Source organism: Mobula birostris, chromosome 5, assembly GCF_030028105.1.
Source record: "Mobula birostris isolate sMobBir1 chromosome 5, sMobBir1.hap1, whole genome shotgun sequence".
Lineage (NCBI taxonomy): Eukaryota > Metazoa > Chordata > Chondrichthyes > Myliobatiformes > Myliobatidae > Mobula > Mobula birostris.
Window position 1 is genome coordinate 75,805,601 of NC_092374.1, and position 975,175 is coordinate 76,780,775.

General features: G+C 41.7%; 3 protein-coding genes across 4 annotated transcripts in view; all 3 read right to left on the reverse strand.

Moving 5' to 3' along the window:
- LOC140197774 (ADAMTS-like protein 1) overlaps positions 1–92,366 on the reverse strand; it is a 568,572-nt gene extending 476,206 nt beyond the window's left edge. The window contains exon 1 of the mRNA XM_072258217.1: positions 92,266–92,366. Within this exon, the coding sequence (XP_072114318.1) occupies positions 92,266–92,337 (72 nt within the window). The 5' untranslated portion in view covers positions 92,338–92,366. The remainder of the gene's footprint in view (positions 1–92,265) is intronic.
- Positions 92,367–181,400: 89,034 nt separating this feature from the next.
- LOC140197272 (endophilin-A1-like) lies at positions 181,401–359,787 on the reverse strand. Its single transcript, XM_072257194.1, has 9 exons — positions 359,683–359,787; positions 230,061–230,129; positions 219,601–219,673; positions 213,709–213,852; positions 205,890–206,023; positions 197,909–198,067; positions 193,743–193,846; positions 182,829–182,950; positions 181,401–182,145 (listed from the first exon to the last, which is right to left on the reverse strand). Exons 1-9 carry the CDS (start codon positions 359,725–359,727, stop codon positions 181,946–181,948), a joined length of 1,050 nt encoding a protein of 349 aa, XP_072113295.1. The 5' UTR covers positions 359,728–359,787; the 3' UTR covers positions 181,401–181,945.
- An 85,664-nt stretch (positions 359,788–445,451) lies between these two features.
- cntln (centlein, centrosomal protein) lies at positions 445,452–974,962 on the reverse strand. 2 transcript variants are annotated; one of them, XM_072258219.1, is made up of 27 exons: positions 974,882–974,962; positions 972,330–972,422; positions 951,903–951,991; positions 912,978–913,062; positions 891,674–891,808; positions 890,741–890,911; positions 873,902–874,035; positions 858,941–859,103; positions 849,116–849,301; positions 811,539–811,700; positions 773,036–773,161; positions 770,887–771,008; positions 762,590–762,703; positions 749,928–750,028; positions 732,586–732,674; positions 707,830–708,371; positions 707,025–707,112; positions 676,017–676,107; positions 657,343–657,566; positions 609,250–609,453; positions 602,312–602,409; positions 550,650–550,776; positions 549,023–549,160; positions 544,288–544,473; positions 497,621–497,809; positions 491,400–491,477; positions 445,452–445,651 (listed from the first exon to the last, which is right to left on the reverse strand). In XM_072258219.1, exons 2-27 carry the CDS (start codon positions 972,408–972,410, stop codon positions 445,550–445,552), a joined length of 3,825 nt encoding a protein of 1,274 aa, XP_072114320.1. In that variant the 5' UTR covers positions 972,411–972,422; positions 974,882–974,962; the 3' UTR covers positions 445,452–445,549. The 2 variants fall into 2 exon arrangements, with proteins under 2 accessions (XP_072114320.1, XP_072114321.1); XM_072258220.1 differs by lacking the exons at positions 951,903–951,991; positions 972,330–972,422; positions 974,882–974,962 and adding an exon at positions 922,348–922,869.
- Positions 974,963–975,175: the final 213 nt, after the last annotated feature.

Below are 975,175 nucleotides of genomic sequence, written 5' to 3' on the forward strand. Positions count from 1 at the left end.
TCTTTTCTGTAGCTCAGATATATGCTCCTCTACGCACTGTATAATCCTGCACTCAACTGTAACTAGGGTAGAAAGTCTGAAATGCTTACTTTGGATGGTTTTGTTCTAATTTCAAAGTACCACAGTGTAACCAAACATTTAAGGGAATGCCCTTAGTTTTTTTTCATAGAGAGAGACAAGTGAGGTGTCACAGGGCTTGATGCTTGAGCGTCAGTTATTTACAATCTATATCAACCAAATGTCACATTTGCAAGTTTACTGATGGTACAAAACTGTATAGAATTACACGCAGGGAGGAGTATGTTAAGAGACTTTGGGGATATAACTGACAGGATGAATAATTGAGAATAAGGAAGATAGAATATAATGTAGAAAAATGTGCAGCATTCCACTTTCAACGTACAAATATGAATGAGAAATTGCTCCGTTCACACAGTCTCCAGTGTTTTGATTATTTTCCTTTATATTTCCTGGCAGGAACTAAGTTGCTCTGGTGTAATATCATCCCCAGTCCTCCCGAACTCCTATCAATTTCCTTCCTGAAGCTTTGTATCTCCCAAAGAGATTCAAAAGCTTTTAGTAGGGCACAGTGTCCACTGAGACTGCTGCGGTTTGCTATTAAATATGGGGATAATCCATGACATTAGGATATTCATGACAGCAGCTGTTTAACCTCATCATTTTCTTAAGTCAAACCAGATTAGAACGTTCAATGGTTAAAAAGAGCTACTGGTTTTCAAAGTCTGTTATGATCACAGAAATCTACACATAGCCTCTGACCAAGGGACAAGTGCAGCTCAGCTGATGGATGTGATAGCAGCTCAAGCACTTTGCAACACGTCCTGCTGGCATCCATAAAGATGTGCATAAGCCTCGTGACGTTATCAATGCACAAGACTGGAAACAGTATCGTATCGGTTAAATAGGGGCCATGGACAATTCTGATTTGATGGAGACAGCCATGAAAGCACAGGGGAACATCTGGAGAAATTTCTGAAACACTAGTTCGCTGCTGTTGTTACTGTACGGTCAGGAATCTTCCGGAGGGAAGGCCTCAAAATCCCCGGCTTTGTCTGCTGTTGGCAACCGAGATTGAGGTCGAATCGTTTGGACAGAGATGGCGCTCAGTACTCGGTGTCGGAGAGTTGATCAGAGGCTCGAAGTTTTCGGATGACTCAGAGTCGGACTGTGTTCAGGCATGGCAGGAGGAGTTTTCTTCCTTCTCTCGTCTGCGTGAGATGTGGGACATTTGAGAGATTTTGAACTTTTTACTGTGCTCATGTACTTCTTCATCAAGTTGTGGTATTGTTGCACTGTTGTAACTATATGTCATAATTATGTGGTTTTGTTAGTTTTTTCAGTCTTGGTCTGTCCTGTGTTTTGTGATATCACACCGGAGGAAATATTGTATCATTTCTTAATGCATGCATTACCAAATGACAATAAAAGAGGACTGCGTGTCTTCATAATCTAAAACAGCCGTGTCTATCCACATTCAGTACACACAGAAACGATGAGCAAACAGTTCGAAGTATTAATTTCTGGCATTATGAATGTATCAGAAACTGGTCACAGCTTAATTTGGATCATATGTACAATATCCTGCTAATTATTGTCAAAACTTTATCTGCTGGCCAGCCCCCCACCCCGTCACCTTTGGAGATAGGCAAACATCACTCCTGTCTACAAATCATGGTTCGTAGGTTGCAACATTCCTCAAGGATCCCAAATTCAAAGGACGGAGGAGAGAGGACGCAGGTAGTGCAGAAGCCAAGAAGAAAATAAAGTTCACTCTTAGTGGCTCCATAGAAGGCACACTTAACACAATTCCAACTGACCACAGTCCACATCAAAGGATAGTGAGTGATCAAATAATAGTCTAAGAATAGGCTTGTGCCTGCTCTGTCATTCAAGAATATCATGACTATTCTTTTCACCTCAACACTACTTTCCTGCACTAGCTCAAATCTCCTAATTCCATTCATATCCAGAGAAACTACTTCAGATACCCCAGCCAGAGGAAACATCAATTCCACGTTTCCCCTCAAAATGCCCTTTAAGAAAGCTGTACATTTTATTGGTCACCTCTCATTATAGGTGCATTGTTCACATTTCAGGATTGTTGCCTAATCCATGAAAATAACATTTATAGAAATTATATAAAATTCATTTAAATCTATACAACAAAATTCACAGTAGAGTGCCATATCTAATAGACCAAAGGTGTTACTGTCTTTTTTTAAACGTTTCTTTTATGATCACTGGACATTAAGACCTTCAAGACCTATTGTTTGTTTTTTTTTGTGCGGGGGAGGGATTTAGGGTCAATGTGCCTTATCCATTTTGTTGGATTTTTCCTTGCATGGGAGGAGGGATTCGGAGGTCGATGTTCCCAATCCGTTTTGCTCGGTTTTTGTGCAGGAGGAGGAATCTGGGGGTTGATATGCCTCTTCGGTTTTTGTTTCTATTTTTTGCGGGGAGGTGGGATTTGGTGGTTGATGATCTTTCTCTTCTTTCATGGCTACTCGGAGAGTTGAAGAATTTCAGAATTGTATACATTGATAATAAATTTACCCTTTGAGCTTTGAAGTATTGCAGGTCTACCCCATCAGCAAACTGCTCATTGGTGGAAGAGCTGGACTTGACGCAGACGGAGTTGCTGCCTGCAACAGAGAGGTATCAGAATCGGTGTGTGAAGGCAGTGTGCAGTCTAACAGCAAGTGACTGTCTTAATCATTCTTCCTGTGATTGCAAGACCCTGTTCGACGTTGGCAATGAAGAACGCTGTAAGTCCGGTTCACTGGTTTATTGTGGGACCGGTGGCGGGGAAGCTGTCTGGCCTCGGTCAGAGCAAGGGCGAGACCTCATGCTGCAGTGTTGCCTGTTTGGAGCCACGCAGGAGAAAGGTGCTGGTGTCAGTGCACAGAGACAGCGTGGTGCAGTGTCCATGCTGGCCTTGGTGCTGCACTCCAGTGTTTGCTCAGTGGAAGACAAATTAGATTACATTCATCTGCACACTGCTGTGGGCTTGTGGGCTTGATCTTCCCTACATTCACGGACTTAGCAATTTAGGCTATATTATATTTTTTGTGTGACTGCATGTTTATTGCTATCTTATATGTACCATATGTGCCTTGTGCTGTATATGACTGTCGGTACTCTGTCTTGGTCACGGAGGAACACTTGTTTCATTTGGCTCTATCCATGGGTCTTCATGTATGGTTGAATGACAATTAAACTTGAAGTTGTTTTTCCCATGGCCACTGATAACAAGATCAGAGCAGGAAGCATTGGCAATCTAGATGATATAAAACCATTCCCTACAAATTTACAAACTACAGCATATGACCAGGCATCAAAAATCAGCAAATATTTTAAACTAGTTTAAAAAGGAAACTTAAAGAGGAGGTTTGATCATGGTGCTATCAATGCTAAAGTAAAATAAAATCATCCTGTGATGTATATACACTCTACGAGGTAGTCACAGTACATCCAGATGTGCAGAGGATGGACTAGGCCACAGATCAATCGTGACCACACCCAAAGTCAAAACAACCTTGCTGGGGGAAATTCATGATAGGCTTGTCAGATTCTTGCAATACTTAATTATTAGTTGGCTGTCTTAACAATATTCCAACAAGAGTTTACAAGAGGATATTTAAAACAAAGAATGATTCAGTACAGTACAGTCCCTTTGGACAATGATGTGATGGTAGCACTTTAATCTACTGCAAGATCAATCTAACCCTTCCCTCCCACATGGCCCTCCATTATTCTTTTATCCGTGTGCCTATCTAAGAGTTTCTTAAATGTCTCTAATATATCTGCCTCTACCACCTCCTCTGCATCCTTTCTAAAGCTTCCTCTTCCTTCCTGTAATGAGGTGACCAGAAACGAACAAAATACTCCAAGTGTGGTCTGACCAGGGTTTCATAGAGCTACAACATTAACACACATCTCTTGAACTCAATCCCCCGACCAATGAAAGACAACATGCCATACTCCTTTTTAACCACCCTGAAACTTGACAGCAGCTTTGAGGGATTTTTGGAACATGAATCACAAGATCCCTCGGTCCTTCATATTGCTAAAGATCCTGATTAGTTCTGTATTCTGTCTTCAAGTTTGACCTTCTAAAGTGAATCACTTCACACTTTTCCAGGTTGAACTCCATCTGCCACTTCTCAGCCCAGCTCAGCATCTTGCCAATTTCCTGTTGTAATTTGCAACAGCCTTCTACATTATCCACAATGCCACCAACCTTCATGTCATCTGCAAACTTACTAACCATCCTTCCACTTTCTCATCCAAGTCATTTATAAAAATCACAAAGAGCAGGCGTCCTAGAACAGATCCACTGGTCACCGACCTCCAGGAAGAATATGCTCCATCTAAAGCCACCCTCTGTCCTCTATGGGCAAGCCAATTCTGAATCCATGCAGCCAGGTTTCCCTGAATACCATGGCTAACCGACTTTCTGAACGAGCCTACCATGGGGAACTTTGCAAAATTCTTTACTAAAATCCACATATATTCTACATCCACTGGTCTATAATTCACAGGGTTATCCCTATAAATACTTTTGAACAAAGGAACAACATTGGCTACTCTGGCACTACTCCTGTGGCCACTGAGGATGAAAAGGTCATTGCCAAAGGCACAGCAATCTCTTCCCTTGTTTTCTGTAGTAACATGGGGTATACCCCATACAGCCCCGGGGACTTACCTATCCAAATATTCCTGAAAAATTCCAGCACATCCTCTTTCTCAATGTCGACATGCTCCGGCATATCAGCTGACTTCACATTGATCAATCCCCTTCTCACTGGTGTATACGGAAACGAAGTATCCATTAAGGACCTCCTCCGACTCCAGGCACATTTTCTCTTTTATTCCTGATCGGCCATATCTTGACTCTAATCATCCTCTTGTTCTTCACATTTGTGTAAGACACCTTTGGGGTTTCCTTAATCCTGTTCACCAAATCCTTCTCATGTCCCCTTAAAGCTCTCCTCAGTCCATTCCTAAGCTCCTTCCTGGCTAACTTAAGAACCTCGTTCTTAAGAACTCTCAAGAACCCTGTCTAATCCTAATTCTTAAACATGCTCTTTCTTCCTGTTGACTAGATATTCCACATCTCTGAGATCTGGCATTAAAATCTAAACCAAGAGGAGAGTCCTTCATGTGTAAAGCCCTCTTGGCTAGCCAGAATTCAATGTTGTCCTGTGTCAAGGTGTTGGAAAATTAAAATGTAACTGATGTATATTAAAAAACTCTTTTGCTTCAGACGTCCAACATCTTCAGTATTTAGCTTTGATATAACAGACACCCTTACGCTACACTATAGCTAGTCTTGCAAGAGTTCTATTTCCCAATATTGACATTTCTCAATTTTACAAGCTCAAAGTGTTTTTGTCATTTTGCAAATAATGTCAACCTGACTAATGATTTTTGTTAGTAGCTGCCATATTCCTGGTCCCTAACAGGGTGACCAAGATAGCATGGTCTGTATTTCACTGAAATTGTATTTAAAAACACACAGAAGTAAGATCACTGTAAATTTCCGAGAATAATTTGGCCCCTACTGAAAGGTCACATTTCACTGACATTCCTTCCCATTATAATTTATGTTGATAAACAGTGGAAACAGATTTAAACTACATTGTGAGAAGTGTTTGTTTTTAAAACGCCTAGGAGCAGAACACTGTATATATCCAAGTGTCAAACTCCCAAACAATTTAACACTGAAATGCTTGTTAAACACATTTATCTTTTTCCTCCAAGCATCACATTCCAAATTCAAGACAGCAGAGCGCCCTTTTAAAGAATCTTACACAAATATAAATTCTCTGTTACTTTCAGAAGCTGTCTGACCTATTGTAGGTTTCCATCATGCTGTATTTACCAAAGCACACTGTTGGTCAGGCTGTTGGTGCAGGAGTAATATAAGCACGAAGATTACTTGTAAAATGTGCAATTCTGGTAAATTTATTTCTGGACAAGTAGCATGAGTTGCAACTTTTTTGTTTACAGGCATCAGCTTTGAAAAATTATGATTTAATTAATCTAATGTCATTCCATGTGCAACGTGAAACTAATGATCATTGGGATTAAAATTTTAGGGTGTATGTTATGGTAATATTAACAACCGATGTGCTTAAGACCTGCACCTGAATCAATTCTGCAGTAAATCATCAGGCCAGACTGAAGTGTAGGAGACACAACACCCATTCTTGCCCCCTCTCCTAATTACTATTGCCCTTCTGCTGAATGTCCTTCCTGTATACTCTCTAGTGGAGGTAGAGGTAAATACAGTAGAGGCTTTTAAGAGATGTTTGGGATGTACATGGATGTAAGGAAGGAAGGATATTGACTTTGTGTAGGTAGGATAGATTAGTGCTTGGATGTTTTGATTTGCTTTTTAACTGGTCAGCACAAAGTTGTGGGCCAAATGGCCTGTTTCTGTGCTGTACTGTTCTATGATCTATGATCTATCACCACATGGAAAGAGCAGTTACCGGCCAGAAACCTTCACTCTCCCCTTGCCTCCTGCTCATCAACAGTTCTTAGAAAGCACATGCTGTTCCCAAGACTAATGTGCAACCACTTCAATGGAAGCTTTTCCAGTACAGCCCACCTCCACTTTTTAATCCTCATGAAATGTCAGTGACGACATTACAGAGACAGATACATTTACCTGCACACAGGGGCCAGTGTCACAAGTTCCATTCAACAGAAACTTGCAAAGGTTCATCGGAAGAGGATGTGAGCAGGTTAGGGGACGTCTGGTAATTGGGAGGCTTCCAAAAGTAGTGCCGGCTGGTGGCGCAATGACATCAGCGCCAGACTCTGGAACGAAGGTTCCCAGGTTCGAATCCAGTCGGGTCCGCTCCCGAGTACGCTTTCCATCCGTGCTGGGTTGAGTGTCGAGATTGCAACCCGACCTCGTAACATAAAGGGAAAAGTACTGCAAAACGTCTGTGTGAGGAGTGGCATGCCACACAGTCTCTCTCTCTCTCTCTCTCTTGCTCCATGCCTTATAAAGGAAGACATTGTCCCGCCATCATAGAACATGCACGCACACACATGCAGACGTACACGCACAGATGCACACACCAAAAAAAAAGATAGATATATATATTTTTTTAAACTAAGTAAGTATTACTAAAAGAGAGCAAAAGAAGAAAAACTTAGAGGTAGTGTACTATTGTCATTGTCTATTCAGAAATCAGACAGCAATGTGGAAGAGGCTATCCCTGAAATGTACATATAACTCACATACATAGCATATAAAGCAATATTACCACAAGTAAATTCACAAATAGTAAGGTGCATTTATGACACAAGTTAAAAAGTAAACATTTTAATGGTACTGGTGCTTCATGCATGTAGAGATGTAGGTGGTGTCAGGGCATTCAGTAGCCATACAGCCCATGGAGAAGGCTGCTTCCCATCCTAACAGCTCTTGTCCTCATGTTACAGTACCTCCTGCCTGATGGTAGGAGGTCAAAGATATTGTTGGTTGGATGGGAGGGATCATTGACAATGCTGCGGGCCCTGAATATGCAGCACTACTGATAAATATCTCTGGTGGGTGGATGAGAGATCCCAATAATCCTCTCAGCAGTCCTCACAACATTTGTTAGAACTTCCAGTCAGTTGCCTTGCAATTCCTATACCAGATGGCGGTCAAGACAATCGTCAATGGTGCTCCTGATGGTGCTCCAGAAAAAAATTGGTTGAAATGGGGTGGGGGGGGGGTAGAGCCTCATCTCCCTCAATCTCCTCTGGAAGTGGAGATGCTGCGGTGCTTTCTTGACCAATGTGGTGGAGTTGAAAGACCGGGTCAGATCACCTGTTATGTGGACACCCACCACCCATCCAGACGGAGGAGTCGTATATGTGTAATGCGGAGTGGTCAGCATGCACCTTCCTTAAGTCCACAATTGCCTCTTTGGTCTTGTCCACATTGAGACCCAAGTTGCTGTGCTTGCACCATTCTGCCAGCCACTCTACCTCCTCTCTGTACCCCACCCTGTCATTGCTGTTGATGAAGCCTACCACTGGGGTGTCATCAGCAAACCTGATGATTCGTTTTGAACTGCACCTAGCAGCTCAGCATGATAGAACTAAAGATTCTTCAGCCAATACAGAATGACTCTGGCCTTTCTGTCAAGAAGTCCAGGATAGAGTTACAGAGTAGTGTTGAGACCCAGCAAGGACAGTTACCCACCAGCTTCTGAGGGATAATCGTATTAAATGCCCATCTGTAGTTGATAAGCAGCATCCTGGGATATGAAGCACTGTTTTCCAGGTGGGACAGAACGGAGTGGAGTGCGGAGGTTATGGCATCATCAGTGAACTGATTTGAGTGATAAGCAAACAGGAAAGGGTCCAATATAGCAGGCAGATAGGATTTAATGTAATCCATAACTTCGTTATTGCTGAGGTCTGTGCCACTGGATGGTAGTCATTGGGCAGATTACTGATGTTCTCCTGGGCACCAGGATGATGGTGGTCGTCTTGAGGGGACAGTGGACTGTTCCAGAGAGATGTTGAAGATGTCTGTTCGAACCTCAGTTAACTGGGCTGCACAATCCCCCAGCACCTGACCAGGTATACTATCAGGCCATGCAGCTTTAATTTCTTGATTGAATGTCAGCATTCATTTTGAGAGGTCTAGAACATAAGAGCAAGGCGTGATGATGAAGCTTTACGAGCCATTGGTCAGACCACCCTTGGAGTATTGTGAGCAGTTTTGTGCACCTTATCAAGAAAAGATGTGCTGACATTGGAGATGGTCCAGAGGTCTACAAGAATGACTGCAAAGAAAGGGTTAATGCATTAGTAGCATTTGAAGGCTCTGAACTCGCTGGAGTTTAGAAGAATGTGGAAGGAATCTCATTGAAACCTACTGAATATTGAAATGCCTAGTTGGAATGGATGTAGAGAGGATGTTTCCTGTAGTGGGTGAATCTAGGAGCAGAGGGCACAGCCTCAGAATAGAGGGACATCCACTTAGAACAGAGATGAGGAAGAATTTCTTTAGACAGAGGGTAGTGAATCTGTGGAATTTATTGCCACAGACAGTTGTGGAAGCCAAATCGTTGGGTATTTTAAAAATGGAGATTGATAGGTTCTTGATTAGTCAGAGGTTGAATGCAGGGAGAATGCAGGAGAATGGGGTTGAGAGAGATAATAAATCTCTGTCTCGGGAGACGCCAGGACAACCTTCAGGAAGGTGAACCCTAGCAAAGTGTCAGCCGCCAAAGATGCACTTGGCCGGGTACTGAAAACCTGCGCTGAACAATGCCTGAGAGCTCAAGGCCATCTTCAACCTCTCACCTCTGCAGTTTGAGGTTCACACTTACTTCAAAAGGGGAACAATCATAACAGTATCCAAGAAAAGCAGGGTGAGCAGCTTCAATTACTATGGGCAGGTAGCATTAGAGATACAATAATAAAGTGCTTTGAGAGATTGGTTATGGCTAGAATTAACTCCTGTCTGAGCAAGAATCTGGACTCACTGCTGCTACAACAGGTCTACAGTGGATGCAATCTCTATGGTTCTCTGCTCTTCTTGAAGAATCTACACAGCAGCAAAACATGCTGTACTTCATGCTGCTGTGTTTCATTATATCATTATCAGCTTCAGTATTAATCATCAAGCGTCTAAACTTGGGCCTCTGTATCACCTTCTGTAACAGAATTCTTGATTTCCTCATCAGGATAGTACAGTCAGTACAAATCAGTCATAACATCCACTCCTTGCTCACAATCAACACAGGTGCACCTCAAGATGCATGCTTAGCCCACTATTCTACTCTCTTTATACAAATGAACGTGTGGCTAAGTACAGCTCAAACGTTGTCTATAAATTCACAGAAGACACTACTGTTGGTAAATAGCAATGAGGAAGCATACAGGAAGGAGATTGATTGGCTGGTTGAGTTGTGACACAACAACCACACTCAATATCAGCCAGACCGAAAAAACAGTGAATTTCAGGAAGGGAAATTCAGGAAAACACACATCAGTCGTCATTAAGGGATCAGCTGCAGAAACAATGAACAGCTTTAAGTTCCTGGGTGTCAACATCTCAGAGGATCTGTCGTAGGACAACACATAGATGCAATCATGAAGAAGGCGCCCCAGCAGATTCATTAGGAGTTTGAGGAGATTTAGCGTGTTACCCACAGTCTCTTGCAAACTTCTATAGATGTATGGCGGACAGGATTCTGACTGGTTGCATCACACACTGACGTAGAGGCTCCAATGCACAGGATCACAAAATTTGCCACTTTTATCAAGGGCACAACCCTCCTCACCATCAACAGCATCATCAATAGGCAGCGTCTTATGAAGCCGGCATTCATCACTATGCACCCTCACCATCTGGGACATGCCCTCTTCTCATTAGGGAGGAGGCACAGGAACTCCTTCCCTCCACCATCAGGTTTATGAATGACTATCTCGTGATTCCTTTCATTTTGCACAATTCATTTATTTTGCAATTTTTAATAATTTTATGTCTTCGCACGGTACTGCTAATGCAAATGTAAGGTGTTTCTTCTTTTATGTTACTGCGAAGGCTAACAAAATGACTTCTTTGTTATGTTATAATTAAAATGGCTTTTCTGTAATAATAACTGTGATGTAAGGAGTTCTCTCTCTCTCTCTCTCTATCTGCTTGTTTGGGTTATATTATTGATAAGAGAGAGAACAAACCAATTGGGACAGATGTTGTTCTTTCTTGTGTGTCTGTAAACTATTGTTTCGCGGGCTTTGGCGTAGAAGGCGTGATGGGTACAGAGAGAGGAGATGCGATGCTGTGACCCTGGGCAGCGGGACTGACCCTGAGTGGCAGTCCGAGGCCCAGGGTCTTCGGCGAGGAGAGGAAACGAAGACAGACTCATGTGGAGCGTCTGGTCGACCACCGTGGTTGGTCCCAGGTGGCGGGTCAAGAGGGTTGGAGGGAATCGAATGGTGGAAAGAAGACTCTGTTAACTGAGCTCCAACTGTTGTGCACGAAGTGGTTAAACTTTGATAAGTTTGGCACCTTTTATATTTTATCTCTATTAATTACATATTTCCAGTAAGATCTATAAACTGTAATCATTTAATTGCATATGGTGTACTGTCTGTTATTTGGGGGGTGGGGTACATCACACAGCATCCACACAAACTTGATTACCCAGTTTGGCGGGGCCGAAGGCTGCTCCCCCGGACGAAAGTGAGCTGAGCGAGCCTGAGGCTTACCGGGGGGCTACACAAACAACAAATTACATGCCACGTGAGATAACGATAATAGACCTGATTCAGATTCTGATTCACCCATGTTAACATCAATCCACCAGCCACTGAAACATTACGTGGACGGTAACAATTTCAAGCTGCTTATGTTGGCAATACTAATTCATGTCTCATCTGTTTTTGGACTTCATGGTTCCTGCTAGTGGTAACCCAGGAGCAATAGTGAGTTCTCATAAGACAGAACAGGGCACCTCAAGAGTTGTTCAGGTGAACGCAAAAGCTGCATTTCAACAGCAGTCAGCCACAAGGCAACTGGAAAAACAGCAGAGAATATGCAATATACTGGGAGTCATTCCAGCTTCACTCCACACCCTTGAGAGGAGCCTGATTCAAAATTACCCCAGATCACTCTGATAGCTTACATAGAAAGAGTAGCTACCTGCGTGGCACATCAAATGTGGAAACTGCAGAAGAGCTCGCCCTCATGGACCAAGGTCTGCACACTGGGAATGATACTTTAAACAGACGTCAAATTCTGTTGTGTTCTCCAGTTCACCACTGACACGGAAGTGCAGCTGGACCACAGAAAGTGAACCAGGTAATAAGAGACTCAGTTTGTAGCTCGTCCAATTCTCACTGATTACAACCTTCCCCTCAGTCAAAGTTTTGTATCCCCCTGCCCAAGTTTCTCCTGTACAGGTGCTGGTGGAATTGTCCATAACGGTGCCCACGGAGCCTTAGAAACATAGGAAACTAGTCAAGAGCATCTCAGCCACCAGAGCGGAAACCTGACCCCAACCTCCCTCTTGCTGGCTTTCTTCTCATGTAGGCTACAGGAAAAGTAACCAGCTTCCCAACCAGGAGAAGCTGTACACTCTACATCTGACTTAACCACCATTGTATTCCATGCACCTACCACCCCCTGGGTAAAGATCACCCCTGTACTTTCCTCCCAACAACATACAATTATGGCCTCTGGTATTAGATTTTTCCACCTTGGGAAAAAGGTGCTGGCTGTCTAATCTATCTATGCTCCTTATCACCTTATACACTATTACCAAATCGACCTTCATCCTTCTTCATTCCAACGAGAATAGTCCTGGCTCCCTCAACCTATCATTATAAGGCATACTCTCTAATCCTGGCAGCATCCTGGAAAATCTCCTCTGCAACCTTCCTAAAGCTTCCACATCCTTCCTATAATGAGGTGACCAGAACACAATACTCTAAGTGTGGTTTAACCAGGGTTTTATGGAACTGCAACACTGCTCTTGAACTCAAACTCCAAACTAATCAAGGACATCCGTCCATATGCCTTCTTTACCACCTTTCATCTAGTGCAGCAACTTTGAGGAAACTATGGACGTGGACCATAGTTGAACGTGGGCTTGATTTCAATGTCTAAGAGAAGTTTGGATAAGTACATGGATGGTAGGGGTACAGAGAGCTATGGTCCCAGTGCAGGTCGATGGGACTAGGCAGTTTAAATAGTTTTGGCATGGACTAGATGGGCCAAATGGCCTGTTTCTGTACTGTTTTTCTCTATGAATCTATTACTCTATAACCCCAAGATTCCTCTGTATCTCCAAATTCCTAAAAGTCTTACCATTATCCTAGTACTCTGTCTTCAAGTTTGACCTTCCAAAGAGTAGCACTTCACAATTTTCTGGATTGAAGTCCTTCTGCAACTTCCCAGCCCAGCTCTGCATCATATCAATATTCCATGGTAACCTATAACAACCTACTACACTATCTGCAATACCATCAACCTCCATGTCATTTGCAAACTTACTGACCCAGCCTTCTACTTCCTCATCCAAGTCATTTATGAAAATCACAAAGAGCAGGAGTCCCAGAACAGATCCCTGTGGAGCACCACTGGTAGCCATCTACCAAGCAGAATGCATTCCACTTCCTACCATCCTCTGCCTTCTGCAAGTAAGTTAATTCTGAATCCATGCAGCGAAGCTTCCCTGGATCCCATGCCTCCTGACTTTCTGAATGGGGAACCTCGTCAAACGTGTTACAAAAATCTATATGTACCCCAGTCACTGCTCTATCTTCGACAATTTGTTTTGTGACTTCCTCAAAGAATTCAGTCAGGCTTGTGAGCTATACTGATTATGTATGACCAGACAATGCTTCCCCAAATGATCATAAATCCTATTTCTAAGAATACTTTCCAATACTTTGCCCAACACTGATATAAGACTCACTGGTCTACAATTCCTAGAGTTATCCCTATTAACTTTCTCAAACAAAGGAATAACATTTGCCACCTTTCAATCTCTGGTACTGTTCCTATGGCTAGTGAGGATGAAAATATCATTGCCAAACATGGCGCATTCTTTTCCCTTGCTTCCTATAGTTACCTGTAATATTCCCCATGTAACCAGCGTCTTATCTATCCTAATGTTTTTCAAATATTCCAGCACATCGTCCTCCAACAAAATCCTACCTGCTCAGACTCCAGGCACACGTTTCAACTTCTATCCCTGATCAGTTCTATCTCACTCTAGCCATCCTCCTGTTCTTGATGTATGTTCTTCCTGTTCTTCATAGCTAACTTATAATTCTCAAGATGCTTGTCTGATCCTTACTTCATAAAACTTCCTTCTTCCTCTTAACTAGATGTTCCATTTCTGCTGTCAAACATGGTTCCTTCACTCTATTGTCCTTTATCTGGCTCAATGGGACAAACCAATCCAGACCTCTATGCAAATATTCCCTAAACAATCTTCATTTGTCCATTTACATTTCTTGGAGTACAATTGTTCCCAATTTATACTCCCAAGTTCCAGCCTAATAGCATCATAATTTGTCCGCCCCTAAATAAAAATTTTCTCATACTGCTTGCTCCTATCTCTCTCCAAGGCTACAGTAGAAGTCAGGGAGTTGTGGCCACTATCTCCAAAATGCACACCCACTGAGAGATCTGTCATCTGACCAGGTGCATAGCCTAGTACTAGATCCAGCATGGCTTCTCCTCTAGTCAGCCTATCTACATATTGTGTCAGGAATCTTTCCTGGACGGATCTGACAAATTCGGTCCCACCTAAATCATTTGCTCTGAGGAGGTGCCAATCGATATTAAGGAAGTTGGAGTCACACCTGTCAACAATGCTGTTATTTTTCCACCTTTACGAAATCTGCCTCCTGATTTGCAACTCTGTGTCTGCTTCTATCACCTGCAGTGGGGGGGAGGGGGGGAGGGAAAGGTTGGGGTCGAAAGGACACTCCTGTTAGAGTGTTTGCTGTCTTTCTTCTGACTTCCCACACTGACTCAGTAGGCAATCCCTCCATGATATCCTTCCTCCTTTCCCACAGCTGTGATACTATACTATCTCTCTCTCTCTCTCTCACTTTTGCAACATCAAAATCCCAGAAAATCCAGCAGCCATTGCAGCCCTCGTAAATGCAAAGTCTGAAGTGGATACACTCTTCTGCATGATGATTGATGCTCGAAGTTCATCACCCTCGTACAGACATTCTGTACAGGGAGGTCATTTCACCCAAGGTGCAGGACACAGGTAACTGGGACAGATGCTACTTTGGACACTGGGGGTGGGGGGGGGGCGTGGATAGTGACATTGCAGAGGAAAGCCACAGGGGTAGGGTCTCTGGCACTGAGTCTGGCTCTGTGGTTCAGGAGGGAGGTGGTGAGGAGGACTGAGCAGTAGTGATAGGGGATTCAGTGGTAAGGGAACAGACAGGAAGGTCAGTGGATGAGAACGAGATTCCAGGGTGGTATGTTACCCTCAGGGTGCCAGGGTCAGAGATATCTCGGATCAAGTTCACAGCATTCTTAAATGGAAGGGTGAGTAGCCAGAGATTGTGGTCTACGCCGGTGCCAATGACATTGGTAGGAAGGGAGGTTGGATGCTAAGTTAAAGGACAGAACCTTCATGTTGTGATTTCAGGACTGCTACCCGTGTCATGTGCTAGGGAGGCCAGAAATAGGAAGGTAATACAGTTTAACGTGGTTAACGAGATGGTGCAGGAGGGAGGAATTCCGATTTTTGAATCTTTGGGCTCATTTCCAAGGAAGGTGACACGTGTACAGATGGGACGGCTTGCAGCTGAGCTGCAGGGAGACTAATATGAGGGTATGCTAGTGCTGCACCAAGAGGGGTGGGTTAAACTAGAGTAGCAGGGGTATAGGAACCAAAATGACAGAGCAGATAGTGGAGTGGTTGTGGGGAAAGAGGCTGTTAAGCCTACATACAAAGTCAGGAATCGAAAGGTTGAGCATGGGGGGGTTGGGGGTGGAATCTGATGTTCTGAGTTTTGCACATTTCAAAGCAAGGAGTTTTGTAGCAAATTCGGATGTGCTTAGGACATGAACCAGCACATGGAGATATGACATTGGCAGCTCAGTGTTCCAGTGTTCCATTGTTGTAGATATGATAGAGCAGGAGGGATTAAAGGGGGAGGGGTGGCACTAATATTCAGGGAAAATGAAAAAGGCAGTTCTCAAACAGGACACACTGGAGAGTTCATCTACTGAGGCAATATGGGTGGAACTAAGGAATAAGTAAAGTATGACCAAATTAATGGATTATATTATAGACCACCCAACAGCTTGTGGGATTTAGAGGAGCAAATTTGTAAAGAGAACGCTGACTGTTGCAAGAAACATAAGATTGTGATAATAGATCATTTTAATGCATATTGACTGGGACTCCCACACTATAAAAGGACTAGATGGGACAGAGTTTTTCAAATGTGTTCAGCAAAGTTTCCCTAATCTGTACATAGAAGTCCCAGCGAGGGTGTGTAATACTTGATCTCCTGCTAAGGGAATGAGACAGGCCAGATGATAGACACGTGTAGGAGAGCATACTGCATCTAGTGATCATAATTCCATTAATTTCAAGATTATTATGAAGAAGAATAGGTCTGGTCCTCAACTGAGATTCTACATTGAAGAAAGGCCAATTTTGATGGTATCAGAAAGGATCTGGCAAGTGTGGATTGGGACAGGTTGTACTTGGTAAGTAGGAGGCCTTCAAAAGTGAATTCTGAGAGTACAGAATTTTTATGTTCCTGTCAGTAAAAGGCAAAGATAACAGATTTAGGGAACCTTGGTTTTCAAGAGATATTAATTCCCTAATTAAGAAGAAGGAGGAGGTGTATACCAGGTATTGGCAGGAAGAAACAAAAGAGGTACTTCAGGAGTAAATGAAATGCAAGAGAACACTGCAGAAGAAAGTTAGCAGAGCTAGAAGAAGGCATGAGTTTGCTTTAGCAGACAAGATGGAGGAGTATCCCTTGGGTTCCTACGGGTATATTAAAAACAAAAGGATAGCAACGAACAAAACTGGTCCTCTTGAAGATCAGAGTGGCAATCTATGTATGGAGCTGAAAGAGAAGGGGAGATCTTAAGTGGATTTGTATTTACTTGGGAGCCAGACACAGAATCTATAGAAATGAATCAAAAACAGTAGGAGGCAGTGGACGGTATACAGATCACAGAGTAGGAGGTGTTTGCTGTTGTGAGGCAGGTTAGGGTAGATAAGTCCCCAGGGCCTACAAGGTGTTCACTCTGTCCTTGTGGAAAGTTAGTACAGAAATTACAGGGCCTTACCAGAGATATTTAAACCATCCTTGGCAATAGGAAAGGTGCCACAATCGAGGGATAGCTAATGTTGTTCCATTGCTTAACAAAGGCTCTAATAATAAGCTGGGAAATTATCAGCTGGCAAGCCTGACATCAGTAGTGGGTAAATTATTGGAAGGTATTCTAAGGGACTGGATATGTAAGTATTTGGATAGACAGGGACTGATTAGGGAAAGTCAACATGGCTTTGCTCGTGGCAGGTTGTGTCTAACCAATCTTACAGTTACCAGGAAAGTTGATGAAGGCAAGGCAGTGGATGTTGTCTACATGGACTCTAGCAAGGCAAGGTCCCACATGAGAGGTTGGTCAAGAAGGTTCAGTCATTTGGCATTGAGGATGAGGTAGTAAATTGGATTAGACATTGGCTTCATGGCAGAAGCCAGAGAGAGGTAATCGATGGTTGCCTGTCTGACTGAGGCCTGTGGCTTGTGGTGTGCCACAGGGATCGGTGCTGGATTCATTATTGTTTGTCATCTATGTCAATGACCTGGTGCGGCACGGGCACAATATTTTACAGTACCAGCAACCCAGGTTCAATTCCCACTGATGATTGTAAGTAGTTTTTAACGTTCTCCCTGTGACCACATGGGTTTCCTCTGGGTGCTCTGGTTTCCTCCCACATTCTAACGACATGATTAGGCTAGGATTATATTGGGGGATTGCTGGACAGTGTGACTTGAAGGGCCTGAAGGCCTACTCCAAGCTGTATGTCAATAAATAAATAAATAATGTAGTAAACAGGATCAGCAAATTTGTAGATAACACCAAGATTTGGGGTGTCGTGGACAGTGAAGATGGCTACTCTGGCTTGCAGTGGGACGTGAACCAGATGAAAAAATTGTGCTGAAAAATGGCAGATGGAATTTAATGCAGACGAGTGTAAGGTGTTGCATTTGGGAGGACAAACTAGGGTTTGACATACACAGTGAGCGCTAGGACAGGGGCATAAAGAGAGCTTTTGGTGCATTGGCCTTCAAAAATACTGATACAGGAGCTGAAATGCTATGTTGAAGTTGTATAAGACATTGGTGAGACCTAATTTGGTGTACAGTGTGCAATTATGGTCACCGGATATCAGTAAGATTGAAAGAATGCAAAGAAAATTTACAAGGGTATTGCTAGGATTTGAGGGACTGAGTTATAAGAAAAGGTTGAATAAGTTAGGACTTTATTCTCTCTTCAGGACCTCCTCACTTTTCCTACCTATGTCGTTGGAACCAATAGGTACCACAACTTCTGGCTGCTCTCCTTCTCCCTTATCAATCTTATGGACCCAACCCAATCCGAGATATCCCTGACCCTGGCACCTGGGAGGCAACATACATTTTGGGAATCTCTTTCACATCTACAAAATCCCCAGCTTACTTCCTTAACTATTAAATCTCCTACCAGCACCACTCTCTTCTTCTCCCCACTTCCCTTCTGAGCCACAGAGCTAGAGTCAGTGTTAGGGACTATCCCCTTGCAGGTTATCCCTTCCAACAGTATCCAAAGCAGTGTACTTGTTAATAAGGGGAACGGTGACAAGGCTCTGTACTAACTGACTATTCCCTCTCCTTCTCCTCACAATCACCCAGCTACATGCCTCCTGCAACTTGGGTGTGATTACCTCCTGTACCTTCTATCTTCCTCCTAGATGAGTTGAAGTTTAGATTATGAGGACACGCAGTCCTCTTTTATTGTCATTTAGTAATGCATGCATTAAGAAATGATACAATGTTTTCCCAGAATGATATCACAGAAACACATGACAAACTGACTTAAAAACTAACAAAAACCACATAATTATAACATACAGTTACAACAGTGCAAAACAATACCGTAATTTGATAAGAACAGACCATGGGCACGGTAAAAGTCTCAAAGTCTCTCGAAAGTCCCATCATCTCATGCAGACGGTGAACCTCCAGCGCCGCCAACTTGCTGATGCAGTATACTGGAAGCATCCGACCACAGTCCGACTCCGAGTCCACCCGAAAATTCCGAGCCTCCGACCAACTCTCCGACACCGAGCACCGAGCACCATCTCTGCCAAGCGCTTTGACCCCGGCCCCGGCAACAGGCAATAGGCAATGCCGAGGATTTGGGGCCTTCCCTCCGGAGATTCTCAATCACACAGTAGCAGCGGCAGCAAAGCAGGCATTCAATTCCAGCTCCAGTCTCTAAGAGGCAGCCCCCAAATGCACTTCTCACAGATCAGGATCCCAGCTCTCCCTCAACTTGCAAAGAAAACACACCTCTGATTTGGGATCCATTCTCACAACTCCAGCTAGGCACTAATAAATAAGGAAAGAGAAACTTGAAGAAAGTTTCAAGCTAGCCTCTGCCTCTCCTTGTCAAAGCCTCAGTTCTCCACTCTTACTCTGTCCCACTCAAACAATGGCTCCTCCCACAATGGCCGTTCCACATAAACTTAACTTCTTTTTATTGGCCCTAGCTAAATTCCTAATTACTCAGACAAACTCAATCTCAGCAGAAAATCCACGCTTGCATTTTAGATTTAGCACTAAAATAATTTTAGGGACTCTTAGATAGGCAAATGGATGAAAGAAAAATAGAGGGTTATGAGAGAGAGAAGGGTTAAATTGTTCTTAGAGTAGGTTAAATGGCTAGCACAACATTGTGGGCTGAAGAGCCTTTACTATGCTGTACTGTTCTCTGGTCTGTGATCCCTGTCCTTCCAGGTATACAGCTCACTGCAATATAAGTCTTGTGGCTCTTCCGGACATTTTATTATTAGCAGGCCAAGGGAAAAAGGGCAACCTCAGCAGCAACATTTTAAAAAGGCAAGGTCCGGGTAATGTAGCAAGTTTTTCTTAAACCAGCAGCAGCATATATAAAGGAGGCAAGATCTAAAATAACTAGCCATCTTGGAAGCAGTCTAGTGTTGTCTAAGTGCTGCTGTTGAGTTTGAAGTACAAGTTTTGCTGAGCCTGAAATGTCGACTGTTTATACTTTTCCATAGATGCCGCCTGGCCTGCTGAATTCCTCCAACATTTTGTGTGGGTTGCTTTGGACTTCCAGCATCTGCATATTTTCTCTTGTTTGTTGACTGTACTGAAATCAGCTTCCAGAACAGAACAAGTAGTGGAGAAATGGAGAAATAGGCAGAAAAATGGTTCGGCACAGCCAAGAAGGGCCAAAAGGCCTGTTTCTGTGCTGTAATATTCTATGGTTCGATGGAGAACTTCAGTCAAACAAAGAATACCCAACAGGTCAGGCAGCATCTGTGGAAAGAGAAACAGAGCTAATATTTCAGGTCAAAGCCCCTTCACCAGTTTCTCCTGGTGATATTCTGACAATATCCTCTGAAAAGAGTCTATGACAGACACACTCAATTTCAAAGACTCTTTACAACTCATGTTCTCAGTATTATTTTTATTTGCATAGTTTGTCTTCTTTTGCACGTTGATCATTTGTTAGTCCTTGCCTGTTTGTGTAAATTTTTTCACATATTTAAATGTATTTCTTTTTTTGCTCCTGTAAATTATCTCAAGGTAATATATATTAACATATACGTACGTACTTTGACCTGCTGAGCGTTTCTAACACTTTCTGCTTTTATTTCAATTTTCCAGCATCCGCAGTTTCTGATTTTCAGAGACAGCAGTAATTTTCCTCGCGCTGATTAATTGCTTTATCAATTGGTCATCTGATATCCGTTATGTTGCTTTTGGACCTCAGTCTTTGGTGCTGAATATCTTATCAGCCATACACTCAGTTGGTATCCCAATTCCAGGCAGTCAATCAGGAACTGCTTCCACATACAGAGACTGGACTGCAGCTTCCCAAACGTCTCTGCACAGCTCATAAAGATCTCTTTGCACATAATGATAATACACTTGCCTTTTCCTGCTTTTCATTTCTATCCCTTTGGGCACTATGGTCGCGTCATGGTTTGCACAATGCTATTAATGCTCAGGGTGTCCCAGAATTCGGAGTTCAATTCCAGCACCGTTCTGCAAGGATTCTCCATTCGTTCTCCTCCGTGGAATGTGTGGGTTTCCTCTGGGTCCTCCGGTTTTCTCCCACAGTACTGAAGAGGTTAATTGGTCATTGAAAATTGCCCCATGATTAGGTTAGGGTTAATCAGGTTTGTCAGGGGTTGCTGGGGCGGTATCAATCAAAGGGCCAGAAGGGCCTACTCCACACTGTACCACTAGATAAATAAAATAAAAATTAACTGTGGTTATTAACACTCTTGGTGATTTGGGCAGCTCTACCCCATATCTCTCAGTTCCTTCCACTCCCATGAAAGCAAATTCTGAACATTCTTTCACCTAGATATTTGATAACAATGAAAGAGGAGAAATCTTTAATTGAATGTAGGAGGAGTGCAAGATTATAAAATTAGTCCCTCTCTGACAGGCCAAACACCCGGGCTCTTTGATGTAACATTCTGTGAAACAACGAAATAGAAATACAGTGCAAAGATAGAAACAGCTGTTTAAATATTGTTTAAATGAAACTATCAGAAATGTTCAAATGTGTGACAGCAGCCTATAAGTGAACCCCAACTGATTTCTTCCTCCTGTAACTAGCCATTTGATGAAATGTCAGCAGCCAGCACACTGCCTCGCTGATCACATTCAGATGGAAAATGGGAGGTTTGTACACAGTCACCTGTGTACTTCTGAGTTCCTGCATCAGCCCAGGCAGACAGACAGGGCCACAAAATCAAGGAAAACGGTGAAAAGAAAGCTTAATAGATCAACGTTTTACAATTCACCAAGATGCTATTAGTACAATATAATCACAAATTAGATTATCTTCACCCCCGTAGGTTGGACCAATCTATCCACCATGTTACCCACTATAAGTTCTAGCCACATTTAAAAATAAGTTATTTAGAAATACATCTTTACCATCTTGCAATATGCAAGCCAAGATATTTCTTTTTAAAATAACTTTTAGTTGGCAACAGGAGGCGAAACTTAGAGACCTGAAACTAATTAGCAGGTAAGCTCATAGTGAGAACTGGATTATATTAATCATTTTTAAAACTCTTTGTCATAAAGATCTAATTACAGTTTCACCATAATGCCAATAAATACAGCTTCCTCTTGGCTACCAGCCAAAGATATTTTATTTCCTCGATCACATATTGTTACAGTATATACATGTGACATCATTCTGGGGCGTTAATGGCATTGCACTGCTGAAAATGATGCTTGCAATGTTTTAAAGGGTGGAGTCACAGTTCTGTGACCTTTGGGAAATGTCACAATGTCAAAGGTTGAATACTGGGCAAGTGTAAGCACATGTTCATGATTCTGAAAAGTTTTACCTAACGTTGGAGCCTTCAGACTTAGGAACAACAATTTAGTTCAACCATCAATGAGAATTTTTAAATTTGCAATGAACTACACAGAATATGAAGTGTTTGTCGACAATACCCAGCAACAGATTAAGAAAAAAACAGGCACTTTGATGATATTCTTCATAAAATTAGTGCCCTAGAGCACTTCATAACCACTCACAATCTTTTAGAACTGTGATCCTATTTCAATATTGGAAATATGACTTTAAAACCTCAAAAAGTAAAAAAACCAGGAGAAACATTGCTGTTCTATCATTCATCATTATCCTCTTGCTCCTTACCATATTCCTGCTCTCTCCCCATGCTCCTTGATTTGACTTTTGCGCCTAGAAATCTATCTATCTATCTTTTAAGTTTATTCGGTTACTTGACCTCTGCCATTGTAAAGAGTTGCATAGGTCCATCACATGCTTAAGCAAATAAGCTTTGATTGTAATGAAAGGCCGTCAGACTGAAGAAGCCACTTGCCCTTCTCCTGCCCCTATATGTATGTGCCTTTGTAAATGACTTACTCTTTATGTTCTTGAATGACTTTGGGAGCTTACCCCGCCCTAACCCAGCCAGGGAAACGTCCTCCCTTCATCCAACTTGCATAGCCTTGTAAGAATTTTCTTAACTTCAGTGAGATCTCTCATTCTTTGAAGTTCCAGTGAACCTAAACTTACCTAATATGACAGTCCTGCCTTTCCAGTTATCATTCTGGTAAGCCTTCTTTGTATTGCTCTCTGGCTTATATCTATTCTTATGGAAGGAGACCAAACTTGCACACTGTATGCAAGAGAGGCCTCAGCAAGACCCTGCATAATTGTAAAATATCTATTGGCACCCATATATCCATAACAATTAGCACTGTCATAATTATCAGCCAGCCAGGGTTCCTGCACAAGCAACAACCAGCCGAAGGTTCTCAATGGGTTGAGCAGCATTAGTGGGAAAAATAATTGTCAACATTTCAGGTCTAAACCCCTGCACCAGATCTGAGAATGAAGAGGTGAGATGGTCAGCATAGTACCTCTAAATACCTACACCAAAATAAATTAAATTTATTATCAAATTACATACATGTCATCATATACAACCCTGAGATTTGTTTTTTTGTGGCATACACAGAAACAAGATAGAAAGATTGCATCCAACAGAACAGACAAACAACCAATGTGCAAAGGATAGCAAACTGTCAAATGCAAAAGGGGACAAAAAGCAGAAATAATAATACTAAATACATCAGGAATAAGTATTGAGCACATGAGATGAAGAGTCCTTGAAAGTGAGTCCATCGGTTGTGGGAACAGTTCAGTGATGGGGCGAAGTTGAGTGAAGTTACCCCCTCAGGTTCAAGAGCCTGATAGATAAGAATTCAACTGTTTCTGTAACACTCACAACACGCTGGAGGAACTCAGCAGGTCGGGCAGCATCCGTGGAAACGATCAGTCAACGTTTCGGGCCAAAACCCTTCGTCAGGACTGAAGAGGGAAGGGGCAGAGGTCCTATAAAGAAGGTGGGGGGAGGGTGGGAAGGAGAAGGCTGTTGTGGCACCTCCGCTCCGTCCGCCACAACAGACAGGATCTCCCGGTTGCCACCCACTTCAACTCTGCTTCCCACTCCCATTCAGATATGTCCATACATGGCCTCCTCTACTGCCATGATGAGGCTAAACTCAGGTTGGAGGAGCAACACCTCTAGGTAGTCTCCAGCCCCTTGGGATGAACATAGAATTCTCCAACTTCTGGTAGTTCCCTCCCCCTCCCTTCCTCTATCCCTATGTCACTCTGCCCCCTCCCCCAGCTGCCTATCACCTCCCTCATGGTTCCGCCTCCTTCTACTACCCATTGTGTTTTCCCCTATTCCTTCTTCACCTTTTCTGCCTATCACGTCCCTGCCTCGCCTCTCCCACCCCTTTAGCTTTCCCCTTACTGGTTTTTCACCTGGAACCTACCAGCCTTCTCCTTCCCACCCTCCCCGCACCTTCTTTATAGGGCCTCTGCCCCCTCCCTCTACAGTCCTAATGAAGGTCCCAGAGAATTGTTGAAGTATATTTACCTCATGTTAAAAATTATTAAGCACATATGTTAAGGGTTGCAGGGATAAGATTGGTATAAAAAGATAGATTAAAAAGATAGATCATGGATTAGCCATAGCTTCATTGAGTTCCAAAACAGATTTAAAGTTCAAAGTAAATTTATTAACAAAGTACATATATGTCACCATATACAACCCTGAGACTCCTTTTCTTGCAGGCATACTCAACATATACAATAACCATAATAGAATCAATGATAAACCACACTAAGAAGGTGGAAAATTAGAGTGCTAAAGGCAATGAACTGTACAAATAAAAAACAAAGTAAAAGGGAAATAATAATAATAAATAAATATCGAGTAATGGGGCAAGTAAGGTTGAGTGAAGTTATCCCACTGATTCAAGAGCCTGATGGTTGATGAGTAATAGGTGTTCCTGAACCTGGTGGTATTAACATTCAATTCACATTATACATTCAGGACTGGAAACTAATCTTTCGTTGTAGCTGCACTGAATTTCATTTCTAAAATACAGATTGAGCCAAATTTAAGATGTCTACATGCATTAGACAGACAATGGATGAAATTCTCTCTCTACACACACACACATGTATATACATACACACACACACACACACACACATACACACACACACACACACACACACACATGGACATCAAGTGCTGCTGGCAGATAATCAATTCCAAATTCAAAGTAAATTTCTAATCAAATCAGATATGTCACCGTATAAAACCATGAGATTCATTTTCTTACTCAATAATCCATTATAGACTAATAACCATAACCCTGTAGAATCAATACAAGAATGCACCAACTTGAGTGTTCAACCAGTATGCAAAAGACAACAAACTGCAAATACAAAAAGAAAGAAAGAATAGTATTAAATAAATACCAAGAACATGAGATAAAGATTTAAGTGCTGAATGACCTCTTTTCCTATGATCCTGGGACAAAAGGATTTTGCTTCGATCATAAGAAGGAGGCTTTACACAGTAGTTTCAAAACAACAGGCTGTCATTTCACTGTCATTCCACTGACTGTCATTTGTAATACTATAAATTATTTGAATACAGTCCACATATCAATAACAAAATGTAAAAAAGTAAAGAGCACCAGTTAGGAGACAGAAATGTCCTGAGCTAGACAGTAAACGCACTCTATGTGATACTATCAGCCAATTCTACAGGCTTCATCACCCTTCCTTGTGAGGGAAAAAAGAAGAACTTTGCTCTTACTATTTTTTACAGTGATTGCAACTTTTCTGTCATACTTTGCTGATTCCTCTTGTTTCTCTTCAATCACATATTTCATTTCCTAGGTGAATGGTGATGTTACATTATATCAACAAGCTTTTTAACTACCCAAAAGCACAGAGAAGGCCCTGGCTATTCCTACTATTTGTAATTCTTACTATTTAGTATTCTGCATTAGGTGTCCATAAAGTGGTCTCACCTACACTGGAGAAATCAGACATAGATGGAATGGCTACAGAGCACTTGTGTTCTGTCCTAATCTCCATGTTATCTCTAGCATTAATGTTCTATTGCACTCCCACTCTGACCTTTCTGTTACAATGAAGTCCAACTCAAGCTCGAGGAACAACGCCTCATCTTCTGCCTTAGTATATTACAGCCTTTTGGATTCAGTATGGAATCTTCCAGCTTCAGGTTACTTGTTTCTTTTCTCTGTCTATGTCAGAACTGGCCAATTATTCATCTATTAATGTAAATGTGTTTCTCTCTGCTTTGATACAGCCTGCCCTGCAGAGCATGTTTCTCATCATTTACTTCTTATTGCCACATTAACTCATATCTTATCCTATCAGAGAAATCCCCTTCATCATGGAGTCACAGAGCCAGAAACAGGCCCTTCAACCCCCATGTCTACGCCGGCCATCAACTACCTGTCTATAATAATCCCATTAACCAGCACTGTTCTCCATAAACTTTGTTCTAACCATTCTGTGCCCCCCCCCCAAATATCTCTGTTACTGAAACAGTTTCCTCCCTTTTCCAGTTCTGACAAAGTCTTGGACCTGAAATCAGATGCTGACTGAATGTTTCCAGCATTTCTGATTTTATTTCATATTTCCAGCACCTTCAAGTCTTTTCTCCCTTTTTCTGAAATAAAAAAAATATAAATACAGTATAAATTCTAATAGAAAATAAAAGCAAGGATGTAATGCTGAGACTTTATACAGCATTGGTCAGACCACACTTCGAGGATTATGAGCAATTTTTGGCTCCTTATCTAAGAAAGGATATGCTGGCAAATTGGAGGAGGTCCTGAGGAAGTTCACAACAATGATGCCAGGAATGAAAGGGTTAATGTATGAGCTGTTTTTGATGGCGCTGGGCCTGTACTCGCTGGAATTTAGAAGAATGAGGGGAGTATCTCATCGAAACCTATTGAACATTGAAAGGCCTAGATAGAGTGGATGTGGAGAGCCCTCCGGCCTGTCCAGTTTGACTCCTAAAACAGAGCTAGCCTTTCTAATCAGTATAAATGGGTGATTGATATTCAGGGTGGATTCAACAGTCCAAAGATCTTGTCTGGTGCTGTATGTCTCAATGACAGAGTAAGAGTCATTCCCTCCCCAATGCAGTCTCCACAAGGTCTAAGACTCAGGTACCATTTAAGTAGATGCCCTTAGCGTACCCTCTTCTTTAGAGAATTCACCACCCAGCACAGAGCTGGCAATGAGCCTGGCTTCAGTGGGGAATCTACTGAATGTCCACAGTTCACAGTCTGTGATCTTACCCCTCTTTTTTCAGCAAATCTTTCCTATTCAAAAACCAGGCTATTACTTAGATTCAGCATCTGTTGGCCAAGGATGGGAGGCATTTTGGGAGAGTTCTTTTGGCTTTCACCCTTAATAGTTTTGTGTTGATAAAGTTAAGGAGCTAAAGCCAGCAGTGAGTTTGAAACCATGTTTCTGCTGCACATTACTGAACTAGAGAAATTTGGTGTCCCTCTCAGTTCCTGGCTGTGTGCTGTGAAATGTCTAGCTCTGCAGCAGTTGAGACACATGCACACTTCATACTGAAAGTGATGCTTATGGAAAGTGAAGGTTACATCAATAAAACCAGCTGCAGGAATGAATGCAATCATTAAAAATTATGAGGGTGGGATTGTACATCAGGACAAGCTTTCTTAGATATGTCACTGTATCCTACGAGAGATCAATTAGAGGAACTTCTGAGGCACAAATATAGTCTGACCTTTCACTCTGCGTCCTCTACCCTCTGCCAATAATCCACCATGTTTATCTTGCCGTAGAATTCGAGGGCAAAAACAGAAAAATGCACCTACAGATACTTGAAAAATTCATAAGCTATCCACAGCTCTCTCTACATTTATGACTTTGTGACTAAGTAGAGCTGACACCACTGTTGCAGGTGAAATTTCAGATGGCAATGAGGTGAGATCGATGGGCAGATTGAGTGGTGTTGCATTCAACATCAGCAAAACCAGGGGACTAACTGTGGACTTCAGAAAGGTGGAATCAGTGGAACACGCACCAGTTCTCTTTGAGTGGTGGAAAGGGCCAGAAGTCGAACCTTTGAACCTTTATTTGACTTTGAGAAAAGATGGGGCTCATTTGCTCATTATTATCATTTGAGTTAATTGATATAATTTTTCCACGATCTAATTGTAAATTTTTTAGTTTATTTTCTTTTCTTGCTGGCAGTTTGATGTTTATTTTTAGAAGCTTTTTGTATGACGCGTGGCTCCAGGGTTGTACACCTAATGGGTTCTTTCTTTTTCTCTCACTTTTCTGCTTAGTAGGTTTTTTTTTGTTATCACAAAATTTTTTTTTCAATCCTTAAGATAATTTTTTTTTGAGGCATTGTAAGTGTTGTTACTTCTATGTACTCACATTATTTTTCCTGCATAATGTAACAATAAAAAGATTTGAAAAGAAAGAAAGAAAGGAAAGGGCCAACAGTTTCTAGTTCCTGGTTGCCAGCATCACAGAGGATCTATCCAAGGCCCAGACCATTGATGTAATCAAGAAGAATGTGTGTCAGCGGTCCTGCATTGTTAGGAGTTTGAGGAAATTCAACATGTTGCCAAAGACTCCTACTAATTTCTATAGATGAGCTGTTCTGACGGGTTACATCACAGCGTGCTATGGAACCTCCAATCAGAGTCATCAGAGTTCTAAACAGTCCATGACCTTGTTATTTTTCTTTGCACTCTTTACTTTAGTCATCTATAGTGACTGTCTTTGCACAGTATGCTACCACAATACAACTTTCACACTGTCTTAGACAATGATAATAAATCTGATTCTGATTAGGTGCTGCAAAATGTGCAAAGTTGCTTTGGATATCAGTGCCTATCTGTTCAGATATTTCACTCTGTATCAAGTCTGATTGATTGCAATAAGTGATGTGATTTGTTTTAATGTCTGTTGTAAAGAACAACGGCAAAGAAGACACAATTAATTAGGACTTTGGTTACCAAATATAAGGGTATGTTCTGTGACCTGTTTGGAAAACTTCTAGCTTCTCTTTCTGTAGAATGTTATCCTCCAGTAGCCAAACCAGATCTGTAGCCACTCCTACAAACATTAAGTGCTTACTGACAGAAAAGACAAAAACTGACTATGTTATATGAAGAAATCAATCATATTTTTGACTTTATGTTAATTTGTAGTAAAAACCAGCGGGCAGAGAGAATCCAAGAGCCAAAGGAGACAACCTATTACTCCAAGATCTTTGTTCCTCAGATGGAAGATCACCAACTTCTAATTCAGAGTTAGCCAGGGATATGACAACAGGAGAGGGAAGCATCAAGACTATTCTACTGTGATGGCACAAATACACATCCTTTTAACAACAGTAGGAAAAGAAACACTTTTGTCCCTGATTACACTTGGACCATTGTGCCAAAAAAAAGTTTATTTTAACACCTCACTAAGGTGCTTATCTTATTCTGTACATGCAGTGTAACTGATACCATTTGTCCGATTGGAACCGAAGTCAGGACCTCTGCACAGGAAGGATTCCACACTCAGAGGAAGGATGGGAATTCAGGATACCAGATGGATAAAGACACAGCTGGGCGGGTCAGCTACTGAAATCACAGGCGGATTAGTGTGGAAGAAATCAAATAAATTTATCCCTGGTGTTGATGCACTCACCGATTGCCATCCACTTAGCAAGTTTGGTCTGTGATGGTGCTAACAAACCTTCGTTGTTTGCGACGGGATATGGAACTTTTTACTGTTGGGCTTCAGCCACATTCCACCGAGACCCAACACTGGGCAGCACGGGAGGTCGTTCCTGCCTGTGGCCATCGAAATTGCAGCTCCTCCCGCAGAGGGTCAGACACCCTGAGCTAATAGACTGGTCCTGGGCTTTTTTCCATCTGGCATAGTTTGCATTTTGTTGTTTGATTGTTTGTGGTTTTTGTATTGCTATATTTATGCTCTATTATTGGTTGGTGCGGCTGTAACGAAACCCAATTTCCCTCGGGATCAATAAAATATATCTATCTATCTATCTCTCTTGAAATTCACCATTCAGAGTATGTATTGTGCCCTTTCTACTTTCAGTGATTATTGCAAGTGCTGTCAAATATGAATCAAATGGGTTAGGGTAGCATAGGTGCAAGTGAATGTTTAATGGTCAGCATGGGCTTGGCGAGCTGAAGACACTGTTTTGTGCTGTATTTTGCTATGACTGTGAGAAACACTGATTCATCAGCTGTGGGAAGAGAGCAAGCAGAGTGTTCTCTGCCCATTATTGACTCTATGCCATGAGCCTTTGGAGTTATAAGGCCATTAAGACATGGGAGCAGGATTAGGCTACTTGACCCATCAAGTCTGTTCTGCCATTCCATCATGGCTGATTTAATATCCCTCTCATCTCCACTCTTCTTCCTTCTCCGCACAACTTTTGACACCCTTACTAATCAAGAACCTATCAACCTCCGCTTTAAATATACCCAATGACGTGGCCTCCACAGCCGTTTGTAGCAATGGATTCCATAGATTCAACACCATCACCAGTTTTGTGGTGAGTGCGTGGAATGGGCTGCCGGCGATGGTTGTGGAGGTGGATACGATAGGGCCTTTTAAGAGACTCCTGGATAGCCATATGGAGCTTAGAAAAATAGAACCCTAGGTAATTTCTAAAGTAAGTACATGTTCAGCACAGCATTGTGGACCAAGGGGCCTGTATTGTGCTGTAGGTTTTCGATGTTTGATGTTTCGATGTTTTCAATGTTTCGATGTTTCGATCTTAATAAAGAAATTCCTCCTTATCTCTGTTCTAAAGAGATGCCCTTGCATCATTCTGAGGCTTTGTCTTCTGATCCTAGTCTCCCTCATTACAGGAAACATCCTCTCCACATCCACTCTATCGAGGCATTTGCCTTCCTTACCAACAACTCAACCTGCAAGTTAACCTTTAGTGAATCTTGCAAGACTCCCAAGTTCCTTTGCACCTATAATTTCTGACTTTTCTCCCTATTTAGAAAATAATCTATATTTTTATTCCTTCTACCAAAGTACATGACCATACACATCCGTGCATTATACTCCATCTGCCACTTCTTTGCCCATTCTCCTAATCTGTCTAAGTCCTTCTGCAGACTCCCTCCATTCTCAACACCACCTGCCCCTCCACCTACCTTAATATTATCTGCAAACCTGATCACAGAGCCATCAATTCCATCATATAACATGAAAAGGAAACCATGGTGACTTTGGCCTCTTTTATCATGTGCCTCCAAATATCCCAAAACCTCATCGTCACTAATGGGCTCCAACATCATCCCAATCAGGAAGTCAGGAGTCAGGCTAACTGGTCTATAATTTCCTATGTTTTGCCTCCCTCCCTTCTTAAAGAGCGGAGTGCCATTTGCAATTTTCCAGTCCTCCAGAATCACTCCAGAATGTAGACATTCTTGAAAGATCACTTCTAATACCTCTTTATTGTTGAGGACTCCAAAGGGTACTCTCCCCCATCTGTTGTTGCATCACCTTCAGTGGGATTGCCCTTCTGATGGGACAGCATGTATCCATTAAAGATTATGTGTTAAAGTTTAAAGATCCTAAACATTAACTTTATGTACATTTAAACATCAAAACATACCCTGAAATGTGTAAGTTGCATCAACAGCCAACACAGTCCAGGGGTAGCCTCCAAGTGTCACCACGCTTCTGCCACCAACATGGCATATAACTTACTAACATCTGGAGAAACTTCTGAAATGCCTGCTTCGCTGCCGCTGCTACTGTGCGATCGAGAATCTCCGGAAGGGAAGGCCCCAACTCCTCGGCTTTGCCTATTGCCTGTTGCCGGGGCCGGGGTCAAAGCGCTCGACAGAGATGGTGCTCAGTGCTCGGTGTCGGAGGCTCGAAGTTTTCGGACAGATTTGGTTGTGGTCGGGTGCTTCCAGGATGCTGCATCGGCAAGTTTGCAGCACTGGAAGCTCAAGGCAGGGAGAGTTTCTCCCTTCTACTGTCTGCATGAGATGATGGGACTTTTGAGAGACTTTGAGACATTTTTACCATGCCTATGGTCTGTTCTTTATCAAATTATGGTACTGCTTTGCACTGTTGTAAGTGTATGTTATAATTATGTGGTTTTTGTCAGTTTTTTAGTCTTGGTTTGTCTTGTGTTTCTGTGATATCATTCTGGAGGAACATTGTATTATTCCTTAATGCATGCATTACTAAATGACAATAAAAGAGGACTGCGTGTCCTCATAATCTAATCTAACTCTAACCTGTACGTCTTTGGAATGTGGGGGGAGAAAACAGACCATCTGGAGCAAATCCACACAGTCACAGGAGGAACGTCAAAAATGGTAGCGGAAATTGAACCCCGAGCACTGGCACTGTAATAGTGTTGCACTAATTGTCACGTTATGGTCCTTCCCCCCCTGGAAGAGTCTGGCAGGTTGTCTATAAAATATAGCTCTGTAAGTACAGTTATTCTTGGTACAGCACTGCTTGTTTCCAGAGGTTCATGAGTGCACTTTTCAAGACCAGCTGGGCTAAGAATTACCTTTGTCATATCCAAATTCAACATGAAAGTTGGTGCGGGGTAGTCAATCCAATTTTCTTGATGAGATTGAGAAAGGCATGCGAATTTCACTTGAACTTCCAGAGAAATATATTTTTAAATCTAAACTTTTACAGTGTTCCTAAGTTTATAAATTCTAAATTGACTAGCCAGTTCAGTGTGTTGTATTCATTATTTATTTGAGTGGAATTTTGGGATCCAGAGTACAGTGCCAACCCTAGCGAAAGTTGCTGAAATGGACAATTACAGACAGATACCAATATTCATCAGGTCCAACGTGAACATCTGTGTATATCCTCTCTCATTGATTCAAATGCACAATATTGATTTGACAACAATCCTGATGAGCTTACTCGAGTATATAATGGTGTAAGCAGACCATTTTGCTGGGCAGCAAAACACTCTGTGCCTCTCAAATTGTGGTTCCATTTCATTGCTGTGTTTCCCACAGAATAGCTTAATGATATCCTATTCCCACCCAGGAACATGAATCATTTGCACCTCTGCAATTCATCCAAATCCTGACAAGGAAAGCACTCCTCCTAGAAAATAAAATAACCCCTGATGAGTTCAACTGGAAATAATCCCAGTTAGGGGGACAGAGTGCGACTCAATCAGGGAGGAGAGAAGTGGTGTGATGATGGGCGGCTAAAATATACAGCGTTAAAGTGGAAAGGTTAATGGTAGGAGGAGGACTGACATGTAGACTGTGTGTGCACAGTGCTCATTGTAAAATGAACAGGGTCAATTCTGAATCTCTCAGAACAGAATAAGATTTGAATTAATTTGGAAAGCAATTAAATAGCATTAAGATGATTTATGTTGACAATAAAGATGTTCATAAAAAAAACATATTTTCCTTCAATTTCTTTCTCCAGTCCAATACAACTTTTAATCAGTGAACAAAAGGGCAAGGCCATAAGCTTCTCAGCCTTAAACTTTCTTCCTGTGTTGTTTTTGCAGGCCAACTCACTGCTACCGCCTACATTGTCCTTTCTAACGGCAAGCGACATAGAATCTGAACTCAATAAGTACAGAATTCAAGATGGTTTTAAGGCTCTCTGATCCTGTTTTCCTATCATTTCATTTACAGTGTTTTATTTGAGACCAATTAGCATTTAGTCTCAGACAGACTTCTCCTTGTCACAGTCAAATGTTATCTGCTGCTGAATGGTTTCTGTACTAAGCACTCCCTGACCTCCAGTGTTTGTGTTCAAGTACTCAAATCTTTGCTTCCTATTTCTGACCTCTCATATTAGGAAGTGCTCAAACACTCAGGAAAGCCAGCAGAGCTCTTCCTGTGAAACAATGTTAATTAAAAGTCAGAATTCAAAGCAAAGACAAGGTCTCTTGGATCGCTATTGGAGACACATTCCAGTTTTCCTCTGTGCTATGTACTGTATAAATAATTTAAATTAAAATTTAATGAAAGTAATCTTTCCAAAATAGAAATGTGACCTCTATTTCCATTTAAGATTAATTGTAGATACTCACTGCTTCCAAGTCAAACTCCATTCCTCTGGGTAGAGTGACTGAGGAGAAATCGCTAGCTAAATGGTGCAGGGTTAAAGAAATTCCTTCTAATCTCTGTTCTATGTTTTTTCCCCTTTGTTGCCTATAAACAAAGAACGCTGGGAATACGCATACACGAGTCTTTCACGGATGCAAATTGACAAAGTAGTTAGTAAAACATGTGGGATCCTGAACTCCACAAATCACTGCACACAGCAATAAATTTTGCCAATGGAAAGCTCCACATTAACCTCAGCTGGAGTAATTTGGGTATAATGTTTTAGAAAGGATATGGACCTTAGCAGGGTGCAAAGAAAATTTATTAGAGCTATCCAAGGGATAAGAAACTTTAGGCAGGGTGGAGATTCTTAGGTTGTTCCATTCAATTCTACAGATTCAGATCAGAATCTAATGTGATTCTGTATGAGATTCAGATTCATTTATTTATCACATGTGCATTGAACCATACAGTGAAATGCATCATTTGCACAGACATCAGGACAGCATAAGGATGTGCTGGGGGCAGCCCACAAGTGTCACTGTTCATTCTAGTGCCAACAAAGCATGCCACAATGTTCAGCAGAACCACAGCAACAAAACAATAACATGAAACAAACCCTTTTTCCCCTTCCACCCCCCCCACACCCCCCCCCCCACACACACACACCATCCTCCAATACTAGTCACCAGGCACCAGGACTAGCTGCCTCTGGCTTCCAGCTTCCACTGGTTTCACAGACATCATGCCTAGTGGACTTGCAGACTCACAACCCAGATCAGCTACTGGGCCTCAGCATCCGGACTTCTGATCAAGCTTTGGGTATCTTCAGTATTGAGCCCGGAACTCACTAATGATGGATAACCCAAGTTGTAGGCCTTGAACTCCAGACTCACTGACTCCCACATATAAAAAGTCACTAGCCCCCGTGCCTTCTGCCCACAAGAACCTCCGATCCCATTGACCATGCATGGGACTCGCTGGCCTGGGGTGGGGTGGGAGGGTCATCAGCCCTTGTCCCTGCTGGTCTTCGCCAACAGTACCTGCCAGCCTATGCCATTGTCCACGTTGACACCGGCCTTCAAATGCAGAGCAGAAGCCTAGACTCCAGCCTGACCCCTATTTCAGATTCCTGTCCTTGAACCCTAAACTGACCCCCAACTCCTCTCTCTGTCCTCAAAACAATCCCTACGAACCTGAGAAATAACTATTGTAAGTCTGAGCTACCACCTAGATAGAGACAGCAGCTAGATAATAAGGAGAGATTTGGTGATGGTGTCCTCAACTATAAATATTATAAACTGAACAATGCAGATGTCTGGGAATTGATAGAAGAATTGAAGAGGAGACAAGTGACAATTGTTTTTTTACAGCAAATTGCCACTGGCAGAACAATCTTAGTCTGGAAGCACTGGAGTCAATAGAAACTTTCAATAGGGTGACAGTTTTAGGAAATGAAAATTGTACGGGTTTGGAGATAAAAAAAGACTCACTGCTAGGAACATGAATATCCAATCACTGTAACTTGTTCTGCCCCTACTCCATACAGCACATTTGTCCAAAATGCAACAGAGTTGCTCTAACTTATTTAAACATCACCTTCTGCAGTGTTCAGAGGTGAGAAGGTGATGCACTCAAGGGATTCCAGCATCCCCAGTCTCATTCTCCTTGTCACGTAACATGCAGCCTCAAACATGCATGCACTGAGATCAGTTGCAGCTCAAGGTCCAAAATCCAGAACATGAGCACTTCCAATTAATGACACTCCCTGTACATGTACATGAGAGGGATCCTCGATTTCCCACATGACACAAGGTGGGGACTTCTATAACACTGAGAGCCTTGTCACACCTCCATTTAATTATAAAGTGAATTCAGACTCTTTCAGATCTATACAAAACCTCTGTCCTGCCGAAGGGTTTCAGCCCGAAACATCAACCGTACTTTTTTCCATAGATGCTGCCTGGCCTTCTGAGTTCCTCCAGCATTTTGTGTGTGTTGCTCTGATTTCCAGCGTCTTTAGATTTTCTCTTGCCTCTAACTGTTCTTATTACTTCAAACAATTATTTAATTGTTCTTACCGACTAATTTAACCCTATATATTTAAAAACATTTTCAAGTAACACCTCTCCCCTGCTTTGTTGCATTTCCTAGCTCATTCTCTAGTTCTCATATTTCTCATTTCATGAAGCTAAGCTCCATTGCCTCCTTGCATAAGCAAAATCAACATAAGTCCCAAATTCTGACTTAGCTAGCAGTGACTACCAGTGATTACACAAGAGACTGGAATCCAAAGCAAAATGCAACAAGCAGATGACTTCAACAATTCAGGCAGCATCCACAGATGGACACAGACAATAGATTTTTTGGGTTGAGGCCCTTCATTTGGACTGAAGGCAAAGAGGGAAACAGATAAAGAGAAGACGGGGGAAGAATGAGGCAAGAACTGGCAAACAATATGTGGAACAATGTGAGGAGGAGTGATAGGCAGATAAATGCAGTTGTGTGATTGGAAAGTAGAAACAGTGTCAGAGACTGGGAGGTGATTTGGAGACAATGAAGGACTAAAGCTGATGGAATCTGATAGGGAAGGATGGTGGAGAATAGGACTAAATAAAGGAGGTGGGGTGGGAGGACAGGAACATTACAGAGAGGGACTCAGTTAGGGGAGAGCATTGGTGATACATCAGGTACCCAGTTCTAGCTGACTATATAGTTAACTATGACAGTGGTAGGCAGATTGTTCTGCCAAAAATATCTAAAGTAATGTTAAGTTTAAGAATTTCTGACAGCTAAACTGTTAAACTAAATTTAAATGAGAATAACCGTTTGCAAATGACCTCTCCCTTGAAGTTCACCCACACTGCACTCATCAGAAGCTGTACTCGGCCAGCACACCTCTTCAATTCATTGCAGTATTGCCCAGGTGGGTGGAAAATGCCACATACCCATAGCAGGAAACCGAATTTTTTTCTGTTGGAAGGTTTAATCCAGTTTACACCACAACTGCCACTGAGAAAGCTGGCCCAGCACACAGCTGTTTCAATCTGTGTTAAAAGGTGCTGACTTGGTGAAGACAGAAAAGGAAACTGCAACAAGAGGGAATATTAAGGAAAAGTCTTCAATGGCCACTTCATCACAGCTAAATCTGAAAAGTAACGAAGAGGGCAGTAACAGAAGAGGGCTACTGAGATTGTTCAACACCTGAACAGTGTCTGATTGTTGGAACTAAATGTACCAGCGCACTGCTGAAGCTGAAGCAGGGAAGGGCTCCATTGATCCAAGGAGCATTCAAACCTCCTCCTTGCATTTTAGTCTCAACAAATCAATGAGCACATCACCCTGATATAAGTTTCACCCAACCCGTAAGAACTGCTAATGCCCACCCTAGCTGTGCGCCATGCACCATCTAACACAACACATCAAGGATCATATTGAGGTAAGCCTAATCCATTGCTTTCTCAGAGATACTGAACAGCATCAGTCATCAATGGTTGTGGAGAGAGATCCGTGACTTGGTAGAAGACCATCAGCAAGTTGCTATGGAGAACCACTGCCTCTACACCAAACTCAGAGACAAAGGTAGCTGGTGGGCACTCACAATGCAAAGGCTGGTCCCAAATGTTTCTGCAATGTTTACACAAGTGACCAGCCAATCTCTCCAAAGTCAGGTCACTTTATCTCCAGTGATGACCTGGTGACAGAAATGCAAACAGGAGACTTACCCCAGATTGAGCACAATGGAACATCAGTAGTAACCAGGCTGATTGTCTACTGTGCTGCCAACCAACTTAAACCAAAGCCAAATCAACCTACTCCTCTGCACGGGCCCGATATGAGTCAAATGCTAAACAGCATCTGGAACAATTCCATCTTCCTCAGTGCATAAAGCCTGCTTACCTTGGAGTAATCCTGGACTGTATGCTCTTGAACAAGAACTGCATTGAGAAGATGAATCTATTATTAAGGAAGTAGTGCCAGAACATTTAGAAAACATAATACAATCAAGCAGAGTCAACTTGGGTTTATGAAAGGAAAACTGTCTTTAACAAATTTATTAAAATGCTTTGAAAATCTAACCAGCAGGAAGGAAAAAAGGACAACAGGTTACTGTTAATGTAATTTATTTGGATTTCCAAAAGATATTTGATGAGGTACCATATAAAAGGGTACTGTATGAAGTTACAGAGTATGCACAGGGGTAAAATATTAGAAAGAATATGGGATTGCATGACTAATTGAACTGACAATGTGATCTAGGGTGTTGTGGGAAGCAAGGGAAGAAAATGCTGGCATCCATCAGAAACCTTTGAATCTTCGTTAGCCACGGGTGAGGGGTCAGAAAATTGAAGCGTGTCTAGTGTTGTGTCTGTACCTAAGGAAGGCTGCAAGAACTTGTTAGATAGCTACAGGCAAATGAGACTAACATCAGTGGTGAAAAAGGTACTGGAAGAGATTCTAAGAGACAAGATCTAACTTCACTTGGAAAACCAAGGATTGATTAGGGATAGTTAGTGTGACATTGTGTGTGGAAAAATGTGCCTCATGAATTTGATTGAGTTTTATTGAAGAGGTGACCAAGAAGATTATGAGGACAGGGTGGTAGATGTTGCCTAAATGAACTTTACAAAGGTTTTCATGAGGTCATGCATGGTAAGCAAGTTCAGAAGGTGGAATCATATGGGATGTAGTGTAGTAGGCAATTGACTTGATAGTAGAGGGTAAAAGGGGAGGGTTGTTTATAGTGATATTGGAGGGCTGTTATATGATCAGTGGTGTGCCATGGATATCAATGCTGGATCCCCTGTTGTTTATAAAATATATTAATATGTGCATATAAATCTGCAGATAATGCTGTTTCTGGAAGGATTGCCAGGTTCCTGAAAAAATACCAGCTTAATATCATCCACAAACCCATAAGCAAGCTCAAATCCCAGCTTATGCAGGCCAAAGATGACCTGGGAATCAGGCTGGCTGGCACTTACAGGATTCCCTGTGAATGCAGAGCAGCGTATATCAGCCAGAAGAATGGAAACCCACATCAAGTAGCACAGGAGGTGTATCCGTTTGGGTTACCCAGAGAAATCGGCAGTAGCAGAACATTTCATTCACAATGGCCAGAGGATTGACTTGGACAGCACTAAGTTACTGCACCACGCCAATAGAGCTTGGGACCACCTGGTGAATGAAGCCATTGAAATGAGAATAGAGAATAAAAATTTTAACAAAGAAGTAAGAACTGGAATATGATTGTAAACTAGGTGAGACAGCGGGGACGTGATTGGATGAGGACTAACCAATCAAGAGGGTCAGACGACGGGGGATTATATACCACCTGGCTAGAAATGCTTTGGCATCATCCCTGATGAAGTTGGCAGAATTTGTAACCGAAACACCAGTTAAAATCGACATCTGTCCCCAGCTGGAAGCCCGAGAAGAGTTTTTGCACTATATATTGTAAGAATAGCTTATATAAGAATAAGAATATAAATAATTCAAAGAAAGTTGATACTATCTGTTCCAATAACTTATTTTTAAATTATATATTAATTCAAAATCTTTAACTTAAACATTGTTTTACCTGTAAGGGAAAAAAGCGAAAGAGCAGATATAATTCAATCAGAAGAACACTAATAATTAGGGTATTTACAAAAAGATTAGAGGAAATGGAAGGATTCTGTGATAATGGATAGGTCATTGAGATGCATTGCCTGCAATGCCCATAGCCTATGGATCTTCTCAGATGTTTCCCATTTTCCAGAGAATGATGTGAGCAGGAGGTGTCTCTGACAGATTAAACTCAAGCACAGGATTAATGAGCCAGAGAAGTCCCTCAGGCCACAGTGTAGAGTTTAGGATCAGCTGCACAGGGAATGGTTTGGGACACAGCACTAGATTACAATAGTGCAACTGGTTGGAAACAGACTAGGTGATAATACTAGAAGGGCAAAAACAGGTTTAGAATATATTTGTGTAAACTTGCATGAAATATACCAGATTGAGAGGAATAATGAAAAGGTAAATAAAAAGTGTAAAGAGGGAGAATGAGAAAATAATGCTAATAACAGGTATCCAATAATTTTATAAGCACGCAAACATCAAAGAAAGGAGGAGTGGAGGCTATCAAAATAAAGGTGATAACTACAAAGAGGCAGAAAGCATAGCTGGAATACCAAATTAGTGCTTGTTTAATTGCAATCTTTACCCGTGAAATAGATGCTGCCAACATCTCAGTAAAAGGGGAGGAGGAAGTGATAATGGACGGTATGAAAATTGATAAGGCTGGCTATGCTTAAGGTAAACAAGTCACCTGATGCAGGTGGAATGCATCCTTAGTTTCTGAGGGAGGAGGGTGGAGACTGCAGAAGGGCTTCTGTACTTCTCCCATTTTATTCATACACAGGGGAGGTGCCAGGAAATTAGATGTTAAACATTACATTCCTGGTCAAAAAAGAGGGTAAGGACATGCCTGGTTGTGGAGAAGTGCTATGAAGCAATAATCAGGCACTTGAAAAAGTCCAATTTAATCAAGGAGAGCTAACTTAGGTTTGTGAAAGGCAAAAATCATGTCTGACTGACCTATTTAATGTATCCATGAGGTAAGGGGTGTAAGATCATTGAAGGGAATGCAAAAGATCTATGTGGGCACAGATTCTTAGAAAATGCATAATACAGTCCCAAACAACAGAATAGTTAGCAAGATTAAAGCCCATGAAATTTACAGTCACAGCATGGATAGGAAATTGGCTTGAAGACGGAAATCAGAAAGCAGAATGGGCAGTGGTGGGCACCATGCTCCTCAGTGATTAGTGCTAGAACCACTGCTTCCACTGATCAATATTATTGATATATGCATGACTGTATAGGGCAGCATTTCTGAATTTGCAGATAACACACTGCTTGGAAGTGCAGTAAGTGATAAGAAGGGAATAATGGATTCCAACAGCATACAGACTGGCAGGATCAATAAACACAGATGAAATTCAATACAGACGAGTGGGAAATGAGACATTTTGACAGAAAGAATGCAGAGATACAACACAGACGAAATGGCCTCAAACAGAGGGACCTGGGTGCTGACATGGATGCATCTTTGAAAGTGACTCAGCAAGTTAAGAGATCCTGAAATTATAAACAGAGGCATGAAGAACTGAAGTAGGGAAGTTAGGCTGAACCAAGCTAAAAAAAAAGGCTAATCTTCAACTGAAGAACTACATCAAACTTTGGTCTTTAGGAAGGATGTGATAACCGTCAGGGAGTGTAGAAAAGATTGACGATTGACTGGAATAGTTCCAGGGATTTCAGCTGCAAGATCGCTAGAGTTGTTGACCTTGGAGCAGTGAAGCCAGCCACTTAAGAAGGGTGCACAGGATCTTGGCTGGCTTGGATGAGGTGAACAGATAGAAACTAGTCCTATTCGAGATGGTTCATATCAGGGGCACAAATTTAAGATATAGGAAAATTCTCAAGCGAAAGATACAAAAAAGGAGAAAATATGTGTTTTTTTTACACCTGTACAATTCAGTTCTGATAATGAACTTGCTGTCCATAGATATTCTTGGAAGTCAATCAGGGCTTTCAAAAGGCAACTTGAAAAGACTGAGGAAACTAACAGGAGAATTGGGACAGATGGGAAAGTATCACCTGCAGCCTGGTACAGGCTGATGGGCTGAATGGCCGTCTATATGGTAACAATTTACAAATGTTAGCAGCTTAATTTCTATCAGCAGAATTAGTAACAAAACTTCTCTGGAACTTGTTGGATTTTATGTGGTTGTATATTGATAAAACACAAGCACAGGCATCGTTTAGATTAATGATGAACATGATCAGTAGGATTCAAGAGCAGGTTATGGTAAGTCAAATAAACAAAAGTTTATGACAGGGCTTTTTATGGGTACAATAGTTCTTCTTTAATGTTGATCACACAGAAATTCATTTTACACCTGAGATGCAGGGGAGTGGAGTGCAGCCCTGATCTTCAGCCGTTGTTAAATAGTTGTAGGTTAAGATTCTGTTCCTGCACATTTAGTGGCAAGGATAACACCGCGGTCATTCTAAATTCTCCCCCACTACATCCCCATCATGCAGAACATACAAGAACTTGAGAATATGTACCATACTTACCAGAACAGCTTCGATTCCACTGTTGCAGGTATCCTGAACAGACCTCTTATACACTGAAGATGAACTCTGTCTCTCAATCTACCTGGTCAAGGTCCTTGCAGCTTACTTCTAAACCTGCACTGAACTTTCTCTGTAACTGTGACACTATATTCCACAGTACATTCTGCTTTCTCTTTCCTTCAGTATCACAGCAATGTACTTGCATATGTACAGAATGATCTGTCTGGATGCCATGGAAACAAAAGTTTTTCCTTGTATCTCGCTACGTGTGACAATAATAAACCAATTCCTAATTACCATATTGATTTTGCATCTTTTTAATCAAAGACCAGAGCATGAACTCAGTCTAATCGGAGTGTCCATCAATATCAAAGGGACCAGCAATTGTAAGCACTAGGAAAAGCTATGGACTAATGTAATTCACTTAGTACAGCTACAGGAGAAACAGCCAGGTGTTGGCTAGTGCAATGCAGGAGAAAACGGTATTGGATTAATAAACTGCTCTAAGTACTGAAACCACCCAGAGACAGATGTTATAATGCTTGGAAATGTTGGGAAGCCAATTGGCCGTATTATTACAAATGATCTGCTAATCTCAACATTCTCCACTTGTGACAAAGATAGAGGTGAAGGAGTTGTCATAACAAACTAACAGATTCCTATTGAATTGCTCATAGAGCAATGTGGCATTTAGAACACATCTGTTGAGTTTTAAAATGACCACTAATCGGCTATTCCCCACAGTAGGTGTTTATACATTATAGATCAGGAAATTACTTGAAAATTATTGGCATCAAGTCAAGAGCCTAGGGTGAAATGTGTGACTTTTTTTGATATAAACCAGTTTTGCATGTGTAACTAGGTCAAGCATCTGGAGTGATGTCTGGAGGATGACTGGCATATACAATATGCAAGAGATAAAGATGGCCTGAAACAGAATCTCATGATACAACAAATCATGAATTATTTTGCTACAATTTAGTGCTGAGCTACAAGAGAAGAAAGAGTGAATGTGATCATGTAAAAGGATTTGGGACACTTTAAGAGAAATGGAACTCAGAAACAAATAAGTTAATATGCTTTGGTGTAATTTGGACTGATCAGGCAATATAACTTCAATTCACAGCCAGGAGGGAGCAGAGAAGCAGGCAAGAGGGGTGTTTAGACCAAAGTGAACCACAATTGAAAAGAAGCGAATGGAAAAGAGACTGAGAACTGGTGCAACAGCAGGAGGCATATTGACAGCACAAGGATAGTCTACAAATTCTCAGGTAGTTTCTATAAATCAGAATGTAAAAACTGTGGGAGGGTGACATGCACCTGCTGAAGCTTAACAACTGAGCAGAACAACCGGTTTATACTGCTTGATAGTTGGCAATGGAAAAATCACTGCTCACTGCTTTTCACTTTCCACAGGGAACTGCTTTTAGAAGAGAGAACTACAGTAACAATGTAATCTTGAGAAAGGTTTGAACAAGTTTCCTCCTCAGACTTACGCTTGGATATTTACCTTCCAAATTTTCCTTACTTTAGGAAGTTTTTAACAAGAGCAGGCCATTCGGCCCAACAAAGCTTGCCAAATTCATATTCACATAGGAATTCCTTACAGAGGCACCGTTAAAATTTAGGATAGAATTCATTACAACTTCATCAGCTGCAAAGAACAAGGCAGAAGGTTTCATATCCAGTGAGCAAAGTTAAATGCAGCATAATATTGTAAACTTCCACTGAAATTCAGTCTATTGATTTTAATAGAATGGATTTCAGATGCAGAGTATAGTACACTAATGAAACTATACACTGTGGTGCAGTTGGTGTTACTGTCCAGGAATGAGCTTCTAGCCACAAATCACCAGCAATCCAACATGAAGACTTCATCTTAGACACAATGCCCCCCCCCTTTACAAGTGGACCAAACCTTTAATAACAGTGCCTGTTCAAGTTCCAAATAGATGCCCCCCCCCCGAATATCTTGCCTGCTACTGTCTGCACACAATATGTAAAGTTAAAGGACCAAAAATAAAAATTGAGGAAATACTCCAAGCAGATGGAAAAAGGAATTAGGAAATGGCAATGTGCCGTTTGCAGCTGAACTGTGAAGTGGGTATTATATTACCAACGGGACATGGAAGTGAATGATAGTATGGGTCTTTGGGAGAATCCCAAACTGATGATGTGAAGAACACATTTTGGTCAAGATACTTTGGCCATTGTGAGATAGGGAAGGAACCAGTAAGGGGAAGTCCCATCCAGATCATCTGTGATGTCCCAGAAAATTGTATATCCAACTACAGCAAAGGCTACAAACAGTGTCTATAAAAATATTCATCCCCCCACCCTTGGAAGTTTCCATATTTTATTGTTTTACAATGTTGAATCACAGTGGATTTAATTTGGGTTGTTTTTTTGACACTGATCAACAAAGACTCTTTCATATCAAAGTGAAAACAGATCTCTACAATATAAATCTCAAAATAATTGATTGCATAAGTATTCGCCCCCTTTACTATGACACAAGAAATCACCAAATCATCACTGGTGCAGTTAATTCAGTTTAAGAGAGTGGGCAAAGAAATGGCAGATGAGATACAATGTTGAGAAATGTATGGTTGTACACTTTGGAAGAAGAAATAATCGGGCAGATTATTATTTAGATCGGGAGAAAATTCAAAAATCGGAAGTGCAAAGGGACTTGGGGGTCCTCATGCAGAAAACCCTAAAGGTTAACCACCAGTTTGGATCGGCAGTAAGGAAAGCGAATGCTATGTTGGCATTCATTTCAAGAGGAATAGTGTATAAGAGTAAGGAGGTGTTGATGAAGCTCTGTGGGGCACTGGTGAGACCTCATTTGGAATACTGTGTGCAGTTTTGGGCCCCCTATCTTAGAAGGGATGTCCTGATGTTGGAGGGAGTTCAGAGAAGATTTATGAGGATGATCCCTAGAATGCAGGGGCTAACATATGAGGAGCATTTGTCGGCTCTTGGACTGTATTCATTAGAGTACAGAAGAACCAGAGGGGATCTCATAGAAACATTTCAAATGTTGAAAGGGTTGGACAGAGTAGATGTGGAAAGGCTGTTTCCTTTGGTGGGTGAGTCCAGGACAAGAGGCCACAGTCTTAGAATTAGAGGGTACCCATTTAAAACAGAGATGAGGAGAAATTTTTTTAGCCAGAGGATCGTGGATTTATGGAATTAGTTGCCACCTACAGTTGTGGAGGCCCGATCATTGAAGGTGTTTAAGGAGGAGATTGATAGGTATATAATTAGTCAGGGTATCAAGGGATATGGGGAAAAAGCCAGAAATTGGAATTGGATGGGAGAATAGTTTAGCTCATGGTGGAGTGGTGGATGGGCCGAATGGCCTACCTCTGCTCCTTTGTCTTGTGATCTTGTGAATTGGTTTGAGAAGTCAAATAATTAGTTAAATTGGGATCATTGTGTGCAGTCAAGGTGTTTCAATTGATTGTAGTAAAAATACACCTGTATCTGGAAGGTCTAACTGCTGGTGAATCAGTATTCTGACAAAAACTACACCATGAAGAACAAAAGAACACTTTGATAACTCTGCAAAAATGTAATTGAAAATGAGTCAGGAGATGGACACAAGAAAATTTCCAAATCCCTGAATATCCTTTGGAGTACAGTTAAGTCAATCATCAAGAAATGGAAAGAGTTTGCCTAGAGCAGACTGTCCTCAAAAACTGAGAGACTGTTCAAGAAGGGGACTAGTGAGGGAGGCCACCAAGAGACCTACGACAACTCTGGAGGAGTTACAAGCTTCAGTGGCCGAGATGGGAGAGACTGCGCATACCACAGCCGTTGCCCGGGTGCTTCACCAGTCACAGCTTTATGGGAGAGTGGCAAAGAGAAAGCCATGGTTGAAAAAACCCACATGCAATTTCAGCTAGAATTTGCCAGAAAGAATATGGGAAACTCTGAAGTCAGCTGGAGGAAGGTTCTATGGTCTGATGAAACCAAAATTGAGCTTTTTGGCCATCAGAATAAATGCTATGTTTGGTGTAAGCCAAACACTGCACATCATCAAAAACAGACCATCCCTACCCTGGCTGCATCATGCTGTGGGGATGCTTCATTGCAGCGGGCCCTGGAAGGCTTGTGAAGATAGAGAGTAAAATGAATGCAGCAAAATACAGAGAAATCCTGGTGGAAAACCTGATGCAGTCTGCAAAAGAATTGTGACTTGGGAGAAGATTTGTTTTCTAGCAGGACAATGACCCCAAGCATAAAGCCAAAGCTACACAGGAATGGCTTAAAAACAACAAAGTTAATGTCCAGGAGCGGCCAAGTCAGAGTCCAGACCTCAATCCAATTGAGAATTTGTGGCTGGACTTGCAAAGGGCTGTTCACAAATGATCCCCATGCAATCTGACAGATCTTGAGAGTTTTATAAAGAAGAATAGGGGAAAATTGCTGTATCCAGATGTGCAAAGCTGATAGAGACCTATCCACACAGACTCAAGGCTGTAATTGCTGCCAAAGGTGCATCTACTAAATACTGACTTGCAGGCGATGAATACTTATGCAATCAATTCTTTTGTGTTTTATATTTGTAATCAATTTAGATCATTTTGTAGACATCTGTTTTCACTTTGACATTAAAGAGTCTTTTACTGTTGATCAGTGTCAAAAAAAGCTAAATTAAATCCACTGCGATTCAATGTTATAAAACAATAAAACATGAAATCTTCCGGGGGGGGGGGGTGAATAACTTTTATAGGCACCGTATTTGATTAAGAAGTAAAGCAAGAACCTAAGTTTGCAATGCAGTTGGTGCTATTGGCCAGGAATGAGTTTGTAGGCACAAATAATCATCAACCCAACATGAAGAATTCACCTTAGACACAATGACTCCTCCTTTACAAGTGGACCAACCTTTAGTAATAGTGCCTGTGCAAGGAAATGATTGTGGACTTTAGGAAGATGCAAATGAACCAGCCCCCACCCCCCGCGCATACATGACTTCTCTGTAGACAGTGTTTTGTACACCAAGTTCCTGGATTACCTCACCTGGTCTCTCTGTATCAGCTCCCTGAATAGGAAAGCACAGCAGCGCCTCCATTTCCTGAGGAGATTGAAGCAAGCAAGGCACCCCCCTCCCTACCCCTCACCCATGTTAACTAATTTTTACAGGAGAACCATTGAGAGCATCTTTATCTGGTGTGGGAGCAGCAGAACATGGGACCAGAAGTCCCTTACAAAGGACTGTGATAATGGCCAAAAGAATTATAAGGGATCTCCCTACCATCCATCAGAAACATTTATCGAGAGCGCTGTGCATGCAAGGCCCTTAGTTTTATCAAGGGTCCCACCCATCCATGCAGTATCCTCTATGACTTTCTACCATCAGGCAGGAGACTCTGATGCATAAAGACAAGAACGGTCAGGGTGGGAAACAACTTCTTCCCTCAGACCATTAGACTGCATTGCATTTGAAGTGTCACAGGTTAATTTGCTGTGTACCTTACAATATTTGATTCATGCACTTTGTTTTGCTTATTTATGCGTAATTCATTTGTAGATTTCCAATTCTTATGTTCCTAAGATATTGTGTGTTACATGTACTACTGTGCTTAATACCATGGTCCAGTGAAACTTTAAAGTTGACCTGACCTGACTTGACTTTGTGACATGGATAAGAGTTATTTCAGGACAAGCAGGGGAGTGTAAACTTAAGAATGACTCAGACAGAAAAGGGTAAGATTGGGAACGTGAAATTTCAAAACCTGAGGGGAAATGAGAGGTAGAATGATGATAGCATGAATTAAGATGGATTTCTTGAGAAGGAAGATGTAGACCTGACCTTAGAAGGATGATTATTGATGTCCAATGAGAAAAGAAATATTCATACTGCAATGGGATTCCAGAAATGAGTTTGGGTTGTCTTTAGTTAGAGGGTCAGAGGCCAAGGAAGTTGTTGATGTAGAACAGGATATTGAAACCAGAAGTGCACCAAAACATTCTAGTCATAATGTTTTCAGGATTCCAGGGGACAGTGGGAATACCTCCACCATCCATAATGGAGTGGTTCATCACCACCTTCTCAACAGCAGGTAGACGTGGGGTCAAGCAAGCCTTGCATAGATTAATAACACAGGCAAAGTTCACACAATAGTTGCTATCAGTTGTTCCATGACTCTGGGGTAACCTTGATATACGTGATTCTCCAGCACTGCGTGTCTATAAGCAGCTGCTTTCAATATTCCTATAACAGAAGTTTGGAAATGGACAGATTGACTAATTTAACAACAGTTGGCTGTCAGTGGAGACTGGCTTTTTTACAAGTGCTGGAGCAGATGAGTTTGCAGTATTCTCATTTACACAGTCTCTCTGTGATTTCTGTCCAACTTGTTTTCGAAGTATTCAGTCAACAACATATTTATGATCCATACATTGATTTCCAGATCAGAAGGGACAAAAGCAACGGAAGCAATGTTCAAAGTTCAAAGTAAATATATTATCACATTGTCTATGCCACCATATACTACCTTAAGATGCACTTGCATGCAGGCATTCACAGTAGAACAGAGAAATAAAATAAAATCAATGGAAAACTACACACACACACACAGACTTAAAAGCAACCAATGTGCAAAAGAAGACAAACTGTACAAATAAATAAATGAGAACACGAGATGTCGAGTCCTTGAAAGTGAGTTTATAGGTTGTGGAATCAGTTCAGAGTTGGGGTGAGTGAAGTTATCCACACTAGTTCAGAAGTCTGATAGTTGAAGGGTAATAACTGTTCCTGAACCCGATGGTATGGGACCTAAGACTGTTGTACCTCTGTTCCAATGGCAGCGTTGTGAAAACAGCATGGCCTAGATGATGGGAATCCTTGAAGATGGATGCTGCATTTTTACGTCAGTGCTCCTTGCAAATGTGTTCAATAGTGGAGAGGTCTTTGCCAGTGATGGACTAGTCTGTGTCCACCATGTTTCGTAGCATTTTCCAGTCATGGGCATTGGTGTTTTCATACCAGGCATTAATGAAACCAGTCGGGACATGTTCTACTGTGAAGCTATAGCAGTTTGTCAAAGTTTTCAATGACATTCCAAATCTGTACAAATTTCTAAGACAGTAGAGGTGTTTTGTGCCTTTTTTTGTGATGGCATTTACGAACTGGTCCAAAAATAGATCCTCTGATATGGTAACATCAAGAAATTTAGAATTACCCACCCTCTTCACATTCAATCTTCTAATGAGGACTGCCTCATGGACCTCTGGTTTCTTCCTCCTGTAGACAACAGTCAGCTCTTTGGTTTTGCTGATGTTGAGAGAGAGGTTGTGGTGGCACCATTCAACCAGATTTTGAGCAAGACATACAAAATGCTGTAGGAACTTAGCAGACCAAGCACCTGAGGACAAGGGAGTCATGAAGGCAGCGATCCCTGCAGAAAGCAAAAGGTGCGAGGTAGGGAAAGTGGTGCTTGGTGGGGGGGGGGAGGTCCCGTTGGAGATGCTGGAAGTTACAGAGAATTACAGTAATGTGCTAGACGTGGAGGTTAGTGGGGTAGTAGGTGTGGACAAAAGGAACCCTTCCCCTGGTTGGATGGTAGGAGGATGGGGTGAGGGCAGACTTGCATGAAATGGAGGAGATGCAGGTGAGGACAGCGCTGATGGTGGAGGAAGGGAAGCCCCTTTCTTTAAATAAGGAGGACATTTCATTAGTTCTGGAATGAAAAGCCTAATCCTGACAGCAGATGTGGTGGAGACGGAGGAACTGAAAGAAGGGGATGGGATTTTTACAAATGACAATGTGGGAAGAGATGTAGTCCAGGTAGCTGTGAGAATCAGTGGGTTTATAAAAGATATCGGTAGATAGGCCGTCATCAGAGATGAAGACAGAGAAATCAGGAAAGGGAAGACAAGTGTCAGAAATGGACCACATAAATTTGAGGGCAGGGTGGAAGGCAAATTCGATGAAGTCAATGACCTCAGCATGGATACAGAAAGAAGCAACAATGCAGTTGTCAATGGAGCATAAGAAGAGATGGAGAACGTTACTGGTGTAGGCTTGAAACATGAAGCGTTCCACATAGCCAGCAAACAGGCAAGCATAGCAGGGACCTATGCTAGTGCCCATGGCTACACCTTTGGTTTGAAGGAAGTGGGAGGAGCCAAAGGAGAAATTATTGAGAATGAGGGCCAGTTCCACAGACGGAGGAAGAGTGGCGATGGAGAGGAACAGGTTGGGGCTTCTGTCCACAAAGAAGCTGAGAGCTTTAATGCCATCCAGATGGGGAACAGAGGTGTATAGAGACTGGATATCCATAATAGAAATGAGATAATCGGGGGACTAGGGAAGTGTCACAGATGCAGGCAGGAAGGTACTGAACCAGAGGGGATAAAACTGAATCGAGGTATGCAGATATAAGTTCAGTGAGGCAGGAACAAGCAGAAACAATGGGTCTCCCTGGACAGACAGGTTTGTTGATTTTGGGTAGGAAGTAAAATCAAGAGGTGCGGGGTAAGGGAACTATGAGGTTGGTGGCAGTGGATAGGAGGACTCCAGCTTTGATAAGTTCAGTGACGGTGTAGGAGACCATGGCCGGGTGCACCTTAGTGGGGTTCTGTTCGAGGGGTAAGTAAGAGGAGGTGTCTGAGAGTTGTCACCTGGCCTCAGCAAGGTAGAGGTCAGTTCGCCAGACTACGACAGCACCTCCCCTACCTGCGAGTTTGATGTTGAGATTAGAATTAGTGTGGAGAGAATGGAGAGCAGCACACTCAGAGGAAGTGAGGTTAGAACTGGTGAGATGAGTGTGAAAGTTGAGGCGGTTGATGTCTCATCAGCAGTTGGCAATAGAAAGATCCAGATCGAGGTGTCCAGAAAGAGGAGGACGAATAAAAATGGGAAGGGGTCATCAGCACAGGCTGGAGAGTCTTGCCAAAGAAGTAGGCACAGAGACAGAGGGACAGAGGCAGCGGGAGAAAAGCTCAGTGTCATGGCGGGCATGGAACTCACTGAGATGTGGGAGAAGGCGGACGAAGGTGAGGCCCTTACTGAGAACAGAATGTTCTGTCTCAGAGAGGGAAAGGTCGGAGGGAATTGTGAAGAGTTGGCATGGATGAGAGCTGGGATCAGAGGGGGAAAGGGGCTCATAGTGTCTGAGGATAGGGGAGGGTTGCAGTGTTCAGGGAAGGTGGGGTGGGAGGAAGATAGAGTCTCTGAGGACGCAAGAGCTGACGGTGGGACCTGAGCGAGACAAGATTGCGGAGTGGTGGTGGGGGAAGAGGAGACTGGGGTTCCAGCGACAGCACGTAGTTTTGGCCTGAAGGTGCTGTCAGTCAAGCTCCAGACTGGAGTCGGAGTTAGAGGTTGCGCAATAGGCACGCAGGACATTGGAACCCGCATTGATGGGTTATGAATGGGTTTGGGATCATTGGAACCGATGTTAGTGTCACCAGTACAGAGGTGTTCGGAGTTGTCTGGATTGGAGAGGGATTTGGAGAAATTCATAATCTGGGGACATCCGATGGGATCGAGGTCGGCAGCAGCGATCGTGGTCTGGGGACGTCCAAGGCTGCCAATGTTGGAGACAGCGGGCTCCAGAGTCTGCCAACGGGCAATCATCCGATCCTTGCTGGAAGTGAGAAAGGCGAAGAACCAGCGATTGAAAGCGTGGATCCAGTGGAGGACAAAATAGGGGACAGGTCCATTGCAGGCAGCAGAGAGAGAATCCCAGAAGGGACAGCAACTGAGACAGAGAGGTACCTCCACATGGCGGAAATTGTGACATGTAGAATGCAGCAGGAGAAGCAGTCAATTGAATGTGAGTATCTGGGGTCCTCAGAGGGTCTGAACTGAGAAGCTTGAAAATGGATCTGGAAGCCATGTGGCACAAGATTGCAATGAAGACCATTTCCTCGGAAGGATACGTGGCTGTGGCAGCAGGTCTGAGTAAGCACATGGTCAAAGAGTTGGAGGGCTGCAGATATCACAGAGATGGAGCAGTGAGAGAGAGAATTACTGAGCTCCCTCCCATTGAAGAGATGGTTTAAACTTCTTCAGGGTCGGCATTCCTTGAGGAGACTTCACAGTGCAGTAGTATCACAAAATCTGCAGATACTGGAAATCCAAAACAACACACACAAAATGCTGAAGGTACTCCACGGGCCAGGCAGCATCTATGGAAAAGAGTCAACAGTCAAAGTTTCAGGCCAAGACCCTTCAACAGGACTGGATAGGAAGGGGATGAGTCAGAGTAAGAAGGTGGGAGGAGTGGAGGAAAAAGTACATGATGGCAGGTGATAGGTGAAACTGGGGAGACGGGGAGGGGGGTGAAGTAAAGAGCTGGAAAGTTAATTGGTGAAAGAGATAGAGGAGGGAGAATCTGATAGGAGAGGATAGAAGAGCATGGAAGAAATGGAAGGTGGAGAAGCACCAGAGGAAGGTGATGGTCAGCTAAGGAGATAAGTTGAGAGAAAGAAACAGGAATTGGGAATGGTGAAGGGAATAGGCAATTACCAGAAGTTAGAGAAGTTCATGCCATTAGGTTGGAGGCTACCCAGATGGAATATAAGGTGTTGCTTCTTCAAATTGAGTGTGGCCTCATCACAGCAAAAGAGGAGGCCATGGACTGACATATTGGAATGGGAAAGGGAAGTGGAATTGAAATGGGTGGCTGCAGAGGGATCATGTGTTTTCTGGCGGATGGAGCGTAGGTACTTGGCAAAGCGTCTCCCAATCTACGTCGGGTCTCACCGACATACAGGGGGCCACACCAGGAGCATCGGATGCGGTAGATGACACTGGGGGAAGTTTTACCACGCCTGGAAGGACTGTTTAGGGCCCTGAATGGTAGTGAGGGAGGAGATGTAGGTGAAGGTGTGGCACTTGTTCCCCTTGCAAGACTATAAGTACCAGAAGAGAGATTAGTGGGGAGGGACAAGTGGACAAGGGAGTCGCGTAGGGAGCAATCCCTCTGTAAAGCAGAAAGTGGGGGGTGGAGAGGAAAGATGTGCTTCATGGTGGGATCCCGTTGGAGATGGTGGAAGTTTTTGGAAAATTATGTTCTGGACGTGGAGGCTAGTGGACTGGTAGGTGAAGATAAGAGGAACCCTATCCCTGGTGTGGCAGTGGGAGGATGGTGTTACTGCCTTTTATTCAGCTGACAACAGTTGTGCCATCAGTAAACTAACCCACTGTAATTCTCCATCGGTCACATTTCATTTCTCATTGCTGCTGTTTCACATATTCATATGACTGGTTTATTATAATAGTGCCAGCAACATTATACTGTCTCACATAAACACACACCTCTCACTTGTCAGTGTTCAGGCCATGCCACTCAGGGGATTGACGTGCTAGTATTATATTGTGACTATATATGCTGGATCATAACTATATGTACTTGTGTTTTGCATTTTGGCCCCAGGAGAACAGTGTTTCATTTATCTGTATACTCGTGTATGGTTGAATGTCAATAAGCAGGAACTTGAACGTAAGCTGTACTTAGCCACACAGTCATAAGTGTAAAGCCAGTCAAGCAGTGGGCTGAGGACACATGTGCTAATGTTGATTGGGGAGGAGATTTTGCTGCCAATCCACACTGACCAGGGTCTGCAAGTGAAACAATCAAGGCCCAGGTCTTTGAGCTTAGTGATTAGTCTTGAGTGGATGAACATCATGAATCTTGAGCAGTGATCGATGAAGAGCATCCCGATGTATACATCTTCATTACCTAGATGTTGCAGAGTTGTGTGAAGAGCCAATTAGATGGCACCTGCTGTGACTTGTTGTCACAGTAGTCAAAATAAAGTGGATCCAACTTACTCGTCTGGCTGGAATTGATATGCTTCAAGAACAACTTCTCAAGACTCTTTAATGCACCGGGTGGGCACTCGGAGGCCACTTTATTGGGTATGTCCTGTATAAATAAAGTGGCTGCCAAGTGTATTTTCATGGTCTTCTGCTGCTGTAGTCCATCCATTTCAAGGTTTAGTGAGTTGTGCATTCAGAGGTGCTCCTCCACACACCATTGGTTATTTGAGTGACTGTCACCTTGAACCATTCTGGCCATTCTCCTCTGATCTCCCTCATTAACAAGGAGTTTTCATCCAGAGAACTGCTGTTCTCAGTATTTATTTGGGGGGGGGGTGGATTCTCTGTAAATTTTTCTGCATGAAAATCCCAAGAGATCCACATTTTCTGAGATACTCAAACTACCCCCTCTAGCACCAACAGCCATTACACGGTCAAAGTCACTGAGATCATATTTCTTCGCCATTTTGATTTTGGTCTGATCAATCATTGAATCTCTTGAACATGTATGCATGCTTTTATGCATTGAGTTGCTGGCACAGGATTGGCTGATATTTGCATTAATGAGAAGGTGTACAGGTGTACCTAATGAGCGTAAGTAGTACTGGACGATTGTCAATGAGGTATTTATCTCAAGATTAACATTTGCCACTAATCTGCCTGTTGTACATCCTGCATTTTGTGCTGGAGTCTGAAAATATTCACACAGATGCAGCTAGCTCCTTGATGGACAAGAAGGGAGCATATTGTCTATGACTTTTCTCGAGATTTTAGTTGGACTCATTTCCAGACAAAATTACTGCTATGGATTTGACAACACATTATGTACAATTATCTATACCTAAATCAACCTGGGGTCCATGGTCTCTCGGTTAATGGTAAGTGTCTATGGCATGAAAAAGGCAGGGAACTCCTGCCATAAATTATCACAATTTTCTTCCTTGAAGTATATGCTATGATCTTTATTCCCTTTGACTATCATGAGAATAATACAATATTTGCCCATTTGATCATAATCATGACCACTAATTGTTTTCCAAGCACTGTCTTTTGACGGTGTGGAGAGAAGACTTGGCCTATAGGATAACATTGATGAATGAGTGAAATGAGCTAAAGAATGGCTGGCAGAATTTAAATTCATGCACTTTGAGAGTACTAATGAAACCATAACATACACCAAGAATAGTAAGGTCCTGGGTTCTTGAGAAACAGAGTGAATTTTCCAACTAAACCCAAAGATTCTTGAAGTACTGGTAAAGAAAGTGGTTAAGAAGGCCTATGGGATACAGGCCTTCATAACTGAGGCACTGACTGCAAGTGCAGAGAGTTCCAACTTTATCAAACATTGGTAGGACCTCAGATGGAGTACTGAGTGCAGTTCTGGTCACCACACTATAGGAAAGCTATAATATTGCTGGAGACACCATAGTGGAGGTTCACCAGGATGTTTCCTGGGATGGAATGTCTTGGTTATGAGAGAGTTAAGAGGGACTATGTCTATTTCCTGGAGTTGAGAAGGTTAAGAGGGGATATGATTGAGATACGAAGGATAAAAATAAATCAGATAGGCTGCTGGAAACTTCTGCCTTATCAGAACTGAATAAAACTAGAGGACAAATATTTAGGGTAAAGGCGAATTGATTCAATTGGGATCTGAAGAGAATGCCCTTTACTCAGAGAGTGATGAGTACCTGGAAGGCACTGCCAGAGATAGTAATGGAAGCAAAGTCACTGACAGCACTTAAGAAGTGTGCAGAGGGTCACTTGAAAAACTTAGGGATAGAAGGTTACCAGTGAAATGCTGAAATGTGGGATAAATATGGATGGGTGCCCACTTTTTGGTGAGAATATGGTTAGTCAATGGCCTTTTTCCATGCTGTATGCAGAAGTATTGAGGCCATGATCACCCAGTGTCAGCTGCAGTGGCTGGGGCACGTGATAAGGATGCCCCCATGTCGGCTACCCCGCAGAGTGTTACACAACCAGCTACATCATGGTCAACGCTCAGCTGGAGGGCTGAAGAAACGCTATAAGGATCAGATGAAGAATGCTTTAAAGAAGTGCACGATAAGACCCGAGGACCTGGAGGAGGTTGCTGCTGACCGTACCACTTGGTGAAAGCTGTGTAGGGACGGGGTTCGTATTCTGGAGATGGAAAGAACAAACAGAAGACAGCAGCAGAGAGCCAGGAGAAATGCAGCCATGGTTGCCACCACTACTACGTATACATGTCCCACCTGCAGTAGAGCTTGTGGGTCCAGGATAGGACTGTATAGTCATCAAAGATCTTGATGGACAACCAAAGAGACAGAGAGATGACTACAAACCCATTCAAATCCTACCACCTATTCCTGAGCCAGAATAAGATTGATATTAGAAGGCCAGTAGACAAATATATGCACAGTTTTTGCATTAGTCAGTTCCAAAATGGCAAGGTAGTTTCCTAATACATATTTGAACTTACGCTAAAAAAAATATTTTTTCTTTCAATGTTTGATTACAAATGTAATAGTTCAAATATAGCTGAAAAAGTCAAGTTCCCTAGTAACTACCCAAACCATTAGTTGTAGGTCAAGTATTACCCTCATTTTTATGGTCCATTTGTCCTGAAAAAGGCATTGGGTATTATATGAGTGGCTAATTCTCTATCAGCCAGATTCTACATTCCCTTGTGCTAACCCTATGTGTCCTACTAATATAAAAGGTTTTTGTTACAATACAAGAAAAAAATATGTGGTGACTTGTCCTCAGGTGAAAGAATCTTGGCACCCTACCCACAGAAATACCCTAATAGTCAATGACAGAAGCTCAGCTTTAACCAGTTTGACTCAGTTCACATGATATAAATAGAGCATGGTGTTTTGTCAATCGCCATTAGGGCCTCCTATTCTGCCTTCAGATGGATGTTGCCTGACTTTGGGATGAGGGGACACCTAGCTGTAGTACTACCAAAATATCTGAACCTCTAAACAAGTTTTACAGTACAGGTACCACAGTAGCATTCATCCATCTACATGGAGAATTGCCTAGATATTTCACAAAAAGCAGAACAAATCCAATCCAGTTAATTACTGCCCAATCAATCTAATCTCAATCATCAGCCAGTTGAAGGAAGCTTCTTTATCAGTGCTATTGAGCACCTCCTTCTCTCTCAAAGATAACTTGCACTGATGTATGGTTTCAGTTTCACCAAAACTTCTCATCTCCAGCTCTCATCACTGACTTGATCCAAACTGGGACCAAGGGGCTCGATTCCTGAAGTGATCTGATGCCATGGACCTTGGGGCAGGTTTGGACACAATGGCATCAAGAAGCCCTGGTCAGTCTTGGAAGGGAGACAAATTACTGAAGTACACCACAATTGGTTTAACATCTATCATGGGAAAAACGTTGGAAACTATTGTTAAATACTTTAAAAGAAGGTCACTTACAAAAATTCATAGTAATCATGTAAATTCAATGTGATTTGACCAATTTAGGCATTTGATGGACAGGTGCAATGAATAAAGGGGAACAGATCTGCTATAATATGTCCAGAGGCACTTGATAAGGTGGCAAGTCAAAGGGATTTTAGGGTGCAGCCAAGGATCAAATTATGTTGATGAAGTTATCCATTTGCTCTTCAGGTTCTCTGTGAGGAGCTTTCACATTCTCTGTGATGATGTAGCACACCAATTTTCTCACATACCCCACTGGTTTACAGGTAGGTTAATTGGCCAATGCAAATCGTGAGATTGGGGAAAGCCAGAGATGATAAATTATGGGGAAAAATAAGAAGGGGATTGGGAATGTTGTGAGATCTGGCATATTCTCAATGTCAAAAAAAATTACTTTGAACTTTGGGTCAAATGGTTTTCGTGTATAATGTAACATAATGTGAGAAAGGTTGTGAGGTAACATGGAAAAATATAAAAATATTGAATGAGGCAACATATTGGCACAGAAAGATGATAAGTAGGTTAACAAGAAGCAGGAACAAAAGATAAATTACTCTTACTGGTTGACAAAATCTATGAGTGATGTGCCATGGAGATCAGTGGTGTGGTGAAAACTTTTCACAATTTACATGAATCATTTGAATTGAAAGCACCAAGGGTATGGTTGCTAAATTTCCTATAAATTAAAAGACAGCATGAGATTTTTAAACAAAAATATAGCTCACTCTTTAACACATCCATTATATGGGAAAAAATGAAGTTGTTTATTTGATGAGGAAAATAACACCCCTTCCCCAACCCGATCGGGTTCGGGGTCACATGAAGCCATGGGAGCAGGTGGTGGATGGTTGAGTGAGCTGCTAGTGCATTTCATGGTGCTGGTTATGCAACCATTGATGCCGGGGAGGTAATCTCGCAAGAGTACTGGCTGATGGGGTCACTCATCTTGTAAAGACACTCTCTAAAAGAAGGCAATAGCTTCTGTAGAAAAAATTGCCAAGAACAATCATGGTCGAAGACCATGATCACCCACATCATGGGTGGAAATGGACAAGGTAGTTGTGGAGAGGAATTTGAACAAGAGTCACTGTTTAAAAAATGCTGCCCACTTAAAGCAGACATGGAGTAAAATGAATGGATGAAACCAGAATCTTTGAATGTTTTTAAGGCAGATATGAAGCATATTTGTTAAACAAAGGTGTGAAAGGTTACTGCAGATAGTCAGGAACGCAGAGCTGATGCTACAGCCAGATCAGCCATGCATCGGTAGAGCAAACTCTGGGAGTTAAGTTGCCTAGTCCTGCTCCTAATTTGTATGTACACCTGTGGAAGTGAAGTTAGTGGACATCCAGGAGGATAAAACGCCAATGACTGGAGTCATGGCTGCAGTCATCATAGGTCAATTATCTCAGCCCCAGAGCATCACTGCACCAATTCTTCATTCCAGTGTCCTGGGCCCAACCATTTTTAGCTATTTCATCAAAGTCAGGAAATGATGGAATATACTTCACTGGCCTGGATGACTGCAGCTGTACTCTCAAACTCCCACTCTCAAAAGACTCAACATGAAGCAGAATAAAGTAACTTGTTTGATAAGCATCCTATCCACCACTCTAGACATTCATTCCCTTCAGCACTGACATACCAAGACTACATTGCACTGACATTACTTATCCAGGCTAATTCAAGAGATCTCCAAAACCTTGACATTTCTTCCCATTAGGAAGGACAAGGCAGTTTGGGAATACTATCACCTGTAAGTTTCCTTCTACGCCACATGACTTGGAAATATATTATCTCTCTTTCATTGTCACTGGGTCAAAATCCTGGAGCTTTGTGCCCAACATCACTCTGGGAGGACCTTCAGCAGAAGGACTGCAATGGTTCAAGACAACTCACCAGCACATTCTCAAGAGTAATTGTGGATGGCCAGTAAAATCAGCTCTTAGCAGCCATGACTAGATCCTTCCTCCCAAATAAAATTTAAAAAGGCAAACAATTGCAGTTTAACAAAACTATTGCTGAAAAAACTTATCTCCCCTCTAATTCTTCTAGCAATTACTTTACATTCCATTAATTCCTCTAGCCAACCAATAATGATAAAATCTGTGGAAGCTCTCTGTTTTCCACTTTTGTTTGGTTCTAAAGTCACAAATAAATAGGTCATTTTGATTGTGTGAATAAATGTATCAGTTTGCTGTCAGTAGGAACAATAAACACACAAAAGAATCAAAGACTTGTCAAGTGTCTGAGCCAATCATACCAAGGTCAAGTTAGACACAGGCCTGATCAGTATCTACACTGACCCATTTTACACTGTATCAGGCTTAATACTGTTCTCAAAGAACTGCCACTATTGAATGGGATATGAACATATTTTCTACAAGACCAAGTGCTTTGTCTGTTCTAAACACTAGGACATTTATTAAAGGATTTCATAACATTAGATTGAAATGGATCTGAATTCAGTTCTTGGAGATTAAATGTTAAAATTTTCTATTATTTATATACAGCAAGTCTTTGTCTATGTTTCTATAAATGATTTAGCATTTTATTTAAGAATCATGCAGTCATACAGTACAAAACTGGGTCCTTTGGTCCAACTAGTGCATACCAACCAAGATTCCCATCTAACCACGTCCCATCCATTCATACTCAGCTTAATCAAACAATATATTTAAAATATTATACAAATACCATGGAAGTGTTAAATATTAAACACACAACATTCCTCCCGGCTTAGCTATAAACTCCAACTCAATATAGAATATGTACACAGTCTACTAAATAATACAACTACTATACAGACGTCCACAGCAGAGTATATTTTAAATTTTAAACATGTATATCACTCTAGAGGGTTTTTTACTCTTGTGGGATGAAGTCTTTCCTGACAAGGGGAGGTCACACTGATTGTCAGGTGATAGTTGTGGCTGTGAAACAATCTCGGGTTCTGGGGCCTCCTCCATGGTGGTTGTAGGAGTTGAATCTGGGAATGCAGGAAGTGGTTCTTTCAGCTTCGGACACCTTTCCTCTGGATGGGTTGGCATCCCAAACAGTGCATGGCAAGCTTCACTTGACAGTTTGGATCATAATGTGTGAGTGCAGTGTCTGACGTAATCATTTCCTTCGCCTTTTCAGAAGCCTCCTTGTATTGTTTTGTCCATTGCCATTTCCTCCCGATCTGTAATAATGACTTTAAGGGGCGGAGTACAGTAGCCAGATTTGGCAGGAACCTGCATCCAGTGCTCTCAGTCTGACCTCCTGTATCTCGGTGAGACCTACCCTCCATCCACCAGAAAAAGTGGGATCTCCTGGTGGCCACCCACTTCAACTCTACTTCCCATTCACATTCCAACATGTCAGTACATGGCCTCCTCTACTCAGGTTGGAGGAGCAACACCTTATATTCCATCTGGGAAGCCTCCAACCTGATGGCATGCACGTTAATTTTTCAAACTTCTGGTAATTGCCCCCCCCCCACCATTCCCATTCACCTCTCTCACCTCACCTCCTCATCTGCCAATCACCTCCATCTGGTGGTCCTCCCCCTACCCTTTCTTCCATGGTCTTCTACCCTCCCCTATCAGATTCGCTCTTCTCCAGTCTTTTATCTCTTTCACCGATCAGCTTCCCAGCTTTTTACTTCACCCTTCCCCTTTCCCCATTTCCCTTATCACCTACCACCTTGTACTTCTTCCCCTCCCCCCACCTTCTTGCTCTGACTGCTCATCTTTTTTTTTCCAGTCCTGGTGAAGGGTCTCAGCCTGAACCGTCAGCTGTTTACTCTTTTCCATAGACGCTGCCTGGCCTGCAGTATTCCTCCAGCACGTTTTGTCCATTTTAAATAACTTGCCATTCACTTCTGGTGTAAGCCGTATTACTTGTCTATTGTTAGTTTTCAAGGCTACCCAGTCCTGTATCACTCTCATCGTTATCAGATTTTACATTAACAGCACATAGATTAGTGTTCTTTTTGAAACTACAACTTGACTTTTAATCTTTTTCTCTTCCTTGTGACATTTATTTTTTTGTCTGCTTGACATACTGTTTGTATGTGTCCTACTTTGTGGGCACGTGGCCAAGCGGTTAAGGCATTGGACTAGCGACCCGAAGGTCGTGAGTTCGAGCTCCAGCCAAGGCAGCGTGTTGTGTCCTTGAGCAAGGCACTTAACCACACAATGCTCTGTGATGACACTGGTGCCAAACTGTATCGGCCCTTGCCCTTCCCTTGGACAACATCAGTGTCGTGGAGAGGGGAGACTTGGAGCATGGGCAACTGCCTGTCTCCATACAACCCTGCCCAGGCCTGCGCCCTGGAGAGTGAAGACTTTCCAGGCGCAGATACATGGTCTCACAAGACTAACGGATGCCTTATACTTTATTGTATTCTCTACACAATGGTAACACAATTTGCTCGGCCAGACAGGTTTCTGTTTAGAGGTTGCACTTCTGTTCATGCTCACTTTATTCCTGATTGCAACTCAACTGAGTTTCTCTCTGCTGTTTCCATTGATACAGCTATTTCAACTGCTTTTTTAAATGTATGTTGTGCTTCAGTTAGGATCTGGTTTTGAACGCTTTCTTGTAAGATTCCAAAAACTAAACAATCTTCTAGAGCATTGTTAAGCCCAATACTGAAGTGACAATGCTCAGACAATCTCTTCAGTTCAGCCATGTACCTGAATGAACTCCCTTTCCTTTTGATTCCAGTTATGAAACTTAAGGAGTTCTACAATCAACAGTCATTTCAGTTCTACATGTTCTTGCCTTACATTCATGATATCAGCAAAGCTAATTTCAGATGGTTTGGTAGGAGCAGTCAAACTAAGTAAACTCTGGTGCCTTTAAACCCAATGCACTCAGCAAAATTGGTACTCATTTCCCATTGGCTATATTATTTGCTTTAAAATACTGCTTGATTCACCCAGTATACAATATCCAGTTATCTGTTGTGTAATCAAACACAATCTTTCCAATGTAGCTAGTCATTTCAGCTCCTTTATAAATGATTATTATCACTCGATGCTCACTGTTTATGAATCCGTAAATTTGTCTGTTTTCTGACTTTTTTTAAACTCAATTGTTTCCTCGCTGCACTTTTTAAAAACTTGAACATCTTGCTGTGCTTCAACAAGTAGGTAGTCATCTTGGATTCGTTTTAAAAATACCTCATCACCACTATTACATTTTGTAACTCCAAAACATAAACCTAACTGAAATAATCACACAAAGCGGGGAATGATGTCTTAGTTTCGTTTTTACTTTATGTGAGGTTGCATGTATGATGTGGTAGCGTCATGACGTATGCGATTCATTTATTTTTACTTATAACCCGAACTGAATTACTTAAATTAACAAGAATTTTTTTCAAAAAATATATTTACAATATTACTATTGAAATATTAAATAAGCAACATATCCCACTAAGCCAGAGGTTCCCAATCTGGTCCACCTAAGGGTCCATGGCATAAAAAACATAGGTAACTCCTGCTCTAAACATTTCCTATCCACGTACCTTTCCAAGTATCACTTGGATGTTGTTAATGTGCCTTTCTCAACCACTTCCTCTGGAAGTTCATTCCATATCCTGACCATTCTGGTTGAAAAAGTTGCTCCTCAGGTTATCTCTTACCTCTCACCTTAAACCTATGTTCTTGATTCCACAACTCTTGGTAAAATACTGAGCACATTGACCCTATCTATGATCCTTACAATTTTATACACTTCTGTGATTACCCATCATTCTGCTATATACCAGTGAAAATATTCCCAACATGCTCAATATTTCACCATAATTCAGTCCTCTGATTCCCAGAACATCTTCATAAATCTCCTTTGCACTCTTTCCAGTTTAATATCTTTCATATAACAGTCAGATAGGCTGAATTTGTTGAGGGCAAAAATATTGGTTGTTGAAAACTGTGTACAAAACCTCTACTGCCCCATGAGGGTGCTTTTCAAAGATGTCTCTTCAAAATTTTCTGGTGCTGCTGGTGGGTCTTGAAGACGTACATGGAAGCTTTCACTGTACTCTATTAAACAATCTTCCCTCAGCCATTTATGCCAATATCAAATGAAATGATTAATGACTGTGTCATGGTTATACTTGCCTTCACAACAAATTTCTGTACCTCTAAGCAATTTATTGCATGCAAGGTGATTTGAATAAAGCTGCATTTACTGCTTAAGAAATAATAGATTCAGACTGTGGTCACTGGAGTTTAGGAAAATAACGGAAGATCTTATTCTGAGTAAGACTGACTGAATGGATACCTAGAGGGTGTGGGAATATTTGGAATTAGACAACAGAGTTTCAGAATAACTTCATCTATCCAAGTGTTCACAGTTTTTCTGTCAGATATCAGAGACAGCTGTTGAACTGAGGATAATGAACACAAGCATATATTCCATAGTCACTACAAACTCTTTTACTTCTCAGATGTTGCCTAACCTGTGAGTATCCGCACCATCTTCTCTAGATTGAAGATTAAGAATATGTCCAGACCCTGCCACCCAGCGACCGCCATGCCAAGTAGGAGCCAAACTTTATTTAAATAAAAACAAAAATGTGCTGCAGACCCACATGGTGAGTAAACAACTTCAGCAAAGGCTGCACACTGCAGGTTCTGATCATATTTGTTTCAATAACTTCACAGTTCCTCTATCGCTGCAGAAACTTTGCAGAGGAAATGAATCAAAAGTGCTGGTGCTTCAGTGAAAAAAAAAAGAAATATCTATAATATATAGATTCACAAGTTAACTTCTTTTGAACACCCAGCACTGAATATACTGATGTTGCCATAGTGGACTGCACTCTTCAGAGAGTAAATATCTAAAGAGCTCCCAAGTACATGGTTTGGACTAGAACTACTGTACCCTTGGTCAATTTAACGGCACCCTGGCTCTTTCATCTGACTGAGGAAATTCCCCTTTCAGGACTTGGCTCACATTATCTTGAAAGGTTCTTCTGAGTACGGCTGAGATACTGATATTTCAGTGCAGCCCTTTCAAAAGACTTGTGAAGCTCATTTACCTGTCCAGAGTAAGGAAGCTCCATAACTACTTTTTCAAATGAGAACAAGAGTCTCCCTTGTGCCCAAAAGAAGCCCTTCAAAAATAAACCTCTCTTTTCTACACTTTCAGTCACATTGTCTCAAAGTGCCTGAGAGTAACGCAGTTAGGAAGCACTGCAAGCAACAGTGTAATAACTAGATACTCTATTGATGGGTCTGGAATATTCCTTAATGAACATCTGAAAGAGCATCCTGGGCTATGGTTAAATATTCACTCAGAAGACAGCATCTCTAACAGCCCAGTGCTTCCTCAGTACTGTATATCTCTGCAAAAGCATTGTTCCATCGACAATGCAGCACTCTATCTGTACTCCCCCTAAAAGCACAGTGCCCCCTCAGGACTGCCTCTCCAAACATGCAGTGTCCCTCAGTTCTGTCTTCCCTCAGTACCACCCATTTACTACTTCAGTACTGCCGGCCTAACTATGCAGCATTTCCTTTCTAGCAATGTAGCGCTCTCAAAGCTCTACCTCACCAACAGTGGCTACTCTCCCTCATAGATATCCATCCAACAATGTAGTGCTCCCTCATTCTGTCCTCTGATGGTGTGACACTCCTGCTGTACCACCTATCTGATATTCCTACACTTTAACACTTCAGCACTCCTTCATTATTACCTATCAGATATTGTCCTAGTGTCTGAATACTACTGTTCTAATAGTGCAGCAAACCCTCAGCACTCCCATTAGCAAAACTCAATACCAACACTCTTAACAGTGCAACACTACTTCCGTGCCATGCTGAGAGTTCAACCCAGACTTTGTACTTATGTCCCTGGAGTAGATTCTCAAGACTCAAAATTCAAAATTGTTTAACGTCATTTCCTATATACAAGTGTAAAGGAGAATGAAAGAATTGTTATTCCAGATCCAATGCAGCATAAAAAAAACACAATAAGATAAAGAATACAATAACAAAAAAACACAGTAAATATAAATACATGATAAATAAGATGATGCTAGGAAAAGGAGTGCCTGTACATAAACTGGCAGGAAATGATAAAATAGTGGTGGTTGGAGGTGCGGAAGGTCGGGTGAGTGGATAGGAGTGTTGATCAGCATTACTGCTTGGGGAAAGGAGCTGTTTTGGAGTCTGGTGGTCCTAGCATGGAAGCCACATAGCCTTGTCCCTAATGGGAGTGGGACAAACAGTCCATGAGCAGGGTGAGTGATACTGTTGGTCTTTTTCTGGTACCTTTCTACATATATATAGAAACCTAGAAAACCTACAGCACAATGCAGGCCCTTCGGCCCACATATCTGTGCTGAACATGTTCTTACCTTAGAAATTACCTGGGGTTACCCATAGCCTTCTATTTTTCTGAGCTCCATGTGCCTATCCAGGAGTCTCCTAAAAGACCTCACCACTTCCGCCTCCACCACCGCTGCTGGCAGCCCATTCCATGCACTCACCACTCTCTGCGTAAAAAACTTACCCCTGACATCTCCTCTGTACCTACTTCCAAGCATCTTAAAACTGTGCCCTCTCGTGCTAGCGATTTCAGCCCTGGGAAAAAGCCTCTGACTATCCACACGATCAATGCCTCTCATTATCTTGTACACCTCTATCAGGTCACCTCTCACCCTCCGTTGCTCCAAGGAGAAAAGACCGAATTCACTCAACCTATTCTCATAAGGCATGCTCCCCAATCCAGGCAACATCCTTGTAAATCTCCTCTGCACCCTTTCTACTGTTTCCACATCTTTTCTGTAGTGAGGCGACCAGAACTGAGCACAGTACTCCAAGTGGGGTCTGACCAGGCTCCTATATAGCTGCAACATTACCTCTTGGCTCTTATAAGTCAATCCCACAGTTGATGAAGGCCACAGAGTCAACCTGCATAGCAGATTTGAGTGTCCTATGGACTCGGACCCCAAGATCCCTCTGATCCTCCACACTGCCGAGAGTCTTACCATTGATACTATATTCTATCATCATATCTGACCTACCAAAATGAACCACCTCACACTTATCTGGGTTGAACTCCATCTGCCACTTCTCAGCCCAGTTTTGTATCTTATTAATGTCCCACTGTAACCTCTGACAGCCCTCCACACTATCTACAACACCCCCAACCTTTGTGTCATCAGCAAATTTACTAACTCATCCATCCGTTCCTCATCCAAGTCATTTATAAAAAATCATGGAGTAGGGGTCCCAGAACAGATCCCTGAGGCACACCACTAGTCACTGACCTCCATGCAGAATGTGACCCGTCTACAACCATTCTTTGCCTTCTGTGGGCAAGCCAGTTCTGGATCTACAAAGCAATGTCCCCTTGGATCCCAGTTTTGACTGCCCATTGTAGAGCCCTCCTGTACACCACAGTGCAGTTTCCGTACCATGTGGGACTATGAATGGACTAAAACAGTCAGAAAGAAAATGGGCAGGTTTCAGTGGAATGGAAACAATGAAGGCAAAGTCTTCCTCCTTTCCTCCTTCATTGGCAGACCTTCAGCAAAAATGCCTATTAAAGGAATTATAAAATTTAATTCTCCAACCACTTCCTGCTAAAAATCTATTCATATGCTAATTGCTTGCTCTTTCTACAGATTGATGCATTTGGAAACCCACTCAAATAACTGATCTAATCATACCCACCTCCAAACCCCTATAACAAGCTACTGAATCAGAATAAGAATCAAATTTATTACCATTGTCTTATATGACATGAAGTTTGTTGTTTTGTGGCAACAGTACAGTGCAAAGACATAAAATTACTATAAATTGCTGAATAAACTGCGGTTTTAAATGGAGAAGTTTCAGTGAGAAGATGCAAACGTTAGGTTGAGGTTTCTGTCAGGTTTCTCTTTTCTTGTTTATTAGTGTCTAACTGGAGTAGTGAGAATGGATCCCAGGTCAGTGGCGTGCTCCTCATGCAAGATGCAGCGGTCTGGGAGTCCTCCAGTCTTTCTGACTGCTACATCTCGAGAACTGCAACTGGGTGCTGCTCCAGTTAGAGAACAGTATTTGGATGGCCTTTGGTTCATTCATTCAGCAGAACAAGGAGGTGATAGATAGGGGCTACAGGGAAATAGTCACACCTAGGTTGCAGGAGGCAGGCAGAGGAAAAGGGAATCGGTAGATAGAGCAGAGTACCCCTGTGGTCATTCTCCTCGACAGTTTTGGATGTTGTTGGGAGGAATGACCTACCAGCGAAAACTGCAGCAACCAGGTCTCTGGCACTGAGGAAGTGGGGGGAAGGGGAATGGGGTGGAGAAGAGAAGAGCAGTAGTGATTGGGGATTCAATAGTTAGGGAATAGTCAGGGAACTAGGGAATGGTTAGGAAAAAAGACTCACAGATGGTATGTTGCCACATTGGTGCCAAGGTCAAAAATGTCTCAGATCGGGTCTACAGCATTCTAAAGAGGAAGAGTGATCAACTATAATATTGATACCAGTCACGTAGGTAGTAAAAGTGATGAGGTTCTTAAGTGAGAATATGGGAGCTAGGTAGGAAGCTGAAAAGAGTGTTATTCTCTGGATTGCTGCCTATTCCACGTGCCAGTGACTTCAGGAATTGGTTGATTTGGCAGTTGGATGTATAGCTGCAGGGGACAGGGTTTCAGATTTGTGGATGATTGGGATCTTTTCTGGGGAAGGTAGGACGTGTACAAAAAGGATGGGTTGCACCCAACCAATATCCTCACAGGAAGGTTTACTACAGCTGCTGGGGAGGGTCTGAACTAGTTTGGAAGGGAATTGGGGTTTCAGGTGATAGGTCAGAGGATGTACGCAGAGGTAGTGTAGCATGTAGAGAGACTATAAGAAAGGATAGGCAGTGGACAGGACTTAATAGCAGTCAGTTTGATGGGTTGAAGTGTGTCTATTTTAATGCAAGAAGTATCAAGAACAAGGGCGATAAACTGAGAGCATGGGTCAGTACTTGGAACTATGACATTATGGCCATTGCAGAGATTTGGCTATCACAAGGCCAACAATGAATGCTGGATGTTCCAGGGTTTATTTTTTTTTAAAGGGAGAGATTTTTCATCGTGGAGGGATCATCTACTGACTCATGTTGGTGAAAATCAGAAACAGGAAGGAAGCGGTAACTTTATTAGGAATATCCTAAAGACCCCCAATAACATCAGAGACACTGAGGTGCAGATCAAGAGGCAGATTTTAGAAAGATGCAAAAATAACAGGGCTGTTATAACGAATGATTTTAAATTCCCTAATATTAATTGACCCCTCCTTTGTCCAAACGGTTTGCATGGAGCAGAATTTGTTAGGTGTGTCCAGGAAGGAATTCTGACACCATATGAAGAGAGGCTGATGAGAGGAGAGGCCATGAACCTGGTCAGGTTTCAGATCTCTCGGTAGGTGAGAACTTCAGAGACAGTGACCACAACTCCCTAATCTTCACCACAGCCTTAGATAAGGATAGGATCAGATTATAAAGGAAAGAATTTAATTGTTGGAGGGTGAATTATGATGCTATTAGGCAGCAATTTGGGAACAGATGTAGTCAGGGAAATGTGCAACAGAAATGTGGAGGCTATTTGTGGAGTATGCGCATGAAGTTCTAAATAGGTTTGTTCCATTGAGGCAGGGAAAGGATGGTAGGATGACGGAACCATTGTTGATAAGAGATATGAAGTATCTAACCAAGAAGAAGAGAGTCTGCAGAGTTACAAGGTAGTCAAGGAGCAGCTTAAGAATAGGCTTAGGAGAGTAAGAAGGGTACATGAGAAAGAGAACATAGAAGAAGAGTCAGACGAGGTAGGGAAGACGTTTAACGAATATTTTGCTTCCATATTCACCAGTGTGAGGGAGATTGATGAATATGAAGTCAACATGGGACAGCGAATATGCTGGAACATGTTACACTAAGAAAGGATGTGCTGAAATGTTTGAAATACATTGGGATAGATAAGCCCTTGGGGCTGGACAGGACATACCCCAAGTTACTTCAGGATATGAGGGAAAGAAATGCAGTGCCTTTGGCAAAGACCTCTGCTTCCACACTGGCCACAGTAGTAGTACCAGAAGATTGGATGGTGGTAGATGTTATTCCTTTGTTAAGAAAGGGAGTAGGGATAACCCTGGGAATTATAGATCAGTGAATCTTACATCACTGGCGGGCAAATTAATGGAGAGGATTCATTAGAAACAGGATTTATGAGCATTTGGAGAAACAATCTGATTAGGGGTAGTCAGTATGGATTTGTGAGGGATGTGTTGTGCCTCCCAAGTCTGATTGAGAAAGCGACAGAACAAATTAATGAAAGCAGAGCAGTGAATGTGGATCACAAAGATTTTAATAAGGCATTCGACAAGGTACCCCGTAGTAGGCTCATTCAGAAAGTAAAAAGGCATGGAACCCAGGGAAACATGGCTGTGTAGATTCAGAATTGGTTTGTCCACAGAGGCAAATGTTGGTAGCAGAGTGAGTGCATTCTGTCTAGAGTTCAGTGATCGATGGCATTCTGCAGAGATCTGAAACCCTGCTCTTTGTCATTTTTATAAACGATTTAGATGAGGAATTGGACTGGTTGGTTAGTGAGTTTGCAGATGACATGAAGGTTTGTGGTGTTGCGGTTAGTGTAGAAGGTTGTCAAAGGTTACAACAGGACATTGATAGGATATAGAGCTGGGCTGAGAAGTGGCAGATTGAGTTCAATCCAATGTGTGAAGTGATTCACGTTGGAAGGTTGAACTCGAAGGCAGAATACAGAGTAAATGGAAGGATTGTTAACAGTGTGGAGGAACAGAGGAATCTTGGAGTCCTCATCCATAGATCCTCAAAATTGGTGCACTAGTAAATAGTTAAGGAGACATATGGAATGTTGGCCTAGATTAGTTGGAGGATTAAGTTCAAGATTTGATGCTGCAGTTCTATAAAAGTCTGGTCAGACCACACTTGGAGTATTGTGTTCAGTTCTGATTGTCTCATTATGGTTGTTCGTCCATCGTTGACGTCGATGAGGACCTCGACACCATTATGATGGTGTCGAGACTAGCGCGTGATTTGGATTTAAGTGAGGGAGAGTTGCGTAGCGTCAGCCTCACTCTCTCTTCCCAATCCCCACCTGGATCCAGTAGCAAGACAGAGTCTAGATGGCTGAAGATGGGACTAGGTGCAGTGGATGACCAGGACGTCTTCTGTGTCTTGTCCTGCTCTACATGTTCCACGACGCTTGCAGAGACCACCTTCTTGACCGTTGGACCTTCTCATTATAGGAAGGATGTGGAAGCTTTAAAGAAGGTACAGAAGAGATTTTTCAGGATGCTGCCTGGATTATGAGGATAGATTGAGCAAGCTAGGGCTTTCATGCTTTTAGAGGAGGAAGATACTGTAAGAGGTGACTTGATAGGAATACAAGATTACAGAGTGGACAGTCCGACACCTTCCCGGGGAGAAATGGCTATTAGGAGGGGACATAATTTTAAGTGTCTGGAGGAAATTATAGAGAGAATGTCCGAGGTTTTTTTAATACAAAGAATGGTAGGTACATGGAACCTGCTGCCAGGGATGGTGGTGGAGACAGATTCATTAGAGACATTTAAGAGACTTTGAAATAGGCACATGGATGAAAGAAAAATGAAGGCTATGTGGGAGGGAGTGGTTGGATTAATCCTAGAGCAGGTTATAGGGTCAGCACAACATCGTGGGCAAAAGGGTCTGTACTGTGTTGTATTGTTCTATGTTCTACATTCTAGATAAATTCTAGGTGCCAAAAAAACTGGACCATTCAGAAATCTACTGGCAGAGAGAAAGAGGCTGATCCTGAAGTTACTGGTGCTTTTTAATAAGGGAATCTGGCATTAGTTACACTGTCAATAAATGTGATGAGAAGCAGAGCTGGTCAGAATTAGGTAATGCTTCATGTGCCATAGAGCAAGTACCAGAGAAGTCTCAAGATTCAGCTTTGTTAAAATGTTGATTGCAGCGGTGTTAAGACAATCTTGCCTCTGCTATACGAAGGCAAAGGAGAAATGGCATGAGATTAAAATAGGCCTAACCTCTGACCTCCTAAAATATATTGAGAGTATTATCTCAGTACAGGATTAGGTAGTATATCAACAGCCTGTAAACATTCAGAATCATCATGAAGAAAGGACACATGATCATGCGGATTAGAACCAGCAGATGACCAAATGCCCCTGACTCTCAACCCCATATTGCTCTGACGTTTAGTAAGATCATGACTATCCCGGGTACAAATTTAATTCCACACTCCGTCTACCCTTTCACCTCCTTGGTTATCAACAGTCTATCTTCCTCTGCTTTAAAACTGCTCGAGGATTATTTCCACCAACCTTTGAGGAAAGTTTTCCAAAGGCTCACAAGCCTCTGAGTAGTTTAAAAAGTATCATTCATTTTAAATAGGTAATCCCCTACTTTAGATTCTCCCTCAAGAGTGAACAGCCTCTCCACATTCATGCCGTCAAAGCCCATCAAAATCTTACATTTCAATCAAGTCAGCTTCTCAGCTCCAGTAGAATCTGCTGCTCAACCTTTCCTTACATGACAACCCACTCTGTCCGGGTCCAAATCAAACAAACCTTCTCTGAACTGCATCGACATTCTTGTCTAAATAGAGGCCAATACCAATTCCATAAACCAAAACAAAAGTCAAAGCCAAAACAATATCTGTTTCACTGTTGCAACCTTGAAACGCATATTAAGCCAGTCAGGCGTCATCTGCGGACAAAGAGTGAATGGCTAATGTTTCAGGGCAAATACGTTCATCAAGTCTTCCACAATAACTATGCCACTTTAATATAATCAATATAGAGTTATTGATCTGCTGAGAAACATGAGACAGTTTACGTCTGTATTCCTGGGAGTTTAGAAGAATGAGATAATGACCTTATCTAAACATATAAGATCCTAAAAGGGCTTGACAGGGTACATCAAGCTAAGTGAGCGCATGTATCCCGTCAAGGCCAAATGGACAAGATTCAGTCCGCCACCCACAATCCCACTTACCAACACATACCTGTGCCAGACACAAAGGGCTAATCAAACTGCTCCCCTGCATGCTGGTGAGTTGCAGCAAGGAGAGTCTCTGTAAGTAGTGGTAAATAATTTAACTTACTAAAAACTTATTATAAATAAAAATTACTTTATTTATTTCATTTTATTTAGAGAAACAGGGCGCGTGGCCAAGTGGTTAAGGCATTCGTCTAGTGATCTGAAAGTCGCTAGTTCGAGCCTTGGCTGAGGCAGCGTGTGTGTCCTTGAGCAAGGCACTTAACCACACGTTGATCAGCGACGACACCGGTGCCAAGCTGTATGGGTCCTGGTGCCCTTCCCTTGGACAACTTCAGTGGCGTGGAGAGGGGAGACTTGCAGCATGGGCAACTGCTGGTCTTCCATACAACTTTGCCCAGGCCTGCGCCCTGGAAACCTTCCAAGGCGCAAATCCATGGTCTCGTGAGACTAGCGGATGTATATATTTAGAGAAACAGTGTAGAATAGGCCCTTCTGGCCCTTCAAGCCATGCCACCCAGCAACTCCCGGCAATTCCAACTAAAGGTCAACTCAATTACGGGTCAATTTGCAATGACCAATTAACCTACGTGGTACATCTTTAGATTGTAGGAGGAAACCAGAGCACTTGGGGGGAAAACCCGCACATTCCACAGATAGGACATACAGAGACTCCTTACAATGGATGCTGCCATTGAACTCTGAACTCCGACACCCAGAGCTGTAATGCGTTTGCCACTACATTACCGTGGCACCCAAACATTAAGAAATGAAACTAAATAAAAGCTTAAAATCAAAACTTTTATCACTTTAATCTTCAGGTCAGAAACCACCATCAAAGTGAATGGGAACTCTAATCCAGCACCAGTTCTGACTGCTGTCAGTTTGGAGAGGCTGAATCCATAATGTTACACTGGGAAATCCCAGTGAGACAGGTCTGTGATTGGATTGGACTCCAGGAACAAGCCGGTGACAGAGCAGAATGACAGATGTCCCAAGTCAGCATGTCCCTGTAATACATCCCACTCTAAGGTTTAATTGAGAGCTATTGAACACTGGAGTTCCTTCTGTGACTTTCAGCTCCACTCAGTACCTATCCATCAGTCTATTTAAAAATACTCAGACATTTTGCACATTGCAGAAAGAAATTTGGAACTAGCATATGAAATGCTATAGGAATTGGTAAGGTCGCCTGTGCCAACCAAATCAAAGGATAGAGGCCAGACTAAGCATGGTCCACTGGTTCTCCAGGTTTGGGATTCAGCTCAGGGCTAACAACCCTGACTGGTCAAACAAAACAGTTGTGGAAGCAGTAATGAAGAATCCTTCCACATCTATGTGCAACAGTATTCCTGGGTCTCAGCCCTGGACTTACATAGTTGGCAGTAGTGAAAGTCGAAAGGAGGCTACTGGCACAATGAAGAAAGCCCTGAATACTGCCAAGACCAATAGCAAAATTGGTTTCTGGAATGTACAGGGTCGTAGCCAAGGTAAGACAGAGATGGAGAACTTTCATTGCTCCTCTAATTGCCAACTGTGTAACAGGCAGTAAGTAAGCAAGATAAAGCTTTCAAACACAGATGCCCGACAAAGCAGCATGACCGAGACTGCACAGCTACCCAAAGGAAGGAAGCAGAACACTCCCATGTTCAGCCTGATGTTTTCTCTGGGAAGCCCTGCTCTGAGAGTTCAGGACAGGACAGGGCTAAAGGCAGATTAGTTTATGGCTTTCATAAAATTCCTGAACAGGGGCAGTAGGAGTAGCCATTGGGATCAGGATGTGTTTCCTTGTTGCTAAGAACAAGGTTGCAGGGAACGCCAAGCAGGACAATACCAACAGAGAAAGAAAAAAACTAAGCCAAAGTGATGACAGGTTCTCATACAGACATAAAGAAAGAGTGAGCTAACTAGAGAATTTATTACTGCATCCTGAAAGCTGTAACATGCCAGGAACCAATGAGGTGATGTTCCAGCTTACATTGCAACAATGCTGGAGGCCACCGTAGAAATGTTAAAGTGGGATGTGGAATTAACACAGCAGGTGACCAGAAATTCAGCATTACTTCTGCGGACCGAACACAGATTTTTTGGAAAGTGATGACCCAATCTGCATCGGGTTTTTCTGATGTAGAAGAGGCCACACCATAAGCAGTTCACAAAATGCAGGTCAGCAAGTCAGGCAGCATCTATGGGGGGGAAATTAACAGTCGATATTTCAATCCAAGACCCTTCATCGGGACAGGCCACATCATGAATGCAAGTGAAGAGTAGGTTGAGTGTGTTGTGGAGGAAAGGGAATTGACATTTCAGTTTGAGATCCTGCATCAGGACTGAGTGAACAGGGAAGATAGCCACTAACAGAGGGAGGGGTAAGACAGGGGATGGCCCTGTGATATGTGGAGCTAAGTGGATGAAGAACGATGGGTGGGACCATGTGGGAGAGGGCAAGGGTGGAATTGGGAGACTGAGCCAAGTGGCTCAGTGAGAGCAGACAAAAAAGTTAGATGAGCCCAGGTGGGGGCAAGGGATAGTGAAGCTGGAACATCTGAAATTCGCCTGTGTTTAGTGTTCGTGACCCTGCTCTCAGCCACTTCTGTGACTTACAGTTAATTGTTAACTTATTTTCCTCTAGCAAGAACAGAAAATTCTGGAAACATTCAGAAGGCCAGACTACATCAGTGGAAAGTGAGACAGAGCTAATGTTGCAGGTCAACGACCTGTTTTCTAATATAAGGCCTCCAGAACTGGGAAGTTAACTGTTTCTCTTTCCACAGATGTTGCCTGACCCGCTCAATGTTTCAGGCATTTTCTGTTTTTGTTACAGCAAGGCAATTTCATGAATACCAGAAAGCAAAGGAAGTGGCTAAGATAAGGGCCAGAGACCCTGAACACAGGAGAACTTCAGATGTTCAGCTCACAAAAACCGCAATATCACAGTTTAGGCAGAGCCATGCTGAAAGTAACTTATGAAATTTCTCCTGTGGAGGATTTCAACCTGAAAAGTCAACAATTCCTTTCCTTTCATAGATGCTACTGTAGTGTTTTTAATATTCAGTAATACTCATCTAATATTGTAAATATATTGTTTAATTAAAAATTTTTGTTTGTTTACATAGCTCATTATGAGTTATATGTAAGAAGTATATGAATGGCATACATCAATACGCAATAACATCATTGGTGCACACCTCACTAAAGAAGAAACTAAGCACACAAGTATCCCTGGGCTCCTGTGTTTTTCTTTTGATTCGTTTTTAGAGTTACAAAACATAGCAGTGGCAACAAAGTGGTTTTAAAATGAAACTGATACAACCACAGACCTGTTGAAGCACAGCATGTTTTATTTCTTTGAAAGGGGACAGAGACAACTGTGTTAAAAAATGGTAGAAAATAGATAACATTCACAAGTTCATAAACCCTGAATGCTGGGTGATAATAAATCTTTAAAAAAAAAGCAGAAATAGCTGGCTACATTGGAAAGATAGACTTGCACTACAGATATCTGGAAGATGTACAATAGTCTGAATTAATTGAGCAGTATTTTAAAGCAAATGAAATAGCCTATAAAAAGCCAGTGCCAGTGTTGTTGAGTGTAATATGTGGAAAAGCATACAGTTTGATTAGAAATTTGACTGCTCCAACCAAACCAGCTGAAATGAGCTTTATTGATATTGTGAACATAACGCAGGAACATTTAGAATTGAAACCATTGTTAATTACAGAAAGTGTTAGATTTCATAAGTGGAATCAAAAGGAAGCAGAGTCAGTTCAGCGTACATGGCTGAATTAAAGACTTTGGGCATTGTCAGTTCATTGATGGGCTTAATGGTGCAGTGAGAGATCATTTAGTTTGTGGAATCTTACAAGAAAGCATTTAGAACAGAAGCACAGCTCACATTTTAAAAAAAGGAATGGAAATCATTGTATCAAAAGAAACAGTAGCCAGAGACAAATGAGTTGCAGTCAGGAATGAAAGTACCTGCCGAACAAATTGTGTTATCATGCATGTCAGGCGGACAAAAATAAATGGACTGCACAGGGAAAAGAAAAAGATAAAAATTCAAGTTGCAGTTGTAAAAAGAGCATGAATCTGCACGCTGGTAGAAAAATCTGATAACGATGAGTGATACAGTACTAGGCAGCCTTAAGATTTACAATGTTGAAACTAACGATAGACAAGCAATCAAGAGAAAATCTGCAGATGCTGGAAATCCAAGCAACACACACAAAATGCTAGAGGAAATCAGATGGCCCGGCAGCATCAATGGAAAAGAATACAGTCGATTGTACTCTTTTTCTTAGATGTTGTCTGGTCTGCTGGGTTCCTCCAGCATTTTGTATGCATTGGTTGAATAGACATGCAATATGGCTTACACCAGAAATGAATGGGAAATTAATCAAAATGGAATTAGACACAGGCTCAGCTGTTTTAGCCTTTCCACAAAATGAGTTTCAATATCATTTCAAAGATACTGAACAGAAGCCTGCAGATATCCCACTAAGAACTTATACTGGAGACAAAATAACTCCTGTGGGAATGGCATTCACAGTAGTGAAATGCAACAAACAACACACCGCATTTGGCTTGCATATAGTGAAAAAAGACGAGCCAGCTTTGAGGAGCCATGATTGGCTGAGACACCTACAACTTGATTGGAGATCCATCTACCATTTGTATACCACACTCCATACAATAAAGTCAACTGAAAGTGAATTAAGAAAGGTATAGGATGACACCATGGCAATGTTCAAGGATGGTATAGGAAAACTCAAACATATCGAGGGCAAAATAGTGCTAAATGATAACACCACACCAAGTCTGACAAAGCACATCCAGTTTCTTCTACCAAGCATGATACAGTAGCCAGTGAGCTGAAGGAATTCTTTCCAAGGATGAGTGGAGCCCATGGGCAATACCAATTGTCTTACTAGTCAAGGAGGCTGGGTTTCTCATTTTAAGGTTACCATCAACCTAGTACAGAAAATAGATCAATACTCTCTGCCCAGGATAGAGAATATCTTTGCAAACCTTTCTTGAAGGAAGCACTTCAGCAAAGTGGACTTTGTTGAGGCCTATCTACGGATGGAGATGGAAGAAGAGTTCAAAGTGTTTTCTCACCGTAAACACTCACAAGGGGCTTTATTGCTATAATTGGCATATTTTTAAGCAGCATCTGCACTGGCACTCTAGCAGAAAGCTATGGATCAGGTGCTGCAATGCTGCCCAGGCTGTCAGTGTAACCTGGAAGACGTCATTGTTATAAGTAAAGAATGCAAGAAACATCTCCAATATCTCAAGACAGTGTTAAAAAGATTAGAAGATTATGGGTTCAGAGCACAATGCAACAAAGTGTAAGCATCACTTACTGTGGTCACACCATTGTCACACAAGCAGTTACACAAGTGTGCTGAGAAAGTTCAAGCAGTGGTGGATGCTGCAAGGCCAAAGGACATGTCACATTTTCAGGAATTGTCAATTACTATAACAGGTTCCTGCCAAACCTGGCTACTGTGCTCCACCCCTTGAACTCATTGCTACAAATTGGGAAGAAATGGCAATGGACAAAGCAGTGTGCAGTGGTGCTTCCAAAGGCAAAAGAAATGATGATGTCAAACACTGTACTCACATATTGTAATCTACATCACCTATTGAAGCTTGCTCGTGAAGCTCTGCCTTATAGTATAGGTCCAATCTTGCCACATGTTATGTGTGATGAAAGTGAACACCATATTGCCTTTGAATCACCTTCCTTTACCACTGCAGAGAAATATCAGGCACAGATTGACAGAGAGGCCCTGAGTATGATTTGGGCTATAAAATATTTTAATCAGTACCTTAATGAGAGTGAGTTTACCCTCGTTACTAGTGTCCACTTTCAATCCTCAGAGCAATGTTCCATTAACAGCAGCTGTATGAATGCAGAGATGGGCTCTGTTTCTTGGAGACCAGAATTACAAGGTTAAAATCAAGAGGACATCTGATCATAGAAAGGCTGGTGGATTTTCCTGTTTATCCTCGGAAAAGGAGATAAATGAAAAATTTACCAAATCACACACTCCCCTTGACATTTTTTCCCTAATGCAAATCGAGTCTCCTTATTATTTCAGAGATGATCCAAAGGGAAACCAAAAAAGACCCCACACTGTCACAGGTCTACATTACAACCCAACATGGGAAAATTCAGCAAAAATTCCAGTTCCCATTTTTAATTACCCTTGACCGGGGTCATCTTATGTGGGGATTTAGAGTTGTTGTACAGTCAAAGCTGAGAGCTAAAATGCTGGAGGAGCTACATGCCGGTCATCTAAGGTGTGATCAAAATGAAAGTGTTTGCTCGAAGCTTTATCTGGTAGCCTGAGTAGATCACCACTTGCCATGCACTGTTCAGGATGCCTGCATGTCCAGAAGATGCCAAGAGCTGTGCCTGTCTATCACTGAATCTGGCCCACATTGCCCTGACAGAGGATTCATGTGGATTTACTCAACCATTCGTGGGCACAAATTTCTTGATAGTAGTGGATGCAGCTACGAAGTGGCCAGATGTATTCCCAATAGCCTCCACTACATCCTCACACATTGTTGATGAGCTGAGAAGCCTCTTCTCAAGGACTCTTCGACAGTGACAATGGACCACAATTTGCTGCAGAGCAGTTTCAGTCATTCCTGAAAGTAAATTGATTGAGACATATTATATCTGCAATGTACCACCCCACTGCAAATGGCTTGGTGGAAAGGTTTGTCCAGAGTTGGAAGAACACACTGCAACCAATGTCAACAGAACGCACTGCACCAACACAGTATCAGAAGCTCACCAATTCCCTCTTTGTATATGGCAATGCAGCACGTTCCACAGCCAACAGCTATGCTGTTCTTGGGTTTTCCTTTGCTCATGCTTAGATATCCTGAAACCCAGTCTCAGAAGGAGTATGCAGGACGAACAGTAGGACAAATTGAGGATTCCTCAAACAAGGAGGTTCGATGTTTCACTCCTGGACAAGCAGTCCTGACGAGGAGCTACAGAGGTGATCAAAAATTGTTACTTGAAAAGATTGACAGACTTGGACCACTCTTATACACAGCTTTGTTGGCTCTTCTATCTTTTCCAGTTCACTAATTGCTCGAATTGATCCACTGACGATGCCACAGCCCCTGCCGTCCACTCCTGGAAAATAGGGTCTCATGTACAAAGGTTGTTGCTTATAGACTTCAGTTTGGCATTAACATCATCATACCCCAGAACCTGGTAGGGAAACTGTCTTCACTAGGTCTCAACGCCTCACTCTGTAACTGGATCCTGGACAGAAAGGCCACAGTCAGTAGTCCCATTATGCTGAACACTGGCACAGCATCTTTATACTTTATTGTCACCAAACAATTGATACTAGAATGTACAATCATCACAGGGATATTTGATTCTGCACTTCCCGCTCCCTGGAGTACAAATCGATAGTAGATATTAAAAATTTAAATTATAACTCATAAATTGAAGATAGAAAATGGAAAGTAAGGTAGTGCAAAAAAAACGAGAGGCAGGTCCGGATATTTGAACAGTATGGCCCAGATCCGGGTCAGGATTCGTTCAGCAGTCTTATCACAGTTGGAAAGAAGCTGTTCCCAAATCTGGCCGTATGAGTCTTCAAGCTCCTGAACCTTGTCCCGGAGGAAAGAGGGACAAAAAGTCTGTTGGCTGGGTGTGTTATGTCCTTGATTATCCTGGCAGCACTGCTCCAACAGCGTGCGGTGTAAAGTGAGTCCAAGGACAGAAGATTGGTTTGTGTGATGTGCTGCGCGATGTTCACGATCTTCTGCAGCTTCTTCCAGTCTTGGACAGGACAACTTCCATACCAGGTTGTGATGCACCCTAGAAGAATGCTTTCTACGGTACATCTATAAAAATTAGTGAGGGTGTTAGGGGACAGGCCAAATTTCTTTAGCTTTCTCAGGAAGTAAAGGCGCTGGTGGGCCTTCTTGGCAGTGGACTCTGCTTGGTTGGACCAAGTCAGGTCATTTGTGATATTGACCCCAAGGAACTTAAAGCTTTTGACCTGTTCCACTTGCGCACCACCAATATAAATTGGGTCGTGCGGTCCGCTACTCCTTCTGAAGTCAACAACCAATTCCTTCATCTTGCTGACGTTGAGGAATAGGTTATTATCTTCGCACCATGCCACCAGGTTCTTAATTTCCTCTCTGTACTCAAACTCATCATTACCCAAGATATGGCCTACAATTGTGGTGTTATCAGCAAACTTATATATTGAGTGTGATGGAAACCTGGCTACATAATCATGGGTGTACAGTGAGTACAGCAGGGGGCTGAGTACACAGCCTTGTGGGGCACCGGTGCTCAGAGTGATTGTAGAGGAGAGCTTGTCCCTTATTTTTACAGCCTGGGTCCTGTCTGTGAGGAAATTGAAGATCCACCTGCAGATCTGAGTGCTAAGGCCCAGGTTCTGGAGCTTAGGAATCAGTTTATTTGGAATGATGGCATTAAAGGCAGAGCTGTAGTCAATGAGAAGGAGCCTTACATATGGGTCTTTATTCTCCAGGTGTTCTAAGGAAGAATGTAAGGCCAGAGAGATGGCATCTGCCGTTGACCTGTTGCTCCAGTAGGCGAATTGCAAAGCGTCGAGGTTGACCGGTGGGCTGTGGTTGATGTGTGCCATAACCAATCGCTCGAAGCACTTCATAGCAATTGATGTCAGAGCCACAGGTCAATAGAATCTGTAGTCCCATTCTGCAAAACACTGGCGCAACATCTGTAGTCCCATTACACTGAAGACTGGTGCTCCCCTGTGCTGTGTGCTCAGCCCGCTGCAGTTCACACTGCTAATGCATAACTGTGTCGCAGGATCCGGGTCAAACTGTGTCATCAAGTTTGCGGATGATACAACTGTGGTTGGTGTCATCAGCAACAATGATGAGTTGGAGTATAGAGAGGAAGCGGAGTGGCTGGTAGACCGGTGTGAGAATAACAACCTAAGTCTGAATATGAAGAAAACATGATTGTGGACTTTGGGAAGGTGCAGATGAAACATCCCCTCTGTACATACATGACTCCTCCGTAGAGACAGATAAGTGAACCAGGTTCCCAAGAGTTCACATCACCTGGTCCCTCAGTATCACCTCCCTGAGTAAGTAGGAACAGCAGCAACTCCAAGAGCAAAGTTGACTATTAGAGAAGAAAGGTAGCCAGAGCTATCAGACCCAGTTCCTGCAGACCTACAGTCAACTCCTACAATGGCCACAGAGGAGGCCCCAGAACCTGACACAGTTTCACAGCTGCAAGTCTCACCTGCCAAGAGTGACTTCCCCCCTCATCAAGAAAGCTGTTATCCCACAAGAGTAAGAATTCCTCCACAAGAGAACAATACGGGTGTCCCCCGCTTTTCCAACGTTCGCTTTATGAAACCTCACTGTTACAAAAAACCTACATTAGTATCCTGTTTTCGCTTTCAGAAAGTGTTTTCACTGTTACGAAAAAAAATCAGCGCGCGATAGAAGGCAGCACGTGCTCCGAGCAGCCGCTCTCCCCAGATTCTTGCCGGCATTGCTTGAACACGTGCCTGTGAGCAGCCATTTGCAAGATGAGTACTAAGGTATCGGAAAAGCCTAAAAGAGCTCGTAAGGGTGTTACACTTAGCGTAAAACTAGACATAATTAAGCATTTTGATCATGGTGAACGAAGTAAGGACAACGTGAGTTTGGCTTGTGGAAGCTGACGAACATGATGTTGAAGAGGTCTTGGCATCTCATGACCAAGAACTGACAGATGAAGAGCTGATGCAATTGGAAGAAAAAAGGATAACAATCGAAACCGAATGAGTAATGATAAAGTACGACTTCAATTTTGAAAGGGTATGTCGGTTTAGGAGATATTTGCAGGATGGTTTGAGTCCTTACAAAGAACTGTTATGATAGAAAAATGCGCGAGACTCAGCAGTCAAGCAAGCCTTCCACATCAGCCACAGCAGATGACGAACCTCGACCTTCGACATCGAGGCGGGCAGAGATAGAAGACGACGATCTGCCTGCTCTAATGGAAACAGACGACGGCGAGATGACACCTCAGTGTCCCACCACCCCAACCCACGGACAGATACCGATTCGCGGAGAATGCAACGGTAGCCGGGAGGCACACAACACATCTTTAAGAAAAAAGCCGAAATAAACATGCTAATTAACTAGTTGCCGCCCGACATGCAATTGTCGGCCCAGATCAGAGATGACGCAATCGGAAATCGGCACTGATCTGGGCCAACAATTACGTGCCGAGCGGCACCTAATTAATTAGCATATTTGTTTCTGCTTTTTTCTTAAAGATGTGCTGTGTGCCTCCCGGCTACCACTGGACCCCTGCATGCTTCGTGGCAATGTATCACTCAGCAGCCTGCAGGGTGGGGGCCACTGCACCAGCCAAACTCTGACTCAGCCTAACACACCATCATCAGTGTGCTCAGTGCTGTCCCAATTCCAGTAAGTGATACTACACTGTACATATATTAGTTCTACTTTATATCGGCTGTGTATTTTTACGTGTTATTTGGTATGATCTGGCAGCTTCATAGCTTAAAGGTTACTGGAGAGAGAGTTTTTGCCAACAGCGCTTGCGTGAGATTTTCCGCTGACGGCGCTTGCGTGAGATTTTCGCTACAAAGAACAGTTCAGTAATGATTGTGGAAAAGTATTTCTACTTTATATAGGCTGTGTATTTATCATATCATTCCTGCTTTTACTATATGTTACTGTTATTTTAGGTTTTATGTGTTATTTGGCATGATTTGGTAGATTATTTTTGGGTCTGCGAACGCTCACAAAATTTTCCCATATAAATAAATGGTAATTGCTTCTTCGCTTTACGACATTTTGGCTTACGAACCGTTTCATAGGAACGCTCTACCTTCAGATGGCGGAGGAAACCTACACATTTGAGTTTGGATGCATTCTATATTGAGTTGTAGTTTATCGATAAAGTGCGCATGCGCCAGTCGTGCATGCAGCCTGTTACAGCCGTTCCGACTAATTCTTACGTTTTTCTTCTTACTTTTTTAACTTACGTTGTTTTTTGTATTTTTTTTTTTCCCCACAGTAACAAGTTGAAGCTGCACCCTCTCTAACATGCTGGTAGAGAGAGTTTTATTTGGGCTTTTAGCGCTGGAAATAGTTACATTCCGACACATCTCATTAGCGGGGCAGAAGCATGGTCATATTGTTTATTCCAGAGACCAGCTGATTGCGCTTATGCTGGCCGGTTTAGTGAATGGAACGGCGGACACCCCTGCTGAAGTCTGGAGGAAAACACAAGAGGATGCAAAGGGGGATCACAAAGGCGAGGAAAGAGGACCGGGTCGAGACAACAGAGACTTATGGAGAAGAGGAGTCTGGTGGGTAATAAAATGGACGAGTTCACGACGATAGCCAGGAGTCAGAGAACATTTCGGGAGTGCAGTGTTATGTGTTTCACTGGAACGGGGCTGCACAAGGACATACCCGATCAAAACTTTTCCATGAACGGCTTCCAGACCATTCAGGCTGACCGGAGGTGCACTGAGAGCGGTAAGCGTAAAGGAGTTGGTGCATACTGTTCTGGTTAACAACGGATGGTGCAATCCGGGTCATATTACAATCGAGGAACGTGTATGTAGACCGGATATTAAACTTTTTGTTGTTGGACTCCAGCCATATTCCACCGAGTTACAACACTGGTCGTCACGGGAGGTTGTTCCTGCCTGTGGCCATCAAACTTGGCAGCTCCTCCCGTGGAGGGTCAGATACCCTGAGCCAATAGGCTGGTCCTGGACTTATTTCCATCTGGCATAGTTTGGATTGTGTTGTTAGATTGTTTGTGGTTTTTGTATTGCTATATTTATGCTCTATTCTTGGTTGGTGCGGATGTAACAAAACCCAATTTCCCTCAGGCTCAATAAAGTATATCTATCTATCTATTTAAGCAGAGAGAAGTGTAGTGTGGTATATTTCATATTTCAGGAATATTTGAGTGATATTGTAAATGTACTGTATTGTTAGATTAAGCATTCTTTGTTTACAAAATTCATTTTGTTCTATATGTAAGAAGAATGTGAATGGCACATGTCATTATGCCACCATGTCCTATGTGTACGCCTCACTAAAAAAAAGAAACTAAGTAGCCATGTTTTACCAGCTCCAGTGTTTTTCTTTTGATTAGCTTATGGAGTTACAAAACATAACAGCTACTTCCAGAAGATTGTTGCTGGAGATTTCTCTGTTGACTTGTGCTCGTGTATCATCCATTTGTTCCTGTCAAAGTCACAGTGACAACTATAATAGAGGCCTCTAATGGCAACTTCATAATTCAAGAGCAATGAACAGAAGTAGAATTCAATGTTCAAAATCTCCCAATGCTTTATTTCACCAAACAGATAACATTGTACCATCATCGGGGCTATCGTGGCAGGAAGGAAGAAAATTAAATATGTTTTCCACCCTTTGTACAAGTGGTTTGTGAATGTGAGACTGAGGCCAGTTTATGCCTGGCTCTGATCCCATCCACCATAGCCCCACCCCTAAAATTAATTCTTCCTCACTGAAGAAAACATACTCTTATCATCTGCTCAGTTGGAGTGTTCTACTGTTTATGCCCCTGGATAATTAATCATTTCTCCTTAGATCTCTAAAAGTAAATGAATCTCAATTCATCTGAAAAAGAATATGGTAACAAATACATATTTTGATATTAAATGTACTTTAAATGTTGGACTTAAATAGAGTGGAATGGTGAACAAGGTGTTCGAACAGTAATAGGAGAGAGTTGCCTTGGTGTCAAGGTGCAAATTACTTCAGCCTCAATATTTTCATGGGAAGAGAGTAAATTAACACCGAAGATGATACAAATGAGTGGATTTAAAATTATATGGATGTTATTTTATCAAGGGAGGATCAAAAGGTAATAAATTTAGCTGCTGAAGTCACCCGAGTAGGAATAAATGGCATGTCTGTTATTTTGTGTAAGAAAGCTTATAGGGTGTATTTTTATTTGTCTTTGAGCCTTTTTTGTACATTTTTTGGCATCTACCAACACAAATGACATTCTATACCTGTCAAAATACCTCTGTTCTTAGGAAAAAGATTCAAAGTTCAAAGTAAGTTTATTGTCAATGTATATATATGTCACCACATAAAACCCTGAGATTCATTTTCTTGAGGGCATTCACAGTAAATACAAAGAAACAAATGATAATATTAAGATCTTAAGACCACAACTATGCTAATATACACAAAACCAATGAAGGTGCCACCCCCTGGAAGAGCTGATGATGATAGAATTACTTCAACAACTACTCCACAACCTGACGGTAATAGACTTAATGCAGATGTAGAACCTCCACAGAAAGTTGATGACGAAGCTGAGCTTACAGGCAAAATTATCCAAACATTTAACACCATACTAATATGGGCACTAACCCAATAAAAAAAGACCCTACATACCAAAACAAATCACATCATAGACAGGTGCATAAGTTATTAATACTCTCAACAATATGTTATAACAATATTTAGGAAAACTTCAAACATTTGAAGAACTATAAACACCAATGCAGCGCAATGGCTTCAAAATGGAGGCACTCATTAATAGAAACACAAAACTGAGTAATGAAGTGAGAACACCAAAATGGCAGAAGAGAATAAGAAAAAAATTGAAACCTTAAAAGCAGAAATACCCACCTAATGGAGTATAAAATGGATAAACCAAGCAAGAAAGTTAAGAGAAAACCTAAGGAAATAAGGTCCATACAAGATATGATCAATTTAACAAAAGCATCATAGAATTTATAGATACACTAAAACAAAAGCTCAGTGCATACAAAGCCAGACTAAATATACATGAAATGCATCAGGCGAAGAAATCAGAATTATTAGTTCAGGAACAGTGAAAAAAGTTTATACAGGACATTGAAACTAAATTCAGCGTGCCAAAATGCCACCAACAACTCTAGCACAGAATTACCAACAAGCACAAAGATAATGAAGATTGGTCTAATGTCTGGTCAAATGGGGTGACCAACAATCAAGAAGCAATCTGGATTATGGAGGGGAAAGAACACACTCATACAATTGATGAAATGCAAATACCTTAAAGTTACAATGAAAATACTAAAAGTGGCTATAAAAAAAATACCCACAACTGGCAAAGTACTGGCAGTGATAATTTTCATAATAATTGGTATAAAAAATTTACTTCTCTTTATCTGTACCTATTAATACATATCAACAATTTTCTTAAAAATCCTGGAAAAAATGTCCACATTTTTGACAGAAGGTAAAATATATCTCTTACCTAAAAGAGAAACTACAAATGACACATCAAAATATCATCCTATTACTTGTTTACAAACTATACCTAAAATTATAACATCATGCATCTCACAACTAATCTCTATTTACTTAGATAACCACAAGATACTTACAGAAGAGCATAAAGAATGCCATAAGGGTATAAAAGGATGTAAAGAACAATGGGTAATAGGTTCTGAAATTCTAAGTCAAGCCTGGCAGAAAAGTAGAAATCTTTCATGTTGCTATATTGACCACCATATAATATTTGGTTCTGTCCCACACCCAACACTTGTGAAATTCCTGCAACACCAGATGAAACATTGGTGCAATATAATCTATTAACAACCAAAAAAAAAACAAACACCATCATCAAAATAAAGGGAGACATTTTCCAGGGTGGCTTTCCAAGCCCACTATGGTTTTGTCTAGCTTTAAACTCACTCTCTAATCTACTGAATCAGATGAAAATTGGGTATCAAATCAGAGACAACCAAACAACTTATACCTTGACATACCTTCTATACATGGATGATTTAAAATTATACTCCCCTTCTATAGTAAAGCTAAAGCAATTATTTAAAATAGTACAACTACATCCTAACAATATAAAAATAAACTAGAACTACATAAGTGCAAAGCAATAAAAATAAAGAAAGGTGCAATAGAGCTAGTAAAATATAAAACAGAACATCAGGATACAATACAACTGATGGATCAATATGAAACATATACACATCTCTGATATCAACAAGCAAAGAAAATAGATCAGTGCAATAAAGGGAAAACTTGACAGAATTTACTTCATGATTTAAGAAAATCAGCCAAACAGAGCTCAATAGTCAATAAACACTTTCGCTTTTGGCATACTATCTTGGTTTGAAGCTGATCTGGAAAATTTAGAAAGAAGAATAAGAAATGAAATAACAAATTTTAGAAAACACCATGTACACTTGAACATGTTTAAATTAACATTATCTAGGGCAGGAGGAGGAAGTGGAATGACGGACATAAGAAACTGCACAAATGTCAGTTAAGACTTTTAAGGGTATACTCTCATCAACAAAAACAGGATTCAGCTCTCCACACGAGCATATGCTATCTGAGAAGTACATACCACTAAACTTAAATTAAAGCACTACCCAGAAAAATCACGTAATTATCACTACCGAAGGAAAAGTTAACCAATAGAAGAGAATGACCCTCCATGGGAGATGTCCCTGTGATCTGTGCAGACTACATGTTGAATGCTTAGCTCAGAGTTGGAGATCTCTTCTCAGAAACAGGGGTTGCTTGTAGCTCTTCAGAACCAGGTGGTTAACAAAAAAAAATCAAAAATACACAATAAAAGACTAACAAATTCAAATTGATAAATGCACAAAATACCAATAGAAACCAGAAACAATCCAACACATTATAGGATCCTGCAGCAGTTTAACTCAGTCTGATTACTTACACAGACACAAACAAATGGAAAATTTCATTCACCAAAGTCTTGCTTTAATAAACAAACTCATAAAAGACACCATACTTTATTATAAATACAAGTCAGAGGTCAGCAAATTATATTACGATAAATTTATTATTATAGATAGGACAATTGATTTATTATTACAGATAGGACAATCCATAATAACCATCCAGATATAATCTTACAGGATAAACATGCAAGAACAAATAAATATAGCATTCCAAACAAACATAACATATAGAAATCAATAAATAAAAAATGCCAGAAATATGTTGAATTAAAAGAGGAAATTGAAAGACTATGGAACATGAACAGGGTATACATTGTCCCAATAGTAATATCTGCAACTGCATAATCCCATAGTCATTACACAATAGCATTCAGCAATTAAGGCTACACAGCAATATTTATGTAAATCTCCAGAAAGCCACAATACTAAACACCACTAGAATAGTCCAAAAGTTCCTAGCAATTGAGAAATGAGTGTGTTTGGCTATGTCCTTACCTTAGGCTTTACCAACATGAGCTGAGAAAAAAAATACAGTAATAACCATAAATATCAAGAATAGCAGACAAAGAGTCCTAGAAAGTGTCTCCATACATTGTGGGAACACGTCAGTATTCTGGTGAGTGAAGATGGGTGAAGTTCAAGAGCCTGATGTTTGAAGGATAATAATGGTTCCTGAACCTGATGGTGTGGGTCTTGATGCTCCTGCACCTCTTTAATGATGGCTGCAGCGAGAAGAGAGCATAGCATGGATGGTGGGGGTCCTTGATGATGGATGCTGCTCTCATGTGACAGCTCTCCATGTAGATGTGCTGTCACAAGTGGTGGGAGGGCTTTACCCATGATGGAGGATGTAGGATTTTCCATTCAAGGGCATTGTTGTTTCCATACTAGGTCATGAAGCAACCAGTCAATATACTCTCTACCACACATCTATAGAAGCTTATCAAAGTTTTAGATGGCATGCCAAATCTTGCAAACTTCTAAGGTGGTAAAGGCACTGCCATGCTTTCTTTATAATGGCACTTATGTGTGGACCCAGGACAGATCCTCTGAAATGAAACTCAGCCAGATTTTCAATCTCTCTCCTATATAATGACTCACCACAGTTTATTTGGCTAATGATAATGGTGTTTTCAGCAAACATAAATATAACATTGGAACCTTCCCAAAGTGTCTTCCAGAACCAACTATCAGGCATACTTTGACATTGAGCCACAGAGGGAATGTTCAGGCAGGAGACATGAAGGTGAGTCAAAGAGGGAGGTTCCAAACAAATTCTTAAAAGACAGAAGAGGAGGTCAGTGGTGGGGTGGGGGCATAAAGGTTTAAAGAAGGAATTTCAGTGTCTAGGGTTTCTGCAGCTACACACAGTGCAATGTGGGCATGTGGCCAAGTGGTTAAGGCATTGGACTAGCTGAATGTCATGAGTTCGAGCCCCAGCCAAGGCAACGTGTTGTGTCCTTGAGCAAGGCACTTAATCACACATTGCTCTGTGACGACACTGGTACCAAGCTGTATGGGTCCCCTAATGCCCTTCCCTTGGACAGCATTGGTGTCATGGAGAGGGGAGACTTGCAGCATGGGCAACTGCTGGTCTTCCATATAACCTTGCCCAGGCCTGTGCCCTGGAGAGTGAAGATTTTCCAGGTGCAGATCCATGGTCTCGCAAGACTAATGGATGCCTACCAAGACAATGCAATGTTGTCACTGCTAGAATATTTGGAAATGGGACAATCAAATGAAGGAGTAGAATTAGGCCATTAAGCCCATTGAGTTTGCTCCACCATTCCATCATGGCTGAGTTATTATCCTTCTGCCTTCTCCTTGTAACTTTTGACACCCATACTAATCAAGAATCTATCAACCTCTGCCTTAAATATACCCAATGTTTTGGCTTCCACAGCATTTTGTGACAATGAATTCCACAGAATCACCAACCTCTTGGTAAAGAAATTCCTCCTTATCTCTGTTCTAAAGGGACATCCTACTATTCTGAGGCTCGTGCCCTCTGGTCCTAGATTCCCCCATTCTATGAAATATCCTCTGAATGTTCAGTCAATATTGGATAGGTTTCATTGAGACTCTCAATATTCTAACTTCCAGTGAGTACAGGCCCAGAGCCATCAAACACTCCTGATACATTAACTCTTTCACTCACAGGATCATTCTTATGAAACTCCTCCAGATCCCTCCAATGCCAGAACATCCCTTCTCAGAAAAAGGGCCCAAATCTGCTCACAATACTCCAAGTGCAGTCTGACCAATACCTTAGAAATCCTCAGCATTATATCTTTGCATTTATATTCTTCTCCTCTCAAAATGCATGCTAACATTACATTCTTATGGAGATTATTGTGCAGAGATGATGCTGCCATGACTGGGGGGGGGGGGGATTTACAATCAAGATTCATGGTCTCAAATTAGGAATTAGCTAATCAGGACAAAAATGAGAATACACACAAGAAAGGCTGCAGATGCAGATGAACACGAGGAATTCTGCAGATGCTGGAAATTCAAGCAAAACACATCAAATTTGTTGATGTGATGCAGATGAGATTTTTTTTTCATATGTAGGATAGTTAATCTTCAGAATTCTCTAACCAAGAGGCGTGTGGAGACTTCTTCACTAAGTGCATTCATTATAGAAATTATTAGATTTTTAAGTATTTGTGGAATCAAGGGATCTGTGGCTGGGGCAGAGAAGTGGTGCTGAGGTAAAAGCCACAATCTTATTGAATAATGGAGCAAGCTTACTGAATGAGGGGCTGAATGGCCTACCCCTGTTATTATTACTTACTGATCTTTGCAAATTGCCTGTCAAAAAATTGGAATGTTACTATATGATCCAGCATGTTAATAGACAAGCGAACTAAAATCTTCACAATATGATGAATGATGATGGAAATAGTCAGACTGCCCACTAAACTGAATGTTTTATTCCATCAGTGCACTTTAAAAGAAACTTTAGTCATCAGAATAGTCTTGAAAATTCAGAAACAGATGTGACAATTTGCCACTCTAAGACTTTGTACCGGTGACTCTCTAGTTCCACTGGAACATTCCTGAAATACAAAGCTGAAGGCAGCTGACAGCAGCCACATTAGGGATTCGTGCAGCCTTGCCGGACTATTAAACTAGGAACACTGGCTAATCAGCTCATTCTCACCTATTCTGAATAGACTATTAACACACGCAGAGGCTTTTGTTATATGACTATGGACCATTAATGTGTGATTAATGAGCCTGACTATATAACAAAAAAAAGTACAAGGTCATTTTAAACCGTGAAATCTGTACGGCTGTCATGTTTACCAAGAACAAGGTGTCACAATAGAACGGAGACAAACATTTCTACCTGGTTCAAACATTGCCCGTTTGTTGAGTTTACATTCTTTACTAATGTGCTAGATCATGACCAACGACAATGAACTTAAAACTCAGCATTTGCTGCATCATAACTAATAATGTGTCTACTGCAAAGAGAGCTTTAAAAAAGCCCTCAAGTTGTGTTAACTGATGCACCTGCAATGGGTCAGTCGAGATATTAAATACATCTAGCAGCACATATGGTTGATTTATTTAAATATATTCAGTGAGAATAAATTTCAAGTGTTTTTACACGTCGCATATAATTCAACATTTCTACTCTGTCCTGTTTTGACATGAAACGTTGACAAGTTGACAATTTCTTCCCTCCCACCAATGCTGCTGGGACCCACGGAGTTCTTCCAGCATGGAACGGACACGATGCGTTTGTGTGGCCCCCTTCGAAGTTGAAGACGCTTGTAATTTTATTAATACTCACTAAAACTTAAATTAAAAACATATCTTCAACGATGTTGTTATCCAAGTTTCCTTCAAACTAATGAAGGGCTAAGCAATAAACTCGTGCATATTAGGACCATGTCTCGAACCCAGACCAAGTGCAATGTAGGAAATATGCAATGTAGGAAATGTGCAAAAACTCCCTCACACGTTCAATACGCCAAAAGTGGTTATCAATTACCGTAGAGAACAGAAAAACCGGAGACTGAATCTTGACAAATAAAACAAACTACTGGAGGAAAGCGAGTGTTGGAATCTGTGAACGAGGAACCGCACTAGGTAACGTCAGATTACACCGACGATACAGAATCCCTCCAATTCACGGAGATATCGTGGTCACCCTGTGAAACGAGGGCTATCTCAATCACTTTGCTTCAGGACCAACAGAAGCGAGTTTCTGAGAGTCGGAGCCTCTGGCCGGGTTGGGATCGTGCCTTGCGGTGGCCCCCAGGGGTGGTGGGGGGGGGGGGGTGTTGATAACATGCTCTTACCTTGACAGTCGAGCATATCAGCAGGAGCGTAGTAGTCGCCGCTACGACCCTGCGGGCCGGGGAGTCTCGCATCTTGGCTCTACTCCCTGATCGCTGCGGCTCCCGTGGGCGAGCTTGTCCCGGCGCCGGCCGGCGGGTCCTGGCGAAGACAGAAATAGCTGAGCCTACGGCGGAGCTCCTGGCATATCCCGAGGGTGGAGGCATACTCTACCCCACCCAAATCCCCTTCCCGCCCGCTTAAGACTTTCTCCCGCCCAGGGTTACGGAATTGAAACAAGGTAGGAAGGTCTTTCCCCTCTTCAGTCCGGCGAGCTGGCACCAGCGAGCGCGCAGCCCTCCACTCTAGGGGCAAGGTCGTGGAGAGAGGGCAAGGGTTTCCCAGCCCCACTCACCGGAGCGTAACAACCACCCTACAAGGGAGTAGGTGGGGGGGGCCAGGATGGAGCGGACTTGCTCGTAGTTAACACTGGCGGTGGGCGGCCAGGTCAGTCCCACCACACTGGACTCGCCACCGCTATCTGACGGGACATCCCGAAGCGGACCCCAGACTGGGTACTAGAGAGCGCTCGGGGCACAGGGGCGGCGGTGGATGTACTTTCACTTCGGGGTTTCCGGCACCGTCAAGATTCCCGCGCCCGCTGACAGAACCCACAGCCTGTTAACCCGACACCGACTCCCCGAAAAGCTGACGGAGGTCCGCTTTCCCGGCGAAGTGCTATCCCTGAACTGGAGCATATGTGGTCACCGGAGTGCAGACACGGGCAGCAAGGGTCCCGTCTCCGGCCAGTCACCGACAAACACAGCAAACGACAGAACTCCCAGTCGCCGGCCAGAGCATCCTAACTCAGTGTGATTACCTTTGCGCCGAAACGCTCTGTTGCAGCAGCCAGAACACAGCCTCTGGCGTTCCCCAGTCGGCAGGTTTCAATGTGCAACCTGCCGCACAGAAGCCCAGGGGGGTACGGGACGGCGGCCGTCCCCCAAACCCTCCTTCTCACCCTCACCTCTACAGCACCAGCTCAGCATTTACACAAAGCTGTTCTCCCAACTTAATATCTGATCAAAGGTCTCGCATTCGCATGGCGCAAGAAAAGCCATAGCTTACAAAGAATTTCATTTTCAGTCAGTACGTTTATTTCAACTTGGTTTAGAAGCAGAAAACGGGAAACAATGTTCTTAGTGGCAAAGAGATTAACGACAGGAACCAATCCTGTGGGATCCCTATATCCAGATATGGATTGCAGATGTCCCGCTAGGCAAAGTCCCAGTACCCCCTAAAGCCCAGAGACTAAATCCAAAGGAATGCTCGTAGCCAGAGACAATATCCTGGGAACCACCCCCCACACACACATGTACACAACCCGAGATGAAATCCGGCCACCCCTGAGTTTGCGCCTTCCCTCCGTTACTGCGTGGAGTCTTCCACCCTCCCAAAACGTGCGTAATGACCGCTGTAAATTACTCCTGAGCAAACGAGTGACAGGAACTGGGAGTTTGGCGGGAATTCATGGGAATGTTTGGAGAATAAAACGGGTTAGGATGTAATTAGTGTAAAATGGATGCTTGGTACTCTGTACAGGCAGTGGGCCCCACATCTTTCTTGTATATATCCTTTGCTTTCAGAGCCAAAGCCAGTTCAGCAAAGGAGCAAATCCATTCATCATCCCAGCCAGAAACCCAAAGCTGTCACCTCATGGTACTGAGAGATCAGATACAGTGTGACACACCCAAGTGTCCCTAGAGAATCAGGATCACTGCAGTTAATTGGAGGGATGTTTGACACTCAGCTATCAAATCCAGAGACATCTGGATTTGTTACACATCTAACATCCAAATTTCACACTCAGACTTTAAGAGATGTTTCACACCAAGATATCAAATCCAGAGACAACATATAATTAACAAATCCAGATATGTCTCACATCTGTATGAATCACAGGGTCACCTAACACCTTAATATCCAACCCAGAGTTTACAAATCAAATCCAGAGATTCTTCAGACCCAGATGTCAAATTCAAGGACATTTCAAGCCCAAATGTCACATCCCAAGTCATTTTGCACACGTATTTTAAATCCTGAGATGCATCAAACCCGAATATCAAATTGAGACTTATAATGCCCAGATCTCAAATTTAGAGGCACCCTCACTCAGATATTCAATCCCCTCAAGCCCAGTTATCATATCCAGAGGCACATCATGTCCAAATATCAAATCCAGAGACAATTCAGACCTGGTTATCAAATCTAGGGGAGCCTCATGTCCAGATATCAAATCATATTTAATTATTAAATCCAGCAATGTCTCACTTTCAAATATCTATTTCAAGAATACCTCACATCTATATATAAAACCCACAGTTCCTTGAAACGCAGATACTAAATCCAGAGAGACTTCAAAGTTATATCACACAGAGATTTATTTTCCAATGACTCTGAACATCCAGGCTGTAAATACAGTGACACCTCACATCCAGAGGACAAATCAAATTATCTCCTCACACCTACAGACCAAATACAGTGCCCCACAAAACCAGCCACTAAATTCAAACTCAGACACACCAAATGCCCTCTTACACCTAGATATCAAATGTCTAGAGAACAAATCCAATTACTTAAAGCATCTAAAGATTAAAACCAGTGACAGCTCACACTTGGAAATAATTCTACTGACAGCTCAAGCCAGAACTCAAATTCAGTGATCATCCACATGCATATATCAAATTCACAATGCCTCTGGGATCACCTCACACCAAGACACCAAATCTAGGGACCAACATACATCAAGAAATCAAATCAAGGTTTCCATAACAAACAAGTAGCATATCTAATCACATCAAATCCAATCAGATTGATTCAGAGATAAAATCCAACAATGATTCACACCTAGAGATCAATTCCAGTGACAATGCACACCCAGATATGCAGTCCAGGGAACGTTAACACACAGACAACAAATCCTGTCACAACAACGCACATCAAAGTTGCTGGTGAACGCAGCAGGCCAGGCAGCATCTCTAGGAAGAGGTACAGTCGAAGTTTCAGGCCGAGACCCTTCATCAGGACTAACTGAAGTAAGAGTTAGTAAGAGATTTGAAAGTGGGAGGGGGAGGGGGAAGATCCAAAATGGTAGAAGAAGACAGGAGGGGGAGGGATGGAGCCAAGAGTTGGACAGGTGATTGGCAAAGGGGATATGAGAGGATCATGGGACAGGAGGTCCAGGGAGAAAGACAGTGGTGGGGGGGAACCAGAGGATGGGCAAGGGGTATAGTCAGAAGGACAGAGGGAGAAAAAGGAGAGTGAGAGAAAGAATGTGTGTATATAAATAATGGATGGGGTACGAGGGGGAGGTGGGGCATTAGCGGAAGTTAGAAAAGTCGATGTTCATGCCATCAGGTTGGAGGCTACCCAGACGGAATATAAGGTGTTGTTCCTCCAACCTGAGTGTGGCTTCATCTTTATAGTAGAGGAAGCCATGGATAGACATGTCAGAATGGGAATGGGATGTGGAATTAAAATGTGTGGCCACTGGGAGATCCTGCTTTCTCTGGCGGACAGAGCGTAGGTGTTCAGCAAAGCAGTCTCCCAGTCTGCGTCGGGTCTCGCCAATATATAAAAGGCCACATCGGGAGAACCGGACACAGTATATCACCCCAGCCGACTCACAGGTGAAGTGTCGCCTCACCTGGAAGGACTGTCTGGGGCCCTGAATGGTGGTAAGGGAGGAAGTGTAAGGGCACGTGTAGCACTTGTTCTGCTTACAAGGATAAGTGCCAGGAAGGAGATCAGTGGGGAGGGATGGGGGAGACGAATTGACAAAGGAGTCGCGTAGGGAGCAATCCCTGTGGAAAGCAGGGGGAGGGCGGAGGGAAAGAAGTACTTAGTGGTGGGATCCCGTTGGAGGTGGCGGAAGTTATGGAGAATTATATGTTGGACCCGGAGGCTGGTGGGGTGGTAGGTGAGGACCAGGGGAACCCTATTCCTAGTGGGGTGGCGGGAGGATGGAGTGAGAGCAGATGTACGTGAAATGGGGGAGATGCATTTGAGAGCAGAGTTGATAGTGGAGGAAGGGAAGCCCCTTTCTTTAAAAAAGGAGGACATCTCCCTCGCATCCTGTCACATCTCACTCCTGGAGTTAATTCCAATAACAATTTAATCCAAAAAACAAATTCAATGACACGTTGCTTCCAGGGATTAAATGCAGCGATCAAATCCAGGACACCTCACAGATCCAGAAACTATCCAAGGACTCATTACAGACACCAAATCTATTTATATCATAAACAGAGTTAAGAACCAAGCAAAGACAAATTCCAGTGATACCCTAAACTCAGAGATCAGATCAGGGTGACAATACATATCTAAGGACCCTTCATATCCAAACACCAAAGCAAAGGAACACGCACACTTGGGGCAACAAATCGGAAGTCTCCTCACATCCACAAACTAATTTCAGAGGTCCTGACATTTAGAGAACAAATCCAGAAACACTACACACCCAAAGACAAAATCCAGTACTGCTGGACACTTAGATACCAAATCCAGGGGCAAACACAGAGGACAAGTACAGTACTGCCATTTGCAAGTGACAGGGAGGGCACACTCTGTGACACCACATAAAGTAACACCAGTCAAACAGAGACCAACTCCAGGTGCACTGCAGAGCTAGAAGCTAAATTCAGTGACATCGCACACCTGGATATCAAATTGAGGGACATTGACAGCAAGACATCAGATTTAAGTATGTCTCACAACATGACTTTAAATCATTTCAAAAAGGGGAGGGTAAGCAGCCACAGGTCATGATCCATATTGGCACTAATCATATAGCCCAGAAAGGTGATGAGGCCCTACAAAGGGAATTTAGGAGTTAGGCAGAACATTGCAAAGCAGGACCTCTAGGGTTGTAATCTCAGAATTACTCCATGTCATGTGCTAACAAGGCAAGAATAGGAAAATAGTACAGGTTAATGAATCACTAAAGAACTAGTATGGGAGGGAAGGCCTCACATCCCCGGATCATTGGTCTCTCTTTCAGGACAGGTGGGACAAAGACATGAAGGACAGATTACATCTCAAAAAGAGGGGCACCAATATGTTTGCAGAGCAGTTTGCTAATCTATCTGAGAGTGTTTAAAATCATGAGACAGGGATGTGGGAACGAGATGAGAGGGTAAGCAAGTAGAGAGATTGAGAGAAAGGTAGTAATTAGATAGAGTAAGTCTAAAAGGAAGTACAGGCTAATGAACACAGTGAGGTTGATAGCCTGAAGTGTAAGTATTTTAACATTGGGAGTATATTGGGTAAGGCAGATGAGTTTACAGCGTGGATTAGTACATGACATTGAACCCATTACAGAAACTCAGTTGTAAGAGGGGCTTGTCTCACACTTCAACTTTCCAGGGTTTAGATGTTTCAGACGTTTTAGAGAGGGCTGTTTAAGAGATGCGAGAGGTGCATTACTAATTAGGGAGAGTGTCATGGCGGTACTTATAGAGGACATCTTGGAGGGTTCATCTAGTGAGTCCAAATGGGTAGAATTCAAGAATAAGAGAAGTGCAATCACCTTGATGAGATCATACTATAGGTCCCCCAATGAGCAGTGGTAGCAAAAGGAACAGACAAGTCATGGAACGTTACAAAAACAACAGTATAATTGTAGTGAGTGAGTTCAACTTCCCCAATACACCCTGAGATGTAGTGCCAGATGCTTTCATGAGGGAGAATTCATTAAGTACAGTATGTAGATTGTCCAAAGAGGGCAACGGCAATACTGGGCCTTGATCAGGGAAATGAGCCTGGCTCAGTATGGGGGAGTTTTGGAAACTGATCATAATTCTGTAAGTTTTAAGACTGTTATGGATAATGATAAGAGTGATCCTTGGGTGAAAGAGCTAAACTGGGGGAAGGATATTACAAGGTAACTAGGATCTGGTAAGAGTAGATTGGGCACATGTGTATGGGGTAGTCCTTTAGCGTTCAGGACCAGCATATTCTCGTGAAGTTGAAAGATAATAAAGGCAAGGTTTGGGCACTTTGGATGACAAGAAATATTAAGTCAAGAAGTAAAAATGTGGAAAATATATGGTTCAGGAAGCTGAAATCCAACAAGGGTCTCGAGGAATATAAAGGAAGCAGGGAACAACTTAAACAAGGAATGAAGGGTCCTGTAAAGTCCTTGGAAAATAGGGTTAAGAATTCAGAGTATTTTATGTGCATATTGATTGCTAGAGGAGAGCTAGATAAAGTGTAGGTCCATTCAAGGATATTGAGAGAAGCAAGGGGGCAGATTGCTGGAGATTACACAGAAATCTTTGTATTCACTTTAGCTAGACAAAGTGACAAAAGCAATTATGTTCCTTTGGAGGACTACAGGGAAAGAATAGGAATTACAGGACAGTGAGACTTACAGTAGTAGGAAAGATGATCTTCAGGACTGAATTTACTTTAATATGCAAAGGCATGGTTTTGTACGCGGGATGTCCTGTCTCATGAATTTCATTGAGATTTTTTGAGGAAAATACAAAGATGATTGATGAGTGTAGGGCAATGGATGTTGTCTACATGGACTTCAGCAAAGCATTTGACAAGATCCCTCATGGTTGGCTATTGGTGAAAATTAAGTCACATAGGATCAACAGTGAGTTGAAAAAATGGACACAGAATTTTGCAACAAATACATCAATTCCAACATCCAAATCATTGACTTATAATGTAAAAAGATTCGGTCCCAACACAGACCCCTGTGGAACACCACTAGTCGCAAGCAGCCAACCAGAAAAGACTCATTTTATTCCCACTCTTTGCCTCCTGCCAATCAGCCAGTGCTTTATCCATGCTAGGATTTTTTCTGTAATACCATGGGCTCATAGCTTCTTAAGCAGCCTTATCTATGACACCTTTGTTAAAAGCCTTCTGAAAATCCACCACACCATCAACTAATGTTCCTTTGTCTATCCTGTTTGTTATTTCTTCAAAGAATTCTAACAGATTTGTCAGGCAAGATTTTCCCTTGAGGACATCATGCTGACTACAGCAGATTTTATTATGTGCCTCCAAGTACCCAGACATCTCATCCTTAGTAATTGTTTCCAACATCTTCCCAAACACTAAAGTCAGATTAAGTGGCCTATTGTTTCCATTCTTGAAGGGTGGAGTGACATTTGCAATTTTCTAGTCTCTCAGAACCATTCCAGAATCTAGTTATTCTTGAAAGATCATTACTGCTGCCTCTAAGTCATTGTTAGCCACCTTTCAGATCCTTGGGTTGTACACCATCTGGTCCAGGTGACTTATCTACCTTCAGACCTTTCAGTTTCCCCAAGAACCTTCTCGATCTATGGTAACTTCACACACTTCATGATCCCTGACACCTGGTACTTCCACCATACCACTAGTGTCTTCTACCATGAAGACTGATGCAAAATACTTATTCAGTTCATTCACCATTTTCTTGTCCCCCATTACTACATCTCCAGCATCATTATCCAGTGGTCCTATATCCACTCTCTCCTCTCTTTTACACTTTATATATCTGAAGAAATTTTTGGTGTCCTCTTTAATAGTATTGGCTAGCTTAATTTCATATTCCGTCTTTACCTTCTTAATGACTTTATGTGCTTTCTGTGGGATTTTAAAAGATTCCCAATCCTCTAACTTCCCACTAAGTTTTTGCTCTGTTTTATGCCCTTTCTTTGGCTTTAATGGTAACTTGTTAGCCATGGTTGTGTTATCTTTCCTTTAGAAAAGCTTTTCCGCTTTGGGATGTATATATCCTCTGCCTTCTGAATTGCTTTGAGAAACTCCAGTCATAGCTGCTCTGCTATCATCCCTGCCAGTGTTTTTTTCCCAGTCTATTCTGGCTACCTCCCCTCTCATACCTTGGTAATTCCCTTTACTCCACTGTAATATTGTTACATCTGACTTTAGCTTCTCCTTCTCAGGTTTCAGGGTGAATTCGACCACATTATGATCACCTGTACCTGAGGGGTCCTTTACCTCAAGCTCTCTAATCAATTCTCATTCATTGCACAACACCCAATCAAGAATAGTTGATCCTCTCGTGGGCTCAACCATGAGTTGATCTAAAAAGCCATCTCATGGGCATGCTAGAAATTCCCCCTCCTGGAATCCAGTGCCAGTAATATCAAAGTCTCTTTTCTGAGATTTTAATATCAAATGCTGGAAGGTATAGCTTGAAGTTCAGAGGATGAAAGTTTAAATGGGATTTGTACAGAGGGTGATAGGTGTCAGTAATGTACTGTCCAGAGAGGAGGTAGCAGCAGACATTGAGGGGCATTACAACAGAGGCAAGGAGTGGAGGAATACAGAACATGTGGAGGTAGATGGGCTAGATTGACCTCAGCATCAGCACAAACACTCACAGATGAAATGCAAGGACTTCTCACTGGCCTCACATTTCATGAGATCCCTTACACCCAGATATCAAATCCAGTGAATCCATATGGTTATATATCAATTCCACAACCAGATATCACATCCAGGGATAAAATTCAGCAAAAAGTTTCATCCAGAGATCGGTTCCAGTGACAAAGCATATCTATAGACTAAATCCAGTGATCCTGACATCCAGCAGACAAATCCAGGGATGCAGATAATCAGACACAAAATCCAGGGACATTTCGTGCCCAGGGACCATATCCAGTGATATTACATACCCAGGTACCAAATCCTGGGAAGTCTTTGCCCAAACACCAAATCCAAACCAATTACAATATCCAGAGACCCTCATAGCCAGAGAGAACATTCAGTGATTGCTTAGACCCAGAAATTGAATCCAGGAACCCACACCTTCACATATTAAATCCAATAAACACTTTTCAAATCTAATCACTTTGAAGAATAAGATTCAGTGATAAATCACATCCAATGATCAGTTCCAGTGATAATTCACATCCAGAGACTAAATCCAGTGACCTGGACACCCAGCAAACAATTCCAGGGATATTTCAAACACAGTGCACAAATCCAGTGACACCTCTCATCTAAAGATAAAATTCAGTGACTACTCCCTCTCATTCAGAAACTAAATCCAGTCACTCTCACACCAAGTGATCACATCAAGTAGTCACCCCACACCCTGAGGACAAATTCAGGGTCACTGCACACCCAAACAAAATAAAGGCAGTCAGTACCTCTAACAAGTACAAAACTCAGTGATCCCAATACACAGCAAACATATCCAAGGACACCTAAAATCTGGAGATCCTTCTGAACAAGAGTCCAAATTCAATGTCTCAGCCTATCAGAGCCAAGTTCTAGTTGTTGACAACCAGGGACAAGATCTGATGACATCACACACCCAGATACCAAATATCCAGAGACACTTCATACTCCGACATCCCAGAGCCTGGAGAAAAAACAGTGACTATCTATACGCAGATATTAAATGCAGAGACCAAATCCAGGCACCCCAAGCACCCAGACACCAAAAATCCCAAGACATCACACTTCGAGGTCAAAGCTAGGGATGCTGAGAACCAGATAGAAAATTTAGCTACATAGCACATCTAGAGACAAAATCCAGTGATATTGCACACCCAGATCTCAGCACCCGGACGTTGAAAGGATGAGGCTGAGGACGAACACAAGTGCAGGACACAGGTGCAGAGGCAGAGTCGTGAGGTGTTAGCACCACTGCAAATGGGGAACCGGTACCCAGGAGAGTCTTTATACAGAGACAAGGTTTACATAGAGTATCCTGGAAATGTGGAGCTTAAAACTTACAGTCCCCAGGAATCAGGAAACAAGGTTTACTCACACTAGAGTCAACCAACGAACTGACAAAGCATGGCTGTGCCACCCGAGTTTTATCCGATGTTTGCTGATGGGAACCAGGTGTGCTGTAATTAGTGAAACTGGGAATGATTGGAAATCAGACGAGGGAATTAAGGCCCAATTAAGCAGGTAATAGCAAGATGGGGAATTGCCATACAGGACTATGACTGTAACCCCCCTCAACGGGAGCCTCCAGGCGAACCTCCAGGCTTGTCCAGATGGTCCCGATGGAAGTCTTGGATGATGGAGGGGTCCAGGATGAAGGAGCTGGGAACCCAGGAACACTCCTCTGGGTCGTACCCTTCCCAGTCGACCAGGAGGCCCCTGCCCCAACGGCGCATATCTAGTAGCCATCGGACAGTGTATGCCAGATGGTTGTCGATGATCTGGGCGGGTAGAGGGGTTTCGGTGGGAGGACACAAGGGGCTGACAAAAGTGGTTTTAATTGGGAAACATGAAGAGTAGGGTGGATGTGCATAGATTTTGGTAGTTTAAGTCGGACTGCTTTGGGGCTGATGATACTTTCGACCTTGAAAGGTCCCAGGAAGCGGGGGTGAAGGGGGGGCATGAGTTCCTTAGGCTCGTTTTTCAGAAGGATGTCTTTGGATGAAAGTCACACCATCTGCCTAGGTTGATACTCAGGCGCAAGAGTCCGGTGTCGATCGGCAATACTCTTATTGCGATCGGCTGATCTGAGCAGGGCCGTGCTTGTGTCCTCCCAAACCTTGCAGCACTAATCGATATGGGCCTGAACAGACGGCACCGCAGTCTCCTCTTCTTGCACTGGGAACAGCGGGGGTAGGTACTCAAGGGAGCACTCAAAGGGAGACCTTCCGATGGCAGTACTAACCAGAGAGTTGTGGGCGTACTTAACCCAAGCGAGGTGGTCACCCCAGGTAGATGGTTTGTTGGTTGTAATACAATGTAGCATCGCCTCCAAGTCCTGATTGACCCGTTCCGTTTGCCAGTTTGTCTGTGGTTTCCTAGCAGAAGGGAGTTTAGGGAGGGCTACAAAATGTATTGTGTTGGAGGACTGGTCTACCCCGGTGAGTACGGTGGTGCTTCCGTGTGAAGGGGGTAGACTGGTGATGAAATCTAGGGTGATGTGTGACCAAGAACGACCAGGGACAGGTAGGGGATGAAGTAATCCTGCAGGTGGCTGATGGGAGGCTTTTCCACGGGCACAGACGGAACATGCAGAGACATAGGAACGGGTATCCGCCTCCATGGAAGACAACCAAAAGTGTCTTTTCAGGAGATCCAGGGTCCGATCACTCCCGGGGTGGCAGGCGAACCAAGATGTGTGCCCCTACCGGAGAACCTGAGACCTACGGAATCAGGCACAAAAATGCGATCGGTGGGTCCATTGCCAGCGTAAGGTCATCCCATTGGGCTTCATTTACTGTGGACTCAATCTCCCAAGTGAGAATTGCCACCACACAGGATGGTGGGAGGATAGTCTCTGGGCTGGAAGTGTCCTCTTTGGAGTTGTATTGGCGGGAGAGCGCGTCCGGCTTCCCATTCTTGGACCCAGGATGGCAGATGAGGGAAAACTTGAACCATCCAAAAAGTAATGCCCAACGGGCCTCGCAAGAGTTCAAATGTTTGGCAGTCTGAATATATCCCAGGTTCTTATGATCAGTCCAAACAATAAACGGGTGTTCCGCCCCCTCCAGCCAGTGCCTCCACTCCTCCAATGCTAGCTTGACCAACAGTAGTTTCCCGATTCCCCACGTCGTAGTTCCGCTCGGCGGGGGACAGTCAGCAAGAAAAGAAGGCACAGGGATGAAACTTTTCGTCCGGACTTGATCGTTGGGACAGGACTGCTCCTACCCCGGAGTCGGAGGCATCAACCTCAACAATGAATTGACAGGAGGGATCTGGATGGACCAGGATGGGAGCAGTCGTGAACTACCTCTTCAGGTCAGTGAATGCCAAATCAGCCTCAGAGTCCCAACAAAATGTGTGGTAGGCGAGGTAAGTCGGATGAGGGGCGCCGCCACCCGATTGTGATTCCTGATAAATCGGCGATAAAAGTTTGCAAACCCCAAAAACCGCTGAAGTTGCTCGCGGGTCATGGGTCTGGGCCATTCTTCCACCACCCAGATCTTCTCGGGATATGCCCTCACCTGCCCGCTCTCGATGATGTAGCCCAGGACGCTGACCGAAGGGCCGTGGAACTCACACTTCTCCGCCTTCACAAATAACTTGTTCTCCCACAGTCTTTGGAGGACTAGATGGACATGGTGAATGTGTTTCTGGGGGCTGCTAGAAAATATTAAGACATTATCTGGGTAGACAAACATGAAGCGATTAATAAAGTCCCTTAGTACATTATTGATTAGGGCTTGAAAAACGATGGGGTCATTAGTGAGGCCAAATGGCATGACCAAGTATTCGAAGTGGCCCAAAGGTGTATTAAAGACTGTCTTCCACTCGTCTCCCTCCCTCATCCTGACTAGGTGATAGGCACTACGAAGGTCCAACTTCGAGAAGATGGTGGCTCCGTGAAGTGGTTCAAATGCCAAGTTAATGAGGAGTAGTGGGTACTTATTTTTAACTGTTATATTGTTTAGGTCTTGGTAATCAATCCAGGGACGAAGCGACCCATCCTTCTTCTCTACAAAGAAGAAACCGGTGCCCATCAGGGAGGAAGAAGGTCGAATAATGCCCGCCACGAGGGACTCATTAATGTATTTCTCCATGGCCTCTCTCTCCGGTTGGGATAAGTTATAAAGACGACTGGTGGGTAACAAGGCCCCGGGGAGAAGGTCAATAGCACAATCATATGGGTGGTGCGGAAGCAGGGAAAGAGCCCGTTGTTTGCTAAATCTCTGTCCCAGGTCATGGTATTCTGCGGGGACTCCGGACAAGTCGAGAGATTCCAAGACAGGCAGGGTCATGGTAGCCTCCCTAGGGGATGGAGCCGACCACAGACAGGTAGCGTGGCAAAACGGGCTCCAGCTGGCTATCCTCCTGGTAGACCGGTCGATGTAGGGGTTGTGGTGGTTCAGCCAGGGATATCCTAGAACTTCAGGGGCTTGAGGAGAATGGATGAGATTAAACCGTACCTCCTCTCGATGGTTTCCGGACAGAATCAAGGTCAGGGGTGGAGTACAGTGGGTAAACCGAGCCAGCAGATTTCTGTCCAGCACCCAGGCCTCCAGAGGTGTACTTAGCGGCTCCTGAGGTATTCCGGTCTGGGAGGCTATGTCCTCGTCCAGCAGATTTCCCTCGGCACCGGAATCCACCAAGGTGGATAGGGATAGGTCCCCCTTTCTACTGGTGAGCCCTCCCTTTTGGCCGCAGAGGACAGGTGTCCCGGAAATGTCCCAGCTGGCTGCAATAATAACAATCCCCAGCTCTCCGCCTCCGAAGTCGTTCGGCAGGGGAGAGACGGTTCCGTCCCAGCTGCATCGGTTCACCCCCCAGGGTAGTGGGGACGGTCGGGGCAGGAGCTGCACTTGGAGCGGCTGGGGAGGGGAGGTTGGCTGAAGATGGTAAGGTGGGACGTGGGCTGACCCGAGGAGCGGGGCGGCTGGTCTTTTCTCTCAGATGCTCTTGAAGTCGATTATCGAGCCCGGTAACTAGAGAGATCAGAGTGTCCAGGCTGTCCGTGTCATCCCTTGCTGCTAGTTCATCTTCTATTCTATCTGAGAGGCCCTGTCAGAACACTTCCCGTAGTGCCTCATCATTCCACCCAGAGTCGGCTGCTAATGTTCGGAACTCAATGGAGTATTTTGCTACGCTTCGCAAACCCTGACAGAGAGTTAGCAAGCGCTTAGCAGCGTCCTTACCACGAATGGGCTGTTCAAAGACCTTCCTCATTTCGGAGATGAAGGAGGGGAAGGAGGAACAGACCTCTGGTTGGTTGACCCAGATCGCGGTGGCCTATGCCAAGGCATCCCCTCGTAACAGCCCCATGAGGTATGCAATCTTTGATCTGTCTGAGGTGTACGTACGTGGCTGTTGCTCAAAGGCCAAAGAGCATTGTAATAAGAAGGCCCGGCACTTCCCTTGGTCCCCAGCGTAGGGTTCGGGTATGTATGGCTCTGGATGGGATTGTGTTGCTGATCCAAGGGGCGTAGCCATCCCAGGCTGTGCGGTTTGGTCAGTTGGGGTTCTTGGAAGGGACGGAGTAAGGGAAGCAGATACCCGGTCAACCTGCTCACTGACCTTCCTCACATTCTTGGACAGCACACAAAGGTTTTCCATGACCTCTCTGAGCAATTAGTCATGGGCGCCCAGTAGGTAGCCCTGGCTGGCAAGGGCCTGTTGCACAGGGTCCATGTCTGCTGGGTTCATTCTTGGCCAGTTCATTCTGTTGCAAGGACGAGGCTGAGGACAAACCCAAGTGCAGGACACAGGCACAGAGGTAGAGTCATGAGGCGTTAGCACTGCCACGGACAGGGAACCGGTATCCAGGAGAGTCTTTACACGGAGACAAGGTTTATGTAGAGTATCCAGGAAATGATGTGGAGCTTAGAAATGACAGTCCCAAGGAATCAGAGAAACAAGGTTTACTCACACTAGAGTTGACCAACAAACTGGCAAAGCATGGCTGTGCCGCCTGAGTTTTATCCTATGTTCACTAATGGGAACCAGGTGTGCTGTAATTAGTGGAACTGGGAATGATTGGAAATCCGACGAAGAGATTAAGGCCCAATTAAGGAGGTAATAGCAAAGTGGGGAATTGCCAGACAGGACTATGACACAGGGATGCTTCACACCCTAACACCAAATTAAGGGCCCCATCATCCCAGAAGTCCAAATTTGCAAACACATCAGCATGGAGGTGATCACTGGGGAACTCTAGCATCCTGACAGCCATTCTAGAGGCCCCTGATATCCTCACGATGGTGGAGTAGTGAGGCTGGCAGAGCCATTGCCTTTCAGCATCAAAGACATGGGTTCAAACCTGACCTTGGGCACTGAGTGCAGAATTCATGCAGTTGCCCTGTGACCACAACTGGGCACTGTAAATTGACTGTAGTGTGTTGGTGAGTGGTGGAATCTGAGGCAAGTCGATGAGAATATGGAATTAATTAATGTAGCATTTGTGGTCACTGATGGTCAACAATAGCTCAGTGGGCTATAAGGCCAGTACAGTGCTGCTTCTTTCTGTGATCATACCTATCACAATGTCCAGGGGCCCCTAACGCCAAAATATGAAATCCAAGGAATCTAAGTATCAAATCCAATGAAAGTGCACCCTCAGACACTATATCCAGGGACCCAACGGGATCTGGTTCCAGGGTAGGCAAATATTAAATACAGGGTCTATTGCAATTACAAACTAAATCAAGGGATCCTTTCACAGCCAGAGACAAAATCTATGGACACTTTACACACAGATATCAAGTCCTGTGACTTCCACTATCAAACCCAGGGAATCCTGACTCCTAGATATCAAATCCAGGGATCCCTCACAGGTACATTTCAAAGCCAGTCACCATGTAGGTCTTCACAAATAAAAATGGTGGGGGCACTTTATGTTTAAGAAGAACAGTATCAACTTATTTATTGTATTCCAACCACTGAATACAAAGGGTGGTAAAAGTACTTTATATAATTACATCATCACGTCATATCAGTGTCTGAAAGTGAACCCCCAATTCAATTGGTGGGTGTGAATTATGTTCATTTCCACCAATCACACTACCCTACAACCCCATCTGAGGAGATTTAGAGTTTGAGGATTTAGTATGTCACTAAAGACACTCACACATTTCTACAGATGTCCTGTGGAATGCATCCTAACTGGATACATGACCATCTGGTGTGGCCGTGGAGGGGTGCGAAGGCGGGGTGCACACCACAGGATCAAAAGAAGCTGCAGAAAGATGTGAACTCAGTAAGTTCTATCATGGGCACTAGCCTCTGCAGCATCCAGGATATCTTCAAGGAGCGAAGATACAGCATCCATCATTAAGGACCTCCATCAACCAGGACATTCCCTCTTCTCATTGCTGCCATCAGAGAGGATGTACAGGAGCCTGAAGGCACACACTTAATGATTCTGGAACAGCTTCCAGATCTGATGGACCTGACAAGGGTGTACAGCAGAAACATGGGCGTGTCATTTGGACTGTAAATGTGCAGCCATATGGTACTGAAAAGAAGCAAACTCATCAAGACTGAAGGAGTCAAGTTACCTGAAGGCCACATAACAGATATACTGGACAGCTACATATACCTTGGGATCCTGAAGGCACATTCAATCTATGATGAGGACCCAAGGAAGGCTGCAACATCCAAGTACCACCAAAGAGTGAGACAGGTCCTAAAAAAAACAGCTGAATGGGAGGAACAAAATCAGAGCCATCAACACATTTGCCTTACCAGTCAACAGATACCCAGCCACAATACTGTGCTGGCCAAGAAACAAACCGGAAGCCGCTGACGTCAAGACCCGGAAACTACCAACAATATGTGAAGGATTCCACTCAAAGTCCAAAATCGAGTGACTGTACACACCTTGGAATAAAGGAGGATGGGGACTTGAAAGCGTCAAGGCCAGTCCTGGAAGAAATGCAAAACATCCATGAGTATGTCAGGAAGATGGTCCCCAAGGACAACCTGCTAGGAGAATTCCTCAGACAGCAAGCAGGGGACATGGAAATGGAAGTGGGTGAAGCAGAGCCAGAGGACTAGAGGCCATGGCAGGACAAGCCACTGCAGGGGATGTACTGTTGCCAGATGTGGCTGACATAAGAAAGTCCTACCAATGGTTGGAAATGGCAGGGCTAAGGGACAACACAGAGGCGCTGCTCATGGCTGCACAAGAACAAGCTCTGAGCACAACAGCAGAAGAAAGAGGGGTCTAACACACCAGACAAGTCTCAAGATGTAAACTGCGCAAGGAATCTGCTGAAACAATCCAGCATATGATAGCAGGGTGCAAGGTGCAGGCAGGAATAGCATACACTGAATGGCACAACCAAGTTGCAGGAATTGTGTGCAGGAATACCTGCGCTGAGTATGGATTGGACACTCCCAGGTCCAAATGGGAAACACTGGAGAAGATAGTGGAGAATGACAGAGCTAAGATCCTGTGGGACTTCCAAATCCAGACTGATGAGCGGGTACTGGCCAACCAACCAGACATAGTAATACTGGACAAGGAACAGAAGAAAGCTATAGTGATGGATGTGGCAATCCCAAATGACAGTAACATTAAGAAGAAAGAATTTGAAAATCTGGAGAAATACTAGGCTTGAAAAAGACCTGAGACTGAGGAAAAATACATATACACACCACCAATAAGGAGGGAGAAAAAATGTATACACTTCTTACTGTAATTCATGGTTTTTAATATTTTGTATTGCAATGTACTATTGACACATAACAACAAATTTCATGACATATGGTGATGATATTAAACCTGATTCTGATTCTAAGCATAAATATATGTGGTATCTTTGCTAACAATTACTGAAACAGCAGATGTGGTTATATATTTGTAATGCCCTGGCTAAGATTTTTACTGCTAATACTGTACGGTATTTCACTTGGTAGCTTTCTGTGGAAGCAGTGTGATCTGCTAATAGAATGTATGGTTTCGGCTAACAGATAACGAGCTATGATGTTCAACTTAGGAACGTTGTGTCAGCCAATCAGAATGGCGGAAGCAGGAGAAAGTTTGAGAATGGGCCAGACAGACTTGTGAGGGACAGTGTGGTTTGCGGGTATTTTTGTAGCAGGAGCTGAGTGCCACTAAGTCCCGCGGCTGTTAGCAGAGCCGGTTAATGGGACAAGTTTGCATACGGGCCCAAAGAGGGGGTTGCATAATGTATTATGATTTCTCAAATTCAACTGGAGAGGGAACAGTGCTGTGAAGCAACCCTCCAAAACATGCATCTTCCTGATCAGATTCCTTCATTTCCATCAGACTCACCACTGTCTTCTCTAGATAACAACAAAATATCAAATCAAATCAAGTTTAATTATCATTCAATCATACACGGACACAGCCAAATGAAACAGCATTCCTCTGGGTTTAAGGTGCGAAACATTGTCACGCAAAAAAAAACATGCTGTATATAGTCCAAGACACTGAGCGACATGTCCAGCAATTTGATAGTGCAGTTCCCAGCAATCCAGCCTGTCGTTCCTCCAATTGAACACTGGAGGGCAAGCCCAGACAGGAGAGGTCAGATCCGACTGAGCACAGGTGCCATGCTACACCGCCTCCGATGTTTCCTCACCTGGACTGCAGCAGCAGGCACGACCGCGGCTTGAGGGCTAGTCCTCACCACAAAAAAGGCTACGCAGCTCCCATGCCACCTGTCTCACCACCAAAGAAAGGAAACAGGCTTACAGCATCTTACATTATTAATGTCCAACGGGTCTTGCGATTGCAAGAGAAATGTCCAAGACAATCACCCACCATTATACTGCATGGCGCCTTCACACACTGACTCTGATGCCTTCGAGCAGCAGGCAGCAACACGGTCTGCACCCAGACCAGCTTCTCTGAACCCAGTCCGGCTCCTCTGACACCCAGATCAGCTCCTCCAACATCCCGGTCAGCACCTCTGACACACCAGCTGGCTGCATCTGTGGCAAATATTGCCTTTGCCACTGATGGCTAATTGGTCTCAAACTTACTCGGATTATACGGGTCTCTTCAAGTTCATCTTCTTCGCACTCAATGCATTATCTCATGCGCCATGGTAACAAATATTAAAATAATTAAAAGTGGTACAAATCAAATCAGAAGTTGTAGATACTGAAACAGGAATGCAGAAATATTAAGGAGGTCAGGCAGCATCACAGAAAAAGCAACACAACAAGTAGGAGGATCACTAAAAGTTAAAGGAAGTAACATGCTTCAAGGCAGAAGATGAGGCCAAAGTCATAAATGAGCAGTTTGCCTTAGTATACAGCAAGAAGTGAATGTAGGATATTTAAATAAATGTGGGGCATGCTAACTTCCTGCAGCATTTTAAGATAAAGAAAAAGATAGTTTTGGGTCTCTTGAAGAACATTACGGTGAACCTGATGAGATATACCTTGGGTTAATGAGATATGCAACAGGTGAGAGTACTGGGACATTGACTAAGTTCCATGTATCCTCTCTGGCTACAGGTGAGGACCTGGAGGATTGGCAAGTAGCCAATATTGTTTCTTTGTTCAAGAATGGAAATTGTGATAAGACATTAAGACCATAAGATATTGGAGCAGAATTGGGCAATTTGGCTCATTGAGTCTGCTCCTCCGTTTCATCATAGCTGATCCAACTTTCCTCTCAGCCTCAATCTCCTGCCTTCTCCCCGTATCCCTTCGTCCTAACCAATCAAGAATCTATCAATCTCTGCCTTAATTATACATAAAGATGTGGCCTCCACAGCTGCCTGAGGCAACAAATTCCACAGGTCCATCACTCTCTGGCTAAATAACTCCTCATCTCCATTCTAAAAGTACACCCCTCTATTCTGTGGCTGTGTCCTCTGGTCTTAGACTCTCCCACCATGGGAAACATACTCTCCACATCCATTCTTGCGAGGCCTTTCATCATTTGATAGATATCACTTAGATCAACCTTCATTCTTCTGAATTCTGGTGAATACAGGCCCAGAGCTATCAAACACAATTAATATGACAATCCATTCAATCTTGGAATGATTTTCGTGAACCTCCTTTGAACCCTCTCTAGTTTCAGTACATCCTTTCCAATGATCTTTCAAGAATCACTAGGTTTTGGAATGGTGTTGGTAGACTGGCAAATTGCAAATGTCACTCCACTCTTCAAGAATGGAGAGAGACAGATGAAAGGAAATTGTAGCCAGTTAGTCTGACCTCAGTGGTTGGGAAGATGTTGGAGTCAATTATTAAGGATGAGGTTTCAGGGTACTTGGAGGCACATGATGAAATAGGCTGTATTCCGCATGATTTCCACAAGGGAAAATCTTGCCTGACAAATCTGTTGTAATTCTTTGAAGAAATAACAAGCAAGATAGACAGAGGAGAATTAGTTGATGTTGTGTACTTGGAATCTCAGAAGGCCTTTGGCAAGATGCCAAACATGAGGCTGCTTAACAAGCTATGAGCCCATGCTATTACAGGAAAGATTCTGCATGGATAAAGCAGTGCGTGATTGGCAGGAGGCAAAACGTGGGAATAAAGGGAACTTTAACTGGTTAGCTGCTGGTGAGTAGAGGAATTCCACAGGGACTGTTTCGGGACCGATTCTTATTACTTATATGTCAATGATTTGGAAGGCTTGGTTGCAAAGTTTGCAGACGGTATGAAGGTAAGTGGAGGTGCAGGTAGATTTGAGGAAGTAGAGTGGCTACAGGACTTGGACAGATTATGAGAATGGGCAAAGAAATGGCAGATGGACTAATGTCAGGAAGTATATGGTCGTGCACTTTGGTAGAAGAAATTAAAGGGTTGACTGTTTTCTAAATGTAGAGAAAATACAAAAATCTGAGGTGCAAAGGGTCTGGGAGCCTTTGTGCAGGATTCCCTAAAGATTAATTGGCAGGTTGAGTCTGTGGTGAGGAAGGCAAATGCAATGTTAGTATTTATTTCAACAGATCTAGAATACAAAAGGAAGGATGTAATGTCGAAACTTTATAAAACACTGGTGGTGCATCATTTGGAGTATTGTGCGCAGTTTTTGACCCCTTATCTTAGAAAGGATGTGCTGAAACGGGAGAGGGTTCAAATGAGGTTCATGAAATTGACTTCAGGATTGAATGGCTTGTCATATGAAGAGCGTTTGATGGTTCTGGGCTGTATTCACTAGAATTCAGAAAGCTTCACCTCATTGAAACATATCAAATGATGAAAGGCCTTGATAAAGGGGATGTGGAGAGGATATTTCCTATGGTGAGAGTCTAAGACCAGAGGACTCAGCCTCAGAATAGAGGAGCATCCTTTTAGAACTGAGATGAGAAAGAATTATTTAGCCAGAGAGTGATGAATCTGTGGAATTTGTTGCTTCAGGCAGCTGTGGAGGCCAAGTCTTTATGTATATTGAAGGCAGAGTTTGATTGATTCTTGATTGGTCAGGGCATGAAAGGATACAGGGAGAAGACAGGAGATTGAAGCTGAGAGGAAAGCTGGGTCGGCTATGATATAATGGTGGAGCAGACACAATGGGCCAAATGGCCTAATTCTGCTTCTATATCTTATGGTCTTATGGTCCTGTAAAGGGTGTCAGCCTGAAATATAAACTGTTTATTGATTTACATGGATGCTGGCTGATCTGCTGAGTTCTTCCAGCATTTTGTGCCTGTGCTTTGGATTTCCAGCATCTGCAGAATCTTTTGTGTTTAAGAATTTTCATTCGTGTGTTGAGGTTCATCAAAGTTTTACCTCTCCCTATTTTCGAAACCTCCTCCAGTCCAACAACATTCCAGAAATGAATGCAGTACTTCTGATCTTCTTTGTCATGCATAGGGTTCCAGAATTCCCTCTGTATGCCTTTCCACTTACACCCCCACCACACGATCATTAAAGGCATTCCTTGAAAACTTTCTATCTAATCAAATGCTTGGCTATCTATCCAAAAATATCCTTCAGGCTTTAGGTGATTTTTCCTATAAAGCCCGTAGACAATCTGTGCAGACCACATCTTTGAACTCCCATAACATTTCTGATTGCCCCTCCTCATTGTAGCATGCATACATTCATTTTGCATGTGGTAAGGGGCCACAAGCAAAAACCCAAATCCTCCACCTGTGCCCACAATACAAATTTCATTCATGACAGAGAACTTATTGTTACTACTCATTTTCTCATGTTATTGGTGCACAATTCAACAGCAGTGATAGTTGGGTCATTTTTTTTACCATTGTTCCCTGAACAGACTTTAGTCAGGATGGGAGGATGATGGGGTGTAAAAGAATACTTTGTACAAGATCATGCCGGAGGCTTATCCAGCTGAGAAGAGATATTCTTTTTTAGATTGCAACTGAACCTGGGCACACATTTCCCTGAGCACACAGAGATCACTTACACACAGGTGGGAAGGAATAATTCAGTTCAGGAACAAAATCTGCATTCCTTCAGTTCTTTTACCTTCTTGTGTTTTACTGAACAGTTTAACTCATGCTCAAAAAATGTGACCATAAATGTGAGTCCATACTTGAAACTAACAGACGTTATTATCTCCAGACAGGTTAACACAATTTCTATGTCAGAGGATTTGAAGTTCTGTGCATTTATTCTCTATCTAACAAGACACCAGTAATGAATTTGAGGGTAGTGGGTGGGTTTGATGCACCATTGCAGCAAGGTGTCCTGGTGAGATACAATTCTGCAGACTAAGCGTGATTTCAGTGGTGAAGGAGCAGTTCTTTGACTTAACAGCTTTGCTTTTGGAATCTTCATATCATGTTCTCGATATATATTGCTTATTTATTTATCATTATTATTTATTTATTTTGTATTTGCAAATTATCTTTTGCACATTAGTTGTTTGTCCATCCTGTTGGGTGTAACATTTCTTTGATTCTATTGTGTTTCTTACTGTGTATGCCCACAAGAAATGAATCTCAGAGTTGTATATGGTGACACAGTACTTTGATAATCAATTTACTTTGAACTTGGTTTGTCCAATTGTCCAAGCATACAGTATATTAAGAAAACAAACTAAAATTTGCTGATAGGAGTTGGGTAGAATTAAGTTTGTGTGTGTGTGTGTGTGTGTGTGTGTGTGTGTGTATATAGTGTGTATAAGTGTGTTTAAATGAGTGTGTATGTGTGAGAGAGAGAGTGTGTGTGTGTGTGTGTGTGTGTACCATACGTATGGACAGCAATCAATGGCTATTACTCTGTTGATAACTCTGCTCAGGCAGTGTATGCCAATAGCCAATAGCTGTGCCTCACCACCATTCCCCTTGATTCAACTGACTTATTCTTATACTGTACCTGATATTAACCCACTCGACGAACAGAAATGATTAACAAAATGACAGTGCAGCACTATGTAAAATTGGTAATGATATGAAATGGTAGATTGAATTGTGCTTAGGTAGCTGAAGTCAAACAGACTGCTAGGATACTGGGTGTGTCAGGATCAAGCATCATGTGTCCTGAATTACATGGAGTGATCAATGGATATTTTCTTTCTCAGTAAACAATCCTTCTGCTCTGTGTGCTGAAGAGCATTCATCAGAGACAAAAGTCTCTACAAATTCTTGAAGCATTGTAGGTGAGGCAACATCCTTGGCAACGCAGGCAATTATCAGACAGCGAGGAGAGGCATCTACTTCACAAGTAAATTCTATTGTATCCAGGTGACTTCCAATCCAAAGACTAACCAATCCAAGTCTGCTGAATTCCTGAGAATGGACAATAGCTTCAATTTAAAAAGAAATTGATGAGGTCACTCAAGCTGATGTTTTATACAAGAACCACAAAAGCTTTTAAGCTTTTTTGGGTCCCAAATTTCCCAAGATAGAATCATTGAGTCAGAGAGAACTACAGTTCTGAGCAGGGCATTCCTCCCATCCAATACATGCCGAGCTGTTATTGTGCCTATTCCTAATAACCCTTACCTGGACCATAGCCCTCCCATCCATGTACAAGTCAAATGTCTCTTAAATGTTGTAATTGAACCCGTATCCGCCACTTCTGCAGACAGCCCGTTCCACACTTGCACCACTCTCTGTGTGAAGAAGCTTCCCCCTCATGTTCCTCTTAGACTTTTACCCTTAACCTATGACTTATGATTCTAGTCTCACCCAACATCAGTGGAAAAAGCCTGCTTGCATTTATACCCATCATAATTTTTATATACCCCTATTAAATCTTGATTGATTGATCCGAGGTTGATTTTACCAGTGTATTTCACATTATTGAACATATCCAGGTGAAAATGCAGCAACTGCAATACTGGAGTGAGTGTGTAATCATGGTCAATACAGGAAGGGGTGAAGTCACGCTCTTCAGCAGGTAATTGAAATAGAGACTGCAAGTGAATGAACTACAGGCGTCCTGGAGCACAAGTCACAAAATTTTAACAGGGTGAAGGACATATTCACCTTTACAATAAAGGGCTGGAGTGTCATGGAGTGAAAAACCCCAGCGATTCTGTACTGATCATCAAGCACACATTTACACTTTGCTGTCGTTTCATATCGCATTCACACTTCTAATTGAGGTGTGGCCCAGGAAGGGCAGACACAAATCTGTCTGATCAGGAGCAGGGGTTGAATCTTTGTCTGGCAACTCATCCACGGCCATTCCAACATGAGTGTCCCTGAGCTGGCATCGCCTGATGGAGCCCTTGAAGCACGCAAGCCTCCACATGACGTGTTGATCAGGTCATGGAGGACATATGCACTAATTTTACACCAATGCCACTTTACTCTCCATACATTGCCATTAATACCCCTTGCACCTCACCTATACACGAAGAGCAATCTACAGCAGTTAATCAGTTACCCCGGGCTGTGCATCTGGAGCATCTAGAGATGAGGTCAAAGTGAGAATGCACAGTTAGAGCAGTGAAGATGCCAGGAAGGTCAGTGGAATTCTCCTCTTGCGAGATGTGGAAAGTCAGGGAGAACTCCAGTGTCCCTGATGACAACACCTGCAACAAGTGCTTCCAGCTACAGCTTCTTATAGACCTTGTTAATGAGCTAGAGCTGGAACTGGTTGAAATCTGGATCATTCGGGAGACTGAGGGGTTGATTGATAGGACATTCAAGGAGGTAGTTACAGCCAAGGAATAGGCCACAGATAATTAGGTGACCGTCGGGGGGAAGGGGGGAGGTAAAGGCGATAGGCAGCCAGTGAAGAGTACCCCTGTGGCCAATTCCCTCAATAACAAGTCAATCGCAAGTATACCACTTTGAATGCCGTTTGTAGGGATGAGCTAGCAGAGGAAAGCCAGAGCAGTCAGGTCTCTGGCACTGGGAGAAGGGTAGGATAGCAGTGCAGTAGTGATAGGGAGTCCCATAGTTGGAGGAAAAGGCAGAAGATTCTGTGGATGTGAAAGAGACACTCAGATGGCATGTTATCACGCAGGTGCCAGGGTCGGTGATGTCTCAGATTGGGTCCACAGCATTCTAAAGGGGGAGAGTGAGCAGCAGGAAGTCATGGTACATATTGGTATCAATGACATAGAAAAGAAATGGGAGGAGGTCCTGAAGAGATAATCTAGGGAGTTGGGTAGAAAGCTGAAAAGCAGAATATTCAGGCTAGTAAGACCATAAGACTATAAGATATAGGAGCAGAATTAGGCCATTTGGCCCATCGAGTAGGCTCTGCCATTTCTCCATGGCTGATCCATTTTTCCTCTTGCCCATATCCTTTCATGCCCTGACCAATCAAGAATCTATCAACCTCTGCCTTAAATATACATAAAGATTTGGCCTCCACAACTGCCTGTGGCAAAGAATTCCACAGATTCACCACTCTCTGGCTAAAAAAACTTCCTTCTCATCTCCGTTCTAAAAGGACACCCCTCTATTCTGAGGCTGTGTCCTACAGCCTTAGACTCTTCCACTATAGGAAACATCCTCTACACATCCACTCTACCAAGGCCTTTCACTATTCGCTACGTTTCAATTAGGTCACCCCTCATTCTTCTGAATTCTGGTGAATACAGGCCCAGAGCCATCAAGCACTCTTCATATGATAAGCTGTTAAATTCAGGAATAATTTTGGTGAACCTCTTTGAACCCTCTCCAGTTTCAGCATATTTTTTCTAAGATAAAAGGCCCAAATCTGCTCACAGTACTTCGTGTTGTCTCTGCAGTGCTTAACAAATTCTCAACATTATAGTCTTGCTTCTATATTCTAGCCCTCTTGAAATGAATGCTTACACTGCATTTGCCTTCCTCACCACAGACTCAACCTGCAAATTAACCTTTAGGGAATCATGCACAAGACCTCTAAAGTCCCTTTGCGCCTCAGATTTTTGTATTTTCTCTCCACTTAGAAAAAAGTCTACTCTTTCATTTCTTCTACCAAAGTGCACGACCATACACTTCCCGACACTGCGCTCCATCTGCCTCTACTTCGTTCATTCTCTTAATCTAAGTCCTTCCTCAAAACTATCTGTCCCTCCACCTACTTTCATATCACCTACAAACTTTGCAACAAACCCATCAATTCCATCATCCAAATCACTGACATATAAAATTTAAAAAATTGGTCCCAACACAGACCCCTGTGGAACATCATTAGTCTCCTGGTGCCAAAAAGAAAAGGCTCCCTTTATTCCCACATCAATGCCTCCTGCCAATCAGCCCTGCTTTAACCATGCTAGAATCTTTCCCATAATGCCATGGGCTCATAGCTTGTGAAGTAGCCTCATGTGAAGCACCTTGTCAAAGGCCTTCTGAAAATCCAAGTACGCAACAGCAATCAATTCTCCTTTGTCTATCCTACTTATTATTTCTTCAAAGAATTCCTACAGATTAGTCAGGCAAGATTTTCCCTTGAGTAACCCATGCTGACTTTGCCCTATCTTGTCCTGCATCACCAAGTACTCCATAACTGCATCCTTAACAACTGACTCCAGCATCTTCACAACCACTGAGGTCAGGCTAACTGGCTATAATTTCCTTTCTGTTGCCTCCCTCCTTTCTTAATGAGTGGTGTCATTTGCAATTTTCCAGTCCTCTGGAACCATGCCAGAGTCCAAAGATTCTTGAAAGACCATTACTAATGCCTCCACAATCTCTACCACTACTACTTTCAGAACCCTAGGGTGCAATTCATCTGGTCTAGGTGACTTATGCACCTTTAGGTCTTTCAGCTTTTTGAGTATCTTGTCTCCAGTAATAGTAACATCACACACTTCATGAAACCTGACACCTGGAACTTCCACCAGTGTCGTCCACAGTGAAGGCTGATGCAAAATACTTACTCAATTCGTCCACCATTACCTTGTTCCCCATTACTATCTCTCCAGTATCATTTTCTAGAGGTCCAATATCCACTCTTGCCTCTCTTCTACACTTTATGTATCTGAAGAAACTTTTGATATCCTCTTTAATACTATAGGCTAGCTTACTTTCGTATTCCATCTTTACCTTCTTAATGACCTTTTTAGTTGCCTTCTGTTGGCTTTTAAAAGCTTCTCAATCCTCTAACTTCCCACTAATTTTTCTCCATTTTATGCCCACTCTTTGACTTTTTTGTTGGCTTTGACTTCTCTTGTTAACCACGGTTGTGTCATCTTGCCTTGAGAATATTTCTTTCTCTCTGGGAAGTATGTATCCTCTGCCTTCTGAATTGCTTCAAAAAATTCCAGCCATTGCTGTTCTACCATCCTCCCTGCCAGTGTTCTTTTCCAATTAATTCTGACCATCTCCTCTCTCATGTTTCTGTAATTCCTTTTATTCTACTGTAAAGCTGGTAGATCTGACTTTAGCTTCTCCTTCTCAAATTTCAGAGTGAATTCAATCATATTATGATCACTTTCCACAGTGAGTTCTTTTATGTTAAGCTCTCTAATCAATTCTGGTTCATTGCATAACACCCAATTCAGATTAGCTGATCCCCTTGTGGGCTCAAACACGAGTTACTCTAAAAAGCCATCTCATAGGCATTCTGGAAATTCTCCCTCTTGGATACCAGCACCAACCTGATTTTTCTAACCTACCTGCATATTGAAAACCCCCATGACTACTGTAACATTGCCCTTTTGGCATGCATTTTCTATCTCCCATTGTAATTTACAGACCACATCCTTACTACTGTTTGGGGGGGGTGTCTGTATATAATTCCCATCAGGGTCTTTTTACCCTTGCACTTCGTTAGCTCTATCCACAACGATTCAACACTTTCCGACCCTGTTCAACACTTCTTTCTAATAATCTGATTTCATCATATACCAACAGAGCAACACCATTACATTTGCCTCCTGCCTGTCCTTTCAATACAATGTGTATCCTTAGCCATTAAGCTCCCAGCTATAATTTTCTTTCAGCCATTATTCAATGATACCTACAACGCTGTAATCCCAATCTGTAACTGTGCTAAAAGTTCATCTACCTTATTCCATATATTGCGCACGTTCAAATATAACACTTTCAGTCCTGTATTCACCCTTTTTGATTTTCTCCACCTTTTACGTTGCAACTCATCCCGATGACTGCAATTTTGCCCTACTATCAACCTCTCCTTGCTCGGAGTCTCACTACACACTGCCTCTGTTTGTAAACCAACTACCTCATCTTCAGCTCTATCACTCCGGTTCCCACTCCTCTGCTAAATTAGTTTAGACCCTCCCGAACATCTCTAGCCAACCTGACAGTAAGGATATTGGACTCCCCTTGGGTTCATATGTAACTCATGCCTTTTGTGCAAGTCGTACTGTCCCCTGAAGAGATGCCAGTGATCCATAAATCTGAAGCCCTGCCCACTGCACCAGTTCCTCAGCCACAAATTCACCTGCCAGATCATCCTACTCTTACCCTCACTGGCATGTGGCACAGAACCTGTACAAAAAGGAAGGGCTGAACCCAAGGGGGACCAATATCCTTGAGAGTGGGTTTGCTAGAGTTGTTGGGGAGGTTTCAACTAATTTGGCAGAGGGAAGGGAACCAGAGTGATGGGGCTGAGGTTGGGACAGTTGGTATACAAGTAGATGCAGTGTGTAATGGGAGTGTGAGAAAGATAATAGGACAAAATTGCAGTCAGTGGGATGAGCTGAAGTGTAACAAGGGAGCAAAATCAAAAACTGTCAAGAATACAGGACTAAAGGTGTTATATTTTTGGAATAAGGTAGATGATTTCGTAATGCTGTTATGTTAGATATTGGCAGGTATGATATTGTGGGCATCACTGAGTTATGACTGAAAGAAGATCATAACTGGGAGCTTAAAGATGCATCACAGAGGGGTGGGGTGGCTTTGTTGGTAAAAAAAAATGATATCAATTCCTTAGAAAGAGGTGACATGGATCCCTGTTGGTAGAGTTAAGAAACTGCAAGGGTAAAAGAACCCGGATGGGAGCTATATAGAGGCCTCTGAACAAAAACCAAGATGTGGGCTGCAAATTACAATGGGAGCTAGAAAAAAGCATGCCAAAATGGCGATGTTGTGATAGTCATAGGGGGTTTCAACATGCCGGTGGATTTGGAAAATCAGGCTGGTTCTTGAATCCAAGAGATGGAAATTGTAGAAGGCTTTTTCGAGTTTGTGATCAATCCCATGAGGGAAAAAGGCAAATCTGAACTGGGTTTTGAGTAATGAACCAGATTTGATTAGGGAGCTTAAGGTAAAGCAATCCTTAGGAGACGGTGACGATAATATGATAGAAATCAGCCTGCAGTTTGACAGGGAGAAGCTAAAGTCAGATGTATCAGTATTACAAAAGAGTAAAGGGAACTGCCGAGGCATAAGAGAGGAGCAGGCCAAGGCTGAGTATGAGGGGAGTTTTGCAAGGATAATAGAAGAATAGTAATGGCTGGAGCTTCCAGCAGCAACTCTGAAGCCATAGGATAGATACTTCCCAAAGAAGAAGTATTCTCAAGGGAGAATGAGGCATCCGTGGGTGACAAGAAAAATCAAAGACAGCATAAAAACAATAGGAAGTGCATAAAATATCATAAAAATAGTGAGACGTTAAAGGATTGTGTAGCATTTAAAAACCAACAGAAGATAACTAAACAAAAAACCATAAGGACACAAAAAATTGAATTGAATTGAATGATCTTTATTGTCATTATACATAGGTACAATGAAACTCTGTTCGGCTTCCTCTCAGACAATTAAATAAAGCGGTAGATAAAAACAAGACAGTAACAGAAAAACAGTATTGAATAGATAAGTAGCAGAAAATAAGTTGCAGCAGCACCAGAACATCACAGTAATGCACAAAGTGCCGTTAGGGCAAGTATATGAGTCCTTGTGTGTGCATGTGTCTGCTCAGTTTCAGTCATTGTTCTGTGGGAGTGGTGTGATGGAGGCAAGCTAGCCAATAATATCAGAGCAAAAACCAGAAGTTTTTTCAGATATATAAAGAGTAAAAGAGAGGCAAGAGTGGATATCAGATCACTGGTAGGTAATGCTGGAGAGGTGTTAATGTTCGAAGTAAATTTATTATCAAAGTACGTATATGTCACCAGATACAACCCTGAGATCCATTTTCTTGTGGGTATACTCATTAAATCTATAGAATAGTAACTACAATAGAATCAATGAAATACTGCCCAACTAGAGTGTTCAAGCAAAGTGCAGAAAGCAATGAACTGTGTAAATGCAAATATAAATAAACAGCAACAAATATTGAGAACATGAAAGGAAGAGTCCTTGGGAGTAAGTTCATTGGTTGTGGGAACCTTTCAATGATGGGGCAAGTGAAGTTATCCCCTTTTGTTCAAGAGCCTGATGGTTGAAGGATAGTAATTGTTCCTGAACCTGGTGATGTGAGCCTTGAACTCTTGTACCTTCTACTTGATAGCAGCAGCAAGAAGAGAGCATCCCCTGGGTGATGGGGATCCCTGATGATAGATGTTGCTTTCCCACGACAATGTTTCATGTAGATGTGCTCAATAGTGGGAGGGTTTTACCCGTGATAGACTGAGCCAAATTCACTACTTTTTGTAAGATTTTCCATTCAAGGGCACTGGTGTTTCCATACCAGGTTGTGATATAACCAGTCAATATACTCTCCACTGTACATCTATAGAAGCTTATCAAAGTTTTAGATATCATGCCAAATCTCCGCAAATTTCTAAGGAAGTAGAGGCACTGTCGTGCTTTCTTTGCAATTGCACTCATTTGCTAGGCCCAGGACAAGTGGTCTGAAGTAGTAACACCTAGGAATTTAAAGTTGCTAACCCTCTCCGCTTCAGATCCACTGATGAGGACTGGCTCATGGACCTATTTCTCCTCTCCTAAAGTCTATAATCAGTTCCTTGGTCTTGCTGACATTGAGTAAGAGGTTATGTTATGATATCACTCAGTCAAATTAACCTCATCCTTAATAATTGACTCCAACACCTTCCCATCCATGGAGGTCACACTAACTGGTCTATAATTGCTTTTCTGCTGCCTCCCTCCTTTCTTAGAGAGTAGAATGATATTTGCAATTTTCCAGTCCTCCAGAACCTTGCCGGAATCCAAAGATTTTTGAAAGATCATTACTAATGCCTCCACAATCTCTACCACTACCTCTTTCAGAACCCTAGGGTGCAGTTCATCTGGTCCAGATGACCTATGTACCTTTGCGTCTTTTGGGTTTTTGAGCACCTTCTCCCTTGTAATAGTAACTGAACTCGCATCTCTTCCCTCACACCCTTGGAGTGGATCCAAGTCATCTCTCAGGCAAGAGCTGATATGTTTCATCACAAACCTCTCAAAACACCTCATCACTGTGGATGTAAGTGCAACTGCGTGATAGTCTTTGAGGCAGGTCACCACACTCTTCTGGTGTACTGGTAAAATTGAAGTATTTTCCATCAGTCTTCACTGTGGAAGACACTAGCAGTATGACAGAAATTCAAGACTGTCAGAAGGCAGAAGTGACTGGAGCTGCTATTATTAAAGAGAAGGCCTGATTTCAGTAGTTGACAAGATGTTGGAGTCCATTATTAATGACGAGGCTTTGAGGTACTTGGAGGCACATGATAAAACAGGCCAAAGTCCGTATGGTTTCCTTAAGGGGAAATCTTGCCTGACAAGTCTGTTGAAACTCTTTGAGGACATAACAGGCAAAATGAAAAAAGGGCAGTCAGTGGATGTTTTATATTTGGATTTTCAGAAGTCCTTTGACAAGATGCCACACATGAGGCTGCTAAACAAGATAAGAGCCCATGGTATTACAGGAAAGATACTAGCATGGATAGATAATTTGCTGACTGTCAAGAGGCGAAGAGTGGGAATAAAGGGAGCCTTTCCTGTTTGGCTGCCAGTGACTAATGGTGTTCTGCAATGGTCAGTGTTGGGACCCCTTCTTTTCCAGCTTATGTGAATGATTTGGATGATGGAATTGATGGCTTTGGTCAAGTTTGTGGATGATATGAAGATAGGTGGAGGTACATGTGGTATTGAGGAAACAGGGAACATGTAGAAAGACCTAGGCAGATTGGGAGAAAGAGCAAAGAAGTGGCAGAAGAAATATCGTGTTGGGAAGTGTATGGTCATGCACTTTGATAGAAGGAATAAACACACAGACCATTTTCTAAAGAGCCAAGGGGACTTGGGAGTCCTTGTGCAGGATTTCCTGAAAGTTAACTTTCAGGTTGAGTCAGTGGTAAGAAATCCAAATGCAATGTTAGTATTCATTTCAAGAGGACTAGAATATAAAAGCAAGGATGCAATGCTGATGTCTTATGTGGGATTGGTCAGAATGAATTTGGAGAATTGTGAGCTGTTTTGAGCCCCTTACCTAAGAAAAGATGTACTGCCATAGTCACAAGCATGAAGCTAGGAATGAAAGGGTTCACATATCAGGAGCGTTTGATAGCTCTGGGTCTATACTCACTGGAGTTTATAATGAGGTGGAAATCTGTCGGATGATGAAAGGCCTAGATAGGGTGGATGTGGAGAAGTTGATTCCTCTAGTGGGGGAGTCTAGGACCACCAGGACACAGCCTCAGAATAGAAGGAGGTCCCTTTACAACAGAGATAAGGAGGAATTTCTTCACCAAAAGGTTGGTGATTCTGTGGAATTCATTGTCACAGGATGTTATGGAGGCCATGACTTTTGGGATATTTAAAGCAGATACTGATAGGTTCTTGATTAGTCAGGGTGTCAAAGGTTACAGGGTGAAGGCAGGTGAATAGGGTTGAGAGAGATAATAAAGCAGCCATGCTGGAATGGCAGAGCAGACTGAAAGGGCTGAACAGCCTAATGCTGCTCCTGTGTCATATGATCTTATATACATTTGGACTCACCACTTCAACCTCCTGGCCTTGACCTTTGGACTCAGATGGGACTTGACCCTGTGACTCACTGACCTGGGAGGTCACCAGCCCTCATCCATGGACCCTCCAGCTCAGTCAATAACCATGGGAATTGCTTGTCTTCGTCCTCAGTGCCTGATGACCTAACATCAGTCCATGGGGATTGCTGGCCTTTGATCGCAGAGAACTCTGACTATCTGTTCCTGCCCTAAACTCTAACCTGCCCCTAACTCCTTGTGCTTCCCGCAAAACCTGACAAGCATAAAACGTGATTAAGTCTGAGCCATAGCCTCAACGGATATTGTGGTTTATGCCATCTTGACCGAAAGTTGTACATTCATTGGCTCCTTTGCAGACAAAGTTAGCCTCTCTACAATCCTATGGTTACCAGGACACTACACAAATAATCAATTCGGAAGGCACAGATGCCACAGGATATTCCTTCACATGTTGTCTTGCAGATCCACCTGCACCAATTATAACACCACAATGAATGAGTTACTGAACCAATTGATTCAATATCTTTGAACAATATCTTCTTATTTCCTAGTAAATGATGTTGTACTTGAAGAAGTATGATCCTGAAATAGTTGGACAATTTGATTTGTTGGTAATCTTCAATGGCCGCTTATCACTAATGTAAGCACATACATCAAAGGGCAATGTCACACTATATTGATTAGGCAGTGGGAAGAGAAATGCATTGAAGGGCAAACATTTTAATCCAATGAAGACTATGTTTGGTCAGCAATAAGAGCTCCCTCATCTCAGCTGAAGTTCCAATTTTTTTAAGCCATTCCATCAATTAACATTAGGGCAGAACTGATGAAGCCCTCTGTGCTAGAAGCACCACATTTCCTTCTGCTTACAACAAAGGTCTCTCTCTGCCCATCTGTTGAATCCTCTATTGCTGTAGTTTTCCATTCCCTGCTGCCTCTACCTCATACAAAAGAGTCATTCGCTAACTGACGGTCTTGTCCCTTGTTCTATTCTTGAGTTGAACCATGGTCCTCGTCTACATTCGTAATCAAATATGTATTAGAGGGGGAATACACCCAGTAGTCTCCCATATTCCTTGCCCTGTCCTTCAGATGTTCAGCTATTTCCTCTCAACTTTCAAACGCAGTCTACAGGGTGATGACCTCCTGGAACATGCTCTTCTCAAAATCTTCCAAGCTGCACAAAATCTTTATCAATTGCTAAAGTATTGTAGTGAATAATTAAAAACTTGGTCAAAGAACTGAGTTTTAAGATTGCCTGAAAGGGGGATAAATACACAAAAGGGATTTCTGATCAAGTTCAAAGTGCTAAATGGAATGACGAAATTAATGTGATATTTCAAAAGAACAGTATGGGAGATGCATGGATATCAGAGAGTCACAGGGGTGGAGGAATTACAAGGGGCAAGATCCTGGAAGGATTTGAAAAGATGGACAAGGATTTTAAAATTTTTCGAAGAAAGAAAATAATCAGGTTCAGTTGAAAGGATTTTTTCGTTTCTCGCCAGCTTAATGAACAGGTTGAAATATTGATGTGAGCCTGAGTTACTCCTGATGCAACCAACCACAGCATGTACAGGTATCCATTTCATTGTCACAACTCCCTGGCACAGTGCCTATGGAAACTGCATGCTGAGATCTGGAGACAATGGGTGCCTTGCGTGGGAGAGCTTTGTTTTCTGCTAATTCCTCGCCCAGACTGCACTCTTTTCTGCTCTGCATTCTTTGTTCATTGTGCAGGGGATCTTGTAGCTCATGTTGTCTGCAGTGATATTTAATGGAAAACATGCAAGGGCTGTATCACTGCTACATGGGAAAGTAAATCCAACAGCAGTAGTAACACAAAGGATATAAAGGCTTATAATAGGAAAGTATGCCTGGAATTCAGGTACACTGCTCTACAAAGGAATCTTATCGGACAAATAAGAAAGATGCTAAGCACATTAGAATCTTTCCAGTATTTGACGACCACATTTTCTTTGATGTAAATATTTTATGTTGTGAATAAAACCATTAAATGCTTTTAGAAGTGTTTTTGAAATTTGCCGATGTTTGAAGATCCACTGTCATTGCTGGTATTCGTAAACCTCTTAAATACAATACTTCCCAGGCCACTGTGCAGAGCAGGTGACAGGAACAATGAGAATCAATTTTTATTAGTCAGATATTTATATTGCTCTTATTATTCTGAGGCAGGACTATGGGTGAACAATTTTACAGGTGTTCCTCTTGCAAAGAGAGATTCATATGTCCTCTGGTTCAGTACTGCTCTCGTCCCAAACGGCAGTGGCCCAGATTTGGAGGTTTAATAATATCTGAAGTTCTGGAAGCCGCATGAAGGAATCTCCTGCACAGGATGAATCTTTGCACATCCTATCAACAGAAAGTCTATGATTAACAAACAAAAAATCATTAATTCAACTGTACCCAATGCAAAAAAAACAGTGAAAACGTTACCTGGAATGCTTTGTGACATTAATAAAATTCTTGGAATAAATTACGCTGATGATTTCCAGCTGAAATTCAGCCAATTACAAAACTGGATTGGGCACTTCAGGTTGCAGTCCATCTAAATAATACCAGTCCATGTGTTGCACATTCCAGTCCCCAGTGACCTAAATTGGAACAGATGACACCCATAGAAGAAGTGTCAGGAGCATGAAGAGTTATGGTGCACTCCCGTCTTGTATTACTCCCATTTAATGGGTGAATTGGGAGTCCCAGAACTGAGAGCAGAGTCACTCATTCACCTCCCCAGGATTCAGAACGTGAGCTCACATCAGAGTGGAAGTGTGGAGGGACTGATGCAGCGTTCAGCTGTTCAGGTGTTTAATCAGTGGCTGCCTCAGGAGGAACATTACTGACAGCACTCCATGACTGTGGGCTGTGAGATAGCAGTGACTGGCTATTCAAACAAATCTGGGATCCAAGAGCAAGAGGCACAGACATATCCACCTCGAAGTTCCCACACCCAGGGAGACTGCACTCTACCCAGATCTCTCTGATGAGCAACATTTTCAAGGGTTCCTATTTACTAATTTAGTAATAGCAGCAATTTTGAGTACTTTGACTTTACTCTCATGCCAATAGTTATCTGTCTTTGGAAGGAAACTTCTTTGTAATTTTCTGGCCACTGGAGCATTCCAAGCACTGCCATTGATTTTGTCCCCATTTCTCAGCATCAGAGGGTCACTCAGGCTCACTGGACACAGAGGAGACACTTCACTACTTCACTGATGGGAGCCGGAATCGCGGACACCAAGTTTGCTGGCCACCCTTCAGTGCAGCAGCCCTTGAGTACCTTCAAAAAGGATCCTCAAACAAAGCACACATGTTCATTGAAGAAAGGGGCTCCCATGTCCTCAGTAGTTAGGTCAGCTCGGATCATGGTAAGCACGTAGTGATAATTAACACACTGTTTCCTTGCAGCTCCCCACCTCCTTTTACCCTGGCGACACCAAACTGACAGACATGGCCAGAGGCTGGTACATCCCTGGGAAATGAATTTTCAAGGATAAAGGCTGTTCTTCGATCCCCTGTTTACCGCCCAACTACCTCCAGCTGTGTGGCGATCCCATGAGAGCTACACATGTACTGGGATAATAGGGCAGCAGGCACTTGGGCCCCTGAAGATGAGATTTCACTGCCTGCATTAAGTCCAAGGTGCCCAACAGTGTGGAGTATGGAGATTGGAGTCGTACTGCATGCCACAGATTCTGAAAACCAGGAGGCAACATTCAGTGCCAAACGAAGAGCAGCCAGGAGAGACAAGTCAGGAGACCCAGAGACCAGACCCTAAAATCCAGGAGATCAAGATATTTATACTATGCTGTGCTACTATGCCAACCCATCTAGTTGTGACATAATATTCCTCAGATTCAACAATTCTAGGAGACCTCCAGTCTCCTTGATAACTACATCTGCACAAGGCGCGTCAAGCTGCAGCTCCTTAAAAACTGTGTCAGGGAACTGGCCCCACAGTCGGATGATATTCAGCTCATACGAGAGATTGAGGAGGGGACAGATAGGAGCGACAATGGGGTAGTCACCCCTAACATCTGATTATGAGATACCTGGTTTTCAATAACAGATATGATTATTGATGAACAGCTTCCCTTAAAAATAATTTAGCATGACTTTCACTCAAAATATAAATTTAAATTTCCATGGCTTTAAAATAGTAAAAATCTTAATTTATGATGTTCAGTTTCTATTTGAATCCTATCTTCAAACTGTAACTTTTACTTCTGTGTAATGTCAGTATCTTACCTAATATGTCAGAGCTTCTGGAAAGAGACACCGTCACTGACTGGAAATAATCTGAGCCGAGGGAAATGCGAGAAAACAGAGATAGCTGAAAGTTAGTGGGCAGCTTTCATCAGGATGTTAAAAAATGCCGTCGCTTCACTACTAGCATCATTAATTGGTTTGTAAAGTGTTGGTAAGCAATAAATTCACACCACACTCATATTCTTACTGCAATACAGGAGGCCACTCAGCTCATTGGGTTCATGTTAGCCCTCAACAGAACAATCTCACCAGTTCCATTTCTCCTCTTATTTCCACCTTAAACTGCAGATTATGTTCCACTGGACTACAAGCTCCCTTTATTTTCTTTTTACAGTAGTTAATTATGAAAGTCTTTTTGGAATGAAGGAGAAAAAAAATCGACGATTTGGCAGAAACCCACAAAGTGAAATGTACAAATTCCACAGGACAGCAGCAGAGATCAGAATTGAACCGAGTACCTGAGGCTGAAAGGCTTCTTTTAGCTACTGTACCATACCAACCCAATCTCAAGCAGCATGAAATACCAACGTAGCCACAATGTTTATCAAATTTAGAGAAATTCTAGTTTGAATAGAACAATTCAATTAATTCAGGAAAAAAAGCTATGAGGAATATTTGTTTTGGGAGTTCACAGCTGCGATTAGAGTGTGAGCTGGGTGTGAAATCCTCCTTTGTAATGGCAATGCCGCTGGTGCCTTTTCAATATCTGAGAATGTGGTTATAGTCTAAATCTTGATTCTCCAAATTCAGCAATACCTGGAATTCCAGGTCACTGTTTTGCTGAGAAGCTCAGAATTGCACACATCATTGATCAGGGAGAATGCTGTAGTTGGACTTGAGATGAGCATGGAATGAGAAGTGAGAGTGAGGTCTGAATGACCAGAGAATGGCTGCTCTGTATTGGGCTAGGAAATCCCCAAAGTCCTAGTGGCACTCAATGAAACATAACCGAGCCTATTTATTATTCTGTCAACATACAAAGTGATCACTGTGAACTGCAGCTGGCTTTTCTCAAATGCTTCTCACCACCCCCCCCCCATAAAGACATACAGCTGAGGAAGCTATTTGTCCCCTGTAAATTACCATCAGTGTAGAATCTGACTGAGTGATGGGACTATGGGTTGAGTGAAAAATGTGACTAACATAGGATTAGTATTAGTTGGTGATTTCTAGTCAGTGTGGGCTCAATGGCGAAGGGTAAATTTTCTCTCTCTCTCTCTCGCTCTTACCTGGTCTCCCCTGCCTATTATATGGGCAAGACTGCAATGTTTCCAAAGTTGGACAGTGAGTGGCTTCCAGGGATGATTAAATGTCTCAAATGCAGTGGACTTTCCTGACAACAGCTGTTTTGAGCTGTGAAGTAGGTATTTAGGATTACTGTCACAGGCACCTTAGTAAGTTATAACATGGTTGTTCTCCGATCCTGGCAATCCATTTGCAAACATTTTGTTACCAAACGAAGAAACGTCATTAGTGCGCTGTTCATTTTATAATATTTTAGTCTGATATTTCATTGTTTTCAAAATCAGCTAAACTAAGGAATGTAGGGCCTGACAGGGTAATGGAGGTAGGTACTCTCACAATATTTAAATCAGCAGTTGAAATGCCAAGACATAGAAGGCTAGGTGTTAGGAAAAGGGATTAGTACAGATGGGTACTTCATGGCTGCAAATGTCCCGTTGCCATGCTGTATGACTCCAGAACATTCCACAAAATCCCACCTATACCAGGACCAGGTATTTGACCCCCTTTCAAGCGTTATGAATTGGAAACTCTTTAAAGTTCAAAGTAAATTTATTATCAAAGTACGTATATGTCTCCATAGACAACCCTGTGATTCGTTTTCTTCTGGGAATACACAGTAAATCAAAGGACATAATAGAATCACTGAAAGGCCACACCCAACAGGACAGAAGAATGACCAATATGCAAAGGGCAACACACTGTGCAAAAACAAAAGAAATAATTAAACAAGAAATGCCTATGAGAACATCAGATGAAGAGTCCTTCAAAGTGAGCCCATAGGTTGTGGGAACAGTTCAGTGATGGGGCGAGTGAAGTTATGCCCTCGGGTTCAAGAGCCTGATGGTTGAGGGGTAATAAGTGATCCTGAACCTGGTGGTTCAATGAGAAGGGAGTGTGGCCTTGATGATAGATGCTGCGTTTCTGCAGCATCACTCCATGCAGATGTGCTCAGAAGAGTGGAGGGTTTTACCCATGATGGACTGGGCCTTACCAACTACTTTTTGTAGGATTTTCTGCTCAAGGGTATTATGTTTATAAACCAGGCTGTGATGCAACCAGTCAAAATACTCTTCACCACACATCTATAGAGGTTTGTCAAAGTTTTAGATGTCATCCCGAATCTTCGCAAACTTCTAAGGAAGTAGAGGCACTGCTGTGCTTTCTTCATAGTTTCTTATGTGCTGGGCTCAGGACAGACCCTCTGAAATTATAACTTTGAGGAATTTAAAGTTACTGACCTTCTTCAACTCTGTTTCCCGATGAGGACTGGCTTCCTCAGTTTGAAGTCAATAACCAGCCAACTGGTCTGCTTGACATTGAGTAAGAGGTTGTTGTTGTGGCAATATTCAGCCAGATTCCCTCCCGTATGCTGATTTGTCACCACATTTGCTTCAGCCACCGATAGTGTCATCAGCAAATTTACATATGGCATTGGAGCCTCACAGTCAGCCATAAGTATAAAGCAAGTAGATTAGGGAGCTAAGCACACAGCCTTGTGGTGCACCTGTACTGATGGAGATTGTGGAGGAGATGTTGTTGCCAGTCTGAACTGACTGGAGTCTGCAAGTGAGGAAATAAAGGATCCTATTGCACAAAGAGGTATTGAGTTTAGTTTTGATAGGATGATAGTATTGAATGCCGAGCTGTAGTCAATAAAGAGCATCCTGATGTATGTATCTGTACTGTCCAGATGTTCCAGGGTTGAGTGAAGAGCCAGTGAGATGGCATCCGCGGTAGACCTGTTATGCCAGTGGGCAAATTGGAGTGGATCTAAGTCACTTCTCAGGCAGGACTTGATATGTTTCATTACCAACCTCTCAAAGCACTTCATCACAGGGAATATAAGTGCTACTGGACAATAGTTATTGAGGTAGGTTGCCACAATCTTCTTAGGCACTATTATAATTGAAGCCTGCTAAAAGCCGCTGGGTACCTCAGACTGCCAAAGTGAGAGGTTGAAGATCTCAGTGAACATTCCAGCCAGTTAATCATCACTGGTCTTTAGTACTTGGCCAGGTACCCCGTCTGAACCAGATGCTTTCTGTGGGTTCGCCCTTCTGTTAGCCTCAGACTGAACTTACAGGGTCATCAGGGGCTGTGTGATTTTGTGAAGATTCCTCCATGTTTTGATGGTTAAAATGAGTATAGAAGATACTGAGTTCATCTAGGATTGAAGCCTTGTTGTCACCTATTTCGCTTAGTTTCACTTTGAGAAAGAGGTGATAACATTCAGGCCCTGCCACAGCTGTCAAGCATCTTTCAGTGATTCAAATTTGGTCTGGAATTGCCACTTTGACCATGAGATGGCTTTTTGAAGTTCGTACCCGGACCTCTTGTTTCTTACTTCATTGCCAGACCTGAATCCCACTGATCTGGCAGTCAACAGATTGCAGACCTCATGATTCATCCAGGGTGACACTGAATGATTTTGTGTAGATAAACTCATCTACAGCTTGTTCTGTTTGGTTACTCTAAAACATAAAAATTATTTGAAAGGAAAACAAGGGAGCCTGGAGATAAATCGGGTATGTTGTTTTTACCTTTATCGAGGAGTGCACGTGTGACAGTTACAGTTAGAGAGATGTGCAGTGCAGGTAAACAGGAAGGTGTAAGGTCACAACGAGGTAGATTGTGACATCAAGTGTGTCACTTATTGCACCAAGGAACCGTTCAATGGTTTTATAAGTGCAGGATGGAAGAGGGCCTTGAGCCTGGTGGCATTTGCTTTCAGGCTTTAGTATCTTTTGCCCAAAGGAAGGAGAAAGGAGAGAGAATGTCTGAGATGGGTGGGATTGTTGATTATGCTGGGTTACCCGAACAGTGACAAGTGTCGATACAGTCCATGGAGGGAAGTCAAGAGATTCTGAGGATGCTGGAAACCTTGAACAACGCACACAAGTTGCAGGAGTAACTCAAGAGAACAGACAGCATCTATGAAGGGATGTAATCAATGTAATGGGCCAAGATTCTTGATGATGATCCTGATGCAATCTGACCTGACCAGCATTATGTGTGTATTGCCCATGGAGGGAAGGATGGTTTACAGGAGGTGCTGAGCTCTGTCCACAATTCTCTGCAGTTTTCTTGTAGTCATGGACAGAGGAGCTTTCTGTGGTGCATCAATAAAAATTGTTGAGGATCGAGAAAATATCTGGAATTCCCTTCTTTTATTTGGGACACTATGCGACTTAATTGGAACAGAAGACTGTTGCCAAACAGATTCTAATCAATGTCAGTCATGTGCACTTGTGTACCCATTTGACTCCACATCATGCTTAGAGAAAACAGTTTTTAAATTAGCATCAGTTGTGTGAGTTTGTGTTCAAGAAGCAGTGATTCGTATCATTGATAGTTGGCAAGAGATAAGCAATAAGACAGTTCAGAACTGTTTTGGTCATGGTGGTTTCAAGCATTTTGGTGTGGCGATGCCAGAAACGGCTGAGAACAAACAGTTTTAAATAACGTCAGTTGCATGTGCTTGTGCTATGTTATTCATTTGGGCCAATGATGCCAATTCAAAAAAGTGATTTTTGAAAATTTTGTATTTTTATTTTGACTTCATGCAGGAATGTAACACTCAGTGTCTGCATTGATTTTGTTCATTTACGAAATCAAAAGAACACAGCAGCGATGCATTATTCCATCAATAACTATTAGAAATTACACCCGTTCCATATTGTATTTCAATAAATAAGTAATGCAGTTTTATAATACTGTAGTAGTATTGGTAGTATTTTAATTTGTGCTATATTTCACTTAAATGTGCAATTTGTTATTCAATTAAATGATAGTTCGTCTTTTGTATACTTTTCAACAATTTCCATGAAACTTTGGGAAAGGGGGCAGCTGTTTAATTGGGTTAAAGTGTAGTGGTCTCAGTGTGTCCTAATTAACAGGAATCCACTATACTCTATTTCTGCATTCAGGGATGGTGCTGCCTGCTTTAAGTACAAGTGAAACCCAGTTAATTGTTAAATTATAATCTTCTAAAATGGGTGAAAGAGAGCAATTTGCCTTCCTGGGTTTAACTCAATGTTTCTCCATTATTTGGCCTTGTGGTGGAGGAGTCACCTATCAGACACTAGATATCATGCTCTAAGACAGAGGAAGAAGGCATCTGGACTTCTTTTAATGTTAGATTTGTGTCAGTTCAAAGATCAAGGTAAATTTATTCTCAAAGTACATATATGCCACCATTTACAACACTGAGATTTGTTTTCTTATGGGCATGCACAGTGAATCCAAGAAAGACAATAGAATCAATGAAAGAACACACCCAACATATCAGTCAAGCAACCAATGTAAAAAAGACTACAAGCTGAAAACACACAAGAAATAATAATAGTAATATTTTGCCATAAAATCTTGGTCCACAACCAATCTGTAAAATTTACACAGAAAAATAAGAACTGAAATGACAAATCTTAGAAAACACTTTGTACACTTGAATGTGTTTAGATTAACACTACCTAGGACAGAAAGAGGAAGAGGAATAACAGACATAAAAAATTTACACAACAGTCAGATGAAACTTCTAAAGATATATTTTCATTAATGTAAACAGTACCCCATGTGAGCATACGCAATTCTGATAAGAAGTACACACCACTAAATGTAAATGAAAGCACAGCCCAGAAAAATGAAGAAACTATAACTACAGAAGAAAATGTTAACCACTGGAAGATCATGACCCTCCATGGAACATCCCCACGATCTGAGCAGACTAGATGTTGATGAGGAAGCGTTGCACCTCTGGTGCAGAATTGGAGCCCTCTTCTCAAAAACAGAAGGATTCCTTCTGGCAATGCAGGACCAGGTGGTTAACACAAAAAGTTATCAAAAATACATATGAAAAGATCAACAACTTCAAGACAATAAATGCAGAAAATGCCAAGAGAAACCAGAAACAACCCATCAGATTATAGGATCCTGCCATAGTTTAACTCAATCTGTTTACATACATAGGCATAATCGAGTGGCAAACATCATTCAGCAAAATCTTGTTTTAAAATACAAAAACATAGAAGAAACCATATCTTATTATAAATACCAGTTTTAGAGTTCGTCCATTATTAAGTCCCATCCATTATTATGGATAGGACAATCCATAATAACCATCTGGATATAATATTACAGGATAAACAAGCAAGAACAACTTTATAGATATAGTCATTCCAAACACACATAACATACATAAATCAATGTGAAAACACCAGAAATATGTTCAATTAAAAGAGGAAATTGGAAGACTTTGGAACATGTACAAGGTATGCGTTGTCCCAATAGTACTATCTACAGCTGGCATTATCCCACAGCCATTACACAAAAGGCTACACAGCAGTATCTATGTAAACCTCCAGAAAGCACAGTATAAACACCATTAGATTAGTCCAAGACTTTCTAGCAATTGAAAACTGAGTGTGCTTGGCTATATATGCATCTCGGGTTTTACTAGCCTGAGCTGAGAAAAATAAAAATATATAAAAATAATAATAACAACAACAGATGTAGAGCCTCTGCAAAATGCTGATGACAAAGCTGAGCTCACAGCCAAAATTATCCTAACATTTAACACCACACTAACAGAATACATGGGCACTGACCCAACAAAAAAGACCCTACATACCAAAACAAATTACATCAACATTTGCATAAGTTGTTAATGATCTCAACAATATTATATTCAAAAAGTTTCAAAGGTACATTTAATGTCAGAGAAGTGTATACAATATCCTGAAATGTTTTTTCTTCACAACCATCCACGAAAACAGAGGAGTGCCCCCAAAGAATGAATGACAGTTAAATATTAGAACCCCAAAGTCCCCCCCACCTGGCTCCCATCCCTCCCACATGCAAGCAGCAGCAAGCAACGATTTCCTCTCCCACACCAGCAAAAAAAATCATCAGCACCCACTACCGAGCACTCAAGCATGCAGCAAAGCAACAACAAAGATACAGACTTGCATACCCCAAAGACTACTTATTCACCTGGTATTCAACATACCACAGGCTCTCTCTCTCCCTAATATGGGAAAAAGATGTGTCTCAGTTTCCACAATATTTAGGAAAACTTGAAACATTTGAAGAACTGCACACAATAATTTACTGTGTAGCATTAACAACAGTGCAGTGCAATAGCTCCAAAATAGAGGCATTCATTAAGAGAAACTCAAAACTGAGTAACAAAATGAAAACACCAAAACGGCAGAAGAGAATAAACAAAATTGAAACCTTAAGAGCAAAAATAGCCCACTTAATTGTGTGTAAAATGGATAACCTGAGCAAGAAAGTGAAAAGCTAAGTAAGTATAAGGCCCCTACAAGATATGATCAGCCCAACAAGAGCACTGTAGAATGTACGGATACACTAAAACAAAAGTACAGAAAGCCAAACTAAGTATATACGAAATGTGCCAGTTGAAGAAAACAGAATTGTCAGTTCAAGATCACTGAAAAAAGGTTTACACAGGACATAGAAACTGAATTCAATGCACCAAAATGTCACCAAACCTAGCAAAGAATGACCAACAAACACAGAGAACTTTTGGTCCAATATCTGGTCAAATAGGGTGATGAATAATCAAGAAGCAAGCTGGGTTAGGGAGGAGAAAGGACACACACACACACACACACACAGCTGAAGACTAGCAAACAAGTGAAGGTATAATGGATATGCTAAAAGTGCTTACCAAAAATACCCACAACTGGAAAAGTATTGGCAGCGATAATATTCATAATTTTTGGTATAAAAATCAATTTGCCATTATCTGTCCCTATTAATGCATACCAATAATTTTCTGAGAAATCCTGAAAAAGTATCTGACGTTTTGACAGAAGGTAAAACATATCTCTTACCTAAAGGAGAAATCATGTGACCCACCAAAATATCATCCTATTACTTGTTTACAAACGATCTATCATCATGCATCTCACAGCAAATCACCACTCATTTAGACAGCCACAATATCCTTACGGAAGAGCATAAATATTGCTGGCACAGTTTCTGTGAAGGAAAATCTTGCCTGATAAATCTGTTTGAGTTCCTCAAGGAAGTAACAAGCAGGGTGGACAAAGGAAAGGCAGTGGATGTCATTTACTTGGATTTTCAGAAGCATTTGATAAGGTGCCACACATGAAGCTGTTTAACAAGATAATATCCTATGGCGTTATAGGAAAGACACTGGCATGGATAGAGGAATGGGTGACAGGCAAGAAGCAGTAAGTGGGAATAAAGGGAGCCTTCTCTGGTTGGCTGCCGTGACTAGTGGCGTTCCTCAGGGGTCAGTATCGGGACCGCTGCTTTTCACATTGTTTCTCAATGATTTGGATAATGGATTTGATGGCATTGCGGCAAAGTTTGCAGATGATACAAAGATAGGTGGAGGGGTACATAGTGCTGAGGAAGCAGGACTTAGACAAATTGGAAAAATGGGCAAAAACAAGTGGCAGATGGAATACAGGGTTGGGAAATGTTTGATAATGCATTTCGGTACATTGAACAACAGTGTGGACTATTATCTAAATGGGGAGAAGATTCAAACATCAGAGGCACAGAGGGACTTGGGAATCCTTGTGCAAGATTCCCAGAAGGTTAATTTACAGGTTGAGTTTGTGGTAAAGAAGGCAAATGTAATGTTGGCATTTATTTCAAGGGGAATAGAATATAAAAGCAAGGAGATAATGCTGAGCCTTTATAAGACACTAGTCAGGCCACACTTGGTGTATTGTCAACAGTTTTGGGCCCCATATCTCAGAAAGGACGTGTTATCATTGGAGAGAGGAACCAGAGGTGGTTCATGAGGATGATTCCAGGAATTAAGGGGTTAACATAGAAGGAGCGTTTTTCAGCTTTGGGCCTATACTCACTGGAACTTAGAAGAATGTGGGGGGATCTCATTGAAAGGACTAAATAGGGTGGATGTGGAGAGGATGTTTCCTCTGGTGGGGATGTCCAGAACTAGAGGGCACAGCCTCAGAATTGAGGGGCAACCTTTTAGAACAGAGGAATTCTTTTTTAGCCAGTAAGCAGTGAATTTGTGGAAAACTCTACCAAAGACTGTGGTGGAGGCTAAGTCTGGGGGGTATATTTAAGGCAGAAATTGATCGTTTCTTGATTGGTCAGAGCATCAAAGGATATGGCGAGAAGGCAGGTGGAGGGGGTTGAGTGGGAACTGGGATCAGCCTTGGTGGAATGGCAGAGCAGACTCGATGGACTGAATGGCCTAATTCTGCTCTTATGTCTTATGGTCTTATGATAAGGGTATGAAAGGATGTAAAGAACAATTAATAATAGATCATGTAATTCTAAATCAAAACCTGTGGAAAAGTAGAAACCTTTCATGTTTTCATATTGACTACCAAAAAGCTTTTGATTCTGTCCTGCACTCATGGATGTGGAATTTCACTCAGTTCATTGGCATACTATAATCATTCTATCTACTAATGATCAAAAAAGAACAGCCATTGTTCTCAAAATAAACCAAGCCATTTTCCAGGGTGATTTTCTTTCTTTCTTTTTCAATCTTTTTATTAATTTCAAAATATAGAAACAAAACATAGCAATAATACAGATAATATGAGATGTATTGTTACATTTAAAAAAAGAGTAATTGCAAAACCAAATAGTGGAAATTACCAAAACTCCCATACATGTAGAACTGATCACGGATAATATAAAGCAAAAAAAAGGAAAAAGACAAAAAAAAAGAAAAAAAAAAACATCCCAAAAGAAAAAAAAACTAAACTAAACTAAAAGACTTGGGCAAAACTAACAACTTAAAAATGGAAAAGAAGAAAACCCCAGCGTCGACGCCTCCACTCCCCTCCAACAACAGTACAGAGAAATAAAACCAGTTTGGAAATGATCAAATTACATCAAATGAAAATGCTGAATAAATGGCCTCCAAATTTTTTCAAACTTAATAGAAGGGTCATAAATTGCACTTCTAATTTTCTCCAAATTCAGACACACCATAGTTTGTGAAAACCAATGAAATACTGTAGGAGGGTTGATCTCTTTCCAATTCAACAAGATGGACCTTCTAGCTATTGAAGTAAGAAATGCAATCATCCTTCGTGATGAAGAGGTTAAATTATTTGAGTCTATCATTGGGTGATTTTCTAAACCCACTATGGTTTTGTCTAGCTTTAAACCCACTCTCTAATCTACTGAATCAGATGAAAATAGGGCATCAGATCAGAGACAACCAAATGAGTTATACCTTGACCCACCTTTTCGCACATTCTATACATGGATGATTTGAAATTGTACTCCCTTTCATCATTAAAGCTAAAGTAATTAATTCAAATAGTACAACATTTTTCAAAAGATATAAACATGAACTTCGGGCTAAATAAGTGCAGGACAGTAAACATAAAGAAAGGTGCAACAGAGCTAGTAGATTATAAACCAGAACAGCAGGGTAGATAAATATGAAACATAGATGTGTCTGAGATAATAACAAGCAAAATAGATTATAGTGTGAAAAAGGACAAACTTTTGACAGACTTAATTTTAAGTCTTAAGAAAATCTGGCAAACAGAGCTCAATAATAAAAATATAACAAAAGCAATAAACAGTTTCACTATACCCATATTAACATATTCATTGGCATGGTATCTTGGTTCAAAACCAGTCATGAAACTTTACAAAGAAAAATAAGAAATGAAATGACAAATTTTAGAAAACACTACGTACACTTGAATGCACTTAGATTAACAGTATCAGGGACAGAAGGAGGAAGCGGAATAACAGACATAAATACTTTGCTCAGCAATCATATAAAACTTTCATGGATATATTTTCATCAACTAAAACAGAATTTAGCACTCCATGCAAGCATATGAAATCTTGAGAAGAAGTATACACCACCAAACTTAAATAAAAGCACACCCAGAGAAATGAAAAAAATTATCACTGCAGAAGAAAAAGTTACTCAATGGAAGAGCACGACCTTCCACGGAAGGCACCCCCTCAATCTGGGTAGACTAAATGTCGACAAGAGAACGTTGGGCTCAGAGTTGGAGACCGCTTCCCAGAAACACAAACGGTTCCTTGTAGCGATGAAAGACCAGGTAGTTAACACAAAAACTGATCAAAAATATACAATAAAGACCAAGAAATTTAAGGTGACAATTGCAGGAAATACCAAGAGAAACCAGAAATAATCCAACACTTTGCAGGATCCTGTCACAGTTTAACTCAGTCTGTTTCCTTACTCAGGCCCAATCAGTTGTCAACACATCATTCACCAAAATCTTGCTTTAAAATATAAACTCATAAAAGACAACATACCTTACTGTAAATGCAAGCCTGATTCTGATTTAGAGTCAGGGTCCTGGAAATTATATTACAACTGGCCCATTATTACAGCTAGGACCATCCATAATGACTGTCTGGATATAATATTACAGGATAACCAAGCAAGAAGAACCCACTTAAAAGGTAAATCCATTCCAAAAACACAGTAATATCTTTAGTAATATCTTTAATCTCTAGTAATATCTTTAAATGCCATCATCACAAAGTCACTACACAACAGCATTAAATAATTAGGCCTGAACTGTAATATTCAGGTAAATTTACAGAAAACCACAATATTAAATACCACTATAACAGTCTGAAAGTTCTTAGCATTTGAGAACTGAGCATACTTGGCTATGCCCGTGCCTCAGGTATTACTTAATAAAAATAAATAAATAAGCAATAAATATCAACAGCATGAGATGAAAAGTCTTTGCAAGTGAGTCCATAGGTTGTGGAAACAGATTAGTGATGGAATCATTTATCCCCCATTTGGTTCAAGGGTTGTACCATGGAGAGCATTCTGACAGGCTGCATCACTGTCTGGTATGGAGGGGCTACTGCACAGGACCGAAAGAAGCTGCAGAAGGTTGTAAATCTAGTCAGCTCCATCTTGGATACTGGTCTACAAAGTACCCAGGAGATCTTTAGGGAGCGGAGTCTCAGAAAGGTAGCGTCCATTATTAAGGACCCCCAGGGCATGCCCTTTTCTCACTGTTACCATCAGGTAGGAGATACAGAAGCCTGAAGGCACACACTCAGTGATTCAGGAACAGCTTCTTCCCCTCTGTCATCTGATTCCTAAATGGCCATTGAACCTTTGGACATTACCTCACTTTTTTTTAATATACAGTATTTCTGTTTTTGCATGTTTTTTTAAAATCTATTCAATATATGTAATTGATTTACTTGTTTATTATTATTATTTTTATTTTATTTATTTATTCTTTCTCTCTGTTAGATTATGTATTGCATTGAACTATTGCTGCTATGTTAAGAAATTTCACATCACTTGTTGGTGATAATAAGCCTGATTCTGATTCTGATTCTGATGGTTGAAGGGTAATAATTATTCCTTAACCTGGTAGTGTGAGTCCTGAGTCTCTTGTACCTTCTTCCTGATGGCAGCAACGAGAAGAGAGCATGGCTTGGGTGGTAGGAATCACTGATGATGGATGCTGCTTTACTGCAAAAGCGCTCCATGTAGATGTGCTCAATGGTGGGGAGGGCTTTGCCTGTGATGCACTGGGCTGTATCCACTACTTCATGTAGGATTTTCCATTCAAGGGAATTTGAGTTTCTGTACTAGACCATGAAGCAACCAGTCAATATACTCTCCACCATATGCCTATAGAAGTTTATTAAAGTTTCAGATGTCATGCTGAATCTACACAAACACCTAAGGAAGTAGAGGCGCTCCCGTGCTTTCTTCATAATGGCACTTATGTGCAGGTTCTAGGACAGATCCTCTGAAATGATAACAAGGAATTTAAAGTTGCTGACCCTCTCCGCCTCTAGCACACCAGCACATGGGTCTCTGATTTCCTCCTCCTGAGGACAGTACGTCCCGCTGCTGCCCGTAAGGAGTTTGTATGTTCGTCCCATGACTGTTCAGGTTTCCTCCGGGTGTTCTGGTTTCCTCCTACAGTCTAAAGACGTACTGGTTGGTTAGTTAATTTATCATTGTAATTGTCCTGTGAATAGGCGAGGATTAAATCAGTGGATTGCTGTGTAGCATGGCTGGATCGATCAATCAATCAATCAATAAATAAATAATCAGCTCCTGGATTCAAATGTTTGTATATTTAATATTTCAGTAATATTTGAGTAATATTGTGAATATATTGTTTGATTGAGCATTCTTTGTTGTTTTCTTAATTCATTACAGGCTACATGTAAAAGTACATGAATGGCATACATCTATCTGTGCCTTATCATGCCCTTCACTCTCCACAAAGCATAGCAGAAATACCTTCCTGGCCATTCATTATCCACCCAGTCCACTGGAGCTTACTTTGCAAGCTAGGACAGGCATCTCCCTATTTCTCCTGGGTTTAACCTGCTGGCTACCCTTAGTTTATCTTTTTCATACCCTTTTAATTATTACCATGAAATTTCAGCTAATTGGGACAGCTGTTCAATTGAGACGAAATGTACTGGTCCCGATGTGTCCCAATGAATTCTAACCTACTGCATTCTGACACAGTACAACAATTCTTCTTCAGAAGATTAGTCATTTTGGTTCATATTTGGGTAGATATACTTTTAACTCATGGAAGATATTTTGATATTTTTGCAAATATAATACAAATATATTCAAATATTTTACAATTTTAAAACAAAAGATACTAAGATACAAACTTTGAGGCAGTATTTGAAATAGAGTACATGATTGACTAGATTCCAGCATTCTGTTCCTTCTCTGTATTAAGAATTTAACACAGCAAGCTTCTCTCTTTCAAGGTGGATTAGCTGCACATGGAAGGGTAGTTCTATCTACTTAATGGAGGCTTAATTACTTGAAAAGCACCGGTTACCTGGCTTTGTCCAATAGACACTCCTTATTTCTTTGATTTTCTTGCAGCTTTGAATTTGAAAGTACTATATGTTAACATATTATTGCATGTTCAAAAGCTTGAGATATGATCTGTTAACAAACTTTACTATTGTGATTCTGTTCAATTGAACACATATATAAGACCTTAAGATAAACAGTGCCAATAAAAAGTACTCATCCCCACTTGGAAGTTTCCATGCTTTATTGTCTTACAACATTGAATCACAGAGGATTTAATTTGGCTTTTTTGACACTGTTCAACAGTAAAAGACTCTTTCATGTCAAACAGATCTCTACAAAGTGATTTAAATTAATTACAAATATAAAACACAAAATAATTGATTGCATTAGTATTCACCACCACTCTTCAATTTGACACACCAAATCATCACTGGTGCAGCCAATTGGTTTTCTAAGTCACAGAATTAGTTAAATAGGGATCACTGTGTGCTGTCAAGGTGTTTCAACTGATTGTAGTAAAAATACACCTGTATCTGAAAGGTCCAACTGCTGGTGAATCAGTATTCTGGCAAAAGCTACACCATGAAGAACAACAGAACGCTCCGATAACTCTGCAAAAAGGTAATTGAAAACAAGTCAGGAGATGGATACAAGAACATTTCCAAACCATTGAATATCCCTTGGAGTACAGTTAAATCAATCATCAAGAAATGGAAGGAATCTGCCTAGAGCAGGCTGCCCTCAAAAACTGAGAGACTGTTCAAGAAAGGGACTAGTGAGGGAGGCCACCAAGAGACCTATGACAATTCTGGAGGAGTTACAAGCCTCAGTGGTTGAAATGGGAGGGACTGCACATACAACTGCATCTGCAAAGCAAAGAGCATTATGAAGGACCCCACACACCTCATACAAACTCTTCCCCTGCCTGCCTTCTGGCAAAAGGCACCGAAGCATTCGGGCTCTCACGATCAGACTATGTAACAGTCTCTTCCTCCAGGCCATCAGACTCCTCAATACCCAGAGCCTGGACTGACACTAACCTACTGCCCTCTACTGTGCCTATTGTCTTGTTAATTAATTATTGTAATGCCTGCACTGTTTTGTGCACTTTATGCAGTCCTGGGTAGGTCTGTGGTCTAGTGATACTCACAACACGCTGGAGAAACTCAGCAGGTCGGGCATCATCTGTGGAAAAGACTGTGCTCCAAACCTATTCTGGTACTGCTCCCCAACTTTTCTTTCGGTACATTGACGACTACATTGGTGCTGCTTCCTGCACCCACGCTGAGCTCGTCAATTTCATCCACTTTACTTCAAACTTCCACCCAGCCCTCAAATTCACTTGGTCTATCTTGGACGCTTCTCTCCCCTTTCTTGATCTCTCGGTCTCCATCTCTGGAGACAGACTGTCCACTGACATCTTCTATAAGCCCACTGACTCTCATAACTACCTCAACTTTACCTCTTCCCGCCCCGCCACATGCAAAAATGCCATTCCCTATTCCCAGTTCCTCCGTCTCCGCTGCAGCTGCTTCGAGGATGAGGTTTTCCGTTCCAGGTCATCTCAAAAGTCCTCTTTCTTTAAGGATTGTGGTTTCCCTTCTACCGTCATCAGTGATGCCCTCACCTGCATCTCCTCCATTTCCCACACTTCGGCCCTCACCCCATCCTCCCACCACCACAACAGGAGCAGAATTCCCCTTGTCCTCACCTACCACCCCACTAGCCTCCGGATCCAACACGTGTTTCCTCTTCCCGGGAGGGCGGAGAAGATGGCGGCACGACAACAGCGCGCGCGGCCACTTCGGTGGTGATGTCTGTTATTTGTCAAGTAGGGGACCGTGCACAATTCTAATTTGATGGAGACAGGCATGAGAGCACAGCGGAACATCTGGAAAACTTCTGAAATGCCCGTTTCGCTGCCACTGCTACTGTATGGTAACTGGAATCTCCAGAGCTGAAGGCCCCGAAATCCTCGGCTTTGCGTGTTTCAGCGGCCGGGGAGAGGTCGAAGGCACTCGGCAGAGAATGGCACTCGGGAGGCAGTATCGGAGAGGCTGGTCGGAAGCTCGGAGTTTTATTTCGACCTGCTGAGTTCCTCCAGCGTGTTGTGAGTGTTGCTTTGACCCCAGCATCTGCAGATTATTTTGTGTCTGTAGTCTAGTGTAGTTTTTGTGTTGTTTTATGTAGTACAGTGTAGTTTTTGTATTGTTTCATGTAGCACCATTGTCCTGAAAAATGTCTCATTTTTACTGTGTACTGTACCAGCAGTTATGGTCGAAATGACAATAAAAAGTGACTTGACTCGACTTGACTTGAACAGTTACCCAGGTGCTTCACCAGTTGTAGCTTTGTGGGAGAATGGCAAAGAGAAAGTCACTGTTGAAAGATACTCACATGAAATCTTGATTAGAGTTTGGCAGAAGGCATGTGGGAGATTGTGAAGTCAGCTGGAAGAAGGTTCTATGGTCTGATGAAACCAAAATCAAGCTTTTTGGCCATCAGACTAAATGCTAAGTTTAGTGTAAGCTGAATCCCACATATCATCAAAAATACACCATCCTTACCATGAAGCATGGTGGTGGCTGCATCATGCTGTGGGCATGCTTCACTGCAGCAGGCCCTGGAAGACTTGTGAAGGTAAAGAATAAAATGAATGCAGTAAAATACGGGAAAATCCTGGAGAAAAACCTGATGCAGTCTGCAAAAGAACTGCAACTTGGGAGAAGGTTTGTTTTCCAGCAAGAGAATGACCCCAGGCATAAAGAGTGGCCAAGTCAGAGTCAAGGCCTCAATCCAATTGAGAATTTGTGGCTGAACTTGAAAAGGGTTGTTCACTCATGTTTCCCATGTAATCTGACAGAACTTGAGAAGTTTTATAAAGAAGAACAGGGAGAAATTGCAGAGTCCAGATCTGCAAGGACCTATCCACACAGACTAAGACTGTAATTACTGCCAAAGGTGCATCTACTGAATACCGACTTGAAGGGTCTGAATACTTACACAATCAATTATTTTGTGTTTTATATTTGTAATTAATTTAGATCACGTTGTAGAGATATGTTCACACAAAAGAGTCTTTTTCTGTTGATTAGAGTCAAAAAAGCCAAATTAAATCCACTGCCATTCAATGCGGTAAACCAATAAAAGAGGAAAGCTTTCAAGGAGGGTGAATGCTTTGTAAGGGCACTGTAGGAACAGAATTAGGCTAACTTGCCCATCAAGTCTGGTCCACCATTCTATCATGGCTGATTGATTATCCCTCTCAACTCCATTCTCCTACTTTCTCCCCAATATCTTTGATGCACTGACTAATCAAGAACCTATTAAACTCTGCTTTAAATATACCCAATGACCTGGCCTCCAAAGTTGTCTGTGGCAATGAATTCCACAGATTCACCACCCTCTGGCTGAAGAAAATCCTCCTCATCTCCATTCTAAGACAGCATCCCTTGATTCTGAGTCTGTGCCCTTTGGCCCTAGGCTCTCTTAACATAGGAAATCTCTTCTCCACAGCTACTCTAACCAGGCCTTTCAATATTTGATAGGTTTCAATGAGATCCCTCCTCATTTTTCTAAAATCTAGCATGTACAGAATCAAAATTATCAAATGCTCCTCATGTGTTAAACCTTTCATCCCAGAATCATTCTCGTAAACTTCCTCTGGACTGTCTCCATTACTAGCACCCTCTGCTTTTCTCAGATAATGGGTCCAAAATGCACACAATACTCCAAGTAACACACATCAAAGTTGCTGGTGAACGCAGCAGGCCAGGCAGCATCTCTAGGAAGAGGTACAGTCGACGTTTCAGGCCGTGACCCTTCGTCAGGACTAACTGAAGGAAGAGTTAGTAAGAGATTTGAAAGTTGGAGGGGGAGGGGGAGATCCAAAATGATAGGAGAAGACAGGACGGGGAGGGATGGAGCCAAGAGCTGGACAGGTGATTGGCAAAAGGGATACGAGAGGATCATGGGACAGGAGGTCCGGGAAGAAAGACGGGGGGGGGGGGAACCCAGAGGATGGGCAAGGGGTATATTCAGAGGGACAGAGGGAGAAAAAGGAGAGTGAGAGAAAGAATGTGTGTATAAAAATAAGTAACAGATGGGGTACGAGGTGGAGGTGGGGCATTAGCGGAAGTTAGAGAAGTCGATGTTCATGCCATCAGGTTGGAGGCCACCCAGACGGAATGTAAGGTGTTGTTCCTCCAATCTGAGTGTGGCTTCATCTTTACAGTAGAGGAGGCCGTGGATAGACATGTCAGAATGGGAATGGGATGTGGAATTAAAATGTGTGGCCACTGGGAGATCCTGCTTTCTCTGGCGGACAGAGCGTAGGTGTTCAGCAAAGCGGTCTCCCAGTCTGCGTCGGGTCTCGCCAATATATAAAAGGCCACATCGGGAGCACCGGACACAGTATATCACCCCAGTCGACTCACAGGTGAAGTGTTGCCTCACCTGGAAGGACTGTCTGGGGCCCTGAATGGTGGTAAGGGAGGAAGTGTAAGGGCATGTGTAGCACTTGTTCCACTTACAAGGATAAGTGCCAGGAGGGAGATCAGTGGGGAGGGATGGGGGGGACGAATGGACAAGGGAGTCGCGCAGGGAGCAATCCCTGCGGAAAGCTGAGAGAGGGGGTGAGGGAAAGATGTGCTTAGTGGTGGGATCCCATTGGAGGTGGCGGAAGTTACGGAGAATAATATGTTGGACCCAGAGGCTGGTGGGGTGGTAGGTGAGGACCAGGGGAACCCTATTCCTAGTGGGGTGGCGGGAGGATGGAGTGAGAGCAGATGTGCGTGAAATGGGGGAGATGCGTTTAAGAGCAGAGTTGATAGTGGGGGAAGGGAAGCCCGTTTCTTTAAAAAAGGACATCTCCCTCGTCCTAGAATGAAAAGCCTTATCCTGAGAGCAGATGCAGCGGAGACGGAGGAATTGCGAGAAGGGGATGGCGATTTTGCAAGAGACAGGGTGAGAAGAGGAATAGTCCAGTTAGCTGTGAGAGTCAATAGGCTTATAGTAGACATCAGTGGATAAGCTGTCTCCAGAGACAGAGACAGAAAGATCTAGAAAGGGGAGGGAGGTGTCAGAAATGGACCAGGTAAACTTGAGGGCAGGGTGAAAGTTGGAGGCAAAGTTAATAAAGTCAACGAGCTCTGCATGCGTGCAGGAAGCAGCGCCAATGCAGTCGTCGATGTAGCGAAGGAAAAGTGGGGGGCAGATACCAGAACAGGCACTGAACATAGATTGTTCCACAAAAGCCAACAAAAAGGCAGGCATAGCTAGGACCCATACGGGTGCCCATAGCTACACCTTTAGTTTGGATGAAGTGGGAGGAGCCAAAGGAGAAATTATTAAGAGTAAGGACTAATTCCACTAGATGGAGCAGAGTGGTGGCAGAGGGGAACTGATTAGGTCTGGAATCCAAAAAGAAGCGTAGAGCTTTGAGACCTTCCTGATGGGGGATGGAAGTATATCGGGACTGGACACCCACACTTAGGTTGGAGGAACAACACCTTATATTCTGTCTGGGTAGCCTCCAACCTGATGGCATGAACATCGACTTCTCTAACTTCCGCTAATGCCCCACCTCCCCCTCGTACCCCATCTGTTATTTATTTTTATACACACATTCTTTCTCTCTTTCTCCCTCTGTCCCTCTGAATATACCCCTTGCCCATCCTCTGGGTTCCCCCCCCCGCCTTGTCTTTCTTCCCGGACCTCCTGTCCCATGATCCTCTCGTATCTCTTTTGCCAATCACCTGTCCAGCTCTTGGCTCCATCCCTCCCCCTCCTGTCTTCTCCTATCATTTTGGATCTCCCCCTCCCCGTCCAACTTTCAAATCTCTTACTAATTCTTCCTTCAATTAGTCCTGACGAAGGGTCTCGGCCTGAAACGTCGACTGCACCTCTTCCTAGAGATGCTGCCTGGCCTGCTGCGTTCACCAGCAACTTTGATGTGTGTTGCTTGAATTTCCAGCATCTGAAGAATTCCTGTTGTTTACAATACTCCAAGTGTGGTGTGGCCAATGCCTTTTAAAGCCTTAACATCATATTCTTGCTTTTGTACTCTAATCCTCCTGAAATGAAGGCTAACATCGCATTTACCTCCCTTGCCACTGATTCAACCTTTTAGGGAATCCTGCACGAGGACTCCCAAGTCCATTTGCACATCTGATTTTTGAATTTTTTCCACATTTAGAAAATGGTCAATGCCTTTATTCCTTCTACAAAGTGCATGACCATACACTTCCCAACACTATATTCCATCGGCCACTTATTTGCCCATTCTCCTAATCTGTCTAAGTCTTTCTATAGACTCCCTGTATTGTCTGCAAACTTGGCCACAAAGCCATTACTTTCGTCATCCAAATCATTGACATACTAAATGAAAAAAAGTGGTCGCCACACTAACCACTGTGGAAAACCACTCGTCACTGGCAGCCAACCAAAAAATGCCCCCTTGCCAATCAACTAATATTTGATCCATGCACGTATCTTCCCTGTATTAACATGGACTCTTATCTTGTTTAGCAGCCTCATGTGTTGTACCTTGTCAAGGGTCTTCTGAAAATCCATGTAAACAACATCCACTGACTCTCCTTTGTCTGTCCTGTTATTTCCTCAAAGAATTCCAACAGATTTGTCAGGCAAGATGCCCCTTAAGGAAACCATGTTGACTTTGTGGCCTATTTTATCATGTGCTTCCAATTACCCTGAAACCTCATCCTTAATAATGGACTCCAACATCTTCCTAACCACTGAAGTCAGGTTAACTGGCCTATAATTTCTTTTCTTTTACCTCCCTTCCTTCTTAAAGTGTGGTGTGATATTTACACTTCTCCAGTTCTCCAGAACTGTTCCAAATCTAATGATTTTTAAAAGATTACTAAAGCCTCAACAATCTCTTCAGCTACCTCTTTCAGAACACTGGAGTGTAGTCCATCTGGTCGAGGTGATTTTTCTCCAGGTACCTTCTCCTTAGTAATAGCCACTACACTCACTTCTGGCCCCCCCCCCCGACACTCTCAAATTTCTGGCATATTGCTGGTGTCTACCACAGAGAAGACTGGCACAAAATGCAGAGGATTTTGGTTAATTGGGCCACCAGTTAATAGGGGCAACCTGACTTGGAACAACTCTTAAAGAACAAAAACGAATTGAGAAAGTCGCTGGGATTCCCTTCATTATTTGGGGCACTATGGGACAGGAGACTGCTGCTGAGCGTTTCTAACTAGCATCAGTAGCATTTGGTTGTGTGGCCATTAGATACTGCACCGTGCCGGGAACAAATAGTTTTTACACAGTGGCAGATGCATGTGTTTCTTTCCAAAAAGTGGTAATTTTCATTACTGTTTTTCAGAAGAAAGCAGTAAGACAATTCAGAAGTGTGTTGCTCTCCACAGTTTCAAGCATGGAGAGACCAGAAATGGCCAGGAGTGAAAATAAAACAATTTCATGTCTTCAACAAATAAGCAACTACAAAGCATTTGAAGGTATCAACTATCACCTTGAATATTACAATGAAAATAAAGATGTAAGGATGCGATCGTTGAAAGCATTCTATGAAGGCAGTCCATTATCAGCACTGATTTTATAGAACATAGAACATAGAAAAATACAGCACAGGAACAGGGCACTTGACCCACAATTTTGTGCTGAAACAGCTACAAAACAAATCAGAAACACCCAAACACTGAGCCCTCCTACCTAAACTATGTCCATATCCCTCCATCCTCCTTATCTACATGGGACTATCCAAGTACTTCTTAAAAGCCTCTAATGTATTTGCCTCTACCACCATACCAGGCTGCGCATTCCAGGCATCCACCACTCTCTGAGTGGAAAACTTAACCCTCTCATCCCCCTTTGAACCTACCCTCCCCCATCTTCCATTGAATTTTAAAGCTCTCTCATGTGTTTTTAAATCTCTCAATAGTCGGACTGGGGTACATTTCAAAATCGCTTTCATTCTATATTCTTGCTCAAGCTCTCAGGTCGTCTTCTGTGGTCTCTTAAATTTGAACGATCTCCCTCCAAAGAAAATTTGTCAGCTTTTTTTTTGACCTCCATTCCCTAAATTGTGGAATTCAATAACTAAAATTATAAGGGGTGCAGACTCAGTTGATGCATTTTAAATGCCAGCTCAAAGCCTATTTATTTAACCTTGTATTTACTTAACATTATTTTGTCTTTTATTTTTAGGTTGCACTTAATCCCACTATATAACACTTTGTACTACATCATCTGTAAGAAAAGTGTTCTATAAATATGTTATTATTGTTTTTATTAATATATTTCACTTTTTGCTCTTCATGCCCTCCGATTCTTGAGATGCTTCCTGCTTTTGATTGCTCCCAAGTATTTACTTATCCTGAAGTGGGAGGGTGAGGAGCCAGAGGTCATGGTACATATAGGTACCAATGACATAGGTAGGAAAAGGGATGAGGTCCTGAAAGGAGAATATAGGGAGCTAGGAAGGGAGTTGAGAAAAAGGACCGCAAAGGTAGTAATCTCGGGATTACTGCCTGTGCCACGCGACAGTGAGAGTAGAAATGCGATGAGGTGGAGGATAAATGCGTGGCTGAGGGATTGGAGCAGGGGGCAGGGATTCAAGTTTTTGGATCATTGGGACCTCTTTTGGCGCAGGCGTGACCTGTACAAAAAGGACAGGTTACACTTGAATCCTAGGGGGACCAATATCCTGGCAGGGAGATTAGCGAGGGCTACTGAGGTGACTTTAAACTAGAATGGTTGGGGGGTGGGAATCAAATTAAAGAGGCTAGGCGTGAGGAGGTTAGTTCACAACAGGGGGATGGGAACCAGTGCAGAGAGACGGGGGTGTAAAGTGAGGGTAGAAGCAAAAAGTACTAAGGAGAAGAGTAAAAGTGGCAGGCCGACAAATCCAGGGCAAGCATTAAAAAGGGCCACTTTTCAACATAATTGTATAAGGGCTAAGAGAGTTGTAAAAGAGCACCTGAAGGCTTTGTGTGTCAATGCAAGGAGCATTCGTAATAAGGTGGATGAATTGAAAGTGCAGATTGTTATTAATGATTATGATATAGTTGGGATCACAGAGACATGGCTCCAGGGTGACCAAGGATGGGAGCTCAATGTTCAGGGATATTCAATATTCAGGAGGGATAGACATGAAGGGAGGGGAGGTGGGGTGGCGTTGCTGGTTAAAGAAGAGACTAACGCAATAGAAAGGAAGGACATAAGCCGGGAAGATGTGGAATCGATATGGGTAGAGCTGCATAACGTTAAGGGGCAGAAAACGCTGGTGGGAGTTGTGTACAGGCCACCTAACAGTAGTAGTGAGGTCGGAGATGGTATTAAACAGGAAATTAGAAATGTGTGCAATAAAGGAACAGCAGTTATAATGGGTGACTTCAATCTACATGTAGATTGGGTGAACCAAATTGGTAAAGGTGCTGAGGAAGAGGATTTCTTGGAATGTATGGGGGATGGTTTTTTGAACCAACATGTCGAGGAACCAACTAGAAAGCAGGCTATTCTGGACTGGGTTTTGAGCAATGAGGAAGGGTTAATTAGCAATCTTGTCGTGAGAGGCCCTTTGGGTAAGAGTGACCATAATATGGTGGAATTCTTCATTAAGATAGAGAGTGACATAGTTAATTCAGAAACAAAGGTTCTGAACTTAAAGAGGGGTAACTTTGAAGGTATGAGACGTGAATTAGCTAAGATAGACTGGCAAATGACACTTAAAGGATTGACGGTGGATATGCAATGGCAAGCATTTAAAGGTTGCATGGATGAACTACAACAATTGTTCATCCCAGTTTGGCAAAAGAATAAATCAAGGAAGGTAGTGCACCCATGGCTGACAAGAGAAATTAGGGATAGTATCAATTCCAAAGAAGCAGCATACAAATTAGTCAGAGAAAGTGGCTCACCTGAGGACTGGGAGAAATTCAGAGTTCAGCAGAGGAGGACAAAGGGCTTAATTAGGAAGGGGAAAAAAGATTATGAGAGAAAACTGGCAGGGAACATAAAAACTGACTGTAAAAGCTTTTACAGGTATGTAAAAAGGAAAAGACTGGTAAAGACAAATGTAGGTCCCCTGCAGGCAGAAACAGGTGAATTGATTATGGGGAGCAAGGACATGGCAGACCAATTGAATAATTACTTTGGTTCTGTCTTCACTAAGGAGGACATAAATACTCTTCCAGAAATAGTAGGGGACAGAGGGTCCAGTGAGATGGAGGAACTGAGCGAAATACTTGTTAGCAGGGGAGTGGTGTTAGGTAAATTGAAGGGATTGAAGGCAGATAAATCCCCAGGGCCAGATGGTCTGCATCCTAGAGTGCTTAAGGAAGTAGCCCAAGAAATAGTGGATGCATTAGTGATAATTTTTCAAAACTCGTTAGATTCTGGACTAGTTCCTGAGGATTGGAGGGTGGCTAATGTAACCCCACTTTTTAAAAAAGGAGGGAGAGAGAAACCGGGGAATTATAGACCGGTTAGCCTAACGTCGGTGGTGGGGAAACTGCTGGAGTCAGTTATCAAAGATGTGATAACAGCACATTTGGAAAGCGGTGAAATCATCGGACAAAGTCAGCATGGATTTGTGAAGGGAAAATCATGTCTGACGAATCTCATTGAATTTTTTGAGGATGTAACTAGTAGAGTGGATAGGGGAGAACCAGTGGATGTGGTATATTTGGATTTTCAAAAGGCTTTTGACAAGGTCCCACACAGGAGATTAGTGTGCAAACTTAAAGCACATAGTATTGGGGGTAAGGTATTGATGTGGATGGAGAATTGGTTAGCAGACAGGAAGCAAAGAGTGGGAATAAACGGGACCTTTTCAGAATGGCAGGCGGTGACTGGTGGGATACCGCAAGGCTCAGTGCTGGGACCCCAGTTGTTTACAATATATATTAATGACTTGGATGAGGGAATTAAATGCAGCATCTCCAAGTTTGCGGATGACACGAAGCTGGGTGGCAGTGTTAGCTGTGAGGAGGATGCTAAGAGGATGCAGAGTGACTTGGATAGGCTGGGTGAGTGGGCAAATTCATGGCAGATGCAATTTAATGTGGATAAATGTGAAGTTATCCACATTGGTAGCAAAAATAGGAAAACAGATTATTATCTGAATGGTGGCCGATTAGGAAAAGGGGAGGTGCAACGAGACCTGGGTGTCATTATACACCAGTCATTGAAAGTGGGCATGCAGATACAGCAGGCAGTGAAAAAAGCGAATGGTATGCTGGCATTTATAGCGAGAGGATTTGAGTACAGGAGCAGGGAGGTACTACTGCAGTTGTACAAGGCCTTGGTGAGACCACACCTGGAGTATTGTGTGCAGTTTTGGTCCCCTAATCTGAGGAAAGACATCCTTGCCATAGAGGGAGTACAAAGAAGGTTCACCAGATTGATTCCTGGGATGGCAGGACTTTCATGTGAAGAAAGACTGGATGAACTGGGCTTGTACTCGTTGGAATTTAGAAGATTGAGGGGGGATCTGATTGAAACGTATAAAATCCTAAAAGGATTGGACAGGCTAGATGCAGGAAGATTGTTCCCGATGTTGGGGAAGTCCAGAACAAGGGGTCACAGTTTGAGGATAAAGGGGAAGCCTTTTAGGACCGAGATTAGGAAAAACTTCTTCACACAGAGAGTGGTGAATCTGTGGAATTCTCTGCCACAGGAAACAGTTGAGGCCAGTTCATTGGCTATATTTAAGAGGGAGTTAGATATGGCCCTTGTGGCTACGGGGAGCAGGGGGTATGGAGGGAAGGCTGGGGCGGGGTTCTGAGTTGGATGATCAGCCATGATCATAATAAATGGCGGTGCAGGCTCGAAGGGCCGAATGGCCTACTCCTGCACCTATTTTCTATGTTTCTATGTTAACAATTCTTTAGAAAATTATTCAGCCTCACAGAGACAATATATCCTGTGCAGACTAACAACAGATAAGAATAAACTTATTATACATTTAAAATTGATCAAAATGTTCATGATAAAAGACAGCTTCTGCTATTTAATGCTTGACAGAGGTGAAAGTTAGCTGATGACAAAGTAATAAGGTAGGAAATAAATATTCATATTAATCTACAGCCTTCTGAATGGAATTTGAATTGTACAGGAGGTTCAAATTATGATCTCTGAGAAAATTAACGTACAGTGGCATGCAAAAGTTTTGGCACCCCTAGTCAAAATTTCTGTTACTGTGAATAGCTAAGTGAGTATAAGATGACATGATTTCCAAAAGGCATAAAGTTAAAGATGACACATTTCTTTAATATTTTAAGCAAGATTACTTTTCCAGTTTCAAAATAACAAAAAAGGAAAAGGCTCTGAAGCAAAAGTTTGGGCACCCTGCATGGTCAGTACTTAGTAACACCCCCTTTGGCAAGTATCACAGCCTGTAAACGCTCTCTGTCGCCAGCTAAGAGCCTTTCAATTCTTGTTTGGGGGATTTTTGCCCAATCTTCCTTGCAAAAGGCTTCTAGTTCTGTGAGATTCTTGGGCTGTCTTGCATGCACTGCTCTTTTGAGGTCTATCAGCAGATTTTCGATGATATTTAGGTCGGGGAACTGTGAGGGCCATGGCAAAACCTTCAGCTTGCACCTCTTGAGGTAGTCCGTTGTGGATTTTACGGTATGTTTAGGATCATTATCCTGTTGTAGAAGCCATCCTCATTTCTTCTTCAGCTTTTTTACCAACGGTGTGGTGTTTGCTTCCAGAATTTGCTGGTATTTAATTGAATTCATTCTTCCCTCTACCAGTGAAATGTTCCCCGTGCCACTGGCTGCAACACAAGCCCAAAGCATGATCGATCCACCCCCGTGCTTAACAGTTGGAGAGGTGTTCTTTTCATGAAACCCTGCAACCTTTTTTCTCCAAATATACTTTTGCTCATTGTGGCCAAAAAGCTCTATTTTAACTTCATCAGTCCACAGGACTTGTTTCCAAAATGCATCAGGCTTCTTTAGATACTCCTTTGCAAACTTCTGATGCTGAATTTTGTGGTGAGGATGCAGGAAAGGTTTTCTTCTGATGACTCTTTCATGAGGTCATATTTGTGCAGGTGTTGTTGCACAGTAGAACAGTGCACCATCACTCCAGAATGTGCTAAATCTTCCTGAAGGTCTTTTACAGTCAAATGGGGTTTTGATTTGCCTTTCTAGCAATCCTACAAGCAGTTCTCTTGGAAAGTTTTCTTGGTCTTCCAGACCTCAACTTGATCCCCAACGTTCCTGTTAACTGCTATTTTTTAATTACATTACGAACTGAGGAAACGGCTACCTGAAAACACTTTGCTATCTTCTTATAGCCTTCTCCTGCTTTCTGGGTATCATTTATTTTGATTTTCAGAGTGCTAGGCAGCTGCTTAGAGGAGCCCATGGCTGCTGATTGTTGGGACAAGGTTTGAGGAGTCAGGGTATTTATAAAGCTTTGACATTTGCATCACCTGGCCTTTCCTAACGATGACTGTGAAGAAGCCATAGCCCTAACAAGCTAATTAAGGTCTGAGACCTTGGTAAAAGTTATCTGAGAGCTCAAATCTCTTGGGGTTCCCTAACTTTTGCATGGTGCTCCTTTCCTTTTTTTCACTTTAAAATTGTACAAGACAAAAATAATACACTAATCTTGCTTAAAATGTTGAAAAGCATGTTTCATCTTTAACTTTATGGCTTTTGGAGATCAGTTCATCTTCTACTCACTTAACTATTCACAGTAACAGAAATTTTGACCGGGGTGCCCAAACTTTTGCATGCCACTGTAAGAGGAAATATCTAATTGGAACATGACCTGAACCTTGACTGAATAGAAAAAATAATGACTCCAATTATATGGGATTTCTTTAATTTGGATGCCTGAATTGATATGACTGGGAGGTGTTGAAGTATTTACTTGCACAGGAGCTGCCTGGTCTCAATTATACTTTACTATTGTGCAGAGTAATTCAAGCAGTGCACCTGAACACTGAATATTTTAATAAACTATTGTCACTCTGCTATTAACACCTCTCTGAATTTAGTACAGTTGACATCAGATGAACCATTAGCGCACACAGGCAATATAAGAGTTATTTAAAAGTCCTTGTTGCCCACAGCTGTTGAAGGAGTTGTCAAACCTCAACCAGATTCCTTTTGCTTTTCTCATTGATCATGTTACCTATAGAAGTGGTTTGGCTCCCTGGGACATTAACGTCTCATTGTAACAATTGCTGATACCTGTTTCTATGGAGTGAGTACTGCACACAAGACATTCAACAGTCATATCAGGTGAATATCCTCTCCTGCCACACCCATTGCACACAGTTTCCCCATTATTCTCCATTGATCCAACGCTGATACTTTGAGATGACTCAGGCTATGCCTCAATCAATGTCAAGGAATATTTATAGAACTCCTCAGATTCATTTTCTGATCTGATATTTTGTAATTTGCTTTGTTGTTATTAGAAAAATTTCTACTGCTTTGAGGTACATAAATGTTAGAACCATTAACATTTCCCAACACCCCCCCCCCCACTGCCCCCAGTTTGTATTCAGGATTAAATAAGCACTCAAAATCAGATCTTTGGAATAGATTAGGCAGAAACATCGTCCTTCTGATATACCTCAATGAAGCATACAGAATTCTGAAGGGGTTTGATAGATCAATTGCTATTTTCCTCATCTGAGCACCCTAAACCACAGAACATTGTCTCTAGAAAGGAAGACTATCATTTAATGCTGCGGTTAAAAGGAATTTTTTTTGTATGGAGGATCGTGAATCTTCTGTATCTAATAAAGTGGCCACTGAATGCGTGTTCATGGTCTTCTTCTGCTGTAGCCCATCCACTTCATGGTTCAATGAGTTGTGCATTCAAAGATGCTCTTCTGCGCACCACTGTTGTAAAGTGTAGTTATTTGAGCTACTGTCACCTTCCTGTCAGTTTGAACCAGTTTGGCTATTCTCCTCTGATTTCTCTCATTAACAAGACATTTTCATCCACAGAACTGCCGCTCGCTGGATGTCTTTTTGCTTTTAAACTCTAGAGACTGTTGTACATGAAAACTCTACAAGATCAGCAGTTTCTGAGATAATCAAGCCATCCTGCCTGGCATCAATAATCATTTCACGATCAAGTCATATTTCTTCCCCATTCTGATGTTTGGTCGGAACAACAACTGAACCTCTTGACCATGTCTGCGTGCTTTTATGTATTGAGTTGCTGCTTCATGATTGGCTGAGTAGATATTAGCATTAATGAGCAGGTATTCAGGTGTACCTAATAAAGTGACCACTGTGTGTATGCAAAACTATGTTCATTTAAACTTTTAAAACTCAGAAAATCATAGGATAGATGGATGAAGAGAGAAGGTGAACTACAATCGTATTGACAATATAAGCATGCACAGGCCACCATCTACTCAGTCCCAAAGACAAAAAAGAATCTGGAACAAAAGGCAGAATGCCAGTACATTAGCAGGTAAAGCAACACCTTTGGAGGCAAAAACTATATGTTGACTTTCTGGGTTGCAATGCTGCGTCAAGACTGAAAGGAGAAAGGAAAGATTACCAATGAGTCTGCAGCAAGGTGAGAGAGGTGGGATTAGCCCTGCTAGATGTTAGGTGGAACAGAATGGGGAGAGTTTAATGGGCAGATGGAACCAAGTAACAAAAGGGGAAAATTGGTGGTAAGTGAACAAAGGGAGAAGAAAACTGTGTAGACAGGTAAGGATGTGTGTGTCTGCAGTACACCAGAGGTGTATTTCACCTGAAGTTGGAACAGACATTGAGTACATCTTTACCTGCCCCAACTCTCCACATTCCTTTGTTCATTTGTCCCTCCCAACTGATCTCCTCTCTTGGCACTTATCCTTGCAGGTGGCAGAAGTTCTGCACCTACCCACTCACCTCCTTTCAGGGCCTCAAACAGTCCTTCCAGATGAGGCAACACTTCACCTGTGCAACTGTTGGGATCATCTTACAGCTCCCGATATGGCCTCCTCTACATTGGTGAGGCCCGGCTTAGATTGGGGGTCGCTTTGTCGAGCAACTTAGTTCCATCTGCAGAAAGCAGAATTTCCTGGTGGTCAGCCATTTCAATTCCTCTTCCCATTCCCATATGTCGGTCCATGGCCTGATCTTCTGCCACAATGAAGCCACTCCTATTTAAGAGGAGCAGTACCTCATATTCCATCTAGTTAACCTCCAACCTGATGGCATGAACATCAACTACTTCAACTTCCAGTAAATTTTCCCCTTCCTGTTCCGACTTCTTTCTTTTCCCACTCTGGACTTTTACCTCTTCTCCTCACCTGCCTATCGCCTCCTCCAGAGCCCCTCCTCCTTCCCTTCCTCCCATGATCAACTCTCCTCTGCAATCAGATTCCTTCCTCTTTTTCTTTGCCTTTTCCACTTATCACCTCCCAGCTTCTTACTTCATTCCCCCACCCCACCCACCTGGGTTCACCTATCACTTTCTAGCTTGTCCTCTTTCCCAACCCCCCTCCTTCTTATTCTGACTTCTTCCCTCTTCCTTTCTAGTCCTGATGAAGGGTCTCATCCTGAAACTTCAGCAGTTCATTCATTTCCATAGATGCTGCCTGACTGCTGAGTTCCTCCATCATTTTTTGTGTGTTGCTCTGGATTTCCAGCAACTGCAGGAGCTCTTCTGTTTAAAACTCAGTGTTCATAGCTCTGGATTGTAAGATACTCAACCTATGAGAATATGAGAAACTTTTCCAATGTATGTTTATCAGTGGCATTGGAAGAGGCTGAGGATAGTGAGGCTGGTGTGGGAGTGGGACGGAGAGCTAAAATTACATGCATCTGGAAACCTGAATAGCCATAGTGAACAGTCCTGCTCAGTCCATTAAACATACTGTCAGCTTGCTTGTTAGTTTTCATTCAGCTCCTTGCAGAAGTTTTGCCAGAACCTATTGGGAAAAAACAGCTTAATTGTTGTACTGCGCTGGACTATACTAATGGAAAAGTTGCAAGTTATATTGCATACTTCACACTTCAGCCTACACATTTCAAAATGAAACAGAATGATAGCATATTGTATTAATAATGGTACACCTGATTTACTTTGCATTTTCTCAAAAGTATTTCTCCAAAGTTCTAATTGTTTTTTTTAATATTGAAGAGACTGGTGAAGCCTTTGGAGGATGTTGTAGAAAGGTAACAGGCAGATAACTTCATTTACCTCTTCAAAGATGCATACTATTACCATACTCAATTTAATGAATTTCTCTGTTTTTTTAAGCATTCTTGGTTGGCACGTGGTGTCAGGATTAACCGGGTCCTGACTCGATCCTTGTATGTTTTACGAAGCCGAGTGGCTAGCTCAACACTCAACCTGGCATGGATGGAAAGCGTGCTCGAGGGTGGCCCGACCTGGATTCGAACTTGGGAACCTTCGCTCCGGAGTCCGGCGCTGATCTCACTGCGCCACCAGCTGGCCAATTTCTCTGTGAGTAACGGTGTATCCTTTTCTAAAATATTTAACTTGCACCTAATTTAAAAGGAGTGCATATAAGCAATGAAGAGTTACTATTTTAATTTGCCACATAATCTTTCATCTCTGGAAGCTCACCTATAATTAGGCTTAATTCATGTGGACAGAGCACAGGTGGTTGATTTCAGGATAGGGGAGGATGAGGAGATCCAGATTCAAGATTCAAGATTAATTTGTTATCAAAGGATGTATAGATTATATAACCTTGAGATTTGCTTGCTGACAGGCAGCCAAAAAGCAAGAAACCTGAAAGAACCCAAATTAAAGAAAGAAAAGAATAAAAATAAAAATAAAAGACCAACTTTCAATGGGGAAGAGAATGATAAAAAAATACCAATCATGCAAACAATTGAAGCGAGCAACAGCATTCTGAACCAAAAATGAGTCCTCAGATCCGAATTGCGGAGCAGTCGGGAGTAGGCCCAAAGCCTCGCTTCTCAGCTCATCATATTAGTAAGCATGGAGCACAGCAGCCGGGGCAGTCTTCATAGCCTCCGTGCCATAAAGATGACTATTGCAGAGAGCGAGCAAAATCGGATCTCATCCTGAATGACACCCTATTTTTTCAGTCTGTCTGGGCTGGAGTTTAAATTGACCCAGCAACAGAACAGCGAAAGGTTCTGTGCCATGGAGAAAGGAGTGAAGATCATGGAGATCCGGCAAAATTGGCCCTGGCCTCCAATATCAGCTGGCATTTAAATGGTCTAAACGGCATAAGGTACCTTGTTCTAGGACCCAGCTACTGTGAAAGGCCTCGGGCCTCGACCACACCGCCCAGTGACTTACTTCGGCCCAGATTCCATTTCCCAGACCAAAGCTGTTCTCAAGCTCTTCAAATCAGCTTGGCACCCAGAGTGATCCAACCTCGGTTCCGGGGCATCAGAACTCCCCATCTGCAACAATTCTTCAACTCATTATCTCAGCTCATTCCCTGAAATTGCCTTGCCATCACTCACCCCTTCATTGTTTGTGGTGTTAATTCAGCACAATTTACCTCAGAAAAGCTATTTTTTTGTGATGTTTTTAGTCGGATTTCTAAACTTTTTGACTACCAGAGAGCTGCCACACGCATTCGGTAGTGCCATCTTAAGCAGAAGACCTCGTTTGGAGGTATATAAAATCAGGAAGGGTATGAAAGGAATTGTTGCCACTGGTGAGATCAAGAACCAAGGGACACAAAACAAATCTGACTGGTGGCAGAAGACCCAAAATTGATAACAAAAACATTTTTACACAGTGGTTAGGGTCTGTACTACACTGGGGGGAAGTGGATAAGTTCCCAAAATAATTTACAGGGCTATAGGGGAGTATCTGGGTGGTTGCAGGGCAGAGTCAATATGAACTCAATGGGTCAAATAGCCCTTCCCCCAGTAGGATTTCGGTGTTGCCAATTACCCACTAAAATCACACATTTCTCCTTTTCCATTCCATTCAGTAAACAATGGCTGACCCGTGACTCAGTTCCAGACACGCGACATTTCCTCATATCATTTATTGAGTATGTGTTGTGCATTCAGAGATTTTTTTTACACATCACTGTGGTAATGTGCAGTTGCTTGAATTACCATCAACTTCCTGTCGGCTCGAACCAGTCTGGCCATTCTCCTCTGATGTCTCTCATTAGCCCACAGAACTGCCACTAACTAGATTTTTTTTTGTTGTTTTTTGAACCATTTTCTGTAAACTCTAGAGACTGGTGTGCGTGAAAATCCAAGGAGATCAGCAGTTTCTGAGATGCACAAGCCGCCCCGTCTGGCACCAACAGTCATTCCATGGTCAAAGTCACTTAGTTAACTTGTCTTCCCAGTTCTGATTTTTGGTCCGAACAACAACTGAACCTCTTGACCATGTCTGCGTGCTTTTATGCATTGAGTTGCTGCCACATCATTGGCTGATTATATATTTGCATTAATGAGCAGGTGTAAAAAGGTGTACCTAATAAAGTGGCCAATGACTGCAGTTGTAGCTTAGCATCTGCTCCCTTGTACTCCATTCTTCCACAGACCAGCATTCCATTTGCTACTTTGACTACTTTTTTATTAGTACAACTTGGTTTTTGACTAATATTTGCTATGACATCTCCATGATTTACTCATAAGGGCCATACAGCAAGGAAAATGGTCTGTCAGCTAACTGAATCCAGGTCAGACATTGAAAATCCACCTGCACTAATCCTAACTAATCCCATTTTATTCTCTCTACATTCCATCAATTATCATGTTCCTCAACTCCCCAACCCAGTCCTCCCCGGGCCCAGATTCTATCTCTCACCTACAAATAAGTTGCAATTAAATTGAATGATTAACCTGTGTGCATATATGGCTTTGGGGTGTGGGAGGAGACAGGATCATCGAGAGGACACCTATGGATTGGGACAGTGCGCAAAATCCACACAGGCAACACCAGAGCTCAGGATTGAATCTGGGTCACCGAAGCTGTGCCGCTCCAGTTCTACCAGTTACTACTCTGCTATTCCTCTGGGCCTCCTCTGTCACCATTTAGAAATTATTCTGTTCTATTCTTTGTAACGCCCGTACCAGCATGTCGTTCTCCATAATGCCTGCCATCTACAACAGGATCCTACCACTAAGCACATCCTTCCCTCCCACCCACTCTTCATTTTCTGCAAGGATTGCTCTCTCTTATGTGACCCCCTTATCCACTCATCCATCCCCAATGATCTCCCTCCTGGCACTGATGTCTGCAAGTGGGACAAGTGGCTCCCCACTCCTCCTTCACCACCATTCAGTGTCCCAAACAGTCCTTCCAGGTGGGGCAACGCTTCATCTGTGAGTCTGTCGCGGTCATCCACTCTATCTGGTGTAATCCGACGTAGATTAGTGGACCACTTTGTTGGGCAGCTTCACTTTGTCTGCTGCAAAAGTCGGGATTTTGTGGTGGCCATTTCTATTTTCCATTCCTATTCTAGTACATCGGTCCGTAGCTTCCTCTACTGCCATGATGAAGACACACTCAAGTTGGAAGAACAGCACTTCATACTCTTTCTGGGTAGCCTCCAACCTATTGACATGAACGTCGATTTCACTAACTCTGGTCATTTCTTCCCCCCCCCACCCTCTTTTTCCATTCCCCATTCCCTTTTACACTTTCTCTTCTCTTCACCAGTCCATCATCTTCCTCTGGTGCCCCTCCTCCTTCCCTTCCTCCCATGGTCCACTGCCCTCTCCTATCAGACTCCTTCTTCAACCCTTTACCTCTGCAACCTATCATATCCCAGCTTACTTCATGTCCCTCCCCGACCCACCCACCTTCCTCCTCAACTGCTTTTACCGATCACCTGCTACCTTATACTCCTTCCACTCCCACCACCTTCTTATTCTGGCCTTTCCCCCCCTTTCTTCCTAGTTCTGAAGAAGGTTCTCAGCCTGAGATATCGATTGTTTATTCCTCTCCATAAATGCTGCCTGAACTTCTGAGTAACTCCAGCACTTTGTGTGAGTTGTTCTGGATTTCCAGCATCCGCAGAAGCTCTTGTGTTTAGAGGTTTTCTTTTTGCCTGCATTAAGTTTTTTTTGTCTATTTACAGTCTACACCTTGGTAAATTAATGGTAGTGCAACTATTCTTGTTGTGTGGGCAAACTGAAGATAGATGGTTTTCTATTCCAACACTTAAGTGACCTATAAATGCAGTGAGGAGTTGAAGGTCCAACAAATATCTGTATGGGACTCCACTGGTCAAATCCTGCCCCATTTACCAAGTATCAAACTGCTCAAAGCCAGTGGATTGGGAAGGCATCAACATTTAGTGTTGTTCTTCATTCAAAACACAGGACTAGTGACATTTGCATCTGAATTTTAGCTTGCTTGGTTATCATGGAGTGCTCTGCCACCTAGAGGCCTGAACTGCATAGAACAAGGCTCTTAAAAGACAATACTGTAGTCCAATATCGGGAAGGGATACAGAGATGAAGAATGTAAAAAATATTGCTGAAATGGCCTTAGGGCAAGTCATCATGATTACATAACTATAGACAATGTTAAAGGATTAGTTTAGTGCTGGGAGAAGTCTTATCAGTACTGTGTAGGCTCCAAAGCTTTATTCTTAATGCTTATATGGTACAGAATGACAGCATACAAGTTCAGCCCCAGAGGCAGAAAAAAACCCTGCCCCAAGCATCTATTTAGTGAGTGCCAACTGTCTGATTATGCATGAACTAAAACATCGTTAAAGCAGAAAATATAAGCCTTAGAGATAATAAAATATATTGGTCCCAGATAATAAAACATTAGACTTTGCTGCTTGATATTTGTGGTGGTACGTCTGAGAAAAACCCAGTGCACGGAATGAAAGGCCCAAGACTGAATGGGTGCTGTTCACAGTTGTGTCTCCACTGGCACATCCTCCCCAGACGATTGCCTTATCAGTGGCAACTCCAAAGTAGATCGAGGGAACTGGAGGTGGACGTGGGTGGAGGGGAAGGGGTAAGGGCAGGTTACATGGAGCTGAAGAAAGAACATCTGCTCCCCCAGTCCCACAGCATCAATTATTTAACATTTTTTGTTTATAATTGACGATCTCAAGGCAATCCCAAGCATGTCTCTAATCAGCTCCTTTTCCACTTTATGGAATTTCCAGACAGGAAGAGGAATTTGCTTTTGTTCACTTTTCAATCCCGAGAACAGATAGAATGAGGGCATTTGTTTAAATCCTTCCACCAGAATCATTTGATAAATCTTTTATTTGTTTTTGAACTAGTAATGCGAGCCGCCAGCCATATTTCCATATAAGGGAAGGCTGCGGTGTTTCACTCTATGCCCTTTGGTTCAGGTTTTGTAATGATAGTAACTAAACCCTTGTACAGCATAACACAGTAACTGCTATAACTGTATAAAATACATAGCCGATTTCTGTACAGCAAGCTCCCACAAGAAGTAATATAATAAATATCAGATTTTTAAAAGAAGATAAATACTTGCCAGTAAGGCAAGAGCTTCAACATTAAAAAATGATCCCCTGTGAACGGAACCTAGCATACCATTTCAAAAAAAAACAATAACCCTGATATATCGGGTAAATGGCAGGGATTTCCAATCAAGATGGCGCCTGCATAAAACACTCCCATGGTCGCCATCTTTTGGATAGACCATGAAACCATATATTTCACTTCTTTTATGTCTTTTATGTTTGTTTTTCATCTTGATTGTGATTCTGGAACTGTTGGAGCCTGAGATTTGCAGTTTGGAGATGGGTTTGGGTGTTCCAGTGCTCTGTGGTCTCCGAGAGGATTCCGGGAGGCAAAGGTAGCATGCACAAACGTCATGGAGAGAAGGCAGCAGGACGGGGCTCAAGCTGATGTTTGGCTCCATTTCACCGATTAAAGCTTCTAACCATAAAAGACAATTACACACGACGTTGCTACAGAATGGCTACAAGGTGAAGGAAATTAATCAGGCTCTTAAAAGGGCCAGTGGAAAAACCAAGAAACTGAACAACGAGGAGGAACCCATCGCTACTGCCTGTCTCCCCACACTTCCATGGTTTTTGGAAGGATCGCCAGGATCCTGAAGAGATATTGGATTAATACCAACCACAAACCTGTAAACAAGCTCAAGTCACAGCTTACGCAGGTCAGAGATGACCTGGGTCTCAGGGCGACTGGATTTACAAGACATGTGAATGTGAATGTGGAGCAGCATATATTGTCCAGACAGTATGCATGGTGGAAACCCACATCAAGGAGCACAGGAGGAGTATCTGTTTGGGTTACCCAGGGAAATCAATGTAACATTGCATTCACAATGGCGATAGGTTTGACTTCAATGGCACAAAACTACTGTGCCGCACCAATAGCTTTTGGGACCACGTGGTGAAGGAAGCCATTGAAATAACACCAGAAGAAAAGAATTTTAACAAGACAAAGGTCTCTGAGTAAGAACTGGAATTCGACTGTAAACAATGTGGGACAGCGGAAACCTAATTGGATGAGAACTACCCAATCTGGAGGGACAGACTATGGGGGTATAAATACCACAAGACGAGACATGCCCAGGCATCATCCGTGATGAAGGTGGCAAAGTTTGTCTTTGAAATGTCAACTAAAATCAATTCCTGTACTCGGCTGGAAGCACGAGCAGTGTTTATTTGTCATTTACGCCAGGAAAACACTGGTTTCTTTTTCAACGCTTCCATTGTTCATTGATTAAAGCAACAAGGGAGATTGAAACATTGAGGTAAATGTGGAGGGTGGACGCTGACTGCTTGTCTCTTGATCACTGGTGGAATCATTCTATTGCTGGAGAGGGGAGACTGCCTTTTAACACTGGTGGCATTACTCTGCTGCCAGAGAGGGGAGAGCTGCTGTGCTGTGAGAGAATGCTCCCCAGGTATATGAAAGATGGCGCTGCTGACAGCTTTTCATCACCAACAGTGAAGGCAGGTAGAGTGGGTGGGACACTGGTACTCCACTGGCAAACCACTTCTGTCTTGGTGGTATTGACAGTCAGCCCCATCCTGCTGTACGCTCTCACCACCACAGCGAGGACATGAAGATCCTCCAAAGTATGGGCCACAAGCGCACAGTTGTCTGCATACTGCAGCTCCAGGACTCGCTCTCTATAAAGTTTGGGGGTTGCATGGAGCCTCCTGATGTCAAAGAGGTTGCCATCTAATCTGACGTCCACTGCCACACCGCTGCTGTCTTCAGTCTCGTTGTGGAGAAGCTTGGTAACACACAAGAGGAAGATGTTAAAGAGCACTGGCACTAGCACACACCCCTGCCTCACCCCTGTGTGTACAAGGAAGGGCTCGGACTCTTGTCCTCCTATGGTCACCCGAGCAGTCATCCCATCGTGGAACTGGCGGAGGATGTTAACAAATTTATTGGGACAGCCAAACCTGAGGAGGACATGCTCTCTTTGCAGAGTGTGGAATGCTTTGGAGAGGTCGACAAAGGCCATTCTCTCTGAGGATAGCGGCATTGACAACGACATCCAGAGCCCCATTAAACAGGCATCAGCTGCCTTTGGCAGATTTCGGCGTAGAGTCTTTCAGAACAGGAGCCTTCATCCCTCCACAAAGGTCACAGTGTACCAAGCGGTCTGTGTCACCACCCTCCTTTATAGCTGTGAATCTTGGGTAACCTACAGCCATCACATCAAGTCCTTGGAGCTCTTCCACATAAGCTGCCTCCAGCGCATCCTGGGAATTACCTGGCGTGAGCGGGTGCCTCACACTGAAATACTTGTAAAGACCAACTGCAGGAATATTGAGGCCATGATCACCCTGCCCCAGCTGTAGTGGCTGGGCCACGTGATAAGGATGCCCCCATGTCGGCTACCCCGCAGAGTGCTATACGGCCAGCTACATCATGATCAACGCTCAGCTGGAGGGCAGAAGAAGCGCTGTAAGGATCAGATGAAGAATGCTTTAAGGAAGTGCAAGATCAGACCCGAGGACCTGAAGGATGTTGCTGTTGACCGTACCATGTGGCGACAGCTGTGTAGGGACGGGGTTCGTATTCTGGAGATGGAAAGAACAACCAAAAGACAGCAGAAGGGAGCCAGGAGAAATGCAGCCATGGTTGCCACCACTACCACATATACATGTCCCACCTGCAATAGAGCTTGTGGGTCCAGGATAGGACTATATAGTCATCAGAGATCTCACCGTTAAAGAAGTGGACGTCGTCATCGGATTTCGATGGACAACCAAAGAGAAGAAGAAGATAGGAAGGATGTACAGTTGCAATAGAGTGAAGAAGAGATTCACCTAGATATTGCCCGGAATGGAGGACAATAATTATGAAGAGAGACGGGATAACTTGGGTTTATTGTCACAGAATGTAGAAGGCTGAGGGGTGAGCACATAGTTTATAAAGGTATAAGGAGCATAGATGGTGTTACGTATGCACAGACCGAGAGCTACAATGGAGTAGTTCCATTAAACATTTCTACTGAGTCATATTAGTAATAGGCACACTGGGCAACTTACAGTGTGGGAGCTCTGAACCAGACCCAGCAAGACAAAACTGCACCCAAAACAGGCATGTTGGAGGCCCAATCATTTCACTCCATGATCAGTTGGCCGCAGTGCATACTCACCACATTCTCACAATCGATCTCGCGATCTATCTTATACAGTAAAGATGGGATCTTTTTTTCTCCAAGGCAGGAGAGCCTAGAACTAGAATACAGGTTTATGATTAGAGATCTCAGTGGCATCTGATGGGGGAGCTTTAGGCTGAAAAATATCTGGACTGCGGCTCAAGAGGATGTCGTGGAGGCAGATCTATTTGCAATATTTAAGAGGTGTTTGGATAGGTATTTAGATTGAAAAAGTAAGTACTTATATGGAGGGATTTGAGTCCAATATGAGCAAATTAGATTAGCATGGATAGACAACAGGAATTCTGCAGATGCTGGAAATTCAAGCAACACACATCAAAGTTGCTGGTGAACGCAGCAGGCCAGGCAGCATCTCTAGGAAGAGGTGCAGTCGACGTTTCAGGCCGAGACCCTTCGTCAGGACTAAAGGAAGAGTAAGTAAGGGATTTGAAAGTTGGTGGGGGAGGGGGAGATCCAAAATGATAGGAGAAGACAGGAGGGGGAGGGATGGAGCCAAGAGCTGGACAGGTGATAGGCAAAAGGGATACGAGAGGATCATGGGACAGGAGGTCCGGGAAGAAAGACAAGCGGGAGGGAACCAAAACATGGGCAAGGGGTATATTCAGAGGGACAGAGGGAGAAAAAGGAGAGTGAGAGAAAGAATGTGTGTATAAAAATAAGTAACAGATGGGGTACGAGGGGGAGGTGGGGCATTAGCGGAAGTTAGAGAAGTAGACATCACTGTCTGAATGGAAACGGTGGGTCAAAAGGGCCCATTACTCAGAGTCATGGAGCACTACAGTGGAGAAACAGGCCCGTTGCTCCATCTAGTTTATGCAGAACTAGTATTCTTCCTAGTCACATTGACCTGCCCCCAGAATATAGGTCTCCACACTCTCCTATCCATGTACCCATCCAAGCTTAACTTTAATTGTTAAAATTGAATTTGCATCCACCACTTCCAGCGGCAGCTTCTTCCACACTCTCACCACCCTCTGAGTGAAGAAGTTCCCCCTCATGTTCCCCTTAAACATTTCAAATTTCACTCCTAACCTATGACCTCCAGTTCTAGACTCACCCAACCTCAGTGGACAAAGGCTGTTTATATTTACTCTATCTATACTCCTCTTAATTTTGTACACCTCTATCAAATCTCCCCTCATTCTCCTACGCTCCAGGGAATAAAGTCATACCCCATTTAGCCTTGCCCTGTAACTCAGGTTGTTGAGTCCCAGTAACATCCTTGTAAAATTTGTCTGTACTTTTTCAATCTTGTTGATACATTTCCTGTAAGTAGGTGACCAAAACTGTACACAATACTCCAAATTAGGCTTCACCAATGTCGTACACAACTTCAACGTAACATCCCAACTCACACAGTGAACGGTAGGGCACTGAGGACTGCTGTAGAACTAAGGAATCTGGGTATACAGGTCCATAATACATTCAAAGTACACTGATTCTTGAGAACTTGGATAAAACAGATTCTAATTTTGAAAAGAAATAACTTTTAAGTGTTAAGAAATCTAAACGTATATGTTTATAGAACAAGGTCTCAGCAATCAAGAAATATTTCCGTGCAACCTCCTGATTTTGTAATTTTTTTCATAAAATTTGTGTTTTTCCTGTCATTACTTAGTTTTTGTCAACACAGTCAGACACAATAAAAAAGCTAATTATTCCTATTTATTTAGTCTTATATAAATTTAGAGCTTTTAAATCATTGTGTCTACACCATAGATACACATATATGTTGTTAAATGTTGAATATTCACTTTTGTTCATTTTTTATACGATTTCATGTGTACTTCTTTAAAAACTCTTACATCGTGTAACTTTTATCATTAACATTAAATACACAAAATAACAATTTTGGACCTAAAAGCACATTTTTAGTTTTAAAGAGACAATTACCTTAATAAATCAACTGTTTTGGAGGAACAGATTGTAAGCATATTAATTTAAAACAAAGAAAGTTCCATCTGACAGTGGTGACTGAGTCCGGAAGGTGATGGCAGTGGCCTAATTACAACGAACAATTCCAACCTTTTCACCACTCAACTCAATGCTTCCTTGATTAACAACTTTACTTAACAATTTGGTACAACAAATAACAACTTGTCATGTACATTTTATCCTTCTGTAAATATTAACAACAAAGGTAAACAGCAAAATAAAAAACTACAGTACAACTGCAATGTTTAAGCATAAACATCAGAAAACACACCAGGAACTAAAAAAAAAATTCCCTCCATTTCTGGGCTTGAAAATCTTCGAAAACTTTGAAAAGTCAGCTTTATCAGGAAGTAGACGATTAATATGCTCCTCTTCTATAAAGTCCAAGTTTTCAGCAGGCAGGTAGTAGATCTCCCTCATCCTGCTTGCACGACTCAGTGATGATGGCTGCATCAGTTTGACCAGAATATCTTCAACTGGTACGAAGCACATATCCTTTCCACCTGGTTTTGGATGGAAGCACATGTTGGGCCCATGAGGGTGGAAAAACTCCACTTGAACATCTTGATGATGAGCATCCACAGTGACAGCCTTTGCTAACCACCAATCTTGGTCATAAATGACTGCAAGCTAATCTCCACAGTTAATGACTCCAGAAGGTATATCTGTCATAGTCCCGTCAGGACCACTCTGGGGTTCCTGCTCCATTTCCTCCATCAGCATTGCCAAAGGCCCTCTGTTCTTTCCCATTGTGGTAGGGCCATCATTCTCCTCAGCCTGTACCCTGGCATGTGTATTTTCAGTCAACTGAAATGTTGTTGGGCTGAAACACTGGCACACCTGTGGCTCACTGCAGAAACAAGACAATGATCTGCAATGGATGCTGTGTCCGTAAGGTATGACCTGATGGATTTTCCTCGTTGCTGGTACAGGTTTCAGTGGTTGAAAAAGGAGTGCATCATATGTCTGCATGTCACTTTCAGCAATATGATAGAGCTGCGTACTGTAAAGGCTTCTTCCAACCATCTCATGGAAGATTTTGCTTCCCTGTAGCATCTGCTCTGTTTTTTTTTGGTGATTCTTGTGTTTTTTTATTTCTAGTTTGCTTTCCTCACCAAAGCTTTTTCAATTTGTTCCTATCTTTTATTATCTCGTGAAGTTTATTTTTCAAAGCTTCCATCTCTCTCAAGTATGTTGCTCTTGGTTTCCTTCTTTCCCGTTCCCCTGCTATAGACTGCCTACTGCGAGCTGGCTCCTGTATAGTCTGATCCAATGGACTATCTGAGGGAGTTTCTGGGTGTTCTGGGCCCAATCTCTTACGCTCTCTTGACTCTTGCTGTCTACGTTTCCACACCTTTCTCTTACTCCTCTTTTCCCTTTCATTCAAATCGCTGATAGTTTTTATCTTCCCATCCTCTACTCTCTTCTTCCATCTTTGCTTCTCCTTTCTCAGGTATTCCTCCTTTAACTCTGGCTCACTATATATTTTCTCTCTCTGCTTTTTTTGGTATTCCCTGTTTCTTCTCCTTCGCTCCTCCACTGATAGCTGCTGCCTAGCCATAACTTCCTAAAATACATAAAAGGAAGGCCAGAATTTAATGGAATTACTATGAAATTGTGCAAAATTACTATGAATTTAATTATGTTTAATTTGGTGAAATTTTATAACATGATTATGAAATAGTGCAACTAAATTCATTTTTGATTTTAGTCATTGGGGATACATATAGTAAGGAAATATTGTAGGCCTGTGTGTGGAAGAAATAAAGGGGAAATTATGTATATTATAAATAAAGAGGTTAATGAAACATTACAAGCCATATTACTATTTATTGTGATCATAAATTATATTAAAGCCTCCACTGAGGATGATTTGGATGTTTTTGTCAACACCATCAGACAGAAAACCTGACGGTGTTGATGTCTAACGGTGGTGACGAAAACACACTTTTTTACATGACATGCATGAGTTGTATACAGGAGCCATCTTGTTTTCCCTCTGTTGCTAGCTGCCTCTAACCTCTAAAAATGCATAAATTTATGTCATAATTTAAAATAATTCTTTCTATACAAAAGAGACAGTGTTGACACATCATGGTTGTGACAGCAGCAACATCAATAAATATGTAAAAATTATTGAAAAAATAGCAAACTTACAGGAGCTTGTTTGACCTTGTTGCATTTAGCAGATGTGAAGGGTGGAAAGGGGGTCCTCAGGAATATAGTTGAACAAGTGGTTGCCTGATTTTATTGCTTTTTTTATAAATATCTGATGGTGTTGACAAAAACTTGGGACAATTTTTGAGCAACCACAAAATAAGAGTAAATATTGTTGAAAATTCAATGCTTTTAGTTTTGAAGAGGTTTTTCACTCTACCCTTTCAACTGGCATATATATTATACATTTTAAATGATTTTTTCACACCTTTTTATCAAATTGAAATGATAATCTCTTACCTGAGGACAAATGATTTTGTGGGTACTGGGCTATCATAGAACATAGAACATAGAATATACAGCACAGTTCAGGCCCTTCCGCGCACATTGTAGTGCCGACCCTCAAAACCTGCTTCCCATATAACCCCTCCACCTTAAATTCCTCCATATACCTGTATAGTAGTCTCTTAAACTTCACTAGTGTATCTGCCTCCACCACTGACTCAGGCAGTGCATTCCACGCCCCAAACACTCTCTGAGTAAAAAACCTTCCTCTAATATCCCCCTTGAACTTCCCACCCCTTACCTTGAAGCCATGTCCTCTTGTATTGAGCAGTGGTGCCCTGGGGAAGAGGCGCTGGCTATCCGCTCTGTCTATTCCTCTTATTATCTTGTACACCTCTATCATGTCTCCTCTCATCCTCCTTCTCTCCAAAGAGTAAAGCCCTAGCTCCCTTAATCTCTGATCATAATGCATACTTTGTAAACCAGGCAGCATTAATTTATAAAATTAAAAATAAACATATGAAAAAATGTTGCATTTGTGCAAAAGACCCTCAGCTGATCAACTCTGATTATTTTAAATAAGAAAATGTTATTCATTCATTTTCAATGGAATTAGCATTTTTCTTAGTGGGACATGTTTTCGCCGAAGTCTCAAGAATCAGTGAGTAGTGTCACAGGTAGATAGGGCCGTAAAGAACGCTTATGGTACATTGGCCTTCATAGAACAAAGTATTCAGTGCAGGTGTTAGGATGTTTTATTGAAGTGTTTAAGATATTGGTGAGGCCTAAATTGGAGTATTGTGTGCAGTTTTGGTCAACTACTCACAGAAAAGATGTAAATAAGATTGAAAGAATGAAAGGAGGACATTGTCAGGACTAGAGGATCGATAAGGAATGATTGAAAAGGTTAGAACTTTACTCCATGGAACATAAGACTGAGGGGAGATTTGATGGAGGTAAACAAAATTATGATGGGAATAGATAGGATAAGTTCAAGCAGGCTTTTTCCACAGAGGTTGAGTGAGACGACAACTAGAGGTCATGGCTTGAGGGTGAATTATGAAATGGTTAAGGGGAGCATGAGGGGGAACTTCTTCACTCAAAGGTTAGTGAAAATGTGGAACAAGCTGCCAACACAAGTGGTGGATGCGATTCCAATTTGAACGTTTACCAGAAGTTTGGCTCGGTAAATGGATGGGAGGAATATGGAAAGCAATGGTCTGGATGCTGGCTGATGCGACTAGGCAGTTTAAATTGTTCGGCGCTGGGTAGATGGGGTGAAGGGCCTGATTCTGTGTTGTAGTTTTCTACGACTCTATGAAAATTATGGGTAAATGTGATGTTTTTAGAGCATGGAACTATGATGTTGTGACCATTACATACTTTTGGTTGAGAAATTGATAGAAATGGGTGCTTAATGTCTCAAGGTTTTGATGTTTTAGAAAAGATAGAGAGGGAGTTAAAGGAAGGGCTGGGGAGGGGGAAAGATGCACTATTATTCAGGGACAATATCACAGCTGCACTCAGAGGGGACAGTATGAAGGGCTCGTACACAGAGTCTACATGTGGGTAAACTCAAAAATCGGAAGGGTGCAATCACTTTGATGGGATTGTACTACAGACTGCCCAAAAGCCACTGGAGCAATGAGGAGCAGATATGGAATCAGATTAAGAAAATGTGTAAAAATAATAGGATTGCTGTCATGGGGGCTTCAAATTCCTTAATATAAACTGGGACCTTCTGAGTGCAAGAGGCTTAGATGGGGCAGAATTTGTTAGGTGCATCCAGGAGGGTTTCTCAAATAAATATGTTGATGGACCAACAAGAGACGGGGCAGTACTGGGTACTGGACCTGGTGTTAGGTAATGACCCTGGCCGAGTGACCGACCTTTCAGTGGGTGAACGGTCAGAGAACAGTAACCACAACATCTTAAGTTTTATAAGAGCTATAGATAAGGATAAGTATGGGCTTTAGAACATAGAACACAGAAAATTTACAGGCCCTTCGGCCCACAACGTTGTGCCGCCCATGTAACTAGAAACTGCCTAGAATTTCCCTATGGCATAGCCCTCTATTTTCCTAAGCTCCGTGTACCTATCTAAGAGTCTCTTAAAAGACCCTACTGTATCCGGCTCTACCACCATCGCTGGCAGTGCATTCCACACACCCACCACTCTCTGTGTGAAAACCTTACCTCTGACATCCCCCTTGTACCTATCTCCAAGCACATTAAAACTATGTCCCCTCATGTTAGCCATTTCAGTCCTGGGAAAAAGCTATCCACACAGTCAATGCCTCTCATCATCTTATACACCTCTATCAGGTCACCTCTCATCCTCCGTCGCTCCAAGGAGAAAAGGCCAAGTTCACTTTACCTATTCTCATAAGGCACACTCTCCAATCCAGGCAGCATTCTTGTAAATCTCCTCTGCACTCTCTCTATAGTATCCACATCCTTCCTGTAGTGAGGTGACCAGAACTGAACACAGTACTCCAACTAGAGTTTAAATAAGGTCTTATATATCTGTAACATTACCTCACAGCTCTTGATCTCAATCCCACGGCTGATAAAGGCCAACACACCACAGTCAACCTGTGCAGCGGCTTTGAGTGTCTTATAGACCCCAAGATCTCCACACTGCCAAGAGTCTTACCAGTAGTATTATATTCTGTCTTCAAATTTGACCTACTGAAATGAACCACTTCACACTTATCTGGGTTGAACTCCATCTGCCACTTCTCAGCCCAGTTCTGCATCCTATCAATGTCCCACTGTAACCTTTGACAACTCATCCAGATCATTTATGAAAATCACAAAGAGGAGGGACCCCAGAACAGAACCTACGGAACACTGCTGGTCACCATCCTTCATGCAGAATACAAATCATCCACAACCATTCTTTGCCTTCTGTGGTCAAGCCAATTCTGGATCCACAAAGCAAGCTCTCCTTGGATCCCATGCATCCTTACTTTCTGAATGAGACACACATGTGGAAACCTTATCAATCGGAAATCCATATACACTATATCCACTGCTCAACCTTCATCAATGTGTTTTGTTACATCCTCAAAGAATTCATTCAGGTTTGTAAGGCATAACCTGCCCTTACCAAAGCCACACTGACTACCCTGATCAGATGATGTCTCTCCAAGTGCTCATAAATCCTGCCTTTCAGGATCTCCTCCAACAACTTGCCTACCACTGAAGTAAGACTCACTGGTCTATAATTTTCTGGGTTACTTCTAGAACAAGGGAACAATGTTTGCACCTTCCAATCCTCTGGTACTTCTCCCATCTCTATTGATGATGCAAAGAACATTGTCAGAAGCTCAGCAAACTCCTCCCTCACTTTCCACAGTAAACTGAGATATATCTCCTCCAGCGACTTAACTTAATACCTTTCTAAAGCTCCAGCACATCTTCTTTTTTGATGTCTATATACTCAAGCATTTCAGTCTGCTTTAAGTCATCCCCATAATTGCCAAGGTCCTTTTCACTGGTGAATACTGAAGCAAAGTATTCATTAAGTACCTCCACTACCCCCTCCAGCTCCACACACACTCTTGATTGGTCCTATTCTGTTGCGGCTCATCCTCATGCTTGTAGAATGCCTTGGGGTTTTCCTCAATCCTGCTCACCAAGACCTTCTCATGGCCCTTCCTAGCTCTCCCAATTTCATTCTTCAGCTCCTTCCTGTCACCTTTGTCATCTTCTAGAGCTCTAAAAGTACCCATTTCTTCTGAATTCTAGTGAATACAGGCCCAGAGCCATCAAACGCTCTTCATATAACAAGCCATTCAATCCTGGAATCATTTTCGTAAACCTCCTTTGAACCTTCTCCAATTTCAGCATGTCTTTTCTGAGATATGGGGCCCAAACCAGCTCACACTATCTCATGTGAGGCCTCATCAGTGCTTTACATTATAGTCTCAACACTAAATCCTTGGTTTTGTATTCTAGCCCTCTTGAAATGACACCTGCAAATTAACATTTAGGGAATCCTGCACAAGGACTCCCAAGTCCATTTGCACCCCAGTCTTTTATATTTCTCTCCATTTAGAAAATTGATTTCATTTCTTTTACCAATGTGCATGATCATACACTTACTGACACTATACCCGATTCGCCATTTCTTTGTCATTCTCCTAATCTGTCCAAGTCCTTCTGTAGCCTCTTTACTTCCTCAAAACACTCTGGCCCTGCACCTACCTTCATATCGTCTGCAAACTTTGCAACAAAGACATCAATTCCATTATGTTTATACTGACATATAAAGAATCAGTCCCAACACAGACCCCTGTGGAACACCACTAGTCACCAGCTGCCAGCCAGAAAAGGCTCCCTTTATTCCCACTCTTTGCCAATCAGCCACTGATTTATCCACGCTAAAATCTTTCCTGTTATACCATGGGCTCATAGCTTGTTAAGCAGCCTCATCTTTACCTTTTTGATTACTTTTTTATTTGCCTTATGTTGGTTTTTAAAAGCTTCCCATTCTTCTAACCTCCCACTAATTTTTGCTCCATTATATGCCCTGTCTTTGGCATTTATGTTGGTTTGAACTCCTCTTGTTAGCTATGGTTGTGTCATCTTTCTTTAGAATACTTCTTCCTCTTTGGGATGTATATATCCCACGCCTTTCCCCTAGGTGTTCATTTCCTCCTGCATCCCGACAGGTGCCTGCAGGTTGATTGGCTATTGTCAATGATCAGTTAGTATAGACAAGTGGTGGAACGATGAAAGGAGAATGGATGAACTTGTGAGAAGTTCCAGTATACAGGGAAGTAGACAGAGTGGGAATCGGTCTGATGGGAACAGGAACAGACATGATGGGCTGAATAGCCTCTGCAGTATAGGTGCACACTATTTGTAGGAGAGTATTAAACTGGAGCATGGTAAATTATGAGAACATTCGGCAGGAACGAGGGAGAGTTAATTGGAAATAGCTGTTTCTGGGTAAGTCCACATCCAGCATCTGGAGGGTGTTCAAACGCCAAATAAACAGAGTACAGGGCAGGTATGTTCCGGTAAGAAGGAAGGACAAGGATGGCAAGGTGAGAGAACCTTGGATGTCGAGGGAGGTGATGCATTTGATCAAGAAGAAAAAGGAAAAGTATGTAAAGCTTAGAAAGCTAGAATCAAACAGAGCTCCTGAAGATTATAAAGAAGCCAGCAAAGAACTCCAAAGGGAATTACAAAAGCCAGGAGGAGCCATGGAAAGTCTTTGGTAAGTGGGATTAAAGGAAATCTCAAGGCATTCTATACGTATATCAAGAGCAAGAAGATAACCAGGAAGAGGGAAGGACCACTTAAGGATGAAGGGGGTATCATTTACTTGGATGCAGGGAAAGTGGGTGATAGCCTGAATGATTACTATATATCAGCTTTTACCAAGACAGAGAGGATAGGGAAATCAGTACTGAGTGCATTGACACGATTGGGCACTTTGAGGTAAGAGGAGGTAGAGTTAGGTCTCTTAACGAGCTACAGGTGGTAAGTCCCCAGGGCCTGATGGGATATAACCCAGGTTATTAAGAGAGGTAAATGAGGATATTGCTGAGGGCTTGACCAATATTTTTGTGTTCCCTCTCGCCACAGTTGAGGTCCCAGAGGACTGGCCAATAGCTAATGTTGTTCCATGACTCAAGAAGGAACCAGAGATAATCCTGGAAACTATAGACCAGTGAGTCTCACGTCAGTGGTAGGTAAGTTTCTGGAGAGAATTCTTAGGGATAGGAGTTATGAGCATTTGTAAAACCATGGCCTAATTAAGGAGAGTCAGCATGTCTTTCTGTGGGGCAAGTCGTGTCCTACTAACTTGATTGAGTTTACTTATTTATTTATTTGTTTTATTTAGTGACGCAGCGTGGAGTAAGCTCTTGGATCGTGAAGCAGTATGGAGTACGAGCTAGGTACCCCAGCAATGGCCAACAGACCCAATTAACCTTAGCCTAATCATGGAACAATTTATAATGACCAATTAACCTACCCAATACAGTACTTTTTTTGGACTGTGGGAGGAAATCAGAGGACCTGGAGAAAAGACACACACTCAACTGGGAGGATGTACAGACTCCCTACGGAACAGTGCCAGAATTGAACTCCAAACTCTGGAATGCCCTGAGCCGTAAAGCGTCACGCTAACCGCTATGCTACCGTAGCCTCGTTTTTGACAGGGTGTTGCGGGTGATAGATGAAAGTCGAACTGCGGGTGTTGTCTGTATGAATTTTAGACAAGGTCCCTCATGGGAGGCTCATCCAGAAGATCATGATGCATGTGATCTATGGTGAATTAGCCATTTGGAATCAGAATTGGCTTGCCCATAGAAGACAGAAGGTAAAATACTTATTCCAGCTGGAGGCCGTGATCAGTGGTGTTCTGCAGGGATCTGTGCTGGGACCTCTGCTGTTTGTGATGTTTATAAATGACTTGGATGAAAACATAGATGGGTGTGTTAGTAAGTTTGCAGATGATATCAAGATTGGTGCTGTTATGGATAGTGTGGAAGACTGGCAAAGAATACAATGGGATATAGATCAGATGCAGCTATGAGAGTAGAGAAACGGCAGATGGAGTTGAGCACTGTCAAATGTGAAGGGTTGCACTTTGGTAGGTCAAATGTGAAGAGGCAGTACACTTAGACCCTTAATGGCATTGACGAGCAGAGAAATTTTGGGGTCCAAGTTCATACCCCCTTTAAAGTAGCTACACAGATTGATACAGTGGTTAAGATGTCATACAGCAGGCTTGCCTTCATTAATTGGGGCATTGTGTCCAAATGTCAGGAAGTTATGCTGCAGCTTTATAAAACTCTACTTAGGCCGTATCTGGAGTATTGTATATACCTGGTCACCCCTTTATAGGAAGGATGTTGAGGTGTTGGATAGGGTGCAGAAAAGGTTTTCCAGAGGGCATGTGCTATAATAACAGGGTGGACAGACTTGGGGTGTTTTCTCTGGAGCAGATGAGGCTGCTCGGAGATCTAATAGAGGTTTCGAAGATTATGAGAAGCATAGGTAAGAGTACACAGTCTGTATCTTTTCCCACGGGTTAAAGTGTCCAATACCAGACGGCATCCATTTAAGGTGAGAGAGGATAATGATAGGGGAAAGGTTTTTACACAGAGAATGGTGGTTGCTGGAATGCGCTTCCTGGAAGGGTGGTAGAGATAGAAGCATTAGAGACTTTTAAGAGAAATTTAGGGAAGCACATTCGTGTGAGGAAAATGGAAGGATATGGACATTGTAGGCAGAAGAGATTATTTCAGTTTGCCATTTGATTACTCATTTAATTGGTTCGGCACGACATTGTGAACTGAAGGGCCTGTTCCTGTGCTGTACTCAATACATACTTATGAAAGCCAATATACCAAAAGCTCCCTTACAACCCTACTACCTCTGACACCACTTTAAAGGAATTATTCTAAGGTCCTTCCATTGTACCATACTCATCAGTGCCCTACCACTCACCGTGTAACTCCTACCCTTGTGTCTCCTCCCAAAGTGCAACACCTCACATTTGCCAGCATTAAATTCCATCTGCCATTACTGTACAGTATGTTTAAATGATTCTATGAATGCAATTCTCTCTGTCTTTCTCTGCCAGAGGTGCTGCCTCTTTGTGTGGTACTCTTCCAGTCCTCCCTGCTCTCTCATTAATGCCCTCCCTACCATGCAGCCACATACCGGTTCTTTAAAGGAGCAACAGTCCCTCAGTGCTGCCTCTACCATAGTGCCATTCCTGCTACAATGCAACATTTCCTCAGTAACACTCCTCTGACAGTGGTGAGCTCTGTTTTTTTCTGTCTTACTATGCAGCATTGTCTCCCTCTTGCACTGTTCAGTCATCCCTCAATCCTACCCCTCCATGAGTGCAGCAATCCTCAACACGGTCCCTCTGACAGATGCAGTGCTCCTCAACACTGCATCTACAACAGTACAGTCCCTCTGCTGGTCCTGAGATACTTAGCACTTGACAAAGTCAGGAACCTGCTCAACGAAATAAAGCTACTGGGATTTAGATGGTTGCGGGGTTATGGAATGGCAAGGAGTGGCACGCACGGTGAAGAGGAAACAAGTAATCTGCTGAGGCAGAGCATTGTAATGCTTATATCATATACCCATTACATAGAGAACTAGAATGTCAATTATGAAATACGAGACAACGGTCCCTTGAAAAAATAATCCAGAGATAATTCAGAGTTTACTGACCATTTTAATAGCTGGGATTTCACACATTAAGCAACCAAGTTTTAAATCACTGTATTTTCAGATTTAGCACAAATAGAATAAAACAATTCATTTCGCACATATATACTTTCTTGTTTCAGTTTAGATAAATATATTCTCAGGAACCAAACTGTACAGCTTTACTACTGTTACAAAAATAAGATAAGCAAGATGCAGCAGGATTCACACGTGGACACGAAGGACAGGAACGGTGAAGCGCTCTCTGGTTACATCCACAATGTGATTGTGTTTTATTAAGCATGATGGTTGTGCTGTAGTCCTCACTGAGGGCACAATAGACTAAACAGATCCAAAACGGTATGGGGCAACAACGCTTGTGCCTATACTCACTACAGATGCAACTGAGTGCAACAATTAGGATTATGATACATGTAAACCAAAGACTTTACACCAAGGGAGCTCATTGATAACCAGTGTCACTGCATCAGACAATCCCACAAACTGCAGCACCTCTATCAGTTTAATAAGTGGCACAAGCATAATGGCAGATTGGGTTACAATAATCATCCTAATGAGGTAAAGGGACTAATACTTGAACATAGTTGATAGGAAAAAATCCCGACTGTCCGTGGAGCATCCCTTCATACCAGTTGTCATCGATTTGATTGGTGAGAGTGATGACATCGCCTTCTTTGAAGCCCAGTTCCCCTTCATTCTCAGGTTCAAAGTCATACGCAGCCCTGCAACACGGCTGGTCTAATGGCGTACCTGCGGTTTAGAAAGCCGGAACTGTTATAATAATTATTTACTGATCAGTAATACAAAGATCCGCTGGAACTCTGAGAAAAGTTAATTGCAAATTATTTGCTGAGGTCACAAGCATCATGTGAAGCCGCGCAGCGTTTAGGTTAAAGATTGGTGAAGGCCTAATGCACCACATGTATTCCATCTCTCACAGCTCTTTGATAGTGAGTTAAAACATCTTTCTTAAACTCAGGCCTTCAAACCTCTAAATCATGGAAAAATAAACAGCAGTCAACCAGATCTGAGAAATACCAAATACGAAAAGATTACTGACTTGTGTTGTGACTCTCTACTTATCTCAGAATTCTTGTTTCATACGGTCCACCCCTGGCCTGAGAGCAACAGAGATCCCCAGACAGCCCACCACACCGTCTTGTGGCAGGAAATGTCAGCATGCTTCGCTTAGCTGGGAAATACGACGGACTTCACTCAGCAGGGCTCAGATCAGGAGCAAAGTAAACTGATCTTCCCATCACTTGTCTACTCTTCTCATTACGCTTTGGGTGTATTTTGACTGGAATCAGTGTTATATGTTTTGAGTAAAAATGAGAGTGATGGGTCTATTTTCCAAAACTTGTCTGTTTAAGAGTGACTGTTTATAGGGAACAGACATAAAAGTGTTCAGTGCATCCACTGGTTGAAGTTACCTGTCATTTTTTGACCACTGTGAGTCACTCCACCATTTGGCTGGGCGTCATCTGCAAAATCATACGTCAAGCGAGGTTTCGGTTTGTATTCCCTTCGAGGGCGCGACGTTGCCTCCCTCATTCTACAAAAAGATAAGATAATGACAAAAGTAACCCTAACTGATGATTCTTCAGTCCATTGTGCAAAGGCATCAGGTTAAACCAAGCTGACAAGAGCAGTTGGCCATCCCATACAATATGAACGAGTTCTGTACGCCTGCACCTTGCGCTGTGATGTGGATGAACAGAATCCCTAGGCTTTGGATGACCATGCACCAGAGTTTTGCTCCACCACCCCCACCCCCCAGAATCAGCAATGAGTGCAGGTCACTTCAACTACATCCTCAGCTGACCTATCCAATGTTTCAGCTTTATGTCAACCACAGTCAACATTTCCTTTCATTAAAATAGTTCAAAACCTACATTAAAATGCTAAAGTAGGGTGCAGGACTTGTTCTTTTTTGCCTACTTGTTTCCCGGCTTGTCTTTTTAATTAGTAGCCACATTTTTAATTGGTTTATATACATTGATGTGCTTTGAATTAATCATTATTTGAACTTGATACGTACAGCTAATTTTCTCAACCATCTCTCAATGCTCACCATCTCAATGGGAGACACTTAGACACAAGGCAAATGCTTTTGGTGATGTGAACTGTTAGAAGGCCAAGAAAGGGAAAGGAGGAGATACAAATGGATCTGTCACCTGTTCCTCAATAGCTGGAGCTGTGAGCTACCAGCCATGAGGCAGTAGAAGGTAATTGTAACCACCAGCATCCTGCAACAGGGAGCATGAGGTTGTCCATCATGAGAGTTCGCGAGGAGACCCTGTTTCAATGGCTGGTCTGCTGTGCAATAGACCTCTGGATAAAATCAAAACACTTCATGCAAATTGCTCATTAACTACGATTCTCTTACTTCACTAACCCACTATTTCCTGTTCACCTTTGAATTGAATCCCTGTTTGGCTTTTGCTGCTGAAATCAGGAAGACATTCCCTGTGGGAGATAAGATCACCCATAAAAAAACTAAACTGTAGTCTTTTAAAAATAATAGAGTACATTGCTAAGCCCACCCAGGCTCAATTGCAGACCATCCACAGTGGAGAGAAATATAAGGCTACAGAACAAACAAAGTCAAGAAACAGCAACAACAACAGTGCACCCCTTCCTGATGAGCTTAACACATTCTGTGCACATTTGACCAGGCAGGGATCAGAATATCACCATCCACCCCAACAGCCCTCAATGCACCTCAACCCACATTCACAATTGTGGACGTTAAGATCCAGTCTTCCGGAAAGTAATCTTGTGGAAAGCCTTGGACTGGATGGTGTGCCTGGTTGTATCCTTAGATCCTGAGCTGAAGAACTGACAGGAGCACACACAGACATATTTAACTTCTCTGTACTTCAGTCTGTGCTTCCAACCTGCTTTAAGAAGGCTGCTAGTTCCAACTATCAAAGTAAACAAGGTATGTGCCTTAAACTGCCCTGTGGCTCTAAAATCCAACTTCATGCAGTGCTTCAGGAAGCTGGTCATGGCGTATATTAACTCCAGCCTCCCAGACAGCTGCAAGTCACCTACTGCCTGTCATGGGCTGGGCTGTTCAGATCCACACTATTCGAGTGTCCTGGAGACGGGGTAATAAACGTACAAGCACAACAAGGTAACTTAAGCCTAATTTATTATTATAAAATAGAAAGCATAAATAAACTACACAAAATACTACGTAGCAAGTCACAAAGAATTCAGGGCTCATGATTCTTAGTCACCACTTGATTCTTGCTGTTGTTGGGGGAACTCCGAATTCTGACTCATTCATGAAACCATCCCTGGGTCTTAGCAATTTCTGGTCTAGGCATAGACGATGAACCCAGGGAATGGTTCCCCAATAAATACCAGTTCCATAAGCATAGAGAGGCGTACAGAGACAGACAAACTTCTTTGATCTGTTGTTCTCATGCCATTAACTCAGCCTGGTTTCTTTCATTCAAGCAATACAATGTTCATCAACAGAGTGTTCAGCAAACCCTCTTAAATCAATTAGACACTCCTTACCTATCAGCCCACTAATGTTCTGGACTTAACATTCCTTTAGTTACAAAAGAACATTAATATTTCATATTAGTATCCCCAAATTCAAAAAAGAATCCAACAAGCCAATTTGACAAACATGAATAAAAAATTCGTCAACATAATTCTCAAAAGTGATCACCAGACATTTAGTTAATAACAGACATCCTCATGTTAATGGTGCCTGAGGCTATGAAAGAATCCATCTGCTATCACCAAACTTAAGACATTAACAGATCTGCAGTGTTTTCCTTGTATAGACACTCTACATGCTGACAGCTCGGAAAGAGTTAAATTGTCATTTTTGAACTGTTCTGACATTCATCCAGTATTTTATACATAACACAGCCAAAACCTTGGCTCTACACTTACCTCTAGAGCACATGGCCGGTACAGACACTGACATTATTGTTGTTTATTGATTAAAGCTCTACTTTGCATATTATAACTCCAAGAAAAGTTATCTCCAAACCGAGACCTGGGAGTCAACAACACTCACTGCAATTGGATCGTTAACTTTCTGACCAACAGATAGCAATCAGCAGGGACAGGTGCAACATCTGCTCCATGATTATTCTCAACATTGGTGCCCCATCAGGCTGTGTCCCTAGTCCCCTACTCTATTCTATATACAATCATGAACTGTGTGGCCTGCTCAACTCAACCTACAGATTTGCCGGAATTAAGTGGGCTGAATCTCAAGTAATGATTAGTCAGAGTGCAAGAAGGAGACAGCCTAATATTATGACATCATGACGACAACCTTTCCCTCAATGTTAACCTAAGAAAAGAGCTGGTCTGACTTCAGTAAGGGGTTTGGTGCGTACTCTTCTGCTTACATTAATGTTTCTGAGAGTGACAGGGTTGGGAGCTTCAAATTCCTAAGAATGACCATCACCAATAGCCTAGCCTAGTCCAACCATGTACACGTCGTAGCCAAGAAAGTTTACCAATGCCTCCACAAGAGGTAAACGAATTTTGCCAGTCCCCTTTGAAAGCATATTGGCCAGCCCAATAGAAAGCATCTTATCTGGATGTTTTCAAGATGGCGCTGGAGGGTGATGACTGTTTGTGTGCAACTGAAATCTACAATCACTGTCGTGGGTAATTTAGCAAGCAACGTTGTTTCACTGCATTTTAAAAATCTATTGATCTTCAAAATTGCAAGTGTCCGGACTGTAGACCAGCCAGCTAGCGAGTGCAGTTTCCCTTTAAGAAAGCGAGGCCGTTGGGCTAGGTTGCAGGTGAAACTGAAACACAGGGCCCCGAGTCACCCACTGCCTACTATCCACCTGTCTAATATACAACCAGCTTGAAGAAGTCTTTGCCCAACTAGCACCAGCATGTCATCTGTGGAGCCAGAGGTGCCAACACATTTGAGCACCGCACCCCACCCCACCACCAGGAACATTAACTGACCCATCCCAAGCCCACACTTTGGCGAGTCCGATCACCTAGCTGCACTACTTCTGGCATACAGGCCGAGACTGGAGACCTCAGCACCACTGTGAGGAGCATGAACGTATGGTCAAGGGAGTAAAGGAGCGCTTACAGGACTGCTTTGAATTGGTGGGCTGGACTATATTGAGGATTCATCTTCAGGTAGAGCATGGCACACCGCAGCACAGTACAGGCCCTTTGGCCCACAATATTGTGCCGACCTTTTAACCAACCGTTAGATCAATCTAACCCTTCCCTCCTATATTGTGCTCCGATTTCTATCATCCAATGGCCTATCTTAAGAGTTTCTTAAATGCTTTTAATGTACCTGTCTCCACTACCACCCCTGGTAGGGGACTCACCATTCTGTGTAAAGGACCTACCTATGACATCTTCCCTATACTTTCCTCTAATCACCTTAAAGTTATGCCACCTTGGTATTAGTCATTTTTGTCCTTGGGGGGAAAAAAAAGTCTCTCTGCCTATCCACTCGATCTATGCCTCTTATCATCTTATACGTCGCTATCAAGTCACCTCTCACCCTCCGTCGGTCCAAAGAGAAAATCTCTAGCTCACATGCTCTCCAATCCAGGCAGCATCCTGGTAAATCTCCTCTGCAACCTCTCAAAAGTTTCCACATTTTTCCTATAATGAGGCTACCAGAACTGAGAACAATGTTCCAAGTGTGGTCTATCTATAAGGGTTTTATAGAGCTGCAACATCACCTCACAGCTATTGAACTCAATCCCCCGACTAATGAAGGCCAATGCACCAGACACTTTCTTAAGCCCCATCAACACATTGCAACTTCGAGGGATCTACGGACCCTAAGACCCCGCTGTTCCTTCACACTGAAGAATCATGCCATTAACCCTGCATCAGGCTTTCAAGTTCAACCTTCCAAAGTGCATCACTTAGCACCTTTCCCAGATTGGACTCCATCTACCACATCTCAGCCCAGCCCTGCATCTTTTCAATGTCTCATTGTAACCTACTACAGCCTTCTACAATAGGCTATACTCCACCAACCACTGTGTCACTTGCAAGCTTACATTTCCTCATCCTAGTCATTTATAAAAATCACAAAGAACAGGAGTCCTAGAATAGATCCCTGTGGAACACCACTGGGTCACCACCCTCCAGGCAGAATACACTCCATCTACAACCATCCTCTGCCTTCTATGGGCAAGACAATTCTGTATCACAGTCTTGTTACCCTGGATCCCGCATCTCCTGAATTTCTCAATGAACCTACCATGGGAACCTATCAAGTGCCTTACAAAAACTCACATACACCACACCTCCTGTTCTATCGCCCTCAATATACCCGTAACATCTTCAAAGAACTCAATCAGGCTCATGAAGCATGACCTGCCCCTCAAAAAGCCATGTTGAGTATCCCTATTCAGAGTATGGTACCCCAAAAGCTCATGAATCCTCTCTCTAAGAATCTTCTCCAGTAATTTGCCCACCACTGAAGTAAGAGTCAGTGCTCTACAATTGCTAGGATTATCCCTACTTCCTTCTTGAGCAAAGGAATAACTTTTGGCAGCCTCCAATCATCTCCTCCTACTTCTGTGGCTAGTGAGGATGCAAAGATTATCACCAAAGGCAAAACAATCTCTTCCCTAGCTTCCTGTAGTAATATGGGGTATGTTCTGTCCAGCCCTGAGGACTTACCTATCTTAATCTTTTTCAAAAGTTCCACTATCCCCCTGTTTTACACAGTCCTCACCATTGTCAAGGTTCCTATCACTGATGAATACAGCAAAGTAAGGACCTCCTTTACCTCCTCTGACTCCAGGTACATGTTTCCTTTTCTAGCCAAGATCAGTCCTACCCTCACTCTAGTCATCCTCCTGTTCTTTACATGCATATCAAATGCTTGTGGGTTTTTCTTAATCCTACACGCCAAGGCCTTCTCATGCTCCCTTCTAGCTGTCCTAAGTCCATTCTTCAGCTCTTTCTTGGCTACCTTGTAACACTCTAGATTCCTGTCTGATCTTTGCTTCCTAAACCTTAAGTAATCTTCTTTCTTCTGTTTGACAAGATATTCCACACCTCTTGTCAACCACTGTTCCTTCACCGTTCCATCCTTTCCCTGCCTCAAACAGATAAACCTATCCAGAATCCCATGCCAGTGCTCCCTAAACAAAGTCACATTTCCTTCGTGCATCTTCCTGAGTACATCATTCTCAACTTATGCTCCCAATAATTCCCCTCCCCAATTAAATATTTTCTTATACTATCTGCTCCTATCCCTGTCTATGCCTATGATAAAGAACACTGCAAACAGATTTCACCCCATCAAGACCTTTTGCACTCAGGTGTTGCGAAGCTGAAGTCACCCATGACAGCAAGCCTGTTATTTTTCCACCTTTTCAAAATCTACCTCCTGATCTGTTCTCTGGTGCCTCTGCTGCTATTGGGGGCAGGGTCCATTGAGTAGCTGCATTCGAATGATTGCTCCCTTTCTGTTTCTGACTGTCACCCATCCTGACTCAGTAGATAATCCCTCCAAACGTCCTCCCTCTACCTTGCCGAGGCACAGCGACAACTCGCGGATACCTCCTCTTATTTACCCCTCGATCATGACCCCACTAAGGAGCACCAGGCCATTGTCTCCCACACCATCACCGACTTTATCTGCTCAGGGGATCTCCCATCCACTGCTACCAACCTTATAGTTCCCACACCTCACACTTCCCGTTTCTACCTCCTACCCAAGATCCACAAACCTGCCTGTCCTGGCAGACTTATTGTCTCAGCTTGCTCCTGCCCCACCGAACTCGTTTCTGCATACCTCGACACGGTTTTATCCCCCCTTGTTCAATCCCTTCCTACCTATGTTCGTAACACTTCTCACGCTCTCAAACTTTTCGATGATTTTAAGTTCCCTGGCCCCCACCGCTTTATTTTCACCATGGATGTCCAGTCTCTATATACTTCCATCCCCCATCAGGAAGGCCTCAAAGCTCTACGCTTCTTTTTGGATTCCAGACCTAATCAGTTCCCCTCTACCACCACTCTGCTCCGTCTAGCGGAATTATTCCTTACTCTTAATAATTTCTCCTTTGGCTCCTCCCACTTCCTCCAAACTAAAGGTGTAGCTATGGGCACCCGTATGGGTCCTAGCAATGCCTGACTTTTTGTTGGCTTTGTGGAACAATCTATGTTCCGTGCCTGTTCTGGTATCTGTCCCCCACTTTTCCTTCGCTACATCGACGACTGCATTGGCGCTGCTTCCTGCACGCATGCAGAGCTCGTTGACTTTATTAACTTTGCCTCCAACTTTCACCCTGCCCTCAAGTTTACCTGGTCCATTTCTGACACCTCCCTCCCCTTTCTAGATCTTTCTGTCTCTGTCTCTGGAGACAGCTTATCTACTGATGTCTACTATAAGCCTATTGACTCTCACAGCTAACTGGACTATTCCTCTTCTCACCCTGTCTCTTGCAAAAACGCCATCCCCTTCTCGCAATTCCTCCGTCTCCGCCGCATCTGCTCTGAGGACGAGGCTTTTCATTCCTGGACGAGGGAGATGTCCTCCTTTTTTAAAGAAAGGGGCTTCCCTTCCTCCACTATCAACTCTGGTCTCAAACGCATCTCCCCCATTTCACGTACATCTGCTCTCACTCCATCCTCCTGCCACCCCACAAGGAATAGGGTTCCCCTGGTCCTCACCTACCACCCCAAAAGCCTCCGGGTCCAACATATTATTCTCCGTAACTTCCGCCACCTCCAACGGGATCCCACCACTAAGCACATCTTTCCCTCCCCCCCCCCCGCTTTCTGCAGGGATCGCTCCCTACGCGACTCCCTTGTCCATTCATCCCCTCCATCCCTCCCCACTGATCTCTCTCCTGCCACTTATCCTTGTAAGCGGAACAAGTGCTACACATACCCTTACACTTCCTCCCTCACTACCATTCAGGGCCCCAAACAGTTTTTCCAGGTGAGGTGACACTTCACCTGTGAGTCGGCTGGTGTGATATACTGCGTCCGGTGCTCCCGATGTGGCCTTCTATGATGCAAGACCCGACGCAGACTGGGAGACCGCTTTGCTGAACACCGACGCTCTGTCCGCCAGAGAAAGCAGGATCTCCCAGTGGCCACACATTTTAATTCCACATCCCATTCCCATTCTGACATGTCTATCCACAGCCTCCTCTACTGTAAAGATGAAGCCACACTCCAGTTGGAGTATCAACAGCTTATATTCCGTCTGGGTAGCCTCCAACCTGATGGCATGAACATCGACTTCTCTAACTTCCGCTAATGCCCCACCTCCCCTCGTACCCCATCTGTTATTTATTTTTATACACACATTCTTTCTCTCACTCTCCTTTTTCTCCCTCTGTCCCTCTGACTATACCCCTTGCCCATCCTCTGGTTTCCCCCCCACCCTGTCTTTCTCCCCGGACCTCCTGTCCCATGATCCTCTCATATCCCCTTTCCCAATCAGCTGTCCAGCTCTTGGCTCCATCCCTCCCCCTCCTGTCTTCTCCTATCATTTTGGATCTCCCCCTCCCCCTCCCACTTTCAAATCTCTTACTAACTCTTCCTTCAGTTAGTCCTCACGAAGGGTCTCGGCCTGAAACGTCGACTGTACCTCTTCCTAGAGATGCTGCCTGGCCTGCTGCGTTCACCAGCAACTTTGATGTGTGTTGTCCTCCCTTTATGCAACTCTGATTCTCTCCCTAAAGAGCAATGCCACTCCCCCACCTCTTTTAGCTGCCTCTCTGTCCGCTTTGAAACATCTAAACCCCAGAATATTCAGCAGCCATTCCTGCCATTGTGAGAGTAACAGTAACAACATCATAGTTTCAGGTTCTGACCCATGCTCTAAGGTCATCACCCTTGTCCCTGATACTTTTTGCCTTAAAATAGACACACTTCAACCCATCCCACTGACTGCAATTTTGTCCTATCAATCGCCAGTCCTTCCTCATTGTCTCTCTAAGTGCTCCTTCTACCTGTACGCCAACTGCTCCATCCTCTGACCAGACACTCGGGTTCTACTCCCCTGCCAAACTAGTTTAAATCCTCTTCAACAGCGCTATCAAACCTGCCTGCAAGGATATTGTCCCCCTTGAGTTCAGATACAATCCGTCCATTTTGTAAAGGTCATACCTTCCCCAGAAGGTATCCCAATGATACACAAATCTGAAACCCTGTCCCCTGCATCAATTCCTCAGCCATACATTCATCTGCCAAATTATTCTATTCTTACTCTTACTGGGTGCGTGGCACAGGCAGCAGTCCAGAGATTGATAGCCTGGAGGTCCTGCTTTTCAGCTTCCTCCCTAGCTCCCAATATTCTCTCTTCAGGACCTCATCCCCTTCTCTACCTGTGTTTTTATTACCAACGTGTCATAATTTCTTGTTGTTCACTCTCCCGCTTTTGAATACTGTGGATCCAATCTGAGACGCCCATGACCCTGGCAGCTGGAAGGCAACATATCATCCAGGCGCGTCTTTCATGTCTACAGAATCTCCTATCTACTCTTCTACCTATTGATTCCCCTGTCAGTGCACTCCTCTTCTCCTCTCCCTCCCACTTCTCTTCTGAGCCATAGAGCTTAACTCAATGCCAGAGACCTGGTCACTGCAGCTTTCCCCTCTTTCCCTTGGTAGGTTGCCCCCACCAACAGTATCCAAAGCTATATATTTATTATTGAGAGGGACGGCCACAGGGTACTCTGCACAGTTAGCCTATTCCCTTTCCTGCTCCTGACTGGTACCTAGCGATCTGCCTCCCGCAACTCGCCAATTTAACACCATAAATCAGCGAGTTGCTTTGTTATGTCTCCCCACTCGCTGTGAAACACGAACACCTCTTTTTCCCTTATTTGGGGGGGGGGAGAGAGAGAGAGAGAGAGACAGACAGACAGACAGACAGACAGACAGACACTGTGGTATGTCGAATACCGGGTGAACGAGTAGCCTTTGGGGTACTGCAAGTCCATGTCTTTATTGATGCTTTGCCGCATACTTGAGTGCTCGGTGGGGGAGCTGGTGCTTTTTTGCAAGTGGGGGAGGTGGGATTGTTGCTTTGCTGCTGCTTATGTGTGGGAGGGAGAGCGGGGGGGGGGGCTTTGAGGTCCTAACATTTAACTGTCATTCATTCTTTGGGGCACTCCTCTGTTTTCATGAACATTTGCGAAGAAAAATAATCTCAGGATGTATATTGTACACATCTCTCTGACCTTATATGTATCTATTGAAACTTAGGGGTGACTAGGTCCCTGTAGCTCCTATCTATCACCACTTCATTCTCCCGTATGAACCAAAGGATCTGTATAGATGGCAAGCAAGATAAAGCTTTTCACTGTATCTCATACAGTGATAATCATAAACCAGTTCACCAAGCTGAAGAGTGCATTGTAAAGATTTAACTAACGTGAATTATTTAGAGTTAGATACATTTTATAACATGAATAGGAAGCTGTTCATTAGGTTTCACCAACCCACTCTAAAAGTCACTTCTCTTTTTACTGGAATCACTCCCTGGTTTTGTTGCTGAAACCCTCCACGAGCTAGCACTCTGATCAGTTAATGCCAGGTTTGCTGCAGGGAGAGACTGACAGAGGAAATAAGAATTGCTCTTTTGATTCTCCCTCACTCTGATGTAAAATATTCTGCTTCTGCACATCGTTTTTGGCAGCCCAGCTGGCAATGAGTGTGACTTTCTCCACTGAGCTGCATCATGATCTGAGGGATTAGGACAGGACAGAGGAGGCCATTAGCCAAGTGCTGGGAAATGGCATAATTATAGTTGGGTACTTGATAGTCAGCTTGGACATGTGGGTGAAAAGGCCTGTTTCTATTCGGTGTGACTCTATGACCATATGACCATCAGATGACTTGAAAACCCTAATACTACTACTACCTCAGTCTCTCTCTCCCCCTCTCCCTCCCTCCCTCTCACTATTTGCACTGTTGTCATTTTGTTTATTTCGTCATGTAAATTATGTACAACTTATGTTCATTTAATTTTATGTTTATGATGGTTGTACTGTACTACGTTGGTACTGCAAAAATCCAATTTTCATGACACTTATACCCCGTGTTTGCATGCACTTGCAAGTAAGCTTGAAATACATTTGAAATCCTTTGGTATTTAGCAAGATTGTCCTGATTAGAAGTCATTTACTAGAGTGAACAGCAGAATTTACAGAAAAACAATAAATACAATTTAACAGAAATTGCTACACCAGCTTCACTGTGGTGACAATACATTATCAAGAACCTACATGAAACAAATTAATTTCTGAATGTGTCCGTTTGTTAATGGCAGGAGGCAGGAGGACTGATTCATTCTCTGACGCAGACTATGTTTGCAATAACACTATGCTTACCGCTGTTCCAGCTGCACGGAGAGGTCCTGGTAAATCTGTGCCGCCTGTCTGTGATATTCAAGCTGTGCTTGTACCAACGCTGTAAGCTGGTTCACTTGCTCAATCTAAAAATATTCACAATGAAAAAAGATTTTGCTTTATTAAATGTCTGGTAAATGAAAATCAAACAAACCACAGTTGCTGAAGATTAAACTAAAAATCAGAAAAAAGATGCAAATATTCTTTATGGAGTGAAAATAAGCTCTATCGGGTCAAAAACTTTGTTCTTTCCTTGTAACAACAGAAGAAGTGGCTATTCAGCCCATCAGGCCAAGAGAACAATGGTCCATTCCCCATCTCCTTATTGCCCTACACACCTGCAACTTATTCTTTTCTCATCCGTGCCCATCAACTTTGATAGTTCTGTCAATAATCTACTCTAGGATGATTTACAATTGCAAATTAACCTATCTATCCACACACCTTTGGGAAATGGGAACCAACAGAAGCCCCTGGAGAAGACAACAGAATGTAGCACAATGAGCTGGAGGTTTAAATTCTGAGCAGTTAAGGACCCCCCTAATACGACAAAAAAAAGATTAAAGATGTACACCAGGTAAGCCTCTGAGTTTTTTGACACAAGCTCACTAGAATGCAGGCCACCAAACATCCTTTTATAGCCCAGAGTGAGCTGAATTATAAATGGTTTACCTGACGTCATGCACTGTTCTCTTTCACAACCTTTGATATCGGATCTCAAAACCACCTCTTCAAACCTATGCCATTTCCATTTTTGCTTCTCTGAAGTATTTTAATGCGCTGATACTTCTCAACATTCTCTCCATGAATAAACCTCTCCAATCTAACTCATATTCTCTATAATCCCTAAACAATCCTAGCCACAGCAACGAAGGCTATACTTCTGGGAAAGGTGCCACAATCATGACTTGAAAGAAGAGCAAAATTCTCTTTAATGTTCTGAGCAAGACTTTATCTCTCAACCAATCCCAAAATATCCCACAATTACCAGGTCAATAGCAGGATTCCATTTATGGGACACAGGAGATTCTGCAGATGCTGGAAATCTCAAACAAAACACACAAATATGCTGGAGGAACTCAAATGAATCGTCAACATTTCAGGTCATGACACATCATCAGTTTACAGACAATGAGGAAATACACACACTTTCCATTTATGCTTTCTGTTTTGCAAATAATTTAACCCAAGAGCTGTTCACATTACTGGATATTCAATGCACACACAGCCCATACTCAGATGAAGATCTCAAACTGGGGATTGGTGGAGATTGCCAAGGAGAGTGCAGCAAGGCTGGGGAGGACACAGGAGGGGAGCAGCAAGGGCGGTAAGGACACAGGAAGGGAACAGCAAGGGTGGGGAGGACATAGAAGGGGAGGAGTAAGGGTGGGGAGGACACAGGAGGTGAACAGCAAGGGTGGGGTGGACACAGAAGAGGAACAGCAAGGGTGGGGAGGACACAGGAGGGGAACAGCAAGGGTGGGGTGGACACAGGAGAGGAACAGCAAGGGTGGGGAGGACACAGGAGGGGAACAGCAAGGGTGGGGCAGACACAGGAGAGGAACAGCAAGGGTGGGGAGGACACAGAAGGGGAGGAGCAAGGGTGGGGAGGACACAGGAGGGGAACAGCAAGGGTGGGGAGGACACAGAAGGGGAGGAGCAAGGGTGGGGAGGACACAGGAGGGGAACAGCAAGGGTGGGGTGGACACAGGAGAGGAACAGCAAGGGTGGGGAGGACACAGGAAGGGAACAACAAGGGTGGGGCGGACACAGGAGAGGAACAGCAAGGGTGGGGAGGACACAGAAGGGGAGGAGCAAGGGTGGGGAGGACACAGGAGGGGAACAGCAAGGGTGGGGAGGACACAGGAGGGGAGGAGCAAGGGTGGAGAAGACACAGGAGGGGAACAGCAAGGGTGGGGAGGACACAGGAGGGGAATAGCAAGGGTGGAATCAGAGCAGAGTGGAATGCACATGGCCATCAAGGCAATGTGGAGAAAGCAGAAAGAAGGTGAGCGGACAGGGGACAATGGGAGCAGACACGGAATGCATATAGACAGAGGAAAGGAGAGTTGGGCAAATGTCAAAAAAAATGTGTCATCTATTTCAGGGACCAATGCAGGAGGGCAAAGGTGATGGAGATAGCCTTGTCTGATGAGAAAAAGAAGCTCCTGCAGTCATTTCTACGTCCAATTTGGGCACAATAAATGAATTTCACCTCTTTGGGATATTTCTGAGAGCAGTCCCACGGCACTTCCCTGTCAAAATTCGATCAAATCTGCGTATCACTTCTCCATTGTACTTTGTGACCTCACCAAGTGCTTAATAATCTTTATCAACAGAACTGACGTCAAAATGGCTCAACTCAAAATACTCAGTTTTAATAAAACTCGGAGGGCATCACATTGAAAGTGGTGCTTCTTACTTAAAGTGCCCTAACTGAAACATTGTTTTCACAGACCTCACTGTTAATGCTTTAATATGGCCACTGCCTGCCACCCTGTGGCCGATACTTCACTGTTGCCATTTGTGGGGGCTGCGACCCCACTTTGCAGTGAGGCATGTTATGACGTAAGTGTCCCACCTGGAAATCCAGGCACTGCACTTCACACCACATCCCCTGCACCACGTTTCCTGTGCCTGCTATGAAGAGAGCTCTGAATGAAGATGCTCACTTCCCATGACTCAGTAGATAATCCCTCCACAACATCCTCCTTTTAATCAGCTGTGATGCTCCAGCTGCCTGCTTAATTGTGCAGCTCAGGCTTTAATGCTTCCTGCAGGAAGGAAACAATGACAGACATTTGTTAAAGCAAGGACGTCCCAATATTATGCTCTTTTAGATGACCCCTTATCTTGTGTTTAGCAGGAAGCCCAATGAACAGACTGGGGTGTTTTTGGTGGTTCCATATACTTGGTAGATTGTGTTGGAGGCATCTGGATGCTGGTACTGAAGTCAGATCAGTACACCAACATGGACAGGAATCCAGGAAGTCTGTAATGGTGTTGCAGGGGCAGGGGTAAAAAGACACTTGGTGACCAGAGCACTGGATATGTTGTTAAGGGGTTTAATATTTAGCTCAGGATTAAACGGGACAATAAGGTTGCCAAGTTTTTCTGGCAGGATCCAGCAGGAACGGTAGAAATTCCAGTAAAGTGAGGAACTCCTCCAGCGTCCTCCCCAGCCTGAATTTGGGTGTGGGGGGCGGGATTCTCCGCTGGTGGAACGTTATCAGCTGACACCGAGACAAAATTGGAAAAGAAGACAGGGGCATCAGTTGTGTTCGGGGAAAATAGTTTGGAATTAATCAGCCACTAATTTTTTTCCATGCCTCATCCATTCCACTTACATTACAATTGGGCCAGATGTGGGTCCAGTGCTGCCACTCTGTTGGAGCCACTGGCTCAGCAACTGATGTGGTGTGGCGACATGTTAATCAGAGGATAGTGCACAGTTATCACACTCCATAGCTGGGCACAGCTTATTGATTTACTTATTGAGATACAGTGCAGAATAGGTCCCTCTGGCCCTTTGAGCCACGCCGCCCAACAATCCCTCCAGTTTAATCCTAGCTTAAACACGGGACAATTTACAATGATCAATTAACCTGCAAACCCATACGGATTTGGACTGTGGGAGAAAACCAGAGCACCTGGAAGAAATCCAAGTGGTTACAGGGAGAACGTACAAACTCCTTGCACGCACTGCTGGGAACAGGAAGGTATATCACAGAAGGAATAGCTAAAACCCATTCACTGTCTCTGCATTCATCAGAAACCAATACCTCTCTGCAAGAGGGTCAGGAAACCCAACCTGGTGAGATACCGTACAGGGAATAGAAATATTCAATTGCACTTCGTTGCCTTTCACAGCAAGATCAGGTCGGGATTTGTTTTGTTCTATTGGGAGGCAAATATAGTAAAGAGCATTTTCACTGATCCCTTTGCTGGGTGGAGAAGAAATAGTGAATTAAAATAGAAGATGGGGCCAATTATCACCAGCCGGGAATGATAACTCAGCTATGAACAAAACCAGATACACGAAGCTTTTAGATTTAGTACAGGAGTAGGAGTGTACAGAGTCAGTGCACAAACACTCCTTTAATCATTGGAGCACTGGTTCCCAAGGCTGAAGAAAAACAAGTCCTTACATCACTTTCCAGTAGGTTAAACATGCTCGATTCCGCAATTTCTTTTGATTCATCAAATTTCTCCAGTGCTTGTTGAATCTCATCATCTGGGATCTTCCCTTGTCTTTTCTTCTTGTAGTCAAAATCCAGTCGGCGTCCCTCCAATTTTTTCAGATGATGCTGTAAGTGAGTAAATAAATATATTCCTGTGAGACTGACAATGAGGGAAGGTACACTGAAAATCAAATACGTATCTCAACCAGAATTGATCCATCTATCCCTAACAAGTTATGTGTTACTCACTGGTCAATAAGAGATTACCATTGTCTTTCCAGTCTCCATAAGTTAGCATTTGAGGTATGAAATAAACTACGACCAGTGAGTAAAAGAAGCCAATGCAGATGACCTTTCCTGACTTGTCTCCAATTCTTTCATATCTCGTTGTACAGATATATTTTTGCAGATAGAACTGTTGCTAGTTCGGAGTGGTGGAGCTGCTCACAGCACTGGTAGTTTGTACACCAATATCATTTACATAGAACTCACTCTAAACGTCAGCAGAGCAGCAGTAGAGAAATAAACAGTTAACAGATCAAATCAGAGACATTAACTAGAATTCCTAGAACAATTGGTTATTCCAATTCCAGCCACATTGTATCTATTTTAATGACATTTAACTTCCACTCAGTTATTTACATTTTGCAAAAATACAAAATCTGCTGTGAGATAACATAAATGGGTAGTACTTTCAAATAAAAATTTTGCTTTTCTTTCATTTACATACCAGGGGCCTTTTCACTAGCTACAAGGCAGTCCAGCAGCATTATGGACACCGACCACCTACCTGACTGAGCATAACTCCAACATTGCTCAGGAACTCTTGCCACTATTCAGATCAAACAGCCCACTTGACTGGCACCCCACCAACAACCCTTCACACTCACTCCAATTACAGAACTCAATAAAAGTGCAGATGGTAGAAATCTGAAATCAACTCTCAGTGGCTAAGCAGCATCTGCAAAGCAAGTCAAGAGCAAACATTTCAACTGAATGACTTTTCTTCTATTGAAACAATGTCACTTGCCTTTTCCTTTTGCCCTACGGATTAGATCTGTTCCTGTACTGTGTAAAATAATGACTTCACTCACTTCACATGCCAAAGAATAACATGTAAAGATGAGGTACTGACAGAACAAGGCTGACAAAACATTCTCTGTCAAAATGTTCACTGCTTTCCTCTCTACATATGCTACCCGATCTGCTGAAAATTTCAAGGATTTCCTATCTTTCAACAGATTTCAGGATTAAATTAGCTCACGTACAGCTCTAATCGATGGCAAGCAACTCAGCATGGAGTTCATGATAACACTGACCATTTCCAGACTGCTCTGTGTTGCTATGGAAACTTGACAGGGTAGTTTTTGGCACAAGAAGTACCTGGGCATCAAACATAATACTGTATATGCATCACTCATGTATTCCACATGTAACACTCCAGGCGAAATTCATCCGCCTAATCCTGCAAGCTGCCATTTTGCGACATATGCCGGTGATACTAAACCTGATTCTGATTCTCTTGAAACAAACATATAATCTCTAAGAAGCACCGTATTGGAATCCCATACACTCCTATCCTTCCTTCCTGAGGGTACCAACCCCTCTCCATGCCCCAGCTCTCGGACACTGGGAACTGGCATACTGGCATTTCCACACCATCACCATCACACCGTCTTTTCTCCAGCTGCTGGTATGTTAAGTGCAAGTTGTGAAATCAGGAAGGAAAACAAACGTTATTGTAGAACAGTACAGGTTCTTTAATCCTAAAATATTCCTCAACTCACAAAATATCTGCTTTTACGTTAATTTTAAACATCTATTATTAAGTCTTAGACATCTTGAGGCAAGATGGCGCTGGCGAAATACAGTGGCATTTTGCAGGCAGCTTACAAAACTTCTAAATATACCGTACTTCTTCTGAATTTCACTTTAAGTAACATACTTTTGAACTGTCTTAATGAGCTAGGGATTTCACTCTTCTGCAGGACTGTGGGATTAATTTTCAAGCTGCAGATACGGTACCTTCAAGCAGATGAAGGTATGTCACCACAGCTGAAAGAGAAGGAGGAAGGGAGGACTCCCAACCATACTAAACTGCCAGGGAATGACACTTCCTCTACTCAGTATCTTGTTAGCAAATGAGAAATTGCCGTGTTCTGTGTTTTACAGAGACAGGGCTCACTCCAGACATGCTGCCTACATTGGTAAGACCCAAGGGCTTAATGATACACCAAATAGACTGGACTGCTGTTTTGGAGAAGGCAAAAGGTCGAGGTCTGTGTTTCACAATAAACTCTTTGTGGTACTCGGACACAGCAATCTTGTCTCACTCTTGTTCCCCCGACCTGGAACATCTAATGATTATATGCCAACAGTCCTACTTACCAAGAGAGTTCTCCTCAGTGATCCTGACCACAGTTTTCATACCATCAAAGGTAGACGTTAAGCAGGCAATGTACTGAATGCCGCCATCATCGAACAAAAAACAGTCTACCTTGATGCCTTTCAAATCATTGTCAGGGACTTCAATCCAGCTTGTTTGCACAAATCTCTGCCCAATTATCAACATATCAACCGCAGCACTCGGGGTCCCAACATGCTCAACCTCCGCCCTCTATGATTAGGTATACCTACTGTTCTAAGCCTAGACTGCATTTCAGGAAATCTGCTCGTTTGGCTGCCCTCTTTTTACGTGCATGCAGTGCAGGCAGAGCCTCAAGAATAGGGCTCCAGATATAAGGGCAACAAAGAGATGGTCGCAGGATGCAGGGGACCGGCTATGGTATTGTTTCGAGATAGTGGACTGGGCCATGTTCGAGGACTCATTAGAGGATCTGAATGAATACAACGCTGTTGTCAAGGAATTTATAAAAGCAGTTGTAGACCATAAGGCAAAAGTGCAGAATGAGGCCATTCAGCCTATTGAGTTTGCTTTGCCATTTTATCATGATTGATCAATTTTCCCCCTCAACCCTGTTCTCCAGCTTTCTCCCAGTAATCTCTCAAGGCCTGATTTATCTATCAACCTCCACCTTAAATACATGCAACAACCTTGCCTCCTGAGCCATCTTGGCAATGAATTCCATAGATTTACTACCCTCTGGATAAAGAAATTCCTCCTCATCTCGGTTCTACATGGACGTCCCTCTCTCCTGAGGTTGTGCACTATGGTCCAAGACTTCCCCACTATAGGAAACATCCTCTCCACATCCACCCTATCTAAGCCTATCAACACTCAATAGGTTTCAATGAGATTCCCCCACTTTCCTCTAAGTTCCAACGATTACAAAGTCAGAGCCATCAAATGCTCCTCGTACGTTTACCCTTTCATTCCTAGAATCATTTTAGTGAACCTCCTTTAAACCCTCTCCAATGTCAACACATCCTCTCTCAGATAAAATCTGCTCACAATAGTCCAAGTGAGGCCTCACAAGTGCCTTATAAAACCTCAGCATTACATCCTTGTTTTTACATTCTATTTCTCTCAAAATGAATGCTAACATTGCATTTGCCTTCCTCACCACCGACCCAAGGTGCAAGTTAACTTTCAGGAAATCCTGCACAAGGACTCCCAAGTCCCCTTCAGCTTGGACTTTTGAAGTTTCTCCCCTTTTAGAAAATAGTCTGTACTTTTACTCCTTCCACTGAAGTGCATGGTCATGCACTTCACAAAACCGTATTCCATCTGCCACTTCTTTGCCCATTCTCCAAATCAGTCTAAGCTCTTCTGCAGCCTCTCTGCTTCCATAAAACTATTTGCCCCTCCACCTGTCTTTGTATGGTCCACAAACTTGGCCACAAAGCCATCAATTCTACCATCCAAATCATTGGCATACAATATAAAAAGAAGTTGGTCCCAATACCAACCCCTTCGGAATACCACTAGTCACCGGCAGCCAAGCAGAGAAGTCTCCCACTATTCCCACTCTTTGCCTTTTTCCAATCAGCCAATGCTCTATCTATGGTAATAACTTTCCTGTAATAGCATGGGCCCTTATCTTGCTCAGCAGCCTCAAGGGGCACCTTGTCAGAAGCTTTCTGAAAACCCAAGCACACAAAATCCACCGATTCTCCTCAGTCTATCCTGCTTGTTATGTGCTCAAAGAATTCCAACAGATGCGTAAGGCAAGATTTTCCCTTAAGGAAACAATGCTGACTACTGCCTATTTTACTATATGCCTCCAAGTATTCCAAAGCCTCATCCTTAACAACCCATCCATCACCTTCCCAACCACTGAGGTCAGGCTAACTGGCCGATAATATCCTTTCTTCTGCCTCCCTCCCTTCTTGAAGACTGGAGTGACATTTGCAATTTTCCTGTTCTTTGGAACAATGGCAGAATCTAGTGATTCTTGAAAGGTCATTACTAATGCCTTCACAATCTCTTCAGCTACCTTTTTCAGAACTCTTGGGTGTAGCCCATCTTGTCCAGGTGACTTATCTACCTTCAGACCTTTCAGCTCCCAGTACTTCTCTATAGTAATAGAACTGCACTCACTTCTGCCTGCTGGTACTATTGAACATCCCACATACTGCTAATATCTTCCACAATGAAGGTTCATGCAAATTACTCATTCAGTTCATCCGCCTGTTCTATGTCCCTCATTACTGCCATGTCCAGCGTTATTTTCCAGTGGTCCAGTATCTCCTCTCAACTGTCTTTTGCAGAGAGGCGAGAGTAAAGGGACATTCTGAAATGATCAGTAAACCAATTGTTTGGAAATCAAATTACCTTGCCTGGTCTCTCAGTGCTGCACATGCACCATACCCCACCCTAGCACCCCTTCTCTGCCACCTGTCCTACACACCTCCCATGGCACTCTACCCTCATCGTTCCCAGCCTTCTTTGCTCCGCCAGATTTACAATCTCGCTCTCCACTCCACATTAACAAACACAGTACTGTGCAAAAATCTTAGGCACCCTAGTTATATATGTGCGTTATATACTTTTGCACAAGACTGCATCTGAAAAAAAACTTTTTGTCCCCTCTTTGATATTATTGGCTAGCTTACTTTCATGCTTCATCTTTTCCCTCCTATGGCTTTATTAATTGCATTTGTTGGTTTTTAAAAGCTTCCCAGTCCTCTCACTTTCCATTAATTATTGCTATATTATACGCCCTCTCTCTTGCTTTTATGTTGGCTTTGACTTCCCTTGTCAGCCACAGTTGTATCATCCTGCCTTCAGAATACTTCTTCTTTGGGATGTATCTGTCTTGTGCCTTCCTAATTGCTCCCAGAAACTCCAGCCTTCGTTGGTCGGCTGTCATCCCTGCTCGTGTCCTATTCCAATTAACTTTGGGCAGCTCCTCTCTCATGCCTCTATAATTCCCTTTTCTCCATTCTATTACTGATACATCTAACTTTAGCTTCTCCTTTAAAATTGCAGGGTAAATTCTATCATATTATGATCACTGGCTCCTAATGGTGCTTCTAAGCTCCCTAATCAAATCTGGTTCATTACGCAACATCCAATCCAGAATAGTTGATCCCCTAAGTGGACTCAACAACAAGCTGCTCTAAAAAGCCACTTCATAGGCATTCTACAAATTCTCTCTCTCTTGAGATTCAAAATCAGCACCAACCTGATTTTCCCAATCTACCTGCATATTGAAATCCCCCATAACTATCATAACATTGCCCCTTTGACATGCATTTTGTATCTCCCGCTATAATTTGTGGCCCACATCCTAGCTGCTCTTCAGAGGCCTGTATATAACTTTCATCAGGGTTTTTTTACCCTTGCAGCTTGATTTCATTTTTTTTACTAAAAAAAAATCCATGCCACCTCCCTCTCCTATTGATACAACATGTATCCTTGGATGTTTAGCTCCCAACTATAATATTCTGATACCACGACTCAGTGATACCCACAGCATCATAACTGCCAATCTCTAACTCCACTACTAGATCATCTTCTTTAAAACAAATACTATGTACATTCAAATATAACACATTCAGTCCTGGTTTTCATCATCTTTTTCAATTTTATCTTTGTTCCGCCATGACTGGGCATTGGTTGCATTGTTCCTCTGTGACTGGGCATTGGTTACATTGTTCTTCTGTCACTGGGTATTGGTTGCATTGTTCCTCTGTGATAGGGCATTGGTTACATTGTTTCTGTCTGACGGGGCATTGGTTACATTGTTCCTCTCTGACGGGGCGTTGGTTACATTGTTCTTCTGTCACTGGGTATTGGTTGCGTTGTTCCTCTGTGACCGGGCATTGGTTACGTTGTTTCTCTGTGACCGGGCATTGGTTACGTTGTTCCTCTGTGATAGGGCATTGGTTACATTGTTCCTCTGCGACTGGGCATTGGTTTCATTGTTCCTCTGTGACGGGGCATTGGTGACATTGTTCTTCTGTCACTGGGCCTTGGTTACATTGTTCCTCTGTAACTGGGCATTGGTTACATTGTTTCTCTGTGACTGGGCATTGGTTACAATGTTTCTCTGTAACTGGGCATTGGTTACATTGTTTCTGTGACTGGGCATTGGTTACAATGTTTCTCTGTATTACCTGAGGTAAAATGGTTGCACTGAAACATTACTCAAAGGATTTCAGTGGGCATTCATGCATCATCAGAATTTCTACATTAAACATAACTGCAAAATATGCCCTATAGCAATGCTAATTAATAGCTCCTTTTAATTGTAAAATAATTACAATCTCCCCTCATCATCTATAATGAAGTGGTTTGGAAGAATTTCATTATAAATTTTCAAGTTTCATCCAAATGAAATGCAGATATAACAAAGGAGTTCCAATTAAATGACATTAACTGTAAATAAATATATTTTTATAGCACTGCTGAATGCTGTCATGGTTGAGATTAGGTACCATTGTGAGGACGATTTAAAGTACTGTGCTTTTGTTATTTGAAGTGCTGTTAGATGCTCTTGACCTCTGTGATATCAAAGTGAAGCTCAAGCTTTACTTCAGTGAGTCATTCTGACTTTCCCACAAAGCATTACTGTAGCCTAGGCAGCCTGGACTGCAGCAAATTAAAGGTCAGAGTTGAGTTTTATCCAGGTATTCTGCTCATAACTTTCCTCATAATGTTCTTCTATCACTGGGTTCGTTCACTAACGGCTTCGGAAAAGGAGGAATCCCAAAAGTTATCCTCAGATGAGAAAATCTGCAGATTCTGGGAATCCAAGCAACACACACAAAATTCTGGAGGAACAGCAAGCCAGGCAGAAGCTATGGAAAAGAGTAAACAGTCGATGTTTCGGGCTGGGCCGAGACCCTTACCTTCCAGTGCTGATGAAGGGTCCCAGTGCCAAATGTCAGCTGGTTACACGTTTCCATAGATACTGCCTAGTTACTGAGTTCCTCCAGAATTTTGAGCGTGCAAAAAAGTCATCTTTTATTTCTTTATGACTTACAAGCAGGCCATTCGACCGATCAGTGCAGTTCCATCAACCCTGTTCCCCAATTATCTTTCTTATCTGTTCACTGACATGCCCATTAACTCCTCCCTGAATCTCCTACTAGCCACCCATACTAGGGATAATCTAAACAGCCAAGTAACCTGCTAACCAGAGTATCTTTGGGATGTGGAAGAAACCAGAGAACCCAGGGAAAACCTATGGACAAAATCCACACAGTGGGGCCCATGGGTGTGAGGAAGGATTTAGGAGTGGAAAGGGAGGAAGGTTGGAGGTGTGGGGAGCTCTGGGAAGATGAAATAGGGGGAAGAGGGACTTGAGGAGGAGTGGCTGGGAGGAGAGAGGGTGGGGAAGAAACTAATGTGATCGAGAGTGGAGGGGGGATGTGGCATGGGAGTTGCAGAGAGTAGAGGAGTAACAAGGGGAAGTGTGGTGACTGGCAGGTGGGTGCGCCTGCATTGTGGAGCCGATTTATAATTGCTTCTTCTTGATGAATATATATTCTAGAATAACCCTTAAAAAGGCAGCCCTCATAAATGTAATTCCATCAATACCTGTATTTCTTTCAAGTCTTTGTCATGAAGGTTCTGTAGTGGATCAATGAAGTTTTGCTTTACTTCCATATCCAAGGCATCTTTGACCTCAGCCAGCTGTTTCATCGTTTCCCCAGCATCCAGCAGAGCCTGCCCTGGAAAACAGTTCCAAAACATCAAAGGTGAACTTCGGTGAAAATTTTACTTGGCCCCTAGCAGTCTTCATAAATAAATTGCAAACTTCAAAAGATTTATTTCACAATGGAATATCAGCTCACTCTCCAAGGTCCCCAACAGTACCAAAAATAAACTAATTCTTGCTTTTTGGTAGCAACATCATTAATTTATTTAGTGATATAGCACGGAGGAGGCCCTTCCAGCTCTACCCCAGCAAGCCCCAACACACCCGAGTAACCCTAACCCAATCATGGGACAATTTACAATAACCAACTAACCTATCCAGAAAGCGGAGGACCCTGGAGAAAACCCACACATTCCACAGGGAGGGCAGACAGAGACTCCTTACAGAACGGCACCGGAATTGAACTCTGAACTCCAAATGCCCCGAGCTGTAATAGCATCAGGCGAACCTCTACGCTCTCCTGGCACCCATGAATTATCAATGTTGGTACCGTTGCTGCAATTACAGAACACATCACTGTAAAAGAGTAATGAAAATGTATGGAGCATAGCAAATGACATCAGTAAATTTGGCCAAAGCTCTACTAGGCAAACATACAAACACATATGATGACTTGCAAAACAAATATAGAGAGTGGAGTTGGCCAATCTTGGTGGAATGCTGAGTACATTCTTGTTCACTACATGGCCTACAATGGGCTGTGCAAAGTCCACATTCTACCATCACTAGCACTAATCCCAGGTGCTGCATGCCAGGAACAACTTTCTCATACAACATCCACTTAATATCGCTCAAGGTCACGGAAGTAAAAAAATAATAAGAGTTATGAAAGAATGAGATGATGAAGAGAAAAACAATATGCACTGACGTTCTCAAATTCCACCCTTTTTTCATTCTCCTCCCATTAACTGAGTTTGGGAACAGGTAACATGATTGCCCAGATGACATCACAGCTTTCATGTCCTGTGAATGAGAACTGAAAGATCATTCACACTTCTACATTAGCTTGGCAGCAAAGCCAAGCCCTCATCGCGAGAGGTTCAGCAGACTTGGCAACTTCCCCCACGATCCTTCCCCAGTCCCTCAGCAATCTCCCAAAATTAAATACACAGGGTTCAAGAGAAGTTTAGGTTACAAGGGAGTCAAGAGATATGAAGTGAGTCACGGAAAGCAGCATCAAGCTAAAATGTCTGCTTTGAGCTCATGGAAGAGCAGACTAGGTGCAAGGGGCTGAATTGCCTCCATTTGCTACTGCTTTTTATGTCTTAACGGTTCAGGGCTTTCAATCCAATTGGCGCACATCATTGACTGATACAGTATTCTCATACCAAAATTGGTACCAGTTCTCCTGAATAAACCTGGTGTGTGCTACAAGCATCCTCTTCCTCGGCATCAGTTGCAGTCTGGCTCCAATTCATGAAGAATAATGGAGTCCAGCAGGTGACGTCACCGAGCTAGCTGAGCAGACTACTCGGTCAAAGAATCTTCACAGACCATAAAAAAAGTATGTAAAACTTATATTTTTTAAAATAATACTTCAAAGGTTTTATAAGACCACAAAGTCTAAACCACACAAATGACTGAAGGAGGAAATAGAAACATCAAATAAGTGTAAGTAAGTAGATCAAATTAAGTACCTCACACATTCAAATATTTATCAATATGAATTACAATCTCTGTGCTTGAATTTTTTTTTAATAATCTGCGAAGCAGTAATTATGGTTCACTATGCCATTAAAACAGAGTCAAGGTTCATTTAATAATTTAAAGTTTTCAATATTTTACAGCAGAAGTTGGTCATATGGGACATAAGTTCATGCCTGACCTGCTGGTTTCCCTTATTCGTGTATTGCCTCTGCACTGCCTGAATCACTAGGAGCAATGTCGGGACTTGAGGTAAAGTGAAAATACACAAAAATACTGAAGATGCTGTCTGTTTCCTGTAACTTCATTATCATTAAAATCATAAAATACATTCATAATTCCAACATTTGAAAAATCAAATATCTTAGAAGCCATATTACATACAATTAAAGAATAGAAGTATTAGCAATAACAATTTGAATCATAGACATTTACAGAAGGCAAGAGTTATGACCATCAAAAATGGATTAATTTCATTTAATTCCACTCCCCAAAGTGTGGTCAAGGTTTTTGCCTCCACCACTCTTTCAGGCATCAAGTCTAGACCCTCACCACTTCGTTGAATAAAAATTTTTCACAACTGCCATCTAATCCCTAGATGAATTAACTTAATACCCATATTCCACAGTTATCCAGCTACTGGTGAAGGAACAGGTTGTTTCTGATCACTCTGTCTCACCCTCTCAAATTTCACACTCCTTCACTAAATTTTCCAATGCAGAACTCCATAATTCTGCAGAAAACAGTATGGACATTTTACCCTCTTAACCGTGATGTTGAGATACATCGTAGGATGCGCTGGGACACATCATCAGTGAAGTAACCGGGGATGTCAGATGTTTCAGGTCTTTCGACATCAGACACCCTCATTCAGGAGACCCAGCCAGGGATGATTAGGCCTTGGCCTGTGTCCCAGTACCACTGGTCCAAGGCTCACACCTCTTGATCTATAGCCACCCGGAGGCTCACTCAGCAGCCTCTGTGACGGTCCTGATGGCCCTTTTCTTTGCAGCCCCCATAGTGCCAAGGAGAGAGTACGTTCTACACGGTTATCAGCCAGCAAAACCTTTACACCCCACCTTTATAGGCTCGCATTGTACCCTTCACCACTGTCTCTGGCATTGCTCTACCACCTCCTGGTACTTGGCTTTCTCGCGCTCAAACGCCTCCTCAATTCAGCCTTCCCAATGCACTGTCAGTCCTACCTGCTTCGAGGTTTCTAACATTGACCATGTCAGACCTCCATTACTCTCCACCCTGGCAACATTATTGTACATACTAGAATTTCTGCAGGTGCTGGAAATCACACAAGAATGCTGGAGACACTCAGCAAGTCAGGCAGCATCTATGAAGGGAAATAAACAGTTGGTGTTTTGAGCTGAAACCTGATGAAGGATTCACATCCTTGTGAACCTCTACACCCTCTCCAGTCCTTCTAGATCTTTTCTATACTGTGTGGACCAGAACAAAGGTTTCAAAGGTACATTTAGTGTCAGAGAAATGTATACAATATACATCCTGAAATGCTTTTTCTTCACAACCACCCAAGAAAACAGAAGTGCCCCAAAGAATGAACGACATTCAAATGTTAGAACCCCAAAGTCCCTCCCCCCCACCCCCGTGCATAGTGCTCTAGCTGTGGACCCATTAATGATCTGAACAGTTCCATTTGAAGCTCACATTCTGTGGTCTCAGCTACACTGACAACCACTCCATCTACTATCTTTACTCCCTAATCTACCAGTCCTGCTAATGCTTGGGATTTGTGGACTCCCACATAACATTTAATTGTTCCTCTACATACTGTTACTTCCCTACTATGTTTTCCCTTGTCTTGTCTCAGCTCCCTAAAAGTATTAATTTACTTTTCTGCCTTGCATTTATTTTGTCCCTTCAATGAGATGAAAGATTCCTATGCATGTCATAAAGAAAATAAGGCCACGAGGGAGGAAGTGCAAAGCTGAGGGACTCAGATAAGATCAGGATAATGGCAGCAGAATGGTCAAACAGAAGGGATATTGGGCACAAAGTAGTCAGATTTTGAAGAGATTGGTAATGCAGTTAATGTCTGGGGTAAGTGGTTCATCTCTCCCTTGTTGGTCATCATTCCCTGACACTTTCAGGACAAGCATGTTACCTTCCACTTACCAGCCCATAGTAGAAAGTAGCCAGTGTGTTGCTACTTGCAAGCACGGGCTGTTTTATCTTCTGAGGAACAGCCAGTGGAATTGAACGCTGTGCAATTATCAAAGAGCATCTCCACTTTTGACCTTGGGATGGAAAGAAGGTTGCTGATGAACTGGCCTGAGGAGCTCCTGCAATGATGTAGGGCTGGGCTTCCCACAACCACAATTAGAGGTTGAAATAAAAAAAATAAATACATGTTGTAGACACTCAGCAGGTTGGGCAGCATCTGTGGAGAGAAAATCAGTCCCATGTCATCAATGTAAAGGCTAGCTCTGCTCCTCCCTCTACAGATGCTTTCTATCTGCTGAGCACGTCTAGCATTTTCTGCTGTTATTCAAGGTTTCTAGCATCTTAAGTGACGCACATCAAAGTTGCTGGTGAACGCAGCAGGCCAGGCAGCATCTCTAGGAAGAGGTACAGTCGACGTTTCAGGCCGAGACCCTTCGTCAGGACTAACTGAAGGAAGAGTGAGTAAGGGATTTGAAAGTGGGAGGGGGAGGGGGAGATCCAAAATGATAGGAGAAGACAGGAGGGGGAGGGATGGAGCCAAGAGCTGGACAGGTGATAGGCAAAAGGGGATATGAGAGGATCATGGGTCAGGAGGTCCGGGGAGAAAGACAGGGGGAGGGGAACCCAGAGGATGGGCAAGGGGTATAGTCAGAGGGACAGAGGGAGAAAAAGGAGAGAGAGAGAAAGAATGTGTGTATATAAATAAATAACGGATGGGGTATGAGGGGGAGGTGGTTGTGTTTCTGGACAGCCATAAATTGGTGGGTCAACGGATTGATGGAAACAGGGTTGGGAGATCCAGTGATGCAATTATTCTTACTGTTTTACATGTTAGATGAACATAAGAACATAGGAAGTAGGAGCAGGAGTCTGCCATCTGGTCCGTAGAGCCTGCCCCGCTATTCAATAAGATCATGGCTGATCTGGCCATGGACTCATCTCCACCTACCTCCCTTTTCCCCATAACCCTTAATTCCCCTATTATGCAAAAATCTATCCAACCTTGTCTTAAGTATATGTACTGAGGTAGCCTCCACTGCTTCATTGGACAGAGAATTCCACAGATTCACCAGGAGGAGAAGATGGCGGTGTGACGCAGCTCGCAGCAGTCACTCCAGTGAATGATATCTGTAATCTGTCAAGTAGGGTGCCGTGCACAATCCTGATTTGATGGAGACAGACGTGAGAGCACAGAGGAGCATCTGGAGAAACTTCTGAAATGCCTTCTTCACTGCCGCTGCTACTGTGTGATCCAGAATCTCTGGAGAAGGCCCCGAGTCCTCGGCTTTGCTTGTTGCTCGGTGGCCGGGGCAGGGTCGAAGTGCTCGGCAGAGGGTGGTGCTCAGGAGGCTGTATCGGAGGGGCTGGTCGGAGGCTCGCAGTTTTCGGACAGACTCAGAGTCGGCTGTGGTCGGATGCTTCCAATGCATCGGCAGTTGTCGGCGCCTGGAGCTTTATGGCAGGGAGAGTTTCTCCCTTTTGCTGCCTGCTATCGGGGACTCGGGAGCCGATCGGAACTTTGAGACTTTTTTTTTACCGTGCCCATGGTCTGCTCTTTTATGGTATTGGTTTGCACTGCTATAACTATATGTTCTAATTATGTGGTCTTATCAGTGTTAGTCTTTGGTTTGTCCTTTTTTTTGTGATATCATGCTGGAGGAACATTGTATCATTTCTTAATGCATGCATTTCTAAATTACAATAAACGAGGACTGAGTGTCCTCATAATCTAACCTAATCTAATCTAATCTAATCTCTCTGGGAAAAGCAGTTCCTCCTCATCTCCGTCCTAAATCTACTCCCCTGAATCTTGAGGCTTTGTCCCCTAGTTCTAGTCTCACCTACCAGTGGAAACAACTTTCCTGCCTCTATTTTATCTATCTCTTTCATAATTTTGTATGTTTCTATAAGATTTATGAGATTAATATAGATAGGTACCCACTGATCAACATTGATGTGATAGACCAAATAGCATGTTTGCATGCTATATGACTCTATGACTGCAGACAAAGAGAAATCTCATATGTAAAATAAAAAGGTTTATTGTCATCATGCTTTTCTTGTCCCAAAGTCACAGAAATACTCTCTAAAATGGCAGTTTGTATTGTGATGGAGGAACAGTAACAACTAGACCCCACAGTGTAATAGACTGTCATGAGAAAATCTGCAGATGCTGGAAATCCACAGCAACTTCCTAGCTCTTTACTTCACCCCCACCCCCTCTCCCTCTCCCAGTTTCACCTATCACCTGCCACCTTGTACTTCTTTCTCCCCTCACCTCACCTTCTTACGCTGACTTCTCCCCTTCTTTTCCAGTCCTGATGAAGGGTCACGGCTTGAAATGTCAACTGTACTCTTTTCCAGAGATGCTGCCTGGCCTGCTGAGTTCCTCCAGCATTTTGTGTGTGTCCCTTTGTCAATTGCCCACTTCGACACGACTTCCCAAACTTGAGATCTCATCTTCACCAGAAGGACTGCAGTGGTTCAGGAATGCAGCTCAGCACCTCCTCCAGAAGGCAATCGAGGGATGAACAATAAATGTTTGCTTGCCAGTAATGTCCATAGACACCAAAGGACCTCTCATTAAACATCTGCTCTAGAGTTAAATTCTTTATACTCAGTTTTACAGCATAATTTCTAAACTTTAATCACTCAGCTACTCCCACTTTTCCAAGACTCTATATTTTCACTCCATAACATCAAAGAAAACTGGAAAAGGGAATCGGACAGGGAGATGAAATATGTTGCAATGCAAGCTGTGGGTCACAAACACAGTTTGCCCTGATTTTCAGTTGTACTGTCTTCAAAAGCCCAATGCCTTCTGACAAATTTCTTGGCAGACTGAATCATACTCTGAACCCTGCTTTTAGTGCTTTCCATTTCCAGGTAGCCACAGTAGACATTGCTCTACTTCTATCTTTGCTGCATTGTTCACTGATGATATGATCACACTGATACCAATGTTCTTCCTGGGTGAGCAAGGACAGAATATACAGCACAGCCACCTTATTGGGTGAGCTGCTGGAGAAAGTGGTAGATACGGGTACAATTACAACACTTCAAAGTTATCTTGATAGTTAGGTGGATACAGAAGGTCGAGAAGGATACGGGCAAACGGGACTAACTCAGTTAAGCAACTTGGTCGGCATGGGCCAAAGTTCTGCTTCCACGTGTCTATGAACTTACTAGAAATCCAATCCTGATCTCAACCTAAATGCATTAGGCAGTATCAGACGGTGGGTATCAGTCAAGAACTAAGGCTCAGTCCATAAGTTCAGACAGAGAAGCACACTACCAGAACACTAGACTTGCCAGTCCTCATAACTTACTTCAAAACCAGAAAAACATTTATCCATCTGAAGGACCTTTCATGAACTATATATTAAAAATAAAACAGGAAAGCAATCTAACACATTATCACTGTGCATTTTTCAGGGTCTTCTTATCATACTGCAGCACAGTTTCCTGAAGAATATTTGCATTATGTGAATGAGGAAGATTGATAGAACACTCCAACTCAAAACTATGCTCAGTGGGAATGCAGGAGAAATTCAGAGTATAATGCACGGATCACCTTTCCTATTAATAACATATAATATGATTTCCCAGTACGGTCATTTACTGTTTTTCTAAATCCACCCATCACTGCCATTCTCCCATTTTACTTCACATTTGAAAAAAAATGGTTTCATATTTAGTAACCAGAATAATATATGCACATATATTTGAATATGTGAGTCTGTTCAACTATGTGTACAGGAACATGAATATGTGCAAGAGTTAGAGTTGTGTGTGTGTGTGTGTGTTTGCATTTGGGTATCTGTGTTGGATGTGTGAGAATGGATGCTAAAAACTCACCAAAATTAGATTCTTCTCCGAGCTCCTTGCCAAATTTGATCATGCTTTCACCCAGAAGCCCCTCTGCCTGGGGATAGCCCGGTCCCTTCTCTTGTCCTCGGATCTTTGACATTGTGTTGATCATCGTCAGTTTTGCTCTGGAGGCTGAACATAGAAGAGCACATATCATAGGCAGCCCAGTTTGCTATTAGCTGACATTTGGCTCACCATTCAAGTGAAATTATAAATGCTGCTCCACATATACGTGCATTGTTTAATGAGAGAATATCTCTCCAGCTCAGAGTTCTCAAATCATAAGCTGCCATGTGCTTCTGGGAGGGCTGATGCTCAATGCTTGTTCCAGTGGGCGCTGGCATTTGTCTGATTTGTACAAGAAGCACAGTGGACAGTGCTGCAAGCAGACAGTGTTTCAGGACAGCCTTGTGGTGAAGATATTGGCCTGAGACAGCTCTCCTCCGAAACCCTGTCATATTTAACTTGGAGTTTTGACAATTTCTGCCAAAGCTATGGCAAGACTTTGTGTAAAGGGTATGTTGGCCATGTGTATTTAGCACAATAGTATGATGGGTTAGTGTAAAAGAGGAGGTTGCACAACCACGGTTACATTCTTCAAAAATTTTCAAAAAATGAAGTATACTTTGGTGAGAGTGGGAGCAATCTACAAAAAAATGCTCCTCTTTTCTCTTCAAAATGTGGGCTGCAGTGTAGCTGGTATTATGTTAGTCCAGTGTGCCAGTGGTAGCATTTTTAAAAAGACCCATTTGCAGTGGGTAAAATTCCCAGGCTTGTCTCCTAATTCAAAGGTATTCTGCACAATATAGCTACCTCCCTGTGATATTCCCTTAGAATTTCATCAGCTTTTAAACTTAATGATATCTTTCCTGTAGGTAGGTGACACATACTCTAAATTTGGCCTCACCAACATCTTATACAACCTCAACATAACATCTCAACTCAGACTCAATACTGATTTATGAAGGCCAATGTGCCAACAGCCGTCTTTACGACCAAACTATCTGTGATGCTACTTTCAAGGAATTATGGATCTGTATTCCCAGATCCTTTTGTTCTACTGCGCACCTCAGTACTCTACCATTCACTGTGCAAATCCTTCTCAAGTACAACATCTCACACTTCTCTGCATTAAATCCCATTTGCCATTTTCAGCCCATTTTTCCAGTTGATCACAATCCAAATGCAAGCTTTGATAGCCGTCCTCGTGGTCCACTACACCCCCAATTTTGGCGTAAACTGCAAATTTGCTCAGTTTATCAGATTATCATCGAAGTCATTAATATGCATGATAACAATGGACTCGGCACAAATCCCTGCTGCACGTCACTTGTCACAGGCCTCCAGTCAGAGACAACCAACTATTACTACTTTAATTTCTCCCACTAAAACCAATGCTGAATCCACTTCATCCTGTATGCTTAACCTGCTGGACAATCTCCTCATGCAGAACTTTGTCAAAGGCCTTGATGAAGTCCACGGAGACATCGCCCACTGCCTTTCCTTCATCAACCTTCCTTGTAATCTCTTCAAAATCTCTATGAGATTGGTTAGACACGACCTACCATACACAAAGGTGTGTTAACTATACCTGATTAGACCCTTTCTATCCAAATAATTATATATATCCTGTCCCTTAGAATACCTTTCAATAATTTACCCATGACTGACATCAGGCTCACTGGCCTGTAATTTCCTGGCTTATTCTTAGTCATTCTTGACCAATGGACAACATTTGCTGTCCTCCAAGTCTCAGCCAAGAGTAAGATGCCAAAGGAAATTACAAGTAATCTTTTTTCCTGGCCCCTGAAACTTCTGCACTAGACTCCCACAAGGCCCGAGAGGACATCTTGTCAGGTCCAGGAATTTAACTACCTAATTCACCTGAGGACAGTTAGAACCTCCTCTACTGTAATCTGGAAACAGTCCTTGATCTTACTATTCTTTTGCTTCACTTCTATACACCCTGTTAAGTCTCCCTAGTAAAGAGAGATGCACAAACTGCTTTTACAATCTCCTTCATCTCTTTTGATTCCATGTACAGGTGACCACACTGATCTTCAAGATGACCTATTTTGTCCCTCAGCTCCGCACTCTTAATTATTCATTCAGACTATGGCTGCATCCACAATGGCTGCTCTGTTTAAACTTTACTTATTTTTATAGGCCCTTTTCAATCACCTATATGTCCATTAACAATCTGCAAACTTTGCCATCCACTCACGTCAAACTTATAACCCTTAACGTATATCACCGAAAAACCTTACTGCTTCTTGTAGGGAGAGAGAATCCTTGCTAAAATCTCATTACTAGTGGGGCATGCAGTTTTTTGGAAGCAATTTAGTAAGGTATTACAGAAAAATAAGTTGTTAATTGGTGGGACATGATATAAATAAGAAAGTAGCTGTATAGATGATAGTCATATGAAGTCCTTTGCTTGTCACCTCCTCCAGAAAATAAAGTCTTTAAACTGAAATGACAGGAAGGCATGGCAATAGAAACTACAACCAGTCTCTAACTCCTATTCCAATGACCCTAGGTGCCTTCAGACCGCAAATTATGCAGCCTCTAGTTCCAGCTCCAGCCCAGACCTTGGCCCCATTACTTCCAGGTCAAGACCTTCCTCGCTGTGGTTGGGCCCCTGGGCTCCCCTCGGCTCCCCTTCACCCACCACCACATTCAAACCCCGGGTCTCTCAGGCTCTTGGATCCTCAGAGCCTCCAGCTTCCTCCCAACCTACCTACCTGAACACTCCAACCATCACACCCCCCCCCGATACCACTAATTCTCCTCCCTCCCTGTGATCCCACTTTTAATCCCTGCTGTGTCTTCACCATTCTCTCTGACCTTCCCCTCTCTGAGGCAGGACATTCTGTCCTCAGTAAGGGTCTTACCTTTGTCCTTGTTTGTCCGCACCTCAGTGAGTTCAGCACTGCCACAATGCTGAGCTCCTCTTCCATCTCCTCAATCTCCCAGCCTATTTCTTTGGCAAGAATTCCCCAGCCCTTTCTCCTGTTTCCAACACCTTCCTCTTCTTGGACACCCCACTCTGGTTCTCTGCCTGCTCTGGATCTTTTTATCTCTAACTGCCAACAAGACATCAACTAGCTTAACTTCAACACATCTCTCTACTCTCTCCACACCAATCCCAACCTTAAAGTCAACTCATGTTTATTGTCATTTAATTATATACATGTATAGCACTAAACGAGACATTTCTCCGGACCAGGGTATAATGCACAGCAGTACACATAATACACAAGGAAGGGAGTGCTGCTGTATGCCAGACCGACTTCTACCTTGCTGACGCCGGGCAACAACTCTCTTACTTACCTCTTGAAATGGACCCCACTCCGGGCCATCAAAAACTTGACTCTGACACCACCACTAACCTAATCAACTCTGGACAATTCCCATCCACTACCACCAAACTAATAGTTCCTTTACCCGACACTGCTCATTTCGAAATCCTACCTAAGATCCACAAACATGACTGTCTGGGTAGGCCCATTGCCTATGCCTGCTCCTACCTCAGTGAACTCGTGTCTGCATACGTCGACCCCTTAGCTCAGACCCTTCTCAACTACATCCACAACAATTCATGTGCTCTCAATGTCCTCAAGAACTTTCAATTTCCTGGCCCTGACCACCTCATTTTCATCATGGATGTCCAGTTCCTATACATGTCTCTCCCCCATCCAGAAGGCCTTAAAGCTCTCCACCTTTTTCTCAGTAATAGACCTGACCAGTTCCTCGATAGCACCACCCTCCTCCGTCTGGCAGAAGAGGTCCTCGTGCTCAACAATTTTCCTTTGGCTCCTCCCACTTTCTCCAAACTCAAGGTCATAGCCATGGGCACCCGATTGGGCCCCAGCTATGCCTGCCTTTTCAATGACTATGTAGAACAGACTATGTTCCAAGGCTTCCCTGATAATGCTCCCCAACTCTTCCTGCACTACACTGATGTCTGCATTGGTGCTGCTTCATGCACCCGATGCTGAGTTCATCAATTTCATCAACTTTGCCCTTAAATTCACCTGGTTCATTTCTGAGTCCTCTCTCCCCTTTCTTGATCTCTCTGGTTCCATCTCTGGAGACAAAGTGTCTACCAACATCTTGACTATCTTGACTATATCTCTTCCCAGCCTGTCTCCCATAAAAATATTATTCCCTTTACTCAGTTCCTCCATTTCTGCCACAGCTGTTCCCAGGATGAGGCTTTTCTTTCCAGGACATCTGAGGTGTCCTCCTCCTCAAAAGAATGGGGTTTCCCTTCCTCCACCATTGATGCTGCTCTCACCACATGTCCTGTATTTCCCAGACATCCACACTCATTCCATCTTCTTGCCGCCTTAATAATGATAGTTTCTCTAGTCCTCACCTACCACCCCATAAGCTTCCACGATCAAAACACCGTTCCCCGTAATTTCTGCCATCTTCAACAGAATTCTACCATCCAACACATCCTTACCTCCCCCGAACAATCCATTTTCCACAGGGATCGCTCCCTCCATGATTCCCTTGTCCATTCATCTCTCCCCAATAATCTCCCTCTTGGCACTTATCCCTGCAAGTGACAGAAAAGCTATCCCTGCCCATTCACCTCCTCCCTCACCTCCGCTCAGGACCCCAAACAGCCCTCCAGGTGAGGCAACACTTCAGCTGTGAATCTGTTGGGGTCACCCGATATGGCCTCCTCTACATTGGTGAGATCCGACATAAAATGGGGAACTGCTTTGTCGAGCACCTCCGCTCCATCTGGCAAAAGAGGAGATTCCCGATGTCCAACCATTTTAATGCCTATCCCTATTCCTGTTCCGACATCAATCCATGGACACTCAGGGTGGAGTAGCAACACCTCATACTCCCTCTAGGTAGCCTCCAACCTGATGGCATGAACAGTGATTTTTCCTTCCAGTAATTTTTTTCCATCATCCTTTCCTCTTCTTCTGTCCTCCGCTCTGTCCTCCTACCTCTTCTCCTCACCTGCCTGTCACCTTTCCCCAGTGCCCTTCCTTCTTCTCTTTCTCTCATGCTCCACTCTCCTCTCCTATCAGATTCCACCCTTAATCTTTCCCACCTACCTAGGTCTTCCCCCTTCCTTTCCAGTTCTGAAGAAGGGTCTCGGCCCAAAACAGCAACTAGCTGTTCATTTCCATAGATGCTGCCTGATCTGCTGAGATCCTCCAGCATTTTGTGTGTGTTGCGATGAATTATTAAACCAGTTTATTTCTGGAGCAATGACTCGAGCAGCTAAACCTAAACACACATTAGATTAGTCACAACGCCTTTGCTGGGGTAAGCGATGCAAATAACCTACTAAATATTGCATAGCTACAGTCAATGGTTTGTTATCCCAGGAGAACAAAAGCATACTATGGATTCTGCAGGTTTATCCCTGCTGATAGTTTCCAAGAAAGACTGCATACTGTGTGAAAATAGCACACCAGTTACGCTGTGACACTATTACCCTATGGAAGTGCACAAGATAGATTTTACGTGATCTTCTTGCTGACCTTATTGAAACATTAACCATTCTGAGGGAGGCTGACAGAGCAGATACTGTTTTGATGTTTCCCTGGTAGGCAAGTCTGGAACCAGGAGGCACAGTATCAGGATAAAGGAACATCCCCTTAAAGCTAAGGTGAGGAGGGAGTCCACTTCTTTGAGAGTTGTGACTCCTATACGTCTCGATCTCAATGAGCATGAGTGGCTAATATATTAAGAGTATTCAGGGCAGAAAGAGGTGGACAAGTCTTTGGACTTCAGGGAAACCAAGGGTTATGTGCATCAGAGAACAATATCAATGATCAGATCAGCCAAGACCTTAGTGAATAGCAAAGCAGGTACAACCAGCTCCGGCTCCTATTCCTTACGTACCTGGATTGGGCTGCAGGTATTCGGTTGTCTTTGTCATTATTTCCATCACTGCTCGACTGGTGATATCCACCTTCTGAAAATAAGAAATCAAAAGGAGGTTAAAGTAGACACAGTTTTATCATCTGCTGCTTTATCAGGAATGTAGGGCTTACTCCACTAATGGGATAAAATGGAACTTTTTTGTTATCCCATTAGTCTTATCCCAACATTCTACAGTGTTATTAAATAACACTGAAGTGGCAATGCCAAGCAGTCATAACACATGGCTCTGCATGTACTGGTAATCTAACCCAACAAACTTCTGATTAAGATGAGGTTTAGTCTTTCTTGCACTGTTTCCCAGGTCATTGCAATCCGGGTAATGTTGCAGGTCCTTCTATTTTCGTGTCTCTGCTTCTGTGGAAAAGGTTCAGTTGGGATGGAATTAATCCAATACTCTGAGTATTTCTCACTGGTCTCTCTATGCTGACACCTTGGAGTGCACTGCAGCCAAGCCTGACTCAGTCTTAGAGTCCATTAGAGATTCAGAGCTTATTATCAGACTTTGGAACAAACCTGATCTTGTATAGTTTACAAAATGACAAATTTACCAGAACATCATATAAACTGGCACAACTGAAGGTACAGATAGCCTGAACTGTGTCAGATTGGAAACATGAAAACTCAATACAATGATGTGAATCTCTGGGGTTTTGTTTCAATGGTTCAATTTCAATAGATCAATTTAACATCAGAGAATGCATACAGTATACAACCTGAAATTCTTACGCTTGGCACAGATAACTTCTATGCTTCACAATAGCACAGGTGTTTAAGGCCACAAGACCATAAGATATAGGAGCAGAATTTGGCCATTTGGCCCATCGAGTTTGCTCCTCCATTTCATCATGCCTGATCCATTTCCCACTCAGCCCCAATCTCCTGCTTTATCCCCATAACCCTTCATGCCCTGACTAATCAAGAATCTATCAAAGTTCAAAGTATATTTATTATCAAAGTATGTATACATTATACAACCTTGAGATTCATCTCCAGCCACAAAGCAAAGAAACATCAAAAGAACACATGGAGGTCTCCCAGAAGTCCAACTAGAGCCATTCTCAATGTACTAAGGCGAAGAATGAACAACGAAGAAGAAAAACTTACCAGATACTTACCTTGCCCAAGCCTAAAATTTAAAAGGCATCCGTTAGTCTTGCGAGATCATGGATCTGCGCATGGAAAGTCTTCACTCTCCAGGGCGCAGGTCTGGGCAAGGTTGTAGGGAAGACTGGCAGTTGCCCATGCTGCAAGTCTTCCCTCTCCACGACACCAATGTTGTCCAAGGGAAGGGCATTAGGACCCATACAGCTTGGCACCAGTGTCGTTGCAGAGCACTGTGTGATTAAGTGCCTTGCTCAAGAACACAACACGCAGCCTTGGCTGGGACTCGAACTCACGACCTTCAGATCGCTAGTCGAACGCCTTAACCACTTGGCCACGTGCCCAATCCTATATCACCTAAAACTGATGAGCCAGAGCCTCCCCACTCTAACACTGGCCCACTCATACAATGGCCACTCTGCCTGCACCTGCCTTATTTTTATTGGCCCTTGCTAATTAATCCCATTCATTGTGTGAAGTCTCCTCTTTTTGTCATGCTCCCGTTCACTCATTGGCCGCTGCAGTTCAAACTCCAAAAGCTGCCATGAAATGCTGTTTTTTTCATCTCAGGAGGTGCTTTTTGCAGTATGATGCTGACTTTGGAATACTCTTCCTTTATTTTATCTTCATTTTATTTTATATTTACATTTACATAATGTGGTCCAGCTGCTGAAGTGTCCCAAGCAGGTTGATGAGACATGGCCGAAGAAAGGTTGCAAAACTTGGCCTCTATTAAGTGTGGGAAAGAGTAACTTTACTTGGTGGATCAATCTGAATCTGTGTTCTCCAGCATGGCTTTCTTCAGCTGTATAAACTTTCTCTATCTGCCCACAGGACTTTAATATCATAGTTGGGACTGAAATCACTTTGGATTCAGTTTAAAGTAAACTTTACAGTCTGGAGCTCAAACTCTCATGAAGACTACATTGCATTTCGATAAAACACATTTATTCATGTTAGGTATGCTTCCAATCACTCAGTATCCGCTAAGCTGATTTGTGAATAAATGTAAGCAGGAACAGATAAACTGTCCAGAAACCAGACTACAGGTTTACAGTATTCTCCCCACACACAAATTAGTCAGACTCAAATTCGCACCAGCTGTGTTTTAATTATACAAGCTAAATGTCAGAGTTAATTTCGATGCAGTCCTGTTGTGTATTTAATATTTCTGTAATATTTGATTAATATTTTAAACATGTTGTTTGATTAAGCCTTCTTGTTCATTTAAATAATTCATTACGGATTATACATAAAATACGTGAATTGCATATGCCATGACCTAACCACATAATACTTTTGCACCTAGCTTAAAGTAAAGTCAAAGTTAGATATGTTATTCCTGGATCCATGCTTTCCATTCAATTAGTTTTTGTATTTTGGAGTTACAAAACATAACAGTGGTGATGAGGTATTTTTGAAATGAATCTGAGACGACTACCTGCCTGTTGAAACACAGTGAGATGTTTCAGTTAAATAAAAGTGCATCATGCAAGAGGAGAAGATGTTAGAGTTAAAAAAAAGACAGAAAATGGACAAATTCATGGGTTCATAAATAATGAGTACCATGTAACTGATAATTTTCAAAAAGTAGAAATGGCTGGCTACATCTGAAGGATAGATGTGTTTGATTGCACAATAGATAATAGGCACATGTATACTGAGAGAATCAAGCAGTAATTAGAATCAAAGGAAATAGCCAATAAAAAGCAAGTACCAGTTTTGCTAAGTGCATTTGGGTGGAAAAGCATACAGTTTGCTTTGAAGTTTGACTGTTCCAACCAAACTAGCCAAAATGTTCCATAAACAGAATCAAAAGGAAGGGGTGTCTATTTCAGCATACGTGGCTGAATTGAAGAGATTGTCTGAGTATTGTTAGTTCAGTAATAGGCTTAGTAATGCACTGATGGATTCCTTAGTTTGTGGAATTCAAAAAGAAAGCACTCTAAAGTGGCTCCTAACAGAAGCACAGCTAACAATTAAAAGAGCAATTGAAATAGCTGTATCAATTGAAACAGCAGATAGAGACATAATTGAGTTGCAGTCAGGAATTAAAGCAAGTGTGAACAAAATTGCAATGCCTAAACAAACACCGGCCAGGCTGAACAAATTGTGTTACCGTTGTGGCAGGAGCTCAGAAAGGGTTAAATATGAAACTTGCAGGAAAGTGGGACGCATACAAAGAGCATGTCAAGCAGACAAATGTAAATGGATTGCATAGGAAAGCGAAAAAGATAAAAAGTCAAATTGCAGTTTCAAAAAGAGCACTAATCTACATGCTGTTGATAAAAAAAATCCGATAATAACGAGAGTGACACAGGACAGGATAGCCTTGAGATTTACAATGTGAAAACTAACAAAAGACAATCAATATGGCTTACACCAGAAGTGATTTGCCAATTAATTTAAAATGGAATTGGGCACGGGCTTGGCTGTTTCAGTCATTCCACAAAATAAGTTTAAACAATATTTCGAAGACACTGAACTGAAGCATGCAGACATTCAGCTAAAAATGTATACTGGAGAAAAGTTGACTTCCTGTGTGAATGACATCCATAACAGTGAAATACAACAACTAACCAACCATATTGAGCCTGTATGTGGTAAAACAGGAGCACCAGCATTGTGGGGTCGTGATTGGCTGAGACAAGTACAACGTGATTGGAGATCCATATCACCATTTTCATGCCATATGTCCTGCAATAGAGTCAACTGGCAGATGCCACAGCATTGGAAAACTCAAACATATTGTTAAATGAAAATGCCACATCCAAGTTTTACGAAGCTCATCCGGTTCCTTATACCATCTGTGATAAAGTAGTCAGTGAGCTAGGTTGCATGGAGGCTGAAGAAATTCTTTCCAAGGTTGAGTGGAGTCCATGGGCAACACCAGTGGTCACAGTAGCCAAGAAGAATGGGGTCCGCAGTGATCTTAAGATCACCATCAACCCAGTATTGAAAGTAGATCAATACCCTCTGCCCAGGATAGAAGGCAAACCTTTCTACAGCCTGTCAAACCTGGTTACTGTGTTCCTGGTTCCACTCCTTAAACTCATTACTACAAGTCGGGAAAAATGGCAATGGACAAAGCATGTGAGGTGGTATTCCGAAAGTTAAAGGAACGGCAGAGTCAGACATTGTACTTAGGCATTATGACCCACATTGTCCAGTGAAGCTTACCATGCAATGATTGAGATGCCAACACAACAAGATCAAAGAAAACCAGACCTGGAAGAACCAATTCCTGTTGTTTCAGAGTTAACTCCCACAACCACCAGGGAGGAGGCCCAATAACCTGAGATTGTCACACAGCCGTAGAGCACCAGCCAAGCAGAGCAACGTCCTCCCCTTGTCAGGAAAAAATGTTATCCCACAAGAGCAAGAAATCCTCCACAGCAATTAAATCTTTAGGCCAGAATGTGACAATTCAAAACTTACTATGCTGACGATGTCTATATAACAGTTGTATTGCGTAGAATACACTACATATAAAGTGAGAAGCATTTTATATTGAGTTTTAGTTTATAGCCAGCAGGGAGGAGAATTGTGTATTTAGTATTTTAGTAAGATTTGAGTAATATTGTAAATATATAGTTTGATTAAGCATTCTTGTTCATCTAAATAATTCATTATGGGTTATAAGTAAAACGCGTGAATTGCATATGTCATGACGCTACCATGTGATACGTATGTACCTCGCTTAAAGTAAAAACTAAGTTAGATACATTATTCCCAGCTCCGTGTTTTCTTTTCAATTAGTTTATATGTTTTGGATTTACGAAACCTAACAGAGCCCATTCTCAATGATTAGCCAGGATCGCAGCATTGTTCTGGGATCAGTACCTCAATTAATTCCATTGTAAATTCATTCCTCATTGAGAAACCCATATTAATCTTACATGAATTAGCTCAAAGAAAAACACTAACACTGGCTGAAATCTTTGGATGATATATTGAACAATAGAAATTCCCCTGGCAGGATTATTGTTCAGATTTATTATTTTAATTATCACAGATAGATTATGCTTGACTGATTGTGGAGTCACAACATTGTTCTCTGAATATATGCATAGATCTGTGTTTGTGCCAAAGTGCCAGTATGGAGTGCAAATTATGCACACGCATGATGTGCATGTGAGAGAGAGAGAAAAAGAAAGAAATTGAGGGAAAGAGCTAGAGGTTCTTCAACAGCAGGAAAGGGGAATGTAGAATTTTAAATAGGAAATAATTTGTTTTCCAGAAATGCAAGAAAACCAACAGTCTCCTGAAAAGGAAAAGAATAAAATAATGACACTAGAGACTACAGTTGCTGGCAGCTGGAACCACACACAAAAGGCCATTCTCACCATTGCTCTCACAATATTGCCTACCCGCCCCCCACCCCCAGCAGCACACACAATGGCACCATAAATTGGATTGTCATTGTTGTTCTCTCCTGCGAGTCCATCTCCCCTGAACAGTTTCTGACACAGTGTACTTGTCAAACACACTCAGAACTCAACACCCTGTTCGCTGCACAACTGGGGGACTGAAAGGACGGCAAGTAGGTCAGGAGTCATGCTTGTGCGCATGCACCGGTCGTGCATGCAGCCGGTTACAGTTGCTCTGTAATTTCTTACTTTTAAACTTTTTAACTTAGTTATTTGTTGTATTTTTTTTCTCACGGTAACACGACAAGAAATGTCCTTTGTTATTCAAGTAACAAGCCATGGGTGACCAAGGACATTAAGGACATCCTGAACACTAAAAAGAGGGTGTTTAGAGATGGAAATAGGGAGGAGCTGAGGGCAATACAGAGGGAATGAAAGCCAGGATCAGGGAGGCTAAAGACAGGTACAGGAGGAAGCTTGAGTGGAAACTCCAGCAGAACAACATGAGAGAGGTCTGGAGGGGGATGAGGACCATCACTGGGTTCCGGCAAACTAGCAACAGAGGAGCTGAAGGCAGTGTGGACAGGGCCAATGAACTTAACCTGTTCTTTAACAGATTTGACACTGTGGCCCCTGCCCATCCCCCACATGAGCCATCTGTTGTCGGCCCCCAACCAACAAATATTCCACTCTCCCCTCCTACCCCTTCTCACAGCCCCCACCCTGCTCTCATGACTATACCACTTCCCCACACGAAACCACCACAGCGGGCTTCACAGCTGAACAGGCGAGAAGACAGCTGAAATGTCTCAACCCAAGCAAGGCTGCAGGACCAGATGGTGTCAGTACCAGGGTGCTCAAAGCCTGTGCCCCTCGGCTATGTGAAGTACTTCGCCATGTATTCAACCTGAGCCTGAGGCTCCAGAGGGTTCCTGTACTGTGGAAGACGTCCTGCCTCGTCCCTGTGCCAAAGACGTCGCGCCCCAGCGGCCTCAATGACTACAGACTGGTGGCATTGACCTCCCACATCATCAAGACCCTGGAGAGACTTGTTCTGGAGCTGCTCCAGCCTATAGTCAGGCCACACTTAGATCCCCTCCAGTTCACCTACCAGCCCCGACTAGGAGGTGAGGATGCCATCGTCTACCTGCTGAACCATATCTACACCCACCTGGACAAGCCAGCGAGCACTGTGAGGGTCATGTTTTTTGACTTCTCCAGTGTGTTCAACACCATCTGCCCTGCTCTGCTGGGGGAGAAGCTGACAGCGATGCAGGTGGATGCTTCCCTGGTGTCATGGATTCTTGATTACCTGACTGGCAGACCACAGTACGTGTGCTTGCAACACTGTGTGTCCGATAGAGTGATCAGCAGCACTAGGGCTCCACAGGGGACTGTCTTGACTCCCTTTTTCTTCACCATTTACACCTCGGACTTCCAAATACTGTACAGAGTCTTGTCATCTTCAGAAGTTTTCTGATGACTCTGCCATAGTTGGATGCATCAGCAAGGGAGATGAGGCTGAGTACAGGGCTACGGTAGGAAACTCTGTCACATGGTGTGAGCAGAATTATCTGCAGCTTCATGTGAAAAAGACTAAGGAGCTGGTGGTAGACTTGAGGAGAGCTAAGGTACCGGTGACCCCTGTTTCCATCCAGGGAGTCAGTGTGGACATGGTGGAGGATTACAAATACCTGGGGATACGAATTGACAATAAACTGGACTGGTCGAAGAACACTGAGGCTGTCTACAAGAAGGGTCAGAGCCGTCTCTATTTCCTGAGGAGACTGAGGTCCTTTAACATCTGCCGGACGATGCTGAGGATGTTCTACGAGTCTGTGGTGGCCAGTGCTATCATGTTTGCTGTTGTGTGCTGGGGCAGCAGGCTGAGGGTAGCAGACACCAACAGAATCAACAAACTCATTCGTAAGGCCAGTGATGTTGTGGGGATGGAACTGGACTATCTCACGGTGGTGTCTGAAAAGAGGATGCTGTCTAAGTTGCATGCCATCTTGGTCAATGTCTCCCATCCACTACATAATGTACTGGGTGGGCACAGGAGTACATTCAGCCAGAGACTCATTCCACCGAGATGCAGCACAGAGTGTCATAGGAAGTCATTCCTGCCTGTGGCCATCAAACTTTACAACTTCTCCCTTGGAGGGTCAGACACCCTGAGCCAATAGGCTGGTCCTGGACTTATTTGATAACTTACATATTACTATTTAACTATTTATGGTTCTATTACTATTTATTATTTATGGTGCAACTGTAACAAAAACCAATTTCCCCCGGGATCAATAAAGTATGACTATGACTATGACTACTATGTTGGCGCATCCGAGGATGTGGGTCCCGACGTCTGCTGAGATTAGGGTCTTGATGGTGATCAGATGGGTTGGGCAGGGGGTCCTAAGGAGAAGCAACAAAGCAAAAAGTTTTTAACTTATGGGACACCAACTTAACTGGGTCTCTATGGTCCTTGCCCCGCACAGGAAAATCCACTTTGAAACTTGGCAAACAGCTACAACCACTGGCAAAGGAAGGGAGGGTGAAGGTTGCAGACCAGGTGTGAGGATACTGCAGAATTTCACTGCAATTGGCCAGCAACTTCACTTATTTTAGCTTCACAGACACAAGGCGGCACAGACATGCAATGAGTCGACCGGCTGCCTCAGAGATCCAGCAGCCCAGGTGTGAACCAAACCTCTAGTGCTGTCTGTGTGCGGTTTGCACATTCTCCTTCTGACTGCAAGCGTTTCCCCTGGGTGCTCCACTTCCATCTCACATCACAAAGAGGTGCAGTTTGATAGGTTAAATGGACACTGTAAATTGCCCCTAGCATTCAGTGAATGAAAATTTGAGGTGAATAAGTAGTATCAGTGTCAGATTGGTATCCATGGGTGCCTGATGGTCAGCATAGATTTTGTGGGCCAATTGGTCTGCTTCCATGCCCAATTTCCATACTGACCGTGAAGCAAAATAAAGATTACATGGTGGTGTGCATGCTTTCCAATGAAATTCAACTATACAGTAAACGCTGTTATGTGATAGAATTTCAAACTTACAATGTGTGACTGGGAGAATAAAAAATCAGTATGTGTATGTGTGAGAGAGAAAGAGAAAGAGAGAGAGAGAGAGTGAGGGAGAGAGAGGGAGGGAGAGAGAGGGGGAAGGGGAGAAAGTGAGAGAGAGAGTGAGTGAGGGGGAGAAAGTGAGACAGAGAGAGAGAGTGTGTGTGAGAGAGAGGGGGAAGGAGAGAGAGGGGGAGGGAGAGAGAGGGGGAGGGAGAGAGAGGGGGAGGGGGAGGGAGAGAGAGGGGGAGGGGGAGGGAGAGAGAGGGAGAAAGAGAGAGAGTGGTGGGAGAAAGTGAGACAGAGAGAGAGAGGGGGAAGAAAGTGAGACAGAGAGAGAGAATGTGAGAGTGTGACAGAGAGATGGGGGGAGGGAGAGAGAGGGGGAGAAAGAGTGAAAGAGAGAGTTAGAGAGAGAGGGGGAAGAAAGAGAGAGAGAGGAAGGGGAGGGGGAGAAAGAGAGAGCAAGCAAGAGAGAGACAGACAGAGTGAGCGTGACAGAGAGAGAGAGAGGCGGGAGGGAGGGAGGGAGAGAGAATCTATAAAGCAGCAGCCAATGCCAACACCATTGAAGGATTTTGGACAATGTTGGAAGGAACATTTTTTATATTTTTTTTCTAATTCAGGAACATGGAAGAAAGAAACAGGGACATTATTTCCAGAGCACAAACACACAATCCACCAACAAGAAACGAGTACAAGTGACAAGAAGACATAACAAGTTGGCAAATAAAGGAACTTCTCCCAGTATTGGCTCTTCTTTTTAAGCCATACAAAGCAGCAAATGAAGAGGCTAAATAGAAAGTTTAAGAGTAATTATATTCAAAATAATGTGTGTAATCAAACCACCTACATTGGTGACAACCCTTTATTTGAGCTGAAATGGGCACTCCCCTCTGATAAATATTTCCTCATTAACCTCGCTCCCTGAGGCTTACAATTTGGCTCGCTGACTTTATCCCAGGCCATCTGTTCCCACTGCTGACAAATTTATTCTTTCAGATCACACTCTTCTATTTGGAACCATCTCCATTTCTCAAGTACCTCAGTTAAATCACATTTGCTCTTCATTCCCTCCAATGTGCAAATGTAAATCGCATTTTCTCCCCAATTCTTTAGTCTCAGTAACAGCTCAAATTTCTTTCCGTTTATGTTTTCACTTTTAGCTTGGTGTTTTGAGAATCCATAACAAGGAGCCCTGATACTAGGAAGTGATTCATGTAGCGGAGTGACAAGACTTATACTCGGCTGCCATGGGCAGATGGTAGTGAAAATCAGACCGTGACCATGCCAGCTGCAGCTTGTGCAGAAGTGACAAAGGAATGATATGGAAGGAGCAGTGAACATGTTGGCAAGGACATTGACCAGCTTTCCTCCACTCCACAACATTCCATAACTGAGTACACAACTCAGTACTATCAGTAACAATGGTTCACCAAATCTTCCAGCTATGGTAGCCCTTTTTTTCCAAATGCATTGAGGCAAACCAGTACGGACTTCAGCTGCTGTGGGAGCAAGTGTTTGAGTCAACAGGATGCTGCTCTTGCATTTGCCTTATCAAGGCAACTGACCACCATAACCTCACACGCTCTTTGAGATAGTCTAGCTGTTTTTTCATCATTTTTCCCCCAGCTCTGTACTTTGACAAAACACTTTTAGTTTTAACTTCTTTCAATTCTCATAAATATTGCCACAGTCCTTAATACAGCTTATTTCCTTAATCGTTCTGCTCCTTTCTAACTCACCCTAATTATTTTCATGTAAGTAACTACTGTCCACAACCTTCTCCAAATTGCTTTTGAAGTTCTACTTTTCTTCTGATTGGAATTCTGTAATGAGGTAAATTTTTCGGAAGGAAAGGTGCAGCATTTACCTTTTCCATTTCTTTGAAGTCATCATCAAGCTTGGTTCCCTCTGCACCACCAACTTTTTCACTGACACGCTGTGGAAACAAAAACACGTGCAGAAATAAGTTCTAGTAGCAAACACAAGGGGGACACAAACAGCAAGCTACATAACAGCAATATTAATATAGTTCTGCTTCCTCTTCATTAATAAGTAAGTTCCACAGAGATGTTGTTCCATTGCTTAAGCCTGGAAATTATGGGCTGGAGAGTCATGGGTAAATTACTAGAAGGTACTCTAACGGACAGGATATGCACTCAGTGACCACTTTATTAGGTGCCTCCTGTATCTAATAAAGTGGCTACTGAGTGTATACTCATGGTCTTCTTCTCCTGTAGCCCATCCACTTCAAGGTTTGACGTTCTGTGCATTCAGAGATGCTCTTTTGCACACCACCGTTGTAACATGTCATTTGAATTACTGTCACCTTCCCGTCAGCTTGAACCAATTTGGCCATTCTCCTCTGACTTCTCTCATAAACCAGGCTTTTTTCCTGCCCACAGAACTGCTGTTCACTGGATTTTTTTTTTGCTCTTTGCACAATTCTCTGTACACTCTAGACTTTTGTGTGTGAAAATTCCAGGAGGTCAGCAGTTTCTGAGATACCCAAACTGCCCTGTCTGACACCAGCAATTATTCCACAGCGTTCCAAAGTCATTCAAATCACATTTCTTCCTCGTTCTGATGTTTGGTCTGAACAACAACTGAACTATTTTTTGTAACTTCACTGGCAGTTGACGGACCAACATAAGGGACATTACTGCCACCTATTGAAGTAAAGTGTGGAGTAAAGAATCAGGCAGAACACCCACTAAAAATAAAAATATTTTTCTCCCCGGACAAAAATAACAAATAATATCAAAAAGTAAAATGCCTTTCAGAAAGTCAGACATGAACCTATATACATTACAATGGCCGTGATATCCTTATAAACCTTCCATGCTGAACTGTGTATGGCCCAAAGATCTCATTTTAGTAATTAGACGCTGCTTTTGCACCTCATGGGAACTGCATTCAAATAGTATAAGATGCACATTCCTTGATAAGTGAGTTTCCTGCAAATGCCAGTATCATGCATATTAATTCCAAACAAGGAATTATTCAGCCTAATTGTCCAACACGTAAACATGTAAGTATAACCTCTTCCCTCCTTTTATAACCCTCTCCCAGATGAGTTCCCACCATCCCCACAATACACAAGCCTAGACCGCGAGGCCTCAACAGAGGCTGTGCAATCTCAGGACGAATGTCTGGCCTACAATTAGAAATGCCTGTTTTAATAGGTGTCAACATCAACGACGAATCAGAGCAGAGAAGTACATAATCAGGGTGTATTTATTGGACCCATTCCAAAGCTCAAATGATAGCAACCGTCTCAGATGTGAATACTGATACTTTGTCTGATAAGTTTTCCTTAAACTTGAAAACAGAACCTGAAACTTGGAAACAGAAATGGAAACATTCCAAAGCTCAAATGATAGCAACCATCTCAGATGTGAATACTGATACTTTGATAAGTTTTCCTTAAACTTGAAAACCTTCACCTGGAACTTGGAAACAGAAACGGAAACACTTGAAACACTTGTCACTAGATCCTTTGAGCCATCTGTGCACATGTAAGAATCCATGATATCTGCCTTGCATATAATGCTGAACTTCCTGTGCGAACTATATACAATCAATCTTCATCTTGATCTTTTCTTGAAGGCTTAAATCAACCACAGGCATCTGCTCTTATTCCCTCCACCCAGTCCTTCCCTAGGGATAAAAGAAATTGAGTTCCCTTGATCTTCTTTGTCTTGCACTCTAGAAGCCTCTGCATTCAGCACTTTAACCTTCGCCCTTTCCACCAGTTCCAACAACATCCTGCCACTAGTCACATTTCCCCCATTCCCCCCTTTTGGGTTTACCACTGTGACCACTCACTCTATGTCTCCCTGATCCACTCATCCTTTCCCACCCACCCCTCCCTACCTCCAGGCACTTTCTCTGCAACTGTAGGAGGCATATCACTTGTCCCCCCCTACTCCACTTCCTCCAGCATCTAGGGACCTAAAAAGACCTTCTAGGTCAAGCAGAAATTTACATGCACCTCCTTCACATTGCAAGCATCCACTGCTTGTGACTTGGCCTCATCTACATTAACAAAACAAATGTATGCTAGGCACCATTTACAAATCACTTGCACTCTGTCTACAACTGCTGTCTTGAGCATATCATTTCATCTCCACTTTCCACACCAACCTGTCCATCCTTGGCTTTCTCCATTGCCGTGGTGAGGCCAAACACAAACTAGAACAACACCTTCAATTACACTTGGGTAGTCTATAATTCAATGGCCTGAACATTGAATTTTCCAATCCCAGCCAACCCACATCCCCTATATTCTTTTCCCTCCCCCCACCAATCCATCCAGATTTCCTCTCCCTTTGTTCAGCACTTCCGCTCACAGTTCCTTCTTCCCATTATGCCTCTGTCATCCAGGTCCATCTATCATCTATCAGCCACTGTCCTTACACTCCCCCTCTTGGACCTGTCTGCCTGATTTTTGCCTTGTCATCTACCAGCCTCCGTCTTAACCTCCGTCTCATTCTCAACCCTCAACTCAAGATGTCAGCCATCCTCTTGCCTTCTTAATACTGCGTGACTCTTTGCATTCTTCCATAGTTTGCTTTTTGCCAAAGAAATTGAGATGTACAAGGGGACAGAATTGAAGCAAGAAGAGATTTTGATGTGTTCTAAAGCTTGGGGAGGTTCCATTGATTGGGAAAGACAAACCTATGGAGGAATTTGAACCTGCAGTTGAACTTTACACTTATGAAGTTTCTGGACAAAGAGCTAATGTAGTTCAGTGCCCACAGATGGCAACAATATTGTTAGGGGAAAGATTGCCTCGTGCAGCAGATCCAATCCGGGGATTGGGTGAAGCATGGATTATCCTAAGAGAAGAGATTAAGCAGATTTGTCCTGTGATTTCATGAGTACAAAAGAATGAGAAGTAATTTCATTGATATTTTAAAAATCTTACGTGCTTGACAGGGTAAAACAAGGTTCCGTTACCTCTGTCTGGGGTGCATACAACGAGGCATCACAGTCTCAAAATTCTCACTTGGAAGGGAGATGAGAATGAATTTCATCACTCAGAGGACAACTGCTTGGCATTCTCCGCATGAGGGGGAATGTCACAGAACATATTCGAGAGAGAAACTGGTAAGATTTTTTGATGAATTCAGAAATATGAGTTACTGCTGGAAAATCATTTTGAGGTAAAAGACCAGCCATGATCTTATCGAATGGTGGATCAGGAGGGCTAGATGGTCTCACCTTTCCATTCCTTACATTCTCATTCAGCAATCACCCAGCAGCAAAGCAACATTCACTGCAGGAAGCACATAAACAATGAAGTTGCAGGGATCAGCTTGTGGCACACATGACCACACTGTAAAGAGGAACATCACCGGATGCATCCTCAATCTGAAACATGGACTTTGACTTCTGATGCTGTACGGGATGAACAGTGTGTTCTTTTTGTATCCCCCACTAGCTGACAGCACGATTGGAAGTGAGGACTTCTGATTATTCTCTGAGACGTGCTAACTTAGGATAAGTGATTCACAATCATCAAGCAGAACTTGTAACCCTCAGCTGTTTAGCGGAACAACAGCATTCATCAGGTTTTCCCTGAGAATATATTATTCAATCTCAGGCGGGTTCTCTTGCTGTGATCTCAGTGGGATTCTACACAGTATACACAAACCACAAGGGTACCCCAGCACACTGACTCTCACTAAAGAGTCTTGTTAATGCAGAGAGGAGCAGAGTATCAATGGCCTGTATCCCAAGTAACTGATCCCAGAGATTCGTGAAACACAATATCTTCCCTTCTAGCCAAGTGGGAACCAATAATCTAAAATTCTATCAACAGAGGTGCATGAGGAACACTCCTCAATAAAAAGCACTTATTAGGAAAAAATTGAGTTTAATACATTAAATAGCACTTAACCATGCCTATTCCAAAACCATGGAGGTGCACAGAGTATCGCCTTCAGGAGTAATGTGTCCCTTCCCCATCCACTCATCATCAACAAATCTATAGTTAGCACCATTTCAATGTTGAGGTTCCTGGGCATCGTTATTTCACAGGACCCCATGTGGCAGTTAGGAAAATTCCATCTTCCCCAGAATACAGTGGCATGCAAATATTTGGGCACCCCTGGTCAGAATTTCTGTTACTGTGAATAGTTAAGTGAGTAGAAGATGAACTGATCTCCAAAAGTCATGAAGTTAAAGATGAAACATTCTTTTCAACATTTTAAGCAAGATTAGTGTATTATTTTTGTTTTGTACAATTTTAGAGTGGAAAAAAAGGAAAGGAGCATCAGACCTTAATTAGCTTGTTAGGGCTACAGCTTGTTCACAATCATCGTTAGGAAAGGCCAAGTGTTGCAAATTTCAAAGCTTTATAAATACTCTGACTCGCCAAACCTTGTCCCAACAATCAGCAGCCATGGGCTCCTCTAAGCAGCTGCCTAGCACTCTGAAAATTAAAATAAATGATGCCCACAAAGCAGGAGAAGGCTATAAGAAGATAGCAAAGTGTTTTTAGGTAGCCGTTTCCTCAGTTCGTAATGTAATTAAGAATAGCAGTTAACAGGAACGGTGGAGGTCAAGACGAGTTCTGGAAGACCAAGAAAACTTTCTGAGAGAACTGCTCGTAGGATTACTAGAAAGGCAAATCAAAACCCCCGTTTGACTGCAAAAGACCCTCAGGAAGATTTAGCAGACTCTGGAGTGGTGGAGCACTGCTCTACTATGCAGCGACACCTGCACAAATATGACCTTCATGGAAGAGTCATCAGAAGAAAACCTTTACTGCGTCCTCACCACAAAATTCAGCATCAGAAGTTTGCAAAGGAACATCTAAACAAGTCTGATACATTTTGGAAACAAGTCCTGTGTACCAATGAAGTTAAAATAGAACTTCTTGGCCGCAATGCGCAAAGGTATGGTTGGAGAAAAAAGGGTGCAGGATTTCATGAAAAGAACACCTTTCCAACTGTTAAGTACAGGGGTGGCTTGATCATGCTTTGGGCTTGTGTTGCAGCCAGTGGCACGGGGAACATTTCACTGGGAGAGGGAAGAATGAATTCAATTAAATACCAGCAAATTCTGGAAGCAAACATCACACCGTCTGTAAAAAAGCTGAAGATGAAGAGGATGACCTTCAAGATCCACAATGGACTACCTCAGGAGGTGCAAGTTGAAGGTTTTGCCATGGCCCTCACAGTCCCCTGACCCAAACATCATCGAAAATCTGTGGATAGACCTCAGAAGAGCAGTGCATGCAAGACGGCCCAAGAATCTCACAGAACTAGAAGCCTTTTGCAAGGAAGAATGGGTGAAAATCCCCCAAACAAGAATTGAAAGACCCTTAGCTGGCTACAGAAAGTGTTTACAAGCTGTGATACTTGTCAAAGGGGGTGTTACTAAGTACTGACCATGCAGAGAGCCCAAACTTTTGCTTCGGGCCCTTATCCTTTTTTGTTATTTTGAAACTGTAAAAGATGGAAATAAAAAAGTAATCTTGCTTAAAATATTAAATAAATGTGTCATCTTTAACTTCATGCCTTTTGGAAATCAGGTCATCTTTTACTCGCTTAGCTATTCACAGTAACAGAAATTTTGACCGGGGTGCCCAAACTTTTGCATCCCACAGTATACTGTGCAAATCTATGCTGCCATCATAGAGAGCATTGTCACATCAGCCATTACTGCTGGCTTGGTGTAGCATTCTCTCACACTAACGATAACTACAGGGAACTGTCAGATCAGCAGAAAAGGTCATTGGCTACAGGCTACCATCACTGCTGCACATGTATGTGTCCAGGACAAAGAAACAAGCAAGGAAAATCATTGTGGACACTACTCACCTTGCAAACTGCCTTTTCCAAAAGTTCCCCTCTGGACAACACTATAGGGCTATTGAATGAAGAACATCATAATTTCTTCAAAGTTTCTTCCCCAGGCACTTAATCTGCTCAATCATTCTAGTTAGCCGCTCCTCCCCAAAAAAACCCTCTATCTATTACCCCATCACTGCATTGCACTGTAAACACTTTCAAACACTTCTTATCAAACTATTTGCATTGTAAATGCATGCTGGTACTTATGTATTTATACACATTTTATTCATATCCACACTTTATTTTTATATAATTCTTTATCATTGTTGTTTTTTTTTTTGTTGTACATCGTGCCCTGAACAGCACACCACAACAAATTAATAATACATGTAAATGTATATGGTGAATAAAGTAGATCCCTGATTCTAATTCTTGGCCCCTTTCCTGACATAGATGCTTCCTGAACTGCTACGTTCCTCCATTGCTATGTGTGTGTTGTACCTGATTTATTAATGTCCTTCAGGGAATGAAATCTGCTCTCCTTATCCAGATGCCAATACGTACTGTATCTCCAGACCCAACATCATGACTGACTCTAAATTGCTTCCTTTAATCTGGCAAGATTAGAGAAAAGCAATATGTTTGAATGTTGCCACAGATGACAGAGAATAAATTGAAAAAAGTCATACCAATTTGTCTCTCAGCTAAATTGTATCACACCACATTTACTGATTAAATTCCATCTGCCACTTGTCTGCCCATTTTACTAGCCCATCTACCACCTGCTGCAATTAATTTTATCATCCCTGCAGTTTACCACATCCTTGAGTTTTGTAGCATTGCCATACTTTAAAAATGTTTCCCTGTATTCCAATAATGAGTCAGTTATTCAGCACAGAAACAGGTCATTCGTCCCACCACATTCGTGTCAAAAATTTTGTCCATCCCACTATCAGGCTCTTTAATATATATCAGAAAAAGAAACAATTGTCCAGAAGAACACCATCAACTGGTCAGAATAACAACTATTTACCATGAGCAGATGAATTCTGTCCTTTCATATCCAAGTTGACACTGACTCTGTTAAATGGTTTCTTAAATTCTATAGGCAGCATGCACAGAATTTCTGTCATCAGCTTGATCTTTAGCTTCATATGGTTAGTCAAGCACTTTTACAAGTCTGTCACAAAATTCTGAAGATGCTGGAAATCCAAAGCAACACACACAAAATGCTGGAGGAACTCAGCAGACAGGGTCCAGATGAATGAGTGACCACCAGGAGAAGCAAGCAGACAGCGCAAGATGCCTGTGGCCATTCCCGCCAATAAAACAGGCATATCCCTTTGGAAACTGTTGGGGGAAATGACCTTTCAGAGACCAGTGACAGGAGCAGGATCAGTGGCTCCAGGCAAAGAAGGGAATTATGAAGCCAGGCAGAGCAAAAGTGAAAGGGGACGCGAAGATATATGGCACAGACAGGCATTTCTGTGGCCACAATCGAGACTCCAAGATGGGAGTGTTGCCTCCCTAATGCCAGGGTCAAGGATGTCTTGCAGTAGGTACAGGACATTCTCAAATTTCGAAGTTCAATGTAAACCTATTATTATATGTCAACAAATGCAGCCCTGAGATTCATTTTTTTGTGGGTATACTCAGTAAATCCAAGTACCATAATAGAATCAATGAAAGACCGCACCCAACAGGGTAGACAAACAACCAATGTGCAAGAGACAACAAACTGTGCAAGTCCAGAAGAGAAATTAAAAAAATGATAAATACATAAGCAATAAATATCGAGAACATGAGATGAAGAGCCCTTGAAAATGAGGCCATCGGCTGTGGGAACAGTTCAGTGATGGGACAAGTGAAGTTACCTCCTCTGGTTAAAGAGCCTGATGGTTGAGGGGTAATAACTGTTCCTGAACCTGCTAGTGTGAGTCCTGAGGCTCCTGTAGCTTCTTCCTGATCGCAGCAAGAAGAAGAGAGCATGACCTGGGTGGTGGGGATCCCTGATGACGGATGCTGCTTTCCTGCTACAGTGCTCTGGGTAGATGTGTTCGATGGTGGGGAGGGCTTTACCATGATGGACAGTGCCATATCCACGACTTAATGTAGGATTTTCCATTCAAAAGCATTGGTCATTCGGGCCCATGGCATTCTAAAGGGAAAGAGTATTGTTCTGGTCACCGAATTATAGTAAAGATGTCAACAAAATAGAGAGAGTACAGAGAAGATTTACTGAAATGTTGCCTGGATTTCAGCACCTAAGTTACAGAGAAAGTTTGAACAAGTTGGGTCTTTATTCTTTGGAGCATAGAAGGTTGAGGGGGAACTTAATAGAGGTATTTAAAATTATGAGGGGGATAGATAGAGTTGACGTGGATAGGCTTTTTCCATTGAGAGTAGGGGCGATTCAAACAAGAGGACATGAGTTGAGAGTTAGGGGGCAAAAGTTTAGGGGTAACATGAGGGGGAACTCCTTTACTCAGAGAGTGGTAGCTGTGTGGAACGAGCTTCCAGCAGAAGTGGTAGAGGCAGGTTCGATGTTGTCACTTAAAGTAAAATTGGATAGCTATATGGTCAGGAAAGGAATGGAGAATTATGGGCTGAGTGCAGGTCAGTGGGACTAGGTAGGTGAGAGTAAATGTTCAGCACAGACTAGAAGAGCCAAGATGGCCTGCTTCCATGCTGTAATTGCTATATGGTTATATGGTAAGCAAGTTGCGATGCAACTATTCAATATACTCTCCACCATTCATCTACAGAAGTTTGTCAAAGCATTAGATGTCACGCCAAATCTTCACAAACTTCTAAGGAAGTAGAGGCACTGCCATGCTTTCTTGGTAACTGCACTTTCTTGATGGGACTAGGACAGGTCCTCGTAAATGACAACACCGAGAAATTTTAAGGTGTTGACCCTCTCCAACTTTGATCCCCTAATGAGGATTGGCTAATGGACCTCTGGTTTTCTCCTCCTGTAAGTCTATAATCAGTTCCCTGGTCTTGTTGATATTGAGTGAGAGGTTGTTGTGTGGCACCACTCAGCCAGATTTTCAATCTTTCTCCAATATGCTGATTCATCACTATCTTTGATTTGGCCTACAACAGTGGTGTTGTCAGCAAACTTAAGTATAGCACTGGAGCCGTGCTTAGCCTCACAGTCATAGGTTTAGAGCGAGCAGAGCAGGGGGCTATGCACCTTATGGTGCACCTGTGCTGATGGAGATTGTGGAGGAGATGTTGTTGCATTTCTGAACTGACTGGGGTCAGTCCGGAATGGCAACCAGGGATGAGCAAAGAGCCAATGAAATGGCATCAGCTGTGGGTCTGCTTTGTTGGTAATCAAACTGGCGCAGCTCCAAATAGCATCTCATTCAGGATCGATGTACTTCATTACAAACCTGTCAAAACTCTTCATCAGAATGGATGTAAGCATTACTCGATGATGGTCATTCAGGCAGGTTACTATACTCTTCTTAGGCACCGGTATAACTGAAGCCTGCTTGAAGGAGGTGTGTACCCCAGACTGCTGAAGCAAAAGGTTAAAGATCTCAGTGAACACTTGGCTAGTTGATCAGCACAGGTCCTTAGGATTCAGCCAGGTATCCCATCCGGGCCAAATGCTTTCCATGGGTTCACCCTCTGGAAGGACGCTCTCACGTTCGAATCAAAGTCTGAAATCACAGGGTCATCGGGGGCTGTGGGAGTTCATGAAGGCTCCTCCAAGCTTTGATGTTCAAAGTGAGCACAAAAACCATTGAGCTCATCTGGGAGCGAAACCCTGTGTCAACTGTGTTGCTTAATTTCACTTCATAAGAGGTATTAGCATTCAACCCCTGCCACAGCTGTCAAGCATCCTTCATTAATTCACGTTTAATCCGGAATTGCCACTTCGCTTGTGAGATGGCTTTCCTGAGATCGTACCTGGACCTCTTATATTTTATTATTCTGAGAAAGGAGGATGAGCAGCCAGAGGTCGTTGTCCACATAAATACCAAAGACATAGGCAGGAGCAGGGATGAAGTCCTGCAAAGGGATTTTAGGGGCTTACGCAGAAAGTTAAGTTAGCAGAACAATGTCAGGATTACTACTCAGGCCATATGCTAGTTGTGAGAAATAGAAGGTGCAACTCAATACATGGTTGAGGAGCTGGCGCAGGAAGATGAGTTATGGTCGACATGTGTTGATAGAACCTGTACAAACAAAATGTTTTGCAACTGAACTGGAAGGGAACCAATATTCACACTGGAAGATTTACTAGTACTATTCGGGAATAGGGGTGGGGGTTTAAACTAGAGTGGGAAGGGGGACTTTAGCTGCAGGGCAACAGGGAGTAGGGGTGAAGACAAGAAAGGTGGTATGGCAAGTAAAACTTTAAAGGATAGCAAGGGACAAGCTAATAAACATAGTGGGACAGATGTGCTGGAAGTCTCTACACAGAAGTGAGGTTTAGGTGGAAAGGCCTTTGTAGGAACAGCCTTGTTTGGGTAGAGAGAATTACAGTGCAGAGCCGAGGCTTTGGCTCAATAGGCTTTGACAAGGAGAGACAGAGACTAAAGCAAGTTTCTTTCTTTGTCTATTAGTGCCTTGCTGGAGATTTGAGAATGGATGCAGGCTGAGTGGTGTGCTTTTCATGCCAGACGTGAGAGACCTGGTAGACCTCCAGCCTCTCTGATAATGATGTCTGCATGAAGTGCATACAGCTGTAGCTCCTTACAGATCGTGTCTGAGAACTGGAGCTGGAGCCGGATGACTTATGGCTCATATGGGAGAGTGAGGAGGTGCTAGATAAGAGTTACCCTTAGGTTGGAGGAGGCAGGTAGCTGGGTGACTGTCAGAAGAGGGCAAAGGAACAGGCAGACAGTGGAGAATATCACTGTGGCTGTTCCCCTCAATAACAGATATACAGCTTTGGAAGTCATGGTACATATTGGAACCAATGACATACGTAAATAGGAAAAGAATCAGGTCCTAGAAAAAATATCTAGAGAATGAGATAGAAAAGCAGCATGGCATGCCTGTGATTGCTGCCTGTGCCATGCACCAGTGAGGACAACAATAGGTTGATCTGGTAGATCAATGTGTGGCACATGTAGTGGAGCAGGTGGCAGGAATTTAGATTTCCGGAACATTGCGATCTCTTTTGGGGCTGATATGACTTGTACAAAAAGGATGAGTTACAGCTAAACTTGAGGGGATCAGTATCCTTTGCTGGAGCTGTCCAGTTCTCAGACACGATCTGTAAGGATTAGAAAAGACTCTGGAGAGTTACGAGTTGGCCAGGAAGGAGCTGAAGAATTGACTGGAGCTGTTGAGGAGGGTTTAAACTAGTTTGACAGGGGGGCGTGGAACCCCAGTGATAGGTCAGTGGATGGAGCAGTTGGTGCACAGGCAGATGCAGCAGGTAGAGAGACTGTGAAGAAGAACAGGCAGCTTGATAGGACAAAATTGCAGTCAGTTGGATGGGTTGAAATGAGTCTATTTGAATGAAAGAGGTATCAGGGACAAGGGTGATGAACTTAGGTCACAAGTCAGTAAATGGAAAACAGTGTTGTGGCCATTAGGGGGACTTGGCTGACACAAGGCAGGAATGGCTGCTGGATACTCTTGGTATTAGATGTTTCAAAAGGAGCGGGGAGGGAGGCAAAGCAGTGGAGGAGTTGCATTGCTAATCAGGGATATTATCACAGCTGCAGAAATGGAAGACGTTATGGAAGGACTGTGTACTGAGTCAGTGAGGGTGGAAGTCAGAAACAGGAAGGGAGCAATCGAGCAATCTCTCTATTGGAAGTATTCTATAGACCCTCCAACAGCAGTGGACACACTGACAAACAGATCGGAAGGCAGATTTTGGAAAGATGCAAAAATAATGGAGTTGTTGTCATCATGAGTAACTTTATCTTATCTAATACTGAATGGCACCATCTTAATGCAAAAGGTTTAGATGGGGTGAAATTTGTTAGGTGCATCCAGGAAGGATTCCCGACACAATATGTAGTCAGGCTAACCAGGGGAGAGGCCATACTGGATCTGGAGGTAGGCAACGAACCAAGTCAAATGTCAGATGTCTGATGTCTCAGTGGGAGAGAGTTTCAGAGAAGGTGACCACAACTCCCTATCCTTTGCCATATCCAGGAGCAGATGGTATGGGGAAGAATTTAATTGGGGGAAGGAGAATTATGATGCTACTAGTCAGGGACTTGGAGCATAAATTGGGAAAAGATGTATTCAGTGAAATGCACAACAGAAATGTGGAGGTGATTTAAGAAGCACTTGCATGGGATTCTGGATAGGTTTGTCCCACTGAGGCAGGGAAAGGATGGTAGGGTGAAGGAGCCACGGTTACCAAGAGATATGAAAGAAGCTTACTTAAGATTTAGGAAGCAAGGATTAGAAAAGACTCTGGAGAGTTACAAGTTGGCCAGGAAGGAGCTGAAGAATTGACTTAGGAGTGCTAGAAGGGGACATGAAAAGATCTTGGCAAGTAGAAATAAGGAAAAGCCTGAGGCATTCTACACAAATGTGAAGAATAGGAAGATTATTAGAAGGAGTGTAGGATTAATATGCAATCGAACAGGAAATGTTCTTGGAGTTGAAGGAGGTAGAGGAGGTCCTTAATGAATACTTTGCTTTGGTATCCACCACTGAGAAGGAGATTGATGAATGTGAAATCAGCGTAGAAAAGGTTGATATGCTGGAATGTGTTAACATTAAGAAAAAGAACATAATTTTGAACTACATTAGGATAGATAAGCTCCCTGTGGCCAGACGGTATATATCCCAGGTTACTACAGGAAGCAAGGGAAGAGATTTCTGTGCCTTGGCAATAATCGTTGCATCCTCACTGGCCACAGTCGTACCACCAAATAACTAGAGCATGACAAATCCAATCTCCTTGTTCAAAAAAGGGAGCAGGGATAACACTAGGATTTATAGACCAGTGAGTTTTTCTTCACTGGGGGATAAATTATTAGAGAAGTTTCTTAGAGACAGGACTTACAAGCATTTAGAGAAGTATAGTCCGATTAGGAATAGTCAACATGGTTTTGTGATGGACAAGTCATGCCCCACAAGCAGGAATAAATTCTTTGAGGATGTCACAAAACACACTGATGATGTGGTGTATATGGATTTTACAAGGTTATCCATGGTAGGCTCATACGGAAAATCAGGAGGCATAGGATCCAGGGAAGCACAGCTGTGTGGATTCAGAATTGGCTTGCCTATAGAAATCGGAGGGTGGCTGTAGATGGAGCATATTCTGCCTGGAGGTCGGTGATCAGTGGTGTTCCATAGGGATCTATTCTAGGACCATTGCTCCTTGTCATTTATATAAATAATTTGGATGTGTCATGGTCCAGTCCGTGAAATCCGCATTCCGGTTCACGGTCCGGTCCATCGATCCTTGTTCTGGGTTTTCCTGTTTTCTCCTTTGCTCTGTTGGGTGTCTTAATTGAGGCACCTGATTCTTATTGTGTGCTGGGCTGTTCCCTTCCCCTTCCTTCTGAATCTTCGCCTGCTACCTTCGTCTGCCACTTCATCAGAATTCCCCGTCAAGTTAACCCGCCGGAGAGAGACTGGAGCCTTGTCGTGTCAAGATAAGGAACAACCTATCGTTGACTTTGGAACTATCTCTTTGTGTCCTCGTGTTTCATGTTCCATGTAAGAGTCCCGGCCCCAGTCCTGTTCCCAAGGAGGGGTCCTGGCTCTGTGTTCTGTGTTCCTGTGTTCCAAGTTCCAGGCGCCGTGTTCCAGTTCTGTCCAAGTCAAGGCTTCTTGTTCTCGTCCAGTCCAGGAGTCCCTCGGCAGTTTACTTTCGCAGTTCCCTTGGCAACTGTCCTCGGCAGTCATCCTGGCCTTGCGTCTTAGAAAGAGTCCCAGCCCTGCATCCTAGGAAGGGTCCCGGCCCTGCTCTCCAAGGAGGAGTCCCGGCTCCGTACCCAAGAGACTAACCAAGCCGAGCCAAATCTAGTTCAAGAGCCACGTCCTGTGCTGGAGATTCCTCGCCCAGCCCAGTGCTGGAGATTCTCGTCCTGTGCTGGAGATTCCTCGCCCAGCCCGGTGCTGGAGATTCTCGTCCTGTGCTGGAGATTCCTTGCCCAGCCCAGGAGTACCTCGTCCAGCCCGGTGCTGGAGCTCCCTCGTCCTGTGCTGGGGTTCCCTCGTCCTGTCCAGGAGTCTCTCGTCCAGTCCAAGCCACATCCATGAACCTCATCCAGTCCAAGCCACGTCCAAGAACCTCGTCCTGCCCAAGTCAAGGCTTTGCATTTCTGTCCTGTGCAGGAGTTCCACATCCAGTCCTGTAGCCACGTCCTGTCCTTGCCAAGATCCAAGTCCTGAGTCCTAGCCTAGACCCAAGTTCTGGTTCCGAGTCAAGACCCAGGTTCCGGGTCCTTGTCCAGGCTCTCGTTCCTAGTTCCCGTCTGGGTCCCGTGTTTCTAGTCCAAGTCCTAGCTCAGGCCCTGAACCCTAGTCTCATCCAGGGTCTGTGTCAATGTCCAGTGTTGTTTCTTCTTGACTCCCCTTGCTTTCTTGATAAACCTCGTCCTGTTCCTAGCACTTCAGTGTCTGTGTCTTGCATTTGGGTCCGCTCCCAACGCCCCCTTATAACAGAATGATGAAGTAGAAGGGTGGGTTACTAAGTCTGCAGATGACAGAAAGGTTAGTGGTGTTGGGTGCATAGTGTGGATGGTTGTTGAGAGTTACAATGGGACACTGATAGTAGGCAAAACTGGGCTGGGAAATGGAGCCAGAGTTCAACTGAGAAAGGTGTGAAGTGATTCACTTTGGAAGGGCAAATTTGATGGCAGAATACAGGGTTAATGGCAGGATTTTGAGCAGTGTGGAGGAACAGAGGAAACCTGGGGTTGATAGGGTTGTTACAAAGGTGTGTTTTTGTCAAGGGAATGAGTTCAAGAGCTGCAAGATAATTTTTCAGCTTTATAAAATCATGGTTAGACCACACTTGTGTGGTGAAGTTCTGGCCATTCTCTTCATTTCTGGTCACCTCACATAAGAAGGATGTGGAAGATTTAGAGAGGATGAAGAGCGGCTGTTCCCTGGATTGGAGAGCATATTTTATGAGGATAGGTTGAGCAAGCTATGGTTTTTCTCTTTGGAGTGATGGAGAATGAGAGGTGACTTGACAGAGGTGTACAAGATGATAAGAAGCATAGATCAAATGGACAGCCAGAGACTTTTTCCTAAGGTGGAAACGGCTAACAGAAACATAGAAAACCTACAGCACAATACAGACCCTTCGGCTTACAAAGCTGTAGCAAACATGTCCTTAATGGCAAGCCAGTTCTGGATCTACAAAGCAATGTCCCCTTGGATCCCATACCTCCTTACTTTCTCAATAAGCCTTGCATGGGGTACCTTATCAAATGTCTTGCTGAAATCCATATACACGACATCTACTGCTCTACCTTCATCAATGTGTTTAGTCACATCCTCAAAAAATTCAATCAAGCTCGTAAGGCATGACCTGCCTTTCACAAAGCCATGCTGACTATTCCTAATCATATCGTGCCTCTCCAAATGCTCATAAATCCTGCCTCTCAGGATCTTCTCCGTCAACTTACCAACCACTGAAGTAAGACTCACTGGTCCATAACTTCTAGGGCTATCTCTACTCCCTTTCTTGAATAAAGGAACAACATCCGCAATCCTCCAATCCTCCGCAACCTCTCCTGTCCCCATTGATGATGCAAAGACCATCACCAGAGGCTCAGCAATCTCCTCCCTCACCTCCCACAGTAGCCTGGGGTACATCTCGTCCGATCCCGGTGACTTATCCAACTTGATGCTTTCCAAAAGTTCCTGTACATCCTCTTTCTTAATATCTACATGCTCAAGCTTTTTAATCCACTGTAAGTCATCTCTACAATCGCCAAGGTGCTTTTCCATAGTGAATACTGAAGCAAAGTACTCATTAAGTATCTCTGCTATCTCCTCCGATACCATACACACTTTTCCACTGTCACACTTGATGGGTCCTATTCTCTCACGCCTTATCCTCTTGCTCTTAACATACTTGTGGAACGCTTTGGGGTTTTCCTTAATCCTGTCTGCCAAGGCATTATCATGGCCCCTTCTGGCTCTCCTAATTGCATTCTTGAGCTCCTTCCTGCTAGCTCTCTACCATTACCTAGCTTTTTGAACCTTTTGTAAGCTCTTCTTTTCTTCTTGAGTAGATTTACAACAGCCTTTGTACACCACAGTTCATGTACCCTACCATCTTTTCCCTGTCTTATTGGAACGTACCTGTGCAGAACTCCACACAAATATCCCCTGAACATTTGCCAAATTTCTTCCGTACATTTCCCTGAGAACATCTGTTTCCAATTTATGCTTCCAAGTTCCTGCCTGATAGCCTCATATTTCCCCTTATTTCAATTAAACGCTTTCCTAACTTGTCTGTTCCTATCCCTGTCCAATGCTATGGTAAAGGTGACAGACTTGTGATCACAAAATGCTCTCCCACTGAGAGATCTGACACCTGACTAGGTTCATTTCTGAATACCAGATCAAGTACAGCCTCTCCTCTTGTAGGCTTATCTACATTTTGGGTCAGGAAACCTTCTTGAACGCACTTAACAAACTCCATCCCATCAAAACCCCACTCTCTAGGGACATGCCAATCAATATTTGGGAAATTAAAATCTCCCACCACGACCATCCTGTTATTATTACATCTTTCCAGAATCTGTCTCCCTACCTGCTCCTCGATGTCCCTGTTAATATTGGGTGGTCTATAAAAAACACCCAGTAGAGTTATTGACTCCTTCCTGTTCCTAGCTTCCACCCACAGAGACTCCGTAGACAATCCCTCCATGTCTTCCTCCTTTTCTACAGTCATGACACAATCTCTGATCAACAGTGCCACGCTCCCACCTCTTTTGCCTCCATCCCTGTCCTTTCTGAAACATCTGAAGCCTGGCCCTCGAAGTAACTATTCCTGCTCCTCAGCCAACCAAGTCTCTGTAAATGGCCATAACATCATAGCTCCAAGTACTCATCCACGCTCTAAGCTCAACCTCTTTGTTCATGATACTCCTTGCATTAAAATAGATACATCTCAAACCTTCGGTCTGAGCGTGTCCCTTCTCTATCACCTGCCTATCCTCCCTCTCGCACTGTCTCCAAGCTTTCTCTATCTGTGAGCCAACCTCCTCTTCCCCAGTCTCTTCAGTTTGGTTCCCACCCCCCCAGCAATCCTAGTTTAAACTCTCCCCATTAGCCTTAGCAAACCTCCCCACCAGGCTATTGGTCCCCCTGGGATTCAAGTGCAACCTGTCCCTTTTGTACAGGTCATACCTGCCCCAAAAGAGGTCCCTATGATCCAGAAATCTGATCCTGCCCCCTGCTCCAATCCCTCAGCCACTCAATTATCCTCCACCTCACTCTATTCCTATATTCACTGTCGCGTGGCATAAGCAGTAATCCCAAGATTACTAACTTTGTGGTCCTGTGTCTCAACTTCCTTCCTAACTCCCTGTAGTCTGCCTTTATGACCTCCTCCCTTTACCTGCCTACGTCGTTGGTACCAATATGTACCACAACCTCTGGCTGTTCTACTTCCCACTTCAGGATATCTTGGATGCAATCAGAAACATCCTGGACCCCGGCACCTGGGAGGCAAACTACCATCCACATTTCTTTCCTGCATCCACAGAATCGCCTGTCTGACCCCCTAACTATAGAGTCCCCTATCATTGCTGCCATCCTCTTCCTTTCCCTACCCTTCTGAGCCACAGGGCCAGACACTGTGCCAGAGGCACTGCCACTGTCGCTTCCCCCAGGTAGGCCGTACCCCCCAACAGTACTCAAGCAGGAGTACTTATTGTCAAGGGGTACAGCCACAGGGGTGCTGTCTAGCCTCTGACTCCTGCCCTTCCCTCTCCTGACTGTTACCCACTTATCCGTCTCCCCAGGCCCCGGTGTGACTACTTGCCTATAGCTTCTCTCTATCACCTCCTCACTCTCCCTAACCAGACAAAAGTCATCGAGCTGCATCTCCAGTTCCCTAACAAGGTCCCTAAGGAGCTGCAGCTCAACGCATCAGGCGCAGATGTGGCCGTCCGAGAGGTTGGGAGTCTCCCGGACTTCCCACATCTGACACCGAGCACAGAAATCCGGCCTTACACACATACTTCCTGTCTGTATTCTACTCAGCCAACCTATTTGGCCTCGACCCGTTATCACCTAAACCCCTTTTAGCCAAAGCCTTCCTACTCTGACTGCCTCTACTCCAGTGCCCACGTTATAAGGCTGTCTCCTTTAAACTCTTTTCGCTGTTCACTGGCTGATGGCCACACACTTGCGCAGTTGTGCCCCAATCGAGAGGGCATAATATGACAGGGCATAATTTCAAGGTGATTGGAGGAAAGTATAGTATGGATGTCAAAGGTTAATTTTTTTACACAAAGGGAGTTGGATGTATAGAATGCATTGCCAGAGGTAATGGTAGAGTCAGATACATTAGGAACATTCAAGAAACTCTTAGGTAGGAAGATAGATGATGGAAAAATGGAGAAAAGGGTTAGATTGATATTAGAGTAGGTTAAAAGGTAGAAGCTGCATCGTGGGCTGAAACACCTGGACTTTGCTGTAAAATCTATGTTCTATTTGTTTATTTTAATGTTAGGAGTGTTATCAGGTTAGTGCTGGATCCCAAGGCAGGGAATTTACAGAGTGCCTACATGATGGCTTTTCAGAGTAGCTCGTGGGGATCAGCTATTCTGGATTGGGTGTTGCACAATGAACCAGAATTGGTTAGAGAGCTTTTAAACAAACACTTAGGGGACAGTCATCATAATATGAGTGAATTCACCCTGCAATTTCAGAAAGAGAAGCTAAAGTCACATGTATCAGTATTACAGCAGAGTAAATGGAATTACAGTACAGAGGCATGAGAGAGAAGCTGGCCAAAATTAATTGGAAGAAAACATTAGCAGGGATGACTTCAGAGCAGTAGATGCTGGAATTTCTGGGAGCAATTCAGAAGGCACAGGATAGACACATTGTAAAGAAAAAGAAGGATACTAAAGGCAGGATGATGCAACTACATTTGACAAGAGAAGTCAAAGTCAACATAGAAACCAGAGGGGGCGGATTATAGAGCAAAAATTAGTGGGAAGTTAGAGAATTGGGAAGCTTTTAAAAACCAACAGAAGGCAACTAAAAAACTCATAAAGAAGGAAAAGATGGAATACGAAGGTAAGCTAGCCATTAATATTAAAGAGGATACCAAAAGTTTCTTCACATATCTAAAGTGTAAAGCAGAGGTGAGAATAGATATCAGACCATTGGAAAATGATGCTGGAAAGGTAGTAATGGGGGCAAGGAAATAGTGGACAAACTGAGTATGTATTTTACATCAGTCTTCGCTGTTGAAGACACTAGCAATATGCCAGCAGTTCGAGAGTGTCAGGTGGCAGAAGTGCATGGAGTTACCATAACTAGAGAGAATGTACTTGGGAAACAGAAAGATCTGAAAGTAGATAAGTCACCTGGACCAGTTGGCCTACACCCAGGGTTCTGAAAAAGGTGGCTGAAGAGATTGTGGAGGTATCTTTCAAGAATCAGTGGATTCTGGCATGGTTCTGTAGGACTAGAAAAGTGCAAATGTCACTCCACTCTACAAGAAAGGAGAGAGGCAGAAGAAAGGAAATGATAGACTATTTAGTCTGACCTCAGTGGTTGGGAAGATGTTGGAGTCGATTGTTAAGAACGTGGTTTTGGGGTACTTGGATGCACATGACAAAATAGGCTGTAATCAGCATCGTTCCCTTAAGGGAAAATCTTGCCTGACAAATCTGTTGAAATTCTTTGAAGAAATAACACGCAGGATAGACAAATGAGAATCAGTGAATGTTATGTACTTGGATTTTCAGAAGGTCTTTGACAAGGTGCCACACATGAGTCTGCTTAACAAATTAAGATTCCAGGAAAGCTGCTAGCATGAATTGGGCACTGCCTGATTGGCTGGAGGCAAAGAATGGGAATAAAAGGAGCTTTTCTGGTTTTCTGCCCGTGATTAGTGGTGTTTCACAGGGGTCTGCACTGGACCGCCTCTTTGTACATTCTCTCAATGATTTGGACAAAGGGATTGATGGCTTTGTGGCCAGGTTTATAGATGATACGAAGATAGGCGGAGGGGCAGGTAGTGTTGAGGAAGCAGACAGGCTACTGAAGGATTAGGAAAAGGACAGATTAGGAAAATGAGCAAAGTGGCAGATAGAATGCAGTGTCGGGAAGTGTATGGTCACAAGCTTTGGTAGAAGAAATAAAAGCATAGACTAATTTCTAAATGGAGAGAAAATTCAAAAATCTGAGATGCAAAGGTGCTTGGAGATCACTGGACAGAATTCCCTAAAGGTTAATTTGCAAGTTGAATTAGTGGTGAGGAAGGCAAATGTAATGTTCGTATTCATTTCGAGAAGACTAGAATCTAAAAGCAAGAATGTAATGTTGAGGCTTTTATAAGGTACTGGAGAGGCCTTACTTGGAGTATTGTGAGCAGTTTTGGGCCCCTTATCTAAGAAAGAATGTGATGACATTGGAGGGGGTTCAAAGGAGGCTCACGAAAATTATTCCGGGACAGAAAGTCTTATCATGTGAGGTGCGTCTCGTGGCTCTGGATTTGTACTCACAGAAATTCAGAAGAATGAAGGGGGGACCTCAGTGAAACCTATTGAATTTTAAAAGGCCTTGATAGAGTGGATGTGAAGTGGGTATTTCCTCTGGTGAGGGAGTCTAATGCTAGAGGACACAGCTTCAGAATAGAGGGCTATCCATTTAGATTGGAGCTGAGAAGGATTTCTTTAGCCAGAGAGTGGTGATCTGTGATATTTGTTGCCACAGGCGGATGTGGAGGCCAAGTAGTTGGGTATATTTAAGGCAGAGATTGACAGATTCTTGATTGGTCAGGGCACGTAGGGATATGGGGAGAAGGCAGAGATCTGTGGCTAAGGGGGAAGTAGATGAGCCATGATGAAATGGCGGAGCAGACTCTATGGGGCCAAATGGCCTAATTCTCCGATATCTTATGGTCTTCTGGTTACGGGTAAGTGGCATGAACTTAGAGCCTTGACCAGTAGATGGAATTACGATGTTGCCATCCTAGCATGAGGGATAGGTTTGACAGCTCAATGTTCCTGTGTTACATTGCTCTGGATGTGGCAGGAAGTGGGGTAAATGATAAGGGAGAATGTCACAGCCATACTCAGAGGGAAAACTGAAAGACTCATCCACACAGTCAATTTGAGTCAAGCTCAGAAATAGGACAGGTGCAATTATACTGATTGGATTATACAACAGGCCTCCCAATAGACACCAAGAGATGGAGGAACAGATATGTAGACAGATCATGGAAAAAGGTGGCACAGTGGTGTATCAGTTCGCATAATGCTATTACAGGGCCAGTGACCAGGTTTCAATTCCACCACTGTCTGTACGGAGCTTGTATGTTCTTTCCGTAGCCACATGGGTTTCCTCTGGGTACTCTGCTTTCCTCTAAAGACATAGGGTTGGTAGGTTAATCGGTCACACAGGTGTAATTGCATGGCGAGAGCTCATTGTGTCAGAAAGGCCTGTTACCTTACTGTATCTCTAAATAATAAAAAAAACAAGAGGGTTTTCAAATTCAGCTCCCCTAGTATTGACTGGAACGTTCTTAATAGACAAAGCTTACATGGGGCAGGATTTCTTCAGTGTACACAAGAGTGGTTTTTAATAAAGTATGTGGAGAGTTCAACAAGAGGAGAGAACATACTTGACATAATTTTGGGAAATCAGCCAAGCCAGATGACAGACATGATAGTGGGTGAATAATTTTGGAACATTGACAACTCATTATATTTTAAGATAATTACGAGTAGGGATAAAATTAGATCTTGCTAGAAGGTACTTGTGGAGTCAGGGAAGTGGCTGATGTACTGAATGAGTACTTAGCATTGATATTTACTATGGAGAAGGAATTGGAGGGTAGTGAAACCAGAGTGGAACATTTTGAGAAGAAGGAGAAGGTACTTTTGGGTCTTCTGAAGATCTGTAAAGTGGTTAACTCCCCAGGCACTGATGAATACTGATAGAAGCAAATGAGGAGATGGTTGGGGCTTTGACAAGGATCTTTGTGTTCTCACCAGCAACAGGTGAGGTCTTGGAGAACTGGAGATTACCAAATGTTGTGCCTTTGTTCAAGAAGGAAAATGGGGATAAGGCAGTGAGTCTCAAGTCAATGGTAGGGAAGGTATTGAGAAAATACTGAGAAATAAGACATGCATATTTGGAAAAGCAGGGTCAACTTAACTGTCATCAGCATGACTTTATGGGGGCAGGTCACGCCTTAAAAACTTGATAGAGATTTTTTAGAGAAGGTGACATGCCAAAGGTGCTTGATGAGGGTATGTTAGTGGGTGTTACCTACATGGGCTTACGTAAGGCCTCTGATATGGTCTTCATGGTAAATTGATTCAGAAGATAAAGATATTTGGGATCCAGGGTGAATTGCAACTTTAGATTTGGAGCTGGCTTGCCCATTGAAGACAGAGTCAAGGTGGAAGACTGTTATTCTGGCTGGAGGTCTATGATCAGTAGTGTTCCACAATGATCAGTGTTGGGAATTTGTTATTTGTGATATTTATCAATGGCGTGGATGAAAACCTAGATGGATGGATTAGCAAATATGTAGATGACAGCAAGACTGGCATTGTGGACAGCGTAAAGGACTATCACAGAAAATTCAGCAGGATATAGATCAGTTGCAGATATGGGCAGAGAAGTGGCAGATGGAGTTTAGCCCAGGCAAGTGCAGTCACAGAACTTAACAGGGTGCTATTATGAAATAAGCCAATTATGATGATGTAGAAAGTAGTTCTAGTGGTGTCTCAGTTCTTTCATGTGCATACAGTTCTTGCTGATTGTACGGATGAGGGTAGAGACAGGAGAGATGTTGAGCAAACCAGGCCTAGCACTGTGGTATGGGGGATCATATGGGGAATGCAAGTTGTGTGGTACTGTAGGGAAAAAAAAGTTTCTCTGTGATTCCAAGTGTGAGGCACAGAGGCAGTGTTGATTGTCTGGGGCTAAGGTTAAGGACATCCCAAGACAGGAACTTGGAAAAGAGGAGAATGACACAGTTGTTGTGCTCTAGTTTGCTATGAGTAACTTGGCGTGGGGTAGATAAGATCAGACTGTTGAATGTGTAGTTAAAAACTGGCTTGAGAGCACCCTGGGTCTCCTCCGGGTGCTCTAGTTTCCTCCCACGCTCCAAAGATGCACAGACTAGTAGATTCACTGGTATAACTGGGTGGCAAAGGGTCCATTGGGCCAGAACGGCCTGTTACCATGTTGTTACCTCTAAATAAATAAATCGAAAGCCCAAACGGTCACAGGAGAAAAGTGCAGCAAGTCCCCACAGACAGCAGAGTTCAGGAATGAACCCAGCAGACTGGTGCAGTAAGGCAGCTGCACCACAGGGCAAGGATATACCGGAATTAGGTTACCGAATAAATTAGGAAATTAAAGTTGACTGTAACAAGGCCGAAAAGTTATCAGTACTTTCATCTATATAGACTGGGGAATTACTGTAAATTAGCAACACTAATATGGAATTTTTAAGATGTCGCTTTCTAGAACAACAAGGGAGCATCCAGTTTTAGATTTTAGTATTGTTCAGAGAAAATGAGTTAATTAACTTCACCGTTAAGGAGTCGTTGGGGAAAAATAATAAAAATATGATTTTTATTATATATAAACATTGAAAATGACTTAGTTGCATCCAAGGTTTTAAATTTAAACAAAGCGAGCTATTAGGATATGTGGCATGAATTGGCTGCAGAGGACAGGGAAAGTATATTAAAGGTAGTAACTGGCAGTAAAATGCAGTGGTAAATATCTCAACAATTAATAGAAAATATTTATCCCTCAAAAGTACAAATACAATCAGTAATCCAGAAAATACACTGCATCAGCAGAGATGTTTGTTTGTTCCAGAAGCCTTTATTTTTCAGCCATGTTCTGTTTCCACTTCTTGTCAGGCTAAAATTATAGCTTCTGTGGAAATGAATAAACAGTCTACATTTCAGGCCGTGGTGGTCTTGGCCCAAAATGTCAACTGTTCATTCATTTCCATAGATGCTTCCTGACCTGCTGAGTTCCTCCAGCATTTTGTATGCATTGCTTTGGATTTCCAGCACCCGTAGACTCTCTCATGTTTAAAATTACAACTAATAGTTTGCTATCAGGTGGAGTCATGGATTCTCATGCTAAAAAACAATCTTGGCTGAGAAGATCTTCAAAGTCTTCCTTCTAGCAGGCACCAACTGCTTCTCTGTCTTTGATACGTTCACCTCTGTTTTAGGCTCTCAGTAGAGTGGGCATTTGGATGTTCAAAGTCCAAAGTAAATTTATTATCGAAATATGTATAGGTCACCACATACTCCCCTGAGATTCATTTTCTTGTGGGCGTTCATAGTAGATACAAAGAAATGCAATAGAATCAATTAAAAAAACTACACACAAAGATGAACAAGCAACCAAACAAATACATCTCATGTTCTCAATATTTATTGTTACTTTATTTATTATTATCATTCCATTTTTTTCTTTTGTATTTGCAGCTTGTTGTCTTTTGCTCATTGGTTGTTTGCCTGTCCTGTTGGGTATGGCCTTTTGCTGCTTCTGTTGTGTTTCCTGGATTTCCTAAGTATGCCCGCAAGAAAATGAAGCTCCATAAGACCGTAAGATATAGGATGAGAATTAGGCTATTTGGCCCATCGAATCTGCTCCAGCATTTCATCATGGCTGATCCATTTCTTCTCTCAGCCCCAATCTCCTGACTTCCCCTAATATCCTTTCATGCCCTGACCAATCAAGAATCTTCTAACTTAAAAATACATAAAAAATCTTGGCCTCCAAATGAATTCCACAGGTTCACCACTCAGGTGACACACTGTACACTGTACTTAGATAATAAATTTATTTAGAACCTTGAAAAAGAATCCTTTGATGGTGTCTCTGTTACAGATTCTCCCATTTTCTTATATGGAACAAATCAACAGAAGTGCGGCAATACTCATCTAAGGCCGGACGAGCGTAGAACACGCTCCACTTTAATAGCTCAAAATGCAGATTGAACGTTTCACTGAATGTAACAAAGTCTGAACATGCAGTCAGAAGACAGAAGAACTTCTCATACAACAGGAATTCTGCAGATGCTGGAATTTCAAGCAACACACATCAAAGTTGCTGGTGAACGCAGCAGGCCAGGCAGCATCTCTAGGAAGAGGTGCAGTCGATGTTTCAGGCCGAGACCCTTCGTCAGGACTAACTGAAGCAAGAGTGAGTAAGGGATTTGAAAGTTGGAGGGGGAGGGGGAGATCCAAAATGATAGGAGAAGACAGGAGGGGGAGGGATGGAGCCAAGAGCTGGACAGGTGATAGGCAAAGGGGATACGAGAGGATCATGGGACAGGAGGTCCGGGAAGAAAGGCGGGGAGGACCCAGAGGATGGGCAAGGGGTATATTCAGGGGATAGAGGGAGAAAAAGGAGAGTGAGAGAAAGAACGTGTGTATAAAAATAAGTAACAGATGGGGTACGAGGGGGAGGTGGGGCATTAGCAGAAGTTAGCGAAGTCGATGTTCATGCCATCAGGTTGGAGGCTACCCAGATGGAATATAAGGTGTTGTTCCTCCAACCTGAGTGTGGCTTCATCTTTACAGTAGAGGAGGCCGTGGATAGACATGTCAGAATGGGAATGGGATGTGGAATTAAAGCGTGTAGCCACTGGGAGATCCTGCTTTCTCTGGCGGACAGAGCGTAGGTGTTCAGCAAAGCGGTCTCCCGGTCTGCGTCGGGTCTCGCCAATATATAAAAGGTCACATCGGGAGCACCGGACACAGTATATCGCCCCAGCTGACTCACAGGTGAAGTGTTGCCTCACCTGGGAGGACTGTTTGGGGCCCTGAATGATGGTAAGGGAGGAAGTGTAACGGCATGTGTAGCAGTTGTTCAGCTTACACGGATACCTGGTCCATTTCCGACACCTCCCTCCCCTTTCTAGATCTTTCTGTCTCTGTCTCTGGAGACAGCTTATCCACTGATGTCTACTATAAGCCTACTGACTCTCACAGCTATCTGGACTATTCCTCTTCTCACCCTGTCTCTTGCAAAAATGCCATCCCCTTCTCGCAATTCCTCCGTCTCTGCCGCATCTGCTCTCAGGATGAGGCTTTTCATTCTAGGACGAGGGAGATGTCTTCCTTTTTTAAGGAAGGGGCTTCCCTTCCTCCACTATCAACTCTGCTCTTAAACGCATCTCCCCCATTTCACGTACATCTGCTCTCACTCCATCCTCCCACCACCCCACTAGGAATAGGGTTCCCCTGGTCCTCACCTACCACCCCACCAGCCTCCGGGTCCAACATATTATTCTCCGTAACTTCCACCACCTCCAACGGGATCCCACCACTAAGCACATCTTTCCCTCCCCCCCTCTCTGTGCATTCCGCAGGGATCGCTCCCTACACGACTCCCTTGTCGATTCGTCCCCCCCATCCCTCCCCACTGATCTCCCTCCTGGCACTTATCCGTGTAAGCGGAACATGTGCTACACATGCCCTTACACTTCCTCCCTTACCACCATTCAGGGCCCCAAACAGTCCTTCCAGGTGAGGCAACACTTCACCTGTGAGTCGGCTGGGGTGATATACTGCGTCCGGTGCTCCCGATGTAGCCTTTTATATATTGGCGAGACCCGACGCAGACTGGGAGACCGCTTTGCTGAACACCTACGCTCTGTCCGCCGGAGAAAGCAGGATCTCCCAGTGGCCACACATTTTAATTCCACATCCTATTCCCATTCTGACATGTCTATCCATGGCCTCCTCTACTGTAAAGACGAAGCCACGCTCAGGTTGGAGGAACAACACCTTATATTCCATCTGGGTAGCCTCCAACCTGATGGCATGAACATCGACTTCTCTAACTTCCGCTAATGCCCCACCTCCCCCTCGTACCCCATCTGTTACATATTTTTATACACACATTCTTTCTCTCACTCTCCTTTTTGTCCCTCTGAACATACCCCTTGCCCATCCTCTGGGTTCCCCCCCCCCTTGTCTTTCTTCCCGGACCTCCTGTCCCATGATCCTCTCGTATTCCTTTTGCCTATCACCTGTCCAGCTCTTGGCTCCATCCCTCCCCGTCCTGTCTTCTCCTATCATTTTGGATCTCCTCCTCCCCCTCCAACTTTCAAATCCCTTACTCACTCTTCCTTCAGTTAGTCCTGTCGAAGGGTCTCAGCCTGAAACGTCGACTGCACCTCTTCCTAGAGATGCTGCCTGGCCTGCTGCGTTCACCAGCAACTTTGATGTGTGTTGCTAGAACTTCTCATACAGCTGTTTAAGCCATTTCTGATACAACCTACTCCCTAGTGAAAAAGTCATTATGAATAAATCGCCTGAGACTAAGGCTAAAGGGAGGTCATCAACACAACACAGAACCATACGGTGAATGAATATTCAGCACTTGGGTCACACCTCCGGTAGGAAGTAGTCCTTTCATAGTCAGGTGAGCACTTTCTGACCTGAGCCTGCCAAAGATTCACATGTAACCATCAAATCACTTGATAATTTGATGTAAAGGGGAATATCTGAGCAAAGGGGAAGAGATATGATCACAGATTACACTGCCACACATTAACTATGCTTGACACATTAACTGTGCTTAACATTAACTATTAGCAGAAAGTAGCACCTGAAAAGAGATGGGTATTGTACGATTTCCAATTATCATTGCACCCATCTCTAATAAGCCCAGACTATAAACTCTGGAGTTCTCTCCCTACATCTCTCCTCAAGACGTTTCTTTGAAGAAATTCTTTATCCCTTCACCCTAACCTCTATCGCATCCCCACCTTCTCTGTGAAATAAATATATTTATTGATTTAGAGATACAGTGTAGAAAAGGCCCTTTCAGTCCAACAAGCCATATCACCCAGCAGTCCATCTATCTACCCCGAGCCTAATCACAGGAGAATTTACAATGATCAATTAACCGATTAACTGTTACATCTTTGGACTGTGCCTGGTTTCTATCACTTTCCAGTCAGAATTAACAAGGTCACCTGTCGAAAGGTCGATGTGAAATATTAACACTGTTTTTCTCTCATCCACTACATAATGTACTGGGTGAGCACAGGAATACATTCAGCCAGAGACTCATTCCACCGAGATGCAACACAGAGCATCATAGGAAGTCACTCCTGCCTGTGGCCATCAAACTTCACAACTCCTCCCTTGGAGGGTCAGACACCCTGAGCCAATAGGCTGGTCCTGGACTTATTTCCTGGCATAACTTACATATTACTATTTAACTATTTATGGTTCTATTACTATTTATTATTTATGGTGCAACTGTAACAAAAACCAATTTCCCCCGGGATCAATAAAGTATGACTATGACTATGACTTCTCTCTCTAACAATGCTGCAAGTTCTGCTGAGCATCCGCAGCATTCAAGGCTTTGGCCACGTGGCTTAATACCTCTTTATATTAACCAAAGATGTGCTCAGAATCCAAATCAGGTTTAATATCATCAGCATCTATTGTGAAATTTGTTAACTTAGCAGCAGCAGTACAATACAATAGATGATAAAGAATAAAATAGATCAATTACAATAAAAAAAGATATGTATATTAAATAATTAAATTAAAAATAGTGTGGACACAGAAATAATTTCTAAAAAGAGAAGCAGTGTTCATGACTTCAATGTCCATTTAGAACAACCTCGAACCTTGAATGCTTCAAGACAATAAAGGTGTTTTATAGTTACAAGCCAATTTTGCTATTACTCATTCACTTTGCAGTTCTTCCAAAAAGCAGAAGCACAATGACTTTTCTTTTTCTTGTACAATTTACTGGGTTTTTTCCCATTTGCTGAGATCAACAGGCCAATGGAGGCTGCAACAAAGTACCGAGCTTGAAACATTTAAAAACAAGCCTGTTAATCCCAAACTAATGAAGAAAAAGTGTTTGAATCTCCCAGCCTCTGCTTGCCTGCAGAGCAATTACTGAGGTATTCTCAATGTGTCACAGGTAGCACTTGAAAGCAGTTTTATATATCAACATCAGACCTGGTGCAGGTCTTTATAGATCTCAGATCACAAACTGATTGCTGTAATTACAGGAAGGGGCAAATAAAGATTAATTCCAATAAACATTCATTATGAACATGAGAAAATCTGTAGATGCTGCACATCCAAGTAACACACACAAAACACTGGAGGAACTCAGCAGGCCAGATAGCATCTTTGGAAACGAACAAACAGTCAACGTTTCAGGCCAAGACCCTTCATCAGGGCTGGAGAAGAAAGATGAGAAGTCAGTGTAAGAAGGTGGGGGGAGGGGAGGAAGACATACAAGGTAATGGATGATGCCTTGCACTTCTCCCTCCCCTCCCCCCACCTTCTTACACAGACTTCTCATCTTTCTTCTCCAGTCCTGATGAAGGGACTTGGCCCGAAATGTCAACTGTTTATTCATTTCCATAGATGGCTGCCTGGCCTGCTGAGTTCCTCCAGTGTTTTGTGTGTGCTGCCAAATGTTCATTATGGTTCTGATTGACGGGTAAAGAAATTTGTTTTTGGAGGGAAAAACACAGCAGCATTATGAAGAGGGTGCACATGTACGACAGGTGAATGAAATAGTCCTCCCGTCTGTTTCTCCCAAATCAGTGTTAAGACCCAAACGAATAATGGACTGAAAGTACCAAAAGGTAGCATGTCCAGCATTTTATAAATTCTGTGAAACAAACAATGTGTTCAGCAAATCCTGTGTGGTGACTGCACTAGGATAAGTAGCATAACAACAGAAGCTGCCTAGTGGGGAACAGAGAAAGAAACGGCCCTGCACGGCTCTTCCATCTGTTGCCACAGATGTAATTTTCTAGTGCTACATCTACGTCCACCTGTACATTGCGGGTGAAGATTTATGTTTTCCGTGAGCAGAAATTATGTCTGTCATATTAAGTGCTCATACTTCTCCCACATTGATCTTACGTTGAAAATGCCTTCAATTTTGCATGATCATTTCGACATGAACTGTGGCTTCGAGCGCTTCTGGACCCGATTCTGCGGAAGTCCACTTCCGTAGAGCCGTGGAGGTCAAAGCTGAGCCAAGCAGCAGAGTCTGCTCCGAACTGTGCGCGGTGAGCGGACCTGTGATCACCCCGCTGCGAACACGGGGAAAAACAGGTTTATTTTTGCACTGAAGGATGGATGGCCGCGGGGGGATGAAGCAGCACAGGCACAGATTGATGATAAACCGTTGAATATGGGGTCCAGAGCGAGAACTGAGCAGTCACAAAAGTGGGAGACCACCTTGACGTCCAGGAATGGACGGGAGTGTTGGAAAGTGTGCTGTGTACAATCTAAGGGAAGCTGGATCAGAAACCCTTTTATATCGATAAACATCCAGTCCTGTATAGTGCTGGGAAGAATACTGTGCTGCAGGTGTTGAACAAAAGGACTTCCTGCATAGGTTCCTTCCATATCAGAGCTCCGCACTGCTCATAGTTCTCTCTTCTACCGTCACAATACTGGATTGCTTTCTCTAAACAGCTTTAACATCCACAAGAAATATAAGTTGAGTTTATTGGAAGAATTCTTAATACTTCCCTACATAGAATCACAGAATGATATGGTTGGAGGCTATTCAGCCCATTGTGTCTGTGATGACACAGCAGTTAGTCACACACCTCCCTTCTTTTCTCTTAGTCACCAAATGCTTCTGCTTGACATTAGATTCGATTCCTTTTATGTTCCCACTGAATCTGCATCCACTGCACTTCCCCAGAGAGACAGGAGCAGAATTAGACCATTCAGCATATCGAGTCTGCCCTGCCATCCCATCATGGCTGATTTATTATCCACCAAGTGGACCACACCTTTATTAATCTGCCCGTATACCTGTTCATTAATGTCTTGATGGCTTTTGAGGGGTCTGTAATACAATCCCATCAGCGTGATTGCCCTCTTCCTGTTTTTGAGTTCCCCCTGTATAGACTCAGTGAAAGAGCCTTCCATTGTATCCCTGCTCAGTGCATATTAATATTGTTCCTGACTAGTAGTGCAACTCCCCCTACCCTCTTTCACCTCCCTATCTTTTCTAAAGCATCAACACCTTGGGACGTTCGTCACTCATTCCTGTCCCTTGCTCAACCAGGACATCGTAGTTCCATGTACTGACCCATGCTCTAAGTTCATCACCACAATACTCACAGCATTAAAATACACACACTTCAAACTATCCATCCTATCATATCCATTACTTTGCTCCTGCTGTTCTTATTGGCCCTGACATCTAACTTCCTCCACATCCCTCCACTTTCTGACCTGGTATTCTGGTTCCCACACCCTTGCCAAACTGGTTTAAACCATCCCGAATAGCATAAGCGAACTTCCCAGCCAGGATATTGGCTCCACTCCAGCTTAGGTGCAACTCGTCCTTCTTGTACAGAACAGAACAGGCTCCAATTTTCCATGAATCTGAAACTCTGCCCCCTGCACCAGTTCCTCAGCCACTCATTCATTTGCATTACCATCCTATTCCTGTCCTGACTAGCATGTGGCTCTGGGAGTAATCCAGAGATTAATACCTCGGAGGTTCTTCTCTTCAGCCTCTTTCCTAACTCCCTGTACTCACGGTGCAGGACCTCTTCCTGCTTTCTTCCTATGTCATTAGTGCCAATGTGCACCACAACCTCTGGCTGCTCACACTCCCCTTTGAGAGTATTCTGCAACCACCCCAGAGACCCTGGACCCTTGCACCTGGAGGACAACACACCATCTTGACATCTCTTTTGTGGCCACACAATTTCCTATTTATCCCACAAACTATCAAGTCTCCTATCACTATTGCTCTACCTGGCTTCACCTTTCCCTGCCAAAGGCCTGGTGGCTGCTGCTGGACCCTGGTGGGTCATCCCACCCCCAAACAGTATCCAAAGGGGTGTACTTGTTGACTTGCATGATGTTTGTACATTTGAACCCATCCTTAAAGTGTTTCCACATGATCATCTAGTACAATATGATTTAGTCAGAATAAATTTCCTATAAGTTCTAGGCCGCACCAAAGGAGTTAGTGGTTGAATACAGCAGCAAGGGCAAACATTTTGATGGGTCTCCCTTGGTGGTCCATCCCAATGCAGATTAAGAATATCGGATAGGTGGGGCAGCGGTTGAGGGTGAGTATGTCAGGGATGAAGCAAATAGAAATACTCGCACAGATTGATGGCGCATCAGTAGACTGGGTTCCAGGCCTGGGATTTGGGGCAGTAGAGTAGGAGACTGGAAATAGGACATGGAAGAAGCTGGCACATTGTGGCTTTGCAAGGCTGCAAATAATTATCTAACACAGCTGGACTTGCCTGTGAGTGTCCAACAATAGTGTCTTCTGTGGCAGCAAGTTCCAAGCTCACCTCCAATGTTCCAGATGAACATTGAATGAAGAAAAGGCATCTTCCCTTCAGCACCCAAAGCGGACTTTCCATCAGGATGCAACTGTGACTGATGGGTCGTCAAGTTTCAACAGTTACTCAAAAAACGTGAAAGTGATTTTTAGAGCATTTCCTTCTGGAAAACAAAGTGATATTGAACTGCCCAAAGCTAAAGAAGTAGTCTTATCAGTTGAATTTCTTAGTAAGCAAAATCTTCACAGGCATCACTGCTTTGTTCCAAAATAGTAGCAACTAAAGATCTTATCATTATTCGAGCAAAGTGGTCTTGGAGGAGTGACGGAATCATGAACCATCAGGATTTTCCATTTTAAAACTTGACATACAACAACCATGCCATTACGTCAGTACATCCATTCAGTCTCTTTTCACAGCTGCTGCACTGTTTTCAAAGCAATTCATTGAAGGTCAACACTGTTTAAATATAAAACAACATGAAAAAACATCATTAAAGGTGGTGATATGAGGAGGAAGATATTCTAAAGTTGGTGACTCATCTCCACGGTGGTTTCACCTTTACAAGAATGCTATCTTTTAAAGAGTTCCTGCCTAACGGTAAGTGGGAGCCTACCTTTGGCTAGACCTTCTAAGTACAACTGAGTGGATTAATATAAACGCAAACAACAGGAATTCTGCAGATGCTGGAAATTCAAGCAACACACATCAAAGTTGCTGGTGAACGCAGCAGGCCAGGCAGCACCTCTAGGAAGAGGCACAGTCGACGTTTCAGGCCGAGACCCTTCGTCAGGACTAACTGAAGGAAGACTTAGTAAGAGATTTGAAAATGGGAGGGGGAGGGGGAAATCCAAAATGATAGGAGAAGACAGGAGGGGGAGGGATGGAGCCAAGAGCTGGACAGGCGATTGGCAAAGGGGATAGGAGAGGAGTGAGACCCGACGCAGACGGGGAGACCGCTTTGCTGAACACCTACGCTCTGTCTGCCAGAGAAAGCAGGATCTCCCAGTGGCCACACATTTTAATTCCACATCCCATTCCCATTCTGACATGTCTATCCACGGCCTCCTCTACTGTAAAGATGAAGCCACACTCAGGTTGGAGGAACAACACCTTATATTCCATCTGGGTAGCCTCCAACCTGATGACATGAACATCGACTTTTCTAACTTCCGCTAATGCCCCACCTCCCCCTCGTACTCCATCCTTTATTTATATACACATTCTTTCTCTCACTCTCCTTTTTCTCCCTCTGTCCCTCTGACTATACCCCTTGCCCATCCTCTGGTTCCCCCCCCACTTGTCTTTCTCCCCAGACCTCCTGTCCCATGATCCCCTCATATCCCCTTTGCCAATCACCTGTCCAGCTCTTGGCTCCTTCCCTCCCCCTCCTGTCCTCTCCTATCATTTTGGATCTCCCCCTCCCCCTCCAACTTTCAAATCCCTTACTCACTCTTCCTTCAGTTAGTCCTGACGAAGGGTCTCGGCCTGAAACGTCGAATGTACCTCTTCCTAGAGATGCTGCCTGGCCTGCTGCGTTCACCAGCAACTTTGATGTGTGTTGGTTGGATTAATATAAACTTACTTTGTACGTATGTCAGCAAGTCAGTCTGTGATTCTGCAATCTGGTCATCTGTACTTTTAAGCTGCAATATTGCCAAATTGTCTACCAGTGGCAACTACTTTAAAGTAAAATCCAATTTTAAATAAATAAAGGTCAATTACATAGAATTTATAATATTTAAAATACTTTAGCTTAAAATGTTACATATACAACCTCCTTTTGAAATTGCTTTACATAAAATTTGAAAGCATTTTTTCAGGTCTTAGATTATGTGCTAAGAAATAAAAGATGACAGGAACTCTGTTGGTGTTGAAGTTTAACTTACGTATACTGTACTGCAGTTAATCGGGACATATCGGGACCAACACATTTGGGACCAATTCAGGGGCTGCCCCAGATAGCTGAAATTTCATGGAAATAGCTCAAAAAGCACAAAAAAAAACCCCTACAGTTTAATGGAGTAGAAATTTATGCATTTAAAGGAAATACAGATCAAATTAGAACACTACAATAGTACTGCAGTACTATAAAATTATGTATTAGTTCTCAATTGTTATGGATGGAGGAAATCAGGGAAGAGCTAAAATGTCACTCCTTTAAGCTCATCTGTGAAACAGCTTAATTTCTCCTCTTTAGTGTCTATTTTTTCCTTTTCAAGGTGGATGGAGTTCTGCCGGAGTCCGTGATCTACAGTTGCATTCAAACTACGGTTCTTTACGGCGATGGTTCCCACTTTCGGAGCTCACCGACTGGCTGTTTTTGATATCTCCAGGATACAGCCTGGAAGATGTCTTCGGGGTGAGGCCCTACGGCCTTGTGGACGAACCGATTCCACACTGGTGTCGCCGATTGAGGTGATGGGGGAGAATGGAATATCGCATTGCAACAACAGATGAGGTTGTCAGAGGACCCTGTAGTCGGGTGATCGCGCTCTCCCACCCCCCCCCTTCTCTCTCTCAATGGCAGGGGGGAGTTTGCTGCCAATTCTCGAGTCGGGGCAACTTGGAATAAAAAGCTACATGGCAGACTGTCTCCCCTCTCACTAAGAAAGGGTGACACCTCTCTGTCCCTTGTTAGTGAGAGAGAGAGCCTGTGGCATGTCAAATTGTTGGGTGAACAATAGTTTTTGTTGGACTGCAAATCATGGTCTCTCTTTGGGAACTCTGCCTTTGCTTGCTTGGTGGGGGTGAGGGCTGAAATAAGTGGGGGGGGGGCAGATGGGTGCTTTGGGATTCTAATGTTCTACTGGATAATTGGGATCTCTTCTGGGGAAAGTATGACCTGTTCAAAAAGGACAGGTTACACCTGAACCCGAAGGGGACCAACATCCTGGCGGGAAAGTTTAATAGAGCTGTTAGGGAGGGTTTAAACTAATTTGGCAGGGGGATGGGAACCGGAGTGATAGAGCGGAGGAAGGAGAAAACAGAAATAAATCTAAGATAGTGAGCAGTAAGGATTTCAGGAAAGACAGGCAGGTGATGGGGCAAATGTGTAGCCATTGGGATGAGTTGAAGTGCAATAAAGTTGCAGTGAAATCAAAGCAAAAAGTATCAAATACTGGTCTTAAGGTGTTGTACTTAAATGCACGCAGCATAAGGAATAAGGTGGATGATCTTGTTGTACAGCTACAGATTGGCAGGTATGATATTGTGGCCATCACTGAGACCTGGCTAAAGGATGCATGTCTCTGGGAGCTGAACGTCCAAGGATACATGGTGTATCGGAAGGATAGGAAGGTAGGCAGAGAGGGAAGCGTGGCTTTATTGGTAAGAAATGATATTAAATCGTTAGAAAGAGGTGATATAGGATCGGAAGGTGCAGAATCTTTATGGGTTGAGCTAAGAAATAGCAGGGGTAAAAAGACCCTGATGGCAGTTATTTATAGGCCTCCAAGCAGCTGCAGGGATGTGGACTACAAATTACAACTGGAAATAGAAAAGGCTTGTCGGAAGGGCAGTGTTATGATAATTGTGGGGGATTTTAACATGCGAGTAGATTGGAAAAATCAGGTCGGCACTGGATCTCAAGAGAGAGAATTTGTAGAATGTCTGCGAGATGGCCTTTTAAAACAGCTTGTTGTTGAGCCCACTAGGGGATCGGCTGTACTGGATTGGCTATTGTGTAATGAACCGGAGGTGATTGGAGAGATTGAGGTGAAGGAACCCTTAGGAGGCAGTGATCATAACATGATTGAATTCACTGTGAAATTAGAAAAAGAGAAGCCGAAATCTGATGTGTCGGTGTTTCAGTGGCATGAGAGAGGAACTGGCCAAAGTTGACTGGAAAGAGACACTGGCGGGAAAGGCGGCAGAGCAGCAGTGGCTGGAGTTTATGCGAGAAATGAGGAATGTGCAAGACAGGTATATTCCAAAAAAGAAGAAATTTTCGAGTGGAAAAGGGATGTAACCGTGGTTGACAAGAGAAGTCAAAGCCAAAGTTAAAGCTAAGGAGAGGGCATACAAGGAAGCAAAAATTAATGGGAAGACAGAGGATTGGGAAGTCTTTAAAACCTTACAAAAGGAAACCAAGAAGGTCATTAAGAGAGAAAAGATTAGCTATGAAAGGAAACTAGCAAATAATATCGAAGAGGATACTAAAAGCTTTTTCAAGTATATAAAGAGTAAAAGACAGGTGAGAGTAGATATAGGACCGATAGAAAATGATACTGGAGAAATTGTAATGGGAGATGAGGAGATGGCAGAGGAATTGAACAAGTATTTTGCATCAGTCTTCACTGAGGAAGACATCAGCAGTATACCGGACACTCAAGGATGGCAGGGAAGAGAAGTGTGCGCGGTCACAATTACGATAGAGAAAGTACTCAGGAAGCTGAATAGGCTAAAGGTCGATAAATCTCCTGGACCAGATGGAATGCACCCTCGTTTTCTGAAGGAAGTAGCTGTGGAGATTGCGGAGGCATTAGCGATGATCTTTCAAAAGTCGATAGATTCTGGCATGGTTCCGGAAGACTGGAAGATTGCAAATGTCACTCCGCTATTTAAGAAGGGGGCAAGGAAGCAAAAAGGAAATTATAGACCTGTTAGCTTGACGTCGGTGGTTGGGAAGTTGTTGGAGTCGATTGTCAAGGATGAGGTTACAGAGTACCTGGAGGCATATGACAAGATAGGCAGAACTCAGCATGGATTTCTTAAAGGAAAATCCTGCCTGACAAACCTATTACAATTTCTTGAGGAAATTACCAGTAGGCTAGACAAGGGAGATGCAGTGGATGTTGTATATTTGGATTTTCAGAAGGCGTTTGACAAGGTGCCACACATGAGGCTACTTAACAAGATAAGAGCCCATGGAATTACGGGAAAGTTACATACGTAGATAGAGCATTGGCTGATTGGCAGGAAACAGAGAGTGGGAATAAAGGGATCCTATTCTGGTTGGCTGCCGGTTACCAGTGGTGTTCCACAGGGATCAGTGTTGGGGCCGCTTCTTTTTACATTGTACATCAACGATCTGGATTATGGAATAGATGGCTTTGTGGCTAAGTTTGCTGACGATACGAAGATAGATGGAGGGGCCGGTAGTGCTGAGGAAACGGAGAGTCTGCAGAGAGACTTGGATAGATTGGAAGAATGGGTAGAGAAGTGGCAAATGAAGTACAATGTTGGAAAGTGTATGGTTATGCACTTTGGCAGAAAAAATAAACGGGCAGACTATTATTTAAATGGGGAAAGAATTCAAAGTTCTGGGATGCAACGGGACTTGGGAGTCCTCGTACAGGATTCCCTTAAAGTTAACCTCCAGGTTGAGTCAGTAGTGAAGAAGGCGAATGTAATGTTGGCATTCATTTCTAGAGGAATAGAGTATAGGAGCAGGGATGTGATGTTGAGGCTCTATAAGGCGCTGGTGAGACCTCACTTGGAGTACTGTGGGCAGTTTTGGTCTCCCTATTTAAGAAAGGATGTGCTGACGTTGGAGAGGGTACAGAGAAGATTCACGAGAATGACTCCAGGAATGAGAGGGTTAACATATGAGGAACGTTTGTCTGCTCTTGGACTGTATTCCTTGGAGCTTAGAAGAATGAGGGGAGACCTCATAGAAACATTTCGAATGTTAAAAGGCATGGACAGAGTGGATGTGGCAAAGTTGTTTCCTATGATGGGGGAGTCTAGTACAAGAGGGCATGACTTCAGGATTGAAGGGCGCCCTTTCAGAACAGAAATGCGAAGAAATTTTTTTAGTCAGAGGGTGGTGAATCTATGGAATTTGTTGCCATGGGCAGCAGTGGAGGCCAAGTCATTGGACATATTTAAGGCAGAGATTGATAGGTATCTGAGTAGCCAGGGCATCAAAGGTTATGGTGAGAAGGCGGGGCAGTGGGACTAAATAGGATAAAATGGATCAGCCCATGATAAAATGGTGGAGCAGACTCGATGGGCCAAATGGCCTACTTCTGCTCCTTTGTCTTATGGTCTTATGGTCTTATGGTCATTCATTATTTGAGGTTCTCTTCTGTTTTTGTGGATGTCTGTGAAGAGTAAGAGTTTCAGGTTGTATATTGTATACATTCTCTGATATTAAATAGAACATTAAGTAGAACCATTGAACCACTGAGTTTATCCAGTGTATGCTGCCATGTTCTTTTGATTGTAGATAAATAAAATCAGCAGAGACACCTAGCACAGATAATGGACTGCCTTCATACAATGCTTTCAGCAATTGCATCCTCTAAATCTTCATTTTCATTTTAACCATTGAGATAATTGTCAATACTTTTAAATTATTCGTACTTCAGAATTTATTGAAGTAGTGAAATTGTGTTCATTTTCTCTCTCGGCCAGTTCTGACATCTCCAAGACTGAATGTTTGAAATCACAGTGAGCAAAACAGTTCTGAATTATCTTACTGCATGTTTCTCACCAATTGTCAGTGACAAAAATCACTGCTTTTTCCAACACAAACACATGCAACTGACACTATATAAAAACTGTCTGATCTAAGCATGGTGTAGCATCTAACAGCCACACAAGTGCACACGACTGATGCTAGTTAATTTGGCAACAGCCTCCAGTACAGTTAAGTAGCATAGTGTCCCAAATAAATGAAAGGAATCCCAGTTACTTTCTTGATTAGTTTTTATTCTTTAAGACTTGTCTCAAATAAACGTCTGCCTTATTAACAGAAATCCACTGCATTTACTTTGTGGAATCTGGAAAATAAGGGGAAAGGAGGGAATGGTGGCTGAGATGGGAAATGGACTAGACTTTCTAAGTGTAACAGAACATATTACTGTAAACTAGCACAGCTTTGATTCAGGAGTAGAAATGGTCTCGAAGTTTACTAGAACACACTGTGCAAGTGCTTAAGGATTGACTTTGCACTTGTTTAAAGCCAGTGAAAAGTTGTTTCTGGAACCCAGCATATCAACATTGATAGCATTTACTCTGTTCTACATTCCAAATCAGCATCACTTCAAAAGTGCTGAAGGTGCTGACATGCCCTGTTGTGATCAGAGTATCAAAAAATGGTGTAGCACTGAAGGCAGCTACTAACCCATGGAACCTGTGCTAGTTTCCTGAAAAACGAGAGACAATGTCATAGAAATCGCTAAGATTCTAAACAGACTACACTGACAAAATATTGCAAGGATGTTCTTAATGGCTGGAAAATCCAGAAATGGGGTCACACTCAAGATATGGGCTTTGGATTTCAGAAGCAACTCCAGGAAGTATTTCTTCACCTGGAAAGCAAATATAAAAATCACATATAGGATATGGGCCAAACACAGGCACATTGGTAGAAGAAATGAAAGGGTTGACTATTTTCTAAATGGAGAAAACTAAGGTACAAAGGGTCTTGGGATTGCTTGTGCAGAATTCTGTAAAGGTTAATTTGAGGTTGAGTCTGTGGTGAGGAAGGCAACACAATGTTAGCATTCATTTCAAGAGGACAAGAATATAAAAGCAAGGATGTAATGTTGATACTTTATAAAACACTGGTGAGGCCTCATTATTTTGAGCAGTTTAAAGCCCTTTATCTTAGAAAGGATGTGCTGAAACTGGAGAGGGTTCAAAGGAGGTTCATGAAAATGAATGCAAGATTGAATGGTTTGTCATATGAAGAGTGTTGTCATTGCTGGAATTCAGAATAATGACGGGTGACCTCATTGAAGCCTATTGAGTGGTCAAATGCTGAAAGGCCCTGATAGAGTGGATGTGGACAGGATGTTTCTTATGGTGGGTGTGTCTAAAACCAGAGGACACAGCCTCAGAATGGAGGGGCATCCTTCTAGAATGGAGATGAGGAGGAAGTTCTTTAATCTGAGAGTTTTGAATGTGTGCCACAGGCAGCTGTGGAGATGGAGTATTTATGTATATTTAAGGAGATCTTTGATTGGTCAGGGCATGAAGGGATATGGGTAGAAGACAGGAGATTGGGGCTGAGAAGAAAATAGGATCAGCCATGATGAAATGGCAGAGCAGATACAATGGGCCAAATGGCCTAATTCTGCTCCGATATCTTATGGCCTTATCTGCAGGGAGTTTGCAAGTGATCTTGTACCCATCTACCCAATGTTGGGCTTGAATGAACAGCTCCACTAGGTCAGTTATTCTGGACTGGTTCAGCAATCAGAAAACCTGAAACATTCAGAAATGATAGCTTACACCCCAACATCATTCTTAAGCAAGTACTAATCCCACAAATTTGTAAATGGCTATCATTATAAAACAGACTGAATCCTTTCCTTCTTCACACAATATTTAAATTAAAATCTCCAAGGCTTGCTACTCTCATATTTATTGTCTATATTCACTCTCATATCTGATGTCACCCCTGCAATGAAACTCTCTGCTGTCAGATTGGATCAGATGGGATGCACGGTGGAAACCCGCATCAAGGAGCACAGGAGGTGTATCCTTTTAGGTTACCTGGAGAAATCAGCAGGAGCAGAACATTGCACTTGCAATGGCCATAGGATTGACTTTGATGGCACAAAACTTCATGTGCCACGCCAATGGTTTTTGGGACCACGTGGTGAAGGAAGCCATTGAAATAAAACCAGAGGAAAAGAATTTTTACAAAGACGAAGGTCTCACTCTAAGTAAGAACTGGAATTCGATTGTAAACAAGGTGGGAGAGCGGAAACCTGACTGGATGAGGACTAACCAATCAGGAGGGACAGATGACAGGGGCATAAATACCACCGGATTAGACATGCCCAGGAATCATTCCTGATGAAGAGGGCAGAGATCAGAACGTTGATTAATAATCGATACCTGTACCCAGCTGGAAGCCCGAGACGAGTTTATTCATTATATAGGCTGGGAAAGCACTAGATTGTTTTTCACTGATGTCTGTTGAATTTCGCAGAAAATTGAATGTCAACAATCCTTGAGTCCGAACACTGCCAGCATCACACAAACCATGGGATATCTAAGACAATCTCAAGAGAACTGGATGCAGTGAAGCCCCTAGGCTAGACGTACCGCAGTTTTGATACGAAAGACCTGCACTCCAGAAATGGCTGCACCTCTAGCCAAGTAGTTCCATGTAGTCAGAACACTGGTAGTGTAAAATTACCCAGCTATTTCCTGTTCACAAAAAGCAATACAAATCCAATCTGGCGAATTACCTCCCAACCTCTACTCCCAATAAGCAATAAAATGACGGAAGATAAGCTATCAAATGACACTTACTCTCCAATATCCTATTCATTGATGCCAGTTTGGGTTGTGTCAGACTTCACTGCAGCCTTTGTTTAAAGCTGCACCCAGACTAGAATTCCAACAATGATGGTTCAGTGACTGCCCTCAACATCAAGGCAGCATTCCACCAAGTGTGGCCCACTCAACCTCATTATCCTGCCTTCTCCTCATAACCTTTGATGCCCTTACTAATAAAAACCTCTCAGCCACCTCTTTAAATATACTCAATGACTTGACCGTCATAGCTGTCAGTGGCAATGAACTCCACGGACTCACCATCCTCTGGGTAAAGAAATCTACCCTCATTTCTGTTCCACAGGGACATCCCTTTATTCTGAGGATGTGCCCTCAGGTCCTAGACTCCCGTACTATAGAAAACATTCCCTCTATCTTGGTCTATCTATATTCTATCTTGGTCTTTCAATATTCAATCAGTTTTGGTGAGATGCCCCCTCCTTCTTCTAAACTCCAGCAAGTACAGGTCCAGAGCCATTAAACGCTCCTCATCCATTAGCTCTTTCATTTCCAGAATCATTCTCGTGAACCCCCTCTGGACCCTCTCCAATGCCAGCACATTTTTTCTTAGTTAAGGGGCCCAAAACTGTGCACAACACTCTATATCATCTGTCCAGTGCCTTATAAGCCTCAGCATTACATCCTTGCTTTTATATTCTAGTCCTCTCAAAATAAATGCTAACATTGCATTGGCCTTCTTCAACACTAACTCAACATGCAGGTTAACATTTAGGGAATCCTGCATGAGATCTACCAAGTCCCTTTGCACCCCTGATTTCTGAATCTTTCCCCCGTTTAGAAAATAGTCTACACTTTTATTCCTTCTACCAAAGTGCATGACCATACACTACCCTATAGTGTATTCCGTCTGCCACTTATTTGCTGATTCTCTCTAAGTCTTCTTGCAGATTCCCTGCTCCCTCGATGCTATGCAAAATATTGACACCCTGATTTGTAAGCCTACATCCAAAATTCAGGTTCTGCAAAAGCAATTACATCAGTGTGGGACAGGGTGAGCAAAAGCAGATAATGCAAGGGGCCTTGCATACCTAGGACCACATTGCAAGGTCACCCTTCAGCCACGGAATGAGAATGTAAGCAGAATAATCGGCCTCGAATTAGAGTTGCTATTTCCAAATCAATAAAAGCAACTCCGTACGTTTAAACACAAACAGTGAGAAAGGTTCAGTGCAGGAACAGTACTAAAAGTAGAATAGAAAATGAAGATATGCTCTCTTTGCAATTGCATAGCAAGCTGGGATGTTCAGAATGCAGGCAGGGATGCTGAGAGGAAGCACCTATTCTCAAGGAATATCCCGTGTTGCAGCAAAGAGGAGGAGCAAAACGTCAAGTCAGCAGTGTTCAAACAGAGCTGGACAGATTGTCACAAGTGTTGCAAGGAATCAGTCTGGTATATTCCACTTTCCTCCAAGGTCAGTGCACATCGCACAGGACTTCCCAAGATAACAAAGCCCTTTACATATCTGGTGCAGCGCAGGGGTTAGCAGACCACAGGCTAACTGCACCACACTCCCACAAGGCTGATCTGATCGGTTCGCCCAGTTTAAAGGGACAGGACAATTTGACTAGGAACTTGCTTTACTATTTTTGTCTTGTTTCACTCCTAGAAATGAGGGTTGCTGACACTATTGCCAACTGCATGGTTGTTGGGTGAGGCAATGAAGTCGAATTGGAGTCATGTTGGCCAGAGGAGCAAGGATTCCTAACTGAAAAGGACATCAAGGAACCATTTGGGGTTTTACACCATCCATGCCATCATGATCATCTTTCTAATACTGAAACCTGCTTTTATTTTCAGATTTTTAATCTCATTCATACTCTCAACCTGTTGTGGTAGAATCTCAGCACCAGTGCTTGTCCAGGCACCTGGGTTACCAACTTCAATCAACTCATCAAACGTCGCAAGGGTCGCACGATTGAAACTTTTGAAAGGAATGGCGCCTGACAAAATTTTTAGCTCAATCACTAAATGTTATAAAATATAAAATGCAAAAATTTGCTTTGTTGCAGAGCCACTTAGAGCCTCAGCATCCATGGTCAATAGCACAGGAGACATAGTAAACCAGACATAACTTCTCCCGCTTCTCTCCTAATCCTAACACCATCAAAGCAGATTATTGCATTGCTATTTATGGAAGCTTGCTGTGTGCATCAACTGGCTATTACAACAATGACTAAATGTCAAGGAAAATGTTCATTGTCTCCACAGCTCTTGGGATAACTTGAGGCTATGGGGAGTGTCATGGGAATACAAGAGGCCCTTCCAAACACACTGACACTGCATATACAGATTTCAAAGAAGCAAATGCAAAATATGTTGACATGGTTTTATTTAACACAGAGTATGATGGGTGCCTGGGGTGGTGGTTGTGGTGACAAGTATGATAGAGGCATTCACAAGACTCTGAGATTAAAGATTCAAAGTGCATTTATTAACAAAGTACATATGCAGTATACAACCCTGAGATTCACCTTTCACAGACAGCCACAAAACAAAGAAAACCATGGAACCCGTTCAAAGGACAAGATCAAACCTCCACCACCAAAAAAAGAACAAATTGCACAAACAGCATAAAAACGAGCAAAAACACAGAAACACAAAGTCGCCGAAACAGTTCAGTTTCAGCTCAGTTCAGTTCAATCCAGTCCTGTGCCGCTTGTTGACTGCAAGCTGCAGTGGCAGTCTGCCCTGATCAAAATAGCAACCGGAAACCAGAAACATATCGTAACATGAACTATGGAGTCCAATCCACAAACCGCGTCCAGTAAACCTTGCTCAAGACACACCACTCCGGCACCATCAAGCAACAGTGAGAGGGATTCTGGTGAAACCTCACCGGACTCCCCTAGAGACAACAAAGTGCCAGATCGCTCAATTAGCCTGAAGACATACCATCAATACGTAGATCACAGGCTCCAATAGTAGCAGAATCATATTTGAAAGAAGATGTTGTAAAGAATGTAAAAGAAATAGTTTCATGAACTGTCTGAAGGACGTTGCCTTTGGTCGCACCATCAGATAGGCACATCAATGTGCAGGAAATGGAAGGCCATGGTCGTTGTGTAGGAAGAAGGGATTTGTTTAACTGTGGATTTGATTACTAATTTAATTAGTTTGGCACGACACTGTGGGCCAATGGGACCGTTCCTCTGCTTGTACTCTTCCATGTTCTTAAAAATACAGAAAGGCAATTCACAACACCGCGGCTCTCTCTCTTATCTAGATATACATTGTATACATGAAACCTTATATGGAAGGAAGGAAAACAGGGAAAGACCCTGATGGGGCAACATCTCCTATTCATTCTCTATGTCTCTTCAAACAGCTAAACACTTGACATGTCATACAAAAAAAAAACTGTTATATCAGTCTAATCAGAAATTTGATCAAAACGGCATTAAGGAAGTAGGCTGCAGTTCTACAAAGAAAACGTTGGTAACAGCAGATTCCAGCTTTCCACTGGGCAAAACCTCAGTTGCCTTAAAGATGAAACCTTCAGCCTCCAATCTTTACAAGTAGCTTTACTCCAGTCCCTCAGTACACCACACACTACATACTTGTAAACTATTTAATGGCCACTTTGACAAGTCACCCTGCACTGGATATTTTGCCTTCCAATACCTCCTCTTGCCTACAAAAAAATTCTTAGAATTGTTTCTTATGATGAAGATATGGTCTCCTCATATCTTAAATTGTATGCCATATTAGTGTTGTGCAGTGGGCCAGTGCAGGCTTTGTAATCAGTACTCCCTCAATAACATTCAAATTCCAATGAGGCTCTTCACATATAGTAGAGAAAGTGGATAAAAAGGCCTTTCCTCTGTTCAGTTCCAGAGGTCTTGGTCTTCAGTGCAGGTCGAAGTTGAATGGAAACCTTGGGAAATGTGCTGGAGAAATCAGTGGTGGACAAACATCTTCACGGGCAGGTTTGTTACAGCTGTTAGAGAGAGTTTAAACTAAGTTGCAAGGGGGATGGGAACCAGACTGATAGGGCTGAAGAACGGGGCAGTTGGTATACAACTTGATGGAGTGTGTAGTGAGACTGTGCAGATGCGAGGCAGATGATAGAGCAAAATAGTAATCAGTGGAAGGAGGTAAATTGTAACCTGGGGGCAAAATCAAAAAGGGTGATGAACACAGGACTGAAGGTGTTACATCTGAATGCATACAGTATATGGAAAAGGATAAAATGATCTTGTGGTGCAGTTAGAGATTGGCAGGTTTGGCGTGGACCTCACTGAGATGTGGCTGAAAGAAGATTTTTTTTTAACCTCAAAGGATATGCTTTCTACTGAAAGGACAGGCAGGTAGACAGAGGGGGTGGGATGACTCTGTTGGTAAAAATGATATCAAATTATTAGACAGAGGTGGCATAGGATCGATAGATGTAGAATCCTTGAGGGTAGAGTTAAAATACTGCAAGGGCAAAGTGACACTGATGGAATTTATATACAGGCCCCCAAACAGCAGCTAGATATGGGACATAAAATTCAGGAGGAAATAGAAAAGGCATGTAATAAGGACAATGTTACGAAAATCCTGGAGGATTTCAATATTCAGATAGATTGTCAAAATCAAGTTGGTGCTGGATCCCAAGACAGGGAGTTTACAGAATGCCTACAAGATGGCTTTTTAGAGAGGCCTGTGGTTGAGCCCCCAAGGGAAAAAGGCAATTCTGGATTGGGTGTTATGTCATGAACCAGATTTGATTAGGAAGCATAAGGTAAAGGAACCCTTAATAGACAGTGATCATAATATAACACAAAATGCTAGAGGAACTCAGCAGGCAAGGCAGCATCTATAGAAAAGAGTAAACAGTCGATGTTTCAGATTGACACCCTTCATCGAGGAACTCAGCAGGCCAGGCAACATCTATGGAGAAGAGTAAACAGTTAATGTTTTGGGCCAAGACCCTGCATTATTCCTGATGAAGGGTCTTGACCCAAAACATCGACTGTACACTTTTCCATTATTGCTGCCTGGGTAGCTGAGTTCCTCCAGCATCTGCAGATTTTCTCTTGTTAGTGATCATAATATGATAGAACTCACCCTGCAATTCAAGAGGGAGAAACTAAATTCAGTTGTACATATCAGTCTTACCTGGTGTAAAGGGAATTATAGAGGCATGAGAGAACAGCTGGCAAAGTTGATTGGAAGGAGACACTAGTAAGGATGATGGCAAAACAGCAATGGCTGGAGTTTCCGGGAGAAATTCAGAAATCGCAGGATAGATACACCCCAAAGATGAAGAAGTATTCTAAAGAGAGAATGAGGCAACTGCAGGTGACAAGGGAAGTCAAAGACAGCATCAAAGCAAAAGAGGGGACACATAAAATAAGTCAAAAATTAGTGGGAAGTTACAGGATTGGGAAGCTTTTAAAAGCCAACAGAAGGCAACTAAAAAACCATAAGGGGAGAAAAGATGAAATGTGAAAGTAAGCTAGCCAAACATATGAAAGAGGTTGCCAAAAGTTTTTTAAAAATACATAAAGATTTAAAAAGGTGAGACTGAAGATTGGACTGCTAGAAAATTACACTAGAGAGGTAATATTAGGGGACAAAGAAATGGTGGATGAACTGAATAAGTATTTTACATCAGTCTTCACAGTGGAAGAAAATAGCAGTATACCATAAATTTGAGTGTGTCAGGGGCAGAATTGAGTGTAGTTGCTATAACTAAGGAGAAGGTGCTTGGGAAGCCGAAAGATCTGATGGTAGATAAATGACCTCAACCAGATGGACTACACCCCAGGGTTCTGAAAGAGGTAGCTGAAGAGATTGTGGAGGCATTAGTAACAACCTTTCAATAGTCACTAGATTCTGGAATAGTTCTGGAGGACTGGGAAATTGCAAATGTCACTCCACTCATTAAGAAAGGAAAGGAAGCGATATTCTTCAGGGGTCAGTATCGGGACTGCTTCCCTTTACGATATATGTTAATAATTCGGATGATGGAATTGATGTCTTTGTGGCCAAGTTTTCAGATGATACAAAGATAGGTGGAGGGGCAGTTATGTTGAGGAAACAGGGAATCTGCAGAATGAATTGGGTCAGTTGGAAGAACGGGCAAAGAAGTGACAGATGGAATGTAGTCCAGGGAAATGCATGGTCATGCATTTTGGTAGAAGGAATAAAGGTGCAGCTCATTTGCTAAACGGGGAGAAAATTCAAAAACCAGAGGTGCAAAGGGACTTGGGAGCTCTTGGGCAGGATTCCCTAAAGGTTAACTTACAGGTTGAGTCAGTGTTAAGGAAGGCAAATGTAATGTTAGCATTCATTTTGAGAGTACTAGAACATAGGATGTGATGATGAAGCTTTATAAGACATTAGTTAGACCACACGGGAGTATGCGAGCAGTTTTTGGCCCCTTATCTAAGAAAAGATGTGCTGGCATTGAAAAGGGTCCAGAAGAGGTTCATGAGAATGATTCTGCGAATGAAGGAGTTAACATATGAGAAGCGTTTGATGGCTCTGGGTCTGTATTTGCTGGAGTTTAGAAGAATGATGGGGGAATCTCTTTGAAACCTATCAAATCTTGAAAGGCCTAGACAGATTGGATGTGGAGAGAATGTTTCCTCTAGTGGGTGAGTCTAGCACCAGAGGCACAGCCTCAGAATAGAGGAACGTCCATTTAGTGATGAGAAGGAAGTTCTTTAGCCGGAGGGTGGTGAATCTGTTGAACTCATTGCCAAGTGGAGGCCAAATCATTGAGTATATTTAAAGCAGAGGTTGATTGTTTCTTGGTAGTCAGGGTGTCAAAGGTTATGGGGAGTAGGGGCAGGAGAATGAGGTTGAGAGGGATAATAAGTCAGCCATGATGGAACAGTGGAGCAGACTGAATGGGCCGAGTGGCTCAATTCTATTGCTATACCTTATGGTCATGATCTAAATCCCAAAGGAAGACCCATAGGGGGGCAGAGTCGTGCAGTGGCTAGAACAGTGCTATTATAGTGCCAGCGACCTGGGTTCAATTGCTGTCAGTAAGTAGTTGTGCATTCTCCCCATGACAATGTGCTTCGGTGCCCTTCCATATTCCAATTACATACAGTTTATTAGGTCAATTGGTCACATGGGTGTAATTGGGCGGCACAGGCTTACTGGGCCGGAATGCCTGCATAAGTAAATGTTTCCACTGAATGTGAGGACACAGTGAGAACATGCAATTCCACACAGCCAGCAATCAAGCTCAGGATCGAACCCAAGTTCGTTGAGCCACGAGGTGGTGTTGCTAACGGTGGCACCATCGTGCTACCCCAATGCTGTATGAGAAGTGATTAAGTAGTTGGGGCTGTACTCTATGGAGCTTAAAAAATCTGATTGAAACATACAAAATTCTTAAGAAGCCTTACTCGATGCTGTTTGTCTTGTGCAGTGTCTCTAGAACTAGAAGACAGTTTCAAAATAAGAACTTAGCTATTGAAGTTAGAGATGGCAAGAAATCTCTTTACTCAGAGGGTGGCGAAGCTTTGGAAATTTCTATTCCAGCTTACTGTGGAAGCTCAATCACTAACAAGGCAAAGAGGGTGAATTTTTATTTCTGAAAGGAGGAAAGGGAGTTGAAGTTTGGTGATGAAAGAGGCCCTGGGGCCATGATCGTATTGATCAGTGGAGCAAGCTAAAGAGGCAGAATATCCCTTTCTCTTATGCTCTCCTGTTTCCATGCTGGGAGATTTATTATCTGGGTGTCTTACCTTGAGGCAATCAGGCTGGATTTTTCACTGAAAGTTGCATGCTTCAGTTAGTCAGCTGTATATCTATTTGGTTCTGAGAAGGAATAGAAAATTCCAGCCATAGTAACCCCATGACGTCGGAACTTGAATTAAGTTTGATAAGATTCAATACCATTGTTTTAAAGATACTGGCTAGGTGTTCAATAAAAGAGCATTCAAAAATCTTTAATTTGTGAATCAATTTAAAAGACAGCAAATTCTGAAGTGAATAAATCATTTTGTGTCAAAAAGATCAGTGTTGGGGTAGGTACAATAACTGCACACGGACTGCATGTATTAATGATATGGCTACCATGGCTCCTATACAAACGTTATACATCCACAGTTTACAGACTCTCCTTTGTCGATGCAATGAAGAAAACATGCATCTGTGTGAAAACACGGATACTCAGTAGGTCATGTAGCTCATGTGAAGAGTGAAACAGTTAGCTTTTTAAGTTCATGGTATTTCATCAGAACTCTGTTTCATTTTCTACAGGTGCTACCTGATATTCTGTGTTTCCAAGACCTTTTATTTTTTTTTATTTCAATTTCTAGCATCAGCAGTTCTTTGATAATTCAATTACTGTCAACATCCACATGATTTGGAAGGGCAATGTGCCAAAACCAGATTTTGAGTTAACTGTATCAACACAGTTTCTATAACTGTTCCCCAGATCAATACTCTGCCATCTGACTTATAACAGCTGATACTCAGCTGTCCTCACCAGCCAACCCTATGATGCAGTAAAGCTGATGCAATCTAAGATGAAAGTGATACCACTTACAGTACAAATGAATGGAGATTATGGAATTCTTGATAAATGTGACGACTTCTGACAGCGCACGCCCAAGGAAAAGCACATTGCCATTCACGTGAGAACTCAGTGAAGCAGGAAAAAGATGTCCTCAGTGACTTTGTAATTATCTTTAACCCTTAATCTTTGTTTCATTAAGTACACCAATGGCTGATAGGCAGAATTATGAAGAAGCAGATATTGAACCCTTTAAATATTATACGCACACAACCCAGCTATCTTTCAATGATGGATGTAGTGAAAAACATATCTCTCTAATCTGTTTCTGTGCTGATCTGCATGTAATTCTAAACAACTTATTAAGTATTCAGTGAAGAGTTTAAACCACAGAGAAGCTACAAGGCAAGCAGAAGCAAAATAATAAATAAAGTACACTGGCATTTCTCTAAGTCAAAATCATAGCCATCCCAAGGTTCTTTCTGAGTCAAGAAGCATTTTGGTGTCTAAAGCAGGAAAACCAATTTCTAATTTGTGTTCATCAAGCTTGAGCAAACAGCAGTGTTATAATGACCTGACAATGTAGGTTACAATGATTAAGAGATAGGCACCTCTAATTTTCTTAAATACTGCAATTTTAGTCTTCTGCAGTTACCTGAGAGAGCAAGATAAGACCTCAGCCGATGTCTGGCCTGAAAGATGGCCCCTCTGAGAGTGAAGCACTCCCTCATTGCTGTACAGGGAGTATAAACTCGGACTTGCCCTGAAGCAGTTTTGACACATTTCTGAGTCATATGTCCTGATGCAGGTTTTTCAATCTAAACATCTACAATTCCTTTCCACCCACAGATAATACTCAACCCACTGGTTTACTCCAGCAGCTTCTTCTTATTCCAGACTCACTCATCTACAATCTTGTGTGTCTCGGCTGACACCAGTAGCTCAAGTACATCATAGAGAGGTGTTATTGTGTTATCAGTGCAGTCTGTCTTGGCTCTTCCTCGAACAATCTGATCATTCCATCCCCAACTCTTTTTCCACAGTCCAGTGAGAAAACAGCTCACATCCAACTCCCTTTCAAAGACCTTGTTTTCACTATGAGGGAAGCAAAGTCCGGGGCTTAACCACTCTCCATTTAAAAGTTCTCCTTGCATCTCCTTGGCATCTTTTAACTATTACTTCAACTCAGAGACTTAGCTGCAAGAAGGGCAACACTCGCAACTGGATACCCTTAAGCATTAAGCAGGGAGAGAAGGGTAGGGAAAATTGGAAATTGAATTAGAACTAGTTTATTATTGCCACATGTACTGAGATTCAGTGAAAAGTTTGTCTTGCATGCTGTTCATACCATTACACAGCATCGAGGGAGAACAAGGTGTAACAATAACTATGCATTATGAAGTGTAACCTCTACAGTAGTGGTCACCAAGCTTTTTAAGCCCAAGATCCCCTACCTCGACCTCAGTGGAGGGCAAGATCGACCTACTAAATCGTTTAGAGAAAAAACAGCTCAGATTGTACTTCCAATTTGAGGCCTTTTATTTGGGCAAATTGTATTTGAATTACACAAAATACTTTTGTCAAACTTTCAAATTAATTCAAACAAGAAAACACCGTAACTAGCATATCGAACAGGCCATAGCTGTCCTTCTTTAAGAATATTACAATACTTCACACCTTTAATTCTAAGTTTCATTATTTAATTTTATTTCAACACGAAAAATAAATGAATAAAAATTGACTGTTGCACTCAGTGTGATGACTGGGGCTGAATACTTTCTGCTAGTTCCCAGAAATTTGGCTGATAACTACAGACAGCCAGTCTGAGACAGTCTGTGAGGTGTAGGGTTGCCAACTGTTCCGTATTCCCCGTTAAGGGAAAGCGTTCCTATGAAACCTTTTGTGCTGAAGTGCTTTACGCCAAAGAAGCAATTACCATTAATTTATATGGAAAAAAATTTTGAGCGTTCCCAGACCCAAAAAAACCCTACCAAATCATACCAAATAACACATAAAACCTAAAATAACACTAATATATATTAAAAGCAATAATGATATGATAAATACACAGCCTATATAAAGTAGAAATAATGAAAATTAAGCCAAAACCGACTGGTAGGGTAAAGAAATCGGCACGTACGCGCATGCGCACACAGATGCCCGTGCAAGACTTCATGGTCATGGTAGTCTTTCTCGGGGTAAACACAAATGTCCCGGGATTTGACTGCTGCTTTTGTCTGTTACCTGGGAGTGAGAAAGTTGGCAACCCTAGTGAGGTGTCTGTCAGTAAGTCAACTCCTGTACTTAGATTTAATAATTTTCATCTGTGAAAATGTTCGGCCCCATCAGTAGTAATTGCCACCAGTTTATGAATGGGGATGTCATTTTCACGGACATATTTTTTTAAACTCATTGTAAATATCCTCAACTCTCGTTCTTTCCTTTAATTGCAAAAGAGTGAGGAAGTCCTCCTTTGTTGTAAAATACTGGAAAGCCATTCTGACAAATACAACATGCTGAGCTGTTTGCATTACATCCAGGAATTCATGGAGCTGTAGTGAAAAATATCCACGTCCTCTGACGGTGACTCTACCCTCCTTGTCACTGTTGCAGGGCCAAGCAGTATATTACGTATTGCGGTTGTGATGCCGTTTTTGTTTTTAAAGTCATTAAAAACAGTCTCTGCGGTAATGACCATTGCTTCCTTGAATAAATCGTCATCTGTAAAAGGCTTCTTGTGTTCAGCCAAAAGGTGACTTACACAAAATGATGCTTCAATAGCAGCCTTATTTTGAGCAGCGTGTTTTGTGAAAAACGATTGCTGGGCGTTCAACCCCGATTTCAGCTCAACTTTCCTGGCACGGATTGCGCTCTTTGGGGGGTAGGTATCTTTAAATCCCTGGTGGTTGGCGTTGTGGTGCCACTCCAGATTCCCTCTTTTAGTCAGTGCTTGTGTTTGGTGGCACAACATACATACACACTTGTCTTTCACCATGGTAAATAGAAATTCCTCTTCCCATTCTGGATGGAATTTGTACGTTTTCACCTTCTTTCGTGGAGCCTCCGCTATGCAATCAGGATATCACGAGCGATTGCGTCGACTCTGATCTGAGCCAACATTTACGAGCTGGGCAGCACCCAATTAATTAGCTTGTTTATTTCGACTTTTTTTCTTAAAAATGTTCTGTGTGTGTCCCGACTACCGCTGCACCACTGCCTGCTTCGCGGCCCGGAGGTTGGGGACCACTGCCGTACATTGATGTTTGCGACAGTCAGTATTCTTATCCCTAATCTGATTGGTCACTTTGATGCAGCACAGGCTACGCTGAAAATGCGGTGCATGGCAGGGGAGCTACACACATGCGCACTGGGCAGAAAGAACGGAACTAAACCCCCACAACCCGGAAACAGCTTTTTAGTGAAAATATTGCTATATTACCATTATCCTAATTAGTATTACTTACTTTTATAATGCTCACATTACAACAGTATTTGTGTATTTATTTTAGATTTTTCTTCGGGATCTACTGGGAAAGTCTGAAAGATCGACCAGTCGATCACAATCGACAGGTTGGCAACCCCTACTCTACAGAGAAAATGCAATGCAGGTCAAACAGTATTCAGAAAAAGGAGGTGGTACTTTAATAGTGGGGGAGGATATGTGAAGGTCTTCTCGTATGTCGCCATGTTGATAAAGGGTAAAAACAAGTAGGGATAAAACCTTTCCTGGGTGTGTTCTTCAGGCCTCCTAACAATCAGTGAGTTGACCTTTCTGAATCTTTTTTTTTAACTTAAATTATATGAATAGAGGAGCGGAGTTGACGACATTACTGAACATGTCTGATTCAAGATATTAGTCTAGCCCTGTTTTGTTCTGTTTCTTTTTGGGTTTTTTTTTCTTTTTCTTTTGGGAGTTTTTCTTTGTTTATATATTTTTTTTCTTTTTTTTATGACTAATTTCATTATGAGTTTGGAAGTCTATTATACCTATGTTACTTAAAATCCTTTTTGTATATGTTTATTAAGATTATTCCAATCTCTTTGTATCAACTTTGTTGTTGAGTTTATAATTTTGAAAATTAATAAAAAAATTTAAAAAGAAAAATCAGTGAGAGATAGCAAACAAGGTACAGTATATAAGTGAAGCACAGACAGGTATAAAACAATCTGACAGGCATACACATCATCTGATAGAGACCTTGACAGCTTAACAGAGGCAGGATTTTTAAAGTCCATCCAGGAGAGCTTTTTACAGTAGTTCATGTAAAGTCCAAGCAGAGAAGTGATTGCACTGGACCTGATGTTCGAGAATGCAACCAGACAAGTGGTTGTGAGTGAGAAATATTATGCGACAGGGATTGGCTAATATAAGTTGGGAGCAGATATTTGGGACAAGTGGGTGTCATTCAAAAGTAAAATACTGAGAATGTAGAGCCAATGTGTTCTGGAAGGATGATTTGCAAAGAGAAGGAGTCCAAGCAACCTTGGGTGCCAATGAATATAGCAGGCTTGATCAAGAAAATAAACTGGGATTATAGGGCAGTGATAGAGAACTGAAAATGTGAGAAGCTCAGCTGGGATTTAGGAAGTGGGTGGTCCTTAAAAAAGGAAATTAGGAGGGCATAGAGGGCACATGAACTATCCACTGGCTGACAAAACTAATGAAAACCACAAAGCATTTTGTAAGTATATTGTTAGGGCAAAACAGTAAAGAGATTTCAATTAAAAGCACACCTGTATGGTTAACGGCTTTGCCTGAAGAGAGCTGGCTACTGGCTCACAGCAGAAGGCTACGACATGATTTTGAGTGTCTGGATTTTCTGTCTTCAGAAACTTTGAGGTCAACCAAATTTGCGTAACGCTTTACAGCACCAGCAATCAGAGATTGGGGTTTAATTTTTGGAGGAGAAAAGAAAAATAAAGGAGTCTTCACCAAGGTCAAGGAAAGAGCTTTAAACATCAGCACTCTGTAGTTGTTTTCTCAGATCTTGAACAGCAGCCAATTACAGTTCAGGATTCATCAGCAAGGTCAAATAAAAATAAGGCAAGGGCAAGCGGAGCGGCCATTGTTGGAGCAGGGTAGTGTTAGAGTGGGAAGACTTTTTACTTTGACTCAACAGGCTTGGGTGATAACAGAAGTGGGTGATGTAAGTATCTGGTAAGCTTTTTGGTGCTCATTCTTCATCTGTAAGTGTACAGTTAGGGCAGTAAGAATGGCTCCACGGGCTGTTTCTGTTCTTTGTGTGAAATGTGGGAATTCCGGGAGATCTCCATACTCCCAGATAACCGCATCTGCACCATGCTGCATCTTCTCCAAGAACAGGTTAAAGAACTGGAGCTGCAACTCAATGACTTTTGGCTCATAAGGGAAACTGAAGAGATGACAGATAGGAGCTACAGGGAGATAGTTGCCCCTACGTTGCAGGAGGCAAGTGAATGGGTGACTACCAGGAGAGGGAAGGGAAGGAGTACCCCTGTGGCCATTCCTCTCAGTAACAAGGATACTGTTTTGGATACTGTTGGGGGGGGGGGGGGGTGAATGACCTAACAGGGGTAGGGGGAGACACAGCAATCGGGTCTCTGGCATTGAGTCTGGTGCTGTGGCTCAGAAGGGAACGAAGTACGGGAGGAATGCAGTGGTGATTGAAGAATGCATCATTAGAGGAGTAGATAGGAGAGTCTATGGATGTGATAGAGTCCAAGATGGTACGTTGGCTCCCAGGTGCTAGGATCAGGGATGTCTCGGATCATGTCCATGACATTCCAAAGGGGGTGGGAAAACAGCCAGACATATTGGTACATATTGGTACCAATGACATAGGAAGGAAATGAAAGGAGATCCTAAAGAGGAAATTTAGAGAGCTAGGTAGAAAGATCAAAAGCAGGACCTCCAAGGTTACGATCTCTAATTGTGCAACGCACCAGTGAGGGCAAGAATAGGATGATTTGGCTGATGAATGCATGGCTGAGGAACTGGTGCAGGGTTTCAGATTTATGGATCATGAGATCTCTTCGGGGGAAGGTATGACCTGTACAAAAGGGACAGGTTACACCTGAACCCAAGGGGGCCCAATGTCCTTGTGGGCAGGTTTGCTTGAGCTGTTGGGGACAGCTTAAACAAATTTGGCAGAGGGATGGGAACTGAAGTGATAAGGCTGAGGTTAAGGATGTTCGTTTAGAGGTACAGTAGTATATAGTGAGACTGTCAGGAAGGACAAGCAAACAATAGGGCAAATTTGCCATCAGTAGGATGGGTTGCAGTGTAAAAGGGGGACAAAACTGAAAAGGGTGTCAAATACAAGACTGAAGGTGTTACATTTGAATGCACACAGTATATGAAATAAGGTAGATTACTCTGTAACACAGTTAGAGACTGGCAGCTATGACACTGTGGGTATCACTGAGTCATAGCTGAAAGATGATCGTAGTTGGGAGCTTAATATCCAAGGATACATAATCTATTTGTAGCACTGGGGAAACAGAGTGCTATGGCTCGGTTCCCACGGCATTACATATTGAAAGGACAGGCAGGTAGGCAGAGGGGGAGGAGTGGCTCTGCTGGTAAGAAATGAAATCAAATCTATAAAAAGAGATGAAACAGGATTGAAAGATGCAGAATCTTTGTGGGTAGAGTTAAGAAACTGCAAGCACAAGAAGACCCTGATGGGAGTTATTTATGGACCTCCAAACAGTAGCCAGGATGTGTCTGCAAATTACAGCAGGAGATATTAAAAGCAAGTCTAAAAGGCAATGTTACATTTGTCATGGGGATTTCAATATGCAGATTGATTGGGAAAATCAAATTGACGCTGGGTCTGGAGAGAGAATTTTTGGAATGCCACTGAGGTGCCTTTTTAGAGCAGCCTGTGGACCTGATACACTCTGCAACTTGAGAAGAAGAAGCTAAAGTCAGATAAACCGGTATTACAGTGGAGTAAAGGGAATTACAGAGGCATGAGAGAGGAGCTGGTCAAAGTTGATTGGAAGGGATGATGGCGGAACAGCAATGGCTGGAGTTTTGGGAGCAATTCAGAAGGCACAGGATAGATACATCCCAAAGAAGAGGAAGTATTCTAAAAGCAGGATGATGTAACCACTTCTGACAATGGACGGCAAAACCAACATAAAAGCTAAAGAGAGGGCATATGATAGAGCAAAAATTAGTGAGAAGTTAGAGGATTGTGAAACTTTAAAACCAACAGAAGGCAAATAAAAAAATACCAAAATGGGGAAAAAAGAGGAAAATGAAGATAAATTAGCCAATAATATCAAAAATAATACCAAAAGGTTTTTGCAGATATATAAAGAGTAAAAGAAAGGTGAGAGGTATTGAACTGCTGGAAAATGACAATGGTGAGATAATAATGAGGACAAGGAAATGGCAGATGAACTGAATAAGTATTTTGTATCAGTCTTCACTATGGAAGACATTAGCAGTATGCTGGAAGTTCAAGAGTGTCATGGGTGAGAAGTGACTCTAGTTGCTATTACTAGGGAGATGGTGCTTAGGAAACTGAAAGGTCTGAAGCTAGGTAAGTCACCTGGACCTGATGGTGTACACCCCAGGGTTCGGAAAGGGGTAGCTGAAGAGATTGTGGAGGCATTAGTAATGATCTTTCAAGAATCAAAAGATTCTGGCATGGAAAATTGCAAATGTCGAGAAAAGTAGGGAAGTGCAAGAAAGGAATTTATAAGCCAGTTAGCCTGACCTCAGTGGTTGGGAAGATGTTGGAGCTGATTGTTAAGGATGTGATTTTGCAGTACTTGGAGGCACGTGACAAGATAGGCCTAAGTCATCATGGTTTACTTAAGAGATAGTCTTGCCTAACACATCTGTTGGAATTCTTTGAAGAAATAACAAGCGGGATAGACAAAGGAGAATTGGTGAATGTTGTGTACTTGGATTCTTAGAAGGCCTTTGACAAGGTGCCATACATGAGACTGCTAAACAAGATAAGAGCCCAAGGTATTACAGGAAAGATATGAGAATGGATAGAGCATTGGCTCATGGCAGGAGGCAAAGAGTGGGAATAAAGGTATCCTTTTCAGATAGGCTGCGGTGAATAGTGGTGTTCTGCAGGAGTCAGTTGGGACTGCTTTTTTTTATGTTGTATGTCAACATTTTGGATGGTGAAATTGATGGCATTGTGGCCAAGTTTGTGGACAATACAAAGATAGGGGGTGGGCAGGTAGTATTGAGAAAGCAGGGAGGCTACAGAAGGACTTAGACAGATTGGAAGAATCGGCACTAGGTAGGTACACTACAAGGCCATGTGCTTGGCGCCCTGCTCTTTTCACTTTATATTTATGACCATGGGTGGGGCCAATACTATATTTTAAGCTAGCTGTCGTTGGCCAAATCAAAGGCGGTGACGAATCAGCATACAGGAGTTTGAAACTCCGGCTGAGTGGTGCCACAACAACAACCTCTCACTCAATGTCGTCAAAACCAAGGAGCTGATTATTGGCTTCAGGAGGAGGAAACCAGCGGTCCATGAGCCAATACTTAGCAGGGATCAGAGATAGAGAGGATCAGCAACTTTAATTTCCGTGGCATTACAGTTTAAATGATTTATCCGAGGTCAAGCTCATACAAAAATGCACAGCAGTGTCTCTACTCTGCAAAGATTTGGCATGACATCTAAAACTTTGACAAATTTCTATAGAAATGCAGTGGAAAGTATACTGACTGGTTAAAATACAGCCTGGTATGGAAACACCATTGCCCTTGAATGGAAAATCGTACAAACAGTAGTGGATACAGCCCAGACCATCACAGATAAAGCCCTCTCAATCATTAAGAACATCTACAAGGAACACAGTTGCAGGAAAGCAGCATCCATCATCAAAAACTCCCACCATCCAGGTCACGCTCTCTTCTCACTGCTGCCATCAGGAGGAAGGTACAGGAGCCTCAGGTCCCACATCGCCAGGTTCAGGAACAGTTATTATCCCTCAAACATCAGGCTCTTGAACCAGAGGGGATAACTTCACTCACCCCATTGCTAAACTGATTTCACAACGTATGGACTCACTTTTAAGGATTCTACAACTCAAGTTCTCAATATTATTATTAGTTGCTATGGACTCACTTTCTGTGGTTCATGTTCTGTGTAGTATTTATTTACTTTTTTTTATTGTTTGTATGGTTTGTTCTTTTTTTTGCATATTGGATGCTTGATTGTCTTTGTGTCTTTGATGTGTGTGGTTTTGCATGGATTCCATTGTGTTTCTTTGTTTTGTAGCTGCCTGCAAGGAGATGAATCTTAAGGTTGTATATGGTATACATACTTTTGTAAGAAATGAACTTTGAACTTTGGTAATTGAATGGTCTCCTACAGAGCTTCAAAATCTGTCAAGTTGCTTTTGCAGTACATCTGCAATATCTAGCTCCCACTGGAGTGGGATTGGCACTGATAACGCTGGACAACAATTCTTTTCAAAAGTGTTGCTTTCTCAGAATTTTGTTTTGTTTATTATAGACTGCTTGAAACTGAACACAAATATAACTTCAGACAACTTGTATTGAATATACGTTTATTGAATATAATGCATTTAATTGTATAACAGTGCTGTCTCTTTGCAATAGTTCAACTAAGCCAAAAATGTTTTGCTGATTACTTTCATTTGTACTCAGTGTCTAAGGCTTCTCACTTAAGTGTCTAACAACAATCAGCCAGCATTGATGGATTCCAGTTACCGATACCATTTCTCCATGACCGTAATATCCTGGAGAAAACTTTCACCATGTTCGTCACTGACAGTGCCAAGATTTGCAGGTAAGACGTCTCAATGGGAATGCAGAAAATAAATCTTTAGTTGCAAATTTCACTTCATGGCTTTATATGCTTGAAGCATTTGTCAACCAGCTGAACATAGTTTGGTGCCCTGTAATTACCAAGAAAATTTTCAACGACATCCTTGAACGCATTCCATGCGATTTTCTCCGGTCCCACTAGAAGTTCTTCAAATTGCCTTTCATTGATGACCTGCTTGATTGGTGGGCCAACTAAAATGCCTTCCTTAGTCTCAGCATCAGTTATTCTGACTTGAATTATGAATTGAAATAACAAATATAAGTGATTTCAAAACCATGGTGCACAATAGTGTTGGGGTTAAAGTTAACCTTATACATGGTGATTTTCATGATCCACAGCCCAAAATCCATAAGATACACTTAAAGGTATTCAACAAGAAAAATCTTTGTTGACCAGAGTAATGGAAACAAAGTAAACAACAGGAATTCTGCAGATCAAAACAAAGTATTAGTTTTCTCCTTTATAGGGATTCATCAAGGAGGCAATCCTCAAAACTGATGCGGAGTCTCAAAGAATGGATTTTAAATTACTGGGAGAAAGCAATTGTCTCACTTGTTTAACATCTGTGCATGTCTATCTCTGCAGTCAACTTTTGAGAAGACCAGCAGTAGGGGTGTAAAGGGTGCAGAGGATAATCCTTTCTCTGTTTTGTCCTTTGGACATAGAACAGTAAAATGCAGGAACCAACCTAATCAAGGGTCTCAGACAAAAAACGTTCTCTGATTATTACCCTGCATTGATGCTGCCTGACTCGCTGAGATCCTCCTACATTTTGTGAGTGTAGCTCAGCATTTCCAGCATCTGCAGATTTTTTTTTGTCTTAAGCTAATGGCATCTGCCTGCCGTACTCCTCCATTCCTGCCAGTGAAAAAGCTCCTTTACTGTCACCATCATATTTGCTTCCACCGCCTTGTCTGGCAGCATGTTCCAGGCACCTATCGCTATCTGCAGAAAAAAAATTGCCTTACACATCTACTTTAAAATTGCACCCTCTCACCGCAAGCCTGTGTCCTCTAGTGATATTTCCACTCTATCTGTGTCCCTCGCAGAATTTTGTATAATTCTATCAGGAATTTCTCAGTCTCTGACACTCCAGAGAGAACAGTTCTCTGGAGTCCAAAGCTAATACACTGTAATCCAGCCAATCGCCCAGTGAACTTCCTTCACCTCCTTTCTTTGATACAGTGACCACTGCACACGATACTTCAAAATTAACCTTGCCAAAGTTTTATACTGCTGAAACATAACTTCCTGATGTTCATAACCAATGCCGCAGCTGATGAAGTCAGGCATGCTACACACCTTCCTCACCACCCTGTCTACTGTACTTCCAATGACACTGTCAGATAGACATAGACTTGCATCCCAAGATCTCTCTGTACATCAGTGATCCTGAGGGTCGTACCATTGACTGCATACTTTTCTCTTGCATTTGACCTCCCAATGTGCAACACCTCACACCTGTCTAGACTAAACCTCATCTGCCATATCTCTGCCTATGTCTCCAACTGATTTGTATCCCACTGTCTCCTTTGACAACCTTCTTCACAACCCACAACTCCACTCATTTGTGTTGCATGCAAATTTACTGATCAGCCCATCTACATTTTCATCCAAATCTTTATATATATCACAAACAACAAAGGTTCTAGCACTGATCCCTGCAGACCTACAATCAGAATAACTCCACCACTATTCTCTGTCTCTTACGGCCAAGCCAATTTTGAATCTTATCAACTAAGTCACTGTGGATCTTACATTTCCTAATCTTGTGGATCAGGCTACCATAAGGGACCTTTTCAAATACCTCACTAAAGTCCAAGTAGACAACATCCACTGCCTTACCCTCATCAATCATCTTCATTTCCTCAAAAACTCAGTCGTTCATAAGACATGTCCTGCCCCACGCAAAGCCACACTGACTGTCTTCAAGCAGAGAAAAGGAAGCCTGAATGCTCAGTATCAGTCAAGCACCTTCCGTGCCAGCTCCATTTTGGAGTGACAGAAGATGAGACAAGCATCAGCCCCATTGCCTTTCCTAGTAAGGGTCAGCTGGAAGGGCATGCTGTGGTATGGCCACTGTAATTCTGCAAAGGGATATTGATAGACTGACTGATTGGGCAAACACCTGGCAAATGGCAGTTAATGTGGGACAGCATAAAGGAATGTGAGAAAGCAAAAGGCACATTACTGTCTAAATGGAAAGAGTGAGTTAAGCACAGAGAAATCTAGGTGCTTTAATGCATGAAACACAATAAGCTTGCAGGCAGGACCAACAAGATGGAAAACAGCATATTGGTCTTCATTGCAAAAGGGTTGGAGAAAGCAAGCCTATCAACTTCAGCTACCAGAACAATTGTGTTGGGAGAATTGCGATTTGCATCATCAAATTTTATAAGACAATCTCAATTTCAATCAATTTATAATAATCCATGTTTGATAAGGTGTCACTGTTGTGGAAGAAGTAAATTAGAGGTTGCAGCCATAATTTTTGGACTAGGATGAATTAGTTTGTTTCCCTGCATCTATTTATGACAGTGTTCACTTAAGATTTTATTGAAAATTGACACTGTGGATTTATTTTGAGAGAGGCAGCACTTTTGATAACTTTACACTGTACCTTCCACATGGGAGTTAAAGTCAGCAAATATGGCAGTTCAATGAATGGGGAAGAAGCTGTTCCTAAAACATTGAGTGTGGGTCTTCAGGCTCCTGTACCCCATCTCCAATGATAGCAACATGAAGACAGAATGTCCTAGATGGTGATGAGCCTTTAATGATGGATGCCACCATCTTGAGGCGCCGACCCTTTGGTGGTGGGAAGGTTGTACCCAACTAGCCAAGCCTACAACCCTCTGCAGCCTCTTGCAATCCTATGTACTGGAAGCTCCATACAAGTCTCTGACACAACCAATCAAATGCTCTGCACCATACACCTATAGAAATTTGCAAGAATCCTTCACAAGATACCAATAACAATTTGTCCTGGTCCAGTCACGTTAACATTACGGTCAAAAAGGCACACAATTCCATCTACTTCCTCAGAAGGTCAAGGAAATTCAGCATGCTCCCAATGACCTTCCACAATTTTAATTGATGCACCATCACAGCTTGGTAATGATAACTGCACTGCCTAACACCACAAAATAAATGCAGAGTTTTGAACATAGCCCAGACCATCAGGCAACCAACTTCCCAATCACTGACTCTATACTTCCCACTGCCTGGGAAAGTAGCCAATCTTATCAAGGACACCGCTCACTCCAGCCTTTTTCCCTTCTCCCCTCTGTCATTAGGCTGAAAATGGAAAGTTTGAAACACATATCACCATACTCAAGTCACTGTTATCAAATTGTTGAGTGGACCATTGATCTCTCCGTTTGTTTTGTCGTGAGCCTTGAACTTCATATTGTTCACCTGTGCTGCGTTTTCCCTGTAGATTCAACACTATTCTGCATTTTGTTTTCTCTTTACTACCTCAGTAAACTTAAGTATGCATACAAATGCTGGATGATATGCCATCAAAAGCTTTTCACCCCGTCCTGGTACATGTTGCAGTAATTAACCACTACCAATATCTGCATGCACCGAGACTAAGATAACATTTAACCATTAGCTGGGAAGTATCAAGTAACACTAATGATACAAAAGTGCCTAGTAATGACCATCTCTAAGAAAGAGTCCAACTGATATCCTTGACATTCATTCACATCATTATTGACAACACTCAACCATAACCATCCCTCATTATCAACTTCCTCAGGATCACCACTGGCCAGAAACTTCTCATTAGGGGTAATGTTTTTACTTTTGCACAATTTCTGCCCTTGAATACAGAACTGAAGTAAAAGTCTTTATGTGGCATCAGTTCTTTTCTGTTCCCAACTAACATTAGCAGCAATTAATTTTGCTACTCTTCAGGACAGATTGATGGCTACCCAGAGTCTTCTGTGACAATCTGCTGGCATCAGCAATGTTAAACAGCACTGGAACCTTGTCAGGGGATTGACGGTGTATGTGAGGTCCTTCAACAAACTGAAGGATCTACATAAAGATGAACAGTCAAACCCTAAGATATTAACTACAAAGTAATTTTACTTAAAATATACTGAAAGTAAATTATAGAAGATCAGATTTGAACAGAGTGCAAAAATGACACAAGGGTCATTTTATAATAAATTTTTCAAATCTCCAACAATAATTAAAACCTAAAGCTCAGAAGTTCTACATAGGAAAAGTAACTATTGAGTTCAAAATGCTGTTGGGCAGTAATAAGAGAGTTTGGTGTTAAAAATTCACTTTCATTTCATTATAGCAGCTGACTTTTCACTGATGTATTTATTATCAAGAGGGTGAGGTTCACCACCTCGTCCTCAACTCTTTCGATGACTACACAAAAGAATGCATACACTGGAACGAGAAGCTGTGACGGATGCTGCCGGACCCGCTGAGTTCGAGGTTTGTACCTTTCACTGCGCATATGTGACTGTTAGCAGCAGCTGTCAGACTTCCTCAGTGTGACATGAGCAGTGACAGCCTTGCATCATTCCTGCTGCAAAATCCAGGCCAATAAGACCCACACTGGAATAACAGCAGAACAGTGCTGCCAGCCTATAGAATTTCTATTACAGGAATACTTTGACCTAAAAACTCCACTGCAATGTTAGCATACTGCAGCAGAAAACCTAAGTAACTTTCTCCAGGAAAGACCTGCCGCTGGGCCTGGAGAATGTTACCCAAGTTTTCTGCATTTTGGACAAGGACTTTTTTCAGTCTTACAGTTTTCTATTTTCTGTGTTTTGTATTTTGCCCGATTGTTCTCTCATCTTTTTGAATGCAGGGGAGGAGGATTTGGGGGTTGATGTGCCTATTCCATTTTTATCTGTTTTTTTTGTGTGGGAAGGAGGGATTTGGGGGTTGATAATTGTGCTGCAGTTCTTTTCTTTCTTGGCTTCATGGCTATCTGAAGAAGAATTTCAGAGTTGTATACTTTGATAATGAAGGAACCTCTGAACCCTTTGAATGGAGGACCATTCTCAACGCATCAGCACCAACCTTCTTAATTACAGTAGATTCCTGTTCATTGGTCCATTGGTTAATCAGGGCAGCCACTTAACTGGGACAACTCTTAAAGAACAAAAACTAATCGAGAAAATTTGCTGGGATTCCCTTCTTTTATTTAGAACTCTATGCCACACTATTGGAGCAGCTGAACGATTTCTAACTAGCATCAGATGTGTGTATTTGTATGACCATTACACACTACACTAGTGGTCGCCAACCAGTCGATCGCAATCGACCGGTCGATCTTTGAGACTTTCCCAGTAGATCCCGAAAAAAAAAGAAAAAATAAATACACAAATACATTATGCCTGATATTTTGATGCAAATATGTAGCAACTTCTACTTTGAAAAAAGATCACTCGACAACCTCGTGCCCAAAAGGAACAACTTTATCTAGGACAGTAAAATGATATTTGCATACAGAGGTTTCATCAACTCGCACCGGGCAGAAAAGATCGGAATGAAAACCCGGCAACTCCAGAAACAATTGATGAAGTTTAAGGGTGTTGGGGAGGTAAGAAATGATCCTCTGATTCTGGTAAATAGCGGGTTAAAATTCGGTGCCAGCTTGTGTATGCTCTCTTCTGTGAAAAGTTGGAGAGACTGTCCTTGACTGAAAAAAACTGCCTTCAGTGTTTTTTTTAACAACTCACAGCTGTCCCTTTGAGAACGATCTGTGGGCTGTATTCACACATGCTGCATACATCATGTCTTATGAGTTCACATATTGATCTATGTTCCCACCTTTGTCTGTTCAAGTTTTACTGATAAAGCAAAAATTTGTCTGTAATTAAAGCCCGTCATTTAGTGTACTCTATTATCTAATTAATTAAGTTTGTTCTAACTGACTTGGCGGGAATATCATGGTAACTAAGTGTTCTTTGTCTGTTAGTCCTATAAATTGTAGCATTCCAGCTTGTTAAATCAGAAGTTCGTTTGAGCCACCAGAGAGACAGGTAGAAACTCTGTCTCTTTGATGTTCGGCTTTGAGTTTTCTCGCCGGCTGAGCTCGAGCAATAAACTAGTGAAAAGGTTAAAGTAAAGACTTGTGTGTGGTGTGATTATTTAGTTTGGCAAAATTTAAGTTTACACAATCTCTCTTTACAAACTGCTTTCCGTAGCGGGAGTATTGCTATACCACCATGATCCTAATTGATATTAACTTATCTTTATAATGCTCACATTACAACACTTCTCCCCCTTTAAATTCCAACGTTCCCCAAATGCAAAATAAATGGGAAACAAAAACAGTGGTGTCATTAGCTTGCGTACCCCTGAAACTTATACTAGTGTCTCAGTAACAGTTTACCAAAACCAGGAAAGTTGAGGAGCTGAAATCGGGGTTGAAGACGCTGCAAACATGCTGCTCAGAGGACATGGATCGACAAGTGTTAAAAGACCTGTCACTCAGTGAATATTTTTTACGACAGTTCGATGAATCCCTGGATATAATGCAAACAGCTCAGTTTGTTGTATTTGTCAGAATGGCTTTCCAGGATTTCACAACAAAGGAGGACTTCCTCACTCTTTTGCACTTAAAGGAGAGAACGAGAGGTGAGGATATTTACAATGTGTTTTAAAAAAATGTCCGTGAAAATGACATCCTCATTCATAAACTGGTGGCAATTACTACTGATTACAGTATTGCGCATTGGTTTTATAGCACTGTGCTGTAATGACCCTGATTTTCCGGACTTCCTGAATTATCACTGTGTGATTCATCAGCAGGCCTTGGCTAGGAAGGTTGTGGACCGCAACCCCCCCCCCCCCCAAATGCAATGACACCGGTGGTCAAACTGACAAACTCAATTCGAGCAAAAGCGCGTTAGCACCGCTTATTCAAGGCGTTATTGGACGAGCTCAATGCCGCTATTGCCTGTTTGATATGCTAGTTAGTGTTTTCTTGGTTGAGTTAATTTGAAAGTTTGACAAAAGCATTTTATGTAATTAAAATACAATTAGCCCAAATAAAGGGCCTCAAGTTGGAAGTACAGTCTGAGCTGTTTTTTCTCTAAACGATTTAGTAGGTCGATCTTGCCTTTCACTAAGGCCGCGGTAGGGGATCTTGGGTTTAAAAAGTTTTGGTTACCACTACACTACACCATACTTACAGAGAACAATTTTTTTAATAGCATCTGTTGCGTGTCTTTATGTTCAAAAAGCAGTGATTTTGGTCACAGTTAACTGGCAAGAAATAAGCAGTAAGACAATTTGGAACTGTTTTACTCACTGTTGTTTCAAACATTCAGGTTTAGAGATGCCAGAAACGTCTAGGAGTGAAAATGAAATTATTTTGCTACTTCAACCAGTTAGGAAGTATGAAGAATTTGAAGCTATCAGCAATCATCTTGAATGTTGCAATGAAAATGAAGATTTGGAGGACGCAATTGTCAAAAGCATTGTATGAAGATAGCCAATTATCTACGCTAAGTGTCTGTGCTGATATTGTTCACTTATAGTCAATCAAGGGAAAATGACAGCGTACGCTGGATGAATTCCCCCAATGTTATCTATTAGGAACTAATATACAGTTTTGTCACACCTTATATTCCGTCTGGACAGCCTCCAATCTGATGGTATGAACAATGATTTCTCGAACTTCCAGTAATGCGTGCCCCCACATTCCCAATCCCCTTTTCTCTCTCTCACCTTATCCCCCTGCCTGCCCATTGCCTCCCTCTGCTCCTTCTCCCTTTTCTTTCTTACATGGCCTTCTGTCTTCTCCCATCAGACTCTCCCTTCTCCAGCCCTGTATTTCTTTCACCAATCAACTTCCCAGCTCTTTACTTCACCCCTTCCCCTCCCAGTTTCATCTATAACCTCCCTCCCCTTCCCCCACCTTCTAAACTTCTCATCTTTTTTTCTCCAGTCCTGCTGAAGGGCCTTGGCCTGAAACGTTGACTGTTCTCTTTTCCATAGATGCTGCCTGGTCTGCTGCATCCTTTGTGCATTGATTAACTACAGTGGCATTGGAAAGAATTTGGCAAATACAGTAGCTCAATTATCCAGCAGAGTGCATCCAATAAAATATGGAACAGAAACAGCAGCAGCAGGTCATTATGCCCCTCATACATGCTCTGCTAATCCACAAATACACAGCCGATCTTTCAACTCAGCCTTACTTTCTTGCAATGACCCCATAATCCTTAACTTCCTTAATATATAAAAAAAATGATTTCTGCTTGAAAATGTACTTAACAACTGCGCCTTCTCAGAACTCTTGGTAGAGAATTGCAATCATTCATCACTATGTTTTTCCTCATCTCTGCCTAAATGACTAACTAATTCTGAGATTGTAAACTTGGTTCTAGATTCCCGTGGACCCACCCTGCCTAGCTTTGTATGTGTTTTACACAGCTTAATGAGGTCTCCCCCCATCCTTCCAAAGTCTAGAGAGCATTGGCCCAATATATTAGATAAAACATGTATCAAATGCTAACAATGGCCAAAGGAACTTTTATCACCAAAAATGATCAAGATGCTTTTCTGCTATCCTCAGGAAAACCCCACCCGGTTTCTTTCTCTGCCTGCTCTGTGTGCATCTCTTAACTTACTCCAGGACATTCTTTCAAATAACTCATGAGTATCACTCCTTAACATCATAGCAGCACATGCACCATACAGCAGCTGTTCATTAGCAAAGTCCCCCCTTTTGCTGCTAGTGCCCCCTTTAAACATCTTTTGCTGCTAGTGCACAAAGGAATTTAAACTGCGCACTAAAGGTTGTCACCATGTATCTCATTGGTATGTTAACTAAATTTCATGATAGTATGCAATCACATTTCCTTTTCTGATTTCTGATGCGGACAATGTTGACAACGTGGAGTCTGCAATGATTTGTCTGCAGATTTTAAAACTGGCTTATTTATACTGTTTTTATTGAAAAAAATTATTGATTCACCATGTCAAGTTCTAAAGGGCATGAAGCATAAAAGAACTGCTAGCTCACTTAAAGCGGAATAGCTTAATGAAATAGTAGAAATTGCTACAACAAAAGCTCATGAGGTCAGGACCATGCAGCTACGAGAAATATTTATGTACAATACAAAAACTGGTGTTACCTGCGTGTATTATTGTGATGCAAAAGTTGCTGGAGAATTTGCAAGTGGGAAGAAGTGGAGTGATATTTGGAAACTTGACTCTTTAAAGCATCATTTAGCAAGCAAATCACGTATGGACGGTGTGTAAATGCTCCAGCAAGAAAATCCTTCATTACCCGCTACAGGCCTGCTACGTATGTTTTGTGACATATGTGAACAACAAACTGGACTTGGTAGCTTATTATCTTTAGTATAGCTTCAGATTTACTTCCATGTAAAAATTCAGTACACAAAATAAATGTTGTTGTCACTCGGCAAAAAAATTGCACAGCACAAGATTTTTGCACATGCTGGTCTTTACAAATTAGAGGGAACATTGTTCGTGAGGCAACACACCCCACCTGGCCTTTTCAATTTATGCCCTCATGAAATACTAGAATGGGCTGGTTAAACCTGGGCTGAGTTCCAGGTCACTGATCCAAGGCATGCTCAAATCTCAACACGGCATCTGAGCAACTTATTTTTACTCAAGTAAATCTGAAATTACAGCTGGCTTCTGCAACACTAAGCTTAAAAATACTGCGTTGTTGTTTAAACCCCAAACTTGCCAGCGATGCCTACATATTGAGGATAATACGTGCCCAAACTAATAAGCAAGGATTCCATTGCAGAAGTGGAGAAACCGAACTGTTAAAATTAATCTGGAATAAAATGTTGGTATCGGCAATACTGACCACAGAATTGCTGGTTATTTATCTACTTGCTTGTATGAGAAGGGAAATGATAGCCAACTGGCCTGAGGGGTGAGCCAGATTCACAGCAATGACCTGACTCCCACCACCACTAAGATGCCCCAGCAAGCCGCTCTTTTGGGGATTGAGCGGGTACTAAACTCCCTGCACCCACCAATGCCAAGCATCAGCTGAACTCCCTGATACTTTAATAGTCTGCGAGTTACAGAAAACATTTATTAACACCAATCTAGAGACGGGTGTAAGTGTGAAACTACACACCACGCTTTGAGAACCTGTGTGGTCTTTGCTAGGCAATGTATCACATACTTTTGCAGAATCAACAATACCAAAAGTATCATGGCAAGTGTAATAAAAAGGCAGCAATTGTTTCCTGGATTACACATCATAGAGCAGATGGCACTGGGGCCTGTGTGGGTCGCATCAAAAGCTCTTATTTCACTGTCTCCTCACTTTGTCATAATGAGGCGGCTGGTGAGTTCAATGTTTAAATCCAATGTTCTAACCACTATTTTGCTCCCCTATCTTCATCCTGTACTCACACTGGGCTCCACTGACATCTAGTAGTCCTCTGACAATAAAAACTAACAGGGGAGGTCTGATTATGTGAACACTAATCGCAGTGATCCAAAGTGAAATCTGGAGCTTAAGGAGCTTACAAAATTAGAGGAAAATTGTTTTGCTGCAAAGCTTCTCTGGACATCTGCTACTGATTTCCAGGGAAATAAGGTCGAAATAACTTGCAAAAATCGATCCAAACTATAGACTGTAATTATGCCTAAAACCAAAGGCCCATTATCGATGAGCAGATAATGGAGTTGCAGTAAAACTAAGATGATCCCAAAATGGTTCCCAAATTTTGTTGGGTTCTGCCCCCTTGGCTCCCAGACCACATCCCCAGTGTCCCCCTCTCCCTTTCCAGCCACTACATAAGATCTATAAAGAATTTTGATTCACACTGCACAGTGAAAGAAAAAAGGACTGCAAATTCGGATCAGTGACAAATAAGGGCAAAAATTATTCAAATCTATTTAAAGCAACAATTAAAATTATTTCTTCATTTAGTTACCGTAAAAACAATTTTCATCAACAATTTTAGTGTGTATATTCACAATCAGGAGAAAGTCTGCAGATGCTGGAAATCCAAACCAATCCACACAAAATGTTGGAGGAACACAGCAGGCCAGGCAGCATCTATGGAAAAGAGCAAATAGCCAGCGTTTCGGGCTGAGACCCTTCATTAGGGTGGTATCTCCTTACCTGCCCATCACTCAGCATTGAGGTTGCTTTTTCACCTTTCAATGAGACGGACGGGCTTGGTGCAGTGATTTCAGCTTCTCAACATCAATCTGAATGTTACTCAGGAGTCTGAGATCCCCAGGTTCAGTAAGATGCAGTCTGTTTCGCCGCTTTGAATGAAGTTTGGTGACAGAACTGAAACTGCGCTTCACTAAATATAAACACGAGGAAATCTGCAGATGCTGGAAATTCAAGCAACACACATAAAAAGTGCTGGTGAATGCAGCAGGCCAGGCAGCATCTCCAGGAGGAGGTACTGTCGACGTTTCGGGCCGAGACCCTTCGTCAGGACTAACTGAAAGAAGAGATAATAAGAGATTTGGAAGTGGGAGGGGGAGGGGGAGATCTGAAATGATAGGAGAAGGCAGGAGGGGAAGGGAGGGAGCTAAAACCAAATGGATGCCTAAAACCAAATCCCCCTCCCACTTTCAAATCTCTTTCTATCTCTTCTTTCAGTTAGTCCTGACGAAAGGTCTCGGCCCGAAACGTCGACTGTACCTCTTCCTATAGACGCTGCCTGGCCTGCTGCGTTCACCAGCATTTTTTATGTGTGTTGCTTCACTAAATATAATGTTGGAAAGAAAATAAAGATCATCTTGACCTTTATCCACAGTGCAGGATAGTGTTCAGAAATCTCTTTCTGCAACCAAAAGTCTTGATATGATTTTTTTGAACCTCGGCTTCAACTTAGAAGTCATTTTGCAGCCAGATCAGTCCTTCCTCCATCCTTCCTGTTAATTCCTCATTACAAGTGTTCAGGAATGGATTTATTACCCAATCTGGAATTTGTATCAAGAGAAAATCCTGAAATATCTTTGACATGTCTTTATGTAGCTCACCCAGATGAACGCAGTACACTTGAAGATCATCTGGTATTCTTTCTTTCTCTTCCAACTCAGCGAGGCTCGGAAATTGGAAAAGGTCACGACAGCCAATGCTGCATTAAAATAGGTTTAACTTGGACTGAAATATGGAGACGACTGATTTGACTTTGTTTAGATTCACATCATTTCCTTGAAATTGAGGATTGATTTCATTAGGGTTTGTGAATAATTCTGACAAATAAGCAATGTCATGCCTAATATTCTTGAGTTGATTACAGTTTCAAAAAGTGCATGGAAGTGTCTCAGGCAGTTTCCTTTTGAGAGCCATTTGACTCTCAACAGCAAGTGTCCAAACTGTTCATCATTCTCAATATGAAGCTCCAAAAACAGTTAGAATTGAGAGCATGGGACTTGATTTTATTTACTGCTGTGATAACAGTATTTAATGATTTGTGGAGCTGATCACTTAGATCTTTTGCGACAAGATGATGTGTGTGAATTACACAGTGAATGGTAAATATGTTCGGTACAGCTTTTTTTCAGGAAAGAAATAACCCTACAGAGGCATCCTGTCATTGATGGTGCCCCATCCATTGCACAATCAAGAATGCTGGTGAGAGGAATGTCCTTCCTTTTGAAAAATTGCTCAATAACTTGAAATATTGACTCACTCTTCGTATCTGTTTCTAGTCCCCTTGCAAGTAACAATTCTTGAACTATGCTTTATGAAGCGAACATAACCAAGAAGCAAAGATTCATTGCCTAGCAAAGTTGACTCATCCAGCTACAGAGCAATTTCTGTTGTCCTAAATATGTGGCACAATGTGTCCTCTGCACTCTCAGACATTTCATCTATTTGTCTTTGAACAGAGTTGTCACTGAGCAGAATCGCTTTAATTAGCTGGTCTGCTGATTTATGCAAAACCATACTCAGAACCTCCCTACTGCTGCAGAATCAGTTCTTCTCCAATTATAAGGAGCTTTCCACATTTAGTAATGAGCAATGAAATGTTGCATGATGCACGCAAACCACCACTGTTTGTGGTGAAGTGCTGGCAAACATGTATTTAAGTGCTTTATGTTTCAGAAGGTTTTCACAAACTGATTGAAAATAAGCCAAGTGCTTATTTGCTTTATCAGAGTGTATTCTCTTCAAATGTTCAAGGAGCCTGGATAGTTTCATTGCCTCATTTGAAAAATCTTTTTCACACAACAGACACATCAGCTGTTGTTGGTTGCTTAGTGCTGGGATAAATCAGATATTCCACACTATACTGTCTACACTTCTTTTTCGTTTGGTCTGCTTCTGCCATTTTTGTCATGGATTAATGACCACAGTCTACCACTTATTGTTTAAGTGCAACTTCAAGCACTGCGATCAATAGAGGGAAAATTATGACATCATAATAGCTTGGTCAAAACCTGACTCTCTGCCTGAAGTCACATAAATGGGTCAGCGCTTAACCCAGTTGGGTTGTGAGCTAGAGAAATGTGGTCAAGACTATTCAAAAGGGCACATTCTGAACTTTACCCCATTGAACACCACACCCTAATTCACAGGAATTGTGTCACTGCGCGATTAGAGTGTGGGAATCATACTAGCTAACATGGTACTACTGTAGTGAATGGCAATAAAGCACGCACCAGGTCTGGAAATAACACGATCCCTTCAGTCCAGATTTCTCATGGTATGCCAAATACAGAACTGTCACATTGCTTTTCAACATCTATAATGCTCTTCAAGCGAAGTCTCACAGAACAGTGGGTTAGTAAAAGATGAGGTAATTGCAATCAATTATGAGTCACTGAGGATCAAATGATTATAAGTAATTAATTTCTTAAATTAAACCTGTGCTCCCTCAGCTACCCCCTAACTACTGAGTGCCCACCACACCCTTTATCTTTATTGCCCCCTTATGAACTCCCATCGCCCCAAGGGGAGTGATATCGTTCAATTTGGGAACCACTGATCTAAATGAACAGAACACTGAGAACTGGCCATAAGGAAGAGCAAAGAGAAAGAGCTTTCAGTCAGTCTGATACCTCGGAGGGGTCCAGGTATTGAAATTAATTGAATTGATTTTATTTCTTACATCCTTCAAATACAAGAGGAGTAAAAATCTTCACGTCACATCTGCATCTGAATGTGCAATGTGCAAATTATAGCAGCTTGTAATAATTAGTCTATAGAGTAAGATATACAACAGAACAGTCAATATAGCTTAGAAATACAATTGTGTCAGCGTGAATTAATCAGTCTGATAGCCTGGTGGAAGCAGCTGGCCTGGAGCCCGTTGGCCCTGGCTTTAATGCTGAGGTACCGTTTCCCGGATGGTAGCAGCTGGAACAGTTTGCAGTTGGGGTAATTCAGATCCCCAATCATCCTTCGGGCCCTTTTTACACACCTGTCTTTGTAAATGCCCTGAAATAGTGGGAAGTTCACAACCACAGATGTGCTGGGCTGTCCACGCCACTCTCTGCAGAGTCCTGTGATTGAGGGAAGTACAGGAAATACCAGGCAGTGATGCAGCCAGCCAGGATGCTCTCAATTGTGCTCCTGTAGAAAGTCCTCAGAGTTTGGGGACTCATACCAAACTTCTTCAATTGTCTGAGGTGAAAGAGGCACTGTTGTGCTTTTTTCACCACACAGCCGGTATGTACAGACCACGTGACCCAAAGAGACCCTTGTCAGTGTACCTGACCCGGAAATGTGAACAGCTCCTCCCTCCACAGAACTGCTTCTCCCCGACTGAGTAACAATTTAGTTTAGTTTATATTAGAATATTGTCCTGCTTAATACAGCATGGGATAAGTAATCAGCATGGGCTCTGAGTTCAGAGCATGATAAAGATGCTGACTTACTCTATGCAGAAGGGACTTGTTCTGCCAAAGTGATGGCCACACACAACCCCAGAGATCTGGCAGGAAGCATATCTCTGGCAGAAGCTGAGCTGGAGAGGACATTTCAACAACATAATTTCTGAAGATGACAGATTAATCTGAAATATACTGGTGTATATGCTGAAGGAAAATGCTAACAGGCATCTCATAAATACTTCCTTGTCCCTCAGTTAATTAAGACCCTCGATGAAAAGAACTGCTGTGAGAAATTGATGGGGTAATACTCATGTGTTCAAGCCTTTATCCAGTTCTCCTTGGAGACAAAAACTAAAGATACTATCCAACTATCGGACTTGGGCTTAATAGACTGCTAACCTGTCAACACGAAATACAGAGGAGAATAAAGAATCAACAATTGAGACACACATAAGCACCAGAATAAAGGCTGCAGCATTGCCTGTGTGAGCCACATAGGATCACGCCTGCACGCACAATCTGTCCTGTGGTTTGCAAGGTTACTATTAGAAATGCATTATTCCACATGGGCCCATCAATCTTTGCAACATAACGCCAAGCTAGAGGAGACCAAACCACATCAAGCTGGCAACTGCCTTCTGCGACAAAGGTACACACAATTTTGATCTGCACTTTGTGCCCACGTGGGAACAGGCGCAGGACAAGCCAGTCCCTCAAACCCTTTGACAAGTGTGCCATTGTCATGGAGAGATGCAACTTCAGAGCCAGTCATGATGCCTGGGAGGGAGGGATCCACTTGGCTCTCCTGTCAGTCCCGCAAGTATTTCCCCTTCCAGAATATTTTCTTTCCTTTATCAATCTGTTTTCACCAAAACACTGGGGTGCAAAATTGGTATCACTTGACCTGCTAAAAATAAAGTTTATTTTAAAAAGCACTGGTTCTTCCTGGCATTTATCAGATATAACTGTGGTCTCTAGCTACTGATGATTCTGACAATAAAAATGGTTTCTCTGTATTTATTACAACATCAAAATTAGATTTTAATCACGTTGATTAAATCTTCTCTTAACCTTTTCTGGAAGGAGAACTGCCTTCTCGGTCACTCCACATAGCTGAAGTCCCTTGCCTCATTACAGTTCGAAAAATCTCCTCCACACCCTTTCTAAAGTGAAGAGCCCAGGAATCTATACTGTTTTTCTGCAGGGCCCAAACAGGGTATTCTCCTGCATTAAAATCTCCGTCGGACTGGTAGCCAAGAAGAAGTGAACGGATTGCAGCTGGAGTGAGAGAGAACGAGTAGAGTGAACATGAGGAAGTGGATTGGGGAGTAGAAAGTCTGAAAACAGGGGTGGGAGGGAGAGAGGTGGGGTGGGATGGACAGTAGGACGTTTACAGAACATAGAACAGTAAAGCACAGGAATAGGCCATCTGGCCCACAACGTTGTGCCAAACCAGCTAAAAACCAAATCGGAACCATCCAAACACTAATCGCACCTCCCTAATCCATGTCTATATCCCTCCGTCCTCCTAACATCCATGTACCTATCCAAATGTCTCTTAAAAGCATTAATCTTTTTGCCTCTACCACCATACCAGGCAGTCCATGACTCCCTGTGTACAAAACCTACCCCTCACATCCCCTTGAACCTACCCCCTCTCACCTTCAATGCATGCTGATTCATTGCCTGCCTGTATGCCCTCTGGTATTACACATTTCAACCCCAGGAAACAGATACTCCCTGAGCAGTGGGAAGGACAGTCAGCAATAGACCATTTAGGGAGCAAGGAAAGAAGAGGTTAGAGTAGAAGAGCAGGGTGAGACTGAGATGAGAGAGGGTATTGGTGAGGGATAAGGGAAAAGAAAAGGCACAAGCAAGAGTATTCTGGGAGAGGGTTCGAGTGAAAGTCTAGGAAGGAGTTACAGAGGAGGCCTGAAAGGAAAAAGGGGTGGAGTTGAGGCTGAGTGTTATGGAGTTACCAGAGGAGGCCTGAAAAGATGGGGGGATGGGATTGGGGTTGGGCGTTATAGAGATACAGAGAGTGGGGAGGTGGTGGCTTATAATTTCATCACTTCTACAGCCTCTTTTCTCTTGTTCAGTGAGGGTATTTCATAGATAATTGGAGCAAAACAGTTGTGGAAGAGTTTCCTTTAAGCAGAAAGATAACTGAATGAGATACCAGCTCTGCAGCAACTCTTTCTTTGTGAATTATTCACACCAACCATTTGTAAATTATTGAGAAGGTTGAAAATACAAAAAACAGTTAAATGCTCCTTCAACGACACAACGTCATGGTTCACACCAAAGGAAGGGATAATTGTTTTTGTATCTGCAGATTCACATATCGCGTCTTCTAAGGTACAACTTAGATTCCATTTATTTTCCAGTTGGCAAACTCAACTCAAATGCAACTTCCATGAACCAAGCGTTCCACAAAGAGTTAGAGCACACAACAAGGACAAACAGAAGGACTGGGCCACCTCACCCTTCCCTTCCAGCTACTCAGCCAAAACCAACTGCTGCGGAGAAAGGTCTGGGCCCTCCTTTAGAAAACTGAGTGATTCAAAACCACAGGGATCCAATTCAGTAAGTCTCTACAATGATACACTTTGGTAATGCAAAAATATTTGGGAAAAATCATTAAAAAAAGTTATCATTAAATAAGATTTTTAAAAAACATTTAACCTGTCATCACTTCTGCAATATAGAAAATGCAGAAGACAATGTAACATCATTAAGAGTGTAGTAATCAGAAAACCGATTTCATGGAAGAATAAGTATGAGCAGCAAGTTATTATTCCTTTGAAATACAGTCATGGCATCTTTCACCCATCTCAGAGAGATGACAAGGGCATTTGGCTTAACATCGCATTTGAAAAATATTTCTTCCAAAGCTACAACGTTCTATTACTGCCCATAAGTACAGAGAAATACCCCTCCATGCCCTGGCATGAGAATTGAACCCATTTTTTTTTTGGGCTTAAATGTAAGTGCACTTCCTACTGCAGCTTGGAAGACACCCACATAATATCATCTGCTCCTGTACCCTTTAAACATTCTTAGTTATTACAACACAGGGAGACTATTCAGCCCACCAGGTCAATGCTAGCTCGCATCAAAGCAAACCCAGCATCCCCACTCCCCCTCTCAGTTTGTTGTAACCCAGCAGTTTTTAATATCTGACATGCTTATTAACTCCTTATTAATTCTTTGGCCACTTTACACTAGGCACAGTTTACAGGAGCCATTCATCTTTGGGATTTGGGAGGGAGTAAGTATATTGTTAAGGTGAGAAATTGCAAGCTCCATATGATAGTACAGTGCCCACAGTCAGGATTTAACCATTGACTGCAGGTTGCTGTTTAACCTCTGCCCTCATCAACCAGGCCATTAAGACAGAGATGCAACACTTGACGACTAAGACGACACCAATTCTTTGTGCATTTGCCTCAATGGAATAATCTGAGTGCATAAGCATTTTTCTTTTTTCCCCCTTTATTAAACAATTGTACCAGAGTGTTTTTACCTGGTGAACAAATTGCACATTAACAATTAATCTGTGTGGAAGAGTACCTCACACCTGTTGAGACTTTGAATTAATAACATGCCTTACCGTCCAGCAAGACTGCACTGACCATCAGCCTCCCAAAAACACTAATCCTCCATTAAACCCACTTATAAAAACTCTCCCCCCCTTTCTCACAGCTCCCTCCTAGTTCTGCCACTCACGCCCACAACAGACACAGCCTGCAATGGCCATTTGACCTACCATCCCTTTTTGGGATGTGGGAGGGGTCTGAAGCATGTGGGGGAAACCCATGCAGTCACAGGGGAAACAAGCAAACTCCACCTGGGCAGCAGCTGGGGTGAGAACTGACTCAGATCCGTGGCACCATGAGGCAACAGCACACTTTCACTGCAGACAACCATATATAACCATATAACATTTACAGCACGGAAACAGGCCATCTCGGCCCTTCTAGTCCGTGCCGAACTCTTACTCTCACCTAGTCCCACCGACCTGCACTCAGCCCATAACCCTCCATTCCTTTCCTGTCCATATATCTATCCAATTTAACTTTAAACGACAACATCGAACTTGCCTCAACCACTTCTGCTGGAAGCTCATTCCACACAGCTACCACTCTCTGAGTAAAGAAGTTCCCCCTCATGTTACCCCTAAACTTTTGCCATTTAACTCTCAACTCATGTTCTCGTTTGAATCTCCCCCACTCTCAATGGAAAAAGCCTATTCACGTCAACCCTATCTATCCCCCTCATAATTTTAAAAGCTCTATCAAGTCCCCCCTCAACACTCCAAAGAATAAAGACCCAATTTGTTCAACCTTTCTCTGTAACTTAGGAGATGAAACCCAGGCAACATTTTAGTAAATCTCCTCTGTACTCTCTCAATTTTATTGACATCTTTCCTATAATTCGGTGACCAAAACTATAGACAATACTCCAAATTTGGCCTTACCAATGCCTTGTACAATTTCAACATTACATTCCAACTTCTATACTCAATGCTCTGATTTATAAAGGCCAGCATACTGAAAGCTTTCTTCACCACCCTATCCATGTGAGATTCCACCTTCAGGGAACTATGCACCATTATTCCCTCTGTTCTACTGCATTCTTCAATGCCCTGCCATTTACCATGTATGTCCTATTTTGATTAGTCCTACCAAAATGTAGCACCTCACATTTATCAGCATTAAACATCTGCCATCTTTCAGCCCACTCTTCCAAGTGGTCTAAATCTCCCTGCAAGCTTTGAAAATCTACTTCATTATCCACAACTCCACCTATCTTAGTATCATCTCCATACTTACTAATCCAATTTACCACCCCATCATCCAGATCATTAATATATATACGACAAACAACATTGGACCCAGTACAGATCCCTGAGGCACACCACTAGACACTGTCCTCCAATCTGACACACAGTTATCCACCACTACTCTCTGGTGTCTCTCATCCAGCCACTGCTGAATCTATTTTACTACCTAACGATTGAACCTTCCGAACTAACCCTCTGTGTGGAACCTTGTCAAGGCCTTACTGAAGTCCATATAGGCAACATCCACCGCTTTACCCTCGTCAACTTTCTGAGTAACCTCATCAAAAAATTCAATAAGATTTGTCAAACATGACCTTCCACGCACAAATCCATGTTGACTGTTCCGAATCAGACCCTGTCTATCCAGATAATTATATATACCATCTCTAAGAATACTTTCCATCAATTTACCCACCACTGATGTCAAAGTCGCAGGCTGATAATTGCCAGGTTTACTCTTAGAACCCTTTTTGAACAATGGAACAACATGAGCAATACACCAATCGTCTGGCACCATCCCTGTTTCTAATGACATTTGGAACATTTCTGTCAGAGCCCCTGCTATTTCTACACTAACTTCCCTCAAGGTCCTATGGAATATCCTCTCCAAACCCGGAGACTTATCCACTTTTATATTCCTTAAAAGCGCCAGAACTTCCTCTTCTTTAGTCACCATAGTTTCCATAACTACCCTTCTTGTTTCCCTTACCTTACACAATTCAATATCCTTCTCCCTAGTGAATACTGAAGAAAAGAAATTGTTCAGAATCTCCCCCATCTCTTTTGGCTCCGCACCTAGCCATCCACTTTGATTCTCTAAGGGACCAATTTTATCCCTCACTATCCTTTTGCTATTAATATAACTGTAGAAACCCTTTGGATTTATTTTCACCTTACTTTGAATTCAAAATCAAAACCCATTTTTCTCTCAGGCAATAGAACGGAAAATAAATAGGAAGTCCTTACCCCTTTAGTTTGGGTGCCTACAATTCTCTCTGTCTTGGAGCTTTCCAAGTAACTGTGGACTTTGAATATCTTAGCCAACTACCACAAACTATAGGATTCTGGTGTATTTCAAATCGCATGTTCTTCTGGGAGTCAGGGTCAAGACATTAAACCAGTCACTTAGTTATAATTTATTAAGAATTAATAGAACAAAGAAAACAGGAACAGGACAGTGATATGGGGTCTTGTTAAATTGAAGAAAAGTTAAAGAAAAAGATGGCGCCTAACATAAAATGTCTACCCAAATACCGAGAGAGGAGTAAATTTCCTCAGATAACAATAGTCTGATCAGAAAATACCTATTAATAAAATCAGCCAAGGAGAAAATACCCCTTCAGAATAAAGCTAAGAGGCTTCCAGAATTATACCTTATACACTTACTCGAGGCATATTAAACTGTTATAAAGGCTGCTTAAAATATAAGCAGATAATTGATTGTTGAACTATAAAGGAAATACCAATTAACATTAAACAGCCTGATCCAGCACCTCATACACTCCAGTTAATTTGCCCCAGCCTCCTCTGTTCCAAAGCAAACCAGTACAGTTAACCAAATGTTCCTCAATGGAAGTTGCCAGTCAGCGGAGCTGAGAAAAGAAACATAAAACAGGAATCCAGGAAGCATCTGCTTGGCAATCGGCAATGGGAAGAGGTATAATTCAGTTAAGAAGTACAAACAAGCAAGTGGAAAGTGTGTGTGTGTGTTGCTGAGAAAATTGAAGAGGGTTGAGAAATGGAGGAAGCAGGAAACCAATTTTACAGATAACACAAGTTTCACCATAGACACACAGTTGACAAAATACTGAGGTATTCTCCAGTACAACAAGAAATAGGCAAAACAGCAAGAGGGGCATTAAAGTCCCAAAGGTCAAAAGACCCCTTCCTTTACTCTTAAGGTTCCGAAGGCAAAGATAAGGATAAACTTTCACTCTGCATAACCAGCTGGTACATTAAGGAAATGATGAAATTAGTTTGAACTTCCTCTAGCAGTCCCTGCTATTTACATGTCAACACAGGGAATGATGTAAAGTTTGGGACATTACTCCAGCACTTTGATACAAATAAAGAACCCACAATAGATGCCCTTGGGCAGTGTCAACAAGAGTCATTCACGCTCTGTTTACAGCCTGCAGTCATTTTGGCAGTTGCAGTCATTCTGACTCAGAGGAAAGCTTGCCCCACCCTAGCCAATGTAACCACATTGGGCTGGGAAGCAAATAGCATCAGTGAGTTAAAAAACCAACCCTTCTGGTACACTCAGATCCCACTTAATGCTGAGGATGCGTTCCTCGGACTTGGGGCGCTATGTAAATCAGTGCTATGCGGGGTCATTATAACATTACGTAAATGAACATGTGTGCCTGATTTAAATCCGAGATATCATAGAAACACAGAAAACCTACAGCACAATACAGGCCCTTAGGCCCACAAAGCTGTGCCGAACATGTCCTTACCTTACAAATTACCTAGGGTTACCCATAGCCCTCTGTTTTTCTAAGCTCCATGTACCTGTCCAAGAGTCTCTGAAAAGACCCTATTGTTTCCTCCTCCACCACCGTCGCCGGCAGCCCATTCCACACACTCACCACTCTCTGCATAAAACACTTACCCCAGCATCTCATCTGTACCTACTTCCAAGCACCTTAAAACTATGCCCTCTCGTGCTGGGAAAAAGCCTCTGACTATCCACACGATCAATGCATCTCATCATCTTAGACACCTCTATCAGGTCACCTCTCATCCTCAGATATTACTTTATGCATACAGTGTAATTTGAGGAGTGACAAACACACAAATAGGCCTAACCTGTACATGAGTGAAGCAGCAACAGTGGACAGAAGTGGGTGGTGGTTACATTTTAGAGGAGGGACCAGGCTGTGGGTCCTCCTCCAACTTTGGCTTCTTCTTCAAGTAGACTTTGAGGTTTCCTCTCACGAAGCAGTTCTCGGTAGCAGGAAACCATGTCGAGAACACCACTCTTTGTCTTTTTGCTTCACTCCCAGTCAAGGTCATTATCCACGATTTGTGTGATTGTGATGATGCTGGTGCTGAGGAATTTTGTGCTGAGGTTTCTTGCTGGTGATTCCTCTTCTCCATCAGTGTCCTCAGATTCACCCAGGATGCGTTGCTCTGCCAATTCTCAAAGCTCTTCGTTATTAAGGATCTCTCCATGACAGTGCAGTAACTCTTCAACATCGCCATCATTAACATCCTCTAATCCCGCTTCACTGGTCAATTCAACAATGACTGGTTCCGCCTGAAATCCGAGGAGTTTCACATCCATGCTAGACATCTTAGATGTACTACCCTCACTGGAAGTTCCAGGCCGTTTCCAGACATTATGGGTGAAAAAAATGGAATAAATTGGCGAGGGAGCAAGAACATTTACACACGTGGGAGAGGCAAAGCGTGAATAGAGAATAGGTGCAGGAGTAGGCCATTCGGCCCTTTGAGCCAGCACCACCATTCACTGTGATCATGGCTGATCATCCACTATCAGTATCCAGTTCCTGCCTTATCCCCATAACCTTTGATTCCGCTATCTTTAAGAGCTCTATCCATCTCTTTTTTGAAAGCATCCAGAGACTTGGCCTCCACAGCCTTCTGGGGCAGAGCATTCCAAATATCCACCACTCTCTGGGTGAAAAAGTTTTTCCTCAACTCCGTTCTAAATGGCCTACCCTTAATTCTTAAACTGTGGCCTCTGGCTCTGGACTCACCCATCAGCGGGAACATGCTTCCTGCCTCCAGTGTGTCCAATCCCTTAATAATCTTATATGTTTCAATGAGATCCCCTCTCAGCCTTCTAAATTCCAGGGTATACAAGCCCAGTCGCGCCAATCTTTCGACATATGACAGTCCCGCCATCCCGGGAATTAACCTTGTGAACTTACGCTGCACTCCCTCAATAGCAAGAATGTCCTTCCTCAAATTTGGAGAACAAAACTGCACACAGTACTCCAGGTGTGGTCTCACCAGGGCCCTGTACAACTGCAGAAGGACCTCTTTGCTCTTATACTCAATTCCCCTTGTTATGAAGGCCAGCATGCCATTAGCTTTCTTCACTGCCTGCTGTACTTGCATGCTTGCTTTCAGTGACTGATGTACAAGAACACCTAGATCTCGTTGTACTCCCCCTTTTCCTAACTTGACTCCATTTAGATAATAATCTGCCTTCCCATTCTCACCACCAAAGTGGATAACCTCACATTTATCCACATTAAACTGCATCTGGCATGCATCTGCCCACTCACCCAGCCTGTCCAAGTCACCCTGCATTCTTGTAACATCCTCCTCACATTTCACACTGCCACCCAGCTTTGTGTCATCGGCAAATTTGCTAATGTTACTTTTAATTCCCTCATCTAAATCATTAATATATATTGTAAACAGCTGCGGTCCCGGCACTGAACCCTGCAGTACCCCACTGGTCACCGTCTGCCATTCCGAAAGGGACCCGTTAATCTCTACTCTTTGTTTTCTGTCAGCCAGCCAATTTTCAATCCATGTCAGTACTCTGCTCCCAATACCATGTGCCCTAATTTTGCCCACTAATCTTCTATGTGGGACTTTATCAAAGGCTTTCTGAAAGTCCAGGTACACTACATCCACTGGCTCTCCGTTGTCCATTTTCATAGTTACATCCCCAAAAAATTCCAGAAGATTAGTCAAGCACGATTTCCCCTTTGTAAATCCATGCTGACTCGGACCAGTCCTGTTGCTACTATCCAGATGTATCGTAATTTCATCTTTTATAATTGACTCCAGCATCTTTCCCACCACTGATGTCAGGCTAACCGGTCTATAATTCCCTGTCTTCTCTCTTCCTCCCTTCTTGAAGAGAGGGACAACATTAGCCACCCTCCAATCCACAGGAATTGATCTATAGAGCTTTGGAAAATGATTACCAATGGGTCCACGATTTCTAAAGCCACCTCTTTAAGTACCCTGGGATGCAGACCATCAGGTCCTGGGGACTTATCAGCCTTCAGACCCAATAGCCTATCCAACACCATTTCCTGCCTAATATAAATTTCCTTCAATTCATACATTACCCTAGGTCCTTTGGCCACTATTACATCTGGGAGATTGTTTGTGTCTTCCCTAGTGAAGACAGATCCAAAGTACCTGTTCAACTTGTCAGCCATTTCCTGGTTCCCCATAACAAATTCACTCGCTTCTGTCTTCAAGGGCCCAATTTTGGTCGTAACTATTTTTTTCCTTTTCACATACCTAAAGAAGCTTTTACTATCCTCCTTTATATTCTTGGCTAGATTACCTTCGTACCTCATTTTTTTCCTCCACGTATTGCCTTTTTAGTTACCTTCTGTTGCTCTTTAAAAGTTTCCCAATCCTCCGGCTTCCCACTCATCTTTGCTATTTTATACTTCTTCTCTTTTATTTTTATACTGTCTATTACTTCCCTTGTCAGCCACGGCCTCCCCTTACTCCCCTTAGGATCTTTCTTCCTCTTTGGAATGAACTGATCCTGCACCTTCCGCATTATTCCCAGAAACACTTGCCATTGCTGTTCCACTGTCATCCCTCCTAGGGTATTGTTCCATTGAACTTTGGCCAGCTCCTCCTTCATAGCACCATAGTTCCCTTTGTGAACTAATATGTGATTGACTGCGAGGGGCTCAGAGCGTATGTAAAGTGCTCTCATTGGCTGATTGAATGTTTACTGCAATGGTGGCCGCTCTTGAGAAGTTTTAAGTGTTGTTTAGAATGAAATGTTGTCATTTTTAAAAATTTCATTGAAGAACTGAATAACCATATTGTAATGAATCAGCGCTATGTGGGGTAGTGTTATGCGGGTCTGAGTGTATTGTATATACACAATGCAAAGGAAAGGAAAATGCAGCTCCATGTGAAGGGAAGACTGTGTTGTGTCAGATATCAGAAGGTCAGAGCTACTTGCGTTTCTCACAGTATACTTCTGCTCAGATAGGATGATCAAAATACATCAGAAGGGCAAGAAAATTGACACAAATGTTTGCTTTGAAAGGGAGGAAAAAACTACAGCTATGAGGATCCCTGCAGCACACGGTGACCCTGTGATCTCTGTCTCGGAGGCCGACATCAGGCTGTCCTTCGAGCAGGTGAACAGGTCCCAATGGAGTACCTGGTAGGGCTCTCAAAACGTGCCAACCAACTGGCGGTGGTGTTCAAAGACATTGCTACATTTGGAAGTTTCCACCTGCTTCAAATGGGCAACAATCATACCTGTGTCCAAAAAGAACAGGGTGCATTGCCATAACGACCATCTTCCAATAGCACTCACATCTATTGTGATGGAGTGCTTTGAGATGTTGTTCATGGCTAGAGTTGACTCCTGTGTCAGCAATGACCTGGACCCACTGCACCACAATAGGTCTACTGTGGACGTGATCTCACTGGCTCTTCACGCAATCTTGGATCACCTGGACAATACAAGTATCTATGTTAAGATGCTGCTTATTGACTAGAGCTCAGCGTTTAACACAATCATTCCTTCAGTTCTGATCAAAAAGCTCCAGAACCTGTAACTGGATCCTCGACTTCCTCACAGGAAGACCACAATCTGTGCAGATCGGAAATTACATCTCCACCTCACTGACAATCAAAACTGGCCCACCTCAGGGATGTGTGCTTAGTCCACTGCTCTACTCTCCCTACAACCACGACTGTGTGGCTAGGCGCAGATCAAATGGCATTTATAAATTTGCCGATGACACAGCCATTGTTGGCAGAATTTCAGGTGGTGATGAGAGGGCATGCAGGAGCGAGACAGATCAGCTGGCTGAGTGATGTCGCAGCAACAAACTTATACTAGTAAGACCAAGGTGCTCATTGTGGACTTCAAAAAGGGAAAGACGAGTGAACACATACCAATCCTCATAAAGGGATTAGAAGTGGAAGAGGTGAACAAATTCAAGTTCCTGGATGTCATTATCTCTGAGGATCTATCCTGGGCCCAAAATATAGATGCAGCTACAAAGAAGGCATGACAGTGGCTATATTTCATTAGGACTTCGAGGAGATTTGGTATGTCACCAAAGACACTCACAAATTACTACAGATGTACCATGGAGAGCATTCCAACAGGCTGCATCGCTGTCTGGTATAGGGGTCAGGGTGGCGGAAGCTACTGCACAGGATTGAACATTGCAGAGAGTTGTAAACTTAGTCATCTTGAAGGAGCGATGCCACAAAAAGGCGACATCCATCATTAAGGACCCCCATCACCCAGGACATGCCTTATTCTCATTGCTATAATCAGGGAGGAAGTACAGAGGTCTGAAGGCACATACTCAGCGATTCAGGAACAGCTTTTTCCCCTCTGCCATCTGATTTCTGAATGGACATTGAACCCATGAACGCTATCTCACTACTTTTTTATTTTTGTTTTTGCACTACTTACTTAATTTAACTATTTACTATATATTCATACTGTAATTCACCTTTATTATGCATTCCATTGTACTGCTGCAACAAAGACAAGAAACTGCACAACATAGGCTGGAGGTATTAAACCTGATTCTGATCTGATGAAATTGCAAACCAGATTCAAGACTATTTAATATCATTTCCTGTACACCAGTGTAAAGCAGAATAAAATAATTGTTACTCCAGATCCAATGCAGGTCAAAAAATAACCACAATGGGATGAAGACGATAAATATAAGTACTAAGATAGTTTCTATATTGTACATAGACTGATTGCAATAGAACTGCACATCACCAGGAAACAGCAATCCTATAATATCTCCAGTTTGATTTCCATAGTCTCCAAAGACATCTCAATCCATGCATTGGCCTATGCTCAACATCATTTAAAATCTACCTTCCTGAGGCCGATCTAGAAGGTATTGACTGAAGTTTCTCAAGGAAAGGTTAAATAATAATGTGCACCAACAGGAAAAACAGTAGAACTAACTGACCCAAACTCTGCCACAACTGAATTCAGCATAGCATACAACACTCAATGGTGCATATCCTTCCATAATGGATCAGCGTGGATCACACTGCTGCCACAGTATACACAGAAGGTTGGCTTCTACTCCCGCACCTTTGATCCTTGCTGACCCACGGTGCTACATCTCAAAAAAGCACCCTATTCACTTTCATAAGTGAACATTAGGTCATTTCTACTCCAAGTTAGGGATATAAGTCTTGGGAAGAAGAACTGAATGATTTCATGACTAACATTTATAAACAATGACAGAAAATTATTGAAGTGAGCCAGGTAAAAGAACTTAAGGGAGAATAAATTCACAGTCCTGAATCAAGGTTTGAACTGAAACATCACTAATTCCATTTGCCCCACCAAGGCTGTTCGGCCTGCTGAGTCTTCCAACAGATTGCTTGTTCAAAGTAAACTTATTATCAAATTACATATATGACATCAGAAATGTACAACCCTGATATTCATTTTCTTGCGGGCATACGCAATAAATCCATAGAATAATAACCATGATAGAATTAATGAACGACCTGCACGGACTTAGGTGTTCAACCAGTGTGCAAAAGACAACAGAATATGCAAATAAAAAAGAAATAATAATAACAATAATAAATAAATATCAAGAACATGAGATGAGAGTTCTTGGAAGTGAGTCCATAGGTTCTGGGAACAGTTCAGTGATCGGGCAAGTGAAGTTGAGTGAAGTTGTCCACTTTGGTTCAAGAGCCTGATGATCGAGGGGTAATAACTGCTTCTGCACCTGGTTCCTGTACCACCTTCTTTTTGGCAGCAGCAAGAAAAAAGCATCTCCTGGCTGTTGGCAGTCTCTGATGACAGATGCTACTTTCCTGTGGGAGCATTTCATGGAGATGTGCTCAATGGTAGGGAGGCCTTTACCCGTGACAGACTGGGCCATATCCACTACTTATTGTAAGAGTTTCTGTTCAAGGGCATTAGTGTTTCCATACCAGCCTGTGATGCAGCCAGTCAATATACCCTCTACAACAGATCTATAGAAGTTTGTCAAAGTTTTAGATGTCATGTCTAATCTTCGCAAACTCCTAAGGAAGTAGAGAGTGATTGTGCTTTCTTCATAATTGCACTTAAGTACTAGGCCCAGGACAGGTCCTGTGAAATAATAGTACCTCTGATCCTCCAATGAGGACTGGCTCATGGGCCTCTGGTTTCCTTCTCCTGAAGTCAATAATCAGCTCCTTGGTCTTGCTGACATTGAGTAAGAGGTCATGGTTATGGCACCACAGAGCCAGAGCTCCTTCCTATATGCTGATTCAACACCACTCAGCCTACAGCAGTGGTAATCCATCTGCAGTCTCCAGTGTCCTCTGAATTAAATTTGTTATTGATAGAAACATAAGTGTATGAAAATGCAAGATGAGGGATAAGAATGTTATCATCAGGGAACCAGACTGCAGCAAACATGGTCATGAGCTCTTAATTAAAATAGGATCTTACAGTCCTGTACTCTACTCAAAGTATAAACCTTGCATCAAACTTTACAAAGCACTAGTACTATTTACCCAGTTGTGGATAAGGCACAGTCCATCACAGGTAACACCCTCCCCAACACTGAGCACATATAAGACCATAAGACAAAGGAGCAGAAGTAGGCTATTCGGCCCATCAAGTCTGCTCCGCCATTTTATCATGAGCTGATCCATTTTATCCTATTTAGTCCCACTCCCCTGCCTTCTCACCATAACCTTTGATGCCCTGGCTACTCAGATACCTATCAATCTCTGCCTTAAATACACCCAATGACTTGGCCTCCACTGCTGCCCATGGCAACAAATTCCATAGATTCACCACCCTCTGACTAAAAAAATTTCTTCGCATTTCTGTTCTGAAAGGGCGCCCTTCAATCCTGAAGTCATGCCCTCTCGTACTAGACTCCCCCATCATGGGAAACAACTTTGCCACATCCACTCTGTCCATGCCTTTTAACATTCTATGAGGTCTCCCCTCATTCTTCTAAACTCCAAGGAATACAGTCCAAGAGCGGACAAACGTTCCTCATATGTTAACCCTCTCATTCCCAGAATCATTCTAGTGAATCTTCTCTGTACCCTCTCCAACGTCAGCACATCCTTTCTTAAATAAGGAGACCAAAACTGTCCACAGTACTCCAAGTGAGGTCTCACCAGCGCCTTATAGAGCCTCAACATCACATCCCTGCTCCTATACTCTATTCCTCTAGAAATGAATGCCAACATTGCATTTGCCTTCTTCACCACCGACTCAACCTGGAGGTTAACTTTAAGGGTGTCCTGTACGAGGACTCCCAAGTTCCGTTGCATCTCAGAACTTTGAATTCTTTCCCCATTTAAATATACGTGAAACACCATCGCGGGAAAGCAGATCCATCATCAGGTCTTATTTACTGACTTCCTGTCAAGACAGCGCATGCATACAACACTCCTTCAGTCGGTATTTTGTAGATCGATAACAACAATATAACCATATAACAATTGCAGCATGGAAACAGGCCATCTCGGCCCTTCTAATCCGTGCCGAATGCTTATTCTTACCTAGTCCCATCTACCTGCACTCATCCTATAACCCTCCATTCCTTTCCTGTCCATATAACTATCCAATTTTTTTTTCCAAATGACAAAATCGAACCTGCCTCCACTTTTGCTGGAAGCTCATTCCACACAGCTACCACTCTCTGAGTAAAGAAGTACCCCCTCGTGTTACCCCTAAACTCTCAACTCATGCCCTCTTGTTTGAACCTCCCCTACTCTCAATGGAAAAAGCCTATCCACATCAACTCTATCTATCCCCCTCACAGTTACTACCCCTTAAACATGAGGCACTTGAAGCAAATAACTTCACTCAACTTCACTTGCCCCCTCACTGAAATGTTCCCACAACCAATGGACACGCTTTCAAGGACTCTTCACCTCATGTTCTTGATATTTATTGTTTACTTATTTTTACTTATTATTTCTTTCTTTTTGTGTTTGCACAGCCTGCTGTCTTTCGCACTTTGGTTGAACACTCAGGTTGGTGCAGTCTTTTGATTGGTTCTGTTATAGCTATTATTCTATGAATTTATTGTGTATGCCTGCAAGAAAATGAATCTCAGGGTTGTATATGACATACATGCACTTTGATAATAAATTAATTTTGAACTTTGAAGTTTAGCTACTCTTAATAAATCTGCCAGAATATGAAGTAAAATTGATAAAAGATCATCGATCCAAAACTTCAATCGTTTCTCCCTCACTGATGTCATTTGACCCCCTTGAGCACTTCCATTATATTTTTAGTTTTATTTCAGCATCTGCAGAGTTTTGCCCCAGAGCTGGTTGGAATTGGTGCTCTGTAAAAGGAAGTTTTAATATGACTGGCACCTCAACAGATGTGAGAGGCAGATAGATTTGATGAAACATTTCTACCGCAATAACAAGTTAATAAATTTTAAACAGGACATAGGATTAAGGGATTTGAGTGTGTGTGTGTGTGTGTGTGTGTGTGTGTGTGTGTGTGTGTGTGTGTGTGTGTGTGTGTGTGTGTATGTGAGAAAGAGTGTGTGTGTCTATGGGAGTGTGTGTGAGAGAGAGTGTGTATGTGTGTGTGACAGTGTGTGTGAGAGTGTGTGTGTGAGAGAGTGTGTATGAGAGACAGTGTATGTGTGTGTGAGAGAGAGAGAGAGAGAGAGAGTGTGTGTGTGTGTGTGTGTGTGTGTGTGTGTGTGTGTGTCTGAGTGTATGTGAGAGAGAGAGAGAGAGAGAGAGTGTGTGTATGCATATACGCACGCGCATGTGGCCCAGAAGCACAACAAGATCATTAGGAAGCTGGCGTGTAACAGTCAGAACATGCTAAATCTACAGCAGAGATGGGCGTGGAAATCTTTTTTGGTCAAAAGACTGCCTCTGAACGAGGAGCATAAGCAGAATACAGCTTCTCCACAGATTATGGCAGAGTTGCATTCCTATGAACTGTTCAGAATCTGGACAGCTCACAGATAGGAAATGCAGCTGCAAACCCAGTTCCAACATGGCAGAAGATGCCAGCAGCCAGTGAGTCTCCGCTGCCGGTGTTCCAAATGTATTTGTATTTATGTACACATGTCAGGCATTTCCCAAGAGGCCAACGTTCTTTACCAATAAAAGTATCGTTCTGGGCAGCATATTCAGGAAGGACATCTATGCCTTAGACAGTGAGCAGTAAGAGGAGGATTCAATAGAAGGACTTAAAACCATTGAAGATTATAACAAAAATTACACCTTTCCATTGTCAGGAGGGTCTATAGGTGAAGATTCAGGAAAGCAAATGTGTCACAGTGGTCACTGAGTCAAGTGAGTATATTTTACTATTTATGTTGTTCTGGAGTTCTTAGGCAGCAAAATCATTAAAAATGGTGTTCTTTCTAAGTTTAATGTATATATTTTAATATTAATACAAAATTGAAGTTGATTTCGTTTTGAAACAAGCCTCAGGTTTGCTCCATGGTCAAAGGTGAACTGATGGCTGGTAAAACAACTCTCACTTAATTTTGCTGAATATCTGTTCTGTTTAAAAGTTACTCAGATGCTGTTTGCAAAGGGAAGCATGCCACCACCACAACAAGATCTAAGTTGCATGATGGAAATGTTAAATGAAGGACTGGACACAGAACTTTCTGAAGGGAGGAAGATTGTAGCACAGTTTGGGACTAATGATACCACTAAAAAGAGGGTTGAGGTCCTGCAAAATGACTTCAGAGAGCTAGGCAGAAGAATAAGACACGGGATTTCTCGGATAGTAATCCCAGGATTACTCCACGTGCACGTGCTAGCAAGGCCAGAAATAGCAGAAGAGGGCAGATGAATGTGTGGCTAAAGAGCTTTTGTGTAAGGGAGGGCTCTCTGTATCTGGATCAGTAGGGTCACTCCTGGGTAGGTGGGAATTGTACAAGAACAGTTTGTACCAAATTTGCATGGGCTCCACCATCCTTACGGGAAGATTTGTTCACTGTACTCAGAGTTTAAGCTAAATTGGCAGGAGTTAGGATGCAAAACAGGTGGGGAGAAAACTGTAGAGCAAGTCCAGAGGGCAGAGCAGCCAAGGACAAGTTCGGGAGCATGGGAGGGTTGGCAGGTTCAACTTAATTTACGTTAATGCCTCTTGGACACACTTTAACAAATTCTTCCCCATCTAAACCTCTTGCACTCGAAGGTCTCAGCTGATATTAGGGAAGTTGAAATCCCCCATGATAACCCCATTATTTTTACACATTTCCTTAATCTGTTTACATATCTGTTCCTCAGTGTCACAGTGGCTATTGGGGGAGGGGTCTGTAGTACTATCCCATCAGTGTGATTGCACCCTTACTATCCCTGAGTTCTACCCAAATGGACGCAGTGTCTGACCCCTCCATTATGTCTCCTCTGAGTGCAGCTGTGATATTGTCCCTGATGCAATTAGTCAGAATTCAATGAGTTTCCCCGTGGTAAGCACGTTCATGGATGTGTATGTTTTTGCACCTTGGCCCCAGAAGAACACTGTCTCGATTGGCTATATTCATGTATGGTTTGAATGATAATTAAACTTAATTTAATTTGATTTAGAAAGGCATTTGATCCAGAGAAATTTTGCTGAGTGGATTCAGAGTTGGTTTCCAGAGCTGAGCTGAAAAGTGCCAAATGGAGTTCCATCCAAAAAAGTGTGAAATGATACACGTTGGAAGGTCGAACTTAAAGGCGGAGTACAAGGTTAATGGCAAGATTCTTAACAATGTGGAGGAACAGAGGGATCTTGGGGGTCCAAGTCAACAGTTCCCTCAAAGTTGCCGTGTAGGTTGACAAAATGTTTAAGAAGGTGTATGGTGTATTGTCCTTCATTAGTCAGGGGACTGAGTTCAAGAGTCACGAGTTAATGGTACAGCTCCATAAAACTCTGGTCAGATCACACTTGGAGTCTTGTGTTCAGTTCTAGTCACTTCATTATAGGAAGAATGTGACTGCTTTAGAGAGGGTGCCTGGCTCAGAGAGCATATTTTATGAGGTTAGGTTCAGTGAGTTAAGGCTTTCCTCTTTGAAGTGAAGGAGGATGAGATTTGACTTGCTAGAAGTGTGTAAAGTAAAATATACGGATCAAGTGGATAGACAGAAGCAACTGGTTATAGTAATGGGGGATTTTAACTTCTACAATATTGACTGGGATTCCCTTCGTGCAAGGGCCTTAGCTGAGGTGGAATATATTTAAGCGCATTGAAGGAAGTTTTTTTGAGACAATATATGGAGAATCCTGCTACAGATGGGGCAGTAATCAACCTTTTCTATCTTATCCAAAGAAGTGAAACAAGGCATGTGGTGGATGTGTTAGTGGGAGAACACTGTGGGAACATTGTTATTGAAAGAGATAAGGTTGGTGCTCAAGTTCCGGTGTTGAATTTGCAGAAGATTGATTTCAACAGTGCAAGAGAGGAGCTGGTAAAACTCAATTGAGAGAAATACAGTAAAACAAGAGCTGCCATGTGGGGGTATTTGGAAGAGCTTAGGGCCAGCATTTTCTGGTAAGAGTGAAAGGCAGAGATGCAGATGGCAGAGAAGTTAGTGGTGTTATAGACCGCAAGCATGAAAACCAAAGATTATGGCAGAAAATAGATCAGAAAAAAGGGGCAGAGCATTGGTAAATGGAACTTAATTCATACAATGCATTTTGGTAAGTCAAATAGGGTAGGGCATGTACAGTAAATGAGAGCACTAAGAATGGTGAATCCATGGGGTTGAATTCCATGGACTGGTGGAAGTGTCAACACTGGTAGATAGGGTAGTGAAGAAGGCAAATAAGATGTTTGCCTTCATAGGTCAGGGAGTTGAATATAAACTTGGGGACGTTATGTTGCACCCTTATGAAGCACAGGTTACACATGATGTGTTTACACTGGAAAGCGTGCAGAGGACAATCAGCAGGAGGTGGAAAGTCTTAGTTATGGAGAGTGCGTGAAAGGCAGGGTATGCTTTCCCTGAAGAGAAGGAGGCTGAGGGATGAACAGATAGAGGTACTGTATATCAAAACAGCAAACATAGGCAAGATAATCAGAATCTTCATTCCATGGTACAGGTACCAAAACAAGTGTTCTTCAGTGTAATAACACGGGATGCAAGCATTTTTTGCATACACAAAGTGTTTGGCATCGACACCTCACAGCACTCAGAGAAGATTGTATCAGATATAATCACCATATTTAAGAGACATTTGGACAGTTATGCAAAACCCAGAAATATATGGTCCTAATAGAGGAAAACAGGATTAGTGTAAAGGGCAAAGGGGTTAGCAGTGACATGATGGCCCGAAAAGCCTGAACAACACTGTGACCCTATGAACATTTGATACAGCTCAATAGCACTTTACTGGTCAGGTAGAATATAGATTGAGCTTATGTGGCAACACTTCTTACCATGGTGGGGGGGTTTATTCTGCTTGGACAGACTGGGTCCAGTAGGGATGAAACCCAAGATGTTAACCCTGCTCAGTAAATTCTCTGAATATAGCATAAAAATATTCCCTTGAGAAGTCCAAATTTATTCCCTTGAGAAGTCCAAAGGCTAGCAGGAAGGAGCTTAAGAATGAAATTAGGAGAGCCAACAGGGGTCATGAGAAGGCCTTAGCCATCAGGATTAAGGAAAACCCCAAAGCATTCTACAAGTATGTGAAGAGCAAAAGGATAAGATGTGAGAGAATAGGACCAATCAACTGTAACAGTGGAAAAGTGTGTTGGAACCGGAAGAGATTGCTTTAGTATTCACTACAGAAAAGGATCTTGGTGATTGTAGGGATGACTCGCAGTGGACTGAAAAGCTTGAGCATGTACATATTAAGAAAGAGGATGTGCTGGAGCTTTTGAAAAGCATCAAGTCGGATAAGTCACCAGGACCGGATAAGGTGTACCCCAGGCTACTGTGGGAGGCCAGGGAGGAGATTGCTGAGCCTCTGGTGATGGTCTTTGCATCATCAGTGAGGACGGGAGAGGTTCCGGAGGATTGGAGAGTTGTAGATGTTGTTCCATTAATCAAGAAAGGGAGTAGAGATAGCCCAGGAAATTATAGGCCGGTGAGTCTTACTTCAGTGATTGGTAAATTGATGGAGAAGATCCTGAGAGGCAGGGTTTATGAACATTTGGAGAGGCATAATATGATTAGGAGTAGTCAGTAAGGCTTTGTCAAAGGCAGGTCGTGCCTTACGAGCCTGATTGAATTTTTTGAGGATGTGACTAAACACATTGATGAAGGTAGAGCCGTAGATGTAGTGTACAGGTGTGTGCCACTTAACGTCCATTCAGACAACATCTGATCGCATATACGTCCATAGTCCCGATCAGAGAACGTGACATAGTGGACGTTACCAATCTTGTGTATTGCGCGTCTCTTGAGTGTAGGAGCATTATCTCTCTGTTTAATTTTCTTTCGAAAATATTACCGTAAAGAGCATCATGGCTTCAAAACACAGCAAAACCACTTCTAGTGATAGCAGCAGCAAAAGGCAAAGGAAAAGTATTGATTTGGAAGTGAAACAAAAGGTTATTAAATAATATGAATGTGGAAAACCAGTAAATGCTATTGCTTGAGATTTAGGCACGTCACACTTGACAATCACAACGATCCTGAAAAACAAAGAAAAAATTCTCAAAGCTGTTGCAGGATCAGCTTCACTGAAAACTACAAGGCTCACGAAAATGCAAGAGGGACCTATATCGGATATGGAGAAATTGCTAATGACATGGATTTAGTCAATACAGGTATACACAATACTCCATATAGGTTTGTTAAGTATACAATATGGTGCTTGCACAACGTCCAAATCACATAACGTCCGATTTCACAGAACATATTATGGACGTTAAGCGATGCATACCTATATATGGATTTCAGCAAGGCATTTGATAAGGTACCCCATGCCAGGCTTATTGAGAAAGTAAGGAGGTATGGGTTCCAAGGGGACATTGTTTTGTGGATCCAGACTGGCTTGCCCACAGAAAGCAAAGAGTGGTTGTAGACCGGTCATATTCTGCATGGAGGTCAGTGACCAGTGGTGTGCCTCAGGGATCTGTTCTGGGACCCCTACTCTTTGTGATTTTTATAAATGACCCGGATGAGGAAGTGGAGGGATGGGTTAGTAAATTTGCTAATGATACAAAAGTTGGGGGTGTTGTGGATTGTGTGGAGGGCTGTCAGAGGTCACAGCGGGACCTTGATAGGATGCAAAACTGGGCTAAGAAGTGGCAGATGGAGTTCAACCCAGATAAGTGTGAAGTGGTTCATTTTGGTAGGTTAAATATGATGGCAGAATATAGTATTAATGGTACGACTCTTGGCAGTGTGGAGGATCAGAGGGATCTTGGAGTCGAGTCCGTAGGACAATCAGAGCTGCTGCACAGGTTAACTCTGTGGTTAAGAAGGCATATGGTGCATTGGCCTTCATCAACCGTGGGATTAAGTTTAGGAGCCGAGAGGCAATGTTGCAGCTATATAGGACCCTGGTCAGTACTTGGACTACTGTGCTCAATTCTGGTCACCTCACTACAAGAAGGACGTGGAAACCATAGAAAGGGTGCAGAGGAGATTTACAAGGATGTTGCCTGGATTGGAGAGCATGCCTTATGAGAATAGGTTGAATGAAATCAGCCTTTTCTCCTTGGAGCGACAGGTGATGAGAAGTGACCTGACAGAGGTGTATAAGAGAAATGAGAGGCATTGATCGTGTGGATAATCAGAGGCTTTTTCCCGGGGCTGAAATGGCTGGCACGAGAGGGCACAGTTTTAGGGTGCTTGGAAGTAGGTACAGAGGAGATGTTGGAGGAAGTTTTTTTATGGAGAGAGTGGTGAGTGCGTGGAATGGGCTGCCGGCAGCGGTGGTGGAGGAGGAAACGATAGGGGCTTTTAAGGAACTCCTGGATAGGTACATTGAGCTTAGAAAAATAGAGGGCTAGGGGTAAGCCTAGGTAGTTCTATGGTAAGGACATGTTCGGCACAGCTTTGTGGGCCAAAGGGCCTGTATTGTGCTGTAGGTTTTCTAGGTTTCTATTGCTCTGGAATAAAATGCTCCAAAATTAACATCCTGCTTGTACGTGATCTCTAAATATATGGCCCCATTTGACTTCAGAAACTAACCTGGCCATAGAAAAGCCAGGTAGGATTTGTCATGTGGCAGGAAACAGAGAGGCTAACGTGAAGTGATTGGTGATTTACTTGGGCAATTGCACACACAAATGATAAATCAAGGGAATCTCTAAGGATGACGAGAAATGGCTACAAACCAAGTTTAAGGAAAGCACAAGGACAGGAATGCCTTCAGCTGTGGGTAGAAACATGAGTCACACAAGTGGTTATTTGGAAAACAGGTCAAGTTCAGAAAGAAAAATCATCTTGCATCAAAATGATAAAGAAAAAAATCACCTGCAGATAAACAGACATCTAAACAAATAACAGGTTTTGTGTCATTGAGGTCTGTTCTTTTGGTTTGGGTGGGACAGAGTATGTTACACTAAAATACGGATCAGCTAACTTAAGATTTCAAATAAAATCATGAACTTCCACTTCATTTACATATGAAAAGGCAAAGATTTTAATTCATAAACGCAGAACTGCATTAGTCTGTGATTACAGCCCATAGCAAATTTCATTTCCTGTTCAAGGAGACCACACTGTTGGTTCAGTTTGGTAACTTAGTGTTAGTTGGATGGTAAGCTTATGGATAACACGACTGTAAAAGTTGCGGGTCAGAAAGGCACATTTGCATATGATTGTAAACAAGTGTACTCATAACAATGTTACACAGAAAACATTATAACCACAGGTTGTTTAATGCAGAAATACCCATGTGTTTAATGATGGAAATGAACAGTACTGATCAGGCTTGATGAAATAGTAATCTCTGTGCAACTTGACCCTTGTGGGGTGATGAGAGGGGAGAGGATAGTTCCTTTCAAAGAAATGTTGAAAAGAATATGGGATACATAAATACAAGATACATAAAAAGGTCAACTGTTAATTCATTTTCATAGATGCTGCCTGACTTGCTGAGTTCCTCCTGCATTTCGTGTGTGTTACTAAGGAATATCGTAACATCTGTCAGACAAGGTATTCTGGCTCCACTGTCAACACTGACTGAAATATTTAAGGAGGGATATGCATGTGTGTGTTGAATGCAGCTATACATCAGGACTACGAATAATTGACAGGATGCTAAAGTTTTCTCGTCAACAACTTTTTAATTGGAGTTGGCACATAAATTTAGATAACTGTTCTGGCCTCTGGAGGCACCATTCATTTTGTATGAATATCATTTCCTGTACGTAATATCAGATTTTCATTTCGATTTGAAGCACACATTGGAAAGATATACACCTCTATCCACTCTTTATTTGCCCTCGAAACAGAAATATCTGTGAGTCATAGGTTTATGGTAATATTGGTAAACATTTAGTAGGCATATTTTGAAGGAAGTATTATGTTCAAATTTATCTGCGCCATGAGTTTACTCTTGTTAACACTGTATAGGATAATAAACTACCTTGGGTTACACTGACTGCGAGAATAATTGACAGTATTGATGTATTTAGGTATGCAACGATTCTATATTGAATTTAATGCATATTTTACTTAACTCTCTGTAATTTCACAGAAAAGGATCTAATTCAAAACCTTGAAGAAAGTTTCCATCTCAGGTGAATTTTAAGTTGTTTAGCTCACTGCATAGCTGTGTCCACACGCACAGCAAGGGCAGTAGAGTGAAAGTATTCAGTGCCTAAAAACAGTATTCACCCCCTTGGAAGCTTTCATGTTTTATTGTTTTACAACATTGAATCACAGTGGATTTAATTTGGCTTTCTTGACACTGATCAATAGTAAAAGACTCTTGGTTCAAAGTGAAAGCAGAATTCTACAAAGTGATCTCAATTAATTACAAATATAAAACAAAAAATAACTGATTGCATAAGTATTCACCGCTCTTTAACAGGACACACCAAATTATCACTGGTGCAGCCAATTGGTTTCAGAAGTCACATAATTAGTTAAATGGAGATCTATTTTTGGAGACCTGTGTGCAGTCAAGGTGTTTCAAATGATTGTTGTAAAAATAGATTCAACTGCTGGTGAGTCAGTATCCTGGCAAAAACTACACCGTGAAGACAAAAGAAGCAAATCCGCAAAAGGTTATTGAAAAACACAGGTCGGGGATGGATACAAGAAAACTTCCAAGTCACTGAATATTCCTTGGAGTACAGTTAAGGCAATCAAGAAAAGGAATGTATATGGCACAGCTGTACATCTGCCTAGAGCTGGCTGTCCTCAAAAACTGAGTGACCATGGCAGAAGGGAACTAGTGAGGGCGGCCACCAAGAGACCTATGACAACTCTGGAGGGAGTTCAGTGGCTAAGATGGGACAGACTGCACATACAGCAACTGTTGTCCGGGTGCTTCACCAGTCGCAGCTTTATGGGAGAGTGGCAAAGAGAAAACCGCTGTTGAAAAAAACTCACATGAAATCTTGGCTAGAGTTTGCCAGAAAGCATGTAGGAGACCTCAAAGTCAGCTGGAAGACAGTTCTATGGTCTGATGAAACCAAAATTGAGTTTTTTTGGCCATCAGACTAAACGCTAAGTTTGGCGTATGCCAAATACCACAAATCATCAAAAACACACCATCCCTACCGTGAAGCATGGTGGTGGCTGCATCATGCTGTGGGGATGCTTCACTGCAGCAGGCCCTGGAAGGCTTGTCAAGGTAGAGAGTAAAATGAATTCAGCCAAATACAGGGAAATCCTGGTGGAAAATCTGATGCAGTCTGCAAGAGAACTATGACTTGGGGGAAGATTTGTTTTCCAGCAAGACAATGACTCCAAGTATAACACTGAAGCTACACAGGAATGGCTTAAAAACAACAAAGTTAACATCCTGGAGTGGCCAAGTCAGAGTCCAGGCCTCAATCCAATCGTGAACTTCTGGCTGGACTTGAAAAGGGCTGTTCACTCATGATCCACATGCAATCTGACAGGGTTTGAGCAGCTCTGAACAAAAGAATGGGGAAAAATTGCACTGTTCAGATGTACAAAGCTGATAGAGACCTATCCACACAGACTCAAGGCTATAATTGCTGCCAAAGGTGCATCTACTACATACGGACTTGAAGGGGGTGAATACTTATGCAATCAATTATTTTGTGTTTTATATTTGTAATTAATTTAAATCACTTTGTAGAGATCTGTTTTCACTTTGACACGAAAGTGTTTTTCTGTTGATCAGTGTCAAAAAAGGCCATATTAAATCCTCTGTGATTCAACGTTGTAAAACAATAAAACATGAAAACTTCAAAGGGGTTTGAATACCTTTTAAAGGCACTGTAACTTGTCTTCCAAGGCACTGTCCTGTACTGGAGAGATAATATCAGCTTCTGACCCAAGCATCATCGATCTCCAAGATCCACATCTTCATAATACTCAAGCAAAACCACAATTTGCATAGCTGCAGCACAAGCCTGCACCAAAGCTGAAGCGGCAAGAATGAGAACAGTGTATGAAATTGAGATGCAAATGGACAAAACGCTAATAGACATGGAGAGAGTACGTATAAAGGCGACATTAACTGTGCTCATGGAAGACCGTGAAGCCGAAAACAAAACCCCTATCTAGGTCAGCAAAACTGAAGTAGAAAATTCTATCATGAGCCCCGATAGGCAATGCCCTGTCCATGTCAAACCTCACCCCATAAGGAAATGCAGAGCATTCAGAGAAAAACCATTTGCAGACTGGAGACACTTTCTAAAATAGAACTCAATATGTTTCAAGTGTTATACTTCAACAGCAAAAGACTGTAAAACTAACTAAATAAAATTAATTGTGATATGAGATGATCTGAGCAGTGTGTTAGTGACAATATCAACATTCTTTGACATATTCAGTATCCAAACTTCCGTTTACTCATACACTCTAAAGACATGTTCTGGAACACCAGATGTTGCCAGAAGAGCCAGTGGATTTGTTACTCTGTCCTCTGCTGTGGAAAACATCCTGCCTAGTTCCAGTACCCAAGACGACAAGTCCCACCATGCCCAGTGACTACAGACTAACCTCACATGTTATGAAATCATTCGAAAGACTGGTCCTGACACACATCCAGACCACCATAAATCCATCATTGGACACCCTGCAGTTTGTTTACCAACCACATATTGGAGTCAAGGACACTGTTATTTTCCTGCTTCATCAGGCTTACACCCATCTGGATGAGCCAGGCAGCACTGTGAGAATCATATTCTTTGATTTCTCCTGTGCTTTTAACACCATACGACCTGCTTTACTAGGGAGTAAGCTCACGGAGATGCAGGTGGATGCTCCAACTAGTGTCCTGGATTACAGACTACCTGTCCAGACGGCCACAGTATGTGAGATTGCAGAGCTGTGTATCAGAAACTGTGGTTAGCAGCACAGGGGCACCTCAGGGGACTGTCCCGTCCCCCTTCCCATTCGCCATCTACACCTCAGACTTTAGATACAACTTGGAGTCCTGCCACCTGCAGAAGTTTTCAGACGATGCGGCAGTTATGGGCTGTATCAGCCGTGGACAACAGGCTGAGTACAGAAGAGTGGTGGACAACTGTGTTGAGTGGTGTGGGCTGAATCACCTGCAGCTCAACATCACTAACACAAAGGAGTTGATGGTGAACTTCAGGAAGGTGAAAACACTCTGCATTCCCCTCCTCCATCAAAGGAACAAATATGGAAGTTGTCCAGGACTACAAATACCTGGGAACTCACCTGAACAATAAACTGGACTAGACTAAAAATACAGGGACTCTGTACAAGAAGGGACAGAGCCAGCTGTCCTTCCTGCGGAGGCTCTGGTCGTTCAACGTCTGCAGTACGATGCTGCAGTTGTTCTACGACTCAGCGGTGGCCAGACTACTCTGTAGTCTGCTGGGGCAGCAGGGTGAGAGCAGCTGACAAAGATCAATAAGCTCTTCAGGAAGGCTGGTTTGTCCTGGGGGTGGAGCTTGATTCCCTGGTGGTTGTGTCTGAGAGGAGGATGCTGCAGAAGCTATGGAGCATTATGGACAATCCCTCTCACCCCCTCCATGACATACTAGACAAACAGAGGAGTGCCTTTAGTAACAGACTAATTCCACAGTGCACTACTGAACACCAGAGGAGATCATTTCTCCCTGCGACTATAATACTCTACAACACCTTTTCCTTGTATATAAGTATATGGTTCATTGCACTATTACTTTTTAATGCACATTTTGTTTTTTTTCTCCTCAATGCTTACATTTTGTATTTTAAAGTATATATTTCTGAATGAGCAACCTCGCAACAATAATTTCCTTTGGGATAAATAAAGTTTTATCTTGTCTTATCTTGTAGAGTCAATAGGAGAGGAGGTCTTACCCTTGCCAACCCTCATAGAGTATGACGATATTCCCAACAACAGGGATAAAATCCCAACTCCTGAAGCTGCACACAGTCATTCACATCTTAAGGCCATAGCTGACAAGAATCCCCCATTTGACTCTTCTGCTGAGATTCTCCTGTTGCTTGGCAGAGACACCGTCTCCAGAAGAACCAGTGGAGCTATGTTCAATCCAGCTGATCATTCCACAAGAGGTCTTCAAGCTGATCAGCTCACCTTCTCCTCATGGTTAATTGGCCCAGCAATTCTTGCTGATAGTCATCAGTAACATAGTCAGAGGAAAATTTAGACTTAGCCAGCCCTGAGGCAGACATAGAAATATGTCCATCAACATCACTCATTTATCACTACTCCCACTTGGCAATGCAGACTTTGAGCATTTTTCAAGCTGGTAGTCACTCACTAGAACAATTGCCCAGCTCACACATATTGCTCATTCCTTTATGGAAGTAGCCAAAGACGGCCTTTGCAATGGTTGGCACATTTGTAAGCAACTTCTCAGCGTGGAGCAACCAAATCAGGCAAAAGTTAAAATTCTTCTTGTTGTTAAAAGACAGGTTTATGCAGAGAAAGTGACGTGCATTGCAAAGTAGAAATCTCTCCCAAAACAATGTCCCTTCAGTAAACTCCGTCCCTCTGCTCATGAAACATTACCAGAAGCAAATAAGTCATCAGAGCTGGTATTTTCGAAGTGAGAACAATGGAAGACAGTGTAGTAAGACTGCTTTCAAGACCAGTCCCTGAGACTATCCATCTTTTATGAACAACTTAGCGAAGCGATCACTTGACCGTAAGTTTCAGTTGTAAAGTTTGACATTGTATGGATGCCAGGCGAGGTGTGTTCTGACCTCTGGAGACACAGTTCATTTTGTATGAACATCACCTCCTGTACGTGAACTGTCTTTATACCATTTTCTGCACGGGTTCGTTTTTTATTCCAATTTGAAGCACACGTTGGAAAGATATACATCGTCATCCATTCTTCATTTGCCCTTGAAACTGCAATATCCGAGAGTCATAGGTTTACAGTAATAGTGGTAAACATTTAGTAGACATATTTTGAAAGGAAGTATTTTGTTGAAGTTTATCTTTGCTTCACAAGTTTATTTTTGTTTACAATGCATAACTATGGAGTGTCGCGTATGAGTACTACCTTGGTTAATACCTGTTGTGAGAATACAGTTCAAAGTAAGTTTATTATCAAAGTGTGTATATATATATATATATATATATATATATATATATATATCACTATATACAAGCCTGAGATTTATTTTCCTGTGGTATACTCAATAAATCCATCATAGAATAATAACCATAATAGATTCAACCAGTGTGCAAAAGACAACAATAAATAAATAAATAAGTAAACAATAAATGTTGAGAACATGAGGTGGGCAATCCTTGAAAGTGAGTCCATAGGTTGTGGGAACATTTCAATGATGGGGCAAGTGAAGTTGAGAGAACTTATCCCCCATTGGTTCAAGAGCCAGATGGTTCAGGAGAAGCAACTGTTCCAGAACCTGGTGGTATACATCCTGAGGCTCCTGTACCTTCTTTCTGATGGCGGGAGCGAGAAGAGAGCATGTCCTGGGTGTTGGGAGTCCTTGATGATGGATGCTGTTTTCTTGTGGCAGCGATCAGAGTAGATGTTCTCAATGGTGGGGAGGGCCTTACCGGTGACAGACTGGGCCTTATCCACTACTTCTTGTAGCACGTTACACTGATGGTTCCACACCAGGCTTTGATGCAGGCAGACAATATACTCTCCACCCATCTACAGAAGTTTGTCATGCCAAATCTTCACAAACACCTCATGAGGTAGAGGAGCTTCTGTGCTTTCTGCGTAATTACATTTATATGATGGGTCCTGGACAAGTCCTCTGAAATGATAACACTGAGGAATTTAAAGCTGCTGCCCCTCTCCACCTCTGAGCCCCCGATGAGGCCTGACTCATAGACCTCCGGTTTCCTCCTCCTGAAATCAATAATCAGCTCCTTGTTCTTGCTGACATTGAGTAGGAGATTGTTGTTACGGCACCACCCAGCCAGATTTTCAATCTCCCTCCTATATCCTGCTTCATCACTACCTTTGATTCAGCCTATGACAGCGGTGTCATCAGCAAACTTGAATAGTTTGAGCAGGGGGCTAAGCACACAGCCTTGTGGTGCACCTCTGCTAATAGCAACTGTGGAGATGTTATTGCCAACCTGAACTGACTGGAGTCTGCACATGATGAAAGTGAGGATCCAATTGCACAAGGATGTATTGAGACCAAGGTCTTGAAGCTTATGATTAGTTTTTAAGGGATGATGGCATTGAATGCTGAGCTGTAGTTGATAAAGAGCATCCCAATATATGCATTTTGCTGTCCACATGTTCCAGGGTTGAGTGAAGAGTCAACGAGATGGCATCTGCTGTGGGTCTGTTGCATTGGCAGGTAAGTTGGAGCAGATCCAAGTCACTTCTCAGGCAGGAGTTGATGTGTTTTGTCAACAACCTCTCAAAACGCTTCATCGCTCTGGAAGTAAGTGCTACTGGAAGAAAGTCACTGAGGCAGGTCACCACACTCTTCTCGGGCATCAGTACAAGTGAAGCTTGGATAAAGCAAGTGAGTACCTTCAGACTGCTGAACCAAGTGGTCAAAGATCAAAGTTGATCAGCATGGGTCTTTAGTCCTCGGCCAGCTACCCCATCTGGGCTGGATGCTTTCCGTTGGTTCACCCTCCTGAAGGCTGCGATGCACATCACCCTCAAATACTGAAATCACAGGATCATCGGAGGTTGTAGGTGTTTGTGATGGTTCCTCCATACCTGGCAGTTAAAGCGAGAATAGAAGGCGTTGAGCTCATCTGGAAGTGAAGCCCTGTTGTCACCTATGTCACTTGATTTCACTTTATAAGAGGTGATGGTATTCAAGCCCTGCCACAACTGTCTAGCATCCTTCATTGATTCAAGTTTAGTCCACAATTTTCCAGACTTCTTGTAACTTTCTTGGTTGCCAGACTTCAATGCCTCTGATCTGGCCCTTAGCAGATCTGCGATCTCATGGTTCATCCAAGACTGTGAATGATTCTGTGGGGACACATTCATCCACAACTGTTCTTATGAAGTCCGTGACGACCATGGTGTATTCATTCAGATCCGCTGATGAGTCCTTGAACACAGCCCAGTCCACCAACTCGAAGCAAATAAATAGCTGTTAATTGACAGTATTAATATATTTAGGCACGTGATGATTCTATATTGAATTTAATACATATTTAATTTAACTCTCTGCAGTTTCACACAAAAGAGATTTTATTAATAACCCTGAAGAAAGGTTCCATCTTAGATGAATTTTGAGAAGTAGCTTAGCTCACTATATATCTGTATCCACATTGAACAGTGAGGCCAGTAGGTTAACAGCCATCATTTGTCCACACACTTTTTGGCAAGTAGTACTAGAAGCAAATCCTGGTTAGGATCAGTTCTGTATGAGGAGTTGTCCAAAGAGTGACTGAATTTCAGGAAATTGGAGTCATTCCTGGCTGGAGCTTGGATAAAAGCTGGTAAAGCCAAGTCAAGACCTGACAAATATTTAAATGTGTTTTTTTTTTTTACGAAAAACTGTTGTGGACATGGAGTTGTGGTAAATGAAACTAAAAATACAGTGGAAAATTTGGAGTCAAGAAGTTGCTTTCATTGGACATATTGCTCCAAACATGGACCCAGCCACAGTTAAAACAGTTTTGAGCAGGCCAACATCAGCAGATGTGGCAATTATTAATATTTGTTGGGACTTGCTCAATCTCTCAGTAACTTCCTCCCTCATCCATCAGCCATTCTGCAACCACTCAGAAATACTGCATGAAAAGCTAACTTCACTTTTTCATTTTACATAGAAGCATGCACCATACAGAACAATTTATATATTACTGATATATTTATATGTCAGCGATTGACATGATCTGGAAAGTAGGTACAGATATTGACTGCTATTTTTCTTCAGAGTTCTACATGATGTTCTGTATTTTTGTATTGGTTTTGCCACATGTCTGTGGCGGGGAGTTGGTATTTACATTGATTTTTGCAGACATAACGAGGGTGGTAAAATCACAGTGAATAAAAAGTGAGGCAACATGGGCCAGCCCTGCAAGCCACTCATCTGGACTGAGCTGAAGCATCCCTATCAGTCTCCACATGGCAGCAATTAAACTACCCATCCAGGAATGTGACCACAGGTCCGTGAAACAGAGCAGTTATACAGAGCAGAGTGTGTGAGAGTTTGCTGCGATGCAGAGTGCCCTGACTGTGCTTCCTCACCACACTCCAGCAACCTGCAGATTATATTGTCTCGTCTTTACTTAACAGAAGGACAGAATGGTTACAACACAGAAGGAGGCTAATCAGCTCATTCCCTCCGCACTAGCTCCCTACAAGAGCAACTCACTACTTCCTTCCCAACTGTGCCTTAGCATTGCAAATTTGTCCTCACCACATAGTCATCCCATTCCATCCTGAAGGCCACAGTACAACAAAATCTGCAGTTGGTGCATTTCAGATTCAAAACACTTGCTGCTTTATAGTCAAAATATTCCTCACACATTTGTAATTCTCTTTCTTTTTATTTTAAACACGTGAACTCCTATTCCTTGACCTTGCACGATTGACTCTGTTCAGCCCTCTCATCTTTTTATGTAACTCTAACAAATCTCTCCTCAGCCATCTGCATCCAAGCTCTCTAATCTATCCTTATAATTGTAGTCTCTCATCTCAGAAACTGTTTCCATAAATCTCCTCTGGACCTTTGCTAATAATAATCGAAATCAGAATCAGGTTTAATATCACCAGCTTATATCGTGAAATTTGTGAACTTTACGGCAGCAGTACAACGAAATATATGATAAATGAATACAGAGAATATATATATATATTCAGTTTTTAATTTAATTATCATATATATCATTAAAAATGTCTATTACATAGTTCAGTTAAAATAAGTAAGATAAGGAATGACAACAGAGCAGTGGCTGGAATTTATGGAAGCAATTCAGAAGGCACAGGATATATACATCCCAAAGAGGAAGACATATTCTAAAGGAAAGATGACACAACTGTGGCTAACATAAAAGCCAAAGAGAGAGCAGATAATAGAGCAAAAATTAGTGGGAAATTAGAGGATTCGGAAACTTTAAAAAACCAACAGAAGGCAACTAAAAAAGTCATGAAGAAGGTAAAGATGGGATATGAAAGTAAGTTAGTATTAAAGATGGTACCAAAAGTTTCTTCAGATACAAAGTCTAAAAGAGAGGCAAGAGTGGATATCAGACTGCTGGAAAACGATGCTGGAGAGGTAATTATGGGGTAAAAAGAAATGGTGGACGAACTGAATAAGTATTTTGCATCAGTCTTCACTGTGGAAGACACTAGCAGAATAGTGGGAGTTCCAGGTGTCAGGTGGCATGAAGTGTGTGAAGTTACCATTACTAGAGAGAAGGTTCTCGGGAAACTGAAAGACCTGAAGGTAGATAAGTCACCTGGACCAGTTTGTGTACACCCCAGGGTTCTGAAAGAGGTGGTTGAAAAGATTGCGGAGTCAATAGCAATGGCTCTCCCACCCCCCCATCCTCGCCACATTCTACAGAGGTTGTATTGAGAGCATCCTGAGCAGCTGCATCACTGCCTGGTTCAGAAATTGCACCATCTCGGTTCACAAGACCCTGCACTGGATAGTGAGGTCAGCTGAGAAGATCATTGAGGTCTCTCCTCCTGCCATTACAGACATTTACACCACACGCTGCATCCGTAAAGCAAACAGCATTATGAAGGACCCCACGCACCCCTCATACAAACTCTTCTCCCTCCTGCCATCTGGCAAAAGGCACCAAAGCATTCGGGCTCTCACGACCAGACTACGTAATAGTTTCTTCCCCCAAGCCATCAGACTCCTCCATACCCAGAGCCTGGATTGACACCAACCTACTGCCCTCTACTGTGCCTATTGTCTTGTCTATTATTTATTGTAATGCCTGCACTGTTTTGTACACATTATGCAGTCCAGTGTAGGTCTGTAGTCTAGTGTAGTTTTTGTATTGTTTTACGTAGTTCAGTGTAGTTTTTGTATTGTTTCATGTAGCACCATGGTCCTGAAAAACGTTGTCTCGTTTTTACTGTGTACTGTACCAGCAGTTTTGGTCGAAATGACAATAAAAAGTGACTTGACTTGACTTGATCTTTCAGGAAGCACTAGATTCTAGAAAGGTTCTGGAAGACTGGAAAATTTCAAATGTCACTCCACTCTGCAAGAAAGGAGAGAGGCAGAAGAAAGGAAGCTATAGGCCAGTTAGTCTGACCTTAGTGGTTGGGAAGTCAATTATTAAGGATGAGGCCCCAGGATACATGGAGGCACATAATAGGCCGAGGTCAACATGGCTTCCTCAAGGGAAAATCTTGCCTGACAAATCTGTTGGAATTCTTTGAGGAAATAACAAGCAAGATAGACAAAGAATCAGTTGAGTTCCTCCAGCATTGTGCAAGTGTTGCTCGTATTTCCAGCATCTGCAGATTTTCTCTTGTCAATTAGATATAGCCACTGTCTTGCTTTCTTTATAGCTGAATCAATATGTTGTATCTAGGTTAAGTCCTCAGAGATACTGACATCCAGGAATTTGAAACTGCTCACTCTCTCCACTTCTGATCCCTCTATGACGATTGGTTTGTATTCCACCATCTTACCCTTAATGTTAATAATGTTCCCATGACTATTTTCTTTGGCCATCCCATGGGGGAAAATTCACTCCAACATGTTTAAAATCATTCTTTCAAATTAATTTCCTTAAAGCCACATTTAAACAAAACTATGAAGACAACAGGTTTATGGAAGAAAACAAGTTGATTACAGATTCTACCTGCACTGATAAGAATTGTTAAGAAGCCAAAGTTAATAGAAAAATGCCACTGTCGAATGAAATAAATGAATGACAAAATCTACTAATCTATTATGCAAAAGCCACATGCCCTTGGATTTCAACTTTTCTATATTATCTATTATCATGTATTGCATTGAACTGCTGCTGCTAACAAATTTCATGACACACACCAGTGATAATAAACCTGATTCTGATTCTGACCTTGTTGGTAATTCTAGCATGTACTAAAGCACCGTTGCTTCATGTTGAACATGACTTTGGCTCATAAATCAGAGAATACCATCCTAAAGTAACAAATGTATTTAAGAACTTTGACAATCATGTAGAAAGCTCCTTTACAGAAAACCTGCAGCCACCAAGAACAAATTACACATTTTCAAATATATTAAATTTGTGCATTTTATGTGAAGAAGCCAATCTTTAAATATAATTATTTTCTCCTTCACTTTGCAAAAACTGATAGGGTTAGGTTGGAGTTTGAATTTCACTTTATTCTTGGAACATGCACCTGTGCAAACAAAGCCTCTGTTTCCTCATTCCATAGACTGGCATAACAACAGACCAAGCAGACATGACATATCTTTATAACTCAACCCAAGAACATCCATCTCCCACACAACAAGAGATGACTGGATCTCCAAGGCAAGAAGCAATGCTCCAAAACAATACATCCAAACCCAGAACTCCAAACATGAAGTACTAACCTAAATGTCCATCAATAGCTAAAACAAATTGGTCAAAGGTTCTCCATTCCTCCCATTTTTCTTCACTCCACCAATTAATCTCCATTCATCATCCACCAGAGCATCTGAAGTAAGTCGATCTTCACTTTAAATGTCATTTTAGCGGGGACATCACAAAAAATACATTCAGCCCAAGCTGGGTCAATGATTCATTCCAGCCTTCTCTCAATCTCATCATTTAGATTGCAGTAAAGCCCTGCATTCCCTCTGCCCCTGTGTTAATCTAGCTTCTCTTTATCCATCATATCATCCACCACAACCATTGCACAGGCCCTTCCCATCATTTCCTGGGGCTCACATTAAAGGGAGGGAGAGAGACAACTGAAAGTAAACATTTTTCAGGCAAGTTTCCCTCTGAGGAAGCAAGACACACTCAGTGGGCTAAACAGCCTCCAGAAACTTAAGATAATTTCCATCAAACAATCAACATTTTACCACCTGCCAAGTCAACCAACTTCTCATGAAGATTGAAGGGAGAAAAAAATGATGGGGTCATTTTAACCCAACCTGCTGAACGCTATCTGATCAACTGGCAGCACAGAGAATAAAGTCTGGAGGAAGTAAAGTTGCGGCCTAATCTGTAATGGATTCCAGCAGGACACATTGGGTTAAGATTATCTCAAACAAGTGAGGCATTTAAAAGCCTTAAACAAAAAACTGCAGAGAGAGTCTTACATTAAACAGCTGGCAGTGGCCATGTAACAAAAGGGACAGGAATAAAATGCATGGCTGCACTACTGGTGTGGTCATTTTCAGCCAGCTTGGAAAAGAAACTTCATACAGCTTGTTTGCATAAAACAATGCTGAATTCAGATCAGTGCGACTGCATTGCAGATGCCTGGGGTGCAGTTTGATTCATGCCGATGGATTTAGGTTCAAACACAGCACACTACTCTACAGCATGGAGACACATCCAATTAATCTCAATATGTCAAGGGCAAAAAAGACAAACTTCGAGTTTCAGTGCTGGCTGAAGGGAGAACCGAGCAAATGAAAAGCTGTCCCTGCCCAATGTTTATGCTGCAAACACTGGCATAAGTTGCAGCCCTAAATCCAGTTGCTCAGGGAAACACAAATTACTCGGTCAGGCAGCATCTGAGCAGAAAGTAACAGAGTCAACGTTTCAGATTGATGTCAGAATCGGAATCAAAATCTGGCTCATTATCACTGTCTCATATGACGTGATATTTATATTTTTGTAGTAACAGTACAGCAAAGACATAAAATTACTATATACTGCAAAATAAATAAATAGCCCATTCTCTTCAAGGACCTTTGACCTAAATGCTAACTCTCTGCTCCTCAATCCACCAATGCTGATGGACTTTCTCCAATGTTCTCTTGACTATGTTACTGATTTCTAGCATCTGTAGCTTTTCTTTTGCCTTTTCATGCAATATAATATTCCAGCTGGCAAGAATCTGTTATTCACTATGTTTTTTCAAATTCATTTGTTGCATCATTTTTACACCTGTATTTGCTTCCTTTAATACAATGCATTTGGTGGGAATATGCAAGAAGCAAATAGCCAAAACCTGCTTTAAATGAGAGACACAAGAAATTCCACAGACGCTAGAAATGTTCAGCAACAAGTACAAAATGCTGAAGGAAGTCAGCAAGTCAAGCATCTGTGGAGCGAAATAAACAGCTGACTTTTCAGGGCGTTCACATTATTGTCAAACATTTTGGGCCCCATATCTCAGAAAGGATGTGTTGTCACCGGAGAGAGTCCAAAGGAGGTTCACGAGGATGATTTTGGGAATCAATATTTGAGGAGCTTTTGGCAGCTTTGGGCCTGTACTCACTGGAATTTAGAAGAATGCGGGGGGGGGGGGGGGGGGAGGATCTCATTGAAACCTACCGAATGTTGAATGGACTAGATAGGGCGGATGTGGAGAGGATGTTTCCTATGGTGGGGGTATCCAGAACTAGAGGGCACAGCCTTAAAACTGACGGGCGATCTTTTAGAACAGAGGTAAGGAGGAATTGTTTAGCCAGAGAGTAGTGAATCTGTGGAATGCTCTGCCACAGACTGCGGTGGAGCCTATGGGTACATTTAGGGTGGAAATTGATCATTTCCTGATTGGTCAAGGTATCAATGGAGATGGCGAGAAGGCAGGTTTATAGGGTTGAGTAGGATCCGGGATCAGCCATGATGGAATGGCGGAGCAGACTTGATGGGATGAATGGACTAATTCTGCTCCTATGTCATATGGTCTTAAGGATGCTGCCTGACCTACTGAGTTCCTCCAGCATTTTGACTGACCTGTATCAACTGCCTCAACTCCTGCTATCCTAGAGCCTTATCATCATCTACAAAGTCCAAAGCAAGAGCACGATGGAATACCGTCCACTTGCGTGGTTGAGTGTAACACCAACAATTCTCAATAAACCAACACCAACCGGGACAAAAAGCTAGTTGAATGTCACCTATACAAACACACAATTAGCACAGTGTCAAGTGAAGCAGCAATGCGATGGCATCTGCTGTGGACCTGTTGCTCCAGTAAGCAATTTGGAGTGGATCTATGTTGTTTCTCAGGCAGGAGTTGATATGTTTAATCACCAACCTCTCAAAACACTTCATCTCTGTGAACGTAAGTGCAACTGGGCTATAGTCATTGAGGCAAGTTACCACACTCTTCTTGGGCACTGGTATAATTGAAGCCTGCTTGTAGCAGGTGGGTACCACACAGTGCTGACGCAAGAGGTAAAGCATCACTGTGAACACAGTAGCTAATTAGTCAGCACAGGTCTTTAATACTTGGCCAGGTACCCCATCTACGCCAGACCTCACGTGGTCTGTACATACCAGCTGTGGGGTGAAAAAGGCACAACAGCGCTTCTTTCACCTCAGACAGTTTGAGGAAGTTTGGTATGGGTCCCCAGATCCTAAGAACTTTCGACAGGGGCACAATTGAGAGCACCCTGCCAGGTATGGGAACTGTACCTCGGTTAATCGCAGGACTCTGCAGAGAGTGGTGCCGACAGCCCAGCAGTGAACTTCCCATGATTCAGGACATTTACAAGGACAGGTGTGTAAAAAGAGCCTGTAGGATCATTGGGGACCCAAGCCATCCCAATCACAATCTATTCCAGCTGCTACCATCCGTAAAGCAGCACCGCAGCATAAAAGCCAGGACCAACAGGCTTCGGGACAGCTTCTTCCACCAGGCCATCAGATTGATGAACTCACGCTGACTTGAGTGTACTCTATATTACATTAACTGTTCTTTTTATTATAAATTATTATAAATTACTATGATTGCACATTGTACATTTAGATGGAGACATAACATAAAGATTTTTACTCCTCATGTATGTGAAGGATGTAAGAAATAAAGCCAATTCAATTCAATTCAATGCCTTACGTGGGTTTCCCCTCCTGAAGGCTGCTTGCATGTCAACTTCAGGTACTGAAATCATAAGATCACTGGGGGATGTGGGAGTTCATGATGGTTCCTCCATGTTTTGGCACTTAAACCAAGCACAGAAGGCATTGAGCTCATCTGGAAGCAAAGCTCTGCTGTCTCCTATGTCACTGGATTTAACTTTTTTTTTTAAGAGGTCACAGTATTCAAGCCCTGCCACAACTGGCGAGCATCCTTCATTGATTCAAGTTCGGTCCGGAATTGCCACTTCACTTGTGCAATGGCTTTCCGGAGATCCTACCTGGACCTCTTGCAGCTTTCTTCGTCACCTGACTTTGATCTGGCTATTGGCACGTTGGATCTCATGGCTCATCCAGGGCTTCTGATTGGGAAAGATGCTGAATGATTTTGTGTGGACACACTCATCTATAGCTGTTTTAATAAAGGAAGTAAGAGGCCGTGGGGTGAAAAGTTGGCTCAGTTGCTAAAACTAAAGAACAAAGGATGGTGCATGTCTTCATGACTGATGAGCTCCTTGTATTGGGGTTCTAGACCAGCGGTCTCCAACCACCGGGCCGCAAAGCATGTGCTACTGCGCCGCGAGGAAACGATATGATTTGGCGATATGAAACGATATGAGTCAGCTGCACCTTTCCTCATTCCCTGTCATGCCCACTGTTGAAACTCTAATGCACGTGAGGTCATTACCCACGCGTCATCCGTGTCAGCGCAGGAAGAAGATCAACTCCTTGAGCTTGCAAATGACGGTGGGCTGAAAAGTATGTTGGACATAACATCTCTGCCAGCATTCTGGATCAAAGTCAAGGCTGAATATCCTGAGATAGCTACGAAAGCACTGAAAACGTTGCCTCCATTTCCAACATCATATCTCTGCGAAGTGGGCTTTTCTGCAATGAATGCAACGAAAACTAAATTGCAGAATAGACTGGACACAAGGAACCCCCTTCAAGTATCACTGTCTCCCGTCACCCCTCAATAGAACCGTCTTGTTGCAGGGAAACAAGCCCAGGGCTCCCACTGATTCAGCGATATTGGTGTGTTGCTATGATTTTATACGTTCATACGGGAAAAATATGCGCTGTGTTTAATATTAAATTCATTAGATAAACCCTTTTAGAAACAAAATTGAGTGTATTAGCCACTTATAAGTGACTTAGTTGACTTATCACCTATATTCTGGTTGTGATTAACACCCCCCTCACTGGTCGGTCAGTCCGCAAGAATATTGTCAATATTAAAACGGTCCGCGGTGCAAAAAAGGTTGGAGACCCCTGTTCTAGACTCGTTCTGTTTTCATTCCCTTCTTTTCCATGGTGTACATAAGAAGTCAAAATTCAGCAACCTGAGTAATATGAGAAAGGAAGTTCTAGATCAGAGGACCAGTTTAGATAGACAAATGGAGTTTAACTAATAAAAGTTTTCTTGCATGTCGGAGGGTAAACTAGCCAAAGGAATATACAATAAACATGAAACATAAAAGAAAAGCGGGAACTTGGAATACGTGGTCACAGATTCCCTTAAAATCTGTGACCACGTATTCCAAGTTCTCTCTTTTCAAGGAGGCGGAGCTTAGGAGGGTTAATGGCACCTAACGACGACTCCCTTGTTTGCATCTTCAGAAACAGCTCTATTTCCATCTTTCCTTTCCCTTTCAGGGTTCTTTTGAAGACCCTGACCTGGAGTTACATGCTGACTATGGTTCTTTGCGGGAAAGGGACCCGCTCTCGGGGTTTCACAACTGGCCGTTGTTCGGCATGCCAAGGGCTCGGCCTAAGAGCTCAGCTCATCTTCAGAGGACCGAGTTTTCGTGGCCCCGGAGATGGGCGGGGGGGGGGGGGATCAGAAGTCGGTGTCTGAGAAGAAGACCAGTGTGTCAGATGAGGTGAAAGATCTAAGGCTGTGTGCCCAGAGACCCAAGATCCTTGAGCACATAGCTCGGAAAAAGCGATGCAACGGACTTTTAATATTGTAAACCAGCGAGTTGTTTGTTATGTCTCCCCTCTCGCTGTGAAACAAAGACACCTCATTCTCCCTTATTAGACTGAGGAGAGAGAGAGCCTGTGGTATGTCGAATACCGAGTGAATAAATAGTCTTTGGAGTACTGCGAGTTTGTGTCTTTGCTGTTGCCTTGTTCACGCTTGAGTGCCTGGTGGCGGGTGCCAATGCTTTTTTATTTGCCAGTGGGGGGAGAGGGGATTGTTGCTTGCTGCTGTTCATGCGTGGGAGGGAGGAGAGCTGGGGGGGGGGACTTTGGAGTTCTAACATTTAACTGTTGTTCATTCTTTGGGGCACTCCTCTGCTTTCATGGATGGTTGTGAAGCAAAAGCATTTCAGGATGTATATTGTATACATTTCTCTGACATTAAATGTACCTTTGAAACCTTTGAAACAGCAGGACTGGTCAATTCGATGGTTAAGAATGCACATCAATACTGGTCTTTACTAGCTAAGGCAGATAATGCAAGGGCAGGGAGGTCATGATGGAACCGCTTAAAATATTAGTGTGGTCCTGTTCTGGCCATCACACTGCACAATACATATGACAATACTAGAAACATTCTACAGGAGATTGACGAGGACTTATGAACTATAGTTATCAGAAAAGACTGTCCAGGCTGGGGTTGAATAAGGGCGATTTTCATGAAAGCACATAAAACTGAGAGGCTCAGACAGGGCAAGCAGAAAGGATCTGCTTCCCTGAAGCAGGGAATTTAGTAATCAGGAGGTACAGAATTAAGTTAACTAGTAGGAAGATTAGAGGGATGAAGAAGGAATTATTTCACTCAATGAATGGAAAGAGTATAAAATGTACTGAAAGTTAGTGGGCCCATGCTTGGAAGTGGGATTAACCTCTTGACCAGAATGATCACGATAGACTGAATTGCCTCATTCTATATCATGGATTTCAAAGATCCCATGAACATTTTTTGAAGTGCATTCGCCACAAGGACTCCAGTTCAATGAAAAAACTACTACCACTATCTGTTTAATAGCAATTTTGAACAAATAAATCATAGCCTTATCAGTGATGCTCACTTCTCATGATTTATTACATTTTAGAAATGTAGCTATAATTCCTTGAAAAAAATGCCTCAGACTTTGCTCTTTATACGGTGAAGCTGATAAGACTGAACAGTAATGTCTTTTTTAAACTCATTATTTCATTGGATGAGGACATCACTGACAAGCCATAATTATTGTCCTTCCCTAATTGATCCTTGGGCTTTGTTTTTTTTAACCATTTCACAAGGCTGTTAACAGTCTTTGAAGCATTGAGAAGTCTAGAGTCGCACATAAACCAGAGTGTAGGAATGACAGATCTCCTTCCACAAAATGTGTGTGAAAATTAATATATTTTCAAAAGAGGCAACCTCATTGGTTTCATATTCAGCATCATTGACACAATCTTTCAAAGCGACAAACCTATTTATTTAACAGACGGTAAATGCCACAGTAGGATTTAAACTGCTGATTCTAGGAGGTCCTGGCTTCTGGATGTCAGCCCAAAAACTTAATGACTAAGCTACCATACTAACTGCAACAAGCTGATAGCATTAAGGAAGTCACTAAACCTGCAGGGTAAATAATGGCAGTCATTTCAACAGGTTCTCTGTTGAAAAAGTCGAATGAAGTACGAAATAGGAAAGCCATATTCTTTCTATCTTACAAAGCAAGTTCCAATGTTGGCTGAGAATATGTCCAAATTTCAATGGATGCTTCATCAGGCAATTCCATTGATCCAGACAGTACCCAAAGAAGGTGATTGGAACCGTGGCAACAGCAGAAATATCCCTACAAAGATGCAGGATGAAACATGGAGATATATACATTATTTTAGGGTTAGGGCAAGGATCGAGAGGTTCAGGGAAAGCCTGATGAAGAATTTGTTCACACAGTGAGTGTTTGAAACCTGGAACACACACTCTGACGGAGAAGTGATTGCAACAACTCTCACAGCATTTAGAAATATCTAAGTAGGCACTTGAATAGGGGTTAGTATACTCATATACTTGATGGTCGGAAATAATATGGTGGACTGTGTGCTGTATAGAGTGACACAGTTGTGCAACTTCAGAGCTACATCTGACCCAGGTTCAATTCTAATCTCTAGTACTCCCTACGTAGAGTTTGCAGTTCCTCTTTATTAACACATGGATTTGACACTTCTATTCGAGGAAAAAGACTCTATCTACCCTTTCTATGTCTCTCATAATTTTATGAACATTGATCATGTCTCTCCTCAGTCTCCCATGCAGCACAGAAGTCAATCCAACATTGTTCAAGCTTTCCTTATCATAATCCAGGCAGGATCCTAGTGAACCCTTGCTGCACACTCTCCAAGACCTCTACAGTTTTCCTGTAATGGGGGGGGGGGGGGGGGGCAGTGAAGCAGAACTGCACATAATACTCCAAATGTGGCCTATCCAACGTTTTATACAATTGCTTACTCTTATATGGTGATGAGATATAGGAGAATAATTAAGCCATTCAGCCCATTGAGTCTGCTCTGCCATTCAATCATGGCTGATTTATTTTCAACCCCGTTCTCCTTCCTTCTCCCAGTAACCTTAACCCCTTTACCAATACACCTGATGACTTGACTTCCACCACCATCTCTGGCATGAATTCCAGAGATTCACCACCTTTAAACTGAAGAAATTGCTCACCTCTTAAGAGACATCTCTTTATTCTGAAGCTGTGTCCTTGGTTCATTGACTTCCTACTAATGGAAACACTCTCTCAGTGTTCTTGCTATACTCAACACCCCAATGAATGAATACAAGCTCTTTCTGTACCATCCTATCTACTTGTGTTGCCACTGATGTTCCTCAGGGTCATACCATTTACTGTATTCTTCCCCCTTACATTTGACCTCCCGAAGCACAACAAACACCTCACACTTACCTAAATTAAATTCCACCTGTCATTTCTATGCCCTTTTCTGCAACTCACTATATTCCACTTTGCTCTTTGACAATCTTACTCACTATTCAAAACTGCAAGAATTTTTCTGTAGTCTAAAAACTTACTGAGTGGCCCATCTAGATTCTGTCCACGTGATTTTATCATGAAGAGGGGTGCCAGAGGTGATCCTACATATCTCCAGTCAGAATAACACTCCTCCACCAATACCATCCAGCTTCTAGTGCCAAGGCAATTCTGGATTCAATTAACTGTCACGTACCCCGTGACGGGTTAAAGAACCAGCAGAAATGGAAAACACTTTGGAGTCCAGTATTGCTATTAACCAATAATATTTATTAGTAACTACGCAATACGGTAATTTAAGTGCAGATAAATCAAACAGGTTAGCAATGATTATATACGAGTAAGTGTGGAATATATAGGAAAACCAAGCTTCTTCAAGTCTAGGGGTAAATAGATAGTCTTATGATGATGTGTAAAGTTCAGTTCAGTTCGTGGTATTGAGTTGAGTAATGATGGAGGGAGAGAGAGAGAGAGAGAGAAGGAGAGATTTGAGTCGTCAGATGAGCTGATGCCGTCGATCTTCCCGTTGTCCTCCGAAATCCTTTAAAAGTCACCGACTGTGACTTCAACAAAGGGGATCGTTTTTCTCTGGTGGAGCTATCAACCCAGGCAAGGGTTGGACACATGGACAACTCCCCACCGGTCAATCCCTTTTCTCACTGCAAGAGCCACTGATCGATCCTCCAAAAACCCGCTTTTTCTGTGGGCACAACAAAGCTCATTCAGTGTCCAAAAACAAGTGCCGCAGGTCTATCATCTGACCTCCTATTCATCTCACCGTACTGAATACCAAATGCCTCTCAAATAATTCCTCCTTCCTTTGTCTGTGTAAGAAACGTACAAGCAGGCAATGTCCTTGGGAAGTATAAACACGCTCCAGAGAAACTATAACATCGATTGTCCAACAAATAACGCCACCCTCAGTCACCATAGCGACTTACAAGCTGCTCGGTGCTCTCTCTCTCCAACTCAGCAGAAATCCAAAAGTTGGTCTTCATCTCTCTCTCTCTTTTTAAAACAACATGTCAGTGTTAAATACCGCTCTCTCTCTCTTTTCAAAAGCACAGTTCGTAGGGGTAATTTAGGACCCCGTCACACAACCAAGTCACCATGAATCCCATGACATCATCTTCTCGATTAGCCTACCATGAGAGACCTTGCCAAATGCTGAAGTCCATGTAAACAACATCCACTGCCCTAGCCTGACTAATGCATAATCTAAAGACATGAAATGCCAGGATAATTCCCCACTGTAGATTTCCCTACCGTCTAACTGAGTGATAATGTCTGGGGTGAAGGAAAGAGATTGCCCTACGGGTTGGCAGTGATCCAAATGGGCTAATACTCTTCTTCTAAGACATAAAGAAATATGGATGCCATGATTCTATTGAGCTTAACTATACATACTCTCTCGGTCTAGGACATTTGACAAAGATACATGATTACAAAAAAAAATCAAACAGCTCATTGATGGGATTGAAATTGAAGTGCTTCCAAATAAGTGTCGGAAAATCCCACATGAAAATCAAAAACAAAAATGCAGATGCAAGCAATCTAAAATAAAAACTTAAAATGTTGGAAATACTCAATGGGTCAGGCTGCATCAGTGGAAAGAGTTACAGAGTCAACCTTCAGGTTAAAGATCCTTCATCGAAACAGGTAAGGAAAGTGAAGAGGTTTGTTAGGCTGCAAGGTGAGCAGGGAAGGAAGGATGATGTCTCTAATAGAGTAAAAACAGACTGCCACAGCATTCAGCTGTAAACTGGCTAATCTGGTCAATGATAGAACGGCAGTAGTTGAAGTGATAAGACAGACAAAAGAAAATGTACAAAAGAATGCACAGCAAGAAGACATAGCTGACACATTAGACTCGGCTATTCCCTGAGGAAAAATATAAATTAAAATGGAGAGGAAACAAACAAGTTGAGCCAATATCACAGATGGACAACTGATACAGACAAAAATGAAATTGTCAGAAATTATAGAATTTAGAAACATATCAAGAATACTACAATATGTCTATCAAGATTCTCAGTCATCCAGGTCATTGTATATCAAGTGGTAGTAAATCAAGGCAACTGGACTTGCTGTGTTGTCTAGAAGACAACTTGCCACTCATCCAAGAAGCTTCTTCAGTTCTAACCCCAGAACTACCACCATGAATTAGGTGGACTGAAAAATCCATCGAAACCTTTCTGATATTCAATCACGTTGCTAATTTCTCTTTCCTACAAACTCTGAAAATTGGCACAAAACACCTGGTGATCATTGTTATTTGTTGCTTCTTTTTATTGATCCCGTTTTGAATCCAACTTGGAAAACTCCCTTGACTCTTCTGAGGCTTCAAAAAATACTCAACTCACATTCACGCTGCCTTTTACACCCTATACAACAAAGCCATTTAGACATAACCTTCTCTGAACAAATCCACACTGACTGTCCTTGCCTAATCCATATCTGACTATGTGAGGATAAATACAGCATCTGATAAATTTTTCCAGTAGTTTATCTACAACAGATATTAATTAGTCTGATTGGCCTGCTATGTTTTTCCAGCCTTTTCTGTTTTTGTTTCAGATTTTTAACATCTACCTTTTTCATCTAGCCTCTTTTTACTTCCTTCACAAACAATACTACAACATTTTCAGTCCACACATAATCCACACAAGGAGGATTAGAAAACAATTGAAAAGCAAACAATACAGTTGATGGAAAGCTTAAACAAAAACAGAAAGTGTTAGCATTCTCAGCAGTTCGAGCAGCAACTGTGGAGAGAGAAACTGGGTTAAAGCTTCAGGTCAATGATCTTTCTTCAAAAGATAACAGTCAGAGCTTCAACAATTTCTTCCTTCATTTACACTTTAAAAACTATTCAAAAACCCTTAATATTCCCTCTATCCCAGTGAGTTATATCTTGCTCTCAATGGTAAACCATCACCTTTACCGCTAATATCCTCAATGACAAGAGTCCACATGAAAGCAATGCTTTAAGGGGAGGTAGAAAGGACCCTGCCTACAAAACAGCTAACAGGTGGCTTTTTTGTCTTAACCAGCTGTGAAAGACTGAAAATGCTTCTGCATCTCCCCGATATTCAGAAAAATCCGAAGACACTCAAAGCCAATGAAAAAAGTAAGTTTTCACTCGATCAATAGTCTACATAATTGAATTGAATGATCTTTATTGTCATTATACATCGGTACAATGAAACTCTGTTTGGCTTCCTCTCAGACAATTAAATAAAGCGGTAGATTAAAAACAAGACAGTAACAGAAAAACAGTATTAAATAGATAAGTAGCAGAAAATAAGTTGCAGCAGCACCAGAATTAGGTGGAAAATAAGGAACCCAATGACAGGGAGCAATTGGGAAACTGCCTATAAAGAGCAAGTCGTAGTATCTGCGTTCTTGAAGTTCTAAACCTGGTGGTTCTCACAGAAAGAAATGCTCGGAGTCCAGTACAGAGCTGGTTGCTTTATGTCAGCTAACTTTGTGACATACAGTACGTCAGTGGTAATAACCCTGATTCTGATTCCAGTTTATTGTTTATTCTACCAAGATTATACTAAACTATAACGTGCACATTACAACCTTACACTTAGCTGAAAATGAGTCATGGTAACGATTTTAGACAATTTTATAAATAAAGCACCAATGCAAGATGGGCTAAACTGACCTAAAAAAGATACAAATATGATCATAGAAAGACAAAAGTATTTAGCCAAATTTCCAGGTAGCAAGGCATTTAATTCATTGAATCCACATATGCAGAGAACAATGGGTGGACAGACTAAGATGCATATTACAGTGTCATTCATCCTACAGAGTTACAGAATACCACAGCACTGACACAGGTCCTAAATATATATATATACACACAGGGTCACTTTATTACGTTCACCTGTACACCTGCTCGTTAATGCAAATAATCTAAACAGCCAATCATGCAGTAGTAACTCAATGCCTAAAAGCATGCAGACATGGTAATGAAGTTCAGTTGCTGTTCAGACGAAGCATCAGAATGGGGAAGGAATGTGATCTAAGTGACTTTGACCGTGGAAAAACTGTTGATGCTAGTTGGGGTGTTTTGAGAATCTCAGAATCTGCTGATCTCCTGAAATTTTCACGCACAACAGTCTGCAGAGTTTACAGAGAATGATGCATAAAAACAAAAAAAAAACATCCAGTGAGCAGTAGATCTGTCGGTGAAAATGCCTTGTTAATGTGAAAGGTCAGTCAAGAATGGCCAGACGGTTACAAGCTGAAAGGAAGGTGACAGCAACTCAAGTAACCAGATGTTACAACAACAGTGTACAGAAAAGCATCTCTGAACGCACAGTACGGTGAAGCTTGAAGTGGATGGGCTGGAGCAGAAGACCACACAGGCTTCCATTCCTGTAGCTAATGAAGTGGTCAGTGAGTGTACATTAACTGTTACTGGGAAACCATCATTCTTGTGTTCTGTACTACAAATGTATAAATAAGCAACAACTTTCATCTCCTTGAACTTTTGGCATACAAAATTAATAAAATGTGCTTCACGGGAGTGGTGTCAAGCATCAGAGCAACATAAGGAAATTCCACTAAGTGACCAAATAAAACCAAAGAGGTCGGTTTTGAGGAGCTTCGTAATGGAGAGGAGAGAAGTAAAGGGGTTTAATAAGCATTTAGGGCCAAGCAAGTGAAGGCACAGCCAACATTAATGAAACAATTAAATATTTGAAGCCAGAATTATGAATGTAAGTATGTAAAAATATTTGGATTAATTATGTCTGTATTTGGCTCCATATTTGATGATTTTTCAACAGTTAAGTGCTAATTCAAAATCGAGTTAAATTTTAGGAATCTTACAAAGCTCAGAAATACATTATAATTCTCCAACTATTTGATGCAATAATGAACTACAGGAATGTATTTTGTCCTTCCATTGTGGGAAGATTTATTGTGAGGGGTATAGATCGGGTCAATACAAGCAGGCTTTTTCCACTGAAGATGGGTGATACTAAAACTAGAGATCATGGGTTAAGGGTGAAAGGTGAAATGATTAAGGGGAACGTGAAGGGGAACTTCTTCACTCATAGGGCGGTGAGAGTGTGGATCAGTTGCCGATGAAAGTGGTGGTGAATGTGAGTTTGATTTCAACATTTAAGAGAAATATGGTTACGCACATTGATGGGAGGGGCAGGGAAGGGTGTGGTCTGAGTGTAAATCGATGGGACTAGGCAGAATAATAGTTTGGCATGGACTAGATGGGCCAAAGGGCCTGTTTCTGTGCTGTAGTGTTCTATTATTCTGTGACTATTCACAGAGTTTATTGATTTAACAGCCTGGTGTAATTACAATTTACACTGAATGAATAAATTGCCTTCTTAAAATAATTTAATATTTAATCATGGAGCCAATAAAACTGTAAATTGTTAATTAATCAAAGAAGCGTAGCTCATTGACACCAATAGTTATGTATTTGAAATCAATATTTGGCAAAAATCTAAATCAGACAAAGAGGAAACAAATTTAGCTTTGAGAGTTGATGCTGAGGCGTTAATGTTTGACTATTTAGCAGAGGGTGCTAAATTTAGTGTCCTCCAAGAATTTCACAACTTTTGAACAACATTCCTGAAATAATTGTTCTGTAAACCAGTTTAACTCCTTCATTGCTTGATACAAGGGTCACAGTGTCTGATATCAGGACAGATTCAGTCAAACCAAATCAAAGGAGCTTACATTAAAATACACATCACACCACTCCCGGAAGTTCCAGGAGTCTCCCGCATATTCATAGTGGCTTCCTGATGCCCGCAAATTATATACAATATCCCAGAAATCGATTTTTTTTGAGAGGGAGGGAGGGAGGGAGGGAGGGAGGGAGGGAGGGAGGGGGGGAGAGAGAGAGAGAGAGAGAGAGAGAGAGAGAGAGAGAGAGAGAGAGAGAAAACACAAACGAACCATGGCAGAGTGTTCCAAAAAAAGAAAATATAAAATGTACGTCACCCCAGACTACACTAAAGTGTACCCCAGCATAACAGGGGTCAAAAATAACGACAGTGTTGCTTGCTGCACTGTTTGCAACAGTGACTTTTCTATTGCCCATGGTGGGTTAAGACTGTAAAAGACATGTTGAGGTGAGTTTAATGGGTGTCATTCGTTCATTAGCATAGCTAATGTTATTTAAACTAGCTGGCTAGCTGCTAAGGAGCTACTCTATTGCAGACATCCCACCTCTCCCGGGAGTCTCCCGCAAATTGATGGTGCTACCTCCCTGAAATGAGTTTTTGCAGGGTGGGATGTCTGCACCAGCCACAGCACACATCATCTCATGCTCTTGCTTACCACGTTGTCCTGGTTAATATTAAAGTACAAAACAGTCTTCAAGATATTTTCCTCTGTCTGCCTTGAGTATTCTCCAGTAAGTTACAGTCAGTACTTCACCGTTACAGCTTACATCTACTCTGGCAGTATTTTCATATTGTGTAATGGCTCAAATATCGCATAATGAAATTCCATTCCCCTTAAATCCAGTCAGATTGCACAGAGGACTAAATGCAGAAGGAAGAGATAGGGCTCTCTGATGATGCCACTGCATACAGTACGTACTTGCCTCACAATCAACTGAGTTTTTGAACGCCTCTCTCATCTGCTCCTTCCAAAATGCCTGAGTGTAACGTGATCCTGCAACACACAAAAAAATTGCCCTAACCTGTCTGTAACAAGAACACCTGCATACCAGGCATCTTTGAGATGATTTTGCAGGCAATTTGTTGCAACATCTTGCTCACTATGACTTGCAAAGCCTGAGAAAGAAGCGGAAAAACCATTTACTGCTAAAGCACATATACCATTGCTTGAAATGGCAAAAAAAGTTTCTTTTCTGTTTTGCAATTTTTAACATCAGAATACTTTAGGAAATTTTTAATGCTGAGAAGATCCTGAAGCTGATGATTTTTTACGTAGTTGAACATGCATTCCCTCCACCAGGAGCGGACAGTAGCTGCAGTGTGTATCTGCTACAAATTACACTGCAGTTCCGCACACACCTCCAAACCTGCAACCTCCTCTAACACAAGGGCAACAGGCACAAGGGAATACCATCACCTGCAAATTCCCCAACAAGGCACATGATTCAAGTAATTAAATGAATTAGAATTGAAAAAGCAAAACAAAAATTGAGACATGAAATTATTCATTATTTTATAACTCCATCGGATTCACTGTTGTCCTTCAGGAAAGGAAATCTGCTGTCTTTACCCAATCTGCCCTCTGAAGCTTCAAACTCACCAACGCGGTTGATTTTTAACTGCCTTCTCATACCGTCGACAATTAGAGATGGACAATAAATGCACGTGATGTCTACATCTTGCAAATGAATAAGTAACAAAAATATATCACTGTTGTTTTTTCATTACTTGATCCGCTCCCCAAACAGCACTATCGGAGTACATATAACTTCACAGGTTACAGTCTATCAAGAAGTGACCAATGATGTGAACATAATGCACTGTTTTAGTAGTGAGTACTTTGACTACTTCTGTCTCAAGCTTCACAAGTCACAGCGGGCAAAGCATTGCAGCAGATCTCAAAGTCATCTTAAGGTGCCGGTTATAAAAGTGTATATGTATGTCAATGATTTGGACTATGGGATTAATGGATTTGTGGCTAAATTTGCCGATGATACAAAGATAGGTGGAGGAGCAGGTACTGTTGAAGAAACAGAGAGCCTGCAGAGACTTAGATAGTTTAGGGGATTGGGCAAAGAAGTGGCAAATGAAATACAATGCTGGAAAGCGTATGGTCATATACTTTGGTGGAAGAAATAAACGGGCAGACTATTATTTAGATGGGGAGAGAATTCAAGATGCAGAGATGCAAAGGGACTTGGGAGCCCTTGTGCAGGACGCCCTAAAGGTTAAACTCCAGGTTGAGTCACTGGTGAAGAAGGCGAATGCAATGTTGGCATTCATTTCTAGAGGTATAGAATATAAGAGCAGGGATGTGATGTTGAGGCTTTATAAGGCACTTGTGAGACCACACTTATTGTGTGCAGTTTTGGGCTTCGTATTTTAGAAAGGATTTACTGACATTGGAGAGGGTTCAGAGAAGATTCACAAGAATGATTCCCGAAATGAAAGGTTTACCGTATGAGGAATGTCTGGCAGCTCTTGGGCTGTATTCCCTGGAGTTCAGAAGAATGAAGGGGGATCTCATAGAAACATTCCGAATGTTAAAAGGCCTGAACAGATTACATACAGCTAAGTTATTTCCCATGGTAGGGGAGTCCAGGACAAGAGGGCACAACTTCAGGATTGAAGGATGTCCATTTAGAACCCAGATGCGGAGAATTTACTTTAGTCAGAGGGTGGTAAATCTGTGGAATTTGTTGCCACGAGCGGTCGTGGAAACCAAGTCATTGGGTATATTTAAGACAGAGATGGATAGGTTCTTGATTAGTCAGGGTATCAAAGGTATGGCGTGAAGGCAGGGGAGTGGGGGTGACTGGAAGAATTGGATCAGCCCATGATCGAATGGCGAATGGCCTACTTCTGCTCCTATATCTTATGGTCTAATGTTACAGATAGGTTGGGGCAATTTGGGTGTTGCAACACCTTCAAAGGCAATTGGAAATAAGCAATAAATAGTCACCTCATCCTTTGAATAAATGCAAGACAACTACACAGATGCTGAAGTTTCCCCTTCCAGATCTGTTCAGATTCTACCATATTCAGCAGAATGGCAATGTCACCCAACATAAGACAGTGTCAACAGAACAAAGATGGGTCTAACCTGACGACAACTTTCCTAGGACCGCAACTCCTCTAACTACAAACCCCTACCTGCATCTATGAGATCTGTCCCTGTCCACCCATTCCCACCTTGCTTAACACATCGCCCCTCAGGAAACCCAGGAAATCATCATATTGGGATCTCTGATAGCTGCTGAAAAAAATTTAACAGCTACTAGCTAGTTTTAATATTAGATTGATTTATTATAAATAATATAAACAAAACATCATATACATCCCTTTCACACTTGCTTGTCTGCTGAAGAGGAACATTTGAATGTGTTATCGGCTGGCAGGAATGCAGCTCAAGTCCTCACTTTATCGATGCCCTGTGTCACTAGTCAGTAACAAGACCCCTATTGTCATCCATAAATATTCTCATCCAGCTGTTCTGCTGATCTCGTGATGTGTCTGCTGTATCATTGTCAGTGATCAACAATTATCTGTTGACTCACTTCTCACCCAATCTCCCATTTGGAAGCTTGTGCTTTTTCTGACATTTGTTACTCCTGGTCCATCCCCACTACCCCCAGCTTACGTAGTGTAACTTGGTCTCCCTCTTGAGCCAATGGAACTCCTTCCCCCGGGAGATACGTCTCTACCAAAAGAGGTCCTTCCCTCTGTCAGCCTGCAGGTCAGCCTTGGGTAAGGTGCAGTACCTGCTTAGCACCCCCCTCCCCAATCAGGGTCACGTGAGGCCATGGGAGTAGGTGACTGATGGTCCTATGAGCATCTAGTGCATATCATAAGTCCTGGTTATGTGACCACTGACCCCCACCCCCCCCAGGCAGACAACCTCTAAAGAGTACTTATAATGGCTGGGGTCACCCGTCTTGTAAAGACACCAACCAGAAGGCGGCAATGGCAAAGCACTTTTGTAGAAATATTTGGCAGGACAGGGAAAGGCCACAAAGACCTAGATCATATGACATAGCACATAATGATGATGATGACTTCTTTCCCCAAATCTTCAATTATTTTCCTCTCCCAGATAAGCAAACTAAATAATTCTTATTAATAATCACACGAAACAAACAGCAAATCCAGTGGTGGATAATCCATTTCCTCTGTCAACTAAGATCTTTTCAACAACAGTTGCAGGATTAAGACAAAAATATCTGGTAACCAATGAGGATCCCTGATCTGAAGAGTCTTAGCCCAGACCAGACCACACAGAGGGCAATGCCACAAAATCAAAACTCAGAGACCCCAACTGGTAAATAATCAACTAGATGCAGCAATTGTATGCGTGCTTAATCAGACAGTATTATTAATCCCGATTTAGCCCCGCTTGGAATGATTTTGACTATTCCATCAACAACGTGTTCCTTAGCTGAACAAGATTCCAGGGCTTTTCACAGTAACATTACACAAGCCACTTCTCCCGGACCTGCACATCAATAATGCATCGTGCAGCCAAGAACCAAATATCGACAATGCATCGAGTATTCATGGCTGCACATCGGCAATGCATCGCCGTCTGCAAAGAACTGCAGTTAACAATGCACCATGCACCAAGAACTCGAGGTTGCACCGTAACATTGCATTGTGCACCCGGGGCTGCACGTTAACAATACATCGTGCAACCGGGGCTGCACGTTAACCGCACCGCGTATAATATCTCCAACAACATCCAATACATAAAGGGGAGCCTGTGCCACGATGTTCGATCGGTTCAAACAGTGAAATCCCGCACTGATCCGGGACACCGAGTTTTCAAACCCAAGCTCATCTCCAAGGAAGAGCAGTGCACCTGAGCTCAGTCAGAGCACGGCAGGGTAAGTGGAGCGCGGTGCGGACCAGACCAGAACGCTCGGCAGTATCAGGTCAAATCCTCCCCCTTTACCTGTGTGGCTTTATGAAACTGCTTCCTTAGCCCTGCCACAGACATGGTCCCGCAGCGGCACCCGACCTCAACCTGCGATCTTCTCCAACACGCAGCTCCTTCTCATCCCCCTCCGCTGAATGGTTCTCCGCAAAACCAGGATATCCGGACTCCACCTGACGTCAGCCCATAAAGATGCGGCCGGCCGGAGGATGGCTGTCACTTTCATTCACTGCGCAGTTACTGCTTTGCAGTTACATTTTGTTGTTTTACACATTTTTATCTACATATAAAACTGACGCAGGAACATGGAGACGCAAGAGACGGCAGATGCTGGAGTCTGGAGCGCCACACAAAACGCTAGAGGAACTCAGTAAGTCGGACAGCATCTGTGGAGGAAATAGACAGTCGATGTTTGAGGCGGAGATCCTTCACATGGACTTATGAATATATGCACGATTTTTACTCAGAGACACAGCCATAGGCACATACCACAAACATTTATATTTATATACACGCTCATTTAATATCTAAATAGATCCACGTGTTTAACTCTTTCTGGGTCTCAGAGGTGAAACGGAGCGCAGAGATCATTGCTGCCTTGCGGACCACGAGTTTACTGCCGAGTTTGAGGTCTCAGTCTCTCTTTTCTTTAGTTAGACAAGGCGCCATTGGTGCTAAAGTGGGTGATGGTGAATCGCCTCGTCAATGCCCGGCTTCAATGAACGGCTTCTTGACAGAGCTACAAATGGCCTGTGTTCGCACCGACCTAAGGTGAGCATCTGCGTTGGAGGGCAGGTTTGTTTAGGTACTTGATCTTGTGGATGTTTCTTATGTGAACAAGTCATTAAGAATGAGGTGGAGTGAAGATGGTTTTGGTTGACCTTGGAATTGCAGCTTTGGGTATTGAGGACAGAGTTGGCCAGAGTGCTGAAGAATCTATCTAGTGTATGCCATCCTGAGCTCATACCGCTCAATATCTCTTCAAGTCTCGGGTTTTCTCCTGGACCGCTGCCTTCAGGTGGTTGTAGGATTTTCGACAAGAGTGTTCTGGTACTGATAATCATAATAATAATAATATATTGCCCCAATAGTAGTACTTACAACTGGTATCATCCCAAAGGCAAGACTCAATGGCATTAAACAATTGGGCCTACCAGTAAGTCTTCAGAAAGCCACGATACGAAACACCACTAGAATGGTCCAAAAGTTCCTAGCAATTGACAAATGAGTGTGCTTGGCTATGCCAGTACCTCAAGTTTTACCAACTTGAGGTGAGAAAAAATAAATAACCATTATAATAATAACCTGTGAGGGATTTTCTGTCCCCTTTTAGCACGTCCCCAGGAGACAGATTGAGGAAAGTTCTGCAGATATGTGGGCAGGTGGGAAATAAAGTACCACCCGCAGATCAAAACAGAAATTCGGGCACGTCTGTACCCGGATTGGGTGGTGCTCCGGTCAGCATCTGTTCCTCAAGTTAGGTACGGCTGAAACCAAAACCAAGCTGTAGGTATAAAAAGCAGTGCCATTGCACTTTAGAAATGGAGAGATGTCTACAGAATAGAGTGATACGGCCACTGCTTGGGGATCGCCAGGGCATGTCTGTAGCTAGCGCTGAGCGTGATAGTAAGCAAACTGCCCAGAAATACCACAGGCTGTGACTGCTGCAAGTGTTTCTTGGGGGAGAAGTCCGCTTAAAACTGAGAGCACTCAAGCAGTTACGAGAAGAAAGACACACATGAAATCGTCATTAGAAGTAAACACATTCATAATGCATATATATTATCGAGTAACGGGACTTGAGACTGACATGACAACATACAGGGACAAACTTTATCAATAACATAATTTCCCTCCATGCAAGTAAATGGACAACAGATAGCAGATCGACGTAGAGTGATAGTAAAAAATAACTTCATCCCTATAGGCATGTTAAACTAAATAAACCATGAAGTTGCACAAGAGCTAGAAAGAAACCAACCTAAAGACCACTGCAATACTACAGAAGAAAATAATGGAGATGCAACACTGATGAAACTAGAATTACCTCAACAACTGCTCCACAACCTGACAGTAATAGCAACAACACAGATTTAAAGCCTCCAAAAAGCACTGATGACGAAACTGAGCTTACAGACAAAATTACCCCAATATTTAACGCCACACTAACAGAATACATGGACACTTATCCAACAAAAAGACCCAACAAAATAAAACATGAAACCAAAATTTGCAAAAATTGTTAATATTCTCTGTAAGTACTTGAAAACAAAGTGTTGTGCATTTAATACTTACGTAATGTTTAAGTAATTTTGTGTGTGTGTGTGTATACAGTATATATATTTATTTTTGTTTGTTTGTTAAGCATTTTTGTTCATTTAAATAATTCATTACAGGTTATATGTATAAATACTTGGATTGCATACATCATCACGCTACCATGTGATACGTGTGCACCTCACTTCAAGTAAACTCAAAGTTAGATCCACATTTCAGACTCCTGTGTCTTTCTTTGAATTAGTTTAATATTTTGAAGGTTCAAAGAATAACATTGCCAGCGAGGTCTTTTTAGAAACGAAACCAAGACAGCTATCGACCTGCTGAAGCACAGCAAGACATTCGAACTGAAAAAAAACGCAGCGAGGAACGTCGAGTAAAATAGTAAAATACACAGCCCAACACGTGCAGACTGTCGAGTTTAAAAAAAAAGCGCAGCACACCTTCTTCAGGAGAGAAGACACAATCAAATATTTAAATCAGAAAACAGAAAGAATTTACAGGTTCATAAAGAGTGAGTACTGTGTGATAATAATCATTAAAAAAAGCAGAAATGGCTGGCTACGTCGGAAAGATTGACACATTTGATTACACAATGGGTAATTGGCACATGTATACTGAGCTATTTGAACAACGTTTCGAAGCAAATGAAATAACCAATGAAAAATGCATACCAATTTTGCTGAGTTCATTGGATTCAAAGCATACAGTTTGCTTCAAAGTTTGAATGCTCCATCTAAATCATCTGAAATGAGCTTCGCTGCTATCGTAAAAGTGATACAAGAACATTTAGAATCAAAGCCATTGTTGATTGCAGGATGCTTTGGGTTTCATAAGTGGAATCAAAAAGAAGGGGAGTCCATTTCAGCATACATGGCTGAATTGAAGAGATTATCTGCGTATTCTGCATTCAGTAATGTTCTTAATCATACACTAAGAGTTCATTTAGTTTGTGGACTCTTGCAAGAAAGCAATCAAAGGTGACTCCTAATGGAAGCAGAACTTACATTCAAAAGAGCAGTTGAGATCATGGTTTGAATGGAACTCTCAGACAGAGATGCAATTGAGTTGCAGTCAGAAATGATAGTGGGTGTGAATAAAATTGCAGGGGCTAAACAGAAACCATCTGGGCCAAACAAATTGTTTTACCGTTGTGGCAGGAGCTCATATACACCAAACAAGTGAAGATTTAAAGGCAAAACTTGCGGGAGATATAACAAAGTAGGTCACATACAAAGGGCATGTCCGGCAGACAAAAGTAAATAGACTGCACAAAGAAGTGAAAAAATAAAATGTCAAGTTGCAGTTTCAAAAAGAGTGCTCACTCTGCATGCTGTTTATAAAAAATCTGATAATGATGAGAGTCTGAGCACCGAAAGGAAAAGATCCGATCTCGCACCTGGGCAGAGAAGTTCCTCTGGTGAAAGGTTGGATCACTGTTGCTGCCAAGAGGAGAAGTCCGGGCCCAGGCAGAGGAGATTTGGTGCCTATACAACTGGCCCAGGTGTGAGGTTGGATTGCTCTGGGTACCGAGCTGATCTGAAGAGCTTGAGAGTGGCTTCAAGCTGAGCGACAGAATCGGCCTGGAGAAAGTCAGTGGGCAGCTTGGTTTAGGCCCCGAGTCCTTCGCAGTAGCCAGGCCCTAGTGTGAGGTAAATACGCTGTTCAGACAATTTAAATGCCATCCCTGATCAGAGGCGAGAGCTGATTTCACTCACCCACCGTGATGTTCACTCCTGTCTGCGGGGCATGGAGCCTTTCGCCATTCCATTGTTAGATCACTTTAAACGCTACACAGACAGACAGGAAAGACAGTGTGTTGGTTGGGACGAGAGCCGATTTCCCTCGCTTTCTGTGATGGTCATCTTCTTGGTGCTGAGGCTTTGAAGACTGCTGTGCTCTGTGCCCGCTAATATGATGAATGGATAAGCGAGGCTTTGGGCCTGCTCCAGACTACACCGGGGTTCGGACCTAGGGAGTCAATTTTGTTTGGGAATCTTGTTTGCTTCATCTGTTCGCGTGACTTGTAATTTTTTTCTTCCTCTTGCACATTGAGTGTTGGATTTTATTTTTATTTTTATTCTTTTTTTTCTTTAATTGGGCTCTTTCAGGTTTCTTGCTCATGGCTACCTGTGAGCAAGCAAATCTCAAGGTTGTATAATTTATACTTTCTGGGATAATAAATGAATCTTGAATCTTGATTGACACAGGACTGTGTAGCCTTGAAATTTACTGTGTGAAAATTAATAATAGACAAGTAATATAACTTGCACCAGAAGTGAACAGCAAACTAGTTAAAGTGGAGTTAGACAATTTTTCGGCTGTTTCAGTCATTCCACAAAATGAGCTTGACTGGCATTTCGAAGATACTAAACTGAACCCTACAGATATTCAACTAAGAACTTATGCTGGAGAAAAGTTAACACTTGTGGGAATGTCATTCGTGACAGTGAAATACAACAACCATCAAAGAGGGCGTTTAGAGATGGAAATAGGGAGGAGCTGAGGGCAATACAGAGGGACCTGAAAGCCAGGATCAGGGAGGCTAAAGACAGGTACAGGAGGAAGCTTGAGTGGAAACTCCGGCAGAACAACATGAGAGAAGTCTGGAGGGGGATGAGGACCATCACTGAGTTTCGGCAAACTAGCAACAAAGGAGCTGAAGGCAGTGTGGACAGGGCCAACGAACTTAACCTGTTCTTTAACAGATTTGACATTGTGACCCCTGCCCATCCCCCACATGAGCCACCTATTGTCGGCCCCCAACCAACACATATTCCACTCTCCCCTCCTACCCCTCCTCGCAGTCCCCCACCCTGCTCTCATGACTATACCCCTCCCCCACACGAAACCACCACGGTGGGCTTCACAGCTGAACAGGTGAGAAGACAGCTGAAACGTCTCAACCCAAGCAAGGCTGCAGGACCGGATGGTGTCAGTACCAGGGTGCTCAAAGCCTGTGCCCCTCGGCTATGTGGAGTACTTCGCCATGTATTCAACCTGAGCCTGAGGCTCCGGAGGGTTCCTGTACTGTGGAAGATGTCCTGCCTCGTCCCTGTGCCAACGACGCTGCGCCCCAGCAGCCTCAATGACTACAGACTGGTGGCAGTGACCTCACACATCATGAAGACCCTGGAGAGACTTGTTCTGGAGCTGCTCCAGCCTATGGTCAGGCCACACTTAGATCCCCTCCAGTTCGCCTATCAGCCCCAACTAGAAGTTGAGGATGCCATCATCTACCTGCTGAACCATGTCTACGCCCACCTGGACAAGCCAGCGAGCACTCTGAGGGTCATGTTTTTTGACTTCTCCAGTGCGTTCAACACCATCCGCCCTGCTCTGCTGGGGGAGAAGCTGACAGTGATGCAGGTGGATGCTTCCCTGGTGTCATGGATTCTTGAGTACCTGACTGGCAGACCACAGTACGTGTGCTTGCAACACTGTGTGTCCGACAGAGTGGTCAGCAGCACTGGGGCTCCACAGGGGACTGTCTTGTCTCCCTTTCTCTTCACCACTTACACCTCGGACTTCAACTACTGCACAGAGTCTTGTCATCTTCAGAAGTTTTCGGATGACTCTGCCATAGTTGGATGCATCAGCAAGGGAGATGAGGTTGAGTACAGGGCTACGGTAGGAAACTTTGTCACATGGTGTGAGCAGAATTATCTGCAGCTTAATGTGAAAAAGACTAAGGAGCTGGTGGTAGACCTGAGGAGAGCTAAGGTACCGGTGACCCCTGTTTCCATCCATGTCAGTGTGGACATGGTGGAGGATTACAAATACCTGGGGATACAAATTGACAATAAACTGGACTGGTCTAAGAACACTGAGGCTGTCTACAAGAAGGGTCAGAGCCATCTCTATTTCCTGAGGAGACTGAGGTCCTTTAACATCTGCCGGACGATGCTGAGGATGTTCTACGAGTCTGTGGTGGCCAGTGCTATCATGTTTGCTGTTGTGTGCTGGGGCAGCAGGCTGAGGGTAGCAGATACCAACAGAATCAACAAACTTATATGTAAGGCCAGTGATGTTGTGGGGATGGAACTGGACTCTCTCATGGTGGTGTCTGAAAAGAGGATGCTGTCTAAGTTGCATGCCATCTTGGTCAATGTCTCCCATCCACTACATAATGTACGGGGTGGGCACAGGAGTGCATTCAGCCAGAGACTCATTCCACCAAGATACAACACTGAGCGTCATAGGAAGTCATTCCTGCCTGTGGCCATCAAACTTTACAACTCCTCCCTTGGAGGGTCAGACACCCTGAGCTGATAGGCTGGTCCTGGACTTATTTCATAATTTACTGGCATAATTTACATATTACTATTTAACTATTTATTACTATTTTTCTATTACTATTCTATTACTATTTATTATTTCCATGACTATTACTATTTACTAATAGTAATATTACTATTACTATTTCTATTACTATTTATTATTTATGGTGCAACTGTAACGAAAACCAATTCCCCCCGGGATCAATAAAGTATGACTATGACTAAGCCACCTTGGGCTTGTATGTGGTAAACACAGAAGGACCAGCATTGTGGGGCATGCGTGGCTGAGGCAACTACAATTTGATTGGAGATCCGTCCACTCTTTGCATGCCACATCCCCTGCAGTGAAGCCAACTGAAAGCAAATTAAGAAAGTTACAGGATGATGCCTAAACTGTCTCCTTGCCGAACGCCATGAACCATTGCCCAACAGAAGACGAACAGGAGTTGGTGCCAACCTCTGTGCCTCTGGTTGGAAAGCCTTTTGGACCGAGGCAGGATCATTCTGCTCAGAGGAAGCAAGAAAGTGTTGATAACAGTGCTCTGACTACAATAGTTTTCATAGGCAAGATCCATCAAACTGACAGAAGCATTGTAAATTTATAGATATGCTGAAAGTGGTTATAAAAAATATCCACAACTGGAAAAGTACTAGGGGTGGGTGATAATATTCAAAACTATTGGTATAAAAATTTACTTGCCTTCATCTGTACCTATTAATACGTGTCAAAAATTTTCTTAGAAATCCTGAAAAAATGCCTGATTTTTGACAACAGGTAAACACTCCTAAAGGAGAGATCACAAATGACCCATTAAAATATCATCCTGTTACTTGTTTACAAGCTGTATATAAAACTGTAACATTATGTTGAACAAGTTGGGTCTTTATTCTTTGGAACGTAGAAGGTTGAGGGGGGATTTGATAGAGATATTTAAAATAATGAGGAGGATAGATAGAGTTGACGTGGATAGGCTTTTTTCATTGAGAGTGGGGGAAATTCAAACAAGAGGACATGAGTTGAGAGTTAAAGGGCAAAAGTTTAGGGGTAACATGAGGGGGAACTTCTTTACTCATAGAGTGGTAGCTCTGTGGTTGAGGCAGGTTCGATGTTGTCGTTTAAAGTTGAATTGGACAGCTGTATGGACAGGAAGGAATGGAGGGTTATGGGCTGAGTGCAGGTTGGTGGGACTAGGTGAGAGTAAGAGTTCGGCACGGACTAGAAGGGCCAAGATGGCCTGTTTCCGTGCCATGATTGTTATATGATTTATATGTATCATAACTAATCACCACTAACTTAAATAGCCACGATATACTTACAGAAGAGCAGAAAGGATGCCGTAAGGGTATGAAAGGATGTAAAGAGCAACTGATAATAGATTCTGAAATTCCAAATCAAGCCTGATGGAAAAGCAGAAATCTTACATGTTGTTACATTGGCAACCAAAAAGCATTTGATTCTGTCCAACACTTATGGTTAATGGAAGATCTTAATATATATAAGCTACACCCAATACTTGAAGTATTCCAACAACAGCTGATGAAGCACAGGTACACTAAAATCACCCTCTCTATTAACAACAAAAAAAAACTATCATTAACAAAACAATCTGAGGCATTTTTCAGGACTACTGTCTAAGCCCACTATGGGTTTGTCTAGCTTTAATTTATTGCTGCTCTCTAATTTACTGAATCAGATGAAAATAGGGTATCAAATCAGAAATAACCAAGAGAGTTATACCTTGACCCACCTTCTATTCATGGACGATTTGAAATTATATGCTCCTTTATCAGTAAAACTAAAGCAATTAATTGAAATGGTAGAACTATTTTTGAAAGATAGAAACATGAACTTTGATCTGGTAAGTACAGAACATTAAAGATAAGACAAGGTGCAGTAGAGCTAATAGAATACAGAACAGAGCAGCAGGATACAGTACAACCAATGGTTGAATATGAAACATATGAGTATTTGGGATATCAGCAAGCAAAGAAAGTAGATCATACTGTGAAAAAGGGCAAACTTCTGACAAAATTTCTTCAAGGCTTAAGAAAATCTGCCTATTAGAGCACAGTAGTAAAAATAAGCAAAGGCAATAAACACTTCTGCTATACCCATATTAACATATTCTTTTGGCATAATCTGGAATTTTTTCTAAGCAAAAAATAAGAACTGAAATGACAATTTTTGGAAAACACTGTGTACACTCAAACACACTTAGATTGACACTACCAAGGACAGAAGGAAGAAGGGGAATAACAGACATTAAAGATACGCACAACAGTCAGATAAAACTTTAAAAGAACACACATCAAAGTTGCTGGTGAACGCAGCAGGCCAGGCAGCATCTTTAGGAAGAGGTACAGTCGACGTTTCAGGCTGAGACCCTTCGTCAGGACGAAGGGTCTCGGCCCAAAACATCAACTGTGCCTCTTCCTAGAGATACTGCCTGGCCTGCTGCGTTCACCAGCAACATTGATGTGTGTTCTTGTTAGACAGAAGGGTGGGAATGGAAAGATAGGAGAACTTTGGATGTCCAGAGGGGTGATGAATTTAGTCAAGAAGGAAAAAGATTTGCTTGGATGTAGAAAATGAGGGTGAGGTTGTTATGTGTACTCTGCTTCAGTATTTACCAAGGAAAAGGATATGAAGGACCAGGAGATCAGTGTTGAGTGTATAAACATTTTAGGCATTTAGAGGTCAAGGAGGAGGAGATGTTGAGCCTCCTCATGAGTATTAAAGTGGACAAGTCCCCAGGGCCTGATGGGATTTACCACGGGTTATTGAAGGAGGCACGAGACGAGATTGCTTGGCCCTTGACCAGTATCTTTGCGTCCTCTCTAGAAACAGGCAAGGTCCTGGAGGACTGGTGAGTGGCTAATTCAGGACAGTGTGCGTGGCTTTGTGCATGGGAAGTGATGTGGACAAATCTCTTGGAGTTCTTCGAGGAGGTAACCAAGAGGTAAGATGGATGACGTAGGCCGTGCATGTTGTCTATATGGACGTTAGCAAGAACTTTGACAAGGCCTTTCATGGCAGGCTAGTCTGGAAGGTTAGATCGCATTGGATCCAGGGAGGATAGCAGATTAGCAAATTGCTTTCTCCAGATAAATGTGAAGCATTGCATCTTGGAAGATCAAAGCAGGGTTAGGAATTATACAGTAAAAGGTATGTCCTTGGGATGTTGCTGAACAACAGGATTGCTACGTGTTAGTAAGGCTAGCACTAGGAAGATTATACAATTTAACACATGGCTAAAGAGTTATGCAACAGGGAGGGTATAAGATTTTTGGATTATTGGGCTCTTTTCCAGGGAAGGGGGGACCTGTATAGAAAGGACAGTTTTCACCGGAGGGGGACTATTATCCTAGTGGAAAGATTTGTTAATGCTGCACGGTGGGGTTTAAACTAGAGTTGCAGGAGGATGGGAACCAGAGTGCCTGAACAGTTAGTGGAGAGGGTGTGGAGACAGATGTTGGCAAGGCCTTAGACAAAGTCAGGAATCAAAAGGTTGAGCATCGTATGATTAGTGTCCTGAGCTGTGTATATTTCAATCGATCAACATCTGGAATTACGACATTATAGCCATTACTGAGATTTGGTTGCAGGAGGGACAGGACTTGGCGGCTTAATATTCTGCGGTTCCATTGTTTTAAATGTGACAGAGCGGAGGGTTTAAAGGAGGAGGAGTGGTGTTACTAGTCAGGGAAAAATGTCACGGCACTGCTCTGTCAGGACAGACTGGAGAACACGACTAGTGAGGCATTATGGGTGGAACTGAGAAATAAGAAAGATAGGATCACATTAATTGGATATATTACAGACCACTCAACAGTGCCAGGGATTTAGAGGAACAAATTTATAAAGAGATCACAGACTGTTGCAAGAAACAAAAGGTTGTTATAGTCGGAGATTTTAAGTTTACATATTGACTGGGAATCCCATACTGAAAAAGGATGAAATGGGATACAGTTTGTCAAATGTGTTCTGGAAAGTTTCCATCATCAGTACATAGAAGTCCCAGTGAGAGAGTGTGCGATACTGGATCTGCTATTAGGGAATGAGACAGGGCAGGTGACAGAATTTTGGATAGGGAAGCACTTTGCATCCAGTGACCACAATCCCATTATATTCAAAGTAAATATGCAAAAGGATAGGTCTGGTCCAAGGGATGAGATTCTAAATTGGAGAAAGGCCAATTTTGAAAGAATCAAAAATGATCTGACAAGTGTAGACTGGAACAGGCTGTTTTCTGGCAAAGGTGTACTTGAGAAGTGGGAGGCCTTCAAAAGTGAAATTTTGAGAGTACAAAGCTTGTATGTCCCTGTCAGAATAAAAGGTAAGGATAACAGGTGTAGGGTCCTCTGATCCTCTGGAAGACCAGAACGGTAATCCATGTGTGGAGCCGAAACAGATGGGGGGAACGTCGACTCAGACCATGAGAGGCCTGCGTTGGGCATTTTCATGCCTTACAAGGCGCAGATTGGAAATCTGTATGGGGCACCACTCCTCGCACAGTGTAGAGCAATGTGTGATTAAGTGCCTTGCTCAAGGGCACAAACACGCTGCCACAGCTGAGGCTCGAACTAGTGACCATTAGACGAACGCCTTAACCACTTGGCCACGTGACCATCAAAACAGATGGGAGAGACCTTAATTGAATTCTTTGCATCTGTATTTACTCAGGAGACGGATACAGTATCAAGAGATATTGAGGCCTTGGTTAAGAGAAAAAAAGGAGGTGCATAGCAGGTTAATGCAAGAAGGAAGAATGAGGTGCTTATGGAGTACAAGAATTGTGAGAGAAACATTTAAGAAATAAATCAGGAAGGTGAAAAGAAGTCATGAAGTTGTTCTAACAGACAAGGTGAAGGAGAATGCTAAGGGATACTACAGATATGTAATTGTAAAAGGATTGAAAGGGACAAAACTGATCCTCTGGAAGACCAGAATGGTAATCCATGTGTGGAGCCATAACAGATGGGAGAGACCTTAAATGAATTCTTTGCATCTTTATTTACTCAGGAGATGGATACAGAGTCAATAGAAGTGAGGCAAAGTAGCATCAACTTCAAGGACCCTGTACAAATTACAGAGAAGGAGGTATTTGCTACCCTGAGGCAAATCAGGGTGGATAAATCTCCAGGGCCTGACAACATGTTCCCTCAGACCCTACGGGAGGCAAGTGCAGAAATTGCCAGGGCCTAGCAGAGATATATAAAACATTTTTAGTGACAGAAACAGTACCAGACAATTGGAGGATAGCCAATGTTGTTCTGCTGTTTAAAAAAGGCTCTCAGCATAAACCAGGAGGTTATAGGCTGGTGAGTCTGACATCAGTTATTGGAGGGTATTCTAAGGGACTGGATATATAAGTATTTGGATAGACATGGACTGAGTATGGATATTCTGCATGGTAGGTCATGTCTAACCAATCTTACAGAGTTTTTTGAGGAAGTTACCAGGAAAGTGGATGAAGGCAAGGCAATAGATGTTGTCTACATGGATTTTAGTAAGGCATTTGAGAAGGTCCTGCATGGGAGGCTGGTCAAGAAGGTTCAGTCGCTCGGCTATTGGGATGAGGTAGTAAATTGGATTAGACCTTCGCTTTGTGGGAGAAGCCAGAGAGTACATGGTTGGCCATGTCTAACTAGTCTTAAGGAGTTTTTCCATGAGGTTATTGGGAAAGTTGATGAAAGCAAGACAGTGAATGTTGTCTACATAGACTTTAGCAAACCCTTTGACAAGATCCCGTATGGGAGGTTGGTCGAGAAGGTTCATTTGCCTGGCATTCAAGGTGAGGTACTAAACTGGATTAGACATTGGCTTTGTGAAAGAAACCGGAGAGTGGTAGTAAATGATTGCTTCTCTGACACGAGCTATGTGACCAGTGGAGTGCCGCAGGGATCAGGCCTGGGTCCGTTGTTGTTTGCTATCCATATCGATATCAGTGATAATTTGGAAATTGGATCAGCAAATTTGCAGGTGACACCAAGATTGAGCGTGTAGTGGACAGCGAGGAATACCGTGAAAGTGTGCAGCAGAATTTGGACCAGCTGGAAAAAAAGGGCTGAAAAATGGCAGATGGAATTGAATGCTGACATATGTGAGGTTTTGGCACTTTGATAGGACCAACCGGGGTATGTCTTACACAGTGAATGGAAGGGCACTGAGGAGTGTGGGAGAACAAAGGGATCACAGAATGCAGGTACATAATTCGTTGAAAGTGACGTTACAGGTAGATAAGATCGTAAAGGCAGCTTACGTATATTGGCCTTCATAAATCAACGTATTGAGTACAGAAGATGGGTTAGTATGTTGGATTTGTATAAGGCGTTGGTAAGCCTTTATTTGGAGTATCCTGTGCAGGTTTGGTCACCTACCAACAGGAAAGATGTAAATAAGGTTGAAAGAGTGCAGAGAAAATTTAAAAGGATGTTGCTGGGTCTGGAGGACCTGAATTATAAGGAAGTATTAAATAGGTTAGGTCTGTATTCTTTAGGATGTAGAAGATTGAGAGGAGATTTGATTGAAGAATACAAAAACATGAGGGGTATAGATAGGGTAAATGCAAGCAAGCCTTTTTCACTGAGTTTGAGTGGGACTACAACCAGAGTTCATGGGTTAAGGGTGAAAGGTGAGAAGTTTAAGGGGAAACTTCCTCGCTCAGAGGGCTGTGAGAGTGTGGAACGAGCTGCCAGCACAAGTGATGCATGCAAGCTCAATTTTAACATTTAAGGGAAGCTTGGATAGGTACATGGATAGTAGGGATATGGAGGGCTATGGTCCTGGTACAGGTCAATGGAAGTAGGCAGTTTTTAATGGTTTCTGCAAGGACTAGATGAGCTGAAGGGTCTGCTTCTGTGCTGAATGTCTCTATGAATCTATGACACTATAAGTTGGAAAGTTATGTTGCAATTATATAAGACACTGGTGAGGCTGCACTTGCTGTAAGAAGACAACTATCATTTTGGTAGGTAAGAAAAACAAAGTAATGTGCCTTAATGAGAGTTGCCCAGTGATCCTAAAATCCACCATGAAGTGGTTTGACAAGCTAGTCATGGCTTGCATTAACTCTAGCCTTCCAGATAACCTTGACCCACCGTAATTCACTTACTGCCAAAACAGGTCTATGGTGGATACCATCTCCCTGCTCCTAAACCTATCTCTGGAGCATCTGCACAGAATAGACACCTACGTTAGACTATATTGACTACAGGTTGGCCTTCAATACAATAATTTCAAGCAAACTGGTGGTCTTTAAACTCCTAAACCTGGGACTCAACACCTCCCTTTGCAAATGGATCCTCATCTTCTTGACAAACAGACCACAATCAGTAAGAATAGGCAGCATTCCCTTTGTTACAATTATTCTCAACACTGGTGTCCCACAAGGGTGCATCCTCAATCCCCTACTCCAGGGGTCCCCAACCTTTTTTGCAGTGCGGACCGGTTTCATATTGACAATATTCTTGCAGATCGGCCGACCGGGGGGTTGGGGGGGTGGGGGATGGTAGCCAACGGACAATAGTACAGTAGCAGTCAACACACATAAAAGTTGCTGGTGAACGCAGCAGGCCAGGCAACATCTCTAGGAAGAGGTGCAGTTGACGTTTCAGGCCGAGACCCTTTGTCAGGGTCTCGGCCTGAAACATCGACTGCACCTCTTCCTAGAGATGCTGCCTGGCCTGCTGCGTTCACCAGCAACTTTTATGTGTGTTGCTTGAATTTCCAGCATCTGCAGAATTCCTGTTGTTTACAGTAGCAGTCGAATATGTTGTGTTTACCCCCGAAAAAACTACAATGACCATGAAGCCTTGCGCGGGCACCAGTGCGCATGCGTGACCTGCGTATGCGTGCACGTGCCGAGTTTTGCTACAAATCGTTTTTGGCGATTCTGTGCGGGAGGGGGGCGCTGTTAATCACGACCGGAATATTGGTGGTAAGTGGCTAAGACACTCAATTTCGTTTCTAAAAGGGTTTATCTAACGAATTTAATATTAAACACACAGCGCATATTTTCCTCGCATGAATATAGCGATGTCAATTATCAGGGGAGGACAGGGGGGCTCGAAATACGTGTTGAACGAACTCCCAGTAGAAGTGGCAGAAGCAGGTTCGATATTATCATTTAAAGTTAAATTGGACAGGAATATAGACAGGAAAGGAATGGGGGGGGTTATGGGTTGAGTGCAGGTCGGTGGGACTAGGTGAGAGTAGCGTTCGGCACGGACTAGAAGGGCAGAGGTGGTCTGTTTCCGTGCTGTAATTGTTATATGGTTATATAAGTAAGTCAATAGCATCATAACATTTTAAGTAACGTTTGGATATTAAACACACAGCGCATATTTTCCCCGTAAGAACAGAAAAAAATCATTGCAACGCGCCAATATCGCTGAATCAGTGGGAGCCCTGGGCTTGTTTCCCTGCAACAAAGACGGTCCCATCGAGGGCTAATGGGAGATAGCGATACTCGAATGGATTCCTTTTGTCCAGTCTATTCCGTAATTTAGTTTTTGTTACATTCATCGCAGAGATAAGGTGGAAATGGAAGCAACGTTTTCAGTGCTTTCGTGGCTGTCTCAGGATATTCAGCCTTGACTTTGATCCGGAATGCCAGCAGAGATATTATGTCAAACATAATTTTCAGCCCACCGTCATTTGCAAACTCGAGGAGTTGATCTCCTTCCCGCGCTGATACGGATGAAGAGCGGGTAATGACCTCGCATGCGTTCAAACTCAACAGTGGGTGTGACAGAGAATGAGGAAAGGTGCAGCTGACTCATATCGCCAAATCATATCGTTTCCTCGCGGCCCCTTTAGCGCTTTCCTTGCGGCCCGATACTGGTCCGCGGCCCGGTGGTTGGGGACCGCTGCCCTACTCTACTCCCTACACAGTCATAACTGCATGGCCATATTCTAACTCCATCTACAAGTTTGCAGATGATACCACTGTGATGGGCTGTATGTAAAACAAGATGAGTAGGAGTGCAAAAGAAGATTGAGAGATTGAGAGCCAAGTGATATAGCATCATGACACTACTCTTTCCCTCAATGTCAGTTGAAGAAGAGAGCTGGCTATTTTCTTTGGCGGCTGGGGGCAGGAGGTGTGCATTGCACATGCTCCTGTATACCTTAATGGTACTGAGGTCAAGGGTTGAAAGTTTCAAGTTCCTCGGAAGGAACATCACCAATAGCCTTTCCTGGTCCAATCACATAGACGCCAAGGCCAAGAAAGTTCACCAGTGCCCTTTACTTCAGGAGGCTAAAGAAACTTGGCACATCCTTTTGAACCTTAGCACCATAGAAAGCATCCAGATACTTTATACTGCATCCTATTCGGATCCAATGGCTTGGTATGGCAACTACACTGCCTCCAACCACAAAAAACTGCAGAGGGATGTGGACACAGCTCAGAACATCACAGAAACCAACCTCCTCTCTATGGACTCTATCTACACTTCTCACTGCCTCGGTAAAGCAGCCAGTATAATCTAAGACCCCATCCTCTTCTCCCTCCCTCCCATCAGGTAGACAATACAAAAGTCTGAAAGCACATACCACCGGGCTCAAGAACAGTTTCTATCCTTCTGTTATAAGGCTGTTGAATGGCTCCCTAGTATGATAAGTTGGACTTGATCTCAGAGTCTAGCTTGTTATGACCTTGCAGTCTACCTGTACTATACTCTTTCTGTACTGTATCACTTTACTATTGTTTTAATTTGCATCATCTCAATGCACTGTTGTGATGAACTGATCTTTGTGGACAGAATGCAAGACAAGTTTCTGTGCTGTATAAAACAGTGCCAAGCATAAAACAACTTAACAACCTACTTAGGGTATTGTGTGCAGTGTTGACCATCATGGCATAGGAAAGCTGTTATTAAATGGGAAAGAGTGCCGAAGGATTTACCAAGATATTGCCCAGTGGAGGGGGAACTGAGTTACTAATAGGGGTTGTGTAGACTAGAATGTATGAGGTTAATGAGTGACCTATTAGAGATATATATGTTTATGATAGGTATTTCATAAGCTGAAATCACATAGTCTTTTTCCTAGGAAGTAGTTGCTAAAGTAGTAGGGCCTAGATTAAATAGAAACATTAGGGGCAGCTTCTTCACACAAAGGGTGGTGTGTACCTGGAAAGATCTGCCAGAAATAGTAGTCAAGGGTCAAGGTGTGCACATCAGCAACATTTAAAAGCCATCTAGAAGTACATGATAGGAGAGGTTTAGAGGACTATGGACCAGATGTTCGTAGGTGGGACTAGCTCACTGGGCCATACAGTCAACAAGTCTTCTAATGCATTTGCCTCTACCATCACACCAGGCAGCTCATTCCATGTACATGCCACTCTGTGTAAAAAGAACCTGACTCCGATATCCCCCCCATACTTGCCTTCCAACGCTTTAAAGTTATGAACATTTGTTTTAGCCATTTCCACCCTGGGAAAAATAGTCTCTGGCTGTCCACTTGATCTATGCCTCTAATCTCTATCAAGTCACCACTCATCTTCCTTTATTCCAAAGAGAAAAGACCCAGCTTGCTCAACCTATCCTCATAAGACCTGCTCTCTAATCCAGGCCTCATCCTGGCAAATCTTTATGCACCTACTCTGAAGCTTCCACGTGATAAAGAGGTGACCAAAACTGAACATTATTTTCCAAGTGTGGTCTAACTGGAGCTTTACAGACCTGCAATATTACCTCACAACTCTTGAACTTAATCCCCTGACTAAAAAGACCAAAGCACCATACACATTCTTAATCACTCTATCAAGATGCGGCAACTTTGAGGGATTGATGGATGTGTACCCTAGGTCCATCTGTTCCTCCGTACTGAGTCATAGAGTCATAGAACACTACAACACAGAAACCATCTAGTCTATACTGAACCATTAATCTGCCTAGTCCCATTGACCTGCATCAAGACCTTCGACATTCATACCCCTCTCATCCATGTACATACCCAAATTTCTCTTAAATGGTGAAATCAAACCAACATCCACCATTTGCGCTGGCAGCTAGTTCCACACTCTCACCACCTTCTAAGTGAAGTTCCTCCCCATATTCCCCTTGAACATTTCATCTCTCACTCCTAACCCATGCCCTCTAGTCACAGTCTCACCCAACCTCAGTGGAAAAGCATGCTTGCATTTGCCCTATATGTACCCCTCCTAATTTTATATATCTGTATCAAATCTCCCCTTGATCTTCTATGTTATAAGGAATAAAGTCCTAGCCTATTCAATTTTTCCATATAACTCAGTTCCTCCAGTCAGGCAACATCCCTGTAAATTTTCTTTGTACTCTTTCAATCTTATTTACATCTTTCCTGTAGGTAGGTGACTAAAATTGCACACAATACCCCAAATTAGGCCTTACAAACAATTTCACCATAACATCCCAACTCCAGTATTCAATACATTGACTTAAGAAGGTCAATATGTCAAAAGCTTTCTTTATGGCTCTATCTACCCCAAACACTACTTTCAAGGAATTATGGACCTGTATTCCCAAATCTGTTCCACCACAGACCTCAGTGCCCTACTACTCACCATGTAAGACAAACAGACCCACTGTGCTCTTTGGGAGGACCTGGTTAGTCCTCCTAAAGTGCAGCACCTCATAGTTGTCTGCATAAATTTCATTTGCCATTTTTGAGCCCTTTTTTCCCCAGGTGGCCCAGATCCTGCTGCATACTTTCACAGTCTTTCTCACTGTCCACTACACACTCAATCTTGGTGTCAACAGCAAATTTGTGATTAGTTTACCACGTTATCATTGATATAGATGACAAGCAACAACAGACACAACACCAAACCCTGCAACACACCACTAGTCACATGCCTCCAATCAGAGACGCAACCATCTACTACCACTCTTTGTTTTCTTCCACAAAAACAATATCTAATCCAATTTACTACCTCATCTTGAATGGTAGGTGACTGAAACTTCCTGATCAACCTCCCATGAGGTACCTTGTTAAAGGCCTCGCTAAAGTCTATGTAGACAACATTCACTGCCTTGCCTTCATCAACTTTCCCATTAACCTCATGGAAAACCTCTTTAAGACTAGTTAGGCATGACCAACCATGCACAAAGCCATGCTGACTATTCCTAATTAGTCCCTCTCTATCCAAATATTTTGTATCCAGTCCCTTAGGATACCTTCCAATAACTTACCCACTACTAATGTCAGGCTTACCGGCTAATACTTCCCTGTCTTATTCTTAGAAACTTTCTTAAAAACACATTGTATCAAAAGGACAGGCAGGTAAGCAGAAGGGGTGGGGTGGCTCTGTTTGTGAAAAATGAAACCAAATCATTAGAAAGAGATGACATAGGATCAGAATATGACATTGTAGGTAGAGCTAAGAAACTGCAGAGGTAAACAGATGCTGATAGGCGTTACATAAAGACCTCTGAACAGTAGCAAAGATGTGGTCTACAAATTACAATGGGAGATAAAAAAAAATGCATGTAAAAAGGGCAATGTTACGATAGTCACGGTGGATTTCAAAATGCAGGTAGATTGAGCAAATCAGGTTGGTGCCGTATCCCAAGGGCAGAGGTTTGTAGAATACCTACAAGGTGGCTTTTTAGAGCAGCTTGTGGACAAGACCTCTAGGGGATCAGTTATTCTGGATTAGTTGTTGTGCAATCAACCAGAATTGATTAGAGAGCTTAAGGTAAAGGAACCCTAAAGAAAAAGTGATCATAATGTGATAGAACTCACCCTGCAACTTGAGAGGGAGCAGCTAAAGTTAGATGTATCAGTATTACAGTGGAGTAAGGGGAATTACAGAGTCATCAGAAAGGAGCTGGCCAAAATTGATTGGTAGTGAACACTAGCAGGGATGACAGGAGAGCAGTAATGGCTGGAGTTTCTGGGAAGAATTTGGAAGACACAGGAGAGATACATCCCAAAGATGAAGAAATATTCTAAAGGCAGGAAGATGCAACCATGGCTAACAAGGGAAGTCAAAGCCAACATAAAATTCAAAGAGAGGGCATATAATAGAGCAAAAAATTAGTGGGACGTAAAAGGATTGGGAAGCTTTTAAAGATCAACAGCAGGCAATTAAAAAGTCATAATGAAGGAAAAGATGGAGTACAAAGGTAAACTAGCCAATAGTACTAAGGAGGATATCAAAAGTTTCTTCAGATATATAAAGTGTAAAAGAGAGTTGAGAGTAGATATCAGACTGCTGGAAGATAATGCTGGAGAGGTAGTAATGAGCGACAAGGAAATGGCAGATAAACGAAGTAAATATTTTGCATTACATTTTACTGTGGAAGACACTAGCAGTATGCCGAAGTTTGAGAGTCAGGTGGCAGAAACAAGTAAAGTTGCCATTACTAGGGAGAAGGTGCTTGGGAAATTAAAATGTCTGAAGGTACTACTGTAAGTCACCTGGATCAGACGGTCTATACCCCAGGGCTCTGAAAGAGCTGGCTGAAGAAATTGTGGAGGCATTAGTAATGATTTTTCAGGAATCAATAGATTCTGGCATAGTTCCGGAAAACTGGAAAATTGCAAATGGCACTCTACTCATCAAGAAGGCAGAGAGGCAGAAGAAAGAAAATTATAGCCCAGTTAGCCTGACCTCAGTGGTTGAGAAGATATTGAATTTGATTGCTAAGGATGTGGTCTCAGGGTATTTGGAGGTATGGGATAAAATAAGCCAAAGTGTGGTTTCCTTAAGAGAAAATCTTGTCCGTTCAAGTTCTTTGAGGAAATAACAAGCAGGATAGACAAAGGAGAATTGGTGGATGTTGTGTCCTTGGATTTTCAGAAGGCCTTTGACAAGTTGCCACCCAAGTTGAAAGTCCATGGTATTACATGAAAGATACTAGCATGGATAGATCATTGGCTGATTGACAGGAGGCAAAGAGTTGGAATAAAAGGGACCTTTACTGGTCAGCTGCCAGTGACTAGTGGTGTTTCACAGGGTTCAGTGGGAACCACTTCTTTATATGTTATATGCAAAGGATTTGGATGACAGAATTGATGGCTTTCTGGTCAGGTTTGTGGATAATATGAAGAAAGATGGAGGGGACGTTAGTGTTGAGGAAGCAGACAGGCTACATAAGGACTTAGATTAGGAGAATGGACAAAAAAAGGCAGGTCGAATACAGCGTCAGAAAGTGTACGGTCATGCACTTTGGTAGAACAAATAAACGCATAGACTGTTTTCTAAATGAAGAGAAAAATCAAAAATCTGAGGTGCAAAGGAACTTGGGAATCCTCATGCACAATTCCCTAAAGGTTAATTTGCAGGTTGAGTTAACGGTGAGGAAGACAAATGCAATGTTAGCATTCATTTCAAGGGGACTAGAATACAAAAGTAAGGATGTAACGTTGAGGCTTTATAAGGCACTGATGTGGGCTCAGTTAGAGTATTGTGAGTAGTTTTGTGCCCCTTATCTAAGAAAGGATGCAATCACAAAAAAGAAAAAATCTGCAGATGCTGGAAATCCAAGCAACACACACAAAATGCTGGAGGAGCTCAGCAGGCTAGGCAGCATCTATGGAAAAAAGTACAGTCGAAGTTTTGGGCCGAGACCCTTCAGCAGGACTGGAGATAAAAAAGGATGAGGAGTAAATTTAAAAGGTGGGGGAGGGGAGAGACAAACACAAGGTGATAGGAGAAACTGGGAGGAGGAGGGATGAAATAAGGAGCTGGGAAGTTGATTGGTGAAAGAGATACAAGGCTGGAGAAGGGGGAGTCTGATAGGAGATGACAGAAGGTCATGGATGAAAGAAAAAGGGGGAGGAGCACCAGAGGGAGGCGATGGGCAGGCAAGGAGATAAGGTGAGAGAGGCAAGAGGGAATGGGGATTGGTGAGGGGGTGGGCCAGTACCAGAAGTTCGAGAAATCAATGTTCATGCTATCTGGTTGGAGCCTACCCAGACGGAACATAAGCTGTTGTTCCTCCAATCTGAGTGTGGCCTCAGCGCGACAATAGAGGAGGCCATGGATTGACATATCAAAATTACTTTTTCCATATTTACCTTGAAACTAATGGCATTGTGGTCACTGGATGCGAAGTGTTCCTCTACAAAAACTTGTGTCACCTGCCCTGTCTCATTCCCTTAAAGATCTAGTATTACACTCTCTTGTTGGGATTTCTATGTACTGATTAAGTAAACTGTCCTGAACACAGTTGACAAACCCTTTTCCAGTCCTTTTAGAGTACAGGAGTCCCAGTCAATATGTAGAAAGTTGAAAGCACTGACTATCACAACCTTATATTTCTTGCACCAGTCTGCGATGTCACTGCAAACTTGCTCCTCTAAATCCCATGGACTGAAGGGTGGTCTGTAATATAATCCCATGAAAGTGGTTATATCATTCAAATTCCTCAGCTCTACCCTTAAAGCCTCACAAGCACCCCTGTTAAGAATCCTGCCAATAACCCTGTATTCTGCCTTCAAGTTTGACCTTCCAAAGTGAATTACTTCACACTTTTCTGGATTGAAATTCATCCGCCACTTCTCAATCCAGCTCTGCATGCTATCAGTGTTCTATTGTAATTTATGACAACCTTCTACACTATCCTAACACCACCAATCTTCATGTCATCTGCAGACTTACTGACACACCCTTGCACTTCCTCATCCAGGTAATTTATAATTACCACTAAGAGCAGGGGTCCCAGAACAGATCCCTGCAGAAGACCACTGGTCATCAACATCCAGGCAGAATAAGCTCCATCTGCTGCCTTCTAAATGCACACAGCCAGGTTTTCCTGGATCCCTTGCCTCCTGATTTTCCAAATGACGTAGTTACGTCATGACAAATTGACAGAGGAGGTGTTGTCAGTCATGAGGTGCATATCCCCAGGGCCCGATGAACTGTATCCTTTGGAAACAAGGGAACTTGGTGATTATTGGTGATCTGGCAGAGATTTTGTATCTCCATTAGTCATGAGTGAGGTGGCCTTACCAGTGATGCCCACATCTTGGAAAATAAATGCATTTGAAAACTGTACTTTGTTAATTTTTGCCAATGTTGTTGGTAGTTATTTTCCTCATTGGTCAGCTGTACGGTGATTTATTGTTGAGACACCAAAGATGTTGTTACATCACAGTTTAGTCTTCAGAAAGTTCACTTGTGGTTACACCTAGTATAACTATTGGTCCTGTCTGTTTTTGTGCACACAAGCTGGCAATATCAAGTTGGATACTGGAAATGTGGTACCAACGTTGTGACAATGAGATAAAACTTGAGAGTTGGCTAATGTCATGGGGCAAATAAAATGGTTTGACCATTTGGGGCTACCCAGTATTGATGAATTTTGGCCAAATATGAAATGTCTAAATGATTAATAAAGAAATCTCTTGGATAGATTTTTAAAGCATTGATATTCATTTATCACAAAAAATAAAGTTTACTCAACTTAATAAAACATGAATGAACTTGAAAAATCAATTTAAGCTTTGATTATTTAGATGTAAGCTGGCCAGTGATGTAGTAGCGCCTGTAATGGACTTCAAGGCAAGTGGCCTTGGGTTCGAATGCAGCCGGCTCCTTGCATGCTTCATACTTGTGCTGGGTTGAGCACTGAGTTAGCAACTTGGTCTCGTAGAAAACAGACAGTTGCTAAAGAAACAGCAAGGTTGCTGCCTGATGCACCATAAGGCACGAAGAGGAACAACAACAATTTACAAATGTGGATTCTATTAACATGCGTTTGTGGAAATGGATGGCTGAACCTGGCTAAGCTGATGATGGTGTTGAGATGTGACACTATTTAGCCAAGCTTCCAGATTTATTAGACTTGTAGGACCGCAAACTATTTTGTATGGCTGCGGAGATTTCAGAAGGGTTGGGGTGAGGGTGAGAGTGCACAAGGAGTTGGGTGGCAGAATTAATGTCAGGTGTACATTGGAGCTCTGTATCTCCCCACACAAACAAAACTGGCTGAGCATTTACTGAAATACTGTTTCATTTCAAAACTGCATTGTCTTGTTAACATTCGCTTATCATATCAAGAACACAAACACTCTGCAGATGCTGGGGTCAAAGCAACACTCACAACACGCTGGAGGAACTCAGCAGCTCGGGCAGCATCCGTGGATGCCCCTTCCCCCTTCAGTCCTGACGAAGGGTTCCAACCCGAAATGTTGACTGATCGTTTCCACGGATGCTGTCCGACCTGCTGAGTTCCTCCAGCGTGTTGTGAGTGTTGCATATCATATTGACTTTTGTGGAGGACACTCCCATATTGGTTGCCAGCCAAATGAATTCCTCTCAGGGCCCCACTCATGCAGACAGCATTCACTTGTTATTTCCACCTTTGCAGAACCTTCTATGGCCATTCTCACTATCAGATACCTGATTGCCCATCCTTGTGGTGCTCTGCCTTCCCAGTACAATTTCTAGATCCTTCATACTGCATGAGTATTTTTCAATTGTCAGTCATGCATTTATTCTTCTCCAATGCCAATATTTTTGTAGCTAATAAATAAAAGTGCTTGAGAATTTAAAAGCAATTTTTAAAACCCTACCATTTTAACTAGATTCAAGATAGTTTATTGTCATTTTCAGTACACAAATGAAAGGAAAATGAAATAGTTGTTACTCCGGATCCAATGCAGCATTAAAAAAATACACAATGAGCATAAAGAACTAAACCAAACACAATAAGTATAAATACATGAGATCAGTTTATATACAGTACATAGTGTAGACTTACTGTATGCACATAAAGTGAAGCTAGATACAGGAGTATCTGTAGTAAGGTGACTCTGACAGGAAATGATAAAATAGTGGCGATGGGGATGTGTGCTTGGATAGGTTAATGGGCGGAGATGTTGGTTAACCTGATGGTTTAGGGGAATTTACTGTTTTTGAGTCTGGTTATCCTGGTGCAGAAGTTACATAGCCTCTTCTCTGATCGGAGTGTGACTACAGTCCATGAGCAGGGTGGGTGTGATCCTCCATGGTATTGCTGGCCTTTTTCTGGAACCTTTCTGGATATAAAACCTTGATGATGGGTAGGTTGGTGCCAGTGATGCACTGGGCACTTTTAACTACCCATTGTAGAGACCTCCAGTACTGTAAAGGCCAGATCTTCCTGGAGATGAACCAACTTTGGACTAAAAAAACGACAGCTGTGTGTTCCCTCTGAGCATCAGTAAGTATTATGTAAGCATACTAATGCTGATCTTCAATCTGTCGTGAAGCTTTGTGTATATATCCCACAGATTAAGCATGCTTCAAAAGAGCCAGTGTGAAATCCAGGCACTCCCAAGGCACACCATGAAAAATTGACAATTTTCTGCCTTTAGTGAAAATGGTGACATCACCATCATAATATAGGTAACTAAATTGTTTATACAGTCCAGTAAGGAGCTAGCAAACTCTGTCCTTAACTGTAGTGTTTTTAACCACAATCTGCAAATTAAAATATTGTGTATTCCAAATGATGATCATTGCTAAGGAAACCACTGCACTTGGTGCTACCATGCCAAGTCTCACAAAAGGCCAAAGGAATATGTATTAGATATAAAAATAAAATCTCCTGACCCAAGTGACACTAGTCTGAAAGGTTTGGAAACTATTGGAGAGAGGCTGTTATCTACCTCAGGCAGAGACTCAGGAAGCATGGACCATATTTAGATATGGCAGAGTAAGATGACAGAGACATGCACAAGGTACCTTATCTTCAAGAAAAATAACGTCAAAAACAACCAAAATTCCCTAAGGAATTAAATCGTTTGTCAAATAAACCAAGAGATTTATTTAAAAATAAAAAAATGTAATGTGCACATCTTTAACAGTGTACCTAGAAGTAAAGATCTAATCTAGAATGATATGAATGATTTGACATCCTGAATCTCCACAGGACCCATACAACAACAAGCTGCACCTTGTACTATTGTTCAAATTGCTTCGTGGGAATTTTAATGAACTCTGATACAGGGCCACTTACTATAATGTTGTTCAGTCAAAGAGGTTTTCAGGAGTGTCATTAGGGAGGAGGGCCAGGGTGTTGAGTTGAGGATAAAGACAGAGTTTTAAGGCAAGAGTTTCAGGCATAAGATCATTGACAGCTGATGTTGGTGGACCAGTGAAAATCCATAACACATAAGAAATGGCAACTGGAAGAGCACTCAGAAGATTGTAGACTTGGGAAGACTCCAAAAACAGAGCGGTGAGACCATAGGGGACTATGAACACAAGATAGAAAATCTTAATGTTGGGGCCGAGTGTTGGTCAGAAGACACAGACATGATGAAAAGGGAATTAGTGTGCAAGTTATGAAATGGGGAGCAGTTTTGGAAAACGTCAGTTCTGTGGTGGGTATAATAATGGAATTCAGCCTTGAGGGCAATGGAACAGCCGAACCTGGAGTTATTAAAGGGAGGGGTGAGCTTTCAGCAGCAGTAAAGTCAAGGTTGGGGTGGAGATGGACAATGTTATGAAGGGAGAAATAGGTTCAATCTGCTTTGTGGTTAAATCCATTAATTTAACTCCTAGTGGTATGTTCTACCCCAGACTAACACCAAATTCTGTGAAAAGTCCAGAATATTCATCCATTATCGTACCCCTACAATGTGATCTTGTGTGTATCTTCTTTTTTGTTAAATTTTATTTTTTATTTGGATAAGGTATTCACAAGTAACACACAGACTTTTTTTTAACATATGTAACCTTTTTTTTTACATATATAACAGGCTGGATGGAGAGTGAGGTGTCTCCCAGTGGAGGGTGGTTGTAGAGGATTTGCAGCCCGTCCCTTGGTTAGAGCCTTCAGCATTTTGGGCATCGAGGGAGAGAGGAAGAGGAGAGCCATTCGCAGTACCACCGATGCGGCAGAGAGGGCCTCAAGATGGCTGTGGCTCAAAAGAGGGGAGCCATGGAGTCATAAGTAGCTAACCATCTGGACACAAGCTGGGGTCTGATCAGCCCCGGCTGGGTCACCTGGAGAAGGTTGTATGATGTTGAAAGACCCGAAACACCCGATGATTCCAGGAACATCACTGAAGATGTGTCCAGAAGCATCAGTAGATGTGTGTACACAGCTTACACCCTGAGTTCATCAGTGACAACCAGGAAAGACTAGGTGACAACCACGAAAAGAGTGGTCATGACTGGAGAGTCAGTGACAGCCCGGAGAGAAGGCAACCGGGGCAGAACGGGCTGGCAACCCAATCTGTGTCCTCTGAGAGGAGAACCCCCCCAAAAGCCACAAAGGATCTAAGGAAAAGATACCCCCAGGGGTGCCCGAGAGTGGGGGAGGATGAGCACCCCAGTCGGATGGACGCAATGACATCAGACCCAGGCAATGAACAAACGACGATGATGAAGCAGTGTACATGTGGCAAAATCTGCAAGAACGATCGCGGCTTGAAGATCCACCAAGCGAGGGTGAAGTGTTTGGCGGGAGCAGGAGCAGCACAACGCGCAGGTGTCCAACCTGGTGAGACGAAGGAGGAGCCAGGCCCGGAGTCACCCCATAGTGCCCGGAACCTCCAAGTGTTGCAAACTAATCCCTCTAACATGAAGTCTAACAAGAGGTGAATCAAATGGCCAGCAGCTAACATGACTTCACTGTGGAAGCAGTTTGATGAAGGTGTTAACCAAATTCTGGAGGCGAGGGGAGGGGTTGATAGGAAGCTGCAAGCCATGACAACAATTATTGTCAGTATCGCAGCTGAACAGTTCGGAGAAGAGGAGAAGGAAGGCTCCAAAACATCTTACTCGAAGAACCAAAGAGCATTGAGGATCTACAACATCAGGCAGGAGACGAAAGCGCTGAAGTCCCAATACAAGGAGGCAGGAGAAGAGGAGCGCATGGGTTTGGGGCCCAGCTGATGTGCATACTACGAAAGAAGATCAGGGTCCTCCGCCGGGCAGAGTGGCATCGGAGGCGGCGTCGTGAAAGGGCCCAAAAACGTGCTGCCTTTATCACCAACCCCTTCAAGTTCACCAAGGAGTTGCTGGGGGAGAAGCGCAGTGGGAAACTGGCCTGTTCGCAGGAAGACATAGACCAACATCTGAAGAAGATATATAATGATCCTGAAGGAGAGCAGGAGTTGGGAGAGTGCGACATCCTAATAGACCCACCTGAACCGGATGTGCAGTTCGACATGTCAGAGCTGCAACTAAAGGAAGTCAGGGAGGTCGTCCGCAAAGCAAGGGCAAGCTCGGCGCCAGGACCAAGCAGCACCTCGTACAAAGTGTACAAGAACTGCCCCAAACTCCTGCTGTGTCTGTGGAAGATCCTTAGAATCTTTTGGAGAAGGGGGAAGATCCCAGAACAGTGGAGAGTGGCTGAAGGGATGTGGATCCTGAAGGAGGAAAATGCCACCCAGATAGACCAGTTTCACATCATCTCCCTGCTGTGTGTCGAGGCGAAGATCTTCTTCAGTGCTGTTTCTAACCAGCTGTGCACTTCTGGGATTCTTCCCAGAATCCTGTGGCCCCTCCTCGTCTATGCAGTTCAGTTCTCGACAGACGAAACCTTAGAGAGGAGGGTTAGCAACCACCTCAGGAGATGGCTGGGGCTGCCAAAGAGCCTGAGCAGCATCGCACTGTATGGACACCACAACAAACTGCAACTGCCGTTCAAATCCTTGGAGGAAGAATTCAAGGTAACAAAAGCCAGAGAAGTGCTACAGTATAGGGACTCAAGTGACCCGAAGGTGGCTAGAGCAGGGATCCAAGTAAGTACTGGCAGGAAGTGGAGGGCAGAGGAAGCTGTTCAGGAGGCAGAGGCGAGGCTGCGTCACAGGAGGCTGGTGGGAGTGGTCGCATGAGCCCGAGCTGGGCTAGGATCCTTTCCAACTCCCCAAATGGACACCAGAGGGAAGGAAAGGCGTCGTCTAGTTCAGGAGGAGGTGAGAGCAGTAGTGGAGGAGACGAGAGCCTGCAAGGCGGTGGGAATGAGGCAACAGGGAGCTTGGCCAAGATGGGAGAATGCGGTTGAGAGGAAAGTGACCCGGGCTGACCTTTGGAAAGCCAAACCACACCACATCCAATTTCTCATCCAGGCAGTGTACGATGTGCTTCCAAGCCCTTCAAACCTGCACACATGGGGCAAGGCAGAGTCATCTGCCTGCTCACTGTGGTCCAAGAGAGGAACCCTGGAGCACATCCTCAGCGGCTGTGCAAGGGCACTTGGTGAGGGACGGTACAGGTGGAGGCATGATCAGGTCCTGAAGACCATCGCTGAAGCTGTCAGCGCAGGCGTTGAGTGGGCGAAGCGGTCCCGACCCTCCAAGCAGACCATTGCCTTTGTCAGAGCTGGGGAGCAGCCAATACCTGCCAAAAGAACATCTGCAGGCATTCTGACCTCTGCAAGGGACTGGCAGCTGTTGGTGGACCTCAAACAGCAGCTGAAATTCCCCAACCATATCGCAGCCACCACCCTGTGACCAGACATTGTCCTAGTGTCTGAGTCTACTAAGCAAGTGGTGCTGCTGGAGCTGACAGTCCCATGGGAAGATAGCTTGGAAGAGGTCTTTGAAAGGAAGCTCTCCAAGTACGCAGGACAGGTCAGCAACTGTCAGCAGGCTGGATGGAGAGCGAGGTGTCTCCCAGTGGAGGTTGGTTGTAGGGGATTCGTAGCCCGTTCTTTAGTTAGAGCCTTCAGCATTTTGGACATCGAGGGAGAGGGGAAGAGGAGAGCCATCCACAGTACCACCGATGCGGCAGAGAGGGCCTCAAGATGGCTGTGGCTCAAAAGAGGGGAGCCATGGAGTCATAAGTAGCCAGCCATCTGGACACAAGCTGGGGTCTGATCAGACCTGGCTGGGTCACCTGGAGGAGGTCGTATGATGTTGAAAGACCCGAAACACCCGATGATTCCAGGAACATCACTGAAGATGTGTCCAGAAGCATCAGTAGATGTATGTACACAGTTCCATTTTTAATGTGAGTAAATCTATATTAATTTGTACATTCAGAAGTGCACATTGAGATAATATAGAAAATAATCAGGCACTCAAATACATGTTTATGTGCAATTGTAATTCCACTCTATTAAGCTAATAATGATAATAGTTGTTATAAAAATATTAATGATAGTGGTTGAATACTAATTTCTATGTATCTCTTCTGGTCCATTTCTTTCTGGTCCAAAGTTTCCCCAGATCTTTTCTTTACTTGTGTTAATTCTACATTTTCCAAAAAAAAGAACAGTAGGCATTCGAGCCAAGAGTGCTTACGTTAACACTATAACTATGTTGGTGAGACAAACAGTATAAACCATTAGGAGAGTCACTTAAAGTCTGCTCACTCTGGGGTTATAAATCCAATCCACTTATTCTAAATTTGATAAATTTTTTCCTTTTGAATTCTCAGAGTAGGTCATCTTTTCCATTTTAAATATTTCCAAAATGATTTCATGCCAATCTTCTAATATAGGTGATGTTGGATTTAACCACTTTCTGGTGATTAATTTCTTACTTGCCGCTAAAAGGGCCTGCAGCATCTTTCTTCTGTTCCAAAAACAACACATGCCCCAAATAGAGAGTCTCAAAGTTCAGAGGTATCTGAATCTTAAATAACTTAACTAATGTTCTGTGAATACCTTCCCAATATAAACATAATTTAGGGCAATCCCAAAAAATATGGAACTGATTTGCCTCCTTGGAGCTACACCTTCTCCAACATGCCACGTTTGTGTCTTTATATTTTTCCTGGTATGAGGTCTTGAAGTATCTTATAATATTTTTCCAACAATGTTCTCTCCAAATCAAAGAGTTAGTCGAAGACCACTGGAAGCTGTATATTTTCCCCCAAGCCTCCTCTGAAAGTAACAACCCCGCTTCTTTCTCCCACTTCTCTTTAATATACAATGAGTTTTCATTTTTGGCAAGAGAGAGGGCATTATATAATTGAGAAATTGATTTACTTTGTATTGAACTGTAAGCCGAATTCAGAATCTTGAAAAATTCTAATTCTACTGTTGATAGGTCTGTATATCTACAACTCTGGTTAACATGATGTTGTACTTGAAGGTACCTAAAAAAAAGTCATTGTGTTCTAGGCCATGTTTGTCCTGCAGGGATTGAAGACTTTGTAATACACTTTTATGTGTGAATGAGAGGTAGGTTGTAAGACCTTTATTTATCCACAGTTCAAATCTTATCTCCTCTGCTGGGAAGAAATTCGGTATCATACGCACACCATCTGAAAAGTTTTAACATGTTATTGATTCCACGTGAATTAGCCACTTTCTGCCATACTTTTAATGTGAGATTTATCCAGCTGTTTCTAATCTTTTCCAATTGGGCCATCAATCCTTTGTCAGCTACTGAGGCCTGTAGAGGAAAACTGTCAACTAATCCAAATTCTATTTCCTTCCATCTAGCCTTATATTCCCTATTGCACCAATATAACAGAGGGGTTATCTGTGAAGCATAAAAATAATTTCTCGAACAAGGAAGTGCCATACCTCCTCCTTCCTTTCCTAACTGTGAAGTGTTAAATTGGATTCTAGGTTTCTTTCCTTGCCAGATAAAGTGGAAAATCCATTTGATCTTCTGTGTATCTTCAAATAGCAACTTTCCCATCTGTGCCTGGTTTGGCACCGTACAGCCACTTTTCCTTGTCCTTCTTTCTTGAACAGCGACGTTATACTTCCTGCTGGGGATCTGAGGAATGTTGGAAGTTCTTGCTTACATATCCAGCAACTTTGCCTCCTTCTATTTTAGAAGCTTGGTTAGTACAGTAGTTGGTGCTGTGACCTGGATTCAATCCTGACTCCATAGCTGTCTGCGTGGAGCTTCTATGTTCTCGCTGGTGCTCTGGCTTCCTCTCGCATCCTAAAGACCAGAAAGGTTCATTGGCTGCTGGAAATTACCCCTGGTGCAGGAAAGTGCAAAGAGAACAAAGAGGAATTGATAGGTAAGACTGCCAAAAGCCAGAATAGATATATGAAGTCCTTTTATATGCCAGTCACCTGAGGCAGAGGAAAGAAACAAGGTATTGTAAAGGTGAGCAATGCACATAAAATGCTGGAGGAACTCAGCAAGTCTAGCAGCATCTATGGAATAATCTGCCAATGTCTCAGGCCAAGTCCCTTCATCAGAATTGGAAAGAAAGGGAACAGGTACCAAAATAGGAATGTGGGGGTGGGAAAGGAGTACAGACTGGCAGATAATAGGTGAGGTTGGGTGTTGTGGGGGGGGGGGACGGGAGATCATGAAGTAAGATGCTGGGAGGGGATAAGTGGAAGAGATAAAGTGCCAAAGAAGAAGGAATTTGATAGGAGAGGGCAATGGACTATGGAAGAAAGGGAAGTAGGCGGGGAGTCAGAGAGAGGTGATGGGTGGTGATTGTAAAGGTGTGCTCCTGCTGTCACACAAGCTCTCTGAAGATCATTCAAATCACAATTTGGATTTCAAAGAGGGATCGTGAAGCCAGTGAAGAATGGGACAAGAAGGGAAAACTGCAAATCTGAAAGAAAAACAGAAAATGCTACAATCATTGAATGGGTCAGGCAGCATCTGTGAGAGGAGAAACAATCAACGGTTAACTGCCCCGTTGAACTTTCTGGTCTCACCCTACTAGAAGTATTCTCTTTGCGCTACATACACCTCCCCATTTTCTCTCTCATAATGAAAACGAACTTCTAAACATAAACAAGAGAAAATCTGCAGATACTGGAAATCTGAGCAACACACACAAAATGCTGGAGGAACTCAGCAGGCCAGGCAGCATCTATGGAAAAGAGTACAGTTGACGATTTTCCTCATGCTGCCGCAAGTTGTATCACCATTCACTTTTAATCTGCATCCTGCAATCTTAAATCTTCCATATTTTCTCTTCATTCACCTTCTCTGGATCTTTTGTGATCAAATGCACATCCAACAAATCAACCATTTCTGTTCCTGTTAATTCTTTTCTGTTCCTAACCTGAAATGTTTGGATCCTTCCTAAAATGTGCTGACCAGAATTGGGTGCAAAATTCAGTCTGTGTCCTGGCGAGTGTTACAGGCAGGTTCAATGCAAGATGATTGACCTTGTGATCAAGATCCCCAATACTTTATTCATTCTCCAACATATTCTGTACTATCAACTTCAATGCAAGCACTCAGATCTCATAATTTCTGCACAACTGTTGGAACAGGGGTTCCCAGCCTGGGTCCATGCATGAAAGAGGTTGGAACCCTTGCTTCAGAGCAATGACCTTCATACTAGAGTTCTCTACTAAACATACCTAAACAAAAGTAAAATTCAGCCTTTAAATATTTGTGACAGCTTTAAGTCAATGGAGCATGAATTTTGATGAATATAATAGATGAAAGCCTAAGGTGTTTGCTGGGAGGAATGCTGTGTTTAAACTGATCCAAAAGTTGGTCTTTACTGACCTCTTCTGACTGATATGAGACTAACAGTTGAGCAAAACGGGTCACTTGTCAATAATAAAGCACAGGTATGAACATAATAAAGCACACATGGATTCTGTTAGAAACAAAAAAGATAAGTGTTTTAAGAAAATATAAAATATTTATTTTTAATAAAAAAGTTCAAAGATTGCCAGAAATTCAACAGCATGAAACCACTCCAATAACAATCTTTGTCCAAACCACCTTTAAGCTAATCAAATTGATTCATTCAATTCTGCACAGGTGGTATGATAATGTGCATTATCCCCATTCTCCTCATTATCCTCAGGAAAGGCAAAAGAGAGGACCTATAATATAGCAAACATTAGTGGGAAGTTTTTAAAAACCAACGGAAAGCAACTTTAAAAAAAAACAAGAAAAGAGTTCCGTCACCCAAATCATTGACATAAAATGTGAAAAGAAACAGTCCCCACACTGACCCATGCAGAACACCACGAGTCACTGGCAGCCAACCAGAAAAGATTTCCCTTATTTCCACTTGTTACCAATTTTCTATCTATGCTAATATCTTTCCTGTAATACCATGGTCTCTTATCTTGTTAGTAACCTCATATGCAGCACCTTGTCAAAGACCCTCTGAAAATCCAAGTAAACGACATTCACTGACTCTCAGTTGTCTATCCTGCCTATTATTTCCTCAAAAGAACTCCAACAGATTTGTCAGGCAAGATTTCCCCATAAGTAAACCATGCTTTCTTTGGCCTGTTTTATTATGTGCCTTTAAGTACCCTGATACCTCAACCTTAATAATAGATGCCAACATCTTACAAAACACTGAAGTCGGGCTAACTGGCCTAAAATTTCTTTGTTCTGCCTCTATCCCTTCTTGAAGAGTGGAGTGACTTTTACAATCTTCCAGTGCTCCAGAACCATTCCAGAATCTAGTGAGTCTTGAAAGATCATTACTATTACCTCCACAATTTCTTCAGCTATCTTTTTCAGAACCCTGGGGTGTAGTCCATCTGATCCAGGTGACTTATCTTTCTTCAGACCTTTCAACTTCCTAAGCACCTTCTCCTTAATTATAGCAACTACACTCCCTTCTGTTCTCTGAAACTCTCAAATTTCTGGCATACTGCTAGTGTCTTCCATAGTGAAGACTGATGCAAAATACTTACTAAGTTCGTCTGCCATTTCTTTGTCCCCCTGTGCGACCTCTCCAGTGTCATTTTCCAGCAGTCTGATATCCACTCTTGTCTCTCTTTTTATATCTGAAAGAACTTTTGGTATCCCCTTTTATATTATTAGCTATCTTACCTTCACATTTAATCTTTTCTCCCCCATTGACTTTTTTAGCTGTCTTCTGCTGGTTTTTAAAAGCTTTGCAATCCACTAACTTCTCATAAAGTTTTGCTCTATTATATGCTCTTTCTTTTCCTTTTCTGCTGTTTTTAACTTTGCCTTGTCAGCACCAGTTGTGTCGTGCTCCCTTTTGAATGTTTTGTAGTTTTAGTACCACACAATGATGCAGCCAGACAGGACCCTTTTGATGGTGCTCCTGTAGGAAATTGTTAGAATGGGGGCAGGGAGCTTTGCACACCTCATTCTTCTCAAAGTGTAGATGCTGCTGTGCCTTCTTGACTATTGAGGAGGTGTGGTGTGTCCGGGTTAGATCGTCCATTATGTGCACACCAAAGAACTTTGCACTCTCCACCCTCTCCACAGCAAAGCTGTTGATATGCAATGGAGAGTGTTTGACCTGTGTCTTCCTGAAGTCCACAATCATTTCTTTTGTCTTGTCCACATAAAGACTCAGGTTGTCGTTCTCACACCATTGGACAAACGAACATGATGATGTGGGTTGAGCTGGATCAGACAGTGCAGTCATGAGCCAGCGACAGGAACAGCAGGCTGAGCACACAGCCCTAGTGGGCACCAGTGCTCAGCACGATAGAGCGCGAGGTGTTGCTGCCACTCAAACTGACTGGGATCTTTCCATCAAGAAGGTCGAAATCCAGTTGCAGCAAGGAGTGTTGAGTACCAATGAGGACAGTTTACCCACCAGCCTCTGATGGATGATCATGTTAAACGCTGAGCTGAAGTCAATGAAGAACCTTCTAACATATTTCTAGTTGGGTCAGGATAGAGTGGAGGGCTGAGGCTATGGCATCATCAGTGGACCGGTTTGAGCAGCAAGTGAACTGGAAAGGATTCAATGTAGCTGGAAGGTGGAATTTTACGTAATCCATTACCAGCCGCTCAAAGCACTTCATGATTGTTGAAGTCATTGCCACTGGGCGATAATCACTTAAGCCAGTTACCATTGTTCTCTTCTCTTGCGTATTGGAACGATGGTGGCTACCTTGAAGCTTGCAAGGACAGTGGATTATTTCAAAGGGGTATTAAGGATGCCCATAAAAAACCTCTGTTGGTACAATCTCTCAACACCTGACCAGGTATGTTATCCAGCCCTGTCGTTTTACGTGGGTTTACCATGATCCTTCTCAACTTGCCTGTTCCTCAGGGTGAGAGGGGGCTTTCCTCGATGTCACATCATTCACTGTGACAAATTGTGCATAGAAGGAAGGCATGGCTGTCATTGATGCACAGGGTGGACTTGTAACCTGTATTCTTGTGCTATGTGTCACAATGGTGTCTGAATTTTCTGTGATTTATCAAGATTGCCTGCCTGCTGGCACAGCAGACGTGGCTTTTGCTGATCTTTGAGTCACACTGCCCCCCAATCTGAAGGCAGCGATCCGAAACCCAACGCGGAGAATGAACCTCTGCAGTCAGCCATAGTTTCTGGTTTGCCCTGGCAGTGCCGTGTTTAGTCATGGTAACTTCCTCAATGCACTTTCCTACATAACCAGTTACCGATGCCGCATATTCTTCAATATTGAACTGATGATAGTAGGTAGCCACCTCCCTGAATATGCTCTTGTCCATACTTTTAAAACAATCCTGCAGTGCCTGTGGTGGCAGCTTCTAGCCAGGTCCTGATCTCCCTGTAAAATGGTTTGACTCATTTAACCAGTGGTCTGTATGCAGAGAATAACAAAATGGATATGTGGTCTGAATATCCAAAATGAGCATGGGGGGTAGGTAGCCTTTTAGTCTCCACGAACGTTGGTATAAGCCAATTCTAATATATTCCCTCCTCTGGTTGTGAAGTTGATATTCTGGTAGAACCTTGACAGGACTGTTTTAAGTTAGCATGATAGAAGTCACCAGCAATGGTGAAAATAGTATTGATGTGAGTGGCTTTGAGGTTATACATAGCACCACAGGGCTCCTGTAGCACCTCCGCAGCACTATCACAGGGGAATATAAACAGCAATAATCACAATGGCAGCAAACTCCCTCAGTAAATTGAAGGGCCTGCACTTCACCATTAAAAATTCTATCCATGGTGTGCAGTGTGCTATTACTATAGAGGTGTTCACACACCAGTTTTTATTGACCAAACAGACACAGATCTCCTCCTGCTGGAGGGTCTTGCTGGGGGTTGCAGAATTTCTGTCTGGCCGAAAGATGATTAGGCCTTCTAGCTGGTTGGTTGAGTCTGCGGTGGTGTCCTGAAGCTATGTTTCTGTCAGGACAAGTGTGCAACAGTCCCTCATCTCCTGTTGGTTCAGACGCAGTGCAGGTAATCCCGCTTCACTTCCGGTGATCGGACGCTAGTGAGTAGAATTGTCGGGAGCGTGGGCCTGCAGGTATCTGCTTTAAGTCTCACACAAGTACCAGCGTGCTTACCGCATTTCTGTGTTCTCATCCACCGCTTTTGATAGTCACATCCCTGAGTAGTTATAGAAGGCCACAACGTGGAATGACAGTTTGTTTCACGCGTTGGATCGTAACTGCTCAGCACCTTCATTATCCCGTTCACAAGCAAGATAGACTTGCAGATTCTAGTTTTCTTTATCATCAGCAGTGTTTTTGATCATAGAAAAGATTAACAGGGTGGGAAATTTCACCATTGATGTGGAACTGGAGTGGTTGCTGTAACTGTGCGTTCCACCATCTTGCGACGTCACATCTGCCACCACCAAAGAGATTCACCTGCATCTTTTCTAACCTGGTTTATTCCATTCAGCACTCACCATATGGCCTCCTCTACATGAATGAAACCAAGTGAAGACCTGGTGACCAAATTGTAAGGCATCTGTACTTGGTCTGCAATGACCTCCTGAAGATTCTGGTTACTTATCATTTCACCTCCCATAAACACTCCCACATTGACCTGGTTGCCCTTGGTCATCTGCATTGCTTCAGAGAGACTAAATGTAAACTGGAAGTATCCTGTGTTCCACTTGCATCTCAATGGTCCAGGCATTGTACCTGACTAAGTACTAAAGATCTGTGTGAACTAACCGGCTGGAGAATAAACTGGACTGGTCAAAGAACAGTGAGGCTGTCTACAAGAAGGGTCAGAGCTGTCTCTATTTCCTGAGGAGACTGAGGTCCTTTAACATCTGCCGGACGATTCTGAGGATGTTCTACGAGCCTATGGTGGCCAGTGCGATCATGTTTGCTGTTGTGTGCTGGGGCAGCAGGCTGAGGGTAGCAGACCCCAACAGAATCAACAAACTCATTCGTAAGGCCAGTGATGTTGTGGGGATGGAACTGGACTCTCTGATGGTGGTGTCTGAAAAGAGGATGCTGTCCAAGTTCCATGCCATCTTTGACAATGTCTCCCATCCACTACATAATGCACTGGGTGGGCACAGGAGTACATTCAGCCAGAGACTCATTCCACCGAGATGCAACACAGAGCGTCATAGGAAGTCGTTCCTGCCTGTGGCCATCAAACTTTACAACTCCTCCCTTGGAGGATCAGACATCCTGAGCCGATAGGCTGGTCCTGGACTTATTTCATAATTCACTGGCATAATTTACATATTACTATTTAACTATTTATGGTTCTGTTAGTATTTACTATTTATGGTGCAACTGTAACGAAAACCAATTTCCCCTGGGATCAATAAAGTATGACTATTTACAGACATATTCAACCTCTCACTTCTTCAGTCTGAGATTCCATCTGCTTCGAAAAGGCACCAATTGTACCGGTCCACAAAAAGAGTGAGATGACTTGTCCCAATGACTACCATCCAGTAGCGCTTATATCAACCATAATAAAGTGCTTTGAGAGATTGGTTACAGTGTGAATCAACTCCTGCCTTAAAAATTACCTGGATCTGCTGTAATCTGCCGAAGTAAAATAGCTATTGATGAAAGGTCAATCATTGATGTGATTTCTCTAGATCTTCACTGTTCTGGATTATCTGGACAACAGGAACTCATTTGTCAAGCTGCTGTTCATCGACCACAGCTTAGCATTCAGCACCATCTTCCTATCAAAATTTAGCGTCAAGCTGTAAGACCTAGGCCTCTGCAACTGAATCCTTGACTTTCTCACCAGCAGATTCTGAGGCTTGGTAACAACATCTCCCCCTCACTGATCATCAACACAGGTACATCTCAAGGCTGTGTGCTTAGCTCCCTGCTCTATTCCATGACTGTATGGCTATGTACAGCTTCAATGTCAATTTATCAATGACACTACTGTTGTTGGCGAATCACAGGTGGCGATGAGTGAGCGAGATGGACCTCCTGACTCTATGATGCCACAACAACAACCTCACGCTCAGTGTCAGTAAAACTCATCAACTAATTGTTGACTTCAGGAAGGGGAAGGAGGGTGAACATATACCAGTCTACATTGTGGGATTGGTGGTGAGAGCTTCAGCAGCTTTAAATTCCTGGGTGCTAACATATTAGATAGCCTGTCCTGAGGATGTGATCACAAGAAAGGCTTGCCAGTTGCCACCATCTTTATTTCCTCAGAAGGTTTAGGAGAGTTGGCATGTCAATAGGCACTGACAGACTTCTACATATATATGGTTGAAGCAACCCTGACCGGTTGCATTATGGTCTGATAAGGCAGTTAGAATATGCAAGTATGTAAGAAGCTGCAGAGAGTAGTGTATTTGATCCAATACTTCACTGGCACATTCCTTTCCCTGTCACACTGGCGGGGGCATTGGGAGCAAGGGTGGACCCAAATGCAAGACACATCTTGTGAGGTTACTTAAATTTAATTTATTGTTCGATACCAGGGGAGCAAGGCAGGAGCAGGAAATAGTGAACTGGACAAGGACTCAGGACTACAACTAGGCTGGGACCAAGGGTCTGGGCTTGGACTCGGAATCGGCTCCCAGAACTAGAGGAGACATGAAGAGGCTAGGGTATGGACTCCGAGCCAGAGACTGGGCAAGGACCCGGTACCTGGGTCTTGCCGTGGGCTCAGACCCCAGAACCAGGCAAGGACATGACATGGGCTAGGGAGAGGAGGAACATGGAACACAGAGCCTCGGTCTCGGGAGAGCAGGTACATGGAACCATGGACACATACACAGAACACAGAGTCGGGACCCCTCCTTGGGTACAGGACGTAGGGCCGGGACTCGCACACAGAACAGAGAACTGGGACCCCTCCTTGGGTACAGGACATAGGGCCAGGACTCATGACCCTCTGCGGGGCAACGGCAGGCCGGCCTGACTTACTCCACGGAGGCGAGGACAAGACAAGACAGAACATGACCCCCCCGCGGGCCAATGGCAAGACGGCCTGACTAACCCCACGGAGGCGAGGACAAGACAAGACCAACACGAATGAACACCAGACAGTACCTATCTAGCACCGGTGATGGAACTAGACCGAAGTGCAGGCAGGGGCTGCAGACGAGGGCTAGAGGTGAGAGGGGCAGAGAAGGGATTCAGACAAGGGGGTAGGACAGGAATCACAGACTGCCAGGGCCAGGACTTGACTCAGAACTGGGAAGCCACCAGGACCAGGACTTGACTTGGTCCTTGAATACCGCCAGGGCCAGGGCCAGGACTTGACTTGGTGCTAGAATGCCGCCGGAGCCAGGACTTGACTTGGAGCCTCCGAGTAGTGGCGATCTCTCGACTCGACCTGGGAACAGTAGACAGCGGTTCTCGATTCCCTCCAGTGGATTAACTGACGGACTCACCTCGGTGAGGAAACTTTGCAGGCTCGCTTTAGCAGGGTAACTTGACAGGGTTGCTCCAGTGAGGAAGGGCGAATTACCGGCACTCACTTCGGCAGAGACTAGGCTTGCTCTGGCCAGATGATATCGGCACACCATACCTTGGTGACTTTGCAGACGCTCCCGCCCCAAACGGCTGAAAGCCGGAGACTATAAACTACCGGTTCAGCCGAGCGTTAATTGCCTCTAATCACCAAAGTCAAGGGACACGGGAAAACAGGGAATCAACAGTCCGGATCGTAACATAAACAAGGTAAATTTAATGGGACCCCAATGCGGACTATGACATTCCCACCTTTCTCCTTACACAGATGTTGTTTGATCAGTGTCACCAGTGTATTATTGTCATGGGCATAACTGACTTTCTCCTCTAGTTCCATGATTACTATTTAATGTTACTCAGCGGCTTTGGTTAACAAAAGGAACTATGGAGAAACCTAACTTCATGGGCCAAGAAGAACCAGCAACCGCATTTTCAATTCCATGGAATGAGGCTGTGAACTTGCAATGGCCAGGTGAATTTTAGGATTTATTAAAGTATTTAAACACTTACATTTTATTAAGTCATAGCCTTCCAGCAAAGAAACAGACCCTACAACCTATCACATCGGTACCAACCTTTTGTTCATCGACAGGGATCCTATTTGCCTATATTAATCGTGCATCCTGTCCTTTGTCTATTCAATAGATTCTGATTGCATCACCTCCTCTGGTGGTGAACTACTAATATTAACTATTTTCTGTGTCTAACAAAAGTTCCCTCAGATCCCCTTTCTCTCGCCTTAAACCTATGCCCCTTCAGTTTTGGTATCCCCTCTATGGGGAAAATATATTTGTCCTTCTATTCTCTACACGTTGCCAATAATTTTATATACCTCTATCAAACTCCTTTGCTTCAGAGAAAACAAATCTGAACAATCTCTTCATTCTCTCTCTAAGTCCTCTAATCCAGGTAACATCCTGGTGAATCTCCTCTGCATTCTCTCCAGGGCAATCACATGCTTCCTATCATGCAGCAACCAAAAATGCAAATTAGTTAGGTTCCTGCTGCATTGGTCAGGAAACACTTGGAGTGTTGTGATCAGTTTTGGACCCAATATCTAAGAAAGGATATGTTGGTAAAGGTCCAGAGCAGGTTCACGAGAATGATCCCAGGAGTGAAAGGGTTAACATACAAGGAGCATTTGACGGCTCTGGGCCTGTACACGCTGGAGTTTAGTAGAATAGGTGGGGGATGGGACTCTCATCGAAACCCGTCGGAATTTGAAAACCTCGATAGAGTGGACGTGGAGAGGATGTATCCAAGTGGAGGGGTCTTGGATCAGAGGGAGGAGCATCAGAATGATGGACATCCCTTTAGAACAGAGATGTGGAGGAAATTCATTGCCACACATGGCTGTGGAGGCCAAGTCATTGGGTATACTTAAAGCAGAGGTTGATGGGTTCTCGATCTGTAAGGACATCAAAGGTTATGGGGGAGAAGGCAGGAGAATGGAACAGAGGGGGATAATAAATCTGCCATGATGGAATGGCAGAGCAGACTCGATTGGTTGAATAGCCTAATTCTGTTCCTATGTCATATGATTTTTTAAAAGTTGCAACATATCATTTCAACTTTTATATTGTGTGCTGTGATCTATGCATGCTGTATGCGTTCTTCACCAACCTACCTACCTCTGTTGTCACTTTCAGGAAACTCTGGACTTGAAGCCCAACATCCTTCTGGTAATCAACATTCCTTAGTGACTTAACATTTACTGAATACTGCATGTCTATCCTTATTTGAGTTCCACCCAACTTTCAATCTGATCTATATCCTCCTACTGCCTTAAGCAGCTTTGCTTATTATCCACAATACCTCTAACCTATTACAAAAATGAGGCAGGAACATGTTTTGACTTGATCTTCCCTGTTCTTTTCCATTTATTTGCTTTCTTTATTCCTTGCTCCTATCGCTTTCTCTTTACATCTGCATCAAGGGATTCAGTTTAAGCAGTGCATTACATTGCTTCAAGGGAGAAGTAGGCAGAGAGTTTGAAAATGGCAGAGAGGCAAATTTAATATCAACTTCAGAAAAAAACTCATTTTATTCACTAACCATTTACTTACTTTCGGTTGAATCCAAGCCCTCAAAAATCTTTAAACATTGCCTCTTTAATCAAGTCATTGAACACAGAATGATGAGTGCTGAGTGAATTCAAACTGCTCATAAAGATCTTGCTGTCTGGACAGTGTGTCTGAACTGGTTGAACTATGCTGAAGTGGGAATGCGATCAAATGAAGCACTCTACATTATAACTGTTCATTTATCATTATTTGCTTACATGCTGATCGTGAGACCCCTGGACAATGAAAGGAGATCATAAATCATCACCTAACAATTCATACGGGACAGAAAGAGCACAGTCATTTCAGGGCTACTGAATATGGAATTATCAGTAATCATTGCAATAAAAATTTCTTTAACAACAACTTCAAACACCCTTTTTTATAACCCATTCAGAAAGATAATTATGTGGAAAGCTACAGCTGGATCAGTGACTCTGCTCCCACTGAGTACTCTTCACTCTGCAAGAAGGATGTTCCAGCCAAAAGACTATTGATGTTCCACAGGGATCTGTGCTCTGACTGATTCTTCTTTACGTTATATATCATTGATTTGGATGATGGAATTGATGGCTTTATTGCAAAGTTTGCAGGCGATATGAAAACAGTGAAGGGGCAGGTAGATGTGAGGAAGTAGAGAGGCTGCAGAGGAACTTAGACACATTAGGAGAATAGGGAAAGGAATGGCAGATGGAATACAGTGTTGGGAAGTGTATGGTCAACGCACTTCAGTAAAAGAAATGAAAGGGTTGACTATTTTCTAAATGGGGAGAAAATACAAGAAACTGAGGTGCAAAGGGACTTGGGAGTCCTTGTGCAGGATTCCCTAAAGGTTAATTTGCAGGTTGAGTCTGTGGTGAGGAAGGCAAAAGCAATGTTAGCATTCATTTCAAGAGGATGAGAATATACAAGCAAAGATGTAATGTTGAGACTTTATAAAGCACTGGTGAGGCCTCACTTGAAGTATTGTGGACAATTTAGGGCCCCTTAGAAAAGATGTGCTGAAACTGGAGAAGGGTTCAAAGGAGGTTCATGAAAATTATTGCAGCATTTTATGGTTTGTCATATGAAGAGGGTTTGATGACTCTCAGCCTGTATTCACTAGAATTCAGAAGAACGAGGGGTGACCTCATTGAAACCTATCAAATGGTGAAAGGCCTTGATAGAGTGGATATGGAGAGGATGTTTGCTATGGTGGGTGAGTCTAAGACCAGAGGACACAGCCTCTGAATAGAGAGGCGTCCCTTAAGAACAGAGATGAGGAGAAACTTCTTTAGCCAGAAAGTGGTGAATCTGTGGAATTCTTTGCCACGGGTAACTGTGAAGGCCAAGTCTGTGTTTATATTTAAGGCAGAGGTTGATAGATTCTTGATTGGTCAGGGCACGAAGGGATATGGGGAGAAGGCAGGAGATTGCGGCTGAGAGGAAAATTGGATCAGCCATGATGAAATGGCAGAGCAGTCGCAATGGGCCAAATGGCCTAATTCTGCTTCTATATCTTATGGTCTAAAAGGTTTGTTCGTTGGATTGCAAACATTGTCCACAATGTTCCTGTCAAATACTGCTTTAACCAGGACGCAGTTTCTCTTGGTGCATGAACAGCCACATTCCTGGGCCAATTGTCAGCAGTGGGTCCCACCCAGGAACGTGGACAATTGCCAGCACATGAAGGAAATGGACAGCTTCAATCCACAAAGCGTTTCCCATCAAACTGCTCTCAGACATCAGCAAAGTGATGATGGGATTGAGAGTCATATCAAGTGGGTGCTTTGGTTTGGCCTTTACTTGGACCTCACAGTTTCTAATCTAATCTCACCACTGATTCAAACATGGCCAAAGAGCTAAATTCTATATGTGAGGTAAGAGTGTCACCAATGCAGTGTTTACACTGACTTTGGAGCGCTGCTACCAAGTTAAGTCAATGAAGACAAATAACTTTACATAGAGTCATAGGAGGCTACAGCACAGAAGCATGCCCTTTAGCCTACCTAGTCTGAGCTGAAATTATTAATCTGCCTAATCCCATTGGCCTGCACCTGGACCAAGATCTTACAAACTCCTCCTATCCATGTATCTATCCAAACTTCTATTAAACGTTGAAACCAAACCCCACCGCTGGCAGCTCGTTCCACACTCTCACCACCACCTGCATGAAGGAGTTTCCCCTCATGTTTCCCTTAAACATTTCATGTTTCACCTTAACCCAGAACCTCTAGTTGTAGCCTCACCCGACCTCAGTGGGAAAAGGCTGTCTGCATTTACCCTATCTATACTATTCAAAATTTTGTATACTTCAATCAAATCTTCTCTCATTCTCCGATGTTCCAGGGAATGAAGTCCTCACCTACTCAACCTTTCTCTATAACTCAGGTCCTCAAGTCCTGGCAACACCCTTGTAAATTTTCTGCACTCTTTCAATCTTATTGTCAATCTTTCCTATTGGTGTGGCCAGAACTGCACACAATACTCCAAATTAGGCCTCGGCAATGTCTTATACAACTTCAACATAATATCACGTCCTGTGCTCTGAGTAATGAAGTCCAATATTCCCAGATCCCTTTGTTCTACTGCATTCCTCAGTGCCCTACTGCTCACTGTGTTAGACCTACCCTGGTTGGTCCTAGTGAAGGGGCACCTCACACTCGCCTGCATTAAATTCCATCTGCATTTTACATCCCATTTTTCCAGTTGGTCCAGATCCCTCAGCAAGCTTTGATAGCCTTCCCCCAGTCCACAATGCCCCCAAACTTGGAGTCATCTGTAAATTCGTGATCCAGTTTACCACATTATTATCCAGGTTGTTGATATAGATGACAAACAACAGACCCAGCACTGACCCCTGCAGCACGCCACTTGTTACAGGCCTCCAGTCAGAAGGCTTCTCCGGCAAAGCCAATGTCTCATCCAAATTACTATTTCATGTTGAATGTCAATTCACTGAACCTTCTTGACCAACCTGCCATGTGGGATCTTGTCAAAAGCTTTGCTATAGTCCATGTAGACAATATCCACTGCCTTGCTTTTAATAAATTTTCCTGGTAACTTCCCAGAAAAACTCTATAGAATTGGTTTACAGTATCATGCACAAACCATGTTGACTATGTCTAATCAGTCCCTGTCTATCCATAACTGGTCCTTTAGAATTCCTTCCATTAACTTACTCATTACTGATGTCAGGCTCACCAGTTGATAATTTCACGGCTTATTTTTAGAGCTTTTCTTAAACACATGAAAAAAATCCATTTAAGATCTCCCTCATCTCTTTCAGCTCCATGCATAGATGGCCATTCTGATCTTCAAGAGGACAAATTTTGTCCCTAGCCATCCTTTTGCTCCTAATATATCTGCAGAAGCCTTTGAGAGTCTGCTTCACCTTGTCTGTTAGAGCAACCTCGTGCCTTCTTTTAGTCCTCCTGATTCCTTCTTCAGTGTTCTCTTGGCATTTCATATACTCCTCAAGTACCTCTTTTGCTCCTTCCTGCCTATACCTGCTATGGATCTCCTTCTTCTTCCTAACCAGGGCTTCAAAATCTCTTGAAAACCAAGGTTCCCTAAACCTGTTAACCCTGCCTTGTATTCTGACAGAAACGCACAAACTCTGCACTCTCAAAATTTCACTTTTGAAGGCCTCCCACTCACGAAACACACCTCTGCCAGAAAACAACCAGTCCCAATCCAGACTTGCCAGATCTTTCTAATACCATCAAAGTTGGTCTTTCTCCTATTTAGGATCTCAACCCAAGGACCAGACCTATCCTTCTCCATAATTATATTGAAACTAATGGCATTATGATCACTAGGTGCAAAGTATACTCTACGCAAACTTCTGTCACCTGCCATGTCTCAGTCCATTACAGGAGATCTAGTATTGCACTCCCCTTAGTTGGGACCTCATGTATTGGTTAAGGAAGCTTTGCTGAGCACATTTGTCAAACTCTATTGCATCCAGCCCTTTTATAGTGTGGGAGTCCTAATCAATAATGGAAAGTTAAAACTACTTATTATGACCATCTTATGTTCCTTGCAAAACTCTGCAAGCTCTCTACAAATTTGCTCCTCTAAATCCCACTGACCATTTGGTGGTCTATAACATAATCTCATTAACATGGTCATCCCTTTCTTATTCATCAGTTCCACCCACATAGCCTCAGTAGATGATCTCTCCAATATGTACTGGCTGAGAACTGCCATGACATTTTCTCTAACTAGTAATGCTACCCTTCCCCTATCACATCTAAAATAATGGGACCTCGGAACAGTGAGCTTCCAGTCCTGCCCCTCCTTGAACCAAGTCTCACCAATGGTTACAACGTCAGAATTCCACGCGCTGATCGATGCCTGAAGCTCACTCTGCCTTTCCTACAATACCTCTTGCATTGGAATATACACATCTCAGAACATCAGTCCCACCATGCACAACCTTTTGCTTCCTGAATTTACATGCAGGTTTAACGACATCTTTCCTCAGAACCACATCACCATCTGCTCTGTCGATCTGGTTCCTATTCCCCTGTAACTCCAGTTGAAATTGCACCCCCCCCCGCCACACACCCCTGTGCAGCATCAGCAAACCTTCCCACAAGGATATTAGTGCACATCTAGTCCAGGTGCAAATCGCTCCCCCAGCCCCAGGGAAGAGTGCCCAATAAACCAAAAATCTGAAGCGCACTCTCCTGTGCCATCTCTTTGAAAGCTGTATGATCTTCCTGTGTTACAAGAGCGTTGGGAGTGAACCCAAGTGCAGGACGCGGACACGTAGGTAGCATTAACAGAAATGTGTTTATTAGTAGTTGCAAGGAAGGCCGGGGAGCAAGGATTAGGCCGAGGGGAGCCAAGGAGTGAGCGAAGCTGGACCGGGGATCGAACCCGGGTCACTACAGCAAGACTCTGACGTGTTTAGGCAGAGCAAGGATGTGGACCAGGGGATGAGCATAGCCGGGAAAGAACAGAGGGCGGAATGCCCTACCTATTAACACGGGGGGAAATTAACACAGGCAACCGGCGCGGGAACGGAACTTAGGATATAGAACACAATTCCTATCTCGATTTGGAGTAGCGGCAAAGGGCCAGTAATACTCAGCTGAACAAGAGACGGCAGAACCAATCAATGACAGATAATTCGTATCTTGACGCGGAGTCGCAGCAAACGGCCGGCAATCACTTAACTGGACATGAAGAGACGGAATTCCTGAAGCAACCCCAGGCACCGAAGCAACTTAGAATCCACTATTCTCGGTGGCCCGGAACGTGCACTGGCGCACTGGCTGAGGTAATGGTCCTGCACTGAGTAGACGTAAGCCGGATTTTTTATGCTGCTGGTTCGGATGAGAATCAGGTGCCTTATTCAAGGAGCCTGGTAGAACACGGGGAAAAGGGAATTAAAAGAAAATGAGTCAACGGACCGGACCGTGACAGTACCCCACCCCACCAATGGGAGCCTCCAGGTGATCCAACAGGCTTGTCCGGATTGTCGACGACCTGGGCGGGTGGAGGGGGTTTGGCAGGGGGGCACAATGGGCTGACAGACACAGGTCCCTCTTTTGTGGAAGTCAGCGAACGCTTTTCTTACTCAATTACAGACAAATGTTCAGGAATGCTTACTTTCCTTAGCTGCACGAGTGGTTGGTTTGTTCTGGCTACTTACATCACTGGTCAGGTTTCTTGCTTTATCTTCCGTAGAGAGTCACCGTATCGTGCCAATCACTCCAGAGATTTACTTGACGACTGAGCCATTTTTGTGATTGCATTACTATTTAGGAAACGGCCACAAGCCTTATCGAAAGCAGCCACAAAAATCAGCATAATTGTTGAAAGCTTACATCACTAATGCGTTATACTTTTTATGACATTCAGAATTGTCTGTACATACATTTTGGGATCATTCAGAGCAGCTTCTCCACACTTCTCAATGGTAGCCAAGCCCTGGTTATAGTTATGTGTTTCTAGAAGTTTCTTCAGTTCCTCACGGCCACCTTAGATTCAAGACACTAAGTTATACATTTATCCAAGTCCTCATTTCTATCAGCATCTAATAAGTTCTGGAATTTCATATGAAAAATCTCTCGATGTTACTCCATAAGTACTTGTTCATATTTATGAGCCAGCTCATCCTGAGTACTTTCATCACAGTCCCGGCGGCCCCAAGGTCGATTGAGATAGGCGCAGATTCCGTTCAATACTTTCACTAGAAAACTGGTAATCTTTCCACTTGCTGGGCATTAAATTTTAAATCACTTTCATCCTTCAAATCTTCACCATCCTTAAGAAGGTTTGTCAATTCTCTGGTTTCAATAGCACATCTTTCCAATCATTGTACAACAGGGAGTATGTGTAAGAAGTCCAGACCCTGAATTTGATGTGGTTCCAACCGGTGTGAATCACACAGACATGATTTTCTTAGTCAAGACTATTTTCTGACCAGTTGTAGATTTTCTTGAAAAAAAATTGAACATCAATATCAAAATTGCATGTTGTAATACACCATGTCATACCACCCCCTACCTTGTCAATGGCGACAGTCCCTTAATCCTAGCTCAGAAGTATAATTCAGTTCGTAACGACACATTGACTTCCTCTAATTGTCGTTGTAATGGCACAATTTTCTCATTCGATACCTGGGAGCTCTGAGTCACTCTCTTTGAACCTACAAGTTGCTCTCTAGACGGGATTCCAGGACGGGACGCTGGTTAGCGAGAGTTTGTAAGATAGAGTGTTTGTGTCCGCTGGGTCCGTGTTTGGGCGGGACCATTCTGTTGCTTGGGCGTTGGGAGTGAACCCAAGTGCAGGACACCGACACATAGGCAGTATTAACAGAAGTGTGTTTATTAGTAGTTGCAAAAAAGGCCGGGAAGCAAGGATTAGGCCGAGGGGAGCCAAGGAATGAGCGAAGCTGGACCGGGGATCGAACCCGGGTCACTACATCAAGACTCTGGCGTACTTAGGCAGAGCAAGGATGTGGACCAGGAGATGAGTGTGGCCGGGAAAGAACAGAGGGCTGAATGCCCTACTCCTATTAACACGGGGGGAGATTAACACAGGCAACTGGTGCGGGAACGGAACTTAGAATATAGAACACAATTCGTATCTTGACTCGGAGTCGCAGCAAACAGCCAGCAATACTCAGCTGGACATGAAACGACGAAACCAAAGAACGATAGACAATTCGTATCTTGACACAGAGTAGCACATGAAGCTGCAAACGGCCAGCAATCACTTAGCTGGACACGAAGACGATAAAACCAAACAACGACAGGCAATTCGTATCTTGACTCGGAGTCGCGGCAAACAGCCGGCAATCACTTAACTGGACATGAAGAGACAGAATTCCTGAAGCAACCCCAGGCACCGAAGCAACTTAGAATCCACTATTCCCGGTGGCCCGGAACGTGCATTGCCACACTGGCTGAGGTAACGGTCCTGCACTAAGTAGATGTAAGCTGGATTTTTTATGCTGCCGGTTCGGATGAGAATCAGGTGCCTTATTCAAGGAGCCTGGTAGAACACGGGGAAAAGGGAATAAAAAGAAAATGAGGAGTCAACGGACCGGATCGTGACATCCTGTTTCTGGCCTTATTAACACATGACATGGGTAGCAATCCTGAGGTCTCTACCCTGGAGGTCCTGTCCTTTAACTGAGCACCAAACTCTTTGAACTCACTTTGCAGGACCTGGTCATCCTTCCTACCTATGTCATTGCTACCGACGTGGACCATGACCGCTAGCTGCTCACCTTCCCACTTAAAATGCTGTGGACTCGATCTGAGATGTCTCTGACCAATGAACCTGGGAGGTACTATACCATCTGGGAATCTCATTCTTGTCCACAGATCCTCCTATCTGTTCCCCAAACAATTGACTCCCCTGTCACTGCAGCTCACCTCTTCTCTCCTCTTCCATTCTGTGCCACAGGGCAAGGGTCAGTGCCAGAGACTCGACCACTGTGGCTTTCCTCTGCTAGGCCATCCACCACCACCCCCCTCAACAGCAGTATACCTGCCATTGAGGGGAATGACAACGGGGTCCTCTGCACTGACTGCCTATCTCCTTTCCTCTCTTGATGGTCACCCAGTGCACCTTAGGTATAACTACCTCCCTGCACTGGAGCTTGTTGATCAACTCCTCAGCCTTACGAGTAATCCAGATTTCATCTAGTTCAAGCTCCAGTTCCTTAACACTGTCTGCAAGAAGAGGCAGCTGCATGCGTTTTTTGCTGGTGTAGTCATCGGGGCTATTGGAGGTCTCTCTGCCTTCCCACATCCCACAAGAGGAACATTCCACCCTCCTGCCTGGTATCACTACTGCTCTGGCTGTGCAATGAGGAAAGGAAGAAAAGTTAAACAAAAAAAATCTACCTACAGCCTTTGCCTCTCCTCAGCTGAGGCTTCTATGAACCAAAACCTGAACTCCTCACTCTAACACTGTCCCACTCACACAACGGCCACCTCCATTTAAAGCTAATTTCTTTTTATTCGACCTTGCCATTTTCCTAGTTACACACACTCCAATGTCTCCTAGTGATGTGTGTCGCCAGAATGTCCCGACTGTCCCCACTCGCTTCTTTTATAAGTTCTCCCTCGCTACGCCTTCCACATAGGAGGCTGGTGAGAAGCTTCATTCAACCTGGGATTCAGGATGAAGGAGTAAACTGGATTCCATTTTGGCTTCGCGGGGGAAACCAGGGAGTGGTAGAAGAGGATGGCCTCTCAATCGGGGCCTGTGACAAATGATGTGCTGCAGGGATCAGTGCTGGGTCCGTTGTTGTTTGAAATCTATATCAGTGACATGGATGATCACGTAGTAAATAGGATTGGCAAATTTGCAGACGACATCAAGGTTGGGGGCATAGTGAAAAGTGAGGAGAGCTATTCTTTTCACACGTGTCTCAGTCATACCTATCAATCTCTAACTGCACTACAAGATCACCTGCCTTATTCTGCACATTGCGTGCATTGAACTATAACATCTTCAGTCCTGTATTCTTCACCCTTTTCAATTTTGTCCATGTTACACTGCAACTCATCCCACTGACCGCAATTTTGCCTTATCACCTGTCTGTCCTTCCCAACAGTCTCAATACACACTGCATCTGTTTGGATACCAACTTCCCCATCCTCAGCCCCTTCACTCTGGTTCCCAACCTCCAGTCAAATTATATTAAACCCTCCTGGCAGCTCTAGCAAACCTTCCTGCAAGGATATTGGTCCTCCTCGGGTTCAGGTGTAACCCATGCCTTTTGTGCAGGCCATACCTTCCCCAGAAGGGATCCCAATGATTCATAAATCTGAGGCTCTGGCCACCTGCGCCAGTTCTTCAGCCACACATTCATCTGTCAAGTTATCCTATTCTTACTTTCAGAGGTGTGTGGCACAAGCTGCAATCCAGAGATTACTACCCTGGACGTCCTGTTCATCAGCTTTCTACCTAGCTTCCTAAAAGCTCTCTTCAGCACCCCTTCACTTTTCATACCTGCTGTATGTCATTGGTGCCAACATGTACCAAGAATGATGGCTGTTCACCCACCCCCTTTAGAATGCTGTGGACCGATCTGAGATATTCTTGACCCTGGCACCGGGGAGGCAACCTACCCTCCAGATGTCCACTTCACATCCACAGAATCTCCTGTCTACTCCTCGAACCATGGAAACCCCCACTGCAGTCCTCTTCTTCACCCTTGTCTTCTGAGCCAAAGCACCAGACTCTGTGTCAGAGACCCAGTTGCTGTGGCTCCCCCACCCCCTCCCCATGGTAGGATGGTAGGTTGTCCCCTTCAACAGTGTCTAAAGCATTATACTTATTATTGAGGAGAATGGCCATAGGGGTACTCTGTACTGGCTGACCATTTCCCTTCCCACCCGACAGTCACCCATGTACCTGCCTCCTGCAACTTAGGGTGACTACCTCCCTGTAGCTCCTATCTATCACTTCCTTATTTTCCCTTATGTGCCAAAGGTCATCAAGCTGCAGCTCCAGTTGATCCCAGCTCTGTTGCAATAAGCTGACTTGAGAGGCTGATGGTGGATAGAATGACCCCTACCTGAACAAGAACCTGGGCCTGCTTCATTTTGTCCACTCACACAAGTCTACAGTGGATGCAATCCCGTTGGCTATCCACTTGGCCTTGGATTACTTGGACAACAGCAATACCTACATCAGGCTGCTGTTTATTGAGTGTCCAATATCATTATACCATTGGTACTGATCAACAGCCTCCCTCTGCAAAGACATCCTTGACTTCCTCATCAGGAGACCACAATCAGTGCGGATTGGAAATAATATCTCTTCCTTGCTATTAACCAACACTGGTACACCTCAAGGGTGTGTGCTTATCCCACTGCTCTACTCTTGTTACACTCATGATTATGTGGCTAATGGTGCAACTACTGTTGGTGGAGTTTCCGATGGTGATGAGGAGGCATACAGGAGTGAGATAGATCAGCTGGTTGCGTGGAGTCACAAAAGCAACTTGCATTCAACATCAGTGAGAGCAAGCAATTGATTGTGGGTCACAGGCAGTGGAAATAAGAAGAACACACATCAGTTCTCATCGAGAGTCTGCAGTGGAAAGGGTGACCAGTTTCAAGATCCTGGGTGTTAACATCTCTGAAAGTTTATCCTGCACCCAATATATTGATGCAATCACTAAATTCCTTTAGGAGTTTGAGATGCTATTGACTTATAAGTGACTTATATAACCATATGACAGTTACAGCATGGAAATAGGCCATGTCTGCCCTTCTAGTCCGTGTCGAACCCCACTCTCACCTAGTCCCACCGGCCTGCACTTAGCCCATAACCCTCCATTCCTTTCCTGTCCATATACCTATCCAATTTTTCTTTAAATGATAATATCGAACCTGCCTCTACCACTTCTACTGGAAGTTCGTTCAACACTTACTTCAAGCTCCCCTGTCCTCCCCTGATAATTAACTTATCTCTATATTCATGCGAGGAAAATATGAGCTGTGTGTTTAATATTAAATTCATTAGATAAAGCCTTTTAGAAACGAAACTGAGTGTATTAGCCACTTATCACCTATATTCCGGTCGTGATTAACACCCCCCCCCCAAACAGAATCGCCAAAAACGATTTGTAGAAATGTAAGGGGGTTTCGACTTTTATGTTACTGCGGAGGCTAATTAAAATGGTGTCTTTATTATGTTAATCTGGGGAATACGGCTTTGTTGTGTTAAACGCTGAGAAAGTTTGCGCTAGCAGCTTGTTTTGGTTTAGAGGGTGATAAGAAGGTGCAATTAACCAATTGGGATAGTTGTTATGGTTTTGGTGTATTTGAAGATACTGTATGCGTGGGGTTTTGGGGCAGAAGGCGGGAGAGCGAGACAGAGGATGGACGAGGTGCTGTGATGTCCGCTAACGGGGTCAGACCCCGAGGAGGGCGTTTGGCAAGGAGACGGAGACGGAGACGGACTCATGTGGAGCGTCTGGTCGACCACTGTTCTTGGTCCCAGGCGGCCGGTCGAGGTGGTCCGAGGGGTCGCAGGGTGAAGAAGAAGGTCCTTGAGCTCCAACTGTTTTGTGCACGAAGAGATTGAACTTTTGATAAGTGTGGCGCCTTTTATTTTCCTTTCATATTTTATTCTCTCTTAATTATATAGTTCCAGTAATATCTATAAACTGTAAATCATTTAATCGTATCTGGTGTATTGTCTGTTATTTGGGCGGGGTGGGGTACCTCACACGGCATCCACACAAACGAATTATCCAGTTTGGCGGGGCCAAGGCTGTTTCCCTAGACGACAGCAAGCCGAGCAACCCTGAGGGCGGCCGGGGGGGGCTACAGAAAAAAATCGGCACGTACACACATGCGCAAGTCACGCATGCGCACTGGTGCCCACGCAAGGCTTCGTGGTCATTGTAGTCTTCCTCGGGGTAAACACAACGTATTTGACTGCTACTATTGTCCGTTGGCAACCCTACCCCTCCCCCCCTCCCTGGGTCGGCCGGTCCGCAAGAATATTGTCAATAATAAACCAGTCCACAGTGCAGAAAAGGTTGGGGACCCCTGCTCTATCTTGCAGGGGTTTTGGCTTCAAATGCCCTCTCTTTTGCATTTACTGACTTCACTCGTCAGCCACGATAGTGTCCTTCTTCCATTCGAAAATGTCTTCCTATTTGGAATATATCTGTCTTGCACTTCCCTCATTTTTCACAGAAACTCCAGCAGTTCCTGGGAGTGTTCCTTTCCAGTCAACTTTGGCCAGTTCCCCTCTCATACCATTGTAATTTCCTTTATTCCACTGAAATACCAACACATTAGAATATAGTTTCTCCTTCTCAAATTTCAAAGTGAACTCAATCATATTGTAATCATTGTTCCCTAAGGGTTCCTTAACCTTAAGCTCTCTTATCACCTCCGGATCATTGCACAACACCCAATCCAGCACAGCCGGTCCCCTGCTGGGCTCAACAACAAGCTATTCGAAAAAACCATCCCTTAGGCATTCTACAAATTCTCTCTCTTGAGGTTATTATCCCAGTCTCACTCCAATCTCCTGTCTGCGGCTTCCTTCACTTTTACAAAAGAGCCCAATGGAACAGTGAGGAAAAATACCTCATCTTTCACTGGGCACATTGCAACCTTTAGGACTCAAGATTGAATTCTCCAACTTTGAATTCTCACTTTTTTCTTTCTGCATCAGAACTGGGCATCTTTGCTTGTAGTCATTTTGGCTCAGTTTTTCTTTTCATTATAGATAGATAGATAGATATACTTTATTAATCCCGAGGGAAATTTGGTTTCGTTACAGCCGCACCAACCAAGAATAGAGTGTAAATATAGCAATACAAAACCCCCCAACAATCAAACAACAAAATGCAAACTAAGCCAGATGGAAAATAAGTCCAGGACCAGTCTATTGGTTCGGGGTGTCTGACCCTCCACGGGAGGGGCTGCACATTCAATGGCCACAGGCAGGAACGACCTCCCGTGCCGCCAAGTGTATCACGGTGGAATGTGGCCGAAGTCCAACAGTAAAAAGTTCAATATCCAGTCTGCAAACATGTTCCTCGATCGTAATATGTCCCGGATTGCACCATCCGTTGTTAACCAGATCAGTAAGCACCCAACTCCTTTACGCTTACCGCTCTCAGTGCACTTCCGGTCAGCTGGAAGGTATTACCCACTGAACTCCTCTTCTCCAAAAGTCTCTGTTGTCTCGACCCAGTCCTCTTCCTCGGCTTTGTGATCCCCGTCTGTGTGTTTTCCTCCGGATTTCAGCAGGGGTGTCCGTCGCTCTGCTCGCTAAACCAGCCGGGATTAGCTGGTCCCTGGAATACACAATGTGACCTTGCTTCTGTCCCACGTGTCGGGATGTAACCATTTCCAGCGCTAAAAAAAAACAAATAAAACTCTCTCTACCAGCATGTTAGAGAGGGTGCAGCTTCGACGTGTTACCGTGAGAAAAAAATACAAAAATAACGTAAATTAAAAAGTAAGAAGGAGAAAGTAAGAATAGATCAGAACGGCTGCACCAGGCTGCATGCACGACCGGCGCATGCGCACTAAAAAAAAATTATGTTGTAAAACACTTAGTAGAACTGTAGAAATAAATATGAACCGTCAGAGTTGTTGATATTTTAAGGCACACTAATCTATTAAAAGTAAAATTCTTGTCACCCTGAGATTTATAGCACCTTATAAAGTTAGGTGCCATTTTTACTTCTGATGCTAGCTGCATCTGACTAAGGTGATGTTTGAAACACAAATGGAAGTATCAAGTACTTTGAGGAAATAACACTCTATATCATGATAAATAACCAATGAAATAATTGTCAGGCCTGGGTACAGATTAAATTACATCTGGCAGCAACAACACTTTCTGCTCATACTGTACTTTGGCAGTCCCATTTTCCTTCTAGCACAGCCTTGTCTCAGTAATGCTTTAACATTATGAAGAATATTCCCAGTCATGTTTGATTATTCTGAATGTCAGACTCCTGTAATACTTCAACATTCCTGTCCCAATCCTGTCAGATATTCTGTACTTACTATTGTTTCTCTTCCTGTGTGAGAAAGACCCAGATCTTGACTTCAGAAAATCGATTGACTACCATTGGGATGTGTTTAATGTCTCATGCTCAGAAAATGTCATGACCTAAGCAGATAGGACAATGGATTGTGACAGCGCATTACATTCCTGCTACCAGCAAAAGCACAGAAAACTGGAACCAGAATATGATAAAGAGAATACGCGTTATCATATATCAAGGTGCTTTATCAGTAATTCATGAGCTCAAAGTTCCCTAATGCAAGGCATTACACTTGATTCTGATAAGAATTCAGGTAAACTAGTTTTAACATTGAGATTATAAACGATTCCCACATATGATTATTAACACATTCAGCGCTGAGTGAAAATAACCACTGTGGGATCAATGTTATACTGAGGCAAGTAGACCAGTTTAATTTCTGGTCTGTATTTAGGTGCTTGACAACAATCACATTCTGAAAAAATCCTTGGGGGTTTGCAGATCAGACAAAATGCTGAACAGTTAAATACTCAGAAAATGTTGGAAGCACTCAAGACAGGCCTCATTTGGTGAAAGTGAAGCACACTGAATGTTCCAGTCTGAAAACTAATAGAATTGGGAAGTGCGAGAACAATCCTGTTACAGATATTTCCTTTGTCCCATCCATCCCAACCATAGCAGCAACGTAACGTTTACTTGTTTCTCTCTTTCTCAGACCCAGTGATGGGTGCCCAAGCTGAAATGTTGTTCCATTTCTGATGACTGCTGTGTTTCCAGCATTGTCAGCTTTTATTTCAGATTATTTTCTGCCCCAAGTGGGAAAACAAGTTCGTCTTCAATTTCAGATAGGATGGAGTGGGATGGATAGGACAAAGGGAATATCTCCAATGCTGTGGGGCTAGTTTTACCAATTGATTCCAATATTTAGAGTGCTCTTTGGTTGATACATTATTCAGCACAGTTCTTGAGACAAAACAAAGGGAGATGTCAGAGCTGAAAATGCAGGCCAGGGCAATTATGAAACTTGAAAGCTAGAGAATGCCTTTAGTACCCAGTAGATCAGGTTGTGGCTGTGGAGAGAGGGAAAACTGAGTTCATATTGAGCATAGGGCATGAGTATAGAACACTACAGCACAGTACAGGCCCTTCGGCCCACATTGTTGTACCACCCTTTGAACCTACTTCGAGATCAATCTAACCCTTCCCTCCTACGTAGCCTTCCATTTTTCTATCATCCATGTGCTTATCTTAAGAGTTTCTTAAATACTCCTAAGGTAGTTGCCTCTCCTGCCACCCTGGAAGGGCGTTCCATGCACTCACCACTCTGTGTAAAAACCTGCCTCCGACTTTGCTCCAATCACCTTAAAATTACCTCATTTCCACCCTGGGCAAAAGTTTCTGGCTATCCACTCAATCTATGCCTCTTATCATCTTGTACACTTCTATCAAGTCATCTCTCATCCTCCTTCACTGCAAAGAGAAAAACCCTAGCTCACCCAATCCTATCCTGATAAGATATGCTCTCTGATCCAGGCAACATCTTGGTAAATCTCCTCTGCAGCCCTGCACCCTCTCTTAACACTTCCTCATGCTTTCTACAATGAGGCGAGCTTATTACAGATGTTTAACCTTGAAATTGGAATTGCATTATCATTGTGCGGGGTCTTTCTTTTCTGTTAAATTTAAAGTGGCTTCTTTTGTTATGTTATACTGGGGAATGCTGAGAAAGTCTTTAACTAGTCAGTTGCTTGGGTTATTAGAGATAGCCGGGTGCTATTAGCCAATGGGTGGTCATGTATCGTTTTGTTTTCGGATGATAATGCTGTATCATATGACTGTGGACGGGTTTTTGGCAGGGAGTCGGAGGAGAGATGGGGAGGACGGCGGACAGGGTTTTTGGCAGGGAGTCGGAGGAGAGACGGGGAGGACGGCAGATGGGGTTTTTGGGGGGGGAGTCGGAGGAGAGACGGGGAGTCGGAGAAGAGACGAGGAGGACGGCGGACATGTGGAAAGGCTCCGGTCGATCACTCCGGGTGGTCCCGAGCCGTGAGTCGACGGAATTCGGGTGGTCAGCAGGAATCGATTGAGCTCCAATGGTTGCGTGCGAAGAACTTGGACTTTGATAAGTGTTGGCGCTTTTTTTTCCCATTACTTCCCTTTCTCTATCGAATTTATATTAATGTCATAGAATTAGTAATATCTATAAAGTGTACTTGTTAAAATTTATTGGGTGTGCTGGCTGATGATTGAGGTTTGGGCTTGATTCGGGCTGCAACTGACCCTGTGGGGAGCATTGAGGCGGGTGCTGGGTGGCATTTCCCCTAGACATATACGAGCCAATATAATGGAATGTTACATTATTGTCACAAGTACAGAGGTAAAATGAAAGGCTTCTCTTACATACTGTTCATTTGGATCAAATCATTACATAGTGCATTGAGGTGATACAATAAATGGGACAGAATAAAGTGCAACTGCTACAGAGAAAGTGCAGTGCAGGTAGAAAATCAGGTGCGAGAACAGAGCGACACATAAACACAAAAGATTCTGCAGCTGCTGGAAGTCTTGAGCACACACATTAAATGCTGGAGGAACTCAGCAAGTTAGACACCATCTATGGAGGACAATGAACTGTTGATTTTTGGAGCAAGAGATTATGGTACCTGACTTGCTGAGCTCCTCCAAGAACATGATGAGGTGCATTGTGAGGTCAACAGTCCATCTTATTTTAGTAGGGAACCGTTCAGTAGCTTTATAGCAGTGCAGTGTCCTAGAGCTTGGTGGCATGTGCTGTCAGGCTTTTGTATCTTCTGCCCAACAGAAGTAGGAAGAAGCAAGAATGGGTGTAGCCTTTGATCATTTGGGCTGCTTTACTGAGGCAGAAAGAAGTATAGAGAGAGTCCATGGAGGGGAGGCTGATTCCCATGATGTGATGAGCTGCATCCACAACTCTCTGCAGTTCCTTGTGGTTATGTCCAGAACAGTTGCCAAACCAAGCCTTCATGCATTCAGATAGCATGCTGTCCATGGTGTATCAATAAAAACCTTGTATTGAACTGCCAGTTCCACTATAAACAAGAGAAATGAGTTACCATTGTTGAGTTTGATATGGAGTCCAGAATGATGCAAGATGTCCATTTGGAAAACAGGTGTTTAACCTTGTTGGAACACTGCAGGAGACCTTGGACAGATATCACAGAGTGGGAGTGAGTTGGAAAATCAAAGTCCTAACAATTTCCTTTCTGTTTCAGACTTTCCTCATCTGTCAGTTTTCTAACTTACAGACCTGATGTACTGTCGTCCTGTCTATCAGGATATAGCCATTGCCTGATTTCATGGATCATGTGACTCAGTAAGGTGGCAAACACATGTATGAAGAAAGGAAGACATGAAGTGTGAGAATGTCACACTTGGATTGTGGAAGTGATTCAGATCTGTTTTGAAGACGGTTGTCACTGGAATTGTTGAGAGTTTCACATTGTTAGGGTATTTACAGACTTGGTCGCTGATACGGGAAAAGAAGTGGGGAAATAATATTTTCAGCTGTGGGTTCTAAGATTTTATCATGAATGAATAACAATCTGTCAATTACAAGATTAATACTCCACCTATTGATATTGTTCCTGGGCCGTAGCCTTTTACTGGCTCACCATGCCCAAAGGATTGGGACTCCAGAACCTCTTCCAATGTTTACATAATACATGGATTTGTTTTCATTCAGCGCCTTCTGTAACTTACCATTTTCTAAATCTTTCTGAGAAATGGTTAATTTTATAAACGGAGACATTATAGTTTCAAAATTCCACTAACTTGCTGCGGGGCTGCCTCAGCATTTTGTGCTCTGCCCATTAAATTCATTCCATTGACTTCAGCGAAATGAATACTGAAGGCAGTGTATGAACTGCAAATGTGAGTGAACAGCAGTTTAGCATTACTGATTGAGGATGAAAATATGGGTACGGAACCTCTGCTAACTTCTACCATCAGAAGACTTGGGTAACATTTTAATAAGTCACAATTAATTTGAGAACTTTTCTGAAGAGTACAGTACTGTTCAAAAGTCACAGGCACATATACACATAGAGCAAGGGTGCCTTAGATTTTCGCACAGTACTGTAGTAGTTTTATGTACTGTACTGCTACTGCAAAAAAAAATGACATACGTGAATGAATACCTGATTCTGATGTGGGTCTCTATTGTGGACTGAGAATGGGAGGAGAGGGAGAGGGGAGGGAACAGGAAGCACCAGAGGGACATTCTGTCTTGATTGATAACCAATTGTTTGGAATCAAATGACCTTGCCTGATGTTTCAGGGCTGGGTGTGTCTGCACCTGTGCCACCCCACCCCACCGCCCCAGCATTCTTTCTTTGCCAGCTGTCCCTCACCCCGCCCCTGGCACTCCACCCTCACCATTCCCAACATTCTTTGCACCAGACAGGTTTACAAACTCGCTCTCTGCTCCACGTTGACAAATACAGTACTGTACAAAAGTCTTGGGCACCCAAGCTGTCTACATGTGCTTCAGGATTTGCTGAGTATAGTATGCTTGCTTCTCACAGCAAGGGTGGTAGCATTGCCTAATAACATAAGGATTAGCCTTGGACAACCATATGCCAGGGTTAGCACAAGACAGGTAAATGAATCAACATTGCAGATCTGAGCTCTCCTCAGAAGAGCACCAGAGACTAGCACATATGGGAGTTTCCACTCTTTAATTTTACTTCTATCCAAGCAGCAGTGCTGAATATCAGGGGAATTTTATCTGACTTTCTGCCTAAGGGATACAATTATATTGAAACACTGAGCAATAGTATACAGTCCATAAATGTGAACTGTTTTAGTCCAGTATGTTTCTGATACTCAAGATTCGGAGCAAAGGATTTACGTCAAGATGTGAAGATTTTAATCTTATCTTTCTTTATATGTTTACCACTTCCAGCCAGCAATAATTGGTTAGCTGTTAAGAATTGCTTGTGAATTTGTTTGGACAGAAGCCAGACTAATATACTGTAACTTTATGAAGAAATGACAAAAGCTGGCTCACCTGGATAAAAGCTTATTGTAACTCCCCTCAATGAAGTGAGCAGAGCCTGCACTCTCTGCTCCATCATGCAGACCTTCCCATGCTGCTTTGCTTTGCAAATTTAGCCTTGTATTTGAGGAGATCATTTGAAAGTGACATGATTTTAGCACCTTCTCACAATTAGTCAGCTTTGGTGAGGACAGAAGTTTGATTACCAAAATGATGTTTAAATTGCCAGTGAAAATACTGTTTATCAAAACTCTGGGGATTAAACAGTATATTTTCCAAATTCTTACCTTACATTAATCCAGTTATGTCAGAGTGTAATAGTGTAACAAAGACACAGAAATCACTGGCAAGACCTTCCAAAGCAGTCTGACGGTGATAGGAACACAAACAGAAGGAGGACAATGTAAGTTGAAGCTGCTGCAAGGATAACAGTTGCACAATTACCATGGGTCATTGAGCAATAAGGATGAGAATAATCCAAGAAATGGCTTTCTACATCAGGAGTTTGGTACCGTAACGTACTTTCTTGTATTTATCTGTCTTGAACATCTTTTGTCATTTTGCCTATTCTTTAAATTTATTCATGTTTGGAATTTGTTAGTTTTCTTAGCATTGACCACATTCCTAACTTCATTTTTGCTGCCCTGGCATCCAATTTGGATGTTGTGCTTCTGATTCTAACATTAAATTATTAACATAAACTGTGACAACTGTGGACCCACTCTCCTCCTTCCACTGGGGATAGCCAGCCTTTACTCTCTAACATTCTGCGGCCATCCTTGTCTCCCTGCTCCCCATTCTCTGACCTTATTCAGTATTCCATTATGGATGCCTTTTCCAAAGACTTTTGAACATTTAAATAATATTAACTGTATAATTATCACCTACTCTCATTATTACTTCTATAAAAATGACTAAGGTTTGTCATGTAGATTTTGTCTTTCGAAATCTATGTTATATATTCATTATTTTACTTCACTGACTCTGAATGTTCTTCTAATCTCCTTTGGGAGGATGTCTATTTTTATTCTTACTACCAATGTTAAACTCACAGGTCAGTAATTCCTGCATACACATTGTATCCCCTTTCTTAAATATACACATCATATTAGCTATTAGCCTCTGGCACAATGCTTTTTTTTCTATTAATTAACTAAATAATTGAACATCTCCAGTACTGCTTCTTGTTTCTTTCCTAGAATCTTTTGATGTACATGGATACAATCTGTCTGGAGTAGCAGTATAATTCCCCGAGTTAAATATTTTCTTTTTATTTTAAATAACTTTTTCTGTTTAAAATCCACTTGCAGTGCTGTGGAAAAGTGTTAGGGACATATATATCTCCCTTCCTCCTTCCATTCTCAATCCACAATTGAGACCCATATTAGAATCAGATTTATTATTACTCAAATATGTCATGAAATTTTGTATTTTTTTTGCTGCAGTACAGTGCAATACATAAAATTACTACAGTATTGTGCAAAAGTGTTAGGCGCCCTTGCTATATATGGGTATCTGCCTAAGACTGTTTGGCAGTGCTGTATTTCATGTTTTTATTCCTTAACAGCCCTATTCCATTCTAACTTTTAGCTTCTTAATGTGTCCGTTCAGCATCTATCTTTTCCATCTGAACATTCCCCCTTCTTTTCTTGTCTCTCTGATATTTTTCCAAAATTGTTAGCTCTCTCAACGTTTAATTCCCAGTGCTGATATTTCATCAATAATTCCTGCTACTGTTGGGTACTCTGTCATAAGGAGGTGGCTAGGAACGGACCCAAGTGCAAGACACAGACACTGAAGGACTAGGGACCGGACTAGGATACAGGGCGATGGCAAGGACATGGACACGAAAACCAGGAACTGGACAAGAGAGCAAGGAGCCCAGACTTGGACTCCGAGCCAGAGACTGGACAAGGACCCAGTACCTGGGTCTTGCCTCTGGCTCGGACCCCAGAACTAGGAAAGGACGAGGCTAGGCTGGCAGGCAGGACGAGGCTGGAGTCTTCAGGCTTGGGACTAGGCAGGAGGCTGGAGTCTTCAGCCTTGGGGCTAGGCAGGAGGCTGGTGTCTTCAGCCTTGGGGCTAGGCAGGAGGCTGGTGTCTTCAGCCTTCAGGCTAGGCAGGAGGCTGGAGTCTTAAGCCTTGGGGCTAGGCGGGAGGCTGGAGTCTTCAGCCTTGGGGCTAGGCAGGAGGCTGGAGTCTTCAGCCTTGGGGCTAGGCAGGAGGCTGGGGCCTACAGCCTTGGGGCTAGGCAGGAGGCTGGAGTCTTCAGGCTTGAGGCTAGGCAGGCTCCTCCTGGGCAAAGCACGGTTCACCTGGGCAGGGCGTGGATCACCACCCAACAGAGGCATGGGACAGGAAGGAACAGAACCAGCCGCTGGTAACGGCAAGACGGCCTGGCTTACCCAATGGAGGCAAGGGACAGGAAGGGACAGAACCAACCGCAGGGTAATGGCTATACGGCCTGACTTACCTGGCGGAGGCAAGGGACAGGAAGGGAGCCAGGTATGGGGTGGCTCCAGGACAAGACTGCAGGCGAGACAAGGCGAGAGTTACCAGCAAGACAAGGCAAGGCTTCAGGTGAGGAAACAGAAGGCAGAGGAAGGGATACAAGGAGTAAGGAGAAGAACAATCCAGCAGCCACACCTGTCTGTCTGTATCTTGTTTTACGGCGGTTGGCATCCAGCTTAATGGTGCATTACCGCCACCTTCTGCTCCAGAATGTGCACCAGACATACATTCTAAATCCCTTCACCCAATTGCTTACTTACTTACTTACTTACATACATACATACATACATACATACATACATACATACATACATACATACATACACACACACACACACACACACACACACACACACACACACACACACACACACACACACACACACACACACACACACACACACACACCCTTACACTTCACCCTCCCAGCAGCCACACCCTGGTCTCTGAAGGTATTTATGCAGCCAGCCCCAATGAGCATCAGCTGCCTCAATTAGAGCTCAACAAGAATAGAAACAGGGTAGACAGGAAAACCTGGAGCATGGGTCGATGGACTGGACCATGAACCGGAATACGGACTTCACGGACCGGACCATGACAACTTCCAAAGTATGATTATCTTCAGCTCTCCTGTTTTATTCTGGACAGTGCACGAAGCCCTTTCATTTACTTGAACTCATGAACTACAATTTCCTCTCATTTCATGTTTATCTGTTATGTAACTGGTACCAGGGTCCCACAAAAGGCAGCCTTCTCTCTCATACCAGCTTGTTAACCACTTGCTATTTCTTCTAACTTATCTGCTTCCGTGACAGAGGACATATGGTTCAGTTCAAGCGATAATCAAAAGATTATTACCCATTGAGTTCATCGTTTTAAATTTGGAGCATACTTTCTGCTACTCTTTCACCAGGACATCTTCCCTCTTCCTTATTTTGTCACTTGTACCAATATGGACCATGACATCTATGACCTAATCCTTTCACTGCTGGTGACTCCAATCCCTCTACAGCTGGAGTTTCTGTCACCCCTCTGTTGGAGTCTCCATTCCTCCACTTTGTGGAGTCTAATCTTCCTGGACCTGCTGTTTCTAGTCTTTCCATTACAGATATCTCCAGTCTATCTACTATAACTGAATCTATTCTGAGGAAAAGGGATAAAACATTTGTCTTCAGACTAGGAATAACAATCCAGTTATTGAAAAAATATTGTTACATTGCATTGTCCAAATACTTGTTCAAAGGGCTCAATAGCATTGTTTATTCAGCCTGCAGAAGTTCCAGTTAGAAATGTCCAAATCAGCTAAATGTCCCAACATGGCAAGAAGATAGTCAGCCTGTCAAAGTCAAAGTACGTATATGTCACTATGAACTACCATAAGATTAATTTTCTTGCAGGAAAACAAAGAAACACAATAGAGTTTATGAACATAATGAAAGACTGACAAATGACCAATATGCTAAAGAAGACAAATTGTGCAAATCAAAAACACAATCAAAAATAATACTGAGTACATGAGTTGTGGAGCCCTTGAAAATGTTTCAAGATTCAAGATTCATTTATTATCAAAGAATAAATCAATTATACAACCTTGAGATTTGCTTGCTCACAGGTAACCACAAAGCAAGAAACCAGAAAGAACCTGATTAAAGAAAAAGAAGAGAATAAAAATAAAAGACTGACATTTGATGCATAAGAGAAAGAAATACAAATCATGCAAACAGTTGAAACAAACAACAGCATTCTGAACCAAAATTGACTCCTCAGGTTGTGGTGAGTGAAGTTATTCACACTGGTTCAGGAGCCTGATGTTGTAGAGTACTAACTGTTCCTGAACCTGGTGGTGTGGGACCTAAGGCTTTCGTACCTTCTGCCCGATGGTAGCAGCAAGAAGAGAGCATGGCTTGGATGGCGGGTATCCTTGATGATGGATTCTACTTTCTTGCAACAGTGCTCCGTGTAAATGTGCTCAATGGTGTGGAGTACTTTTCCTGGGAAGGTCTGGGCTGTGTCCACCACTTTCTGTAGTCTTTTCTGAATCTGGGTATTGGTATTTCCATGCTGTTAACTAACTAAGGATACTCTCTTCTGTGCAAATATAGAACTTTGTCAAAGTTTTAGGAGACATACTGAATCAAAGTAAAATTCTAAGAAAGTAGAGGTGTTCTCATGTCTTCTTTGGAATTCCTGGTGAACTACATTACTAACAAAAAGTTACTTAAATATCTTTAAATTTCAATGAACTATCACAAAAAAATCCTGTACCAGCACAGTATTTCACAAAATACATATATATTCATGGACACGAAGAAATTACTGTGGATTCCAGTTAACTTGGACTCTTCGGGACCTGTACATTTTGGCCCAATTAAGCTGCTGACCCAGTTAGCTAAAGTTTCATGGAAATAGTTAAAATGTATAAAAAAGATAAAATACAGTTTAACTGAGGAACAAATTATGTATTTTCTGACATATAGAACAAATTAGCACACTATCAATGCTACTACAGTACTATAACATGCGTATTAGTTCCTAATAGTTTTCGATGGAGGATTTCATCCACTGTACGCTACTAGGGAGGGGTAGCACCTCTGGTGAAGGGGCTTGTCATGTCCATTCTGGGGCAGCTCACTCATCTTTGATCCCCACTGGACACTCAGCTCTCACCTGTGGCTCCAAGTTGCTGTTTGCATATGACAACAGCCACATCCTGATACACCAGTTCGACAGACAGGCTAAACCAGATAAGGGCAGCTGGTGGGTATCATACCCCGGTGAAATAGGTACATGCTTATCCTAGCGCGTGTCGTTAGCTCTGGCAGACTGTGCAGAGATCAACAGTGAGAGCCGATGGCCAAGGTGGTTCTGCAGTATCTATGGAGAGTGAAAGGCACAAGGCATAGAAGAAGACATGGTTATCCATGGCAACCAGAAAGACCCCAATTTGTGATAGCTACTCGTACCACTGGACCCAGATCTCCGAGGTTGAGAGAGGAAATGTCCTAGCACAATGGCTTTTCACCTTAAAACTCTCCCGCACAGGTTACACTGTCATTGTCAGAGATGACGAGACCCAACACGCTGTCACGTTCTTCTGATTACCTGTAAATGAACAAAATTAGTGCAGACACCTAGTGCAGTCAATGGACTGCCTTCATACAATACTTCCACCAATTGCATCCTTCAAACCTCTATTTTCATTGTAACATTCAAGATGATTGTTGACACTTTCAAATTCTTTGTAGTTCATCAATTGTTGAAGTAGTGAAATCATTTCATTTTCACTCCCGGTTGTTTCTGATATCCAAGAAAGTAGAGCCTTCTCCATGCCTGAATGCATGAAACTGCAGTGAGCAAAACAATTCCAAATTGTCTTCAATGTTCAAAGTTAAAAAGTAAATGTATTATCAAAGTATATATATATATATATATATATATCACCATGTACAACCCTAAGATTCATTGTCTTGTGGGTATACTCAATAAATCCAGTAACTATCATATCATCATCATAATGTGCTATGCTGTATGACATGGGCAATTCATGCTCTTCCATCTGTCTTTACTCTGCTTATTCCTTTCTCTATCCATGACCATTATTGTCTTAGCAAATCTTTCTGCAGAAGTGGTTTGACATTGTCTTCTTCTGGGCAGTGCCTTTATAAGACGGGTGACCTCAGCTATTATTAATACTCTTCAGAGACAGTCTGCCTGGTGTCAGTGGTCGCATAACCAGTCCTTGTGATGGCCACACATTTTAATTCCACGTCCCATTCCCATTCTGATATGTCCATCCATGGCCTCCTCTACTGTCAAGATGAAGCCACACTCAGGTTGGAGGAACACCAGCTTATATTCCGTCTGGGTAGCCTCCAACCTGATGGCATGGACATTGACTTCTCTAACTTCTGTTAATGACCCTCCTCCCCTTCTTACCCCATTCCTTATTTGTTTATTTTTATTTTTTTCCCCTTTCTTTCTCTCTCTGTCCCTCTCACTATATCTTCCTCTGATGTTCCCCTCCCACCTTCTTTCCCCCTGCACCTCCCATCCCATGATCCTCTCCCTTCTCCAGCCTTGTATGCCAATCAACTGTCCAGCTCTTGGCTCCAGTCCTCCCCCTCCTGTCCTCTCCTATCATTTCGGATCTCCCCCTCCCCCTCCCACTTTCAAATCTCTTACTATCTCTTCTTTCAGTTAGTCCTGAGGAAGGGTTTTGACCTGAAACGTCGACTGTGCTTCTTCCTATAGATGCTGCCTGGCCTGCTGCGTTCCACCAGCATTTTGTGTGTGTTGCTCCACAGTACAATGATCAGCTTTGATCAAGCAGTTGCTAGCTGCACACTGCCACCAGCTGGATATATGGCTATAATGCAGGGTGAATGGTTCCTCCAATTGCAATTTACTTTTGCTTATTCTTGCCTGTGATTTAATTCATTCACAGGATTGGGGGCCTTTCCCAGTTTCCCCCTGAGAAGGTAGTGGAGAAGGTACTGCCTTTGTGAACCACCTTGGTCCTTCTGGTGAAGGTATTCCCACAGTGGTGTTCAGGAGGGAGTTCAAAAGGTAGCCTTGAAAGAACGGTGGCTTCTTTAGTTACAGCATGAAAAGAAAACTCTTCAACCCGACTTATCAATGTTATCTAAGTTGGTCCCATTTGCCATAGTTGGCCCAGATCCCACTAAACGTTTCCTATTCATATACTTATACAAATATTATTTAGGTGTGGTCATTGTACCCACCTGAACTAATTTCTCTGGCTGCTCATTCCATATACGCACCATCTAAGAAGTTGCCCCTTAGGTCTCTTCTAAATCCTTTTTCTCTCACAATAACCTAAAGTTTTTGATGCTCTTTCCCTGGGAAAAGCACTACATGCCTCCTCTACTGTATACAAGTGCTACACATGCCCTTACACTTCCTCCCTTACCACCATTCAGGGGCCCAAACAGTCCTTCCAGGTGAGGCGACACTTCACCTGTGAGTCGACTGGGGTGATATACTGCGTCCGGTGCTCCCGATGTGGCCTTTTATATATTGGCGAGACCCGACGCAGACTGGGAGACCGCTTTGCTGAACATCTACGCTCTGTCCACCAGAGAAAGCAGGATCTCCCAGTGGCCACACATTTTAATTCCACATCCCATTCCCATTCTGACATGTCTATCCACGGCCTCCTCTACTGTAAAGATGAACCCACACTCAGGTTGGAGGAACAACACCTTATATTCCAACCTGATGGCATGAACATCGACTTCTCTAACTTCCGCTAAGGCCCCACCTCCCCCGTACTCCATTTGTTACTTATTTTTATGCACACATTCTTTCTCTCAATCTCCTTTTTCTCCCTCTGTCCCTCTGAATATACCTCTTGCCCATCCTCTGGGTCCCCCCTTACTTGTCTTTCTTCCCGGACCTCCTGACCCATGATCCTCTCATATCCCCTTTGCCAATCACCTGTCCAGCTCTTGGCTCTATCCCTCCCCCTCCTGTCTTCTCCTATCATTTTGGATCTCCTCCTCCCCCTCCAACTTTGAAATCCCTTACTCATTCTTCCTTCAGTTAGTCCTGACGAAGGGTCTCAGCCTGAAACGTCGACTGCACCTCTTCCTACAGATGCTGCCTGGCCTGCTGCGTTCACCAGCAACTTTGATGTGTGTCACTACATGCCTACTCCAGTATACCTCTCCCGATTTTATAATTCTATGAGATCACCCCTCAGTCTCCTACAGTCAAAAAATAAAGTCCTAGCCTGCCCAACCTCCTCTATAACCCAGGCTGTTGAGTCCTGGCAGTATTTTTGTAATAGTTCTGAGTTAGGAGGACTCACAGGTGGTGATGACCTCATGCTACCTTTACCCTTCTTGCTGAAAGGGGTCTGGACATGGGAGGTGCTTTTGGGGGTGCTCCCATAGCAGAAAGTGAAATAGTCTGTACTTGCCCTGCGGTGCCAGCAGGTCAACATCTCTGGACTTGTGAAGAAATGCTCCCCGGTGATCTTCACACTCTGCTGCTGGATTCCTTATGGAGATTGAATGGAGTTTAATGAACTTTGTTCTCTGTTAACTGATGAGGCCCAGTGCAAAACTGGGTCTTTTGATCAGTCGACAGCCCCTGCCTCAGAACTACTCTGGGAGGCAGTTATGCCCTGTCCCATGTCAACCAGATGTCAAGCAATTAAATATCTCTGACAATCGTAAACATTAATTTTACATGTAATATAACGGTACAATCAATTTTATACCAAATTTGTTGACTTTAAAGAAAGTTCAGTGAGTAGAATGCAGCGAGTTTCAGTTTGTCAAAGCAAGCTAAATGAGCAAGTTAAACTCTAAACCCCAGCTCTAGCCTCAAAGCTCCCACATTGCTGACCTCCAGTGTTTCTGACTCTGGCTCCGGATACACCCCCAGCCTACACTCCAAGTCAATGAGTCAGACTGGGATTTTCAATAATAAACCTGATTCTGATCAGATTGAATTAAATCAATATTAAAAAAAAGAGGGTAATTGCTGGAATCAGGAGCCCCAGTAGTTGAGCCCAGTTCTGCTGAGTGGGAAACCAGCTGTGCAGAAACAAGAATCAAGCTGCATTCCTGAGAGGCAGCAGTTCTGAGCCAAACAATCTTAACTTGCTCAGCTCCAGGTACTGTGGTTGATAGAACAGAGAACAGTACAGCACAGGAACAGGCACTTCGGTACTGACCACTACGTCAATCCAAAGCAATCCAACCTGCCTGCACATGGTCCATGTCAATCCATTCTGTCTGTTCATGTGCCTGTCTAAATGCCTCAAAGTGTTGCTATCCATCACCTCCCCTTGGCAGCACAGAGCAACCCAAGCACTTTCTACTATGTGTATAGAAAACTTGCCACATAAATCTCCTTAAACTTTCCTGCTCTTCCCTTAAAGCTATGCTTATTTGATATCTCCATCCTGGAAGAAAGACTATCTGCCCTGTCTAACTTTGGTTATTGGGTCATCAGCTTCTAACACTCTAGAGAAAACAAATGGAGTGTGTCGAATCTCTCTTTATATTCTCTAATTCAGGCAACATCCCGGTGAACCTTTACGCACCTTCTCCAAGGACTCCACATCCTTCCTAAAGTGGAATGATAATTTCACACAGAATTCCAAGTGTGGCCTGACCAAAGTTCTATGCAGCTGCAACATGACTTCTCAGTTTTTAACAAAATGATTCAATTGAAGAAGGCAAGTATGGCATATGTCTTTTTACCACCTTATCTACATATTGTATGCTGCCACTGTCTGTGAACTATGGACCAGCACCTCAAGATATCTCTGCAGAAATATTCCTAAGAGGCCTGCCATTTACTCTTTAATTTTATCTCTAAGGTACAATACCTCCCACTTGGCAGGATTAAATTCTACCTGCCATTCCTCTGCCCACCTTTCCAATTGGTGTATATCCCATTAAATCCTTCTCACTGTTCACAGCCCCCTCAATCTTCGTGTTATCTACAAATTTACTAATCAGTCCCAGCTTATACAAATGATTTTCATTCAAATCATTTACAAATATCACAACAACAAAGGTCCCAGCACTGATCACAGACCTCCAGTCAGAATAAACCACCCTCCACCATTCCCTTCCCTGATCCAAGGCCATTTTGTCTCCTAATGTCCCCAACTAGTCAGCAACATTAGACTAACTATGAAGAATAAAATTTTTGTTAAAATACTCAGTAAAAATGAGGATAGTTTTGTTTTTGCTTGTGGGATTAGAGCAATATCTACGGCAGAAAATTCGCACCTGAGGTTTGTATGTTTACACATGGAGTAATCCTGTGTTAACCTTTTCCTTCCTTTCACTCCCACGTCAGTGCTTTATCCGTGAATTGGATTAATATAGCCCAATCACAGTGGTGTTTAGAATGTACTTAGTAAAATGGAAAATCACTCACCTGAGGGATAACCTCACATGAAGCCGCCTAGGCTTCAAGACATGATCCTACTTTTTTGCAGCACCATCTTTTGGAAATATTTAAGGTTGATCAAAGAAAAATAGATTATAATATAGAGTCCCAACTTGTATGGAATTGCCCTGGAAAAGCTTCTACATTTTCAAATAATGAGGACATGGTCACATTGAAATGGTGCACAAAATATGCATACACTGAAGGACGGAAATCAGAATCAAAATTAGGTTTATTATCACTGGCATGTGATGTGAAATTTGTTAACTTAGCAGCAGCAGTTCAATGCAATACATAATCTAGCAGAGAGAAAAAAAATAAGTAAATCAATTACATACATTTTTTAAAAATGTGCAAAAACAGAAATACTCTATATTTTTAAAAAAGTGGGGTAGTGTCCAAAGATTCAATATCCATTTACCATTCGGATAGCAGAGGGGAAGAAGCTGTTCCTGAATCGCTGAGTGTGTGCCTTCAGGCTTCTGTACCTCCTACCTGATGGTAACAGTAAGAATGCCCTGGGTGCTGGAGGTCCTTAATAATGGACGCTGCCTTTCTGAGACACCGCTCCCTAAAGATGTCCTGGGTACTTTGTAGGCTAGTACTCAAAAGGGAGCTGACTAGATTTACAACCGTCTGTAGCTTCTTTTGGTCCTGTGCTGTAGTCCCTCCATACCAGACAATGATGCAGCCTGTCAGAATGCTTTCCACGGTACAACTATAAAAGTTTTTGAGTGTATTTGTTGAAATGCCAAATCTTTTCAAACTCCTAATAAAGTATAGCCACTGTCTTGCCTCCTTTATAACTATATCGATGTTGGGACCAGATTGGATCCTCAGAGATCTTGACACCCATGAACTTGACGCTCACTCTCTCCACTTCTGATCCCTCTATGAGGATTAGTATGTGTTCCTTTGTTTTACCCTTCCTGAAGTCCACAATCAGCTCTTTTGTTTTGCTGATGTTGAATGTTGCAGGAAATTAGAACAACTGGTCCAGTCAGTTTCAATAACGTATATCACAATGAGGGGAATCCCAACTCATACAAAACAATGTGATCTCCAGGGAACCAAAAAATCAAAGTTAAAACTAACTTGGAAATAATCACGGAAGTCCAAATGTATCCCGGAGGTCACTCTGGTTATGAGTTAGCTGTGGTACCAGCCTTTAGCAGAAGGGGATTTCCAAACCAGACTGAAGGTAAGAAATAGTAGTAAAAGTAGGCTACTTGGCTCTTTGAATGTCCTCCACCAGTTAATAAGATTGTGGCTGACCTTTAAGCTCAGTGCTTGGGGAACTCAGCTGGTCTAAGGAAGGGTCTTGGCCCAAAACGATGACTATTTATTCCCCTCCATAGATATTCCCTGATCTGCTAAGTTCCTCCAGCATTTTGTGTGTGTTACCCAAGATTTCCAACATCTGCAGAATCTCTTGTGTCTCTTTCTGCTCAGTCCTGTTATTTCGTACAAACTTCACATCACTTGATAGCAAAAAAAAAATCTGTTGCTCTTTGGCTTGAATATATTCAGTGACTGAGGTTCCATGGTCCTTTCGGGCAAAACATTCTTAGGTTCATTCCCTTCAGAGAGATGATTTTTTTCTCTCAAAGTTCAAAGTAAATGTTATTATCAAAGTAAATATATGTCACATATGTACATATACAACCCTGAGATTCATTTTCTTGTGGGCACACATTACAAATCTATACAATAGTAGCTATAATAGGATCAATGAAAGACCATCCGTCTAGGGCATTCAGCCAGAGTGCAGAAGACAACAAAATGTTGCAAAGAACATGGGATGAAGTGTCCTTGAAAGTGAGTCCACTGGCTGTGGGAACATTTCAATGGATTGGCAAATGAAGTTTTCCCCTTCTGTTCAAGAGCTTGATAGACTGAAGAGTACTAACTGTTCTCGAACCCGATAGTGCGAGTCCTGAGGCTCTTGTACTTTCTACCTGATTGGCAGCAGCGATAAGAGAGCATGAGCTGGCTGGTGTGTATCCCTGATGTTGCACGCTGCCCTCCTATGGCAGCGCTTCATGTAGGCGTGCTCAATGGTTGAGAGGGCTTCACCTGTGAATGTATTGGGCTGAATCCACAGTTTTTTGAAGAATTTTTCATTCAAGGGCACGGGTGTTTCCATACCAGGTTGAGATGCAGCCAGTCAATATACGCTTCACTACACATCTAAAGAGGTTTGTAAACATTCTAGATGTCTTGCTGAACCTCCACAAACTCCTAAAGAAGTAGAAGTGTTGAGTGCTTTCTTCACAATTGCACTTATGTGCTGGGCCCAGGACAGGTCCTTTGAGGACTGGCTCACAGACTTCTGGTTTCCCTGTTCTGAAGTCTATAATCAGTTTCTTGATCTTGCTGACATTGAGTGAGAAGTTGTTGTTGTTATGACACCACTCAGTCAGATTTTCAATCTCTCTGCTGTATGCTGATTCATCACCACCTTTGATTCAGCCCATGACATTCAGTGGTGTCATCAGCAAACTTGAATATGGCATTTGAGCTGTGCTTAGCTACACAGTTACAAGTGTAATGCAAGTAGAGTACGGGGTTAAGCACACAGCCTTGTGGTGCACCTGTGCTGATAGGGATCATGAAGGAGATGTTGTTGCCAATCCAAACTGACTGGAGTCTACAAGTGAGGAAATCCAGATTCCAATTGCACAAGGAGGTAGTGATACCAAGGTCTTTAATTTATTGATTAACTCTGAGTGTTGAATGCCTAGCTGTAGTCGATGAGGAGCAGCTGATGTATACACCTTTTCCAGGATTAAGTGAAGAGCCAATAAGATGGCATCTGCTGTAGACCTATTGCTCTGGTAGGCAAATTAGAGTGGATCCAAGTCTCCTCTCAGGCAGGAGCTGGGAAGTTGCATCACCAACCTCTCAAAACACTCTGTCACTGTGGCTATAATTGCAACTGCGTGATAGTCATTGAGACAGGTCACTATGCTCTTCTTGGACATTGGTATAACCGAAGCCTGCAGGAGGATACCACACACTGAAGCAAGAGGTTAAAGATCTCAGTGAACACACCAGCCAATTGATCAGCACAGGACTTTAGATGTGGCCAGGTACCCCGTCCGGTCTGGATCCTTTTCTTCGGCCTCAGAGACTGGGGTCATAGGATCATTGGGGGGTGTGGGAGATGATGTTCAAAGCAAGCATACAAGGCATTGAGCTCATCTAGAAGCGAAGCCCTTCTGTCACCCACGTCGCCTAATTTAACTTTATAAGAGGTGTAACATTCAAGAGCTGCCACAGCAGTCGCACATCCCTCATTGATTCAGGTTTGGTCCAGAATTGCCACTTCACCTGTGAGATGGTTTTCTGGAGATGGTACCTGATCGTCTTATAATTTTCTTGGTCTCCAGACTTGAATGCCTCTGATCTGGCCCTCAGCAGATTTTAGATCTCATGGTTCACCCAGGGCGTTTGATAGAGGGAGACTCTGAATGACTTAGTGGGAACACACTCATCTATAGCTGTCTTAATAAAGCCTGTTACAACCATGGTGTATTCATTCAGATCTCTAGATAAGTGCTTGAAAACTTCCCAGATCATTGACTGGAAGCAATCCTGCAGCCGCTCCCACAACTACCTCTTTGTTGTCCTAATCTCTAGAGCTTTGCACTTTAGCTTCTGCTATATGTAGGTAGGAGAAGGCCAGCCAAGTGATCAGATGTACCGAAATGAGGTCTTGGCATTGAATGGCAGGCATTCCTTATCTTAGTAGAACAGTAGTCTAGTGTGTTGGGAGCTCTGGAGCTGCAGATTATATGCTGATGGCATTTGGGTGGGGTTTTCTTCAAACAAGCCTAGTTGAAGTCTCTGACAATGAGTTGAAGTGCGTCAGGATGGGCTGTTTTTTATGTCAAGACTACATCATGCAGTGTCACGAACACTTGATTATAGTTGGCCGTTAGTAGGATCTGAACTGCGATCTGGATTATGGATGAGAACTCCCTTGGTAAATAGAACAGTCAACATTTGATCATTAGGTGTTCAAGGACAGGGACACATGAATTTGACAAAACCGCCACAGTGGAGCATCAACGAGAGTTTATCATAAAACACACACCTCTTCCTTCTGTCTTTCCCAAGTCAGTTCGGTACATTTTGTGATTTAAGAATCCTTCTGGTTTGACTGCTGAGTCTGGTGAGCCCAGAGAAAGCCAAGTTCCAATAAAGCATACAATGGAACAGACTCTCAGCTCTCTCCGATACAGCAGTCTTGCCCTCAGGTCCTCATTTTGCTCTCCAGCATCAATAAATTTGCCAACAAGATGCTGGGTAGTGAAGGCCTCATGCCTCCAAGTTTAAGCCTAGCTTAGAGTACCTGCACCCCTTCCCCCACCTTGTTTTCGGCCATGGCGATGAACCTTAAAAGTGCCGTGCCTGACTGGTCTGGGTTCTTCAGTTGATCTTGAGATATGAAGATCTTTGAGTTGATTTAAAAGTCCATTGCTTGGAGGGCTGTGACATGTTGCAGACTACAGTGAAAGTAATTCAAAAGATATATATTTAAGAGAAATTTTGGGACAATTTCCTACAGCCCACAGAACGTCGCTGACGAAGACTGGCGGCATCTTGTAATTCAGTTGTCCTGATTGAGACTCTGAACCGTAATTCTTGACACCGTAGCCTGAGAAACACTCTCACTGTATCAAGATCTGTCAAAGTTTTGTATGCTTGAATGAGATCACCTCTCCCTCTCTAAACTCCTAGGATATAGTGTTTATCTGATAACCTCCATCAAATCATTCCTACACAGTGAGAGGCCAATTAGAAAGCTTCAGAGTGTTAGTGAATCTTTGCAATCTTCACTGGGAGAGATGGTTCTGCTGATATGAAAAAAGGATCTCCTCTTCTTTGGCAATACTGAAGAATTGAGGAAGGCTTGCCTAAAATCAATTTCTAAGGAATGTGGGATGCTCTTGCATGAACTCTTTTAATGCAAGTTGCTATTGTACACTAGTTACAACATTGTCTTGGTAAAGAAAGATCTTGGATCACTAGCAAGGAGGACCAAGACATCTAAAGATGAAGCTTTTCTGCACTGACTAAGCACATCTGCAGTACACACTCACTCTGACAACACACATGGATACATATAAAACAACCTTTTCTACATTGTTTTCCTCAAGCTCCTCAAATGCACCTCCACACTCTGATCCCTTCCTTCAGCTCCTCTTGCTCTGTGAAAGTACAAAGGTGCCTATCACAGCTATGTGACAAGCCATCAACCATACAAAAACAACCACAATAGCAAACCACTACAATGCCATCCATAACTCAATGTTTCCATCAGAAAATTGCAAATAAAAAAGGAGCAAAAGGAACAGGAAAAATATTTGTTAGATTTTAGCATATTTTGTTTAACCAAAACTGTGGCATATCTGTTTACTTACTGTAAACAAAAGATTTAAAATCAATTAGGCCAAAGAAACCTTGCCTACATTAAAATAATGACCCTGGGCATTTTTTCTTTAACACCTGAAAATTATTCACATAACACTGATAGGCATTTTGGTTCACCACACAACTTCATTATATCAAAGCCACTCCAAGTAGTCTTTTACAACCACCAGAGAATATACTTCCCTCCCCTTTACTGCAAAAATTCTAATTCTGTGCTTAACCAGGAAGAGGGAATGCTTTATACCACAAGTATTAACATATTATATGTGCACAGTATATGGTCCATTGTTCACCAATGATTAGGTATATCCAATAAAACTAGCAACTATCTCAACCAAAAGCAACAAATATGAATTTAAATATAACCTAAACCTAGTCTAACCTGAACTACTAATTTACATTTGATAGCTCAATGTTTGATTTAACATATACATTTCAATACCAATTATGCCATACCACATATTACCCCCGATATTTATCCATTTAAAAACTAAGCTTTTATAGAAGAGATTGCTTCTTTCACTATGAGGGTTAAAATAGCTCCACCATGTCAAGAAAACATGCCTCAACACAATTTTTAAGAAATTTTCATTTTAAGTTAACCATTGCTTGCTTAGTCAAGAAATTTGCACTTGTGGACACCTTGTATATTACAAGTGATATTTTAATCGTTTTAGTCTATAGATGGATTTACCTTTCATTCTTGCACAGTATGTTGAATTAGATGTCCTTTCACCATGGCCTCATAGCTTGCCTCCACCAGATACTTGTTTGAAATCTGTTTAACCTGTTCACTCTACTTCAGCATGTAGGGAACTGTTTAATTAAACCTCAGGGATCAAGAAACAGATTTGAGCATTGCTTGTCACATAAATAGTATTGCATCTTGCTGAAACCTGCAAGGCATATTAAGGAGATCAATTTTGTGACAAAAAGTAATACCTAGTAACAGCGAGTCCTGTAACAAATGTCACTGATGAATACAGGGTTCCAAGATTGCATATGCACCTTGACCTACTTTAAACTTATCTTAGATTTGAAATATTACTGAGTTTGTGCACTTGCATATTTATAATAGAATATTGATTTGGGGGAAAGATGGAAACCATGTTAATTAATGCTAATTAACCACTGGGGAAACTTGCTAGATCCTGGGTAAATTAGTCCCTATGCTTCAAGAGCTTGAAATCTCAGCTAATTCTTTATTAGACAAAAGAAAGAAAAAAATTGACATCATTTTCATAGAAGTGGTTAAGAGAAAGGTTGTGTCATTTTCTTTAGACGCAGGTCAGCTTGCTTTCATGGAACTGATCACATACTCAAAAATGTGTAGATTTTTGTAAATTATCTAACTCCTTTATATGTGGCTTTATAAAAAAATGGTAATGGAGCTCAGCTTCAAAGAAAACACGATAGAACACGCAATTTGAAATTTTAGTTTTGAATCTTCCTACCTGAACTTTAATATTTCCATTTACCAAAACTAACCAAGGTCTCAAAAATTACTGATATTAAATAAAATGAACTACTGAAAGGTGCACCACAGACTCTTCATCAAGTGTCAGAGACGCAGCAAAGTTCAATTGTGGAAACAAAGCTGTAAAGTAAGAAATAGCTGTTTCACTTCCACTGAAGGAGGCAAGAAACTTCCAAACTAAATTTGAAGCAAGACGAGGAACTTAATTTTGATATCTCACATTTATTGACTGCCTACTCTGTGGAAGAGCTAAAACCATAAGAGCTTTATATTTGTTACCAATCATCAGACAGAAGGAATCCTTGTATTCAGCTTCTTTGACAGTGTAGTATTACCTCATTATTGGTCCTCTGACATCCCCTTATCTGTGGAGCCACACTGCAAAGCTAAGAAAAGGAAACCAGGAAGAAGGCGCAAGATCAAGTGGCCAAAGCTGAACAAAATGGCCCAATGGAAGAGGCTGGACAGGGGTCTCAGCATATTACTAGATAGGGCAGAGCGCATTTGTAAGCACAAGAGAAAGGAGGAGGAGAGAGAACCAGCTTCTTCAACAATCCCTTCAATACACCTGACAGCTTTTGGAGGATAAAAAGACAATGAAGCTGGAAGCCATGAAAGAGGAGCTGGAGCAGTACATCACGGACCAGTAGAGTGATCCAGCAAGGACACTTCCCTTGGATCACCAGGGTATGTTCCACTTCCTGCTCCTCCTACCATCCAGTTAGACACCTCCCCTCCTCAGGCTAAATTAGTCAGAGAAGTAATCAAAAAGGCAAGGTCAGCATCAGGTCCAAAATGAATTCCTTACAAGCTCTACAAGAACTGACTTCGTGTGCTAAAGATCCTGTAGAACCTTATGAGAACTGTCTAGTAAATACAGTGCATTGCATCAGAGTGGGAAAGAGCTGAGGCGGTGTTCATCCCCAAACAGCAGAACTCCAGTTCAGGAGCATTGCACTGCTGAAGATCCAGGGGAAAATCTTCTTCTCTGTCACAGTTAAAAGGATGACCATCCACCTCATGGGCAATGGATACATTGACACCAGCTGTCAGAAGACAGAGTTCCAAGCTTCCCGGGATGTGTGAAGCATACATTGGATCTGGATAAGGATCCAGATCCAATGAGCCAAGGGTGAGAAAGGTGACCTACAGTTGAAGTCAGAAATTTACATACACCTTAGACAAATACATTTAAACTCAGTTTTTCACAATTCCTGACATTTAATCCTAGAAGACATTTCCTGTCTTAAGTCAGTTAGGATCACTATTTTATTTTAAGAATGTGAAATGTCAGAATAATAGTAGAGAGAATGATTTATTTCAGCTTTTATTTTTTTCACCACTTTCCCAGTGGCTCAGAAGTTTACATACACTTTGTTAGTATTTGGTAGCATTGCCCTTAAATTGCTTAACTTGGGTCAAACATTTTGGTCAGCCTTCCACAAGCTTCTCACAGTAAGTTGCTGGAACTTTCTTTCATTCCTCCAGACAGAACTGGTGTAACTGACTCAGGTTTGTAGGTCTCCTTGCTCGCACACACTTTTTCAGTTCTGCCCACAAATTTTCTATTGGATGAGGTCAGGACTTTGTGATGACCACTCCAATACCTTGACTTTGTTGTCCTTAAGCAATTTTGCCACAACTTTGGAGGTATGCTTGGGGTCATTGTCCATTTGGAAGACCCATTTGCGAAGGAGCTTTAACTTCCTGGCTGATGTCTTGAGATGTTGCTTCAATATATCCACATAATTTTCCTTCCTGATGATGCCATCTATTCTGTGAAGTGCACCAGTCCCTCCTGCAGCAAAGCACCCCCATGCTTCACGGTTGGGATGGTGTTCTTTGGCTTGCAAGCCTCACCCTTTTTCCTCCAAACATAATGATGGTCATTATGGCCAAACAGTGCAATTTTTGTTTCATCAGACCAGAGGACCTTTCTCCAAAGATCTTTGTCCCCATGTGCACTTGCAAACTGAAGTCTGGCTTTTTTATGGTGGTTTTGGAGCAGTGGCTTCTTCCTTGCTGAGCAGCCTTTCAGGTTATGTCGATATAGGACTCGTTTTACTGTGGATATAGATACTTGTCCACCTGTTTCCTCCAGCATCTTCACAAGGTCTTTTGCTGTTGTTCTGGGATTGATTTGCACTTTTTGCACCAAAGTACGTTCATCTCTAGGAGACAGAATGCGTCTCCTTCCTGAGCGGTATGACGGCTGTGTGGTCCCATGGTGTTTATACTTGCATACTATTGTTTGTACAGATGAACGTGGTACCTTCAGGCATTTGGAAATTGCTCCCAATGATGAACCAGACTTGACATCATTTTCTAACCTCAATCCGATAGAAAATTTGTGGGCAGAACTGAAAAAGCATGTGCAAGCAAGGAGGCTTACAAACCTGACTCAGTTACACCAGTTCTGTCTGGAGGAATGGAACAAAATTCCAGCAACTTACTGTGAGAAGCTTGTGGAAAGCTAACCAAAAAGTTTGACCCAAGTTAAACAATTTAAAGGCAATGCTACCAAATGCTAACAAAGTGTATGTAAACTTCTGAGCCACTGGGAAAGTGATGAAAGAAATAAATGCTCAAATAAATCATTCTCTCTACTATTATTCTGACATTTCACATTCTTAAAATAAAGTAGTGATCCTAATTGACCTAAGACAGGGAACATTTCCTAGGATTAAATGTCAGGAATTGTGAAAAATTGAGTTTAAATATATTTGGCTAAGGTGTATGTAAACTTCTGACTTCAACTGTACATGTCATGTGGCTGGATCCTGTGAATGCCTATGGATCTGTGCCTCACCAGCTCATCAAATTTGCAATGGAGTTCTTTTACATTCCTGACTGCATTAGAGGCCTGGTTTCCGATTAGATAGATAGATACTTTATTGATCCCAAAAGAAATTATGGTGTCACAATAGCATTACAAGCGCACAGATATACAAATATTATAAGAAAAAAGTTACCTTAAAAATAAGATACACAGGATTTACAAGTCAAAGATTACAAGATTTACCGTAATTTTATGCAGTAATGGATGCACATTCACATCATCCAGATGGTAGTATTGTCTGTGATAGCAGGGTGTGGTAAACAGAGTTTAACAGAGCTCTGGTAAACAGAGGTTAATAACAGCCTAACAAGAGGGTGTCATCACTTCTCCGGCTATAGGTTAAACCATGATAGAGCCTAATGGCCAAGGATAAAAATGACCTCACATAGTGCTCTTTGGAGCAGTGCAGTTGTCCTAATCTACAACTGAAAGTGCTCCTCTGTTCAGTCAAGGTGGCATGCAGAGGGTGAGAAACATTGTCCAGCATTGCTAGGATTTTCCTTGGATCCTTTGTGCTACCACAGCCTCCAGTATGTCCAGGTTGACTTCTCTGACAGAACCAGCCTTTCTAGTTAGTTCACTGAGCCTGTTGGCATCACCTGTGTTGATGCCATTGCCCCAGCACACCATCACAAAGACGATTGTACTGGCAACAACAGACTGGTAGAAAATGCGACTCTAGCCCTTCTTGTACACAGCCTCTGTGCTTGTAATGCTCCACTCAAGTCTGTCATACAGGTGCAACCCCAGGTACTTGTAGGTCCTCACCACATCCACGTCCTCATTGTCAATAGCATCAGGAGGCAGTGCAGGTTTGGTCTTCGTAAAGTCCATCACCATCTCCTTTTTCTTTACTGACATTGAGCTATGGATGATTCAACTTGCACCACTTGACAAAGTCTTTACCAGGGCCCTGCATTCAGAATCAATTATCACTGGCATGGGATGTGAAATTTGTTAACATAGCAGCAGCATTTCAATGCAATACATAGTCTAGCAGAGAGAGAAAAAAATAAAAATAATAATAATAAAGTAAATCAATTACACATATTGAATAGATTAAAAAAGTGTAAAAACAGAAATACTGTATATTTAAAAAAAAAAGTGAGGTAGTGTCCAAAGATTCAATATCCATTTAGGAATCGGATGGCAGAGGGGAAGAAGCTGTTCCTGAATCTCTGAGTGTGTGCCTTCAGGCTTCTGTACCTCCTGCCTGATGGTAACAGTGAGAAAAGGGCATGACTTGGGTGCTGGAGGTCCTTAATAATGGACGCTGCCTTTCTGAGACACTGCTCCCTAAAGATGTCCTGGGTACTTTGTAGGCTAGTGCCCAAGACGGAGCTGACTAGATTTACACCCCTCTGCAGTTTTTTTCAGTCCTGTGCAGTACCCCTCCATAGCAGTGATGCAGCCTGTCAGAATGCTCTCCACAGTACAATGCAGAAGTTTTTGAGTGTATTTGTTGACATGCCAAATCCTTTCAAACGCCTAATCAAGTATAGCCGCTGTCTTGCCTTCTTTATAACTACATCAATATGTTGAGACCAGGTTAGATCCTCAGAGATCTTGACACCCAGGAATTTGAAACTGCTCACTCTCTCCGCTTCTGATCCTTCTATGCAGATTGGTATGTGTTCCTTCGTCTTACCTTTCCTGAAGTCCACAATCAGCTCTTTCATCTTATCCTCCTTTTATACACCCAACTATTGCTACGTCATCGGAGAATTTCTGCAGATGACATGACTCACTGCTGTATCTAAAGTCTGAGGTACACAAGAGTAAACCAGAAGGGAGCCAATACTGTACCCTATGGGGCCCCAGTGCTGCTCATGGCCATGTCTAACATACAGCTCTGAAGCAGCACAAACTGTGGTCTGCCAGTCAGGTAGCTCATTATTCAGGACATAATGAAAGGGCAACCTGCATTGAACGGAGCCTTCCACCCAGCAGTGAGGACTGTATGGTATTGAAGGCACTTGAGAAATCAAAACACACGATCCTTACAGTGCAGCCCTGCTTATCCAAACGGGAGTAGGCTCTGTTCAGCAGGTAGACAGCATTGTTGACTCCAATGTGTTCCTGGAAGGCAAACTTCAGTGACCTCCAAGATGGGCTTCTCTTTTCAAGACTTTACAACTGGGTGGCAGCAGCTTGAAGTAGGCATTGCAAAGGGATGTTTGTGGCAGTCTTCGAAATCATCCTTATTGGAGCAAGGCAGGTGGTTTGTGGGATAAAACTAGTCAGGACAGAGGCTTACTTCACTGAGAAGCTACATGGATGCTGCCACAAGCATCCTTCAGATGGCTGCATGCACAAGAAGGTTGCTGAACAGGCTTTACGAACTAGTGACATGGGCAAGGATGAAGATCAAGCCCTCCAAGTTGCAGAGCCGACTCCTCCAAAAAGGAGTCAGAAGTGACATCACCTTTGTTATAGGGGGTGAGTAAATCCTATTGGTGACCAGGCAGCCCATCCAAGCCTTGGGAGGCAATACACTGCAGAGCTCTCTGAAAGTAAAATGAGAAAAGTAGCACAGAAACAGCTTGCAGCGGGCCAGACCAGAATCGACCAGAGCCAACTACCTGGAAAGTATAAAGTGTGGTGCTACCAGTTCACACTGGACCAAAAGGTGATGTGGCCCCTGAAAATGTGTAAAATTCCCTCATCAACAGCCAGTAGGATGGATGGGATAACCAACTTGTACGTCTGGAAATGGCTGGGGCTGCGTCAGTGTTTCTCAGACATGGAAGAACATGTTGCAGCTGCCACGGAGATCCACCAGCCTGGGGTAGATGCAGGAGAAAACTTGACTGGTCGTAGATGAGGAGCTGGTGAGTAGCACCAATGCCCCAACCCATATTGGCTGTAAGTAGACCAGGCTATCAGCAAGCTGCAGCACCAAGAGGTTGTCAGCAGAGTTCAGGCTGGATGTGAAAGACTTGGCTGGGGAAAGGCCTTGAAGAAAGAGAAAGAAAGCCACAGTATTAGAGGAGGGCAGAGCAGGAGTGCTACAGCATGAAGGCAGTGGTGCAGCAGCCAGGGAAAATTGACAACATGGGAAGACACCATCAACAGCTCATTCAGCTGGTCTAACATATGGAAGATCCCACAAGCCAGACGCAGCTTCCTCATCAGAGCAACCAATGGCACCTTGCCCTGCATCCAAAATCTTCACCAGTGGTTCAGCAGGGAGGATAGCTGCCACCTGTCTGATACCACCAATGTCAACCTCCAACTCATCCTATTAGTAAAGGCTGGTAAGAGCGCTGAATGCACCTGCCAAAGAGCTCCTGCAGGACTCCTCTCCATAGATAAAGAGTGGAATATAAGGGCAGATCTTGGCAGACAGCTACAGTTGGAAGAAAAGGGCAGTTTTTGGCTGAGGAAGGACAGAAATTGGGGTCCAACCAACCCTATTGGAAGCTGCAGGGGGTGGCAGGGAGACATCTCTGCCAGGAGGTGTACAGTATTAGGGCTAATGAAGCAGAATATCCATGATCAGTGGTCCCTGGTTATGACCTGCAGTTGACCCAAGGGCACTACTGGACGTGTGGCAGGAAACAACATCTTCCTGTAAATCTCATTGACATTACCCCAATACTTCTTCTCAGGCATTGCAAAGGTCTCCCAGTAGTGGGGCACTGGGTGCATCAGCTTAGATTTTATGCTCATCTGTGAAATGGGACCTAAATTCATTAATTTCTGACCTGGGTAAAAATGCTGGAGTTGACGTGCTTGGGATGCCTCCAAAAATGCAGCCTTAACTATCCAAATAGGTAGGGTTCTATAATGATAATTTATTAGTTGGTTCTATTTGCAGGAAAAAAATAACTTGTGTTACTTTATCAGATAGTTTTTATATTGATACGATCCCATCACAGGGAAATACATACGCATGAAAATTTTTGAAGCATGGAAATCCTATTTCCGGATTATTCACCACTGGAAGGATGGGACATAAAAACAATTTCACAAGTGTACAAATTCATAATTACATTAAAAAATTTAGAACATTCAAATAATCTTTCAGTATTTTCAGTATTAACCAATTAAAACATTTAGAGGACAAGGCAAGAAACTAATTAAATGTATCAACTACTATTACACACCATACTGAATGATACTTTCTTAAAAAAGACACCATGACACTGAATTATTTTGTAATAAAATCTGTGATAGAATATTGACAGCTGCACTGTTAGTTTGATTACATTTCAAAATAAATAATATTTACAAATAGTAAATTTTAAAAAAGACATTCAATGAGCAGTTCAGAAGGAATTCCTCAACTCAGAACTTAAATATATGAAACAATCAATGTTTAAGTTTCATCAAAAATACTCTAATTATTAATATTACTATCAAATGTAATAAATGTTTTTATGTGCTGTGGAGTAATTACTTTATTAAATTATATCCCTGGACTTCAGGGGAAGAAAAATACATATTCTAATGAGAAATATTTTCACTTTTTATTTTCTATAATCACAGGATTGGACACTGTAGACAATTAACAAAGTCAGTCTCATTTTATTAATACACCACCATCGTATTCTGTTGTAACCCATCTGCTACAGTACATTGCCACTTGGTGATGAAAAGGCAAAACCCATTAACAGTCTTCCTTTGGGAGCAAAGCATATTCTTCATTTAGTTTCTCTTTCTCTGCTATCTTTTCCAGCAACGCTTCCAATAAACCTGGGACACACGGAAACTGCAATAAAAGAAAGGATTAATGTGAAGCAGTACACATTGAAAATCACTTAATTCATCCTTGTCTCAGGATTATAACCGGATGATGACTGAGGGAAAATGGACATTAAAACTGCTAATATTCATTGTAAAATTCAGAAAGAAACAAAAATAGAAGCTAAAAGAATTGCATTATATATCCTAAATCAGTATAGTTTTCCCAATATCCCCCCTACTGTGTCTCTACAATCTCAAACATGAAAAGGCGAGTTACATATTCCTCTGATAATGAGCACGCCAGTTGTTGCACTCTTCTGGATCACATTCCTCATGTCATCAACTAAAGGGAACGCTTTAAAATTCATATCCGATTTAAAAATGAGCTGTTCCTTCTTTCCAAGTGTTTTATATTCATGAAGCAAAAAAAAAACTATATCATGTTGGAATCTGAAATCAAACAGAGAATGCTGGAGACAGTGAGCAGGTCAGGCAGCTAGTGTGAGGAGATAAACAGAATTAATGTTTGCTTGATGATTTTTCAACAGAACTGGAAATCAAACATCTTTTAAGCTGTAGAGTATCTTTGGGAACATCTTTGATAGGGAAGAGGCATGGCCACTGAGAGAAGGTGGTGAAGACTCTTTAATTACAGCTGATCTGCCCAGAGAAGGTATGAATAAAGGGAAGTGACTGAGAAGAGATGAGAGAGGAAGAAAAGTTCTAGAACATGATACATAAGAAAGCAGTTGTTAAAAATCTGAAACAACAAAAAACAAACAATGTAGCTCCTGTGGAAAGATATAAAACAGCCTGGTAATCTTTCATCAGAAGTGAAGCATAAGATCACCCTGTACTTTTCTGTGTTTAGTCTATCTTGGTGGAAATGCCTCAGGATGCCGGAATTACATCAGATGGTAGAGTGTAGCATTGGCTCTTCTAGCTGTGGCACTGCATCCTCCTTGCCATCTGTGGTGAGTTGCACAGGTTCACTGCTGTCTGCGGAATGAAATTTCTCCTTAACCCAATTCTAAATAGCATGCACTATCCAGTGAGACTTACAAACCCCAACCCCCCCAGTTCTGTGCTCCCCAGCCAAATGGAACATTCCTGCCTACATTTAGTCTGTGTCTAGTTTCAAGTTTTCTGAGAGATTCCCTTCCTGTTTTTTGTACTTCAGTAAACACATGCCTAATCAACCCAATCTCTTCTGAATTGTCAGAACTGCCATCCCAAGAATCAGTCTAATGAAGTTTCTTGGAAATTACTCTGTGGTCACAAATTTCCAGATCACCTTGGCACCTCAACAGACTCATGCACTCAATCCTCTTGCAATAAACCACTTGCACTCATAAATGCTGTGAACACTTGCTCTAAACAAGTTAAAGACCTGTACTGATTAACTGGCTGTAGTGTTCATCAATATCTTTAACATCTCGCTTCAGCAATCTGAGGTACCCAGCTGCTTCAAGCAGGCTTCAATTATACTGGTGCATACAAAGAATGTAGTAACCTGCCTCAATAACTATCATCCAGTGGCACTTACATCCACTGTCTTCTCCGTGGATCGTCACCTTGTCACGGTGGAGAAGCTTGTGTGGTCCTGAGATCCTGAGAGCGATGACGTCTGGAGCTATGCTCCTGGTAGGGTCACTCATGGCAGTAAGGTCGAGGGTCAGGTCCCTGACAAAGAACAATCCAACCAAGACCTCAACGGTGGAACAGGTGGACGAAGTTACTTTGAACTCGACGGCTATGAAGGCAGATGAAGGCTGCAACAAATCCATCAGCTCCAATCGTCGTGGTTTGTGTGCCATTGGAATCAGTTGGTTGATTTGTGAAGTATCGTGTGCTTCTTGGAGTGCAACATCAAGTACACATTAAAAAAATACATGCACAGGTGTCTTCGCTCTGTACGAAACGAAGACCATCATCCTCAACCTCGAGAGATAGCCATGACGACACCCACTGTGCTGAAGTGTTTTGAGAGGTTGGTGATGAAACATACCAACTCCTGCCTCAGAAGCAACTTGGATCTGCTCTAATTTGCCTACCAGCACAACAGGTCTACAGCAGATGTCATTTTATTGGCTTTTCATTCAAACCTGAAACTTCTGATCAACAAAAATGCATTCATCAGGATGTTCCGTATCGACTACAGGTTGGCATTCAATACTATAATCCCCTCAAAACCAATCAATAAGCTTCAAGACCTTGGTCTCAATGCCTCATTTTGCAACTGGATCCTCGAGTTCTTTACTTGCAGACATCAGTCAGTTCTGATTGGCAACAACATCTCCTCCACAATCTCCAGTAGCACAGGTGTACCACAAGGCTGTGTGCTTAGTCCCCTGCTCTACTTGCTCTACACTTATGACTCTGTGGCTGAGCAGAGCTCGAATGCCGTTTTGAGTTTGAGTGGACTGAATCAAAGGAGGTGATGAATCAGCGTATAGGAGAGAGATTGAAAAACTGGCTGAATTGTGCCACAACAGCAGCCTCTCGCACAATGTAAGTAAGAACAAAGAAGCTGAAAATTTACTTCAGGAGCAGGATACCGGAGATCCATGAGCCAGTCCTCATCGGGGGATCAGGGGTGGAGAGGGTCAGCATCTTTAAAGTCCTTGGTGTTATTATTTCAGCACACTTGTCCTGGGCCTAGCACATAATTGCAATTACGAAAAAGCATGGCAGAGCCTCTACTTCCTTAGATGTTTGCGAAGATTCAGCACGATGCGAAAAACTTTGACAAACTTCTATAGATGTGTGGTGGGCAGTATACTAACTGGCTGCATCACATCCGGTATGGAAACACCAACACCTTTGAACAGAAAAGCCTACAAAATGCCATGGATATGGCCCAGGCCATCATGGGTAAAGCTCTCCTCACCACTGAGCACATCTTCAAGGAGCACTGTTGTAGGAAAGCGCATCTACCATCAGGGAACCCCACACCCAGGCCATGCTCTCTTTTTACTGCTGCCAAGAGGAAGAAGGTACAGGAGGCTTAGGACCCACACCACCAGGTTCAGGAACAGTTATTACCCCTCAACCATCAGGCTCTTGAACTAGAGGGGATAGCTTCACTCACCCCATCAATGAATTGCTCCCACAACCTATAGACTCACTTTCAAGGACTCTTCATCTCATGTTCTCAAATATTTATTGCTTATTTATTTATTATTACTATTTCTTTATTTTCAGTCAATAAACTTGGAAATGTTCCATACAATTCTCTCGGTCAAATCGCTGTAAGTACTTGGGGCTCAAACACTAATTCCTGTAGCATGTCACCCAGAAAAAGCCCCTCAGGAAATACAAAAGAAGTGGTATATACTGGGTTTGTTATTGGGTCTTATGTTGTCTGTAATACAGTGGCTTCCAGTTAATTGGGCCATCGGTTAATTGGGGCAGCTCCTTATTTGGGACAACGTTTAAAAAATAAAAACTAATCGAGAAAATAGCTGGGATTCCCTTTGTTTATTTGGGACCCTAAATTGGGCAGGAGACTGTTGCCAAACACTTTCTAACTCGTGTCAGTTGCATGGCCATTAGACACTATACTGTGCTTCGAGCAAACAGTTTTTAAACAGTATCGGTTGCATGTGTTTGTGTTCAAAAAGCAGCAATTTTTGTCTCTAATAGTTGGCAAGAAATAAACAGTAAGACAATTCTGAACTGTTTTGCTCACCGCAGTTTCAAGAATTCTGTCAAAAACGGTCAGAAATGAAAATGCAACAATTTCACTACTTCAAGTTAGAAACTTTGAAGAATTTGAAGCTATTGACAGTCATCTGGAATGTTACAATGAAAAAGAAGGTTTGGAGTTTGCAGTCGTCAACAACATTGTATGAAGGCAGTCCGTTATCTGCACTAGGTGTCTATGCTACATTGAATAAATTCCTCCATAGGTAAATATTAGGAACTAATACACAGTTTTATTACACTGTAGTACTATAGGTAGTGTTCTAAGTTGTTCTGAATTTCATTTCATTTAAATCCATAATTTGTTACTCAGTTTTTATACCTTTTTAACCATTTTCATGTAACTTCGGCTAATTGGGCAACTGCTTAAATGGGTCAAAAAATATTGGTCCCAATGTGTCCCATTAACCAGAATCCAAGCTGAAAAATCAACTTTGATGATATAGATACTATGAAGAGAAAGTTTGCAGATGAGTCATAGATAGCTGTGGGGAGCCATGGCGAGTCATGAAAGCTAGAAGTTTGGAAAAGAGAACAATGATGCTCTGAAACATCAGCAATGTGAAAGCTGATAGTGTTGAGGCATAAAAAGGTGGATGAATCCCCATTGTCTAACCAAGTATATCCCAGAACGCAGAGACCTGGCAAATATTTTCCTGTCTTTCTTAGGCATGGGTAAAGTGTGTGCCTTTATATAAGAAAGTGTGCAAGGACAATCCAGGGAACGACAGGCAGTGAGCTGAACATCAGTGGTGGGGAGAGTTACTGGAGGGGATTTTGAGAAACAGGATGTATCTATATTTGCAAAGACATGGGTCAATTAAATACAACGAGCATGGCTTTGTGCATGGAAAATAGTGCAAATTTTACTGAGTTTTTTGAAGAGGTAATCAAGAGGGCTGATGAGGGCAGAGCAGTAGATAGACTTTGGCTATGTCCCACATGGTAGATTGGTCCAGAAGGTGAGATCAAATTGCATTTAGGATGAGTTAGCCAAATGGATACAAAATTGGCTTGGTGGAAGGACACAGGCGGCTATTTTTTCAAACTGGAGTGGTGTGCTGCAGTGCTGCAGGGATCAATGCTGGGACTACTGCTGTTTGCATATACTGTATTCTAATGATTTGTATGAGATTGTAGATGGCATGCTTAGTAAGTTTGAAGATGACACAGAAATTGGCCTGCACGACCTGCTTTTTGCGCTGTATAACACTACTTTCGACTTAAATGAGAAGTTAACATAATGTCACTGTATTTTCTCATAACACAGCAGGAGGCCATTTCAGACAATTGAGTCTATACTGACTACTGGAGCAATCCCATTCCATCAGTAATTTTTGACCGGAACTGATTCTCCATGTATTAGCGTCAATGTCTCCCTGATTCAACCTTTCATATACACGAGGGTACACGATGGCCACCTAATTTATCAATCTGCATGTCTTTGGGATGTAGGGGAAATTGGAGCACGAGAGGGAAGCAATGGGGGTCACAGAAAAAACATGCAAACTTCACCGATACAGCACCTGAGATCAGATGACTGCAAGACGATTAGACATACTGGTATATTACCATACTATCCAGCCATTTTTGTGCCATGCACAAAGAAAAATTGCTGTCATTGTTGGAGGTCAGCTCTCCCAGTCCTGATACATTACTGTAGGAATTGCTTAGAATAATTTCTCAAGACCCACCTTAGATAGTCACTTAATCAATGCCTTTCCTTTCATCACAAGTTCAGACATAGTGAGGTTTGTTGATCTCTTCTCGTTACTATTACCAAAGAGGAAGTGCAGGAGCCTGAAGATACTCTCACAAGGTTTTAGGACAGCTTCCTCCCCTCCACCATCAGTCCATAAATCCAAGAACACTACCTCACAATTTTGCTCACTTTTTGCAGTAATTAATTTATATTTATATGTATTATAGACAAGGAAGTGGAAGGCGAACTGAATAAGTATTTTGCATCAGTCTTCACAATGGAAGACATTAGCAGTATGCAGGAAGTTCAAGAGTATCGGGGGACAGAACTGAGTGTAGTTGCTATTACTAGTGAGAAGGTGCAGGTGGTCTACACCCCAAGGTCTGAAATAGGTGACTGAAAAGATTTTGTCGACGTTGGTAATGATTTTTCAAGAATCATTAGTTTCTGGCATGGTTCCAGAGGACTGGGAAATTGCAAATATCGCTCCACACTTCAAGAAAGGAGAGAGGCAGAAGGTAGGAAGTTATAGGCCAGTAAGCCTGAACTCAGTGGTTGGGAAGATGTTAAGGATAAAGTTTCGGGTTATTTGGAAGCACAAGATAAAATAGGGTAAAGTCAGTATGGCTTCCTTAGGGAAAATCTTGCCTGAAAAATTTGTTGGAATTCTTTGAGCAAATAACAAACAGGATAGACAAACGAGAATCAGGTGGTGCTGTGTACTTGAATTTTCAGAAGGCCTTTGACAAGGTGCCACACATAAAGCTGCTAGCAGAATAAGAGCCCTTGGTATTACAGAAAAGATACAAGTATGGATAGAACAGTGGCTGACTGGCAGGAGGCAAAGTGAGAATAAAGGGAGCCTTTTCTGATTGGCTGCTAGTCACTAGTGGTGTTCTGCAGGGGTTGGTGATGGGGATGGGACCACTTCTTTTTACGTAGTTTTCCATTGACTTGGATGACAGAATTGATGGTTTTGTGGCCAATATGAAGATACGTTGAGGGGCAGGTAGTATTGAGGAAGCAGGGAGGCTGCAGAAGGATTTAAGACAGATTAGGAGAATGGGCAAAGCATTGAGAAAATGGAATACAGTGTCAGGAAATGTATGGTCTTGCACATTAGTAGAAGGAATAAAAGCGTAGACTATTTTCTAAAAGGGGAGAAAATTCAAAAATCTGACGTGCAAAGGGACATGGGAGTCCTCATGCAGAATTCCCTCAAAGTTCTGGACTAGGTCCTGAGGATTGGAGAGTGGCTAATGTAACCCCGCTTTTTAAAAAAGGAGAGAGAGAGAAACCGGGGAATTATAGACTGGTTAGCCTAACATCGGTGGTGGGGAAACTGCTAGAGTCAGTTACCAAAGATGTGATAAAAGCACATTTGGAAAGTGGTGAAATCATCGGACAAAGTCAGCATGGATTTGTGAAAGGAAAATCATGTCTGACGAATCTCATAGAACTTTTTGAGGATGTAACTAGTAGAGTGGATAGAGGAGAACCACTGGATGTGGTATATTTGGATTTTCAAAAGGCTTTTGACAAGGTCCCACACAGAAGATTAGTGTGCAAACTTAAAGCACACGGTATTGGGGGTATGGTATTGATGTGGATAGAGAATTGGTTGGCAGACAGGAAGCAAAGAGTGGGAATAAATGGGACCTTTTCAGAATGGCAGGCAGTGACTAGTGGGGTACCGCAAGGCTCAGTGCTGGGACCCCAGTTGTTTACAATGTATATTAATGACTTAGATGAGGGAATTAAATGCAACATCTCCAAGTTTGCGGATGACACGAAGCTAGGCGGCAGTGTTAGCTGTGAGGAGGATGCTAAGAAGATGCAGGGTGACTTGGATAGGTTAGGTGAGTGGGCAAATTCATGGCAGATGCAATTTAATGTGGATAAATGTGAGGTTATACACTTTGGTGGCAAAAACAGGAAAACAGATTATTATCTGAATGGTGGCCGATTAGGAAAAGGGAAGGTGCAACGAGACCTGGGTGTCATTATACACCAGTCATTGAAAGTGGGCATGCAGGTACAGCAGGTGGTGAAAAAGGCGAATGGTATGCTGGCATTCATAGCAAGAGGATTCGAGTACAGGAGCAGGGAGGTACTACTGCAGTTGTACAAGGCCTTGGTGAGACCACACCTGGAGTACTGTGTGCAGTGTTGGTCCCCTAATCTGAGGAAAGACATTCTTGCCATAGAGGGAGTACAAAGAAGGTTCACCAGATTGATTCCTGGGATGGCAGGACTTTCATATGATGAAAGACTGAATCGACTAGGCTTATACTCGTTGGAATTTAGAAAATTGAGGGGAGATCTTATTGAAACGTATAAAATCCTAAAGGGATTGGACAGGCTAGATGCAGGAAGATTGTTCCCAATGTTGGGGAAGTCCAGAACGAGGGGTCACAGTTTGAGGATAAAGGAGAAGCCTTTTAGGACCGAGATTAGGAAAAACTTCTTCACACAGAGAGTGGTGAATCTGTGGAATTCTCTGCCACAGGAAACAGTTGAGGCCAGTTCATTGGCTACATTTAAGAGGGAGTTAGATAAGGCCCTTGTGGCTAAAGGGATCAGGGGGTATGGAGAGAAGGCAGGTACAGGGTTCTGAGTTGGATGATCAGCCATGATCATACTGAATGGCGGTGCAGGCTCGAAGGGCCGAATGGCTTACTCCTGCACCTATTTTCTATGTTTCTATGTTAACTTACAGGTTGAGTCAGTGGTGAGGAAGGCAAATGAAATGTTAGCATTTATTTTCAGAGGACTAGAGTATAAAAAGAAGGATGGAATGCTGAGGCTCTATAAGGTACTGGTGTGGCACCACTTGCAGTATTGTGAGCAGTTTTGGCCACTTATCAAAGAGAGAATGTGCTGACATTGGAGAGGGTTCACAGGAGGTTCACGAAAATTATTCCAGGATTGAAAAGCTCTTCACATAAGGAACATTTGATGGTTCTGGGCCTGTACTCACTGAAATTTAGGAAGAGGAGGGGATCTCATTGAAACCTATCATATGTTGCAAGGCCTAGATAGAGGGGATGTGGAAAGAATATTTCCTATATTGGGGGAGTCTAGGACTAGAGGGCACAACCTCAGAATACAGGGATGTCCATTTAGAATGGAGACGTGGAGGAATCTTTGTGGAAGTCATTGCCACAGATGGCTGTGGAGGTCAGGTCATTGAGTATGTTTAAGGTGGAGGTTGACAGATTCTTGGTAAGTCAGGGAATGAAAGGTTATAGGGACAAGACAAAAGAATGGGGTTAAGAGGGAAATGGACCAGCCATGATCAAATGGCAGAGCAGAATCGATGGGCTGAATAGCCTAATTCTGCTGCAATGTCTTATGGTCTTAAACATTTCTTATTATAACTTATAGTATATTTTACGTATTGCACTATCCTGCTGCCCCATCAACAAATTTCACAACATATGTCAGTGATAATAAACTGGTTTCTGATGCAGTGTACAGCATTCAATTCTATTTGAAGCTCATTGATAAGAGAAATAGTCAATGCCCAAGTGCAGTAACAGCTTGACGACGTTTAGTTAGGGTCTGATAAATGGTAAATAATGTGTGATGACACACCTGCATTAGTCCCCACAGCACCTGATGACTCTCAGTCTGTGATGCTCTTGTCAGAATATCCTTCAGGAGGATGAACCCTTGCAAGGTGTCAGGCCCGGATGGTGTACCTGGTCAAGTGCTAAAGGTCTGCTGGAGAGTTCAAGAATATCTTCAATCTCTCGGTCTGTGTTCTGAGATTCCCATCTGCTTCAACATTAGCAAAACCAAGGAAATGATTGTGGATCTTAGGAAAAGGAAGTCTGGCGAACAAGCACCAGTTTCTATAAAAGGGTCAGTAGTGGACAGGGTAAGATCCTTCAAATTCCTGGGTGTCATCTTGGAGAATCCGGCCCAGTACATAAATGGAACCATGAGGAAGGTATATCAGCATCTCCTGTTTCTTACAAGTTTATGGAAAGTTGTCATGAAGGCTTTAACTACAGTGCCTTGTAAGAGTAGTTACCTTTGTTCACATAAATGAATGTTACAACGAGGGATTTTGATTATTGAACTAAAAATTTTTATTTGTGAATCACTTGATCCTTTTTTCACAGTAGAGCATTCAAAACACGGAAAATTATAAAGCATGAAAGCTAAAAATTCAAAAGCTGAAAAGTCAGCACTTCAATAGTATTCATCCCCCTTTCCTTAGTTGAACCACCTCTCACAGCTATTACAGCCAGCAGTCTTAATGGATTAGATTTGCACAATGTGATAGAGCAAGGTTTTCCCATTCCTGTTTGCAAAATTGCTCAAACCGTGACAGGCTAGTAGGGGAGTGGCAGTGGTAGCAATCTTGAGGTATGGCCAGACATGTTCAATCGAGTTAAAGATAGGAACTCTGACTGGGCCACTAAAGGACATAAATTTTCTTCATTTGAAGCCACTCCATGGCTGCTCTAGCAGTGTGCTTTGGGTTGTTGTCCTGCTGAAAGATGAACTTCCTCCCCAGTTTAAGCTTTTTGGCAGAGGGTAGCAAGTTTTTAATCCAGGATCTCTCTGTATTTAGAGGCATTCTTCTTTCCATCCTTTGTCTTCACATAAAGGATGCTTACATGAGAATTCTGTTCTTGGACAGCATTCAGCATTCAACACCATAATTCCCTCCAAGCTTGACAAGAAGCTCAAAGACCTTGGCCTTCACCCTGCCTTGTGTAGCTAGATCTTGGACTTGCTGTCAGATCACCGGCAGGTGGTAAGACTGGGATCCCTCACCTCTGCCTCTCTGCCCCTCACCACAGGAGCCCCACAGGGCTGTGTCCTAAGCCCCCTCTTTTGCTCTCTGTATATCCATGACTGTGCTGCCACCCACAGATCCAATCTGCTAATTAAATTTGCTGATGATACTATACTGATTGGCTTAATCCCAAATAATAATGAGGCAGTCTACAGAGAAGAAGTCATCACCCTGACACAGTGGTATCACGAAAACAACTTCTCCCTCAAGGTCACAAAAACAAACGAAAGGAAGAATGGTGACGGGCTAACCCCTGTAGACGTCAATGGATCTGGGGTTGAGAGGGCGAATAGCTTTTAAGTTTCTCAATATACACATCACCGAGGATCTCACGTGGTCTGTTCATACCGGCTGTGTGGTGAAAAAGGCACATCAGCACCTCTTTCACCTCAGATGTTTGGTATGGGCCCCCAAGGAATTTTCTACAGGGGCACAATTGAGAACATCCTGACTGAGTATATCACTGCCTGGCATGAGAACTGTACTTCCCTCAATCACAGGACTCTGCAGAGAGTTGTGCAGACAGCCCAGTGCATCTGGAGATGTGAACTTCCCACTATTCAAGACATTTACAGAGAAAAGTGTGTAAAAAAAGGCCCAAAGAATCAATGGGGTCCCGAGTCACCCCAACCACAAACTGTTCCAGCTGCTACCATCCAGGAAACAGTACTGCAGCATAAAAGCCAGGACCAACAGGCTCTGGGACAGCTTCTTCCACCAGGACGTCAGACTGATTAATTTATGCTGATAGAATTATATTTCTATGTTATATTGACTAACCTGTTGTACGTACTATTTATTATAAATTACTATAAATTGCACATTTAGACAGATGTGACATAAAGATTTTCTCCTCATGTATATGAAAGATGTAAGTAATAAAGTCAATTCAACCATTAATCCTGACCAGATTTCCATTCCTACTGCTGAAAAGCATCCTCATAGCATGGATATGTTTTTTTTTGAGCCAGGACTTCTTCCTTAGCACTCTAACATAAATATGCTTTTTGTCGAAAGCCTTAGAGATTGTGGAGCCATGAACTTCATCTCCAGTTGCAGCCACTAACTTCAGCAGCTCACTCAGAGTGACTGTTGGCATCACAGTAGTCTTCCTTACAAGTGCTATTCTTCTCTGGTGACTGAGTTTAGAGGAGCAGCTGACCTAGGCAGTGTGGCTGTGGTTTCTTATTTTTTCCACTATTTTACAATGCCTTTGAGATGGTCTTGGACCCTTCCCCAGATTTATGCTTCTCTATTATCATTTCCCTGACTTGTCCTGAATTCTCTTTTGTCTGTTGAAAATCTACCATACTGTTGGACCTCACAGAGGGAGAGGATATTTATTCTTATGAACAATTTCTTCCAATTTCCTACATCAACAAGTAGGGTGAATTGGTAATATACATTACTACACCTAAGGAAAGTTAGCGTAGTAATTACAACGGGATGAATACTTTTTCAGCCTCATAATTTTGGTTTTTAATTTTTTGTAATTTGTTGATAGGTTTGATTTGAAGATTAGCTCAAAAATCCTACTTTGATATGTTTTAAATTTAGAAAATGAGATAGTACAATTTGAAAATAGTTGTGGGGGATGAATACTTTTTCAAAGCACTGTAATTTGTACAGATGTATGCTGGAAAGCATTTTGACTGGTGGATCATGGAGTAGTATGGAAACTACAATGCACAGGAATGCAAAAGGCTACAGAGAGTAGTGGACTCAGTTTCATGATTGGTACATCTCTTCCCACCATTGAGGCATTGTCTTAGGAAAGCGACATCCATCATTAAGAACCCTACCACCTGGGCCATAAGCCCTTCTCAATGTTACTATCTAGGCAGGAGATACAGTAGAGGAGCCTGAAGACCCACACCTCATGGTTCAGCTACCATCAGATTCTTCAATTGATCTCGAAAACCTTCACATTACCTCCAACTATATTTTTTTCTCTCAACTTGCACTAATGTTATATTTTCGTTTATTTTGTTAAGTTGGGCATAATTTATCTTGATTTAACTCATGCTTGTTTATGATGTAGCATGCTGCTGCCACAAAAAGCTACCTTCAAGGCATTTCTACCTTAGGTACTTAGCCCTATGACGATAAATTTACCTTGATACACATGCCAGCAATGACCATCTTCAACAAGAGATTGACCTTTGACATTCAATGATGTTACTATTGCACCATTAATAGCCAATGGATCTTAATTCATTAGAAATTCAAAAGCACTACGTAACATGACAAAAGAGTAGGGCAGAAGTGTGGTGCTCTACAGAAGTGACTCAACTCCTGATACACTAAAGACTTTCTACTGTATACAAGGCACAAGTCAGGAGCACAATAGTACACTATCCAGTTGCCTGGATGAACACAGCTGCAACAACTTTAAAGTAGCTTGACACTACAAAAAAAATCCATTACATGGTAACATGGCGGTTAGTACGTACATCGCTTTACAGTTCTAGCCAGTGGTCACTGAATGGGATTCAATTACCGCTGCTGTCCATAAGGAGTTTGTACGTTCTCCTCGAACCTGGTGCTCCATTCCAAAGATGGGCACAGCTAGGGTTAGTGAGTTGTGGGCATGCTATGTTGGTGCCGGAAGCTTGGAGACAATTACAGGCTATCCAGTAGAATCCTCATTGATTTGACTTGACACCAACGGCACATTTCACTATATGTTTCCATGTACATGTGACAAATAAAGTGAAATTTAAATCTTTTAACCTTTAATTTCTAAACATTCATTTTCTCCCGCAGCAGCACACGGTAGGTAACATCATCAAAATGAACAAAATTTACTGACGACTCTGATACCAGCTCTCAAAACTACAATCTCAAAACAAAGATAGGCAGGAACTTCAGGCAGAGGGGAATTCCACCAGCTGCAAGTTTCCCATCTATCCTTAATTAGACCTTCACAATATTGGGTCTAAATCCTGCAATACCATTCCAACAGCACTATGGAAGTGTCTTCACGGCAGCAATTTAAACAGAACCTCACTACTATTCTAGCAAGCATCAATACGAATGCCGAATAAATGTTAGCTGTACTAGCAATGCCCATTTTTGTAATTGAATGCACGAAAATATAAAATACCATTTCTTGAATCACCTCTAGAGGGCAATAATCTTAAGTAAATAACACCAGAAAGCAGCAACTCAAAGTTCAGACTTCTGTTTATTCCATGTGACCCTCTGTCTGAGGGATACATTCTTATCTAAAGATCCTTCACTGCAGTCATTGCTGGCAATGAATTTTATCAGTCTTATGTTCATTATTAACAGGACCAGAGCTGCTATGTTCCTGCTCACACTTCCAAAAACACTCCACGAACACCACCCTGGTAAAAGACATCATTACAAATGTAAGTGATAATATCAGTTTAACATTGTCTGTGACAGTTCAAAACATAACAAAGGAAGATAGTGAATGAAAGTCAGTCCACTTTCTGTTGAGTATGCTGTCCATACCTTATTGAACTATTCATGGTTTAATGATCTTCTTAATGACGTGATTTGCAATAACACTTCATCTTTCAACAGCTATTCATCCTCAGCTACCAGATCAATAAAGTATGTTACTGCTGTCTCTAGGGAGCATCCACATTACAGGAATCTGTTCTTTGTTCCTGAAAATAATATGTTAACAAGATTTTTTTCCCCACACAAGTTGTACTATATACACCTATATATGCACACATGCACATACTTGATGCTTATTGCAATTATTGTTTTAAGAATAAATCGATGAGAAAATATACAAAATTATATCCTGTTCCAAATGATTCCAAAAATTACAGAATATTTTATTTCAAAGGTCTTGAGGAAAATACCTTTTAATCCAATAAAAAGTTGCCTTTGTGATCCTACAGGATTCCAGTGAGTGTGCTTCCAAGCAAGAGAGTTGCAGTTGAGATTGAATTTGTTTAAACTTGAGAAAATACTTATAATCATAAAATATATTTATTTGAGAAGAATTATTTCTCATGTGATAGCAGCAGGTAAACATGAAAGACCATCAACTTGAATCATTAACTCCTTATCATTTGATATGCTTTTGATTGTTGAACATAGAACAGTACAGCACTGGAGAGCCCATTCGGTCCACAATATTGTGCTGTTCTTGACGCCGATATGTACAAAATGTCTTCTTCCTGGGTACTGTTTATATCTCTCCATTCTCTTCATATTTATATATTCATCCAAAAGCTTCAATCTCCACCAAGTTGCCTGCTTCCACTGCTACCCCTGGTATTCTGTGCCAGACACCCATAATTCACTGTGGAAACAAAAACACGCTGCTCATGTCACCTTCCACCCTCTAATTTAAAAGCACATCTTATTGGTGTTTGACATTTCAACCCTGGGGAAAAGATTCTGACTGTCTACCTTGGCCATGCCTCTCATAATTTTAAAAATTTAAATTAGGTCATCCCTCAGCCTCTAATGTTCTAGAGAGAACAACCCATGTTTGTCTAACCTTTCCTTACATCTCATACCCTTTAAACCGGGCAGCATCCTGGTAAATCTTTTCTACACCCTCTCCACATCCTCCTTAAAACAGAGCAATCAGAACTGCACACAGTACTCCAAGTGCAGCCTTACTAAAGTTGCTATAGGTGCAGCATGACCTCCTTACTCTTACACTCGACACCCCTACCACTATGCCTACTTTAGCATCTTATCCACCTGCATAGCCACTTTCAGTGAACTATGGACCTGGATCTCAGGATCCCTCTATGGCTCAATGCTATTAAGGGGTCTACCATTAACTGCATATTTTCTTCTTTCATCTGACCTCCCAAGTGCAACACCTCACACTTGCCCAAATTAAACTCCATTTATAGATTCTCTGTCCATGCCTGTAACTAATCTATATCCTGCTGTATTTTTGACAGACTTTTACACTGTCCACAACTCCACCAATCGTGGTGTCAATTGCAAACTTTCTAATCCAACATTTCGGCGACTCTGCAGGCTACAATAATTTGTTCCAGTTTTCCTCCTAAATATACTCCTTTTGAACTACTTCCGCTGCAATCTGCAGCATGTAAATTTCCTCTTTACAATGGACTACCAAATTATATCAATGATCTTCAGATCTCATGTTTGACAGTTAAATATGGAGCAGTTAAACGCGGTGCCTTTAAAGATCAATGCCATGGCCATGGCCGAAAAACATGGCAGGAGAGGCAGAATTGAAACCAGGCTGAAGCATAGGGGTAGGAGGCCGCCCCTACCTAATATCTTGTTGGCGAATATGCAGTCACTATAAAATAAGACTGACGATCTCAGGGCAAGGCTACTGTATCAGAGGTAGACGCGGCAGATCTTAATTGCTTGTTGAATTGAGACTTGGTTAACAGCGAACACACCAGATGCAGCTATCTGTCCAAAAGGTTTTATGATTTTCAGAATGGATCAAACCTCAAATTTTGATAAGGAAAGAGGTGGCGGAGAGTGCTTTTTAGTCAATTTTCGTTGGTGCACAGATGTTGGAGTTTATGTCAATGTCTTGTTCCCCGATTTAGAAAACCTAACTATTAAATGTAGACCATCTCGTTGCCTCGGGAGTTCTTGTCCGTGATCCTGACTGCAGTTTACAAAGGGGGTGTATCAGTTTAAGTCACTGTTCCATAGATTTGCTAACTATGCCCAGGGAAAGAGTATGTGGTGACATGTCTGTACTCTGATAATAAATTTCACTTCAAACTTTGAACTTTATTCCTTTCTGCCTACAGAATAACCATACCTTTCTATCTCCTGCACATTCTTGAACGACTCTATATCTGCATCCACCATCATTTGTGGCAGGGCATTTCAGGCATCCACCACTCTGTATAAAAAAACTTGCACTGTACATCTTGCTTGAATTTATCTCTCTCACCTTAAATACATGCCTCAGGCATTAGACAGTAACTGTCTACTCCATCTGTGCTTCATAAACTGATAAACATTAATCATATCTCTCCTTAGCCTCTGTAGCTTTCAAATTTGTCCAACCTCCCCCAATAGCACATACCATCCAATCCAGGCAACATCTTGATAAACTTCTTCTGCACCCTCTCCATAGTCTCAACAACCTTCTTATAATGGGGCGATCAGAACTGAATACAAGACTCAACACACACAGAAAATGCGGGTGAACACAGCAGGCCAGGCAGCATCTATAGGAAGAAGTAATGTCGACTGTACTTCTTCCTATAGATGCTGCCTGGCCTGCTGCGTTCACCAGCATTTTTTGTGTGTGTTGCTTGAATTTCCAGCATCTGCAGATTTCCTCGTGTTTGCGTGAATACAATACTCCCTACGTGGCCTAATTGGAGTTGTATACAACTGCAACGTAACTTCCTCACTCTTGAACTCAATTCCTCGACTAATAAAGCAAGCCTGCCAATATGCCTTCTTTACCACCCTATCAACCTGTGTAGCCATTTACAAGGAGCTTTGGACTTGGACCCTAATATCCAAAGGACTTGTCATTATCCTGTCATAATTTGCCCTACCACAATTTAGTATCTACCTGTAAGATCTTATTTTACTCTTACTCTTAAATATCTCAAAACATATTGAGTTGTGCTCACTATTCCCAAAATGTTCAGGTCCGTCACCTGGCCTGGCTCATTTTCCAAAATCAAGTTCTGTATGTTTTCTCCTCTGGTTGGTCTCTCCACATACTGTTTCAAGAATCACTCCTGGATGCACTGAAGAAAGCCTGCCCTATGTAAGCCTTTTATATTAAGTAAGTTCTAATCAATACTGAGAAAGCTAAAAATCTCTCTCTCTGACAATCTTTTTGTTTGAGCACCTTTCCTTGATTTGTCTACATATCAGGTACTTCATCTCTTGGTGATTATTGGGGGGCTTATAGTATAATTCTATTGCACCTACCCTATTTCTGAGCTCCACTCATATTGCCACTGTGGATGAGTTCCCATTCCCCTTGCCTTTCTAGTTTAAACCCTCCCAAGTAGCACAAGCAAATATCCATTGACTGATGCCATTTCTGTGATAGAGTTTCAATATTGTGCCCCAATTAAATTTAACAAAGTTACTGTTCATTATAGTATCTGTTCATTTTCTCTTTATTTGCTGGAATTTGCTGTGTGCAAATCCTATGTACAAGATTTCAATGTCACATCATTGCCTGTACTTCTAAAACAATGTCATTGTTTTTAAAGTGCTTTGGGACATGCTGAGTCTGTGAAAGTTGTAAAAATTCATGCTTTTTTTTGAGGAGTTCAGAATAGGATTAAAGTGAAAGAACTTACTTACACACCTGCTGTCTTGGGTTATACAGAAGAGCATGATCTTGCAGCAATGTTTGATAAATTTATTATTCACACTGTATTGGTCAGCAGTTTTGTAATTTTACTTGAATTCAACTTTTCAATGAGATGGTTTAATGTTGTTGTTAATATTATTTTCTAAAAGGTAAAAGGGAATTATCCAAGTAATTTAGTCCAATTCATGTCAAAGACATACTTGTGACCGAGGGACTGTAGCAAAGATAAACCAGACTGACTTCTAAGGAAGGTTTGTTTTGAGGATATACTAAGCAAACTGGACCTATGCTCCACTGAGTTTAAAATAACAAAACGTGTTTTCATTGAAGTGTACAAAATTCAAATAGATTTATAGTAGGATTAATATAAATGGTGGCTGATGTTCAGCGTGAATGCAGTGGGCCAAAGGATTTGTTTCTGTATTGTAATTTTCTCTGATTCTAGGAAAACAATCATCAGCTCATGGAGCACCTTTTCAAAGTGACACAGAATTAATAGTTCAGGCCAATGACCATACATAACAATTTATTTGTAAGGTCAATGTGTTCTCTATCCATTGATGCTATTTGACCTTCTGTATCTCTCTAGCACTTTCAGTTTATTTCAGATATCCAGTATTGGCAATTGGGCTTCACGGGAGATAACAGGTTGATGTTTTCTTCGGCTAGGTTATTCACAACTAGAGGCCATAGTCTTAAAATAAGAGGTCAATCATTCAGAACTGAGACAAGACATTTATTTATACCAGGGCAATTAGTCTTAGTCTGTGAAAGTGGGCTATAGGGACTTATGGCTGAACCTTTTCTGGACAGAGATTATTGGACTTGTGGAATTAATGCGGGGGGGGGGTGGAGTTAAAATATAGGGTTAGTAAGGGGCCAAAAGGCCTACTTCCGCAGTTTATTAAGCTCTTCGATACCAACGCTAATTTCACTGTCCATTTCAAGAATATTTACTCTGACTTCTATTTCCTTTTCATTCTGTATCAGTTCTCAAACGTGCTTGCTCAACAGTGGCTGCAAAATTATTTACTCACATACAAGTGACTAATAGATTAACCTAACGTTGCATTTAGCCAGAAAACTAAAACCGAAATGCCAAATTATTAACAATGTTAAACAGAAGATGTTAAAGAAATCTGATGAAGAGCTAACTTTACCATCCTGCAGCTAGGAAATGACAATGTGTTTTAACATGCTAGTCCAATAGCTCAGTGCTACTGCAACAGTTTAAACAAAATATGAACAATTTAATGCAAACTTAAGTTGCTTTGTAAAATTCTCTTTATAGCTTTGCCAATACTGAAGAACTGCTGAGATTATTGCTGAATGGTACTATTATCCAGTGGGATAATTTAACTACAAAAACGTAAGTACGTAACATCAGGTCTGAGTTCTGGATACCTATTAGTTCCATCTTCAGGAAAACACTGATGCAACTACAGAAATTCTCCTTCCTTGTACTTCCATAAGCCCATGAATTAAGTAAATAAGTTCCTATCAGAATAATTCAGACAACACTGATGATAACCACTGGTTACTTTAAGAAAAATGTTATTACATGATAGCTTGTTTATTGCACTACATTAAAGGTAATAATATAAATACTGATCAGGTTATAAGCAGACTGTAAGGGATAGCTAGATTGGTGAATATCTAAAATTTTACAAAGTCATACTCTGGGCTCAACAATATACATTGCTAAAACATGTAATTAATAAAAATGAAATTTAAATTTTAATTTTAGACTTACTTTATTTTATATCCCTCTAGTTCTGATTAGGTAGTTTGTGCAAAGTAAGTAGTCTTTCTTTTTCAAGACACATATAACTATATTGAAGCTACCTAAAATGCCTAAAAACTGCTTCATTGATGAGAGAACATTGGAAAAAGAGCATTAAAATAATTCTAAGTGTCTAATCGTATGTCATTCTCCCTTCCACGCTGTAACCTGGCCCCTGAAGTCCATTTAAAAATTACCAGTGTGCACAATAAAATTTACCTACTACTAAAATGATAGAATGAAAGGGAAATACCCATGGGAAGGGAATGGGAGTAACTCAACTCTACGATACCAATTATTCTATTTATAATAGTAATAATAAGTCACATTTGAACAGTAGTCTTTGGACTTTTCAAGTCACATGATTAGAAATACAGATGATTGGCAGAAGATTAACCCAAAAATGCTATATTTAACCAGGGAAGATAGTCCCCCAAATCTGTACAAAAATGAATAACTATTTTTGGCTGAATGCCAATGTCTGGTGAGATTTTCATAGTCACTATAGCCTATATTTTGAAATGCCGCAGCACTGAAATCTTTCATAGCTTGATTAGTACAGCTTTATCTACATTCCAGTGAAATAATTTAATCATAGGAATACATTTTGAACAAAAGATAAATTAACACTATCTTCAATATATAGTTCAGCAAAAAGTCACAAGTACATTAAAAGCTCCTAATTATTTGTGCACTGCGCCATAATGGCAGATAGGATTCCCAGGGTTTACTTAATGTGTTTTTAAAATAGTGCCAGCTTAAAAAAGAATCAACCTAATTAATCATAATTGGGATATGCACATGACACATAGAAAAACCTGTCCTTTTCTAAACCCTTGCACTGTCACAAGGGGTTTCATACTGCTTTCAAAAGAATGTATTAGTTTTCCAAATGCATTCTAAAATCCCAAGTGAAATTTTGTTAATAGATAAATTGTGTTTAATTTTAAACTGCAACAAAAAGATTTCCAAGGATTCCTATTCTGAACAAAATGTTGCTGTAAAAATGTCTGAAAGAATTTAGTACTTTAATATTTCTGATTAATTAATCTATAAATTTCAGTTAAATATTGGGAGTTAACCACAATTACAGAAAAATGTAATAAAGCTGGGCTACAAAATATGCTTTCACAGCCTCTTTCTCAAAAGAAACATTTAAAAATACAGAATCATTGCTGGTTTTTACAAGTAAGGTATCATCTTTGATGTAAGAGTGACATATGAAATTTCCTATTTCATGATTCTAAGCTGAGGCAAGCTCCTTCAATCAATTATATTAAACCACTACAGTACATTTGTTGATTGACCTTTTCTATTCATTGAACTTTACACTTTATTTAGAAAAAAGAACCAGCTTTGATGAAGTTCTTTCACACTGAATAATTTAATACAGTTATTCCTGCAACTGCAGTAAAAGGCAATGTATAAACAAAATTAACAGTCTTTTAAAATGCACTGCATATGTTAATTTGACTAGGGCACAGCTTCAAATACCAAAGCAGTATTATCCTCAAACATTGCAGGACCAAAATATTGTGTTATTGATCTAAGTAATAGTGACAATATTGGAATGCTTTTGCTGATTTGGTAAATACTATGAACGGTACATCATGCTGTTGAAAGAAACACAATTAAATAATTACAAACTAAAGGAAAAAGTTGTTTTTATTCTTGATACAGCCTCAGTATTTTTAAACCTCTAGGAGAAAACAGTACGTTATGATTTTAAAAGCACTGGTGCTATGGGCTTTTTCTATTTTTCCATTAGTCTCTGTGTCCATCTGATTCAAAGCCTTACAAAATTTCCTGATAAGTCAGTAAAATTAATCCTGAAAAAAATCAGCAGTGGAAGCATATTGCTCACTATCACTGCCATTGCCCTACATCAGCAACAAGAATATGAAGTAGCAGAAATTAAGAGAAATGGTTGCTCTTCTCTTTTGCTTCTGCTATAGTCCTGAGAACACATTTCAAAGCTGCACGATCTGACAGTAATTTTAATATTTACTAAAGCAGGAGTTATGAGTGACTTCTTTTTACCCACAGATACAACATAAGGATTTCATATAGTTTGAAACTGCCATTTGTAGTTCAAGGTCTACAATGGGATATCAGCTCATAATTCACGAAACACGCTAATGAAAAGGGATAAACAACCTCTGCCAGAACTAACAGCTCAAACCACAAGTGATTGTAATGTTGATAAATTGTTATAGGACATTCAACTAAAGGTTGTGTGCAGTAGTAGGAATAGAAATAATCTTTTTCCACTTACGTTTCTTAACACTGTTGAACTAATTATATTTAAAAAAGGATCACTAAAGCAGGCCGTCTCAATCCAACCTCGCAGCCATCTTAGTTCTTTTGAAGTGCTGTCATTATTGTACTCTAGGTGATAACTGACACTATATTGCATAAGTAAGGTCTCACTAAATATGAGAAAATAATATACAAAAAAGATGGTCCATAATATTGGTTAAAAAAAGTTTCTTTTCTCATCTTGAAAGAATGTAACATTACTTCAACCTGAGAAATGACCACCTTGGTGTCTCTTTCATATCATGGCTCCTCTGACAATTCAAAGCTGCTCTGCAGTATTAGTCCAGATTTTGTACACAGGTCCTTGTTTGAATTCATAAGCTTATAAACACTAGTGTTATAGAATATATAGCTTATAACACTCGATGACAGTCCGAGTAACATTGATCCTGGATATCCAATGAGCACAAAATAATGTAGTTTGTAGCCCTAGTTACACCACTGGAAATATCTATTGTTTTATACTCATGGCTTTGATCTCAGATCTTCCATGTAGTGACCACTCACTAAACTCTTCATTATAATTAATATTGAAGTTTGTCTTTTTTGGCCGAAATACCTACATTCAATTCCTATCCTTTTAACTCACCCTATCTACATGCTATGCTGTTGTTTTCACCATATTCTTTCAACTGGATAGTGTTTCGAAATCACTGTCGTACAAAATGGCCTTATGTCTATTGATCTCAGGATTGTGATCAATTTTCAGTGAAGGAATTCAGTGGCTTCTGATCTTCAAAACAAGAGAATCACAACTTGAAGCACTTGGGCTATAATTTCTCCTTTTCTGTATTTAACAGTGTGTTGGCACTTACCATTTAATGAAGCAAATGTGCAGATAAAACAAACTAAGATTTGTCAGCAATTCTTTAAAAAGACGGATTCTGCACGATAAATCAACAGGCTACTACCCTTGACATAAATTATCCAACAAGATTTCTAGTCTATCAACAATATTCCAGGCAAAAAGCTAATAAGCTGTAAAAAGTTGCACATCTACATGGAGCATTGTCACAGGAAAGCAGCATCATCCATCATCAAGGACTCGCACCACCCAATCCAGGCCATGCTCTCTTCTCACCACTGCAATCAGGTAGAAGGTACATGAGTCTCAGGACCCAAGCCACCAGATTCAGGAACAGTTATTACCTCTCAGCCATCAGGCTCTTGAATAAAAAGGGGTAACATCACTCAACTTCACTTGCTGCATTGTTGAAATGTTCCCCCAACCTATGGACCCACTTACAAGGACTCTTCATCTCATGTTCTCAATATTTATTGCTTTTTTATTTATTTATCATTAATATTTATCTTGTTTCTTTCTTATTGTATTCAAACAGTTTGTTGTCTTTTGGACATTGGTTGCTTGTCTGCCCTGTTGGGTGTGGTCTTCATTGACTCAATTATGTTTCTTGTATTTACTGTGATAGCCCACAAGAAAATGAATCTCAGGGTTGTATTATGTTATGTATATGTACTTTGATAATAAATTTACTTTGAACTTCAAATAAGTTTTGATGTGGGATATGAGCACGTCTGATCAACTGCTAGTGATAAGATGAGAAGATGCTGAAAACCCAAGCAAAACACACATGCTGGAGGACTCAACAGGTCAGGCAGCACCTATGGAAAAGAGTTAAGAGTCAATGTTTCAGGCCAGGACCCTTCTTCAGGACTGGGAAAAAAAAATGAGAAGTTAGAGCAAGAAGGCGGTGGGGGGGGGGGGGTTGGTAAGAAGTACAAGGTGGCAGGTGATAGGTAAAACCGGGAAAGGGGGAGGGGTGAATTAAAGAGCTGGGAAACTGATTGGTGAAAGAGATAAAGGGCTGGAGAAGGGGGAATCTGATATGAGAGGGTAGAAACAATGGGAGAAAGGGAAGGGGAGGAGGACGAGGGAGGTGATTGGCAGGTAAGGAGATAAGTGAGAGAAGGAATACGGGAATGGGGGGAATGGTGAAGGAGCAGGGGGGCAATTACCAGAAGTTCGAGGGTGTTCCTCCTCTAACCTGAGTGAGGCCTCATCGTGGTGGTAGAGGAGGCCATGAACTGACATGTTAGAATGGGAAGTAGAATTGAAGTGGTTCGCCACTGGGAGATCCAGCTTTTCCTGGCAGACTCCCAAAGGTAGGTGCTTGGTGAAGTGGTTTCCCAAGCTACATCGGGTCTCACTAATCTACAGAAGACCACATTGTGAGCACCAGAAACAGTAGGTGACCCCAAATGACTTGCAGATGAAGTGTCGCCTCAACTGGAAGGACTGTTTGGGGATTTGTATGGTAGTGAGGGAGGTGGTGTAGGGGCAGGTATGACACTTGTTCTGCTTGCAGCAAGGATAAATACCAGGAGGGAGATCGGTGGGGAGGGATGAATGGACAAGGGAGTCACATACAGAGTGATCTCTGTGGAAAACAGGAAGTGGGAGGAGAGAAAGATGTGCTTGGTGGTGGGATCCCGTTGGAGACGGTGGAAGTTACAGAGAATTACTTGCTGAGATGGTAGGTGAGGTCAACCCTTCCCCTGGTGAGCAACCCTCCCCCTGGTGGGATGGCGAAAGGATGGGGTGACAGCAGATGTGCATGAAATGGAAGAGATACTGGTGAGGGCAGCATTGATGGTGGAGGAAGGAAAGCCCCTTTCTTTGAAGGAGGAGACCATCTCATTAGTTCTAGAATGAAAAGCCACATCCTGAGAGCAGATGCTGCGAAGACGGAGGAACTGACAGAAGGGGATAGCATTTTTACAAGTGACAGGGTGGGAAGAGGTATAGTCCGGGTACTGATGACAAGTTAATAATCATGGGCTTTAATTTGGGGCCAGAATTTTGGGTAGGAATAAAAGCAAAGCAGCCAGTGTTCACCAACATGAAGGAATAATGGAAGAAGCAAGTCTGAATTCTGAACTTGCACGATCACATTTGGAAATTAAAAAGCTTATCTCTGAATTGGCTTCTGATACAGCTTTCAAATTGTCCAACATTCACAAAAAGTCAAGGTTTTGCACTGTGGTATGGGAGAATCTTTAATGGTTTGAGGTTATTGAAGAAGAGATACACTAGGCCTAAGAAGTTACTTTTACAATGGTCAGGGCTATGGTAGGAAACTTTGTCACATGGTGTGAGCAGAATTATCTGCAGCTTAATGTGAAAAAGACTAAGGAGCTAGTGGTAGACCTGAGGAGAGCTAAGGTACCGGTGACCCCTGTTTCCATCCAGGGGGTCAGTGTGGACATGGTGGAGGATTACAAATACCTGGGGATACGAATTGACAGTAAACTGGACTGGTCAAAGAACACTGAGGCTGTCTACAAGAAGGGTCAGAGCCGTCTCTATTTCCTGAAGAGACTGAGGTCCTTTAACATCTGTTGGACGATGCTGAGGATGTTCTACGAGTCCGTGGTGGCCAGTGCTATCATGTTTGCTGTTGTGTGCTGGGGCAGCAGACACCAACAGAATCAACAAACTCATTCATAAGGCCAGTAATGTTGTGGGGATGGAACTGGACTCTCTCACGATGGTGTCTGAAAAGAGGATGCTGTCTAAGTTGCATGCCATCTTGGTCAATGTCTCCCATCCACTACATAATGTATGGGTGGGCACAGGAGTACATTCAGCCAGAGACTCATTCCACCGAGATGCAGCACAGAGTGTCATAGGAAGTCATTCCTGCCTGTGGCCATCAAACTTTACAACTCCTCCCTTGGAGGGTCAGACACCCTGAGCCGATAGGCTGGTCCTGGATTTATTTCATAATTTACTGGCATAATTTACATATTACCATTTAACTATTTATTACTATTTTTCTATTACTATTCTATTACTATTTATTATTTCTATGACTTTTACTATTTACTATTTACTGAGTAATATTACTATTACTATTTCTATTACTATTTATTATTTATGGTGCAACTGTAACGAAAACCAATGTCCCTCGGGATCAATAAAGTATGACTATGACTAAATATCAGCCTTTCAGATCCAAAAAATAAGATATTTAATTATTTTAAAACTATTTTTCGTGCCATTTCTGTATGTCATAGAGTCCGACACACTAAAAAGTGCTCTATATTTGACAAAAAACCCTTAACATATTCAACACTATTTAGAATAAGCAACACTTAACGCCCTAACAGTTACTTCCTCCACCATTGGCCTTTTCAACAGCATCTCCTAAACCTATCATCATCATCAGGTGCCATGCCCAGTTTGAGCTTTGACTGCCATGGTCCACACACTCCTGTTTTGGGTCAAGTGGATCAATTCATTGGTATTAATTTCCAGTTCTCTGGCTGCTGTCTCCATCATCATTTGTTTTTGTCTTCCTCTTGCTTTCTTCCCTTCAATCTTTCCCATAATTACCATGCATTCTAACTCCTCTTTCTTAATCACATGCCCAATGAAGTTACTTTGCCTTTTCATGATCTCATACATTATTTCTCTTTTTGTGTTTGCTCTGTTCATGACATCCTTGTGAGATATTCATTTCGTCCATGATATTCTTTGCATCCTCCTCAAAAAATGCATCTGCTGCTTCAATTCGTTTCCTCACGTTACTAGATATTGTCCAACATTCTGAACCATATAACATAACTGGATAAACGTAACATTTCAGTACTCTGAGGCGGGTTGTCATGCCTAGTTAGTACTGGTCAGCATACTCTTCATTCTTGTAAAGGTGTCTTTTGCCATCCTTATTCTTCTTTTTATGTTCATATCGCACCTGCCATCTGATGTCATCCAGCTTCCTAAGTAACAAAAGTTCTGTACCTGTTTTATGTCTTTCCCGTTTATTCTCAGCCTGCAGATAGGATTCTCCATCTTTTTGGATATCACCATACATTTTGTCTTTTTGCAATTGATAGATAGACCCATTTTTGCACTTTCTTCAACAACTATATCAATTAAGTTTTGTAGTTCTTCCTCCATACTTGCAATTAACAGTGTCATCTGCATATCTGAAATTATTGATGTTTTCACTGCCAACTTTGATTCCCAAGATGTCCTAAACCTACAATGTCCACAAAATATAAAAACAGATAGTAGAAGCTTCTCTAATGATGTAAAACAGAAAAGGGTGAGACTATGAACAAATACTTTATGTCTTCATGGTGGAGGACCTGTCTAATTTGTCAAAGAGTGAAGTTTATAGATGTAACACACATCAAAGTTGCTGGTGAATGCAGCAGGCCAAGCAGCATCTGTAGGAAGAGGTGCAGTCGACGTTTCAGGCCGAGACCCTTCATCAGGACTTTCAGGCCGAGACCCTTCGTCAGGACCCTGTTAAGTTCCCTGGCCCCCAACGCTTTATTTTCACCAAACCGACCTATGTTCGTGACACTTCTCACGCTCTTAAACTTTTCAATGATTTTAAGTTCCCTGGCCCCCACCGCTTTATTTTCACCAAAACCTGCTGCGTTCACCAGCAACTTTGATGTGTGTTGCTTGAATTTCCAGCATCTGCAGAATTCCTGTTGTTTAAGTTTATAGATGTGATGGGAGATGAGGACCTTGATACAATTTCTATCACTAAAAAGGAGGTGCTGAGCAAATTAATGATCCTAAAAGTAGCTAAGTCCCATTGTCCTGATGGAATGCTATGGATTCAGGGCAGGTCCCAGCAGACTGGAAGACAGCAAATGCCATGTTACTGTTTAGAAAAGGATGCAGGCAACAAGCAGATAACTAAAGGCCAGACAGCTTAATGTCTGTAATCAAGGAAATGAAACATAGAACCATGGAAATCTACATCACATTACAGGCCCTTTGGCCCAAAATGTTGTGCTGACCATGTAACCTACTCTAGAAGCTGCCTAGAATTTCCCAACCGCATAGCCCTCTATTTTTCTAAGCTCCATGTACCTATCTAAGAGTCTCTTAAAAGACCCTATTGTATCTGCCTCTACTACCATCGCTTGTAGTACATTCCACGCACCCGCCACTCTGTGTGAAAAATTTTCCTCTAACATCCCCCTTGTACCTACTTCCAAGCACCTTAAAACTATGCCCCCTCATGTTAGCCATTTCAGCCCTGGGAAAAAGCCTTTGGCTATCCACATGATCAATGCTTGAGGTGATCATTAAGGAAAAAATAGCAAGACATCTGGAAAAAAATGGTTCTAACAGGCAGACGTAGTATGGATTCAGGAACGGCAGGTCCTATTTGACAATATTATGGGAGTTCTTTGAGGATATAATGAGTATTCTAGATAGAGAGGAATAGGCGGATGTTGTAAACTTGATTTCCAGATGGCATTCAGAAAGACAGGGGTCCCCAACCTTTTTTTGCACTGCGGACCAGTTTAATATTGACAATATTCTTGCGGACCGGCCAACCCGGGAGGTGGGGGATAGGGTTGCCAAAGGAGAAGAGTAGCAGTCAAATACGTTGTGTTGACCCCGAGAAAGACTACAATGACCATGAAGCCTTGCGCGGGCACCAGTGCGCATGCGTGAAACTGACAATTTTCTTCTCTGCAAATCACTTTTGGCGATTCTGTTCGGGGGGGGGGGTGTTAATCACGACCGGAATACAGGTGGTAAGTGGCTAATACACTCAGTTTCATTTCTAAAAGGGTTTATCTAACAAATTTAATATTTAACACACTGCATATATTTTTCTCGCATGAATATAGTGATAATTATCAGGGGAGGACAGGGGAGCTTCAACGAACTTCCAGTAGAAGTGGTAGAGGCAGGTTCAATATTATCATTTAAAGAAAAATTGGATAGGTATATGGACAGGAAAGGAATGGAGGGTTATGGGCTGAATGCAGTTCGGTGGGACTAGGTGAGAGTAGTGTTCGGCACGGACTAGAAGGGCCAAAATCGCCTGTTTCCGTGCTGTAATGGTTATATAAGTCATCTATAAGTCAATAGCATCATAACATTTTAAGTAACGTTTGGATATTAAACACACAACACATATTTTCCCCATATGAACATTTAAAATCATTGCAACACACCAATATCGCTGAATCAGTGGGAGCCCGGGCTTGTTTCCCTGCAACAAGACGGTGCCATCAAGGGATGATGGGAGACAGCGATACTCGAATGGATTCCTTATGTCCAGTCTATTCCTCAGTTTAGTTTTTGTTGCATTCATTGCAGAGGTATGTTGGAAATGGAAGCAACGTTTTCAGTGCTTTCGTGGCTTCCTCAGGATATTCAGCCTTGATTTGTTCCAGAATGCCGGCAGAGATGTTATGTCAAACATACTTTTCAGCCCACCGTCATTTGCAAGCTCTAGGAGTTGATCTCCTTACTGCGCTGACATGGATGACGCGAGGGTAATGACCTCGCGTGCGTTCAAGCTCAACAGTGCGTGATAGGGAATGAGGAAAGGTGCAGCTGACTCGTATCAAATCATATCGTTTCCTCACGGCCCGGTAGCACATGCTTTGCGGCCTGGTACCAGTCCGTGGCCCGGTGGTTGGGGACTGCTGCAGTAAGACATTCAATAAGATGCAGCATATAAGACTTAGCCATAAGATATGTGTGCATAGAGCTGGAGGTAACATATTAGCACAGATAGAGAATTGGTTAACTAATAGAAGGCAGAGAGTTGAAATAAATGGGTGTTTCTCTGGTTGGCAATCAGTGGTGAGTGAGGTGCTGCACGGTTCAGTGCTGGGTCACAACTTTTACAATATACATTAGTGATTTGGACGAAGGGATCAAGTATAATATTAAATTTTATTGTTGACATGAAGTTGAGTGGAAAAAATTGTGTAGAAAATGTGGACGGTCTGCAGAAAGATATAGATAGGTTAAGTGAGTGAGTAAAAGTCTGGCAGATGGAATACAATGTTGGGAAATGTGAGTTCATCCAATTTGGAAGGAAAAATAGAAGATCAGATTATTCTTTAGATGATGATATTGTAAGCATGCTGTTACGCAGAGGTACTTGGTGCATAAATCACAGAAGGATGGCTTACAGGTGTAACAGGCTATCAAAAAAGCACATAGAATGTTGGCCTTCATTGTGAGACGAATTGAATTTAAGAGCAGATAAATTATGCAGCAGGATTCTGTAAGGCCGAACTTGGAGTACTGTGTGCAGTTCTGGCCTCTTTACATGAGAAAAAATATAATGGCTTTGGTGGTGGTATAGAGGATGTTCATCCAGTTGATTCCAGAGATGAAGGGGTTAGCTTATGAGGAGAGATTGAGTTGCCTGGGAGGAATATTCTTACTGAAATACAGAATGAGAGGGGATCTTAAGGAAACATATAAAATTATGAAAAGGATTGATAAGATAGAGGCAGGAAAGTTGCTTCCACTGGTAGGTGACAACAGAAATAGGGGACTTAGGCTCAAGATTCAGGGGAACAGATGTAGCAGAAGGATGAGGAGAACTATTATTTCCAAGAGTATTGAATTTGTAGCATTCTCAGCCAAAGGAAGCAGTACAGATTACCTCATTAAGCATATTTAAGACAGTTAAATACACGTTTGCTATGTAGGGAAATTAAAAGTTAAGGAGAAAAGACAGGTGGATGGAGCTGAGTTAATAGCCATATGAACCATGATACCATGATCTTATTGAACGGTGGAACAGGCTTGATGGGCCAGATGCTCTTGCTCTTATTTCTTATGCTGTTATGAAGCAATTTAAGGAGGTGGGATGGGCAGATGGGAACAGTAGAGAGAGGAAACCAGTGGGGAGAGTGTGTTGATGGACATATGGAGTAGGTAGAGGGGGGAAAAAGGAAAAGAAACAGGGTGATGGGGTACTGAGATGGGTATATCAGGGAAAGAGAGAAAAGCTTCAGTGGGGGAGCAGTTTACTCACCCTCTTCTCTTTGTATTTGCTATCTCCCTTTCTTTCAGTCCAGATGAAGGGTCTGGACCCGAAATATCATTTGTCAATTTCCCTTCACAGATGTTTCCTGATCTGCTGAGTTCCTCCAGCATTCTGTTTGTTGCCCCATATTCCAGTATCTGCAGTCTTGTGGCTCTATTCTAACCAATGGAGTGTTTTTTTCCCAATGCCAGTGACCAGTTCTACCAGAGCTCTTTAAATCGCAGTTGATCAAATGCAGCTTTGGTGTCAAAGGATGTCACTATTATCATTAGAATTCAGCAGGAAAGCTGCAGGGGGTGATGCTCCCCTGCTCAGTAAACTGATTGTTGTTGTCATTGTCAAGTGCGCTGCTCACTGTTGCAACTCGTAATTAGATATCCAGCTTATCACTTTCTGGTAGCAGTCAAACCTGGTGTTCATTTCTTAAAGTATGTGTAATGGTTAGCAGGTCTGCAGGAAGTAATGCTAAATATTCTTCAGACACACATTGAAAGGGCAATGGAAGATGAAAAGTCATTACTAGAGGACTAGTCCTGAGGATTTGGGTGCAATGCTACAACGATTTCACACTGTGGTCAAACTCAGCAAATGCCATAATACAACTACACAGATTACTGGCACCACAATGCATCTTACACCCACTGCTCACTGCCAATCAGCATTTACACTTAACAGTCTATCCTTCATTCTGCACGCCATGTATATGAGTAGCTGCAACGTCTCAGACCATGGACGCACTGCTAACTGTTCAACCCTGATCACCCTGGGCACACTTGCACTTGTCCTGCTCTGTGGGCCTCTTCTCAATTGTAGCATATCCCTTGGACATGCCTTCGACTGCAACAATTTTTTGTGGAACTTGTAGAGGTCAGAGAAGGTAATCTTCAGCAGCTGTCCAGCAACTTCCTATGCACGTCCGAGACTTAAAAAAAAAATTGAAAGGATCAAGTATTTGCACAACAGCCAGTGGAAATCAATCAACAACTAGGTATTTGGAGTGTCCTTCCTGCTGTTAACATGCCTTCAGCTGTGTCAGATCAAGATTCAGTGATGATTAAAGAATTAAGTTCTATAGTACAGACCTGGGACCTGCTCAGCACTGATGCTGACTGACAGCATTGTTTATAGTATTCTCCTTTTGAGTTATGTGGTCACTGCATGATTCACACTTCAAGTTGTGACACTGCATTGGACAGTATTTTGTTTCTTGCAGCAACTTAGCAGTGGGCCCAATTTCTGCCCCACATATTTCAATAAAAGTTCTTCACTATTATTGCTTCCCAGACTCATACTGCATACAAATCCACATTAGAATGCCACTCTTTTAGATTACCAATGATTTAAGCTGTGCAAAAATCGTGGGCATCAGTGTGCCCATTGAAGGGCGACCGCTATACCTTTTGTCACAGATCACAAAACCTGGGCCATGATGGCTTCAGCCTCTTTTTTTATATCATGGTAGGGATGAAGAATGCTGGAAAGGCTCAAGTCTATAAACCATCAATTCCAACTCCTGACAAGTATCTGGTTTCCAGAGTGCAAATTAGTTCTCCACCAACATAAATATTTATTAAATGCCACAAACCATTTTTCTTGAGTGTTTATAAAGTTTTAACTCAGAGTTTACAGGAGATATGCACAGCTAAGTTTACATAGTTTTTCAAAGATGTGAAAGATGCTACTGCTGTCTCAGCAGTCTAATTCCTTTCTGTAATGTACCTAGGGTGGACATCTTATTCACTATGATTGCTGAATTTTCCCTGAGTGCAATAGTGGATAAACATTTAACAGAGCAACTGGTGCTGTGCTACCGTTCAACCTGCCAGTAAAGAAAGATAGATCAGCCATTAGAAAATAAGGAGGATGACTTTTTAAATGTTATTGTGTTGTCATAGTGGAATAAGGTATAAAATAATGGTGCAAAATGATCCAAAGGGACACCATGCAGTACATTATGTCCAACAGCAGGAGCGGCAGTTCCCAACCTTCATAAAGACTGCTCCATTAAATTTCCTCCAGTCAATAATTAGGATTCCACAAATAAACCTAAGCAATTAAATCAATACTGTTGGGCAATTACCTCAGAGATTCTGCACTCTGTGGCACAGAAAGACACTACATCTTGGACTGCATAATCAAACATACCAATGTAATTTCTATCAGGATCTTGATTTAGTTAAAATAATTGGAGAAATAAAAGGGAATTGTTTTTCCTCACAAGAGAGCATAAGCACGGCAACAGATTATGTTCTTTGACTTTTATCTTTAGGAATATTAATAATTTTGTAATATGTGTCCTAAAATTTCTTTAGCCCCTTTTGCAGTTCGTTATTTGAAAAAAAATCTCAATAGATCACTTGAATTGAAAGAACCTTTATCAATATGTTGCAGATGACCATAGCAATAAGCTTGAATCTTCACTGCGTGAAAGAGCAGTCCAGTTAGTCACAATGTGAATCCCAACCAGTTGCCCAAAACTGCTCAAAGATTGCAACTGAAAAAGTATAAAACAATTTTTCATAAACTTTACGAATAAACATACTGATTTTTTGTAGAAAAAAAATGCTTATTTTTAACACCTGAAATTAGAATCTCTATTTTATCACTACATTTCTCTCTTAGCCAACATATTAGTTTATCATGGTACAACAAAATGTTTGAAAGTGAATCCCATTTTGGGTGAATTGCACAGAAATTGTGCTCTATTTTGTGAATCATTGTTTAACAATTCATGACCAAACAATTAATTTTTCTCAATTTAATCAACACAGCTTGCCTTCATGATGGTTAAGATATTCCAGTATAATATCAATTTAATTAAGATTTGATATCACTTCACTGATTTCATTCCAGATCAGAGTGGGCATCATTATAACAGTTCTGAAACTTAAAAAAATACATCGATGAAACAAGTTTCTTGATTTTGTTACATTGAATAACACAAAGATTGAGATAACTGTTAAAAAACTTAAACTGGGTTGTCCTTGAACTTGTGTAAATCAAACTCGGCTAATTAAAGAACTTTAATAAGACCTACAGAAGTAGGAATATAAACAGAAAAGGTCGGAGATACTTGGCAGGTCAGGCAGTGTATGTGGAAAGAGAAACAGTCAAAGTTTCAACCTTTTGCTTGACATTTGTCACTTGCTCTGAAGAGCAGATTGAAATTGGATTGAACAGCAATGCAGGTGGACAATTGGCAAACGTATTCGATGTGTACAAGGAACTGGGATTCACAGGGGTATTGGAATTAAATCCTGTCCTTGTTTCATTTTTATGTGTATATCTGTTGTATTTTGTAAAGCAAAGAACCAATACACCTGGAATCTTTAGTCAGTGGTGAAGTCCCTAATAAACTCTTGATAAAGATTTTGCAAGCTCTGTGGCATGAATTTCTGATGCCAACTGTTGTTTTAATGAATTGCCTGGCATTCAATAAAGGAATGTCATCAAATTAGTCAAATAGATCACTCAGATCAGACAAGGTTAGCTCATTCAAGCTGCAACCTAGTGATTTGTCAAAGTCAGCAGCTGACTGTAGAGACCTTGGTGCCTTCAAAACTCACGTGCATAGTAGAGAGTAAGGTGCAGGAGCCCGTCCCTCACTGTTCAAGGTTACAATCCTATGAAAAATATAGACCCTTAATCCAAGTAATACAAAATGTTGCTCCAAAGCACTATTGTATGTCAACAGTCCACAACTACTAAAAGGTAACCAGACCCTGACCCGTTCATCATTGCATTGATGAGCCAGAGGTACATGCATAACATTTGTTTTTGGTTTAACTCAGTGGAAGATAGTGGGAATAAAATTGTTCCATCACAAAATAATCTGCTGCAATTTTCTTCAGCAATCTTTTGTCACAAGGATGCTGCAGGCAGAGATGACAGAAAGCTACCATGGGCCACAGAGGGGAACAGTGGGAGAGCTTGACATGGTGCTGGGGAGGTACTTTGCCGCCAGAGAAAAGATGGAAGTCAATTGTTAATAAACAGGAAACGATGAGGCTTATCTGGAAACAGACTTGTTCGGGTACTGTTCTTGCAACGGAGCCAATGAGTAAATGGATGAAAATATACCATTTATCAGATTTGATACATTTATTTCCGGCTGGGTTATTGCAGATTATGGATTCCATTCTCTTTTCACCATTTTCTTTTTCATAACTGTGTTCTTATGGAAAAGAAAGAATACATAACCACCTGGCTTTTGATATTATTATTTACTAATTATTCCCTAAAGTTCTCTCCGTCCATCATGCTTGATTTCAGACTCCTACTACAGGTGCTAACATTAATTCACACTCAATTTACTATAGTCATAGTCATACTTTATTGATCCCGGGGGAAATTGGTTTTCATTACAGTTGCACCATAAATAATAAATAGTAATAGAACCATAAATAGTTAAATAGTTATATGTAAATTATGCCAGTAAATTATGAAATAAGTCCAGGACCAGCCTATTGGCTCAGGGTGTCTGACCCTCCAAGGGAGGAGTTGTAAAGTTTGATGGCCACAGGCAGGAATGACTTCCTATGACGCTCTGTGCTGCATCTCGGTGGAATGAGTCTCTGGCTGAATGTACTCCTGTGCCCACCCAGTACATTATGTAGTGGATGGGAGACATTGACCAAGATGGCATGCAACTTAGACAGCATCCACTTTTCAGACACCACCGTGAGAGAGTCCAGTTCCATCCCCACAACATCACTGGCCTTACGGATGAGTTTGTTGATTCTGTTGGTGTCTGCTACACTCAGCCTGCTGCCCCAGCACACAACAGCAAACATGATAGCACTAGCCAACACAGACTCGTAGAACATCCTCAGCATCGTCTGGCAGATGTTAAAGGATCTCAGCCTCCTTAGGAGATAGAGACAGCTCTGACCCTTCTTGTAGACAGCCTCAGTGTTCTTTGACCAGTCTAGTTTATTGTCAATTCGTATCCCCAGGTATTTGTAATCCTCCACCATGTCCACACTGACCCCTGGATGAAAACAGGGGTCACCGGTACCTTAGCTCTCCTCAGGTCTACCACCAGCTCCTTAGTCTTTTTCACATTAAACTGCAGATAATTCTGCTCACACCATGTGACAAAGTTTCCTACCATAGCCCTGTACTCAACCTCATCTCCCTTGCTGATGCATCCAACTATGGCAGAGTCATCCGAAAACTTCTGAAGATGACAAGACTCTGTGCAGTAGTTGAAGTCTGAGGTGTAAAGAGAAAGGGAGACAAGAGAAAGGGAGCCCCAGTGCTGCTGATCACTCTGTCGGACACACAGTGTTGTAAGCACACGTACTGTGGTCTGCCAGTCAGGTAATCCAGAATCCACGATACCAGGGAAGCATCCACCTGCATCGCTGTCAGCTTCTCCCCCAGCAGAGCAGGGCGGATGGTGTTGAACACACTGGAGAAGTCAAAAAACATGACCCTCACAGTGCTCGCTGGCTTGTCCAGGTGGGCGTAGACACGGTTCAGCAGGTAGACGATGGCATCCTCAACTCCTAGTCGGGGCTGGTAGGCGAACTGGAGGGGATCTAAGTGTGGCCTGACCATAGGCCGGAGCAGCTCCAGAACAAGTCTCTCCAGGGTCTTCATGATGTGAGAGGTCAATGCCACCGGTCTGCAGTCATTGAGGCCGCTGGGGCGCGGCGTCTTCGGCACAGGGACGAGGCAGGACGTCTTCCACAGTACAGGAACCCTCTGGAGCCTCAGGCTCAGGTTGAATACATGGCGAAGTACTCCACATAGCTGAGGGGCACAGGCTTTGAGCACCCTGGTACTGACACCATCCAGTCCTGCAGCCTTGCTTGGGTTGAGACGTTTCAGCTGTCTTCTCACCTGTTCAGCCGTGAAGCCCACCGTGGTGGTTTCGTGTGGGGAGGGGTATAGTCATGAGAGCAGGGTGGGGGACTGTGAGGAGGGGTAGGAGGGGAGAGTGGAATATGTGTTGGTTGGGGGCTGACAACAGATGGCTCATATGGGGGATGGGCAGAGGTCACAATGTCAAATCTGTTAAAGAACAGGTTAAGTTCGTTGGCCCTGTCCACTATACTACTACATATATGTTTCATTGGTGTCACTTCAAGTACGATCAAATAATGAAATAAAGTATGTCTGAATGAAGGTGACCATATTCAAATTGAACAGCAGTGTCTGGTACAACCAAAGCCATAAAGTCCTTTTATACTAAACTAACATTTTAAATATTGTACAGAATGTGAATAAATACTGGAAGACGTGAGTCTGCACATTCTCCCTGGGACCATCTGGATTTTCTGAGGGGGCTCAGTTCCTCCTACGTCCCCAAGACATGCAAATAAATTTGTCCCAGCTAAGTGCTAAGATATGGGAGTAAAAGATTACAGATTGAAATTTACCATCCAAGCTCTGTTTTGGTGGGCATGTGAGGAGAATGGAATAGGATTTATGTAAGTAAGTGCTTGCTGGGTTCATGCTGTACGGGGCTATGCATCCCAACCAAAATTAACATATATTACTACAGAAAGAAACAGATTTTAGATGGTAAATTTTGATCTGTAATCTCTTAAAATGGTTTATATTTTTTGAGAAATCAAAACTAAAATCATTTTTCAAAGAGGCAACTTTACCCATTTCTTCTAGATTCATAGATCATGGAGGTAAGCAAACAATACTACTTGAGAAGTGAGGTAAAGTAATTGCAATCTGATGTTTGGAAAAGGAACTGTACTTCAAAAGCACTGTACCAGCACATTTGCAATTATTTTACTTTGCAGTTTCACACCCTGAGTCAAGGTAAGAGTTCAGTCCATTACTCCAGGCAGCTAGAAGCTGCAGTAGAATAAAATTCAAAAAAGGGTCGATATTAGTCTTTGGTTATTCCCAATAATTGCATGTGAGGAAATCAGTTGCTGGCTGAAGTCACCACCACACATTTAGTTCTAGGTCAAGTAAATGGGACAGAGAGCAATACAACTAGCAGCTGATACTCCTTCATACGTGTTTATCATTGGCAACAGAACATGAATTGATCCTCAAAATCACTGAAGCCAGCTCAAATAAAATACACCTTAAATCACTGATCATATTCTTGGCAACTGTTTCCACAGACAAGCAGTGTATAAGTGCGCGCGCACACGCACACGCACACACATACTCACACACACACACACACACACACACCACTGCTATCTATATAATGCTACAACAGTGGTTCTCTGGTGAATGTGAAGATAGCCTCTAGTTATGAAAGTCACAGTCGGTGAAAGGCACTGTGATAAACCCCAAACCTTCAAAAAGGCAATATTAGGTAAATGAGATCTTGCACAGCATTAGTTAAATCCAATTTCAGTGCACACCGACACCAAGTGACTCATATGTTGGACAAACTGGAACTAGCGAATATCAATTGATTGTTCTTAATCACTTGTGACAGACACAGTATTCCTGAAGACAGTATGTTAATAAAAAAAAACTTGAAAACTGATAAGAGAAAAGAAACACATAGGTCACAGCAGGAATCTCTGAGGATTTGTCTGTGATTCGAGATAGTCTCAGCCTTGTCATCAAGTGTGCAGCTTTCCACTCAGCACGAAAATATCAATAGGAATATGTTTGTGAGGTCTCTAGTGGACATTTTTTCATTCTTTCTGCATCGACAGGATTCCGAATCAATATTCAGCTCCCACTAACAAGCTGTGCACAGTCTCTGTAGAAAATATTGTACAGAATACAGGAAGACATGGTAATAAACAGCTGTCCAGCTGCGAGGAAAACATGAATTGACTGCAAGTGAATCCCTTGGAAAAGGTCACAAAGCTATGAACCACTCTTCAGGTGTTCTCATTTATTGCTGAATATAAACAACTAATAATATTATAGTGCTGCAGCTATCTCGTTCTGCAGTTATTTTATATTGGTTTGCTAGAGTGGCAGCCATCTTTAGCTTCAATAATGCATCAAGGATTACTATCTATATTTTTCTCTTTTAAGATTTATGTTGAGAATGCGAAGTCTTAAAATATCATACTTGCACACATCAGATAACCTAGAAACACTGCAGCAAATTTATCTAGGACCTTGAGGTTGTTGCAAACCTTTCAACTGAAATAGAAAAAAAACACAGAACGATAAAATTACTGAACACCAGCACAGTGGCAAAACTTGGATTTGATGAAGCTTTTGTAAGAAGCAAAGTGAGAAGGTGAAGCACAGTAATGACAATAACCAACAACGCTAGGGAATGCACAATAACCCAAATTTAGAAGGGTCGACGTGACAAAGAATTAAAGAAGGCATCGTAGGTAATGACTTGCAGTAAGGGTCAGAGTATTAGGTATCAACAGTATGTCTGTTGATGGTACAAAGTTAGCTGGAAAAGCAAGCTGTAACATAGCAGCAAGGTATTTGTAAAAGGAATCAGGCAGGTTAAGTAAAAGGGGCAAAACACAGCATACATGAGGTAGTGTGAAATTATTCACTGCTGTAGGCAGAATAATTTTTAAAGTGAGAGACTGAAAAATGCACGTAGTTCAGGAGGATTTGGGAATCATTGTATACAAATCACACAAGGTTTAAATGCATGTACAACAAGCCACTACCAAGGCAGATAGCACTATTTCAAGGGAATTACAGTATAAAAATAAGGAAGCCTTGGTACAGTTAAATAGTAGTTTTCGTGGCATTGTTTCCTCACCTAAGGAAGATTAGTCTTGCCACAGAGGAAGTGCAGCTAAAATGACTCACTGAGATCTAGTGGAATGGGTATATATTCTCTGAAGATTTAAATACTATCAGGTAATCCTAAGGAAATGTATAACATCTTCAAAGGTCACAACAATGTAGATATTATTAGGCTGTGTTCACTGGTTGGCACATCAAGAACTTGAAGATGGTTTACTCTCAAGAAAAATAATAGATAAACAAACCCTTGTTTATACAGGGGGTTGTGGATATTTGGAATTCACTATTCCGGAGGATTCTGGATGCCAATACTTCTGGCTGGTGGCTAACGAAACCAGGAAAACAACAAAATACTTTGTTAATCACTCCTTTTCTGGCAAATGATCATCGAAAGCAATATTCTATAACTTCCCTTTCGACTTGGAAACAATTCGATGTGGCAGAACTGAGGTGAGGTGAGGCAAGGCAGTGATCCTGTCGCCAAAAGTGAGAAAGACCCGAAGTTCAATCGATTTAAGCACCACGCTGAATTGGAAAGGTCAGGTACAGGCCAAATCAAGGCTGCAGGGTCCATGTCCCAGGGCACATCGAAGTGACTGAACCTAATGTTTGGATGATGATTTAGGCGCATTATGGTTGCATAATTTTTTTCTCTCTCTGCACTTTGGGTGTTCAACAGTCTTTTTTAAATGTTTTTTTTGTGTTTCTTTGTTTCATGGCTGCCTGTGAGGGGACAAATCTCAAGGATGCATAATATATACATACTTTGATGATAAATGTACTTTGAACTTTTAAACTTTGAATACATCCAAGGCTGACATTGTTAAATTTTTTGAGGACAATGACAATTGTAAGAATCAAGTGGCAAATTTAGTGATGGAGGCTGAGCAGCCACAACTTCGAAGAACTAGGGAGTAAGCTCAAGGGGAGAAAATAACTTCCCAATCATTTCATCCAGTCCTTCTTATCACTCTAGCTTTGTCTCTCCATTACATTACAGTTCTTTCACTGCCAGGGAAGAGATTGAAATGGAAAGGAAAGGAAAGTCTGGTAGAGAGTATGGGCTAGGATGGAGAGAAAGAACATGGATAGACATAGGGAATGAGAAATCAGGATAGTAAGGAAAGATTCCTTACTATTCCTTCTATCTAAGTCTGGGAAGAGAAGAGCAGGATAGAGACAAGAGGGAGCAAATTGATGGGGTTGTAATGGAGAGAGGAAGTGGGTGGACAAGTTGGGCTGTATTAAATGACTTGGTTGGAAATAGGGACCAGATGAAGAGAAGGGATGGAAAAACAGAGAGGGAAAAGAGAGGTGGCGGAAGTCAGTGACAGACACAGGACAGGACAAGAAAAAAGGAGGGGCAAGATGGAGAGAGAAAGATGTAGAATGAGAGAACATGCCATGTGGGGTGGAGAGAACACACAGAGGAAAGACAGCTGGCAAGGCAGAGAGATAGAAATGGTAGTGATGAGACAAGTTAGAAGTTAAAAGGGGAATGGAGTTGAGGAAAATCCGTATCAACTCTGACTCAGTGGCTGAGGGACTGATTGAATCTATGCTTTTAATTAAAGTTTAATAAGTAAATTAATGAAGTTGAGTTAAGGAAAGGACAGAGACATTGCTATAGGTTCCTTACATTCTTCATGTATTCCTCTCTCTCCACTTTCTCCCACCTTCCCTGGGGACTGTCTGATAACATGACTTGGGGAAGAAGGGTATATTCTGAGGAAGGATGGGGGCTACATAAAGCTGCTACAGGATTTGTTCAACACAACTCTTCTGTTGTAAATTTTGTTACTTAGTTTTCCTTTACCACATGTATTTATAAAACTAACCACATCATTTTAGTGGCAATTAATTATTTGGTCCTATGTTGAGTTAAACCTCTCTAATTTTATACAGTTATAGAAACACTGTCCAATAAAAAATGAAATCTACCATTGCTCACTGATAATGCTGGACTACTGAATAGAAATTAAGTCTATGGTGCTGTAAAAAGTAACTGTACATGTTCAAAGATTCACAAACACATAATTTAAATTTTGTCCCAAAACTCAAAATTTACCCCCTGCCCATCCACAGGTGCTGTTCAAGATGCTGAATTCCTCCAGTAGGCTGCTTATTGAATATACAGTGCCTATTAAAAGGTATTCACCCCTCTTAGAAGTATTCATGTTTTACTGTTTCACAATATTGAATCACAGTGGATTTAAATTGGCTTTTTTGACACTGTTCAACAGAAAACACTCTTTCGTGTCAAAGTGAAAACAAATTTCTACAAATTGGTCTCAATTCATTACATTTATTAAACACAAAATAATTGATTGCATAAGTGTTCACCCCTTTCAAGTGAGTATTTAGTAAATGCACCTTTGGCAGCAATTACTGTATCGGAGCGGCTGGTCGGAAGCTCAAAGTTTTCGGATGAATGGACTCAGTGTCGGCTGTGGTCAGCTGCTTCCAAGGTATCGGCAAGTTGCTGGTGCCTGGAGGTTTATGGCAGAGAGTTTCTCCCTTTTGCCGCCTGCTATCCGGGATTCAGGACTTTGAGACTTTTTTTTTTACTGTGCCCATGGTTTGTTCTTCATCAAATTATGGTATTGTTTTGCACTGCCGTAACTATATGTTATAATTATGTGGTTCAGTCAGTGTTAGTCTTTGGTCTGTCCTATTTCCTGTGATATCACTCCGGAGAAACATTGTTTCATTTCTTAATGCATGTATACATTTCTAAATGACAATAAAAGAGGACTGAGTGTTCTCATAATCTAAACAAAATAAATTACAGCCTTGAGTCTGTGTGGATAGGTCTCCATCAGCTTTGCTCATCTGGACACTGCAATTTTTCCCAGTCTTCATTACAAGACTGCTCAAGCTCTGTCAGGTTGCATGGGGATCGTGGGTGAACAGCCCTTTTCAAGTCTGGCCACAAATTCTCAATTCAATTGAGGTCTGAACTCTGACTTGGCCACTCCAGAACATTAACTTTGATATTTTTAAGCCATTCCTGTGTAGCTTTGGCTTTATGCTTGGGGTCATTGTCTTGCTGGAAAACAAATCTTCTCCCAAGTCACAGTTCTTTTGCAGACTACATCAGATTTTCCTCCAGGATTTCCCTGTATTTTATTACATTCATTTTACCCTCTATCTTCACAAGCCTTCCAGGGCCTGCTGCAGTGAAGCATCCCATAGCACGATGCAGCTTCCACCATGCAGCTTCACAGTAAGGATGGTGCGTTTTGATGATGAGTGGTGTTTGGCTTATGCCAAACACAGCATTTAGTTTCATCAGACCATAGAACCTTCTTCCAGCTGACTTCAGAGTCTCCCACATGCCTTCTGGCAAACTCTAGCTGAGACTTCATGTGAGTTTTATTTGACAGAGGCTTTCTCTTTGCCACTCTACCATAAAGCTGCAACTGGTGAAGCATCCAAGCAATAGTTGTCGTATGCATAGTCTCTTCCATCACAGCCACTGAAGCTTGTAACTCCTCCAGAATTCATAGGTCTCTTGGTGGCTTCCCTCACTAGTCCCCTTCTTGCATGGGCACTCAGTTTTTGAGGATGGTCTGCTCGAGGCAGATTTACAGCTGTGCCATATTCTTTCCATTTGTTGATGATTGACATAACTATACTCCAAGGGATATTCAGTGACTTTGAAATTTTCTTGTATCCATCTCATGACTTGTGCTTTTCAATAACCCTTTCACGGAGTTGTTTGGAGTGTTCTTTTGTCTTCATGGTGTAGCTTTGGCCAGGACACTGACTCACCAACAGTTGGACATTCCAGATACCTGTTGATTTCCATTACAATCGATCAAAATACCTTGACTGCACACTGGTCTCCAAGAACAAATCTCCATTAACTAATTATGTGACTTATAAAACCAGTGCACCAGTGATGATTTGGTGTATAATATTAAAGGGGATGAATACTTATACAATCAATTATTTTTGTGTTTTATATTTGTAATTAACTTAGATCACTTTGTAGAGATGTTTTCACTTTGACACAAAGGAATGTTTTTCTGTTGATCAGTGTCAAAAAGGCCAGATTAAATCTACTGTGATTCAATGTTGCAAAACCAAAAACCATGAAAGGCTGAAATTATAACTAAATGGAGGAAGCCAGCATATTCTGGGGAGGGGGGGGCGGGGGGGTTGCATACTTTTTATAAGCACTGTAATTAACATGCTTCTGACTGCTTTACGTTATTTGACAATAGTAAAAGATAATGTGCTAATAAATGAGATTAAAACCACTTGTAACTTCAGGTGCCCTTACATATGAGTGTGATTTTGCCATTCAATTCTTTTCTTGTCATTGTGGTTGGACATGTTTCTGGAGCTGTCTGTGAAGTCCATCTGTTTTGATGCAATCAACCCTTTGGAGACATCAGCCATCTTGGAAACCAGCTTGCTGGTTCTTGCCATCACACACTTATACTATGACATCCTTTTCTAAAGATATGGCATTTTGGAAGTGCTTAACTGCTTATAGTCATCTCAATTTCAATAAGTAATTCAGACATCTTCCATCTGGATGCATTAGTGCAATTATTTGCATGTTCAGATAACACATTTTCAATAATTACTAGACAATGGGGTGACCCATTGGGGCAGCCTTTGAGAGAAGGGTAGTGCAGTCTGATGTGACCAGAATGAATATTAAATTTTCCTGAATGCTATTGCTATCTCTTTGATTTGGAAATTAAAGAAGAAAAACTCAGCTTATTAAAGAAGAAAGATGCATAGCAAGACAAATATGTGACCAGAATGAACATTAGGCATCCATGAAGTAAATTTGAAGGAATCGGGCTTGCTGGGTCAGGTCTGGAAATAAATGTCCGATGTAATGATGGATTTGGCCTTGAATAATCACAGAAGGCTTCCATCGATTCCTAGTTGAAATGACTTCTTTGGCACCAAAGGATGTCATTTGGAAGAGGCAATTGTATTGTCTGATTTCTTCCTGAACGCGTTTGCAATAGGTTCATCATTGCTGTACAAATTGAGGAGTTCATTAGGTAGAGGCTGCAAATTGCCTATCCTGACCTGTCCCTTCATACAGCAGAAATGTGACGGCATGCGAGTTGTGCATTTTGCTTTGCTCTTTCTCTGTCGAGGTATTGTCGTCAAAAGCGGCCATTGTCGTCTTCAGCAACTCTCGCAATAATTACTCTGTGCCGCATATTCTCGAGTTGATCTTTCCTTTTCTCCTCTGTTTCTTCCTCTCTCCTCCTTCTCTGCCTGTTTTTGTCATTCTGGAGATGCGCAGCCCTTTCATCCTTCGTCTCTTCATCTCTTCTACCATTTGTTCTTTCTCTCTGATCCTGGAGTCATGCGGCCCTGGCCTGATTCGATTTTTGTTCTCTCCTCCGTCTGTGCCTATTGTTGCCATTTTGGAGACGTGCATGCCTCTCCTCCTCTGTCTCGTCTTCTCTCATCTTTTTTATCCTGACTCTTTGATCCTGGAGTCGTGCGGCCCTGGCCTCATCCGATTGTTCTCTCTCTGTTTGGCGTCATCTCTTGATCATAATGCCCCCCTTCTCTTTCCACACGGCATAATTAGGCTATGCATACATTTTTACCCTAAATGCCTGATAGAAGATAGGAAGCAGTAACACCAAAGCCTCTAAGCTGCTAAGGCTGGCCGTGTGCATGCATCGTGGTGTGGCGTCGCGGTCTCCACGGAAGGTGGAAGCGGCTCTGTGAGCATCGTGCTGAAGCTGGCCGTGTGCATGCGTCAGGCTGTGGAGTCCCGGTTTCCATGATGGCCGATCGGGTCTCGGGTGAATGGCAGCCTGTTGATTTTTGGCGAATGAGCAATTTTATACGAATATATAACCCTGAACCTTGCCTGCATTCTGTAAGTTAGCACATTTTAATTCGATTTAGCCAAAAAAAGTGCCGCTCTAATGCACCGTTTGCGCTAATCGGAGGTCACAAACAGACAGACAGAGCATGAGAGTTTTAGTAGTATATAGATGGCAAAGAACTTTTGTCACATTAGAGAAAAATACTATCACAGCGGAACAGGTGAATTCAAATTAATTTTGAAAGCTGGGTTTTCAAATGATTTATGTAAAATGCAAAAAAATTTAAAGCATAAAAACAATTTTTGGGGTTTGCTCTCAGTATAAATTATGGTTGCTGATTAAGAATCTCTTCATTTACTGCTTTAATTAAATTGTTTTGTTGACAATGAAGTTGTAGATGAAGGTTACTTGAATCCTAATGTAAAGGAAGCAAGCTTTGGCCTTGGTCTTTTCTCCTTCGAGCGACGGAGAATGAGAGGTGACCTGATAGAGGTGTATAAGATGATGAGAAGCATTGATCACGTGGATTGTCAGAGGCTTTTTCCCAGGGCTGAAGTGGCTAAAACGAGAGGGCTAGGAAAGTGTTTGGAAGTAGGTACAGAGGAGATATCAGGGGTAAGTTTTTTACGCAGAGAGTGGTGAGTGCGTGGAATGGGCTGCCGGTGACAGTGGTGGAGACGGATATGATAGGGTATTTTAAGAGACTCCTGGACATGGAGCTTAGAAAAATGGAGGGCTATGGGTAACCCTAGGTAATTTCTAAAGTAAGTACATGTTTGGCACAGCATTGTGGGCTGAAGCTGTAGGTTTTCTGTTTCTAAGCTAGGTTGCAAAATACCATTAACACACAGGATGTTTCAATACCTGCCCTGCAAGTATCTTCTGTATTTGAGTCAGCCACTTCTGATCTCTCTGTAAAGTTTTCTTAGTTTCTTCTGATTCCTGCAGATGAATAAAGGAAAGAGCAAGGTTATATTTTTATAAAATTAGCTCTGCTTAATTGTGCAATTCATGGATGCACGTTATCTAGCATGCAGAAACAAGCTGATGATTGAACCAGAATATGCTGGCTCCCTCCATTTAGTTATAATTTCAGCCTTTCAGCACCCATTTTCTCTCATATACTCACCTGATTTTATGTTAAAAGTTTATTATTTATTTGCCTCAACAGTTTCTTGTAGCAGTACCACAGTGTGAAAATTACTCCAGGGTTATTTCTCCAGATTTCCTGATAGAGTTTGGCTGTGGTTATATTGTATGTGTGGACCTCTGGTTATAAATTCTCCCATTCACATGCAGAACAAATGAAAATTTTCTGAAGAAAAGTCCCACCTTTTTATCCTTTTAGAGAGCCATAATTTTGTTGTAATGCATTTCAAATGGAAAATCAAATAGGATTTAACACTCAAAAGTTGAAATCGCCTTTCAATTAAAAAGAAAAATCATGATAAGGAATGTAAAGATAAAAATTGGTCCATTGTTCCAGGAGAAAATGACATCTTTACCCACTATTTCTGCAGAGTTAAGGATATTATAAAATAAACTAAAAGTGTAAAACTTTACCAAGACATTTGTGCCACTCTAAGAGAATAGTAATAAAAAAATCATCTTTTATGTTCCGGGTCTCATTGTGGCACAGATGGTCAAATAGTGCTTATGCATTCATAAATTCCATCTGGTCTTTAGACAGCAAGGGGAACTAATGCTCTACAAGGTAACCTGATGAACATTACTTACCTCAGCACAAACATAATCAGCATTCCAATCAGGCTCTCTTGGATAAACACACCAGCATGAAGAAAGCCCCGAAAGGTTGCGAGGAGAAACAGGATGAGATTAGTGATGAAGGTCTAGAGAATGTGGCTGGTGATGAACTGTTAAACAGCAACTAGACAGATCCCATGCAACCTGATCGCCAATCATTCAAAAAGAAACAGACACTAAGGCATTTACTTTCAATGTAACAAAAGGGAAGGCCCTCTCTTATCCTTGAAAGTAGCTGTGCGGCCAGTGTCTTCACGGTGCTTATTGATTAGTGAGATAGGGGTGGGGGGTGCAGTTGCTCTATTGTGTACCAGTGCATGAGGGGTGCAGAAGGTTAACAATACTCAAAGGAAATGTAAGCTTTCATATCACTGATCCTAGCCTTAGCATCTCTCGTTGTTTTTGATGAACACAGAAGTTTTCATCAGAATTGGTTGTGCTTAGCTTGCACATTAATAACTCAGTATAATCATGTTAAACGTTTTTCAGACATTTTGCACAACATCTTAAGAATGGAACAATGTGTCCAGAGAGATCAAACCCTAAGAATCAATGGATTCACTCTCAAAACAGTCCCATCAGATGGGCTTTCTTCTTAGAGAATAACATGGTACACAAGTGTCAGTGACAGTACTGCCCCCATGTTACTGCAATCATTGATATTCAGTCTCTCCACAGTCTTTCCTGAGGCCAAAAACTTCAGTGGCTGGATTGCAAGTGCAAATCACAATTCTGATAGTGGGGGTGGAAGTGGGCAAGTGTAATATTTCAATACTAGAAAACTTTGCCTCTCATATGAACTTACTCCATGCATCAAGATTAAGAAGTCTAAAATTAAATCAATCAGCTTTTGTCTATGAAGCCTTAGCATTGCATCTAATCTATTAGAGAGCTGATAGTAACATTACAGTATATCGTATCTTTTTCGCTGCTGGAAAACATACCTATTGAGTCAGTTGACTAAATACCTGCAAGGTTTGCAGTTGATTGAATTTTGCCAGCATAAAGGAAGGAGTTTCTCACCATGATGAGAATGACCCTGTCTGGACAGTGATATTGAAAACTGCAGGGTGATGTACTCAGGCTGACAGGAATGTAGTCTGCTACTTTGAGCAGTCTTTGTAGAGTGAACCATTGTGTATTAACATAATATTGATTCCCTGGGTTCCAATATTGTCTGGATTTATCACTATAGTGTTAGCAATGATTTTGTGTTCAAGCATTGACAATTTCTGCAATTTTAAGAATATCTTTCAGTAGCATGTCATTCTTTTGATATATCTGGTGCAGAATTGAAGAATACTACAGATTCAGTGGGATGTAAATGAAAAAGATCAGCTGTATAGCCTGTGGGAAATTAATCCAATATGGCAGCTGACAATGAGTTGGTTGCAAATCATTTTACTGTGTACAACACAAGTAGTAGTGCTCCCTTAGGTGGTCAAAGCACATCTGGATTGGGTCTGCCTCCTACTCCACCTCCCATTCTCATCTCTCACTGTGGATGTCCCCTTTCTCTTTCATCTGTACTTCTTGCTGCTTTTCATCTAGTTAGAGCCTCTCAGACAAGAGTTCTATCGACTTGTTTGCCAAGGTACACAGTATGAAGCAGGTAACAATGCAGTGTGAGACCTTATTTGTTAGGGACTGGAGCTGCCAGAATACAGTGGACAGTATATTGTAATTTTGAGGAGGGTAACAGAATTTCAGCTAAGCTCTTTGGGCTACCGTGGTTCTCAATGTAGCAGCACCCAACTTTGGTAGGTGGACAGCACATAGCAGTAAGCAAGAATCCTGTGATTTTGTGATCCCTGAAAGATGAGGACAAAGGAGACTGCAGGTGCTGGAACCTGGAACAAAATACAGAACTCATCGGTGGAGGCAGAAACTGTATGTTGACATTTCAGGCTGAGACTCCACATAATAACTGAGAGGGAATATGGAAGATTACCAGTATGTAGCAGTATGAGGAGAAAAGAAAGCAAGTGGGGAAGGGGCAGGGCACAGGAAAGATAAATAAGAGGAGAATAAATCCAGGTGAACAGGCAAGTGTATGTGTGTTATACTTTATTAGGAAATTGAAGAGATTCGGCAGGTCAACAAATATACTCAAAAACTTTTATAGTTGTACTGTGGAGAGCATTCGGACAGGCTGCATCACTGTCTGGTGTGGATGGACTACTGCACAGGACTGAAAGAAGCTGCAGAAGGTTGTAAATCTAGTCAGCTCCATCTTGGGCACTAGCCTACAAAGTACCCAGGACATCTTTAGGGAGTGGTGTCTCAGAAAGGCAGCGTCCATTATTAAGGATCTCCAGCACCCATGGCATGTCCTTTTCTCACTGTTACCATCAGGTAGGAGGTACAGAAGCCTGAAGGAACACACTCAGCGATTCAGGAACAGCTTCTTCCCCTCTGCCATCTGATTCCTAAATGGACATGGAAGCTTTGTTGACATGTCATAAAATGGTTACATTTTTAAAAATTGCCCTGTAAATTGTGGCATGGATTGTATCACCCCCCACTAATGTCGTCTAGTTTCGTAAATTCATGAGACGTTCTAGAAGCTAATATTTTTATATGACAACGTGAATTTTCTATGCATTGTGTAGGCAAGCAGAGTGGGATTATTTTACCTGACCCAGCTCCAGTGCCATTGCCTTATGAGACAAACCATTAGTTTACAGACATATTGTAATTCATGATTACTTTGCCTTTTTTTCATATTGAACGGGGCTGGATTCTGTTCAGCTGCAGATTTCACACACAGGTTTTGAGTGATATCCCATTTTAAACAGGACAGCCAGCAGTGGAGATGTCTCCCTCTCCTGATAGTCACCTAGCTACCAGCCTCTTACAACTGAGCAATGTTCTCTCTAATTTTTAGTAGTCAGTGTGCACAAAAATCTTATGATGTGCAAATTTTTTTCCTGTGACAAAAGTATGTGCGCACTGAATGCACACATGGTACAGTTTATGTAGGTTTACAAAATATTTGACATAAAACTGCACAGAACAACAACAAAATAACACACATATTTGAGTATCTCAGTTATTTTTTCTCTCTCCTGTCTTTGGCATTTACTCATTCTTTGTAAACTCTATCTAGACTAATAGAACTTCCATCCAATTGATAGCTTTTGATTCTCATTAGCATATCCAAATGACATTCACCTAAACAGTTTCTCAGCTTGGCTAAAACCTCACTCACAGTCCGCAGTAGACGCAAGAAAGGTTCCCCCAATGTTCATCAACTGTGCAAGGTCACAAAACTTCATTTTGAAGTACAAATGCCACCATTTGAGCAAAGTTTGAAATCAGTTTGGATTTAATTTTTTTCTTGCACGGAAACTTTGAAATCATTAGACTGTCTAACTATTACAGTATTTTCAGCTAGAAAATCATGATAACTTGTTCATCGCCCAATGTGAAGTCACAATCTGCAATTGCGGAGAAATCAAAAGCTGACCATTCTTGTACCTCATCTTCAGGAAACCTTTCTTCTAAATGAACACAAAGACTATTTCTAAAAGTCAACAGCAAACTTGTATCTACTGTGATGTTTTCTTCACGTTGTTGGCTTAGCAAAACTTTAACTTTGTCACTCCACGAAACATTGTCTCCCAGATACTGCTTTCTTATCTTGTTAATTTTGCCTTGCACAAAATGAAGTGAATCAATCAGTGTCAGGCCACTCTTTTGCAGAATCTTGCACAGTGCAGCCAGTTCATCAAAGACTTCACTTAAAACCTGTAAAACTACTTTGTATCTGATGTTTATCAATTTCTTGTGACAGTATTTAGCCAGAGGGTCATTTGACTGATCTTTTTCAATAAAAACTTCGTAAGCTATCTACAGGATTTGAAACAGATCTTTGTAAACTTTACGATATGAACACTGTCCGCCAAAGATGGCTGCCGCCGTGATGCAGCTGTACAAATCAGAACAGGAAAGGTGAGGTGACGTAAATTAGTGACGTGCATTGTGGTATTTGAGAAACCGACTAACTAGTTAACAGAAACATTTAGCTAAAAGATTATTTTAGGTAACTAACCTTTTGTGCACACATTAATTTCCTTCGTGCGCTGGTTGAAAAACGTGTGTGCCCGCGCATACCTTAGAGGGAACTGAGGTGTGACTGCCTCTCTGTAGCTCCTAGCTATCAACTCCTCATTCTCCCAAATGAACTGAAGGTCATGCAGTTCCAGATCCAGATTCAGTTCTCTAACAAGGAACTGCAGCCAGAGGCACTTCTCACTAGAGGTCTCTCAGACTTTCCACATCATGCAAGAGGAATACACCACTGCCCTGGTATCCACTCTCAATGTTCTACCTATGCCATAATAAAGAAAGAAAGAAAAACTTGAAAGTAATCTCAACCTAGCTTCCATCTCTTCTTGTTGAAACCACTTGAGCCAAAGCCTCAGCTCGCTACTCTATCCTTGTCCCCCTCACACTATGGCTGTTCCTACAATGGCCACTTTGCTTAAACCTAAATTCTTTTTATTGGTTCTTGCCAATTACCTTATCAATTTGAAACTGAATGGAAAGTCCCAATAGGCTCCACTTTTTTTTATACGTCCCGCTCCTTATGACCAGTAATGGCCTCTGCTAATAAAAAATGAACAGAAAATCCCGACAGACTCCACTTCATAAATCTCCCACTTCTCGCGACAGGTAACCGCTTCTACTACCCGTAACTGAACAGAAGATCCAGACAAGCTGTTTTTGCTAAATCTCCTGCTTCTCACAACAAGTAATTCAATAATGAAAGGGTACCTTTTAGATCACAATTTACCCCCTCCCTATTACTTAGTTCTTTATTCGGGTTTTTATTGGCTCTTGCTCATTACTGATCTCGTCATCATCATGTGCTGTGTCATATGATGTAAGCAATCATGCTTTCACGACTATGATTATTCTTTAAAAATTTTCTACAGGAGTAATTTGTATTTGCCGCCTTCTGGGCAATGTCTTTACAAAACAGGTGATCCCAGCCATTATCAATACTCTCCACAGACTGTCTGCCTGGCATTAGTGGTTGCATTGCCGGGACTTGTGCTGCTCATAAGACCATACACCACCTGCTCGCATGGCTCCCTTGACCCTGATTGGGGGGGCTAAGTAGGTGCTACACCTTGCCTTAGGTTGAACTGCAGGCTAGCAGAGGGAAGGAATGCCTTACACATCTTTTGGTAGAGACACATCTCTGCTCTGCCACCCAAAACTACTTAATTACTCAGTCAATTTGAAACTGAACAGAAAATCCCAACAGGATCTGCAACATGAATGAAAAAAAATTATGCCCCAACGTTTCTTACCTCCTCATCTTCAAGATCCAATAAGTCTTCCAGGTCACTTCGGGAAATATTAAGGATAGATGCCGCCACAGACTGGGCTTTGCTGAAGGACTCCTTTGAAAGACCTTCATGGCATAATTGTTTCATCTTTACTTGTTTCAAATGGGTTCTTCTGCTTTGAACTTCTTTGCATAGCTTACTGGCCAGTGCCTGTCATGGTGAAAAAATCCAAATCTGAGTAACTTGCAGATCAGCAATAACTTGCATTTATACACATCATTCAGTAAATTAAACCAAATTAATTATAGGCCTTTACTTCAAGGAGTTTGGAGTTCTTCCTTCAGTTAGTCCTGACGAAGGGTCTCGGCCTGAAACGTTGACTGTACCTCTTCCTAGAAATGCTGCCTGGCCTGCTGCGTTCACCAGCAACTTTGATGTGTGTTGCTTGAATTTCCAGCATCTGCAGAATTCCTCGTCTATGCTACTCATATGACTTTATAATTTAAATCCTGGTACTCAAAATCTATCTCTCATGGACAAAGGAAGTCTGCAACAATGATGATTAACACTGTAGCTCTCGAGTTTTTTTCTTGCTCAGGCTTGAGAGGTATTTATTAATCTTATTTGTAACTGATTCCTCTTGATCTTGTCAAGATCTGTCAATGAGTCAAGAGCTGCACCACTTTCAACATGAATTTTTGAGGGCGTTGACGGCAATAAGATTTGCACTCTTGGTTGTCTTTGAATTGCACAGTTTAACAATTCACTTTCTCTGCTCCCTCAGCTCCCCATATATGATTGATTTAGAAGATTACTTTCAATACATCTATGTTGTATTTATAGTAGCATTTTCTGATGATGGTGATGTTTGCTGGCTCAAGAATGTCAGTGATTGACATCTTGTCATTAAATTCAGTGGATGAAGTGAACAAGGAATTGTTTGATCTAGTTAACATGCTGTCTATTAGGAGTCCATGTTTAAGAACAATAGCTGGGATTCGACATCTAATTCTCCATCTTTAGTTTGATGGAGAAATATGTTAAATTCAGGGCTTTCGTTTTGAGCTGGCCAGAGACCTTTTTGACTTTGCAGCTCTGTAGACAATTTCTTGTCCAAGGAACTACCATTGAAGATGTGCTGGCAAAATATTTCAGCTGGTCCATATTTTCCAACTGTGTGCCATGAATGGAGGTAGTTTTCACAGAGGCAATGAATATGGTATAAGTTGAATTAAGATTTCTGACTTCCTGAGATTGATGGTGAGACTGCTTTAGAAAATCAGTAAACAATGACCTGAAGGTCATACTGTATATCTGTTGCCATCAGGGTGCAGTCGTCTATGGAGAGTAGCTGGATGAGAAATTTCTCCAGCATTGTGGTTTAGCTTTCAGTGTTTGAAGATCAAAGAGCAAGCCGTTGAGTCAGTAACAGTTGTATATCTCCTCAGGCAAGTCCCTTGAGATATCACCAAGAATGCAGACAAAGAACTGGTTGTACAGCACTGGAGTAAGTAGGGAAACTTGCTTCACTTCATTTAAAATTTCAAGCATGCCATGAGTTACCTTTGGAGAGCATTCGTCCAGTCATGCGATCATAGAACACATGAATGATTTGTATCAACTTTCTTGCACAGCAAAATTCATTCGGAATAAACACTTTCTCTGTTGTTGATATCAACAAAGACTGCATGCAGTTCTGTACTCCACATTAAACATTTTTCCTGCACGTACAAAAAAAATTGTTGTAGTGCTCTGAACTGACTTATAACCACACAACACTGACAGATTCTCTTCAGATGTATTTGCAATAAGTCTGTTTACTTGCATGCAATGAATTCTTCAATGCAAGCTAATATTTTCTCTGTGACACAGAGAAAATTCCCTTGCAGTTTGCAGTAGGCTTTGATGCTTTAGATTTAAACACTGATACAATAATGACATTTCTGAAGTTTTACTGCATTTCTTCTTTCAGCCAGATATTACTTAATAAACCGTAAGTCACCTTGACAGCACTCGGATTTGCTGTTTTGTATATTTCTGCGGGGACTACATCCTTAGCAGAATTCCGTTGTTAAGTGGCTTTTTGACCTCCAGCTATTGAAGGTCTGAAGAGATCAGCTGTAGTGGGAATTTGGGCCTTGGGTCATTGGCAATTGGTTGACTGAGGATGGTCTGATGAGCACTGATGTCTTCCTCCATCTCTGCATAATTTCTTCATTATCTTTTCTCAGGGTTGGGGTATCTTCTGGGAATCTGTGTCATATTTGTAAAGTGTGTAAACTACTTTGAGTCAAAGAATACCTTTATGCTATTCACAGCAGACATGTTAAACTTTTGCCATGAGGATTAGCCATGATATTCAACAGCAGTGCAGAGTCAAAACATGAGGAATAGGGGAGTTTTCTGACCTCTATTTTCTGACCATTTTCTCACCTTGTAGCCACTCTGTCATTCAATAAGATCATGGCTGATTTTTTAAAAAAAATTCTAATTTCCTGGTCTTTAATTCAGGAACAGAAGAAATAGGAACAATAGTAAGTCAGTGAATCTGATCCTTGAATCTGATCCACTATTCAAAAAGATTACATTTGATATTATGATATTTTACTTCAGTGCCACTTTCCTAGATTAATCTACACTCCTTGAGTTTCCTAATATCTAAAAATCTATCAGCCTCCTTATTTAAAATAATCAATGCTCTGTTTCCCTCTGTAGCTGTTTTGGATAAGTAAGTCCAAAGATTCTTTATTGCTTTGGTGCAAATGCTCCTGTTATGGATGGTCAGTGCTTTATTTTGAGACAATGACCTCTGGTTTTTGACTGCCCTGCCAAGGGAAAACATTGTCCCTTCACCTAACCTGACAGAAGAATTTTGTGCGTTTTAATAAGGCCACCTCTCATTCTTCTAAACTCATGAGAGCAGAGGTTTAATCTTCTTAACCTCTCCTCATATGACAAACTCTCAGGAATCGATCTGGTGAACCTTTACTGAACTCCCTCAAGTACATCAGTCTTCGGATAGGGAGATGTGATACATGCACATTTTCAGATACAGTCTTGTAAGGGTCCCTTGTAATTGGAGCAAGGGGATTCTACTCTTCCACTTATTTTCTAATGCATTAAAGGCCAATTTACAGTTTCTCTTCCTAACTATGCAAGTAAATTTCCATTCATTCAAGTACAAGGAAATCCAGGTTCCTCTGAATAGCAAGACCTTTCAAGTTCCCATATTTCAAAAACAAAAACACGTCTAAGTAAATATATTGTCTAGGTACGTATATGTTACCATATACTACTTGAGATACATTTTCTTGCAGGCATTTACATGAAAATAAAGAAATGCAATAGAATTTATGAAAAACTATACATAAACAAAGATTGGTAAACAACCAATGTGCAAAAGGGAAGACAAATTTGCAAATAAAAAAATAATAATACTGAGAACATCAGTTGTGGTCTCATGGGATGTAGAGCTCTTGAAAGTGAATTTGTAGGTTGTGGGATCAGTTCAGAGTTGTGGTGAGTGAAGTTATCCATGCTGGTTCAGGATCCTGATAATTGAAGGGTAATAACTGTTCCTGAACCTGGTGCGGTGGGACCTAAGGCTCCCATATCCCATCTGATGACAGTAGTGAGTAGAGAGCATGGTCTAGATGGCGGAGGTCTTTGATGATGGATGATGCTTTCTTGTGACAGTGCTCAAAGATGGGGAAGGTTATTACTGTGATGGACTGGGCTGTATCAACCACTTTCTGTAGACTTTCCATTCCTGTGCATTGTTGTTTTCATATTAAGCTATGAGGCAAACACTCTCCACTGTGCATCAATAGAAGTTTGCTCGAATGCCAGAGATGTGGATATGTGACAAAAGACATCAGTGAACATTGGGCTGTTCCAGATCAATGGTTCCAGGAATCAGATATGTCCATGTGAGCAGGAGGCACGAGGAGTTATGGGGAGCTATGAGGGCTGGTCAGTCAACATGCCTGGACTTTGAGCCAGGAGTTCGGGGTCCTATTATCAGGCAGTCTGGCAGGTTGATTCTTAAAATTGAAGCCCAAAGTTCAATTGGAAGTCCAGAAATCGAAGCCTGGAGATTGGAGACCCGGAGGCCTGTCCATGCATGTGGGTGGGAGGGAGGAAAGGGGTTTGTTCTGCTGTGTTGTTTTGTTCTGTTCTGTTGTGTTCGTAATGGCTATCCCTCGAGGTCCAGGATGATGGGCTACTTATGGGGTCTCAAGTGGCTTATGAGTCCAATCTTGGCTTTGAAAGTTCTTCCACATTCAGGACAGGTAGTTCCAGATGGCAGATCGGGCTTTGGTTGTTGCTGCCTCTCTTTCCATTTTCTTCTCTTTTCTTCTAATTCTGCACATCTGTTGGCTTCAAAAGTTGCTGTTCCTTCTTGGATGATGGCTTGCTAGAGTTTCCTGTCCTTGGCATTGGTTTCCCAATTGTTGATGTTGATGTTACATTTCTTCATGTTGGCTTTTAAGATGTCTTTGAATCTCTTCTGTTGTCCGCCTCTTGTACATTTGCCTTCTTTAAGCTGGGAGTAGAAGATTTATTTTGGCAGATGTTCGTCTTTCATCCGAACAACATGACCACTCCATCTTAGTTGGTTCTTGATGACGTAAGCTTCAGTGCTTGTTGTTTTTGCTTCATTTAGCACACTGATATTGGTTCTTCTATATTCCCAGCTGATATTTAAGATGTTTCGAAGACAGCGTTGATGGAACTTTTCAAGTGCCTTCAGATGTCGTCGGTATGTTGTCCAGGTTTCTGATGCATACAGGAGTGTTGGAATTACCGCTGCTTTGTACACTAACATTTTGGTGTCTGTTCGGATGTCACGAGCATGGAAGACTCTTGTTCAGAGACATCCAAAAGCTGTTCCAGCGTATTTAAGACAATGTTGGATCTCGTCACTAAGGTCGACATTGGAGGAGAGGTGACTTCCAAGGTACAAAAGGTGGTCCACGTTTTCTGGGGTTATTTCGCCAAGTTGAATTGATGGTTCTATCCGATTTGTCTCAGTTGGTGACGGTTGATAGATGATCTGAGTTTCATGTGTGCACGGTTGAAGGCACTCAGAATCTGTTGTAGGTGGTTTTCTGAGAGAGCTGTAAAATCAGAACACTATTAAGAAATTTAATGTTGACATCCTTCAAGACATCAGCCATGTACAGAAGATCCAACAAAATCTTCAAGAACAACTGTTTCAACAAATCCCACCATCTGTAGAAGAACACTGGAATCAATTGAAGAACGCTATCATCACCTCCTGCAAAGAAACAATTGTTCTGTTACGTATTATTCTGCTGAGCATTGTGGGCATGCAATGTTGGCGCTGGAATATGTGGCGACACTTATGAGCTGCCCCTAGCACACCACAAGTTGGTTGTTAACGTAAACAATGCATTTCACCGTATGTGACTATCGCATATTTTATAATATGTTTCGATGTACATCTGATAAATAATCAGAATCTGAATCCAAAGTCATTCCCCTCCATTCTAAGCTCCTCTCCAGCCAAGAGATATCTTTAGCCCTGGTACACCACTTTCATTTGTTTTATTTTGGAGATACAGCCCAACACGCAGCACCACCCAGAAACCCACCTATTTAACCCTAGCCTAATTACTAGACAATTTACATTGACCAATTAACCTACTAACCTGGATGGTTTTGGAATGTGTGAGGAAACTGGAGCATCCAGATAAAACCCACATGCTTATGGGAAGGATGTATGAACTTCTTAGAGATGGCATCGGAATTGAGCTCCGAACTCCGACGCACTGAGCTGTAATAGCATTGTGCTAACCATGGCACTACTGTAGTTCCCTTCTTGGACTCTCACTTGCAGCTGCAAAGAACAGTGTTTATTGCTGTAACATTATTATACCGCTATATTCCTTTTCACTCCCACAACTTGAATAATGTTCCATATTATGGTGCTGTGCCTGGTTTGCTCTTAATCTCTCTAGTCTCCACGCTCAGCCACACAGCTAGCAAGATATGTAGACCAGTTGGGCATATAAAAGAGCTCAGACATCCCTAATGCTGAATTCTGGATCACCATTATTGTCTCACTTATAAGCATGCTCTCCTTGACTGGTCAATCTCAAAATCTTAATTGCAAGGCTAGTTCCTGAAACAAATATCCAAATACCTTTCCCTCTCTCTGATGTAGCAAAGTAGTTGAATTTTGGACTTCAGCTCATCAGCTCTCGAGATAAGAATCAGAATTAGAATTAGGTTTATTATCACTGACTTATGCTAAGAAATGTGTTATTTGATGCCGCAGAACAGTGCAAGACATGAAAGCTATGACAAGTAACACAAATAAATAGTACAAAAGAGGAATAGCAAGACAGTGTTCTTGGGTTCATAGACCATTCAGAAATCTCATGACACAAGGGAAGAAGCTATTCTTAAAACCTTGAGTGTGTGTCTTCAGGCTCCTTTATCTCCTCCAAGGTAGTAATGAGAACAGGGCATGTTCCAGATGGTGAGGTCCTTAGTGAGGCACTGCTTTTTAAAGATGTCCTCAGTGGTGAAAAGGGTTGCTGCCTGTGATGGAGTCTACAACCCTCTGTAGCCTCTCCATCCTTTTCATTGGAGCTGCCATACCAGGTGATAATGCAACCAATCAAAATGCACTTCACCACACATCTGTAGAAATTTGCAAGTATTTAGCAACATATCAAAACTCCTCAAACTCCTGATGAAGTTTATTCACTGGTGTGCCAATCAGTATGTTGGGCCCAGTATGTATCCCAGAAACTTGAATCTGCTCACCCTTACCACTGCTGACCCCTCAACGAAGATGGGATCATGTTCTTTCGACTTCGCCTTTCTTGGTCTTGCTGACTTGACGTTAAGGTTGTTGTTCTGACACCACTCAACCAGCTGATCTATCTCACTCCCGAATACTTCCTTTCTGCCACCTGAGATCCTGCCAGCAGCAGCGTCATTGGTGAATTTATAGACGGTGTTTGAGCTGTGCCTAGCCACACAGTTATGAGCTAGAGAGAGTAGAGCAGTAGACTAAGCATGCATCATTAAGGTGCTCTTGTATTGATTAACAGCAATAAGGAGACATTACCAATCCACAGTGTTAAGGATCCAGTTGAGAGAGGTAAGAAGTCCCAGATTTTGAAGCATGTTGATCAGTACACTCATCATCCGCACAAGTGCTTCACAGGGCTGCATGCTAGGCCCCTTGCTCTACTCACTTCATACTAATAATTGAGTTGCTATGTGCAGCTCTAATGCCATACTTGAGTTTGCTAGCAGCACCACCTTTGGTGGCTGAAACAAAGGTGGTGCTGAATCGGCATATAGGAGGATGGCTGAAAATCAGGTTGAGCAGTGCCACAATAACAACCTCTCACTCAGTATCAGCATAACCAAAGAGCTAAGAGGAAGAATCCAGAGGTCCAGGTTCAGTCCTCATTGGGGGAATGGAGGTGGAGGGGGTCAGTAGCTTTAAATTCCTTGGCGTTATCATTTCAGGGGATCAGTCCAGGGATCAGCACATAAATGTCATCACACTGAAGGTATGTCACAAAAAATTTTCCCACATTACTACAGACACACAGTGGACAGTATCATAACTGGTTCCATCATGACTTGGTATGGAAACACCAATGCACAGGAATGGAGAAGGCTACAGAAAGTGGTGATACAGCCCATTGCATTACAAGAGAAGCCCAGCACACCATTGTGTACATTTACATGGGGCACTGGCAAGAAAGCAGCATCCATCATCAAAGACTCCCACTATCCAGGCAATGCCCTCTTCCCATTGGTACCATCTACAGAAGGTACAGAAGCCTTTGGTCTCACAACACCAGGTTCAAGAGCAGTTCTTAACCCTACTACCATCAGGCTCTTAAAATGGCATGGATAACTTCATTCACCACTACTCTAAACTGATTCTATGGCCTACAAACTCACTTAAGGACTCTTTACAATTCATGTCCTCAGTATTATATTTCTTGTACACTTCATCTTCTTTTGTACATTAGTTACTTGTCAATTTTTCTCTGCTTATATAGCTTTTCATAAAATTCTACTCTATTTAATTTTTCCTGTAAATGCCTCTAAGAAAACAAATTTCAAGGTAATATATGGTAACATACAGTGGTAGGCAAAAGTTTGGGCACCCCTGCTCAAAATTTCTGTTACTGTGAATAGCTAAACGAGTAAATATGGCCTGATTTCCAAAAGGCATAAGGTTAAAGATAACACATTTTTTTAATATTTTAAGCAAGATTACTTTTTTATTTCCATCTTTTACAGTTTCAAAATAACAAAAAAGGAAAAGGGCCCGAAGCAAAAGTTTGGCCACCCTGTGTGGTCAGTAATTAGTAACACCCCCTTTGGCAAGTATCACAGCTTGTAAACACTTTCTGTAGCCAGCTACGAGTCTTTCAATTCTTGTTTGGGGGATTTTAGCCCATTCTTCCTTGCAAAAGGCTTCTAGTTCTGTGAGATTCTTGGGCTGTCTTGCATGCATTGCTCTTTTGAGGTCTGTGATTTTCGATGATGTTTAGGTCGGGGGACTGTGAGGGCCATGGCAAAGCTTGCGCCTCGAGGTAGTCCATTGTGGATTTTGAGGTGTGTTTAGGATCATTATCCTGTTGTAGAGAAGCCATCCTCTTTTCATCTTCAGCTTTTTTACATACGGTGTGATGTTTGCTTCCAGAATTTGCTGGTATATAATTGAATTTATTCTTCCCTCTACCAGTGAAATGTTCCCTGTGCCACTGGCTGCAACACAAGCCCAAAGCATGATTGATCCACCCCTGTGCTTAACAGTTGGAGAGGTGTTCTTTTCATGAAATCCTGCACCCTTTTTTCTCCAAGCAAAGGTTCATTGCGGCCAAAAAGTTCTATTTTAACTTCATCAGTCCACAGGACTTCTTTCCAAAATGCATCAGGCTTATTTAGATACTCCTTTGCAAACTTCTGATGCTGAATTTTGTGGTGACGATGCAGGAAAGGTTTTCTTCTGGTGACTCTTCCATGAAGGTCATATTTGTGCAGGTGTCACTGCACAGTAGAACAGTCCACCACCACTCCAGAGTCTGCTAAATCTTCCTGAAGGTCTTTTGCAGTCAAACGGGGGTTTTGATTTGCCTTTCTAGCAATCCTACGAGCAGTTCTCTCAGAAAATTTTCTTGGTCTTCCAGACCTCAACTTGACCTCCACCGTTCTTGTTAACTGCCATTTCTTAATTACATTACGAACTGAGGAAATGGCTACCTGAAAATGCTTTGCTATCCTCTTATAGCCTTTTCCTGCTTTGTGGGCATCATTTATTTTAATTTTCAGAGTGCTAGGCAGCTGCTTAGAGGAGCCCATGGCTGCTGATTGTTGGGACAAGGTTTGAAGAGTCAGGGTATTTAGAAAGCTTTGAAATTTGCATCACCTGGCCTTTCCTAACGATGACTGTGAACAAGCCATAGCCCTAACAAGCTAATTAAGGTCTGAGACCTTGGTAAAAGTTATCTGAGAGCTCAAATCTCTTGGGGTGCCCAAACTTTTGCATGGTGCTCCTTTCCTTTTTTTTCCACTCTAAAATGGTACAAATCAAAAATAATACACTAATCTTGTTTAAAATGTTGAAAAGAATGTTTCATCTTTAACTTTATGACTTTTGGAGATCAGTTCATCTTCTATTCACTTAACTATTCACAGTAACAGAAAATTTGACCAGGAGTGCCCAAAGTTTTGCATGCCACTGTATATGTACTTTGATAATAAATTTACTTGACTGTCCAGATGCATAATTCTGCACATTGTGGGAACCAGCCTCCCTTCTATGGACTCTGCCTGTAATTCTTGCTGCTTCAGTAGCCAAAGACCCACCCAAACCAGACATTCACTCTTTTTCCCCTCTCCCATTGGGCAGAAAATACAAAAGCCTAAAAGCATGTACCACCAGGCTCAAGGACAGCTTCTGTCGCACTGTTATCAGATACTTGAATAGATTTTGTGTACAATAAGATGGACTTCTTGGCCACACAGTTTACCTTGTTATGACCTTGCAGTTTATCATTTACCTGCACGGCACTTTTTTTGACAGCTTTTACACTTTGTTCTCCATTGTTATTGTTTCACCTTGTTCTAGCTTGACGCACTGCATAATGATTTGATCTGTATGAACAGTATGGAACAGAAGCTTTTCACTGCATTTTGGTACATGTGACAGTAATATACTAATACCCTGTCACTGATGTTGGGTTCACAGGTTCATCTTAACCAGGCTTTTCCCTGTTGCCTTTGCTGAAAAGAGGGGCCTCCATCATCTGATACCTCACTGTGCCCAGAGCCAGTCTACTTGCTATAATGGGGATGGATGACAAATTTCCTTCCATAAAAGACAACCGTGAATTTTGATGGATATTTTACAATAATTCGGTAATTTTTGTGGTAATTATTACGGAAGGTACTTGTTCAGCCTATTAACAGAATTTAAATACTGCAGCAGCAATAGTGAGATTTAAGCATGGGTCTCTGGATTGTTAGTCCAGGACACTGGATAAACAGCTTGGTAACTTTAACTGCCTTGCAACCTCTACGGATTTGCTTGCATGGCAAAGTTTGGGAAGTAAGGATTTGCTGTGCGTGGAGATCAAGTTCAGCTTCTTAAACTTCAACACATACACACAAATATACATATGTATAGACCAAATAAAGGAGGAATTGGAAGGCATTAATTAAGGTTAAAGAAATGACCTTTAAAGAATTTAAAGGATAGATTTTAAGAGAAGCTCTTCTGGTGGGATGAAAGAGTAGAGGGAATAATCTAAAGTTTAATTACAATGTAACACATAAAAAGTGCTGGGGGAGCTCAGCAGGTCAGAGAGCATCTATGGAAATGAATAAACAGTCGACGTTTCGGGTTGAAACCCTTCATCAAGATAGTCAAATACTAACGCATATACTGACTCTTATAATTTACATGGATGACATATGTGTTATGATGTGTGCTATGATTCTGATTCTGAAATGTACTAGGACTGCTAGCAATATGCTTTCATCATCTGAAATCATGCATGAAATGCACAGAATTACAATAGTTTTAAAAGCCTACTGTGCATTTTCTTTGTTTTAGTTTATTGATTGGTGTAATATTTTTTCCAAGAGATAGTACAGCAATAACTATAATTAAAATCTGACCATATTGTATTCATACATTGCTCTGTGGAGAGTTCAGAATAGGAGAATAGTCCCAGAGCAAACAGCTTTCTTATTCTTGAGTTGCTCACTTGGATTAATGACAGTTGCCCCAAAGCATCTTAAACCTGGCACTTGACAGCAACCTCTAATCTTGACAACCTTGTCTAATAACTCTAATAAAGTTTTAACCAGAGGGCATGTTATAGACAACTGAAGTTTTGTAATATGCTAAGGATGACAATGGCATCTAAATGCTGCCCTGCCTTCCCAAAATGCACAGAAATCTCGATGATTGATCTCAATCACCATTTATTATTAATGATTTATAAGCATATTTTGTCACATTGTTAGAATGAGAAAGTAGCAACATTGAAATTGGAGAGACTCTTTAACACAATAGAAAGCACTTTTATACCTGTCAATGTTTCCACAGAGAGGCCTTGGGCATCTCTTTCATCAGTTTCATACTGATGCCAGAATAGGCAAATCCAACTGCACTCATATTTGTGACAATGAAATCCTTTTTTGTAAAGATTATCTCACAATTTAAAAGAGTTGTAGAGATTTCACCAGTGCTGGTTAAGAATCTATCATTCATTCAGATGTGCTGATCCTCAACTGAGGTACTATTGAAAAACTGCAGCAATCAGTTACAACGAAGGTCACTTCTTCTTCGAAAGTCTGACTTTGAAATTCAGAATATAGGAAACGGGAGCAGGAATGGGCTAGTCCCTTGAGACTGATCCACTATTCAATAAGATGACCATTTGCCCATTCTTGGCCTCAATGCCACTATCAGCTCTATCACTATGCGTTCATCTCCATTCTTATTTGATAGCTGCTGTTCTCCACTTTGAATATATTCAACTGCTCTGCCTCCATGCCTTTGGTGTAGAAAATTTCAAAGATTTATGACCCTCTGCAAGAAACACCTCCTCTTTATCTTAAATAGATGACCCTTTATTGTGCAACCATGCCCTCTAATCATAGATTTCCCCACGAAGGGAACACTCTCTCAGTATCCATGTTGCCACCTTCAATCAGGATCTTGCATGATTCAAGAATAAAAATCTCTCCCTCTTCTAGTGTAATGGGTACAAGCCCAAACATTTCAATCTTTCTTCAGACAGCAACCCCTTCATCACAGGAGTCACCCTGAATTTCTCTCTCTTCTAGTACAATAAGGCCAAACATTTCAATGTTTCTGTACTACTCATGAAAAAGGGAGATGGTGAATGAAACATATACGCTGTACTGTTCATTCCTCAATAACTTTATGGTGAATGAAGAATACGGTGTGTATTTCTCCTCTTTAGGCATTTTGGTAGGCATGAGCAATCAATTGTGTGCTGAAGATTGAATTCAAGACTTTACAAGTCAATGGCAGATTCAGTGCTCAATAGTACAAAAAAATGCCTTGTACAGATTCTCAGAATTTTCAACCAAACATATTTGCATGTTTTTAAAGTAATATCCCTTTTTTCCTCAACATGAAATGATATTCACATTAAATTGTTTTAACTTATTAAAAACAATTTTGAACAATTCCTTATAACTAAATTGAACACATCTCAACCTTGTCACACACACCCCCTCAAAAGTAGACCTGCAGTCACTACTTTTTTTATTTCAATCTCAAGGCTGTCTCACTGCAGTAATTTGGACAGAGAAGTTGTTTACACACACTTCTTTCCCTATACTTAGCTATGAATCGCAGTCATTCAATGCTAGAAATTATTTGACAATGAGAGCAGGTCACAATCACAAGTGCACTTAAACGGACCATGGCTGCCACGTCCTGGTTTCTAATTTCTGAATACCAGGGCAAATCTGGGCTTCAATGAGGAAAGGTTTATATGATTTTCTCTCTAAAGTGCTCTACGATAGCAATAGTCTTTGGGCACCTGGAGAATACCTGTCAATTAGCATAGGGTATAACAGCAGTTCATGAACACTTCCTTATGCCAATTAGTTGGTTGCTTTACAGTGCAACAATCACTTGTTTAGGGCATCAACAGCCCTCTCAATCAACAGTTCCTATACTATTTCCCTTGTACAAAACATTCCTTTGGTTCCTAGTAGGCACATGGTAGTTGATGTAGGAACTGAGGCACAGGTAGCCATGAAATAATTGACATTACACAATTATAAGGCAAGGCCTGATACTGATGTGTTCTACAGTCTATATGTTGCAACATGCGGGGGTCCCAAGCCTATCGCAAGTAAAGTGTTTTGGTGGTCGTCGTTCTCACTGATGAAACTTTGAGCTCTGTTGTCTTTGCTCCATCTGGTTGTCTGACTTATCATTCGCAGGAGTAAGTACAGGAACTAGTATCAAATCATATGCAGGAACATCACTTGGGTCACTGGGTTCACTACAAGGACTGGTACTGATTCGCAATTGAGCAAGTCATCTAGGTTACTTGGTACAGATGAAGATAAAGGGACTGGTATTGGTTCACATACAGGTAAACTCAACAACTGTTCCTTCTCAGGTATTTGTCCCTGGAAGTATTGTCAATCCTCAACCCTCATTTGCTGCTCAGCAGGTTGTATAGGCTCTTCTTCAAAACTATTCTGAGGTTGGGGACATTTGACTTGGTAGTTATATTCATCCTCACTGTCACTAGCTGATTCATTCTCTTCCCTTTCCTTAGGTGGACAAGCACTAATGCTTTGTTGCAGTATCCATTTGTGGTTCAACATCCAAAGGTAGGTGTCACACATGGCCTGAGAAGACTGCGATGTAGCACTCTGGATCTTTCTTTTTCTTGTTCAGGTTTACTTCATAGATTGGCACATCCTTCCCAACTTTTCGTACAACATGGATGCCATTCTCCCAACAGTTTTGAATCACCCTGGGCCTCAGCGGGGTGTCAGATTGTTTACTAGGACACGATTCCCAGATTGTAACGCTAAATCTCATTCTGATGTCATAATTTCTCTTATTTCTCCCCGAGATCTTTTGCATATGCTCCTTGGCAATCTAATGAGCTACTTGCATGCCTCTTTTCCATCTTTCCAAGTATTCACTTGGGTTGCAGGACTTTTGTCAGTGTCCAGGCCAATGAATATATCTATGGGCAACCTTGATGATCTACCTAGGAGAAGGTAGAACGGAGAGAATCCTGCTACTTCCAATCTTGTGCAGTTGTAAGCACAGACCGTTTTATTCAATGACTCTTTCCAATTTTCATTTTGTCTTTCTGTTGGAGTTTTCAACATTTGCAGAAGGGCCCAGCTGAACCTCTCAACTTGTCCATTTCCCTGAGGGTGGTACGGTGTAGTTCTTGATCCTGCCATGCCGCTATGTTTCCTCAGCTGCGTTTAGTATTGGTTCTCAAATTTGGTCCCTTTGTCACAGCGATTTGTGATGGGAACCCAAACTTCAGCACAAAGTTATTGACGAAATGGTCAGTTAGTTTTTCCTGACTTTGAGGTTGTGACATATGCTTGTGCAAATTGTGTAAAATGGTCAATAGTCACCAGAATGTACTAATATCCACCCTTGAACTTGCCTAGGTGAGGAAAGTCGAATGATGCAAGTTCAGATGGCTGCATTGTCACAATGCTCTTGAGTGGTGCCCTTGTTTCCTGACACGATGTCGTTTGCTTGAGACAGGTACAGACTCTTAGCACATGGTGCTCAATGTCTCTCTGCATGTGAGGCCAGAAAAATCTCTCTCTTACCAGAGCTGTTGAGTGATCATTGCTTTGGTGCCTCATTTTATCATGTAGCTCTTTCAGAACTGTACACTTGAACTTCTCAGGTAGCACCAGTTGTGTTCATTGGGTAGTTTTCTGATTAAGAATGCCTTCCTCATCCAATGCTAATTTATCCCACGCTCGCTTGCTTAATGTCTGTGTTTGTTGAAAAGTAGGCTTCGAACCTGAGCGTACAAAGTCAATTACAGTTTTGATGTCATCATTCTCTTCCTGTGCTTGTCCTATCTCTCTCCCAGACAGTGGTCAAACTGACATGTTCACTAAGTCAATATTTACGGAGTCCAACTGTACAGATACTGCCATGGACCAGGGTATGTCCCTCAATGGCCTAGTCTGTGGCTCCCACTGAATTGGACGAGATTCCTTCCATGCACTCACTCCTAGTCATTTCCATGACTACTCACATTTGGGACAAAAATTCAACATCAACATCTTATTTTCCTGGGCGATAATGGATACTGAAGTAGAAATTGGCTAGTTCAGCAACCCATCTATATCTGGTGCATTAGAAGACAGAACATACGAGAGGGGATTGATGTCACTGTAAACTGTGAATGTTGGGGCATGGTACAGGTAATCCCTAAATTTTTCAGTAATTGCCCAATTCAAGGCAAGGAGTTCTATTTCCCTGCTGTGTAGATGGTAGTTTTTTCTGCATTAGTCAATGTTCGTGAACCAGAGGTTATTTCTCTCAATTTGCCATCTTTGATTTTGATATAGGACTGCTCCCAACCCCTAATTGGAGGCATCAATGAGGAGAATGAATGATTGTGCAAAGTTTGGGAATCTCACGGTGGCTGTACCAGGCAGTCAATCAGCTTCTCGGAAGTTTATTGAAGTATCTCTGTCCAAGTGATCGATTTGCAAGAGGGCACACAGTTCCTCTTCCTATTTGTCTTTCTAATGCCACCTCCACTGAGATGATTTTGGTCACTGTCATCTATGCTTTTTAACAGGTCATGGGGGGGGCACGATTCAAGAGAAATCTTTAATGTACTGTCGATATCAGCTAAATAGACCAAGAGTCTTTCTCAGTTCTCCCACTGTGACTGGCCTCTTCTCTTTTAGTGCTGTCACTATCACTGTGTCTGCAGGATCCATCTGATTTTCCTCTGCTGATATAATTCTCCCAAGGTACTGAACCTCAGCCTTGAAGAACTCACACTTGCTGGGTTTAGATTTCACTCCATATGCCTGCATTCACTGTATCACTCTTCTCACTGCATCAACATGCTCATCGAAGGTCTTAGTGTGACAACGCATCAGTGTGTCATCCAGGTATGGTACACAGACTTTATCCCTTAATCCTCCAAAGCACTCCTCCATGAAATGTTGGTAGGCTGCGGAAGCATTCATGAGTCTAAAGGGAATTCAAACCCACTCATACAAGCCCCAGGGGATTATGAAAGTTGTTAGTGGCCTGCTTTCCTTCATCATGAATCCTTGGTAGTATGCTTTCCCCTGGTCAAGTACGAGAACCAAGCATTACCCCCTAAGTTGTCCATAATGTCTTGCACTTGTGAAATGTGCTGGCAGTCCGGAATAGTTTTTTTATTCAGGTCCCTATAGCCCAGGGGTCTCCAACCTTTTTTGCACTGTCGACCGGTTTCATATTGACAATATTCTTGCGGACCAGCCGACCCGGGGGGGGGGGGGGCGGCGGGTAGGGTTGCCAACGGACAAAAGTAGCAGTTAAATAGCAGTCAAATGTGACACCTTCACAGCGATTGTGCAACCACCAACTGCAACTCCAACCTTGAACTCCAGGCCGGGTCTTTATGTGCTGCTGTTGTGACTCCCGTCTCCCCTTCCCCCACCACCACTCCGCAGCCCCGTCTTCTTCAGATCCCACCGTCAACTCCTGGGCCCTCAGAGGCTCCATCTTCCTCTCACCCCAACCCTCCTCTCTCCATTGACACACCCAGCCTCCCCCGTCCCCCCTCTGATCCCAGCTCTCATCCGTGCCGGGTCTTTACCATCCCCTCCGACCTTCAACTGTCGGAGGCAGAACGCTCTGTTCTCAGTAAGGGCCTCACATTTGTCCCCCTTCGCCCACACCTCAGCGAGTTCCGTGTTCGCCATGATGCGGAACTTTTCTTCCGCCGTCTCTGTCTCCGAGCCTACTTCTTTGGCAAGGACTCTTCCACCCCCACCGATGACCCCTTCTCCCGTCTTCAACCCTCCTCTTCTTCATGGACACCCCGCTCTGGTCTTCTGCCTGCTCTGGATCTCTTTATCGCTAATTGCCGACGGGACATCAACCGTCTCGACTTCACCGCACCTTGTCCCCATTCCAACCTCACTCCTTCGGAACGCTCTGCTCTCCACTCCCTCCGCACTAATCCTAACCTTATTATTAAACCCGCCGATAAGGGGGGTGCTGCTGTAGTCTAGTGTACTGACCTCTACCTTGCCGAGGCACAGCGACAACTCGCGGTTACCTCCTCTTATTTACCCCTCGATCGTGACCCCACTAAGGAGCACCAGGCCATTGTCTCCCACACCATCACTGACTTTATCCGCTCAGGGGATCTCCCATCCACTGCTACCAACCTTATAGTTCCCACACCCCGCACTTCCCATTTCTACCTCCTAACCAAGATCCACAAACCTGCCTGTCCTGGCCGACCTATTGTCTCAGCTTGCTCCTGCCCCACCGAACTCGTTTCTGCATACCTCGACACAGTTTTATCACCCCTTGTTCAATCCCTTCCGACCTATGTTCGTGACACTTCTCACGCTCTTAAACTTTTCGATGATTTTAAGTTCCCTGGCCCCCACCGCTTTATTTTCACCATGGATGTCCAGTCGTTATATACTTCCATCCTCCATCAGGAAGGTCTCAAAGCTCTACGCTTCTTTTTGGATTCCAGACCTAATCAGTTCCCCTCTACCACCACTCTGCTCCGTCTAGCGGAATTAGTCCTCACTCTTAATAATTTCTCCTTTGGCTCCTCCCACTTCCTCCAAACTAAAGGTGTAGCTATGGGCACCCGTATGGGTCCTAGCTATGCCTGCCTTTTTGTTGGGTTTGTGGAACAATCTATGTTCCGTGCCTATTCTGGTATCTGTCCCCCACTTTTCCTTCGCTACATTGACGACTGCATTAGGCGCTGCTTCCTGCACGCATGCAGAGCTCGTTGACTTCATTAACTTTGCCTCCAACTTTCACCCTGCCCTCAAGTTTACCTGGTCTATTTCCGGCACCTCCCTCCCCTTTCTAGATTTTTCTGTCTCTGTCTCTGGAGACAGCTTATCCACTGATGTCTACTATAAGCCTACTGACTCTCACAGCTATCTGGACTATTCCTCTTCTCACCCTGTCTCTTGCAAAAACGCCATCCCCTTCTCGCAATTCCTCCGTCTCCGCCGCATCTGCTCTCAGGATGAGGCTTTTCATTCCAGGACGAGGGAGATGTCTTCCTTTTTTAAAGAAAGGGGCTTCCCTTCTTCCACTATCAACTCTGCTCTTAAACGCATCTCCCCCATTTCACATACATCTGCTCTCACTCCATCCTCCCGCCACCCCACTAGGAATAGGGTTCCACTGGTCCTCACCTACCACCCCACCAGCCTCCGGGTCCAACATATTATTCTCCGTAACTTCCGCCACCTCCAACGGGATCCCACCACTAAGCACATCTTTCCCTCCCCCACTCTCTCTGCATTCCGCAGGGATCGCTCCCTACGCAACTCCCTTGTCCATTCGTCCCCCCCATCCCTCCCCACTGATCTCCCTCCTGGCACTTATCCGTGTAAGCGGAACAAGTACTACACATGCCCTTACACTTCCTCCCTAACCACCATTCAGGGTCCCAAACAGTCCTTCCAGGTGAGGCAACACTTCACCTGTGAGTCGACTGGGGTGATATACTGCGTCCGGTGCTCCCGATGTGGCCTTTTATATACTGGCAAGACCCGACGCAGACTGGGAGACCGCTTTGCTGAACATCTATGCTCTTTCCGCCAGAGAAAGCAGGATCTCCCAGTGGCCACACATTTTACTTCCACATCCCATTCCCATTCTGACATGTCTATCCACGGCCTCCTCTACTGTAAAGATGAACCCACACTCAGGTTGGAGGAACAACACCTTATATTCCAACCTGATGGCATGAACATCGACTTCTCTAACTTCCGCTAAGGCCCCACCTCCCCCTCGTACCCCATCTGTTACTTATTTTTATGCACACATTCTTTCTCTCACTCTCCTTTTTCTCCCTCTGTCCCTCTGAATATACCTCTTGCCCATCCTCTGGGTCCCCCCCCCCGACTTGTCTTTCTTCCCAGACCTCCTGTCCCATGATCCTCTCGTATCTCCTTCGCCAATCACCTGTCCAGCTCTTGGCTCTATCCCTCCCCCTCCTGTCTTCTCCTATCATTTTGGATCTCCCCCTCCCCCTCCAACTTTGAAATCCCTTACTCACTCTTCCTTCAGTTAGTCCTGACGAAGGGGCTCGGCCTGAAACGTCGACTGCACCTCTTCCTACAGATGCTGCCTGGCCTGCTGAGTTCACCAGCAACTTTGATGTGTGTAGCAGTCAAATACGTTGTTTACCATGAGACTACAATGACCATGAAGCCTTGCGCGGGCACAAGTGCGCATGCATTTCCGTACCGATTTTCTCAATAAATCGTTTTTGGTGATTCTGGTCGGGGGAGGGCGGGGGGTGATGTAAATCACGGCTGGAATATCGGTGATAAGTGGCTAATATACTCAATTTCGTTTCTAAAAGAGTTTATCTAATGAATTTAATATTACACACACAGCGCATATTTTCCTCGCATGAATATAGCAATAAGTCAATTATCAGGGGAGCTTGAAGTAAGTGTTCAACAAACTTCCAGTAGAAGTGGTAGAGGCAGGTTCGATATTATCATTTAAAGAAAAATTGGATAGGTATATGGACAGGAAAAGAATGGAGGGTTATGGACTGAGTGCAGGTCGGTGGGACTAGGTGAGAGTAGCGTTCGGCACGGACTAGAAGGGCAGAGATGGCCTGTTTCCGTGCTGTAATTATTATATCACATTATAAGTAAGTCAATAGCATCGTAACATTTTAAGTATCGTTTGGATATTAAACACACAGCACATATTTTCCCTGTATGAACATATAAAATCATTGCAACACACCAATATCGCCGAATCAGTGGGACCCCTGGGCTGAATACTTGTTCCCTGCAACAAGACGGTCCTATCGAAGGGTGACGGGAGACAGTGATACTCGAAGGAGGTTCCTTATGTCCAGTCTATTCCGCAATTTGGTTTTTGTTACATTCATTGCAGAGATATGTTGGAAATGGAAGCAACGTTTTCAGTGCTTTCCCGGCTATCTTAGGATATTTAGCCTAGACTTTGATCCAGAATGCCGGCAGAGATGTTATGTCAAACATACTTCTCAGCCCGCCGTCATTTGCAAGCTCGAGGAGTTGATCTCCTTCCCGCGCTGACACGGATGACGAGCCAGTAATGACCTCGCATGTGTAATGGCTCAACAGTGGGTGACAGGGAATGAGGAAAGGTGCAGCTGACTCATATCGCCAAATCATATCGTTTCCTCGCGGCCCGGTAGTTGGGGACCGCTGCTATAGCCTAACACACACATGATTGACGAGGCGAGTTCGATTTCTCGATCCACTCATGGACGATTAAATCAGGCAAGTAATCCTTCATTTCTTTGTAGACTGGCTTTGGAACTGAAATATAAGAGCTAGCAACTGTCTCATCACCTTTAAGAGAAATGCTCATCTGCAAACCTCTAATACATCCAATATTATTGTCTGATTTTGAAAAGGAGTGACATTCTTCTCGTAGCACCTGCTTCACGATCAGCTACTGCTGCGTATTTAGGTGGTTCATATGGACTGAGGGATCCCATAAATCAGTGTTGAGTTCACCCTTATCACCCTCTATTTGGTGTCAAGCGGCTGGGTCGAATACGGCACCTTCTTGTTCAGTGACAGGGAACACACACTTAACTGGTTGCAATGTTCTGAGTACCATCTTCTCAGCAAGTACGATGTCATGGTCTGTTCTGTTGTGCACATCAGTAACAATGTATGGGCATGCAATCCTCTGAAGTGTTACAAGTGTTTCACGCAGTTTAAGGCCTTCTGCTCACTGTGGGTTCACTTCTGGTTCAACGAGCATTATTTTGTCTTCTCTCAAAAAATGGAGACTGTACATAGCATTGAACTTGCGTTGTTGTATGCTCTGGCATATTAACTCTTTCCTTTGTAGTCTTTACACGATACTCACAGGGATTCTCAATGCTAATCAGATTGGGTTTGCTTCTCTTAAGGCTAGGGAATGCAGCTCTCACTGGTCATACATAGGTCCCCCCTTCCTGTCTTTAAGTCTTCTTTTGTCACTCTCCTTCATAATCTGTTCAATTATGTTGAAACCAACGATGGGATGGACCCAGAACCGGTATGATCAATTCTTTTGCACCAGTTGAAGCTAATTTTAAAGTGATCTCAACCCATCCTACATATGGCATACTTGCACCATTAACGGCCTCCAACTGTAATGCCTCAGGTGCTTCTACTGCCTCTGAAACATCCCTCAGTTTAACTCCTGGTAGTGCCTAGTTTTCTACTGCTCGTCTAAGATGCACACCTGTGAACCTGTGCCCCATATCACTTCACTTCAACGTCCCTGTAAGTAGCATTGTAGGCACTGTCTGCCCACCAGTGAAGTTACAGATGAATGTTGTTTGATTTGGCACTAAGTAACTAAAACATTGGTGGATGGCTGTTCCTCATTATTTGTCTTCATCCTACACCGATTCCAATGGTCTGTCTAACATTTTTTAGAGCAGTAATACAATACTTTCACCTGAAATACTTTGTATTTACACCCTCTCTACCACAGCTGGCAAACTGGTGGGACACTTCTGTAATACCGGTTACTTCCCGCCCCAGGGAAGCAACATGTCTTGGTTTAAAGAATCTTTTCTGGGTTGTCTTATTCCTTGTGCTTTGTGTTCTGCAAAGTAGTGCTTGCTACTACCACAGTTGTAACAGTGGGTGCAAAGTTCCTGACACCCTGTCTGCTGGCAGCGTAAACACTTTCTTGTTTGTGGTGAACGAAGCTGCTGAGGCAGGCCTGGATCCGGACATACTGGGACTGGATACTGTTATGTAACTCTATGCAGCTGTGGTAAAAATGAATAATTTTGTGGGGCTACTTGGCATGGCTGCTGGGCTTCAGATACTGTTACATATTGCCGAAATGGGGGAAAATTTGGTTATTCTGGGGCTGGGTATGATTGAGACAGAGCAGGTTCAAATAACGGGTTTTGCTTTTCCACCACTGCTTTTATTCAATGATTGGCCCTTTCTGGAGTCCAGACCTGACAATGTTTTGCTCCACAGACTGCTCAGGTCTCTTTGTAGCCTGCTGTGGTGGTTGCTCTTAACTCTGTGCTAGGTTCTGCAGCTGAGAAGGAATTGCTATCATCTGTTTTTTATTTGAAAGTGAAAGCATTGCTGACACACAGGTATGAGCTGTTGAAATTGCTCTTTGACCTGTGCAATGCCTTCACTAAGTGTTTTCAACTGTGACACTAGATAGACACAAGGTAGAAAGAGTCCCTTCCATCTGACATTTATACTCAAACAGGATGTTCCTCTAAATGTGCAGAGATAACAGTTGCAGTGCGGGCTCACCCAGCCGGCTTCCGTTTTTTCTCTGCTTCATTTGCAAATGCAATGTTTAGCTTCTCTAAAAGTACCTGATCTGAGGTTTTGGGATCTACAAGGTAGGACTGGAGGGCATTTTGAATACAATCACTTTGTAAACTGGTGAGTACAGTATGTAAAAACATACTCTGCACTAAGGCTGGATCATATTTCAGACCAGGCTCGCTTCCTGAAGCAAACAGTACTTTCTGCTTCAGATCAAAAACACACGTTCAGGAACTTTTTGGCATCTCTGTACTGCATTAGCCTTCTGTTCAGCTGCTTGTAGAGTTCAGTTGCCCCTTTTTCCTGATAATATGAGTGAAGGATCTGTCTAAGGGTAGGTAAGTTCAAGTCTGATTTACCCTAAAGAGGACTGTGCAACTGGAACCCAGGCATAATCACTCTGATCACAGCATCGATTATCTCTTACTCTGGATAGCCTTTATTTAGAGTGCTTTCTATTTGGCGGGCAAGGCTAGAAAACAACAACTTGTCATCCACAACAGTTGCAGCAACTACTAACACATTTAACTTGTCTCTAACCTGCAGAAGTTCAGACATGCCAATGTCCTCCAGATTTCCCAGCTCCTCTCTTCCTAGATGATGACTTATTAGGGATATGAGAGACAAGCATGTTTTCTTCGCTAAGTCCTCTCCTGGGGGCTGAAGGAAACTACTGAGTTCTCCCAGCTTGGCCTTAGGTAATTCACACACTTTCTCACTTCTTTCTACTTGAAGATTCCTAAACACATCCATTTTGTTTTCCCTTTGGCAGCGATGCAAGTTATTGTGGTGACTGTGAGAGTACCTGCTGTTGACATTCACTGTGCTTCAAATGCATGCACTTCTCCATCACCTCTCAGCCTAACGAACCTTCATCTCAATCAACTGCCTCTGTTGCTGCTCTAGGCAATTAAGAAAAGGCTGGGTATGGCTTGAATGAACTCAATCTGGCAAGGGGATGATCCACCTGCACTTCTATCCCAGTGGTGCCTCCAAAATTTTGTACTATCCTTGAAAAAGGGAGATGGTGAATGAAACATATATGCTGTACTGTTCATCCCTCAATAACTCTATAGTGAATGAAGAGTACAGTGTGTACTGCACCCTCCCGCCTCCAAACAGGCATTCAGGCAGGCATCAGCAATCAATCACGTGCTGAAGATTGAATGCAAGACTTCACAAGTCAAAGGCAGATTCAGTGTTCAATATTATCAAAGAATACCTTACACACAGATTCTCAGAATTTTCAACTAAACACGTTTGCATACTTTAAAGTAATATCCTTTTATTTTCTCAACATGAAATGATATTCACATTAAATTATTTTAACTTTTTAAAAAATTATTTGAACAATTACTTATAACTAAATTGAACAGATTTCAACCTTGTCACATTTCTTCATAAAACAACCCCTTCATCACAGGAGTCAACCACATAAACCACATCTACAATGCCTCCAATGCAAGCACATTCTTCATTAAACATGAAGATCAACACTGTTTCAAGATTCAAGATTGTTTAATGTCATTTCCTGTACACAAGTGCAAGTAAAAACAAAATTATTGTTTCTCCAGATCCGAAGCACAAAAGAAACAGGAAAGATAAAGAAAACAATAATAATAATAACTATAAAACACAATAAATATAAATATGCAAGACAGCATATATACATAGATTGATTGCAAGGCTATAAAGTGACGCGAGGTACAGGAGTATCTGTACAAAAGGTGATTGACAGGAAATAATAAAGTAGTGGTGATTGGGGGCGTGGAAGGGTGGGTTAGTGGGTGGCAGTGTTGAACAGCTTTACTACTTGGTGAAGGTAACGGTTTTTGAGTCCTGTCATCCTGGTGTGGATGCTATATAGACTCCTCCCCGAAGGGAGTGGGACAAACAATCCATGAGCAGAGTGGGTGGGATCCTTCATGATGTTCCTGGCTCTTTTCCAGGTTAATGCTCAACTATCAGATTCTTGAACCAGGGGAGATAACTTCAGTTACCCCATCACTAAACTGTTCCCACAATCTATGGATTCTTCATCTCATGCTCGTGATGTTTGCTGCTTATTTATTTATTATTATTACTTTTTTTCAGAGTTGTATCTGGTGACATATATGTACTTAAATAAGAAAATTACTTTGAACCTTGAACCTTTCTGTATAAATGTACTTGATGGCTGGTGCCAGTGATGCACTGGACAATTTATAGAGCCTTCCAGTCCATTGCAGTGTAGTTTCTGTAGCAAGTAGTGATACAGCTTGTTAGTATGCTTTCTAACTTTTCCACCTCCTTTCAAAAGGCCATCTCATCGTTGTTGGCAATGAGCCCCACCACTGTCATGTGATCGGCAAACTTGACAACATGATTACTCAGGAATTTGGCCGTGCAGTCATATGTGAGCAGAGTGTATAGCAAGGGGCACAGCACAAAGCCCTGGGGGCACCTGTTTTCAGGATGATAGGGAGAGAGGAGTGATTGTGCATTCTGATTATCCAAGTTCTGTTTGTTAGGAACTCCAACACCCAGGTGCACAGTGGTGTATTTAGACTGAGGAGAAGGAGTTTGTTCACCAAGCTCTGTGGAACAATAGTGTTAAATGCCAAACTAAAATCCAAAAACAGCATTCTGACACAAGTGTCATTGTTTTCCAGGTGTGCCAGGGCCATGTGTTTAACAGATGCTATGGCATCTGTTGTAGAGCAGTTCTGTCGGTAAGAATACTCGTGAGTGTGCAGTGTGGCAGGCTTAGAGTTTATATGCCAAAACCAGCTGTTCACAATCTCGCTGGAGGCCGTTATCAGCAGCAGGGTTCAGACTTCAGGGACACAAGGGGTGACTGCATTAATGGGCAACGTTACACAGGGGTAAGTTTTTTATGCAGAAAGTGGTGAGTGTGTGGAATGGGCTGCTGGCAATGGTGGTGGAGGCAGATATGATAGGGTCTTTTAAGAGACTCCTGGATAGGTACATGGAGCTTAGAAAAATAGAGGGCTATGGGTAAACCCTAGGTAATTTCTGAAGTAAATACGTGTTCGGCACAGCATTGTGGGCTGAAGGGCCTATGTTGTGCTGTAGTTTTTCTATGTTTCAAGGCACTTCATGATGATTGGCGTCAGTGCTACCAGGCAGGAGTCATTTAGTTCAGAAGATGTAAAGTTCTTTGGCACAGGGATGATGGTGGCTGATTAAGCATGTGGGAACAGCAGTCTGGATGAGTATAGTGTTGAAGATGTCCGTGAAGTCTTCAGTAAGATGGTGCTCGCACTCCTCAAGTACTCTGCCTGCAACGTCGTCTGGCCCAGCCGCCTTTTGGGGGGGGGTGACTCTGCAGAGTCCTTCTCATGTCTGCTGCTGTTGTAGACAGTGACATGAGAAGGGGATAGCTTTTGTAGCCAGCTTTGTGTTCCATGCCTCAAAGTGTGCATAAAAGTCGTTTAGAGCATCAGAGAGGAAGGTGTGACTATACATTTGATGCTACTTTTCCTTGTGTAGTCAGAAATACACTTGATGATCAGCCACATACGTAGCGGATCGTTATCGGATAGGTGTTCCTTAATTTTTTGTATGTAGGTGGTCTTTGCACTCTTGATGTCGAAGATGACGTTTCTTCTAGTTGCCCTAAGACTTGTTCTGTCACTGGGTTTTTAGTAGGGAGTACTCCTCTGCATTCAGCCAGAACTTCTGGTCAGGCCTTGAGGTACCTCAAGATGGTTCTTGAGGTACTATATTCCAAATAGTACGTTACGTTCCAAATTAGGTGTCACCACCGCCTTGAAAAGTTGCATTGAAGCTCTCTACTTTTATACTTCAGACTCCTTGTAATGAACGGGAACATTCCATTAGCCTCCCAAGTTATCAACTGTATCATCATACTTACTTTTTGTGTCTCATATAGTTGGTCCTCCAGATTCAGTTGTACCATAATATTTTGTATTCTAAATATTAGAAAAATAAGTTGCATTTTCATTCTTCCTTCCAAGGTGGATAACCACACACTTTCCCACATGGTACTCCATCTTCTAGCCTACTCACTTATTCTATCTATACTCAGTGGCCACTTTATTAGGTACAGGACTGGGACCCGGTGTGGACTTACATTGCTGTAACCCATCCACTTCAAGGTTCGACATGTTGTGCATTCAGGGATGCTCTTCTGCACATCACTATTATAACGTGTGGTTATTTGAGTTACTGTCTCCTTCCTATCAGCCTGAACTAGTCTGGCTATTCTCCTCTGCCCTCTCTCATTAACAAGGTGTTAACTGCCGCTCACTGGATGTATTTGTTTTTCACACCATTCTCTAGATCTCTAGAGCCTGTTGTGCATGAAAATCCCAGGAGATCAGCAGTTTCTGAGATACACAGATCACCCTGTCTGGTACCAACAATTATTTCACAGTCAAAATCACTTAAGTCATATTTATTCCCCATTCTGATATTTGGTCTGAACAACAGCTGAACCCCTGAAAAGTCTGCGTGCTTTTACTCATTGAGTTGCTTTCACATGATTAGCTGATTAGATATTTGCATTACCCAGCAGGTGTCCATGTAAACCTAATCAAGTAGCCACTGAGTGCATATCCTTTTGCTAGATCTTCTTGTTCACCTTCACCTTTGTATCAATAGCAAATTTTGTAGTACGCTCAGTTCTTTATCCATGTCGACATAGTTGATACTAGGGCATCCCTCTGGATACCAATTATTAATTTGAAAATAACAGGGTTATTCCAACACCTTGTTTTCTGTTCCTAAGCCACATGTCCTTCCATGCAAGTTACCCCCTATGCTATGTACTCTTATCTTGTGCAGGATTTCTTTTGAATTGCACCTTACTGAATATTTTGTAGAATCCAAATACTCTACATCAACTAGCTCCCAATAAGTCAGTCTAAATGTTATATTTTCAAAGAATTTTAACACATCTGCTAAACTTAAAATTATGCACAAGTCTCTGACGAACTGGTGTATAATTAATTATGAATAGCAAAATATTAAAAACAACATGGTAAATCAGGAAAGTAAAGTCATACAGAATTCCATAATAAATCCAAATAAGTAATAGAGCTTAAACGTTTACATGAAGTTGAACAGTTTTAGAACGATCTCCAGTGATCAGTACCAGTATTTACTAGACAACCGGGTGACCCGTTGGGGCACCCTTTGAGAGAAAGGTAGTGCAGTCTGATGTGACCAGAATGAACATTAAATTTCCCTGAATGCTATCGCTATCGCTTTGCTTTGGAAATTAAAGAAGAACAACTCAGTTTATTAAAGAAGAAAGCAGTGTAACAAGACAAATATAGCTCCTTCTCGTTTAACGAAGGACACTTTTGATGACAACATTTCTGGTTGATATGCCACCCTTCAAGAGTACTCTAACATTTTCATTTCTTTTTCCCCGGCTTAAAGCCACATACAGCTGACCATGCTGGAATACCAGTTTCTCCAAATAAACCAACTCATTCTCCATGGTTTGGCCTTGCACCTATGTATAGTCATAGCAAAGCATGACTGTATCGGGAACTGACTCCGCTGAAGAGGGACATCTTCCCCTTCTGATAAACTGAGAGTAATTCTTGGGATCATGACAATGTCATTTTTGAACACACCAATGTTTATCTTTGCTACGATGAGATTGTCGTGCAGTTCTTCCACCATCATTCACGTTCCATTGCAAAGCCTTGGTGGATCCAAGTTCCTCATTGAAATGATGGGAGATCCCCTCTTCAATTCCAGTTGATGTGGTGGCATTCCAGAGAGTTCGACCGAATCAAGGAATTCTGTTGTAAAATGAGTGGCATTAGCTCCTTCACTTACTGCATTGAAGGAACAGTATTCTTTTATAATTCCAGGAAAGCGTGTAATGCATATGAAGTTTATTTTTCCTATCATTTCATTGGGAGGAACCAAGGCAGAATTCCTTGAGAACAGTTCTGCAAGATTGTCGAATATCAGGTAGATGAAATCAATACATTCTTCCACAGTTGTATTGTCTGATGTTCTTCCTGAACTCATTTGCAATAGGTTCATCATTGCTGTATAAATTGAGGAGTTCATTGAGTAGAGGGTGCAAATTGCCTATCCTGACCTTTCCCTTCATACAGCAGAAATTTGTGGTTGCTCCAGTGAATAGGGAGGCATGACAGTGAGGGCATACTCTGGTCATCGAACTAACATCAGCAGAGATGTTACGGCGTGCAAGTCGTGCATTTTCCCTTGCTCTTTCTCTGTCAAGGTATTGTCATTGAAAGCGGGCATTGTCATCTTCAACAACTCTTGCAATAATTACTCTTTGCCGCATATTCTCGAGGCGATCTTTCCTTTTCTCCTCTGTCTCTTCCTCTCTCCTCCTTCTGTGCCTGTTTTTGTCATTCTGGAGACACGCAGCCCTTTCATCCCCCATCTCTTCATCTCTTCTGCCATTTGTTCTTTGTCTCTGATCCTGGAGATGTACATTTCTCAGCTCCTTTGTCCCTTCCTCTCTCCTCCTTCTATGCTAGTTGTTGTCATTTTGGAGACGTGCAGCCCCTTCATCCTTCATCTCTTCTACCATTTGTTCTTTCTCTCTGATCCTGGAGTCGTGTGGACCTGGCCTGATCCGATTCTTGTTCTCTCCTCCTTCTGTGCCTATTGTCGTCATTTTGGAGAGGTGCATGCCTCTCCTCCTCTGTCTCTTCTTCTCTCATCTTTTTTGTCCTGACTTTTTGATCCTGGAGTCGTGCAGCCATGGCCTCATCCGATTCTTGTTCTCTCCCTCTCCTTGCCACTTCCCGACAACGTTTGTCATCATCTCTTGACCATAATGTCCCCCTTCTCTTTCCACATGGCATATTTAGACTGACCATATTTTTTTCACCTTAATGCTGGATAGAAGATACGAAGCAGTAACACCAAAGCCTCCAGGATGCTGATTTTTCTTGATGATGTGGTTGACACTCTACTAAATGGACGTGATAGCCCTGCCCTTTTGCTGTGGTTGGTGTCGCTGCTGTGAGCATCGTGAAGCGCTGCTGAGGCTGGCCTTGCGCATGCATTGTGGTGTCACGTCGCGATTTCCATTAAAGCTGGAATCAGCTCCGGTTGTGGAAAGCGGGGCCTATTGATTGATGAGTGAGCAATTTTATACGAATATATAACCCTGAACCTTGCATGCTTTCTGTAAGTTAGCGCATTTTAAATCGATTTAGTCAAAAAAAAGTGCCACTGTAATGCACCCTTGGGCTAATTGGAGGTCACAAACAGACAAACAGAGCATGAGAATTTTAGTATATAGATTATACTGTTCATAATTTATAATCAATTTCACCATCTATAGAGTTCATATGCTATAGATTTGGATTCAGAATGAATTACAAAGAAACAGAAATAAGCATTTGGACAGTACAGCACTAGACAGGCTACTTGGCTAATGATGTTGTGCCAATCTTGAAACTAATTTCCTTCTCCTGTGTATCTCCCTCCATATTCATGTGTATATCTAAAAGCCTCTTAAATTCTACCAAACTGCCTGCATACACTCGTACACCTGCAAATCTCTTACAGGCACCACTTCTGTGTAAAAAAAATAACGTGTATAACGTGGATAGAGGTGTATAAAATGATGTGAGACATTGATCGTGTGGATAGTCAGAGGTTTTTTCCCAGGGCTAAAATGGTTGCCACAAGAGGACACACGTTTAAGGTGCTGGGGAGTAGGTACAGAGGAGATGTCAGGGGTAGGTTTTTTACTCAGAGTGATGAGTGTGTGGAATGGGCTGCCGGCAACGGTGGTGGAGGCGGATACAATAGGGTCTTTTAAAAGACTTTTAGATAGGTATATGGAGCTTAGTAAAATAGACGACTATAGGTAAGCCTAGTAATTTCTAAAGTAGAGACATGTTCGGCACAACTCTGTGGGCCGAAGGGCCTGTATTGTGCTGTAGGTTTTCTATGTTTCTATGTGTCCCTCACATCGCCTTTAAATATTTGTTCACTCCCTCCCTCCAAACTTAAAAGCATGTCCTCTAGTATTTGACATTTTACCTCATTTATGCCACTCACAATTTTTAAAGAAAGTGCAATCAGGTCACCATTCAACCTCCAGTGCTCTGGGGGAACAATCTAATTTGTCCAACCATTAGCTCATACCCACTAATCCAGGCAACATCCTAGTAAGACTCTTCTGCACTCACTTCACATCCTTCCTATAATGGGGTGACTAAAACTGCATGTTATACTCTACATGCAGTCTGACTAATATTTCATATATGTGCAGCATGACTTCCTCACTCTTTTGGTCAATACCCCTAATATGAAGACAAACATCTCAAACACCCTGTCCACTTGTATAGTTACTGTCAGTGAACTATAGCCCTGAACCTCAAAATTCCCCTTTGCCTCAATGTTACTAAGGGTACTACCATGATACTTTCTCCTTAATAAGTCCTCCCAAGAGCATAGCATATGCAGATAGATTAGGTAAATTAGTTTGCTGCTGTATCCCATGAGAGGGAACTTGTAGAAGGCCTAGGAGATAGCTTTCTAGAGTACCTTGTGGAAAGTGCCCACTAGGGGAAAGGCAATTCTGGATTAGGGGTTGTGCAATGAACTGGAATTGATTAGGAAACTTAAGGTAAAGAAACCCTCAGAAGACAGTAATCATAATATGACAGAAGTCACCCTACATTTTGAGAGAGAGAAGATAAAGTCACATGGAGTAAAGGGAATTACAGAGGCATGAGCGAGGCCAAAGTTAATTGGAAGGGTCACTTGCAGGGATGACAGCAGAACATCAATGGCTGCAGCTTCTGGAAGCAATTCAGAAGTTGCAGGATAGATACATCCCACCAAGATGAAGTAGTATTCTAAAGGCAAGATGACACAACTTGCTGACAATGAAAATCAAAGACAGCATAAAAGGAAAAGAGAGGACATATAATAGTTAGTGGAAGATTGAGGACTGGGAAGCTTTTACAAACCTACAGAAGGCAACTAAACCACCATAAGTAGAGAAAAGGTGAAATATTAAGCCAATAATATCAAAGAGAATACCAAAGGTTTTTTTTCCCTGATATATAGAGTAAAAGAGAAGGGGGAGTAAATATCGGACCACTGGAAAATGACGCTGGAGAGGTGATAGTGAAGGGAAAGGACATGGAGAATGAATTAAATTTTGCATCCATCTAGATTTCTGGATTCTGGATTGGGTGTTGTGCAATGAACTGAAATTGATTAGTTAATGCATTTTGATGGAAGGAATAAAGCCATAGACTATTTTCTAAACAGGGAGAATATTCAAAATTCAAGAGACTTGATAGTCTTTGTGCAGGATTCTCTAAAGGTTAACTTGCAGGTTGAGTCAGTGGTAAGGAAGGCAAATACAATATTAGCATTCATTTTGAGAGGACTAGAACATAAGAGTAGGATGTGATGCTGAGGCTTTATAAAGCACTGGTGAGACCGCACTTAGAGTACACTTATCTATGAAAACTTGTGATGGTATCTGAGAGGGTCTTGCAGAGGTTCATGAGAATGATTCCGGGAATGAAAGGGTTAATGTATTAGGAGTGTTTGATGGCTCTGGGCCTGCACTCACTAGAGTTTAGAAAAATGAGGGGAGCAATTCTCACTGAACCCTATAAAATATTGAAAGGCAGAGAGTGGAATTGGAGAGGCTGTTTCCTATAGTGGGTGAGTCTAGTACCAGAGGGCAGAGCCTCAGAATAGAGGGACATCCATTTAGAATAGAGATAAAGAGGAATTTCCTTAGCCAGAGGGTGGTAAATCTCTGGAACTCTTTGCCACAGATGGTAGTAGCGTAGGCCAAGTTATTGAGTATATTTAAAGCAAGGGCTGATAGGTTCTTAGTCAGTGCATCAAAGATAACGGGAGAAGGCAGGAGAATGGGGTTGGAAGGGATAATAAATCAGCCACCATGGAATGTCCGAGCAGATTCAACGGGCTGAGTGACCTAATTCTGCTCCTATGACTTATGGTCTTATCTTACACTTGCCCAGATGAAACTCCATCTGCCACTTCTCTGCCCATATCTGTAACTGATCTGTAATTCTGCTGTATCTTTGATAGTCCTGTTCCTGGACTATCTAAAGTTGAAATATATTTTATAAGGTAATGAATTATACATATCAGTGACTAAATGGAGGTTACATATGATGCACGAATGTATTACTCAGAACATAGATATTTGGGAATTCATTATAGAGAGATTGGTTAATAGGATATTAAAGAAAAATTAGACTAATTAATGTACAAAATATGCGGAGTTAATTAAGTTACAGAAGTAATATTTAGTTAGGTACAGTACAAGCTATATTAATTTACTGTTAAAATCCTCCAGAGCTAATGTATTTGCACATTGTTATCATTGCTATGTTTTGTAAAATTATTTTTTGTAATGTGGGCACTATTTTCAATGAAGGCAGCTGTTGTTCAGCCTTTGAGGTACCCTGATATCCACTGCTCCCACAGTGGAGGCAATTTTTCTCAATACAAACCCTCTCTGAATTACAAACACCTGACTTGTGGACACCCTGTATACACGACAAACATTTAGAGAACTAGTGGGATGGATGTTGATGGATTTTTTTTGGTTCCAGCAAGGGTGTGGGCATCTTCTGCTGGGTAGGAACAAGGCATTTCTGCATGTCTTCCCTCCCCCCATTTCCTACATGGCACTGGGAAAGCAAATATATTTCACAGTTGTGTTCAGAGATAAGTTTACATTTCCTGTACTTTAACAGGATCTTTATATATGGCAGAACACTGGTCAGTTTAAGCAGACATTTCAAAAGTCCAATGATGTCTTCAGAAAGAAAGTGCACCCCTCACCTGGAAGTTTCTGGACCATGGACTAGAAATAACACTATTAAAAATAGGCCCCGGCTAAGTTTGATCACAAAAGTCTGGCCAGGAATTTTAATAACCAGAGAAACTACAGTGGCACAGGTAGTAGAGCTTCCATGTTTTCCTTGAAACTGCATGTGTTTTTGTGAGACCCTCCAGTTTTCACCCACATCCCAAAGATGTGCAGGTTGGTAAGTTTAATTGGTTGCTATAAATTGCCCCTAATGTTCAGGATGAATCGGGGGGGGGGGGGAGTAGCTGATGAGAATAGGAGAATTTAAAAAATTGGGTTTAATATAAGATTAAGTAGGTGCTCAATAATCAGTGTGGATTGGTGAGCCAAAGGACACCTTTTCCATACTCCATCTCTTTATGAAATAATCATAGCATCAGGACTAGGACTGCCAGACTGGGTAAAAGCTTCTACCCCCAGGCAGTGGGACTAATGAAGACACTGCCACCACCAAGATCTCGTCACCAAGACAGTGAGCTGTTTACCTGTGTTGCACACTTCACATGCATTTTGAATGATACATTATTAACTTATTTGTGGTCATATTTAGTTTTATGTGCTGTGTGTGATACGTGTTTTGTTTAGTTGTATATACAGTATGTACAGTCAGATGGCAATAAAGTTGAACTTGAATTTGAATTTAATTCTCAAAGATATTGGATGATGAAATTTGGTTTAAAACATTTAAGTAATTAAAATAAACAAGATCAATCAAGTAAAGTTGCAAGTTATTAAAAATACACAACTGAATATCCTAATATGTGTCAATGCCTCCTGCTCCATATATTTACTTGACCTCATGCGTCTTGATGTATCTCCCATACTGTGACTTCAATTTGTTTAACTGATAATTATGGAAGATTTCAAGTCAACAACTAATGCAAAACCTGAATGGCCAAGATCAATGATACTTCACTGGCAGAATGATTATTTGGAAAGAAGATCATATATTAACAAATTAGTCTGTTTACATGTTTAGGTGTTCCAACCCCGCACCCCACCTCATTTAAAAAACTCTGCATCACTGCAAAATATTTACTTAATTTTCTTTCCTCCACAAATTCCACCTGAACTTGTCATGACCTCTTCGGACCAGCGCGGAGCACTGTAGAGCGTAGGCCTCAGCGCCCTGACACACTTAAACATCATTGATTTGCTTTAACTAGAATTTGTTAAGTGAATGATTTAGTCCTTAAGTTTTCCTTCTCATTTTCATGCTGCTTGTTTTTTAAGTGTGGGTTCCTCACGCATCCTGTATTGGTTTACTGGATTTTGATTTTGATACATGAGGGGATCCTGTGCTATATGCACTATTTAAATTTGTCAAGACAAGCATTCATCGTTGAGTCCTGAATATGGGTTCCAAGTGAACTAACGTTCTCTGTGCTCTAGCCACCAAAAGTAAGTACGTTCTGAATCATTTGTTCTTCGAATACATCCTCTTCGTTACTTCCTATTTTCAAGTCTTGCGTTTACTCTGCTCCTGGGTTCATTTGCCTGAAGATGTCATCACAGCAGGACTCAGCCATCATGGACCAAGCGGAGTTTCATCAATTATGTACAGCATTGACCTGCCAAGGAGAGGCAGCTGGACGACATGAACATTTATTCCAAGAGACACGAGCATCATTGCAGAAAGGCTCTGAACCTGGTTCAGAGGATTTGCCTGTGCCTCCTGCTTTTTCAGCCCAGAACTACCATGAGGGGTCAATTAACCTGCTGGCCCCACAGCAGAACAATGGAGATCCCAAGTCTTACCACAGATTCTTAAATCAGTGTTCGCTAATGTTCAAGTTACTTCCTCTCAGACAGGAGTAAAGCAGCTTACATAATTTCTTTCCTTTTGGGCAGGGCCCTTTCATGGGCTACAGCCTTATGAGATAAGGACTCTCCCATGTGTTTTGATATCAATTTATTTTTAAGAACTATGAGGAGGATATTATTTCATCCCGCTGGCGATCCAAAGGTAGCCAGCAAACTGCTCCACTTGTGTCAAGGGGCTTGATCTGCTGCCTACAATTCAATTGAGTTCTGAACCTCAGCATCAAAGAGTGGGTGGAACATGCAGGCAAATCCCCTGTTTCAACAGGAATTAAATGACTAACTCAAAGATGTTCTAACAACCAGGGATCCAATAGAGGATTTGGAGGAGTTAGCGGATATGACTATCATAATTGATAATAGCATGTCTGAGAGAAGGAAGGAGAAGCATGGTGAGTTCATCCAGGAAGCCGACTCTCAAAATCGCCCAATGGCTTCTCCAGTTCCACAATCCAAGTCTCAACCCAGATCCACGCAGTCATCTCCAGAGTAGCCCATGTAACTGGGAAAAACCTGCTCATCCCAGCAGAGCAAGAAAGACATGTAAAGCAAAGGAGCTGCTCATACTGCAGTAAGGTCTTTTTCTAGTCTCTTGTCCTGAGTTGTCAGGAAATTCCCAGGACTGTCCAGTGAGGGGAGAACTGTGATGGACTCAAGTCTTTCTCCTAGTCCAACGAATTCTGGAGTCGTGCTACCTTCCCTATTGTCCTGATCAGAACACCAACATTCCCTTGGGCACTGGTAGACCCTGATGTGGTAGGGAGTTTTTTAGATCTTGGACTGGTCAAGAGGATCCAAGATCCTAAATTACATCTCAACCAGCAACTCACTGCTATGACCCTGGATGGGAGACCATTAGGACCTGGTCAATTTTTTTATCATTCCGTTCCTCTCAAGTTAATGATTGGGATGCACAAGGAGATGATGCAATTCCACCTGATTCGCTCTCTAGATATTCCCCTAATCCTTGGTTATCAATGGTTACTTTTCCATATGCATGTATTAATTGGTAAAATACAGCACCTTGTGGATGGGGAGGGTTATGGGCCCTCCCATATGAAAGACGCTAGGTTCCCTTCCATATATTGGATCCTCACTTAATTATGGACTATTATAGCAGATATCTAGATTGCTCTGGGCAGTCAGCTGCCAGCCATAGGAGGGAGTGGGGTGGCTGTGTCATGAACTCTTTGGACCAGCGCAGGCCCTGGAGAGCATCAAGCCCCGATGCTCCGACGCACCTGAACGTCACTGATTTGTTTCAACCAGAATTTGTTAAGTGACTGATTTAGTCGTTAAGTTTTCCTTCTGTTTTTGTGCCACTTGTTCTTTGAATGTGGGTTCCTCACTCATTCTGTTTTAGTTTACTGGCTGTTTTGATTTTGATACGCACAGGGATCCCATGCTATATGCACTATTTAAATTTGTCACAACAAGCATTCATCGCTGAGTCCTGAAGTTGGGATCCGAGTGAACTGACATTCTGTGTACTCTAGCTCTCTCGAGTAATTATGCTCTGTGTAATTGGTTATTCTTCTGTTATGTTCTTCAAATAAATCCTCATTGTTACTTTCTACCTTCGAGTCTCAAGTTTACTCTGCACCTGAGTTCATTTGCTTGAAGATCTCATTACAGATGTCACATCACATTTTCTCAGACTATAAAGCAGGTACCTGATACACTGACAGATGTTTGGCTAGTATTGGATTGATGGCAAATAAGAAAACTCAGAGAATCAGCTATTTTCCACCCATGCATTTATAAAAGTGTCCAGTCTCCATTGACCATCTTGCTGACATTTCCAGCTTTAAACAATAAGTTTGTAACATAGAATGGTGATGAACATGTCCTGCCTTTGCGTCAACCAGTTTAATTGTGGATTCACTAATACTACTCCAAGGGTACTTTACAAAGTAACTTACTGAAATCTTATCAATTGCATAAAAACACTGTTTGCACATTATAAAGAGACAACAGTAATGTTCTATCATTAATAAATGGCACCCAATTACCAAGGTATCCTTTCCAGAGAATGCTTAATTGCATGAAATGACTAAATGATAAGCAATTTCTGTGATAAACTTTAAAATATTTCGAAATGCAGTACAAGATGTAATATTCACACAGATGAACTCAACCTATGGATAAAACAAACATTTTCTTTTATTATCAGCAAATTGTGTTGTATTCTGATGGATCTAGTTACAGAAAGATGTTAGAACACATCGTCCTGGCTGTTGATGACATTTCTGAACTGATAACAGCATCCAGTTGTTAAAATATGGAAAGTCTGGAACTAACAACAGATTTGTAAGGCTGAATCAGTTAGTTTACCCCACTGGGCTACACATGGAGCCTGTTCTTATTGGGATTCCCTCATCTTAATGAAAATCAAAAAGCTGCAGATGTAGACAATCTGAAATAAAACAGAAGAAACTAGAAGGCTAGACAGCATCTATGGAAAGAGAAATATTGCTAACATTTCAGGTTGAAGACTCTTTATCAGCTCTGAAAGCACACATCAAAGTGATCACCATAATTACAAACTGCAAGCATAAATATTCAGAAGAATATTTGCACTATTGAAAGATTGAGGAAGAAATAAATGGGCTGCAAAACTTAAATTGAGGAGTTCGATATAATGGATGTATTCTTAAAAAAATGTTTCTGGGTTTGCACTTCCATAATCAAGCAGCATACAGTACAAGGTTCATAACATCCACACAAATACATGAAAACAATGCAGTTTTATAAATGGAAACCATTGGAATAAACTACCATGTGATTAAAAGAGTTGTAATGGTGCCTTTTCCTGATCAGACCATGAGAATAAAAGGAGAAATCCAGGTTTTTTTCCCCCACTGCCGTAAATGGTAAACACAATACAGGAGTGAATTGTAATTGTAACTGACTTTGAGGTCCTCACTCCTGGTCAGCTTGTTTGCCCATAGTCACGTCTGAGTGTTTTGTGCCTTATGCTTGCCTGACCTCTGCCAAGTCTGAGTGTTCATGAATCAGTTCACTTTCAATAATACAGAGCCCGTGAAGATACAAAGGGTGAATAGGAGAGGGAAGAATCCACTGAGGTGAAATCAATGAATGATAAAATCCCTTCAGCCCTATTGTTCAGTATAAACTTCATTTTCAGAAATATTTCTACTTCTCACATTACTAGTCTCAAAATGGTGCATGACCATAGCAGTTCTAAATCCACAAGAGATCCAACTGCAACAAACTATCATGGCTGTACATAAAATAGTGTATAACTATATATAAAGTACAAGTCTGATGAGTTTTAGGAATAATAATTGACCAAAGACCAATAAAAAGGGGAGAAGACATTTCAAAGTACCTTTATTAGCAAAGTATGCATGCAGTATACAACCCTGAGATAAAGAAATTGGCAAAAATCAATGCAAGTTGAGAAAAAAAACAGAAAATATAAAGAGGATTAAATATTTCAGGCACGGTACAAATGCTGTACATCTTCTGCCGTAGAAAAAAAATAGTAGTGATCATTAGTGACCAATATTCCCAAAAGTTTGGAATGGCCATGGCAGATTGAAAAGTGGCAAATCTAACACCATATATTAAGGAATGAGAGAAAACGGAATGGGAGATGAGTTAACCCGGCATTGTTGTTGATAAAATGCAGCAATCCACTGTAAAGGAGGCACTGGATAACATGATTGGAGTCAAATATGTCTAAGCCAACCATCAAAGCCTATGATAATCAGTACTAGGTTGCTAACCTTCTGTTCCTTGATGCAAGTGCTGGTCTAGATACTTCCTAAATAGCAAAAATACCTGTCTTCATCATCCTTGAGGCAGCACACCACTAGCCTCCAGTTGAAAAAGTTCTCCCGCAGATCCTCTCTCTGAACTTCTTCCTCATTACTCTAAACATATACTGTCTACTTGGAGACTACAAACTCTGTATATTCCTCTTTTAATTTTGTATCAACCTCTCTTTTGCCTGGTCTACTACCCAGAAACAACACTACCAACCTGGAAACAGCACCAACAAAACAGAGTCTTGGAAACAACTACATACTTTCCTTGTGCATTTGACCGCTCCAAACGCACACCTCACACTTTTTCAGATTAAATTCCATCTTTCATTTTTCCACCCAAATTTCCAATGATCATTAGGATCACTTCTGGGACAAGTGAGAACTATACAAAGTGACACACATCAAAGTTGCTGGTAAACGCAGCAGGCCAGGCAGCATCAATTGTAAGAGTTTCAGTCGACGTTTCAGGCCGAGACCCTTGGTCAGGACTAACTGAAGGAAGGGTTAGTAAGAGATTTGAAAGTGAGGGGGAAGGGGGAGATCCAAAATGATAGGAGAAGACAGGAGGGGGAGGGATGGAGCCAAGAGCTGGACCGGTGATTGGCAAAGGGGATATGAGAGGATCATGGGACAGGAGATCCGGGGAGAAAGAGAAAGGGGGGGGGAAACAGAGGATGGGCAGGGGGTATAGTCAGAGGGGCAGAGGGAGAAAAAGGAGAGTGAGAGAAAGAATGTATGTATAAAAATAAATAACGGATGGGGTACTAGGGGGAGGTGGGGCACTAGCGGAAGTTAGAGAAGTCGATGTTCATGCCATCAGGTTGAAGGCTACCCAGACGGAATATAAGATGTTGTTCCTCCAACCTGATGGCATGAACATCAACTTTTGTAACTTCTGCTAGTGCCCCACCTCCCCCTAGTACCCCATCCGTTATTTATTTTTATACATACATTCTTTCTCTCACTCTCCTTTTTCTCCCTCTGTCCCTCTGACTATACCCCTTGCCCATCCTCTGTCCCCCCCCCCCGCCCGTCTTTCTCCCCGGATCTCCTGTCCCATGATCCTCTCATATCCCCTTTGCCAATCACCTGTCCAACTCTTGGCTCCATCCCTCCCCCTCCTGTCTTCTCCTATCATTTTGGATCTCCCCCTCCTCCTCTCACTTTCAAATCTCTTACTAACTCTTCCTTCAGTTAGTCCTGACGAAGGGTCTCGGCCTGAAACGTCGACTGAAACTCTTCCAATAGGTGCTGCCTGGCCTGCTGCGTTTACCAGCAACTTTGATGTGTGTTGACCAGCAACTTTGATGTGTGTTGTTTGAATTTCCAGCATCTGCAGAATTCCTGTTGTTACTATACAAAGTGGACAGGTTGCAACTAAACTGAGGAGGACCAATATTATTGCAGTAAAGTTTGCTCACACTATATTGAAACATTTAAACTAACTTGATTGGGGTGTGGGAAATGTAGTGGCAATTCACCAGGTGGGGGGAAAAATACAGAGGATAAGTCAAGCAAGTCTACGGGCAGAGCAGGTAGGAACAGGTTCAAGAGCATGGAAAGGCTGGCAGGCTCAATGCATTGGCTTTAATGCAAGGAATAATGCAAGGAATCTCACAGATAAATCAAGTGGCTTTTGGGCATGGATCAATAAGAGAAGAGGTGAACACCGGTAGTATTATATTGTAGACCTCCAACAATCAACAAGAACAGAGGAACAGATAATGTAAACAAATCATAAATAAGCATCAGAGCAATTGCGTCATAGCTGTGGATAATTTGAAATTTCCTAATATTAACTCAGATTGCTCGACCAAAGAGCGAAACTGGAGTGGAATTTGGAAAGAACATTCAAGGAAGTTTTTGAGAGACAATATGTAGACAGTCCAACTAGAGAGGGGGCAGTACTCAACCTTAAATTAGGAATAATACTGGGCAGGATGGTGGAATTGTCAGTGAGGAAATACTCTGGGAAAAGTGAACATACGGTAATTCTGTAGCTTCAAGTAGTTGTGCAAAGGCATGAGGTTATTCAACATTATTTTGCTTCTAACTTCCAACCAGCCCTCAAATTCACTTGGTCCATCTCGGACACTTCCCTCCCCTTTCTCAATCTCTCAGTCTCCATCTCTGGAGACAGACTGTCCACTGACTCTCATAACTACCTCAACTATCCCTCTTCCCACCCTGCCCCTTGGCATGAATACTGAATTCTCCAACTTTCAGTTCCCTCCCCCTCCCTTCCCCTATCCCAGTTTCACTCCTTCAGCTGCCTATCACCTCCCTCATGGTTCCGCCTGCTTCTGCTACCCATTGTGCTTTCCCCTATCTCCTCCCCCACCCCTTGATCTTTCCCCTTACTGATTTTTCACCTGGCACCTACCAGCCTTCTCCTTCACACCCTCCCCCCAACTTCTTTATAGGGCCCCTGCTCCCTCCCTCTTCAGTCCTGACAAAGGGTCTTGGCCCAAAACATTGACTGTTCATTTCCACGGATGCTGCCCGCCCTGCTGAGTTCCTCCAGCGTGTTGTGTGTGTTGCTTTGACCCCAGTATCTGCAGAGTATTTTGTGTTTAGGTTATTCAACAAGCTAAGGTCTAAAATTCAGATAAGAATGATTGTAATAGCCAGAAGACCTGGTGGAAGTAAGTTAGGAGCCTTTTATCAACAGATGACAAGTGAGATTTTTTAAAAAGAGAGTATAGGGTTAGCATACTGTAGTAAGGCTGAAAAGTACAAATATCAAGATTAAGGAACCTTGGATGACAAAATGTATTAAACATTTGATTAGAAAATAAATGGGACCATGTGGCAGGCATAGACTACGGGAATTGAGGGACTCTCTTGAAAAATTTATAGAGTGTGTAGGAAAGAACTTTAAACCAGCGGTCCCCTACCACCAGGCCGTGGACCGGTACCAGGCCGCAAAGCATGTGCTACAGGATCGCCAGGAAACGATATGATTTGGTGATATGCGTCAGCTGCACCTTTCCTCATTCCCTGTCACGCCCACTGTTGAGCTTGAACACACGCGAGGTCATTATGCACGAGTCATCCATGTCAGCGCGGGAAGAAGATCAACTCCTCGAGCTTGCAAATGACGGTGGGCTGAAAAGTATGTTTGACATAACATCTCTGCCGGCATTCCAGATCAAAGTCAAGGCGAAATATCCTGAGATAGCCACGAAAGCACTGAAAACATTGCTTCCATTTCCAACATATCTCTGCGAAGCGTGCTTTTCTGCAATGAATGCAACGAAAACTAAATTGCGGAATAGACTGGATATAAGGAACTCCCTTCAAGTATCGCTGTCTCCCATCACCCCTCGATGGGACCGTCTCGTTGCAGGGAAACAAGCCCAGGGCTCCCACTGATTCAGCGATATTGGTGTGTTGCAATGATTTTAGTCATAGTCATACTCATACTTTATTGATCCCAGGGGGAAAATGGTTTTCATTACAGTTGCACCATAAATAATAAATAGTAATAGAATCATAAATAGTTAAATAGTAATATGTAAATTATGCCAGTAAATTATGAAATAAGTCCAGGACCAGCCTATTGGCGCAGAGTGTCTGACCCTCCAAGGGAGGAGTTGATGGCCACAGGCAGGAATGACTTCCTATGACGCTCTGTGCTGCATCTTGGAGGAATGAGTCTCTGGCTGAATGTACTCCTGTGCCCACCCAGTACATTATGTAGTGGATGGGAGACATTGACCAAGATGGCATGCAGCTTACACAGCATCCTCTTTTCAGACACCACCGTGAGAGAGTCCAGTTCCATCCCCACAACATCACTGGCCTTACGAATGAGTTTGTTGATTCTGTTGGTGTCTGCTACCCTCAGCCTGCTGCCCCAGCACACAACAGCAGATATGATAGCACTGGCCACCACGGACTCGTAGAACATCCTCAGCATCATCCAGCAGATGTTAAAGGACCTCAGTCTCCTCAGGAAATAGAGACGGTTCTGACCCCTCTTGAAGACAGCCTCAGTGTTCTTTGACCAGTCCAGTTTATTGTCAATTCGTATCCCCAGGTATTTGTAATCCTCCACCATGTCCACACTGACCCCCGGATGAAAACAGGGGTCACCGGTACCTTAGCTCTCCTCAGGTCTACCACCAGCTCCTTAGTCTTTTTCACATTAAACTGCAGATAATTCTGCTCACACCATGTGACAAAGTTTCCTACAGTAGCCCTGTACTCAACCTCATCTCCCTTGCTGATGCATCCAACTATTGCAGAGTCATCCGAAAACTTCTGGAGATGACAAGACTCTGTGCAGTAGTTGAAGTCCGAGGTGTAAATGGTGAAGAGAAAGGGAGACAAGACAGTCCCCTGTGGAGCTCCAGTGCTGCTGATTTTATGTGTTCAGATGGGGAAAATATGTGCTGTGTGTTTAATATCCAAACGTTACTTAAAATGTTAAGATGTTATTGACTCGTAAGTGACTTATATAACCATATAACAATTACAGCATGGAAACAGGCCATCTGCGCCCTGCTAGTCTGTGCCGAATGCTACTCTCATCTAGTCCCAACGACCTGCACTCAGCCCATAACCCTCCATTCCTTTCCTGTCCATATACCTATCCAATTTTTCTTTAAATAATATCGAACCTGCCTCTACCACTTCTACTGGAAGTTCGTTCAACACCTACTTCAAGCCCCCCTGTCCTCCCTGATAATTGACTTATCACTATACTCATGCGAGGAAAATATGCGCTGTGTATTTAATATTAAATTCATTAGATAAACCCTTTTAGAAACAAAACTGAGTGTATTAGCCACTTATCACCTATATTCCGTCGTGATTAACACCCCACCTCCCCCCGAACAGAATCGCCAAAAACGATTTGTAGGAAAAAAATCGGCACTTACATGCATGTGCAAGTCACGCATGCACACTGGTGCTCGTGCAAGGCTTCATGGTCATTGTAGTCTTTCTCGGGGTAAACACAACGTATTTGACTGCTACTCTTGTCCGTTGGCAACTCTACCCCCCCCCCCCCACCCGGGTCAGCCGGTCCGCAAGAATATTGTCAATAATAAACCGGTCCACATTGCAAAAAAGGTTGGGGACCCCTGCTTTAAACAATTAAGAGGGCAAAAAGGAACCAATGAATTTTTGAATGAGCTTGTAACAGTCACTGTAATGTTCAGGTATGTCCCACCCCATCTCTACATCTCTCCATGTTCGGAATACCTCTGCAACTTCCCCATATGACCATGTGGGTTTCTTCTGGATGCTCTGGTTTCCTCCCGCAGTGTGGGTTAGTAGCTTAAATTGTCACAAAGGTTTAATTCAACAGCATGGACTGGTTGGGCCAGAAGGGCCTGTTTCTGTGTTGTATCTCTAAATAAATAAAAGGTAGCTGGGCAAGATATTTAAAGGAAAAAACATTTCAGGGCTGTGGGTATATTACAGACAAATAGGATCAGTTGGTTATTTCCTGCATGTAGTTAAATCAGACTTCATAGGCTGAATGGCCTTCTTCCATGCCTTCTGTAAGTTTTAATAAAATAATAAAAACAGATTCCTCATATTTCCCTGATGTAGTACTATGCACAGTCACTCTTAAGATAACTTTATACAAATCCATATCATTAAAACAGTTGTATTGTCAAGTTAAAAAAAACTTATTCTCTATTCCTAATCATTTGCATTTTGACCTAGTTTTATGAATCTACGTCTTCATGTACAAATAAGATATAAATGTAGCTATGTTCAAAATAATCCCTAGTTTACATATTAACAAAACAGAATGTCCCCAAACAGCAAGATCTAAGCCATCCAGTTCATTAACAGCCACCCAAGCTTATTATTCTGTTTACTGCTTAATAGATATTCTCTGCCACAATTCAGCTTTGTATGCACAGAGATTCAATTTGCCCAAATCCCAGGTGCTAAGTAATCCTGATGGAGATTAAGTGAATTTATCTCAGACTTCTTCTGAAAAGCATCACAGTGAAGTAATTTCTTGATGTTTATCAACTCATGTTGGTGATAAGAACAGCAGAAATATAGACATACTCAGACTAATACTTAGTTCTTTCTTGTTTCCTCTCAGCAAACTTTTCCCTACTTCTGACCACAGTTGCTTGAAGAGACCTTTAATGACTGCTAATGCCACTAGATAAAAAGAACACATTAAAACTGAACCTGTGGCAATCAAGCTACGAGAATTGAAAGCTTTTAGCATAGCTAAGAAATCCCAGTCATGATCAATATTTGAGCGGATTAAACACTCCTGAGTATTCGGTCTATCCATCACACATTTAATGCATTAAATAGATTACTCGCATTCATTTTTCTAAGATAAACCAAAACAATTGTTCTAACTTCATATTCTACAAAAACGTCGACTTGTGATTTATTTTCAATCGATAAGTACAGCATATTAACGGAAGCAAGATTTTGAGATCCCTGGAAGAATGTTTTTAAAATAAAAATAAATATGAAGGCCATTCATTGTGCTGCTAAAGTGAACTTCTCTATGGTCACTGATATTTCTCTGCCTCAGTTAATTCAGAGGAACAATCAATGTGATTAAAAGCCTTTGGGGGTAGGTACTTTATTCTAATGACAACAAACTATCAACATCTGTTGTTATGAAACATTACAAAATGAAATAATAGCTTGATTCCTCAGCCATTACATGTTTATTGTGAGCTAACAAAAACATTCCTTTAATTCAAATTACAAATTGTGTAATTTTGGCTATATATCTTTAGTATTTTATGATCCACCTGAGTAATTCTGTTGAGAATGTTTAAATACTGGAGTTAAGTTAGAAGAATTTCAGTTATTAAAATAAACAGTAACAATAATTGTGGTTGTTCCAAAGTAACTGCAAATTACCTTCCACATACACTCTATTACAATGGTAACAATACTGTTGGGATAAAACCATAAAACCATCTCTTAAATGAACAATCATGGGCTGCTTACATTTACTTAGGTTCAAAAGTCCAAATATGGATCATCAGAAGTCTCAAACTTAGTTATAATTTTACTGTATCAAGACCTGTAGGGATTAGTTTCAGGCAAATCACCAAATACTACTTTTGTATTACAGTAGAACCACAGTTCCTAGCTCTGAAACAAGCTCAAGGCTGGCAAGAATTGGCATGGCATCTACTTCATGTTAGAAATTAAAAAATACCCCTACCATCCAGACCATGCTCTCTTCTTGCTGCTGCCATGGGGAAGATGGTACAGAGTCTCAGGACCCGCACCACCAGGTTCAGGAACACTTATTACACCTTAATCATCAGGCTCTTGAACCAGAGAAGATAACTTCATTTGGCCCCATCACTGAACTGTTCCCACAACCAATGGACTCACTTTTAAGGACTCTTCATGTCATTTTCTTGATATTTGTTGCTTATTTATTATTACCATTTCTTCTTTTCCTCTCTTTCTCTTTGTATTTGCAGTTTGTTGTTTTTATTGCACATTGGTTGTTATCTGTCCTGTTGGGTGTAGTCTTTCATTGATTCCATTGTGTTTCTTGTATTTATTATGATTGTCCGCAAGACCGCTCAGGGATATAGATGGTATCATATGCTGACCGAAAAAAAATCAGAAAATGTAAAAAAGCTCACCTTAACAAAAGATACGAATTCTTCCACTCTTCTATTGGCAACAGTCAACTTCTTCTGAACAGCTTCTAAAGCCTGTTCACTCTGCATTGCCAGTCCCTGCATCTGCTGTGATGCTGTTGTCCCCAGTTTTGCCATTGCAGATTCTGCCTCAATCACCTTGGTCTTGAGATCATGTAGTTTTTCATTCTGAATGTTATTAAAACAATTATATAAAAAGTAGACGAGTGAAACAATGAAAATTACATAAGGTGATATTCCTCAAGAATGAAATTAACAGATATTTCACTTTACAAGGAAGCAATATTCCACTGTGCAAGCACTTCTGGAAACAAAAACATTAGGAAAATGTACATAGAAGAGCTTCATTTTGCTTTTTATGCACTTTAAGTTTTAATTAAATGAAAAAAGGGCTCTTGAATGATAATTTACGTGAATATACTCTTGTTAATAAAAACAAAAGACAGTAAAGGATCTCACTGTAATTGCATAAATGGGCATCGGGCGTTCATGTCAATATTTTGATACTGGATATGAAACAGGTAAATTTTTGAGGAAATTTTATAACAGTTGCATTGAAGAGTGTGAATATTTATTATGGATAGTAATATGATGGCTTGATCATATTTTGCTTGGGAGTGACAGACTCCCAAACATTCCTGATAGGTAGCTACAAGACACCACAGAAAGGATAAACGAGAAGCATTGGTCTAACTATGACAGAAAAGGAAACATGTCACTGTTAAAGAAATGTCTGAAAATGAATGGACTACCTTCGAAACACAAGCAAAAGGATAAAATAAGCTTTCTTGAAATGAAAACTAACAATGATTGAATTGATGGCAGGAACAATTCACATATCAAATTTCAATGAGGTAATATTTTTTGATGCAATACAAAAGATGTGCTTATGATCCTATGGACATCTAATAAATGTACTGTGTATAGACTAACTTCTGTGGCTACAAAACTACTGATTTCACCTTTGAGACACAGCAAGTGGATGCAATATGTAACAGATGAGGAATTCTTGATATTTATATAATTTTACAGGATAAAAGGAGGCCAACAGGTGCACTATATCTGAGCTGGCTATTTGAAGCAGCTATGAATAGGTGTCTCAAAATCAACAACCCTGCAAAGGTCTCCGATTCAAGTATGCATCCAGCTCTTTTAATAATTCATTTCATGTACTTGAGATGCTTTGCTTAGGAAATAAGAAGAACATAAGAGGTTGTAGCACTATGGATGAGGAAGCAGAATGAGTGATGAGTGCCATATTGATGATAGGTTTTATACTTTTCAATGATTTCCTAAGCACTGATCATACACAATGTGATGATGCAGTACTCAAGTAAAAGATATGTTTGGCTGAAAAGTTATCCCTTGTTGATAGTGTTAAATATACTGTATTTTTTTTTACTTGCATATTGTAATCCACGCAAAAGAATATATTTTGGAGGCAAAACACACACTGTGTCATGCTTTGGTGTAATCAGCTGGAGGTGAACTACAGTACCAGTCAATTAAAGGGTTGAATTCTATCATTGACTTCGCTTAAAGATCAGGGAATCCAAAGGACAGCATGAGGAGTTACAGCAGGGGTCTCCAACCTTTTTTGCACTGCGGACCGGTTTCATATTGACAATATTCTTGCGGACCAGCAGACCCGGGGGGGGGGGGGGGGCAGGTAGGTTGCCAACAGACAAAAGTAGCAGTTAAATACGTTGTTTACCACGAGACTACAATGACCATGAAGCCTTGCGCGGGCACAAGTGCACATGCGTGATTTGCGTATGCATGTACGTATCGATTTTTTCTATAAATCGTTTTTGGCAATTCTGTTCGGGGGAGGGTGGGGGGTGGTGTTAATCACGACCGGAATATCGGTGATAAGTGGCTAATATACTCAATTTCATTTCTATAAGGGTTTATCTAACGAATTTAATATTAAACACACAGCACATATTTTCTTCGCATGAATATAGCGATAAGTCAATTATCAGGGGAGCTTGAAGTAAGTGTTCAACAAACTTCCAGTAGAAGTGGTAGAGGCAGGTTCGACATTATCATTTAAAGAAAAATTGGATAGGTATATGGACAGGAAAGGAATGGAGGGTTATGGGTTGAGTGCAGGTTGGTGGGACTAGGTGAGAGTAGCGTTCGGCACGGACTAGAAGGGCAGAGATGGCCTGTTTCCGTGCTGTAATTTTTATATTATATTATAAGTCGATAGCATCGTAACATTTTAAGTATCGTTTGGATATTTTCCCCATATGAACATATAAAATCATTGCAACACACCAATATCGCTGAATCAGTGGGAGCCCTGGGCTGAATACTTGTTCCCTGCAACAAGACGGTCCTATCGAAGGGTGACGGGAGACAGTGATACTCGAAGGAGGTTCCTTATGTCCAGTCTATTCCGCAATTTGGTTTTTGTTACATTCATTGCAGAGATATGTTGGAAATGGAAGCAACGTTTTCAGTGCTTTCCCGGCTATCTCAGGATATTTAGCCTTGACTTTGATCCAGAACGCCGGCAGAGATGTTATGTCAAACATACTTCTCAGCCTGCCGTCATTTGCAAGCTCGAGGAGTTGATCTCCTTCCCGCGCTGACACGGATGACGAGCGGGTAATGACCTCGCATGCGTAATGGCTCAACAGTGGGTGACAGGGAATGAGGAAAGGTGCAGCTGACTCATATCTCCAAATCATATCGTTTCCTCACAGCCCGGTAGCGCATGCCTGGTGGCCCGGTGGTTGGGGACCGCTGAGTTAGAGGACAAACACGGGTTTACACACAGGGTTGAGGGAGTGTGAGAAGTCAGGGCAGTAAATGAAAAGTGAGGGGCAGGACACTGTGTTTGATGCCAAGCTGCCATGTCTATCAATGTTGTGGTTCAGACTCATTTGTTTTTTTTTAGGTTCCTAATTTGGTTTTGGGGATAGTGTGTGGAGTTAGGGCTCAGTTTGAGGTTTAGGGGCAGGGATAGAGGAGATAATTTTCAGAGTCTTGGTTGAAATGCTCTGTTGTCGGTCAGTGATCCAGGGGTCAGATCGAGTTAGGTTGACAGGTGCTGAGGAGACCAGTGATTCCACAGTTTGCTAAATCCTGAGTCAGAGGTGTTTATAGGCACAAGGGAAGAGAGCTGGTAAACTGCAGGCTACTGACTTTGGAGACTGGAAGTCAAGCCCTGAGGTGCTCTGCAGCTGAAGGTTGATGGTCCTGGAGGTCTGGTTGGTCAAGGCCTGAAAGTTAAACCCGTGACTGGTCAGTCCTAGGGTTTCAGCTTGAAGGTAAAACTTGTAATTAGCAAGTCCTTGGTCGCTACCCAGAGGTCTGCGATGTCCAACGAGCAAAGCCAAAGGTCAAAGTTCAGAGCATGGTGAATCCGAAGGTATAGGGCAAGTCTAGGCCAGGGACTGGAGGGAACGTTCAACGCATGTGTTTTTTGAGAGTCCGGGTCTAAGCACTGGAGGTCCAGAGGTGGACTGTCCTGGGGTTGGAGGCCTGAATATGTGAGGGGTTGGGAGGGTGGAAAAGGGGCTTAGTTTCCTGTTGCTGTTTTGTTTTGTTCTGTTATTGTTGTTGTTGTATGTATTATGTGCTGTGTTATGTTGCGTTGTGTTGTTCTTATGGAACATTGTGGGAATGCTACATTGGTACTGGAATGTGGGGTGACACTTATGTGCTGGTGCCAACACATCCGTGGGTGTGTTGGCTGTTAACACAAACTGCACATTTCATTGTATATTTCGATATACATGTGATAAATAAATCTGAACCTGAAATTGAGGGTGTTTAAGGAGGAGATTGATAGGTATCTAATTAGTCAGGGTATCAAGGGATATGGGGGAAAAAGCCAGAAATTGGAACTAGATGGGAGAATAGTTTAGCTCCTGGTGGAGAGGCAGAGCAGACTCGATGGGCTGAATGGCCTACTTCTGCTCCTTTGTCTTGTGATCTTGTGTGATCTTGTGAATTTGAGATCTGTTCTCAAAGTTACCAACTTCTTTAGTCTCATTTTTATGGGAACCAACATGGATATGTACACTAAGATGACAGGGATAACAGAAATCAAATAACTGGCACTTATGAATAATGAACTGGCAATTGGAAGATAGGTTAGCAGCCCTGATAAAACTCTTTTGCATGATCTGGTGATCATACTTTTAGTAACTATGTGGAGAGTATAAAATATTTGGTGGCTGTACGTTGGTAGTGGGTCCCAACTCGGATTTGAAGTTGCTCAACAATTTCAAGTTTTAGCATCCCTTGCACATTACGTTTGTAATTTCAGATAATTATTTTGGATTTGCAATTCCTGTATATTTCCTACATCTCAAAACCTTATTTCTAACTATTAAGTGTTCTAAAAGTAAATGACTTGAAACATTTACCCTACTTCTTTCTGTACAGATGCTGACTAACCTAATATATACTTCCAGCTTTCTGTTTTTATTTGTGACTTTGTTTACATAACTTTTCAGTTAGCTTTTTCCTCAGCTTAAAGTTCATAATTTAATATGTATCTAATGTATATAAACAAATTATTTTAAGTAGATCTGATTCTATTAATTACATATTTTCAAACAAAACTTTACATCAAATTTTGAATATAATTATTTCAAACTCTAAATTCAAGCGTTCAAACCACATCTTTCAAGAAAATACCCTTTTCGCCCACATCTTACAGTCACAACTTTGATATAGTGTCCTGATCAAGCCTTACCTTTCTATCCAATTCTTTGGTGGATTTACGGTACATTTCCTCATATGCTGACCTTTCTTTTGTTGCAACATTAAGTCTTTGCTTGAGGGACTCTGCAAATACTTTCCTGGTAGAACTTTCTTCAGTTAATTTTTTCACCTTTATAAAAGCAAATACAACCGCTCTGACATGTTTTGAAATATTTGACCACCAGGTTTATCTACATTTCTCTGTATCACTGTGCAAAAATTTCACTAGGCATTCAAATATGAAGTATATAATAAAAGGAGAAAGTGGCACAGCAAAGGCTGAAAGGTAAGGCAAAGAAAGTTCAAAGGAAATCAAGGAAAAATTATCCTTGTCAACAACATGACAGTCACGGTCCTAGGCAAGAGAAAATATTCTCTGAACTTTATCATCAGCAGGGAATTTATAATTAGTATTGATTCGAAGCGCTTTCATTGCCAACCATGGCAAAAACTGTCATATTGGTATGTAAAATCATTTTCACTATCACCATAACTTCATAGTGGGACTAAAAGTAGTACATAGTGTGAAGACCTCCACAGATTTTTCAACTTCGAAGTGATGAACACGTGCATGTGGAAAATCCCACGCAGTTCACTGCAGGTATCCTCAAATAGCTCCAAACTGATGGTTACCTATGTTTTATCATTATAGTGTCTTGGTTTATCATTGCATTATGTGGCTTGAATCTAGTGAACGTAGGCACAGACTGGGGTAATAGTCAGCCAGAAAGTATCTGTCTGATATCAATGAAACATTAGACTTGCATGGGGCAGGGTTAAAAGACAGTACTGAGCTAAACAGAATTCTGATACCACTTTAGATAGAAATCCAGGATGCAGACAGATCATGGCAAGATAGAATATCTATCATGTGAACATACAGTATAGCTCTCCGGCACTGTACCTAAATTGGGTAAGAGGAATATAGTCTTTCAGGAGAGCTTAAAGAGAGATCTATAGCTTGTGAGACAACATGCATTAGTAATGCAATATATTAATATTGAAGTTGAGATTTTTATAGGCTTCCCTGATCCAAATACAGATGTCCAAATTCTTCAGGGATAACAGTGCTATCTTGTTTCCTGGCTCCAAGGTTTGAATAACTGTTGAAATTCTCTTACAATGTTAATACTTCTACCACCACCTAGTTATGATGCTGAATCTTCACGTTCTCAACTTCAGCAGGCTGCTCTTCTCTGTGAAAAAAATATCTGCTTCATAAAATGTCAATTATACATTATATACTATGATAGGTGATCAGTTTAAAAAGTACCGTAGAACCTTTTCTAACTAATTTTTTTTTACACACTTCTTTTGCCTATGTTTAAAACATTTCTGCAGTTGGGAGTTACCATACCTAAACCAACTACTGGGAGATGAAGAGAGTCTGAAGAAACCACATTCAATTTTCCTTCAGCTCTGAATAGAAGCCATTACTCCATACTTGTTCACAGAGACAAAAGAAAGATCAGCAAGTCAGAGGAGACACAGAACTAAACCTCATCAACTATTGAGGTCATTGTTGACAAAGATTTTCAAGACTTACAAGACCATTTTTGAATTAGAAAACTGTATTTTTCATGGAAGAATTTAAATGAACATGAGCCACAAATAATTACCTTTATTTCCATTTCCTCTAATAAGTCTTTATCTATTTTAGCTTTTTCCTCATTTGATTTCAGTTTTGATTTCAGATCTTCCACAAGTTGTCGCTTCATATTGATATCTCTTTCCAAATGAGCAACCCTAGAGAAAAATAACCAATAATACTAGCTTATTCACAAATATTGCTCATATAGCAATTAATAATTGTCAACTGAAAAAAATTCAGTGAGAAAAATATCAACAAATATGAATTACACAATATGTCATAAAATATATGCAAAAGATACAAATAGTAATCTCTGAGGGTGGTATTTTCCACTTTATATTACTTATTTTCAATATACTATGAGTACGGAAAACAAAATCAACAACAAAAGTCACACAGAGCATTTAATTCTTAAAAATACTTTTTGCCAAAGCAAAGGAAGTTACCCTCACGTGCAGGTGGTAACCCAAAGATGCAGCTTTCAAGTCTCCTCCAAGAATGTTAGAAGGCCTAAAGGATAAGGAGTCACTTGATTCAGACTGAGCTAAAGTATTGTGAATCTTCAGAATTTTCCTTTCTGGAAAGCATTGTTCAGTATATACAAGGCTCTGGTAAATGGTTTATTAGAAAGCAAGGAAATGGAGTGATATGGAATCAGTTAGGTAAATGAAGCTGGGGCAGATCCATGGCCTCATTGAATGTTAGGGCAGTTGCAAGCGTCTTTATTTGTTATATTCTTACACTGCAAAGTAACAGAGAAAACAACAGAGGAAGCAAGTTTTAAAGGAGTTATTTTCTGAGGATCTGCCTATAATTGAAATGACTGTTACAAAAGTGATTATAACTGTATTCATATACAAGATCTAATTTCAAACAAAATATATGATTGAGGCAGAAAATATGCAAAAGAATAGAGATTTTTAATGCAGTGTTTAAACTGACTTGCACTGAGTTACAACTTCTTTGCATACATATTCAAGATGGTACTTCAGGTTTACATTACACAAAAGAGCTAAGGATAAGTGTTTAATGTCACTGTTCTGCCATGTCACTGTTGTCAAAAACCATTATCAGGGCCACCACAGATGGTCAGAAGAAAACTGGGGGCAGCAATAATGAGAAGGCAAAAATATTATATAATCTGTTATCAGAAGATAGCAAAAGAGATTACATTCCTAATTTTCTCTTTCATTCTGGACAATGAATGCTACCCATGTAGAATTTACATTCTGCTTTCAGAATAGTGCAAATGTCTTCAAAGTGCACTTAACAGACTCCCCACCAGTTCCAGTTTTCTGTGGCAGCAACGGATACGGCCAGAAAATAAACTGCAGAAAGTTGTAAACTCTGTCAGCTCCATCATAGGCCTCACTAGCATTCAGGACATCTTCAAAAGGCAGCATCCATTGTTAAGGATCCCATCACCCAGGACATGCCCTCTTCTCATTGCTACCATCAGGAAGGAAGGCACACACTCAACGATTCAGGAACAGCTTCTTCCCCTCTGCCATCAGATTTCTGAATGAACATTGTAACCCTCAGGCTTAGCCAGCACGTGTTCTTCTAGGGGAAGACAATATCTGGCCTAGCCAAACTGGGAAATCACGTTCGTGTGGATGCTGTGTGATGTATTGCCTGGTCACAAATCCGCGCCACAAAATATCAGACAGTACACCATATGCAATTAACTGATTGAACTTTATGAATCTTAATCTGAATACAGGGTTAGTAAAGAAAATAAAAGAGAAAAAAGGCCCATTTTAAGAGAAAAGTCAGAAGTGCATGTTAGAGCTCATAAATGTGGCCATTTATCAACCATCGACCTCCTCCAAGCGTCGCTGACCTTCGGACCCTCGATCCCAGTCCACTCTGGTCTCCCAGCTCTCTCTCCATACGCATCTTCCTTCTCTCTCGACGACCAAAAGACCACGAAAATCTCTCTTCCAGACTCACAAGAACCAATAACATTTCTCTCACTGGATGGGACCCCCCACATTCCAAGCCCTGTTATCTCCAGTCATAACCCAAATATTGCTGCTACAGAGAAAATATTACATTAGCAGTGAAACATTACAGAGAGGCCATTATATTAGCAGTGAAACCTTACAGCGCATTACACTCTCCCCCCACCAAATTTAGTCATGTCCTCATGACGTTGAGATAATCTGCCAACCCTTCCTGCAAAACACAAAGTCCAACCTAGGTGTAAAAGGCAGTGACATAGCTCCCCAGAATGATGGGGGTCACGCTCTGTTCCCCTGGTGCTACATAAGCCAGCCTATCCAGTGGTCTCCTAATTCTCTAAGACCTCCTCACCCCCTCATCTGACTCTTCAGGTTCAGAAGATACTGGGGATACTTCCGGTCTACCTGGCAAGTCCTCCCCCGATCTATCACTTGTGCCCACCTGCAACTTGGTGCCCTCTGTCCTATGGCCAAACCCCGCTTCCTCCCCTGTAGAGCCCCGCTGCAACCCAGGCTGCCCACAGATAGCAACCCGCCCCATGCCACTTCACCTGTCTCAATGGGAGAAGGACCGGGAGTCTCTTTCTCAATCAATGGGGAGTTAGCAAAAAGCAGCATATACCACACATCCAGGTCCTCATCCTCCAAATCAGTGTCCCTCTCAGGGGTGGGGGCCAGCCTAACCTCGTCTGTTGGGGGCCCGGCAGTCACCCCGCGTTTCCGCAGAGTCCTCTTACTAGGTGTAGGGTCCAAGTCGGGCTCTTGGTCTACCTGCACCACTTGACCCAGAGGCAACAGGTGGTTCCTATGGAGAATCTTGACAGGCCCATTCCCATCCTCTGGTTTCACCCAGAACACTGATAGGTTTGGCATCTGACTCTCCATCACATAGGGCATAGCCGCCCAGCGGTCAGCCAACTTGTGCTTTCCAGGTAGCCCCAAATTCCTTATGAGGACTCTGTCTCCTGGCAGGAGTTGGGAGAACGTTGGGAGATCATACCTCCTCTTATTCCCTGGATTCTGTTTGGCAGCTGCGACCCCAGCTAATTCATAAGCCCTTTTCAACTCTCTTCTCATGTCAGACACATATTTCAGATAAGTCTTCGGTGTAAGTCACCGTCGTCAGTCCCAAAACAAAGGTCAACGGGCAACCTTGCCTCACGCCCAGACATCAGATAATTTGGTGAGTACCCAGTAGCTTCATTTCGTATACAATTATAACTGTGAACAGATGCCCAATATGTTGACTCCACCTGCTCTTTTTGCTGATCTCCAGGGTCCCGAGCATGTCTAGCAAGGTCCAATTAAACCTCTCTGGCTGGGGAATCACCCTGTGGGTGATAGGGCATGGTCCTCGACTTCTCAACTCCAAGAGTGCCCAGTAACCTATGAATGACTCTCCTCTCAAAATACCATCCCTAATCACTATGTATTCGCCTGAGGAGGCCATAATAAATGAAATACTTCTCCCATTTTGCCACCGTAGAAGCCCTCTGATCCTTGGTAGGAAAAGCTTGAGCATATCTGGTGTAGTGGTCCATGATGATTTAAGACATTGGCCCTGTTGCTGGCATCGGGTTCTATTGACAGGAAATCTATACACACTAGATCCAGAGGCCCCACACTCTGCAGATGGGACAAGGGAGCTGCCCGCATAGGCAGTGTCTTATGCCATATGCCGCGAATGCAGTACTTGCAGTATTCTTCGACCTCCGACTTCATTCAGGGCCAGTAAAACCTGAGCAATCCATACATCTCTGAGCAATCCATACGTCTTTTCTACCCCCAAGTATCCAGAACCATCATCAAGTGACTCTAATGCAATCCTCCAATACTTCTCTGGCAGAACCAGCTGGCAATGCCGAGGTCGGTTCGGGGGTGACGTGACCTGGTATAAGACCTGGTTCTTCAACTCCAACCGAGGCCATTCTCGCAGTAATGGAGGCACCGATGCATGTTTCGTCTTCTCCGACTGAGTCATGTCTCCCTTTTGACCACCACCCAAATGGTACCAATGCCTGGATCATCTCGGTGAGCAGCTGCCGCTTCCCCAGAACTCAATTCCAGCAGCTGATTTGTCTTCAGAGCAGTCAGGTTACAATAAACTCGGGGGATGGCGTCATCAGAAGCACCCAGTTGATCCACTGCTCGATCATGCCTCTCCTCTTCCTCTGCCTTCACGGTGATGGCAGACAGACACATGGCCTTCACCCTCCGGGCAGGAATGCTCTCCCACTCCTTGTCCCTGTCCAGTCCCTCCTGCCCCCTTTGGGACAAAGCGTCTGCATCAATGTTTCGGCTTCCTGGCTGGTACTTCAGACTGAAATCATAGGCAGACAACGCTGCCAACTACTGATGGCCTGTGGCATCCAGTTTCGCCGAGGTCAGGATATAAATTAGAGGGTTGTTGTCCGTCCTCACCTCAAACTTGGCCCCGTAGGGGTAGTCACTTAGCTTATCCACCACCACGCTCTGAATGAGTTGAGGCCAGAGATATGTCGGCTGTTATCAGCCTTCAAGAATAGGGCCTTTCGCTTTCGGCAGTTTCTTGGTACATTACTGGGAACGTGCTCCCCCAGAGACACCAGACCATTCCTTCACTGGGTCTCCTCTAGGTTTTCCCAACGACTCTCCCTGCTTAGGTACCCGGGGGCTCACTCTCCTTCTGGCGTGAAACCTGCTGCCAGCAGCCCTCCGCATTGTTCGTCTCCTTGGGGAATCTGCCCCAGCCCATCAGCTCCACCATATGGGGGGGAGGGGTCACACTCGCTGATAACAGCCGACAGATCTCCAGCCTCAACTCTGCCACAATCTCCTCTAATGCTCCCCAGGGTAGGCTATCTATGGTCACTTCACCGCAGGGGCTACTACCAAGGACTGTACCCTGCTGACTCTTCCCGTACCTCTCTGATCAGCTCAACAAAAGATGGAGGGGGGTGCGCCTTATGAGACTGTCGGAGGCCCCAAGAATCAGGTCATGGGACTGGGCGCCCCGGCTATCTGGTCCGTTCTTAACTGATCCACCTCAGCTGCCTGAATGACCCCTCTGTGCTGCAAGCAATTCAGCTGCCTCTCTAGCCAAAAAATAAAAGCAGGAAGCTTCTCCCCCTTCTCCTGACACATGTTCAGAAACCCCACCATGAGCTCCATTGGGCCCCCTGTTGGGCCAAAAGCATTGTCCAGTGCTTGCATGTAAATGACAGCTGTCACTACCAGATATTTCAACCTGACAGCTCTCACAATGTCAGCAGCCCGCCCATTCAAACTTTCAACCAAACTCTGTCTCCTCTTCCCCTTTAGGGGTGGGCGTTATTCCAGAGAATAGACGGAGCCTGCTATAACTGGGACTTTGAATCTGATTTTTCCATTTATTCGCCAGAGAAGTAAGGGCAGATACTAACTCAGAATTCTCACACTTCATCGGGGGATATGGATTAATTAAACACTCCAAATCCAACCACTCTTTCCCCTCACTCCTCAGAAATGAGAGAACCCTTTTTTTTGAAATCACTGTCCCCAGCTACCACTATCTTAGCGCTGGTCTGCATTAAAATAAGAGCTGTACCAGCCATTTTATCAACCTTCCGCCCACAATCGCAACTTTAACAGTTCTTAACAGGCAAATTAACAATTCATTCAGAATACAAATATCTACCCCACTGGTTCATTGCTCAGGGTAATCACACAGCATCCAACAGAATCAATCCCGGACGAGCCCCCACATTTGTAACCCTCAGGCTCAGGGAAGACAACTTCTGGCCCCGCCAAACTGAGAAATCTCGTTCATGTGGATGCTGTGTGATGTGTTGCCCGGTTACAAATCCACGCCGCATAATATCAGACAGTACACCATATGCAATTAACTGATTGAACTTTATAAATCTTAATCTGAATATAGGGTTAGTAAAGAAAATAAAAAGAAAAAGGGCCCATTTTAAGAGATAAGTCAAAAGTGCACGTTGGAGCTCACAAATATGGCCATTTATCAACCATCGATCTCCTCTGAGCGTCACTGACCTTCGGACTCTCGCTCCCGATTCACTCCTTCCAGTGGTCTCCTCGCTCTTTCTCCACACGCGTCGTCTTTCTTTTCTCACCGACCAAAAGACCGCGAAAATCTCTCTTCCAGACCCACAAGAACCAATAACATTTCTCTCAGTGGAGGCCCCCCCCCCACATTCCAAGCCCTGTTATCTCCAGTCATAACCCAAACATTGCTGCTACAGAGAAACCATTACATTAGCAGTGAAACATTACAGAGAGGTCATTACATTAACAGTGAAACCTTATAACGCGTTACATAGACTAACCATCAGTCCCAGTTTTCTCTGGCAGCAATGGGTACGGCCAGAAAATAAACTGAAGAAAGTTGTAAACTCTGTCAGTTCCATTATGGGCCTCCCCAGCATTCAGGACATCTTCAAGGAGCAATGACTCAAAAGGCAACATCCCATCACCTAGGACATGCTACCATTGCTACCATCAGGAAGGAAGGCACACACTCAACGATTCAGGAACAGCTTCTTCCCCTCTGCCATCATATTTCTGAATGAACATTGAACTCATGAACACTACCTCACTACTTTTTTTTCCCTCTTTTTGCACTATTTCTTATTTAACTTTTTAAATATATATATATACTCCTTACAGTAAACTATTTTTATGTTGCATTGCAATGTACTGCTGCAGCATAACAACAAATTTCATGACATATACCAGCAATATTAAACCTGATTTTGATTCTGCATTTCACATCAGCTCAACGCTTCGCTGTCTATGGAAACAAAAAGGACTAAGTGAATACTTTCTTCATGAACAAAACTAGCTGATATTGCCTATTTACAGCCGCTTCGGGGCGAGTGCGTTGTTGGTGCCCGGGGGCAATGTGACACAGCATCCATGCTGGTGTCAGTGCTGTTCTCCATTGCTTGCTCGGTGGAAGACAAGGGGGATTGCATTCATCTGCAGACTGTTGTGGGCTTGCTGTTGTTGACAACAGTCACAAACTCAGAGACTTGGGCTATATTATATTTTGAATGATTGAATGTTTACTGTTACCTTAGATGTGCTATATGTTCCTTGAGCTGTGTGTGACCTTGGCCCTGAAGGAATGCTGTTTCGTTTGGCTATATTCATGGGTACTCATGTATAGTTGAATGAAAGCTATATTTGAACTTCAGAAAGCATCCTTAAATGAATCAAAAATTAAAACTGAAACACTGAAGCAATAGAAATCATATAACCACAGTTAAAGTAAATGAAGAGGAATATTAAAGGAACTAATCAAATTTGATAAACCTCTGGACAAACCACATTTTGAAAGAGTACAGGGAAGACAAATCAAAGGCAATATTACATCAGTTTAATGATTTATTAGAAAATGCTGTGGCAACAGAAGGCTTGCAGAGATTATACATTGTAAGATCATAAGACATAGAAGCAGAATTAGGCCATTTGGGCTATCAAGTTTGCTTCACCGTTCGATCGCGGTTGATTAATTTTTTTTCTCAAACCACTCTCCTGTCCCCTCCCCATAATCTTTGATGCCCTTACCAATCAAGAACCTATCAAGTTTGCTTTAAATATACCCAATCACTTGGCCTCTATAGTTACTATTGGGATTGAATTGCACAGATTCACTAACCTCTGGCTAAAGAAATTCCTAATTTCTGTTCTGAAAAGACATCCCTCTATTCTGAGCCTGTGTTCTCTAGTCCTAGAATTTTCACTACTGAAAACTTTCTCTGCACATCCACTCTATCCAAACCTTTCAATATTCAATAGGTTTCAACAAGATCCCACCTCACTCTTCTAAACTCTAGCATATACAGGCCTAATGCCATCAAGTGTTCCTAGGAAGTGAAATGCAACATAACCAGGAATCATAGACTGGTCATCTAAACAGGACCTAACAAGTACTGGAATCTTAACCCAGGGAAAAATTTTAATTACCTGGAAAACAAAAACATAATAATATGCAACCAGCAAGAGGAAATTTCAAACATCAAAGTCTTGGTTGAACAAATCAAATTGAATGGCGAAATAATAGCAAAAGTATATGGGTGTTCTGTAGTACACGTAATTTATGAGATAGTCAGAGACCTTCACAATAATGTCACAATATGAATAAAAAATGCGTCTAGGCCACTTAGCCTGTTGAATCCTGACCGAGTCCATGTGAAAACAATCCTGAAGACCTTCAAATCCTTATTATCAGATATTTATTATCACTTGTTTTTCTCCGCCACTACTCCCATTAATATACAGTCATCCTAATTATTTGCTACCCAATAAAGTGTTTTGCTCTTACTTTTTTATCAATCGCATTAATTTGAAGTTCCTTAGTTAAAACCTTTCTTCCAGCAAGAGCAGCCTCCCTCTATTTTCTACATAATTATTATAAAGCACAACTAGATCCCCACACAACATCCTCTATACCATGGAAATTAATTCCAGCCTCTGCAGTCCATTCACGTGTCTGAAGTCCCACGTTTCTGACGTCATTTTTGGCAACATTTTCTTCACTCTCTCGAGCCTTTATACTTATCCTTAAATGTGGTGGTCAGAACTAAACACAATACTGAACTAGGATTTTATAAAAAGAATACAAGAACAGAGAGATCTGGGGTATATGAGCTTATTTCTTGAAGATAGCAGGACAGGTTGAGAAAGATCCTGAATGGCTAATGCATAATGATTTTATGCATTATGTCTGAGTCTGCTGGATGCTGGAGGCCAAAAACAATATGTCGTGGAGGAAGGGAGAGAGGAACATGGCTTGTTTACCTGCCATTGTTTTGTTGCTTGTTGTGTTCTGTGTTGTTCTGCTGAGTTGGCACGGGAAAGTGTGGTGACACTTACGGGTTGTTCCCAGAACACCCTCAGGTGTGTTGGCTGTTAGTGCAAATGTTCTATTTCACTGCATGTTTTGATGTACCGATGATAAATAAATTTGAATCTTTGTATCACTGTCTGCTATGGAGGCACCAATGCACAGGATGGTAAAAAGATACTGAGGGTTGTAAACTTTATCAGCTTCATCATGGGCAAGGGACTCTAAACCATCAAAGACATCTTCATGATGATTTTATACACCTGTCATTCAAGATGTTCCTCAACCTGCTCTCCAACTTTCAAGAAATAAGCACATATATCCCAGATCTGTGTTCTTCTACCCCTTTTAGAATCATGCCTTCTAAATATCTTCTCTTCTCACTCTTCTGACCAAAATGTACTATTTTATATTTTCTAGCACCATATTTTGTTTGCTACATGCCCACCCATTCCAGAAGCCTGCCGGTAGCGCTCGTTTTCATAGATCACTACATCTCTAAGTTTTGCATCCTTTGCATTATTTGGAGTTTGTGCTCTGTACACACTAGCCCAAGTTATTTATATATATTGAAAAAGCGGTGGTCCTCATACTGACCCAAAGGAAACACCACTGTACACTTCCCTTCAGTCCATAAAAACATCTCTTACTCTTTCCTATTACTTAGCGGCATCCATGTTGCTCCCTATTTTGTAGGCTTATGGCACGTTATCTATTGTCTTTTGGAAGTCTACTTAGGCTACATCATTTGCGACTGTAAATGTAACTGCAAATTCTGTCATGTTTATTGCTTCTAGAACTTCACCACCACTGAGGTTAATTTGTTCGGCTTATAATGGACTAGCCATTTCTTTGATCGATAGTGTAATATTTACCATTTTCCAGTCTTCATGCATAATGCAGAATCAATAGATATTTGGATATTACGGCTGGAACCACTACAATTTTCTCCTTTACTTCCCTCCGCAATCCAAGATACATCCCATTTGGACCAAGTGACTTAAATATTTCAAATGCAGGTAACCATTCTAGCACCTTTGTTTATATCAATGTTTTCCGACCCAGTACGTTGATTACATTTTCCTTTATTGAGACTTGCAGCATTTTCTTTCCTTACCTGAAAATCAATGTACTCATTTAGTGCCTTAGCTATACCCTCTGCTTCCATGAGTAGCTTTCATTTCTGGTCTCAAATTAACCTCTCTTCTTTATTACTCATTTACAGTATTATGCCTCTATTGCTTTCTCTTTTACTTCTCTCCGAACATTTTGTCATCTGCCTGATTATCAACAGTGTCATCTCATAACTGTCACACACCCTTTTATTTTGTTCTGTCATCTTTTTGGTCACTTAGGAAGCTCTGGCTTTGTCTGCTTTCATCAGATGTTGAAATATCTCTCAGTTAAAAGCCTCCTACTGTTTAATTACAAGTCTGCCAGCTGAGGGTTTGATTACAATTCTTAAATAAGCATATGTCATCAAAATAGATGGTACTGATGGTGAAAATGGCTACTACTGAGGAGCACTCCAAAGATCACAGGTAGATTTTAGTAGAATTGCCATATAATTGGAAAATGAATTGCATTCCAGGTACATGTGAGGTATGAAGAAATTAAGTCCGATCCAGATTATAAAGGGAATGAGAGATTGATTGAGTGGTATCACCACAACAACATTGCACTCAGCATCAGTAAGACCAAGAAATTAATTGTAGACTTCAGGAAGGGGAAGTAGTGAAAACACATGGCAGTTCTCATCAAGGGATCAGCAGTGGAAAGGATGAGCAACCTCAAGGTACTGGCTGTCAACATTTCTGAAATTCCACCTTGTGACCAACACATTGATACAATTATGAACAAGTCATGCCAGCGGGTATATTTCATTAGAGGTTTGGGGGGATTTGGTATGTTATCAAAACTCTAGCAAAGTTCAATAGATGTACAGTAGAGAGCATTCTGACAGGATGGACCAGCGTGGACGAAGGTGGGTGGCCACACCCTCACCGGTCGGCAAGTTGTCAGCAGGATCTGGAGTCAGAGTTCCATGTGGGCAGGGGAGATGGTGCTTAATGACACCACTGGGTACATGAATCGGTGAGTCTGGAGTTTGAAGCCTCATGTTCAAAGATTGGCATGTCCTGGGGCCGATACCGAAGATCGAGGCCCAAGAGTCAATCCAAATTACAGCAGTCAAGACCCAATGGCTGGAGTCCCAAGTATGCAAATCTTTGTTAGTCTGTTAGTGGAGCAAAAGTCCAATATCTGCAAGCCTAAGTACGGCTCTGCTGAAGGCCGAAGATGGCATGTTGTGGAGTCGCAAGACAGTGGGTGCATGGATGGGAGGGAGAGAGGAATGTGGCTTGCTTACCTGTTGCTGTTTTGTTGCTTGTTGTGTTCTGTGTTGTTCTGCTGAGCACGGTGGGCCTGCTGAGTTGGCACCAGAATGTGTTGTGACACTTGTGCTTTGCTCCCAGCAAACCTTCGGTGTGTTGGTTGTTAGCGCAAACTACACTGTATGTTTCAACACACAGTACTCGCGATAAATAAATTTGAGTCTTGCATCACCACCTGATATGAAGGCACCGATGCACAGAAGTGGAAAAAGATGCAGAGGATTGTAAACTCAGCCATCTTCATCATGGCCTAGGGCCTCCATGCCATCAAAGACATCTTCAAAAGACAATGCCTCAAGAAGACGGCATCCATGATTAAGGACCCTCACCACCCAGGACATGCCCTCTTTTCATTTCAAGACTATAAGACAGAGGAGCAGAATTAGGCTCTTCAACCCATCAAGTCCTCTCTACCATTTCATCACAGCTCATTTATTATTCATCTTAACTCCATTCTCCCAACCTTATCCCTGCAACCATTGAATCCTTACTAATCATGAACCTACCAACTACACTTTAAATATACCCAATGACTTGGTCTCTACGGCCGCCTGTGCCAAAGAATTCCTGATTCACCATCCTCTGAGTAAAGAAATCCCTTCTCATCACAGTTCTAATGGGAATCCCTCTATTCTGAGGCTATGCCCTCTGGTAGTAGATTCCCCCATGAGAGCATTTTAAGATGACGCCGGCAATCACTGGTGACTTTCTGTGGCCGCAGAAAATTGTTCCAAATTTCCTCTTAAGTTTAATTCTTTTGAATTACTTTCATTGCAATCTACAGCATATAAATTTCCTCTTAACAAAGGACTTCTAAATCATATCAATGATTTTTAGATCTTATGATCGACAGAGGAACCTGAACCTGTCAGGCACAGTGCCTTTAAGGCTCATCACCATGGCCGAAAGTGTGGCAGGAGCGGGGAAATCCAAAACAGGGTGAAACATAGAAAGACGAGGCCTCCTTTACAAAGCATCTTGTTGGTGAATGTGCAGACACTGGAGAATAAAATTGACTAACTTAGGGCAAGACTGCAGTATCAGAGGCAGATGAGAAATATCTCAATTAGTTGCTGTATTGACGCTCGGTTATCTGTGAAAACACCGGATGCAGCAGTCAGACCAGAAGGATTTACAATTTTCAGAATGGACTGAACTGCAGACTCGGGTAAGCAAAGGTCAATTTTCGTTGGTGCTCCAACGTGGCAGTTATGTCGAGCTCGTGTTCCCCTGACTTGGAACACCTAACGATCAAGTGTAGATCATTCAATTTGCCTCAGGAGTTCTCAGCTGTGATCCTGACTGCAGCTTATATACCACCAGTGGTCAACTATAAGCAAGTACTCACGACACTGCACAAAACCAACTGAAGCCAAGAAACAGCCCATCCCGATGCGTTCAAATTATTATCCCAGGCCTGTATGAAGAAAACCCTGCCCAATTATTACCAGCATATAACCTGTAGGACCAGAGGTCTCAACATACTAGACCACCGCTACACTAAGATAAAGAATGCCTACGTTCCTTGTCCAGATGGCATTTTGGTAAGTCAGATCATTTGGCTGTCCTCCTCCTACCTGGATATAGGCAGAGCCTAAAATGCAAGGCTCCACAGATTAGGACAACAAAAGGTGGCTGCAATTGGCAGAGAATTGATTACAGGATTGCTTTGAGTCAGTGGACTGGGCTGTGTTCAAGCACTCATCTAAAGACCTGAATGAATACACTAATTACGGACTTTATTAAAACAGCTGTAGATGAACGTGTCTCCACTAAATGATTCAGAGTCTTCCCCAATCAGAAGCCCTGGATGAAACATGAGATCTGAAATTTGTTGAGGGCTAGATCAGAGGCACTCAAGTTTGGAGATCAAGAATGCTACAATTATATTGGTGCCCAAGAACAGCGTGGTAACCTGTGACAATGGCCATCGTCTAGTTGCACTTACATTCAGTGATGAAGTGTTTTGAGAGGCTGGTGAGAAAATATATCAGCTCCTGTCTGAGAGGCAAATTAGATCTGCTCCAATTTGCCTACCAGAGCAACAGGTCTACAGCAGTTGCCTTCTCACTGGCTCTTCACTCAACCCTGGAACATCTGAATAGTGGAGAAGCATATGTTGGGATGCTCTTTATCAATTATAGCTCACATTTTTATATCATCATCCCTCAAAGCTAATTAGTAAGCTTCATGACATTGGTCAATACCTCCTTGTGCAATTGGATCCTGGAGTTCCTCACTTGTAGAACCCAGTCTGTTTGGAATGGCAACATTTCTTCCACAGTTTCCATCAGCATAGCTGCACCAAAGGGTGTGTGCTTAGCCCCCTGTTCTTGTTGCTTTACATCTATGACTGTGTAGCTAAGCACAGCTCAAATACTATACACACGTTTGCTGATGATACCACTGTTGTGGGCTGAATCAAAGGGGATGATGAAGGAGGCAGATTTGAAAATTTGGCTCAGTGGTGTCATAAAAACAACTTCTCACTCAATGTCAGCAAGACAAAGGAACCAATTGTAGACTTAAGGAGAGGGAAACTAAAGGTCCATGAACCAATCCTCACTGGAGATAGAGAGGGTAGCAACTTTAAGTTCATGGGTGTTACCATTTGAGAGGACCTGTCCGAGGTGCAGCACATAAGTGCAATTATGAAGAAAGCAGGGAAGCGCTTCTACTTCCTTAGGAGTCTGTGGTGATTCGGCATGCCATCTAAAACATTGACAAACTTCAACAGATGTCTAGTGGAGAGTATCTTGACTGGCTGCATCACTGTCTGGTATTGAAACACCAAAGCCTTTGAATGGGAAATGCTATAAAAGGTAGTGGATCCGGCCCAGTACATCACAGGTAAAGCCCTCCCAACAACTGAGCACATTCACATGAAACGCTTTCATAGGAAAGCAGTATCCATCAACAGCGATTCTCACCACCCCGGCCATGCTCCGTTTTTTGCTGCTGCCATCAGGTAGAAGGTACAAGAGCCTCAGAATTCACACCACCAGGTTCAAGAACAGTTACTACCCCACAAAGATCAGGATCTTGAACAAAAAAGGATAACTATACTGACTTGCCCATTCACTAAGGTGTTCCCACAACCAGTGATCTCACTCTAAGGACTCCTTATCTTCTTATTTCATGCTCTTGTTATTGATTGCTATTTATTTATATTTGCATTTGCAGTTTGTTGACTTCAGCACTCTAGTTGATCTTTCAACTTTATCATCCTGTTATAGTTACTATGCTAGAGATCTGCTGAGCATGCCCACATGAAAATAAATGTCAGACTTGTATGTGGTGTGTGACAAGATCTGAAGGATTATTCATTATGGACTGTGCTTTTAAAGAGAGAGAAAGAGCGTGCAGCTGGTGGAGGCACTGCTGAGAGCTGTACAGCACAAACAATTTGTTATTGAGAGCGAGAGAGAGAGAGAGAGAAAGAAAAAAAAGAAAAAAAAGCAAAGACTGCTCACAGTTTGTTTGGGATTTCTGCAAGGACACTGCCAGCTTCTGTGTTCCTACAGAGAGAGATGGGAGCAGCTACTTGATGGACAGCTGGTGTCCAGCACAACGGTATTTAAACCAGCGCAATTGCTTGTTTCAGAGGACACGCAGACACACTAAGGTGTGGTGAAGTTACCAATATCCTGTTCAGGTGCCCACAAGTGTGGGACTGAGGATTGATTGTGAGGGATCGATCTGTGATTATTAGTGCGTGAAAGAGCAACCCTGTGGAGTCTACTGGTGTGTCTAACCTTTGTCTGGGTTGATAGACTAGCACTTGAAGACAGAGCTCTTAAGTTGGTCAAGTGTGGCTAACTTGGACGTTTCAGAGGACAACGGGAAGAAATGACAGCATCGGTTTACTCGGACAACCACAACACCTCTCTCTCTCTCTCTCTCTCTCTCTCCCTCCCCATCACTACTCAACTCAATACCACTAACTGAACTGATTCCTTTACTCATCACCGTAAGACTGTATCCATTTATCCCCTAGGCTTGGAGAAGCTTGGTTTTAATATATTTCCACACACACACACCCATATATATATAAAATCATTGCTAACCTATTTGATATATCTGAATTCATACTCCTATATTGCGTAGTTACTAATAAGCGAGCATTAGTTAACAGCAATACCAGACTCCAAGCTGTTTTCCATTTCTGATGGTTCTTTAACCTGTCAAGGGGTACGTGACAGGTGACATATATGTACTTTGATAATAAAATTCCCTTTGAACTTAATATGAAACATCCCATCTCAAAGTTGAATATGGTATACATACTTTGATAATGGGGCAGCATGGTAGTGTAGTGGTTAGCACAATGATTTAGTAGTGGGTGTGTGGAATGCACTGTCAGCAGTGGTGGTAGAGGCAGATATAATAGAGTCTTTTAAGAGACTCTTAGAAAGGTACGTGGAGCTTAGTAAAATAGAGGGCTATGCTGTAGGAAAATTCTAGGCAGTTTCTAGGGTAGGTTACTTGGTCGGCTCAACATTGTGGGCCGAAGGGCCTGTAATGTGCTGTAGATTTCTAGATTCTATGTTCAGGTGACCTGTGTTCAATTCCTGCCTCTGCCTGTAAAGAGTCTGTACGTTCGCCCTGTGATGCTCCAGTTTCCTCCCATAATCCAAAGATGTACTGGTTGGTAGGTTAACTGGTCACTGTAAATTGTCCTGCGATTAGGACAGCATTAAAGCTGAGGTTGCTGGGCAGGACGGCTCGAAGGGTTGGAAGGGCCTACTTCGTGCTGTATCTCAATAAATAAATAACCTGAATTTCAATTCTCTCCAATGTCTACTCTATCTAGGCCTTTCAATATTCGATAGGCTTCAATGAGATCCCCCATAAATTCTTCTAAACACTCCTCACATGTTAAACCTTTCATTCACAGTATAATTCTTATGAACGTTCTCTGAACCCTCTCCAATGGTATACTCCTTTCTTAGATTAGGGGCCCAAAGCTGCTCAGAATATTCTGTGCGGTCTGACCAGTGCCTTATAAAGCCTCAGCATTACATCCTTGCTTTTAAGTTCTTGTCCTCTCACAATGAACGATAACATTACATTTGCCTTTCTTACCACTAACTCAACCTGCAAGTTAACCTTTAGGGAACCCTGCATACGGATTCCCTCTGATTTCTGAATATTCTCCATGTTTAGAAAATAGTTTATGCCTTCATTTCTTCTTCGAAAGTGCATTACCGTACACTTCCCAATACTATATTCCATCCGCCACTTCTTTGCCCATTAATTGGTCTTAATTTTCTGCAGACACCCTACTTCCTCAACCTGCCCCTCTATCTATGTGTGCATCATCCACAAACTTGGCCACAACTCCATCCTTGAAATTATTGACATATAATGTGAAAAGGTGCAGTCCCAACACCGACTCCTATGGAATACCACTAGTCACCAGCAATCAACCAGAAAAGGCCCCCTTTATTTCCACTCTTTGCCTCCTGCTAGTCAGCCAACCTTCTATCTATGTTACCAGTGAAGTCAGGCTAACTGGCCTATCATTTCCTAACTTTTGCCTCCATTCCTTCTTAAAGAGTGGGGTGACATTTGCAATTTTCCTGTTCTCTGGAACCATTCCAGAATCTAGTAATTTGTGAAAGATCACTATTAATGCCTCCATTGGCGCAGCTGCCACTCCGGTGATGAATATCTGTTATCTGTCAAGTAGGATGCCGTGCACAATCCTGATTTGATGGAGGCAGATGTGAGAGCACGGAGGAACATCTGGTGAAACTTCTGAAATGCCTGTTTCGCTGCCGCTGCTACTGTGTGATCCAGAATCTCCGGAGGGGAAGGCCCCGAATCCTCAGCTTTGATTGTTGCTCAGCATCCGGGACAGGGTTGAAGCACTCGGCAGAGATGGTGCTCGGTGTCGGAGGGCTGGTCGGAGGCTCGAAGTTTTCAGACGGACTCAGAGTCGGCTGTGGTTGGGTGCTTCCGGGGTGCTGCATCGGCAAGCTTGCAACGCTGGAGGTTTACAGCAGGAAGAGTTCCTCCCTTCTACCGTCTGCGTGAGATGATGGGCTACCGGGACTTTGAGACTTTTTTTTACCGTGCCCATGGTGTGCTGTTTATCAAATTACAGTACTGGTTTGCACTGTTGTAACTATATGTTATAATTATGTGGTTTTTGTCAGTTTTAGTCTTGGTCTGTCTTGTGTTTCTGTAATATCATACTGGAGGAACATTGTATCATTTCTTAATACATGCATTTCTAAATGACAATAAACGAGGACTGAGTATCCTCATAATCTAATCTAATCTAATCTAATCTAATCTCTTCAGCTACCTTTTTCAGAACTCTGGGGTGTAGTCCATATGGTCCAGGTGACTCATCTACCTTCAGACCTTTCAGCTTCCCAAACCCCTTCTTCTTAGTAACAGCCACTACTTTTACAACCATCAGGGAGGAGATAAAATTGCCTTAAAATCGCATTTTAAGAACGGCTTCTTCCCCTGTGCTATCAGATTTCTGAATAGTCCATAAACACGACCTCACTAGTTTGCTCTCTTCTTGCATTGCTTATTTATTTTTTTATATTTCTTATTGTAACATAATATTTTTATGTATTATACCACACTGCTGCCACAAAAAAATTTCATGACTTATGTCAGTGATAATAAAACTAATTCTGATTCTCAGAGTGAAACCATCTAGGAATATGAATATACATACAAGTTAATAAGGGTAAAAACAATAATAATAATAATAATAAATAATACAATGAAAAAGGAGAGATGTCACATTAAGATTGCAGTGAAACTTGTTTCGGATAGAAGTACTAGTTTCATTTCCAGATATCATGTTATACTATGGATTTTTAAGGCAATGCAAGAACTAAAATGTTCTCATTTTCCATGATAATCAGAAAGAGAGTACGATAGAGGTCACCAACACATGATAGCTACCAAGAAACCAAGAGTAGGGAATTCACTGTACCCACACAGTGTGGAGAATGTAGAGCTCACTGCCAATGAGGCTGGCTGAAGTTAACTGAATGGAGACAATTAAAAGGGAAGCACACGTTCTACTTCGGCAGTTAAATGGATAAGAAAACAATATATACAGTCGGCCCTCCTTATCCGCGAGTTCCGCATGCGCGAATTCAACCAACTGCGAATCCAGAAAACCCGGAAGTCTCTTCCAGCACTTGTTGTTCGAGCATGTACAGACTTTTTTTTCTTGTCATTATTCCCTAAACAATGCAGTATAACAACTATTTTACATAGCATTTACATTGTACTAGGTATTATAAGTAATCTAGAGATGATTTGAAGTATACGGGAGGATGTGCGTAGGTTATCCTGGATCGGGATCGAAAAAAAACGGAAGTTCTCTTACTAAGTAAGTTGGAACAGGTGCATCCGGTATTATTTATCGTCAGTTAGTCAAATGTTTGTCTTAGTATACAGTATATATTTTACCTTTCTATGCATATAAAACACTTAAGAAACGTATGTTTCAGTGCCAGGCTCCGATCCAGTGACAGACCGCTCCCGAGCACGCTCTCCATCTGTGCCGGGTTGATGTGAAGGATCAAATACCTAAAACCCCAAAACCCAATAATTAAACCACAGTGTTGCTTAGTAATAATTGTAGCTTTCACTGGGGCAGGGCCTTTCTCACTTTATCCTTTTAAATTGTTCCTATCGTTGACCAACTGTAGCCTAACGCTTTTCCAATGACCGATGGTGTTTCACCTCTTTCCGATCACTTTATTATTTCCACTTTATTATCAATCGTGATCGTGATTATTTTCGTGAACAGAAACACTGCGGATTCAGAACTCCGCCGCCGGGTCCTAATGTCCATCGCACTAAGACAGGTTAAGTAAGGTCTGGGGTTCCGCTGGGTCCTAAGGTCCACCGTATTGTGACAGGTTGAATAAGGGACTTGAGCATCCACGCTTTTTTGGTATCCGCGAGGGGTCCCGGAACCAATCCCTCACGGTTAAGGAGGGCCGACTATACAGTATAACTTGAAATGCAGCAAAAACCAGCAAGATAAAATTTTAATTTTATGGATTCAAAATATAATTGTATCTGAGGATATCTGAGGATTGCTTGTGCCGTATGGTGCTTACTTAGACACAAGCACACAGCTAACGTGCAATAACTCAGCAATGGAGTGCATGTGTCTAATTAGGACACAGAACAGTACAGTACAGGAACAGGTGCTTCAGCCCACAATGTTGTGCTGAACCAGCTAAAAAGCCAACCACAAACACCCTCTAACCTACACCATGTCCATATCCCTCCACCTTCCTTACATTCGTCTGCTTATCCAAACGTCTCTTAAAAGCCTCTAATGTATTTGCCTCCACCACCGCACCAGGCAGCACCAGGCATCCACCACTATGAGTTTAAAAAAAAACTTACCCTCACATCCCCCTTGAACCTACCCCCTCTCACCTTAAATGCATGCCCTCTGGTATTAGATATTTCAACCCTGGGAAACAGGTGCTCTCTTGCCCACTCCATCTATGTCTCTCATAATCTTGTAAACCTCTGTCAGATCTCCCGTAGCCTCCAGTGCTCTAGAGAAAGCAACCAACCCAAGTTTATCCAGCCTCTCGTGATAGCACATGCCCTCAAAACCAGGCAGCATCCCGGTAAACCTCTTCTGCACCCTCTCCAAAGTCTCAACATCCTTTCTGTAGTGGGGCAACCAGAAATGTACGCATACTCCAGATGTAGCCTAACCAGAGCTTTATAAAGTTGCAACATAACCTCCTTGCTTTTGAACTCAATGACTCAAATAATCAAAGCAAACATCCCAAAAGCCACCTTAACCACCTTATTGACCTGTGTAGCCACTTAAGAACTTGTATCCCAAGATCTCTCTGCTCAGCAGCACTCTTAAGGATCTTGGCCTTAACAGTGCATTGTCTCCTTGTTTTACCCTACCCAGGTGCAACACCTCACATTTATCTGGGTTAAACTCCATCTGCCATTTCTCAGCTCATATCTGCAACTGATTGATATTGTGCTGCATTCTTTTCCAGTCTATGAAAGAAATTATAGAAGAGTGGTTCACAGATATTAATAGTTCCAAATTCCATTGTTAATGAGGCCTTTAAATAGAAATTTGTAGAATCTTTGTTGCATGCAAGGCCTGTGGTATTTTTGGGCAAGTTTACCATATGTTGATGTTCAGTAAAATCCATTTAAGGGAAGGATCCCACAAGAAGCATAGAAACATTTTTCAGAAACCAGAATGAGACTTGTACTTGTTTCCAATGTCTGGCAACTGATAAACTCAATTGAAGATTGGTCTAGTGGTCTGATGGAAGGGATTATAAGTACTGTACAGCTTGTGTGGAATAGGTGAGTGAACACTGTCCACTGAATGGAAGTTATTGAGTCATCAATTGATTTTACACCTGTAAATGGGATTATATTTGGAGACTAACTTTAATGAATTACTCAAATGCTAAATTATGTTCAGTAATAATAATTACTAATACTAGCTTTATGAAATAATGAAGTAAATGAGACATAACTATTTAGCCTTTACCTTTAAATACTGTGCATATTAATCAAAAGCGATCATCAAATATCTCATTGAAAATAAATGGTGTTGAACTGTTGGTTAACTTATTTAAGAGGAAGTAATGAAAAGCTAATTTTCTGATGGAAAAGCAGGATAGCCATTTACTAAAACAGGTAGTGACATTTTAAATATGCCCTTCATGGAACAGCAGCAGATTTTTCTGAGAAACTTATTTTATTTCAATATATAAAATGAACGTAAGTTTTTAAAACAGTATTTTTTGCCATTGTTAGTTGAAAGAGCTTATGCTGTAAAAACACATGGAATGTTTAACCAATCAATATTTTCTAGCTGAAATGCTGTCCATATTGATCCTCCCCCTAATGGAAAAGAAACATATTTGATTAAGTTTTACATTTTTTAGTGTTCAAATATACAACCCAATAAAATGTTTTGTTGAAAGGCCACTAATCAGAATAGTAATACATGGGATAAAAAGCAATCCTAGTCAGTGGAAATATTATGCAAATTAAGACAGACAGGTCTTGATGAAGGTACTACAAAACTCTTAAAAGTTGTTATTTAGCTGAAATACTGACAGAGTACTGTCTAATGAAAAGTTCGTGTAACTAACATATTGCTTCTGATCATGCAGACTACAAATGTCAATGCTACAAAACAAATCATCATCATCATCATCAGGTGCCATGCCCAGTTTGAGCTTTGACTGGCACACACTCCTGCTTTGGGTCAAATGGATCAATTCATTGGTATTCATTTCCAGTTCTCCGGCTGCTGTCTCCATCATCATTTGTCTTTGCCTTCCTTTTGCTTTCTTCCCTTCAATCTTTCCCATAATTACCGTGCATTCTAATTCCTCTTTCCTAATCGCAAGTCCAATGAAGTTATATTGCCTTTTCATAATCTCATACATTATTTCTCTTTTTGTGCTTGCTCTGTGCATGACATCCTCATTAGATATTCGTTTCATCCATGATATTCTTTGCATCCACCTCAAAAACTACATCTCTGCTGCTTCAATTCGTTTCCTCATGTTACTAAACATTGTCCAACACTCTGATCCATATGATATGACTGGATAAATGTAACACTTTAGTACTCGGAGGTGGGTTGTCATGCCTAGTTTAGTGTTGGTCAGTATACTCTTCATTCTCGTAAAGGTGTCTTTTGCCATCCCTATTCTTCATTTGATGTCCATGTCGCACCTGCCATCTGATGTCACCTAGCTTCCTAAGTAGCAGAAGTTCTGTAATTGTTTTACATCTTCCCCATTTATTCTCAGGCTGCAGGTAGGATTCTCCATCTTTTTGGATATCACCATACATTCTGTCTTTTTGCAGTTGATAGATAGACCCATTTTTGCACTTTCTTCAACAACTATATCAATTAAGTTTTGTAGTTCTTCCTCCGTACTTGCAATTAACACGGTGTCATCTGCATATTTGAAATTATTGGTGTTTTCACCGCCAACGTTGATTCCCAAGATGTCTCTTATTTTTTGTAATATTGTTTCACTGTGCACATTAAATAAATCAGGGGAGAAAACACACCCTTCTCTAACGCCTCTCTTGATTTTCATAAACTGACTCACTTCCCCAGCTATTCTTACAGCAGCAGTTTGTTCAGTACAGATTTCTGATTAAGCAGAGGTCTTTCGAATCTAGATCTAGAGTTTCTTGTAATACTTCAAATAACTTATTGATCTTCACTTTATCAAATGCTTTTGTGTAGTCGATAAAACAAACAAACAAATCTTTTTGCACTTAAGTAGCTCGTTCTGATAGTATCGTTAACGTCAATATCGCATTTTTTGTACCTTTGTCTTTCACAAAACCATATTGTTCTTTACCAATTTCAAGCTTGTACCTTACTTTTAGCTCTCGTCATCAAAATTCTTAAAAGTATCTTGGTGATATGACTCATTAAACTTATGGTCCTATGTAATTCACATTCTATTGCTCCAGGTTTCTTATGAACAGTGATAAATACTGATTTTTTTTTATCTCTTCCGGTATTATTCCAGTCTCATAAATGTCATTGATTAAATCAGTAAGTTTTTCAATTCCACAATCTTCAAGGGAGACAATTTGTTCTATTACTAATTCATCAGGACCTGCTGCCTTTCCTTCCTTCATCTTATTTATTGCATTACGAACTTCAGATTTTAAAATACTTGGACCTTCAATGTTCTTCTTAATTTCTGGTTTTTCGCCTCGATCGTCTTCAAACAATTCCTGAATATACTCAGTGCATCTGTTCATAATCTCATCTTTTTCCATGATAATGATACCGTCCTTTGCTTTCAAACATCCACCTGAAGAACAGAGGAGCTTTTTACCAGTGATATTCTTGATTTGTTGATGTACCCTTTTTGGATCAATAATAGGGATTCTTTCTAGTTGTTCACATTCCTGGTTTAACCACTCTTCCTGCTTGATACAGGGTTCTTACATTCCGAGTGGCAATAATTTTCTTTTGCGTTACTTGAATTTTATGAGCAGTAGCTTGATGACGGTCAGGGATTCCCTGCTGCCCAGAACCAACCCCACTGAGCGAAGCATCTTCAGAATTGTCTTGAAGATCCTCTTGATGCTGTTGTTGTGCTATACATTTTGAGAGTTTGGTCGTGGTTTTCTCAGCAAACAGATTCTAGGAAACCTAGTATCTAGCAACTGTGGTTTGCTATTGCCTTCTGTTGGGCGAACTGAAGAAATCCCCATTTCTCTTCCCAAATGTTCATCCGTCTGTACGATAGCCATTGACATTTGAGGTCGTAGCTCATCCGCCTTCTCCATCATAAGTTCAGTTACTGAACCTGCCAGATCTGCCATTGGCCTTTGCTCGTATCCTGAGCAGGAACCCTTGCAGGTGCTACCGTTCCGGGTCAGTGCGGCCCTGGGAGCAATGAATGAGGGGTAAGTCCACTTTCCCCAAAGCTCTGAAAGTCCCCAATCAGAGCCTTATCACCGGTTGCAGTTTAGAGTCATACCTAGGACTACAAAACAAATAGTCTATTTTTAAAAGTGTCCTTTGTTCACACTTCCATTATCTTGAGTTTGGCACATTGTTGCTTTTGGTACTCAGGTTCAAATGCTGATAAGGTTTAGTGAATCTTTTAAAAATTAAACTTTGCAATCGTCACTATGCAGTGCAGGCTTGAGAAGATCAATGGTTCCTTCTTCTCTTATATAATAGCTGAGTGAAAAAGTAACAGTTGCGTGAAAGGACAATGCAGCTTAAAATCTCACACCAACTGTCAATCTCATTTAAGATGTCTGGCAGGGTATGACCAAACTTAGAGCACCATCATGATTGACACTGTCACTCAGTGCCAAAAATACGCAGCCTTTCATTCATTCACTCCCATTTCAGTCATCACAAGCCTAATGATTCACAATAAATGTGGAAGTCCAACAAGTTTCAGATAAATTATTTTACTATCATATCTTCTGGATACATTCAACATTCTGCTTACTTATTGAAATTTAAGTCTTAGGAGGTAAAATAGAATTAAATTTCCTAGTGAATGTATCCATCTGCCCATGAGAGGATTCACAGCATTAACTGCCTGCCACACAGTCCTTGTGGAGACAAAATCCCATCTTCACACCCAGGACACCTTGCATCTTGTGTATGACACAACTGAAGTGACAAATGGTAAAGACACAGTCAAAATCTGGCAGATCAAAACTGGACGTCCATGGAGTGTTGTGGATCATCAGAAGCAGTAGAAGTGTACACCACCCTCGATCTATAACCACATAGTCTGGTACATTTTTCAATGTGCCATTGCTATCAAGGCAGGGTATCAACCCTGGTTCAGCGAAGAATGCAGGTCGTGCAAGGATCATCATAGACATACCTAAAACTGATTAACAGCCAGCCTAGTAGAGCTACAACACAGAGCTGCTTCATCTATGACTTTTATTCTATCATAAGATCAAAGGTGAAGTTTGTTATTAATGTCATTTGCAGTTACCAACTCTCACCAGATCCCAATCATCCTGTCACAGGGCCTTCCCTGATACACATTGGTGTGATAGAGGGAGAGTGTGTATAAAAATGATATTAATGTCAGCAGCAGTCATTTCTGACTCCATTCAGCTGATATGGTAAATGCACAGATTAACCATACCAGTAGGTTAACAGAAGTGGAAACGGGCAATCCACCAGCAGTGAGCTCTCTGAAATGCGTGGAGTAATCAGTTTATTGAACATCATTTAGGTCTAAGGCCAAGAACTACCTGCAGAGCCTCAATCAAATTAACAACTAGTACCTTTGTGCTTAGCACCACCCCTTTCCTGACACAGACCCTTCTCAATGGATGTGTAATGTCCCATGATGCCACTACCTTTGCTTTGCTGCCGAAAATGTGAAAATTCCCTTTTTAAGCCAGTGTATCATTTGAAGGCAAACTTTACTTTGAAGCAATTTGTCACTGGAATCTGCTAGTTGTGATCTCACCTCCTTATTGATATGTCCCTTTCCCAAACTTAGCAGCAGCAGTGAAAGCGCCTGAAATTCAGCCTTGCAAAGTTACACTGAGAAGCTTCATATGCATATCGGTATTTCCTTCCCCACTATTTAAGCAGAGCAACCATTCTTCTACAAGAGCCTCTGCAGAACAGGAGGTAGGAAAATTTTCCAATGAAAACACAAATATGGTGGCTCCATTCAATAAAACCCTGAATTGAATTCTGAGAAACAAGTTACACAATCCCAGAGAACTCTTCACTTTTTAAACACAGTACAAATTTAACAGATGTGAAATGAAATAAGTCCCATCTCAAAAGTCATTTAATACATACAACAAAGCAGAGGAAAGATGAACCTAGTATTCATTCCCATCAAAAAATTTGAATAGATTAAACCTATTTTCTTAGCTTCAGTCTATTCTTAGGTTAAAAGACAGTGCAGTATAAATTATTGTTTAAGGGCTATTACTCAAATACACTTAACTATTTCTGATGCCCTCACCCATTTTGTGATCTCTCTGGACCTCAGGAGACAAACTATTTACTGATGTTTACTGTAAATCCACTGATAACATAGCTACCTCAACTACATCTCCTCCTATCCAAATCATGTAAAGGACCCAATCCTTTTTTCTCAGTTTCTCCATCTCCACTTTTTCTCTTGTCAAGGTGAGACTTACTTGACAATTAATACCACATAGGAATTTGAACTTAAAGGCAGAAAATAAGGTTAACGTCAAGGTTCTTAGCAGTGTGGAGGAACAGAGGGGTCTTGGAGTCCACGTCCATAGATCCATCAAAGTTGCCACCCAAGCTGATAGGATGGTTAAGAAGGTGTATGGTGTGTTGGCCTTCATCAGACGGAGGTGGGTGGGGTTGAGTTCAAGAGCCACAAGATAATGTTACAGCTCAAAAATACTTTGGTTAGACCACACTTGGCTTATTGCATTCAGTTCCGTTCACCTCAAGATTGCAAGAATGTGGAAGCTTTAGAAAGCCTGCAAAGGAGATTTACCAGGATACTACCTGAATCAGAGAACATGTGCAATGAGGAAACATTGAACGAGTTAGGGTTTTATTTTTGAAGTGAAGGAGGATGACAGGTGATTTGATAGAGGTGTATAAGAATATAAGAGGCATAGATAGAATGGACAGCCAGAACATTTTTCCCAGGACTACAATGGCTAATACCAGAGGACATCCTTACAAGGTGAGAGGAGGAAAGTACAGGGGGAATGTCAGAGAGTTAGTGCCTGGAATGCACTCGTGGGGGTGGAGGTTGAGTCTGATACATGAAGGATATTTAAGAGACTCTTCACAGGCACATCAATGAAAGAAAAATGGAGTTTTATGGGATAAATGGGAGGGAAGGGTTCGATTGATTGTGCACAGGTTAAAAGGCTGGCACAACATTGTAGGCTTTAGTGTCTATACTGCGCTGTATTTCCCTTTGTCCTGTGTTCTACTTGTACAGGCTTTCCTCAGGTTATGAACGCCCAATTTACAGATACACTGACATGCAAAGGAACTCCCGTAATTATAATTAAATTCAAACAAGAACCTGTCTTTAAAAATCTGTATACATGCAACTCTTCACAGAAATCAGACACCATTGTCTCTTAAGGCTGCTAATTTCACTGCAGGAGCCCACTTAAAAGATTTGTTTTGGAAATTCACAAGCAATTGTTTCTATTGATAGTTGTGTAACAATACTTTAATAAACAATGTAACATCCACTGATATTTCAAGCCCATTGAAACCAGCCATTGAACATGATTCTGTATCACAGTAATTATGTAGAGGAAGATGATCAATAAGTGTCCCTGTTAATTATTCCTCATCAACATGATGAGGGAAAGGTTGAGTAGGTTAGGACTGTTTTTTTTTGTCCCCGGAGCGTTAGGAGAATGAGGGGAGATTTGATAGAGGCCAGTGGAAGTGGTGGAAGTGGATTTGATTGTAATATTTCAAAAGCAGTTTTACTAAGTACATGGATGGGAGGAATATGGTCCAGGTGCAGGTCAATGGTACTAGGCAGAGTAACTGTTCAGAATATTGGGGGGGGGGATACTCAGCCCACTGCTGTTCATGCTACTGACTCACGACTGCACAGCCAGATCCAGCTCAAACTGCATCATCAAGTTTGCTGATGACACAGCAGTGGTTGGCCTCATCAGCGACAATGATGACTCGGCATACAGACAGGAGGTAGAGAGACTTGTCAGATAGTGTGAGAATAACCACCTGAGTTTCAACATGGACAAGACAAAAGAGATGATTGTGGACTTCGGGAGGGCACAGGTCAAACACACTCCATTGCATATCAATGGCTGTACTGTGGAGAGAGTGAAGAACACAAAGTTCCTTGGTGGGCACATAACAGACAATCTAACCTAGACCCGCAACATCTCCTCACTAGTCAAGAAGGCACAGCAGCATCTAGACTTTCCAAGGAGATTGAGGTGTTTAAGGCTCCCCACCTCCATTCTAACAACTTTATACAGGAGCACCATCAAGAGTGTCCTGTCTTGCTGCATCGTTGTGTGGTCCAGAGGTTGCAAGGCATCAGACAGCAAGACCCTACAGAGGAGAGTAAAAACTACTGAGAGGATCACTGGGGTCTCCCTCCATCTATCTGTGACATTTGCCAGGAGCGTTGTATACAAAATGTCCGAAGCATTGCTGAGGATCCCTACCACCCATCCCACAATCTCTTTGACCCACTGCATCAGGAAGGAGGTCCAGGCGCACCACGACTAGGACTGGCAGACTGGGTAATATCTTCTTCCCTCTGGCTGTGAGACTAATGAATACCCTGCCGCCACCGAGATCTCGTCACTAGGACAGCAAGCTGTTAACTTGTGCTGCACACTACATTCATTGTCAATTATATTTTACTAACTTATTTCCAGTAATATTTTGTTTTGTGTGTTGTGTGTGATATACAGTATGTCTTGTGGGTGCACTGTGATCTGGAAGTATGTTGTTTTGTTTGCTTGTATATATGAAGCACCAAATGACAATAAACCTGAACTTGAACTACATGGACTATGATTCTATATCTCCATTCATTACAATACCATGCAGGTATGGTCCCTGTATCAAAGCATGTGCATTTTCTGACCTACGGATATTTGTATCAACAGAACCTGTGTGTAACCAAGTGTCAGTCAATACACAAAGGGAAAAGAGTTAATTTCACACTAAACATTCCCAACAATATCCAGCACTCTATGTGCATTCAGGATGATATTCTTATTTGTACGGCTGCAGAAGTGAAGATTTTCAAATTATCAAGCAAGTGTTTAAAAGATTTTATCATCAAAGTGCTCAAGACTGGACAAAGCTATTGTGCTATTATCCAGCAAGAGTGGATTTGGTTGGGTCTGGTAATAGATAAAAATTGGCTGCAGTCTGTAAAAGAGAAGATAAAGGTCATCATCAAAGACCTGAAAATGTTTCTGAGTTCCAGTCATTGTAGATATGATCCAATACGGTGCCAGATTCCAACCTAATCTTGCCAGTCTGCCTCTTCTCCTTAGACATCAGAATCAACATACAATGTAGAACAGTGCAACACCAGAAAAGGCTCTTTGGCCCATCGTGTTTATGCCAAAAAATGCAAATATAAACTAATTCCATTTGCTCAAACTAGCTCCAGGTCCATATCTCTCCAGAGTAGAGGTTCTGAACCTTGGGGTCCCCTCGGTTAATGGTAGGAGTCCATGGTATTAAAAAGGTGGGAACTCCTGCTCTAGAGGATTGGGAAGCTTTAAAAATTAACAGATGGCAGTTAAGAAAGCAATAAGGGGAGAAAAAATGAGTATGGTTAGCTAGCTAATAACATAGAAGAGAATACCAAAAGTTTTTTTCAGATACATACAGTGAAAGAGAGGCAAAAGTGGACATTGGACCACTGAAAAATGATATTGTCGAAGTACGAATGGAAACAATGGACTAAGTTTTTTTTCAAACAAGTGAAAATCTGCAGATATTGGAAATCCAAGCAACACACAAAGAATGCTGGAGGAACTCAGCAGGCCAGGCAGCATCTATGGAAACGAATACACAGTCAATGTTTTGGGTTAATTGCCATATACTTTGGTAGAAAGGAAAAATACATAATCTTTTTTTTAAATGGGGAAGGAATTCAGAAATCAGAAATGCAATGGGACTTCGGAATCCTGGTTCAGGATTCCCTCAAGGTTAACTTGCAAGTTGATTCAGTGTAAAGAAGGCAAATGCAATGTTAACCATGATTTTGAGAGAACTATTAAAGCAAGCATAGTTGGACTACATTTAGAGTACTGTAGTCTGCTTTCAACCCCATATCTATGGAAGGATATGCTGCCATTAAAAATAGTCCAGGGGCAGTTTATAAGAATGATTCCAAGGATGAATGGGTTAACGTATGAAGAACATTTGGTGGCTCTGGGCCTATATATGCTGGTGTTTAAAAGGATGATGGGATCATTATTGAAGCTTACCAAATGTTGAAAGGCCTGGATGCAGTGGCTGTTTCTAGTCATGAATCAAAAAGCATATCCTCAAAAAAGGATGTCCCTTTAGAATAGAGATGAGGAAGAATTTCTTAAGCCAGTGGATAGCAAATCGGTGGAATTCATTGCCACAGGTGGCTGTGGAGACCATGTCATTTGGTAAATTTAAAGCCAAGATTGATACACAGGGAGAAGACAGGTGAATGGGTTTGAGATGGAAAAATAAATCAACTCAGAATGAACGGCAAGAAGGCTCCTTGGAATGAATGGCCTAATTCTGCCCCTATGTCTTGTGGTCTTATTCCCTGGCTGGCGATGTGTCCAATTAAATGCTTCTTAAACGTTGCTATTATATCTCCTTCTACCACACCCCCTAGCACTCTGTTCCAGGCACCTCCCACACTAAATAACTTTCCTTTAAACTCTCCCCTCCGCCACCTTACACCCACACCCTACAATATCTGACTGCCTATTTGTGTCTCTCATAAATTTATAAACTTCTATCTGGTCTGTCCTCATCTTCCTGCACTGCAGCAAAAGCAGTCCAAGTGGGATTTCCTTCCCCTTTTATACTGTGGGTATTTAGGTAACTATTAAAGCCAATGCAGAGAAATTACTCAACCACAGGTGAGAAAGAGATGCTCAGCAGGACAAGTGGGCTGATAGTTTGGGCGGTAGGTGGTTTCCTTGTCCTGCTATTGCATAGACTCAGTGTTTGCACTTCCAACTTGAATGTTCCTTCTCTTGTCTGAGTCAAGGTTTTCAGACTTCCAGCTTGGGTGGCTATGAGACACATTCTCAAAATGGCTTGGAGGGTATGTTCAAGTAGAGTTAAACTCACCTCAACATGTCTTTTACACTTAGGGGTTGCCAACTTTCTCACTTCCAAATAAGGGACGAAAGTAGCAGTCAAATCCCGGGACACTTTACCTCAGGAAACACTACCGTGACCATGAAGGGCGCAGGCACCTGTGTGCTCATACGTGACGTACGCATGTGATGTGCGCATGCGCATACATGCTGATTTTTCTCCCTACAAATCGGTTTTGCCTTCATCTTCCCGACTATACTGTACATACATTATTTCTACTTTATATAGGCTGTGTATTTATCATATCATTCCTGCTTTTACTTTACGTTAGTGTTACTTATTTTCGGTTTTATGTGTTATTTGGTATGATTTGTTACGTTATTTTTTGGGTCTGGGAACGCTCAAAAATTTTTCCCATATAAATTAATGGCAATTGCTTCTTCGCTTCACACCATTTCGGCACGAAAAGTTTCATAGGAACGCTCTACCTTAGCGGGGGAAATACGGGACAAATCAATTTAGCCCAATATACGGGACGTTCCGGCAAATACGGGACAGTTGGCAACCCTATGTTAAAGTTCAACAGTGCGTGACAGGGAATGAAGAAAAGTGCAGCTGCCTCATATCATTTCTTCACGGTCCAGTAGCACATGCTTTGCGGCCTGGTAACAGTCCACGGCCTGGTGGTTGGGGACTGCTGGACTAGATGGACCAAAGGCCGTTTCTGTGCTCTAGTGTTCTATGATTCAATAACTTTATGTGGTGAGATCTTGCTGTAATGTTAAGTAGGATTCCTGAATAAGGTTGGTTGAAGGCCGGTCATGATGTAAATTTCCTTGATAATAAATGGACACCCTGTTACCATTAGCTATAGTTTCTTCACTTTTACTATTCCACAGCTCTACATGTGGCTACGCTGAATAGGCCAAGGTACCTATGGTAAAAATAGACTTTCAGAAGGTTAAGCAGTGCTGTTACATGCTGAACCATTAATCTGCTTAGTTCCATTGACCTACACATGGACCATAACCCTCCATAACACTCACATCCATGTACCTTTCCAAATTTCTCTGAAGTATTGAAATCGAAACTACATCCACCAGTTGCACTGGCAGCTTGTTCCACACTCTCACCACCCTCTGAGTGAAGATGTTTCCCCTCATGTTCCACTTAACCTCTTCACCCTTTATTCTTAACCCATGACCTCTAGTTGTAGTCTCATCCGACCTCAGTGGAAAAAGCCTGTTTGAATTTACCCTAACTATAAATCTCATAATTTTGTATACCTGTATCGAATCTCCTTTCTTTCTTCTATGTTCTAGAGAATAAAGTCCTCACCGATTCAACCTCTCCCTATAACTCAATTCAAGTCCCAGCAACATTTTTGTAAATTTTGTCTGCACTCTTTCAATCTTATTTACATCTTTCCTGTAAGTAGGTGACCAAAACTGCACACAATACTCCAAATTAAACATCACCAATGTCTTATACAATATGAACATAACACCGCAACTCCTATACTGAACACATTCCCTTATGAAAGCAAATGTGCCAAAACCTTTCCTTTTGACCCTATCTACTGGTGGCACGGCTAACAAGGAATAATAGATCTGTATTCCCAGATCCCACTGTTCTACCAGATTTATCAGTGTAAAAGCTACCCTAATTGGACCTCCCGAAGTGCAAAACCTCACACTTGTCTGGACTAAGTTCCATCTGCCATTTTCCAGCTGGTCCAGATCCTAATGCAAGCTTTGATAGTCTTCTTTGCTGTCCACTACAGCCCCACTTTTGGTGTCACGTGCAAAATTGCTGATCCAGTTTACCACAATGTCATCCAGATTGTTGATATAAATGACAAACAACAACGGACCTAGCACCAATCCCTGTGGCACACCACTAGTCACAGAGGCAACCTGCAAAGCCAATTGTCAAATCTAATTTACTATCTCATCTTGAATGCCAAGCTACTGAACCTTCTTGACAAACATTCCATGCGTGACCTTGTCAACAACCTTGCTAAGGTCCATACAGACAACATCCAATACATTGCCTTCATCAACTTCAATGGTAGCTTCCTCGAAATACTTTATAGGATTGGTTAGACACAACCTACCATTTAGAAATCCATGGTGACTGACCCTAATTAGTCACTGTCTATCCAAATACTTATATTTCTGGTCCCTTGGAATACCTTGCAATCACTTTCCCAATACTGATGTCAGGCTCATCAGTTTATAATTTCCTGGCTTATTCTTACAGCCTTTCTTTAACAAAGGAGCATTAGTAATCTTTCAATCATTTGGCATCTCACCTGTGGCCCACAATGTTTAAAATAACTCTGCTAGGGCCCTTGCAATTTCTGCACTCATCTCCCGTAGGGTATGAGGGAGCACCTTGTCAGGCCCTGGGGATTTATCCACCCTAATTTGCCTCAAGATGGCAAACACCTCCTCCTTCATAATCTGCATAGGGTTCATAATCTTGCTGCTGTTCCACCTCACTTCTCTAGATATTGTGACAATCTCCCGAGTAAATATATCCACTTAAGATTTTCCCTATTTCTTTCGCTCCACAAATAGATTACCATTCTGATCTTCCAGAGGATCAATTCTGTCCCTCAATATCCTTTCATTCTTAATATATCTGTAGAATCCCTTAGGATTCTCCTTCACCTTGTCTTCTTTTAGTCCTCCTGATTTCCTTCTTAAGTGTTCTCTTGCCTTTCTAACACACAAATACCTCATTTGTTCCTACCTGCCTATACCTGCTAAGCACCTCCTTTTCCTCAACCAGGGCCTCAATCTCTCTTGAAAACCGAAGTCTCCTAAACCTTTTATCCTTGCCTTTTACTGTGACAGGAACATACAACCCTTGTACCCTCAAAATTTCACTTTTGAGGCCTCCCACTTCCAAATACATATTTACCAGTAAACAACCTGTCCCAATCCACACTTGCCAGATCCTTTCTGATACCATCAAAATTGGCCTTTCTCCAATTTGTAATCTCAATTCGAGGACCAGACCTATCATTTTCCACGATTACTTGAAACCAATGGGACTATGATAACTAGGTGAAAAGTTTTCCCCAATACAAACTTCTGTCACCTGCCTTGTTTCATTCCCTAATAGGAGATCTAGTATCATACTCCCTCTAGTTCAAACTTCTATGTACTGATGAAGGGAACATTCCTGAAGATATTTGACAAACTCTTCCCCATCCAACTCTTTAACAGTATGGGATTCTCATTCAAAATGTGGAAAATTAAAATCACCTACTATCACATCCTTATGTTTCTTGCAACAGTTTGCAATCTCTCTACAAACTTGCTCCTTTAAATCTTGCAGACTGTTGGCTGGTCTATAATATAATATAATATTATATTATATATTAACATAATATTATTAATATACCTTTTTTCTCAGTTCTAACCATAAGGCCTCACTAGCTCTGTTTTGTCTGAACACTGCCATATTTTCCCTGAGTAGTAATGCCACCCACCATCCTGGGCTCAGTTTGTAAGTGCGGTTATGAAGAAAGCACGGCAGTACGTCTACTTCCTTAGAAGTTTGCAAAGATCTGGAATTGCAGCTAAATTTTTGACAAACTTCTGCAGCTGTGTTCTGGAGAGTACATTGACAGCCTGGTATGGAAACACCAATTTACTTGAACGTAAAATCCTACAGAAAGTAGTGGATATGACCCAGTCCAGCACGTGTAAAGCCCCACATCCCCACCTTTGAGCAGATCTGCAGAGAGCACTGTTGCAGGAAAGCAGCATCCATCATCAAGGACCCCCACCACCCAGGCCACACACTCTTCTTGTTACTGTCATCAGAAAGATACAGAAGCCTCAGGACCCACACCACCAGGTTCCAGGACAATTACCCCTCAAAGTTCAATGTAAAATTTATTATCAGTGAACATACTTATCAGCACATAAACCCTGAGATTCTTTCCCCTGCAGGCATACTCAGCACGTCTATAGAAGAACCATAAACAAGATCAAAGAAAGAGCAGACATAGAAGACAACAAACTGTGCAAATGCAATTATAAATAAATAGCAATCAATAACAAGAATATAAAATAACAGGATAAAGAGTCCTTAAAGTGAGATAATTGGTTGTGGGAACGCCTCAATGGATGGGCAAATCAGTGTAGTTATCCTCATTTGTTCAAGAGCCTAATGGCTGAGAGGCTGTAACTGTTCTTAAACCTGGTGGTGCGAGTTCTGAGGACCTGCACCTTCTACCTGATGACAGCAGTGAGAAAAGAACATAGTGTGGAGGTGAGGATCTTTGATGACTGATGCAGCTTTCCAATGACAGCGTTTCATATAAATGTGCTCAGTTGTTGGGAGGACTTTACCCGTGATGTACTGGGCCGAATCCACTACTTTCGGAGGATTTTCCATTGAAAGGCATTGCTGTCCCTGTATCAGGGCATAATGAAGCCAGTCAACTTTCTACTGCACATCTGTAGAAGTTTGTCAAGGGTTTTGATATCATACTGAATCTCCACAGACTCCTCAGGAAGTAAAGGCTCCATCGTGCTTTCTTTGCAATTACATTTAGATGATAGGTCCAGAACATGTCCACTGAGGTAGTGACATGCAGGAATTTGAAGTTACTGACCCTCTCCATTTCTGATTCTCTGATGAGGATTGCTCATGGGCCTCTGGTTTCCTTCTCTTAAGTCTATAGTCAGTTCCTTAATCTTGTTAACATTGAGTTGTTATGACACCACTCTGCTAAATTTTCAGTTTCCCTCCTGTAAGCTGATTCATCACCATCTTTGATATGGCCTACCACAGTAGTGTCACCAGCAAACTTGAATATGGTGTTGGAGTTGTACATAGCCACTGAGTCTTAGCAGGGGGCTAAGCGCACAGCCCTGTGTTGGACCTGTGCTGATGGAGATTGTGGAGATGCTTTTGCCATTATGAACTGACTGGGTCCAATTGCACTACAGGGTATTGAGGCCCAGATTTTGGGAGTTTACTGATTAGTTTTGAGGGGATGATGCCGAGGCGTAACCAATAAAGAGCATCCTGATATTTTCTGTGCAGATGTTCCAGGGTCGTGTGAAGAGCCAATGAGGTGGCATCTGCTGTAGACCTGTTGCTACGGTAGGCATATTGGAGCAGATCCCAGTCTCCTCTCAGGCAGGAGCAGATATGTTTCAATACCAGCCTCTCCAAACACTTCTTCACCGTGGACGTAAGTGTCACTGGACAATAGTGTTACGTACCCCATAACTGGGTTGCCAAACCAGCAGAAATGGACCACTTAGTTGGAGTCTGGATTACTGGAACTAAGAAAGTTTTATTAAAGAAATAAGCAACACAGTACTCTAATCAAAAGGATAATAAATGCAACAGTTCAGCAATGATAAACACACATGTACACAGAATTAGGATAATAGGATCAATCAGGCTCTATCGCCGTCTAGGGGTGAATGACCAGTTTCAAGTGACGCAAAGTTCAGTTCAGTTCACAGTAATCACTGTTGTGCCGTTGGGGGCGGGGGGGAGGGAGAGAGAGAACGAATGAATATTCAAATTGGATTCCAAACAGACCTTCGATATTCCTCGCAGTCAGCTTTCGGGCGAGCCCTTTGTAATGTCTTCTGAGGTCACCGACTGTGACCCCTCCGTTCCAGACACGATCGTTCTTCTGCGGTGAAGCCGGCACCCAGGCAAGGGTGGACACACACACCAGGTTCCTGCCGATCCATACCTTTCTACCCTGTGCGTCTATGGCTGATCCCACGACCAGACCTCCAAAAACTCCCACCAACTAGTGGGGGGGGGCACACCACTTTCAGGGTCTCGTTACCTCGTGGAGTCGTGTGTCTGTTGCCTTAGCGAACCTGTCCCTTTTTATCCCCCTGATGGGGTATCGCCTGTCCATCACACTTCAAACAGTTCAGGGTTCAAAGCTCCCGGTCTCTGACAATACTCGGAACTGTGTCTCCTTTCCGTTAATCCCTCTCGTCTCTCATTAACATCTCTGAAGGTTCCCCCATTGTCCTCTTATCGGCATCAATCTTCGGATAACTGGCTTTTTTTGTCACAATAGTCATTGAGGCAGCAAGTTACCACACTCGTCTTGGGAACCAGTATGATTGAAGCCCGCTTGAAGCAGGTGGGTACCACATTGGTCAGCACAGGTCTTCAGTACTCAGCCAGGTACTCCATCCAAAGTGGTAGATGTTATACAGGGGTAACTCTGCACTGGCTGCCTATCCCCTTTACCCTTCTTGACAGTCACCCATTTACCTTATTTCTGCATCTTGGGTGTAACTACTTCCATATGTCCTGTCTATCAACTCCACAGCTTCATCAGTTCCAGCTGCAACTCTTTAACATGGTCTATCAGAAGCTGCAGCTAGATGCAATTCTTGCAGGTGTAGTTGTCAGGGATATTGGAGGACTTCCTGCCCTACCACATCCTGCAAGAGTAACTTTCCGGTCTGGCATCCCCACTGCTCTAAATGCGCAAAAAAGAAAGAAAGAATAAATAACAAAAGAAAATCCACTTATGGGCTACACCTCTTCTTGTAGAAGCCACAACTTCCCACTCTAACATTGGCCCACTCACACAATGGCTACTTTGTTTAAACCTAACTTCATTTTATTGGATCTTGCCAATTGTCTAAATTTGTACGATCCAATGTCTCCCTGGAAACTGTGGTGCACAAAATGTGCTGAATGCCCCCACTCCCTTCTTTTAAATGCTCTCTCTATGCAATCCAAAGTCTCCTTGGGAACTGTGATACAGAGAATAGCAACAATTTCTTAATGCAAAACTGGATAGTATCTGGAGCTTTGGGGAAATAATCTACAATGAACAAGAGCCTTGGAATGCAGCTGTGAATGGACTAATAAATTAAATCAGGACAATTTACAATGACCAATTAACCTACGAAATGGTACTTCTTAAGACAGTGGGAAAAAATCAGGGCACCTGAAGGAAATCCACATGATTCACAGAAAGGATGTGCAAACGCCTTATAGAGGATGTTGGGATTGAACTCCAAACTCCAACATCCTGAGCTGTAATAGCATTGTGCTAACCGCTACACTACTGTGGCACCCCAATCCTGCTCCTGTTTATTATATTCTAACACCCTGTAATGGATCAACTATCAATCCACACTGGAGCATATGAAGACCATAACTGACATTAATTTGTGACACAGAAGACTAAAAACAGCTGCCACAATGGAGAGGATTGTACAAAGGCCAAGAAATTTGATGATGTTTATTTCAGAGCTATACAACTGAAAATTGAGCTTCGTGTAACAAAATGTGATAATGACCATTTTGGTGCCATTCCAGGAAATTTAACAAGGCACTTCTCAGCGGGAGTAACACATGCAAAAAAAAACACAATTTCCATTTCAGACACACATCAAATGATGCCACCCCTTGGATGAAAATAAAGCTTGAGCTCTGGGTCAACTAGAGAACTGACTGCTAGGCCTTTAATTACATGATGGAAATCTTCAAATAAACACATTTTTAAAAAATGCAATCAAAAATATTGTGTTATGCTGACAAAACACTTACCAAATTTACTTCTCATTAAATTAACGTCAGATAATTTTGGTGTAAATGAAGTGAGGATTAGGTTAGACATGTAATGCATGGAGGAAGAACAATTCAGTATTTACTATCTCTAAGGCAATTAACAAATTAGGTTATAATGTGCAGGATAACCAGCACATTTCAGTATAGGACTCAGACAACTTATGACTGTTAAACATTCAATGTTGGCAGTTCAGGTACAATGAAGTTTTATTGGTGAACTATTCACGCAACTTACATACTTTGGAAAAAATAACTGCACTTATTCTCTAAATGTTAATGTTTATAGCAAAACATGCTTTAGCACCACAATAATGGTGAAGAAATTATTGGTAAACTCAAATTATTCAATAAAATTCCTGGGCTTGAGAGCAGCCTATTCCAGATTGTTTACATGTTTAATTACAAAAAAGATCCACAATTTCAATTCTTCAAGCTCTCAAATTTAACTGAAGACTTCATAATCAGAAGAAAGAAGCTGATGTAACTGACTCTCATGTAAGGCAACGCAACAAAGTCAGGTCTGACAATCAGTGTTATTTTTACCCATCTGGCATAGTATATCATCACTGAGTTAATGTATAACTGGAGTCTGTTTCACAGTCCGATCAATTCAGACAATTGCACTCATTGCCAATCAGAATTGCTTAAATACAGGTGAAATAGAAGTCTGTAGGATGTGGCAGTCACAAGATCCAGTCCCAAGAGAATAAAATGCTGAAAAGCTGCGGAAGTGCGTTAAAGGAGTAAGGAACATCCTTATGTGAGCCAAGATAATAAACGCTGAAAATACCCTAATGTAGCTAACATGATTTCTGCAAATGGATCATCCAGTAACTGGGATCAATCTTTACAGAAGAGACCTAAGAATGGTAATGAATATCTTGAGAAGAGAACCACAAGTTCAGCTCATGGTATCATTCAAGAGTACATTGTTTCAAGAACTCAGCAATTAAACTGCAATACTTTTTTGTTTGTAAACATTTTGATCATCTGAAAACTGAATGGGAAAGAAAGGAAACCAATAGGTGCCTCAGAAAGATGGCTCCAGGGAGGAAGGTAAGGCGAGTTGCAGAAAGCTGCAATCTTGAAAAGGAGCACTGAAGGAATTAAGACGAGTCATAAGGTAATCTGTTGGAAAGAGATAATGATTGGGCAGAGATAGGAATATGCTGTATAAAATACTCTTTTACTGTGAAAAGTAAAGCCAGTTTTTTGAGATGGGCGATGTTGAATTAATCAAGACTCATAGTTACCTAAATCGTTCTATGTATATACCATAAGAGTTTGAAAGTCACTGCATAGATAGATGTTGCTGCAGGAAGCCATTAGCCTTATTATGAGCTTGATGACTCTTTAGAAGAGTAACTATTTGTTTCATTTTCCTGTTCTTTCCCCAAAATCCTGCAATTTTCTACCATTAACAGATTTATTCAGTTCTCCTCGAAAAACAACATGGAGTCTACATTTTAAAACAAGTGATTTTAGATTTTTTATGTATTTTAATTTCATCAAAATCCTTAATTTTTCTTCACAACTTGCTACTGTATATGGATGAAGTGAAATTGTAACAGTTCTAAGGCCATGTGAACAGTTCAGATAAATGATAGTAGTCTGTTTTGAATGCTATTACAGTGCCAGCGACACAGGTTCAATTTTGCTCCCATCTGTCAGGAGTTTGTCCGTTCTCACTGTAACTTCATGGGTTTCATCAGGGGACTCTGCTGTCCTCCCACTTTCTAAAGATGTATGGGTTAATAGGTTAATTGGCTATATGGGAGTAATTGGTTTTAAGTTGCAGAAAAAGTAGGGGAAAAATGACCTCTGATAGAGGGCTGGGGAGAAGGAAGATAACAGACAAACAAAGGAATGTAGGAGCTGTAATAAACGGCCAGCAGGTCAGCGCAAACACTGAAATGGATGATGCAGAACTGGTCAATGCTCACACTCTGATACAAACTGAGAAAGTGGAGTGAATGCTGGTGCTCTGCAGAATGATCAACAAATCTGTCTGGTTTCTCCAGTGTAGAGGAGACCAGACTTTAAACATTGAATACAGCGTACCAGATTGGGAAAAGTGCCAGTGAATCACTGCTTCATGTAGGAAAAAAAACTGACTGGGTCACTTGATGATGGGAAGAGGTAAACATGTCCTTTGTTCTAAATACTCAAGGCAGTGTGAACTGTTGTTTGGAATCTACTCTATGAGAGCGCCTTAGAGGTTTGCACATTTCAATCAGACGATTACTCATTCTTCTTAAACACCAGTGTGAATATGCAGGGTTACTTGCTTCTCATTGGACAATTCCCTTAGTGAAGTTATAAATCTAATGAATCAATATTACACCCTTCCAATACAATTGTAGTTTTCCTACAATACCTCATATGTGATTCTAAAAGAACTTAACAATTCCTGTAAGGCTTCATTATGTTTTTTACTTGAACCCTTGGAATAAAGGCCAACATACTACGTGTCTTATTTGTATTACCTGTAATTTCATTTTGAGTTGTGTTCAACACAAGAAAAAAAAGCTCTTCATACCAGTTTCTCCTTATTTAAAAACAGAACTCCTGCTTTCCTATTCTTTCCAAGAAGGGAATCACTTCATATTTTTCTACATTATGTTTCAAATATCACTTCCTGGCCATTCATGTCCAGCTTTTACAGACACTTTACATCCTGCTTCCTTTTTCCCCTAATTTTCTATGGTCAGCTATCTTAAACAGATTATTCTCTATCCCTTCATCAAAATCATCACATTTAAACTGTTAAATCATTAACACAATAAACAGAAGAAATGGCCCCTCAAGCTTGCTCTGTCATTCAGTGAAATAATGGCTGACCTTACGCCTTACCCACTTCAATATTACTTCTGCATAGTTCAGGTCCCTGCACTGATCCTCGTGTAACAAACAACTTCTGGAGGAACTTGATGAGCTTAGAAAAATAGAGGGCTATGTAGTAGAGAAATTCTCGGCAGTTTCTCGAGTAGGTTACATGGTCTGCACAATGTCGTGGTAGGCCAAAAGGCCTGTAACATGCTGCAGATTTCTATGTCTCTATGAACTCAGAGGGTCAAGCAATACTGATGTTGAGGTTAATTCTCTGCAGCAGGACTGAGCATGGAGAGGGAGGATAGCCAGTATAAGAGAGGTAGAGTGGTGAGACAGGGGCCAGTAGGTGATTTGCTAGACTGAGGATGGACAGTTGGAACTTGGTAGGTAAGGGGGGAGGCAGTGAGGTTGGAGGCGGAGGTGGAGGCAGGGGCAGGTGGATGACAGATGAAAGCACACAAAAAAAGGCAAATAATACCAAGTAGGGGGAGGAGAGGATGAAGGTGGAAACAGCTCCTGGAAGGTGATAAGTAGGGACACGTAGGCTAACAATGCCAAAATCAGGTAAGAAAGTGACAATTGGAACCATTAGGAGAAATCTCCAGAGTGGCTTCCCTTAAGTAACAATATTTAGTCTCATAGTTTCCTGTCCTTTTGTCAGTTTCTTTATTTACGAGTCCTCATTCCGAGGATTAGACTAATTCTTCTGCTAATCTCATGTCAGCAATTTCAACTAAACACAGAAAGCATAATTATAATTATTAAAAATCATAACTGAAAAAAATGTTGGAATTACAATGCCCATAGAATGTATTCACTAACAACCCCCCCCCCAGAAGTTTTCATGTCTTTTCTTTACAACATTGAATCACAGTGGATCTAATTAGCTTTTTTTTTGACACTGATCAACAGAAAAAGACTTTTTTTGTGTCAAATAGAAAACAGATCTCCACAAAGTAATCTAAATTAATTACAAATATAAAACACAAAATAATTGATTGCATAAGTATTCACCCCCTTTCACCTGACACACCAAATTATCACTGGTGCAACCAATTGGTTTTAGAAGTCACATAATTAGTTAAATGGAAATCCCTATGTGCAGACAAAGTGTTTCAATTGATTGTAGTAAAAATACACCCGTCTCTGGAAGGTCCAACTGCTGGTGAGTCTGTATACAGGGAAAAACTACGCCATTAAGACAAAAAAAACATTCCATGCAACTCCGCAAAAAGGTTATTGAAAAGCACAAGTCAGGAGATGGATACAAGCAAATTTCCAAGTCATTGAATATCCCCTGGAGTACAGTTAAGTCAATCATCAAGAAATGGAAAGAAAATTGCATAGTTGCAAATCTGCCTCGAGCAGGCCGTCCTCAAAAACTGAGTGACCATGCAAGAAGGGAGGCCATCAAGAAGATCTTTGACAACTCTGGAGGAGTTACAAGCTTCAGTGGCTGAGATGGGAGAGACTGCACAACTGTTGCAGCTTTATGGGAGAGTGGCAAAGGGAAAGCCGCTGTTGAAAAAAACTCACAGGAAATCTTGGCTAGATTGAAGACTCTGTAGTCAGCTGGAAGAAGGTTGTATCGTCTGATGAAACCAAAATTGAGCTTTTTGGTCATCAGACTAAATGCTGTGTTTGGTGTAAACCAAACACTGCACATCATCAAAAACACACCATTAACTGTGTAAGACCTACCCTAATTGGACCTACCAGTGTGCAAAATTTCACACTTGTCTGCATTAAATTCCATTTTTCAGCCCATTTTTCCAGCTGATGCAAGTCTCTTTGCAAGTCATGATAGCCTTCCTCACTGTCCACTATACCCCCCAATCTCGGTGTCATCCGCAAATTTGCTGATCCAGTTAAACATATTATCATACAGGTTACTGATATCGATGATAAACAACAATGGACCTGGGGCCACTCCACTAATACAGGCCTCCAGTCAGAGAGGCAACCCTTGACTACCAGTCCCACTCTCTGGCTTCTCCCACAAAGCCAATGTCTAATCCAATTTACTACCTCATCTTCAATGCTTGGTTTTAATTTAAAACCAAGTTCTTTATTCTGAAGTCTGTTGTTAGTGTTGAGAAACCACAGTTTGTTAACTAAAAAAGAGAGGGAAAATTAGATATGGTCAGGCAGTGAGAGAAAAGTATTTAATTTTTAAGTAAGACTCGAGGGATATCCATGAGCCCCAGCTATGCCTGCCTTTTCATTGGTTAGATAGAACAATCCACGTTCCAAGCCTTCCCCAGTAATGTTCACCAACTCTTCCTCTGCTACATTGATGGTTGCATTAGTGCTGCTTCATGCATCCATGCTGAGATCAGCAATTCCATTAACTTTGCCTCTAACTTCCACCCAGCCCTTAAATTCACTTGGTCCATTTCTGACACCTCCCTCCTCTTTCTCGATCTCTCTGTCTTCCTCTCTTGACTGACATCTTTTATGAGCCTTCTGAATTTCACAGTTATCTTGACTACACTTCTTCTACCCTGTCTCCTAAAAAATGTTAATCTTTTTTTCTCAGTTCCTTTATCTCCATTGAAACCCTTTCCAGGACATCAGAGATCAAAGAATGGGATTTCCCTTCCTTCATTATTAATGCTGCCAGCACGTGCATCTCCTCCATTTTCCAGACATCTGACCTCACCCCATCTTCCTGTCACCTTAACAGTGATAGTATTTCTCCTGTCCTTACCTATCACCCCATGAGACACTGCATGCAACATATCACTCTCCGCAACTTCCACCATCTCCAAATGGATCCTATCACAAAATGTACCTTCACTTTCTCCCCCCCCACCCCCCACCACTCTCCACTTTCTGTACAGATCACTCCCTCCATGATTCCCTTATCCAATGTCCAGTCCCAATAATCTCTCTCCCGGCACTTAACCCTGCAGGTGGCCTATGTGTAGCACCCGTCCATTGATCTCCTCCCCCACATCTATACAGGACCCCAAACAGTCCATCCAGCTGAGGCGACGCTTCACTTGAAAATCTGCAGCGGTTGTCTAATGATGTTCCAGGTGTGGTCTCCTCTACATTGGTGAGGCCTGTCATAAATTGTGGGGCTGCTTCATTGAGCATCCCTGCTCCTTCAGCCAAAAGTGGTATTTCCCGGAGGCTAAACATCTTAATTCTGAATAAACTCTTCTTGGGCCTCCAGCCGGGTACAGGTTTTGATTTTAACTGACGTTTTGAATACGTACTCTGCCATCTTCATCGAAGACAACGCCTAGGCATGTCTAGTCTGGTGGTATATATGCCCCTATCGTCCGTTCCTCCTGATTGGTTAGTCGCCCTTGTCACTGACTATTGCTAATTTCTACATAGAGGACTTTGAGGAGAGGGCGCTGAGTTCATCGCCATTGCACCCCAAATGCTTCCTCACATACGTCGATGACATCTTCATCGTGTGGCTTCATTGACTCTAGGCACTCCAACAGTTCCATGACCATCTGAACAGCATACATCCAAATATTCAATTTATGATGGAGATGGAGAAGAATGATTGTCTCCCATTCCTGGACATTCCAATACGACAGAAACGGACGGTCGCCGTGGCACGTCATCTATCAAAAACCTACTCACATGGACTTAGACCTACCCCAACAATAACAGCCACCGTCATGCCTCCCAACATACAGCGGTTCTTTCTAGTGTGATTAACTGTGTGAAAACTGTTGTGGACACTGAGAGTCTCCACAAAGAAATAAGATGATTAGGCACAACTTTCCTACAGAATGACTACAAGGTGAAGGAAATCAATCGGGCCCTTAAAGGGCCGACAGAAAAACAAAAAAACCGAACAATGAGGAGGAACCCATACCTACTGCCTGTCTTCCCAATATTTCCATGGTTTTGGAAGGATTCCCAGGATCCTGAAGAAATACTGGATTAGTACCATCGACATACCCATAAGAAGCTCAAATTGCAGTTTATGCGGGTCAAAGATGATTGACTTCAACAGCACAGAACTATTGTGCCGCACCAATGGGTTTTGGGACCCTGGTGAAGGAAGCCATTGAAATAAAACTAGACAAAAAGAATTTTAACAAAGGCAAAGGTCTTGCTCTAAGTAAGAACTGGAATTCGAATGTAAGCAAGGTGGGAAAGAGGAAACCTGATTTGATGAGGATTAACCAATCAGAAGGGATGGACAGCGGGGAATATATACCACTGGACTAGACATGCCAGGCATCATGCCTGATGAAGGTGGCAGAGTTTGTTATCAAAATGTTGGTTAAAATTGATACCTGTACCTGGCTGGAAGCCCAAGAAGAGTTTATTCATCATGTATTCTGGAAAAGCACTAAGTCCTTTTTCATTTTAATTCCAATTCCCATTCACATTCTGACATGTCAGAAATGGCCTCATCTTGTGCTATGTTGAGGCCACCCTCAGGCTGGAGGAGCAACATCTCATATTCTGTCTGAGTAGCCTCCAACCTTTTGGCATGAACATCGATTGTTCTTTCTGGTAAATTAATTTTTCCCTTCCTCTCCTCTCTACCTCTATTCGAAACATAGAAACATAATAGTAAAACTACAGCGTAATACAGGCCCTTCAGCTCACAATTCTGTGCCAAACATGTACTTACTTTAGCGATTACCTAGGGTTACCCATAGCCCTCCATTTTTCTAAGCTTCATGCACCTATCCAGGAGTCTCTTAAAAGATCCTATCGTATCCGCCTCCACCACCATTGCTGGCAGCCCATTCCACGCACTCACCACTCTCTGCGTAACAAACTTACCCCTGACATCTCTGTACCTACTTCTAAGCACCTTAAAACTGTGCCCTTTCCTGATAGGCAATTCAGCCCTGGGAAAAAGCCTCTAACTATCCACACAATCAATGCCTCTCATCATCTTATACATCTCTATCAGGTCACCTCTCATCCTCCATCACTCCAAGGAGAAAAGGCCAAGTTCAGTCAACCTATTCACATAAGGCACACTCCCCAATCCAGGCAACATCCTTGTAAATCTCCCCTGCACCCTTTCCATGGTTTCCACAACCTTCCTGTAGTGAGGTGACCAGAACTGAGCACAGTACTCCAAGTGGGGTCTGACCAGGGTCCTATATAGCTGTAACATTACTTCTCAGCTCTTAAACTCAATCCCACGGTTGATGAAGGCCAATGCCCGTATGCCTTCTTAATCAGAGTCAACCTGCGCAGCAGCTTTGAGTATCTTATGGACTCGGGCCCCAAGATCCCTCTGATCCTCCACACTGCCAAGAGTCTTACCATTAATACTATATTCTGCCATCATATTTGACCTACCACATGAACCAGCTCACACTTATCTGGGTTGAACCCCATCTGCCACTTCTCAGCCCAGTTCTGCATCCTATCAATGTCCTGCTGTGACTTCTGACAGCCCTCCAAACTATCCACAACATCCCCAACCTTTGTGTCATCAGAGAATTTACTAACCCATCTATCCACTTCCTCATCCAGGTCATTTAAAAAATCACAAAAAGAAGGGGTCCCAGAACAGATCCCTGAGGCACACCACTGGTCACCAAACTCCATGCAGAATATGATCCGTCTACAACCACTCTTTGCCTTCTGTGGGCAAGCCAATTTTGGATCCACAAAGCAAGGTCTCCTTGGATCTCATGCCTCCTTACTTTCTCAATAAGCCTTGCATGGGGTACCTTAACAAATGTCCTGCTGAAATCCATATAAACTACATCTACTGCTCTACCTTCATCAACGTATTTAGTCACATCCTCAAAAACTTCAATCAGACTTGTATGGCATGACCTATCTTTGACAAAGCCATACTGACTATTCCTAATCATATTATGCCTCTCCAAAAAATCCTATCCATAAATCTTCTCCATAAATCCTATCTCTCAGGATCTTTTCCGTCAACTTACCAACCACTGAAGTAAGACTCACTGGTCTATAATTTCCTGGGCTATCTCCATGCTGTTTCTTGAATAAGGGAACAACATCTTCAACCCTCCAATCCTCTGGAACCTCCCCCATCCCCATTGATGATGCAAAGATCATTGCCAGAGGCTCAGCAATCTCCTCCCTCACCTCCCACAGCAGCCTGTAGTACATCTTGTCCGGTCCCAGAGACTTATCCAACTTGATGCTTTCCAAAAACTCCAGCACATCCTCTTTCTTAATGTCTATATGCTCAACGTTTTCAATCTGCTGCAAGTCATCCCTACAATCGCCAGATCCTTTTCCGTAGTGAATACCGAAGCAAAGTATTCATTAAGTACCTTAGTTATCTCCTCCAGTTCCATACACACTGTTCCATTGTCACTCTTGATTGGCCCTAGTCTCTCATGTCTTATCCTCTTGCTCTTCACATACTTGTAGAATGCCTTGAGGTTTTCCTTAATCCCACTCGCCAAGGCCTTCTCATGGCCCCTTCTACTCTCCTAATTTCATTCTTAACCTCCTTTCTACAAGCCTTATAATCTTCTAGATCTCTATCATTACCTAGCTTTTTGAACCTTTCATAAGCTTTTCTTTTCTTCTTGACTAAATTTTCAACAGCCTTTGTACACCACGTTCCTGTACCCTACCACCCTTTTCCTGTCTCATTAGAACATACCTATGCAGAACTCCACGCAAATACCCCCTGAACATTTGCCACATGTCTGCTGTATATTTCCCTGAGAACATCTGTTCCCAATTTATGCTTCCAAGTTCCTGCCTGATAGTCTCATATTTCCCCTTAATCCAATTAAACACTTTCCTAACTTGTCTGTCCCTATCCCTCTTCAATGCTATGATAAAGGATATAGAATTGTGATCACTATCTCCAAAATGCTCTCCCACTGAGAGATCTGACATCTGAACAGGTATTCATTTCCCAATACCAGATGAAGTACAGACCCTCCTCTTGTAGGCTGATCTACATATTGTTTCAGGAAACCTTCCTGAACACACCATACAAACTCCACCCCATCTAAACCCCTTGTTCTCAGGAGATTCCAATCAATATTTGGGTAATTAAAATCTCCCACCACGACAACCCTGGCCTGTTGCCTCTTCCCACCTACTTATAACCTCCCCCTGAGTCCCCTCCTCCTTTCCTTTCTCCTATGGTCCCCTATCCTCTCCTATCAGATTCCTTCTTCTCCAGCCCTTTCCCTGCGTCACCCACCTGGTTTCACCTATAAGTTCCAGCTAATCTTCTTCACCTATCTCCTTCCTCACCTCCCGCCCGCCTCCACTTTTAATCAGGCGTCTTTCCCCTTCTTTTCCAATCCTGAAGAAGGGTCTTGGCCCGAAATGTTGACTGTTTATTAATTTCCATAATGCTGCCTGACCTGCTGAATTCCTCCAGCATTTTGTGCGTGTTGCTTATTATTAAATTACTGTTCAGTATAACACATTTCATAATGAAGGTAGCCATTCATTCTATGAAAAATGTACAATTTTACATCCCAGTGTGCATCTTCTAAATTGCTTGTCTCAAATCAGCTGTTACCCAAATTGAAAGTATACACAGGTATTTATCATGATGTTTAAGGAAATTTTGAAGGTCAATTGAAACAATTGTCACTAAAAGAAAAGCAAATCTAATTTTGACAATTGACATCTTCTGAGCCTATCCTCCAATAAAGAATTATCAACCCTGCGATCAGGTGCCACTTGTTGGCTCACTGATACAAAATGTAGTCCACTGGGCTCTGAATCTCCTTATACTCTTGGTCCAAAAAAACATTCAGCAGAGAGTTGAAAATGACTGCTTGTAATATCAAGGCAGCATTTGTCTTAGTGTGGTATTGTAAAAAAACTTCAAAGACCATAATAATGAAAAATGAATGTACTTATAAATGATATTGCATCATATTACAGCTCTACTCAAAAAGTTTGCACAGAGGTGTGCTTCCATTTACGAGTCCAAGGTTTCAGTACTGCAGTTGATGGTGAAATCAACGGATATGGCAATAAGATCAATGGAGCCTGATTTGGACAAGTGAAAAAAAAACTTAAGATTAATCTTCAGAAGTCTTTCCACAAAATTTGATAAATATCTAAAGTACAGTACCTGTTCAGAAAATCTTTAGCATCCCCACCAGCAAATCTCTCATCAGTAACACCCGAGTCATATAAATTATATTTAAATAACTAGCCACATAAATTTTGCATCTAAAAGGTTAGGTTAGAGACAAGATGTTGTGCCATGAGCAACTGAGTTGCTTCCTGGCTATCCAAGCTCTTCACCATCAGGGCACAAGTCATGTATGGATGGGAAAATGCCCACCTTTCTAGATAAATCCACATTCAAAAGTTAATTGGCACACCATCTAAATATCCCTCCACTATTAAATGTACACCATACACTAAAAGCACCGCTGTAGTTCACCAATGCTTCTTCAGAAGCATGTCTCAAAACAGTAACTTCCATTATATTGATGGATAGCAGCATACTCATGAAGATATCAACACCCCTAAACTTCCCGGCACCAATACATATCATACCAACTTGAAAATACATCACCATTCCTTTATTCTGAGACTAAGCTCCCAAAGTTCCCTACATGATGCAATATAAAGAACATTCTAACCATATGGACTGCAGTGTGCTTTCACTTGCTGAAGCCCAGCGAAAGAAGCATTAACCACATCTTTCAAGTTGAGATAGTATTAAAAAATTGCCTCAAAGGAAAACACAAAGTGCTGGAAGAACTCAGCAGATCAAAAAGCATCTGTAGAAGCAAAGGAAAGTCAATGTCTCAGGAAGTAGCCCTGCATCGGGACTGAGACTGCAGGCAGACGGTAATAAGTATAAAAAGAAGAGGGAGAGATAGAGAGAGAGAAATAGAGAGAGAGATAGACAGAGAGAGAGACAGACAGTCAGACAGAGAAAGACACGAGACAGGAACTAGTTCTGCTAGGAACTAGATGCCTGACACATACCAGCCTGTGTCTCACCACTTTCACTCACTTCTTTATATTGGCCACCTCGTCTTCACACTCTCAGTCCTGTTGCAAGGTTACAACCCAAAGCATTGACATCTATTTGCCTCCATAGATGTTGCTTGGCACATTAAATTCCTCCAGTAGATTACTTTTTGCTTCAAGATTTGCTCTGAAATATTTAACTGTTCCATTTACTACATAGAATTGTGCTGTTCAAAAAATGTACAGCATATTTTACATCTTAAATGCCTGCAAATTCATAACAATTCAGTACAGAGAATGGTTGAAACATACTATATTTTAATGAGCTGCAGAGTATCTTTCACTATTTATTAGTGTTCAGCAAAATTGGCTAATTTCAAAAATTATTTTAAAAAACTTTTGGTTAGTAGACCTCACCAATTTTTTGCCTGAACTGCCAGCAAATCAATATAACAATTGTGATGGCCACACTGATGTATTTGTGAAATGATTCTGCAAGCTATAGTACTGCCCAAAAGTCTTAGGCACATATATATAGCTAGGGTGTCTAAGACTTTTGCACAAGGTGGATTTGTCAACGTGGAGCAGAGAGCAAGTTGTTAAATCTGGCGCGAGCAAAGGATGTTGGGAATGACAAGGGTGGAGTGCTGTGGACGGGGGTGGGTGGGACAGGTGGGACAGGTGGCAGAGTATGAGAGCCATGATCGGGGAGGGGCGCCAGTGTAGACACACCCTGCCATAAGACAGCAAGTAAGGTCGTTTGATTCCAAACAATTGGTTTATTGATTATTACAGAATGTCTCCAGTGCTTCCTGCTCCCTCCCTCTCCCTATTCCTAATGATTTTTCTCTCCCTGCCCCCTTCTCTACAATAGAGACCCATATCAGAATCAGGTTTATCATCACTCACATATATTATGAAATTTGCTTTTTCCTTTTGCAGCAGTAGTACAGTGCAAAACATAAAATTATCACAATACCGTGCAGAAGTCTTAGGCACCCCAGCTATCTACTGTATATGTGCCTAAGACTTATATACATGTCTCTAGAACTTTTGCACAGTACTGTAGATAGTGAAAATGCTGTGATTTTAAATCTACTGACTCTGATTTTAGAGGAACACATATGCATGACTTTTAGGGAGGTAGTGGATTTCATCATTCATGCTAATGCTTTATTCAAACATGGACTGAACGTAATCTTCTCAGCCACAATATTTCAATGTGTTTTCTTTAGTGTGGAGGCTGCTACCCGTTTAGTTGACTTCTGAATACCTTTCTCAAATTTGCTGCCAGACAACACGGCCTTTGGAGCAAAATCTATCTGACTGAACAACTTGGTTACAATCATTTCCTTTTGGGTATTCACCCTTCTCCACTTGCATTTTCACTCTTCTGGATTTTTACTTTCCTCAGGCCAACTCAGTACCTCCCACAGTAACATGGGATAGGTGGATAGTTCATAATTGTATTTTGAAAGACACATACAACATTTTTTAAAAGCAAAATGTAAATTCTGTCCAGTGACCTTAATTGTCAGAATGGAGTTTTGAGTCACCAAAAATTATTTTTCCAAGAATATCATTGTGTTTTTCAACTTATATACATGAAGACCAAAAAAATCCAAGCACAAATAATACAAATAATTGTTGAGCATTCTACATAGTTAAAACAGTCACTGATGTAACACATACTTTAATTGTCATACAAAGCATTCTCCAATGGAAACCAATTTAACTGAAAGGCAGAAATAAATGTTATATCAAATCTGAGAATAAAACACATATCTTATGAAGGCAAGGCTGCCAGTAGGCTGCGCCAAACACAACAAATTACTGAGCCAATCTAACCTTTTTTGCAGTTGCCAAATCTGATCTTCCTTTTCCTGCTGGTCAGCTTTGAGAGTTTTTATGGTAGTTAAATGCTTCGAAATTTCATTTGCTGAATTCTGCAACAATAACAAAACAAAACACAAAAGTAGTTGGGGTGTGAAGAAAGAAGCTGCAGAAGTTCGTGAAGACGGCGCAGCACATCACACAAACCAATCTTCCGTCCTTGGACTCACTTTACACCGCACGCTGTTGGAGCAGTGCTGCTAGGATAATCAAGGACACAACCCACCTAGCCAACACACTTTTCGTCCCTCTTCCCTCCGGGAGAAGGCTCAGGAGCTTGAAGACTCGTACAGCCAGATTTGGGACCAACTTCTTTCCAACTGTGATAAGACTGCTGAACGGATCCTGACCTGGATCTGGGCCGTACCCTCCAAATATCCAGACCTGCCCCTTGTTTTTTTTTGCACTACCTTACTTTCCATTTTTCTATTTTCTATTTATGATTTATAATTTAAATTTTTATTATTTACTATCGATTTGTAATCCAGGGAGCAGGAAGCGCAGAATCAAATATCGCTGTGATGATTGTACGTTCTAGTATCAATTGTTTGGCGACAATAAAGTATAAAGTATACTGTTTAAAAGAGGCCTCTTGTTTATTTTTGGCAGCATTTCAAATTTTCATTATTTTTAAAGCTCTACAAGTAGTTTATGAAAGCCGGCTGGTGGTATAGTGGCATCAGTACCAGGCTTTGAGGTGAATGGTCCCGAGTTCAAATCCGGCTGGCTTTCCATCAATGCATGCTTTCCATCAATGTGAGGTTGAGCATCAGGCTAACAGCTTGGCCTCATAAAAAAGTCAAATACTACGGAAACGGCAAAAATGGTGCCCGATATGCCACAAGGCACGAAAAGGAACAAGTACTTTATGCACAAGTTACATTTTAGATCATGTTTTGTGGAAAACAACTTTTAAGTGATAAATTTTTCATTTGCTAAAATGTTTACCATTGGTTTTGCATGTAAGGTTAAAGATAGGCTGCTAAAATTATGATGAGATGAAAAAGAATAAAGACCAACAATACTCCAGGATCAAAAACCCTCATATATATAAGCAGAAAATTAAATTTTATGCATGTACAATAATTAGCAGTAGAATGGTTTTAAGATGACGTGAAGAATGCACCATCAGGAGTTAGTGATTGAAGTAAAGACTAACAAGCATTTCAATGTAGATTAGACATGGAAGAAAATAAGAAAAAGGTAAAGGGATACGTTAAATATATTAGGTAATTACTAAAGCAGGGGATAAACACTCATGTCTAGGGCAGAATTGTCTGTTTCCATACTGCAGTTTCTATTTAATTCTTAAAAAGGTACTCCTGGAACTGGAAGGTCTGATAAGTTGAAAGTAAGATTGGTATCTTTATGGAAAGTCATAAGTAAAACAGAGAAAAGACATAATGAGCAAGAGTAAAGAGAGAATAAGTTGTAGAGAAAGAGGGATAAAGCAACAGGAGAGAGTGAGAGAGAGAGAGAGAGAGAGAGAGAGAGAGATTGAGATTCTGTGAACACCCACATGCATTTTGGCAACCTGCATTTCATATCAATGAGGTAGAAAAGAACTAGGGAATCAAAGCTGATGTTTGTGTGCGATGCAGGTGCATCATGAAAGTTGTAGATGTGCCCACATGGAATTGCAAGCCTAGTCCAAGAGTACACAAATCTGCAAGGGGAACCAAAAAGACAAATATAGATTTTGTTTTTGCATTTTTACAGAATTTAATCTATTTGGTGAATGCTTTCAGTTAATAAAAACAAATAGTACCAGCAATCCTTAGCATCTAAGAGAAAATGGTGAGACAGAAATAACAAATAGGTTAGGCCACCAATTTTACCAGCACAGTGGAAGAAGCCAAAGGAAACCAGTCCACCCAAGCGCAGTGGAATCAAAGTACAGCTCAACGATGTTATAAGTTCACAATAGATCTTAAACATGTCTAATATGGAAAGAAAGGGGATGATGAGTATGGTGGTCTTGAAGCTGGCTGGCAAATGTTGGGGGAGGGGAAGGTTGTAGATGGGGTTGCCAGTAACTTGACTCCAATACATGTTCACCAAGCAGGGAATGTAACAATTAAGAGCTTGTGAGAACTAGCATGACAGAGATTACAATTCAGTGACTTTATAAGCCCAGAGGTCAAGTCAAAATAATAGATGAATGGGGAAGAGCAGAAGCTGGGAACTGTGACACAATTTTTTGCAGCTTCGCTCACAGAAGTCAAGAACAGGTTGTAAATTTCTTTGGCCACTGTAAGAATAAGGAGGGACTTTCCATAACTGGTTAAGCAAAAGAGGACAAAGCTTGAGTAAAAAGCCTTTTGTTTCATTCAAAGTATCTGAGTATTGATATTATTGGGTTGAGATAATTTGGACTCAAGGTCCTGGCTAGTGATTTTGGGAAGGTTAAAATGAGATTGAGTGGGATGGGAGCTCACGAGTAGAATCAGAAGGGGGAGTAGAAGTAATCAAAATAAATAGGTCATGGAAACATGGACAAACATAAGATTTAAAAAAGTGAACAAAAGCCCACCTTAAAGGCACTATAACTAAGTGATCTACATCCTCAACAAAATGATGAAGTCAAAGTCAAAACTAAGTCCAATCTAACTGTCATTACAGAATGGGGGCTCGAGGGTATCTAAGTATCATTGGGTATTGGTCATTTAGAAAGGATAGGCAAAAGGAAAAGCAGTTGAAGTAGCACTGACAATAAGGGTTTATACTATGACATAGCAGGAACCTGGCACAGTAAATCATGGTATACTATTAAAATTAGTCGGGGAGAAGTTAAGAAGCAGCAAGAGACATTGATGTAATTTTGTTTATGGGCCTTTGAATAGTAGTGGTGACCCAGAGCATGGTGTCAAGGAGATATCAAAGCTATAGATAAAGCATAATACAGATATCAAGGGAGTGTTTAATCTACATATATACTGGGCAAATCAAATTAGCACTAACACTGTACAGAATGAATTCCTGATGTATAGAGTATAAGAGATGGATTTCTAGATCAGTATAAGGGAACAGGCAATTTTAGATCTGGTACAGTACAAGGAGAAAGTGTTAATTAACAATATTGTTGGAAAGAGGCTCCTTGAACAACCATAATGTTGTAGAATATATTTTGCAAAAATGTTGGAAAAAAAATTCATTTGATAAGTTTATAGCACATTTTTAGAATTTTACATTGCGTGCAAGAGATGCAGCTCAATCAGAAATGAAATTCTCAATCCAAACAAAGGAAACTATGAAGGTATGAGAGCGGATTGGATGTGGTATATTAGGAAACTCCATTCCAAAGAAAGGCAACGAATAGGCAATGGATAGCATTTAAAGAAATAATCCATGATTTTTGACAAATATATCTTTCTTGAACAGAAAAAGTGATCAAACATGGATCTACAGAAGAAATTAAATCTAAGAGACAGAACTTAAGAACTTCCTCGAAAAAGCAGCAGGTCTGAGGGCTGAGAGCATTTTAGAATTCAGCAAAAGATTACCAAAAAATTAACGAAACATGGAGAAATCAAATACAAAAATAAACCAGTAAGGCACTTCAAAACTGAGCTTCAATGGATTTGTAAAAACGAATAATGGGGGGTATGTGTCAGTCCCTTATGGGTAAAGATGGGAGAAATTATAAAGGAAAATAAGCAGAGGAATTAAACAAATACTTTGTACCCTTCTTCAGAGAGAAGGCATAAAACCTCCCAGAAATAGTGAAGCACCTCTATATAAATAAGAAACTAGGAAACTGGTACTGGTAAAGCTTTCAAGCTGGAGTGCTTACTGAGATGAAAACTGAATAAATCCAAAGATTCTAATGCTATCCATCCCAGAATTTCATAGATAATGGATTCTTTGCTTAGATTATTGTCATTCAATATCCTATAGGTCCTGAAAAAGTTCCTTCAAATTTCACGGGAGTAAATGCAACTCCACCACTTGAGAAAAGAGTCAGAAAAAAGGAGGAAATGTTCACCTGACATAAAAAGTAGAGAAAATACAGGAATCCAGAAGAACGTGATATCAAGACATTTAGAAAATAATATTATTTTTGAATAGGGTCAACGTGTACTTTTGGAAGAGAAAGCATGTTTGACTAATCTACTAGGATTCTTTTGAGGATACGTCCAGCAGAGTAGATTGGCGAAGGGGAAACCTGTGGATGTGGATTTCCAGAAGGCTTTTGATGAGGTTCCATGCATGAGGTTAGAGCACACAAAAGTGATAATCTACTAGCATGAATTGAGATTTAGTAAAGGATAAAAAGAGAAAAATGAAATAGGACTCTACAGGCTGACAGATGATGAAATATTGTCGGGATTAGTTCTTAGGCCCCAACTATCAACAACCTGTTTCAAAACTTCATTGAGGAGACAAAATGTATCATTTCTAACTTCCACCATCTCCAGCAGGATCCCACCACCAAGCACATCTTTCCCTCCCTACGTGACTCCTTTGTCCATTGTCCCTCCCCTCCAATCTCCCTCCTGGTACTTATCCTTGCAAGCGGAACAAGTGCCACACCTGCCCCTACACTTCACCTGTGGGTCTCTTGGAGCCATCTACTATATATCCAGTGCTCCTGGTGTGGCCTCCTGTATATTGGTATGACTCGATGTAGATTGAGAGATTGTTTCGCCGAGCACCTGTGCTCTCTCCACCAGAAAAAGTGGGATCTGTTGGTGGCCACCCATTTTAATTCTACTTCCCATTCCTATATATCAGTCCATTGTCTCTTCTACGGCCACGATGCAGCCACACTCAGGTTGGAGGAGCAACACCTTATATTCCATCTGGGTAGTCTCCAACCAGATGGCATGAACATCAATTTCTCGAACTTCTGATAAATGCCCCCTCCCTTTCACCAACCCCATTCCCCTCTCTCATCTTATCTCCTTACCTACCCGTCATCTCCCTCTAGTGCTCCTCCTCCTTCCATTTCTTCCATGGCCTTCTTGTCCTCTCCTATCAGATTTCTCCTTCTCCAGTCCTTTATTTCTTTCACCAATCTACTTCCCAACTCTTTAATTCACCCCTCCCCTCTCCCAGTTTCATCTGTCTCCAACTACCTTGTACTTCTTCCTCTCTTCCCCACGTTCTTACTCTGACTTCTCATCTTTTTTCTCCAGTCCTGATGAAGGATCTCAGCCTGAAACAATGACTGTTAATGCTTTTCCATAGCTGCAGCTGCCTGGCCTGCCAAGTTCCTCCAGCATTTTGTGTGTATTGCCTGTATCATTTCTAAGTTGGCTGATGGTTTGAAACTAGGTGGCAAATAACGATATACTTGCACAGATTTCATGCAGATATAGACAATTTAAGTGAGTGGGTGACAACATGGCAGATGGAGTAGATTCTTGGAAAGATAAGGAATAATCCACTTAGTGAAAACAGAAATCATAAGTACTTTTTAATTTTTCATAGATTAGAAGATACTGATATTTATATGATTTTTATAAGAAAACACATTAGAACACAAAAAATAAAATCCCTGAAAACCAGCATTCAGGTGTGATGATTTAGAATGCAATACAACATATTGACTTTTATCGCAAGAACACTTGAGTACAAGAGGAAGCACGTCTTATTAAAATTATATAAGATCTTAATGAGATCACACTTTGAATATTGTGTACAACTTTGGTCTATAGTCGATGAGGTGCAGTGAAAGTCCACCAAACAAGGAGGGATTGTGCTGGCTTGGCTGACATTCTCTGAAGTACAGAAAAACAAAATGTGATATCACTGAGACATAAGAAATACATCAAGGGCTCAAAAGAGCTAATCCAGGATTATTCCCTTGCCGAGCGTACTAGGAGTCACAGTTTCAAACTATGGAGTAGGTAATTTGTGATTCAAATGCGAAGAAAAGTCTTTGTCCATGGGTAGTGAATCTCTCAAATTCCCCACCTCCCACGAAAGCTGTGGGAACTCAGTCATTGATTGCATTCAAATCCGAGATCAATTGATCTCTGGATGTTAAAGGATTCATGGAATATGAGGACGGTACAGGAAATGGCAACGAGGTACGATTGCCACAATCTTGTTGAAAGGCTGTATATCCCTGAAAGTGCTGAGTGGTCTACTCATCCCATGACTTACATTCTTACAAAGAGGTACACCTCAAAATCTGTTAAAATTACAAGAGAAAGTGGACTGCAAAACCATTGAGGAGATAAGCAGGCAGTATCTGGAAAATATAATTTAACCTAAAAGGAGTTTGTGGATGAACTCTGCGGGAAAAGCATCAACTGGAAGTATTCAGTAGAAAGATGCTGAAGGGTGTGTATAAAGAGACAGCGAAGGCATCAAACCACCGAAATTGTTTATGCAGGTATGTAAAAACATAAAAAGGACAATATTTTGAGTTTGATAAGAAAGACACAGAATCAAAATAATAGCAAAGATAATCCATTCTTTGTTTTGTGCACAGTTGTTCAGCACTGAGTAGACGTTGGTACTCCATTAGAGGAAGATATTGAAGTCATACAAGCACACTATGCCAAGTCACTAGAAAAATTTCAGGGAAGGGAGACACCCAAGACTCTAAGATTATTAGCACTAATACTGAGACATCTAAAAGATTAAAAGTGGTATTCTTAATATAAAGGACAGTTTAAGACAGAAAAATTCGAAAAAAAGATGGTTCATCATTTAGAGAGAAATTTCTGAGTCAAGGATCATTGCCAGTGAATGGTGAGAGGGATGGGGAAATACACCTTGCAGCATACAACCTGCATGACAGCAAATGACTGAGAGAAAGATCTGAGGAGATAACATTGATTTATGCTAAATAAGCTCTTTTTTTTTAGTTTGTATGACAAAATAGAAAACCTGTTGATAATACAATAAATAAAACATATACATAAAGTATGAATAGCGACCTTCATTTTACTCTGCAGCTGTTTCAGTTCAGCATCGGTCGACTTCTGCATTGTATTTGGGATGTTGAGTTTCTGGCTGGATGCCGAGGATGAGTGGTCTCCTGCTGATCTAAGGCTAAGGGCTTGCTGCTCTGCCATTTGATTCAATCTCTTGTCCAGTGCCTCTTTCTGTTGTTGCAGCTCTGCAAGGTCCAATGTCAGCTTCTGTTATTGGTGAAAAATGTTTGGTCATTGAAGACAATTTCATTTATTAAAAATATATATAGAGAAGGTTAAAACTATCTTTCAGTTAACAAGCTGTACCTAGAGAAGAACATAGTTTACATCTGCTCTACTTTCTAGAATGAATATTTTGTCTCTGCTTGGTTGTTCAACAGAAGAACCATCAAATAAAGGAAACATACACAGCAGAGAGGAGATAGAAAAGGACTAACTGAAAATGCTCTCAGGTATTACCTTTTTTAAAAAAACTCACAAATTTGTACATATATTAAGCAGCATATTGTACAGCTCTAATTAGAAATAAAATTGCAGAAGAAAACTCTACAAGGAGGCACTGGAGATTCTACAGATACTGGAAATTGTGAGCAACATAATGTATTGGGCAGAGTACACTAACTACAGTTTCTTACTTTGCTATGCATTCGAACTGCCATACCAGACTATGATGCAACCAGTCAGGATATTTTCAATAGTGCATTTGTACAGTTTATTAGTGCTGGATGATTATCCATTAAACATAGAGAGTACAGCAAGGGGCTAAGCACTGAACCTCGAAGTGCATCCCACTAGTGGGTCATCAAGGAGAAGATACTATTACTAACCCTCATTCATTGAGGTCTGCAGATGGGCAAGTCATGTATCTATCTGCAGAACGAGTTACAGAGGTCCTACTCTTGAAGCTTGATGATGAGTTTGGATGGGATGACTGTGCCAAATGCCCAAGCTCTATGTAATACATTAACAACAGCATGATGTATGAAACAATGCATTCATTTGTATGTATAAACTTGGCTACTATTTAATATATGATTGTCTGATCTCACTGACATTTTACCACATTACTGCAAGAGGTGTTTTAATTTGCAAATTTTCATTGTTGTCAATTAAGGCACGAAATGCGATCACAAACATCATGGAACATTTAACAAGCAAATATTTCAAAAGGTTGTAGCTGCACGTGTCACTTTTGTGGATCAATGTTGCTAATATTGATCTTCAATTACAGGGGCATGTCTGAAATTCAGGTAATGCTCTTCAAACTCCCCACATCAAGACCATAATCTGCCAACCTTTGGAACAGCACTTGTATATATACCCAAATCATGGAAGAAACATATGCACAAGTCTCTGTCCTCAAGTTACATATTTTGTTGAATAATTATTGGGGGAGCTTCAACTCTGATTGTACCCCCACCAGCCTTCCCCTACTCCACAGACTTACAATGATTTAATGCATGTATTGTCCTTTTTATACAATGTCAAATTCCTGGTGAATCAGATTATTTATCTCCATTTTATTTCCAAAGTTAAATTCCATGTATTTGAAGCTAAATGAATACCCATGAAAGTACTGTGCAAAGCTAATTTTCACCTGCAGACTTAGGAGCAAAGATTTACAGAAAATCTGGCAGTAATAGAAATTTTGTTTACTAATATTAGTAAATTAAAAGCAGTGCTTCTAGAAGAAACAACATTTAAATGGTAACAGCAAAGGAGAACTTAATTTTCAAGAGGTGCCCTCCTTAAATCATACTGAGAGACAGCTGAATCAAAATTACACAAACTTGTCATGAATTTCTTCATGGATACTCCAAAACAGCTAAAGCCACCTAAATGAGTTATTGGCAGAAGGTGCATTTATGAATTTTATTCTGAGTTCTTGCTGAAGTTGCGGCAGGCCAGAGGAAAACTCTGGTAATTAATGGTTCTGCACTATGTTGCTCATTTGAATTGTAAACAAATGCAAGCAACAAATATCAGGAGATACTTATGGCAATTGCAAGTCATCTTAAGCAAAATTAACTTGAAATATATATTGCAGCAAAAACATGTTAAGGACACAATCATATTTGATATCATCTATTTGAACTTTATAAATTAAGAGTAATGGAATTATGAACAGACCCTGCTGTGTTTCAAACTGAAAGCATCCACAATAAATAATGGACAATAAGTCATGGCAAGACATTGCGCAGAAATGTTGACATCTCTCTCTGGCCACTCATTAGCATCTCCAGTGGAGATAGACAGATATTAATCAGCAACTTCAAATTGGCAAGATTAGGCTCCACTTATACCAGGGGCTAACTGTGCAATGTTGCTTGTTGCTGACTAATGTCAAATGACGCAAGTCTGCCAGGATTTTCCTGGTCAGTGAAGCTCAGCAATTAATGGGATGAAATAGTGAGCAGCGTTGAGAGAAAAGATTGGTTTCCTTCTTTAACTCTATGCTACATTTATTTAAAACAAAAGCATGCTGAGTTTAAGAGGGCAGAGCTGTTTACTTTTAAAAGTGTAATATTTACAGTAAGATAATAAAAATGTGGCAAATATCTAGTGTTTACTTTCAGATCCAATTCTGAGTAAACCAATGTTGCAGCTAATTGAATGCTGTTGGCATGTTTATCTTCAGCGTGTGAAGCTACACACGTCAATGATCCCAACTACAAAAGGGTCTACACAATTTCATCTAACACTGACCATCATTTATAACTGTGACATATAGAAATCTTTGTTTTACTAAACAAATAGAACTGAATGAATGCAAAATATGTAAAATGAGGCAGTGCTGCATGAGAATGAGAACAGTGAGCAAGGAAGAACTTAAACTGAAAAGCGTACAATTAAATCTCGAATCCTTAACTATGTAGAGCCAACAGAAAACTTTCCGGTACTTATTATTATTCATGATGGATAGTATTTTAATTTACATATGGCAGTTTGATTTGGTTTTTGCCCAAGAACCAGTTTGGATATTGTTGGTGTAAATCTGATGAGTAATGACATTTACACAAGAGGGTTAAGTATTTGCAGTGTCATTCAAGTAATTGCAAAACATATTGTCATTATCTGTTTATAAACTGTTAAATCTTCTTTCTCATAACTCAAGTAATTTATTTATGTCTAATGCATTCATGACCTAAAAGATACATTGAGAACAACTCTTTTGGTTCTGAGTACCAAATCTGTAATGGTCAGTGTGACACTGTAAGAGCTCGGGATGTTCTGGAGTTCAGAATTGAATTCCAGCGACATTCTATAAGGAGCTCTTTCTCCTCTAAGCTGCACCGGTGCACAGCCACACAGTAACTGAAATGCTCCTGTGCACAAGGCCTTTGGTGCCGCGCAGTTCTTTTATATAATGTTAATATCATTTTGAAATCTATATTAATAAAATTGTTAAACACCCTGCAATTGTGTAAATAAATATAATCCATAATTTTTCAAAATAATAAATGTACAACCTTTACCTTGAAACATTTTAGAGCTTCTATATATTTACATTGTCAATGTTCCAAGTTACAACACTTACAAATTGTAACAATAAACACAGAATGGAAGTTGGTCGCTCATTGTTAATAAACCACCGGCCCGCTGAACGCCAACATAGTTCTAAATATCATAGCATGCATATTACAATTTTTTAAAAAAAATTTAAAGTGACACAGTTTTCAGGCCATGTAAAAATTTCTTACTCAAAGCAATGGTTGGTCTGTGCAGCTGTGCAAAAAGAATGAGAGGGAATGTTAGTAAGGAGTGCACATCCTCAATGTGGAATGTGTGTGTTTCCCCAGGTGCTCCAATTTCCTCCCACTGTCTAAAGATCTACCAGCTAGGTTAATTGGTCATTGTAAATTGTCCTGTGATTATATCAGGATTCATCAGGTTTACTGGGGGCTTGCTGGGGTGGGATGGCATGGCTCGGAGGGTTGAAAGGGCCTATTCCATGCTGTATCACTAAATAAAGTGAAGAAAAATATAATAAATCCACACCAGGGAATATCGAGGAAAAATGCACTATTAAGGAGATTTAAACAAAGCCCTTCCTACTTTTTTTTTCCAAAAAAAAAATCATCTATGATCCAGGGAGGTAAACCTAATATTCTGGCTGATAGCTCACCCCGATGCAAAACAGGTTCCCTTTGTACTTTATCCACAGAGTGTAATATCTCTGCGTAAAGGTGTAAGGTATATCTTGATGTTATTTGCCCAAAGTTTATTTGTAAGTTATAACCAAACACTCTCACAAAGCAGGTCTGAAGATTACAAAGCAGATCAGCTTTTGTGTCATTTAAAGGCCTTCAGCTTTGTGTGATCAGTGACCATTAATGCTGAAGCATTGGCCTGTCAAATCCTCTTTAAGGCTTCTTTCTGATTACTCCAATGTCATCCAGGTTCTCCTCTTTAATTCAATTGCCTCTCTGACACCACAACCCACCACTGGTCCCAAGCTCAACTCCATCTCAATATCGATATCTGACCTCCATATCCTTGAAGCTCAATGTGACCCATCAAACCTAATCTATTCCAACTATTTGAAAGATCTGGCACACAAAATCCGACCCACCACAGCAGACACAAGGTAGTCTTCTACCAACAGGCAATGCCTGTTTTCCTTCCAACCATTCTAAAATGGTTAGAAATACAATTTGAATGAATAGATTCCTAAATTTAATGTAATCCTGGCAAAGTCAGCTGATCTTATTTGGGGGAAAAATTCTGCTAGAGGAACTAAGTAGGTCAGGCAGCATTTCTGAGATGAAAGGGCAGTTGACACACTTCATCTGAGTCTTTGACCTGAAATGTTAACTGTTTCTCTTCCCACAAATGATGTCAGACCTGCCCAATGTTTCCAGCATTTTCTGTTGTTGCACTCAGGATAGAAATATGCACGTGATTGAGAATCATAGACACAAACAAGCCACGTGGCAATTCATCAAAAGCTTTGATGGAAAGCATTTTCTGGGCTCACGCAAAAAGACAGGGCATGACCTGTAGGCCAGGGCTTTCAAGAAGTACCTCTATGAACCACTTACTGACATTGCTGAGAAATATGACTTGTAGTGTTGAATTTTGTACGTCACAGCTTGGGAGTTGGGTGAGAGATGGGTCACTGTTTCTCTCACACACGGTATTCTGCAAAATGTAATTATTGCAGCATCTTATGCTCCATAGCTGTACTGTAAAAGTTAATCTCCGCTCTCTACACTAGACCATAAGAGACAAAGTGTTCCCAATAAAATGTGAATAGAGAAACAATGTTTTGTTCTGCAGCAATATTACAAAACAGATTTAGTCAGAATATCACATCTTACCAATTATTGGTTTTGTGAACCTTTGAACTAATATTTAAAGAGGACATAAACAAAGCAACATTCTCATACTTTGGAGACCTCACAAAGCATTTAACAGCAACACCACTGCCACATCACTGAACTCAAAATAAAGTTTCAAAAGTGTACATACGTACGTGATTTATTAATTAATAGCAACACAATTAATTTATGTTACAATACTTTTAAGTCTATTTCTTCCATTTGTACATTAAATTTGTTGTTTTTTGAAAACTGCAGCTATTAATTAATGGATATTATAGTGTTAATACTTCTGCTGTGCATAATGAGTTTGGATGGTGTAGATAATGTGCTGGTCTTCATCTGCAGACAATAGGTACAATCATTCAAACTGAAGTTGCAATACAATGAAATCAGAAACTTCTAAATATTCAGACATTTGTTTTTGTGTTCAATGTGAACAGATTTAATTCCTTGTCAAGGATCAAAGTATAAAGTGAGCAGCACACAAATGGACTTCTGAAACACTGAGCTAAACACATCTGAAGGGCTCTAGAGACTCATCCATGGCTATAATATTTGGAAAATACAGTGGACTCTGGTTAAGTGAGACAATTCGGGACCAGTACATTTGGCCCAATTAAGTGGCTGTCCCAATTAGCCAAAGTTTCATACCAATAGTTAAAAAGGTATAAAAATAGAAATTCAATGCTGCTGTGTTCTATTGATTGACTGTAAGTGAACAAAATTAGTGCAGTCGCCAAGAGTATATAATAGACTGTCTTCATACAACACTGTCGACTATTGCATCAGCAAAATCTTCATTTTCATCGTAACATTCAAGATGATTGTTAATACCTTCAAACTCTTCATTGTTCCTAATTTGCTGAAGTACTGAATTCATTTCAATTTTAATCCCGGCTGTTTCTGGCATCTCCAAGCCTGAATGCTTGAAACCGCAATGAGAGAAACAGTTCAGAACAATCTCACTGTTTATTTCTCGTCGCAACCAGTGACAAAAATCACTGGTTTTTGAACACAAGCACACTGCTCTATGCACAGTGTAGTGTCTAAGGGCCACACAAGTGCACACAACTGACGCTAGTTAGAAACTGTTCGGCCAAAGCCTCCTGTCCTAACTAAGCGGCATAGTGTCTCAAATAAACAAAGGGAATACTGGCAATTTTCCAGGCAATTCACTTTTGTTCTTTAAGAACTATCCTAAATAAGTGGCTGCCCCAATTAAAAGATGGCCCAATTAACCAGAATCTACTGTATAGCATTAAAATATATTACAAAACAACAAGTTGAAGAGGAAATGAAGATAACATAAGAACCAAAAGCTAAAGTATGCCATCTGGCCCCTTGCACCAATTGCCATTCGAAAAGATGATTGCTGATCTTGAACCTCAAAGCTACTTCATGTAGTTGGCTGGTGGTGTAGTGGCATCTGCACCGGACTTTGAGCCAAGTGGTCCAGGTTTGAATCGGGCTGGCTCCCTGCACGCTTTTCACCTGTGCTGGGTTGAGCATTGAGCTGGCAAGTTGGCCTCGTCAAAAACAAATTCCTAAAGAAATGGCAGTTGCCGTCTTATGCGCCCCAAGGCACGGAGAGGAATAAAAACTACTTTCACGTATTATTTATTTTATTTAAAGATGCAGCACAGTACAAGCCTTTCTGGTCCAATGACCCCATACTACCCAATTACACTCATGTGGTAATTAATTCTTAATATCCAAAAACTGATGGACCTCCAAACTGAATAACCTTGGTGACTAAGTTTCCACAGTCCTTTTAAATCGAGAATTCTGAAGATTCAACAAATCCTTGGTGATAAAACTTCTCACCTCTGTCATAGTCAGTTTACCCCTTATTTTGAGATACAGGGTGTCCCCCACTTTTCAAATGTTTGCTTTATGTAACCTCACTGTTACGAAAGACCTACATTAGTACCCTGTTTTCGCTAACAGAAGGTGTTGTCACTGTTACGAAAAAAACAGCGTGCGAAAAAAATCAGCGCGCGCCCCGAGCAGCCGCTCTCTCCTGGATTTGGAACGGTATTCTCACCGGCATTGCTTAAACACATGCCTGTGAGCAGCCGTTTGCAAGGTGAGTTCTATGGTATTGGAAAAGCCTGAAAGAGCTCGTAAGGGTGTTACACTTAGCGTAAAACTAGACATAATTAAGCGTTTTGATTGTGGTGAACGAAGTAAGGACAATATGAGTTTGGCTTGTGGAAGCTGACGAAGATGATGTTGAAGAGGTTTTGGCATCCCATGACCAAGAACTGATAGATGAGGAGCTGATGCAATTGGAAGAGGAAAGGATAACAATCGAAACCGAATGAGTAATGATAAAGTACAACTTTAATTTTGAAAGGGTACGTCAGTTTAGCGGATATTTGCAGGATGGTTTGAGTGCTTACAAAGAACTGTATGATAGAAAAATGTGTGAGGCTCAGCAGTCAAGCAAGCCTTCCACATTAGCCACAGCAGACGACGAACCTCAACCTTCAACATCGAGGCGGGCAGTCATAGGAGAAGATGAGCTGCCTGCTCTAATGGAAACAGACGACGAGATGACACCCCAGTGTCCTACCACCCCAACACCCAGGCCACGGACAGTTACCGATTCACAGAGAATGCAGCAGTAGCCGGGAGACACACAGCACATCTTTAAGAAAAAAGCCGAAATAAACATGCTAATTAATTAGGTGCCGCCGACACATAATTGTCGGCCCAGATCAGAGGTGATGCAATCGGCAATTGGCACTGATCTGGGCCGACAGTTACGTGCCGGGTGACACCTAATTAATTAGCATGTTTATTTCGGCTTTTTTCTTAAAGATGTGCTGTGTGCCTCCCGGCTACCGCTGCATGCTTCGCGGATTGGTATCGGTTCGTTGCCCAGAGGGTGGGGGCCACTGCACCACCCAAACTCCAACAACAGTCTAACACACCACCATCAGTGTGCTCCGCACTTTCCCGATTCCAGTGATACTACACTGTACATACATTATTTCTACTTTATATAGGCTGTGTATTTTTACATGTTATTTGGTATGATTTGGCAGCTTCCTAGCTTAAAGGTTACTGGAGAGTGCTTGCGCCGTGTTTTTGCCAATGGCGCTTGTGTGGGATTTTTGCTATGGAGAACAGTTCAGGCAATGATTGTGGAAAAGTATTTCTACTTTATGTAAGCTGTGTACTTATCATATCATTCCTGCTTTTACTATATGTTACTGTTATTTTAGATCTTATGTGTTATCTGGCATGATTTGGTAGGTTATTTTTGGGTCTGCAAACACTCACAAAATTTTCCCATATAAATAAATGGTAATTGCTTCTTTGCTTTATGACATTCCGGCTTACGAACCGTTTCATAGGGACGCTCTACCTTCGGATGGCAGGGGAAACCTGTATTGACCCCTGGCTGTAGACACACCAATCAGTTAAACTTCATACCTAAACACAAGGAAATCTGCAGATGCTGGAAACTCAAGCAACACACACAAAATGCTGGTGGAATGCAGCAGGCCAGGCAGCATCCATGGGAAGAAGCACAGTTGACATTTCAGGCCGAGACCCTTCGTCAGGACTAACTGAAACATAGAAGCATAGAAACATAGAAAATAGGTGCAGGAGTAGGCCATTCAGCCCTTCAAGCCTGCACCACCATTCAGTATGATCATGGCTGATCATCCAACTCAGAACCCTGTACCAGCCTTCCCTCCATACACCCTGATCCCTTTAGCCACAAGGGCCATATCTAACTCCCTCTTAAATATAGCCAATGAACTGGCCTCAACTGTTTCCTGTGGCAGAGAATTCCACAGATTCACCACTCTCTGAGTGAAGAAGTTTTTCCTAATCTCGGTCTTAAAAGGCTTCCCCTTTATCCTTAAACTGTGACCCCTCGTTCTGGACTTCCCCAACATCGGGAACAGCTTCCTGCACCTAGCCTGTCCAATCCCTTTAGGATTTTATACGTTTCAATCAGATCCCCCCTCAATCTTCTAAATTCCAACCAGTATAAGCCTAGTTCATCCAGTCTTTCATCATATGAAAGTCCTGCCATCCCAGGAATCAATCTGGTGAACCTTCTCTGTACTCCCTCTATGGCAAGGATGTCTTTCCAAAACTGCACACAATACTCCAGGTGTGGTCTCACCAAGGCCTTGTACAACTGCAGTAGTACCTCCCTGCTCCTGTACTCGAATCCTCTTGCTATAAATGCCAGCATACCATTCGCCTTTTTCACCGCCTGCTGTACCTGCATGCCCACTTTCAATGACTGGTATATAATGACACCCAGGTCTCGTTGCACCTCCCCTTTTCCTAATCGGCCACCATTCAGATAATAATCTGTTTTCCTGTTTTTGCCACCAAAGTGGATAACTTCACATTTATCCACATTAAATTGCATCTGCCATGAATTTGCCCATTCACCTAACCTATCCAAGTCACCCTGCATCCTCTCAGCATCCTCCTCACAGCTAACACTGCCGCCCAGCTTTATGTCATCCGCAAACTTGGAGATGTTGCATTTAATTCCCTCATCCAAGTCATTAATATATATTGTAAACAACTGGGGTCCTAGCACTGAGCCTTGCGGTACCCCAAAGAAGAGAAAGAAGAGATAGTAAGAGATTTGAAAGTGGGAGGGGGAGGGGGAGATCCAAAATGATAGGAGAAGACAGGAGGGTATGGGATAGAGCTAAGAGCTGGAAAGTTACAAGGCTGGAGAATGGAGAGGATCATGGGACGGGAGGCCTAGGGAGAAAGAAAGGGGGAGGGGAGCACCAGAGGAAGATGGCGAGCAGGCAAGGAGTAATTGTGAGAGAGACAGAGAGAGGAAAAAAAAAGGGAAATAAATAAGGGATGGGGTGGGAACTGGAGGTGGGGCATTAGCGGAAGTTAGAGAAGTCAATGTTCATGCCATCAGGTTGGAGGCTACCCACATGGAATATAAGGTGTTGTTCCTCCAACATGAATGTGACTTCATCTTGACAGTAGAGGAGGCCATGGATAGACATATCAGAATGGGAATGGGATATGGAATTAAAATGTATGGCCACTGGGAGATCCTGCTTTCTCTGGCAGACAGAGCGTAGGTGTACATTTATTCACATCAAGCTCCATAAATATTTTGTGTATTCCACTATGATCACTGCCATTCTTCTAAACTCCAGCAAGTGTAGGCCCAATCTGCAAAATCTCTCCTACAAAATATTGATCTTGCAAAAAAAAAAATGAAAGTAAAACAATACCGTTTTTCTTTCTTTGCATTCTATCACAATGTATGGAATCCCCACGATGGTAAGCTATGACACAGTTTTCCCCCCAAAAACCAGATAATTTTTCTCAATGTAAAACCAACTATCTGATTGATCTATATGTATGTAAATGTAATTGACTTCCAATGCCAATAGCCAGCATTCACATATCAGATCTATCTTCCAATAAATGCTTAACAACAATTACATTGGAGTAACTTCGAGGGTACTGACAGTCTAACCTGCTTTGGATTGCAATATTATCCTCAATCTAACGTTGTGTCATGAACACTAGTTATCGAGTAAGTTTTTCAATGAACCTGTGCATACATTTATACATACATATTACAAACTCTACTTGCATTCCAACATTAAAACAGGTTGTCTGAGGTTACAGCTCTCCCTCTTTTTCATTGCCTTTCTTGGAATTTAACTTTCATTCTTCTACTTTCCATTTAGATTATCCACTGATGTCTCTACAACAGATGAGGCTTAATTATTAATATTGACCCAGGTTAACTCAGCTTGGTAGAGAACAAAGATATACCACAGACACTGTTAAATTCCATAGTCAGGGAATTTGCTAATAAAAACTAAGCATAATGCGAGGGAAATGTACACGATTAAGATGTTAAAGATACCTTAAGCCAATGTTTAGAAAGAAGTATTGCTTTGCAATCTAGTTACACATAAATATGAAATTTCTATCATTAGATTTGGAGATTAACAATTTATTTAAAACTTGATTCACATCTTTGTAAGTGAACATGCATTTGTTAAACTGCATCAGATAAAAACAGGTAACAAAACATTGGTTTTGCATGATTAATCTGTGCGTTATTTACCAATTAGCTTTAATTATATTCTCAGTGGATCAAAGTGTTGCAAGACTAAGATTAACCATCACTGGAACAAAAGTGTCAAAATTATTACAGGATCTCACAGCAGCATCCTATTAATGCGTACAACAGGTTCATTATTTATGCTATATGTAGCGGAACATCTCATTCAGTTGACTCTGTTTGACACAGGAAGTGTTAGGTTAGTCTCTGGAGTTGCAAGTCCCTTTTTATACACTTAAATGATTGCTAGATATACAAAAAAGACTCAGAGCAAAACTGAAGATTAGCGTATATTAATGTACATTCCTGCAAAGGGAAATGTCCTCAAAACAATTCTTGTACATTCAAGATAAGGTAAAACCAAAACTCAAAGCATTCATTACTGAACAGTATGTGCACATTTATTGACACTTGTAAAGTATATCTTAGAATATAAGTAATCACATTCTCATTGCAATTTGAACCGTTTTTCAGGTTTAAAATGAAGTGCCAAACTAATATTTTAGTTACTGTAACAGAACCAGTATATGAAAAAAAAATTAAAATCCTACACTGCCTTGCTCATTTCAACAGCTGGGGATAGACTCCTATCCATTAGTAGTCAACAGAAGGAGTAACTAAACCAAATGAACTCTTTATTATAATGGTTACTTATTACCAATCGGAACATCTGCTTCTACCTCTCTTTCAAAGATAAAAACATTCAAAGGCCCTTGCAAATGGAAGCACAATATCACTGAAATGTTTAAGCAGAATTTCTGCGCAACTTCAGTAATTGAACACATAGTGCCTACGACATCAACCGTTTTTCTTTCCACAGATGTCACCTGACCTGACAGTGAAAGAGTTATGAGAGGCTCATGAAATTTTTTCTTAAACTTCAGTTGTAGTTATGTAGAAGCTGAGGAAAGATTCACTTGCACAAAAGTTTTGAGAGGACTAAAAAGGCTGAAATTGAAGATTCTGTTTCTTTCAGCAGAACGTTAAATAACAAGGGAACATGGGTAATGAGTGAAAGAGAAATGAGGAAAAACTTTTTACCAGAGACTACCTAAAAGGGAATCCTGATCACATTTAAAAAAGTGACTACAGAAACATTTAACATGCCCGAATCTACACGCCTCATGGACAGGAGATAAGAAATGCGATTAATCTAAACAGATCTCTTTTGGCTGGAAAGGCAACCATAACCTGAATGCCCTCTCCATACCACAGATTCCTAATAAAGCTCAACTCTAATGAATAAAATTCAAAAAGCATGCATAAGTTTTTGCCGTAGTTCTCGGGTTGCAAATGTAAATCTAGGTGCTTAGGGCGCAGCTTAGACTCATTGTCCCCAGAGCTCACTTTTATTTCAGCAGTTAGTTTCTGCTGCAATTGAAGCACTAGAATCATACACTTTCCAGGATACAAACAATCTGCAATTATGGAAATAAATTGTACAATGACATATTTTCATCTGCATTTCAGCAAAGCACATCCTTTACGACCACGAAGAGATGGAATTGCTGAGTAATTGATTGTTGAAGTGAAGTCAAAGCAGTTAGACCACTAGAAATGTTTCAAAGTTTTTCTGAATGCCCCTGCCTGACTAACTCACCTCAGCAACATCAACCCAATCACCAACATGGCAGATAGTCAAGTAAAGTGCCTGACTACTGGAAATAAATTAATCCATGAGCAAAACTGAAAGGATAGTGAATTGAAGAGGGTTAGGAAGCCAGTTAAAGGGGAGAACTAAATGCATTATGGCAGCTTCTGAACTGTGTAACACTCAAAATATAAACAGCACTGCTTTATTGACCATAAAATGTCTATGCTGTACTGCACAATAAATGTTTACACAATCTAAACCATCTAGAAAGCAGAAATAGTGACAAAAGAATTTCTTCACCTTTTACGGCAAACCAAGTCAGTCATATTGTTATTTCAATAATTAAAGAGAACACAGAATCAATAAACCAGCTGAAATATTATCGACTCTATTGTATTGTTTTTACAGCTCCTGAAATTAGCATCAGTTGACACTTTTGTTCAAATGCTGATTTCACATCAATATTACTTAAAATGGGTACCAGTGACACAATGTTTGACTAACCATAAATTTCATGAAAATAATCTGAAACTGTAGAAATATTATGTGAAATTCTAGAGGGATTAAGAAAGCAACCACCCTTTGTACTTTGCATGACTCCTTTGATTAAAGATTTTTTGAAACAAGGAAACATACAAAAAGTAAATATTTGCACTTGAAAGGTCCTTTCCTGCATTTATCTGCAAACATCAATGGTTTCTGAAGGTCAATGTCTCCCAGTCCCAAACATCTTTTTTTTCCCCCCAGTTTGTTCTAGTGAGGAAAAACAAGTTTGAGAGCAAATTTTCTTTAAAAAACTCAGAACTGTGCAAATGCATAAATTAAATAATTTTGAGAGTTTGTCAATGTAAACATAAAGCTAAGTTTTTGTATTAGGTCTTATAGGGTATATACTCAACATTAAACTTTTTGCTGGAATTATATGTAGCAGGTACAGACTGCAAAAAATAATTGGCATGTTTAAGAAAACAATAGCTGTAGTATTCTTCAGAATATTTCAATACAATGTTCACTAAAGACTGTGGTAAGTTAATAATGTAAACAAGTGTGGGAAAACAAGGATTAAGTCCATGTACAATCATGTACTATACTGCACTGATCTTATCCAACACTACAGTGCACAGTGTCTTGATTGATGAAGCACTGACTGTTACTGTCTAATCAAAAAGAAAAAGCATTCCAGCTGCAAAATCACTTGGATGGACAGTAGATAAGACCTTGGGATCAGATGGTCACATCTAATTCCGCAAGGATTCCCCTCTCCAATACTGGTTTTCGCTCAGCTTACCGACAAAACATGATCCAAGTGACATTTCACAAATTCCTGGATAAATGTTGCTACACTTGGCCCAGCAGAGAGACAAGCTGTGTCACGCACAGATCAATATGAACACTGTGCTGTTTCATCAGCCTAAAAATCAGGCAAAAGCCATGGCCCTGGAGAATCTGGCATGCATAGGCTGGATAATGCTGACGGGATTGTCTGCTGCAAACAACCATAAGAGTTAAGTATCAGACAAGACTAGAGCTTAACTACAACTGAATTTTAAGAAAAGATTTCATAATGCTACCATTAGCTGATTTTATATGGTGGGAGCTGTTTCACTCAAATAATTAGCATTTGTATGGAAGCAACATCGACTGCAACACAAAAACTAGCTGGTTTGGTTTAATTTTCTATTACAGCAAGGCTGGTTTATTTCTATTATGGTTTAATTGAGCATGCCTGCAAGAAAATGAAGCTCAGGGTTGTATATGGTGACATACAGTGGTCCTAGAAAGTTTGTGAACCCTGTAGAATTTTCTCTATTTCTGCACAAATATGACCTAAAATATGAACAGATCTTCACCCAAGTCCTAAAACTAGATAAAGAGAATGCAATAACACAAAAGACATTATACTTGTTCATTTATTTATTGAGAAAAATGATCCAATATTACATGTATTTGTTGGGAAAAGTATGTGAACCTCTGGGGAAATGCCTTCTACAAAAGCTATTTGGAGTCAGTTGTTCCATTCAACAAGATGAGATTGGAAGAGTGGGTTGTAGAGGTGCCCTGCCCTATAAAAAAGACACACAAAGTCAGGTTACTAACAGAGACTGCTCTTCAAGAAAGAACTCTTGATGTGCACCATGCCTTGATCAAAATAACTTTCAGAGGACCTTATAAAAATTGTAGAGTTGCATGAAGCTGGAAAAGGCCACAAAAGCATTTCTAAAGACCTGAGTATTCATCAGTCTGCAGTAAGAGAAATTGTTTACAAATGGACGAACTCAGTACTGCTGCTACTTTCCCTAGGAGGGGGCATCTTGCAAAGATCACACCAAGAGTACAACATGCAGTTTTCTAAATCAATATATAGAGGGACTAACTAGAGGGGATGCAGTATTGGATCTCCTGTTAGGAAACGAGTTAGGACAAGTGACAGAAGTCTGTGTAGGGGAGCACTTTGGTTCCAGTGATCATAACACCATTAGTTTCAACTTGATCATGGACAAGGATAGATCTGGTCCTAGGGCTAAGGTTCTTAACTGGAAGAAGGCCAAATTTGAAGAAATGAGAAAGGATCTAAAAAGCGTGGATTGGGACAGGTTGTTCTCTGGCATGGATGTGATCGGTAGGTGGGAAGCCTTCAAAGCAGAAATTTTGAGAGTGCAGAATTTGTATGTTCCTGTCAGGATTAAAGGCAAGGTGAACAGGAATAAGGAACCTTGGTTCTCAAGGGATATTGCAACTCTGATAAAGAAGAAGAGGGAGTTGTATGACGTGTATAGGAAGCAGGGAGTAAGTAAGGTGCTTGAGGAGTATAAGAAGTGCAAGAAAATATTTAAGGAAGAAATCAGGAGGGCTAAAAGAAGACATGAGGTTGCCTTGGCAGTCAAAGTGAAGGATAATCCAAAGAGCTTTTACAGGTATATTAAGAGCAAAAGTATTGTAAGGGATAAAATTGGTCCTCTTGAAGATCAGAGTGGTCGGCTATGTGTGGAACCAAAGGAAATGGGGGAGATCTTAAATAGGTTTTTTGCGTCTGTGTTTACTAAGGAAACTGCCATGAAGTCTATGGAATTAAGGGAAACAAGTAGTGAGATCATGGAAACTGTACAGATCGAAAAGGAGGAGGTCCTTGCTGTCTTGAGGAAAACTAAAGTGGATAAATCCCCAGGACCTGACAGGGTGTTCCCTCGGACCTTGAAGGAGACTAGTGTTGAAATTGCAGGGGCCCTGGCTGAAATATTTAAAACGTTGCTGTCTACAGGTGAGGTGCCGGAGAATTGGAGAGTGGCTCATGTTGTTCCGTTGTTTAAAAAAGGATCGAAAAGTAATCCGGGAAATTATAGGCCAGTAAATTTAACGTCAGTAGTCAGTAAGTTATTGGAGGGAGTACTAAGAGACAGAATCTACAAGCATTTGGATAGACAGGGGCTTATTAGGGAGAGTCAACATTGCTTTGTGCGTGGTAGGTCATGTTTGACCAATCTGTTGGAGTTTTTCGAGGAGGTTACCAGGAAAGTGGATGAAGGGAAGGCAGTGGGTATTGTCTACATGGACTTCAGTAAGGCCTTTGACAAGGTCCCGCATGGGAGGTTAGTTAGGAAAATTCAGTCGCTAGGTATACATGGAGAGGTGGTAAATTGGATTAGACATTGGCTCGATGGAAGAAGCCAGAGAGTGGTGGTAGAGAATTGCTTCTCTGAGTGGAGGCCTGTGACTAGTGGTGTGCCACAGGGATCAGTGCTGGATCCATTGTTATTTGTCATCTATATCAATGATCTGGATGATAATGTGGTAAATTGGATCAGCAAGTTTGCTGATGATACAAAGACTGGAGGTGTAGTAGACAGTGAGGAAGGTTTTCAGAGCCTGCAGAGGGACTTGGACCAGCTGGAAAAATGGGCTGAAAAATGGCAGATGGAGTTTAATACTGACAAGTGTGAGGTATTGCACGTTGGAAGGACAAACCAACGTAGAACATACAGGGTTAATGGTAAGGCACTGAGGAACAGAGGGATCTGGGAAAACAGATACAAAATTCCCTAAAAGTGGCGTCACAGGTAGATGTGGTCGTAAAGAGAACTTTTGGTACATTGGCCTTTATTAATCAAAGTATTGAGTATAAGAGCTGGAATGTTATGATGAGGTTGTATAAGGCATTGGTGAGGCCAAATCTGGAGTATTCTGTTCAGTTTTGGTCACCAAATTACAGGAAGGATATAAATAAGGTTGAAAGAGTGCAGAGAAGGTTTACAAGGATGTTGCCGGGACTTGAGAAACTCAGTTACAGAGAAAGGTTGAATAGGTTGGGATTTTATTCCCTGGAGCGTAGAAGAATGAGGGGAGATTTGATAGAGGTATATAAAATTATGATGGGTATAGATAGAGTGAATGCAAGCAGGCTTTTTCCACTGAGGCAAGGGGAGAAAAAAACCAGAGGACATGGGTTTAGGGTGAGGGGGGAAAAGTTTAAAGGGAACATTAGCGGGGGCTTCTTCACACAGAGAGTGGTGGGAGTATGGAATGAGCTGCCAGACGAGGTGGTAAATGCGGGTTCTTTTTTAACATTTAAGAATAAATTGGACAGATACATGGATGGTAGGTGTATGGAGGGATATGGTCCGTGTGCAGGTCAGTGGGACTAGGCAGAAAATGGTTCGGCACAGCCAAGGAGGGCCAAAAGGCCTGTTTCTGTGCTGTAGTTTCTATGCAATGCTGAAGGAGGTGAAAAAGAACCCAGGGGTAACAGCAAAAGACCTGCAGAAATCTCAGGAACTTGCTAAAGTCTCTGTTCATGTGTCAACTAAAAGAAAAACACTGAACAAGAATGGTGATCATGGAAGGACTGCTCTCCAAAAAAAAAATTGCTGCACATCTCAAGTTTGCAAAAGACCACCTGGATGTTTTACAATGCTTCTGGGACAATGTTCTATGGAAAGATGAGACAGAATTTGAGCTTTTTGGCAGAAATGCACATTGCTATGTTTGGAGGAAAAAGGCACTGCACACAAACACCAAAACCTCATCCTAACTGTGAAGCATTGTAGAAGGAGCATCAAGGCCTGGGGCTGCTTTGCTTCCTGGACAGTTTGCAACCATTGAGGGAACAATAAATTCAAAATTGCATCTAGACATTTTACAGGAGAATGTCAGGGTAGCAGTCCGTCACCTAAGTTTAACAGAAGTTGGATAATGGAACAAGACAATAGTCCAAAAGGTAGAGTAAATCAGCAACAGAATGGTTGAAAAAGAAGAAAATTTGTGTTTTGGAATGGCTGAGTCAAAGTCCTTAATCCTATAGAAATGCTATAGAAGGACCTGAAGCAAGCAGTTCATGCAAAGAAACCCACCAAAATCCCAGAGTTAAAGCAGTTTTATAAGGAGGAATGGCCTAGAATCTCTCCAAACCGATGTGCAGGACTGATCAACAGTTACCGGAAATATCTGGTTGAAGTTATTGCTGTACAAGGGGGTCATACCAATTACTGAAAACAAAAGTTCACATACTTTTACCAACAAATACATGTAGTATTGGATCATTTTCTCAATAAATAAATGAACAAGTAGAATGTTTTTCTTTGTGTTATTTATTTAATTGGGTTCCCTTTATCTAGTTCTAGGACCTATGTGAAGATCAGATTACATTTTGGGTCATATTTATGCAGAAACAGAGAAAATTCTACAGGGCTCACAAACTTTCAAGCACCACTGTAAATATATACTTTGATAATACATTTACTTTGAGCTTCATTTCAAGTTCAGTTCAAATTTATTGTCATTCAACCATACACATGTATATAGCCAAACAAAACAATATTTGTCTGGACCAAAGCTTACAACACAGTACGTATAACTCACATACAATACGTAACGTAATATTACCGCAAACAAATTCACAAATAACAACATCTATTTCAGAAGACTGACATAAGGTGCATTTAAGACACAAGTTAAAAAGTAAACAGTATAACACTACTGGCGCCTAATAAGTGATGAGATCTGGATGGTGGCAGGGAGTTTAGTAGTCCTATGACCTGAGGGAAGAAACTGTTTCCTATCCTAACAGTCCTTGTCTTAATGCTACCATACCTCTGCCTGATGGTACGAATCAACGAAATTGTGAGATGGATAGGAGGGGTCCTTAACAATGTCAAGGGCCCTCCATACATGGCACTCCTGATAAATACATTGGACAACAAATTTTTTCAAAAGTGTTGCTTCCTCAGATTTTTTTTTGTTTAGAATAGACTGTTTGAAGATGAACACAAATATAACTTCAGACTACTTGCATCAGGTAGGAATTTGGAGAAACAGCAAGTTAACTTTTATTGAATATAATGTGTTTAATTGCATAATGGTGCTGATGTTCAACTAAGTTAAAAATATTTTGTTAATGATTTTAATTTGTACTCAGTGTCTGAGGCTTCTCGCTTAAGTGTCCAACAATAATTTGCCAGCATTGATGGATTCCAGTTACCCTGGTATCTTTTCTCCATGACCACAATGTCCTGGTGAAACCTTTCACCATGCACGTCACTAACAGCACCAAGATTTGCAGGGAAGAAGTCTAAGTGAGAATGCAGAAAATGAATCTTTAGTGACATGTTGCATTTTGCGGTTTTATATGCTTGAAGCATGCTTTCAACCAGCTGCATGTAGTTTGGTGCTCTGTAGATGCCAAGAAAATTTTCAACAACTTCCTTGAATGACTTCCATGTGATTTTCTCCGGTCCCACTAGAAATTCTTCAAATTGCCTGTTATTGATGACCTGTTTGATTTGTGGACCAACAAAAATGCTTTCCTTAATCTTGGCATCAGTTATTCTGGGAAGCATCTGTCTCAAATATCAAAATCCTTCATAAAAGTTTTTGTGCCTGGTGATAGCAAATTCCATCCTTACAGTCCTGAACCCAATAATTATTACTAAAACCTGTCCTGCCATGCAGCAGCTGCACCGCCTAAACATGCCCAAGCATGCCTGGACAAGATAGGAAACTTTCCAGCTTACATTGTAGGCAACATTTTAATTGACTTGAATTATTAATTGAAATAATAAAATAAGTTTATTTTAAAAAATGGTGCGTGATAGAGAAATTTCATGGTGATTTTCATGATCAGTAACCCAAAATTCATAAGATACACCTAAAGGTATTCAGGAAGCAAGATCTTTGTTGTCCAGTGATATCTCAGATGGGTGGAAGAGAGACCCTGATAATCGTCTCAGCAGTTCTCACAATCCTTTGTAGGGTTTTGTGGTCAGATGCCTTGCAATTTCCGTACCAGATGATGATGCAGCTGGTCAGGACACTCTCAAAGATGTTCCTTTAAAAACTGTTTAGAATGCGAGGTGGGTGGGGGACTCTCACACACCTCAATCTCCTCAGGAAGTGGAGATGCTGCTGTGCCTTCTTGACTAAAGAGGAGATGTTGAGGGACCAGGTGAGATAGTCCATTATGTGCATTCCCAGAAACTTAGTGCTGCTAACTCTCTCCCTGGACGAGTAGTTAACATGCAGTGAGGAGTAGTCAGCCTGCACCTCCAGATTAAAGTTGTTGTGCTTGCACTATTCTACAAGCTGTACTACCTCTTCTCCATACACTGTCTCATCATTGTTGATGAGGCCAACCACTGTTGTGTCATCAGCAACTTGATTTCTGTTTTAGCAAGATCTAGCATCAGCAGCATGAACAGCAGAGGTCTGAGCATGCAGCCTAGGAGGACACCAAGCTGAAGTTGATAAACAGCATCCTAGCATATGAGGCATTGTTTTCCAGATGGAACATGACATTGTGGAGGGCAGAGGCTATGGCATCGCCAGTGGACCAACCTGAACTAAAAGCTCATAAGCAAGAAGATGGGATTTAACGTAGTCCATAACCAACTGCTCAAAACACCTCATTATTGTTGAGGTCAGCATCACTGGACAGCAGTCATTAAGGCAGGTAGTCATTAATGAGGATAAATCCTTGGGGTCTCTCCTCCCCATCCTTCATAACAACAGCATTTATGAATATATGCACTTCTCAAAGCTCCAATAATACATCCCAAATGCCAAAATAAGAAGCATAGTTCCTTATTACAAGCACATACTGTCAATGTCCATCAGAAAACTTTAGAATAAGTTCACTGCCATTGTGGGATTAGAAAAATTACAATTGAAAACACAAAGTTTTATGACCTATCAAAAAATTAAATAATGTTAAAATAAAATGGGTAGGCGAATGTGAAGTGTAGTGCACAAGCTTATGGTTCACAAAATATTTATAAACCACTTTAGCTTTGCTGTTGAGCTCATGTTGTCTAAACCCATCAATTATGTTACTGCTTTCTACTCCCTTTTACTCTATGTAGGAGTTTTAAAAGTGACCTTGATGCTTAACTGTCGAATTGATACAGAAAGTGAGACCAATAAATTTCTGTATTACACTTTGATCATCTGTCATGCAAGATACATTCATTCAACATCTAATGACCAAGTTATCTTCTACGGAAAATGTTATTTAATCATGATGAGCACCTTACACTCCCTCAAATATGATATTTGACATAAAAGATCATTCATCCTTGTACTACCTTGTTTTAAAAAATAGAAAAAGTACTTGTAATGGGATTAGCTACCTGTACCTAACAATCAATGGATCAGATTGAAGCTCTGCAGTTCTACTGCAAGTCATGAATGATGGTGAACTATTAAATAGATAATGGGAGGTCCCAATAATATCCCCTCAATTATAACAGGGCCTGGTACAGTAGTAAAGACAAAGCAGAAGCATCTGCAATCACATTCAGCTGGAAGTGCTGAATTGTTAATCCATCTTGGTTTCCTCCTGAGGTCACCACTATCACAGAAGCCAGTTTTCAGCTAATTTAATTTGCTTTACATGCTATCAAGAAACAGCTGAGAGCACTGGATACAGAAAAGGCGAAGAGATCAGACAACATTCCACCTGCTGTATTGATGATCTGCACTCCAGAAGAAGCAGCAAATCAAGTCAAGCTGTTGCAATATCAGTAAAACATTACTCAGTTTGTAGATGACACTTGTATTTGCAAACAATCTGCATTAGGTTTTGGCAATTAATGCTGCCCTTGCTAGCAATATACACATGCTAAATGATAAATAAATGAAAAACAAATCAAAACAATCATCCCAAGATAGTTTCCTGACATAAAAAACAAGTGACAACGCAGGCAATATGAATAACTTGGTGAAAGTGTTGGGTTGGGAGGAAGAGATTGAAAAACTAATCATTGATCATGACATATTACATTGTGAACATTGCAATTTTAAAATTAGGTAAATTGTAAATCATTTATAAAGTACCTTCTCTAATTTAATGTGCAATTGCAATGTAAATGTGCTAAATCCAAAGGCTAAAGAAAATGACTTTTAAACTGCAAACTACATTAAAAAGGAACCAAGGATGCCAAGTAGATTCCTTACAATGACTAGCTTGATTGGGTTCTGAACAAAATTCTGTCATTATCCTAGGCTACAGTATATGCCGCCATAATCCAACGATATTGAGATCCCAGTCGTTATTCAGAACTAATATTTCCCTCACCATGGTGAATCTCTTCACCACGAATCAGAAAATTCTGCTTTGAAGTTCATGTGGCTAAACATTTAGTGAGGGGCAGCAATTGCTTTGTTAACTCTCTAACACACCTTTTACCAGGCACTCATACTTATCTGGATCACACATGATGACTGGATATTATAAAAGTACAGTAAGTTGCTGATATCCTAGAACTCTCAGCATCATCAACAGGAAGAGTGGACAGCTTTGTTTTAAAGAGCCTTGATGAAATAAATGTCTATCATCCTCAGGTTAGTCTCAATTATTCAGAGAGATGGGACCGTTCTACAGTTTCTGAGTTAAAAAGTTGATCTGATGAGAATCATTCGCTCAATGTCAGAGTTCATCCTCTGCAATATCAAAGAGCTGTAGCTGGACCCTCAGACTATTGACAGAGCTAAACCACTTGACCTTTACCACTCTATATCCTACCAAATCCAGAACAAATTTGTGATGCACAATCAGGCAAAACATAGAAGTAAACACATATCCCACTAAGCCTCCTACAAACATCCTATTAAGAAACTGGACAATAGATTTGACATAAAAAACCTGAGGAGATTTGTTGCCTTTTCAGCCAGTAGATGCCAAGTGCACAATCTGACCCCACCTCCTGCTAAGTTTCCCAGCATCAATATAAATACCCAGGAATTAATTTCATGTCACATGACTTTAAGAGCATTTCAATCAGAATAAAATATTCTGGCTGTAATGCTAATGGTTTGTAAACCACAACTAATTACTAAATTCAAAGTGCAAACACGAGGAATTCTGCAGGTGCTGGAAATTCAAGCAACACACATCAAAGTTGCTGGTGAACGCAGCAGGCCATGCAGAATCTCTAGGAAGAGGTACAGTCGACGTTTCGGGCCGAGACCCTTCATCAGGACTAAGTGAAGGAAGAGCTAATAAGAAATTTAAAAGTGGGAGAGGGAGGGGAGATCCAAAATGATAGGAGAAGACAGGAGGGGGAGGGATGGAGCCAAGAGCTGGACAGTTGATTGTTGATTAGCAAAAGGGATATGAGAGGATCATGGGACAGGAGGCCCAGGAAGAAGGAAAAGGTGGAGGTGGGGGGGGGAAACCCAGAGGATGGACAAGGGGTATAGTCAGAGGGACAGAGGGAGAAAAAGGAGAGAGAGAGAAAGAATGTGTGTATATAAATAAATATTCCCATTCTGATATGTCCACATTTTAATTCCACATCCTATTCCCATTCTGATATGTCTATCCACGGCCTCCTCTACTGTAAAGATGAAGCCACACTCAGGTTGGAGGAACAACACCTTATATTCCGTCTGGGTAGCCTCCAATCTGATGGCATGAACATTGACTTCTCAATCTTCCGCTAATGCCCACCTCCCCCTCGTACCCCATCCGTGATTTATTTATATACATGCATTCTTTCTCTCTCTCCTTTTACTTCCTCTGTCTCTCTGACTATACCCCTTGCCCATCCTCTGGGTTTTCCCCCCCTCCACCTTTTCCTTCTCCCTGGGCCTCCTGTCCCATGATCCTCTCATATCCCTTTTGCCAATCAACTGTCCAGCTCTTGGCTCCATCCCTCCCCCTCCCGTCTTCTCCTATCATTTTGGATCTCCCCCTCCCCCTCCCACTTTCAAATCTCTTACTAGCTCTTCCTTCAGTTAGTCCTGACAAAGGGTCTCGGCCCGAAACATCCACTGTACCTCTTCCTAGAGATGCTGCCTGACCTGTTGCGTTCACCAGCAACTTTGATGTGTGTTGACTAAATTCAAAGACAAGGTTTTCTTGGATTTGGCACCTTAATTTACAGATGCCGCTTGACTTGCTGTATTTTTCCAGCATATTATTTTATTTCAAATTCCAGGATCTGTGTTTTTTTTTAATGGTAATATTGCTCATACTCAAATCATCATTATTCCATCAGCTTGATCCTTAACTGAACCATTTTTCCAAATGTAGACTCAAACCATAATTCCTTAATATCTCACCAGGATTCAATGTAGCCACAGAATGAAATAGTCACTACCTGAATAGTAACACGCATCAAAGTTGCTAGTGAACGCAGCAGGCCAGGCAGCATCTCTAGGAAGAGGTACAGTTGACGTTTCAGGCCGAGCCCCTTCGTCAGGACTAACTGAAGGAAGAGTTAGTAAGAGATTTGAAAGTGGGAGGGGGAGGGGGAGATCCGAAATGATAGGAGAAGACAGGAGGGGGAGGGATGGAGCCAAGAGCTGGACAGGTGATTGGCAAAGTGGATATGAGAGGATCATGGGACAGGAGGTCCGGGGAGAAAGACAAGGGGGGGGGGACCCAGAGGATGGGCAAGGGGTATAGTCAGAGAGACAGAGGGAGAAAAAGGAGAGTGGGAGAAAGAATGTGTGTATAAAAATAAATAACGGATGGGGTACGAGGGGGAGGTGGGGCATTAGCGGAAGTTAGAGAAGTTGATGTTCATGCCATCAGGTTGGAGGCTACCCAGACGGAATATAAGGTGTTGTTCCTCCAACCTGAGTGTGGCTTCATCTTTACAGTAGAGGAGGCCGTGGATAGACATGTTATAATAGGAATGGGATGTGGAATTAAAATGTGTGGCCACTGGGAGATCCTGCTTTCTCTGGCGGACAGAGCATAGGTGTTCAGCAAAGCGGTCTCCCAGTCTGCGTCGGGCCTCGCCAATATATAAAAGGCCACATCGGGAGCACTGGACGCAGTATATCACCCCAGCCGACTCACAGGTGAAGTGTTGCCTCACCTGGAAGGACTGTCTGGGGCCCTGAATGGTGGTAAGGGAGGAAGTGGAGGAAGTGTAAGGGCACGTGTAGCACTTGTTCCGCTTACAAGGATAAGTGCCAGTAGGGAGATCAGTGGAGATCCTCTGGGTCCCCCCCACCTTGTCTTTCTCCCCAGACCTCCTGTCCCATGATCCTCTCATATCCCCTTTGCCAATCACCTGTCCAGCTCTTGGCTCCATCCCTCCCCCTCCTGTCTTCTCCTATCATTTTGGATCTCCCCCTCCCACTTTCAAATCTCTTACTAACTCTTCCTTCAGTTAGTCCTGACGAAGGGTCTCGGCCTGAAACGTCGACTGTACCTCTTCCTAGAGATGCTGCCTGGCCTGCTGCATTCACCAGCAACTTTGATGTGTGTTGCTTGAATTGCCAGCATCTGCAGAATTCCTGTTGTTTACCACCTGAATAGTGTTGTGTAGCTCAAAAACATTCAAGCAGTTTTCACCAGCCACAACAAACTAATGTAGCCTACCACTAGTTCCCTCCATTGGCAAGTATTTCAAGGTTTGATTAGGAAATCAAAGAATTAGATTAATATTTTTGCATTGTATTTACTATTATTTTGAGAAACTCCTTTGGTACAAACATTGATCCAGCCTTTCCAAACCAGGGCTGTAGGAGGGGGAAACATCATGAATTGTATAACATTCCCATGAACCACAGCAATTTATAAGTCTGTAACTGGTGGCCACAATTTAACTTGATAGTACACCACAATCCCAATGTTAAAAAAGTGGATCTAATAAAATAAGAGATTACAAACCTTTGGAAGAAAATTGTTATTAAATATAGTAAGATCACAAAAATGTTAAAGAAATACTTATATACAAATTTTATAAAGAATATTAAAATCTAAAACATGCTTTTACTCAGATAATGTTCACTCTGAATTATCAAAACAATATGAAGGATCATAAGAAATAATACAATGAACAATAAATCCTCCTGTAGTTTAACCTTCACAGTAATTCAACTACCTATGAATTCACAGTAATTCAAGATTAATAAGTATGCGTAACACCTCATTTAAGTTACTTGTTGTCTCCCAAAGTGTTTTGTAAGATTTTATTAGCGTATGTTCAACTTTGCTAGAAAACAGTGCAGACACACTTCGATTCTATTTTTCCACATTATTGGTATCCTGAGAGCTTTAAAACAAGTGGGCCGTGGTTGGAGAATGAACAAAGGCTGCATGGCCCTGATTTTAAATGAGCTTATGGGAGCTCAATACAACAGTTACTTAAGCTGTGAGTAAGCAGTAACCTTAAAAGAATGGATTTCAAAACCATCAAAATGCCACTTTTACACTACTCTCCTCAAGGCAAACCATAAAGTTGAAATCATTTTAAAATCTATTTAGTCACACAAGGTGACAGCCAGGCTCCATGTATTGGTCACCAAATTTATTTGCGGCTCTATAAAGGACTTCATAGCACTCAGGATTTTGGAAAAGTCATTTAGCTACTTTAAGCTTTCCCCATTTTTTTTTTAGCTGTGAACAAGCACAGTCCAACAAACAATGTTTTACTGAAACACCTTCAAAAAGGGTAGGTTATAGATTTTCAGAAGCTGGAGGGAAATAAAACCATAGATTCAGTTAAGAGCAAGAAGCTCTGAGGTGCGACAAGTTATATTTCCAGTTAAAAACATACAAGCAAAAGTGTACCATAAATCTAAGAGCCACAATTCAAAATAGCACAGTAACTTTTAGCCTTAAGTTACTTTTTGAATGTAGTTATCTGAGAATTTCTTCTGTTTTATACCTCCTACAATGGCCTTACAAACTATCAGTCCATTACAGTAGACATAACGTTATTCTGTAATATTATTAAACTGGCTCTGTGTTCAAATGAGTGCCTGATCACAATCCTTAAAGTCTATTTGATAATTAATCTCCCTGTCAAGATAAGGTGGCCCCAAGATAGCACAAGCAGTGTGATAAGATCTGTACCTTGGTTCACACACCAAGAATAGTGGCATTTACTCTATCTCACAGAAATGATGGTAAAGGGGAGACAGGGACTTGGGTCTCAGCCTTACAGAGAGGCCAATTTTGACTCAGGCAGATTCCACTGAGAATTTTCAGCCGAACTGCAAAGGTCAGCTTATTTGCCATACACTTTGCTTTAAATTGACAGTAAATGCCTAAGTACAACGGAGTTGATTTGTGTATTTTCTGGCAATCTTCTGCAAGGATACATCATTAAGGTTTTAAAAGGTACAAAGAGGGTGTAATGACTTTCTTTAAAGCAACTATGATTTTGCATTCCTTAATTCATAGGTAGCTGGATAAAAATCACTGCTTAACAAGATATTCTTCACATACTCCCACAAAGGATATGGTTTAGTGCGTGATGTGAGTATTTTCAGCTCTCACCTTTGCTCCTTATTTCTAAGTATACAGCAAGAATGAAGGTCAATACCATATGTAATCTAAAGAGTAACAATAATATAGAACGCTCATGCATCCTGTACATAGCTCAGTAATAAAATAACCTAAAAATTCAAAAGTTTGTATACAAGTTAGACCATAAGATATAGGAGCATAAGTAGGCCATTCAGCCCATCGAGTCTGCTCCGCCATTCAATCATGGGCTGATCCATTCTTCCAGTCATCCCCACTCTCCTGCCTTCACCCCATACCCTTTGATGCCCTGGCTAATCAAGAACCTATCTATCTCTGCCTTAAACACACCCAATGACTTGGCCTTCACAGCCACTCATGGCAACAAATTCCACAGATTTACTACCCGCTGACTAAAGTAATTTCTCCACATCTCTGTTCTAAATGGACGCCTTTCAAGCCTGAAGTCGTGCCCTCTTGTCCTAGGATCCCCTACCATGGGAAATAACTTTGCCATATCTAATCTGTTCAGGCCTTTTAACATTCAGAATGTTTCTATGAGATCCCCCCTCATTCTTCCTGAACTCCAGGGAATACAGCCCAAGAGCTGCCAGACTTTCCTCATACGGTAACCCTTTCATTCCTGGAATCATTCTTGTGAATCTTCTCTGAACCCTCTCTGATGTCAGTATATCCTTTCTAAAATAAGGAGCCCAAAACTGCACACAATACTCCAAGCGTGGTCTCACGAGTGCCTTATAGAGCCTCAACATCACATCCCTGCTCTTATATTCCATACCTCTAGAAATGAGTGCCAACATTGCATTCGCCTTCTTCACAACTGACTTAACCTGGAAGTTAACCTTTAGGGTACCTTGCAGAAGGACTCCCAAGTCCCTTTGCATCTCTGCATTTTGAATTCTCTCCCCATCTAAATAATAGTCTGCCTATTTATTTCTTCCACCAACGTGCATGACCATACACTTTCCAACACTGTATTTCACTTGCAACTTCTTTACCCATTCCTCTAAACTATCTAAGTCTCCCTGCAGGCTCTCTGTTTCCTCAACACTACCCGCTCCTCCACCTATCTCTGTATCATCAGCAAATTTAGCCACAAATCCATTAATACCATAGTCCAAATCATTGATGTATGTCATAAAAAGCAGCGGTCCCAACACCGACCCCTGTGGAACTCCACAGGTAACTGGCAGCTAGCCAAAATAGGATACCTTTATTCCCTCTCTCTGTTTTCTGCCAATCAACCAATGCTCCACCTATGCTAGCAACGTCCCTGTAATTCCAGGGGCCCTTATTTTGCTAAGCAGCCTCATGTGCAGCACCTTGTGAAAGGCCTTTTGAAAATGCAAGTACACCACATCTACTGCATCTCCTTTGTCCACCCTAATTGTAATTTCCTAAAAGAATTGCAGTAGGTTCTTCAGGCAAGATGTTCCTTTCAGGAAACCATGCTGGCTTTGGCCTATCTTGTTGTGTGCCTCCAGGTACTCCGTAGTCCTATCCCTAACAATCCATTCCAACAACTTCCCAAACATTGATGTCAGGCTATAGTTTCCTTTCTGCTGGTGCCTTCTTAAACAGCGGTGTAACATTTGCAATTTTCCAGTCATCCGATACAATGCCAGAATCTATTGATTCTTGAAAGATCATCGTTAATGCCTCTGTAATCTCTCCAGCTATTTCCTTCAGAACCCGAGGGTGCATTCTATCAGGTCCAGGAAATTTATCCACCCTCAGAACACTAAGCTTCCTGAGCACCTTCTCAGTCATAATTTTCACTGCACTAACTTCACTTCCCTGACACTCTTGAATGTCTGGTATACTGCAGACGTCTTCCACTGTGAAGACTGATGCAAAATATACATTCAGTTCCTCTGCCATCTCTGCATCTCTCAATACAATATCTCCAGCATCATTCTGTATTGGTCTTATATCTACCCTCAACTCTCTTTTACCTTTTATATACTTAAAAAGGCTTTTATTATCTTCTTTGATAATAATCGCCAGCTTCCTCTCATATTTCATCTTTTCCTTCCTAATGACCTTCTTAGTTTCCTTCTGAAAGTTTTTAAAAGCTTCCCAATCCTCTATCTTCTCACTAGCTCTAGCTTCCTTGTATGCCCTTCTCTTTTGCTTTCACTTTGGCTGACTTCACTTGTCAACCACGGTATTGTCCTTCATCCCTTTGAGAATTTCTTATTTGGATTATATCTGTCATGCACATCCCTTATTTTTCACAGAAACTCCAGCCATTGCTGCTCTACTGTCCTTCCTGCAAATGCCCCTTTCCAGTCAACTTCGGCCAGTCCCCTCTCATGCCATTCTAATTTCCTTTATTCCACTGAAATACCGACATACTGGATTTTATTTTTTCCCTTTCAAATTTCAATGTGAACTCGACCATATTGTGATCACTGTTCCCAAAGGGTTCCTTAACCTTAAGCTCTCTTATCACGTCTGGATCTTTGCACAACACCCAACCCAGCACAGCTGATCCCCTAGTGAGCTCAACAACAAGCTGTTCTAAAAAGTCATCCCTTAGACATTCTACAAATTCTCTCTCTTGAGGTCCAGTACTGACCTGGTTTTCCCAATCCACTTTCATGTTAAAATCCCCAACAATTATCGTGACATTGCCTTTCTGACACACCGTTTCTATCTCCTGCTGTAACTTGTAATCCACATCCCGGCTGCTGGTTGGAGGCCTGTATACAACTGCCATTCAGGTCCTTTTACCCTTGCCATTTCTCAACTCAATCCATAGAGACGCTACACCTTCCAATCTTAAGTCATCTCTTTCTAATGATTTAATATTATTTCTTATACATACAGCCACACCACCTCCTCTGCCTATTAACCTATCTTTCCAATACACCGTATATCCTTGAACGTTCCGCTCCCAACGGCAGCCATTCTTTAGCCAAGTTTCAGGGATGGTCACAACTTTATATTTGCCAATCTATAGCTGAATTTCAAGATCGCCCATTTTATTCTTCATGCTGCATGCATTCAAATATAACACTTTCAATCCAGTATTTGTTGCTTTTTGTTTTAACTGCACCACGCCTCTATTGCCCTGTAACTCATGCCACTAGCTGTGATTAAGCCTCATCTCCTGCCTGTTCTTTCTGTAGTCTCTTTAGCTTAAGCTTAAGGATGTGCACAATACTTCTAGTTTTTCTAATCACTCAGAGGAGGCCCTCCATAGCCCAAACAGGGCCTGTTTTTAATTTCCTCCATTGACACTTGATGAGATAATTTCCAGAAGTATTTTCGAGGCATTAAATGTTTGGATGAACTTCAATAAAGTAGCTTTGGTCCATCTGAACCACAAAGAGAAGCTAAATTTGTGCACCATGTTCCTGTGGGATACCAGTTACAATTTAAAACATTTTGATAAATTTACTGAAAGAAACAGCCCAGTTTAATGAGATGCCTTAGATACTGTTACAGAGAAATCTTTTTGGTTGGGGAACTGTAATGAAAGAACTTCTAAAAGATTGTAGACTTATTGTCTGAGATGAATGTTTAATGGCTCACAAAGCAGCAGTCGAAGCACAAGATCGAATGTTGCAAGACCTTAGGCATAATAATAATTTAATGGGAGCTGTTACTTCAGTCCTAGCTGGAGGATTTCTCCAAACACTACTAGTAAGTGAAAATCTGAATTAAAACATCATTTATTTGGGAAGATGCTAAACTACTACAGTTGAAAACCACTATATGAACACATTTGACATGCAGTCCATCTGAGAGAATGCTTGCTTTGAATTCATGCAAATTGATTTATCCAATTTACTCAGCGCTTATAAATTGGTTTATTATTGTTACATTACCAAGGTACAGTGAAAAACTTTGCTTTGCATGCTGTCCATACAGATCATTTCATTACAACAGTGCTTTCAGGTAGCACAAGGGAAAACAATTACAGAATGCAGAATAAAGTGTTATACAGTATTCAGCTCCCACAACCATTTTCACATTTTACTGTCTCATTTTCTAAATTTAAAATATACTGAAGTAGAATTTTTTGAGTTGATCTAAAAAAAAAACATTGTACATAATGTAAAATCAAAAGAAAAAACATTGTACATCATGTCAAATCAAAAGAAAATTTCTAAAGCCCGTGAACAATTTGGTAAAAATTAAAAACCAAAATTGTGATGCTAAAAATGTGTTCATTCTCCTTGTGACTGCTATACTAACTTTCCTCAGGTGCAATACTGTATGTTACCTTACCAACTCACACAATCTGTTGATGCGCAAAATTGGATAATCACCTGAATGAATACTTCCTGTCTCTGTAAGGCCCGATAGTATGGTAGATTTTCAACAGACCAAACCAAAATGAAGATAAAAGAGCATTCAGGGAAATGATAATAGAGAAGCACAAATCTGGGGAAGGGTACAAGACCATCTTAGTCACAAAACATACCTCATGAAAAAGTGGAAAAAATATGAAATTACAACCACACTGCATAGGACTGGTCACCCCTGTAAACGTGGTGTATCCGGATCGGATGCTTTCTATGCAGCATCAATAAAAATTGGTGACAGTCAAATGGAACATGTCAAACTTCTCCTCCCGAGGTAGTAGAGACACCAGCGCATATTTTTGGCTGTGATGTCAATGTGGTTATAAGTTTCATTTTCCAGGAATCAGAACCTGGAATGACAGTGGAGGATTTTAAGAGGCTGATATCATTGACTGGTTGATTAGCTAAATGACACCATCCAATAAAAGGCATTCATTTTGCTAATGTGAAAGCTAATTAATGCTATTCTCTTACTTAAGAAGGGTAGCAAAGTACATCAGCATCTGAATAAATGAAGTCTGATTAGGAGGAGTCAGCATGGCTTTGTGAATGGAAAGTTAAGTTTGACAAACCTTTTAGACGTTTTTGAAGAGGTAAACATATGGACAGATAAGCGTAGATTCAGTGTATGTGGTCTAAATGGACTTCAGCAAGGCCTTCAACAAGGTACCACATGGTAGGTTGTCTAAGGTTAGGTCCCATGGAGAGCCAAATAGGTGGATTCAACATTAGCTCAGTGGCAGGAAGCAGATGGTGGTGGTTTCCATCAGAATTGAGGCTGGTGACTAGCTGGAGTCAGTATTGGGACCATTCTTACTTGTTACTTATATAATGATTTGAATGTGAAAGCACAAAGGTTGATCGGTAAGTTTGCTGATGACACGAAATTAGGAGGTGTTGTTGATAATGAAGAAGGTTAACTACGATTACAGGGAGATCTTGATCAGTTTGGGAAGTGGGCCAAGAAGTGATAGATGAATTTCTATATGTCTAAATGGTAGGGTACTGAGGAGTGTAATGGAACAAAGGGTCCTAGAAGTACAATTGCAATGGTTCATTGAAAGTGGCAACTCAGATAGACAGGGCAGTGAAAAAAGTACTTTGCAAGCTAGCCACTGAGTACAGGAATTAGGACATTATACTGTAGTTGTACAAGTCATAAGTAACTGGTGGAGACTCATTCCACTGAGATGCAACACTGAGCGTCATAGGAAGTCATTCCTGCCTGTGGCCATTAAACTTTACAACTTCTCCCTTGGAGGGTCAGACACTCTGAGCCAATAGGCTGGTCCCGGACTTATTTCCTGGCATAATTTACATATTAGTATTTAATTATTTATGGTTTTATATTGCTATATCTATACTCTATTCTTGGTTGGTGCAACTGTAACGAAACCCAATTTCCCTTGGGATCAATAAAGTATGACTATGACTATAAGAAGAAAGGTTGCACTTGGAGTATTGTGTACAGTTTTGATCACCCTGTGAAAGGAAGGACATGGCTAAACGGGAAAGAATGCACAGAAGATTTCTGAGGCTGATGCCAGGACTAGAGGGCCTGAGTTATAGGAAGAGGTTGGCCAGGCTAGTTTTATCTCCCTTAGAATGTAGGAGAATGATAAGTGACATTTAGAATTGCTTAAAATTATGTGAGACATAGATAAAGTATAAAGTGGATGGGTAGGGGACACTAGTAAGCATTGGTTTAGGGAGAGAGGGGAAAGATTTAAAGGGGACCCGAGGGTCAACATTTTCACAGAGATTGGCGAATATATGAAATGAAGTGCCAGAGGAAATGGTTGAGGCAGGAACAGTATTATAATTTAAAAAGCACTTGGATAGGTACATAGAGGGGCAAGGCTTTGAAAGATATTGCTCAAACACAGGAAATTGGGACTAGCTGGATGGGGACTGTGGTCGGTATGTACTGGCTAGGTCAAAATGTCTGTACCTGTGCAATAATACTCTATAACTTTAAATGAGAAATTGGAGAAGTTATTGTTGACCTCAACAGCAATACTTTTAATGAAAAACTTGAGCCAAATTGTTACATAAGAAATAGGAGCAGGAGTTGGCCATCTAGCCCATCAAGCTTGCTCTACCATTCAACACAATCATGGCTGATAAGGTCTCTGCTCCACCTACCTGCCATTTCATCATAAGCCATAATACACCTACTCTGTGCAAATCTATCTCACCGTGCTTAAATTTATCTAATGAAGTAACCTTATTGTTTCCCTGGGCAGAGAATTTCAAAGATTCATTACCATAAGACTATAAGATACAAGAACAAAATTAGGTCATTTTCCCCATCGAGTCTGCTCCACCATTATATCTTGGTTGATCCATTACCCTCTCAGCCCCAATCTCCTGCCTTCTTCCCGTATCCCTTCACAACCTAATGCAGAACTTATCAATTTGTCTGAAATACACTCACTGACTTGGCCTCCACAGCCACCTGTGGTAATGAATTCCACAGATTCACCACTCTCTGGCTAAAGAAATTGCTCCTCATCTCTGTTCTAAATGGAAAGCTGTACCCTCTGGTACTAGACTCCCCTACCATAGGAAACATGCTCTCCACATCCACTCTATCCAGACCTTTCAATGTGATTTCCCCCTTATTCTGATTCTAAGTACAGGCCAGAGCCATCAATCAGTCTTCATAAGGTAACCTTTTCATTCCTGGAATAATTCTCATGAACCTCCTCTGAACCCTGCCCAATGTCAACATATCCTTTCTTCAATAAATGGCCCAAAACTACTCACAATACTCGAAGTGAGGCTTTACCAGTGCCTTATAAAGCCTCAACATTACATCCTTGCTTTTATATTCTAGTGCTTGCAAAATGAATGATAATATTGCATTTGTGTTCCTCACCACTGATTCAACCTGCAAATTAACCTTCAGGAGCCCTGTACATGGACTCCCAAATCCCTTTGTATCTCAGATCTTTGAGTTTACTGTCCATTTAGAAAATAGTCTACACTTCTATTTCTTCCACCAAATTGCATTACCATACACTTCCCAACACTACATTCCATCTGCTACTTCTTTGCCTGCTCTCCTAATCTAAGTCCTTCTGCAGCATCCTTGCTTCCTCAAAACTACCTGCCCTCCACCTACCTTTGTATCATCAGCAAACTTGACCACAAACCCACCAATTCTGTCATCCAAATTATTGACTTATAATGTAAAAAGATATGGTCCCAGCATAGACCCCTGTGAAACACGAGTCACTGGCAGCCAACCAGAAAAGGCTCTTCTTATTCCCACTCTTTGCCTCCTGTCAATCAGCCAATGCTTTATCCATGCTAGTATCTTTTTTGTAATACAATAAGCTCTTATTTTGTCAAGCTGCCTCATGTGCATCACCTTGTCAAACACCTTCTGAAAATCCAAGTACTCAACATTTTCCACTTCTCCTTTTTCTATATTGCTTGTTATTTATTCAAAGAATTCCAACAGATACGTCAGGCAAGATTTTCCCTTAAGGAAACCATACTAACTCAGGCCTATTTCATCATATCTCTCCAAGTACCCTGAAACCACATCATTAACTATCAACTCCAACATCTTCCCAACCACTGAGGTCAGACTAACCGACCTCTAAGTTCTTTTCTTCTGCCTCCCTCCCTTTTTGAAGAGTGAAGGGACATTTGCAATTTTTCATTCTTCTGGAACCATTCCAGAATCTAGTGATTCTTGAAAGATTATTACCAATGCCTCAACAATCTCTTCAGCTATCTCTTTCAGAACCCTAGGTATAAACAATCTGGTCCAGTTGACTTATCTACCTTCAGACTTTTCAGGTTACCAAGCAACTTCATTCAATTCTGCCCCTTGACACTCACAAATTTTCAGCATATTGCTAGTATCTTCCACATTGAAGACTGATGCAAAGTACTTATTCAGTTCGTCCCCCATTTTCTTGTCCCCATTACTATTCTCCAGAACTATTTTCCAGCAGTCCGATGTCTACTCTTGCCTCTCTTTTACTCTTGATATATCTAAAGAAACTTTTGGTATCCTCTTTAATACTATCGGCCATCTTACCTTCGTATTCCATATTTTCCCTCTTTATGACTTTTTTAAAGTTGCTTTCTGTGAGTTTTTAAGAAGGTCCCCAATCCTCTAATTTCCCACTAATTTTTGCTGTATTATATGTCATCTCTTTGCCTTTTATGTTTGCTTTAACTTCCCTTGTCAGCCATTATGGCGGCATCCTGTCTTCAGAATACTTCCTCTTCTTTGGGATGTATCTATCCTGCACCTTTCAAATTGCAGCTCTACTGCCATCCCTGCTAGTGTCTCCTTCCAATCCACTTTGGCCAGCTCCTGTCTCATGCCTCTGTAATTCCCTTTACTCCACTGTAATACTGATACATCTGACTTTAGCATCTCCCTCTCAAATTGCAGGGTGAATTCTATCATATTATGACCACTGACACCTAAGGGTTCCCTTTACCATAAGCTCCCTAATCAATTCCGGTTCATTGCACAACACCCAATCCAGATTAGCTGGCTCCCAGTGGATGACTTGTTCTAAAAAACCTTCTTGCAGGCGTTCTACAAATCCCCCCTCTTGGGATCCAGTAGCAACCTTATGCATATTAAAATCTTCCATGACTATCATATCATTGCCCTTTAACATGCCTTTTCTTTTCCCTGTTGTAATTGTAACCCACATCTTTGCTACTGTTCGGAGGCCAAGATATAACTCCCATCAGGGTCTTTTCACTCTTGCATTTTCTACAGGGGCACAGTTATGAGCATCCTGACTGGCTGCATCATTGCCTGGTATGGGAACTGTACTTCCCTCATTCGCAGGACTCGCAGAGAGTGGTGCGGACAAGCCAGCGCATCTGTAGATGTGAACTTCCCACTATTCAGGACATTTACAAAGACAGGTGTATAAAAAGGGCCCAAAGGATCATTGGGGACCCAAGTCACCCCAACCACAAACTGCTCTAGCTGCTACCATACAGGAAATGGTACCACAGCATAAAAGCCAGGACCAACAGACTCCAGGACAGCTTCTTCCACACGGCCACCAGACTGATTAATTCATGCTGATAGAATTATATTTCTGTTATATTGACAGTCCTGTTGTACATACTATTTATTACAAATTACTATAAATTGCACATTTAGATGGAGATGTAACATAAAGATTTTTACTCCTCATGTGTATGAAGGATGTAAGTAACAAAGTCAATTCAATTCAATTCTTAGCTCTACCCTCAAGGATTCTACAGTTTCCAATCAATATCATTTCTTTCACACTGGGGCAATGTAGAGTAGCCAACTGACTGGCTAGGCCCTGCATCTTTAGACTGTGGGAGGACACTGGACTAACATCTCACTATCATGGGGAGCAAACTCAACCCCCTTACAGATAACACCGACTAAGGATCAAACCCAATTTCCTGGCAGTGTGAGGTATCAGTTATAGGGTCTATGAGAGACTGTGTGAAGAGAACTTGCACACTACTGTGACAGTTTGCAAACTTGAAATCCATTGATCAAATTAATCTGGAAGCTTTAGTATTTAATTGCATATCTAGTACAACGGTTATCCTGAAGGAAGGAAATGCATTATCCTGACCTGACTATATATAGTGTACTGGATATATAGTATACTGGAACAGTAAAAATGATCTAACTCTTTAATTGGCAGGAATGACACCTCGCATAGTACTCTGAGATATTAGAAAACATCTCAGACTCTTCCAAAACCACCCCCGAGGTGAGGTTATAGGGAATGGACGTAGTAGAATCCTCATTAAATTGCATGCAACTATGTCAGTCAAGGCCAAAACATGAGCATCTGTGATTTCTGCACCTCATAACTTTATGTCTGCATCAGGAAGGAGAAACTATTAGAGATATTGGCACATTAGGGTGGATTATTTTACTGGGCCAAACAGTATCTATCCTAGAGTGCAAAGGGAAAAAAGGAAAAGATTGTGAGGGCTCTAGTGGAGATTTTTTGTCTTTGTTAAAGGTCTTCTACCAGAAAACTCAGAGAACTAATGTTTTTCCTTGTTCAAAAAAAAGTAGGAAAAAGCCAGTGTAGCAAGGAAGCCGTTGGAGAAGATTCCATGGGACAAAATTTAAGTTCATGGAGAGTTAGAGATTGATTTGGAGGAGTCGATATTGTTTTGTGCAAGATGAAATATCACAAAATTGAATTTTTTGAAGAACTAAAAACTGAAGAAGTGGCTGCCTTTTGCTGGTTAACCAATCCTCTATCCATGCTAGTACATTATGCCTAACTTCATACATTCTTATCTTATGGAGAAGTCTTTTATGTGGCATTTCATTGAACACCTTCTGGAATACCAAGCGTACAACACCTACCTGTCCCCCTCTATCTACAGCATTCACTATATCCTCAAAGAACTCAAGTTTGTCAGACAGGACCTACCTTTTATGAATCCATGCTGCATCTGTCTGACGGAAGCATTTCTACCCTGATATCTCACTATTTCTTAGTGTCATAGAAAAGTACAGCTCAGAAACAGGCTCTTTGGCCCATCTAATCCATGCTGAACCTTTTTAACTGCCTGCTCCCATCAACCTGCAATGAGACCAAAGCCCTCCATATCCCTACCATCCATGTATCTATCCAAACATACCTTAAATGTTGAAATCAAGCCCTCGTGCACCATTGCGCTGGTAACTTGTATCACACTCTCACCACTTTATGAGTGAAGTTTCCCCTAAGGTTTTCTTTAAACTTTTCACTTTTCACCCTTAACTCATGACCTCTAGTTATAGTCCCAACCAAGCCTAGTGGAAAAAACCTGCTTGCATTTACCCTATCTATTCCAAGGAATAAAGTCCCAACCTACTCAATCTTTCCTTATAACTCAGGTCCTCCAGACCCGACAACATCCTTGCAATTTTCTCTGTACTCTTACAACCTTATTTGTATTTTTCCTGTAGTTAGGTGAGCAAACATGCAAACAATACTCCAAATAACAACTTTCTTAATAATAGCTTCAAGCATTGTAATTACTCATCTTATGTAAACTGTTTTCCCAAATATCATGAAACACCATCTAAATTATCAATAGTTGACTGAGAAAGCAACTTTAGCACCAAAAACTGATGTCCTTCAGTGAACGACTTCTTTTAAATCTTCGCAGAGAACAGTACAATATAAATCTATTCACAGTGTGATAAACTTTGATAAAGCTTTGCATTTTGCTACTCAATTTTTAAATTGTCTGTCACCACCTGGTATGACATCATACAATCGTGAACTAAGGAGCTCCGATCAGGCTACACAGGAATTTGGATCCACCAGTACCATGGAATGGCACAAGATTATTAGTTTAAACATTAATACTACATGTGATTGAGGTGACAATAATGACTGACAATGGTGGTGAAGAAACTATCTTCATCCTTTAGATCCTAATGTTTCCATCTGATCTACCTTTCTCAATTCAATTATCATTTCAATGTTAAGCTTAGAGTTGCTGTGAGCTATAACAAAGAGAAAGTAAAATCCCTAATAGTTGTTGGTCTCAATGCTTTCCCCAAGATCAGCTATATGTTGGTTGCTCCAGAGCTGAAAATAAACATAACCTATATATTTTTACATCAGATTCAAAAGAAAGGAACATCTATTCTGAACACTTCAACATCGAAATCAAGTAAATTTACACATTGTGCATTGGTACATACCTACTCAACGTAACTCTTGTGGACTCATTTATTTTTAGTGTGTATTTTGTATTGGAAACTCAAGTTGAATATATAATTTTAACCCCTTAATTAGATTATGCAAGGAATAATTATATATTCAAGTTAGATTTTTTTCCTCTATTTGCAAGTCGTGTTATACAACCTAATAGCAAGGAAATAAATGGAAATATCTCGAATGCCAGCACAATAACCCAAGGAAGCTGGTTATAGCAGCTACTTCAAAGATAAACTCAGGAGGGGGGAGAAGATGGTGGCGCGACACAGCACGCGCGGTCGCGCCAAAATGATATCGTATTTGTAAGTAGGAGCCGTGAACAATCCTGATTTGATGGAGACAGACATGAGAAGCACGGAGGAACATCTCGAGAAATTTCTGAAATGCCCACTTCACTGCCGCTGCTACTGTGCAATCGAGAATCTCCAGAGGGGAAGGCCCCAAATCCTCAGCTTTGCCTATTGCCGGGGCCGGGGTCGAAGCGCTCAGCAGAGATGGTGCTCGGTGCTCGGTGTCAGAGAGCTGGTCGGAGGCTCGAAGTTTTCAGACGGACACACAAATCGGCTGTGGTCGGGTGCTTCCAGGGTGCTGCATCAGCAAGTTTGCGGTGCTGGGAGCTCATGGCAGGGAGAGTTTTTCTTCCTTCTACCGTCTGCATGAGATAATGGGACTTTTGAGAGACTTTGAGACTTGCCCATGGTCTGTTCTTTATCAAATTACAGTATTGCTTTGCATGTTGTAACTATATGTTATAGTTATGTGGTTTTTGTCAGTTTTTCAGTCTTGGTTTGTCTTGTGTTTCTGTGATATCATTCTGGAGGAACATTGTATAATTTTTAATGGCGTGCATTACTAATGGCATGTCCTCATAATCTAAAAAATCTCGGCTCAACAATACTAATGCTTTATAAATACACAAGAAAAACACAGTTTGGGGAATTCACTTTTCACATATAAACTTTTTTTTTAAAGTGCAATGCAGTTGTGTGTCACCACAAGAAAGTACAGTATAATCTGTATGGACATCATAAAAAGAGAAGCTAGAAAACATTTCCATTCACAGATCACTGTGACAAGCAAAATTCATTTTATTTAAAACTTATACATTACTCTTACTAAAGAATGAAATGAGCATTAAACTGGGTTGCTTAGACTTGTTTCTGGATAAGGACAACACTGGCTCACACTGCATTCCTTGAGATTTCATTAAACACTGGCAATGTACAGTAAATATTTCTCATCTACTTTCACGTAAAAGGTTGGCTGCCCTGGGGTCACTTTTCATAAACAATGTTGTACATTTTGGCAGACTGTACTATTAGTGAACCATGAATGTAAACTGCACATTTTATTTCAGCCTGCTTCTCCTTTTACTTCTTAGAACTTTGACCTTAAGATCTAATGGAACCTTCATCTTCAGCGTTATTTCACGTCTTGAGATGGAAATAATTTCATCCTTTTTGTTCAATATTATTAATTGTAACTGCACTATTTTGATAAAATATTTGTCAGTTATATGGTATCAGGTTATGAATGACTAACTGCTGTCATGTGGACAATGCATAAAATGTTCCACCTCAGCTAATACTCAAGTACAGAACAGAAAGCGCAAAGCACCTTCAGAAATCAAGTACTAAAGTAACGTACTACTTCCAGAAGGGTAATACTGTGACAGTGCAGCAGTGCTGAGTGAGTACAAAACACGCAATACACTATTGGAAGGACAGTACTGAAAGATTACTGCAAGGTTAACAGGGCAGTACTAAGAAAGATTTGATCTCTCAGATTGATAAACGGAGACTGTGGCACATTGTTGGAAGAATAGATGGAACAGCACGATGTTGAAGAGTCTTTATGGAGGGAATGTTGCACATTTAAAGGTGTGGCATTGAGAGCTACAGTGGCAGTACTAAGTGTTTGCTTCAGTGTTGTAGGTTCTATCTTTCAGATGAGATGTGAAGTGGAAGGCCATCTTAGGCAGATATGAAAAATCCCAGGCATCATTATCTCAAAGAACTCCGAATTATCTATTATGCTCTGGCTGCAATTTAACTCCAAACATCATCAGATTTAGCTGATTGTATTGCTACTTTTCTGTTTGAAAATTTGCTACATGAAAATCTATTGTTTCTGTAAGACATCTGTAACTACACTTAAATTATATTTAAAAAGTTGTACTTTTACATATTTTGAGCTCATGAAAGCATAAATCCTTCTTCAAAGTTAAAAATACAGTTTGTTAAAATATAAACTGAAAATAGAAAACTTGCAAAGAAAAATAACGGGTTATTTGTGTGTCAAGCCTTTTCCCATCTTGTCTCCTGTAAGAATGCTGCTCCTTTTCTCAGCTCCTTCATCTCCACCCATCTGTTCTAAAGGATGAGGCTTTTTTTTTCCAGAACATCAGAGATATCGTCCTCCTTTAAAGAATGGGGCTTCCCTTCCTCCACCATTGCTGCTGCCCTCACCCACAGCTCCTCCATTTCCCAATGTCCACGCCCACCTGCCGCCACAACAGCGAAATAATTCCTTGTCCTTACCTACCACCCCATTAACCTCCACATCCAACACATCAATCTTAGCAACTTCTGCCAAAGAGATCCGACCATGAAACATATCTTTACTTCCCCACCCTCTCTTCACTTTCTGCAAGGGTCTCTCCCTCTGTGATTACCTTGTCCGTTCATCCTTCCCCACTCACCTTCTCCCAAACCTTATCCCTGCAAGCGGCCGAAGTGCTACACCTACCCATTCACCTTCTCCCTCACCTCCATCCAGGGCCCCAAACAGTCCTTCCAGCTGAGGACACATTACAGCTGTAAATCAGCTGGGTCGTCTATTGTGTCCAGTGCTCCTGATATGGCCTCCTCTACACTGGTGAGACACGTCATAAATTGGGGAAATGTATCGTCCAGCACCTCTGTTCCATTCACCAAAAGCAGACCTTCCTGATGGCTAAACATTTTAAATCCTATTCCCATTCCAACATGCTGGTCCATCACCTCCTCTTCTGCCACGATGAGGCCACCCTCAGGGTGGAGGAGCAACACACAATTTTCTGTCTGGGCGGCCTCCAACCCGATGACATTAATATTGTTTTCTCCTTCCAGTAAATTCCTCTTCCACTCCATTCTTCTTCTATTCCCCATTCTGGACTCTTACCTCTTCTCACCTGCCTATCACCAGACCTTTTCCTTCCTTTTCTCCTATGGTCCACTCTCCTCTCCATCTCTTTACCTTTCCTTCCCACCTGGCTTCACCTATCACCGTCTAGCTATCCTCCTACCCCTCTACCCAACCTTTTCATTCTGGCATCTTCCCCCTTCCTTTCCAGTCCTGAAGAAGGGCCTTGGCCCGAAATGTCAATTGTTTGTTCATTTCTATAGATGCTGCCTAACCTGCCAAGTTCCTCCAGCATTTTGTGTGTGTTGCTTTGGAAGGGACAAAGCTTGTCAAACGTGTTCAGGAAAATTTCCTTAATCAATATATGGAAGTACCAACTAGAGAGATTGTGAGATATATTAAGAGCAAAAGGATAGCAAGGGACAAAATTGGTCCTACTGAAGACGCTGTTTCTGTCATCTCTAATCCTAAATGAATGAAACTGCTGTGAGCAAAACAATTCTAAGTTGTCTTAATCCTTATTTCTCACTAACTATCAGTCACAAAAATCACTGCTTGTTAAAACAGAAGCACACGCAACTCATGCTATGTAAAAAGTGTTCGCTCTAAGCCAGTGTTGAGTCTAACGGCCACACAAGTGCACACAACTGATCCAAATTAGAAACTGTTCGGCAAGTCTCAAGTCTCCTGAGCTAATTAAGAGGCATTGTGTCCCAAATAAGTGATAGGAATCCCCGTTATTTTCTGGATTAGTTTTTTTATTTGAAGAGTTGTCCCTAATAAGCAGCTGCTCCGATTAACCGATGGACCAATTAACCAGAATCCACTGTAGTTTGTGAAATGATGGCTTTAATTAACTATAAATTTTCTCATCTCACTTTTACTCATATTACTCATATTTATTTACTCAAACTAATTTTGCAGGGAGATGGGACCGGAGCAACTGGGGTGAGGATGGGGCAGTAAGTGTACAAATAGATGCAGTGCCTAGAGACACTGGCAGGAAGTACAGGCAGATGTTAGGGCAAAATATGCAGCCACTGGGATGAGTTGCTGTGAAACATGGGGACAAAGTCAAAAAAGATGACGAATATAGGACTGAAGGTGTTATACTTGAATGCACACGGTATACGGAATAAGGCAGATGATCCTTTAGTAGTTAGAGATTGGTAGGAATGATGTTGTAGGCATCACTGAGTCATTGCTGAAAGATCACAGTTGGGAAATTAACATCCAAGGATACACATTGCAAGGAAAGGACAGACAGGTAGGCAGAGGGGGTGGTGTGGCTCCGATAGTAAAAAATAAAATAAAATCCTTAGAAAGATATGACATAGGATCAGAAGATATAGACTTCTTGTGGGTAAAGTTCAGAATCTACAAGGGTTAAAAAAAAACCCTGATGGGAATTACCTGCATATCTCCAAAAAGTAGCCAGGTTTGGGCTAAAATTACAACAGAAGATAGAAAACACATGTCTCAAAAGGGCAACGCTATGATAAGATTAGGGGATTTCAATATGCAGATAGATTAGGAAAATCAAGTTGGTGCTGGATACCAAGACAGAACATTTGTAGAATGGCTACAGAATGGCTTTTTAGAGCAGCTTGTGGTTGAGCCCACTAGGGCAAAAGCTATTTTAGATTGGGTTTAGTGTAATGAACCAGATTGATCAGAGAACTTAAAGTAAAGGAACCCTGAGGATGCAGTGATGATAAAAAGATAGTCTTCACTCTACATTTTGAGAGGGAGGGGGTAAAGTCAGATGTATCAGTATTACAGTGGAGTAAAGGGAATTACAGAGGCATGAAAGAGGAGCTAGCCAAAGTTGATTTTAAGGGAACACTAGCAGGAATGATGGCAGAACAGCAATAGCTAATGTTTCTGGGAGCAATTCAGAAAACACAGGATAGATACATCCCAAAAAAGCGCTGGCAGGGTGACATAATCGTGACTAACATAAAGATCAAAATCAACATAAAAGCACAACAGAAAGCATAATTAAATAGCAAAAATTAGTGGTAAGTTAGAGGATTTGGAAGCTTTTAAAAACTAACAGAAGGCAACTAAAAAAGCCATAAGAAGGGAAAAGATGAAATATGAAGGTAAGCTAGCCAATATCAAAAGTTATTTTCAGATATATAAAGGATAAAAAAGAGGCTAAAGTAGATATCAGACTGCTGGAAAATGATACTGGAGTAGTAATGGGGGACAAAGAAATGGCAGACAAACTAAATAAGTACTTTGCATCAGTCTTTACTGTGGAAGACACTAGCAGTATGCCGGAAGTTGGAGAGTGAGAGGAACACGCACAACACGCTGGAGGAACTCAGCAGGTCAGGCAGCATCCATGGAAACAAACAGTCAACACTTCGGGCCGAGACCCTTCATCAGGACTGAAGAGGGAGGGGGCAGAGGCCCTATAAAGGAGGTGGGGGGAGGGGGTGAGAAGGAGAAGGCTGGTAGGTGCCAGGTGAAAAACCAGTAAGGGGAAAGATCAAGGGGTGGGGGAGGGGAAGCAGGAAAGGTGAAAGAGGAATAGGGAGAAGCACAATGGGTAGTAGAAGGAGGCGGAACCATGAGGGAGGTGATAAGCAGCTGGAGGAGGGGGCAGAGTGAAACTGGAATGGGGGAAGGGAGGGGGAGGGAATTACCAGAAGTTGGAGATTTCAATGTTCCGTGCAATTGCTACTACTATGGAGAAGGTGCTTGCCAAGCTGAAAGATCTGAAGGTAGATAAGTCACTTGGACCAGATGGACTACAGCCGAGGGTTTTGAAATAGGTAGCTGAAGAGATTGTGGAGGCATTAGTAATGATCTTTCAAGAATCACTAGGTTCTGGCATGGTTCCAGAAGACTGGAAAATTACAAACAACATTCCACTTTTTAAGAAGGGAGGGAAGCAGAAGAAAGAAAATTATAAGTCATTTAGCCTGACCTCAGTGGTCGGGAAGATGTTGAAGTGGATTGTTAAGGATGAGGTCTCAGGGTATTTGGCAGCACATGATAAAATATGCCAGAGTCACTGTGGTTTCCTTAAGGGGAAACCCTTGCCTGACAAATCTGTTTGTGGAAATAACAAGAGGATAGACGAAGGAGGATCGGTGGATGTTGTGTACTCAGTGTTTCAGAAGGCTTTTCAAAGTTCAAGATACATTTATGATCAAAGCATATAAACTATATTGGCATTTGTATTCTTACAGGTAGCCACCAAAGAAAGAAACCCAACAGAACCCATTTAAAAAAAGACCACCCAACACCCAATATGCAAAAAAAAAGGAACAAACTGTGCCAACAATAAAGAGTAAGCAAATAACATTCAGAACTAAAGTTCATGAAAGTAAGTCCAAAGCCACAAAGCCAGTTCATTGCTGCAACCAGTCCAGGAGGCCATTAATTGCAGGTCAAAGCTTCAGTTCAGCTCAGAGATGAATAAACCTCACCATGCAGCAAGCTAAACGCCAGCCCAAACCCCCTGGCACTTAAATCAACAAAGTATTGGCTCATTTCTCACTCTCAGACCCAGGCCTTGCCACTTCAACACGCTCTCGGGCCCAGGCCCTGCTGAATTGATTCAGCCCATCCACACAACACAACAGCCCATGGTATAACAGGAAAGATACTAGCACGGATAGAGGATTGGCTGATTGGCAGGAGGCAAAGGGTGGCAATAAAGCAAGTCTTTTCTGGTTGGCTGCCAGTGACTAGTGGTGTTCTGCAGGGGTCAGTGTTGACATTATATGTCAATGATTTGGATGATTGTAGCCAATTTTGCAGACAATATAAAGACAAATGGAGGGGTATGTAGCGTTGAGGAAGCAGGAAGGCTGCAGAAGGACTTAGACATATTAGGAGAATGGGCAAAGAAGTGGCAGATGGAGTACAATGTCAGGAAATGTATGGTCATGTACTTTGGTAGAAGGAACAAAAACGTAGACTATTTTCTAAACAGGCAGAAAGCTCAAAAACATGAGATGCAAAGGGACTTGGGAGTCCTCGTCCAGGATTCCCCAAAGGTTAACTTAAAGGTTGAGTCAGTGGTGAGGAAGGCAAATATAACATTAACATTCATTTCGAGAGGACTGGAACATAAAAACAAGGATGCAATGCTGAGGCTTTATAAGGCACTGGTGAAGCCTCACGGAGTATTGTGAGCAGATTTGGGCCCCTTATCTAAGACAGGATGTGTTAACATTGGAGAGGGTTCAGAGGAGGTTCATGAGAATGATTCCATGAATGAAAGGCTTATTGTATGAGGAGCATTTGATGGTTCTGGACCTGTACCCATTGCAATCTAGAAGATTGATGGGGATCTCATTAAAAACTATCAAATTTTGAAAGGCGCAGTTGCAGTCGATATGAAGAAGATGTTTCCTATAGTGGGGAGTCTAGGATAACAGGTGCAGCCTCAGAATGGAGAGGTTTCCTTTTAGAACAGAAATGAGAAGAATTTCTTTAGCCACAGAGTGGTGAATCTATGGAATTTGTTACTACAGGCAGCTGTGGAGGCCAAATAATTGGGTGTTTTAAGGTGGAGGTTGACAGGTTCTTTACTAGGGCGTGAAAAGTTATGGGCAGAAGGCAAGAGAATGGGGTTGAGAGGAAAAATGGATCAGCCATGATGGGCCAAATGACCCAATTCTGCTCCCATCTCTTGTAGTCTTCTTTAACGATGGCAAACCCAGCATTTGTTGCTGTTCCCTAATGGTCCTTGGAGTCAGTGTCTAACCACATTCATACACTGCTGCAAACCGCTGGTGAAGGTACTCTCTCAGTTCTGCCAAGGAGCTATAGCAGGATCCTGACACTGAAGATTAAGGAAATGATGAGCAATCACTCTCACCTCATGTCACTTCTGGAAGTTTCTTTGATTCCTGTTTGGAACAAGGCTATCATGAGGACTGGAGTGAAGGTCCCTGGGAAAAGTCAAACTCGCCACTTGTGAGCAGTGTACTGGTGTGCCATTTGACAGGACAGCACTGTTGATGTTATACATTTTCCATCACTTTGTAGATGATTGAGAATCAAGTGACTAGGTTATCCTTAACTGGATTGGAATAGTCCTATCATTTGGTACCCACCGTGCTATGCCCTATATTGATATTTTTATTTTATAACATCCATGGAAAATTGACAACTAAACTTATCAGCATTTGTATTAGTTGCCTCCCTTCCTTATGATACAAAATTGTTGCTGCTGTACTTAAAACATACCTGAATAGTCTGTTTCTTGACTTGAAGCTTCTGGTTCACAAAAGTCAATTGGGATGTTAATTTTTGATTGTTCTGTTTCAGTTCATTGACAGCATTTAAGGCTGCCTTTTTTCCATTCTGCACAACAACAATCTGTTGTTGTAATGATATTAGACGTTGTTGTAAAGCAAAGATGGAAGGACTTTGTCTTGGTTGGACCAAAGTTCTGGCTTTCTGCTTCCTTACTGTAGTTTAAAAAAAAACAAAGTCACTGTTGGTGTTATGATAAAACTTTAGCTTTATATCACTTTTTAACTGAAACCACTCAATAGACCATCAATTATTACATAACATAGAATGCAATCACAGTTAAAAATGTTATTACTTGAAAAACATGAAAAATACATGAAAAACATGAAGATTAAATCAACTTATCATCAGTTGTCATGTTGAAAAAATGTCTGAATTATTCTAGTTAAATAAAATGAAACAATTCAATTTGAGCTTTGTCCTGACAGTACTTAATGAAGCATTACTGAAAAACTAATTGGATGAAAGGTCTTTGATTTTAAAGTTAACTATCTTTCATTTCATGGATGCTGCCTAACCTGATTATTTCCTGTGTGTTTTCTTTTTATCCTTAATTAATTCAGAAAAGCCATGGGAAAGACAAATGACAAAGGAGGAAATATTACAAGGTATAAGCAAAGATTGATCTAAGTAGGTTTTAATGAAGAGTAGGATAAATAAAAAGACAGAGAGTTCCAATTTGGGATCCAGGTGGTTGAACGTAGAGCCTTCATCAGAAGGATCAGGTATTAGAGAGAAGGGAACGGCTAAATGTGGACAACTGTAGGGTTTTGGAAGATTTCAGTGACAAGCAAGGGTGTGATTATGCTGGAATTTAAGCATCAGAAACAGAAAATTCCAACACAGCATCAGGCCCTTCAGTCCACCAACTTTGCGACAACCATGATACCTATTTGAACTAATCCTATATGCCTGCACATGGTCCATATAACTCTGTTCCATGCCTGTTGACGTGAATTGTCCAACTGACTCTCAAACAATATTATTGTATCTGCTTTTACAACCTTCCGGACAGAATGTTCCAGACACCTACTAGTTTAGCTGGAACAAAAAAAATTCCATCCCCCACCCAGCTGTCACTTTAAATAAATACACTCTAATATTAGACATTTCTACCCTGGGAAAAAGACCATCTACTTGATTGATGCCTCTCATAATTTTATATGCTTCTATTAGTTGCATCTTAGCCAACAATCCAAGTTGGTCCATTCTCTGCTTATACCTAATACACTCCATTCCAGGTGACATTCTGGTGAACTCTCCAAAGATTCTACATCTTTCCTATTATGTGGTGAATACAATCGTACACAATACTCCAAATGTGGTCTGGCTAAAATTTTATACAACTAAATATGACTTCCTAACTTATAAATCCAATGCCTGACTGATGAAAGGAAGCATTCTCTTCGTCTTCTTTACCATACTTGTGTTGCCACTTCCAAGAAGCTATAGACTTGCACCCCAAGATCCTTCTGCATATAACTGCTACTAAGGATCCTGCCATTTACTGTATACTTTCCCCTTATCTTTGATAAGTGCATGCTGGCCTTCTCTAATCATTTCATCCTGGTGCAAATAACAGCTAATTATGGTTTTTCCCACCACTGAGTTTAAACTCAAACAACAGGAATTCTGCAGATGCTGGAAATTAAAGCAACACACATCAAAGTTGCTGGTGAACGCAGCAGGCCAGGCAGCATCTCTAGGAAGAGGTACAATCGACGTTTCAGGCCGAGACCCTTCGTCAGGTCCTGACGAAGGGTCTCGGCCTGAAACGTCGATTGTACCTCTTCCTAGAGATGCTGCCTGGCCTGCTGCGTTCACCAGCAACTTTGATGTGTGTTACTGAGTTTAAACTGACTGGTCTGAAATTACTGAAGTTATCTTATATTCTCTGTTTTTGAATAAGGCTGTAACATTTGGCATTTTCCAGTCCTCAGACATAACCAGTGAATTTGTGGATAATGGAAAATTCCTCCTTGACATTCCTCAGCAACCAACAATGCATTCAATCTGGAACAGGTGCACAATCCTTGGTATAAATCGTCCTCTACATCCTTGAACAGATCACTGGATTGGACCCTAGTTGGCACCACCCTGCTGAAGGTCCTTTTTCTGGTTAAAATTTGCTGCTTGCACACCAATTAATTTTTAAAATCCAAGACTGCAATATAAACAGAAAATTCAGAAATCAAAATGTACCAAAGCATTAACTTGATGCCCCTCCACACAGATGCTGTCTGACATGCTGAATGTTTCAAGCAAATTGTTTTTATTTCAGGTTTCCAACATCAGCACCTTCTGATGTTCCTTCCTAAACTGACCCAACAATAACCAATTCAAATCTAACCCAAGCATTTATAATTCTTTTCAATGCCAGCCCCACTTTTGATTTGGGACTTATGAACATTTGGAGAAGCATAGTCTGATTATGAATAGTCAGCATAGCTTTGTGATGTACAGGTCATGCCCTCATGAGCTTGACTGAATTCTCAGAAGATGTGACAACCCACATTGATGAAGGATGTGATGTATATGGATTGTTAGTAAAGTGTTTGATAAGGTTCCTCATGGGAGGCTCATTCAAAAGCCTGGAGGGTTGATTCAGGGAAACTTGGCTGCGTTGGTACAGAAATGGCTTGCCCATAGAAGGCAGAAGGTGTATTCTGCCTGGAGGTCAGTGATGAGTGGTTTTCTGCAGGGTCTGTTCTGGGACCCATGCTCTTTGGAAATTTTATAAATGACTTGGATGAGAAAGTGGAAGGCTTGGTTAGTAAGTTTGCAGATGGCATGAAGTTCGGTGGAGTTGTAGATAGTGTGGAGGGTTGTTCTAGGTTTCAGTGGGACATTGTTAATATGCAGACCTGGCCTAAGAAGTTGCAGATAGAGTTGAACGCAGAAAAATGCGAAGTGATTCATTGTGGAAGGGAGGCTACAGGGTTAATGATAGGATTCTTAGCAATGTGAAATAACAGAGGCATCTTGAGGCCCACATACAAAGATCCTTCAAAGTTACCACGCAATTTGATAGGGTTAATGGTGTGTCAGGGGAGTTGAGTTCAAGAGCCGCAAATGTAATGTTGCAGCCTTATAAAACCCTGGTTAGACCACACTTGCAATACAATGTTCAGTTTTGGTCACCTCATTATACGAAGGAGGTGGAAGCATTAGATAGAATGCAGAGAAGACTGACAAGGATGCTGCCTGGCAAATCTTATGAAGAATTGCCAGAGCCAGCTAGAGATTTTTGCTTTGGAGTAAAGGAAGATGAGAGCTGTCTTGACAGAGGCATATAAGATAATAACAGGCATAGTTCGAGTGGATAGCCGGAGACTTTATCCCAGAGCAGAAATAGCTAATACTAATTGCATAATTTTAAGGTGACTGGAAGAAAGTTTAAGGGGATGTCAGAGGGCATACATTTAAGGTGAGCGGGTAATTTCAAATGAAATGTGAGGGATAAGGTTTTTTTTTACACTGGTGGGTGCATGGAATGTGCTGTCTGGGGCGGAATTAGAGGCAGAAACATTCGGGACTTTTAAGAGACATTTAGATAGGTATATGAATGAGAGGAAAGTGGAGGAACATACATTGTGTGGACAGAAAAAATTAGTTCAGTTAGCCAATTGATTACTAATTTAGTTGGTTCGGCATAACACTGTAGGTCAAAGGGCCTGTTCCTGCGCTTTACTGCTCTGTGTTCTATGTCAACACAGAGGAGCACCCTGCCAGAGGAGGTGGTACAGGCAGATAAATTGGGGACATTTAAGAATCTTAGATCGGCACATGGATTATCGAAAACTAGAGGCGTATGTAGAAGGGAAGGGTTAAAAGATCGGCACAACTTTGTGAGTTGAAGGGCCTGTACTGTGCTGTAAAGTTCTGTGTTCTAATCAAACACCAAACAGAGATCCATTGTGTTGTCTCTTACTGAGCCATTAACTGTAGTTACAGAATATATACCCAATAATGAAGTTGAAAGGCAAAAAGATACATGTTTAAATATAAGGAGCAGTCCAAGTCTGAAATAATTGTGGCCAAGGATTATGATGTTTTCAAAGCCAATTCAAACCTGGCAGGTTTAATTGGGATTGATCAGACATGTTGGTTTAGTAATCAGGGTCTCAGCTATAATAGTTAACAAAGTCAGTGACTGTTTGAAAGATCTAACAGTTAATTGAATCAATCTGGACCAAATAAATCATCACAAGCATTGTGGAAGACACCAAAATTGGGGCAGAGAGGACAGCAAGTGCAGCTATCAAAACCTGCAGCAGGTTCCAGACCAGCTGGAAAAATAAGCTGAAAAATGGCAGATGCAGTTTCATGCAGACAAGTGTGAGGTTTTACACTTTGGGAGGACAAAACAAGGGAGGACTACATAGTGAGTGGCAGGGCACTGAGGACTGCAATAGTACTGGGAGAATCTAGGAATACAGATCCATAATTCCTTGGAAGTGGCATCACAGGTAGTTAGGGTCATAAAGAGAGCATTTGCCCTTTATAAATCAAAGTATTAAGTACAGGAGTTGGGATGCAATGTTGAGGATGTATAAGATATTGGTAAAGCAGAATTTGGAGTATTATGTGCAGTTCTGGTCACCTAAAACCAAAATGGTATCAGTAACATTGAAAGAGTACACCAAAAATTTAAAGGGATTTTGCCAGGAATTGAGGACCTGAGTTATCAGGAAAAGTTGATAGGGTTAGGACTTTATTTTCATGAGTGAAGGAGAATGAGGGGTGATTTGAGAGGAATACAAAATTATGAGGAGTGTAGATCAAACAGTTTCTTTTCCCAATGTGGCTGTGTGAGATGAAAACTAGAGGTCATAAGTTCGGGTGAAAGCTGAAATATTTAAGGCACTCTGAGGGGCTTCTTCACTCAGAGGGCGGTGTGGTATGCAAAGGCTGCCAGTGAAAGTGGTGGATACTGGTTCAACTGCAACATTTAAGAGAAGTTTGAATAAGTGCATGGATGGGAGGGGGATGGAGGGCGATGGTCCAGGTGCCGGTCAGTGGGACTATAGTTTGGCATAGATTATTTTGCTGAAGAATGTATTTTTGTGGCGTGGTGTTCCATAATTCTATTACCATTTCATTATACTACTTTAGGACTCCTGAACTCAGTGATATTCCACTATTTTCAACAGTTCACTAACAGTAATCCTGCATTATTTGCTCCAATGTGTGGTATGCATTCAATCCAAGAATGACTGTACTGCAGAAATATACAGCTTTTCTGTACTATTTAACAAGATTCACGCCAAAGGTAGAAAGAACATCGTAGTCAATCACGTATGAATATTGACCACTTGGAAGAGCCACCTGCATTTGATTCTATTGCAGGAAATTAATGACCAAGATATACAAGTAAGAAAAGAAAAATCGATACCCCCACTCTTAAAGCCTAATGATTACACAAAGAAGCCCAATCAAAAACCAGTTAACACTTCAACAACATGCAGTCAAAATATTCAATTAATTTTTTCATTGACTTGAAGCTTCTACTTCCCGACCCTTTTCCAGTTAGTGTTTTGAATTTACCTATCTATGTCACCATTTGTTTTACACAAAAGATTGGACCTTAATCCCCTTCAACTTTTATCAATCAAAAAATTGAGTTTCTCCAATGTTTTCCATGCAATTGTCATTTGTTCCTTCATTTCTTCTACTCAGTTTCCAAGGTTTAGACATGTAAATCTATATTGTGAATACATCCTCAAGCCCAACTGTGGACCAATTGGAACTTTGCAGAGGCATGTGATCTCTTGAGATTTACTTTTCTGTTCATTAGTATCAATATTTCACTTACCTTAATTTCAATTATATCTGAATTTCATCCAGAGACGAAGGAATCTATCTCACTAAAGTTTCCTTGTTATGGCCATGCCGATGGAATACCTCTGTTTGATCCTCAGATATGAAAATTTGCAGTTTCAATTCAAAATTTTATTTGTAGAACCAACTGCACAGAGTACAATTGAAACTACCTATCGTCTGGGTGATGCCATGCTTCTATCAATGACATTCCTTCTCTAGCTCGAATTCATATTTTTCTCCAATACATCAATTTGACTCATTACTGACTCAAAATATGCTTTTAAAAAAGGTACTAAGAAACAATATCATATATTTCATCAACAAGCTATTAGTTTACTGTGTGTATATGTAATAAACGCCACAGAAAGATTATCCACCTTGAATAGGGCAGGTATTTTTTTTAATGGTGAAAAAGTACAAAATCTCTTTTGATGTTTTGCGGCAATGTGTCAGACATGTCCCCGGGTGACCCAGACTGGGTCAATGCAGTGCAGAAGCACTAACACTGCCTTGGTGCATCATTTTATTTTTGCCTTAAGCCATTTACTGTGGCATCAATTATTTACATTGCCTACAAGGCCAGAAGGATTGGCCAGGTGGGAGCCTGGTGTATAGGGGATGCTGCTTAAAGGAAGATAGGCAATCTTTTATTCCACAGATCGATCTTCCATACCACTGAGACAATCAAATAGTAATCATGGGGAGGAGGAGGGAGCTTGTTATGCTTGTTCCAAAGTGTCAGATGAAGTAACTTCTGTGGTTGCTGTCAAAACAACGCTTAGTGAAAGTTGTTCTGTGCAGCTATTTTGCAAAGGTTATTGAAAAATAAACATCTAATTCATGAAAATCCAGTAAGAAGCCAAGGAATCAATCTTCAGAGACTGATCCTTTGAAGTCCTGGGCAACTTGGTGACCACAATACATAACATAAAGCAGCAAACTCAACACAGTATTTAGAGGAGATGGAAGGAGAAGGGATGAGGGAGGAAGACAAAGAGATAGGGAAGGGGAACATATTTCTGGGTGATGAGTTCAAGTCAAGTCGCTTTTTATTGTCATTTTGACCATAAACTGCTGGTCCAGTACACAGTAAAAAAGAAACTACGTTCTTCCAGGACCATGGTGCTACATGAAACAACACAAAGCTGCACTAGACTAAGTGAGACAACACAAAGCTACACTAGACTACGTAAGACAACACAAAAACTAAGCTAGACTACAGACCTACACAGGACTACATAAGGTGCACAAAACAGTACAGGGCAGTACAATAAATAATAAACAAGACAATAGGCACAGTAGAGGAAAAATTACAATATAATAATAAATGATGTAGATGTCAGTCTAGTCTCTGGGTATTAAGGAGTCTGATGGCTTGGGGGAAGAAACTGTTGCACGGTCTGGTCATGAGAGCCCAGATGCTTCGGTACCTTTTGCCAGATGGCAGGAGGGAAAAGAGTTTCTATGAGGGGTGCGTGGGGTCCTTCATAATGCTGTTGGCTTTATGGATGCAGCCTGTAGTGTAAATGTCTGTGATAGTGGGAAGAGAGACCCCGATGATCTTCTCAGCTGACCTCATTATGCGCTGCAGGGTCTTGTGATCCGAAACGGTGCAATTCTCAAACCAGGCAGTGCTGCAGCTGCTCAGGATGCTCTCAATACATCCTCTGTAGAATGTGGTGAGGATGGGGGGGGTGGGGTGGGAGATAGACTTTTCTTAGCCTTCGCAGAAAGTAGAGACATTGCTGTGCTTTCTTGGCTATGGAGCTGGTGTTGAGGGACCAGGTGACATTCTCTGCCAGGTGAACACCAAGAAATTTGGTGCTCTTAACAATCTCAACAGAGGAGCCATCAATGTTCAGCGGAGAGTGGTCGCTCCGTGCTCTCCTGAAGTCAGCAACCATCTCTTTTGTTTTGTTCACATTCAGAGACAGGTTGTTGGCTCTGCACCAGTCCGTTAACCGCTGCACCAGCCCGTTAGCCGCTGCATCTCCTCTCTGTATGCTGACTCATCGTTCTTGCTGATGAGACCCACCACAGTCGTGTCATCGGCGAACTTGATGATGCGATTCAAGCTATGTATTGCTGCACAGTTGTGGGTCAGCAGAGTGAACAACAGTGGACTGAGCACACAGCCCTGGGGGTCCCCGTGCTCAGTGTGATGGTGCTGGAGATGCTGCTCCCGATCCGGACTGACTGAGGTCCGAGTGAAGTTAAAGACAGAATCAGATGCACATCAACTATGGCCAGGGTTTGCAGGCAATTGCATCCTTCAAGGCGAAATCTGACATCTTAAATGGCTGTGTTGCTCTACTCCCTGATGAGCTAAATACCTTTTGTTCATGCTTTGAAAGGGAAAATAAAACTATACCTGTGTGAATCCCTGCAGCATCTAGCGACCCTGTGATATCTGTCACAGAAACCGACACAAGAGGATGAAGCCTCAAAAGCAGTCAGGCCTGATGGTGTACCCAGCAGGACACTGAAAACCTGTGCCAACCAATTAGCTGAAGGGTTCAAGGACATTTTCAGTCTCTTACTGCTGCATTTGGAGACTTCCACTTGCTTCAAAGGGTCATCAATCATACCAGTGCCCAAGAAAAGCAGGGTGAGCTGCCTCAATGACTGTCGCCAAGTAGCACTTGCATTTACTGTGATATAGAGTGCTTGAGAGGTTGGGTATGGCTAGAATTAACTCCTGCCAGTCAAAGGACCTGGATCCACTGCAATTTGCCTATCACCACAACAGTTCTATGTTGGATGCAATCTCACTGGCTCTCACCGGTTTAGTCTTGAACCACCTGGACAACAGAAATATCTACATCAGGCTGTTGTTTATTTTTAAAACTCAGCATTCAACAGCATTATATTCTCAGTTGTATTCCACAAGCTTTAAAACATGGGCATCTGTATCTCCCTCTGCACATGAACCCAATATATCAATAAAAGACCAAGCAATTGATTATGGATTTCAGGAAGGGAAAATTGGGAGATCACACTCAGTTCTCATCAAGCAGTCAGCAGTGGAAAAGGCAAGCAACTTCAAGTTCCTGGGTTTCAGCATCTCCAAAGGTCTAAACTGGGTCCAACACATTGATGCAATTACTAACAAGATATGCCAGCAGCTATATCTTATTAGGAGTTTGAGAAGATTTTGGTATGTCACAAAAAACTCTAGTAAATTTCTATAGATGTACCGTGGAGTTTCATCACTGCCTGGTATGGAGGCGCCAATGCGCAGGATCAGAAAAAGCTGCTGAGGATTGCAAACTCAGCTGGTTCCATCATGGGGACTAGCCTCCTCATCAAGGACATCTTAAACAGGCAATGCCTCAAAATGGCAGCAACCATGGAGGTCCTTCATCATCCAAAAGCACCATGGTTTTAGTGGATTAAGTTAATATGGCAGGGGATGAGAACAGGGGTATGATAAAGCTGAGGATGAGCCAGCAGGTTTACAAGTAGATGATGGATGTAACATCAATGTAAGCAAGGACAAACCAATGACTGTATACAAATGCAGAAATAGTAAACAGTTAAGTTGTACCACAGAGGCAAAATTCAAAAGGGTGAAGGCATTTGGGATAAGGTGGACAAACTTGTGGTTGGTATGATGTGTGGGCATCACTGAGTCATGGCTGAAAGAAGGCCATAGTTGGGAGCTTAACGTCAAAGGATATAATTGTATCAAAAGAACAGGCAGGAAGGCATAGGCAGTGGTGTGGCTCTATTGTTAAGGGATGGAATTACATCTTTAGAAAGAGGGGACATAGGGTCGGAGAATGTTGAATCTTTGTGGGTGGAGATAAGAAACAGCAATGGTAAAAAAAAACCATTACAGGAATCATATATAGGGCCTTCAAATAGTAATGAAGATGTGGGGTTGAGATGCATGTAATAAGGGTAATGACACAATTGTAATGGGGGCTTCAATATACAAGGGGATTGGGAATACCAGATTGGCCTTGGATCGCAAGAGCGGGAATTTGTTCAATGCCTACGAAGTGGCTTTTTAGAGCTGCTTGTGCTTGACCCTACTATGGGAAATCCTATCATAGATGGGATGTTGTGCAATAAGCCAGATCTTATTTGGGAGCTTAATACAAAAGAACCCTTACGAGGCAGAGATCATAATATGATTGAATTCATAATGCAATTTGAGAGGGAGACGCATACCTCATACATATCAGTATCTCAGTATCTCATCCTTGCTCGGGTGGATTGGAGGAGGATACTGGTAGAGCAGAGATGGCTGAAGTTTCTGGGAAAAGTTCACAAGATGCAGGATAGGTATGTCCCACAGAGGAAGAAGTTCTCAAATGGCAGGGCGAGACAACTGTGGCTGACAAGCGAAATCAAGGACTGCTTAAAAGCCAAGAAAAGGGCATATAATGTAGCAAAAGTGAGTGGAAAGTTGGATGATTGGGAAACTTACAAAATCCAAAAGGCAATAAAAACAAAAGCTATAAAAAGGAAAAAGATGAAATATGAGGGCAAAGGAGCCAATAATATAAAGCAGGATATCAAAAGTTTTTTCAGTTGTATAAAGACTAAAAGAGAGTTGAGAGTTGATATTGGACCAGTGGAAAATAATGCTGGTGTGGTAATAATGGGGGCCAAAGAAATGGTAGATGAATGTAATGGGTATTCTGCATCAGTCTTCACTGTGGAAGACACTCGCAGTGTGCCAGAGGTCTGTGAGTGTCAGGGAGCAGGAGTGAGTGCCATTGCAATTACAAAGGAAAAGTACGAGGCAATCTAAAAGGTCTTAAGGTGGATAAGTCACCTGGACCAGATGGACTACATCCCAGAGTCCTGAGAGAGGTTGCCAAAGGGATAACAGATGCATTGGTCATGATCTTTCAAGAATTACTCAATTCTGGCATGATCATGGAGGACTGGAAAATTGCAAATATTACTCCACTCTTTAAGGGAGGGAAACAAAAGAGAGGAAATTATAGGCCAGTTAGCCTAACCTCAGTGGTTGGGAAAGCGTTAGTCTATTATTAAGGATGAGGTTTCGAGGTACTTGAACACTAATCATAAAAAAAGTCAAAGTCAGCATGGTTTCTGCAAAGGGAAATCTTGCCTGACCAATCTCTTAGATTTCTTGGAGGAAGTAACAAGCAAAGTGGAAAAAGGAGAGTCAGTGGATGTCATTTACTTAGATTTTCAGAAGACATTTGATAAGGTGCCACATAGGAGGCTACTTAACAAGGTAAAATCCTATGGTGTTACAGGAAAGATACTGGCATGGATAGAGGAATGGCTAACAGGCAGGAGGCAGTGAGGGAGGATAAAAGGGACCTTTTCTGGTTGGCTGCCAGGTTCTGGTGGACCTCAGGGGTCAGTATTGGGACCGCTACTTTTCACATTGCTTGTCAATGATTTGGATAATGGAATTGATGGCTTTGTGGCAAAGTTTGCAGATGATGCGAAGATAGGTGGAGGGGTAGGTAGTGCTGAAGAAGCAATGTGAATGCAGCAGGACTCGGACAAATGGGAAGAATGGGCAAAAAAGAAGCAGATGGAATACAGGCAATACACCCAAAAAGTGCTGGTGAACGCAGTAGGCCAGACAGCATCTATAGGAAGAGGTACAGTTGACATTTCGGGCCGAGACCCTTCGTCAGCACTAACTGAAAGAACAGATAGTAAGAGATTTGAAAGTGGGAGGGGGAAAGGGAGATCCAAAATGATAGGAGAAGACAGGAGGGGGAGGATGGAGCCAAGAGCTGGAAAATTGATTGGCAAAAGGGATATGAGGCTGGAGAAGGGAGAGGATCATGGGACGGGAGGCCTAGGGAGAAAGAAAGGGGGAAGGGGAAGCCCAGAGGATGGGCAAGGAGTATAGTGAGAGGGATAGAGGAAGAAAAAGGAGAGGAGAGAAAAAAATTAATTAATAATAATAATAAATATATAAATAACAGATGGGGTACGAAGGGGAGGTGGGGCATTAACGGAAGTTAGAGAAGTCAATGTTCATGCCATCAGGTTAGTCCTTACTCTTAATAATTTCTCCTTTGGCTCCTCCCACTTCCTCCAAACTAAAGGTGTAGCTATGGGCACCCGTATGGGTCCGAGCTATGCCTGCCTTTTTGTTGGCTTTGTGGAACAATCTATGTTCCAAACCTATTCTGGTATCTGTCCCCCGCTTTTCCTTCGCTACATCGACGACTGCATTGGCGCTGCTTCCTGCATGCATGCTGAGTTCGTTGACTTTATTAACTTTGCCTCCAACTTTCACCCTGCCCTCAAGTTTACCTGGTCCATTTCCGACACCTCCCTCCCCTTTCTTGATCTTTCTGTCTCTGTCTCTGGAGACAGCTTATCTATTGATGTCTACTATAAGCCTACGGACTCTCACAGCTACCTGGACTATTCCATCCCCTTCTCGCAATTCCTCCGTCTCCGCCGCAACTGCTCTCAGGATGAGGCTTTTCATTCCAAGATGAAGGAGATGTCCTTTTTTTTTTAAAGAAAGGAGCTTCTCATCCTCCACCATCAACGCTGCTCTCAAACGCATCTCCTATTTCACGCACATCTGCTGACACCCCATCCTCCCGCCACCCCACTAGGAATAGGGCTCCCCTTGTCCTCACCTACCACCCCACCAGCCTCCGGGTCCAACATATAATTCTCCGTAACTTCTGCCACCTCCAACAGGATCCCACCACTAAGCACATCTTTCCTTCTCCCCCCGCCCCTTCTGTTTTCCTCAGGAATCGCTCCCTATCCGACTCCCTTGTCCATTCGTCCCCCCACATCCCTTCCCACCGATCTCCCTCCTGGCACTTATCCTCGTAAGCAGAATAAGTGCTACACATGCCCTTACACTTCCTCCCTCACCACCATTCATTGTCCCAGACAGTCCTTCCAGGTGAGGCGACACTTCACCTATGAGTCAGCTGGGGTGATATACTGCGTCCTATGCCGTCTTCTATATATTGGCGAGACCTGACGCAGGTTAGGAGACCATTTTGCTGAACAGCTACGCTCTGTCCGCCAGAGAAAGCACGATCTCTCAGGAACTCCACGTCCCATTCCCATTCTGATATGTCTATCCACGGCCTCCTCTACCGTCAAGGTGAAGCCACACTCGGGTTGGAGGAACCATACCTTATATTCCATCTAGGTAGCCTCCAACCTGATGGCACGAACATTGACTTCTCTAACTTCCGTTAATGCCCTACCTCCCCTTCGTACCCCATCCATTATTTATATATTTATTATTATTAATTAATTTTTTCCTCTCCTCTTTCTCTCTCTGCCCCTCTCTTGCCCATCCTCTGGGCTCCTCCCCGCCTTTCTTTCACCCTAGGCCTACCGTCCCATGATCCTCTCCCTTCTCCAGCCTCACATCCCTTTTGCCAATCAACTTTCCAGCTCTTAGCTCCATCCCTCCCCCTCCTGTCTTCTCCTATCATTTCGGATCTTCCCCCTACCCCACCACTTTCAAATCTCTTACTAGCCCTTCTTTCAGTTAGTGCTGACGAAGGGTCTCGGCCCGAAACGTAAACTGTATCTCTTCCTAGAGATGCTGCCTGGCCTGCTGCGTTCACCAGCATTTTTTGTGTGTGTTGCTTGAAATTCCAGCATCTGCAGATTTCCTCGTGTTTGCGAGATGGAATACAGGGTTAGGAAATGTACGATATTGCATTTTGGTAAAAGGAACAATAGTACGGACTATTATCTAGATAAATGCAAAGAATAATATGGACGAAACAAATATCTAATGAGGATGTCATGAACAGAGCAAGCACAAAAAGAGAAATAATGTATGAGATCATGAAAAGGCAACTAACTTCATTGGACATGTGATTAGCAAAGAGGAGTTAGAATGCACGGTAATTATGGGAAAGACTGAAGGGAAGAAAGCAAGAGGAAGGCAAAGACAAATGATGACGGAGACAGCAGCCAGAGAACTGGAAATGAATACCAATGAATTGATCCACTTGACCTGAAACAGGAGTGCGTGGGCCATGGCAGTCAAAGCTCAAACTGGGCATGGCATGGCACCTGATGATGATGATGATTATCTAGATGGAGAGAACGTTCAAACATCAGAGATGCAGAGGGACTTAAGAGTCATCGTGCAAGACTCACAGAAAATTAATTTACAGGTTGAGTCTGTGGTAAAGAAGGCTAATGCAATGTTGGCATTTATTTCAAGGGGAATAGAATATAAAAGCAAAGAGATAATGCTGAGCCTTTATAAGATATTAGTCAGACTGCAATTGCCCCATATCTCAGAAAGGACGTGCTGTCTTTGGAGAGAATGTCCGGGAATGAATGGGTTAACATATGAGGAGTGTTAGGCAGCTTTGGGCCTGTACTCACTGGAATTCAGAAGAATGCATGGGGATCTCATTAAAACCTACCAAATGTTGAAAGACTCTATATGGTGGATGTGGAGAAGATGTTTACTACGGTGGGAGTATCCAGAACTAGAGGGCACAGCCACAAAATCAATAGCGATCTTTTAGAACAGAGGTAAGGAGGAATTTTTTTTTAGCTAGAGTGTAGTGAAGCTGTGGAATGCTCTGCCACAGACTGCAATGGAGGCCAAATTTATGGGTATATTTAAGGTGGAAGTTGATAGTTTTCTGATCAGTCAGGGCATCATAGGATATGGCGAGAAGGCAGGTGTATGGGGTTGAGTGGGATCCAGGATCAGCTATTATGAGATGTCAGAGCAGATTCAATGGGCTGAATGGCCCAATTCTCTTCCTATGCCTTCTGGTCTTTTAAGACATACCTCTTTCTCATTACTGCCATCAAGGAGGGGTACAGGAACCTGAAGATGCACACTCAAAATTTTTGGAACAGTTTCCTCAGACCCACCATCAGTTTTCTGAATAATGAATGGACCCATGCACATTACAAAACTATTTTGTTCTCTTTTTGCACTTTTTAAGTATATTTTTATTGTAATTTATAGTAATTTTTAAGTAATGCACTATACGACTACTGCAGAACTACAAATTGTACAATATATGTGAGTGATTGTAAACCTTATTCTGTGTTGCAGTGGTGGGGGAGGGGGTGGTACTTCAGCAGAGATGAGAGTTTGGTAACAGGAGATGGTATGGGAAGCCTGATGGCAGGATTCAGGAGTCTGACCATGAAATACTATAAGCCAAATTAGAATCAGGGTATGCAATGAACAGGACACTTTTTGAGACTGATGCAGTGATTTTACTCCCATTAACATGTGCTTTGTGTGCTCAAAAATGAATCACTATTTTGAGATTGTGTTTACAGTGACAAATTAACAGTCATTATTGTACACAATTTTAACCAAGATGTACATTGGTACTTCATTTTCCTTTTGCCTTCAACCATAATATGAAAGTGACACATCTACCATTTTCTGGGGATGATCATAAATAATCTTCCATACACTTTTGTAGACGCTTGCAAACTGCTGGTGTTTTAAAAACTGTTTCCTTAACCTTATCACAAGATTGTCCGCAGATAGAGATGTGTGGGTTTCTCATGAGTAATCCACCTTCCTCCCACATACCAAAGGGCACAATGCTGTATCTCTATGAATCTATAACCCAAAGAAAATATTAAAATGGTTCATATTTCTCCATTCATAGTTCCTTCTTGGGAGTAGATCTGTTTTGACTTCTACCTTCCTACCTACTACTGAGAAAGCCCATTACATCCACAGTCAGTGAAATTTCTCATAGAGAACTGAAGCAGTATAGATATAGTGCAAGATTACCTGTGTTTGTGCCATATCCCACACAAGTATCCATTTGGATTCACATGATGGCACAGGTTTGCACACACTAATACATCTTTGTTAGTGTCCTTTCACCTGACTGTAGCTCCTATTTAAACCTGTTTTTTCAGATCTCTGGTCCTCTTGAAAATTCTATACATTTTATGGTATTAAGAGCTATTTTATTCTAAATGTCATTCACCCAGGAGATTATGATTAAATTCTCATCTTACTTTTTGTTGTTACCATTCTTCTCATTTGCTTGATCAGTTTAACAATGAATTAATAATGCACCTTTCAAACAGTGAAGCGTTTCATGGCATTTTCATAGCTGTGCACTTCCGACTGTAACTTCCCTAACTTGCAGTTGTTACTGACTTCATTAAAACCTGTGTGGATGAGTGTGTGTCCACAAAGGCTTACTGTACCTTCCCAAACCAAAGGCCATGGAAGAACCAGGAGGTATGTCGTCTGCTGAAGGTTAGATCTGTGGCATTCAAGTCTGGTGGATATGATTTGTGGAGGGCTATCTCAACGGTGAAGAGACAATTTCAAATGAGGTTGAAGGCAACATCAGATGCACGGCAACTCTGGCAGGGTCTGCAAGACATTACTTCTTACAAAGCGAATGGCAGCGCTGCTTTCACTACCAGATGAACTCAACGCCTTCTATGCACGCTTTGAAAGGGAGAACACAACTACAACTGTGAAGATCCCAGCTGCACCTGATGACCCTGTGATCTCTGTCTCAGAGGCCGATGTTAGGCTGCCTTTAAAGAGAGTGAACCCTCGCAAGGCAGAAGGTCCCAATAGAGTACCTGATAAGGCTCTGAAAACCTGTGCCAGCCAACCAGCGAGAGGATTCAAGGACATTTTCAATCTCTCACTGCTACAGGCGGAAGTTCCCACTTGCTTCAAAAAGGCAACAATTATGCCAGTGCCTAAGAAGAATAATGTGGGCTGCCTTAAAGACCATCACCCAGTAAAACTCACATTGACAGTGATGAAGTGTTTTGACAGGTTGATAATAACTAGACTGAACTCCTGCCTCAGCAAGGACCTGGACCCATTGCAATTTGCCTATCGCCACAATAGGTCAATGGCAGATGCAATCTCAATGGCTCTCCGCACGGCTTTAGACCACCTGGACAACACAAAAACCTATGTCAGGATGCTGTTCATCGACTATAGCTCAGCATATAATACCATCATTTCCACAATCATGATTGAGAAGTTGTAGAACCTGGGCCTCTGTACCTCCCTCTGCAATTGGATCCTTGATTTCCTAACCAGAAGACCACAATCTGTGAGGATTGGTGATAACATATCGTCCTCGCTGACGATGAACACTGGTTCATCTCAGGGATGTGTGCTTAGCCCGGTGCTCTACTCTCTATATACACATGACTGTGTGGCTAGGCATAGCTCAAATACCATCTATAAATTTGCTGACAATACAACCACTGTTGGTAGAATCTCAGGTGGTGACAAGAGGGCGCACAGGAGTGAGATATGCCAACTAGTGGAGTGATGCCGCAGCAACAACCTGGCACTTAACGTCAGTAAGACAAAAGAGCAGATTGTGGATTTCAGGAAGGGTAAGACGAAGGAAAACATACCAATCCTAATAGAGGGATCAGAAGAGGAGAGAGTGAGCAGCTTCAAGTTCCTGGATGTCAAGATCTCTGAGGATCTAACCTGGTCACAACATATCGATATAGTTATAAAGAAGGCAAGACAACGGCTACACTTTATTAGGAGTTTGAAGAGATTTGGCATGTCAACAAATACACTCAATAACTTCCATAGTTGTATCGTAGAAAGCATTCTGACAGGCTGCATCACTGTCTGGTCTGGAGGAGCTACTACGCAGGACCGAAAGAAGCTGCAGAAGGTTGTAAATCTAGTCAGCTCCAACTTGGGTACTAGCCTACAAAGTACCCAGGATATCTTCAGGGAGAGGTGTCTCAGAAAGGCAGCGTCCAATATTAAGGACCTTCAGCACCCAGGGCATGCCCTTTTCTCACTGTTGTCATCAGGTAGGAGATACAGAAGCCTGAAGGCACACACTCAGCGATTCAGGAGCAGCTTCTTCCCCTCTGCCATCCATTTCCTAAATGGACATTGAACCTTTGGACACTACCTCACCTTTTTTTAAAAGGATACAGAATTTCTGTTTTTGCACTTTTTTAATCTATTCAATATATGTAATTGATTTACTTATTTATTATTATTTTTATTTAATTTTTTTCTCTCTGCTCGATTATGTATTGCATTGAACTGCTGCTGCTATGTTAACAAATTTCACGTCACATGTCAGAGATAATAAACCCAATTCTAACACAAATTGACACAAGATCTCAAAAAGATACAATAAACAATTAAAACCAAAAAGTTCTGGAAAGGAGTACTAGAGAAAGCTTTTAGAGTTGAAGGCTAATCTTGGAGAGAAATGGTTCCAAAAGGTTGGAGAAGGTTACAGAATGGAGAGAGACAATAATTTAATTTGAACATGGGGATGAGAACTTTGAAAGAGAGACAATGGTAGGTGAGTAGCCTTGGGAAGAGGTAACTGTTATGATGGGTAAGCAGAATCTAGTGTGAGGAGCAAGTGGACAAGAGAATTTGGACTGAACTTATTTCATGGTGAATAAAAGCTCGGAAAATAATGAAATAGATCACAGCAGAAACCTATAGGAGAGTCCACCTTTATCAAACAAGATGAAAAGGATGAAAGTATTAACACATTGACTTTAAAAATGAGAAATGTGCTCCACGACTGCAATATCCTCTCGCTTATCAGACAATAAAAAGTAAAAGGGTACTCCAGTGGAGTGTTCACCATTACATGTCAAAGGGGAATGCAATTCCAACATCAAAGTAACATAAAGGAATCTTTTTTTATGTAATCCTTTACAATACAGCCAAGCCCAACACGACATGGAGCATGCATTCTTCAGAAGAAAATATTATACAAAATTAGGCATTTTAATTTTTAAAAATCAATTAACTTGCTGGTTTCAAATAATCTGTAAAGGACACATTTTACCTTTAGAATGAAATTGTGACATAACTTTTGCTTCTGACTTCGTTATTCCAAACAATTGATATCCTTGATTTTTCTTATTTTCTGACTGTGCCTAAAGAAGCAACAAACAGCGTGAGAACTTGGAGTGAAAATGCACACATCATAAAGGAACAATAAATTCCAGGATCTTTCTGATTTGCTAATCATAGGCAATCTTTCTTAGATACCTTCCCACCGCATACCAGTTATTTTCCTCTCAAATGAGTTTTAAACTTGTCTGGATCCATCTGGCATGCCCATGTTTATCTTATCACAAAGCCACTGTGCTACATTCATTGCTTTACAACTACATTGTGATTAATTATAAAGTATTAACAATGAAGCATGCCGAAAATCAAATTTATTCGCAGACTAGACCTTGTAGCAGATAAATGATCAAATCTGCTGAGTTTATTTTTATAACTTTCCTTGGTGAGGTATGAACTTATGATTGAACCAACCCATTTACCATGATCAGTTTGATCTTTTTGGAATTTCTAATACACAATTTGGTTAAATTCCTATAAAAAATATAAACTCTGAACAATTGCAAGATTTCCAATGATACTTTTGAGAGGGTTCAACATTCTTTGAATCACAGAATGCTTACAACATCGGAGGATGCCATTTAGCTCACCGTGACAGTGCCATGTCTCAACAAAAGCAACTTGATGTCTCTAATCTGCATCGACCTACAAATTTTCCTCACAGCACATTTGTCCTCAATGGAGCCTTCATTCAGCCCATCTGCAGGCAGGCAGCACTTTCCAAATTTCAATAACAGGCGCAGATAAGTTTTTCTTCATAACATTATTAATTCTATTTTATTTTTTATAACCTCTAGTCCTTGATCTTGCCACCAAAGCAAAGAGTGTCCAACCCTGTCCAGATCCATCACTGTTTTACCAGACCTCCCCTCAGCCATCTCATCTCAAAAGTAAACAGTCACAGTCTCTGTATAAAACTTGTGCTCCACAGATAATGTACAGGGGACTGCAGACTGATCAAACTCACTATAATGTTAAATTGTTAAGACATTTTGTGAGTATAAGTTTTCTTTGAGGACCTATTGCAATTAGGTAATAATCAGGCAAGTACTGGCAAATATCATTTGGTTTTCAAATAATGTCAAGGTACCTGTATCTTGATTCCTGTCTAATAATGTGCCTGATGAATCAGCTTTCAAAGTAGGGTGTATGTATCAAAGCAGTAGCTTGTAGTTTTTGCAACTCACAGGCTCAGTATTGATAAGCTTAAGTTTATAGCAATACTGTATAGTAACAGCATGTACCAGCCACTCAAGTACACACCAGCTTTTCATGTAATTTTCGCATGGCTATCTGAAAATACGTATCTTTGATAGAGATGTACCTCTGGAGGATTCTGCCTGAATAACAGCAGCAGAGAAAATAACTTCAGATTTTTTTTTTATCCATTTTCCATTTTAGAATTGTGTTCAAGTTTCCAAGGTCAAGAAAGGATCAAAATTCCCTTGTGCTCCTGGAGAGCTAAAACAGCAGCATTATAACCTGCTTCTTTTGGTTGTGTCATCACCTTGATAGCTAAAGAGAATAATAAACCTATTTGGTTTAAACAATGCACACTCAGGGGGACATTTTTCTTATCCCCCAAATGTTACCTGATATGTTGCCCTTGAACCTGAAGAACATTTCCTCAAAATCTAGAATAAACCCTTGGTCAAAGCTCTCTATGACTAAGGCATCATTGGCAATGTTCATCTACAGACTTTCATATATGACATGGTTATAAATTACAAATTCAGGTCTTGTCTTAGTTTGCCTCTCAGGCATAACAGTGTTTCTACCTTCTGTAAATGACCTGAATGACTTATATTTCAGGATGGCCCAATAAGGCCCAATATAGAACCACATATAATAGCATATTCCAGGCACATGAAGGTGGAGTCATTGAGTACGACAGCACAGAAACAGGCCCTTTGGTCCTTCTGGTCTGTGCTGAACAATTATTCTGCCTAGTTCCATAGACTTACATCTGGACCATAGCTCTCCACATATCTCTCATCCATGAACTTACCAAGCCTCTTAAATGTTGAAATTGAATCTAAATCCACCACTTCCGCTGGTTGTTCGTTCCTAACTCACACCACCCTCTGAGTGAAAAGGATACCCCTCCTGCTCGTCTTAAACATTTCAGCCTTCATCCCTAATTTATGACCTCTGGTTCCAGTCTCACGTAACCTCAATAAAAAAAAAGCCTGCTTGCATTTACCCTTTCTAAATTCCTTATAATTGTGTCCATTTCTATCAAATTCCCCTCATTCCCATATGTTCCAAGCAAAAAAGTCCTAACCTATTCAACCTTTCCTTACAACTCAAGCTCTCAAACCCCAACAACACCCTTGTAAATTTTCTCTATACTCCTTCAATCTTATTGATATCTTTCTTGTGGGTTGGTGGACTTGCTACTCTAAATTCAGCCGCACCAACATCTATGGGGTGACCAATATGGGGTGACAATTGTTAACTGGTTCTCTTTCCACACATGCTGCTTGACCTGCTGAGTGCTTCCAGGATTTTGTTTTTATTTCATTCACAAAGGGTTCGACTGTCAACTAAGCAAAGTAAACTGACTATTAAAATCGATTTTAAAAATGTGGTTGTGAATGTCTGACTTTTGGAAAGAATTATAGACAAAATATATTCAAAAATTGAAAAAAGACGAACAATCCAACTATAAAAAGTACAGTATCAAAAATAAAACAGGAAATAATCACTTAGAATTAAGAATATTTAGATAAAAGAGGACTCAAGTTTAAGTTCATCTTAGATAATTTAAGCAATTCAGTATAAATTTATCCAATTCCCTTGAACTATTTCTCTCCATTTAAATAAATGAAATTGGCAAAACTCTGTCAGGTCTGACTGGCACAAGATTATTTATTTATTGAGGTACAGTGCAGAACAGGGACTTCCAACCCTTTGAGCCGCGCTGTCCAGCAATCCTCCGATATAACCCTAGCCTAATCACGGGACAATTTATAATGATCAATTAACCTACCAGCCAGTACGTCTTTGACTATGGAAGGAAACCCAGGCATTCACAAGGAGGACGTACAAACTCCTTACAGATGATGTCGAACTTGAACTCCAAACACCAAAGCCTTAACTAATTGCATCATGCATCTGCTCTGCTAGCATGGTGTCCACTGAGTGCCCAGATTTTCTAGCAGGAAATGGCACTGGTGAAGCACAACGATGAATTATTGATAGCAAACAGAACAAAAAGTTACTGCATTTATCACACTTTTTCTCAGATACAATCACTGCCATCAATAATCTGCAACTTCCCTTTTGGAGCAGAGCTACTGAACTGCTTGGATGACCAGACACTTTTGCGGTGTGAACTGAAGACTCAAAGATGCAGGATGGCTGTGGTGCTGTGGGTATGTGCCAAATTGAAGCGGCAGGGCCCGGGCCGAGGGCAGGGAACAATGTTTGGCCATTGCTGGAACGGACTTGGAGGCAATTCGATGTGGCAGAGCTGAGACGAGGTGAATGGGGGCAATGCAAGGCAGTGGGAACTGGGCCCTGGCCTGAGAACAAGGAAAGACATGAGGTTTGGTCAATTTAAGTGCCAGGTAAATTAGAAAGGTCAGGGTGTCAAGGCCGGAGGTGAAGTATAGGCCAGATCAGCTCACTGCTCTGCAAGGTTTAGAGTCTGTGGCCTGTAACTAACAGGCTCCAAGATCGGCTGTAGTGATGATGCTTTGTGTGGCCATGTCTTTACATTTGTGAACTTCAGTTCTGAATGTTATTTGCTAACTTCTCTTGTCTGCATGAGTTTTTTTCCCCCCTGCACATTGAGTGCTTGTCTTTTTTCTAAAAAGGCTTCTTTTGGGTTTCTTTGTTTTGTGGCTGCCTGCAAGGAGATGAATCTCAGTGTTGTATATAGTAAGGGTGTCAAAGGTTACAAGAAGAAGCCCAGAGAATTGGGTTGAGAGGAAAAATAAATCACCCATGATTGAATGGCAAAGCAGAATTGATAGGCCAAATGGCCTAACTCTGCCTTTATAACTTCTTGTCCTATGGTCTTGTACGGGCAAAGGTTAGAGGGGTGAAATAACTGGATACAGTAACAGGGGATTCCACAGAGTTAACTGGGATTGCCTTGGAGAGAATGGAATTTTAAAAATATGTCTGGAAAAGCTTTTTGAAGATAATGTTACAAGAGGAGAGGCAGTACTGGATCCAATTTTAAAGAACACAGCTGGGCAAGTAATTTGAGAATTAGTTAGAGGAAATTTGGAGTTAGTAACCATAACTCTAAGTTTCAAGCAACACACATAAAAGTTGCTGGTGAACGCAGCAGGCCAGGCAGCATCTCTAGGAAGAGGTGCAGTCGACGTTTCAGGCCGAGACCCTTCGTCAGGACTAACTGAAGGAAGAGTGAGTAAGGGATTTGAAAGTTGGAGGGGGAGGGGGAGATCTGAAATATTAGAAGACAGGATAGGGAGGGATGGAGCCAAGAGCTGGACAGGTGATAGGCAAAAGGGATACGAGAGGATCATGGGACAGGAGGTCCGGGAAGAAAGACAAGGTGGGGGGGAACCCAGAGGATGGGCAAGGGGTATATTCAGAGGGACAGAGGGAGAAAAAGGAGAGTGAGAGAAAGAATGTGTGTATAAAAATAAGTAACAGATGGGGTACGAGGGGGAGGTGGGGCATTAGCGGAAGTTAGAGAAGTCGATGTTCATGCCATCAGGTTGGAGGCTACCCAGACGGAATATAAGGTGTTGTTCCTCCAACCTGAGTGTGGCTTCATCTTTACAGTAGAGGAGGCCGTGGATAGACATGTCAGAATGGGAATGGGATGTGAAATTAAAATGTGTGGCCACTGGGAGATCCTGCTTTCTCTGGCGGACAGAGTGTAGGTGTTCAGCAAAGCGGTCTCCCAGTCTGCGTCGGGCCTCGCCAATATATAAAAGGCCACATCAGGAGCACCGGACGCAGTATATCACCCCAGCCGACTCACAGGTGAAGTGTTGCCTCACCTGGAAGGACTGTTTGGGGCCCTGAATGGTGGTAAGGGAGGAAGTGTAAGGGCTGGTGTAGCACTTGTTCTGCTTACGCGGATAGGTGCCAGGAGGGAGATCAGTGGGGAGGGATGGGGGAGACGAATGGACAAGGGAGTCGCGTAGGGAGCGATCCCTGCGGAATGCAGGGGGGGGGGAGGGAAAGATGTGCTTAGTGGTGGGATCCCGTTGGAGGTGGCGGAAGTTACGGAGAATAATATGTTGGACCCGGAGGCTGGTGGGGTGGTAGGTGAGGACCAGGGGAACCCTATTCCTAGTGGGGTGGCGGGAGGACGGAGTGAGAGCGATGTACGTGAAATGGGGGAGATGCGTTTAAGAGCAGATTTGATAGTGGAGGAAGGGAAGCCCCTTTCTTTAAAAAAGGAAGACATCTCCCTCGTCCTAGAATGAAAAGCCTCATCCTGAGAGTAGATGCGGCGGAGACGGAGGAATTGCGAGAAGGGGATGGCGCTTTTGCAAGAGACAGGGTGAGAAGAGGAATAGTCCAGATAGCTGTGAGAGTCAGTAGGTTTATAGTAGACATCAGTAGATAAGCTGTATTCAGAGACAGAGACAGAAAGATCTAGAAAGGGAAGGGAGGTGTCGGAAATGGACCAGGTAAACTTGAGGGCAGGGTGAAAGTTGGAGGCAAAGTTAATAAAGTCAACAAGCTCTGCATGCGTGCAGGAAGCAGCGCCAATGCAGTCGTCGATGTAGCGAAGGAAAAGTGGGGGACAGATACCAGAATAGGCACGGAACATAGATTGTTCCACAAAGCCAACAAAAAGGCAGGCATAGCTAGGACCCATACGGGTGCCCATAGCTACACCTTTAGTTTGCAGGAAGTGGGAGGAGCCAAAGGAGAAATTATTAAGAGTAAGGACTAATTCCGCTAGCCGGAGCAGAGTGGTGGTAGAGGGGAACTGATTAGGTCTGGAATCCAAAAAGAAGCGTAGAGCTTTGAGACCTTCCTGATGAGGGATGGAAGTATATAGGGACTGGACATCCATGGTGAAAATAAAGCGGTGGGGGCCAGGGAACTTAAAATCATCGAAAAGTTCAAGAGCGTGAGAAGTGTCACGAATATAGGTAGGAAGGGACTGAACAAGGGGGGATAAAACCGTGTCGAGGTATGCAGAAACGAGTTCGGTGGGGCAGGAGCAAGCTGAGACAATAGGTCGGCCAGGACAGGCAGGTTTGTGGATCTTGGGTAGGAGGTAGAAACGGGAAGTGCGAGGTGTGGGAACTATAAGGTTGGTAGCAGTGGATGGGAGATCCCCTGAGCAGATAAAGTCGGTGATGGCGTGGGAGCAATGGCCTGGTGCTCCTTAGTGGGGTCACGATCGAGGGGTAAATAAGAGGAGGTATCCGCGAGTTGTCGCTGTGCCTCGGCAAGGTAGAGGTCAGTACGCCAGACTACAACAGCACCCCCCTTATCGGCCGGTTTAATAATAAGGTTAGGATTAGTGCGGAGGGAGTGGTGAGCAGAGCGTTCCGAAGGAGTGAGGTTGGAATGGGGACAAGGTGCGGTGAAGTCGAGACGGTTGATGTCCCGTCGGCAGTTAGCGATAAAGAGATCCAGAGCAGGCAGAAGACCAGAGCGGGGTGTCCATGAAGAAGAGGAGGGTTGAAGACGGGAGAAGGGGTCATCGGTGGGGGTGGAAGAGTCCTTGCCGAAGAAGTAGGCTCGGAGACGGAGACGGCGGAAGAAAAATTCCGCATCATGGCGAACACAGAACTCGCTGAGGTGTGGGCGAAGGGGGACAAAGGTGAGGCCCTTACTGAGGACAGAGTGCTCTGCCTCTGACAGTTGAAGGTCGGAGGGGATGGTAAAGACCCGGCACGGATGACAGCTGGGATCAGAGGGGGGAGGGGGGAGGCTGGGGGTGTCAATGGAGAGGGGAGGGTTGGGGTGAGAGGAAGATGGAGCCTCTGAGGACCCAGGAGCTGACGATGGGATCTGAAGGAGATGGGATTGCAGAGTATTGGTGGAGGAAGGGGAGACTCACTTCACCTGTGAGTCGGCGGGGGTGATATACTGCGTCCGGTGCTCCCGATGTGGCCTTTTATATATTGGCCAGACCCCACACAGACTGGGAGACCGCTTTGCTGAACACCTACGCTCTGTCCGCCAGAGAAAGTAGGATCTCCCAGTGGCCACACATTTTAATTCCACATCCCATTCCCATTCTGACATGTCTATCCATGGCCTCCTCTACTGTAAAGATGAAGCCATGCTCAGGTTGGAGGAACAACACCTTATATTCCATCTGGGTAGCCTCCAACCTGATGGCATGAACATCAACTTCTCTAACTTCCGCTAATGCCCCACCTCCCCCTCGTACCCCATATGTTACTTATTTTTATACACACATTCTTTCTCTCACTCTCCTTTTTCTCCCTCTGTCCCTCTGAATATACCCCTTGCCCATCCTCTGGGTTCCCCCCCACCTTGTCTTTCTTCCCGGACCTCCTGTCCCATGATCCTCTCGTATCCCTTTTGCCTATCACCTGTCCAGCTCTTGGCTCCATCCCTCCCCCTCCTGTCTTCTCCTATCATTTTGGATCTCCCCCTCCCCTTCCAACTTTCAAATCCCTGACTCACTCTTCCTTCAGTTAGTCCTGACGAAGGGTCTCGGCCTGAAACGTCGACTGCACCTCTTCCTAGAGATGTTGCCTGGCCTGCTGCGTTCACCAGCAACTTTTATGTGTGTTGCTTGAATTTCCAGCATCTGCAGAATTCCTGTTGTTTGCGACTCTAAGTTTCAAAGTAGTTTTGGAAAGGATGGGATGTAAATTAAGGGAAGGCCCATTTCTAGAGGGTTATCAGGAAGGTTAGGACTGATTAGGCATCAAATCAACAATCGATGCATAAAGTCAGAGAATATAGGTGAAGTCTTAAATTATTGAATAATCTCATCAGTATTCACTAAAAAGTAAGATACGGTAAATAGAGAATTTGTGAGGGGGAGAAGGTGAAATTCTAGAACAATTTACTGTTAAAAGTGATGAAGTCATGGGTGAATTAGCAGGTCTAATGGTGGATCAATTCTGAGAGCTTGGTGAAGATAAATAAGGCAAGGCCAGCCTAAAACCAGATAGCACAGGCTTAACATAAGGGACAGGAGGTTTAGAGGGGTACGAAGATGATTTTTTTCACCTAGATGGTGGCTCAAATCTGACAAGGGCCGCCTGAGGAAGTGGAAGCTGCAATTCTCAGTACATTTAAAAACCATCTAGTTCATGGTTTCCCAAACTTTTTTTATGCATAGACTCTATTCATTAACCGTGGGGCCTTTAGGACCGCAGGTTGGGAACCCCTGCTCTAGATGAATATTTGAATCACTGAGCTATGAAGTGTACAGAACAAGTGATGGTAAACAAGTTTAATATTCATGGATAAAAAATTTAAAAAACTGCAGATGCTGGATAAAATACTTAGCAGAGCAGGCCAAATTTCTGGGAGGAGAAACAGAACTAACATTTCAAGTCAGAAATGCTGTGTGACTTCCAGCACTTTATTTATTTCGGTACTTGATGGTCACCATGAAAGTGATGGGACATAGTGTGCGGCATGACTATGACTTCCACAAAGGGGAGAGATTTTAAAGTGAATGTTCCCAACAAGAACTTTCACACAGTATCACGATAAACGAAGATGATAGCTTTTACTAATTCTTCATGATCGTACTAATGATTAGCGCCATTTAAACCTTGTGCCATGAAACAGAATTTCTAGCTTGGGCTCAAATATTAGAACTTTTCTGTGCGTTGAGTAGACAACACCTTGAACAAAGAACAAATATTTGCATTTAACATTTTACAACTAATGAGGTATTATATCTTGGCTGCTATTTTAGAGTCATAAAAGCAGAGATAATTTGAGCAGTTAGATTCTACAAACACTAATGTTATAATGACCAAAGAATGTTTTACAAGATGCTAGTTGCACATCTTCACTGCACTGCTTCAATTTAAAAATGCTATCTTTTCTAAAACTGAGTGAATACACATTGCTTCAATGAAACAGGGTAAAGGGATTTTTATTTTATTTAGAGATGCATCACAGTAACAGATCCCTCCAGCTCAACAAGCCAGTGACACCTAGTTACACCCATATAACCAATTAACCTAATAACCAGTACAACTTTGGAACGTGGGAGGAAACCAGAGCACCCGGAGAAAAACCCATGCGGTCACGGGGAGAACACAGAAAATCCTTGGAGATGGTGGTGGGAATAAAACCCAGGTCGCTGTAAGAGCACTGTGCTAACTGCTATGCTACTGTACCACGCCTAAAATTATGCTCCCCTAAGTTCAAGCTAGGGACCTATATTGTGTGAGGAGAACATGCTAACTGCCTCACTACAGAGCACTTGGTGGGAATAAACTGGAAAGCAGAGTAGAGGTTATAATCAGTCAAGCAATAATCTGAATTAAAAGAGGGCAGGCTGAAGTGACCAAATCCTACTCCTACTTTATGTTTATATATCAAAATAAAAGCTGAGGTGCAATCATAATTGTTCAGTTGACCATCCAAAGTCAAGAAGCAAACAAGATTCCTATATATTAGTGCAGCACCATACAATTTCACTTGCAATATCTATTTGGTGAATTTTGGTTTAAAAACCATGTACTAAATATTACTGCAGTATATATGTGCAGATATTATTGGAGACAGTGACCACAATTCCATGACCTTTACTATAGCCTTGACAGGGATAGGAGCAGCTGATATTGGAAAGCATTCAATTGAGGGAGAGTAAATTATGATGCTATTAAGCAGGAAGTTGGGAGCATAAATTGGGAACAAATGTACTCAAAGAAATGGACAACGTAATTCTGGAGGTTGTTGAGGAAGAATTTACTGGACTTCTAGATAGGACTGACCCAATGAGGTGAGGAAAGGATGGTAGAGTGAAGGAATGTTGGTTGACAAGAGAAGTGGCAAATCTAGTCAAAAGGAAGAAGGAAATGTAATGCCCAGAGAAAGGTTTCACTGCTATTGTAATGGCTTCTCTGTAGCAGCCATGTTTGGGTTATCACTGGAGATAACGGGCGCTTTTGGAATGTGCGCTGTCCAATGAAAGGAGTGTTTTCTTTCTTGTGTGCCTGAGAGTCAGGGATTCGCAGTCTTTTTGTTCAGTGGAAGATGGAGAAAGAAGATACTGGAATGGAGAGGCCGTAGGCTGCAGGACAGAGTAGATGTGGAATGGGGCCGGGAGTCAATGCCACCCAGGGAAAATCAATGAAGAACTAGCAGCGGGGAAAACCATGAGCTCCACAGTGCACATTAGATTGTTGCATTAAAATCGGCCCTTTTCTTTTTGTATTCTTTACTAACCCTCTAGTCAAATTAAGAATCATAAAGCTAAATTGCTTAATTGCATATGGTGTACTGTTCGTTACTTTGTGGTACTGATTTATAACAGGGGAAAATATCATGCAGCACCCACACAAATGAGATTTCACAAGTTTGGCAAGGCCGAAGACCTTCTTCCCCTAGACTAACGCCGCCGGCCAAAACTGAGTTTACAACTGTGGGGGTATCAGTCCAGGATTGATTTCATTGGATAGTGTGTGATTGCCCTGAGCATTGAACCAGTGGGTTGTATCTTTTAAGTTTGTGCTAATATGGATGCTGCCAGGGTGGAGCGGTGGTGTGTATCCACAGGGTTACTGGTAACTAATGCGTGCATGTTGAGTGGGGTAGATATTCATACTCCGGATGAATTGCTAATTCGCCTGTTAAGTACTGTTAAAGCTGTCTGCAAAGTTACGATTGTGGGGCAGAGGTTTGATAAAATGGCAGGCACAGACCTCATTTTACTGCAAACTAGCCCTGACATAACAGCAGTGGAGTTGCCTGGTGCTCCAGATGGGGGTGGGGGGGGGGGGGCGTGGACTATCCATACTTCCAGGGAGGAGGAGAGTGTAGGTGAGCAGGCCAAATCACAAGTCGAGTTTCCTGTACCTGGGGGTGGAGACTTCAAAGACAGGGTTCTATCATTTCTGAGCAGTGAGGGGAGGGAGTGGTTGGATTTGAAATGTCTAATTAGTCCCCGTCTCCCAGGGAAGAGTAAGAATTCTGAGTTAGTATTCGCCCTTCCCTCTCTGGCAAATAAATGGAAAAAATGCCCAGGTCCAAAGTCCCAGCTATGGTACGCTCCGCCTATTCTCAGGAATGAAGCCCACTACTAAAGGAGAAGAGGAGTACGAGGCTTGGGCAGAGCAGACCTCGCAGTTGTTAGATGAGTGGCAGTGCTCTGGTGACGTAAAACAACAGCAATTGGTTAAAAGTTTGAGTGCTGACGTTGTGAGAGCCGTAAAGTCCCGCTGCCCCCTAGCCAAGGCTGCCAATTACATGGGAGCACTGGAAAATGTGATTGGCATGACAGGAAGCCCAAAGGAGCTCATGGCGGGGTTTCAGAACATGCATCAGAAGGGGGAGAAGCTTTCTGCCTACATCTTTCGGCTGGAGAAGCAGCTAAATTGCTTGTGGCGCAGGGGGGCCACTGAGGTGGATTAATTAAGAATGGACCGGATAGCAAAGGACGCCCAGTCCCAGGACCTGATCGCTTGGAGTCTCTGACTGTCTTGTAAGATGTGACCCCTTTCCCCCATTTGTTGGGCTGATCAGAGAAGTATAAGAAGAGGAGAATGCGTCGGAGGTGCGGAACGCTACTGTCAGCAGGGTATAGTCCTCGGTAGTGGTCCGTTGTGGTGAAGTGACCAGCAACAGCCTACCCCAGCGAGTGGCAGTGAAGATTGTGGCAGAGTTGAGAACAGAGATGTCCCAGTTGTTATCAGTGGGTATGAGCCCGCCCCCCACCACCACCATATGATAGAGCTGATAGGGAGGCTTATCCCCTAAGGGAGCAGACTATGCAGAGGGCTGCTAGCAGCCGGAGTCACGCAAGAAGGGGAGCGGCCGGGACTGTCTGTTACTATTACTACTGCCTATTACTGTTACTATTGTCTGTTCAGAGAGTGAGGCCCTGGGTTCTTAAGCAGAGAGAGTCGCTGGGAAAACTTAAAAGAGACCCAGTGAGAGGATGACCTGGCATATCGGGGGAACACATTCCCAACAACATATCAAGAAACACCTTAAAGTAAAGAACCATATTCCTGAAGGCTTAGTGGGGCCAAGCTCCAGTGTATCACTACAGATAGAGGGTATTTATGCTAGAGCCATACTTAACACAGGGTCGCAGGTCACTTTCCGGTATCGTTCATTTTACAACCAGTATTTGACATATTTAACATTGATGCTATTCAGTGCACTAGAGATCTAGGGTCTTAGTGCAGGTGATTATCTGTATGGTGGTTATTTATCAGTGAGGCTGGAGCTTTTGTAGGCCAATGTGGGAGTGGCTGAGGCCCTTGATACATTAGTGCTAACTTGTCTGGACCCCGTTGAGAAGGGCGGCGTTTCAATTCTTGTGGGGACCAACATTCCTATTCTGAGGAGGCTCGTGGGAGCCTCCAAAGAGAAAGCTGGAGAGAGCTTCCTGAGAACATTGTCCATTCGCCCAGTGTTTCAAGCTGCTTTTGAGAAAGTGCATGGCTGCATTGGACCAGATAACGAGTTTAGATGAGGGACTGTGTGGTTCACCCAGTCCAAGCCAATTGTGTTACGGCCCGGGGAAGTAGCGAGAGTAATGGGAAACCCCAAATTTCCCAGAATGCCCGAGGGCGAGGCCCTCTTGGTGGATGCTCCGGAAGACCACGAAGAGGAGTCTGCTGGGGTACTGGTGAGGCCCAAACTGCAGAAGCCCTCGGTTGTACGGGCGAACAGGATGGCTGTGATTGTCAGGAACACTGTGAAGAGGGAGGTCAACTTCAAGCAGGGGATGCTCTGGTGCATGTTTTCCCAGTGACAGTAATGTCTAGTGTCCCTGTGAGACACGCTGGAGAGAAACTATTGGAAAAAGAGGGAAAGTTGACCATTGAGTCATTCAGCTTCGGGGACTCCCTGGTTCCTACAGGTTAGAAGAGGAGGTTGGTAGAGAAGATGTTGAAGTTGGAAGGTGTCTTTTCTACTGACGAATTTGATGTGGGTTGTTCCAAGAACACATGTCACGCTATCCGGGTGACCAAGGACACGATGTTCAGAGAGAGGTCGTGGCAACCAGCCCCTGCAGAGATGGAGGACGTTCGGCAGTATTTGTGTAAGTTGAAGGAAGCCGAGAACATCACCGAGTCCCAAAGCCCTTTTGCATCCCCAGTATTAGTGGCCAGAAAGAAGAGTGGGAAGGTATGGATGTGTGTGGATTATAGGACTCAGAACCAGCATACTGTCCCTGACGAGTATACAGTCCCAAGGATCGAAGATGTGCTGGCCTGTCTGAATGGTGCAAAGTGGTTCAGTGTGCTGGACTTGAGAAGTGGATATTATCAGATCCCCATGAGCGAGGTTGACAAAGAGAAGACAGCATTTATGTCCACTGGGATTCTTCCGGTTTGAAAGGATGCCCCAGCGCATATCGGGAGCCCCTGCAACCTTCTAGCAGGTCATGGAGAAAACGGTGGGGGATATGAATTTGCTTGATATATTGGTGTATCCGGATGACCTTATAGAGTTTGGGTCCACCTTGGAAGAATATGAGTGAGGCTGCTGAAGGTGCTGGGCTGACTGAAAGCTGAAGGGTTAAAACGTTCCCTGGACAAGTGCCAGTTCTGCCAAACGTCTGTTAACTATGTTGGGCCCGTAGCTACAAATCCATCTAAGATAGACGTGGTGATCACCTGGCAAAAGCTCCAGACTTTGCGCTCGTTCCTCGGGTTCTGTGGTTACTATCGAAGGTTTGTGAAGGGTTACGCAAAGGTGAGTCACCATTGAATCAGGTTCTGTGTGGTTACCCTCCCTTGAGGAAGAAAGGGCAGAGGACAAAAGGAGAGGAGGATAAAGAGTATCTTAGCCCTTCGCAGCCTTTTGGACCAAGGTGGGATATGAAATATGAAGAGGCCTTTCAGTCGCTGAAGGAGATGCTAACCCAGGCACCTGTGCTGGCTTTTGCAGACGCTAATTGCCATATGTACTGCATACGGATGCCAGCAGAGAGGACTTAGGGGGTGTCCTGTATCAGGATCAGGTCACCGTGTTGAGACCTGTTGCATTTGTCAGCCGGAATCCGTCACCCTCTGAGAAAAACTATCCCACGCATAAGTTGGAATTTCTGGCGTTGAAATGGGCTGTGGTGGATAAGCTGAGTGACCACCTCTATGGTGCCAAGTTTGAGGTGAGGACAGACAACAATCCCCTAACTTATATCCTGACCTCGGCGAATTGGATGCAACAGGCCATCGGTGGCTGGCTGCATTGATTTCAGGCTGAAGTACCAGCCGGGAAGCAGGAAGATTGATGCTGATGCTTTGTCCCGACATGTGCATGAAGGGCTAGACAGGGACGAAGAGTGGGAGAGCAATCCTGCCCCAGGGGTGAAAGCCATGTGTCAGTTTGCCATCATGGTGCAGGCGGACAGAAAGCAAGGGCAGGTTCGAGCTGTTGATCAATTGGGAGCTTCTGATGATACCATTCCACATGTTTACTGTAATCTGACAGCTCTGAAGACAAACCAGTTACTGGAATTGAGGTTCTGGGGAAGTGACAGCTGCTCAGCAAGATGACCCAGGCATCGGTACCGTTTGGTCAGCAGTCGAAAAGGGAAATATGGCTCAGACGGAAAAGATGAAACACAGTGCAGTGCCTCTATTACTGAGAGAATGGCCCAGGTTGGAGGTGAGGAACCAGATCCTATACCGGGTCACATCACCTCTGGACCGACCTCGGTGTTCCCATTTGGTTCTGCCTGAGAAGTATCCGAGGACGGTGTTAAAGTCATTTCATGATGATTCTGGACATTTGGGGGTTGAAAAGACCTTTGGATTGCTCAGAGACCAGTTCTACGGGTACTGAATGAAGTTGGAGGTCGAAGAATACTGCAAGTCGTGCATTTGATGCATACAAAGGAAGACACTGCCTACGTGGGCAGCTCCCTTTTCCTACCGGCAGAGTGCGGGAACACCTAGACCTGGTGTGTTGGATTTCCTGTCAACAGAGCCAGCAACATGGCAAATGTCTTAGTCATCATGGATCACTACACCAGATATGCGCGGGCTTTCCCTACCAAGGACCAGAGGGCGTCCACAGTGGCCAAAGTATTTCATTTATTATGGCCTTGCCAGGTGCATACATAGTGATCAGGGACGGGATTTCAAGAGCAGACTCATTCATGAGTTAATGAGCATGCCTGGAGTCGAGAAGTCGAGGACTACTCCCTTTCATCCGCAGGGTGATCCCCAGTCCAAGAGGTTTAATCAGACCTTGCTAGACATGCTCGGGACCTTGCAGATTTGCAAGAAGAGCAGGTGGAGTCAACATATTGGACATCTGGTCCACTGTTAAAACTGTACCCGAAATGAAGCTAACAGGTACTCGCCATATTATCGGATGTTTGGGTGTGAGGTAAAGTTGCCCATTGACCTTTGTTTTAGGACTGAAAAGGGTGACCGACCACCAAAAACATATCTGAAATATGTGTCTGATATGAAAAGGGAACTGAAAAAGGCTTATGAATTAGCTGGGGTCACAGTTGCCAAGCAGAATCAAGGGAAATAGGAGGTATGATCAAAAGGTTAGGTTCTCCCAACTCAAGCCAGGAGACCGAGTCCCCATAAGAAATCTGGGGCTACCTGGGAAGCATAAGTTGGCCGACAACTGAGCAGCTACGCCCTATGTGGTGGAGAGTCAGATGCCAAACCTACCATTTTTCCAGGTGAAACCAGAGGATGCGAATGGGTCTGTCAAGATTCTCTATCGGAACTACTTTCTGCCTCTGGAACAAGAGCCTAATCTGGAACCTATATCGACTAACAGGACCCTGCAGCAACGCGGCACGACTGCAGGACCAACAGCAGGAGAGATTAGGCCTGCCCCAGCCCCTGAGTGGGATACTGATTTGGAGGATGAGGACATGGGGGTGAGGTATATGCTGCCTTTTGCTAGCTCCCCACTGCTTGAGGAAAAGTCTCCCAACCCTTCTCATGTTGAGTCAGGTGAAATCAGGGGGGCTATCTGTAGACAGCCTGGGATGCAGCAGAACCCTGCAAGGGATGAAGATGGGCTTAGCTAAGGGACAGAGGGGTCTGAGTTGCAGGTGGGCACAAGCGGGGGGAGGCCTCGCCAGATAGACCAGAAGTATCCCGGGTAGAGTCCGAACATGAAAAGGTAGATGAGGGGGAATAGAGGTCTCAGGGAATTAGGAGACCACTGGATAGGCTGGCCTATGTAGCACCGGGGGAACAGAATGTGGCCCCTACCACTGTGGGAAGCTGCCTTCCACCAATGAGGGGAATGTTTTCTTTCTTGTGTGCCCAAGAGTGAGGGATTCGCAGTCTTTTTGTTTGACGGAAGATGGAGAAAGAAGATGCCGGAACGGAGAGGTTGTAGACTGCAGGACGGAGTGGACATGGAATGGGGCGGGGAGTCAACGACACCCAGAGGAAATTGATGGAGAACTAGCAGACAGGAAAACTGTGAGTTTCAACGTTCCCATTACTCTGTTTCATTAAAATGGGCCCTTTTCTTTTGGTTTTCTTTACTAACCCTCTAGTCAAATTAAGAATTATAAAGCTAAATCATTTAATTGCATATGGTGTACTGTTCGTTTCGGCAGACGTTCGTCTTTCATCCAAACAACATGACCACTTCATCTTAGTTAGTTCTTGATGACGTAGGCTTCAATGCTTGTTGTTTTTGCTTCATTTAGCACACTGACATTGGTTCTTCTATCTTCCCAGCTGATATTTAAGATGTTTCGAAGACAGCGTTGATGGAACTTTTCAAGTGCCTTCAGATGTCGTCGGTATGTTGTCCAGGTTTCTGATGCATACAGTAGCGTTGGGATTACCACTGCTTTGTACACTAACATTTTGGTGTCTGTTCGGATGTCACAATCATGAAAGACTGATAAACTTGTGTCTTTAAGGGCACGTGGTTGCAACTAGTTAATGTGGCAAAGCCAGCAATGTCCAGGAAATTGAAAAAATAGTACTGAGGTCGTGTTCGTGGGTTCAATGTCCATGTCGAAATCAGATGGCAAAGGCAACAAATCTTCAACTCCCAGCATAAAGAAGGCAAACGTAAAAGAGGTGGACAACAGAAGGGATTCAAAGACATCTTAAAAGCCAACATGAAGAAATGTAACAACGACATCAACAATTGGGAAACCAATGCCAAGGACAGGAAACTCTGGCAAGCCATCATCCGAGAAGGAACAGCAACTTTCGAAGCCAACAGAAGTGCATAGTTAGAAGAAAAGAGAAGAAAATGGAAAGAGAGGCAGCAACAACCAAAGCCCGATCTGCCATCTGGATATACCTGTTCTGAATGCAGAAGAACCTTCAAAGCCAAGGTTGGACTCATAAGCCACTTGCGAGCCCATAAGTAGATCAACAGAACAAAGACCATCATCAACGACCTCGAGGGATAGCCACGACGACGACGACTGTTCGTTATTTTATGGTACTGATTTGTTATGGGAAAACATCACACAGCATCCACACAAATGAGATTTCACAAGTTTGGTAGAGCCGGAGACCGTTTTCTCCTAGACTAATGCCGCCAGACGAACCTGAGGGTTACAGAAACAAGATCAGAAAGGGTTCTTAAGAGTTATAGGGTTGCCAGGAAGGGGCAGAAGAATAGACTTAGGGGAGTTAGAAGCAGATACGAGAAGGCCTTAGTGAGAAGAAGGAAGTAAAATCCCAAGGCATTCTACACACACGTGATGAACAGAAGAATGAATAATATGAGTGTAGGGCTGATCAGGGATAAAAGAGGAAACATACCTGGAGATCAAAGAGGTAGGGGAGGTCTTTAATGAATACTTTGTATCAGTATTCACCAGTGAGAGGGACCTTGATGATGTGAGGTCAGTGTGGAGCAGGCTAATATGCTGGAAAATGTTGACGATAACAAAGAGGGTGTGCTGGAACTTTTGATGCCCACTTCTCTTTGTTAAAATCAGAAAGGAGGAACAGAAGCACGAAGGAACACACTCAGCAATTCAGAAACAACTTCTTCCCTTTTGCCATCTGATTTCAACATGGACATTGAACCCATACTTTTTTAAAAATTTCCTGGACATTGCCGGCTTTGCCACATTAACTAGTTACAACCACGTGATCTTAAAGGCACTAAGTTCATTAGATAGGTCATGAGTCACAGAGCTGGACTTCTATCTCCTCCTAGAAGGGTTCAATTTTCTCCAAACAAACCAACTACTAGAGCCAGCACAACCACAAGCAGCATCACAACAAGTGACAACCTGCAACCACTATGAAGGGCTGATTGACAGTATAAGCTGCTTGCTCCAATCCAAATCAACCTTCAATTCAAATCCTACAAGTAATCATCTTCAAGAAGGAGGTGTTACGGCGAGCAAAAACAACCATCTCTTGGTCAGCTGACACCCAATCCCAGGCTGATTTTCACTAATTGATTATTGTTCCTATGAACGTCTTGAATGTTCTTGAGTAAGCCATTTAAATAGATGTGCTTTGGGATGTATAGTTGGGGTTTTGAATTTTGAGATTTTGTAGTTGCATGGTTTTATTAAATAAAGGAGTATTTTGAGTCACAGTGTTGTCCTAGCTGCTGGCTTCGGGTCTCATCAGTAGTTATAGGGGAGCAAACAAAGTACATGGCAACACACCCAGTCCATGCACTGGCAACTGTCAGAGTGACAGACCACATAGTTACCTACATGATCTGCATAGTTATAGACAGCGCTACGAACATTGACTAATTGCCTCTATTACTCTCCATCAACTTGACCCAAAATATGAGCGTTGACGGAAACACTGCCACAAGAACTTCAATGTCAAAATTATAGGTGAAGCTGAGAAATAAGAAGAGGATGATTACATTGTTTTAGGCCCCTAAATAGTCAATGGGAATTAGAAGAACAAATATACAGGGAAACAAAAACATCAGTATATTGTGCAAAGTTGTAAGAATAAAAGAGTTCTCATGGTAGGAGGATTTTAACTCTCCTAACAAAGACTGGGATTGCTATTCTGTTAACGGCTTAGTCGGGGTGGAATTTATTAAGTGCATTCAGGAAAATTTTCCTTGGACTATAGGGAAAGGGCAACACTCAACCTTGAGGAACAGGGTGCAGCAAATGACTGAGGTTACGGTGGAGGAGCACCTAGAGACTGGTGGCCAGAGTTCTATAAGTTATAAGATAGTCATAAAAAGGGAGAGAACTGGTTCATAAGTTCAAGTTCTAAATTAGGGCAAAGTGAACTTTGCTGTTATTAGACAGGAGCTTGGGCAGGCATTTGGAGGGCTTTTAAACATGAGATAGTGAGAGCTCAGGGTCTACATGTTCCTTAATGGATTATTCCTCCTCTGCTTTTGCCGTGGAGAAAGACATGATAACTTTGGAACCAAGAAAAGAGAGGTATTGTGGACTGTTCAAATTACAGTAAAGGAGGGCTGGATGTCTTTAAGATATGAAGATAGATTAATATCCAGGGCCTGACCAAGCATATCCACAAACACTATGGGAGGCTAGAAAATAAATTGTGGGAGTCCCAGCTGAATGACTTGCCTCATCGTAAGCCATGAGTGAGATGTCAGTTGACCAGAAGGCAGCAAAGATTGTATCTTTATTTAAGATGTGTGACAAAGAAAAACCTGGGAGTTATAGACTAAAAGTCTAACATCTATGGAAGGCAAGTTACTGGAGGATTCAGAGGAGTAAGATATACATTCAGTGGCGACTTTATTAAGCAATAATTGAGCAATGACTGTTGGTGCCATATGGGGTGGTTTAAGTATCTCAGAAACCGTTGATCTCCTAGAATTTTCATGCAAAACAGTAGAGTTTACAGAGAATAGTGCAAAAACAAAACTTCCAGTCAAGATGGCACCTGCATATAACTCCTTCAGTCAACATCTGGATAGATCATGAAACCATTTATTTCACTTTTGATGTCTTTTATGTTTGTTTTCAATCTTGAAAGTGATTCTGGAACTGTTGGAGCCTTTGATTTGCAGTTTGGACATCATTTGGGTGTTTCAGTGTCTGCAGTCTCTGAGGGGATTTCAAGAGGCTGCTTTTTTTCCTCCAAACCTTTTTTTTAAAATCGCTGCGGGGAAATCACTCTCTGCCAGAGTGGGGGAGACTGCCTTTTTATCACTGGTGACACTGCTCCACTATGGAGGGGGGAGACTGCCTTAAATCGCTGGTGAGATCACTCTGCTACAGACAGGGAGAATGTTGCTCAGGTTTTCTGCGCTTTGGATGTGGACTTGGATTGTAGACTCTTAGATACTCTTTTTTTTTACTCTGTGCTTTTCACCTGATCTTCCTCGTTTTTTTGTGTAAGGGGGAAGGGGATTGGGGATTAATGTTCCTGTTCTGTTTTCATTTGTTTTTTTCCGTGGGGAAAGGATTTGGGGGTTGACGATTGTGCTGCCTTTCTTTTCTTTCTTGGTGGACATGGCCAACAGAAGAAGAAGAATTTCAGAGTTGTAAACTTTGATAATAAATGAAACTTTGAAGTACACCTGCTCCTTAATGCAAATATCTAAACAGTCAGTCATATAGCAACAAATAAATGCATAAAGGCATACAAACATTGTCAAGAGGTTCACTCGTTGTTCAAACCAAACATCAGAATGGGGAAGAAATGTGATCTGAGTGACTGACCGTGGAATGATTATTGCTACCATACGAAGTAGTTTGAGTACCTCAAACTGCTGATCTCCTAGGATTTTCACGCAAAACATCTCATGAGCTTAAAGAGAATGGTGCGAAAAACAACAAAGCATACAGTGAATGGCAGTTCTGTGGGTGAAAGCACCTTGTTAATGAGAGGTCAGAAAAGAATGGCCTGACTGGTTCACGCTGCCAGAGAGGTGACAGTAACTGAAATAACTCAAACAACAGTGGTGTACAGAAGAGCATCTCTGAACACACGGCACATTGAACCTTGATGTGGATGGACTATAGCAGCAGAAGACTACAAAGATACACTCAGTGGCCAGAGTGTATGTATATCTGAAAAAGACAAGACTTGATTAGGGGTAGTCAGCATTGTTTTGTGCATGGGAGATTATGTTTTATGAACTTGATTGAGCTTTTAATCACGTGACCAAAAATTATGAGAGCAGGATGGTAAAAGTGGTCTGTGTAAGGCATTTGATAAGGCTCCACATGGTAGACTACTCTGGCAGGTTAGATTGCACAGAATCCAGAGAGAGATGGCTAATTAGAAACACAAATGGTTTGATGGTAGAACAGAAAAGGTAATGATAGATTGCTTCTCAGCCTGGCCCATGATTAGTGCTAGGCCCATTGTCATTTGTCATCTCCATCAACAATTTAGATAAGAATGCAGAAGATATGGTTAGTAAGTTTGCAGATGATAAAATAAGTGGTAGACAATAAAGAAGGTCTTCAAAAATTACAGTGGCATTTTGATCAGCTTGAGTAAGTGGGATGAAGAATGACAAATAGAGTTTAATTCGGTTAAGTGCAAGGCATTGTATTTTCAAAAGTCTACTCAAGGTAGGACTTTCACAGTGAAGGGTAGGAAACTGAAGAGTGTTGTAGAACTGAGGACTCTTGGAGTACAAGTACAGGACTCACTGAAAGTGGAGTCAAAGGTAAACGAAATGATGACAAAGGCTTTTGGTCATCTCAAGACAAAGCATTGATTATGAAAGTTGGGAGTCATGGGGTGGTTGTACAGGATGCTGGTGAGGCTGCACTTGGGAGTATTATGTTCAGTCTTGGTCATCCTGCCTTAGGAAGGATGTTATTAAACTGGCAAGACTAGGGAAAAGAATTACAAGGATGCTGCCAGAATTTGAGGGAAAAGTTGGACAGGTTAAGACTTTATACCTTGGAGCGTAGGAGATTGAGAGGTGATTTTACACAGGTGCATAAAATCACCTTCCGCCACCTTCAACAGGACCCCACCACTAAGCACATCTTTCCCTCTCCACCCCTCTCCGCTTTCCGCAGGGATCGGTCCCTCCGCGACTCCCTTATCCACACGTCCCTCCCCACGGATCTCCCACCTGGCACTTATCCCTGTAAGCGCAAGTGCTACACCTGTCCCTACACCTCCTCTCTTGCCACCATTCAGGGCCACAAACAGTCCTTCCAAGTGAGGCAACACTTCACTTGTGAGTCTGTTGGGGTCATCCATTGCATCCAGTGCTCCCGGTGCGGCCTCCTCTACATCGGTGAAACCCGACGCAGATTGGGAGACCGCTTCGTCCAGCACCTCCGCTCCATCCGCCACAACAGACAGGATCTCCCAGTAGCCACCCACTTCAACTTTGCTTCCCATTCCCATTCAGATATGTCCATACATGGCCTCCTCTACTGCCATGATGAGGCTAAACTCAGGTTGGAGGAGCAACACCTCATATACCGTCTAGGTAGTCTCCAGCCCCTGGGTATGAACATAGAATCCTCCAACTTCTGGTAATTCCCTCCCCCTCCCTTCCTCTATCCCTATGTCACTCTGCCCCCTCCCCCAGCTGCCTATCACCTCCCTCATGGTTCCGCCTCCTTCTACTACCCATTGTGTTTTCCCCTATCCCTTCTTCACCTTTCCTGCCTATCACCTCCCTGCTTCCCCTCCCTCACCCCTTTATCTTTCCCCTTACTGGTTTTTCACCTGGAACCTACCAGCCTTCTCTTTCCCACCCTCCCCCCACCTTCTTTATAGGGCCCCTGCCCCTTCCCTCTACAGTCCTGACAAAGGGTTCCGGCCCGAAACGTTGACTGATCGTTTCCACAGATGCTGCCTGACCTGCTGAGTTCCTCCAGCGCTTTGTGAGTGTTGTATAAAATCACGAGGGACATAAATTCTCCAAGTTTGGGAAATCAAGAACCAGAGGACATAGGTTTAAAGTGAGAAGGGAATTTAAGGAGCATTTTTTTTTTAACATAAAGGGTGATATTGATGTGGAATCAGCTGACAGAGGAAACAGCTGAGGCAGATACACTCTTTTAAAAGGCAGTTGGACAGGTGTATGGGTTGGAATATTTTGTAAGGTTATAGGCCAAAACACCGACAAACGGGACTAAATAAGTTGGGGCATTTTAGTCGGCATAGACCAGTGGGGCTGACGAGCTATTTCCATGCTGTACAACTCTATGGGATCCCACCAAAAAAACTGTTGCATCACCTTACATACAATCTGTTGATTTCCAGAAATGCTGCACAAATTCTATCAGTGAGGAGAAAAATGGGAGATAATTTTTCAGCTTGATGACCTGAAAAAATAGGCTTAATTTAATTTGCAACAGGCTCAAGATTGCACAAAGTGTTATTTGTGATGAATGACCAAGAAATTTGAAAATCGAACGGGGCCTGTTGGGACTTTTCAGATGGCTTGAGATCATCAGGCAGTTAGGCACTTGATAAGGTCTAATTAAAAAAAGTCAGTCTTAGGAGGAGCAGCCATTGTTGGAGTGTACAGGATTAGAGTTGGGAGCTTGAGGCTTTGGCTCAAGAGGCCTCAGCAGGAAGAGACAGAGGTTAAGGTAAATTTCCAGTAAATTTCTTCCTTTTCTTCTTCAGTTAGAGCAGTGGAAGTGCCAGTCAGGTCAGTGGAATGTTCCTCTTGCAGAATGAGGGAATACAGGGAGCTCTCCAGTGTCCATAATGACTACATCCATAAGAAGTGCATTCAACTGCAGGTTTTAAGCGACTTCATTAGAGAACTGGAGCTCGATGAACTCTGGATCATTCAGGAGGCTGAGAGGTTGATGGACATGAAATCCAGGAAGTAGATACACCTAAGGTGCAGAACAAAGATAAACGGGTGACCATCATGAGCGGGTAAGGGGATAACTAAGCTAAGTTAGAGGAAAGCCACAGCAGCCAGGCCTCTGACACAGACCATTTCTCTGTAGCTCAAAAGGGAAGCGGGGGGGGGGGGGTGGGATGGAGAACAGTAGAGTATTAGTGTGAGGTGATTCAGTAGTGGGGGAACAGAAGATTGTGTGGATGTGACAGAAACTCCCAGATGGTAAGTTGCCTCCCAGGTGTCAGGGTCAGGAATGTTTCAGGTCAGATCCACTTCATTCTTAGGGGAGAGAGATCTTAACAAAGGTGAAGTCAGCATAGAACAGGCTGATATGCTGGAAAATGTTGACGTTAAGCAGGACGTGCTGGAACTTCTGAAAAACATAAGAATGGAAAAGACGTCGGGGCCAAACAAGATATAGCTGGGTTACTACAGGAAGCCAGGGAAGATATTTGTGTCTTTGGCATCCTCACTGGCCATAGGAGTAGTGCTAGAGGATTGGATGCTACAGCGGATTTCTTTTGGGTAGATGACTTGTTTACACTTTAAGTGACTTTGGCCACCAGACTTCTATTTTAACTGTTTGACAAAGGACTGTGGATTGAGTCCACCACAATGCGCTTCCTAAAAGGTGTGAATACCAGATACTTCTGGTAGCTTGACCTGATGCTGTAGTTTCGAAGGCAGTATCACCTATACATTATAAATATTAATTCTCTTCTATGTTAGCACTGGAAATGCCAAATAAATCTATCATAGACTTAACTTACATTCCTAAAGACTGTGGATACCAACCCAGACATGTTGGCGTCGGAAGGAAAGGATGGTGCGAGATTTTGTATGTAGCTTCAATAGGAAGCATTGTCTATAACTTTTAAGTAGCAATTGCCTTTGTGTTTAGCATATAAATATCGAGCCCACATTCAGCTAACAGACCTTCCTGCGGAAAGCGTCTCGGTACGTAGATACCTGCTGTACCTTGTTGTGTCAAATAAAGAAGCTGCTTTGTACGTACCCTACCACCCCCAGAGTTCAGGGATGGTAGAAAGGATGAACCAAACAATCAAGAATGCGTTAGCCAGAGCTATAGCTGAGACAGGAAAGACATGGGTGGATGTATTACCAGGAATTTTGATGAGATTGCGCGCAACCCCGAACCACACTTTGGGTCTCAGCCCCTACGAATTATTGATGGAGCGAGCAATGCGACTGCCTTATGGGGTAATTACGGGTTGTGGGGAGCCTGGGGCTTACAGGGATCAAATGACCCAATATGTGAAAGGCCTTGGTAACCAACTTAAGGTATTAAAGGATCAAGCAAAACAACAGCAGCGAATCGCTGATCAGAAAGAGCCAGAGGGAAAGGGGATAGTTCTTCCACAGCCTGGCGACCAAGTTATGCTGAGGGTGCTGCCAGAAAGGCCAGGCTTTGCCCCCAGGTGGATAGGACCACAGACGGTACTCTTAACGAATGATACGTGTGTCTGTGTACAGACTCGGTGCGGCAGCCAGTGGAAACACTGGACTCAGGTTAAAGCATACAACTCACCCTCTCGTTGCTCCCACAGACGGGAGTGGGGAACCAAGTGTACCCAGTAACCATGTAATTACAGAGAACCTAAGAGAGAAACACCAGCCAGCCATGGCAGACCTGATCACAGCTGATGAAAACATACCCAGAGAAAACGCAAATGCAGAAAACGCTGAGAGCGTGGCAGAAGACACTGAGAACGTGTTGGAAAACCATGACTAGCCTGCTAAAGTGTGATGATGATGGTACTCTGTAAAGAAAGCTGGTTGCTGAAGGGAGATAATTAATTTTATAGCATAGTATGGGAAAATATTTGGGAAATAGATGGGGAGGGATTTTTGAGTTAAAGCAGAGATGGCAAGTTCCACCACTTCGATGGCATTTCAGACTGCACACGGCATCTGAAAACAGTCACCCCGAGTCTGAGGAGCTGGGCCCTTTTCAGCAGTTGAGCCAGTGATCAACAGAACAGTTCGGAAGGGGGTGCCACCGGGGAGAGGTCCTTGCAGATGTTTACGTAGAGGGCACCCCAACCCCTTCCTGTACATCGATGAGAGAGCTGTGGGTGCTCCTGGAAGGAGAGTTTCAGCGACCAGAGGATAGAGGGCTGAAGACAAAGGAATGTGATTAAGATGCAGTCAGCCTGCAGGCACACGAAAGGAGCTGCATTCCTAAAGACTTGGAACAGCCTCTCTGCTTAACATTTGGTAGGTAATGCTAGGATAGATATTGAGGTACATAAAATTGGGGGGGGGGGAACTTCAAGACAGGGCATTTTTGCTGCCCTATTGGAGTACTGTGTCCAGTTCTGGTCACCTCACTATAGGAAGAATGTGGAAGCATTGGAAAGGGTACAGAGTACATTTACCAGGATGATGCCTAGTTTAGAAAGTATGCATTATGCTCAGAGATTAACAGAGCTAGGGCTTTACTCGTTGGAGAGAAGTAGGATGAGAGGAGACATGATAGAGGTGTACAAGATAATAAGAGGAATAGATAGAGTGGATAGCCAGCGCCTCTTCCCCAGGGTACCACTGCTCAATACAAGAGGATATGGCTTTAAGGTAAGGGGTGGGAAGTTCAAGGGGGATATTAGAGGAAGGTTTTTACTCAGAGAGTGTTTGGGGCGTGGAATGCACTGCCTGAGTCAGTGGTGGAGGCAGATACACTAGTGAAGTTTAAGAGACTACTAGACAGGTATATGGAGGAATTTAAGGTGGGGGCTTATAATGGGAGGCAGGGTTTGAGGGTCCGCACAACATTGTGGGCCGAAGGGTCTGTACTGTGCTGTACTATTCTATGTTCTATGTAGGTCCTCCTAGGCTGGCCTTTCCTGATACAAATCTAATTTGTCCAGGAGGGCCAAGAGGAGGGACTGTTAGAGTGGATTTCTTTGGGTAGATGATTTGTTTACACTTAAATGACTTTGGCCACCAGATTTCTATTTTAACTGTTTGACAAAGGACTGTGGATTGAGTCCACCACAATGGGCTTCCTAAAAGGTGTGAATACCAGATACTTCTGGTAGTTTGACCTGATGCTGTAGTTTCGAAGGCAGTATCACCTATACATTATAAATATTAATTCTCTTCTATGTTAGCATGGGAAATGCCAAATAAATGTATCGTAGACTTAACTTACATTCCTAAAGACTGTGGATACCAACCCAGACATGTTGGCTTCGGGAGGAAAGGATGGTGTGAGATTTTGTATGTAGCTTCAATAGGAAGCATTGTCTATAACTTTTAAGTAGCGATTGCCTTTGTGTTTAGCATATAAATATCCAGCCCACATTGAGCTAATGGTCTTTTCTGCGGAAAGCGTCTCCGTCCGTTAAGATGCCTGCTGTACCTTGTTGTGTCGAATAAAGAAGCTGCTTTGTATCTACTAGTGACTCTGTCTCTCCGGTAATTTCATCCACGCTACAACATTGGACAATAGCAAATATTTCTCCTTTATTCAGGAAAGGTAATAGGGATAACCCTGAGAATCATAGACCAGTGAGTTTTACATCAGTGGTGGATAAACTACTGGGGAGGATTCTTAGAGATAGGATCTACGATTATTTGGGGAAGCATGGTGTGATTAGGAGTTATCAACAGGGCTTTGTGAAGAGTAGGTTATGCCTCATGAGCCAGTCTGGTTTCTTTGAGGAAGTGACAAAACAAGTTGATGAAGACAGAGCAGTGGATGTGACGCACATGGATTTTAGCAAGGCACTTGACAAAGTTCTCCAAGGTAGACAGATGGCATTAAATCCAGCAAAAATTTGGCTGTATGAATTCAGAATTCAGAATTGGTTTGTCCAAAAAAATAAGAGGGAGACTGTACATGGAACATATTTTGCCTGAAGGTTTATGACCAGTGGTGTTCAACAGAGATCTGCTCTGGGATTCTGGATCTCTGGGACTCTTTGCAATATTTATAAATGACTTGGAAGAGAAAGTTGGAGTTTGGGTTAGTAAGTTTGCAGATGACACGTTTGTGGAATTGTGAATAGTATAGAAGACTGCCATAAGTTATAGTGGATATGATGGAGAGAGAAGCAGAGATATTGCAAATGGAGTTGAATCTGGAAAAGTGTGAAGTGATTCACTTTGGCAGGTCGAAGTTTAAGACAGAATACAGGGCTAATGGCAAGATTTTTAACAGTGCTGAGGAACAAAGCTCCCTTGGGGCTCATGTCCAGTTCAGTTCTGGTCACCTTATTATAGGAAGGATATAGAAGCTTTAAAGAGGACACAGTGGTATAGGCAGATACATCGGTGATATTTAAAAAAAACTAGAATGACATATGGATGAAAGAAAAATGGAGGGCTACATGGGAGGAAAAGATTAGATTGATCTTGGAGTAGCTTAAAGGGCTGGTACACCATCATGGGCTAAAGAGCTTGTATTTTGCTGTACTGTTCTCTGTTCTATATTCAGATAAGGGTGAGGATTGGGAGAACAAAGGCAGTGCCTGTGATAGGATAAAGATTAAGAAAGTATGGATTGCATGGATTGGTGTTAACTGAGATAAATGATAGGTGACAGTTAATCTGTCTTGAAGAGTTGTAAACATAGGAAGAGAGCAAGACCAAGAAACAACCATAAACAACCATGATATATGGAACACCAATATATACCGAAAATCTGAAACTAAGGAGAATGCTGGACAAAGCTGCAGGTTAGCAACATCTGTGTAAAGGGAAAAAAATATACTGTGCATCAGCATTGGCAAGAAATAACGAAGTGAAAAGAACACCTATAGATACTGTAAATCTGAAACAAGAACAGAAAATGTTGAAAACAGTTAATTGACCAGGCAGTATTTGTGAAGAGAGAAAATTGCAACCCCGCACCAAACTTCCCAAGTACTTACTCCAAAACTGACCAGTCCTGAAAGAAACATTGAATCCTGAAGTATGTCTAGATTGATGATGATTTGCTGGTTTTCGTGTCTGTACTGGTTTCACTACACCAATGTTAGAAGCCAAAGATAAAGATGGAAACTTTTCAAGTAATGTTAGAGAAGTTATTTTATAAATTTCACACCCATTAGACACTTTTATACATGTTTTCCACTGTTCAGTTATAATCTTCTTCTGTAGTAACTAATTTTCAATTTAATTACATCTACACTTTTGGAAAGTGCTCTGATCTTCCATCCATACTGTTAAGGTAGATAGTAAATAATGACGGACTTACCACAGATCAACACCTGTCTTTTGCCAATCTGAATTAACTGTCCCCATCCCTACTGCTTTCAAAATTGTAGCAACGTTGTTTTCCATTCTGTTCATTCCCTCCTGACCCCTATACTCTAATCATGTCCAACATACAGTTCCAATATTTAGTACCTTACCAAAGGCCATCAGAGATCCAAATATGTTACATATACTCTGTTACCTCTGTTACATATACCTCTGTTACGTAGTGACAGAAATTTTCAGTTGTTCAGATATGATCCTCTCCTGTGACACGTGGTAAGTGTTCCTCATTAAGTGCATTTTTACATTTTTTTTATGTTAGACAGTATACTTAAGTAAAGATTCCTTTCTCTTTCCTATCGACGTCATTAAGCCGATTGCCCTCAATTAACTGGAACTATTCTTTTGCCCTTCCCAACGTAGTAAAAATCATTTACCGTCCAGTGGTCCTTTAGCTTTTTCATTAACATTAATGAATATTAATGTGTCCGTTTCATAGCCTCCACTATCTCTCGCATTTATTTTAAAATATGTATCACTGTAATCCATGTTGACCACACTTCTTACCCTCTATAGGTTTGATTAATTTTTCAATGACCTCCTTCTTTTCCATCTGAAATGCCTTTACATCTTTTTGTTTTCTCAAACTAACATCGCACCCACCAGACATTCTTCTCCTCAAAGCAAAATAATAATTGAAATACTTTTTCCTTTGTCATGTTTTTTTATATATAGGTCTCTCAGTGGTCATCACTATATCATTCTTTTGTTGTTTGTGATTTAAGAATTCCTTATTATTTCTATTAATATTGTTCAAAGATATTTGTTTGTCTTACTAAGGTGTCTGAATATACCTATTACTCGATTAATACATTAGGAAACAAAATATTTGGGATCCAAATTCCAAAACAGTACCATCAATTAAAAAATATAAAAAGAATAGTTACCTAATCAAGTGAAAGATATGGAGACCGATCTCCCATTTTTCAACCGATGTATACAGTACATATAAAAACAAATATTTTGATAAAGGTTACATACTCCAAGTTACAGGAATGTAAGAATTTTGAAAGCAGCAAATAATATTTAATGGTAAGATTTAGAATGTTTAATACCTACTATAGCCTTTGTTGAACCTGCAAGGTACATAAATCTGACTTGTATTCTGGCTTGAAAATATGCCTACATAAAACATGTTAATCTTCCATACTGCTTAATCATTTTAGACAAATATATGCAAAGGAAAAGCAAAATTTTTTTATCTTCACTTGGAATGGTCCGTTACAAAACCAATCTTGACTTATTTTTAAAGTCAATACAATTGCAGATGGTAGAAATCTGAAATGTAAACAGAAAACTCTGGAAATAGTTAGCATGACAGACAGCACTTTTTCTTTCTCCATCAGCCCAGCCTTGCATTCTGGCCACATCCCACAGCCCTACACTTCACATTTTCCTGTGCTTTTATACTGTATTATCTTACTCGAATTCTCCCTATATTAACCTATTGACTGAAGTGCTTCTACAAAATATCCCCACAGTGACCCTAGCCTCACCCTGTCACAGATGTTCCTATTGTCCATTCCATCTTTATCCACCCTACCCTCTTCAAAACTTATGACTTATTTTTCTTTACTCTCCAGTTCTGATAAAAGGTCCTTGATCTGAAAAATTAACTCTGTTTCTCTTTCCACAGATACAATCTGACTTCTTGAGTTCTTCCAATATTTTCCGTTCTTATTACATTACTAATTCTACTCAGTAAATCTATACTAGTTTAAGAGTATGACCCTTCGGGGCTTGTGTTAAATTTTGAAAATCACTGTGAAGTCAGCTCTTAGTTTTCACTGCAAGATTTCTCCCTTACCATATTTTGTGTTGGTGTTGGAGTCACTTGCTGAGCAGTCTTCACTATCATTTCTCCCAAACTCTCAGCAGCAGTCTCTTCAGAGTCACTAGCAAATAAATATAGTAGGAAAATATATTTTTATTGTACAACAGTTAGGAGTTTCAATCTTATTGCAGAAAAATTCAACTGTAAATACCCCCTGAATGAAAATTAATAACAGAACACCTCATTTTCAACCATCATTCAATTAACATTAGTTCAATGACGGTGTATAAAACATACATGAAATAATTAGTGTGGATAGTTCTTAATTTAAAGGATGTTAAACAGCTTGTAAGCATCTGGTAGCAAGCTAAAGTAGGTCATTCAAAATTTATCTATCTAAATTAAGAGGAAAAAAATTGGTTTCTCCTCCTGGATCGACATGTCACAAGATACTAAACTGACTTAACAGGGTTGCCTGGGAATCCTTAGCTGTCAATGGTGAATATGCAAAGGGCCAGCAAATTAAATCAACCTGCCAAACTGTCAATTTCAAGTCTCATGACTGCATGAAAATGGCATCATGGAAAGAAATCATGCATTGCCTTAGTCTGGATTTCCTGGCATTAATTCAAAAATTCATGCAGTTGGAGCTAATTTCACATGCAAATTTCAGTCAATGAGCTTGAAGCAAGACATCCCATGACTATTCAAAAATCTGACAGGATTTTTTTCACCCCTAAATATGAAATTGACTGTATATGAAATCCAATCTCCATTTGCTTACAGTTTGCATATCTACACTGACCCATCTGCAGGGCCAAGTTAATGAGAACAGTACCTGGTTCCAGATGCATCCTCCCACCCATCTTTACTGAAGTGCTCGAAGACATTGCTCATTTTCTTGATGGATCGGTTGAGAAGTCTCTGGTACCGTTTCATGGAATAATTTTTCTTTTTTTTTGCTCTTGGATTGTAGGTTACTGTTTTACATGCACAACTTCCAGTGGTGTCTCCCTCTCTTGATCCAGTATTCATGGTGGCAGACTTAGATGCAAAAGCATCCTGCATCTCCTGTATTTTCTGCAGCAACAACTCATTCTCTTTCCTCAAAAGTACCGTTTCTGCAATTTGCCTTTTTAAGTAGGAAACTTCTGTTTTAAATTCATCCATCATTGCATCAAGTTCATTTTTTTCTTCCTTAATTTGTTGATTTCCCTTCATTAGTTCTCCTATTTCAATAGCTTGATTGTCTGATTCACTTTGAAGCTTGTTGTAGGCAGTTTTCAAAGAAGCTTTGGCCTGTATCAACTCCTGATTTGTTTCTCTCAAATCTTTGGCTTCTTTCTGAATACTTTTAAGTTTCCTTTCCAAATGGCTAATCTGAAATGGGAAATCAATTACTTTAAGATTTGCTTTGAGAGGATGCCCAACATTGACCAGAAATGTAGTGTCCATTGATTTAGTCCTGATTGGTTCAGGTTATAACAACTACCTAATCCACATGGGCAGAGCAGATTGGGAGATAACACCTGTGGCAATTTAGGTACAGCCTGAGGCTAAATAAAACTTAGAACAGTGGTGTTATATGCAGCGATGCAATTTTAACTCCTCCCTCTCATAAGTGTCCGACATTTGCTCCATAGTAGTGGAAAATAGTTAACACCAAAAGGGAAGAACACATTTAAGAAAGGATTTGAGGAAGCAGCACTGCATCAACGCTGCAGTAACACTGCAGTAAACGACTAATCCCATTCCATTGTTGCCCTGCAAACAGCAAATAGCACGATGGGGCAAGAGTCAAAGCTGTGGTGCAAAAAACACACTGTTATAAGAACAACATCTTCAATTAATCATCAGCCAGACAATCTGGTTTTGTGGAAGTTTATTGACTACATAATTAATATAAATAGATTTTTTATCTGTGATGAAAGTCAAAAAAATAAAAATTCAGAGTTTATCCATTCAATAAACAACATAAGATAGATTGGAACAGTTTGATGTTAAACAAATTTGAGCTTTTACTATTCTTGAAAGAAAATAATATTTTAAAATATGGATCCTATAATGTTTTTAACAGTTAATCTGTAGTAATCTCATTTTCAAAGAGTGTTTTAAAGGACAATTCAGTAACATTTTGCAGGCATATGTGTTCACTTTTTTCTACAAGGTCCATATAGAATTAAATATACGCACTTTAAAGATGAAGAATATATTCTGACTGATCCCTCATCTTAAATGACTTGTACAAAAAGGGCTATAGCCTGTAATACTACTCACAGCTGCTGTCAACTTTTAACAGCCTATTACACTAAAGAATACAAAGGAAAAGGTGCTCATACATTTCAAGCCCAAGTCTATTAGACATTTTTATGCCACACAAAACCTCAGCACTATAATGCATCCAATATTAATATCTGGACGCACAATTCAGTGCTGTCAGATTTGGACAACTATACATTTTATCATATTATTGTCTCTTTTTAAGACAAGTTAAAAATACATTAAAAATGCCTACAGGGTTCTTACCCGAGGCAATTGTCCTTGTCTTTTTCAGTTTAACCTGCCTCCTGAAAGCAAAACATGCAACCCTTCTGAAAATTACAGTTATTTTCTCACACTGGAGATGATGAAATGAAATAATTCCTCTGACATCCCTGGACTATAGTACACAAATTATTTCAATTACTTGTTTCTGTTGAAGTCAAATGAATCTGAGCATTTCCTGTGCTGTACATTATTATATTTAACTTGATGTTTGTCATTCTGTAATAATGCGATGACAGCTTTCATTACCTGACCATATGGCACTTGTTACAACACACAACAGCATCATCTCCTCTAAATTATTCCCTACAAGTTAATACACAATTTACAAACCAACAACAACAGCCCTCAGCTTCCCTTTACAGATATCACTGGTACCTTTAGGATACATTTGGAATTCATAATAAATGCTGGAAGAAGTGTGCAAAATCAAATGTATTTTCTGCAAACAAAAGATCTTTGGATTACCCTTAGCACTCATGAAGCTTGTCATGAGGAATTTTATAACTACTTTGTCACAGTGGCAGAAAGCCACAGTTTTAAAATTAAATAGTTTGCAGATTAAAATATATAATTTATAATTGGATTTTGCTTGTATACTTCAAGACATATATCATCATTGTTATCAAAAGGGAAATGTCAAGAAGCTTGCAACATAGAAGTTGATACAGAATGAAAGATATTATCACAAATGTATGGTGTCAGGATTACGTAAGGCCCAAAACAGTTTTAAAATAATAACTATGTTAACATAGAGTATACTACAGACTCTTCCTGAGTGCAAATCTTATAAACACTATCAGTTACCCAGTTCTAGAAGTAGCCTGTTTTCATTCCCTTTGATCCAATGCTCATTAGATAAGATGCATTAAAAGCATCTTTAACAAAGTAAAATGGTCCCAAAAACTGAACAGAGTGAGACATAGGCCACAAAGGAGATATTACTGGAGGAAGTTGGGTCAAAGATGTACCATTTAAGGAGTATCTTTAAGGAGGAATATGAGGTAGAGAGCCAGTGTTAAGTAAGTGTTTTGCAGAGCTTAAGGCACCAGGTAGCTAAAGGCACAGCCATTAAATTCAAGGAAGCTCAAGGGCTGAAATGGAAGAGACAAATCTCAGTAGTCTGTACTCTGGAGGTTATGACATTCACAAATGCAAGGCCTGTTATCATATTTGAAAATAAGGATGAGTATTTTAAAACTGAAGCACTGCTTAACTGTAAGTCATTGCCAGTGAATGAGTATAGGAAAGAAAAATGAACTTGACCTAGTGTAATGTTAGGACAAAAGCAGAAGAGTTTTGGACGTTCCCAAGCTTATGAAGGAAAAACAAGAGAATTCGCAAACGATGTGATGAAACAACTGCCTTAAGGTAACAAAGGCACGGATAAGTAACTTGGTAACAGCTAAATTGACATGGATGGAGTTGAGTGACAGATTAAAAGTGGAAGCCTGCAACACATGGAACACAGGTAACAAATAAGACAGGTGGCCACATTTGTGACTCAATATTTAGTGTGCACAAATTCCTCACTAGTCCAATACCACCTTTGATTGCAAAGAAAATCCCTAGCTTTTTCCATCTACTCCCGATAGTCTTTCTGAAACTAAGCTCTATTCCCTTCAGTCTAAGTAGTAGTATAATGAAAAGTTCAAAGTAGTTATTAAAGTGTATATATATGTCACCATATACAATCCTGAGATTTATTTCTTGAAGGCAATTATAAGGAGCGCAATAGAATCAATGAAAGGCTGCAACCAACAGGACAGAGGACAACCAATGTGCAAAACAAAAACAACAAACTGTGCAAATACACAAAGAGGAGGGAAAAGAAAGAAAATTGATAATAATAATGATAAATAAATAAGCAATAAACTCAGGAACATGAGATGAAGAGTCCTTGAAAGTGAGTCCATAAATTGCGAGAACAATTCAGTGATGGAACGAGTGACATTATTCCCACTAGTTCAAGAACCTGATGGTTCGAGGGTAATATCTGCTCCTGAACCTGGTGGTGCGAGTCCTGAGATCCTTGTACCTTGTTCCTGATGGCAGCAGCAAGAAGAGAGGTGGTGGGGATCCCCGAGGATGGATGCTACTTTCCTGTGACAACTCTCTGTACAGATATGCTCAATGGTGGAGAGGGCAGGAATGGAGTCTCTGATGTGTCATTTCCAGCCGTTCAATTGATAGATTTGAAGCATGTGGGAACAGCAAGCTGGATTCTCTGCAGAGTCGTTCTCATGTCTTCGGCTGTTACAAAATGTCTGCTCACCTGGAATAAGGTAGCTTTTCTGGCTAGTGTTGTGTTGTTTGCCTTGAACTGTGAATAAAAGTTGTTCAGAGCATTGTCCCTTCCCTTTACATTTGATCTTCCAAACAGCAACGTCTCACATTTACCCAGAATAAATTCTATTTGTCATTTCTCCACATATATCCGCAGTGGATCTATATTCTGATATATCCTTTGGCAATCTTCCTTACTATTGCCACACCACCAATCCTTGCTTATCTGCAAAGTGACCAATCCACTGAATCATGGACCTCCAACCAGAATAAAAACCCATCAACCTCTATGCTACTATGCTCTGCTTTCAATGGCAAGCCAATTCTGAATCCAAACAGCCAATTCACTGTACATCCCATGCACTTTAGTCTTCTAGATAAGCCTACCATGAGGGACTTTGTTGAATGCTTCTTTTTAAATCCGTATCTACTACTCTATCATTGTTCACCTTCTTAAAAAACTCGATCAAATTAGTAAGACACAACCATGCCTGCACAAGTCATGCTGTCCTGAAAGTGGCCATTTTTTTCCCAAATGTTCAAAATCCCTATACCTATGAATCCCACCCACCCCCAATAGCCTCGCTAACTTCTTTCTTAAATAATTCAATGCCAGTCCTCCAGGACCTCGCCTGTGGCTATGTTTCAATTGGTTTTGAATTGCTTTGCCTCATAGTTCCTAGTATAAATGGCCAATCCTCAATAAACTGCTTCAGCTCCTATACACTCAGCTAAAAAATTATGCTCTTTATATTCTAAAATTAATTCTCTTTAAACTTGTGCTGGTTTCCAGTGTAACAGCATCCTGAATTAAAGCTTGTATCCTTTTCAATTTTTTTCCCACGAGCTCACTCCTATCTCCATATTCTCTTCCAGCCCAACAAACTCCAGGATCTCTGTGCTCCTCTGATTCTGACTTCTTGTCACTTCCAAATATCAGCCACTATCACCAGAAGCTATGCTTCCAGCTACTTAGATTGTGAAGTATGGCATTAACTCTACTTAGATTGTGAAGTATGGCATTAACTCTCTATTACGCTCTTTCTTTAAAACATTCTTAAACACCAACACTCTCGCCAAGTTTTTACACAGCTGCCCCAGTATCTTATTGTGTGCTTCAGTGTCAATCACCATTTGGTAAAATTTCTTTAAAGTTTTGGGATACTTAGATTGGTAATAGAAATGCATTTTGTAATTATAAATTGATCTAAATTTATTTTGTTTGCTCTATAATTTCTACCTACACACTAACACTGGGGCAACAGAGGGATTTTGTTCAAAATTAACTTGCATGATTGGTGCATGAGGCACATGGCTGGCAATATCCCCACCAGGATTCTGCTATGGAAAACGATAATGTACATTGGCATTCATAAATCAAATATTCAAGACTCCAATCTCTAAAGGGGATGGTAACCCCAATCTATGAAATCTATCCTTCTGTGTTTCTAGTACACTCAGTGGCCACTTAATTAGGTACCTCCTGTAACCAAGAAAGTGGCCAATAAGGATATGTTTCTGGCCTTCTGCTGCCGTAGTCCATCCACTTCAAGGTTTGACGTGTTGTGCACTCAGAGATTCTTTTCTGCACACCACTGATGCAACGCATGGTTATTTGGGCTACTGTTACCTCCCTGTCAGCTTAAATCAGTCAACCTATTCTCCTCTGACCTCTCATTAACAGGGCGGTTTCACCCACAAAACTGTCACTCATGAGATGCTTTTGGTTTATTGCACTATTCTCTGTAAATTCTAAAGACTGCTTTGCTTGAAAATCCCAGGAGATCAGTAACATTGAGCCCTGTGAGCCTTTAAGGTTTGCTATAGAGCATTGGGCTTCTAGGTTTCTTGAGCACCTGTATTTACTAGCTGTTATCTTAACAAAAAGTCATTAAGCCCTTGTGCTTTGTCTAATATTGTCAAGTTAATTGCGATTGGGACAGGTTTTCGGCATTCTATAATTATTAGAGCAGATTCTCATTGAGTGTTGGAATCCTTCTGTTGAGAATGAATTGTCTCAGGGTGTTGCTTGGTTGTGCTACCTATACTCTGTTGGTATTCCGATGTATAATCTCTCGTTTCCTTCTCTACATAGGAGTCTGCTATTCCTCCACACCTGGGTTCAGATATTGCCACCACACACCATGACAATCAGCAGCTTCTGAGATACTCAAACCACCTCGCCTGGCACCAACAGTCATTCCACAGTCAAAGTCACTTAGATCACATTTCTACCCATTCTGATGTTTGGTCTGAGCAACAACTGAACCTTTTGACCATTTTGTACATTGAGTTGCTAACACATGACTGACTAATCAGATATCTGCATCATAATCAATAAGCAGGTGTACACGTGCACCTCATAAAGTGGCTACTGAGTCTAATTCACATCCAGTCATGAATGGTGGTGGACAATTAAACAACTCACTGGCGGAGGCGGCTCCACAAATATCCCCATCCTGAATGATAGAGGAACCCAGCACACCTGTGCAATAGATAAGGCAGCGATCTTCAGCCAGAAGTGCCTAGTAGGTGATCCAGCTCAGTCTCCTCCAAAAATCCCCAGCATCCCAGATGGCAGTATGCAGCCAATCCGATTCACTCTAAATGATATCAAGAAACGGCTGAAAGTACTGGATACTGTGAAGGGTATGGCCCCAGGCAAAATCTTGGCAATAGTCCTGAAGACTTGTGCTCCAGAATTTGCCACACCATGAGCCAAGCTGTTCCAGTACAGCTACAAAACTGGCATCTACCCGGCGATGTGGAACAAACAGGACAAGTCCAACCCAGCTAAGTATTGCCCTATCAGCCGACTCTCAATCATCAGCAAAGCAATGGAAGGGGTTATCAAAAGTGCTATAATGCAGCACCTACTCCGCAATAACCTGCTTACAGATGCCCAGTTTGGGTCCCGTCAAGGCCACTCAGCTCCTGACCTTATCACCTCCTTGGTCCAAACATGGACCAAAGAGCTAAGTACAAGAGATGAGATGAGAGCGATAGACCTTGACATCAAGACAGCATTTGACCCAGTTTGGCATCAAGGTGACCTAGCTAAAATGGAGTCAATGGGAATTAGGGAGGAAACCCTCCACTGGTTAGAATCATACCTGACACAAAGGAAGATGGTTGTGGTGGTTGGAGGTCAATCATCTCATCCTCAGGATATCACTGCAGGAGTTCCTGCAGTGTCCTAGGACCAACCATCTTGATCTACTTCAACAATGACCTTCCTTCCATCATAAGGTCAAAAGTGGGGATTTTCGCAGACTACTGCACAATGTTCTGCACCATTCATGACTCCTCAAGATAGTGAAGCAGTTCATACCCAAACGCAGCAGACCCTGGACAATCTACAGGCTTGCGCTGACAAGCGGCAAGTAACATTTGAGGTACACAAGTGCCAGGTAATGACCATCTCAAACAAGAGAGGCTCTAACCATCATCGTTTGACATTCAGTAGCATCACCATCACTGAATCCCCTATTATCAACATCTTAGGCATTACTATTGACAGGAAACTGAAATGGTCTAGCCAGATAAACACTGTGGCTACCAGAGCAAGTCAAGGCTCAGAATCCTGCGGCATGTAACTCAACTCCCAATTCCACAAAATCTGTCCACCATCTACAAGGCTCAGATCAGGAGTGTAATGGAATATTCGCCACTTGCCTGGATGAGTGCAGCTCCATCAACACTCAAAAAGCTTGACACCATCCAGTACATGGCAGCCCACTTAATTGGTACCCCTTCCACAAGCATCCAATCTCTCCATCATCGACGAACAGTTGCAGTAGTGTGTACTATCTACAAGATGCACTGCAACAATACGCCAAAGTTCCTAAGTCAGCACCTTCTAGACCTACAAACACTACCACCTAGAAGGACGAGAACAGCAGATACTTGGAAACACCACCACTTGGAAATCCCCCCTCCAAGTCACTCACCATCCTGACCTGGAAACATATCATTCCTTCATTCTCGCTGGGTCAAAATCATGGAACTCCCTCCCTAACAACACTGTGGGTGTACCTATACCTCAGGGACTGCAGCAGTTCAAGAAGGCAGCTCATCACCACCTTCTCAAGGGCAACTAGGGATGGGCAATAAACGCTGGCTTAGCTGGCAATGCCAACATCCCGTAAATGAATAAATTTTTTTTAAAAATTCAATTTGGACCTCTAACTGAATCCTAAAAAGAAATGAAAAAAAACTAAAATAAGAACAGAAAGTAATGGAAATACTCAGTACATCAGGCAGCAACTGTGAAGACAGAAACAATGTTAATGTACTCTGTTATGAGCCTGTTATCTGTTTCTTACTCCACAATCTTTTTATCTTACTTACCAATTGCTTCTAGAACATCTGCTTTCATTTCAGATTTAAGCATCTGCTGCTTTTTGCTTTTCATTTACAAGAAAACCATGAACACACATTGAAAATTAAATCTAATTCTGAAACCAATGATAGGTTTTGAAAAACTAAGTGAGTGACAGAAATTGATTCAGCAAACCAAGATTTGGCTTCAAAGTTGAAATGCTGTAAGAAAATAGTTCTGAAAGATTACAGAGAAAACTGGTTTCAGAATTAAAACCATATTAATCTTCAAATCCAACAAGCAGCATCTGAAAAGTAAACTCCCTAACTTAGACAGTACTTGCCTTCATCTTTGGGAACCCATGGCTACGATATGTGCAAGTTACCAAAAAGATTACAGTTCCTTGTTTTGACCTCTCTGATGCTACTTTACAAAGTTACATTCTCTACCCCCAAGAGATAATGGGAATACCATTACCCACAAATTGCCCTCCAAGCTGCTCACTATTCTGACTTGGAAATATCTTACTGATTCTTCAGAACTGCTGGATCTAAATCCTGGAATTTTCTCCCCATCAGCACTTTAAGAGCACCTTGACAAAAAGAATTTAGAGCTGCTCAAGGAAGCAGTTCACTGCTAGACTTGCCAGGAATGACAAAAGTTAAAAATAAAATTCTTCAGAGATTGGTGAACTACCTTCTTTTAGCAGAAAGGCTCAGCTCTACTTGGGAGTTCCTGAAATTCCATGCAACGTGCCTCAAAGGGTAATCTACTATAAAGTGCAGAGCAGAGTGAAAAAATATCCAAGTATAAAAATAATGAGCAAGAAAAAAAAGGACTCTAATCTGAAAAGAAGACAAAGCCAGTTTCAAATACACAGAACGAGAACACTACTTCAAAGCAAAACAGGAGTGACTTGAATCAATAAATTTAACAGTAAATTTAAGATTACCCTTTGAGTACTAATTGTCTATTTTATAGTGATTTTGGGATCATCTGCAGAAATTATATCTAATCATACTTTATGCAGGGATGTTAACCAAGACAGGAACACCCTGTTGTCTAAGCGAGAAACTGATTTGTTAAATGGACACACTTTTAGATAGCAAAGAAAAATTGTAATTAAGTTAAAGGTAAGCATTGAATGATGTAGCAAACTCAAAGGGCGGAATGACTTAATCATGCTCTTACTTCAAACATTCTCATGTAGATGTGTCACACAACCTGAGACAAAAAAGGGAACAGATTCTTTTGATTAGACATTGTCTTTCACAAGTCTTTGCTCTGAGCTTTCGATTTCAGGAAGAGAGGTTCAACTGCACCTTGACTAATATTTATCTGCCAATCAATATTATAGGAATAGGTTATTTAGCATGATCACATCAATGTATATGGGACATTTCTGTGTAATAACTGGACTCTACTTTCTGTTGATTAGAAATTAGTGACCACAATTCAGAACTATCTCATCGACTAACATGCCAACTGGGGGGAATCGATATACAAATTGGTCCATTTTCCCAATTCTCCCAAAATGCTACACTACATGACGAACTTCCATCTCTTTTCCTCAAATACCTTAAATTCCCACTGCTGTCTGAGAAATTCAGCTTTTTCTTACTAACATTTACAAATAGGTTATGGGATAATTTTCAGATATGCTGTGCTTTATACTAGAAATAAAACTGCCCTTTAAACTTTCCTCACCATAACTTTTAAGTTTGGGACTTTATTTATCCAGCAAGAATATTTTTAAATTTTTTTTTCATTCAGTGCAATTTCATAATCTGGTGTTATTTTCACTAATATAATTTTAGTTATGCAGATTCATGATCTTGATGAAGTAAAATACAACATAATAAATTCTTTTAATCTTGTATATGGTGCATGTATTACAATTTGAATATGCCAATAAGAATGTGTCATTTGTAACACAATTTTTTTCTGTTCAGAAGAACCTTATTCATATTCAAAATAAGAAATGCAACAATAAAATTTTGATGCATCATTAATGCTTAAAAGCATTTCTTTTCAGAATGATGATTCAGAAATTTTAAGTTTATTTGAATACCCATGTTCCCTCTGTAGCAAAACAACATACGTATCCTTTTATAACAGAACATCAACAATGAACATAATTAGCATTTCACATACGGTATTTTATGCATCACATTCAATTTTAGGATATTGTAAGGTCATTTCGTTATTCATATATTCCTGAAAAGTTCTATCTCTACTATTTCTATCTATCATTATTCTCCTGCAGGAGAAATTCAAACAGAGAAATGCAAATTACATCAGTGCCTCATCTTTAATCAAAATGGTTACCTCTATCAGAAATCATCATTGATAACCCAAATGAAACCAATATTGATTTATATCTGCTGGTTCTAGGTGGATAAATATTTTGTAAGCTAATAAATTAATGAGTTCAGCAGATTCCCTGAATTTTATTGTTGCAGTCCAGCTGCGGATATGAATAAGCAGAGGGCAAACAGGAAGACAAATAATACATTGGCCTTCATTGAAAGTGTACTAAAGGAAGGGCATCTTACTGTAATTACATAGACTTTAGTGAGACCACACCTGGAATAAACATGCGAATTCCATCTCCTTTCTGAAAGGGACAATGCAGATCTACCAGATTAATTCTTGAAATAGCAGGTTTGTTCGACAAGGGAAAATTCAAGGAGGGTTCATAAGATTAGAAAACATACAGTATGAGCAGAAAATATCCAGTAGACCATAAGACAAAGACACTTTGTGTTCCTGATAAATACAAATCGCATTGCTTTTATATTGTTTCTGACTTCCATGTCAGCCACCGTTGCCTCACCCTCCCTTTAGAATGTTTCTACTTCTTTGGGATGAAATGATCCTCAGGCTTCCAAATTATTTCCAGAGCCACCTGCCATTGCTGCCCTACCATCATCCCTGCTAAGATCCCATTTCAATCAACCTTGGCTAGCTCTCTTCTCATACCTCTGTAGGTTACCTTTACTAAGTGTTATACCAACACATTCAATTTTAGCTTCTCCTTCTCAAACTGCAAAGTGAATTCTATCATATTATGGTCACTGCTTACTCAGGGTTTTTTTTTTAACCGGAAGCTTCCAAGTCAAATCCTTAAAGACCTAACCATAAACTGCTCTAAAAAGCTATCTCATGGGCATTCTGCAAGTTCTTTATCTTGGGATCCAACCAACCTAATTTTTCCAATCTACATGCAACATAAAGGTTCCCCAAGACTACTGTAACACTGCCTTTCTTACATGTCTTTTCAATCTCCTATTGTAATTTGAGCACCACATCCTGACTACTATTCAGAAGCTTGGATATACAGTAACTCCCATCAGGGCCTTTTTACCCTTGTCATGTGATGTCCACAACATTTTACCTGACAATTTCTAACAAAGCTGTAAGATCATCTACGTTGTCATATATACAAATATAACATCTTCAGGCCTGTATTCAACCTCTCCACCCTACCTACCCCACTCCCACACCACCACCTATTCAAATTTGCATCCACCTTGCTTGAAATTCTGATGTCTTTAAACTTTGTCGATTTTTTTAAAATTCTGGAGACTTCAGTAACCTCTTCTGTATTCTCCTTTCCTTTTCACTTTACCAATCCTTTTCCAATCTGTTGAACCCACACCCCTACCATTTAATTTAAAACCCAATCACAGCCCCAGTTATGCGACTCAGCCCTGGTCCACTATAGTTCCATGGAGCCTGTTACATTGAAACAGCTCCCTTCTTCCCCAATACCGGAGCCAATATCCCACAAATTCAAACCCACTCCTCCTATGCCAATCTCTGACCCACACATTTAATTCTGATCGTATTGACATTGTGCACAGTTTGCACAGGGCTCAGGTAGAAATTGGGAGATTATTACCTTTATGCTTTGCTTTTTAATTTTGATCCTGAATATACTCGGGGTGCAAGATCCTTCTGACATACAGGGTCTGCACAGGGTCCATATCATTCGATTCATTTAATTCATACATCCTTCTAACTGCCTCTAAAACTTTGCTATAATATCTGCTTCTACTACCTCCCCTGGCAGCACATCCATGCTCCAAAGAGTCTTTCCATTTATAGTATACTTCCCTCTTGCATTTGACCTCCCAAAATGCATCACATCACACTTGTCCCAATCTAGCTGCCATTCCACTTCCCAATTTCCAACTGATTTTTATTCTGTTAGACTCTTTGACAACCTTCATCACTATGCAAAACCCCACCAATTTCCTTGTCATCTGCAAAATTACTAATCGGAGCACATTTCCTTTCATGCTCTGCCTTCATTTATATATTATGAACAGCAGTGTTCCAAGCACTGATTCTCAAAGAACACCGTTGTTCACAGACCTCCAGTAGCAGAAACAACCCTCAACCACAACCTTCTGTCTTCTATGACCAAACCAAGTTTAGTTCCAATTAATCAACTCATTCTGGAACCTCAATTTTTAAATTTTGTCTTTTGGACTAGCCCACCGTAAGGGACCTCCTGAAATTCTTTAGTAATGTCTTTGTGGGCAACACCGTACCTTCATCAACTATCTTTGCTACCTCCACAAAAATCTGAAATAAATTTAAGGACCTTCCCTGTCAACTATCCTTAATACCCATTCTATTCCAAATACAAGTAAATCCTGTGACCAAGAATCTTCTCCTGTAATGACACCATTGCTGATTCAATTGTCAACAAAGAAATTATAATCCCCATTAGCCATTTGTAAACAAAAGAACAACAACTGGCTGTTTTCCAGTCTCCTGAAATCTTGCCTAGATTTAAGTAGCACACAAAGATTTCAGACAAGCCCCTGGCAAATTCCTCTCTTGCTTCCTTCAGGAATGTGGGATGAATCCCACCAGCCCTGAACACTAAATCACCCGAATGCTTTTCAAGACAGCCAACATCACTTCCTCAATATTGATATGACTTAGAACATCAACATACATCTCCCTAATCTCACCATCATCTACTTCCTCCTTCGTGCATACCAATGCAATATACTCATTCAGGACCTCACACTTTGACTTCATAGATAAATTCCTTCCTTTGTCCTTGAGTAAATCTATCTTCTTCCTCAAACTTCTTGCTCCTAATATACAAATAAAATGCCTTGGGATTTTCCTTAATTTTACTTGCCTAGGGTATTTCAGGGCCCCTTTTCACCGTTTAAGTTCTTTCTTGCTTTCCTTATATTCTTAAAGGACCTTGATAGATTTCAGCTTTCAAAACTTTTCCTATGCTTCCTTTTCCTCATCGACACAACTTCAAATTCTCTTGTCATCCAAGGCTCCTGACCTTACCATTCCTATCTTTCATCCACAGAGAAACATGTTTCTCTGAACTCTAACAAGCTAGCATTTAAAATGTGTTTTTACACCCAAATCTACTTCCTCTAATTCATGCCAGATATTGTTGCAATTTGCCTTTCCCACTTAGCACTTTCTCTCAATGACCAGTCTTATACTTGTCCATAACGCTCTTAAAATTTATACAATTATGGTCTTTCCCAAAATGCTCCTGACACTGAAGTAATATTGATAAAGTGAAAATAACCCATTACAATAAACCTGATGTTATATGTCTTTCCATCTACTATACCTCACTAGCTATCAGGCTTATAGTATAATCCCACCAGTGTTCAAAGTAAATTTATTATCATACACAATAAATGTGATGTTATATGTCTTTCCATCTATTATATCTTACTAGCTATTAGGCCTATAGTATAATCCCATTAGTGTTCAAAGTAAATTTATTATCAAAGAACATATGTCGCTATATACTACCTTACAGTGTCTGTACCTTTCTTATTCCCAAGTTCTACACATATGGTGTCATCAGACAAGACCTCTAAAATGTCCACTATAGGTGCAGCTATGACATTATCCATAAACAGCAATGCAATTGCCTCACCTCTTTTACATCCCTATTCCGATATCTAAAATGTCTAAACCTTCAAATGTTGAGCTGCTATTCCTGCCATTCTCTCAACTAGGTTTCTGTTACGGCTACAACATTGTATTTCCATGTTCTAAGCTCATCTGTCTTGCCTATTATATTCCTTGCCATAAGATAAATTCGCTTTAGATCACCAGTCTTGCCATGTTCATTAACCTGCCCAGGCCTGTCCCTACCATTACATTTACTGGAATTAATGTTTACTTTATCCTCAATCACGCCTTACAAGGCACAGGTTGGAAGTCTATGTGGGGCACCACTCCTCGCCCAGACTAGAGCAACGTGTGATTAAGTGCCTTGCTCAAGGGCCCAAACACGCTGCCACAGCTGAGGCTCGAACTAGCGACCTTGAGATAACTAGACAAAAGCATGAAAATGCCCGACACAGGCCTCTCATGGCCTGAGTCGACGTTCTCTCCCTCCCTCCCTTATCCTCAATCGCTACATTTGGTAACCAATTACTCTAGTTCACCGGGCCTTCCACACTAATTTAAACCCTCAAGTATACCTCCTCACAAGGGCATCAGTGCCCTCTAGTTTAAGTGCAACCTCTTTTATCTGCCTTGGAAGACAGCTCAGTGTTTCAGGTATCTGAAGCCCTCCCTCTTACATCAGCTCTCTAGACATGTACTGTACACTCTTCCTACTTCACGCCAAATGAGTACATAGCACAAGGAGTGTTCTCAAAATTACAAACCAAGAGGTCCTGTTTTGTAACATCTTATCTAACTCACTAAATTCCTTGTACAGGACACCAACATTAGAGGTGTTGTGGACAGCGGGGAAAACTATCAAAGGACAACAAACCAGGACCAGGCTTAAACAGTGAATGGTAGGGCTTTGAAGTATGCCGTAGTACGAATGAATCTGGCAATACATATAGGTGTATAAAGAAAGTTTTTGGTTCACTGGCTATGCATAAATAAAGGCATTGAGTACAAGAGTTGGGATGCTATGTTGAAGTTGTGCATGATGTTGGTGAGGCCCAACTTGGAGTATTGTGTGCAGTGCCGGGTTTCAAAGGTTTCAAGAGTTACATTTAATGTCAGAGAAATGTATACAATATACATCCTGAAATGCTTTTTCTTTTCAACCATTCACGAAAACAGAGGAGTGCCCCAAAGAGTGAACAACAGTTAAATGTTAGAACCCCAAAGTCCCCCCAGATCCCCTCCCTCCCGCGTGGAAGCGGCAGTGAGCAATGATCCCCCCTCCCCCCACCAGCAAAAAAAGCATCAGAACCCGCCAATGAGCATTCAAGCGTGAGCAAAGCAACAGTAAAGACACAGACTTATAGTACCCCAAAGACTACATTGTTCACCCAGCATTCGACATACCACAGGCTCTCTCTCTCCCTAGTAAGGGAGAAAGAGGTATCTCCATTTCACAGCAAGAGGAGAGACATAAAAACAACTCGCTGGTTTCTGATGTTAAAAGTTACCTACATACCTACATGAAAGATACCTATAAGCTTGAAAAAAGAGTGGAGAAAATTTACAACGATTCATCTAAAGTGAATCTGAGGGAAGACTTCCTTCAGAGGGTACAGATGTGGAATAAGCTTCCTGCAGAAGTGGTAGATGTGTGTTCAACTATCCAAATCTAAGAGCACTTTTGATCTCTACACGGATAGGAGGGGGTTGAAGCAATGTGATCCTGATGCAGGTAGATGAAAGGAGGCAGAAAATCAGATCAGCATGGGCTAACGAGCTGAAGGATTTATTTCTGAGCTAGTACTACCTGACTCTATGGAAGCTCATGGTATTGAAGAGGAGATACTAGCATGGATGGAAGATTGCCTGACTTGCAGAAAGTAAAGAGTTTGAATAAAGGAGGCTTTTTCCAATTGGTTGCCGATAACTAGTGGTGTTCCACTAGTGGTGTTGGGTCTTCTTCTTTTCACGTTATATGTCAGTGATCTGGATGGTGGAATCGATGGCTTTGTGGCAAAATGCACAACAACATTTCAATGAGGATTCTAAGCTTGAGAAAAGGATATAAAGAGCAAGGAAAACAACTTTAAATTACCCATTTCATTTAAGCCTATTTGTTTTATTGTTTCTTACCATTTTGTATTTTCTTAGATGCCAATATTTAATGGATTTTATTTTTTAATAATCACTGCAATATTGGTAGCTTTTAAATGCATCTAATTGAGAGACAGGTTAAAAAAATATAAAAATATATTTGAAAATGTTTATAATTGACAAAGCTCCAAGCTCGATTTTGCCTTTTGTCAAAGCCTAACAAGGTATACTGGGAATGGGGCCTAACACTATGCCATCTAAAGCTTTATCATCAGTGACATTTTCTAGATCAAGCCCAGCTTAATGCATGCATGCATGCAGTAAATGCAGACGGTCGCTGTAGCTTAGCTTGATCCAGTCCAATGCATTCTCTATTTTATGCAGAAACAGTAGAAAAACAAAAAGAAACATAGGGAGTAAACAAGATTTTCAATTGTCAAAACTCCAGCAAATACCAATAAGTCAGTAAAGACCAATCAATAGTTTCTGGCTCCAGAGTACTCTTATTTCAGATAAATCCTGGGCTTCTATCAACTGATACTGGGAATCCAGTGAATTGCACCATCTTTTTTCTTTCATCTATTTGTTCAGAAATGATGTACGTTGATGGGAAAGTCATCCCAGATTGCTTCCTGTTTTTTAAAAATCAGCCATACTGGAGGCTCTGCAGGCAGGCAAGGATGGCAAAATTTAGCGAACTAGATGTATTTTTACATGCTTTTATTTTTAATATTTTGCCTCTTCAAACTACAGTTTCTTGGTTTTCACATAGGATTCCTTCATCAGTTGAGAAAACTTAAAACTTGGAAATGTGGTACTCATTCACAAAGGATGCTTGTACTTACAAAGTCATAGAGCACTAAAGCACAGAAGGAGGTCACTTGGCCCAGCCAATCTGTGTCAAATAGTTTTTTTGTGCTGAGTCCCACTAAGGACCATAGTCCTCCATACCCCTTCCATCTATGTACTTTTCCAAATTCTCTTAATTGGTGCAATCAAACTTGCATCCACTACTTTTCTGGCAGCTTGTTCCACACTCACATCATTCTCTGAGTGAATAGGTTTGCCCTAAAATACCCCTTAAATATTTCACTTTTCACCCTTAACTGGTGACCTCTAATTCTAGTCAGAGGCTTTAGACCCCTGCTCCTGACTCTCCTGCTGGCAAATGTACAGTCTCTGAAAAGTAAAATTGAAGACCTCAGGTGAAGACTGTACCAGGGACATCAGGGACTGCTGTATACGTTGCTTCACATAAATATGGCTCACCAGCACCGTTTCCGATGCAGCACTGGCTGCACTATCCACCATAAAGACAGGTCAGTTGAGTCTTTTGAAGGTCAAGGAGGTGAAATATGCTTTATGATTAACACACCATGGTGCACAGACTTGGCTGTCCTGTCTCAGTCGTGCTCACCTGACCTGGAACATCCAGAGGTCAAATGTCACCCTTTTTATATGGCAAGGGACTTTTCCGCCACTATCTGAGTAGCAGTGGAATTCTACCTCAGGCCAGTATCAGGCAGGCACTGGAGGAGCTCAGCACAGTAATCAATAGGCACAAAACAGCACACTCTGCTGCCTTCCCTATCATTGCAGGAGATTTCAACCAGGCCAACTTGAAGGACTACCACTTAGATATCACCTGTGCAACCAGAGGAGACAACACAATTGACCACTGTTACACCACCATCAAGAATGCTTACCAAGCCGTCTCAGGCCTACAGTTTGGGAAGTCCAAACACCTGGCTGTACTTCTATTCCCCGTGTATAGGCAGAGACTGAAGACCGCAGCACTAGTGGAGAGGACTAAGAAGGTACAGTCAAGAAAAGCAGAGGAGCATTTACAGGACTGCTTTGAATCCGTGGACTGTATTCATGGATTTATCTTCAAACCTGCATGAATGCGCTACAGTTATCACCAACTTCATGTGACCTGTGTGGAAGAGTGTATACCTTGAGAACATACTAGAATATACTAGAAAGATCCCAACCTAAAGCCATGTAAGAACCAGGAGATTCATAGTCAGCTGAGGAATAGAACCGTGGCAATCAAGACTGTATAAAAAGTCCAGGCACCACATAAGGGCTATTTTAAGAACAAGGAAACAATTCTGATTGAGGTTAGAGAAGGAATCGGACACACATCAGCTCCAGCAGGGTTTGCAGGCCATTACTTAAGAACATAAGAAATAGGAGCAGGAGTCGGCCATCTGACCTGTCGAGCCTATTCCGCCATTCAATAAGATCATGGCCTATGTGACCATGGACTCATCTCTACCTACCTGCCTTTCCCCCATAACCCTTAGTTCCCCTACTATGCAAAAAACTAACCAACCTTGTCTTAAATATTTTTACTGAGGTAGCCTCCACTGCTTCATTGGGCAGAGAATTCCACAGATTCACCATTTTGGTAAAAGCAGTTCCTCCTCATCTCCATCCTAAATTTACTCTCCCAAATCTTGAGGCTATGTTCCCTAGTTCTAGTCTCACCCACCAGGGGAAACAACTGTCCTGCCACTATCTTATCTATCTCTTTTATAATTTTACATGTTTCAATAAGATGTCCTCTCATTCTTCTTAATTCCAGGAGTACAGTCCCAGGCAACTCAATCTCTCCTCGATCTAACCCCCTCTTCTCTGGAATCAACCTGACAAACCTCCTCTTCACTACCTCCAAAGCCAGTATATCCCTCCTCAAGTAAGGAGACCAGGATGCGGTCTCACCAGTACCCGATATAGTTGCAGCACAACCTCCCTGCTCCCAAATTTAATCCCTCTAGCAATGAAGACCAACATTCCATTTGCCTTCTTAATAGCATGCTGCACCCGCAAACCAACCTTTTGTGATTCATGCACAAGCAAGTCCTTCCACACAGCAGCATGCCGCAATCTTTGACCACTTAAATAATAATCTGATCTTCAATTTTATATAATAAAATCTTTTACTACCTGTTTTTATATTTTGTGCTAGTTTATTTGCATAATCTATCTTCCCTTCACTGCTTGCTAAGTGGTTCTTTGTGGCTTTTTAAAGTTTTCCCAATCTTCCAGTTTCCCACTACTCTTGGCAACTTTCTACACATGAGCTTTTAGTTTGATGCCTTCCTCTATTTCCTTAGTTATCCATGGCTGGCTTTCCCACCTTTACTGCCTTTGCTTTTAACTGGAATACACTTTTGTTCAGCACCATGAAAAATCTCTTTGAAAGTCTTCCACTAACCATTCCACCATATAACCTGTGCTCCCAGTCTACCCTGTCCAACCCCTCCCTCATCCCGTTGTAGTCTCTCTTGTTTAGGCATAATACACTGGCTGTAGATTGAACTACTGCACCCTCCATTTGTATGAGAAACTCAATCATACTGTGATCACTCTTTCCAAGAGGATCCCTAACTACAAGATTGCTAATTTTATTCATCTCATTGTACGTTCAGTAGCATGCCGTTCAAGAAAGCTATCATGTATGCATTCTATGAAGTCCTCCTCAAGACTGCCTTGACCAACTTGCTTCACCCAATCTGTGCGCAAGTCCTCCACGATAACTGCTGTTCTATTGCTAGATGCCTTGGATATTACTTCTTACAAAGTAAAACCTATCATTAATGGTTGTGATGCTTCACTCCCAGATGAGCTCAATGCTTTAATGCATGCTTTGAAAGGAAAAATAAAACTACATCTGTACAAATCCTTGCATTATCTGGTGACCCAGTAAGCACCATCTCAACGGCCAACATCTGAATGTCTCTCAAGAGGATGAACCCTCGCAATGTGTCAGGCTCTGAAAACTGATGCCAACCAACTGGCGGGAGTGTTCAAGGACATCCTGAAAGTCTCTCACTGCTGCAGTCAGAGGTTCCCACTTACTTCAAAAAGGAAACAATCAATCCACTGCCCAAGAAGAGCAAAGTAAGGAAGTGCTTTGAAAGCTAGCCATGTCCAGTAACAACTGCTGCCTAAGCAAGGACAAGAACCTGCTGCAAATTGCCTATCACCACAATGGGTCTACAGTGGATGAGAGCTCACTGGCTCTCCACTTGGCCTTGGATCATCTCGACAATAGTAATACCTACGTCAGGCAGCTGTTTATTGATTGCAGGTCAGGGTTCAACACAATCATACCCCCAGTCCTAATCAACAATCTCCAAAAGCTGGGCCTCCATACTTCTTTCTACAACTTGGATTCTAGACTTCTTCAATGGGAGACCACAATCTGTGTGGATCACAATTAACATCTCCTCACTGACAATCAACACTTGCACACCTCAAGGACCTCACTGTTCTATTCTCTCCACACCCACAACTGTGTGGCGGCTAGGCACACCTCAAGCGCTGTCTATAGATTTACTGATGACACAGTTATTGTTGGCAGAATTTCAGATGGTGATGAAATAGATCAGCTGGTTGCAACACTGCACTCACGGTCAATAAAACCAAGGAATTAATTGTGGACTTCAGGAAGGAGAGGTTGGGGGAAAACACACCAGACCTCATAGAGGGATTAGCGTGTAAAGTGAGTAGTCAACTTCTCTGAAGATCTATCCTGAGCCCAATATTAATGCAATTACAAAGAAGATATGACAGCAACTATATTTCATTAAGAGTTTGAGGAAATATGTTAGATCACCAAAGACACTTTTAAAAATTTGTACCGTGGACAGAATTTTAACTAGTTGCATCATCATCTGGTATAGAAGAGATGCTGCACAGGATTGGAAAAAACTGCAGCAAGTTTTCTCAGCTTCTTCCATCCTGGGGCATCTGTCATTAAGCGCGCGTGTGCGCCCACACACACACACACACACACACACACTTCTTATCGTAATGTATAGAGTTTTTAATTATTGTCTTGCATTGTACTGCTGCCATACAACCAAAAAAAAAATCATGACGTATGCAGTGATATTAAACCTGATTCTGATAGTCTCACAAACCTCAGTGGAAACAACCTGCTTGTATTTATCCTATCTATATCCCTCATAATTTTGTACAACTCCATCAAATCTTCCCTCATTCTCCTATACTCCATGGAATAAAGTCCTAACTTACTTAACCTTTCCCGGTAACTCAGATCCTCAAATCACGCCAACATTATATTCTCTGTATTCTCTCAATCTTTTTTCATATCTTTCCTGTTGGTAAATGACCAGAACTGCACACAATACTCCAAACTAGCCCCAACCATCATCTTATACAACTTCAGCCCAACTCCTGTATTCAATACTTTGATTTATGAAGACCAATGTGCCAAAAGGTCCCTTTACAACCCTATCTAACTGTGACGCCACTTGCAAGGAATTATGGATCTGCATTTCCAGATCCCTCAGTCCTACACCACTCAACAGTGTCCTACCATTTACTCTGTATGTCCCACCCAGGTTTGTGCTCCCAAATTGCAACACCTCATATTTGTCTGCATTAAATTCCATCTGCCATTTTTCAGCTCATTTTATCAATTGGTCCAGATCCTGTTGTTAGCTGTGATAGCCTTCCTCACTGTCCAGGACACCCCCAATCTCGGTGTCATCTGCAAATTTGATAATCCAGTTTAATACATCATAGATGACAAACAACAATGGACACAGCACTCCCTCTGTGTGACACACCACTAGTTACATGCCTCCAGTCAAAAAAGCAACCATCACCTACCACTCTCTGACTATCCTGCTATGTCAATATCAAATCTAAGTTTGTATCTACATCTGAATGCCAAGAGATAGAATTCTTCTCAACTTATCTCCCATGCACGCGTTTGTCAAAGGCCTTGCTGAAGTCCATTCAGACAACTTCCACTGCCTTTTCTTCAGTAACTTTCTTGGTAACGTCTTCTAAAAACTCAGTAAGATTAATTAGACATGACCTCCCTTGCAGGAAACCATGTTGACGAACCTTAACCAAGCCCTATCTATCCAAATACTTATATACCCTATCCCTTAAAATACCTTCCATTAATTTAACCACAACTAATGTCAGGCTTACCAGTCTATACCTCCCTCAGAGTACCTTGCTATAATTTACCCACTACTAATGTCAGGCTCACCAGCCAAAAATGTCCTGGCTTATTCTTAGAGCCATTATTGAACAATGGAACAATTAGCTATCCTTCAGTTGAGGGACCTCACCTGTGACTAACAAAGTTTTAAATGCCACTGCCAGGGCCAATGCCATTTCTGCACCAGCTCCTCACAAGGTCTCAGGGGACAACTTGTCAACCTGAATATTTATCCACCCTAAATTGGCTCAACAGGTAAGCATCTCTTTTTCTGTAGTCCCCATAAGGTCCATGACCATACTCCTGTTTTGCCTCAGTTCTATAGGTACTGTTCATCTCCCAAGTAAATGCAGATACAAAATATCCATTTAAGATCTCCATGCATAGATGACCACGTTGATTTTCAAATGGATCAATTTTGTCTTTTGCTATCCTTTTGCTTTTAATATATCTGCAGATGTCCTTGGGATTCTCCTTTATTTTGCTGCTAAAGAAATCTCATGCCTTCTCATTTCCCTCTTCAGTATTTTCTTGCATTTCTTATAGACCTCAAGCATCCTACTTGTTCCTTGCTGCCTATACTTGCTATGCACCTCCTTCATCTTAAACAGGGCCTCAATACCCATCAAAAACCAATATTTCCAAAAACTGTTACCCTTTTCTTTTATTCTAAGGGGATCATATAAAGTTTGTAATCTCAAAGTTTCACTTTTGAAAGACTCCCACCTACCAAGCATATCTTTGCCAGGAAACAACCTGCTCCAATCTACACTTGACAGATCCTTTCTGATGGCATTAAAACTGGCCTTTCTCCAATTTAGAACCTCAACCTGAAGACCAGTCCTATCCCCCTCCATATTTACATTGAAACTAATTGAATTATGATCACTAGATCCAAAGTGTTTCCCCTACACCCAACTTCTGTCACCTGCTCTGTTTCATTCCCTAAAAGGAGATCTAGTATTGCACTCTCTCTAACTGGGATCTCTGTGTACTGATTAAGGAAACTTTCCTTAACGTATTTGACAAACTCTATCCCATCAGGTCCCTTTACATTATGGGAGTACCAGTCAATATTTGGAAAGTTAAAATCACCTATTATCACAACCTTATTTTTCTTGCAACTGTCTGCCATCTCTCGAGAAATTTGATCCTCTAAATCCTGCTTGGTTAATATCTTAACATTACATAATACCATTAATGTGGTCATCTCTTTCTTATTCTTCAGTTCCATCCATATAGCTTCAGTAGATAAGCCTTCCGGTCCACCCTGTCTGAACACTGCCATGACATTTTCCCTAACTAGTAATGCCATCCCTCCCCCTTTAATCCCTCCTGCTCTATCATGTCTAAAACAACAGCTGCTTGCCCTTTCCCTCCTGCAAACATATTGTCACTAACTGCTACAATGTCATAATTCAACATGCTAATCCATGCTCTCAACTCATCCACCTTTCCCACAATACACCTTGCACTGAATAGACACAACTCAAAACATTATTCCCACCAATCTCAACCTTTCAATTCCTGACTTTGTATGTAGGCTCAACATCATCATTCCCCACACCCACTCCACTATCTGCTCTAGCATTCACACTGCTCTAATTGCAAAATAAGAAAGGAAAGAAGCTTACTCAGTGAAGCCACTTGAGCCAAAACCTCAGCTTCTGATTCAAACACTCAAAGAGCAGCTGTTCTGCTTAAAATTAACCTATTTTTATTGGTTCTTGCAAAATACTCACTGTTCACAATATCTCAAACCCACAATATCTCAAATTCTGTCAAGCAAAGATGCTTTCAAAAATAATGAAGTGAAAAGTTTCTAAATATCAAAAAAAAACAATAAAAGCAGTAAACAGTAAAATCAATGTTTGGTGTGACCACCTTTGGCTTTAAAACTGCATCAATTTTCTTAGGTACACAGTTGTGCAGTTTTATAAGAAAATCAGCTGGTTCCAGGCGTCTTGAAGAACTTGTCATCATTCTGTTTACTTTGGCTGCCTCGCTTGCTCCTGTCTCTCCAGGTAATCCCAGACAGCCACAATGATGTAGAGATCAGGGCACTGTGGAGGCCACGCCATCTGAAACCATATAAAAAATCTGGGGTGCCTAAGAGTTTTGCACAGTACTGTATGTCAAAGTTAGACATATCTACTATTAATTAAAAAAAACACAAAAGGTCAACAGATTTCAACACACAAAGATTAATATTTAAAGTAACAGGAAAGCATTGCTTCAAAAGCCAACTATTCTTATTCACAGATCAGAAATCTAAGAATGTTATGTCTTGTCAGTTAAGGATAGATTAATATATTCACCACCTGCAGCACTGAGCTACGGAAAACACAGCTTACTATTTTAAAGAAGCTAATATAGATCTGTATCAACATATGCGCAATAATCATCTCTCTGTGGGATGTTATAATTGTTTCCTGCACCTTCTTTAATGAGCGTTCCAGTTTTTCTTTTGTCGCAGTTTCGGGTGTGCTACATTTCATTCCAGCCTTTTCAAGTCCAAAAAGCAGCTCTGCAATTTAAATGAATAACAAAATGCTATTAAGGATCCCCTTTGAATCTAAAAATTTTCTCAGATAATAAAGAATGACCTCCCTTTTAAATAATTGGTGTCATTTTCCCATTATATCTTTTAATTAGTGAAAGTAGCTGCAATAATGCCATTGGCAAAGAGAAAAAGTACCATGATAATATCTACTTCAACTATCAAGGCAAAAGAAAAAGAAAATATGTAAAAAAATGGTCATAACTGAATGCAATAAAATAATGAACTGACTCAAGTAGTCATACAAGGGCACAGGGAAGCCTGATTTTGCACAAATTACAATAGTGAAACAATCAAAGCTCACTGTCATACCCCCACAACATCAGGATTTCCACACATACACAATTTAATATAGTGCTTCCAAAGTTTCAATGACTCAACCTTGTTCATTTCAATTCTAGGGATTTCACTAGAACTGACATGAATTTAAGCTACTAATGAACTCCCCCTGCTGTAAACAGACAATGAAAATGCTACAATTAGTTGGATGAGGTTTAAATGAGATTTTAATAGCTTATTATGCCACATTTACAGCAAACTAGCTGAAGCTAAAACACTAATTTTATCTGTATACATTGTAATTGTCTCAATGTAATAGAGTTGAGAATAATTTTCACTTGTTTTACATGCTCATTCATGATTTTTCAGCTTCTACCATCCTTATATATTTGTTCCAATCTTTATTTCAATCTCCGCTTAATAATTAAAAAGTTACTTAAAAGTCCTGTTTAATGTGATTGACCGTTCAGACAGCTTGATGATATCACTGCTGCAGGACACTAAAAATTTCTAACAAGTGATGCCTAAAAGCTGCATGCATTGGAAAAAGGGAAGACTGCCTCACAGAAATGACCAGACTGTAAGGAACAGCTAAAAGCCAGAGGCTGCACATTCTGTCTGATTATGTCAGAAATATCATCCTTCAGATGACTATCATAAAACAAAAACAGCAAAGCTGCCTCTCCTTTGCACTGTACAGTGGCAAAAGTTCACCAAGCAATTATTTTAATGTTTTTACAATCTGAAAGTAAAACCTCTGTGATTAAAGTGTTACCTCAACTTGAAGAAAGAGGCAGAGATGATGTGGTGATAAGCATCATACAGAGACTTGTGTGGCACCAAACTAGTACGTATTAAGAAAATGCCAAGATGTCCGTACATCAGTCCTGACAGAACTCAGCCAAGGTATGGTGAGAGTATGATTAACATCAAGCTAAACCTGATCCCACAATTCACACAACTTACTTTGATTTTGACAATCAAAATACCACACTTAGAACGTCAAAAGAACAAATGAGTAATACTTCAAAGATTCATAAAACTTTGAATTTTTTGCTCCAAAACTTCCTGTCATTAAATATGCACAGAAACATGAAAACGTTTAATTACATTAACACTCTCAAACTATTCACTTTAATATGTTTCAAAGACTGCTATACCTGAACAGAGCTGACAGTCAAAGTCAACAGGCCAACATCAGTGCTAAAAAGCTTTAAAATTATGAATACAAATGAGAACCCTCAAAACAAGTAACAGACATATCTAAATTTAATGAAATTAATCTAATTAATCCAATACCAACTATTAATAAAATTCATTCATGAAGTATGAGAGTCTCTGCCAAGGCTGACATTTATTTCCATGCCTAATTGCCCTGCTGACCAGTATTCTTAACACAATAGTCCGCAATTGATGGTTCTTTGGTGAGTTGCAAGACTCAGACTAAATTCCAAAGAAGAAATGGTGATGAATGTTAGAAGAGTGCAGAAACAAGAATAGAACTTGAAGGTGCTATCTTTCCACATAGTGTCTTGAAAAAGTATTCAGCCCCTACAACTATTTTCACATTTTACTGTCTTATTTTCTAAATTTTAAATATATTGAAGTAGGTTTTTTAAACAAATTTCCAAAACATTGTGTATCACGTCAAATCAAAAGAAAAATTCCAAAGCTTGTCAACAATTTACTAAAATTTAAAAACCGAAATTGTGAAGCTGTAACAGTATTCAACCCCTTTTGTAATTACTACACTAACTTCCCTCAGGTGTAATACTGTATATTATCTAACCAACTCACACAATTAGTTGATGTACAAAATTGGAGGATCACCTAAATAAATACCCCTTCTCTCTGTAAGTTCCAACAGTATGGTAGATTTTTGACAGACTGGCCAGAATGAAGACAAAAGAGCATTCAAGGCAAGTCAGGAAAATGGTAATAGAGAAGCACAAATCTGGGGAAGGGTGCAAGATCATCTCAAAGGCACTGAACATACCTCGGAGCTTGGTGCAGTCTATCCTGAAAAGTGGAAAAATATGAAACCACAACCACACTGCCTAGGTTACGCTGCCCCTCTAAATTTAGTTGCTGGATAAGAATGGCAGTTGTAACAGAGACTACTGTGACATCAACAGTCACTCTGAGTGAGCTGCAGAAGTCAGTGGCTGCAACTGGAGATGATGTTCATGGCTCCACAATCCCTAAGGCCTTGCACAAAAAGGATATTTATAGAAGAGTGGCAAGGAAGAAGACCTGGCTAAAAAGAAAGCATATCCATGCTTGTAACTCTGCAAAGCATCACTTAGAAGATACTGTAAAGATGTGGAAGAAGGTCTCATGGTCCGATGAGACTTAAGTGGAAATTTTTGGCCTCAGCACCAAGCGGTATATGTGGCGCAAATCTAATACTGCACATCAGCAAGGTAAACACCATCCCTACTGCAAAGCATGGGGGAGGTAGCATCATGCTATGGGGACGTTTTTCAGCAGCAGTGACTGGAAATCTAGTCAGGATTAATGGGAAGATGAATGCTGCTAAATACAGATAAATCCTGGATAAAAACCTGCTTGCCTCAGCCAGAAAGCTTAAACTGGGGAGGATGTTCATCTTTCAGCAGGACAACAACCCAAAGCACACTACCAGAGGAACTATAGAGTGGTTTCAAAAGAGAACCTAGTCAGGGTCATGACTTTAACCCAATCAAACATCTCTGGCAACACCTCAAGGTTACTGTCCACCACTGCTCCCCAACTAACCTGGCATAGCTTGACAATTTTGCTCTATCATATTGTGCAAAGTTAACAGAGACTTATCCAAAAAGACTATTGGCTGTAATAGCTGCTAGAGGTGGTTCAATGAAGTACTGAGCAAGGGAGAGGAATACTTCTGAACTGCTGACATTTCAGTTTTTGAATTTTTAGCTTTTCATGCATTACAATTGTCCCTTTATTTTGGGCTCTACTATGGAAAAAAAAAGCACATGATTAAGAAGTAAAAATTCGCAGTTAAATTAATCAGAATCTCTGGTTGTAATCACAACACAAGAAAAGCTGCAGATGCTGGAAATCCAAGCAGCACACACAAAATGCTGCAGGAACACAGTAGGCCAGGCAGCATCTATAAAAAGAGTAAACAGTTGACCTTTCAGGCTGAGTCCGGCTGCCTGGTCTGCTGAGTTCCTCCAGCATTTTGTATGCATTCCCTGGTTTTAATACTCATTTGTGTGAACAAAGAGTTGACGGCTGACTACTTCTACATGGCATTGTATACCTCCTGCACGAAGTAGAAGACGGTTGAGAGTCTGAGAGCTGCTGAAGGAAAAGGTTGCAGGGCATTTTGTTCATGATGCAGACCACAGTTATTTACACCAGTGAAGTAAAAATATAAGGATGATGGATGGGATGGCAATGATATGGGCAACATTTTTCTGGATAGTGTTGGGCTTCTTGAGAGTTGCCGCTGCACTCATCCTGGAAAATGGTGAACACTCTATTGCACTACTCAGTTGTATTATGACTGAGGCAGTGGCAGAGGGTAGCTAGCACTTGATATATGATATGTCAAGTCAACTTTATGATTATCAGTGACACCATCTCATACTTTCACCTTCCAAACCTAATCCCCAACCTCAACCACTTAATAAAACATATCTCACCAACCAACTTGCGAGTGAGTAGTGTAATAGCCACAAGTCTGTTGTACATCCCATTAATAAACGAACAGGTTTTACAATATAGAGTTTAATGCAACTCTGCATTGTCCTCTATTATTTGGATCAAACATTTAATTATTGACCAGGGAAGGACATAGAATTTATTTTTCTAATGATGCCATGCAGAGTTAAGTTCCATTGTTGATTGTTTTGTCTTTCAGATGTGGTTGAGCATTTTTGCATTTTAAGGAAATGGGTTAAATTACACAACCCAGCAACAAGAAGTAGAAAGATCAAAGTATATGTAAGCAATGCAGCTGTGAGAAAAAATGGTATGTTCAGAAGAGCTAACTTTGAATGTGTCATTCAGCTGAGGACACCCTTTGTGCAAAGTCGTTGTGGCAGCATTTGAAGAATGGTGAAACATTTATTCCTGTTCTCCTTGAAAATATTAATACCATGTCCAAAATCAATAAAATAGATTGTCTATTCACTTTATGTACCTTGCCATATTAGATTAGATTATGAAGACACACAGTCCTCTTTTATTGTCATTTAGTAATGCATGCATTAAGAAATGAAACAATATTTCCTCCGGTGAGATATCACAAAACACAGGACAGACCAAGACTGAAAAAACTGACAAAACCACATAATTATAACATATAGTTACAACAGTGCAACAATACCATAACCTGATGAAGAAGTCCATAAGCACAGTAAAAGTTCAAAGTCTCTCAAATGTCCCACATCTCACGCAGACGGGAGAAGGATGAAAAACTCTCCCTGCCATGCCCGACCACAATCGTCACTGAGTCATCCAAAAACTTCGAGCCTCCAGATCAGCTCTCCGACACTGAGTACTGAGCGCCATCTCTGCCTGAACGATTCGACCTCAATCTTGGTCGCCAACAGCAGGCAAAGCTGGGGATTTTGAGGCCTACCCTCTGGAAGATTCCCCACCATGCAGTAACGACAGCAGTGAACGAGCGTTTCAGAAATTTCTCCAGATGTTCCACTGTGCTTTCACGTCCGCCTCCATCAAATCAGAATTGTCCACGGCCCCTATTTAACGGATACGATATCATTTTTCACCGGAGGGCTGCGCACGTGCAGCGCGCTGCTCTCTTTCCTCCTGCCGAGGGATCCAGAGTTTCTTCTATTACAAAGATGACTGACCAAACTTCAGAAGAATTTTACTTGCTGTGATCACATGGGATGTGCTGATGTCAAGAAACACATTGTATAAATTAAAGTCTGCATTTTTTTGAAAATGCAGTTTGAGTTGGAGTGGTTGTTAAATAATCAGAAGGCATTCAGTGAAACTGTAAGACTTATCCCTTGGCCGATCATATTTTTTGTGAAATAGGATTTTAAAAATAATCTTCTCATAGATGGTTAAGGACATTATGCTTTTGTCACAACCAGAGTGAACCTTAAAATTACTATTTATTCAAAATCCTCTTTTTTGTCCCTGGCATATATCACGGTCAATAAGGAAGGCTTCTGACGAATACTAAAAGCACACACTCATGCCAGCAGCATCTACGATGGCAGAAACAATATTAAATTTTCATTTAACTATATGAAATGGTCATAATTTATGTAGTAATAAAGTTACAATGTTATACAGCACAGAAATGAGACCACTGGTTCACCACAGGCATGCCAACATCTTTGTTCATATACACTAATCCTAAATGCCCACATTAGATTTGCATCTTTCCATTTTCAGGGTTTCCAAGGCCCCACAAGATGTTAGCTATCTAGCTCCACTAATTTTTTGTTTCTAATTTAGATTTCCTGAAGTTGCAGCATTTCATTCAATGCCGTAAATGCAGAGAATTATGTTATTTCCTTTCTATAATCCCAGCAACAGTATTCTTCTTTTCAGAGTGAAAATGAAGTTGATGCCACTGCTGTTTTAAAATCTTGTGCTCCTGCAACTGATCAATTCTCCCCATGACATTTTTTACCTAAGGTCATATCCTCAAAGATTAATTAATGCAAACATGGGAAGTGACGCATGTCAGAGAAATAATGCTAGGCTAAGGCAAAGAAGCAGTTAGCAGGTAAAGAGATAGATTTTTCGGTCTGACGTGTACAAAATACTTTTATTTCAGTCTTACAAATCAAAGTTCAAAGTTCTACGTACTTCGACCCTGCCAAAGGGTATCAGCTCAAAATGTCGCCTGTACTTTTTTCCCGTAGATGCTACCTGACCTGCTGAGTTCCTCCAGCATATTTTGTGTGCATTGTTTTATTACCAAAGTATGTCTACTTCATACAACCTTGGGATTAATCTCCTTACAGGCGGCCTTACAGGTTCATAGCAGCTAAGTTAATACAAAAAGCCCCGAGTCCATAATCTTATTTAGGACAGCAATGAAATAACATATCTGGGCAGGATTTTATCTTGTTCTCCAGATTCTGATCCATTCTTGGCCACCAAAAGTAGGATCTTGCAAGGCTTTTCATTCGCGACACCCCTGGATGAGTCTCATGAATTTCCTCCGCAATCTGTGAACAGCCGGGGGAGGCACAATGACCCTCGCCCCCCCCCCGCCGCCCAAGAAAATGCAGCCATCCTGCACACTGAGTTCTGTCTTGCGTTTGGCATAAGGACTCAGTTCCTCTCCTTCCATGACTCTGGGCCAACCTTGTAAAAGAAAAGTCTTGACTTGGGACAGGACTGGGTCCCTCTTCGTCCACTGCTTGATCTGGGTCGCCTTCACAGGTGTCTCTGACAGCCTCTCCAATGAAAACACAGTCTCTGGAGGCACATATGTAGTAACAGGTGTCTTAGGTAAAGGTAGTCAACTCAGCGCATCGGCGTTTGCGTTATCCCCACCCACTCTGTACACTATAGTGTACTGGTAGGCTGACAATGTAAGAGCCCAACGCTGTTTCCTGGCTGAGGCTAGCAGTGGGATGCATCTAGTCTCACTAAACAGGCTTATCAGTGGTTTATGGTCCATATAAATTGTAAATACGTGTCCAAAAAGGTACTGATGAAAGCGTTTGACCGCAAAAACAATGGCCAAACCTTCTGTCTAGCTGTGAATATCCCTTCTCAGCAGCTGTCAGGGTACGTGAAGCAAAACCAATAGGCTTCTCCGAACGGTCCTCCATTACATGTGACAGAACTGCCCCGACTCCATAGGGCGAGGCATCGCATGCAAGGGTGATCTCCTTGTCTGGGTCATAGTGAACAAGCAGCTTCGCTGAGCGGAGGAGTTCTTTCACCTCCTCGAAAGCTTTCTCCTGCTCTTCACCCCACTGCCACTTAGTGTCATTGTGAAGCAGCTTATACAGTGGGGTCTAAACCCTTGAGAGGTCAGGAAGAAGCTTGCCATAATAATTCACCATGCCCAAAAATGATTCGAGTTCTGTGATGGTCTTGGGTCTTGGGTCTTGGGGCCTCCTTAATAGCTCTCACCTTGTCCTCCACAGGGCAAAGCCCCTCAGCTGTGATCTTGTGTCCTAGGTAAGTCACACTCGATGCCAGGAACACACAATTTCCACGTTTCAACTGCAGCCCTGCGTCTCAGAGCCTCTTCAGCACCTGTTCTAAATTAGCCAGATGCTCCACCTCCATAGCCCCCGTGATCAAGATATCATCAAGGTACACTGCTACGTGTGGAATCCCCTGCAGCAAAGTGTCCATTGTCCTTTGGAAAATGGCAGGGCTGGACTCCACTCCAAACACCAGGCGATAGTACTTGAATAATTCCTTGTGCGTATTAATTGTGACGTACTCCTTTGAATCCTCATCGAGCAGCAGCTGTTGGTATGCGTGATTCATGTCCAGCTTTGTGAACTGCTTACCCCCCGACAGGGTCACAAACAGGTCATCCACCTGTGGCAATGGGTACTCCTCCAGCCTAGAGACCTGATTCACCGTAAGCTTATAATCCCCACATATCCTCACCGTTTCATCTGCCTTCAAAACTGGAACAATGGAAGTCACCCACCTTGAAAACTGGACAGGCTCAATAATGCCTAGCTTCTATAAATGTTCCAGCTCCTCCTCGACTTTGCCTTTCATGACATCAGGCACCGACCTGGGCTTAAAAAAACGTGGTGTTGCCTCAGGGTCAACATGGAGTTTCACTGTCACGCCCTTCAGTGTTCCCAGCTCGTCCTGAAAAACGTCCCTGTACCGCTGCAGAATGTCCTCCATCGTGTGTGCATACTTAATTTCATGCCAGTTTAGCTGGATTTTGCGAAGCCAATTGCAACCCAAAAGACTGGGCCCCCTGCCCTTAGCTATCACTAGCCTAGCTTCAGCCTTCTGAACCCTGGCTGAAAGGTCCACATATAACACCTCTAAATGAGGTATGGGCTGCCCTGTATAGGTCCTAAGTTTGAGCTTTGACGGTCTGATGGGAGGCAGGTTGGACCCCTATGTCCTCCTAGGTCTTCTCAGTAATGACCGATACAGTAGCCCTGAATCAATCTCAAACTTCATGTTCTTTCCCCTGACAGTGACTGTGGCATAATATGGTTCAGGTGGTTCCTCATCTGTTTCCACTCTAAACATGTTGTAGGCACACGCTGCCTCTTTATCTGCATCTTCTAGATAGTGTGTGGCTGCCTGAGCATGTTGAGCTTTCCCCTGCCCAGGTTTAATCTTACCCTTTCAACTTCTGCACTTTTTAACTAAATGTCCCTTTTTGCTACAAGCATGGCAGACAGCGTCTTTGAAATGGCAATCATTTACATAGTGCGTCCCTCCACACCGGAAACATTCCACCTGCTTTGCCTGTTTACCAGTCTCCCTCCTGACTTGGTGCACTACCGCTGACTGCGACCACCCCCAAGTCCTTTCTGGATATCCTTGACATTATTAGCAGCCATCTCCATGCCTTGGGCAATCTCTAAGGCTTTCTTGAAAGTCAACGGTGGGGTTTCCCTTAACAGGCAGCGTTGTTTGCCATCATTATTAATGCCGCATACCAATCGATCACAGAGCATGTCATTCAACACCGCTCCGAAATCACAATGCTCCGACAGCTGTCGAAGCTCGGCCACAGACTGACCTGGCTTCCTGAAACGGCTGTGAAACTTACACTGTTGGACTATCACAGAAGGTTTTCGATTGTAGTGGTTCCCCAGGAGCTTGACCAGTTCATCATATGGAATGTCCCCCAGTTTCCATGGTGTGGCTAAATTCCTTATTAGCTTGTAAGTCTTTGCACCACACGCACTCAGGAGAATAGAGCACTTCTTAACCTCCTCAGTAATTCCATTTGCACAGAAAAAGTGTCCCATCCTTTCCTCATACTCTGGCCAGTCCTCCGTCACATCCACAAAATCAACGATAGTCCCAAACGTAGCCATCTGAACGTGAGGCCCCTTATTAGCGCTGCTGCTCCCACTCGAAACGTGCCGACACGACCACAAAGCCAGTTTACCTCATCGCCAAAAATATGTGGTAACTTCTACATTGAAAAGAACCACTCGACAATTTCATGCCCAAAAGAATGACTTTACCTAAACGGCAAAACCCGATATTTATGTACAGAGGCTTTCAGAACCCGTACGGCATGGCAGGAACACTCTTTACAAAAAGCACACCGGAAGTAAAAAAAACCCATTATCCTAATTAGTATTAACTTACTTTTAATACTGCTCACAATATAACATACTTCTTTCAACCTTGGGATTCATCTCCTTACAGGTTCATAGCAGCTAAGTTAATACAAAAATTCCCAAGTCCATAACTTTATTTAGGACAGCAACTAAATAACATATCTAGGCAGGATAGGGAAACTGCTTGGATGAAGCCTCAAATCTAGGCTGCCTCTGTCTTTTCTAGTGATTCAGGTAGATAATAAGAATTGTATGGTGCTAATTAAATACAAAAAAAGTTCTTCTAGGGCCCTGACTAACACAGCTAGGAATGAAGTGGATTATCAACATTCACTGTAAAATAATCTCTGATGGAATCTTAATCCAATTTACAGAGTAGGATGAGTGTAGAGAAAGTTAATGCAAAAATGCTACTTTTTGCAAATATTTATCGGGTTGCAAATGAAGCTGCCAAAGTATTCAAGTTGCATTACAGAGAAGTCAAAAGGCTGCCAGATATACTGCACTGCCAACACAGAGACTTTACTTCAAACCAACCAGCAGCTTGCAGAAATGAAAACCTGGAGTTGAGTTTTCCCCCATTTGTTCACCTCACTTCCATCTGATGTCATATAAAACTCTACTCTAAAGATTTTGGTACACTGTCAGTACTACACAGTGGTCTCAAATTAACCCAAAAATGCTATTTAGGTTTGCCAAAATGTTATTATATACACCACATTAATTGCACAATTTTTATGAATGTGTAATTGAGCTGGTTGACATGGCATTACAAACAAGTAATAGCAGGCCCAACATTAGATCATCCACTTAAGGTCTGAGTTCTTCATTCAAGTGGGCTTATTTGCTGTAACAGGCTCAAAGTAATAGCTTAAGAAACAATTTTACTGCATCAGCTGCATGCTGATGATCAGTGGCACGAAACAATAACAAATACTTTATCACTACAATTAAGAGTGAACTGCTTATTCTGCATTGTTTCAAAATGTGTTTATTTTGCTTATTTTAAATAGATCAATATAATACAGTGGACTGGCACATTTTCAATAGAATTTTGCATAAAATATTCAATGACAAAGTAATTTAATAAGTGGTGACAACTTTCATTTTGTAGTTGCACACACTGTCTAAGAGAAATCTAACTGTAAATCAGTTTGAAGATTGGCCCTGAAGATCCAATTGTTGCTGGCACCTGATTAACTTGGCAAAGGAGCCATTACTGTCCTAAAGCATTAAGTTCAGAATGGTGGCATCAGCACAATTTTTGCCATGAATAAGATTGGCCAAAACCTTTGCTTTTGCGAAAAAATCACAAAAGCAACAGAAATCTAGAAGTTAAGAACCTCTACATGGAGCAAGTGTGACAGGAGATGATCGTGTCTTTTTAAACGTCCAAAATGCCAGTTGTCTGGCACACAGTGCTTATTATTGCATTTATAACCTCCAATTTGTTGATTCAAGCTTTGGCTTGCATTCATTTGTTGGCTACAGCTCCAGAACATCTGACAACAGCTTCAAAGAGACAGTTCTCTAGCAACTAAAATTTTACGCACCCTTAACTTTAAATATTTGAGGAGGAAAGGACATGGAATTCTACCTTGTCTGCAGCTGAGTTCAATTTCTTTGTTAAAAAGAAGAACCATACATGTGACCAGTCTTGTCTAACTGCTTGTGCTTCACTGGTCTGACACTCTTCAACGGGAATCATGGGACTTTAAGAGGTAATTAACAATGGGAACCCTGTACCCCTCTAACAGCCATCATATACTGTAGAATGGTCAATAGTAATGGAGAAGGAGAATGGGATGGGGTGGGGGGAAGAATTCAACACAGAATCAGACAATGCAATTCCAGGAAAAAGGAAGGTGGTGATAGGAGAAAACACTGGCTTCCTCTAACAGCCAGGTATAAACGGACTCAAGTGTACCACTTAGTCCTTCAAACATTTCTTCAAATAAAAGCAGCAAAATTCAAGCCAGCAGAAGGTGGTTTACCCAAGAACAGAAAATCAAAGAGGAATACTATGCATTTCGACAGCCAGAGAGCCAGATAACCAACACTTCTATGATCACTCCTGATCACTCTGAGGAAAATGAGTGATCAAGAGAACCCATATACCTATTCTTAAGAACACTACATGCTGCATCCTGGCACAAAATTATTTCCCAATGATCTTAGGACATTCTATCATCTCACTTACTCTTTGTGGGAAACTATTGTTTGGCTTGTTTAACCACTATATTTGGATTAGTGTCATTAAAGAATCCATTTCAAAAATAATTTCTTCACTGGGAGAACTTCGGGATGCGTTTGCGTGATATATTTTTGCTTAATTCATTTGTATATAAGATATGGAAATCTCTAGCAGATCCAGCATTGACTACCTATCCATAGTTGCTTTTGGTGGGACATTTGCATGAGAGTACTCACACTACAACACTGACCAGGAAAAGAAGGCAGCACTTGTGAACCAGCTGGGGTTTTAACACCACTGTAGTCACTGTCATAGGGATGATCTATCATTTTCCACCCCAGTTTATTTAGATCTTAATTTTAGCCCACAATCTATAGTGGGATTTGGCCTAATCATTTCTAGATTGCTTGTAATTTCTCTGGAGTATAAAATTGGTTTTGATGAAAGGTCAGTGCCAGATACTACCAGGCACACTGTGTAAACACTTTTAATTTTATACCAAATATTCTTTTCTTATGGAGTTCCTCAGGATCAAGGATGCCTTTCCATTTTTGAGGGTTTTGTGGCTGATGAGGCTAATGTGGCACCTCCAGATTCTACTACAGGTAAAATTGTACATGCTTGAGGGGATGCATAGTGGGTAACTTACGAAGTAATCTGCTCCTTCTTTTGTTTAGGGACTCAAAGATTTTTGATGACAACCTATTTGGCAATCCACTTTGAACTACCATAGGCTCTTGATTAAGTTCAGTTGGGATATTAATTTCTTTCAAGAAGTTTTGCAATTTCACATCCTCTGCCAGAATTTTCTGGGACAATGCTTTGGGATACAGTCTTGGGCAAGTGTACAGTAGGGCAAGGATCTCTGCTGCTCAGGTTTGGTGGCATGACCTTCTCAGATGTTCAAAAGCTAGTACCCTGATGGATATTGTGAATTATCAATGTCTGCTTTCTCCAAGATGTAGCTCCTGAGATTGGGAAGTGATGCACTTTTACCTGCATGTTTTTGTAGATCTTTATTGATAAAGAGTGGTGTTGCACAGTGTATGGAGTTTGTAGAGTTAAGTCTACAAGTTAATTCAATGTTAAGTCCAGGACCCAGCATGCAGTGCAACCACGAAGAAAGCATGTCAGCCCCTCTACTTCCTTAGAAGTGAATGAAAATTCAGCATGACAACCAAAACTTTAACAAACTTCTACAGATGTGTAGTAGAGTGTATATTGACTAGCAGCATAACAATGTGGTATGGAAACACCAATGCCCTTGAATGGAAAATCCTGCAAAAAATTAGTAGATACAGCCCAGTCCATCAAATATAAAGCCATCCCTTCCAGTGAGCATATCTACATCCACCCACTTCTCTCTGCTGCTATCAAGAAGGTGGTACAGGAGTCTCAACTTCACTAGCCCCATTGTTGAAATGCTCCCAGAATCAATATACCACTTTCAAGAACTCGTCACTTCATGTAACCATATAACAATTACAACACGGAAACAGGCCATCTCAGCCCTTCTAATCTGTGCTGAACTTTTACTCTCACCTAGTCCCACCGACCTGCACTCAGCCCATAACCATCCATTCCTTTCCTGTCCATATAGCTGTCCAATTTAACTTTAAACGACAACATCGAACCTGCCTCAACCACTTCTGCTGGAAGCTCGTTCCACACAGCTACCACTCTCTGAGTAAAGAAGTCCCCCCTCATGTTACCCTTAAACTTCTGTCCTTTAACTCTCAACTCATGTCCTCTTGTTTGAATCTCCCCCACTCTCAATGGAAAAAGCCTATCCACCTTAACTCTATCTATCTCCCCCCATAATTTTAAATACCTCCATCAAGTCCCCACTCAACCTTCTACGCTCCAAATAATAAAGACCCAACTTGTTCAACCTTTCTCTGTAACTTAGGTGATGAAACCCAGGTAACATTCTAGTAAATCTTCCCTGTACTCTCTCTAATTTGTTGACATCTTTCCTATAATTCGGTGACCAAAACTGTACGCAATACCCCAAATTTGGCCTCACCAATGCCTTGTACAATTTCAACATTACATCCCAACTCCTATACTCAATGCTCTGATTTATAAAGGCCAGCATACCAAAAGCTTTCTTCACCACCCTATCCACATGAGATTCCACCTTCAGGGAACTATGCACCATTATTCCTAGATCCCTCTGTTCTACTGCATTTTTCAATGCCCTACCACTTACCATGTATGTCCTATTTTGATTAGTCCTACCAAAATGTAGCACCTCACATTTATCAGCATTAAACTCCATCTGCCATCTTTCACCCCACTCTTCTAAATGGCCTAAATCTCTTTGCAAGCTTTGAAAACCTACTTCATTATCCACAACTCCACCTATCTTTAGTATTATCTGCATACTTACTCATCCAATTTACCACCCCATCATCCAGATCATTAATGTATATGACAAATAACATTCATGTTCTCCATACTTAATGCTTATTATTATTTCTTCCGCTCTATACGTGAATAATTTGTATTTGAGTGCCCAAGTCTTTCATTGATTCTATTACATATATTATTCTATTATGGATTTGTTGAGTATGCCCGCAAAAAAATGAAAATGAATCTCAGGATTGTATATGGTGACATATATGTACTTTGATAATAAATTTACTTTGACTTTGACCTATTCTCTCACACACTTCAGTGAATGAATCACTGATGACCAGGAGCTGGGGCACTGAACCTTATGCATGGGAGACCTGATTCATGGTGTGGAAGTTATGTAGTTCAAACAGTTTACTATTCACCTTGCAAGTCAGCTTCATTCCAGTGGGAAACTTGTTGGAGGTGGGGTGCCACATACTGGGGAGATGACACTGCCTTTCTTTATACCTACTTGCATTTAAATTGGATCTATTATTACTGCCTATATGCCACCATGCAGCAAGGTGAAGATGGTGTCTGCAGGCAGTAAACCTTATCAAGGGGGCTCCACAAACCCTCTTAACTGACAAGACCCAAAGACTTTCACATGGTCAAAAAAAAAGCCTATAACTCTTGATGTTGCCGCTATCTACGCTCACATTTAGGCACGTGACCAAGTGGTTAAGGCATTGGACTAGCGACCTGAAGGTCGTGAGTTCGAGCCCCAGCCGAGGCAACATGTTGTGTCCTTGAGCAAGGCACTTAATCACACTCTGCGACGACACTGGTGCCAAGCTGTATGGGTCCTAATGCCCTTCCCTTGGACAACATCGGTGGCGTGGAGAGGGGAGACTTACAGCATGGGCAACTGCTGGTCTTCCATACAACCTTGCCCATGCCTGCGCCCTGGAGAGTGAAGACTTTCCAGGCGCCAATCCATGGTCTCGCAAGACTAACGGATGCATTTGCTTTGCTTTACGCTATTTAGGCACACTCACTAAATATGCATCGGTCAACTTAACATATTGGTTAACTGAAGTTCTCAGTAAGCACATATGGTACACACTCCACTTAGTTGGATTTCTTAAATTTAAAATTGAATTACATTCTTTGGTATAAGCTGAGGCAGTGATTATAAGACTCGAGATATCAAACTTCAACTAGACTGCACTTTGAGTATTGTATACAGATCTAGTCACCATACTACTGGTAGAATGTAGTAGCAATAGAGAGAATTTTGCTTGGAATGGAGGGTTGGAGTAAAAAGGAGAGATTGTGTTGGCTGGATTTGCTTTCACTGAATGGTGAAGGTTGAGGGATAAAAGGTTTATAAAAAGGGCATAGACAAGATAGATAGTCAAAGTATTTTTCCTAAGGCAGTTAAGAATTAAGGTTTAAGGTGAGTGGGGAGAAATTTATAGTAGACCTCAGGAGTATATTTTTCCAGAGAAGAAGGTACAGAATTCCTGGGAGAAACTGCTAGAGGATGTGGTGGAGACAGATTCGATGACATTGTTTTATAGATGTTTGGACAGCTGTGTGGACAGCTAAGGCACAAGAGGATACAAGACTTATGTGGGTAAATTGGATTAACATAAACAGACATCATGGTCAGAATGAAAAACTGAGTCAAAAAGATACATTTTTGTGCTACCTAATACCATTATACCAAAGCTGAGGTTGAATGAAATTAGAGAATGGAGAGAATAACTTCTATATCTACGCTCCAAAAATAACAATCATCGTTTGGCATTCTTCCAAATGAACAATTTTCCTCATAATTCAGAGTAAGCTACAAGTCAACTACAATGCATCTTTCTTTCTTATTTTGCACAGAATTCACTGGTTAGCTTTTCTCTCTACTAGCTTGCTCAGATTTTATTCAAAATCAAAACATAGTGATTCATCTAAATCTGAGCTCAAAACAGAAAATGCCAGAAACATTCAGCAGGTATGCAGAGGGAAACAGAATGAAAGTTTTATATGGCCAACCTTTCTTCAGGACTTCTAGTTTTATCTACTCCCCGTTCTGTTGGAAGCCTCTGATCTGAAATATTCACACATTATCTTTCTCTAAACATACTGCTTAACTGATTTTTTTTTTTTTTGCATTGTCTCTTAGCATTTCAGGTTCCTAATATCTGCAGTATTTTTCTTTTGCCTATTCTAGATAAACCATTTTCTTGACATCAAATATACACTGAACATAATGTATCTAGCCAACCAATCCAAACTCCTATATAATCAAATTCAAAGAAATGTTGCCCACTCACAAATGTCACTCTTACCACCAGAGCTTAAATATTCAGCTTACCATTTGATATGTTTCGTTCAACATCTAATATCCAACACAAGCTTAGAGCCAGGAAGTCTATGATATAATTAAGGTCCACAATATAATTGGTAGTCTCATCATTTTGAAATGTTTTTCTCATGCTTTTATTCTTACAGATCACTTAATACTTAATCTACTGAGGAAAGAAATAGTTAGCAAATACATTCAGATTTCATTTTGAGAGACTGAAGATAATCATCAAGTTTGAAGATTATTTAATTAAGTTTGCAATTTTTCTTTCACTGGATTGAGAGTTTTCCTCAATTGCTAAGCTTCAATAAAGGCAATGGATTTGCACCATTATGTAAGGAGAAGAGGAAGATGGATGGATTTGAGAGTTTTATGTCATCATACACTCTTGCCTTCTTTTGTAGATTATATTAACGTGTTAATTTTGAGTTATGTAAAGCAAGTCATATAAAGCACTTTACTTTTTAAGTCTCAAACAACTGAAGACCTATAAACCTAAATATGGCCTTTTGCCTCATTAAAACAATGATTTATGTTCAGTACATTTGCTGTTGTTTTATACTTTTCATCCTGAAGGAAGAACAAAACATTAACTGTCAATCTGCAAATATCTCATTAACACTGCTAAATAATTGGTGCTCCAGGCAAGTCAAAAGCCCTGTTGCATCTTATTATCAAACATACTTATGAGAAAAGAGAAAAGCAAAAGCTGTAAATTTCACATGGTAGACAATGATTCAATTCGATATCTTCATACAGTTCTGAATAGCTTTCAATTCGCCCTGCTGACCCACCTTCATGCTCTTGCTGCAGGCACATGGTCAATTCCTGAATGGTAGTTTTGTCTACAGCAGACTGCACTCTCAGGTAGTCTAGCTCCTCACTAAGGTTCATACTGCAAGGTAAGAAACCAGACATCCGATTACTGGTAATCTCAAGTACAGCTGTTATGTACAACAATACTTCTACAAAGAGAATATTTTTAAGTAATTTGGTTACTCAGGAACTAGGAAGAGCCAGAGTTGATGAGATATTCTCCAAAGTAAAAAAGCTTATTTGGTTTATTACCAGTAACCATACTAGCAATTTTTACACTATCTGCATTTATTTTTTAAAAATCCTTTCAATATCAATGATTGATTTTTCACTTAATTGCCAATCAGAATGCATGATTATAAACATGCTCCTTTGAATTTACTTTGACATGTCTGCTATATTGTCATGACCACATTATAAAAACACTGATTAAATGATATTCAATGGCAGTTTTATCTAAAAGCAACAACATTCTATTAATAGCATATTATAATTATCATATAAAATACACAGTACAATTTGCCAACCAAAGTTGACACTTATGGTTCATTTGTGCCTTGTCCCATCCAGCTTCGTTCACTCTCTCTCCCGACCCTTGAATCAGCATGGATTTCCATTCCTGTGGCAGCAAGTTTTCATAACTGCTTTAGTTGAAAAACAATTTTCTAATTACCAACTGGATTTTGCAGTGACTATATAATCTTATATACAGTATCACACAGGTGGTGACCATCTAGTTCTATTTATTAAAATCTCCCATTGATACCAAACCTTCTTTTTTACATATTTGCCGATCAAAATGGCTTAATTATAAACACACTACTTTCAAGATTCTTTGATGTCTATTATATTGTTATATATTACCTGTCACTGGGCAATGAACAGATTTTTCAAGATGTCTATAAGTTGACTCCATAAGTCAGACAATACACAAACATCACTTATTATGGTACCATATTTCCACTGTACTGTATGCGAGGGCGGGAAGGAGGAGAAGCAAGCGGGGGGGGAGGTGGGGCAGGCGGGAGGAAGGGCAGGGCGGGCTGGGGCGGGCTGAGGAAGGGAGGGGTGGGTGGGGAGGCAGAGTGGGCAGGCGGAAGGAGGCAAAGTGGGGGGGAGAGTGAGGCTATATGGGGATAGAGGAATAGGGGTGAGGGGTTCTTTAAAAATATTTATTTCCCTGTGACCCATTATCTCACACATGCTTATTAAGAACCTCCATCACCTGACACTCCTCCAACCTAATATGCTACAGATAACTTATGCCAATCTATTAACACAAAGAGAACATGCAACTTTCTCACTGACAGCATGACTGGTTGGAACCACCCTACACAATGACCCAACAGCACAACAGACAGTGCTTGACTCTCAGCCACAGTTGCTGCTGGTTGGAATTTACACATTCTCTCCCTTGGTGATCTTCTCGCATTCCAAAGATGTGCCAGTAAATTAACTGATGAAGTCACAGTCAAACAGTATAGAATCAGTTCCTTTGGCCCAAATGGTCCTCTCCCCTCTATACATACATTGTCCAAGGATGCTTTCCTGAATGCAGACTCCTATTCCACTCCATCTAAGCCCTTAACAGTAAAACCATCTCAGTTTATTGCAGAAAAATTAAAATTCTTTGCTATGACAATCCTATTATTATTTCAACTCTCCACAATCTCCCCGTATATTTTTTCTAATTCCTGTTGAACTCCGGGGGGGTTAAAGTACAATCACAACGTCAGCATTCCCTTTACCCCTTTCTTCTTTCTCAGCTCCATTCATAAAGTCTCACCAGATGATCCATCAGTATTTTCATCTCTGACTACTGCGGTGACACTCCATGTAATGCAAATATATATACACACACACTTACTATAATTCAGTTTTTTCTACTATTATGTATTGCATTGTACTGCTGCGGCAAAGACAACAAATTTCACAACGTATGCCGGTTATATTAAACCGGATTCTGAGTCTGATAAGCTGTCAGGTCTGCCCCTTACTTAGCCATGTTTCCATAATGACTCTAAAATTGCAAATCCATGTAACTATCCAAGCCCTAAATTTATCTGCCTTACCTGTCAGACCTCTTACATTGAAATGAATGCAAATTGATCCAACAGGTTTTCCTCACCCACTGCCATTTTACTACCTATCATGCCCATTTAACTTGCCGTCACAGGCTTTTGCATGACTTTCCACCCTTCCATTTGCCTCCCTGATGGTTGGGACCCCACCCTAATCTAGTTGAAACCCACCATAGTAGCACAAGCAAAACTGCCTGCCTGGATATTAAACCACCTCTAGTTCAGAAGTAAGCTGTTCCTCTAATACAGCTCATTTCTGTCCCACAAAGCAACCTAATGTTCCAAAAGTCAAAGTCCCTGTTCTCTACATTAACTTTTCAGCCACAAATTCATTTATAGTAACCTCAAAGCACATGGCACTGGAAGTTATTCAGAGAAGACTCTTCTTAAGGTCCTGCTGCTTCTTTCTTTGCTCCCTATATTCACTCTGCGTCAACGTGCATGACCTCTGGCTGCTCATCCTCTCCCTCAAGGATGTTCTGTAGCCACTGGTAGCACCATGGACACTTGCACCAGGAAAACAGCACACTAATCTGGAGCCATTCTTGGGTCTACACAATCTCCTTTCTGCCCCCAATTCAAGTGGATGAAACAAACCGCCATAGTAGCATAGCGGTTAGTGAGATGCTATTACAGCTTGGAACATCAGAATTCAATTCTGACATCATCTGTAAGGAGTCTGACGTCCTCCCTGTGGAATGCATGGATTTTCTCGAGGTGCTCCAGTTTCCTCCCACAGTGCAAAGACATACCTGTTAGTAGGTTAATAGTCGTTGCAAATTGTCCCATGATTAGGTTAGGGTTAAATCGGGGGTTATTGGTTGTTGGGCGGCATGGCTCAAAGGGCTAGAAGGGCCTATTCCGTGCTGTATCCCTAAAGAATAAAAAAAATTGAGGGAGTTGACAGGTATATGAAAAACAATTTAAGTTGCAGGGAGGCAAGAGAGGTTATGAATCAAATGGCATAGCTTTAAAAGCCAGCATCATACACTATGTGGCAAACGGCCTTCTTTTATGTTGTCAAGTAATGTAAAATACATTGCTGGTCACCATACCTGAACTTTCCAGCAAATGGAAACCCTCTGTCCGTGATGCCAGACCCTTTCATAGTGATAAATATCTTCATCACACACTGGACTAAACTTTTCAAGGGAAGAAACACAGGCTGTTCATCCTTTCTAATGAAGTGTAAACACAGAAAAGGTATAACTGGTCTGAGAATGCCTGGCATGGATAAAGACGTGGCTGACAGGCAGGAGGTAGCAAGTGAAGTTAAAAGACAACTTCTCTGGTTGGCTGCCAGTGACTAGTGGTGTTTGTCGGGGGTCAGTATTGGGACTGCTACTTTTCACATTGTTTATCAATGATTTAGATAGTGAAATTGGTAGCTTTGTGGCAAAGTTTGCAGATGATACAAAGATAGATGGAGGGGTAGTTAGTACTGAGGAAGCAATGGAATTGCAGCAGCACTTAGACAAATTGGAAGAATGGGCAAAAAAGTGGCAGATGGGTAATCGGTGCTGGGAAATGTATGAAAATATATTTTGGTAAAAATAAAAATAGCTCAGACTATTATCTAAATGGGGAGAAAATTCAAACATCAGAGGTGCAAAAGGACTTAGGAGTCCTCGTGTGGTAAAGGCGCCAAATGCAATGCTGGCATTTATTTCCAGGGGAATAGAATATAAAAACAAGGAATAACGCTGAAGCTCTTTAAGACACTAGACAGACCGTACTTGGAATATTGTCAAGTTTTAGGGCCCTTATCTTAGAAAGAATGTATTGTCACTGAAGAGAGTCCAGAGGAGGATCATGAGGATGATTTTGGGAAAGAAGGGGTTAACATATGAGGAGCATTTGGCAGCTTCGGGCCTGTTCTCACTGGAATTTAGAAGAATGCCTGAGGATCTCATTGAAACCTACCGAATATTGAAAGGACGAGGTACGGTGGATGTGGAAAGGATGTGTCCTCTGGTGGAGGTATCCAGAACTAGAGGGCATAACCTCAAAACTGAGGGGTAACCTTTTAGAACATAAGTAAGGGGAATTTTTTTTAGTCAAGGAGCGGTGAATCCGTGGAATACTCTGTCACAGACTGCGGTGGAGACCAAGTCCATTGGTATATTTAAAGCAGAAGTTGATAGATTCCTGACTGGTCGAGGCATCACGGGACATCGTGAGAGGGCAGGTGTATGGGATTGAATGGGATCTGGGATCAGTCATGATGAAATGGCAGAGCGGACTTGATGGGCTGAATGGCCTAATTCTGCTCCTATGTCTTGTGGTCTTATACTTGTATTCCTACATTTGCATCTTCTCCAATGCCCTTTGTCTGTTATATCAACTAGAACTATGCACACTACTTCTTTGGAATGTGATCGAAACCATGATTCAATCAAGTTTAGCAAAACACTGCTACTTTTCTCTAGAAACAAACCTTAATTCTTGTTTTTTAAAAACGCAAACACAAGGAAATCTGTAGATGCTGGAATTTCAAGCAACACACATAAAAGTTGCTGGTGAACGCAGCAGGCCAGGCAGCATCTCTAGGAAGAGCTACAGTCGACGTTTCGGGTCGAGACCCTTCGTCAGGACTAAGTGAAAGAAGAGCTAGTAAGAGATTTGAAAGTGGGACGGGGAGGGGGAAATCCAAAATGATAGGAGAAGACAGAAGGGGGACGGATGGAGCCAAGAGCTGGACAGTTGATTGGCAAAAGGGATATGAGAGGATCATGGGACAGGAGGCCTAGGGAGAAATAAAAGGGGGAGGGGTAAAGCCCAGAAGATGGGATTAAAATGTGTGGCCACTGAGAGATCCTGCTTTCTCTGGCGGACAGAGTGTAGGTGTTCAGCAAAACGGTCTCCCAGTCTGCGCCGGGTCTCACCAATATATAGAAGGCCGCATCAAGTTTCTTTTAAACTTTTAGTACTTAATGACTCAGATTTAACTATTCTGTAATCCTATTTTTCTCAGATTAACAACCATACAGAAGAACACTGAGAGGACAATTCTTCCGGTCCTGAAGAAAAGCAAATAGTGTTCAACAAATGTGTTAAAGCTCATTGAAGATGGAACTAGAAAGATGGATGACGTGGAACCAGACAATATATTAGATTTCCAAAATAAGACTTTAAATAAGACTTTAACCACACAAGAAAGTGTCAGAAGAGAGTAATATATTAACATGCATGGTGGATTAGTTAACAGGTAGAAAATTGACAGTAGGAAAATAGATAAATTTTCATGTGGCCAAGTTTTAACTAATGTGGTACCTTACAGATCACTACTGGGGCCACAATCAATTATAAACTAGATTAATGAATGCAATGCACCCAAGCCTGCTGAGAATCATAAAAAAGTTGGCATATGTTATGAGGAAATGTGAAGTCATCCATATTGGATGCAAGGTACGTTTGCAAGACTGACAAAGGCTTTTTTGAGTTTTGCATCAAACTACCTGCTAATTGAGATCAAACTACTCAGTCAAGATGGCTTAATTCATCCATTCTTCAACCTATTTCATCCATGCTAACCAAATTCACCTACGTTAGTCCCAGTTTTCTACTTTTGGCCCATATTCCTCTATTCCTTTCCTAACCCTGTACCTGTCAGAATTTTTTTTGAATGCTGTGATTGTTCCTGCCTCGAGCACTAAAAACTCTTTATCCCATAAGCAACTGAAGGTCCAGTTAGAAACAGTGAAAAAGACACCAATGAGCCACCAAATAGTGATCATATACTCACCCTCCCCAAAACTTCCTAACAGCAAAATAGTCAGCTAATGTTGGAATTGCTTCTTGAAACCAAAAAAAAGTTCTAAAATAAATATTAAGCAAATACTAGAGACGTATGTATTTATATAAACGATGGAAAATTCTGAAAAATGTAATGACCATCCATTCTCAGAGCAGATATAGGCAGTGAGGAACAAACGAGGATTTTGAGAAGTCTAAGAAATGCAAGAGGACACTTAAGAGGGAAATCAAGAGGGTTAAAAGACATGGCTTTGCTCTAGCAGACCAGGGTGAAAGAGAATCCAGAAGGTTTCTACAGATTTATTAAAAGCAAAAGAATAGCAAGAGACAAAATTGGTCCGATCGATGCTCAGAGTCATTATCTATGCATGGAGCCAAAAGAGATGGGGGAAGATTTAAAATGGATCTTTTTTGCATCTGTATTTACTCAGCAGTTAGACACAAAGTCTATAGAAGTGAGGCAACACAGCAGTAAGGTCGTACATGGTATAGGGATTACAGAGCAGCAGGAGGTCCTTGCTGTCTCAAGGCAAATTAGAGTAGATAAATCTACAGGGCCCGTAAAGGTATTCCCTCAGACTTTGTGGGAGGCTAGTGCAGAATTTGCAGGGCCCCTGGATGTGTTATTTAAGATGGGCTAGGTAACAGGTGAAGTGCCAGAAGACTGGAGGATAGCTAATGTTGTTCCATTGTTTAATAGAGGCTCTAAGAATAAGCCAGGAGGTTATAGGCCAGTGAGCCTGATGTCAGTAGTGGGTAAGTTTTTAGAAGATATTCCAAGGAACTGGATATATAAATATTTGAATAGACAGGAAATAATTAGGGATAGTCAATATGGCTTGATGCATGGTAGGTCATGTCTAACCAATCATATAGAGCATTTTGAAGAGGTTACTGGGAAAGTTGATAAAGGAAATGCAGTAGATGCATGGTCCTGGCTTTTGATGAGGTCCTGCATGGGAGTTTGGACAAAATGTTTAGTCATTTGGCATTCAGGATAAGGCAGTATATTGGATTTGACAATGGATTTGTGGGAGAAGGTAGAGAGTGGTAGTAAATTGTTGCCTCTCTGACTGGAAGCAAGTGACTAGTGGTTTGCCACAGGAGTCGGTCCTGGGTCTGCTGTCATCTGTATCAACAATCTGGATAATAATGTGCTAACATGCATCAGCAAATTTGCAGATGACATTAAAATAAGGGACACAGTGAATAATGAAGAAGGCTACCAAAGCTTCAAGATTGTTTAATGTCATTTCTAGTATACAAGTACTAGAAAACAAACTAACTGTTACTCCAGACCAAGTAAAGAACACAATTAAATAAAAACACAGTAATAATAAAAAAACACAATAAATATAAATATGTAGGATAGCTTATATAGACAGATTGAATGAATGTACATAAAGTGATGCTAGGCACAGTAGAGTCTGTACATAGGGTGACGGACAGTAATTGATAAAGTAGTGGTGGTTGGGAGTGTGGAGGGATGGGTTACTGGGTGAAGGTATTGATCACAATACTGCTTGGGAAATTTCCAGCAGTTTCTGGACCAGCTGGTAAAATGAGCTGAAAAATAGCAGATGGAATTTAATGCAGACAAGTGTGAGGTGTTGCACTTTGGGAGAACAAACCAGGGTGGGACACACAGTGAATATTAGGCAATGAGGAGTGTGGTAGAACAGAGGATATATGAGAATACAGATCCATAATTCATTGAAAGTGGTGTCACAGGTAAAGAGGGTTGTAAAGAAAGCTTTTGGTACACTGGCTTTCATAATTCAAGGTATTGAGTACAAGAGTTGGGATGTTACGTATAAGATGTTGGTGAGGCCTAATTAGGAGAAATGTGTGCAGTTTTGGTCATTATCCTACAGGAAAGCTATCAATAAAATTGAAAGAGTACAGAGAAAATTTACAAGGACGTTGTCAGGACCTGAGGACCTGAGTTATAGGAAAGGTTGAATAGGTTAGGACTTCATTCCCAGGAGTGTAGCAGCATGAGAGGAGATTTGATAGATCTGTATAAAATTAAGAGTGTAAGGAGGCTTTTTCCACTGAGGTAGGGTGAGACTAGAACTGGAGAGCAACACTCACAACATGCTGGAGGAACTCAGCAGGTCGGGCAGCATCCGTGGAAAAGATCGGTCGACGTTTCGGGCCGGAACCCTTCATCAGGACTGTAGAGGGAAGGGGCAGAGGCCCTATAAAGAAGGTGGGGGGAGGGTGGGAAGGAAAAGGTTAGGTTCCAGGTGAAAAACCAGTAAGGGGAAAGATAAAGGGATGAGGGAGGGGAAGCAGGGAGGTAATAGGCAAGAAAGGTGAAGAAGGAATAGGGGAAAACACAATGAGTAGTAGAAGGAGGCGGAACCATGAGGGAGGTGATAGGCAGCTGGGGGAGGGGGCAGAGTGACATAGGGATAGGGGAAGGGAGGGGGAGGGAATTACCAGAAGTTGGAGAATTCTATGCTCATACCAAGGAGCTGGAGACTACCCAGACGGTATATGAGGTGTTGCTCCTCCAACCTGAGTTTAGCCTCATCATGGCAGTAGAGGAGACCATGTATGGACATATCTGAATGGGAGTAGGAAGCAGAGTTGAAGTGGGTGGCTACTGGGAGATCCTGTCTGTTTTGGCGGACGGAGCGAAGGTGCTCGACAAAGCGGTCCCCCAATCTGCGTCGGGTTTCACCGATGCAGAGGAGGCCGCACCGGGAGCACCAGATGCAATAGATGACCCCAACAGACTCACAAGTGAAGTGTTGCCTCACTTGGAAGTACTGTTTGGGGCCTTGAGTGGTGGCAAGAAAGGAGGTGTAGGGACAGGTGTAGCACTTGCACTTACAAGGATAAGTGCCAGGTGGGAGATCCGTGGGGAGGGACGTGTGGACCAGGGAGTCACAGAGGGACCAATCCCTGCGGAAAGCAGAGAGGGGTGGAGAGGGAAAGATGTGCTTAGTGGTGGGGTCCTGTTGAAGGTGGCAGAAGTTGCGGAGAATAATGTGCTGGATCCGGAGGCTGGTGGGGTGGTAGGTGAGGACAAGTGGAACTCTGTCCCTGTTGTGGTGGCAGGAGGATGGGGTGAGAGCCAAAGTGCAGGAAATGGAGGAGATGTGGGTGAGGACATAATTAATGACAGCAGAAGGGAAACCAAGATCCTTAAAGAAAGAGGACATTTGAGATGTCCTGGAACGGAAAACCTCATCCTCAGAGCAGATGCGGCGGAGACGGAGGCACTGGGAATAGAACTAGAGAGCATGTGTTAAGTGCAAAAGCTGAAATAAGGGAAACATGAAGGAAAACTTCTTCACCCAGAGTGCGTTGAGAGTCTGGAACAAGATGGCAGCAGAAGTTATGGATGTGGGTTTGATTTCAACACTTAAGAGAAGTTTGGGTAAGTACATGGAAGGTTGTGGTCCTGATGCAGGTTGACAGGACTAGGCAGAATAATAGTTTGACACAGACTAGATGGGCCAATCGGCTTATTTCTGTGCTGTTGTTTACTATGACCTTATCCATGTTTGAAGGGAAACTGAACAAAACAGCATTTACAAGAAGTCAACTTTAGAGTAACACCTTATTTTAAAAAGTACAGACAACCTGAATGTTTTTGTTGCAAATCACACCAGTTTTTTTGAGTTTCTGAAATCAATTAGTGGTTTAATTGAATGAAAAAGACTAAATCACGAATTTTGCAAAAATATTCCCAACTCAGAGCTATGTGTACTAGAAGTACAGTTCACTGAATATGACAATTAGCCTTCCTGATTTAGAGAAACTCCCATGATCAGCTTGTAAGATTAGAATATTTAGATATGCATGTACCATAGTTGCACTTCTGGTCCACTCTTCCTGTCTGCAAAGACTCATGTTGATACATTTGTCACAAAATATTTGTTCACTGGGAAGTATGTCAAAAAGCACCTCATTTACATGCTCTCCACCCACTTCTTTCAACTTTTTTTCCAGGTTATTTCAAAAGAGAATGGCATCCTTCTTTCTACTTTGCCTTGCAACAGCATAAGCTCAAACTCATGCAAACAATGCTACAGGGGATCTGCTGGCAATTTTATATGTTTTATTTGCACTTACAGCAAGTAAATAAATAATTATGGGCAAAGTTCCACATTATCTATGTTTCATAATTCATAAGCATTCAAGGTATCATCACAAATTACATATTCCTTTCAGACAGTCTCTTGCATCCACTTTTTTTTTGCTCACTGAGGGCAAAGGACACTCATTAGTCCCAACACCCACAAGCACTCCGGATGAAAAGAAATTAACTAAGCAATTCCTTTAACTATATTAAATTTCATTAAACTCAAAGTCTAACACCATTAGGTTGAAGCAAAACTCAGCAGGGGGACCACTGCAAAATTTAAAAATTCTCTTTGGCTAATAATTTTAAAAGAAACAGCAAATTCCTTGCAGATATCCTCTTCTCTCCCCATCATTAAAGAACTGTGTTTTACACACCATCTTTTTTCTGGTAGCAAGAGACATCTGTCACTTCTTTTGGTTAATATTTCCAGAAATTGATCTTAGATCTCAAAACTTAATAAAAGTTAATCAGAATGGCAACATAATTTTACATTTTACAAAGATTTCTCATTCTTACATTGCAACTCGAATGTGAATCACTACATAAGTAGCCACTCTGCACAGCTCAGGAACTCCAAAGTGAGAAATTTGCACTCGCTAATCCTTACAACTCACAACTGATCTGAGCACGGTAGCATAGCTAAAACTAAAGCCAGGACATAGGGAAAGGATTGAGAAAAGAGCCCAAATAAAATCAGCTGTTTTCTGGTTATTAATGAACCAACCAGTTAGAATAAAGTGCTTCCACTACATAAGTGAAGCAGTGGATCAATCTGTTCTTCAATGGTAGAATCTGACCATAATTTCAAAACCATGAGATATCCATTAGGCTGCCCCTTGTGTATAAAAATGCAAAAGCTTAACATAGCTTAACATACATTGTGCAAGCTGACACCAGACCCATAATATGAGTCTGCTACTGCCTTCTAAAGTATATTTTATTTGTTGACTGACATTGTCACTTATGTGTTCCCAATGGAATTTTCATACAGAAGTAATACATAATTCTGAATAAAAAGATTATCATAATGCTTTCAGCAGTAATGTGAGGACTGTAAAGTAACTGACATTATGCTTTTGTGAATATTTGATACATGGCATATTAGCATCAGACTGCTACCATAAGAAATGATCACCATTTTTAAAATTTTATAATGCAAGCACATCATCTTTTATGCTTGTTTTGGGAGTTGAAAGAGAAAGTGTTCTTGTATCTTAAGGTAGACTACATCTGGAAATATGGTAATTTTAAAAAGAAAAATATTTAATTTTGGTGTAATTAGGAGTAGCAAAATGTAACCTCTAGTCACAAGCCATACTAAAATATTACTTTGTTAGAATTAATTACTACAGTTGCTAGGTACATAACAATACATTCCAGTTAAATTTAACCAACTTTGCATAGAAAAGTACAGCAAGAGCAATTATAAGTCCAATTATTTGTTACAATTGGACAACAAACAGGATCAAGTCACATCAAATCTCCAGTTGTCTGCCACCAATGTTGATTTATTGTCTGCCACTAAGCTTAATAATCTAGAAGATAGTTTCAATTACAGTAAAAAAGAATGTAGATTTAACTAAAACCAGCCAGATAACAATGTCCCTTTAATCTATTATCTTTTTTCTTTGGAGTTGAGAGGGATAATAAATCAACCATGATAGAATGGCAGAACAGACTCGATGGGCCGAGTAGCCTAATCCTCTCCTCTTATTGAAGAGAGAAAGTGCAGTTTTTGCACCAGTAACAAACAATGAGTGCAGGATCTCTTTGGAATCACTAAATTGAGATTATTACTTATTGCCTGCGTTCCATCATATTTTAGCTAATTGATATGAGTGGGGCAACATATCAGATGGGAAAGCAATGATTTTTTTCCAAAATCACAAAAATATAATTTCACATATATAACACACACATACATACAGTATGTGTATAAATAGTGGCTGGACAATGAAGTTAGCTTTTAAGAAATTTCTTTTAAGAGCTCACAAACATAGTATCAAAGCAATACTCGTTGTATTTGTTTCAGAAAACACAAGTTTTCTTTAATGCTTTATTTAATACTCACTCCAACTTGAAAGCTATGTGAAGGGATCAATGCTAACCCCCGAGGACAGCCTATGCACAGCAAGAAAGAAAGTGACTCCCCTGTGCTCTCTCCAGGTCAGTTCCAAGGACCGTGTTTGCAGATACGCACCAGATCCTTAACAGCCAGCTCTGCTGCTACCAGTAATTAGCTTGGACAGCTCTGGCTCCAAGAGAGGCAGCAAGGCTACATCATAATGAGCTCAGCTGGGATTAGCAGGACAGTGCAGGGAACAGAGAGAGATGAGACCTTCTATATCACGTATGTAGCAAGTAGATCAAACGAACACGGCTGGCTAGGTTATCCCCTCACCACCTTATTCAACAAATGAAGCACGGCAGTGTGCAAAATACAGGCTAATGAAGAGCGACACCTCCAACAGATGAGAGCCACATTAATTAACACAATCCCCCTATCACATTATACAGATATTGTTACCACTACTAAACTTGTCACTGCAGCTGATAGGAAGAGACTGGTTTATTTGATAAAAGAAGTTGGCCTGTTTTTATCCTTGCGAGGAATTCCTCTGTGTGGCTTTTAGGCACCAGAAGATCAGACAGATGTGATATGGCTCTGCATGTGTAAATTTGCTAAGAAAAGAAAACTCACTTTTCAGTCAATAGCTTTTTGTGTTCTCGTTTGAAGTACGCTAGTTCGTTCCATACACCATCACTGTCTTCCTGCCGCAGCTGCCAAGGATCTGCGCGCTGCTGTTTGCCTTTGCTGTAGAAATTTGTGGGTCATGATATAAACAAGAAACATGAAGTTATTCACAACTTTCGTTAAATTCTTCCCCTTTCTAAACATAACATTTCATAGCCTAAAAAAAACTTGTGTTATAACTGCAGCCAAATCCACAATTCAGTTAAAATGAAGAAACTAATCAAACAGAAAATTTTGCTCTACAAACAATTCCAAAACTAAACTGTCATATTCATATTGTCCAAGGTCTGATCTATAATTCCGAGGCAAAAAGTTGTTGGTAGAGTAACTGAAATACAATTCTGTTGTTCCAAGTGTACATGTAATTGAAAATCCATGTTGACTTTCCAGAAGCAACAATGAAAAACAAAGGAGGAGGAAAGAAAAGCATTTATGACATAAATTTTATGAAAGGAAATGATTGAAAATTGGGGCCATGGCCAAGAGTGGTTCAGGAAAGGTGCTCCACTAAAGTACCTCGAACACAATCTTAGAAGTGTGCTGCTGCCTTCATATGTTAGTGATTCTAGTGCCCATTCTGTGCACTACACAGTGAATTTGCTGCCAATGGGAACTTAAAACTCTTAGTTGCAGTAAAAAAAATCTGTGCCACCTGTCTATGCTACAGTCTAACTTGGGTCTTAGGTCTCTGAAGAGATCTAGCCCAGTGTGGCATTCATTTTGTAAAACTAATGTTTAAAAAAAAATGGCTCCTTAATAACTTAATTAAAAACATGAAAAAGATTCTACACTTATTTCACAGCATTCAGTGATTAGCACTGCTGGGAGCTTTCACCATTTTTTCCATTGACTCGCAGAATTTGGGCATTTCTTGCCCATCCGTTATAACTACTGAAAATGTGGTGGTGAACTGCTCTGATACTCTACAATGTATATTACAGAGAAAATCTAACAATGTAGTTCGGCAAGGAGCTGAAGAATCTTGAAAGCATGGTTATGAAAGAATTGCAAAATATTCCTAGATGAAGTAAGTCTAAGATTTGAACAACATTTTATGAATGGTATAAATGGCAGCCAATGTGTGTCTGTGGTAATCAACTTATCAGCCCATGCGTGAATATTGTTGAGCTGTGGTGACATAGTGGCATCAGTGCCGGACTTCGGGACAAAAGGTCCTGAGTTTGAATCCAACCAGCTCCCCTGCACGCTTTCCATCCGTGCTGGGTTACGAGCTGGTGATCTCTTTGGAAACTCACCCCGCAGAAGGCAATGGCAAACCACTGCTGTAACTTGCCTCGTACGTGGTTCCCCACTACGTCAGAGAGGCATGGAGGGAAATCGTCTGCTAACCGGAGAAACTCCGGATGCGACGTACCTTTCCTTTCCTTGCTGTATGCAGGCCTCATTAACTAAAAAACTGTGGCAAAGAGGAATGTGTAAGTATCAGTAAATTACCCTATATTTGACCTTATGATGGAAGGAAGGAAGTCATTGAGCAACATGGCATAGATACAGGCCATTCTGCCCAAACAGTGCCCACAAATCCCAATTTCCTGTGTTCAGCCCATCTCTCTCCAAGCCTTGCTCCTCCACATACTTACCCAAATACTCCTTAAGTGATACTATTGTACTTGGTTGATGAGGGATATTGAGGAAAAAGGAGACATGTAGAATCAAGCGAACCCCTCAAAGATTATAAGGGATGTATGAATACATTTAAGGAGGAAATCAGGAGGGCAAAAAAGGGGCATGGGATCTTTTGCATCTTCCTTAGCCACAGGTGAGGTACTAGATGAATGGAGGGCAGCTAATGTTGTGCCTTTATTTAACATGGGCTGCAAGGATAAGCCAGGGAACTGCAGGGTGATGAGCCTAACGTCAGTGCTGGGAAAGCTACTGGAGTGGAATTCTGAAAGGGAGATAATCTACTGTATTTGCAGTTAGAAAAGTTAGAACTAATCAGGGATCATCATCATGGCTTTGTGCATAAAATTCATCTTCCACAAATGAGTTTTTTTTTTAAAGATGATCAACAGGATTGATAAGGCAGGACATTATCTACATAGACTTCAAGTTCAAGTTTAATTGTTATTTAACCATACACATGAATACAGCCAAATGAAACAGCGTTCCTCTGGGACCAAGGGGCAAAACATAGTACCAACAGTCACACGCAGCACATCTGGCATATATAATTACATTCCGGTAAGATGGTGGTGCACTCAGGCACAGTGACTCCTCCAGGTCCAATGAGAGGTGTATTTGTTCTATATGTCTTTTATATGATCGCAAGTTGCGCGATAACAATAGAGCTGGGCTTAATGTGTACCATTGTTGTCGCCTGGAAAAGTTGTGACCCATTGTGCTGAGACGGTGCATAATCCACAAACGGACAGAATGATTGACTTGGACATTTTTAAAATCATAAGACACAGGAGCAGAATTACACCACTCTTCCCATCGAGTCTGCTCCGCCATTTCACCATGGCTGATCAACTTCCCTCTCAACCTCATTCTCCTGCCTTCTCCTCATAACCTTTCATGCTCTGATTAAACAGGACCCTATTAACCTCCGCCTTAAATACACCCAATGACATGGTCTCAACCGCCACCTATGGCAATGAATTCCACAGATTCATCACCCTCTGGCTAAAGAAATTCCTGGCCATCTCCGTTCTAAATGAACATCCATATATTCTGAGGCTATACCTTCCGGTCCTAGACTCCCCCACCATAAAAAAATGTACTCTCCACATCCATTCTATCTAGGGCTTTCAATATTCGATAGGTTTCAATGAGATTCACCCCTCCCCACCACTCATTCTTCTAAATTCCAGTGAGTAAAGGCCCAGAGCCATCAATTGCTCCTCATATGAGAAGCCTTTTATTCCCAGAATCATTCTCAAGAACCCTCTCCAATGTCAGCACTTCCTTTCTTAAATAAGGGGCACCAAAACTGCTCATAATATTCCAAATGGAACCTTATCAAAGCCTTATAAAACCTTAGCATTACATCCTTGCATTTATATTCCAGTCCTTGCGAAATGAATGCTAACATTGTATTTGCGTTCGTCACCAACGACTCAATCTGTAAATTAACTTTTAGGGAATCCTGCACAAAGACTCCCAAGTCCCTATGCACCACTTATTGTTGAATTTTCTCCCCATTTAGACAATAGTCTATGTTTTTAGTCCTTCTACGAAAGTGAATGAAAATACACTTCCCTAGTCTGTATTCCATTTGCCAATTCTTTGCTCATTCTCCATCTGTAGCCTCCCTGCATCCTCAACACTACATGCCCCTCCACCTATTATTGTATTGTCCACAATTCTGTCACACAAATCAATGACCTAGAACATAAAATGAAGTGGTCCTAACACCGTCCCCTGCGTCACCACTAGTCACCAGCAATCCAACAGAAAAGGTTCCCTTTATTTCCACTCTTTGCCTCCTGCCAATCAGCCAATGCTCTATCCATGCTAGTATCTTTCCTATAATACCATGGGCTCTTAACTTATTTAGCAGCCTCATGTGCAACATCTTGTCAAAGGCCTTCTGAAAAGTACACAACATGCACCAATTCTCTTTTGTCTATCCTCCTTGTTGTTTCCTCAAAGAATTGCTACCAATTTGTGAGGCAAGATGCCCCTTGGGGAAAACAAGCTGACTTTGGCCTATCTTATTATGTGCCACCAAGTTCCCTGAAACCACATCCTTAGCAATCGACTCCAACATCTTCACAACCACTGAGGTCAGGCTAACTCACCTATAACTTCCACTCTTCTGCTGCCCTCCTTCTTGAAGAGATGAGTGACATTTGCATTTTCCAGCCCTCCGGAATCATGCTAGAATCTATTATTGATTCTTTAAATATTATTACTAATGCCTCTATAATTTCTTCAAAGCTACCTCTGTCAGAACCCTGTGGTATAGTCCAGCTGGTCCAGATGGCTCTACCTACCTTCAGACTTTTCAGCTTGCCAAGCATCTTCTCTCTGTAATTGCAACTAAACTCGCTTCTGCTCCCTAGCACTCTCAAATTTCCTGCATACCGCTAGTGCCTTCCACATTGAGGACTGATGCAAAATACCTCTGTTCATCCATTATTTCCTTGTCTCCTATTACTACTTCTCCAGTATCATTTTCCAGCAGTCCAAGATCTACTCTCACCTCCTTTGTTCTTTATATTCCTGAAAAAGCTTTTAGTATTCTCTTTGATATTGCTGGCTAGCTTACCTTCATAATTCATCTATTTGCCCCCATGGAATTTTTAGTTGCCTTTTAAATTCCCCAATCTCTAACTTCCTACCAATTTTTGTTCTATTATATTCCCTCTCTTTTGTTTGTTTTTTTTTCTTTTCTTTTTTAAAATTTTGTTTTTATGGGCTTTGACTTCCTTTCTCAGCCACGGTTGTGTCATCCTACCTTTGGAAGACTATTACTTATTTGGGATGTATTGAAACTGCACCTTCCGACTTTCTCTCAGAAACTCCAGCCATTGCTCCTCTACTGTCATCCTTGTTAGTCCCCTTATTATCAACTTTGGCCAGCTCCTCTCCCATGCCCCTGTAATTCCATTTATTTCACTGTAGTTCAGAAACATATGACTTCAGCTTCTTCCTCTCAAATGATTACTGACTCTTAAGGGATCATTTACCTTTTGCTCCCTAATAAAATCCAGTTCATCACATAACACCCAATCCAGAATAGCTGATCCTATAGCGGGCTCAACACAAACTGCTCCAAAAAGCCATCTTGTCGATGTTATACAAATTCTCTCTTCGGATCCAGTGCCAACTTAATTTTCCCAATCTACCTGCAAATTGAAATCTCCCATGACTGTTGTAACATTGGCCCTTTGACATGCCTTTTCTACCTAATTGTAATCTGTAGCCCACATCCTGGTTACTGTTCGAACGTCTGTACACAACTCCCATCAGGGTCTTTTTACCCTTGTAATTTCTTAACTCTACTCACAAGGATTCTACATCTTTCGATCCTATGTCACCTCTTACTAAGGATTTGATTTCATTTTATTTAAACCAAAAGAGACACGCTGCCCACTCTGCCTCATCTTTTCGATACAATGTGTATTTTTTGATGCTAACCTCCAACCAATAATCTTCTTTCTGCTACAACTCAATAATGCCCACAATGTCGTCCCTGCCAATCTCTAACTGCACAAAAATATGAACTACTTTATTCCACATACTGCGTGCATTCAAATATAACGCCTTCAGTCCTCTGATTTAATGTGGGCGTGAGACCCTGTTTGACATTGGTAACGTAGAATACCGCAAATCTGGTTCAAAGGTACATTGGGGAAACTGTTGGGGAGGTGGAGGGAGGGCAGCTGCATTGCCTTGATTCAGGCAAACTCAAGGCTGAAGCCATGCGCTTGCCAGTTGCAGCCACCCAAGAGAAGAGACACCGAAGCAAAGTGGGAGAACAGAGTCCTCTATGGGGTGCACAGGAATCCATACTGGGTTGAAGCCTGGCGCGCCAGTGCTGCCCCCACCCCCGTCATCGCTCATTGGAAGAACAAGCTAGACCAGGACTACAGTCATGCCACTCACACACTTGGGCTATTTTTTTTTGTAACTGTATGTTTTTCTGCATCATAACCATATGTACAATTTGTGCTATATGTTATGTGCTGTAGGTAATGTGTGTTGCACTTTGGCCTCAAAGGAACACTGTTTCAATTGGCTATATTCATGTATGGTTGAATGATCATTGAACTTTGAACTTCATTTTAATTATGATAGCAGAAAGATATACAGTTGCAAAAAAATAATACAGCCCAAGTCCCTGAGTGTCATGGCCTGTAGATAGAGGGTGCATGGATCAAAGTTCGAAGTAAATTTATTATCAAAGTACATATCTGTCACAAAATACAACCCTAAGATTCATTTTCTTGCAGGACAGCACTGACAGGAGGGGCCAGCCCCCCAACCAGTACAGAATCCAGCAGTACACAGTACACAGCTAGTTCCAGTGTCTCGTTCCCTGATGGCCACGACCGCTGAATGCGAGGCATGATGGCATGGGCCACGCAGCTACCCGAAGTCAGTCTCACCCATGAACTAATGAATTGGACTCAACAGTATTCCACATTGCCAATTTCCAGCAGGTTCTTGTGATCACAAGAAAAATGTCCAAGCCAACCATTTCCACTATTTGTTGAATCTTGCACCACCTCTGACACCATCTTCCCTGAGTGGCTGCAACAGGCTTCAACATAGTGTGCAATAAGTCCAGCTCCATTGTTATCATGCAACTCACTAGTGTGGTAAACCTGCAGTACTTGATGTTCTTGATAACCAGCAGTGTCTTGCAACTATGGAAAAACACACAAGGGACGAACAATTACACCTTTGTTTGGACCCAGAGAAGTCTCTGCATCTGAGCATTCTGCCATCTTACTGGAAATCCAATAAGACTGTTTGCAAAGTCATGCGTGGTAGACCAGTCTGGAAGGATAGATTACATGGAAGACAGAGTGAACAAGCTAAATGAACATAAAATTGGCTTGGTGGAAGAAATCAGAGGGTGGTAGAGCAGGACTGGTTTCTAGACTGGAGCCTTGGAACCAGTTGTGGACCACAAGATTAGTGCTGAGTCCTCTTTCAATATTAAGTTTGCAGATGTCACCAAAATTAGTGCATGGCAGAGAGCAGACATTTAATGTTAGAGTCCTGATGAAGGGTTTCAGCCCGAAATGTCAAATACACTCTTTTCCATAGATGCTGCCTGGCCTGCTGAGTTTCTCCAGCATTTTGTGTGTGCTGCTTGGATTTCAAGCATCTGCAGATTTTCTCTTGTTTGTGTTAGGATAACATATTACAGTTTCATAAGATGCTGATGAAACTGCACCTAGAATATTATGCAGTTATGGTCAACATACTTACGATGCAATTAAGTTAGAGAGGATGCAGATAGGATTCAAAATGTTGTTGTTACAGGGCTTTTTCCAGAGTGTGGTCACGTACGGAATGAGCTTCCAAAGGAATTGGCAGAAATGGGTAAAATTACAAAATTTGAAATACATTAGGACAGGGATAGAGACATGTATTTCAGAGGCTTAGAGGAACAGGCAAATGGAACCTTCTTGGGTTCCTTTGTCAGCATGGGTGAGTTGGGGCAAAAGGCCTTTTTTAATCTTGTGTAATTCTACCATTGATTAAACTGCTAGAAAATGCTGAGCCTACATCACTGCACTGAGAAGTTTCTTACATCCAAATTAAAGACAACCATCTTCTCTTGTACAGAGTATGACCCCAACCACTAAAAGTATTACACAGAGTTTCCCCCAAGTCAGTTTAACCACAGCATCTTGTTCAAGAGTGTTGAAGTGCAGAGAGCCCTAGAGTACAAGTACATAGTTCCTTGCAAGTGAAAACACAGGTAGATAAGATGGTGAAGAAAGCATGTGGCATAATTGATCATATGCTGTCTTGTTAAAGGCAGTGAATCTCACTTCATCCCTGGAATTCAGCTCTCTGGTCCTTATTTTGCCCTAGGCTATGATGAGGTCTAGAGTCACATAGACCTAACAATCGGAATATCAGTAAACAAGTATTCACGAGTAAATGCTCCTTGGTCATTTGATCTGCAGTTTACTGAGAGTAGGCAGATTGGGTGGTAACCAGACTGTACACATCCTGACTCTCCCTCCCCCCGTGTAAATAGGATATCAAGGCAACTTTTCATTTCACAGTGAAAATACTACTGTAATAGTTGTACTGAAACAGTTTAGCTTGAAGAATAGCAAGACCTTTAATTCTAACACTGGAAGCAATCATTATTACCCCCATCTATAATATAGCAAAGTAACAGCAAGATACTAAATGAACAAAAGGGTCAAATAAAATCTGAAGTAAACATTCACTTATAAGAGCTATCTCCAAAACTTGATCTTATTCTTTCCTGTTCATCCCTAGCATTTTCTTCATTAAATTCAAAGTGCAAATATTAGAAATATCTTTTTTCTTTTTACATTATTCTAAAATGGATCTAACGTCTCTCTCTTAAAGTCAGATCTACTTTTGTTGCAATAATCAATCCACAATTAGATACAAACTATACTGCCAGTTTCAATTAACAATAAAGTTTTAGATGCAACACACATGGAAGCTGACGGAACTCAGCAGATCAGACAGCATCTTTGCTAATGAATAAACAATCAACGTTTCAGGCTGAGATCCTCTATCAGGACTGGGGTTAGTTTATATGCTCTTACTCAATTTGTTCCCCTTCCAGTTCCTTTACTTGTCCTTTAAGTAACCTGTAGTTGTTTTGCAACACTTGCAGACGCTCCAGACGCTTGTCATGGGCCCTACTCAATTCCTCATTCTCTTGGTCCTGAATAGGAGATTAAAAGCAACAAGGTTAGAGTTCTTACTGGCTCAATACAGTATAAATTTGAAGGAGTCTTTTGATCTTCATTACATAAATAAAAACCTTTAATCCTAACTTTTTCACGTCTATGCAAAGATCTAAAAGTTGATTGGCTTTGTCATTCAAGCAAATAAAGGAGGTCTGTACAATTTGAAAATAAAAATCTTCAGTATGCAATCTGAGTGAGGGACAGTAGTTACGTTAAGTTTGCAGAGACTGAAAAAGTTAAAATAATAGAAATGATCTATCAACTTTCTAAGCCTGGACTGAAATCACCAATATCATCAAGCCTTGCCATTGTCCTCTGATGACCTAGTTTTAACTAAATTTGCCAAGAAAAAAAGTCTATCACTGTCAAATTTGAAACAATATAATCTGAATATTCTACAAGGAAGATCGACAATTTGCTGTTGTTACGAGATTGAACGCAATTCATATGTTTATCAAGGCTTCCACATGCTCTCAGTGTTCCTAACCAAACTGTAATATTGCAATAGGCCTGCTAGGTAATATAGATTGAGGGGCTGTGAAGCAGACCAGTAGGGAGGCTTATGCTCATTTACATAGGGCATCAGTGAGAATCATCATGAGTATTGTGTGCAGTTTGGTCTCCTTATTTAAAGGATATTAATATGTTGGAAGCAGTTCAGAGAAGTTTCAGTAGACTGCTACCTGGAACAAATATGTTTGTAAATAAGGAAATGCATCTACTGTAGTTTAGAACAGTGAGAAAAGTAAATGAAACATAAATATTCTCATGGATTAGACAGGGCAGATGTAGATTGGATACTTCCTCTTATAGATGACTTTAGAAAAAGGAGCCACAGCTTAAAAATAAAGACAAAGATGAGCTGGAATACTTTTTCTGAGAGGGTTGAGAGCCTTTGTATATTGAATATTTTTAAGTTAAAGGTAATAGATATTTGAATGGCAAGAGGATGAAAAGATACTACAAGTAAGCAAGAATACAGAGATCAGATAATACCAGAACAGCTTTTATCTTTTTAATTGGCAGAGCTAGCTTAAGGGGCTTGAGGAACTTGAAGGGCCAAGTGGCCTCCTCCTGTTCCAAATCCATTCATATACATAATAAAGATGAAAGTGATGTGAACCCTGAAGTTATGAGTTCCAAGATATATTTAAAAAGACAGGATGCCAGTAAATGGTTGCAACAGATGGAATTGTGAAAGCACACTAATATACAATAAATTTGAATGGCATTGCATGATTATTTTTAAATTAAGCAGCAGCAATGGTACTTGTTGAAATACTAGTGGTGTTTCTTCTTCCATTGATCAGATAAGGAATATAGTTAAATACTATTCAAAGGAAACTTCCACAGACCATTATATTAGCAGTGAAACCTTTACTGGGGCATTACATGTGCAAGTTTCCAGATATTCTGTTCTTTGATTTTGAAACTTTTACAACAACTACATTCAAGGTGCATAACTTTCTAATTACTTGGTAGACCAAAAAATGTGTAACAAAACACATAACTCTGAATCAAAACAGAACATGTCTCTTCTCTGTAGTAGGTCAGTATTTATTTAAGGGAAAAGTGTAGAGACCAAGGATGGTCAGGTGACACAAATGTTTTCTGTGCCATCAATAAGAGGGAAATACATGCTAGTTAATCACAACTGATGTGTCAGGTAAAGTGGAGGAAGATCAGTGAAGGAAGTTAGATGAGGCAAAAGAAAAACATTTTGGAATAAAAACAGGTAATGATGGAAACATTCAGGAAGCAAGGTTGTATTTATGGAAAGAGATATAGAGTTAATATTACAGGTTGAAGGTTCTTCGTCAGAAATGGGAAGGGGATGGATTGGTCAAGTTTTCTTTTAAAAGAATCAAGTTTCAAAAAAAAAAACACTGTACAAAGGCCTGGGAATTCCATAGAATTTGCATCAACTATTACTTAAGAGTAATAATTGGAACTTTACTAAATAAATAAGAGGACAGCATTCAAATCTACCATCAGATATTACCTTAAGTTTCAATAGCTTTTCAAGGTTTTCTATCTTCTGCTGTATTTTATTTGTTTTCATCATTTCCTCAGGTTCGTGCCTAGAGTTCTTTGGAGAAAGAGATCTGGAGCGCTTCACAGACTGATTCTACAGAAAAAAAGAAACTGCCATGACAAAAGCCAAATCAACGCAATCAGATGAAGCATTGAGCAGAGGAGTTGTTCAGTAAGAGTAGGTATTTAATGTAACAGATGACAGACTGAATGAATTGATTTCATCCAATTCATTTCAATTCCATAAATCTCACTCCCTTCATTCCTCACTTACTTCATCTTTGAATCATATTTTGAAAATCACTCTTAAATTTGCTTCCACCACCATTTGAGATCATGCACACAATTGCTACAAAATCAAATTCTCATCTTTACTCAAGTACTTCCTTAAATTAACAAAATTTTAAGTATTGTTGCAAGTCTTCAACATTTAAATTGATTAAAGCAATCCAATAGAGTGGAGGAATTAGCTTCAAAAATTAAGGAGCAAAAGAATACTTTAAACTGTTGGTGGTGCTTTGCCAGTGAGTTTATCATGAAGTGAAATGTTTTAGGTGTAGACAGGAAACCCTTTACACACAAACCAAATGTAGCTGCAAATGAGCAAATATTAATTTTTTTTTTACAATCACATTTTCCCTCAACCTTTTGGCTCTAAGGAAAACAATCACAGCAACTCCAGTCTCTCCACAGAACTAGCATCTCACATTCCCAGTAAATCACCTCTGCACTCACTCTCTTGAAACTGTAGAGCCTGGAACAGAATACATTATTCTAGCTGAGGCTAAATAAGTGTTTTATGGAGCTTTAGCAAAACTTCCTGCTTTTATATTCTATTTCTCTATTGGTAAAGCTAAGACTCCCAGATGTTTATTTTTAAAAGCAAGTCTTTTTAACTTGTCCTATCACCCTCAAAGATTTATGTACACACCCTGCCCCCACCTCCCCTGGTCTTTATTCCTGCATTCCTTTTAAACAGACATACTTAATGAGACATAAAACATTTTAGTTCCAGTACAAGAAATGGAGAATACTAATAATGAATTATAAAAACTTGATATAGAATACCAAAGGAATAACAAACTGAATTATAACAATGTTACCACTAAAGACTTACTGCAAATCACTAATGAGTGTATTCATTTACATTTACATTGTTTCTTCCAGAATAATGATCTCCCATCAGGGAAGGCTCATGGGTTGAAGACATAGAAATCCAGAGCCTCATTACAAATAGGAGATACAGGCTGGTCTAATTGCTCTATGAGGGAGCAGATTTGGATATGATAGGATTATAGCAAACAAGTGGGAAAATGAATTTTCTACCCCCACAACCCTCAACTGCACTGCATTTTGAAATGCTTTCAACTGAAGGAAGGAGCTCCAAACAAAAAGGTCTAAATAAAGCAGCGGGTTTTGAAATAAAACAACAGAATTTCTAAATTTGAAAATGGTACTGAATTGGTAAAATGGAAAGTCAAGACTGAGGAGGACTTTGTAATTACAAAAAGATATGATAATGTTAAAGGAGGGGCAAAAATAACTGGCAATTAATGTACAACACAAATGAAGGCAATACAAGTTTGCTTTTGGTTGTCTACATATAGCTATTAATCAACTACATAAAGTTTGTGTGCTAATTTTATATGCACATGATATTTTCCCTTCGATTCTACGTGTGCAAAGAAAAATCCACGAGCAATGCTGACTATCAGAAATCGTACATCCATATATAGGTTTATCCCACATAAATGAAGCTGGTAGGTTCTAAAGAATCCTTGGCTATCGTAAAATTCATATAGTGGGAGATACAGTAAACCCTTAACTTTTCCTCAAAACGCTAGTCATTCTCCAGCTATTAAGAATGCAGTAAAGCAAAAGAAAAGTCGCTTGTTTTGACAATCTGAAACATACAAACAATTTATCCAAAACACATTGGAGTCAGTCAGAATCCTTTAACACAGACAAGGGGTTTTCAGTCCACCTTATCACTGCCAACCTTTTTGCCCATCTGCAATCATCCTGTTTGCCTGCAGAAGGCCAATATCCTTCTGTGACTTGTCATGGTCTATTTAAGTGTCTCCTAAAGATAGTAATTATATCAGATTCTACCGCCCCCCTAGCAGCATATTCCAAATAGCGACTGCCATCGACGTAAAAATTTACCTCTCAAACCTCCTTTAAAATTCCTTCCTCTCAACTTAAGCTTACTCTTTCACATTTGTTGCCCCAACCATGGGAAAAAGATTTTTACAACCTTTTGCACCCATGTTTAGTTAATCAAATTCATCAACTTTGCATCCAAGTTCAACCCGCCCTTAAATTCACTTGGTACATTTCTGACACCCCTCTCCCCTTTCATGATCTGTCTCCATCTATGGAGACGAACTGTCTACCAATATCTTTTATAAACCTACTGATACCCACGGCTATTTTGACTATGACTCTTCCCACCCTGTCTCCTGTAAAATTGCTATTCCCTTTTCTCAGTTCCTCCGTCTCTGCCGCATCTGTTCCTAGGATGAGGCTTTCCTTCCAGGACATCAGAGATGTCCTCCTCCTTCAAAGAACAGGGTTTCCCTTCCTCCACCACTAATACTGTCCTCACCCACATCTCCTCCATTTCCCTGACCTCCATGCAAACCCCATCTTCCGGCAGCTTAACAGGGATAGAATTCCTCATCCTCCCCTACCACCCCATGAGCCTCTTCATCCAACACATCATCCTCCACAACTTCAATGGGATCCTACCACCAAACACATCATTACCTTCTCTCCCCCCACTCTCCGCTTTTTGCAGAGAGCTCCCTCTGTGAATCCCTTAACAATTCATGCCTCCCCACTAATCCCCCACCTAACATATATCCCTGCAAAACAGAAATGCTACACCTGCCCATTCACCTCCTCCATTACCTCCATTCAGGGCCCTCCACAGTCTTTCCAAGTGAGGCAACACTTCACCTGTGCATTTGCTGAGGTCATCTATTGTATTCAGTGTTCAAGTTGGGGGACCACAATGTCAAACATCTCTGCTCCAACCACCAAAAGCAGAATTTCCTGGTGGCCAAAATTTTAATTCCTATCCACATTCCCGTTCTGACATGTTGTTCTGTGGCCTCCCTTTTGCCATGATGAGGCCACTCTCATTGTGGAAGAGCAACACCTCACATTCCTTCTAGGTAGCCTCCAAACTGATGGCATGAACATCAATTTCTTCTTCCGGTAATTTTTTTCCCTCTTCCTTCCCTTTTCTTCAATTCCCCACTCTGGAGTCTTACCTCTTTTCCTCACCAGAATATCACATCCCCTGGTACCATTCCTTCCCTTTCTTCCATGGTCCACTCTCCTCTCCCATCAGATTACTTCTTCTCCAGCCCTTTACACCTTTTCCACTCACCTGGTTTCCCCTACTACATTCTAGCTATCCTCTTTCCCTCCCCCCACATTCTGGCTTCTTCCTCCCTTCCTTCAAGTCCTGAAAAAGTGCTTCAGCCTGAAATATCGACTGCTTAGTCATTTCCATAGGTACTGTTAGACCTGCTGAGTTCCTCCAGCATTTCATGCATGCTGCTTTTATCCATCAATGCTTCTTCCAGACCCAGACTGTTCAATGTTTCCATCAAACTGAAGTACTCTAATCTAGGAAACATTTTGGTGAGACCCTTTGTACTCTTTCCAGTGGAATCACATTCGTCCTATAGTGTGGTATTTACTGTACATGTCCTACCCCAATATGACATCTCAAACAAATTTTAACTCACACTTGTCAAGATTAAATTCCATTTTGGAATAAATCTCACTCCCTTCTTTCCTCATTTACTTCATCTTCGAATAATATTTCGAAAATCACTCTTAAATTTGCTTCCACCACGAGATCATGCAGACAATTGCTACAAAATCAAATTCTCATCTTTACTCTAAATACTTTCTTAAATTAACAAAATTTTAAGTATTGTTGCAAGTCTTCAACATCTAAATTGATTAAAGCAATCCAATAGAGTGGAGGAATTAGCTTCAAAAATTAATGTCCATCTGGTCTAGATCCAATTGTAGCCTTCCCAACCTTTGTTGCTATCTACAAAACCAATTTTCAGACTATTACTGTTTGAAAGAGCACAAATGCTCAAGAGGAACCCCCCCCCCCCACCAACTTAAATAACTTCTTTATTTCCCTTCAAAAAACTGGTAAATGTTATTGGTTTCATGTACCTGTGATTGAGCAATGATCTCCCTCACCCTTTAGCAAATAAAACCATTAATTCACGAACTGAATTAAATAAAACTCTTCATTATCACAAATATTCATTCAGGGAACGTTCACTAAACAAAGGAGACCTGTTAAACAAACAAGATATTTCTTCTTCTGGTAGAGTAAAAGCACTAAATGTTTATTGATGAAGGAAATACTTAATCTTTCACATTAGAAGTTTTACCTGAATGAATAAATTAATACTTTAAGTTATTGCAAGCTAACATAAATCACTGATTAGCCATTGATGACTTTATGAAAACTGCTTCAGGCAAACACTGAACAAGTTTTTAGACAAATGTATAGTGCATGAAATTTACTGAACAGTCTCACTATCCAATTCCTATTTTAAAGGCTGGAATTCCAGCATGAGTCAGTCTAATGCAATATTTAGTGCAGCTCCAATCATCCAGTCTAGCAATTGTAACCAGGATTTCAGCTTCTTCAGAGTCACTCATCATCACTGAGAATACCAACTTGTACATAAGATGCATCGAACTGTCTCACCTGCCCTCCAGACCTTTAATCCCCACCATCAGTCCAGGACTACTCATTATTATTCCAGAAACTGATACACAATTCTACCAGTGCCCATTAATCACACATGATCGGGTCAAGTTCCTTTCCTCTCCTGGCCACGAAGTGCAAAGCTGAACCTTGGGAACCATCTCTCAGCAAATATGGACATTCAGTACATTTTCAATGCGGTCTTTCATTACCTGAGAATACCTAAAATCCAGCACAAAGTCAAGCAGTTGCCTCACTAGCCCAGCAACCCAGGTTCAATTCTGAATTCTGGCACTATCTGTGTAGAGGTTGCCTGTTTGCACTGTGACACCGTGGATTCCCTCCAGCTGCTTTGATATCCTGCCATATTCCAAATACATTGAAGTTGGTAGATTGTGCAGCTAGATCCTACATTTCCCATCAGATCGGCAACAGGTGGTAGGGATGGGCTCCCTCACCTCTGCCCCATGCCTCTTGTCATCTTCAGAAGTTTTCTGATGACTCTGCCATAGTTGGATGCATCAGCAAGAGAGATGAGGCTGAGTACAGGGCTACGGTAGGAAACTTTGTCACATGGTGTGAGCAGAATTATCTGCAGCTTAATGTGAAAAAGACTAAGGAGCTGGTGGTAGACCTGAGGAGAGCTAAGGTACCGGTGACCCGCTTCCATCCAGGGGGTCAGGGTGCACATGGTGGAGGATGACAAATACCTGGGGATACGAATTGACAATAAACTGGACTGGTCAAAGAACACTGAGGCTGTCTACAAGAAGGGTCAGAGCCGTCTCTATTTCCTGAGGAGACTGAGGTCCTTTAACATCTGCCGGACGATGCTGAGGATGTTCTACGAGGCTGTGGTGGCCAGTGCGATCATGTTTGCTGTTGTGTGCTGGGGCAGCAGGCTGAGGGTAGCAGACACCAACAGAATCAACAAACTCATTCGTAAGGCCAGTGATGTTGTGGGGATGGAACTGGACTCTCCCACTGTGGTGTCTGAAAAGAGGATGCTGTCTAAGCTGCATGCCATCTTGGTCAATGTCTCCCATCCACTATATAATATACTGGGTGGGCACAGGAGTACATTCAGCCAGAGACTCATTCCACCAAGATGCAACACAGAGCGTCATAGGAAGTCATTCCTGCCTGCGGCCATCAAACTTTACAAATCCTCCCTTGGAGGGTCAGACACCCTGAGCCAATAGGCTGGTCCTGGACTTATTTCCGGGCATAATTTACATATTACTATTTAATTATTTATGGTTTAATTACCATTTATTATTTATGGACCAACTGTAATGAAAATCCAATTTCCCCCGGGATCAATAAAGTATGACTATGACCCTCAACACAGGGTTGTGTCCTGAGTCCCATTCTCTACTCCCTTTACACCTACGACTGTACTGCCACACACAGCTCCAATCTGTTGATCAAATTCGTAGGTGACACGACTTTGATCGGCCTTATTTCTAGTGGTAATGAGATAGCCTACAAAGGAGATGTCGACATCCTGACACAGTGGTGCGAAAATAACAAACCTCTCCCTCAATGTCCAAAAAACAAGAGAGTTAATTGTGGATTACAGGAGGAACGGAGACAGGCTGGGTCCGATTAGCAACAATGGAACTACAGTTGAGTATGGTACATCAACACCTGGACCGTACACACCGGCTTTGTGGCAAAAAAAAAGAACTACAGCATCTATTTCACCTCAGGTGAATGAAGAAGTTCGGCATAGGCCCCCAAATCCTCAAGACCTTCTACAGGAGCACCATACTGACTGGCTGTATCACTGCCTGTTACGGAAACTGCACCAACCTTGATCGCTGGGCACTGCAGAGTGGTACAGACAGCCCAGTGCATCTGTGGCTGTGAACTCCATTGAGGACATTTATAGCAGGAGCAGAAAGAAGGCCTGGAAGATCATCAGGGACACCAGTCACCCCAACCATGAACTTTATAGCTACTTCTGTCCGGCAAATATTACCACAGCATTAAAGCCAGAACAACTTCTTTCTACAAGCCATTAGACTTGTAAATTCACATGCCTGTACATTGCAACACAGTTATAATGCAAAGATATTTACTTCCTCATTTTGTAGCATGGATGTAAGATTTAAATAAATTCTAGATTCTAATGGCGATTGTAAACTGCTCCTTGTATGTAGGTGAATGCTAAAACCTGAGGGAGAGTTGATGGGAATGTGAAGAAAATACAATGGATTTGGGCAGAATTAAGGTAAAAATGTATGCTTGGTAAATATAGATTTAATGGACTGAAAGGCCTCCGTGGTGCTTCTCTCTGTACCTCTAAAGCTTATGGTCCAATGTCTTGCCATGACCAGTGCCTCTAAAACTTTTCAGAGGCATGAGTGTCTTACAGAAGGCAACTTAAAGCACGAGAGACATACCATTAGCTTTCTCCAAAAAAAAAATCCCAAAATTCACCAGCAGGATAACTAAAACAAGTTCACTATCCTTTTCCAGACCATTACCCCCACCATTAGTGCTCTAAATGCACTCAGTTAGCCCAATCAGACAAGTCACATCATCCACAAGTCTGGCATCAGACTGCTAGAACAATGTTTCGTAATTATACTCCCTTATGAACATAGATACCCAAAGAAACAGTTCAAAGATTTTTTCAAAGCTTGCTTAAAAAGGTGCGACATCCCCACTGGCTCATGAAATCATTGACCTGTGGCTACTCAAAATAGAGACGAAACAATCAGAATGGTATGTAGAATCTCAAATTCCTCACCTGAACCAGACACAAAACAGACATAAATTGCAAAAGGAGGATACCATTTCTCAAACTACCTAATAGGATTTGAATAATTATTGTCACATGTACCAAGGTACAGCGAACAATAACAGAATGAGGTAGATTGTCAGATCAAGGCTCCATCTAATCGTACTAGGAAACATTCAATAGTTTCATAACAATTAGGTAAAAGCTCTCCTTTTGTCTGTTGGAGCATACTTTCAAGGCTTTTTTTTAAATCTTCTCTTCAAAGTAAGAGGGAGAAGAGAGACTGTCTAGAGGGGGTGGGGTCTTTGTTCATGCTGGATAGTTTCCTGAGGCAGCAAGTAGAATCAGAGTTCATGGAGGGACGGCCAGTCTCTGTGATGTGCTGAGCTGCGTCCACAACTCTGCAGTTTCTTGTGGTCATGTGCAGAGTAGTTGCCATACCAGGTATTATGCATCCAAAAAGGATTACTTCAGTGGTGCATTGATAAAAATTAATGAGGATCAAAGGGAACATGCCAAATTTCTTTAGCTTCTTGAGGAAGTAGAGGCAATGGTGAGCCTCCTTGGCTGTGATATTAACTTAGCTGGATCAGAACAGGCTACAGGTGTCCCCTGCTTTTCAAACGTTCACTTTAGGAAACCTCACTGTTACGAAAGACCTACATTAGTACCCTGTTTTCGCTTTCAGAAGGTGTTTTCACTGTTACGAAGAAAGGCAGCGCGTGATAAGAAATCAGCGCGCAATAAAAGGCAGCGCGCGCCCCGAGCAGCCGCTCTCCCCCGGATTTGGAATGGCATTGCTTTAACACTTTGCGCTGAGCAGCTGTTAGCAAGATGAGTTCTAAAGTGTCAGAAAAGCCTGAAAGAGTAAGGGTGTTACCCTTAGCATAAAACTAGACATAATTAAGCATTTCGATCGTGGTGAACGAAGCAAGGACAAAGTGAGTTTGGCTTGTGGAAGTTGACGAAGATGATGTTGAAGAGATTTTGGCATCCCATGACCAAGAACTGATAGAAGAAGAGCTGATGCAATTGGAAGAGGAAAGAATAACAATCGAAAACGAATGCAGAAAGTGAAGCAACTGCGTGAGATTTTCGCTGCAATGATAAAGTACGACTTTAATTTTGAAAGGGTATGTAGATTTAGGAGATATTTGCAGGATGGTTTGAGTGCTTACAAACAACTGTATGATAGAAAAATGCGCGAGGATCAGCAGTCAAGCAAGCCTTCCACATCAGCCACAGCAGACGACGAACCTCGACCTTCGACATGGAGGCGGGCAGTCATAGGAGAAGATGAGCTGCCTGCCCTGATCAACAATGAGATGACACCCCCGCGTCCCACCACCCCAACACCCGGGCCCCGGACAGATACTGTACCGATTCGCAAAGAACACAGCAGTAGCCGGGAGGCACACAACACATCTTTAAGAAAAAAGCCGAAATAAACATGCTAATTAATTAGGTGCCGCCTAGCACGTAATTGTCGGCCCAGATCAGAGGCGATGCAGTCGGCAATCGCCTCTGATCTGTGCCGACATTTACGTGCTGGGCAGCACCTAATTAATTAGCATGTTTATTTCGGTTTTTTTCTTAAAGATGTGTTGTGTACTTCCTGGTTACCACTGTGTTCTTCACGGCAATGTATCAGGTCGGCGGCCCGGAGGATGGGGGCCACTGCACCACCCAGTCCGCGACAACTCCGTCTAACACACCATCATCAGTGTGTTTGGCACTGCTTTCCCAATTCTGGTAAGTGATACTACACTGTACATACATTATTTCTACTTTATATAGGCTGTGTATTTTTATGTGTTATTTGGTAGGTTTGGTAGCTTCATAGCTTAAAGGTTACTGGAGAGCGTGTTTATGCCAACAGCGCTTGCGTGAGATTTTTGCTACGGAGATCTGTGCAGGCAATTGTTGTAGAGAAGTATTTCTACTTTATACAGGCTGTGTATTTATCATATCATTCCTGTTTTTACTATATGTTACTGTTACTTTAGGTTTTATGTGTTATTTGGCATGATTTGGTAGATTATTTTTGGGTTTGCGAACACTCACAAAATTTTCCCATATAAATAAATGGTAGTTGCTTCTTTGCTTTACGACATTTCGGCTTACGAACCGTTTCGTAGGAACGCTCTACCTTCGGATGGCGGGGGAAACCTGTATTGGTGATGCTCATTCCTAGGAACTTGGAAGGTCTCAACCCATCAACCTCAGCACCATTTATGTAGACAGTAGCATTTGCACTACCCCCACCTTTGGTCAACGATCAGCTCTTTTGGTTTTGCTGACACTGAGAGAAACATTGTTGTCATGACACCATGCCACCGCACTGCGTCAATCCTTCCTCTATTCTAATTTATCGCTATTAGAGATTCGGCACACTGCAGTGGTATCATTTACAAATTTATATATGGAGGTGGAGCAGAATATGACCACATAGTCATTGGTGTGCAGGATGAGGGGGCTGAGCCGCTACCTTCTGGAGCACCAATGTTTCGAATAATCATAGCACAGGTGTTGCTGTCTGTTCTGACCGATTGCAGTCTGGAACCAATTGTGAATGGAGGTGTTAACTCCCATGTTGAGTTTGGTGATATGTTTGATAGGAATTATAGTATTGAAGGTGGGCAGTAATCAAGAGATAGTAGCTGTCTTTATTATTCAAATGCTCCAGAAATGTATGTAGGACCAGGGAGATGGTGCCTGCCATTAACCCATGTTAGTGGTAGGCAAATTGCAGCAGGTCAAGGTTGACTTCATTTTGTAGCCTGTTATAGCAAGGTAAGTCATGCCATCATTGAAGGCTGGTTTGGGACTCAATTGTGGACTGGTATTGTCTTTTGATATTTCTGATAACTTTATGGAGGTTGTGTCTCAATTTCCCTTAAAGGTCAGAGTCATCTGATTTGAATTCTGCAGTCCTTGACTTCAGTAGGAAGTAGACTCCTCACTTATCTCAGAGACTTAAAACCTCATACATCTATAGTGAAAGCAAGATCTATTCAATCACAGGGTACTGACTCAGAAGGTGATAATTATTAGCCACATGCAAAGTAGTGGAAAACAAAGTTTTATTTTATAATTGAAGCATTAAAAACTTAAGGTTTCTTCGTCGCAATGCCAGAAAAAGTACTTTTGCTACAACCTGACAGAACTGTTTTTGAGTATCTGACAACTAAAACCATCTTGCTATCAGTTATCTTCAAAGTCCATTATTACAGAGCTGTGCAGCATTTGCAGGTTAACACAACAGAAAAGCATACACTTGGCAGCTTAGTTGTAATCCACTGTTAATACACAAGAGTGCTATGTGCATATATTCAAACATCAGTCCCTCTGAGGACTGCAATAGTCTTTGGTATTCCAAAATAAATTGAACAAGTAAGCAACAATTATCAAATTCCAAAATGGGAATTCTGTGGGGAGGTTTAGAAGTCATTCAAAAAACAAGCAAAGAAGAGAATAGAAAATCAGATCTCACCTTTGCACACATCAGGATCGCTTCCCGTAACTATATATGAAAATATTAAAATATTTCCAGGAATTGCGACACTGATCTGATAATGTTACTGAACTGGTAACAGACCAGCAGTTTATCAACTTTTAGATCTCTGGATTTTAGCTCATTCGCCAGGCAATGAACTGAAGAGACAGCTCTTCCCACGTGGTAGATCAATGGCGGTATTCTTACACAAAATTGACACAGCCCTTAACACCAGCCTCAAAGTTCAAAAATTCATAGTTTATGATCAAAGTACATATATGTCACCATATAAAACCCTGAGATCATTTTCTTGCTGGCATACTCAATAAATCCATTAACCATAATAGAATCAATGAAAGACCCCACCAACAGGGCATTCAACCAGTGTGCAACAGACACTAAACTGTGCAAATACAAAAAGAAAGAAATAATAATCTGATAAAGCATTGGTGTACTATAATTATCCTATCAATTAACAAACAAAAAAGAACAACTACCATTATTAAAATAAATCAAGGTGTTTCCAGGGCGACTTTCGAAGCCCTTCCATGGCTTTGGCTAGCTTTAACCTGCTCTCTAATTTACTGAGTCGAACGAAATTATGGTATTAGATCAGAGACAACCAAATGAATTATATCTTGACACACACTTCTACACATAGATGATTTGAAATTATGAGTAAAGCTAAAGCAATTTATTCAAATAGTAGAGCCATTTTCAAAAGCTGTAAACATGAACTTTGGACTAGGTAAATGCAGAACATTAAACATAAAGAAAGGTGCAATACAGCTAGTAGAATACTTACTTTTTCAATAATTTTATTAATTTCGACATAAAAGAATACAGAGTCCAAGAAAATACATATTATAAAACAAAAGAAAAAATATAATAATACCAGATACATTATACTGAATCACATTAATGAACTCCTTACCCTATATTCATATAGATTAGATTAATTCATATGTTAGAATAAGAACAATTTTATATAAAAAAAATCTATTCCCATTACCAAAGTTGAAGCTGTTTGGTAAAGAAAAAAAACCTTATCACATAATAAAATATGCTATTAACCAGCTTCTGTACTTGTAACGGGAAATCAAAGATGATGAAAATAATTTAAAAACGGCTCCCACAAATTTTGAAAATCTTGGTTAGATTCAGATATTGAACAACAAATCTTCTCTAAATTTAAGCATGCCATAATATCCTGTAACCACTGAGCATGATTAGGCGGAACAGCATCCTTCCATTTAAACAAAAGCGCCTTTCTAGCCATAAGAGAGATAAAAGCCAGAATATGCAAATCAGATGTCTTCAAAATGATACCTTTCCCTCCAACAATACCAAATAGGGCAGTCAAAGGATTAGGCTTAAAATTTACTTTAAAGAGTACAGAAAAAGTTTGGAATACTTCCATCCAATATTTTTCAAGACTTGTGCATGTCCAAAACATATGAATAAATGAAGTTCCTCCATTGTTACACCTATCACAGTAGAGAGATATAGCCATATAAAAACTAGATAACTTATCCTTGGTCATATAAGCCCTATGGACCACTTTAAATTGTAGGAGGGAATGACACGCACATAACGATGAAGTATTAGCCAATTTAAAAATTTAATTCCAAGTTTCTTCAGAAATTGAAGTCTATAAATCTTGTTCCCAAAGATTTTTGATTTTGTCTAAAGAATCATTTCTCATTCCCATCAACATATCATAAATATTGGATATTGAAATATTATAAAAAGATTTCATAAGAATTTCATCTAATAAGTTCTTATCAGGACGATTAGAAAATGTATATAATTGAGATCACAGAAAGTCTCTAATTTTTAAGTACCAAAAAAAATGGGTTTTTGGTAAAGTATATTTAGTTGACAGTTGTTCGAACGAAGAAAGACTTCCTTCAGCAAACAGATCCTGGAAACATGTAATGCCCAATCCATCCCATTGTTTAAAAACTACATCAGTCATAGAAGGCTTAAAAAAAATTAAGAAAAATGGGACTAGAAAGGGAAAATCTCAAAGTGTTTTCTAAGTTGCATCCAGCTAGTAGAATACTAAACAAAAATACTGTACACAGTACAACCAATGGATAAATAGAAAACATATAAATATCTGGGATACCAGCAAGCATAGAAAATAGATCATAGTGCAATAAAGGGAAACCTTTTGACATAACTTAGCTTCATAGCTTAAGAAAACCTGGCAAACTGAGCTCAACAGTAAAAATATAACAAAGGCAATAACACTTTTGCTATACCCATATTAATGTATTCTTGATCCAAAATGGATCTGGAAAATTTACAGAGAAAAATAAGAACTGAAATGACAAATTTTAGTGAACACTATGTATATTGAAATGCACTTAGATTAGCATTACATGTGCATTATTACAAGTGTCAAATGTAACAGAGGCATTGCACTCTACATCTCAGCTGTTGAAGTGAATCAACAAATCAGTATAGCAACTATTCTGCACCTGACCACAAAAAACAGCGAACAATTGAAGTAACACACTTAACAGTTGCTGGTGAACGCAGCAGGCCAGGCAGCAACTCTAGGAAGAGGTACAGTCGACATTTCGGGCCAAGACCCTTTGTCAGGACTAACCGAAAGAAGAGATAGTAAGAGATTTGAAAGTGGGAGGGGGATGGGGAGATCCAAAGTGATAGGAGAAGACAGGAGGGGGAGGGATGAAGCCAAGAGTTGGAAAGTTGATTGGCAAAAGGGATATGAAAGGATCATGGGACAGGAGGCTTAGGGAGAAAGAAAGAGGGAGGGGGGAATCCCAGAGGATGGGCAAGGAGTATAGTGAGAGGGATAGAGGGAGAAAAAGAGAAAGAACAAAAAAAAAAAATATATATATATATATATATATATAATAAATAATGGATGGGGTACGAAGGGGAGGTGGGGCATTAACATAAGTTAGAGAAGTCAATGTTCATACCATCAGATTGGAGGCTACCCAGACGGAATATAAGGTGTTGTTCCTCCAACCTGAGTGTGGCTTCAACTTGACAGTAGAGGAGGCCGTGGATAGACATATCAGAATGGGAATGGGACGTGGAATTAAAATGTGTGGACACTGGGAGATCCTGCTTTCTCTGGCTGACAGAGCGTAGGTGTTCAGCGAAACGTTCTCCCAGCCTGCGTCAGGTCTCACCAATATATAGAAGGCCGCATCAGGAGCACCAGACGAAGTATATCACCCCAGCCGACTCACAGGTGAAGTGTCACCTCACCTGGAAGGACTGTCTGGGGCCGTGAATGGTGGTGAGGGAGGAAGTGTAAGGGCATGTGTAGGTTCCGCTGAACATGATGGGGTACGAGGGGGAGGTGGGGCATTAGCGGAAGTTTGAGAAGTCAATGTTCATGCCATCAGGCTCTGTCCGCCAGGGAAAGCAGGATCTCCCAGTGGTTACACATTTTAATTCCACGTCCCAGTCTCATTCTGATATGTCTATCTACAGCCTCCTCTACTGTCAAGATGAAGCCACACTCAGGTTGGAGGAACAACACCATACATTCTGTCTGGGTAGCCTCCAACCTGATGGGCATGAACATTGACTTCTCTAACTTGCGCTAATGCCCCACCTCCCCTTCGTACCCCATCTGTTATTTATTTATCATTATTATATTTTTTTTGTTTGTTGTTTCTCTTTTTCTCCCTCTGTCCCTCTCACTCTACTCTTTGTGCATCCTCTGGGAGTCCCCCCTCCCTCTTTCTTTCTCCCTAGGCCTCCCATCCCATGATCCTTTCATATCCCTTTTGCCAATCACCTGTCCAGCTCTTGGCTTCATCCCTCCTCCTCCTGTCTTCTCCTATCATTTTGGATCTCCCCCTCCCCCTCCCACTTTCAAATCTCTTACCATCTCTTCTTTCAATTAGCCCTGACAAAGGGTCTCGGCCCAAAACGTCGACTGTACCTCTTCCTAGAAATGCTGCCTGGCCTGCTGCGTTCACCAGCAACTTTTAAGTGTGTTGCTTGAAATTCCAGCATCTGCAGATTTCCTCGTGCTTGCAAAACAATTGAAGTGGTCAGGACCAGTAGGGGTAGAAGGTTTAGGAATATAGTGGAAGGTATTTTTCATTCAGAGGGTAACTGAAATCTGAAATTCACTGCCTAAGTGGGTGGTGGAGACAGCTGGACTCACAACATTTAAGTAGTATGCAGATAAGCACATGAAAAGCCATGATGTAGTAGGCTATGCACCTTGTCCCGGGAAAATGGGATTTGTATAAACAGACCTGGGTGGCATAGGCATTAAGGCTGAAATGTCTGCTTCTTTGCTGTAACAATCTATGACAGTAGGCAATCAGTGCATACTTTTGAGGTAATTCATGATACTCAACAAAAAGATATCTTTGTAAGAAGGCTAGTTTCCAAGGGAGGGGTGAATTAACCATAGCTAAGCAAGGAAGCTATAGGGTATTAAGTTGAAAGACTAAAAAGTACAACAAACAAAAGTTAGCAGATAACATGTGATAACTGGGTTAAATTCAGAATCGAGCAAAGGAAGAATAAATTTAATGAGAAAGAGAAAGATAAAGTAAATTAAGAGAAAACTAGCAAGGAATCTGAAACAGGACAATGAGTTTCTTGAAGTAACTAAGATAGTTCGCTGGGAATCATTCCTGGAAATAAATCTGTTTACAATATACATTCAGCAGCCACTTTATTAAGTACTTCCTGTCCATGGTCTTCTGCCACTGTCATTCATCCACTTTAAGCTTTGACATCTTGCGCATGCAGAGATGCCCTTTTGCACACCAGTCTTGTAACGTGTGGTTATTTGAGTCAGGTTGAACCAGACTGGCCATTCTCCTCTGACTTCTCACATTAACAAGGCACTTTCACCCACAGAACTGCTGCTTACTGGATGCTTGTTTCTCGCAGCATTCTCTGTCGAATCTCAAAACAGTTGTGCATAAAAGTCCCAGATCAACAGCTTCTGAGACACTCCAACCACCCCGTCTGGCATCGACTATTAGTCCCTGGTCAAAGTCACTTCACTTTTCCCCATTCTGATGTTAGGTCTGAAAAACAACTGAACGCCTTGACCATTTCTGCATATATTGATTGTTGCCAGATGATTGGTTGATTAGATATTTGCATTAATGAGCATGTGTACAGGTGTACCTAATAAAGTGGCCGCTGATTGTATGTTAGTGACTTGGAGGATAGAAGCAAGTATACAATTTCTATATTTGTGGATGACACAAAAAATAGATGACAAGGTAAGGTGCAAGGGAGACACAAACAGCTCACTAAGAAGTACAGGTCGACTTTCACTAATCCAACTACTGGTTCCTTCGATAATCCAGCACTGATTATGCTTAATGTGATCAGTCTGTAATTCTGCATTTTCACGAATCCAGCACTCCTCAGATCCCAATGGTGCCAGATTAGTGAAGGTTAGCTATTGCTTAATGTGATCCTTCTGTAATTCAGTATTTTCACTAATCTGGCACACCTCAGATCCCAATGGTGCCGGATTAGTGAAGGTCGACCTGTACTGAGAAGTTAAACAAATAGACAAAAAGTTAGGAAATGGAATGTAATGTGGAAATCTGAAGGATCTAGTGCTTTCCCAGCATTTATGACAAATAAACTCTTCTTGGACTTCCAGCCAGGTACAAATATTGATGAAAACTGACATTTCAATGACAAACTCTGCCATCTTCATCAGGAATGCCTGGAAATATGTACTCCAGTGGAATTAACAACCCTGTCCTCATCCAATCAGGCTTCTGCTCTCCCTTGTTTACAATCAAATTCCAGTTCTTACTTAGAGTGAGACCTTCGGCTTTGTTAAAATTCTTTTCCTCTAGTTTTATTTCAATGGCTTCCTTCAGCAGGCAGTCCCAAAGGCCAGTGGCATAGCATGGTAGTTTTGTGTCTTCAAAGTTAATCCCATGGCCATTGCGAATGCAGTGTTCTGCTACCACTGATTTCTCCAGGAAATCCACACGGATACATCTCCTGTGCTCCCCAATGCGGGTCAAAGATGACCTGGAGCTCAACGCAGCTGGCATATACAGGATTTCCTGTGAATATGGAGCAGCATATGTTGGCCAGACAGGACATACAGTGGAAACTCACATCAAGGAGCATAGGAGGTGTATCCGTTTCGGTTACCCAGAGAAATCGGCGGTAGCAGAACAATGGATTCACAATGGCCATAGGATTGACTTTGACAGCACAAAACTACGACAATGGCTTTTGGGACCGCCTGGTAAAGGAAACCATTGAAATAAAAATAGAGGAAAACTTCTTTTTAACAAAGACAAAGGTCCCGCTCTAAGAACTAGAATTTGATTGTAAACAAGGTCAGAGAGTGGAAACCTGATTAGATGAGGACTAACCAATTCAGAGGTACAAATACCACCAGACTAGACATGCCAGGCATCATACCTGATGAAGATTACAGAGTTTGTCATTGAAGCGTCAGTTAAAATTGATACCTGTACCCAGCTGAAAGCCCAGGAAGAGTTTATTTGTGGAAATCTGAGGTTGTTCATTTTGGAAGGAAGAACCAAGAGCAGTATTATTTAAAATGGAGAATCCCGCAGCTCAGTGAAATATTTCGGTCCAAGTGCATGAAGCACAGAAAGCTAGCTAATGGAACATAGCCCCTTACTTCTAAAGCATTTATGTATTAAAGTGAGGAAGACTTACTGCACCCGTACAAGATACTAATGAGACCACATTCAGAGTGTTGTTAGCCATTTTTGTTCATTGAAGGTTTATGTGAATGATCCTGGACATAAAGAAAATGTCCAAATGGGGAAAAATTAAGCAATTAATTCTACACATTAGAGTTTAGAGGATTAAGTGGTTATCTCATTGAAACATACATGATTCTTAGAGTGCCAGGCAAGGTAAGTGCTGAAATTATGTTTCCTCTTAGGAGGGTGCAGATGAAGAGGGCATGGTCTCAGAAGATGGTGGTGACTACTGAAGACCTGAAATGAGGAAAAATTTCTTCTTACCATTATACCTGCCATTTGTAGATGGATCTAATCAAGAAAGGGGCAAATAGTTTTGAAGAAAATGCAGTATAACAGGTTTGAGGAACATCAGATCAGCTGTATCCTATCAAATGTCAGAGCAGGCTTGAGGGGCTGAATGGCCAATTCCTATTGCTTATGGTCCAATAAATCACAACTGCCAGATAACCTACATTTTTCCCCCACTAGGTCAAAGTTCAAAGTCAATTTATTATCGGAGTACATACGGTATACGTCACCATATACTCCCACGAGATTCATTTTCTTGCAAATATTCACAAAAAATACAAAGAAACAATAGAATCAATGAACAACTGCATACGAAACAACCAATGTTCAAAAGACAACAAACTGCAAATACAAAGAGAAGAAAACAAAATAATGATAATAAATAAATAACTAACAAATATCCAGAGCATGCGACGAAGAGTCCTTGAAAGTGAGTCCGTAGGTTATGGGAACAGTCCAGTGTTGGGGTGAGTTAAGTTGAGTGAAGTTTACTCCTCTGGTTTAAGAGCCTGACGGTTGAGAGGTAATCCTCATTCCATTTCATTTCTTTCTAATAAAACACAAATGATTCTGACCCTAGTTTCTTCCTCTCAAAATACATATCAGACTTTTTCACTACTTCCAAGAGATCTTTTACTGTCTGTATTTGTTAAATGCCTCATTACCTGATTCAAGATAAGAAGTTCACTGATTCCCTCTGTAACATAGTTTTCAGACACTCTTGAATGTACTCCTTGCATCCATTCTCATAGATACCCTTCCCAATGTGATCAACACGGGGATTTAAATCTCCATAATTATTGCATTGTTCATTTTATGGGCCTCCCATTTTCGCCTTTCAATGTGCTTTTGAGACCTGGATCACCAAAAAGCATTTCAAGATACTGGAAAAATAAATATTCTTTAATTTCAGCTTAAGGTCAAACAAATTCATTTCAGTGTCTTTAAGTTGCAGTATGGAAACATGTATTGCATTCGAAATTCTGTTGGGGGTAAGATAACCACACAGACAAAGGAAGTGTCAAGGATGCACCAAAAATCTCTTTGAAGAAATGCAACACCCTCACTGATTCCTGGGAACCTCTAATCGATGATCACTCAAAGTAGAAAAGCAACAAATGGCATAGCCTTCAGAACCTCAAACAGAAGCCCATGTACAAACCCCATTTCCAGAAAAGTTGGGGTTTTTTCCAAAATGCAATAAAAACAAAAATCTGTGATATGTTAATTCACGTGAACCTTTATTTAACTGACAAAAGTACAAAGAAAAGACTTTCAATAGTTTTACTGACCAACTTAATTGTATTTTGTAAACATACACAAATTTAGAATTTGATGGCTGCAACACACTCAACAAAAGTTGGGACAGAGTTAAAATAAGATTGAAAAGTGCACAGAATATTCAAGTAACACCAGTTTGGAAGACTCCACATTAAGCAGGCTAATTGGTAGCAGGTGAGGTATCATGACTGAGTATGAAAGTAGCGTCCATCAAAGGCTCAGTCTTTGCAAGCAAGGATGGGTCGTGGCTCACCCCTTTGTACCAAAATTCATGAGAGAATTGTTAGTCAGTTCAAAGGGAACATTTCCCAACGCAAGATTGCAGAGAATTTAGGTCTTTCCACATCTACAGTACATAATATTGGGAAAAGATTCAGAAAATTCAGAGATATCTCAGTGCGTAAAGGGCAAGGTCGGAAACCACTGTTGAACGCACGTGATCTTCGAGCCCTCAGGCGGCACTGCCTAAGAAATCGTCATGCTACTGTGACAATTATAGCCACCTGGGCTCGAGAGTACTTCAGAAAACCATTGTCACTCAACACAGTCCGTCGCTGCATCCAGAAATGCAGCTTGAAACTGTATTACACAAGGAGGAAGCCATACATCAATTCTATGCAGAAACGTCGACGAGTTCTCTGGGCCCGAGCTCATCTCAGATGGACCAAAAGACTGTGGAACCTGTGGTCAGATGAGTCCGCATTTTAGCTAGTTTTCAGAAAAAATGGGTGTCGAGTTCTCCGTGCCGAAGATGAAAACGACCATCCAGACTGTTATCAGCGAAAGGTGCAAAAGCCAGCATCTGTGATGGTATGGGGGTGCATCAGTGCCCACGGCATGGGTGAGTTGCATGTCTGTGAAGGAACCATTCACTCTGAGGCGTATATTAGGATTTTAGAGAGATATATGTTGCCATCAAGGCGACGTCTCTCCCCGGGACGTCCATGCTTATTTCAGCAGGACAATGCCAGACTACATTCTGCACGGGCTACAACAGCGTGGCTTTGTAGATAGAGTGCGTGTGCTTGACTGACCTGCTGCCAGTCCAGATCTATCTCCTATTGAAAATGTATGGCGCAACATGAAGAGGAGAATCAGACAACGGAGACCATTGACTGTTGAGCAGCTGAAGTCTTATATCAAGCAAGAATGAACAAAATTTCCAATTGCAAATCTACTACAATTAGTATCCTCAGTTCCAAAACGATTAAAAAGTATTATTAAAAGGAAAGGTGATGTAACACAATGGTAAACATGCTTCTGTCCCAACTTTTGTTGAGTGTGTTGCAGCCATCAAATTCTAAATTTGTCTATGCTTACACAATACAATTAAGTTGGTCAGTAAAACTATTGAAAATCTTTTCTTTGTACTTTTGTCAGTTAATTAAAGATTCACGTGAATTAACATATCACAGATTTTTGTTTTTATTGCATTTTGGAAAATATCCCAACTTTTCTGGAAATGGGGTTTGTAAATGATAAAAGGAGCAGCCCCTTCACAAACTCCTCAACCATCACTTGCTTGGCCAAGCACCCGTTTCATCTGTGAAGGAATCTGTGGTTTCTACACTCTGGTCTCTTCCGTTACCTCAAAGATTAAAAGTAGATGATTCTCAATAGCAAAGGACTTCCTTGGATTGAAAAAAATCATAGGCCACTTGGTCATGTATTTCCTGCTTTCCTTCACTATATCCCCATTACCTCCTTGACATGATCACCTGAAACTTGTTCTTCACTCATGTTCACTATCTGAGCAATTAGTCACAAGGAACAATTGAAACAATTCAGCAATTTTCTTGAAAAAGGCAAAGAATGAACGATGCACTTTGCATATGTAGAGTGACTGAAACTAAGGGTCTTAAATACAGATGATCATTACTAAAACTAATACAATATAATGTGCAACGTACACTGGCTTCAAAATTGAACAGAAGTTGATTTACCAATTAGTGGTGACAATGTGAATTCACTAGCACACAGACCAACTGACTTTGGAGAGAGAAACACTCAATAATGAATGGCGAAGGAAGCTCGCACAAAACAGTGGCAAACACTAGCTAGGCTGAATGGCCTGTTTCAGTGCCATAAGTATTATTGAAACCTTAGCTACTGCATCCTTTGAGATACGTATAACTTTTGCTGCAGGCAAAAAGCTAGTGAGCAAGCGTAGGATGCTACCTTGTTCAGTGCTGCAGGCCGTGCTGGAAGGCTGCTTTTCAAGACCTGCAACAACAGCAAAGCAACAAATACCAACTCCCACGCACAACAGAAATCACGCAGCAAAATATGACCAGCAATTTAGCATTTAGAGTCTAACAACCAGAAGGTTGCTAGCAAAGTGACCGTGATGCCTACCTCAAGTCGATGTCAGCTACTTAATGGTAAATCCACAAGTTCGGGTTGCTTGAAAGTGATAGGATGACAATAGGGTGGCTTCTTCCACAAATCAGAAGCCTAACGTTTATGGAGAGGGAGGAAATCACCAGGACTGAGGATGGTTAGATGACATGACTTACTTGCAATTCTGGAGTTATTCATGGTATTGACACCATTAAGGATTGTAATGTAAGTTACATATCAAAGATGCACTGAAAACCAACAAATACCCCATCCCTAATGATTCCTGGAAATCTAATGAAATGTAATTAATGCAAGTTATATTAATACAGTGTAAGATACATGATCTTGAAAACTGAGGATTGGAGAAGTCATTCTATGTCAACTTCTGCACATTCCTCCCATTTGGTACAATCATTTTGAGGTGCATCAAAGTGCATCACAGAAGCATTACAAATTATCTCTATGTAACTTGGTTAGATTCTGACAGATAGCCTACAGCTAGTTGTTAAGAGGTATTTTCAAGATCTGGAAGCCTGGATTATTTTAGAATATAGAACATTACAACACAGTACAGGCCCTTCAATTCACAAGGTTCTGCCGACCTTCTGAATCTACTCTAATATCAATCTAACTCTTTCTTACGATATAGCACACATCTTTATATCAACCCTATGACTAAGACAGGGGTCCCCAACCTTTTTTTCACTGCAGACCCGTTTAATATTGACAATATTCTTTCGGACCAGCCAACGGTGGGGATGTTCAAGTTCAATAGTGCGTGACAGGGAATGAAGAAAGGTGCAGCTGACACATAGCGTTTCATATCGCCAAATCATATCGTTTCCTCGCAACCCGGTAGCACATGCTTCGCGGTCCAGTACCAGTCTGCAGTCCGGTGGTTGGGGACCAGTGGACTAAGAGACTCTCAAATGTCCCTAATGTATCTGCCTCTACCATTACCCCTGGTAGCGTGCCCCACACACCCGCCGCTCTTTATGTAAAAAACTCAAATCTTACATTCCCCCTATACGTACTTTCCTCCAATCACCTTAAAATTATGCCCCTGTGTATAAGCCACTTTTGCTCTGGGAAAAAGGCTCTGACTGTACACTTGAACTTCGCCTCTTATCATCTTGTAAGCCACTGACAAATCACCTATCATCCTGCTTTGCTCCAAAGAGAAAAGCACTAGAGAAGGAAATAAAACACTCGGGAGCACACAGCTAAAAGCACACTTTCCTTTAATAACATTTCAGGCGAGCCATATATCCAGATTAAAATTCAGGGTTCACTACCTTGCTGGTTCACCTAAACTTCTCTCTTTCTTTGCTTAAGCAAAATTAATTTGCAACATACAGTTCTATCCTTCCATTCCAGAATAATTTTTTCCCTAAAAGGTGAACAATGAAGTGACAATGCCTCGACAGTCTTCATCCTGTCTCCACTAGACCCATTATCTCTTAAGGATGTTTACATAACGAAATGAAATGAAATGAAATATCTTTATTGTCATTGCATAGTACAATTTGTCATGCACCAACACAGCAAAAATGAGTTTGCAACTCTCGTACTCAATGCTATAAAACAACAAATAAAATAAATAAACAATAAATAAAATCAAGTAACCAGCCAGTACAAGCAATACCCAGCAGTACAAAAGCACAACTCAGATGCATGACAGTCAAAAAACCAGTATTAAAAGTAGCAATATAACAAATTTATGGATGATGCTTGATCAATTGGTTCAGAGCAATTATAGTGCTGGGGGAAAAGGTATTTCAGTCTGGAAGTGCAGACATAGAAAAGCTTATAACGTCTGCCAGAAGAAAGAAGTTCAAACAGATGATTGCATGGGTGTGCATTGTCCTTACAGATGCCTGTAGCTTTCCTTAGGCAGCGTGAGTTGTAGGTGTCCTCCAGGGCTAGGAGCTGTGTCCCAATGATCTTCTGTGCGCTAGAGACAACCCGCTGAAGTGGTTTCCTATCAGCTGCTGTACAACTGAGATACCACAGAGATGCAGTATGTTAAGTTGCTCTCTATGGTGCAGCGGTAAAAGGTCACCAGCATCTGTTCAGGTAGACCATCTTTCTTCAGCGTCCTGAGTAAAAACAAGCGTTGCTGTGCTTTCTTAACTATTGTTGTGGTGTTAGTGGACCATGTAAGGCCTTCTGAGATGTGTATTCCCAGAAACCTGAAACTGGATACTCTCTCCGCTATATCTCTGTTAATGTAGACTGGAGTGTACTTGTCATCCCGTGACTTTCCAAAGTTGATAATTAGCTCTTTAGTCTTTGCTGTATTAAGAGACAGGTTGTTCTCTGAGCACCATCTCACTAAGTTCTGTACCTCCACCTTGTACGCTGATTCGTCTCTGTTGGAGATGAACCCAATCACTGTTGTGTCGCCTGCGAATTTTACGATAAATTGGACACCTTAGGTTGTCAGGCAGTGTCTACACAATTTCAGATTATTATTTCATCCAGCATAAATGGCATTCTGTGTCCATCTAGACACAGACAATTGCAATGCCTATAAAATGTATTCACTCCCCTTGGAAGTATTTACGTTTTATTGTTTCACAACATTGAATCACAGTGAGTTTAATTTGTTTTTTTTTGACATCAGCAGAAAAAGACATACTTGTATCAAAAGTGAAAACTGATCTCTAAAAAGTGATCTAAATTAATTACAAATATAAAACACAATAATTGATTGCATAAGTATTCACCCCCTTTCATCTGACCACCAAATCATCACTGGTGCAGCCAACTGGGTTTAGAAGTCACATGATCAGTTAAATGGAGATCATCTGTCAAGGTATTCCAATTGATTGTAGTAAAACTACATCTGTATCTGGAAGGTCCAACTGCTGGTGAGTCAATATCCTGGCAAAAACTACACTAAGTAACTCCGCGAAAGGTTATTGAAAAACACAAGTCAGGAGAAGGATACATGAAAATTTCCAAGTCACTGAATATCCCTTGGAGTACAATTAAGTCAATCATCAACAAATGGAAAAAATATGGCACAGATGTAAATCTACCCAGAGCAGGCCATCCTCAAAAACTGAGTGACTGTGCAAGAAGGGGACTAGTGAGGGAAGCCAACAAGAGACTTATAGAGGAGTTACTGTGGAGGAGTTACAAGCTTCAGTGACTGAAATGGGAGAGACTGCGCATACAACTGCAGCTCAGGTGCTTCACCAGTCGCAACTTAATAGGAGAGTGGCAAAGGGAAAATCGTTGTTCAAAAACACTCACATGTAACCTTGGCTAGAGATTACTAAAAGGCACGTCAGAGACTCTGAAGTCAGTTGGAAGAAGGCTCTATGGTCTGATGAAACTAAAGTTGAGTTTGGCCATCAGACTAAACGCTAAATTTGGTGTAAGCCAAGCATTGCACATAGTCAAAAAAAAAGCACCGTGAAGCATGATAGTGGCTGCATCCTGCTGTGGGGATGCTTCACTGCAGCAGGCCATGGAAGGCTTGTGAAGGTACAGTAGAAGTTAAAATGAATGCAGCAAAATACTGGAAAATCCTTGAGGAAAACCTGATGCAGTCTACAAGAGAACTGCGACTTGGGAGAAAATTTGTTTTACAGCAAGAGAATGACCCCAAGCATAAAACCAAAGCTACACAGAGCTGGCTTAAAAACAAGTTAATGTCGAGTGGCAAAGTCAGAGTCCAAACCTCAATCCAATTGAGAATTTGTGGCTGGACTTGAAAAGGGCTGTTTACTCATGATCCCCATGCAATCTAACAGTGCTTGAGCAGTTTTGTGAAGAAGAATGGGGAAAATTTGCAGTGTCCAGCTGTGCAAAGCTGATAAGAGACCTATCCACACAGACTCAAGGCTATAATTGCTGCAAAAGGCGCATCTACTTGAAGAGGGTGAATACTTATAAAACACAAAATAATTGATTGCATATTTGTAATTAATTTAGATCACTCTGTAGAAACCTATTTTCACTTTGACATGAAAGAGTCTTTTTCTGTTGATCAGTGTCAAAAACAGCCAAATTAAATCCATTGTGATTCAATGTTGTAAAACAATAAAAGATCAGAACTTCTAAGGGGTGGTGAATACTGTTTATAGGCACTGTCTATCTTACTTAGGCTACAGACAAGTATATATATACATTACAACTTCTGAAATAGGTTTTGACAAGATCAGAAAGATCGTGGGCCTGCCAAAGACCAGCATGAACTAGCATTGCATTTAACTGCACCCACTTGTCTTGCTTCTGCTGCCGACATATTTGAAGACATTGAGGCACACTCAGAAGGTCAGAAATTACTCAAACATTCATGGCTCATGATGTATAGTACCCTAACTTCAATTTAGACTACCTCATCTTAATCCACTACCCTCTCAGCCTCTGTAATGCAGCTACTGCACTGAAATACCTTTAGAAACTTCCTAAAGGCATTTGGAAATGTCACCCTGTGTTATTGCTTTTAATTATACCCATTCATATAAACTAATCCAATAAAAGTATATGCTGCCAGAGCTTGTGCACTTCCTACACCATTCCTATTGGGTCTTAATTATTCTGCCAATGTCTTCCCCCAAAAATATTCGCATTAAAGTAACATTTCAGCAGCATTAGCAACACATCTTAACAACACGGACTATGAGGCAAAAAACATCAGGTGCTTAACTAGTGTTGATCAGTGTCATTTAGACCTCAATTATTAATTTCATCAACTAGTTCTTCAACCCTTTGGAATTGTGTTGAAATCTAATTTAGTTTGATGCCATGAAGAAATGTTAGTGGCACAGTCTTGATGTGAATTCACCCTAACTTCCATGCGGACCCAAATACAAAGCTGCCGAAAATTCATCACCAATCCCATTAAATGTACATGAAGCCACAGCATGCTGATGTGAGAAAAGGTGAAGTGTAAACATAATAGCTTTCAGTCGGCATCAAAAAGTACTTGTGTGTCAAGTAACACTGAATGAGCTCTCAATTTCAATAAGAAATTGCAGTGTGATTTCATTACAATATCTGGAAATGGAGATACATGAAGAGGTCACCCATATTACTGCTCCTTTTCATTGGCAATGTTGCTACTCAGTTGGTGCTATAGTTTTCATCCTCGGCCATATTCCATGACTCAGGCTGGTAAAAATTTAAAAAATGACATAACAAATCATTCAGTTTTTGGCTACAAAACTCAACCAATAGATGTCTAGAAAGCCAAAGATCCACCTACAAGAAATTAGTCCAGGCCAAATACAACTCTACCACCTCCACATTTGAAAAGGAAATCCAGAAGTACATTTTTGATAAATAAATAAGACTGTCAATCATCTATAGGATTTGAAACACAGATTGCCTCTGACGATAGGCTAACACCTCTTAATGCATCAGAGCTCCCCCAACTATTGATTTTGCTTCCAGAACATACAAAGCTGTTCCAACATCTGAAAAGATTTTGAGTCATTGCTTTCAATCTAATCAAAAGCTGGTTTCTCTCTGACTCAAATTTTACACAACTTTGCAAATGATAAGATTAAAGAAGAAAAGAAATTCAAAAAAATTGTTTAATTTCCCTGCATATAAGCAAGAAATAAGGATAAGGATTCAAAGAATTTATCCACAATTAGACAGTCATCATCTTTTTGCCACTTGGAACAGGACAAATCCCTGCCCAACACATTAATGTTGGTGCAGCAAGGAAAAGATCGATTGTTGTAGCAGATAAGTGGTGGTCTTCTCTTAAATTGATTGTGGATCTTCTGTTTCTAAAAATTATGTGAAATTTGGGGTCAATATATTCAGCCAACATCTGTGCTCTAACCAATTCAACAAAGACATATACTTTACCAACTGCCAGCACAGGAATACCTTGGTATCTGCTATAGTTAAGAGTGAAAGAGAGCAAAGAATCAGAATCAGAATTAATATCACCAGCGTATGCCCCCCCCCCATACCAGACAGTGATGCAGCCTGTCAGAAAGCTCTCCATGGTACAACTATAGAAATTTTTGAGTGTATTTGTTGACATACCAAATCTCTTCAAACTCCTAAAAAGGTATAGCCGCTGTCTTGCCTTCTTTAGAATTACATTGATATGTTGGGAACAGGTTAGATCCTCAAAGATCCTGACATCCAGGAACTTGAAGCTGCTCACTCTCTCAACTCTGTTCCCACTATGAGGATTGGTATGTGTTCCTTCATCTTACCCTTCCTGAAGTCCACAATCAGCTCTTTCGTCTTACTGACATTGCGTACCAGGTTGTTGCTGTGGCACCACTCCACTAGTTGTCATATCTCATTCCTGAACACCCTCTCGTCACCACCTGAGATTCTACCAACAATGGTTGTATCGTCAGCAAATTTATAGATGGTATTTGAGCTATGCCTACCCACAGTCATGTGTATATAGAGAGTAGAGGTGTGGGCTAAGCACACACCCAAGGTGTGCCAGTGTTGATCATCAACGAGGAGAATATGTTATCAACAATCCGCACAGATTGTGGTCTTCTGGTTAGGAAGTTGAGGATCCAATTGCAGAGCCAGGTACAGAGGCCCAGGTTCTGCAACTTCTCAATCATGATTGTGCAAATGATGGTATTAAATGCTGAGCTATAATCGATGAACAGCATCCTGATACAGGTGTTTGCCTTGTCCAGGTGGTGGTGGCGGCGATACTTGATGATGGATGCCACTTTTCTGAGGCACAGCTCCTTGAAGACGTCTTGGATACCACAGGGTCTAGTATCCTTGATGGAGCCAACCAATTTTACAAATCCTCAACTTACTACAACCCTGTGCAGTAGCCCCTCCATATGAGACAGTGATGTAGTCAGTCAGAATGCTCTCTACAATACATCTGTAGAAGTCGAGTATTTTAAGTGACAAACCGATTCTCTTCAAGCTCCTGTTCAAATATAGCAGCACGGTGAGGGTCATGTTTTTTGACTTCTCCAGTGCGTTCAACACCATCCGCCCTGCTCTGCTGGGGGAGAAGCTGACAGTGATGCAGATGGATGCTTTCCTGGTGTCATGGATTCTTGATTACCTGACTGGCAGACCACAGTACGTGTGCTTGCAACACTGTGTGTCCGACAGAGTGATCAGCAGCACTGAGGCTCCACAGGGGACTGCCTTGTCTCCCTTTCTCTTCACCATTTACACCTCGGACTTCAGCTACTGCACAGAGGCTTGTCATCTTCAGAAGTTTTCGGATGACTCTGCCATAGTTGGATGCATCAGCAAGAGAGATGAGGCTGAGTACAGGGCTACGGTAGGAAACTTTGTCACATGGTGTGAGCAGAATTATCTGCAGCTTAATGTGAAAAAGACTAAGGAGCTGGTGGTAGACCTGAGGAGGGCTAAGGCACCGGTGACCCCTGTTTCCATCCAGGAAGTCAGTGTGGACACGGAGGAGGATTACACATACCTGGGGATACGAATTGACAATAAACTGGACTGGTCGAAGAACACTGAGGCTGTCTACAAGAAGGGTCAGAGCCGTCTCTATTTCCTGAGGAGACTGAGGTCCTTTAACATCTGCCAGACGATGCTGAGTAGGTTCTACGAGTCTGCGGTGGCCAGTGCTATCATATTTGCTGTTGTGTGCTGGGGCAGCAGGCTGAGGGTAGCAAACACCAACAGAATCAATAAACTCATTCGGAAGGCCAGTGATGTTCTGGGGATGGAACTGGACTCTCTGACGGTGGTGTCTGAAAAGAGGATGCTGTCCAAGTTGCATGGCATCTTGGACAATGTCTCCCATCCACTACATAATGGGCTGGTTGGGCACAGGAGTACATTCAGCCAGAGACTCATTCCACTGAGATGCAACACTGAGCGTCATAGGAAGTCATTCCTGCCTGTGGCCATCAAACTTTACAACTCCTCCCTTGGAGGGTCAGACACTCTGAGCCAATAGGCTGGTCCTGGACTTATTTCCTGGCATAATTTACATATTACTATTTAATTATTTGTTTTATTACTATTTAATTATTTATGGTGCAACTGTAACGAAAACCAATTTCCCTCAGGATCAATAAAGTATGACTATGACTATTTTGCCTTCTTTATAGCTGCATCGATATATTGGGATGAGGTTAAATCACCCAGGAACTTGAAATTGTTCACTCTCTCTAATTCTGATCCTCTAGGACGGTTGGTTTGTGTTCTCTCATCTTAAGCTTTCTGAAATCCACAATCAGCTCTTTGGTCTTACTGATGTTAAGTGCAAGGTTGTTATTGCAACACCACTTAACTGGTGGTATATCTCGCTCCAGTATGCCCTCTCGTCACCATCTGAGTTTCTGGCAACAACATCTATATCATCAGCAAACTTTTTGATAGCTTTTGACTATGCCTACAAAAGCAGTTATGGGTATAGAGAGAGTAAATCAGTGGAATAAGCACATATTCCTGAGGTATGCCAATGTTGATTGTCAGCAAGGTGGAGATATTATTACCAATCTACACAGATTGCGGTCTTTCGGTTAGGAAGTTGAGAATCCAGTCATAGAGGGAGATACAGAGGCCCAGGTTTTGTAGCTTTTCAATCAGGACTGTAGGAATGATGGTGTTAAATGCTAAGTTGTAGCCAATGAACAGAATTCTGACATAGGTATTTGTCCAAGTGATCCGAGACGATGTGGAAAGCCATTGAGATCACATCCACCATAGACCTATTGTGGCAAAAGGCAAATTGTAATGGGTTCAGGACCTTGCTGAGGCAGGACTTGATTCTAGCCATGGCCAACCTCTCAAAGCACTTCATCACTATAGATGTGAGTGCTTCTGTATGATAGTCATTAGGGCAGCTCACATTCCTCTTCATGGGATACACATAAAAGTTGCTGGTGAACACAACAGGCCAGGCAGCATCTCTAGGAAGAGGTACAGTCGACGTTTCGGGCCAAGACCCTTCTTCAGGACTAACTGAAAGAAGAGCTACTAAGAGATTTGAAAGTGGGAGGGGGAGGGGGAGATCCGAAAGGATCTTCATGGGTGCTGGTATAATTGTTCCAATTGTTGGCCTTCTGAAGCAGGTGGGAACTTCCGACTGTACAGTGAGAGGTTGAAAACGTCTTTGAATACACCCACTAATTGGTTGGCACAAGTTTTCAGAGCCTTACTAGGTACTCCATCGGGGCCTGCCACCTTGCAAGGATTCACCTTCCTGAAAGACAGCCCAACATCAGCCTCCAAGACAAAGATCACAGGGTTACCAGATGCAGCAGGGATTCTCACAACTGTAGTTTTTTTCTTGTTTCAAAGCGAACATATGGTAGTGAAGCATTACTGCCATTCATGATGTTGGGTTTCACTTTGTAGGAAGTAATGGCCTGCAAACCCTGCCAGAGTTGACGTGCATCCGACGTCGCCTCCAACCTCGCTTGGGACTGTTTCTTAACTCCCGAAATAGCCCTCTCCAGGTTATACCTGGGTTTCCTGTACAGACTGGGTCGCCAGACTTAAATACCACAGGCCGAGCCCTCAGCAGACTACAAATCTCCTGGTTCATTCATGGCTTTTGGTTTGGGAATGTGCAGTAAGCTTTCATAAACACACACTCATCCACACAGGTTTTAATAAAGTCAGCGACAACTGCAGCACACTCTTACAGAGTCGAAGATGAACCCTTGAATACAGTCAAATCCATCAATTCAAAGCAGTAAAAAGAGCATATGATAAATTAGTTTGTAAACACATTTGCAGACTAGTCTGACTACAGGGAGTTCACAGAGGCAGTACAACAGGAAGTACGAGAACAAGGAGAAAGCATGAGAAAAGACTGGCAACAAACAAAATTGAATCCCATAGATTCTAAAAATATGTGAATGTGAATGTGACAGAGGGTGCAAGAGAAGTATAGGGGCTGCTAAGACTTCAAAAAATAAATCACTCAGGCAGAATGCATGGTTGAGGAACTAAATGAGTACATTACATAAATCTTCACCAACGAAGGTGTTGCTGCCAGAATCTCTTTAAAGAAGGTACAATTAGTAAATATTGTATTGAAAGGCAAGCTAAACTTAAAGCAATAAATTTCTTAGTCCAAATGGGAAGTACCCTAGGCTCCTGAGGGAAGGATGGTTGGTAAATGCAATTTCCCCGGCATAGTCTTACAGATAGCTATAAATTCAAGGATGACACATGAGCAATGAAGAAATACAAAATGTGCAACCTTGTTTGAAAAGCATGTCAGGATACACCCTGCAATTGCAGACCAGGCAGTTTTACCTTGATGCTGGGTAAAGTTTGAGAAAGAACAGTCAGGAGCAGAATTGGAAATGACTTGGATAACTGTGGTTTAACTAGGATGTAATACAAGAGTAAAAGCGTCTGTAGCAATGTGGATAGAAACATGGCTAAGACACAGGAAAGAGGGGGTAACAGAGAAAGGTTGGTTTTCTATTGGAGATGAAGATGGAGATGGAGATGCCCCAAGGGTCAATACAAAGACTAGTCTTTTTCTTCATATAAATAAATAATTTAATCGCGGTTTCGGGCACAGTTTATACATATACTGATAACACAAAATCAGCAAGCATAACGAACTGTTACGAGAATAATAAAAAAAGGAAATATGGACAATCAGATGGCACAGTCAGCTAGGTAGCTGAGAAAGTACTCAATGGAATTCTGGTAAATTATACCATCAGTTAATCAGAGTAGTGGTAATTTGGGACAACTCTTAAAGAACAAAAAGTAATTCAGAAAATAGTCCCTTAATTTGATTGGGACACTCTGCCACTGAATTGGGACAGGAGCCTGTTGCCAATTTTAAACTAGCGCCAATCATGTGCACTTATGTAGCCATTAGAAACTACCCCGTGCTTAGAGTGAACAGTTTTTAAATAGCAGCACACATAAAAGCTGCTGGTGAACACACAGGTCAGGCAGCATTTCTAGGAAGAGGTACAGTCGACGTTTCCGGCTGAGACCCTTCGTCAGGACTAACTGAAAGAAGAGCTAGTAAGATTTGAAAGTGGGAGGGGGAGGGCGAGATCCAAAATGATAGGAGAAGACAGGAGGGGGAGAGATGGAGCTAAGAGCTGGACAGTTGATTGGAAAAAGGAATAATGAGAGGATCATGGGACAGGAGGCCTAGGGAGAAAGAAAAGGGGGAGGGGGGGAAGCCCAGAGGATGGGCAAGGGGTACAGTGAGAGGGACAGAGGGAGAAAAAGGAGAGAGAGAAAAAGAATGTGTGTATATAAATAAATAAATAAATAAATAAATAACAGATGGGGTACGAGGGGGAGGTGGGGCATTAGTGGAAGTTAGAGAAGTCAATGTTCATGCCATCAGGTCGGAGGCTATCCAGATGGAATACAAGGTGTTGTTCCTCCAACCTGAGTGTGGCTTCATCTTCACAGTAGAGGAGGCCGTGGATAGACATATCAGAATGGGAATGGGACGAGGAATTAAAATGTGTGGTCACTGGGAGATCCTGCTTTCTCTGGCGGACAGAGCGTAGGTGTTCAGTGAAACAATCTCACAGTCTGCGTCAGGTCTCGCCAATATGTAGAAGGCCGCATCGAGAGCACTGGACGCAGTATATCACTCCAGCTGACTCACAGGTGAAGTGTCGCCTCACCTGGAAGGACTGTCTGGTGCCTTGAATGGTAGTGAGGGAGGAAATATAAGGGCATGTGCAGCACTTGTTCCACTTACAAGGATAAGTGCCAGGAGGGAGATCGGTGGGGAGGGATGGGGGGGGATGAAAGGACCAGGGAGTCGCGATGGGAGCGATCCCTGCAGAAAGCAGGGGAGAGGGGGGAGGGAAAGATGTGCTTAGTGGTGGGATCCCATTGGAGGTGGCGGAAGTTACAGAGAATTATATGTTGGACCTGGAGGCCGGTGGGGTGGTAGGTGAGGACAAGGGAAACCCTATTCCTCGTGGGGTGGCGGGAGGATGGAGTGAGAGCAGGTGTGTGTGAAATGGGGGAGATGCGTTTGAGAGCAGAGTTGACGGTGGAAGAAGGGAAGCCCCTTTCTTTAAAAAAAGAGGACATCGACTGTCCCTCTTCCTAGAGATGCTGCCTGACCAGCTGCGTTCACCAGCAACTTTTAAGTGTGTTGCTTGAAATTCCAGCATCTGCAGATTTCCTCGTGTTTGAGTTTTTAAATAGCTTTAGTTGTGTGTATTGATGTTCAAAAAGCTGTGATTTTTGTCACTGAAAGTTGGTGATGAATAAGCAATAAGACAATTCAAAACTGCTTTACTCACTGCAGTTTCAAGCATTCAGGCTTAAAGATGCCAGAAATGCCCAAGAGTGAAAATGAAATGATTTGCTACTTTGGAACTGCAAAGAACATGAAGGTATCGATAATCATCTTGAATGTTGCAATGAAAATAAAGATTTAGATGATCTATTGTATGAAGGCATTTCCCTATCTGTATTAGATGTCTGTGCTGATTTTGTTCATTTACAGTCAAAAGAACATGGCAGTGTCCTGTCCATATCTATTAGAAAACAATACAGTTTTATAATACTGTAGTAGTATTTGTAGTGTTCTAATTTGTTCTATATTTCAGTTAAATGGTCGTTTGTCTTTTTTTTAATCTACCTTTTTACCTATTTCCATGAAACTTTGGCTAACTGGGCCAAAATGTACTGGTCCCAATGTGTCCACTGGACGTGTTCCCGGTATATTCTGTATTTTTTAATATATGTAGTTTCTACCTTTCCTTCCTCCTTGACATGCACTTTATAATTACCTGACGAGACAAGGTCACCAACTTTGAAATACTGGATAGTTCTAAGAGCAAACATGCATTTATTATTGAATTGATTGTGAATTGCAGTAGATTGACTACATTCCCATGGACACTCTGGTAATTTAAACAGACGACGGCATTATGTCCTTCATACTGGCACTATAGGACAGAAAGCGAGAAATGAAGATGAGAGGCATCAAAGTAAACAACTCTGACATCACTATTGTTGATCGGGACTAGTGTCGGTGAAAATAGGAAGAGTTGAGATGTGAGAAGCACACAAAATGACCCGGGGGGGAAAAAAACTGAATTTTGTGCATCCTCAATCCCACCTGTCACCAAGGCACGAACTATTATCTGATGGAAAGATGACTACTACACAAGCATTCTGAACCAAAGCTAAACCTGCTGGGGAAATGGATGTGGTCCCTGAGAAAGATAAATTGTTCGTCACAGATATGCTTCACACTGAGGTCAAAATGGAAAAAATTAAAAAGAGAATGAGTTCATTTTGACATCTAGTTTGTGCAACATGGACTGAAATATCAGTAAAAAGCAAGTTTACTTTAAAAGCTCATTAGTCAAGAACTTTTGTTATGATACTGTTGCTCACCAAGAAGATCACCAGCTGTTTCTCAATTTCATAATCCTGCTTTTTTGGCAATATTCACATCAGCATTATCTGCTATGTAAATCCAGAGGACAAGATCCTGGAAAAAATCCAAGTGGTACTTCTCAAAGTCAAGAAGAGCTTTACCTGACCTTGGTGACTTGTTAGACTTCAACCCTCAAAAGGTTCTGACCCAAAGACAAGGTTAGATAATTGGGTTATAAACTTTTACAGGGGCCTAAGCCCAGTTTTGTCTCCAAAGCCTCCTTTTCTAGTCAATTTCAAACATGAACTAGGTCTCAGGAAATCAAATGTATATAGTTCTTCAAATTCACCTTAATAAGCTCCTTGCCTTGTCTCCTCAAGCTAATGGCAATATATCAAAGTTACATTTGGCAATTCCTCCAAGGATCTTGAGTACTTTAAGAATAATCAGAACTTTTCACTCATAGCTCACAGTCACATTCAGCAAACAGCAGTGCCACCTCCATGTTACAAATATTCAAAACCTTTAGTTTCAAACACAATGTTCTCATAAAGACATTCCGAATGTTAAAAGGCCTGAACAGTTTAGATACGGCAACGTTATTTCCCATTGTAGGGGATTCTAGGACAAGAGGGCACGACTTCAGGATTGAAGGACGTCCATTTAGAACTGAGATGTGGAGAAATTACTTTCGTCAGAGGGTGGTAAATCTGTGGAATTTGTTGCCATGATCTGCTGTGGAGACCAAGTCACTGGGTGTATTTGAAGAGGAGATAGATAGGTTCTTCATTAGCCAGGGCATCAAAGGGTATGGGGTGAAGGCAGGGGAGTGGGGATGACTGGACAAATTGGATCAGCCCATGATTGAATGGCGGAGCAGATTCGATGGGCCAAATGTCCTCCTTCTGCTCCTATATTTCATGGTCTTAACATTCTAGCTTGATACTTCAGTGCAGTACTGAAGAAGTATTGTATATGAAAATAAGACTTATTTTATTTGCCTAAAAGATTCTGTGGCACTATATCAAGTGTTGCATAGTCAGAATCACTTTTGGGTGAGATGTTAAACTAAAATCGTCATGTGCCCACTCTGATGAACATAAATGTTTCAATGGAAATGTTTCAAACAGAGTTTTCCTCAGTATCTTGCTAAGTCTGTCTGAGGCAATTTCTCAGGAGCAAGGTTCAAAGGTAACAGATTAAGACAACGTAGCAAGTGCAGATACTTCCTCAAAAAAAGGCCAGGTTGTTGAAGTTGGGTTGTAAGCAGTTTATAAGAGGGCCTGCTTCTTCTTATATTTACACTGCACAGACTCCTGATTTTCCAAACTATCTCAAATACTCCCTGGCCACTTATGAGCAATAACGGGTCAGAGCTTTTCATGAATCAGTTGGAATGTTGATGTATTTTTTCATAGCAGTTTAAAGCATTTTTTCTACTCATCTGTTATTTCTTCCTGTGATAAAACGCAGAATACATTGCTTATTTCAGGAGTCTATAAGTCAGGCATGGGAATGATAATGTCGTACCCAACTGAGACGATTTAGTGTAATTAGGGCTGCAATACTGGAAATGCTGATGCAGGAGAGGGCAACAACAGTGGTTTGTTTATCCTTCCAGTGGATTAGAAAGATGTAATAGAGAGCACATTTGTGGTTGATGTGTATTCATTATCTGATGTCATATAAATAACTTAATCTGTTCTTCATGATGCTGTAGGAGATTGTGGTACATAAACTTGTCTATGTACTTTCAACATAACAATAGTACTGTCACTTCAGAAGTAATATATTGGATGCAAAGCACTTTCATACAGCAAGGTCATGCAAGGCGCTATAGAATTACTTCTTTTGTGGACGCCCTCTTATATTTGCATGCAAATAGGCTGCACTTCAGTTCATCTCAAAGGCCAACATGCCTTTGAAAGCCTACTTACATTCAGTTGGCTAATACTGAGACTTTATAAAGTACTTCTGAGACCTCACTTTGAGTATTGTTAGCAGTTTTGGGCCCCTTATCTTAGAAAGGATGTGGTAAAACTGGAGAACGTTCAAAGGAGGTTCACGAAAATGATTCCAGAATTGAACAGCTTGACATAAGAAGAGTATTCGATGGCTCTGGGCCTGTATTCACTAGAGTTCAGAAGAAAGAGAGGTGACACCATTCAAACCTATCGACTGGTGAAAAGCCTTGTTAGAGTGGATGTGGAGAGGATGTTTCCTATTGTGGGACAGTCTAAGACAAGAGAACATAGCCTCAAAATAGGGGGGTGTCGTTTTAGCCTTTTAGACGAAGATGAGGAAGGAAGAGCATGAAAGAATTACGGGGGGGGCAGTGGTAGGGAGGCGGAGATGAGTGGAGGGCTGAGAGGAAAAATGGATCAGCCATGATGAAATGGTAGAGGCCAAATGGCCTAATTCTGAACCTATCCCTTATGGTCTTAAGGTCTTATATTGGGAAGGCCACCTCATTTGCTTGCCTGACAACAAAAAACAAGCACTATTCCAAGCTCCAGTCTAAGAAACAATTGTCAGCCAGACAGAGAAAATGTTTCAACAATGTGCCAGCTCTCCTGGGAATCTCTGACCTATGATTGCCCAAAATGAAGGAGGCAGCTAGGTGTGCGAACCTCAAGTCCATGCATCCTGAACACACAAAAAACCTGGCTAAGATGCAGAAGGAGCAGACCATTTTCCAAACTACTGACCCACGCGCTGCTCTCAACCTCTGCTAAACAATGCCTACCTCAACTGAAGTAGAATCTGTGGTTCCCACAATGCTTTCACCAATCACTTCAGAGGCAACAAAACTGGACTGAAAGCAAGACAACCTAAATTCCAGGAGATTACTTAAGAAGAGAAGAATTAGTTCAATTTTTCACCCAATGCTAATAAAATTAATAGAAGTTTTAAAACTGCAAATGATTGTCCCTAATAAATTCGGATGCTGATTCAGATGCACCTTACCCTGCAAACATATCTTTAGTGTTGATAAAGTAACAATGAATAAATCAGTTGAGTATAATCAGTGATTATTTCTAGAAACCAAAATTGTTCCCCAATGCATAAATAAACATGTCAAATTTTAATTGGCCTTGACACTCCTACGTATACTTCTTGCTTCTTGCATAATGTTGCACCATACAACTTTCATTAAACACTCAGAATCAGGATTAATACCACCTGCATACGTCATGAAATTTGTTGTCTTTGTGGCAGCAGTACAGTGCAATACATAATAGAATAAACATAAATTACAGTAAATATATATTAAATAGTCAAATCTTCTATAGCTCATGTCAAAAATAATACAACTTATGTCATCATTCTTGAATGAAAATGTTTCTTTTAAAAGGCAATGGCAAATATAACCAAGACAATGAAAATATCTGCAGTGATAAAACACACATAAAAGGAATCAACAAACAATAACTTCACTAAGGAGAAATCTGTAAATTATCCTTGAGAAAGCTGAATATACCATGACAGCAGATCACAGAAAGGAATATAAAACCTACCCGACGCTTTCTTTGATCTCCAGAAACAAAGTTTAGCTCCAACAGTTGATGATTCATGAATTTTCCACTTGTTACTTTAAGTTTCTCCTTCAATGACTGTACCTCTGCCTGCTGAGTAGCAACTTGATACTGCAAATCACTGGTAGAATCATGGTAGTTTTGCTGTTAATGAAAAGATCACTCAAATTAGTTTGAATATATATCTGTATACAAAAACATGAAGAGATTTACTGCAACATCAGGGTATACAAATCAGAAGAACAGTGAATTATTTTAATATAAAATTAACCTCTTTCTCAATTACAGCTCAGCATTTAATACCATCATCCCCTCAAAACTAATCAATAAGCTCCACCACCTTGGCCTTAATACCTTCTTGTGCAATTAGATCCTGGATTTCCTCACTTGCAGACCACAGTCAGTTTAGATTGGCAACATTTCCTACACGATCTCCATCAGCACAAATGCACCTAAGCTGTGTGCTTACCCCCTACTCTTCTTGCTTTACACCTGTGTGTTTAGTCGCACAGTAATAGATGTAAAGCAAGAAGAGTGGGGGGTAAGCACACAGCTTACGTGCATATAGTTCCAATACTATATTCAAGTTTGCTGATAAGACCACTGTTGTGGGCCGAATCAAAGGTGGTGCTGAATCAGAATACAGGAGGGAGATTGAAAATTTGGCTGAGTGGTTTCATAATAACAACCTGTCACCCAATGTCAGCAAGACCAAAAAACTAATTGAAGACTTCTGGAGAGGGAAACCCAAGGTCCATAAGCCAGTATTCATTGGAAGATCAGAGGTGGAGAGGGTTAGCAACTTTAAATTCCTAGGTTTTGCTATTTAAGAGGATCTGACCTGGACCCAGCACACAAGTGCAATTGTGAAGAAAGCACCTCTACTTTCTTAAGAGTCTGGAGATTCAGCATAACACCTAAAACTTTGACAAACTTCTAAACGTGTAGCGGAGAGTGTATTGACTGGCTGCATCATCGCCTGGTATGGAAACACCAATGTCTTTCAAAGGAAAATCCTATAAAAGGCAGTGGATTCAGCCTGGTACATCATGGGTAAAGCCCTTCCAACCATTAAGCAAATCCACATGAAGCACTGTCATAGCAGGGCAGCGTCGATCATCATGAGCCCCGACCACCCAGGCCATGCTCTTTTCAGGTAAAGAACACCAGCAGGTTCAAGAACAGTTATTATTGCACAACCATCAGACTCTTGAACAAAGGTAATAATTACACTCACTTCTCCATCCACTGAGATGTTCCCACAACTGATGGTCTCACTTTAACCATATAACCACATAACAATTACAGCACAGAAACAGGCCATCTCAGCTCTTCTAGTCCGTGCCGAACTCTTACTCTCATCTAGTCCCACCGACCTGCACTCAGCCCATAACCCTCCATTCCTTTCCTGTCCATACAGTTGTCCAATTTAACTTTAAATTAAATTAAAGACAACATCGAACCTGCCTCAAACACTTCTGCTGGAAGCTCGCTCCACGCAGCTACCACTCTCTGAGTAAAGAAGTTCCCCTTCATGTTACCCTTAAACTTTTGCCCTTTAACTCTCAACTCATGTCCTCTTGTTTGAATCTCCCCCACTCTCAATGGAAAAAGCCTATCCACATCAACTTTATCTATCCCCCTCATAATTATAAATACCTCTATCAAGTCCCCACTCAACCTTCTAAGTTCCAAAGAATAAAGACCCAACTTGTTCAACCTTTCTCTGTAACTTAGGTGATGAAACCCAGGTAACATTCTAGTAAATTTTCTCTATACTCTCTCTATTTTGTTGACATCTTTCCTATAATTCGGTGACCAAAACTGTACACAGTACTCCAAATTTGGCCTCACCAATGCCTTATACAATTTCAATATTACATCCCAACTCCTATACCAATGCTCTGATTTATAAAGGCCAGCATACCAAAAGCTTTCTTCACCACCCTATCCACATGAGATTCTACCTTCAGGGAACTATGCACCATTATTCCTAGATCCCTCTGTTCTACTGCATTCTTCAATGCCCTACCATTTACCATGTATGTCCTATTTTGATTAGTCCTACAAAAATCTAATACCTCACATTTGTCAGCACTAAACTCCATCCGCCATCTTTCAGCCCACTCTTCTAACCGGCCTAAATCTCTCTGCAAGCTTTGAAAATCTACTTCATTATCCACAGCTCCACCTATCTTAGTATCATCTGCATACTTACTCATCCAATTTACCACCCCATCATCCAGATCATTAATATATATGACAAATAACATTGGGCCCAGTACAGATCCCTGAGACACACCACTAGTCACCAACCTCCAATCTAACAAACAGTTCTCCACCACTACTCTCTGGCATCTTCCATCCAGCCACTGCTGAATCCATTTTACTACTTCAATATTAATATCTAACGATTGAACCTTCTTAACCAACCTTCTGTGTGGGACCTTGTCAAAGGCCTTACTGAAGTCCATATAGACAACATCCACCACTTTACCCTTGTCAACTTTCCTAGTAACCTCATCAAAAAATTTAATAAGATTTGTCAAACATGACCTTCCAAGCACAAATCCACGTTGACCGTTCCTAATCAGACCCTGACTATCCAGATAATTATATATACCATCCCTAAGAATACTTTCCACCAATTTACCCACCACTGACGTCAAACTCACAGGCCAATAATTGCTAAGTTTACCCTTAGAACCCTTTTTAAACAATGGAACAACATGAGCAATACGCAAATCGTCCGGCACCATCCCCGTTTCTAATGACATTTGAAATATTTCTGTTAGAGCCCCTGCTATTTCCACACTAACTTCCCTCAAGGTCCTAGGGAATATCCTGTCAGAACCCGGAGACTTATCCACTTTTTTATTCCTAGAAGGCTCTAGTACTTCCTCTTCTTTAATCATCATAGTTTCCATAACTTCCCTACCTGTTTCTCTTATCTTACCCAATTCAATATCCTTCCCCTTAGTGAATACCGAAGAAAAGAAATTGTTCAGAATCTCCCCCATCTCTTTTGACTTCACACATAGCTGTCCACTCTGATTCTCTAAGGGACCAATTTTATCCCTCACTATCCTTTTGCTATTAATATAACGGTAGAAACCCTTGGGATTTATTTTCACCTTACTTGCCAAAGCAACCTCATATCTTCTTTTAGTTTTTCTAATTTCTTTCTTAAGATTCTTTTTACATTCTTTATATTCCTCGAGCACCTCATATTCTCCATGCTGCCTATATTTATTGTAGATATCTCTCTTTTTCCGAACCAAGTTTCCAATATCCCTTGAAAACCATGGCTCTCTCAAACTTTTAACTTTTCCTTTCATCCTAACAGGAACATAAAGATTCTGTACTCTCTAAATTTCACCTTTAAATTACCTCCATTTCTCTATTAAATTCCTCCCATAAAACAAATTGTCCCAATCCACTCCTTCTAAATCCTTTCGCATCTCCTCAAAGTTAGCCTTTCTCCAATCAAAAGTCTCAACCCTGGGTCCAGACCTATCCTTCTCCATAATTATATTGAAACTAATAGCATTGTGATCACTGGACCCAAAGTGCTCCCCAACACAAACCTCTGTCACCTGGCCTATCTCATTCCCTAACAGGAGATCCAACACTGGCCCTTCTCTAGTTGGTACCTCTATATATTCCTGCAAAAAAACTATCCTGCACACATTTTACAAACTCCAAACCATCCAACCCTTTTACAGTATGGGCTTCCCAGTCTACGTGTGGAAAATTAAAATCCACAATCACAACCTTGTGCTTACTACAGATATCTGCTATCTCCTTACAAATTTGATCCACCAATTCTCGCTCCCCATTTGGTGGTCTATAATACACCCCCATAAGAGTTACTGCACCTTTCCCATTCCTCAATTCCACCCAAATAGCTTCCCTAGACGAGCCCTCTAATCTATTCTGCCAGAGCACCACTGTAATATTTTCTTTGACAAGCAATGCAACACCTCCCCCTCTTGTCCCTTCCATTCTATCACACCTGAAGCAATTAAATCCAGGAATATTTAGTTGCTAATCACACCCCTCCTGTAACCATGTTTCACTAATAGCTACCACATCATACTTCCAGGTATCAATCCATGCCTTAAGCTCCTCCACCTTTCTTAGACTGCTCCTAGCACTAAAATAAATGCATTTAAGAAATTTTCCACCTCTTACTCTCTGTTTATCACTAACAGTGCAAACAACTTTACTATTTTCTTTTTCTTCCTCTTCCCTACATCTGTTTCTACACTCTGGTTCCCCTCCCCCCTCGCATCTAGTTTAAGTCCACCGGAGCCTCTCTAGCAAATCTACCTGCAAGAATATTTGTCCTTATCTTGTTATCTCATGTTCATTGATACTATCCTATAGATTTACTGAGTTAATGAATCACAGGATTGTATACGGTGACATATATGTACTTTATAAAATTTAATTTGAACTTTGAACTTTAACCTGACTAAAAGGTTAGTTTTTCCAAAGTTCAAAGTAAATTTATTATCGAAATTTACTCAATGAGCCTCCAAGGGACCACAATATGGTTGTAGGGTTTGAGGCTTGCGTGCCTCAATGACCCAGAGCACTATGTTGGCTGGAGTCAGGGCCTTGTGTTTGGTAGGGTCATCCATGCAAAACAGTTCAAAAGGTAAAGGCCAGGTTCGGAAATTCATCTCAGGGCCAACAACCCTGACTGATCAAAAAAATTGTAAACAGGAATAGCAATGAAGAATTTTAGATCTGTGTGATGGCATTCCTGAGTCTCCACCCGGGATTTGCATGACTGACAGGAGTGAAAACCAAGAGAAAGCTATTGGCATGATGAGGCATGATGAAGGAAGACCTGAACACCGCCAAGATCAAGACCAAAATTGGTTTTTGGAATGTACGAACCATATACAACACCAGCAAGCTAGCACAAATAACTACAGAAATGTGTTGTTACAACCTACATACACTGGGCATCAATGAAAGGAGATGAACAGGGTCTGGCAGACTAAAGGCAACAAACTTATACTTAGGAAGGGAAGGTGAACAGCATCATGGTGGAAATACTGGTGGAACTAGTCATAGGAGGGACCCTCCTTCCACACCATGAAATCCACAAACTGACATGCTGCTCACCAAATGGATGTGACAAGAACCAGGTTGACTACTTAATGATCAATGATACGGGGAGACAATCATTGCAGGATATAAAGGTTAAGAGGGGAGCAAATACAAGAAGTGATCACCACCCTGTTGTAGCAGTGATGAAACTCAAGCTGAGAAGCACTGGGATGAGAACACATGTACAAAGATGTTTTGATGTTGAAAGGTTCAAGAACACCAGTGTAAGATCTGCTTTCACCATTCAGCTTAAAAATAGGCTTCAGGCCTTGTAAGACCTTGACAGTGATGTGTCAGCAGAGAGAACGGACAGAATCTGGAAATGGAATGCCTCAATCTTCAAGGAAAACAGCAATGCTTGTCTAGGATACAGAACTGGAAAGAAGTACAAAAAATGGGTACAGCAGGAGACATGGAGAGCCTTAGAAGAAAGATGGAAAATTAAGAAGGAAGTACTAGATGCAAAGTCAACATAAATTAAGGTGAAACTTCAACTCCTATATACTGAAGCTAACAAGAAAGTGAAGAGGCCTGAAGGAAACGATAAGAGAGTCTACATGAAAGACCTTGCAGAGCAGGCTGAAACAGCAGCCAATCAAGGTGATCAAGGAAACATATACAAAATTTCAAAATTGTTATGTGGAAAGTTCAAGCCAGATCCAGTGGTCCCATAAGAGATAAGAACAGTAAGCTTTTAACAACTGAGAAAGAGCAAGAAGCACAATGGATGGAGTATTTTAGAGGATTTCAGAGAAGACCACCACCAAATGAAGAACCTGACCTACAGGAAGCAGCAGAGGACCTCAACATAAACAGATCCACCCAAGAAAGAAGAGATTGTTGCTGCGATTAAATCATTAAAGAACAGCAAAGCTCAACAACAGGACAATTTGAATGTTACACTGTTCAAGGTGAACCAAAAATAGCAGTAGCTATCCTGTAACCACTGCTTACTATAATCTGGAATGGGGACAAGTACCCAAGAACTGGTCAAAGGGAGTTATTGTTATGATCCCCAAGAAAGAAGCGTTAAGTGATAGCAACAACTGGCGTGGCATCACGCTTTTGTTAGTGCCCAGCAAGATTCTCACCAAAGTCATTGTCCAAATGATTACAGATGTTGTCAGATGCTGAGATGATGACCCTGAACTACAACTGGAATACAATAGAAAAGATGGCCAAGGACAGACAGAGATGGAGAACTTTCATTGCTGCCCGAAATGCCATTAACTTAACAGGCAACAACTAACTACACTCAGTGGCCATTTTATTAGGTACACCTGTATACCTGCTCATTAATACAGGCAAGTTTATTTGTGTAGCACTTTTCAAACATGAGGCAGTTCAAGGTGCTTTACATAGAACAAGATATAAAAATCAAACATCAAATTTCAGACAACATGTAAGAATAAAATCAGACAAAAACAGATATGATAAGTAGAAATTACAGTGCAGGAGATTCTAATTAAAAGCTACAACAAAGAGAACCGTTTCAGGCCTGAATTCAAAAGAGCTTGAAGTTCAGGCAGACTTCAGATTCTCTGGAAGGTTATTCCAGATATGAGGAGCATAGTAACTTAAAGCTGCTTCACCAGGTTTAGGTCACCATGTAATACTGTATCTAATCAGTCAATCATGTGGCAGCAATGCAAAGCATAAAAGCATGCAGACATAATCAAAAGGTTCAGTTATTGTTCATACCAAACATCAGAATGGGGAAGAAATGTCATAATATGACTTTGACCATGGAATGATGGTACCAGACAAGGTAGCTTGAGTATCACAGAAACTGCTGATCTCTTGAGGTTTTCACACACAACAATCTAGAGTTTAGGGAAAGGTACAAAAAAAAACACGCAGTGAACAGCAGTACTCATGGTGAAAACGCATTGTTAATCACAAAGGTCAGAGGAGAATGGTCAGACCAATTCAAGATGCTTGGAAGATGAGAACAACACAAATATCCACGTATTACAACTGTGTGAATGCACAACATGTTGAACTTTGAAGTGAATGGACTACAACAGCAGAAAACCATACTGGGTTCGCATTCTATACCTAATAAAGTGGCAACTGAGTGTACGCATACTACCACATATTGCTGTGAGATTTTCTCGCAGGTATTTACAGAAAAAATACAATAGAAGTTTATGAAAAACTATACATAAACAAAGACAGACAAATATGCAAAGGAAGATGAATTATGCAAATAAAAATAATACTAAGGTTATTAGTCATCAAGAGTCCTTGAAAGTTGGTCTGGAGTCATAACACTAGTTCACAGTGGTGAATGTAGTTAACCACATCAGTTCAGGAGTCTGATGATTGTAGGGTAATTGGTGTTCCTACAAGACAAACTACTGTGATTTAGAAATTTTAAAATGTAGCTTCCTTTAACTTTTATGGGCTTCCAAATGCAGACATAAAAAATGCTTAGTGACTCAGAAATCCTGAAATTCCCTACATTTCAGAACTCTGGGAGGACCTTCACCACAAGGACTACTGTGGTTCAAAAAGACATCTTAGAATCACCTTCTCAAAGGGCAAACAGGAAGGGGGTCATAGACACTGCTCTTAATCGTGGCATCCATACCTAAAGATTGAATAAAGAGGTGATGCACCCAAAATTACTAATGGACAATTTGAATGCTTCACGCTCACTTCAGTAAGACAGTTTATTAAAGTAGTAAAGCATTTGCTGAGCCCAAGCAAAGCCTCTTACCAATTACCTGACAAGAATATTTTTCTCCTCACATTTGTTTAGATTTGGAAGTACGTAGAAAATGTAAAAGTGATCTTTAAGATCATAGATCTGCTATTCAGCCATTTATTTACAGATTTTCATTCTTGACAATCACTTTTATTTGCCAATCAATTTTTCTTATGTTATAAGAGAATTAATCATCTCAAGGCACAATTATTTACAATGCATAGGCTATTTGGCAAAATTCAATATGTAAAAGTACACATTTTACAGAGATAAAAGTCACAAATTAATAATCAGGAAGTGTCACTTTCAACACCACGTACAAATTTATCAGCTCACACACAGTTCTGGTTGTGTTTCACATCTCAAATCTATTTTACTTTGGACTGGCTTACTTATATGTTGGACACTGATCTTACTTCAATTCCAAAGGCTGCAAGTAGTCCCTGATGAAATGAGCATAGTGACAATAAATCCAATTTTTTTTTTTAAGTTGCAGCATTTCATTACTCTTTAATTTTAAAATAATAGCAATACTCATATTGCTAATCAACACAGACTTGAAACTAAAACAGCAAAATGTTAAAACTTAAGTCTGCTTTCATCACTGTTCAAGTCACAATGTGTTCACTCAAGTGCCTACAATTCAGCCTAAAATGGTCATAGAACCACCTAGAAACTGGTCCACAAAAAAGGCATTTCAATAGTGCAGCTGGTAGAGCTGCAGCCTCACTGCTCTGGCTAACTAGGTTCATTCCTGACCTCAGGTGCAGTCTGGGTGGAGTTTACATATTCCTCCTGTGACCACATGGTACCACTTCCCAAAGATGTACAAGTTGGTAAGATAATTGGCTTTTGTAAATTGCTTCTAGTGTGTAGGTGAGAGATAGTGCCTGGTGTAGGGTTGGGAGGAAGGAGGGGAGAGTTGGCTGGTATAGGGTGAGAACTAAATGGGATTAGTGTAAAGAAGGTAGTTGATGACCATTAGTAGGCCAGGCGGTGCATTTCCAGGTTACATGACTCTCTGGCAACCCATCCAATTATTTATAAAACTATATCAAATATGTAGAGAAAAATTGAACAAACAACTAATTTGTGAAGAAAAAGGAATTAACCAGTATATGTTTCAAAACTGCTACCAACACACTCCCCTACCCTGCGAGAACAAACTGCTTTCAGCAATATGTTTTTAAATGCCTTCTTCAAAATTCAAAAATAAATTCTTTAACAAATGACACGATCTTCTTCAAACATTTCATGGTAGCATTATTCTTTTTGAATGTCAGGGCAATTGAAATTAACCAAAAGGTAAAGTCACACTGCCTTGAAATTGTAACACACTTAATTTAGGATATAACATTCCACAAGTTCTTCCATCACTGAGAAATACAACCTGATAATTTAACACCTCTCTCGTATAAAAAAAATGCAAATGTACATTCTTCAATGTGCTAACTATGCATTCCATAATAGTCTATAATTATTAAGAACTGACAAGCAATGCTCAGCCACCTGTGCTTATCTGAAGCCAGGTAATGAAAAAACAACAAAGCTTTCAACGCTCCTCAATTGCTGATTGTATTATCAAAACTGTAGCAGAGGTTGGCATCTGGGTGTGACCTTGTTAACTGCTAGGGTAATTAAGTTTGTCCAATAGGGAAACAGGATGATAAATTATTAGTAAGAAGATTTTGTTCACATTTTATTAAATTGGCCTGTCAAAGGGTCGGCTTTATTATCAAGGGTCTCATTTATTGGAGGCCAGCCATACTGCCACATCTGTTACAATTATTTATAATTTCAGCAGTTGAAACCAACTGAGTTAGGCATCCACCATGTAAAATAATTTACAAATTATCTGATGAGGGAGTGTTTTAGCTTTTCTTCATTTCTATCCTGCAGAAAGTGGTGCTGTAATTACAGAACACGATTTGGCTCTTTAGGGAACTTATCTTGCACTGGTAGTTGTAGTAAGATGCAGGAAGAACATATGGAGGAGCTGGTGCTTCTACTCCCTGAAGCTCGTGACCCGTCTGCCACAGAGCCCTTGAGCTGAATTTGAATGAGTGTGCACCATGGTTAATGTTCTACACATGCACCGTTTATGCCACAGAACAAATCTGATCACTGTTAATTATGAAGCAACTATAATCAGGGCTTCACATCTGTGTAATGTGAAGCTCAGTAGGCTATATTCCAATAATGTATGACTACCTTTGGGTCATAAATTGCAAGCCATATTGTCTAGATAGTAGTTACTGAATTTAAAGTAACTCCTTTGATAGAAGCCTATCACAAGGACATCTTTTTATCCCTGACTTTATTACACTGTTTCTTTTATCAGCTATTGACCAGAACATTTAAAGCATATGGCAGGCATTCATTAAATAACTGTAGCACAGAGTGCTTGAGTCTAATGAAACCACTTGAGCCATAAAAAGCAGATTTACTTAATTCTGAATTTATTCATCTATTTGAAATGCTGGACTGCAACATATTGTCTTGGGCTCTGCTGGTGAGCAGCATAGTAGAACACACAATCAGTTTCTTCTTTGGAAGATATTTTCTCATAACCTACTGCAATTTATAATACTGGAAGAATTCAAAAGGTCTTGCACTAATTATTGACAGTAACTGTGAAAGTAAGAAGACAGAGTACCAGCAAAACCTGCAATGGGCAAATAGTCAAGGTACAAATACCAGGAAGTCTGATCAATTGTGAATACGGCTGAAGAATGGAGAGGGATCATTTCAGCTCTAATGTCCAACTGTAAACTGCAAACATCTGAGATCCATATTAACTGCAGGAACAAAGAAAACTCCTTATGCACAAGGGCTTATCATAATTGTTGACAATTCTGGTACACTTGCAGTGACTTACTCCAGAAATTGAGTTTAAATTCTTCACAGGCTAAGATAAAATTTCTAAACTGTGACTGATATGTTTTAAAAGTTTAAAATAATACCAGTATTTTCATCCTTTATTGCTTCAGAAACCAAAACTAATTTAAAGTTAATACAAACAAAAATAAATTATTTGCGTAGCCTCACATTAACATGGATAAAATGGGTCTTTAAGAACGTATACAGAATGACAAAACAGTTTGACTAAGGTTTGTTTAGGGAAATTTATATCAAAAAATCATTTAGAATAATAAACACAAGAAATTCTGCAGATGATGGAAATCCAAGGCAAAACACACAAAGTGCTGGAAGAACTCAGCAGTCAGGAAGCATCCATGGAAATGCACACACAGTCTACATTTTAGACCAAGACCCTTCTTCAGGACTGGAAAGGAAGGGGGAAGACAGCAGAATAAAAAGGTGGGGGGAGAAGATGAAAGATAGCTAGAAGGTGATAGGAGAAGCCAGATGAGTGGGAAAGGTCAAGGGCTGAAGAGGAAGGAATCTGATGGGAGGAAAGAGTAGACCACAGGAGAAAGGGGAGAGGGGCACCAAGGGGAGATGAATAGAAAAAGGGGTGGGGGAAGCAATTTTTTTTTTAAACCAGAAGGAATAACCAATATTCATGCCATCAGGTTAGAGGCTAGCCGGATGGAATATACGGTGTTGCTTCTCCACACTGACGGTGGCTTCATTGTGACACAATGGGAATGGGAATTGGAATTAAAATATTTGGCCATCAGGAAGTTCTGCTCCGGGTGGGTGGAAATGCTCGATGAAATGGTCCCCCAACATGGCCAGTCTCACCAATGTAGAGGATGCCACAATAGACAACAGCAGCAGATTCACAGATGAAGTGTTGCCTCACCTGGAAGCAGATTTGCAGGTGAGGGTGCTGCTTGGGGAAGCAAATTAAGAATAAGAGTTTGAGATTAATTCAAAATTACAAGATAAATTATAAATAATATACATTAAAACAATAAGAAAGCAAACAAAATAGGAAGTCGGAAATAAAAATTAATTTACAGTATTTAAAACTAATTTTGGGGGCTATTTCCTCCTTGCTTCACTTTTAACCAAGGACATACATGCTATTAGACAATTTCTGAAAATTATAGTTTTTCTTTTATAAAATCTTTTTGTTATGCTAAAAACAATGTTTTTAAAAGATCTAAAATAAATCATTGAGCTTGAACATACAGTCTGAAAAATGGGCAGCCATACATTTCATGGACTCTGTCATGGACCATGGAATAATCATATAGTCTTGTTGCTCAGTATGACATATTCATTCATTAAGTACTTCAGTTGTACCAGAGAAGAATTTAAATCCTTACAGTTTCTGTTACAGGTTGCTCCAAGTGTATTACAGTCATCAATATCTCAAGTGATTTTCATCAGATGTTTATTAAATATTAGGATTTTTTTTAACAATTGCTCTCAAGATATGGGGAGTGCAAGCAGGGTGCCACTTATCACCTATAAAATGTCATAGCCTTTGAATAAACTACTCAAACCACGTACGAATGTGTCCATTATAATGCTGTCAAGTAAAGAGTTTCAAGATGTTGAAACCAATGATAAAAGTCCTTATTAGGATAGCATGTAAAGATGATGTGTGTGATACACTTGTCCTTCTTAATAGGAAAGATCATAATTTAAGCAGCTCTACTGAAATTAGCACTAAGAACTGCAGTATATTAATAGATAATACATATTGAAAATAGTGCACTCATGGTAAAGAAAGGCCTAGGAGTCCAATGATAGGTTCTCTGACCATGCAGCCAACCATCTCGGAGAGTACTTGAATCTTCAGGACAGATATCAGCATCCTATTCGTGAACTGAACTTTCAAGATAGTGGTCAACTAAGAAGTGGTGACTGAATCCAGACTTCTATCAGCTCTTCCAGCCGTGATGCTGATATAGTTGGCCCACTTAAGATTTTACCCAGCAGTTACTTTCACAATGCTTGTGCCAGAATCTGCTATCGTGATTCCATGGATTAGGAACAAGTGTCAGAGGTTTTTTTTAAAATACTTTTTTTAAGTGCAAAGTAAAATGTGTAATTGACATCCAAAAGAGTATCACCAGATAGGACCAAAGACTTGTTGCATTAATTTATATTTGTAGTTCCCACCAGGAGACTGTATTCTGCCACCTGGTGGGATATAATCTAAGCTGCAATATTGCTGGAATATCCGATTTAGATATTTTACACAAGATATAACAGATCATTGGCATCATCGCTGCGCCATGAACCTCAATGCTTCATCCAACTTCATGTTGCACAGTAGTGGTTAAATTGCATAACATGAGGTTGAATGCTGATCGATAGTCTGTATTCAAATAGCTTTTTCAAGTACATGAAAATACCCCATGTTGTTTTATAGGTACACGAATCATGCAAAAGTTGACAACATGCCAAGAGAGATTATTAAGACAGGTAACTAAGAGTATCATCAATGAGCTAAAATGAGTGTTTAAGTGGGAACTGTTAAATTTAGGATGGGACTGACATTTTTAAGAAACCAAGACACGACCTCCATAAAGCTATGAGAGATGATACCAGTCCAGAATTGAGTCTTAGTCCAGCCGACAGCTGTGACAGAGCTTGGATATTATAATATGTTACAAAACAAAGTCAAGCAGCATTGCAACAGCTGCATGTTATTTTCCAATGAGCTTAATGCATTCCATGCAGGAACAGGAACGTCACCTACCCTGAATGTCCAGTGAAGCTGAATCTACATCAGAGTCAGAATCAGATTCAGGTTTAATATCTCTGACATATGTCATGAAATTTGTTGCTTTACTGCGGCAGTACAGTGCAATTCCTTAAGGTTGTTATAGCTGGGGGTGGTAATGGGGACAAGCTCTCACCACCTATTCAATGCTCCCAAGTCTGTGCACCTCAAATTGTGCTGACAACCAAGTCCAACTCCTGGCCTTCACATGTGGCTTAGCTGCTAGCCCAACAGAACCGTTTCTACTGACAGGAGAAGGGCCAAAGTTGGGTTACTCATGCTTTAAAACCAGTTGCTTTGGGCAGATAAGGCTCATCAGCCATGGTTGGCAGCTCATCTAGCAGAAGAAAAACTCTGATCTCAAACCTCCACTGCCTTGCAGCTATACCTATACCTATTCACAGGGAAAGCTTCGGGAGTAAACCCCAAGGGAAAAATCCAGAGGTGGAGTCCCTAAGGCAATGCTGACTGGCAACTCCTGCCACGCTGCTGGTACCAAATTGTATCAGTCTCTGCCGTTTTTTTGAATTCACCAGATGCATGGAGGGGGGGAGCATGCTACAAGGGCAATATACCATACTGCCCAGGCTTGTGTATCTGGACAGCTACGATGAAATATCCATGGTCAACTCTGACTGATGGAGGCCATCAGTGTGTAATACATAAAAATACTATAAATTACAATAATACATATATTCAGAAAATTTCAGTTAAGTAAGTCATGCAAAAAGAGTGAGATAGTGCTCACGGGTTGGTTCATTGTCCATTCAGAAATCTGATGGTGGAGGGGAAGAAGCTGTGCCTTCAGCCCCCTGTACCTCCTTCTCTAATGATAGCAATAAGAGAGTGTGTCCTAAGTGACAGAGGTCCTTAATGATGGATATCGCCTTTTTGAGGCATCACCTTTTGAAGATGTCCTCGATGCAGGGAAGGCTAGTGCCGACAATGAAGCTAGCTGGGTTGGCAACCCTCTGCGGCTTTTTCCAATCCTGAGCAGTGGCCCCTCCATACCAGATGGTGTTGCAATCAGTTAAAACGCTCTCCACTGTACATCTGTAGAAATTTGCAAGCGTCTTTGATGACATACCAAATCTCCTCAAACTCCAAATGAAATATAGCTGCTGGTATGCCTTCTTCGTAATTAGATTAATATGTTGGGCCCAGGAAAGATCCTCAGAGATGTTGACACCCAGGAACTTGAAACTGCTTATCCTTTCCAATGGTGACCACTCGATGAGGATAGGTATGTGTTCCCTCGACCTCCCCTTTCTGAAATCCACAATCAATTCCTTGACCTTACTACCACTGAGTGCAAGATTGTTGCAACACCACTCAAACAGCTCACCTATCTCACTCCTGCACACCTCCTCGTCACCATTGGAAATTCTGCCAATAGCAGTTGTATCACTGCCAAATTTATAGAGGACGTTTGAGCTATGCCCAGCCACACAGCAACAGTTGTAGAGAGAATAGAGAGTGTAATCAATAAACAGCAGTCTGATGTAAGTATCGCAGCTGTCCAGGTGGTCCAAGGCCAAGTGGATAGCCAGTGAGATTGTATCCTCTGCAGACCTATTATGGCGGTAGGCAAACTATAGTGGATCCAGGAACTTGCTTTGTTAGGAGTAATCCTAGCCATGACCAACCTCTCAAAGCACTTAATCACAGTAGATGTGACTGCACTGTGCAATAGTCACAAAGGCAGCTCACTATGCTCTTCTTGGGCACCAGTATGATTGACGCCCTTTTGAAGCAGAAGGAACCTCCATCTGCATCAATAACAGATTTAAGATGTCCTTGAACACTACAGCCTGTTGGTTAGCACAGGTATTCAGTGCCATACCAGGTACACTATCTGGGCCTGACATCTTGCAAGGGTTCACCTTCTTGAAAGATGTTCTGATGTTGGCCTCAGAGACAGAAATCACAGGGTTGCCAGTTGCTGCAAGGATTTACACAGGTGTAGTTTTATTCTCCCTTTCAAAGCACACATAAAAGGCATTGAGCTCAAGTGGGAGAAAAGCATCATAGCCATTATGTTACGTTTTACCTTGTAGAAACTAATGGCATCCAAACCCAACAGAGCTAACAAGCATCTGATTCTGTCTCTACACCTGGAATTTTATTTTCACTTTTAAAATAGCCTTTCGTATCTGGACTTCTTACAGAGTTCCTGATTACCGGTCTTGATCACCCTTAGCAGACAGTGAATCTTCTGGTTCAACCTCTGCTTCTGGTCACATCTCAAACATCAATCAGACTTCAGGAGTATGAGCCTGCAGAAAGGATCTGACCCAAATGGCCTCCCTGGCAGTGTCTTTAGATCTTGTGTGGGCTGGCTGGCAAGGGTACTTGCAGACATATTTAACTTTTCCCTGCTTCAAATTGTGGTTCTCTCCAGCTTTAAGAAGACCACTTTCATCCTGGTATCCAAGAAAAACAAGATATCGTGCTTTAATTACTACCGTCCAGTAGCTCCAACATCTACCATCATGAAGTGTTTCAAGAGGCCGGTCATGACACATATTCAGTTTTCCAGCCAACTTTGACTCACTGCACTCTTTTGGTAATCTTACACCTTAGCTTACATTGATATCTTTTAACTTATTCCAGCTCAATGCACTGTGTAATAACTGATCTGCATAAGTGGCATGCAAGACAAGCTTTTCCCTGTATCTTGCCAAGTGTGACACCAAAAAACCAATACCAAGCATAAACTCTAAACACCTACTGTAAATGCATAGCTCCGAAGGCTAGGCTGGAGAGGGGAGAGAAGAGGTTGTGGTTTGGACAACAAGGGGACAGTTAGAATTGTAGCTGCAGCTAAAAGGAGGCTTCCAATATTCAAGGCAAAAATATTCATCCTGTAATTGGTGTACATCTTCATCAAGAAAGAAAAGGAAAGCTGAATTTAAAAAGGCTTACATTTAATCTTTAAAGATTAGCCAGAATTTATCCTTACAAACTAAGATGAATCTTGAGAGAACAGTTTGGGCAGAGGAGAACCAAGTCCCAGAGCTTTAGAACAAGGCAATGAACAGTTAAATATCCACACTATGCCCTCTAATTTAAAGAGGAGGTTTGGTGGGAATTACTTGCAGTTGCAAGAATGGAAGAGATTAATAATTTATTGCAAAAATATTAGGAAATTGAGGCCCAAATATTTAACATGTGGACATTTGGAAGTCCTTTTGCAAATACCTTTAGTGAGTGCTCTTTTCCCCAGCAGCCACAAAGAAGGTAGAAGTTCCAGTGAATGGGGAAGGGCTAGGCTAGGGCAAAGGATGCTTGGGCACAAAATAAAAAGCTCAAAGCTTAAAGATGTATTATCAAAGTGTGTATATATCACCATATTCAAAAGATTGAAAGTTCATTTATTATCAAACTATGTATGCAGTATACAACCAAGGTTTGCCTTCTCCACAGACAGCTACGAAACAAATAAAACCATGGAACCCAAAAAACACCAACCTCCTTACACACAAAAAAAACAAATTGCACAAATGGCAACAAGAACATCACCCCCCCATGCTCATAAAACAAATTGCGCATATGGCAACAAAAACATCACCAATCCGCTCATAAAACAAATTGCGCAAATGATAACAAGAATGATTGAGCAAAAAACAGAAGATAAAACACAAAATTAAAGAATCCATATTCAGTACAGCTCAGTGTTCATTACCTGCAGGTCACCCTGATTCAAAGTCACCCAAAAATAGCAACAAAAAAAATGATCAACCATAAAACAAAAAAAACACAAAAAACACATCATAACGCAAACTACAAAGTTCATCGACTATAGCTCAGAATTTAATACCATCACTCCCACAATGCTGATTGAGAAGTTGCAGAACCTGGTCCTCTGTACCTCACTCTGCAAATGGATCCTCGACTTCCTAACCGGAAGACCACAGTCTGTGTGGATTGGTGATAACATATCCTCCTCCCTGACGATCAACACTGGCGCACCTAAGGGGTGTGTGCTTAGTCCACTACTCTACTCTCTATATACACATGACTGGGTGGTTAGGTATAGCTCAAATACCATCTATAACTTTGCTGACGATACAACCATTGATGGTAGAATCTCTTGTGGTGGCCAGAGGGCGTACAGGAGTGAGATATGCCAGCTTGTGGAGTGCTGCCGTAGCAACAACCTAGCATTTAACATCAGTAAGATGAAAGAGCTAATTGTGGACTTCAGGAAGGGTAAGATGAAGGAACACATACCAATTCTCATACAGGGATCAGAAATGGAGAGAGTGAGCAGCTTCAAGTTCCTGGGTGTCAAGATATGTGAGGATCTAACCTGTTCTCAACATATCGATGTAATTATAAAGAAGGCAAGACAGCGGCTTTTTTATTAGGAGTTTGAAGAGATTTGGCATATCAACAAATACACTCAAAAACTTCTAGTTGTACCGTGGAGAGTATTCTGACAGGCTGCATCACTGCCTGGTATGGAGGGGCTACTGCACAGGACCGAAAGAAGCTGCAGAAGATTGTAAATCTAGTCAGCTCCCTCTTGAGGACATCTTCAGGGGGCAAAGTCTCAGAAAGGTAGCGTCCATTATTAAAGACCTCCAGCACCCGGGGCATGCCCTTTTCTCACTGTTACCATCAGGTAGGAGGTACAGAAGCCTGAAGGCACACACTCAGTGATTCAGGAACAACTTTTCCCCCCTGCCATCCGATTCCTAAACGGACATTGAATCTTTGGACACTACCTCACTTTTTTTTTTAAATATACAGTATTTCTGTTTTTGCACATTTTTAAAAATCTATTCAATATACGCAATTGATTTACTTGTTCATTTATTTTTTTTAATTTTATTTATTATTATTATCATCTTTTTTCTCTGCTAGGTTATGGATTGCATTGAACTGCTGCTGCTAAGTGAACAAATTTCACGTCACATGCTGGTGATAATAAACCTGGTTCTGATTCAAAGTCCAATCCACAACCACGTTGATCAAACCTTGCTCCGGTACCATCCTCCGACAGCATCAAGGAGAGAGAGGTCATTCAAACGCAGGGGCCTTCCATTAGGAGCAACAAGCAAGAGGGAGAGAGAAACCGTCACACACAGACACTTTCCTCTGCAGCAGCAAGAGGCTGGTAGATGCCACTGAACCACCCCTCATCTTCTGCACTTGCCGCAATAATTTCAATCTTTCTCAATGCTTTAATTAGCAAGATCAGCAAGAAATGGAGTCAATCATAGGCTTTCTGACCTCGAGGCCACTCGCCTACTGGAACATTCTCAGAGACAACAAAGCTTGAAATTAGTCAATCGGCCCGAAAACACACCACACTGTAGATCACAGGCTCCAACACTATCAGAACCATATTTAAGAGAAAAAGACTTAAAAGAAGTGAAAGAAACAGTTTTGTGAACCATCTGGAGAATGTTGCCTGTGGTAGCATTGTTTGCTGGCGCCATCGTTTTCATCTTGGAATGATCATTACGACCATATTAAATCATGAGATTCATTTTCTTGCAGGCATACACAGTAAATCCAAGAAACATGATATAATCAATGAAAGACTGCACCCAGCAACAAGGACAAACAACCAATGTGCACAAGAACATGAGATGAAGAGTCCTTGAAAATGAGCCCATGGTGGTGAGGGTTCTGAGGCTCCTGTATCTTCAACCTGAAGTGAGAAGAGAGCTTGGCCTGGTTGGTAGGGGATGAATGCTACTTTCCTGGAAGAGCACATCTACATGAAGCGCTGTTGCAAGAAAGCAGGTAATGTGACTGAGCATTTTAAGTGATTGTCAGAATACATATGTAATTTGGCACAAAGCAGTTTCTGCCAGGATAAAATACAGAATAAAACAGAGGTAATAACAGAGTCCTAAGTTAAAATACATGATAGAGTGGAGACAGCCAGTATATCAATGAACTAGTCTCCATATCTGGAACAGGAAGTGCAGCAAATCAGTGTACAAAGAAAAAGCAGTACTTTCCAGGCAATGTGGGAGAATCAAATACAGATGAACAGAGGTTGATTTACAATCCCAACTTTGTTGGTTAAATGTGCATGAAAATTAATTTTATATCCCACCACGTGAATGTACACCATCAGTAATATGAGGAAAATAACAAACAGGTTGGCAACAATGGGGCAGAATCCACAGTAGAAACAACTACCAGGAATTGATCAGAGATATATCAGTGTACTACAAAAAAAACTCTCAATGGAGGACTAGAAACTGATCACGCAGCAGCAGTTCAGAGCCCAGACTGAAGACCAGCACAGAGTACAGACTCAATATGAAAGTGTGGTGGTATTGGAGGTCTCTTTGATCCAGAAGCACTGAGAAATAGTTCAGGCCAGAGGGAAAAAATAATTTCTATTCAAGACCTAAGCAGCAGCAGAATAAAGCTGGGAAACCAGCAGCACGTTAGAGTTAGAAGCTCAGCAGGCAATGGGAATTTGGCTTTCAAACTGATTTCACGTGTATACGACAAAACAAACAGTTATGGCTTACAACTTGATAGCTCAGTTTTACATTTCAATATAAAATTCAACACCTATTTGCCTGACGTGCAGCAATATACTGTATATGTTGCATCAATGTCATACATATTTTTATAAAAGATCATAAAGTTCTAATTCTCCAGTCAACAGAAACCAGTATTTATCACAGCCAGTTACTGAATATTAAGATTAAGGAGCAACATACATGCAAGGAGCTTGAAGGTCATTTATAAAGTTTAAAAACAAGAATATTTTAAGGTTATACACAATAATAAATAATGAAAGAATTGAAACTGTCATATTTATTTTTTTCTTCTTCCATCAACTTAATAATGGTACTTTAGCTGCTTCATTTCTATAAAAATGGAAATATAGCACCGACACTGCACCAGTCTGTGTAAACACTTACATTTGAGAAACCCTTCTCTTCCTTCCTCCCATAGGACTGCACCTTCTCCCTAAGCAAGTGCTTATCTAATCTATTATTAAATAATTTTAAATAGTCACTTCTGATAATGCAGTTCACATTCTAATGATCCCTTTGATGACACTTCCTTCAAATCTGGAAATCAACTCCATGCCTCTTTTTATCAATTCAACAATTACTCGAAAAAAACTTTCAGAATTTAAAATGTGTTGCTCAAAACTATATTCAATATTCCAATATGTATTCAGTGTGTTTTTAAATGGATGATGATATATCTGCAAATACAAGCCCTGTTTGTCTAAAATACATTCTTCCCAATCTCCACTTTCATTTTTGAAGACCAATGAATCTTATAGCCCCTTTCTCAACTCCAGAATGCTTCACAGTACTTGACAGCACATGAAATTCTTCTGAAACACAATCACTGATTCTGATATAATAAATGAGTTGTTTGTTTGCATAAGGCAAGGCCTCAATAAAGAGCAATGTGATTTGGCATTATGTCACAAGGGGGAGAGATAGCTCGGGTCCTACCAGAGATCTTTGCATACAACAGGAATTGTACAGACGCTGGAAATTCAGTCAACACACATAAAAGTTGCTGGTGAACGCAGCAGGCCAGGCAGCATCTCTAGGAAGAGGTGCAGTCGAAGTTTCAGGCCGAGACCCTTCGTCAGGACTAACTGAAGGAAGAGTGAGTAAGGGATTTGAAAGTTGCAGGGGGAGGGGGAGATCCACAATGATAGGAGAAGACAGGAGGGGGCTGGGATGGAGCCAAGAGCTGGACAGGTGATAGGCAAAAGGGATACGAGAGGATCATGGGACAGGAGGTCCGGGAAGAAAGACAAGGGGGGTGGGGGGGGACCCAGAGGATGGGCAAGGGGTATATTCAGAGGGACAGAGGGAGAAAAAGGAGAGTGAGAGAAAGAATGTGTGTATAAAAATAAGTAACAGATGGGGTACGAGGGGGAGGTGGGGCATTAGCGGAAGTTAGAGAAGTCAATGTTCACGCCATCAGGTTGGAGGCTAGAGAAGTCGATGTTCATGCCATCAGGTTGGAGGCTACCCAGACGGAATATAAGGTGTTGTTCCTCCAACCTGAGTGTGGCTTCATCTTTACAGTAGAGGAGGCCGTGGATAGACATGTCAGAATGGGAATGGGATGTGGAATTAAAATGTGTGGCCACTGGGAGATCCTGCTTTCTCTGGCGGACAGAGCGTAGGTGTTCAGCAAAGCGGTCTCCCAGTCTGCATCGGGTCTCGCCAATATATAAAAGGCCACATCGGGAGCACCGGACGCAGTATATCACCCCAGCCGACTCACAGGTGAAGTGTTGCCTCACCTGGAAGGACTGTTTGGGGCCCTGAATGGTGGTAAGGGAGGAAGCGTAAGGGCATGTGTAGCACTTGTATCTTTGCATTTTCATTAGCTGCAACTGAAGTACCAAAAACTGGAGAAATGCTAATATTATTCCTTTATTTAAGAAGGGCAGCAGGGATAAGCCATTTAACTATAGTCCAGTGAACATATTGCCAATAGTAGGGAAATTATTAAAGAAAATTCCAAGAGACAGCATTTATGTACCCTTATAAAGGTAGGAGCTGGTTATGAATAGTCATGATGGCTTTATGCAGGGGAAATTCTGTCTCAAATACTTATCTACCACTAAATGAGATAGGTCAGCTGGTTGAGTGAGATTGCAACAACCACCTTGCACTCAATATCAGCAACACAATTCTTGCAGATGCTGGAAATCCATGGCAACACACACAAACGTAGGAAGAACACAGCAGGTTAGGCAGTATCTATGGAGAGCAATAAACAGTCAACAGTTCAGGCCCAGATCCTTCAGGACTGGCAAGGAAGGGTCAGAAGCTAGAATAGGAAGGAAAGGGGAGGGGAGGAAAGGAGAACAAGCTCGCAAGTGATAGGTGAAACCTGCTAGGGAAAAGGAAGGTGTGTGGAGGAGCAGAGATAAAGTGAGAAGCTGAGAGATGATAGATGGAGGAGGTAAAAGGCTGAAGAAGAGAAGAGAGTGGACCATGGGAGAAAGAGGAGGAGGAGGGGCACCAGGAGATGATGAGCAGGTGAAAAGAAGAGAAAGGGCAAGAGAGATGCCAGAATGGGCATTAGAAAGGGAAGGGAGGAGGGGAAGAATTTACTGGAAGTTTAAGAAATCAATGTTCATGCTGTTTGGTCAGAGAACTTAGTCACAATATGAGGAGTTGCTCCCCCAACGTGAGAGTGGCCTTATCGCATCAGGAGAGGAGGCCATGGACCAAAATGTCGTAATGGAAGTAGGATTAAAATGGATGGCCATTGACAAAGCTCCCTTATTGTGCCAGATGGAACAAAGGTGCTCAATAAAGCAGTCCCCCAATCTATGTTAGCTTCCACCAGCGCAGAGGAGGCCACATCACATGCACCAGATACAGAACATGACCTCGACAGACTCCCAGGGGAAGTGTCGCTTCACTTGGAAGGTCTGTTTGGAACCCTGATTGTGAGTGAGAGAAGACGTGTAGTGGCAGGTTTAGCACTTGACCCACTTACAGGGGTAAGTCAACAATTTCCCCCGCTCTACTCACTTTACACCTATGACTGCGAGACTTAGCACAGCTCCAACACCATATTTAAATTGGTGACAACATCCCTGCCGTTAGCCATATCAAAGGTAGTGTTGAATTAGCATATAGAAAGGAGAGTGAAAATCTGGCTGAGTGGTGCCACAACAACCACCTCTCAGTCAATGTCTGCAATACCAAGGAGATGATTATTGAATTCAGGAGAAGGAAACTGGAGGTCCATGAGCCAGTCCTCATCAGAGATCAGAGGTGGAAATGGTCAGCAACTCTAAATTCTTTGGTGTTATTATTTCAGAAGACCTGTCCTGGGCCAGACACACTAATGCCATTACAAAGAAAGCATGGCAGCACCTCTACTTCCTTAGAAGTTTGTGAAGATGCTGCATGACATCTAAAATTTCGACAAACTTCTATAGATATGTGGTGTAGAGTATATTGACTGGTTACATCACAGCTTGGTATGAAAACACCAATGCTCTTGAATGGAAAATCTTCCAAAAAGTCGTGGAGAAAGTCTAGTTCATCACAAGTAAATCCCTCCCTAACATTGAGAACATGCACACAGAGCACTGTCACAGGAAAACAGCATCCATCATCAAGGACCCCCACCACATAGGCCATGTTCTCTTCTACCTGCTACCATCAGGAAGGAACAGGAGCCTCAGAATCCACACCACCGGGTTCAGGAACAGTCATTACCCCTCAATCATTTGGCTCTTGAACTAGAGGGCATGACTTCACTCATCCCATCACAGAACTCTTCCCAGAAAATACGGACTCACTTTCAAGGACTGCTTGGAATCAGTGGACTCAACTGTATTCAGGGATTCATTTTCAAGTCTGGAAGAGACTACCAACTTCATTTAAAACCTGTGGTGATGAGTGTGCGCCATCGAGATTTACCATCATTTCCCACATCAAAAGCTGTGGATGAACCTGAAGGTTCGTAGTCTTCTGAGGGCTTGATCTGTTGCATTTAAGTCTGGCAACTCAGTTCTATACAGCAAAACCAGTTATAAACTGCACAGCGTTACTTCAAAAGCTCAGAAACAATTACAAGCAAGTTTGGAGGTGACATCGGATGCACATCAACTCCGGCAGGGTTTGCAGGCCATTACTTCTCATAAAGAAAAACCCATCATGAATGGCAGCGATGTATCATGACCCGATGCGCTCAATGCCTTTTATGCTCGCTTTAAAAGGAAGGATAAAACCACAGCAGTGAGGATCCCTGCTGCACCCAAGTATCCTGTGATCTGTCTCGGAGGCCGATGTCAGCCAGTCTCAGGGGGGTAAACTCCCGCAAGGCAGCAGGCCCTGATGGAGTAACTGGTAAGGCTCTAAAAACTGAAGGGGGGGGGAATTCAAAGACATTTTTAATCTCTCACTGCTACAGTCAGAAGTTCCCATCTGTTTCAAAAGGGCAACAATTATACCAGTGCCCAAGAAGAGCAATGTGAGCTGCCTTTATGACTATCGTCCAGAAGCACTCACACCTACGGTGGTGACGTGCTGTGAGAGGTTGATCATGGGTAGAAACAACTCCTGTCTCAGCAAGAACCTGGACCCAATGCAATTTGCCTATCGCCACAATAGGTCTATGGTGGACACCATCTCAATTGCTCCCCACGTGGTCTTGGATCACCTGGACAATACAAGTACCCATGTCAGGATGCCATTTATTGACTATAGCTCAGCATTTAACATTGTCATTCCCGTCAGAAAGCTAGAGAACCTGGGTCTCTGTACCTCCCTCTACAATTAGATCCTCAATTTCCTAACCAGAAGACCACAATCTGTGTGAATTGGTAATAACATCTCCACCTCACTGACAATCAACACTGGCACACCTCAGGGTTGTGTGCTTAGCCCACTGCTCTACTTTCTCTGCACCGATGACTGTGAGGCTAGGTACAGCTGAAATGCCATCTATAAATTTGCTGATGATACCATTGTTGTCAGAATCTCAGGTGGTGATGACAGAGCGTATAGAGGCAAGATATACCAAGCTAGTTGAATGTTGTAGCAGCAACAACTTTGCAGTTAGACCAAAGAGGTGATTGTGGACTTCAGAAAGGTAGGACAAAGAAACGCACACTAGTCCTCATTGAGGGATCAGAGGTGAAGAGAGTGAGAAATTGCAAGATCCTGGGGGCTAATATCTCTGAGGACCTAACCTGGTCACAACGTATGTTAGCAGCTATAAAAGTGGCAAGACAGTGGCTATATTTTATTAGGAGTTTGAGATTTGGTATGTCATCAAAGACATTCAATTTCTATTGATGCACCGTGGAGAGCATTCTGACTGGCTGCATCACTGTCTGGTTTGGGTGGGGCGGGGGGGGGGATGTTACAGCACAGAATCAAAATAAGCTGCTGAGAGTTGTAAAATTAGTCAGCTCCATCATGGGTACAAGCCTCCAGTATCCAAGATATCTTCAAGGAGTGGTGCCTCAGAAAAGCGTCTTCCATCATCAAGGACAGCCCTCCCCACCTTCACCCAGGACATGCCCTCTTCTCATTGTTACCACCAGTAAGTATAGAAGCCTGAAGGCACACACTCAGCAATTCCGGAACAAACAGTTTCTTCCTTTTTGCTATCCAATTTCTGAATGGACATTGATCCCATGAGCACTGCCTCACTACTTTTTTAGTTCTGTTTTAGCACTACTTATTTAACTATTTAATATACATACTGTATATGCTTGATGTAATTAACAAGTTTTTTTCAGTATTTATCACATATTGCATTGTACTGCTTCCACAAAGTTAACAAATTTCATGGCATAAGCTGGCATTAAATCTAATTCTGATTCTTCATCTCACGTTCTTAATATTTATTGTTTACTTATTTATGTTGTGTTTGCACTTTCTGTTGTCTTTTGCACATTGGTTGTTTGTCCATCCTGTTGGATGTGGACTTTCATTGATTCTATTGCGTTTCTTGGATTTACTATGTATACCCGCAAGAAAATAAACCTCAGGGTGTATATGGTGGCATACATGTACTTTGATAATAAAATTACTTTGAACTTTGAAGTGCCAGGAGGGAGGTCAATGGGGGGGGGGGGGGAACAAATGGACAGGGGAGTTGCTAAGAGAGCAATCCTTGTGGAAAGAGGAGAGTAGAAGGGAGGGAAAAGTGTGTATAGTCACAGGATCCTTTTGAAGATGGCGGAAGTCATGGAGAATGCTTGCTGAATGTGGAGGCACGTGCGGTGGTAGGTAAAGACGAGGGCAACTCTGTGCCTGTTATGACAGTGGGAGATGAGTGTGGATGTCCAGGAAATGGAGGTGATCCAGGTGACAGCAGCATCAATGGTAGAGGAAGGGAAACCCATTCATTGAAAAAGTAGAATATGAAGGACTGCTGGTCCCACTCCCATCAAGGAAGAAGCTACACAGTATCCAAGCCAGGACTACCAGGCTCAAAAACAGTTTCTTCCCCCAAACATCAGGTTGATCAACACCTTCAGCCATTAACCCATCTTACCACCATTACTTGATCATTTCCTGTCAGTCACCTTACGTACAGGTACGCCTGTAGCTAGTGTCACTTTATGTATAGACATTCTATTATGTAAGCTAATCTTATGTATTTATATTTATTGTGTTTTTTTTAAAGCTGCATCGGATCTGGAGTGACATCATTTCCTTCTCCTTTACACTTGTGAATTGATGAATGACGAACAATCTTGAATCTGAGAGAACACTGTGGAAATTGCTGACCGGCTTCAGCAAGGCAGAAGTCAGCAGGACTAAGGAACTCATTCTGGAGGTCAGGAAGGGAAAGTCAAGAGAACACACAAAGGTCCTCATAGAGGATTTACAGTGGAAAAGGTGAGCAGCTTCTCTGGGCATCAACATCTCAGAGAGTCTGTGATGGGCCCAACACTTTAATGCAATTATGAAGAAGGCACATCAATAGCTCTACTTCGTTAGAAGCTTGAGGGCATCAGCATGTCATCAAACAGCCTTAGAGATTTTCATAAATATGTGCTGGACAGCATTCTGACTGGTTACATCACAGCCTGGTATGGAGGCTCCAATGCTTAGGATCGAAAGAGGTTGCACAGGATTATAGGCTCAGCCAGCTCCATCATTAACCCAACCCTCCCCACTGTCAACTGCATCTGCAAGAAGTGGTATCTCAAGAAGGTATCTATCACTAAGGATCCTCATTATCCGGGACATGCCCTATTACCGTTACTACCATCAGGAAGGAAGGATGTTTAAAAACCCACATTCAATTATTCAGAAGCAGCTTCTTCCTTTCTGCCATTAGATTTCTGAATGGTTCACAAACCCATGAAGTCTAGCTTATTTATTTTTTTGTACTTTGGAGGGTTAATGGCACCTACCGGCAACTCCTTTGCTTGCATCTTTGGAAACAGCTCTACTTCCACTGTTATACCTTTATTTTTCCTTTTCAGGGTTCTTTTGAAGACCCTGACCGGGAGTTACATGCAGGCTTCAGTTCTTTGCGGGAATGGGACCTGTTGTCGGGGTTCCACGACAGGCCAAGAGTTTGGCCTGAGAGTCTCGCTCGTGTTTGGAAGCCTAAGATCTCGAGGCTCTGGAGACGGGCAGATCGAGGGTCGGTGTCATGGCAGGAGACTTGTGTGTCGTTGGGGAGGCCAGAAAATCTTTTGCTGTGAACCCAAAAACTCGAGGTCTTTGCGATCTTCGGGCACAGAGCTCGTGAAAAGCGACGAAAACGGACTTTTAGCATCATAAACCAGCGGGTTGTTGTTCTGTCTCCTGCTCGCTGTGAAAATGGGGGACACCGCCCTCTCCCTTGCCAGGGAGAGAGAGAACCTGTGGTTTGTCGAATGTTGGATGAAATGCAAAGCCTTTGGGGTAACTTTGGTCTGTGTCTTTGCTATTGCTTAGCACATGCTTGGGCTCGGTGACTGTACCGATGCGCCTTTTTTTGCTGGTGGGGGGAGGGGGGATCATTGCTTGCTGCCGCTTACATGCGGGAGGGGGGAATTTGGGGTTCTCACGTTTAACTGTCATTCATTCTTTGGGGCACTTCTGTTTTCGTGGATTTTTGCGATGAAAAGGCATTTCAGGATGTATACTGTATACATTTTTCCGACATTAAATTGGACCTTTGAACCTTAATTTTATAATTATAAATTACATGATTCTTGTGTCTTTGCACCACACTGCTGCCATAAACAACAAATTTCATGTCATGTCAATGACAGTAAATCTGATTCTGACTTTTTTTTGAGGTAATCAAATTGATTGATAAAGGTACAGCAGGATTTATGGTCGGTATGGATACTTAACAAGGTTCCACATGATAAGCTGGTCCCGATGTTTAAGGCATATGGGACCCACGACTAAGGCTTAATAAATACATGTTGATTATCCTAAATTAATATGTCTCTCTAAATGCTGATAAGAATTGCCATGAAAATTTATTCCAATAATTCATCAAATGCCAATATTAGGCTAGTTGGTCTTAAAAGTTTATTAGTTCTCATGTTTCAAGGATGGGACCACATTACTAGTCAGCCAGTTCTCCAATACAACTTCAATGGCTAAACAGAGTTGGTAAATAGTAGAGACATACCATTTACTCTCTTATTTCTCTGACATTTTATCTAACAGCTTGCATTAAAGATGTTTGATCGCTTAGTAAGGCCTCCCTGTGTTTATTATTTCAAATACTTCACATTCTTCCACTTTTTAATCAGTATTGGTATCATCACCCATCATACCCAACTGACAATCCCCCATTTTTACCACTATTATTTCTTTATTTAATCTTTGTCTTCCTAATTTCCTTTTTAATTTCACCCTGCACATCCATATTTCTCTAGGTTTTCTACAACGTTAAACCCACAGTAACTGTCTTATCCTACTCCTCGATATTCATGTGATGTGTAAATTTGGAAGTTCCACCCTTTTTTTTAAATGAACCTTGAAAACTTCTACATGAACTCGTACTTTAAGTAGCTATTTCCAATGCAAATTCTTTCTCAGCTTAATTTAAAACCGTTAGCTTTAAGCCAATTCCGAATCATTACTCAAGATCTATCTTTAGATTTTTTCCATAACTACGCTAAGTACAACCGCAGTATGATCGCTACCTCCAAAATGTTCTTCCACCATAGGCTCAGAGGTTCATTGTCCAAAACTAAGCCCAACCTTACAAGGGACATGTTTCATTATTTAATTCCTTTTATTTAAAAAAAAAATTCACTTGAATGCATTTTCAGTTTACTTCTTTTACACCACAGTGCTATTGCAGTTCGGGGCATCAGAGTTCAGAGTTTAATCACAATGTCGTCTGTAAGGGGTCTCTGTACATCCTCACAGTGGAATGCATGGGTCTTCCCTGAGTGCTCCAGTTTCCTTCTACAGTCCAAAGATGTACCAGGTCGGTTAATTGGTTATTGTAAGTGGTCCTGTGATAAGGTTAGGGTTAATCGGGGTTATTGGGGGTTGCTGGGGTGGCATGGCTCGAAGGGCCAGAAGAGCTATATTGCTAAACTAAATAAATAAATATTTCTTACACCACTGCCATCAAAGTTAATGTCAGGGTAGTTAAAATCCTCTCCTATATTACCTCATTATTTTTGCACTCCTTAGAATACTTACAGTAGAATATTCATACGAGAAAACATTTTCCCTTCCACTGCTTCTAAGTATAGAAAATGGAACATTTGTTCTTCTGTCTCCCAGTGAGAGAAGACTCAATACAAATAGCTTAATTTGAAGTTTCCAATCTGTGATACCCAAAAGAAGCACAAAGTAAGTGGTTGAGGTGAAGGATGCAATAACACTGTGGACCAATTGAACTTTGAAGAGTAAATCAATGTTGTAGAAGGAAAAGATCAGGTGAAAGCCTTACATGTGGATTTTAAGAAACAGGGAGAACAATGATTTGAGGAAGGTTTAATATCTAACAGTACATTATTTGGCTTGAAATTACTGCATAATTGCTTGGCAACATCCTCCTTGTTGACAGCGTAGCTCTGGCTTCTGTTCCTGCACGTAACAGTACAGAAATCAGAAATGGTCGCGTGCTGGTGCTTGTGATCTACTGCTCCATGGCCAGGCTCACCATCAAGCTCAGTGACAAGCACAAATGAATTAAGCTGAGACCAGATGCACTTCATATAAAGTCCATTAGCTTTACACTAAGGACAGCATTGCTGATCTTGACTGACAAGAGTAGGTAGTTAGCATATTTATTTCCATTTAATTTTACCTTTATGTTTTAGTGAATCTCCAGCACTTATTTAATGGCTTTCAGTAACTTTTAAGGGTTTTTTAAAATTATCAAAATCAAATGAACTGTTTAAATGTCTCTAATTATCAGATGCTGTTAGACCTACTTACAGGATTTTCAATTTTATTTCATATTTTCAAGATCTGCAGTATATTAATTTAGGCCACATTTATTGATTTTTCTTACAAATCATCTCTTCCAATAGCTATAATTTTTTCACCAATATTTCTGGAGTCTCTTTTTTAATCCCCTCCATCTACCCTCCCTGAAAACAATGAGAATAAGGTTACTGAGCAAATATTTTTGCCAATCTTTAGGCTATGCTTCACCCATGGCCATGATATCATAGGAGATGCATTTGTGCTCTTCACTTCAATTTTACATTATGTTTATTAAGCTGATATAATTGAAAACTGGGGTATTTTGATTCCTTGGTTTCCTCTACCTTCCGAACAAAACACCCACTCTCCACATCCAAATGTTCCATCCCAATGGTGCTGTCAGATTCCCATCATTCTAGCAAAACAACTTAAGTCCTCCTGAACAACAACAGCAAATTTACCTACACATACATTGGTCTCAGGCTACTGAAAGGCAATGTAATCATCCTGCATTGATACCACTTTGTCTAGAAACCTAAAGCAATCCTCCTTTCAGCATTTAACAAAACATCTCATGATACTTTACAGGAGTATCAGCAAAGTAACACTTTCACTGAACCACATAAGGAGATACTGGGTCATATCCCTTTAGTACAGTTATGCAAGTATATGTTCAGTTCCACCTTAAAAGAGCAGAAGATGTAACGGGGTGGGGGGGGGGGGAGAATTCCAAACCTTACGATATTAGCAGCTGAAGACAATTGCTAACGGTGGAGAAATTAAACCCAGGGAAACACAAGATAAAAAATTACAGTATTGCACACATTTTGCTTCTATTTGTAACAATTTTTTTGTTTGATTCTCGGTAATATCCCTCCAGTACTTCAAATATGCTCCTTCATAAATGGAGTCAGTGTTTAGCTATTCCACACGTCATCTGGCAGGAACTGCATTTCCAATCAGTACCACTTCTCATTCAAGCTTGCTTCCCAGCTTAAGACTTTTATATCTCTCACATGAACAGCTGACAGGTGAAAATGTTGACCTCTACTGAGACTTAACCACAAGAAACAGTTCTAACAACCAACATATTTAAAATTATTAGTGTACTGTCAAGTTGAAATAGAATTTTAAATTAGATCAGAATACACTCACTGTCAGACACTATGAATTAGTAATTAGATGTGTATTGTACAATAGTGCAGCTAAAGAAAACACTACATATTGATATCACCTTCGATGTAAGCAGGTTAAAGGAAAACAAAACAGCGAGCATAAGGTGCCATTCAAACCGTCATTGAATAACTTTTGTAAATACAATTAAATATTTATCAAACATGATACTGTGTCCCCCTTATTCAAAATCCTCCACTGTATTTTTCTTTTTAAATTCCGTAGAATCATGTACAAGTATCGGTATGGAAATTATAGCTACCACATTAAATCTACATGGCAATGCTGAGGTGCCATAAGGGTTTTCATCTGTCGATCTGCACAAGAATTTAGTCAGAGCACTCTAAACATATTAGCAATTGAAAAGTACTTAAGAAGAATGTTAGTTCTCTCAGTTCAAAAAGGGGTTTGATCAGTAAGCTAGAAAGTTTGGTTTGGAATAAATGATTGCAAATGCATGCTACAAGGACTTAATCTTGCCCTGCTTAACATAAAGGGAGACATAATTCTGCGTCAAAGTCTCAGATGTCTTTCAGTGCTTCAGATGGGATCACAAACGTTCACCCAGTTTTTTCTCCTCCTTGTGACTCCTTCGGAATTGGCTATTATGCCCAATGACATCACAAAGAACAAACATTAAGTGGGGGTAAATAAATAATAGTACACCACAGCATGCCAATTTAAACTAATCCTATGTGCCTGCTCATAGTTTTTATTCCCTACATGCTCATGTGTGTCTACATGTCTCTTAAATGCTGTCATATCTGTTCTATCACCTCCACTAGGAGAGCGCTCTTGGCACATACCAGTCCCTGTGTAAAATAATTTACCCTGCACATCTCCTTTAAACGTTCCCCTCTCACCTTAAATCTATGTGCTCTAGTATTTGACATTCCCATCATGGGAAGACGACTATCTTTTTAATACCTCTCTTTAAGTTTATATACTTCCACTAGGTTTGTCCCTCAGCCTCAGATGTTGCAGAGAAAACAGCCTAAGCTTGTCCAACTGTTACTATACCCAATATGCTCTAATCCAGGCAACATCCCAGCAACTCTCTCGGCACACTCTCAAAAGCCTCTACATCCTTCCTGTCATGTGGTGATTAGAACTGCACACAATTTCTCAAATATGGTCTCATAAAGTGCTATACAGCTGTAACATGACTTCCCATCGTTCATACTCCATGCCACGGATGAGGAAGGCAAGACTTCATACACCTTCTTTACTACTATCCACTTGTATTGCCACCTTCTGGGAGCTGTGTGATGAAGGTCTAGTTATCGAAACCCACAAATCCAAAGCCATGTGAAGAATCCACTTTTTATTTCTAAAAAGTGAAGCAAGCATCTTTTCTGCAGGATTGCACTGATGCCATTGTTAGATCAGTATCACAGAGTGAAGGTTGGCATAAATTGCATAGTCAATCACACATACATAGGTATGTAGTTCATCCAGGACACAAGATCCTCCAAAGACTGGGAAAAAAAACTGGGCAGTAATTATAAAGGTGGTTACAGCAACTAGACAAATGCAAAGATTTAGATAAACAATAATAAAAAAGGAACAAAAATATCTCAAGTAGGTGGCAACAGATTGTCAGAGAAGGGATAAGATGAAGCAGAGGAGAGCTAAAGGAAAAGGAAAACATCTGAGAGGTAGACATGAGATTGAACCCTTAAATAGTTGTATTCATAGAATCAAGCAACTTGTGAAACATTGATATCAGGCAGGTCAAGCAAACAACAGAAACTTCAGAGACCACAGGCATTATGTTTTACCCCAATAAATCCTAAATTCAGCACCCCACAGCAAGTTGTTTAGTAGCCAACTGAGCACCTCATCATCTCTTTCCTATATTTTTTTATTACCTTAGTGCCAGAGGTAAAAATCGATTTGGAATGCAGAACAGGAGTTCCACACAAGGCATAGTTTGGCTCTACAATGTATAGACTAACAGGATGATAATCAAATACTAACTTTTAATGTCATAATTTCCCTTATCACATGTACTATTAATGCTCCAACTGCTCTAACTCAAATATCAGGAACGCATACTAATTGAAAGTAAGAACATTTTATAACCATACAATAGCAAAAAAGCAGCTCCTGTATCCTTTCCTTACACTACAGCTGAGAAAAAGTATTTCCAAAAGTTTCAGCAAAGGCTGTGTTTCAGAAAAAGATTGGGGATGTTCATTCAACCACAGATTTTTTTTCAAAACTTAATCTTAAAAAATAATCCAGTTGAATTCACTCCCCAGAAATAAATCAAATTATATATCAGGATAGAAAACTAAAATCATTTTACATCATGATTATCATCTGTTGTTCTTGTCAAAATTACCACACTAAGACAAGATCCTTTCAAGCCAATCCTGGAATCACACCTTTGCAGCAGCAAATGTTTCATGGGAAACATGTTTAATTAAAGTTCTTCCTGGCACCAGCCAAATCTTGTTTACGCTCGCTTCAAAATGGATAACACTGAACCCCAAGGAGAGCCGCTGACACGACCTGCACCTTGGTCATCTCCAAGCCTGAGGTATGTAATCATTCCAATAAGTCAACAGCCGCAAGGCATCCCAGACGGCATCTCACGGCGAGTACTCAAAGCGTGCATGGCACAGCTGGCTAGTGTGTTCACAGATATTTTTAATCTTTCCCTCTCCCAGTCTATAGTGCCCTCCTGCTTCAAAACATCCACCATTGTCCCTGTACCAAAGAAAACCAAGGTAGCATGTCTGAGCCACTGGTGTCCTGTTGTACTCATCTCAATCATAAGAAAATGCTTTGAAAAGCTGATCAAGGACTACATCTGCAGCATGCTACCACCCACACTGAACCCCCTACAATTCACCTACTGACACAACTGATCAACAGATGGATTATAGTTCAACATTCAACACCAGAAATCCCCTCCAGGATTGACAAGAAGCTCATAGATCTTGGCCTACACCTTGCTTTGTGCAGCTGGATCCTGGACTTATTGTGGATCACCTGCAGGTGGTAAGAATGGGCATCTTCATCTCTGCTTCTCTGACCCTCAACACAAGAGCTCCCCAGAGCTGTGTCCTGAGTCCCTTCCTCTACTCTCTATACACCAACGACTGTGTTGCTACACACAGCTTCAATCTGATCAAGTTTGCAGATGACACGACGTTGATAGGCCTTATTTCCAACAATGAGGCAACAGCCTAGAGGAGAAGTCAACGTCCTGACACAGTGGTGCCAAGAAAGCAACCTTTCCCTCAATGTCGAAAAAACAAAGGAGTACAGGATTACAGGAGGAACGGAGACAGGGTAACCCCTATTGACATCAATGGGACTGTATTGAGAGGGTGAGTAATTTCAAGTTCCTTGGTATACACATCACCGAAGATCTCACCTGGACCGTACATACTGGCTGTGTGGTGAAAAAAGCACAACTAGGCCTCTTTCACTTCAGACAGTTGAAGAAGTTTGGCATGAGTCCCCACATCCTCAGGACTTTCTACAGGGGCACTATCGAGAGCATCCTGACTGGCTGTGTCACTGCCTGGTACACAAAGTGTTCTACCCTCAATCACAGGGCACTGCAGAGTGCTGTAGACAGCCCAGCACGTCTGTGGATGTGAAATGCCCTCTATTCAGGACAATTACAGTAGCAGGTGCATAAAGAGGGTCTGGAGGATCATCAGAGACTCCAGCCACCCAACCACAAACTGCTTCAGGTGCTATCATCTGGCAAACAATACCATGGCACTAAAGGCTGATTTATACTTCTGCGTCAAATGAACACCGTAACCTAGGCAAGTGGCCTATGCGCGTTGTGAGCATTTATACTTGTGCGTTGGTGTGCCTGTGTCGCTCTGCAATTTGGGCACGTCACACATCTGCACACACCTGCCTGTGCAAGAATTCATGGTCATGGTAGCCTTTCTTGGGGTAAACAAGTTTAAAGCGAGCGTCTTTTTTCGTAAAAGCGAAGTGTGTCCTCCAAAATTTCGGAGGTCTGTAAACCCTTATGGAAAGCATTGCAGCCAGCGTTCCTTCTCTGCCCTTCAGTCACCCAATGGGAAGCTATTGCAGCGTAGGAGGAAATGCGATGCTACCAAGCAGACCAATCACAGTTGTTGCAGTCTGCGTTGCCGCGACACGTAGTTACATTTTGGGAGAGGTGCGTGTCAGGCTACAGCGTAGGGATCCGCGTAGGCTCTGTGTAGGGTTTGCGGCAACGCTGTACCTACGGCGCAAATTTGACGCAGAAGTATAAATCAGCCTTAAGGCTAGGACTAACAGGCTCCAGAACATCTTCAATCAGATCGATCAATACACATTGATCTGATTGCATATCCGTCTTTGCATACATGTATGCAAAACAATTACGTGTACAATCTTAATGTTTGGGCAATATCCTTCCATATTTCCCTTCCTTAGTGTTTATACTCAGTGGTGGAGACGTAACATAAAGATTTTTTACTCCCTCATGTTGTAAAATGGAGGTAAGAAATAAAATTCTAATTCTAATTCTAATTCTAACCAGGGGTCAATTTACGATGACCAATTAACCTCCCCGGTACGTCTTTGGACTGTAGGAGGAAACCGGAGAACCTGGAGGAAAAACCACATATTCCAAGTACAGAGTAGACACTCCTTACAGGATGGTGCTGGAATTGAACTCTGAGCTCCCGAATTCCCCAAGCTGAAATAATCTCACTCTAACCGCTATGCTACCATGGTGCCCCCGAATGTTGAATCTTCTCTGGGTCAATGGCACATTCATTATCAGTTTTCACATCAGTGGGGCTGATAATGCACTATTTGGGAGATACATGCCAGAAAAGAAATGTGCCTTCACAAATAAAAACCTGAATAAAACGCCAAGTGTTGAATTTCACATTTGAGCAAAAGGATGTCCAATGCAAAATATGCACAAAATTGGTTAAGCCTATTTTCAACTCTGCAACACTATTTCTATTTCGAATTGAAACATAGAAACATCGAAAACCTACAGCACAATGCAGGCCCTTTGGCCCACAATGCTGTGCCAAACATGTACTTACGTTAGAAATTACCTAGGGCTACCCATAGCCCTCTACTTTTCTAAGCTCCATGTACCTATCCAGGAGTCTCTTAAAAGACCCTATCATTCCGCCTTCACCACTGTCGCCAGCAGCCATTCCACACACTCACCACTCTCTGCATAAAAAAATTTACCCGACATCTCCTCTGTACCTACTTCCAAGCATGTTAAACCTGTACCCTTTCATGTTAGCCATTTCAGCACTAGGAAAAAGCCTCTGACTATCCACACAATCAATGCCTCTCATCATCTTATACACCTCTATCAGATCACCTCTCACCCTCCATCACTCCAAGGAGAAAAGGCCAAATTCACTCAACCTATTCTCATAAGGCATGCTCTCCAATCCAGGCAACATCCTTGTAAATCTCCTCTGCACCCTTTCTATAGTTTCTACATCGTTCCTGCAGTGAGGTGACCAGAACTGAGTACAGTATACCAAGTGGGGTCTGACCAGGGTTCTATACCGATAACTATAGGAAAGAATTTCTAAATCTGGTGTTTAGAATCACAGCAAAGGATCAGCCATGATCTTACTGAATGGCAGAGTCATCTCAAAGTTTCGAACAGCTCATTCTTGGTAATATTTCTTATCTCACTTTTCTTTAAAAGATGACTGCAACATTGTAGGTTAACTTCCTAATTCCTACCCCTACTCACAGTTAGCCTCCATCATTTCCAGACAAATTTTTTCACCCCATCAAGTTTTTGTGTAATCTCTGTACACTACAATGAATCAGTATTACAACCCAATGAACAAAAAGAAAACTGCTGGAGGAACTCAGCAGATCAGGCAGCATTTGTGAATGGATATGGACATTAAGTGATTTGGGTCAAGACCCTTCATTTGGATTGAAAAAGTAGGGAGAAGTAGCCAAAATAAAGAGGTGAGAGAAGGGAAGGGAGAAAAGCTGGCATGCAATAGGTAGATTAGATGAGGAACGCTCTGGCAGATGGAGAAGTGATTACAATGTAGTACCTTACCTGCTGCACACCTTGAGCAGTAGTCATACACAATGCAGTCTGTTTGGAATCTAAAGCCTCTTGGAGTTTTTCCAGAAGTTGTCTTATTTGCTGCTCCTTTTGATGTAATTGAGCTGTTACGGAAAAGTGCTTTTGCTGATGTTGGGCCTCCCTAGTTTTCAATGTATTGTTCAAGTCACTGTAATTCTAATACAAAAGATATATTTCATCAGTGTAGAAATGACACAGGTAGGACACATACATAGTCATTGTCATAGTCATACTTTATTGATCCCGGGGGAAATTGGTTTTCATTACAGTTGCACCATAAATAATAAATAGTAATAGAACCATAAATAGTTAAATAGTAATATGTAAATTATGCCAGTAAATTATGAAATAAGTCCAGGACCAGCCTATTGGTTCAGGGTGTCTGACCGTCCAAGGGAGGAGTTGTAAAGTTTGATGGCCACAGGCAGGAATGACTTCCTATGACACTCTGTGCTGCATCTCGGTGGAATGAGTCTCTGGCTGAATGTATTCCTGTGCCCACCCAGTACATTATGTAGTGGATGGGAGACATCGATCAAGATGGCATGCAACTTAGACAGCATCCTCTTTTCAGACACCACCGTGAGAGAGTACAGACACTGTTGTACACTTTGTAAAACAGAGTGGAAAAGATTAAATAGGCTATCGGTTAACCAGGACAGCCATTTATTTGGGACAACTCTTAAAGAACAAAAACTATTCGAGAAAGTAGCTGGAATTCCCTTCATTTACTTGTGACACTATGCCGCTTAATTTGGACAAGAGACTTGCCGAATAGTTTCTAACTCACATCAGTCACATGCATTTGCATGACTTAGACATGGCACCTTGCTTCAAGTGAAGAGTTTTTAAATAGCATCAGTTGTGTGTGTTTGTGTTCAAAAGCAGCAAATCAGCTAGGAGTAAAAGTCAAACAATTTCATTACTTAAACAAACTAGTAAATGTGAAGTATTTGAAGGTACCAACAGTCATTTTGAATGCTATAATTAAAATTAAGATTTGGAGGATGCAATCATTGACAGCATTGTATGAAGGCGGTCCATTATCTGCACGAGATGTCTGCACTGATTTTGTTTGTTTACAGTCAAAAGAATGCGATACCAATGTATTCCTACGTCAACAACTATTAGGACCTAATGAACAGTTTTATTGTACCATAGTAGTATTATTGATGTCAGGTCACTTGGCTGAGTGCTACTGGTACCATGTAACCCGGTACTACCTGTCACATGGTCGGGTGGCAAGACACCCTGCAGGATGAAAAACAAGACCTGTCAAAGGGCGGATGAATCCTCTCGTAGGGTCAACGGCCATCCAGCAAACACGTGCCGTGAAGCGCGGAAAGGGCATCCCTTGCATCAAAGCTTGGTCTGGCCATTCGCGGCAACAGAACTTCCCCCAGCCATCTTGGACTCACCATGCCGCTGGATTGGGAGGGGATGTCGAGAGGGTGGGTCAAGACCTGTGCAACCTCCTACTCACCTAAAATTGATTCACGCATATATTGTTCCTTTCTGAGGAGTGGGATATCCTCAACACACCCAAGTCCTCTAGTGACGGACAAGTGGCGAAGCAGTAGGCTTGACCAGCTGGGAGCCGTAGTCACAAGTCTGCATGCAGGCAGCAGGGGGAGAGTGGTCGCACATGGATTACAGAGCGGAGATCCAGTGAGGCAGCACCCTCTGCGTCTGAGCAGCCCTGTTTAGGGAGGCACTGGTCACCCTATAATTAGGGAAGGGCCTAGAAAATGTGGCTCAAACAAAGCCCACTCACACCAACCTGGCCAGTCTGCCGTAGCTGGTGGGTCGTCCAACTCTAGCTGTAAGAATCACAAGCAGAATCTGATCGTCACCTCATGGAACATACAAACTCTGTTGGACAATGCTAACTCAGATCGCCCAGAAAGACATACTGCACTTGTTGCTCGTGTGCTCAAGGACTACAGAGTGGACTCGCTGAAGAGGGTGCGCAGGCCCAAAGAACGAAGAGAATCTGGTGTGTGCTTGGCTATCAAGAACGGTCTCGCAGCAAAGCTATCAACACTGCCTGTTGCTGTAAATGACCAAATCCAGACCTTGCGTACACCTTTGCAAGGAAAACGCCACCTCATCATAATCAACGTTTACGCCCCAACTCTGACTAATCCCAGTGAACTCAAGGAGGCACTCTACAGTGAGCTGAAAACCACCGTCAGTAGCATGGCAACTTCCAATAACCTGCTGTTGCTGGGAGACTTTAATGATCTACTGCTCCTATCAATGTGCACAGAGTTCAAACTGTGCATCACTAACACACTGTTCAGATTGCCAGACAAGCTCAAATGCACATGGACGCATCCACGATCTAAAAGTTGGCATCTCATTGACTCGACAACGAGACATCTCTGACGTTTGTATCACCAGAGTTAAGCATGGAGCTGAGTGTTCAACTGATCATCAAATGGAGTGTTCGATCTATGTCCATCGATCAAACCTCCACGCAGACTGAATGCTGCCAAACCACTCAAAAAGCTGAACACCACCAAACTGAAACATCGTGAGTGTGCTAATGCCCTGAAATCCTCTATGGAAACTGCTCTAAGCAGACTGGTTGAGAATCCACCAGACAATATTACTGAGCACTGGAAAGCCTTCAAAGAAACGGTCTACAGCGCTGCCCAGGCAACCTCAGGGAAAGTCAAGCACAAGCATCAGCTCTGGTTTGATGAGAGCAACCAATCTGTGCAAGACCTTCTAAGAGCTAAGGCAGCTGCACACCAGGCTCTTCTTCGACACCCAGACTCAAGTTCCAAAAAACGTGCCTTTTTGAGTGCAAAATCAACTTTGCAGAGGCAGGTCAGAGCTATGAAAGACCAGTGGTGGGCAAACAAGGCCGAGGAGTTACAAGCCTTCGTTGACTGTAATGACACAAGAAGCTCCTATGAAGCAATCAAGGTTGCGTATGGTCCATCAAAACAACGCACCTCACAACTCCTGAGCAAGGACAGTACATCCATCTTCACTGAGAAGTCAGAGCACATGAAAAGATGGCAAGAACACTTCCACGAGCTGCTGAACAGACCAGGAACCATCACTAATGAAGCACTGGGCACAGTACACCCTCGACCCATACTGTTTGAGCTAGATGCTCCCCTTCACAAGGTCATCAAAGCCATCAAACAGCTAAACAAAACGGTATCGCAGCTGAGATCTACCGGTATAGTGGTCACACACTGACATCATGCCTGCACTAGCTGTTCAAAAGTTGTGGGGAGTTGCAGAACTACCTCAAGACTTCGAAGACGCATCAATAATGACCATCTACAAGAACAAGGGAGACAAGAGAGACTGCAACAATTACCGTGGCGTTGCTCGTCTGTCAGTTGCGGGAAAATGACTCGCAAAGATCATCCTTAGATGCTTGGTGTCCAACATCAGTGACAACATCCTTCCAGAAAGCCAGTGTGGTTTTCGAACAGGCCGTAATACAGTGGACATGATCTTTTCACTGAGGCAGCTCCAAGAGAAATGTGTTGAGCAGCAGAGAAGTTTCTATGTCACATTTGTTGATCTAACCAAAGCGTTTGACTCTATTGGTAGAGATGGCCTGTGGAAGTTCCTACCAAAATTCGGCTGCCCCCCACGCCTAACCAACATCATCCATCACAGTTCCACGAAGGCATGGAAGGCTGTATCAACATGTGTGGTGAGTTATTCTTTGCTGCTGTTCTTCAGGGTGCCACATCAGACCTGAAGTTAGGGGTCTTCCTACAAACGAGGGCTGATGGCAGGCTCCTTAATCCGCAAGATTGAGAGCAAAAACAAAAGTCAGGGACATTGTGGCGCATGAGCTACGGTTTGTTGATGACTGTGCACTGGTTGCCCACTCTCTCGAAGACTTACAGGAAATCACCAGTCGCTTTGCCAGTGCAACCAAAAGCTTCCGACTGACAATCAGCCTGAAAAAGACACAAGTTTTGTACCAACCGGTTCCTGGCTCAAGCTACGAAGAACCAACTGTCCTCATTGATGACACTCATCGCAATGCTGTCAACAAGTTTTGCTACGTGGGCAGCATAATAACATCCTCAGCTTCTCTGGATGTAGAGATTAAGTCAAGAACCAGAAAAGTCTGCTTTGCCTTTGGTCAGCTGAAAGATCGAGTTTGGTCACAGAACATCAGGTTGGCCACCAACTTCAAGGTATACAGGGCCATTGTCATATCAACCTTGTTATACGGATGTGAGACATGGTGCCCATATCAGAGATACTTACGCCAGCTTGACCAACTGCAGCAGCGTCACCTACATTCTCTGATGAAGATTACCTGGCGAGACAAAGTCTCTAATACCAAGGTCCTCTGGAGCCGGAATGCCAGCAGTTTCAACCTTGGTGATGTCAGCCCAACTGTGCTAGGCAGGACATGTTGTCAGAATGCCTGACAGAAGACTGCCCAAGGACATCTTGTACGGCCAACTGTCCAGTGGTACCCGAAAACGAGGAGGCCAGCGACTACGGTACAAGGATGTTCTGCACAGGAGCCTCAAGAAAGCTGACATTGTCCCATCAACATGGGAGGATCTGGCTCAAGATCGCTCACAGTGGAGGGACACCTTCAGAAAAGGTGTGGACGCTGCTGAGACCAAGCTCAACAAGGCAACAGAGGAAAGGCACAGGAAGGACCACAACAGAGCTTCTGCCCCTGCTGCCCCTCACCTGCCAAGTACGTGGCAAGCAGTGCCTGTCAAGGATCGGCCTGGACAGCCACTCCAGGACGCACATATCAACCCCAATTAACTGACTGAAAGGAACCATCATCATCTTATGGGATGGACAGCCAGAAAGACATTGGTGTCCTAATTTGTTGGGCATTTCATTTAAATTCACAAGTTGTTACTCAGTTTGCCTTTTTCATACAAGTGTTCCCCGCTTTTCGAACGTTCGCTTTATGAAACCTCACTGTTACAAAAGACCTACATTAGTACCCTGTTTTCGCTTTCAGAAGGTGTTTTCACTGTTACGAAGAAAGGCAGCACACGATAAAAAATCAGCGCGCGATAAAATGCAGAGTGTGCCCCGAGCAGCCACTCTCCCCCAGATTCGGAACGGCATTGCTTTAACACGTTGCATTGAGCAGCCGTTAGCAAGATGAGTTCCAAGGTGTCGGAAAAGCCTGAAAGAGTAAGGGTATTACACTTAGCGTAAAACAAGACATAATTAAGCATTTCCATCGTGGTGAACAAAGCAAGGACAAAGTGAGTTTGGCTTGTAGAAGTTGACGAAGATGATGTTGAAGAGGTTTTGGCATCCCATGACCAAGAACCGATAGATGAAGAGCTGATGCAATTGGAAGAGGAAAGGATAACAATCGAAAACGAATGCAGAAAGTGAAGCAACTGCGTGAGATTTTCGCTGCAATGATAAAGTACGACTTTAATTTTGAAAGGGTACGTAGGTTTAGGGGATATATGCAGGATGGTTTGAATGCTTAGAAACAACTGTATGATAGAAAAATGCGCGAGGATCAGCAGTCAAGCAAGCCTTCCACATCAGCCACAGCAGATGACGAACCTCGACCTTCGACATCGAGGCGGGCAGTCATAAGAGAAGATGAGTTGCCTGCCCTGATCGACGACGAGATGACACCCCCGTGTCCCACCACCCCAACACCCGGGCCCCGGACAGATACCATACCAATTCGCGAAGAATGCAGCGGTAGCTGGGAGGCACACAGCATATCTTTAAGAAAAAAGCCAAAATAAATATGCTAATTAATTAGGTGCCGCCTAGCACATAATTGTCAGCACAGATCAGAGGCGATGCAATCGTCAATTGCCTCTGATCTGCGCTGACATTTACGGGTTGGGCAGCACCTAATTAATTAGCATGTTTATTTCAGCTTTTTTCTTAAAGATGTGCTGGGTGCCTCCCGGCTACTGCTGCGTTCTTCACGGCAATGTATCAGGTCGACGGCCCGGAGGGTGGGGGCCACTGCACCACCCAGCCTGCGACGACTCAGTCTAACACATCATCATCAGTGTGCTCGGCGCTGTTTTCCCAATTCCAGTAAGTGATACTATACTGTACATACATTATTTCTACTTTATATAGGCTGTGTATTTTTACGTATTATTTGGTAGATTTGGCAGCTTCATAGTTTAAAGATTACTGGAGAGCACGTTTATGCCAACAGCGCTTGCGTGAGATTTTCTGCCGAGAGCGCTTGCGTGAGATTTTCGTTATGGAGATCTGTGCAGGCAATCATTGTAGAGAAGTATTTCTACTTTATATAGGCTGTGTATTTATCATATCATTCCTGCTTTTACTATATGTTACTGTTATTTTAGGTTTTATGTGCTATTTGGCATGACTTGGTAGGTTATTTTTGGGTCTGCGAAGGCTCACAAAATTTTCCCATATAAATAAATGGTAATTGCTTCTTCGTTTTACGACATTTCAGCTTACGAACCGTTTCATAGGAACGCTCTACCTTCAGATGGCGGGGAAAACCTGTACTTTTTTTTTTAAACTATTTCCATGAAACTCCAGCAAGTTGAGACGTCACGTAATTGAACCGAAATGTACTGGTCCCAATGTGTCCCAATTAACCAGAATTCATAGTAGTTTCAGAGAGAAAATACTGATATATCAAACTCTTCATCCTTGATACACCATTAGTAGGTCCAAATGATGCTAACCTCTCAACATGTATACACCCGTTGAAGACTGACAGCATGGAATCCATAAGATCACGTAGGTACGATCCATCTCCTCAGACCAGGCAAACATGAGCTATTTGGCAATACATTATCATGCTACCACTGGCTGACCTGGATAATAAATCAAAGTTTGTTCCTATAAACAAACTTTATGTGTAGCTTGTATTATGCTTCTGCAACTTGTCCTTTACAACCTCATCAGCCTTACCTACAACTAAACAGGCCCAAAGATCTGAAATTTCCCAATTTCTATCTTTATCCCTATGTTTAAAACTTACCTTAAAACCTACCAACCTTGACCAAGCTGTGGCCTGTTCAAATATCTCTTGTCATTATTTGTCATAGAGTTACAGCGAAACAGTACAGAAACACACTTCAGCCCAACTTGATATGAAACACTATGTGATTACACTCCTGTGAATAGTTTATGTTAAAGTGAATGCAACGTTTAATGCTACTTGTAGTCCTGTTGCATTGTTCAAATACGAGAAAATAGCAGGAATATTTTCTCCTAAGAACTCCTCAAGCTTGCCCTGCCATTCAATATGATAATAATTGATATATTCTAGCCTCAACTCCTCTTCTCTGCCAATACCCCCTCTGAGCTTCAGAGTCTGCGTTGGATATGTGATTATGGTAATACAGGTACTGCAGTTCATGTCTTTCCTTCCTCTGTGAAGCACAAATCCCAAATGAAAGGTTACAGAACCTTTACACTTGGGTACTGGAAATGACATTAAACAATCTTGAACCTTGAACAGAAATCCTTACGAAGGAATGGAAGGACTAGGAGACTGGTGATATGCACTAGAAATCTCTACTTTGCACCACATGGCTCACATTATGATTTCAGAGTATTTCAGAATGAGGTATTTCCCAGAAACGTGTCAGAACACAGCCCTTTTCCTTGAATTCAAGGGAATCCAAACTGGGGTCCATGGACCCTTTGATTAATGGTAGGGGTCCATGGCATAAAAAAAGGCTGGGAACCCCTGAACTAGATGATATTCCAATCTGACAGGCATGATTTCAATGTTTTGGTTAACACAATTTTTAAAAGTTAGAGAGGAGCATACAATAATCTCTCTCTCCCACTATCAAGTAAACCAACCATACAGTTGAAGAAGCAACAAACAATCCGCTGGAAGAAGTCAAAGCAAATGTTATTATCAAAGTACACATGTCATCATATACAACCCTGAGATTCAGCTTCTCGTGGGTATACTCAATAAATCTATAGAATTGTAATTATAACAGAATTAATGAAAGAATGCCCAACCAGGACATTCAACCAGAGTTCAGAAGACAACAAACTGTGCAAATACAAAAAGAAAGAAATAATAATAAAAAAATAATAATAATGATAATAAATAAGCAAGCAATAAATATTGAGAACATGAGATGGAGAGTCCCTGAAAGTGAGTCCATTAGTTGTGAGAATATTTCAATGATGGGGCAAGTAAAGTTATCCCCTATAGTTCAACAGCCTGATGGTTGAGAGGTAGTAACTGTTCCTGAACCTGGTGGTGTGGACTCGTAGATTGTTACTCCAAATTCCAGCAGCCATAGTCCCTTGTACTTCTATTATACACTTAAAGGGAACTACAGTGGCTCTTCAGGTTAAGTGAGACCAGACTTATGGAAATCTGACATTAGCTCAATTCTACCATAAATTTTAAAACATTCTTTAAGAAAGTGAAGCTTGTTACAGAACTGCAAACATTTTCAGGAGGTAGGTATTGATGCTGCAGCGAATTAACTCAAAAGATGAATTATCTTTAAAAATGCTTACATGTGACCTCTTCACACAGAACAGATGTCTTTTAGAAAGCAGTTCCCTGTTCGGAGCAAACACAAAATACTGTGCAGATGCTGGGGTCAAAGCAACACTCACAATACGCTGGAGGAACTCAGCAGGTCGGGCAGCATCCGTGGAAATGATCAGTCAACGTTGCGGCCCGAAATGTTGACTGATCGTTTCCACGGATGCTGCCCGACCTGCTGAGTTCCTCCAGCGTATTGTGAGCATTGCCCTGTTTGTAGCAGAAGGCCACTTCGCAAGTTTACTTTGGAAAATGACAAGTCAAATCCCTTAATTATTGACACTTGCAGTATTTTGTACTACCAATGTCCACCAGAAGAATGATTAAGACAAATATTTCCACCATTTGTTGGACCCACAGAGGCTTTTGCAACCATCTGCACCACAATCTTGCATCAGTTAGCTGTGATGTCACATTAAAACTGTAAATATTGATGAGACAGTTGCAGTATTATGGGACGTCCTGCTCATCATAGTACAAGAACAAGGTGACTGAGCCAGAGTGTGCAGAAAAGACTCAAGTTTGTTGCTGGGACTGAAGGGTTTGAGTTAGAAGGAGAGCCTGGGTAGACTGGAACTATTTTCCCTCGTGTGAATAAAACTGATGGTGATGATATAGTGGTTTTTAAAATAATGAAGATCAAATGGAAACTGTAGATAGTCTGTCATTTTATTAAGGTAGAGAAGTCTGAAGCTGGGGTCCAGGGTACATGGAATGAGCTGTCAGTGGAAGTGGTGGAGACAGGTACAATTACAATGTCTTAAAAGGCATTATTAACACTTGCATTGATAGGAAAACTTTAGAATGATATGGCCAAATGCAGTTAGATGTGACCAGCTTTGGTAGGCAACTTTGACGACATGGTGAATTGGGTCAAAGGGCCTTTTACTATGTTGTTTAACTCTATGACTTCATGATTTAAAAACCAAATTTTGTAATTTACTATTTAGCTATACACTTTATTGTTAAACTACTTCTGAAAAATATATCAGTTCAACAATCTTTATTACATTAATTCATAAACTTATGAACTTATCAACTTATGAAGATTTAAAATAAGCTGTACACCAAGCAGGCAATGTTCTCCAGGCAAGCTATAGTACAACAGGCAAATAATATTGCTGAAGGTTAACAATGCCATCAAAAGTTAGCAAGTGATCTATCTACAAAGATACCATCGAAAGGCAAACATGAAAATGCCACCTGGTTTCCAAAAGTAAAAATTTTTTTTTTATATACAAATTGCTTTTTCTTGCAGGAACTTTACCACTGACCTTTTGGTAAGTCTTAATCTCTAAAGCATGAGCATCCTCCTGATTCCTTAGCATCTTCTGCGTTTCCAAGTTGAATGTCTGCAGCTGCTGGATGAGTTCAGCTTGTTGGGCTGCATGGTCAATGCTTTCTTTGTACAAGCCCTGCAAGTCCAGTAATTCCTTCCTGTGTGATAAATTTATGAATTATATATAATTTTACTGGCATCTGTAGAAGAAAAATTGCTAAAATTGCTGATGGCTAATTGAGAACTCTATTACATGTTTTGATGTCACATCACCCAGATGGGAGGGCAAAACTTTTTTTTTCCATAAACTTCAAAGCAATTGCTCACAATTCATTTCATTGGCTGAACAGGAAATTCATTATTACATGCTCAGAAACTTTAGCTTTTACTAGGATTGGAATTGTTCCTTTTAGGATCCTACTAATTTTAATCAAAATAAACTTTGAACATTAGTAGGTAATTTTAACAAACGACAATAGTTGTTGACAAAAATTGACAATAATTAAAATATAATTGTTACCTTTGAAATACCATCTTCAAAAATTCAGCAACAACTTGCCTTTTCAGAAGTTAACACTCAGGGTACAAACTACAGGTCGACCTTCACTGATCCGGCACTGGGACCTGAGGAGTGCCGGATTAGTGAAAATGCCTAATTACAGAAGGATCACATTAAGCATAATCAGTGCCGGATTATCGAAGGAACCGGATTACAGGTGGTCAGATTAGTGAAGGTTGACTGCAGTAATTTCTGTTTTATAGTTGGAGTTCCAATCTTTTTGCTGAGAATTTGTCATACTGATCCAGATTTTGTCTAGATCGGTCTGACATTAAACTTTAGACTTTTAAATTCCTTTGTACAGGATCTTGCTAAAAGAGAGAGCTGGTAACATTGTAGTGAAAAAAAATAGGTATCATGGATCCGAGTTAACAGGGAATGCAAATCAATTTCTTTATAGCCAACCAGAATCCAATGAGTTGATTTCAATCAGATGCAGATTCTGAAAGAATGGGGGTAAAAAGGGATTGGAAAGAAAGAGTGGAGAAAAAGTAAAGTAGGAGAGATGGATTGCACTTGGACCAGAGGGGGACCAATATCCTTGCAGGGAAATTCATTGGTTTTACATGAGGGGTTGTAAACTAGATTGACACACAGTGGGACTCTGAGCAAGAGCAAGTCCTGGGACAAAGCAGCATTCATTAAGAGCAAGTCAAGGTACATAGTAAAAGCAGGGAAAGGAATATTCAGTTAAACTGCATTTATTTCAAAGTTTAAGGTTTAACAGGCAAGGCAGACAAGGTTGAGCGTGGATTCATTCTGAGGACTATGATGTTACTGCCACAACAGAAACATGGCTGAGAGAAGGGCAGGACATGCTGCTCAATATTCCAGGATGCTACAAGATTGATGGAAATACAGATAACCAAGGAGTGGTAGTGCCTTTTTGATAAGGGAGGATACAACAGCAAAACTTGGAAATTACATACTTGGGGGATTGTCCAGTGAAGCCATATTTGTACAACTTCAAAAACAGGGAGGGAGTCGATAGCGGAGCTATATTATAAACACTCCAACAGTCAGTAAGAACTTGAGTTGGAGGTATGTAGAGAAATTGCACATAGTCGTAGGAATAATAGGATTGTATAAGTGTGAGAATAAGTGGCATTCATTAGGCCACATAAGTGTTAAGGGTGTGTACAGTAAAAATCTGTAAAATTTGCTCAGCAGAGTTTTCTGAATCAATAATATAGAGGGCCATATTTGGGAGGATACTGGACCGACTCTTGGAGAATGAGGCAGCAACAATAATTTTATTAGTTTTAAGAGAACAAAGGAAAAGGGTAGGACAGGTGCCCAGGTTAGGGTACTCAACCAGAGCAAGGCTAATTTAGGGAGAATTAAAAAGGATTTAGCAGAGGTTAGTTGGGTGAACCTGTTTGAAGGGAAAGTGACAGTGGAAGAGTGTTAAAAGTGTGATATCAACAATCCAGGAGCAGCAAGTTTTGTTGGGGTGAAGGGTAAACCTGGCGAGTTTGGGTACCTTGACTAATGAGCTAGTCATGAAAAATAAGGAAGCATTTATTGATTTTAGGATGTTGAGAGGATGACTGTAAAAAATGAATACTCTTAATAGGGATATCAGGAGAGATGGACCTGGCTGGGGAGGTTAAGGAAAATCTCAAGGGATTCTATAGCTACATTAAGAGTAAAAGGATGACTAGGGAGAGAGTATGTCAGGTCTCACCGATATACAAGAGGCCACACAGGAGAACCGAACGCAGTATATTACCCCAACAGACTCACAGGTGAAGTATCACCTCACCTGGTAGGAATGTTTCGGACCCTGAATGATAGTGAGGGAGGTAGTGCAGGGGCAAGTGAAGCACACATTCCACTTGCAAGGATAAGTGCCAGGAGGGAGATCAGTGGGGAGGGATGAATGGACAAGGGAGTCACAGATCCCTGTGGAAAGCAGAAAGTGGGGGGGGGGGCATAGGGAAAGAACCCTGCTATATGTAAAAATGCATCCCCTTCTCTCAATTCCTCCATTTCTGCCGCATCTGCTCTCAGGATGAGGCTTTTCATTCTAAAAATGAGGAGATGTCCTCCTTTTATAAATTAAGAGGCATCCCTTCCTCCACCATCAACGCTGCCCTTAACTGCATCTCTTTCATTTCACACGCGTCTGCTCTTACCCCATCCTTCCACCACGGTACCAGGGATAGTGTTCCTATTGTCCTCACCTACCAGCGCACCAGCCTCCGCGTCCGGCACATAATTCTCCGAAACTTCCCGCCACCTCCAACTGGATCCCACCACCAAATACATCTTTCCCTCCCCCCCCACTTCATTTTCTGTTTTCCGCAGGGATCGCTCCCTATGTGACTCCCTTGTCCATTCGTCCCTCCCCACTGATCTCTCTCCTGATACTTATCCTTGAAAGGAGGCACTCTCCCCTCCCACCCCACCCCCGCCTTTCAAATCTACTCCTCAGCTTTTTTTCCTCCAGTCCTGCCAAAGGGTTTCGGCCCGAAACATCGACTGTACTTTTTTCCCATAGATGCTGTCTAACTTGGGAGTTTCTCCAGTATTTTGTGTGTGTTGCTCAAACTTCAAATCTATGTCTGTTCCTTTTTCCACAGCTCCCCCCAATCCCTCTCCTCCCCATTCAGAGAAGGTTTAGGGTTTTCCTACCATCACTTTCCATCCCACCTGTCTCCACATCCTTTGGATCATCCCCAGTAACACTTTACACCTCCAACAGGATTTATATCACCAATTTCATATTCCCAATTTTTCAGAGGACACATTCCAACCAATACTGATTCTATTTCATCTCCACCAATACCCATGTTCCCTCTCAATGTACCCACAGGAGCTGAACTCTTGCTCTTCTTCCTCCTCCCTCCCCAATGCTTCAAGGAACCAAACACTCCTTCCAAGTGAAACGGCAATTCATCTATACTTCTCACTTGCATCATACACTGGGGTGCCCTCTACAGATACCTGATGAGGTAACGTAGCCTTTGGCCAGGTGTAGTTGTCGTCAGATAGTGCCCAACCTCCATAGTGTTTCAACCCTTAACCACTACACTCTCCAGTTGGGGAGTCAACAGTGGTGGCCTAGTCACTGTCCATCTGCCCCTGACTTCCAGCTCAACTCCTCTCGCCAGCTCCATTTCCAGCAAGAAGCTCTTTCTGCTTCCTCCCCCAGCCTGTGAGCCACTTGGTTCTTGCTCTTTTCAACAAGGCCCAGTGCAGACAGCAACCTCTATGCCGACCTTGTCAGGAACCCTTCACAGCCAATCTCCACGGGGAACAGCCACGTCTGCCATCCTTTGTCCCTAAACTCCTGGATGAAAGACTGGTACTTCAGCGCTTTCTCTTATGAGCCTCCTCGCATTCTTCCTCCCATTATACTGCCAGCTGCACCAGACTGATTTTCTTGTCTTCAGTGGAAGTGTGGTCGAAGTGTGGTTTGCACTACCTCTGGGAATTGCAGCTTCCTCCCCACATCAACCCTCATCTCCCATGATTTGGCAGTTTGCAGCAGATTGGATTTTGGTTTCTTTGATATGACTGGTGTGGCCCTCTTTAATGAAAATGACTGGCTTATTTGCCTCTATGCCAGCTGGTCTCTTTACACCTTTCCGCTCCAGTGTGTCAGCAAGGGACAGCAGGACCTTGACGTGGTGACTCCTATACTGTCTTTGTGTTAAAGCTGTTTTGCATCCTGACAGTATGTGTGCCAGAGAACCCCACTGACAACAAAGCTTGCAGTTAGGGTCCTCTCTCAGCCCTCATGTCTGCAGCTGTGGTGGTGTACGGAAAGTGTCATACTTGGACCACTGGAGGAAAGAAATGCGGAAGGGCTTGCATCTCCAAAGCCCTGTCCAAATAATCTTGTGCTTGGGAAGATCCAGGTGCCCTGTAACCCCAACTCCACTGGCTTCGAAGCCCGCCTTTCAGCCTCGCGGTTACGTACTTCTGCCTAGACCATGTCACACCTAACCCTTGCACTTGCACACCGTCACCGGAAGTGTGCTGAGCTGAGGCATTGCCATCCCAGACATGGGTTGCCAATGATGTCTCTCAAATGCAGGGAGCTCACTGCATGGTCTATGGCCACGTTGGTGGCCCACTTTCAGCCTGATTTTGTTTTGACTCCTGCTTGGTTTATTAGCTTGTCATCAGAGCTCCCCAGCGTCAACAGGACTCTGCACTTTGCCACCTTGAATTCCTCCACTACCGATGACAATGGCAGCTGTAGCTGGCCTGATCTTATGTAGAGCCCCGCTGAAGAAAAAACTTCGAGGGATCCCCAGCCACCTCCACAGGTGCTTGTTGACTTTCCTCACAATGTCTTCTACAGTGGTCATTGGGAAATCGTACACCATAAAAAGCCAGAGAAGCTTTGATAGAAGACCACATCGGAAGAGCCATGTCTTAAATTTACCAGGGAGTCAAGTTTTGTCAATCTTCAGCCACTCTTCAGACTGCTTTACAGTGTCGGTGATGCTGGCACTGTCCATTGTTGTTGCCCTAAAGCACTTTCCAAGACACTTTACTGGGTTGTCCTGTATGGATGGAATGACTTGAAGACTGAACTTACTAGTAATCTTGCCCTTTTTGATCACCATGCATCTAGACATCCCTGCCTTGATAGCTAAGATAGCTAAGTTGTCCAGGGTTTCTGATACCCATCTGGCTCAGACATGGGTTACAATGGTAACTGTGATGTCGTCCATGAACACCCCCCACCCAATATTGCAGGTTGTTGGATGCTGGGCTCCAAGACCAGGCCTCGAGTTACTTCTGCTGCTGATATGAAGAGGTTCATACCCATGACAAATAATATGGGGGAGATGGTTTGTACATCAGTTGGAATCCCTTTTTGGAGGTCTTCCCACCTGGTTGTAAAGTGGGCCAAAATGAAGCATAGCTTGAATCCTCCTAGGTAGCTGGTGATCGTGTCTCGTATTACTGGTAGGATATGGTAGTGGTCCAGGCCAACTTGGATGAGGATGTGTGGAATTGATCAGTAGACATTGGCTAGGCCTAACCAGGCAACTGATGGGTCGCCTTTCTTTTGCCTGGCCTCGCTGATAAATTGGCTGATTATTGAGGTGTGTTCAAGGCACCCAGGAAAACCCAGGATGCCACTTTTCAGGATGGATGTGTTGATATAGTGGTTCTCCATTAATTAAGAGTTCAGCCTTCTCGCAAGCAACAAGAAGAATATCTTGCACTCCATGCTAAGGAGGGAGATTGTCCTAAACTCGGTGATGCAGAGGAATCTTCTTCCTTGGGAACGAAGCACCCTTCAGTCTTTTTCCAGCTTGATGGGAGAGAGCTTTTGGTCCAAATCTTCATTATCTTCCACAACTTAGTAGGAGTTCGGGGCATATCTTATACCCTTGGAGGGTATACCACTTGGACCTGGGGCAGCAGATGACTTTGCTCTCTTGATGATAACCTGGACCTCCTGCCACTTGCGTTCTGCCATGTTCAGCTCAATTGCTGGGATTCTTGTTTGGGGGACTTTTGGATTAAAGTCTAGTCCGATTTCTATGGGGATCACTGTGTGATACCCGCAGAAATTCTCCCACCTCCTGCTTTGAACTGGTTGGAGTGCAGAATTTTCACTGGCTGAGAAGACCCCTGGTGAATGTGAATGAGCTTTTAAAGAAACTGCACTCTCCTTCTCTTTCTCTCTTCTTTGCTTTCGCAGCTGCTGCACCCTCCTGAGCTTGTGCAGCTGTACCTGCAGTTTGCTGGTTAGATCTTTGACACCTTTTTTGTCAGGTGAACTGTTTTTGAATTGTTCAGGGGCTTTATCTCGCTTCTCAGGTGGCGAATCTCCCTTTCCCTCCTGTTTGGTTGCCATGATGGTCTAAGATCCCCTTTCTTCTCCATTGGACTGAATTGCTCTTTAGCAAAGGTGAACACAAAGGCTGTGAGGGAGTCAGTTTTCCTCTAGACGGATCCTGCCAATGTAACTTCCAAGATGCAATCCCGGTCATCAACGAACTGCTTCCAAGATACATTGACTGATGATCTAGGCCACCTGATCCTCTCTTTCCTTGATGAACAAATTTAGGTGCATGAGGAGGCACGCATTTGATCGCCTCTTTGGCACTGGGGCGGCTTAGGTGGGCAGAGACCTTCAGCACTTTGTACCCAGTGACATACGCACTATAGAAACTGATGCACTGGGTGAGTACATCCTTCCTTTCCTTTCAATTTGCTGCAATACCCTGTACATTTTATAAAAATGGCATGGTAGCATAATGCTTTCGAGCACCAGTGATTGCGAGGTTTAATTCTCGCTGTTATCTGTAGGATTTCATACAATCGCCCCATGATCATGTGGGTTTCCTCCAGCCACTCTGACTTCCTCTCACATTCCAAAGACATCTTGTTAAGATTAGTAAATTGTGAGCAGGCTGTGTTGGTGCTGGAAGCATGGCATCACTTGTGGAATGCCCCCAGAGGGATCCTTAGACTGTGTTAGTCATTGATGCAAACGACACATTTCTTGGTATGTTTTGATGTTTCAATATGCATGCTGAAAAGTTAAATCTGAAGCTAAAGATTCAAGTGTACAGTCATTTTAATTTTTCATTCCACTCTCACTTAGGCCTGCTATTTTTGGCTTCCTATGTTATTCCAGCCAAGCTGAATGCAACTTTTAAGGAAAATCCTTGCAGTTAGCCACATTATATCCTTCCAGAGTCAGAATTGAATTTCTGATGATCAGCTACTTTGTTTCTCATATTTTCAAACTATAGTTGTCTCCTCATAGATTCATATCTATCTCTTCTGTTCATATCTGCAAAAAATATATGCCTTCTGTTATTTACTTCTCTTTATCACCCTCTTTGAATCAATGTCATTACCACCACTTGAGTCAACCACTCTCTCCCAGTGCCTCCATTTGTTAAAGACCTTTTCTTTGTTCTTTACTCTCCTCCTCCCTTTGCCTGCATCTTACAACTGCTTCTCTTTGGACAGGTCCACCTGACCACAAGGCCCACATCAGCTATAAATCACCCATTTTACAGTAATCCTACATTAATTCCCTCTTTATTCTTCCCACATCCTCTTCAACTTCCTCCCACCTCTCTCCCCCAATTCTACCACTCACCTACATAAGACAACAATTTACTGTAGCCAGTTAACCTATTAATCTATGTGTTTTTGGAAGGAGGGAAGAAACCAGAATATCCAGAGAAAATCTGTTGAGGGCACAAATAGAACATGCAGACTCCACACAAGCAGTACCTGAACGCAGGATTGACCCCAGGTCTCTGGCACCCTACTTTAGTGACTCAACTAGCTGCACCATTTGTGTCACCCAGACATTTGAGACCAACCTGCTGAGCGTGTCTAGCATTTTCTGCTTCTATAAAGTATTATTAATTTAAATTTGAGACTTTTAATGTAACCATGTAAGCATGTAAATCTTCAACAATCTTCAAAATCTGAAGGAATGAAATTCCTCAATCACTACATTAAATTCTCAATGCCAGAAAATTTGATTGACAGTAATCAATGCTCATCAGAAGGATTCTTAGACTTAAGTGAACAACATTTAAAATTTTATCAAGCTTAGTTGAGAACTACCAAAAAAAAGTAAGTGAATTTCATGTCCTTCAATAGTGAGAGCAAAGATAGAAAGATGCCACAACTATGCATTTAACTATACATATGCTTCTTGTACCATTTACCCATAAATAATGGCAAACACCATCCAATTGATTGGATGATTTGGGTGTTTGTATTTTAAGAATCCATCCAAAGCCAGACTATAGATCTTAAGAGTGCCTGGTCTCCCATCAAGTACTGGTATTGTTTTATTATCACATCTCCCAAGATACAGTGAAAAGTCTGCCTTGCATACTGTTCATACAGACCAAATCATTACACAGTGCAATGATGTACAATAATGTAAAACAATAACAATGCAAAAAAAGTGTAAAAACTACCAAAAAGGTCAAACGCAGGTTAACTATAAAGTGGAGGATCATAACAAGAGAGATTGAGAGGTCAAGATTCCATCTTATTGTACGAGGTCCATTCAAGGGTCTGATAACACTGGCAAAGATAGAGGCTGTCCTTAAGACTGATGATATATGCTTTCAAACTTCATAATCTTCTGTCCGATTGGAAGGGAGAAGAGAGTACTTCCATGGTGGATGGGATCTTTGATTATCAGTTCAGTTCAGTTTTTGTTTATTGTCATTTAGAAATGCATGCATTAAAAGATGATACAACGTTCCTCCAGAATGATCTCACAAAAAAACACAGGACAAACCAAGACTAAAACTGACAAAACCACATAATTATAACATATAGTTACAACAGTGCAAAGCAAAACCATAATTTGATAAACAGCAGACCATGGGCACAATAAAAAAAAGTCTCAAAGCTCTGATAGACTCATCATCTCAAACAGGCTGCAGAAGGGAGGAACTCTCTCCGCCATGAACCTCCAAGTGCCGCCAACTCGCCGATGCAGCACCACTAGAAGCACCCAAACACAGCGGACTCTGAGTCTGTCTGAAAACTTCGAGCCTCCAACCAGCCCCTCTGACACAGCCTCTCCGAGCACCATCCTCTGCCGAGCACTTCGACCCCGCCCCGGCCACCGAGCAACATGCAAAGCCAAGGACTCAAGGCCTTCTCCTCCGGAGATTCTGGACCACACAGTAACAGCAGCAGCGAAGCAGGCATTTCAGAAGTTTCACCAGATGTTCCACCGTGCTCTCACGTCCGTCTCCATCAAATCAGGATTGTGCACGGCACCCTATTTGACAAATAACAGACATCACCACTGGAGTGGCTGCTGCGAGCTGCATCGTGTCGCCATTATGCTGGCTATTTTACTTAGGAAGTAAGTAAGAACATTTAAATCTCCAGTGGAAAACATAAACATGATCACATGCATGAACTACAGTCTCTACACTCTCTTGAGATACAAAGACACACAACTCTTCTTTGTCTGTGAGCAACAGCATGGGAAAACAACCATAGACAGTATCCAGATGATAAAGCAAATGCCAAACATAACTGAAAAAAATCTAAAAGCTGGTGATAGGCATCATACAATAACAACCATGAGAGAATGCAGTTAGCATTTTGCATCAAGAATCACTTTGTTCTATCGCCAACCCCTCCAAGCAAATTCAGATCACATACTTATCACATGTACATCGAAACATACAGTGTAATGTGTTGATTGTGTTAACAACCGATACAACCAAGGATGTGTTGGGGGCAGCCTGTAAATGTTGCCACACATTCCAGGCCAACATAGCATGGCTACATTGTTTAGCAGAGCAACACAACAACAAAACACCAACAGCGAAACAAGCCCCTTTTCTTCCTCCCAAACACTCACTCTCTCTCCCTCTCGCACGTACACAAACTCAGCCACAGAGGATTAGCAAAATGGAGACATGTGAGGCAGCGAACACTAACACACATAGAAAATTATTTGGCTTAAGGAGGAAATGTCAAAATTTAATGTCAGTATTAAAGCATAAGGAATGGAAACAAGAAATTTAAAATCATTACAAAAATAAACAATTCTTCATGATCAAAACAATTCTAAACAACTGCTGAAGTCTGCAGATAGCAAAGGACACTTTTCTGTTCAAACTTGCTTCTGACCATCATAAAGCTGAAAAAAACAAGAACAAAACTGTTTAAACAAGGAAGGAAATATGACCAGGGCATGAAACTTTTAAGTGCATGCTGGAATCTAACTGAAAGTTTTAAAAGCTGAGCAGAACACTTTAAACGTGGCTATATTACAGCAGTTTATCACCACTGCTGCTGAGTACATTAAATAAGTAGCTGATAAAAGTATTCCGAGCTAGTTGTCACACGTTCTTTCCTTGTGACTACACCGATTGCTAGTCAACACAATGAACATGACTGGAAAGATTCCAACATGGCTCCTGGCCACTCTTTCCGCCCAAATCTTATTCAGACATTCTTTCATCTTAATCTCACATCTTTTCCAAATTAAAAAATGATGGGGCAAAGTCAAAGATAGCAGCAAGCAGGCTTCCCTTTAACATGACTTTCTTCTTGTAATCTTAAATTTGAAACCACTGGATCAAATTTAAGGAGCATTTACATCTTACTGTTAAACTGCAGATGATTGAAAAATCAAAGTCATCTTCCAGTATCAATTAATGTCCTTAAAATTATTAAATTTACCATCAGCAACAGCAGTTCGTGGCTTTATACCACCAAGTTCTTTTGTCTGGTGCAAATAAATTATGAAGAAGCTAAAAACAATTATGTAGAATTTATTAAGTGTGCAAATATGCAACAGGCCAGAGAAAGAAACTCTCAATAGGAACAGTAGCACACTTACTAAATTTTTCATATTAGAAAAATCTACAATCTCCCTACAAATGAGACAGTAACAGAAGTGAATTCACATCTCTGTGGAAATATAGCACAGTAACAGGCTCTTCCAGCCTAATAAACCCACACTGCCCAATTACACCCACTTGACTAATTAACCTACCAGGCCACATCACTGGGATGAGGAAGAAACCAGAACACCCAAGAGGAAACTCACATGGTCATAGGAAGAACATATAAACTCCTTACAGGGAGTGGCAGGAATTGAACCCGTGTCACTGGCACTGTAAATGTGTTATACTAACCGCGACGCTACCAGTCCACCTCTTAAGAGCAATAAACACAGTGGAGCACATGCAGAACACCGTCATGGTGTGTGAACCAGTCTCGGAGTCCTCATACAGTACATCCAAACTAATGTCTGGATGACATCAGAAGCTTCACAAGGATAACTACATTATTGCAGACTAACCACCTGTTAACACTTGCTTTTGTGATAATGTCATAACATTAAATATTTACAAGACTTACTTACACACAACTATACCACAAAAGTAGTTTCCAGATATAACAAATACCATTCTCTAGATAGCAAAGAATTAGCCAAATTCATGTGGTAAATGCACAACTGGGAACAACGAGTAGGAGGTGGTGGTTTAGAATTTAAATTTAATGGGATTTGTACATGGTACCAGTTAGTCTCACCTGAAGTACTCTATTCATCTGTCTTAAGCTCCAGGTGTGAGGTTTAACCCAAAAAAAATGAACAATGCAAGATGGACAGTGTATTTAAAATCTTTACATAAAGCAATGAATCTTCCAGTAACCAAGATAAAGATTGTATCTCATGAGCCCTGTTGCTTTGGTATATTAAGTATTTCAAAAATGATCACACCACTCCCATCTTTAAATTTCCACAGGAGACAATTAATCATCAGAAATTACTCTCCTTGTTCAAAACCAAGAGGTGTATCATTAGGTTAGAATACAAATTCTCCAATTTCTAATTTATTTTATTTTAATAAAAGCTCATAGAATATGGACATTCAAAAGTATAAGAAAATGTCTTAATTCAATAAAGACTCAAGAACTATATATTGGTCAATATTACTGCTGTAGTGCCACACAGCTCAAAATCAATAGTAATTTCTATAAAATATATGCATCTCTCTAAGCAAGTTTTTAAAAGAACATGCAGATTTCATGTCCTCCAATATGAATACACAACACAGAAATATCAAATAAACATAAATTTTAAGTGCTAATATTTAAACTAACATCACTAATTAGTGTGAAGAAAAGAAAACACAAATGCTATTTAGAAAAATACTTTGAAACAAGATAAAAAAATAAATCTTCCATATGGTCCAGCAATGCTATTATCAATATTGAGTGCATAAACTTCAGAAGATTTCATGTCTGAGGCAAAAGATCATTGTAGTTTATTGCCCGAAAAAAAATTAAAACAAAATACTGCAAATTTAAGATTTTACTGAAGTAATAACCAAGTAGGAATACAACACAAATCTGACATTTAAACAGTCTAATTAATAATAATTATCTCCTTATTCACAACATTTCACACACTCAATTATATTCTGCATAGTTTATGAGTCATGTGAAAGTAAGCAACTTACAGTTAATATACATCATTCATCAGCTTGGAGCCAACTTACTTTCTGTAGATGGCAGTACAATTAAAGTTTTACATTCTGCTGCAGTTGTATGAATCCTCTCTGCACTCACACTGAACAATCTTTTAAATTTTCATATATACACACACATTTCAAATAGCCTTAATAAAATATACCTGTTAGAAGATTGTCCAATATTTGGTTTGATCAACTTGCAAAAGTTCATTTAGAGAAGAAAAGGAAAATGAACTTGCACTGCAGTACCTTAGTACCTTATATGACATAAGGAAGTCAGATTGATTCACACAGAATGAAGTATTCTTTTCCTCAGGTACAGTCATTGTTGTAATATTCAGTCAATGTTGCAGCGATTTTGAACACAGTATTCGTTCTAAAACCACAATATTTACACAACCAATTTTAGGAATATTCGTTAAGATAAAGAACACCAGGGCAAAACTAACATGTTTAATCCAAAGTAAATTATGTCTAATCTTCTCTGAACTGGGTGCAGATGACAGTGGGTGAAGAAGTGATTAATGAGGGCATTCCTCTATGGGGAGAAAGGGATAAATTAAATCCTTGTATATTGCTTTTGTTTACATGGAAGAACTTGATAAATGATACAATTATGCTTCAACCAGACCACTGAAATTACAGTCTTCAACTATGACACAGTTTTTATTTGAAGGAAACATACTCCCAAAATTCTTTCCCATTAAAACAGGATTCCCTGGATCAAGTCCAGTAAAACATTATCATGGTCAAGTGAAACCAGATGTCGTATAGGTAGACTGCCAACATATTGGTTGATTATCTTTCCATAAAGAACTTATTATTTTTATGTTGCAAAAACTCATTGCATAACACTGCCATATTTATTACCAAGTTTTCTAATCTAATTTAAATATTTAAAATAATTTGGAGATGCAACATATCCCAGGGAATCTCTTACTTGCTCCAATTTATTCAATCTGTCTTAAGCACATTAAGATGTAGAAACAGAGAGGCGACATTAAAACTGATGGAAATTTTTCTCCACAACTGAGCACTTCTCCAGCAGCCCAAGTTCATTCAGAACAGTTTTCAGTAATTTCATAGCTAGCCTATTTCAGCATATTTTTTAATTTCACTACTTCACAATGCTAATCCACTGCAAAACAAAATTATACCAGTATGACATGACTCACCCCTTGTTTACATGAGAATTAATAGAAAAACCTGGTGACCTGATTCATGTTGTAGTATGATGTAAAACCACCTATTTGTCAGCATGATTGTTTTAATACAATTTAAGGCAAAATTTTTGTAACAGTAAAGCCATTATCCTGTAAAACTATGTTAATAAGACGAAAAGCTGTCAGAATCCAATTTCAATAAGCATTTGGAAATGTGAAGAACCTTGAAGGTCTGAACTTGATGCCTAATTGAAAATACTATTGGAACTACACTGTTAACATGCCTCAATAATTTGACACAAATCATTCAAGTAACTAGTAGACACACCTATTTCCCCAGGTTAACAATACTAGTAATCTTGTGGAGGTGGGGCAAAACGTCAAGGATATCGTTTTTCAAGTGAACATTAATAGCATCAGTGAAACTCCATTTATGTTTCAATGTCTGGAATAGATCCAACATTAAAGGATGGCAAAGTTGGTTCCATATAAAGCTATATTCCATGTCCAATGAGAATTATAATTGTCTGCATGCTCCAACTACCAACAGGTGTATGCCCTCGTTTAGCAATCCACTATTCAAGTTGTATTCTCTGAATCTGTCATTACCTTCTTATAGAAAACATGCAACGAAACCTAGCAAGATTCTTTAGTTATGGTTTGACTGCAATAGAAGTCTACAGATAAAATTGATCAAATATCTCACTGCATCTGAATACAGGTTTAGCATTTACATAATGCTACTTCTCAGGAAATGTTAGCTTTTTCATACAAATTAATGCACCCACCCAATCTGACAAAACGCTAATGAATGAAAGAGCCTAGTTATTATGGCTTTCCCTTTTGAGTTTTCCATTTCTCAGCAGCTTTTCAAATATGCAGTACTAATCCTATAGCTTTAATGCAGGAAAGATTTACATGCTGTCGCATAAAACTAAAGTCTGGGCATGTTGAACCTTTAACCTAGGCTTTTGTGTGTTCCTGCTGTTCTGTCAAATTCAACATTAATTAAAATGTAACACAATCTTAATATTTTGAGTATTTTGAATCGTATACTGTATATTTGATCTCTGAAATATATGCACTTCTAAATAATTTCTATTGTTAGGAAGTCTGTGCTCTCAATCTATAATTAAAGCACATTCTTCTTACATTTTATACCTTTCTGTTAATGTAAAACAGAAAGCTTACCCATTATTACACTATTTGGTACATTCAACTGACTTGTAAAATTCATTATATTTAACAAAACCACTTGCCTAAGTTTAGTGACTTCAGAGTCCTTCAGGGTTAGTTCTGTCTGTTGATCCCCAAGGTGAGATGACAGGTCATTACATCTATTGTGCATCTCTTCCACTTGATTCCTGGCCTCTTGCAAGTCATCCTCCAATACCTATTATCACCAATAGCCAGAAAAATGAAAGCAGAATTGGGTTAAAAAAAGAAAGCACAATTTAAGACATGTGGATGAATACAATAACTGCATTCACTTACTCAATATTTGATAGCGATTACATTTAATCAAATGTGTTGTAACACACTGCTGCCCCAACCTGTAAAACTGGCACATTGGCAAACACAAGCTCGAACTTCTAGTTGCAACTGCACTCTTCAGAAAAGGTGTTAAGAGGAGATCAGACATCCCCTCACAAAGAAGAGGAAAATAAATCAGGTATTTCAAAAATTCCACCCCTACAACTCTTGGAGTTAGCTCAAAGCAATACTGCCAGACTTTCTAGCTGTGACTTATTATCCAGTCAACTAGAGTTAAGTGCGTACTATTTTTTTTAAGGTCCAATCAAAGGTTAGACTTTAACAAATGCTGACAATTACCATATTCTTATTTGAATTACATGTGCTTTGGCTATTATTTCACAAGAACAACAAGCACAAAATGCTGTAGGTACTTAGCATGCCGGGCAGCATTTACCGAGAGGAATAAACAGTTGACCTTTCAGGCCGAGACCCTTCATCAGAACTAGAAAGAAAGGAGGAAGAAGCCATAATAAGGTGGTGGGGAAAGGGGAAGGAGTTCAAACTAGCAGGCGATAGGTGATGGGGGGAAGGGAAGATGGATGGCGGGGTAATTGAAGTGAGAACCTGGGAGGTGATAGGTGTAAAAACTGCAAGGCTGGAGGAGAAACCTGATAGGAGAGGAACAGTTGACCACGGGAGAAAGGGAAAGAGTGGGAACAGGGGTGGTGATGGGCAGGTGAGAAGAGGATAAGGGGTAAGAGGGGAGCCAAAATGGAATGGGAAAAAGAGAGAAGGGTGAAAGTAGGGGGGCGGATTACAAGTTAGGGAAATCGGTCTTCATACTATCAAGTTGGAGACAATCCGAATGTCCCTTCAACATGGCAGCACAGGAGGGCACAGGTGGCATGTTGAAATGGAAATGCGAATTAAGATGGAAATGGGTAGCCACTAGAAAATCCCACCTTTTATGGTGGGAGGAGCAAAGGTGTTCGACGAAGAACTCCCCCCAATCTACATTGGGTCTTCCAACATACAAGATTCACAAGATTGTTTCCTACCCTGAAGACTGCAGTTACAACATTAATATGTTTAACTTCCCTAATATAATCTGGGACCTTCTTAAAACAAGATGATGAGATGGGGCAGAATTTGTTAGGTACATCCAGGAAGGTATCTTAAATTATTATGTAGATAGCCCAACAAGAGGAGGGGCTGCACTGGATCTAGTGTTGGGTAATGAGTCTGCCCAGGTAAGTGACCTTTCAGTGAGTGACCAGTTAGGGAACAGTGACCAAAACTCCTTAAGTCTTGAGGTAGCTAAAGATAAGGATGGGTTTGGACCTTCTCCAAGAGTATTAAATTGGAGCAGGGCAAATTACAAGAGCATTAGGCAGGAACTAGGGAGAGTTAATCGGAACGGCTGTTTTTGGGCAAGTCCACATCCAACATGTGGAGGGTATTTAAAAATCAAATGCACTAAGTACAGGACAGGTATGTTCTTGTCAGAAGGAAAGACAAGGATGTCAAAGTAAGAGAACCTAGAATGTCAACAGTGATGATAAATTTAGTCAAGAAGAAAAGCAAGAAGTATATAAATCTCAGGAAGCTAGAATCAAACGGAGGTCTTGAGCATTATTAAAAAAGCCATAAAAGAACTCAAGAAAGGAATTAGGAAAGCCAGGAGGGGGCCATAGAAAGTCCTTGGCAAGTAGGATTAAAGAGAATACATCAGGAGCAAGAGAGAACTCAAGAAGAAATTAGGAAAGCCAGAAGGGGACAAAAGAAGATGAAAGACCACTTAAGGATAAATGGGGGAACATTTGTTTACATGCAGAGGTTGTGGGTGAGGTCTTTAATGAGTACTATATTTCAGTATTTAAAAAGGAGGACAAGGAGGATCGGGAGATCAGTGTATTGAAATGCTAGGGAATTTCAAAATAAAACAGGAGGTAGCACTAGGTCTCTTAAAGACCATTCAGGTGGATAAGTCTCCAGGGCCTGATGGGGTACAACCCAGGTTATTAAGAGAGGCAAGTGAAGACATTGCTGAAGCCTTGACCAATATCCATGTGTCCTCTCTAGCCACAGGTGAGGGACCAGAGGACTGACAAGTAGCTAATGTTGCTCCATTACTCAAGAAGGGAACCAGAGATAATCCTGGAGACTATAGACCAGTGAGTCTCACGTCAGTGTTAGGGAAGTTATTGTACAGAATTCTAAGGGATAGGATTTATAAGGATTTGTAAAACCAAGGCCAAACTAACACAAGCCAGTATTGCTTTGTGTGGGCAAGTTATATCTTAGTAAAGTAACAACAGTCGGGCATTGTCTACATAGATTTTAGTAAGGTGTATGACAATGTCCATCATGGGAGGCTCATCCAGAAGATTAAGATGCACGGGAGCAATGGTGACTTGGCTGCTTGAATTCAGAACTGGCTTGCCTGTGGAAGACAGAAAGTAGTGGCTGAAGTGACTTATTCTAGCTGGAAAACTGTGATTAGTGGTATTCCACAAAGATCTGTACAGGGACCTCTGCTCTTTGTTTTTATATATATATATAAAAACAAAAAGAGCAGAGGTGTGTGCATGTATGTGTGTGTTTGTGTGTATGTGTATGTATGTGTGTGTATATAAAATATAAAAATTACCTGGATGATAATGTGCATGGGTGGGTTAGTAAGTTTGCCAAAGATTGTTGGTGTCATGGTTAGTGTAGAAGACTGGGAAAGGACATAACGGGATATAGATCAGTTGCAGATGCGGGCAGAGAAAGGGCAAATGGAATTTAACGCAATCAAATGTGAAGTGTTGCACCTTGGTAGGTCAAATGTAAAGAGACAGTACACCGTTAAGGGCAAGAACTTTAACAATGCCGAGGAGGAGGGGGTCCTTAGGGTGCAAGTTCATAGCTCCCTGAAAGTGGTTACAGGTTGATAAGGTGGTTAAAAAGGAATTTAGTATGCCTGCCTTTATTTGTCGAGACATCGAGTTCAAAACTCAGGAAGCAAGTTCTGTTGCAGCTTTATAAAACTCTAGTTAGGCTGCATCTGGAGTATTGCATACAGTTCTGGCTTAGGCAGTGGAATGGGTGCAGAAGAGATTTACCAGGATGCTGCCTGGACTAAAGGGCGTGTTCTATTATGAGGCTGATTAAACTTGGGTTGTTTTCTCTGAAGTGGCAGAGGCTGAAGGGAGATCTAATGGAGGCTTATCAAATTATGAGAGGCATAGATAGGGCAGACAGACAGTATCTTTTTCCCCAGGATTTAAATGTCTAAAACCAGAAGGCATGGATTGAAGGCGAGAGGGGGTCATTTCAAAGGAGATGTGAGGGGTAAGTTTTTTTTTAACACTGAGTGGTGGGGTGCCTGGGGTGGTGGTAGTAGAAGCAAATACATTAGAGACCTTGAAAAGACATTTTGATAAGCACATGAATGGAAAGAAAATAGAAGGACATGGATATTGTGTAAGCAGAAGGGATTAATTTCGTTGGCCATTTGATAACTAATTTATTTAGTTTAGCATAACATTGTGAGACAAAGGGCTTGTTCCTGTGCTGTATCTTTCTATATTCTAATATCAATTGCTTGTTTAGCATCAGTAAAATAATTCCTATTACATGCAATCCTTAATGTATGCAAGTCTGTGCCATCATCTTCTGATAATTATAGAATTCTGTTGTATGCTAATCAGATCACTTAAGCAGATCTGTGCGATCATTTATAAAATAAATATTATGCTCAAATTGAAATGCCTGCACAAAAAGTGTTAACTTACAAAAGGCTGTTATCAAAGCTCCATGCACAAGGCTATTAATTAAACTCAAAACTGCGTGGATTCAGGGTGAAACCTCGGAATGGATAAAAAAAAGTTGAAGGACAGGAACAGCATGCACACATAAGAGAAGTTATGCCAGAGTGGGATGGGGTGCCTCAGGGCTTGATGCCTGGATCACAACAGTTTCTAGCTTACATCAATGTTCATAGTACAGCAACTCAAACTGCAGATCATACCAACTGGCAGGGAACAATCAATTGGAAAAGGAAGCTCAGAAATGAAATGGATTGGATTATATTTGTAAATGAACAGAACAAGAGATAAAATTTAATGCATACAAGAGAACTGTGCTGGTGAAGAGGACAAATGAAATGCAAATTCCAGGAATGCTAGTGAAATAACCACAAATAAAATTAAAGTGTTTCCTTGCATACACAACACTAAATATGTCTAACTAATACAGAGCTTAATTAAGATATGCATTATTTATTGGCATTGAATTTTCCTAACGCAGACAACTCAAAGCAACATCCAGATCCATATGCTGATCAACAGCATTGTTGCTCAATATTGCACATTCTACACAAAGTAAGTACAAAGCTCAAATTTGAGGGCCTTAGTGAAGAGGGAAGAATAAAGCATGAATTACTTCCCAGCAAGTAAAGTTACAACAACTTTTCAGAAAACCTTTTTGTGGCTAGTGGAGTTCTTTGTTTTCCATTTGATGTTATCACTTAAAGTCATGACAACACTCACTGTGTTATTGCAAAATAAAATAGACCAAAACAGAATTAAGCTGTAATGGCTATGAAAATGTTTTAAAATCTATCGATTTACTCCAGATTGCAGCTAAAACTGAAACACAGGGCCCGAAGGCTCCCACTCCCTACCATCCCCCTGTCTGAAGTACACTTTCTGGAAAATAAAATTGAAGACCTCATTGCAGGATTGCAGTACAAGAGAGACATCAAGGATTGCTGTGCAAGGTGCTTCACAGAGACTTGTACAGCCCTAGCACTGCAGGCACAGCACTTCAGCCTGCGGCTTTCACCTTCCACCGCATGGACTAGAGAGCGACATAAGATAAAAGACAGAAGAGGTGGCATTTGCTTCATGATTAACTCACAGGCAATCTGATCAGTCCTGCTCTCCCAACCTGGAATATCTGGCAGTCAAATGGCCACTATTCTATCTGCCGAAGGATTTTTTCACCATCACCTGAGATGCAGAGTATATTCTACCCCTGGCAGATATCAGGCTGGTACTGGAGGAGATGGGCACAATGATGAGCAGACACCAGACAGCACACTCTGATGCCTTCCCGATCCACTGAAATCTACTGGAATCAGTAGGTTGGGAGCTCCCCTTCCTGTCAGTGCTACTATCTAACAACAGAACATCTTTCAACAGGTGAATCCTTGCAAGGTGTCAGACCCAGATGGTGTAGCAGGTAGGGGACTGAAAACCTTTGCTACCAACTGGCTGGAGTGTTCAAGGACATCTTCAATCTCTCACAGCAACAGTCAGGAATTCTCAGGTGCTTCAAAAGTTCAATCATAACGGTGCCCAAGAAAGGGTATGGGAATCAGACTGCCTGGACAGATAGTGGAGTGGTTGCAGAGAAAGATGTTGTCAAATCTGCATACAAAGTCAGGAATAAAAAGGCCAAGCACAGTGGAACTGATATTCTGAGCTGCATACATTTCAGTGAAAGTACTGTAAGAAAAGTGGATGACCTTAAACAATAGATCAGTGCATGGAATTGTGACATTGTAGCCATTAGTGAGAATTGGTTACAGGAAGAGCAGGACTGGCAGCTCAGTGTTCTAGGATTCCATTGTCTTAGATGTGGGATGGATTAAAGGGATGGATTACCAGTCAGGGAAACTGCCACAACAGTGCTCAGTCAGATCAGAGTGGAGAGCTCAACTAATGTAGAGCCGAGGAATAAGAAAGGAATGACCACATTAATGGGATATTCTAGACTACCCAACAGCTGCAGGATTTACAGCAGCAAATCTGTGGAGAGATTGCAGACTGCTACAAGAAACATAAGGTTATGATAATAGATGATTTTAACTTTCCACATATTGACTAGGACTCCCACACTGTAAAATGGCTAGATGGGATAGACTTTGTCAAACATGTTCAGGAAATTTTTCTTAATCAGTACATAAAAGTCCCAACTACAGAGTGCAATACTAGATCTCCTATTAAGAATGAGACAGAGCAGGTGACAGAAGTTGTGTAGGGGCACACTTTGGATCATAATGCCATTAGTTTCAAGGTAATTATCAAAAAGGATAGGTCTGGTCCTTGGGTTGAGATTCTAATTTGGAGAAAGGCCAATTCTGATAACATCAGAAAGGAAATGGAAAGTGTGGATTGGGACAAGTTGTTTTCTGGACAAGATGTGCATAGCACGTATAGGCAGGAAGGAGCAAATGAGATACTTAAGGAGTATAACAAAATGTAAGACAACACTTGAGGAGGAAATCAGGAAGCCGAGAGAAGATGTGAGGTTGCTCAATCATACAAGTTGAAAGAGAATCCTAAGGACTTCTACAGATATATTAAGAGCAAAAAGATAGGAAAAAAATTGGTTCTCAAGGAGAAAATTGGTTTTCTGTAAGATTAGATTAGCAGTTTAACACATGGAGCCAAAAGAGTTGGGGAAGATGTTAAAAGTGTTTTTGTATGTACCAGGGAGGTGGACGGATTCTATAGATACAAGGCAATGCAGCATTGAGATCATGGAACCTAAACAGATTATGGAGCAGGTGGTGCTTGCTGTCTTGAGGTAAATTAGGGTAGATGAATCCCCAGGGCCTGACAACATGTCCCCTTGGAACCTGTCGAAAGCTAGTGCAGAAATTGTAGGGTCTCTAGCAGAGGGTGAGGTGCTGGAGGACTGGTGAACAGCTAATGTTGTTCCCCTGATTAAGAAAGGCTCTAAAAATAAACCAGGAAATTACAGGCCAGTAAACCTGACATCAGTAGTGGGAAAGTTATTGGGAGGTGATCTAAGGGACCGTATATACAAGTATTTGGATATACAGGGACTGATTAGGGATAGTCAACATGGCTTTGTGCATGACAGATCATGTCTAACCAATCTTACAGAGTATTTGAGGAAGTTACCAGGAAAGTTGATGAAGGCCAGACAGTGGATGGTATCTACATGGACTTCAGCAACGTCTTTGACAAGGTCTCGCATGGGAGGTTGGTCAAGAAAGTTCAGCCGCTTGGCATTCAGGCTGGAGTCGTAAATTAGATTAAACATTGACTTCATGGATGAAGCCAGAGAATGGCTTTAGATGGCTCCCATTGTGACTGGAGGCCTGTGACTAGTGGTGTGCCATAGGGATCAACACTGGGTCCTTTGATAATGTGGTAAACTGGATCAGCAAATTTGCAGATGATACTAATATTGGGGGTGCAGTTGACAGCGAGGAAGACTATCAGAGCTTGCAGTGGGATTTGGACCAGCTGGGAAAAGGGCTGATAGAATTTAGTGCAGATGAGTGCAATGTGTTACACTTTGGTAGGACCTACCAGGATAGGTCTCACACAGTGAACAGCAGGGCAATAAGGAGAGCAGTAGAACAAAGGGATCTGGGAATTCAGGTCCATAATTCATTGAAAGTGGTGCCACAGGTAGATAGAGTCATAAAGAAAGCTTTTGGCATATTGGCCTTCATAAATTAATATCTTGAGTACAGGAGATGGGATGTTTCATTGAAGGTGTATATAACGCTGATAGAGCCAATTTGGAGAATCATGTGCAGTTTTGATCACCTACCTGCAGGAAAGATGTAAATGAGGTTGAAATAGTGCAGAGAAAATTTACAAGCATGTTGCCAGGACTGGAGGGACTGAGTTATAAGGAAAGAATGAATAGGTTAGGACTTTATTCCTTGAAACATAGAAGATAGAGAGGAGATTTAATAGAGGTATACAAAATAATGAGGTTTATCGATAAGATAAACGCAAGCAGGTTTTTTTCCCGACTGAGGTTGGATGGGAGTACATGGGTTAAGGGTGAAAAGTGAAATGCTTAAGGGGAGCATGAAGGGGAAATTCTTCACTCAGAGAGTGGTGAGACAATCTGCCAGCTCAAGTGGTGGATGCAGGAATGATTTCAACACTTGAGAAATTTGGAAGGGTATATGGATGGGAGGGGTATGGAGGCTATAGTCCGGTGCAGATCAATGGGAGTTGGCAGATTAATGGTTCAGCACTGACTAGATGGACTGAAGGGCCTGCTTCTGTGCTGTAGTGTTCAATGACTCTACTCTAAGAGCAAGATGAGCTGTCTGAATGACTATCTTCCAATAACACTCACATCTACTGTGATGAATACTTCTGAGAGGTTGGTCATGGCTAGAATTAATGCTTTATCATCACTCTGAATCTCAATAATTTCTTCTTACAAGTTCTCTTCCTGTTCTTCCAGTTTGCAAAGAAATGGGTTAATTACCCAGTCTGGAATTTCCAGATCATTCAGATCCTTGAATTAATTCTGAAAATCTTTCTTGACTGACAGCAGGTGTAAGCAGTACGTTTACAGATCACCATCTGTGAAAGACAGTGCCATACTTTCCATGCAGGGAATCTGTGAGAACATTCTTCTTCCCATGTTTTGCTTATATACCTCTAATTTCCTGATAAAAGTGAACACTGTACTTTTCCCTGGATTAAAATGAAATTCTCACCCTGCAGTTTCATGATTAGAATGTTCATTTTGTCATAAAAATTGGCAAGGTATGCCACATCTCCACATAGAAGTTCAATTTTGTTTCCCAAGCTCTTGTTGGCTTTGAGCAAGAATTCAACCAGTGTCAAAAACATCAAAGAAACACTTTAAGCAGCAGTCTTTTGACAGCCAACACAATTCAGTGTGAAGCAGCAAGCGTTCAAACTCTTCATCATTATCTTCGCATAACTGGAAAATATTCTGCTATTTAATGGATCAACTTTAACTTCGTTGATAGCAGATATTAGAAGAGTCATGCTTGAAAAAAGGCACTGGCTGAGGTTTCTGGCTGCGATATGCTCACTATGAGTTACACAATGGATTTCAAACAGACTTGGAGTTTCTTTTTTCATAAATGCCACTAAACCAGTATGGTGATCTGTCATATACAAGACCATAAGACACAGGAGCAGAATTAAGCCCTCTGGCCCATCGAGTCTGCTCTGCTATTTTATGGCTGATCCTTTTTTCCCCTCCTCAACCCTATTCCCCAGCCTTCTCCCTATACCCTTTGATTTTGTGTCCAATCAAGAACCTATAAATCTCTGCCTTAAATACATCCAACGACCTGGCCTCCACAGCTGCCTGTGGTAACAAATTCCAGAAATTCACCACCCTCTGAACAAAGAAAATTTTCTGCATTTGTTTTAAATGGACACCCCACTATCCTGAGGCTGTGCCCTCTTGTCCAAGACTCTTCCACCATGGGAAACATCCTTTCCACATCTACTCAGTCTAAGCCTTTCAACATTCAAAAGGTTTCAATGAGATCCCCCTCATCTGTCTGAGATGATGCTGAGGCTTTATAAGGCACTGGTGAGGCCTCACCTTGAGTACTGTGAACAGTCTAGGCTCCTCATCTAAGAAAAGATGTGCTGGCATTGGAGAAGGTTCAGAGGCAGTTCACAAGGATGATTCTGGGAATGAAAGGGTTATCATACGAAGAACACTTGATGGTTGTGGTCTGTTCACAATACTCAAGGTAAGGCCTCACCAGTGCCTTATAAAGCCTCAGCATCACATTCCTGCTCTTGTATTCAAGACCTCTTGAAATGAATGCTAACATTATATTTGCTTTCCTCACCATCGACTTAACCTGCAAGTTAACTTTTAGGGTGTTCTGCACAAGGACTCCCAAGTATCTTTGCATCTCAGATTTTTGGACTTTCTCCCCATTTAGAAAATAGTCTGTACATTTAGATCTACTGCACTTTCCAACACTATTTCATTTGCCACTTTCTTACCTGTCGGTCTCACCGATAAACCAGTGAATCAGACATGCAGTATTCTACATTACCAATGTCCAACAGGGTCTTGCAATCACAAGAAAAACATTCAAGCCAATCAGTTGCATCATTTGTTGGACCACGCACCACCTCTGACAATTTCCTCCTTGGTTGGTTGCAACAGTCAGCAACATGGTGCACAATAAGTCCAGTCCACCACTATCAGCCACTTGCTGATGGGGTAGACCTGCAGTATATAATGCTCTTGATATCCAACGGTGTCTTACGATCATAAAAAAGATGTAAAGGACGAACAATTACACTCTTCTTTGAACCCAGAGAGGGTGCTGTGACCAAGCGCATCGCTATCTTATCAGATATATGAAATAGCAGAATTCAATATCCATGTTATTGAATTGTAGACTACTCTTCTTTAAATTGTGCTTAGTCTCATCCACTCAGGGCAGTAGTGCACAATGGATTGGAATTACTATGAATGCACAATGTATTTGAATTATTACATATGATAAAAAGATTCCTAAGTATATGTTGTGACAGGGTCCATGTACCATCACAGAGAGTGATGAAGAAGGAGCAATGGATAGAGAGAGAAGAGAGAGAGAAAATTACAGTGCCTATAAAAAAGAATTCACCTGCCCCATCCCACTGGAAGTTTTCATGTTTTATTGTTTTACAACATTGAATCGCAATAGATTTAATTTGGAGTTTGACACTGCTCAACAGAAAAGACTCTTTTGTGGCAAGATGAAAACAAATTTCTACAAATTGGTCTAAATTTATTACAATTATTAAACACAAAATAATTGATTACACAATTACTCACCCCCTAAGTCAGTATTTACTAGATACACCTTTGGCAGCAATTACAGCCTTGAGTCTGTGTGGATAGGTCTCTGTCAGCTTTGCACATCTGTACACTGCAATTTTTCCCCATTCTTCTTTACAACACTGCTGAAGATTTGTTAGATTGCATGGGGATCGTGAGTGGACAGCCCTTTTCAAATCCAGCCACAAATTCTCAATTGAACTAACGTCTGGACTCTGACTTGGCCACTCCAGGACATTAACTTTACTGTTTTTAAGCCATTCCTGCGTTGCTTTGGTTTATGCTTGGGCTCATAGCTTTGCTGAAAAACAAATCTTCTCCCAAGTCACAGTTTTCTTACGGACTGCATCAAGTTTTCCCCCAGGATTTCCTTGTATTTTGCGGCATTCATTTTACCCTCTACCTTCACAAGCCTTGCAGGACCTGATGCAGTGCCAAACATAGCATTTAGTCTGATGGCCAAAAAGGTCAATTTTGGTTTCATCAGACCATAGAACCTTCTTTCAGCTGACTTCAGAGTCTCCCACATGCCATCTGGCAAACTCTAGCCAAGATTTCATGAGTTTTTTTTCCAACAGTGGCTTTCTCAGTGGTGTGATATACTGCATCTGATGCACCTAGTGCGGCATTCTAGATATTGGTGAAACCCGACACAGACTGGGAGACCATTTCACTGAACACCTACACTCTGTCCGCCAAAGAAAGCAGGATCTCCCAGTGGCCACACATTTTAATTCCACATCCCATTCCCATTCTGATATGTCTATCTCTGACCTCCTCTACTGTCAAGATGAAGCCACACTCAGGTTAGAGGAATAACACATATTCCTACTGGGTAGCCTCTAACCTAATAGCATGAACATTGACTTCTAACTTCCGTTAATGCCCTTCCTCCCCTTCTTACCCAATCCCTTATTTATTTATTTATTTATTATTTTTTTCCTTTTTTTCTCTCTCTCTCTGTCCCTCTCACAATAACTCCTCGCCCGCTCTCCATCTTCCTCCCCCTTTCTTTCTCCCTAGGCCTCCCGTCCCATGATCCTCTCCCTTATCCAGCCTTGTATCCCTTTTGCCAATCAACTTTCCAGCTCTTGGCTCTATCCCTCCCCCTCCTGTCTTCTATCATTTTGGATCTCCCTCTCCCCCTCTCAAATCTCTTAGTCTCTCTTCTTTCAGTTAGTCCTGACGAAGGGTCTCGGCCCAAAACGTTGACTGTGCTTCTTCCTATGGATGCTGTCTGGCCTGCTGCGTTCCACCAGCATTTTGTGTGTTGCTTGAATTTCTAGCATCTGCAGATTTCCTCATGTTTGAGCTTTCTCATTGCCACCCTCACATAACGCTGCAACTGGTGAAGCATCCAGGCAAGTTTTTGTATGCACAGTCTCTCCCATCTCAGCCACTGAAGCTTGTAACTCCTCCAGAGTTGTCATAGGTCTTCTGGTGGCCTCCTCCCACTAGTCCCCTTCCTGCACAGTCAGTCCGTTTTTGAGAATGTCCTGCTCGAGGCAGATTTACAGCTGTACCATATTCTTTCCATTTGTTGATGATTGACTTAACTGTACTCCAAGGGATATTCAGTGACTTGGAAATTTTCTTGTATCTATCTGACTTGTGCTTTTTCAATAACCTTTTCGTGGAGATGCTTGGAGTTTCTTTTGTCTTCACGGTGTAGTTTTTGCCGGGATTCTGACTCACCAGCAGTTGGACCTTCCAGATACAGATGTACTTTTACTACAATCAACTGAAACACCTTGACTGCACACAGGTGATCTCCATTAACTAAGTCTGTGACTTCTAAAACCAATTGGCTGCACCAGTGATGACTGGGTGTGTCATATTAAAGGAGTTAAATACTTATGTAATCAATTATTTTGTGTTTTATATTTGTAATTAATTTAGGTCATTTTGTAGAGATCTGTTTTCACTTTGACACGAAAGAGTCTTTTTCTGTTGATCAGCGTCAAAAAAAGCCAAATTAAACTCACTGTGATTCAATGTTGTAAAACAATAAAATTTGAAAACTTCAAAGGCGGTGAATAGTTTTTATAAGCGCTATAAACATTAAATATGGAAACACAACATTTTATGCAGATGATGGAAATCTTCAGCAATACAGAGTCCTGGAGAAGGGTCTCTGCTCAAAACATCAAATGTTCATTTCCCTCCATAGATGCTGCCCAACCTGCTGAGTTCCTCCAGCATTTTATGTATGTTGGTTAATTACTAAATACCTTTAGGAATATGACACTAAGACAGAGGGGGGAAAGTACAAAGGGAAAATAATAATTACTGAATTGTATTTCTCAACTTTTTGTCAAAATGATTACATGAATAAAATAATTAGTGTGATACTCATCAAATTGAACAACTTCTTATGTGATCAGTGAAGACAACATGGTTAAATAGCCTCCTTCAGCACAATCTGTTTCAATTATCAAGTTACATTTTCCTGCTTTGAAGTAGTATTCAAACAAAAATAAAAGATACGCAACCAACTACTGCTGGCAATTTATATTTGTTTATGATTTATATTTTGCACACCCTCCATCACGTGTGAAATATCAACTCGCCAAGAATGCAACTATTATGAACAATAAAACTACAATATAGTAATCTCATCAGCAAGAGAGTTGATATACACTAGGAGTTCTCAACCTTTTCTATGCCATGGACCCCCACCATTAACCAAGGGATCTGTGGATCCCAGGTTGGGAACCCCTGGCATACACAGAAAGATGTAAACAGAGGCTCTCTTAATGCCTCTCTTAAACCATAATATAATATAATAAAGCAAGAAAGTATCCATACCCAAAGGCCAAAAGGGTTCTGAAAACAGTGAGAAATATATCTGAGATTCATTAATTGGTCTGTTCACTGATCTATTTTAAATCCCCTTTCCATAAATCAAAAAAAAGTTCAGCCTAAGTTCCTATACATCAACATTGAAGAACAGACATCTAAACTACTTCTTGAAGAGACTATAATTGTCTGCCGATCCTTTGACTAGCTTTATAAAAGCTCGTGAGCTAAATGAAAATTAGGGCATGAATTTCTGTAACGACCCAGTCGACCAGATAGCATCTAAACAAAGAGCACATGAACAAATCTAACACTGCCTCTCATCTTAACTGCTGCATTATCTTCTGAGTATTTGCACATTTCTTCTTTTATTCAGCTATTTTATATCCCAGTGTAAAGTTGAAAATTCACCATTTAATCTTCAAATTAAAAAAATAGATAGTAACAAAAACACTGGGAATATTAAACGAAGACAACAAGGAAGATAGTCCAAGGTGGAAAATAATCACCAGTGGAAAAAAAAATAAACTGTGGCTTTCAATTTTGGGAAAAAATAATACGTGTAGTATTTTTTAAATATTTCTCTTTCTGTTCTATTACATTTGAACAACAGCTGTCTTTTGACTATAAGAACAAAATAATGAAACTGTATTGAAAATTATAAAACTATATTTTGGGGTTACTAAGAATAAAAGGAACAAAAGTCAAAATAAAGATAACTAAGTTAATTAAAACCACATGTGAATATCAGAAATGTATTTTGAACAAGAATGTGACTTGCCCTAACATACAAAGCAAAAACTGAGTAGCTATGGAAAAATAAAGCTAAATTAAAATTGCAGCAGGAAAAAAATTGGCATTCATGAATCCAAGGTTATACATTTCATTTTAGGACATAAGCTACTGTTGCACTTGACATTCGAACCTTAATTTCATTATCTCAAGGAGAACCTCTCACTCCTATAGCCTTTCTTGCAAAGATTAGGAAGACAGTCAGTAATCATGCAATAATATCTGCTCATATAAGAGAACACAAATGAAGAAATACATCTAATTCAGGAAAACTAATTCTCTGCTGATGCTGGACCAGCACTAGTTCTTCACTAAAATGGAGAACTATATGCCATCTCCCAGAGATATATTCATGTGTTAATTGTATGCATAGCTAAGTGCAAAGTAATTATACGGGTATATATGGAGGATCAAAACAAATAAAATAAAGCTGCAGGGCTACAGAGAATTAAGGATGGAATGGGACTGATAGGATTTCTCTACTGCAAGCTGGCGTTGACCCAGTGGGTGAAATGGCCACCTTCAGTGCTATAATGAGTAACTCACTCCAAGAGAGAGAAAAAAAAATTCCTAGTGTATTCACATTATTGCTCCACAAATTCAACTTTGCTTTAATTGCATGGCCCAGTGTGTAAACATGCAAGGTACATGCATGTCAAAGAAATATAGAAACAAAGAGAAAATTCAAGCTTGGTATTTTTAATCTATTCAATTCTGTTTGACTTGCATGTCATTTACATTCACCTAACTTAGTTCTATTACTCATACTTTCAGTTCTCTTTTATGTGAAATGCTTCCTGACTTTATCCATGCACTGTATAGTTCAAATTTTATGTCTCTTTATTCAAGATTCCATACCGCAGAGGAAATTATTAAGCTTCATCAGACTCTACCAAATCCTTAAATGATATTTAATGCCTGAATTACAATAGCCAAAGGAATATAAATCTATTCAATGCAATTTAAACTCACAGTTGAACCCTTTAATTCAGGTAAATCTGCATATCATTCTTTCCTATGTTAATCCTGTGTCGTGCCCACAATTAAACACAGTATTCTAAATAGGACCTAAAGAATACCATATGTAGCTTTGAAATAACTCTGACCCTCCTGTATTCCTTCCATCTTGGTCATCCTGTCCAGAATTCAAGATTGTTTACTGTCATTCTTCAGAACATGAGTGTGTAAAGGAGAACTAAATGATTGTTACTCCAAATCTGATGTAGCATGAAGAACACAGTAAAACAACCCAATAAATATACAGTAAACATAAGAGCAATTCTGTAAAATACAATGTTCAATACAATATACAGACTGATTGTATGTACTGCACATAAAGTGACGTTAGGGGTTGTGGATGTAATGGTGTTGGGGAATGGGTGGTGGGTTAATGGGCAGAGGTGTTCATCAGCCTGATGGCCAGGGGAAAGTTACTGTTTTTGAGTCCAGTTGTTCTGGTGTGGATGCTGCATAGCCTCTTTCCTTATGGGAATGGGATAAACAGTCCATAAGCTGGGTGGGTGGGATCTTTCATGATATTGCTGGCCTTTTTCCAGTAAGTTACAGTATATATGTCTCTGATAGGAGTCGGCTGGTGTCAGTGATGCTTTGTATAGTTTTTACTACCCATTACACTCTTATCCATCTCAGTGCAGTTTTGTACTACACAGTAATGCAGCATGTTAGGATGTACACTGTACATCTGTAGAACGTTGTGAGTATTGATTGAATAGCTCAGCTTGCTTCAACCTCCTCAGAAAGTAGAGGTATTGGTGAGATTTCCAGACAGTGGAGGATGTATTCTGGGACCACGAGAGATGTGCACCCCCAGGAGTTTGAAACAGCTCCGTTTTCCTACTGTGCCACCAATGTCGAGAGCAGTGTGAGTGGTGCAAGTTCTCCTGAAGTGCTATTCAGGATGAGGAAATAATGCAAAAGCAGCTTTGTTTCTTCATAACAACGGAGTATATTATTTAGTGCTCTTCATAAATGTTGGAAAACTACAGAGATTACCATCTTTTAAACATTTGATCTACTACTCCTTTAAGATTAAGCTTTGTGCATGTGAATTGTGGAGTTCAATCATATGGAAAGACGAAAAGTTACAGAGCTGCATACTCCAGTAGCTTGAAAAGGTCTCTATTGCCTTAATAGTAATAATATTGTACAGAGATGAAATGATAATGGGACCATGTTATATTAACAATGAGACATGTGAGATTTCTAATATAATATTTTCAGTTGGTTTTCCACTTTACAGTATTAATTTTTTAAAAGCTATGGGTTTTAAGTGAATGAATTTAAATGAACACAAGGCCCATGGGGTACATTCCACTATGTGACTTGTTATTAAAGAAAATTCCATGAAATCAATGCAGATGAAAGCATTCTGTGAAATCCTAGCCAAAAGCCCCTTCTCCTACCTTTACTTTGGAATCAATGTCAGACTTCTCTTCCTTCCACTGGGCTGCTTGCTTCTGCAGGTCATTAAGCAGGTTAGAACAGCGTATGCTTAATTCCTGCTTTTCCTCCTCGAGATTTTTTAGTAACAGGCTACTTTTCTCCTCATTCTTCTGAACACATTCCTTAGCATCCTGTACAAGTGCACAAAACAGGTCAACTAACAGCACAAGAATTAACAAGTTAATTTTTTTTCTGGTTTTGCACACCCAGTAACCCAAGGTAATTGACATTTCAAATCACCTATTGGCTCTCTTTTCCTGCAGGTAGACAGGTCATAATTTTAATAAAAAGACAGCATTGATGAGAACACATTTACAAAAGCCCATTAATTGATCAAACTGCCTTTGATGTTGTCCCCAGCTATTTTTGAGAGCCACAAAGACACAATTTTGCAGGCATTGGCGTTATCAATTAATAATGTAAGTCCCATCAGAATCTAATTAAGAGAAGCCACATCTTCACACTCTTACTTCATTGCTCCATTTCCATCATTAACTATTCATCTGGAAAGTTTTAAGGGTAAGATTCTGAGCTTTTAAATGCTTTCTCAGAGTTTTGCACTCCATATAAAACCACAACGCTTTAAAGTGCCTCAAGACCTTAGGCACTTTCTCTGTAAGCATGTCATTTTGAATGTCACAAAGCAGCTACAGCTTCAGTAAGCGGCACTACATACCCAAATGAAGTCTAGACAAATCTGTAATAGAAACTGTTCTCAGGTCTTTTTTTAAGATGCAAATTAATCAAGAATAAATTGTATTAAACACTTTGGGGATATGCTGCGACATTGTTCATTGCTGTTGACGTAAGTAACATTGGACGATGTTAATTGCAGGAGTTTAATAAAACTCTGAAACCTGCCATATTGTGGTTTGATATATTAACTAATGTACCTTATAATACTGTTTCTTATTCTTTAGTTTTTCTTTTAAATCAGTCACTTCCTTCTGCATGGCTACAACATTGTCATCTACAGCAATTTTCCGCTGGATTAAGTTGCTGATTTCCTTCTGTTGGCACCTAACCTGCTGTTTGATGACATTAAAACGAAAATATTAGTGTTTCAAAATGAAATCAGACTTCAATGACAGTCATGATATTACTCAAAAATTAATAATCCAATAAGCCTTCTCAAATCAGGTTTGCCCTGGGTATATTGGCACGATGCTTTGTTGATACATTTATATGCAAATTGTCAAAGCAGAGAACTGAAGTTATAAGACCTGCATAAATAGAAACTTAAAATTGCACTTTTAAGGAAATGACTTTATCCTGCAAGCAAAATCTGTACCAAACTGATATGATAAATACTAGTCAACAGCAGAGCTAAAATGAGTAAGTACATCATTGAAAAAAGCATGTTTATCAATTAAGTATGCCTAAGACATAAAAAAGTAATTATATGTAACCATTTCAATAAAGATGAATTTCATCTGCATCTGACATGTTTCAATATTTCCCTTACATTCTACAAAAAGATACATCAAAATATCTCACATTCATAAAAGACCATTTTGCTCTTCCAGTTGAAAATTTTCATGTATTTGTCTTATCCAAGACTCCAAATGCAGATCTTAAAGAAATGCATAAACATTTATCACTTTAGTACAGGATAAGCCTAGGTTAGGTACTCCTGAGTTTGTTTTAAAACTAGCAATTGCTCAATTTAAATATAGCTGGCAGATTGGGTCAAAGAACACAAAAAACAACCAGTATTTGAAATTTTTGTCACCAGCAAAATCCCTACTGTGCACAGAGAGAAGAATGGCGCTAGCTATACACCATTACAGCTTAATTATCAATGGTGATCCTCAAATGCAAACACTGGTCACTTGAACTGGCACAAGCACCATCAGTAGTTGAAGAGTTACCAACTCGAAACATTTTAATTCTATTTGCTTTCCACAGAGTCTACTCACTCTCGCAATGTCTGTTTTCAGTTCCCAATGAAACTGGATTCCAGCAAAGAATCAATGCCTTCAGTATAGAATGGAAAAAAGTACAACATAAAATAGTTGCAAATCATTTTAAAATATTTTTTTACAATTTTATTTTAATACATCAGCAATGGCTCAAGCCAGAGTCTGAAAATTCAGGCTCAATTCCCAGTCCAAAAATATGGACTTATAGAACAGTACTGAGGGATTACAACACTGCTTTTCTGATGAGATGTTAAACCGAAGCGTTCTCTGTCCTCCCAGAGGAATGTAAAAGATCCTAGGAAACTATTTCCATATGACTCTGTTATGATCCCATGACTATGTGTATTTTTCTTACCCACAAAAGCATTTAACCCCACATTGCAATTACGTTTAAAAGAATATAATGATACAACAACCTATGGTACACTATTCTGTTAATGTCATAATGACACTTTAAAGGGGAGTGTGCCATTATGACATTAATAGAATAGTGTACCATAGGAGGAGCCTTAAAACAAAGTCATGCAATAAAGGAGATTCCAATTCATTACAGTATCACTTATGTATTAAGATACAATAAAAATAACATCCCAGAGCTTTCTTTTAGTCCATATCAAATTAAAACTCATTAACAATTTACGCAAATTCTAACCAGGTATCTGGATTCTTTTAGGCTTTTGACTGTTTGCATCAAATACAAATTGTTGCTTTACAAAACAAAATATGTATAGAGGACAAGCATGGTTCAATTCTGATTACTTCCTAATCCACCAAACACAACACATTGGCTAAGGTTATTAACGCAATAGGTTTTTTCAAATGTTCACTTTCTGGCCTACAACAAGCCTCCCCTTCTCCAATGCCTCTCCTTTATTCTCCTTTCTCCTTGAACTCCAAAATCTTCAGCCAAAACCATATTCTGATAACCTGCTCGTCAGCCCAGATCTACCAGATACCAGAAGCTACCTAAAAGCACTCTTAGGTGATTCTTCCTCCTATTTCCAACTTGCAGCTCGATCAAGGATACAAGTCATCATTCCGAGCTCACAGGCCAAGTGACCATAAACAGAAATTATGCTCTACCACAACAAGTGAATATGGACTGATCTGGACTGATCAGAAATAGGTGAGGTTTGTTGGGTTGATACTGACCAAAGAGAAAAAAAGCAGAAGTGAAAGAATACAATAATGCACATTAATTTCACATGGTACTCAATTACCAAATTCAGATTTCAAGTACCAAATTCATTATTTTTTCAATATATTCAAAATGTTGTTACTTGACAACAGATTGGTCATGAAATTATTTTTCCTTTTTTGTTTCACACAAAAACTACAATCACCATTAGATTAAGCAACTCAGTGGGCTATATTACATATGATAACTTGCTTACACAGATTCTAGCAGTATAAATTTAAAGATTAGAATCAACCAAAAGCGCTGAATACAAATATGATGACTGTGCCACTTTGTACTGTTCAACTTACAGTATATCAATTCTATACATTTCATGTAATTTACTCCATTCTTGGACTCAGAATTGAATAAATATCAAAGTGCAGTATACTCAATCCAGAGAGGGTTAAAGGTTATGCATTTCAAATAATGATTTATATTTGATTTTGATCTGTTAACTTGGAAAACACAATATTTTTGACATTTTTAGAACACCTGTAAAGGATATAAAGTTGCCATTTATGAACATCATTAATTGCCATGGAGAAGAATTATTTAAAAGATTTTGAAAATGCTAGTTTTATCCCTCTTTGGATCAAATTTTGCAAGGTAATCTAGTGGGAGTTGAATACCGATTGACAATGTGAGTCAAAGATTTTGAAATGTAGATAATGAGGTAGACAAGTGATATTTTACAAACCCAGAGGACTTTTCTTGGATGATAAGGATTAAAAAGTTAAGAGATTTAGGAGAGAAAAAAGCTTAGTATTTCAAAGTTAGTGAGCACATCAACACATTGCTAATTAAAGATTCTTGGGTGAAAAGGGAAGAATATTGTCAGAATACAACTGATACCTTGCACTACAAATCTATAAATTAGGCTATTTACATAAATCAAATTTTGAATAAAAATTCAATTAGAAAATTAAGGCATGACAAATAATTTGCCTTTGGTGAGTATGTATTTCCATAATCAGAAATTTATGTGGATAAACTTTAGTGCTTCACATAAAATCTAACCCAAAAATATTGTTTTAAAACAACAAATGATACACTAAGTGATGAATAAAACTAACTTGGATGCAATTAAATCATAAAGGCAGCATAAAATTTATGACCATGCTGTCCCCATTGATAGTAATCTGGAAGCTGCACCCAGACTCAGATCAAAAGAACAAAAATACTTCGCAAGCCATACATAGGTGCTGAAAATAAAAACCCTGGGTATGTCACAGTTTGCAAGCACTGACACACCAAGTTACTCAGAGTTAAGTTAGGATTTCAAGCCCACATGCTCTATTTGATGCCAGTAAGCATCAGGAAGGTACAATAGGGAAAAGAAACATGGAGAGGCAATCAGCTTGGCCAATTAGGTGTCCTTGCTAATTAAACACATTCTTCAATCTGTCCACATTGTTATATTTACCCAAATTTAAGAGAAAATGGTGCATGAAAATGCACAGGTTTCTCAAGTTAAATTTCAAGTTTCAGCTCAAACTTCATTGTAGATATACAAATATAAAGCATTCAAAGCACCATCAGAATTATACATTATTTTAAAACATTTGCTTATCATTTTTACTTGTAATTTTTTAAAAATCTCTTGAAAGGTTTAGAAGTGAATGTCCAATTGTATTAAAAGCTGAAAATGGGTTCTTCTACAAAGAGTAAAATATTTTTAATGTGTCAAGTCTACTACCAGTGAATTGCGTGATTTTAAATAGCTAAAGATGTCTCTGAAAAAAATATGCTGAACCATTTAAAATGCCACTGATTCATGCAACCCAATTTCAACATTAATTGTATTTCTGACGAAGGAGAATTTGAAAGCATATCTCTTAGAACCTTTGCACCTAATAATTCTTTATTATAGTTGCTTATTTAAGACCATCAAATGAGTACAACTGGCAATACATCTTCTCACCCTCCATCTACTTCAGCCACTTTCTCTCGCTTGCAATCTGCCATTCATGAACCCTCACCTTCCTTACTTAACTGCACTTTATGAGCCACCACCTTCTCTTTCTTCTGACCTTCTGCTCTGCATCTGATGCACATTTAATTCCTCAGAATCATATTCATCCAAGAATTGAACTGACTAGCATCTCTGGCACCACTGGAGAGGTACCATCAATGCTTCCTGCACAAAATCCTCTAAATCTACTGACAGAAGCAGCAAATGAACATCAGCATTCCCTCCAAGACCAACATCTTCAGCACCTAGGCCCAAATTGGACTCAGTCACCTCAATATGCTGTGTGTCATGTGCATACTTGGAAACAGATTTATGAAACATTCTGTTCAATGCTAAATTGTGTAAAGAGGAATAGTGAGGTAGTGTTCATCAGTTCATCTTCTAGCAGAGAAGAATCTGTTCCCAAAAAGTTGAGTATGAAACTTCAAGCTCCTGTCTGTCCTCCCTGATAGTAGAAATGATGATGGCATGTCCTCATTGGTGAGGGTCTTTAAGACCATAAGACCACAAGATACAGGAGCAGATTTGGGCCATGTGGCCTATTGAGACTGCTCCGCTATTTCATCATGGCTGATCCAATTTTCCTCTCAGCTCCAATCTCCTGCCTTCTCCCTGTATCGCTTCATACCCTGACCAATCAAGAATGTATCAACTTCTGCCTTAAATATACGTAAAGACTTGGACTCCACAGCTGCCTATGACAAAGAACTCCACAAGCTTTGGCTAAAGAAATTCCTCCTCACCTCTATTCTAAAAGAGCACCCCTCTATTTTGAGGTTGTCTCCTCTGGTCTTAAACTCTCCTGTTATAAGAAACATCCTCTCCACATCCACTCTATCAAGACTTTTCTATGAGGTCACCCTTCATTCTTCTAAATTCTAGTGAATACAGGCCCAGAGCCATCAAACGTTCTTCATATGACAAGCCATTCAAGCCTGGAATCATTTTTGTGAACCTCCTTTCAACTCTCTCCAGTTTTATCAGATCCTTCCTAAGATAAGGAGTTCAAAACTGCTCACAACACTCCAATGAGGCCTCACTGGTGCTTTAAGAAGTATCAACATTACATCTTTGTTTTTATATTCCAGTCCTCTTGAAATTTATGCTAACATCGGATTTGCATTCCTCACCACAGACTCAACCTGCAATTTAACCTTTGGGAATCAAGTACGAGGACTCCCAAGTCCCTTTGCACCTCAGTTTTTCTCCCCATTTATAAAATGTTCAAACCTTTCATTTCTTCTCCCAAAGTGCATGACGATACACTTCCCAACACTATTCTCTCTGCCACTTCTTTGTTCGTTCTCCTAATCTGTCCGAGTCCTTCTGTGGCCTCTCTACTTCCTCAAAACTACCTGCCCCTCTACCAATCTTCGTACCATCTGCAAACTTTGCAACAAAGCCATCAGTGCCATTATCCATATCATTGATATATCACGTAAAAAGAATTGGTCCCAATACAGACCTCAGTGGAACACCACTAGTCAACCAGAAAAGACTCCCTTTATTCCCACTCCTTGCCTCCTGCCAATCAGCCACTGCTTTATCCATGCCAGAATCTTTCCTGTAATACCATGGGCTTGTAGCTTGTTAAGCAGCCTCATGTGTGGCACCTTGTCAAAGGCCTTCTAAAAATTCAGGTACACAACATCAACTGATTCTCCTTTGTCACTCCTGCTTGTTATTTCTTCAAAGAATTCCAACAGATTTGTCAGGCAAGATTTTCCCTTGAGGAAACCATGCTGACAACAGCCTATTTTATCATGTGCCTACAAATACCCTGAGACCTTAACCTTAACAATTGACTCCAACATCTTCCCAACCACTGAGGTCAGACTAACTGGCCTATAGTTTCCTTTCCTCTTCTTTAAAAATGGAATGACATTTACAATTTTCCAGTCTTCCGGAACCATTCCAGAATCTAGTGATTCTTGAAAGATCATTACTAATGCCTCCATGATCTCTTCAGCCACCTCTTTCAGATCCCTGGGGTGTACACGATCTGCTCCAGGTGACTTATCTACCTTCAGACCTTTCAGTTTCCCAAGTACCTTCTCTATAGTTATGGTAACTTCACACACTTCATGCCCCCTGCCACCTGGAACTTTGATCATACTGCTAGTGTCTTCCACTCTGAAGACTGATGCAAAGTTCATTCGCCATTTTCTTGTTCCCTATTACAACCTCTCCAGCATCATTTTTCAGCAGTCCGATATCCACTCTCACACTTTTACACTTTATATATCTGAAGAAATATTATTATTGGCTAGCTTACTTTCATTTCCATCTTTGCCTTCTTAATAACCTTTTTAGTTGCCTTCTATTGTTTTTTAAAAGCTTCCCAATTCTCTAACTTCCCATTAATTTTTGCTCTATTATAAGCCCTCTCTTTGGCTTTGACTTCTCTTGCTGGCCACGGTTTTGTCATCTTTCCTTTAGAATACTTCTTCCTCTTTGGGATGTATACATCATGTGCCTTCTGAATTGTTTCCAGAAATTCCAGCCATTGCTGCTCTGCCACCTTCCTTGATACCTTTCCAATCAATTTTGGCCAGCTCCTCTCTCACACCTCTGTAATTGCCTTTACTCTACTGTAATACTCATACATCTGACTTTAGCTTCTCCTTCTCAAATTTCAGGGTGAATTCGATCATATTATGATCACTTTCCACAAAGGGTTCTTTTACCTTCAGCTCTCTAATCAACTCTGGTTCATTGCACAACACCCAATCCAGAATAGCTGATTCCCTAGTGGGCTCAACCAGGAGCCGCTTTAAAAAGCCATTTATTTCATAAGCACTCTAGAAATTCCCACTCAAGAAAAAACTGCAGAAAGTTGCAAACTCAGTCAGCTCCATCATGCACATCATCCTCCCCAATATCGAGAACCCCTTTAAAAGGCAATGCCTCAAAAAGTTGGCACCCTTCATCAAGGTGCCCCATCACCCAGGACATACCCAGGTCTCATTGCTATCATCAATAAGGCGGCACGGGAGCCTGAAGACACACACAATGTTTTAGGAACAGCTTCTTCCCAACTGCCATTAGATTTCTGAATGGACAATGAACCTATGTACACTACCTCACTATTTTGTTTCCAATCTTTTTGCTCTCTTTTTGCACTACAGTTCTGGTCACCCCTCCATAGGAATGATGTTCAAGCTTTGGGGAGAGTGCAGATGAGGTTTACCAGGATGCTGCCTAGTTTAGAGGGCACATATTATCACACGAAGCTGGATAACATGGGTTGTTTTCTCTGCAGCAGTGGAGGCTCAGGGGAGATCTGATAGAGCTGTATAATATTATGAGAGGGATTGATAAAATAGACAGCAAACATCTTTTTCCTATGGTAGAAATGTTTAATACCACAGGGCTGCATTGAAGGGGAGAGGGGTAAATTTTTTATTCAGAGAGTGGTGGATGCCTGGAATGCGCTGCCTGGTATGATGGTAAAGGCAAATACATTAGAGGCTTTTAAGAGACGTTTGGATAGGCACATGGATGAAAGGCAGATGGAGGGATATGGACATTGTATCAGTAGGAGGGATTAGTTTTTGGGGTTTTTTGATTTACTTTTTAGCAGGCAGTTTGGCGCAACATTGTGGGCTGAGGGGCCCACTATGTTTATTGCGATTTATAGGTTTTTTAAATATATATATTGCAATATACTGTTGCTGCAAAAAAACATATTTCACAACATATGCCAGTGAGAATAAACCTGATTCCAATTGCATTCCTTTTGAGATGACGAGAAAGTAAAAGCAAGGATGTAATCCTGAGGCTTCATAATGCATTGTTCAGACCACATTTGGTGCACTGTAAGTAGTTTTAGGCACTTATCTAAGAAAGGATGCACTAGCTTTGGAGAGGGTCAGAGGGGGTTCACAAGAATGATCCCAGAATGAAAACGTTAATGTACTGTATGAGAAGCATTTGATGGCTCTGGGCCTGTACTCACTGGAGTTTAGAAGAATGGGGTGGTGGGGGGGGGGGGGGGGGGGGAAGAGTATTGCTCATTGAAACCTATCAAATATTGAAAGGCATAGATACAGTGGATATGGAGAGGATGTTTCCTATAGTGGGACCAGAGCGCAGAGTCTCACGATACAAGGACATCCCTTTGGAACAGAGATGAGGAAAAATTTCATTAGCCAGAGGGTAGTGAATCTGTGGAACCCATTGCCACAGAAAGCTGTGGAGGCCAAGTCATTGGGCATTTTCAAAGCAGAGTTTGATAGGTTCTTGATTAGTGAAGGCGTCAGAGGTTAAATAGAAAGCAAAGAAGACGGCACCAGCGAACAATGTGGCCAAGGGCTCCAGACGGTTCACAAAACTACTTCTTTCACTTCTTTTAAATCTTCTTTATCTTTCAAATGTGATTTTGTTATTGTCTGATCTACATTTTGATGGTGTGTTTTCGGGCCGATTGAGCAATCTGGTGCTTTGCTGTCTCAGAGGGTGTTCTGTGAGGCTTTAAGCCAAGTGTGCGGTCTCAAAAAGTCTGGAGCCCATGATCGACTCCATTTCCTGCTGATATAAGCATTGAGGAAGATTGAAATCACTGTTTACCAGTCTCTCACTCACTGATGCTGGAGGAAGGTATCTGCATGTGATGGTCTCTCTTTCCCTCTCACTTGCTGCTCCCAGAGGAAGGTCCCTGCATTTGAATGGTTTCTCTCCCCCTCAATGCCATCAGAGGAGGCCGCTGCAGTCCTAGGTCCTGGGCAATGTTTAATCAACTTGGATTGGGCTCTGCAGTTTACATAATAATACGTTTCTAGTTCCTGGCTGTTCCTTCTTTCTTCTTGTTGCTATTTTGGGAATTTTAATTGGGATGTAATGATGCAGCTCTATAAAACTCAGGTTCAGCCACACTTGGAGTATTGTGTCCAGTTCTGGTCGCCTCACTATAGGAAGGATGTGGAAGCATTGGAAAGGGTACAGAGCAGGTTTACCAGGATGCTGCCTGATTTAGAGAGTATGCATTATGATCAGAGATTAAGGGAGCTAGGGCTTTACTCTTTGGAGAGAAGGAGGATGAGAGGAGACATGATAGAGGTGTACAAGATAATAAGGGGAATAGATAGAGTGGATAGCCAGCGCCTCTTCCCCAGGGTATCACTGCTCAATACAAGAGGACATGGCTTTAAGGTAAGGGGTGGGAAGTTCAAGGGGGATATTAGAGGAAGATTTTTTTACTCAGAGAGTGATTGGTGCGTGAAATGCACTGCCTGAGTCAGTGGTGGAGGCGGATACACTTGTGAAGTTGAAGAGACTACTAGACAGGTATATGGAGGAATTTAAGGTGGGGGTTATATGGGAGGCAGGGTTTGAGGGTCGGCAAAATATTGTGGGCCGAAAGGCCTGTAATGTGCTGTACTATTCTATGTTCTATGTTCTAAAACGAATGACAAAATGCTGAACTGAACAAAAACTGAGATGAATTGAATAGGCCTAGACTCTTTCGATTTTGTTTTTTATATCGTGTATTTCACTCATTTTCTTGCAGTCGCGTAATTTGTTTTTTTTTTTGCATGTTGGGGTGGGGTTTGATGTTTTTCTTTAAATGGGTTCTATGATTTTCTTTGGGAGGATGAATCAAAGTACATTATCAAAGTATTATGCAATATTGCACACATACTTTGATAACGTACTTTGAATCTTGAATCTTTGAAGGCAGGAGAATGGGGTTGAGAGGAATCATAAATTAGCAATGACAGAGCAAAACTAATGGCCAAATAGACTAATTCAGCAGCTATCTCTTATGTTCAAAAGCCACCACCTCTGCCTATACTAGGCACTGCTGTCTGATCCATGCAGTGGAAGGTGAAGCCCTCAGAGTGGAGTAAAGGAAGAGGTGGGGTGCTGAGCCATATCTCTCCAAATCAGAGAACACAGCAGTCACAGTACTGCAATCTTGTCCTGGGGTCTTCAACTTTATATTCCAGACACTGTACATTAGCTAGGAGGATGGTGGAGGGGTGCCTTATGGCCTTACATTTCAGTTTAACGTGCAGCCCTACCTGGCAGTCACATTAGCTAAGATATTGGAGACATTCCCTAAGCGTCCAGCTACTGCACTGGCTCATTGGGTGGTCTCCAGTCCTGAGACTGCCAATATTGAACATAGTTCTTCTCAAATGACTTGAAAAATGTTGCTTACTGCAGTGTCTGTAGCTGCAGGTTTCAGATGTGGTAGTCTGAACAGGGAGATTTGATGATTTCCTTCAGAGCCACTCTCCAATGTCATCTTTTTCATCAAGAATATACAGAAGTTCAGTGCAACCAATGGAAGGAATGCCTCATGTCCCAAACTACTTTTACCTCTCCCAGTGTCCACAGGTCCTACTGTGGCCTCATCGGTCACCCTAGAACTCGCAGAACTAGAGTGGTAGCTCGTCTCAAAGAATTGCCTGTGAAGAAGACATGGCATCAATTTGAAGATTCTTGCCATGAAGTCATAGAACCTATAATACAGAAACAGGCATTTCAGCCTGTCTGGTGCATGCCAAATTATTAATCTGCCAAGTCCCATTGATCTGCACCTAGATTGTAGTCCTCTATACTCCTTCCATCCATGTCCCTATCCAAGTTTCTCATAAATGTTGAAATCAAACCACATCTACCACTTCCACTGGATCTCATTCCACACTCTCACCCTCTGAGTGAAGACATCCTCTCTCATGTTCACTATCAACATTTCAGCTTTCACCCTTAACCCATGAGCTCCAGTTCTAGTCTCATCCAACTTCAGTAGAAAAAGACTGCTTGCCTTTACCCTATTATACCCCTCATAGTTTTGTTGACCTCTTTCAAATCTCCCCTCATTCTTCTACACTCTAGAGTATAAAGTACTAACCTATTCAACTTTTCCCTATAACTCAGGTACTCAAATCCTGGCAATTTTCTCTGCAGTCTTTCGATATTATTGACATTTTTCCTGTAGGTAGATGGCCAAGACTGCACACAATACTCCAAATTATACAACTTCAACATAATATCCCAATTCCTGCAATCAATACTTTGATTTATGAAGGCCAATGTACCCAAAGTTTTCTTTACAAACCCTATGTTTCCATGACACCACTTTCAAGGAATTTTGGATCTGTATTCCCAAATCCCTGTACTACCGCACTCAGTGCCTTACCACTCACTGTGCAAGCCCTACCCTGGTTTGCCTTCCCAAATCACACTTCATACTTGTCTGCATTAAGATTCATCTGTCATTTTTCAGCTCATTGTTCCAACTGATTCAGATCCCACTGCAAGCATTGATAGTCATCCTTGCTGTCCACTACACCCCCAATCTTAGTGTCATCTGCAAATATGCAGATCCAGTTTATCACATTATCATCCAGACCGTCGATAAAGACAACAAACAAAAACTGACCCAACATTGATCCCTGTGGTACACCACTAGTCACAGGCCTCCAGTCAGTGAGGCAACCATCTACACTCTGTCTGGCTTCTCCTGTGAAGCCAATGTCTAATCGAATTTCCTTCCTCAGCCAAGTGACTGCACCTTCCTGCCAACCTCCCATAGGGAACATTGTCAAAAGCTATGCTGAAGCCCATGTAGACAACATCCACTGCCTTGCCTCATCAATTTTCCTGGTAACTTCCTTGAAAAACTCTTTAAGATTGGTTTGACATGACCTACCACTCACAAAGCCATGTTGAGTATCCCTGATCAGTCCCTGTCTACCAAATACTTATTTACCTGGACACTTCAAATAAAATTCTAAGCAAATTATATTATCAAATTGCATACAGTATATGTCATCATATACAATCCTGAGATTCATTTTCTGGTGGGTATACTCAACAAATCTATAAATAGTAACTATAACATAATCAATGAAAGACAGCCCACAAGGGCATTCAACCAGAGTACAGAAGACAAGAAAATATGCAAATACAAATATCAATAAATTACCAATAAATATAGAGAACATTAGATTAGATTATGAGGACACGCAGTCCTCTTTTATTGTCATTTAATAATGCATGCATTAAGAAATGATACAATGTTTCACATGACATGAAGAGTTCTTGAAAGTGAGTTCATTAGTTGTTGGAACACTTCAATGATCGAGCAAGTAAAGTTGAGTGAAGTTATGCCCTTTGGTTCAAGAGTCTGATGGCTGAGGGGTAGTAACTGTTCCAGAACCTGGTGGTGCGAGTCCTGAGGCTCTTGTACCTTCTTCCTGATGGCAGCAGTGAAAAGAGCAAGCACTGGGTGATGGAGATCCCGGATGATGGATGCTGCTTTCCTACAGTAGTGTTTCATGTAGGTGTGCTCAATGGTTGGGAGAGCTTTACCCGTGATGAACTGGGCCAAATCCACTACTTTTTGTAGAATTTTTCACTCAAGGGCACTGGTGTTTCCATACCATGCTGTGATGCAATATACTCTCCACTACACATCTATAGAAATTTATCAAAGTTTTAGATGTCATGCCAAATCTCCACAAACTCCTCAGGAAATAGTGATGCTGCCATGCTTTCTTCATAATTACTGGGCCAAGGATAAGTCCTCTGAAATAGTAACACCTAGGAATTTAAAGTTGCTAACCCTCTCCACTTCTGATCCTCCAGTCAGGACTGGCTCATGGATCTCTGCTTTGCTTCTCCTGAAGACTGTAATCAGTTCCTTGGTCTTGCTGATATTGAATGAGAGGTTGTTGATATGTTTCATCACCAACCTCTCAAAACACTTCATCTTTGTGGATTTAAGTGTAGCAGTCTAATATGTTGGGAACTCCGGGGCTACAAGTTTATGCTGATGGTAACTAAGCAAGGTTTTCTTCAAACAAGCCTAGTTGAAATCTCTGACCATGATTTGAAATAATTCTGGATGAACTGTATCTTGTTTGGAGACAGCATCATGCAGTATTTTGAGCACTTGGTTACACTCAGCCGCTGGTGATATGTAAATTGCAATCAGGATTACAGAGCAGAACTTCCTAGATAAATAAAATGGACAGCATTTGACTGTTAGGTGTTCTAAGTTGGGAGAACATGAATTCAACAAAACCACCAGGTTGGAGAACTAATGAGAGTTTATCATAAAAGACATCTCCTCCTTTTGCCTTCAGCAGTTCAGTCCATTCTGTAAATCAAGAAGCCTTCAGGCTTGTTCACCATATCTGGTGTGCCCGGAGAAAACCACACTTCAATCAAGAATACAATAGGGCAGTCTCTCAATTATCGCAGATGCTGCAGTCTTGCCCCCAGGTCCTCCTATGCTGATGGAGATCACGGAAGAGTTGTTGTTGCCAATCTGAATTGCCTCACTTTCAGCCACAGCGATTAACTTTCAACTTCGTAAAGGCATCATGCCTGTCTCATCTGCTTAGTCTTTCAGTCAATCATGAGACATGAAGATCATTGAGTTAATTTAAAAGTCCATTGCTTACAGGGAAGTTACATGCTGCAGACTGCAGTGAAAGTTATTCAAAAGAGGTATAGTTAAAAGAGATCTTGGAACAATTTTCTGTAGCCCACTGAACGTTGCTGATGATCACCAGCATCATCTCGCAACTCCAATACCTTCCAACAACTTAACCACTACTGACGTCAGACTCACTGGTTTATAATTTCCTGGCTTATTCTCAGACAACAGAATAACGATGGCTATCCTCCTATCCTCTGGCACCCCACCTGAGGCTTAGGACGTTTTAAATATTTCTAACATATTTAGGACCCCTGCAATTTCTGCACTTACCTCCCACAGGGTCCGAGGGAACATCTGTCAGACCCTGGTGATTTATCTACCCTAATTTGCCTCAAGACAACCTCCCCCTCTGTAATCCTTCTTGGGTCTGTGACCTCACTGCTGCTTTGCCTCACTTCTATAGACTATGTCTATCGCCCAAATAAATACAGTTTGAAAAAAATCATTTAAGATCTCCCTCATCTCTTTCCATGCATACACGGCCACTCTGATCTTCCAGAGGACAACTTCATCCCTTGCTATCCTTTCACTCTTAATAAATCTATACAAGCCCTTAGGATTCTCCTACCGCTTGTCTGCTAGAGCAACCTCATCTTCTTTTAGACCTCCTGATTTCTTTCTTAAAGAGTTCTCTTGCAGTTCTTATACCCCAGTACCTCATTTGCTCCTTCCTGCCTATACATGCTATGCACATCCTTCTTTTTCTTAACTTGGCCCTCAATATCTCTCAAAAACCAAGGTTCTTTAAACCTGTTATCCTTGCCTTTTATTCTGACAGGGGCTTATTATGATTATGATTATGAGGACACGCAGTCCCCTTTCATTGTCATTTAGTAATGCATGCATTAAGAAATGATAAAAATGTTTTTCCAGAATGATATCACGAAAACATGACAAACCAACTTAAAAACTAACAAAAACCACATAATTATAACACATAGTTACAACAGTGCAAAGCAATACTGTAACTTGATAAGAACACACCATGGCACAGTAAAAGTCTCAGAGTCTCAAGTCCCATCATCTCATGCAGACGGTAAACCCCCAGCGCCGCCAACTTGCCAATGTAGCATCCCGGAAGCATCCGATCACAGTCCGACTCCGAGTCCATCCGAAAAACTCCGAGCCTCCGACCACCTATTCAACACCGAGCACCATCTCCGCCGAGCGTTTCGACCCCGGCCCCGGCAACAGGCGATACGCAAACCCGAGGATTTGGGGCCTGCGTCTCCGAAGATTCTCGATCACACAGTAGCAGCGGCAGCGAAGCAGGCATTTCAGAAGTTGCTCCAGATGTTCCTCTGTGCTTTCACGGCTGTCCCCATCAAATCCGGATTGATGCACGGCCCCCTAGTTACACATATCGATATTCATTCGGAACGGCTGCACGCGCTGTGTCGCACCGCCATCTTCTCCTCCCTCCCTCTGGGCTCTCGAAATTGCACTTTTGAAGGCCTCCCACTTACCAAGAACACCTTTGCCAGAAAACAACCTGTCCTAATCCACACTTGCCAGATGCATTTAGATACCATCAAAATTTAGAATCTCAAGCTGAGGACCAGACCTATCCTTCTCCATAATTATCTTGAAACTAATAGCATTATGACCATTTGATGCAAAGTGTTCCCCCAAATAAACTTCTGTCACCTCTGCTGCCTTATTCCCTAACAGGAGATCAAATATCACACTCTCTCTAATTGGGACTTCTGTGTACTGTTTAAGGACACTTTCCAAAACAAACCTGCCAAACTCTATCTCATCAGCCCTTTTGCATTTTGGAAGACCCAGTCAATATGTGGAAAGGTAAAATAAACTACTATCACAATCTATGTTTCTTACAACAGTCTGCAATCTCCACAAATCTGCTCATCCAAATCATGCTGACTATTGGGTGCTCTACAACATAATCCCATTACCGTGGTCATCCCTTTGTTGTTCCTCAATTCCATTCATATAGTCTTAGTGGACAAGCTCTCCAGTCTGTCCGGTCTGAGCAGTGCCGTGACATTTTCCCTAACAAATAATGCCATCCAACTCCCTTTAATCCCTGCCGCTCTATCACATCTGAGACAACGAAATCCTGGGACATTGAGCTGCCAGTCCTGTCCCTCCTGCAACCAAGTCTCACTGATGGCTACAAAGTCATAATTCTACATGCTGATTCAATCCTTAAGCTCACCTACCTTTTCTACAATACACCTTGTATTGAAATATACACAACTCAGGACATTACTCCTCCCAGCTTAACCATTTGATTTCTGACTTTGGATGTAGGTCTAACAATGTCTTTTCCCAGAACCGCTCCACTGTCTGCTCTGTTACTCTGCTTCCCATCCCCCTGCAACTCTAATTTAAGCCCCCACTAGCAAACCTTCCCACAAGGATATATGTTCCCTCCAATTCAGGTACAAACCATCCCTTCTGTACAGGCCCCACCTTCCCTGGAAGGAAGCCCAATGATCCAAAAATCTGAAGCCCTCCCTCCTGCACCATCTCCTTAGCCAAGTGTTAAACTGTATGATCTTCCTATTTCCGGCCTCAATAGCACATGGCACTGGTAGCAATCCTGAGATCACAATTCTGGAGGTCCTGTCTTTTAACATACCACCTAATTCCTTGAACTCACTTTGCAGAATACCGTCACCCTCCCTGTTTTGAATTTAGATTTGCTACACTCTGTACTTTAATATATTTTCACACAATTTTAAACTTCTTCCTCAAAGTTAATCTGAATAACCATTCTAATCAGACAACCCCCCACACATGCCCATCATCACCTCAATCACTGCACTCTCTGACGGTGGTGTCTGAAAAGAGGATGCTGTCCAAGTTGCATGCCATCTTGGACAATGTCTCCCATCCACTACATAATGTTCTGGTTGGGCACAGGAGTACATTCAGCCAGAGACTCATTCCACCGAGATGCAACACAGAGCGTCTTAGGAAGTCATTCCTGCCTATGGCCATCAAACTTTACAACTCCTCCCTTGGAGGGTCAGACACCCTGAGCCAATAGGCTGGTCCTGGACTTATTTCCTGGCATAATTTACATATTACTATTTAACTATTTATGGTTTTATTACTATTTAATTATTTATGGTGCAACTGTAACGAAAACCAATTTCCCCCAGGATCAATAAAGTATGACTAAACACTTCAAACCACTTCTTATAATGCTGTTTACACTGTAAATACAGGTCGACCTTCACTAATCCGGTACCATTGGGACCTGAGGAGTGCCGGATCAGTGAAAATGCCGAATTACAGAAGGATCACATTAAACATAATCAGTGCCGGATTATCGAAGGAACCAGAATACAGGTCGTGAAGGTCAACCTGGATATGCTGATATTTATGTATTTATGCACATTTTATTCCAGATCCATACTTTTACCTCTCACTTTATTTTTGTAGCCCCCTGGGTAATCAAGTTTGTGCAGATGCTGTGTGATGTATCCCACCCCGCCAATTAACAGACAGTACATCATAGGCGATTAAATGATTACACTTTATAAATCTTACGGGAACTATGTAATTAATAGAGATACAATATAAAAGGGAAAGTAAAAGGCACCAAACTTATCAAAGTTCAACCACTTCGTGCACAACAGTTGGAGCTTATTAACAGAGTCTTCTTTCCACCATTCAATCCCCTCCGACCTCCTCGACCCACCACCTGGGACCAACCACAGTGGTCGACCAGACGCTCCACACGAGTCTGTCCTCGTCTCCTCTCCTCGCTGAAGACCCTGGGCCTCGGACTCCTGCTCGGGGTCTGTTCCATCGCCCAGCTTACAGCATCGCATCTCTTCTCTCTGTCCCCATCGCGCCTTCTGCCCCAAAGCCCACGAAAACAATAGCTTACAGACACACAAGAATAACATCTATCCCAATTGGTTAGCAAATGAATACAATTCTCTCTATCAGTAATTATAACCCAAACAAGCTGCTATACAGAAGCACTTTCTCAGCAGTTAACATAACAAAGAAGCCATTTTTATTATCCTTAGCAGTAACGTAAAAGAAGAAACCCCTTACATTTTTTTATATAATTCTTCAAAATTGTTGAACAATGTTGTTTTATTGTTGCATGTTATACCACACACCAGAGCAATTTCCTAATACATGTAAATACAGAGAGATGGAGGAGTTAGAGGAGAGAGGAGGTTTGAGGTATTCAGGAAAAGTAGGGTGGGAGGAAGATGGGGTTCACAGGAATGCAGAGCAGATAAGGGGTGGAGGAGAACCTGAGACACACAAGGTTGGTGGGGAGTAGTTGTGGGAGAAGGAGATCCATGGGACATAGTGGCAGTGAGAAAGGTCTCGCTGGAGGTGGAGATGGCCAAGGTCCCAGTTTAGGTCACCACACTACAGGAAGGAAGTCATGCTAGAGGGCATGCAGAACAGATTCACCCATAGAGAACTTTCAGATATTGAAGACAAAAGAAATTAAAAGAGCTGAAGGGTTTCAAATAAAATATGGATAAAGATGATGAGATGGATTAGGGCAACTGAGCAAAACTGTAGGAAGACTAGGAAGTGAAAATACCATGGGAATTAAAATAGTTGAGATTCACAAGGACTGCATCAGAGACAAATTACTACACAAGAAACACTAATTCAAATCACCAGTCATGAGATTAAATTTGGAACTTCAGTATGGTTACAACTTCTTCAAGATCAATAAACCTATATTCTTGGGCACAGAGCTTTATAAAGGCATTAGCATGGGCAACAGGAAGTCCAGTGCAACATAAGTAATAACAACTTAGCAATTCAGCCATGCAATGTCAATATTTTGATAACCTTAGTTTTCATAACAGTTTCAGTAATGCTTTGCACCAGTACGTTGCATTTAAGAAACATTGCAATTCACTGTAAAAAGTTAATTTGCTGACATCTGTGATCTGGGATTTAAAGATGCATGCCACATTTCAGGGATATTCACCCCATCTATCTATATACTACTAAAATTCTCATGCTCTGTTTGTGACCTCTGATTAGCCCAAACGGTGCATTACAGTGGCATTTTTTGTGACTAAATCGACTTCAAATGCACTAACTTACAGAATGCATGCAAAGTTCAGGGTTATATATTCGTATAAAGTTGCTCACTCGTCAATCAACAGGCCCCGCTTTCCACAACCCAAGTCGACTCCAGCTGATGGAAACCACGACATGACACCACGACGCATGCACACGGCTAGCCTCAGCAGCACCTCATGATGCTCACAGAGCCAATTCCACCTTCCATGGAAATTGCGACGCGACCCACCACAACGCATGTGCAAGGCCAGCCTCAGCAGCGCCTCACGATGCTCACAGCAGCGACACCAACCACAGCAATGGGGCAGGGCTATCACGTCCATTTAGGAGAGCGCCAACCACATCATCAAGAAAAAATCAGCATCCTGGAGGCTTTGGTGTTACTGCTTCATATCTTCTATCCAGCATTAAGGTTAAAAAAAAAAAATGGTCAGCCTAATTATGCCGTGTGGAAAGAGAAGGGAAACACTATGGTCAAGAGGTGACGCCAAACGTCATCGGGAAGCGGCAAGGAGAGGGAGAGAACAACAATCGGATGAGGCCAGTGCTGCCGACTCCAAGATCAAAGAGTCAGGACAAAAAAAGATGAGAGAAGAAGAGACAGAGGAGGAGAGGCATGCACATCTCTAAAATGACAACAATAGGCACAGGAGGAGGAGAGATCAAGAATTGGATCAGGCCAGGGCCGCACAACTCCAGGATCAGACAGAAAGAATAAATGGTGGAAGAGATGAAGAGACGAAGGATGAAAGGGCTGCGTGTTTCCAGAATGACAAAAACAGGCAGAGGAGGAGGAGGAGAGAGGAACAGAGGAGAAAAGGAAAGATCAACTGGAGAATATGCAGCAAAAAGTACCCTATTGAATAATGAGTAAAGAGAAGTATATGAATATGTGCACGACTGCTTGGAAAGGAATCTCTCTTCAATGATTTTCATTGATGCACCAGGAGGAATGGGCAAGACATTTATTAACAACTTGATCCTCACTAAGGTTAGGGGAGATGGAGGTGTTGCTATTGCTGTAGCATCATCAGGTACTGCAGCAACATTGATGCTTGGTGGTAGGACAGCGCATTCAAGATTCAAAATACCCCTCAAAGTCAATGAAGATGCCCTTTGTAACATCGATAAAAACACCAATACTGCAAAGTTACTCCAAAATGCGAGGCTTATTGTCTGGGATGAGTGCCCCATGATTAGGAGGGAGGGCTTCGAAGACGTGAACCGGACTCTTCATGATGTATGCGGCAAGAATGAGACCTTCGGGGGTATTTTAACCATTTGCTGTTGCAATTTCCGTCAGCTTCTGGCAGTTGTGAAACACGGAAATGATGCTGATGTGGAGAATTCGTGCATTAAAAAATCCTACTTATGGAGAAGCTTCATCAAGTTTCAATTGAAGAGAAACATGCAATTGAGTGAGGGAGAAGGACGATATTCTGAGTTCTTATTGGATGGTGGAGAAGACAAGACTGAGAATAATGAAAACGATGAAATCGAATTACCTGAAGATATGATTCTGCCAGCAAAAGCTATGGAAGACTGCACTGATTTCATCTACCCGACATTCAACAATCCCGCAGAACTGTTCTCAAGGAATTCTATCTTGGTTCCTCTCAATGAAATCTTGCAAAAAAATAAACTTCACATGCATTACAAGCTTCCCTGGAATCATGAAAGAATACTGTTTGTTCAATGCCGTAAGTGAAGGAGCTAACGCCACTCATTTTCCAACAGGATTCTTTGATTCGGTCGAACTCTCTGGATTGCCACATCAACTGGAATTGAAGAGGGGATCTCCCATCATTTCAGTGAGGAACTTGGATCCACCAAGGCTTTGCAATGGAATGCGAATGATGGTGGAAGAACTGCACGACAATCTCATCGTAGCAAAGATAAACATTGGTGCGTTCAAAAATGACATTATCATGATCCCAAGAATTACTCTCAATTTATCAGAGCGGGAAGATGTCCCTCGTCAGCGGAGCCAGTTCCCGATACGGTCATGCTTTGCTATGACTATGCATAAGGTGCAAGGCAAAACCATGGAGAATGTGTTGGTTTATTTGGAGAAACCGGTATTCCAGCATGGTCAGCTGTATGTGGCTTTAAGCTGGGGAAAAAGAAATGAAAACGTTAGCGTATTCTTGAAGGGTGTCAGATGAACCGGAAATGTTGTTATCAAAAGTGTCCTTCGTTAAACGAGGAGGAGCTATATTTGTCTTGCTATGCATCTTTCTTCTTTAATAAACTGTTTCTCTAATTTCCAAAGCACATCACATCAGACTGCACTTCCTTTCTCTCAAAGGGTGCCCCAACGGGTCACCCGGTTGTCTAGTTTAATCTACTTCTGTATTCAATGTCATGAAACCCAATTATAGAAATTTTAAATAAATAATGCCATTGAAAGTACAAGAGACCTGCAGAAGCCCTAGCAATACTCTAGTCGTCAATGTTTAGGTTTCCTTTTGCAAAATACACAGGAAAATCAACCATTTAATGTCCAATTACTATTACTTATCCCTTTTTAAAGCATTTGAAAAGAATACAAGTAATTCTTTCCATGTCCAGCAGTTATTTCAGTATTTCAGAAGAGAAACAAATATTTCAATGTCCTTACCTCCTCAAGTTCTGAAATCTTGTCATCCTTAACTTGAAGAATGTCTAAAACCTTCCTGTCCTTCGCTTCAGTTTTCTGTTTTTCCCTTAAGACAAGAGACAAGTCAGCAAATAGTGAATATCTTACTGTACGTATTAGCTGCATCACGCAATGTCTGATCTATTACAACTAAACTGTCAACTTTGCAATGAATAGAACAACATTTGGAAGTGAATCTTCACATAGAGTGTACAAATCAAACCCACAAGGATAAAAGGGGGAAGGGATTCATGATGGAGTATATTCAGGACAGCTTCTTAGAACAAGAAATTAACAATTGAACTACAGAAAATGCTCTTTTAAATATGGCCATATGTTATGAAGTATTAATTAATGATCTCATCATAAAAATCTACCAAGAGAAAATGAGCATAATACATAGAATCTCACATTAGTTTCAGAGTGGGAAACTTGGGTCTAAAGTTAACATGCTAAACTTAGAAGCAATTGCAAAAGTTATGAAAAGAGAGTTAACTTAGCTGACTGGTGAACTGATCAAAAGTTAAGGCTGTAGTTAAGCAGTGGCAGATATTTAAGGAAATGTTTCAGTACTCTCAACAAAAGTATATTTCATCAAGGAATTAAGAATGAACCATCTATGGCTAACAACATTTTGTTTTATATTTCTCCATTCATGGGAAATTGTTTTCATCAGCTTTATTTCTTCTTGTACTGAGAAAGTTAAATGTCAAGTATATTGATGGGTCTGGACATGCATTTAGAAATATTCTTATATTATTCCCTAACTAAATAATCCAGCAGTCACATGGTTACTGTTACTAAGAGTGGCATTATAGCAGGTTATCAAATCAAAAGAAAATAAATTAATATTAGTTAATAGTGTTAATATTAGTACAGGTTAACCACCTTTTATCAGAAATGCTTGGGGCCAGAAGTGTTTTGGATTTTGGATTTTTTTGGCTTTTGGTATACTTACATCGAAATAATGAGATAGCTTGGGAATGGGACACAAATCTAAACACAAGTTCCACTTACATTACATATACAGCTTATATACTCTGAAGTTTTATATATTTAAAAAATTTTGTGCATGAAACAATAATGTCTGCATTGAACTATCAGAAAGGTAAGCTGTCACTACCTTAGCAGACCAGGTGGACAGTCAGTGGCTGTTTGGCATTGCCATCATGCCTGACTCTGAACTTGTGTGTTCCGGTAAGCAGTCTTTGTCTTACACTTGCTCATCACACATATGTACTTAACAATAAATATTATTACATACCATTAATATAATGAAAATATGTGTGCAGTGTAACAGAAGCAGCACAGCAGCATTGGAAGAATACCCGAATCAACTGTTCAACAACAAACAACAGCAGGCTTTCGGCCTCCACCTACGATGCTGAATTTTGATTGAAAGGTTACAGTACACTGTATTTGTATTTTACCATTTTCTTTAGTTTTATTTAAAGGTATAAAAACAAAAGACTGAATTTAATCACAGGTTAAATATAATGAAAACTGATAAAGGTTAATATTTTATTTTTAACGGAATTATGATGGTCATGCTACACTCAAACATTGGATTTTAGGTGGACATGAAATTCAGATTTCATGCAAAAATGTTTTGTAATTACCAAAATGTGATCATCTTCACTTACAAAAGATAATAGGTAATAGCAGCACCAAACATTATAACGACAACAAGTCTGAGAAACTTGAGGGAGGAGGTACACCAACATTGACATCACTGTGAGGAAGAACATCAGAAGTGGTTGAGGGACCTGGAAGCAGATACTCTCGGGATGAGGAGGCACTGTGCTGGATGACTTTTTTTTTAATCTTTCTTCTAATGTTGTCTCACTAACACATGTTTCTTATCATAGCAATCTTTGATTTTATGAACTGAAATAATTTTTCATTGTTATGAATGCACACTGCTCTAGCTCTTCAATTTCTCTGATCAGCAGACACTTTATCACCACAAACCTTAAAAATGTAATGCCATGCCTTTTCTGAAATTTCTGCGACCAGCCTGCTGAATATTCATAATTACCTTCAATTTTCAGTTTATCATAATAGATCTTTGCTTGTTTCATGATCAGCATACCATTAAGCAGCATTTCTTCATTGCAACAATGACAAATCCACTCTTTTAATACACATCAAGATCTTCATTTTTCACTTTTTGCAGTGTTTTTCTATTTTTCATTAACTTCTGTTCAACATAGAACTTCAACAGTTTGTCCTTGGTGTTTCTTCAGGTCGTAGATGATTGTTGCTCCAACACCATACTCCTCTGTCAGATGCCTCCACTTACACCGCTGTCAAGTTTTTCAACAACTTAACTTTGTGTTATAGATAAACATAAATGCTTCCTCTTTGTCTTTTCACAAATACTCATAGGAGTAACTGCAGGCTTATTTGACATTTTCAAAAAGACTTTCACAGCACAGAGCAGAGAACAAGCACAAAACACATGGTAGTCACTATGAGTAACGCACAAAGGTCTGGCTATGATGACTATGGAAAACATACTTGCAGTAACAGGATCTTACTCCGGGTACGTGAAGTCATTTCTTAGAACTGTCTGTGGTGAGCAGAGATATGTGCATCACCTGAGAACCTTCCCAATGCCTTGTGGAATTATCCATTTGTGGCGTCATGTTAGCATTCATAAATAAAATTCAGATTTCAGAGGTTTTCAGATTTTTGATTTTTGGAAAAGGGATGCTCAACCTGTAGTAAGCCAAAACAACTGGGGAATTTTGAAAGCCAGAAAAGAACAAAGATATTTCTATCTTTAATATCTCTATTTTTCCCTTTCAGGGTTCTTTTGAAGATGCTGACTTCGGTTCTTTGTGGGAATGGGACCTGCTCTCAGGGTCCCATGACTGGCCGCTATTCGATATACCAAGGACGCAGCCTAGAAGACTAGTGCGCCTTCCGAGTTTCGGGATTTCATGGCTCTGGAGGTGGATAGACTCAACGTCGGTACCGCCGTCTGATGTGTCCTGGGAAATGGAAAATTGTAAGCAGCAAGCTGGCTGCTGGAGTTGTACCCAGAGACCCAGGTTCTTTGGGCACAGAGCTCAGAAAAAGCGATGCAACAGACTTCTAATATTGTAAAACAGCGAATTGTTTGTTATGTCTCCCCTCTCGCTGTGAAATGGGGACACTTCTTTTTCCCTTACTAGGGAGAGAGAATGTTGAATTACCAGGTGAATGAGTAGTCTTTAGGGTACTGCAAGTCTGTGTCTTTATTGATGCTTTGCTGCACGCTTGAGTGCTTGGTGGGGGATGCCAGTACCTTTTTTGCTGGTGTAGGGGCTTTAGGGTTCTAACATTTAACTGTCATTCATTCTTTGGGACATTCCTCTGTTTTTGTGGATGGTTACAAAGAAAAAGAATGTGTATTTCAGGGTGCGTATTGTATACATTTCTATGACATTAAATGTACCTTTAAAACCTTTGAATAACAGAACAAAGAGAGAGAAAGAAAATATGCCTGAATTCATTAAATCAAGTCTAACCAATCACATCTTTTCCCTCCCACCATCTTTTACTTTCTGCAGGGACAACTGTCCAAAACTCGCACATTCACTCATATTTCCCCATAGATCCCACCCTCTCCCCAGGCATCTTCCAGGGTCATAAATGCACTAACAGGTGAGGCAAAGGTTTACGTGCACCCTATCTAATCTTGTTTATTGAATTTTGTGCTTTCGATGTGGCCTCCTCTGCATGAATGAGGCCAAGTGCAGACTACGTGATTGATTAACTGAGCTCTGTCACAATCTTAAATTCCTGGCTGCAAGCCATTTCAACTCTCCTCCTCATTCCCACAATGCCATATCTGCTCCATTGCCATGAGGCCACACACAAACCAGAGGAACAGAACCTCATATTCCACCTGGACAGCCTATAACTCCATGGCGCAAGTAGGGAGTTCTCTAATTTCAGCTAACCTGCACCTTCTACTTCTTTCTCTCTCTTTCTTATCCACTCTAGTCCTCCTGCACACTCCCTTCTTCTAAATCCCAACACAGTCATCTGCTCCCTTGTTTCCTAGTTTCTTTTCCCTCCCAACCTGGTTCCATCTACCTGTTACTTACTCTACCCTTTCGGTCCCTATCCTTCCACTCTGTTCTTCTTCCATTTGCTTGACATCTCTTCCTTATCTGATACCCCTCATCACATTCCTTGCTTATCAGATTACAATTTCCAACTGTTTATTGTCTTCACTGTCACCTCCTAACCTATATTGCTATCCCCTCCCTTCCTGACTTGGCTCCATCTATCTATCAACACCTAATTACCGAGATCCAGCTATTGCTTGCCAGTTCCAGCCGCATCCATCTTCCTCACAATTTTACACTGGCCATCTCCCCTTTACAATCTCAGCCATGCAGAGTGTCCACCCAATACATTCACCATGCCTCCACTTCCACTGAGTTCCTTCAGCAGCTTGTTTTCTGCTTGAGATTAATGTATGATTAGTACAAGTTAATGACTGATGGCCAATCAGACTGGCTAGTTTGAAGGGCCAATTTCCCTGCTGTAACTCTATAGCTCCATCACCTCCAATGACATTGTGCTGCAAATTTCAACCGTCCTCTGTGTATAAAAAAACTACAGCCCTTTAAAGCTTCCACTTCTTACTTCAAAACTATGCCGTCTCATTTTTGATATCCCTTCCATGCAAAAAAAAATTGACACTCTACCCTGTGTCTCTCAAAATCTTACATTCTTCCATCAGGCACCATTCAGCTTCCACTCCATGGAAAACAATCCTACCTATCTAATCCTCACCCATAACTGAAGTCCTTCAGTGCAGGCATATCTTGGTGAATCTCCACTTCACTTTTATCTTCAATGCAATCACATGCTTCTATAGTATTTCAACCAAAACAGCAAACAATACTCAATGCTATCAATGCTTTGCAAAACTGTAACATAGCATCCCAGCACTTATATCCTATGCCTCAATCCATGAAATCAAGCTTACCTACCCCTATTTGACCTTCCAAACCACTGAATAAAAGAGAAAGATAGAGTGAGTGTGAATGTGAGTGTGTGTGTATATATGTATTTGTATTCATTTATATATTAGTGAGTTGGACTTGGGTGCACAGGGCATAATTCTATATTTAAAGGATGATGAAAATTTTGGAATCATAGTGAACCCCGAGGAGAAACAGTGCTGTTTTTATACCTTACAAAAAACCTAAAAAAGGTAACATACAGTGTACTGTAACCTTTTAATGAAATCATGGCATCATAGGTGGAGACTGAAAGCCTGCCATTGTTTGTTGTTGTTCAACAACTGATTCAGGTATTGTGTGCGAAGAACTCAGATAAAATTTAATGCTAACTAATCTGATACTTTGCATTTGAGAACATATAAGGAAGATGAGAACAAGCAATTTAAAGTAAAAAGCACAATTCTGGGGGGAAAAATGTGAAAACATATTTGGAGGTATACCTGCTCAGTTATGTTGAAAGTAGCAGAATAGATTGAAGTAATATTTTAAATAACACATATAATATTCTGAGCTATATAGAAGCAAAAGGTAAACCACAATAATCACTGATTTGGTCGCAAAGATATCCCTGTCTAAGTGCCACAGTATGGGAAAGTTCTCAACTTTATGGACAGGGTACAGAAGAGGTTTCCCAAAATGTTTCCAGAAATGAAGGATTTTAGTTTTGTAGACAAAATAGAAAATCTGGGGTTATTCTGCTTGAATGTTATAAATAGGATCTTTTAGAGGTATTTCATATTTTCCAGTGGTAGAGACAGAAGAGGGAAATTGTTCCCACTGACAAAGAATTAGGGACTGTAGAATGAAGGGAATCCATAGAAGTACCAAAACGAGAAAAACTGATTATACTGCAAGTTGTTCACACTCAGAAGGCACTACCGGGTTTAGGGGGTAGTGAATTTTTAATTGTGTCATTCACAAGGGAACTGGATAAATATCTGAAAGGAAAATATGTGCAGGGTATGTGAAGAGGCTGGTGTAATGACCATCCATTTTGTTCTTGCATTCAGCCAGTACAGATTTCAATGGCCATTAATTCTGTAATCATCCTGTGATCTCATGACTCAGATACCGAAAATCTTACTCAGATGTGTAGAAAGTAACAGATTGATAATATAAACATTAATCCCTCAGAGAATGAGATTGGGAAAGAATGGAAGGAAACTTTAAACCGATATTTTAATGTCTCTATGGCATTAAACACCAATAATAGTAGAAAATCCAAGTGAAGAGGAAGAAATTTAAACGATTAAAGAAGATGAATTTGGCTAAATAAAGGAGCTGGCAGATCCCTAAAATACTGGAACAGCAGTGCAGCTGGTAAAACTGCTCCCTCACAGTTCCAGCAACTTGGGTTCAATCCTGCTGCCTGTGTTCACTGTATAGTGTTGACGTGTTCTCTCTTTGACATTGTGGATTTCCTCCCACATACCCAAATGTGCAGATTAGTAGGTTAATTAGCCACTGTAAATTGCCTATGGTATGTAAATGAGCAGTACAACCTGGAGGGGAGTGGATGGGATTGTGCAGAGAATAAAATGATTAGCATAGGATTAATATAAAATGAGTGCTTGATGATGAGGGCAGACTCCTTAAACCAAAGTGTTTGCTTCTGTGCTACATCACACTTTGCACTAACGGCCAATATTCTGAAGTCTCAGCATAAAATGGACACAACAGTTATAATCTTCCAAAATTCCCCAGATTCTGGCAGTCCCAGCATATGCAAGAAAGGAGACATAAAGCAGGAACCTATTGGCCAACTATCTTCACAAATGTCATTGGGTAAACAGAAACAGAAAATTCTGCAGATGCTCTGCAAATCAAGCACCATCTGTAGAGAAGCAACCGAATTAATGTATCAGGTCAATGACCCTTCATCAAAATTAGAAAAATTAAAAAAAAAACAAATTTGCTTAAAATTCCAGAGAGAGGTAGAATGGAGAGAAAAACAAGAACATCTGTGATATGGTGATCAAGATGATCCAGGTGACATAAATCCTTCTGGAGGCATCTGAGAGAGAGTCATGAATCATTTCTAACCATAGCAGATCTGTCAAGAGGAGCATAAGGGAGACAAATAAGGCAAGTAAAACATCAGAACAGTGAACATAGCAGCTGGTGGAAATCTGAAACAAGAGAATACTGAAAATATCAACTGATTTAAGTGGCATCTGCAGGGAAATAAAATCAGAGTAAGAGCTACAAGTTGGAGCTGTGGAGAGAATGGTTCCTTCAGAATGCCGAAAGGAAAGGGGAGAAGATGCGTACTGGTGGAATCTTATTAAATGTGATGGAATTTGAAGAGGATGATCTGTTAAATTTACAGGCTAGTGGATGGAAAGTGAAGAACGCAAATCTTCGTTCTTACTTCAAGTTAGAGGAGTGGAAAGGAGAAGTGCAAGTAATAGGATAGGCACATTTAAACGCATTGTCATCTATGGTTGAGGGAAGCCATGCTTCAGGGTAAAAAACATCACAGAAACATCATTTCAATTCTTAATCCTACTTCTAATCAATTTTCTATTTTTTCCAGTTCTGATTAAAAGTCTTTGACCTAAAGTGTTCACTGATTCTTTTTCCATAATTATGTCTGACCTATTCAATATCTTCAATATTTTCTGTTTTTACTCCAGCATCTGCAGTTGTTCTGATTCTCAACCAGTGGAAGTCCTCCAGCATTTTGTGCGTGTTTTACAAACGTTTGTACTTTGGATTTGCAGCATCAGCAGAACCTCTTGTGTTGCATGGTACTTGGATTTTCAAAAGCGCATTTCATAATATGCCACACAAAGGTTATTGCATGAGGTCACAGTAATCTGGGTACTACAACAATGGAGATTCATAAAGTACTACAGCACAGAAACAGGCCCTTCAGCTTATCTAGTCCATGCCAAAGTAGAGCTTGTTTCTGTGCTGTGGTTATTCTACCTAGCACCTTTCCACTCGCACCTATAGTCTTCCATATCCCTCCCAGATACTTAATCCAGTCTGGGATATTTTACAGAAAACAGAAAATTGGGATAAATGGATAATTTTCAAAATGGTAAGTCGTAATTACAGTGACGGCACAAGAATCAGTACCAGGTGATATGTTTTTTAATTACAAAAATTAATTGAAAAAAACATGGGAGCCTGGAAAAACCTGTCTACTTCATAGAAACATAGAAAACCTACAGTACAATACAGGCCCTTCGGCCCACAAAGCTGCGCCGAACATGTCCTTACCTTAGAACTACCTAGGCTTACCCATGGCCCTCTATTTTTCTAAGCTCCATGTATCCAGAATCAGAGTCAGGCTTATCATCACCGGCATGTGACATCTCTTAAATGACCCTATCGTTTCCGCTTCTACCACCGCTGCTGGCAGCCCATTCCACACACTCACTACTCTCTGCATAAAAAAAAACTTACCCCTGAAATCTCCTCTGTACCTACTTCCAAGCACCTTAAAACTATGCCCTTTCGTGCTAGCCATTTCAGCTCTGGGAAAAAGCCTCTGACTATCCACACAATCAATGCCTCTCATTACCTTGTACACCCCTATCAGGTCACCTCTCATCTTCCGTCGCTCCAAGAAGAAAAGGCCGACTTCACTCAACCTATTCTCATAAGTCATGCTCCCTAATCCAGACAACATCCTTGTAAATCTGCTCTGCATCCTTTCAATGGTTTCCACGTCCTTCCTATAATGAGGTGACCAGAATTGAGCACAGTACTCCAAGTGGGGTCTGACCAGGGTCTTATATAGCTACAGCATTACCTCTCGGCTCTTAAACTCAATCCCACGATTGATGAAGGCCAATGCACCATATGTCTTCTTAACCACAGAGTTAACCTGCGTAGCAGCTTAAAGTGTCCTATGGACTCAGACCCCAAGATCGCTCTGATCCTCCACACTGCCAAGAGTCCTGGCATTTTACTTTAATGAGGCATTCACATATGACTTGGTAGTGTAATGACATACGCCATTCACGTATTCTTATATATAACCCCATAATGAACTATGTAAACAAAGAATGCTTAATCAAATATATTTACAATGTTACTCATTTATTACTGAAATATTAAATCACTACACTCCTTCCTGCTTAGCTATAAACTCCAACTCAATATACAATGCATCTCAACATAAATACATAATACATTGCTCTCTTAATCTTTATACACATATTTGTATATAGTTTATATATATATATATACATACACATACACAAACACAGTATACTATATAATACAACTTCTGTATAGACATCCATAGCATGGTACATTTTAAATTGCCCCATTCAGGCCTAAAGATTTAATTGATGTGGAAAATATCTTACTCTTGTGGAATAACGTCTTTCCTGACAAGGGGAGTTACTCTGCTTGGCATGTAAGACATGGCTGTGAAACAATCTCAGGTTCTGGGACCTCCTCCATGGTGGTTGTAGGAGTTGAATCCAGGACTGCAGGAAGTGGTTTTGAAGCTCTGCCACCTTTCATTTCTAACGGTTAACTCCACTCTCATCAATTGATCAATGTGTCATCTTCAGATAACATCAGATGCAATCTCCACTGTGTAGGAGAGTGGTCCAGTTCTGTCCTTAATCTTTCCAAGTACCCACTTTTGATCACTTCTGTTCTCCCTCGCCAAGAATGTTTGTCACGGAGTAAAACATCAAAACTCCTTGTTTAAGGAGCCCCCAATTTGTCTCAGCTGTTTCTCCAGCCAACTCCTTCTGAGAATGGGTTTGAGATCAAACCACAAGTGCAAGAAACGACCCAGGAACAGCACAGCCACTGTGTTGTTGATTGCGGAGTGTGCTGGATTGTAATATACAAGGAGGAAATTGGCGAGCTTCTGATTCAGTGTTAAGTGCAGTGTGTTCTGCTGACACTGCGCACAGTGTGTTCTTTAAACTCAGGACAAAACTATCTGCCAAACCATTTGCAGCTGGGTGCAGATGTAATATGTCTTATTCTATTCATCTTCAGGAATGACTGAAGCTGCTCCGTAATAAACTTGGAACTCCAGACCTGCAGGTCAGGAATAGCCCCCAATATCCTGACATCTGGCAATACCGGATTCCTCAAAAGTAGAGGAGGAGAAATTAAAAGAGGAGTCGGGGAAGGTATGGGTACAACAACCAACCAGGCCACCGGGGGGGGGGGGGGGGGTGAAGATTGTGGCGCAGGGAGCCTCACAATATGTGATGAGTTTTGCTTTCAGGAGAACAGAGAATGGTGTGTCTGAACATCCAACAATTAACTAAAAAGGCGTGATAGTCTGCTTCCCAACATTGTAGAAATGACCACAACATTGCTGCTGCTCTTCGCCACAGTGGCAAAAGTGATCTCAACTTATACCAGAATGTCACACGGATATGCTTAATGGTACAGAGAAGGGTGGCACTACTATGATGGGAATATGCTGTTTTGGGACAGGTTCATTTCCCACATTGAATGTCACGTACTGGGCTTGCAGCTACCAAGTCTACACTTGGCTCCCCATGGGCTAGTCTGGCTACTGCTTGCTGAGGTATGGTGCATTATTTGGGGTATTACAGAGAAAGTGCAGTAGACAAGATGCAAGATCATAATGAAGTCAATTGTGAGGTAAAGGGTCCATCTTATCTTACTAGGGAACCATTCAATTGTTTTGTAACAGTGGGATTTGAAGCTGTCCTTGAGCCTGGTGGCACATGCTTTAAAGGTTTTGTATATTCTACCTGATGGGAGAGAGGGGAACAGAGAATGTCCAGGGTAGCTGTGAGCTTTGCTTATGTTGGCTGCCTGACTGAGGCAGCAAGAAGTGTAGACAGAGTCCACAGAGGAGATGAAGGTTTCCGTGAGGTGATGAGTTAAGTCTACAACTCCCTGCAGTTTTTTGTGGTCATGAGCAGCACAGCAGCCACTCCAAGGTGTAACAGATAGGATGCTTTTTAGGGTGCATTGATAAAATTTGGTGAGAATCAAAGGGAACCAAATTTCTTTAGCCTCTTAAGGAATTAAAGGCACTGGTAGGCTTTCTTGGCCTTGGCATCACGTAATCGGACAAGATCAAGCTATTGGTAATGTTCACTCCAAAAATCTTGAAACTCTTAATCCTCTTGACCTCAGTATCACTGATGCACTGTAAACAGAAACAAGTGCGCCATCCCACCTTCTGAAGTCAATGGCCAGCTTGTTTGTTTTGCTGACCTCATCATTTGAGATACGACCCATTACAGTGGTATAATCTGTAATCTTACAGATGAAGCTCGGGCAGAATCTGGCCACACAGTTGTGAGTGTACAGAGAGTAGAGAAGTGGGCTGAGGGCACAGCTTTGTGAAGCACCAGTATTGAGAATAATCATGGCAGAGGTATGGCATCTATCCTTACAATTGCAGTCTGTTGTTCAGGAGGACACAGTTGCAAAGCGAAGTATTGATTGTCAGGTCTGGGAGCTTGGAGCTCACTGAGTTTGCTTGTTGTTATGATATTCAAGGCTGAGCTGTAGTTAATTAGCAGTAGTGTAATGTAGGTCTCTTTACCATTCAGATGCTCCAGCGATAAGTGGACTAGGAAGTTAGTAGTTGCCACAGACCAGCTTCAGTGACACGTGAATTGCAGTGGGTTGAGGTTACTCCATCCTTCTAAATTATTGCATGCTACAACCAGCCTCTTGAAGCACTTTAAGATAGTGGATGTCAGAGTCACCGAGCAGTTGTCATTAAAGACCTCGTTTTTCTTAAGTACTGGGATGATAGTGGCCTTCTTAAAGCAGGTAGAAAGATTGAAACAGGGAGAGATTAAAAATGTCTGCAAATACCCCCACTGCACAGAATCACAATGGACACAATCAGGAAAAATAACCCAGCCGGATGCTTTCCTCTGGTTCACTCCTCATAAGACTGTTCTTAAGACCGCAACAGTGACTGTGGTTTCAAGTGCACTGGAGGCTGCCGTGGGGGTAAAATTCTAACCCTTTCTGTTCAAAACGTGCACAGAATATGTTTAAGCTCATAAAGTGTGTTTAAGCTCATCAGGAAGGAATGTACTATTCTAGAATCAGAATCAGGTTTATTATCACCGGCATGTGTCATGAAATTTGTTAACTAGCAGCATAAGTTCAATGCAATTAAAAAAAATAACTAAAATAAATAAATCAATTACAGTATACGCATAACAAATAGATTAAAAATTGTGCAAAAACAGAAATAATATATATTAAAAAAGTGAGGAAGTGCTCACGGGATCAATGTCTATTTAGGAGTTGGATGGCAGAGGGGAAGAAGCTGTTCCTGAATCACTGAGTGTGTGCCTTCAGGCTTCTGTACCTCCTACCTGATGGTAACAGTGAGAAAAGAGCATGCTCTGGGTGCTGGGGGTCCTTAATAATGGATGCTGCTTTTCTGAGACGCCGCGCCTTGAAGATGTCATGGGTACTTTGTAGGCTAGTACCCAAGATGGAGCCGACTAGATTTACAACCTTTTGCAGCTTCTGTCGGTCCTGTGCAGTAGCCCCTCAATACCAGTGATGCAGCCTGTCAGAACGTTCTCCACGGTACATCTACAGAAGTTTTTGAGTTTTTTGTTGACATACCAAATCTCTTCAAACTCCTAATGAAGTATAGACACTGTCTTGACTTCTCTGTAGCTGCATCAGTATGTTGGGGCCAGGTTAGGTCCTCAGAGATCTTAACACCCAAGAACTTGAAACTGATCACTCTCTCCACTTCTGATCCCTCTATGAGGATTGGTATGTGTTCCTTCGTCTTACCCTTCCTGAACTCCACAATAAGCTCTTTTGTCTTACTGATATTGAGTGCAAGGTTGTTGCTGCGACACCACTCCATTAGTTGGCATATCTCGCTCCTGTACAGCAACTCATTTCCATCTGAGATTCTATCAACAATGGTTGTATCATGAGCAAATTTATAGATGACATTTGAGCTATGCCAAGCCACACAGTCATGGGTATAGAGAGAGTAGAGTAGGGGGCTAAGCACACACCCGAGGTGCACCAGTGTTGATCGTCAGCAGCAACTCTGCCAGATTTCACTTTGTAGTCCATTTTCTTCCCTCTCTGCCTAAATCTATGCTCCCTGATTCTGGACTCTCCCACTGTGAGAAAAAGACAGACTATTTATCCTATTTACGCCCTTAAATTATATAAAACTCTAAGGTCAGCACTTAGCCTCCCCCATTCCTGTGAGAGTAAATACAGCCTGCACAATCTCTCATTACTAAATCCCTCCATTCCAGGCACCAACTGAGTGAATCTCTTCAGCATTGTCTCTTGCTATAACAACTTTCTTGTGTATGGCAACCAGAACCTCCAGGTGTGGTCTAATCAATAACCCAAAAGACTCTGCAGAAACTGGAAATCCAGAGCAACTCACACAATGTTAAAGGAACTCAGCAGCTCAAGCAGCGTCCATGGAGGGGAATAAGCAGTTGATGCTTTGGGCCAAGATCTTTCATCAGGTCCTCATTCAGAAAGTCAGCAGGCATGAAATCCAAGGAGACTTTGCTATGTGTATTCAGAATTGGCTTTCCCACAGAAGTTAGAGGGTAGTAGTAGATGGAGCACCTGGAGGTCGGTGATCAATGGTGTTCCGTAGAGATCTGTTCAGGGACACCTGCTTTTTGTGATTTATAGTATATAAATGACTTGGATGAGGGAAATTAAGTTTAGGTTGGTAAGTTTACAGAGAACACGAAGGTTGGTGGTGGTGTGGATGGTCGTAGATTACAACAGGACATTGATAGGATGCAGAGCTGGGCTGAAAAGTGGCAGATGAAGTTCAATCTGGAAAAATGTGAAATGGTAGTTTGGAAGACTGAATTTGAAGGCAGAATATAAGGTCAATGCAGGATTCTTAGCAGTGTAGAGGAACAGAGGGATCTTGGGGTCCACATCCATAGATTCCTCAAAATTGCTGCGCAAGTTGATAAGTTTATTAAGAAGGTGCATAGTGTTTAGGCCTTACACAGTCAGGGGAGAGAGTTCAAGAACTGTGGGTAATGTTGCAGCTGTATAAAACTCTGGCAGGACCAAAGTTCGGTCTAGTCACTTCATTATAAGTAGGACGTGAAAGCTTAAGAGAGGGTGCAGAAGAGATTTACCAGTATGTTCAAGCAACACACATCAAAGTTGCTGGTGAACGCAGCAGGCCAGGCAGCATCTCTAGGAAGAGGTACAGTCGACGTTTCAGGCCGAGACCCTTCGTCAGGACTTTGATGTGTGTTGCTTGAATTTCCAGCATCTGCAGAATTCCTGTTGTTTACCAGTATGTTGCCTGGATTAGAAAGCATGTCTTATGAGGATAGGTTAAGTGAGCTAGGACTGGTCTCTTTGGAGTGAAGAAGGATGAGAGGTGACTTGATAGAAATGTATAAGATGATAAGGGGCATAGATAAAGTGGACAGCAGCAACTTTATCTCAGGGCAGAAATAGCCAATACAAGATGGCATCATTTTAAGGTGATCAGAGAAAAGCATAGAAGGGATGTCATAGAAAGAAAGATGTCTCTTTTTATTTTACATAAGGAGAGGCAGGTGTGTGGAATGTGCTACCAGGGGCAGTGGCAGAGGCAGGAAAATTAGAGACATTTCAGATATCTTAGAATAGGCACATATTTTTTTTTAAATGGGAGGGGGAGGGCTATGTGAGAGGAAAATGTTATGATCTGGAGTAGGTAAAAAGGTTGGCAAAACATCATGAACCTTGAATATGCTCTGTTAACCATGGATTCCAAACTACACCATCTTTGCATCCTACCCTTACAGGGACATGTCAACACTTAATTCTTAGTCTCTCACTGCAAACATCTCCCAATTATTATTAGTCCTTCCAGGTGAGGCAACACTTCACTTGCGAATCTGTTGGGGTCATCGATTGCATCCGGTGCTCCTAGTGCAGCCTCCTCTACATCGGTGAAACCCGACGCAGATTGGGGGACCGCTTTGTCGAGCACCTCCACTCTGTCCGCCACAACAGACAGGATCTCCCGGTAGCCACCCACTTCAACTCTGCTTCCCATTCCCATTCAGATATGTCCATACATGGCCTCCTCTACTGCCATGATGAGGCTAAGCTCAGGTTGGAGGAGCAACACCTCATATACCGTCTAGGTAGTCTCCAGCCCCTTGGTATGAACATAGAATTCTCCAACCGGGTAATTCCCTCCCCCTCCCTTCCTCTATCCCTATTTTACATCACCTCCCTCATAGTTCCGCCTCCTTCTACTACTTTGCATTGTTCTCCTGCCAATCATCTCTGTGCTTCCCCTCCCCCACCCCTTTGTCTTTAAAATTACTGTTTTTTTTCAACTACCAGCATTCTTCAAACCCTCCCCAAAGTTCTTCCTTCAGTCCTGACGAAGGGTTTTGGCCCAAAACGTCGACTAATCTTTTCAACTGATGCTGACTGACCTGCTGAGTTCCTCCAGCGCATTGTGAGTGTTCTTTTGACAACTGCATCTGCAGATTATTTTGTGTTCCCAATTATCAGACCAGGCAGCATCTCCAGGAAGAGATACAGTCGATGTTTCAGGCCGAGACCCTTCATCAGGACTAACTGAAAGAAGAGCTAGTAAGAGATTTGGAAGTGGGAGGGGGAGGGGGAGGGGGAGATCCGAAATGATAGGTGAAGACAGGAGGGGGAGGGATGGAGCCAAGAGCTGGACAGTTGATTGGCAAAAGGGATATGAGAAGATCATGGGACAGGAGGCCTAGGGAGAAAGAAAAGGGGGGGGGAGCCCAGAGGATGGGCAAGGGGTATAGTAAGAGGGACAGAGGGAGAAAAAGGAGAGAGAAAAAGAATGTGTGTATACAAATAAATAACAGATGGGATACGAGGGGGAGGTGGGGCATTAGTGGAAGTTTGAGAAGTCAATGTTCATGCTATCAGGCTCTGTCCGCCAGAGAAAGCAGGATCTCCCAGTGGCCACACATTTTAATTCCATGTCCCATTCCCATTCTGATATGCCTATCTACAACTTCCTCTACTGTCAAGATGAAGCCACACTCAGGTTGGAGGAACAACACCTTATATTCCGTCTGGGTAGCCTCCAACCTGATGGCATGAACATTTTGACTTCTCTAACTTCCGCTAATGCCCCACCTCCCCCTCGTACCCCATCTGTTATTTATTTCTCTCTCCTTTTTCTCCCCCTGTCCCTCTGACTATACCCCTTGCCCATCCTCTGGGTTCCCCCCCCCCTTGTCTTTCTCCCTAGGCCTCCTGTCCCATGATCCCCTCATATCCCTTTTGCCAATCAACTGTCCAGCTCTTGGCTCCATCCCTCCCCCTCCTGTCTTCACCTATCATTTTGGATCTCCCCCTCCTCCTCCCACTTTCAAATCTCTTACTAGCTCTTCTTTCAGTTAGTCCTGACGAAGCGTCTCAGCCCAAAACGTCAACTGTACCTCTTCCTAGAGATGCTGCCCGGTCTGCTGCGTTCACCAGCAACTTTGATGTGTGATGCTTGAAATTCCAGCATCTGCAGATTTCCTCGTGTTTCTCAATTATCAGATGTTATTTATCTCCTAGCTGCTTCCCACCTAATCCTGCCAGATCACACCTACACCAATCTTACTCAAAACCTGCTAAGCTTAAGTAAATGGATATAATGCATTTCTTTGGAGGTTTATATCAACAGTTTGCCACCAAGTATATCATAGGATGATGATAAACTTAAGTAGCTAATATTCTCTGCTTGTTAGAAATCTAGAGCATTTAAGCAAATGAATGTTGAAACCTGCTGACTGTTTACGCCACAGGAAGTCTTAGACTTCTATGTTAAACGTGAAGCTCTAATGCTGATACATTTACCCCTCTGCTATGTCACTGGGAGTAGTGACCACTTCAACAGGGTGAATATAGATCATTCACTTTTAGCTCCTTCAACAATTGGCCCTGATTCAGGTATACATTTTTAAATGACTAAAACAGGTAATGCTTTAAATACACATTATTTTCTCATGCACCTTCACTTTATTTTTAATTACTTATTAATTATATAAATCCTCTCGAATAGCTTTTAAATCTATTAATGACAAAAAGCATTTTTGTTGCCCTTGATGAGATGTCGGCTACTATTAGAGCTTTCCAGGGACAGGCCTCAAAGAACAATAATGGAGGCCCAATCCCCCCTCGACCAGTAGTCGACCAGTATAGGGCATTAATTTCATCAGCCCTCTGAATTTCGAAGAGTAAGCATGACCAAACAGAATTTGAGGAGCTTGGCCATATATTATCCCAAGTTCAACATACTCCACCATTTCCACATATTGTTAGACACCAAGGCAGATGGAAATATTGATTTGATTGAAGTACCTAAGAAATTACTCCATAAGATTAGAAGAAACTGGTTAGGCAGTCAGGTAGTTATGGAACTGGAAAGGACCTTCCAAAATTTAGAGCCATGCCATTTATTTAAAATTCTACATTCTGTCTGTAAGTGTCACTACCAAATTCAGCACTTATTTTCACTAATTTTAATTCCCTTTGAGATGGTGGTGGTGAGCAACCTCCATGTATCACAACAGTACTCCTGGTGAATATACTTCCTTGGTCCTGTTGGAAGTAAGTCTAAGATTTAGACCCAGCCATGAAATAACAGCTATGTTCTTCCAAGTCAGAATGATTGAACTCAAAAGTGGCAGGTGTTCACATGCATGCACTCTTTTGCCCTTCATGGGAGAATGGGATCAGAATTTGGGAGTAGTCATGTGTCCAAGGCAAACAAAAATGCAGTACACTTTGTAAATGATACACATTGCAGTCACTGTGCAACAAACGTAGATGGGCTATTTGATGCCAAATTTCTTGAGATTTGGAGTTGCATCACTCAGGCAGATGGATAATATTCCATGACACTACTTGTATCTCATAGGTAGTAAACTGCTTTGGAATGTCAAAAAGCAAGTCACTGCAAAAAATAGTGGCACAGATAATACAGCTGCTGCCTCACAGTAGCAGTAAAGTGCATTTGATCCTGACCTCCTATGCTATCTGTATGATGTGCAAACACCATCCTGTCACAATGTGCTTTCCTCTGTGTGCTTCAGTTGAATAAAATTGAGCATTGTTCATTGATGACTCCACTTCCATCAATAACAGAAAGAAATTCATTGATAATGTAACTAGGACAGTACCCTCAGAAACTCTTGAATATTGTCCTGGGGCTCAAATGATTGACCCCCAACCACCACCACCACCTTTGAGCAAGAAGTGTATTCTCCTTGACTCTTGTTTTGCCACAGATTCTTTAATTACCTTGATCAACTGCTGCCATGATTTCAAGGGCACTCCCTCTCAGGTCACTTATGAAATTCAGCTTTTTCATCAAGGTTTGAATCAAGATCGCCAGAGAGTCAGTTATTATGCAAAAATGGACCTTTATGCCACCTAGTACATACTGACCGCCAGCTCCCATTTACATTAACTTTATTTTAAGCTTTTCACATTGGGTCAATGCCCCACAGACTCTACTAATTACACCAGGGATCAAATAATGTCACAATATGGTGGGCCAGAATGCACAAAGTCCTGGCAGCTTAGAGTTTAAATGCCACTTAGAGTTTCTAATGTGGAAATTGGTCAGTGTTAGACTGCTTCAGGAAGAGGTTTTCACTATAGATACGATGTTAAATGGACTCTTGTCTAGCAAAAGACATGTAAATATATAGAGTCTGAACTTCTGTGAAACTAATAAGCTTTAGAGATTTTTGGACCAATAAAAATGCTAGTGCTCAAGGTTGATCTACTGTCAAGTATACAATACCAGCTTGTTTTAATTCACAACTTCAAAGAATTTTTGCTCATTCAATGGTAGCTTTCTCTTACTTTTTCTGGACCATTCAAAACGACCAACTTCAGACTGGCAATGCACCAGACATCAGTATGAAAATGAAGGGCAATTTCCTTTTACTTAAATAAGTGGCTGCGAGGAGAAATCCACAATGCAGCCAACCATGTAATTTCTACCCAATGAAATAGTTACCACTTGTGAAAAATAATGTGGAAATGAAGTGCCCTCAACAGATCAGAATAAACAATTTCACCATTTAGGGTACACAGGTGGTGTCAGGAATGTACTGGTACAGTGCACATGCTGTTTGTTAAGGAGCAGATGTTTCCTCACTATAGTCATTACTTTTTTTTACACCACTCACAATCCTGCAATGAAAAAAAACAGTGATTGTTCCGACAAAAGGGCCAAAAAAAGCCATTACACCATTTCCCCAAGCAATGCAGACAGGCTTCCAACAGTCACGTAAGATTTCTAACTTGTATGATTAATTCTAAAACTTCAGTGTTGCACAAATATGGTTTCCACTTTAAGGTTAAAAATTCATGTCGACTTTTGGTGATTTATTAGCTGCCATCAGTAAGGTCAAATTTCAACTAGAATATATTTACAAGAATCTAATAAATCATGACAAATGTGCAATTTTGCCAGGGTTAATACTTATGAAATTACAAATATATTCATCTGCTATGAATACACACGTACAGATAGGATAAAGTAGTTATCGCACTGACATTTTCAGGAAATTCATAGAAATTCTCAAACCTATTAGATCTGTAGTGTACAACTTTGTTTGACAGTTACTTCCAAAAAAAATCAACAAGTAGCAAACATACTTGAAATTTGGGTATTGGCTACCTTACGTAAACTACTATTTACTGTATCTGATAAGAACACACAACTGTGCCTTCTTTTAATTTAAGATCATCACATACTATAACTATATTTGGGAAATCGGAAGTATACTATCACAATCTGAGCATACAGCAAAAAGACATTAACAAAATTAAATTTAGTCTCTTATAGTACAAACTGTATAGTTTTGCAATTGATGATTTCAATAAAAACAAGAAATGCCAAGGATTGGATTGCAATCTTCCTTTTGTTCTGTCAAATGCAGAAAATTCAGCCCCAAACCAAGTCAGATTTATGTACAAGACCATAAGACACAAGACCAGAATTAGGCCATTCGACCTATTGAGTCTGCTCTGCCATTGGATCAGGGCTGATTTACTTTCCCTCTCAAACCCATTCTTCTGCCTTCTCCCCATAGCAAAGGTTGGTGGTGCTGTGGATAGTGTAGAAGGTTGTCGCACGTTATAACAGGACATTGATAGGATGCAAAGCTTGGCTTAGAAGTGGAAAATGGAGTTCAATTCAGAAATGTGTGGAGTGGTTTACTTTGGAACGTTAATGGCAAATTTCTTACCAATGTGGAGGAACAGAGGGATCTTGGGATCCATGTTCATAGATACCTCAAGGTTGCAGTGCAATTTAATAAGATCTCAAAGGCAGCATATGGTGTGTTAAACTTCATTAGCTGAAGGATTAAGTTCAAGAGCCACAAAGTACTGTTGTAGCTCTATTAAATTCTGATTAGACCACACTTGGAGCATTGTGTTCAGTTCTGGTTGCCTCATTATAGGAAGAATGTGGAATTGTTGAAAAGTGCAAAGGAGATTTACCAAGGTGCTCCCCCCATCACAGAGGATGTCTCATCAGGATAGCTTAAGAGAGCAAGGGTTCTATATAATCTTCGACACCATTACCAAGCAAGAACCCATCAACTTCCACTTTAAATATACCAAATGACTTGACCTATAGTTACATCTATACCCATAGCTGGCTTTGAATTCTTGCCATCAAACGTTTAAAGGCCTCTCACACGGCAACATCACTTTCTCTGTAAGCAATCTCAAATAGGACAATCCAACCTGTGAAGTTAGGCTAAGTTGCCTATAATTTCCTTTCTTCTGCATCCCTCTCTTCTTAAAGAGTGGACTGATACCTGTAATAGTCCAGTCCTCCAGAACCATTCTGGAATCTAGTGATGCATAAAAGATCATTACTAATACCTCCACAATCTCTTCCGCAACCCCTTTCAGAACCATACAGTATAGTCCAACTGGTCCAAGTAACTTATCTACAGTACTGTGCAGAAGTCTTCGGCACCTGAGATTTTTAAAATAAATTTTGTTTATATTTTGCAAAAGGCAGGAGTTTCAAGGTGTTGAGGACCAGAAACACAGTGGAACACCACAGGTACTGAGTGCAGCAGAGGAAAAAAACATCAAACGGGCATCCCTTCTAAACTGGAAGTCTATCACTACTATCAGCCCTGAACTCATAGAAATCACTGGAACCAAGAACACCCCTCTACGGTCCAGAAAAGTCTTGTCAGAAGTGGTCTTCATGGAAGAGTTGCTGCCAAAAGCCATTCCGCCAAAGTGGAAACAAAACCAAAAGATTCACTTACACACAAAATCACAAGGACTGGAGAAATGAACAATGGCAGCAAGTGCTCTGAACTAACGAGTCAAGATCTGAAAAATTTGGCTCAAGCAGGAGGCAGTTTGTCCAAAGAAGTACAGTAGTATAGTGGTTAGCACAATGCTTTACCATACCAGATACAGTTCAATTCCGCTGTCTGTAATAAGCTGGAACATTCTCCCTGTGACTGTATAGGTTTCCTCCAGGTGTTCTGGTTTCCTCCCACAGTCCAAAGACATACCAGTTGATAAGTTAACTGGTCATTGTAAATTGTCCAATGATTAAGCTAGGCTAAATCAAGGGTTGCTGAGCAGCACGGATCAAAAGGCCGGAAGGGCCAATTCGGCACTGTATCTCAATAATTTTTAAAAAGAGCTGGAGAGTGCTGCATGGATGAGTGTCTCCTTGGATGTTAAGCTTCAAACTATTATCTTTCTTCAGCCACCTTTCCTGATAGGAGGAAGAACAGGGATGGAAAAATAAGAGAACTTTGGATGTTCAGAGATAATGAATTTAGTCAAGAAGAAAAACAGAAAAGTATGTAAAGCTTTGGAAGTTAGGATCAAATGAAGCACGAGGAGTATAAAGGCAGCAGAAAAGAACTAAAGAACTTAAAACATAGAACAAAGAATAGTACAGCACAGTACAGGCCCTTCGGCCCACAATGTTGTGCCAGCCCTCAAACCCTGCCTCCCATATAACCCCCCCCACCTTAAATTCCTCCACTGTGTCCAGTAGTCTCTTAAATTTCACTAGTGTATCTGCCTCCACCACTGACTCAGGCAGTGCACCAACCACTCTGAGTAAAAAAAAACCCTCTAATATCCCCCTTGAACTTCCCACCCTTTACCTTAAAGCCATGCCTTCTTGTATTGAGCAGTGGTGCCCTGAGGAAGAGGCGCTGGCTATCCACTTTATCTATACCTCTTAATATCTTGTATACCTCTATCATGTCTCCTCTCATCTTCCTTCTCTCCAAAGAGTAAAGCCCCAGCTCCCTTAATCTCTGATCATAATGCATACTCTCTAAACCAGGCAACATCTTGGTAAATCTCCTCTGTACCCTTTCCAATGCTTCCACATCCTTCCTATAGTGAGGCGACCAGAACTGGACACATGAGGATAACTAGGGAAAGGGTGGGACTGCTCAAGACCTAAAAGGGAAACATTTGCTTGGATGCAGAGAATGCGAGTGAGATAGGTAATGAGCACTCTGCTTCAGTATTTACCAAGAAAAAGGATATGGAGGACCAAGAGTTCAATGTTGAGTGTATAACTACATTAGGGCACTTAGAGGTCAAAGAGGAGGAAGCGTTAGGCCTCCTATTGAGTATTAAAGTAGATAAGCCCCCAGGGTCTGATCGAATTTACCACAGGTTATTGAAGGAGGCAAGAGCAAGACCGCTGGAGCCTTGACCACTATCTGCATGTCCTTTAGCCACAGGCAAGGTCCTGGAGGGCTGGCCTGTTGTAGCCCTATTTAAGGGAATAAAAGAAAATTCTGGGAACTATAGAATCAGAATCAGGTTTATTATCACCAGCATATAACATGAAATTTGTTAACCTAGCAGCAGCAGTTCAATGCAACACATAATCTAGCAGAGAGAGAAAACATAAAACATTATAAATAAACAAGTAAATCAATTACACATATTGACTAGATTTTTTAAAATGTGCAAAAATAGAAATACTGTATACTAAAAAAGTGAGGTAGTGTCCAAAGCTTCAATGTCCATTTAGGAATCAGATGGCAGAGGGGAAGAAGCTGTTTCTGAATCATTGACTGGGTGCCTTCAGGCTTCTGTATCTCCTACCTGATGGTAACACTGAGAAAAGGGCATGCCCAAGATGCTGGAGGTCCTTAATAATGGACGCTGCCTTCCTGAGACACCGCTCCCTAAAGATCTCCTGGGTACTTTGTAAGCTATTGCCCAAGATGGAGCTGACTAGATTTACAACCCTCTGCAGCTTGTTTCAGTCCCGTGCAGTAGCCCCTCCATACCAGACAGTGATGCAGCCCGTCAGAATGCTCACCACGGTATAGAACTATAGAAGTTATTGAGTGTATTTGTTGACATGCCAAATCCCTTCAAACTCCTCATATAGTCGCTGTCTTGCCTTCTTTAAGACACCCAGGAACTTGAAGCTCCTCACTCTCTCCACTTAAATTCCTCTGAGAGGATTGGTATGTGTTCCTTCGTCTTACCCTTCCTGAAGTCCACAATCAGCTCATTCATCTTACTGACGTTGAGTGCCAGGTTGTTGCTGCGGCACCACTTCACTAGTTGGCATATCTCACTCCAATACGCCCTCTCATCACCACCTGAAATTCTACCAGCAATGGTTGTATCATCAGCAAATTTATAGATGGTATTTGAGCTATGCCTAGCCATAAGGTCATGTGTATACAGAGAGTACAGCAGTAGGCTAAGCACACACACCTGAGGTGCGCCAGTGTCGACATCTGCGAGGAGGATATGTTATCACCAATCCGCACAGACTGTGGTCTTCCGGTGAGGAAGTCGAGGATCCAATTGCAGAGGGAGGTACAGAGGCCCAGGTTCTGCAACTTCTCAATCAGGATTGTGGGGATGATGATATTAAATGCAGAGGTATAGTCGATGAACAGCATCCTGACATAGGTGTTTGTGTTGTCTAGGTGATCTAAAGCCGTGTGGAGAGCCATTAAGATTGCATCTACCGTTGACCTATTGTGGCGATAGGCAAATTGCAATGGGTCCAGGTCCTTGCTGAGGAAGGAGCTCAGTCAAGTCATAACCAATCTCCAGAGAGCCTCATGTCAATTGTATAGAAGTAGGTGGAGAAAATTCTTAGGGATGGGATATATGAGCATTTGGAAACCCATAGCTTAATTAGGGAAAGCCAGCATGGCTTTGTGTGTGGCAGGTCGTTCCTCCCAACTTGATTTTTTTGACAAGATGTGAAAGACTTTGATGAGGATGTGGTCTACATGGATCTTTGTAAGGCGTTAGATGATGTCCCTCATGGGAGGCTAATCCAGAAGATTAAGATGCATGGAATCTGAGGGGAATTGGCTTTTTGGATTCAGAACTGGCTGTGCATAGAAGACAGAGGGTAGTGGTTGAAGGGACTTATTCAAGCTGGAGGTCTGTAATTAGTGGTGTTCCGCAGGGATCTGTGCTGGGACCTCTGCTGTGTGTGATGTATATAAATGACCTGGTTGAAAACGTAGTAAGTTTGCAGATGAAAATTTACTTGAAAATTCTACAGATGTACCATGGTGAGCATTCTGACAGGTTGCATCACTGTCTGGTATGGGGAGTTGGGGTGGGTGGGGGGTGCTGCACAGGACTGAAAGAAGCTACAGAAAGTTGTAAAATTCATCCACTCCATCTTGGTACTAGCCCCCACAGTTACCAAGACATTTTCAAGGAGCGGTGCCTCAGAAAGGTGACGTCTATTATTAAAGATCCCCATCACCACAGTATGCCCTCTTCTTATTGTTACCATCAGGAAGGAGGTACAAAAGCCTGAAGGTACACACTCAGCGACACAGGAACAGCTTCTTCCTTTCTGCCACACGATCCCTAAATGGACATTGAGTCCATGGACACTACCTCACTTTTTTTTAAATAAATATTACTTCTGTTTTTGCATGATTTTAATCTATTTAATATACATATGTACTTACTGTAATTGATTTATTTTTCTTTTATGTACTGTAATAGGCATTGTACTGCTGCTGCTAAGTTAACAAATTTCATAACACATGCCAGTGATATTAAACCTGATTCTGATACCAAGATTGGTGGAGTTGTGGATAGTGTAGAAGACTGGCAAAGAATACAGTGTGATACAGATCAGTTGCAGATATGGGCAGAGGAATGGTAGATGGGAGATAAATGTGAGGTGTTGCAACTTGGTAGGGCAAATGCAAGGAGACAGTATACTGTTAAGGGCACGATCCTTAACAATGTTGCTGAGCAGAGGGATCTTGGGATTCAAGTTCATAGCTCCTAAAAAGTGGCTACACAGGTTAAGAAAGCTTATGGAATACTTGCTTTTATTAGTCGAGGCACTGAATTCAAAAGTCAAGAGATTATGTTGCAACTTTATAAAACTCTGGTTAGGCCATATCTGGAGCATTGCATACAATTCTGGTCACCCCACTATAGGAAGGATGTTGAGGCGTTGGAGAGGGTGCAGGATGCTACCTGGTTTAGAGGGCATGTGCTATCGTGAGAGGCTGGATAACGTGGGCTGTTTTCTCTGGAGCATCAGAGGTTGAGGAAGGTTTATAAGATTATGAGAGGCACAGATAGAGTAGACAGGGAGTATCTGTTTCCTAGGGTTGAAATGTCTAATACCAGAGAGAGTGAAGGTGAGAGAGAGCAGGTTCAAGAGAAATGTGAGAGTTAATTTTTTTTTACTCACAGAGTAATGGAGGCCTGGAATGTGCTACCTGATATGCTGGTAGAGGCAAATACACAAGAGGCTTTTAAGAGACGTTTAGATAGGCACATGGATGCAAGGAAGATGGAGGGATAGGGACATTGTGTAAGTAGAAGGAATTAGTGTTTGGGTGTTTTTGATTTGCTTTTTAGCCAGCTCGACACATTATGGGCTGAATGGCCTACTCCTGTCCTCTACTGTCCTATGTTCAACTCAATGTCAGCAAGACCAAGGAGCTGATTATTGACTTCAGGAGAAGGAAACCAAAGGTCCATGAGCCAGTCTTCATCAGAAAATCAGAGGTGAAGAGGGTCAGCAACTTTAAATTCCTGTTATTATTTCAGACGACCTGTCCTGAGCCTAGCAATTAATGACAAAGAAAGCACGGCAGAGCCTCTTCTTCCTTAGGAGTATGCAAAGATTCAGCATGAAATCTAAAACTTTGACAAACTTCCACAGACGTGTAGTTGCATCGCAGCCTGTTATGGAAACACCAATGCCCTTGAACAGAAAACCCACAAAAAGTAGTGGAGACAGCCCAGTTCATGATTGAGCATATCTACACAAAACATTATCACAGGAAAGCAGCATCCATCATCAGTGACCCACACAACCCAGGACATGCTCTCTTTTCGCCGCTGCCATCAGGATGGTGGGTGGTACAGGAGCTTCAGGACTCTCGGTGCCAGGTCCAGCAACATTTATTGCCCATCAACCATCAGGCTCTTGAACCAAAGGAGATAATTTCTCTTGTTCTATCATTGAAATGTTCCCACAACCTATAGACTTACTTTCAAGCACTCATCTTGTGTACTCAATATTTATTGCTTATTTATTTATTATTTATTTTTGTATTTGCAGTTTGTTGTCCTTTGCACACTGGTTAAGTGCCCAAGTTCATGCTATCTTACATTGATTCTATTATGGTTGTTATTCTATCATGGGTTTATTGAGTATGCCCATAAGAAAACCAATCTCAGGGGTATATATGGTGACGTATATGCATTTTGATAATGATTACTTTGAACTTTCACCCCCCCCCCCCCAACCTTTAGAATGCTGTGGACCTGATCTAACGCATCCCTGACCCTGGTACCTAGGAGGCAGCATACAATACATTACCATCCGGGTATCTCTTTCAAGTACACAATTTCCTGTCTGTTCTTCTAACTATGGAATCCCCCACCACAACTGCACTCCTCTTCACCCCACTTCCCACAGATCTACTCAGTATCGAAGAGGTCGCTGTGGTTTCCACCTGGTAGGTCATTTCCCCGCGCCCCTCACCCCTCACAGAATCCAAAGATGTATACTTATTACTGAGGGAAAGGCCACAAGGGTGCCTATTCCCTTTCCATCTCCTAACAGTTGCCCAGCTACCTGCCTCCTGCAACTTGAGGGTGACTACCTCCCTGGAGTTCCTATCACCTCCTCATTCTCCCATGTGAGCTGAGCATCATAAAGCCGCAGCACCTACTTCTTAACCTGGTCTCGATGGAGCTGAAGCTTGATGCACTTGGTGCAGATGTTGTTATCAGGGAGACTGGACGTTTCCTAGAACACCCATATCTCACACAAAGAACATGCCACTAAACCTGAATCCATTCTCACGCGAGCTCATTCTGAGATTTATGGATTGGACTATAGTTCATATTGGCCTCTTTCAGTTCTAAGGTTTTTTCGTGTTCCAGCCCATTCTTTCTTGTTGCTGATTGGAAGGCTGAAGGTTTGGGTGATCTGTGAGGAAGGCGTGGGGGGCGGGGTTGCAAGTTTTTGTGTTTTTTTTGTGTGGGGAAAGGATTGATCTCATTCATTCAACTACTTCTATGGTTTTCGGTATTTTATCACTGTCTGGAGCAGACAAGCCTCAGAGTTGTATTCTGCATACATACTTTGATCATAAAATTAATTTTTGACCTATGTACTATTGGACAAAGTAAGCAAAAAAACTTACTCGAAATTTCCTTAAGAGCCTTCGCCTCTTGAGCCAAAGCCTGACCACTAACACTGGCCCTCAAAACACAATGGTCGCTCCACTTACACCTCACTTCTAATTTGCCAAGATCATTATGCTTGCAGCCCACCAAAAAGTCTCAAAAGGCACTGAGCTCTTTTTAAACCTCATGCTGTCTGTCCCTCAGTGAGTGCTCACGATGATTGCAGCCTGCTGAAAAGTCCAGAAAAGCCCTGCGCTCTTCAAACCTTGCACTCTCTCTCCTACCAGCAAGTGCTCATGAAAATTCCCAAAAGGCCTCGAGTTCTTTTTAAAAATACTCTAAAATAAATAGAATTACACCTCCTCTTATTTAAAAGATATTTTTACCTTGGAAAGAGTACAGAATAGATTCACTGGATTAATCCAGGCTAAGCTCCCTGCAGTTGAGAAAAATGTGTGTAAAAGTTTTCCCTAGTGATAGCATCTAGAACCCAGGGTAGAAATCAGTATAAAGGAATACTTATTTAAGACAGAAATAGGAAGGAATTTCTTCTACAAGAGATGTGCAAATCCTTGCAGTTCACTACTGTGCAAGAGATATGGCCAAAATAATTCTTTTGATTAGAAGAGATTCAAGTCATTTTATTTTTTAAGCTTTTCTCCAATTCTGATAAAATGTCACGAGCTTAAAATGTCTATATTCTTTCTCCACTGATGCTGTGTGACCTGAAGATTTATATCTTTTTCTTGTTTATTTCATATTTCCAGCACACTGAATTAAAAGGATGGAAGTGTCCATAATTTTGTGGAATGGTTAAACAAGCTAAAAAGACTCTGTGCCTACTTTCTGCTCCTACTTCTTATGGTTATTCTGTTTAAGATTAAGGTTCACTCTCATTAAGATGGTCTTAGATAATTTGCTCTCCCCACAGATGCTAATTTTGATTTTCAGATAGCAAATATGTGCAGATTTTTGATGTTCCATAAAAAAAATCTTCCTTTGTTGCTGATACTACTGCCAGGGGTAAATTTGCTTTTGAATTCCTCCATTTTATTTAACTGGCCTCCCTGATACTATAGGAGTCCAATGTCACACTGATATTAATGACAGTTATAGGGATTTTGTCTCTTTCGCCTATCTTGCATATTTCACCAGTGTTGGATTAGGGTGTAGAATAGCTATTTTTCTTGTAGTTTAACTTTCCTACACTTGCTGTATTTTTATGTAATCACCTATGTACATCCAGCCAACACATACAGCTACTTCTGTATTATTCTAGAAATTTCATTTTCAGCAGCAGGTATCATGCCACTTGAATCTGGTTATTTTATATAGTATGCTAATTGTTATCACTAGAATTTTTGTTATGTCTAGTCTGAGTATGAGACAATCATGTGTGTTTTTTTCCTTTGTATTTGTTTTGTTCTCTGCTCTTCCTGTTCATTTTCTGCCCTTGTAACACTTAATAAGGACAGAGGGAGACAGAGTAGGAGGGCTTTGGCTCAACAGGGCTTAGGCGATAACGGTTCAAGGTGTGGTAGGTTACCTGTGTAGAATACAGAAAGCAAGTATGTGTGTGAGGCCGGTGTTCAGTGTCAGATGTGGGAAGTCCTGGAGACTCCCAGCCTCCCGAACGGCCATATCTGCGCCAGGTGCGTCGAGCTGCAGCTCCTTAGGGATCGCGTTAGGGAACCGGAGATGCAGCTCAAAGACCTTCGTCTGGTCGGGGGGAGTGAGGAGGTGATAGATAGGAGCTATAGGCAGGTAATCACACCAGAACTTCGGGAGAAAAATAAGTGGGTAACAGTCAGGAGAGGGAAGAGCAAGAGTCAGATGCAAGAGAGTACCCTTGCAGCTGTCCCCCTTAACAATAAGTACTCCTGTTTCAGTACCATTGGGGGGGGGGGGGAGAAACAGCCTACCTGGGGGAAGCAACTGTGGTCACACCTCTGGCACAGAGTATGGCCCTGTGGCTCAGAAGGGTAGGGAAAAGAAGAATATGGCAGCAGTGATAGGGGTGTCTATAGTTAGGGGGTCAGACAGGTGATTCTGTGGACGCAGGACAGAAACACGGATGGTAGTTTGCCTCCCAGGTGCCAGGATCTGGGATGTTTCTGATCGTGTCCAAGATATCCTGAAGTGGGAAGGAGAACAGCCAGAGGTTGTGGTACATATTGGTACCAACAGCGTAGGTAGGAAAAGGGAGGAGGTCCTGAAAGCAGACTACAGGGAGTTAAGAAGGAAGTTGAGAAGCAGGACCTCAAAGGTAGTAATCTCAGGATTACTGCCTGTACCACGTGACAGTGAGCATAGGAATAGAATGAGATGGAGGATAAATACGTGGCTGAGGGATTGGAGCAGGGGGTAGGGATTCAGATTTCTGGATCATTGGGACCTGTTTTTGGGCAGGTGTGACCTGTACAAAAAGGACGGGTTGCACTTGAATAGCAGGAGAACCAATATCCTGGTGGGGAAGTTTGCTAAGGCTATTGAAAAGAGTCTAAACTAGAATTGCTGGGGGTGGGAACTGAACTGAACTGAAGAGATGGAGGAAAAAAGAGGCGGTTGGTTCACAAATAGGTAAAGCTTGGAGACAGTGCGAGAGAGAGAGGATAGGCAGGTGATAGAGAAGGGACACGCTCAGACCGATGGGTTGAGATGTGTCTATTTTAATGCAAGGAGTATTATGAACAAAGCAGATGAGCTCAGAGTGTGGATCAGTACTTGGAGCTATGATGTTGTGGCCATTACAGAGACTTAGATGGCTCAGGGACAGGAATGGTTACTTCGAGTGCCAGGCTTTAGGTGTTTCAGAAAGGACAGGGAGGGAGGCAAGAGGTGGGGGCGTGGTACTGTTGATCAGAGATAGTGTCATGGCTGCAGAAAAGAAGGAAGTCATGGAGGGATTGTCTACTGAGTCTCTGTGAGTGGAAGTTCGGAACAGGATGGGGTCAATAGCTCTACTGGGTGTTTCTTTATAGACCACCCAATATTAACAGGGACATCGAGGAGCAGATAGGGAGAGAGATTCTGGAAAGGTGTAAAAATAACATGGTTGTCTTGGTGGGAGATTTTAATTTCCCAAATATGGATTGGCATCTCCCTTGAGCGAGGGATTTAAATGGGGTGGAGCTTGTCAGGTGTGTTCAGGAAGGTTTCTTGACACAATATGTAGGTAAGTCTACAAGAGGAGAGGCTGTGTTTGGTCTGGTATTGGGAAATGAACCTGGTCAGGTGTCAGACTTCTCAGTGGGAGAGCATTTTGGAGATAGTGATCACAATTCTGTCTCCTTTACCATAGAATTGAAGAGGGATAGGAAGAGACAAATTAGGAGAGCATTTAATTGGAGTAAGGGGAAATATGGGCTATCAGGCAGGGACTTGGAAGCATAAAATTGGGAACAGATGTTCTCAAGGAAATGTATGGCAGAAATGTGGCAAATGTTCAGGGGATTGTTAAAATTGATTGTTAATTCTGCATAGGTACGTTCCAATGAGACAGGGAAAGGATGGTAAGGTATAGGAACCATGGTGTACAAAGGCTGTTGTAAATCTAGTCAAGAAGAAAAGCCTACAAAAGGTTCAAATAACTAGGTAATGATAAGAGATCTAGAAGATTATAAGGCTAGCAGGAAGGAGCTCAAGAATAAAATTAGGAGAGCATAAGGGGCCATGACACGGCCTTGGTGGATAGGATTACGGAAAACCCCAAGGCATTCTACAATGGGATTGAGTTTAGGAATCGAGAGGTAATATTGCAGCTATGTAGAACCCTGGTCAGAGCCCACTTGGAGCACTGTGCTCAGTTCTGGTCACCTCACTACAGGAAGCATGTGGAAACCAAAGAAAGGGTGCAGAGGAGATTTACAAGGCTGTTGTCTGGATTGGGGAGCATGCCTTATGAAAATAGGTTGAATGAACTTGGCCTTTTCTCCTTGGAGCGATGGAGGATGAGAAGTGACCTGATTGAGTTGTCTAAGATGATGAGAGGCATTGATCGTGTGGATAGTCAGAGGCTTTTTCCCAGGGCTGAAATGGCTAGCACAAGAGGGGACAGTTTTAAGGTGCTTGGAAGTAGGTTGTAGTGTTCTCGTGCAGTGTGTTGAAACTCTGACTAAACACCAAGTTAAACCGGAGTCAATGAAGACAGAGTCATAGTAAGGTTAACCATTTACTGTTCACTCTTCCACATTAGCATCGTATGGTGAAAACTGTTGATAAAAAAATACAAACAGATAGTGTCTGTTTCATTCTGGAAACCATGTGTGCTCTCTTCTTTTAGCGAGTGTCTCCAGCCGCCCCGAGTAGCAGGCGGGGGGGGGTCGCATCAAACCACCACCGCCAGGCTCGAGCCCACTCCATGTTTGAAATTGTAAAGCCGGCACACGCACCACCCCAACTGCCGCTTCCTTAACAGAAACCGCATTAATATTTTTACTTCAAATACATTCTTATGAACTTACGGCATTGCTTCTACAATGTTTCTTTGTGGGTAGAAACGGAGCTCTTCACAATCATACTGCATGCATGGCACCCACCTTCACCCCTTCCCGAACCGGAGTTACACACAAGACGCCGCAAAACCGGAGGCGACGTCACCACATGCCGCGATATACTGCAGACAATGAACTTACCTTTGTTAAACTGTAACATAATTATCAACCTTTAACTTTAACTAGAAAATAGTTACAAACAAATCATTTAAAGCATAGACTCAACAAAGTCAAATAAATGCCTTAAGGGCAACACATAGGTACAGAGGAGATGTCAGGGATAAGTTTTTTTTAACGCAGAGAGCGATAAGTGCCTGAAATGGGCTGCCAGCGACGGTGGTGGAGGCAGATACGATAAGGTCTTTTAAGAGACTCTTGGATAGGTAGATGGAGCTTAGAAAAATAGAGGGCTATGGGTACCCTAGGTAATTCCTAAGGTAAGGACATGCTCGGCACAGCTTTGTGGGTCGAAGGGCCTGTATTGTGCTGCAGGTTTTCTAGGTTTCTAAGATTATCTTAAGCAATAGATTTTAATCAAAGTAAAATTATCAAAGTACGTGCATGTCACCATACTGCATACTATGTTGAGATTTAAGTCCTTACAGGCATTTATAGGAAAATAAAGACTGGCAAACAACTAATGTACAAAAGACAAATCATGAAATTAACAATAAAAAAAAGTAAATAATATTGACATGAATTGTATGGTCCTTGAAATTGAGTCTATAGATTATGGAGTCAGTTCAGAGTTGAGGCGAGTGAAATTCACCACGCTGGTTCAGAAGCCTGATTGTTCTCGGGTAATAAATGCTCCTAGACGTTGTGGTGTTCCTGAACCTAATACTTCTACATCTCCTGCCCAATGGTAGTAATGAGAAGAGAGCATGGCCTGGATGGTGGGGATGTTTGATGATGGATGCTGCTTTCTTGTGACAGTCCTCCTTTCAAATGTGCTCAGTGGAGGGAAGGGCTTTACTCGTTATGTAATGGGCTGTGTCCAGCACAGTTTGTAAACTTTACCGCTCCTGGGCATTGGTGTTTCTATATCAGGCCATGTAGCAACCAGTTAGGATATCCTCCATTGTGCATCCAAAGATTATTAAAGTCTTACGTTATCTGCCTCATTCTTGGCTTCCTAAGAACCTTTGGATCACAGAAAATGTGGATCTAACATCAGCTATGGTCAGAGCTACTCCCATTTTAATGGTGACTGTTAATAAACTCACTACCCACGTCACAAGTACCAAGACACAGAGCACATGCACCGAGGTGAATGAATTGTGTTGGAATCACAGCCAATCATGTCCTAGCCCAAAATAAAAATTATAGACTTATAGCCTTCAATGATCAAGTAGGGGTAAGGAAATGAGTAACCTCTAGTATGTTGGGTGCATTTAGTTTTTGGGAATGGTTGTGGTACCCATTAGGTAGACATACCTTCTCCCATTGTTTTTTTAAATTAAGTTTCTTCAGTCTATATCTTCAGACAATCAGTTTATATCCCTCAGGTAAATTAGAATCCTAAAGTTTTCTCTTTTGTTTGCCACATAATGGAAAATCCTCTCCACATGGTTAAAACAACATATTGATATTTTTGAGTCAATGTAGAAAGAATTCACATATGATCAGGCAAGCAAGGCTACTGCAGATATGCAAATAAAGTCCAGGCTGACTCAGTCTCAAGGAGAATAGTAAAAGTAAATTAAGCTTATATACACCCGAATCTCAAATTACAGAAATTAAATACGGTGCTGTGCAAAAGTCTTAGCCACTGAAATTTGGTATATAAATTTTGTTTTAGATGTTTATTTTTGTCTTCTGCATTAATACATCATGAGAAAAGAGCAAATTTTAAATTTCCACTCATTTTCCAAAAAAGTTAAATGTTAGAGAATTTTTGTATTTTGTTGAAGAAAGCAACATATTAAGTTACAGACCACTTTTCAAATAAAAACTTGATTACTTTGTTAGTACATAGCCCAATGCTTGATTAAATAAAGATAGCAAACAGGATACAAATGATCAATGATATAATGAGTTAAATGAACTGAACTGACTAACTTAAACAGGTAACAGGTGTAGAAGGAATCAAACTGGACAAAGGACAACCAAACTAAAAGCTGAGGGTGTGGTAGATGTGACAGTTCAACATTCAAATTAACTATTACATCATGGCAATAGTAAGTATAACAAGACACAGGGTAGCTATCCTGCATCAGCAAGGTCTCTCCCAAGCAGAAAATTTGTGGCAGACAGGAATTTCAAGATGTGCTGTCCAAGCTCTTCTGAAGAATCACAAAGAAACACGCAAGGTTGAGGACAAGAAATACTGTGGTTGGCCACGGAAACTGAGTGCAGGAGACAAGAGATACATCAAAATGACGTCCCTTCTTAAATCAGAAGTCATCCAGCACTGTCATCAGCTTCGAACTCACAGAAACCATTGGAAGTACACCCCTTTACTGTCTGGAGAAGACTTGTCATAAATGGTCTTCATGAAGTTACTGCCATAAAGCCATTTCTCTAAAGTGTAAACAAAGTCAAGAGACTCACCCACACACAAAAACACAAAGACCTGGGTGCTGAACAATAGCAGCAATTGCTCCAGACTGACAAGTCAAATTTTTGGCTCAAACAGTAGAGAGTAGAAGAGCTGGAGAGCACAACATGGAGGAGTATCTGCAGTCAAAAGTGAATCATGGTGGAGATGCCCTGCAGGTTTTGGGCTGCATTTCTGAAAATGGAGTTGGTGATCTGATCAGAATTAATGAAATCCTCTATGCTGGTAAGTACAAGTATATTCTCATCCATCACGCAATCCCATCAGAGAGGCAACTGATCAACATTAACTTCATTCTGCAGCAGGACAATGACCCCAAAAACATGGCCAAGGTCATAAAGAACTATCTTCAGCAAAAAGAAGAACAAGGAGTTCTGCAACAGATGGTACAGCCTCCATTGAACCCATATCTCAACATCATCGAGGCTGTCTGGGATTATCTGGAGAGACAGAAGAAAGTAATTCTGCCAATGCTTGCAGAAGAACTGTGACAAGTTCTCCAAGATGTTTGGAACTACCAGCCGATTTTCTTATAAAACTGTATGACAGCATACCAAAGAGAATTGACGCAGCTTTAAAGGCAAAGGTGATCACACCAAATATTAATTTGACTTAGTTTTTTTAAACTGTTTACTGCTCTTTATAGTAATTTTTTTGATATTTAGAAACTTATTTCATTATTTTTGAAAGCTTCACTTTACAGAAATTTTTTTTTACATGTGCCTAAGATTTTTGCAGAGTTGTGTATTTAAGTTATTTCAAGTCTCAACTGGCGATGTACACAGTGTAATTCTGATGCATGTTAGCTTGTGAAATTTTATTTAAGAAATAGAAAAACTGCCCATCACAAACACAAATAAAATTATAAGAAAATACCAGGAATAGCAAGTTTTGCTCCATAATATTCTAATACCTCTCAGGAATATCATATAGAAGAACAAAAATCAAGTCAAATTAATTGTCATAACTACTGCAACATAGAAATCAGTTAAGGAACAACTGATACTTCAGCTTTGTTGCCAAATGAAAAACAAGCTGGAAGTACCATCCAAAACCTTAAATTATACCCGATTTTCAACATTTAATATTCCTCAGGATGAAAACTACAATCTGCTCAGCCACACTCCAGGACAGAATTTGACATTCTAATGCACATGATATCAGCAAAGATTCCAGAGTTAAGCCTTAATGCTCCTCAGAGTTTACTGCAGATGTGTTTCAGACCTACAAGAAGGTCCAGGAGAAACTTTCATGGTTCTGAATCATCTTCCATGTTTTAATACTCATGGGATCGGGGAATTCGATCTATTGTCATTTGGCCACCTTAGGTAATCACATGACATTTTACCTTCTATTGCTCACATTCTGAGGTAGCAGTTTCTGCACCTGGCCCTTTCTGTAGGTACCTCAGTAAGATGTAAAATTTACCATGCAATCCTTTGAGAACCTGGTCTATGCATACCAAGAATCTGTGCACATCCAGACTGGCAGCAGAGTACATTTTCCATATGCTAATTAACTTGCTCAAACAGATGTTCATCTGAATTCATCTGCACAGTAGGGGAATGGTTGTTGTTTACTTGGACATTAATAAAACATCTGAAAATCCCTTACAGTAGGCTGGTTCAGAAGTTCCAAAAGCCACATAATCATAGAAGTCAGAGGATTGGGTAGAGTAGTGTTTTTATGTCTAGAGGTCTGTAACCAATGATATTTGTGAGAATCAGTGATGGGATCGCTGTTTCTGAAAATGGAAGTGATTAATAAGATTCCAGCTGACACGAAACCTGGTGGAATTGTGAATATAGGTTGAAACTCTCCAGTCATACACCCTTGGGATCAGACAAGTACCAGATAGCAGAAAATTTCGGACTACAGAAATCGCCCAAACATCCTCCTGAGTAGAACTACTTTTTTGTTTAATACAAAACTGTCCACAGGTTACGTGATGTTCTGTTCCTGAAAACAATTAACTCAGTTTGTCTGTGATTGCCTGTAAACTGAGATTGCCAAAGTTACACTGGTGGGTTAATAAGGCAAAGATTAGTATGTATCTTAGTTTTAGATCTTGGTTATAATAAGTCAATTATTACAGATTTGAAATACTGGATCCAAAACATGCCAGATCGGTAGTAAGGATGGTTGTCAAAAGATATTAGAAATTTGGGCAGAACAACAGCAAACAGAATTTAATCAATACAAGTGTGAGATGGCGCATTTGACTGGTGAAATGCAAGGGGAAAGCATACGGCAGGTGGCAGGACCCTTAGGAGCATTGGCGTACAGAGGGATGTAAGTCCATAGTTCACCAAAGTGGCAACTCAAAATTAATTGCGTAGTAAAACATACTTATCTTCATCTGTTGGGGTATGACTACAAAAGTCAGGAAGCCATATTACAGGTGTATAAATCTTTGAGGGTTGAGAGCTTCATGTTCCTGGGTGTAAACATCACTAATAGCCTGTCGTGATCCAATCATGCTGCCATTACAGACAAGCTCAGCAACACCTCTACTTCTTCAGGTGGCTAAATAAATTTAGCATGTCCCCGTCAATTCTTACCGATTTTATTGATGCACTATAGGTAGCATTCTGTCTATACAACAGCTTGGTATGGCAATGTGACCACAAGAAATTGCAGAGTTGTGGACACAGCACAGCACATTACAAGAAATGGTCTCTCCAAAATGGACTGTGTATGTACTTTGCTGTCTCAGTAAAGCTGCAGCATTATCAAAGACCCAACTCACCATGGACATTTTCTCTTCTCCCCTCTCCCGTCAGGCAGAAGATACAAAAGCATACTACCAGGCTCAAGGGTAGCTTCTATCCAACCGATATCAGACTCTTCAACGCACTTCATATACAATAAGAGACTCTTGGTGTCATGATTTACCATGTTAAGATCTTGCATATTAACATTTATCCGAACTGCATTTTTTCAATAGCTTTTACACTTTATTGGGTATCGTTATTGTTCTACCTTATCCTACCACAATGAGCTGTGTAATGATTGGATCTATATAAACAGTATGCAAGATAAGCTTTTCATTGTACACGTGACAATAATATACCAATACTTAGACTACTGTATCTATATTAGTTATCACAATTTAGGAAAGGTTTGCAAGTTGGCAAAACTTTCTCGGTGGTGCCACAAGGACTCCGAGTCAAAGAAGATGGGTAAGAAGGTGACCTTGACAACAACGAATCAAGCACACCAACTCAAAGACTTGAGGGAACAAGCCGTAAGAATAAACCTCTGCCTAACAGAACACCTGGGCACCCATAAAAATGGCCTTCCAATGCGTCATAAACCTCTAACTGTAGTCGCCCTCTGCTGACATGAACAGAAAGCCGTAGCTTGTTATAGGTGGTCAGCTTGGTCCACACTGCAAGTGGCACCTACACCAATCTGACAAAGCATCTGGAACTACAGACAGGACATCAAAGTGTAGAACTAACTCCCAATCCCAGTACTAAAAGTAACAGAAGCCTAAAAGCAAATTGTCAATGATCCCAGTTCAATAAGATTTTTAACAGTTTTACAATAGTTTTATCTGCATTTAACTTGTGAAAGGATTGTACAGTGGAGGCTGTGCATAGTGCAAAGGAACTTATTTGTATCCAAACTGATGGGCCTCATTTTAGCTTTATCTAATAAAAAAAAAACATCAGGCAATGCAGCCACCCTTCTACACAGCTTTGGAAGGGAATCTGAACCTACAATATTTATACCCAATACAATTTGCACCAAAGTGAATTGACAGGTAGCACAAATAACCCATAAGAGTGTCATCATTTGTAAATCAGTCAAATCAGTGAAAGTTGTAACTGTTACATTGACATGCAGTGTCAACAACTAAAACATGCATGCGTCAATGTCATAAGAACAAGTCTTAACATGGATTAGTATGAGGATCCAAGGCCAGAGGCATTGGATATAACTGATGTTTTCTTACAAATTCATGCTGTTAAGGTATTTGCCTTAAGGACTATCTTTTTTTTTTGAAGGTGATTATGCATTATAAAGTTGTTGAATAAACCTATCTGCTTTAAAAACTAAAAGATGCATAAACCTTATACGAGCAATTATACTTGAAAGACAAAATTACATATTTTGATTGACCTTGCAGTTTCTTGTATAACAAATCTCAGAGCCAAAATTATACTTCACACACCTTTCCAGAACCAAGCTGATAGCCTGCGAGAGGTCAGGGTTTGCCACCTGCAGACGTTTCCACAAAGACCACACAAATTCTTTGTCAGCCTGCGCAAAAAATATAAAAGTTAGCAAAGTCAGAAGCAGATACAAATGTCACCTTCAGTTACAAAATATACAACTGCCTCATAAGGTTCAAATTGTATACCTCATAGAAGATTCGAGACCTTGTCAATAACAGATAAAATGAACTGGGAAGCCAGAAAAAAATAAATAAGATTAGCTGCAATCGAACATCCAGAGTGTGTGTGGGAAAAACTCAGAGGAAGAATGACATTTCAAACTCCTGCTACTTCCTGACCAACTTTGAAGATGGAGTGAAAATGGATGCTTACTCTAAAGGTCTGTTCACTGGATAGATACTAAATTGAAGGAGCTAACTTACAAGGGAAGACTGAACAGAGGTTAAGAGACTTAGTGCAGCAAGAGGTAAGTGGCAGTTGATGCTGACCTCTGATGATAGTGCATTGTTTGTGGGATTCTATCGAATACTCCAATTTCCCCTTAGAGTCCAAGTGATCAGTAGATTAATTGGCTACTGTAAATTATTCCTGGTGTAGGTTGGTGGTAGGAGAATCAGCAGGATGTCAATGAACATGTATGAGAGAATAGTTTAAAATGGAAATTTGTGGGCAGAACAGCATTGATGAGATTGCTCTGAGCATCAGCACAGGCTTGGTGGGCTGAATGATCTCCCATGTTGTAAGGTAATATGAGAACTAACACTAAATCTATTAGTTGTAAAAAGATGTGGCCTGAAAAGGTGGATGTCAACATTTTCCTCCAGATGCAGAGTTAAGAATTAAGCCATCATACCTCATAAAATTACATTGTTAATCTTTGGAACACCTGGTGATCTGGTACATTTGAAGGTCAGATCAATTAATATTTTGAAAATGAAATTGATCAAGGCATTATGGAAATCATGCAAGAACATGGACAAATTCAGCCATGGTCATGATGAGTGGAAGCTGTCAATTACAATGATTAAGAGTGACCATTTACAGTTATGTCACAGACACTATTTAATGTATCTTTTGAAAGAAATTATACTTTGTACACATCAGGAGGATACTAATAAAATTCATCTAAGTAGTAGAGTACAAGCATGGTGAATAATGTATTTCTCACCATACCCAGAATGAGTATGTCATTTTTTTAAAAGATTGCGTTTTGAGCTATTCACACTTTATCTTCACACTCTCATTTTCAACGGTAGCAGATCCAGAAACAGTCAGCCACTGGTATTGCCCCTTTATTTCCAATGGTTGCCCACAAGGTAAAGTGCACTCTAAACTGTAAAATGTCTTGGATCCTGATGCTCTCTGCAGAGCACCTTGTCAAAAGCCTTTAAAACCATTTTAACTGTTTCAGATTACTAGGGACATTTAAACTGATTGTCAAATTAATATAAATAATTGCAAAATAAAGTAGTAAATGAAGATTATATCAGCATCATTTCTATTTTAAATCATTTGCTCTCATTTTGAAGTAAAACAAAACAAACACTTTCCCCATCAAGCTGGCAGTTCCAATCAAATCAATGGATTTGCAGATCTATGCTGGCAGTTCTCTCGTCAGTAAACGAGTACTCCGCCACCAAACTCTATAATGAATCCATGAGATAATGAGATAAGATGCACCAATCATGAGTACAACAGACTCTTCCACGTTTGACTGCACATATACAGGAGTACAAATGTGAAGTACAACAATGAACCACCAGCAACAAACAACCAACGATAAAATTAAAAGTGCTTGGGAATTGGAATTGGAAGAGTTGCTTTCAGATAATCAATGGAGAAAAATTTTTCATTTGGTAAATACTTCATCTATTTGTGCCCGTCATTCATTGATACAGTTCAAGGTAGTGCATCGGGCACATATATCAAAGGATAAATCAGCCCGTATTTTTCCCAATATCAATCCTATTTGCGATAGATGTAATATTGAGGTGGCCACTTTAACTCATATGTTTTGGTCCTGCATAAAGGTGGATAATTTTTGGAAAGACGTCTTTAAAACTTTATCAAAAGTCTTGAATCTGGACTTAAAATCAAATTTACTTACAGCAATTTTTGGGATTATTCCATCAGAAGCAGGAGATATTGCTGTTTCCGCTCAGCGGATGATAGCCTTTTCAACTTTATTGGCTAGGAGAGCTATTTTACTTAAATGGAAGGATCCTAATCCACCTACTGTTTTTTATTGGCTTTCTTCCATTATGTCCCGTTTAAGTTTAGAGAAAATAAGAAGTCGGACATTTGATACATCCTTTAAGTCTGAAGAAATCTGGCGACCTTTTATTCAATATTTTCATATGATTTGATTTATTAGTTTTTGTACTGACTCTCTTCCAGTTATTTTTTCGAAGTTTTGGATTTGATCAGAAAGTCTTTCTTTTCTTGGTTTTACTCTCAGGATGGACTGCCCAGACCTTTTTTTCTCTTTTTTGTTTTTGTTTGCATAGAACAGCAGGGGCTTTTTCACATAAAAATTTCAAAAAGTCTTTTTTTCCCTTCATGAATGGATAAGAGGAGAATTAATTATCTTTTTCCTTATTGTACTTTCTATATCAGGTTAACACCATGCATGATTTTGATCATGTTTATTTCACCTTCTTTATGTATTGTTATTGATATATATATTTGAGATAATTTTCGTTTGTATATATGTTCTTTTTAAATCAATAAAAAAGAAAAAAACAACCTTTATTCTTGCTCACAATAAAAGCTATGTCTACAATATATATATAGGAAAGAATGTCATGTAACTGAATAAGAGACAAAATATTTCAGATCGTAAGTTTGAAATGACATGAAGAACAAAGCTTGCTCTATAATTCAAATAAGATCTCAATTAATTCATACTTTTTTGTTCTCTCCCCGAAACTTCTGCCTTGCTTGCAGCTTAAATATCTGTCAATCTCCACATAATAACAGAATTTCAGAAACTGAAACAGCGGCAGCTATCTGACCCTTTAAGACTAATTATCACAGCTGGTCTTCTAATCAAATACACTGGAATATAAGAAGCTGCAAAAACTAGTGGACTCTTCTCAATACATCATGGGCATATTCCTTCACACCTTTGGTAGTATCTACAGGAGATGCTGCCTCAACACAACATTATCCAACACCCTCACCATCTGGGCTATGCCATCTTTTCATGGCTACCATCAAGTCAGGGGTACAGAAGACTGAAGTCCCACACTACCAGGTTCAAGAACAGCTACTTCCCTTAAACCATTCAGTACTTGAACAAGCAACCAGTCAACACTAAAGAGTACAGTTTAGCAACAATGTGACAATTTTGCACTGAAGTGCACTTCTGTCTATTCTTGTTGTAATTACATTCTCTCTTGTAAGAATTGTCTTCAAGTGATCTGTATATAATTCATGCTGCTTACATAATACAATGTGCCTGTGATGTTGCTGCAAGTAAGTTTTTCATTGCACCTGTGCATACGTGTACTTGTGCATATGACAATAAACTCAACTTGACTCAACACCAATTTCCTGCACTGTCACCATATATCTCAATTCCCCGTAATGTCCAGAAAGCCTTCAAGTGAACACAACAAGGAAGTCTCCACTTGATCTGATCAAGGTGGAGACTGACAGTCATTCAAGTCACAAGGGGGAGGCAAGGTCAGGATATTTGGAAAGAGCACAATAATGCTCTTATTCTGAGGCCAATATTGGATCAGACCCTTTGGCAAATACACACATCCTTTCTTAGGAATTGAAACAAAAACTACCCACAATAGTCCAGATGCAGATTCATGAGAATCCCACAGATTAGCACCCTTGCATATAGAAGTTATCCTTGGTCCTATAATCAAATCCTGTAAGAACATTGTAAACCACTTACTTTCTTGTCCACATGCAGAATGTCAATTGCACATTATGTACATAATTGCCTAATCATGTCCTCAAAGAAATTCAGATTAATGAAAAACACTTGAAATTCATGCTGATTCTCTTAAGTGTTCTTTCACTATGGACTAGCATCTTCCCTATCGCTAGCATTAGACCAACAGATCTGTAGGTCCCGCATATATTTTCTCTCTCCATCAAAAGAAATATGGCCATATTTGCTGCACCCCAATTAAAAGACATAGAAATTATGCAAACTGCATCTTTTTAAAAATACCATGAATTCCACAAGATGCAGTAAGGAAAACCTGCAGCTTTTGATTCAAGTGCCAAGATAGCAAGTAGCAGATTTCAGTTTAACAGGAGCAAATCCTGAACCTACAGAGTTTGGGAATATAGTAACAAGAGAAATCAGAGGTCCATTATCTCCATCACTTTCAAAGCTCTGGGATGTAGACCATTAGAGCATTGAGACCTAATCAGTCCACAGTTTTTAGTGTATTCCACAGATTTATAATACTCAAAAGAAATTCCCCCTCACCTTCACGTGAAATAAAGACCTTTCTCTCAAACTGTGGCCCCTAGCTTCAGATGCCCTCACTAAAGGAAATATCGCTTGGTATTCCTTCCAAAATGTTTCAATAAGCATACGTCTTTCTTCTGTACTTCAATGAGTCTGTTCTTAACCTTGTCATGCATCCATCTCTTCACCCCAACATCTGTAGAAACCTTTTGCACTACCTCTAATGCAAATACATCCTTCCTTAAATGCAGTGAGTTAATGAGTACTTCAGATGCAGTCTCACTAGCATGCAAAGTTACATCAAACTTCCTTAATTTTGTACACTTTACCATGTGCAGTGAAGGTCAATATTGAATTGAATTGACTTTATTACTTACATCCTTCATATACATGAGTAAAACTCAATGCTACGTCTCCGTTCAATTGTACAATGTGCAATTATCGTAATTTATAATAAATATTATGTACAACAGGACAGTCAATGTAATATAGTGTGACAGGGTCCTGAATTACCCCTATTGAGATAGAGAGAGAGAGAGATAGAGAGAGATAGATAGAGAGAGATAGAGAGAGATAGAGAGAGATAGAGAGAGATAGAGAGAGAGATAGAGAGAGAGATAGAGAGATAGAGAGATAGAGAGATAGAGAGAGAGAGAGAGAGAGAGAGAGAGAGAGAGAGAGAGAGAGAGAGAGAGAGAGAGAGAGAGAGAGAGAGAGAGAGAGAGAGAGAGAGAGAGAGAGATTTAGCACCGACATATTGTTTTGAAAGAGAGAGACGGACGGACGGAGACTAACTGTTGAACTATCACTTTAAGGAAAGAGAAAGAACTGGTTAACTGTTGGATGTCTGCTGAAGTGGAGATAGCACCAAGCAGCTCGTAAGTTGCTATGGTGACCGAGGGCGTTATTAAATGGACAATTGATGTTATGAGTTTCGGCAGGTTGTTGATACTTCTTCAAGGACTTTTGCCTGCTTGCATTTCTTTCACAGAGAGAGGAAGGAGGAATTATTTGAATGATAGTTGATGCTCAGCACAGGAAGAAAAAATAGGAGGTCAGGTGAGAGACCTCAGACACATGTTCTGGACACTGAATGAGCATTGTTGTGCCCGCAGGAAAAGTGGGTTTTGAAGGATCTATCCGTCGCTCTTGCAGTGGAAGGAGGAAACGGAGTGGACTGGTGGGGAGTTGTCCATGTGTGCACCCTCGCCTGGGGGATAGCTCCAACACAGAAAACTGGTCCCCTTTGTTAAAGTCACATTCGGTGATTTTTAAAGGATTTCGAAGGACAATGAGAAGATCGACGGCGTCAGTTCACCTGAAGACTCAAATCTCTCCCTCTCTCTCCATCACTACTCAACTCAATACCACTAACCAAACTGAACTGAACTTTACTCATCGTAGGACTGTATCTTTTTACCCCTAGACTTAAAGTTTGGCTTTTCATACATATATATTCCACATTTACTTTTATGTAATCATTGCTAACCTGTTTAATTTATCTACATTTATATTACTGTATTGCGTAGTTACTAATAAATATTATTAGTTTCTAGCAATACTGGACTCCAATCTATTTCCCATCTCTGCTGGTTCTTTATTCCCGTCACGGGGTTCGTGACAATAGAAATACAGTTGCATCAGCATGAGTTAAACAGTCTGAGGGTCTGGTGGAAGAAGCTGTCCTGGAGCCTGCTCGTCCTGGCTTTCATGCTGCGGTACCATTTCCCAGATGGTATCAGCTAGAACAGTTTGTGGTTGGGTTGATTCAGGTCTCCAATGATCCATTTTATACACCTGTCTTTGTAAATGTCCTGAATAGTGGGAAGTTCATATCTATAGATGCGTTGGGCTGTCCGCACCACTCTCTGCAGAGTCCTGTGATTGAGGGAAGTACAGTTCCCATACCAGGCAGTGATGTAGCCAGTCAGGATGCTCTCAATTGTGTCCCTATAGAAAGTTCTTGGAATTCGGTGGGGGGGGGGGGGGGGGGGGGGAGCATACCAAACTTCAACTGTTTGAGGTGAGAGGCACAGTTGTGCCTTTTTCACCACAAAGTCGGTACGTACAGACCATGTGACATCCTCTGTAATGTCTATGCCAAGAAACTTAAAAGCTGTTCACCCTCTCAACCCCAGATCTATTGATGTCTCTATTCCTCCTGTGGCCCACAACCAGCTCTTTTGTTTTTGCAACCTTGAGGGAGAGGTTGTTTTCTTGACACCACTGTGTCAGGGTGATGACTTCCTCTCTAATAGGCTACCTCATTATTATTTGAAATAAGGCCAATCAGTGTTGTGTCGTCAGCAAGTTTATTTAGCAGATTGGAGCTGTGGGTGGCGACAGTCATGGGTACACAGAGAGTAAAGGAGGGGGCTTAATACACAGCCCTGAGGGGCACCTGTGTTGAGGGTCAGAGGGGCACAGGCGAGGAGCCCACTCTTACCACAGGTAATATTCCATTAGCCTCACCAGCATGCTGACTCCTTTCTATGTACTAGGATCCCAAATCCATTTGCACCACAATATTTAGTCACAGTTTAAATAATCATTTGCTTTTTCATTCTCCTCCCCCCCCACCCCCAAAGAGGACAACCTTGCGCTTTCCTACATTATTCTCCAGCTGTCAACTTCAGGCCCACTCACTTAGCTTACCCATATCCCTATCCATGCTGTGTCCTCCTCACAACCTACTGGCTACAAACACCCAGTCCCCTCCCGTCATTAATATATTTCATTAATAATTGAGGTTCCAGCAATAATTCCTCTTGAATCCCACTAATTATTAAATGTTGATTTGAAAATAACCCATTTAGAACATAAAACTCTATAGCACAGGACTAGCCCTTCAACCCACAATGTTATACCAATCTAATTAAAGCAATATATCTAATTAATTTAATCCCTCTTCCCTACACATTTACCATATCCGTCCCTTCTTTACATATTAATGTGCCAATCTCAGAATCTCTTAAATGCTCCTGTGCGATCTGCTGGCAGAGTCCTCAGCATTCTTTAAAAATCTTGCCTTAAACATCTATTTTGCACTTTTACCCCTCACCTGAAATACATGCCCTCTAGTAGTAAACATTTCAGCCCTGGGAAAAAAAGATACTAGCTTTCTATGTCTCACATAATTTTATAAACTTCAACCAAATCTTCCCCTCTGCCAGTCTAGAAAGAAATGTCCCAGCTTGTAAAAGCACATCCTCCAAACGAGGCAACACCTTGGTAAACTTCCTCTGCATCCTCTCCAAATAATCCACATATTCCAATAATAAGGCAACCAGAAGTGGGCACAATATTCTAAATGCAATTAAGTACAGTGAAAATCTTTGTTTTGCATGTCGTCCATACAAATCATTTCATCACATCCGTACATTGACGTACTACAAGGTAACATTAGTAACAAAATGCAGGTTTCAGTGTTGGTCGCAAAAAATGCAATGCAGATAAGGTGCAAGAACCAAAACAAAAATTGGGATTATACAAAATCGACTCTCAACCACACAATTCACATCAATACAGCCTATTGACTGCCTGCTCTGCAATTTCTCTGCAACACCAGGTGTTGCTGGGATTCTGAGGGGAAGGGGTTGGTGGTAGGTGCTAAAGATGGATAAACCGCCTGCACAAAGTGGATAAACTACGCAGGCCCATGGGCCTGAGTAACAGGACCCAGTAAGTTGCAGAGTCCCTGGTCAAACATGTAGGGGAGAAAAGATCCAGATCCAACATTTATCTCAAATTTGTTATGCTATATCACTCTCAATCACCTGCATCTTTTCACCTTGTTCAGTGATCATTTATGGCACTTTTGTTGATTGCCTTCTAGAATCCAAATACGCCATGATTACTAGTTTTCCTTCATCCGCCCTTTGTTAAATCCTCGGAACACAAACAAATGTCTCAAGATTATATCACTTCACAAAAATGATGACTCTACCTAATTACCATACAATTTTCTGCAATGTTCTCTTGTTTGGATATCAGCATTTTTTTCAATGATTGATGTTATGGCCAAAAAAGTTACATTTGCAGTTTTGCAATTTCTGGGGCTGCTCTGGAAAAAAAAACTGGAAGATTACTTCCAATTTTACAGTTGTTTCCTTGAAGATCCATAGCTAAGAGATCCATCATCTATTCTTTTGGCCCCAATAATTTGCATGATTACTTCCCCCCTCCCCCCAGTGAGCAATTAATTTAAAGAGGACAATCTGGGTGTTACCAAACCAGAAACAATAAATAAACTGGAAGACCATGCCCTAGTCAAGATCAATCTTTTGAGTGAACTCACTGAAAGCATCTGGCCAAGATGATATCTTTGGCTACAGTACGTGCAAAAGTCTAAGGCACATATAGATAGCAAGGCTGCCTAGGAATCTTGCACAGTACTGAATTTGTCAACATAAAACATTTAGCGAGTTTGTAAATCTGGCGGGAACATAGGATATTGGGAACGGCGAGGAGTGTGAGACATGTGGCAGAGAAGGAATGCCAGGGACAGGGGTTGGCATGGGTGCAGACACATCCAGCCCTGAGACACCAGACAAGGTCACTTGATTCTAAACAATTGGTTTATTGGTCATTACAGGATGTCTCTCTCGTGCTTTCCCCTCCCTCCCCTCTCCTTTCCCCTTTTCCCAACCATGATTCCACTCTCCCTGCCCCCTTCCAACTGTTAGTCCACATCAGAATTATATGGATACCTCTTGCCACTTCAGTTTGAGGTTCCACCTGCTTTAAGTCCACTAGCATCTGCTATCAAAGAAAAACAAGATAACGTGCTTTAATGACTACTGCCCGTTGGCTGACATCTACCATCTTGAAGTGCTTTGATAGGCTGGCCACAGCACACATCAACTCCAGTCTCCCAGACAACCCCAACTCACTATAATGAGTTCTCCAACAGAACGCCATCTCCCCGGCTCTACACATCTCTGAACAACCTCAACAATAAATGCATCTTCACTTGACTATTGCTTATGAACCACAACACCGCCTTCAATACTGTAATTCCAAACAAACACTTCACCAAATTCCAAGACCTGGGAGTCAACGCCTCCCTCTGCAACTGGATCAACCTGCCACAATCAGTAAAATAAGCAGCAACACCTCCGTCACGATTATCCTAAACACTGGTGCTCCACAAAGCTGCATCCTCAGCCCCTTATTCTGCTCCCTGTAAACTTATACTGTGTGGTCAAATTCTGCTCAAACTCCATCTATATATTTGCAGGTAATACCACCTTGGTGGGCCATATCTCAAATAATGATGGGTCCGAGTACAGGAATGCGATAGCACTTTGCAATATGGTGTCATGACAATAACCTTTCCCTGACTGTCAGCAAAGAGCTGGCCATTGATTTCAGGGAGGGGAGCAGTAAACATGCTCCTGCCTATACCAATGGTGGTAAGGTTGAGAGCTTCAGGTTCCTGGGACTGAACATCACCGAAAGTCAGTCTTTGTCCAATGACATAGATACCATGGCCAAGAAAGCTCACCAGTACCTCAATTTCCTCAGATGGCTAAAGAGATTTAAGGTGCCACTTTTGAGCCACATCAACTTTTATGAAAATACCACAAAAAGTATCCTACCCAGATGCATTATGACTTGGCATGGCAATTGTTCTGCCAGTGGCTACAAAAGCAAACACTACAGAGAGCTATGACACTAATCAGCACATCAGGGAAACCAGACTCCTCTCCATGAACAGTCTATTCTTGTTGCTGCCTCAGTAAAACAGCCAGCAAAATCTAAGAATCCACCCACCCCATTCTCTCTTCTCCCCATCCTATTAGGCTTACAAAAGCCTAAATGCAGGCACCTTCTGGCTCAAGAACAGCTTCTGCTTTGCTGTTATAAGACAATTGAATTGTTCCCTAGCATGATAGGATAGTCTCAAACAATCTACCACATTGCATCTTACTGTTTACCTGTATTCTGTTATTGTTTTACCTTGTCCTACCTCAAAACACAGTGAATTTATATGTATGAACAGTATGCAAGACAAGTTTTCAGTGTACTTCATTATATGCAATAATAAAACAATTCAGGTCCCTTCCACTCTAAAGCCCTGTTATTAATGGAATGTCTTTACGTGTCTATCTACCATGAAGACCTATGCAAAATAATTACGTATCTAGATTGTATTATTTCCCATTATTAATTGTCTAGTGCCAATGGAACCAATGTTTACTTTAGTTATTCTCTTCCTTTTTACATACTTGTAAAACTCACTATCTTTTTATACTTGCTAATTTATTCTTACTCTACCTTTTTATTTCATCCTTTGCTGGTTAAAAAATTCCCCAGAAACAGATTTCATATAAAATCCAATCTTCAGTTGATCTGATTTTCTATTAAAAAGAAAGGTGCATTACTCAAGGCAACAAAATACACACCTTTTAGCAGGAGTAATAAAGACATGAGTTTGCGAAAAATGGCTTTAATAAGGCACAAACATTTAATTAATTTCAGTCCTAAATTCTGCACACTATCTTCCTAAAGCATACTCCACTTAAAAAAAGAATGTCATTGATTGAGGGTACAGGTTCTGCATTACACAACACATTCTCACTGGGATCTGACAAGTGAGAAGGAGTCAAATCTCCACACAAAGTAAAATAATCTATCTCAGTTAAATGATATTTGCAAAGTGTTCATTGCTTTCAAACTTTGTTGAGTACATTATAAACACTACAAACAATTGTGATTTCAACTTTTAAACAATTAACACCATTAAGGTAGTCTATCAATGGCCCTATTGTAAGGTTGGTAATCCATAATAAAATTTTAATATTAATTACACAACACTGATGCCAAAGATTAATACTTAATTTGGCATTGCTGCCAGAAGAAGTAAGAGATTCCAAATATGAAGCCAATTAGTGCTGCTGCAAAAGCGATACTCCAGCATGCTACATCACCTGTGACAAAATATCTGACGGGAAGAGTCACCAAGAGTGGCAAATTAATTTGCTAAGCTGTTAAAAGACCTTAAATTAGATTGTGCACTCATTTAAAGATTGCAACTACAAACATTACAAAAAAAATGCTTTTCAAGTTTAAGATGTTACCACATTACCTTCAGAGCAATTAGTTTTAGCAATTTTATACAGCTGTTACTATTTTGAGAATACATCTCAAAAGAACTTCAGAAGTTAATACACTAATAAAGCAGTTAAAAATCAAGCATCAATGCTCCCAATTGAAAAGCTGAAGATGAAATTAAACCACAATCACGCTTCAAGCACCATTTCTGAAAACCTTTGAAGCTAAACCAACACAATGTCACTTTGTAGTGTTGGCAATAAAACTGCAATTACATAGTCAGTGACCAAAATCATTTGCTTTCATATAAATTGTTTCTGCAGTATACACAGTATTACAATATGCCTAGTATCAAAACCACTTTCAATTAATTCACTGATCCATTCTCTGCATCTTCATCCTCATATCATTATATCATACAATTTTTACAATTTCCCCAAACATATTTTAGTTACACCTACAGCAAAATAATTTCCATAAGCAAGCCAATTAATTAATGAATGGGAAGTGAAAATATACTGTGAAAGGGATAGCTTGACAAAGCTAATCATTTCCCTTTAATTACACAGAACACACTGAGCCACTGTTTACTACCACAAGATGAAACGATGAATAGCAATTGGAACACTTAGGCTGAAATGAAATATGCAGCCAAAATACTAAATAATAATTTAATATTCAAAAAGTAGGAAACTGCAAGTTACTTATAAAAATGTGTTCTTCAAAAGAAATAATAAAAGACCAATATCTACAAGTTTTCTAGACAAGTCTTTTATACTTTATGATGATACTTTTCTACCCACTTGGTCCTGAACAAGAGATGAAGTCCAAGTGACCCAAATTCAAAACTGAAAAAAGCAAGTCAAAAATTGAACTACAGACTGAAAAGTTGACATCATCCCAAGATTAAAAACGTTTGAATCAGGTTCTAGTTAAATCAAGTTCAAAGACAACATTATGTGTAAATATCATCTGACAACTTTCTACTCAACGTACATGCATTAATACTTGTGCAATCATTATGAGCATAACCGATTACCACACTCACTAATTTAAGGCATCGAACACAGAAGTTCGGATGATATGTTGCAGCTGTACAAGATGTTGGTGAAGCCACATCTGAAATATTGTGTTCAGCTTTCATCGCCCTTCAATAGGAAAGATGGTGTTAAGGTAGAAAGAGTGCAGAAAAGATTTATGAGGATGCAGCCAAGACTTGGGAAACTGGGACATGAGCATATGAGCATTTTTTTGATTAGAGTAGTAGGGAATGACATACATAAAAAAGGTTAATGCACAGTCATTTTCCCATGTTTGGGAAATCAAGAATTAGAGGATATGGGCTTAAAGTGAGAGAGGAAGGATTCAATGGGAATCTGAGGAGCAACTTTTTCACCTAGAGGGTGGTCAGTACATGGAACAAGCTGCCAGAGAAAGTGGTTGAGGCAGGTACAGTAACAACATTTAAAATGTACTTCAAACATGTACATGGATAGGAAAAAATTTAAAAGGATATGGGCCAAATGCATATAGGTCCACTGCCTGAGGATAAAAGGCAGCAGCGGTTCACGGTAGTGTTTTAGAGCTTTGACTAGTGGCCAATTGACGTTTGGGATGGATCAGTAAGAACAAACTAAAGGAAGGCAGGGTCAAACACAGCAGCCATCGTCTGAGTGGACACAGAGTGCGGATGTTAAAACTTCAGCTCTTCACAGCTTCAGTGAAGAGAGGCTTCACTCAGAAAAAGCAAAAGAAAAAAAGCTCAAGTTTTTTTCCCCCCTTCTATACATCTGCTCAACTAGGACAGTAGGGATGACAGGCAGGATAGTGCAATGCTCCTCTTGCAGGATGTGGAAAGGCAGGGAGACCTCCAGTATCCCTAACCACTACAACTGCGAGAAGTGCATCCAGTTGCAGCTTCTAACAAACCGCGTTAAAGATTTGGAACTGGAACTAGATGAGCTCCAGATCATTTGGGAGGCTCAAGGGGCGATAATTAAGACAGATAGAGGTAGTTACACCCAAGGTGCAAGCAGAACACAGGAAACTGGGTGACAGTCAGTGAGGGGAGAGGGGTTAAGGAGCCAGTGCAGAGTATCCCTGTGGCCAACAACAGGTATATCACTTTGGACACTGTCAGATCTCTAGCACTGAGGGTGCCTCTGTGACTCAGAAGCGAAGGGGGGAAGAAGACACATGCTGTGGTGATAGGGGATTCATTAGTTAGGGGAACAGACAGGAGATTCTGTGGTCGAGATCAAGATTCCTGGATGGTATGTTGCCTCTCCGGTGCTAGGGTCTGGGATATCTCAGATCAAGTCCCCAGCATTCTGAAGGGGGAGGGTGAACAGCCAGAGATTGTGTTCCATGTACATACCAATGACATGGGTAGGACAGGTGACAAGTTTCTGTATAGAGAGTTCAGGGAGTTGGGTGCTAATTTAAAGGGCAGGACCTCCAGGGTTGTGAGCTCATGATTGCTACCCATGCCATGTGCTAGTGAGGCTAATACAGTTTAATATGTGGCAAGGTGGGGCTTATACAGAAGGGATGGTTTGCTCCTAAACTGGAGGGGAACAAATATCCTAATGGGAAGGCTTGTTAATGCTGTACAGTGGGGTTTAAACTGGAGATGCAGGAGTTTGGGAACTAGTGCCAGAACAGTCAGTGGAGAGGTTGCAGAGGTAGATGTTGGTAAGACCTCAAAGGCAGGAATCAAAAGGTTGAGCATGGTGCGACAAAATCAAAAAGGGTGAATACAGGACTGAAGGTGTTGTATCTGAATGCGCACAGTACACGGAATAAGGTAGATGAATTTGCAGAACAGCTATAGATTGACAGGTATTTTGTAGGCATCACTGAATCATGGCTGAAGATTATAACTGGGAGCTTAATGTCCAAGGATACACATTGTATCAAAAGGATAGGCAGGAAGGCAGAGGGGGTGGCATTGCGCTGTTGGTAAAAAAAAAAGAGGAAATCAAATCACTAGGTGTTGAATCAATGCAGGTAGAGCTAATTCCCATCAAGGGTAAAAAGACCCAGATGGGAATTATATGCAAACCCCAAACAGTAATAGGATGTGGCCTACAAATTACAACAAGAGACAGAAAATGCATGCCAAAACGGCAATATTACAATAGACACAGGGGGCTTCAATATGCAGGTAGATTGGGAAAATCAGGTTGGTGCTGTATTCCAGGAGGGGTAATTTCTACAGTGCCTATGAGATGACTTTTTAAGAGCAGCTCACTGTTGAGCCCACAAGAGGGATTGGGTGTCCTGCAATGAAGCAGAATTGATTAGAGAGCTTAAGGTAAAAGAACCCTGAGGAGCAAGTGATCATAATATGATTGAATTCACCCTGAAATTTGAGAAGCTAAAGTCAGGTGTATCAGTATTACAGTAAAGGGAATTACAGAGACATGAGAGAGGAGTTCACCAGAACTGGTTGGAAAAGTAATATGGCAGAGCAGCAAACACCAGAACTTCTGGAAGCAATCCGTCAGACACAAGATATATACATCCCAAAGTTGAAAAAGCATTCTAAAGGAAAGATGACAAAACCGTAGCTACCAAGAGAAGTCAAAGCCAACATAAATACTAAAGATAGAGCATATAATAGAGGAAAAAGTAATGGGAAGTCAGAGGATTGGGAAACTTTTAAAAACCAACTGAAGACAACTAAATCAGTCATTAAGGTGAAGATGGAATAAGAAAGTAGTAACATTAAAAAGGATACCAAAACTTTCTTCAAATGCATAAAGTGTAAAAGAGAGGTGAGAGTGGATACCTGGTAAATGAGGTTGGAGAGGAAGTAATGAGGAACAATGAAATAGCAGATAAACTGAATAAGTATTTTGCATCAGTTTTCACATGGTGGAAGTTCCAGGTGGCAGGGAGCATGAAGTGTGTGAAGTTATCACAACTAGAGAGAAGGTACTTAGGAAACTGAAAGGTCTGAAGTCACCTGAACCAGATGGTGTACACCCCAGAGTTCTGAAAGAGGTAGCTGAAGAGATTGCGGAGGCATTAAATCATCTTTTAAGAATCACGACTCTAGAATGGTTCCAGACGACTGGAAAATTGCAAATGTCACCCTACTAAGAAGGGAGAGAGGCAGAAGAAAGAAAACTACAGGCCAGTTAGTCTGACCTCAGTGGTTGGGAAGGTACTGGAGTCGATTATTAAGAATGAAGTCTCAGGATACTTGCAGGCATATAAAACAGGCCGTTGTCACTCATGTTTTCCTCAAGGGAAAATCTTGCCTGACAAATCTGTTTGAATTCTTTGAAGAAATAACAAGCAGGATAGACAAAGGAGAATCGTTTGATGTTGTGTACTTGGATTTTCAGAAGGCCTTTGACAAGGTGCCACACATGAGGCTGCTTAACAAGCTACAAGCCCGTGGTATTAAAGGAAAGATTCTAGCATGGATAAAGCAGTGACGTGAAAGGAAATGAAGGGAGCCTTTGCTGATTGGCTGGCAGTGACGAGTGGTGTTCCACAGGGGTCTGTGTTGTGATTGTTTCTTTTTACATTATTTGATTTAAATGATAGAATTGATGGTTTTTTTGCAAAGTTTACGGACGATAGGAAGATAGGTAGAAGGGCAGGTAGCTTTGAGGAAGTAGAGAGGCTACAGATAGATTTAGATTAGCAGAATGAGCAAAGAAATGGCTGATAGAATACAGTGTCCGGAAGTGTATGGTCATGCACTTTGGTAGAAGAAATGAAAGGGTTGACTATTTTCTAAATGGAGAGAAAATGCAAAAAGCAGAGGTGCAAAGGGACTTGGGAGTCCTTGTGCAGGATTCCCTAAAAGTTAATTTGCATGTTGAGTCTGTGGTGAGGAAGGCAAATGCAATGTTAGCATTTATTTCAAGAGGACTAGAATATAAAAGCAAGGATGTAATGTTGATTCCTTATAAGGCATTGGTGAGGCCTCACCTGGAGTACTGTGGCCCTTTATCTTGGAAAGATAACTGGAGGGGATTCAAAGGAGGTTCATGAAAATGACTCCAGGATTGAACGGCTTGTCATATGAAGAGCGTTTGATGGTTCTGGGCCTATATTCACTAGAATTCAGAAGAATGGGTGGTGACCTCATTGAAACCTATCACATGGTGAAAGGCCTTGATGGAGTGGATGTTTCCTGTGGTGGGGGAGTCTAAGACCAGAGGACACAGCCTTAGAATAGAGGGGCATCCTTTTGCAATGGAGCTTAGGAGGATGATGGCACTTAACGGCGACTCCTTCGCTTGCATCTTCGGAAACAGCTCTATTTCTACCTCTAATATCCATATTTTTCCCTTTCAGGGTTCTTTTGAAGACCCTGACCTGGAGTTACACAAAAGCTTCAGTTCTTTGCGGGAGTGGGACCCATTCTCGGGGTTCCATGACTGGCCGCTATTTGACATGCCAAGGGTTTGGCCTGAGAATCTCAATCCTGTTCAGAAGACTAAGATCTCAAGGCTCTGGAGACAGGCAGATCGAGGGTCGGCATCATGGCCGGAGACTTGTGTGCTGTCGGGGAGGCCAGAAAATCTTTTGCTGTGGGCCCAAAGACCCGAGGTCTTTGGGATCTTTGGACACAGAGCTCAAAAAAAGCAATGAAACGGACTTTTAAGATCGTAAACCAGCAGGTTGTTGTTATGTCTCCTGCCCGCTGTGAAAATGGGGGACACCTCCCTCTCCCTTGCCAGGGAGAGAGAGAACCTGTGGGTTGTCGAATTCAAAGCTCTTGGGGTAACTGCAAGATCTGTGTCTTTGCTATCGCTTAGCACACACTTGGGCTCAGTGACTGTACTGATGCACATTTATTTTTGCTGGTGGGGGGAGGGGGGATCGTTGCTCGCTGCTGATTATGTGTTGGGGGAGCACATTCTTTGGGGCACTTCTGTTTTCATGGATGTCTTGCGAATAAAAGCATTTCAGGATGTATATTGTATACATTCCTCTGACATTAAACTTGATCTTTGAACCTTTGATATTTTAGGGCGAGGTTGATAGATTTTTGATTGATCAGTGCACGAAGGGATACGGGAAGAAGGCAGAAGGCTGGGGCTGAGGGGAAAATTGGATCAGCCATGATGAAATGGCTCAGCAGACGCACTGTGCCAAATGGCCAAATTCTGCTCCTATATCTTATGTTCTAAATATAGACAAATGAGACTAGTTAAGATGGGAATCTTGGTAGGTATGGACCAGTTGATTTGAAGGGCAGGTTTCCATGAATCTGTATGAATCTCATTCTCTCAAACTCAAATGGACTGCACCACACTTGTCTCACTTATCAGAATCATCTCTTCCCAAGACTCGCTGCTTTCTCCCATAGTCATATCACTCACTCCCTTCTATTCTCAACTTTCCTCAGTAACATAGATATACCATCAGTTTCTAAGCACATACAGTGAAGAACACCACTTTACTCAATTGCTTCACTTTTCTCTCATTTATCAGGTTCCCTTCGGTTACTGCAGCTGGGAGTGGTAGTTGGGACAAGCTCCCACTACCTATTAAATCTTCCCAATAGTGTGCAACTCAAATAGTCTCTGACAACCAAATTCAGCTCCTGGTCTTCACGTGTTGCCTAGCTACTAAGCCCAGCAGAATCATTTCTACAGACAGGAGAAAGGGCAAAGTTGGGTTACTACCATCTTAAAACCAGTCACTTCAGGCGGATGGGGCTTGAAAGCCATGGTTGACAGCTCATCTAGGAAAAGAATATCAAACCTCCGCTGCCTTGCGGCTACACCCGCTCCTGGGGAAGGCTTCGGGAGTAAACCCAAGGAAAAAACCTGCAGCTGGAGTCCCTAAGACAGCCCTACGTTGAGTCAATGCTGACTGGCAACTCCTGCGATACTGCTGGTGCTAGACTGTGTCGGTCTGTGCCATTTCTTTTGGTTCATCAGATGCGTGGAGAAGGGAAGTCTGCTACGTGGACAACAGCTTGCTCTGCGTATTTTATTGCCCTGGCTTGCGTATCTAGACATCTGGAATACAAAATGGTCGACCCTGACCAACGGAGGCCTCAGATCAGGTTGTTAGTCTGACACGAGGATGTGCAGAACTTTTCTGGTCAATTGCAATAAGCAAAAATAAAAACCAACCAAAACTGAATCAGACAGTTTGCAAGGTTAAGGCAAGCTAGAAGTGACATATCATTAAGACCACTCTATTTTACTCTACTGCGCAACCATATGTACTTCAGCATATCTGCTAACAAAGGGCAAAGTCAATGTTACCCCACATTTGACTACTCCAAAGCTCTTCTGTCCAGCTTTCCTCTTCCAATCCCCATAAATATGGTCACCTAAAACTCTGTTGGTCATGTCACAAATCCTGTCAAGACCCTCATGCTTGGTCACATACTTTGATCTATGACAAGTTACCTATCACTCTTAAATTCACATTCTTGTTTCCTGGATGGCCTTACCATTCCTTCAACCCGACAAGAGCTTTTGCCCTTCCAACACAACCTCTTTAACATCACCCAATTCAAATGCACAACCATCTTCAGTTGCAGGGCCTTCAAACCTACCTCTATTTTGTTCTCAAAAGGCATTTGCTCTTGTATCTTCACCTCCAGTTCTGTGCCAGATTTGACCAACAACTCTGTAAAGCTATGCTACTACATACAAAGAAATAGTGCAACTATATCAACACCTGAGACAACGCTTCTCATGTACCATCTATAGATCAAAGAACAGCAGTCAGGCTCCAGCGGCTTTCTTGGGGATTACAAAGCAAAGTCTAAATTTCCTTCAAAAATTTGTCCCCGACATGCACTCGGATTTCTTTTCAACACTGTTTCAGCCATAGTATCTGGAGGAGAAATAACCTCAAAAGATCAAGACTCAAATGGATGAATAAGGTGAAGAATACAGTGTGCAGAAGAATTCCTTGTTTAAAATACTTGTAAAACAATGATTCCACTGCCACTATCAAATAGTTAAGGGTCACAACAGCAAGGAGATAATTCTAGCCATTCCCAATGTCTTCACTGCACTTTAAGGCATGCTGCCTGTGAAGATGGAAAACTAAGTCATCTACACTGCCAAGTGTCCAACTCATGATTGCAGGCCCCGGTCCATTATTTGATGGATGCTGAAAATATGTTTCATGGACACGTGTTATATCTTCTATATAAAGATAACACACTGGAAAATTCAGCAAGTTAGGCAGCATCTGTAGAAACAGAGACAGATTTAACATTTCAGATCAATGATAGATGCAATTGAACCTGCTAGATGTGTCCAGTATTTTCCGTTCAACTTTCCAGCATCAACTACCAACATGACTACAGCACAAAATCAGCAGATCTCATGCTAAACTTGCATATTTAACTCTAAACAAAGCACACTTAATTCATAGCAAATATCCAATAAGTTACAATCCTCCCTCTCATAGTCCAACCCTATGCCCCGTAGTGAGAGGTGGAAACAGGCAAGGCTGGCCAACAGGGCTCCGGTGAAGCTGTATAGACCAATCCCCTGTACACTGGATTACAGAAACATTGATGGACTCCAACCATACTATCAACTTTGAACGATGGAGACTGGAGGTCATCAATGGCTTATGCTCCACAGGGAGCAAAGGGCCCAAGAAGAAGAATTAACAATTCTGATCATGTTTAGATTTAAAAGAAATGTTAAAATATACTTTAATGTTTTAGATTGTATCTCATGCACTTTGGGTTAAATGGTGAGCATCGTTTTCAATTAATATCTACAGAAAAATTGAATTTTTTTTTAATTACAGGTATCATTTATCATTTGCACATCATTTTTTCTGTTGAATTATAATCCAGAATTAGTCCATTCTGTTGCCATAATTCTCCACCTGACTTGTAAGGTCTTAATAGCCAATGAGCCATAGGAGTCAAATACAAGAGTGACAACTTCAATCCCATATGAACAGAACCCACCTGACACTGAGCAAGTTCTTCTGACAGTTTCCGGACTTGCTCCTCCAGCAGAGCAACAGGGTCATGCTGCTTTGAATCCATTTTAGTGGAGCACTGTTTTAGAAAGAGAAAATAAGTTAAAATCCTTACTAAAATTTTCACATTCAAGATTTTGAATGGCAAAACAGACTCAATGGACCAAATAGCTTAATTCTGCTCCTATATCTTATGCTTTTAAAGGATTAAAAACCATGGGGGTGTGGGGGAATACATTTGAGAGTCCAGAAAAGGAAACAAATTTAGTTACACCCTTCAATGTTTTCAGGTTCCTCTCCAAATCACAACTATTTGCTCTTGGATGGACCCTGACCCTTAACATCCCTCCACTCCATCCAAACTCTGGAATTCCCCATCCAACAGCCCCCTGCTGTTTGGGGGGCGGGGAGGAGAGAGAAAGAAGAGCTTCACTGGAAAATTACAGCAGCTCAACAGGTTTCCTAACTGTAGCCTTCATAATACCATTTAGGGATGGACAACAATTACCACTGTCCACATGCCATAAATGCAAGCATAAACTCCTTCAAAGAGAAATTGAAAATCCAGACCCTTTCCAATAAGAGTAAAGCTACTTGGCACCACATTAGCATGGCGATTAGCACGCTTTTTTTGCTCAGGGTGGAATTCAGAGTTCAATTTCAATGCCATCTGTAAGGAGTTTATCTGTTCTCCCTGTGAATGTGTGGGTTTCCTCTGGGTCCAAAGACATACTGGTTTGTAGGTTAACTGGTCATTGTAAATTGCCCTGTGATTTAGCTAAATTAGTGGGTTTATTTGTCGGTGGCAGGGCTCAAAGTGCCTATTCCACACTGTATCCCTGAATAAATAAAATAATTTGAAGTCAAATGATAATTTCCAGTCTCATATAGTTTTAATAATACATTAAGATTTCAGTAACCAAGAGTCAGAAAATGTATGTTACAGATCAGTCATGATTTAACTGGATATCAAGATAGGCATGAGGAATTAAATTGTCTATTATGAAAAGATATCACACTTTGTAATTACTCTCATTCCAAAGCACTTCATCTCAGATTTAGAAAGGCACAATTTGCAAGTTTTCATAACTAGCTAAATACATACTCACTAACTAATATTGCGTGGGTAGGTTTGTACAATAGGAAGAAAAAAAGTGGGTGTCTACTTAACACTCCCCCAGTTGATTTTTAATACAAAATTGCCCTATTAAAAATTCAAATTACAGTGATGTCGATGCAAACCACACTCCTGCCACAACAGAAGAACCCTTCAACAGGAATTCTGCAGACGCTGGAAATTCAAGCAACACACATCAAAGTTGCTGGTGAACGCAGCAGGCCAGGCAGCATCTCTAGGAAGAGGTGCAGTCGACGTTTCAGGCCGAGACCCTTCGTCAGGACTCACTGAAGGAAGAGTGAGTAAGGGATTTGAAAGTGGGAGGGGGAGGGGGAGATCCAAAATGATAGGAGAAGACAGGAGGGGGAGGGATGGAGCCAAGAGCTGGACAGGTGATTGGCAAAAGGGATACAAGGATCATGGGACAGGAGGTCCCGGAAGAAAGACAAGGGGGGGGGACTCAGAGGATGGGCAAGGGGTGCCTCCTCTACTGTAAAGATGAAGCCACACTCAGGTTGGAGGAACAACACCTTATATTCCATCTGGGTAGCCTCCAACCTGATGGCATGAACATCGACTTCTCTAACTTCCGCTAATGCCCCACCTCCCCCTCGTACCCCATCTGTTACTTATTTTTATACACACATTCTTTCTCTCACTCTCCTTTTTCTTCCTCTGTCCCTCTGAATATACCTCTTGCCCATCCTCTGGGTTCCCCCCCCTTGTCTTTCTCCCCGGGCCTCCTGTCCCATGATCCCCTCATATCCCTTTTGCCAATCACCTGTCCAGCTCTTGGCTCCATCCCTCCCCCTCCTGTCTTCTCCTATCATTTTGGATCTCCCCCTCCCACTTTCAAATCCCTTACTCACTCTTCCTTCAGTTAGACCTGACGAAGGGTCTCGGCCTGAAACGTCGACTGTACCTCTTCCTAGAGATGCTGCCTGGCCTGCTGCGTTCACCAGCAACTTTGATGTGTATTGCTAGAAGAACCCTTCAGATCCCAAGGAAAGGAGGGCGAGGGCCAAGGAGGAGGAAAACAAGAAGAGGGGGAGGAATAAAGATGAGGGAAGACAGCTCTGACGATGGAGAAGACCTAGGGGTTGGGGTGCAGAGGCCCGAAGAATGGGGATAACAGGAAGGCAGCAGAGCCGATGAATGGCTGGGGGGCGGGGGAAGAGATCCGGGTAAGGAAGGAATCGAACAGGGAAGGAGTTGGGGACAGTGGGCCCAAACGGGTTAACGATGCCCGGGAAAGACTGAGGGGGGTGACAAATGGCATACGGCCGGACTTAACCGGTAGTGTGAGGACCACTCCTACTGCGGGTCGGCCAACGTTTGCTTGGGTATTTCGGCCAGTGGCAAAAGACGACGAACAAACCCACACCAAAACACAAGAGTCCCTAACGACCACACAGGCTCACCGGCCAAACGCTCCCGCCTTCACTCCCTCAATTCCCACCGTTCAAACTGCCCGCCCGCCACCATCACCCGTAAACCGGAGATGCAGCCGTGCGCGACACTTTGCAACAGCGGAGTGCCCCGCCCACCCCGCTGGATACATTGGCCCCGCCCACTCTCTACTCCGCCCATAGACCGACCCGTGGCGTTCGCAGCAATCGTTCACCCAGATTCTGGAATAACGTGCCTGACTGTGTAACGTTGCTGAAAGAATCATCGTTAACCGAAGTAAAGATACAACAATCATTTTCAGCTTC

Coding starts and splice junctions, on each gene's coding strand:
- LOC140197272 (XM_072257194.1), bottom strand. CDS start 359,727: ATGTCTGTGGCAGGGCTAAGGAAGCAGTTTCATAAAGCCACACAG. Junction 198,068..205,889: donor AAGACTTGAAAGAAATACAG/GTATTGATGGAA, acceptor ACTCACTTACAG/CATCATCTGAAAAAATTGGA. Junction 182,146..182,828: donor CAGTGGTCAAAAAATGACAG/GTAACTTCAACC, acceptor TCTAAACCGCAG/GTACGCCATTAGACCAGCCG.
- cntln (XM_072258219.1), bottom strand. CDS start 972,410: ATGGATTCAAAGCAGCATGACCCTGTTGCTCTGCTGGAGGAGCAAGTC. Junction 497,810..544,287: donor AATTCGTATCTTTTGTTAAG/GTGAGCTTTTTT, acceptor TCACCATGACAG/GCACTGGCCAGTAAGCTATG. Junction 445,652..491,399: donor AGAAGATACTTGCAGGGCAG/GTATTGAAACAT, acceptor CTTTTATTGCAG/TTTCCGTGTGTCCCAGGTTT.